The sequence below is a fragment of the Schistocerca piceifrons genome, chromosome X (assembly GCF_021461385.2).
Source record: "Schistocerca piceifrons isolate TAMUIC-IGC-003096 chromosome X, iqSchPice1.1, whole genome shotgun sequence".
NCBI lineage: Eukaryota > Metazoa > Arthropoda > Insecta > Orthoptera > Acrididae > Schistocerca > Schistocerca piceifrons.
In genome coordinates this window covers 865,330,584-866,484,016 of record NC_060149.1, presented here as the reverse complement: position 1 = coordinate 866,484,016, position 1,153,433 = coordinate 865,330,584, and the positions used below count along the sequence as shown (strand labels likewise).

The following is a 1,153,433-nucleotide window of genomic DNA, read 5'->3' as shown; positions in this document are numbered from 1 at the left end:
TCTATACAATTCTGTGTTCCAAATGTAAAATTTCCTTGCCATCTTCTGGCACTGCTACCACCTTCTTGCACTGCTACCACCTTCTCTTGTGATTTTAGGACTTATAACATTCCTTTGTATGTGCCTCCAGCATTGTTTGATTGCAGACCTCCCAAAAGTTTGTTAAACTCTTACTCTAGCATTAGGGTTACACGTTTTCTAACTCTAATAGTTCTGGACAATCCTTTTCTGTCTATTCTTCATTACAAAACACTGATATGAATATCTTTCTGCTACAGGGTACACCTTGCTTCTCACATCTAGGCCTTTTCCAAGGTCTGATATTGGACTGCTTCTAGCTGGATTACATCATTTTGTAACAGATTTCAATTATACCTCCACCTCTCTTGACTTTTGAACAGTGTAACTAAAATTGCTAGAATATGTGAATTTGACTTCCCTTTGTCACACCTCTTGCCAACCCCATATTCAACAACTACTGTCTGCTGTTGCTTGTTGTGCAGCATTACAATCACACACGGTTATTAGATTTCCATTCCATTTACATAAACATTTCCTCATACTTTCAGTCTCTTCATCTTCTCCTTGTGATGATGGCAGATATACCTGAACTATTATTGTTGGCTTCTTTTGCTGTTGATTCTGATGAGAATAAACTATTGCTCAACTGAAACTTCCTGGCAGATTAAAACTGTGCCCGACTGAGACTTGAACTCAGGACCTTATGTAAAGTTTGGAAAGTAGGAGACGAGATACTGGCAGAAGTAAAGCTGTGAGTACCGGGCGTGAGTCATGCTTTGGTAGCTCAGATGGTAGAGTTTTAATCTGCCAGGAAGTTTCATATCAGCACACACTCCACTGCAGAGTGAAAATCTCATTCTGTATTACTCAACTGTTACTGCAATGACCCAGATAGATTCACAACAGAGGTATGGGTGTGCAGCCACGATGTGCACCACAAAAGTCAACAGACACAGCTGGAAGTTTGACGACCATCAGACGCTGCCAGTTGTGGATGCACACACAGTTTCACATCAATGCACTCTCCTGGCCAGCTGACTGGCCCAGCCAGCTCTAAATCAATCTCTGAAAGCTGTCACATTTACCTTAACGTATGTGTTATCAGACTGTTATGGTGCACCTCTCTGTGGCTAGTGTACCTGTTACAGTAAGTTGAGTTTCAGACTTACCCAAGTTTGTTGTGTCCATCATTATATGGTGGTCCCTCATGGGACTAGAGCATTCACAGTGGCTCATTCTCTGCCCTACAATTCTATTTATGACAAATTCATCTTACCAAAAATCGTTTTTCTTCCTGTTTCACTTCACTGACGCAACTTCATCCAGAATGAGCATTGAATGTGGTAAGGAAGCTAGAAAACCTGGAAAGGAAATTTCAAACTCCTGACATTCCACACTTCAACTTGCGGAATTATAGAATTTCACTGGCAATCAATTCCTCCGATATTCATTTTAGCTAGGGGATGTTTGGAATTGCCTGACTGCTTATGCTTCATGGCTCTAGATACATGCCTTGAGTCATTAAACTTACTCCATGAAAATGGACAGTGAAACTATTGGACATATTCCTTGTAGTAACAGCATATGGGTTTCCAACTAATAAAAGTATCACAATAGAAGTATTGTATAATGGCTTATTACATGGATCAGTCCTCACTTCTCTTGTTTTATTTAAATGTATCTGGTATTTCAGCTAATATAATTTGGCTATGTATATGACTGGACAATAGCTGAGCAACACAAAAGTTTGAAAACAACTTTATGGAGGTACTGGTTGAAGATGTCTAAATCTAAAGATAGGTTACAACCTAACAAGTAAAAATTAAGTTGCATGCTTTCATGTCTGACAACATTGGCTCTGTGCGCCAATCATAACATACATCCAAAATACATTGAAATGTGACACTTCCTTTCAAGGGGCACTTGATACCAACATCTGCTATGCTCAGAAGCACAAGTATTCTGCACAAGTTATTTGGCCTAGTTGGTCATCATCTGCACTCTATCTCTCCACTCGATAGCTGAGTGGGTCAGTGTGTCCATCTAGCTCAACAGTGCATATGTGAAAATGTACATGTACAACTTAAGAAACCCATACCACTGTTAGTGGGTGTGTACAGTATTTCCACATGCTGATTACCTACCTTGCATCACATTCCACCGCCTATCAGATGTGAAAGTGCACTGCTACATGGTTACCAGCCAATGGTTGATAGCAATAACTTTCCAATACTGAATGATGTATCCCCTGTGAATCAAAATCAGTAGATCCCATTCTTATCATGGCCAGGTTTCTTACTGAAAATGAATTCAATGCTGTGCTGGTGATTGCCCTGCATCTATAAGAAAACCATCAATTGTCAAGCAGCATTTCCAGTTTCAGGCGTGGTAGAAAACAAGTTTTGTTACAAAGACTTCACAAGTCCAAGGGATTTGAGTAGGTTTTAGTAAGGCATGGGAGGTACGCATGTTGTTGTTGCTGTTAAGGGATATCACTCCCTCCTTATCACAAGAGAAAAATGTAAGAAGGTAAATTGGACAAAAATGAGGACTTTGCTGTTCAAACTATGTAAGCAAACTGAAGAGTTTGGAAGAGTGTGACAGTAGTTGTAATATGATACATAAAAGAAAATAGAGAGAACCCAGGCAGCTTCTTTTTCAAGAGTGTCTAAAGGCACAACAAGGTTAGAGGGGGGGAAAGTAACATACCGTTGTCAGTGAGTACTCACCATGGGGAGGTACTCACCCCACAATTACCCCAAACACTGGAAGTGAAGGAGTATTATAGGTGAGAGTAAAACATTCTGTCCCTCAGGAACTGAAACACTTTGGTAGTGTGTGTCACATCTGCAAGCACTAGAGGTAGTGAAATTGGTGACCCGAGTGCTTGCCACACATCAGCCAGGAGGCGCATTCGACAAGAACGCATCGCACGTTATCGTCAGTAGACGTCCACAAGTTCCTTCTGGATTAGGAGGATCCTCCTCACTGCAGCTGTGGTAGTCTCGTGTGGCCAGTGCAGTCGGCACAACACAATAGCACTTTTCTGGGAGGCCTGGAAGGGTGTACGAAACAAGTCAGTGGACCCTTTAATCCTCACTGCTATGACTCAAAACAAGTTGAGAGCAATTACAGTTCCCAGACACTCACAATATTGTGTTGAAGTTGTAATCTTCAGGTCTGTGCTTGGTATCTGGGTACTTGTATGGAACTGCAGATCAACTTGATGTCTAGTCATTACAGAGTCAAATATCACCACTTTCATGAATGACAACACAAACACCAAGTGCTTCTCATGTCCCCTCGCACGTGCAAAAGCATAAGAGACTGTCATGTACTTTTGAGCCATCTGTGTGGATCCATACTGAATTAGAATAATCATGAAAGACTGATATGGATAGACCTCTTGTGACCCCAAGTAGGATGCTTATCCAACCCTTCTCAGATGCCTGTTTCTTGCACAGGACGGAGTCAGTATCGGCCACAGGTGTGTCGAGAGGGAGCTCTAGGGGCACAAACGGATGCTGTTGGAGGTCCTTCATTAGAATATCAAGTTGGGTAATGCAAGAACAGTCTGTTCCACAACTAGCTGTCCAGAGTTGAGCGACATAGGATGGGTAGGCATCTGACAGATTGTTACTGCATAATTTGCCAAAGACTGCTGTCATCTAACCCTCAGCGGTGGAACACGAGCTTCGGCTAGAAGGCTGTTCGCAAGGCTCATACAGAAGGCCCCGATAGCCAACCACACACCTGGGTGGTGAACAGGGTCCAGCGAGCTCAGTACAGGTGGCGCTGCTGACCCATAGGCAAGACATTTGTAGTCCAAGTGGGATAAAATCAGCACTTTGTAAAATCTCTGAAGAACTGTGCTGTCCGTGCCCCACAAAGTGTGACTTGTACGAAGAAGCTGAATGCTTTGTTTTCTTAGTTTCCTTGAGCCAGTGGACCTTTGGCAGCCAAGTTAGCTTGTGGTCAGATAAAATACCTAATAACTAGAAAGCTTAAATGACTGCACCTGCACCCATAAATTTATCTTGGTGGCCTGTTACTTGAACTGTCTGGATTGACAAAAAAGCTATCAATTTATTGCTGCAAAATCATGAGTTCTGCAATGATTCAGGGCCCAGTCATGGGCACCTCAGACAGCCCTCTGGAGTTGGCTCTCACTGGTGCACAGTGATGCACAGGCACAATACAGACCAAAATTGTCCATGTACATTGATGCAAAGACTGTGGGGCTTACAGCATTTACAATTCAATTGAAGCAATAGCAAACATCATTACACTCTGAACCAGTCCCTGAGGAACTAAAGTTTCTTGCACATATTGGTTGTCAAGATTCAAACCTATACAGACCTGAAAAAAATTGGAGAGGAAATTCTGGATAAAAGTGTGTAAACTGTGAGGTCACCAAATGGTATCGTATGCTTTGTGGATGTCATACTACCTTCACTGCACAAGTGTGGTTTCCAGGGCAAAGACCACAGCAATCTGATGATGGCAATGCACAAAAGCAATGCACACTGCGAATTCCAAAGGAATCAGGTGATCTGTGGTAGACCGGAACGCCCGAAAGCCACTTTGGAATCACAATATATTCTCTCTGGCTTCAAGGTACCAACAATGACCGTGACTGACAATCCATTCAAATAGCTTACACAGCCCATTCATCAAGGAGATTGGCCCGTAGGTAGTCTTTTCCTGAAACTATGTGGGTCCTTTCCTCGTTTCAGGACAGGAAGAATACCTTTCCATCATTGAGAGAGGAATACTCCCTCCTGCCAATTGCAATTAAAAAACCTGAGGATGTGTTTCACACTTTCCGCAAGATCATGTAGCTGAAATATTTCTGATAGAAGTTGCAGAAACCTTCTCTCACTCTGGTGTCTCGTACTGGTATAGTCACTATAAAGCCGCTATTGTTGCATCTCATCCATAACCTTACGTGAAATATTTTTGAAAGAAGCTGCTGAAAGCTTCTCTCCCACTAGTGACTCTTTTTGTTGGTATAGTTACTATAAAGCCATCCTCATTGTAGGGCATCATGACCACCATCTTAACATCATCTGCAGCCCCATGTAAACGCAGCAGGGATTGAGCACAGCCTCAATTTGTCTAGTGCTCCGTATGTTTCTAATTGAATGTTTCATCAGATGTATACATACAGGTAACAGAATTTCATAAATTAAGAGTTCCTCTTTCATGGCTGCATAGGTGTTGCCCAAAACTATTATAGAGACGTTGCATTAGTTTTAGATCAGCCAAATTTATTGGCATGACTTCGGTGTCAGTTCATTATCTCACTCCACAATTTCTCACTGCAGCAGGAGTCTGTTAGCAGGATTTTTGTCTGTGTTGAGAGACCAAACATTCCTAGTACCACAATCTTGGGGTCACTAGCCTGCATCCATAACACTTTTTGTTGCCCCCCCCCCCCACTCCCTCCAAAGCACCACCTCACCCAAATGATGACATGTTACTCATCACACTAGATCGACTGCCATGTGCACGTATGTGTTGTGTGATTAGGCAACAAGTTTTCATCAATTCAGTCCCATATCTGCATTACAATGTGCAGTGGGCACAAGATCAAATGTCATCGGGACGAGAGAGGAGCTTTTAGAGGTGATCTGCTACAAATCGCCACTCTTGAGTATGTACGCCAAACTGAGTGCTCTTAAAAACTGTCATCAGATCTGCTACATGTTGCCACCTCTTATTCTTTCCACAGTGGGAAAGTATCTGACCTCCACATTTTAGGAAGATGCAAGGACATATGACACTTAGGTTGAAGGACTGTGAGACCTCGAGTTGAGACACACACACACACACACACACACACACACACACACACACACACACACACACACACACACACACACACACACACACACACAAGCTTGTGCGCTGTATGTGTGCTGCTGTTTTAACTTCTTTCTAAGAATTTGTCCCAAGGGCCAGCCCCAATAAACTGCCCTGTTTCAAAGTCACATTCCCCAGACACTTTCCTCATTTGCGACCCATATCACCACCAGAATGATTCCCCATTCATCTGTGCACTCCTTGTATACTTCCCTCACCATATTATGTGCCAGCAACACCAGGCAAAATTGTGTCATACTGGACAGTGATCATTACCTTTTGGCTTATCTTTGCAGAGACACAGGTGGACCAACAACTCTTGTGGAACTTAAGTTTAATGAAACAACACATATTACACAACATAGATTGCTGCAGCTACTCACCATCTGTGTTAGCTCATCTGGGAGAGGACTGACCAGATCGAACTCTTGTAGGAGCAGCTATTTTTCTTCGGGTGCTCAGCTCTGATTGTCTCAGCCTCCTGCTGCAGGGAGTCCAGCTCTGCCTAAATAGTGACCAGATCATACTTGACAAGATCATACTGTGTGCCAGACAGCCAATGCTGTAGTGAGTCAAATGTCACATGGTAATCTTGAGGCATGTATTTAATCAAAAATTCACTGTTTAAACTACTCTTATTGTATCCTCAATGTACTGAAAATTCAAATACCAAAATTAATAATTAACTTGGAAATTGCAGTGCATCTAAAGTGATACATCTGAATACTGCCCCCTGTGAAAGTCATTTATCTTAATGAATTTACCCATTTGCAACCCATATCTTCACTAGGGTGATCCCGTATGTGTGTGTCTGCTCCCCACTTACATACCTTTGTTAGTGTCTCATGTGCCTGTAATGCCATCAGGTGACATCCAACATTGTGGTGGGCTCTAGCTAGGAAACCTGCTCATCAGCATATTGTCTCACCCTCATACCCTTCTAAATTTAACCTCCCATTAGCATAACAGCCCTCTACCTACATAGTATATTTCACTGAAAGCAAAGTGCATGCAAGACTATTACAAAAATGAGGGAAAAATTTGGCCAGCAACTACATTAAGTAGTGGTGGTACTAGTACTGCTGACAGATATGTAACAGTTTGGAAAGCTAGAACAGAAATAATCTTTCCTCAGGGAGGAAACTGATACATGCTGGGAAAGGTAGGATATGTGTATCACTGAAATGAGGATCAATTGTTGTGAGGATGAGGTGATAAGAAGATGAAAAGGGTAGAAAAATGGATGTTGTCCAAAGTACACAATAGATAGTGCATTTTTTCATTAATAAAAATGCTGCTATGTACCAGATGCACACAGGGTGGGGAGGGAGAACAACAATGGCAGAAAAATAATAAAGAAAATAATGAGAGATAATAAAAAGGAAACGTGTGAAACACAGTGAAAGGATGATGAAAAAATTATGGTACAAATATCTTAACAGAGGTTAAGTCCTGTAAAATATAAGTACATAGGGATGTGTTGGAGGGTAATTCTCCAGCTCCAGTGCCCAGGGAAAGCCATCAGGTAGGAGAGTCTTGTCCTCCCACACAACCCATGTGTTATAGCAGGCACTGAGGCCCATGGAGTATACAGTCATCATCTTTAGAGTCCATAAAAACCACCATCTAGTGGGAGGATCCGAACATCTCTGCATCCCAACAGCCTTACGATCTTTGCCTCCATTTATGCCTCCCCTTTACATCATCTCAAGCCTTTCCCCACTTTTTCTATCCAACTCTTCTTGCCCACTCCAATTTTTAATTGTATTACTCATTTCTCTCCTTCCTCATATTTCTTAAAAAGTACAGCTGATGTAACTAAGTACAGAGAGGAAGCTACCACTGCTGAGAGTTTCGAATTTTGTACTTTTGGGTGTAAATATTTAACTTTGCACGAACAGGCCATGAAGGACCAACGGTACTGACTGGCCGCCGTATCATCCTTAGCCCAGAGGTGTCACTGGATTTGGGTATGGAGGGGCATGTGGTCAGCACACCGCTCTCCTGGCTGTATGTATGTCAGTTTACAAGACCAGAGCCACTACTTCTCAGTCAAGTAGCTCCTCAGTTTGCCTCACAAGGGCTGAGTGGGCGCCGCTTGCGAACAGTGCTCGGCAGACCGGATGGTCACCCATCAAAGTGCTACCCCAGCCCGACAGCGCTTAACTTCGAAGATCTGAAGGGAGCTGGTGTTACCTCTGCGGCAAGGCTGTTGGCAGTGTATTCATTGCTCACCATAAAGATGACACATTGAGTTGCAGACAATCACAGTGAAGTGTGTTAAGTTTCCGAAAGGAGGCTTTGGCTAAAAGCAAACACTTATTCACATAAGCAAGCACACATTACTGCTGTCTCTGTTGCGTTGTGGCTGGAGCAGCCAGTCACATTGAATAAAAGCAACAGGAAGGGTGACAAATAGCAGCATACAGATGTGGCGAGGGAGGAGCGCTGTCTGGCAGAGCGTACAGGGGCTAAATGGTGGTGGGACAAGGCTGCTACACACAGCATCTGGAGACTGTTGTGGAGTGGGTGGGGGAGGATATGGAAGGAAAGGGAGTGGAAAAGGAGAGGAGCAGAGGCGATAAAGACTAGTGGGTGCATCAACAGACAGCAGAACACAAGGAAGGTGGGGGACATAAATAGAGGGCCTCCAGGGGGTCCACAACAATTTTGTGGATACATGCGTAGTGAGCACGGGACCCTGAGCTAATGTGGCCCTCCTTCCTTTCTGGGCTGCATACCTATGTTTTCCACATCCTTCCCATCCCCCATCTTTGAACCCCCCCCCCCTCACCGCCGCCTCTTTCCTTCCCTTTTTCCCCCCTCGGGGAGTATGTTTTGTGCCTACATCCGGAGACAGATGGGCGAAAATGCAACACTTCCTTCGTTTTCCTTGCTTGCAAGACTTTGTCCTTCCTTTGTTCTTCTCTTTTCCTTACCTCTTCTCTTTACACTTTCTCCCCTGTGGCGTTTGAGACCTCTCTTCTTTCCTTTCACTTTCTTTCCTTTCACTTTCTTTCCTTTCACTTTCTTTCCTTTCACTTTCTTTCCTTTCACTTTCTTTCCTTTCACTTTCTTTCCTTTCACTTTCTTTCCTTTCACTTTCTTTCCTTTCACTTTCTTTCCTTTCACTTTCTTTCCTTTCACTTTCTTTCCTTTCACTTTCTTTCCTTTCACTTTCTTTCCTTTCACTTTCTTTCCTTTCACTTTCTTTCCTTTCACTTTCTTTCCTTTCACTTTCTTTCCTTTCACTTTCTTTCCTTTCACTTTCTTTCCTTTCACTTTCTTTCCTTTCACTTTCTTTCCTTTCACTTTCTTTCCTTTCACTTTCTTTCCTTTCACTTTCTTTCCTTTCACTTTCTTTCCTTTCACTTTCTTTCCTTTCACTTTCTTTCCTTTCACTTTCTTTCCTTTCACTTTCTTTCCTTTCACTTTCTTTCCTTTCACTTTCTTTCCTTTCCCTTTCTTTCCTTTCCCTTTCTTTCCTTTCCCTTTCTTTCCTTTCCCTTTCTTTCCTTTCCCTTTCTTTCCTTTCCCTTTCTTTCCTTTCCCTTTCTTTCCTTTCCCTTTCTTTCCTTTCCCTTTCTTTCCTTTCCCTTTCTTTCCTTTCCCTTTCTTTCCTTTCCCTTTCTTTCCTTTCCCTTTCTTTCCTTTCCCTTTCTTTCCTTTCCCTTTCTTTCCTTTCCCTTTCTTTCCTTTCCCTTTCTTTCCTTTCCCTTTCTTTCCTTTCCCTTTCTTTCCTTTCCCTTTCTTTCCTTTCCCTTTCTTTCCTTTCCCTTTCTTTCCTTTCCCTTTCTTTCCTTTCCCTTTCTTTCCTTTCCCTTTCTTTCCTTTCCCTTTCTTTCCTTTCCCTTTCTTTCCTTTCCCTTTCTTTCCTTTCCCTTTCTTTCCTTTCCCTTTCTTTCCTTTCCCTTTCTTTCCTTTCCCTTTCTTTCCTTTCCCTTTCTTTCCTTTCCCTTTCTTTCCTTTCCCTTTCTGTGCTTGTCTGAAGGCTGACCCACATATTTCCATGCGTAGCCGGTGATGGGGTAATGCATAATTCCTCACCCCGGGTAGACAGGTAGGACACGTACATACCCCCTGGTAACGGCCAGGCCCAGGAAGGGGTGATTACCGGTGCTGATACCTTCCGCAAGTGCCAATTGTTCACACCTCAGGTCACACCTCCTGAGAAACGGACAGACTGAACAATCACCTAAGGTGGGAGTGCCCTCAGAGAGGACCCCCACAAGGGAGAAGTGCGCCATCGGGGACGCCGGTAATCATGGGGGATACTTCCGCAATGGTTTCCTCATCTTCTACTATGTCTGCTCACAAGTGTAAGTTCAATGGTCTCGGCTACAGACAGTTCTTCCATCGTTGCCACAGTTCCTTGTTGTTTCTCGGTCTGATGAAGGTCACGACTTCTCCACGGTCAACCCTTTCATTATTCAGAAAGGTGTCGACGCAATTGCAGGTCCTGTAAAGTCTTGTTCCAGATTACGAAATGGCACCTTGTTGCTAGAAACACAGTGCCCTCCAGGCACAAAAATTGCTGCGTACTTCACTGCTACACACCTTCCCTGTCTTGGTGGAAGCGCACCGCACTTCAAATTCCTCACGTGGGGTCGTTTATACACGCTCCCTCGACGGATTGTCCAACGAGGAAATTCAACACTATCTGTCTGACCAGGGCGTAATGGCTGTTCAGGGACATGAAAAGGGTTGACACGAACATCATTTCAACCCGCACTGTCTTCTTGACATTTGACAGAGTTCAACTCCCATCGCACATAAAATTGGCTAAGAGATAATTTCCGTTCGCCCTTACGTCCCAAACCCTATATGTTGCTATCGGTGTCAGCGGTTCAATCTCACCAGCCAGTCCTGTTCCAATCCGGCCAAATGTGTTACGTGTGGCAGGGATGCCCATGAAGGTGCTTGTCCACCTCCATCCCCTCGCTGCATCAACTGTATGGGTGACCACACTGCTTCCTCTCGAGATTGCCCCATTTTTAAAGACGAAAAGCTCATTCAGGAAAGCAGAGTGAAGGAAAAGGTGTCGACTTTTGCTGCTCAAAAGTTATTCGCCTGTCGAAAGACCACTGTGGCTCAGACAGGTAAATACAGCACTATGCTTGCCTCTCCTCGGCCAACAAAGGAGGCGGCCACGCAGACTTGTGATCTCACCTTTAGTGCCACGGTCATCAGATCGGCCAGCGCAGACACCCAGACTTCCACAAAAGAGCCTACTCGTTAAGATTTTTTACGTACCCCAAATTCACAACCATCGGTTCCTCCTTCATCTAAATATTCTGTTTCCAAGAAGGCTAATAAGAAACCCAGTTCCTCTCCTTCTCTGCCACGGCATGTGTCATCTACAGTACCACCTGGCGGTAGCCGCCCTCGGCCGTCTTCTGTGTTGCCGAGGCGCACTGCTGGCGGCCGATCAACCGGCCGATCGTTGGTGGCAGGAGCTGCTCCTGAACAACCTATGGATCAGGATCTTTTTCCTTTGGCAGAGTGCCATTCCACGCTGTCGGTCGCAAGATCTGAGCAGTCGTTGAGTTGACGGCAACCTTGGTCACATTCTTCCACTTTCTGTCCACCCTATATCCATTATCCATTGGAATATCCATGGCATTCGAGCCAATCAGGATGAATTGTCAATCCTCTTACGATCCTATTCGCTGGTCATCTTCTGTCTTCAGGAAACAAAGCTGCGTCCCCACGACCATTTTGTTTTCCCCCATTTTCAGTCAGTACGATTTGATCTCCCCTCTGTTGAAGGAACTCCAGCACATGGAGGACTCTTGATTCTTCTCCATGATACTCTCCATTATCACCCAATCCCCTTAAACACTTCCTTCCAAGCTGTCACTGTGCGTCTTTCCCTTTCTGGATACACCTTCTCTCTTTATACTGTATACATTCCATCGTCCACACCAATGGCACGAGCTGATCTTCTTGGTCAGCTTCCACCCCCCTATTTGCTGGTTGGGGACTTCAATGCCCACCATCCGCTTTGGGGATCTCCACATCCTTGTCTGCGTTGCTCACTATTTCTAGACATCTTCCACCAAGCGGATCTTGTTTGCCTCAACACTGGGGTCCCTACATTTTTGTCTGCCTCCACGACAACTTTCTCTCACTTGGACCTTTCGGTCGGTACTGTTCCGTTAGCTCGGCGCTTCGAATGGTTCGCCCTTGACGATACACAGTCGAGTGATGACTTTCCATGTGTCCATAGACAGCAGCCTCAACTGCCATATATGCGCCCGCGATGCTGGAAATTTGCCCAACCCGACTGGACACTTTTTTCGTCTCTAGCGACATTCGATGACCATCACTTTCTGTCAGATGCAGCAGAATCTGTTGGGTAGAAAGTGCGAGAACAGGTAACAGTAGATTGAGGATTGGATAATTTTGAGAGTGGAGGAAGTGTTGAAAGGGTAACTATCATAAGCACAATCCAGGGAGGCTGATGGAGAGCATGACCCAGTTGGCACAGGTTGTGAAGTAGCCACATAAAGCAAATAGAGCATGTTGTATGTGGCTCACCATGTGAAACAACATGCACCTGTATCTCTCTCAGCCACAGATCAGAAGTGGCCATTCATCTTGGCTGACACCTGGTTGGTAGTTCTACTGATACTAATTTTGCTGCTGTCATTGCACAGCTTTTTATATCTGATAAGGCTTTTTGTTTTTTCTTCCATATGGCCTGCCCTTTGATGGGGGTGATAAGCCTGTGACAGGACTTTACTTTGAAGTGCTTGGTTGTTGGATAGGGCAGGTTTTGAACATAGGTCTTTCGCAGGGGCGAAGGGTTTGGAATTGGGACATAGTGGAACACCGTTTTGGATAAGTGTGAGGCATTTTGGGTAGGATGTAACTCATTTCAGGGCATGAAGATAGCTGTACCCCATTAACAGGGCTTTGATTGTATATCTTCATGCGCTGAAATGAGATACATCCTACCCAAGATGCCTCACACTTATCCAAAACGGTGTTCCACTGCCCACCCTATCGCTACAATGTCTTAGGTCTTTCACAGGGGCCAAGGGTTTGGAATTGGGACGTGGCATAGGAATGCACTATATTCAAAACCTGCACTATCCAACTACCATGCACTTCAAAGTAAAGTCCTGTCACAGGCTTATCCCAACCCATCAGAGGACAGGCCACAAGTAGAAACAGCCTTATCATACACCACCTCTGATGCACTCATATTGCTTTAAAGAAATAATTCCTTTTTGTTGTACCCTTCAGAAAAAGATGTGCAATATTTTCAAACTGTTTACAAAAAACCTTATTCCCTTCAAAATACTCTCCATTACAAAAAATGTTCCAACAGTGGAAGCACCAGTAGGACAAATGTATTGGTTGTAGTCATCTTTAGAAATGGCTGACAGCTCCTTGCTCATTTCTTTGACTTCTTCAATGTTGTCAAATTGGTGTACTTTTGTGGCCTTTTTCAGGCATGGGAATAAGAAATAGTTGCATCGGGCCAGATCAGGTGAGTAACGGGTGTGGTTCACCAAAACCATGCCATTTTTTGGCCAAAAACTATAACAAAGATAGCTGTATGTACAGGTGCATTGTCATGGTGGAGGAACCAGTCTCCTGTCTCCAGAATGAGATTTTCACTCTGCAGTGGAGTGTGCACAGGAGACCGTTCATCATGTCTGCCACAGATTGGGACATTATTGTGCAATCTTTTTAACACTTCCAAGAGAATGAAACAATGCTAATTTGCTTCTTTGGTTGAGCTAATGTTTGAGCCAGGTTTTTTTTTGTCATAGCACCATGACTTGTTATCAGCAATGATCTATGTTTATGACCAAGAAACAAAGCAGGAGTCAAGCCAATGGAAGTAGTCACCATCAACTCCTCCAAGAAACGTAGTAAAGTCAAATCAAATCAGTTTAAAGCTGTTGTTTCAAAACACCAAGTTGAAACATGTTGTGCTCCTTTTGAATGTCAGTCAGAACCCGAGGAAAAAATTTGGCAGCAACCATTTTCATTCCCAAATCTTCTATTAAAATTCACTGAACTGAGCTCAGATAGCCCACTAATCTGACAGTTGATAATTTGCCTGATAGGTTCCCAGGAATTACGCCGGATAATATTGTAGAAACCGCACAATATTTCAGCGAGACAGCTGCCCATCATCTTCAGGTTCTACTTTCGCGTTGCTGAGAAGCTCGCCAATTTATATGCTGGCTTTCTAGAACAGCGGAAGTGCCAGTGGGGCATTACGTCATCAAAGACCAATCGTAGGCAGCGTCGAATACCAGAGCCCTCTGCCAGAGAAATGGGTCGCAGTCTGCAGAAGCCCCCCAGAGGGTCCACAACTCTTTTGTGGACATGTGTGTAGCGAGCACGGGACCCCGAGCTAATGTGGCCCTCCTTCCTTTACGGGCTGCATACCTTCCCTTCCCTTTCCGCATCCCTCCCCGTCCCCCATCATCGCTCCCCCCCCCTCACCACTGGCTCTTTCCTTCCCTTTCTCCCCCTCTGGGAGTATGGTTTGTGCCTACGTCCGGAGACGGACGCTCGAAACTTTTCCAACTTACTTGCTTTCTACACTTGCAAGTCCTCGTCCTTCCTCTGTCCTTCTCTTTTCCTTCCCTCTTCTCCTTGCCCTTTTCTCCGCTGCGGCGTTTGAGACCCCCTCTTCTTTCCTTTCCCTTTCTTTTTTTTCCTCCCTGTGCGTATCTGAAGGCCGACCCACGCACTTCCATGCGTAGCCGGTGACGGGGTAACGCGTAATTCCCCGCCCCGGGTAGACAGGTAGGACACGTACGTACCCCCTGGTAACGGCCAGGCCCAGGGAGGGGTGATTACCCGAGCTGATACCTTCCGAAAGTGCCGATTGGTCCCTCCGTCCGTTTGTCGGGAGGTGTGACCTGAGGTGTGAACAATCACCTAAGGCGGGTGTGCCCTCTGTGAGGGCCCCCACAAGGGAGGAGTGCGCCATCGGAGACGCCGGTAATCATGGGGGATACTTCCGCAATGGTTTCCTCACCTTCCACTATGTCTGTGGCTGAGACTCAGTGAACTTACCTTTGTTAGCAGACGGTTCTTCCATCGTTGCCACAGTTCCTTGTTGTTTCTCGGTCCGATGAAGGTCACGGCTTTTCCACGGTCAACCCTTTCATTATTCAGAAAGGTGTCGACGCAATTGCGGGTCCTGTAAAGTCTTGCTCCAGATTACGGAATGGCACCCTGTTGTTGGAAACACACAGTGCCCTCCAGGCTCAAAAATTGCTGCGTACTTCTCTGCTCCACACCTCCCCTGTCCGGGTGGAACCGCACTGTACCTTAAATTCCTTGCGTGGAGTCGTTTATACACGCTCCCTCGATGGATTGTCTGACGAAGAAATTCAGCACTACCTGTCTGACCAGGGCGTCACAGCTGTTCATCGGGTTATGAAAAGGGTTGACTCGAACCTCATTCCAACCCGCACTGTCTTCTTGACATTTGACAAAGTTCAACTCCCATCAAAAATCAAAGCAGGCTTTGAGATAATTTCCGTTCGCCCTTACGTCCCAAGCCCCACGCGTTGCTATCGATGTCAGCAGTTCAATCACACCAACCAGTCCTGTTCCAATCCGGCCAAATGTGTTACGTGTGGCAAGGATGCCCATGAGGATGCTTGTCCACCTCCATCCCCTCGCTGCATCAACTGTATGGGTGACCACGCTGCTTCCTCTCGAGATTGCCCCGTTTTTAAGGACGAAAAACTCATCCAGGAAATTAGAGTGAAGGAAAAGGTGTCGACCTTTGCTGCTCGAAAGTTACTCGCCAGTCGACAGCCCACTGTGCCTCAGACAGGAAAATACAGCACTGTCCTTGCTTCTCCTCGGCCAACAAAGGAGGCGGCCACGCAGACTTGCGACCTCACCTTTAGTACCACGGTCGTCAGATCGGCTAGCGCACAGATCGCCCGTTCAACCTCACCACTTTCGCCTGCCCACTCCATGGCTCACCCTTCGTCGGGTTCTGCTAAATCTCGAGCCCAAAAGTCAGACGCCAAGTCTTCGAAAAAGAGCATTCTCGTGAAGAGTTTTTACGTACCGCAACTTCACAACCATCGGTTCCTCCTTCATCTAAACATCATACTTCCAAGAAGGCTACGAAGAAACACAGTTCCTCTCCTTCTCCGCCAAGGCGTGTCCCATCTACAGCACCACCTGGCGGAAATCGCTCTCGGCCGTCTTCTGTGTCGCCAAGGCGCACTGCTGGTGGCCGGTCAACTGGCCGATCGTTGGTGGCAGGAGCTGCTCCTGACCAACCTATGGATCAGGATCTTCTGCCTTCGACTGAATGCCATTCCATGCTGTCGGTCGCAAGCTCTGAGCAGTCGTTGAGTTGACAGCACCCTTGGTCACGTTCCTCCATTTTCTGTTCACCCTATGTCCATTATCCACTGGAATATCCGCGGCATTCGAGCCAATGGGGATGAATTGTCGATCCTCTTACGATCCTACTCGCCGGTCATCTTCTGTCTTCAGGAAACAAAGCTGCGTCCCCATGACCGCTTTGTTCTCCCTCATTTTCAGTCCGTCCGATATGACCTCCCCTCTGTTGACGGCACTCCAGCCCATGGAGGACTCATGATTCTGCTCCACGATACTCTCCATTATCACCAAATCCCCTTAAACAGTTCCTTCCAAGCTGTCGCCGCCCGTCTTTCCCTTTCTGGATACACGTTTTCTCTTTGTACGGTATACATTCCATCGTCCACACCAATGGCACGAGCTGATCTCCTTCATCTTCTTGGTCAGCTTCCACCCCCCCTATTTGCTGGTTGGGGACTTCAATGCCCACCACCCGCTATGGGGATCTCCACATCCTTGTCCACGTGGCTCACAATTGCTAGACGTCTTCCACCAAGCAGATGCAGTTTGCCTCAACACTGGGGTCCCTACATTTTTGTCTGCCTCCATGACAAATTTATCTCATTTGGGCCTTGCGGTCGGTACTGTTCCGCTAGCTCGGCGCTTCGAATGGTTCGCCCTTGATGATACACACTCGAGTGACCACTTTCCATGTGTTCTTCGACTGCAGCCTCAACTGCCTATATGCGCTCGCGACGCCGGAAGTTTGCCCAAGCCGATTGGACACTTTTTTCGTCTCTAGCGACATTCGATGACCGTCGCTTTCCCAGCGTCGACGATGAGGTCACACATTTTACCGACGTTATTCTCACAGCTGCGGAACGTTCAATACCACGCACCTCCGAATTGCCCCGGCGCCCCCCAGTTCCTTGGTGGAACGAGGCATGCCGTGACGCAATACGTGAGCGGCGACGTGCTCTTCGCATTTTCCGTCACCATCCAACCTTGGCCAACTGTATCAGATATAAGCAGCTCCGTGCGCGATGCCGTCGCGTCATCCGCGATAGCAAGAAGGCAAGCTGGAAATTCTTTACTAGCTCATTTAACACCTTCACTCCCTCCTCGGAAGTTTGGAGTCGGCTTCGACGGTTCTCAGGCGCGCCTAGTTTCTCCCCGGTCTCTGGGCTCACTGTCGCGCATGATACCTTCGTGGACCCCGTCGCAATTTCTAACTCATTGGGTCAGCACTTTGCTGAGATTTCGAGCTCTTCAAATTACCCGCCAGCGTTTCTCCCGAAAAAACGTGCAGCGGAAGTGCGACATCTTGCTTTCTCCTCTCAAAATCGCGAAAGTTACAATACTGTTTTCTCCATGCGCGACCTCCAACATGCACTCTCTTCTTCTCGCTCCTCCGCCCCAGTACCAGATGGTATCCATGTCCAAATGTTGCTGCATTTATCAACCCATAGTCTGCGTTTCCTCCTTCGCCTTTATAATCGAATTTGGACCGACAGTACTTTTCCCAGACAATGGCGGGAAGCTATCGTCGTTCCCGTTCCGAAACCTGGAAAGGACAAACATCTCCCCTCTAGCTATCGCCCCATTTCTCTCACGAGTAGTGTCTCTAAGGTTTTGGAGCGTATGGTGAATTACCGTTTAGCTTGGTGGCTGGAATCCCGCAGTCTTTTAACACCAGCCCAATGCGGATTCCGACAGCATCGTTCTGCCGTTGACCATCTTGTTGCTCTCTCCACTTATATCATGAACAATTTCCTCCGGAAACGCCAAACGGTAGCAATATTTTTTGATCTGGAGAGAGCATACGATACCTGTTGGAGGACAGGCATCCTCCGCACACTGTTCTGTTGGGGCTTTCGAGGCCGGCTGCCCCTTTTTCTTCGCGAATTTATGGCAGAGCGCACATTTAGGGTGCGGGTGAACACTACTCTCTCCCGTACTTTCTCCCAAGAAAACGGGGTACCCCAGGGCTCCGTGCTGAGTGTTGTACTGTTTGCCATCGCCATTAATCCAATTATGGATTGTCTCCTTCCTGATGTCTCGGGCTCCCTCTTTGTGGACGCCTTTGCGATCTACTACAGCTCTCAACGGACCAGCCTGCTTGAAAGACGTCTTCAAGGATGTCTCGATCGCCTCCATCTGTCTTCCATGCCTGCTAATCCAGCCCATGACCTTTTTTTCGACACCTCCTTTGATGTCGGGTATGCAGGCCGCTCCTCCTTCCTACTACCCCCGGGAGTCCGCTTCCGTCAACTGCTCCATTCTCTCTCCTTCCGCTTTCCTAAAACCTTCTTGACAACTTGGGGTACAGCACCGCCTTGGCTCCGTCCCCGGATCGACTTGCTCAGAGACCTATGTCAATTTCCCAAGGATGGTACCCCTACACTTGTCTACCGTCGGGCATTTGCTGCTCTATGTGCACAAATGACGGAAGCCACATTTATTTACACCGACGGCTCGAAAACATCGTTAGGTGTAGGGAGTGCCTATATTGTTGGCGACACTCCAAATCACTTTCGGCTCCCCGACCAGTGTTCGGTTTATACTGCGGAGCTTTACGCTGTTCTCCAGGCTGTCCACTACATCCGCCGCCATCAGCGGATACAGTACATAATCTGCTCAGATTCTCTCAGCTCTCTCCTAAGTCTCCAAGCTCTTTACCCTGTGCACCCTCTGGTCCACCGGATTCAGGACTGTCTGCGCTTGCTCCACCTGGGGGGCGTCTCAGTGGCGTTCCTCTGGCTCCCGGGACACGCTGGTATCTGTGGGAATGAGGCGGCCGATATAGCGGCCAAGGTTGCAGTCTCTCTTCCTCGGCCAGCTATTCAGTCTCTTCCGTTTACCGATCTACGGAGCGGTTTATGTCGCCAAGTTGCTCATTTATGGCATACGCATTGGTCAACACTTCCCCATAATAAATTGCGGGAAGTGAAGGCCCTTCCTTGTGCTTGGACCTCTTCCTCCCGAACGCGTCGTCGGGAGGAGGTAATTTTAGCTAGACTCCGGATAGGGCACTGTCTTCTTAGCCATCGACATCTTTTAAGCGGCGATCCTCCCCCACTCTGTCCCCACTGCTCTCAGCTGTGGACGGTCAGTCACCTTTTAATTGAATGCCCCTATTTTAATCCGTTACGCTCCCGTCTACAGCTATCGCCTGATCTATCGTTGATTTTAGCAGATGACACGCGCTCAGCTGACCGCGTTCTACAGTTTATTAGTGACAGTGAAATGACGTCAGTCATTTGATTTTTTTTTTTTTTGGGGACAACCAACCCCTTTCTATAGTGGATTTTTAAGCATTCCTTCTGCCTTTAGTTTCTCAAATTTTATGACTTTGTTCCCCTTGCTGCTGATTTTCAATTTCGTTTTTTTTCCTGTTTCCTACGTCACGGGCTGGGCGCTAATGACCATAGAAGTTTTGCGCCCTAAAACCACAAACAAAACAAAAAAATAAAGTCAGCAGAAGCGCACCACGGCTTGGGACAATGCGGCCGGGAGCGACGGACCCCGTTTGCGGGCTCGAGGTGTTGGCGTGTGATTTAAGCATCTGCGCTAAGGCTCCCCATCTGCGTTGACTCGGTGTGGTTGCTAAGCTGTGACTGAAAATTCCTTAGTTCTGCCAAGGCTGACTCCCAGGCTTTGCTCAGTTGAAAGCCCGTGTCTCTGTTTATTAGGTCACTGCTTATACGTATTTCGACCGCCTCTTTGATGATGGAGTCCCAGTATGTGGAAGCATGCGAGAGGATCTTGGTTTCTTTATAATTCATGCTGTTTCCCGTGTCAAGGCAGTGTTCAGCAACCGCAGATTTCTCTGGCTGACCCAACCTCGTGTGACGTTTATGTTTGTCCCATCTGTCTTTGACCGTGCGACACGTCTGGCCAATCGATAAAAGACTTCTTACATTGGCTTGGGATTTCGTATATTCCTGGTCTCCTTGGGCCAAGGTTGTCTTTGAGACCAGCATTGATTGCATTCATGCTGGAGGCCGGAAAACACATTTAATCCGGTATTTCTTCAAAATTATGCCCATCTTCCTCCAGCAGAGGGCTCTGGTATTAGACTCTGTCTACGATTGGTCTCTGATGACGTTATGCCCCGCTGGCGCCTGCACTGTTCTAGAAAGCCAGCATATAAATTGGCGAGCTTCTTAGTGACGCGACAGTAGAACCTGAAGATGGTGGGCAGTTGTCTCACTGAAATATTGTGCGGTTTCTACAATATTATCCCGTGTAATTCCTGGGAACCTATCAAGCAGACGCAGCGCTGGGAAAGCCTCAAACAGCACAGTTGATAATTTGTCTGTCAATGACCTGAGAACACAAGCTTTCAAACGTTTTCAATATTTTGGTCAATTTTTACAGTTGATGGATATCCAGAATGAGGTTTATCATCAATCGATATGTTGCTATTGTTAAATTGAGCAAACCAATTGTACACTGGAGTTTTTCCATAGCATCACCTTGGCAAGCTGTTTTAAACATTTTGCAGCTTTGTAATTTTCTCTTCTACTTGGTATAAATGCTGCTGAAACTGTTTCATTGTTTAAATAAACTTGCCATCATAATAAACGACCCGAGAACAAAACGATGCTAGCAAAACAAATCGTTGCAAATGTACAGAACAAGCTAAGTCAACAACACAGGTGGCACTGAACTGGTAATGAGTTGTGCTATATATGCCTAGCAGCATAAATGCCCTGCCCACAGCAACGTTATTCCAGTTTTCTTCTGGGTACCCCCACATATATTGGTAGGATTACCAACCAGGTGTCAACCAGGATGAATGGCCATTGCCAAACGTGGGCCTAGAGCTATGTGGGCTTCCCTGCAGAGCAACATGCAGCTCCCCTCTACCACCAGCTTTTCTGAACTGTGTTGTAAAGATAATCCCCATCTGCACAATCTCCACTTCCGAAATTATCCTGGCATTACCAACAGTAACTTTCTGTTGCCACACCTCCATCCAATAGTTCCTTCCACCTCTGTCCTACACCACCTCAAGATTCATGTCCCCCTCATCATCATAGTGTGTCAGAGAGCAGCAATGTGCCTACCAGTCTTTCCCCTTCTTTGCTCCTCGCATCTACCACTCACTTTTCAATCTGCTCCCTTCCCCACAGCTGCATCTGGTAGCCTTATTGTGCTGTCATCTAGTATCTGGATGCCTCACCAAACGACATTCTTGTCTCCCCCACCTGCAGACTGCGCTCTCTCTCTCTCTCTCTCTCTCTCTCTCTCTCTCTCTCTCTCTCTCTCTCTCTCTCTCTCTCTCTCTCTCTCTCTCTCTCTCCCCCCCCCTCCCTCCTTTCCATAGCCCGATTTGAATTGCTGTTTTCATTCAACATGATTACCTCTGGCTGCTGTGGCCATAATGTGAGTGGTTATGACAGCACGATATGTTCTTCCTTGTGCGAATGTGTGTTCATTTCCTCTTCTGAAGAAGACTTTGGCCAAAAGCTTCATGTGCAACTGTCATTTTGTTGTGCCTGTCTTACTTCATCAAAAGGATAAAACTCTACTTACCATAATGTTGTTGTTAATCCAACCTGGAATTTCAGTTGTTTGTGAACTGTCATTTGCCATGGGTGCTGGGGTGCTGGTTTCCCCCCCTCCCCCTCCCTTGGTTTACTTCTGTTTGGAGTTTCCGCACTTTCCTAGAGGGCATTGTGGGTCCTCCGTGAGCACACTGCTAGCGCGCCCACTGGGAGGAGGCACTGTGTGCCATGCTGAGGGTGGACGAGGCAGTTGAGATAAGTGTTAGACCCTGGACGACCATTCTGCAGTGAGACGCTCAGTCCCTCTGTTAAGTCTGGATGAGCCCATAAACCTGGGGTGTGAGGACACCAGAGGCTTTAAATATGTGGACAACATATGGTTTCCATTCATAGGCTGGGGAAGCTAGGAGGTCCATCTGCATCTGCCAGTAACCTCCAGAAGGTTCATCTAGTTAGTGCAATGGTTGTCAATTGGCGGGGCCAATCTCCTGGTGTTGTGGGAGTTGTTAATAACTGTGTGGCAATGTTTCTCTGCTTTGAGTTTGTGATCATAAATTGCCTTGCATGTGTGTTACTGCCCCCTTGCATGATCGTGCATTTGAATGCCACACTGACTTAAGGCGCATCATGTAATGAAAAGCAAAAAGAATTTTTTTTTTTTTTTTTTTTTCTCTGTGGACCTTCTGCCAGCCGTTGTTCTCTCATGGATGGTGTAAGTCACTGTTTGGATAAGCACATGGTAAAATGTTTGTTGCTTTAGTGCATGGGCATATTTATTCAATTTTAATTTAGTGCTATCTTAAATATAACTAAATAGATCACTTTAATGCCCTGGGGATCAAACTCCTTAACACAAGAATATGTACACAATAACAGTGACTAGAGTTTCTATTTGGTAATCCTCCTAGCCACGGCTGATGTCGGTTGCTCCGTCTGTCTGAAACGTTGGGTCTATTGCTCTCCTCAGTCCTGAATTCATGTATTTATACTACAGTGGTAGTTCTGCCAGAATCTGTTTGCAGAAGTTATCAATCCTTGTGAGCACAAATGAGAGCTACCTTTGCCTCTGTAATTTTCGTCTGCTGGCCAGCAAGCTTCACGCAATAATTAAAAATCACCAACTGGTCTTCATCCAACTTAGTGGCTTGTGTTACACAAGTTACTTTTGCAATTCAGGTAAATGTTTCGTCCTCCTGATGGAGCCATCGTCTTTCCTGAGCCATGCTGGGGTGAGAGTTGCCAGAGAGTCTTCTGCCACTCAATATTCCAGGAGAATGAAGTAAGAGGTTAATTACCTAATTCACATTTCTTGGGCTTAACGGTGGAGTAGAGTAGTTCCTGATAACCTAGGGATTGTACACTATTAAGATAGTTCTAGGTTGGAGAAATCGCTGTGTGGTAAAATTTAGCCTTCTGTGTCAGTAGTCCGCCATATTTGCCGATCCAACATTGTTATAGAACTGAAATATTTCATTTTGATGCATTTGCTGAGACGTGACTTATTTGCTAGTGATGGTAATTGCTTCGGATGAACTTTCTTCGGATGAACTTTCTTCGGATGAACTTTCTTCGGATGAACTTTCTTCGGATGAACTTTCTTCGGATGAACTTTCTTTGGATGAACGTTCTTTGGATGAACTTTCTTTGGATGAACTTTCTTTGGATGAACTTTCTTTGGATGAACTTTCTTTGGATGAACTTTCTTTGGATGAACTTTCTTTGGATGAACTTTCTTTGGATGAACTTTCTTTGGATGAACTTTCTTTGGATGAACTTTCTTTGGATGAACTTTCTTTGGATGAACTTTCTTTGGATGAACTTTCTTTGGATGAACTTTCTTTGGATGAACTTTCTTTGGATGAACTTTCTTTGGATGAACTTTCTTTGGATGAACTTTCTTTGGATGAACTTTCTTTGGATGAACTTTCTTTGGATGAACTCTCTTTGGATGAACTCTCTTTGGATGAACTCTCTTTGGATGAACTCTCTTTGGATGAACTCTCTTTGGATGAACTCTCTTTGGATGAACTCTCTTTGGATGAACTCTCTTTGGATGAACTCTCTTTGGATGAAGATGGTACAGTTATCTATAATGCAGTACTCTCTAGAGAGTGCTGCACAAATATCCTGACATATCTTGAAGATTTCACAGCACTGCAATGACTGGTAACTTATACTATGACTGTTTTACCTTTCTGGACCTCCATTGCATCACGTTTTGTTTTGTGCAGGGCACTAAAACATTCATTACAGGAAACTGGAATCAATTAACTTGGGCAAATATCTGAGTGTAACAGCTCATTGGGATATCAAATGGGATGGGCATTACGCTTATTATTAAGGCACATGGTACATGTCACTTCACTGGGTGGATACCAGGAAAATGGAGTTGGTCTGCAAAGGAGACAAAACATGGGATAGACTAATCAATCCTACACAAATACTTCTCATGTCCGAGGGACTCACAACAAACAGGGTAAACACGGGATAAACTAACTTGCAAAAATACCTGCTATAATTCTTTGTATACATTTTATGACTCATTGGATAGTGTCGCACAAATGCACAACTGCTCCAGTTTCTGTTTACATGTATGATATTTTAATAGTCAAAAATCTAAGCTTATTTCTTTAAAAAAAAAATGAAATATTTTCTAATGCACAATACAAACAGTTTACAGTAACTGTGTGGCAATTGTTTAATTTTAATACTATGTCTCATATCTTTGTGCATTGTACACTCCAAAATGCCAGGGACAATAAATAAATAAATTACATCTTGTTGCAGAGATACTTAAAGACTGCATTCAAAATCTACTGTAATAAATGAGTGCTTGGGTACAGATACACAGTAGCATTAAACATTGTCATTAGATTTATCATCATTACATAACAAGGTAAGTTCTTCAATGTTAATCAGCTTGGAGGCAAACTGCATCTTTGATACTAATACTATTTGACCACTATAGCCTCTGCATTTACAGAGTGGTTTATTGAATGAAATATAACAAAGGTGCCAAAGGTGAAAATGGTAAACAAAACAAGCTTATGTCCTGTTATAGTTAGATGATTTAACTGCTGAACTTGGATTTAGGAAGTTGAGAGCTAGGAAATAAAAGATTTTATCAGAAAATGGGTGCTTTTAATGTCTTCTCACAAAGATGCATATCTATTTGGAGCTATGTAGTTTCAGCTGTAGTGATTGTATTTTTGTTTACCTGTTGACACTGTCAACATTCTTATTGGTTTCTGTTAAGAGATGCAGGCTATAAATGATGTGGGAAGGTACAATAGTGGATTACTAATCTAAAAGAGAAATGATGAAATATAAACCTGCTGGAAGATATTTAAGAGAGAATAAGGAAGAAGTGTTGGAAAGAGTGTGTGTGTGTGTGTGTGTGTGTGTGTGTGTGTGTGTGTGTGTGTGTGGTGTGTGTGTGGTTTTTTTTTTTTTTGTCAGACTGAAAGATTTCACCTCAAGAGGAAGTCTTGCAAATGGTTCACATTAGGTATCTTGAGTAATTTCAAACAGTTATATAGCATAATGTGTACATGTAGAAGTGAAACTTTGTCCACCAGGATGCTGAGAAGCTGTTCTTTGGCTAGGGACAACGTGACTACATGGCAAGAAACATTGAAGCTTGGATGGAAAGAGCCCAGGTGATAAGGGCAGCACGCAATGCATGGGTATTGCGTTTGAGAGCTGATATAAACAGTGCAACAGACCTTGTGAAGTATGCCAATGACACAAAAACTGCTCTACTCTGCTTCTGGGGTGGGGCTTACTTCTTCACAGCACTTAGCTGCACAATGTAGAAACATGATTACTTCAACATCCTGGATGTTGTACAATCAGAATTCTTGTTTTTATTACAGAGTATTTATTTGTTTATCAATTTCAAATTTGTCCCCTTCAAAGTAATTGCCCTAAGATATAATACACTTGTACCAGCACTTAAAGGTAGAAACAGAATTGCTGAAGGAGCTGAAAAACATAAAGTTAATTCTGTAAGGAGTTTATTCAACCTTCAAAGTGGCAAAACAACATCCTTACACGTTTCTCCTGAGCCTCAGGAATAGAATAACATTGTAGGGGCTATGTCTGGAAAATACCGTGGTTGAGGCAACGTAAGTTTTGTTTTTTCTTGCCAAAAGATTGTGAACAGGCAGTGAGGTGTGAGCGGGAACATTATTACGATGAAATTTCCACGAGTAGTTTTGCCATAGTTCTGGTCATTTTCTGTGGATTGTCACACACAAATGGTGCGTAACTTATGGTTGTATGGTCAAATGGTTCAAATGGCTCTGAGCACTATGGGACTTAACATCTGTGGTCATCAGTCCCCTAGAACTTAGAACTACTTAAACCTAACTAACCTAAGGACATCACACACATCCATGCCCGAGGCAGGATTCAAACCTGCGACCGTTGCAGTCGCGCGGTTCCGGACTGAGCGCCTTAACCACGAGACCACCGCGGCCAGCTTGTACGCTCAGTAAGGAATACTACGCAGGAGGAAGGAACTCCTGCTGTATTATCCCATTTTAATCTAAGGAAACAATGGGTGAAACATTCTCATGAGATCAAATTTTTAGAATTGTTTTCAGTCTTGTCTCTTGAGGCAATTTTCTTTGGGACAACTGGGCCTTTGTTTCATCACCCAGTATACCCTGCTTTGGAAGTTCTGGATTATTGCTGACTCACTTGAACAGTTACTGAGCAATGTCTATGCAATGTCATTTTTGGTCAAAATTAAACAGCTGCTACAGGTTTCATGCCTAAAACTTCAAAAAAAATTAATCCTGGCATCTCCTTTGGCTCATGCCAAGCATCAGTAACCTCTCTGATTTTCCAGAACAATTTTCTTTACTTCTTTCACACTGTCATCTGTTATTGGTGTGCTTGGGCGTCCAGGGTGGTCATTCTCGTAAACATCTCAAAGAGGGAATAAAGTGCATCAATCCATTTCGGCAAGTAATAGAAAATATGTAAGAGTGATTTAAATATCTTCAACCATTTTCAAACAAATTTGCATTAAAATTCAACACCATAGTCAAAATGTTGGCTGTTGGTTTTGACAAATCTGCAAGAAAAGAATTTATCACTTTTTCAACTGTCAACAAGAAACTGACTCTTCAGCTGTTTTGAATATTTAACCATACATAAAGAATAGTGGGAATTTAATTTTCTAGGCTTTATACATTGTATTTTCGTTTATCTTGTTGCTACACACAATTTGATCACACTTGGTACAAAGTCAGTGTGTTACTACATCACTGGATTAATCCCAGTTTCTTATCATACACAGCTGTCTGACAAGATGAAAAATGGCATCAGATGTTGGTAAAAATTTCAGTTCCCTGGCTGAAAACCTTCCAGCTTATAGCATTGGTGTCCAAAATTATTAGTTGGAAGAACCCACTATACAAGGGCTACTTAACATTAGTCAGCTCTGGTCCTGATCTGCTTGCAGAATGCTACAGAAAACACAATACCTAGTTACCTTGCTGCTTACTCAGCATTTCCTTATTTCCCCTCTGTAAACTTTTTTAGTTAGCAGATGGCATTACGCGAATGTGTATGCCAATTAGTAGTAGGTACAAGAAAAATTAACAAATAAAAAGTTAAACATCAGAAAGATGGCAAGGTCCAAATGCATAAATTTCTAAATATACAGCTGCTTGATGATATATGTAATCTTTAAAATGCTTAAGACTTGGCAGTGGCGACGCGTGCCAACTTATCGGTGAACTGCACAATGTGCGTAATCTTAACTGAGTGCAGGTTTGTCCAACTCCTGATGTAACAGCTGCAGTCAGGTATTCGCTTTTATTTCGGCCAATGTATCTAATGAACATGATAAAGAGAATTAGATCTGTGTATTACTTTACTGTAAATGACACACAAGAAAAGAAAATGATGAGAAAATTTAAGTTTCACTGAAGTATCTTGTATTTACTCATTTCTGCTATTTATGTACCCTGAAGCAGGAGATTTGTAAGTGCTGCAATCCTCAAACCAAGTTTCATTAATTAGTACGTCTGCTTTGTGGGCCAAATGGGAGCCCAAGGCATTGACAGTGTTTTGAGAACTTTCCACTGGGCTCCCTTCTGAGCGATGAAGGCGATACTCTTCAAAGTCAGGAGTGAAGGATGTCCATAAAACACTATTAACCCTCCTAGCTGTAAATGTACCGTTTCCTCACAGCCATTGACATGCTCTTCTCAGTTTGTTTCAGAATCTAAGTCACATTGGGTTCATTTAGATGTATATTTGGCATTTTTAGAGCTGCATTCAAAATGGTTCCACAATATTTAATTACCCAACTGCTGAAGATAGAGTTGTATCTGGAGTATATTAAGACTAGGAAATGTATTACTATGTATGAGACTGATTTTAGAATTGCACAAATAAATGTTCTGTAGAATCTGGCATAAGCTGCTCCAGCCATTTTCAACTGGTTTTGTTGCTTTCAGACAGGAGTGCAGATTTTGTAAATGTTATGAGCTCTACATGTTTAAGTGATGTTCATTCTTCAGCAACAAAGTATTATACAAGTTTTTTCCCAAATAGCTAGAGAGACCTGTGGTGAGTGTAATTAATATATTTTTAAAATATATTACATAGCAGGTGGACTTGTCTGTCCACACATCAGTTGTGTATCATCTTTTACCTTTAAACCAAAGGTGGTCTTTTACTGTCACAATATTTGCAAACAAACAGGGAAAATTATGTAGACATAAAAGAAACTTGCTCAGTCTTCAAAATAGAAATATTGTGAAACAGAAGCTATTGGCAGCTAACACAAAATTCCAACTTTTAACTGGCTTTTGGTAATGCTACTTCATGAAATGGTATCTGTTACTTATTATTGGTCTGTAGTAGATTATTAATGTAAAGCAGAATACTAAACACACTATTCACAAGATTCTCCCAATTACAATGCTTTCAAATTTGAATAGGATATTTCTTTATATATACATGACCACAAGCTACTTTGGAACAGTTTTTCACATTTGGAGCAATCTTACTTCTGTGGAGTAATTTTTGTAATTTCAGAAAAATGTTGCAGTACACAAAGTGAATGCAATAATTGCAAAAAGACTTAGAAAATTTTGAAAATGCTAGCCCTTTCTCTAAACTGCAATAGTTAAAGAAAAATAGTGTTTCAGTTCATTTTTGTTCTTAAGTGACTTGCCTTTAAAAGTTATTACAGACTAATCAAATGTTCCTTGTGTATTGTTCTGTATGTTAATTTGGTTTGTCAGAAATGAGCATCTTGCAGAGTGTAGATAACTCAATGTTGAAAAAAATTACTTTACTTCTCAAGTGCATCTTCATTCGATTTGAAATTCTCGTGCAATTTTGTATGTTTATGAAACCTTCTGAAATTGATGAAATAATGGTTTATGGCTGGACCACAATGACTGCTATTCATTATATATATATATCTCCGAGATTGGAATGAATCCTTACCTTCTCCCTTAAAACCCACTTCCTTCCGTCTTTCCCTCTCCTTCCCTCTTTCCTGGGGGATTCTTCCACAATGGTTTCCTCACCTTCCACTTTGTCTGCTCACAAACGTAAGTTCACTGAGTCTCAGCCACAGTCAGTTCTTCCATCGTTGCCACAGTTCCTTGTTGTTTCTCGGTCTGACGAAGGTCACGACTTCTCCACGGTCAACCCTTTCATTATTCAGATAGGTGTCGACGCAATTGCAGGTCCTGTAAAGTCTTGTTCCAGATTACGGAATGGCACCCTGTTGTATGCAGCAATTTTTGTGCCTGGAGGGCACTGACTGTTTCTAACCTCACTACTACACACCTTCCCTGTCCAGGTGGAACCGCACCGTACTTTAAATTCCTCGCGTGGAGTCATTTATACACGCCCCTCGATGGATTGTCCAACGAGGAAATTCAACACTATCTGTCTGACCAGGGCGTAATAGCTGTTCAGGGACATGAAAAGGGTTGACACGAACATCATTTCAACCCGCACTGTCTTCTTGACATTTGACAGAGTTCAACTCCCATCAAAGATCAAGGCAGGCTATGAGAATTTCCGTTCGCCCTTACGTCCCAAACCCTACGCGTTGCTATCGGTGTCAGCGGTTCAATCACACCAGCCAGTCCTGTTCCAATCCGGCCAAATGTGTTACGTGTGGCAGGGATGCCCATGAAGGTGCTTGTCCACCTCCATCCCCTCGCTGCATCAACTGTATGGGTGACCACGCTGCTTCCTCTCGAGATTGTCCCGTTTTCAAGGACGAAAAGCTCATCCAGAAGATCAGAGTAAAGGAAAAGGTGTCGACCTTTGCTGCTCGAAAATTATTCGCCAGTCGACAGCCCACCATGCCTCAGAAAGGAAAATACAGCACTGTCCTTGCTTCTCCTCGGCCAACAAAGGAGGCGGCCACGCAGACTTGTGACCTCACTTTTAGTGCCACGGTCGTCAGATCGGCCAGCGCAAAGATCGCCCGTTCAACCTCCCCGCTTTCGCCTGCCCACTCTATGGCTCACCCTTCGTCGGGTTCTGCTAAATCTCGAGCCCACAAGTCAGACACTAAGACTTCGAAAACAGAGCATACTCATGAAGAGTTTTTATGTACCGCAACTTCACAACCATCGGTTCCTCCTTCATTTAAACATCATACTTCCAAGAAGGCTACAAAGAAACCCAGTTCCTCTCCTTCTCCGCCAAGGCGTGTCCCATCTACAGCACCACCTGGCGGAAATCGCTCTCGGCCGTCTTCTGTGTCGCCAAGGCGCACTGCTGGTGGCCGGTCAACTGGCCGATCGTTGGTGGCAGGAGCTGCTCCTGACCAACCTATGGATCAGGATCTTCTGCCTTCGGCTGAATGCCATTCCATGCTGTCGGTCGCAAGCTCTGAGCAGTTGTTGAGTTGACAGCGACCTTGGTCACAGTCCTCAATTTTCTGTTCGCCCTATGACCATTATCCACTGGAATATCCGCGGCATTCGAGCCAATGGGGATGAATTGTCGATCCTCTTACGATCCTACTCGCCGGTCATCTTCTGTCTTCAGGAAACAAAGCTGCGTCCCCATGACCGCTTTGTTCTCCCTCATTTTCAGTCCGTCCGATATGACCTCCCCTCTGTTGAAGGCACTCCAGCACATGGAGGACTCATGATTCTTCTCCATGAGACTCTCCATTATCACCCAATCCCCTTAAACAGTTCCTTCCAAGCTGTCGCCATCCGTCTTCCTCTTTCTGGATACGTGTTCTCTCTTTGTACTGTATACATTCCATCGTCCACACCAATGGCACGAGCTGATCTCCTTCATCTTCTTGGTCAGCTTCCACCCCCCCTATTTGCTGGTTGGGGACTTCAATGCCCACCACCCGCTTTGGGGATCTCCACATACTTGTCCACGTGGCTCCCTATTGCTAGACGTCTTCCACCAAGCGGATCTAGTTTGCCTCAACACTGGGGCCCCCACATTTTTGTCTGCCTCCACGACACATTTATCTCATTTGGACCTTGCGGTCGGTACTGTTCCGCTAGCTCGGCGCTTCGAATGGTTCGCCCTTGATGATACACACTCGAGTGATCACTTTCCATGTGTCCTTAGACTGCAGCCTCAACTGCCATATATGCGCCCGCGATGCTGGAAGTTTGCCCAAGCCGATTGGACACTTTTTTCGTCTCTAGCGACATTCGATGACCGTCGCTTTCCCAGCGTCGACGATGAGGTCACACATATTACCGCTGTTATTCTTACAGCTGCGGAACATTCAATACCACGCACCTCCGAATTGCCCCGGCGCACCCCAGTTCCTTGGTGGAACGAGGCATGCCGTGACGCAATACGTGAGCGGCGACGTGCTCTTCGCATTTTCCGTCACCATCCTACTTTGGCCAACTGTATCCGATATAAGCAGCTCCGTGCGCGATGCCGTCGCGTCATCCGCGGTAGCAAGAAGGCAAGCTGGAAATTCTTTATTAGCTCATTTAACACCTTCACTCCCTCCTCGGAAGTTTGGAGTCGGCTTCGACGGTTCTCAGGCGCGCCTAGTTTCTCCCCGGTCTCTGGGCTCACTGTCGCGCATGATACCTTAGAAATTGCGACGGGGTCCACTAACTCATTGGGTCAGCACTTTGCTGAGATTTCGAGCTCTTCCAATTACCCGCCGGCATTTCTCCCGAAGAAACGTGCAGCGGAAGTGCGACATATTGCTTTCTCCTCTTAAAATCACGAAAGCTACAATACTGTTTTCTCCATTCGGGAACTCCAACATGCCCTCTCTTCTTCTCGCTCCTCCGCCCCAGGACCGGATGGTATCCATGTCCTAAATGTTGCTGCATTTATCCACCCATAGTCTGCGTTTCCTCCTTAGCCTTTATAATCGAATTTGGACCGACAGTACTTTTCCCAGACAATGGCGGGAAGCTATCGTCGTTCCCGTTCCGAAACCTGGAAAGGACAAACATCTCCCCTCTAGCTATCGCCCGATTTCTCTCACGAGTAGTGTCTCTAAGGTTTTGGAGCGTATGGTGAATTACCGTTTAGCTTGGTGGCTGGAATCCCGCAGTCTTTTAACACCAGCCCAATGCGGATTCCGAAAGCATCGTTCTGCCGTTGACCATCTTGTTGCTCTCTCCACTTATATCATGAACAATTTTCTCCGGAAACGCCAAACGGTAGCAATATTTTTTGATCTGGAGAGAGCATACGATACCTGTTGGAGGACAGGCATCCTCCGCACACTGTTCTCTTGGGGCTTTCGAGGCCGGCTGCCCCTTTTTCTTCGCGAATTTATGGCAGAGCGCACATTTAGGGTGCGGGTGAACACTACTCTCTCCCGTACTTTCTCCCAAGAAAACGGGGTACCTCAGGGCTCCGTGCTGAGTGTTGTACTGTTTGCCATCGCCATTAATCCAATTATGGATTGTCTCCTTCCTGATGTCTCGGGCTCCCTCTTTGTGGACGATTTTGCGATCTACTACAGCTCTCAACGGACCAGCCTGCTTGAAAGACGTCTTCAAGGATGTCTCGATCGCCTCCACTCGTGGAGCATCGAAACCGGCTTCCGTTTCTCACCCAGTAAGACCGTTTGTGTTAATTTTTGGCGACGTAAGGAGTTTCTTCCGCCCTCCTTACATCTAGGTCCTGTCAACCTTCCGTTTTCCGACGTCGCTAAATTCTTGGGTCTCATGTTTGACAGAAAACTGTGCTGGTCCTCCCACGTTTCCTATCTTTCGGCTCGCTGTCTGCGTTCCCTTAACACCCTCCGTGTCCTGAATGGTACCTCTTGGGGAGCGGACCGAGTGGTCCTTCTCCGCCTCTATCGCGCCTTAGTGCGCTCGAAATTGGATTATAGAAGCATAGTCTACTCCTCTGCTCGGCCGTCTATTCTTCGGCGTCTCGACTCTATCCACCACCGTGGATTACGTTTAGTGTCTGGAGCTTTTTACACCAGCCCTGTGGAAAGCCTTTATGCCGAGACTGCTGAACCTCCGCTGTCCAATCGGCGGGCAGTCCTTCTGAGTCGTTATGCTAGCCATCTGTCTTCCATGCCTGCTAATCCAGCCCATGACCTTTTTTTCGACACCTCCTTTGATGTCGGGTATGCAGGCCGCTCCTCCTCCCTACTACCCCCGGGAGTCCGCTTCCGTCAACTGCTCCATTCTCTCTCCTTCCGCTTTCCTAAAACCTTCTTGACAACTTGCGGTACAGCACCGCCTTGGCTCCGTCCCTGGATCGACTTGCTCCGTGACCTATGTCAATTTCCCAAGGATGGTACCCCTACACTTGTTTACCGTCGGGCATTTGCTGCTCTATGTGCACAAATGACTGACGCCACATTTATTTACACCGTCGGCTCGAAAACATCGTTAGGTGTAGGGAGTGCCTATATTGTTGGCGACACTCCAAATCACTTTCGGCTCCCCGACCAGTGTTCGGTTTATACTGCGGAGCTTTACGCTGTTCTCCAGGCTGTCCACTACATCCGCCGCCATCAGCGGATACAGTACATAATCTGCTCAGATTCTCTCAGCTCTCTCCTAAGTCTCCAAGCTCTTTACCCTGTGCACCCTCTGGTCCACCGGATTCAGGACTGTCTGCGCTTGCTCCACCTGGGGGGCGTCTCAGTGGCGTTCCTCTGGCTCCCGGGACACGCTGGTATCTGTGGGAATGAGGCGGCCGATATAGCGGCCAAGGCTGCAGTCTCTCTTGCTCGGCCAGCTATTCAGTCTCTTCCGTTTACCGATCTACGGAGCGGTTTATGTCGCCAAGTTGCTCATTTATGGCATGCGCATTGGTCAACACTTCCCCATAATGAATTGCGGGAAGTGAAAGCCCTTCCTTGTGCTTGGACCTCTTCCTCCCGAACGCGTCGTCGGGAGGAGGTAATTTTAGCTAGACTCCGGATAGGGCACTGTCTTTTTAGCCATCGACATCTTTTAAGCCGCGATCCTCCCCCACTCTGTCCCCACTGCTCTCAGCTGTGGACGGTCAGTCACCTTTTAATTGAATGCCCCTATTTTAATCAGTTACGCTCCCGTCTACAGCTATCGCCTGATCTATCGTCGATTTTAGCAGATGACACGCGCTCAGCCGACCACGTTCTCCAGTTTATTAGTGACAGTGAAATGACTTCAGTTATTTGAAGCTTTTTTTGGGGACAACCTACCCCTTTCTGTAGTGGATTTTTAAGGATTCCTTCTGCTTTTAGTTTCTCAAATTTTATGACTTTGTTCCCATTGCTGCTGGTTTTAAATTTCGGTTTTTTCCTGTTTCCTAAGTCACGGGCTGGGCGCTAATGACCATAGACGTTTTGCGCCCTAAAACCACAAAAAAAAAAAAAATACTACTACTACAACTACTACTACTACTACTACTACTATGATGTTTGTAGATGATATTTGAAGAAATTGAACATTTAATGTCACTGCCACATTCTCTTTACACTTAGATCTTATTAGTAATTTTTAGTAATTGGATAAGCAAAGCAGAGTGATCTGAGATACCTATCATGAAAGACCGTTTAGTGAAGAAAACACAAACTGGTTCTGTTACAGACTTGTGTTGTAATGACCAGTTTACCTCACTCCCCCCCTGCGGGTTTGGGGGTTAGAATAGGCCCGCAGTATTCCTGCCTGTCGTAAGAGGCGACTAAAAGGAGTGTCAAACCTTTCGGCCTTATGTGATGGTCTCCTGTCGGGTTTGACCTCCATATCTCAAAATTTTTTCCGAAGAGCGAGCCGACTGGGGAAGGGCGCCTTACTTGGTGCATTGTGTCCATCTTGCGTTGAGAACTTTCGCCAGCTTCTTCGTCGTTGCGTTGCAGTCCTGCCCGCTCTACATCTCTTCGGCATGGCTACGCTCCCGTGGGCACTTTCTGCCCCGCAATGTGCTGGGCCACTTTTTGCACTGATGGCGACCATGGACCACATGTCACCTAACATCCAGCACGGTAGCCAGTCCGTTGTGGTGGGGCCGCCATGTACCTTGTTGGTTGTAGCCCCCTGACAACACAGGGATCGCTCTACTGATGCCTGCGCCATTAACTCCCCATATATGCCAAGGAGTAGATGCCCATCTCCCTGGGGCATCGGGACTCCCGGCAATGGCCATCATGCCAGGTGGCCTTTGCTGTGGCTGGGTGGCGCCCGTGGGGAGGGCCCTTGGTCGGAGTAGGTGGCATCAGGGTGGATGACACGCAATGAAGTGTGGCACATCTTCTCTTGCTGGTGGCCAGCCACCAGCAGTCTCTAAGCGTTCGAGGGCCCATTTTAAAGGTAACGTTTATGACCCCAAATCGTTCCCCTCCCTCGCCACACCATGGGAGGAACGAAAGGCATTGAATGAAAGTGAGACGTATTCGCCCAGATATCTTGTCTGTACCAGAGCTGATGGGGAATCTTTTCTATCCGTGAAGCCTCAGTTCTTTGTAGAGCATTTAGAGGACAAGTTTGGGGAGGTGGAGGGCTTGTCCAAGATGCGGTTCGGATCTGTGTTGATAAAAACGGCATCCTCCGCCCAGTCGCGGGCCTTGCTCGCTTGTACTAAGCTGGGGGATCTCCCCGTAACTATCACGCCCCATAAATGTCTGAATATGGTCCAGGGCATTATCTTGCACAGGGATCTCCTTTTACAGTCAGATGATGAGCTGCGCGCCAACTTGGAGCGACGAGGTGTCCATTTCGTCCGGCGCGTCCACCGGGGTCCGAGGGATCGTCAGGTTGCCACCGGTGCCTTCATCTTGGCCTTCGAGGGTGACACGTTACCTGAGAAGGTCAAGGTGATGGTGTACCGTTGTGATGTCAAGCCTTATATCCCTCCCCCGATGCGGTGCTTCAAGTGTTGGAAGTTCGGCCATATGTCTTCACGCCGTGCTTCCAACCTCGTCTGTCGCGATTGTGGTCGACCATCCCATCCTGATCATCCCTGTGCCCCGCCTCCCATCTGTGTGAACTGTGGTGTGCACCATCCGCCTTGCTCGCCGGACTGTCCGATTTTGCAGAAGGAGCGGAAGATCACGGAAATCAAGACTCTCGACCGCCTGACGTACACTGAGGCGAAGCGGAAATATCATCGGCTTCACCAGTGCGCATGACGTCTTCTTATGCCGCAACTGTCACTCCTGCTACAGTTCCATCCGCTCCAGTCAGCTCTGAGTCGAAGGCCCACACCTGCCCCCTTGATGGTGGGGGGCACTAAACTCCCTGTTGCTCCTGCTCCATCTACTACAGGAGCAACACCCCCCCCAACCATCGGGGACATCAGTTCCCCCTTCGCAGCCGGAGAAGCATAAGTCTTCTTCGGTTCCTCTCGCCAGGAAGGGATCCCTTGGGGATCTCCCTTCACAAGTTCCGACCGGTCCGAAAGCAGACAGCCGCAAGTGGCTCAAACAACCACCGGTCCCTGGTCGTAGGGCCTCCCGGTCGTCGTCTGTCCCTGACACTGACGCAGTGAGGCCCTCCCAGCCTGACCCACCGAAGGCACAGCGAGAGAAGGAGGAGGAGGAGGAGGAGGAGGAGGAGGAGGAGGAGCCCAAGGCTAACGACGCTGCGGTGGCACCCATCCCACCGCTACCAACAAGCTCAGCGTCTGAGGACGAGGTCGAGATTCTGGCATCTGCTGAAGACCTGGATCTCGCCGGTCCCTCAGACGCCATGGATGTCACTCGTGCGGGTTCTGAGTCAGAGGCAGCGAGTGAAAAAGCGGCGTAAATTGTCTTCCTAGTCCCTTCACGCCTTCTCAGCCATGGACTACACCATCCTCCAGTGGAACTGCAGCGGTTTCTTCCACCATCTAGCTGAGCTCCACCAACTTATCCAACTTATCAGCCTTCATCCTTTCCTCTGCATTGCTCTGCAGGATCTTGGTTTCCAGCAATGCGAACCCCTGCCCTTCGTGGGTATCGGGGTTATTATAAGAACCGAGCAGCTTATGAGAGGGTGTCTGGTGGCGTCTGCATATATGTCCTTAACTCTCTTCACAGCGAGTTTGTACCTCTCCAAACAGCTTTAGAGGCTGTCGCTGTTCGGGTGTGGACGCCACAGGCTGTTACCGTCTGCAGTCTTTACCTTCCGCCGGATGGTGCTGTCGCGCAGCATGTCCTGGCTGCTCTGATAGCCCAATTGCCGCCACCTTTCTTGTTATTGGGCGACTTCAACGCCCATAACCCTCTGTGGGGCGGGTCAGTGGCGACAGGTCGAGGCGCCACCATTGAGCATTTATTAGCACAGCTCGATCTGTCGCTTTTAAATGATGATTCCTCCACACACTTTAGCGTGCCGCATGGCACGTACTCTGCCATTGACCTTTCCATCTGCAGCCCTAGCCTCCTACCGTCTGTCCAATGGCGAGTGCATGACGACCTGTGTGGTAGTGACCATTTTCCCATCTGTCACTGCCCCAGTGTCATTATTCTGGGCGCCTGCCCCGCTGGGCTCTCCACAGGGCTGACTGGCCGGGTTTTACTTCTGCGGCAACCATTGAGTCTCCCCCACAGGGTGACATTGACGTGGTTAAGACATGGACCACCTCGTCAATCATTTCGCCGGCCGAGGCTGCCATCCCCCGCTCTTCTGGACTCCCTCGGAGGAAGGCTGTACCCTGGTGGTCGCCGGAGATTGCTGAGGCTATTCGCGACCGTAGGCGGGCCCTCCAGCTTCATAGGCGGCACCCGTCTCTCGAGACACTCATCGCCTTTAAGAGGCTCCGTGTCTTTGCCCGTCGTCTTGTTACACGGCGTAAGCAGGAGTGCTGGGAGCGGTATGTCTCATCCTTGGGCTCCCGTGTCTCCCCCTCGCTCGTGTGGTCCCAGATACGGCGGATTTATGGACACCAGACCCCTATGTGTGTCCCTGGGATCTCCTTGGACGGCGCTGTCTGCACGGACGCTGCCGCCATTGCTAAACACCTTGCTGCGCACTTTGCTAAACACCTTGCTGCGCACTTTGCTAAACACCTTGCTGCGCACTTTGCTAAACACCTTGCTGCGCACTTTGCTAAACACCTTGCTGCGCACTTTGCTAAACACCTTGCTGCGCACTTTGCTAAACACCTTGCTGCGCACTTTGCTAAACACCTTGCTGCGCACTTTGCTAAACACCTTGCTGCGCACTTTGCTAAACACCTTGCTGCGCACTTTGCTAAACACCTTGCTGCGCACTTTGCTAAACACCTTGCTGCGCACTTTGCTAAACACCTTGCTGCGCACTTTGCTAAACACCTTGCTGCGCACTTTGCTAAACACCTTGCTGCGCACTTTGCTAAACACCTTGCTGCGCACTTTGCTAAACACCTTGCTGCGCACTTTGCTAAACACCTTGCTGCGCACTTTGCTAAACACCTTGCTGCGCACTTTGCTAAACACCTTGCTGCGCACTTTGCTAAACACCTTGCTGCGCACTTTGCTAAACACCTTGCTGCGCACTTTGCTAAACACCTTGCTGCGCACTTTGCTAAACACCTTGCTGCGCACTTTGCTAAACACCTTGCTGCGCACTTTGCTAAACACCTTGCTGCGCACTTTGCTAAACACCTTGCTGCGCACTTTGCTAAACACCTTGCTGCGCACTTTGCTAAACACCTTGCTGCGCACTTTGCTAAACACCTTGCTGCGCACTTTGCTAAACACCTTGCTGCGCACTTTGCTAAACACCTTGCTGCGCACTTTGCTAAACACCTTGCTGCGCACTTTGCTAAACACCTTGCTGCGCACTTTGCTAAACACCTTGCTGCGCACTTTGCTAAACACCTTGCTGCGCACTTTGCTAAACACCTTGCTGCGCACTTTGCTAAACACCTTGCTGCGCACTTTGCTAAACACCTTGCTGCGCACTTTGCTAAACACCTTGCTGCGCACTTTGCTAAACACCTTGCTGCGCACTTTGCTAAACACCTTGCTGCGCACTTTGCTAAACACCTTGCTGCGCACTTTGCTAAACACCTTGCTGCGCACTTTGCTAAACACCTTGCTGCGCACTTTGCTAAACACCTTGCTGCGCACTTTGCTAAACACCTTGCTGCGCACTTTGCTAAACACCTTGCTGCGCACTTTGCTAAACACCTTGCTGCGCACTTTGCTAAACACCTTGCTGCGCACTTTGCTAAACACCTTGCTGCGCACTTTGCTAAACACCTTGCTGCGCACTTTGCTAAACACCTTGCTGCGCACTTTGCTAAACACCTTGCTGCGCACTTTGCTAAACACCTTGCTGCGCACTTTGCTAAACACCTTGCTGCGCACTTTGCTAAACACCTTGCTGCGCACTTTGCTAAACACCTTGCTGCGCACTTTGCTAAACACCTTGCTGCGCACTTTGCTAAACACCTTGCTGCGCACTTTGCTAAACACCTTGCTGCGCACTTTGCTAAACACCTTGCTGCGCACTTTGCTAAACACCTTGCTGCGCACTTTGCTAAACACCTTGCTGCGCACTTTGCTAAGAGCTCTGCGACTGCAACTTATCCCCCTGCCTTTCGCTCTCTCAAGGAGCGAGCCGAGCAGACGCCGTTATCGTTCCGCACGCGTCGTTCTGAAAAATACAATGCTCCTTTCAGCGAGAGGGAATTCCTCGCTGCCCTCGCCGATTGCCCTGATACAGCACCAGGACCGGACTGCATCCACGCACAGATGCTGAAGCATCTCTCCAGGGACTGCCAGAGACACATCCTCACCATCTTTCACCGCATTTGGAGTGAGGGCGTGTTCCCGTCGCAATGGCGAGAGCGTCTTACTGTCCCCATCTTGAAGCCCGGTGCGGACCCACTGGCGGTGGACAGCTATCGTCCCATTACCCTCACCAACGTTTTGTGCAAATTGCTCGAACGTATGGTGGGGCGGCGTTTGTGTTGGGTCCTTGAGTCGCGCGGTCTCCTCGCTCCATCCCAGGGTGGCTTCCGTCGGGGCCGGTCTGCCACGGACAATTTGGTGCGGCTGGAATCTGCTATTCGTACGGCCTTTGCCCGACGTCAGCATCTCGTTGCTGTATTTTTCGATCTGCGGAAGGCGTATGACACCACATGGAGGCATCACATCCTCGCCACGTTGCATGAGTGGGGTCTTCGTGGTCGGCTCCCGGCTTTTCTTCAAACCTTTTTATTGCGCCGCTCTTTCCGGGTGCAAGTCGGTGCCTTCTCTAGTTCATATTATATACAGGAAAATGTTGTCCCGCAGGGCTCGGTGTTGAGCGTCTCCTTAATTCTAGTGGCCATTAATGGTCTGGCTGCAGCCGTGGGGTCGTCGGTGTCTCCTTCTTTGTATGCCGGCGACTTCTGCATCTCATTTAGCTCCACGACTATGGGAGTCGCTGAACGCAGGCTGCAAGTCGCCATTCGCAAGGCAGCATCATGGGCTCTGACTCATGGTTTTCAGTTCTCTGCAGCCAAGACTCGAGTTATGCACTTCTGCAGGCGTCGGACGGTCCACCCTCATCTTGAACTTTACCTTGACGGCCACCTGCTTGAACTGGTGGACACTTGCCGCTTCTTAGGACTCGTGTTTGATGCCTGGCTCACATGGGTTCCTCATGTTACTCAGCTGACGCAAAAGTGCTGGCGGCACCTCAACGCCCTCCGCTGCCTGAGCCACACATCTTGGGGTGCGGATCGCTGCACGCTGTTGCAATTATACAGAGCCCTTGTGCAGTCAAGGCTTGATTATGGGAGCCTGGCCTATGGGTCTGCATCGCCCTCAGTGTTGAAGTTGTTAGACCCCATACACCTGTGGCGTTCGGCTTGCAACTGGCGCTTTTGGTACGAGCCCCATGGATAGTCTACTGGTGGAGGCCGGGGTTCCCCTGCTGCGGATTCCCCGCCATCAACTGCTCGCCGACTACACTGTCCACGTGCATTGCTCGCCAGGCCATCCCAATCGTCGCCTGCTTTTCCCTGCCATGGTCCTCCATCTGCCCGAACGGCGACCTAGGTCTGGACTTTCCATAGCTGTCCGTGTCCAGTCCCTGCTGTCGGAACTGGGGTCATTCCCTCTTCTGCCTCCCTTCCGGGTCTGTGCACCTACGCCTCCCTGGTGTTTGCCCCGTCCGTCCGTCCGTCTGTCTGGACTTGGCACAGGGACCCAAGGACTCGGTTCTGCCTGTGGCCCTCCATCGCCGTTTTCTTGCGCTCCTCGCCTCATTTTCGGGCTGTGAGACTGTCTACACTGATGTTTCCCTGGTTGATGGTCGCACTGCCTACGCTTTTGCTCACACTGCCCATGTTGAGCAGCGCTCCTTGCCAGCTGGCTGCAGTATTTTTACTGCAGAGCTGGTGGCCATATTGCGCGCTCTTGAGCATATGCGTTTCTGCTCGGGTACGTCCATCGTCATCTGGAGTGACTCCCTGAGCAGCCTTCAGGCCATCGACCACTGCTATCCCTCTTCTCCTCTGGTGTCCTCTATTCAGGAGTCTGTTTCCGCCATTACCCGCTCTGGTCGTTCGGTGGTCTTTATTTGGACGCCAGGTCACGTTGGCATGAACCAATAGACATACACTTACTTCTGTGAGGCATTTCATAATGAGACATAACAAACTATTATGCAAAGTGTCAAAGTAAACAAAACATCCATTCCACAAAGAACTTATTGTAAATTACTGGTCAGGGGATAGTACTGGGAAAAATAATTCGAATAGAAATGATCCAATCCTACCTAATAATATATGCTCTGTCATAGTAGGCCTGGCTGACTGTAGCAAACCAAATGTCCTACTCACATTATCAACTTTGTTTTGCAGGAAATATGTATGTATGTTTAAAACACTTTTTCCCAAATCTTCATGCGAGGCCTGTTTAAAAAATACCATAGCATTTGCAATTTTGCGGCAATGATATGTTGGAGTGAGATGTGGTCAGCACCACTGCACAAGCCTATATTTAATGTGTAACTGCCACAAGCTTCATTGTTGTATGTCTGTTAGTGCTCTACTCAATACAGCGCTGAACAATAACTGACCTGTTGAAATTTTAAAATTATGTGACAGAGTTAGAAGAGCAACACATCTGCATTAAATTTTGCATGGAACTCGAGGAGCTCATTACAGAGCTACACCAAAGGACGGAGGAAGCTTACAGTGATAAGTACTTAAGCTGTACTTGGTGTTAAGAATAGTTCACACAATTTGACCCTTTGAGTGCTGCACAGGTACATGTGGCTGGCTATGTGAAGCCTGCCCTTGGAGCCGCCTAATCTGTGTACCTGCACTGGCAGCCACTTTTGTGAACTGTTGTGTGTGCCTGAGCTCTTCGCTCGGCTGTCCACAACCTGGCCTGAGTATTTGTAGTGTCAGCAATCACACTAACTGAAAACCTGTCACGACCACTGTGGTTCCAGAAATAAACGCAGGATATCTTAATACTTATTCCATAGCTTTGAATCAGGACATGAATTGCTCAACAGGCCTAATGTACACTGAGACTGCTTATGGTGCTAACATGTAACTCCTCATTAAAGGCTTTCTTTCATTTGCAGTTAGTTCTTGAGAATCAGAAGTTCTTATTATACCTCTGTGTCTTATTTGGCAATCTGATACTTCATTATCAGATATTTGCACGAAACTTGAGATTTAAATGCTGTAGAATCCATAACGACCAAACGTTGAGATCATCAACCCAGTAAATTATCCCCAAGGAAACTTCAAAATCAAAAATTCAACATTCTGAAATCTTTTTATATGGGATGCAATTGTTATAAATCATTGTTTGTTTCTATTGTGCAATAACTGTTGTTTAAGAATTAGAAACTTGAGTATTTCCTTATCTAAGCTACCTAATTAAATGTCACCTTTAATTCCTAATGACCTTTTGCGCTTGAGAAGTGTGTTTTGTGTGTGTGTTGCGTGTGTGTGTGTTGCGTGTGTGTGTGTTGCGTGTGTGTGTGTTGCGTGTGTGTGTGTTGCGTGTGTGTGTGTTGCGTGTGTGTGTGTTGCGTGTGTGTGTGTTGCGTGTGTGTGTGTTGCGTGTGTGTGTGTTGCGTGTGTGTGTGTTGCGTGTGTGTGTGTTGCGTGTGTGTGTGTTGCGTGTGTGTGTGTTGCGTGTGTGTGTGTTGCGTGTGTGTGTGTTGCGTGTGTGTGTGTTGCGTGTGTGTGTGTTGCGTGTGTGTGTGTTGCGTGTGTGTGTGTTGCGTGTGTGTGTGTTGCGTGTGTGTGTGTGTTGCGTGTGTGTGTGTGTTGCGTGTGTGTGTGTGTTGCGTGTGTGTGTGTGTTGCGTGTGTGTGTGTGTTGCGTGTGTGTGTGTGTTGCGTGTGTGTGTGTGTTGCGTGTGTGTGTGTGTGTTGCGTGTGTGTGTGTGTGTTGCGTGTGTGTGTGTGTGTTGCGTGTGTGTGTGTGTGTGTTGCGTGTGTGTGTGTGTGTGTTGCGTGTGTGTGTGTGTGTGTTGCGTGTGTGTGTGTGTGTGTTGCGTGTGTGTGTGTGTGTGTTGCGTGTGTGTGTGTGTGTGTTGCGTGTGTGTGTGTGTGTGTTGCGTGTGTGTGTGTGTGTGTTGCGTGTGTGTGTGTGTGTGTTGCGTGTGTGTGTGTGTGTGTTGCGTGTGTGTGTGTGTGTGTTGCGTGTGTGTGTGTGTGTGTTGCGTGTGTGTGTGTGTGTGTGTTGCGTGTGTGTGTGTGTGTGTGTTGCGTGTGTGTGTGTGTGTGTGTTGCGTGTGTGTGTGTGTGTGTGTTGCGTGTGTGTGTGTGTGTGTGTGTTGCGTGTGTGTGTGTGTGTGTGTGTTGCGTGTGTGTGTGTGTGTGTGTGTTGCGTGTGTGTGTGTGTGTGTGTGTTGCGTGTGTGTGTGTGTGTGTTGCGTGTGTGTGTGTGTGTGTGTGTTGCGTGTGTGTGTGTGTGTGTGTGTTGCGTGTGTGTGTGTGTGTGTGTGTTGCGTGTGTGTGTGTGTGTGTGTGTGTGTTGCGTGTGTGTGTGTGTGTGTGTGTGTGTTGCGTGTGTGTGTGTGTGTGTGTGTGTGTTGCGTGTGTGTGTGTGTGTGTGTGTTGCGTGTGTGTGTGTGTGTGTGTGTGTTGCGTGTGTGTGTGTGTGTGTTGCGTGTGTGTGTGTGTGTGTGTGTGTTGCGTGTGTGTGTGTGTGTGTTGCGTGTGTGTGTGTGTGTGTGTGTTGCGTGTGTGTGTGTGTGTGTGTGTTGCGTGTGTGTGTGTGTTGTGTGTGTTGCGTGTGTGTGTGTGTTGCGTGTGTGTGTGTGTGTGTGTGTGTTGCGTGTGTGTGTGTGTGTGTGTGTTGCGTGTGTGTGTGTGTGTGTTGCGTGTGTGTGTGTGTGTGTGTTGCGTGTGTGTGTGTGTGTGTGTTGCGTGTGTGTGTGTGTGTGTGTTGCGTGTGTGTGTGTGTGTGTGTTGCGTGTGTGTGTGTGTGTGTGTTGCGTGTGTGTGTGTGTGTGTGTTGCGTGTGTGTGTGTGTGTGTGTTGCGTGTGTGTGTGTGTGTGTTGCGTGTGTGTGTGTGTGTGTTGCGTGTGTGTGTGTGTGTGTTGCGTGTGTGTGTGTGTGTGTTGCGTGTGTGTGTGTGTGTGTTGCGTGTGTGTGTGTGTGTGTTGCGTGTGTGTGTGTGTGTGTTGCGTGTGTGTGTGTTGCGTGTGTGTGTGTGTGTGTTGCGTGTGTGTGTGTGTGTGTTGCGTGTGTGTGTGTTGCGTGTGTGTGTGTTGCGTGTGTGTGTGTTGCGTGTGTGTGTGTTGCGTGTGTGTGTGTTGCGTGTGTGTGTGTTGCGTGTGTGTGTGTGTGTGTGTTTTGTGTGTTGCGTGTGTTTTGTGTGTTGCGTGTGTTTTGTGTGTTGCGTGTGTTTTGTGTGTTGCGTGTGTTTTGTGTGTTGCGTGTGTTGCGTGTGTTGCGTGTGTTGCGTGTGTTGCGTGTGTTGCGTGTGTTGCGTGTGTTGCGTGTGTTGCGTGTGTTGCGTGTGTTGTGTGTGTTGTGTGTGTTGTGTGTGTGTGTGTGTTGTGTGTGTTGTGTGTGTTGCGTGTGTTTTGTGTGTTGCGTGTGTGTGTGTGTGTGTGTGTTTTGCGTGTTGCGTGTGTGTGTGTGTGTGTGTTTTGCGTGTTGCGTGTGTGTGTGTGTGTGTGTTTTGCGTGTTGCGTGTGTGTGTGTGTGTGTGTTTTGCGTGTTGCGTGTGTGTGTGTGTGTGTGTTTTGCGTGTTGCGTGTGTGTGTGTGTGTGTGTTTTGCGTGTTGCGTGTGTGTGTGTGTGTGTGTTTTGCGTGTTGCGTGTGTGTGTGTTTTGCGTGTTGCGTGTGTTGCGTGAAGCCCATTTTCAACCAACGATGTCAAAAAGGAATGTGACAACCACATTATAGCTGTTAATAACACCATATAATATCGATAACTATCCATTTTCTGTGGTTATGTTAACAGCTGTAATGTGGCTGTCACAGTCTTTGTTTTACGTGGTGGTTTGAAAATGGGCTTTGCCGGAAACTAGTTGCCGCTTAAATAAACATCTTTTACTGCAACCCAGGCTACAATTTTTTGTTTAAAGAGTGCAAATATCATTAAGTTGAAGGTTTAACTTCTACCAAGAAGTTACGGAAGCATCCATAAATTTGTACTAAGTATTTATTTTTTTCCACCTTCTGTACGAACATTTCAAGCATCCAATCTGTGTTTGAACATGTGAAACATCCCATCTGTGCTGACATACATGAGGTGTTTTGTCCCCCCCTGCGGGTCCGGGGATTAGAATAGGCCCGAGGTATTCCTGCCTGTCGTAAGAGGCGACTAAAAGGAGTCCCTCCCCCTCAAGGGGGCAGTTAGCGCCTGCGTCCGGAGACGGATGGTTCCACGACCTCTATTTGCGGTCATTTTGCCTTTTCACTTCTCGTTTCTTCCTTCCTTTGGTTGGTTCCTTTCTTTGCTCTTCTCCACCTCACTGTCTTCCTTACTCTTTCCCTTGTCTTCTTCTTCTTCTTCTTCTTCTTCTTCTTGCCTTCTCATTGCCTTCTTCTCCTTGCCTTCCTCTCCTTGCCTTCTCATTGCCTTCCTCTCCTTGCCTTCTCTGGTCTCCGCCTCGGCGTTTGAGACAGTCTGTCCTCTCTCTCCCTGTCTCTCTTCTTTTTCCTCTTCTTCCTTCCTCCCTGTGCACACCTGAAGGCCGACCCACGCGTTTGCACGTGTAGCCGGTGACGGGGTAACGCGTAATTCCCCACCCTGGGTAGACATGTAAGGCACGCACGTACCCCCTGGTAAACGCCAGGCCCAGGAAGGGGTGATTGCCTGAGCTGATACCCTCTGACCATGCCGATTGGTCCCTCCGTCTGTTTCTAGGGAGGTGTGACCTGAGGTGTAAACATTCACCTAAGGCGGGAGTGCCCTCTGAGAGGGTCCCCATAAGGAAGGAGCGCGCCATCGGAGATGCTGGCAATCATGGGGGATTCCTCCGCAATGGATTTCTCTTCTTCTCTCTCGACTTCTGCCCACAAACGGAAACATGACCAGCCACCAGTGACAAAAGTACTACCGCCTGCCCCACAGTTCCTCGTCGTTTCTCGATCTGAGGACGGAAAGGATTTTTCCTCTATCAACCCTTTCGTTATCCAGAAGGGCATAGATGCCATAGCCGGATCTGTCAAATCTTGTACCAGGTTGCGTAACGGTACCTTATTACTAGTAACTGAGAGCGCCTTTCCGGCACAAAAACTGCTTCGGGCCACACTCCTGTACACGTTCCCTGTCCGGGTGGAGGCTCACCGAACTTTGAATTCGTCTCGTGGTGTGGTCTATACTAGATCCCTCGACGGATTGGCTGACGAGGAGATTCAATCTTTCCTCGCTGAGCAGGGCGTGACGGCTGTCCATAGGGTCATGAAAAAGGTCAACAATGACCTTGTACCGACCCGGACACTTTTCTTGACCTTCGATAGTGTTAAGCTGCCATCGCGCATCAAGGCGGGCTACGAGGTTATTTCTGTTCGCCCCTATGTCCCGACACCTACACGCTGCTACCAGTGTCAGCGTTTCAGTCACACTCGACAGTCTTGTTCCAATGCGGCTAAATGTGTCACTTGCGGCAGGGATGCCCATGAGGGTGACTGTCCACCTCAGTCTCCTCGTTGTGTGAACTGTCAGGGTGACCATGCCGCATCCTCCCGAGACTGACCCGAATTTCTTGGATACAGCGTTCTTCCTTATAGACAGGACAAAGAGAAAGTGTCCACCTCGGCTGCTCGCAAGCTATTGGCTAGTAGGAAGCCCACGCTGCTCCCAGCGGGGAAATACAGTACTGTCCTCGCCTCTCCTCGGACAACCAGGGAGGTGGCAACCCAGACATGCGCTCTGACCTTCAGCACCACGGTCGTCCGTTCGGCCAGTGCTAAGATCACGCGGTCGACGTCTCCTCTTCCTCCCATCACCCCACAGACACCAGCCCCTTCATCAGCTTCTGCTAAGACGAAGTCCCCGAAGTCAGATGCACGGGCCTTCAAGAAGGAACCGCCCCATGCAGACTTCCTACGTACCTCGACCTCCCAGCCTTCGACCGGTACTTCCACCAAACGACCTTCCAAGAAGGCTCATAGGAAGCACAGTTCTCCTTCTCCGCCACGGCGCATTTCTTCTCCTGCGCCACCCAGCGGTTGCCGCCCCAGGCCGTCATCCGTTTCGCCTGGCCGCACCGCTGGTAGCCGAACATCTGGCCGTTCACCGGCGGAAGGAAGCTCCCCCTCCCGGCCATCTTCCCAAGATGGCCGATGAACCTATAGACCCAATGGACGATGACTCTACGCCTACTGATAGCGGCGGCAGTGCTCGCTCGAAGCCAGGCCCTCAGCGGCTTTCGAGGTGACCCCTTCTTGTTTCTCCTTTTTCTTTTTCTTCTCACGAAGGCACTTATTCACTGGAATATTCGCAGCATTCACTCCAACCGAGAGGACTTCAAGTTGCTGCTCCGCCTGCACCGTCCGCTCGTCGTAGCCCTCCAGGAAACGAAGCTACGCCCATGCGATCAAATTCCCTTGGCACACTACACCTCTGTGCGTTTTGACCTACCCCCTATGGTAGGTATCCCAGCTCATGGAGGGGTTATGTTGCTGGTCCGGGATGATATTTACTACGATCCCATCACGTTGCACACCGGCCTGCAGGCAGTTGCCATCCGCATTACTCTCCCCACTTTTACATTTTCCATTTGTACCGTTTACACTCCATCGTGGTCTGCCATTACCAGGGCAGACATGATGCAACTTATTGCTCAGCTACCTGCACCATTTTTGTTACCTGGAGACTTCAATCCCCATCATCCCCTTTGGGGCTCTCCAGCATCCTGCCCGAGGGGCTCCCTGTTGGCAGACCTTTTCAACCAGCTCAATCTTGTCTGCCTCAATACTGGCGCCCCTACTTTTCTTTCGGATACATCTCACACCTATTCCCATTTAGACCTCTCTATATGTACTCCCCAACTTGCACGCCGGTTTGAGTGGTGTGCACTTTCTGATACATATTCGAGCAACCACTTCCCGTGTGTTATCCATCTCCTGCAGCATACCCCCTCCCCGTGCTCATCCAGTTGGAACATCTCCAAAGCAGACTGGGGGCTCTTCTCTTCCAGGGCGACCTTTCAGGATCAAACCTTCACTAGCTGCGATCGTCAGGTCGCACACCTCACGGAAGTCATTCTCGCTGCTGCTGAATATTCCATCCCTCACCCTACTTTTCTCCACGTCACGTACTGGTCCCCTGGTGGACCGCAACATGTAGAGACGCTTTACGTGCTCGTCGACGTGCTTTACGCACCTTTAAACGCCACCCTACAGTGGCGAATTGTATCAATTATAAACGATTACGTGCACAGCGTCGTCGCATTATTAAAGAAAGCGAGAAAGCCAGCTGGGCTGCTTTCACAAGCACCTTCAACAGTTTTACTCCTTCTTCTGTTGTCTGGGGTAGCCTGCGCCGGGTATCTGGCACTAAGGTCCACTCACCAGTTTCTGGCTTGACGGTCACGAATGACGTCCTTGTGGCCCCTGAGGATGTCTCCAATGCCTTCGGCCGCTTTTTCGCAGAGGTTTCGAGCTCCGCTCATTACCACTCTGCCTTCCTCCCCCGCAAACAGGCAGAGGAGGCTAGGCCACCTAACTTCCGCTCCTCGAATCGTGAAAGTTATAATGCCCCATTCACCATGTGGGAACTCGAAAACGCACTTGGCCGATCACGGTCATCCGCTCCAGGGCCTGATTCTATTCATATTCAGATGCTGAAGAACCTTTCTCCTGCGGGTAAAGGTTTTCTTCTTCGTACTGACAATCGCATCTGGATTGAGGGACATGTTCCCACATGCTGGCGCGAGTCTATTGTTGTCTCGATTCCTAAGCCGGGGAAGGACAAGCACTTGCCTTCCAGTTATCGACCCATCTCGCTTACCAGCTGTGTCTGTAAACTGATGGAGCCAATGGTTAACTCTCGATTGGTTTGGCTGCTCGAGTCTCGACGCCTACTTACCAATGTACAATGTGGATTTCGTAGGCGCCGCTCTGCTGTTGACCAGCCAGACTGCGGCTGTGTTCTTTGATTTGGAGAAGGCTTACGACACATGTTGGAGGGCGGGCATTCTCCGCACCATGCATACATGGGGGCCTTCGCGGTCGCCTCCCTCTTTTTATTCGTTCCTTTTTAATGGATCGACAGTTCCGGGTATGTGTGGGTTCTGTACTGTCGGACACCTTTCGCCAGGAGAATGGGGTGCCACAGGGCTCAGTTTTGAGCGTCGCTCTCTTCGCCATAGCGATCAATCCAATAATGGATTGCCTCCCAGCTGATGTATCCGGCTCCCTTTTCGTGGACAATATTACCATCTATTGCAGCGCGCAGTGTACACGTGTCCTGGAGCGCTGTCTTCAGCGTTCTCTTGACCGTCTTTACTCCTGGAGTGTCGCCAATGGCTTCCGTTTTTCTGCCGAGAAGACGGTCTGTATTAACTTCTGGCGCTACAAAGAGTTTCTCCCACCGTCCTTACGACTCGGTCCTGTTGCTCTCCCATTCGTGGAGACAACAAAATTTTTAGGTCTTACATTTGAGAGGAAACTTAGTTGGTCTCCACATGTCATATTTGGCTGCCCGTTGTACCCGTTCTCTAAATGTCCTCCGTGTTCTCAGCGGTATGTTGTGTGGAGCGGATCGAACCGTCCTACTTCGTCTATATCGGTTGATCGTCCGCTCCAAGCTGGATTATGGGAGCTTCGTATACTCCTCTGCACGGCCATCCATCTTACGCTGCCTCAACTCCATACAACATCGGGGCTTACGACTTGCGATCGGAGCGTTTTATACTAGTCCCGTCGAGAGTCTTCATGCTGACGCTGGTGAGTTGCCACTCACCTACCGGCGTGATATACTGCTTTGTCGGTATGCCTGTCGGCTACTGGCAATGCCCGACCACCCGTCTTATCGTTCATTTTTTGATGACTCTCTCGACCGTCAATACGAGTTGTATGTCTCTGCCCTGCTACCCCCTGGAGTTCGCTTTCGTTGCCTCCTTCAACATCTTAATTTTTCACTCCTTGCAACCTTTCGAGTGGGCGAGGGCCACACGCCACCTTGGCTCCAGGCTCAGGTTCGCGTCCACCTTGACCTCTGCTCGCTCCCGAAGGAGGTTACCCCCGGTTCAGTCTACCACTCCTGTTTTGTCCAACTTCGTTCGAAATTCATTAACATGACCTTCATTTATACGGATGGCTCTAAGACCAATGACGGAGTCGGGTGTTCTTTTATTGTCGGGGCACAAAGTTTCAAATACCGGCTCCATGGCCATTGTTCGGTCTTAACAGCTGAGCTCTTTGCCCTCTACCAGGCTGTTCTTTACATCTGCCGCCACCGACATTCTGCATATGTCATCTGCTCTGATTCCCTGAGCACTATCCAGAGCCTCAGTGATCCGTACCCGGTTCACCCTTTTGTGCACCAGATCCAACGCTCTCTTCGGCAGCTGGTGGACGTCGGTTCTCCGGTTAGCTTTATGTGGGTTCCTGGCCATGTCGGTATCCCTGGGAACGAAGCTGCAGATGCCGCGGCCAAGGCTGCGGTCCTCCAGCCTCGGACACCTTCTTGTTGTGTCCCTTCGTCAGATTGTAGCAGGGTCATTTGTCGGCGCATTTTATCGCTGTGGCGTGCCGATTGGGGTGCACTTACAGACAACAAGCTTCGGGCCTTGAAACCTCTTCCCGTGGCTTGGATGTCCTCCTCACGTCCTTCTCGGCGGGAGGAGGTAGTTTTGGCCCGGTTACGAATTGGACACTGCCGGTTCAGCCATCGCCATCTGCTGACGGCTGTACTGGCGCCGTTCTGCCCATGTGGGCAATTGCTGACGGTCCGCCACATTTTAATGTCCTGTCCGGATTTTAACACACTGCGTCTTGCTCTTGGCCTGCAATGTCCTCTAGAAGCCATTTTTGCAGATGACCCACGAGCAGCTGCTCGCGTTCTTCATTTTATCAATTTGACGACCCTCTATAAGGACATTTGATTATGCTGTTTCCTTTTTTAATCCTATGCCTGTCAGCCTGTCTTTTATCGTGTTTTCCGTTTCGTTGCTGTTTTAAACTTGTGACTCGCGGTGCATTCCTAACGTTGTCTGGGCGCTAATGACCGTTGAAGTTGTGCGCCCTAAAACCAAAAACAAAAAAAAAAAAAAAAAATGTGTTTGTCAGCAAAGTAATTCATCTGGAGAGGCTTGGATATTTAGATTGCTTTTTTTTTTTTTTGACCCCCCCCCCCCCTTCCCCTCAACAAACCGGGCTTCGGACCGGAAATGGCAAAGTCAAGAAATATTATTAGTTTTAATTTAATTATTTTCATTTTTTAAGTAATTTTTTTCAGAAGTGAGAGCTTCTTTTCATCTTCCATCTGTAGCAACTTGACTAAAATTTCTTCTTTGTGCGTTGAACCACGTTTTGAAACATGTATGTAGGTAGTATCTGTTCCCAAAAGAACACATAAAATTGATGACCAGGCAGCTTCTCTAGAATGAAGGGATCTCAGATCAATCCCATATTCCTAATTTCCAGAAGGCTTTTGATACCATTCCTCACAAGCGACTGTTACTCCATATGCATGCAATTTGATTATCATCTCAGTTGTGAGACTGGATTCATGATTTCCTCTGAGAGAGGTCACAGTTCATATTGATGAATGGTAAATCATCCAGTAGAACAGAAGTGATATCTGGCATTCCACAAGGTAGTGTCATGGGCCCTCTGCTGTTCCTGATTTACATATATGATCTAGGTGATGATCTGAGCAGCCCACTTATATTGTTCACAGATGATGGTCTTATTTACCTTCTAGTAAAATCATAAGATGATCAATTCAAATTACAAAATAATCTAGAGAGAATTTCTGTATGGTGCGAAAGGTGGCAGTTGGCACTAAACAAAGAAAACTGAGGCATCCATGTGGGTACTAAAATTGCACAAATCTATCGGATTTCTTTATCGTATAGCCAAAATTTAAGGCTGTCAATTCGACTAAATACCTAGGAATTACAATTACGAGCAACTTAAATTGGAAAGACCACACAGATAATACTGTGGGAAAGGCGAAACACAGACTGCGCTTTGTTGGCAGAACACTTAGAAGATGCAACAAACCCACTAAAGAGACAGCCTACATTACACTAGTCTGTCCGCTGCTGGAATATTGCTGCACGGTATGGGATCCTTACCAGGCCGGATTGATGGAGGATATTGAAAGAGTGCAAGGAAGGGCAGCTCGTTTCGTGTTATCAGCGACACTCTCATCCCTATTGCGTGATATGATATGCGAGTTGGGGTGGCAGTCACCGAAACAAAGGCAGTTTTCTTTGAAATTTCATAAAGAGATCTCGCCACAATCGCCAACTTCCTCTTCTGAATGTGAAATATTTTGTTGACAACCACCACACCCACCTACGTAGAGAGAAATGATCTTTACAATAAAATAAGAGAAATAAGAGCTTGAGCGGAAAGATATAGGTGTTCCTTTCTTCCCATGCACCATTAGAGTGTGGATGGTAGAGAAGTAATATGAAAATGGTTCAATGAACCCTCTGCAATTCATACTAAAATGCAGCAAAGACCTGGCCTCCTCCTACATCTACATTGTTACTCTGCCATGCATTTAATTCAGCTCCATGTCAGCCTGCTCTTGTTTCTGTAATGACACATTGTAAGCTGTTGTTGGGCTTGAAAATCACAGTTGGTCTCCAGAAGCAGCTTCACTCCTCCATGGATACCCTCTTCATGTCAAGGCTCATAAAACACTAACTTCTTTATGTGGTGGTATTTACACCTGGATGCTTGATGGTCTCAAGAATGAAGAAAACAAACTGACCTATATGGTCAGGCCTTCACTGCAGTCCTTTGTGTAATGAGAAACTTTGATGCAATCTTAGTGCTTCCATCGAACATAAGTGGGTGTAAACACCATGCAATCTAAGATCAAAACAGACTGGAATGTATGGTCAAACCATGACTACTTTGTAAAGTAGATGCATTGCTACCAGTGTCAACATCATAACCACACCCTCATGTTCTGTCAAAACAAGGCCAAATATGTTACCCGCACGAGCATCCCTACTGCAAGTAATTGTCTGCCTCCATCTCCCCACTGTTTTAAATTTCACGTGTAAGAAATTTCTCATGCATTAAGTATTGTATAAAAATAGCAGCGCTGTTGTTGGACCTTCGCACAGACTCCCACAATGAACATGTTTCTCTATTCCAGGATGCCTGTTCCTACAAGAGAAAGGGTTAGAAACAAGTAAGTCACCAGAACTGGATAGAACCTATTTGGTTTTACAAAAAGTACTCTGACATCATGGCGGGCAAGAGATTTGCAAGAAATGCAAGCTTAGTAAGGGACCAAAGTCCCAAGCAACTGTTGTAGATAAGAAGGGTAGAACAGAGCTGCAAAATTATGTCAATATCCATAACATCACTTTGTAACAAAGTTCTTGAAGATATTTTCAGGTCAAATATAAAAAATTTCTTGGAACAATGGAAAGTCTACGATGGGATAATGACAATATTGTGAAAAGCCTGAGTTGCAGATAGGTACATGGTTAGTAACAACTAACATCTACACTACAAGAAACAGATTTTTTGTTGTGCCTATCTGCAACTCCATATGTCCACTATATGGTAACAAGTGTCTTTTTAATAATATTAACACAAATCAATTAGAGATGGAAAATGTTCTGTCCACAAATCAGTATGGCATTATAAAGCTTCGCTCATGTGAAAGTAAGCTTGCCCCCTTTTCTCAAGATATCCTGTGAACAGTGGATGAAGGGGTAACAGACTGACTTCGTATTCCTAGATTTCTGAAAAGCATTTGACACTGTGCTCCTTTCTTTAACAGTCTGCAGTTGGCCATATAGAGCAGGTTTTCATACTTGTGAGTGGCTCAAAGACTTCCTAAATAACAGAACCCAGTTAATTGTCATCAATGATGAGTGTTCATTAGAGACAATATTATAGCCAAGTGTGGCGCAGAGAAGTGGTGCTCACCATATCCAAAATGTCATTTGTGATATGACCTGTTGTGGATTGGCAAGACAGCCAATCCACTATGACAGGAAGCCGAAAGGCACGCGTTTAAGCTCATGCAGGCTGGTGTGAGGTATGGAACAGGACAAGGAATTTATAGTAGCAAAGAATGTACGTAACTACTGGAATACTAAACTTTAATTCATAATTGGTGAACATGGCTCTTGACAGTACATGTTTTACAGCATCAATAGTAACCGGTAATGGCGCCTTGCTAGGTCGTAGCAAATGACGTAGCTGAAGGCTATGCTATCTATCGTCTTGGCAAATGAGAGCGTAATTTGTCAGTGAACCATCGCTAGCAAAGTCAGCTGTCTAACTGGGGCAAGTGCTAGGAAGTCTCTCTAGACCTGCCGTGTGGCGGCGCTTGGTCTGCAATCACTGATAGTGGCGACACGCTGGTCTGACGTATACTAACGGACTGTGGCCGATTTAAAGGCTACCACCTAGCAAGTGTGGTGTCTGGCGGTGACACCACATGACCATTATTATTTTCTATAAACATAATCTGATGCTCTTAACTGATTATGCTGTGGGTATGGGAAAGTGTCATCACTGAGTGACTGTAGGAGAATATAATATATGAATTGGACATAATTTCTAGCTGGTGTGATTAATGTCAGCTGGCTATAAAGTAACAAAAGTACACACACACACACACACACACACACACACACACACACACACACACACACACACACACACACACACACACACACACAGAGTTTTACATCACCAGGACACACTTTATGCCTTAATATGGTTGTACTGCACTCAGCCATTTATGAATATTTGATATTCGTTTCAACCTGAATAATTTAAATTTAAACAAATTTGACACCATTAGGGCAATATGTTCGCCTTTCTGCTATTTTCTCATCCCCTGTCATGTGAAAACCAGGAAATTTTAGTTCAATTTTGTTTGAGGAGAGATTGTCACTACCAGCAGCAGTTTGATCACTGTACAACAACTTGCAACTACACTTTTTTGCCCCCGTTGATCTTCACATTTCCTTGATGAGTGAAGTACAGAGCTACTCTATAGGCCAGACTTCCTATCAGATCAAGAAGCTTGTAATCCACTCTTGCATATCCTCCGAAAGTTAAATCTTGAAATTCATAGAAGAGCCTATTTCATAACCTCAGCATTTGCCGATCCGACATATGGTACTGTGTCTTTAGTTTTTCAAAGATACTGTATGCAGTAAAAGTACTGGAAGTAATCATAACAGCATGATATCTTCAAAGTTGCACCTCACAGAAAATGTGCTATTGTGATACGGGCCAAAGAGATTTGAATAACTTGCACTGAAGATAGTCACACAGTGACCAAAATCGATCTGTGAAATAAAGCCTTTAAATATTTACAACAGACGCTTCCATTTATCCAAAATATATTGACTATATTTCCATTGGGTACATTGTGCACAATGAGAATATTAGAGTAGCACACAGCCACGTAGACATCCAGGTGAAAGTTTGCTGTGTTGTTTTAGAATTTTGAAGTTAATGCTCAAGTCAGTTTTTCTCAAGTCAAAATAAAAATATTTCAGCCACAGTGATGCTTAAAAGTGGGATAAGAATCCCACAGCAGCATGCATTACTCACAAAACTATCTGTAGGGAAAAAAAATTATATTCGAAGTTGATTTCTGATATCCAATTAAAATGCTCAGTTGACAGTTGAGCTGTGGATATATACACAGAAATTTGTAGATACATATTTTTGAATGTTACATGTAAGGTGACTCACAGGTAGTTTATGGGTATTCTCAAAGGGTTTGCGGCTAGTAAGAGTGGTTAGCACCTACAGAGTGCCCCAATTGTTCACAACAAATTCTCCATTAGAGAGAGAACAAACAGGTTTTTGACATGAAACTCTCTCTCTCTCTCTCTCTCTCTCTCTCTCTCTCTCTCTCTCTCTCTCTCTCTCTCTCTCTCTCTCTCTCTCTCTCTCTCTCTCTATACGATTTGCATGATCCTTACGAAAGTTGAAGCTTTCCTGTTTCCATGTGTATCAATCAACAGTTGTGGCCTCTCCATAGCCACATGAAGAAGAGAATCTGTCAATATGTGAGCCAGGGAGTGGACTGAAGCTTTAAACCTTGGAAGTGTGCTTTTCGTTCAGGATCAGACACAAACACAACATCCACATCTAGGTTTTGGAAAAAAAAAGCCACAAACCATCACTTGTCTGTGTCTCAGGCTGCTAATGGTATTAGGTAGCTTTGGGCTCGCAGATAACCATACAGTCAGTCATTCCCCATGATTAGCATCTGCTGTTGCCAAAGCCATTAGAATGCTGTTCGGCCTACCTGATGATAAGGTGGAAGGATTAAGCTTTCTTCACCTTCTTCCCTTCCATTCTGTGTATCCTCCATTTTCTATTTCCACTGGGTATTCTTTTCCTGTTCATTAATTCTTTCTTTCTTTCTTTCATAATTGGTAGTTAACTGATTGACTTGTATTGCATCACATAATACATTGTAACTTTTTGCATTGAGTTAATAAAGAATGGTGATAGATAACTCCTATGCTGCCCCACTGCATATCATTAAGCAAGGTTATGATGACTTTTCGCTGTTATCTGCAGAGAACAGCTAATATTAACTGAGTATTACCTGGCACATTATGATAGAGGTGAAAATGATTAATAACGACATAATATTCAACTCGAGTAGATATAGTTCTAACAATTAATATCATATAACGTGCATCCAGAAAGTACGTTCAGATTATGTCCAGGCATGGCACAAATAATCTGATAGGAATGCACATGCACAGGAGCAGAGGTGGTATGGGGGAATAATACAGTGCATTTTCAGTCTTCTGACAGCAGTGGTTACTGCACAGCCCTAGGATAAAACAGCTGCTCGATATTGCCTCGAGCCAGCTGTGATGTTTGCCTGAAACTACTTCGGAGTGTGATAGATCTCTGTACAGTTACCCAATTTTTGCACAGACTGTGCTACATGTATGGTCATTATGAGCAGCAGTACGGTCTGATGGTGGTGTGGGCATTTCACTGGAGGATGAACTAATATTCATGGTGGAGACCATAGTGGTTGGCCAGCCACAGTCACACTGGCACTGGTGGAAAAAGTGTGACAAGAAATTTTGCAGAACTTGTGCTTCACAGTTTCGGGACTGTCACACAATCGCAAGATGTTTGGGAAATTGAGCCATTGTGAGACAATTTAACCAGTTTTTGTAAAGAGAGTGCAAGATGGCTGCCAAGACAACAGTGGTATGCAGAAAGAGGTGAAAAATTTCTAGACCGTATTGTCACTGGGAATGAAACTTGACTCGGATGGCACACAACAAACAATACAACAATCCACACATTGTGCTTAAAATTGACAGCTTAGTAGTTCACATATGAAACACAGTCCCAGTCAAAAACAGATGTTCACTGCCTTCTGGGATTGATGTGGTGTCCTCCTGTAAGAGTTTTCACCATGAGGTGAGACTGTTCACAATACAAGTTAGCATTTAATGTACAAAAATCTGAGAAAGGTGATCCAGAGTGGAACACATGGGTTGTTGATGAGAGGCATTACACTTGTGCATGACAATTGTTCTTTTGTTTGTTTTAGGACACCAAACAGACTAAAGTCACATGCACACATGTTATAGCCTTAGATCACAGAACTAAACACTTTAAATTGACTAAGTCAAGCCCAGTCGACAGAAGGAAAGTGCGCTAATAATGAGGACTGCCTAGTGGAGAGAAGTCTGTAAAATATGCAGCACAAACAGCAGATGTCTCCAAAAAGATTAAATGTCCTTATCTATAATGTTATGATGGATAAAAAGTAAAACACTGTCGACAGACCATGCACTGTTTGCTAAAATGGCAGGTAACTCTGAAGACAAATGTACTTTTAATGGAAGTGTTTAAAAAAAGGGCATTCGGCCAGGAAATGGAGAACCATCAAAGGTTGACCATGAGCACAATGACTTAACAAAAGGCAATGACTGTAGGGTCGTTCCGCATTGAGTGGTCTAGAGCTCCCTGCTCAACCATCTTGGATTTTGCTGAAATTCTGTACATTGAGTACCACGTCTCAGACTTCAGTTAAATTTTTGATTATACAGTGGAATGCTTGTCAAGATATACTGTATGTGGTCAGGGTACAGGGTTAAACAAACAGCTGTGACACTGAGATTTCACCAACATTGAGACCTAATCTCTCTCTGCATTTATGTTTAAAAATAAAATAAAATAAAATAATAATTATTATTACAACTTTCTGCAATCAAGTTCCAAATTTATTTCAAACAGTTAGCTTGTACCACTAATGTTCACCATAAGTAGATAAGTTGTATCAGTCACCCTAAAAAAAATTTGCACTCTAACAAGTTAAATGTTCATAGTTGCATGTAACTAATTAAATAATTAAGTAATAGATGTCGAACTATAAATTCTAAAAGAACAACTTGCTGAGAAACTATTCATAAAATTTGATGTTGCTAGATCTTTCTATTACTTCACACAGTTAGTGTAAGGTTCACAATTTTTCAAAAAGTCTAAAAATTGGCTATAGAATGTTTCTAGAAGATACCTGATGCAACATAGGAGTGAAAATACCGCTCTCATTGGATAGTGAATGTTTTGAACCTCCTATAAAAGTTTGATTGACAAACACTGGCATATAGTGCCCTGTCCGCCCTGATAGCTGAATTAGCAGTGTGACGGACTGCCGTCCTAAGGGGTATGGGTTCGATTCCCGGCTGGGTCAGGGATTTTCTCCCCTCAGGGACTGGGTGTTGTATTGTCTTCATCATTTCATCCCCATCCAGCACGCAGGCCGCCCAGTGTGGCATCAAATGGGAATGAGCATTTGGCGTCATTGGCCAGGAGGCTCCTTACGGGGCAGGTCTGGCCGTCTTGGGGCAGGTCTTGTTACATTTCCATGTAGTGCTGTAAGGAAAGATCTAAGAAAGGAGCATTACTGTAGAACAGCTTTTATTTTAATCTTCAAATTCTGTCTGAAGCAAAAATGACTTCTTTTAATGCTTTTTTATTTAGAAATTATGCGCCAGCACAATAGAATACTGATAGTGATATTTTCGCAAGCAGTTCAAGAACTTGAACTCTAAATAGGTCCAAGATGTGAAGACTAAGGAAGAAACAGAACCATTTGTATGAATTTGTAGCAGTGCAGTTTGTCTATGGTTAAGCTAAAGTCATTGTCGATACTCCATGAGTAAAGATGATCAAGGCATTGCTGAAGACGATACTTACGGGAAAAGTTCATGTAGAATTGCAATAGATAACAAAGTTGTCAATGAAGAGAGTACAAGAGATGCCTGGCAGGAACAGGCTGTAATGGGGCTACTGGCTACAGCAAACGGGACGACACTTGTGTGAATGAATGGGTTGCCTCAAGGCTCCATCATATCATACATTCCGTCACCTTGCAAACATAGAGATGGAAATAGAGCAGTAGCTGGAAGGAAGGTGTTTCTCCTTACCAGGCTTCTGTACAGGTATGAGTGACTTCATGCCAACATCTGGAAAACATGCCACCTGCTCAAATGTGATTGTACATTGGAAGGAGAAAGTGCTTGCCCTGGAGGGAAAGATGCTGCAACATCTGAATGTGAACATTGTCCAGCCCTGGGGCAGAAGATCTGGATGGAATGAGAGCATGGTCTAGCTCCCTCAGAATCATGAATGCTGCAATGCTGCCTTTATTATGAGAAGAGAAGTGTAGCACCCTAGCCGCCTCCACTCGTTTGTGAGGGTGGAAGGTTTTATGCTAGTGAGTGGAGCTTAAATAGTGGTCCATGCTGTTGTCTGGAGATAGGTGTGGGATCCACAATGACATCACCTGCTACAATCGGGCTGTAAATCAGAGAATTGACCTCAGTCCCAGAGAGACAACAGAAGTTCTTACGCACAATGTAACAGGGTGTGTAACTGTTCAAAAAAGTTATCTGAATTTCATTTACTAGTTCTTTGACCTCCTGAAGAGTGTGATGACACTTTATTTTTTATAAACAGTTACATGCACAGTTTTCCATCATAGAATTAATGTTAAACAGAGCATGTTGCCACAAGTGAACTGCATTGCAGCACACTTCGGTCCCCCAAGGGACCAAAACATGGCGTGGTAACGATAAAGTACCTCATAAACCTTACAATAACAGAATGTTCCATGGCTCATGCATTGAAGGCTTTATTCCTCCCTGGAAACCTTGAATGCTTTCTAAGGCTGACTGTAACTGGCAAAATGTTGCTCATTTAATTGGGTTTACATGCAGGTGACACAGAAGACAGACAGAGCATGGAAAATGGTCACTCCACTACATTTACTATGTCAGAGAGAATGGACAACTGGAGATGATGGGCAAGTTGGACAGAGCAGAATGAGAGGTCCAAACGGAATGGGTGAAAGTGTGAGCTGAAAGGAATGTGGGTGCTTCATTGTTACGGCAGATGAGGTTGAGTTGACAGAGGTGTGTGCTCTTGGCAGCCCACCTCATACAGGTTCTGGAGAGCCCAAAATGGGATGGTCTGCAATAAAATTACTGAGCAGCAGAAAGGAGGGCAAGGAAGTTGATTGATAAGCTGGAGAAAGTCTGACTTGGTGGCACCAAATGATGGAGCGATGTAGGCATTGCAAAGAGAAAATTTGAAAGTGAGGAAGGATAATGCAGATGCAACAGATTGCAGCAGTGTGTTTAGTGAGACTGTTTGACTATGGAGGACATCCCAGATGAGCAGTGTGACTCCCCCATGAATGGAATGTCAGCCGAGGAGGAGGAGTAGTAGTAGTAGTAGTAGTAGTAGTAGTAGTAGTAGTAGTAGTAGTAGTAGTAGTAGTAGTAGTAGTGCAATAGTGGGCAATTTTATAGTTGTAGAGCTTAATTTGAGGTTGCTTCCTGAAGGACACGGCCATGCAGACTTGTAAAGTGTAGCGAGAATGGTACTGTAAGTTCTAGATGGTAAAACACATGGTCTTCGGCTAACCAACAGCTCGCGAGCGATGAGTTACGGCACTTTTCCTTCACCCAGATCTCTTGCACGGTGTGCTCATAAAGGTACATGAGACATTCTCAGAATGAGACTGCATGATCACCATTTCAACAGATACAACAGGGAAAAATAAGCAGGCAATCACTCTTGATCATCCATAACAAGTAACACATATGATTGTAACTGACACTGGTAACATGTCCTGTCGAAACAGAGTTAAAACACACACATTGGGTTTGGAATGTGTGCCCATGCTGCAATGACTTCATTGACTGCTTTTGATCTTTAAAAAAACTATTACTCTAACAAACGTGAGAAAAACCACTAAGGTTGCAGCAGCCTTTTTCATTAACTGATGGGATTTCTCCCTTGGTGTCTCACAGGGCATCACCACAGTCCAACTTGGCTAAGACCACTGTGCAGCCTAGTAGAAACAATAGCACAGGAACAAGTCAGTGATTGACAGGCCCTGATGTCAATAGTATAGCCCTTTAGGAGTGAAGCTGCAAGCAGTTGCTGGGTTTGAAATTCACAATTGTCCTCCAAAAGCACAGTGCCATTACACAAATAAGTGCAGGATTTCACAGGGTTTGCAGTTTCATCAACACATTGCTGCAGTTAATCCGTTTATTATTCAGAAGAGGACTGACCTCCTCCATTACATGATCCATTAGCAAATGAGGTGCATCGGGGAGATTCTTGGAATCTTTGTCTTGTAAAAATAAACATAATAAGGTTAGACTGAGATAGTGATAAGATAATTGTGCGCACCTTCTAATACTGTTCACAGTATATCCACCATTGGAGATGCTGTCAATCTTGAGGGATTTTCTCACAATGAGCTAATCATTTACTGCATTTGAAGATTTGTGATACCAATTTTAAGTAAATTGAACCAACCAGAAATACTGTGAAATGCTTCTGGATTAGTAAATGACTTTTTTAGCAAATTACATGCCTGATCTACCCAGCATGCAACCACATCTGTTTATCTGCCTTGTGTGCATTCATGTTGCCCTGAGTCACAATCTGGACATGCCATTCCTATGCTCTATGCACTCCCTCATATCTTCGGTATGGTGGTATAGTTAAGAGCAATGTCCTTTCCCATTTCATTGAGGAAATATTGACTTTCGGTTTTCCACATTCTATGTTTGCTAAGGTGTTGCACATGCATCTGTGTCACACTGGACCATGTCAAGACTTGAGTCTCCAAATATTTTGTGGGAATATTGGCACATTTTTCCTTTGAAAGTTGTTATATGAAAATTGATCATAGGGATAAACAATGGAACACCCAGGTTGAAATATCAAGAACATAAGGAAGATATACACTGAAATTTAACGTGTCATCTTTATAGTAAGTAGCAGACATGTACAACAGAATCACACCTGCACATTAGCTTTCAGCTGAGGTCTGTTAGAAAAGGGCAGTGAAGGAGGCAAGGGGCATGAGGCAAGTTGTGCATGGATGAAGAGAGAGAAGAGCACTGTCTGGTCCCTGCACACTCCAGTAGTCACAGCATTGGGAGCTCAACTCGTGGGGCAGAGACGAAGGGAGCAGAAATGAGCAAGAAAGGAGAGGAGCATGGAAGTGGAAAGATGGGCAGGTGTGCTGGCAGAGGCCAGCACACAGAGGGTGGAATATAAGAACAGGAAATAGTATGATAGAGGGTTTGGAAACTGTTGGGTGGAAGGTTTGAGTAGAGTAGCTGTATATCAGTTGCAAGGTGACTATAGTATGGTTTCACCATTATGTCTCCATTTTGACAGTTCACCCACCCTCAGCCCAGAGGCATCTCTCCACTAGTGATTACTTATAAATACCAAAAGGGCATCAGATGTTGTGGGCACAATACAGAATACAAACAGTTTGTTGAAATGCTAATAGTTACAGGTGCCCCCTGGTGGCACCAGCCAGACTTCTGAGCAGCACAGGCATCAGGAAACTGATGGCACTACTATTGAGGAAGCATGTTCCATCTGCAAGTCACTTCATAATGGTCATACTTCTAGCTGCTGGATACTTAAGGTGAAGTGCAACCTCCTGTTGCAGCATTCAATTGTTTACTCAGTTCCAGGCCAGGATCTGGATATGCCTCACTGCCATCAATCTCAGCTACCTGAGACCATCCTGAATGCTCCATTGTACACTGTGTGATTTACTGTGAAATAGTGTAGTGTGGTGATGGTGCAGTCACACAGTGTGCTCCCACACACCCTTCCCTCACCCAGCCCTATGGATACCTCACCTAATGGTGACTCATGAATTCTGACAGAAGCCTCATCCTATTATACCAATAGACTTTGGATAGCCAGTAAAAGATCATCCACAATCACTTGAGAGTAAAAGAAATAAACAATATCCAGGTTGAATTTAAGAACAGTTTGTTCATAGTACAATTTCACAATGAAGTTTTGTCACTCACTACCACATCTGTCACCCACAACCTGTCTTAAAATTTTTTTGTGAAAAGCTTATTACATTGGCTAATCATTAAGATTATATTTTACTCAATGTAAAAAAGTTACTTGCACGTTTATTTAGGAACTATTACGTACAAATTTAGCTACATTACACACAATTAAATGGCATTGTCTGCTATGATATTATGACAGATGGTCAGTTATATACCATTGCATCTGTACAGTGAATTCAACACATTTTGCAAGAACACCATCCAGAACCAGCATGTAATGGTGAAATGTTTTCACTGCAGTGATATTTTTTTGTTCCTGATTAGATTTTTTAAACTGATTCTGCATTTTCTAATGTAGAGCTTAAGAGAAACAAGAACTAATAATGATAGTATTAATTGAGTACAAGCACGTGAGCTATGTATTTGTAAAATTGTGTGTCCACATATTTGTGGTCAGGGAGTGTGTTTGCTCACTTCTCTATTCCAGAAATAGTATCACATGGCTGTTGATAAAGGAAGACTGTTCTTCAGTAATTGAAGGACTACACTCACTCCTAGCAGCAGAGTTAGCTTCCAAAATGGAGTGTGTCTCATATGTATGCACTATACTAATAGGCACAAATTTTACACACAAAGAAGGTAGATTTGAATAGTTCCAAGTGAAAGAGATCCAATCTCTACCTTAGCACTTGCATACCCACTGTCAGGTCTACTTGTTCTGTTCCAGTTATCAACAGATGAGAGTTCACCTTCGACAATATTTGAGATTTTACAATAACTGGCCATACTTGACTTCAAATACTGTAAATCTAAACTAATAATAAAAATACAGGTATGATTTTAAACAAACAAATGGGTACAGTGCAATTCAAGATCAACAGAATCTTCTCCTTGCTGTTAGAAGGTTTTAGAAAAGTCACAATATTCAGGAAAGTGAGAAATTTTTTTTCTCCTTTTTGTCCTGAACACCTGAAACTAATTATTCAAAAATTAATTTTGGTATCCAGATTATCTTTTAAATTAGTGCCATGTGTTATCATCATGCAACTTCAGCATCCTGTGAAGCTCCTTTTGAAGACAGATTAAGACTGATGCTGTGTGGTCCAAAACACAATTGAGTTGATCAGTTATTTGTGATTTTTTTTTAACACTGAAGCTAATTTCAAAATAGGCTGGAGGTAATAAAATAAACAGCAAGCACTTCTATATACGCATCTGTATCTAAGGGTAAAAGTAAATTTAAAAAAATTACATCTGACAATGACCATTCTTCATTTATAGTGTCCTTTAACTATACCCAATTCTTTCCAAATGGAGTTGTCCCTCTATTAATACAGGGAACCAATTCTGCAGGAGGATTTCATATTCCTGAAATAAATTGGTTCTATGTAAGTTATACTATAATATTTCATAATTTTTGTAAATTTACCAAACTCTCACACATTAAGCTTTTCAAACAATGCAATGATTGCTTTGAATGTAAAATATGAAAAAGTAAACAATGTTCATGCAGTACATCACAGATAAGTCTCACCCATGGAAAGACTAGAGAAACAAAATTAATAGAACTTCAATCACCACCATAAAATGTAAGGATCCTAACACACCTCCATTGGTGCAAGCCAGAACTTGCTTCCTTATCTGCTGCCTTTTTTTGGAGTTGGGGCACAAAAACAAGTGAGATCATAAGCACCCATATCGTAACTTTTAAACGCTTTTACGTAAAAGAAGTTAAAAGCAACTATATGTTAAGCATGATCAATGGAAAGAAAGACCTAAAAACAAGGGCTTACTTTCTGAGAAGGGTCCATAAAATACACCGTAGAGAAAGCAGAGGTCCCTAACCCAAATTTAAATATCCTTTGCAGTATTGCTGTGACTCATAGACAGACACTGCACAGGCTGTTGTTGATCATGTTTTACTGTCATCTGAGTTATTGGTCATTTTAGCAAACATACATGGGAATGTAAGCTGTTCAAAAATGGCATTGGGTCAAGAAATGGCAAACCATCAAAGGTTGACAATAAGCATGAAGTTGTGGCGGATCACTAATTACCAAATGATGATGGCTAAAGAGACAGTGGCCAATATGTAGGCTAGAACAGTGGTTCCCAACAGGTGGTCCGCAAAACCCCAGGGGTCCGTGAGCTATGCTAGAGGGGTCCGCAAGATGCTATTAGAATAAAAAACTTAAAAATCTGTTATATTAAATACATTTCGTATTGTTTTGGCTGCTTCCTGCATGAGCAGAGCTTTAGCAAACACTGACTTCTGCATCTAGCATTTTCCTAGAGCCAATCGACATCAGCACACTCCCGCACAAAACTATTTGCCTCTATCTAATTTTAGTTGTCAGACTGTGTGTGCTGCCTCTTTGCAGCTAACAGCATACAGAAGAACTGTCACTTTACACAGAAACTCGCATTTCAGATGACAATCGGCCATTGTTAATTTATTGCCAGTGCTTTCACAGATCATGTTGTTTACATATTCAATATTCTGTATTAAAACAATGATGGCTAAATTGAACAACTTTTAAGATCAATATTTTTTCAATAATGAATATATCAATGATTTTTCTAAGTACCAAAAATAGAATATAAAAGACTCTTAATTTGGGTTTTTTAGGTACTTGATAGTGTGATATGACAAGGTACCAATAATCTCGATGAGGTTCCTCGAGAAAATTTTGTTGGGAACCCCTGGGCTAGAATAATCTCTTCGAGACAAGAGGGCCAAAATGAGTTCAAACGATGGGGAGCGATTTAATTTCCCAGAGCTTGTTCCCGTGAAACATAGACCAGAGGTGATGCCCATGTGACACCAACTGATGACAGACAGCAACGTGGAAATCATCCAAAGGAATGGCAGAGCTAGGAGGACTGCAGTCTCAGCAGCAGCAGCAGCAGCAGCAGCAGCATCATTTCTCATCCAAATGTCATGACCAGGATCTCTCATGCAAATCAGTGCCTCCCTCAACAGAAAGCAAGTCTAAGCTTTCATGGAGTCAGTGCTGTACATAGTCCGGCCATTAGTGCACTATGAGGCTCTGAATGGTAATGAGAGAATTGGAGCTTATGACACAATTAAAAAGCTTGTGTCACTGTATGAACTAAGTGGCCTAATAGAGGACAAAGAGCCCTGCTGTAAAAATTGAACAGTCAGTGGCACTGACCATTTTCGGTCAGCTTCCAGAACAAATGCACACGACACCATTACCATTCTTAGTGATAGCGACATCAGTGTACATAAAGGTGCTAAGTTGCATGCAAAGATTGAGAAACTTACGGCAGTAGATTGATTCCAGACTAGTGTCCGTGGTAAGCGAGTAAAGTCTGAGATAAATGTGGGCTACCACATGAAGCCAAGGTGGTGTGGGTTTCACACCCATCAGGAACATTGCAAGTAGCAAAAACTTAAGCTGCCAGAACAGTAGCCAAAAGTCAACTCGAAGGGGTAACAGCAATGAAGGTTGCACACCATACTGGCCCCCCCTGCGGGTCCGGGGATTAGAATAGGCCCGCGGTATTCCTGCCTGTCGTAAGAGGCGACTAAAAGGAGTCCATCCCCCTCACGGGGGTAGTCCGCGCCTGCGTCCGGAGACGGACGGTTCCACGACCTATCATCGTGGTCCTTTTGGTTTTTTCACTTCTCGTTTCTTCCTTCCTTTTGTTGGTTCCTTTCTTTGCTCTTCTCCACCTCACTGTCTTCCTTACTCTTTCCCTTGCCTTCTCCTTGCCTTCTCATTGCCTTTTTCTCCTTGCCTTCTCATTGCCTTTTTCTCCTTGCCTTCTCATTGCCTTTTTCTCCTTGCCTTCTCATTGCCTTCTTCTCCTTGCCTTCTTATTGCCTTCTTCCCCTTGCTTTCTCATTGCCTTCTTCTCCTTACCTTCTCTGGTCTCCGCCTCGGCGTTTGAGACAGTCTGTCCTCTTTCTCCCTCTCTCTCTTCTTTTTCCTCTTCTTCCTTCCTCCCTGTGCGTGTCTGAAGGCCGACCCACGCGTTCGCACGCGTAGCCGGTGACGGGGTAACGCGTAAGTCCCCGCCCTGGGTAGACATGTAAGGCACGCGCGTACCCCCTGGTAAAGGCCAGGCCCGGGGAGGGGTGATTGCCTGAGCTGATACCTTCTGACCATGCCGATTGGTCCCTCCGTCTGTTTCTCGGGAGGTGTGACCTGAGGTGTAAACATTCACTTAAGGCGGGAGTGCCCTCTGAGAGGGTCCCCACAAGGAAGGAGCGCGCCATCGGAGACGCTGGCAATCATGGGGGATTCCTCCGCAATGGATTCTACTCCATCTCTTTCGACTTCGACCCAAAAACGGAAACGTGACCAGCCAACAGTGACAAAAGTACTACCGCCTGCCCCACAGTTCCTCGTAGTTTCTCGAACTGAGGACGGAAAGGATTTTTCCTCTGTCAACCCTTTCGTTATTCAGAAGGGCGTAGATGCCATAGCCGGATCTGTCAAATCCTGTACCAGGTTGCGTAACGGCACCTTATTACTGGAAACTGAGAATGCCTTTCAGGCACAAAAACTGCTTCGGGCCACCCTCCTGTACACGTTCCCTGTCCGGGTGGAGGCCCTCCGAACTTTGAATTCGTCTCGTGGTGTGGTCTATACTGACTCCCTCGACGGATTGACTGACGAGGAGCTTCAATCATTCCTCGCTGAGCAGGGCGTGACGGCTGTCCATAGGGTCATGAAAAAGGTCAACAATGACCTTGTACCGACCCGGACAATTTTCTTGACCTTCGATAGTGTTAAGCTGCCATCGCGCATCAAGGCGGGCTACGAGGTTATTTCTGTTCGCCCCTATATCCCGACACCTACGCGCTGCTACCAGTGTCAGCGTTTCAATCACACTCGACAGTCTTGTTCCAATGCGGCTAAATGTGTCACCTGTGGCAGGGATGCCCATGAGGGTGACTGTCCACCTCCGTCTCCTCGTTGTGTGAACTGTCAGGGTGACCATGCAGCATCCTCCCGCGACTGTCCTGTCTATAAGGAAGAACGCTGTATCCAGGAAATTCGGGTCAAAGAGAAAGTGTCCACCTCGGCTGCTCGCAAGCTATTGGCTAGTAGGAAGCCCACGCTGCTCCCAGCGGGGAAATACAGTACTGTCCTCGCCTCTCCTCGGACTACCCGGGAGGTAGCAACCCAGACATGCGATATGACCTTCAGCACCACGGTCGTCCGTTCGGCCAGTGCTAAGATCGCGCGGTCGACGTCTCCTCTTCCTCCCATCACCCCACAGACACGAGCACCTTCTTCAGCTTCTGCTAAAACGAAGACACCGAAGTCAGATGCACGGGCCTTCAAGAAGGAACCATCCCGTGCAGACTTCCTCCGTACCTCGACCTCACAGCCTTCGACCGGTACTTCCACTACACGTCCTTCCAAAAAGGCGCATAGGAAGCACAGTTCTCCTTCCCCACCACGGCGCATTTCTTCTCTTGCGCCACCCAGCGGCTGCCGCCCCAGGCCGTCATCCGTTTCGCCTGGCCGCACCGCTGGTCGCCGTACATCTGGCCGTTCACTGGCGGAGGAAGCTCCCCCTCCCGGCCATCCTCCCGAGATGGCCGATGACCCTATAGACCCAATGGACGATGACTGTCCGCCTACTGATAGCGGCGGCAGTGCTCGCTCGAAGCCAGGCCCTAAGCGGCCTTCGAGGTGACCACTTCTCTCATCTTTCTTTTCTTACGATGGCACTTATTCACTGGAATATTCGCAGCATTCGCTCCAACCGAGAGGACTTGAAGTTGCTGCTCCGCTTGCACCGTCTGCTTGTCGAAGCCCTCCAGGAAACGAAGCTACGCCCATGCGATCAAATTGCCTTGGCACACTACACCTCTGTGCGTTTTGACCTACCCCCTGTGGTAGGTATCCCAGCTCATGGAGGGGTTATGTTGCTGGTCCGGGATGATATTTACTACGATCCCATCCCGTTGCACACCGGCCTGCAGGCAGTTGCCATCCGCATTACTCTCCCCACTTTTACGTTTTCCTTTTGTACCGTTTACACTCCATCGTCATCTGCCGTTACCAGGGCAGACGTGATGCAACTTATTGCTCAGCTACCTGCACCATTTTTGTTAACTGGAGACTTCAATGCCCACCATCCCCTTTGGGGCTCTCCAGCATCCTGCCCGAGGGGCTCCTTGTTAGCAGACCTTTTCAACCAGCTCGATCTTGTCTGCCTCAATACTGGCGCCCCTACTTTTCTTTCGGACACATCTCACACCTATTCCCATTTAGACCTCTCTATATGTACTCCCCAACTTGCACGCCGGTTTGAGTGGTATGCACTTTCTGATACATATTCGAGCGACCATTTCCCGTGTGTTATCCATCTCCTGCAGCATACTCCCTCTCCGTGCTCCTCTCGTTGGACCATCTCCAGGGCAGACTGGGAGCTCTTCTCTTCCAGGGCTACCTTTCAGGATCAAACCTTCACAAGCTGCGATCGTCAGGTCGCACACCTCACGGAAGTCATTCTCGCTGCTGCTGAATATTCCATCCCTCACCCTACTTCTTCTCCACGTCGCGTACCGGTCCCCTGGTGGACCGCAGCATGTAGAGATGCTTTACGTGCTCGTCGACGTGCTTTACGCACCTTTAAGCGTCACCCTACAGTGGCGAATTGTATTAATTATAAACGATTACGTGCTCAGTGTCGTCGTATTATTAAAGAAAGCAAGAAAGCCAGCTGGGCTGCTTTCACAAGCACCTTCAACAGTTCTACCCCTTCTTCTGTTGTCTGGGGTAGCCTGCGCCGGCTATCTGGCACTAAGGTCCACTCCCCAGTTTCTGGCTTGAAGGTCGCGAATGAAGTCCTTGTGGCCCCTGAGGCTGTCTCCAATGCCTTCGGCCGCTTTTTCGCCGAGGTTTCGAGCTCCGCTCATTACCACCCTGCCTTCCTCCCCCGCAAACAGGCAGAGGAGGCTAGGCCACCTGACTTCCGCTCCTCGAATTGTGAAAGTTATAATGCCCCATTCACCATGCGGGAACTCGAAACCGCACTTGGCCGATCACGGTCCTCCGCTCCAGGGCCTGATTCTATTCATATTCAGATGCTGAAGAACCTTTCTCCTGCGGGTAAAGGTTTTCTTCTTCGTACATACAATCGCATCTGGATTGAGGGACATGTTCCCGCATGCTGGCGCGAGTCTATTGTTGTCCCGATTCCTAAGCCGGGGAAGGACAAGCACTTGCCTTCCAGTTATCGACCTATCTCGCTTACCAGCTGTGTCTGTAAAGTGATGGAGTGAATGGTTAACTCTCGATTGGTTTGGCTGCTCGAGTCTCGACGCCTACTTACCAATGTACAATGTGGATTTCGAAGGCGCCGCTCTGCTGTTGACCATCTGGTTACCTTGTCGACCTTCATTATGAATAACTTCTTGCGGAAGCGCCCGACCGCGGCTGTGTTCTTTGATTTGGAGAAGGCTTACGACACCTGTTGGAGGGCGGGCATTCTCCGCACCATGCATACATGGGGCTTTCGCGGTCGCCTCCCTCTTTTTATTCATTCCTTTTTAATGGATCGACAGTTTCGGGTACGTGTGGGTTCTGTCCTGTCCGACACCTTTCGCCAGGAGAATGGGGTGCCACAGGGCTCAGTTTTGAGCGTCGCTCTCTTCGCCATCGCGATCAATCCAATAATGGATTGCCTCCCAGCTGATGTATCAGGCTCCCTTTTCGTGGACGATTTTACCATCTATTGCAGCGCGCAGTGTGCACGTGTCCTGGAGCGCTGTCTTCAGCGTTCTCTTGACCGTCTTTACTCCTGGAGTGTCGCCAATGGCTTCCGTTTTTCTGCCGAGAAGACGGTCTGTATTAACTTCTGGCGCTACAAAGAGTTTCTCCCACCGTCCTTACGACTCGGTCCCGTTGCTCTCCCACTCGTGGAGACAATCAAATTTTTAGGCCTTACCTTTGACAGGAAACTTAGCTGGTCTCCACATTTGTCATATTTGGCCGCCCGTTGTACCCGTTCTTTAAATGTCCTCCGTGTTCTCAGTGGTATGTCGTGGGGAGCGGATCGAACCGTCCTACTTCGTCTATATCGGTCGATCGTCCGCTCCAAGCTGGATTATGGGAGCTTCGTATACTCCTCTGCACGGCCATCCATCTTACGCCGCCTCAACTCCATACAACATCGGGGTTTACGACTTGCGATCGGAGCATTTTATACCAGTCCCGTAGAGAGTCTTCATGCTGACGCTGGCGAATTGCCACTCACCTACCGGCGCGATATACTGCTTTGTCGGTATGCCTGTCGGCTACTGTCAATGCCCGACCATCCGTCTTATCGTTCCTTTTTTGACGACTCTCTTGACCTTCAATACGGGTTGTATGTCTCTGCCTTGCTACCCCCTGGAGTTTGCTTTCGTCGCCTCCTTCAACACCTTCATTTTTCACTCCCTGCAACCTTTCGAGTGGGCGAGAGCCGCACGCCACCTTGGCTCCAGGCTCAGGTCCGCGTTCACCTCGACCTCCCCTCGCTCCCAAAAGAGGTCACCCCCGGTTCGGTCTACCACTCCCGTTTTTTGGAACTTCGTTCGAAGTTCAACAACATGACTTTCATTTATACAGATGGCTCTAAGACCAATGACGGGGTCGGGTGTTCCTTTATTGTCGGGGCACAAAGTTTCCAATACCGGCTCCATGGCCATTGTTCGGTCTTCACAGCTGAGCTCTTTGCCCTCTACCAGGCTGTTCTTTACATCTGCCGCCACCGACATTCTGCTTATGTCATCTGCTCAGATTCCCTGAGCGCCATCCAGAGCCTCAGTGATCCGTACCCGGTTCACCCTTTCGTACACCGGATCCAACGCTCTCTTCAGCAGCTGGTGGACGTCGGTACGCCGGTTAGCTTTATGTGGGTTCCTGGCCATGTCGGTATCCCTGGGAACGAAGCTGCAGATGCCGCGGCCAAGGCTGCGGTCCTCCAGCCTCGGACAGCTTCTTGTTGTGTCCCTTCGTCCGATTTTAGCAGGGTCATTTGTCGGCGCGTTGTGTCGCTGTGGCATGCCGATTGGGCTGCACTTACCGACAACAAGCTTCGGGCCTTAAAACCTCTTCCCGTGGCTTGGACGTCCTCCTCACGCCCTTCTCGGCGGGAGGAGGTCGTTTTAGCAAGGTTAAGAATTGGACACTGCCGGTTCAGCCATCGCCATCTGCTGACGGCTGCGCCGGCGCCGTTCTGCCCATGTGGGCACTTGCTGACGGTTAAACACATTTTAATGTCCTGTCCTGATCTTAACACACTGCGCCTCGATCTTAACCTGCCTAATACTTTCGATGCCATTTTAGCGGATGACCCACGAGCAGCTGCTCGTGTTCTTTGTTTTATCAATTTGACACACCTCGCTAAGGACATTTGATGATGTTTTTTAATCCTATGCCTGTCAGTCTGTCTTTTATTGTGTTTTCCCTTTTAGTTGTTGTTGTCAACTTGTGCCTCGCGGTGCATTCTTAGAGTAGTCAGGGCGCTAATGACCATTGAAGTTGTGCGCCCGAAAACCACAAAAAAAAAAAAAAAAAAAAAAAAAACCATACTGGCGGTTGAAGGATCATCAAAAAAGATGACATAGGATGGGTAGCAGGGCATGGCAGACAAACGGCATGTGTATCCTCTGAGGAGGATATTATGCCTGTATGACAGCTGTTGTCCACCAGCTTCTGCAAAGAGACACCTGGGCTAGTGTAGAGGTCGCCATTGGCCAAATGTGTTTCAAAATGGCAGATCGTTGAATGATCATGTAAGATGGAGGGGAATGCAGATCAATAGATGGAACACTCAGAGTCCAGTTTCAGACAGACAACGGATCAGTATAAATGGAGGAGGGTGGTCAGATCTTCTCCCCAGCAAATATGGCTTAGGACATGTAGGACTCTGAGGAACCAGGTACAGCATGTGGCCAGGTAAGACATGTGGGAGTACCAAGAAAGTTCCCTAACAAGCATGAGTCCCAGGAATCTTGCAGTTTGAGTAAACTGAAGAGCTACAGCTCCAAGATGTAAAGATGGTGGAAGAAACCCATTGCCTCGCCAGAAATTCATACAAATGTTTTTGTGAGTGGAAAAGCAGAAGCCATTGTCGATGCTCCAAGTGTGAAGACAACAGAGACATTGGTGAAGAAGCATCTGGAGGAGACAAATCCATGAGAGCTGCAACAGATCGTGAAGTTGTTGATAAAAAGTCAGAGATGCCTGGGGGAGTGGATGGGTGGTAACAGGCCACAGTGTAGGGCTAATGATAGCAAAGAGAATGACACTCAGGATGGAGCTTCAAAGCACCTCGTTACCCCGGATAAAGGTGTCCAACAAGGCTGAACCCACACGTACCTTGGAAACTTGGCCTTTCCAAAATTTCTGAAGGAAATGGGGCAGGCAGCATAGGAAGCACTGTATGTATAGAGTACAGAGGGTACCAGTCCAGCAGGTGTTACAGGCTTCCTCCAAGTTAGAAAAAATGACCGCAGCCTCACGTTTCCACAGAAAGCCATCCATGACATGGGATGACAAAGTGACAAGATGAACTGTAGGGCAGCGTGCATGAAATCCACAGTGTACAGTGGTTAGTAGATTGCGACACTCCAGGCACAATACCAACTGGTGATGAACTGTAGATTCCGTCACCTTGCGGACACAGGTAGAGAGAGTAATGTGGGCAGTAGCTTGAAGGAAGGTGTTTGGAGTGAAGCCATTGTTATATCTATACCTAAGCCCAGTAAGAACAGTGTCTGGGAAAAATATACACTCATATTGGACAGATGCATATGACGCAGATCATGCTTTCCTGTGAAGGAGAGGTGCTGCAACATCTGAATGTTTATTTTTTTAATATGATTTTAGGGCACAAAACAGCTGTGGTCATAAACGCCTGTTCGCTGGCTGAGTGAAGGGTAAAGACAGGAATTTTAAATCGGCAGCAATGGCAGCGAAACTCGAGGGAACCTAAAAGCTTGAGGAAATCTTAGGAAGGTGCTATAGAAGGGGGTGGTTTTCCCTGAAACGAGCTTAACACACACTCATCAAATGATGTTAGTGAGATGAAATCAGTGATTTTAAGTGTATCTTCTGTTTCAGCAGATATCAACTCAAGGACATCAGCCGACATCAGCCGACATCAGTCGACAGGCTTCTAATGGATTAAAATAGGGGCACTGAAATAAGATGTCTCACTGGTCACAACTGAGAGCAGCGGTGACATAGTGAGGAGGATCGCCACTTACGATGTTGATGGCTAAGAAGAGTGTCCAGTGCAGAGTCTAGTTAAAATTCCCACTCCTGATGACAAGGCCGGGAGGAAGAGGTTTTATGTCCCATAATTTATGTCATTGTGTTGCTCTTTTATGGCACACACATTGAAATCTACAGAGCATTTATTATCCTGAAGTTTAGACCAAAGGGAGACATACGAACGGCGGGCCGAGGAAGAGACAGCAGCCTTTGCTGCTATGTCGGCTGCCTCATTTCCATATATACCAACGTGCCATAGAAATACCACCCAAATGGAACATGTGGAGTCGGTCCTGAATATGGTGGACCAGAGGGTGCACAGGATAAAGGACTCAGAGTGAGAAGAGAGCTGAGCGAATCAGAGCATATAATACACTGTATCCACTGATAGCGACGGGTGTATTGGACAGCCTGCAAAACAGCGTAAAGCTCCGCAGTAAAAACTGAACACTGGTTGGGAAGCCAAAATCTAATAGGGGTGTTGTCAATAATATAAGCCCTCCTGACACTAAAGGTAGTCCTGGAACCATCAGTGTAAATAAATTTAGCATCCTCCATTTGTGTGCCCAGAGCAGTACATGGCTGATGATAAACTAAAGGGGGTGGTACTATCTGTGGGAAGCTGATGTAGGTCACTGAGAAGGCAGGTCTAGGGATGAAGCCTGGGTGCCGTCGTACCCCCCCCCCCCCCCGCCCCCTTTACCAAGGAAGTTCTTCCAATTCCCTTGAAAAGTGAATGTAGCATTTGCCATTACTGCACTCCGTGAGATGAATGCTAATGCGACCTGCAGTAATAACCATGGTGTGGGGTCATGAGTCCTGTAGCCTTATGTGCTGAGGGGGAAATACTGACGTTGGACAGGGGGGAGGGGGGAGGGGGGCCAGACATGCCACGAGTCCACCCAGCATTTCCATGGTTTCGTAAGTTCCAAAAGAAACATTGGCTGTTAGCACATAATGATTGAGCTAGTTGTGTGTGAGGGGTATCTGCAACTTACATAAAATTATCTAAAGGAGTCTAGTCTCTGAGTGATGTCACTGTAATTTTCTTGCAAATTTGTAAAATCTTGTATCTGCCCATACTGATATTGATTTAGAGGAACTAATTATGCTTGTTTTCAGATTATTATTCATTATCAATGATGTAAAAATGTAAGCCAAAGGGTTAGAAAAATAAAGTAGTTATGTCCTATATTACACATAAATTTTCAGTACACAATGTAGTCTTACAGGATCAAATAACATTTCATTCAATAGCATTCCAAATTGATTTTATTTTATTGCTGCAGTTGTCGGAGAAGTTAGGTAACTTAGGTAGGACACACAAAGTTAGCTCAGGTGAGAATCACTGACAGATGTAAAATTAGCTTCAGGTGTGTACCAGGAAAGCATGTTAACTACAGAGACATGCATGATCTGAGGTTATTAACACCTGAAAGTTCATTAGAATGCAACATTAACAGCAAAGTTGTTAAGTACAGTCTGAAAGAAGCTGCAGAAGTACTCAGTCATATCCTGGAATCTTTTCAAAATGGTGAAACCTTTGGAACATGGATTACAGCAGACATTAGACACAGAATATAAAAAACAAATACAAAACCAGTGAAAATAACTACATGAGTATGGTACCTACGTCATTGCTCATAATTTACAAACTTAGACTATGCTGTATCACACTCAAAATTTCTGGACCACAGAACTGTTAGGTTTTTTCATTGTGGCTAAAAAACTCTTCCAAAATGTAAAATGACCTTTCTGGTAGAAATTGCTTTAGATGATACCTGAAAGAGGAAAACAAATAATTAGCAAATTTGCTTTTAATATTTGGAGGGACAAAAAGCTTCTGCACCAGAGACCTGCATACCCATCTGCTTGCCGCCGAAGCCCCCACCCCCCCTTCCCCCCTTTGCTTGCCGCCGAAGCCCCCCCCCCCCCTCCCCCGTTCCATATCCACAGTGTTCACTATTTCTTTTATAAAACTTAGTATTTTTACTGATAAGACATGAGAGAGAATATGCACTGGAAAGTAACAGTGAGAATGTTGTAGAAACCTTTTCTTGAAACTAAACTACATCTAGAGTCTACACCACTCATTATTTTTAAAACACATATTTGGGCCATGAGTATTCTCTTTGCTGGTGTTTGGCTTCCCCAAAATATGATACCATATGTTACAAGAGAATGGAAATACCCATAGTATGCTGCTTTCATTGTGCCCATATTTCCGCCCTTGGAGAGAAATGCAGATAAACGGGTATTCATTGGACAAATACATTATACTAGAACCGACGTGTGATTACATATTCATGCAATTTGTGTGCATAGATCCTGAGAAATCAGTAACCAGAACAACCACCTCTGGCTCAATCCCCAGGCGTATCAAGGCCGTTATTACGGCCAAACAGAGCTTCGATGGCATGTACGGGTACAGCTGCCCATGCAGTTTGAATGCAATAGCACAGTTCATCAAGAGTAGTGACTGGTCAATGGTGGCCGAGCAACTGGCTCGTCACAATACGCCAGACGTTTTCGATTGCTGAGAGATCTGGAGAATGTGCCGGCCAGGGCAGCAGTCGAACATTTTCTGTATCCAGAAAGGCTCTACAGGACCTGCAACATGTGGTCGTGCATTATCCTGCTGAAATGTAAGGTTTCGCATGGATCGAATGAAGGGTAGAGCCACAAGTCGTGACACATCTGAACAGTGGATGTCACATTTCAAAGTGCCGTCAGTGCGAACAAGAGGTGACCGAGCTGTGTAACCAATGGCACCCAATACCATCACGCCGGGTGATACACCAGTATGGCGATGACGAATACATGCTTCCAATGTGTGTTCACCCCGATGTCACTAAACACAGATGCGACCACGCCTAGGTTCATCGCTGAGTACACCATCAGAGGCGCTCCTGTCTGTGATGCAGCGTCAAGGGTAACTGCAGCCATGGCCTCGGAGCTGATAATCCATGCTGCTGCAAACATCGTCAAACCATTCGTGCAGATGGTTGTTGTCTTGCCAACTTTCCCATCTGTTGACTCAGCGATCCAGACATGGCTGGACGATCCGTTACAGCCATGTGGATAAGATGCCTGTCATCTCGACGGCTAGTGATACGAGGCCATTGGGATCCAGCACGGCGTTCTGTATTACCCTCCTGAACGCACCGATTCTATATTCTGCTAACAGTCATTGGATCTCGAGCAACGCGAGCAGCAATGTCACGATACGATAAACTGCAATCGTGATAGGCTACAGTCCGACCTTTATCGAAGTCGGAAACGTGATGGTACACATTTCTCCTCCTTACACGAGGCATCACAACGACGTTTCACCAGGCAACGCTGGTTAACTGCTGTTTGTGTATGAGAGATCGATCGGAAATTTTCCCCATGTCAGCACGTTGTAGGTGTCGCCACTGGTGCCAACCTTGTGTGAATGCTCTGAAAAGCTAATCATTTGCATATCACAGCATCTTCTTCCTGTTGGTTAAATTCCGTGTCTGTAGCACATCATCTTTGTGGTATAGCAATTTTTATGGCCAGTAGTGTATTATATGAGACCAGTTAAGTTTATAATCAATTACATCTGAAAACTTCATTGTTTCAACTCTTTCTAGTGACTGTGTGCCACACTTCACAGTTAACTCGTCCTCAGTATTAGCAGTTGCAATGAACCAAATAGTCATCTTGTTAAAGTTCAACAAGAGTCCACTGATGCTAAGCCATTTCATTAAATCACATGTATTTCATTAAATCACATGTATGTCCAGCAGTCATAATGCTGGTGTCCTATGCAAAAAAAAAAAAAAAGCATTGTAGCTTTTTACATTAAGGTAGGTCATTTGTAAATATGAGGTACAGTACAGGACCAAGAACGAATCCTTGGGCACTCCACAGTTAATGGTTCTCCAATTAGATGAAACCAGGTCACTGTAGATCTCATAAGTACTATCTACTATTAATTTCAGCTTTCTATCTTCGAGATATGATTCCAATCACTTACTTGATTATGCCACTTGTTCCTAATAGGTTTGCTTACTGTAGTAGGATTTGGTGATTCAGTGTCAAAGGCTTTTGGCAAGTCACAAAATAATCCTACTGTGTCCACCTGCTTAGCTGAGTGGTTATGTACTTGCCTCTCATGCAGCGGGCCTGGGTTTGATTCCCAGCCGGGTTGGAGATTTTCTCCGCTCCTGGACTGGATGTTACGATGAGGATGATGTGTTGTCCTTATCACCAGCATGCAAGTTGTCCAATGTGGCATCGACTGAAATAAGACTTCAACTTGGCAGCCGAACTCCCCCGTATGGGGTATCTGGGCCAACAATGCCAGATGCTCATTTCATTTCAATCCTGTTGTTACCATTCTGTCATTCATTGAATTCAGAACTTTATTTGTTAAAGCATAAATTGCTTGTTCAGTTGAAAGACCCTTTCAAAAACCAAACTGACTTTTGCTGAGAATGTTTTATTTATCTAGATGTTCCAAAATTCTCATATACATAAGCTTTTCCAGAAACTGGGAAAAGCAGTTAGGAGGGATGTTAGCCTGTAATTTCTGACTTTGGTTTTGTCACCTTTTGTGAAAAGGGGTTTAACAACAGCATATTTGAATGTATCAGGCACAGTTCCTTGTTGTATGGATGCATTGAAAATATAGCAAAGTACATCACAAATAGAAGCACAGCTCTGTTTTAGTAAATTACTAGAGATATTATCTATGGCAGTGGAATATGTATTTGTGAGACAGATAATTGTTTTTTCAATTGCAGATGCTGTGACAGGTCTAATATGAATTTTACCTGTATGTTTGGGTAGAGTCTTTTGCATATCACTCAGAACTTCATTAACAGAGCTCTTGCAGCCTATTTTTTCTGACACTGACAAGTGCTTGTTGAAAATATAGGCAATATTTTCAGGATTGTGTACTAGATTTCCTTCATGGTTAATTTTTAGTTCTTCAAATGTTCTTATACCGTAGTTTTCTCTGTCTCCCTTCTAACACTATTCCAAACTGTCTTCATTTTGTTATGAGAGTTATCAACTTCTTGCTCATAATACAATGCTTTTGGCCACTATAAAATAGAATGTCTGTTTTACATGTTTCAGGACAGAGAGAAAACTGATATTGTAAGATACTAAAGAAGGTATACAGAAATAACTGCAATGTGAAGTTCCCTCTAATTCTCTTTGTGATCCAGGGTTAAGAACTTCAGAAAGTGAAATGTTGACCAGATTGTACCACTGGTTAGCTAGAGGGAGGAATTGAAAGTCACAGCTGAATATACATTTGAGTCCTCCAAGCAAAAATTCAGTTTGGGTGTAATGTCAGACTGAAGCATACTTCTTATGAAAAAGACAAAAAGGAATGACAGGAGGTTAGGTAGCATGTAATGTTCTGTCAATAGAATTCTCATTATGAACTGATAACTTGCTGAGTCGATAAAAGATTGGGAAGAAAATCGGCAATAGGTCTGCATTCCTCTGAGGTGAGTTACATTAACCATGCAAAAACTAAGCCTTGTTGGTCACCTCAGTCCTTCTCCTGAGTATGAACCCAGTGTCTTAACCACTGTGTCACTTTATTTGGTAAAGAAGTAAAGTGACACATGCAGGTGCAAGCAAAACATGAGAGAAGTAAAAGGTATATGATTTACATGCAGGTATTTTACAAAATACTGAATATAAATACACAGAACAAGAATATTTGACACTTGTAGAAATAACTTTATTAAAGAGATATAAAAAATGCTAACAATGTACATGCAATAAGTGAATTCATAATATTTGAAAATGTATTTGAATTTCTTGATTTTTCAAAGGAATTTAATGAAAGTATTCATTCTCTTCAAGATACAGTTCTGCAGAATGAAGAGCTATTAATACAAATGTAAAATATTCATGATCTTTGCTTCATTTTATCCAACATTGCTCTTGATATAATAAGACGCTGTATCTGAGATGTTCCTTCATATATTTGAAAAATTTTTGCATCTCTCATCAGTTTCTCCACAGGGTATTCACTATTAAAACCATTTCCACCAAATATCTGAAAAACAGAAATGTGTCAGAACATTGTAACACATTATGTAAATCTGAAGACTATAAAATTTGCACAATATAGGAACAATGTGCAGATTAAATTTCTTGAAGAAAATTTTCAATCTATACTCTCTAGAATAAGATACTCATTTCTTTCATTTCTGGAAGTCTGTTGCATTTGCATCATTAAAATGAATGAAAAATTATTTAAAAATAACATTTCAAATAACTTTATTTGTATCTTACATGCATTATGCATGCAGGCTTTTGAATTCTTATATCCCTATGTACCAGTTTCAGATCAATAGCTCACTACATACACATTGACTGTAACATGTCCCATTAGAGTTGTTCTTTTATCCTCCATTAATGGTATACATAAAATACTTGTAGTGTATTCATAATTTAAGATTTCTGAATATCAGTTTAAGTAACTTCAACTGGCATTTACTTTACTTAACATACTGAAACATCTGATCAGCTCCACATTAACCTAGCACACCATTTATCTAAAATAGCAAACTTAACTTATGAGATCTAACTTGCCACTTACTGCGTGATCATGAACGCAGTCATGTAAGAGTTCTCCATTCTTGGGTTTCATTTATGTGACTGACTGTTGAAAGCAGTAGTTTTAAATTAATCATTTAACAAATCACTCACATTGGAGAATCTGTGCAACAGTCAAATGACAGTGTATTTTTAAGAGTCCCTTATGGATGGCACAGTAATAGGCATCCCTGGTTTAGATGTGAAACTCAGCTTGCCCCTTTCTCCACATGACATACTGTGAAATATGGCTGAAAGGTAAAAGGGGTCACAGGGGTGCATTGGGAACTCAAGTGGGAATCCCTGGAGGGAAGGTAATGTTCTTTTTAAGAAAGTGAGAAAATTTAGAGAGCTGGCATTTGAATCAGACCGCAGCACACTTTTACTGCCACCAACATACATTTTATGTAAGGACGATGTATATAGGATACAAGAAACAGGGGCTCATCTGGAAGTATAGAGACAATCGCAGCCAGAGCAAGAGAGAAACAAGTGGAACAGGAAGGGAAATAACTAACAGCTGTACAGGGCACCCCCTGCCATGCACCATGCAGTGGCTTGCAGAGTATGTATGTAGGTGTTGATGGAGACTCACATTGTTCAGTATTCCTATTTGTAGATAATTTTCTGTACATGTGCAGCATGAATATGCAACTTATTAACAAATTGATGAAAGTTCAGTTACTTTCCTAGTAACTTGAAGGCTATCCAGAGAGTAATCTCTGTTAGGTTATAAAAAAAATAATGGAATAATTAAAGCACATCAGACACTTAGGCTACATATTATAATTATTAATCCATAAACACAACTTTCCTGTTTGCTATAAATACCCTTCAGTTCTCAAACAAGGAGTCATTGGCAATAACAAAGAACAAAGCTGAAGTCGCTTACAATTATTGGGGAAATGGATGCAGCTTCAAGGGAGGTCTCTAGTACCCCATATACTATCAGCATAATACTTTCAGTGACATTATTCACATAGTTTCAGTCTTCCAGTCTCTACAGATTCTGAATCCTCAAACTTTGTATTTATGGCTTATTGGCTATAATTAGGTAATTTTAGTGGAAAATCGTGAAGTTGTAATCTTGACTGTCAGGAAGAAAACAAAACAGCACACATTTATGAACAAAATCTTTGTTTAAAATTATATATAAGGGGAGGAAATATGTAAGGGAAAGTAATTTGCCTAGTGTTTAAACTGAATGTGAGAAAAATAAAATGTTGTGCTATACTGTGATGTAAAAAAGTGCAGTTTAATTTTTTTCCCACAGTCAGTTTTGATGACAATGGCAGGGCATTTAAACAGAAAATGTACACTTGTTGTTTGATAATTATTCAGATGGACATAGGCTGTATATTTTGTTAGAGTATCATGTAAAAGTTTCAAGCACATTGGACAAGAACATTCCAAGGTTTTGCTAACAATATTTTCTCTATACATTATGTACCACATACTCTAATAAACATTCAGATAGACAAACCATTTTTTTGTATTTCATGTAAAAATCTAATAAATGTTCAGACAGACATAGATTTTTACATGATACTTTAAAGTAAGTCTGGCAAAGTCTGTTACCAAAAATCTGGGAAAGTTCTTCATTGATTTACTTCAGTTTTAAAAAGGACTTGTGTATATACAGTAGTATAGATAACCTTTTATTTTGGAAGTTACCACTGGAGTGGGGCTACATGTACACACTCTGGGGTTCAGGGATGGAAAATAGAAATAGTTGAAAGGTATTTCATAATACTTTCTTGTGTTAAATCTATTTTTATTTTAACTAATGATGAGAATATTGCATGCTACATAAAATTTGTTGATACTTGAGACACAAAAACAGAAAACTGATTTCTTCATTTGTAACATAAATCTATAACACTAAATCAGCACTTATTATTATTATTATTAAGGTTAAAAGAAAAGGCACAGTCAATTTGCCAGGACAAACAAAGTAATACCTGCACAGCATCTGATGCACACTTCTGGGCTACATCAGATGCATAAGCCTTAGCAATAGATGCCAGGTAGGAATTCCTTTCACCTTGATCTGAAGCCCATGCAGCTCTCATCCATGATAAGCGAGCTGTTTCAACACCAATAGCCATATCCGCAAGCATGAAAGCAACAGCCTGTTAACAAGAAAATTTCCTTTTTTGTTATCAGTATCAATCATGCAGAATATCAATCAATATTATGATCTGAGGCATTTAATCATTTTTATATTGCAGATGCCTCTTTCCCATAGACACTTATGCAGAAATCATAATACTTAATAGCAGCAATGTAATCACCCATTACTACTTCTTATTGGTGAAAAATAGGTTAAAATAAAGATGAGGCTAAAAATTTGTCAATTTGGACATTAACATGAAATTATTATCTGCAATGTTGGTGCTCATTGCTTCTGGTTCACCATTCATTACCGATAGTTTTACCAGGAATTATTGTTTCAAATAACTTTTCATTCATTGAACGTTGGTGTCAGTGAAACTAAATGATTTTTTTTTCTGTAAATATAACCAGAAAAATAAATTGCAACGTGGATTCCAAAAAGCAACATTCATAACTGCAGTAGCAACATTTTTCATGTAGTGTTGAATAGACTAAGGCCTTAAATAAATCTAGGAATTACCTTTACTCAGTCTGTGAGTTACTCAGTTCTCTCCCACCAATAAAGAATATAATGCTATTCCTCATGAAAGTTTCTATGTCTGTGACACTTCTACAATCTAGGATTTTTTCTTATTTTTGTCTTCTTATAGAACAGTTTTGCTGTTATGATCTGCCCTGGTTTTTATGGCACATGATCTATCAGTTCCTTACTAATGGAGGAGAGAAGGATAAGTTGGAATATATTAAAAGGGTGGGGCAGTTCATCCAGACATCAAGATGAAGGGCGAGGCACCAGACAGAGTATGTGCCAGCTTCAGTCCAGAGATGTTGAGAACAAAGTGAGAAGTTAAGATGGATTAGAGGAAGATAAAATAATAGTACAGTTAAAAACTAAGGAAAAGGAGAGATAACATAGCAAACAGAGAGAAATGAGGGGAAGAGAATGAAAATGAAAAAAAAAATCAATAAAGAAAATGAGACAGTAAATAAAAGTACAGGAAGGTGTTGAGACATGAGACTGTAATGAGGGTTGAGTTCTTATCTCCGGTATTAAGGGTAACTAGTATCAGGTGATAAGATCCAAATGGCCCCCATGTCTAGCAGCCACTCAGTTGCTGACATTCTCTACAGCATGACTCAAGGAACCGCACAGCTGCTACATTACATGAGCTATTTGAATCTTCCCATCTGACAATAGTTTCCCTAAACTCTGGAAGTGGAACTTGCTCCTCAACACATTCTTGCATCCTGACACCCTTCAGGAATTAATCTCCATTAACACATTTACTATTCCCACCAGAGGATATCAAGGTGGGTGCATATGAGCTAGCATGAGTATCGCAGTGGAATTAGAACACTACCACAAAGGGCACGAGCAAGGCCTTGCATAGGTAGAACCACTACCCAGGTATTTACCTGCTGGTGGCAATAGTATTACCCCAGGGGTTCATATGTGGACATCAACCACCTCAGTCCTGGCGTTAGCCTTACACTGTACTGTTTTCCGTCTGCTTAGTTACTCAGTCACTCACACTGGTCACATTATGTTGGTCTGTGTTTGTCCCTACATGGTGTTGGAACTCCACATGTAATTCAATCTATGGGGGAGCAGAGTTTCTCATTTCCTCTTTCTTGGTCCAGCTTCCTGGGCTTGTAGTTAAGCCACCATTGACTAGTATAGCAATATTCTGTACCTGTTGGAATTGCAGTATTGTCACACATGTTCAGATACAAAAATAGTGATGTAGGACATTCTGACATGTCTTAAGTTTTTCTTTTTCATAGCTTTAAATTGTGGCCACCATGGACCCAGCAATTTTTTTTTTTGCAATGTTGGTAGGAGCAGTTATTGCATATTATCTTGTGGCAGCTTTTGTTTCTGCTACTGGAGTCATAACTGCTTAAACAAAATGCGGAATTGCTCTGTTGGCTCCTGCCTTGCCACCAGCACTGCGTGCCTACAGAGAAACCTTCTTCACCACCACTCTCTTCACCACCACCACCATCACCACCATCACCACTCTTCACCAACTTCTAAAAACCTATGGGAAGGTGGGAGAATCCCCTTCACTAATTCTTGCTGCACTGCCAGGTAAGATGTATTGTCAATCAAGCTGATACAGCTGCATTGATATTGTCCAGCAGTGCAGGATTGTATCAAATTGAGAACCTTTACTCAAATTCTGCACAGGCTCAGGAGAGCTTCAGAGTCTAAGTCAGTCACTCAAGCAGTATCATCAAACCCATGTGGTCATGGCAATGTTACAATCTCACAAGCACACACACCCAGGGAACTTCTATGCAGCATAGATCACTGACCTGCCAGGTCTCTCATACAAGTGTCTGCATATGATGTAGCACAGTGGGGACACTCAAACTGTCTCACTAATGAGGGATGTGGTTGTCCAGTTAACACTCAACCTCAAGGTCCAAAGTAGGGCAGGTGCCAAAATTAGAAATTTGTGGCTCATGTGCCCCCTTGTGGTGAGCCAGGCAGCCTTGACCAATGCTGGGTATTTGTGTCCTGATGCCGTTGCTGATTTGAGTGCAGTGACATCGTGGCACTGCCCATCTTCATCCACATCGGGTTCATTAGGTTCAAATTACTGACAGAATCCTACTTCCCACTCGCAGCATTCTATGGGTTCTGAGTGTTGCTCTGCTTCTGCACTTAGGACTGCCAACTTTCCCATTGTGCAGAAGTGTCATTTGGTGTGTGTGTTCAATGGGACTGCCCCCCATTGATATGTAATATTTTTATTATTCCTTGTTACTGTAGTGTTATCTTGAAGCTGTGAGAAAGGACATCTGCTCCAAGGTGTGGAAGCAGAGACGATGCTGAGGGCATATTGTTACATGAAGTAAACCGTAAGGTGCGAGCCTTGCGAAAATGCAGACACCCCCAGACGTGGTCTGAGGGCACCAGTTATTATTCAAGGAATTAACATTTAACATTTGACTTCATATGTCATCTAGATGCTGTAGTAGGTTGCCACCGTAGAACTTTGCAACCAACAGGCATGTACTAGCATATAAAGCCAGCTTGATACCAGCCCTGAGAACAGCATCCTCAGTAGGCTTACAAGGGTTAGAAAGAGAGCAAAAACACCAGACTACTGTTAACCTAGCAGTCCCTAATCCAGGGAGCCTGAGGGGTGGGGCTAAATGGTGTATAACAATAATGTTGCAAGCTTTATTTGGCAGAGCAGTTACGTTTACCTTTCAGCTGAACAATGTTGATACCAAACACGGACTTAGTTAGTGCAACTGCAGTCACATCCCTGCCTTAGGAGCAGTAGAGGGGACCTAACTACATTGTGATTGGCAGGCACCTGCAAGAGACCTGCAGGATTGGCTGGGTGGCTTTAAGTGGGAAAAACAGTGCCCCCACGCGACTCTTCAAAACCCCCCTAGATTCCACATTTTCACAGAGTTCTCAGTCAGACGATCTGGATGCTGAATCTGCATCCCTTGACTCCAGCCTCGGTCCAGCTCCATGTAAGTCTGTGCTCTCGCTTGGAGTACCACAGTGAACAGACTTGCAATACAAAACATACTGAATGTGACAAATTTGTTGTCTTAAGATGCCGCTAGTGTTTGCTACTGTTATTAGCATCCACTCCTGGGACTTCTGCACTGGATTCTGTTGTAACAGCGTTATTAATACTTTTTCTAACCCTAGAACTCGCCTCCAGTGTGTTTATTCCAGACAGGACTAACTAATAATTATTTCAAAACCCTGTTTGTCAAAGAGCTGCTACAATGAGCTGCCACAATGAGCTGCCAACCAAATCTCACAACATGCGTTTATAGTAAATGCCTGTACCAGTATTGGCTTAGATAGAAGAAAGCAATCAAATGCCTTCACTGTGAATTGTCCTTCTGCCTTCTGCTCTGTACTGCTCGGGAGGGTAGACTGACCAGTAACCCTTTGTCTCCCTCTCCCACCTATGTCAGGACACACATACAGCATGCGTGTGGTATGCCACAGGGTAGGCAATTTGGCAATGCTTTGTGATATACTGTGGCAATGCCCCCCATGGCTCACTGACTATTCTGCTTACGCTGGTAGTGTATGAGTGACGGTAAGCCTAATTAACTTAGATACTAATGGACTCTTGACATAGTGGTCATTGGAACAGGAGGCTGTCGAAGTTTTCTTGTAGTATGCAGCGTATTCCTTTCAGGGGGCAATGCTTCATCTCTGCGTGTTATAAGAATGTGGAACAGAAGCCTATGTTGCTAGTAGAAAAATCATCTCAGCCGAAAATATTTTATGTTTTTGGTTTCTACATAGTCGACAAAGGCCAACGGCCTTGCTGCGGGGGTAACACAAGTTCCCATGAGACCACCGAAGTTTTTATTGCTCAGTGTCCTTTTTGGCTCTACCAGTGTGATTATTTGCCCTTGATAAATTCATGGTGCAGATGAAATTCCAAACTACATTTGAAGCAGCTGATGCACGTCATTTTCGGTTATGTGAACTACTTTGATGACATCTGGGTCATGGGATCCATGTAAGAGGAGCATTTATGATATATGCAGGCAGTTGTCCTAGGCCTTCTGGAAAATGCCCTTCATTGCAAGCTGAAAAACTATAGTTGTTTTGTGCCAAATACAAATGTTTTGACACATGTGATATGCAAAGATAAGAGGGTTGCACCAAAAGTAAGGTTCCCATATTTTTTACAAATAATGACAATAAACAATGTCTTCTAACTTATAAATCGTTGAAAAGCTTACACTTTTGCCTGTTTTTCAACATAGTCTCTTGATTTTTTTTTTTTTTTTTTTTTTTTTTTTTTTTCTTTTTCCACACCTTTGAAGGTGGTGCTCCAGCTTTTGCATTCCTAAGTCGAAGAAGCCCCCACCTACCCATTGAGGAAGTACGGGACTTAATCACTCTTGAAGTGTTTGCCACCTAAGTGTTCCTTTATCACGTCAGTCCCCAGCAATCTAGCGATTAGCTTGAGGAAAAGTCCGGGCTGTACGGGGGATGAGGCATAACAGTCCACCCAATTTTTTTTAAAAGCTCCTGTGCTTGATGTGGGGTCAAGCATTCTCGTGAAGCACTACTCCCTCCATCAGTTGTCCTCTCTGGTTGGAGTTTGGGCACTCGTCAGTGTTTCACAATATTGTTGCAGCAGAAGCTGAGCAGCACTGTAGTGTAGTGGTTATGATACTAAACTGTTGCGTGGAGTGTCATGAGTACAAAACTCACCTGGGCTGTGAAATTTTAATTTCTATATTCGGTTCGAGTACATTCTAGAAGTATCCAAAACTGTCAAGAATCATTGTATTGGAATGTTATGTAGCTGTATACATACTGTGTGTGTTCTGGCCAGAGGCAGTTCGCTCCATGCTCTTGTATGTGCAAGTGCTGAATAAACCTTTGTTAAGTGAAGTTAGTGTTTGTCATTCAGCTAATTACACCTTCTTCTACATGACATTATTCTGGAAGAGGCGTCGGGTATTGGAACTTGTAATAGTGCACATTATCCACGACACAGTGGCTCCCATCATGCCAGAACAGAGCCGCTGTTTGTGGCGAGAAACCAGAGTTCGAGCAATATTCAACAGATGGCAATCTATCGGAGACAGAAGAACAGGATGTGACGATGACAGCAAATGTGTGCCACCACATGAGACAGGCTTCTGGGTTCTCTGATGGCTATGGCCAAGATCCAAATAAGTGGCTGAAGGTATATGAGCGTATAGCAAAATTTAGCAAATGGGATGACACCGTGTGTTTGGCTAACGCATTTTTCTATTTGTAGGTCACTGCCGAGCAATGGTGTGAGAATGATGAGGAGAAGTTCACAAGCTGGGAAGTATTCCAGGGGGAACTGCGCAAGTCTTTCGGCGACACACACTGACAGAAGTGCAAGGCTGAAGATAAAGTAAAGTGCATGGCACAGCGTCCAGGAGAAACTACAGCAGCCCCCTGTGGGTCCAGGAGTTAGAATAGGACCAAGGTATTCCTGCCTGTCATATGAGGTGACTAAAATGAGTTTCACACGTTTTGGCCTTTGTGATGGTCCCCTGTGGGGTTTGATCTCCATTCTCCAAAATTTTCCTGAAGAGCGAGCCAATTGGGGAAGGACACCTTACGAGGTGAGTCGTGTCAATCCTGCATTGATATCTTTAGCCCACTTCCTCGGCATCGCATTGTATTTCTGCCCATTCTCCATCTCTTGGGCGAGGACACCTTCCTGGGTGCGTTTACCACCATGCACTATGCAGTGTCGGTTTCTGCGTCGACGATGACCATGGACTTCTCTACACCTGATACCCAGCATGGTAGCCAGTCTGTTGAGGTGGGGCCACTACGTACCCTGTTGGTTGTAGCCCCCTGACCACACAGCGTTCGCTCTGCTGATGCCTGTGCCACTAACTCCCCACGTATGCCAAAGGATAGATGCCCATCTCCCTGAGACATCGGGACTTCCAGTGATGGCCATCCTGCCAGGTGCCAGGTGGCCTTTGCTGAGGCTGGGTGGTGCCCGTGGGGAGGGCCCCTGGTTGGAGTGGGTGGCATCAGGGCGGATGACACATGATGAAGCGTAGTCCATCATCTCTGCCGGCCGGTGTGGCCATACGGTTCAAGGCGCTTCAGTCTGGAACCGCATGAGCGCTACAGTTGCAGGTTGGAATCCTGCCTCAGGCATGGATGTGTGTGATGTCCTTAGCTTAGTTAGGTTTAAGTAGTTCTAAGTTCTAGAGGACTGATGACCTCAGAAGTTAAGTCGCATAGTGCTCAGAGCCATTTGCACCATTTTCCATCATCTCTTGCTGGTGGTGAAACACCAGCAGTCTCTAAGTGATCATGAGCTCATGTCAACACACACAAGTATGATGCCAAATCATTCCCCTCTCTGTCAACACCATGGGAGGAACGTCTGGGTAGAGATGGCAGCGGACCTTATTTGCCCTGGTACCTTGTATGTTCAAGAGCTGATGGGGAATCTTTCATGATGAGGAAGCCTCAGATTTTTGATGAGAATTTAGAGGACAAATTGGGGGAGGTGGAGGGCTTGTCCAAAATTAGATCTGGGTCAGTCTTGATGAAAACAGCATCCTCTGTCCAGTCACAGTGGAGTTGCTCACTTGTGACAAGACACCAATTTAGAGTGGCGAGGTGTACATTTTGTCCACCAGGGTCCAAAGGATAATCAGGTTGCCACCAGTGCCTTCATCTTGGCCTTTGAGGGTGGTACATTGCCCGAGAAGGTCAAAGTGATGCTCTACCAGTGTGATGTAAAGCCCTATATTCCTGCCCGCGATGTGGTGCATTAAATGCTAGAAGTTCGGCAATATGTCTTCCCACTGTACTTCCAGTGTCACATGCTGAGAATGGATGCCCATCACATCCCAATACTCCACGTGCCCCGCCTCCCATCTGTGTCAACTGCAGAGAGCACCATTCGCCTTGCTCGCCTGACTGCAGGATTCTCCAGAAAGAAAGGAGAATCATGGAGTACAAGACCCTGGACAGACTGACCTACACTGAGGCTAAGAGAAAATTTGAACGGCTGTGTCCTGTGTGTATGACATTGTCTTATGTCGCCCCTCAAGTTCTGGCACCATCAGCTCTGCCAACCCAGGTCACCTCTCAGAGCCGGAAGACTACACCTGCCCCCTTGATGGTTGTGGGGGGGGGGGGGGGGGGGGGGGGAGAGAATTTCCCTCCCTGTTGCTTCTGCACCACCTACTTCGGGGGCAACACCCTCCCCCTACCAACCATCGGGGATGTCTGTCCCCACTTCTAAGCTGGAGAAGCGTAAGTCTTCTTCGGCTTCTCTCACTAGGAAGGGGTCCCTTGGGTCACTCCCTTCCCAGGTTTTTTCTAGTGGGAAAGACACCACCTGCCAGTGGCTGAAGAGCCAAAAAGCAGCTGGTCATAGGGCTTCACTGGCTCAGTCTCCGGGACTGAGGATGAGCGTGAAGTCCTCTCAGCCAGGGAAACCCAAGGAGCAGCGAGAGAAACCCAAAAAGAAAACCCACTAACACCAAGGAAATTGCGGTGGCACCCACACCACCACAACCTACAAGCTCTGCGGCTGAGGATGAGGTGGATTTTGGCGCCTGCTGAGGACCTAGATCTCACCAGACTCTCAAGCACAATGGATATAGACTGCTCAGGCAATAAATCGGTAACAGCAGGTGACCCTGAGGTGTAAACTGCCTCATTGAATGTTCCATGCCTTCCCAGTCTCACGATGTCATCCTCTCGTAGAATTGCGGCGGTTTTTTCCACCACCTGGGTGAGCTACGGCAACTGTTAAGCTTTACAACTGCTATCTGCATTGCCCTCCAGGAAACCTGGTTCCCAGCAATGCAGACCGCTGCACTCTGCGGGTATAATGGGTATTACAGGAACAGTAGAGTTTGAGTTTAGGACATAAACACAGGCTGTAATGAACATGTGCCCCTTAAAACCCCTCTTGAAGCTGTGGCTGTCTGAATAAGGACGACACAGGAAATAACTGTCTGCAGCGTATATCTTACTCCAGATGGTGCAGTACCCCTGAATGTATTAGCTGCACTGATTAACATCTCCCAGAAGTAGGGAAGGTTTAGGGAGTTGATCAATGCCCATAACCCATTGTTGAGTGGTACCATGCTTACTGGCCGAGGCAGAGATGTTGCGACTTCACTGTCGCAATTCGACCTCTGCCTCTTAAATACTGGGACCGCCACACATTTCAGTGTGGCCCATGGTAGCTACTCGGCCACTGATTTATCAATTTGCAGCCCAGGACTTCTCCCATCTCTCCACTGGAGAGCGCATGATGACCTGTGTGGTAGTGACCACTTCCCCATCTTCCTCTCACTGCCACAGCATAAGACACATAGACGTCTGCCCAGATGGGCTTTGAACAAGGCGGACTGCCGAACTTTAGCCTGTGCTGCCACAACTGATTCTCCCCCACATGGTAACATCGATGTGATGATTGAGCGGGTTACTAGCACAATTGTTTCTGTGGCAGAAAACGCGACCCCTCGCTCTTTAGGGTGCGGGTCGGGTCCTGGAGTCACGTGGCTTGCTGGCTCCACGTCAGGGTGGCTTCCGCCAGGGTCGCTCTACTGCTCATAATCTTGTGTCCATCGAGTCTGCAATCCAAACGGCAATCAGATGTTACGACACAACGTGGTGACAGATCCTTGCCACATTGTGTCATATGCTTTACATAAGTCAAAAAAAGACAGCCCTTTCCAGATGGCAAGAGTGGTTTCTCCGGGGACCACTCCCAATTTTTGTCCAAAACTTCGTCACTCCGTACTTTCCATGGTAAAGTTGGTGACTCCCATAGTTCCATCCACATCCAGGAGAATGGAGTCCCACAGGGCTCTGTAGTGAGTGTCTCTCTATTTTTAATGGCCATTAACGATCTAGCAGCAGCTGTCGGGCCCTCCGTCTCACCTACTCTGTATGCAGACGACTTCTGCATTTCGTACTGAGCCTCCAGGGAGCCATCCACAAGACGCAATCAAGGGCGCTAGCCCACGGCTTCCAGTTTTCAGCCGCAAAGTCGTGTGTCACGCACTTCTGTCAGCGTCGTACCACTCATACGGAACCCACACTTTACCTTAATGACGATCACTCACTGTAGTGGAGACACGTTAATTTCTAGGACTGGTTTTACACACTCGATTGACTTGGCTCCTTAACCTTCATCAGCTTAAGCAGAAGTGCTGGCAGCACCTCAATGCTCTCCATTGCCTGAGCAACACCAATTGGGGTGCAAATCGCTGTACGCTGCTGCAGCTCTACAGAACCCTTGTCTAATCCCGAATTGACTATAGGAGTGTGGTTTACGGTTCGGCAGTGCCTTCAGCATTGCATTTACTCGACTCTGTACACCACTGTGGGGGTTCGATTAGTGACAGGGGCTTTTAGGACGAGTCTGATGACCAGCGTACTGGTGGAGGCTGGTGTCCCTTCACTGTGTTCCCCTGAGCATCCGAATTACTATCTTCTTTTCCCGCCCGTGGCAGTCCATCTCCTGCATCTGCACCCCAGATCAGGGCTAACAATTGCGGTTCGTGTGTGGTCCCTTCTCTCTGAACTGGAATCCTTCCCTTTACCACCTCTACTTGCGGTCCATTCACGTACACCTCCATGGTGTACGCCTTGGCTACAGCTTCATCTGGACCTTTTGCATTGCCCTAAGGTCTCTGTTAACCCTGCCACTCTCCGCTGTCAGTTCAGAGACCTGGAACACGTCAAGAATCGAGATGAAGTTGTTTACACTGATGCCTCAATGGCTGATGGTCACATAGGCTTCGCATATGTTAATGGAGGGCATATTGAGCAGCACTCCTTGCCAGTTGGCTGCAGTGTTTCACTGCAAAGCTGGCGGCCATATCTCGTGCTCTTGACTACATCCGCTCATGCCCTGGCGAGTCACTTCTCCTGTGTACTGACTCATTGAGCAGCCTACAAGCTACCGACCAGTGCTACCCTCGCCACCCTCTGGTAGCGTCCATTCAGGAGTCCATCTATGCCCTGGAACAGTCCTGCTGTTCTGTGGTGTTGGTGTGGACCCCAGGATACGTCGGAATCCCCGGCAACGCGCTTGCCGACAGGCTGTCCAAACAGGTGCCATGGAAACCGCTTCTGGAGAAAGAACGCAGGTCAGATTCGGATATGCCTGTCTTACACCGCAGGGTTTTCCAGTTTTGGGAGACGGAATGGCATAACAGCACGCACAACAAACTGTGTGTCATTAATTAAAATGAATGTGTGGAAGTCTTCCACACAGGCCTCTCACAGGGAATTGGTTGTCCTCTGCTGGCTCCGCATTGGCCATACGTGGCCAACACATGGTTCCCAAATCCGTTGTGAGGACCCATCTCAGTGTCACTGTGGCTCCCAAATGATAGTCGTCCACCTATTGCTGGACTGCCCACTTTTAGCCACTCTGCGGCAGACTTTTAACTTTCCCAGCACCCTGCCTTCGGCGTTGTAAAACTAAAGCTGCTGTTGAGGCATTGTCGCCCATTTCATCCGTGAGAGTATGTTTTATACTTCCATGTAGGTTTTAGCGCATGTCCTTTAAAACCTCCACCCTAAAAGCACTACGGTGGAGGACACAGAGGGACAATGTGTTGCAGAGTGGCTAGCTTTCCCGTTTTATTCTCGTGGTTGGCCAGCCACAGTAATCTGCTTTCATGTTTTACTCTCTTCCATTTCTAGCGTCTCTGTTGTTTTCTTGTACTTTTGTTCCTTTTAGTGCTCGTTGCCTTCCCTTCGTTCTCGTGGCTTTTCCTTTCTTTCCGCTTTATGTTAGATATTTCGTCTGTTTTATTCTCACACTTGTGGCATTGTTTTATTATGAACAAGAGACCGATGATTTCATAGTTTGGTAGGTTGGTGTAAAAGTGGGAGAAGGGACCAAAGTACAGCATCCTACACTCAAGACGTCTTGGAGCTGTGTAAGATAGTGGACCCTAGAATGGAGGAGGAAGATAAGGTTCTCATGAAGGGTGTCGCAGAGGACATGTATTGAGCTCTATTTCTGAAGGATGTTTCGACAGCAGACGACTTCATAACATGGTGCCAGTATATTGAGACAATACATCAAAAAAGAATTACACGCAAGAAGTTTTGAATGGCTTCCAAATGTCGTATCGGTGTCTGTGATGGAGGAAGCAATTGATTTCAGAAGTGTCCTTAGTCAGATAGTGAGAGAGGAAGTTCATAAGGCACTTCGATTGTATGGCGAGCAAAACAGAGACGCATCCAGAGGTCATAAGGGAGGCATTGGAACAGACATTGAACCCAGTCTCTCGACCTTCATTTCCCTTTAAAACGGTGAAAATGCCGAGACCCAGGCGGAGTTAGGTTCCAAAATGCTGCATGAGGAACCTGTTAGGGCACCAAGGAAGACATACTGGTTGGTTATCCTGGGTCCTCCAGACGTCAGTTTCCACTGCGAACGACTGGGACATGTGGTGCGCTATTGTCGAGAAAGGCGGCGGATATTTGATGATGCCCGCACCAGAAGACAACAGACCGATCTTAGCCGACGCCAACTCCAGGACGACGAAGATGTAAAAGATGATGTGGGTGCAGGACGACGTAGGTCACGATCGCCGCAAGCTAGCCGCTGGAGAGAACGCTCGCCAACACGTCGAACAAGGTCTCCATCGCTGTTCAGTTTTCCAGGTTGCAGCAGCTAGGCGACTGGCTGGAGCTTCTAAAGGGCGCGACCTTATTTTTGAGGTGAGGCCGCTGAAGACAAAAATTCTCCGCCGTCGACCCCTACCAAAATGATGGGCTGGTCGGCCATCGACGATGATGTCGACGTAGTTTCCTAAGCTCTTGTGGACTATGGAGCATCAAATTCAGTCATTTCGGAGAAGTACCGTCGCCAGTTGCAGAAAACCGTATTCGTTGACAACAAAACATCTCTGCTGAAGGTGGCTATTGGGAAATATACCCACATGACTCATCTTCCTGTAGGTTCCACATAAGTGGCCATACACAGTCCTTAGAATTCGTCGTTTTAAGAGTGCAGTCATGACGCCATTCTCGGATGGGACCTTCTGAAAGCATCTCAGGCAATTAGAGATTGCGGTCGCTGGAAGATAATGCTAGACGAGATGAGATACTGTGGACAGGAAGATACGCATCCGAGTGTGTGGAGACTGTGTGCTGGCTGAAGTGGTCATTCCTGTGTTAAGACCTAGAAAAGTAACTGTCACGTGTCAGGCCATGCATCAACCCATGGATCTTTTATTGGAATGTAAGGAGCGTACCACAGGAGAATAACTTGGTCATCCCAGCTTCTGTCGTCTCATTTAAGAACGGATTCGGTGAATTACGCATAGTTAACTGTCGCCAAGAACCGCAGATCCAAGACGCATGTGCGTAGCAAACGCTGAGCCGTTAATTGCAAAACATCTGAGCGTCATAGAAACCTACCACGCCGAGTTTGTGGGCGAAATTAGCGTTACCACTACGAGACAAGATCTTCTAGCTCGACTATCACCAAATCTCACTAAAGAACAACGGAAGAAGCTACTTGTCATTTTTTCAAGAGTTATCTGGATGCTTCAGTACACAGGTGAAGAACAAATTACACAAATCGACAGTGAGGCACCGGATTCGCACGAGATACCATCAACCAATAAGTCAGAGAGCATACCGCGTGTCGTCAGCGGAACATCAAATAATTCGCGACGAGGTAGAGAAAATGATGAAGAATGACATCGTTGAGCCTTTCAAGAGCCCATGGTCGTCACCAGTGGTTCTCGCCAGGAAGAAGGATCGCAGCTGGTGCTTTCGTGTTGAGTACAGGAAGCTTAATAAGATAACTAAAAAGAACGTTTACCCTTTTCCATTAATTGACGATACACTAGATTGTATGAAGGGAGCTAAGTTTTTCTCAACCAGGGACATGTACTCTGGATACTGGCAAATCGAAGTAGATGAGGCTGATCGTGAGAGAACTGCATTCATCACCCCTGAGGGCCTGTATGAGTTTTAGGTAATGCCGTTTGGTTTGTGTAATGCACCAGCAATTTTGAATGGATGATGTATAATCTTCTACGTCATCTGAAGTGGGCGATATGTGTCTGTTATTTAGATGCCCTTACAGTGTTCTCAGAGGCATTTGATGAACATATAAAGAGACTAAGGCCGTTCTTAAGTGTCTCCAACAAGGCAGACTGAAACTTAATCCAAGAAAGTATCTCTCTGGACAAAATACTTGGACGCCTTGTGTCAAACGAAGGTGTGCAGCCAGACCCAGAAAAGGTGATACCTATTCCTAAAAGTATTAGAGATGTGAGAAGCTTCCTCAGATTACGTTCTTATTGCCGTCGTTTTATCAAAGACTTTTGTTCAGCACCACCCCCAGATAAATTTAGCTTCAGCTTGTCTCAAAGCCAGGCCACTCAAAGAGTTGTTAAAAGATTCTTTCAATGTGCTGCAAAAAGCTCTGACAACTGACCCTATACTTGGTCTGTATGATGAGAGCACGTACATAACTACACACAGATGCCAGTGGGTATGGGCTCAGTGGTGTTCTGGTGCAAATTTCGAATGGAAAGGAGAAGGTTATTGCCTGTGCTTTTAGGACACTTACAAAAGCTGAGAGAAACTACTCGGCTACAGAAAGAGATCTGGGTCATATGCAGATTTGACACTATCTCTTTGGAAGGCCATTCACAGTTGTTACAGACCATCATTCAATTTGTTGGTTGATACGTCTTCAGAAGACGTAGTGCCGACCTGGTGAGTCGTCCTGTTGGATCGTTGAGTATGACCTTACCATAGTGTACAAAAGTAGAAGAAAGCATAAAGATGCACAGGATTTCTTGAGAGACAGTTGGCAAGACCATCAAGACTTCAATGAAGATGGTGACTGTCTTGTTGCACTCCAGGATTTCTCAGCTGAGCAGGTGGAGGACGCCAAGATATCTCAAATTATGCTTGCCTCAAATCGGTCAGAGGATATCAGAGATATAGAGCTTCATCCAAAGGACGTGGACCATAAGTATCCTGCAACCCAGGCTAAATTCGAAGCTCCGGTGACAGGCAGCAAGCGGAAAGGTGATGAAGAGCATAGTAGCAAAAGAAATTCTAGGAAGATCACCGCAAGGCTGAGCATCAGTCATCAGGAGTTGGAGTATGCAGGACCAATGACCCATTCCCGCACTAGGACGACATAACACCGAGATGTTGTTCACTTACGGAGGGAGCAATGTTGCATCAGAAGCTAAGTTCAAATGGTTCAAATGGCTCTGAGCACTATGGGACTTAACTTCTGAGGTCATCAGTCACCTAGAACTTAGAACTACTTAATCCTAACTAACCTAAGGACATCACACACACACATACATGCCCGAGGCAGGATTTGAACCTGCGACCGTAGCGGTCGCGCAGTTCCAGACTATATTGCCTAGAACCGCTCGGCCACTCCAGCTGGCCAGAAGCTAAGTAGCACCTTGGTGTAGTGCTTATGATACTGAACTGTTGCATGGAGGGTTGAGAGTTCAAAACTCACCTGGACTGTGCAATTTTAATTTCTATATTTAGTTCGAGTACATTCTAGAAGTATCCACAAATGTCAAGAATCATTGTACTGGAATTTTCTGTATATATATATATATAATATACTGTATGTGTTCTAACAGGATGCATCCCGGTATGGCATAGGTGTGGTTGTGTCACATCAGAACACAGATGGCACCAAGCATCACTATCGCATACACACTGAACATGCTTTTCACAGTGCAGTGTAATTACCTGCAGGTAGAAAACGAGCCACTGGCTGTTACTTTTTGCATAAAAATGTTTTTTCTTTTGTGTGGAGTTCCTACTCATCAGCAACAAAAAGTTCCTGGTTTCCTTATTCACCCCTCAATCTAAGCTACTTGATCAGATGGCCCATGATTTGCAGAGGTGGGCCTACTTTCTCAGTAATACTGCTATGGAATTCATTACCATTCATAACTCAGCATACAAATGGAGATATGCTATTGCAGTTGATGGCAGGACCCCACTTGGGAGTTCAACCTACAGGGGCTCTAGCTTCCACATTGGATGATACCTTGCAGCAGATGTTGCTGCATTTTACTGCAGCCAGAGCCAATGATCTCTTAGGCCATCAAAGGAAATCATTTCACCAGTCCAGAATGGATTGCCCAAGTGCTGGTTAGTATGTGCAGTCTGGCAAAATGTTTGTGCAGCCGCCAGCCATGGAGACTTTTGGATCTGTTGCACCTTGAGTCACACATTGTGGAACATTGGACCCGATAGGCCAGTCACGCCACAGTCTTGTGGCCAGCAGCAGGGTTCACTACCAGGTGTCATGGTGGGCCACAGAGGTCAGCATTTGTTTGTGGTGTATGTCAGTTGGGAGTATTTGACCCACCATTCCAATTAGTCGCATCCATGATTTGTTAGATCCTCTGCCTCACTATCTCAAAGCCAGCTGGGTAACGTGGTCATTTGTGGTACTGTTGCTGTGTGAGGCAGTGTGATCACCTGCTGCTGCCACCCAATGCACTCTCTGCCAACCAACTTTCGACTGCAGAATAGGGCACTGGCAGGGATAGACCCCTGTCACTATGGACACACAGCCCATTAAATCTGGATGAGACATTTCTCCTACAGCTGCCAGTGAAGAAACCATTGCCCCAGCCTCCACATTCTTTCGCCCCTCTGGCAGAGGTATGTTCATTTACCTCAGCATCAGATTTCCTGGCAACAGATCAACCACTGAAGGAGATATGTCCAAAATTGAATTGGAACTCACAGCAAAAACTTCTCCAATTTTGACTGAGTTGATATCCACTAGAGCAGGTACTACATCACTCCCCCTGAAAACAAGATGGGTGTAGTTGAGCTGGCACAGGTATCTCAGCAGAACAGTGCAGAATGCTGTCACAGAGGGCATGTGTGAGGCATTGTACGGGCAGAGCCACTGATCCTTTTGTTTACCTGCCAGCATCAATACCCCTGGCCCAGCAGCTCCTGTGCAAACATCAGCTATCTTGGACCTGGCCTTTGCCTTGTGCCGTGCTCAGTTTTCTAATATAGTAATACTATGTGCCAACATTGTAACTTTACAGGCTGACAGTGCCACAAATACCACCAAAGTCACATATACCCAACTTTTTTCATTATCATCTTTACCTTTTTCCATTTTATCTTCTCGTTTATTATGTTTCATTAATGTCTTTAATACTATTACTTTTTCCATCTTTGTTCTCTTCCCTCACCTCTTTCTCTTTTTTTCTTACGTCCTTTTTTTTCCTAGTTCTTAACTGCACTATTAATTTATCTTCTAATCCATCTTCACTTTTCATGCAATCATAATCATGTCTGCACTGAAGCTTGCACAATGTTTACCAATATTCTACCTTCAACCCCCTACTCTCTATTTCTTCTCCATCTACACCACTCCTCATCCTCACAACAAGTAGATACTTCTTATCATCAGGGCTGTGTGACGTGTCCTTACTTTTTAAGTTTCTCCATCCCTATCCCCCTCTCTGTTCAAATGGCTCTAAGCACTCATTTATGGCATGCGCATTGGTCAACACTTCCCCATAATAAATTGCGGGAAGTGAAAGCCCTTCCTTGCACTTGGACCTCTTCCTCCAGAACGCGTCGTCGGGAGGAGGTAATTTTAGCTAGACTCCGGATAGGGCACTGTCTTTTTAGCCATCGACATCTTTTAAGCGGCGATCCTCCCCCACTCTGTCCCCACTGCTCTCAGCTGTGGATGGTAAGACACCTTTTAATTGACTGCCCCTATTTTAATCCGTTACGCTCCCGTCTACAGCTATCGCCTGATCTATCGTTGATTTTAGCAGATGACACGCGCTCAGCCGACCGCGTTCTCCAGTTTATTCGTGACAGTGAAATGACGTCAGTCATTTGAAGCTTTTTTGGGGACAACCAACCCCTTTCTGTAGTAGATTTTTAAGCATTCCTTCTGTTTTTAGTTTCTCCCATTTTATGACTTTGTTCCCATTGCTGCTGGTTTTCAATTTCGGTTTTTTACTGTTTCCTAAGTCACGGGCTGGGCGCTAATGACCATAGAAGTTTTGCGCCCTAAAACCACAAAAAAAAAACTCACCACCATTACATGGGTTTGCTGTACAAAATACTGCATAAGCAACCAACAAAGCTCATCAATGGGAAGTTTCTCATGCTCAGTAGAGGGCTTCATTCAACTGATAACCTGGCAGCGTTGATGTTGTCCAGCAGTGCATATTTATATGAAGCTGTCCAAAATTTGAATGATATGCCTTAACTGTCAGTGCAGCAAGAACTGACACAGGTAATTCTCCCACCTTTCTGTTAACTCACTGAAACCAGCAAGTGACATCAAGGGTGGCGGGAGCAACACAGAAAATGGAACAAGGGGTGTCTTGCTTTGTATGCCAGCTTCAGCAGTGGTAGGCCAGTCTATTCAGGGTTGTGTGTTGTGTGCGCATGCATCTGCTCCTTTTGCTGTGGCAGCTGTTGCTGCTGCTTTGTAGGCACAACTGTTACTGCCAGAATTGCAGGAACACCGGGTACATAGCAGACCCAGTGTACACTATGAAAAAGGGAAAGAAAATACACACACATAAGTATGTCCTTTACCATGCCTGTGCAGATACTGAAGTGGTGATAGTGTCACTTCACTACATGGTCAGCAAGGATACTGAGTAAACACTGGCCCACCCTGCCTACTGTGACCCGCAGGTAAACACCTCTGCCAGTGGATCTGCCCTCCATGGCAGGTTTCTGCACTATCCCACTACATTAATCCTACCAAATCGTCTGCCTCCATTGTGATGATCGCTTGGAGGGATACTAAAACTGTTTTTGTGTTTGATGCTGTTTCAACCCCTTATATACCCTACCAGGCCTAATAACACCACTACATGCTGACTGATCACTGTCAAGGACACAGATACTGCATTCTCATGTGAGACAGCACATGACAGTTTGAATGGGGGCCTCAATGTGTCTCCATTTGGTCAGCTGGTTGAGTTGTGCAATATTCAGATTATCGGGTGTCTTTTTCAACAGGACAATGCTTGTCCACACACAGCACACATATATGAACTGTGTGCATTATGTTGTGGTACTCCCATGGTCAACAAGATCTCCAGATCTGTCCCTAACAGATATGCATGGGTACAGTTTATACGTCAACTTGAACCCAGTGCTAGTATCAGGAATATCAAGAACAATTTAAAACATTTGTAAGCCATCTTACCTCAGGAGAAGATACAATGGCATTATGACACTTTCCAACCAAACCATTGCATGTATTCAAGTTAGAAGTGGTGCAACATTGTATTGATTTGTGGGTTCATACTGCCAAGTTCTTTGTAAATTAGACCCAATTTTGTAGTCAGTGAAATAACATCAGATATCCTCTCAAATAATGAAATCTAATTCCATTTCTTCCTCCCATTGTAGGTGGTTTTTTCCTCCAAGCAGTGGGTCAAATTTTGCATAGCTCTAGGTTCTTCCACAATTCAGGTAATGACTTGAATGAATAGATGGTTGCACATTAGCAATTCTCTGTAAATGTTGTTTGCACTCTACCCCACCATATTTTGCAAGACACATCAAAAATACTATAGCAATGTACCGAGAGACCTGTGACGACACCATTAGTTGAAAAATGATGAAGCAGTGTCAGAGTAAAACGAATACAGGAACGGTACACGTATTTCACACTTTTGTTATGCTCAGAGAAACATGTTACTTTTTTATAATTTCATAGATGGAGAAACCGGTGTAAAATATTAAAATGCTTAATCAATAAATGATCTGGAAAGACAATGATAAAATGAGCAATCATGTAAATAGTGCTTGAATATTTGATTCCTTTATTCATTGAACTATCTAGGGATTACACTTGCGTCTCCAAACAATGAGAATTTTGACAAGAAATTCTGCTTTACTGTCGCAGAAGCATCTATTGAGAATGATGTCATTGTTATCTGCCTGTGTGTTCACTTGGGACATAACAAGTTGGAACTCTTCCATCTCTTACATTTTCTTCTCCCATGAATAACTAGATTTTTTTAGGGTATTTTCAGTACACCTGGATATGAAATATACAGAATGCAGAGGGGTATGTTACTGTATTATTTTGACAAATTTCCCCTTAAATTCAGGAGCGAGGTGGCGCAGTGGTTAGCACACTGGACTCGCATTCGGGAGGACGACGGTTCAATCCCGTCTCCGGCCATCTTGATTTAGGTTTTCCGTGATTTCCCTAAATCGTTTCAGGCAAATGCCGGGATGGTTCCTCTGGAAGGGCACGGCCGATTTCCTTCCCAATCCTTCACTAACCCGAGCTTGCGCTCCGTCTCTAATGACCTCATTGTCGACGGGACGTTAAACACTAACCACCACCACCACCCTTAAATTCAGGGTTTAGTTGGTCCCATTGATTGATTGCAATGCTGCAATTAGTTTTACAGGAAGCTCACTTCATTAGAAGTTAAAGGTAATTGAAAATTCTGCTACAGTAAGTAATGGAGAAACATTTTGAGCTGATCCATAGAATCCAAGGTATTGTTACCTCTCATTTGACAGCAGATATTCTTCTCTTAGAGCAAGTATACTTTCAGTGTAAGTTATTCCATAAGTTAACTGGTTTCAGGTAACTGAAAGTTTTGATCAACGTAATTTTCATTGCCTTTTTTGCCTTTGTGCTTGCTATATTCTGAACTCTGACACAGTACTTTTATTAATATATTTTTTTCCTAATCAGATTACACCCATTATTAATTAATTGGGCCACTGTTTAAGATTTTGGATAGTTTATCATAATGTCAACTTATTTTCAAGATAGATGCCATGCTCATAGTTACGGTAATCCCAAAGTGGAATCATAGGAGGGTTCCATATATTTTTATTATTTATCAATCTTCAACACTTTTCTTATATCAGGAAACGGTTAAGTTTTATAGTCCCTTAAAACAGTAAAATCTAACCTAGCCAATTTTCAAAACAGTATGTATTTTCTGGAATCAGCAAATATCTGTACACCATTCTTTAAATAGGCCATTTCACCCCAAAATTGTCAGAAAGGACTGACTTAAGTCTACTAGAGACACACAAAAGTAACTGAGGATTTTAATTTGTTTTTCTTTAATGGAGTAGACAATACATTTAGGAACTCTTTTGCTTTGCTGAATTTTAGAACTGAGAAATCTAAGTTTTTATATGAATATGCTTCAGTTTTTTCAAAAAAAGTGTATGATGGAGGACAGCAACTATGAACATAGTCCCTTCTTGCAGAGAAAATGCTGCAAGGGTTGCGAAGATTCTGGAAAGGCTGTAGAACTGTTTTACCTGAGTGAAAATATTGGCTTAAATGACCTGTATGAGTAGTTCACCTGTCTCTGAGAATATGTTTGCAACATGATCACTGTCTTATTTTTCACACTACTGCTAACTGGCATAAATTATTTTCTTTAGACCTAAGTAAGGTGTATCAAATATTTCAAGAATGGTAGGATTGTTGTCAAGGATCCATGGCTCCAATGCCTTTGCAAAACAAATCATTTTATTTGTGAAGGATAAGAGGTCTAAATTTGTTGAATGTCTGTTTCTTGTGTTAATCAAGGCATAACTCCAGCTGACAGTGAGCTGTAAAAGTGTACCCTTTACAGAAATATTTAAATTTGCAAAAACTGATATTCAATAATTGATTCTAATTGTATTTCACTGAACCTCAGTCACATACCGATTGTTCAAAAGTGCCAAACTCTTGAAAATGATAAATATGTACTTTTGATATTCTTTGAATGTATACTTCCAAAAACTTAATATTTTCTGCACTCTATTAAATACATGGAAGGCCTATGTAATTTTTTGTGTGATATGATACGCATATGTGTTTTAGCTTTGAAAATTTTGCTGTAATCAAATTCATCACTTCATTTTTTTATTTTACAAAATCTGGTAACTTTAGCCCATGCACAGCGTGAAAAATGAGTGTCATGGGACAGTCTATTCCTTTCCAACTATTGTATTGAGATGTGGAGTTGCGAACCTGATGAACATTGAAGCTTAGCATAGATACTTCAGTTTATTATTTTTAGTATAAAAATTGTTTTTTGTCTACCAGCAAATGGAAATAATTAAATTATAATGACATAAGAAATTTAAAGTGGTTTATGATTATAAAGGAACTTTTATAAAAATTATAGATTGTATGCTATAAACTTACGATCCGTGCGTGTGCGCATGGAGGAGTGGTGGGCCGAGAGGGTGATGTAGGACAGAGGAAGAGGAGACTGGTGAGAGGACGATACACATTGAAAGCACCAACGATGGCTGCTAATCAGTCGAAATCGATATGGGAAATTAAATAAAGAAAACATGATCTTGTGACTAGTTGCTGCTTATTTGGTAATTTTATGGTCTATGGTCGCTGCGCAACTTGGGAACCATATGGAGCCCCCTATTCACAAGAATATTGTGTTTACCACATGTTTGGCCTTAAACTGTGGCCAAGATCAGAGTCGACCACTTCGACAGTGGCCCTACATTTGAGTATATGACGTGCCTGCTTTCACAGATGACCATGTCACTGATAGGAGAGGAAACACCTATGACTGAAATAGGATGTACTGGGTGGGTATATAGAATGTATGTTGCACCTAGGTCTTCTGCAGGGATATGGCCATGTGGCAAGAAGTTTTGGGAAGGTATAGGGCATGACCACCCACCAGCTGTCACCAAAATTTGACAAAGAGGAGTGCTGACCACCCAGTGGCTGAACATCTACTGAGCACAACATGCTCGACCTGTGCCATCTGGATCCTCCCCCTGCCCTCTCCTGAATACAAGCTTCTCTGAACTATGTAGATGAGACTTGCCCTGATTACTTGTTTGCATTGGATAAGTAGTGAAATGTTTCAGTATAAAAGAAACAAATTTAAGCATCTATATTCAAAAAAAATTTCATTTTCAATTACTTAATTACTGTCTTAGAACCATCATTAATGTTAACAGTTGTGAACCTGAACAAACAATAAGAAGTGGGTTCAGGATCATTATCAAATTATTCTGCATTCTACTCCACAGTGATAATCGTAGGCCACATATTGCCAATGAAAAAATCATCTACCATAGTTTTACTGTGAAATTTCCCATCCACCCTGCATTCAAAACCTAGTTTTTCTAACTTCCACAGTTTTATGCAGCTGAAAGTCTTTTGGAGGGAAGTACTTCTATAGTGACATGACAGGGTTTTGAAATTATGTGATTATATTATATATACTGTCTGATCATTGAGGATGTGGAATACATTAGATAAACAAAAATATGCTAGTGTTGCTTCCTCAGACTTCATGTAGATGCTTCACTGGAAATGAGAATGCACCTCTGAGTATAATTTTTGTATTTCAGTTTCTTAGGCATTAAGAAAATGTATTTAAATTTTTGATAAGGTATTTGTTTCCAAATTTAAAATTAAACTTTTTTAAAATTCACTCACCAGAAGTACACTTTATTAATAATTATTTGTAACCAGGTGAGCCAGTGATTCAAGAGTGAAACTGCTCATGGTGCAGCTTCAAAAGTAAAAGCAGTAAGTAAACTAATGAAACTTATACCTTTGCTGCCTTTACTTACTTGATGATTTGCAATAGTAGTTCCAAATGTCTTCCTCTCGAGAGAGTATTTTGTTGCCTCATCCAGTGCTCGTTGTGCTAAGCCCACTGCACCAGCAGCAACCTGAAGAACAAAGGACAGAACTCATATTTTTCCCGTACATTGAACCCTGTGACTTATACCTACTACTTACTCTCTGAGATTGCTCTACTTCATATCACCTTTTGTTTTTACTTCCAGGTATTTATAAACAGACAGTCAATGAGTCACAACTGGAACCAGTCATGTCATATAAGCATCTACATTTTCACATTTCATGAAGTGCACAGCTTCACACTTCCCTCCATTAAGATCTAGATGCCAATCTTAGCATGAAGCTAATATTTTGTCAATACTAGACTACATACAGCTACAGTTATTTTGAGATAACACTTTCTCATTCATTACCATGTCATTTACAAATAGCTTGAGATTGTTGTATATATTAATGACTTAGTGTGGCATTAGTTGCAAACAGCTCACATCCTTGGGGCAAATCTGAAATTTCTTCTGTGTCTCTCTCGTTTCTCTCTCGTTTCTCTCTCGTTTCTCTCTCGTTTCTCTCTCGTTTCTCTCTCGTTTCTCTCTCGTTTCTCTCTCGTTTCTCTCTCGTTTCTCTCTCGTTTCTCTCTCGTTTCTCTCTCGTTTCTCTCTCGTTTCTCTCTCGTTTCTCTCTCGTTTCTCTCTCGTTTCTCTCTCGTTTCTCTCTCGTTTCTCTCTCGTTTCTCTCTCGTTTCTCTCTCGTTTCTCTCTCGTTTCTCTCTCGTTTCTCTCTCGTTTCTCTCTCGTTTCTCTCTCGTTTCTCTCTCGTTTCTCTCTCGTTTCTCTCTCGTTTCTCTCTCGTTTCTCTCTCGTTTCTCTCTCGTTTCTCTCTCGTTTCTCTCTCGTTTCTCTCTCGTTTCTCTCTCGTTTCTCTCTCGTTTCTCTCTCGTTTCTCTCTCGTTTCTCTCTCGTTTCTCTCTCGTTTCTCCCGTCAATGATGTCTCCATCTACATCTGCACATACATACGCATACAAACATAATCTGCAAGCCACCATATGATATATGGTGGAGAATACCATGTACCGTTACTAGTCTCTTCCTTTCCTATTACACTTGCAAATGGAGTGAGGAAAAAACCGTTGTCTATATGCCTCAATATGAGCACTAATTTCTCTTACCTTGTTGTTATAGTCCTTACATGAAACGAATACTGTCATTTGTGGCTAACTGCAGGACAGTTCTACTGCTACAATATATACTTTGTGGTACACTATTACGAAAATTTAGAGAACTGTCTTCCTTTCAGGGATTCTCATTTCAGTTTATTGACCCAGCTTCCTTTGAATTCCTGGGGTCCGTCTGTCCTTTTTTTTCACTTCTGAGATGTTCTTGTTCTGGTGGAGGTGCACACCTAACAGCAGCAGATCAATTTCAGCAATGATGACTGCGAGAGGGTGTGATTGGCAGTATGGCAGATGGAGCCATCAATGCAGGGCAGTCGGGCGCAGCAGCTATGGTTGGACAGAAGTGGCAGCAGCACTTAGGATGTAACCATCAGAACAGGCAGGAGATGGCACCATTGTTGTTGAGAATGAGAGGGCCACAGGTGTTCGCATCCAGTTGAATGGGATCATCACCCATCCTGGTCATTTTTCCACTATTAGTTACCTTCTTGTCTGGTGAAGTGGCTGTAGTGCTGTGATTCCAGACACATCTTTTGAGGCTGGATACAATTTCTGACTTAGGGCTTATCTATTTGCTTACATGAATTCCTGGAAGAATGAGTATGGCTGGTGTATCCTTGCTGGCAGTTGTTACATTTATCCAATTAATTTGAAGGCCCACCCAGTGTTCTATTCTGAATACATTCCAACATCTTTGGGGTAATGGGTTTGCATCATTAACTTCAGCTATGAACTCTCAAAGTTGCTGCTTCATCTGAGTTTCCATAAACTGGGTGGCTGACAGATACAAAGGTTAAAGCAAACAGCCACCTCTTGAGTCACTCTGGTCACCATGACATCTTTCTGGTGTTTTAGTTCAATATGGCCATGTGGAGTTGGGGACCTTGGTTTCTGCCTGTTGTCTTTTAAGCTTGGCATTTCCATGTTGGCTGTGGTTTCACAGAGGCCTGTGCTATTTTGCACCAAACCAATATTTATCTCCTGCATGTGTTTATCGAAACTATTTAGCGACTAGTGGTATGGAACCAACAGACACAGATACGTTTATGTTCTCCGAGGTCTCACCTAGTCATGTCCTAAGCATTGTAAAACGGATGAAATCTTCAGACAGTGTAGATATATACAACATATCCTGTAATTTACTAAAGAAAGTAATAGACTATATTGTGTACCCCTTAACATTCTGTATAAATAAATGCATATCTGAAGGATATTTTCCCGAAGAACTCAAAGTGGCTAGGGTAATTCCAATATATAAAAAGGGAGATATGGACTCACCTTGCAGTTACAGACCAATCTCCATAGTCCCAGCTTTTTCTAAAATACTGGAATGTGTAATTTACCAACAGCTATCTGTCTATTTTGAAAAATTAGGAATAATTAGTGAATCTCAGTATGGTTTTAGGAAAAAGTTGTCTACTGTGGATGCTATAGACTTTGTAGTCAAATACTTACATCAAGTGTTTGAGGATAAGGGCTATGCTCAACTCACATTTTGTGATCTAAGCAAAGCTTTTGACTGTGTAAAGCATAAGCCACTCCTAGAAAAACTGGAATTCTATGACATTAGACATAACAGCCTTAAATTAATAAAATCATATCTTCAGAATCGTAAGCAAGTTGTTTGTGTAGGGAGAGAAATGTCGAGTATAGAGCAAGTCAAGGTAGGTGTTCCGCAGGGATCTGTGCTGGGCCCCTTTTTGTTCCTGATAATGATAAATGATCTGCCGTCATTTATCTAGTCCACCACTGTGTTGTATGCAGATGATACAACATTTCTTCATGCTAGTGAGGATTTCAATAGCCTTAAAACTTGTGCAGCAAAGACAATTGACCAAGCATCCTATTGGTTCAAGGCAAATGGATTCCTGATGAATGAGAACAAAACACAGCAGATGGTCTGTAGTCTTAGAGACAAGCTTCTGTCAGACGATCCAAGTTATGTCAAATTTTTGGGGGTATACATTGATGATAAATTATCTTGGGGTCAACATGTACAATATATTAGTGGTAAATTGTCTACAGTTATTTACCTGTTAAGGCGACTTATGGATTGTGTTCCTGAAAAATATGTTAGAATATCCTATTTTTCATTCTTTCAGAGTATAATAACATATGGAATTATTTTGTGGGGGAACTCTAGCTGTGTACATGACATATTAATACTGCAAAAAAAAAGCTATTAGGATAATTACTGGTTCTGCATATAAGGCACACTGTAAACCATTGTTCTGTGAACAGAAAATCATGACCGTTATAAACTTGTACATATACTATGTTCTAATTTATACGAAGAAGAAATTACCAGAAACAAAAACCAGAGAAAATGTACACAGCCACAATACAAGAAGGAATAGGTGCCTCTATATTCCTTATCACAGGTTGTCAAAGTCACTCAACAGCTACGAAATCATGGGGTACAAATTATTTAATAAACTTCCTCAATCTGTTCAAGAATTACCTGAACAATTATTCAAACAAACAATTCATGACTGGCTAGTCCTCCACCCATTCTATGACATAAGAGAATTTATCAACTGTAATATAATACTATAATGTTAACAAGAAACCTGTTGTTTCTTTCAAACTATTAATTGTATTTTAGTATGTATATGACGTTGTCTATTGCTGTAATGGCCGAATGACAATAAAATTATTATTATTATTATTATTAAAATTATTATTATTATCATTAACAAATGCCTTAGTGTGTTCTAGGTTTGCCAGTGTGAGGACCACAATGCCTTTCTGATGGGATGGAAGGATGCCTGGACCTGTGATGGCCAATGGATGGCAATTAGGCAGATGACTCAGCAAATCAGTCTCCCAGCCATTGTCAGTTTTCATGACCAGTGTTGCTACTTCTCAACCAAATATCTCCTCAATTGGTCTCGCAAGGGTTGAGTACACCCTGCTTGCCCGCAGCACTAAACAGACCCAGATGGTGACCCATCTAAGTGCTAGCCAAGCCTGACTGCTTAACTTCAGTGATCTGACGGGAGTTGGTGTTACCATCATGAAAAGGCTGTTGGCACTATTAATCACACCAAATAGAAATTTTATCATCATTCAGAAGGATAAAGTCACTCAAAGATGACACTTCCCTGTATGCAACAGCATCATCAGCAAATAGCTGCACACTGATGCTGATGCTCATCCTGTCTGTCAGATCATTTATTAATGCAGAGAACAAGATACTATGGCAAACCTGACAATACCCATGTCTCTGATGAATACTCATCATTGAAGACAAAATACTGGGTTCTATTACTTAAGAAGTGTTAAAGCCACTCACATATCTGGGAAGCTATTTTGTATACTCAGACCTCTGCTGCAGATCACCATTTCAGACTGTTAACAAACAATTACCAGAATTCTAGGAATGTAGAATCTGCCTCTTGCCCTACATCCATGGTTCACAGGATATGATGCGATATGAAAACCTTTGTCTGTACAACAAATAAGTGGTCAGACTCTGTTGATGTGTTAATTAAGAGGGCTGAAAACAAATAACAAGGACACTCCATGAGAAAATGAGAACACAGTGTTTTGCACTTGCAAATGTGACTCATGCCACAATGAGACAGATGTATTCCATTTACCAGATATTTACTATTTGCCCTATAATGTTAACAAGAAACCTGTTGTTTCTTTCAAACTATTAATTGTATTTTAGTATGTATATGACGTTGTCTATTGCTGTAATGGCCGAATGACAATAAAATTATTATTATTATTAAAATTATTATTAACAAATGCCAAAAAAAGAACATCAGCTGGTGCTGGTTACACTCATTAACTAGTGTCACACGGGATGTGGCAAGCAAATCAGATTGTGTCAGTGTGTTGTCACAGGACAAGGACAGACTTTTTCATTTGAGCTTTAACATTTGCATGAATCACTCCACCTGAGTTAGAAGCTGTGTGAAATGGATTTGGTAGTGACTAGCTGATTATCATTGTGTATGCAGAAATCTGAAAACTCCCATGACACAAACTGCTAACTCTAATCAGAGATGAAAGTCTGAAGGGAGCCCTTGATAGCAAAAATGACCAACTGTTCCCCATGATGTTTCTAGCCACTGTTGATGCACTGTTTGACAATATACAGAAAATCTGACAATGCATTGATCACCAAGAACCAAATGTTACTCACAAAGATTCCTGCAAAATCCATGTGCGCATGTCCCAAGGGTTCTCTGGAACTGATCAAAGGGAAAACTGACATGGTGGTGCAGCCTGATTCTGTGCAGACTACACAGGCCTACACAAGGTCTCAGATACAGTGATCAGTCACTGGCCAGTAGACATGACACCAAACCAAAGCCTTCAGCAAAACATACCCCAGTGAAGTGCATTTTGCAACTGGAGCAGCCATGGGTGCAACACCGCAGGGAAGACCACTTGACTGTTGTCTTCTTTGTGGCCAGAATGGGGATCCCTTGAACAACACTGAGCCAATACCATAGCAGCAAAATGTTCCTTCTAGGGCTGATTTGGTGTGGCATACATACGCGAGCCAAACCATATAGACAGCTGAAACTATTTTCCAAGAAAGTGTGTTGACAGCCATGATGTACTGCATCACCAAAAGAAAATAAAGCAATGTCTGCTACAAGGTATTGTATGCAAGGTACATTCATTGTGATCGAACTCTGGACTGGGAACTGCCAGCAACCATGATTATGCATCTCTCATTAGCATGCTGGGTAGTGGACTGGTAATGAATGACATAACTTTAACATTTTCTTGTATGAAACGAAGTTATTACTCATCACTGAACACAAGTACCTCATTTCCTCATTCAGCCCTCGCTCAAAACTAACAGATTTGACTGCCCACCAGTTGCACAGGTGAGTTGTCTTCCTCAGTAATTATGTGATTAAATTCTTTAATGCCACAAATGATAGATGCTCTGTCTGAGACACTGAATGTGCTTTTTCAGCTAACCCACAAATATTTTGCTCAAATGGTGAATTTACCACTAACAAGTTCCTGTTCCACATTATCATATTGTGTACAGACAGAGAATTCTCCCCTCAGAGAATACACTGTTCACTACAAAACATAAGTTGAAGTAGTCGCCATTGCAACATAGGCAACTAAAGCACCTATGTGTCTAAGTTACTTAGGCTGATCATCACTCCCCTGTATATCAGAACTCAATTGGCCAACACCACCACCACCACCACCACCACCACCACCACCACCACCAACAACAACAACAACAACAACAGATGATGTAGGGGTGATGCTTACAGGGCACTGGGGACATGCTACAATGACAGAAAAAACACTGGGGCCTCTGATGACCATCACACAGCTCACTGACTGTCACACACTTTTACAAATTGAAATATTTTGTGGCAGACCCCACACACTGCATCTGTATGTGTCATTTGGCACATGTTTAACAGGATTGCCCAATCAGTGCAGGACCATTGGCTTACCCATTGAGCAGAAACAGGTTCAGAAGGAGAGCAACACAAAGAACCTAAAAAAGTTACAAGCTGGTATTAATATGCTTTGATCGATATATACCCACCAAGCCCGACATAGATGAAGACGTGCAGTGTCATGATGTCATTGCACTCGAATCATCAGTGGCATTGACACACATTATCTCAAGGCAAGGCTACTGGGGTCACCCCAAGGGGCATCAGGGACTGTTAGCCAAACACATCTAACTTTGCCACCTTTGACTTGCCACTACTGTAATTCATGTAATTCTGCAAACTTAGCAATTTTGGCAAAAGAAGGTGTTATGTCCTAGCCAGTAATGCCACCCGAGCCCGCTGCCGAAAGGTTGGCAGCATCAAAGTTTGGACGCCGTCTGCATAAGCAGCGCCAGCGATACAGGAAATCGCTGCAAGTCTGCGCGCGCCACCGCTGGCTTCTGGGTTCTTAAGCGCTGGAGTCGCGAGTGCTAGGACAGTTCTGTATTCGCCGCTCAGTTGTATACTCGCCACCGAATTGTGTACTTGCTAGTCAGTTGTGTGTTCATCGCAGCAGAGTTGTTGTTTGTCGTCAGCCGACGCTGACCTAGCCGCTCCGACTCGAACTAGACAGATTTCTGTAGACACTGAGCTCATTACAGTGTTCCTGTATCTTCATTAAATAAAGATAAGTACCGACTTTTATTTAATCAGAGTGTTTGGGGTTACATCTTTCTGTTTACTGTTCTAGCGGACCGGTCGGCCCGCTATTAAAAGTGTGGCGGTGACTTCGTAAGCCATTTCCACAGCCAAGTGTTTCTCGCTACGAACACCGCCACAAAAGAAGGGTCAGACAAGGCCAGTGCCACAGTTTGGACCTCCAGTTTGGGTGTTAATTGCTCAGTCACATACATGATTAGCAAGTCTGCATTGAGGTTGTGTGACTAGGGCCTCCCATCGCGTAGACCGTTCGCCGTGTGCAAGTCTTTCGATTTGATGCCACTTTGACAACTTGTGTTGTCCTACTCATCATCAATTCATCCCCATCAATGCACAACACCCAGACCCTAAGCCGAGAAAATATCTGACCCAGCCGGGAATCGAACCCAGGCCCTTAGGATTGACATTCTGTCATGCTGACTACTCAACTACCGAGGGCGGACTGCATTGATGTAGAATATTGGGGTCAGTGAAACTAGTAACACAGTGTTGGCTCTTCTGCCAACACTACATGGACCACTGACTTCTATGGTCTCTTACATGAGTGTTAGAGGAGGCCGAAATGTACACGTTTTAGCTCACGCAGGTTGGTGTGAGGAGGGAAGAACTGTACTGACGTGAGGTCTGGAACATGACAAGGAATTAGAATTTAGAAAGCGGACGTAGCTAGTTTCTATCCTGAACAATATTGTGAATCATGTACCATCAAGAGCGACGTTAATCATTAATGGATTAAAGTTAAGTATCAAACTAGTTAAGTATCATAGTTTAGCATAGCCTTCAGCTTCATCATTCGCTACGAACTAGCAAGGCGCCACATTCAGTTACTATCGTCTCTGCAAATGAGAGCGTCTGTAGACAGTGAGCCATTGCTAGCAAAGTCAGCTGTACAACTAGGGTGAGTGCTAGGGAGTCTCTCTAGACTATACCTGCCTTGTGGTGGCGCTCGGTCTGCAATCACTGGTAGTGGCGACATGCGGATCCGACGTATACTAACGGACCACGGCCGATTTAAGGCTACCACCTAGCGAGTGTGGCGTCTGGCGGTGACACCACAGTCCATGCCCCATACAACTGTCCAGGGTGCTTATGGAGTTGGTTAAACTGAAAACCGTGCTGCCAACACATGGATTTCATGACCAACGTATTGTGCAAGAATCTGACAAATTCATCAAAGTTAAATTTCTCAGGCTCAGTAGAGGGCTTTAAATTATGTATGATTTCATATGAAATTGCATTACTGGACAAAAACACAGCAGCCTTATCAAGAGGATCAATGATACACTTTACCTGCCAGTGCAGCAAGAACCAGCACAAGTAATTCTCCCACCTTTCCATAGCCTTGTCAAAACAGTTGATTGGCATCAGGGGTGGTGGGGGCAGAGGAAGAGAAAGCCTCTCTTCCAATGCCTGGCACACTGTCAGCACAAAGTGTGTATGGGGCCATTCTGTGTTCTGCTTGAAGAGTTCCTGCTGCAGCTGCAGTGGGACCATGGTGGACACAATTTTACATTACAAAAAAAAAAAAGTGCATCACATGCATAAGATTGTCGTCACCACTTTAGTATCCATATATGGTGTGACAATGCCATGAACCAACACTGTTGGCATGAATGTCAACTGTAAAAGCCAATTGTGGCTTGAAAATAAGAAGGAAGCTGAACCATGGAAGAGGGAGCAAAACTTGACTTGGAAGTCAGTCAGTAGGGCAGTAGAGTGTGTTTACGTCTGTGCTTCATCTTGGTGTTCAGACAAACTCAGCCAATGTGAACATCTCTCACTAGCAAGTGGAAAACAGAGCACAGCTTGAGGTGAGGGGCTGGTTAAAGTTAGGTACAGTCCAGCAGTTCCTACACTGGTGTCAACTATCATTGCCAACAAGTAAGCACCCGAGTCATTGGAGCAGCCCATTCTATGCTTCCTGCACGCTCTGTGACAGTGTTCTGCACTACAGTGAGGTGACAAAAGTCGTGGGATATCTGATGGACCTCCTTTTGCCCATAATAGTGCAGCAAGTCGACGTGATGTGGACTCGACAAGTCATTGGAAGTCCCCTACAGAAATACTGAGCCATGCTGCATCTATAGCCATCCATAATTGCAAAAAAGCTGACAGTGCAGGATGTTGTGCACAAACTGACCTGTTGATTATGTCCCATAAATGTTTGATGGGATTCATGTAGGGTGATCTTAGTGGGCAAACCATTATCTTGATCTATCCAGAATGTTGTTGAACTAATCACAAGCAGTTGTGGCCCGTTGACATGGCGCATCATTGCTTAGGAACGTGAAATCCATGAATGGCTTCAAATGGTCCCCAAGTAGCTGAACACAACTATTTAGAGTAAATAATCAGTTCAGCTGGACCAGAGAAACCAGTCCATTCTATGCACACCATTATGGAGCCACCACCAACTTCCACAGTTCCTTATTGATAACTCGAGTCCATGGCTTTATGGGGTCTGCAGTGCACTCAAACCCTACAATCAGTTCTTACCAACTGAGATTGGGACTCTTATGACTAGGCTACAGTTATCCAGTCATCAAGGGTCCAACCAATATGGTCACAAGCTCAGGAGAGGTACTGCAGGCAATGTCACGCTGTTAGCAAAGGTACTCACATAAGTCGTCCACTGCCGTAGTCCATTAACACCAGATTTTGCACACTGTCCTAGCAAAGACACCCATTGGATGCCCCACATTGATTTATGCTGTAATTTCATGCAGTGTTGCTTGTCTGGTAGCCCTGACAGCTCTATGCAAACGTCTCTGCTCTCTGTCTTTAATGAAGGCCATTGAACATAGCGTTGTCCTGGGTGAGAGGTAACACCTAAAAATTTGGTATTCTCAGCACACTCTTGAGACACTGGAGCTCAGAATATTGAATTCTTTAATGATTTCTGAAATGGAATGTCCCATGCATCTAGCTCCAACTACCATTCCGCATTTCAACTCTGTCAATTCCCATCATATGACCATAATAATTTCAGAAACCTTTTCATATGAATCAGTTGAGTACAAATGACAGGTCTGCCAATGCACTTCCATTTTAAACCCTGTTTATGCAATACTACCACCACCTCCATATTTGCATATTGCTATCAAAAATGGCTCTGAGCACTATGGGACTTAACATCTATGGTCATCAGTCCCCTAGAACTTAGAACTACTTAAACCTAACTAACCTAAGGACATCACACAACACCCAGTCATCATGAGGGAGAGAAAATCCCCAACCCCGCCGGGAATCGAACCCAGGAACCCGGGCAAGGGAAGCGAGAACGCTACCGCACAACCACGAGCTGGCATATTGCTGTCCCATGGCTTTTGTCACCTCAGTGTATTCCACTTACATGAGTATGAGCTGGCACAGAAGGATAGCTGTTGGGCTGTATACTGGATATCTAGCCATCCTCTAAGCCAGATAGCTGGATTCTGATGGCTGGATATTCAACTGAACATTGTCAATGAACATGTCATAATGTGTACCCGACAGATATCATGAATGGTGATGCCTGAAATCAGCAAAATCCTTCCTGAGTGAAGCAAGTGAGTGATTTGACTATGATGTAGTTATTGACTGTATTTACAAAAAAATCAGTCACATTCATTTGTTGTTGTTTGAGGTTCTTACTGATACTAACTTTTTAATTGCAAGATAAATTACGAAAAATATTATCATCACTGTTTACATCAAAACATTCCCAAATGATAAGTTTGCCATTTACTTGTTGTTGCTGAGTTCAAATTTCTCATGGCAGAGAAGGAAAGAAGTACATATGTACCAAAACATTAGATTGTTTTTGTTCTTTTGTTTTGAATTGTTTTACTAAACTGATTAGTAAGGTGTTTGTCCATGTATATTGTGATTAGCATTGTTAAGTACATATCACACATCAACTGGGCTGTTGTATGGAGGATGCTGGGAGCGAAGGCTTGTGATCAGCTTGTAGCACATTGGTTGCTAAGACAAGCTTCACCTCCTCCTCCCATAGCATCCAGCTTACAGCTTATGAAAGAACAAACATGTAATGGATCAATGCATCATAGAAGCTACATGAAAGTTGATGAGGAGTCATCAGAAAGGCTAGGTACAGCTTCTTTGCTCAAATCTGTAAATAATATCAACAATTGCTACTCTGCCCAAGAATCAACACTAGATTCACAGTGGCTACTTCTTACTGCAGTGCACAATAGTGTTATGCAGCCAGGGTTAGCAATGAGTGGTGATAGTTGGCTGATTTGCTGTCACTACAGAATGTTGACAATCAGAGGGGGGCCCAAGTTAAAGTATGTGACCTTTAGAAACACCCACACATCCCAAATAATTTTAGTTAAACCAAGTATTTGATAAATAGGTATCTGTCAATCATAGTTATAAAAAACATTCGGACTAGTAAGAAATACTTAAATACATTTCAATTAGGTTCCAATTAGGTTCCAATTAGGTTCCAATTTTTTTTTTAATCTAACAGGTACCTCAGGTATGAAAAATCATCTGAGAAAGAAACATCCACATACATTCCAAGCAGTGCATAAAGCTATAGCTGCTGCCATGCCTACACTGTCTTTAGAAGTCTGTGGTACAATTTAATATAAAACATTGACAGAAATGCAACTTACAATGCCACAATCATTTAAAAGGAAATTATTTAGTAGCAGTAATGACTGCACTAGACAATGATTTTTTTGGTGATGTTTACATGTCAAAACAATGTTCCATCGTCTATCATACAAAGGAGTGGATTTAAAGACTTGTAGGTGTCAGGGACAGTTTTTTGGGAAACTGTATGTAGGCCATGGTATTTTATAGCAGGGTAAAATGTGGTCTACAACAGAATTTATGAAAAATCAAAACAAATATTTCAGGTGCTTTCATGGTTTTTGTAACTTTTATGTGCACCTGTTTGCATAGTAATGACAACTGCCTGATCTTCACATTTCATTAGTTGTCTCCTGAACTGCAGTTAGAACATACAGTTGTTCCTATGAAGCCTTTTCTAGATTCTTGGGCTAGAGAAAATGCAGCAAGGGAACTTAATACTATCACTGGGACATTACCAGTGAAATACATTTACTCATTTTTGAAAGTGGTGCTAACGTGGTGAAAGGTGTCTGATTTAGCAGAATCATAATCAGCCATTCAGAGCTGTAACTGAGTCATTATTGGTCTAGGCTGAAGTAGCAGGAATGTTGCTGCTGGTAGAGGTTTCATAATGCACTTCAGTTGTTAAAGCTTAGCTTCTTTTGAATTGCCGACAGGTTTTCCTTGAGCTAACTTTACCACAGCATCAGTTGATGCAAGATATCAACACAGTGGGGAGTGATATACCATTTATATGATAATGCATCTGTTGAAATAAAAATGGCTGTCACTACTCATGGCTGATCACAATATACTTAATGATTTGATGTCTCATCAGTGTGTAAAGCTTTGAAGCCTCTGAAGAATAGCAAAAAGTAAGTCCCAGTCTCTTCTGTATGTCCAAAGTAAATCTACAATTTGCAGCATTAAATAACTATTTAGATATGACTAATGCAGCTGGAGAACCCCTCATTTATGGAGATTCTTGCTGAAAGCTAAATTAGAATGTTGTTTCACTACCTTAAATGAAGTTCCACATTTCTTGACTGAAGCCATTCTAAACCCAAAATTCAAGACAGGACTATCTGGGGGTTGCTGAAGCTAATGAGTTACACACAAGATCCTATCAAAATTCTGTGAAGAATCTTCCACCAGTAGCAATTTATCTCCAGTGCTTGCTAAAACAAGTAAAGGGGATGAGACTGAATAAATTATGATTCACAAAGCTGACAGGACATATTCGGGGCTTGCTTTAACCAGGTGTCCAATGAAAATGACAATAGTTAGTGTAAGAGTAAAAGAAAAAAAAAATTTAATTGCAAGCAAGATTGACTTATTATTTGAAGATACTTAAAATCAGTTGTAGCAGTGACTCTTATAAGTTGGTCAGCTAATGTTACACAAAACTTAAATTCTAGCAACCTTTTGTACATTTCAGCTTTCAGCACCTTGCAGTATTGTATAAATTATGAAGTGAAATTGCTTGTCCCTTAATGTAGAGAAACTGTGTTTAACTTATTTTTGTTAAAATCGCTAATAAATATTCTCCATGAGTTGCCTCCAGTTCAGTACTAGTATTAGTGTTTTGATTTGAAGATATTATGGTTCTGTGTTCAAAGTACCTTATGTGTGAATTGCATAAAGTTAGTTTTAAGAATTCTCCATAATTTATTGAAAAATCTGGTATCCACCAGATATTGACCTATTATTCAATATCATACAGGTAGTAAAATTAAGGTCAGACAGGCTAGATACTGGATAGTTGCTAGATATCCCCTTCATACCTAGCATACACATAGTCCTTTGCCAATGATGGTGACAAATTAGATTTAAATTAGATAAACTTTTTGTTCACTAATCCACTCACTGAACATTGAAAAAGCCATTCTGAAAAGTCTACAATGTTGTATGGCGTATGAAGGTAAACACATGTACCATTCTTTCACTTTTCCTCCTCATTATGCAGTCAGAAACATTTCACATTGGTAAGAATATGGACATGTTTAAGAGAACTTGACCCACCAACACTGATATTCTATAATAACCCCACCAATCCAATTGATTTTGCTCTTTTGGTTGACCTAGTCAGGTATCTAGTACTACATTCTTGTAACAGAGTGAGGTCAAATATTTCATGGAAAATATGGATGATGACACCAGTCTTCAGAACCAGTTCTCAATTAATGTAATGGCGATCATCTCAGCAGGTATGTCCTTAATTGCAACAACCTCTGCCCACAGCATGCATGTGTCCACCACTGTTAATATATACAGGTAGCCTTCAGATGAGGGAAGAGGGCTGGCTAGGTCAATGTGAACATGCCCGATCTTCATATGCAAGCAGATGAGGGACATTTTCTGATGACTTCTGATTTTGCTGCTTTGGCACTGATGCATTAACAAGCCCAGGTGCACTTATTTTTTCCTGATGGAAGACCACACAAATGAATCAAGCATCTGTTTGACAGTAGCATTGGAACCAGGTTGTGTCAGGTTGTGGACACTGTTGAAAGCCATCTGTCAAAACTGAGACATAATGTAAGGCCTTGGTTTGTTTCTAGATACATCTCACCATATACTTTCCATGCTGATGGTTGCATCCAACAGCTGGATGTGTAGGCTGATGGAGGAGTCATTCAATAACAGTTGATGTTGTTGATTCAAATACTGAGGAGTGGCAAGGTTATTGTAGTTCAAAACAGGCAATAGGCTGGTGATGCTGATAACATCATAGGCAACTACTTTGTCAATTGGCATTCATGATGTGAAAAGACATCCACCACAGACATATATGATGTGTTTGAAATGGTGTGGAGAGCACATTTGGAATGCTGACATGATAGGTTTGTAGTCAGTGCAAATGGTAACTAGTCAGACCCTGACAAGTGGGTGGAAGTGTTGGATGCTGTCTCAGATTGCTAAAAGCTCCCTATCATAAGTGCTCTGACTTTCTTTTTCCAAAAACTTCATCTCATCCAAACACATTAGAGATTGGAAATGTCCATTAACTTTTTGGTGTATTACTGCACAAATAGTGTATTGGCTGCCATTAACAATAAAAGCTAAGTGCACTCCAGGAGCCAGGTGATTGATTGCCACAGAATTGGTGAGGCTTCCTTGAAAGGCCTTGAAAGAGGCTTTCATGTTGCAGGGGTTCCTGAGAGGTGGCATCAGTAAAAATTAACCAAGCTGAGGAAATTCTTCAGTTTTTGATCATTCTGCAGCTATGGAAAGGCACATACAAATATCTAATTTCCCAGGTAAGGGTGTGATGCCATGTGCCAACACTTTATAGCCAAGGAATGTTACTACACTTGTCCTCATTGAGCATAATTCCACAGTCAGTTAACCTCTGTCACACTGCCCTTAAATGATGCTCATGTAATTGGATATTTTTAGAAAATACTAGTATGTCATTGAAGTAAGTGACAGTCCAAATGGCACTATCATTGCAGTTTTAAGTATGAGTTTTTGGTTTGCCTTCTGGACCTGAAAACACAGCCCAGATGTGACACTGCTTTTTAGTTGGGTTCTAAGGGGCCTTGCATTTTGCTTCAGTCATTGGTTGCCACTGGAATCTGATTAGCTGGCCGGGGTGGCCGAGCGGTTCTAGGCGCTACAGTCTGGAACCGCACGACCGAATCCTGCCTCGGGCATGGATGTGTGTGATGTCCTTAGGTTAGTTAGGTTTAATTAGTTCTAAGTTCTAGGGGACTGATGACCTCAGCAGTCAAGTCCTATAGTGCTCAGAGCCATTTGAACCATTTGGAATCTGATTATATACTTTTGGCAATCTAACACATTAAAAATGGTTACACCTGCCAGAGCACTGGTGAAACCTTGGATGTTTTGTACTGGGTATCTATCTAGGATTGTTCAGGCATTTACCACATAATTGCTGTAAGATACCATGAACCATCCTTATTGCATGTTAGATGCAGTCATGAGGACCAAGGACTGCCTGAACAGTGATTGACTCCATCCTGAAGCATCTCTTCGAAAGTAGCTCTGGTCTCGTGCAACTGTTCCAGCATGATCCTACAGGTGTGGAACAAAACAGGCAGCCCAGGGGTGGTACAAATGTGGTGCACCATTTTGTGTGTGGCCATGCCTCATGGCTTCAGAAAGGCAGTAGCCAAAGGAGATATGAAGGGGGTCTGGACCCCTCCCTCTTCGAATGACCTAACTGACATTACGCATGACCTAGTTGCTGTCCCCATCCCATATTCCTATCTCTGGATCCCAGCCAATATTGTTATTTATGTGTAACAACAATAATTATTGCCTACAGTGGTAAAATTAAAGTTTGCAAAATGTCGCCTGATTATATGTGTTACCGTGAATGACTGAAATTGGAGAATGTAGACTTTCACCGGTGAATGTCAACAGATACCAAATACATCGGTGAAAGATCAAATATTTCATTACATTGTTGTACATTTGGACCCTCTCCAGTATGTGTCAACAATCACAGATATGCTCTGGTGGAGGTCCAAAACAGAAGAGTCAAAAAACAAGTGACTGGCTCTCTCCTGCCAAATCCTTTGTTCTGCTCGGAATCAATCAGCTTTCAGTTTTATGCAAGTTTTGATAACACAAGCAACATTTTCTTATTTTTTTTCTGATACTCTAATTTATACTAAATGGATACTGCAGTAAATCATGATCTTTTTCATGAAAAGTGAAATGCATTAATTGCGCGTAAATGAGAAGACAATATGAAGTGGTTTCTGCTAAAATTAAATGCAACACACCTTTGAATTACAGACAATTAAAAGTTTTGATGTTTTAAAAATTAATGAAGAAGAGAAGTTAATTGTACCATTAAAACCAGGGCAAACGAACATACAGTATTGTGTTAACAATGAAAAATTGTACAGTATACTATGTGAAACTCGCATCAGAATAGGCCATGGAGGAAAAACACGTATGCTTAAAGAGTTGAAAGTTAAATACAAAAATATTACATCTGAAGTTGTATTTAAATTTATGCAAACAGTGTCAAATGAAACACAGTGCGCCTAAGAAAGGTATTGTTGTGAAACCAATGGTTAGTTCTGAATTAAACTCAAGATGTCAAGTTGATCTGATATATTTGCCATCTCTGTTTGACTGCAGATGTAAGTTCATAATGGTGTATCAATATCATGTAACTAAGTTTGTCCAGCTATGACCTATGAAAACTAAAAGAGCTGAAGAAGTAGTGCATCATGTTCCTTCAATATTTTTAACATTTGGTGCACCAGCAATATTGCAATCAGATAATGGTACAGAATTTAGTAATAGTCTTATCCAAAATATTCTCAATGTGGAAAGATGTTAAAACAGTTTATGGAAAGCCTCGTCACAGTCACACAGGCTCAGTTGAAAAGGCCAATCGGGATATACACAATATGCTAACTGCATGGATGAATGATAACGATACAAATAAATGGTCAGATGGTTCATCCTTTGTTCAATTTGCCAAGAACACTACATACCATGAAGGAATATGCCATAGTCCTTATGAAGCCATGTTTTGCGTTAAAGCAAAACAAGGCATAGCATTGTCTTTTTTGTCTGGCGAACAAATCACAAATATTGAAAGTGAAGAACAACTCAAAGAAATTGCCAATACTTCTGAAACCAAAGAACAGCATGAAGAAACTGTTAATATTTATTAAAAAATTTGAGGTGATGTCATACTGAAAACCATATTCCAAAGAAAAATATTGAAGAGGACCTACAACCTACAAAGTCTTCACATCAAGTTCTGTCTGAAAAACACCAGTTGATTTCTACAAAAAGAGTGGCTGTGAAAGAAAATCTTCTACTGCAAGCAACAAAGATGTATTCATACATTATCATCAATTTGAGCAGGAGGAAACTGTTTTTGTGAGGTTCGTAACAAGTCCCTGATGTCGACCGTGGTCATACGGATAGCCGAAATGTGTTAGTGGTTGTTGTTGGTATAGAAGACCCCAACTTCTATAAACTGGCAAATAAAAATGGTACCCTCAAGCAGCTTTACACACATAATCAGTTCATAATTTCTAAAGAAAAGTTACTTTCCATAGATGAGATTTCTTTTCAAGAAATGTTGCCAAGAGCATGTATAGCCTTTCCCTTGCTTATCGAATTAGCTGCAGCTGCTTCTGTCATTGCAAAAGGAAGTGTTCCACTTGTAAAAAGCAAGGGACTCTTTTGCAATTCAAAGTGTCATAATAGTTTAAGTTGTTGCAATAAATAAGATTTGAATCACATAAGTAAGTAATTTTTATAACTATTATTTTCTTTTCTCATGTAGAATGTACTGTGTATTTTAAGTTCTTGATCATTCCTTTCAGAAAGAGAGGTGAAACAGTTATGTCACCCTTGTTGGAGATTTATATTTTCTTCTCAGTCATTCAGTCACTATAAAATGTCACATGTCCAACATTCACCATTAGTGCACGGTGAATGTCAACATTTACTGGTGTAAGTCAGAAATAAGGGTATTTAGCAAATATTTCGGACATACACTAAGCGACTATGTGAATGTTGACATTCACCAGTGGAAGTCAACATTCTCCAGATTTGTGTGTTTCACTGTGACACATATAACAAAGAACTCCACAATCCTTTAAAACTTATTCCAAATAATGTTGTTATAAATTCTTTGTACTTCGGGACAATGTTTCAGTTTTGTGTGAGATGCTGACTAATTCAAGGGGCATACAAATCCTTTCCTGTCAAGCTTATATAGCTCAAATTTCATTATCATGTATGTTTTTTGCATTTAATATTTTCCCAACACCATCTTTGTTTACATGTGATGTGTTACAATAGAGGAAGGAATGTGTGACTAATGGAGATACTTTATTTTACTTGTTTATTTTCACTTTTAGACATACATTTAGTTTTTATTCAAAACAAAAAAACTCCTCAAAACTGTGTTCTGAAATAGTATTTGTTTCTCCACTACATAGTGCCACAAGTTACCCAAAAATCATGAGACAACACAGATTTACATGTGTTAGTATGACGTGTAACTGATGATGGATGTTTAAACCTTCAAAATGCATTGTGGATACAAATAAATCAGTGATTGGTAACAATGAGCTTGTTGTTTCATTTGAAAATAACTGCATAGAAGTTGAGCTGAGCATCTCTTTGAAGCCTCCTGGGACTAAAATCCATATGATAAATAAATAAATAATAACCCTAATTCTCCTCATTTAGGCTCATGTTTTTGTCTGCCAGGATGTTCTTTAATGCAGACAATGATCTTCCTTATTTTGCAAGAAGTGAGAGACGCATGCGTAAATGAGGAAATTTAGGAAAATGTGTGGCTGGATCATTATGGATCCTTTGTAGTTTCACCACCAAAAATTGTTAGATAGAGAAGCTAGAACAATTAGAACAGAGACATCTTTAGTCCAAAAGCCATATCGGTAATAATCATGGTATCCCAAAAAATTTGTGCTTGCCTCTTCCTGATTACCCTTCACTCTGGATTTGAGCTGAGAAAGTGAAGGGAGATTGGAGCATTACTGCTTCTTAGTGGTTTGCCATATTGCAGCACTCCTAACTAAGGAGATTGTATCTCCACTTGGTGAAAACTCTAATGAACTATTTTATTCAACAATGATCTCAAGCATCCCCAGTGTTCTATGGGCTGCTTGTAGTACACATTCAGTGGTTTTCAGAGTATTATCTAACACTGTTTTACATATGTAACCTGGTAGTTTCAAGACTGTTATGTAGTCATCTTCAATGTTACAGAGCTCAGAAACCAAGTTGCGTCGGTAGGTCTCCCACTGGCTTCTTTCCTTGTTTGATGCAGAAGTATTTAAGTTTACTACCATGTGAAAGGTGTGTACTGCAAAATGACCCTTTACACTTGAAATAATGTGCCCATTGATGGAATATATGAGGCAAGCATTCTGTAATCCATGGTGAAAATGGTTTCTGTGAGAAAACTGTGCCCAAAATTGGTTGAGTAATGTCAGTTAACACAAATATCCATTTGCAGTACCAGCGAGTCTGACACAAAAACCCAAAGTCTTGGAACCATATGTGTGTATGACAGAATCGTTGACTGCCAATAAAGAGACAGCATTGACTTGCTTAGCATCAGGAGAGTACATGGCCAGCAGAATGCTGATGTCCAATCCCATGTCGATTAAAAACAGTAAGTCTGAAGAAAAGTCACTGACAAACATTGACACTGTCGCCTCCAGCAACATCACATAGGCTGTTTTACTGCAGCTGGTAGTACAGTGAGTAGTTGTATATGAAGTATGTAATGTAGAGCATCGATTGGTTCTCTGCAGTAGGTGCTGTAAATGGCTGTCACAATCTGTTGCACCTAAGACAGATCATGTTTGGTATTTGAGTACGAAAACAGTTTCAGCACTTCATAGCTTTTAACCAAAATGTCTTTAAAACCAGCAGATTTCTGCACTAGGTAGCTGATAACTGTAAGACTGGGGTGCAAGGGCATGGTGTTTACACATGCCATCTGCAGCCACAGTTCATAGTTGCACTGTCTCTAGATGCTTAGCTATCTTCTTGATGGTGCCATGGAGACTTTGCTGCTGCCTGATGACCATTGATCATACCCAAGAATCTCCAAAGTTTCAACTCATTGGACTGGTCCAGCATGGGTCACTTGCCTCCAGAAGGAATGATGGGTGTTGCAGTGGCCACCATGATGCACGAGTTGAGTGTGGTGTGCCCTCTGTTTGCAACTTGCATAATGGCTATCCTTCATGAGCAATTAATAGAAAAGTGTCTGAAATAATACTGGCATCACACATCTGGCAACAATAACAGCTACCACGCATTCAGCTAACATTAATCATTCCATGAAAATGTGTCCAGAATTCATGTGGTGTCTTGTCACCACGCCTCTTGTTGGTAAGGGATCTGAGTGAGCATTTGCAATGTGAGATCAGCACCATTTTGAGAGTATTGTAGGCATATTGAAGAGGATGGGAGGGGGGGGGGGGATAGGATACAATTGGACACTAAAGAAGTCACTTGTTGATAAAGGTTACTGATCACTAAAGTGAACTGTTGGAGGCCATCACAGATTTTTTGTTGGGCAACTTCAAACAACAGAGACCATAATTGTAAATATGGTGCAAGATGACTATGAGATCTGATGGGTGGAATGTCTGTTGCTTTTGTGTTTAGATGGAGGGACTGGAACCAGTAGCATGTTAATGTTGAGTTTAATGTCACTGAAGCATGGCTGTGCACAGCATTGTTCTCTGGTTGCATTACTGTAACTGCCAATGGTAAAACAGGTGTGGATGTTATCATGCTGTTTGGAATTGGTTTGATGCATGGTGCAGTTGAAATACAGAAGATGGACATGGTACCATCCATGACATTAAACACAAGATTGAGGTTCTACAATCAATGGTATGCAGTAGGTTATTCAATTTGGCCATAATGGAATGTATCTGTGCAAATAACCTATACATACAGGGTGTTCAGAAAAGGGCTCCCTGATTTCAAAATTAAATATTTCAAAAACAAAGATCGGTAGAGGAATGCAGTAAACGGTATGTTTATTGTGAAAGCTGTAAGAAGTTTATACAGCAGTTTGAAATAATAGTTACAAAAGCTGCTAACAGATGAGACTGTACACTGTACAACTCATATCAGCATACATAAGTGAAATAATCATATGAAAACAGGGACAGAGGTGGCACAAACGAAGAATGAAATTCGCCATCACATTTTGTAGTGTCTCAACTGAAATGGATTCACATGCCACAGAGATTGCCGATTCAAGCTCGTCCAGCATGGCGGGATGCTTCGGGTAGACCATGTCTTTCACTGTGCCCCACAAAAAAAGGTCACAAGGAGTCAAATGCGGCAAATATGGAGGCCAATCCATGCCTGCACCAGTAAATTTGGGATATTCCAAAGCAATGACTCGATTCCCGAAGTATTCCTCAAGAAAGCGAAACACTTGTTCGGTCCAATGTGGTCGGGCTCCATCTTGCATAAACCATTCAGTACCGGGTCGATCCTCTAACGCTTGCTGTGTGGTGACAAATTGTTCCAAAATTGCAACGTAACGTGCACCAGTGACTGTTTCTCGAATGAAAAAAGGGCCAATAATGCCTCTGCTGCATACTGCAGCCCACACAGTAACTTTAGGAGAATGCATGGGTTTTGCTTCACACCAATACGGCTTTTCGGAACCCCAAAATCGCCAGTTCTGATTATTCATGTATCCATTCAGGTGGAAGTGTGCTTCATCTGTAAACCAGAGGCAGCCAACATCAAATCCTTCACTATCAATCATTGTGAGCATCTGATTAGCAAAGGCAACCCTTTGTTGCACAGCTCATATGGGTATGGCCTGGTGCGTTTGGTTTGAAGCATTCCAGCATGCAGAAAATACTGAGAAAGAGCCTACACGTTTCCATTCAAAATTCAGTCTCAGATGCAATTCTACGGACGGATGACATTGGATTTCACTGAATAATTCCAGAAACTGTGGCGATATTTTCAGACGTAACTGCGGTTTGCTTGCGGCCAACATGCCCCTTAGATCATCAGTTACGCTGCCTGTTCATTGAAATTTTGTGAAGAGCGTACGAATGGTTTTCGCATCAGGTCCTTTTGGAACATTAAAATATTGCTTGAAAACTTCGCCTTGTTGCTGTAGGACTCTCTTCTAACCTGTGGTACTCTAGCACCAGAAAAACACATTGTTCAATGGAGTGCATGGTTTTAATCTCTTCCTTCGGTACGCTAACCTCCTTTCACATTTCAATAGTGGAACTGATCGCTCTGGGCTTCAGATCACTATTTATACTAGGCATTACCTATGGCGTTTATAGCACCATCTGTTAGCAGCCTTTGTAACTATTATTTCAAGCTGCTGTATAAACTTCTTACAGCTTTCACAATAAACATACCGTTTACTGCATTTCTCTATCGATCTTTGTTTTCGAGATATTTAATTTTGAAATCAGGGAGTCCTTTTCTGGACACCCTGTAAGAGTGCAGTTTCTTCTTTGTGGTCACCAATTATTTAGAAACACTACCATCTATGTATAAAACACATACATCGGTTATTGGTATGATAGTGTTCACTTTTATCACACACAGACAAAAATCATAATGCAAAGACATTATGAAGCTAACAAGAACAGCTAAATCAAAGACCATCTCCAACTTAAACAATGCACTTGTTACATATCAATTTGTTGATTGTCACTCTCACAATGTCTCTATTTAATGTCGCTCTATTTAATGTCGCTCTATTTAATGTCGCTCTATTTAATGTCGCTCTATTTAATGTCGCTCTATTTAATGTCGCTCTATTTAATGTCGCTCTATTTAATGTCGCTCTATTTAATGTCGCTCTATTTAATGTCGCTCTATTTAATGTCGCTCTATTTAATGTCGCTCTATTTAATGTCGCTCTATTTAATGTCGCTCTATTTAATGTCGCTCTATTTAATGTCGCTCTATTTAATGGCATCTAGCAAACTATATGATATGTTTTATGAAAAGAGAAACAGTTGTTCAGAAAATTCAGAAACACTTAGTGGATGAGTACCCACAGATGACAAATCTGAAGAAGAAGAAGAAGAAGAAGAAGTAGTAGTAGTAGTAGTAGTAGTAGTAGTAGTAGTAGTAGTAGTACCCAAAATCTTCTTAGCCATCCTCTGACTACAATTTCTGACATTTTTATCTACTAGTTAATCCTCAGTATTGCAAATGCTGTTAACATTCCTGTGTGTCTGTCATATCAGTGCTTTGATAGTGCAGTGGAAAATCTTTGTTCTACAAGAGATGCACACCCAGCTTGCTTAAGACAAAAGCTTATGTGGATTACTATATGTAGCTTGATTGCACATAGCTAAAAAAATAAGGAAAAAAAAGTTTTATGCTAACAAATATTTCTGTTGTCAAGGTGGTTAGCATAAGATATCCCATGCCAAACTATTCTAATCCTTTACTCTTTTATCACCTTGTGAGTATTTACATCCATTTTTGTTCCACAATTTAACACACACTTCATAATGACCTTATCTCCTTACCTTAAATACTCCTCCTGTGTCCAGCTTATATCTTATATCTTACTTCTTACCCAATATATTCACCCAATTATTTTTGGTAAATAGCCTCAAGACTACCTATTTTTCCTTTTCTGTGTGTGGCTTTCCCATTTCTTTGACACTATTTGTCCTGCTGTAGTCTCCTGTTATATACCTGGCTGCCTTTTGTTGCGCTCCTTACCTTTAAAAGGTATCTTTGTACATAATCCCATATCTCTGCAGCATACTCAAAATCTACATCTACATCTACATCTACATGATTACTCTGCAATTCACAGCCAGCCAGAGTGGCTGAGCGGTTCTAGGCGCTACAGTCTGGAACCGCGTGACCGCTACGGTCGCAGGTTCGAATCCTGCCTCGGGCATGGATGTGTGTGATGTCCTTATGTTAGTTAGGTTTAAGTAGTTCTAAGTTCTAGGGGACTGATGACCTCAGATGTTAAGTCCCATAGTGCTCAGAGCCATTTGAACCATTTTTTGCAATTCACATTTAAGTGTCTGGCAGAGGCTTCGTCGAACCACAATCATACTATCTCTCTACCATTCCACTCCTGAACAGTGCGTGGGAAAAATGAACACCTAAACTTTTCTGTTCAAGCTCTGATTCCTCTTATTTTATTTTGATGATCATTCCTACCTATGTAGGTTGGGCTCAACAAAATATTTTCGCATTCGGAAGAGAAAGTTGGTGACTGGAATTTCGTAAATAGATCTCGCCACGACAAAAGACGTCTTTGCTTTAATGACTTCCATCCCAACTCGTGTATCATATCTGCCACACTCTCTCCCCTATTACGTGATAATACAAGATGAGCTGCCCTTTTTTGCACCCTTTCGATGTCCATCAATCCCAACTGCTAAGGATCCCACACCGCGCAACAATATTCCAACAGAGGACGAACGAGTGTAGTGTAAGCTGTCTCTTTAGTGGACTTGATGCATCTTCTAAGTGTCCTGCCAATGAAACGCAACCTTTGGCTTGCCTTCCCCACAATATTATCTATGTGGTCTTTCCAACTGAAGTTGTTCGTAATTTTAACACCCAGGTACTTAGTTAAATTGACCGCCTTGAGAATTGTACTATTTATTGAGTAATCAAATTCCAACAGATTTCTTTTGGAACTCATGTGGATCACCTCACACTTTTCGTTATTTAGCGTCAACTGCCACCTGCCACACCATACATCAATCTTTTCTAAATCGCTTTGCAACTGATACTGGTCTTTGGATGACCTTACTAGATGGTAAATTAAAACATCATCTGTGAACAATCTAAGAGAACTGCTCAGATTGTCACCCAGGTCATTTATATAGATCAGGAACAGCAGAGGTCCCAGGACGCTTCCCTGGGGAACATCTGATATCACTTCAATGTTACTCGATGATTTGCCGTCTATTACTATGGATTCATGATTTCCTGTCAGGAAGGTCGCAGTTCAGTCACACAACTGAGACGATACCCCATAGGCCCGCAGCTTGATTAGAAGTTGCTTGTGAGGAACAGTGTCAAAAGCGTTCCGGAAATCTAGAAATACGGAATCAACTTGAGATCCCCTGTCGATAGCGGCCATTACTTCGTGCAAATAAAGAGCTAGCTGCGTTGCACAAGAATGATGTTTTCTGAAACCATGCTGATTACGTATCAATAGATCATTCGCTTTGAGGTGATACATAATGTTTAAATACAATATATGCTCCAAAACCCTACCGCAAACCGACGTCAATGATACAGGTCTGTAAGAAGGCTAGTAGGAGTAATCCATCGAACTAAACACTGGTGCAACCTGTGCATTTTCCAATCTGTAGGTACAGATCTACCAGTGAGCGAGCGTTTGTATATGACTGCTAACTAGGGAGTCATTGTATCAGCATAATCTGAAAGGAACCTAATCAGTATACAATCTGGACCTGAAGACTTGTCCGTATCAAGCGATTTGAGTTGCTTCGCAACCCGTAATGTATCTACTTCTACAAAAATCATGCTAGCAGCTGTTCATGTTTCAAATTCTGGAATATTCCATTTGTCTTCCCTGGTGAAGGAATTTAGGAAAACTGCATTCAATAACTCCGCTTTAGCGGCACAGTCGTCGGTAACAGCACCATTGGCACTACGCAGCGAAGGTATTGACTGCGTCTTGCCGCTTGTGTACTTTACAAACGCGCAAAATTTGGCACAAACTTCAATGCGAGATGCCTTTAATAGGTTCCACAATGAAACATTGTCTCCAAATTTGGTAGAAAATCTGAAGAAATTCTGGTCGTATGTAAATTTTAGACAATCTTTGGGATTTCGCGTTCTACTGAACTTCGTATGCTTTTTCTGTTGCCTCTGCAACAGCGTTCGGACCTGTTTTGTGTACCATGGGGGATCAGTTCCATCTCTTACTGGTTTATGAGGTATGAATCTCTCAATTGCTGTTGCTACTACATCTTTGAATTTGAGCCACATCTCGTCTACATTTGCATAGTCAGTTCGGAAGGAATGGAGATTGTATCTTAGGAAGGCTTCTAGTGACACTTTATCTGCTTTTTTAAATAAAATTATTTTGCGTTTGTTTCTGGAGGATTTGGTAGAAATGGTTTTGAGCCTAGCTACAATGACCTTGTAATCACTAGTCCCTGTATCAGTCATGATGCTCTCTATTAGCTCTGGATTGTTTGTGGCTAAGAGGTCAAGTGTGTTTTCGCAACTATTTACAATTCGCATGGGTTCGTGGACTAACTGCTCCAAATAATTTTCAGAGAAAGCATTTAGGACAATCTTGGAAGATGTTTTCTGCCTACCGCCGATTTTGAACAAGTATTTTTGCCAACATATCGAGGGAAGGTGGAAGTCCCCACCAACTATAACCGTGTGAGTGGGGTATTTATTTGTTACAAGACTCAAATTTTCTCTGAACTGTTCAGCAACTATATCATCAGAGTCTGGGGGTCAGTAGAAGGAGCCAGTTATTAACTTAGTTCGGCTGTTAAGTATAACCTCCACCCATACCAATTCGCACGGAGTATCTACTTTGACTTCACTACAAGATAAACCACTACTGACAGACACAAGCACTTCACCACCAATTCTGCCTAATCTATCTTTCCTGAACACTGCCTGAGACTTCGTAAAAATTTCTGCAGAACTTATTTCAGGCTTTAGCCAGCTTTCTGTACCTCTAACGATTTCAGCTTCTGTGCTTTCTTTTAGCGCTTGAAGCTCAGGGACTTTCCCAGCACAACTATAACAATTTACAACTACAATTCCGACCTTACAAGCTACATTCTGTAACCTTTTCAACATGTATAGAGACATCCATGGTTTGTTTACTGCCTCACCTATATGCAGACCCCAGTGAAGCTTCTCAGCATTCATTGTCTCACCCAGCTGTCAGCATAGCTGTCCTGCTGTGATATCATCTGTTTCTAGTTAATCACAAATAACAGCATTAGCATAAAATAGGTGTACAGTCATCACATATATCTCCTCTGCATGTCCCAAAAATATCATTCCCTTTGTATTGTCAGTGACTTCAAAGTTTATCTGCAGCAGCTTGAATTTTTCTGTGCTTTTTATTTTCAGTAATGATGTAATACTACATAAGTAAAGTCTTAATTCAGTTTATCTTCTTTCAAAAATATCAGAAGGTCATTGCTTTTTCTGTTTTGTGTCCGTTTTCTATGAGGGAACATATACAGCTCACTAGTCTCGCATCAATCCCAGTCCTCACAGCTTAATTAATAATGTAATGTGATTTAACATATTAAAAACTTTTGAGAGATCAATGGTTATATAGCCAAGTTGCTGTCTCCTTTCAATCACTTGTGATCAATCCCACTGAAAACCAGTTACCCATGACTCACATGTAAACCGTAAACCCTACTCGCAAGACAATATGGTAGGAAACTTCTGGTAGAGTGTGTGACTCAATGTTTCTGCCATTCAGTGAATGGTCTTCTTTACTCCTAAATTATTTACACACACACACACACACACACACACACACACACACACACACACACACACACACAAAAGTAGTTCAAGAAAGAAATGATTTATTCCAGTAGCTAGTAAAGTTTCTTTTAAGACATGTTGATTCCTATACTATCACCCTATTTTCCATGAAATGTATGTCAAATGCAAGATTCAGATGGTGCCAGAATTGAAATATTTTCTACTATTAGAGTGGAAAAGAAAAATATGATTTTTTCCTGACTCAAGATATTTCTGAATTGTGGCCTTCAGTAGTTTATGGTAGTAATTGTGTTGTAGAGACACATAAATGGTATCATTTTCAGTTTCAACTTCTTAGCAAGTCATCAGATTACCTGTCAAAAAAGTTTCCTTGTAATATTCTGCTATATCTTTCTTATTAAACAGATAATCTGATGAGGATTCGTTGAGAAGTCAAAAATATTTGTGTGACCTAAGGCTAAATTTAGTTTGCACTACAGTCACTGAATTCCCCAAAGGCAACATGACTAGTCTGTGTAAGCACTCTTTCACCTCACTGTGAAACTTGTTCCATAACTTTGAAAATTCTCCTACCTAGTGCAGATGAAGGAAGAACAATTGCACATGTTCTTACACAATAATACTAGATTGAACTGTAAAATGTGATTGCTAAGAAGTTATTAATGATTGTTTCACAAAGACTCACCGGAGGCCGAGTTTTATCAAAAGCACCCATGGCTATCTTGAATCCAGCTCCCTCAGCAAGGAGGACATTTTCTTTTGGTACTCTTACATCTTCAAATGTTATACCTCTGGTATCAGAACAGCGTTGACCCATATTAATTTCCTGTTAATGAACAAAGCATAATGTTGTTAAATTATATAAATATATAAACAATTGCAGTTTAAATAAGAGGTATTTGTTTTAAAGTACACTGTTGGTGATTATAACTGCATTACCAGAAATGATAACAAGTAATGAAATTTTGCTTATGGTATACAGGGCACAAAATCTAGCATACAGAACTGCCACCTCTGGCAACATACACATAGCCTATGTGATGCTTTTCAAGAGGACAGAACAGTGGTAGGTCTTGACCTTGTCAAAGGATCAATCCCAGGGTTTGCATGAAATGATTAATACAAACCTAAATCGTGATGACTGTGCAGTACAATCTTCATTCTACTGAATATGAGGAAAATGTCTTAACTGCACTGCCTCGGTCAGTTGTTCACTATTGTATAACGTCATTTCCATTATACATAGTTTGCACAAGATAACGTTTGATATAAAAATAGTTTTGTACCAGTTCTTAACATCTCTCTACATTATCATTGCACATGATATTGACACTTACTATTAATTCCATGACCACAAACACGCTGTGCTATCCCTTGCAAACTGATTAAACATCCCCCCCCCTCTCTGTGAGATTGTGATGCTAGTGATTTTTCATTCACCTGAGTACACCTAGATCTTAGCACATGCTTTTCTCTTAAGAGAATTATGTTGTGATCATGTGTGGTAATGTGACAGAGTAGTGATTAATAATCAAAGGGGACCACTACAACATCCATAGTTCTCTAAGTAATATTTTAACTGCCTTTTTAAATACAGGTATTTTACTACCAATAATCTCTCATCTTCTTTGGAAATTCATTATATAGTTTTATTCCCTAATGGAGAACGCTGTTCTGAGCTTTTCTTGTTTGTTTTTCCTCAGTAAATGCAAGTTCAAACTGGCTCTTGTTCCAAGATTATGTCTAGAGCTATTAATAAAATACTAATGTTTTTCCTGAACTGCATAACACTCTAGTACCTGCACTCACTTGGTGTAGTAAAGATACTCACTTACTTAAAATAGTTGTTGATAATGAACCCAGATACTACTTTCAGTTATAATTCTCAAAGCCATTTTCAGCAATTTGAAAACTATGTCCATTTTTGTGTACTTGGTCGACAGAAAAGAATCTCATACCTAGAAATTGAGTACAGTTTTAATGACTAGCAGTGCAATTACTTAAGGAATAGCTGAATAATTTTCTAATGATCAATGCAAAGTTTGGATATCAATCCTTTAGCTTGCTCAGTAGTGTTTTTATGATGATATTTCCATTTCTTCTGCACTTTTTTCTATATTTCTCAGTTGAAAGGTTTCAAATATTTTAATTAGCTTTTATATAATGTCATCTAGATAATTACAAAAACAGTGAATATTAACACTTTCCTGATTCTTTCTTTGTGGTTCTCCAAAATAACCACAACTTGGAGGCTTCCATCTTTTTTTTCAGGTGTTACTTATCTTAAAAGTACTTGTTCAATTGCTGTCCAACAAAATTAATGAAACAGGAGTAATGTTAAATAATCTGAATGATATCTTGTCCTACGCTTTAGCAAACACTGGCTTGAACAAAATACATGAGAACTAATATACCTTCCTCAGTTCAAACATGCAAGCATGTTACATAGTAAAACTGAGTCATGGGGTACCTGCGTTGTATTAGTATTTAGTTACACAGTTGAATTCCTGACCAGTGAAAAAATAGAGAACTCTCTATAGATGAATTACCAGTGTAAAATATAATTACCATTTGCATGTACAGGTCACCAGATGGAGACCAAATAGTGCTTTATAATCACATGGGAGATTAAATTTCTTCCAAAAGTTCCTCCAAGAAAAATCTAATTTTCTGCACTGAGATTGAATTTATTGGATTTTGATAAATCAATAGTGAAAAGACAATATTATGGTGAATGACTGCAGTAAATTTATAAGCTCAACTGTAACTGTTCCAACTGTAAAAACAGCAACCTCTGCATCTATCATTGGCCAAATTTTGATATCAACAATTGTAAAAGGACTGCCTAATAAACATTTAGTGAGTGCTGATGAGATATCAGATTATATCATCAAAGCTAGTGCAACATTTATTGTGGAGCCACTAGTAAACACTGGAAATACACAACCTTCAAATGATAAATTTACTAATAGTCTAAAAACTGCAAAAAGTAAAACTCCTGCATAAGAAGGGTTCAAAATGTTAAACTGTCCTATAATTACCAGTTTGTTTTGCCGGGCTTCAGCAAAAAATGTTCCTTAGAAGGTTAAAGAAAGGCTGATAAAGGACTCCAACATGGTTTCAGGGCTGGCAAGTCAACCCAACCAATGTTTGCCTTTTTAAATCAAATATTAGCAGCAGTGGATGATACACAACATGTATCACTAACATTCTAATTAAAGTATATAGTGAGGAAAATGCAACATTGGTTATGCATAGCTTAGCACAGTGGATCTAGGTCAATAGCTTCTTCATAAATTCTGAAAAAGCTATAACAGGTAACTTCCAGACTATACAGAATCTCCATACTGCAAAACCTGTTCTCACAATTGGAGGAAAAAATATCTCAAATCTGATTTACAGAAAAATTCCAGGCAAATGTATTCAAGAGGATTTGAAGTGGGAAATGCACCTCAACAATCTAAATTAAAAACTGAATACAATTACGCATGCTGTTAGTTCCCACTCATAATACAAGCTGCTCATGGCTGGTGATAGATACCATAGTAATATAGTCTTTACCGTTGTATGGAATAATTTTTTGGGGAATTCCACAATTTTTAAAAAACATTTCTACACCTATGTCAGTACTCAACAATCCACTTGACGGTTATTGGTACCAGAAGCACCTTCTGCCACACACTGATTTCCCCATCCCTGTTCCACTAACAAATGGCATGTAGGAAGTGTGATTGTTGATAAGCTTCTATATCAGTTCTAATTTTTTTAATATTTTCATCATTGTCATTTCACAAGAATTACATGGGAGGAAGTTATATGTTGCCTGACTCTTCATAAAAAGTATTCTCTCAAGCTTTCAATTGTAAACCTTTGTGATGCACGATGCCTCTCTTGTAGCATCTGCCATTGGAGTTCATAAAGCATCTCTGTAACACTCTTGCACCAACTAAATGATCCCATAATGCAACACACTGCTCTTCATTGTATATTTTCTATCTCTTCCATCAGTTCTGCCTGGTTAGGGTCCCAGACTGACAGATTGTTGAGTAGTGTTCATCAAACAAGAGCCTTGCAAGCCACTTCTTTTGTGGGCGAGTTACATTTTCTTAAGTTTATTCTCTGTTATCTGTCTGGTGTTGATATCAATGAGAGTAATCAATTTTTGACAATATAATGTAATTGTATAGATAAAAATCTACTCACTAAGCAGCAGTGGGAGAAGACATGTATAAAAAAGTTTTTATTTATGCAAACTATAGGAGCCAGTGGCTCCTCCTTCTGGCAGAAGGGTTAAAGGGGAAAGAAGAGGGATGAAGGGAAAGGGACTGGAGAGGTTTACGAATAGGGGTAGAGTTTGGAAAAGTCACCCAGAACCCTGGCTCAGGGGAGACTTACCAGATGGGATGAGAAGAAAAGAATGCTGTCTGGGGTCTGCTTTTTCCTACTGCCTGTTTCATGTGGTCATTCTACTGGACAGTTACTCCTTGACATTTTATGGTAGATGTTGTTTCCAGCAATTTGTCGTCAATAGTGTAGTTGTACAGTAGATGATTTCTTTTCTTATTTATGTGCAATATGTCAGTCCTGCATTATTCATCAATGTAACAATCAGCCCTGAATGTAAATAAATCATATGTAGGTCATTTTTCAAACCAATCTGTCTTCTGGCATTGCTACTATTTTATAGACAACTGCATAATCTCTGAACAGTCATAAATGATCTAGTTGAAAGGGTCAGATGCTCTCTATGTACAATGTAAATAGTAATGGTCCTATTGTACTTCCTTGGGGTGTTCTGGAAGATACCTTTACATCTGTAGATTTTGTTCCATTAAGAGTGACATGTTGTGTACTGTCTGCAAGGGAATCCTGATTCAAGTCACAAATCTGGTCCAATACTTGGTAAATTTGTAATTTTTTCATTAGATGGCAGTGCAGGGAAGTGTTAGGTTTATGCTGTGTTCCTGGACTTCAGGAAGGCATTTGATTCCACAAACAGAGATCTTGCAAACTCATTGTGCTGTGTTCCTCCATAAGATCCACATCACTGTAGATAATGGCACTCAAAGTTGATTTTCATAGACGAGATTTTCATTCTCCAAAAAAATCATAATTCTTGAACATAAAACACGTTCCATAATTCTACAACAATATAAACCTGTAATTATGTGCACCTGTACTATTACCTATCTTGAAAATGGGAATGACCTGCTCTTTCTTCCAGTTACCAGGTACCCTTCACTGCTCTAGAGAACTGTGATAAACTACTGCTAGAAATGGCAAAGTTCTTTTGTATAATCTTAAAGTCCTGATGCCTTTCCACTACTAAGCGACTGTACTTGCCTTTCTATTCCACAATTGGTTATCTCAATATCTGCCATTTTGAAATTCATATGATGAGTGAAAAAAGGGATTGTATTATGATTTTCCAGAGTGAAAAAACTTCAAAAGACTGAATTCAGTATTTCGGCCTTCTCTCTAATATCTTCCATTTTGATGCCTATACGGTCACTGAGTGACTGAACAGATGATTTTGAACTGCTTACTAAATTTGCTTCTGGCAGTGTAACTGATGAGAGATCAGAGAGTTCGTTTTGTTTACAGATGACACAAGTATTGCAATAAATAGTATGTCAGATGTAGCTCTAGAAAGGTCTGCTAATGATATCTTCATGGATATTAATAAATGGTTTAAAACCAACTCACTGACATTAAACTTCGAAAAGACTCACTATATGCAATTCAGAACCTGTAAGAGGTTTCCACCCAGCATATGCATAAAGTATGAAGAAGAGAAGATAGAAGAGGTTGACAGTCTTAAATTCCTGGGATTACAACTTGATAATAAATTCAGTTGGGAGGAGCACACCACAGAACTGCAGAAACGCCTTAACAAATCTGGATTTGCAATTCGAGCGTTAGCAGACATAGGCGACATAAAAATGAAAAAGCTTACATACTTTGCCTACTTTCATTCCATAATGTCATATGAACGAAAACTTTTGTTTGACTTGAAGAGTTACCCCAAAATATTAGGAGTCCAAAAGCGTGTAATACATATTATTTGTGGAGTAAATTCACGGACATCCTGTAGAAACCCCTTCGAAGAACTGGGTATACTAACTACTGCCTCTCATATTATTTAGGACAAATTTCATTAAGGAGTAAATATACTACCTCTTTTTCAACAAACAGCTCAGTTCATACATAAAATACCAGGAACAAAAATGATCTGCACAAGGACTTAAAAGCACTTACTTTAGTTCAAAAAGGGGTCCACTACTCAGGAACACTCATCTTCAATCATTTGCCAGCAAACATAAAAAATATAGTTACAAATAAAGATCAGTTTAAAAGGAGCCTGAAAGACATACTAGTGGCCAACTGCTTCTACTCCATTGATGAATTTTTTAATAGAAACAAATGATGTCAATTTTTTTTTTTTTAAAGCTGAGGTAACAATACTAATAGTATGAATATATACAATACATGTTCCACATCCACAAGGATCTCCTCAGCACAAATCTATAGATTAGATTAGATTAGTTTTTCCTTCCATTCTAATCAATGATTTCCCTAAATTGCTTAAGGAAAATTCCGGGATGGTTCCTTTAAAAGGGCATGACCACTTTCCCTCTCTATCCTCCCACAATCAAAGCTTGTGCTCCATTTCTAATGCTTTCATTGTTGACGGGACTTAAACACTAATCTCCTGCTCCTCCCTACTGGGATATACTTTCCTAAGGCATACTGAAATATGCTTTTGAATTTTTTCCATTTGTGCTCCACATCTTCATCTTCAGCACTGAATATTTGTTGTTTACTACTCAGATACTCTGCACTTGTATCCTGTGACTCGTGCCAAACAAAAATATTTTGCAACCTTCCTTAACATTCCTTGCCATATTTGTAGTCACAGTTGCTGTCACAGCCTTACGATCACTGATACCTTTCTCTACATTAACTGATTCAATAATTTCAGGTCTGTTTGTAGGTAGGAGGTGTAAGACCTTTCCTTCTTGATTTGGTTCTCTCATTGTTGGCTCAAAGTAATTTTCAGACAACAGAGTAAGGAAAAGATGGATTTCTGCTTACCATAAAGATGCCACATTAGCTTGCAGATAGGCACAACTAAAAGACACTTACATATTAGCTTTCTGGCACAGCCTTCATCAGAAAAAGAAACCCACACACATTCAGTCACACAAGCAAGCACACCTCATGTATGCATAACTACCCTCTATGGTACCTTGGACAAGAATGCCAATCTTTTTCTTACTTTGCTGATATTCAAATCTGGAGTTTCCATTGTTTATTTTGAATGTCTTGTCTGAAAATTGTCACACAAATCCCTGTCTCTGGCACCAGTTTTGATAGCATGACTCTCTCAATCTATGCTTGATTAGATGAAGTAACTCCCTCTTAACAATGGCAGGATCAGTACAGTTATTAACAATATTCTGCAAATTCTCTCTGCAGTGCTCTCTACCACTACAGCTCCTGGCCCAGGCGATCTATAAAAGCATCTGATTACCATTTTAGACTGACCTTCAATGCTTAACTTCACCCAGATTACTTCAAATTCGGCAACTGTGGTAAAATGGAAAAGAGGGTGTGTCATCGATGACTGGGAGGCCCCATCTGACTAAGTTTAGTAGCTAAATGCAAGTCGTGTTGTCGCCGAATGTGGTGTCGACTGAAAGAAAACACAACACCCAGTCCCTGAATGGAGAAAATCTCCAACCCAGCCAGAAATTGAACACGGGCCTGCTTGCATGGGAGGTGAGCACGTTATCACCCAGCTAAGCAGGCAGATGACAACTGTGGTAATGTCGCTAGATATTATCAGATTCTTTACTCCAATAAATATGGTACTACCATTGGTGACTAGCTTATCCTTGTAGTAAATATTACCATCTGAACTTAGGATTTCATTGCTATTCACTTCTGGCTTTAATCAACTTTCTGCCCCTAACTCTCTATTTGTGTGTTATAACTTTCAGTAAGTGATACTAATTCTGGGGTGTTTCCGTGGATGCTCCTACAGCTTAGTAATATCATGTTAATTTGTATTCAATATGCAAGGACGAGCATTCTCTGAGAATACCGTGGCTGAGCGATATTTGATTTTGACGGGCTACTTGTCTCAGACCTGGGGTGGGGGGGGGGGGGGGGGGGGGGTCATCTGCTAATCAAAAAACCACATGTGCATGCCACACACACTTAACTACCCTAGTAGCCACTTACTACATATAGTGCACACCTGACCTGTTAAGGAGAACCCTAAAATTCTCCACCTAATGGCAGAGGCCAAGAAATGCACATCCGATACCATGGTAGACTAATGTGAATGGTTTGGAGTAGACTGCAAGGGCTAAACCAGACAGAGAACCACAATCAACCCTGGGTATGATGCTACAAATAGTCATCTTAGCCTGCAACCCAGATGTGACGCTAGTTGCCTTTACCAAATCAGCCATCCACTGATACAAACTGAAGATGGCCTCAGAACTCAAGCAGCAGGCATTGTTCATGCTGACACGTGCCACTATTTGTAGCCAGTTGCACCCATTGTGCTTGATAGCCTCCTTCACATCTTGGATGAGACACCCCAGTAAACATCTGAGTATACACTGCAATTCTTTCCCATCCTGGCTCCTATTTCCCTGATAAGCTCCTCTGGAGCTCTCAATGACTAGTATACCTACCATGTGCACTTGTCCAGACTGGGCAAGAAAATCAGCCACTGGCCCCAGCAGGAGAAGCATCCCATGCTGGTTCACAAGTATTATCAACAGTGGGTAGCACCTGTTGCTAAGGTGTAAGGAGCCAAATGTGTGGCCCATTCCCTCTCTTGCCTTCCACCCAGTGATGTGCAAATCCATCACTTGCTATTGAGTGAAGACAGACTGATTAGATTTTGCATATCTGAAGATGCACCAGAGGATTATAACAGCACCAGAGGTGTCACGGATCTCATCAGTGGCATCCTGCTGTCACTGCAGCTTTAAGAAGTAGCCAGAAGCCTGTCAACCATGGCCAATGCAGTTTCCAGATGTTTACAGACTATGGCCAATTTTCCTGGTGTCCACTCACAACAAGCAAAGTCCCTATCCATACTATACTGTATAAGAAAAAAGTATAAAACCTCAAAAAATACAAACAAGGCAAATGATGCATACAGTGTGCTACACTACAAAGTAAATTTACTCAATACAAATGACTGAAAAATAAGCTAACTCTTACAACAACAAAATAGCACTACTAGAAACAACTAAATAACTAGCTACTCTTCACTTCTACTCAGAAGTAAGTTTGGATACCACCAAGTTGAATGATGTAAACATTCAATAGTACTCTAGTCTTCTAACAGAGTGGAGATCAGGAGCAGATTATCTGTTGCACCCAGTTTGTATACAACAATCAGAGAATTATGTAAATAGTGACTTATGAGGCAGAAAACTACATTAAAAAGTAAACTCACTCAACACAAATTATTGAAAAATATGCTAACTTTTACACCAAAAATAAACAGCACTACTAAAAACAGCTAAGTGTCAGGATACTTCTAAATGATGTATAGAAGCTCTACACAACACTTAATCTGTTCCTGATCTCCACCCTGCTAGGCAGCTGGAGTTCAATTTAAAATACAGAGAAAGATTACCAGATTGATTAGGAAGACTTAAAAAAGCATTTACAGGAATCCGTGGATTTAGTTAAAGTCTGCAGATACTGCCTCAGCCTTGTTTGTATATACTGTACAATGAAAGGATGTTTACATGGAATGATAAGTATGTCAGTCCATTTAAATGGGAAGGAAGGAGGATGGGACCCAACAACCAGCCACCTACAAGACCTGCCTAAATGTTCACACCAAATTTATGCTTACATGACTTCACATATATACCACATTGATTTAACTCTTGAACATTTTAAATGTGGAATCTCAATACATGTATTTTTGTTGTTCCAAAATGAGTGTTTTGGACAGATGAGGCATATTTTGCCGGAGAAAAGCCATTTAAGTACTGCAGGGAATACTGATGCTGAGAAGGTTAGTCCTCTTCTACCAAATCTTGCACTTTCTGTAGGTGGTACAGAAACAGGTTTCCATCATATAGGACATCCAGTACTACAGTGTGCAAAATCTGTAGCAACAAACAAATGTAATCATTTAACTGTGTTTAGTTTTGAGGCATAATTTAAGGACACTGAATTACCTTTACTCACTCCTGATGAATTACCCATGACCCTCGAGCTGGTTGGAGGATTTTCAGCAACCATATATCAATCCATGCTACCACTATAACTCAAAACTGGTGTGACATATACCTCCACACCAGTGAACATTTGTTACACCTACCTCCACATTCAACGCTAGCTAAGTCAAAGAAATTTTTTTTTTAAGATTCCCCTTTTGTAAAAATTAGTATTTCATATACAAGGTGGTCAGAAACAGTCTGAAAAGCTTGTAGGTAAGGATGCTGCCTGGGAGGTCATACTGAGAAGTAATTCTTTAAAAAAAAAAAAAATCTTCAAACATAACTATGATATACGTGCATGTGAAACCAGGCAGGAGCTGGACCCAAACATAACTGCAGTAAGTACAAACTTTTGCAGATGAGGAATGTACCATATTGGAGTTACATTACACAGCCATATGCCTTCTTCCTCAAAATGCATACCAACATTAAATACATTTAAGGTAAAGTTGAAACAATTCTTTCTTGATCACTGTTTCTGATCTGTCACTGAATTTCTGGAACATCATAATAAGTAAACCTCACTTAACAAATATTGTTAATTATGTGTTATATCATTTCATACTGTAATGTACTTTAGTTGAGCATGTAGTGTTACTACATTACTTCTGCACATGATCGCAGTAGTTATTCAGCATGTCTGCTTATAATATTATGCACTTTTATTGTGTTAACCATGTAGTCACATTGACTGGTGTAATTGTAAATTAATTATGTTTGCCTTTGTCCTATATCATGTGTGTAAAAAATGTGCTAAAATGATTCTTGGACCAAAACAAATGAATGTTGTTCTTTCTTTGGGTTTATCTTTCATGAAGAATTCACTTCATATTTAAGGAAAGGAAAGTATGAAGATCAGGGTTTGATATCTCACTGATAATGGAGAAAGATCAAAAGCTTAGATAGGACAAGGATGTAAAAGGAAATCAGCCATGTCTTTTTTTTTTTTTACAAGTTATCTCAATTATTTACCTTAATTGGTTTAGAGAAACTGAGAAAAACTTAAATATTGATGACTGAGTGGAGATGTGGTTTGTAAACTGCTGCTTCTGAATCCACATCCACCATCATAATCACTGTATTACCTAGTTTAGATATATGAAATCAAAAAGACTCAAAGATTATTTACTGCAAAACTTGCAACCCATCTCCATATTGTGATAGTAATCAGCATTTTTTGATTAAAATAATCATTGTGATAGATTTTACTGAATACAATGTTGATATATGACCAATATTCCAGAAATGTTGCCAATATCACTGTTTTCAAACTGCAGTGACTGAAGCTTATTTTTCTATTTACTTTGTGTATATAGAGAAGAAGAATTAAGATAAATAGCCAGATAGTTTGAAACACTTGGTAATAAAACTGCAGCACAAATGGTATTATCACTGGAATTATTCTAAAATCCCTCAACGTGGTTTCTGTCCAGATGTTCGGGTTAATCTCAGGAACTATTGTAGATATTTTGATTTGGCTTTTCAGTAATAGATAAACTGATCCACAAGGAAGGTATGCAGACTCAAGAGACAGGCATAAGGCTGTCAGACTACAGTAACTGGCAGGAAATAGCTACTGCTACTGGGAAGCTGGCACTAACTACAGCCAACTTCCTAAATGACCTGCAATACAGGAAATATCAGATATGAAAGTGATAAGAACAGTTGTTTTGGTAGAGAATTAATGTTTAAAGGATATGAAGTGAAATGTGGGAAAATTTGCACCAAGCTGGTGCAACATTTGAGGGGCTAGCAATTGGGCATAGCTTGTGCCAAACGAGTGGAGCAATTGGAAGGACTGGATGGAGTGGTAGCCACAGGGATGACAGTTATATAGGAGAAGAGGCAACAAGCCACTTTGACTCCTAGCACCTCTAGTGATCTGGAAGGAACTAACGAAACTGGAACTGACCAATGAGAGCTGTCCAGTGACGTCCAAAATTAATCCTAAAGTAAGACATTTAATTTTCAGTAAATAATCTTGTAGCCTATAAATGAAATGTATTCTCTTCTATCATGAATTAAGCTGTGTGGTTTCTGTTTGTTTATTTAAATAACTTTGATATGTCAGTAGCAGTTTCATTTAATGATGAATGTTATGTTTCTTCAAAATATTTAACACAACAAATTGGAATTGAAATACTCCTGTAAATGCCCTGGCTGTTCATCTGGATATTATGTAGGTTCAACAGAGAAAGTTAGCAGCAAGCATTTCTACAGGTTTCCAAAACAACCTCGAGTTGCTTCTGAAGTGGAAAAGTGTTTCTAAACATTCATCTGATGTAAACTGTGCTACTTCTTTTGTTTATGAAGATCATTTTTTTCAAAGAAAACTTTATGAATAAAACTAGGCATAGGCTGAACAGGGGTGTGTTTCCAAAACATGTGGCAGGTCTTCCATGTGAAATTGCCAATATCAATAGTGAATTAGGTGAGGCAGTTGTTAATAGTGAATTACGCCTACCAAGCACTAGTAGTGCTATGGCAAGTGTTTAAGTTCTGGTATTAGCAGCTTTATTGTAAACTGATGTTAATGAATATAAATCTTATTTGTGCTTTGGCAAGTAGTTTTCATGCAGCTGTTAACACCAGTTTCACCTGATCCACTTCTGGTGCTAATAGTGAATTGGTCCTACCAAGCACTAGCTGTGCCATGGGAAATCTTTATTATACAGGTGCCAATATCAGAAGTGAAACTGGTCTTACAGAATTACCTAGCACTAGTTGTGCTGAACAGAGTTATTGAGTGGTGCACCTCTTAAATTTTTTTATCTTCCCTCAAAATGAATCTGCAGATGGTGAGTACACATTCTTATCTGAAACATTTTGTAATTAGGATAGTGGTGTTTTAGGTTCAGGATTTTTCTGAACACTATATTTTAAGAAACTGTGTACCTCTTTTGTTTCTCAACTATGTGAGAGACTGGGAACACACCATCAGTAATAAGACTTAATGTTGTTAAAGACAAAATTATTAAAAGGTTTAAAGCTGTATGTCAGTTAAAAGAAAATTACTTTTTCATTTCTCAAGCACACAATAATAAGTTTTGTTTTCATTTCACTGTTTTTATCCACCTTTTCTATTTTTGGTACTTAATATTGATGTCTTCTTTTTTGTGTTCAAGCATTTACAATCGTATAATGTAGGAACTATTGTAAGAAATTAGTGATCATAAGTGCAAGTTTCCTGGACAATTACTCAGAAATTATAGTCCTGAAACATAGTTGTAACAAATTTTAGAATTCTTCATTAATTAACAGAGTGATAAACATTTCATAATTGAACCTCTTTAACTGCTGATTATTCTCTTAATAGGTTTCTTTTTCCTTCATTGATCCTGCAGCTTGTAAGATGTCAAAGTATGACATTATTCAAGAATATTTGTAGTCCAATTTAGCTGCTACAAGTTTTATTTAGCTTGTGACAGTTATATAGACTACAATCTTGTTTTGATTTACTGTCAGTTTCAAGTGTTGTGTCTAGTTCTTACGATGCACAATCCGTCCAGGAGTTTTTTATATTTTGATAGAAATCATTATAAGTGTGTGAGTTTACATCAAGATATAAAAGCTGCATAATTTTTTGTGCTTCGTAAAAACTAGATGCAACACTTTAACACTACAAGCTTGTTTCAACTTACTGTCAGCTTAGTCAAATTAACTGCTGCAGTTTTATTTAGCTTCATTTATTAATTCCTGAATAACAGGTTTGTCACTGCTGCACTGCAATGTGCTGCAGCTGTGTTTAAATTATTTTATTATGATGCTAACCAAAATAAATAACTGAGATAAGAAAATTAAAACAACCCCCCCCCCCAAAAAAAAAAAAAAAAAAAAAAAAACTGCAACATACATAAGCTAGGAGGGATGCAACTCGCAATGTTTATCCTTTGATAGCAGCACCCCTAGTGGTATAGAGATGAACTAAGACTGTTTTTCCCTCTTTCAACATGAGTGTTGTGCTTCTCTTTTTGTGTTGTTCTGTGGTGGTAGCAGCTCACAGCTCCAATGATTGCCATGCAATGTCTCTCCAAACACCAGTTACATATAGAACGGATAACATTCATACCTGCTGAGAACTTTCCCGATATGCATTGCTTAACTTATTTAAGTAATAAGAAAGTGATGATGTTCAGGTACCTAACATTGTTAGCCAAATTTTACCATAATTGTATGAAGTGGCTAGTAAACAAAATTACAAATGGAGGACTGTCTGGTATACCAGTAGATACTTGGCTCTACTCAGTTCATATATTTACTAGCAACTCACTCCATCTTTGACTGAGGTCCTTGCAGTTCTATCTTTATGTTGTGGCTAATCTCAGGAACTACTGTAGGGATTTAGATACAGTTTTTCTCAATATGTAAGCTGATTAATGAGGACGGTTTGTGAATATTATTTACAGTTTTTTCATACAAATTGGCTGAACAATGATGAATAAGACTCCCATCACGGGGAAAACAATGCCATTGCCATTGCCATCTGGCAGTGAATTATAGAACTCCTTTAAATCATGGTAGCTCACATGGCCAGATGGTGTTGTCAGGGAGGTGCCAATGTTACGTGCAGAAAGATGCTGCATACTATTGTTGCAGGGATGGCAGAGGGTGCTCTGTGACACTGTTATGTGGCAGAGAGTGCTACATGCCAGTGTTACATGGTGGAGGGTGCCCTGTGCCATTGATGTAATGTATGGGGCCCTGTCCACCATTTGACATTGAGACAGGGTACCATCTAAGTGTCAAGTGGTGGAAGGGGAGTGCCCCATTTCAGCGTTACATTGTGGAGGGTGTCCCATGTCAGTCTCGTGTTGTGGAGGGTGCTTGCTGCCAGTGCTGCACATGGCAGAGGGCACTCCGTTCCAGTGTCATGTGGCAGAACGTGTTCCATACTAATGTCTCCTGGTAGATGGTGCTCTGTACCAGTGGTGTGTAGCAGAGAGTGCTTCATAGTGATGTTGCATTGGGAAATGTGGGAAAAGGTCTGACAGAAAATGTAGCTTGTGCTGGTCCGGTGCTGGAGTCGAGTGGCCAGTAAGTAGCTATACCTCACACCAGTGGCCCATAAGCAAAATTACCACTATGCTCATTGGGTCATAGACACTGCTACCCTTTTTGAATACAGGGTGGGTTGTTAGTACTATATATTTTTAACAGTACACTTAAGTTTCACTGACTCGAATTTATGCACAGATCTGAGTTTTTATCAATTTATATAGCTAACTGTGTTGGAAGTGACATGAGCGTTTGGCGTCATTGGCCGGGAGGCCCCATAGGGGGGCAGATATGGCCGCCTTGGTGCAGGTCTTATTACATTTGACGCCACATTAGGTGACCTGCATGCCAGATGGGGATGAAATGATGATGAAGACAACACAACACCCAGTCCCTGAGCAGAGAAAATCCCCAACCCAGTGGGGAATCGGATCCGGGCTTGTAGGACAGCAATCCATCACACTGACCACTCAGCCATTGGGGCAGATGCTAACTGGGTGAATGTTAAAGGACACCCTTTATCAAATATTTGGTAAGCAAATACTTATGTTGGTAACAAGGTTATAGCAAAAAACTTCAGAAATATTATTAAACTTTTTGAAAAATTAATATTTTTGCTAAATGTACTGTTGTGGTAGAGTAATTATTATTGACAGGTTTTTAATGTTTTTGGAATACAATGGCAAAAATGTAGAAAATTTGGTTAAGAACAGTCAAAACTAAATACAATCTCTGTAGGATCTGTGTGTTTAAAGTACTACAGTCCCAAAGAGTATTTTAAAGTTATTTCATTAAAACAGTCTAGATCAGATCACTGTTTTTCTAATGGAAATGTTCAAAACATTTCCAGAGTATAATTAAATGACAGGGATACAGAATAGATTTTTTATTTTACACTCAGTTTCATAATGACTCAGTTGAGAGAAAAGAGGCCAACCTGGGCTCAGTTTTATAATGATTCAACTGAGAAAAATGAAAGTTGGCTGGAAGTCACAACAGTTCATTTTTCTCATATCCTCCTTGCTTACTAATGGTATGACATAAAAAAAGTTAAATTGGGTCTTCTTTAAACTTAGCATTAATAAATAAGAAATTAAACTGTGCAAGATTCTGCTGATTTGAGTTTTACCTGAAATGGTTTTTAAAGAAATTTCAAAACCAGAAAAGAAAGAAACAATTATTTAAGCACTCCTTGACAGAAACAACTGTTGCTACTGAAATAATATGTTAATGAATGAATATGAATAATGCTGGTACTTTTTACCCCAATTTCCATCTGGATTGCACCCACAACTTACTTCATTTCTATCACACAACATGTATTGAAATACAGCCATCACCAGACACTGCAAATAAAATTCAATGGAATCAAATACTAATGTTCCCTTTCAATGATGTGGTTCCACCAGACTGAAGGCAAATGCGGTTTTTAATTTTTCACAAACCTCATCATTTTTGTAACATTAGTAGTTATTTTCTTGTTTCTTATTTTATGATTGAAATTTTATTTACAGTATCCAGTTCTGTAATTGATACAAAATAACTTAAAATTATAGGCTGCAATTTCACTTCATTTTTAAAAATTGTTGTATTTGTTGACATTACTGTGTGTTACATGATAGACTTGAAGGCATTATGTCTTACACATGAAGTATACTTAGAAATCACATTTAAAAACTGGAAAACAGTAAATGTTACATGTTTTGAATTAAATGTGAATTACTATATTAACAAGATAGTTATATGAGAGACTATCAAACAGAAATACAAGAATTCAAAAAGTACAGTAGCTACCCTGTGCATTCACTGATACCACTAAAACTTGATAACAATATGAAACAGGGATAATTTGTAAGACTTTTTCTTTTTACCTTTCTCCCAGGGGTCACACCGGGTGTGTCTCTGTCCACAATGAAACCTGTGAATGCCTTGCTAGCAGGTGCTTTTGGGTCAGGATCAGTTCGAGCAAGAACAAAGTACCTAAGGAAATTCATGTTTCATATGACTGAGATAGAATTGCATAAACCTAAAAATTAATTCTACAAAACACAATTCACTTGAATTTCTTCAGAGACCACAATTAACTTTAAAAACTGAGACTAAATTTCATGATACAGTACTTTACCGGCCTGTATATAATCTCTCTGGATTTGGTATGGTATGAAGCCCCCAATGCTGCAATCAATCTGTAAATGCCATGGCATAGAAAGGAAGGAGGCAAGATGAGCATTTCTGCTCTGGCAACCTATGAACATTATTAGGGACAAAGTCAGCCAATTTCATTCTCCTTTCTTTCCTGATCTATGTCCTTTTCAAAGGAAACATCTTAGCATTAGCCTTAAAAAGTGCATGGTTGGTAGGGAACTGGAATTGATGCCATTCTGAATGTGAGTGCAGTGTCTTATCAGTGTGCTACTTTGGTGCCATGTCATGGCACTGAACAGAGAGAACTGTTGGGTAATTTCCATAACAAAGTTTGTTTCTTTGCAAATTTTTTGACATTTTGTCTATTAGATATGTGTAGTGAATGATTTATTCAATGAGTTGTCAACAAAAGTTCACAGCAGCAGTTGCAGAAGGGTTGTATTCAGACTCATTATTCTGAGAACACACCTCATGCATTTTTCATCACATCTGGTTTGGAGTTCTCTTGCTGAAATACATGCTGAACTATTTGAAAGGTGGGTAGTATATGATGGAATTCTGTTTAATTTTCTGTTCTTTTGTCAATCTAAGATTAATTGCAAACTCCTAGTATACATCTAATAAATTGCTGCAGATGGATGGCACTTTGTTCATCATAACCAAAATTTTCATATAATAAAAGGTGGCCCTTGTGAACCATAAGACACTTTGGGCTACAACACCAAATTGCATGACCTTATCTCTCTCTTTTCATATTGGTCTTTTTTACATACATTAGCTCTACCTGCTCTAAGATTTTCACTTCTAGTTTCTGTTTTACAAATGATGCCCACTGTTACTAACATTATTCAAAGTCAGGAACATATCTCATTCGCATTGACATGATACAGACTATCCTCCACAAAAACTATCAGTTCAATTAGAAATTACCAATTACAGATCTTTTCTAATGCTCAATTCAGCACCTTTTAGTACTGTAGTTGCTGATTTTGGCAATAAAAGGAACAGGAGGGCAGCTAACTTTTCATACTTGCACTTAACAATGCCATATTGAATAACTTTCTAAAGCAATGCAACACACAGACAATAAGTATTCACTGTACAGAAATGTGCTGTACAGATATCTGGTCGCTGTCCTTTAACATTGTAGGTAACTGTTGAAAAAACTAGGTATACCAACAACAGCATCACATTACATTTGCTTACTTATGCAGTCTGTTGTGAAAAACCAGTTCTGTTTGAAAACTGTGGTAGTATACATATACATAACATTAGGAATAAAAATAGCAAACAATATTCATACATCAAGGTTAATCTTTGATTTAAGAAGTAGGGTTGTATTATACTCAGGCCATATATTTTCTTAATTATTAGTTGATTCTCTGGAAGAAATTTTTAAGCAGTTTGTGTATTCATAATTTAAAGAGCTATTGTTACATAGGCATACATATGATCAAACTTATATTTACATGCAATGATAAAATAAAAATAACTGTGGACCAGTTTGTATCCACTAAGTTTATTTTTAAGTTTTGATTGTTCTAATTACACTGTTTACTTTTAAAGGATCACGTTTGCAAACACTGTATGTTGTTTGTCAACAATCAGATGAGTGCAAAGAGCTTAACACATTTATTTAACAAAAAAGACTTCCTGTGAAGAAAGTACAAAAGCAACAGAGAATAATGTTACAAGAGTACTAGATGCAAATTCAGGTGGTGGTGGTGGTGGTGGTGGTGGTGGTGGTGGTGGTGATGATGTACTGAACAAGACACTGAAGAAGCGAATCATCTATCTGAAAATGAAGACAATTCTGACATAAATGATGAAAATGCAGAATCTGGTAAATTGTGGAAAAAATTAACTCCTCCTCATTTTTTCCTTTCAGATATTCACCGATTTTGTTGTCACCAAAGTCGCCGCAGACAGCCTAACATTGTTATAGTTAAGCTGAAATTTAAAGCTTATGGTGAAAAAATTTCAAAATTATGTGATACCATGATACTTTTTTTTCTGATGAGATACTGAATGAAATTTGCCTGCACACTAATTCTGAGGGTACTTCTAAAATCCTGAATTCATGGAACACTATTACTGCAGAAGAATTGTTCGCATTTATTGGTTTGCACAGTCTTGTGGGTGTTCTGAGATTACAGAAAGTGCCAGTACATAATTCATGGTCCAAAAATCCTACATTTTCAAGGCCAGTATTTATTGCAACAAAAGGAAGAGACAGAGCTGTTCAATTTCATGGCCTTTGTTTTGGTGATAAAACCACAAGACTTGAATGTAGAATGTCATACATATTGGCTCCAATTAATTTTTCATAATACGATCATTAGATTTCAAATGCCTTACACATTAATTCATTATTTTACTGTAGATGAATAGTGGGTTCCATATAGGGGAAGATGCTGATTTCTTGTGTTCATGGAAACAGAAATAGGAAAATATGGAATGAAAATTTGGGTTGCAGCAGACACCCACAAGTTCTATGCACACAATATGCAAGTGTACACCGGAGACAATAATAGGGAAATAGCGGCATGGTCTCCATATAGTCAAGGATCTAGGCACTAATTAGGATGGGACAGGCAAGGGGTATTGCTACTGACAAATTTTTACTAGCTGTTAGCGAGCAGAGTCCCTTCAAACAATTAATATGACATTGGTAGGCACAATGCAACATAACAAGTCAAAGATAGAAGAGTGTACCACCATTTGTTTATTTTTCACAAATAATCCTGGAATCTCTGGTTTTTCCAGTGAACTAACATTGGCATCTGATGTGCCAGCAAAGAAGAGAGTGTTAATACTTCTCTCTTCCCAACATCATGATGATTCATGTACTAATGAAGCAAGTGACTTCATCCAGAAATCGTGATGCATTACAATGCTAACAAGAGGGGTGGTGAAGTATTGTACAAGTTAGTTAGGGAATATACATGTTCAAGATCCACCAGATGTTGGCCTATGGAACTCTGGCAGGTGACTGGCCAAACAACTGTCCCTATGGGCTCTGCATTCAACAAAGGCCATCCCTCCCACAGCTGCCCCACCACAACCTGTTATAGTCAAAGAGTTAAAAGGGGATCAGTACCCACTATTCTTCAGAGTGTTATCTCTCAAATGAAAAATAGGGTGCAATAGAAGAAGATCCTGCCCACATGTAAAAACTATTAAAACAATGTAAGAGAGGGATAACTAATGCACCAGATACAAAAAGCAGGGCCAATGGTCCCCCAGACCCAGCATGCAGTGGGAGACACCTTAACCCAAACTGTCCTGCCCCCACCCCAAAAATAGTTCCAAATGTTATATCTGAGGATAAAAACCACTTTCACAGAGAAAATGGGGCACCAGTTCAACTGTCTATAAGTCATATGCCAATGTTAGAGGAACAGAATCTGGAAGGCCATGCTTAGCATGAAAGGCAAGAATGGGGGGTATCTAAACAGAGTGAGAACTACTGTGTCTAAACGCCCTGCAACCACAATATTGGAGTAGCTCATGACATAAAAGAAAAGTACGGGCTAATCTAATAAAGCCAGTGTGAAGGTGACATAGGATAGTAGCTTTCTTCCTGGAGGAATGGAAGGAGCAGCACCATGTGACAGTAGTCACCTTGGTAGTGCCCCCCAGGGGGTCCACAACTCTTATGTGGATACGTGCGTAGTGAGCATGGGACCCCGTGCTAATGTGGCCCTCCTTCCTTTCCGGACTGCATACCTTCCTTTTCCGCATCCTTCCCTATCCCCCATCTTTGCCCCCCCCCCCCTCACCGCCACCTCTTTCCTTCACTTTCTCCCCCTCTGGGAGTATGTTTTGTGCCTACGTCCGGAGACGGACGCTCGAAAATGCTACACATTCTTCGCTTTCTCTGCTTGCATGTCTTCATCCTTTCTTTGTTTTTCCCTTTCTCTTTTTTCCTCTCTGTGCATATCTGAAGACCAACCCATACATTTTCCTACTTAGCTGGTGATGGGGGAACGCATAATTCGCCGGCCATGGTGGCCAAGCGGTTAAAGGTGAACCGCGTGACCACTACGGTCGCAGGTTCGAATCCTGCCTCGGACATGGATGTGTGTGCTGTCCTTAGGTTAGTTAGGTTTAAGTAGTTGTAAGTCTAGGGGACTGATGACCTCAGAAGTTAAGTCCCATAGTGCTCAGAGCCATTTGAACGCGTAATTCCCCGCCCCGGGTAGACAGGTAGGACACGTACGTACCCCCTGGTAATGGCCAGGCCCAGGGAGGGGTGATTACCCAAGCTGATACCTTCCGAAAGTGCCGATTGGTCCCTCCATCCATTTCTCAGGAGGTGTGACCTGAGGTGTGAACAATCACCTAAGGCGGGAGTGCCCTCAGAGAGGGCCCCCCACAAGGAAGGAGCGCACCATAGGAGACACCGGTAATCGTGGGGGATACTTTCGCAATGGTTTCCTCATCTTCTACTATGTCTGCTCACAAGTGTAAATTTGATGACTCTCAGCCACAGCCAGTTCTTTCGTTGTTGCCACAGTTCGTTGTTGTTTCTCGGTCTGATGAAGGTCACGACTTCTCCGCGGTCAACCCTTTCATTATTCAGAAAGGTGTCGATGCAATTGCAGGTCCTGTAAAGTCTTGTTCCAGATTACGGAATGGCACCCTGTTGTTACAAACAGTCAGTGCCCTCCAGGCACAAAAATTGCTGCGTACCTCACTACTACACACCTTTCCTGTCCGGGTGGAACCGCACCGTACTTTAAATTCCTCGCGTGGAGTCGTTTATACACGCTCCCTCGATGGCTTGTCTGACGAAGAAATTCAGCACTACCTGTCTGACCAGGGCGTAACGGCTGTTCGTAGGGTTATGAAGAGGGTTGACACAAACGTCATTCCAGCCCGCACTGTCTTCTTGACGTTTGACAAAGTTCAACTCCCATCAAAAATCAAAGCAGGCTATGAGATAATTTCCGTTCACCCTTACGTCCCAAACCCTACGCGTTGCTATCGGTGTCAGCGGTTCAATCACACCAGCCAGTCCTGTTCCAATCCAGCCAAATGTGTTACGTGTGGCAAGGATGCCCATGAGGGTGCTTGTCCACTTCCATCCCCTCGTTGCATCAACTATATAGGTGACCACGCTGCTTCCTCTCGAGATCGCCCCATTTTTAAAGACGAAAAGCTCATTCAGGAAATCAAAGTGAAGGAAAAGGTGTCGACCTTTGATGCTCGAAAATTATTCGCCAGTCGAAAGCCCACTGTGCCTCAGACAGGAAAATACAGCACTATCCTTGCCTCTCCTTGGCCAACAAAGGAGGTGGCCATGCAGACTTGTGATCCCACATTTAGTGCCACGGTCGTCAGATCGGCCAGCGCAAAGATCGCCCGTTCAACCTCCCCACTTTCGCCTGCTCACTCTGTGGCTCACCCTTCATTGGGTTCTGCTAAATCTCGAGCCCAAAAGTCAGACACAAAGATTTTGAAAAAAGAGCATACTCGTGAAGATTTTTACGTACTCCAACTTCGCAACCATTGGTTCCTCCTCCATCTAAACATCATGTTTCCAACAGGGCTACTAAGAAACTCAGTTCCTCTCCTTCTCCGCCAAGGCATGTCTCATTTACAGCACCACCTGGGGGTAACCGGCCTCGACCGTCTTCTGCGTCGCCGAGGCGCACTGCTGGCGGCCGACCAACTGGCCAATCATTGGTGCCAGGAGCTGCTCATTAACAACCTATGGATCAGGATCTTCTGCCTTCGGCTGAATGCCGTTCCATGCTGTTGGTCGCAAGCTCTGAGCAGTCGTTGAGTTGATGGCAACCTTGGTCCCATCCCTCCATTTTCTGTTCACGCTATGTCCATTATCCACTGGAATATCCATGGCATTTGAGCCAATCGGGATGAATTGTTGATCCTCTTACAATCCTACTCGCCGATCATCTTCTGTTTTCAGGAAAAAAAGCTGCGTCCCCACGACCGCTTTGTTCTCCCCCCATTTTCAGTCAGTCTGATTTGATTTCCCCTCTGTTGAAGGCACTCCAGCCCATGGAGGACTCGTGATTCTTCTCCATGATACTCTCCATTATCACCCAATCCCCTTGGACAGCAACTGCTTGGAAGGAAGTGTTTGTCTTTCCCTTTCTGGATACACCTTCTCTCTTTGTACTTTATACATTCCATCGTCCACACCAATGGCATGAGCTGATCTCCTTCATCTTCTTGGTCAGCTTCCACCCTCCTAATTGCTGGTTGGGGACTTCAATGCCCACCACCCGCTTTGGGGATCTCCACATCCTTGTCCGCATGGCTCACTATTGCTAGACGTCTTCCACCAAGCGGGTCTTGTTTGCCTCAACACTGTGGACCCTACATATTTATCTGCCTCCACTACAAATTTCTCTCATTTGGACCTTTTGGTTGGTACTATTCTGCTAGCTCGGCGCTTCGAATGTTTCGCCCTTGATGATACACTCTCGAGTGACCACTTTCCATGAGGCTGCAGTCTAAGGACACGTGGAAAGTGGTCACTGCAGCCTCAACTGCCATATATGCGCCCGTGACGCTGGAAGTTTGACCAAGCCGATTGGACACTTTTTTCGTCTCTAGCAACATTCGATGACCGTCGCTTGCCTAGCGTCGACGATGAGGTCACACATATTACAGACATTATTCTTACAGCTGTGGAACGTTCAGTAGCGCACACCTCCAAATTGCCCCGGTGCCCCCCAGTTCCTTGGTGGAATGAGGCATGCCGTGACGCAATATGTGAGCGGCGACGTGCTCTCCGCGTTTTCCGCCACCATCCTACTTTGGAAAACTGTATCCGCTATAAGCAGTTCCGTGCGCGATGCTGTCGCGTCATTCACGATAGCAAGAAGGCAAGCTGGACCTTCTTTACTAGCTCATTTAACACCTTCACTCCCTCCTCGGAAGTTTGGCGTTGGATTCGACGGTTATCTGGCGCGCCTAGTTTCTCCCTGGTCTCTGGGCTCACTGTCGCGCATGATACATTAGTGGGCCCCGTCGCAGTTTCTAACTCACTGGGCCAACACTATGCTGAGATTTTGAGCTCTTCAAATTACCTGCCAGCGTTTCTCCCGAAGAAACGTGCAGCGGAAGTGCGACCTCTTGCTTTCTCCTCTCAAAATCGCGAAAGCTATAATACTGTTTTCTCCATGCGGGAACTCCAACATGCACTCTATTCTTCTCGCTCCTCCGCCCCAGGACCAGATGGTATCCACATCCAGATGTTGCTGCATTTATCATACCATAGTCTGCATTACCTCCTTCGCCTTTATAATCGAATTTGGACCGACAGTACCTTTCCCAGACGATGGCGGGAGGCTATCATCGTTCCTGTTCCAAAACCTGGAAAGGACAAACGACTCCCTTCTAGCTATCGCCCCATTTCTCTCACGAGTAGTGTATGTAAGGTTTTGGAGCGTATGGTGAATTGCCGTTTAGCTTGGTGGCTGGAGTCCCGCAGTCTTTTAACACCTGCCCAATGCGGTTTCCGAAAGCATCGTTCTGCAGTTGACCATCTTGTTGCTCTCTCCACTTATATCATGAACAATTTTCTCCAGGAACGCCAAACAGTTGCAATATTTTTTGATCTGAAGAGAGCATACAATACCTGTTGGAGGACAGGCATCCTCCGCACACTGTTCTCTTGGGGCTTTCAAGGTTGGCTGCCCCCCCCAGGGGATCCACAACTCTTTTGTGGATACGTGTGTAGCGAGCACGGGACCCCGAGCTAATGTGGCCTTCCTTCTTTTCCGGGCTGCATACCCCCCCCTTTCCGTATCCTTCCCCATCCCCCATCTTCGCCCCCCCCCCCTCGCCCCTGGCTCTTTCCTTCCCTTTCTCCCCCTCTGGGAGTATGGTTTGTGCCTACGTCTGGAGACGGACGCTTGTAAATGTACCGCACTCTTCGCCTTCCTTGCTTGTATGTCTTCATCTTTCTTCGTCCTTCTCTTTTCCTTACCTCTTCTCTTTACCTCTTCTCTTTACCCTTTTCTCCGCTGCGGCGTTTGAGACCTCTCTTCTTTCCTTTCCCTGTCTCTTTCTTCCTCCCTGTGCGTGTCTGAAGGCCGACCCACGCACTTCCATGCGTAGCCAGTGACGGGGTAACGCGTAATTCCCCACCCCGGGTAGACAGGTAGGACACGTACGTACTCCCTGGTAACGGCCAGGCCCAGTGAGGGGTGATTACCCGAGCTGATACCTTCCGAAAGTGCCGATTGGTCCCTCCGTCCGTTTGTCGGGTGGTGTGACCTGAGGTGTGAACAATCACCTAAGGCGGGTGTGCCCTCGGTGAGGGCCCCCACAAGGAAGTAGCGCGCCATCGGAGACGCCGGTAATCATGGGGGATTCTTCCGCAATGGTTTCCTCACCTTCCACTATGTCTGCTCACAAACGTAAGTTCACTGAGTCTCAGCCACAGACGGTTCTTCCATCGTTGCCACAGTTCCTTGTTGTTTCTCGGTCTGACGAAGGTCACGACTTCTCCACAGTCAACCCTTTCATCATTCAGAAAGGTGTCGACGCAATTGCGGGTCCTGTAAAGTCTTGTTCCAGATTACGGAATGGCACCCTGTTGTTGGAAACACACAGTGCCCCCCAGGCTCAAAAATTGCTGCGTACTTCTCTGCTCCACACCTTCCCTGTCCGGGTGGAACCGCACCGCACCGTACCTTAAATTCCTCGCGTGGAGTCGTTTATACACGCTCCCTCGATGGATTGTCTGACGAAGAAATTCAGCACTACCTGTCTGACCAGGGCGTCACAGCTGTTCAATCACACCAGCCAGTCCTGTTCCAATCCGGCCAAATGTGTTACGTGTGGCAAGGATGCCCATGAGGGTGCTTGTCCACCTCCATCCCCTCGCTGCATCAACTGTATGGGTGACCACGCTGCTTCCTCTCGAGATTGCCCCGTTTTTAAGGACGAAAAACTCATCCAGGAAATTAGAGTGAAGGAAAAGGTGTCGACCTTTGCTGCTCGAAAGTTACTCGCCAGTCGACAGCCCACTGTGCCTCAGAAAGGAAAATACAGCGCTGTCCTTGCTTCTCCTCGGCCAACAAAGGAGGCGGCCACGCAGACTTGCGACCTCACCTTTAGTACCACGGTCGTCAGATCGGCCAGCGCAAAGATCGCCCGTTCAACCTCACCACTTTCGCCTGCCCACTCAATGGCTCACCCTTCGTCGGGTTCTGCTAAATCTCGAGCCCAAAAGTCAGACGCCAAGTCTTCGAAAAAAGAGCATTCTCGTGAAGAGCTTTTACATACCGCAACTTCACAACCATCGGTTCCTCCTTCATCTAAACATCATACTTCCAAGAAGGCTACGAAGAAACACAGTTCCTCTCCTTCTCCGCCAAGGCGTGTCCCATCTACAGCACCACCTGGCGGAAATCGCCCTCGGCCGTCTTCTGTGTCGCCGAGGCGCACTGCTGGTGGCCGGTCAACTGGCCGATCGTTGGTGGCTGGAGCTGCTCCTGACCAACCTATGGATCAGGATCTTCTGCCTTCGACTGAATGCCATTCCATGCTGTCGGTCGCAAGCTCTGAGCAGTTGTTGAGTTGACAGCACCCTTGGTCACGTTCCTCCATTTTCTGTTCACCCTATGTCCATTATCCACTGGAATATCCGCGGCATTCGAGCCAATCGGGATGAATTGTCGATCCTCTTACGATCCTACTCGCCGGTCATCTTCTGTCTTCAGGAAACAAAGCTGCGTCCCCATGACCGCTTTGTTCTCCCTCATTTTCAGTCCGTCCGATATGACCTCCCCTCTGTTGAAGGCACTCCAGCCCATGGAGGACTCATGATTCTGCTCCACGATACTCTCCATTATCACCAAATCCCCCTAAACAGTTCCTTCCAAGCTGTCGCCGTCCGTCTTTCCCTTTCTGGATATACGTTCTCTCTTTGTACAGTATACATTCCATCGTCCACACCAATGGCACGAGCTGATCTCCTTCATCTTCTTGGTCAGCTTCCACCCCCCCTATATGCTGGTTGGGGACTTCAATGCCCACCACCCGCTTTGGGGATCTCCACATCCTTGTCCACGTGGCTCACTATTGCTAGACGTCTTCCACCAAGCGGATCTAGTCTGCCTCAACACTGGGGTCCCCACATTTTTGTCTGCCTCCACGACAAATTTATCTCATTTGGACCTTGCGGTCGGTACTGTTCCGCTAGCTCGGCGCTTCGAATGGTTCGCCCTTGATGATACACACTCGAGTGACCACTTTCCATGTGTTCTTCGACTGCAGCCTCAACTGCCATATATGCGCTAGCGACGCTGGAAGTTTGCCCAAGCCGATTGGACACTTTTTTCGTCTCTAGCGACATTCGATGACCGTCGCTTTCCCAGCGTCGACGATGAGGTCACACATATTACCGACGTTATTCACACAGCTGCGGAACGTTCAATACCACGCACCTCCGAATTTCCCCGGCGCCCCCCAGTTCCTTGGTGGAACGAGGCATGCTGTGACGCAATACGTGAGCGGCGACGTGCTCTTCGCATTTTCCGTCACCATCCAACTTTGGCAAACTGTATCCGATATAAGCAGCTCCGTGCGCGATGCCGTCGCGTCATCCGCAATAGCAAGAAGGCAAGCTGGAAATTCTTTATTAGCTCATTTAACACCTTCACTACCTCCTCGGAAGTTTGGAGTCGGCTTCGACGGTTCTCCGGCGCGCCTAGTTTCTCCCCAGTCTCTGGGCTCACTGTCGCGCATGATACCTTAGTGGACCCCGTCGCAATTTCTAACTCATTGGGTCAGCACTTTGCTGAGATTTCGAGCTCTTCAAATTACCCGCCAGCGTTTCTCCCGAAGAAACGTGCAGCGGAAGTGCGACATCTTGCTTTCTCCTCTCAAAATCGCGAAAGCTACAATACTGTTTTCTCCATGCGGGAACTCCAACATGCCCTCTCTTCTTCTCGCTCCTCCGCCCCAGGACCGGATGGTATCCATGTCCAAATGTTGCTGCATTTATCATCCCATAGCCTGCGTTACCTCCTTCGCCTTTACAATCGAATTTGGACCGACAGTACTTTTCCCAGACAATGGCGGGAAGCTATTGTCGTTCCCGTTCCGAAACCTGGAAAGGACAAACATCTCCCCTCTACCTATCGCCCCATTTCTCTCACGAGTAGTGTCTGTAAGGTTTTGGAGCGTATGGTGAATTACCGTTTAGCTTGGTGGCTGGAATCCCGCAGTCTTTTAACACCAGCCCAATGCGGATTCCGAAAGCATCGTTCTGCCGTTGACCATCTTGTTGCTCTCTCCACTTATATCATGAACAATTTTCTCTGGAAACGCCAAACGGTAGCAATATTTTTTGATCTGGAGAGAGCATACGATACCTGTTGGAGGACAGGCATCCTCCGCACACTGTTCTCTTGGGGCTTTCGAGGCCGGCTGCCCCTTTTTCTTCGCGAATTTATGGCAGAGCGCACATTTAGGGTGCGGGTGAACACTACTCTCTCCCGTACTTTCTCCCAAGAAAACGGGGTACCTCAGGGCTCCGTGCTAAGTGTTGTAGTGTTTGCCATTGCCATCAATCCCATTATGGACTGTCTCCTTCCCGATGTCTCAGGCTCTCTCTTTGTGGGCTATTTTGCGATCTACTACAGCTCTCAACGGACCAGCCTTCTTCAACGACGTCTTCAAGGATGTCTCAATCGCCTCCACTCTTGGAGCATCTAAACTGGCTACCGCTTTTCTCCCAGTAAGACCGTTTGTGTTAATTTTTGGCGTCGTAAGGAGTTTCTTCCACCCTCCTTACATCTAGGACCTGTCAACCTTCCATTTTCTAACGTCGCTAAATTCTTGGGTCTTAAGTTTGACAGAAAACTGTGCTGGTCCTCCCACGTTTCCTATCTTTCGGCTCGCTGTCTGAGATCCCTCAACACCCTCCGTGTCCTGAATGGTACCTCCTGGGGAGCGGACCGAGTGGTCCTTCTCCGCCTCTATTGCGCCTTAGTGCGCTCGAAATTGGACAATGGAAGCGTAGTTTACTCCTCTGCCCGGCCGTCTATTCTTCGGCGTCTCGACTCTAAACGTAATCCACGGTGGGGGATAGTGTCTGGAGCTTTTTACACCAGCCCTGTGGAAAGCCTTTATGCTGAGACTGCTGAACCTCCACTGTCCAATCGGCGAGCTGTGCTTCTGAGTCGTTATGCTAGCCATTTGTCTTCCATGCCTGCTAATCTGGCCCATGACATTTTTTTCAACGCCTCCTTGGATGTAGGGTATGCAGGCCACCCTTCCTCCCTACTACCACTGGGACTCCCCTTCCGTCAACTGCTCCATTCTCTTTCCTTCCGCTTTCCTAAAACCTTCTTGACAACTTGGGGTACAGCACTGCCTTGGCTCCATCCCCGGACCTGCCTGCTCCGTGACCTTTGTCAATTTCCCAAGGATGGTACCCCTTCATTTGTTTATCGTCGGGCATTTGCTGCTCTATGTGCACAAATGAAGGAACCCACATTTATTTTCACTGATGGCTCGAAAACATCGTTAGGTGTAGGGTGTGCCTATATTGTTGGCGACACCCCAAATCGATTTCGGCTTCCCGACCAGTGTTCGGTTTATACTGCAGAGCTTTACGCTGTTCTCCGGGCTGTCCAATACATCCGTCACCATCAGCGGATACAGTGTTATCTGTTCAGATCCTCTCAGCTCTCTCCTCAGTCTCCAAGCTCTGTACTCTGTCCACCCTCTGGTCCACTGGGTTCAGGACTGCCTCCACTTGCTCCAGTCAGGGGGCGTCTCAGTGGAGTTCCTCTGGATCCCAGGACACATTGGTATCTGTGGAAATGAGGCGGCCGATATAGCGGCCAAGGCTGCAGTCTCTCTTCTTCAGTCAGCTATTCGCACGATTCCCTTCGCCGATCTACTTAGTGTTTTATGTCATCGTGTTACTCTTTTATGGCACGCACATTGGTCAACACTTCCCAATAATAAATTGCGGGAGGTGAAAGCTCTTCCCTGTGCTTGGACCTCTTCCTCCCGAACGCGTCGTCGGGAGGATGCAATTTTAACTAGACTCCAGATAGGGCACTGTCTTTTTAGCCATCGACATCTTTTAAGCAGCGATCCTCCCCCTCTCTGTCCCCACTGCTCTCAGCTGTGGACGGTAAGCCACCTTTTAATTGAGTGCCCCTATTTTACTGCATTACGCGTCCGTCTACAGCTGTCGCCTGAAATATTGTCCATTTTAGCAGATGACACGTGCCCAGCCGATCGCGTTCTCGAGTTTATTAGTGCCAGTGAGATGACGTCAGTCATTTGATGCTCTTTTTGGGGACAACAACCCCCTTTTTTAGTGGTTTTTTAAGCTTTCCTTATATTTTTAGTTTCTCCAATTTTTTGAGTTTCGTTCCCATTTCTGCCTTTTCCTAAGTCACAGACTGGGCGCTAATGACCGTAGCATTTTGCGCCCTAGAAACCATAACAAAAAAAAATTGGTAGTGCAGAGTTTATCAGAGGGGGCAGTAGTGCACTAGATGTTGTTCCATCTCTGAGTGAGGAGGGGTCATATATGCATCCTCAAATCCAAACCTGTGATTGTGAAAGTGAATGTTGGGCAAATAATAGCTTATCTAGCTGAACAGTTGGCCAATTCATTCCCCAAAATACCCACACAGCTTGGGACGCACAGAAAAATAAGTGAGCAGATGGTATGACTAAGGTCACAAGTAGTAGATATCATAGGGCGACAAGAGTAACATTGATCGCTACCCTGGAGACTGCGCATTGCATCATTAAACATTAAGACATGGTCGGTTGAGGTTTGTTGAACAAAATGTAATGCTCTGTTAAGGCTATCAGCTCCATCATAAAAACATTTCAAATTCCTGGCAACAAGTTTTCCTTATGGGTGAGAGACTTAAAAGCATATCATGCTCTATTCTTAGTTTAAGAGCCATCAATGTGAATGACAGTAGCACCATGATACTACTGAATAACTGAGAACAGATGCCAAAAGGTCATGGGGTGACTACAACTGATAATCCCACATGAGGGTGGGCATCAGGAGGTCAACACAAAAAGATTTTGGTATGTTGAATTATCATGAAATTGCCAAATGGTGATTGTATAAGTGAGCAAGTATTTGTACTGTTGGAACTGAAGAGGAAAGATACTCATTTCAGAAAGAAGACTGGTTGGTTGGTTGGTTGGTTGGTTGGTTGGTTGGTTGGTTGGTTGGTTGGTTGGTTGGTTGGTTGGTTGGTTGGTTGGTTGGTTGGTTGGTTGGTTGGTTGGTTGGTTGGTTGGTTGGTTGGTTGGTTGGTTGGTTGGTTGGTTGGTTGGTTGGTTGGTTGGTTGGTTGGTTCGTTGGTTGGTTGGTCTGAAGGAGGGGACAAAAAAGTGAGGTCATTAGTGCATTGGGTTAGTGAAGAATGGGGAAGGAAGTTGGCCATGACCTTTTAAAGAATTCATCCTGACATTTGCCTCAAGCAGTTTAGGGAAATAATGGAAAACCTAAATGAGGATGGCCAGACATGGGTTTGAACTGTCCTCCTCCCAAATGGGAGTCTGGTCACTGACACCCATTGGACTAGTCCTGTACTTGAGGTGGCACAGTAGTTAGCACACTAATCTTACTCCATGATGATGGACTGGATCCAACTATTTCAGAGCTATAGGTGTCAGTGAGCCATAAATGTGACAACCATAGTTTGCTCAGAACAAGACGGACCCAATAAATATGGAGAAGAGTAGCATGATCCACACCCCAAGGTGTATGGGCAAGGAAGCAGAGAGAATTACACTTTCACATGGAGCTAGTTTTTAGTTGACAAATATGTTGCAGCCATGTCAGCTTTTATCAAATAGGAGTTTCAAAAGTCAGGAGTCTACTTGGGTACTAGTCACTTTGGCATTATTATAGAGTTCTTGGTCAGGATGGACTGTGGTATAATGACAAAAAACACAAGTCACATTTTTGTGATTGGGAATTGGAAGCCATGGGAAAGGGTCCAAGCGAAAGTCTTTCATGCCATGCCCTGGAGCTGACATTGAGTCAAGGCTATAGATTAGCAGCTATACCAAATGCAAAAGGCATTGACATACAGTGCATTGGTGACCACTGGTCCAGCAGAAGGCACTAACCCATACATGATGATGAGGAAGACTATAACGATCCGCACAGAGCCCTGTGGGACATTATTCTCTTCAACCTGTGAGGAGCTGAGCGATGTACTAACTCTACTGATTGTTAATTGACAATTTTCATTCCACCGGTTGTTTCAGGTTAAAGTCTCTCAAAAGCCCCAGGCATGCATTATAGATAAACAGTGATGGCATCAAGCAGCATTGTATGCCTTATGTAGGTCAAGAGAGACTGCTTGAAAGGATGGTTGCCTGACAGTTGTGATGGATTCTGGAGTCATGGGGCTTTTTGTACCCCTATCTGTGTGGTCTCTGAGAGGGACAATCCACAACCTACCATCTGTTTAGGCTGAAGTCAGAAATCCGGCAAGCTTTTTCTAAATACCAATACTTCATTGCAGTTTTCAGAGCATGTTGGTCAGGTTAAGTATTCCTTACTTATTGATGGACATTGCTCTTTGCAATGGCAAAACAGTATCAGCATTCCAAACCTTACACCAGGCAAAGACCAAAACAGCTTCTGGCCAAACATGGTTGAAGACAATGAGTAAATGGAGCCTTTTAGCAACATTCAGATGTTGGATCATCTGATTATGAATCAAATCAGGGCCTGGGGATGCACTGTGTGATGACTCAAGAGCTTAAAGCAGTTCCCAATCAGTAAAAATTTCAAAACATAATTTGGGAGGGGGGGGTGGGGAGGTTGAAGTGTAGGGAGATGTATTCAACTTCTTTATATGTTGGAAAGATAGCCAGGTAAGAAGAGGTTGCCAGAACTGTCACAGAGAGGATCCCATGGCATTCAGAATGGTCTGCCGCATTGGCACAAATACTATTCTGAAGAGAGAGAGCCAGAACAGCTGTTGATCTTCAGTAACTCAAAAGACTGCCTCTTCATCACAGGTGTGGGGCAAGCTAAGTATACATTCTCAAGGAGGAGCCACAGCATTCATTCTTCTTCATTTTAATGCTGAAATGCTACATGTAATTTTATCAGTAGGTCTGCCAACCATGAGCTACTCGTGTATCTCAGATAAACAGTATTATACTAGCTTGAAATAAGAAAATTAAAATAAACACTTAAATCATACTTCAGGAAAGGGGAAAAAAATCCAGAGAGAAAAGTCATGCTACTGAACACATGAAGCACATAATTTTTGTTAATGGCACAATCAATCACTGTTTCACAACCATCACATTAAACCTCAGATTTTTGGTCTTGAGCTCTAGGACAGAAAATACACAACCCTGTCATGGATTCTGGTATTCTTTCGTCTTCTTTTACATTTGCAAATCTAAAATATGACTAATGGATTCACAGAGTACTCTACTTAAAGTCAGTTTTTTTTCCAAATGTCTCGCCACATATTGTCTGATCGTATGTACAGCCAACTTTATCAGCACAGAATTGTATCTGGTAATATTTAATAAGTTGTAAAATAGGCAGAGGGACAAATGATGAGTTTTCCTGGCACTAGAATATGAATGATGTAACTGTTCTGACATGTCAACACCTCTGTTACACGATCTTCTTCATTGAATTCATTGATTTCAGAATAAGGCCCTTCAGATTCTGAACTAAAGAGCATACATTGTACTTCAATAATACCCTACACCTTGGTAAAGTTGAAAATCTGTTGGAAATTTTGGGGAAATTGAGGTATTTTATTCACCTAAAAAATTCAAATGATCCGTTGTAACAGTTTTAAAAGAATAACTAATTTAAGCTTCTGCAGTAACACAGTTATATTTTCTAAGTTTAAAGTAAGTATAATATTATTTGACATCACACTTACACATATAAAGAAACTTAATCCCAAAATTTTTTATACTCCTTATGTTACTCAATGGTGCACCTGTACCCAAAAAGTTAAATAATGTGAAGAAAAGGGTGACCACTGCTGACTCTGCAAGTCACAGCCATACTGACTTGTTACAACATGAAACTACTGGGAAGCACAGAACTGCAGTGCTAACTGTTGGCTGTTAGGGTACACCTATAACCTAGTGCTCCCACGAAGTGTAACTAAGTAGCAGTCCAGGATTAATCAGATAGTGAGCCTTAGCATGAAGTTACTTAAAAGTGGGGAGATGGAGGGTACATGTAGCAAAAGTAATAATGAGAGCATCTGTGTCTCTAGAACTGATGTTAATCTCTCTCACACCCTTGTTGATGCAATCTGTCAGAGAGGGGGTGAAGGTGACAGTAGAGGTGCAGTAACTGGTCTGTTGGGTGATGACAAGGAAGTGACAGGACCACTTGAAAGTGGTTAATGTCACAAAGATTGTCATGTAGTGACCTTTGTAGCAAATCTATGAGATCAGGGAAGATATTCTAAGGTCAATAGCTGAAAAGGTGACATAGGTGGCACAGCAGTGGATAGGAATACTGTAACTGAGGTGACAGATCAAGCCCAGAAAGAAGGTGGTTAATGAGAAGGTCTCTACCACATGAAATGGAACTCCTCCACAGAGGGCAGTGCATGTTGAAATCTCCATATAGGGTAAAAGGGCTTAGGGCTTAGGGTAAGGGGGAGGGGGCTAGGGGGGATGGGGGGGGGGGGGGGAGTTGTTCGATTAAGCTGTTGATGTAAAGGTAAGGGGGTGCCCTGCCTAAAGGCAAATAAGTGTTACAAGTGATGATTACTGGAGTCATTGGTACTCGTACTGCTATTGCTTCCATTGGGGAATAAACTCACTGATGATAACTGTGTGTACCAATGTACACTCTCATGCAGAAGCTCTTCTGGGGCCAGTAAGTTCTGACAGAATGCACAATAGCCTTTATGAGTTGGAGAATGGTCATCAGCAAAATCTGTTTCTGGGAAATCAACACAGATTACAGAAAAAGAGAGAATTAGTTGTAGTTCTGGCAGGTGACAGTAACCTCCATTGCAGCAACAACAGATAATCACATGGAGGGTGTCCTGGTTAGATGTGAAGGAGTGAAGATAAGAGGTCATGCTTCAGCATCATTGTCTGCCACCATTTGGAGTGGAACATCATCAACAAACACTGGTTCAGAGTCTGAGTGAGGAGAGTAAAACTGCAGCACAGGAAAGGAAGAAATAACTACTGCAATGGCTTGGGGCCCCATGTTCACCATGTATGTACTCACAAAACAGCTGTGAGCCCATGGAGGGATGTTATACATTATGATTAAAGTAAAAATACCATTATATAAATGGCCAGCACCTAGTCACATTTTCATAGGTAATATGTATTTCGTTTGTAAATCTACAGATCCATACCACACAGCAGTGAGTTGTCACATGTGATCCATGGCATGTGAAAATAGTTAGATAACTCACAATCAAATTAGTATGTGTATTATAATCTTTTCTATGATTTCAACTATGACACCGATAAGTATGTTAAAGGTCAGCTCTATGACGTATTATTTATGAGGGTATGTCCTTATGGACCATACATTCAATTCATGCACACAACTTTGACTGGTTCAGTTGCACAAATAATAACAGTAATCACTTCATAATCTTTTAGTTGCTAATAATGGAAAGCTGTTCTTATGATTTGAACATGGAAGCTGTTTTTACTAGTGAACTACATTATTCAGCCAAAAATGAATTACTTTTTAATCTACTTTTGTTGCAATAATGTTGTTGCTTATTTCTCAGTAACACAAGTGCAAATAACTACAAAAGAAAATACTTACCAACTAGCCACACCACCATTTGTAATCCACATTTTCTGGCCATTTATTATGTATTCATCACCCTTCTTCTCAGCACGAGTTTTTATGCCATTAACATCCGAGCCTGCACCAGGTTCAGTTACACAATACGCCTGTAGGAACAATCACTTACACTTAACAACAATGACTTAACCAAGTTTTGAAAACATCAAGGAAATAATTTCCTGAGGAGCAAGAACAGGAGTCTTAAAACTAATTATGTGGATGACATTCCAAGTAGGACACTCAGGCATAAACAATAATTTGAAACAATACGTTAAGAACTAGAGGCAAAAGTTACCAGCATAAACAATTGTTCTTACAGTTTATTTACAGAAAATTAGTATAAATCAATAGAAAAAAATACTTGCCTAGCTTCCGAAAAGCAGGTATGCACTACATGGAAAGTTTCTATGAATACAAATTATGACAAAAAGAAAAAGTATGCATATTTGTTCTGTTTTAATTTAGTTTTAACTTATGCTTAAATAAGCTGAAGGTATTAATGTAGGTAGTTAAAGCACTTGTAAATATCTTCATTTTCTTTTTAAGTTCATCTGTCAAAATTATGATCACAAAGGCTGCCCTGAACAGTTAGCCTCTTTCTAGAAATAAACCCAGATACGTGTAAAGAGTTCTATACATGTATTTTACATTTTATGTAATAAAATGGACAGCATAGCTTAAAGATAGAAATATGAAAATTCCAAATCATGAAGAACATTGATTAAATGTAATAAAACCTAATGAAAATTAAATATCACAGAAATTCTATATCAGTTCTGAAAGGCAATAATCTATTTATTAATATCAACACTGGTAATATTTAGAAAAATTTGAAAGAAAGTAAGTGTTTTACCCTTCAAAGGTGAAGGATTACAAAATATTTTGTCAGTTGAGGAGACGTGGTAAAACACTCACTACTCAATACAGGAAGCAAAACTACAGGTACTCCTGATGGAGAGCGGCAGGGTACAGAGAGAAAGTATGGCACAGGACAGAAGTGTACAAAGTTTAGAGAAGTGAAAATCTGGGGGCAGGAACAGAAAGGTACCTAAATGTAACAGTGACCAATAGTATGAAGCTTAAAGACAATATAGTGCTGTTAAAAAGGTTCTGATAAGGGGAAATTCCTTAATGGAATAAGTTGTAAATGTGCTTGCAATGTAGAGAGCAAAAATATTACATTTTGGGCATGGGGAATGGGGAGGAAGAGGAGTGCTGTACCAAGAGAACCTCTACTCTACTGTACTCCACTCTACTCAGCATCCTAAGATTGTGGGTAGAGAAGGAAATGTCAGAAAATCAAATATTCTTAAGGATGTTACAAAGCAGGGACCCAAGGCCACTACTGTCTATCATATAAATGATATGAGTACTGAAATGCACCTTAGTGTGTTTTTAACTGTATAGCCTTGTGACAATCATCTGCAATCTGTATAAAGATCTTAAATCTCTGCATAAAGGCTTCACTAGAGCAGGAAAACAGATAAGTAAATCTACACACATTATCAGTGCAACAAAGATCCAGTTGACAAGTTCCTGCAACAAATGACACAAGGCAACATTTTAATACTATTTAACATATGTCAACTCTGGTCCGACTACTTCTTAATAGTCTAGCCATGAAATTTGATAATCTGCTAATCTGCACCACAAACTTGAAGACCTCAAAACAGTCTCAAAGATAAACAACCCCTATTGAAGGGCCACTCAAGAAAAGTGAAACAAGAAGTGCACTTCCTTTACTTATGTCTCATTTGGAGTCTTGAAGTTCTGTGAAGGATCTATACTAACATTTTAGATCATATTTTGAAGATGTATTAACAGGAGTGGAAAAATTATCTTTGGATATTTTGAAGGATTTAATATCACTGGCATGATTAAGGATCTGAAGTGTAACCTAAGCTTTTAATATGCTAAAACATCAGTGATTACTTGTGGTGTGCTATTGTATTCATCAGTGCATATCCTGATACAAGAGGTCAATTCAGTGTGGAAAGGTGGAGGAGAAGTTGGAGGCTAGACAATTTTTGTAAATATTGCAACAAGTCACTTGGTAGACTTTTTTAATTTACAATTAAAGAAACAGGTACACAATACTAAGAGGAGCCTTAAAAAAATTTATGTCTTAGGTCAGCTGTTTATCAATTCTTATCACTTTAACTTTGAATGCTTAGAATAATGGATTAACAGTCTTCCAAAATATTTTCGTGTTTGGTAGTAAATCTACACTACCTGATCAAAAGTATCCAGACGTCAATTAGTGGTCATTATATTGGGGTATGTTCACCCTTCACCTTTTTGACAACGTGAAAGCTGCTGGGGACACTTTCAATGATGTGCGTGTCTGTGGAGGAATGGCAGGCCATTCTTCTTAAAGAGCTGTAGTGATGCTGGACACTGGTGTCTGGAGTGAAGTCAATGATCTTACTCATCCAAAAGATATTCCATTGGATGCAGATCAGGATGCTGCACAGACCAGTTCATTTCAGTTGTCCACAAACCACTGCTTTACAGATACTACTTTATGACAGTCATTATCTCTGAACTGCTCCTGTCAGCATGACAATGCACGCTGCTTTTCTACTGTATGCAGTACACAATGCTTTGAAATTGTTCATATTCTTCTGCGTTTAGCATTTTCGTAAGCACACTAAGGGGATCACACCCTCACAATGAGCAATGTCCCAATATTGTAACACCACCTTCTCCATACTTCATTCTTTGCACTACTCATGATGGCAGGTAACATTCTCTAGGCATTTTTCAAAACCAAACCCTTCTATCAGATTACCACAGGGTACAGAGTGACTGGAAATGAGTGCATAGTGAGTGATTCAGCACTCCAAATCAGTCACATCACTGTTTACACCACATGAAGTGTCACTTAGCACTGACTACAGAAATGTGTGGCATATAATGAGCTGTTCAACTACTGAACACTCTTCTTTTTAACTCCCTATGCACAATCATTGTGATAGATCGACTGCTGGTTGCACTGTGGAATTCATGATCGATTCCTTCTGCTGATTTGATGTGATTATTTACAACCATCCTCCACAGTTCTCAATGGTCCCTGTCCATAAACACATGAGAACTGCCTGCTTTTGGTTTAGCTGTGGTTGTTCCTTCTCATTTCCACTTAACAATAATACCACCAGTAGATGACTTGAGCAACTATAGAATGGTTAAAATGTCCATGATGGATCTGTTACTCAGGTGGCATCCAATGTCTAGTCCATGTTCAAAGCCATTGAATTCCCCTGACTGACCCATTCAGCCATTATTGCTTCTCTGCTGACAATACAATACTCACTGCCTCCTTTCATACTGGCAGATCCACCTCTCATGACATCCAGACACCCTATCTAATTAATCACTAGATATTTTTGATCAGATAGTTCATATTTTCACAGAAGCACAAGCATTTTGTGGTGGTGGTGGTGGTGGTGGTGGTGGTGGTGGTGGTGGTGGCAGCAGCAGCATCATGATCAGTTTGCCCTTTTCTCACATGATACCCTGCAAACCAAGGATGAAGATCAATTGGCAGATTCCTTATTCCTAGATTCCTGGAAAGTGTTTGATATGATGCTTCTTTGAAGAAAGTTAAAGGTGTGAGTATACAGAATAGGTTCCCAGATATGTGAACAGCTTGAAGACATTTTAAGTAATAGAACCTAGTATGCTGTCCTTGATGATGAGTTCATCAGAAACAAGGGTATCATTATTAGGGCCATAGGGAATTGTCATAGGATCACTCTTGTTCTTCACATACATATATGATTTGGCAGATAGGGTGAGCAGCAATCGGCAACTGTTTGCTGACAATGTGTTAGTGTATGGGAAAATTTATTAAGTCACTGAAGAAAGATTGTCTGGCCCCAGTAGCTGAATGGTCAGCTTGATGGATTGTCAATCCTCTGGGCCTGGGTTCGATTCCCAGCTGGGTGGGGGAATTTTCTCCACCCAGGGACTGGGTGTTGACAACGACGACAACGACGACGACACATCACCATCATCCTATCATCCTCATTGACTGCAGGTCACTGAAATGGTTTCAAATTGAAAGACCGGCACCTGGCAAATGGCCTGCCCAATGGGGGGCCCTAGCCATATGATTGAATAAACTGCAGAAAGATGTAGGATGACTTGGACAGAATTTCTATTCAGTATGTTGAGTGGCAGCTTGCTCTAAACCTAGAAAAATGTACACTGAGTTGACAATAGTCATGGGTTACCTCCTAATACCATGTCAGACTTTTTTCCTGGCATAGAGCAGCAGTTCAATGTGGCAAGGGCTCAACAAGTTGTTGGACATCCCCTGCAGAAATACTAAGCCATGCTGCCTCTATAGCCATCTGTAACTGTGAAGGTTTGCCAGAGCATGATTTTGAGAATGAAAAGTCCTCTCTGTAATGTCCCATAAATGTTAAATGGGACTCACGTTGGGTGATACGGGTGGCTAAACCATTCACTTGAATTATCCAGAATGTTCTTCAAACCAATTGTGAATAACTGTGGCCTGATGACATGGCGCAGTGTGATCCATAAAAATTCCTTTGTTGTTTGGGATCATGATGTTCATGAATGGCTGCAAATGGTCTTCAAATAGCCGAACATCCAGAGGACCCAGTCTGTTCCATGTAAAGACAGCCCGCACCATTATGGAGCCACCACCAGCTTGGACAGTGCCTTGTTGACAACTTGGATCCATAGCTTCATGGGGTCTGTGCTACATTTGAACCCCACATCAGCTATTACCAACTGAAATTGGGAATCATCTGACCAGCCCATGGTTTTCCACTCATCTAAGGTGCAAGCAATATGGCTGTGAGCCAAGGAGAGGTGCTGCAGGTGATGTGTTTTTAGCAAAGGCACTCACTCACATAGGTCATCTGCTGCCATAGCCCATCAATGCCAAATTGTGCCACACTGTCCTAACAGATATGTTCATCGAACATCCCACTTAGATTTCTGTGGTTATTTCAAGCAGTGTTGCTTGTCTGTAAGCACTGAAAATTCCACACAAACACAGCTGCTCTCAGTCATTAAGTGAAGGCCTTCAGCCACTGCATTGTCCGTGGTGAGAGATGCCTGAAATGTGGTATTCGTGGCACACTCCTGACACTGTGAATTGCAGAATGAGCTGAACGTATGCATGTAGAAATAAGAAGTTTTGTTGTTATTGAATCAGTATGATTGTGTACCCATCAAAACCATGGTGATAAACAGTCCACGATACAAAAACTGACAACATGGAAATAGCTGATCTGTCAATTGGTACCACCTCAATGTGTTTTGAAAAGCATCATAAAGTAAATGTTTTTTATTATATTGCCTACCTGACACTTACGTATCTGTCTCACACCAAAAATTTAAGTAATTTATGCACCAGTAAATAAAACCAAAACAGTGGATGAGGAAAATTAATTAAATATCCCTAAGTGTTCCCCTTATTCATGGGATCCACAGAACGTGGTTAATTAGTCAACATATTCATAATCACAAGACAAGGGAATTGTAGAAACTGAATCTGTATACTGCATTAACAAGAATGTTACTTTGGCTGGGATATGCATGAATAGCACTAATTTAAGCTACTTAAAGAGAGAGCAGCTGCCCTCCAGTAGCTGCTGTTTGCCTGTTCTTGATGACTTAATACACTGCCAGAGGGGAAAGAAAATGAGAGCATTGGAAACCTCTAAAAGGGTGTCCTAAAGATTTGTTATGACAGTGCATATGGAGTACATGAAAGTATTACATTAACAGAGCAATAGCACAAATGATTCTGAGGTACCAGGTATCTGCGCCATGTACTAATATGGGTGTTTCAGCATGGGTCGACTCCACAGGCAGCAATGCAGTCAATAACTCTGGCTTTTGGTCAATCATATGTAGGGCAAATAGTATCCTGGGATATAATATGTCACGTCTGCTTCACCTATTCATGTAGTTCTGTAAGAGTTGTTGGTTGATGAGTCACCCAAGTCACTTTTTGGCCCATCATATCACACACATGCTCCATTATGAACGTGTCCGGAGATTGTGCTGGCCAGAGAAGTTGCTCCGCATCTTGCAAAGCATGTTGAGTTTCATGGGCAGCGTGTGGGCCAGCATTATGCTCGTGGAACAACACACAACCTTCCTGTTGCAAGAATGGCAAAGGAATGGGTCTAACAAATTTCTGCACATAATGAGCACTGGTTAGCATCCCCTCCACAAATACAAAAGTTGAATGAGAGTTGTAGCACATTGCACCCAGACCATAAGGCCTGCGGTGGTGCCAGTGTGTCTTGGATGAATGTACCTTATGAGACAGTGTTCATGAGCTCCATGTCATATGCACAAATGACCATCTTCTGCATGCAGGCAGAATCTCCTTTCATCACTGAAGACCAGGGTGCATCATTCTAACTTCCAAGTGATCTTCTGATGGCACCAATCAAGCCATGCATGTTGATGCTGTAGTGTGAGTGGAAGATGGCTCGATGTGCACTTGCACATTGTTCCACTGCTAACAACAGATTGGCAACAGTTCATGTTGCCACATCTGGGCTCACAGCTACCATAGCATAGTGGAGAGGGCTTGTATGATGTGTCACTACTGTCTCACAATGTGATGATCCTGGTGGGTGTCTGTGCTGTGTGGATGTCCAGAACTTCATCTACGGGTGTGGGAATGTTCACATGACTACTGATACTAGCATTGTTGCACAGACACAGTATGTCCAACTTGTGTGGCAATTCTCCAAAAGGACCACTCCATCACTTGGAAGGCCACAATTTGACTCCTTTCAAAATCATTCAGTTGGCTATAGGAAACACAAATGAGTCCCACTGGCATGGTTGCCTGCTTGCTTCATACATTTGGCTTCTGGCTGTGAGCATTCATTATGAAAGGGCAGACACAGGTGGCACTCTGGTAGCTATGCCAATATGCTATCTGTTGGCAGATGATGTTGAAACTATTATCGGTACATCTACTATCCCCCAGTTGGCATATGCCATCATCGGATCAAAATCAATGCCATCTTTCCAAGTGAACTACTACTTTTCCAGGCAGTGTGTCTGCTTTATTACAATAGTATTTTTGAAGAAAATATTACTTGCATTTGAAATATCATATCCTATTTACAGCATATACTAGTTGTTGTCTCTCCCCCCCCCCCCCCCCCCCCATGAACCATGGACCTTGTCGTTAGTGGGGAGGCTTGCATGCCTCAATGATACAGATAGCCATACCATAGGTGCAACCACATCGGAGGGGTATCTGTTGAGAGGCCAGACAAACATGTGGTTCCTGAAGAGGGGCAGCAGCCTTTTCAGTACTTGCAGGGGCAACAGTCTGGATGATTGACTTATCTGGCCTTGTAACACTAACAAAAATGGCCTTGCTGTGCTGGTATTGCGAACGGTTGAAAGCAAGGGGAAACTACAGCCGTAATTTTTCCCGAGGGCATGCAGCTTTACTGTATGATTTAATGATGATGGTGTCCTCTTGGGTAAAATATTCTGGAGGTAAAATAGTCCCCCATTCAGATCACTGGGCGGGGACTACTCAAGAGAACATCATTATCAACAGAAAGAAAACTGGTGTTCTATGGATCGGAGCATGGAATGACAGATCCCTTAATCGGGCAGGTAGGTTAGAAAAATTTAAAAAGGGAAATGGATAGGTTGAAGTTACTGATAGTGGGAATTAGTGAAGTTTGGTGGCAGGAGGAACAAGACTTTTTGTGTTTATAACCCTGTATTCACCTGACCAAATCAAATAGGGGTAATGCAGGAGTAGGTTTAATAATTAATAAAGAAATAGGAGTGTGGGTAAGCTACTACAAACAGCATAGTGAACGCATTATTGTGGCCAAGATAGATGCAAAGCCCATTCCTACTACAGTAGTACAAGTTTATGTGCCAACCAGCTCTGCAGATGATGAAGAAATTGATGAAATGTATGATGAGATAAAAGAAATTATTCAGGTAGTGAAGGGAGATGAAAATTTAATACTCATGGGTGACTGGAATTCAATAGTAGGAAAAGGAAGAGATGGAAACGTAGTAGGCAAATATGGAATGGGAGTAAGGAATGAAAGAGGAAGCTGCCTGGTAGAATTTTGCACACAGCATAACTTAATCACAGCTAACACTTGGTTCAAGAATCATGAAAGAAGATTGTATACATGGAAGGAGCCTGGAGATACTAAAAGGTATCAGATAGATTATGTAATGATAAGACAGAGATTTAGGAACCAGGTTTTAAATTGTAAGACTTTTGAGGGGCGGTTGTGGACTCTGACCACAATCTATTGGTTCGAACTGTACATTAAAACTAAAGAAACTGCAAAATGATGGGAATTTAAAGAGATGGGACCTGGATAAACTGACAGAACCAGAGGTTGTAGTGAGTTTCAGTGAGAACATTAGGGAACGATTGACAAGAATGGGGGAAAGACAGTAGAAGAAGAATGGGTAGCCTTGAGAGATGAAATAGTGAAGGCAGCAGAGGATCAAGTAGGTAAAAAAATGATAGCTACCAGAAATCCCTGGGTAACAGAAGAGATACTGAATTTAGTTTATGAAAGGAGAAAATACAAAAATTCAGCTAACGAAGCAAGAAAAAAGGAATACAAACGTCTCAAAAATGAGATCGACAGGAAGTGCAAAATGGCTAAGCAGGGATGGCTAGAGGACAAATGTAAGGATGTAGAGGCATATATCTCTAATTTTCCTGTAGGCAGTATCTATCTTACCCCTAGAGAGACCTTTGGAGAAAAAGGAACCACTTGTCTGAAAATCAAGTGTTCAGATGGAAACCCAGTTCTAAGCAAAGAAGGGAAAGCAGAAAGGTGGAAGGAGTATATAGAGGGTGTATACAGGGGTGATGTTCTTGAGGACAATATTATGGGAATGGAAGAGGAGGTAGATGAAGATGAAATGGGAGATATGATAGGTCTTTCAGTGCTCTGTCAAACTCTTCACGCAGTAAGTCGAAACGAGGCCCCAGGAGTAGACAACATTCCATTAGAACTACTTACAGCCTTGGGAGAACCCCCAGGGGATCCACAACTCTTTTGTGGATACGTGTGTAGCGAGCACGGGACCCCGAGCTAATGTGGCCTTCCTTCTTTTCCGGGCTGCATACCCCCCCTTTCCGTATCCTTCCCCACCCCCCATCTTCGCCCCCCCCCCCCCCTCACCTCTGGATCTTTCCTTCCCTTTCTCCCCCTATGGGAGTATGGTTTGTGCCTACGTCCGGAGACGGGTGCTTGTAAATGTACCACACTCTTCGCCTTCCTTGCTTGTATGTCTTCATCTTTCTTCGTCCTTCTCTTTTCCTTACCTCTTCTCTTTACCTCTTCTCTTTACCCTTTTCTCCGCTGCGGCGTTTGAGACCTCTCTTCTTTCCTTTCCCTGTCTCTTTCTTCCTCCCTGTGCGTGTCTGAAGGCCGACCCACGCACTTCCATGCGTAGCCGGTGACGGGGTAACGCGTAATTCCCCACCCCGGGTAGACAGGTAGGACACGTACGTACCCCCTGGTAATGGCCAGGCCCAGGGAGGGGTGATTACCCGAGCTGATACCTTCCGAAAGTGCCAATTGGTCCCTCCGTCCGTTTGTCGGGAGGTGTGACCTGAGGTGTGAACAATCACCTAAGGCGGGTGTGCCCTCGGTGAGGGCCCCCACAAGGAAGGAGCGCGCCATCGGAGACGCCGGTAATCATGGGGATTCTTCCGCAATGGTTTCCTCACCTTCCACTATGTCTGCTCACAAACGTAAGTTCACTGAGTCTCAGCCACAGACGGTTCTCCCATCGTTGCCACAGTTCCTTGTTGTTTCTCGGTCTGACGAAGGTCACGACTTTTCCACGGTCAACCCTTTCATTATTCAGAAAGGTGTCGATGCAATTGCGGGTCCTGTAAAGTCTTGTTCCAGATTACGGAATGGCACCCTGTTGTTGGAAACACACAGTGCCCTCCAGGCTCAAAAATTGCTGCGTACTTCTCTGCTCCACACCTTCCCTGTCCGGGTGGAACCGCACCGTACCTTAAATTCCTCGCGTGGAGTCGTTTATACACGCTCCCTCGATGGATTGTCTGATGAAGAAATTCAGCACTACCTGTCTGACCAGGGCGTCACAGCTGTTCATCGGGTTATGAAAAGGGTTGACTCGAACATCATTCCAACCCGCACTGTCTTCTTGACATTTGACAAAGTTCAACTCCCATCAAAAATCAAAGCAGGCTATGAGATAATTTCCGTTTGCCCTTATGTCCCAAACCCCACGCGTTGCTATCGATGTCAGCGGTTCAATCACACCAGCCAGTCCTGTTCCAATCCGGCCAAATGTGTTACGTGTGGCAAGGATGCCCATGAGGGTGCTTGTCCACCTCCATCCCCTCGCTGCATCAACTGTATGGGTGACCACGCTGCTTCCTCTCGAGATTGCCCCGTTTTTAAGGACAAAAAACTCATCCAGGAAATAAGAGTGAAGGAAAAGGTGTCGACCTTTGCTGCTCGAAAGTTACTCGCCAGTCGACAGCCCACTGTGCCTCAGAAAGGAAAATACAGCGCTGTCCTTGCTTCTCCTCGGCCAACAAAGGAGGCGGCCACGCAGACTTGCGACCTCACCTTTAGTACCACGGTCGTCAGATTGGCCAGCGCAAAGATCGCCCGTTCAACCTCACCACTTTCGCCTGCCCACTCAATGGCTCACCCTTCGTCAGGTTCTGCTAAATCTCGAGCCCAAAAGTCAGACGCCAAGTCTTCGAAAAAAGAGCATTCTCGTGAAGAGTTTTTACGTACCGCAACTTCACAACCATCGGTTCCTCCTTCATCTAAACATCATACTTCCAAGAAGGCTACGAAGAAACACAGTTCCTCTCCTTCTCCGCCAAGGCGTGTCCCATCTACAGCACCACCTGGCGGAAATCGCCCTCGGCCGTCTTCTGTGTCGCCGAGGCGCACTGCTGGTGGCCGGTCAACTGGCCGATCGTTGGTGGCTGGAGCTGCTCCTGACCAACCTATGGATCAGGATCTTCTGCCTTCGACTGAATGCCATTCCATGCTGTCGGTCGCAAGCTCTGAGCAGTTGTTGAGTTGACAGCACCCTTGGTCACGTTCCTCCATTTTCTGTTCACCCTATGTCCATTATCCACTGGAATATCCGCGGCATTCGAGCCAATCGGGATGAATTGTCGATCCTCTTACGATCCTACTCGCCGGTCATCTTCTGTCTTCAGGAAACAAAGCTGCGTCCCCATGACCGCTTTGTTCTCCCTCATTTTCAGTCCGTCCGATATGACCTCCCCTCTGTTGAAGGCACTCCAGCCCATGGAGGAATCATGATTCTGCTCCACGATACTCTCCATTATCACCAAATCCCCTTAAACAGTTCCTTCCAAGCTGTCGCCATCCGTCTTTCCCTTTCTGGATACACGTTCTCTCTTTGTACGGTATACATTCCATCGTCCACACCAATGGCACGAGCTGATCTCCTTCATCTTCTTGGTCAGCTTCCACCCCCCTATTTGCTGGTTGGGGACTTCAATGCCCACCACCCGCTTTGGGGATCTCCACATCCTAGTCCACATGGCTCACTATTGCTAGACGTCTTCCACCAAGCGGATCTAGTCTGCCTCAACACTGGGGTCCCCACATTTTTGTCTGCCTCCACGACAAATTTATCTCATTTGGACCTTGCGGTCGGTACTGTTCCGCTAGCTCGGTGCTTCGAATGGTTCGCCCTTGATGATACACACTCGAGTGACCACTTTCCATGGGTTCTTCGACTGCAGCCTCAACTGCCATATATGCGCTCGCGATGCTGGAAGTTTGCCCAAGCCGATTGGACACTTTTTTCGTCTCTAGCGACATTCGATGACCGTCGCTTTCCCAGCATCGACGATGAGGTCACACATATTACCGACGTTATTCTCACAGCTGCGGAACGTTCAATACCACGCACCTCCGAATTGCCCCGGCGCCCCCCAGTTCCTTGGTGGAACGAGTCATGCCATGACGCAATACGTGAGCGGTGACGTGCTCTTCGCATTTTCCGTCACCATCCAACTTTGGCAAACTGTATCCGATATAAGCAGCTCCGTGCGCGATGCCGTCGCGTCATCCGCGATAGCAAGAAGGCAAGCTGGAAATTCTTTATTAGCTCATTTAACACCTTCACTCCCTCCTCGGAAGTTTGGAGTCGGCTTCGACGGTTCTCAGGCGCGTCTAGTTTCTCCCCGGTCTCTGGGCTCACTGTCGCGCATGCTACCTTAGTGGACCCCGTCGCAATTTCTAACTCATTGGGTAAGCACTTTGCTGAGATTTCGAGCTCTTCAAATTACCCGCCAGCGTTTCTCCCGAAGAAACGTGCAGCGGAAGTGCGACATCTTGCTTTCTCCTCTCAAAATCGCGAAAGCTACAATACTGTTTTCTCCATGCGGGAACTCCAACATGCCCTCTGTTCTTCTCGCTCCTCCGCCCCAGGACCGGATGGTATCCATGTCCAAATGTTGCTGCATTTATCATCCCATAGCCTGCGTTACCTCCTTCGCCTTTACAATCGAATTTGGACCGACAGTACCTTTCCCAGGCGATGGCGGGAAGCTATTGTCGTTCCCGTTCCGAAACCTGGAAAGGACAAACATCTCCCCTCTAGCTATCGCCCCATTTCTCTCACGAGTAGTGTCTGTAAGGTTTTGGAGCGTATGGTTTATTACCGTTTAGTGTGGTAGCTGGAATCCCGCAGTTTTTTAACACCAGCCCAATGCGGATTCCGAAAGTATCGTTCTGCCGTTGACCATCTTGTTGCTCTCTCCACTTATATCATGAACAATTTTCTCCGGAAACGCCAAACGGTAGCAATATTTTTTGATCTGGAGAGAGCATACGATACCTGTTGGAGGACAGGCATCCTCCGCACACTGTTCTCTTGGGGCTTTTGAGGCCGGCTGCCCCTTTTTCTTCGCGAATTTATGGCAGAGCGCACATTTAGGGTGCGGGTGAACACTACTCTCTCCCGTACTTTCTCCCAAGAAAACGGGGTACCCCAGGGCTCCGTGCTGAGTGTTGTACTGTTTGCCATCGCCATTAATCCAATTATGGATTGTCTCCTTCCTGATGTCTCGGGCTCCCTCTTTGTGGACGATTTTGCGATCTACTACAGCTCTCAACGGACCAGCCTGCTTGAAAGACGTCTTCAAGGATGTCTCGATCGCCTCCACTCGTGGAGCATCGAAACCGGCTTCCGTTTCTCACCCAGTAAGACCGTTTGTGTTAATTTTTGGCGACGTAAGGAGTTTCTTCCGCCCTCCTTACATCTAGGTCCTGTCAACCTTCCGTTTTCCGACGTCGCTAAATTCTTGGGTCTTATGTTTGACAGAAAACTGTGCTGGTCCTCCCACGTTTCCTATCTTTCGGCTCGCTGTCTGCGTTCCCTTAACACCCTCCGTGTCCTGAATGGTACCTCCTGGGGAGCGGACCGAGTGGTCCTTCTCCGCCTCTATCGTGCCTTAGTGCGCTCGAAATTAGATTATGGAAGCATCGTCTACTCCTCTGCTCGGCCGTCTATTCTTCGGCGTCTCGACTCTATCCACCACCGTGGATTACGTTTAGTGTCTGGAGCTTTTTACACCAGCCCTGTGGAAAGCCTTTATGCTGAGACTGCTGAACCTCCGCTGTCCAATCGGCGGGCAGTCCTTCTGAGTCGTTATGCTAGCCATCTGTCTTCCATGCCTGCTAATCCAGCCCATGACCTTTTTTTCGACACCTCCTTTGATGTCGGGTATGCAGGCCTACTTCCCCTGGGAGTCCGCTTCCGTCAACTGCTCCGTTCCCTCTCCTTCCGCTTTCCTAAAACCTTCTTGACAACTTGGGGTACAGCACCGCCTTGGCTCCGTCCCCGGATCGACTTGCTCAGAGACCTATGTCAATTTCCCAAGGATGGTACCCCTACACTTGTCTACCGTCGGGCATTTGCTGCTCTATGTGCACAAATGATGGAAGCCACATTTATTTACACCGACGGCTCGATAACATCGTCAGGTGTAGGGAGTGCCTATATTGTTGGCGACACCCCAAATCACTTTCGGCTTCCCGACCAGTGTTCGGTTTATACTGCGGAGCTTTACGCTGTTCTCCAGGCTGTCCACTACATCCGCCGCCATCAGCGGATACAGTACGTAATCTGCTCAGTTTCTCTCAGCTCTCTCCTATGTCTCCAAGCTCTTTACCCTGTGCACCCTCTGGTCCACCGGATTCAGGACTGTCTGCGCTTGCGTCTCAGTGGCGTTCCTCTGGTTCCCGGGACACACTGGTATCTGTGGGAATGAGGCGGCCGATATAGCGGCCAAGGCTGCAGTCTCTCTTCCTCGGCCAGCTATTCAGTCTCTTCCGTTTACTGATCTACGGAGCGGTTTATGTCGCCAAGTTGCTCATTTATGGCCTGCGCATTGGTCAACACTTCCCCATAATAAATTGCGGGAAGTGAAAGCCCTTCCTTGCGCTTGGACCTCTTCCTCCCGAACGCGTCGTCGGGAGGAGGTAATTTTAGCTAGACTCCGGATAGGGCACTGTCTTTTTAGCCATCTACATCTTTTAAGCGGTGATCCTCCCCCACTCTGTCCCCACTGCTCTCAGCTGTGGACGGTCAGACACCTTTTAATTGAATGCCCCTATTTTAATCCGTTACGCTCCCGTCTACAGCTATCGCCTGATCTATCGTCGATTTTAGCAGATGACACGCGCTCAGCTGACCGCGTTCTACAGTTTATTAGTGACAGTGAAATGACGTCAGTCATTTGATTTTTTTTTTTTTTTTGGGGACAACCAACCCCTTTCTATAGTGGATTTTTAAGCATTCCTTCTGCCTTTAGTTTCTCAAATTTTATGACTTTGTTCCCCTTGCTGCTGATTTTAAATTTCGTTTTTTTCCTGTTTCCTACGTCACGGGCTGGGCGCTAATGACCATAGAAGTTTTGCGCCCTAAAACAAAAAAAAAAAAAAAAAAAAAAAAAAAAAAAAAAAAAAAAGCCTTGGGAGAGCCAGTCCTGACAACTCTACCATCTGGTGAGCAAAATGTATGAGACAGGCGAAATACCCTCCAACTTCAAGAAGAATATAATAATTCCAATCCCAAAGAAAGCAGACAAAGATAGTTCATCAATTTTCACACCTATCAGTTTAATAAGCCACAGCTGCAAAAATACTAACATGAATTCTTTACAGATGAATGGAAAAACTCTTAGAAGCCGATCTTGGGGAAGATCAGGTTGGATTCCGTAGAAATGTTGGAACATGTGAGGCAATACTGACCCTATGACTTATCTTAGAAGCTAGATTAAGAAAAGGCAAACCTATATTTCTAGGATTTGCAGACTTAGAGAAAGCTTTTGACAATGTAAACTGGAATACTCTCTTTCAAATTCTGAAAGTGACAGGGGTAAAATACAGGGAGCAAAAGGCTATTTACAATTTGTACAGAAACCAGATGGCAGTTACAAGAGTCAAGGAACGTGAAAGGGAAGCAGTGGTTGGGAAAGAAGTGAGACAGGGTTGTAGCCTATCCCCGATGTTGTTCAATCTGTATATTGAGCAAGCAGTAAAGGAAACAAAAGAAAAATTTGGAGTAGGTATTAAAATGCATGGAGTAGAAATAAAAACTTTGATAGAATTACAATGTCATTGGTGAACCTCAGACAGCAAAGGACCTGGAAGAGCAGTTGAATGGAATGGATAGTGTCTTGAAAGGATAATGTAAGATGAACATCAAAAAAGGCAAAACGAGGATAATGGAATGTAGTCGAATTAAGTCAGGTGATGCTGAGGGAATTAGATTAGGAAATGTGACACTTAAAGTAGTAAAGGAGTTTTGCTATTTGGGGAGCAAAATAACTGATGATGGTCAAAGTAGAGAGGATATAGAATGGCAATGGCAAGGAAAGCATTTCTGAAGAAGAGAAATTTGTTAACATCAAGTATAGATTTAAGTGTCAGGAAGTCTTTTCTGAAAGTATTTGTATGGACTGTAGGCATGTATGGAAGTGAAACATGGACGATAAATAGTTTAGACAAAAAGAGAATAGAAGCTTTAGAAATGTGGTGCTACAGAAGGATGCTGAAGATTGGATGGGTAGATCACATAACTAATGAGGAGGAATTGAATAGAATTGGGGAGAAGAGGAGTTCGTGGCTCAACTTGACTAGAAGAAGGGATTGGTTGGTAGGACATATTCTGAGGCATTGAGAGATCACCAATTTAGTATTGGAGGGCAGCGTGGTGGGTAAAAATTGTAGAGGGAGACCAAGAGATGAATACACTAAACAGCTTCACAAGGGTGTAGGTTGCAGTAGGTACTGGGAGATGAAGCAGCTTGCACAGGATAGAGTAGCATGGGGAGCTGCACCAAACCATTATCTGGACTGAAGACCACAACTATTACTAGTTGTCTTTTAGTCTTTCAGTTTTACAGTGAATGCTGCTAATTGCCGTATACCACTAGATAACAAATCTTTCTAATCATGGAATCTAGATATTGAGATGATCTGTAGAAAGATAGGCTAATGAGGCAAACTTTACATTTTCTTTTGGACTTCTAGGGATTTGCAGTTTCTTGCTTTATGTTAAGCGGGAGGTTGATGAATATCTCCCCCCCCCCCCCCTCCCCCCTCTAGAGTACCTAACAGCACTGTAAGCCTTAGACATGGAGACAAAGCCAATATGAAAATTACTTTTGTATTATATTGTGACTGTGTGAAACACAGTTCAGATGAAACTGAGTTTTACTGCCAGCTCCTTAAAGTTTAATTTGAGATGGTTTGCGTATCTCCAGTTTTATAGATATGTGTTGTTATAGAATATTCAAATCTGTCAGGAAATGTTCCCCAAGCCATTGCCTGATTGTAAAAAAAAGGCTTGATGATAATGATATGAATTCAGCACAAGATTTTGATATTCTACTGGAAACACTATCATAACAAGTCCAATTGCTACTTTTTAGTGACCTAGTGGTATTTGCAAGGTCCTTTGAGGGTGTATTTTTCATAATAATGAGTGTTGATAGTGTGTGCAGTGTGTGTGTGCACAAGTGAATCTACATACTCACAATAATAGCAGCTATATCACCCAGTAATAAATGACCAACTATGGATGTATTAATCATTGAATTTGATGGCCAATTATAAGAAAGTGTCACAATCTCTGCCAAAGCTATTTTCTTGGGGCTCAGTTTCATTTGGGTCACTATTTCTTGTTTGTTTCTTTTTAAATAATGTGCCAAATTGTTTTTGCCTTATTACTGAAATGTTTTATTTTTTGAGGGTAGTGCATGAGTTCAGCTGTTTAGTAACAGAATGGGCAATTTTACAATACTGGTTGCAATAGAGGTTTCACTCTTGACTACGGATTTTTCTCTGAATTCAATGGAGCATCACAAGATACTTTAATCCAAAGAGTTATGCATTTCTTATCCTTGTTTCTGTTTGTTTTGTCTTTATTTGTTTAAGGCAAAAAAAAACAAGACTCAAAGTAACTACATAGGCTTTCCCAGCATAACAACATAATATTCTTCTTGCAGAACCACAAAGTCATCTTGAAAAATATTTCCATGGTCCACCTGCCTGTGATCTTCAGGTGAGTATGCTGGTGCATGAACTCACCAGAACTGAATTCAAACTGCGAGCAGTGGCTCTTTTATATGCTACAGAGGGCAAACAGCGCATGTGCAAAAAATCATCATAACTGCCCTCCAGCACTAGTGAACTTTTAGCACCCCAGTGGTGAAAGCTAGCAAAACTGATAAATTACTATCAAAAAATGTTCCGATGGCTTAATGAAAGATTGCTGTTTTTTAATGTCTGTTATAAATAAAGACAAGGCTACATTGCAAGAAAGATTTGGAATCCTGTTTTATCAATGTCAGATACTAAAATTTCAATAAATTCTTTTAAAACACAGTCCCAGTAGTGACATGCAGGGACAACCATTCACATCTCTTCATACATCATTTATGTCCTTAGGTAAGACAGTGTTCTGCTACCGCAGGTTTCTCAGGCTGAAACAAATGCCTGTGGCACTGGTGCTCAACACATCAGTCCTGAATGTTATGAATTGTCTGACCAATGTATGTTCTCTCACAATGGTAGGAAATTTTGTACACACTGGTTTCCTCACTCCCTGAGCCAAGGAGCACTCTATCCTTGGCTAGCACATGAAAAACACTTTGAAAATAGGAAGAATTTTTTAAAAAATGCGATATCAAAAGATATACTCACTGAAAAAGTGGGAATATCATTGCTTCACATGTATCTTCTAATGCACCCTGTGACAGTCCAAGATCCAGCTCTTGTGTCCAGCTCTCTGGTGAGAAGGGCTTATGGCATTTCAGATGCAAAGTCCACAGGACTCCTTGTATTGGAATGATGGATAAGAGATCAATGTGTGCAGGTAACACTTGATTTGTGTGAACTTTTGGTAAACACTATGTCTCAGTGTCTTGTCATCCTTCCTGTAAGCCAGGACATCTAGAAATGGAACCTTTCCATCCCTTTCAACCTCCATCACAAACTTGAAGCTGGGATGAAGGTAATTCAAATGATCTAGGAAATGGTTAAGAGTATGGTATGGCCACATGTAGAGACAAACGTATCATCGATGTACCTCCAAAAACAGATAGATTTTAAAAACACCATCCTCAGTGCCATGTCCTCAAAGATTTCCTTAAATAAATTGGTGATTATTGGGGACAATGAACTCCTTATAGCCACTCTGTCAGTTTGTTCAAAAAATTTGTCATTAAATAAAACAAGCTTTGATGTCAGCACATGGCAACAAAGCTTAAGAGATTCCTTCACCCAGTTTCTTCACTAATTAACTGCAAGGATTTTTGATGAGGAACCTGAGTAAAAAGTGATGCTACATCAGATCTGACAAGCATATCCAAGGGATCAAGGCACATAGACTTCACAATTGGATAAAACGTGTAGAATTGGAAATATAATGTTCACATTTTCTGACATAAAAGCCTAGAACAGACATTAAATACTTGGCCAAATTGTAGGTGAGAGCACCCAAAATAATCACAATCTGCCAAAACTGAACCCCTTGTTTGTGTACCTTGAGTAGACCATATAACCTCGGAGGTACAGCTGCAAATTTAGGTATAATACATTCATTGTGGCATTTTCAGGATTTGTTCATTATATTGATACAAAAATGGTCAATAAAATTAAAAAGTAGGCTAGTTTTGCCTAAGGACAGTAGGATATTCATTTTACTCACACACAACCAGATCACATATTCAAGGATTTATTTTACTTGCACTTGGAGGTATCATCACTACTCTTAAGTGTATCCTGGGAATGGGTGCATAGCTCTTCCTGGGTACTAGCAGACGGTGCACACAGGAGTGCCATCAGTAGACTGTCTTCAATGTTTCAGTGGCTTTAGTTCTTTACTCAAGAGGTTAGTCACTGTTCATCAACAGCTGTCATATTCTGATATTGTGGCTTGAGAAGAGATGATGCCACACTATCACTTTAGCATAAAGTCCTAAATTTTGCTCATACATCAAACGTTCCCATCACTGATTTCATGTGTGTGTTTGACTAAGAAGTGTCCAGCTTTCCTAAGGACTGAGCTGATGAATTTAGGCAAGGGGTCTTGCATACACTGCTTCAGACATCACCCCTGCAGAGGAACATCTCATCTCTCTCATAAGGGCAGCAGCTTTGTCCATTAGAGAAGACCAGGATTTAATAATTCTACCAGCAGACAAAGGCAGCACCATGGTTCTTCTTTCACAGGATGGGTATTCAGTAAAAGTGAATCATTTACTTGAGGGCTCAGCATACTCCTGAAGAACAGCTCATTGCCTGTTGATGTGCTTAGAAACTTTGTCCTGGTGCTGCCATTCTGCCATATTTATATGGTCTGGCTAACATACGTGAGCAAGGGACTCCACTACAGCTGTATGTGAGTAATTTGGGTGCTCCCACTTACAACTTGGCCAAGTATTTAGCATCTTTTCTAGGTGCTTATATCAGAAGAAAATGTGCACATCATATTTCCAATTCTACAGTTTTTATACAATGATTGAAGTTTCTCTTTCTTGGTCCCTTGGAAATGCTTGTCAGGCTTGATGTAGTGTCACTTTTTACCCAGGTTCCTCTTCAAGAATCCTTGCTTTTAATTGATGAAGAGACTGGAATAGAAAATCTCTAAGCTTTGCCACCATATGTTGGCATTAAAGCTTTTTTTATTCAGTGACAGATTTTTAAAATGCCACCCTCAGTGCCATGTCCTCAAAGACTTCCATAAATAAAATGGTGACTATTGGGGATGATGAGCTCCCCATAGCCACTATCAGTTTGTTCAAAAATTTTATTTGTGTTTGGAGGTATGTTGATGATATGTTTATGGTATGGCCATGAGGGAGAGTGTTTGTGTGCTAGTCAAGATTAGAGTGTTTGTCAGCTCAGTAAAGGATGACTTGGGATTGAGGAAGCCTGTTGTGTACAAAAGCCCTGCCATTATGGAAAAGCTTACATTAGTCAAACAATTCATACTATTCAGGACTGATGTGTTAGGCCAAAACAAATGCCTTTGGCAATGGTGCTTGTGGTGTCACCGCCAGACACCACACTTGCTAGGTGGTAGCCTTTAAATTGGCCGCGGTCCATTAGTATACATCGGACCCGCGTGTCACCACTGTCAGTGATAGCAGACCGAGCGCCACCACACGGCAGGTCTAGAGAGACTTACTAGCACTCGCCCCAGTTGTACAGCCGACTTTGCTAGCGAAGCTACACTGACCGATATGCTCTCATTTGCCGAGACGATAGTTAGCATAGCCTTCAGCTGAGTCATTGGCTACGACCTAGCAAGGCGCCATAGCTTTGATAATTAATATTGTGAAGCATGTATCATCAAGAGTGATGTTCTACAATTATAGATTAAAGTTAAGTATTCCAGAAGCTACGTACTTTTCTTTATAGCATTCATTACGTATCCTGTTTCAGACCTCACGCCAGCCTGCGTGAGTTTAAGCGCGTGCCTTTCGGCTTCCTCTCATTGTGTCTAGACTGTCTTGTCTAGACACAACAGTGCTCGAGAAATCTGTGGTGCCAGAACACTGTCTTACTGAAGGACATAAAACACAGTCCCAATAGCAATTTTCATCTCTTCATAAGTTTAAGAGATCTATGGGCATCTGACTATCTGTCAACCTTATGTACAGGGTAACCCTTTTCTCTATAAGATTTGGAACCCTGTTTTCTCACACATTAAAAAGCAATGGTCTTTGATCTGCCATCAGAATAGTTTTTGATAGTGATTTATTGATTTCATTACCAAATTAACCTCTCCTTGATGCCTTAACATGTGTCTTATCTATATAGCCCTTCCTTTGTTAAAGCCTTGGCATAAATTGCCTTCTCCACGTTTCTGACACAATACCTCCTCGTTAATTATCCAATCTACCCATCAAATCCTCAGCATACTTCTGTAGCACCACATTTCACAAGCCTCTATCTTCATTTTGTCTGTATTGTTCATTATTCATGTTACGCTTTCTTATACTTTTCTGAAAGTCTCACTAAGATTTAAATTTATATTCAGTCTTAACAATTTCTTTTTTTTTTTTTTTTTTTTAAGCAACACTCTTCTTCTTAATGCCAGTTTTCATTTTATGTCCTAAGTTATCTTGCTGTACAAATAACAAAACTCTTTTGCTGCCTTGAGTTTATCATTACCCATTCTAATACCCTCAACATTATCTGATTTAAACTGACTATATTCCTTTATCTTCTTTTTTCACTTTTGTTGAATTTGATATTGTAACCTATCTTCAAGTCATAATTCATTCCTCTCACCGAGCAAGGTGGCGCAATGGTTAGACACTGGACTCGCATTCGGGAGGACGACAGTTCCATCCTGTGTCCGGCCATCCTGATTTAGGTTTTCCGTGATTTCCCTAAATCACTCCTGGCAAATGCCAGGATGGTTCCTCTGAAAGGGCACGGCCGACTTCCTTCCCCATCCTTCCCTAATCCGATGAGACCGATGACCACGCTGTCTGGTCTCCTTCCCCACAAAACAACCAACAACAACAATTCATTCCTCTCGGCTGATCTTCCAAGTCTTTGAGGTTTGCTGATGACATTGTAATTGTCAGATATTTCAATGCTTTTAATTCTTTTCCTGGACTTTAATTCCCTTTCCATGTTTCTCCTGAGGTTCCTTTGATGCTTGCCCAATACACAGACTGAAAATTAGGGATACTCTAAAGCCCTGTCTCACTCCCTTCTCATTTACTGCTAACGATACATGTCATTTGACTCATACCTGCAGTGTGATTTTTGTACAAGTTGTCTATAGTATTTTGCTCCCTGTATTTTATTGTTGCTAACTTCAGAATTTCAAAGACAGTATTGCGATCAATACTACCAAAGGCTCTCTCTTAATCTACATATGCTATAATTGTAGGTTTGCCTTTCCTTAGATTATCTTCTAAGATAAGTCATTGGATGAATATTGATTTACACGTTCCCACTTTTTTCCAGAACCAAAACTAGTCTTCAACAAGGTCAATTTTTACAATTCTTCTACATATCATGCTATAAATAATTTAGGTTAATATTTTGATCATGACTTGTTAAACTGAAGGTGAGGTAATATTCACAGCTGTCAGTACTTGCCTCTTTGCTACTAGGATTATTACATCCTTCTGGGATGTCTGAGAAAATTTTTCCTGTCTCAAATAATTTGCATGCCAGGCAGAATTGTTTAGCTGTGTTTTTTTTCAAAGGTGTCTATTACTCTGAGAGAATGCTATCTACACCAGCTGCCTTGTTGCAACTTGGGTCTTTCAGTACACTATCAAACTCTTCTTATACTATCACGCCTCTCATCTCATCTTCATGTACTCCCTCTTCCTTTTCCATAACATTTGTTTGTCTGACCTCTCCACAGATATCCCTCTACAGTGGTTTCACCTATGGTGTGTATATCGTTGAAACTTGTCATAGCACCAAGGCCCATGGTTTTTAGGGCAAGAAGGGGGCTGGAGGGGGGTGGGCATAACTTTCCTCATATTGAAATACAATCATTAACTGTTTTGTTGTTCCTCAAATAATTTATGCAACATTGTTTGTTCAGTTAACATTTTGAATAAAAATTCTAGATAAATCTGAAACTCAAGAGAATTTAATCTTCCAAAGCAGACACATGATCGCTTAAACAACATAAAATATCTTTTGAAGTTGTCTTAAGAGCTATTTTAAATAAGTGTAAGATGATGATAAACTTTTGCCATACTTACTGCAAGAATTGGTTCTTCCACCATGCGTCCTAGATATTTTTTTTGCTGCTCTTTATTTCCTGCTAATATAACTGGAGATTGCTGGAAAAAAAAGAGGAGTTTGTCTTTCTCTTCGTACTAGTGACCTTTGCAGTTACATCTACTCCAGATAAATATAACTCTTGACTGTGAGGATTATGCTATTGATATTAATTACACTTTGTTTCATGCTACAGATGTATATCCTGGTATTATCATTTGGTTCCTTTTTTATTCTTTTTTTTTTTTTTTTTTTTTTTAAAAAAAAAAAAAAAAAGAAGCTGTTACCATCTATCATGCAAGTTAAAATATCTTATTATTTTTATTTTACATCAAGTAAAAGACACATATAAAGTAATGAAAAATCTTTAACATAACCTGAATGTTTGAAATATTTTCGATGTTGTAGATATCAGTTACACAGATAATAAGGAAAGACATTCAGAACTTAACAAGACCAGCTTTTACCCAGACCATCTATGACTACATTGATTTCACAGTGCCAGAAGCATGACAGTGAGAATTAAAGTTTACAGTCTACAGATTAGTAATGGGGCTACCTCAATTCATTAAAATTATACAGTAATTGAATTAAAACAAAGGTTTTGCCAGTTAACAAACAGTTATAGCCTGCTATTTAAAGTCACTTTATGTTGACACATAACAGATTGAAACTGTTCCAGGTGAGGACTCAAACCTTAACTTATCCCTGCAGTGGTGTCTTGGTCCTCAACTGTACAACTGTATATGGTGGTCAGAAACAATCTGAAAAGCTTGTAAGTGTGTTGCAGGGTAGGTAGTGTCAACAAATAATTGTTCAGAAAAAATTCGATGTGTTGTGGCGTTTCCAAGTTAAATTGACATTGGAGTTAGCCAATAACGTCACTGTGCATGCAAATTCAAATGGCCTACCAGATACAATTAGTTTCGGTTGTTCTCATAGCATAGATGACAGCATATGAGACTTCTCAGCTTTTGGTTCTGGTTCAATCCTCACTCCGTGGTTCAGTTTTAAGAAACACAATTAAGAATACATTTGGGCACATTGTCTCTGGTGTGCCACTTGGATTTCCATGTGCAATGGCCTGATTGGCTTACTTAAATACTAATTAACTCAGAAACATCACTTTGTATCAATTTTTTCTTAAAAATTATTTCTCAGCACAACCTACCCTGCTTTAAAGATGTTACCAAAAATCAGGACATTTTGGGATTTTTGGTAACAATTTACTTCACACTTTTGCACAACAGTCTAGCATTTGGATGGACATAGGCAATGTATGTTTTAATACTGTATACATAATAGACAAATGTATGCATAATACATAAAGTGGAAATTCCCATACGTATTTAGCAACTGCAAAGCATTGACATGTTCACTAGTCTTACATACAATCATCCATTTCACCTACTGCAGCTGTGCAGCAGCCTGTGTCCCCTCCTTCATCAGCTTGTAACAAGGGTGTCCTGGTGTCTGGTGCAGGGGGGGGGGCGGGCGGCTTGCCTGGTGACGCACACAGACAGTACGGCCACGGACCAGGTGCTCAATATCACCATCGATGCCGGGCCAATCCACATGCCGGTGAGCCAAAACTTTCATAGGGCACATACCCCAGTGCCCATGGTGTAACAAACTGAGCACCCAAAGCCACAATTCCGGAGGGATGACTACTCGGTGGGCATCTGACTCCGTGGCCAACAGAAGGACATCATCGACCACACAGAGCCTGTGAGACAGGTGGCGCCAGGGGCTGAAATCAGACTGCATCCGACGAGTAACATAGGACGGCCACCCATGGACCACGTGGTTGAGAACCTGCCGCAAGACAGGGTCGTGGCAGGTAGTCGCAGTAACATCACCAGCCATAAGAGAAAGACCATCCAGCGCATCCCAGTGGCCACAACCAAGGGGTGGTCCGGAGAGAAGCCTGGTCACAGGCAGGAGTCCAAACAAAAGGTACCCCTTTGTGGCACAAGTGATTGAAGGGTTGAGCAACGGAGGCAGCCTGGGGCAAGAACTTTAAGTAATAAGTAACCTTGCCCAGAAACACCTGCAGTTCCGATAAGTCCTTTGGGTCGTAATGTCGCGGCCATTGAAGCCCTTCCTCGTCCCAAGTGCGAATGCCATCTTTGCTAAGCCAGTGGCCCAAGTATTCCACTTCCGGTTGAAAAAAACAACACTTATCCAGCCGACAGCGGAGACCAGCAGACTGCAGAGCGTGAAATAAGGCGCTGAGGTTTTGCAAATGTTCCTGGTGGGAACGCCCAGTGACCAAGATGTCATCCAGATAATTCACACATGCAGGGATAGGCTGGGTAAGCTGCACCAGGAATCGCTGGAAAATGACCAGTGCTGAAGAGACACCAAAGGGAAGGCACTTGTACTTAGAACATCATGGTTATCAACACGCCTTTCAGATTGTATGAGATTCGGCATCCAAGGGCAACTGGTGGTATGCCTCAGCCAGGTCGATCTTGGAAAAATACTCCCCCCGGCAAGCTTGGCAAGAAGATCTTCCTGTCGGGGAATGGGGTAAGTGTCAACGAGGGACTGAGCATTGACTGTAGTGCCAAAATCCCCACACAGCGGAAGGGACCCATTGGGTTTCCATATGACCACCAGCGGTGTCGCTCATGCACTATAGGTTACAGATTCCAGCATGCCAGCAACCTGGAGCCGATTGAGTTCCTGCTTGACCGCTGGCCGTAAGGCCACCGGAAGGTGCTGGACCCGGAAAAAGTGAGGCTGTGCATTCGGCCGGAGGGTGATGTGCGCCTGAAAGCTGGAAGCACATCCGAGATCTGGTGCAAATGACGGGAAAGCGGAGCACAGATCGTACAAGTCCTGAAAGGGAACAGCCGTGGAAATGACCTTAACTTCATCGGAAATTGAAAAGGCAAACAGTTGAAACGCATCCAGGCCAAAAATACTCGAAGCCAATGGATGGTTAACGACAAAGAGGGTAAGGAGCCGCGGAACATGCTTGTATGTTGCCTGGACGACGAACTGCCCATGAAGGGGAATGGAACCGTCTCCATAGGCAACCAAACGGTGAGAGGGAGGCGACAACGCAGGAGAGCCCAGCCGTGTATATGTCGCTATAGTTTTCAGGTCGACACTGGGGCCACAGTCTCCCTGATTAATGATAACCTCAGTGAAAATGCGGAGTGTGAGGAAAAGCTTCTGCGCTGATGGGTCATCCTGTGGGACGACCAATTGCAGAGTGTGGATGGTATCTTGAGGCCCAGGAGGGGCAGGACTGGATCGAGTCGAGCGACTATGACAAAACGATCGGATGTGGCCTTCTTTGTTACACAGTGTGCATGTTTTCCAGCGATGGGGACAATTAGCCCGCAAATGGGCAGTAAAGCACTGTGGGCAAGACGGAAGTGGGCCGCGTGACCAGCGGCGAGGGGCGACCGAAGGCGCCAACACCACAGAGACGTCAGAACATGAAGAGTCCCAACAGCGCTGGCCCTGTTGGCTGGGCCACATCAATGTCACGAGGGCGGAACCTGCCAGGACGCCGTGATCACTGCCACCTGCGGTCACGCCATAAGATGCTCGTTAGCCACTGGATCAATTTCAAAGGAGTGGGCAATGTGGAGAATGTCTTCCAAGGAATGTCTTTAGCGTCATTAAGGGGTGGAAATGTCGGTGGACGCAGGAAAGCATCGGACACATGAGGACCCTGAAGCTGGTGCGGTAATGCGTCCCGGGCATCGACTTTGTCCGTTAGCAACTGCAGTGACTTTTGTAAGATGTCTAACTGGAGCTGCTACTGCTGCTGCTGCATGAGCTGCTGCTGTTGCTCCAGCAGACAGTCCAACTTCACCTCCATACCAAGAACGACCACCGGTTACCTCGTTGTAACTGCCATCAGGACGGTCACGGGGTAGCACTGACAGAAGGCGCGGCGGGACCCGTGGAGAGGCCCGCGAACAACAAAACAACAGAAAAGGATGGACACGACCAACATAGGACAGAATGAATATGACAGGACTGAACAACAGAGTCACAAGGAAACAAACTCATACATGAACCGGGAAGAAAGCAGTCTAACGCAAGCGAGGTGTAAACCGATGTAAGCAACAGTAGACTGACTGGATGGGCAAGTGGCCGGTGCTTAAGTATGCTCTCGGGGGTGCCGCTATTGGCCGCTGGGACCACGTGTTCCACTGTGGTGCCCCCACACTAAAAGCGGGCCAGGAGGCGCGTGCCGCCATAGCTTACGGTGCAGCGACCTCTATGGGTCTTCGACATCCATGACGCCTAGCACGGATTCAAATTCCATGGCGCGCGGTACCAGATTCTGTATTACAGTTTGTGGTCTGTTACTATCTTCAATAGAAGCTTTATTGGGATGCCTACTGACCCATTTTGTCTCATTTCCTGCAGTGTTTTTACTTACTGATTTTATGCACATTCTGGTAGGGGTGTTTTTACTATGTATATAGAAGCCCATGTTGTTTTTGTAAACAGCTAAGGATATAAAAAAGTAATGACTCCATGTTTTAATGCAAAAACCCTTGAAACATTTTAAATAAAACAAATGTTACTAACATTCTAGATCTTCATTCTTGAAGTCTACATATTTGCAGCCCTCTGCCAGTATAGGGCTCCAAATTGTAGCATGTAACATGGTGGTGCATAATGTAACTATGTCGGCATGTGAGGAACAGCATGCTGCAATCAAGTTTTGAATTTGAAGAGTTCATCCACACATGGAACATCCTCTCCTTCAGCATGACAATGCCAGAGAACATGCAGGAGCTGCAAGAATTTGACACCTTGGATTCACTGTCATTGATAGTGGTGAAGTGGTGCAAGCAGAGGTGAAGTTGTTTCTCCAAGTCCAGCCTGTATGGACAATGATCAAAGTTAAATCCTCAAATATGTTCTCTAAGTTTTGGAAACAAATGAAAATTGGATGGGCCATCAACAATGTCAAACATTCTACAGTGATGGTATCAAGAAACTGGTCTCTTATTGGAAGAAATGTATTTGTTGCCAGGCTGATTATGTGAAAAATAAACATGTAGATATGAAGAATGAAGATGTAGTATGTTAATAATGTTTTTAATATGAGAATTCTAAAGGCTTTTTGAATAAAACAAATTCAGAGGCACTGATTTTCAGCACATCATCATTGCACACTTCCAATTTACTTGCTGGACCAGCTTGTCAATCTTGATACATTTTGTTCCACATCTGTCTGCAGAGCACAGGATTTCCCCTATTTTATTGTTATTTCAGTAAGCTGTGAAGGAGAGGGTAAGAACTAGTTTCAATGAATGTTTGAGCTTGTATGCTTCACCATAGTTCCAGTTTATATTTTTTTACCTTCAGCCAGTTCAAGAATCAACATAGGCATTTTTACTAATTAGAAGAACGTATATGACAGGAATAACAATTATTGTATATTTTTCTCTGACTGGATTCTTATTTCACAGAAGTAAAGACGTTATATTCCTAGCACAGTGGAATCATTTATAATTACAAGGTAAGAACCCATTGGCACAGATTGCCCAATCATCAAAGACCAAAAAAGTTCAATTGGGGGAAAAAGCTTCTGTAGTTCCAAATTGTTGTACATTGGTAGGAGGTGAAGAGCCATGAACAACATATTAAAAATCCTGACCAGTAGGGTGTGAGCATGCGACAAGGGTGTTTAAAGGCCATATTTTTATGTTTTTCTTGAGTAACTCTAAAACAGTGGCTTCTAATGAAACTATTTCCCAGCACAAAATTAAACTACATTAAATTTCCTACTAAAAGGTAATATTCATTTTTTCTCTAGGAGTAATAGTTTCTGCGTTGCAGTGGATGGAAAAATAGCAGATTATTAAAAATATTGTTTTAATGGTATACAATTTATGATTATTGTTAAATAAAGTGGGTTATGAGCAAATATTAATTGTGTGTACTTAATCTAAGCATAGTAGAACCATATTAAGGGATAAACTGTGGGGTGTAACAGGGTGGACAGTGGTGTTGGTGGAAGGTAGAAACATGAGGGAAGGCAGGTAGCCAGATTGTGGTCCTGCACTTCCCTCCTTCATAGGTCTGCAAACTGAAGAGCAAGTAGATGAGTTCCTTCACTCTCTCTATCCCACCACATCACAAGAAGTAACTAAAGAGTGTTCCACAAACTTTTACTGACCCTGCCACAGCTTGCCTTATGAATCATTGGTAACGTAATGCATTTTGTGAAAAATAAATACCCCCTCAGATGTGTTTGTGCACTAACACTGCAAGGAGTACATGCAGGGTATCCCAGGGGGAATGGTCAGTATTCAGATATAACTCATTTGAAGCAAAAAGCTTCATATGGACATATGCCCTATTCCAAATTGTTCCCATGATACATTTGTTTTTGGTCTAATGGTACACACATATTTGTCTTGTCCTAATTACTGGATTAGCTATGGTAATACAGGTAATACAATTAACTGGCCACCAAGATTGTCAGACCTTATGCCATTAGATTTTTTTATGGGGTGGGATGAAGCCTGAGATGTACAAATCAAAAGGTGACTATGCTAGATGAACTGCTGAGTCGCATTGTGGATGCTGCTGCCCTCATTAGGGAATGTGCAGAGGCACTCAGAAAGCAACACACGTTCTCCCAAGAGTGCGCAAATGCAGTGAAGTTCACAGTGGGATATTCAAACATTTATTGTAAACTGTATAACAGCTGTAATGTGACATGTATGACAATTCTTATAGGTGAATGTGTTAAAAATGCATATTTCACTGTTCATTATGTTGTATATCTGTAAGCCTGACCATTTATTGAATAATACAGAAAATAATTAATGTATAAGCATATGCCCCATTCTAACTTTGTTCCATATCTGAAACCATTCAATGTGCATTGTTAGTGTTGTTAGCAATAGGGGGTCCCTTGAGTAATAGTCAATATTCAGGGATGTGTCACAACTGATCATTTTATGCAAAAAAAACTTCATAAGAATGCATGTGGACTGATCCTATGTAAAACACTGCACACTGTTGTACACTGCTAGAAGGGAAATTAGTTCTTAGTCATCCTCTACAGCAGCTGCAGCATTCTACTGGGAAAGACAAATCCCTCACCATGAGCACTGCTGAACTGCCAGTTTACAGACAGACTATGTCTACCTCCCAAGCATTTCTCTTATGCAAGTAAAGTCATTTCACTGAGCTAAGTTTGTATTTATTTGCAGTTGTTAAATTGCTATTATGTAAAAAAACTCCACAGCTGGAGCTGTAATTGGTCTACCACACTGAACAGCCTGCCTTGAGTGTGACATGCTGTTAATATGTATTGGACAGCACTGGTTTCATTGCCTCCACTACCAGTTGCTGGAATGCTTTTCACAGCATCTGTTCTGACAACGTTTGAAGGTGCACTTTGGAACAGCAGCAGGTCACCTACGTGTTAAAGTAGTTCAGATATGCATTGCTTATCCTATGTTAAAATAGCATCATATTACTGGTATAGAATTCACCGTGATCAGTACCATTCCAACAGATGTGTTCACATATACCTTGCAAGATATGCTGTGAAAATTCGGTGAGTTGTTCAACTCACTGCAGACTACTACACAAGTGCCAGCAATTCCTGAATGGAAGCGATTTAGGCAGTGTATCAGTGACACAGTTAATGGTGAGAGATGCAGAACAACTTCCTGGTTCTTCATTAATTCAACACTGGCTGACTACAGCTTGTTTACATGGCTTTACAATACACTGTCAGTATAGACAGCAGGAACGTGGCACATTTATCAATCCAACCCCTTTCCCACCATCACTACATAGATCACTGACAACACAACACTTATGAATTAAGTGCTTCTCAGCCATTATTTGTAGGAATGTATTTTCACTTTATTGATTGAGTACTGATTTTCAGTTTTTAAGTGAGCTTTATTTAAAATAATTATTTTACTATATAAACACGAGCCCAGAGAAGTTATTTTGCCTATACATATAAGAGAACTGGATAGAGAATGCAGTGGAGGTACAGTCTCCCTAAATCAAAAAGTGAGCAGAATTCGTGGTAGGGACAGTTGCCTTTCTAAGAATAATGCTATAACTGCCACACATTATGATAAAAAATCAATTTCTGATTTAGTAGTGTACAACAGGGAGCTGAAATTTATTCAAATCTGTCAATATGTGTCTCTCGTGTTACTGTTACTAGAAATCATATTGTATCCCATATAGTGTCAATGCTCTCTGCAGAAAATAAACACCTTCCAGGCATGTCTGCACACTGCATCAGCAGTGATTCATAAGGTAAGCTGCAGAAGAGTCATTATAACTTTGTGAAACATCCTGTGGTTGCTTCTTGTGATGCAGCTGGGTAAAGAGAGTGGGGACTCATTACTCCTTGCTTTTCGATCTGCAGACCTATGAAGTAGGGAAGTGCATGACAACATTCTGCCAACATACCTTCCTTTGCGATTCTAACCTCCACCCCTGCCCCCCTCTCCTCCTTTCCTTCCATCCTGTTACACCACCAGGAACACAATTGATCCCTTAATATGGTAGTGCGCATTTCTTTTGGAGTGATCCTCGTATAAAGTTTGTGATTACTGATAAATGAAGATGGTTAAGAACAAATATTAAATGTGTGTAGCTCATCTAAGTACAGTACAATTTTTATGAAAATACGGTTTTCATTGTGATGTGTGAAAGCTTTACAGTGTGTAGATACATCCTTCCCACTTGTTTTCAAATTTAGTTCAACCTGTTACCGTGAGTGGCACTGTCACAGCATGTCTTCAAGATGGCTGCTACACTTGAAGTTCGTCAGAAGCAACGTGCTGTCATAGAATTCCTGTGCTGTGAAAACGAGACTGTGGGAAACATCCACAATAGGTTGAAAAAGGTGTATGGAGATGCTGCTGTCAATTGCAGCACAGTTAGCCGGTGGGCAAGCAGGTTACGTGATGAAAGCGGGCACGGCAATATTGATGATTGTCCTCGCAATGGCAGACCTCATACTGAACACACTCAAGAGCCACCATAAATTCTGATGCATATGTGATGACACTGAAGAAATTTCAAGCTCAATTGAGTCATTTTCAACCACATCGGCAAAAGCAGGATGTTTTGCTGTTGCATGCCAATGCACGGCCACATGTCAGTCAAAAAACCATGGAAGTGATCACAAAACTCGGATGGACAACACTGAAACACCCACCTTACAGTCCTGATCTGGCTCCATGTGACTATCATCTCTTTGGGAAACTGAAAGACCCTATTTGTGGAACCAGGTTTGAAGATAATGACTCCCTTGTGGATGCTGCCAAACAGTGGCTCCAACAGGTTGGTCCAGAATTTTACCATGCAGGTATACAGATGCTGGTTCCAAGATGGTGTAAAGCAGTTGACAGGAATCGAAATTATGTAGAGAAATGAAAGTATTGTTCCTAAAAGATGTATCTACACACTGCAAAACTTTCAAACATGTAGAATAAAAGATGGATTTAAAAAAAAATAGTGTGCATTTCTTTTGGAGTGACCCTCGTACCATTAAAACAATATATTTTATTAATCTCTGACTTTTCCACCTGCTGCAATGTGGAAACTATTAATTCTAGGAGAAAAAAAAATAATGAACTGAACTTTTCCTGAATGAAATTTAATGTAGTTCAGTACAAATGTTTCCTAGCACAAAATTAGAGGTCACAGTATCCAAGTTATTCGAGGAAAACATTAAACAGTTACACCCCTCACCACCTCCCACACTGAGATCCCACCAGTCAAGATTTTTAGTATGTTGCTCATTGCCCTGCCCCGTAAAAAAATAAATAATAATAATAATAATATTGTGATGTCTTATACTACATGATTCCTACTATTAGTCAAGTCAAGTCAAGAAAGGAAAGTTAGGGGAAAAATTCATGTACTCAGTCATTTTCTCCCATAAGGTTTAGAACATTGTGGACAAATACTAGGCTTCCTTACAACAGCCAATAGGCTGGAGTAGTCCATCAGCAGAGCACAAAACATAGTGGGCTGGTGGGCCAACAGACTGGCCAGCTAGCCTGATTTGTCCAGCAAAGTGGGCAGCAATCAACTCATGAGCTCAGCAGATCTTGAGGGCTTGTTAATTGCAACACAGGACAGCACACTAAATGGGCTGAAGCCTGCAATAAGCATGACTCTAATCTCAACACAGATACTAAGGTGCCTCATATACAAGATTATTCAGTAAGAAGGTCTAGCTAATCCAGACACTATGTAACCATGAGACTTGTTCTGTTTGCATCCATGTTCTTACTACTGGAATAGCAAAATACTTAGTGCCTTCGTACCTCTACATTTCACACCACAAAGGAGGAGCAGCCATGATAACCTTTCATCAAAGACAAGACCTAAGTACCTTGAGATTCTTAAATTCAGAATAATGCCCTCTCATCTAAATTTGCGGTAAATGGAAAGTGCAACATGAAATATACAAAAATATTTTTTCTGTAGAGACTTGAAAACCAACCATTTCACTTCACACTTTCAACTTCCAAAATGTCAGAGGCAGCTGATGCACAGTGCTGAGAACCTGGAGCAACAACTGAACAAAGAAAATTCATTGACAAATATCTAAAGACTACACTAAACTCCTTATTGTAGAAGAAATGCATTTATTGCTATAATAAATAGGTTTACACCAAGAATTACATCTTGGGAGACACCATTCTGTTGAGAAAGTTGATTGAAATAAGGATCACAAACTCAATACCAGAAATACTTTTCAGAAGGGCACATCCACAGCCATGCTGGAAGACATCCACAAATCCCTGTAGTTACTGAAGGATCATATGCCTACAGGAAGTATAACATCCATTTCCAAACTGAAGATTGTAAAAACAAAGTGCTATTAATTTGGAAATATTTTGACGACATCATAGGTAAAAGCAGATGAGTGGTACTGGTGTCATCAATGTTTCACTGATAAACACAGCAACACCCCTTCTTCATGTTCATAAGTTAGGTTGTTTTTCCTATGGAGGATATATTACTACAGTACAGTGTTATTCACATCATTAAGTATAGCTTATGAAGGCATATGTGCATTGGGTTTTGTGTGTTAATTTTAATTTGTCCAAATGTGCCCTGTATAATTCACAGTCTACTAAAGAATAGGAGCCAGCTAATACTAGGTTTTTCCCTCACCTTTTTCTGCAGTGTAGTGGAGTTTATGTTGCAAGGACAGACATAGACGTCAAAGTTGGTCTGAAAGTATTTCTATTTCTAGTGTAGAAGCTTCACAACTAAATGTTATTAGGGTCTTATGATCAGAATGTTGGAGCTCTTGTTTGCTGCTACTCTTTTTGCCCAAGCTTTTCCTAGCTGAGGACAGGGTAGAGAATAATGAGAATGTAGAGGGAGATATCTTGACTGCATTTTCTGAATGAGAAAGTTGATTGTTCTAGTTGCATCCATGTTCTTACTACTGGAATAGCAAAATACTGAGTGCCTTCATACCTCTACATTTCACATCACAAAGAAGGAGCAGCTATGATAACCTTTCATCAAAGACAAGACCCAAGAACCTTATTGAGATTCCAAAATTCAGAATAATGCCCTCTAATCCAAATTTGTGGTAAATGGAAAGTGCAACATGAAAGGTATCTCCCATTGTTGCAGTTGTCATGGTGTTACAAGAGTAGTGATATGCAGCATGAAATGTTAGGTATAAATGAGTGAATAAAGGATTATTTTTTGTATTCTTTATTTAAGACTAAGACATCTGGTGTAACTAATTGTGTGTTGTATAATGCTGTATCTCAGCATTGTTTCAGCGTATCCACCAGCTGCTGCTCGTTGTTCTGCCTGGCAAGGTCCAGGGGGGGTCTCCCCCCCCCGCCATCCCTGGCCGCACTGTCTGCCCCCGCATGCAGTAGGTCAACCGCCACCCCTGCCTGGCCCCACACTGCCGCCAAGTGCAGTGGCGTATGTCCCAAGTCATCTCTGCTGTTGGGGTCAGCAGATACATCCAGTAGCAGCCACACAAGAGCCGTGTGGCCATTTGCTGCAGCGAAGTGTAGGGGCGTCATCTGCCTACATGCCAATTACAACTACGCCTTTATAGTCGCAATTGCAGACACAGATATATGAGGTCTGATCAAAAAATTCTGGAACATTTGCAATTTCAGGCCAATGGTGTGTTGTAGTGAAATGTGGCTGGAATCCCTGCACATGCCTGTGTTTAATGTGCAACTGCTGGAAGTTTCATTGTTGTATGTCTGTTAGTTATTGTTCAGTGTTATACTGAGTAGAACATTGTCCCACACAGTTTGCAATTTTCAGGTGTCAGAGTTACAGTAGCAACACGTCTACATTAAATTTTGCATGGAACTCAAGAAAACCTTTACAGAGACACACCAAATGATGCAGAAAGCCTAAGGTGATGAGTACTTAAGTTTTACTTGGTGTTATGAATGGTTCACATGGTTTAACTTCCATCCAGCCTTTTTTTAAAGATGATCCTTGTTCAAGATGCCCTTCGGTGTCTACTGACAACGCTCATGTCAGGAACGCCAATGAAATTGTCTGTACCAGTCAAAGACTGACTGTCCAAGAGATTGCAGATGACTTTAAAATTTCAGTTAGATCATGTCGTGAAATCCAGACCCAGCATCTTGGAATGCATCGTGTTGCCACAGTCTGTCCCCTGGCTCATGAGTCAAGACCAGAAAGACCTACACCTAACTATCTGTCAAGAGCTTTTAGATTGTGCAAATGAGAATGAGATGTTCCTTAAGAGAATCATAACTGGTGATAGAACCTTGGTCTCAATATCAAAACTGTAGACCCATGTCTCTTCTTCACAATGGGTCAGAAAAATTTCTCCAAGACCAAAAAAAACTCATCAGGTCAGGTCAGGTCAAATGTCATAGCCATGCTGATAGTTTTCTTTGAGGATTAGTGCACTCCTTATCTAAACCCAATAACTGTGTCAGCAGCTGATGCTAAACGGTGGCAAGCTATGTCCTAAACACCATATTTCTCATATGGTGGCTTTCCCTTGTACAGGGTGGGGTAAATAAAAGTGGCCTAGACAAATGGATGTGATTATGAAACCATCTGTGACAGCGTTAACAGAGGAGGAAAAGGTAGATACTTCCAACAGGATGGAGCAACTGCCCATACAGCCAGCCAAACTTTGAAGCACATTTATACAATTTTCACGTCTGATAGTGTGGGATTACTTTGTGTGGGGAGCCCTCAAATCTGACAGATCAGGTGACATGGGTTGCCAGCTAGGGCCATGACCAGACTGACCTCAGCTATCAAGTCTAAGAACTGCAGTAGAAATTTAAATTCCAGCAGTCCAGCTTTGACCTTGTTTACCAGTGCCTAAAAGTGCCAAGAGTGAACGGTGGTCACATTCAACATCTGTCGGGTTAGCACTGTATTTTATTTCCTCTGCTGTGTTTCTTTGTACCCTGGAACTCTGTTCTCTGGGCCACCTTTATTTACCCCACCCTCTATTTGAGAATTATATGTCAAAATCATTTACAATGAAAGCAGTGCATTAGATTGTAGTTGGATAAACTCTTATTAATCCACACTTTGAGCAAGTCAGAACAGTCTCAAGGCTGTTATTTTCTTCCAGTTCATCATTTACTTGTTACATGATCTCCGTGGGGTTGATTACCAATGTGATTTTGCCACTTGTCAATAAGTTCTTTGGAGGCCATGATTTGACGCAATGCCTTTACTGCAGTTTAGAGTGTTGTGAATTTCAGTAGTGATACGATATTTCCTAAGGCTTTTGCTCTGTAATAGTTTAGGTACTTGAGTGTACATCATTGTTGGGGCTATTAAATCAATTTAAATTTCACATACAGGAACTTGTTATTGAAGACAAATTCCCTCTGTCCTTCTGTATATAAAATGGGCATATTCTCTAGAACATACTCTTTTTCTCTTAAGAACCATGATCACATTGTTACGGATTCATATAGTCCAATCCTAGCACTGGCTGTTGGAGTTACTGAGAATCCAAAATTCTCACCCTTTATTGTAATCTAGAAGACACTGCTAACCGCTAAGCAGACCACAACTGGGCTGTTATATGGTGTCACTGCAATCCATACCTTCTGCTATGGTGCCAAGGGGCACAACCTGCAACACACATGATGGCTATACCACACAAGTCATGTCTGTAGCAGCCACTCAGGATTTTCAAGTATACCTCCAGACCACCAGACAGTGCACCAAGGGCTGCAGACGATCAAGTACCTTGCCAGGCAACAGCAAGAGATCCCTGGCTGCCTACACTTGGTCATCAGTTACTAGGGGGAATAACATTTCTTCCTGGAAACAGCTATTTAAGGAAACCCAGGGATCACTGTGGACAGTTCCCATTGATGAGAGTGGCTGACTCGGGAGCTTAACTGAGGGACTGCAAGCAGCCAGTGCACATCAGCGTGTTGTTGGCAATGAGAGAACAACACCAAGAAGAAGACTTCTGCATTCGAAAAAAGCTTTCTTTGAGTGTTAGTGATTTCAGTATTTAGTCCTGGCTCCAGGGAGTTAGGTGGAGTTAAATTCACAGAATTGTATTTTGTTTGGAACTGCAGAAGATGCAGAGTTAATTTCTAATTATAAATTGTGACAAACATATTTTTGGTTTTTGGAAGGACAATAAAGAAGCTGCTGTACTCCTACTGGGACTCTCTTTCAAGTAGGAAAAAGACAGGTTTTGCACCTTCAGAGGTGGCACCTAGCGATAGTTGGTAACACACTGCAAGGATTCTGCGGATGCTGATAGCAGTCATGCATGACAATAATGCGACCAGTGATGTGCACCTACCTGGTCTGGCCTCCGACTGCTGAAAAGAATGACCTCTGCAGCCTGGATAAAATTCAGCCATGTGGTGGCCAAAGAACAGTTGAAATAAACATGGATGAGAGAAGATACTGTCAGGCTGTGTGTTTGGTACTGTAGTAGATTGCTGTAAAGATTGGACTTTGAGTCAGTCCAGTAGTATAATCCTATATCAAAGTTAGGTAAACATCCAGTTACTGCTTATTGGTGCAGATTGTTTGCTCTTGTCCAGATCCCTAAGGTGTTAGTTTGCTGCTTCTCTACTCCTGGCCACCTGTCTTCCTACATTGATATCTAATGAAAGCACACCACAACTGGCGCTGGCGATTTTTGTTCCACCCTTCTACTGTTGTCAAGTCCCAGTAATGTGAAATACAAAGCAAGAAAATGGTGTCCAGAAACCACTAAATCCATGAAGAAAGAGTGGTAGAAGAGTGACAGGCAAAACAAAAAACGGCAATCATATGACAAACAGTCAAGTAGCACAACAGAAGGCTATTCTGTTTTGCATTTACTTTCTGGTTCCTGTGCTGCATTTGCTTTGCTTGATCAGCACATATTTCCAATTGTGTGTGTTCTTATTTGTCATTCATTTGCCATTTATTTGCAAGAGTGCATTTTCTTGCTACACTTGGATACTGGTATCATAGCAGTGCAGCAAATTCCAAGGCCTCAAATGCCTGCTTCTCAGTCAGCATTTAATCTAATGCAGTATTTTCAGTTTCAGAATGAATAAATGCCCCAACACATGGACACCATCAATCACTTCCTGGTAGCCCAGGTGGCACTGAAGGTATCACCAGCAGCTCCGGCAGCCAGCAGCCTACACAACTTCTGTTTGCACTGCCATTTCAGGAATTCAGTGAGATGAAAGAAGACTGGTCTGAATATCTCACCCAGTAGGAAGTTCATTTCATGGCACTTCAGGTGTAAGGTACTGTTAAACATTCTCATTTTTTGATCAAATTAAAATTCTTAAATACACTGACTCTTCTTTGCAGCAAGTTATGCAAATTATAGACTATAAGGACTCTTGTGATAGTGCAGCAGACAGTTTTGAGGTAGCGCCTATTTGCAGTGCAGTACAGCCTGCTGTGGCCCACTCACTGTGGCCGGCTAGGGAACAGCACAAACAGCAGTGTAAACAGAATGTGAGACAGCAGGCTCATTGCCTTCACTGTAATTCACCACCCAATCTTGTCCTTGATGAGAGGAAACTTGCGTTTCCTGTGGCAAGCACAGGCTGTTCAGTCAGTATATTTACAGAAACATAAAGCACTGCTTACTCAAATGAGCCACATTCTCTTTCATGGGATGTTATGTTACCTTTGTTAAACAATGTTGACACTGAAGAACAGCATCATGTTAGCCCTAAAGTGAAGAAGTCACACAAACTATGTGATCAAAAATATCCAGACACCCCCAAAAACATAAGTTTTTCACATTAGGTGCATTCTGCTGCTACCTACTGCCTGGTACTCCATATTAGCAACCTCAGTAGTCATTAGACATTGTGAGAGAGCAGAATGGGGCACTCTGTGTAACTCATGCACTTCAAAAGTGGTGAGTTTATTTGGTGTCACTTGCATCGTATGTCTGTGCACAAGATTTCCACACTCCTAAACATCCCTAGATCCACTGTTTCTGATGTGATAGTGAAGTGGAAATGTGAAGGGACATGGACAGCACAAAAGCATACAGGCTGACCTCGTCTGTTGACTGAGAGAGACCACTGACAGTTGAAGAGGGTCATAATGTTTAATAGGCAGACATCTATCCAGACCATCACACAGGAATTCCAAACTGCATCAGGATCCACTGAAAGTACTATGACAGTTTGGCAGGAGATGAGAAAATGTGGATTTCATGGTCGAGCAGTTGGCATTTACTGGCATGATATGTGGCTTATGAGCAAACGACACCTTGCTTGGTGTATGGAGCGTAAACATTGGATGACTGAACAGTGGAAAAATGTTGTGTGAAGTGATGCATCACTGTACACAATGTGGTGATCTGATGGCAGGGAATGGGTATGGTGAATGCCCAGTGAACACCATCTGCCAGTATGTGTAGTGCCAACAGTAAAATTCGGAGGCAGTGGTGTTATGGTGTGGTCGTGTTTTTCATGGAGGGGGCTTGGACCCCTTGTCGGTTTGTGTGATACTGCCACTTATTGCTACCCACCGTTGAAATGCAATTCGGGGATGGCAATTGCATCTTTCAACATGATCAAGCACCTGTTCATAATGCAAGGCCTGTTGTGGTGTGGTTACATGACAATAACATCCCTGTAATGGACTGACCTGCACAAAGTCCTGACCTCAATCCTATAGAAGACCTTTGGGATGTTTTGGAAAGCCGACTTCATGCCAGCTGCCCCCAGCCATGCAAATTTCATACTACACTTACTGCTTATGCTGACCAGGACATTCCTGTCTTAAGTACTTGTAGCCTTCCAGCCTCTTTCCAAAGCCTAACAAAGACAGTGACATTTACAGTGCTTTATTCACAGGGCCGTGAAAATATTTTTGGGTTGGAGTAATTTGATTTGTTTGGGCTATGTGTCCAGGAGAATGTACTTTCTGTTACTTCTTTTTAACCTTAGGGCAGTGTTGCAAAACTGTGTGAAGACTTTCATGATTAGCTGGTGGAAGTTCTAGGCAAAGCTAACAATTTTACTGCTCATATCATGATGAAGGACAATGTGCAGCTGTGCTTTTGTAGAGCTAGTCCTTTTTCATATGCTATTTATGACAAGGTGGCTCAGGAAATTTATGCATGGTGGAACAATGGTAGTATAGCACCTATTGCAGCTAGCCGGTCGACATCACCACTTGTAATTCTGATGAAGCCTTCTGGCAGACAGAGGTTGTGCACTGATTTCAAAGCTACAGTGTACCATCAGACTATCATTGATTCTTATCCATTGGGTGCTATGCTTACTTGCAAATACCTCTGGATGAACGGTCACTGCTCTCAGGGAAAGGACAAAATATAATGTAGTTAGGCGTCTGTCTTTCAAAGTCAGTATTATGCAGAATTTTAACAGGGACAGAAATGGCATTTTTTGTGCATACTTATGAATCACTATTTATGCAGTATTTTCAATATTTGGAAAGATATGTCCAGGTCTAGACAGCTCCCCCTCCCCTTAGAAACTATCATATCGGAGCTGTTGTCCATCTGGGGTGTTCAAGCTTTGTACGTTTTGATCCTGACAAGCCAGTGATTTTGGCCATGGACATTCCCCCTATAAGCTTTGTGCAATTTTGTTGCACAGGATTGGTTTGGTAGACAGGCTAATAGCATTTGCTTAAAAATTGCTGAACAGTTGAAATGTAAGTTCTCACACTTATCTACCAAGTAATGAAGTTTCATCATATCTTTTTGGAAGAAAGTTTTACCTGATGACAGATCATACATGCCTTCAAACCCTGTGTAGCTCCTCCAAACTGGTTCCCCTTCATATGGCACAAAAGCTGCAATGATTAGAAGTGAACTGATACACAAACATGCCAATGTCAGCAATTCTTGCACTTCCCTGTTGGCCCAGATTCTGCTTTTGAGGCATCAGAAGTCTCTTATTGCTGCATTAATACTCAGGGCGCAGATGTTTTGCAGGGCTTCTCACACAACCACCAAAGGATTTTTCCCAAACCACAGCAGCAGATCCAGACTTACAGATTCTGTTGAACTACATCTGTACTGGGTGGCTGCAATCAGTAAAGCAGATCCATAGCTGGGTGGTTCACCGACACTTTGCCTGTACTCACCATCCATGACTGATCATTCTCAGTCCACAGTGAAATCACCCCCTGTTGGATTGCTGATTCCCAGGGCTCTTCAACAACATGTGCTTTGCTTGCCCCACCAAGGTCATTGGGACATTCATGCATTGAATGGGTGATGTCACAATGTCTCACCTGTATGGAGTATCAGTCAGTTCACTCCCCACCCCCACCCAACAGTTCTTCGACTGGCCCAGTTATTACTCATATCCTGTCTTGCATACAGATGCAACAATACTACAGAAGAATCTCACATCACTATTTCCCACATCAGTACACCCAACAATACCCACCACATACACACATACAATGAAGCCATGTATCACAACAGTTCTACTGCAGCCTGAAACTTTCTTATGAAAGCTCAAACACTGTAGGCTCGTGCTTGTCTGCAAATACAAGGAGAATTCAAACAGTAAGTTACTCATTATTATGGCAGAGCAAACAACTTTTTTTGAGTACTGCAGTACACTTCAAAGGGAAACTACCAGGCTGTTGTAATACTCTCACTGTTCCTCAACAACAAAATCTGTTCCTTGTTCATTGGTCATAGAGCCATTTGAGAACTATTCTGTGAACATCTTTGTTGTCGAAAAATCTCTTTTCCCCTACATAAGCTTTTTCAGCTTGCTGAGAAGATGGAAATTACATGATGTAAGATCTGGATTGTATGGCAAGTGCTTGCAGGCCTCCCACCAAAAACACTGAAGCAAAGCTTATGTTGTGCATACCCTGTGAGGTGTTGCAACATGATGCATCTGCTAAATTTTCCACACCTCTTATTATTTATGCCATTGCACAGTGACATCAGTGTTGCAAAGTATGAATATGCATTAATGTTTGGGCACTGTGCCAAAATCTCTGTGTACACAACTCCTTTGCAGTTGAAGAACATGGTGGCCATGACTTTCCTTGCTGCTGGCACAACTCTGCATTCCTTCCACAGAGGTAAGGAGATGTGTCTCCTTTCTATAGATACTCTCTTCATTACGGGTGTGGAATGATTGAACCATATCTCAATGGTTTCCTTAGCTGCATCATTACTAGCAAGGTCTTCCATAGTGTGATGCCCAAGGAGGTCCAAAGATGCCACAAACCTTGCACCTTTGTGTGCAGGTGACAGTGATGATAGAACACAGCGTGACTACAATTTGTGATACTGCACCTGAAAGCTAGACATAGAATGAGTGTTGCCCATTGAGATACACATCTGCTGAAAAATATCCATGATAGTCACTCTGTAATTACTGTGAATCAGTTCCTCAATTGATCACAGACAACAATGTCCAGGTAATGTCAATGGTCTTCCTTCCCAATCGGCATTACTTGGTCTTGGTCAAATTGTTGGCACCATTTCCCTACAACTGTGGCTGGACACAACATTGCATTTGACCCATATAGAGGCAGAATTGTAAGGTGGATCTGTGTGCAATTTAGACATTTTGCCCCCTACATACTTCAACTATGGAGTACATTTCCAGTTGCCACACCTTTTCACTCACACACTGATGCACCTGTTATCAATATGGCAGCAAAACCAAGGATGCAGGAAACCCAGAGCAGGTATTCTTTTCTGAAAATTTGCCACTCTTGTTGGACTTAGTAAGTTACAAATGTTGTCTCTCACTTTCTGAAGATCCTAGATAATATGGAAACTTGGGCCAGCTAACAAAAGTACATTCTTATACACTACAGTTAGGACATAGTTGTACAGCAGATTGTGTGTATAGTTATTAAGTAACAAGAAAAACAAAATGAAGTTGTATGGAACTTTATGAATCTATAGAAACCAAAAATTTAAGCTTAGTGTGTGTTTATGCAATACAAATGATATTTTTTGTATAAATAAAAAATCTACTCACCAAGCAGTGGTAGGAGAACACAGATATAAAAAAAAGGTTTTACTTAGACAAGCTTATGGAGCCAGTAGCTCCTTCCTCCAGCAGAAGGGTTGAAGGGGATAGAAGACGGGCGAAGGGATAGGAACTGGAGATGTTAAGGAAAAGGGGTAGAGTTTGGAGAAGTTACCCAGAACCCTGAGTCGGGGAAGACATACCAGACAGAATGAGAGAGGAAGACTGATTATTGGGGACCCCACAGATGAGATTTAGAAATCTGAGAGATTATAGGTGGAAGACAGGATAATATGCAAGACTGTTACATACAATGCACTTAGCTTTCCACTCTACTGATGAAACACCATGCATGAATTAACTAATCTCTAAGGTGGGACGCGCACAGCAGAAAATAGACAGGTCAGAAAATGAAAGATGTACAAGACTAAAATGGAGTGAAGAAAGGAGTAGTTACTGTTAATTTATGTTGATTTCTTCCAGTTCAGTATTTTTTAGGGCCTGATGGATGACAACAACCAAGGACATGTTGTAACACTAGTTTCAACCTGCAGAGTTCTGAGAAACTGGTGTCTGGCGGCAGAACCTAGATGGTGTGTGTGGTGAAACAGGCACCGACGTCATGACTGTCATGCTGTAGAGCATTCCCTGCCACAGGGTATTGAGTGTTGCCAGTATACACACTCTACCTATGCCCATTCATCCAAACTAATAACTTGGTGGAAGTCATGCCAGTGTAAAAGACTGAACAGTGTTTACATAACAGCTGGTATATGACGTGTAATTTCATAGGTTGCTCTGCCTTTGTTAGTTTATATTTTGCCAGTTAAAATTCCTGGAATCTCTAATTTCTGAATCCTGTACCACATTCCTTGCTGTTGATTTCGTCCTTATGAAAATCCAGCTACACACTTCTGTCCACATTAAACCTACTAACAAACAACAGTACTTACATTTTGACAACTGCCATCCTTTCCATGTTGAATGTTCCCTCCCATACAGCCTCAGCATTCAAGGCAAATGTATTTGTTTGGATGCAGACACTTTACAGCAATACACCACCATTCTCACTTCTGCTTTCGAATGAGGCTGGTGGGGTAATTACATTCAGTGGAGGCTGACTTCCTAGGCCATGGCACATCCCTACATGGTACTGCTGATCAATTTATTAAGCAAAGTTGTTTTTTGGAGAGAACACCAGAATAATACTGAGTGACAAGCAGCGTGCTCCAGTTACTTTTACAAGATCATGGTTTTCTAAAATTATGCCCTGAAATGAGAGCCATTCTGTCTGAGATTTCACCCACCACATCTAGAATAGTTTTTCGTCACCCTCACAATCTCTGCAATACCCTTGTCAGACCTTCTGCTCCTTCAGCATCCATCTCCACCCCTGTGGCTCAGACACCTGTGACCATTCCCACTGCAAGAGTTGCCCTATGCACCCTCCTACTACTACCTACATCAGCCTTGTAACAACACATGTATCATTTCGCAGGTGGCCCTCCCTTTGATAGTATGTCATATACCAGCTGTTACGTAACCACTGTTCAGCCTTTTCTATTGCTATGACTACCACCAAGTTATCAGTTTGGATGAGTGGGCATAGGTAGAGGGTGCATACTGACAACACACAATATCCTGTGGCAGGGCATGCTCTACAACATGACAGTTGGTGCCTGTTTCACCACATACACCATCTGGATTCTTCCCCCAGACACAAGTTTCTCGGAACTCCACAGGTAGAAATTAACGATACAACAAGTCCTTGGTTGTTGTCATCTGCCTGGCCTTAATTTACTAATGTAAAATCTCAGCATTTTTAATAGAACTTTCTTCAGTACGTTTTAGTTTTCTACATCTTCCATTTTCTGACTTGTTTATTTTCCACTGTGCACGTCCCACCTATGTTACATACAATTCACTTAGCTTTTCACTGTTATTGACTTCTGCAAAATGTTTTAGCAGTAATCACTATCTTGCACATTACCCTGTCGTCGATGTTCAAGCTCTCAGTTTTTTGAATCTCGGCCATTGCAGTCACCAACTATCAGTCTTTCTTTTACATCTCGTCTGGTAAGTCTCCACTGACCCAGGGTTCTAGGTAACTTTTCTGAACTCTACCTCTTTCCCTAAGTATCTCTATTTCCTTTCCCTTCACCCCTCTTCCTTCCCCTTCAACCCTTCTGCTGGAAGAAGGAGCCACTGGCTCTGAAAGCTCTGCATAACTAATATCTTTTTTTAAATGTGCGTTCTTCTACCACAGCTTCGTGAGGAGATTTTTTTATCTATCCAGTTACATTATATTGTTAAAAACTGATAGTTTTTAAAACACAAATAAAAAATAATCATTTATAACAAAGAAAATAGTCTTCTCTTACTCAGCTACATGGGAAGCTGATGTACGTATAAAGGACAAAATCCACTTGAGTATTACAATTACTGCTATTGTTCCACGCAAAGTCAAAGTACAGAGATACTATGTCTGATAATATAGACCATGATATATAGCATACATGTGTTTTGTAAGCAATTTCATTTATAGTCTAGGTGCATTTTTTCAATATCCTAGTCACATGTGGTTATCATGTTGTTTCCTCTATTATTTGCATAAATTGCTGCAGTTAAACAGATCCGGTGACAGCAGTGCTGTAGTAAATAGTGACTTCCAAATCCTGCTAAGGGAGGAATTTGTACTATGACTGAACAATGAAGCAGTTTGTGAAGTGCATTGGGACAGGTGATTAAATTTGTGTATCTCACTGCACATTTGATAGCATACCACTGAATTCATGGTGCCTCAAAAATCATACTGAGAGCAGAGATCTCAAATTCATGCCAAGGACTCAAACATCTTTTTCATCCAAGAAGGATCACATCTCCAGGAGTCACAATCAGTGACATATCCAATGAGAGACAATACAAAAGCAGGGTGAAACAGAAGTAATGAACAATGAAAATGACAAATAGAAGTAAAGGAATGAATCGCAAAGGTAAGCTTACAGTTGCATTGATGAGGTGCATTATTTTTTCTCTTTATTATTCATAAAGTTGATCATGTAAGGAAAAAGAGTTTACTGCCAACAGTTTCAATTACTACAGAAGTAGTTATAAACCTAAGAAGAGAGGAACAAGTTTGTGAACAAATAATTATTTTAGAATAAAATAATTTTTCTATTGTGGTTATTAACAAGTTCTGCTAAGCATCATGGAACTTTGCCTATTTAAAAATCAACTGAATGAAAGATTATCTTTGCTTTTTAAATTAAGCTGTAATAATATCGATTAAAACAATAATACAGAATCTAAATAAATTTTTGTTTTTAGAAATTCTACTGCTCAGAAGCATACTCTAGTGTCACGGAATGTGGCAAACAAGAAAACATAGTCTTTGATCTATTTTGTTTGCATTATAGACAGAGAAAGAAAGAAAAGCACTACCCTTACCTGTCAAGGATTTTCTAGTAATATTAAATAAAATTATATGTAATCAATTTGTAAGTTAATATACTCATTTCATGAAAGCTTTGTCACTCCCTCTGCTGACAATAACAAACATTTGATGTTCATGTAATAAAGAAACAAAATACATGAAAAATCATTTTACACTTTGGTACATTTACACTTTGGTACATTTACACTTTTAAAGGCTAGAAAGATGTTAGTGAGATGTAAATGAATAAAAATTGGGAGTAATAATGTCTATAGAAATGAAGTAAAATGAGTACATTAACTTCGATGTGAGCTACTGAAAAACAATAGCCTGCCTACAACAGAGATCAGTTATTTATCTCATGTACAGCCTATATTGGAGTATTGTTCAAATGTGATGAATCCATACCAGGTCAGATTAATCAAGCATATACAAAGGATGGCAGCGTGGCTAAACACAGGCTTTTTTGAATAATGAGAGAATGTAAATGAAGTTCTTAAAGCTTTTTACTGGTGTGCACTCAAAGAAAGAATTGATATCTCATGAAAACCTACTTAAAAATTTTCAGCAACCAGCTTTCAGGGTGGAAACTAAGATTATTATTCAGGTTCCACTATAATGACCTCATGATATCATAAAGGTACAAGCAAGTATCCATTCTTACACTCCACCTGAAGATGGATAGAAAGGAAGCTTAATTCATCCTATAATGAAAGGTATCCTCTGTTACACACTTCATAGTGAGTCACAGAAAGTGCAAGTAGCTGCATGATATATGACAGTAAAATTTCTTGCAGATATCAAAAATTCTCATTTGTAGTGCTAACAAATGGAGCAAATGGAGCTGCTCTCAGGAAATGATTGCATCAACAAAGGGCATGATCTTCACAAAACTAGAATGAACAAAAGCCATAGTTCAATAGTCTACATGTAACTAATATGACCAATACAGTGGTCTTAAACATAAAAATATTTGGGCTGAATATTATATGAGGCTTACATGTTATGACAAATAGCTAACACAAACAGAACAATTTTTAACTTCAGGTAGTAGGTTGTTCAAATAGTTTAATGCATAGTTCATGTATTTATGTGATTATGTTGGTTTTTTTAGGTTCTGAACATCCTAATGCACCCAGTAGAACTGAAATATATGAATGTTTATGTGTTTCAAAGTTGTACCTTGGTAACTGTCTGTAAGTTCCAATAAATATTATGAGCATATACTAAAAACTATGGCAACATATTAAGATTACTGGTTATGTTCTTACAGCAAGTCCATTGGCTTCTATAGCTGTTTGGATGCCAGTGCAGCCATAAGCCAGTTCCTCAACAATGAGACACCCATCAAATACACTCATATCCATACCACCTGAAACATATAACAGAATATTAACAACTTTAATACATTTGAGAATGTAAATAAAACTATATTCCCATCACTCATTCATTACGTCAATATATGTTAATAATAATGTAACTAGAGTTGTGCAAATTTTTTAAAGTAATTATATTTTATAGATTTCTGTCAAGTAAATTATCGATGGCTTACTTTGAAGAGTTTTATTTTCTGTCAGATATTCTTGAGTGGTTTTAATATCTGAAAACTGTAAGGTGGTGGTTGATACTGTTAGATAATGTAGTACTAACTTGTGTCCTCTATCAGCTCAGTCCCAGTTCCAGGTCTTTAACAGATAACTGAAATGTGCCTGTGCTTTTCGGTAAACCTTGACACGCAGGTCATTGACACCCTCATTGAAATACACTGTGAGATATAAAAAGCAAAGCACCCATAAGTGGAGGTGGAAATTAATTTTTAATATCAGTGAGGGAATGACAATCCTGCAGATTAGACACTCTGATTGCACAAATGTAACTATACTAGCCAACGGAAAAGGGGGTGGGTGGGTGGGGGGGGGGGGGGGGAGGAGTGTGTCAGCTACATGCCAGGTAGCTGAATGCCAGAAAAAAGAAAGAATCTTGATGAGCTAGTCGATCTAACAGGGAGCAGAGTGTCCAAAGATTACATAGAGAACAAGTACAGAGGAAAATGCAACATATGACCTGTGAAGGAAACTGACAACTGAGCATACAGAAGCAGAGTACTGCACAAGGCAAAGGCTCAGTCTCCAGGCATTAAAATCTGCATAAGAATTTCTGGTCCAGGTATTTACCTTTGTTGCTGGTTGTGCCCGTGCCATGCTTCACACGTGCTCTTCTGGAAAGCATTTTGTACTATTCCACTGTGATAACCACACCAGCTCCTTTGCATCCAACCTGATGTCTGCTGGTGGTGACACTAACCACTCGTGCCAAAAATGGCCCAGTTTGTGCATTGATCTCCATTTTAAGACCAGAGGGGGTGCGAGATCCCCCAGTAGTGGATCAATCACCAAAGGAGACAATGTTTATGCAGTTTGCTGCACCAGAGGAATGGAAGACTGTGGAGGCTGCAGTAACAGTTGAACCACTGGCCTGGGCAGGAGTGAGATATCCACTATTTGCAAGCTGGGAATAGAGGGCACCAGTTCAGATTCCATGGGCCTTGCAGTGGTAGGTGCATGAGCTAGCTCCTCTGCTGCCCTAATTTGTGGTCGAAGGTAGGATGGTGGAAGCAGTGGTGGGGTGGTAGTGGATGAGTATGCTGCCACGATTGGGAGCCCTCCACTGGAATAACAACACATCCAACCCTGTCATAGGGCTGGCTTGAAGATTGTGGCATTGAAGGTGCAACAGGTTGTGGTCCTGACTGACTGGAATGACATATCATCTCATCCTGACTGACATCCACCACAAACAGCTGCCAGCCTTTGTGCCCCACCATTAGATCCAGGAGCCACATGTGGTGGTGGCTGAAAGACCAAGCCCAAATGGCAGCCCTATGCAGAAAGCACAGTGGGCCATAGGCCACAACACTCTGGGGCATGTGACTCAGGAAGCAATGATTTCAAAAGACCCAGTAGCTGCTGCCCATGCGAACATTCTCCTGAACTACACCCATTAACCAGCATCACTTGGTATACAGCCAGAAAACTCAACAGTGCATCACTTTAGGATGAGGCAGGCACAGACTTCTTCATTTGGATCTCAAACGTATGAACAAAGCACTCATCCTGTGAGTTAGATGCCTGGTGAAACATGGCAGTGGTCAGATGCTGGATACTACTGCAAATGCAAAAGTCTCCAGACTCCCATGACACAAATTGCCAACTGTTGTTGGATATAAGGGTCTTGGGGGGAGCCCTTGATAGAAAAAATGGCTGATGACATGTTACCAATTGAAACACGTTGGAAGAAAGCTTGGCAATGAACAGGAAATTTGACAATGCATCAACTACCAACAACCACATGCTTCCCAAAAAAGTCAATGTGCACCCTGTCCCAAGGATGCTCCAGGACTGGTCAAGCAGAAAACTAATACAGCGACGCAGCCTGGGTTTGTGTACAGACCATGCAAGCCCACATAAGACATTCAATACAGCGGTCAGTCACTGGCCAGTAGATGTGACAACATCCCAAAATCTTTATATGAGCCATACCCAGTGCAATGCACACAGCAGCTGGAGTACATGAGGATGCAATGCTGTAGGGAAGATCACTCGACAACATTATTCCTCTGTGGCAAGAATGAGGATCCCCCCTGGACAATGTTGAATCGCTCAAATATTGGAAAAATATACACCATGCTGAATCCACTCCAGAGAGAGTGCACTCTGGCCACCCCACCTGGAGAGCTGAAACAATTTTCTGAAAAGGTGAGTTGTTGGTGACCACAGCAGCCATGACCTCCTGCACCATCAAAGGAAAATCCAGCAATGTCTGCTGCAGGCATCATCCAAGGCAAAACCGAGAACCTCCTGTCAGTCAAACTCCAGATCCTCTCCTGCTGGCAGCTGCAATAGTGCATCCACATTCACAACGTGGACAGTGGAGTGGTACTGAGTGTGTCATAACAATAATTACTGAGGAAGTGTGTCCACCTCTGCCATCAAATAAGAGTCCTATCCACCAGTTTAGGACAAAGGCTGAATTAGGAAAATGGTGGCTTGTGGTTGGGAGATGAGTAGGTAACAGTGCTCCATACTATAAAATGTGAAACTTTTCAATTTCAAAAATTATAGTCAGTACCTTATTATTCACCTGTGAATAATTATGTTGCATGATGGAAAGCACATTTAATGCATTATGTGTTGGGCAGCTTTGTGTCATCCCAGTTCCCACGCAAGACGACACCAGTGCCATACAGGGATGTGTAACAGGCCAGGATTAAAGGTTTAGCCTAAATAAAAGTAACCAGACAGTGTGTGGAGCACAAATACAGCTTGAGGGTTCAAAAAGTTCATTGATAATCTGTAAATCAGAAAAATTTTACATCCATTGTGAAGCCGGTGAAGAGGATGGCAGATGTGTGTCGCCTGCAGAATGAATTTATCATAATACAAAATCCTGCCTAAAAAGGACTGGAGCTGCTACAGGTGCTTGGGCACTGGCAAGTTGATAATGGCTTTGATGTTGTTGCCCATAGGAGAAAGGCACTCTTTGCTGTGCATGACCCAAAAAAATGTACTTTTGGAGAAAACATTACATTCTTCCAATTTGCAATGAAGGTTGTTCTCCAGAAGGTATTGGAAAACCTCCTGCAGATTCTCTACATGCTGTCAATGTGTGGTGACCAAGACCCAGATGCCATCAAGGTAGTTTACACAAGAAGGTATGTTGAGAATCAACTGCTTCAAATGTCTCTGATTAATTCCAAGTGCAGACAAAATTACAAAAGGCAAGCAATTAACCTGTTAACACTCAAGGGGGATGTTGAACACTAAGAAACTACTGCATGTATGCATCACAAAAATTGGAGATGTTGTCAGGGAGCCAGTATTTTTTTATGCACCAACTCCTCCAGCTGCAGAACTGGATACAAATCCACAACACATTGTGTGTTCGCTGTCTGCTGAAAACTACCGCAAAGGGACACAGCACCATCTGGCTTCTGAATCACCTCCAAAGGGGTGGCTCACTGATTTGTCAAAACAACAAAAATGATGCCAAGGTCCTGCCAATGTTGCAACTTGCCCTCAACCTTGTCATGCATGGTGAACGGAATGGGGCACAGATGACAAAATATAGGTATCACCAATGGCTTAAGGGAGACATGCCTCAATGTTCTGCCTGACCCAGGGTACAATCGCAGAAAGGAATACAAATCTTGAAAGGGGACCAATTGAAGCAGTAAGCATGCTGTTTCAACTATCTGGAGGCCAAAAATAACAAAAGCATCTAACCCAAAAATAATTAGTAATAATTCCACATTCTCATAATGTGCAGAGATGGAGGAGTGTCCCTCACAGGAATACACTACATATCTAAGTCAAGATGGGTCTTTCGATAAACAGAGGCCCTTGGGCTGCCCCATGTTGCAATGGCTGCTAAGTTAACTAGGCTGACTATCAATCCTTTGTCTATCTGAAACTTAATCAGTTGCCCATCCACTATCAGCAATAGCATAATATGCTGAGGTGGTTTTTTTGATGCATCAGATACAATTTACAAGTCCAGGAAAAACACTAGGGATTCCTATTAACATCTCGTGGCATGCCAACTCTCACAAACGGTGGCCAAATAGCCTATTTTGTGGCAGACCCCAGATGTGGCCTGTACGTGCAGGCATTCCTGGCAACATGTACCAAGAGACAACTGGGGTAGGACCACTAGCTTGCCCACTGAGCAGAAACATTTGTGGAAGTGGAGTGTCACAAAGAACCAGAAAAATATCATGAGCAGGGATTATGATACACTTCAGTTTATGCACATCCACTGAGCGCAATGCAGGTGAAGACAGGCAGCATTGGAGCGTTACTCCACTTGACTCACTAACTGTATTTGTGCGGCTCACCCCACAGGACACTAGACACTGTTTACCATGCATGTTTAACATTGCTACCTACCAGTTGATGGAAAGCATGTTCCTTGCTGCTGCCATAAATTCATGTGATTCAGCAGTCAGAAATTTTGGCTAAAGAAGAGGCAGACAAGTTCAATTCCCGTTTCCACCTCTGACAAGGAAAACATGGCAAGTGCCATAACCTGATTTCCCAGGAACTTTGATGGTTATTTCTTCAGAAGTGCTTGAGAATGTATGGATAAGCCAAGACATGTGTTCACTTATTTTGGATTCTATTTTACTGAGCGAAGTTTTTGACATTATTTAGACAACTCTTAAAGCATGACTATCTTAGCACAACTGGTGGCACAATGGCTAGCACTGCAGGTCACAGCCTCTCACTTCGATGTCCCATGTTTGAAACCCGGTTATTATTATTAATTTCATTTTTTTTTTTATCTACCCATGTTTGTAGAAGGTTGCAACACAAATGTTTATCATCAAATTATAGGATACAAAGGTGTTATATTAACAGTAAAATTATAAATCAGTTTCACAACAAGTGACATACATACATATATTGTATAATAAATGAATGTATGTATGTATGTATGTATGTATGTATGTATGTATGTTACTTTAACCAGTTACAATCCTTATAAAAATGAAATATAAGACTACAAGAATTTAAATCAGTTCTGAATTCTTATATTTTATTCTTACATTTATTTTCAGGAAGATTTGGTGCATTCCCTTGGATGATACCAATTGTAGAAATACTTCAAATGTAGGGATTCCGAACACCACACACATCATGCACAGGCAGGTTTGCCACTGATGTTTCTTTTTATGAATCTCACTTGGAAAAGAAATGTCATTAACACTGCTGAAGATTTCATGCATTGGCAATAATTTTGTAGCAAACCACACATATCAGATCACGAAAACTGGCACTTGCAATTGATTATGACCACTGCAGGAATTTCATTGAAAAAAATTTTAGCTGCATACACATGCCCAAGGCACTTGTGGTGCTGGTTAAACAGTAACCATGCTGCCACTATATGGGTTTGAGGACTAAAGTACTGCTTGAGCAACTGACAAGGTTCTTCAAAGTTAAGTTTCCCAGGGTCAGTAGGTGGGTTTCAAATTCTGTACTGCCTTGTATAATCATGCACTGCTGGACAATAATAAACAAACCTTATCAGTTGGTTTGATGATATGCCATACCTGGCAATGCAACAAGAAATGGCCCAGGTAATTGTTCCATATTTCTGTCAACTCATCAAAGACAGCGATTAGTGTCAAAGGCACAGGGAAGAAAACTTTTCTGTTGATGCCTCACCTGCTATCAGTGTCTTATGAGTATGGAGAAATTCCGTATTTCTATTGAGCAGTTCCTACATCTGTTCCAGCTGCAGATCTTGTTGCTGCTCTTGGAGGTGCAACTGCTCTTTGCACCATTGCAAAAATTCCAGGTTCTTGGTGGCCACAATATAACACTATGAAAAAAAGAAGAGTGTCACATGTGCAAGAACATCAGACATTGCCATGAAAGTGTGGGTGTAGGTGTGACAATGCTGTGAAGTAGTCACTGTTGACACAAATGTAACTATACAGGCTGATAGTGGGTTGATTGCACTCTAAGAAACTACATTCCTGAAGAGAGAATGAATCCTGATGTGCGAGTAAATCTATGGGGGAGCAAAGAGTCTGAACACCACATAGAGAACAAGTATGGAAGACAACACAACACAACAAGTGACCAACACAAGTGACTGCCTTGCACAGTGCTCTGTTTCTTTGTGCTCAGATGTCAAAGGCTTGGTGGCAGTAGGATTATTTCAACAGTTCTGCTAATTTCAACGCCCACAGACCATCAGGTAAATACCTGGGTCACTGGCTCTGCCCTTGCCGCACTTAATATTCACCGTCCATTACATTCTTCTGTACTATTCCACTGCGATTGAGATGGATGCAGAGCAGCTGGCATGCTAGTGTCCACTGGCAAGGATACAAAAAAAATGAAACTTCTCTTGTTGAGAGGGTATGTGATGTTGTTGCAGCGATTACAAAATAGCGTCAAATTTAAAAATAACTTAGTAGTATCAGCCACTTATCACTAGGACATTGTACCATACTGGCCTGGGGGAGTGCGCTTATTTCATTGGTTACAGTGGCATACAGCTATTATATCCTCTCCTGAGGCAAGCTGGTCCACAACTGTTATAACTGATCCTCAATACAATATCCTTAATAGTGACCCTGCAACCGAACTTATGTCTGAGCTGGTCCCACACATGTTCTATTAGGTGCAAATCTGTGGATCTTGCTGGCCACAGGAGTACCTCAACATCATGCAGACAGGCCATAGAGATACATCCCATGTGTGGACAAACAATGTCCTGTTGAAAAATGGCACCACGTTACTAGTGCATGATAGATAACACATGAGGATGCAGGATGTCCATGACATATCATTGTGCTATCAGATTTTCTTCAATCACTACTAGCCATGACCTGAAATTGTACTCAATCCCACCACACTTGACGATGCCACGAGTAATGCTGCTGTGTTTCTCCAGAACACTGGAAGAATGGGACCTCTCCCAGACCACCACTGTACTTGTCAATAATGGCCACCTGAGGTAGTGCAGAGTGGGTGATTCATCACTGAACACAATGTGATGCTATTCATAAGCAGTCCACATTTCCTGGTCACAGCACAGCTTCAAATACAGTCTCTTGTGCTGTGTTGTTAAGAACAACCTATGCAAGGGATGGTAATTCCCTAGTCCAGCTGCTGTTAGTTTCTGAGCAATGGTGTGAGATGACATAGAATTTTGCAGGGAGTGTTACACCAAAATGTGTATACCACAAGCACATCACATTAGAGGATCCTGTTGTTTGGAGCGAGAAGACATTCATCATTTGATTATGACTTATCCATACACAAGGTCCGCATCTCACTGGAGTAGCTAGAATAATGTGCACATGACTGAATAATAATCTCATTGGTGGCTGTTTATTATTCATCAATTCCAGCCACTCTTCTTTCCATTGATGAGTGACTGCACCTCTAAAGTGAGATGATTAATTGCTTGCTTATAAGCCATATCTGTTGGTTCAGTTCCATGAATTCCCATGTGTCCTGGCATCCATCAAAATGAGATTTCCTTCCCTGGTCTTTGTCTATGGAGAAAGGTGTCCTGGGTATTTTCAACTTGCTCATTGTCTGGGTACATGCAGTGTATAGATTGAAGGACTCTTGGGGAGTCAGAGTAAATGAGGATCTTCTCAGCATGTGTATGTCATCTGCTCTAGTTTCATCACCATCACTTATAAATCTGCATAAACCACAATAAATTTGTTTAGGAAATAAATTTTGAAGCAACTCTTGTACAAAATCATAGATCAAGGGAGTAAATCATCATGTTTGTATCCATCTGTTAATAGAGCTGTATAATTATAGCTGTCACTCAACATTTTGTAAAACTTTGAGTTCAGAACATGTCCAAGAGAGCAGTTCTTCATGTACCTCGGCAGATCTAAAATAGTTGTTGGCCTCTTCAGTAAGGTGGCAGAAATCTTCCACTCTGTGTGGACCAACTAACCTTAACCTAAAGTGCCTCTCCATTACGCCTTGCATGGGCCTCAAATGGTTTAACTTCATGTAGGCACTAAATTAAAATCAGTTTCATAGCAAGGTAAGTAGCATCTATGCTGAGGTTGGGGTGCCCCCAGTCGCCATCATACAGCAGTCCCTCATAGTGTATCAGATGCCTAAGTATGTTGCTGGAACTCTGAGCATATGCAGTCAGTCAACCAGAATGTGAGTCTGTTCCTCCCATGGGGGATAGCATCAATGATCTTGAGATAGATTTCACTGGTAGTACGTTGTATATTAACAGTTTAGTTAACATCACAAAAAAGTGTAGACAAAGTATGCCTGTTGCTGTATTTATTACTCTCCAAGACATTTTCTTAATTACTAGCATTATTTTTGTAAATGCCATCATCAGCTTCACATGATTTTGACATCAACATTTTACACATAGGGAAGCTTTCAGGTTTCCTATTATCTTCCAATCCTTGACTTACTTGAAACTGTCTTTAATGCTTCAATTGGTTCTCCTGACTACTGAACTTTCATTCACTCAAATTACAATAGATTAAATTTTTTCACTTAATTTTTCCTCTGTTGATAAGCTGGGATTCCCCCCCCCCCCTCCCCCCCACCGCCACCACCACCACCACCATCATCTCCTCCTCCCCTTCCTCTCTTTTCTAGTCCCCTGACCTTTTTATTATCACTTTAAGTTGAAGGAATGAGTCATTCATCACAGAACCAAATTTACTATCAGTCATCTGTTTCCACAGTTTAGCAGCATCTGTCATCCCTTTTCCATTTCTACAATTGAAACTGAGGAATCAGGATGCTGTATGTGGTCGTTTAAACACAATAAATCAATACCAGTTGCTAACACAAATATTTATTTGCAAACATGTATGTTCTATTAGTAAAACTTTGCCACTTTCATCTTGTAGCATTTTACTACTGAACTTACATTGCAGCTAAGGAAACCATGTAAATGAAGAAACTTTATATGAACAGAAGTGGAAAACTTCTTGTTACTACTTACCACATGATGCAGGGATGTGCGTATTTGCTAATCCAAGTGACCAGGCCTTTTTAAATATTTCAAAAGGGTATTTCATTGACTTGTCATACTCTGCAGCCACTGGAATAATCTCTTCTCTGGTAAATTTTCTAGCAAGCTCTTGTATTTCTTTCTGTGTGCTGCTTAGTTCTGAAATTGTCAGGATTCCAGCACTTTAGAAAGTTTAAAATATTCATTAGTTTAACAAGTAAATTAAGAATGTTTGTTTATGTTTCATAATCTTAAATAGCTCCCAAGTGGAGTTCTGTTTATCTGATCTTAGTTTCAGAAGATCTCTCTCGCTACAAACAGCAATAGTAGAAACATTGAGTCATAGTTAGAAAATGTGAAAGGTTTTTTGTCATATCAGCAATTCACAGAAAACAATTTTACTTTAATGAATCAAAATTAAACCACTGTTAAGTGACATGTTTTATGTGAACTGGGAAACTTAAGATTAGCAGCATGTAAATTTACATCTACATCTATACGCTGCAAACAACCTTACAGTGTGCAGTGGAGAATTAATGTAGTACAACAATCAACTCTGCCCTTTCTACTTTATTTACGAATGGTGTGAAGAAAGAACAATTTTCAGGATGGCTCCAGGTGAGTGAATACATAGAAGGAAGCAATATGTCACACAGACTTTTTGAATGTAAGCTCTTTAAAGTTTTAAGACAAAAGCTCCCTGATGTGCAACACCTAACTTGTAGCATCTGCCACTGGAGTTTGATCAGCAGTTTTGTGGTAGTCTCGTACATTCTAAATGAATCTGTAATTAAGTGTATACTATTTCTTTGGGTCTTCTATATCCCCTCTGTTAATTCTACCTTGTAATGCTACTTCATTACTGAACAATATTCATGACTATGTTGAATAAGGGATTTGTATTGTACTTTTCAGTGGCTGAATTTACATTTCCTTGGCAACCTGCTTTTTCTACAATGAGTTTTGTCAGTGTACCACTTTAGCATGCTATGAATTGCTTATTTTATGGTTTGTTACTGTTTCCAGTGATTGATAACCAATTCAGTCATGAAAAAATGACCTGAAGCCTAAGATATCACGTTTTGCTGTGTGGTATTTGACTGACAAAAATGGTTCAAATGGCTCTGAGCACTATGGGACTTAACATCTATGGTCATCAGTCCCCTAGAACTTAGAACTACTTAAACCTAACTTACCTAAGAACATCACACAACACCCAGTTCATCCTGTGGATGATGATGCATCAATAACTTGTGCCTGGTACCAGCCTTGACAAATTAATGCTTTTACATAACCATAAATCATTACATGTGGTGCTCCATACTTTTAAATGATGTCATCCATGATACATCTGCTGCTTTATGGAACTTTGTCAGATGGTACACCCTTTGTGACAGCACAGCAGTTCAGGTCATCAGCACACACAACTATAAATCTATTTCCACTTGTGAAGTCTGGAAATCTCTCCATGGGGTCAACTTCCAACTAGTGAAATTGAACAACTGCAGGAATGGCCAATGATACCTGCATCCATTTCTACGAAGGGATTTTGCAAATTCCAGATGACTTAATGTTGGAGCATCATGAAAATACTTCAGTATCATTGACCATAAATGAGCTGAGATAGTGAACAACCACTTCCATTCAATTCTGTCATAATTTATTAGTCTGAATTCTCCTGTGACAGTTTATAACTCATTTTTCACATTAACAGACATTATCAATGGTGAAAGAGGTGATAACTTATAGATAAAAATTCTAGGACTGACTGCGGCTCGAAACCAAATTGCACACTGTGGACCAACTGAAAGGAGCAATTAGGTTCAGTGGTTAAGTGCCTCCCTACAGGTCCAAAAATGTTTGAAGTATATCTTCCTTTTAGGAAGCAGAGATGCCATGTGCCAACTTCTTTCTCCGTGAAGAGCACAGGGGAGAAGCATAGGTCCTCTGACAAGTGGGTAACATTCTCTCTCAGCATCATCTCCAATGCCTTCTCGATTATACATTATTCAGATCAGTACATGCTACATGAGTGCTAAATGATGGTAGGATGACATCTAGTCACAGCTAGGCACAGTATTTCATCTGGTCTGCCTTGTGTCCACTCGAAACTTGAATCCATTCAAAAATCGATGTAAAATGGTCAATGATTGGATTAAGGGACATGTCAGTAGTCAGGATCTACTGGTGGTTGAATAATAGATTCCTTTGTCAGTAGTGGTAGTATAGCAGGATTCTTCATCAGTGGCACTGAGCTGACGCGTCTGGACTGGTTCAACTGTCTCTATGCATATACCCTAAGAGAAGAGTAGTGGCTGTTTATGGAAACTGGTCACTGAAAGCTCTTTTTCTACTTGTGGTAGCTGTGGTTATTGCTGGCATAGAGACTTTCTGTAAGGTTGAGAACCTTTCTGCACATGAGTTTGACCGTGAAGCACTATTCATCATCTGAACTTTTGACTAGAACTTGTCTTGTTGACGACAGTGGGATATTGTGCCATCAGTAGTAGACAATTGCCCAAAGCTATCACTGTTGCATGAACTTGTGTAACTTCAAACAATGGAAAATTGAGGATGGAATGTAACAATATTATGAGAAGGAAAGTTGCTACTGACCATATAGTGGAGATGCTGAGTTGCAGATAGGCACAACAAAAAGATTTTCACACTTATAGCTTTCGGCCAATGGCCATTGTCAACAAAGGACACACATACGCATACACATGCTTGTGCAAACACAACTCACACACATGACTTCAGTCTCAGGCAACTGAAACCACACTGTGAGCAGCAGCACCAGTGCATGACGGGAATGGTGACTGGGTGGCGGAAAAGAGGAGGCTGCAGCGGGGAGGGGGAGGGATAGTATGGTGGGGATGGTGGACAGTGAAGTGCTGCAGATTGGGCAGTGGGCAGAGGAGAGGCGGGAAGGGGGGGTGGGGAAAGTAGCAGAAAAGGAGAGAAATAGAGAGAAATAAACAAAAAATTTTAAAAAATGCTGGGTGTGGTGGTGGAATGATGGCTGTTTAGTGCTGGAATAGGAGCAGGGAAGGGGCTGGATGAGTGAGGACAGTGACTAATTAAGGTTGAGACCAGGAGGGTTATGGCCTTGTGGGATGTACTGCAGGGAAAGTTCCCACCTTTCCATTTCAGAAAATCTGGTGTTGGTGGGAAGGAACCATATGGCTCTGGCTGTGAAGCAGTCATTGAAATGAAATCATGTTTGGTAGTGTGTTCACCAACAGGGTGGTCCACTTGTTTCTTGGCCACAGTTTGCCAGTGGCCATTCATGCCTACATAGAATGCAGCACACTGGTTGCAGATTAGCTTGTAGACCACACGACTGGTTTCACAGGTAGCCTTGCCTTTGATGGGATGGTGATGTTAGTGACCGGACTGGAGTAAGTGGTTATGGGAGGATGTATGGGACAGGCCTCGCATCTTTGTCTATTACAGTGGTATGAACCATGAGGTAAGGGATTGGGAGCAGGGGTTTGTGTAAGGATTGATGAGTATATTGTGTAGGTTCAATGGACAGCGGAGTACCACTGTGGGAGGGGTGGGAAGGATAGTGGGCAGGACATTTCTCATTTCAGGGCACGATGAGAGGTAATCTAAACCCTGGCAGAGAATGTAATTCAGTTGCTCCAGTCCTGGGTGGTACTGAGTTATGAGGGGAACACTACTCTGTGGCTGGACCATGGGGATTTGGGAGGTGGCGGGAGACTGGAAAGATAAGGCATGGGAGATTTGTTTTTGTACAAGGTTGGGAGGATAATTACGATCCCTGAATGCTTCAGTGAGACCTTTGGTATATTTTGAGAGGGACTGCTGCTCATCACTGCAGATGCAGTGACCATGGGTCACTAGGCCGTATGGAAGGGACTTCTTGGTATGGAATTGGTGACAGCTGTCAAAGTGGTGGTATTGCTGGTGGTTAGTAACTTTGATGTGGACAGAGGTACTGATGTAGCCATCTTCGAGATGGAGGTCAACATCTAGGAAGATGGCTTAATGGGTTCAGCAGTACCAGGTGAAGAAAACTGGAGAGAAGTTGTTGAGGTTCTGGAGGAATGTGGATAGGGTGTTCTCACATTCGATCCAGATAACAAAAATGTCATCAGCGAATCTGAACCAGATGAGGGGTTTAGGAATCTGGGTGTTTAGGAAGGATTCCTCTAGATGGCCCATGAATAGGTCAGCCTAGGATGGTGCCATGTGGGTTCCCATAGATGAACCCTGAATTTATTTGTAGTTAATGCCTTCAAAGCAGTAGTAATTGTGGGTGAGGATATAGTTGGTCATGGTGACTAGGAATGAGATTGTTGGTTTGGAAATCATCGGGTGTTGGGAAAGGTAGTGTTAAATAGTGGTACGGCCATGGGCATTAGGAATGTTAGTGTACAGGGAGGTGGCATCAATAGTGATGAGCAGGACACCATGTAGTAAATGGACAAGAACTGTGGAGAGTTGGTGGAGGAAATGGTTATCTTTTATATAGGAGGGTAGGTTCCAGGTAATAGATTGAAGGTGTTGATCTACGAGAGCCGAGATTCTCTCATTGGGGGCATGATAACCACCCAGGACACCCCATTGTGGTCAGTTAAGTTTATTGACTTGAGGAAGCATGTAGAAGGTATGAGTGCAGGGAGTGGTAGCGGTGAGTAAAGAGGTGGATTTCCGGGGAGAGGTTCTCGGAAGGGCCTAAGGATTTGAGTAGTGACTGGAGATCCTGCTGGATTACTGGAATGGGGTCACTGTGGCAAGGTTTGTTGGTTGAAGTATCTGACAGCTGGCAGAGTCCTTCCGCCAGGTAGTCCTTGTAGTTCAGAACACAAGTTGTGGAGCCTTTGTCCGCAGGTAGGATTATAATGTCAGGATAAGGTTTTAGATGGTGGACTGCAGTTCTTTCTGTGGATGTAGGGTTAGTCTGCATGTTGAGGGATTTGGGGAATGATGGTGAGGCAAGGATTGAGGCTGAGAAACTCGGGAAAGTTAACATGGGGTGGTTTGGGCACAGTGGGGGTCGATCACGGTTGGATGTAACAATGAACTGAGTTAGGCAAGGTTCAACATTGGTCTTTGGTTGAGTCTGTTTGGTAGGATTGGTGGCAAAAATGTGTTTCCACTGTAGGGACCGGGAGAAGGACAGGAGGTCTTTCACAAGTCCTGCGTGATTGAATTTGGGAGTGGGGCAAAAGGTGAGACCTTTGGAAAGGACTGTTATTTCTGTGGGGCAGAACTGAATTACATTCTCCGCCACGGTTTAGATTACCTCTAGTCATGCCCTGAAATGAGAAATGTCATGCCCACTATCCTTCCCACCCCTCCTACAGTGGTACTCCGCTGTCCATCGAACCTACACAATATACTCATCAATCCTTACACAATCTGTGCTCCCAATCCCTTACCTCATGGTTCATACCCTTATAATAGACAAAGATGCAAGACCTGTCTCATACATCCTCCCGTAACCACTTACTCCAGTCCGGTCACTAACATCATCATCCCATCAAAGGCAAGGCTACCTGTGAAACCAGTCGTGTGGTCTACAAGCTAATCTGCAACCAGTGTGCTGCATTCTATGCAGGCATGAATGGCCACTAGCAAACTGTGGCCAAGAAACAAGTGGACCACCCTGTTGGTGAACACTGTGTCAAACATGATATCCTTCATTTCAATGACTGCTTCACAGCCTGAGCCATATGGTTCCTTCCCACCAACACCAGATTTTCTGAAATGCGCAGATGGGAACATTCCCTGCAGTACTTCCCACAAGCCTGTAGCCCTCCTGGTCTCAACATTAATTAGTCACTGTCCTCATTCATCCAGCCCCTTCCCTGCTCCCATTCCAGCACTACACAGCCGTCATTCCACCACCACACCCAGTACTTTTTTAATTTTCTTGTTTATTTCTCTCCTTTTCTGCTACCTTCAATGACCCCCTTTCCCATCTCTCCACTGTCCACCACCCAATCTGCAGCACTTCACTGTCCACCATTCCCACCATACTATCCTTCCCCCTCCCCACCCCAGCCTCCTCCTTTCTGCCACCCAGTCGCCACTGCTATCATGCCCTGGTGCTGCTGCTTGTAGTGTGGTTTCAGTTGATTGAGTGAGTTGCATTTGCATGAGTACGTGTGCGCTTATGTGCATCTGTTGTTGACAAAGGCCATTGGACCGAAAGCTTTGGGTGTCAAAAACTTTTTGTTGTGCCTGTCTGTGACTCAGCATCTCCACTATATGGTTAGTAGCAACTTTGTTGTTTTTCCAAAAAGCAGCCATTAGACTGATGAAGTTACACAAATTTGAAGTGCTGTATTCTGTAATTGATTATTATTCTCAGAACACAAGGTCTTCTCTTCTTGGTGTATTTTCCATTTGCAACTCTGTACACAATGGCCTTTGAATCTTTGAACATAGTGTTCTACAGCTTGTATAAGTAGGTATTTGGTATCATAGAATCTAATGTTCCAAAACTGATCAGTGCAGGTTTACATCTTGGCAAATTTGTCCATTGAAAATTTTCATCTGCAGAGGCCTCAACTCCATAGACAACCACCACATTTCCTGATTTTTCGTGGGTGAATAAGTCAATGAAACCTCATTGTGGCAACAACAATTTACCATGGAAAATTGGAGAACAAACACAACCAGAGTATGGTGTTGTGCTTAACTCTGAAAATTGGGTGTAGTCAGTTTCAGGTGAAAATGAAATGATCGTATTCCATTCATGGCCGAGTGTCCCCATCTGGGGAAGTTTGGCCACCTAGTTGCCACATGGGGCATCTTGTGAGTTAATGAGGATGAGGACGCAACACCCAGTCCCCGAGAGGAGAAAATCTCTGACCCAGTCAGGAATCGAAGTCAGGCCTGTTGTGTAGCAGACAGACACTCTGACTGCACAGCCAAGGGAACAGAGTCAGCTTCAGGTTCTTGGTAAGTCTTGATGTCTTGAAACATAAGTCATCAAACACTCTTCTTTCTGTACAACAGTGCATGCTGAGGGCGTCCATAATGAAAAAATATCAGTGTGGTATCCTCCTTTCTCCAAATGTACTTTTTTCTGTACAGTAACCAAATTAGTGAAGGATTTGGTCAAATGTGTTCCATCAAGAACCTTGGGTGCTGGAAACCCTGGGATTATATCCAAATATCAAACTTTAATCCTCAGTGTTGGTCTGCCTTGTAGAAATCAAAGCAAATGATTGATGATATTCTTCTTGAATTAAAAATGCCACCTCAGAGCTGGGTTTGAAGTTTTACGCTTCTACTTCCAGCAATCTGGGTTCAATACTAACAGATACCACAAACACCCACATTCTTCTCTTATTATAAGCCACATTATTGTTGCAAAGCCCTGATAGCCTCCCATGACTGTCATTGTTATGACATTCACAAGTCTTTTGAATATCTTTCAGCATACTCATCTCTGGTACATTGGAATTAAGAAAGGCCAGCACATTGAGGCAGTGTTGAGGTGACACCTTTCCTCTATTTAAGAGGTTTGTTCTCACATGTTTGTTGTGTTGTCAGGCAGTCTGTAGTACAGTTGTCATTTCTGCTGAACAGCCAACTTCAGCTCATAAGGCATTAGCCTCCATTGGTGACACATCAGGATTTAGCAAGATTCATATCTAGGCATCTCATGAGATTAGCAAGTTGTCTATCTAGGTTTCTGTTTGTGCTTTTATAAACAAATCTTAAGTTAACAACAATGAGATGAGTAGAATGTGTGCATGCTGTGTGCAGATGGAGGAGGAGCTGACAGCAGTTTGCAAACAGCTTACATGTGTTGCTTGTTTTGCCCACAACTTCTGTTGCCGAGGAACCTTCCAGTGTACCCAACACAGTTAATTTGCTCTCACAGCAGGATGAGTGGTGGGTGGTAATGCATTCACATAACTTAAGGCAGAGGGCCAATGCAGAGGCTGACAGTCTCGTCCCAACCATTCACTCTGAGAGTTGACAGGTGGCAGCTTCTTCAACATGGTCTGAGCAGGCACACAGGGAAAGGGTTTACTAGTTACCGGAAGCTCCAATGTTAAGGGTATTATGGAGTCTCTTAGCAGATAGCATTCAGGGCAACAAAGAAAGCCAATGTGTTCTTGGTACATCTGCAAGGGTGCCTCATCCAGGATGTGGTGGAAACCTTGCCTGCAGCTATCAGCCATGCAGAGTGCAGCCATCTGCAATTTCTGGCTCATATCAGCACCAACAAAACCTGTCACTTGGGTTCTGAGGTCATATTCAGTTCATACAGGTGGCTAGCAGAGCCAATGACAGTCCTTTGGCATGGAAACATGAGGAGTGTCTCAACCAAAGGCTTTGTCAACTCAGTGCTGGTCCAGAAATCTGTAGTCAAAACTGTCACAATCATCTGGGGAACTGTAGGACAACCCTTGATACGTCAGGTGTGCACTACGCAAAGGAAGCAGCTACTCAAGTAGCAGAATACTTGTTGAGTGCACATGGGGGTATTTTAGGCCATGACATGTCCAAAAGAACAGACGCCACATATACATAATTAAGACAAGGACAGTCAATGGTGTCTTCAGTGTGGATGCGCTCCCGGCCCAAACTCTTAAGGGAATCAGTGAAATGCTGTGATTAACAAGAATAATGAGCAAGGGGCACTACGTTGTTAGTGTGTGGATAGGTTGAGAATCTGGGTCTGATGGGAGGAATGCTAGGGTAATCTGTGCAGTTGCAATGACCAATATGTCCAGGTGGTGCAGTAGTCAACACATCTGCCTAGTAAGCAGGAGACTTAGGTTCGAATCCTGGTCTGGCACAAGTTTTCAACCTACCTCATTGATTTAAATCTATTCCCACCCACAGCCAGTGTCTGTAATTCCTTTGTGTAAAAGTAAGTTTTAAATTTAGCCTAAGATCGTTTCTCCTGGACAACTCCTTCTATTCCATGGAAAATTTTTGTTTAAAAACTTGCAGCTTGTATAAAAGAAACCAGTTTTTAAGTGCAATAGCATGAGAATGACTAAAAAGCAGTATCTTCATTAATGTCAACACTTATCATGAATACATATTCTGTAAACTGACTTGTTGCACATCATTTTGCTAAAAGAACTGTTGAAAGATCTATGGAACATATAACTAACTGTAATAGTTTTTGTTGATTGTATTCCTTAGTTTGGGTAAATCTTAGAAATGACATAATATAACATGTGAATCTGCTGTGTAATTTGTTTTTGCTAACTAAATACCTCTCATATCAAGACATCAACAAGGTTGCCAGCTCACCATTCATTTGAGCAGCTTACATGGAAAATTCGTAAGGCTGATGGGTCTGAGGTTAACCATTTTATGTGGGTTCTGCCCAATTCCAATATTGAGACCATTGTTCTTTGCCTGCACTGGGTTCAAAACTCACACTCACTACAGACATGATTAAATACTGCAAAAATGTGGTGTCAGTAATCCACAGATAGGTGTTTAGGAACTGCAGCATTTGATAGTGTTGAGGAGTCCCATTCACTGAAAGGAGCACTATATGGTTCCAGGTGTGTTGTAGTGAAAGACATGCTGTTATTGTCTAAACATCTTTCATGCAGGCAGAAGGTGGAGGGGTAGTTGCCAGTTCTACAGTAACAGAACATGACCATCTAAAAGAATATCAAGAATAATGGTTAAGAACTGACAACTGTATCTGCAATGAAAATTGGCCCACACCTATGAAGAAGAGGCATGGGTCACTATGTTAGCAACATATCTTTTGCAAAAACCCTTATTTGGGTATTTTATGAGATAGCATGCCCAGTAACTGAGCCTTATGTAGGCAAACATTTTCCACTGATAGATGGCACATATGTCATTGGTGTACTTATAGAGCCTATATTCATGCTACACAATGTGTTCTAACATGTATACACAAACCCTAAGTCTACATACTTCTGACTGGTGACTCGCACTTGGCTCTGTAGTCTTGGCTCCTCACATTCCTATAAATTATAATTATCGTGTGGATATTCAGTTACCTATTTTGAATTACTTTCTGCTGTTTCAGTAGAGTACCTAAGTATTGATATTTTTCCGTTTTTCTGTGGTATAGAGTTCCTAAAAGATGTACAGAATGACATGTTTTGCCAGCATAAGAAAATGTTATAAGATCAACACACACTTAAAATGCATTATGTGGGGACGGAAAGAGACAAGAGTTTACCAATTTCAGCGATGAATACCCGCACGGAAAAATCTGAAATAGCATCATGTACTCTGGGATACATTAAATGAAACTTCGTTTTCTCCTTAATGAGTTGTCAATGTTTGTATAGCATAATAAAATACAGCTGTTAAAATTCAGGAGACATACACACTGCGTCACGATACTTCCATTTGCTCACATATTTATTAGGCTTATATAAACATAGACAAATGGCATTTGTTTCGATCCTGTACAGAGTATTAAGCTAGAAGATCTGCTTCGGTCTCATACATCAAACACATGCCTTACTTTACTCATGAAGTGGCTAGCTCTCTGCTTGCGTTGCTACCTATTTGCACATCCGGTATGCAGTCTGGTAAAAACGTGGCGGCTACAGGCCGATTGGCCACTCTCTCCCTATATAGGCTCTCTACAGTGCACCTGCCTGAAAGCCTTGAATACCTTATTGATTTCCTATGTTCACCATGGGAATGGTCTGTAATAAGGTGCTCCCATGGAAAGGGAGATCATCAGTTCTGCTGCTGTTAGTATTGTGGTAGTTTATCCTTCAGTATATCCTTGATATTCCATTGCTCATTAGCATAGGATTGTAGGATAGTGTTGAAAGCATGCCAGTTAGACTTATTAAAGTCTCATCATGATGGATACTCAGTTGGGTGATGATGTGGGAGAAACATGGCTATTGGAAAGTGATCACTTTCACAGAGATTGACATGTCCCTCCACAGGATTGAGGGAAGGATGCTAAAACTACAGACTGAGAGATCGGTGACTCAATATATTCCATGTGCCACACTAAAATGAGTTAGAGTGCTGCTGTTAATTAAGCATATGAGGGTCCATCAATAACTAATGCCCCATTTTTTTTCTCAGAACATATTTATTGTTAAGTGTCAGAAAAATAGGATACGGGCAAGACATGTTGACGTATATTGTCATATTGTCACAAAATTTCTATGTGGTCTCCATCACGTTCTATGGTCATATGCCAATGTTGTGGGAGAGCATGTATTCCCTGTTGGTAAAAGCTCTTGTCCTGTAGGCATAGCCATATTTTTGCTGCGTGACTGACACTCTTGCCGTCTTCAAAGTGTGTTCTCTGTGGAGACTCTTTAAGCAGCCCTAAGAGATGGAAGTGCGAGGGTGCCAAGTCTGGAATGTAGGGTGGATGAGGCAATGATTGATTCTCAGACTTGTGTGTGGGTGTGCATTATCGTGTTGTTCTATCAGACAAGAATCTGGCAGAAATCTTGCTCCATGTCGGAAACGGTTCTTGAGTTTATTCAGAGTCTTCACGTACACCTCTGAATTGATAGTTGACCTGTTGGCAACACAGCCACGAGAATGATGCTACCACATTCCCAGAAGACTGTCACCATGACTTTTCCAGCAGAAGGGGTTGTCTTGGATTTCTTCTTTTGTGGCAAATGAGGATGATACCACTCCATGAATTTCCATTTTGTTTCCGGTGCAAAGTGGTGCACCCAGCTTACATCCCTCATAACAATCCATGACAGAAAGGCCTCTCGATCAGTCTCAAAACACTCCAACAACTTAGATGAAATGGCCTTTGTTTGAATCTTGTGGTCCGCTGCAAGCATTCGTGGAACCCATCGTGAGCAACTCTTTGAATATCCGAGAGTCTCAATCATTGCAGATGCATTTCCAATTCTGACTGGTAAGTGTAGAGCCAATTGTCAAGTTGTGATGCACCGGTCGACACGAATAATGGCATCCGCATGATTCAGCATGTCTGGAGTAGTGGCTGTAGCATGATATCCTGAGTGTGGCCAATCATGGAGCTCTGTTTCTACATTTCCTGAGGCTTTAACTTACTTTATCCATCGCCTAACTGCACTCCTATCAAATGCTGCATCGCCATACACTGTACACAAATGTTTATGGATGTTCACCATGGTTTCTTTTTCTGAACACAAGAATTCAATAACAGCATTCTGTTTGTAATGTGAGTCGTATGTAGATGCCATTTTGACATTGTTCTGTGTACCGGCAAAGTTTTGAACTGTTCTGGCAGATGGCAGAGTTGTAGTACAAACATCAAATGTGAAGCACCGACAAGGATGTTTGTCTATGTATATTAATGGCTTTTTTTAAAAAAAAAAAAAAAAAGTTGGATATTACTTATTGAATGACCCTCGTACATTAATATCTTTAAGTTCCTGTTCTAAATGAATAACTCAACTGGATGCTCTAACAGCACACCACAAATTATGGACAATGGAATCACTGAAAAGGAGTAAAGGTGGAGGTAGCTGATGGATCCAGTTAGCTATTTGTTGATGTATCGGATTGCCAGCTGGATGAAGATAGACATTGCCGAGAGTAAAAATCCATAGCTGTCCATATGTACACAGCAACCACCTCCAACAATGTGCTGAGTCATACTGTAATGTCAGCAACAATTAATGTACAGACTTCACCTGATACTGATTATAGGTCAACCCCATTTTTGGAACAGGTACAACGATTATGTAAGTTAGGGGCATATGTTTCAGGGAACAGTTTCCTAATGGACAGTATATTCTGCTGGATAAAATGATAGTAACTGTCTCAGTTCTGCTAGATGAGCCTGACGTATCTTCACCCTTGTTGTAGATGGGTTTAGCGAACTTTGCAAACATCGTGACTGTCACTTGAACTGGATGTAGTTATTCATATTGTACAGGTGTTGAGTGGTCAGGACTTTGGAGTGGGTGCCTGGTGCTGATATTAAATGAGAACAGGAAATCAGGTCAAATAAAGAGCATATATTTCAGTATAAGGAATACACGGGGTGCAACTAGGGTAGAAAGTTACCAGTTGTAGGCTAGTCTGAGACATTGAACAAACTAAAGAAGTGGGCATTGGGAGAGTCTGCTCTCCAGAACCCTCCAGCATGCACACAAATAACACTTCCCCCACACTTGTTATTAGGTAAACCAATGGCATGAAATTGCCACCAAATTCAGCAGAGGGCTGAAGCATTTAGGAAAAATTTTCTGTTAGAATTACACATTGGAGGAACTTTATTAAATGGTTTTGTGGACTTCACCAATTTTTTGCACTGGAAATCTGAGATCATTTAATATTCCAATTTTGGATGCCAGATGTGCATTTGAATTTTTGTGGGACTTCTTTGTGTTGGCCACAGCTGGGTCTTGTATTAATTTTCATGGTGCAATAAACAGTCAGGACTTTTATGTAGTCTTCATTTGCAGAACAGTGATTTGCTTGGGGTTCCATATCTCAGAATGTAGAAATTTCATAGTCTTGTCTACAATGTTTGGGGACTCATGAGTCAGTTTTGGACGTTAATAGTTTGTTTAAGCTTGAGTGATACAGAACTTTTCATATATTCCATAAACACTGTTCAATGGTACCTATTGTGAGTCTGAACTGATATTAGTCACTAGTACCTATTATGAGCTTGAAGTGGTATTTAACAGCAAACAAACTTTCAGTTTTATTACAATCAATTTTTAGGGATACAGTAATCTATAGTACCTTCCTACTTCACTGTTACTGTTACTGGTACTTATTTGTGAACTTATGGGAAACTTAAGCAACTGTATATGGCTCTATGTTATCTAGGGGTCTGGCTACATTTACAATTTTCATTTCAGATAATAATCAACTGCATTAATTGCATTCCAAATCAGCCATATTCCAGGGGCCAGAATAATTTATTAATAATAAGCTTGTGGTAACATCACAGCTGGATGCATAGCCTCAGGAAATCAGTTTCAGACAGACAGAGCCATCTATGGACTGTCATAATAATGGATTCATCAGACCATCAGGCATTTTAGAACCAGGTAATTGTCTTTAGTTACTTATTTACAGATTCCACAGATCTGTTTATGACTACACACTGGCAAAATACATGAAACTTAATAGCACAAAAGCCTTTAAAAAAAAAAAAAAAAAAAAAAAAAAAAAAAAAAAAAAAAAAAAAAAAAAAAAACCCTGAGCACATTAGCTTTCATCACCACTTGTGCTAGAAGCAAAATACATACTTAAAAACAAAACAAACCTTTGTCTACTACATAACACATGCTGCATGTGTTTAATTAAATATTCAACTATGAAACAGAGGAGGTGATCCATCAGAAATGAGAACAGATTAAATGTAAGATTTGCTTTCAATGTCTGACGAACATTCTGTATGACATGGCAAATGATCAGTTGTCTTACTGGCTTTATTTCAAATTTTTTATCACCATGCATACCCAAAAATTTGAAGCATTTTAACCTAGTCAGTAACACATGTCTATGTGCAACATTAATTAGTAGTGTTACTCTGCTTGATGTATCAAACAGAATTTATTATTTTTCTCAAATTTCAGAAGAGTCCATGCAGACAAACACTTACTTAGTCTTTGAGAAACACTAACATGCTGCAGCTCTCTCTCCAAGTGGATTGTTGTACTGCACTGTATATTACTGGGCCTCTTTCACCTTTCGGTGATGTAAGACATATCAGTTGAGAGATGATATGATGGACACAAGGTTTTTACCATATAACATCAATATGGAAAGTATGTATTGCTACTCATCATACAGAGGAGGCCCTGAGACACTTTCATTGTGCCTGTCTAAGATTGTCTACTGCAGAAGAAGGACTTTGTCTGAAAACTTTTATATTTTAGCAAACACACAAGCACAACTCTCATACACATGGCTACAGTTTCAGAGCACTAGAGCCCTACATTTTGGATATATATTTTGTAGTTTCAATATAGTAAAGAAAGTTGTGGTAGAATTAAATAATTTAGGAGTAAAGAAGACAACACACTAAATAGTAAAAGCATTTAGTTGTCAACAGGCACATGAAAAAGACTGAAAATTTGCCAGCTTTTGGACAAATCCGTTAACAAGCTGGAGAACCAAAACACGCACATGCACACACACGCGCACACACACACACACACACACACACACAACCTACCTTTGCAGCTACACTGTACCAGCTGAGCATAAAATGCCAGGATTGCAGTTTGGCAGGTGAATTGGGGTGAAGAGTGGTGTCGAGTGTGGTGCATAGAAGGGAGAAAAGGTGAGAAGCAGGAGGGGGGATATCTGGCAGCTCAGAGGGACTCAGCCAGTGAGTGGGATAGGAATTCCAGAGCAGGAGGCATATACATCTACATAGTACTCTGCAGACCACTGTACGTTGCATGGCAGTGGCTACCACAAACCACTATTAGCCATTTCCTTTCCTGCTCCACTCACAAATAGAGCAAGGGATAAATAACTGTGTATTAGCCCCCCATATGGGCCCTAATTTCTCTCATCTCATCTTTGCGGCCCTTACACGAAATGTATGTTGGCGGCAGTAGAATTGATCTCCAGCTGGCCTTAAACACCAGTACTCTAAATTTCCCCAATAGTGCCTCATGAAAAGAGCATTGTCTTCTGTCCAGAGATTCCCATTTGAGTTCACAAAGCGTCCTCATATTTTTTGCATGCTGACTGAACCTACCAGTAACAAATCTAGCAATGTGCCTCTGAACTGCTTTGATGTCTTCCTACACTCTGATCTGGTGGGGGCCCAAAATACTCAAAAAGTTCTGAACAATGGGAGACACTAGCATTCTGTATGCAATCTCCTTTATGGATGAGCTACTCTTTCCCAAAATTCACCCAATACAACAAAAGCGAGCATTCCCCTTCCTTACTATCAACCTCACCTACACACTCAATTTCATATCGCTTTGGAACATTACGCCTAGATATTTAATCAACGTGACCATGTCAAGCAGCACACTACCAATGTCGTATTCGAACTATTTTTTCTACTCATCCACATTAACTTACATTTTCCTGCATTTATAACAAGCTGCCATTTGTCACACCAAAAAGAAATTCTGTCTAAGTCACACTGTATGCTCCAACAGTCACTCAAAGATGACACCTCCCTGGCCATAAATAGCTGTTCACCCAGTCCATCAGACCATTTGTATACATAGAGAATAACAGTAGTCCTATCACACTATCCTGGGGTACTGCTGGTAATACTATTGTCTTTGATGACCACAGCAGCAGGTGTACAGGATAGGAATGTGACACATGCAAACTGGAGATGGTGAGTTGTGCAGCACACCACGATGGTGATGTGAAGGCTTGGTTGGGAATGAGTGACAGGACAGAGAAGGGTGAGACTGTTGGATAGAGGGTGTTAGTGCAGTAGGTTAGCAGAGATTGAGGCCAGGAGAAGATTGTGGAAGTGTAGGATGTGTTGCAAGAATAACTTCCATCTGCATAGTTCAGGAAAAGTGGAGTTGAGGGGGAGGATCCAGATGGCACAGGTTGGTAAGTAGCCATCAAATTCGAGCCTGTAGGCTCAGCAGCATGTTCTGCCACAGGGTGTTCAGTTCCGTTCTTAGCTGCAGTATGCCAGTGGCCATCCGTTCTGATGGACCGCTGGTTGGTGGTCATGACCACAGAAAATACTGTACACAACTCACTTTCAGCTCAGCATATCAGTCCAGAAAGAAGGGGTGACACGCATAGCATCGTTGACCATACCTAGACAATGATTACTCTATATAGAGCCTCTAACACTGTCAATGGTATGCCTCTCACCATCGAGAGGGTACATACTATGCAGATTAATTATTACTGAAAGGACAGCTCTGGGTGCTAGGGGGACAGTAATTTCAGCACTTTCAGTTCCTCACAAACTATTCAGACAATTGACAACACATTTACTTGCAGTAAATATTCTGAGAGACTGTATTTTCAATAGAGGATGCATTTTACATCAGTAGTAAATAAAAATTTCTACTAATGAACATACAGCTTATACAGAACCAAATATGTAACATTGTTGAAGCTAAATATGTCCTTATTATAATACTAAAAAGGTAGATATAATAAGCAGTAATCGTTACTAAAATCTTGAAATAACGATGGAGTATGCCCTCAGAAAACAACAGACAAATGGAAATTCCACTAATGGAACTGATTATATTGGTCATCAATTTTCAGTAATAAATTTAGTAATGCATTGTAGATAGGTTTTTGAGAAAAAAGTCACTGACAACCTAGATGAAAATTTAGCTAGCAATTTAAAAATGTTTATTCCTCTTAACTAATAGTATTTTTACCAAAAGAGTAACCACTCAGTGGTTTCTTGTCAGCAACAGCACCACTGGAAAATGCTCTCAAGCCGCTTTGCAGTCCCCTGTGAAGGACCTGAGGAGGAGGATAACACTGTATGTAACTTGTAAGAAATGATATTAGTCACATATGATAGTAAAAATAAATGTGTACACAATATGAAAAGAAATTTCAAGTACAGCACATATTCTAAATATTGTTATGAGAGAGAGAGAGAGAGAGAGAGAGAGAGAGAGAAGGGGAGGAGTGGGAGTTGAAGTGGGAGGGGCAGGGGGAACTATTATGCCAGTGGTGGAGAATGGCTTAAAACACCCAATTAAAACCAATTACTACTTTGAAAAGCTCGTAAAATGACATAATTTGGAGTGCCATTATTCAAAGGCCTGAATTTTGAAATAATCCAATAAATTTATAAAAATTAAAGTAATTGGAGGGAGCATTTTCAAGTAATCGCTGTTTTCCAGAAACTTCTTAGGAATCAAATTCTGTAATAGGATTTTCACTATTGACTCTTTTGCACTACATGATATGCTGGTCATAATTACCTTGCCAATATATGAACTTTTTACATTAAAAAATGTGAAATTTTGTTCATCAGATATATTAAATACATTGTTCATTATGTACATCCAACATTAGGAGATCCTCATTAATATAAAACATGCTGCAAAAGTATAATGTGAGGTACATATTTTTCTGAAGAATTACTATTATTAACTTTAATGTTCACTCCAGAAAGCCTTAATTCTGTGCTCCTCAGTAATGCGAAAAAAGTGGGAAAAATTAAAATTTATACATATGTGGAAATTCTTGTACTAATTTGTAAACATACACTTCTTATGTGCATAATTAGGACTGGTGTAAGTAAATACTGTACATTATTGTATTTTGTTGGTTCCTATTCACAATAGAAATTATTTTACATATTTTTGTGAGTATAAGTGTAACATTACAAAGCATTTGTAATATATCATATTACTGCCAATTTATATACACATAAATTGTTTCTGCTAATAAATTTATCATAGAAATAGGTATTGGCTATAAGCAAGTTCTTTCTCTTAAACTGTGCATTTTAGTAGCTGTAAAGTTATTGGATTTGCATGTTGCTGAATAACAGAAGTCTTTTTGGTCAAAATTAGTGCCTCTAACCTTTCGTGTAGATGACTGTAATTCTTAGAACAGATCATAGGATTTGGGCAGTAATTTGAAAAATGGAATATGTGATTTTCATTTAACTTCATTGAAAAGAAAATACTGAGGAGCTTTTATTTGTATGTTTTGAACAGGTTTCTCCAGGGTAGTCTTGAATTAAAATTACTATTATTATTCTTTCTTTCTTTTCTCAGACATAATGTCTGGTCAAAAATGGAAAATGACACGGAACTTGATCAAGCATGACTTCCATTTAACTGTACGGTATATGTTATATTGCATTTAGGAACTTTCGGGTAATTGAACATGTATCAATAATTACAGATTTCTGTAGTTGTATATATAAGTTTGGATGTAGCTGTATTGCATTGATGTACTGGTGGATATTGTGTGGTATGACTTCTGTAGTTGATAGTATAATTGGTATAATGTCAACTTGATCCTGATGCCACATGTCCTTGACTTCCTCAGCCAGTTGGATGTATTTTTCAATTTTTTCTCCTGTCTTCTTTTGTATATTTGTTGTATTGGGTATGGATATTTCAATTAGTTGTTAATTTCTTCTTTTTATTGGTGAGTATGATGTTAGGTTTGTTATGTGGTGGTGTTTTATCTGTTCTAATGGTTCTGTTCCAGTATAATTTGTATTCATCATTCTCCAGTACATTTTGTGGTGCATACTTGTTTGTGGGAACGTGTTGTTTTATAAGTTTATGTTGTAAGGCAAGCTGTTGATGTATTATTTTTGCTACATTGTCATGTCTTCTGGGGTGTTCTGTATTTGCTAGTATTGTAGATCTGCTTGTGATGTGATCTACTGTTTCTATTTGTTGTTTGCAAAGTCTGCATTTATCTGTTGTGGTATTGGGATTTTTAATAATATGCTTGCTGTAATATCTGGTGTTTATTGTTTGATCCTGTATTGCAATCATGAATCCTTCCATCTCACTGTATATATTGCCTTTTCTTAGCCATGTGTTGGATGCATCTTGATCGATGTGTGGCTGTGTTAGATGATACGGGTGCTTGCCATGTAGTGTTTTCTTTTTCCAATTTACTTTCTTTGTATCTGTTGATGTTATGTGATATAAAGGGTTGTAGAAGTGGTTATGAAATTGCAGTGGTGTAGCCAATGTATTTATATGAGTGATTGCTTTGTGTATTTTGCTAGTTTCTGCTCGTTCTAGGAAGAATTTTCTTAAATTGTCTGCCTGTCCATAATGTAAGTTTTTAATAAGTTTTTTATATCGATAAATCCCCTTCCTCCTTCCTTTCTGCTTAATGTGAATCTTTCTGTTGCTGAATGTACGTGATGTGTTCTATATTTGTGGCATTGTGATCGTGTAAGTGTATTGAGTGCTTCTAGGTCTGTGTAACTCCATTTCACTATTCCAAATGAGTAGGTCAATATGGGTATAGCATAAGTATTTATAGCTTTTGTCTTGTTTCTTGCTGTCAATTCTGTTTTCAGAATTTTTGTTAGTCTTTGTCTATATTTTTCTTTTAGTTCTTCTTTAATATTTTTATTATCTATTCCTATTTTTTGTCTGCATCCTAGATATTTATAGGCATCTGTTTTTTCCATCACTTCTATGCAGTCGCTGTGGTTATCCAATATGTAATCTTCTTGTTTAGTGTGTTTTCCCTTGACAATGCTATTTTTCTTACATTTGTCTGTTCCGAAAGCCATATTTATATCATTGCTGAATACTTCTGTTATCTTCAGTAATTGGTTGAGTTGTTGATTTTTTGCTGCCAGTAGTTTTAGATCATCCATGTACAGCAAATGTGTGATTTTGTGTGGGTATGTTCCAGTAATATTGTATCCATAATTTGTATTGTTTAGCATGTTGGATAGTGGGTTCAGAGCAAGGCAGAACCAGAAAGGACTTAATGAGTCTCCTTGGTATATTCCACGCTTAATCTGTATTGGCTGTGATGTGATATTATTTGAATTTGTTTGGATATTAAGTGTGGTTTTCCAATTTTTCATTACTATGTTCAGGAACTGTATCAATTTAGGATCTACTTTGTATATTTCCAATATTTGTAGTAACCATGAGTGGGGTACACTATCAAAAGCTTTTTGGTAATCAATGTATGCTTAGTGTAGCGACCTTTGTTTAGTTTTAGCTTGATATGTCACCTCTGCATCTATTATAAGTTGCTCTTTACATCCTCTTGCTCCTTTGCAACAGCCTTTTTGTTCTTCATTTATAATTTTGTTCTGGGTTGTATGTGTCATTAATTTCTGTGTAATGACTGAAGTTAATATTTTGTATATTGTTGGTAGGCATGTTATGGGGCGATATTTAGCTGAGTTTGCTGTGTCTGCTTGATCTTTAGGTTTCAGATAGGTTATTCCATGTGTAAGTGTATCAGGGAATGTGTATGGGTCTGCAATGTAACTGTTAAATAATTTAGTTAGATGTGAATGTGTTGAGGTGAACTTCTTTAGCCAGAAATTTGCTATTTTATCTTTTCCAGGGGCTTTCCAATTGTGAGTAGAATTAATTGCTTGGGTGACTTCATGTTGCAAAACTATCACTTCAGGCATTTGTGGTATCATCTTGTATGTGTCTGTTTCTGCTTGTATCCACCGTGCATGCCTGTTATGTTGTACCAGGTTTGACCATATGTTGCTCCAGAAGCGTTCCATGTCTGTTATGTTTGGTGGATTGTCTATTTTAATGTGTGTGTTATCTATTGTCTGGTAAAATTTCTTTTGGTTTATGTTGAATGTTTGGTTTAGTTTCCTTCTGTTTTCACTTTTTTTGTATCTTCTAAGTCATTTGGCCAATGCTTGTAATTTCTGCTTCTTTTGATCTAATTGCTCTATCGCTTCTTGTTATGAGATTTTACCTAACCTTTTTCGTTTATTTTCTGACATTTCATTTCTTATAAATTGTGTTAGCTGTCCGGTGTCTTTTCTCAGTTTTTCTATTCTGATCTGTAGCCTGTGTTGCCATGCTGGTTTTGTGGGTTTCTTCTGTGTGTTGGTTGGTTCTGATCTCTGCCTAGTGTGTATATTTAGTGTAGTGAGTGCTCCTATATAAACCAGTAGTTGTAACTCTTCCATAGTTGTGTTTTCATTTATTTTGTTATGTATGATTGTGTTGATAGTTTTGATTGTTGTTTTGACTTGAGGGTTATTTGGCGGTCTATGCAAGAATGGTCTAATGTCTGTATTTGTGTCTTTGTATTCTATATATGTCAGCTGAAATTTTTCTTCTATATCTATCATGTGTGTTACTTAGTGTTCTATTTGTGCTTGTTCTGGTGGCTGTCTTAAGATTTCATTTTCCTCTGATTGTTTAATTGATGTGTGTTGTTCTTTGTTTGTTTGCTCTGGGATGTTTGAGTCCATTACTGTATTTTCTTCTTCTTCTGATTGCACATTTTTTGTTCCAGTATTTGTTGTACTTGTTGTTTGATGTTTTGTAATTCTGACTGGGATATCCTGTTATTTTTGATTATTCCACGGATCTGATCAGCTAGTCGTTGTTCTGTTAAAAATTTTAATTCTGGGTATCTGGTAATAAATGTTGTGTATACTTGTGATCTGTATCCAGTTGTGTTGGTTTCTAGGTTTGTTGCTTGGTAATAACAGAACATGAGGTGTCGATTAACTTCATCTGACCATCTCATCCTCTGTCTTTGTTTTCCTTCTAGGGTGGTTGCAGGAAGCATATCCTGCAAAACACCTCTATTTGGATTTAAATCATTTTCCAGTTGGCTAGCAGTGTTGTTACCATTGTGGGCGGGCATAGGGTTCAAGCGTCGTCCCCGACCATGACGGCGCTTGTCCGAGGATTATTATTATTATTATTATTATTATTATTATTATTATTAAGAACTATTACAGGCTCTTCCAATCTGAAAACCTAGGCCAATTTAAAAAGGCAAACATTATGGTTTAAGAGATTATAGATAATGAGTTCATTATACAAGGGGTGCAAAATCAAGCTGAACAAAGATGAGAGAAAGAGACCAGGTATTTCCTTTCAATAAAACAACCCTGAAATTTTTGTAAAATGATTTGGTGCATTGAAGCCTGCTTTTTGTTGATTGCAGGTCTAATGCATGTCAGTTTCTGAACTGCATCTAATGATGCAAAGTTAATGTTTTGTAGATATATCATTTTCAATTCACTGCTACAGCAATATCTGATTAAATGATTAACAAGTCACTCATACCATATCAATACCCAGATGAGGAAGTATGTGATGTAAGAGAATTAGATAGGACCTGCCATGGGCAAAGAAAAACTACAGGCAGGTTGCATTGAAAAGGTAGAATACCAGCACTTGAACACTACCATTTGTGTATGAAAGGTTTTGTTTCTAAACTGATCGTACAGCCTATACAGGAATATCACTCAAAAGTGAGATTTGTATGATTGGCTAAGAGGAGGAAATCAAAAATAAAATGAAGATAGCTTGAATAATTACTGTTTTCTGCATGGGAGTGCATAATGAATGCTTAATAATCTGTGCCAGCATACATTCAGAAAATATGTCTAGAAGATCAGAAAAGACCAATTCAGAAAAATTTCCAGACTACTCCAAATATTCTCAAACCCTTAACATACCTCTCCCATATGACCATGAAAATAAAATTAAAACAGGCTCTATCACAGATGTTCATGTAAGCAATCCTTCCTGCACACCATACATGAGCAGACTGGGAATACATATTTGAAGGGGTCGGAGAGATATAGTCATAAGACACACTTTTGTCAAAATTAAGATATTCACTCAGAACTACTTCAATCCAAGATGAGGAGGGCATCGTTAAGAATGTCAGTCTTTCTCCAACAGGTCACAGGTGATGACATAGTGTCGTTCTATACTCTGCCACCTGATGTCTTCTTCAGAAGATACATAGTCACAAGTCACATCAAAATGGCTAAATGCTAACATACATCTGAAGGTGCATTGCACATTCTAGGCGTATACGGCAGTGACAGCAGTGTAAATGAGGATCCTGATCCTTCGGACAGTGACGGTGATGAGTCTTGGTGTCCATCAAGCAACAGTACTAGCTCAGTAGATGTTTTGGTAAGTATACGAAAACATTTTTTACTGGTGATCATTGTTCAGTGGCTTGTGACTTTGTTTCTCGTAACATTGCTCTCACAGTTGATCATCGTTTTTTGTGTTAACGAGAAACCTATAGAGCCTAATTTTAATGACTACTAATTACAGTAAAATATAGTTTTCATGGCTACAAACTTGTAAGAATATTTTTATTATCAATGCCATTTCAGCAGCATATAATGATTTGTGTGGCTTGTGACTACGTGTCACAGAAGTTCTGTAACTATTTTTCTATTCATATTAGGAGCTTGAAATAAGTAGTGCAAATGAAATATCACCCCAGAAACCAAGCTCTTCAAGGAAAAGAAAGCGCAATATTGAGCAGTGGAAAAAAATTAAGGCCAAACGTCAAGGTAACATGGATCAGCAGTACATGTCTTCTAAAACCAACAAGACTGTTCAGGCAGCATCTTTGGGAAGTCCCGGTAGTTATTCAAGCAAGTGCTATACGAAACTACTCAGACAAGAAGAAAATATTTTTCAATCATTTTAGGACATAGGAAACGTTAATGCTCAGAATACTTACCTAATGTGTTGTATGGAAATGGTACCAAAAAAGCGAAGATTTGTTTCACTGCTTTCAAACATGAATGGACCAATAGTAACAAATTTACTTTACCTTGTTCTGCTTCACATTTCTTTCTTTCACAGCTAACCAAAAAGACTACAAAGCAACTTTCATCTAGAGCTCTGACATTTTCATACAATGTGAAAGTAAATGGAATAGAAGTCATGATTTGCAAGCAAGCTTTCCTCAGGGTACATGTCTTACAGAACCACATACGAAGAGTGAGGAATTTGCAACAGCAACTGAAGCTGGGTCTCACAGTTCCAAAAGAAGATGGACGAGGTTTGTATATTACATTTTACTATAAGGTATCCATTTCAACCAAATAAAATAATGTTTAAGTATAATAATAACATGAAGTAATGTATCAACTCGTGTGGTCTTTTCTTTCAGGCAAATGTGGCAATCATCCACATAAATTTCAAGACAAAGCTGTGCAAGGTGTCAGAGACTTCCTCAGTGCTATACCAAACTATAAGTCACTATAGCAAGCAGTAGAACTCCACCGAAGTATATTTTGCATGTGATCTCACAACTGCATTCTTATTTCAGGACAAATACTCTGAAGTCTATGTTAAATTTGGACGCAAAAATTGCCCTGAATTTGCTTTGTGATACAGTGGGGACACGCTTTTCCTTGCAGTATTCAAACTGTCGAAGAGCGACACCTGTTCAACATGTGATGCCTTTCTAACAGCAACGAGTAACCCAGAACTATGTGCAGAAGAAATTACACAAAGGAAAACACAACATGAGTTGCATCTAAGAAAGGCTGATAGTGGGCAGAATATGATCATGTCTTTGACTTCCCTGACTAAAGAGACTGTGAAAGAGCACCAAGTAATAGCAATGGACATGCAACAAACATTTCTCATGCCAAAACTAACAGTTAGCCCAGAATTCTAAAAGAGAAAAATATTGTGGGTCAAATAAGGGATACATGTTTCTGTGGAGTGAGAAGGATGGAGAAAGGGTTCAGAGTAAGTTGGGAGCTGTTTATTCAAATACTTAGAGATAACTAACACATGAGCCAAAAATCGCCACATAATCACAGATAAGTTTAAGGGCCAGGCAAAGAATTGGTGTCTTATTGCTCTGGAAAGTATTCTCGTTGCCACCAAAAGATTTGAATCTGTGCAGAATTGTTTCTCTGGGTAGGTCACACTAGACTTCCCTGCAATCGTGATTTTGGTCGCATTGAAATTTATGCGAGAAACAGACGTCCAGTAGTATACACGCCAGATGAATGGGCAGAAGTAGTCAAATCTGCTAGTCCAAAAAATTTCATCAAATGAAAGTGCACAGACAAGACTTCAGAAGCTTGGGAGATCTGAAGTCATTAATCTCGATACCCACTCTAAATAGATCTGGAGATTCCATTCGTTTTAGAGAAGTAACTCAATTTAAGTCCCCTTCACAATAAGTGTGAAGCACTGCTACTCAAATATAGGAACCTACATCAGTGGATCTATGTAGCAACAGGAAAGGAAGATCTGCTGAAGCAGATCTATTTCAGCTGCCAATAAAATATAGAAAACCACTTCAAATTAATCAGAAAATGATTGATGACATGGCATACATACCTGAAGCATATCAAAGCCTTTTTCGGTCATGTGCTGGAAATAATGAGAACGATGATGACGTAGAAGAACTTCCTTGATTTCGCATTCACGGTGTAAAATGAAGCATTAGATTGACTTACCTGTTATGTATGTGTGTATGTGAAAGTGCAAAAATTGTTAAAATTTATTAGTTATTACATAATTTTCAAAACAAAACCTTAAAAACATATTTTGTGTTCTAAATTATTTTCAGGGAGACACAGTCATAAGCCATTTTCGACATCATAATTAAAATGACTCTCAAATTAATATTACATAACAGAAAGAAGATAATGTATTTTAAACAAGGTTTACAATGTATTAAAGTATAATTAAAAGCAAAAAGAAAGTGTCTATTTTTTCTTCAACATTTTTATACTTCCGTGAAACTTTAAAGTCACTGTATCTCAAAACTAGTTGAATGTGGCTTATGACTATCTCTCTCTGACCCCTTCATTTGTAAGCTACTCTACAGTAGAAAGTATGCCCTGAAATGCTCTTAATACTAATCTGTGGGATGTAAATGTAAACAGAGTAACATAAGTTGATCAGACTAAACAGATACAATATATTAATAGAAATTCTTAATGAAGATCTATTTATTTATGTATTAATTCCTCTCTCTTGAAGCACTTACATACAGTCATAATCATGAGTATGCCAGATGTACAAAAGATTTTATAAAGTGTGACTGACACATCAGGAAACTAGTAATGTGTAGTACCATAGAGAACATAAATATAAGTAGCCTATAATAAAGAAAGATTGTACATTACAAAACAACATACACGATTCACAAAGAATTTACCATGTGGTTAACAATGTTTAGTTCCATATCTAACTATTAAGTTACTTACCAAGAAACACAATAAAAGAATACAGTGCACACCAAAAAATTTCTAAATGTGATTAATAGTAAAATATGATCTGAACATTATTCAGTTGCTTGCATAGTCATTATATACATAAGACAAATTACCAGAAGAAACAAAAATGCATAGAAAGAATGTACAAATAAGGAGCATTATCATTTATTTGGTAAATCAGGTCAGCGTTTCAGTAGTTTTCATATCCTTAAGTTGTGTAAAACACTTCCTTTTTCAGCCTTTTTTGGGTCTTATTTTTGTAGCTATTGAGAGAGGTGGCATGTTCCTGCACAACTAATGCACTGAATTCTTTTTAAAGTTGGGCTGTAGGTATGTCTATCTTTGGTACCTCAATGTAATACTTGTTGAACATTAAAGTCATGGGACAGTAATATGCACATATACAGATGGTGGTAATATCGCATACACAAGGTATAAAAGGGCAGTGCATTGATGGAATGATGGAACTGTAATTTGTATACTCAGGTAATTTATGTGAAAAGGTTTCTGATGTGCTTATGGCCACATAATGGAAATTAACAGACTTTGAACATGGAATTGTAGTTGAAGCTAGATGCACGGGACAGTCCATTTCAGAAATCATTAGGGAATTCAATATTTTGAATTCCACAGAGTCGAGATTGTGCTGACAATACCAAATTTCAGGCATTACCTCTCACCATGGACAACACAGTTGCCAACAGCCTTCACTTAAAAGTCAAGAGTGTTTGCATAGAGTTGCCAGTGCTAACAGAAAAGCATCACTGCATGAAATAACTACAGAAATCAATGTGGGGCGTTTGATGAAAATATCCGTTAGGACAGTGCAATGAAATTTAGCATTAATAATAATAATAATAATAATAATAGCTTTATTCAACATTGAATGATACACTACACATGTACAAAGAAACAGTAATGATTAAAGTTATTTGTACAATACACAAGACACATTCTTCTGAATATGTCATTAATTTACAACAAAATTACAATTAGATGTTTACTGATTTCTATTCACATAATTTCGCAAAGCATTTGTTGTTCTTCATATAAGTATGGTACTCTTCTAATGTGCAGAAAAGGGTGTTTTACTAAAAATTTCTTAAGCTGATGTTTCAGTTTAATTGTAGGAAGAGCCATGACTGCACTAGGCAGTGCATTAGGTAATTTTATACCTGTGTACTGAGGCCCCTTTTCGTAAAGTGCTGTTCTGTGGCTTCCAATGTAAAATCTTTCTTTATTTCTAGTATTGTACTGGTTGAAATCTGAATAAGTGTTTGGGTGCAGTCTTTTCACAAGCAATATGGCTTTTAGAATGTATGTGTTTATAGCAGTTAACACCTCTGTTTTTGGAAACAAGTTGTGACAAGATTCCCTATATTTTGCTCCACAGATTATTCTCACACCCCTTTTTTGAAGAATGAGTAGCTTATCTAGATAATCTTTGAGCTTTGGTTGTTGCCCCCCAAATTTCAATACCATAGTTCACGTGAGAGGAGAAAAGAGCATGGTATGTAGTCTTTAGGACTACAATGTCTCTACAGAACTTGCTAATAGTACTGATTGCACACATATTTTTTGACAACTTAGTTGCTAGGGAGTCAATATGTGTCCCATTTCAGGTTGCTTTGGATTGTTAAGCCAAGGAATTTTACACTAGACTCTTTCTTTACCAATTTGTTGCCAATGTATTATTTAATTTCATTAGTCAAACTACTTTTGTTAAACTCCATGAAACATGTTTTACTCGTGCTTACATTTAAGTGGCTTTCATTAAAAAACTGAACAATTTCTTTGTCACATTATTACACTCGGCCTCTAGTTCATTACATGATTCCTTTTTACACACAATGGACATGTCATTGGCATACAGAACAATTTTGGAAAATATAGTACAGTATTTAATATCATTTACATAGATCAAGAACAGAAGGGGGCCCAACATCGAGCCCTGGGGCACGCCATACTTTATGCAAGTAATTTCTGATTTGTAGGCACCAGTTTCCATTTTAAGTAGAACAAACTGTTTTCTATTGCTCATATAACACTTTATTAGGTCATAAGCAGCACCTCTAATGCCCATGTTCCATAGCTTGTCTAATAGGATGTCAACATTCACACAATCAATGGCTTTTTCCAGGTCTAGGTATACACCTGCGACATGTTCCTTGCTTTTGATACCCCCTAACACCTCTTCAATTAGTTGAGCAGCTGCAGTGCTAGTTTATTTACCGTTTAGGAATCCATTTTGAGTTTCGAACATCAGGTTGTGTTTGTTAAGAAAGTTTATAATCCTGTTGTATATAACTATCTTTCTCAACTATTTTGGAAAAGACAGGAAGGATTGAGACTGGTCTGTAGTTTTCTATTTTGTTGTTGTCACCTTTCTTAAAAATGGGTGTTACCTGTGCTATTTTTTAGTCTGTCTGGAAAGGTGCCTGATTCTATTATATTGTTGACTGCTACAGACAGAGGTAGAGACATTTTGGCTACAAGCTTTTAAAACATTAATATTTAAGCCATCACACCCAGATGAATTAGAGGGTTTTAGAGAGCTAATGATGCTCATTATTTCTGCACAGTTTGTGGGGGCTAGATATGTACTATGGTCACATGTATTACCTTTAAAACTGTAGTGCATGTTTTTATGTTTGTCATTTATGGCTTCCCCTTCAGAAGAAAAATATTCATTAAAAATATTTACAATTTCCAGTTGGTCTTTTATGAGCATGCCATTGTGGTTAATAGTAAAGTCCATACAGGATTTGTCATTGCAGGTTCTAAAACTGTTCATGACTGCCCAGATGCCAGCAGTTACGTTGTGTGAGTTTTGAAGCTTATTTGCAACATAGTTGCTCCTGGTCTGTGTGAGTAAGTCCTTATATTGTTTTTGATATATTTTGAAGGCGTCCTTTAGCACAGGAATCTCTCTATTATTCAGTATTGCACTGTGGAGTAGTTTTAATTTTTCCTTCACTTCAGTGACATTACTGTTCACCCAAATATTTTTGTTTATATTTTTTGTTTCTTTCTTTTTTGTGATTACAACTGGGCATGTGGTATTAAAGCAGTAATAGAAGTCAGCAGCAAAGCTATCATATAAAAAGCTATTATTTTCAAATCATTTTATTTGTGCTAGCACGCAGTTTGTAACTAAAAGAATAATGTATACTGACAACATAAATAGACTAAACTGTTGCTCTGTGGTGACAGTGGGGGCCTCATGAAGCTCCAATTTAAGCTGTACTGCATGGTGATCTGGGACGGCTAGTTTTAAAACTGATGCACTGTGGGATAGGTGGGTCATGTTTGTTATTATGTTGTCAAGACATGTTTTACTATTGCCAATTTCTCTAGTGGGTTCCCAAATGAGTGGGGTCAGGTTAAATTCATCACACAGGCGATGTAACTTTTTTTGCTGACGTCATTTGTTAGTAAATCTATATTTATATCCCCTGTAACTATGATATTTACATGACCATTTGGCTCAGGGAATGTTGTATCTATATAAACAAGCAAGTCAGAAAGATTTACAAAAAAGGTATCTGTATTTGCTGCAGGTGGCCTGTAAACACCGATAACTGTTATCTCTACCCCATTTTAGGTTTATTGCAGCAAATTCTGAGACTCCTTCCAAGCAGAAGGCACTCACATCAATAACATTAAAATTACTTGCATTTACAGTGAAAATTGCTACACCTCCCTCAGTCTTGTCTTTTCTACTAAAGGTTGTGCAGAATTTCATACATAGTGGTTGGTACAATGAAGCTCTGATTAGCATTAGTCAATGTTCAGTTACAACTAATATATCGGGTTTGTCAATCCATGAAATTACATCTAGATCATTATGCTTATTTCTAAGACTACCAAAATCCTAGTGTATGATTTTGAGGCTGAGTTTTACCTGCTGGACCTTAGAGGATAATTTTGGACTAGCAATGAGGCCAGCAGGCTTTACAAGTTTCCCTGGGCTACAGCAGCAGATGACTGACGTAACTGCATTTGCTAACAGCACATCACCTGCAGCGCCTCTCACGAGCATGTGACCAGATCCGTTGGATCCTAGGTGACGTAAACAATGCCCTTGTCAGATGAGTCCTAATTTCAATTGGTAAGAGCTGACAGTATGGTTCAGGTGTGGTGCAGACCCCACAAAACCATTGAACTGAGTTGTCAACAATGCAACAATGCACTGTGCAAACAGGTGGGGCTCCGTAATCATGTGGGCTGAGTTTGCATAGAATGGACTGTGTTCTCTGGTCTAACTAAACCAATCATTGACTGGAAATTGTTATGCTCATCTACTTGGAGAACATTTGCAACCAATCAGGGACTTCACATTCCCAAACAATGATAGAATTTCTGTGGATGACATTGCACCCGTCACCAGGCCACAACTGTTCGTGATTGGTTTCACGAGCATTATGGCCAGTTTAAGTGAATGATAGGGCTCCCAAATTGCCTGACATGAATCACATTGAACATTTGTGGCACATAATTTAGACATCAGTTCGTGCACAAAATCTTGCACTGGCAACATTTTCACAACTATAGATGGCTATAGAGCTAGCATGGCTCAATATTTATGCAGGGGCTTCCAGTGACTTGTTGAGTGCATGCCACATCAAGTTGCTGCACTACATCAGGCTAAAGGAGGTCTGACATGATATTAGGAGGTATCCCATGACTTTTGTCATCTCAGTGTACGTTTATGAATAGACTGTCGAAAGTTGTAACTGTTAAAGTTTTCTTTTATGTATGAAGGGCAATTGTATATACAAAGAGGTGGGATTATCATTATCAGTAATTCTTTGAAATAAGGCCTGCATGATATCTTACTTTCGGTAATTCCAGAGATGCTTCTAATGGCTCGCATCTGACGAATAAAAATTTTCATGGCCTGTGGAGAATTATCCCATAGAAGAAGGCCATATCTTAGATGGCAATGCAAGAAGGCATAATAGGAGTTAATCGGCAGTTTTTCGGAAACGGGTGTGTGTACTTTTTATCGGTAAATAAATACTGCATTTGTTCAGACTGTCAACAAAAATAGATAACTCGTGAAAGCTTCAGAGACATATAATCTGTGTGACTCTCCCAAGTTAATTTTGTATCTAGGTATATAACAAGGAATTCGATGGAAGGGGTCTCAACATGAACACTGTACAAGCTGAAACAAATATTTAGAGGCTTTTTATAGTTACTAGTTAATAGTTAATTCACTGGCTTCAAACTACATTGCAGATAACCTGAGGTAATCTATACTTTGCTCGTTCAATTTTTTTGTCCATAACGCTCAGGCAGTTCATTTATAAGCACTGATCCTTGGGGAATACCTCTATGATTTTTGGGGAACACCTCCAGTATCTTCCAGCAAATTGTGATTTTTGATCATTGTAACTTGCTAAAGTCCACTAGTCTGGCTTCAGCACATAATTTTAATGCAATAAAATTTTCAGCAGATTTAAGCATTTATATCTGGATCCTAAAACCATACTGAAACTTACTTAGTCAGTATATTGTTTTTGGACAAATGAATACAAATTTGCTTTTGTATACAATATTCAATTATTTTGGCAAAATAGGTACGGTACTAGAGAAATTGGATGATAATTACCGGTGCAAGATTTATCACCCTTTTGTGCAATGGAATGACAACTGTTTTTCATAGACATTCTGAGAAAACATCACCACCAGACATATTATGAATGTGCAAGAAGCGAATGATATTAAGTCCATTATATTTTTAATTATATAATTTGAGAAGCCATACATGCCAGTATCTTCTGATCTAGAGCAACCTAAGTTTTCTGTTGATTTAACTACATCATATACTTCCGCGATTACAAGTTGGTACTTATTAGCAAGCATGTAACTGACAGCAGGTGCTATGATACAAAACTCGCGTACTATTTCATAACATTCGAGTGAGAGTCAATAAGTTAGTAGTAGGGAAACATAATCTCGAAAGAACAGACAGCTTGCAACAAAATTCCATTTTAAGGCCGTTGTACTGAAGGAAGTCTATTATCAAGACGACAAGAGTTTGACTGACAGATTACAATTTTGTGCAGGTTCAGGACTCGAACCAGAATCGTGCACGAATGATGTGGCATACGATTTAGCTCTACAATGTAGTTTTCGCTAAAGTTAAAGATTTAGTCGTGGAAATTCTTATACCGCGTAGGTAAGTTCAGATAATTGCCACAAAAATTTACAGCGACAATTTAGTTAGCTGTTACGGCACAGTACCTTGTTAAATGAGGTCATGATGGACAGAAATCAGTTCCGCATAGACCTTTCCGCTGACTGCTGAATACTTCTGTTAGCGGTATATTCGTTCCTCGGACTTTACTCTTGCTTATCTAATCAAATATTCGAGATTAGATGCTCGGTATAATTATCTAGCGTAAACACAGGTTTTTGAGCTCTATTGTATGAGGCAGAACTGACAAATATTGTTTACAAGCTATGATACGCTGAACACTTCCGCAAATCTGACTTGTCCTACTTTGAAAGACGGAATGTGAAATTTTCGTATCGTGTCGTCTAGCGAAGAGACATCTACATATACATCTACATGGGTTCTCCGCAAATCACATTTAAGTGCCTGGGAGAGGGTTCATCATACCACCTTCACAATAATTGTCTGTTAATCCAATCTCGTACAGAGCGCGGAAGAAACGAACACTTATATCTCTCCGTGCGAGATCTGATTTCCATTACTTTATTATGACGATCGTCACTTCGTGAGTAGGTCGGCGTCAACAAAATATTTTAGCATTTGGAGGAGAAAGCTGGTGATTGAAATTTCGTAACAACATTCCACTGCAAGCATAAACGCCTTTGTTTTAATTATGTCCACCACTAATCCTGCGCCATTTCAGTGACGCTCTCTCTCTCTCTCTCTCTTTCTCTCTCTCTCTCCCTCTCCTATTTCGTGGTATCGCAAAATGTGCTGCCCTTCTTTGAACTTTCTCTATGTACTCCACAGCCCTGTCTGGTAAGGATCCCACACCCTGTAGCAGTGTGCCTACACTACGTTTGTCCATCCTTTTTTAGAAGTCTCCTTAGTATATCCGTTATATTTTCTACGTTTCCTACCAATAAAACGCAGTGTTTGGTTAGCCTTCCCCACAACATTTTCTGTGTGTTCCTTCCAATTTTAGTATGTTCGTGACTGTAATTCCTAGGTATTTAGTTGAATTTACGGCCTTCAAATTTGATTGATTTATCGTGTAACCAAAGTTTAAGGGATTCCTTTTAGCACTTACGTTGATGCTACACCGATAATTCCACTAACTCTGACTCTGGATTAATCGGTGCCTTCCCATTGTCCCGTTGGTATGTAGTGTATAGTGTAGTTTAACGAAATTCTTGCTTCCATTAAATCTTGTGTTTGTGACTTTATTTCGATCAATTTCTCTTTCCCGTTGCCAGGCCAAGGAATACTGTCCAGCCACCTCCCATCATTTCCTTGTGGTAAATTAGTTGGTTAATTTGGGGGAGGGGACGACTTGTAAGTTAGACTGCATGTTAAACATACACTCCTGGAAATGGAAAAAAGAACACATTGACACCGGTGTGTCAGACCCACCATACTTGCTCCGGACACCGCGAGAGGGCTGTACAAGCAATGATCACACGCACGGCACAGCGGACACACCAGGAACCGCGGTGTTGGCCGTCGAATGGCGCTAGCTGCGCAGCATTTGTGCACCGCCGCCGTCAGTGTCAGCCAGTTTGCCGTAGCATACGGAGCTCCATCGCAGTCCTTACCACTGGTAGCATGCCGCGACAGCGTGGACGTGAACCGTATGTGCAGTTGACGGACTTTGAGCGAGGGCGTATAGTGGGCATGCGGGAGGCCGGGTGGACGTACCGCCGAATTGCTCAACACGTGGGGCGTGAGGTCTCCACAGTACATCGATGTTGTCGCCAGTGGTCGGCGGAAGGTGCACGTGCCCGTCGACCTGGGACCGGACCGCAGCGACGCACGGATGCACGCCAAGACCGTAGGATCCTATGCAGTGCCGTAGGGGACCGCACCGCCACTTCCCAGCAAATTAGGGACACTGTTGCTCCTGGGGTATCGGCGAGGACCATTCGCAACCGTCTCCATGAAGCTGGGCTCCGGTCCCGCACACCGTTAGGCCGTCTTCCGCTCACGCCCCAACATCGTGCAGCCCGCCTCCAGTGGTGTCGCGACAGGCGTGAATGGAGGGACGAATGGAGACGTGTCGTCTTCAGCGATGAGAGTCGCTTCTGCCTTGGTGCCAATGATGGTCGTATGCGTGTTTGGCGCCGTGCAGGTGAGCCCCACAATCAGGACTGCATACAACCGAGGCACACAGGGCCTACACCCGGCATCATGGTGTGGGGAGCGATCTCCTACACTGGCCGTACACCACTGGTGATCGTCGAGGGGACACTGAATAGTGCACGGTACATCCAAACCGTCATCGAACCCATCGTTCTACCATTCCTAGACCGGCAAGGGAACTTGCTGTTCCAACAGGACAATGCACGTCCGCATGTATCCCGTGCCACCCAACGTGCTCTAGAAGGTGTAAGTCAACTACCCTGGCCAGCAAGATCTCCGGATCTGTCCCCTATTGAGCATGTTTGGGACTGGATGAAGCGTCGTCTCACGCGGTCTGCACGTCCAGCACGAACGCTGGTCCAACTGAGGCGCCAGGTGGAAATGGCATGGCAAGCTGTTCCACAGGACTACATCCAGCATCTCTACGATCGTCTCCATGGGAGAATAGCAGCCTGCATTGCTGCGAAAGGTGGATATACACTGTACTAGTGCCGACATTGTGCATGCTCTGTTGCCTGTGTCTATGTGCCTGTGGTTCTGTCAGTGTGATCATGTGATGTATCTGACCCCAGGAATGTGTCAATAAAGTTTCCCCTTCCTGGGACAATGAATTCACGGTGTTCTTATTTCAATTTCCAGGAGTGTATTTCATTTTGTGTGGACACCAACACGTTATTTCATGTGTGTAACAGCTTTTGAGATATGCAATGATACGAAGGAAATTTTACCGGACGCGAAAATGTCTCCTGTTTCAATAACCAACGTAACACTGGTGGTAATTAAAATTCAGAAAAGATTTTTGAGGTGGTTAGAGATACCACTCGGAGCGATAGTATACGTAAATTTCAGAATTTATCCATTACGTTTGTAGGAGACAGAGACTTAAAACTTCATACTTGTTACGAGTTACGTACTGACACAATTGCATAAAAACGTTGAGTTGAGAAAAGTGATGGGATACCTCCAAATATCGTGTCGCACCTCCTTTTGTCTGGCGCAGTGCAGCATCGCGACGTGGCATCGCTGAAAGTCCGCTGCAGAAATACTGAGCCATAGTACCTCTATAGCCGCCCATAATTGCGAAAGTGTTGCCGGTACAGGATTTTGTGCACAAACTGACCTCTTGACTATGTCCCACAAACGTTCGATGGGACTCATTTTGGACCATATGGGTGGAAGAATCATTCGCTCCAGTTGTCCAGAATGTTCTCCAAACCAGTTGCAAACGGTTGTGGTCGGGTAACAAGGCGCACTGTCATCCACAAAAATTCCATCCTTGGTTGGGAACATGAAGTCCACGAATGGCTGCAAATGGTGTACAAGTAGCCAAACACAACCATTTCCAGTCAATGATCGGTTCAGTTGGGCCAGAGGACCCAATCCATTGTATGTAAACACAGCCCACACCATTATCGAGCTTGCAAAGCGCCTTGTTGACATCTTGGGTCCGTGGCTTCGTGGAGTCTGCACCGCTTTCGAACCCTACCTGCACCTCTTTCCACTTGAAATCGGGACTCATCTGACTAGGCCACGAATTGCACTCTTTGCTAACAGCCTGGAACGGCTCACCTAGACTCGTGATCACACCGGTTGGAAAAGACACTCGCGTTGGTCATCTGCTGCTGTAGCCTGTTAACGATAGATTTCGCTGCACTGTCCTACCGAATAATCCCGTATTAAGCCCCAAATTTATTTCTGCGTTTTTCACACAGTGTTGCTTGTCTGTCGGTACCAACAACTCTATGCAAATGCTACTGCTCTCGGTCGTTAAGTGAAAGCTGACAGCCACTGTGCTGTGCGTGGTGAGAGGTAATGCCTGAAATGTGGTATTCTCGGCGCACTCTTGACACTGTGGATCTTGGAATATTGACTGCACTAACGATTTCCGAAACGGGGTGTCCCTTCGCATCGCTCGTGGCGGAGGGCCAATGTGGGGACTGGTCTCCTGGCGTCGCCCATTAGAGTCCACACCTCGTGGTCTAGTGGCTAGCGTTGCTGCCTCTGGATCGTGGGGTCCCGGGTTCGATTCCCGGACGGGTTGGGGATTTTCTCTGCCAGGGACAGGGTGTTTGTGTTGTCCTCATCATTTCATCATCATAATCATTCATGAAAGTGGCAAATTGGACTTTGTAAAGATTGGGACTTCGTACAGGCGCTGAAGACGGCGAAGTTGAGCGCCCTACAAACCAAACATCATCCTGTGAGTGGACAGGTAGCCGATCCTTCAGCAGGGCCCGAGCAGGCACACGGGCGGGGAGGTTTAGTGGTTATTGGGAGCTCCAATGTCAAGCGCGTTATGGATCCCCCTAGGCAGATAGCGTTCAGGGCTGGAAAGAAAGTCAATCTGCACTCGGTATGTATGCCGGGGGGGCCTCATCCGAGATATGGAGGCGGCCCTGCCGCTGGCTATCGAGGGTGCAGTCGTCTGCAAGTTGTGGCTTACGTCGGCACCGACGACGCCTCTCGCATGGGTTCTGAGGCGATCCTCAGTTCGTACAGGCGGCTGAAGGAGGTGGTGAAGACTGCTGGCCTCGCCCATGGGGTGCAAGCAGAGCTCGCAGTTTGCAGCATCATTCCCAGAGTTGATCGGGGTCCTTTGGTTTGGAGCCGAGTGGAGGGTCTCAAACAAAGGCTTCGTCGACTCTGTGACGGTGTTGGCTACAGGTCAGGGGTTCACTACACAAAGGAAGCAGTTACTCTGGTAGCAGAGTACTTGTTGAGTGCACATGTAACCTGCCAAGAATAGATTGGGATGTCTATGGATTCACTGCGAGGGGTACAGACAGATAGTCATGCGAAATACTTTTGAACACATTTTCTGAAAACTGTCTTCGGCACTTAGCTCGGCACCACACACGCACTGCTAATATCTTAGACCTTGTAGCTACAAATAGGACGGACCTTATCAACAGTGTCAGCATAGAAACGGGCATTAGCGATGATGATGTCATTATACCAACTATGATTACGAAAGTTGATAAATCAATCAAGAAGGCTAGGAGAGTGTTTTTGCTAGATAAAGCAGACAAGCAGTTATTAACATCTTACTTAGACAGTCAATTGATATCATATAGTTCCAGCAAGATAGATGTAGAGGAATTATGGGCAAAATTTAAGCAGATTTTAAATCGTGGTCTGGAGAGTTACGTGCCTGCTAAGTGGATAAAGATGGAAAAGACCGACCATGGTTTAATAACAAAATTCGTAAGACCCATACAATGTCATTTGACCATCGGACAGATGCCCGTATGGACGACATAGAAAAAAGCATACCAGTTCGATTTTACACAGAGTACTCTATGGCATTGGCTCCTTAACTAGTTTGCATTTATCGTGAATCTCTCGCCCAGCACAAAGTCCCAAGCGACTGGAAAAAAACGCAGGTGACTCCAGTATATGAGAAAGGTAAAAGAACGGACTCGCAAAATTACAGACCAATATCCCTAACTTCTGTTTGCTGCAGAGTCCTTAAGCACATTCTCAGTTTGAATATAATAAACTTTCTTGAGGCTAAGCAGCTTATGTCCACGAATCAACACGGTTTTAAAAAGCATCGCTAGTGCGAAATTTAACTATATCTTTTCTCGCACGATATACTAAGAGCTATGAGTGAAGGGCAACAGGCAGATTCTAGATTTCCGGAAAGCATTTGACACGGTGCCCCATTGCAGGCTGTTAACGAAGGTACGAGCATATGGAATATGTTCACAGATATGTAGTTGACTTCTTAAATAATAGAACCTAGAATGTTGTCCTCGACGGCGGCTGTTCACCAGAAATAAGAGTATCGTCAGGAGTGGCCCAGGGAAGTGTGATGGGACCACTGTTGTTCTCTGTATACACAGATGATTTGGCGGACGGGGAGGTCAGCAGTCTGCGGTTCTTTGCTAATGACACCGTGGTGTACGGTAAGCTGTCGAAGTTGAATGACTGTGGGAAGATACAAGACGACTTAGACAAAATTTCCAGTTGGTGCGATGAATGGCAGCTAACCCTAAAAGTGGAAAAATGTAAGTTAATGCAGGTTAGTATGAAGAACAAACCTGTAATGTTCGGATACAGTATTACCAGCGTCCATCTTGACACAGTCAAGTCGTAACTTTGCAAAGCCATAAGAGGTGTAACAAGCATGTGGAAACTGTGGTAGGGAAGGCAAATGGTCGACTTCGGTTTATTGGGAGAATCTTAGGAAAGAGTGGTTGTCCCGTAAAGGAGACCGCATATAGGACGCTGGTGCTACCTATTCTTGAGTATTGCTCAAGGGTTTGTGATCCTTACCAGGTCACATTGAAGGAAGACATCGAAGCAGTTCAGAGGAGGACTGTTAAGTTTTGTTCCAACCTACCGGTAACAAATCTAAGCGTTACGGAGATGCTTCGGGAACTCAGATGGGAATCCCTGGAGGAAAGGCAGCGTTCTTTTCGGGAAACACTATTGAGAAAATTTAGAGGACCGGCATTTGAAAGCTGGTCGCTGTGGCCAAGCGGTTCTCGGTGCTCCAGTCCGGAACCGCGCTGCTGCTACGGTCGTGGCATTTGAAACTGACCACCGTCACGCATATTACGGCGGCTTGCGGAGTATCGATGTAGATGTAGATTTCTACCATTCCGCGTTCAAAATTTGTTAGTTCCCGTAGTGCGGCCATATCAAGTCGGAAACCTTTTCACATAAATCACCTGAGTAGAAATGACAGCTCCGCCAATGCACCGCCCTTTTATACCTTGTGTACGCGACACTACCGCCATCTGTATATGTGCAGATCGGTATCTCACGACTTTTGTCAGTTTAGTGTATATACGAAACGCGTTGCACAACGAAAATTTTAATACATTCTGTGTCGAGCGAGACATTTTAGAAACTAACGAAAAAAAGTGTGACCGTGAGAGAATTAGTTTTTGATATATGACGTGATAAGTTTGAAACTATTTACGACTGGGAAAATTTAATCTGTTCAGCTACGGTCGCAGGTTCGAATCCTGCCTCGGGCATGGATGTGTATGATGTCCTTAAGTTAGTTAGGTCTTAGTAACTCATTCCCTAAATAAGATTGTAATATCTCTCGACTTTTCAAAACTCTGTCTTCAGAGACCGACATCGTATGTGAATCTGAGATTTTTTACTTGACATTTGTGGAAGTTACGGGTTTTAAAGCGATTTTCTGTTGCCGTGGAGAGCGGCTGCCTGGAGACTGTACTTGACGCGACAACGCCGCAACTTTCGAGTTTAAACGTCAAGCGACAAGTAATTGAAATTACACCATTGTTTAATAGTGGTCATTGTCTAATAGTGGGCGTTTTAAAACATACTCATTAGATTTTCGTAAAATTTTGACATAAAGTTTTCGGTAACAATTATTTATTCAATGCTTTAACTTTCTGTAACTCTGCTTTATCAATTTTATAAAGTAAAGTTGCTTCCCTACTTTACAAAATAACCATTACTGTGGAACCAGTAGGCGGTTAGAAAATTTTACTACTAGCAGAGGTACAAAAGTGGACGGTAGGTAAAATGTTGGCTTCCCCTGACTTAGAGTACCATGGGGTGAAAATAAGTTCAGCTCACAATAAGCGTGCTGTTTATTGGGCAGAGTGGGAAAGGAAGGCCATGCATCCATGCGACGTTCGCGAGACGCATGGCGAGCAAGTTTCAAATGGTTCAGATGGCTCTAAGCACTATGGGACTTAACATCTGAGGTCATCAGTCCCCTAGACTTAGAACTAATTAAACCTAACTAACTCAGGTCATCACACACATTCATGCCCGAGGCAGGATTCGAACCTGCGACCGTAGCAGCCGCGTGATTCCGGACTGAAGCGCATAGAACCGCTCGACCACAGCACAGCGAGCAAGTTTCCCCTTATTTTATTCAGACAATACCGCCAACAGTAGCAATCAAACCCCTCAAAACACTCCGTTCAATATTATATATACCGACAACTATATATATATATACAGAACACAACTATACAGAGTGTTACGAAAAGGTACGGCCAAACTTTCAGGAAACATTCCTCACACACAAAGAAAGGAAATATGTTATGTGGACATGTGTCCGGAAACGCTTACTTTCCATGTTAGAGCTCATTTTATTACTTCTCTTCAGATCACATTAATCATGGAATGGAAACACACAGCAACAGAACGTACCAGCGTGACCTCAAACACTTTGTTACAGGAAGTGTTCAAAATGTCCTCCGTTAGCGAGGATACATGCATCCACCCTCCGTCGCATGAAATCTCTGATGATGCGCTGATGCAGCCCTGGAGAATGGCGTATTGTATCACAGCCGTCCACAATACGAGCACGAAGAGTCTCTACATTTGGTACCGGGGTTGCGTAGACAAGAGCTTTCAAATGCCCCCATAAATGAAAGTCAAGAGGGTTGAGGTCAGGAGAACGTGGAGGCCATGGAATTGGTCCGCCTCTACCAATCCATCGGTCACCGAATCTGTTGTTGAGAAGCGTACGAACACTTCGACTGAAATGTGCAGGAGCTCCATCGTGCATCAACCACATGTTGTGTCGTACTTGTGAATGCACATGTTCTAGCAGCACAAGTAGAGTATCCCGTATGAAATCATGATAACGTGCTCCATTGAGCGTAGGTGGAAGAACATGGGGCCCAATCAAGACATCACCAACAATGCATGCCCAAACGTTCACAGAAAATCTGTGTTGATGACGTGATTGCACAATTGCGTGCGGATTCTCGTCAGCCCACACATGTTGATTGTGAAAATTTACAATTTGATCACGTTGGAATGAAGCCTCATCCGTAAAGAGAACATTTGCACTGAAATGAGGATTGACACATTGTTGGATGAACCATTCGCAGAAGTGTACCCGTGGAGGCCAATCAGCTGCTGATAGTGCCTGCACACAATCTACATGATACGGAAACAACAGGTTCTCCCGTAGCACGCTCCATACAGTGACGTGGTCAACATTACCTTGTACAGCAGCAGCTTCTCTGACGCTGACATTAGGGTTATCGTCAACTGCACGAAGAATTGCCTCGTCCATTGCAGGTGTCCTCGTCGTTCTAGGTCTTCCCCAGTCGCGAGTAATAGGCTGGAATGTTCCGTGCTCCCTAAGACGCCGATCAATTGCTTCGAACGTCTTCCTGTCGGGACACCTTCGTTCTGAAATTTGTCGCGATACAAACGTACCGCGCCACGGCTATTGCCCCGTGCTAATCCATACATCAAATGTGCATCTGCCAACTCCGCATTTGTAAACATTGCACTGATTGCAAAACCACGTTCGTGATGAACGCTAACCTGTTGATGCTACGTACTGATGTGCTTGGTGCTAGTACTGTAGAGTAATGAGTCGCATGTCAACACAAGCACCGAAGTCAACATTGCCTTCCTTCAATTGGGCCAACTGGCGGTGAATCGAGGAAGTACAGTACATACTGACGGAACTAAAATGAGCTCTAACATGGAAATTAAGCGTTTCCGGACACATGTCCACATAACGTCTTTTCTTTATTTGTGTGTGAGGAATGTTTCCTGAAAGTTTGGCCGTACCTTTTTGTAACACCGTGTATATTATCTTAACTTCCTCAGTCCTTACGTAGCTTATATGTAACAGTCAAGTTTTACTTTTTTCTCGATCAAGGAATAAACTAAACTCGCTGTTTTCACGTGCAGCATGTATCTTACCCCACGTACTTTCTGTGAATCTCTAATTTTCGCTTCTGCATGTTCCCAGTAAGTTGCAATATCTGCTTGAAGAAAGCTGTTTGTCGCAGTGTCAGAAATTAATTTTATTTGTCGAGGACACGCTATTTGTTTTTTGTAATTTTTGACACATAATATAAGCTCAGGACTGAGGAGGTTAGCGAGACGGCTGGTAAACTACGTATACCGACTGAACGACAAAGCAGCCCATGGACAGATAGAAAAAGACCGAACATGAGCTGTACATGCACAGAATGGGGCTTATACGAGAAGAGAATGTGCGTTTCTTTTAAAAATTTATCACACAAAATTAAAACACTGACATATGTTGTGTGAAATAACAATGACTGTCAATTCTAAAAGATAGAAGAATCTGTCGCTTACAACAGTCATCTCTTCCGAAACGAACCGTCAAACTCCGGATACGTACATGTACGACAACGATTCTCATCATTTTTACTGATTCACGATTTACAACATTTATAACAATAACAATAATATTCAACGCCTACATAGTATCTAAGAATCCAGAGTGTAAATGAACATTAATATACAAGTGTGCACATTCTTCTAAATACAAGCGTCGTCTACATCTGCATCTACATTGCTACTCTGCAAATAAAATTTAAGTGCCTGGCAGAGGGTTCATGGAACCACCTTCACAACAGATCTCTATTATTCCACTCTCGAACAGCGCGCGGAGAAAACGAACACCTACATCCTTCCGTGCGGCCGTCCGAAGTGGCCGAGCGGTTCTAGGCGCTACAGTCTGGATCCGCGCGACCGCTACGGTCGCAGGTTCGAATCCTGCCTCGGGCATGGATGTGTGTGATGTCCTTAGGTTAGTTAGGTTTAAGTAGTTCTAAGTCTAGGGGACTGATGACCTCAGAAGTGCTCAGAGCCATTTGAACCATTTGCACATTCCGTGCGAGTTCCGATTTCCCTTATTTTATTTTGATGATCGTTTCTCCTAATGTATGTTGGAGTCAATAATATTTTTTAGCTTTCAGAGGAGAAATTTGGTGATAGAAATTTCGTAAGAAGATTCCACCGCAATGAGAAAGGCCTTTGTTTTAATGACGTCCGCCCCAAATCCTATATATGTCTGTGACACTGCCCCCCCCCCCCCCCCCCTCTATTTCTCGATAATACTAAACGAGCTGCCCTTCTCTGAACTTTCTCGATGTTCTTCGTTCATCCTATTTGGTAAAGATCCCATACAGCGCAGCAGTACCCCAAAAGAGCCCGGACAGGCTTAGCGCAGGCAGCCTGTTAAGTAGATTTGTTACATCTTCTAACAATAAGTCTTTGGTTCGTCTTCCCAATAACATTCTATGTGTGTTCTTTCTAATTTAAGTTGTTGGTAATTGCAATTCCTTGGTATTTAGTTGAATATACGGCCTTGAAATTTGATTGATTTATCGTGTATCCAAAGTTTAACTGATTACTTTTAGCACTCACGCTGATGACCTCACACTCTTCAACATTTAGAGTCAACTTTCAATTTTCGCCCCGTACGGATATCTTATCTAAATCGTTTTGCAATTGGTTTTGATCTTCTGATTACTTTACTAGACGATAAACGACAGCATCAGCTGCAAACAAGCTAAGACCGCTGCTCAGATTTTCTTCTAAATCGTTTAAACATCAGAGGGTCGATAGCACTACCTCGGGGAACACCATAAATCACTTCTGTTTTACTCGCTGACTTGGACTCATTTACTACTTACTGTGACGCCTCTGACAGGAAATCACGAGTCCAGTCACATAACTGAGACGATATTCCATAAGCAGGCAATTTCAATACAAGCTGCTTGTATGGTACAGTGTCCAAAGCCTCTTGGAAATCTATAAATACGGAATCAATTTGATATCTCTTGTCAATAGCACTCTACACCTCATGTGTGCAAAGAGCTCCTTATGTTCCACAAGAACGATGTTTTCTAAATCCGTGTTGACTGTGTGTTAACAGACCGTCCTCTTCGAGAACACATATGTTCCAAAATCCTGCTGCATATCGACGTTAATGATATCGACCTGTAATTTAGTGGATTACTCCCACTACCTTCCTTGAATATTGGTGTGACCTGTGAAACTTTCCAGACATTCGGTACAGATATGTCGTCGAGTGAGCGGTTGTATTTGCTTATTGAGTATGGAGCTATTGCATCAGCAAACTCCGAAAGGAACCTAATTGGTATACAGTCTGGACCAGAAGACTTGTTTTTATTAAGTGATTTACTTCGCTCCACTACTCCGAGGATATCTACTCCTAAATTACTCATATTGGCAGCTGTTCTTGATTCGAATTCTAGAATATTTGCTTCGTCTTCTTTGACGAAAAAATTTCGGAAGGCTGTGTTTGGTAGGTCGGCTTTAGCAGCTCTGTCATCGATAGTATTTCCATTGCTATCGCTCAGAAAGGCCGCCAGCATACTTTACATACGACCAAAATCTCTTTGTATATTCTGCCAGGTTTCGAGACAAAGTTCCGTTGTGAAAACTATTAAAGCATCTCGCATTGAAGCTCGCGCTAAATTTCGAATTTCTGTAAAAGATCGCCACCATAGGGATTTTGCGTTAGTTTAAATTTGACATGCTTTTTTTCGTTATTTCTGCAACAGAACTCTGACCTGTTTTGTGTACCATGAGGGTTCGTTTCCGTTGTTTGTTAATTTATTTAGTATAAATCTCTCAGTTGCTGTCGATACTATTTATTTGAATTCAAGCCACATCTGGTCTATACATAAGTCGTTAATTTCTAAGGAGTGGAGATTTTTTCTAAGAAAGACATCAAGCGAATTTTTATCTGCTTTTCTTTAATAGACATATTTTTCGTTTATTTTTGGTGGATTTGCGAGTTTGGTATTCAGTCACGCGTCGACAACCTTTTGTTCACTAATCCCTGTATCTGTTTTGATGCTCGTAATTAGCTTTTGTTACTAAGAGCTCAAGTGTGTTTTCACAACCGTTAATTATTCGAGTGGGCTCATGAACTAATTACTCGAAATAATTTTCAGAGAATGCGTTTAGCACAATTTCGGATGATGTATTATGCGTACCTCTGGATGTAAACATGTATTTTCGCCAACATACCCAGGATAAATTGAAGTCACCACCAAGTATAATTGCATGAGTCGGGTACGTGTTTGAAACTAGACTCACAATTACTGAAAGGTTCATTGAAAACTTATCACCTGAGTTGGGAGGTCGGTAAAATGATCCAATTATTTTATTCCGTTTGCCAAGAATGACTTCTACCCATACTAAATCGTATGTTGAACGCTGTTACAGAGGAAGAGGCGCCCGCTTTACTGACGTTACTATGCTGTCGGTTTTATTTTCAAAACAGCAGTAGTCCTTAATTTAACAATCTGCCACAATTACTGCAACATCTGTACCGCGTGTGTTTCACAGAGTGGCCTTGTACGCACACGAAACATGCAGCGCTTAGCGAGAAACGGAAACACGTTTTAGCAACGCATGAAATGATTTATTTCGTCACTCCAAAAGGCGCTCAAAATACACACTCGAATTCGACGCTACACAAGAATGAGTACTTCCTAAATATCTTAAGTTAATCCGCCACCATTAACTGATTTGGTGAAGCAGCTCTACGTGATACACGTGGACTTCTGCATATGTTCATCTGTATGCCATGAAGAACCATATTGAAAATGCCGTGCTGTTCAAATTGAAGAAAGAAGTTTGTTAATTCTGCATATTCCTTACGATGTTCACAATGAGCAATGTGAGTGCTGAGAATTTGTGCTATACATAGGAAGAGCCGTTAATCGCCGGTTCTCGCCTGTAGCAGCTAGGCGAACCATGCGCGCTCCTGGATTCGCTCAAATTCTCAATGTCACATCCGCTTGCCTCCAGCTTCTTCGTGCAAACGATCAGAAGTTCACCAGTAAATACGGTAGTAGGACAGAGGGAGTAGCAGATAGGCTAGAGCAAACGACGTCACAGCGAACTATCTTTTCAAATTGAACAAACGAATTCTGAAGCTAAATATACGTCTAGAGAAAATTTGAGGCAAACGTATGTGGCATTCACAAATTTAGTCCATCCGACACATCTACATCTATATCTATACTCTGCAAGCCGCTTTGAACTGCGTGTCAGGAGGCACTTCCCACTGTAGCACTAGACAGTCTTCTTCACGCACTCCATACACGAATGGAACGGGAAGCATTCCTGGTAAATCTTGTCTTTAGCTGCGTATAGCTTCTGCAGGAATCACATACTTGTAGTACATTTCTAGATTCGTCATCTGAAGTTGCTTCTTGAAATTTACTAGCAACGAGAAGGCCTCAGACACGGCCCACCGATTCAGCTCATATTTGGCGCATCTCTTGGGCACAACCTAGCATGGAAAAACTCTACGATATTTTGGCTCGACACCCCTCCTTTTTAGAAAACCACCTGTACATTTCATGATACGCAGTCGACTCAAATTTGACAAGATCGGTAGATAATTGAAAACTGAGCATTTTTAATCGTCTTACATAGCGTTCAGAAACGCATATTTTCGTAGAAACAGAGGAAAGAAACAGTTACGACTGCCACTTGCGAATCCATTAGGAAGAGGCTGGTGAACGAAAGCGCCGCTGGTGTAGCGACCAACATTCTGCCGTCGGCAGTGCTACTGAGCGGTAACACGCCAGAGCTCCGCTACCCAGGCACATGTCGCGTGTTGTGTTTACTTAGGCCGCTGCTAAATGCTGTCTTCCTTATAGACATGGCACACAGCTATCGCAAAACGACTTTGATAAAAAGGTGAAACACAGACTTCACCCGTCCCAAAGCGCTTTACGTCGAACGATTTCTTCTCGGCGACATTAAAATGCCGCCCCAGGAACTCACTGTAAGCCACCTGTCCAGAGGTAGTCAAGATGATTAACAGCGCAGCATGCGACAGGAAACCAAACGTGTACCACGTTTCTGTCGTTCCAACGGCACCGTAGGTCCCATTACCGTCGACCACGGCGGTCTCGGCGTACGAACTATAAGGATATTTGAACTGCCACTCGAGCTACCCGCGGATGCCGTCATTTCGGCGCTCCGACCCTGCACAATGTCATGCAACACGTCACTGAAGGATGGGTGCAATTTCGAACGAATCCCATTTTAAATGGTGTCGGGCAGGTTTCTATCGATCTGCAGTGTCACTTGCCCTCCTACCATCGTCTCGAAGGCTGCCGTGCCATTATAATTTTTGATGGTCCATCCCACACCCGTTCTGGTTACGGGAAGGATGGCCATTTGAGGTCTGACTGCGCTGACTGCCCTTCCACCAGCTCTCGCCACACCTGTGGATTCTCTCTGAGCGACACATCCTGCCATCCCACCATCCTTCAGACGGTGCAGTCGCTCCAGCCAACAACATAGCCACCACTTAGACTCCTGCAACGGACGCCACGGAGATGGGTATCTCTCTGCAACACCTGCTGCACTCCTTCATTGTACTGGCCTAAGCCTTCGACACTGCTCGACATACCTTGCGGTATTTCGACACTGAGGAACTCGTACGCAAACAACGCTCACTGCGTTGACGCGAACGTCGTCGCCACTCGATCACGGTTCCTCACGAAACTCTTACCGAACACTTTGGGAAGCCATCGAACAGTACCGCGCTGTTATTGGCAGTAGTGATGACCAACACATTTTGCTGGATGGCAGCCAGTGGATGCTGCCACGAACTTAGGCGTCTCAACAAGCGCACCGGTCAGTACTGTCTTCATGCCAACGCCTGGTGATCTCTCTCACCAGGACCACATGAACATGGACATTGGACAGACCCTCGGCACAGGGGCGTGGGGTGATGGCGTGGAGGACGAAATGCCTCCTTCACAAGACTGTCAACCCCCACCACCCGATGAGGTTGCTCGTCGATATCGGAAATGACGCACAGCGGCCAATTGGACTGAAACTGCCGCCAGCGACGACAGACGCATGTCCACCAATCCTAGCAGAGACATACCAATTCGCCAAATTGAACAACATGACTAGCACCACACCAAAGCTGAAGCTCCTCTGTGATATGATTTTGGCCTCTGATATCAACGTCACCCTTCTTCAGGAAGTTTGTGTTGCCACACTACCACTGTAGGTGCTCACTCAGGGTTTGGAGTGCCCTTTTACAAACGTGGAGGGATCCTGTTCACGGACATAACTCGAATCCCATCAGGCCCCGTCACAGCTATAACCATCATTGACACGCACATCATCAATATCTACACTCCATCTACCTCCACAAATTGTTGGCAGTGGCCTGTGTTCTTTCCAGATGACATAGCCCCTATGTTTTCCTGACTCTACGATCACTTTGTTGTGGGTGGCAATTTCAACTGTCTTCCGCCGGGAGGCTCACACACCTAGCTATTCACCGTGCCCAACAAAGTGTATCTTGACTTCACAGTGATGGCTCTGGTTATACCCATTACGCAGTACGTTCTCCGTGCAGACTCGAGCAGTTTTAAGTCTCTGTCCACCTTCAAAGTAAAGTCTCCCAAGCAGACGAAAGTAGTAGGACAAACTTCGTATGGGCGCAGTTTGTTAGTACGGGTTGCCTACATCGAGGGCAGGTATGCACTCGGGGCCAAACCTATTGTTCTCCTTCGATTGACAGGTACTTAACCTATTGTTCTCCTTTGATTGACAGGTACTTACCTTATTGTTTTGCTAAAAGGATCCTTCTTTCTCATTAACAGGTCCTGCAGTCCAGTGAAGACCTAATTGCCGAGCGACTCTCCATCATAGATGCAGATAAAAGGTTGTCAGTGTTATACTGACGTCACAGGTCGCGCTATTGAAATGCTTCCCTGAATAGCACAGGGTTCATTGTTCCTAGAGATCCTAACAGGACATGTGGGATGCATCTGGTCACACACATGTTTACTGTGGCTCACACAAAGCTGCAAGTCCACTGTCAAGTGAGAAACGTCTGACTAGCTACCCACCATCACAAGCGAACCTAGAAGGTTCTCAATATGATACTGAAGTTACATGGCTGTGTAAATAAGAGCCAAGTCTCCCTCGTGGAAATCATAAAGTGTCGCAGAAATAGTTAACTGTCGCTTTTGTAGGAACTTTCGTGATGGAAATTCTTGTCCTCACAGGACCTGTTAACGAAAATAGCCCAGAATAACACCAATTGCATTCTTCCTAATGGTCCTAACGTGGCACCCCGTCTATCACATGGTACCCTTTCTGGAAATCGTCAAGTCCTGCTCTCAGCAAACATCTCCGAAACGCAAACGTTCTCACTGCTATGTAGAGACTCTTATGTCCCAGCGTAAAGTATATCTTCCGAATGAATGGAGCATTCTGATTGGCTCTTACTGAATTTACCTACCAAATCACTGATGCTGTGGGTGTGGAAGGACTGTCCGCCTGTTTCTTTCTCCAGACAAGACTTTCAGCGGCAAAACTATTTTGTACAGATCACCATATTGCACTGACAGTTAAACCCTGCAAAGTGGCCTACAAGTCGACAAATACGGAAAGGCTCTTGCTCAATTAAACTCTCTGCCACTGAGGATGGAAGCTTGAATATTAGATTGTAAAACCGATCTCCAACCCGGCAATATATCACAGCATACTGTGTCGATGCAGTAAACATAGAATTCGTATCCTGCGCCATACAGAATCGCCCCTTTTACGTAATTCATATAGCTATCGACCGCCAGACATACATATACCGCGAAGGCAGACGCATAATAATATGCATCGTATATACTCCTTGCAGCACTAGATATTTTCCACAAGGTCAGGTGGTCATCCACTGCAACCGACAGTCACAAGTCATCTGCCCTCGATGCATAAGCAGATCACCCTCAGCAGACTGGGGTCACTCTCAGAACTGTTGTACAAAGTCAGCATCGGTTCCCCTCGGCACAAAGGTGTTACTGTTCCTGGCCTCGACCTGTTTGCTTGCTTGCTTTCCACAGCCATCTCTAGAATATGGGATTACAAGAACATGTAATTTCGCATGGTTTGCCAGAATATCATGGCATTCTCGCGATACTTCTCGACATCAAACACATAGCAATATCGCTTGCTTAGCAGTATCCCTTGCACAGTATAATTCTGAAGATACCAAATAAAGATGGGAAATGTGAAGAAGCAGGCAACCAGACAATTTACATGGGAGGGAATAATGGTCCAGAGCAAACACATGTCCGTGTTGAATCTTCTCAAATTTCCACGCAATCACGAAAGCTGTCCAACACATACTAAGTATTAGTTACCTATTCAGCGGTCTAGAGGATGACATGGTTAAGTCAGCTACATTCCTGCATGCCAACAGGGCTTTCCCTTCAGACGGCTCATGCCTCCTGCCGTTAATGGGAAACATTAATCATTCCCGCTTCAGGCCACCACCGGCGCGCCACGCACCCCTACACAGAATCATCCTACATATTTGATCGCTGTACTTACAATTAAATGTCACGATTCCGGTCTCAATTGAACGACATTCGACAATGAACGAAGTATCGAAATACACCCTGCTGAAGGCTGTGACTCTGCAAATAGCAATATCTGTACCATTCTTAAGACTTGACATACTCTCCCCTCTGCTACCACAGTATTCCACGTCAAATCCATACCTTCCTTACGACTGGACATATTAAATTCCTTTGCACGTGTCAGAACACAAACACATACTTTACAAGCCTGATGCTCAAGGCGAACCTATTACACATCCCCTGCTACTAAGTATAATACTTCGCCAATAACTGATTGCTAGCGATACGAAATAATACTGACCGAAAATCAACGATGGGTGGACGTTACACCTCTCTTTCTAAGACATAGTGGTACCACTCGCAAGAAAATCGTAGGAGACATCATCTTACAAACCGTCATATGTTAAAAAAACACGATCGCAACGACCATATTATTATCACAATCGGCCTTGGTTCTACAGGTGCACACAAGAATCCATATTAAAAGCTATACTGGCTTTATAAATCGAGGTATGGCATTACCTCAGAATGAAGTGGTTTTTTTCAGGTTTACCTGAACCGTGAAGCTATACCGTGACACTGAATATAGACGGTGATCGCCGGAGTGTTTATTATCTGACCAACAGTGCAGTTAAATGTTGCAGACAATGCAATCTTGTAATAAAATTACCGAATTTAGAAAGTGATTTGGCTAAGAAGCGTGGTATGAAACCGGTATTTGCAACTCTCATGTCGTCGCTAGATATTTCTCCAGTATTTGTAAAGCATTCTGTCTCGATGCCATGTCAGAGGTTCTGCGATGTATCCACTGGGTTATAGGCAATGGTTGATTGTGAAGGATCACAAACAGTAGATGGTGTGCTGATTGAGGTCGTAAGAAATGTGCATGAGCTTTCTAGATCTCTAGTGCTACACTTTCTGGTAGAAATGCTATCTGAGATTTGGAATGAAATCTTTCCAGTCAACCAAATACCTGCATTGTATCCGATGAAGAAGTCCTTGAATGATTACAGCCACTAGTGAATCATATTTCTGGAACTCTAACATCTCGAAACGAGTCACCTTTTTCGAACCTATCTGCTACAGTAAAATTTTAGATAGTCGCTATGCCTCTTGCAACTGCTGCCATTTCTGCAGCTTTGCACATGTGATCCTTCCAATTTATTTAAGTCGGAACTGAGCAGAAGTCGGAGAGAGCTACATCGACCACCTTCTGCAACCCGTGTAGAAACAGAGTGCCCCGAGGTAGTGCGACGGACCGTGTGGAAATGGGCACAAGTTATCGCAGCTCTGTCACCAATGTACGATGTGTAAGGTCAGCGCCAAACGAAGCTTGCTCCTGCAACACGAGGTAGTTTGAAGCAGATCCGTGTATCTCAGGGCCCATTCACGTCTGTGTTTTAGACTGCAGTATCTGTATGTATTTTGGGGATGCACCACAATGCAGTAGCAAAATCCTCGTCCTTCCAGTTCCCATACTATCACCCCAACATGCTATCATCGTTACTCCGTAATTTTTCTCTGTTGGATGGGACAAACTATAAAGGGTACACTAACTTCATTCGATAGAGAACTCGATAAGATTTTTACCACATCTCTCTCCTTCCATATATCGAAAACAAATACCATATGCATACCAGCACCGAGCACATGTGGCGATCCTATTAAATATACAGGTATTTATCTACTACTCAGACCAGTTTTAAGTTTCATCACCTGTACTGTAGGAGGATGACCGTACCCCACACATTATACTGTAAGTCACAAAAGACACTACCTGTGACCCTGTGTCGTTGTTTGAAACATTGCTTTTTTCCTACTGTAACACACTATGTACACTGCCATACATTTTGTTTTTCCACCACGACTTCAGGTCTGCATCAAGTTCTAAGCTGACATTAACACATTCTGTTCCATTGCCTCTCGCAGAAAACTAGACGTCGCACGGCGTAAATCATGTTGTTACTGCTGCTACAATAGCACACCACATACACGTAACTGTCTTTTATTTAAAATCATCCAAATATAAGGAAACTGGAAGAGTTTGGAGGGGTTGTGGAGCGTTTCCAAACTGCAGTTCGAAGGTGGAAAAAAAATGGTTCAAATGGCTCTGAGCACTGTGGGGCTTAACTTCTGAGGTCATCAGTCCCCTAGAACTTAGAACTACTTAAACCTAACTAACCTAAGGACACCACACACATCCATGCCCGAGGCAGGATTCGAACCTGCGACCGTAGCGGTCACGCGGTTCCAGACCGAAGCGCCTAGAACCGCACGGCCACACCGGCCGGCTTTCGAAGGTGAGTTCAACTCGTCTGTCACGGTGACAGAATAGCTGATGGCTGTGTGTTCCATTTCGACTGATACCTCATATTGCAGTCATGTATGCGATCACTGTTTCGGCGCTAGCCACCCCCAGAAGGTGATGCCCTTCCACCAAAACTCTTTTTCCATCTCAAACGATGTCAGTGAATCAATATGTGGTAACAAACAGTATACCAGTGGACGGATGAGATGGAAAAAACACCGTCGATGTACTGTAATAATAAGCATCACAGTTGATAGTGCGAACAATTTTAACAATTTTACAGTAATTTCAACACCAACCAATGATGTGACAGCATGTTTCCCAATTTCAGTATCATTGCTAAACCGCGCATTCTCTACTTTGCGAGTATCATTGCGAATGTAGATAGATGACTGTTCAGTATGTCCATTCATTGTTAATTTTCGAACAACAAAGTATGCCGGACAGTGCTCTACATATTCCTACCACCTCGAGCATAGTGCATAATTTACAGTCTGTCTCCCTGCGGATGGGAGTCACAGAGCATTCTCGCAGTCTTAGGACAAAATTAGAGACTGAAAGACCCCCTCGCACTGTCTTTGACCAACCCATCCTGCAGCACCGTTACCGATTGAACCTGCAGCTTACCAAAAGTAGACTGCTACATTCGGCGTCTTGTGAATGAACGGAGCTTGCCGAGTCCTCGCCCATCCAAATGCACAAGATTTCTTCAGATGTGCCCATGTCAAGGAGGTTAGCACCCCTTATAAGTGGATAGTAACTGATATGAAAGTGTTGTAATAGCAGACGATTAAGGAGAACAAGAAACAGGTGGTTTTTATGCATGATGAAGCGCCAGGCGGACGGAGTTTGAAGTATTTTACATAAATCAACTATACTATCAATTTTAAAGTATTGTCCTAGTGTGTGGGATGAATACCAGGATGGTACTGGTAAGAGAGAACATAAACACATGCACTCCTCAGGCTACACGGCTCTGCACTTAAAACAGGTAGGAAACTGAAGCGATCTAACATTATAGCCCATCACTTGTGTGGAATGCAGCACTGTTAATGTCCCACTGTAAGAAAACATATTTCCAGCGCATCACATCATCCTTCTAGCAGGTTTCTCAACGATAAACTGTGGTAACAAACTATAAAATGAAAAAACGACTTCCTTAAAACAGCAGCTCTGTGTGATACGTGTGCAGTATAGCTTTGTAGAGATATTCAGCGGTCACTGTTCACATCTGATCAGGAGTCAGAAATTATACTACGCCCGCATCAGTCCTGTATAAAATTATGGTTAGTAATGGAGAATAGCGCTTACAAGAAAACAGATAAACGCATAGCAGCGGCGTCCGACATGTGAAATTACACGTAGTGCAGTAACTAACTCTGTAATCGGCACATCTGTCAAGCAGTTGTATACAAGGGGATTGAAATGTCTCACAAACACCTATCGCTAACTTAGCATGTTAGTTATGAATCTGAAGTCTCGATTTTATACCCAGATGCGACAGGGAAATGGAGTACATCACATAAATCTTTGTTTGTTTAGAGGAATGTGTCGAAACAGGATGGTCAAATTTCATCACACATGAGATGGAAGTTCTCTGACGACCGAGAGGTTTGCTGATATTGATCGCAAGAAGACAGCGCTCTAAGTCACAACATACAGAACACGTGGTTGTATACGAATCGAACGCTGGCTATGTCACGCGACTGAAACATCCTCACAGAACAGCGGAAAAGATGGTCTTATGATTGCAGCAATATCTCTCTCTCTCTAAAATGCATCATCAGTCTGCCATTAAATCATACCTCATTACAGCTCCATCTCAATCGATCACCCTGTCCACTCTCTGTTATCCTTTAATGCAGATGCATGTAAGTTTAGAGGCAGATGGTTCTCTGTTTTCCTGAAAAGCGTCAAATGTAGTACTCAACTCTTCATGGCATAAGTACGAATGTCTGGCGGTCGATAGCTGTATGAATTATGCAAAAGGGGCGATTCTCTATGGCGTAGGAAACGAATTATATGTTTTACTGCATTGTCACAGTATGTTGTGATATATTGCCGGGTTCAAGATCGGTTTCATGATCTAGTATTCGAGCTTCATCCTCAGTGGCAGAGCAGTGTAATTGAGCAAGAGCCTTTCCGTATTTGTCGACCTGTAGGCCACTTTGCAGGGTTTAACTGTCAGTGCAATATGGTGATCTGTACAAAATAGTTTTGCTGCTGAAAGTCTCATGTGGATAAAGAATCAGATGGACAATGCTTCTACACCCGCAGCGTCAGCAATTTGGTAGGTAAATTAAGTAAGAGCCAATCAGAATGCTCCATTCATTCGCTAGACATCCTTTGCGTGGGACGTAGGAGTCTCTACATAGCAGTGTGAACGTTGGCGTTTCGGAGATGTATGTTGAGAGCAGGACTAAACGATTTGCAGGAAGGGTACCATGTGACACACAGGGTGCCACGTTAGTACCTTTAGGAAGAATGCAATCAGTGTTATTCTGGGCTATTTTCGTTACCAGGCCCTGTGAGGACAAGAATTTCCATGCAGACAAACTGAGACATTACGAAAGCCTCTACAAAGGCGACTGTTAACTATTTCTGCCACGCTTTACGATTTCCATGAGGTAGACTTGGCTGTTATTTACATAGTCATGTGACATCAGTATAACATTGAGAAACTTTTAGGTGTGCCTGTGATGGTGGGTAGCTAGTCAGATGTTTTTCGCTTGACAGTGGACTTGCAGCTTTGCATGAGCCACAGTAAACATATGCGTGACTAGACACATCTCACATGTCCCGTTAGGATCTTTAGGGACAATGCACCCTGTGCTATTCTGGGAAGCATTGCAACAGATTTCTTTAGTGCGACTTGTGACGTCAGTCTAACACTGACAGCCTTTTATCTGCACCTACGATGGTGAGTCGCTCGGCAATTAGGTCTTTGCTGGTGCGATGCCTTTCTAACTGTGGTCCAGCTATGGTAAACACATGTGCACGGCCTAGAGGGATCTCGCATCTGGAGTCGGCGGCATAGGCGTGCGTGAATAGAGGGTGACTTGGCTCTTAGACACGACTTTCACCTGCTGGCTGTTACATGGCATGGGCATGAGAACAATGACTCTCGCGCCCCCCCCCCCCCCCCCCTGTGTTCGTCTCTCTGGCGCTGTCTTGTGCCCAGCTGGCCCTGCAAAGTGCCTGTGGAGTGCCAGTGGCGTCGGCATGTGCGCACGTTGGAACAGTTCACTGATACATCACAGTTGACGATAGTTCAAATGCGTTTTTTACATGCACTGAGTGTTTGTGCACAGTATTATTTTCGGCTGTTTAAACATTGTGAGTGCGTTTGCAGAGCCTTTTACATGCACTATTTTGACAATTTACAAGTTGTTTGCGTGTCTGTAGGCTGCGCAATGCATTATTTCCACAGTTTAAAATTAGCAAGCCTGTTTTCAGAACATTATACATGCAATTATTTTGACAATTTACGTGTTTTTTTCATGTCTGTACATCAGTGTACTGCATTATTTCGGTGATTTATGTGTAGTTTGTAGATATGTATGCTGTGTACTGCAATATTTCGGAGAACTATGAGTAGTTTGCAGATCGGTAGGCTGTATATTGTTGCCCCAAGCACGTCAGAGCGAGTGTTTTGTATCAGTGTAATAAATAAACTACATGAAATCCATCCCTAAATAAATTGTTCCTACATAAATACACTCCACACTACTCCTCTCCAGCATCCCAGAACAGCCTGAGTCCTTTTCCTGCCATCCCTCCCCCCCCCCCCCCCCCACCGCTCAGACAGCCATCTTGTATTACATCACGAAAGGGAGGACAGCGCCCTCTGATTGCGGTTCTGTGTACTAGGTGAATAGGGCTCTGGACCTCATGGTGAACACACTGGATGAAGCTACTGCCTCAAACTGTTTAAATAAAGACTGCCTGCAAAATAAAGACTTACGTCCATCGTACCCAGAAGCCCAGCACACACTGCCGCTTTTGCCGCCAATTCCAGGGAAGAGGTGGCCATCGGATGACTTAGGCTAGTGGAGGTAGCCCAAGCGACATTTTTTCCCGTCATTGTCTTAGGTTAGTGGAGGTAACCCAGGTCCCTTTTTTTCTCGGCCAAAATTTGAACTTCCCGCCATTTTCTGGAGGAGGGGAGGGGGTTAATGTATTGATCAGTTTAAACATGTAGTTAATCAAATTCATAAGAGTGAGAGGGGTTATTCCAATAACTCACACCTGAAAGGGTACTTGTAGCAGTGAGGTGGTTTCCTAAGGAGAAGGCAGGGGGATGGGGTGGGGAACTACAGGCTAAGGACCTGTCAATCAAAAAGAAGGATCCTTTTAGCAGAACAATAGATTAAGTACCTGTCAATCAAAGGAGAACAATAGGTTTGCCCCTGAGTGCATACCTGCTCCTGATGTAGGCAAACCACACTAACAAAGTGCACTCACACACAGTTTGTCCCACTACTGATGAATGACCCCTTGCACTTTCGGACCATTGCGCCATCAACTGTACACTCACTCTACCACCTCAATCGACCTGGCGCAAGAAAGGGTTCTGGAAACTTAATACTTCCCTCCCTGGAGACCCACACTGCCGACAGCGTGTTGCCACCAAATGGACGTTCTACAAGAAGTATCTCCCACGGTATGTGTCCATGTTGCACTGCTGGTTAAAGTGTGAAAACCTGCACTCGCAGAGGTCTTCATGCAATGTGGCAAGGAAGCAGTGGCGCAGCATTGGGAGACCACCAACTTTCACACCATCCACAGCAAGCTCCACATGATCCTCCCTTCACCTGATCTCTTTCGAGAATTCCAGCATACTAAAGCCTATCTCCTCACTCTTCAACGCGATAAATTGTGCGGCGTTGTGATACATTCTCGATGACAGGACCTTCAACATCTGAATTTTCGTCTCTGCTCTCACCACCTCCAATGGTACTCGCCACAGTATGCAGGCGTCGGTGATGTCTGCCGCCACTTTCATGATGACGATCCGATGTCGGCACCAATTACTGACTACCTCTGCCCCACTCCCTGACAGACCCTCACCACTGCAGAGTCGACACCAACAATGTCTGCAATCACTGCAGATGAGCTGGCGGATGCGATAAAAAAGGGGGAGAACAACAATTCGCCGGGACCAGATCGTCTTCCGGTGGAGACCTACTGGGCATTCACCACCTTAACGCTCCCTCGCTGGACGGAGATGCTTCGGGAACTCTTTAATCTGTCCACTCCAATACCACACGAATTTGTCACAGGCATTCTCTTACCGGAGCCTAAGTCATTGTAAGGGACAAATGTCTCCACATACCGCTCCCTTACAGTAATGAACGCTGATTATAAAGTCTATGTACACCTCTTAGTGGTGCACACACTACTGGTCTTATTTATGGTTCTTTTGTCGGAATAGACAGCACGTGCTTGTGGGGCTACCCATCAAACGGCTTGAGGGAATGCTGTAACCTCATCGCGATAGCTGCAGTCTGTCACTTCTGTGTGGCACTGGCCTCAATTGACTTTACTAGGGCCTTCAGTTGTGTCTGACACCCATTCCTCCTCGAGGTTACGAAGCGTGTCAGGTTTCCGCAACTCTTTGTGGACGCCCTTTGCTGGTTACTGCTTCCCACTGTCTCCGTGGTTCAGGTCAAAGGGAGAATTGTGGGACCAATTCCTATACGCAGCTCTGTGCATCAAGGGCGCCTCATGTCCACACACTGTGTGCCAGTACACTGGAGCCCCTCATCGCTGGTCTTCTGACACACCTACACGGTCTCACCTTGTGTGATCGTGCCGGCCATTGCAGGGCCTCTGCAAGTGATAAACTTCTCTGCCGCCCCACCCTATGACTCAATAACGCCATCCACTGGATCCAGCAGTACAGACATATTTCGGGTAGCATCCTTAACGTCCTCAAGTTGATGGTAGATATTGAGTGTGGACTCCAGCTTGTGGCGCGAGACCAGTTCCCTGTCAGTACTACCCTTTGTTACTTAGATATCGACTTTATGGGCGCCAGGCACTGTGCCATGGCATTGGCTTACTGCCGGCCTTTACAGTTCATATGGCGCCGTGTTCACTGCCATGTTCACTGTAGCATAAACCAACTACAATGTGTGTCCTACGTCAACATGTATGTGACCCCTAAACTGGTACATGTTGCCCAGATACTCCCAAAGCCTTCACTCCTTGGTCGCCAACTTCAATCGCCCTTCAGATACTTTGTGTCAGCAGGCGCCCTTTTCAAGATCTGCTACAACACTCCACCACTGCCCACTCTCGAAGGCGGCCTCAGACTTGTCAACGTGCAAGGGCGATCCATAGCGCTCTTTGTAAATAGTACAACGTGACTTTAGCGGGGATCCTCCCCATCTTTAACACACCATCTCTTGGATATCTTCCGACCAGCTTCTCTCCAATCACCAACTGGTATAGCACATATCTCCCTATTATTGCGCTATGTCGTAACTTATTTCGTAGAACTCAGCTACGTTTGGAACTATCTCCCAGTCACCCACTCACCCTGTGTGAAGGAATTTTATCCTTTATTTATACCATACACCTCTCGCAAACCCGTGGAGTTACAGCACCCAGACATTAACTGGCAGACAGTTTGGGGGTGCGTCACCAAATCCTTTTTATCATCGATCGTGTCTGCACTCCAGCTTGTTCTTGTAAGCGATAATTGCGACCAGTCGTGGACTTCATCATATAGGACTGGTTACTTCGCCACTTTACTCTGATTGCCAGCTTGACGACACCGACGAGCATCGACTAACGTGCCACCTGAAACGGGACATTTGGCTCCTTAACCAACGCATCGTAGGCTGTTACTTCGGTACCCCACCAACGATGGCTACCTCAGAATTCCCGCTGTTACCCCATACGTCACACTACCTGTTATATCCTAGCCAGTAATGCCAACCGAGTCCGCTGCCAAAAGGTTGGCAGCATCAAAGTCCGGACGCCGTCCGCATAAGCAGCGCCAGCGATACAGGAAATCGCCACAAGTCTGCGCGCGCCACCGCTGGCTTCTGGCTTCTTAAGCGCTGGAGTCGCGAGCGCTAGGACAGTTCTGTATTCCCTGCTCAGTTGTATACTCGCCACCGAATTGTGTACTTGCTAGTCAGTTGTGTGTTCATCGCAGCAGAGTTGTTGTTTGTCGTCAGCCGACGCTGACCTAGCCGCTCCGACTCGAACTAGACAGATTTCTGTAGACACGGAGTTCACTATTGTGTTTCTGTATCTTCGTCAATAAAGATAAGTACCGACTTTTATTTAATCAGAGTGTTTGGGTTTTCATCTTTCTGTTCACTGTTCCAGCGGACTGGTCGGCCCGCTATTAAAAGTGTGGCGGTGACTTCGTAAGCCGTTTCTACCGCGAATTGTTTGTCGCTACGAACACCGCCACAAAACTACCCTCTTGCGAAACATCACGCACTCATCTCGTTTCGAGGACAGACTTTAAAATACCTCTTTCACAATGGTCCACATACCGATATCGACTTCGCGAATAGAGCTGTGATCGCACACAGTACCCTTACCTGGTCGCCCGATTACCAACCAACCTTCTCAGTATATCTCCACAGTGTCTCTCTTGAACCCCCCCCAGTAGGGGTGTGCTCCGTCTCTCTGTTTCATGACGCATCCGTGATCATCATCTGTGGTAATGTTCACTGACTGCACAGTCTAACGAACGGATGTAACCAAAAAAATCCTTGTTGCATTGTTATTGGGATCTCCTAGCCCTCATTCCTATCGCCCTTAAGGATTGGCACTTGAACGACTGGTCATTTTAAGTATCATAGTTTCCTTAGGGGAGGGGGGGAGAGGGGGAGGAGATTTAAGTGTAGTTAGGATAGCAATGCCTGAAGAGAGATCAGTTTATTTATGTTAGGTAGGGTCATAAGTGGCAATGCCACATGCTGTTAGGCCTACTTTTTTTCTTTTTACTAGGTACCCTTAACGCACCAATCAACAAAAAAATAGAAAAGGAAGTCGGTAGAGCACTTGCCCGCGAAAAGTTGCCTTTTTTTCCAAACCGAATTTGGCAGGAATAGGATGGTTAATAAGGTAAGGAAATCAATAAGAATAATAATAAGACAGGCAAATAATTTTCTCAAATGACTTTGCTTTGTGATGAATTAAAATTTTAAGCATCTTTGTATGAAAACAATTCAGAGTAAGACTTGCGATTTGTCACGAGTGACCATAAACAGCGAAGCTCGTTTAGTCAGGTGTGCGACAAAATTTTATTATGAGGATTCAAAATTTCAGTTTTATTATGGAAACTCAGCGGGAATGACGATTCGCAACATAATTCATGATCAACTATCAGCACCGATTTTTCAGGCGATGTTATCGTATGTCTGGTAGTTATCAAAATTAATTCCCGAAAAAAAAAGAAAAATTAAATGTAAACGAAGGCTGTTTTTCTCCGAATTTTCAGTGGGAATAATATAGCTACGCAAATACTGTATTAAGTAGATGTTCTAGAATCCGCAAGCTCATTTGCTTCGAGTGTTTATATGCCAAGCACCATCCATATAGTTGTTCGAAGCAAATTGAGCGCATGTAACAGAGTGAGTGAAAGAGGCCTTGTAAAGCGACCAGGATTAAAATTTTAATTCTTTACTAATCGAAGTCGTTTGAGAAATTTATTTGCCTACGTTTTTATTATTTCTTATTGATTTAATTACCTTATTCACCGTCCGATTCAAACGCAGAATTTGTTTTAGAATCGAACACGGGTCTTCCACTCCCTAGCCAAATGCCTTGGTCGCTACACATGCGGCGCTTTCGTTCACCAATGTCTACGTTATTGACATGCAAGGGGCAGTCGTAACAGTTTCTTTCCTCGACTTCTAGGATAATAGACGTTTGCAGACCCCGTATATTTTTAATTAAATACCGATCCCGTCAATTGCCATACTTAAATTCAGAGGTGGTTTTCCCAAAAGCGCCGGCCGGAGTGGCCGAGCGGTTCTAGGCGCTACACTCTGTAACCGCGCGACCGCTATGGTCGCAGGTTCGAATCCTGCCTCGGGCATTGGCGTGTGTGCTGTCCTTAGGTTAGTTAGGTTTAAGTAGTTCTAAGTTCTAGGGGACTGATGACCTCAGAAGTTAAGTCCCATAGTGCTCATAGCCATATGAACCATTTTTCCCAAAAGCGGAACATGTTGAGCCAAAATATCCTAAAGTCCTTCATTTTAGGTTGCATACAATCTATCTGCCAAATACGCGCTTCCGCGGAATTGTTAGCGCCCGTCTTCAAGTGTTTGCCAGTTCAGTTGTTTCTGCATCTCCGTCACGCTCTCATATGGGTCAAACATATCTGTAACCATTAATGCTGGCCTTCACTGCACACGTGCAACATCACCTGTGAGTCGTGATTTGTATGGGTCCTACACTTGAGAAATACTCTACGATGGGTAGCACGAGTGTTGTTTGTAGACTGACTGCATTTCTCTAGTATTCTAGAAATGAACCGAAGTCTGCCACCCGCTTTACCTATGACTAAGCCTATGTGTCGCTCATTTCATATCACTATAAACTGCCAGAGCTCGCGCAGAATTATTTGGCCGGTGTTCAGAAAGGCATTCTCGTTCGCAGCGCTGGCCGAGTGCACCCCTCTGTTCCGAAGTGGTAGCAGCCTCAGTTGCCTCTCGCCTACATAGCTGTGAGCCACATCCCTTATTAACAAAACACTCTGTCCGCCTCGGCAACATTGAGAGAACGGAGGCATGCGCACGCCGATTTCACTGCAACGTTTCTCAAACGATTTTAAAGAAATTACTCGGTAAAAAAAAAAAAAAGTTATTCTCCCACATCTCATAGCCTCATTCGTAAGCTCCAAGATGATCTGCCTATCAATTCGTTAACGGTCATAGTTATTGTGATATTTCTGCATTTAGTAATGTGCTGTACTAAATTCGAATACTTTCCAATGAAAAATATGGGTCACTATGATTTTGCGTTTGGTGCGTGTTAATCCACATATTGCTGCATACGAAAGGAAGCTAACATACTGAATTTTTCTTTCTTTAAATTTGAGACAATATCTATATCTATCGCCAATCCCGTGAAGTTGGATAATATGAATATTTCACTTCAACTCTCGTTTGTGCAGAAAATCCGAAGTGAGTGCACTACATACAATCACTCAGATTTCATAGACGATTCGAGATACCTGAAAGAATTTTTGGCAAATGGTAGCATGCAAAGCGGAGAGTATTTTGTCACATAGCTTACATGCTAAACTTTCGTATCTACTGCGATATTCGAGTATTTACAGCTTTTTTCAATGATATAATGGAATTCTACTAGGGGCTATGGATAGCTGGTGAAATGAGGATTAGTATCGATTTTGTGACACTGTAAATGAAGGAATCACACTTCTTTTATCACACCAAGCATTAGCTTTTCATAAGTTATTAACCCTCACTTGTCCTCAATTGTATGATTAACAATAGATTGCTTCAGGATTCTGTTGCAATTGCAGCTGCATTAGGATGTTAGCGAGGCGAAATTTTGTAAAAACCGTTGGGTTTTGGAAATAGAAGATAATTTTAAAATGCCAACAAAAGAAAGAAAGAAATGTGTACAAAACAGGGAAAAATAAATCGCTCTCCGTGATACAATTTCGGCGTAATTTTGTTTCCAACGTGTTTCTAATAATAAAAGGTTGACTAATCGAAATATTTATCGTATTGGCATAACCTGTTAATGTGATCATTTGCAGACTCGCTAGCTGTAGCTTATAAGTTCTGTGAAATACGCGTTTGTGCGAAGGCTTATGCTGCAGAACTACACTTCCCCTACGGTCTTAGCCGGCGAGCTGCCGAGCTGCACGCATCGCTCCTAATGCGTCTGGTTGTGACTGTCGATAAGTCAAGATGTCTGGCGACAGAAGAAGAGGACGCCAACGGCAAAAAGTGAAAAAGTCACTACATGCGGAAGAAGACACGGACGCCGACTGATCTTCCGATGTAGAGGAGACTGTGAGAGAAGAACCGAAGAGAGACAAGCCGGAAACCGGCGAGAGTGGCTGGTATACGGCGACAGAAATTTCTCACACGAAAAACGAGGAAGAAAACGCTGCAGAAGAGACGAGAGGTGACCAGCTGCCTCTCTCGTCCACAATGGTGGAAGAAGATCTGCCTCCAGTGTGCATCCACTACACCGGCGACATTCTACGGACGGAAATGCGTGGCGATCTGGCACAGCTTGCCGAGGCAGGCTACAGCGCCAGAGAAGCCGTGGCCACGTTGTCCAAGTCTGAGTAAAGAACAGCACGTACAGAGAGCGTGTGGCCAGGGGCTTCAGGGAGCACGTAGTGAAAAAGCTGACCCCAAACAACAACAACAACAGAAGGAGCAGAAACGGTCGCCGTCACTTCCCGAAGGCGCTCGTCGAAGGGCTGCCGTGTCAAGTCAAGTGTCGAGAAGTGGCCTAACACTCTGAAAATGGATCAAATGGCTCTGAGCACTATGGGACTTAACATCTGAGGTCATCAGTCCCCTAGACTTAGAACTACTTAAACCTAACTAACCTAAGGACATCACACACATCCATGCCCGAGGCAGGATTCGAACCTGTGACAGTAGCGGTCGCGCGGTTCCAGACTGAAGCACCAAGAACCGCTCGACCACAGCGGCCGGCAATACTTTTAAGAACTGGGCTTCTTGTGGGGTACGGTAAAGCTGCATCTTCGCTCAAACCGACCGAGGGCCCTCCCTCCTCATCTTCAAGCTATGAGAGTCGCCGTCCACGCCCTCGGGATGGCGACGAGAGGCCCACAGTGGCCTCGAGAAGATATTCAGCATGAACAAAGTCCTGGGGATAGCTGTAACAATCGACAACGTACCCAAACAACTTGGCAGTGCCAGAAATTTCGAGAAGTCGCAAGACACTAACGAATTGTAGCGGCCTGCGTAAAATGTACAGGAAACAGAGACAGCAGATACTGAACGAGGAATCCTGAGGCTGCATCCACGTGTGCCAACTGCAAAGGCCCGCGCTTGGCCAGCTGGTGCGGCTGTAAGAAGTTTCGAGACGCGTCGAAGAAAAATCGACGTCGCAGGCGCGGCTGCAAGGCTGCCGAGAGGCCCAAAGGCGCGGAAACTGAGGAGCCGCAAAAGCTCTACACCCCCCCCCCCCCTCAATTCGGTTTGGAGCGGGAGTTACGGGATTACAGACGTGGAGCGTCACCGCACCGACCACAGAGATGTCAGAGTGACAGTCCCACCCACCGGTGACAGCAGTAGCGCCGACCACCACACCATCATAGGAGAAAGATGAGCCACACGGCGCAAAATCGCCGAGACCGCTGACGAGCGCGGTGAAAACTACGCCAAGTCGTTGGCAGCTGCGAAACGCGCAGCAGAAATCACTGAGCAGCCACACAGACCGAACAGACAGCAGTGGGAGCAGCCACCCTGACCGACTTGAAGGCCACAGGTGCCGCCACTCAAACCGAGCAGGCAACTACAAAGGCAGCCACGCAGTTACAGCGTGCCACATAGACACCACGAGTCCCGCAGAAGACAAGACAAGACATCGGAGGTGAGGGTGTCACCTGGAGTGCCCCAGGGAAGTGTGGTAGGTCCGCTGTTGTTTTCTATCTACATAAATGACCTTTTAGATAGGGTGGATAGCAATGTGCGGCTGTTTGCTGATGATGCTGTGGTGTACGAGAAGGTGTCGTCGTTGAGTGACTGTAGGAGGATACAAGATGACTTGGACAGGATTAGTGATTGCTGTAAAGAATGGCAGCTAACTCTAAATATAGATAAATATAAATTAATGCAGATGAATAGGAAAAAGAATCCTGTAATGTTTGAATACTCCATTAGTAGTGTAGCGCTTGACACAGTCACGTCGATTAAATATTTGGGCGTAACATTGCAGAGCGATATGAAGTGGGACAAGCGTGTAATGGCAGTTGCGGGGAAGGCGGATAGTCGTCTTCGGTTCTTTGGTAGAATTTTGGGAAGATGTGGTTCATCTGTAAAGGAGACCGCTTATAAAACACTAATACGACCTATTCTCGAGTACTGCTACAGCGTTTGGGATGCCTGTCAGGTCGGATTGTGGGGGATATAGAAGCAATTCAGAGGCGGGCTGCTAGATTTGTTACTGGCAGGTTTGATCATCACACGAGTGTTACGGAAATGCTTCAGGAACTCGGGTGGGAGTCTCTAGAGGAAAGGAGGCGTTCTTTTCGTGAATCACTACTGAGGAAATTTAGAGATCCAGCATTTGAGGCTGACTGCAGTACAATTTTACTGCCGCCAAATTACATTTCGCGGAAAGACCACAAAGATAAGATAAGAGAGATTAGGGTTCGTACAGAGGCATATTGGCAGTCATTTTTCCCTCGTTCTGTTTGGGAGTGGAACAGGGAGAGAAGATGGTAGTTGTGGCACGAGGTACCCTCCGCCACGCACCGTATGGTGGATAGCGGAGTATGTATGTAGATGTAGATGTAGATGTAGACACTCCCAGGCAGTGGGACAAACCTTCTGCATAACGCAGCAGAAGGTGGGAGCAGACAACAAGTTTCGCGAGCGCCTCCGCAAAGGAGCTCAGAACTTCACGTTAACGGAGTGCTGCAGTAGAGCAGCAACATCCTGCACGAGATGGGAACCACCGTCACGATCCCGAGTAAATATGAAGTACTGAGATAAGACGCCATCCTAACCTGTCCGCCAGTCATTAACTTCCCAGGACAGAACTCCTTTCCATCCAATTGATCCTTCCTCGTCTAGCATCCTTGTAACAAAACTACCGATTACACAGGTCTGCGACTAAAAAACTGCATAGTGTTTTTTAACATTTTCTTATAGATTTTGACCTCTCAAAAACAGGAAAATATTCAAAAAATTCTATCACATAAGTTTTTATGTACATTGCAGTATTTATATTCATTAGTAATAAAACTATTTGGTTTTTTAAATTTAATAATCATTAAAAATTATATCAATTGGAGGAGGAGGAGGAAACTAGTGTTTTAACGTCCCGTCGACAACGAGGTCATTAGAGACGGAACACAAGCTCGGATTAGGGAAGTATTGGGAAGGAAATCGGCCGTGCCCTTTCAAAGGAACCATCCCGGCATTGGCCTGAAACGATTTAGGGAAATCACGGAAAACCTAAATCAGGATGGCTGGAGACAATTATAATTGATAAAATAAACTTAAATTTAAAAATTTACAATGTCAACTGTTCTTTGCTACCACTTGCGGTTTTACCTAAAACTCCTGGGCGCCAGAAGCAAATGCAAACAATCTTATTGTTCAGTTTTATCGTGTTGCGACAAGTCAAATGACGATATGTATTTCGCATGTAAAGAGAAGCTCTCAGTAGACATATTGCTGTTCAAGTGAACAGTGCTGTTGTTTCTGTCTAGTCATGGCTACAAGGAGCTGTGTTATTTCTTCAAACAGTTTTTGTTATATCTGTGGTGAATTCACTATTAAAAGTCAACAGAGAAATACAAGTGATTTTGTGAAGAAAGTTTATTTTGCTTACTTTAAATTAAAATCTGGTGATCAAGGTAAACCATGGTCCCCGCAAGGTGTGTAGAGGATGTGAAGAAGATCTTCGTTTGTGGTTTAAGGTTAAGAAAAACGCATTTCGATTTGGAATTCCTATGATATGGCGCGAGCAGAAAAATCATGCCACTGACTGCAACTTCTGTTCAGTTGAAGTAAAGGGATTCAATTCAAAAAGCAAAAGAAGCATAAGCTATCCTAACCTTGACTCAGCTATACGTCCAGTGCTCCATAGCTCTAAAATACCTATCCCACAGCCACCTTCCAGTTTGGATGAATACCCGAGTGAGTTGGAGGACGAAGTTACATTACCTCCTCAGGGTGAATCAAGCTCAGATTTTTCTTCAGACGAAAATGAAAGGCCTTAACTATTTTCTCAAAGTGAGCTCAATGATATAGTAAGAGATTTGGGTCTTTCAAAAGATGCAGCCGAACTGTTAGGTTCCAGATTAAAAAATAAAAACCTTTTATCATCTGGCACCTCATTTTCATGGTGCAGACACCGAGAAAAAGAATTTACCCAGTTTTTCTCAAAAGAAGGAAATTTAGTTTTTTGCAATGATGTGGAAGGACTCATGCAGTGCTTTGATACGCAGTATGATTCATCTGAATGGCGCCTATTCATTGATTCATCCAAAACTAGCCTTAAAGTAGTATTATTGCACAACGGAAATAAATTTGCATCGATTCCGATGGGACATTCTGTGCGTATGGACGAAAACTATAACGATTTGGCCACTATCCTGGAAGAAATCAAATATCAGGACCATCAATGGATGGTTTGTGGGGACTTCAAAATACTCACGATGCTTTTGGGTCAGCAGGCAGGCTATACTAAATACCCAAGTTTCTTATGCTTGTGGGACAGTAGAGCCCGAGAACAGCACTGGACTAAAAGTAATTGGTCACCCCGTGAAACTTTAAAACCTGGAGAGAAAAATGTTATCAGTACTACTTTGGTACCACCAGAAACGGTTCTGTTGCCCCCTCTCCATATCAAATTGTGGTTGATGAAACAATTTGTAAAATTGCTGCAAAAGGATGGGGACTGTTTTAAATATCTACATACAAAATTCTCGAAGCTGTCAAAAGCAAAGTTAAAAGAGGGAGTTTCCACTGGCCCCAACATAAGAAAACTTTTAACCGACAGCCACATCGTGGAAAGCATGAATGAGAAGGAAAAAGAAGCTTGGGTATCGGTCAAGGATGTAGTGCGAAAGGTTTTGGGACATCCTGACTACAAAACCATTGTTCAACGAATACTAGCAGCATACGAACCTCAAGGCTACAAGAAGAGCTTGAAGGTTCATTTTTTTTACACTCCCACATAGACAATTTTCCTGAAAACCTGGAAGCTTACAGTGAAGAACAGGGGGAGCGGTTTGACCAGGATGTCTGTGATATCGAGAGAGGAAGATGGGATGTCACTTTGCTTGCTGACTACTGCTGGATGCTTAAGCGGGAAACTAAAGATGGAAATCGGAAAAGGACTGGGCGAAGTACCAAGGAAAAGAAGAAAAGGTTTCATAAAAAACATGAATAAGTATAATATTGTTACTATATGTCTCAAACTAATATTTCACTGATTGTAAAAAGAATATTATGTTTGATAATTTTGAATAAACGAGTGCTTTAACCAATTTTTGTGTTTGAATTTGCAAAAAAACCTTATGTGATATAAACAAATGGATATCACTTCTGAAGTCAGTGCATTCTAAAAGATATAATTCAGTAAAAAATCTCATGTAGCTGACAAAAAAAATTTTACAGACCTGTGTTACAAGAGGACAATCCTTGAAACCCATATCTAGATACCAAAAACCACTATCCCAGACCCTGAAGATATTTCAGGAAGTCAGACGGGCAAAGCCCTGTGGTGTTTTCTATTTCTTACAGATAAGCAGAGGACTTCGGTGTGGAAGAGAGCCCCCACCTCTACCGTTGTCCCCTCCCCTAGGGCCCAAGTATAATTGCGTGCACTCTACTCCCAGATATTAATATGAGTTGACTGATTCCCATTGGGACTCATTTACATTCTAGTCACAGGACACTACGTTTCTTCGTTTGTGGAGTGGAAAACTTAATATTTCTGAACATTTAACGCAAGTTTATAATCTTTGCACCACTTCGAAATCTTATCAAGATCTGACTGAATATTTGTGCAGTTTTTTTTTTTTTTCAGACAGAACTTACTTATAGGTAGTTATGCCATCTGAGAAAAGTCTGAAGCTAGTTTTAATATTGCGTGTGTCGAGATTAATACACAATGTGAACAGCAAGGGCCCAACACACTTCCTTGGTGCACACCGAAGTTACTTCTACAACTATTGACAATTCTCCATCCGAGATGACTTGCTGTGATCTCTCTGCCAAGAAATCCGCAATCCACTCACAAACGTCGCTGGATATCCCACCTGATCTGCTTTCGATGATAAGCTCATGTTGTACTAAGTCAAATGCTTTTCAGAACTCAATAAGTACTGCATCTACCTGACTCTCTCGATCCGTGGTGTTAAAGATGTCGCGAGAGAAAAGCTTGAGTCGGGTTTCAGATGATCGATATTTTTGGAATCCGAGTCGGTTGACGTGACAGAATATATTCTCAGCTGGAGTATAATGAGGTACCTTGAGCAGAATGACCTCTAAGATTCTGCAACAAATGGATGTCAAAAAATTTGGATGGTAGTTTTGTGGATCACTTCTGTTACCTTCTTCCGACTGCTGGGCATGGTTTTTGAAGGACCTACAGTATACTATGGTTAAAAATCTGTTGCAAATTCGGTGTAGACTACGCTAGGGATTTCTCCAGGTAGGAAGCCTTGTTCAGTTTTAACTATTTCAGCTGTTTCTTGACGTCATTGACACTAACATCTTCACTGGTAGAAAAAAATTCAGTTTCCTCAAGGGAAAGGTCATTTTATTCGTAAGTAATGTGATGGCCAGCACAGTCCAACTTGGTGGCAGAGGCAGCAGCAGTCCCAGCACTCTGGCACGTGGCTTTACGCGTCTGATGGCCCAGTGAGGAACTTCATGTCCACAGATAGGATCTCTCCCTGGTGTGGTGTTTGTGTGAATAATAAAGAGGTGAGGCACAATGTTTTAGACATAGCACAAGTGGATTTAAACTTAAGGCTAATGAATTATAATGTCATAGGAGAGGGGAAAGCCAGTGATTTTTTAATTTCCTGCCATTTGAAACTTGTGAACCAGATTCTATACTTAGCACAAGTGACCTGGCAACCATGCACGCCAGCTCAGTAGCCTAGGGCCTGCCATCTTGGATTATGACATTATACAGGCTACTCCAGTGTCCCAAGGTCCATTGTACAAACTGGCTCAGTATGCTTGGGTCCGCCATGTTGGATTCTGGAGTTATACTGTTTTTTCATAAAGAGCTGGTCTGTCAGTTCATTATCCGTCATTCAGACCCATTTGACCACACTGAAAGCATCTGCACCGCGAAACCTCTGTGCTATAGGACATAGAGTTGTTGCTGTGCACTTCCACCAACTCAGTATTGATTACTGCAACATTGTTCCCCTTCAAATGCACAAATACAGTAAAAAATTTACGATATTCCCCTTTATTGAAAATCTGCACCATTTTGTTTTAGCTCTTCTAGCGGCAAGCCACTATACTGTAGCGTGGGGATTTCATTGTGTGCCAGGATGTAGACATGTACCTGCAAACAAATAAAAAATTAATTACCTAATTTTATTTTTTCAGTGTGATAATTATAGCTTTATGACTATCCCACATACTACCTAGTGGCGTATCCTACTTTTAGGCACTGATCCTTGCATGTTCGACGATTTGCACCACTGTTGGAGGAGGTGTCTGGAACAGGATTTCTGCCATAAATTTGTTCCACTAGGCACCATCTACAACAGCTGAACGTTTTGCTCTATCCATTTGAAGCACCTCACAGTTAGAGCTGCTCAATCTCAGAGTTACCTGATAGTTTGTATTTGGAACTAAATTCTTGTATATATATATATATATATATATATATACCAGGGGATCAAAAAGTCAGTATAAATTTGAAAACTGAATAATTTACGGAATAATGTAGATAGAGAGGTAAAAATTGACACATATGCTTGGAATGACATGGGGTTTATGCAGGATGGCGCTCCACCCCATATTGCTAGACGCGTGTAAGATCTCTTGCGCGCGTCGCTTGGTGATGATCGTGTGCTCAGCCGCCACTTTCGTCATGCTTAGCCTCCCAGGTCCCCAGACATCAGTTCTTGCGATTATTGGCTTTGGGGTTACCTGAAGTCGCAAGTGTATCGTGATCGACCGACATCTCTAGGGATACTGAAAGACAACATCCGACGCCAGTGCCTCACCATAACTCCGGACATGCTTTACAGTGCTGTTCACAACATTATTCCTCGACTACAGCTATTGTTGAGGAATGATGGTGGACATATTGAGCATTTCCTGTAAAGAACATCATCTTTGCTTTGTCTTACTTTGTTATGCTAATTATTGCTATTCTGATTTGATGAAGCGCCATCTGTCGGACATTTTTTGAACGTTTGTATTTTTTTGGTTCTAATAAAACCCCATGTCATTCCAAGCATGTGTGTCAATTTGTACCTATCTATCTACATTATTCCGTGATTTATTCAGTTTTCAAATTTATACTGACTTTTTGATCACCCGAACTTACAAATAAGAGGAAAGATTTGGTATTGTTGGCTTACAGAACCAGTGATACCCAAATGGAGTTCAACAGCAGTTCAGTACCCCACACATCTCTATCCCAATAGCTTACTGGACGTATCTGACTGCTGTGCGGAGGACACGGCGGACTGGTACGTGCACTGGAATGAGGTACTTACATTCAGCATTGTGGGGCCAGTACAGGAGCTACTCGAACGAGAAGTAGCGGTTCAAAGGTCTGGGAAGAGAACAGTGGCCGAGCAAGCAGTGTGCTGGATCACTGAGCAGTGGCTACAGAATATGATCAGTCACATAAGAATAATGGATAGTAAAATTAAATTTCTCTTTTAGTTAGCGCCACTGCATACTCACATCGCATCCAAATGACGCCATTAGGCAGATGATGAAACTGGCATACTGGAAGCAGATCTTGTAATACCTAGACATAGCTATATGAATTGACTTGGGGTTGCAATCATATTCAAAACAGATTTCAGGTAAAGCACCCAGCAGACTACAACTCACTGGAAACATACAACGTATGTACAGTGTAACTGTAGATTATTTAAAAAGTTCTTGTGAGATCCATCCATGAACACACTGTAAATGGATAGGAAAAAATAGCAAAACATTCAAAGAAAGCCACCTAGTTGTGCTGAGTGATGATAATGTCACACAGATGCTCAACATCGGTTTATTTTCCATCACAGTCACATACAATTTCAACAAGAATTAACTGGCTTTGGCTGTCATCAGCCATTTCAAACTGTGAGAGGGAAGCAATAGTCAACTCCGACAGATTCTGAGAAAACCATATTGTGGACAGAATTTTATAGCTTTGACAATGCGGTTAGTTTAAAGAACTTGGTGGTAAATGACTACTTCCTTCTGCTCTGAAGGTGTCTTGTGGGGCTAAACCGGTATATTTTTGGTTGAATTATGTGTGATTGTGCCACAAGTAAAAACTATTTTTTACAGAAACACTCAATTTCTGCACACCGTCATGACTACAATAGGAATGCAAGAAAATAACATTATTAGGCAGCACCGTTCATCATTCACTGTTAAGTGAATGATTATTCGTATAAGAATAGTGGGTAGTAAAATTAAATTTTTGTGGCGTTGAATTTGTATCACTGCATATTCACACATGCATATGATAAACATACAGCGAGTTGATGGAGAGCTTTTGATCTGTTACCAAAAATGAATTATTTAAATTCTGTAAGTACTTTACTTTCCTCTTTGCTCAAGTTCCATTGTATAGTAATGTAATGCGAACATACGACCTACCAGGCTTTCTTAATCACGTGATACTCTATCCTGGTTACGATGTCTGCACTTCACCATTTATTAGGCAGAAGATCATAAGTATAGTAAACCTCTTTTGTAAGCAAACAGCAAATATTTGGTATCCTGTCTGAAGTTGCGTCTATGAATTTTGTGAAAAATTGTGCCTGTTAGTCTGAAAGCAAAAGTGCAGCATGTTGCATAGCTGTATGAAACATCTCCACGAACATTTTAGACACATTTCTTGATATACTTCCCCACTGATGAGCACATCCACAAATGTTCTCTGATAAATTGTGTCATTCAGACAACTAATAACCAGAATAACGAGAACGATCTTGGAGGCTGTGTATTTGGAAGTGTTTAGCTAATAACTCAGTCTTCACATAAAACAATGCACAAATTAAATAAATAACAAAAACAATAACAAATAAAAATGTCTCTCGTATACAGTTAATGCTCCTGAGACATTACCGTAGATAAAAAATTCTCGTTTGTTACATCTGCCTTGGATGTATCGTATGTTGGCAACGCACATTGTAGAAATGTCAGCCAATCACTCTCCATGACTTTGGACCTTCAAAGCTTGATGGACACAAACTAATTGTTATGAAATCAGAGATGCAGATTAGGAGACTTAGTTTAGTTTGGTATACATTTCTACCCTTAAACGAAGTAACTTGCCTGGCATCATGGGAAATGAACACTATACAAACATGGACAAAAGGGGAAGTTATTTGACAAGGATACTTAGGAAGACAGCAAAAGATGCTGCTGATACGATGAAGGCACACGAAACGGACATGTCAAAAGTAATAAGTTAGTTGTTACAAGTAAGTGAAGAGTTTAAAGAAAATGATACTGGACCAATGGCAAAATATGCTTAGTTAAACTAAATTATTAGGAATACCATTAAGAGAACGTAAAAAGATACAATGAAAATTTTATAAGAGAAACTGAAGAATCAAAAAAAAAAAAGAAGAAGAAAGTAAACAAAGAATTATTGGGATAGACAGACATCATATTTTCATATTTTATCACTTAAGATGGCATAGTAACTAACAACAGAAGAAAGTACTTCGCCGCGCAGGATTAGCCGAGAGGTCTTTGGCGCTGCAGTCATGGACTGTGCGGCTGGTCCCGGCGGAGGTTAGAGTCCTCCCTCGGACATGGGTGTGTGCGTTTGTCCTTAGGATAATTTAGGTTAAGTAGTGTGTAAGCTTAGGGACTGATGACCTTAGCAGTTAAGTCCCATAAGATTTCACACACATTTGAACATTTTGAAAATTCTTCAAACATTCAAGTATTTCTCTAAATTGTTGTACAGTTCAAGAGCTGAATCACAAACCATAGTTATTTAATCATGAAAATAACGATGTTCCAAAGTAACATCAAATGAGGTGTACAAAGCCATAACAGATATGAAGAAAGGAAAGGCACTGGGAGATGATGTTTAAAACGTAATATCAATAGAATTACCAAAGTTATTTACAGAATATCTGTGGAAGAAGACAATTCCCCCAAAGTGAAACAATGTTCACATAATTATGCTGCACAGTGAAGGAGACGGGCTGGGGATGGAAAAAAAACTATAGCCTATCAATCCTGTCTCTGTTGTATACAAGACATTCATTAAAATTATCAGCAACCCAGTAGGAAAAACAATAGACTTTAATGCAACAGTGTGGAAATCCAGCTTTAGCCGCAGATATAGCACACTGGTCCATCTGAAGAAGTGAATAAACTTTTAAAACAGAGAAACAAGTATGAATTACTCACAGGGTGTTGATACAGTCTGTAGTGACCTCAGCAAGCGACCTACCAAACTTGGAAAATGAAACATAATTAATGTGTGATATCTTTAAGATCAATTTCTTTTACTCTAGTTGCCTGACACGCACATCTCTAATTGTGACACGCTTTTGTAGATGCTAAATTATTGTAAAATAGACATGGGCTATTCAGGACAGTGTTTGGTTCAGTTAGAGTAGGTGTCTACTTAACTTACAAGTTAAACATCCTACATAGATGAGGCTGTTAAGTGAACACAAGAGTATCTGGGGGTGCTACATCAATGGCTAAGCTCAACACCGGGAACGACATTCAGCAAGTGGAAACACAGCCTGAAGTAGTCATCAGTTGATGAACTTGCGTCGGAGTGCCATATAGTTGGGGTGCTCTGCTGTTTCCAACATCGACACAAGGTAGGACTCTCAGTCACTTCAAATTGCTGCTATTCTGGACCATGAGACCGGATTTATGGTTCAGGCAATCAGAGGGCATTTCAAACAACACCGCATCAGGGATAGCGTGGATCGATTTCATTGTGCTGTGGACCAGTTAAATGAAACACGAATTGTTCAAGTGGAAGAAGTATTGCAAACTCAGTGTTACATTGAACTAAAAAAAAATTTTCGTCAAACATTTCTCATTGACGCCAGAGACATGGGTCCAGAGATTACCTAGCGACGAACAATTAGGAGACAAGTCTCCCAAACAGTTATTGAAGGAGATATTTGTTCCTGGAAAATACCATCTGCATGTTGTGACTCACAAGAATTCCACCTAATATTTGCGCCACTTCAGGTCGTTCTATTGGAAAAAGCTGAGGCCACACCAAACAGCTTACAATATATTGTTTTTAGTGTGGAGACAAAACAACAACATGGCGGGCGGCCCCGGGCTCCGCATGATGAGGACGAGGCTGCCCAGTGGTCCCTTGTTGTGCATTACCTCCAGCGCGCATGCGCCAACAACTGACCAGCTGGTGGCCAGTGTGCAACAGCTAAGAGCCCACATAGCGACGCTTAAACATGTGGAAGACACAGACACCAGGCTACAACCACAAGTGGCGTACCCAAACCTTCCTTCAACGCCATGACGACAATGAGCGTTTCAGTTGTAGGAACTGGTGCTGATATCATCAAATATTTGGTAGTAATGTTCAAAAATAAGTTGCGCTCTGCAGTCACTGAAACACATCAGACGGCCACTAAGGGGCGCCAGTGGCTGTCGCTAACATCAAATTAGTCGCCTCCGTCCTATGCTCCATCCACAGCTACAGCATTAGGTTTTCAGAACATGGACTCCACAGGCATGTGTGGAAATGTGCAACTGTTTGCACCACACAAGAAAATGTTCACTAACAATTTCTCACGACACCCCATCTGTACTCATATTAAGGCACCAGAAGACAAGACGAATGTTTTAGGAAAGATTCAAGAAACGTACAGTATGTTGGCGGCATTGATTCATCTATGAACATTGCAAAAGAGTTGTCAGTTGGACATTCTCAACAGGGTAGCTTTTCACAAACTGCAGAGGTGCATCACACAACGTTCTCTTCAAGTTTTGACAGTTTCATTAATTCTACTACAACTTCCAATGTGAATTTCACACCAGTCCTGGGTTCCGATCTCATCGTAAAGGATGGAATAACTAAAAAGATCAACACAGGATGCCATTGGCTCACATTTATGGGCAGATTTGGCAATATAAGCTTCGTGGAACTGCGTTTCGAAGACACGAGGACCTCGGTAAACCTTTAGCATAAGTTCGCAGATATATTGCAAAAAAAATAGTTCAAATGGCTCTGAGCACTATGGGACTTAACATCTGTGGTCATCAGTCCCCTAGAACTTAGAACTACTTAAACCTAACTAACCTAAGGACATCACACACATCCATGCCGGAGGCGGGATTCGAACCTGCGACCGTAGCAGTGGCGCGGTTCCGGACTGCGCGCCTAGAACCGCTAGACCACCGCGGCCGGCTGATGTATTGCAGAGAATTGTTTTCACACATACTGGCACGCAGGAGGAGGGGAAGGGGGGAGGGTGTGCTCGAGATGTCTGTATGTGAAGAACAAACTATCAGAAACCCATTCCTAGTGGACACATCAGCATGCTTCCATGGCACAGTTTCAAAGTTGAAGATATTTCTAATACACAATTACTGACAGCTGCTAACAAATCGCATATTCAGACTTATGGTAGTAGGAAGCGTCTAGAAATCGATCTCAATACTAACAGGAAAGTTCTTTGGAGCTTCATAGTAGCTGACGTCACAGACTATCATTGTGGCTGATTTCCTCCACAACTTTCTATTAGCTACTGATCTCTTACAATGGGCGGGGGAGGGGGGGGAGAGGGCTCTCCTGTCATTAGCAGAGATAGATTCAATGCATGTCAACGTTCCTTTCGGCTGTATCGTTCAGGAATTACCAGAGATCACATCTGCAGGAAAGGCAGGGTGTACACATAAATGTGATATGATACAATATACTCAGACATTGTCCAAACCACTAGTTGCTGCTAAGCTTCGCCGGCTAACTGTGGAGAAATATTTATCGCCATAGGAGGATAAAGACTGGCAAATTCAAAATGGTTCAAATGGCTCCTAGCACTATGGGACTTAACATCTGAGGTCACCAGTCCCTTAGAACTTAGAACTACTTAAACCTAACTAACCTAAGGACATCACACACATCCATGCCCGAGGCAGGATTCGAAGTTGCGACCGTAGCAGTCGCGCGGTTCCAGACTGAAGCGCCTAGAGCTGCTCGGTCACCGCTGCCGGCACAGGCAAAATTAAGGCAGGTATAATGGTACCTTCTGAATGTCAGTTGGCCTCGCTGCTCCATGTGGTTTTGAAGAAAAACAATATAGGACGTTTGTGTGGTGACTACAGAGCTCTAAATGCAAGGAGTGCCGTGTCGTTCGAACAAGACGCAGCCACGGCAGAAGCACCACAGGTGCAAAGATGGGAGCTGGTGCCAGTACCATACTGACTCGCCACTTGCGCGAGTTCCAGCAGCGCCACGGGCGGCGCTCAGGATGAAGATATCGACTTAGCTTCGGCCATTTGCCGGCCGGGTACAATCCGCCAATGACTGGACGACAACGGACAGAAGCCTACTCGGAAGATAGAAGAGCAGCTCTCGCCCACTTGGTTATAGATCATCGTCCAGGGCTGACTTAGACAGGGAACGTCGTTTGAACTCTTGGAAGTGAACAGACAGTTGTAAGTGCATTTGCTATGTTCTGTGAAGTTTACCTACGATTATTTGAACTTAGCCATTAAGGGCCTTCTTTGTGTTATATTACAAGTAGTGTTGCAGACTTCACTATTCGATTAGTGGCAAAGATAACTAGACCTTTTAACTCATTCATGTGACTTTGTAACCAATTTGTTGGAGTGCTGTATAACCTTCGTTCTCCTGCCCTGTTACCTCACCCTGGGTTGCAGCTGTGTAATAGTGGCCTGGAGAAATTGCCTTAGCGGTGTACTGCACCAGAAGCCGTTTAACGATCTCACAGATTCAGCCTACCCCAACAACAGTGGCAACTCGGCCTCCACAGCGGTAGCGACGACACCTTTACAAAGCTGGAGACGACCGTTCACAAAAAGGAGAGTGTGCAATAGATAAACTCATTTCACATGGGATGGATTTCAACAAAGCAGCTCCGAAAGCACAGGTATTTAGTGCCATTGTGAGAAATCTCACCCGTAGCTTGGGTTTTATATTCTGTTACGTGATTGATATTTTGGTGTTCTGTGCTCCACCAGAACGACGACGCAAGACTCATCTCAGGAAACTTTTTCGAAGCCCGTACAAATACAGTAAAGTGATCAACAAAAGCATCTTGGGTAGAGACAACGTGAACTTCCTCGGCTTTACCATGTCTGCAAGTGGGCATAGCTCGTATTCCGGAAAAAGGGTCAGTACGTAACAAGCCAGTGCCGAAAATCTACAAGGATCTGAGGCGTTTTTTAGGGATGCTTAATTACTATAGACGGCATACACCCCAATCCACGGAATTACAAGCGCCGCACATTTTGAAAGGCGAATATACGTCAGACAGACACAGAGTAAAGTGAATTCAATAGCAGTTGGAAGCCTTCCATAAAATCAAAGAATGTGCAGCTCATGCCGTGCTTCTCACTCATCATCGGCATGATGCACCACTGGCATTAATGGCTGGACGCCAACCACACAGCTATTGGAGTAACTGGTAAATGGAGCCTGTCAAACTCAATTTTTTTTTCGCAAATGCTCACAACGACGCGACAAAAGTGGAGCGCGATAGAAAGAGAACTGCATCCGATCTACGTTATTATACAACACTTCAAAGGCTGCGTGGAAGGTAAGCATTTCACTGACTATACGGACCATGCTCATTTAACCGCTTTCTTTACAATGATCGCAGCACACGGCTCACCCACAGGATGCCGATGGCAGATACATTTCTCAGTTCACCGTCGCACGGCCCACCTAAACAACGTCGACAGGCAGACACAGCTCTCAGTTCACCACCGATATGAGACATATCAGCGTCAGAAAAAACATTATGGCTGTTTTCTTCTCATTCTGCTGTGCTAGTATGAAGACCATTCCTTGGAAACACTTAATGGAGGAGCAACAGGATGATAACGACTTACAAGAGTGAGAGCTACTGTCAGGTTGCTCGCAAAGAAGGTGATATGGCCGGGCATCAAAAAAGGTTGCCATGCGAAACGTGTAAATGGTGCAACATTGTTAGGCACATACGGGCGCCGTTAGGCACCATCAATACGCCAACAGCACGTTTCATGTATGCACATTTGGACCTTGTGGGACCATTGGCGAGTTCCTGTCAGTATAATTACGTTTTGGGAGCCACAGAAACTGGTACACCTGCCTAACATCGTGTAGAGCCCCGCAAGCACGCAGAAGTGCCGCAACGCGACGTGGCATGGACTCGACTAATGTCTGAAGTAGTGCTGGAGGGAACTGACACCATGAATCCTGCAGGGCTGTCCATAAATCCGGAAGAGTACGAGGGGGTGGAGATCCCTTCTGAACAGCACGTTGCAAGGCATCCCAGATATGCTCAATAATGTTCGTGTCTGGGGAGTTTGGTGGCCAGCGGAAGTGTTTAATGTCAGAAGAGTGTTCCTGGAGCCACTCTGTACCTATTATGGACGTGTGAGGTGTCGCATTGTGCTGCTGGAATTTCCCAAGTCCGTCGGAGTGCACAATGGACATGTGATCAGACAGGATGCTTACGTACGTGACACCTGTCAGAGTCGTATATAGACGTATCAGGGGTCCCATATCACTCCAACTGCACACGCCTCACACTATTATAGAGCCTCCACCAGCTTAAACAGTCTCCTGCTGACATGCAGTGTCCATGGATTCATGAGGTTCTCTCCATACCCGTACACGGCCATCCGCTGGATACAATTTGAAACGAGACTCGTCCGACCAGGCAACATGTTTTCAGTCATCGATGTTCACGGGCCCAGGCAAGGCGTAAAGCTTTGTGTCTTGCGGTCAGCGAGGCTACACGAGTGGGCCTTCGGCTCCGAAAGCCCATATTGATGATGTTTCGTTGAATGGTTCGCACGCTGACATTTGCTGATGGTCCAGCATTGAAATCTGCAATAATTTTCGGAAGGCGTGCACTTCTGTCATGTTGAACGATTCTTTTCAGTCGTCGTTGGTCCCGTACTTGCAGGATCTTTTTCCGGCTGCAGCGATGTCAGAGGTTTGATGTTTTACCGGATTCCTGATAGTCACGGTACACTCGTGAAATGGTCGTGTGGGAAAATCTGCGCTTCATCGCTACCTCGGAGATGCTGTGTCCCATCGCCCGTGCGCCGACTATGGCACCACATTCAAACACACTTAAATCTTGATAACCCGCCATTGTAGCAGCAGTAACCGTTCTAAGAACTGTCCAGACACTTGTTCTCTTATATAGGCAATGCCGCGCCGTATTCTGCCTGTGTAACTTTCTTTGAGGCTTCAGTGTAGATTTACTTGCTGTCCTAGGTATGTACAAAATTTTAAAAATTTTCCCTATCCAGGTCCCAAAGGCTGAATACACATGGACATACATGAACATTTCGTTGAAATTTCTCAAAATAGGTTACTATTTCCTTCTGAACAAGATGTTGCTAGCAATGTTGAGACCATGGTTAAGAGACTGAAGTAAACCTTCCATTTTGAATTTGATTGGCTGTTTATTAATTCAACAAGCAGACTTCATTCTACACTTGCTGCGCAAGCCATGTATAAGATTTAAAAAATTTTACTTGCCCAGGTCTCAAAATTTGTTTCTACATATATGGACATTTCGTTGAAAATTCTCAAAACTGACAGTTACTATTTGCTTCTGATGAAGACGTTTTTATAAACGCTGAAGCCGTGGTAAAGGGGATTAAATAAGCCTTCCACTTTGCAGCTAATTGACTGTTTATTAATTCTACAAGAAAATACAGTCAGAGTAGATGTCTACCAAACTCACCCCGAGCGGGAAGGCGTGCCGGACCACGGCACAAATCCGCCCGCCGGATTAGTGTCGAGGTCCGGTGTGCCGGCCAGTCTGTGAATGGTTTTTAAGGCGGTTTTCCATCTACCTCGGCAAATGCGGGCTGGTTTCACTTATTCCGCCTCAGTTACACTGTGTCGGCCATTAATGTGCAAACACCGCTTCCAAGTACGTGTACACCATAATTATTCTACCACGCAAACATTCTGGGTTACACTCGTCTGGTATGAGACCTTCCTGGGGGGTCCTCTGGGGGCCGAACCGCACAATAACCCTGGGTTCGGTGCGGGGCGGCGATGTGGTGGGTGGACTACTGTGGGCTTGTGAACCACTGAGGGCTCCGGCGGGTCGAAGCCTCTCCGTCGTTTCTAGGTCCTCAGTTTAGTACATACATACATACCTCACAAGCTATAAATTCTACCTGTTGACTAAATACTTGGGTAGCTAAACGCCAAATAAATACTATAGCAAAACAGAGTATTTCTCTCTCTCTCTCTCTCTCTCTCTCTCTCTCTCTCTCTCTCTCTCTCTCTCTCTCTCTCTCTCCGTCCCTCCCTCCCTCCCCCTCCCTCCCCTCTCTCTCTCCCTCCCTCCCCCCTCTTTCTCTTTCTCTTTCTCTCTCTCTCTCTCTCTCTCTCTCTCTCTCTCTCTCTCTCTCTCTCTCTCTCTCTCTCTCTCTGTGTGTGTGTGTGTGTGTGTGTGTGTGTGTGTGTGTGTGTTTTGTCAATATGGCAGCTTCGATGAGTTTTTTCAGTAAAGAGCAAAAATTCTGCAGCTTGGGTTGATGTACCTACTAAAGTTATTAAAGCAGTACACAACATGATTGCATGCCCACTGTCTCAAGTAATCAACCAATGTTTTAGAAAGTACTTCTTCCCAGGTGCACTGGAGTGTTGTTGTTGTGGTCTTCAGTCCAAAGAATGGTTTTATGCAGTTCTCCATGCTAATCTTCCAGTCCAAACCTCTTCATCTCTGAATAACTACTGCAGCCTATATTCTTCTGAATCTGCTTACTCTATTCATCTCTTGGTCTCCTTCCATCATTTTTACCCCTCCCCCTTACCCTACATCTCTCCAGTACTAAACTGGTGATCCCTTGATGTCTCAGAAAGTGTCCTGTCAACCGAATTCTTCTTTTAGTCAAATTGTGCCACAAATTTCTTGTCCCTCAAATTCTATTCAGTATCTCCTCATTAATTACGTAATCCACCCACCTAATTGTCAGCATTCTTGTGTAGCACCACATTTCAAAAGCCTCTTTTCTATTCTTGTCTAACATTTTTTATCGTCCACGTTTCACTTTCATACATGGCTATACTCCTAACACTGAAATCTACGGTCCATCTCAACAAATTTCTCTTCTTCATATACGCTTTTCTTGCCATTGCCAGTATCCGTCGGCCATCATCAGTTATTTTGCCCAAATAGCAAAACTCATCGACTACTTTCAGTGTCTCGTTTTCTAATCTAATTCCCTCAGCATCACCTGATTTAATTCGACTACATTCCGTTCTCCTGGATCTGCTTTTGTTGATGTTCTCATCTTATATATACCTTTCAAGACACGGCCCATTCCGTCCAACTGCTCTTCTAAGTCTGTTACTGTCTCTGACAGAATTACAGTGTCATCGGCAAACCTTAAAGTTTTTATTTCTTCTGCCTGAAATTTAAGTTCTATTCCAAATTTTTCTTTGGTTTCGTTTACTGCTTGCTCAAGGTACAGATTAAATGACGTTGACGATATGTTACAACCCCGTCTAACTGCTTTCTCGACGACTGCTTCCCTTTCATACCCCTCGACTCTTATAACTGGCCTTTTGCTCTCTGTATTTTATCCCTGATACCTTCAGACTTTCAGAAAGTGTATTCCAGTCAACATTGTTAACTACTTTCTCTAAGTTGTGGATATAAGCAGACTGAATATACGAATGAAAATCTGCAGTACCGCGAGGATTCGAATCCGGGTCCACTGTCCACTAGACAGATGTGCTAACCACTACACCACCCAGGTAAAGTTGCTTTCAACTACATGGACTATCCTAGCACGCCTCTCTCCTCAATACAGATTCCCATTCACGCCTCGGACCACTAAGTTTGTTTCGACTTAGGTCTTTCTGTGCTCACTCAAATTCTTCTCGCAGTATCGTATCTCTCATCTCATCTTCATGGACTTCCTTTTCCCTTTCTATAATATTGTCTTCAAGTTCATCTCCCTCGTGCAGACCTTCTATACACTTCTATTTTCCTTGTTAAATATTTGACTAGCTGCTGCCCCACGACCACAGTGGATCAACAGAGATTCTATATACTCCTTCCACCTCTCAGCTTTCCCTTCTTTACTCAGTGTTGGTTTTCCATCTGAGCTCTCGATATTCACACAGTTGCTTCTCTTTTCTCCAAAGGCTTCTTTAATTTTCCATAGGCGGTGTCTATCTTACCCCTAGTGATATATGCTTCTACATCCGAATATTTGTCCTCTAGCAATCCCTGTTTATCTTCTGGTAAACCTTCCGGGATGTAAGGTCGTGGTCCATGAAACTCTTCAGCTCCTAACGTTTCGTCCAGAGCTGCGCTGGACATCTTCAGAGGGGTGTTTCTCCTCCGGTGAGTCTTGCCGACTGACGGGTCAGACGTCTGAGAGCGACTTATACTATAATCCCTGCTTAGCCATTTTGCACTTCCTGTCGCTCTCATTTTTGAGACGTTTGTATTCGTTTTCACCTGCTTCATTTACTGCAGTTTAATATTTTCTTCTTTCAGCTATTAAATTCAGTAGGGTAAGTCAGGGTGATATTGTGAATCGGGTGAAATGGAGAATTGCTTTAATTCTTTACTGGTTAAACAGATGTCTGTATGTCTGCATTCCAACAGTCTCTGATCATCTGTGCAGTGTGCACGTGTTGAAAACCAGCTCCGTTTTAAAAACCGTAAGTACTTTCTACAAAACTGTTTTCGATGCTAAATAATTTTTATATGCTGCATGCATTTGTAGATGTTACTTCAGGTAGCGTAGTCAGCGGGGTATTTTTTGATATATTCTGCCTTCTTATACTGCTTATGTACTACATAACCTAGAAATCGTAGCGTCCAGTGTTTTGAACTTCTTGCCGTGCTATTCACCGTTTCACCCATAGCAAATGGGAGAAATGGTGAACTCGGGCAGGGGCGATATGGTGAAGTACTTTTCTTATGTGTAAAGTATAAAGCTTTTATTCAGGTACATCCCAAGCAGGGTTTTTGACAAGTCATGAAATGTTATGTAAGGTGTCAGGCAAATCCAACACCTTCCATGAAAACCCTGACATGATAGCAAATCTGACAGTATGTCACATATTTCCTAATAAATCCTGACATTAAATTAACCAAAGTAATACGATCAACAAGTGAGCAAATGGAATACCATAGACTAATGCAAGAACGCCTAAATGCATGTCATACCTTCCCATCGTGAAACAGACGCAGTTCCGAGGGGAGAAACGAGAACAGAAGCCGAGAGCAGAACCGTGTTAAGCTAGAAGGCCCTACGATAAGGGACGGACACCCACATCGCCGGCCGACCGCCAAGACCACGCCCCAGCCCATGTTAAAAGATAGAACCCTCCAGAAGAACAGTATAGATCTTATGCTAACACTAAAAAGGCCACACCAGCTGCAAGTTTTAGCGTGAGACTATACGCGCCTCTGTTACGTAGCAAACATTAAAAACATTGCCCCACCACGAAAAGTATAACGTTTCTCATTGGATAGACAGAATTTTTGTAGGCGGAGCTTAAGGTTAACATTGAGACCCTGATTGGTCAGTTGAAAACACAGCCAGATAGCTTTTCTTAAACCAACTTCGGTAAATTGTAGTAAGGAGACGTTAAAAAGAGTTGCTTCCGAGACGGCGAGGTGTGTGGAGATGCGCCGGCCGCCGCCCCCTGACGCTACCTAAACACCGACAAGGTAATGAACGCACGCGATGCCGCATAACAGCGCATAAAGCTTCACTGAGAACTGCAGAAGTCTCATCTTTTACATCCCCTTTTTACGTAATACTAGTGTCGATCGTCAATTAAACTTCGTGGTATTCACATTTGCTATTAGAAGTTAAAAATCTGAAACGCGATGATTTTATGTTATATAATTATATGAGAAGCCACATCAGCCACTGTAATTTACGACAAGTTACATAAGTAATTAAAGATAATTGAGGGTCACTGTAGACCATTTTTGATAGTTTTCTCTTTTATGAAACTTCATTTAAACCTAGATTATAGATGTGATATGGCATAGGTCATCCTTCGATCCATTATAGAACTTGGAAACCCGTTCAGGGAATATTCGTCACAATTTTGTTGAAGGCAGTTGGTTTTTATCATCCTGTATTACAATATTTCCTTTTATTAATAGTGCAATTTGTAAACAATGTTTTGTGAGTAGAATAAAATTTCCATTGGTAAACTTAACTGCTTTTTCGATGTTATTTTACCAGCTAACTAACAATAGGAAAGCCTTGAACCCCTTCCACTAAATTTAGTTAGTATTAAGATTCTTTTACAGGGAGTGCAGTGGAGCTGACGCTGAAATCATTAAGTATTTGATTATATCATCGCTAGTCTCACTGAACTCTTCTGAACTCTACATGTCATGTGTGGTCTGGCGTCTCCTTACCAGCAACAGGTCCCAGGTTCAAACTAGTCAATTCCCTAAAAAACACGCTCAGAGCGTCGTTGCGCGAAAGTGGTAGGGAGACACGACTTAGAACAAACAGACACCACGCAAAATGTTAGAGTTAGCGTTTCCTATCCCATGCGAGAGTTATATTCTGTTTTATCCGACGTCTCAATACCATCGTTAATTTAAAAATCGGTTTATATATATTTTTTGCGAGTACAGTTTGGTTTTTCAGTGATTAAAAAAGTAAATGTTCTAACTACCGCCATTGTTCCAGGCAAAGATGCCTACATTTTACAAAAGACAAAAAGGATCCAGCCGTGCTGATGGGACAGAGGAGCAACTTAACTATGCCGTAAAAGCGGTGCAAAATGGAATGAGCCTGAATAAAGCCCCAAAGGAATTTCACGTTCCATGGTCAACGCTGAAGAGACGATTAGCAAACGGGTGCTTTACGAAAAAACCTTTGGGTGGGCCAGCTGTACTAACACAAGAATGTGAGAAAAAGTTGGTAAAACATGTCATACAAAACTTCGGATTTGCACCGACAAGGACAGAAGTACGTACTATGGCATACAAACTAGCTGAAAAATATGACCAACATCACAAATTTAACCGAGAAAAGAAAATTGCTATAATGGACTGGCTACATTTATTCTTAAAGAGAAATCCGTAACTCTCAATCCGCAAATCGGAAGGACATTCACAAGCACGGTGAAAGGGTTTAAGTACGAAAAACGTTTCAGACTATTTTTCATTGCTGCAGAACATCTTGGTAGAGCATAACCTCCTTGATAAGCCGGGAAATATATTCAACGTAGATGAGTCCGGACTTCAGCTGAATAATAGACCAGGTTACGTGTTGGCAGCAAAGGGGTCTAAGAGCGTTCCAGCGATAACATCCGGTGAAAAGGGTGAAACCATATCTGCAATCGCTTGCTGCAATGGAGAGGGCATATTTTTCCCCCAGCTTGTGTTTTGAAGGGAAAAAATGAAAAGGCCGAGTACAAGGACGGTTTGCCACCGGGTTCCACGATTTTCATGTCACAAAAGTCGTCGTACGTAACAACTGTTATTTTTCTTCTGCTACTAAGGAACCATTTTGCACCCAGGAAGCCTGAGGGAACAGTCGAACTTATTTTGGATGGACATAGCTCTCATTACAGTAGCGTGGATACATTAGAGTTTGCAGAACAGCCACACCAAACACTATCTGCAGCCGCTAGACAGGGCATTTTTTAAAGCTCTGAAATTCTACTATTACAGTGTTTGCAATTCGTACATTAAAATGAATCCAAATAGGAAAATTTCCAGACTAGTGTTCTGAGGACTGCTTACAAAGGCATGGGTACAAGCAGCTACGACAGAGAATGCAATATTGGGGTTCAGAAGCACAGGAATCATCCCGTTTAATCCTGATGTCATCCCCGAATATGCGTTTTTGACATCAGCTTCAGATCAACAGCAGGAAAACAACGAACGACATGAAAACAGACCAAGTTGTTCGCACTGGCAGGAGATACCTAATCCCTCGGAAGAAGCAACTGCAGACGTTGATAACGATCAGGGACTTGAACTCATACAAGCTTCACCACAACTGGGATGTTCGTAACGGGCGGAAAATCCACAGGAAAACATGCAGTCTTCATCAGAAGCAACAGATATGACTCGACAGTGGCAAAAGAAGAGTCTCAAATAACCCCTGGCAAACTCTTGGGCCATATTTCGCCGATACCTATCCTAGACAAAGTTGCATCTGCAAGGAAGAAGTCCAGAGCTTTAGCTGAGGTTTTGACTTCTCCAGAAAACATCGACAATCTGCGAAACAGAAAACGACAAAATGAGTCAGTGAAGAGTAGAGCAAATGCTAAAAAGAGGACCAAAGGAGAAACCGTAACCAAAGGAAAAACCGTAACCAAAGAGACTACCAAAGGAATTATCAAAAAGAAGCAGCCTAAGAAACGAAAAGTGGCTACCACTGACACCCAATCCGACTCGTCGCTGGATATCCAATTGCAAGACGATGATGACGACGTGGATGATGAAGAGTGTTGTTGTGTAGGGTGCACTGAACTGTACAGTTGCACTAAAAAGGATGTGGATTGGATCAAATGTATTAGCTGCCAACGTTGGCTGCATGAAGACTGTTCAAAATATGAATCTATGTGTGACGTACGTGGCAAAAAAGCAGGGGAAATAAGTTCACCATTTTACCCAAAGGGCATTTGCCATTTCACCCATATAAATGGGTGAAATGGTGAAATTGATAAAAATAAGTATTGTTTTTTTTTAGCTTTTGTAGTCCCTTAAAGGGGATGTGGTACTGTTAATGTGTTACTTACGTATTTTGTGAAAGGAGAGTGTTTTTATTTTGTTTAAATAAACAATTTCTTGTCTTCTGCGAGGCCCAAATTTTTTGTTCACCGTATCACCCTGATTTGCTCTATATCTCCTGTTACGCAAGGATCTCTACAAGCCCTCGTCTATTTAATTACTTGATCCTCTGCTGCCTTCACGATTTCATCTCTCACAGCTACCCATTCTTCTTCTATTGCATTTCTTTCCCCCACTCTTGTCAATCGTTTCCTACTGCTCTCTCTGAAACACTCTATAACCTCTGGTTCTTTCAGTTTATCCAGGTCCCATCTTCTTAAATTGCTACCTTTTTGCAGTTTCTTCAATTTTAATCTATAGTTCATAACCACTAAATTGTGTTCAGAGTCCATATCTGCCCCTAGAAATGTCTTACAATTTAAAACCTGGTTCCTAAATCTCTGTCTTACCATTATATAATCTATCTAAAACCTTCCAGTATCTTTAGGCCTCGTCCATGTATACAACCTTCTTTCGTGATTCTTAAACCAAGTGTTAGCTATGATTAAGTTATACTTTGTGCAAAATTCTACCAGGCGGCTTCCTCTTTCATTCCTTACCCCCAGTCCATATTCACCTACCATTTTTCCTTCTCTTCCTTTTCCTACTATCGAATTCCAGTCGCCCATGATTATTAAATTTTCGTCTCCCTGAACTATCTGAAAAAATGTATGATGCGATAAAAGAAATTATTCAATCTCTTCATCACCTACGGAAGTAGTTGGCATATAAATTTGTACTACTGTGGTAGGCGTGGGCTTTGTGTCTATCTTGGCTATAATAATGCGTTCACTATGCTGTTCGTAGTAGCTTATCCGCTTTCGTTCCTTCTTCAACCGCGCCTGTCGCGAAAGCGAGTTCCCATCGCAGTGGCGGGAAAGTTTCCTTGTTCCAGCCCCACCAGCCTCACCAGTGTTCTGTGTAAGTCTCTCGAACCGGCTGTGTTGGCCCCTTGAATCTCGGGGCCTCTCCAAATCTGGCATTACGCTGTTCTAACATAGCTCCGAACGTGATCACATCATCTAAGTATATAAATATCCCGTGTCCCTGACGTCCGATTAATACTGTGTTCATGAGTCTCTTGTATGTAGCTCAACTAGCTGCTGTATTATTCCCATTCGTAATATTCTGTGTAATGCCCTTCTTTTATAGAAGAGGCTGCTTTCTCTCTATTATCCTCATTCAAAAGTATCTGCTGGTAACCCTTTGTACAGCCTAAAGCAGTGAAGTACTTGACTTCTCCTAAGCTATCTAAAATCCGGTCAATATGGGTTAGTGGAAATCAAGAGCTAACGCAGATGTCATTTAATTCCTATTACCCGCAACTATTCTCCACTTTCTCTTCCCTGACGCGTCCATCTCCTTTGCAATCACCAATAACGTGAAATTCCACCCACTTGTGCTCTGTATAATGATATCCTCTCTTAACATCGCATCTGTCTCGTTTTATAGGGGTTGATTTTGAGCCTCTGGTAGCGATACTGACTGTAGCATGCGCCTCTAGTTTCGACTTAATCCCATGCCTCACCGTCTCAGTGTATGTTAATCTAACTCTGGCCGTGTGAAATACAACATGATATGCAATACACAGTTAAATAATCGAACTCATTTCTTCTTTGTTTAAGTGATCCACTGGAACCATTTCCTTTAATCTACTAATTCGCTTATAACTTCTTCTTCTGTGGTATTCATAACACTCGTGACTCATGTTCCTCTCTGCACGGCCATCAAGGCTACAGGCAAATACACGCCCGTTTTCAGCTGCTTCGGTATTCTACACTTTAATCCTTAAGATCTTTTGTTCTCGTCGGCCTACTCTTATGACATCACACAGGCTCTCTTTCCTTTCCGTCTGCTGCTCATCTTTGTTCCGTGTTTCCCTTAGAGTGGTGTCTTATCGCTTTTGATCTCTTTTGGTTCCATCTTCTCTGTCGGCTCTAAGTGTGGTCCTACCTGAGTTCGTGCTGGTAGCTGTGGTGCCACATGTGCCCTCACGACCCTTTTCTCTCTCGGCGCGGCTCTCTCCCGGTCCACAAGATTCGCTGGTTCAGCTCCACTTCCATCTGTAATCGTACCGGTTTTGCCCTTTACCCATAGCATATTAGTTGCATAATCTGTGATTACTGTTAAATTCTCGCAGAAGTCTCTGCCTAAAATTCCTTCATACGAAATATCCAACTCGCCCCCTATCTCTATCTGAGATCGTCATCTATCCTCAGCGTCAACATCGCGGCTCCGCGCGGCTCCGTTACTTCTTTAGTGATCCCTTTAAGTTTTATTCTTGCCCACCGTACTCTTCAGTGATGATTTCTTTATTACGCTTACCTGAGCGGCACTATCTGCAGTGAAACTTGTGGTTCCCGTGACTCTCTGCGCCTATCTTAGACTTACGAAATTACTCCTGCTCTTGAAATCTACCGGGTATAACTTCGCTGTTCTTTCGTTTCTCGGCTTGTGAGTCTTCGTATTCACTAGCCTATCATCGGCATTACAGTATCGGGTTAAGTGTCCTGGTTCTTTACAAACGCAAAATATCACGTGTCTCGCCGGATCACGCGTTCTCGATGCCCTTGAAGATCTCATCGACGACACACCATAGGTCGCTTGCTTCCGATTGCCTTGTGATGTTCTCCACATAGTGTTTCCTCTGTCCTTTCGGCGGTGGTAGGCGGTAGTGTGTCAGTTTCTCTGTTCCACTACAACACTACTGGATGCCATTTATTTTCCTGACGTGTTTCTCCATAGCATAATTGCCCACATGGTGGCCCCCTCTCTTGCACCTAAAAGTATTCTCTCGGGTGACTGGATTCACCGAACTTATCGTTACAAAAGGCGATGGATGCTTCTTCTGTTAGTGCTGGATCTACTGCTTGTGCTAACGTTTAATTCTCTCCTGATGCTACCACCACTGTTTTAATTCTCTCATCTACTATTCCTTATATGAACACTGCTCGCGCCAGCTTCCCGATTAGAGCATGGCTGCAGGGAATATTTGATGCCCTCATCACTGCCTGAATGACTTCTCGAAATTGGTGTTGCAATGTGTCAACGCGACTCGCCCATTCGACCGTACTTTCGGCCCTTTTCTGTCTATTAGAGAACAATAAACACAGATGGTAATCCAAAGTCCGTTTTAACTAACAGTTCTCCAACAAAATTCTCTTTACATCTGCACAAGTTCTTGTCAAATAGCGTTTGAGTAGTTTACACCGAGTTGCAGCCACAATCCTACTTTTAAAAAATTTTAATAGTACACTATGACTACAGCTTGGTGTTAGATCGAACTCTAGGTCACAGGTGGTTTTTTCGACCTTTGTCACAGCTGTAGACTTGATTTCCATACTCTCTTGTGAACCACTCACCGTGTTTCTCGGTCAGGAGGCGGTGCTGTGTTGACGTCTCGTGCAGGCGTGAGAATGGAATTCGGTGCGGTCAACACACACCTGCCGCTGATTCGTATGTCGCTGTCCCCAAGCCCGGCTGTCGTAAGTGCTGCTAAGACGTACTGCCTCGTTTATTGCTGCGGGCTGCTCGCTGTGGTCTCGTAATTCTTCGACGCAGGAGGGTGAGTTAACTCGATTTCTCCTTGTTGTCTTGTTCCTGCTGAACGTCGAAAACTTCTGCTTTCCCTGCGCACCGTACCTGACCTATCTCAAACTGGCTCGTCCTAAGACGGGCCTTGCTAGTTCTCCTACGAGAAAATCCTATCCTACGTACTCTAAAGCTGTACTTCATAGTAAAGGTACTCGGCCAAGAATCGAATCATGAGCCCCAAAGCTGTTCGACGTGGGTCAGGGCATACTTACTTTAGAAGCTCTCTCTCAAATCAGAGGTGAGGTCATCCGTTTCTTAGTACGTGAGCAGCTACGAGCACGAGGGAAAGAGCGACAGAGTCACGCTGAGATATATCAGGTCTCTGTGGCTGGAGACAGTATGATGGCCGGGGAAATGGGTCTCTGGATCAGCTTGCTGGTCTGCTTCTTATTTCTTCTTCGCGTGTTAACAAGGAACATTCACAAGAGCACAGACACTGCTTTATAATTTCAGTAAGTGTACAACACAGACGAGGCTTACTAAACTCTCCAATAAATTACCAGAACAAATGGCCATCCCGGTCGATAATTTTATGAAGATTTGGATATACACAGTAATTTACGGTCTACAGATCACGAACCGTGTAGGTGCCAGATTCTATTGTCCTAATCGAACCTCTAGCTTCAAGTACTCGTCACAAATGGTTCAAATGGCTCGGAGCACTATGGGACTTAACTTCTGAGGCCATCAGTCACCTAGAACTTAGAACTACGTAAACCTAACTGACTTAAGGACATCACACACGTCCATGCCCAATGCAGGATTCGAACCTGCGACCGTAGAGATCGCGAGGTTCCAGACTGTAGCGCCTAGAACCGTTCGGCCACCCTGGCCGGCTACTCTTCACAATGTGTGTGATACAGACATAGGTACATGTAGACAAATGTACGATTGAAACTAATAACCCTTGCCTATAGGTACTTACAGATAAGCTTTGCAAGTCCTTCTTAGTACACAAAGTTAACTGTGTCTGAATGCTCACTTACATAGCATCTTCTGCAGGCCCATCCGTGCGGGGCGGCTGTCGCTGGATCTCCACTATTTGCTGGAACTGTCGTACTCTCCAACTCCGCCAAATTCTGCCTTGCCTGACGTTTGAGGGCCTCTATATAGGGTGGCTGAGCTACCGTGCCGGCACCACTTGGCTGCAGCCGCTTCATGGTTAAAATGGCCACGCACAGATATATATTTGACGACCGAAATTATCTTGCGATATTCTCAGCAACGCTTGAGAAGTACGCGCTACTGCTTACACATTCTCAGCCACGCGGCTGGAGCCCTCTCGCTTCGGCCAGCTTCTGCCACCACGTGGTCGGCCTGCCGGGCGGCCACTGCTTCCTCCGAACTTAGAATATTTTCAGGGCGCGACGACTCGCCCGTTACAAGGCTTACAGGTAATACTCATAATTAGAAAATTTTTCTATTTTGTGAATGATTCGGTCATTGGATTAGAACTTAGATTATTAAATAGAATTATGTCTTGATCTTCTTTTAGATTTTTTGCTTTAATTTTTTTGTCTTTTTTTAGAGCTGTTTATATTTTATATATATATTCTTATTCTCAGCATAGTAATTATTACTCTGGGGTTTATACTTGTTCTCTTGGTTATTTTCGTGAATACAGGTAAAAGACTAACTGGCCTGTAATTCTCAGTGTTCGTGTGGTCACCTTTTTTCAAGAGAAGAATAACGTCTGTACATTTCCATGACTCTGCAATCTTCCTTTACTCGAGACATTTACTTAATAGAATTGGGAATCCTTCTTCGTCTTTGCTCCAATGTGGGACAATTGGCACGTGCTCCGATCTCCTGGCGTCTTACAGTTTCTGAGTTGTTTGAGAGCCGTTTCCAAATAATTTTTGTCGACATGTTCCACTTCTTACGACCCCACATTCATAGAAAATATTCGTGACTCATCGGGCAGGCTTTGGCTTGAGAGTGATTGACTGTAGAGCTTCCAGTGGAAGTCCACGACAGTTTTTATAATTTTGTCTCTTTCGGTAACAACTTCTCCTCGGCCATTCCAAATGTCGTGGATGATAAGCTTGACTGGAACGAACCACTCTCATGTTCACACTGACTTTGATGAGCAGCCTTGTGTTTTGCCTTCACTCATCTCTTCTCATCGCCTTATTTACGTTTTCGTTGACGTCTCTGTGTTTGGGTTCGTCTCTCTCATTGTTTCGCCTTTCCTCTATAAGCTGTTCTATTTCGAGACTGAATCTCGGATTTTTCTATTTTTGAGTGCACAGATACTCTTTACTGTTGGTAATTTATGTCAGGAGTTGGTTCAGTTTCATTCTTCTTAAGTTTTCTGTTGGTAATTTCTTTTCTATACATTTCTTGAACTGACTTCTTTCCTCTTTCAACTCATTTATTGTTTTGTCGGATCTTTTTTTACTTCGTAAATTTTCCCTCTAGTTTAGTGCTAATATGGATCCCAGTTTTAAATAGCCTATATTGAAGTGATTTATTACTGGCACATTTGAGCACAATCGGTTGTTTGGTGTGAGGATGTAATCTATTTTATTCTTAACCGTGCCGTCAGGGCTATTCTAGGTCCACTTTCTTTTCGGATTTTTCTTGTAAAGTTTATTCATGCAGTATAAACATTCTTTATTAGGAAAATTCATCGCGAAACCAGAGGGAACAAATGATGACGAAAGTCTAAAATTTCCAATGAAGGGATTGTCTTTTGCAACTTCACTCCTATCTTGGTATTAAAATCGCCAAGTACTAAGTGAAATGTGATGATTCCTGATTCTTTTGTTGTTGTCAGATCTTCATGTAACTGTTCTAAAGGGGTCTGTCCTACAGGTGTCTGTTTGTTTTTTCCGGTTAGCCCGGCTTTTTTAGTATTTTGAGAATTTACACAGTTTTTCTACTTTATTTTTGCACTGTAAGATATGGATAGTGTCTGTGCTCGTTGTGTGCGGACAAATAGAAAACCGACCACTGTCCGCAAACAGCTGGAAGCTCCGTTGACCACGGTGAACAGGTTTCAGGCCCCTCCTCAAAGCTTCAACAACATTGGGGCTTCAGTGACGGACTCTGCGACACCTTTGTTGCCACTGGAATACCCGGTAACCGCGTTGTCGCTGCATCTTCTGATACGCAAAATCCGATCGTTCCGTCTTCAGTTAAGAGTAAGTGGTGAACGATGGTGGGTTCGCGAGTCTGGGCGGAAGGTAAAAGTGGGAACAACCTGCACAGCTGATTATTTACGCCTTAGCAACAGGAATAAGCTGTTACCTAGTGTTGGAAATACCGCTGAACCAGCCTGGAACGCCTCTCCTGTTGAGCCAGTGGCCGACTTTCTTGCCCAGTCCAAACAAGTGCAGAGGCCGGGTATGCTAGTCATCGGAAGCTCCAACGTTAGGCGGGCTATGGAGCCCCTCAGGAAAATAGTGAGTAGGTCGAAAAACAATGCCAGTGCATGATTGCCGAAGGATCTTGTCTGAGAGTGGAGAAGCCACCGGCGGCGGCTATCAAACGCACGGGGTGCATCCGACTGCAAGTTGTAGCTCGTGTTGACACGAAAGACGCCTGTTGCTTGGATTCTGTGGCCATCCTTGGTTCCTTCCGGCAGATGGCTGATTTGGTGAAGGCAGCTACCATCTCACGCGGGGTGCATCCCAAGCTCACTATTTATAGCATCGTTCCCAGACTACATTGCCGTCTTCTGGTTTGGAGCATAGTAAAAGGACTAAACCAGTCTCACACGATTCTGCGATGGTTGTCGGTTGCGAAATAGGTCATGCGGGCACTTCACGCAGGAATCGGCTACTAGGGTAGCGGAGTACAGGTAATAATGCTGCGATAGTATTAGGGACAAAAGGTTGGTTGAAAATGGAAGTGAATACCAGCGAAGCACAAAATTAAGATTAGAATATTTACGATAAGGATAGGTTACATGTCAAAGGTGGCGTCCTATTTATTGCAGTAAGTAATTCGATAATATCTACTGAGGTTATAATGGATTCCGAATGCGGTTTAATCTGGGTTAAGTTAAGCATCAAAAATGGGTTAAAAATGGTAATCGGATGCTTTTGTAGTTTGCCTACGTCAGGAGCTGTAGCGGTAGAGCGCTTCAGAGAGAGTTTGCAGGATTTAATGAATAAGTTTCCTGACCATGCTATTTTAATAGGTGACTTCAACTTACCAGGCATAGAATGGGAGAGTCACGAGATCAAAGCTGGTGCCAGAGACAGGGATTCGTTTGTCATTATTGTGAATGTCTTGTCGGGAAGTTACTTCAACTAACTCGTGACGTTAACACCTTCGGCCTCCTAGTAACAACAAAACCTGAACTTTTCGAATCAGTTAACGTAGAGGAGGTTATCAGTTATCAGGCAGTGTAGCATCTATGGATACGGGTATTACAAGGAGTGTTAAGAATGATAGTAAAATATTTTTGTTTAGCAGGCAGGATACAAGCTGCTGAGTACCTGAGTGCTCAAAATCAGATATTCAATGTTGAGAACGAAGATGTAGAGCACAAATGGGAAAAATTCTAAAAGTATCGTTCAGTATACCCTAGACAAGTATATTGCGAACAACGTCTTAAGGGATGGAAAAGACACGCCGTAGTTTGATAGTCGTGTTAGAAAGTTGCTACACAGTTAAAGAGAGCTTCATCGCAGATTTAATAGAAGTCAAAACCTAGCAGACAAACAGGAGCTGAAAGAAGGGAAAATGAGCATAAAGAGAGAAATGAGAGACGCGTTCAATGACTTTGAAAATAAAATTTTGGCAACCGACCTTACTAAAAGCCCCAAGAGATTCGGGACTTACTTAAAATCAGTCAGGCGATCGAAATCATCTGCTCAGTCATTCATGGACCATAGTGGTACCAAAAGGGAAGATGACAGAGAGAAGGCTGAAATACTGAATTCGATCTTCCGAAACAATTTCACCGCAGAAGATCTTAATACAATCCCTCTTTCTAATCATCATACGAATATCGATATGTCAGATATTGAGGTAAGTGATGGCGGAATAGAAAATCAACTACATTGGCTAAGTAGCGGAAGGGAATCAAGGTCAGGTGAGATATCTGTAACATTCTATAGAGATCATGTGAACGAACCCAGTCCCTTACTATAACTAGCTCCCTTTCTAGCAGCAGTTTAACGTAGGCCGCTGGAGCGACGAAGGGTACCTTGTGACTGGAAAATAGAGCATGTCATACCCGTTTTCAGAAGGGACATAGGACAGATTCTGGAGAAAGAAATTCTCCTTTGGGAAATCCATGCTGATTTTTATGGAGATCTTGCGAAACTCAGCTCGCTCCATCCTTCCATGAGATCGACAGAGCTGTAGGCATTATCGCTCAGGTTGATTCCGTGTTCCTCGACTTCAGGAGGGCATCTGACAACGTCCCGCTCCGCCGATTGGTGGGAAAAACACGAACTTTCCGAGTATAAGATCTGATTTGTTACTGGATTCAAAACTTCCTTGCAGAGAGAATACATCACGTCAATCTTAACGGAACAAAATCGACAGATGTAAAGATAATTTCAGGAGTATTCCATGGAAGTGTGATGGGACCGTTACTGTTTACAGTTTATATAAATGATCTACTACAGGGGTGGGCAATTGTAGTTTGGGGGCCGCTTTTTGGAAGCAGAGGTTATCGAAGGGCTGCACGTTTTAAAATGTTTGCATTCATTACTTAACTATGAGTTTCAGAAAAAGTCGATTCTCAGTTGTACACACGACATTCATCACTGATTTGGAGTTTTTTTCGGAAGTTCGTGATTTCACTAAAGTTGGAGATTTATGTATTTGCTGTTGCATAGATTAACTGGAAAAGCGCTGTGCATCGTACTGTACATGACAAACATGTTGACACTCCTGACACTCGGAACGGTGGTTGATGGGAGCGCTTATAAATTGGAAATTCCTTTATGGTCGCCCTTATTAGCCTCTGTGTCGAGTGTCAACTTGGTTTGCGCAAATAATATCTACTCTGCGCATGCATATCAATGTGGCTGTCCTGTTGAAGATCTTCGGTCGGGAAGGTAATCTTGGTGCAAGGCAGATTTTTCTGACTGTCTTGGTGGGCCGCACAAAATCCTACACCGTGCGACGTGGCGCAGTGATTAGCACACTGAACTCGTATTCGGGAGGACGGCGGTTCAGACCTGCGTTTGACCATCCTGATTTAGGTTTTCCGTGATTTCCCTAAATCGCTTCAGGCAAATGGTTCCTTCGAAAGGGCACGGCAGACTTCCTTCCCCATCCTTCCCAAATCGGTTGGGACCGATGACCTTGCTGTTTGGTCCCCTCCCCCAAATCAAACTACCACCCAAGAAAAACCTTTAGTGGGCCAAATGTGGACCACTGTCTACTATTTGCTCACCTGTGATCTAATAGAAAATGTCAGAAGGTTATTTGCGGATGATGACGTTGTATACATGAAGATAACAGTGCCAAAAGACTGCAGTGATTTGCAAAAGGACCTGCAGAGGGTTGATGAATGGTGCAGCGTCTGGCAGGTATTAGTGGATCACTGCAGTTTCTGGCCAAAAATTCACTGGCATCAGCGTAAGCACTTCCTTATCTTCGAGGCCATTCCAGGAATCCTACCATGCTCAGGCAATTGTGTGTCTAATGTTTTGCTGATCTCAACATCAGAACTTCCTTATCTCAGAGGTCATTCCAGTAACCCTGTCCAGCCAGATGCACCACAGCCATACTGGGAACCCAGATACTGCTCCCCCTCCTTGTGTCCCAACGCCCCTGCGCCGCCACTTGGCAACCAGTTGCACATGCAGTCACCTTAGTATAAAACGGATGCTCGAAGGGTGGGGAGCTGATTTTGCATGCATCATTATTTGCTGTTCAGCATGAAGCACCTCCCGTGGCAGCAATGATCAGCTGTGAAAAAGATGACTATTAATAAGTATTCTGTCAATCCATCTCTAATTATTATTATTATTATTATTATTATTGTATGGATAGGCCATTATACTTGGCGCTTTGTTATTATTATTATTATTATTATTATTATTATTACAGACAAGGACATGTTAGCCGGCCGCTGTGGCCAAGCGGTTCTAGGCGCTTCAGTCTGGAACCGCGCGACCGCTACGGTCGCAGGTTCGAATCCTGTCTCGTGCATGGATGTGTGTGATGTCCTTAGGTTAATTAGGTTTAAGTAGTTCTAAGTTCCAGGGGACTGATGTTAAGTCCCATAGTGCTCAGAGCCATTTGAGCCAAGGCCATGTTACAGGAGCATCCACTGCCATAGGATGTCTTCCTGTCATAGTGTCACTCAACTATACAGAAGCACAGCTTCGGGAGCAGTGACTCCAGATCTGATGCTGGGCAAGAGCACGCAGCCATTTCCTGCAGCGCCACAGTAGCTGCAGCCCAAAGAATGTATTCCTGACCTATTGGACCCGGTGCCATCCGATAATATCATAACACAACCACAGCGGCCTGAACCTGAGTCTCATACTGTATGTACTGGTGAGCAATAGCATTGTCCTAACAACTAGTTAACTGCAAGTGGGTCTAAACACGTAACTGCTGGTCAAGCACCTCACAGTGACTCTGATGTGGTGAACATCAACATACAGAACATCCATCAGCTTCATACTAGAGTGCAGTATGCGTGGTTTGAATGGGCCTACGTGCTGTGTCCTGCTACTAGTGTATGTGCATCGAGAGTAGTGCCGCCCCATGTGTGGCCACTAGAGGCCACCTGTTTGTGTTACTTCGATCAGTTTCGTGTATCACTGCGTCACTACACTATGTGCGTAGTATGCTCGGCTTGATAAAGAGAAAAATGATGACTGTTAATAGGAGTATCTGATGGATTGTATTCAATGTCATGTTAAAGCGTGAGGCACCAATTATTTACATTGATCAGGAGTCAGTTCTCGAGTTAAAATAAGAGGGTGCTAACATATGTGCTAAACATTTTGGTGCGGTAAATTTAACTGGTCTGTGCAATCCTTTATTGCTTGCTACAGACAGACTGAGCCGTTGGTATTCTTAAATTATAACTCAACTAGAAGAGTGTATAAATGGGTATATTCATCCAGCACCAAAACATGCAGCTAAAAACCCTGTAGGCATAAAATCTGTGGAATCTGAATTTACTAATAGGAATGTCTAGGTATGTACACTACTGGCCATTAAAATTGCTACACTAAGAATAAATGCAGATGATAAACGGGTATTCATTGGACATATATACTAGAAATGACATATTACATTTTCACGCAATTTGGGTGCGTAGATCCTGAGAAATCAGTACCCAGAATAACCCCCTCTGGCCGTAATAACGGCCTTGATACACCTGGGCATTGAGTCATACAGAGCTTGGATGGCGTGTACAGGTACAGCTGCCCACGCAGCTTCAACGCGATACCACAGTTCATCAAGAGTAGTTACTGGCGTATTGCGACGAGCCACCATTGACCAGACGTTTTCAGTTGGTGAGAGATCTGGAGAATGTGCTGGCCAGGGCAGCAATCGAACATTTTTTGTATCCAGAAAGGCCCGTACAGGACCTGCAACATGCGGTCGTACATTATCCTGCTGAAATGTACGGTTTCGCAGGGATCGAATGAAGGGTAGAGCCACATCTGAAATGTAACGTCTACTGTTCAAAGTGCCGTCATTGCGAACAAGGGGTGACCGCGACGTGTAACCAATGGCACCCCATACCATCACGCCTGCTGATACGCCAGTATGGCGATGACGAATACACGCTTCCAACGTGCGATGTCGCCAAACACGGATGCGACCATCATGATGCTGTAAACAGAACCTGGATTCATCCGAAAAAATGACGTTTTGCCATTCGTGCACCCAGGTTCGTCGTTGAGTACACCATCGCAGGCGCTCCTGTCTGTGATGCAGCGTCAAGAGTAACCGCAGCCATGGTCTCCGAGCTGATAGTCCATGCTGCTGCAAACGTCGTCGAACTGTTCGTACAGATGGTTGTTGTCTTGCAAACGTCCCCATCTGTTGACTCAGGGATCGAGACGATCCTTTACAGCCATGCGGATAAGATGCCTGTCATCTCGACTGCTAGTGATACGAGGCCGTTGGGATCCAGCACGGCGTTCCGTATTACCCTCCTGAACCCACCGATTCCATATTCTGCTAATAGTCATTGGATCTCGACCAACGCGAGCAGCAATGTCGCGATCCGATAAACTGATAAAGGTCGGATTGTAGCCTATCGCGATTGCAAAGTCGGAAATGTGATGGTACGCATTTCTCCTCCTTACACGAGGCATCACAACAACGTTTCACCAGGCAACGCCGGTCAACTGCTGTTTGTGTATGAGAAATGGGTTGGAAACTTTCCTCATGTCAGCACGTTGTAGGTGTCGCCACTGGCGCCAACCTTGTGTGAATGCTCTGAAAAGCTAATCATTTGCATATCACAGCATCTTCTTCCTGTCGGTTAAATTTCGCGTCTGTAGCACGTCATCTTCGTGATGTAGCAATTTTAATGGCTAGTAGTGTAACTGTTAGTGAGGTGCCCGTAAGGTTAACAAATCTACGTGGCAAGTGGTGATAGCTATTTTCCATTTATGTGGTGAGCAATAATTTTGATTGTCAGAAGTCAGAGCGAAAGACAATTTAATAGGAGCTTACCATAGAGATCGCCTCTGAACTGCTCATAGTGCTGTTAAGGATAGATATATTGTCAGTATTAACATACTGAATATTACAATGTTGAGCGTGTGAAACTTTACCAAATATATTTATCAATTAGAACTCAAAATTTTCATTTATAATTATAGTCCTGATCCCGCTGAGCAAATAGAAAATAGAGACATTTCTGTTAGTGGACTGGATAAGAATGTGGGCTTGTAGACTGCGAACTATGGTCAGTATGTTCTCAGTCGCTTTCTGGTTGACCACATAAATAGTTTCCAGGCTCTCGTAATAGACGATGAACAATATTTCAGATATTTTCTCCTATTACTTCTGACTGATTATACAGGGTGAGTCACCTAACATTACCGCTGGATATATTTCGTAAACCACATCAAATACTGACGAATCGATTCCACAGACCGAACGTGAGGAGAGGGGCTAGTGTATTTGGTTAATACAAACCATAAAAAAATGCACGGAAGTATGTTTTTTTAATATAAACCTACGTTTTAGTTTTGTTAGCACATCTGAACATATAAACAAATACGTAATCAGTGCCGTTTGTTGCATTGTGAAATGTTAATTACATCCGGAGATATGTAACCTAAAGTTGACGCTTGAGTACCACTCCTCCGCTGTTCGATCGTGTGTACCGGAGAGCACCGAATTGCGTAGGGATCCAAAGGGAACGGTGATGGACCTTAGGTACAGAAGAGACTGGAACAGCACATTACGTCCACATGCTAACACCTTTTTATTGGTCTTTTTCACTGACGCACATGTACATTACCGTGAGGGGTGAGGTACACACGTGGTTTCCGTTTTCAATTACGGAGTGGAATAGAGTGTGTCCCGACATGTCAGGCCAATAGATGTTCAATGTGGTGGCCATCATTTGCTGCACACAATTGCAATCTCTGGCGTAATGAATGTCGTACACGCCGCAGTACATCCGGTGTAATGTCGCCGCAGGCTGCCACAATACGTTGTTTCATATCCTCTGGGGTTGTAGGCACATCATGGTACACATTCTCCTTTAACGTACCCCACAGAAAGAAGTCCAGAGGTGTAAGATCAGGAGAACGGGCTGGCCAATTTATGCGTCCTCCACGTCCTATGAAACGCCCGTCGAACATCCTGTCAAGGGTCAGCCTAGTGTTAATTGCGGAATGTGCAGGTGCACCATCATGCTGATACCACATACGTCGACGCGTTTCCAGTGGGAAGTTTTCGAGCAACGTTGGCAGATCATTCTATAGAAACGCGATGTCTGTTACAACACGAAACTGAACGTCTGAGGTTTCAAGCGTCAACTTTAGGTTACAATATCTCCGGATGTAATTAACATTTTACAATGCAACAAACGGCACTGATTACGTATTTGTTTATATGTTCAGATGTGCTAACAAAACTAACGTGGTTCCATTTAAAAAACGTAGGTTTGTGTTAAAAAACATACTTCCGTGCATTTTTGTATGGTTTGTATTAAACAATTACACTAGCCCCTCTCCTCACGTTCGGTCTGTGGAATCGATTCGTCAGTATTTGATGTAGTTTACGAAATATATCCAGCGGTAACGTTAGGTGACTCACCCTGTATACATTAATCACTAATACTATTACCGAGCGAGGTGGCGCAGTGGTAGCAAACTGGACTCACATTCGGGAGGACGACGGTTCAATCCCTTCTCCAGCCATCCTGATTTAGATTTTCCGTGATTTCCCTAAATCGTTTCAGGCAAATGTCGGGATGATTATTTTGAAAGGGCACGGCTGACTGTGACCTCGCTGTTTGGTCCCTGCCCCAAAACCAATCTTGCCTACAGAGGTGCTACAGCAGTGAAGGTTTTCAGGTATGACTTGTTAAAACACCAACCCTATTCACCAGACTTGACACTCTCTGACTTCTACATAATACCATATATACAGAATGGCAAAAAAGTTAAGCACCAAGAAGGAGATGAGGAAACAAAATAAAATAAAATGTCATGGATTGAGAGTGTATACGTGATGTGATTACAAATTAAGAGTCAAATTTATAAAGAACTTGGCAGTATGAGCCCATTTATCAGTATGATGTTGCACCCACTCTTCCCAGCTGAATTGGTGCATGCATCCAGGACCGTGTGTCATAAAGCCGTTGTGTCCTGTCCTGAACAAACTGACACACATCTGGTTTAACTGGTTCTTGATCTCCTGGATACTGGCCCTGGGGTGGACCCTTAGCTTGTTCCACATATGTTCATGAAGGAGAGATCTAGAGAACGTGCTGGCCATGGGAGTGTCTCAGCATAATGCAGACTGTTCATGAAGGCACATTCCGTGAGTGCATGAGCATTATCCTGTTGAAAGATGCCACCACAATTATGCCACATGAGAGATAATATGTGAGAACGCAGGATGTCCTTGATGTACTGTTGCCCCACCAGAGTCCCCTCAATCCCCCTCAGCCATGATTTGAGGTCACACCCAACGGGTCCCAACACCATGAGGCCAAGAGTAACATGGCCGTGCTTCTCCATAACATTGGAAGAACGGGATCTTCCCCCAGACCACCACCATTTCTTCAACGGTGGTCATCCATTGTAGTGCAGAACTGCATTTCATCACTGACATAGTGTGAAGCCATTTATTAGCAGTCCATGCTTCTTCATTATGGCACCACTCAAAACTCAGTTGTTTGTTTGTGTTGTGGTGATAATAGCAGGTTATTCATGGGAGAGGGAATCCCTAGCCCACCTGCTGTTAGCCTCTGATCACTGATGACAGATGATACGAAATGCTGCAGGGAGTCCACTACTTATTTTCAGACAATAGGTGCAGATGTGAAGCAGGTGTAGCGTGCTCAGTGCACAATATGGTGATCCTCTCTTTTGGTAGTCAGATGTGGTCAACAAGAACCTCAATGATGAGTGTGTTTACCTTCACATTTGCATGCAATCATGCATTAGGCCACTGTCCCATCTAAATGCCCCACAATTCTGGATATTGCACGATTCAACCAGCTGGCCAAATGGAGATCCAAAATGAGGGCCATTTGAAAATCTGTTAGTTGTTGATAATGTTGTCTCATTTGCATACGCACTGTCTCTGTGTCCTTTGCTATGGTATATAAATTGCACGAACAGCAAGTGCTGAATGACCAATGCAGACATGATAACAACACAAATGCATTCTGGTGACCATTACACTTGTCACTGAGAATTGTAATTCTAATCAGTTACATACCCACCAATCATTGTATGTGTACAAAGTTACATTGACACCAGACCATATCTCATGGCTGCTTCATATTTTTGTCAGTCAGTGTATTATGTAATTTTTGGTTAGAAATCTGAGTCCCACATAGTGGTAATGGTAGCCACAGATAGGTATTTAAAGGACTTTCCAGAATCGTGCTCCAGTGATGGGATCCACTCAATGCAAATGCTTTAGATAAAGGATATTCGCCAGAAAGATTACACATTTACTGTATTAATACTGGACTGGGATGACATTGGATGTGTCATTGTAATGTGATCTGACGTCATAATTCCAGGACCCAATTCTGAATCCTTTATAATGCCTGAGAATGATTCAGGTACCAAATTATATTTCCAAGCTTAAAGCAATTTACTACCTTCAGAAGACAACAGTCAGTTCCTCAATCCACTAAAACTGAGCTTATTCTCAAGTGTGCACACTACTGAAAATATATTAAAGCAAATCAAATAATGGAACAAAAAATCATTTTATTTCATACATTGTTTAAAAATTTCATGTTACTTTAAAAGCACTCCGCCTTCAGGCCACAAGTGGCCTATCGGGACCATCCGACCACCGTGTCGTCCTCAGTGGAGGATGCGGATAGGACAGGCGTGGGGTCAGCACACCGCTCTCCCGGCCGTTACGATGGTATTTTTGACCGAAGTCGCTACTATGCAGTCGAGTAGCTCCTTAATTGGCATCACAAGGCTGTGTGGCAACAGCGCATGGCAGCTGGATGGTCACCCATCCAAGCGCTGGCCATGCCCAACAGCGCTTAACTTCGGTGATCTCATGGGAACCGGTGTATCCACTGCAGCAAGGCCGTTGCCTTCATGTTACTTTACACATAATTAATTAATGTGTTAGTGAAAATGTCATCTGTACAATACTAAGCTGATGAAAAAATCACTTTTTCTTAAGACTGGCAGAGAAACACAACAAAAAGGCAGCTTGAATTTTCTCATTTTGAAAAGACAAAGGAACAATCTGTTTTACTTGCTAAAACATTCTAAAGCCAAGTTTGCACAAATATTTCTGTATTTAAAACAACCAGTTTTGACAGACTTCAGGTTCAAATGGGACTATGGGACTTAACATCTGAGGTCATCAGTCCCCTAGAACTTAGAACTACTTAAACCTAACTAACCAAAGGACATCACACACATCGATTCCTAAGGCAGGATTCGAACCAGCGACCGTATCGGTCACACGGTTCCAGACTGAAGCGCCTATAACTGTTCGGCCACAGTGCAGACTTCAGGTCTTAAACAGTCTTTTATTACAAAACGTGTTCATTTTAAGTTGGACCTCATGCTAAGTTGTCATGTGGATAAAAAACAACGCACTGTAAAAGTTTTCTCATAAATAAAATATTTAAATACATAAAGCACCTTGTGCAAATTGCCATGTCCATATATACACCACACACAGATCATTGTTACGTCACAAAAAATACAGTACAAAATAGTACATCTGTTTACATAAGCTGGACCTACATTGAAAAGCTGGCCAGGGCGGCCGAGCAGTTCTAGGTGCTACAGTCTGGAACCGCGCGACTGTTATGGTCGCAGGTTCGAATCCTGCCTCGGGCGTGGATGTGTGTGATGTCCTTAGGTTAGTTGGGTTTAAGTGGTTCTAAGTTCTAGGGGACTGATGACCTCAGTAGTTAAGTCCCATAGTGCTCAGAACCATTTTTTTTACATTGAAAATTTAGAGTATGTCCAGCCTATTTAAACAGATGTGCTACTGTGTACTGTCTTTTTTGTGACCTAACAATCATCTATGACTGGTATATACATAGTGGACATTGCCATTTGTACAAGGTGCTTTATGTATTCAAATATTTTACTTATTACAAACCTTTTATAATGTGCTTTTTTTATCCATATGACAACTTAGCATGAGGTCCAACTTAAAATGAACATAAACAAATGAATAACAAAAGATCTTTTAAAGACCTGAAGATGATAGCAAAGTCTGTTGGTACTTGTTGTTTTAAATACAGAAATATTTGTGGGATCTTGGCTTTAGAATATTTTTAGCAAACAAAAAAAAAGGGAAAGAAAAGAAAAAAAAAGAATACAGTTATACGTTTGAGCTTCGCAGTCTATCATTTCCAAACTTCTTTTTTGTTCTTCCATCATAGATTTTTCATTGTTTGTCTTTTTTAAGACAGTTTTTCATGCTGCAGTAGAGTACATCCCAGTAACTCTACTAATTGTTGGCTGGTCCTCATGTATATCCTTGTATATTCATCAGGCATTTGTTATAACTGACACAAAAACAAATCTTCTTTTACAGATTCTACTTCCTGTCAACAAAAAAACTCCTATGCCATGCAAAGATACTATTAGCATTCTTACTTGAACAAGTATTACATACTTACGAAATGTGCAGCACTCTTTCACTTTAAAAAACACACCAGTTATAAAATATGTTATAAGTCTGCACTATAGAACATGTATTGCACAATGCATGATGAAACGAACAATTGTCAACATCACATAAGCATGTGTGATTTTCTAAATCTCTGAATAACATAGCACTTTGAAGACTCAGCAGCAATGTGTAGTTCAAGTAGCAGACACTGTGCATTTTCACAATTTTTCTGAATTTTTTTATCAGGATACATTTCACAGAACTTAAGTCTGTTTATTGCATTTGAAAGAAGGGTCCTTTTTTCTATGAAATACTTTGCAGAAACTTAGAATTACACCAATGACCAATTTTATATTGAAATGAAAATGGGATTGTTTCCACAACAAAAAATTAATTTTCATCTTTCCTTTCCAGAATGGAGATTATTGGTTATTGTTACTAAAAATAAAGCTGTTTGAAAAGACCGTTTTTTGTTGAACAATTACTAAATTAATTTGACTTAATATGAAAAGTTTTGAAGCATTTTTAAAGGTAAAGTCCTACATCACATTATTCACAAAATAACTTGGTATCTTTTCTTTCCACTTTCCCAGACTTTAACCTTGCTGCATTCTGCACACATCTTACACCTCCTCTGAGGACATTTTGATTTTTCTGTATCTAGAATAATTTTGGAAAATGGGTTTCACTGAGTCTGCTTACAGGTGAACTATTTTGAGTGGAAGTTGACTCAAACAGACCTCATATGTTCCCAATTCAATGACGAATGCAACAAAATGTTTGCTAGCAGGCCTCATATTTTTGTATAAAACATATAAATTTACAATCATCATGAAACTCTTTAAAAAAGCTTTCTTCCACCTCTTTATTTGCTTTCTCTCAAAAGTGTAGTACCCCATTAGCTGGTAGCTGTTGTCCACATCAGCCTGGTTTTTACTACAATCCAAAATACAAGTAGGTTTCAGCTTCTCTCTCATTCCTAATTTTGTCCTGACTGATGTTGGATGCAGTCATTTTGTGTTTTATCATCAGAAGAATTATATTCTTACTGTCTTTCCATTTCACAAACAGCAAATGAGTCTCCTCTGTGATATTAAAGCTGATTTTTTGCTGCTTCTGGGCAATTAGACCATTCCTCTTTTTCAGTACAGTATTGTAAGTCCATCTTGAAAATAAATAGAAAGTGTGCAGGAGACAGCAAATCAATGCCCTTTCCACCATGTGGCACCTCGTGAGACACAGTGCATGGCAACAAGGGGAACGCGAATGCCACAAAGCAACTAACGCATGGTGTTGTCACTCATATTGGCAGAAAAGGAGTGCAGACAAGTACTGTAATCTGTACTTTTTCACTGTAGTACAAGCATCAAAGTGTATCTTTATAAAGATGACAGATTTAATACAAATGTTGGAATACAGTTACAAAGTTGAGAAATGGCTGACATATATTCTACTTCACTTGTGTTTTTCCAGTATAATCCAAACAACATAGGAGCTACATGACTCACCTTCAAACTGTTAATGGGCAGCTTCAAACCCAGGTATGCTATTCAGATGAAGTCTTGACCAGAGATCAGTTTTTCTTTTCTTCATCTAATGTAAAGTTGTGCTAATGATGCTGCTTATAAATGTGTAATAATAAAATTTTTATATGTACACATAGTGCCAGTATATGGTTCAATAGCCTTGAGGCATTGATTGTATCTGAAGAATGCTTGTTTCCTTTTAATAGCCTCATGATTTTCCTCAGTAACACAATAAATACATTTATTATCAGCTTGCACAGTTTCTTGTTTCGTTAATATACTATGTTGATCATCAAGAAACAATACAACTGGCAAAAAATAGACATGAATTACCAGATACTTTTTTCTTCAGCTGACTGTGCCCAAGAATTCTGAAGTTGGTTAGTAAGTTAAGAAAAGCACACAATATTAAGTTCATCATTCTTATTCTGCAACACATTTGATTGTTTGTTGCAATTATATGGTGTTAAGTCTGGTCACGACTTTGTAATGTCAAGTTATTTTATACGGTCTTAACAGTAGCATCAGAAGAAAAACCAAAATAGTTGTTTCCCAAACTTATTTAGGATCTAGCAATCATAAGAGATGGGAAAACTTAATTCAAATTTAGATATGTGATTGGCGATAATAAAGGGCTGTAAACACATACTGTGCAGATATTTGTTTTGTCCACTAAAAATGTATTTTTTGAGTTCAGAAAAATATTAAGGTAATAGGAATGAAAATTCAAAGCCTCTAACATCTGACAAGGAGAAAACCTCAGACATGATCAGCCGATTCAGCTCATATTTAAAAAATCACTTGTGTGCAACCAGAAATGAAAGATTAACATATTTTGGATCAACACCCCCTGCTGCACCCCTCCCCCCATGTTTGACAAAACTACTCCTTAAGTTAATGACACACAATCAACTCAGAATTGATGGGATCAACAGATAACTGAAAACTGTTTGTCAACAGGAAAGAAATTTTTCAGCTGCTGCTCATGTACCCATAAGGTACGAGATGTTCAACAAAAGTTCTGCTGGTCTAACAACTGAGGCATCTGGCTGGGAAGGAGAGAACCTGTATCAATTCCCAGTTGAATGCTGCAGTGGTATTTTTTTTTTTTTTTATCGAAACTTGTAGGACTAAAACAGTTAATAAAGTAAGTAAATCAATAAAGAATAGTGACAAAGTACACAAATAAATTGCTCATATGGCTTTGGTTAGTAAAGTTGCCTACGGGAACAATTCTGAATAAGACTGCTGCAAAGATGAGCGTTTGATGCACATAATGGAAAAAAGTAACCCTTGTTGCACTTGGTAGTGTACTTCAAATAATATGTTCATTCATGGCACAAAATTCCATCGCAGCCTTTGGAAAATTTCTGATGCTTATAAGAAACAAACCTCTGAGTGTAGAAGAGGTCAGTTGTTGAACCAGTTCGTAAAAATGTGATTGCATCACTAGATTCAAATCTGAGAAATTGGTGATTTCAGTCAACTGAGAACTTCATGGAGAACTTTTGTCTCATATTGGATTCCTGGGGTGGGCAAACTAACACTGTCATGTGTGACAGCATGTTTATAAATGATGAGGGTCACCAGATTGGAACGGTAGAAATAACACCACTAAACTGTACACCTGTGTGCCAGCCATGAGACGTTTATTGCATCGCCAAATTAAAAATTTTATTTCAAGGCCTCAAAATTACCGTCTGCTTCTGGAAACCCAGTTGGCATTGCACAACCAAGCAGATGCAATAACAATTCACAGCATAATTCACAATCAAAACTTTCATCATCAATTTTTTAGATAATGTTATGCAAGAAAGAAATACTTTTAAATTTAGACCAATTTGTTTTACTCTGAAGGAATGATGCAGATGCACAAAGACTACATTCATTAAATCTTCTTGGTGCCACAAGTATATTTGCTTCACATATCTATATGACAAGTACCATCCAGGTAGCTGTTTGAAAAAAAACTGAAGACGTGTAAAAGAGTGAGTAAAAGAGACATTGGAAATCGACCAGGATAAAATTTTTAATTCTCTACTACTCAAAGTCATTTTGGAAATTTATTTTCCTACTTTTTCATTTTACCCTACTCATTTGCTTACCTTATTAACCCTTCTATGTCTACCAGTTTTCAAACGGGATAAAAAGACAAATAAAGAAGGACTGCTGTATGCAACTGGGACTCAAACACAGGTTCTCTGCCCCACAGCCAGATGCTTCACTCGTTACACCTGTGGAGCTTTCGTTGAACAGCTCTTAGCTTTTGGGTGCATAAGCTGCAATTGAAATAGTTTTTCCTCACAGTTTCTAGGAAAATATGCATTTGCAGACCCCATATATATATACATATATATATTGATGAAAAGTGTTCAAGTTTGAGTCATCTATTTATCCAGCCAATTCTGAGTTGACTGTGCATCATTAACTTCGTGGATAGTTTTCCAAAAAAATTGGAGGGGGCTGTTCAGCCAAAATATCTTAAGTTTTCATTTTTTTTAAGTTGTACACAAGCAATCTGCTTAATATGGGCCAAATCACTTGGCCATGTCTGAGATGTGCTCCTTGTGATTAGAAATAGCAATTTTTCAATGCACCTATAGACTTTAAAACAAATCTAATGTTCAATCATTTTAGGTCATGAAATGCTAACAATAATCCATCAAAACATTCTACTGCTCAATGTTTAGCAACTAAATAAAATTTCTGTCAAAGATAAATCACTTAATTTCTATATATTCATTGAATATGAAAAAGAAAACATCATTTGTAACTGGATACTTCTCTTATCTGAGACTAGGAGTAAAAGTGACTTGGAGGGGGCTGAAGGAGTTGTAAGAGAAAAGTGTAAGAAGTGTTTATAATTACAAACACGCAAATAATTTAGGGCATATGCTAGATCAAATGAAATTTAAAACAACAGAAAATTCAACTAAATACTTTATTAAATCCTGGGGTGGGAAGTTGTCAGTTATGATACAGATTACACGAGTAAGACTCCAACACATAAATGGAACGAGACTAACATTTGTCTTATGTAAAAATAAATTACTGTGTACATAATGAAATACTATTTAAATTATTTATAAATCCGATGTGACAATAAAGTAAACAAACAAGGAAATTATCTAAAAAAGAAAACAAAATACACATTACAAATACTTTGTATGAAAATCTGTTTTGCACTTTGAATGTAAAAAATGTAAAATATTTTACACAATCAGCAATAAAAACTAACATTTGTGCTCATAATCAAACAATTATATATAAATAATTACATAGATTATTTAATACCACTTTCAAGTGCAATATACATAATACAGTGTGTTTCTATTTAATGTCAGTACTATCCCTACAAAAACAGAATAACATTCAGTACACAATATGTAGAGACAATATGACATAGATTTGAACAAAACTAATCTTTGGTAATAAGAAATTTACAACATACATATACACCTTGAACTATATGTTATACACTAATCACAATTAATACAATCTCAATTAATAGATGAGATGTAACACAAATGTTGTAATATGGAAGTCTAATGAAACAACCACTGTGACAGACGAAATGTGTATCAGATCAAGATTAAAACACGCAGCGAGAACAGATAATCAGGTAACACAGAACTTCATACACATGACTACAATATTTTTTTTCAATACAAGCCTATCATAAATACATGAGAAATTCATTTCAATTATACTGGTATGATCTGAAGGGTCAGCTGATTTAACATTCAATATTTTATATTTTGACACTTACAACAGCACACAAACACAATTACAGAATTTAAGTGCAATGACATTTAAGTAAATGACATCTATTTTCTTTAAATGACAATAAAACAGTACACATACTTCTCTGTTCATTGGCGACACAAATATAATACTAAGAGAGTAATTGTTTTTTATGATTATTTCTTTTTTCTCTAGTTTCAATACTCCTTTAAATAAATTTTAGGAAAAATCAAACTTCAAAATACTGCTTTGTTGTATTTAACATAATATTAATGATATTTGTTCACTGAAGTAAGAACACATGAAAGAGAGACATAAAAGGGAGCTACGTTAAAATAATGCTAGATTGCATTAATAACAGACTTACAAAAATTACTGGATTTGGTTTAAACCATTTACAAGAAGTGAGACATATACTAACTTCCAACTAGTTGTACTATCTTCATTTATAATTTAAACATAAATGCAAAGCACAGAGGAAGAAACTATTCAGAAATTTCTTCATCTATTAAGACTATTTCATGGGTACACTTCAAGGGTCATACATTATGATAGCAGTTCTAAGCATTCGTGCACCTGTTTAAATAGACTATTTCTGAAAGTGCAGTTCTTACAGCTAATGCTCTGAGCTGAAAATGAGTCTTGAATGGTGTCTGCAATGATGATGAGAAATGTTTATGACAAGATTTGGGACAAGCCTTTTTTTTTCTTACAACTGGTCTGAAATCCCTATGACAAAATAACAAACTTCATTCTCTTTCCAGCTTTCACAGCCTTTACCTGAATGTACCATTGAATCTTTGTTAGCAAGAGAAAGTTTCTATCAGTTTCAAATACATTTTTATCTAACGTTCAGTACAACAGTGAAAAAATATTTGTGCAATGGAAGTTTTGCACAGCTGGTTAGTAAAATACCAATATCTAATATTTGAAAAATACTTTGCACATATTATTTCCTAGCATGTGATATATTTAATTGGAGAATGGACTGTGCAAATAAAATACTGTATTTAAAAAAATCACAGGTTTTAAGCTCTGACTTCAAATGATGATTTCTTTTTAGTGAATTGTTATCAACACACTTTAATACAATGCGTGATGAGAACTGGTTAGCTTTGTACATAATCAAAATTGTTCTCAGAACTGAAACAGCTTTACATGTGATGGCTACACGAAGAGAGATGCAGCCTATTTTGAGTGAGGAGCAGCTAATAGCTGCAATAATATTGTAGGAAATAACAGTTATGCAAAAGTGAGAACATTGCAGTGACATTTTCAGATATTCCAGGTTCACATGGTAAAATTGTTGGTTTTATACAGTGTTGTGAACCCCATTAATAATGTGCAGCAAGTAGCACCCTATTAAATATGGGACAATTCCTGCAAATGTCCATCAAATATTCTTTCACTTCTATTGCAAGCAGCGTCACCTTTTCCACCATTTCTTGCTATGACTGATATATGGTTATTACAATGCAAATCAACTTTCCAATTCATACAGGCCAAAACAACAAATAACAGGAAGTGAGATACACAACATGCTTCAGACAAATCAAATTAAGTTAACCTCAACAGAACCACACAAAATTTTGGATGGATTACAAGGAGAAAAGAATATTATTGTTACTGTATGTCCTATTGTGTATAGAATAATGTTATGACTTGCTGTTATGGTCTCTTTTACAAATACTGATACATGTTTTAAATACTAACATAGCCACAAACATTATTAAAAGTATCAAATCCACAGGCATGTCCACGTCCCATTTCACTGGATGAGGATACACTATAACTGCTACATGTCTTTTATCACAACATTATTTCAACATTAGGTCATTAGTTCCTTCAAATAGGTTAGCCATCACTCTCTCAAATACCATTCATCTATTCACATGTTACTGTTTCATAGTATTTCCATACAAAGAGGTATATACCAGCATGACAAATCAGATCTTAATATCCTTGTCCTCTATTACTATCAGGCTGTTATTTCACAATCACAGTAAATGTGAGGTGACATCAAACATAATCTCATATGTGAGTGAAACATGGGTGTGAAGAAATGTGAAAAGCAAGAACTGCAGCATGACAATTCTCTTTTTAGCAAGATGAACTCTTCAGTTCACCAAGTTCAGGCAAGAGGTGGGAGCTCTGCCCAGAAGCATGTAGGTCATATTTTTCCTTCAAAGTAGCAAGTGCATTTATTAAACGAGTGTTAGCTGCATCTAGTGCAGCTATTTTGTTCTCCTGTGCTTCAATTACTCGTTGCTTATCTGACAGAACTCTTGACATTTTCTGTTGTTCTCGCTGAAGCTTATGTTCCTGAGCTTCAATAACACGCTGCTTGTCTAGAAGAGCCCTGGACATTTTCCGTTGTTCACGGTGAAGCTCTTCCTCCACAGAAACCAATCTGAGAAGCAAAAATTTTACATTGTATATCATGTGCATGTTCTACAAATAGCTAGACAGTGTTCAACACTACAGAATTTGAATGTACATAAGAAACAAATAAACATGCACTAATCATATTTGCATACAATAAAAATAAAAGCATGTGATCAGTTTGCACATAACAGAAGCACAGTGATGAAGTTGAGATGTATCAGTACACATTGAAGAGTGTGTCTTATTTTTGTGTATTCTTTCACAAAGCCTATGGTGTCATTTTCTCAGTAGTTGAACATGGTGACACGAGACATTAGTTCAGAGAAACTAACACAGTTGTTATAACAACAATACATTTTCTACATTTAAGCTTTGAATCATAGCCACTCAGCAACTGAAGAGGTCAAATGACATAAAGAAAGGAACATGATTCAATAAACATACATGAGGCATTCTGGTCACTAGACACATAGGAACCAGTACATTTCTGAAGTGAATGGTAGGAGATGGAGAAAATACACTGATATTTCTCAGCCGAGATATTAATAACAATACGAGGAGTAACTTTTATTTGTATGTATGAAACAGGACATGTACCTCTAACTGAAATAAGTAGAGGTGATATTGTAATGTGAAGAAAAGCCTCATGAATCTTCATGCATAAATAGATTCTCTCACTACGAACTTTGTAAATTTCTCGTAAATAACTACTGTAATATTTTATACATCACCTTATCAATGTGTATCTTATTATAACTTGTAGAAAAAGTTTATCCTAAAAAAAATACTAAAAATAATTCACATCATTACTGAAACACCTCATTAATCATGGATGCAAATTTCACATGTGTGAGTACTACAATTGTACTGTGTACCTTTGCACAAAATCCGCAGATGTGCATTTAGATAATTAAATCAAACTATAATAATTGAAGTAGTCACTGGAATAAGATTTTGAAATGAGTTATTTTTAAAACTGTGTTCCCTGTATAACCCCCTGTTCATTTGTAGTATTTTTGAAACCTCATCATTTCTTTTTATTTTACAATCTGGTAAATAACTGCTAGTGCAAATCAGTGACAAAACCTACTTGAAATATTGGACTGATAGCTTGTATTAGGAAACTGGTTGTACATACCATCTTCCAACGAATGCAGTAGCTGCGAATGAACAGAACTGAACTACACATTGTTTGTTAATGTATATTATTTGATGTTATTTACACATCAAGTAATGAAACCCATGCCAAAAAATCACAGAAATGTGTGGGAAAAAAATCAAGGTGTCAAACAACATGCTCACATTTCCACAGCTCCCACAAGAGTCATTGTGAAGACATAAACAAATAGTTCTGCTGTTTTGGGCAGTTATTTCATTAACATTATCACCTCAGTTTTGAAGCTAATTAGAGCTGTATGGTTGCAGAGGCATTGTTCTGAACAGATACTTATAAATTAATGTTATTCAAATTTCCAAATTATATAAAGGTATAACTTGTCAATGGTGACAAGGAGCTGCTGCCCTTTATGCAACTACATAGATTTGCCTGAAATTATCACAGAAATTTTACATTTAATTTAATTTGCCATTAACAATGAAAACTGTAACAAATATGAATACACATGTTCAACAAATTTATCCTAGGAAAACTCTGCTCACCCAGGAAATAAGAAAAAAGCAGTCTTCAGTTATGCAAAATTGCTCCATGCTGAGGTGTCCATTCATACTACACATTCAGTATATTATGCATATAATTATCAACCATAGTGATAACATAAATGTTGTTAGAATCCAGTACTTGAAAAACAGCATATGTTTCACCCTAGATGGGAATCTAATATTTTTTCCTCACTCACTTATCCTAACACTGTTCTAGCTCCTATTCTGAGCATCAAACATGTTTATCTCGTGTCATAGCCTTGATGAGAAGATGAAAAAAAGACAAATTTAATTAATCAATTTGTTTGTTTCTGTTGTGGCTTCATATCATTTGTAAATATCTGAATCCACATATCCTATTTAGTGTTTACATTCACCACCAACATTATCAAATAAAATATAAGAATAAGTACATCACAAATAGCAGCCCTTCTTAATGGATTCCTTTGAAAATAAGAAAATCTGTACCACTTTTACCAATGGCTTCCCAATGACACCTGTCACATCCAGCTTATAACATTACAGAGCACAGCAGTTTCCCTGTGCTCCCCAGGCTGAGCAGTAGTTGTCTTGAATTGTCCTGCACTCAGAATGTGGACCTATTTGCTACATAAATAGCAAAAATTCACTTTCTAATAAAATACAGTGGCTCCCCCATAATCTACATAGGTTGCCTATGCAGGCATAATGAAGGTAAAATACAAGCAATACCACTGAGATCCAAAGTCTCATTGCCACATCCTGCAGTTTCTTAAATTAGCACAACTAATAATATGTTGGTAGTACATAATGCTTGTCAAGCCAGTGGCAATGGGAAAGACAGCTCTGCCGTACGGAAACAAACAAACTTGTTTCCCATTAGTGGGCTCTTATATCACTAACATTCTGATAAAGACTAAAAACAGTACACAAATTAGTCTCTTCTGGATTTGATAAGAAAATGTATAAAACATGTAAACATTCATAGTAATCATAGTGCATTGATTTACTGCAAAGGATACATAAAGTATCTGTTAAAAATTGTTTTCATGAAGAAACTGAAAGGAGATCTAACGAAGAGGGATGAGATCCATGTTTCCTTTTTAACACCAATGTATCAAACATCTACATCTTTCATATCACATACATAGTCTTTCTCAATCCAGATTTCATCAGTACATAGGATGTATTGTACAGCAGTGCTATAATGGCTCCTACTGCTTTACCACTTTAATATTAGAAGCATGTGATAATTTTAATTAAGTGCACAAATAAGAATATAATGTTACTTCAATGTATGATGCAAAGATGCTGATAATGGACAGAACTGTCACTTGAGTATTTTGAATAACCTGAGAAGAAAAAAGTAAAGCTCTTACACTTACTTACTGAATCAAGGTCTTATAGCTACAAAGCATATATATAACTAATTTATGGGACTCACCTAGCTATAATGACTTTCATTTTATTTTCACTGCTGCCAGCATCCCGGTCATGTGAATCAGCCAAGTTTCGCTGTTGTTCGGCCTGCTCCAGTTTCAGGGTCAACAGATGAACATCTGCTTGGAGCTTTTCAATTTCCCTTTCATACTGAAATAATAAAGTTACCTCATTAAATATTATGTCTGATAAGATTCCAAAAGTTCAGAAATATAATAAATGAAAGAAAAAATACTAATAATCACAGTAAAGCTTAGCCAGAAAGTTCAGAGTCAAAGTTAAAAAATATAACTAAGTTAAATAAGAGAAGACTAGTCATCTTCGAATGAATAATTACAGCTTGCATCAGAAATCATTAGGTACCAAGCTTATACATCAGTTTCATTTTAATTACATATAGATTTTGTAAACACAAATCGCTTTACAGTTCTTGTAAAATTTTGTGGAAGTCAACAGAAAGATGGAACTTACCTCTTCTATACTTTTTGCACTGCAGTTCTTGCTGCATCGAATGTGGCACGTATCTTCCTCTGAAGAGTCAGACAGATCCCGTGTAGAATCCAAGGACAGCCGCCGCCTCAGTATCTGGTCTGTTATAAATGAACAGAAATATGAGTTGTTAGAAAAGTACAAAAAAAAAAAAGTTTAGATTTGCAGTATTGGCTTTACAAGTTCCCCAATATTTATGAAAAACTGATGATGTTTCAAATTTTTTTCTGCAGTTTTTTAAATGATGAACCAGTGTACTTCATGTTTATAATAATTACTGGCTCTGTAACTTCCTGACTATTTTTATTTTTCTGATGTTTTCCTTAATATTTGTTTGCCCGTTTGACTTCTTTTCTCGAATTTCTTAATTACATGATATTATCTTCTCTAATAGAAGTTCCTCTTTTTCTTAATTTACATGTCCATTTCAAATTCTCCCCCTTACCTGAACACTACTATTTTGATTCAAACTACACTATTTTATTTTAATGAGTAATTTTGTTTCTCCTTCATCACTACATCACATCTTTTCCATTTTCTTCTTCCATTCAACTCAAAAGTTTTAACTTATCGTACAACCTCTTATTTTATTACACTGACATGCCATTAAAACCTTCATTTGCACTATGAAGATAGTCACCAGTTAAAATTTTATTGTGTCCTCCACATTATTTCTTTATTATAAATTGACAAAAAATCTTGAAGCTACAAAAGCCTGATAATATTAACTTTTCCTATAAGTGTTGCTGTCTCATTCAGACTCATACTAATAACCTGAAATCTGAATTTACTTATTGCTTCAGCTCTCATTTTTGTAAAAAAAATCTAAGTATACTTTCAAATATAACAATAAATGAATTACTAGACATACCTGTACTTGTACTGTGGACATGGTGATGAGGCTGACCATTGACTGCCCTCCAGTTTGCAGCACTACGCATGCCACATTGTGGGTTTGTACGTGGTACTCTAACTGCCGGTGAAAAATGCCGAACTAGTGGAGGAGTAGTGGCAGAAGGCAGTTCCAAAATACCAGTGTTACCACCAACACAGCCACCATTTTCATCAGAAGAGGAACTGCACGAGCGCCTACGGGGCACCAGCCGACAGTCTGGAGGTGTTGCATCCATGTGGTATACAGGATTTGTAAATGCTAATGGTGCTGAAGCAGTTGTAGGAACAACATTGTTGTTGCTTTGAGAGTTGCTAACAGGTGCAGGAATATTTGCACTGTTATTGTTATTATTTGCAGCATTCAAGTCAACTGGGCTCGAACTTTGGCTGTAAGCAAAACTCTGGTAGCCTGATGAGGCAACATTTGACAGCTGAGAAATAGATATTTGGCTCCCTTTGTTAACGCAGTGCTCAGGTATAACCTCCTCATCAGCGTAATGAAGGAGGTCAGATATTTCATCTAAATTTCCATTCACAACAGCATTCAATGGCCTAGGGGCAGGCCTCTGTGCTGGAACCACAGCCAGTGCTTGAGGACAGTGGGGACTGCATTGGTGAGCTCCCTCCCTGGTCCCAACAAAGAAATCATCTGACGCAGGTGACATACTAAGTTTTGGCACAAATGCATTACGAGGAAGAGTGGCTGCACGAGGCGATTTATCTCGGTGCACGGAAGTTGAAATATCACTGTTGTTGCTGCATACCGTTGGGTCATTGTACCTGCAAGAAAAGTATTGATTAGTAAAGAAAAGTACTGATTAGTAAAGAATATTATGCATGGATTGGAGATAGAACAAGAGATGTTGTGGGAGGAGATACACCTATTCTAACTATATACGATTTTACTTGTATAATTTTAGAAGTTTCTTGTTGTAATGGTACTTGAATTACGTAACCATTACGGCACCTCACCTCAACCTCTCGATACCAGCAATATTCTACTGTGTTTCTCTAAAGTAGTTAACATATTTCTGAGACAACATTCAGATTTGATTTCATTAATGTAGAGGTACTTTGATACATCGATACGTTTATATTGCAATGATATTCTTATGTGAATTCTTTTTTTTTTCACTATGATCTTTGACGTACTTGTAACTGTGATTTTTGAGTGCGTAAGCAGTTATTATTCAATCTGTATATTGAGCAAGCAGTGCAGGAAACAAAAGAAAAATTCGGAGTAGGTGTTAAAATCCATGGAGAAGAAATAAAAACTTTGAGGTTCGCCGATGACATTGTAATTCTGTCAGAGACAGCAAAGGACTTGGAAGAGCAGTTGAACGGAATGGACAGTGTCTTGAAAGGAGGATATAAGATGAACATCAACAAAAGCAAAACGAGGATAATGGAATGTAGTCTAATTAGGTCGGGTGATGCTGAGGGAATTAGATTAGGAAATGAGACACTTAAAGTAGTAAAGGAATTTTGCTATTTGGGGAGCAAAATAACTGATGATGGTTGAAGTAGAGAGGATATAAAATGTAGACTGGCAATGGCAAGGAAAGCGTTTCTGAAGAAGAGGAATTTGCTAACCTCGAGTATAGATTTAAGTGTCAGGAAGTCATTTATGAAAGTATTTGTATGGAGTGTAGCCATGTATGGAAGTGAAACATGGACGATAAATAGTTTCACAAGAAGAGAATAGAAGCTTTCGAAATGGGGTGCTACAGAAGAATGCTGAAGATTAGATGGGTAGATCACATAACTAATGAGGTGGTATTGAATAGAATCGGGGAGAAGAGGAGTTTGTGGCACAACTTGACAAGAAGAAGGGACCGGTTGGTAGGACATGTTCTGAGGCATCAAGGGATCACAAATTTAGCATTGGAGGGCAACGTGGAGGGTAAAAATCATAGAGGGAGACCAAGAGTTGAATACACTAAGCAGATTCAGAAGAATGTAGGTTGCAGTAAGTACTGGGAGATGATGAAGCTTGCACAGGATAGAGTAGTATGGAAAGCTGCATCAAACCAGTCTCAGGACTGAAGACCACAACAACAACAACAACAACAACAACAACAAGCGGTTATTAGAGAATCAAGTCTTGGTTGTCATGTTGAAAAGACGCAAATTGTAGTCAGTTTATAAAATGTGAACTTTTACAGTGAGGAAGATATTTTCAAGTATGTTTTATATTGTGAAGTGATGTTTTGTGAGTTATGTGATATTGCAACAAAAGTAATAAAAAAGAAGTGTAACTTAAATTCGGAGTGCTGATTACTTTTTTACATCACCATTGTGCTAACTTGCAAAAGTTTAATCTTCAAGAATGGTTTATGAAACACATCTATAAAACTTTTGAATATCGCAGAATAACACCTAGGCCTCTTTGCATCCGAGCTTGGAATCATCACCACCTAGATTTTCAACGATTGAGCCATGAGTTCACAACGAGACCAGCGTGAGGAACACGAAAAGATGAGTGCCTAGTTTATCCATTATTTCATGAAAGGACTGTAGTAACTGTGCTCTAATGACACCTGAAACATAATAGAACTTTTTTGTTGCCCGAAAATGCAATGTTTAGCAGTGTGAGCAACACTACAAATGATAATTAATTTTTGACCTTTTGTTAGACTGTGATGGCCACTTTCGCAGCAGTTATATATAAACAAACTGCATTAGATTCCAAATAAAACTGCCTTTGGCACATTGAACATTAATTTTTTTTTAATTTTATATAATAAATAGAAAACAAAAAATAACATGCAGCATTCAAAATGCATTTTTCTTTTAAACTACTGCAATTTTACAAGTATAACAGTATGCTGAAATCAGGTAAAACTTTCATGATATTTTAAACTAGAGTCTATTTGTTTTACACTGTTCATCATGCACCCAATAATGAAATTATATGGTGCCATTGTACTTTTAATAAGTGAGAGGAAAATGCAATGGAAACAATTTTTTGATTCTTTTGTGTTTTTACATGGATCACACTGACATTAATTGAATTTCTTTCATTTTGATATAAACTAGAAGGTTGTATGTTATAAGTATCCAGTCATCAATTACAATTTATTTGAAGAAACTATGCAGAAAAATATAGATGTGAAATCGATTCATCTTACAGAAAATAGCATTAAATTAGTCTGATGATTTTCTGAACCAGTTTAATGCTGTCTGCAGAAAATCAGCATTATTTATATCACTGCATTCATAGAATATCAAAAATATTAGTCAGTTACAAATCAGTACAGACATAGTCATGTGTTTATTGAGAGATGGTTTGTTTTACCATCAACTCTCCTGCTGAGAGACTGAAATATTTATTCAATGTGTCCTGTCACATCGGAGCTGTAAGTCATATATTCACTTGTTGTAATACATGATCTCATCAAAACAGCAGTGAGAGAAAGAAAGGCTAAAACTTCAATTACTGACAACAGTTTCAAGAGCAGATTACCAACTTTTCACATTTATATTTCTAGCTGATTACTGTGTTCTAAGTAAATTACCTTATTACATATATTGTGTTTCTATGAATTTCAGCAACATTTCCCTTTCTTTCTTTTTCCTCCAGAAGGTAAAAAGACCAGTTCCAAAATGTCAAGATGTTAAATTGTTTACTGTAGTAGCCCCATATCATTTTGTGAACTACCACAGAAACCAACCTAAGTCTGTTATATCTACAAACTTTTAATTTCTGATTAGAATTTTCTGTTTTGTATAAAGGCTATCTTAGATTTTCCAGATTTAATTATTTTCCTCTTAACACACATTTGGTCTTGATTTATACAATTATTACATGTCAGGCTAAAAATTCAAAACTACTATTTCTTTGTCATCTTGTCTAGGGTCTACATCATGGACCCTTTCAAAGATTTTATCTCTAATGACACTGTTGTCAATGGTATGTTAAACTCTACTCCTTTTATTCACAACCAATAATTTCTTGTATTTGTCACTGATGTATGTAATAAAGCATATCAAGAAGAAATATAAGCGTCTATGCATTTTTGTTAATTTTAACAGATTTGTTTGAGTAAAAAAGGCAACTACATAAGTGAAAATTTATGGTGGTAAGGCAACATCCAATGAAAATTATCTTAATCTATTACCTGAAAATGTTCCTGTTGAGAGACTGATAATGCATTGGCTCAGAACGCCGTGGGGATGGTAGTTTGCCAACTGGCTGGCTAAGAGCTCCATGAACACGGTCAAGTATATGTTGCAGCTGTTCCATCTCCAGTCCATGGTTGGTCATACCAGACTTGCCTCCACATTCCCCCAACAATGCTGCCAGAATACTCAGCTGTTTCCCAAGGTCTATATATCCTTCAAATTCCAAACAATTTGGTGAGCCCGCTGGTCGACTCTGAAAACAGAATTGTTGAAAAGTGAATAAAGTGACTTCTCATTTAGTTTATTCAAAACCAAAATTTTGTTTCGTATTTGAACAAAATAAATCAGAGTACAATGTTCTGTTAATGGCATTGTCATTAGAGACAGGTTCAACAATTATGAGGAAACTGACCATGGAGAGCTAAATCTGGATATGAGTTGAACCCAGTGTCCTAGTGAGCGCAAGTGAAGTGCCTTAACAATTGTGACACCTCACTCAGTGGTTTTATATTGATGCAGTACCAAAGTCAGGAATCAATACAAACTGCCATTGTGACTATCAGCCAAAAATTAGCATATTTCTACACTCAGATAACAAGAGGGTGTAATAATGAGATTGTTATATCCCACTAACAGTTCAAAATGGTTCAAATGGCTCTGAGCACTATGGGACTTAACATCTATGGTCATCAGTCCCCTAGAACTTAGAACTACTTAAACCTAACTAACCTAAGGACAGCACACGACACCCAGTCATCACGAGGCAGAGAAAATCCCTAACCCCACCGGGAATCGAACCCGGGAACCCGGGCGCGGGAAGCGAGAACACTACCACATGACCATGAGCTGCAGACAACTAACAGTTGCATTCCATCATTCACAGAGCAGATGATGTTACTAGCATGCAGAAAAAGAGTTCAAAAGTGATGTTTTCTTGGAGTTCAACACTCAGCTGACAGTAAAGTTATTAGGACTGAATTATTCTTGAAAACAAATTCTATATCACTGCCTAAGAAATGCATACTTTTAGTGTTTTGTCATTCACAGAAGTGAATAGGGGAAGCATTACCATGACAGCCAATAAGGCACAAACAAATAATTACAACAGCACTTGCTTATAATTTTTTCATAGTGCTGAGTGGTAAATGCCACAATAACACTCAACTTCATCGTTAATTAACTCCTAGGATACAATACATGGATGTTGGTTCTAATACACACTGTATCTACCGACACCAGCACACAGTCTAGCCAAACAGTGGGCACAAAAATATGTAGTTACAGCTACATTAATATCTTAACCTATCAATTTCATTGATATGATTGTACTGAAGATGCAGGTAGTTAATACTGGGTAGCTCACCGAGATAAGTTGTAAGAAATTTTTCATAGCTGGAGCTTCACGTTCTAGGAAGTCATTCATGAATTCCATAAAATTTTCTTTGCCTTGAAAACGTGTGAAGTTTGCAAGTGTTTGCAGTGTTTTTGCAACCAGAGTAAGATTACGAGCAGCCTTCTCATTGGGATATTCTGAAATATACAAGAGGTTACTGTGATAACACGATGTTCACATAAATATTACATTCTTTTTGCTGTTAGTAAATTCTACTGAAGAATAAGATATATTTAATATGAATTAATTCTACAAAACTGTGTAACTCTTGAACTAGTTATGCCAGTTCATTTTATGTAATACTTATACCAGCAAAATACATGCTAAGTGGCAAAAGGACATGTGTTTCGAAAGTTTTGATTTGGCTGACTCCTTGACCCTACCTTGGGTAGGCTCTTGTCATTGTTCAAAAGAGATTATCAGTGTTTTCTGTGAATGTAATCATTCTTTCTACAGGAACAGACTGTAACAGTTAATGCAATAACACAGTTGGAATGTGTTTATGACACACACACACACACACACACACACACACACACACACACACACACACACACACACACAAAAAAATACAACTTGCACACACGTCTGCAGTCTCAGAGAACTAAAAGCACACTTTTTGTAGTGCCTATCGCAACTCAGCATCTCTGCTATATGGTGAGTAGCAACTTTCCTTCTCTGGTACTGTTACATTCCATCCTGGATTTTTCCATTGTTTGATGATTGCCTTTATGTTCTGCACTAAGGATGACATTCTAGACTTTCAGTTTTATATGTCTCATAATTTCATTATATGAAAATTATTCATGAAGTATGCAAAATGAACAAATGAATATTTTTAGTGTTTGTCTGTCTTGGAATCAACAGCCATTTACCTCATGATTAATTACATTTTGGTTTTGTAATGGAATTGGTTTTTACCATATTGATGCATTCCTGATTTGAAACTAATTATTCAAATCAACAGATAATTATGTATTTGTATATTTTCATTCTCTTACAATGTGTATAAACATATGTACTGTATGCATTTACAAGAATGAGATGAAACCTTCCAATGTTGTTTAATAATCTTCCCTAGAATTGTGTGATCATAATATTTTGTTGTGTGATATATTTGACCCTCTCTTGTGTACTGCAAGCATGTAGCTATATAATATTGGCAATGCTTAATGTTCAAGAACACTGTCATTATTGTAATGTTTTAATGTATTTCAAACACATAAATTTACTGATTTTTTCCAATTCTGCATAACACCTTAACCTACCATGTGTTATGTTAAATAGGCTCGGAGATAAAATGGCTGGGCATAAGAAGCGTAAAAATATAGATGCTGATATTAGGTTATCACTGATATCTTCTCGCCCCATTTCAGTTAGCCTCTGTCGGAAAGTGTAGAAACACTCACGCAGCTCTCTGAAAAACAAAAAATGAATATAAATGACAAAATGTAGGAGAAAATAGTAATAGGCAACACTATATATATAAAATTTTACAGCTTGTTTCAGAGCTGTTAGTATGCACATTTATTATGGTGTCAAAGTTTAGTAATAAAACATATGTATGTGATGATATGATATATTCACTACAGCAGACAGCTCCTCAGTGGAAGAAGCTAGTATGTCTATCTCTCTATGGATTTCTTCCACAATATTCGAGTTTTGCACCATACATCAGTGCATGCACTAGTATCAGTTACATCTGGTGAGTAATGCCGTGTGCTGTCCGTGTACTTCTAGAAGCCTTGAATGGAAAGTTTAGGAAAATGTTCACCATCATTACCATAAGTAACTGTGCACTGTCAGAGATGATTGAATAAACTGTCAACTGTCACTGTTTCTGTCAGTGACAAACTACCACCAGCTATAAACTGCACCTTTCAGTTAATTCATGGCTTAGTCACAACTTTTCTTCCATTTATGCTTATTCTCATTTTTATGTGTTTCAGTAAAAAATGCTAAGTAATAGTACAAAAACATTTACAACTATGTTAGTGAGCTTACGAAAATATCAACCTGTACCTTTATTGTTTGTCTCAAGTAATTATAGCAACAGTTGAAACTACTTACACTGGAAAAGTATTATGGGAAGCCAGAATGCGAGACCAAGCCATCTCGACAGCTGCTCGCAGATTAGATTGCTGGCGATGAAGGGCAGCAACACTCGACACTTTAAGAGGATCGACTTCACAGTCGTAGCCACTCTCAACAACAGCAGCCACAAGATCCCCTAAAGTATCTTGTAAATATCGGTCTCCCACTAGCTTCAAGTAGGCTTCCATTGCTTTGGTAGCAAGTGAATTTCCCCGAAATGTCAAACGTTCATCATCTGGAAGACAATTTACATATAACCCAGAGGGATAAGGTCATACAGAAGAGTTAAAGAAATCTGTCTGATAAGTATCTTAAAAGTTCACATCTTAATGTGACAGAAATTGAAGGGAATACACTTGGAAGAAAGTTTTAAATCTTCAAGTTTTTTGAAACTCTTACCAATTCGATCAATATCCATCATTACAACATCTGCCAGAAACTCTCTTGCCATTCCTTCACGTTGCATAACATGCACAAGAGCTGTAGCTATATCCTCCTTAGCTTTTACACTTATAGCAGGCTCCAAGACTTCACATAATATACGGTACTCAGTCTTCAGGAACTGAAATAAGAAGAATACATCAGAAAGGTTTTGACTGATGAACACATTTTTTACATAAAAATGTAAGAAACATTTAAAATCATCTTGCTGTCATACACATTATTCCAACAATAATTCTATCATATATACAGTACATACAATAGTTAGCTTGAACCAAATTAATTCTAAACACATTAAAACATTTTTGGCTTCACAAATTCATGTTATTTTCCTATATTTGATTGTGTTTATATTTTTATGATTAAATTTCTCATACCTGTAAAAATTCATCATAGACATGCACAGGTAGAATGTCAACTGTCTGAAATCTGCATTTCACCCTTAAAGAGGGGGGATCCTTTGAAAATCCTTTATCTGAGAGCACAGGGTACCACTTCTCTGTCAAATAACGTGATGTTACTTCATGAACTGGGATACAAACACTACCTGTAACATAAGACAATGATTTCTGTAATAAGAAATCTGCAATTATCCATGAAAACTTATAGCACAAAACGATACTTAAAACTGAAAAAGAAATTGAGCTCTGTCTTCTCTCATTTTAAGCTTACATAAATCTACAAATTTAATCATCACTAACATTTGGTTCAAAAATCATGAAAGAAGGCTTTACGGAGATGCCGGAAGGTTTCAAATTGATTATATAATGGTAAGACAGAGATTTTGGAACCATATTTTAAATTTTAAGATATTTCTAGTGAAAGGGTGGACTCTGACTACAATTTATTGATTGTGAACTGTAGATTAAAACTGCAAAAAGGTAGGAATTTAAGGAGACAGAACCTGGGTAAGTTGAAAGAAGGAGAGGTTCCCGAGTGTTAGTGAGATGAATACAGTAGTAAGTAGATATAGAAGTATATAGGTTGCAGTAGTTATACAGCAATGAAGAGGCTTGTACAGGATATAGTAGCAGGGAGAGCTGCATCAAACCATTCTTCAGACTGAAGGCCACAATAACAACAACAACAACTGTTTGTAAAAGCAGAAAGTTATATACTTACCAACAAGAACATTTTTATCCCGTTTTTTCTTTCTGTCAGCCTCACGAAAGAGATTAATATTTATCATGTTTACAAGGGGTAAATTGTGAAAGTCAAAGTGTTCTCCCCAGAAACACATTTCACCCTTCTGTTTTGATGATGTTCTGGCATAAAGTGTCTTATCAAGACACAATTCACAAAAATACCTGAAAACAGAACACAGTGTTTAAAAACCAGACAATGGAAAATCCAGGATACTGTTACATTGTTTAAAAAGTAATTCTCTTTATCTGCTCTACTTAATGAATGCATCAGTAAACTAACATTCATAAATTTGAGCACTTAATAACTTGCCAAACTATATTTATCCTACAGGATTGGTTCACATAGTGTAGTCAGTAGAGCTCTGTGTGTTAACTGTAGATGCTGAATGGAAATCTTTGGATGGTAAGCCACTTTAATCCACTGTCAATGTTCAACATCGTATACACTCTGTTGTGAGTGAGTGTTATTACTGACAATACATAAAGCTACTATATAGGGGGCAATGTAAAGAATTACACATTTATTTAAGTCACATATAAATGCAGTGGCATATAAGAAAATTACATTAAGAAAATTACATTAATAATCCAGGGGAGAAGATACTAACCTCTTCTTATTTGCAAGCCCCTTTGCTTCCAGTATCCATATCTTCATAGAATTGTCAATACGGCGTATGTTCTCTTGGTGTGGCTGCACAGTTTTCCGCACACTGAAATAGTCAAATATTTCTTTAAAATTATTGACAATTGTATCGAAATTTAAATCATTCACCTCTCACGTGTGTGTGTGTGTGTGTGTGTGTGTGTGTGTGTGTGTGTGTGTGTGTGTCCACTTTGCCTACTTGCTGTCTAAGGTTTTATATAAATATAATAGAGGGAAACATTCCACGTGGGAAAAATATATCTAAAAACAAAGATGATGTGACTTACCAAACGAAAGTGCTGGCAGGTCAATAGACATACAAACAAACACAAACATTCACACAAAATTCAAGCTTTCGCAACCAACGGTTGCTTCATCAGGAAAGAGGGAAGGAGAGGGAAAGACGAAAGGATGTGGGTTTTAAGGGAGAGGGTAAGGAGTCATTCCAATCCCGGGAGCGGAAAGACTTACCTTAGGGGGAAAAAAGGACAGGTATACACTCGCATACCCACCCATATCCAACCGCACATACACAGACACAAGCAGACATTTGTAAAGGCAAAGAGTTTCGGCAGAGATGTCAGTCAAGGCAGAAGTAGAGGCAAAGATGTTGTTGAAAGACAGGTGAGGTATGAGCGGCGGCAACTTGAAATTAGCGGAGGTTGAGGCCTGACGGATAACGAGAAGAGAGGATATACTGAAGGGCAAGTTTCCATCTCCGGAGTTCTGACAGGTTGGTGTTAGTGCGAAGTATCCAGATAACCTGGACGGTGTAACACTGTGCCAAGATGTGCTGGCTGTGCACCAATGCATGTTTAGCCACATGGTGATCCTCATCACCAACAAACACTGTCTGCCTGTGTCCATTCATGCGAATGGACAGTTTGTTGCTGGTCATTCCCACATAGAAAGCTTCACAGTGTAGGCAGGTCAGTTGATAAATCACGTGGGTGCTTTCACACGTGGCTCTGCCTTTGTTTATGTACACCTTCTGGGTTACAGGACTGGTGTAGGTGGTGGTGGGAGGGTGCATGGGACAGGTTTTACACCGGGGGCAGTTACAAGGGTAGGAGCCAGAGGGTAGGGAAGGTGGTTTGGGGATTTCATAGGGATGAAATAAGAGGTTGCGAAGGTTAGGTGGACAGTGGAAAGACACTCTTGGTGGAGTGGGGAGGATTTCATGAAGGATGGATCTCATTTCAGGGCAGGTTTTGAGGAAGTCATATCCCTGCTGGAGAGCCACATTCAGAGTCTGATCCAGTCCCGGAAAGTATCCTGTCACAAGTGGGGCACCTTTGTGGTTCTTCTGTGGGAGGTTCTGGGCTTGAGGGGATGAGGAAGTGGCTCTGGTTATTTGCTTCTGTACCAGGTCGGGAGGGTAGTTGCGGGATGCGAAAGCTGTTTTCAGATTGTTGGTGTAATGGTTCCGGGATTCCGGACTGGAGCAGATTCGTTTGCCACGAAGACCTAGGCTGTAGGGAAGGGACCGTTTGATGTGGAATGGGTGGCAGCTGTCATAATGGAGGTACTGTTGCTTGTTGGTGGGTTTGATGTGCACAGACGTGTGAAGCTGGCCATTGGACAGATGGAGGTCAACGTCAAGGAAAGTGGCATGGGATTTGGAGTAGGACCAGGTGAATCTGATGGAACCAAATAAAGCAAAAGCTTGAATTTTGTGTGTATGTTTGTGTGTCTATCAACCTGCCAGCGCTTTCGTTTGGTAAGTCACATCTTCTTTGTTTTTAGATATATTTTTCCCACATGGAATGTTTCCCTCTATTATATTCATATCATTAATTTGAACGCAACAATTACGTTTGTTATTGTCACTGTTGCATTTCGGAATCTTTTCTGTCATCTTATTTTCTCTTTCTGTTTTTGCAAGTAGTTTCACTTTGTATTCACCTTCTTTTTTTTACCGTAATCTACCATACAATTTTATCCCGCCTATATATACTCAATAATACGTAACCCACTTCCAAACCATAACCAAAAAATATTTTTTTCCGCTTTCAACACTACCGCTGCTATAAAATCCACCGTTTCCAGTTCACAAGCAGTTCCTTTCACCTATTAAACAACCATTTCGGCTAGTTCTAATAACTTTCGCTTTATTTCCATTTCCGTTTTCCCACATCACTGATCATTTTTATCCGCTTCCCACAGATTTTAACGTCATTATTTCCTCGTCAGACAATTGTTAGCCTCATTTTCATAATCTGCCAATACAAAACCACTCCTTTTAATAAATTGGCACGCAGTTTTTTCGAAATTTTCCCGAATTTCTCCACCCTTTAACGTGTTTTGGCGGCAACACAACCACCTAACCTTTGTGCACATCGTTGTTTACCAACCCAAGTTCAGATGGGCGCTGATGACCCCGCTGTTTAGCGCCCGTAAACCTCAAACACACACACACACACACACCCAAGTTCACCACAGGATCAACATAGCTCAGCTTTTACCAACACGTTTTCGCCTTTTTTCACACCAGATCTCCAGTTGCTTTCTAGTTCACCTTTATCTCTCCCCATATATTTTTATTTTCGTTTCAGCCTCATGTCACGCTTTCCACCTTCTAATACCATGTCACCCTCACAACATCCCCACAACGACCCCTGGTTGCGAAAGTTTGAATTTTGTGTGTATATTTGAGTTTGTTTGTGTCTATCAACCTGCCAGCGCTTTCGTTTGGTAAATCACATCTTCCCAGAGAGAGAGAGAGAGAGAGAGAGAGAGAGAGAGAGAGTGTGTGTGTGTGTGTGTGTGTGTGTGTGTGTGTAAAACACCTAACAAACAACTTTTATGCGGTGGTGCCATCAGCTGACTTTCTGCAAACAAAATTTTCTGTTATCAGATCAGGGATATTACGATACGATTCTAATGGCTGTAAATTGCTACCTCACACATCTTTGTCAAATTGATGAATTTAAGACCTACATAATAATATGTTTTTATATTGTCAGCTATTTCTTAAATAAAGTAATAGCAAAAACACCAAATGATGCCACCAACTAGTACTACTGCTTCTAGAAGAAAATGCACAAGATTAAAGTAAACAATTTGCCATGCCTGTAGGTCAGCAAGGCACTGTTACAGTCAAATGTCAGGGAGTGACATCAGACAAATACCACGATGACAATGAATTTCTATTTCAGCACAGAACCATATTTTGTGGATAATGTCTGTTTTAGTAAGAACTCATTCCCTGTTTCCAGTATGAGTATACTGACAGCAGAGTTCCACATTCTATGATGCTACAGAATGTGACACTGTCATGTTATCAGGTTGTCACATGAGTCACTACAGAGTGCCACGGAGCTCTCATGAGCCAGGATGCTGATGTAATCAAACAGTCAAGACTCTGACAGATGCAGTGGGAAAACATCCTCCCATTCCCATGACATGGAATATGAAGTTGCCTTACATTTATAATGGAATACATGTTGCATATTTATTTTTGTGACTCTATACAGTATTTGCAGTTTCAGCACATTTTTAATTGTATTTGACGTTTCTCCATCTTATAAAATAATCACGTAATTTGCTATCTAGCTGCTTTTAAAGGTGGATTCCATCTCTGATGATCTTTATGTCAACAGGACATTAAGTCCTAATCTTCCTTACACGCCATTTTAAGGTGGATCCCAGGACATTCAACTAATGGTAGATTTCAGGTAATAATAAAAATAATAATGCTGTATGAGCCATCAGGCTGCTGCAAGTCTTTCAATTACATGCCACTTCAGTGACTTGCATGTACATATGCCACTAGCACCTGGCATACCGAGATGGTCTCTCATATAAGTACTAACGGTGCATGAAGTTGCTTAACTACGGTGATCAGGAGGGAACCAGTGTCCCAGTATGGCAAGTCCACTGCTTGATTTTGGGTGAAACATTAAGAAATCATTGACATAAATGTTATTCAGAGAATGAAAGACATTCATTGAAGAACAAGATGATTCTATGGCTATTGATGTAGATGTAGTTTCTTTCAATTGCCATCAAAATTCCCTCCACATCTCTTCAAAAATATGATCCCTGATGAGAGTAGGCTACATAAAGCATGCATACAGAAGATAATGAAGTAGAACTGAATAGTTGGAGTGTCTTTCCAAACGTTCTATCATCATCAAGGAATTGTTCATTTAATTTAATTAGTTTATGATTATCACACAAAATTTCAAATCATTGTAATGCTATGACAAGCTCACTGAAAATAACCGTACCTGTGCATCCATTTGTCACGTTCATCTGCAGTGCGGCATGAAATATACCATGTATTCCCATTTGGTGGTGTTATCTGGAACATAGGAAAATTCACACTTAAAATTGCAATCCTACCTCACTTGATTTACATCTACCATATTTAATAAACCAATAACATGAGTCATTCACAATGATTTTAATCCTTCATGATTAACACGAAGTACGGAAGCAGAACATATTTGTTATCATTAGTTGTTCAGATTGGATTGCAGTATGGCACTGAAATGTAATTAAATGTGCGGATGGCATTCTTAGATAGGAGTCACCTTCTGTGATTTTGGCCGCCTACAATATGGAGCAATCTGTCATTCATTTACTAAATGTCTTTATATTTGATGCCACATCAGCAACTTGTGCATTGATGATGATGAAATAATGATGAGACCAACACACACACACAGTCATGAATGGAGAAAATCCCTGACTGGGCTGAGAATTGAACACGCGGCCCTGTGACTGAGAGTCAGCAATGCCAACCACAAGATCACTGATTATGCATTCTGCAAAACGTTAGTTGTGAAATACCCTTTGGCATCATGTTACCTCTTCTAACCATCATGTTAATTTTCATACTCTAACAGAGCAGTCATTCACCACAATGAACCCATTTCTCTGTAAATATGAAGACTTATTCTTTTGTTGGTTTTTCTTGCTGGCCTGAATACTTAAATCCATGTTACAGCCTACAATATGGAGCAATCTGCCATTCATTTACTAAATGTTGTCAAAAGAGTTTTGACTACCATCTTTAACAACACAGTAGCTTTTACACTCTGAGACTAGCAAGCTGAAATCTGACAAGGACTCTTCTAATGCATATTTCCTGTTACAGCTGCACATTACACAAAAAGATGACTTTTGGTAAGCCTTCATGTATGCGCTGAAGAGCCTAAGAAACTGGAACACCTTACTAATATTGTGTAGGGCCCCCGTGAGCATGCAGAAGTGCCACAACATGCCATGCCATGGTGTGGACTCAACTAATGTCTGAAGTAGTGCTGGAGGGAACTGACACCATGAATCCTGCAGGGCTGTCCATAAATCCGTAAGAGTGCAAGGGGGTGGAAATCTCTTCTGAACAGCATGTTGCAAGGCATTCCAGATATGCTCAATAATGTCCATGTCTGGGGAGTTTGGCGGCCAGCGGAAGTGTTTAAACTAAGAAGAGTGTTCCTGGAGCCACTCTGTAGTAGTTCTGGATGTGTGGCATGTTGCATTGCCCTGCTGAAATTGCCCAAGTCTGTCAGAATGCACAATGGACATGAATGGATGCAGGTGATCAGACAGGATCCTTACGTATGTGTCACCTGTCAGAGTTGTATTTAGATGTATCAGAGGTCCCATATCACTCCATCACATCAGATGCAAACATATAAAGCTAATTTTGTAACGACATTCTCTTCTGAAACGTAACAAAACTGATAAGGACATATAGCCAGTAACGAAAATAATACAAAAAATGATGGTCTTGTATTATTATGCAAAGGTATTTAATAGATACTGGTATTTCAAGTCTTACGATATGACTCAGAAATGGAACACAAAAACCATTTTCAGTTAAAAGAGTATAGACGAGATCAAGAAAGCACTATTGTGGACAGACCTGGAAGCAGTGATCTCTTCCCAACACAGATGGGTGCAACAACTTCATCTCGACAGGTCCAGCACCGAGGTCCAGAGTCTGCATAACACTCTGTCCTGACAGGAGTGACTCGTGAGAGCGACTTGTACGTAGTCGTGGTGGTCCACATACCCTGTAAGTGAGGTGAAAAATCCCTTAAAATACACTTCCCAATTGCTGCATTGCATTCTTGGGGATTCTTGGCTATAAAGCAAACACGAGAGTAAAACTTTTCAATGTGCATTACTTACCCTTCAGCATCAACAACCCTCTTCCTCTCTAGTTTTGTGACACTCTTAGTTCTCTTTAGTGGATTGGATCGAAATGAACGTTTGGAGAAGAAATTCTGAAAACAGAAACAGAGTTTGAAATATAGACTTTGATATATTTCTTATAGCAGCTCAGACGAGTACTGCCTATAAACTAAATATCTGTGATCTTGTAATGTATAAGCTAGCTTGAATGCCTTAAATCATTATCATCAGTTTAACTGAATAATGAAAAATGAAATAAACTGAAATGCATCTACATACTCAGTCTTTGCTGATGATGAGTACTGAAAAATTTTGAGTGACTTAAGGTTATTTATGCAGGCAGCAGTTAACAGATTTTCATCAGTTACTTAGCGAAATTCATTTACTGTCATGTTTTGTGATTTACATGTGTATGCAGGGCATATATATTCCTCTGACTACCTGTTACTAACTACACATAACCAATGACCAAGTAACAGAACAAATAGATTATTTAGCCTCATACAGTTTCTCCAGTCAGCAACTTTATGGTTTGGGCATAAAAAGGAACTAGTATACAAGTGACGCTTTGAGGTTGTCCTGCTGAACACCAGTCCATACATAATTTCATCATATCTACGTCCAAAAAACCGCTAGGGAATATCGTGCCACATGAAATCATTAATCATTAGACAATTGTAGTTGGGCAGCGGGAAAAACATACCGCAAGATCTCTCTTTTGGTCATCGACAAACATTAATGTCCTTTGTCATACCACTGTACAGTAATCTAGCACTGCTGTTTCCCCAACCAAGTGCACAGTTAATTGAGTATGGTTCCTGAAAAGATGACGATGAATACCTCTTGCAGCAGTTCACACAGTATGGTGCTTCAAAGTGCACAATTATCCAGGAATAATGATGCAGAAGCAGCATGGTCACTTCAAGAGGAGATCAGTAGTTGATAGATTATGACTATCTATATCTATATCTATATCTACATCTACATTCATACTCCGCAAGCCACCTGACGGTGTGTGGCGGAGGGTACCTTGTGTACCTCTATCGGTTCTCCCTTCTATTCCAGTCTCATATTGTTCGTGGAAAGAAGGATTGTCGGTATGCTTCTGTGTGGGCTCTAATCTCTCTGATTTTATCCTCATGGTCTCTTCGCGAGATATACGTAGGAGGGAGCAATATACTGCTTGACTCTTTGGTGAAGGTATGTTCTCGAAACTTTAACAAAAGTCCGTACCGAGCTACTGAGCGTCTCTCCTGCAGAGTTTTCCACTGGAGTGGATCTATCATCTCCGTAACGCTTTCGCGATTACTAAATGATTCTGTAACGAAGCGCGCTGCTCTCCGTTGGATCTTCTCTATCTCTTCTATCAACCCTATCTGGTACGGATCCCACACTGCTGAGCAGTATTCAAGCAGTTGGCGAACAAGCGTACTGTAACCTACTTCCTTTGTTTTCGGATTGCATTTCCTTAGGATTCTTCCAATGAATCTCAGTCTGGCATCTGCCTTACCAACGATCAACTTTATATGATCATTCCATTTTAAATCACTCCTAATGCGTACTCCCAGATAATTTATGGAATTAACTGCTTCCAGTTGCTTACCTGCTATTTTGTAGCTAAATAATAAGGGATCTATCTTTCTACGTATTCGCAGCACATTACACTTGTCTACATTGAGATTCAATTGCCATTCCCTGCACCATGCGTCAATTCGCTGCAGATCCTCCTGCATTTCAGTACAATTTTCCACTGATACAACCTCTCGATACACCACAGCATCATCTGCAAAAAGCCTCAGTGAACTTCCGATGTCATCCACAAGGTCGTGTAAGTATATTGTGAATAGCAACGGTCCTATGACACTCCCTTGCGGCACACCCGAAATCACTCTCACTTCGGAAGACTTCTCTCCATTGAGAATACATGCTGCGTTCTGTTATCTAGGAACTCTTCAATCCAATCACACAATTGGTCTGATAGTCCATATGCTCTTACTTTGTTCATTAAACGACTTCGGGGAACTGTATCGAACGCCTTGCCGAAGTCAAGAAACACGGCATCTACCTGGGAACCCGTGTCTATGGCCCTCTGAGTCTCGTGGACGAATAGCGCGAGCTGGGTTTCACAGGACCGTCTTTTTCGAAACCCATGCTGATTCCTACAGAGTAGATTTCTAGTCTCCAGAAAAGTCATTATACTCGAACATAATACGTGTTCCAAAATTCTACAACTGATCGACGTTAGAGATATAGGTCTATAGTTTTGCACATCTGTTCGACGTCCCTTCTTGAAAACGGGGATGACCTGTGCCCTTTTCCAATCCTTTGGAACGCTACTCTCTACTAGAGACCTACGGTACACCGCTGCAAGAAGGGAGGCAAGTTCCTTCGCGTACTCTGTGTAAAATCGAACTGGTATCCCATCAGGTCCAGCGGCCTTTCCTCTTTTTAGTAATTTTAATTGTTTCTCTATCCCTATGCTGGACACTGTGGCTGCACTGTACTGTAGACGGTACAGTAGAAATTTTCCCCATATTTGGAGCGTCATGCATCCATTCTGAAGGACAATAAACATCACTTCCAACATCAGAACAATCACAAAGTGCTAAACATCCTTGGATATCACAGTCCACACATCCTTGGATATCACAGTCCACACTACAATTAGTTGAAGAGAGAAATATCTGAAGAAAACTGGTATCCACACTACCCATGATCAATACAGATATAAGAACCTATGCAGAGAAATACAACAGAATTGTAGGCAGGACAGGTCACACATCATTAACAGCATTTGCAATTAGATAGAAGAACATCACAATCACAGTCCAGTGCGTGATCTCTTCAAGAAACTCAAAAGCATAACCGGTGAATTTAATCCTCATACATGGTCGGTAGACAATGAGGATGGCAACCCCATGAGATACAAGGAAGATGCCAATGCAAAGTGGAAACATTACTGTGAAACGCTGTGTTCTGGAATTAACAACAGCATGGTCAGTCAAGTGGTTGATCAACTTATGTTGGAGACTACACTCTTATGTAGTGAAACAGAGAACACAATTCAACATGTGAAGAACTATAAATCTCCTCATTTAGACTGTATACCTGGAGAGACGATGAAAAAAATGTGGCAGGAATGTGCTGATGTGCTGCATTCATTGTGTACAAGAATATGGGGAACTGGGGAGTGGCCACATGACTGGCTGAAGCCTCTCTTCATACTCCTGCACAAGAAAGGCTCAACCAAGAACTGCTCCAACTACAAACTATAGCTCTCATATACCACTCAAGTCAAATTCTCCTCTACATCTCAAACCAGCATTTGAAGCCATGTATTCAGTCTCACACATCCACAGAACAAGCAGGTTTTGTTGAAAGGAAAGGAACTCGTGAACAGATTCCCAACATACAACAAATAACTGAGAAATCTTGACAGTTCTGTGTTCCTGTTTTCATCTGTTTCCTTGACTGTAGGAATGCATTGACTGTGTTGTTTGGGAGAAGTTGTGGCTAGTGTTTGCAGAGTTTGATGTCCTAATGCACTTAAGAGCTCAGATCAGAAGTCCACACAACCTCACAGCTGTGACAACAGATTCTGGTGCATGTGATTTTATCAGTGCATCAAAAGGCGTCAGAAAGGGTTGTGTTCTAATCCCCTCAACTTTACGACATTTATGAAGAACATATAATTAGGAATGCTCTTCACGGTTGGACTAACGGCATCTCAATTGGTGGCAGAACTACTAACAACATGTGATTTACAGATGATACCATGCTATAGGCAGTAGCAGAGATGAACTTGCTGAGCTACTAACAAAAGTAAACGACATCAGTCAATCACACGGATTAGGAGTCTGATCTCAGTAAGTCCAAACTCGTGATAATTGATTGAGGAGCACGGGTTCTACTCACAGGTCGATTTACAGGAAATGGAAGTAACACAGTCTTTCATCTATCTCGGGTAACCATCTGTGACACGGGAAGCTGTGAAGATGAGATAAGACGACGGGTCACACTAGGGTGAGTGGCTACGAACAGAACTATAACAAACACCACAAAGGTCTGGCTAGTTGAAACACTGGTGTTTTGTGTCTCCTTTTATGGCTGGGAAACATGGACCCTTAAGGCCAGAGACAAACAGCGTTTTGATGCATTTGAGCTCTGGTGCTGGCACAGGATGCTGCACATAAAATGAACCAAAAGAATGAAAAATGTGTCCATCATTAAGCAATTCACTATCTCTAGGCACCTTTCTTCTTGCATCAACCAAAAATTCTCCAGTTCTCTGGCCATATTGTGAGACGAGTTGGAGAAAGTCTAGAGAAAATAATCACAGAAGGGAAGATAGAGGGCAAGAGACCGAAGGGAAGTGCAGCGACTACATGGATAGACCAAATCGAGAATATATCCGGTCTATATTAGCAGGAGGGGGCACTGTAATGTGGATGTCGACAAGTGCGGTTGTGGTACTCTGCGAGACACGGTACACCTCATGGCCTGTCCAAATTTTCCCTCCAGATGCAAACTCGACAATCTGTGGCTGGATAAGAAAGAAGCCACGGACGTGGCTCGCTACTGTGCTGAAAGACTACGATTTGGTTTCCGGACACGAAAAAGCGAAGTAAAGCAAAGTAAGCAGGCTCTATGAGAAGCTGATAACCATCCAATACGGAGACGCATTTCGACAATGCAATCACAATAGTCGTAGCATTAAGTAAAAGTTGGTAGTGAGACCCCTCCTGGGTCTGTTCCTACTCCACAGATTGAGAACTTATCCTTCCAAGACAATATGACACTGATCATCGACTAAGGCACAGACTACTTCGGAGAACAATATCGACAGTGTTTCACGACAACAGACATAACATGAGAGCTGAGCGAGATGGTTAACAACACTTTTTTTTGGGGGGGGGGGGGGGGGCGCAGGAAGGATGTTCAAATCCCTGTCCCAATAGGTAGATACCAACACAAATTTTTCAACAAGCTACAGCCTGTTCATCAACTGTGCTATTGCACTGTCTCTAACAACTTTGCCGTCGACGAAACGTTAAATTAACTACTTCCCTTTAGATTTATTTCCCGTTTTCATTCCACTGGACTAGAAGTTCCTAGGATTCGAGATCATGGTACATGTCGTAACGTTTCTAAAAGTTACTACTCTGGCGAACTTTTGTACTTTTTTGAAGTACAACTCAGTCTCAAACTTTCATTTTTAACTCGATCCATCATATCATACTGACAACTGCAGAATAAAATACCCAACACAGAAAGCGCTAAGGATTACCACCGTACCCAACATATGTTGATTAAATTCTTATACTTATGCAATACTCAATCCATGAACAACTGGATAAGAGATCCCCGTTGTAATGCAGAGAGAGTGGCTCTGTCGCTACGGCGAATGGAATAGTTATGCCGGTCAAGTGGCTGGGATGTCGTCGGACGCCATACTGCCCAAGATGGACAAGAGGCATTTGATTGTGACCAGATTATGTGTGCTCGTAGTCCAGCAGACACTGGGCCACAATGTTAAGGGTGGATCGCCAGTTTTCGGTTTGGGGAAAACATCACTGCCTCATTCAAATGCAACGTGTGAATGACAGGGATCGCTGTCGACTGTAAGAACAGTAAGAGCAGGGAAGAGGACCACCACAGTCTCGCAAATAGCTGCTGGACAATAACAACTGAGAGCTGACGTCGCATCCAGAACCAGCTTGTCACTATTGCTCAGGCGGCCCTACTCTGAGATGCAATGGTTGCACAAGGGGTGCTGAAGGCTGAGAGCACCACCATCCATCACTAAGCTAGTTTGTACTCAGCGCTAATACATTACTCATTTTATTTTACATATAAGCATGAGCAACACATCCGTCTTACACGAGTGACTCGCGTGCCGTCTTACATGAGTGACTCGCGTGTTTATTTGCGCCCTCATTTGAGCTGATTTTGTAAATATGCAATTTCAAAAATAAATGGTTCAAATTGGCTCTGAGCACTATGGGACCTAACATCTGAGGTCATCAGTCCCCTAGAACTTAGAACTACTTAAACATAACTAACCTAAGGACATCACACAGATCCATGCCCGAGGTAGGATTCGAACATGCGACGTAGCGGTCGCGCGGTTCCAGACTGAAGTGCCTAGAACCGCTCGGCCACTCCGGCCGGCTACGCTGTTACATTTTCTGTAAATGTTTTTATGTTGTAGATGTCACAATGAATTAAGATTCTACGAAATGTGTTTTCGTACTAGTCCTAAGATGAAATTAAAATCTCAACAAATTTTCGAATTAACTACTGAATTCCAACTTCAAGCTGGGGGCGGATGGGCCTAGAAACGTCCTTGCCTACACGAGCACCTGCGCGTATTCCACGTCACAGGATGGAAAGATTAAACACTGTAAGCACGGAAAGGGCGCACGCCGGTGACGCGGAACATTCCACTTGCCAACAGTTCACATTTAAAGAAAATAGTGGATGAAATGACGGTCCTAACACATCTGCCGGCGAACAATACAGGAACCTATTGGCTGGTCATGTGCATCCGTTTGTTTCCCTGCCTGTACGTTGAGCCAAGACAGGGGCCACGCCATCGCTGCAGAACACTTCCCACACATGAGGATTCTTGTGTGGTGCTTCCGCCCCACTTCTCCCCACGTAAGGCCACTAATCACAACCCCGACGACACATCTGGAATAGTAGTGAGCGGGATACATGGCCCTTGGACCCAGCGTGGACAAATATCCGCGATTTGTTCAGTCACGGAGCAGAACAGCTCCCTAATGTGTATTGTGGAGTCGTGTTATGAAGCATCGCCGTCTTCATCGGGGCGAAAATGGGCGCTACCATTACTGGTTAGGTGTGTCTGATTCAGTTTCTCGTGAGTGTATTTATGGATCGACGACACAAAATGTCCTTCCAAACGGGCACAGAATTTTCTGACGTTTCTTTGTATCTTCGTCCTTGATGGTTGGGCGAATGACAACTTTTTTGAAGGAAGAAATATTTCTCGATTATTTATTCCTGTTCTCTTTTTTGCGGCACTGAACTTTCAAAACGAAGTACAACCGATGACATGATACGCATCATTTCATGGTGTCCCACATCTATTTGAAGAATTTTACTAGCACTTGCCACGATAAAGGACCTTCCCAGCAAAATGCACTCAAACTGCTATTAGTTAAACTCTGCAAAATGTAGTCAACCGTAGAACTCTAGTAGCAGTGCTTGTAGCAATCAATTTTCCATCTCACCACGTGTATAACTCGTAATGCACTGTATACCTACATGCCATAAAATCGAATTTGTTCCACAATTATGGCACACGGATTTCTGGGCAAAAATGAGTCTTCTCTTTCCTGGTCATTATACTATTATCCCATACCTTTAAGGGGCCAGTATGATAATTTTTGGATTGGCAATGTTAGTGGTAGAGGGATGCCCCACCTGTCTGAATCTAGTGTTAACAATTAGAAAGTGTGCTAATGTTACCTAAATGTTTGCGGATCGTGTAACTGAGGCAGTACTTTCGGACCAGCACAGTATTCACCTTGTCGGATGTGGGAAACCGCCTAAAAACACATCGAGGCTGACTGGCACACTGGCTCTTGTCGTTAACCCGCTGGGCGCATTCGATTAGAGGCCAGTGCCCTTTGCCGAATCCCTGAAGTGGCGGCTTTCTGGACAGAAATAAGGAACTGCCAGAATACGTACGTCAATTCGCTGAAACGGCCGAAGTGAAATATCTCTCATTCAACAATATCAGTTCAGTACAGTATTTCTCAAATTTTGAAAATCAGTTTCTTCGAGAAATCATACCTACATCGCGGACTCCTAAATACAGCCCAGTCTTGAAAGCATCGTAGTAAACCTAACAAATCATTTTGAAAATTAGGCTATTATGATTGTGAGTGCATTTCCTCAGTGCCATATAAGTTGGGTTTAACTAATTTCATTTGTGTCATTTTAACAGCTAGTTTAAATAATTAAAGTGTTGTGCCATCCATGATATATAACTGTTGCAAAGCTCTAAAAACTCACGTTCTTTTCCTTCCGTTTGATTCTGAGCAGGTTACGAACATTACAGTTTTGCCACTAGAAATTAATAGCTTAGCAGGAGGATACTATCTACTTGAAAGGTTAAAGTTAAATAGTCACAGACGTAAGTTCAACATTATATCGACTGGTCATTTCGGAATATGTCTACCCCCGCCCTCCCACTTAACGATTTGACGAACTGTGTTCATTTGAATAATCAAAGAAATGGCTGGGTGATTCTGAACGAGTCAACAGCCGTTCCTAAATTTAGATAACAGCATACAATTCATGAGGGGCATACAAATGAGTGTTGTGATGAAAGCGCGCAGCTGGAACTAGCGATAACCGTTATGCGATAGTAGGTTATAAAGCCTCAACTCTGCTCATGACATAAGGGTGTTTTTTCAGCGATCCAGTAGGACAAAAGCGCAAATGCTGAACAGACTGAGTCTCTGATACGAAAAACGCATATGAGAAAGCATAATATTTTTCACAGGCTGTCGCCCAGGAAAGTCGAATGAACCTGAGCTACAAAAATATTAGGACGATGAGAGAGAAAATATGGGTCTTTAAGGAAAATGACGCTCATGACTGAATGCTTGGTCACATAAGAAATTTCATCTGACCAAGGCTGCCGCATGATACTGCTATTACAAAAAGTCTTAAAAGTCGGACAATAAAAGATAAATGAATGTTTTCAAAGAACGTTTTTGAAAGCTTTCTGCACAAGCTCTCACCTTAACTTCGTAGAAAAACATCGTGTTATCAATTTCGGAAGTATTTTAGGTACGCCGGCCACTGTGACCGAGCGGTTCTAGGCGCTTCAGTCTGGAACCGAGCGACCGCTACGGTCGCACGTTCGAATCCTGCCTCGGGCATGGATGTGTGTGATGTCCTTAGGTTGGTTAGGTTTAAGTAGTTCTAAGTTCTAGGGGACTGATGACCTCAGAAGTTAAGTCCCATAGTGCTCAGAGTCATTTGAACCATTTGTCGTTAGGTACAACACCAACCACAGATGTCGTGAATGATAAGGAGTTGATAAGTAGGTCAGTTTTTTATAAAGTTCTAATTACGGGACAACTCTTCTTTTAGAAAGAAAGTTTATATTGAATAAAGCAGTACCATATAAATAAAATATGGTATTCGCCCCCTGTTCTTTTCATAGTCATCTTACTTAAAAGTTGGACTATTTAACTGCAACTTCACATTAAATATATATTTATGTCACGAAATATACTGAAAGTAATGTATCAGAGATCAAAGTGAATTATAAAATCTATAAATACAACACTAAGAAAAAACTTCATTGCTCTTCTTTAATACTGAATTTGGGCCATATAGTTGCGAATTATGCTGTAAAATTTTTCCATTACCTACCCAGTGATGTAAACTGCCTGATAGAGAGCAAAGTCAGGTTTAAAACTAAACTGAATATGCTCCTTGTTGACAACTCCTTGTAACCCATTAACACACAGCAATTTATAACCTTTTAGTATCTGTAGGGGAAAAGACCGCAACCAAATTTATTTTCCATTGTTGTAGGCTTATATATTCGTTCGCGAATGAAAAGGTTGGGCTTGCATGAAAAAAAGATTCATATATCAAAAGCCTGTAAGCTGACTCGTTCCACATCGTAACCGTATTTTGAGTAAACGAAATCAGTTAGTAAAGTAACTCCATACATGAGCTAACAAGAGAGAAAGCAATTTTGCGGACTTCTTGCACTAGGTGACCTTGAAGTACTTCCTCGTTATCATTCACAACACATCATCGAAATACTAAGCCCTAGTTTCTCATAAGTAAAGAAAACGTGTTTTAGTTTATATTATAGAAATACTTGGAACTGCTATTCCTATTCGACAACGACAAAATCTAGCAGGCAGTATATCACCTGCTAGAATTCAGACGCTACTACAGCAAAGCCTTCGTGTGGGTGAATTTCCCAACAACATTGAACACTGCACTAGAGGATTGTGTAGACTGGAACTAAATGTGAGTTTATTTTTGCGAAAGTATACTAGTACATTATCATCACTCCATGACTAACGCTGCGAGGCTTCCGCATCTGGAACCTTCTTTAAGAGAGCTACAGTGTCCCATCTTATTCTGTAGGAAGGAAATGTTTCCAGTATCTGCTGGCAGGGAGTGAACTAGATGTTATTTTTTTGTTCCTAAGGCGAGGAGGCGCTGAAAGCCAGCAAAGAAGCTTACCAGCTTGCCGAGGTTTCAAATCTCCTGAGCGCCGCCGGATTCGTTTCAGCTCTTCACTTACTGCCAACCTACGAAAGGCGGAGACGTCGCCTCCAGTTATGGCTTTCACTAAGTCTCATTTAATGATATAACCTGCTACACTGTGAGAGAGTTTATTCTAGTCGCGTCACAAGTCGTCCTAACTTGCATTTAGTTCGCTATTTCTTCCTACAACTCTTTTTCCACTTGATTTCAATAATGAATCTAACTCGTTTACTGGAAGCTACGGCTTTCATTTTGTAGTATAGAATAGCGCCTCGAATGAGCAATTACAATTCATTACTTCGTACACGATCGCGATGTGGTCAGAAGAAAAACAATTGAACTGGTCAGTAATGACAGATTTCGTAACTCTCGAGGCGAGCGAAATACTGAATTTCGAAACATTACAAAAAAAGTTATTCTTCGCTTTTAATTTACGTATTTTCCTGGTCTCTTGGGCGAAACCCGAAATTTTTTTATGACTGTGTGAAGATGATTGTCTGGATCACAGAAATGTCTGTTTCACCATTTAAGAACGTGAGTCACGTCGGTACACACTACTCATGTCGTACAGGATGGAGGCTCACTGGAGAAGCAGAAGAAAAGGACTATGTATTGCGAGAGGACGACCTCAGACACTCCATCTAGTATTGAAATATGTTTGAAGTTCAGAAGCTCAAAAATGCGTCACTGGGTGAAACGTCAACGAAGACATGCAAACGGTAGTTTCTAGGCGCCGCGTCACTCGACTTTATTCTTCGTCGGACAGCGATAACTGCGGCGTGCGAGGTCAAAAAATATAGAACACGATTAAGGACATAAGCTCTGGATATAATCTCTCTACAGAAAAAAAAATTCAACTACTTCTGTAAACTTCTGCACAACATCCCATCAACGGCAAATATGAAGCTGACTGTAAATCCGCAGATCGTACGGACACAGACTGACATAAATGAATGCCACAACGACGACTTGTTACTACATATTAGACATATAGGTTCATAGCACAACCAAATGCTACGTTGGTCATACAGGACAAAGAGAGAAACGAAAAAAAGAAAAAAAAATTGCAGTCTGTCCACCTTGCTGCTAGTATAGAAACACGCAGAGGGAACTTCAAGCAAGGAACGGAATCCGTTCACTCAAACTGCTCCCAGGTAGAATATATTTCCTATATGCCCTCTGGGATTTACAGGGTGTTTCACGTGACGTGAATGTTTAATATTTCACTTATGGTTCGAGATATGAATGAAACGGGTTTCAATAATTACTCATAGGGATTACTTTTTTGTGTAACTACTACACTTAAGTACGAGGGCATGCTGAAAAGTAATGTCTCCCAGTTTTTCAGGTCAAAACTCTCAAAGCGTTTGAATATAACAAACTTTATCAACATTCTACATCTTTATTCTTCATATCTACATATTAATTTCTCGCCGGCCGCGGTGGTCTCGCGGTTAACGCGCTCAGTCCGGAACCGCGCGACTGCTACGGTCGCAGGTTCGAATCCTGCCTCGGGCATGGATGTGTGTGATGTCCTTAGGTTAGTTAGGTTTAAGTAGTTCTAAGTTCTAGGGGACTGATGACCACAGATGTTAAGTCCCATAGTGCTCAGAGCCATTATTAATTTCTCAACATAGTCACCCAGACGACGAACACATTTCTCCCAAAGAGAGACAAGTTTGTTGATACCGTTACTGTAGAATGTTTGACACTGTTGACGGAGCCAGAACCTCACCTCTGCCTGTACCGCTTCATCACTATCCAAGTGAAGTTCTCTACGGTGTTCTTTGATGACGGTGAACCGAAGGCGTCGGATTGTTACAGATGTCACTGTGCTCGTGTGTGACACTGTCATGCTGAACGAGATGGTGCTCCATATGTGGACGAACTCTTCGAATTCAAAACTCGATTACAGCAAGCTGTTCCCCAAATACTTAAATAGCTACGTTACACACCGCCATGTTACACGCTACAATTCGAAGCCGTATAGTGGCAGAGGGTCGCAAATATGTAGCCATGAAGAATGAATAAAGACGTAGAATGTCAATAACGTTTGTTTTATTTAAAAAGCTTTGAGAGTTTTCTCATAAAAAGTTCGGTGGCATTACTTTTCAGCACGCCTTCGTATTTGATCTACTGTTTAACTGAAACACATAACGAGTTTTTATACATTGGACGACGTCCTTTCTGTAAGGGCACCCGAATGGGTTAAAGATCCAGTCAACGACGAACCCACTGGAGATCAGCTCGGATCTAGACAGTGATATGGAACGTGTCCTTTTCAGAGGAACCGTCCCGGCATTTTCACTGAGCGATTTACGGAGGCCGGCCAGAGTGGCCAAGCGGTTCTAGACGCTACAGTCTGGAACCGCGCGATCGCTACGGTCGCAGGTTCGAATCCTGCCTCGGGCATGGATGTGTGTGATGTCCTTAGGTTAGTTACGTTTAAGTAGTTCCAAGTTCTAGGGGACTGATGACCTCAGCGGTTGTGTCCCATAATGCTCAGAGCCATTTGAACCATTTTTTGGATTTACGGAGATCACGCAAAACGTAAGTCTGGACGGCTGCTGTTCTCCCGAACGAGGGTACAGCACAACAGAACTTCATCTCGCTAAGTTAGGAAATTGGAGATTTTTTTAAACGCAAAGACAGTAATATAAGACCTGTCAGTGGGTGTAGTGAAATTTTTCACGGAGAGGCGGAAATCGTGCTAAATGTGAAGACATAGATGGTTCAAATGGTTCAAATGGCGCCGAGCACTATGAGACTTAACTTCTGAGGTCATCAGTCGCCTAGAACTTAGAACTAATTAAACCTAACTAACCTAAGGACATCACACACATTCATGCCCGAGGCTCGATTCGAACCTGCGACCGTAGCGGTCGCTCGGCTCCAGACTGTAGCGCCTAGAACCGCACGGAAGACATAGAATAGCGTAGTTTAACCTCAATTGATATCTAAACACAAAAACCCAGGTCACACATTTAGCACATGCGGTCTCTTTTTGGGTAAAGTTTTAATGGCGTTGACAAGAAGAAAAACCAGGAGATGATAGCGAAATAGTTGAGAAGCGTATCTTGTGGTTCAGAAATTCATCAGTTATTCAAATCCACTAGTGGCTAGATATTTGTAAGGTTTACATCAGGATACAGGGTTTCCAACGAAGAAGTCCCTGATTTCAGAATTAAATATCTCGAAATCTAAGATCGATAGACGAATGCAACCCAAAGTATGTTTATTGTGAAAGCTGTAAGAATTTTTTTTACAGAAACTATACAGAAGTTTCGAAATAGTTCGAAAAGCTGTCAACAGATGGCGCTGTACGCTATGCATCTGGTACAGTTTCTGCGTGCATATTTAAACTGGTTCTCTACAAGCAGCCTTTGCGATCACGCCACAATCTCTTCGAAATGTCCAATACGCGCAGTACGGAGATGGCGCAAGCAATGAAATTTGCCATCACATCCTGTACTGTCTCAACGGATATGGACTCACATGACACGCAGAACATTGATTCACGCTCGTCCAGGGTTGTGGGATTGTTCTGGTAGACAGCGTCTTTCAATGTGTCCCACAAAAAGTAGTCGCCGGCCGCGGTGGCCGTGCGGTTCTAGCGCTGCAGTCCGGAGCCGCAGGGCTGCTACGGTCGCAGGTTCGAATCCTGCCTCGGGCATGGATGTGTGTGATGTCCTTAGGTTAGTTAGGTTTAAGTAGTTCTAAGTTCTAGGGGACTGATGACCTAAGATGTTATGTCCCATAGTGCTCAGAGCCATTTTTGAACAAAAAGTAGTCACAAGTAGTCAGATCGGGCGAATATGGAGGCCAATCCATCCCTGCGCCAGTAAAGTTGCAACAATCGAACGCAATGATTCTACTCCCAAAGTATTCACCGAGAAAGCGAAACATCTTTTCGGTGTGATGTTGTCTGGCCCCATCGTCCATTAACCATTCTATGCTCGGTCTATGCTTTGACGCTGTGTGGCAACAAATTGTTCCAAAATTGCAACGTAACGTACACTAGAGATCTCGTGCGAAAAAGGCGCCAGTAATGCCTCTGCTGCATGTCGTAACCCAAACACTAACTTTGGGAGAATATTAGTAGCTTCGCTTCACAAAATGGTTCTTTTTTTCTTCCTTTTTTTTCTTATGGGACTTAACTGCTAAGGTCCCTAAGCTTACAAACTACTTAACCTAAATTATCCTAAGGACAAACACACACGCCCATGCCCGAGGGAGGACTCGAACCTCCGCCGGGACCAGCCGCACAGCCCATGACTGCAGCGTCCTAGACCGCTCGGCTAATCAGAATGGTTCAAATGACTCTGAGCACTATGGGACTTAACATCTGAGGTCATCAGTCCCTTAGAACTTAGTTTATTTAGGTTTAAGTAGTTCTAAGGACATCACACACATCCATGCCCGAGGCAGGATTCGAACCTGCGACCGTAGCAGTCGCACGGTTCCGACTGAAGCGCCTAGAACCGCTCGGCCACCACGGCCGGCTTCGTTTCACACAAATGAGGCTTTTTGTAACACCAAAATAGCAAATTTTATTTATTCACGACTCCTTTCAGGTGGAAGTGTACTTCATTTGTGAACCAGACGCAGCCAACATAAAATCCTTCACTATCATTCATTGGGAGAATCTGGTTCACAAAGGCAGCCCTCTGTCCCAAAGCTGGCGGCTTTGGATTTTAAATGTAAACGAGTGTAGACTGTGTCTCAGGATTTTCTGTGTGCTGGAACGCATGAAATCAGTCTGTGCTGCAATTCTTCCAGCGAATTTCCTTGGATTTTGCTGAATAATTCCAGAAACCGTGGCGACATTTTGAGGAGAAACTACGTTTTGTCTAGAGCCAACGTTAGCCGCTAAGCATTTCCCACGCTGTCCGTCCGTTGGAATTTGGCGAAGAGCTTGCGAATGGTTTTCGCATCGGCTCCTTTCGGAAAATTAAATCCTGTTCGAAAACTGCCCTTTATTGGCGTAGGACTGCGTTCTAACCTGTGGCACTTCAGTACCAGGAACCCACGTTGTTCCATGAAACACATTTTTTCAACCTCTTTCTTAAGTACGCTAATTCCTTTCACGTTTCAAAGATGGAACTGATCCCTTTGAGCTCCGACGAACTATTTATAGGCACTACGTATTGTGAATTATAGCGCAGTCCGTTAGCAGCTTTTCGAACTATTTCGAAGCTACTGTATAAATATTTCGAAAACTAAAATCGATAGAGTGCAACAAACGAAATGTTTATTGTAAAAGCTGTACGAATTTTAATTTTGAAATCAGCGATTCCTTCGCTGGACATGCTGCATAAGTACTCACCACAAGCCTAGATGGCGTTAGCTCCAAGCCCCGGCTGTTGAGAACGGGGGTAGCTGGAGCGCTGCCCCGCCGACAAGCCTTCTCGTATGAAGAGTCTGCAAAACGAAACATCCATGTAGTAACACCTACCAACATGAAACACCACATAAAATTACTATATTGGGCATTCACGATGAGATTTGCTATAGTCGAAGTTAAAATGCTGCGTAGAACGCATGGGACACTTCACAGGGTCAGCGTCTTCGCAAGCGACGGAAAGTGGTGGTGACGCATTATATTTAGGAAACGGGAGAACTTCTGCTGGGCTCGTCCAGTACACACAACGTGCCCAATCTGGTACAGCGCACGTTGACTTGTATGCACGTGCAAACAGATAGGAACGCAGGAAGTATTGGTGGATTCTTTATCTTTAGGTTGGTCAATTCATCACGGCCACAACGTGCTAAAAATTATTGAGTTACTTCTTTCACTTGACAGACTCGAAACAATAAGAGGCACATCAGCTTTGTAATTGCTACCGGGTCCCTACATTTTAATGCCATCCACGCGGGCTGATTACTTTACCATTAATCTTTCTGAAGTTTTATTCCTCAGATCTGAACAATAAATATTTACGAACATTTACAGTATCAGGCATTGCACACCCAGTGCAAAACGTAACAGAACAAAATAGCTGCTCATAGTTGTATTAGGACAGCTGAGGTTGAGAATTTTCATTACTCTCGTTTACCCAATGCAATGAGATCACCTATAACACTTTCCCGCTCCATTGTTACTAGGATCGAGTGAGGTATTGCAGAGATTAAGGATATGGGTTCGTATCCCCCTTTCAGTCATCCAGATTTTGTTTTCCTGTATTATCTGTGAATCGGTAAGCTAATGCCCGCACGAAGCCTTCTGTTTGCAGTGACATATATTGCCACGGTGTTAACTCCCTAATCTTCCCATGCAATTGATTTAATGCATTGCAACAGAGTGCTTAAAAAGCAATCGGGTGCCATATTTTTCAATAGCATAGTATGCCAACGAACGCCATGTTACGAACTGGACCCACAAAAAATGTTATAATTTTCCTAATAACCTTGTGCACTGAACACGAGGCAGATTTTTAATTTCACAGATAATTCGATTTCAGTTAACAATTAACAACTAGGATTTCGAAAATATCTTCATTCCGCCAACACAACCTAATCGTAAGGCGGCAACTTCAAGCACGGAAACAGGAAAGATGCTTAATCCCGTCGACATCGAGGTCCTTAGAGATAGGACAAGTAACATAAATGAAGGACATGACGGAAGCGCGCATTTTTTTGTTGGCGCAGCACGGCGTATGAGCAAGTGATTTTCCTATACGGTGAGACGTGTCTGTGAATGAACATGTAAGCCGAAGGCATTCATCGTCGGCTGTGCCACAATGCAACCTTACCGTTTCACGTGGGCAGAACATTTATTAACTTGTTCTTACATCGCAAAACGTAGCCAGCCGTGGGAGCAAAGTTTACCACGCCCACTAGATGCACAGTGTTTTTCCCTTTTTTTGTCATTCTTCACACCTGTTTGGGCAAACATTGTTGTGATTCCTGTTTTACATCTCTGAGTAATGAAAACATGCCGCTGCTTAGAAACGGAATACGATTCGGCGCGGTTTTCTGCCGGCTTCAGTTTCCTTATTTAGCAACAGTAACAATGTACAAATGTTTGATAGACGCATGGTGCACTGTTTTCTATATTTGGGAATCGCATCAGACTCATACCCCAGATCAAAAATGGTTCAAATGGCTCTGAGCGCTATGGGACTTAACATCTGTGGTCATCAGTCCCCTAAAACTTAGAACTACTTAAACCTAACTAACCTAAGGACATCACACACATCCATTCCCGAGGCAGGATTCGAACCAGCAACCGTAGCGGTCACGCGGTTCCAGACTGAAGCGCCTAGAACCGCACAGTCACACCGGCCGCCTACCCCAGATCAAGTGACATATTCAACACATACTGGAAACAGCAACAAGAACCATCGGATTACTGAAGTTACTAAAAGAATTCGTATACAGTCGTATGGCAAGTACGTCCTAACACTTGACGCTATTTTCTGAGTATGAGTCCAAAAAGAACGGGATACGCGGCTGTAACTGAAAAGTTAAAACTGTGTGTCGGACCGAGATGAGGTATTGGTTACGAGTTACACGTACTCTGGACACTATGAAACTAAGTACAGAAACTCTTGCCGGTCTGTTTCGAAGTGAGTGAGTGAGCGAGTGTGTGTGTGTGTGTGTGTGTGTGTGTGTGTTTCATAGAGCCAGTCTCCTGTGATGATTATGGAATTTGCCTATGGATTGTTTTTCGTCACGCATTGATAAGCGTTACTGATGTGCCAGAAACTCTGAAGAATAGCTCGCAGGCGTCCCTTAAGATGTAGATCACCAACGAAAACAGTCACGATTTCTCTGAATGAACTGTTAGAGGAAGGTGGTGCAGTGGTTAAGTCGCCGAACTCGGATTAGGGGGCAGGCCGGGGTGGAACTGTTTGAAATGGACGCCTGCTCATTCGGATTATTGAGGTTTCCCTGAAGCGCTTCAAGCTCGACGCCGGAATCTTACTATAAATACGCCACAGGATTTCTTTCCTCCTACGCTTTTCAGCACAGCACGCGTTCAACTACTGTAATGACTTCGTCGAATAGTGTTCCTTTACGACAAGCGATGGTGATAGCTGCACGAGAAACAGACCTTAGGAGCAGAGTGGTGCGGCGAGTGGTGGAGGAGGTGTGGCGCGCGCAGCGGCCGCGGGCAGACTGGCGCAACGGGGTCGGCCGAGGAAAGCACGGCCACCGTTTCTCCGTGCTCTCTATCGGGATCCTGCTCTATTTGGCAGCCGACACTCCGCATCTCCGTAGATCGCCTGCTCGCTACGTATATACGAGCGGACCGTAATGTGCTACATAAAACATTTCTCGCCCTGCTGCCGAAAGACTGTGTTCCGTAACATGTCGGTTTAGCCCATACGAAATTATAAAAGAGATGCTCGGAGAACTGGAATGGAAATCTTTGGAAAGTAATTTAGTAACTTTTACTCGAAGACTACAGTGTGGCCGTTAGGCTGCCACCCACATATATCTCGCGCAAGAACAGCGAGAATAAATACGAGAGATTATGGGACGTACAGATCGATAGTCGTTTTCCCTCGCTGTAAACGAGAATAGAACAGGGAGGAAAATCTACATTACTGGTACGATGTACCGTCCGCCACGCACTGTGCATTAGTAGCTATATACACGATGTTTTCACCAGTTATTGTGTTACACATCATTAAGCAGACTCCCTTTCGTAGCCAAACGTTGGTCATAACCTCGCCGGCAGAAGAAATCTACTATGCCTGCTTCGACTGGTGTTTCGATTTTGACTTAAAATCTCATCCGTCGTAAACCTTTTTTAAACTGGTATTAACATGGCTGAGTAACTATTTCGAAATTGCTTTTGACCAACATTCAACTAATGCGATGCCCGTCTTTCACAAGCTTCCTCGTAGTTAATTCTTCGAGTGAAATATATTATATACTCACGCCGTTTCGTCCACCTTTAATCGCTGGTCATCAGATACCGTGCTGTCCACTTCGACGATGTTTTGATTTTTGAACGCATTTTTGGGATGTCCTTCACGTGCATCACTTCCAAAAGAAGTACGCCCACGTTCGAATCCAGTCGCCGATTTCTTAACTGCGAAAACGAAGCAGCAGACTATTCGTAAACGTCCACGAAATGTGGAGGAGTTTCCAATGGCTAAAAGAGGAGAGGCTGTACGAAACAGTAAATACTAAATAAGGAATGCGGTGCTAATCTGTCAGCCCTTTCACATTTCTTAATGGTTTCCTTCTTGCAACATGTACACGAGAAAGAGAAAAGCGAGAATTGTGATGGCGTGACTCCAGCTTCCGTGTGACAAGTGTGGTGGGAACTGGGGACGGGGAAAGCGACAGTCACGATTTTTGGACTCAGATCTGGAGCGGAGACCTGAGGTCCCGTGATCTTTGTATCACGTTACATCGCTGCACTTCAACGCCAACAGGGCAGCTGAGGTTATTCCCCTATAACGAACCGGATCCCGTTAATTCTCTGATACCAGACAATGGCAATATACTCGAAAGAAAAAAGAATGTTTCCCCGACCAGCCATTCCTTCTTTCCTTCGACTTATCAATGTAATGAAATGGTCATTCCTCACACTGCCTGACACTATAACTGAAGCTATGCAACATAATTGAAAAAGGGTCTTTAAGTCTTAAAAATATGCACCCATTATATTGAGGCGAAATTTCATCAAGATGAGACACCACCGGAGATGGCACGAATGAAACTCGTCCGCTTATCATGAAACAGGTTTTGTTCAAACCGCGTTACGGCAATACCGGAGGGACTTCCGTCCCCAATTCAAATCGAGGTCACTTCGCAATGAAGGCATAGCCGAAGAGCTGAACAGTTTTAACATAGAAGACAAAGCAGCATTCAGGCCAAGGGAAATCAACGGATTTAAATGGCCAATTGTGGCGCTAGCATTTCGTCTTACGGCTAAGGTGACGTTCGAAACATACAGGCACGAAATGTATCTGAAGGGCTCATATGGAAACAAATGTGGTTGAACGCACTTGAAAGTCATCTGGAGGTCCCCAAACGTATACGGATTCAAGTACACAACATACGAGCTGTATGGATCGAAAATTAACTACAAACCGTCCGCAGCGAAAAGCGAGCCATAAATATTGTTCCGTGTCAGGAACTCTTAATTTTTTTTTTTCCTGTTGGGACTTGGACCAAATCTTTGTGAAGAGCCTAGATGAATGGCCAAATGGTTATAACAGTGAACATCGCTTCAGGAGGAACACGTCTCAAACTACGGCCTCGACCCACGATTCAGTATCTCATTAGTTGTTCAATCTGTGCAGACAGAGTTTACAGAAGCTGGTGGTGCAAGATGCTCGGCCGTAAATGTCTTGCCAGCCTGCATTCCAGAAATTTGCTCTCTTTGCAAATTAAAAGCGTATCTCATTGTATGACACGTTCGCCTGGTTGTGGCCACGAAGTACTGCGGGAGGGACGCATAGACCGTAGACATGTATAATGCAGTGTGGGGCGTCGTCAGCTGATCGAGACCAGCAGAGTTGCGTACAAGGGATGGACTCGGCGTAGCGCTGCAGGTACGGGAATGCGGGCTTTAGGGGGAGCTGCCTTTACACAGGGGTGCCGTCAAGGTCACCCGGTCGGTTCAAGGTCACCCCCAACCAGCAAGGCCTCCACAAAGCTGTAGCTACTTATGTTCTCACGCCACAACCTTATCTTCAGGAACAAGTAGGACTGTTCCTATAATTTTTTCTCATTATCGAGGTGAGGTAAGGTATCAGCGGCCATGATAAAGTCGCATTTGGTAAACAGTCATATTTCCGATGATTTCCCAGCTGACCCTAGTTTTCAGAACTACCATTAACTTCTAAATTCCAATACGACAGGTCAGTGAAGCACATTTAAACTCTAAAAATAAAGTTTCGCCCTTTTATTAGCAAACTAATGGAAACACGATAAAATGAATAATACAATTAATAATAAAATTTCGAATCTAAAAGCAGCCAGAGAGATATGATTTAAGATGAAAAATTCTTGAAGAGACACGAAGTTGAAAAGTTTATTTTACCGTAAGTCGGTATTAAACAGCCTCTTAATCAAACGGAGACGTTTAAACAAATTATGGTATAAACATCGCGCATTTCGCCACGATCGTTGTAACTCTCGGAAAAACTGAAATTTTTATGGTTTGCTCGTTATTGCCGCGCTCTATACTCTAACTGAAGAACAGTAAATGTTAATACAATGTAAAGTATATTGCACGGTGAACTTTTTAGTATACATTCTTGGACACGAATAATGTCCCCCGAAGGAGCCCAGAGAATTAATTATTGCACACTTTACCGGTACGTTCGACACTGGAAGACATGCCAGTGATTATGTCATGACACCTAGCAGCTCAGAGTATGACAATACAGCTTGTTCTTTAGCAAGTTTGCACTATTACGATAGTACACAAGTCTGGCACTGTACGAGCTGATCAACCGTTGCAGCAGCTTTGGTGACAGAATAAGACTGCGGGGGAAGTTCCCGTTCGATACAGACGACTGCTGCCTGCATGAAGCTGGTTGGTCCATTCGACTGGACCTGCTTGCGCATGGTCACTGTAGGTTGTCAGAATCAGTGGCACAGTCGGCTCTTCCGTACCCCCAGAACCGATTGAAGAATTGTTCGACAGCCATCCTGAGAGTTGCGGGGACAGTTCAGCTGCACCAAGTCACGGGATCGCAATCCAGCCTCTACAACGACGTTCATTCATCGCCCATCATTGTTGGAATGGTGTTACGCAAGAAAGTCAAGGGAACCATACGCGTGTGAAAAGGTTAAATATTGATCGCCATATCATCCCAAGATAATCTGTTCTGATGTGGAAGGTAAATAATAACAATGACACTTCACCTCATCCGAGGTAACTTAAAAGCGTATCGTCATTTTGAGACGATTCAACCACTTACTTCCTCTGTCGCCCATCACCTCATTCTATGAGTTAGTTTTGTAGCAAGACAGCACCCGATCCTAACACTGCTGCCTAAAAGCCGTGAAAGCCAGCGCCCACTGGTTGAGCTTATCTGTCCACAAGGTGCTCCCTACAGAATGCTAATCCACTTTATACCATAGGTACACTGTTCTTTCGTCTCAAATTTCGTGCATTGAACAAGCGACTACGCGGAGAAAGCTCCGTTTTCCGTTTTTATGTCGGCTGAGGCGCAGCTGACCGGTTCCCGCAACGGCAGCAGGCAGCAGGCAAGCGGCAGACGCGCCGTGTTTCCGGAAGCCACCGAGCAGCGGCGACTGGTGCCGAGCGGCGCGACCGGTCCCGCTGTCCTACTGAGCCCTGACCTCACAGCCTCCCAGACAATCACCTTCGCGCCGACCACCGTCTCATCGCATTTCCAGGTCACACGCTACTGCTCACTCGGCCAGCAGCAAAGTGCGGAGATGGCTCGGCCCACGGTAAACGTTTTTTTCCAAATTTGCTAAAATAAACGTAAGATACGTAACAATGACGTATTCTAACAGGCTATTTTTATAGGGTTACGCTAACCGCATTTCTCGACAGAAATGTTACATTAGCATTGTTAGCTTGACGAGACAATTAAATAATTGTATCATCGCTAAAAGACAATTCTGTTTCATATTGCTTTTATTTTGTCACGTTTCGCCGGCTAAGTTATAAGCTCTCTTCTTGACCAGTATCCAAAGAACAGGTTTCAATACGTAATCTGCGACAGACTTAACGTGCTCGTAGGCTGTCTGTTATCGAGCGCTCGTTGTAAGCAGCGTATACGCACCGTAAGGTTTCAGGAAAATATGTCTTAACCACCGTGTAATGATCACAATAGCGGAATATGCATCTCCTCACTTTTTAGACGGTAATGTATATGCAAAGTAGGCAAATAAATACAAAGGACGCATACACACTTTCCAAACTGTACATACGATATAGGTCATCCACAAAACGAATCGTGGGAATTCTGCGGAGCGATTGCCATCCTACGCTCTGCTGAATTTGACTAGGTGTATACAGGGTGTTTCACAAATCCTGTTACGGGCTTCTAGGAGTTGTAGAAAGGACTTAATAAAGTTTTGATAAGGAACCCATGCCCAGAAATGTACGGTTTCGATCTAAAATACATCACTTTCAAATCTCCCGCTTCACAGTACGCACACAGCGAAGACGATGAGCTGTGACCTGTGTGCTCCACAGGAGCCCACAGCATGGGCAATCTTTCGAATATTGGTCGTCAGGTTCTCTTCCACGTGACGAAGGACGTCCTCTTCTAAGGCGAGAGTGCGTCGCGTCCCCTAGACGCTTGTAACAAGAATTGCGTGAAACCCTGTGTAAGACAAGCAGTTACCCGTGAACTGTGTAAAAGCATTATCTGTCGCTTGTAGACATGAGCGAATCGAGATGACCAGTGAAAACCTTAATAAGAACAATCGATCAGGTACTGAACGTCCTCCTCCCGAATATCAACGCGCGTTTGGCATAACTGTTTTATTTTCCCGTGCTTTCCCTACGGATAATTTCCCACTCAGGCCACAGTCTTTCTATTTCAGGAGCCTTGCCCAACAAGAATAGCACTCGACGTCGACGAGAGGTTCATCTCTCACTTACCGTGCCCAACCGGCTAACTGGAAGTCCGAAAATAATCTGAACGCAGCTGGACTTGGCTCGGCGTGTTGCTGGTGCGAGCGGAGCAAACTCAAGAATCGCTCCAAATTTACGCAATATCAGCACAGCGACACCCGTACTCTATCGGTACTTCGAAGGTGCATTTCTGCGTATAAACAAACAACGCGAGTTAGCCGGGTTTGTTCAAAATGGTTCAAATGGCTCTGAGCACTATGGGACTTAACATCTATGGTCATCAGTCCACTAGAACTTAGAACTACTTAAACCTAACTAACCTAAGGACAGCACACAACACCCAGCCATCACGAGGCAGAGAAAATCCCTGACCCCGCCGGGAATCGAACCCGGGAACCCGGGCGTGGGAAGCGAGAACGCTACCGCACGACCACGAGATTTAGCCGGGTTTGTGAATCACGCAGAAGAGCCAAGATCGGCCAGTTGAAAACAGTCTGATAACCACGTACGATTACTTATACCCAGCAGACAATTCGAACATATCACAGAGTGGGTGTAAAAATTCACTCTATCCAACATCCATCCGGGTCTTCTTCTTTTGCTACTGCCTTTGTCGCGCATCGTGCGCAGTGTCGGCAGGGTAAGTACGGATTTGACATGATTAATTTTGAAGGAGTGGGCGGATACCCTTCCTGCCGCCACCCCATATACCCCGGGATGGAATTAGTGTACCCCAGTGTCTGCGTCTAGTGTAAATCATGAAATAGTGCGAATGTGTGTCAAATGTCTCAGAGTCGTGTAACTGAGGTGAGACGTGGGGACAAGCCCGGTATTCACCTAGGGGGATGTGGATAACCGCCTAAAAACCACACCCAGGCTGGCCGGCACACCAGCTCTCGTCGTTAATCCGCCGAGCGGATTCGATCCGAGTCCAGGAAGCAGCGCATTAGCGCTCTCGGCTAACCTGGCGGGTCCAACATCCATCCGGGAAGATGATACAAAACTACCTATAGTATCGAATGATGGTGTTTGGCAAATGGAAGTGTTCGCTTTCTGAAATTTAATACGCATAATTTTCAGTATCAAAAACGTACCAGTTAGTGTGACATTTTGTTAATGTGTCAGATACGTAATAGAAAAACTGATGACTGAACATAGATTGATCGAAGATTTATATGACTTCCATCCGAGCGTTCCTTCGAGTGTACCGAGCGAGGTGACGGAGTGGTTAGCACGATGGACTTGCATTCAGGAGGAAAGCAGTTCAAATCCAAGCCCAGCCATCCAGATTTAGGTTTTCCGTGATTTCCCTAAATCGCTTCATGCAAATGCCGGGATGGTTCCTTCGAAATGGGCAAGGCAGATTTCCTTCTCCATACTTTCGTAATCCTAGCGTGTGCTTCGTCTCTAATGACAGCGTTGTCGATGTGACGTTAAACTCAATTATTCCTTTTTATTCTTCCGAGAGTACGAGAACAATGCCAAGTCACACAGTTATTCAGAGATCTTGTTTTATTGAAGTTCCTGTCACCCCCTCCCCCGTCATCAATTACTGCATGGGTGACCCCATGGCAAGTTCATATGAACGAGAGGACGCACTACATCCATTGTGATCGGACCTAATAAAGCCCTGTGTTGGTCAAACCAAGTTTTTATAAATTACTGCTTCACTTCATACGATAGTTACTCAGACATTGGTGAAGAAAAAAGTAGAAATAATTCTCCGGGTTTGAACGTGGCTGCTCCCGAGTGTTTCGGTAGCACGAGAATCAGAGGAAGCCAGCACGGTGGGCGCCGCTATCTCATTACGTACAGGATTATTTCCCGTGCTATTCTGGCGGCTACCGAATGTCCCCAGCAGCATTAACAAGCCAAACGAAAGCTTTGTGCTTCATCGCTACACGTCTTGTGTATTCACTGGACTCTAGCACGAGACTGCTACACAGAAATTTAAGTATTAGCTGTGTTCGATGAAGAGCCTCAAAAGTATTGCGGTATTGTTGATGTAACCGCTCTGCCGCCCCTCTGCAGGACCGCAATGAAGTGCCATTAGCCTAGAACTGACTGGCTGAAATCCCGATGACGGAAAAAATTATTACCGCCAGAATCTGACTCACCTAAAGGAGTTCTTAATCACTAAATTATGAGCCAATGCCTTAGATTAAATTGTGAATCATTTCGCTGCGTTCTGTGGAGTGAAGGCATAGAAATCGCTGTTGCTGCCACCCCGCGCATGGGACTGTGAATCTCAATGTCCTCCATGGTACTAAGATTAGTACACTAAGTGCCATCACCACATTTCACTACGGTCTACCAAGATTTACTAACGTCTATTCAAGATTATAGTAGCAAAGTAACTACACATACCACTGACAGTCTCAGCATCAACAAGTAGGAATAGGGCGTACCGCAAATCGGTGACAAAAACATAACTTGGAAAACAGAAGTTACAAATAACTGAATGTTAGGTTCAGACCACCACCACTAAAACAATTAGTGTCACTGATAACCGCATAGCCAACAAAAATTACCACCACAATCTAGTGAGAGAAAGGAGATCAGTTCACAGAAGCTGGAGATTAAAATAGTTTTCGAAGTCCTGCAGACTATTTGTACACCATATTAGTGAGGAAGCAAAATTTGAAGCAAAGTTTGACTTTACGTCGAGGATACATTCATTAGAGACGGAGCGGAAGCTCGTATTGGGCAAGGATGGATCAGAAAATCAGCCGCCACTTTTTCAAAGCAACCACGCAGTTGTTGCTCTTAAATCATTTAGAGAAACCTGACTAAATACAATCGCTATCACTACCAAATCCAGATCACCAGATTAACATGCTACACCGTGAAGATAAGGGATCAAGCAACGCAAATATATACGGAGCTGTCACGCGCATTTGCTCCATTGTTTCGGCAGATATTTCCAGCTTTGTTTTTGCAATATATAACTAGAGCCAGCCCCAACAAATAATGCTCATCACATCCTTCATGCGACGCCCAGTGTTGACGGAAAGCGTTTGATTTTTTTTCCCGTTGCAAACAAAATGAATTTTAAAGCGGAATTTTACGTGCAATATAGTGATCCCAAATCAGTCTAGTGGGATTTTTGTGTTATCGATACGTATTAAATGGGACAGTAAAACACAAAAAACAGGGAGTACTCCAGCACTGGTGCATGGCGGAAGCACAAGTCAGCGCGCGCCAGGCCGCCGCTTTCTGTCACTGTTGGCTTTTCTTCATGTTTCACTGTCCCTGTTAATACGTATCAATGATGGCACGAGTGAAGGGGAGAGGATGGAAGTGGGCATATGTCTGAACATGCATCTTATATGGGCGTCAAATATTGAAATACTGTCACCTGTACACGACACTGTGTGAGTGCAATAAATAAAAGATATCATTTTTGTGGCACTCACGTTTCAACGCGATACATTTCTTTTCCATAAGATGAGGCTAAATGTGCCAATTTTACGTAATGCAATGTATAATAACCCATAAAATGAATGTAGTTTGTCAAACTAAAACGCGGGTGTAGCACTCCGTGGCGTTGTTTGATATACAGTAAGGTGGCAAAAGTCACGAGACACCTCCTAACAGTATGTCGGACATCTTTTGCCTGGCGTAGTGCAGCACCTCGAAGTAGCATGGACTCAACAAGTCACTGCAAGTCCCCTGCTGAAATATTGAGCCACGCTGACTCTATAGCCGTCCACAATTACGAGTGTCGCCGGTCCGGGATTTTGAGCACGAATTGATCTCTCGATTATGTTCCATAAATGTTCGATGGGATTCGTGGAGCGCGATCTGGGTGGCCTACCCATTTGCTCGAACCGTCCAGAATGTTTTTCAAAACAATAGTGAACAATTGTGACCCGGTGACACAGCGCATTGTCATCCATAAAAATTCCATCGTTGTTTGGGAACATGACGTCCAGTAAACACACAATTATGGACCAACCACCAGCTTACATAGTGCCTTGTTGACAACTTGGGTCCACGGTTTCGTGGGGTTTGCGCCACACTCGAACCCTACCGTCAGCTGTTACCAGCTGAAACTGGGACTCATCTAACCAGACCACGGTTTACCAGACGTCTGTGGTCCTACCGCTATGGTCACGGGCCCAGGAGAGACGCTGCAGGCGATGTCATGCTGTTAGCAAAGGCACTCGCATCGGTCGTCTGGTGCCATAGCCCATTAACGCCAAATTTCGCCTCACTGTCCTAACGCATAAGTTCGTCGTACGTCCCAGATTGATTTTTCGCAGTGTTACTCGTCTGTTAGCACTGACAACTGTACGCAAATGCCATCGCTGTCGGTCGTTAAGTGAAAGCCGTCGGCCACTGCGTCGTCCGTAGTGAGAAGTAATACGTAAAGTGGTCTTCTTGGCACACTCTTGACAATGTGGATCGCAGAATATCGAATTCCGTAAAGATTTCCGAAATGGACTGTCCCTTGCCGCGTTCAAAGTCCGTTAATTCCCGTCGTGCGACCGTAATTACGTCGGAAATCTTTTCACACGAATCACCTGAGGACAAATAAGAGCTCCGCCAGTGCACTTCCCTTTTATACCTCGTTTACGCGATACTACTGCCACCTGTATATGTACATATCGTTACCCCGTGACCTTTTCACCGCTGCAAGTGCCAGTGTATGCATGAAATTGCAGTAAAAAAGGACGTGAACTAGAGATTCCGCGCGTGTGTCTGCAAATCGAAGGGTTGACGGGGCGAGGCGAGCTGATGAGAATGGATCCGTTGGGGCGCCGCCTCGACGTGTGAAGCGGCAGTCAGGCGGACCGCCGACGCTGTGGTCACGCGCTGCCGCGTCGCGCTCGCACGTCACAAGCGCATTTGGCGATCCCTTTCTACCCGCATTCACGCAACACCAGGCTGTTTAGAACTAGGCGTCTGTCTATATCGCATTCCGCCGCCTACGATGTAGAAGCTAATCGACGAGGTATGTGCAGACAGTCTACCTTTCTCCTATACGAGACCAAATTTCAGAAGCTAAGCGGGTGCATAGCATCCAACACCGCTGTTCCCAATCGTCAGAGGAAAAGTCACCACGCTCGTTGCTTACGTGTTGTTGCAGGAAATCGTACCAGCTTTTTACACAACAGGGTCCGCAGCGAGAAATGTTATTCACCCGAACTCAGCAAGATTTGTGTTGACTGAATACCTAATTAAAATGATCAGGAAATATACTTCACCATCAACACCCGTAAACGATCTAGGGATATTTCGTATTTTATGCCATCCAACTTATTCTTTCGAAGAAGGCCTTCCAAAAGCATTGCGCATAACGGATAAATATATAAAGAAGTTAAGCGTGACGGAAAGCAGATTTGTGAACCCAAAAATTTTAATATCAGTACGATCCCCTTATTTATGGACTACTACACAAAGAAATTTACGCGACTGCTTGCTAGCTGTGCAAAAAAGTTCTGCTTTATAACACAAGACTGTATACGCATTAAAAAGGAGCCACGAAAGATGTCGAGAACGAGAAGAACAGAGCTGAACGCCCAGTACAAACTTTAACAACAATCAGAAGCTAGAGAAAACTATTGATGGAAGATAAAAGTTTATAATCCTAACCGCGTCGAGGTCATTCGAGAATCATCAGCAGCTAAATTACAGGAGGATTGGGCAAAAGGAATCGGCCGTGGCATTTCATTCGTCTAAAATGATTTTCGGAAACCGCAGGAAAGTTAAGTCAGGAAGGCTTGGTGGGAATCTGAACCCCGCTCCTACAATACATAAAAAGCTGCCCCTCCTCGAACGACAACTGTTTCACTGTGCTTGTACATCGTACGACGCCTGTACTTGGCATTATTTCTGCAGTATTTGAAATATACGTAAAGTGTTCCGGCGTAACATCAAGTGCCAGCACGTCGGCCTGGAACGTTACAGCAGAGAGGGCTGTGAGACGACGTCAAGACAGGAGCGGCCTCTACACGACGAGAATATAAGAGCCGCGCCGACTAGCCGCGGCCCACCAGCAGGGAACTGAACCTCGACACCAAGCTCCGGCTGTACCTATGGCTCCAGTGCGTGGGCTACGATTAGTCCCTCCTGGATGCAGACCCTCCAGCGCCTGCAGAATAAGGTGCTTCGGTGGAGCCTGCATGCCCCTCCCCTCACGAGGGTAGTTACCCTCCACGAGGAAACGGACAAGCCCACTCTCAAAACGTCAATGCGAGAGAAGGCGAGGCGTCTCTATGCCAAAGTAGAAGCCCTACGCGACACGGTCGTTGGTTTACAAAACATTGGCACCACGACAACCCGGCACTGGCACCGACACCCAGTTCCTCTCACCATGCTTGAGGACTCCGATTCCGACCACGGTTAACGTTAGCCTTCCTACGGCTACTCATGTAGCGATAGTATTGATTTGACCACTCGATGGGTGTCGACCATCGTAAAGCACCGATATTGGTATCTAATGCTGTTCGTCGTTATGCCTTCAACCTGAACTTTCGCCGTCGGAAGGTGTGTATGAGACTTCAAGTCCCACCGCCACGCCTTCAAAGTGCACTCCGGTGATGTCTTTGGAATGGCACCACTGTCAAATAGAACAGTTTTGCCATCCACCAACACAATAAGACCGTGAGCAACCGTTGAAGCCGTACTTCAAACTGCCACAAAAAGAAGAAAAAGCCGCGGTCGCAGTGGAAGAAAAAAAATGGCTCTGAGCACTATGGGACTTAACATCTACGGTCATCAGTCCCCTAGAACTTAGAACTACTTAAACCTAACTAACCTAAGGACATCACACACATCCAGGCCCGGGGTAGGATTCGAACCTGCGACCGTGGCGGTCACGCGGTTCCAGGCTGAAGCGCTTAGAACCGCACGGCCACAACGGCCGGCGAAGTGGAAGAAGAGCCGTCATACAAACGCTACACAGTGACTTATGAACTGTACTGTTTTGATTGCATTGAAATTGTATATAGCGAAGGACATTGATTATTTACTTGCCGCCATTCGCTTGCGACACATCTTTCTGAATACGCAAAGATAAATATATGTGTGTGTGAAATCTTATGGGACTTAATTGCTATGGTCATCAGTATCTAAGCTTACACACTACTTAACCTACATTATCCTAAGGAGAAACACGCACACCAATGCCCGAGGGAGGACTCGAACCTCCGCCGGGACCAGCCGCACAGTCCATGACTGCAGCGCCTCTGACCGCTCGGCTAATCCCGCGCGGCCAAAGATAAGTATTGTCAATTTAACTTAGAGTAATAAAGTCCATTAATACGATTTGCTTGAATTGTTGTCTAGCGATGCTTCCTAGGCACCCTATATTGCAAGAGTGGGCAGGATACTACATAAAGACCAGATCGTGTTCCTGAAATGTCAACGGCTTACGCATATTACAACAGCAAAACCTAAGGCAGCGGCAAATAAAAAGTGGTTCTCACGTTGTCAGCAACGTGACTACTCGTGCGGTCACAAATTCTTGCTCTAAAAGACGAAAAAGGAAGTGAGGCAACGTAGAAAACCCCTGGAATGATTCCACCGCAACGCCATCCTAACACACCCCGAAGTGTTGCGTGCAGCTGGTCGTGAGTCTTGCACTTCATGCAACATCAACTGGTGGCTGCACGAACTGTCTGCACGCGTTAAGTCGCGGAGGCGGTTTTCTGGTCAGGTTTCCAGCTTCCGTCTACGTGACTGCTGGCTTGCACTCCTTGAGACGTCGAAATATTTTAACAATACACAGTGAATGCAATTTTTTCAGTCGCCTCAAAAGACGGACAGGTAAGTCGGACGTATCCCCTCTCTCTGTCCACCTACTCCTCCTCCTCCTCTTGTCCATCTCCTTCTCCCTGCGCCTAATTCCATCTCCTCATCTCCTCTCCCCAACTTCTCACCTTCACTTTCTCTGTCCATTTAACCCTGTCCCTCTCTCTGCTCATCTCTTCCTGCCCCTGTCTCTGTCCATCTCCTGCTCTCCATTCTCTCCGTCCATTTCCCCCTCCCCCTCTCTCTGTCCATGTCCTCCTCCCCCTATCTGTGTCCTTCTGCTCCTTCCCCTTTTCTCTCCACGTTATCACCTTTACCTCAGTGGGAGGCTGGTGGTTCTTACCACCACTGTATCTCTTTCCAGATCGTAACTAATGTGTGTACCAAATTTTGTTGAAATCGTTCCTGGGGCCTGGGATGAGCTTTTTATCCGTGGTTTTGCTGGAGTAGGCGCATGTCAAATATATTCCACATACATTTAACATACTTCACACGTACTTGTACACATCTCTAGCGAATTTCACGCTGCACTTTCATCTTCACGCTGCTCAACGGTTATGACGTCATATCTCCTGAGCTATGTGCCGTACAGTGATATAATTTAACAGGTACATCCAGTGGTGACTACTGTATGCGAAACGCCTCCAATACAGTTGGTAGCAACGAAGTAATAAACTGAAACGTCCTTTTTATGCGGCAGTTTTACTGCATGAAAAGCGAAAATGTAGTAAGCGATACACTTCGTAAAAAAGTTTAGTAAATGTTTGAAATTATTTGCAAAGTTAGTTGCAAGTCGGTAAGTGCTCACATTCTAAAATAACGGATGAATAAATCAAGGATACTCGCGAATCGTGTACTACATTACTTCTTTACCCCCGCCCCCATCCCTGTGATGGGTATTTGGTTCTTACCCCCATCGCAATTGTTTCCAGACAGTAAGTTTGGTTGAAATCGGCCCAATGATTTATGAGGAGAAGTACGACATCCATCTTTATAATATGGATAGACTGAGAGGACAGCCATTAACTCTCTGGCATATGACAAGTTTTTTTGTGTCACCCATAAAACTTAGTTCTTATGATATGAATATCTCGCAGCTGATAAACTCATTTACATAAAAAATGGCAGTTTTAGAGTACTGTCTCGAAAAAATTCTGTGGGTGCCTAGGGCTGTTTGTGTCCCTAATCCGATCAGACACCCGTTACCACTAAGCAACACTATTTTCTGACAGCCTTTTAGCCCCCTCCCTATACTGATTCACGGTGGCCACCGCCTCACTGAACGAGTAGCGCTCCTTGTCGGCACTCGCAAGTGCTGCATGTGGGTCGCAGCGTTTTGGCTAGAGTTCAGCGGAACGTTAACAGTGTGCAGCGTACATAACACAACAGTTACTGGATTTCAGCCCATTTCATTATGTCACGACCCTGCATTGCGTTTGGCAACATGTCCGTCTCTCTTGTCCGTTTGTTGCACGAGCTCCGTTTTCTGTCATACCTAATTCACTTACTGTAACTTCTGCCACATTTTTTTACAGCACTAACGAATGATGACGTATAAGCTATTGGATCATTTGCCATATATCTACGCCGAATTGTTTATAAATTTCTTATTACATTTCCAGTTTTGAATATGTAAGAAATGAAGTTAAAATCACCGACAAAGCTGGCTCCATATCTTGGCGTCGATTTTACTCTGACGAATTTAGTGGCGTAGATAGTAAATTGAAAAATATTGTATTCCAGACTGAAATAACAATAGCTACACTTGAAGTCGCTAACGCATATTAGCGGTGGCACGGTGCGGAGGTAGCCGGTTCGAATCCTAGTGAAGGAGACAATTGAAATCATCAGCATTTTGCCGAGAAAGGGAAAACAGGATATGATGTATATTTTATGATCGAATGCCAAATTACTCAGAAGCTTCTCAATGAGTAAGAACACGAGCTAATATTGATGCCGTTCTGCCCGTGAGATGGAAGAGTTTAGCTCGGATGCATCTTTTGTGGTGTCACCGCCAGACACCACACTTGCTGGGTGGTAGCCTTTAAATCGGCCGCGGTCCGTTAGTATACGTCGGACCCGCGTGTCGCCACTATCAGTGATTGCAGACCGAGCGCCGCCACAGGTCTAATCTAGCGAGACTCCCTAGCACTCGCCCCAGTTGTACAGCCGACTTTGCTAGCGATGGTTCGCTGAGTACAGACACTCTCAGTTGCAGAGACGACAGTTTAGCATAGCCTTCAGCTACGTCATTTGTTACGACCTAGCAAGGCGCCATATTCAGTTACCATGTCTTTTGAACAGATAATATTGTGACTCATGTACCGTCAATAGCGACGTTCAGCATTAATGGATTAAAGTTAAGTATCAAACTAATTACGTCCGCTTTCTGAATTCTAATTCCTTGTCATGTTCCAGACCTCACGTCAGTATAGTCCTTCCCTCCTCACACCAGCCTGCGTGAGCTAAACGCGTGCATTTCGGCCTCCTCTAGTAACACGGTGTTGGCTCTAATGCCAACACTACATCTTTCATACCACACGACACGCTGGGGCTAGGTGTGGTGGAAAGTTTTAGAATCTCCGTTCCTTTCATTTAAACCACGCTTGTCCGTAACAACGACAAAAAATACGCAATACTACGGCACACTACACTGGCTGCAAAAATAAAAAAAAAAAGCCTCCATAAGATGAGCAGGAAATGAAATGAAACTTGACGGGTTGAGATGGTATATGACGTTATTTCTGTGATTACAAAGTTCGGTCAAATTTAAAAAGAAGTAGGCTGTACGAGCCCACGGGTCAGTATAGCGTCGAATCCCCTGTCCTGGACGCATGCACTGAATCGGTTGGGAAAGCTGCCGTAAATGCATTTTATCTTCTCCTGAGGCAAGCTGGCTCACTACTGTTGTAACTGGTCCTCGATATTCCGGATACTGGCACTGCAACGGAGATGACGTCCGAGATGGTCTAATAGAAGTTGTATCGGGGACAGATCTGGGGATTTTGCTGGCCACGGGAATGCCTCATCATCACGCATACAGTTCACAAAGACACTTGCAACGTGCAGACGAGCACTGTCCTATTGCCCACGATACCGTCACACGAGAGATAACATACGAGCACGTAGAGTGTCTGCAACGTACCGCTGTGCCGTCAGCGTGCCCTCGATCACAACCAGTCGATTCCTGAATGAATATCCGCTGGCGCCAGGAGTAACACCGCTGTGTCTCTCCAAAAGACTGAACGACTGGCATCTCTCCCCAGATGGCTGCCATACTCGCCAACGACGGCCATGCCGGCATTCGTCGCTGATAACAACGCGACGCCATCCGTCACCAGTTTCGCTTCCCGCTCACGGAGCCACTCCAAACTCAGCCGTTTGTATTAACTGCAGCCTACGCACGGGACGTCAATTCCCTGCTCTTAGTCACCGACCAACGGTGCTGGATGACACAGAATGTTGGAGGGGTCGCAAAATACGGCGATGCTTCCTCGTGACGGTGAGAGACAGTCGACGGGGCCCTTGACGAAGAGTACGGTTCCCCTCGCGCTCTCGTGCAGCTCAACATCGGCCCACTGTCACATCCACGTGACCGACAAAACTGGATACTGCACGAATCGACCAGCCGGACAAATTCAGACCGTCAATCTACATCTACATTCACATAAAAACTTCGCGAGCCACCGTGCGGTGCGTGGCGGGGGGTACCCGGTAACACTATTAATTATTTCCTTTTCTGTTCCACCCGCAAATAAAGCGAGGGAAAAACAACTGCCTATACGCCTCCGTATGAGCCCTAATTTCTCTTATCTTCGTGGTTCTTACGCGAAATGTACGCTGGCGGCAGTAGAATCGTTCTGCCGTCAGCTTCAAATGCCGGTTCTCTAAATTTTCCGCTGACATTCCTCGAAAAGAACGCCGCCTTCCCTCCAGGGATTCCCATTGGAGTTCCCGAAGCATCTCTGTTAATACTTGCTCGTTGTTAGATCGTACTGGTTTTACAGATGAACACGCTTTCCTAAAAATACTCTCAATAAACCGAAGTCGATCATTCTCCTTCCCTGCTACAATCGTCACACGCCCGTTCCATTTCGTATCGCTTTACACCGTTACGCCCAGATACTTAATGTGACTGTGACAAGCGGCACAATACCAATGCTGTATTAGAACGTTACAGGATTGTATTTCCTACTCACCTGCATTAACTTACACTTTTCTACATTTAGAGCTAGCTGTCATTCATCACATAACTAGAAATTTTGTCTAAGCCATTTTGTATCCTCCTATAGTCACTCAACGACGACACCTTCCAGCACACCCCTGCATCATCAGCAAACAGCCGCAGATTGCTGCACATCGTGTCCGCCATATCATTTATGTATATAGAAAATAAAACCAGTCCTATCTCACTTCCTCGGGGCAATCCTGGCGATATCCTTATCTCTGACGAACGTTCGCCATCGAGGACAACGCACTGGCTTCTGTTACTTAAGCAGTCTTCGAGCCACTCTCACCTCTGGGAACCTATTCCGTATGCTTCGTTAACAGTCTGCAGTGGGGCACCGTGTCAAACATTTTTCGGAAATCTAGAAAAATGGAACCCGCCTTTTTGCCCTTCGTCCATAGTTCAATGAGGCCTCTGTCAAACTCTATCAAGTGCTGATAATGCTGTCTCAGAGGAGTAGGCGGAATCTCCGTGTCCTTCACAGTAATCTCAACATCTACGCGCTACACGCCTCTTGTACACCCGGGGCTCGAAGCTTGGCGTAATACACTCTACTTCTGGCCAATGGAGAAGTGGTACAATTCATTAAAACTGACGTCTCCTTCAGAAACCTATGTCTCGTCACTACTTATTTCCGAAGCTGAATTACAAGCCCGGAAAACAAGATCAGGAAAGTCGCCTAGTGTTACTTGCGAACGTGTTCTGAATTTGGAACTCACGAGTATTTCTAGTAGTAGAGCAGCGTCACGAGCGAACTTCCGGTTATCTATGTATCTTGCCCGCAGAATCGCAGAAAGCGTTCCTTCTGGATACTTTTAAGATACGTAAGAACTGACAAAATTACGACGAAAAAGCCTCGGAAATGCTAATCGAATGTTTATGAAACTGGTTGGGAATTTGAAAGTGATGAAAGAAGTGGTAGATGCCACTCCTGCGCTTGCTCCTGTATTCTTACTGACCGGAAGTGGCACACCCTTCCGTGGCTTATCGCCCGTCGCCTTTACAGCTATTATGAACTGGCCGTTGGTGCGTCGCCTCGTTGTGTCCTTGTAATCACCTCGCCGGCCACATACAGCATCAACAAAACACGGCAAGTCTGCGCTCGCTGCCTGGCGCGGTTCCTTTGTGCGGCCGTCCCCCTCTACTGGAGGCAGCTGCCCGCCTTCTGCTCACAGCCGTGAGCCGCCTGCAGCGCCTCCGGCAAATCACTCTGCTGTTCCTAGCACTTAGCCTTTCTGCCTTTACTGAGTCGCACCTTTCCAGTAATACATTCCCAGACAATTCCGTTTGGAGACTACATTTCTTCTTTAACATCCAAACGAGGGAAAGTTGAAATGTGACACTTGTGAGTATTCACCTGGCCTAGAACTGGATTTAGAGGCCTTTCTGAAAGGTAAATTCAGCGATAACAGCAACAGTATTACCATTACCACCATTCTGACTTTCAACTCGGATTTGTATTTGCGAGGTGAGAGCTTCAAAATCGCGATGAGCTTACCTCCTGAAAGTTTTCAGCGATATCCCACATTATTTTAGGAGAACTCCGGAGTGATCCATCAAAACGGTCATAACATGTTTCCTCGTTATCCTTGTCGGTAGCAGTTTCAGCTGCCTCTTACGTTTTACATACAGGCGGGCCATTTAAATTATCTTCCTTCCTTTCCCTGCAACTAACATAGCACCTTGTTGATTGACAGAGCTAACTGTGGCGTCAATTGTGCTACGAAGTATAACTACAAGACAAAAACACACACATTGTCTCACTGGACAAATAGTAAGCCTCCAACAGAACGGTGACAACATACATTTGAAATCCGGACAGCACTATCAACGCCAACGGTAAAGAACGTTTAATCTAACATAGTCAGAGGGGGGGAGGGAGGGAAAGAGAGAGAGATACTGACCGCTTGCAAAATATGTGGGCGTTAGGAGGTAAAGTGTGCTACAAGGGGGGGGCGGGGGGGGGGGGGGAGAAACAGTGAACAGAATGACTTTAGTGAAACGGGCACTTATTTCAGCGTCCTTCTTAGGTGATAGGAAGGGTGTGGCTATACTCCACTGTTACCGTTTTCACCGGAACTTTATGATGTACGGCGACCTCTTTGCAGCACTTCTTCTGTGGTAATCTTACCTCTGCAGTCGAGAGTATGCGCTCTCTATGACTTTTACTTTCCCCGGGCGTCCATGGGCGCATGGGGTCCTAGACCTGACGAACAAGGAAGTAAAAATTTCACCACCGTGCATTTCATGGGAAGAAACTGCAGTCCGACAATGCAGCGGGCAGCCACGTTTCAGTTTGTCGGTGAATGTAAAAGAGTGGAATACCACGGGCGAAATGTCACGGCCACGCTGAACCGATGACAGCATTACAACGATGGAAGTCTCACAAGATCACAGGCGATGACTGTGAGGTGCCACGGGATGAGCGAGCAATGCACAGGTTCACACCGTGTCTTTTTTTCTTGTGCCCAAAGCTCCCCTATCATATCTGTTGTTTCAGCCGTATTAGAGGAGAGCTTATCTGTAGCTACTTACCGTAGGCTAAGGAGAGACTAAAAATGATTCAAATGGCTCTGAGCACTATGCGACTTAACATCTGAGGTCATCAGTCCCCTAGAACTTAGAACTACTTAAACCTAACTAACCTAAGGACATCACACACATCCATGCCCGAGGCAGGATTCGAACCTGCGACCGTAGCGGTCGCGCAACGAAAATAAAATTCCACATCGTGCACATACTCGCTTCTGGCTAAACTAAAGAGCTACACTTACTACACGACACTCAAGTCTCAATGAGCACCAACTATGAAAACCTCTCTGATTACTACGGCGATGTCTACACCTTAGAACGTCCCAGCCAGCGACGCTGTACGGAGTTTCTTTGTGCCATGGATATTATGACTCTGAATTCTCTTTGTAAATATCCAATTCGCGTTGAGGATGTCAAGATGATAATCTGGCTACGAGTGCATGGCGAGAGTCAAACTGTGGCTGTGATTCAGAAATAAACGAGTTCCATTCTCGCGCATCTACTAGGGAGAGTAATTGTGAATGTGGCACCTACTACATTAGTAATCAATTAAGTAATGTAACCGTTCTCCGAGTTCACGTATACACAAAATGACAGTATTCCGGGTCACATCACACATTCAAACGTGTCTTCCTTCCACTGAAACTCCGCATCTCGTTCCACTAATGTAACTTCAAATAGTGGGCACCAGTACCACATCCGTTGGCAGATTCCAACACCGAAGTCACCGGAAATTGCTACCGCTCTTTCGTCCAGTAGGTGAGAGGCAGTAGACGGCATAATTTTATATGTTGGTTTCCGTAGTACAGAAATAACGTCTATAGATATGGGCTCCTATCCAAACGATTATCAAACCGCAGCCCTCTAGAAGTCGCACAAGTTTGTAAGGTTAAATTAAAAACAACTCGTACGTGCCTGGAAACTAGATAACGAAGTTCACTCTGCAAAGTGTTTCTCATTCTAGTCGAACGCGATATTTGGCGCGCTCAGCACCAGTATTGTACTATGGTACGACAGCGAGGTCAGGTTAGTAGTCTCGGAAGGCTGCATGTCTCAAGTAGAAGAACTGCCTCGCGGCTGGGCCTGCGCTGCAGCTGGCGCGTGACGTCACCACAGCCGAGATCCCTGCAGGTAGTAGCTGACTCAGGCGCGTTCTTTGAAGAGGGCGAAAGGAGGCTGACTCAACATCGTCTCAAAGCAGCAGTCAGTAATGTCACACGCGGTCCGATATTATGTTACGGCTGTGTGCCACAGGAAATAGCGCAGCTGTCTTTTTTGTTGTCTCCTTGCGCGCTTCTTCCCACAACAATTATCGCCCAGTGTAATCTTTCGCGTATTCGCATACTTGTGTTCAAAGCGTATGTTTTGTGTCTCTTCCGCATAACAAAATGTTCATAACTCACGCCACGCCTATTACTACGGTGCTAACTGTTAAATTCCTCCGAAATCTTGTTCTTTAGACGGAACTCTGTGTTCGCGTCATGGAATCTCGAGAGCATATAGGCCACCTCCATGATCCTTTTAAATTGCTATTGGTGGCGTCTGAAACTCACTACATAAATTATACCGCTACAACGCTGCAGTAATGCACATAACTTAAAAAAAAACTTTCTTAGATTTTGTAACTCTGTGATACTTTGCTCCAAACTTCTCGTAACTGTCACAAAGTAAAGAGCATGCAATACTTCTGCCCTGCTGCTGTTATTCTCAGAGCGTATATTGTTGAGGGAAGTACTCTTGAGGAGCCGATTCCCTGTCCCCTCAGTGTTTCTGAATAATACGTGGTCTTTTCTTTCTGGTAGTTCTGAAAGGCATTCATCACCCAGTATTTGCCTCGTTCCTAGACTAAGAAATTAGGTGCTACTTGAGAAAACGACTATTAGGATTTTGAGATGATTGTAGAGAAATGACCCAGTAGCATGAAGCAATGAATTTTGCCATCCCATTATAAGAGCGAACTGTCGCATCTAATGAAACAGCGTAAGCAAACATTGTTATGTGTCACTTATCGACATTTTCAAGAAGAAAGAGAAATATGATTTACCGCCGCGAAATGTTCGAATCCTCTGTAAGTTACCTTTTAAGTTACAAATCACGTATGCTCTCATTTTAATTTTTTTCTTTCCATTTTAATATGGACAAAATTGTGGCATGTTTTCTACAATTCTGTCGTCACTTTCGAAAATTCGTGAATTTGTCGACGTCAGTGACCGCCACTGAAGGAAGATCAGTGTTTACTGTTGTGTCAACGTCAAGATCATTGATGACGGAACACTTCATTTTTGTAAGTGTAAGAGGGGGAGTAGGTGAAATAATTTCAGAAAATTTCCATACTGCCCCCCCCCCCCCCCTCGCCCCTCATGCTCGACGAAGCTAATGCAAGCTAAAGCGTTAGTGCATGGGCACGAGGTAGCCGGTTCGAACTCTAGTGCCGAGAGAAAGAGAGATGCTGATGTCAAATTCGTGATTATCAGACCGCGTGCCAACCTCTTTGCGAAGTAAAAGGATATGAAATTGTTGATGGTGGGATTAAGCTCAGTGGTCGGCTTGGCGCTTTTCATTTCAAATTCATACACAACCTCACAAGCACTACACTGCGTTAAGTACTTACCACGGGCACCACACGGTAGACATACACTAAACACTTCATAACAGCTCGGTGATGGACAATGACAACCCACCTCTAATACGCACAACGCAACAGTAACTGTCTCCACATCTCGAGGGACTAACTATAGAACTAGTTGAGTTGGAGTAAGGAAACTACAAAGAAATTAAAATCTCGACGGCCAGACGGGATATCTGATTAGTAACCTGCTGTGTTGATCACTAAGGAAGCTCGATCAGGTCCTATGTAACAGCCAGACAATACACAGATAACACCGTAGCGGTTAGTGAAAGATGAACCTAGTTCTGTTCTTGGTACAAATTTGAAGAGTTTCGCATACTTAAGAATGCTGCTGACTGTTGTCCCAGGATTGAAATGGAAAGGCCAGACGAGGTATTAGGGGTCCTGGAGGTGCCACGGCCGAGTGAAAGAACGGGGCCACGCTAGGCGTGCCCGGGTCAAGCTGCGCTATGCTCTGCTCCACTCTCTCTGGCGACCTTCGCCGTGACTGGCTTACAAAGGCATTTCATCACGAGGTGAACGCCCAATGCGCTGTCACACACAGCCTCTAACAAGTTTTGAGCGCTCTGTACTTTCTTTCAACAGCAGCGATATCACTTTCCGCGTCGAATCGTCAATTCCTGAAGACTGTCGTAGTACGGTATGAATTCTTTAACAGTTTGCCAATTAGATAGCGATGCTCAAAAACCGGAGCATTTCGCTTTTACGAACTGAAAATATCTTCTGATGTAGCTTACACGTCTCGAAAGACATAATAATAATGTGTCTGTTTCGTTTTTTGTAGCACCAGTTTCTAAGGTATAGGGCCGGCCTCCGGTGTGGCCGAGCGGTTCTAGGCGCTTCAGTCTGGAACCGCGGGACCGCTACGGTCGCAGGTTCGGATCCTGCCTCGGGCATGGATGTGTGTGATGTCCTTAGGTTAGTTAGATTTAAGTCGTTCTAAGTTCTAAGAGACTGATGACCTGCCGACCGCGGTGGCGGTGCGGTTCTGGCGCTGCAGTCCGGAACCGCGAGGCTGCTACGGTCGCAGGTTCGAATCCTGCCTCGGGCATGGGTATGTGTGATGTCCTTAGGTTAGTTAGGTTTAAGTAGTTCTAAGTTCTAGGGGACTTATGACCTAATATGTTGAGTCCCATAGTGCTCCGAGCCATTTGAACCATTTTGAACTGATGACCTCAGATGTTAAGTCCCATAGTGCTCAGAGCCATTTGAACTATTTCTAAGGTATAAAAAAAATGGTTCAAATGGCTCCAAGCACTATGGCACTTAACACCTGAGGTCATCAGTCCCATAGACTTAGAACTACTTAAACCTAACTAACCTAAGGACATCACACACATCCATGCCCGAGGCAGGACTCGAACTTGCGACCGTAGCAGCAGCGCGGTTCCGGACTGAAGCGCTCGGCCACAGCGGCCGACTCTAAGGTATAGGAACAACTTAAATAACACTGCCTATCGGGCAAACCTTACGAACGTCGCCATTCCACTAGAAACAAGGATCTGTTTCTGACAACAACTCGCACAGATAATTCAGTGGTGCAGACATACATCGTAACAAACAAACAATCAGGTTACAAAAAAGTTGCTGCACAAATAGGCATATCTGCTACAAACCTCGCATACTTGGGAGCGATGGCGGTTGCAGTGTATTGCAGTGGTCCGCGACAGCGCTACAACTCCTCCTTTTCCTCACTCAGTTTTAACAAAACAGAGACGTTTTCGTTTCTTTCTAGGTTCTCGCCAATCTCTAAAGAAATTCCCAGGTTCTCGACATTAGTTCAAACTGATAATTTTTGAGTTTCAATGATACGAAAGGAAAATGGACACTACGAAAGGTATATGACAAGCCGCTCACAGTTTCACAATGTAAGTTAGTTAGATAGTTAATTAGTTAGTTATGTGTTCCATACATCATTTGAACGTTTCTTTTATCGAAATTTTGTGAAACGGCTCAGCTGTCATATAATTGATTATTTTTGTCGTTTTACGCTATTTGTGGCTATATTTTGAAACACTTGAATGTATGAAAATAAACCAAAGTTTGAAAAAAGACTCATACACACAAGACAGATTTACTATCTAATTAATTGTTAAAGCAAATTGACAAAAAAAAGACGTGTGTGTGAATTTCTAAGGGACCACACTGCTGAGGTCATCGGTCTCTAGACTTACAGACTACTTAATCCAACTTTAACTTATGCTAAGAACAACGCACACATCCATGCCCGAGGGAGGACTCGAACCTCCGGCGGAAGACGCCGCGCAGTCCGTGACATGGCGCCTTAAACCGCGTGGCCACTCCGCGCGGTTCAGCTTGACCAGTTTTTAATTGGAATGATTAATCGCTGATAGATGTTACTAGCGGCCTAAAGTTTAAGCGTCTTGCAGCGAAAATACATAAAGTCAGAGCGCATCTGACAAATTACCACGTTGGTTTTCATTAGACATCAGTCTATGTCAAAATCTTTCTATTCTCTAACGAGAACCGTACGGTAACACTATAACGTAAAATATAATTTCGATTGTGGTACATTGCCTTTATCGATATTTGCAATTTAAGAACGTTATGCCATATGACATTACGACAATAACAGTTGTACGTAGAGAGTAGTGACGGACATAGCATACTTCTGACGAACTAATTTAATCCGAATGTGGACGCCGCGAATAGACACTAGAATGGAAGTTAATCCTGTTTACCTGGTGGTAGCAATTTCCTAGCTTCCTGTGTAATGCTTTTTTTCTGTTACAGGGAAACAATTATCGAACTGTATGAACTAAAACTGTTATAACTTCTGAACAGTTTGCGTTAGGACGTTCAAACTGCACCGCTCGCCGCGGGGCATAATGGGAATTACTACCCGCAAGCGCATCTGGTTTGGCGACGAAGCCCACTAGATTTTGGATGGCTCCGTCAATAGGAAAAATAGGGGTCTGAGAATCTGCATTTCGTGATCGAGAAGTCTCTTCACTCTCAACGGGTGAGTGTGTGGTGTGCAATGTCGAGTCACGGAATAATCGGAGAGATATTCCTTGATTGATAGCACGGTGACTACCGAACGGTACGTGAAGGTTTTGGAAGATGATTTCATCCCCATTATCTAAAGTGACCCTGATTTCGACAAGATGTGGTCAATGCAAGACGGAGCTCGACCCCATCGAAGCAGGAGAGAGAGTGATGTCCGCATTATGGCTCTGGGGTACACAGAGGCCACTGGCATGGTCCTCGATTGGCCGCCATATTCTCCGGATCTCTACACATGGGGTTTGTGGGGTATATTAAAAACAATGTGTTCTGCAATAGCCCCAAAACCATTGCCGAGCTGAAAACAACCATTCAGGAAGTCATCGACAACATCGATGTTCCGACACTTCAGCGGGTCACGCAGAATTTCGCTATTCGTCTGCGCCACATCATCGCCAATAATGGCAGGTATATCGAACATGTCATAACCTAATCCAACTGTAGTGACGTTTACATGTTGAACAAAGTGTGTGCACGCCGTAGTTTGTAACTAATTTACATTTTTCCCTATAGTTCAATAATTGTCACCCTGTACGTAAACCTTTGACGGTAGCAACACGGCGCTTACAACATACCAAGTTTTGCATTTTACATTTTCTTCCATTAAACCCTTAGCATTGGCAGCCTAAAATCCCACACACATAGACGACAGTCTGCATCGTCCATACATGCTGAATTATTTCGCTTTTGTGCCTGATATATTAGGTTGCAAAGGAAGAGACTGTGACTTACACAATGACGGGGTTCCATAATTTAGACGCTCGCTGGGCGACTAAAAACTTAAAACTGCTGTTTCTTTTCCCTGGCTGAGCTAAGAAATGAACCATACCGCAAACATGGTCCTCTAAATCGAAGTAATCAACCATTAACATAAGCGGCACAAAACTCACAAGATGGCAGTAGGGCATGTAAATAGCAAGAGAACTACTTCAGTCGAAAGTATCACACTCAGCCCTGTACTTCTTATCGAATAAGCTGAACAAGGCAACGTCTGAGTCTTTTACACACACTGGGTGCACGGAGAAAATATGTATGGTGTTGCATTCAGTGAGATAGGTTTATCTGTTCGTAAGATACCGCTAGGGTGCAGGGGAAGTAGTTTACTACTACCTTACTGTGAGGTATTTAGTTTAACCAGTTCTGCATTTCAGCTTGGGGTAGAAGGTACACGCTTAAAGTAGGACCAGTTAAATATATCTGATTAAATCTAGTGATGAATTTGGTACCTAGACCCTCTAAGAGGATACTAAGTCGAGTCATGATATACACTGCTTTTGGATATCCAGCAAATATGTAACGTATCCAAGAAAAACATTTTCGTATCTACATACATCGACTGATTTGTTTCCTCGAATTTTAAAATCTTTTTATAAGTATTGTAGCAATCACAAGTTCAACCTATTCAAGTTGTCTAGGTTAATAGCTGTCTTCAGCAAGTGTAATAAAAGTCTTAAGACCAGACGCGTTTCGTCTTAATAAGACTTTTGCTACAGTTGCTAAAGGCAGCAATTAACCTACACAACTTGTATACGTGCAACTGCAGAGAAAAGAAAATAAGAAGAGGCCGAAAAACAAAGAAGATAACATGTCAGCCTATTCAGATGCCCATATATTATAATCAAAAACTTTTAAAAAAGTAATTCAAAAAGATTCTATTTGCAATGAGCTTTTACTGATTGGATCGGTCATAGATCTTTGACGGCAAAGTTATATGATAAGCGTATCCCCAATTATTATCGATGAAATATCTCTAATGTACCACCAAAGGGGTCTCATCCCATATCTCAAGTCCGGCGTGCAAGTAACTCGTTGTTGTTGTTGTTGTTGTTGTTGTTGTTGTTGTAGTGAAGGCGATGACCACGTTCCCGCAAACCGAAACTTCGTCGCGGTCCATAATTATTATTCCGCGACTAAGTATCGTTTTCTGTGAGGATAAGGGCTAACTTTGTTTTGTAGGCTAAACTGGTGATCTACAAAACAAAGCTCTGCCCGTGACTGTAAGCCAGAGCTGAATCGTTTCCATAATTAGTAATTAAATTAAAAGCAAGGGACATTGCAGTGATAAATATACTCGTTACAGTTTTTATGAGGAAGCATTGACACTTACTCTGTCTCTCGCCTCTAAAGGAGTATCAAGATGTCTCTAACGTCACACTAAACCGTTAAAAATATCTAGATTTAAGCATCCGATTTTTGGTAGGCAATTACTGGAAGTCAAGAAAAGTGGATGGAGTACTTGCACGAAACAACTGCAGCGAACATTTGCTACATGAAGCAAACTAAGCCACTGTGGGTGAAAAGCAGACGCTAAATACGTCACAGACGAAGCCTTAAATGAACAACATTTCGAGTACTTTCTTAAAATGTTTTTCGTGTAAAGGAAGGTTAGGAACCCGGCGCCTCTTTTCTGCACCATCAAAAGTAATCGAGACAATGGACTATTGCACTATGGCAGCTAACTTACTCTTCGTCAGAATTATCACTCCAGTTCATGTTTTACAGAATTAAAAGATGACTAACTTTAAGCCTCATAGTATAACCACCATGAAATCCCAACTAAATTTCAAAACGGGTATACACCTGGAAAAGGGAATCGGCGCTTTACAAATCGAATGTTTCCACATAGAGCGTAGCTAAGATCTCGATAGTAATACACTCCTGGAAATGGAAAAAAGAACACATTGACACCGGTGTGTCAGACGCACCATACTTGCTCCGGACACTGCGAGAGGGCTGTACAAGCAATGATCACACGCACGGCACAGCGGACACACCAGGAACCGCGGTGTTGGCCGTCGAATGGCGCTAGCTGCGCAGCATTTGTACACCGCCGTCGTCAGTGTCAGCCAGTTTGCCGTGGCATACGGAGCTCCATCGCAGTCTTTAACACTGGTAGCATGCCGCGACAGCGTGGACGTGAACCGTATGTGCAGTTGACGAACTTTGAGCGAGGGCGTATAGTGGGCATGCGGGAGGCCGGGTGGACGTACCGCCGAATTGCTCAACACGTGGGGCGTGAGGTCTCCACAGTACATCGATGTTATCGCCAGTGGTCGGCGGAAGGTGCACGTGCCCGTCGACCTGGGATCGGACCGCAGCGACGCACGGATGCACGCCAAGACCGTAGGATCCTACGGAGTGCCGTAGGGGACCGCACCGCCACTTCCCAGCAAATTAGGGACACTGTTGCTCCCGGGGTATCGGCGAGGACCATTCGCAACCGTCTCCATGAAGCTGGGCTACGGTCCCGCACACCATTAGACCGTCTTCCGCTCACGCCCCAACATCGTGCAGCCCGCCTCCAGTGGTGTCGCGACAGGCGTGAATGGAGGGACGAATGGAGACGTGTCGTCTTCAGCGATGAGAGTCGCTTCTGCCTTGGTGCCAATGATGGTCGTATGCGTGTTTGGCGCCGTGCAGGTGAGCGCCACAATCAGGACTGCATACGACCGAGGCACACAGGGCCAACACCCGGCATCATGGTGTGGGGAGCGATCTCCTACACTGGCCGTACACCACTGGTGATCGTCGAGGGGACACTGAATAGTGCACGGTACATCCAAACCGTCATCGAACCCATCGTTCTACCATTCCTAGACCGGCAAGGGAACTTGCTGTTCCAACAGGACAATGCACGTCCGCATGTATCCCGTGCCACCCAACGTGCTCTAGAAGGTGTAAGTCAACTACCCTGGCCAGCAAGATCTCCGGATCTGTCCCCCATTGAGCATGTTTGGGACTGGATGAAGCGTCGTCTCACGCGGTCTGCACGTCCAGCACGAACGCTGGTCCAACTGAGGCGCCAGGTGGAAATGGCATGGCAAGCCGTTCCACAGGACTACATCCAGCATCTCTACGATCGTCTCCATGGGAGAATAGCAGCCTGCATTGCTGCGAAAGGTGGATATACACTGTACTAGTGCCGACATTGTGCATGCTCTGTTGCCTGTGTCTATGTGCCTGTGGTTCTGTCAGTGTGATCATGTGATGTATCTGACCCCAGGAATGTGTCAATAAAGTTTCCCCTTCCTGGGACAATGAATTCACGGTGTTCTTATTTCAATTTCCAGGAGTGTACTTGGCGGCAACCTTCGGGGTACTGCGTTTCCGCATCTTGCAGGTAACCAAAAGCGACATGGACAAGCAGTCACAATAAAATTAGTATTTATCTGCCACCGTGCTAAAAGTCTTTATATTCAGACGAAGTTTGCTACCAGCAGTTGCTAACGTAGAATGTATAATTAGTATCAAAAACAAAGTCCATAATTTAAAAAAAAAATTTACTTTCCAACAAAAGATATTGCCACAAGAACTGTTATTTCAGAACTCTGCAAGTGTTCTAGGCGAAAGCATGACGACACGCGCCTTTTTACAATGAAAACTGTTAAAGGCGTTACATTGTTAATATTTGCAGTCGTCCTTCCTCCGTTGCTATTTCAATGTCGTTTATCTTGAAGATAGGAATAACAATTTCTCGACTTTTGCAATTAAATTCCATTTTATTTCTTAAGCGGGTATATTTCTAATAAATATTTAGACATCTTCTTTCTGAAGTAAACGTGATTTAAATTCACACTGCAGTACCGAGAGTTCTACCTCACCTGCTCCTCCTAGCTTCCTACATTCTGCCTACACTGCAGTTAACACGATCAGACCCATGCGCCACCTACGAGGCGGGATACAAAATTTGATAGATTTTTTGGTCCGTCTCTCTTCCTATTTGTGTCCACTGACGCATCTGTTAGCAGTTCTGAATTCAAAGTTCCTAGTATAAATATTGCCAATGAACTTTGTATTGCTACAGTGCCTTGTTGTATATGCATTAGACTAGCGAAACGCAGTTCAGTGGAAACTTTTATGAAAGGAAGTTTGAGTCGAGATGTTCTAATAGAAGAGTCAGTAGGCACAGATATAAGATGAACAGACAAAAACCAGGGGACATGGCTAACAAAATTACGTGAGGTCCGTCTGGTTAAAACAATCAGCTGCAAAGACTAGGAATTGTTCTTATTACGTATGAGGTAATCAGCAATATTAGAGAAGTTCCATCAACGAGCTCTACACACTGTTCATAGGCTTCAACAGTAAAAATACGATCATTACACTGCGAATAGCATACTCATTGACTAGCTTCACAGTATCGAGAAAATCTCGCCATGTTTTCCTGGTAAATTCCTTCTGGACCTGATAGTGGCTGAGTGATTGCGTTGTGTCGTGTAGTGTACGGTATGAAAGCGAGGGAGAGGATATAAGCTGGAGCCGTTAAATAACCTACTCTTTTCAAATATGCTCCTATGTGGGTCTACGGAGAGGATTCGCGTTTATCACAGGACTTCGACGCTGTACAGTGATCTGGAACCCTACGCCCCCATTCCGCCCCGCTTTCCGGTTATGTTCTGATGCTGAAATTTTCTTCTCACACAAAGATTTAAAGCGCTAACACAGGATAGAGCGCCAGTGCATTAATTTTCACTATCAACCTTGGATATGGAAGAGGGAGTCGTCATTAGCACAGGAATGTGGTCATGAGTGTGGATGCTCTCACTTTGTCATCCTCGGCAACTTTCGCAGTTTCCTCGGAAACTAGCCGGCTTACGAAATATGGGCGTCTAATGAGTCCCGTGCCGCAAAGAACAGAGGAACGTGGCAAGGCACATCTACTGCCTATTAAAGTACGACTCATCGCCTTGTCAACAGGTACGGGTCACAAAACAAAACATGTAGAGGTCTCAAGAAGTGGTACGGTCTGACAGCCAACCTGAGACCTACAACCCACCTTGTCACCGTCAACAGCAACAAGCATTATGCACCATTGGCCAATGACTTATAGTCTAGCACAGGATGCTTTGTGCATTTCAAGTCCCACAAACAAACATCTTCCATTCTCATTCCCAGCAACAAACACTGATTTATGAATTTCCATTGTGTTGGAGATAAATATCCTCCAATGGATGCCACCTCTCATTTTACGATTTCGTTGTTTATCTTGATCAACAAAGGTACTAATAAACGAACAGCTGCTAAATTTAAAAAATGTGATATTCTAACCTATATCTGGTTATACGCAGTAGGATTTGTTTGATGGGAATTAATAAATCCTTCAGACTTTCGAAGATTGTTATTATTCGCTCTGGTATTCCAAGCCTCCGTCTGTGCCCTCAAAGGTTAATACAGCGTTCCTTTTCATTTCAGACGTACTATATCTGAACCTACTTCTGGATTCAAATGATGAACACAGAGAGCGCATTTCCTCATAATCCGTGGACGAAAAGATCAACAGAAAAATAGCTGTAAATATGTAGGAAAAGGATGAGGAAATAGTCAGAAGTCACCTTCTGCAATGGTTTAGGAAACCTATGTGGTATTTAAGTCAGAAAGAGTAGAAGGAATCGTAACCTAGTTCCTCTCGAACACGAATCGAGAGGCGTAACTACTGTAACGCTGTGTTTTATTCTGTACTAACTAATAAATGATAAAGGTGCATAAGAGACGACTTATAAAATGCTGCAAAGTTAATACAAGATACAGGAAATTAGTTGCTTTTTTCCCAAATATCTAAGTATTTTGCAGACGTTAATTTTCATTTACTTAAATTATTAATTCTCCAGTGTGTTTCATTGGCGCTATCACGTCGCTTGAAACTGGAGTAAGTAAACTCTCGCTAAGACCACTTATCCTGCGTTATCTCCATTAAACACAGACAACCTATTTCTGTCGTCTCAAAATGTGTGTGTGTGTGTGTGTGTGTGTGTGTGTGTGTGTGCGCGCGCGCGCGCGCGCGCGCGCGTGTGCGTATGTGTGTGTGTGTGTGAGAGAGAGAGAGAGAGAGAGAGAGAGAGAGAGAGAGAGAGAGAGAGAGAGAGAGCTGTGGGAACTCAGTTAAGATGTCCACAATAAAGATTCTAATCCTTAGCTGCACCTGGCAATATACGATTCAAAAATGGTTCAAATGGCTCTGAGCACTATGGGACTTAACATCTTAGGTCATCAGTCCCCAATAACTTAGAACTACTTAAACCTAACTAACCTAAGGACATCACACAACATCCAGCCATCACGAGGCAGAGAAAATCCCTGACCCCGCCGGGAATCGAACCCGGGAACCCGGGCGTGGGAAGCGAGAACGCTACCGCACGACCACGAGATGCGGGCAATATACGATTCAAGTCTCGAGGTTTGTACCTCGGAAGTTGTAACAATAACAAAATCTTTCGGTAAGAAAGCTGTTTCTGTTTTGGACTGTGATACCGGATGCATTGACAAAGTTGTTATGCAGAGGTTCCCACAATTGGCCTACTATTACAGAATACATTATCGCTATTATTTCATTTCACTTTTCCCTCTATCTGAGACAATAATTGCATTGTAGGTCATCACAACCCACACAGTTGATGAGCCATTGTGTGAAGATATCATTATTGTATCTCCTAAAAATTAATGGAGGGAGTTGAGTTTTCTGGGAGGAAGGACAAGGCCACTTCAGAGCTGAAAGATGAAGTACTACGTTAATAAATAACTGGAACTTTACGCGACAAAAAGTCCTTCGCGGTAGCAGACTCCTTAAAAAGCTCCTCTAGCTCCTTAGAAATCTGAGTGGTGCTTTGTAATTCGTCATAGTAATTAATCACTAACAGAAAATCTGATGCTGACTCTGCTGCAACGTCTTCTCCCCCTGCTGGTGTTGGTAAATGGCCGTCCGGAGTGGCCGTGCGGTTCTGTGCGCTAAAGTCTGGAGCCGAGCGACCGCTACGGTCGCAGGTTCGAATCCTGCCTCGGGCATGGATGTGTGTGAAGTCCTTAGGTTAGTTAGGTTTAATTAGTTCTAAGTTCAAGGCGACTGATGACCTCAGAAGTTAAGTCGCATAGTGCTCAGAGCCATTTGAACCATTTTTGTTGGTACATGCAGTCTCATCCGTTGTCAGCATCCTTTGTCTCCAAATGGCATTAAAATAAACTAACGGCTTAAATAAAGAAACAGTCAGCACGAATCATACAGGGCAATGAGCTATCGTCTATCCTTGTCAGTCGTACATTACAGAAAACCATCCGAGACTGTTGAAAAGTCTTCAAAGAAACAGAAGAGAAAGTGGATTCGGATTAAGAAGCCCCAAATGTAGACTAGATATATATTATCTGGCCTTTGCGGTTAACATTGTGATCGTTTCTTCCGAGTAACAGTTTGAAAAACTCCCAAAACTGGCAGCTAAAATAGGACTCAAACTAGCGATCAAAAATGTAGAATACGAGAAACACAGGGGGGTAGCGTTGCCAGTATAAAAATAACTCAGGGCGTTAGTCAAAGAATCTACTCTTTCAAATCCCAGCAGTGCAACTGGACACGAGAACGAAAGGAAAATATGGTTTAATTAGGGCAAAATGAAATCAACTTTTATGAAGACAGACACTATCTAAAACAAGAAAGTCTGTTCAGTAATGGTTACTTTGAGTTGCAAGATCAGACTTCTGTACAACTTGAGAAATAAGGGTTGAATACAGAACTTGAGAATATCCTGGAAATTAATATAATAGAACTCGTAAAAACGAACAGATGATGTGGATGAATGATGAAATGCGCACAGAGATAGGAAACTGGTTAGCAGAGTGGTCAAGAAACCGCAGCCCAAAAAAGAAACAATCAAATCAAAATCGAGGTAGGGACCAAAATCGAAGGAAAGAAGGAGCATTACCCAGAGGACTGGTCATCGGAGCACAGGTTTCGATTGGACAAGATAGGGACAGGAAATCGGCTGAATCATTCAGGCACTCATCTCAAATGGAAAACCTACATCTGGATGACTGCACTGGAATATGATATTAGAGGATGTAACATCCCGTCGACCACAAGATCATTGGAGACAGAGCAAAAGTTCGAATTGCCTGCTTTTGGCTTAAGGGATTTAGAATAATTACGGTAAACCTTAATCTGGATGACCGGACAGTGATTTGAAGCGCCAGTCTCCAGTGTCGTATGGGAACTAGGGCCCCGCTCCTTCCGATGCGAGTCCAGGTATGTGCCTCGCTAATATAAAAGAACATGGACGGAATGGAAACATTTTCAGACACAATATCGAAAACCGGAATGTAGCTGAAAATTAAGCATAGCATGTGAAGTGACAACCGTGGAAAAAAGAATGTTTTTCTTTTTTCCCCCTTCAGCTGAAAGCCAGGACACATATATACAAATCTGAATTTTCCATTAGTTCGAGAATCACACTCGTCAGAAGAATACGCTGTGGACGTCTCAGAGACCAGAAAGGTACAAAATAGTGCGACACGCGGGGAAGAAACGCCGAAATTTAACAAGCAAAATAGTCGGAACCAAACAGGACGCATAAAAAATGCAGGGCAGGTTTTGAGTCGCGAGAAAATGGCTTAACAGCGTGTACGAAGCAAGGAAGCAGATAAACAAAGGGGCGCAGCGCTGCTCGCCGTGTTGTGTAAATGCTGGCGCAACCTTGCCAGCAAATGCCAGCACGCCGCTCACCATTTCATTTCGACACGCGTCACTACGCGCCTGTACCTATGCCTGCCAAATTGCCAGCTTCGATCTCCACGCCGCGCTTCGAGAAACTAGACATCCGCTCAAAACACCGCATCCAAATGCGAATGTAAAGCACCGGGCGTGATTGATTTGTCTAGAACGTTCTCCTGCTGTCAGGGGATGGTCATTTAATGTTCTACCTTTTAAATTTTGAATTTAATGTTACATTTAAATCCTTACTCTAGAAATCATCGTACAGTTTGTGACTCACTTTCCAGAATTCGCTCTCATACTATGTGATGCAGCAACTACCACTGGAGATTTATCACCATTTTGGATAACTGTCACGCTGAATGATCGAGCTCGATACGAAGCCTGCACCTCTTCTCTGCTGCTTCGTTAATGCATCTAGGTAACTGTCTCTGGCTGCCGAAGGATATTGCACGATTAGTCCGACGAATTATGCTTTCGTAGATTTTAACCAACGAAGCTCAGTGTGGCATGTCTAGATTTATGTAGTGGTTTCAGGTGACACCACGGTGAATGGAAGCATCTGTATACCTGCTAGTGTGATCAGCAACACTATCGCTGCTTCTCGCCTGTTTAAGCGTCTCGGATTCCATTTGGATACCTTGGAGATGAGATGCCAGTCTCTTCATACATTATTAAGCATCTGGAGGGATTCACGTTTTCCATAAGAAATTTTAATGCTGCGACCCCTGTAGACAACAGCATCGTTTGTAAATAAGCTCACAGAGACACCGATTTGATGCACTAGATTATTAATGCACACCGCGGAAAGAAACAGTCCTGTTGGCGACGTGAGGAACTGCTTGGAAGACGACCTTGAAATCAAGTAATTTAGGTACGTGAAAGGAGTAGCGTGTTGAGACTATTAATAAAACCTCGATTTACTCGAATGTAGACAATTCGGTTCGAGTTTTAGATTCGAATACCTCGGCCAGTAATTTTCGCATTTGTCGAAACGTAAGCCGACGAGTCGGCAGCGAGGACGATGACATACTATTTCACGCAGCGAAAGTGACGGCATTGCAGTGTGTGCTCTTGGCAACACTAAGCAACTAATGCAAACGCTGTCAATTGTGACAAACCGATCCAGCCGAGAAATCTTGCAGTTTCACACCGTCAGAAGCAGTAGGAGAAAGTGAGAGTATTTGAGAGCGTCACTTTAAATTGGTGTGCAGGATCAGTCAGGTATTGCGCTGTGCGTAATGCTACTTGCTGTAAAACTGGGGATGTGTGTCTTGACCGCAGCGACTAAACAGAGTGACTCAGGATAGAGCAGCCTGAGATCCAAAATCCTATAATATTCGATTGCTAGGAAGGTGATAAGCCAGACTTAAAAAAATATAGTCCATTTTCCTAACTGACATCTTTTCCAAAATATTCGAAAACTTAGTGTACTCAAGAGTAATCCCACACTGAAGCACAAACAATTTACTTGGCTTATCACAGTTTGGTTTCCAGAAGGGATGCTTGACTGAGAAGCCTGCTTATACATTCGCTCACCAAATACCATAGCGCAAGGCTTAAGTAATAAAATATCGCCAGTTGGTATATTCTGCAACCTTTCCAAGGCGTTTGACAGGGCAGATAATGTTACTCTCTTCGAAAAATTAAACAACTGGTTTCAACAGTACGTAACAAACAGAATGCAAAAAGTTATGCTGAATAATTCAAAACATTTAGAGACTGGGGAGAAATCATAAAGGATGTACCACAGGATTCAATTTTTGACCCACTCCCCCACTTAACATTCTACAAACAGATTTGTACTATTTGTAGACGATACTAGTGCTATAATGAATCCCATTGGTCAGAAAGCAACAGAGGAGACTGTACATGATATTTCCCGAAGAATTATAAAGTGGTTCTCAAAAAATGTACTCTCCCCAAACTGAAAACACACACACACACACACACACACACACACACACACACACACACACACACACACACACCCTATATTCAGTTATGCACTCTAAATAGAGTCATATCAACAATTGATGTAGCACACGAGTAGAGGTTAGTAAATAGGGTAGAATGTTCCAAATTTTTGTATGTACTTATTGATGAAACCTTGAACTGGAAGGACCATATTTCTAAAATTTTCAAACAGTTCAGTTCAGCTACTTTAGCTCTTCGTATATCAGCTAATCTTGGAAATAAGTAAATTCACTTTCTGACATATTTTGCGTATTTCCACTTATAACGCCTTATGGAATTATTTTCTGGGGTAACTCACCACTTGGAAAGGAAGTATTGATTGCAGGAAAGCGAGCAGTAAAAATAATATGTAGTGTTGACCCACGGAGGTCATGTAGTTACCTCTTCAAGGAGCTAGGCATTTAATTGCGCCGTTACAATATATATTCACTAATGGAATTCATCATATATAATCCATCTCAATCTGAAAAAAACAGTGATGTCCATATAAACAGCACTAGACAAGGTTTTCCAAACTGTGTTCCGCTGAAAAGCGGTGTTGCTTTCATTTCTGAAAGGAACATTGCATAATGTGAATTGTAAACACAGACATTGTAGACTAAAATAATAACATAAAATAATAACAATGTACGTCTGGCATTAAGAACGAGCCAGTGACTGCATAGTAGCGTCTTGTGTCTTTCCATCCAGTACACAACGTAACCTCTATGAAGGAAAAGGTGGAAGATTTGGGGTTAACTTTACACCGAGGATGAGATCGTTAAAGACTAAACACAGATACGTACAGAAAAAGGACGGAAAAGGAAATCGGCCATGCCATTCTGAAAGGAACACACCAGCTGAACAGCCGACAATTTTTGAGTCCCACTCCTCCTGAATGCGAGCACAAGGCACTAAAAAATACGCTACCTCCGTCGGTGTAACCTTAACGAGCAGTTCCCATTACTATTGAGTCATTGTCAGAGGACCACTAGCTACATGAAATCAACTCATATGCAGCATGTAACTCCGCAATCTGTTTCGGGGTATCATACCATTTCCATGTAGTTATCATACGGTGTCAGTAAACAAATCCTAACCGTCATCGGTAGTGTTATACACGAGCACACTGTATTTTCTTTGCATTTTACACTAAAAATCAAAGATAGACAGTTAAAACACATGACACAGGAAGGTAAAATTCTTCTGATAAGAACACCGAATCCCTGCACTTTCATTTAAAATCGGAACGACCCGGACTAGAGTGAAAGGTCCAGACAGAGGATAGAGTATATTCCGTAGGGCTGATGGGTATGTAGTGTGGGTAGGAAGATAGGGGTCTATTAAACAGAAAAACTATGGAGATCAGAGGTAGGAGCTGACGGGAAATACAGTAGGTGGAAAAGACAAAAGGTGAAGATTAGTGTGTCTTGTGGGTACGGCAGTGGTTACAAGAGATGGAGAGGGGAAGGAGATAGAAGCCCTGATGTGGAGTGGGAGAGGTGTGGATTCAGACAAGAACTAACTTATTCCATAATCTTTCAGGCGTACATCTGCCAGCTATTCACTTAACATGGCTTTAACTCTGAGTATCAGTGATTTCTGCCTGAAATCACCATTTTATTAATTTTGGAGTGCCAGTGCCTTTCGCGCGAAATCACCGAAGCTATTGTAAGACAGACACATCTAATGGCACACTGAGATACTTCTACGAATGTAGCAGTCACTTAGAGCGTCCAAAGCAACAGTCGGCACGGAGATCGTGCTATGTGATTGTACGAGACTGTAAGACGTGGATGATTTTTGTAGTGATCGTAACGAGGAGATCACTGAGAGTAAAAGTAAGTATATCTGAAGTTATTGCAACGTAGATTTGATTTTGGTCTTTACGAATCCAGTGTCCTTTTATCGCAGTATTAACCACTACAGAGAGAGCAACTGATATATTGGAAACAAAAAAATGAGCGAGCTGACGCATTTGTAAACAAAGAGCCGTATGGCATTGTTGACTGGGAGCTCACGATGGGTTCAGGCGACACCTCCGAGGTGTCGGTTCAGCTACCTACTAGGGAAGGGTTTTTCTCGTGTGCAGAATGCCCCATTTCCTTGCTGTGTGTCAGAGTTGTTTGTCAAGTGTGCGAGTTACTGCAACGGATGAGTGACTACAATGGTGTCGTGAATATGAGAGGAGGGAGAGAGTGAAACGGGGCACAAGTCCATCGAGCGTCACGACTTTTTACTCTCGGCTAATTGCTTTTTCTGGTATATTTAAAATGTCGTCGGTAGCGTGGTCACTTCAGACGGAGCAAAGGGATATGCCACGGCCTTGTTGAGAGAACCCTTCCGGCACTTACCGGGAGCGGCTAAATCACAGTTATAATTCCTTATCATTTAAGGCATCCTCCTATCGCAACAAAAGTGTACACGTAAGTAATAAACAGTTTATATCGCCAGCCGAACGTGTCCAGTCACGCTAATGCAAAGGTGCAAGTTCGGACTCCTGCTGCCTGAATTAGCATAGTAAAAGGAGAAGAGATGGGGAGGTGGACATTTGATGCGCCCCCCCCCCCCCCCCCCCCGCCCCAAGACCCATCTCCAGGATTTTAATTACATATCTCCCAGTTATGTGTCATCGAGTGGGGACTTGAACCGTTGTTGAGGCTGATCCGCCTATGGAATAGGAACAGTGAGGCCCGCGGAAGCCGTTGCTGCACTTCGAGAGGAGTTACCTATGTGCAGGTGCCGATTTCATCCACTAGCTTCGCATTCTTCACATAGTTATTTAAGACATACATGAAATGTAATCCCTGTTGCGAATATGGACAACCATCACCTGTATAATGACAATTTGTACGGGAGCATCACCTGTATAATGACAATTTGTACGGGACCAGGACTCAAACCAGGATTTTCCTCTTACCGCGAACGATTGCCATACCATTAGGTTATCCGAGCACGCCCCACGACCAGACCCAGATTTCCATATGCATAACCTGCACTCGTACATCCATTACGTATATTCCTATACAGGAGAGACACATGCTCAAATGTGTGTGAAATCTTATGGGACTTAACTGCTAAGGTCATCAGTCCCTAAGCTTACACACCACTTAACCTAGATTATCCTAAGGGCAAACACACACCCATACCCGAGGGAGGACTCGAACCTCCGCCGGGATTAGCCGCACAGTCCATGACTGCAGCGCCCTAGACCGCTCGGACAGGAGAGGCATTTCAATTGAAAGTCGCTTCGCCGGTATCGACGGATTAGTACGACACTGCAGTGAGTGTGTTTTTCAGAAAAAAACTATGCAGTAATTCTGAACAACACATGCACTTCACTATTCTATTACGCACACATCAAAATGGTTCAAATGGCTCTGAGCAATATGGGACTTAACATCTATGGTCATCAGTCCCCTAGAACTTAGAACTACTTAAACCTAACTAACCTAAGGACAGCACACAACACCCAGTCATCACGAGGCAGAGAAAATCCCTGACCCCGCCGGGAATCGAACCCGGGAACCCGGGCGCGGGAAGCGAGAACGCTACCGCACGACCACGAGCTGCGGACTACACACACATCAAAACAAGTTTTGCATCACCCCAGTTCCCAGAACACCTGAAGATACACGTTGACTGTGGATATTGCATCACAGACACAGTGCCTTTGACTGTTCACATATGTCACTAAACCCACCCAAAGATTAAACAACCATGCATGAGCAGCACCTATTAGACGGAGGGGGTCCGACAGCCGATCAGTTCCAGTCATTCCACCAGGAAAAAGGTAAACGGCTCGTGTTGTCTGTAGTCCAACCATGCCTAGACGGTAATTGCCGCGATTCGATCGCGTCCGCATTGTTACGTTGTGCCACGAAGGGCTTTCAACAGCGGAAGTGTCCAGGCACCTCGGAGTGAACCGACTTGATGTTATTCGGACATGGAGGAGATACAGAAACAGGAACCGTCGATGACATGCCTCGCTCAGGCCGCTCAGAGGCTACTACTGCAGTGGATGACCGCTACCTACGGATTATGGCTCGAAGGAACCCTGACAGCAATGCCAGCATGTTGAATAGTGCTTTCCGTGCAGCCACATGACGTCGTGTTACGACTCAAACTGTGTGCAATAGGCTGCATGATGCACAACTTCACTCCCGACGTCCATGGCGAGGTCCATCTTTGCAACCACGACACCATGCAGCGCGGTACAGATGGGCCCAACAACATACCGAATGGACTTCTCAAGATTGGCATCACGTTCTCTTCACCTATGAGTGTCGCATATGCCTTCAACCAGACAATCGTCGAAGACATGTTTGGAGGCAACCCGGTCATGCTGAACGCCTCAGACACACTGCCCAGCGAGTGCAGCAAGGTGGAGGTTCCCTGCTGTTTCGGGGTGGCATTATGTGGGGCCGCCGTACGCCGCTGGTGGAAGGCGCCGTAACGGCTGTACGATACGTCAATGCCATCCTCCGACCGATGGTGCAACCATATCGGCTGGATATTGGCCAGGCATTCGTCTTCATGGACGACAATTCGCGCCCCCATCGTGCATATCTGGTGAATGATTTCCTTCAGGATAACGACATCGCTCGACTAGAGTGGCCAGCATGTTCTCCAGACATGAACCCTATCGAAGATGCTTGGGATAGATTGAAAAGGGTTGTTTATGGACGACGTGACCCACCAACCACTCTGAGGGATCTACGCCGAATCGCTGTTGAGTTGTGGGACAATCTGGACCAACAGTGCCTTGATGAACTTGTGAATAGTATGCCACGACGAATACAGGCATGCATCAATGCAAGAGGACGTGATACTAGGTATTAGAGGTGCCGGTGTGTACAGCAGTCTGGACCATCACCTCTGAAGGTCTCGCTGTATGGAGGTACAACATGCAATGTGTGGTTTTCATGAGAAATAAAAAGGGCGGAAATGTGTTTATGATGGTCTCTGCTCCAATTTTTTGTACAGGTTAAGGAACTCTCGGGAAAGAGGTGATCCAAAACTTTTTTGATGTGAGTGTATGACAATGCGACCATAACACTACGTTGCACAAGCTATAAGTAAGCCACAAGATACAATTACACATCCACAGCAATGGCAGTCCACGGACCCCTCGACCTGGTACACAACACCATGTGGAATGTGTCAGTGTTACGCCGTCATCAATTTCACTGTCGAGGAAGATGAATTCTGTCCGTCAGATTCTACTAAGTTGCAAGTCTGCTTATCGTACGCGTTTATCAACTCGCGTGTTGTCTAACGTGCACGGCAATATCTGATGCCGATCAAATGAGCGCTACGCCACAGCAAGGTACTCGGTTAACAACGAACAAAAATATCGCACGCGAAACAGTTATTCTCGACTGCAGCCATGTTTCGAACCACAGACGCTACTTGTCCATCAGAGTCACTTGACGTGTGGAAGAACTCTACAAATTTACGTTTTGGACGGAAACTACATCGGAGGCAAATGAGAATCAATGTTGTCTGTCAGCTTTTCTGAGGTCGAAGTGTCGCAATGATATATGACAACTGTGTAACGAGCTGCTATTCAAAATACACGAAATTACTCGCCAAGAGCACGGCAGCGTCTCTCAGACCTATAAACGGACGGGTGTTTTTACAAGCAGACTGGTTTACGGCCTTACGCGTTAACGCTCACTCGTTAACCGTAACGGTAGTCTTAAACCTGATCCTGAGCAAGGCCATCTCCGGAGTGCAGAACGGCGACAGTTCCGGTGGCACTGCACTCGCTCCTCACCCTCACTAATATTCCAGTCTCAGACACTGTCGGAGGCGGGAACTACGTCCACGCAGCCTGCATAGGCATAGATATCGCTGGCGTATACTGGCTACGTAATCTCACAATACGTTAATTAGGTATTGTATTAGGCAACCGTAGCCCCCTTTAGACAGGCGTGTTCGCTCTATAGAATTGAAGAAAGGCCAACTTCAGATCTCGATAATTACTCACCTATGCGTGGAACTGAGCGCGCTGATTGGAACACAGGGCTCAAATGGCTCTGAGCACTACGGGACTTAACATCTGAAGTCATCAGTCCCCTAGAAATAAGAGCTACTTAAACCTGACTAACCTAAGGACATCACACACATCCATGCCCGAGTCAGAATTCGGACACGGTTCTAGACTGAAGCGCCTAGAACCGCTCGGCCACTCCGGCCGGCGAAGGAAACACTGGGCTCGTTTTCGTGAGGACGGTGCTTTAAATTTCCATCCGGTCATACCGATCACGGTTTTCCGCGATTCCCTAATTCAGTATTCACGAATCGCGAGAGGATTCCTTCGACAACGTCGCGGGCCGAATTCCTGCGGCACCCGTGTCCAGTCCGGTCTTGTACTTTGTCTCTTAATGATACTGACATCAACTGGACGTTAAGTTATAACCTCAATCCCTTGCTTTGACTTACATCGATCTCTGGAGATGCGTGACAACCGATGAAGAATTTAATTTAATACAGAGGACGCATAAACGAAGTGGACTTCAGTCGCATTGGAATTCTTTTCTGTTTAATTAGGATATAAGACAGTGAAAAGGACATTTATATAAGTTCACCAGTGTAAGATGAAACGTAAAGCGGTGTGCACGAATTTGGAATGGCATCTCTTCTGTGAAAACGTTCGTCCGGAGCAGCGCGGCCTGATGAATTTCGCCGGCGCTGCAGAGTTGTCCCATAAGCAACAAGCAAGCATGCCCTGCGAGAATGCGCTGCGTCGGCAAACCTTCGAGCGCAACTGGGTGAGCAGGCCCACGGCCATTAAAAAGCACTGACGCCTGTTGCTAATGTTATCCATAAATTACGCTTTAACGACCCACCAACTGTCCAGTGCCGGATTCAGCCTCATAATGGGCGTGATAACGTATGCTCGTGCTAACTCTATCGTGCCTGTATGGAATGTTTTTATTCAGCTTGCGAGACGATGTGATTCGTCACTTGGCGAAATAATAAGAGTGATACATTTGTCCCTAGGCGCTAGTGCCCTTCGGCAATGTAAGCACACATCCAAACGCAGTACTGAAGCATGTAAGGGCGATACTGCTTATGCACCAAGTCTGTAGGCGGTTTAACAATTGTTATACGAACAATGATTATCGTAGTATTCTTTTTGTTACCACGGATACTACGGATAAAAAACTTAACGCAAATACTGATAATTTGCCACCTTTATTTACATGGTACGGCAGAAATTCATCACCACGGACGGACAGAGGATAATGGTGGCATATTCCGGTACGCTGGCTTAAGCAATAACCACACGGCTGGTTGTGCTGAGTCTGGCTAACCGTACAGCGATTATTTCTCCATCATCTGTTCACTAGTTAAGACCTGCCGTAACTGATCAGGTGAAGTGTATGCATGAAAATGAGGAGAGTACCCGAGACAAATATAAAATTCAAACTAATGTACGACTTACTACATTCCGTATTGTTTTCCTTTGTGAAGAAGAATATAAAGGAAAGGGGAATGAAAATGCCATCCTGGTGGTGCCAAAACGCACAGCTGTCTTTCATTGTGCAGATTTCACGCGGATGGACACACGCGGCAGTCGTACACAGCTTATAATCTAGTTTGTATGACTTCTGCGTATAAACCAACAACACAGTCGCACAGACTGAGTACCCTGATACGCAGCGGGACGTCTGCGAAAAAGGTGCAAGGCGTTCCAGGAATGAAGCACACCCGTTTAATGCGAAATCGTGTTGATAGAAAGGAAAGCTGGAGTTTAACGTGCCGTGTACGGTGAGGTCACAAAAGACGGCACATACTCTGACTGGACAAGGATGGGGAAGAGCATCGACTACGTCCTTTTGAAAGGAACAACCTCGGCACTCGCCTAAATCGGTTTGGAAATCCATAGGAAACATGAATTTCAATTGTGTGATGCAGATATGGACATCCCTTCGCACTAATGTCAAATCTGTGGTTAAACCACTGAACCATCTCGCTGGATTATTTACCTGATATCGGTGATGCAAACACCACACGTTAAGAAATTTGTAAAGAGAAAAAGCTGCGTAAAGAAATATTGAGACCTGGTGATTGAACAAGATTACATGAGCTTACACAGTTCAGACACATCGAGTGACAAATCTGCTACATAAAAGAATTGTGGGGACATTATCAAGACACTGAGGGTAACAAACGAAATGTGCACGTCTATAAACGGCCTATACGTCGAATACTAGTTTATTCCAGTACTCTCAGCTAGAGATACAGGACTCTGGTCTGTGCACAGCGAGATCCGAGTCGAATGTCAGTACGGGACACTAGTGACGCTGCTACTGCACTAGTGCCACAAGCGTGGCAGGAAAGAACTTCACTCTGACGGGAAACGTGAAGAGCGCAGCTTCCGGTAGGCTCTTCTCGTCTTACGAATATTCTGGCGCGTTACCGAGCAAGCGCCAGATGTGCTGCTTCGCTCCGGTTGTCGTCTCATCCGCCCCGAGGTCTCACACGAGATGGAGAACGTTGCCTGACATCCGCTCACAACAGCGGTTCGTCTTACACTTCGAACTGTTACCATTTATGAAAACCAGCACAATGTCTTGGCTTACGTTGTCGTAGGTGAACCTTTAGTAAGAACTTCTGCACGTGGTACAACCTTAGTTTTGGTAACAACATGTACATCGTGGAACTCGGATTTCGTTACACTGACTCACCTACAAAAGAAAGTCCTCGTCTTTTTAAGTTGTGTGTCGGCCGCAATGTCATTTACTGATGGCACTTCGCTCACTCTTCTCAGCTCTTCACGCTTTGTTTATTGTATTTTTCCTTCCTCTTTTTAGCATGCTGTAACCCGACTCTGATGCGGCGAGTATCTGACTTAGCCATGACTGCGACTAATGAGCAATTGCAGTTTTCTATCCTTATCTTCGTATAGTAAACAGCCTCTGCCATGCGCTTGCAGAGCATATATATAAATTTACATAAATCGGCATCAAAGACAGAAGCCCAATTATAGATTAAGTACAAAAAAATTTGAGAGGTTAACGGCACTACACAGCGATCTGTTAGCATGCACTGAAGGAAGGAAGGACGGTTCAAAATGGTTCAAATGGCTCTGAGCACTATGGGACTTAATTTCTGAGGTCATCAGTCCCCTAGAACTTAGAACTACTTAAACCTAACTAACCTAAGGACATCACACTCATCCATGCCCGATGCAGGATTCGAACCTGTGACCGTAGTGGTCGCGCGGTTCCAGGCTGTAGCGCCTAGAACCGCTCGGCGACCCCGGCCGGCAAGAAAGGAAGGAAGGAAATCGGCCACGTCAATTCACAGAAATCATGCTGCTATTCACCTAAATTGATTTACAGAAATCGCGGAAAACCTGTTTCTCGATGGTGGAATGGGGTAGTGAAAACGCCATCTACCCAAGCACTACTACGCAACCTGGCTTGGTACTTTGCCTTGGGGCTGCTTAAATTAATTTTGACACAGATATTTGCACTATACACGACGAACACTAGTGACGATAAAAAGGGCGGAGCGGTGAAAGACGTGAGTCCCTACACATTAGCCCTCAAGCAGACGTAATTTGTTGGCGCACAAATGACGTATACTTTGACAAACCAACTGATTACAGCTCATAACTTCATAGCAAGGAAAATTAGTGGCGCATTTCCATGGATGAGGTACACTGAGAAACCGGCTTAATTTAAGTAAGTGCCATTTTCTCACTGAAACATGTGTTTGTATTTACGTATACGTAGGACGAAGTGATTTTTGCTGTTGTGAGTGATTTTAAAAAGGGAAGAGAGAAGGTGAAACACAGTGCGAGCATACAGTCTACTTATCTGGAATAACGAGGTCCTAACATTGCCATCCGACGGCAGGATCAATCGGGGCACAGTCTCGACAGCATAGCGTGAGTAATTAACGTAAATCGCAATAAATCTTTGCAATTTTTTTTAATTTACTAGCTTTCGGGACCTGCATGTAGTGGAGTGTCAATTACGACGATAGGAAAGTGAAGACAACACAACACCCAGTCCCGAAGCGAAGAAAATCTCCGAGCGGACCAGGAATCGAACACGGGCCACTTCGGTTAGCAATGCACCGTGCTGACCGCGCAGCTATCGAGGCAGACAGCTTTGAAAATTGGTAGCTATCCTGCAGACAGGGAAGCAGCTTCCTCTGTGTCGTGAGGGAGATGTGCCAGTAGACGTAGACCATCAGCTTCTGACGTCATAGGGGACGGGAACAGGCAGCCACCCTGTGTTTGTTTCCCACCTTTACTCGCAAGATTAGCGCTACATGACGAAACCGCAGAAGGTCTACATTTCGAAACCTTTGCTGTTCTAGATGAAAATTTGAGCCCATAAAGGTGGATTAGAAGCGGGCGCTGGGTAGACTGCCGAAACCGGATTGCTGGCCTTGGAAAAAGTTCTTTGTCTATTGAGCAGCAGCGGGGACGGAGGCTTACAGCCGGCCAGCCGCCATTCTGACTCATCAGGAGCGCGGCCAACACTACAAATCACGAAACCGTAGCCGCGGGCCACAAGGTGTTAACCCGCTGAACCGCGACCACCACGTCTACATACCATTTCGTTCACACGTCTTGAGAGTTACTCTGTGAAATGTAAACATCCGAGGTGACACAATGTTTAATACGCTGGACTCGTAATCTGCAGGAGCTGGCCTCTAATCTCTATTCTGGGACCCTGATACCGACTTTCTCTCTTTACCCAGAACTAAAAGGCGACAGTACAGAACATGTGAATAAGGGTTAGTTGATTTATTGGTTGCGGGGGAGTGGAAAGAGTAGGGGAGCGGTGGGGGCTAAGAGGCTCTAAACAGCGAGGTTATCACGCACTTTTTTTTTCCAATTTATTGGCTTCCTGGCCCTGCCCATTCAGCCATCTCAACAGTGTAATGTCAATCATGACGATACGAACGTAAAGACAGCACATCTCCGACCCGGGCACGTTCACTCGTTCAAGAGGCAGCCCGTGTGGAGTTAGTGACGTCGGCCAAAAATTTTATCGCATTCTGATAGTACTTGGCGTGGTAAAAATCGAAGGCTTGAAAGCAGTATTGATTTATGTAATGAATTTTTAACAATTCAGTCAGTCATGTAGTTACATGTACATTAACATGACGTCCAATGAGGATTATTTGCTGGGTGCGCCAGTACCGTAATTTAACCCTGTACAGAAAGATTCATTTATTTTAGTGTATAATGGACTTTAAACGAACTTTATGTTTAAGTAATTTCATTAATGTCCTTACTCACATTTTTACTGGAACTATACAAGAATCATCATCATCATCATCATCATCATCACTTAACATTTTCACATTCAGATGTTTACTTCACAAAGACCCTTAACTGCTGAGATAAACTTATGTGAAATATAAACAGATGAATGTGACAGTGTTAACTGATCTCTTGTTTATTACTGTGCTCTTTGTGGCAAATTTTCTGCAAAAACGTAAGTAAAGACATTAATGAAATTATTTAAACACACAACTCACTTAAGGTATTAGTATACACTAAAATGAATCTTTCTGTGAGGGATTAAATTTCCGTACATAACCCCATTGGCACAATCGGCAAATAATCAAGTGGTTCAAATGGCTCTGAGCACTATGGGACTTAACTTCTGAGGTCATCAGTCCCCTAGAACTTAGAACTACTTAAACCTAACTAACCTAAGGACATCACACACATCCATGCCCGAGACAGGATTCGAACTTGCGACCGTAGCGGTCGGGCGGTTCCAGATTGTAGCACCTAGAACCGCTCGGGCACCAGGGCCGGCAGCAAATAATCTCTTTACACTTCAGATTAATGCGCCTTCAAGCAGTGAAAATTTACTTCATAAATTTATAATACTGACGCCAACCTCAGTCGCAGAGAAGAGAAATAAATTAAGAGGGATAAAAGTATGACTGGGTGTTGTGTGCTGTCCTTAGGTTAGTTAGGTTTAAGTAGTTCTAAGATGACCGCAGATGTTAAGTCCCACAGTGCTCAGAGCCATTTGAACCATTTTTGATAAAAGTATATGCGGGGCACAGAACAGATGAGTGCTCCGCATGGACGAAAGACATCACCCACATCTGACTCCCCGCCAACCCAATGAAGAGCTAAGACAGCAGATTTATAACTGTAAAAGTGAGAAACTAAAAACGTGAAGAACATCAGGACTGAAAACAGTAAAATAAGGAAAGATGAATAATGAGGTAAGTGGGCGGGTGGGTGGGTGGTTCCGGTGTAACGTCTCGCGGCAGGGGTGTCCCTCCCACAACCGCGCCACCTCCGATCCGTTTTAGCAAAGTGTTAAGAGGAGAATAGATTCCACTCTCGGAGATGTGGGGGAAACAGAGCACACGTAAACATGCAAACATTCACTGGACACACACAGAACATACACAGACACGAAACTCAGAACGCCAATCCGCGGCAGTCTCCGCGATCCGTAACTCTGCATTAGATTAAACAAAACAGCACAGAAAAATGTCGAACTGTAGATACAGAGTAGGCCTATATCCGCAGTAATGACATCTCTGTGTAGCGCAGTGATGAAGAAACTGCTAGTGACAATGATAGTGAAAGTGCTGCGGTTCGTTTCTCGTAGATTTCCAAGAACGACAGTCCAACGGAGGCAACTGGCTAAAGCTGCAATTCAGCGATAGCGACATCACTGCCACATAAAATCACAGAAGCATTAGGATAGCAAAGTGACATCTGAAACGCTCTTCTTTTTGTACAGTCAGTAGGAATAACAAGAAAACCGATCATTATAGTCAAATTCAAAAATATCGTGAAGATTGTTGACAACACCTCATGAGAACGCCAGGTCACAGAATTCCTCAGAAGATCCTGAACTACAGGCCGAATGGGAAAAGAGATACTGGAAGACATCGAGAAAGATGGGAATGATTTTGTTTGTGAGTTTGGAACAGGTAACAGCCTAATCCTTGAAAGGATGATGATGATGATGATGATGATGATTATAGTGTGGACTTGAAGCGAACGTGCAACGGCTGTTGGAGTTATATTTGTAATGTAGATGATCGGTCTCAGTAGGACTGCAGAGTAGATGACGATCGTTCTCAGACCCAACGAAACCAACGGTTTAAGATAAGAGAACATTTGGGTTACTTGGTGCAATGTATTTCTACTATCTTTCTCGTTCCTTTTGTTTTACTATCGACAACGTTTTTCCTAATTTTTTAAATTTTATTCTTATACATAAGTTTTCCTTTCCATAGCTATAACTCGATCTTAATCTAAATAGACATCCGGTTTCTGTTGCTGTTATAATCAATATTCTTTAAACGGTATATCAAGAGCGTGAACAAAAAAGAAGCAATAAGTGAAATTTCTCTGAATCATTGTAAGTGAAAAACGGGGTGGTGGCTTAAGATAGGCCACGTTTGCTCACTTCCGCCGTTGTTGCCCACATGAGCTAGCCCTCCGTCTCTAATGACCTCGACGGGCTCTTTGTCGTTGGTCATAATCTTAATTTAGTCGCCGGCCAGGGTGGTCGAGCGGTTCTAGGCGCTGCAGTCTGGAACAGCGCGACCCCTACGGTCGCAGGTTCGAGTCCTGCATCGGGCATGGATGTGTGTGCTGTCCTTAAGTTAGTTAGGTTTAAGTAGTTCTAAGTTCTAGGGGACTGATGACCTCAGCAGTGAAGTCCCATAGTGCTCAGAGCCATTTGAAGCATTTTTTTTTTAATTTAGTCTATCAACGACAGGATGTCTAACAGTATGCTCTGGCATCTGACAGCGCGGGACGCTTGAAATTCGAACGAAAGCTAGCATTTCCTTCCTGTTATACCTTAGTCTAACCAAATGATACACAAATGGGTATCAACCAGACAGACAATTCTGAAGTTGTTCGCGATTTCTGACGATATAAGAAGGCCGTGTTGTCCTGTGGCTCGTTATCGAGTTCTTGCCCAAATTTTCCGAGAGATCGAACGGAGACGTGTGCAAGACATTCCTCATACACGAGTTCTCCAACATGCTATTGGCAGATGTCGCCGCGACAGCCAATTTGCCTCGCTATGTAACAGCCAATACACTTGAGGTGGCCCCGTTCCACGGTCAGATGGTCGCAATTTATTGGGTTGTTGTTCGGAGGCCATGTGAAGAGAATGTTTGACAAGGCAGTGGAACGCTCGGACGTATCTGGTTGCTGGTATTGTCTCAACCGCTAAAGTTTTCGCCGATCTCAGGGGATGCGAACGCATGTATGTCAGTCCTTGATGGTTACCGTACAATCTGTCGTGATCATACGGATCTAAAAGCTGAATATAACTGCTTTGAAGAAGAAAGTTCTTGCGTTACGCGTGTAATCTGGGAAATTTAAAAGCAGGTTTGGCTGCGTGTTACAATTCTAACCAGTAGACAGGTTGATCTATGACCTGTTGGTGTAGCCTAACGCCCAGAGCTTTAATTTCCGAAGGAGACCCGGATTTTACCAAAGCGATAGATTACAATTCTTTGCCTATTACATCTGCCAGCACGAGAACCGTTCTTAGGTGATTTTCTACACGCGCCTAGGCGAATGACTTATAGTTTCCTCTTCTGCACTTCCGATGTAGAACACAGAAACAGATGAAATATAAAACCACACAAAACAATATTAACACGATTTGCAGAATGAGACAAAAATGACGTTCTACGATAAAAATATAATAATAATGCTAAATCCATATGGGAAAGCGCCAATTACTTGTGGAAACCTATAGCAAGTGACAAAGCGAGAGGAAAAGGAAGGAAACAGAGCCGCGAAGAGGAGTTGAGCAGCGGAAAGAAAGCAGAACGCGAAATCCTGGGGAGAGGAGGGCACAAGTCTAGTGCCTAAAAATAACGCAGAGGCTTGCCCACACGCGGCCACGTGCGCGCACCACCGTCTCCTCTCTCCTGGCCACAACCAGTCTCCAAAGCAGTCTGTACACCATAACACGGTAGCATCCCCCAGTAGTAGCATCTATATGTTTTGTCCGATCGCTGTGGTCTGGTGTTTTTCATCCAATCCATTTGGCAGTCATTAATACAAGATTTTTATGCGGGAAGTTGACTAAGTTTGGGAGGGAAGGGCTACATTTAGCGCAACAAAACACTTCCACTGCTTACGTGCGTCACAAATAAAAGGGGCTGCTTGTTAAGAGTCTCTGCAGTGATGGCAGCAGAACGCGCAGATGCTTTGCATGCAAGTAGGTGAACCTTCTCGTGCCCTTGCTGCTTTCTTTATATGTTGCACTGAATGAAAATAGCTGCGAGAACAGAAATTCCCTTCGCTCGTGAATTACCGATTCCGACGGGATAAAGAGTAAAGGATTTCTTGCTACAATACGGAGTCCAAACAGCATCCCGCAAACAGTGGCGTCATTTAAATTCAGCAAAGGTGGAAAACTTAAAACAAAAACAATATAATCGAAAATGACATCTTTGTTTAAGGACGAAACCCGGCCAATTTCAACGGGTCGAAAAGGAATATCAGGGTTTAACGTACCCTCTAGAGTGACACGATACGATATTGCAGTGCCTGTCTGATTCCAAATTACGATTGAAAGTTCCTTCGGACAAGCATGGACGTCCGAACGTACAGGCACAGACATTTATGCGCCGACACCGGGCACGCGACTCTCAAATGAAATGTCTCCCCAGCACGGAAATATACACAACTGGCCATTAAAATTGCTACACCACGAAGATGACGTGCTACAGACGCGAAATTTAACCGACAGGAAGAAGATGCTGTGATATGCAAATGATTAGCTTTTCAGAGCATTCACACAAGGTTGGCGCCGGTGGCGACACCTACAACGTGCTGACATGGAGAAAATTTCCAATCGATTTCTTATACACAAACAGCACTTGACCGGCGTTGGCTGGTGAAACGTTGTTGTTATGCCTCGTGTAAGGAGGAGAAATGCGTACCATACGTTTCCGACTTCGATAAAGGATTGATTGTAGCCTATCGCGATTGCGGTTTATCGTATTGCGATATATGCTGCTCGCGTTGGTCGAGATCCAATGACTGTTAGCAGAATATGGAAACGGTGGGTTCAGGAGGGTAATACGGAACGCCGTGCTGGATCCCAACGGCCTCGTATCACTAGCAGTCGAGATGACAGGCATCTTATCCGCATGGCTGTAACGGATCGTGCAGCCACGTCTCGATCCCTGAGTCAACACATGGGGACGTTTGTAAGACAACAACCATCTGCACGAACAGTTCTACGACGTTTTCAGCAGCATGGACTATCAGCTCGGAGACTATGGCTGCGGTTACCCTCGACGCTGCATCACAGACAGGAGCGCCTGCGATGGTGTCCTCAACGACGAACCTGGGTGCACGAATGGCAAAACGTCATTTTTTTCGGATGAATCCAGGTTCTGTTTGCAGCATCATGATGGTCGCATCCGTGTTTGGCGACATCGCGGTGAACCCACATTGGAAGCGTGTATTCGTCATCGCCATACTGGCGTATCACCCGGCATGATGGTATGAGGTGCCATTGGTTACACGTCACGGTCACCTATTGTTCGCATTGACGGCACTTTGAACAGTGGAACATTTCAGATGTGTTACGACCCATGGCTCTACCCTTCATTCGATCCCTGCGAAACCCTACATTTCAGCAGGATAATGCACGACCGCATGTTGCAGGTCCTGTACAGGCCTTTCTGGATACAGAAAATGTTCGACTGCTGCCCTGGCCAGCACATTCTCCAGATCTCTCACCAACTGAAAACGTCTGGTCAATGGTGGCCGAGTAACTGGCTCGGCACAATACGCCAGTCACTACTCTTGATGAACTGTGGTATCGTGTTGAAGCTGCATGTGCAGCTGTACCTGTACACGCCATCCAAGCTCTGTTTGACTCAATGCCCAGGCGTATCAAGGCCGTTATTACGGCCAGAGGTGGTTGTTCTGGGTACTGATTCCTCAGGATCTATGCACCCAAATTGCGTGAGAATGTAATCACATGTCAGTTCTAGTATAATATATCTGTCCAATGAATACCCGTTTATCATCTGCATTTCTTCTTGGTGTAGCAATTTTAATGGCCAGTAGCGTACATAATGGATGTACGAGTAAAGGTTGTAGACTCAGGCTGACGTCATATGGAATTTTGGGTCTGACCGTGTGTCGTGGTCGGGTAGCCAAATGGTATAGCGACCGCACGTGATACGCAGGAAATCCGGGTTCGAGTCCCGACCCTGCATAAATGTTCATTGTCGGCATTCCATTACACAGCTGACGGTTATCCATATTTGCAACTGCGAATATATTTGATGTACCTCTACAGTGAGGTGATTAGAGATCTCTGACAGGCTCGGACTGTGCAAGCAAGAGGAGCTATTACAGCATTCTCTTTGAGTAATTCAGGGAAACGCCGGGAAATCTAAATCGTGAATACCGAACAGGGATTGGAAGCCCGCTGGTTACCAATATGAGTAGGGTTTGAATCTTCACAGATAAAAAGTGCATATTCAGGTCAGGGCACATCACCCCACACATAAGAAATCAAAAGCTTTATTAAAAAATTCGTATAGAGTGAAGATTGACTTCCTCATGAGAACTTTCCGGTGAATCAGCGGTATACTTGCGAAAATATTTATTACGGTAACCGATCATCTCTTGTCTGTCTGTACCTTACCATTCATGATAACTTTAACGCTGTCTCGTGTCTTTTTTGTCTTTTCTGTAAGAGGCTCCAAAGTCTTGTTTAAGGTTCGTAATACGATGGAATAAGTTTAATCCAGTATGTGTGACACATTTAATGTTTCGACATGTGGGCAGATGGCCATCCCAAACTTGATCGTGCGGTAAGGCATAGCTGAAGGCGTGAGAAGGAACGGCCAATACGTATTGTTAATTATTTTAAAAAAGACAATAACCGTTAAGTTAAAGATACTGATTTCATTTAACCGTTTATTTACTATGCCACATTATATACATATGCCACTGTTAATGAAAAGTAATGATAAATTGGTCTACCAAACATCACTCCTATCCTACACAATAATACACAAATTATTGTTCAAGATTAAAGTAAGCACAATATTAAGGGGACAGTCGATGCTCAGAAACCATTCTACTGAAACATTTTGAGCCGCGCTGAGCTTAGTATCATAACGTTATTCATTACATTACTGACACTAAGCGTGCAGATCAGTAGTAAGTGATATGGAGAATTGCATGTAGTGCGCTTAAGGGGGGACGACCGCGTATGCGACCAAAATTGCGAAAAAAATTTTATTGTGTCTTCATTTACTACGTAGTATTGAAACTGCAATTTCTGAATACTACATTCAAATTCCTGTCCTAAGAATGATAAAAATAATAACTGCTAAAAGCTTGCATGGGGCCTGCCCCTTTCTTGTTCTGTAATTCCTCATATTATTTATTCCCGCAGTGTTTGCTTCCTGTTTTATGCAGTCACAATGAGGGGAATATTTAGGTGTTTAGCAGATCCAGAACTTCTACAAAAGTGTGTGCGTGGAAAAAATCAAAATCCTAATAAAAGTTACAACTCTCTGATATGGAAGGCACGTCCCAAGACAACATTTGTTTCCGCAACTGCTGTTGAAACAGAAGTGTGTGACTCTTATTCAATTTTTAACTGTGTTAATCTTGGTAGAATACGAGCTGCTCAGAGACTAGGATTTGATCCGTGAGCTTTCACACTTTCGATACTGAAACGAGAACTGCTGCAGCTGACATTACTGCTACCCAGTTTGAAAATCAGATTAACCTAAGAAGGCAAGCAAACAAGAGACTCTTTGAGGATGAAGAGGAGAATGAATATGGTTGTGCAACAGGGAAGGTCTAATATGAACACCGTCAAATCTCTGATAGAGGGGTTCCGTAACTTACATTTGGGAAACTTTATGTACCTTTCCTCACAAACTGCTGACGTTACACAGCACTTAAATATGGCGTGTAACTAGTCAATACTATAGCGAAAAATTCTGTGGAAGGAACTTTTATTTAATACAGTACAGTAAAGTATTTAAATAAGAGGAACGCCCTAAAATTTTGTGTATTTTTTTGCAGATATTTGGAGTGCTGTAAATATACAGCAAAAGAAGAGATACAAATTATGTTCCACAGCTTTTGGTAATAATGATATACCAAACGTTACACAACAATGCATTAATTTCGTTCTGAGAGATTTTCAAAAAAAGAACATTCGTACTCCACTTGTTGAAAAATTTCACTTGCTTATAATTAAAAACTATAACGTCGGCAAACACGAAAATTTACGTGAGTATGCATATTAAGTTCTTAACAACTGACCTAAATTTAGTTACACTGTTTAGAAAACTTTGGATTTTATAAAAAATTTTCAATGATTTAGAATTTCGCGTACGTCTCCCCTTAACGTTACTGCCAGGGCCTGAACTTTTTCGGACACTTGCACAAAATATGCTGTTGAATAAACAAAATGCCTTGTAATTAATTTACGGCATTTGTACGACAGTTTGACCGCATTCATAGCTAAAGCCAATTTTCTGTTTTGTTTTTAACGAATAGCCAGGCTGCCGAGAACACCGGAACTGATGCCGACCAGTACATGGCAAGGAACTGTTTGTGGTAGCGACGAATAAGGAAGATCCGGACAGTTCTCCTTTAACCGCAATTCGCCCCCCCCCCCCTCCCCCCGTGCCAGTAGTCCACCCGACAAACGGCAAACGTCAAGTTGTAGGCTGTTATTGCGGTATCGGGTTTAACGAGAAATGATGTAATCCCTCGTATGTGTTGAGCAGTTGGTTCAAATGGCTCTGAGCACTATGGGACATAACATTTGAGGTCATCAGTCTCCTAGAACTTAGAACTACTTAAACCTAACTAACCTAAGGACATCACACACATCCATGCCGGAGGCAGGATTCGAACCTGCGACCGTAGCAGTTGCGCGGTTCCGGACTCAAGCGCCTAGAACCGCTCGGCCACCGCGGCCGGCCAAGCCTTAGAGCAGCAGGAAGAGTTTGAGAACGGCTTACCCACACAGGAGCTAATGTGATTATTACGTACAGGTTGTTACGAACAATGACCTTGTGTCTTCTTTCTAGGCTTTACGCATTCGTTAATACAGTGAATTTAATTTAAGGCAAACTCAGGTTGAAATTCCCTCCCAGACGCCTATATTTACGCTTTTCGTAAGTTTCTTGAACTACTTCGGGCCAACGACGCAATCTTTCTTTCCATAATTCCGATCTGGGTTCACCAAAATCATTCTAGGCGAATTTCAGGATGGTTTCTACGAACAATCCATGTCCGAAAACAACTACTTTGCTTACCATTTCTTAAGGCCTGCATATAACATAATTTTTATACTGCACGGTTATTACTACTATCGTTTTACTTTAATTCCGACGTATCATAGATCTACGTTATATTATTCTGTTTTACTTTCTTTCAATGATTCCTATGAAGGTTATTACATATTCTGTGACACTGACACAGATGTTCAATCGAGTAACAGCTACAAGTAAATAAATATTTAAAAACAATAGGACAGTCTAGTTTCTTGGGTAGTTGTCGCGACAAGATGAACTCCGACTGTAAAGAGTTCATCGTTGACAAGTCGTTAAAAGCCTAATGGACGTTCCTTCTACGTTAAACTACGTAAATCTTTAGAACTGTCTTAGACAAGCAGACTTTACGTCATAAAAAGGCAAAACACACACTCTGTTACCAAGGGGCTTTAATTTACGAACCAACCTTCGTGTTGATAACTACGCCATTTTCGTTATCGATAGTAGACTCGATACCTCTTCTTACGATCTTGAATGTTGATAAGTCACTCCTTTGTCAGTTGAGAGATGCAACGTAAACACAGCAGAAGTTTATGCTTTTGATACGGTAGTACGGCGCGGTGTGGAGACAAGTCAAGTGTAACGCGTTCGTTTTCGCACGCGACAGACCGGCGCCGGCGGGCCGCCCCCACCACCGCGCACCAGTAGCGAAGAAAGCTGCCTCCAGCGGCAACACGAAGCTGAGGTTGCCGGGGTTGTGACGTGAACTAGAGCGAAGGGGGGCGGGGGGACTCGGTAAAGATGTACGTGATTCGTGACGAATTTGTTTAAAAACTGCGAGCCCGTCGTAGAAATACTCAACCAATTCCACTGACAGGCACCACAAGTAAAAGTTTGTGCGACGCAGTTGACGAATCAGTCACGTATGAAAATTTACGCTGGACAGGGTCTCGAACCCGTATTTCCCGCTTCACGTATGCGGTTACATTAAGCGCTTTGGCTAACCGTGCACAACTCACAGCCAGAGCTAAACTTCGTATGTCGTGTGTCTACGTCTTACAGTTCTCGCATACAAATTTTATGATTCTCGCACATTGTTTTTGCTCGACAGATTGCCTTGCTTTGGCATTAAATACAGTAGGGCAATGGCTGTATAGTTCGATGCAATGCATGTCCGAGGAAACGTTCTCCAGTCTAACTTGCTACGAATGCATTTCATAATTTAATACGGCTTTATATTTTGCAGTGCCTAATCTACACAGACAGTGCCGTGCTGTAAAGAATACTCTTTATTTGATATACTATCTGCTGTCTGACGTTAATCAATCACACCCACGTTTGTCCGCAGCTCGTGGTCTCGCGGTAGCGTTCTCGCTTCGCGAGCACGGGGTCCCGGGTTAGATTCCCGCCGGGGCCAGGGATTTTCTCTGCCTCGTGATGACTGGGTGTTGTGTGTTGTCCTTAAGTTAGTTAGGTTTCAGTAGTTCTAAGTTCTAGGGGACTGATGACCATAGCTGTTAAGTCCCATAGTGCTCAGAGCTATTTGAACCACTTTTTGAACACCCACGTTTCGGCTGCAAATCACTAACTTGTGACACAGAGCTATCCTCTGGCTATCTACAATGTTCGCTACTGTTGTCAGATACCAGTAACAACAAAACTACAGAGTAAAATATAAAAAACCGATAATGCGTTATGACAAGACAGCACTCCAATATTTTAGTACGATCTCTAGCGGGGAGGATAAATCGAGAACGGAAAAGAACACGAATTCACTTTCAACTGACACTGTCATCTCAAAATAAGTCCGAATTACATTTGATACTCGCGCGGCTTTAGTGAACTGAAGCAACAGAAAATTACGACTTACTTCCAACGAAAGCCACGGCTTCCCTTGGGAGCTTCCCTACTAAAAGGAAGGTTGGAATTTAACTACTCTTTGACACCGTTGTCATTAAAGAGGGGAGCACTACCACAGTTGGACAACATCACTGCCCTGGTTTAACAGCACACCAACTGTTATAAAAGCAAGCCATCACCACCCTCACCAAACTTGGCCGCCTATGACTCCGTGGTGTCAATTAATGACAGTACATTAAGCGGGAAAATGTTAAACACCGACGAAAATAAATAGGTTTCCATAGGTGTTCGATGCAGAGGCGTTAGGGTGGAGGGGGGCATGATCAACTACGGGCTGCCAACTACAGCAGAAACTGAAGCCTGGGAAGTAAATGTAAGAACGTGTGACATCGATATACAATAGCTGCATCGCTTTATGTGTATATTACCCTTTTGCCTGAAGAAATGAACTATAATACTCTCTACATTCTTAAGAGTATGTATACTCAATCTTGTGCAATGGTGACAGAGTTGACTAAATGTTGGACATCCACGAGTACTTGGGTGTGTTTACTTACACATACTTTGCATTTTCTGTCGCTATGCTTCCTTTGATACAGTTGGCTTGTCACCAGCTGTTTCCGCCAGAACCTTCCTTGCCTAACTACGCAAGAATTAACACAAAATGCCGGTTATAATACCAACGGCGATGCATATTGAACGACATTTTGCAACATACTGTCGATCACTTAAAATGGCATTCAGGCTGTAGTAGTAGAAGTTTGTTTAATTTGCTGGCGGTAACCAGTTAATTAACTCTTACTCAGAAACTGGATTTAAATGATGCCAGAGAAGTGAACGACCTGGTCGTACGAAACAGCACCTGTTTCTGAAGACTAACGTAAAGTCCACAGGCTTTCAAAAATTTTCAGTATCAAAAATTCCGTAAGCTCGGTAGCGGCATTTACAACCTTCGTGCACTGAGTGGTAGGGGGGCGGAGGTCTTAGGAAGCGGAGGAATATTTGCGCAGCGACAGGGCACGGGAAATACCAGCGCCGCAGGGTGACACCAAAATAGCTGCTGAGCCAGTTTCCAGAGGCTCAAATAAGAAGCAACTTAATCGCACGTGTTAATCTCTGGTGTCACGATTTATCCGAGCTCGGACATCCCAACTCACATGACGTGGGTCATCGTAGGCAGGTCGGCATTTATAGGACGGCTTTAGCATCTGACAACCGACAAAAGGAGACTGTACAACAACTCACTTTTACATCACGAACTTATTAGTATAATTATTGTTCTTGGTTCGAGTTTTCAAGTACTTGCTCGTCTTTTTTTTCTTTTTTCTTTTTTTTTTCTAAAGTCGGAATTGATAGCCCTTACTTGTATAAATCCAAATCAGTACAGTGTTTTTACTGAGCATGTTAGTTATGATACTTCGCGAACAGTGCTCGAAAAAACTCGAAAAAACATCGACTGTTATTTATATACGTCGTCCGCTTTCGCTCTTTAGTCTTACAGTCATAAGAGAAGCACGGACGAAAAGCGTTTCACGCATACACATGAGATTAATCTTACCGAGGGTTTTCCAGCTTCTCTATACTAATCAATATGAACGAAGGGGTGATTTCTCTCGGAAGACCACGGCGATATCCCTTGTCAGAACTGATCCATAGAGCGCTGTATGTGCCATCTGTATTGTGCTCTCAATCGATAAAAAAGCCAATGCGGCCACCTTAGGCGTCACTGCGGCAACACAATTGGTTTCACACAGGAGAAGCGACTGCCAAACCGCTCTCTCACTGACGAATTACTTAAGTATAATTTCACACTGAGGTTTGGCGTCGGCAGCATTCTTACACCTGTGCGGATTGCTATGGAATTTGTTACGATGTACAGAGCTGTGGCTCTACCATTCTTTTCTGTCCTCTTAGTTTCGGAATACCTTTGTTTGTTCTTTCCGTACCTACTTATTTTATCTAGTCGCTGTCATTAAATGCACTCTTTGTGCTGGTTTGGACAGTTCTGAAACTCTGCTGCTTACAATGATTTGCTTTGCATTTAGTTCGACCTTCTTTAAATTACTACGTAACTTCAAACATATGCGGTTAAAGAAGAACAATAATCAATGCCCTCTGACTGTAAAAGGGGAAATTCATGTCGACAGAACTGTTGATACCTTTATGAACGACTTGGAGAAAGCTTAAGTACTGGAAAGAAACTGGCAATAGTATCAAAAATATTCTAACTAGCCTTGTTTCTTCCATTCATTTACACAGAAACTATTGTTTTGACATAAGGAAGAGAACGTTGCAAAAATAGCGGCATTTTGTACGAAACAGGGGTCGCGTAGAAACACTACGCTGCGACTATATAGCGCTTCCGCACACGAGCAACATTCGGTACAAGCTTTCCACCCTTTTTAGTGGCCCAACAAAATGTTTCGCTTATGTTAAAGGAGCATCAGACTTAAAATCTACCAGGATTTGACGACTCCAAAGGTCGTATACAGTGATGAACTTCTTCACGACATAACAATGAAAGCACTAACGACATTGTTTGGCATTTAACATTCAATCGACTGCAAGCTCGAAGACACACGTCACTTGACTGCGACCCTCTTATCTTACATTGAAACATTGGGATCGGAAACGACGTTCTTGTCGTGAAATCCTATTTGTCACGTTTAAAAAAGCAATTCCTGAGACGAAATGAAATCACAGAAATCACTTTTTTCGTCTCCTGAGGACTGCCTAAAGTGACTCTAAACATCCGGATGCAGCTATACGCACAGTAATTCTTTCACGTTTCTCGTTAACTGCAGAAAGTAACAAGCGTAAGTAAAGTAACGGTTATTACGTCATGTTGTAGCACATGGACACCTTGGATGAACTGGACGAAATCTGAGGAACTGTAGTGCAGCTGGAAACGAGACTGTGTACAAAGCCGTTGCACAACATATTCTTGAGTACTGCTCGAGTGTTCGGCACCCTCACGAGACGCCGATATAGTAAGTTACGAGAATTTACAGTAATACTCTAATCATACATGGGATCCTTCCGAAGGAAGCCTGAGTTCTTATCACGAAACTCTCCTTGGCACGTTTTAAAAAAGCCACCTCCTGAGACGAAATGAAAACAAATTCTACTTTTTCGATCATATATTTCTCGAAATAAATAAAACGACAACACGAAGAGTTATTTATGTAGAACATTAGAAAGTGGCAAATAACGGCACCGAGTGCACTCTGCAACGTGATTTGGGAGTGTGTAAGTGGTTGCAAATATAATTTCGTCTTCGAAGGGATGAATTTCGAGTTCAAGGTTAGTGGTGACAAAGTTCTTTCACCTCACTGCCCACACACGTTTCGCCTTGGCCTCGGCTTCGTGATTCTTGGGAACTTCCCAATCGCAACACAGACGAATATAGTAGCTTCCACTATTGCAAGGAAGCAATTCCTTTAAACAGTTTGTATGCAGCGAGGTGCGCTCATTTTCTTTGCAAGTAAAACTGCGCCAAGTTACCCGTAGTGGGAAATAGATGGTGAACACAAATTCACCTAAGTCCTTCCGTTTTGCGTCGTGGCCGAGGAAGAAGGTGGGAGTCAAAATTTCATTTGCGAGGCAGCTATTTTCGTTGCCCACGTTGCCTTGGCATGGCTCCGTATGTGCAGACTGCCCACTTACATCACTCTACATCAATTTCTAAGTCATAAAAAGTGTAGTCATCGCTCACTGAAGGGTGCAGCTTATAGAAGCAGATTTGTTGAGAGTTGCTAAATGGGCAATGAAAAGAAGTATGTTGCGAGTCAGAAGATGGCACACAAGACGAACAAACGTGCAAGAGAATACAGTCGTACCTAAAAAGATTTTGGACACAGAAATTGGAATAGATGGGATACACAGACAGACGGACTGATGGGTAACGGCCTTAAGAATTTCTTCGTTGGGTTTATCGTAATAAGAAACGACAGACAGTAACTCTGAGGAAGATGGGCATACATAAACAGAATATCCTAATACGTGGGGACGTCTGGAAAAGCCTTCATCCAGCAGTGAGTGTAAAACACGACAAAAATACCTGCTAATTATGAAAATTTTACTCGCGTTGACTAAAATAACACGACTATATCATCTTTGGATTACATTTTCAATTATTTCATTGTAGCAAGTGGGTCTTTTTTCTGGCACTGAATTTAACGTAACGAAATAACCGCTATAAATTCTAGCCTCCAGTCATCCATTTTCATTGTTTCTGCATTACCGTCAAAGCTCCATTGCATACTATGTTAACATATGGAAATTCCAAAGCGGCAGATTCGGAACAGGACCGATAGCGAAAACAAGTGAGAGAGCCGTGTTGCGTAGCGCGGTGACCGGCGCCAGCGAAGCACGTGTCCAGGTAGGAGTAGGCGGCGTGCGATAGCGCGCAGATAGCCACGTCCGCCAAGATACTGCTCACGAGGTTCCTGCACCACAGCACCACAACGACAGCGAAAGCGGACCGTCTCTCACAAATACTCAAGGGATCCGTACGCTACCGTATACGCAACAGCGTTTCCGCTTGCTGCCAACAATACTTGAGATCTACTTCGACCTTCGGTATACGCTTAAAAACTCCCAGATGTGAACCGAGTAATAAAAGACAGTTTTATGGCGAGCAATGCAAGCTACTATACCAGATAAATATCTTTTCTAATGGAATGGTGGTATCACGAGATCAACTGACTACGCGATTCGAATGCTCGTTTGTAGCGCCACCTGAAAAAGGACACACATTAATTCGACCAAGTGACAGACACAGTGGTTACAAGGACTCCTGTTTGGAGGATCCGGGATGCAATTATCTCTATCTGTCCTCATTCACGTTCCTCTTAACTACTTTCAGACTGACTAATGAAATCTTCTCCGGTTATCAACCGAGCTGTGGCGTCGTCATGTTGATGCAACGTTTGACGCCTTTGCCGCTCCTCATCTTGAGGTGAAATGCCGCGCTCATGTCTTCTTCGTTCCTTTACAGTCACTGGACCGCACACTCCTCTACAGAGGCCCAGTGATTATCACGGAACCAAATGGACACGAACCCGACACTTCGCCTGCACATGACGAGTAGGAAACTCGTCGAAACGTTGCGACAACACGATGCCACCACTTGGCTGAAAATGTTTTATCAATGAAATTGGCCGAGAAATGCTACATTCCCACAGACCACACTTTTAGACTGTTCTCTTAGGCTGTTCGCAGATGGCAGTAGACAATGGGACTGCACCATTACAAAGTTGAAGTGAAATGCAACGAGTGCTTTGCAAAACGACTAACAGCTAACCTTCAACACACACAAATCTAATGAAACAAGCGTAAATAAGCGAAAAGATGCGATACAATGTCAATACACGGTTGCCAGTTTGTGGTACCAGCCACAACAGTAGAATATTTAGGAGCACCAGTCTAGATCTATTATTTAAAGAGGAACGAACACACAAATTTAGCTGTCGAAGGTAGTAGTTAGATGGATTCATGAGACGAATACATCCATGACGGTGGTCGCTTACAAAACTCTCATCCTACTGAACCTGACTATTATTTGTATGTCTAGGTCCCGTACCTAGTAAGATTAACGACGGAAAAATGAAGAAGATTGAGAGACGAGCTGCTGTCTGATTCGTGTACTCATATTTCTTTCAGTGCAAGAAAAATACAGAAATTCGCGGCAAATGGTACGTTGCAGTAAGAGTCTTCCACTACTGAAGTAAACTTAGAGGAGTCAGCGCAGAGACACGCCATCCGCGAATGGCACAGTAGAGAGACTAAGCCTGCGGTCCCACAACGTGCCCACTGCCTCACCTCCTGGGGGTACACACCTTCATATCGACGGGGTGTTTACTATCGTATTCAATAATCAGTGCAGATGATAGACGCATAATGTTTTATGCTACTGTCTGTGTGAGACTCAGCGGCGCCAGATTTCACCCTCTAGCCGTAGAAATAGATGGAGCCGAGGAAATGTGTCGTCGCCGGAAATGGAATTGGAACACTGGTGTGGAGAGAGACCTCTGCGAAGCCTGGGGCTCTTGGTGGGACGAGCGGCTTTTCGCAAGTAGCGTACAGGCACACTAAGAGTTTGTGTCCTGTCCATCTGTGTAGCAGCCTGCAGCAGATTACGACACAGGTTACAACAATCAGTTTTAATATATGCTGAAAGGTTGAAAAAATTGCGACCAGTCATCTTTTTACCATAATTTACTTTGCCTTTACCGGTTTCAGTCTGGTTTGCTAATCTTCAGACCAGTTCTAGGTTAAGTTGTAATGTCACAGTGTGGTAGTGATTTGGTGTAGCCAAGTGAAAGAAAGAAAGCTGTTTGTAATGATAGATTGATCTGTAGCGTAGCCCGAGGCCTAAGTTATATTGGAGTGTGACAGTTTGGTTGAGAGTTAACGAAGCTAACTAGCGCAAAGGCGAAAAACTACTCGTGTCTCGGACTCCGCAGACTTATCGAGACATTCCATCTCGGCACAACTGTCGCAAACTGGCCAAAAAGAGCTTGCGGCAACGATCACCTCGACAAGGAAGGAACGGAAGTAGCCGAGAATCCCGGCATCTCTATTACTCAAGAGGTCAAGACGTTGCTTCCACAGAACAGCAGTGGGTTTGTCAGTGACTTCGAGACGTTTCGTTTCTTACATCACTGCTTCGTTTGGAGCTACATGTCCATTTCTCCGCGCGTGTTTTAATTGTTGGATGTAATAAACGACAAGAGAAAGTTCAACGCTTTCCAGTAAACCAATATTACGCTAACTCTTAAACAATACTGAAGGACAAACAGGCCATTCAGCTTTTAGCAACACTTTGATCTGTCTGCTGGAAAACACAAGACAGCTAATGAAATGCGGATATCTTAAATCCGGAGTTAAATGCGTTGTCGAAGTGAAGATATACTACTTTCCCACCGTTCGATTGGGCAGAGGAAATGTGTGAAACTGAAATCACAGCCGATATTTAAAAATGAAATAGCTTAATACAAATGAGACTAGGACTTGAAGATATTCCTGTTAAGATATTCCTGCGAAAGCGCCGTCGCTCTTCGCTTATCGGGAGTCTCTAATATAGCAAGTGTCTCAAAAACTGGCTCTGAGCACTATGGGACTTAACTTCTGTGGTCATCAGTCCCCTAGAACTAAGAACTACTTAAACCTAACTAACCTAAGGACATCACACACATCCATACCCGAGGCAGGATTCGAACCTGCGTCCTCAGCGGTCGTGCGGTTCCAGACTGTAGCACCTAGAACAGCTCGGCCGCCCCGGCCGGCAGCAAGTGTCTCAGGAGGATGGGTAAGAAAACGTATCTCTCCTCTTTAAAATAAGCGTAAAAGGTGACATGCATCGAGCCAAATTGAAATATTTGTAATACTTTTCTGATGAAAAAATCTAAAACAGAGTCTAAGATCGAACGAAGTGACATTCTTTGCGGAAGAAATACAGCTCCATCTCTTCACATAGTATTGCAGATTCCCCCCGCCGGATGTTCGAGTCTTCCCTCGGGCATGGGCGTGTGTGTTGTCCTTAGCATAAGTTATTTTAAGTTAGATTAAGTAGTGCGTAAGCTTACGGACCGATGACTTCAGCAGTTTGGTGAGATAAGACCTTACGACAAATTTCCAAAATTATTGCAGATTTTTGACGTACGCGAACAGATTTACTCGGCATTATTGACTGCCGAAAAGCCTTCGACATTGTACGAAATTTCGATACGTGACAAGAATGCAAGCGTAAAGAGTACCTTCTAAGGTATGTGAGAAGTCAGTAGATAACTCTCGGGAGCAGGTACTCAGAAGTACAACGGTAAGGTCGACTGTGTCCTAGCCAGACTGAACTCAATGGCGTTATCGTCCTCTAGGACATTGGCCATTAGACTATCGCTTCGTCGCACTCTACAAACGTAAACCTGCCCCCATCCGGCACGTCGGTTTCGGTGCGTGACAGAGGAAATCTTACACCGCCATGTTAAAACCGATGAAAGAGCACATGACGAATGGAGCGTGCTTTCAAAATGATACGTGCCTTTCAGCTTAAAATAATATTCTATCTCAACCATGCCAATCAACTGTCGTCCTTTTTTCAATCAATAATTTTCCGCAAGAATACTCCAGTTCGTAACTGTCACTGGAGAACAGACGACAGTGCTTTCTACGCACTACCGCATCAAAATACTGGTCTAGCACACCACTTAATTATTCTGTTGATAGTTAATATTCTTGCGAGACATGCCCCATGTTATACGTGCCTGCATCGACGTTTCTACACCTAGCTCTACAGTGACCCTCAACGTAGACACAAATCTTGGAAGACATTCCACAGTACGGTGCTCTGCTCGTGGGTTTAACTATAGAACAGGATGAAAGAGGTTCCGGAAACCTGGGGAAACAGTATCCACTTGCCTGAGTATACTGTAGAAAGAGAAATTAACTTAAGTTTGACACGGCAGATGTTTCTATACTCGGGGATCTTTATCCGAGAGAAAGCTGCACACGCCGCAGCAAACAGAACTTAGCGATATCGTCCTCTAACGTTACGCAGAAAAGGAGTCACCTTCCCTTGTAATACTAAATCACTTGCAGGGTTTGCTTTTCATTAAGCTACAATTAGCAGCCCACTTTCAGCTTTGCTGTTTCTCAGTATGGAATCCACTAATGGGGAGGCGGCATTATCCTTGCACCCTGGCTCCTTACTACGTCTTAGCTGTGGAACTGCACGCTACGGAGCAGACCAACCCTCGTATTTTCTTTTTCTCTGGCCCGCTACTGTCCCTCTTTCTTAATAAATTACTAACGCTTATAAATTACCCTTGCACGCTGTATCACCGCTACGTTATTTCACACGAAAATGATGGAGTTCACACATTCAAAAATGGTTCAAATGGCTCTGAGCACTATGGGACTTAACTTCTGAGGTCATCAGTCCCCTAGAACTTAGAACTACTTAAACCTAACTAACCTAAGGACATCACACACATCCATGTCCGAGGCAGGATTCGAACCTGCGACAGTAGCGGTCGCGCGATTCCAGACTGTAGCGTCTAGAACCGCTCGGCCACCCCGGCCGGCCTTCACTCATTCGCTACGCTGCGTAAGTGAGAGTGGGGCGATTAAATGTGTGTTAGTACTTGTGGCAACATAGCCCAAGAACTACCGCCTGTTCGCCGAGGAGAAACTGGAGCAGCGATGTTGGCAAACGCCGGAGCTGTATGGGAAGTTGCGGATTGCCGGTGAAAGTCGCAACAGCTGGCTACCGAAATCCCGAAACATCTCACGTGTGGCGTTTTACCACTACTATACCACAACAAACCTTTCAAGGAAATGGCGTCACTTTAGTAACCTGCATATCACCTAAGATAGTTTTCGTTACACATATACAAGAATCAGGCGCATCAAACACAATGTCTCTTAGTGTTAGGTAACTCTTATATACATCGAGGTATCGGACGTGCGATTCTAAAGCTCATGTACCGTGTTGTCGTGTGATAACTCACTGAAGCACTAGCCTCTCGTGGCCATGCGATGTCCAAATAGCAGAGTCACAGCAGCCGGTTTATGCACAATGGTCGCGTCCATCCTTCGATAACAAAGAATGGGGAGCAGAGGTTAACTTACGGTCGCTGACTAAGTCTTTTGAAGGAATCCGCTTCACGTGATTTAAAGAATCCGCGAAGAAACCTAAATCGGAATGTACAGGAGGAAATTTTAAACCCGCTTCTCTTCCATATCAATCCAGCAACCACAGCTCCAGCTTGCTCCGTTCTAGGAAGAGATACAGACGTGAAATATTCTTCCCCAGCTGACAGACTACACTAACCAGAAGAGGCTGCTCCATCCTTCAACGGACATAATTTCTAGCTAGACAATTACTCGAAGAGGAGTGGAACTGATATTCTTAACTTCCTATCCGTTTCAGCAACATGCTTACAGGACACAACTTCAGATACAGTACTAGGAATAATCCACGTCCATGCAAAAGTTATCACATCACAGCGCTAACTCATGCTTTTATTCTAAAAGATGTTAATCTTTAGTATTGGCTACTGCTGAAGATATGACTATTTCTGAAATATATTTTTACTGCACGCTTAGGTGTGTTTATACGACGCACAACGAACTGTGATCGTCATCTTGTTATTTTTCACTCACTTCTCTCTTTCTGAGCAGATACTTCTCGGCGTACTCTGGACGGCACAGCTTCAAATGGTTCAAATGGACTATGGGACTTAACATCTGAGGTCATCAGTCCCCTAGACTTAGAACTAGTTAAACCTAATTAACCTAAGGACATCACACACATCGATGCCCGAGGCAGGATTCGAACCTGCGACCGTAGCAACAGCGCCTAGAACCGCTCGGCCACAGTGACCGACTGGCACAGCTTCGCCAGAAGCTGAACACGGCGAGAATCCGGGGCAGTTAAATGCTTCCACCTGGCTGGAAACTCGATAGCTTTTCATACAGTGGAAAACTCTGCACTCACTCAGTGTTTCCTGATGGTATTAATTGTCACTATAAAAAAATATACCTTTTTTCCAACACACTGTATGGCTCTCATCTAGACGGACTCTAAAACATTGGGATTTTCTCCTTGTTGATCAGTAAAGTGGCAGTGTTATTGAAATATATCTCACCACTTAAGATTGAGTCCCAATAAATTTTCTTCTTCCTCGTCCCTTTTGTTCCGTGTTTGAGTTATTTACTCTGTCCGGAGTTGCGTACGTTGCGCCCTTTACTATTTTCACTTCAGCCGAAGTAAAGCTGCTATATATTCAAAAGTTAAACGAAGAATCCTCGGATACCTCCCAAGAAACAGGTATCTAACTAACACAATATTCCCACCTTGTGCGGTGATGAACGACGCCAAATACTGCTACTGCTTCTTGAACACAAGAGTGCTCTACTAAACACGGTTGTCTGCTTCCGATTTCTTCCAAGTTTAGAACTGGAGACCCACAGTTTAACGTCGAATCAGGACTCCGTGCACGTCAACACATCTAGGTACTGTTCACTATATTAGGCAGGTTAATTCTTAGGCCCAACCGGGGATCACAGAAGAAATCTTAGAATATGTGGCATACCTCCCACCGGGCCACTAAACCAGGACCTCATTTAAAGAGACGAATATTCAACCTGCGCTTCGTATGTGATCGGTGGTAATGGTGCGAATCACAATAAATACGGTAACGGACGAGCACAGCCGCTCTGAAATAAAAGCAGGATGTGGTAGTCCCAGCAGAGCAGCCCAGCGCAGCCAGAGCGAGGACGGGTTGTTAATGAACCCTTCGCATCCGGCCACAGCCAGCAAGCACTACGCTCAGCTGTCTCATCCAAACCGAACCGTAAATACGCGCCAGCTACGTTTCCAAGCCTATTCACGGACCCTAAGAATATGGCAAATTCGTCTGTTGTGACACAGCCAACCGCAGAGCCCACAAATCTAATGGCCGAGACGTCGCATTCTTTCGGAGGCCTACCTTTTTTATTCGTAACCTGAACGAGTCCGATACAGGAGCTGAGGCTTTGCCACAGTTTCGGTGCGATTTCTGTGCAAGTCGTTCTAAAGTGACGAATTTTTGCTTCTGTATTCCCAGGTGTGGTAAAAACGATTCCAGAATCGGTTATTTTACTTACATCAGAAATAGCTACTTTTACTTCTAAGTACTTCTAAATTTTACTCACACGTCCTTAAAAATTTCCGTGCAATTATACACATCCCGGTCGAAACCATTTACCTGAAAATCCGTTTAATTGCGACGCCGAATTTTCCAAATGCTCACAAATGACACAGCGTTAACTCAGTATCCTCAGTTTGAAGGCGTGGTTTGAGATCCAAAAACGCAAGCCAGGTAAAGCTCTCCGCATATAAATATTGTTCTTACATCTAACTGACTGAAAACTATAGCTTAACGTGGAGAAATGTAAAGTTGTACACGAAACTAAAAATGTACGAGGACTTGCTGAAAAGTAATTCTTCCAATTTTTTTGCTGAAAACTTTTAAGGCTTTTTTAATAAAGCAAACATTATTGACATTCTACATCTTTATTCTTCATGTCTACAAATATACTTCTCAACATAATCACGCTGGCGACGAACATATTTCTCTCAAAGGGAAACCAATTTCTCGATTCCGTCGCTGTTAAATATTTGACTTTATTGGCGGAGCAACAGCCTCAGTTCTGCTTTCTCGCTCCGTCACTATCAAAGTTAAGACCTCGAAGACGTTCTTTAAGTTTTGGAAACAGATGAAAATCGGATGGGGCGAAGTCGGTGCGGTATGAGAGATGATCGATGGCAGTGAACCCAGATGTGACAGCGCTCGTGTGTGGTCCGGCACGGTCACGCTGAAGGAGAGGATACTGTATGTGTGGACCAACTCTTCGAATTCCTTCCTTTAGTTTCCTGAGGGTCTCGCAATACCTTGCAGAGCTCACGGTGCTGCCTTTAGACACGAATTCGAAATGCAACAGATCTTGAACGGCCGAGAAAATTGTAAGTATTACTTTCTCTGCTGACGGCACGGTCTTTAACTTTTTTGGCGTCGGTGATTCTCTGTGGCGAAAGTCCATTTGACAGGCTCTTGTTTTCAGGATCAGCACGGTGAACCCATCTTCCATCAGCCGTCAGTGTTGTCAAAACGCAAAAGAAATTGTTGACAGCTATACAGCCTGCTTAGTTCCGAGGCAGCCACCGTGCACACAGTGCTCTGTAATGATGAGCCGTACGCGCTCTCGTGATATGCCAGCTGTGTCTGTGTTATCCGAAGATTTTCTCAGATGAGTTTATCAACCTGATTCCTATGGGCCTCACCGGTCGCCGTACGCGGACGTCCACTCCTAGCTCTGTCTCACACCCCCGTTTCCTTCACTACGAGTACGAACAACCCAACGTCGCATATTACTGATGTCGATACAATCATCAACGTACACAGCTTTCATTCTACTACAGAGATCCATTAGAAACTCTATCACAGCACGCTGTTTCTTAAGCACGACATACTTACATCCCACACCTCCATGTTGCACGCTACAATTCGGAGCCCTCTATATGCACAGGGAAGCAACTTGCGTCGGCGAAGAGGTAGAGTCATCCGATACTGACAAGGGAACCTCCCCATCGCACCCCTCCTCAGATTTAGCTGTAAGTTGGCGCAGTGGATAGGCCTTGAAAAACTAAACACAGATCAATCGAGAAAACAGGAAGAAGTTGTGTGGAACTATGAAAAAAATAAGAAAATATACAAACTGAGTAGTCCATGTGCAAGATGAGCAACATCAAGGGAAGTGTGGGCTCAGGAGCGCCGTGGTCCCGTGGTTAGCGTGAGCAGCTGCGGAATGAGAGGTCCTTGGTTCAAGTCTTCCCTCGTGTGAAAAGTTTACTTTTTTTATTTTCGCCAAGTTATGATCTGCCCGTTCGTTCATTGACGTCTCTGTTCACTGTAATAAGTTTAGTGTCTCTATTTTGCGACCGCACCGCAAAACCGTGCGATTAGTAGACCAAAGGACGTGCCTTTCCAATGGTAACCGAAAACATTTGATCGCAAGGTCATAGGTCAACCGATTCCTTCACAGGAAAACACGTCTGATATATTCTATACGACACTGGTGACGGCGTGTGCGTCACATGACAGGAATATGTAGTCGACCCACCTAACTTGTACACTTGGCGAATGGGTAAAATGATTCTTCTACCTTGCACGATTTAGGTTTTCTTGTGGATGTGATAATCACTCCCAAAAAAGCGATGAAAACATAAGAGTTTGTCAGATAATAATCGTCTGAAAATAAAAAATTAAAATTTTCGCTCGAGGGAAGACTTGAACCAAGGACCTCTAGTTTCACAGTTGCTCACGCAAACCACGAGACCACGGCGCTCCTGAGCTCACATTCTCATTGATGTTGCCTATCTTACGCATGGACTACTCAGTTTGTATATTTTCTTATTTTTTTCATAGTTCCACACAACTTCTTCCTGTTTTCTCGATTGATCTGTGTTCAGTTTTTCAAGGCCTATCCACTGTGCCAACTTATAACTAAATCTGAGGGGGGTGCGATGGGGAGGTTCCCTTGTGAGAACAGAATAAAAAATTCTTGGTCATTACTTTTCATCACGTCCTCGTAACAGCCTTTTAACTACGCTATTATTGAATCATAACAACCGTCATATATTATACAATGATCCAGGACTGGCAATGTGTAGAAATATTAACTGGAACGATTACATAGTCTGCGATGTTGGTAAAGTGAATAGTGGCCTCCGACTCATCGATAGGACTCTGGCAAATTGCAGTCTGTCTACGAATGATATTTTTTGTATGCGTCATACTTCAATATAGTTCATGTGTCTAGGAGAGAACTAGCACGGGCACGGAACATATCCAGGGTGTCCCAGGAGGAATGGCCAACATTTGAGGATATGACAGGAACGATCACTCGAAGTAAAAAAGTTTAGTAAACATGTATATACTTTAAGATCTATGAGCACTTGTTCCTCTACGCTACTGCGAAACACAGTTCTTCTACTGAACAAGTGCTCGCAGCTCGTAAGTATGCATTTTAGAACCCACGTTTACTAAGCCATGTTTTACTTCGAATGACAGTTCTCGCCATATCCGTGAATATTAACCATTCCTCCAGGGACTCTGCATATAAACTTGGGCGGCGCGGAGAGTAACAGGCCCGTACGTCTGGCGAGAAAGTATAAGAGAAATACAGAGAATTTCGATTAAGACGGTAAGTATCTTGGGAAAAATTGCTACAAAACATTCCAGTAACCGGCTTTCAGGATAGAAAACATGATTATCCTTCAGTTCCCAAACAGAGAGTGAAGATTAAATTAGACCAGTAACATCTCGAATGGTAACGTCCATTTTCCATACCACATCCACGAATGAAACCTTTGCTTATACCGTCTGCCACGAACTTCATGGTGTGTCGTAGACTACAGATATACGATTAGGTGTAGATAAGGTAATTATTAACAAAAGCAGACGCTGTGTATGTTTATCTTCATGGGATGAATTCCGTTCCGTCCCGTCAACATCGTGATCATTAGAGGCGGAGCACAAGCTCGGATTGTGTCAAGGATGGAGAAGCAAATTGGCCGTGTCTTTTTCAAAGGACCCATCCCGGTGTTTGCATGGAGTTATCTTGTGAAATCACGGAAAACCTAAATCTGGATGCCCGGACACGAGTTTGATCCGTCGTCCTCCCTAATGGTAGTCCAGTGTACTTCTAATTCCGATTATAAACAAAACACCTTCTGCATACTGTAATACTGGGATTATTTTTATACCGTGTACGTGTTTTCCCTTTTATTTAAAACAAAACTTCGGTGTGTGTTCTAATATATTACACGCAGTTGAAATTATACTTTTCAGTTTTATAACAGTTCACATTTTGATTTTTACATGAAATGAAAGGTTAATTACAGTTAACTTTTTGTATGTATAGAAGACCTTTGTCGTTTTTCGCCATGTGACCACGGAATGAGAGTCTAATCTGGCATGTAAAATACCCATCTCAGCATTCGACTCACGCGATTCAAGGAAAACGAGGAAAACTAACCTGTTTACGGACAGACGGAAGTTTTAGTCCTGCTTGTCCAGCGTATGAGGTAATAAATCACAATATTACAGCACCACACAAATCGCGTTTTGTTTATAAACGAATATATACAAATAGCTTCCGTGGAATATGGGCACTCCAATTCTGACAATACTAAGAATACTCCCATTTTTATTGATTGTAATTAAAGGCGCATATGTCGACAGCCACAATTTATGCATTTTTTTTTCATTTACTCGAAACTCAGGAACTACAGTGTGAACAGTTTTCACGTTTCTAATACCACAGATTTCTGATCACATTTTCGTGCGATGGAACGCTATGTAAACTATCGCGAACGCAATAAAAGTTTTCAACGTCTTCATCTGGATGTCACCATTCGTACGCAAGATGTATGTCCCATTTGAGCAGTACGCTAACGGCAGCAAAGGCAGTCACCGAACTGAATGCTGTCAGTAAAGTAGCAGTTCCAGTTTCTATAATAATAATAATAATAATAATAATAAAACAGTGAGCCAACTGGGACCTTCCGGAGACCTCGAGGTAAAAATCATTCGGGACGATTAAGAGAGTGCGCGCTCGCTGGGGAGAGCTGTGGCAACCGGATGTGAGTGGCGTACAGCGCAATGATACGGGAATGCACTGGCGCGAGCGTGGGCGTGGCCCGTAATGAGGCAGTTCCCACGGTACACTTCGCATGACACTCGCCAGCCTCACCGGCGTCAGATACAGAGGTCATCAGGAACCTAAATCTTCAGTAATTGTGCCACTTGTTACAGATTCGAGTTCTACATGCCATCCGCTACCTTTCTACGTAATTACTTCCATTATTAACAAACTAGCTTGAGATGTTTCCGTTTCCTTTGGCGTAGGGAAGAAAAAACACAAGGACGGAAAATACGGTTTAACACCCGTTCGATTTCGTGGTCACCTGAGACCGAGCACAAGATCTGATTGCGTAAGGCCTTTTGCAAGGTACCATCCCAGCATTCGACTCACGCGATTCGAGAGAAACGAGAAAAACTAACCTGTTTACGGGCAGACGGAAGTTTTAGTCCTGCTTGTCCAGAATGTGCGATTTTCTCATATAAAATTTGTCGTTCCTGATGATAAAAATTTGGCGACGCTTTCCTTCACTTTGACATCATAATGGAACGTCGTGCAGCGAGAAATAATTTAAATTTCAGGCTGCATCAAACCAATTCATCAGTTTCTTAGTTTACATGGTTGCCTGTTTCGCTATTCAACGTGTACATCCTAAATTCCAGTCTTAAGGTTTTCGCACTCTTCTACGAACCCTTGCTTCACTCATTGCTCTGCCACCATATATCTCATAGATCTAGAAGCGTGATGTAGGATTATTTAGGGCTGTAAATCATAACGACGGAATAAAATTACGCAAAAAAAATTAGGAATTACGTCACAATGAACTTCTTTGGGAGACTAGTAAAATCTGTCCTTGTACAGCAGAAGTGCTAAAATATAATGTATTGGTGCTCATTATTTCAATTTACAGCCGTTGAGCGGAACCGCAAAGTAAAGCTTGAAAGGTGTTTGACTCACAATCAGAAGGAAACATCACTAACTTGACAACATATGTATGGAGAAAAAAAGCACACATGGACTGTATCAGCCTCAGCAATCGATCACACGCGAAAATAATTCTGATAGTACCCAGTAGTGACCTTCTGAAAGCACAGCTCTTAAACTTCCGCGTGCACAGGATGTTTGTCACTCCATGTCATTGCAGCCGACTAATACGCGAGCGCCAAGTACTGTACAGTTAAAGTGACATTCGTAGAATGTTGAAGGTGAGGCAATATTTTTTAACAATATTCTTGGATCGCTATTCTGCAGCTATATATACGCCTCGCAACCAAAACGAATACACCTGAGCGACTGAATTATTATTGAATGACGTTAATGATTCTCGATTTACAATTTAATTGTGCCAACCACGCTGAAGAGTAGCGCATCTCTTGTAAATGTACTCCACTTTAACAGTGCCAGCTTTAAAATCCAAAGAAAGTAACTCACCAAGGCGATATGAATAATTAAATTACTTCTTTAATGACACACTCATTCGTTTACAAAACATTTGTGAATCGCAACACAAAAATTTTTAAAACGAAGATATCTGGAAACCGCGCACTTTGACACAATGAACAAAGCATGTTACCAATGATAGAACAGTATTTCACAAACCTCTTACTCGACCCGCTGCACCGTTCATCTCGCTTTGGCATTAGGAGGTTGCAGTGGGGCAGAGTGAGTGAGTGAGTGACAAACAAACGCTGCGCGCTAAAGTTTAAAAACTGCACTTTCAGAAGGTCACAACTGCGTACCTATCACAATTATGGCCCTAATTTTCACGCGGGATCGACTGCTGGGGCCGATATCTCGTAAGTGTGCTTCTTTCTCCTTAAAATGTAAGGTCAAGTTGATGGTATTTCCTTGTCAGTACGGAAACGAGACGACAAACATAGCGTGATGGTCAACGCTAAAATTTCAGCAGCCTGTGTTCTCACGGCATTTGAAGCATTTATTGCTTCCCTATTCAGATGAATATCTGGCTGAGGGACACGATTAAAATTAGGGAAATCTCAAAGTCTAGGAAAATGTCACTCCCTGTGCGTATCCAAGAACGGAATATGGAAGGAGTGCAGGTACGCCTACCTACCGATTAGGTATCCTTCTCACCCGCAATGGATTTTAAAGCATTTTCGTAACTGTAACTGCCTGTTACTGGGCGCGGGATCAGATATAGGCAAAGCGCCGACCGCCAGACAGTTAAGCCTGCCTGCAGCTGTTACTTGCGGTTGACGACTGTGAGAGGTAGCCAGAAAAAAGACACTCGCTTAGATGGGTAGCTGTAATTTTTCTGCTGTGACCCACAGTAAACAGTACAATGAACAGCCCGAAAAACATTAGGGGCGCGGGTGGCACAAAAACGGTTCCGGGTCGACAACCCTACTCTGCGACCAGTGGCACTTCTGTCACCACTATTCCGTTACCAAGTACTACTTAGCTGCCCGATGTAGTTTGTCAAAATTCGGATGACAATGTAAGGTTGCTGAAACCGGCTCTTACCAGCCTAGAAGATGAGACAGTCAAGAGCGGGTCGGACGGAGCGAGTGTCGGAGACAAGGCTTCTGTTGGTGACACAGTACCATATAACTCACTACTACCCAACTGAGACTAATATCACTACCGCCAACAAGGCAAGAATATTTCGCCACTTTGTAAGTAACCCTTCCCAAGTCTTGAGTAGCCGGCCGTTGTGGCCGAGCGGTTCTACGCGCTTCAATCTGGATCCGCGCGACCACTACGGTCGCAGGTTGGAATCCTGCCTTGGGCTTGGATGTGTGTGCTGTCCTTAGGTTGGTTAGGTTTAAGTAGTTCTAAGTTCTAGGGGACTGATGACCTCAGATGTTAAGTCCCACAGTGCTCAGAGCCATTTTGAATCAAGTCTTGAGTACATAGGAATTAAATATCCAAATTATCCATTAGTTATAGGTGGATACTTTAATTTGGCATCTATTGACTGGGAAAATTACAAGTTTATCACAGGGGGGCAGAAGCAAAGACTCGTGTGAAGTTATTCTAGGACCGTTCTCAACATACAACCTTGAGCAAATGGTTAGAAAACATATTAGATATCTTGGTGACAAACAGACGTGATGTTTTGAGGAAGTTAATCTAGAAGGAGGCATTAGCGACCATAATGTCGTTGTGGCTTCTATGTCGGTGGAAGTTGCACAAAAAAAAGTGTCATTAATGAATATCTTCATAGTCAGCTCCAAGCATTCGCCGCGGGACACAAAGATACCGAGCATCTGTGGTTGGAATTTAAAGGTATTGTCCACCACGCGCTACAGAAGTATGTGCCTAGCAAAAATATAGGGGAAGGAAAGGATCCACCTTGGTACAACAAATATATTAGGAAGTTGCTGAGAAAGCAGAAAATTTTGCACAGACGTTTCAGACGTAGTTACTGCCCCGCTGACAAAAAGAAATTATGCGAAATGAAAGCAGCTGTCAAATACTTTTAACGAATTTGAAAGCAATATTTTATCTGCAAATTCTAAAAATAACCCCAAAAAATTTTGGTCGTATGTAAAATCTATGAGGCTTACAAATAATTCAGTACCTTCTCTTGCTGACAGTACGGGTAATGTAACGGAAGATGATAAACAGAGGGCCGAAATTATAAACCTAGCTTTCAAAAACTCGCTTACGGTAGAAAACTGCAGCACCATTCCCCCTTTCAACCATCGAACAAACACAAGGATGGCTGACATAGTGTTTAGTGTATCTGGGATTGTAAAACAGTTAAGATCCTTAGACGCCAGGAAGGCATCTGGCCCAGACGGTAACCTCAAAAGATTATACGTTGACTATGCTACAAATATAGCACCATTCTTATCCATCATCTATCAGAGACCATTGGAACAGCGGAAAGTTCCACGAGACTGGAAGAAGGCCCAGGGCATAGCAATCTATAAAAGGTAGAAAATCGGATGCACATAATTACCGGCCAAATTCACTGACATCGATTTGTTGTAGAATCTTGGAACATATTTTGTGTTCAGACATAATGACATTTCTAGAGTCTGAGAAGGTCATCTGCAGAAACCAGCACGTTTTTAGGGAACAACGGCCATACGATTCACAGCTGGCCCTCTTTGTGCATAACATACAACAGGCTCTAGATACCGGCTCCCACGTTGATGTCATATTTCTCGACTTCCGATAGGCGTTCGACTCAGTTCCGAACTGTCGCTTGCTCCAAAAAGTGTGCGCGTACGGTCTATCTGATGACACATGCGGTTGGATAGAAAGTTTTCTAGCAGACAGAGAACAGTATGTCGTCCTGAATGGGGTGACTTCAACAGAAACAAGCGTAACTTCAGGTGTACCCCAGGGCAGCGTAATAGGTCCGCTACTTTTTACGATTTACATAAACGATCTGGTTGATGGTACTGTCAGCGACATTAGACTGTTTGCCGATGATGCTGTAGTCTACAGGAAAGTAGTATCACACGAAAGTTGTGAACAAATCAATGAGAATTTGCAGAAAATAAATGCGTGGTGTAATGACTGGCAGTTATCTCTCAATATTAGTAAGTGTAACCTACTGCGTATAACAAGGCGAATATCCCCATTACTGTACGAGTACAAAATAAATGCCCGATCTTTGGAAGCGGTAACATCCGTCAAGTATCTGGGTGTGACTATTCGAAATGATCTCAAATGGAATGATCAGATTACACAAGTAACGGGCAAGGCGAACTCTAGATTCGGGTTTATTGGTAGAATCCTGAAGCGATGCAGTCCTTCAACAAAGGAAATTGCTTACAATACGTTAGTTCGTCCAGTCTTAGAGTATTGTCCGTCTGTATGGGACCCTTACCAGTTGGGTCTCATTCAAGAGATTGAAAAGGTCCGAAGAAGAACGGCAAGATTCGTGACTGGTGCATTTAGCCATCGCGTGAGCGTTACAAATCTCATAGAAAGATTTAAGTGGGATACACTTGCAGATAGACGACGAGCTAAACGGAAGGGGCTGCTCACTAAATTCCGGAATCCGATCTTCACTGAGGATGTAGAGCATATATTATTACCACCAACTTTGAAATCGCGCAATGATCACCATTCAAAGATAAGGGAAATTAGAGCTCGTACTGAGGCGTTCAGACAGTCGTTTTTCCCTTGTGCGATCCGCGAGTGGAACTGAGGGGGGGGGGGGGGGGGGGAATATGACTTTGGCACGAATTGTGCCCTCTGCCACACACCGCTTGGTGGCTAGCGGAGTATATATGCAGATGTAGGTATCAAAAGTCCACTTGGTCTCTGGTGTAATGACATTAAGGTACAGTTGAAGACTCGAGGCCGTGTCTAAGTAGTGCCTATATTTCTTTCACTGTATGGTCAATAAAATGTGCCGAGCGAACCGTATACGCATATTTGCGATTATTATGTATTGCAACGATGAAGAGCGAGTGAATGTACCGGAAACGTGAATGATAAGCAGTGTTTCACACTCGTCTGCTTGGAAGCTAAACTTGTAGAAGATTAGTTGGTATTCTGAGACCTTCCTTCTCTGCGAGTGCTTTTTAATCTTTCCGATGACCAGAGCATAAGTCAACTTCCTCTACTCAGCGTCTCTTGACGCTAAGGCTTAAAACGCTACTCGTGGAGATCAGTCTGTCGAACCGAAACGTCTGGCCTGGCGGCCTCGGACGTTTGCGAAAGAAACAGTGCCTAGAGGGACACTGAGTTTCGTTCTTTCTCCTTTAAATTCATTTTGCTATTCATCCACAACAAAAGGCAACACTACACGAAACAGTTAACTAGTCATCTAAACAGTTGCACAAGCTACACGAGCTAAATACTGACGGAGGAAGGCAATGGTATGCCATCTCCATCAGATATTGGGCAACCCAGCAATGAGTGGCGTTCCCACGTTCACAAATCGTGTGATAAGAGAGGGGTACGGATCCCACCCATCCACTGCAGCACCCTGCAAAACTACGGTCGCTAGGCCAATATGCCAATATGAGGGCCATGTGGTTCGGGACAGGCTAGCGTCGCACAGTCCTTATCGCACCATAGCCCTCCGGCACTGAAAACGTCCTTTCGGCAGCTAGAAATGTTGGAAAGATTGCACTTACCGATAATCTTGACTGGCGTGCTTGTTTTAGGGAACTGCGCGGATGGTGTATTGACACTGCCCGCCGTTCTACCACTTTTCTTCCTCCCGCTAAATCTGAATCGCAGTCTTCTCATTGCCGTCGCTATAATTGTAGGTGTGACTGGAATAAGCAAAGAAGTAAACATGAGCACGCCTTCTGGAGAACTTTCAGAGACACGAGGTTTATTGCACGAATCTACTTCAATTTGACTGCGATTAATACGGTATTAATGCAATTGAGGAGGAATGACAAATAACTAAGAAAACGGATTTTATACGGACACGCGGAAGAGCGACTCGTCTCTTTCAACTTCGTGCCTGTAGCAGACTGGTTAAAAAGCTTATTTCATACTTATCTGTTTGAATGTATCCTGGTACTCAAATCCTTTCACCGCTGCAATGCTCACTAACGCAAAACATATAATTGACTAACAAAATTCAAAAGGTTTGTCGTGAGCGGGAATATGGGCGATGGGTGGTGGGACCACACTGCTGAGGCCATCGCTCCCTAGGCTCACACACTGCTTAATCTAACTTAAACTAACTTACGCTAGGGGCACCACACCACTCATGCTCGAGGGAAGACTGGGGAGCCGCGCCCGGAATATGGTTGAAGTCAAGTGAACAAACAGCGAGCTGCAAATGTCGAATGACGATGGTGGCGGATTACTACAACGACATGTCGTCTCGATATACAGCACTATTACAGAGGCAGCAAAAATATATATAACGCCAAAATATAAAGGATTGACCAATTCCTACGTAACAATACAGCTGCCGTGGGTAGAAGCAGTTACTCAATATAACACTTACTGTCTTAAAAAATCAAGTAGTCAAACACTGAAAACATAAATTCAGCATCAGACATGACTGCCTAGAAAACAAAACTACAGCAACAAACATTGCTGATACTTGTCTTGCCAACACACTTACGGTCATAGGATACGCTGGTTTAATACAAATTTCTAAACACGCAGGAAGTTCGAGAACCGTTACGAGCTGGCGGATACATATGGATAAAAACCAAATTAAGTGTCTCCCTGGGCTAAGTAGCAAAAAGACACAGGGAACAACATAATAGCCCAGCTGCCTTGATTTAGTCTTAAGGCGTGAAGCAGGCAGCTCGGTTCCTGAGTGATGTAGTCATTTTCACACGGGTGTTGGGTACACATCCGCTGAGAAGATTGGCCCTTTACGTGAAGAGCTCTAGTAATGTCCCGCGTGGGAGTATCTGGCGTCACCCCTCCTTTTTCCCTTTGCCTCGTCTCTGCCACTGGGCGACATCGTCCACAAACGTTACTCAATATAGGCAATAAGACAGCAGGTGAAAAAGATATCTAACAGCACGAAAAGCAGACCCGAAGCTCTTAATGGCACACACAATAAACTATAAATTTTACGAAAGAAGTTGTTCTTACTTTTTTTTTTACAATCGTATTGACCAACTAGGATCACGTTAACAACTTCAGTTCCTCTTCTTCCTTTGTTGTTGTTTCCTATTTTTCCAGTATTCCCTCATTTTCTCACCATGAAGTCTCTTCCTTTCTTCTGTCCATGTTGTTCCCGATTTTTTATTTCTCCTGCTTTGAAAGCCTTCCAAATTTTGTATTTTGTTTTTAAAACGGTTTCTTTCTGCTATTTCTGATTCTTTGATGTTGTTTCTTTCAAGATCTTTTCTTACTTCTGTAATCCATGCTATTGTCGATTTCTTCTTCCAGAAATATAGGAGTATTTGTTTTGTTAGTCTATTTCCATCCATTTGGTAGAGATGTCCAAAAAAGGTTAATCTTCGTTTGGCCATTACTTCAGATATTTTCTCTATATTTTTGTAGATCTCCCCATTACTTCTTATTTTCCAACCATCTGCAGTTTTCATTGTACCCATTATTTTTCTAATAATCCTTCTTTCCAGTACCTCTAGTTTTTCCATCTTATTGTTCATCGTTAGGCATTCAGATCCATATAAACATTGTGGTCGTACCGCTGTGGTGTAGTGTTTTAGTTTTGTTTTTCTAGATACACATTTCTTGTTGTAAATATTTTTGGTCAAACCATATGCTCTTTCCATTTTGTTAATTCTTACATCTATTGCAGATTTTTCTAGTCCATTCTATTGTATAGTTTCTCCAAGATATTTAAATTTATTTACTCGTTCCATTTTAACTATTTGTGTTTATATGTATTTTGGTGCATTTTTCATATTTGTCATGAATTTTGTTTTTTCAGCTGAAATTTTGAGACCAGTTCTGTTTGCTAATTTTTCCAGAATGCTTTTTTGAGTAACTTCTTCTGTGAGGTTTCTGAAAGTATTGCGAAATCATCCGCAAAAGCCAAGCAGTTTACCTGAATTCCATTTGTTTTCCTTCCCAGAGTTATTGGTTCAATTTTGTGATTTTTTAGCTCCGAATCCCAGATCCTTACAATTTTTTCTAGAACACAGTTAAACAGTAAAGGTGATATAGCATCACCTTGTCTAACACCAGTTTTTATTTCAAAAGGCTGAGATACTTCTCCCATAAATTTGACTTTAGATACTGTACCTGTTAGTGTTTCACGAATTATGTTTGCTAGTTTTGATTTAACACCAAATTCTCTAATGACCTTATCTATCGTTTCTCTGTCTATACAATCAAATGCTTTCTTGAAATATATAAATGACACTAGTATTGGTTTGATGGTCAACATTCTATGGCGAATTATTGGCTTTAAGTTAAAAATTTGTTCTGCACAGGATCTTCCCTTACGAAAACCACCCTGATATTCTCCTAGTTGTTTGTCTAAAGTATCTACCACTCTGTTGAAGAGAATTTTTGATAATATTTTGTATGCCACTGGCAGAAGTGACACTCCTCTGTAATTACTAACATTTTGTTTGTCTCCCTTTTTATGTAGCGGGTGGATTAATGCTGTTTTCCATTCAACTGGAATCTTTTCAGTTTTCCAAATGTTCTCAAAAAGCAGCTGTAGATCCTTTATGATTTTTGGTTCTGACCACTTCAATAATTCTGCTGTAATGGAGTCTTCACCACTTGCTTTATTGTTTTTTAGTGTTTTGATGGCTTCATGAATTTCTAGCTCTGTTGGCGGGAAATCTTCCTCTAGATTTTGAGGTGTCACTGGAAATTCTAATTTATCTGTTGGAACTGGACAGTTTAACAACTTTTCAAAAAAATTTGCTAAAATTTCACAATTTTCTTTATTATTTAATCCTATTTTGCCATTTTCACCTTTGAAACAAGTATTATTATTATTATTATTTCTTTCCTTTCACAGACGTTATGTCTGGTTAAAAATGGAAAGTGACGCGGACCTTGATCAAGCGTGACTTCCTTTTAACTGTACGGTATATGTTACATTGCATTTAGGAACTTTCGGATAATTGAACATGTATCAATAATTACAGATTTCTGTAGTTGTATATATACGTTTGGATGTAGCTGCATTGCGTTGATGTACTAGTGGATGTTGTGTGGTGTGACTCCTGTAGTTGATAGTATAATTGGTTTAATGTCAACTTTATCCTGATGGCACATGTCCTTGACTTCCTTAGCCAGTTGGATGTATTTTTCAATTTTTTCTCCTGTTTCCTTCTGTATTTTTGTTGTATTGGGTATGGATATTTCGATTAGTTGTGTTAATTTCTTCTTTTTATTGGTGAGTATGATGTCAGGTTTGTTATGTGGTGGTGTTTTATCTGTTATAATGGTTCTGTTCCAGTATAATTTGTATTCATCATTCTCCAGTACATTTTGTGGTGCATACTTGTTTGTGGGAACGTGTTGTTTTATTAGTTTATGTTGTATGGCAAGTTGTTGATGTATTATTTTTGCTACATTGTCATGTCTTCTGGTGTATTCTGTATTTGCTAGTATTGTACATCCGCTTGTGATGTGATCTACTGTTTCTATTTGTTGTTTGCAAAGTCTGCATTTATCTGTTGTGGTATTGGGATCTTTAACAATATGCTTACTGCAATATCTGGTGTTTATTGTTTGATCCCGTATTGCAACCATGAATCCTTCCGTCTCACTGTATATATTGCCTTTTCTTACCCATGTGTTGGATGCGTCTTGATCGATGTGTGGCTGTGTTAGATGATATGCGTGCTTGCCATGTAGTGTTTTCTTTTACCAATTTACTTTCTTTGTATCTGTTGATGTTATGTGATCTAAAGTGTTGTAGAAGTGGTTATGAAATTGCAATGGTGTAGCCGATGTATTTATATTATTATTATTATTATTATTTTCTGTGGGGAAGCAGAAACCAATTATATGAAAAAGTACCTAGAAGAGCCGAGGCTAATAAAGAAAAACTAATCGAAGTATACAGAGAACTGCGATAATTGAGGCAACAGTAGTCTAGCTTTTATCATAGTTTTACATACCAGTGGAACCTACTGCTGGTTAGAGGTTATTAGAAACTCTATACTTTGGCCAGTGTGAGAAGGAGATAGCACGGAATGTGGACAGTGGAGCTGCAGGCTCGATGCGCCATTCCGCTAGCTGCCATCGCTACGCTCGTTTCCGTGCTGTTTATTAGCGAGCACTGCAGTTAGCTGCTTCGCAGTTTGAGCCATTAGTTTGTTTATCTCAGGCAGGAAGACGCGTACCGTTAACGACGACGCTACCCAACGCTGCGTTCTAGCGCCTACTGAACTGCCGTCGGTACGTTCAACAACTCTGCACTTCAGTTATATTCAAAACTGGCGAATGCCTAAAGAAGCAGTACTTGGAAATAATCTGACTCAAAGTACTGCAATGTGCTACTGTGCAGACGAAGGCGCTGCAGCGCAATTTTCGCAGCTCGTTAACAGAGGGGGAGAAAAAATCGTGCACACACTTGCTCAAAACTAGACGAGTGTGTTAGTGCCTAAGAAATTAGCAGAGACGTGACGTGGACAGAGGAATTTATCACAAGAACCATTCACACAACATACGAAACAGCTGCGCGGCAGAATCATTTGAGGCACGAACATATCCAAAAGAGGCATAATTGTGATTAGCTTCAAAGCCCTCAGCAGAGCAACAGCACTACCAGCTGATAACATAATTGAGTTCATGCGTGGCGCAAGAGTCGTAACCAACAAATTAGTTTTCTGAATTTTGCGTTTGATTTCAGAGTTCCGTGCATATTTATTTATGTGATAGCAACAACGAGGTGCATTATTTTCTCTGCCAGAGTTGTCACTTTCGGCGCATAACAGACGACTGCGAGTGTCGCCCTGCTGTAAACTTCAGACTACACAGGTGTTAAGTTGCCTAATCTTGAACTCGGTCCTTATGTAAGGTGTCCCGCGTAACGTGTGCAGACTACACCCCCACTATTTCATAAGTTGTCAAGATACCCAAACGAAATTTTGTAATAAATTTTAGGATGGGCGGAGCGAAAATTTTGCAGTATGGTTAGCATCCTCAACTATTTATATGTGTAGTGTATAAGAAGTAACTGTGTCAGTAAAAAAATAAATAAATAAAAAACGGGATTATATAATTGTTCAAAAATGGCTCTGAGCACTATGGGACTCAAGTGCTGAGGTCATTAGTCCCTTAGAACTTAGAACTAGTTAAACCTAACTAACCTACGGACATCACAAACATCCATGCCCGAGGCAGGATTCGAACCTGCGACCGTAGCGGTCTTGCGGTTCCAGACTGCATCGCCTTTAACCACACGGTTATATAATTGCATAATTAGCGTTAGAGAGCCCTTGAAAATCAGTGTAGTTCAATATGACGTTTGTTATAATTTAGAATGATTGTTCTCGCAAAAAGAAGGGATAAATTTATTAAAGTCACGACTAGCGTCATAAAGTAAATGTGTCGGCTTCCACTTAAACATCGGATAACGGAGGACTACCTGCACTGTTCCTACAGCCTTGGCCTTTCTGTTCACAACACTGTCCGCATTTTTATTGCGAAAAGCTATACTGCAAACATTATCAAGCGTTATAGTACCGTAAGACTTTTTACAAATATTCTCGAATGCTGCTGAAAATTTACATAGTTAAAAATATACTTGCTTCAACTTCCTCTCGCGAAGGGTAAAGCTACTGTCATTTCCATATAGCAAAATACTTGGTCCCTAGACATCCTATCCATGTTTCGGTATGTAGTATGGGTTACGGAATGTTAGAGGTGTGCAAAATACGTTAGCTGCCAGAGAATCGTATATATAAATGCCTTGAACAGTTCATGCTTGAAACGAGGAGACACGCAGCGCTCTGAACAAAGACATAAGCGTCACTTCCACTGCATCGGTGAGAAAACCAAATGTTCCAGCCGGTTCATGAGCGCCTCTTATCGCTGGCAGTGTACGCTAGATAGCACGCTTCCTGCCAATAGCAGCCAAGGCACACTGCAGTGCGAATCTCCGGCCGCTGCGTGCATTGCCATCACGTTCTGCGTTACATCACACAAAACTCGTGTCTTGGAAACTATGGGACGTAAAGCACTTCTTCTAAAAATGGAATACGGAAAGATTGTATGTGCCGAAACCTGGCTTGGCACTCTTAAGAAAGGAGGTGCTCCCTACGAAACCGAAGCAACCTCAAAGCAATTTTGGACTTAATGAACTCGAGAAAGAAGCGTTTGAAGCTTCTGAGACGGGATGGGATGATGGGTTGTATGGTTTTGTCATTTACAAGCAAGCGACAGAAAAAAGGCCTGTACGGTACCGACTACTGGTAAATGGGAGCGTCCTGTACTCTGTTTAACGCCAGCAAAATTTTTAATACATCCTGATTAAGAAGGTCCCTGCTATTAAGTCAGAGGCAGTTCAGCAGACACACAGGGGGTTCATCACAACGTCTCAAAAAATACATACTTTTCCGCAAGAGATAGAATTTAAAGGGATGAATATTTCTGTGTAAGGTTAAAAACCTATTTTAAATACGAATACAAAGTAGACAAATTATGACGAGTGTTAATCACACAGAAAATACAAGCCTCTACAAAACCATTTTTCACTCTCTCGACCCGTTCATGAAAAAAAAAGGTTCAAATGACTCTAAGCACTATGGGACTCAACATCTGAGGTCATGAGTCCCCTAGACTTCGAACTACTTAAACCTAACTAACCTAAAGACATCACAAACATCCATGTCCGAGGCAGGATTCGAACCTGCGACCGTAGCAACAGCGCGGTTCCGGACTGAGGCGCCTAGAACCGCTCGGCCACAGCGGCCGGCCCTTCATGAAACTTAGAGGTGTCCACATAATGTGGGGTGCCCCATTCTCGTACGTGAAAAGGAAACGAATTAGATCGATTTTACCTCAGAGCAGAAATATTAACAAACTTGGATGTTTTCAAAATATCTAGGGTTTCCGGCTTGATTCAATATAAGCATTGAAAACAAGGACACGAAAAATTCAATCTAAAGTGGTGGACAATTTACAGTTTTTAACAAACGTATACACGCCTGTGAAGTGAAAAGGCTGTATCGTACCGTGTATTAATGGGTTATTTACATTATGCTTGATCCGTCCTTCAAAACTCATCGTGAGACAACGATTCTCCGCTACGTAAAGCCGACCACTCAATTTGTGCAGTAGATATTAAAGGATCACATACACTGTCACGCTTACTACATAGAGTAGTCTGAACGACGCATGATTACGTCATTGGCTATACAGCAGTAACCAAACCTTAACGCAAGAAATCCGCAGAACATAAGCGGAGCTCATATGTTCTGCTGCAACGAAGACAATATACGATATACTGCTACACAAAGATACCAGACATTTCATGACTGTAATAATATACTGAAATGACAACTGGCAAACATGTAATACGAACCATATTCGGTTTAGTCCCTATTTTACTGTCGACTACAGTACACATTGCTTTACTATAGAACAGCGCTCCCACGTAGTGTGCGTTCTATCCGGGCCTATTGGTGATAGAGGTGTTCCTCTAGGGATGAATGGAATGAACCCGTACTCGTTTTTACACGAACACACACGACTCCTCTCAACTGTACAATGGAGCAAGCCAGCCAAGACAGACCATTACAAACAATGGTATCTAATCTGGACAGCCACTAAGAGGCAAGTCCAGAAAAGAAGATGGGCGAATCATAAAAATAGTAAGTGGATGAGCCAGTCGTTCTCTAACATATTGAAAGCTTAGACCTAAGAACTTTATGTAGAAGGGAAGACAAAACAAAAAATCGTAAACCACGTGCCATATTCAGCTCATTATCAACTAAAATTGAGTACAGGTCTGTCGGTAAATCAGCTTGAACCCTCTCGTCATTCTATAAAATACAGTAGGTTAAAATGTGGTGAGCCATAATCAGCACACCACATGCATCACAAACAGGCGGTTCTTCATGTCTGAGAAGGAAGCCATAGGTCAGGGACTGTGTCCTATTCGAAGCCGCGTGAAACAGACTTCATCAATTCTAACTGGCCGGAAGGAGGTGCGCTATGTCCACTCAGTTCCTTTTATTGATCGCAACTTATTTTCCGTCAAGCCCAGCCACTCTTCCTCCAAAAAACCCATGACGGCCCTTCGCGGCAATGACAGCGCAGCGCGTACAGGGATAGGGCACTCAGTTACGTTGGGAAGGGTACATGCCTCTTCGGCCGTGGTATCGGCCAACTCATCCTCACGGATCTTTGACTGCACGATAAGAGAATAATAACTAAGATACACGTAGAAAAATCCTCTACCAAGTTCTTTACAGTATTTAGGACAGATATTTCATGGTATCTTTAATGGCTATTGTTGGGAAAAACGAGATAGTGAAATGAATGGAAAACTTAATAATGAAATATGTATGCTGTCCTTCCAATGGCGTTTCTACATCGTCAATGTACATGTCGAAGTCACAGCTTCATCATAAAGATTTGTTATGTAAGGACCTTCATTACGATGCCAAGATGCCAGAAACACGTATCCGCAGATTTTTCTGGTTTATTTTGTACACGATATCAAATTGCGGCAACTCTCACATGCTGTCTACACTGTTATATCAGCATAATGTAATGCCACGTACAAAAGAAATCCTCAAAATTAGCGGATACGTGTTTCTGGCGTGTTGACGTCGCAGTGGCACATCATCGCGAATACAGCAAGAGACAACAAATTCACCGCCACAACACCCGAGATCAGGACAGTGGATAGTCGAGACGGCCAGGACGTCGCTTGACCGAGACACAAGACACTTTCCCAATGGTAGCCACGGAAATGATTAGTGCACTACCATACAGTGTTCATTCTCTACCCGTGGAGCTGATTAAAGACAAAAAAAACTGTCAAGTGACTTAAAAGGGCATTCATTACACTCGGATGATGAAATTTTTGCTAGTGACAGAATGTAGAAGTCTGGGTTACGACACTAGCAACAATTCTGGTACTGTGCTTTTAACATTGTTATAATCACCATTCTACTGTTGTGTTATTATTGTAGATTAATGTCATCCTAGCGCAGTGCATCCAGTCCTAAGTGATCAGTGACGTAGCATCCGTAATCTGCATTTACAGGCACACTTCGCAAGCCACAGAACGGTGTATGGCGGAGGGTGATCAGTACCAGTACTAGTAATTTCGTTTCCTGCCCCACTCGCAAACAGGGCGAGAGAAAAATGAGTGTCTGTCTGTGTCGGTAGCTGTGCGGTCAGCGCGGCGGATTGCTAAGCGAAGTGGCCAGGGTTCGATTCCCGGCCCGGTCGGTTTCTTTCTCCTCTCGGAGACTGGATGCTGTTGTCCTTACATTCATATTATCATAATTGACACTGCTATTCAGATGGTCGAATGGGTGAGGCCCGAAAAAAAAAGAGTATTTATATGCCTCAGATTGAGTCCTAATTTCTCGTATCTTATATTCGTGGTCCTTACACGAAATGTATGTTGGCTTCAGTAGAATCCTTCAGCAGTCAGCTTCAGATGCCGATTCTCTAAATTTCCTCAATAGTCTGCGACAGAAAGAATAAATGGCGACAGAAATGAGATATCTTCGTAAGAACCGAAGGCTCGACGACGAAACTGTGTACTTCGAAATGTAACTGACGAAGTAAAACCGCTCTCGTATGACAGTAGACGGATCTTATTACGAGTTCGAGCATAGCTTTATGCAACAGCTACAACGGATAAAACTTAATATTCGAGAAACGTGCACCAGCTAATGAAAAATACACCGCTAGGTCTTACACGCCGTGTACAAACAACGCAAAGAAATGAGGCATCGAACGACAAGGATTTATCCCGCGATCGAGAAGCGTTACGCTAATGACGCGGAAACGCGAGAATATTACCGGAGGAGGCGTCGTCGGTCTGCGTCGACTTGTCCCGCGCGGACTGCGACGAGGGCGTAGCGGGCGACGCAGGAGGCGGCGTCGGCGACAGCGCGATCTGTGGCGACGCCGGCGGGGCGGCGGGGGCGGGCGGCGTGGGAGGCGCGGAGCTGGCGTCGAGGAAGGCGAGCGGCAGCGGCTGGCGCTTGGGGTCGCGCGCCGAGGGGCAGCGCCGCAGAGACAGCGACTTGACGGCGAGGCGCGGCGTGGGCAGCGTGCGGGTGCAGGCGCGCACGGCCAGCGGCTGGGGCGGCGCCGGCGCCATCTTGCCCGGCTGCAGGTTGGTGAGCGACCTGCTCAGCGCCCGGTCCTCGCACACCCTGGCCGCCGCCGTCGCCGCCCGCAGCCGCAGCGTCGCCGACGAGTGGCTGCCGTCCGCACTCCGCAGCTTCATCGACGACGAACTCTTCAGGGCCTTGCCCGGGCTCGGCGTCTCGTCTCCGCAGACGTCGCCTTTCTCGCGAGGGCTCCTCGACGCCTTTCCCGGCGACAGCGTCTTGCTCGGGAAGTCCTTCGAGCTACATCCTTTGTCCGTAGCTTGCCTCACACTACCCGTCCCGTCTCGGAGCATTCGTTTCTCAGAATTCGGCCTGAGCGTCGATAACCAGTCCTGCTTCTTACTCGGCGTCTTGTTCGGCTGATCCTTCGGTGTTTGAGTTACCTCGCGAGTCTCTTTGTCAGTCTTGTCCCCTCCTTCACTCAGAGACACGTAGAACACGGACCTCCTCTGTCCCGGTGACTCGTTACAGCCACCGCTGTTGTCGAGCATGGTTAGTCCTCTCCGAAACACTCCCGACTACCGAATTATGGTACGAGGCGCCGAAACTACCGAGGCGTTCACTCTGCGCATCGTTCACACAGGTACAGTGCCGTAAGGCGGCTGGCAGAAACCGTCACTTCCTCTCCGCGGACACCACAAAAGTGCACACACAAACAGGAAGCGGCACGACGACGCGAAAACGGATACCGCGAAGGTGGTGTCACACTCAATAACAGCGAACGACACTTGCACAACTCCGGTACGGTGCCCGCCCGCTGCAGGCTACTACTACTATTACTGCTTCTTACTAATGTCGAGTCGAACAACGAACACGCCGTTCGAAGCCGTAAACAGTTAGCACTCCACCACTACGTCCGTCCACCGCACCCTCACGGCCACTGACTGATCCCACCGCTGCCACAAAAACACGACCAGCCTCCATCCCCACTCCAGCCTCCGCGCGCCACACCAAACACTATCGGCCGCAAAGATACACCCACGGGTTGCGCGAGCGCGCGCGCTCAGACCGCGGCTGCACTTTCTGTCGTGTACACGTAGTTGTAGAGGACATTAATGAGCAACAGGCATATCTTCGGTACGCTGTGTGGAGTGTGCATCTAGCGACACACCGCTGTCACACGATTCAGCCTTTAGGGCAACTAAGAGATTGAAGTTTACGGTCAAGTCTCGGTAGTAAGCTCTTTGCGTCAGTTTTCACACGCCGCTGTGGACCTACAAATACAGTCTGCAGCGCATCCTTCTTTACTGTTGCGTTTCATTTGCGCAGCAATTAATACCGCCCTGCAAGTTGTTTTCGACTTTCTCGTACTGCAGCACAAAACTATAGCAAATTCGGCGAAAGATATTGTACAAACCTGAACTGAGTTCGTGAAAAGCCTGATCACAGTACAGGTAGAGGGTAGACCTCGTTCCTGTAAACCATTACATAAAGTGAAATAAACCTACCACATTTAGGCGCTACAGCCTGGAACCGTGCGACCGCTACGGTCGCAGGTTCGAATCCTGCTTCGGGCATGGATGTGTGTGATGTCCTTAGGTTAGTTAGGTTCAAGTAGTTCTAAGTTCTAGGGGAATGATGACCTCAGAAGTTAAATCCCATAGTGCTCAGTCTGACTCTTGGGTTAAAAAAATTGCCTATATTGATCTGCTAGCTCAATAGACCTCACGAGAAGCTGAAAGGATATCGTACAACAGCGTCTGTTCTTATTTTATGTTTCGTGAAAGACTGTCTACTAAATTTAACTTCTTGTTTCATTGTTTCCGTTTATCTGTAACGTATAAGAACTCTTCCTGACGGCTTCATAACAGATGAGTTATACAAACATCTCTTAATATTAAATTTTACAATATCGAACCTCCTCTGTCCAGTATAGCGTTTTAAATGCCCAACGCTTTCCGGAGGTGAAATTTCTTTCTCAGTTATCATATTCTACTTTTTATTCGTAAGCCTCTTTCACGTTTTCACGTTCCGTCAGTCGATGGATATTTGCCACCAGAATTATTGAAAACTGTATTCTCTTTAAACGAAACAAGAAGGCGTACTTTAGTACATCGTTATAGCTGTGGCAAACGCTTCTGTCATAATTGCTTCAACTCATTGGTTTTCAAAATAATAGCTAACTCCTCTGCCTGTTTTCCTCTGGCACTATTTGAGCAAGACACAAGAGATTCTAGTAAGTGGATAGCTCAATATATATCTATCGGAATACTCCGTGGCCAGCACGAAAACAAAAATCATGAACTGTTCCACAATTCGCGTTTGAACTACTGGTGTTTACGCAGTATTGTAACAGAGACTGTTTGTAGAATAGAATCCATTTAGTGACGTTCTATTTCTTTTGCCAAATTGCATTAAACAATAACAAAAATGCGAAAACACTAGCGTTTCACATAGTACTGCACTTCTGAGAGAGTATTTTTTTACGCTTCAAGAATAGAAGTAGCTTAGGTCTGATAGTTTCAGGTTAATAATATTTTGTTATTGGGTACATATTTCGGAGACGCCTTTCCAAAACAAGTTGTTCCGTTTTAATGTCTTCCATTCAGTAAATATCGTCGATATTTAACGGAGTCTTTTTAATAGTTCTGAGACTGTGGGCAATTTGTGTTGCATTTTACGTCACACGATAAAGCGTTTGCAGAAAAAAAATATCATTTCGCTAAACAAAAATCTGTAAAAAAAATACTTACAATAAGATCGTCATACACAAAGCAGAGAAGCTTCCGCGTCTCACGGATCTGGAAAAGATGTTACTTTTATCTATTAGGCCCCTACTCGTATATCGTCAACATTTTTACTTTACGTCAAAAATCATTAAAGCGAAAGGCTCTGATTTGTGTTGTGGAAAATTGTATTTCAGATACAACTTGTCCCAGCATGCTTCTGTGAAGACGCTGAATATACAGCAGGAACCCAACTGACTACTTAATGAAAGGAAAGTAAGAGTTGGTGGCGTATCGATCGCTCACAACCAGGTTGCGAAAGGAAAAGTGGGTGGAAGAAAGAGCGTTTCGATTGTGGTGATTTGACACTGATGTTCCGTTCACAAGTAATAAACCCGGACTGAAGACTGGTATATTCCTTAAATTAGAGCAGCAGATAATTATTAACGTTCCTCGGCTCTGTATTTCTCCTCTGTAACGTACGGCTGCAGACACAGAACTGCAGAAGTAAGCCGCCAGCAGGGAGACCGAGAATATTTGCTAGACGCGAAGATGCTCTGTTCTGAATCGGATTAGAAAATAACACACGAGTTCAGCGACATTAGTCGCAAACATCCAAGACAGACACACAAAACAGTAAGAATCGAAACAATAAGCGTACAAGTAATATAGGTTTTAACCATCTTCTCAATTGTAATAAAAGTCTTATTTCTACCATACGAGTTTTACTTTGTATTAAAGCCTCTTCAATGGTCAGGTTTTTTGCTTTCTACATCGTCCTAACGTTCTTCCACACATAGGTCCTCGATATTTTAGAAGATTGCACTTCACTAATACTGGATAGGGAAATCAATGTCATAAAAAATGGAGCACCTATGCGGGAAAAAACATAGGATGAAGTAGGAAGCAATATGTCTGACCACTGAAAATGCTCTGAAATAAAGATAAACGCATATGGTCTTAATAAGATTCTTAGCATACAACCCATCCTTAATTACCTATATAACTGCGACTGCGGAATAAAGGAGGCCTAAAAACACAAAGGACAACATGCAATAAGAATCGTGTTGTGTGATTTACAAGTGCCAGAAAGAAACCACAAATGAAATGAATGTATTATAGACAGTGTTTTCAGTTTCCCAAAGTACATCGTGAGAAGTCTCTAAATGCTGAATAACTGTTCTGCGGAAAGTAGATAAATAGATGCTGACGAAATGAAATGTGCAGTACCGAATTACAAGCAGCAAATGAAAATCAACATCCAAACTCGGGAGGGCTATGTAATGATTTGATCAAATGAAAATGATTGGTTCCAGAGGCCTTTTCAAATCTCAAACATCTATGATATATTTATGTAGACTGAAGCGACGAATGAAAATTTGTACAAGGCCGGGTTCGAATTCATTAGTAAAATAGCAACCACATGCGAAGTAATGATTTTGTTGAAGAAAATATATCGCTCGATTTGACATGAAAAAGGATGGACTCACCGCCTAGATTAGAAGCAGTTAGTGTAGTGAATGAAACTGAAATTGAATATTGTTAAAATTATTTCATTTCATTTCGGTATCTCTCGTGTACTATACAAATACTGTCCTTTACGTTGTAAAAATCACTTTCGTATATTTCTTATTCTGATCTTGTGGCCTTGTGACGTACCGTTACCGCCGGCCGGAGTGGCCGAGCGGTTCTAGGCGCATCAGTTAGGAACCTCGCGACGGCTAAGGTCGCAGGTTGGAATCCTGCCTCGGGCATGGATGTGTGTGATGTCCTTAGGATAGTTACGTTTAAGTAGTTCTAAGTCCTAGGGGACTAATGACCTCAGAAGTTAAGTCCCATAGCGCTCAGAGCCATTTTAGTACCGTTACCGTTAAGGTAATTGACGCAAATTTCAGAGGAGCACGTTCGAATTGCGAAGGGAAAACTGTGATTAAGGGTTCGTGTAGTTTCGTTCTCCATAGTTGTCCAATCTGAAATTCTGCTCAGTCTCTAATGATATTATTTTCGATAAGACAAATGCCTTTACCGTATAGTAACAAGATTTCTGTATGAAGTGGACATTTATTTTGTACTGTGAGTTACAAGTGCTCTTGGTACAGAGTTCGCATCTATAGTCAGGCACTGTTTTTGAAAAATATCCTACGAGTGCTTTTTACCATTGTACATGTCCTTCGATCTCTGATACACGAATATCGATTTTCGCTGGCAGGCTAATCCCATAGCCGAGTTGTGGACCATCGCGATTCGACCTAGAGGCGGCAAGGCCAGCCTCGTCCAAGGCTACTCCGGTGAAAGAAAATGTTGCAGTGATCGCATTGCGCGTGTTGTACCGCGCTCACCTGCTTTGACCGTTGCTCGGGAACGCTTATTCTCATAAGCGGCTCATTTGTCCAGAAAATCTAACTATGTTACGATATTGCTCCATTTTCCTTCCGGAAACCTCACTATTCGTTATTTTATTACTGTGGCCTGTAATTGCCACAGCGTCTTCTAAAAATTCTTATTTAATTCACAGACTAGTCTCAGGCACTTTCGACTTCTTCGCCAGTACCTGTTATCAAAGGGAGAAAAATGTTTTTGTCGATTGTGTGTCACAGCTTTCATAAATCTTAGTTATTAAGTATCGCAATATGTGAAGCTGTATGATTTTGACATCTGTTTTACGATTTTGTATATAAACATTTGCTATCGCAAAAATTGTACTTGAAAATGAACTCTGACTGAAAGCTGCCGTAAATTAAAAATATAGACCAGCCTCACGTGTTACAAAATGTCATTTCTACGAAAAAAAAGTCCCCTAAAGCGCAGGTATTCAAGCTTCGCAGTTACAATGTTATCGTGTCAGTAAGGACTCTAACAGAATTACAGAGTAAGCGTACCAAAAAATGTAATTTTAATGACGAAAGAGAGCGAACAAGTAATTGTGCCCGACACGATTCCTTTACACATGCAAAACGGCCGCTTTCAGCTTTGTACTCTTCTACCTTTATGTAGAACATTTGTAACAGAGAGAATTTTGTTTGTGAAATTTGACTGAGAGTGCGTTTCCAGGTACAGCGGCTGAGGTATGAGTCACCGAACGAAGGTCGTTGGAAAGGGGAGAGTAGAACCCCTCAGGCAAGAAGGATCGGTGTTTACCTCGCGTTTGTAGATAAGGCCCGAGTGCTACTAGCGGTGTTGACAATCTTAAACAAACATGTGGAAATTGCGAAGGACTGGAATCCGGTCGACTTAACTGGCAATCGCGAAAAATTTTTCAGTGCAAGACGGTGGAGTTAACCACATCAAGATGCGTTATTTCTGATACTTGATAAAAATATCCTCTGTAAGAAAGGACGGGGGAGGCGGAGATCAACGTGATACAATCCTGATCACATTATCAATAGTGTTTTCGATCGTTTTGGTATAGAATACTACATACTTTATAGTGCAGAATAGTTTGTCATTCGTCCTAGCCACGAAACAAAATAAATTTGTTTTTGTTAAATTTGCCTTGTGATTTCAGATTTAGCTTAGCTTCTAGTAACAGACGACGACAAAATTACTGAAGTGTTTCCGACATTTCACTGCCTTTCTGTCGTTTTTCTACGAAACAATTCTGTACTTCCTCCTCGCTGACTTGACAAAATAGAAAGAATAAGAAGCGAAGTATAAATTCCGGTAGTTTCTTTCCTATGCACGTCCATGAAGTAGGCGGTGTTTACATAGACTATGTCGTTATAAGCGTAGTAATATTTGGGAATTACTGAATAAGTTTCTGTTCACTTTCAAATGTTCACAAGTCCTCCATGTGGCTCACGAAAGTCGCTAATCTGAGATGATTCTTTTTTTCGTTTTTTCGTTTCGTTGCTGTCGAAGTCAGCTCGTTGCTCTTTCCGCAGTACGAATGGTTAGAAAGAGAAGGTGTCCAGTGTGCTTACTGATGAAGCAGCCTATCATTTTATCTGTGAAGATTAGTTTACAAACAAATAACTTCATTCATATAACCGTCCTCAGAAAACGCAAGCAACGCCTGCAGAGGATACACGACAGTGCAAAACTGTGGCTGAGAAAAAATTCGGATGACTGCTAACAACATACAGGGTTTCCCAGGAGGAATGGTCAATATTGAGTGATATGACAGCAGCCGTCATACAAAGCAAAGTAAAGTCTAGTAAACGTGGACTCTAGAAAACATACCTTAAGAACTATGAGCACTTGTTCATCTTCGCTACTGTGAAATACATCTCATCTACTGAAGAATTTCTCCTAGCTCTTAAGTTATGCATTTAAGAGCTCATGTTTACCAGACTTTTCTGCTTCGAATGATCTTTCCTGTCATATGTCTGAATACTGACAATTCCTCCTAGGCCACCCTGTAAATGTATTATTTCACCAATGAAGATCATTGACCGTCACCCAATGCGTTAGCTCTATGTGAAATAAATGACTCCTACTGTCTAAAGCCGTCGTTGCTACGAACACAGACAGGTTACCGGTAACCAACAAGTTACCAGTTCGAATCTTGTTATAGTAACAGATCTGAACGTTTATTACCTTCGTCTGTATGATGCCTTGCACTGATTATCTTCATGCAGGTATCAGGAGACTCGTTGTATTGTCGGTGCCTAATGTCGTCCAAAAGACATAAAATAGTTTGCGTCAAGGGAGCAGCAGTTGAAAGATTTGGACGCTATAGGGCAAGAGCAACGAACGGAATCTGCAGAGGTTCCTGTCTGCAGCATTAGTGATTCACTCGGTGCCAGCTCAGTCACAGCCAAATGCTTCCACTGGCGAGGTTACGGGCTGAGCAATCTCACCGCCACGGCGTTCTTCCTCCGCCGCCAACCCGTACCCACACTCTGTATAATCAAACAATTCTTTCAAAGCGACCATTGATTTACGTATCAGATGTCGTTCTTCTCTCTCACTTCAAACTGTAAGATCAACGTGAATGAGTATTCCCAATTTCCATCTGTTACTTCTTTGTGGTCTTACTTACAGAACGTGCCCAAATTAATGAAATCACTAACACAATACTTTGTAGAGTTTTCGATCAATATTTTTACAGGAATAGTAATTCACCTACAAATACACCAACAAAGAAACATTAACTTATTTTAAAGTGCATACGGTCAGATACTTCTGTTCTGAGAGTAACTACGAATCAGCCTTTTTATTCTCTTCAGAAATGTATTGTTTCAGCATTTCAATAAAGGTGATGTCCACAAATGCGATGCTGAAAGAATAAATAGCCTACTCTGTTCTTTGGAAACTCTACCTTTGACTAAACAAGGATTGAAGCACACAGACACTGGCATTTTTATTATCTACTGACGACATACCGTTTCCTACAGAGAGCACAAACAACCATTAGACGCACATTGAAGTTGTTCTTCCACGACAATGTTTCTATACTATAAATGAGTTCTCGAATAAAAGTATAAACGTTGCAAATTTTTGCACAAAGTATAAGTTCGGAGGAAATTACATTTCTCTATATTGTACTCACGGTCAACGTAACTACCTAGTTACAGCAACCTATCTATCAACCAAGTTAATGCGAACACGAGACTGAACGAATAACTGAAAAATACGGTTAATCCAAAATACACATGTTTTTACGGGAACTTACATTTACCGTATTTACAAAACATGTTCCACGTCACATTTGAAAGGCCACTGCATTATTCAAGCTTTAGTAGAAGGAAAATGAAAAGTGACAACTTATTTACAAATAAACACTTTAAACAAACTGTATTTCTTACCACTTACTTCCAAGTCACTTGCGGGAAATAAGCGTTATGTTCTTTCTGTTTCCGTTTTTCAGGAGTCTTAAAATATCGGTGTAGTCGAATCAACTTTGCCCTGCATACTCTAATAAAATATCAACGCATTTCCGCGTCTCAGTGTCCTAAGATTAACTACGAATCAGTCTTATTATTCTCTGCTAAAATGTATTGTCTGATCATTTCAATGAAAGTGATGTCCACAAATACGATGCTGTAAGAATAAGTTGTCTACTCTGTTGTTTAGCACGGTGCCCCACTGCAGGCGGTTAACGAAGGTGCGAGGATATGGAGTAAAAATGGTTCAAATGGCTCTGAGCACTATGGGACTTAACATCTATGGTCATCAGTCCCCTAGAACTTAGAACTACTTAAACCTAACTAACCTAAGGACATCACACAACACCCAGCCATCACGAGGCAGAGAAAATCCCTGACCCCGCCGGGAATCGAACCCGGGAACCCGGGCGTGGGAAGCGAGAACGCTACCGCACGACCACGAGATACGGGCGATATGGAGTAAGTTCACAGCTATGTGACTGGCTAGAACCCAGTATGTTTTCTTCGACGGCGAATTTTCATAAGAGACAAGGAGTGCCCCACGAAAGTGTGATAGGACCGCCGTTGTTCTCTACACATGGCGGACAGCGTGGGCTGCAATCTGCGGTTGTTTCCTGATGATGCTGTGGCGTACGGTAAGGTGTCAAAGTTGAGATACAAGACGACTTGATAAATTTCTAGTTGGTATGATGAATAGCAGCAAAGTCTAAATGTGGAAAAATGTAATTTAATGCGGAGGAGTAGGAAGAAAAATGTGTAATGTTTGGATACAGTATTAGTAGTGTCCAGCTTGACAGAGTCAAGTCGTTTGAATATCTGGACTTAACGTTGCAAATCGATATAAAATGGAACGAGCATGTTAGAACTGTGGTAGGGAAGCAAATGATCGACTTCGGTTTATAGAGAGAATTTTAGGAAAGAGTGGTTCAACTCTAAAGGAGATCGCATATAGGACGCTGATGTGGTCCATTTTAGAGTACTGCTCGACTGTTTGGTAAACGTACCAGGCAGGACTAAAGGCAGACATAGAAGGAATTACGAGGCGGGCTGCTAGATTTGTTACCCGTAGGTTCGAGCAACACGCAAGTGTTACGGAGAAGTTTCGGGAACTCAAATGGGAGTTCCTGAAGGGAAGGTAGTGTTCTCTTCGGGAAACACTATTGAGAAAATTTAGAGAACTAGCATTTTGCAGCTCATTGCCGACTGATTCTACTGCCACCAACATATATTACGCGTATGAACTACGAAGATAAGAGTCGAGAATTTCGGGCTCATACGGAGTCTTTCGTATGCGAGTGGAGCAGGAAAGGAAATGACTAATTCTGGTACAGAGTACCCTCCACCACGCATCATACGGTGGATTGTGGAATATGTATACGAATGTGCGTGAGGACAGTTTCCTCGATCACCTAATCTTCACTCTTTTCCTATAGCGAACACATTTCGTTCGTTACACCCGCGTCATTCGCCACTCGGGAGGCATATCGCTGTTAAACCACTCTACATCTTCACAACCATACATTTGCACTCTAAATGAAAATATTCGGTCTAATTTTGTCAGAATAAGCCACGCTTTGTTTTTTTCATTTTGTCAGAAATCGCTGAATAGTGCACGGATAATCTGCAAGCCGGTAATAAGGAGCTTGCTACACTTAGTTATCCATTAGCTGCTTCAGCTTCCATTCGCCAACTATAGAAATGCAGTGCCCTATTGGGTGAAATTGTTCTATTTTTTCACACAGATGCCTCAATGAAGATCGCAGAGGAAATAGGTTACTTAGCTTAATCTTTAACATGTGCTCACTGGCTCATTAACACTTCAGTCGAGGATAAAAGTTCATTGTAATGTCCATCAAACGATGAATGGATCTATTTGGCAATAGAGATTTGTACAACGTTTTAAGCTATACTCTTGGCATGGAAGAAAATCACTACATATGACCACACAACTGAAATTACCTGCTTACATAATTTCTCAACTAAAAACAAAAAATAAAAAATAAAGAAAAAGGAAACAAGGCAAGAGCTTGTAGGTGGGTCCCGCGCCTCTATACTCTCTCGCAGTTGTTTGTGATGGCCGCTTGCGATACGTCCATTTTATAGTGCACTTTCTCGGGTCTGGAAATATTGATGTACGATACAGATAAAATCCGTAGCCGCGCTGTTCCCATTGTCATTCCAGTCAGTGCCCCAGTAAGTGGCAGGAGCGTAATTATGAGAAGGCTATAAAAGCGGGAAATTTACGTGGGAGGCGGCAGGAACTGAGTCAGGGAGTCAGCGGATGGACCGGTTCCCATCAAAAGCACCTCTCCTCCTCTGCTGCAATGTGGTGCTTCTGTGTATTTCTTTCTGGTGTTCCTAGTAAATGTCTGAATGCAGTCGGTGGTGAATAAACAAAAGCATTCGTTTCAAATACGAAATTTCCTTAGAAAATATATTTTTCGTAATCGACGATTTTCAGAGCTTCGAGCGATTCTCTATCCGAAGGAAATGACTGCAGTATACAGATGAGAAATCAGTAACCTCTGCTGTTGATTAAATTTGAGTAGACAAAGTTTACGAATCAATTATTTTGAAAAATGTAAAGACGCTTTTCTGGTACAGCCCCCTGACTTATTTCAAATACAATGTTGCGCAAAATTTAAGTAGGAAAATAACTTTGCCATGATATGTCATTGCCAAGTAACACAGCTCGAAGAGACTTGTTCCTAACTCTGGTCATGTGAGAGTACGTAATACACGCACGAACTTTGTCGAACTTGATGGTTTTGGAAGTACAGGTTTGGAGAGGCTGCCCGGTCAACGTCACTGTGACACTATACCTTCCCATGTTCTTCGTGGACTGCCCGTTGCCCGAACTTAAATCCTATCGAGCACGTGTAATGGGAGTCGTATTGCTGTCCACATGCAACAACGACCGTCTAACAGTTGTCAGCTGTGCTGGCGGAGGAATCGTACGCCTTGCCACGAGAGCGTGGGAGCATGCATTACGTCCGTGGTGATCCCACTGCCTATTAAGAACCATATCCTGTCTTTTGTAGTGTCCAGGGGGCCTTTAAAAACCGCGGCGATTTCAGTGGGCGTAATGTCTTTGAATATAAGTGTCATTTCTGTTCGTCTCATTTGCGCATTTCTTTCTGTTAAAAATGTTTGTGAATTCCTAAGGGACCAAACTGCTGAGGTCATCGGTCCCTAAGCCTACACACTACTTAACCTAACTTAAACTAACTTACGCTAATGACAACACACACTCACCCATGCCCGAGGAAGGACTCGTACCTCCGACGGGGACAGCCGCCCGGACCGTGGCAAGACGCCCAAGACCGCGCGGCTACCCCGCGCGGCTCTTTCAGTTACCTTCTGTACTATACTGTAGCCGTCCTTTCTACAGGGTGACAATTATTGAACTATATGAAAAAAACGTAAATTAGTTACAAAGTAGGGGGTGCACACACTTCATTCAACACGTAAACGTCACTACAGACATTCGGATTTAGGTTATGACATGTTCGATATGTCTGTCATCTTTGGCGATGGATGATGTGGCACAGACGAATAGCGAAATTCTGCATGACCCCCTGATGTGTCGGAACATCGATGCTGTCGATGACCACCTGGCCGGTCGCGGTGGTCTAGCGGTTCTAGGCGCTCAGTCTGGAAGCGCGGGACTGCTACGGTCGCAGGTTCGAATCCTGCCTCGGGCATGGATGTGTGTGATGTCCTTAGGTTAGTTAGGTTTAAGTAGCTCTAAGTTCTCGGGGACTGATGACCACAGATAAGTCCCATAGTGCTCAGAGCCATTTTGATGACCACCTGAATATCTGTTTTCAGCTCAGCAATGGTGTTGGGCTGTTGCTGTACGCCTTGTTTTTAATATAGCCCCACAAAAAGGAGTCGCATGTGTTCAGATTCGGAGAATATGGTGGCATATCGAGCCCATGCCAGTGGCCTCTAGGTACCATAGAGCCAGAATGCGGTTACGAAACTGCTCCTCCAGGAAATCAAACACTCTCCTCCTTCGACGGGGTCAAGCTCCGCCTTGCATGAACAACATGTCGTCGAAATCAGGGTCACTTTGGATAATGGGGATGAAATCATCTTCCAAATCCTCCGTGTACCGTCCGGTAGTCACCGTGACATCAAGGAATATCGCACCGATTATTCCGTGACTGGACGTTGCACACCACACAGTCATCCGTTGAGAGTGCAGAGACTTCTCGATCGCGAAATGCGGATTCTCGGTCCCCCCAAATGCGCCAATTTTGCTTATTGACTAACCCATCCAAATGAAAGTGGGCTTCGTCGCTAACCCAAACCATGCACGCGCATACTAATGCCCATCATGCCCCGCGGCGAACGGTGCAGTTTGAACGTCCTAACGCAAACTGTTTAGAGGTTATGATGATTTTATTTCATATACTTCCATAACTGTCACCCGGTAAGTATGGTACAATATTTACCGAGCTATGTTACTTGCCAGTGACAAATCATGCGGAAGTTACTGCCAATCTTAAGTTTTGCACATCAGTGTACGTTACATATCTGTAAAAGGAGGCGAGTTCATAGCTGAACAGCGTGATCCTGTTTTGGTGAACAGCTGTACAGAGAATAATACATACGGGTGAGATGGTAGAAATTTTCAACGATTTGTCTAAACAACGTTACCAGAGATCCCAGACAGGATCAATTGAGTAACTAATTGAACACATAAGTGAAAGCACTAGGTCTGACTCAGACGGCAGGTACGCTGAAGAAGATGTCAGCACTGCTGCTGGCAACAGCGAAGAAACATACAAATAACACACGACTATCAGCGACGAAAAATAGATGGAAACCGTTGTTGGAAGTCCACATTCACAATCGCTATTAGAAACATGTGATGTATGTATTCGAGTACTCCATTGTAGGCTGATGTTCAAGTGTGTGCCTGTTCTAAGACCACATAATAATAAATTTATTCCTTCGTGGAGTTATTGGGTAATAGTAGGAACCCCAAGCTACAGCATTCATCACCCAGAGAAAATGAAAGAAAAAGGTCTGTACCTGCATAACATTTATTTAACCAGTTAACACCTAGATGTTCGGCAGCACTCATTTCGAAATGCCATCGAACAATAGTGGAACTGTGTGAGCGCTAAGTCACCGATTTTCAAATCTACGATTAACGGCTTCCTCACAACACGCTCCTTTTACGCAGTATGGTTAAAAAAGTGGCAGTTGACTCTAAATAATGAAAAGAAACGATCACATATATAAGGCTGTGAGGTAAGCACACCAAAGACTGCGATTTATTGGCAGAACATTTAGAAAATGCAACAGGTCTACTAAAAAGAAACTGCCTACACTATGCTTGTCCGTCCTCTTCTGCATCATTGTTGCGTGGTATGGGATCCGCATCAGACAGGATTGACCGAAGGACATCGAAAGCTTAAAAAAAAAGAAAAAATGGTAGCTCGTTTTGTATTATCACGAATTGGGGGAGAGTGTGTCACGAATACGATAACGAGAATTGGGGTGGCAATCATTACAACAACGGTGTTTTTCGTTGCAGCCGGGTACTGTTGAGAAATTTCAATCTGCAACCTTCTCCTTCGATTGCAAAAATATTTTGTTGGCGCCCACTTACATGGGGAGAAATGATCATCATTATTAAAATAAACGAAATCAGAGCTTGCACGGAAAGATTTAAGTGTTCGTTCTTCCTGCACGCTGCTCGAGACTGGAACGGCAGAGAAACAGCTTGAAGATGTTTCGATGAAGCCTGTGCCAGGCATTTAATTGTTAGTTGTAGGGTAATCATGTAGATGCGTTGGTGCACGCTGCTATGGCTAAATACGCTGGAGTCTCATTTGGGCGGAGCAGTGTTCAAATCCTAGTTTGGTCATCAAGATTTAGCACTTCGGCAGTTTCTTTAAACCACTTAAGGCGATCTTAGCGATGGTTCCTTTGGAAAGAGCACGTCTGATTGCCTTTCATATCTTTGTCAACTCCGAGCTTGTGGTAGGTCTCTGACAACTCGGTCGTCGACTGAACGTTGAACCGTAACCTTCCTTACTCTCTTCTTCGCAGTATGTCGTCATTCGTTTCGCTGCTTGCTGTGGACTAGGGAGGTACGAGTACTGTAGCAGTCGCGTGCAACTACGTTGAATAATTCGAGAGCGTCCCTGTCTGTTACCATAATAACCTGTTTCATGGGAATTGTTTATAGTTTCTCGTCCATCATTTCTTACTTGGAGTGCAGTTTTTACATATGCCTTAAAGTTCGTGCAGCTGCGTAAATTTTGTGCTATTTATGACTTGAAGATATGGAGTGTGAAGTAGAAAGGAAAAGATCACCATAATTGCATTCCTCTTTATGAATTTAGTACAGAATCAATGCAGCGAAAGTGACTGTAAACATCTGAACCGTGTACGACCAAATTAACTGTATACGAAACGCCAATTGATTCATGTCAGTTACCAGACAATTAGACGATTTGATGATTTGTGAGGAACCGATGTATCAAATGAGCATTCTCGGAAAAAAAAAGGCTACGCGAAGCCCACAGAATCTGGCGAGTAATCATTTGAGCATCTGTCCTCCTCTTCATTAGTTGCTCATAAACAACATCGTATATGCTTATCCAAAACTGTTACTTACGACTAAGAAAGCTGCTTTTGTGGCAGCACCAGAAAAGAAAGAGAATGGAATAGTTGAGCCCAAACAAGAAAGCAACACCCGCACAAAAGTTTCACTCCGCCGACATAAGTCTGACATTTATTGCCAACAAGTTTGGCGTCTTACTGCCGCTGTTGAAGATAAACGATCGACATGGCTGTATTAATAGCTACTGCACATCCGCACACCGTTGACATGACAAACGCAAACACCCAGGGACTAGGTCCGGAGACGATACCAATACTCCACATCCCCTCAATCGTGCATCCCCAAGTTCCAACTCTTCATTTGTTTAACACCCTTCTACAGAATTCTGTTACCAACGAAGACACTATTCAATCCCGATCTGACGACTCAGCTCCAGGCCGGTATATTTCTTCAGGAGTGTAGTTAAGAAACTGACCCCTCTTTGGGAAGAGAGTCATATGTGACAGAGTAGAGAACACATTACTGCTGTTCATATCAAATAAAAATTATCGTGACATCCTACGAAATTTCGCTTCGAATACTGGATAAACGAAACCGAATGACCGATGCTAAAGTGTCCTTGCTTGCCCCGGCGGCACCTTATCTATGGCCCCAGCAGAAAACACAAGGGTTGTCTGGCGGAATAGAGTATCAGGGTACGCAGCAACACACGCTCACCCTATCACAATACTGGCATGACGCACTCAAGTTACCACTCGGTGAGTCACATGAGCTTTTGCCTACCGTAATGTGTTATGTTCTGCTGTAAACCGGAGACTGCAAACATTGTTCTGATAAATTCTCCCGATGACTAAGAATCGCAAATGTGTCGGTTGATGACTAATAACTCAAGTTACATGCACCATCCGCTGCCAAATTAACGAACATTGCGGAACTAACATAACTACATTGTTGTTCTAAATTTTTGCTGGCTAAGACTAACACCTTATTGCGGCTGATAACTACTCGTAATATCCACGATAAAACGTCCCAGCGTCGTTGCTAGGTTTTATATCTTGTCTCTCCCCCACCACCCCCACCGCTTTCTTTCGTGTAACATGACCCTGAAGCATCTCGAAAACTATAAAAACTCTGTGCTACACCGCTCCCCTTGACTTCGGTGACCAACCAGGTGGTAATGTGTTTACAGCTTCTCTAACAAAAATAATAAAAAAATAAAATAAAATAAAATAAATGGTTCAAATGTCTCTGAGCACTATGGGACTTAACATTTGAGGTCATCAGTCCCCTAGAACATAGAACTACTTAAACCTAACTAACCTAAGGACATCACACACATCCATGCCCGAGGCAGGATTCGAACCTGCGACCATAACGGTCGCGCGGTTCCAGACGGTAGCGCCTAGAACCGCTCGGCCACTCTGGCCTGCGCTTCTCTAACCCTTTCAGGTAGTAACAGTCAGGGAACTAATACTCCACATATACCGATGACTGGGATGGGGAAGAACACAACTATCACAATTTCAGCATGTATGGAAAAAATGTCTCATACATCACCTTGTAACACAGGCGTTCCGCACTGGGAAACTTGTAAAGTCATTTATATTACCACGTATGTCTACGATTTACAAGGAATATATGAGGCAGCTTTTAAATGTATTAGCCCTTGTATATAAAACATAAGGCGCGACAACGAAAGGAAAAAATGGCGCGGCTGGAGAAATATTTATCAAACACACAAGAAAAACATTATTTTGCCCATGTTTCACAGTGTTTTACCAAGATACCACAGTCACGTCAGTTAAAATGACGCAAAGTGTTTCTAAATTCTCCTCACAAAATCCCAAGGCATGTATCGAGCGCCGGGTAGATGACGATATGAACAGGTACTTGTCTGTAGACCGTAGACGAATCCTTTTCGTGCTACAAGAATGTACGTACAGACAACTTGTTCTTCTCTATCGCGCTTGCTGAATGACGGAGCAATGGCTTTGGTAATAAATACATTTGCCACTAAATAAGTAATACGATAACAGTACCAAGAGTGGAGTTACACAGAAAACTATCGAATTCTCACGCCGCATTTCGCAGTTGGTGCCTCTTCTTCCAACAATATTGCGTATCTTGTTCCACTGTTACCACACCTAAAGAATTACGCACTGTTACCAAATTAGTCGTTTAAAATGCAGTAATTCCAAGAATACAAGCGCACTACAATCGCTGTTTCACCCAGAAGACACGACAGAGCAGAGAAAATTATTCTACGTCTTTTTTCCGGGGAACGGATCTTGGCAACAAATATAATCCTACACAATCATTTTCTACGTAGCGTCCTCTCCATGCCTGAAGAGTATGTAAGGAGAATTTATAGGAACCTTTGGTACAGCCCGAAATAATCCCGAAATGAAAAAAAGTTAGGGTCCAAGATTACTTGCATATAAAAACCTGTTCCATTGTACCATAATTTCCCACTGAAATTTATCGAAAATAGTTTGCAATGCGAATCACGATAACGCAATTCTGGCTGCTACGCAATTATTTGAGATTATGTTATTTCTGAGGGCTTTTTACGCCTAACAGAGATGCGGATTACGCATAATCATGGTGACGCCGACGCCTATGTCTCGAAACTACATCGCCACTCTACGCGGTCATCACGAGTCTTCCACGATTGTGAGCTGTTTCGTAAGGAACTGTTTTGGACTACTACTCGTGTGTAACCTTAACATTTTTTCCCGGGAACTGAGTAGTTGCCAGTCGGTTAACCGTGTCAGTAGGAACTACTTAATTAGCGGGTTCCGCCGTCTGGCAACAATGAAATTTTTGTTTTGATTTTACGCACACTCCTTTCATTACAGCTGTGTCTTAGTCAGTGGTCGTTTCCTTAATTCCACTGAAAACAGAGATGCAGGAAATGAGCGAACTTTTTGCAGATACTGAATGGACCAGGGCATCTGTAAGACGCCGATACTTAGAATTTAAGATGTGAACCATTTGTAGCACGAAGAATTTCCAGTCTATATTCAATTTCTTGCCAAGTTCTTTGTACCATTTCTTCCGTTACTGTTGCAATAGTATTAGTGATGCAACGTCGCAACATAGGAATATCGTCCACTCTGGTCGCATACACGCGGTCGTTCACGAATCCCCACATGAAGAAATCAAGCGGAGTAACGTAGGGCGAATGTGGTGGCCAGGCAATGGATCCTCCGCGTTCGATCCAAAGATTGGGAAGTTTCCTATCCAGGAACTTGCGAACAGCCGTTGAGCAATGAGGCAGAGCTCCATCTTGTTGAAAAATGATTTTGGGTTGCAAGTCTTGTATCTGAGGGTACACAAGCTGCTCCAACATGTCCGTATACATTGACCCATTCACTGTTTGTTCCGCAAAGAAGAGCGGTCCCACAATCCTATCGTGCATTAGCCTGCACCAGATGTTTAGTTTATGGCCATCACGAACACGGTCAATGATAACGTGCGGATTTTGCGAACCCCAAATCCAAACATTTTGCCTATTAATCCTTCCTGATAGATGAAAGGTTGCCTCAACTGGGAATAAACTTCTTTCCAGGAAGCTGGCATCCATATCAATACGCTGCAGCATATCCGCAGCAAATCGTTGTCGGTGTGGTTTGTCGTTCGGCGTCAGATGTTGCAGAATTTGCACTTTGTAAGCACACATACGAAGACGCTGATGAACTACACGATGCAATGTTGATGGAAGTACATCAAGTTGCCTAGATGCTTGACTAATTGACTTACGTGGGCTTCTGAGAAACGTTTGTCGGATGTCCCCACTGTCTCTTCTGAAACTCCGTAACGTGCACCGCCAGAATGGTTCAAATGGCTCTGAGCACTATGGGACTCAACATCTGAGGTCATCAGTCCCCTAGAACTTGGAACTACTTAAACCTAACTAACCTAAGGGCATCACACACATCCATGCCCGAGGCAGGATTCGAACCTGCGACCGTAGCAGTCATGCGGTTCCGGACTGAAGTGCCTAGAACCACACGGCCACCACGGCCGGCTACCGCCAGACTGTTGCAGAACACTTCCTAATGCCAGAAACTTCCTATACCATTCTTTAATTGTTTCCACATCAGGTGGATCACATTCAGACACACGACGATAATTTCTTTGAACAGTAATCGGCGATTTTGTTTCTGCAAACCACACTACTGCTTGCGCGCGCTGTTGTGGAGTCGCGATCTTCACTTCAGGCGACCATGCTGCACTGTGGCAACGATAGTGCCAAGCACTTCTGACGCGGGAATATCAATTCTTTGAGATGCTCTGCAATGTGGTGTATTTTTCATTGTCGTATCTACTGTGGGTTCTCTATCCTGGGTCCTTGGAATCAGGGAGGTTTGAATGGGACACCCTGTATATAATACATAATTATATTATACAGGGTGATTCACGAAGAAATTAAAATATTTTAATATGTTATTCTACAAGTAAAACTAAAAAAAGTTCGTATAAACACATGTCCGTAAATATTTAGTTACGGAGTTACGGCTAATAAAAGATTTTGCCTGAAATTTAGCAACTTCGCTAATATGAAGCCATCGCAATACTGTATGAGGTTAAAGTAAAGCACGATTTCCATTTATTTTGTTGTTATTGATCTGGCGAATCTAATAAAACATGTCCCTGACAAGTATCTGCAGTAGTTTTCTAGAACACCCAGAAAAGCAGAGATATTATACAAGTAAATTCGTTTACTTCCCATTAAGAATGCAGAAACGTTTATGTCATTGTTGGCAACCATTACTGAGTTTTTTCAGTCGTTTCCTAATCTCGAAACGAGTTAGTTTTCTGTATTTTTCAGTGAAAGAACGTAACAACAACAGTGTATTTAAGTGAAACCACATAGTAACTGTTGTAGTTTGTAGATTATTTATGAAATAGGGATGTCTTTCAAATTTACGACAGAGGATTACGCCGATGTGACGTTTATTTATGGCAAAGGTGACGGTAACGGTACAACTGCAGTTAACGAATATCGTGTACGTTATTCAAATCGGAGGATTCCGAATACAGGAACCATTAGCGGAGTATTTGGAATGTTATGGGAGACAGGTTCTCTACCTAGCGTTCATAACCAGTACAAGCGAAGACGATGGTGAGGATGTTATGGATGCTGTTCAACGTAGCCCTGGTACCAGTACACGACGTATCTCTCAACGATTAGGCATTTCACAATCTAAGGTATGGCGTACACTGAAGTACAATAATCTGTATCCTTACCATAAGCAAAAGCGCATCATTTACATCCGGGAGATTCTGCCCTTCGCTTGGAGTTGTGCAACTGGTTAAATACTAATCGGCAGTTACACAGATACATTTTATTTACTGACGAGGCACAGTTTACTGGAGATGGTACAAACAATTTACATAACGAGCACGTATGGTCTGAAGCAAACCCACATACAACAGTTCAACGCAATTTCCGCACCGATTTAGCATAAATGTTTGGAGTGGCATAATCAACACACACTTTATTGGACCATCCAGTTTCCCAGGACGTCTAACTGGCGAGACGTACTTCCAATTCCTTCAAGAAGAAATGCCCCGCTTGCTCGAAGACGTTCCACTTGCTACAGGATTTCAAATGTATTTTCAACATGAGGGCGCGCCTCCACATTTGACCAACGGCGTTACTACTCATTTAAATGAACATTTTCCACAGAAATAGACTGGTCGTGGTCTGTGACCACCCAGAGAGCCCGATTTAACACCAATGGATTTTTGTGTATGGGGATGGATGAAAGACAAGTTTAAGAGGACAAAGTCAATACATGTACGGCATTACTTGTTCGCATAGACGAAATTAAGAACAACCCTATGAAACTGAAATGAGCAACAAAATCTGTTCATACACGTGCAGCCAAATGCATTGAACTCGGTGGAGATATTTTTGAACATTGATTGCAAATGTATTGTGAAATTGTATGTACCGTGAACAACTTCCTTAAAAATGAACTTTGCTTTTTCCGGTTTAACATGAATTCACGTGTGGTATAGTATTAATAAAAGCATATTATGTGACACATTCATACTGTTTCAGTTAACATTATTACCATCATTTTTCCAAAATTAAATTCTCTACGACTTCTGTTGGAAACTTCGTGCAATTGTCTGGAAGTTAAAAAACAAACTGGGCCAAGTAGTTAATAAATTAAAAATTTTACGAAATTACGTCTTTGCTTCTCTGGGTGTTCTGGAAAATTGCTGCAGATACACGCCTGGGACATGTTTTATTAGATTCACTAAATCAATAACAACAAAAGTAATGGAAATCGTGCTTTACTTGAACCTCGTACAGTTTTGCGATGGCTTCATATTGGCGAAGTTGCTAAATTTCAGGCAAAATCTTTTATTAGCCATAACTCCATGTCTAACATATCTAAACATTTGCGGACCTATGTTTATACGAACTTTTTTCTTTAGTTTTACTTGTAGAATAACATATTAAAATATTTGCATATCTTCGTGAATCACCCTGTATAATATATAATAGTTATATAGTATATAATTATATTTGTATACTGATTTCAAAGCATTGCAGCTTAATTCTCAATGTAAACAATTTCGTTCGGGGTTGTAGAAGCAGTTTGCTAACTCTACATCACAGCGTCGTCCAATCACCATCCTTGAAAAATCGTAAATGTTGATCCAGGTGCATTCAGGAAAGAGAATACAAGTAAAAGATGAAACAATGATGGCCATTTGCAAAATATTGTGAAGATGTATGAGATATGAATGACAGATGGCGTTCTAGCATCCACTACTACAATGTCTATACTCCGCAAACCATCTTATAGTAAATAGCGGAGGGTACACTTTCACTTTCCCCATTTCCTGTTCCAGTCGAGAATAGTGCAAGGGAGGGTCGACTGTTGCTCATCTTCCCTGTAAGATGGAATCTCTCTAATTTTATCTTCATGATCTACTCGCGAGATATACATTTAAGTAGGCAAAATGTTGGTTGACCCTTATAGGAAAGTATGCGCTCGGATTTTCTGAACAGTAGTCTACATCCTGATGCATAAAGCTTCTCTTGGGACGTCTGTCACTGCAGTTTTTGAGGCTTGCCCTCTTGCTCACTCCGTTGATAATTACTCCTCTCCTTTTTGACTACGAATTGTTTCTTAATCATCATCATTTGGTGATCAGCTAAAAGGAGTACATTAAGCACATTGGGTGGAGATATCACTACTAGTTTATTATAACCTTTGGCGAAAACTATTACTGAATTATAGAATCATATTATGTTACGACATTTATATAAAAGCCGCGCGAGATAGTCGCACGGTCTAAGGCGACTTGTAACGGTCTGTGCGGCTCCCCCCGTCGAAGGTTCGAGTCCTCCCTCGGGCATGAGTGTGTGTGTATGTTGTCCATAGCGTAAGTTACTTTGAGTTACATTAAGTAGTGTGTAGGCTTAGAGACCGATGACCTCAGCAGTTTGGTCCCATAAGACCTTACCACAAATTTCCTAATATATATAAAGCTACAGCTTTCATGAATGCTTCAACCTTGGACGACATTTCCTACTCGCTGATTACAGCTCAGTATTGTAATGAGACTCTGCCCGACACGCGACCGTAGTATTTACTAATCGGCTATTATTCGACTACTTTCTCCGACCGACTGTTCACGATAGACCACGTCTGTAGACACCACTGTTACGACTACAGTGCGATTAAAACCAAGCAACCATGAAACTCAATGTTGAATCCAAAGATGCTTAATCACACGTTATTGCTCCCCAAAGGGGTTGTATTTGTTCTTGTATCGATCGAGATGCAAGTTGGATAAGTATCTGCGCGACACTTTTTGTTTAATATCCTTCTCTGTTTTCTTTATCAGTCCTATCTGGTATGCATTCCAGGTTGACCATGTAACTTAACTGATGTGCACGACCTGTTAGTTAAATTAATAAAGTCTATTGTTAGCATTGACAATGGACCAATAATAGTCTTGATATCGGTATGTAAAATAAAAACTGTTTGTAGCTGCACGATGGAAATTATTTTGCCTTATACAACGAGTATCTGTAGCTGCGGGCCCAGTGTATTCCATAACAGTGTGAAAAAGCGCCGTATTGAGAAAAATATGCGACGACAATTTGTTAGCTGTAGATATTATTTTTGGAGTAGTGGCAACGTTCAATCTATGGTTAACAAGTGGTACTGGTGATTGCCGGTAGGGTTGTAGTTTGTCGCTATGAGATGGCCTGGTGTGTTTGAGATGGATGAGAGGACAGGCTGCTGGGTGGCGGCGAGCGCTGCCACCGGTTCAAGGTCCTGCTCCCAGCTGTACCACGTGCCGAGATCCGCTATGGGAGCCTATACGACAGACGCCAGTGGCGGTTTACAGGTATGCATCTGTAATATGCAACCAGTCGCCCTTCGAATTTGATACCTATCTATTGGACCATTAATTAGTTTTCGAGCCTCTACAGGCTCATTCGTGTTGATTGCACTGCCTCGTGGTATCAATGACAAATTCATACCCGTAACGTACATTTTGCTAGCAGTGAGCCACGTTATGTGTGTGTGTGTGTGTGTGTGTGTGTGTGTGTGTGTGTGTGTGTGTGTGTGTGCGTACACGTACTAGCAAAATTACGAGTACGTTATGGGAATAAATTTGTCACGGATACCACGACGCAATGCAATAACCGTGACCCCAGCGTCTAGCTGCACACGGTCCACATAATGTTCCAATAACGCCTCAATTTGATGATGAGTCTGCACTGGCTCGAAAAGTAGTTAACGATACAGAAAATCGTATCAAATTCATAGAACGACTAGCTGCATATAATACCTGTGTAAAGCCGCCTATTTAAATCACAGTTGCAGTTCATCATCCACAATGGATGTAAAGAATTTGCCCACTAGTGGTCTGTATGTACACTGGTTTCGACTGGCGCATAGTCTCGTACTTCAGGCTACCTCCACGAAATATTGCGCCTAAGTAATAGGCATATCGTACATCGGGCTGGTTTTTTCCCTCACAATCACATTCTTTTTTTAACTTGACCTCCAGAGTTTGTACTCTATTTAGTTATATAAAACACGAGTTTACGTTTCATACAAGGCTGTATGGAGAAAATACATAAAAGCATACTTGCAGATTTAAAAACTCAAGTTGTCAATTTTTCCTACAATAAATTTAAAAAAAATAGCTTTACAAGTAAATTAGACTTCCTTATTACCAACTCACAATTAAAATCTACAGATTTCAATGTCTTAACTAAATCAACAGACACTTTAATTAGGTGAACGTCTTAAACAGGAGAAGCTGATTGAGGGGGTAGTATCCCATGCTGATCAGTGTTTTCGGAAATTCAAATCTTTCAGTGTCAGAGTTTGGAAACGAAAACAAGATGCGGTTTACATCAGCGTCTAGCTCAGCACACTCAAATGCACGAGAACCGTAAATGTTGGTTCTATGTAGATGTAAAGGAAAAGAGGCGTGGTTAAAGCGGAGTGGAAATCGTTGATCGGTCCAAACGTGTTCTATGAAGCCACGTCCATTTAGCTATTTCTGGTTGTAATACTGCATATTATCCACCTTTCGTTTGTTGGTATACTCGCCATTGATGTTTTTTGAGGCTCTTGACCTCATATAAGTGGTCCGTATAGGGCAATTTCAAATCGAAGACAGTTCCTATGAAGGCAACTTGCTTCGTTAATGCGTCAACTTATTCATCATAGCTGATGCTAGCGTGGGAATGTCCCCACAGCAGATGGATTGTCTGCCCTTTCCGTTTATTCCTAACATATTCTAGCACCACATCCCTCTGACGATGAAAATTTTTAATGTCACTCTGGGAGTCGGATATGATTAATATCTTTAAAAAGGGAGTTGAAAATACAAATTTGAGTACTTCCCAAATTGTCACTGCTTCTGCCACAAAAATTCATACACTTGGATATGAGAGCATATTAAAGCACATCCAGTGTAATCCTCTTGAGGAATTTTGGATCCGTCTGTACGTATAGAGACACCATCAGGTCACTGAGCTTCAACAAGACGACTAAATCTACAATTTATACAGCTTGTCCGAGGAGGAATGGTCAATATTCAGGGGTGTGACAGGAATCATCACAAGCAAAACAGTCGAGTAAACATGGGCTGTAAAACGCAGACCTGAGGAGCTACGAGCACTTGTTAAATAGAAGAGAGATATTACGAACAAGTGTTAATATCTCTTAAGATCCCATGTTTACTGCACATTTTGTTCTTGTTCTGGTTCATGTTTACTACACCGTTCTGCTTCGAATGATCATTCCTGTCATATCCCTCAATGTTGTCCATTTCTCCTGGGACAGATAGTCTTTACACTATCTTAGTTTGTCGTATTAAAATAATAGACTGTAATGTGGCACATGAGTTTGTCAAGATCATACCCAAATAAAGGCAGATGCGAAGAATATCTTATAGAATGTAAGACAGAAGACCAAATGTACAAGGTAGTACAAACGGCCGGAACTTTATTTGTTCTATTGCAGGGAGTCTGTAACTAGTAAATGAAGTCTCTATTATTGTAGGCAGAACTATTCAAGAAGACCTAGAATGAAAAACAAAATTATCTGCCAGCATTTAATGCTCAAGGTATCTTTCCAGCCTACATTAGAATGGCGTTTGTAGGAGTCGAATGGCTGCAAGAAAGGTACGAATGGCTCTCTATTAAAGAGTATCTCATTTGGTGAGACAAATCTTAGGTGCACTAGGATGCAGTGTACAGGCTACATCAAATAACCCTCTGTAAACTGATGCGGTCCCCGTCACATACAGTTGAGTGAGTGAAATGTTGTATGTGAGGCGCCCAGCTTAGCCGTGAGTCAAAAATCATTCCGAGCAATCTATCATTAGATTTTATCTAGAAAGTACATTTTCCGCATGTGGCGTGGCCGTCAATATGAGCAGCGTTTGGTTTGTAAAAAAGGTACGATCACCAATTTATCAGCCGAAATCTCCAGCCCACTGGCAGGCAGCCATTTACCGAAGTGTTCTATGGTAGTGAGTTATTCCGTTTTCACCTGAAGATATGAGTCTGCAGTTGAATAAACACGTACATCGTCTCCATACTGCAATATTTTGTGCGGAGATGATTATTCGTTGCAAATTAATCAGGTGACAAAAGTCACGGGATAGCGATAATCCCAGATGGCGGTAGTATCGCCTACACAAGACATAAAAGGGCAGTGAATTGGCGGGGCTGTCCTTTCTACTCAGCTGATTCATGTGAAACTGTTTCTGAAGTGATTGCGGCTGAACGACGGGAAATAAAAGTCTTCGAACGCGGAATTGTAGATGGAGCTAGAGGCATGGGACATTCCGTTTCGGAAATCACTAGGGAATTCAGTATTCCGAGATCCACAGTGTTAAGCGTGTGCCCAAAACACCAAATTTCGGGCATTACTTCTCACTACGAACAACGCAGTGGCCAAGGGCCTTCACTTAACGACCGAGAGTAGCAGCGTTTGCAGACATTTGTCAGCGCAAACAGACACGTAACACTGTACGAAATAACCGTGAAATCAATGTGGGACGTACGATGAGCCTATCCATTAGATAGTGCGACGAAATTTGATGTTAATGGGCTATGGCAGCAGACGACTGACAAGAGTGCCTTTGCTAACAGCACGACATCGCCTGCAGCGCCTCCCCTGGGCACGTGATCATGACGGTTGGACCCTAGATTACGGGAAAACCGTGGCTAGTCCCGTGAGTTCCAGTTTCTGTTGATAACAGCTGATGGTAGGATCCGAATGTGGCGCAGACCCCACCAAGCCATGGACCCAAGTTGTCAACAACGCCTGTGTAAGATGGTGATAGCTCCATAATGGTGTGGACTGTGTCTACATGGACTGGACTGGCTCCTCTGGTGCAACTGAACCGATCACTGATTGGGTTTGGTTATGTTCGGCTACTTGGAGACCATTTGCAGCCATTCTCCAATGCGCCATGTCAGCGAGTCACAGTCGTCTGCGATTGGGTTGAAGAACATTCAGCACAATTCGAGCGAATGATTTGGCCACCTAGATCGTCCGGCATGAATTCCATAGAACATTTATGGGACGCCGGTAGTTGTGGCCGCGCGGTTCTAGGCGCTTCAGTCCAGAACCGCGCTGCTGATACGGTCACAGGTTCGAATCCTCCCTCGGGCATGGATGTATGTGATGTCCTTAAGTTAGTTAAGTTTAAGTAGTTGTACGTCTAGGAGACTGATGACCTCAGATGTTAAGTCCCATAGTGCTTAGAGCCATTTGAATTTATGGGACATAATGGAGAGGTCAGTTCGTCCACAAAATCCAGCACCGGCAACACTTCCGCAATTATGGGTGGCTATAGAGGCAGCATGGCTCAATATTTCTGCAGGGGACTTGCAACGATTTGTTGAGTCCATGCCACGTCGAGTTGCCGCACTACGCCGGACAAAAGAAGGCCGGACATGATATTAGGAGTTATCCCATGACTTTTTTCACCTCAGTGTAAGTCTATAGAGTATACAAGAGGAGTCTAAAATTGCACGCTGAGGAAAGCACAGTTGCTGCAAATTTTCAGGAGAGACTGAGTACACCTAGGCGGTGGAACATCACATAGCAATGCATGGTCGGAAACACTTTCCTGGCGCCGGAGTGACGACACAAAACACAAGAAAGGAAGGACACGAACAGAGTTAGAAAACAGGTTTATTATGCTTAGTACAGCACAAACCAAAAATAAGAACAAAAACAGACAACGATCATCACCAAAAAAGGAGATCACGGAAATTCATGCGCCGGAGATATGAGCACTGCATTACTGTCTGGTGCTCTTAATTTCGAACATCATCTCTGATGACGACCATTGTCCGTTTTTGTTCTTATTTTTGTTTTCTGGTGTACTAAGCATAATAAACCTGTTTTCTAACCCTGTTTGTGTCCTTCCTTTCTTGTGTTTTGTGTCGTCACTACCACGCCAGAAACGCATTTCCAACCAAGCATTGAAAGGTTATTTTCCCATCGTCTAGGTGCACGCTGTCTCTCCTGAAAGTTTGTAACCGCTTTGCTGAAATAAAATGTAGAACGTTCTTTAAGCGAGCACGGCACTGATACCATCATCCTCAAAGGAATTCCGAATTTCGTCAGGCTGACCAAGGAAATCGGTATGTGCACGTGATTATACCAATGTCCCTCAACGTCAAGAAAAGCGGTTTCTCGTTTGGAAGGCGGAGCTGATATCTATTGCTAGCGAATACAGATTGTTCATAGGCCTTTGCCTTCCCTGAATCCGAATTGATTCAGAGGCATCGGGTTACTATTTTGAAGCTATCATTCTATTCTCCTTTCTACCATTCAGTCCAATTGGCGCGTTAGACCGTCAAAATCCCGAGCTGGTTGGAAGGCCCCGCCCATAAGGCTCCAAACGGTATCAATTGGGGAGAGATCTGGCGACCTTGCTGGCCAAGATACGGTTTGGCAAGCAGGAAGACGAGCAGTAGAAACTCTCACCGTGCGCAGGCTGGCATTGTCTTGCTCAAATGTAAGCCTAGGATTGCTTGCCATGAAGGGCAACACAGCGGGGTGTAGAATATCATCGACGTACCGCAGTGCTGTAAGGGTGCCGCGGATGACAACCAAAGGGGTTCTGATATGAAATGAAATGGCACCAGAGACCATCACTCCTGGTTGTCGCGCCGTATTGCTAGTGAGAGTCAGGTTTCAACTGGTTCAACTGGTTCTGAGCACTATGGGACTTAACTTCTAAGGTCATTAGTCCCCTAGAACTTAGAACTACGTAAACCTAACTAGCCTAAGGACATCACACACATCCATGCCCCAGGCAGGATTCGAACCTGCGACCGTAGCGGTCGCGCGGTTCCAGAGTCAGGTTTGGTATCTCACCACCGTAAAGGGTGTCTCCAGACACATCTTCGCTGGGCATCGGGGCTCAGTTGGAAGCGGAGCTCATCTCATCGTGAAGACAACTATACTCCAGTTAATGAGATCACAGACCGAAGACGTGTCTGGAGACGCCCCAGACAGCAGCGGGATACCAACCGCACCGTCGCCATCCGTATGTCTCGACAACCAGGAGTGACGGTCTGGAGTGCTATTTCATTTCATAGCACGACCCCTTTGGTTCTCATGGCGAGCAATCATGGGCTTACATGAGTTTCTACTGGTTGTCTTCGTGCTTGCCAAACCCTACCACGACCAGCAGGAACGCCGGACCTCTCCCCAATTGACACCGTTTGGAGCATTACGAGGAGGGCCGTCCAACCAGTTAGGGATTTTGACGATCTAACGCACCAACTGGACAGAATCTGGCAGACCACCCCTCAGGAGAATCAGTGCCAATCTGAACAACTGCTTGCATAAGGACCAGAGGTGGACCATAGCTTTGTGAAGCTCTTTCTCTTGAATAAATCATCCTTATGAAACAGTAATTGTTTGTCTGTCTGTACATCTACATCACATCTACCGATTTCCGTCCCATTCGGATAATTCCTCCGTGGTGTGTCGGTTTTTTTTCCCTTAGATAGTATAACTTGCATCCTCCATGTTTCCATTCGATCCTGTCTCATCTAATGCTGACTGAAATGAACAACAGTAAATCTCTCGCTTCCATGGGCAACTCAAGTGTATCAGTATTAGCACAGTGGTCACTCGACGATCTAATAGCATCGTTCAGTTCATTTTTAGAGGAGAGATGAAGCTAGATACGATGTTAGTCATCTTCGGCAGGAGATAGTTTTGGATTGGGATGGTGTGGGGAGCGAGCACATCGATAAATTCCACTATCCAAACAGTTGTAGTTCGAAGAGTGGATGGCAGTCAGCTGTTTCTAAAAGCCATTGTTTTATATCAGATGTTTTTCGTGCTTGTTTCTTTATTGAGTGAAGAACATAATTTAAACCAATTTTCTTTTTTTTTTTTTCAATAATTCGTTAACACGGGCATTTACTTTTTTCACTTGCAAGAAGTTATACTATGTAGAATTCTGGCGATGGGATTTCAAAAAAAGTCTGCGTTTTGCAATTTATCTACAGCTTTCGTGATTCCACCAAGGATGGGAGTGTTTCTTTATAATAATAAACTATTTTTTTCTTTGGAATATTAACAGCCGCTGCGACTTCCATACAGTTTATTAAAGCTCGGTATGTGTCTTTTTCTTGTAAGCCATGCCCTGCAACTTCGAGTTCCCTTCGAACTATTTCCTTGTATTTGTCCCAGTTTTCTTCTGCAGTTTTTCTATTAGCGCAGTATATATGGTTACTATCAACGTCAGCGGTAATTTAGAACTCTACTGAAAGATGATCGGATTCCATGGAGACTGTTCTAACTTGGCAACTAGGAAGTTCAGTAAAACAGAGGGTGCAAAGCCTTACATCTAACGCAGAACTTCTACTGAAAAGAAAATATACCATAGTAGGAGCCCCATCGCTGAATATCATTAGGTAGTTGTCTTCGATAACAATCGCCAAATCCCTACCGTTTTTGTCTGTTATGTCCTCTCCCCACGGTACATCACGGGAATTCAGCTCTCCAATGCCGGCTTCTTAGCCTTCTCGTTTTGAGATCAGATTTTATTTGCACGGCGACTAATTCGAGTTCGTTATTTCTTACATGGACGGGTATTTGTTACACAGCAAAGAATATTTTAAAAATATGTGACGCCACCGTCCGCACCGAGACGGTTCTTCCTGTCTGCTTGTGACCGGTAGCGCCAGAAAGAGTTGTACGTTTAGAAATCTGGAGCGCCGTAGTGTGAGTAGTAACTGTCGGTACAGGCAAGGAATGCTGTCCCGCGGTGAGGGAAGGGTTAAGCTGGCATACGAATAATGTTCAGTGCATCCCCAATGTCCATGTTATCATAGAGCTCTTGAGCTCCTCGTCGTCTATGATACTCCGGGAAGAACCTACCCCTGGATGAGTGTTGTACCCCATAGTGAGCACAAATGGCAACACGTGAGGACCAAGATTCGACAGAATGAGGCACACTACATTTGACGCATCACATCTGGGACCAACATTGTTTGCTGACATGTCCGTATTGAGCCATTTAAAGCACTGCCCGACAACTGGCACATAAGGACTTACAGGACATTAAGTTCCATAAACAGACACAGCATTCAGGAAAGTTAGAGTGTCGAACGTAGAACGTTATCCTTTTGTCGGTTATTCATCCTTTTTCTCATTGTCACCTCCCTCTTGGCAGTCGCCTCCCGGAGATCCGAATGGGAGACTATTGCGGAATCTTTTGCCAATGGAGAGATGATCATGACACTTTTTCCAATTACTGGCGACATGTCCTGAGCATACACGTTGTGTGTCTTTAATGCAGTGGTTTCCATTGTCTTCTGCATCCTCATGCCGTATTATATAAGAAGTCATGGTTGTAATATACTGACACAAATCCTGTACAGAAGGATGGCCGACATAGGGCAAGGAGAACTTTGGGCTCCGGGCGAATGTACGAGCTCGCAAAGCAGTAGTTACCCTACGACATATTTTAGAAGATAGGATGAATGTAGGTAGGCCCACATTTATAGCATTCGTCGATTTAGACACAAAACCTTTGAAAATTTTGATTGCAATACACACTTTCAAATTCTGAAGTTATCAGGGGAAAAACACACGGAGGGAACTGTTATCACGAATTTGCACAGAAATCAGACTGTAGTTGTAAGGTTTGGTGGACATGAAAAGGAGGTACTAACTGAGAAGGGAGGAAGACATTGGTGTATTCTAAATTCTGAAGTTAAGGTTTGCTGATGTCATTTTAATTTTTTCAGAGACGAGAAAGAACATGGAAGACCAGTTGAACGGAAAGGATGGTGCCTTGAAAAGAGGTTAAAGACGAACATTTACAAAAGCTAACAACAGTAATGCAATGTAGTCGAATTAAATCCAATGATGCTGAGGGAATCAGATTAAGAGATGAAACATCGGAACTAGCAAATACGTTTTTCTATGTGGGGAAGAAAATAACTGACGATGGCAGATGTATAGAGGAAATAAAATCCAGACTTGAAATATCGCCGGCCGTTGTGACCTAGCGGTTCTAGGCACCAAAGTCCGGAATTGCGCTGCTGCTACGGTCGCAGGTTCGAATTCTGCCTCGGGCATGGATGTGTGTGATGTTCTTAGGTTAGTTAGGTTTAAGTAGTCTAAGTATCGGGGACTGATGACCTCAGAAGTTAAGTCCCATAGTACTTAGAGCCATTTGAGCCATTTTTGAACTTGAAATATCAAGGAAAAGCTTTTCGGAAAAGAAACATATTTTAACCCATAATATAAATTTGTATGTTACTAATTCTTTTTGACAGTGTTTGTCCGGACTGCCGCCTTGTACGGACGTAAAACGAGGACGATAACCAGATAAGAACAGAAGCTACTGAAATGTGATGCTACAAAAGAACGCTGAGGATTGCGTGGGTAGATCGAACAACTAAAGAGGAAGTAGTGAATGGGATCGGAGAGAAAAGCAATTTGTGGCACAATGTGACTTAAAGAATGAATCTGTTGATATAAAACATTGTTCCCTCTTTCAGTGCAATCATTTGTGTCGCTAGGCTGCTCTCACTCATTGCAGTGAAGACAACGGGTGCCTCTACCACATTTTTCACAAATTCGACAACCTCTGTAAGACGCAATATTGTATCAGTCTGTACATGTGCTGAGATGCAAACAGGGTACGTCCCCGTATCTTGTCAGTCACTTCGTCGTCAACGTATTGAGGCTACCATACACCTTCCTCGAAATCGGTTTTACGAATGGAGTATTCGGCACGATGAAGCATCATGGGGCAGCACGAATTCTAGTGGCTGATGGATGGGGTTGTGCTTCTTACGCATGAGTTATTCCTGATAATCACTGATCCGACTGCGCTATCCGCATGCAAATCGGGCGTGAGTCAGTGCTGCCGTCACGACAGCGCTCTCAGACTGTGTGAAATCTCCAGCCGACGTCTTTCCGGTCGGACCGCGGAGAACAATAGCACTCGGCAAGTTTCACAAGTCCTTGCGTCGTATGGCGTTCAAATCAACCGTACAGAATATGAGAATGCGATTAAAACATATGCGTCAGAGATAACGTTCTGTAATTTCCCACACAGTCGAGGCACTTTCTTGTCATTACATTCACTCCACTGTGCAAGGACAGCTAATTTTTCCGTCCAAAGCGAATGTATACCTGTCTTGTTTTTTCAGACCATACGAAGAAAGAGCTGGAAGTGGTAACCCAACACAGTTTTTCACACATTCGTCCGGGACATACGTAGTTCTAGTGAGGACTGAACTCATAACGGCGTCGAATGTTACAGAAAATATAAAACGAAAGAAATAACGATGGATGTATGTGGTACTGAACATTTTTAGAAGACAAAATTTCTACTTCATCCGCCCTACGCTCGAAGAGTAGAGTTGGATCATTATCCTAATACACAGTCATCAGTTTTGTCGCCCCCATTGTTTGGATTGGATTACATTACATCGCTCTAGTACTTACAAAGCATACGAGAACTTAATTCCTAATATGCAGTCTTCGAGAACCTAAGTTGGTACCTCTCTTGTTACAGATACTACCTATGTGCGCAAGAAACCCATTTCCAACAATTTTAGTCTTCATTTCCGTTATACGGTTTCAGTAGAAACGTAAGATCCACCAGTGGCCAGTGAATAAAAATTACGGACTGAAATCGCAGATTTCGATTACGATTTGCATTCTGAGCGACAGTACTCGAGTTTGTATAATCAGGTTCTACAAGATTTCGCCGATAGTTTGAAAATGCCGCAAATAAGTGTATGCCGAAACGTAATGCAGTACTGACGTCGCCTAGTAAGCGTTCAAAGACTGAAGTAGAACTTGCAGCTAGCTAACGAGTAATCTCACGACTGCATTTATGTTTATTCTTGGAGACGTGGTTCGTCTACGAACGCAATTAAATGAAGGGCTGTTTGTATTGTCATAAGCAACTACGGAACGACGGATAGAAATAACAGTGTAAATGTATACTGAGTGTGATTTGAGACTTTCTCGGCGTATTCCATTCGTGAAATCTTCTCGGGTGATCAGCCGAGTAAAGGCGTCGTCTTCTCGCAACGTTTCGAAGGGTTTCGTACCCGTCATCTTCAAGCGAAGTACTTCGCTTGAAGATGATGGGTACGAAACCCTTCGAAACATTGCGAGAAGACGACGCCTTTACTCGGCTGATCACCCGAGAAGATTTCACGAATGTATACTGAGTATTTAATTATTCTGTGTATAACGGAGAATAGTACCAATGATGATGATGGTGGTGACGACAATGATGATTACGGTATGATCTGATCAGGCAGAAACACTGTCCTTAACACCGATCTTAAAAGAGTTCAGTATTCGTGTTTGATAAGCTGTTTCGGTTAATCAGCCATTCTCTTACCACTTGAATATCCACGGTGAGGTGCAGCATCGGCGAAGTGTATCAGTCGCCTCCAGTCAGTCTCTATTAGACTACTCCCGCCTTACCGCGGATACCAAGTTATTCTGAGGATGGTAGCATAACCCAAACCGGTTACCAAACGCAAATAATTAATGGCTGCATTACTTGGACACTATGGGCTATACTAAAATATTACTGTTTTGACGTGAGCGCCGAAATAAGGTTTAGGTTCCGATAATAAGGTATTAGTCTCGCATTATGTATGGACGACCAAGGTTACAAATGGAGATTACACCCCGTAGGAGGCAAAATCTTTATAGTTCTTCTCCGACAATGTTTGCAACGAAACAGGAATGAAAAGCAATGTCCGGTACAACACGAACGTCTGTGGGGCGCAAACGTATGGTACTACATCATAAAAAATTCCATTGTAACACCTCCCTTCAACCTAGGCGTGTATAAAGGAAATACCTATTCACACTTTGCTACGAACATTCTATATATTCCTCTAGAAAAGATACCTCCGGATAAGCGACAGTGTGTATAGTTCCAACACCACGGCTTCTCAACTCAGTCTTCCCGTGTTGTGTTGCCTCGCCGTAGGATAGGACGGAATGCTGCAGTACAGTGGTCGGCCACCTCCCCTTTCACTCCTCTTTATTTCTTTCTATGGGGAACACTGAAAGATGCAATCTATCATGAAACCCCCAACTGCGCCAGTCGATATGCGCCGTCGAATAAATAATAAAAATTTTAAAAAAATATTCAAATGTGTGTGAATTCCGATGGGACAGAACTGCTAAGGTCATCGGTCCCTAGACTTACACACTACTTAAACTAACTTATGCTAAGAACAACACACACTCCCTTGCCCGAGGGAGACTCGAACTTCGTGCGGCAGGGGCCGCGCAATCCACGACATGGCGCGTCAAACCGCACGGCCACTCCGCGCGGCACTGTCGAATCGCCATAGCATGCAACGGCATATCATTCAATGTACTTTCATCTGTTCATCTGTCTCTCGAAAGGCGAATGCAAATATGCCTTGTGGTCGATGGTAAACAATTTAAGTACATACTTAAGTGCAACACTATGTTTCTTTAAAAAAAGTACTTATTTTGTAGGTGACATTAAACTGTTTAGTTTATATTACGTGTATTCCGTCTAATTACAATTTCGAGTATTATATATAGATACATTTGTCCGACAGCAGGTTGTTTACTTTAAGCAGCATTCAGGTGTCTACGGGCAAAGACAGGTCATGTTTTTTTTTTCTTTTTTTCCATTGTAATAAAGTTAATACAGTAGTTTCCTTTTTCCCTTAAAGAAGGCTGTTTATCTGAAGTATGAATGACAGACGTTTCTGTTTTAGCTTGAAAAGTAAGCAGCAACAGTTACGGTTTAAATTGAAAACTGCCTGAATAAACTATAGTTCCTTCCTTCCACAAAAACCTGGAAACGTACACACATCTGAAATAGTTTTCCGAAGCCCCATCTGATAAGCAAGAAGCTGACATATGCCTTAGTTCCACATACAGATACCACAGCTGACCTGGTTTCTATGTCGTATACGGAATGTGGTTTTATCTTAGCGTAGATCTGTCTTGCTGCATACAATTACTTCGCCGGCCGCGGTGGCCTCGCGGTTCTAGGCGCTCAGTCCGGAACCGCGCGACTGATACGGTCGCAGGTTCGAATCCTGCCTCGGGCATGGATGTGTGTGATGTCCTTAGGTTAGTTAGGTTTAAGTGGTTCTAAGTTCTAGGGGACTGATGACCACAGATGTTAAGTCCCATAGTGCTCAGAGCCATTTTGAACAATTACTTCGTCTGGCGTAAGAGCTCTCCTAGGCGTTGTTTACACCGCAATAGCCGACTCTCGTCGCATTGCTTTACAGTTTTCTTATACTTCTCGGAAAATTTTCAGCATCAATATTAACAAGCTCTGTACCACTGTAATTATCTCTCCAACAGCTACTGAATGCAATTATGAAAAATATACGGTTCCATTAAAAAAAACCATACTTGCTTCACTATTTCGTTCTACACAAGAGTTAAGACTCTTAATTACGTAGTAAAGTACGTGCCCCTTAGCATACTATCATTTGTCGAAAATCTCGTTTCCACGCCTGGAACCGTTCACGAAATGAAATGGGTGTTGCGTCTTACGTGGCTCACCCTATATACATTAGTTACAATTAAGACACTTTGGCGACGGGAAGGTATTAAAGTGCGAAGTTCCAGCACTGATAATGGGCGCTCATCAGCAGGAGCAGCAAGTAACACCTACATGTAGGCTAGCACACTAAGGGACCACTTCCGACCTGCTACTGTTGCTGCACATCGTACAAAATCTATATCTACATCATTACTCTGCAATTCACAATCAAACGTAGAGCGTTCATCAAACCACCTTCAAGCTATTTATTTACCGTTCCACTCTCGAATAGCGCACGGGGAAAACGAACACTTAAATCTTTCCGTACGAGCTTTGGTTTCTCTTATTTTACCATGATGGCCATTTCTTCCTATGTAATTGGGCGTCAACAAAATATTGTAGCATTCGGAAGAAAAACTTGGAGGTCGAAATTTCACGAAAAGATCCTGTCGCGACGGAAAGCACCTTTGTTTTAACGACTGCCATCCCAATTCGCGTATCATATCCGTGGTACTCTCTCTCCTGTTTCGCGATAATACAAAACGAGCTGCCTTTCGCCAGTCAAATACGCCAGAGAGTAGTCGTATCGCCCTTCTTTACATGACCTCTGCAAGTCCGACATGATACGGCACTCATATGCCTGAGCAGGATACACATGTGTGTGTTCTGCTGTGTGCGATCTCTTTTTGAAGTTTCCCAATATCCTGGTAATTAATCGTAGTTTGCCATTTCCTTTACCTACAACTGAGCCTATGTGGGTGGTTCAACTCCATAGTTCTGTAAATTGTTACATTGTGACTCTGGCTGTGATGTAATCAAAGGATAACTTCCTCTTACCTACAGTGAAGCGCTCAACTTTGTTTTCACCTACATTAAGAGCTAGCCGTCTGTCTTTGTACCATCCTGACTGATTGTTGAGACGTAACTGGCTGCTACTGCAACTTGCCCCGATAGATCACTTCATCGTATGCAAAAAGCCTAAGATTGTAATCAACGCTATCCGCTAAGTAATTAACACATAGTATGAACGACTAGAGTCCTGTTAAACTCCCATGAGGCGCACCGGATAACAATTCAGTGTCTGTAAATGACTCTCCATGCAGTACAACGTTCTAACAGCAAATTTTCGAGCCATTCGCTAACTTCATTACGTATCTGATGAGAACGTGTTTTCTCAGAAGGGTCGTTATGGTAGCTCAGTAAAATATTTTCTTAAGTCAAGAAACACTAAATCAACCTGGTTTCCTCTATCCATGGCATTGCAGAGTTTTCCATTATAGATGTTTCCGAGATTCATATCTAGTTCGATGGAAAAGGTCAGTTATGCTTCAGGCAGGCCATTATGTTTTAAATCAGAATATATTCAAGGATATTATAAACAGATGTAAGCAATATTGGAAATAAATACTTACGGGATGAAATTCGTGGTTTAAATTTACATGTTTAAGAAATAAAACGTACAGTTTTTAACAACTTTTTATGACTATCGAAATGATGTTATAAAATACTTTCTTTATTTTTCTTTCAGCCGCATATCTTTCAGCAAAATATGTACTTTTGTGAGTGTGCTATTAATTTAACTTCTTGCTGAAAGGGTAAAAACTATAACATAGGGACAATATTTGTAGATCATGTTTGAACATACAGATGAAGACTGAGAGACACAGTTGGTGTTATACTATGGAACATCAACACTTTTTATGAGAGTCTTATGAAAATTACTTTGAGAAATAAAAGAATGAAACATTTAAAGTTACATGAAATTAGCTACTGTGTAATATCGACAATGCCACAAGGTACACACTTTTACAGTCTTGCGTAGAGAGAGAAAAAGTAGTGTCTTGTATGGAATTACAATACTAACTTTTTTGTATACTAGGAAATCAAAAGATTAAGACCCTAAAATTATTACTACGGTATTTGCCGGCCGGGGTGGCCGAGCGGTTCTAGGCGCTACATTCTGGAACCGCCAGACCGCTACGGTCGCAGGTTCGAATCCTGCCTCGGGCATGGATGTGTGTGATGTCCTTAGGTTGGTTAGGTTTAAGTAGTTCTAAGTTCTAGGGGACTGATGACCTCAGGAGTTAAGTCCCATAGTGCTCAGAGCCATTTGAAGCATTTTATTTGAACTACGGTATTATCCACGGATTGCTGGAAGTAGATTAAAGCTTCCTTCCAATTTAGATGACAGTTTGGCGTACAACGTCAAAATAATGCATTTTATTGTGTACGGCCGCCAGAACATGTCCAGGTAGGGCAGTGGCAATGCCGTGCACAGCTTCCGCCTTAGCAACCCTATACGTGTTTACCGTGTGGCCCACATAATAGCACTTATGACGATGACTAACGCTGCGCTGTCTCAGCAAACGGCAACAAACAGAACAACATACAGCCAATAGGATAACTTCTACGGCGAACTGTGACATCACAAGGAAAATCTTGCTATTTACCAGGGAAAACACGGCGAACACGTGCTATTCTTAAATACTACTGGTCTAAGGCGAACTTACGTTAGATATCATTTATAGATACCATGTATCATTTCAATTATCCGCCATAATTATTACTATTGCCATTGTTCCAAAATATCTTGTGAAACTCCTCCCGCCGGAGGTTCGAGTCCTCCCTCGGACATGGGTGCTTATTGTCATTAGCGTAAGTTAGTTTAAGCAGTGTATAAGTCTAGGGACTGATGACCTCAGTAGTTTGGTCCCTTAGGAAGTGACACGCATTTGAACATTTTCTTGTGAAACTCTATAACACGCAAAACACAGAATACGAAGAACGATTCGAAATCCGAAGTCATTCCTTTTGCGAACCTTAGGTTTTTTCCCCAAATTTAAAATTAGTTGGTTTCTACGGAAAGAAAATTTCTGGTCACTCGTAAGACATGAAACAGGTACTGTTTTACAAAAATCATCAGTGACTACAAGTAATTTCGACACTCACTGCAGTCACGCATCCAAAAAAAGAACAAAAAACAAACACATTATTGACGTTCTGCACACTTTTTAGTTATTAACAGATCGTCATTTCTGAGTTCATCATCAGGTGACAGCAGACTGTCGCAATGGCAAATAAAGTTAGTTAGAGCAAGCAGTCTCAATGGGAAAATATATGCGAGTACATGCCAACATAAAAATTACGTGTGCTGGCTACAGTTTTTTATAGCGCTCTCTAACTCTGCAGAAAATATTTCACAATTTTAGCGTTCATGAAAGGTCTAAAATGTTGTACAATACACGAACAGTAGCCATCATTTCCTGTACGAAACTGCGCTGATTTTGTGAGAATTTTCAAGGTTTAAGTTACGGTGGTGTGTGGAGAGTAAGACTCCGAGTATTCTTGGTACTGGCAGTAACTGTAACTCATCGTGAACATCTTTGTTCAATGTGAGATGGGATTATTTATAGGAGAAGTTAAGCAACTTTTACGACGATAGATAGTTTCCGTTAACTAACTTGCATGTTTATCGTAGAAATGACATATTGTAATGCGTGAAGTTGTTGAATGATTTATTTTTAATTGTACGACCGGCTCCGGTCAGACATGATTTTCCAATGCCAGTTGTACAACGTTATAGATAAAGGACAAGTTTCAAGCAAAAACTATATTTTAAAATTGTGGTCAGAGATATATAACACGCAATTAAGTAAGATATGCACAATACATACAGCTTTTGTTAATAACAGGTGTCACATACCTCTCATAAAACAGCTGTTAAAATATAACATTTGTAAATAATATTTTTTTCTGAAAAGGTACATGCATGGAGTTTCCATTACACAACCATCCAAAGAATATATAAATGACAAGGCAAAAAATTGCTATTAGGACCAGTATAATCTTTGTCATACAATATCACGAATATTGTCAGTACATTTTTATTTTTGCTGTTCAAGTTGCTCGTTTAAAATTAAATTCGTTGTTCAGTATAATGCGAAGAATTTTGAATTCTTTCCACGAGATCCATGTATCTACCTCTATCTGTTTTGTGTAGAATAATAGCACTGTTTTCCATTTTGTCTATTACTTGTTTTTCGTCCTTGTAACACATTTAAGGGATGAAAAGCATGCATTAGACAAGATGGAAATCAGTGTTACTATTCTACACAAAACAGAGAAAGGTAGATATACGGTGCTCGCGGAAGAGATTGAAATTTTTTCACATTATGCAAAAGATCCAGGTTTCGTATTAAATGAACAATCGGCAAAAAAGTATTTGAAATTTTCGTGACACTGTATTACAAAGCGAATACTGGTCATAATAGCAATTCTTTGCCAATTCATTTTATATTCTTTGGATAGTTCTGTTTGACACTCCATCACAACAAAATATTACTGACAAATGTTATATTCTGACAACTGTTTTATGACATGCATGTGACACGCGTTAATAACAAAAACTGGAAGTATTGTGTGTTATCTTACTACACGGTGTATTGTGTACATCGTAGTACAATTTTCAAACGATGACTAACTGAAAACCTCAGCTGCCGACAGAGGTTGTTGATATATCTCGATGTGGACAGCTGAAAATGTGTGCCCTGACCGGGACTCGAACCCGGGATCTCCTGCTTACATGGCAGACGCTCTATCCATCTGAGCCACCGAGGACACAGATGAATAGCGCGACTGCAGGGACTTATCCATTGCACGCCTCCCGTGAGACTTACATTCCCAACGGTCCCCAATTCTACATATGTAATGTACCTTACAGACATTTGCCCTCACGGGAGGCGTGCAAGGGATAAGTCCCTGCAGTCGCGCTGGATGGAGCGTCTGCCATGTAAGCAGGAGATCCCGGGTTCGAGTCCCGGTCGGGGCACACATTTTCAGCTGTCCACATCGAGGTATATCAACAACACCTGTCGGCAGCTGGGGTTCACAGTTAGTCATCATTTGTTCCAGGGAAAAGCTGCACGGTCATCAACAGTAACTGTTCTTTCGAGAAGAAAGTTACTGTCTTCGTATATACAATTTTCAAATATCCCTTTTGCTTCAACCTTGTCCTGTCTCCAAAATGTTGTACAACAGGTGCTGCAAAAATGCCTCTGACCGAAATCAGTCGTATAATTAAAAAAAGAAATACACATTGAACAGCTTCATGTGTTAAAAAATATCATTTCTAAGATTTATCAAAGCTGTTGAACACATCCAACAAAAACTATTCCAAGGTTATATACACTAGTCAGTATAATTATAATAGCATCGAGGATCAACATTGCTATGTCTTCTAGAGCCTACATTCTTTAACAGTTACACGTCAAAGACACGTGCTAGCCTTCACCATCGGAAGCTTGGTTAGTTTGTCAGTTGCTTCTACATGATTAGAACACAAACAAGAATTAATGTCTGTGTCAATCCTCAGCTCGCCAGATTGAACTTTCCTCTTCCGAATTCACTTCCATATTCTCTGTATAGCTCTTTTCCAGAGAGGGGGCGTATGTGTGATACTAGGCGCAGCTGGCAGCACGCAGCGAGCTTACAAGCACACGTGACGAGTATGGCTGCTTCGCTTCAGTGCCACTTCCAACGGCTGCATCGCCCCTACTGCTTGCTGTTCATTAAGCGAAACTGACGTTTACAGAACGGCTTGCTCAGGCATAAAAAAACACGTTGCAACCATTAATTGTCCGTTGAAAGCCTACAAGCATCTTTCTTTTATTCGTACGGTAACAGTGCTCGTATGCTATTTATGTACACAAACAACAACGATATACTTTTTCCGCAATTTCATTCACTAATAGGGACCACTGTGAGATAATGACACGCCTATGTAACATAGTTATTACTGCGTGCAAGTGAAAAGGCTTTCCAGTCATCTGTAAGTGTTTCAATGCTGGTGATGGATTCTTTTTCCAACCTTCACCCGTATTTGGCCGGGCAGAAACAGACACATGGTGGAATAAAGTTCCTTTGTTACCAGACTGTGCGCCAAATGTCTATGTTAAATCGTAAGCTTTTTTTGCTCCGTCTCATGACAGAGACTTAGTATTTGGGAGCCACGTGGTGGTGCATGCTACGTGCCGGCACGGGGTTCACTCTCTCAGTCACTAGACGGCACTCCACTTGCTCCCATCACTATCATAGGCACTCAATAGTTACAACCAAATGAAATGATCTTACGGCATTACTCACCGGCGTTATTCGGCCATCTGGTGGAAGTCTTTCTATCGGACTTCACTGCGGTCAGCTACGCGTTTTTGTGATGACGATGAGATGAAATGATCAAGACAACACAAACGCCCAATCCTCGAGCAACGAAAGTCTCTGCCTCGGCCGGGACCCCGTTATCCAAACGTTAGCGACGCTAACAACGAGCACCGGACAAGGGCAACATTTAAGACGCGTTAATCACAATTGCGGATGAGGAAGGTGCCATTTCACGAGATCTGAAAACTATTGTAGTTTGGAGACGGAATCCATACCTTCCCGTCTCCCAGCCAATAATGCCATGATAATTCATTTACTTTTATCAAGATACTTGATATAGAACTATGGTGGATAGTATGGTCATTAGGAACTGAACAGCATGATGTCTCTCTCCTCGGTAACCACAAATGATGTTCTTTTTCTCCAGTACAGAAAATCGAGTCAGCCTCCATTCAATGAAGCACAATTACAACACAGTAGGTTCTTCATCTCAGCTACGGAAACGTGATGCGCGAAATTTTGGTGCAATAGAAATTGACAATTTTGTGATGCACTGTTTAGTTAATGTTTCGTCAGTAGCGTCAAAAGTTACTCAATGTGTAATTATAATTATATTCATCATCATAATCAGAGGTCAGGTTGGAATTCACTAACACAGGGTAACACAATCGAGTCTTCGCTCTGACTAAGAATGTGAAAATTTAACTAGACGTTTAGAACATTTAGAAAGACTCAAAATACTTAATTTACGTTCATAAGACTGCGGATAGGAAATTCGGCTAATATATTATAGAATTTTTCAAGATCTTATTTCTTTCCTTAGTTAATACTTGTTCTAACAAATAAACCTACCCAATGGATACACTTCGAGTTTGATCTGCCGTGAATGTGTTGTAGTGTAGAGCAAAATAAGAGACACATTTTTTGTATGTGCCCATTCGGCTGTTAAAGGTGTGAAACATCCCCATAACAAAAATTGAGTTTAATATTTTTGAATGAATACCATCGAAACGGTAGCAGACACAAAAAATCTTCAAATAAAAACTGTATGGTTTTTAAAGTACGCTATAACGGTACACCCATATTTGTCGAAAACGTCATTGTTTTTCTAAATCCCCTCCCACTCCCGTACTACTTTGTTTTTCATTTCGACATTTGACAAAAACAAGACGTACAGCACCGTTAATACAAAATTCACTTGCATATGATGAATTAGAATTCCAAAGAAGAATTTGGCAGAAATAAGCTAGAGATATCTCTATATCGCTGTATGTGACCCCAGTATGCGTCCGCTTCAGTGTCAGCAATAATATTGGATCTTTCATAAGTCTTCCCCAGATAAATGCGCTTTGAATGTATATTACACACACACACACGCACACGCACACGTGTATATATATATATATATATATATATATATATATATATTATAATACAGATTTACAAAAATGTACAAACATTTTCAAAAATAACATAATTAAATCTGAAATGTTGCAACTTGAAAATAAAAAAAATACACCAAATGTAAAAAGAAAGCACAAATACAACACAAGATATTTCGTGAAATTAAGAGAAATATATATATATTTCTTTTGATTTCATGATACACACACACACACACACACACACACACACACATATATATATATATATATATATATATATATATATATATATATATATATATATATATATATATCTGTATTATAATGAGAAAGGCGCAGAACTGTTCGAGTCAAAAACTGCTGAATGTACTTTGATATGGAGAATTTCCGACTTTCTTCTAACAAACGTGTCTTTGGAATACCACTTCATCATATATAAATGAATTTGGTATTAACGATGCTATACCTTTTGAAAACGTCGAAACGAAAAACAAAATAATGGGGGAGAGAAGATTCCGAAAAAAAATGACTTTTTCGGCAAGTCTGGATGCACCATTATAACGAACTTTTAAATAAAACTTTTTTTTCTTATTCATGTGCGTAACCGATTCAACAGTATTCATCCAGGAATATCAAACTCAGTTTTTTCTAGGGGGTGTTTCACATCTTTAACGGCCGTATGGGCACGTAGAAAAACATATGAAAGACGATCAAAATCGGAGTGTGTCCCTTAGGCAGGCTTACTTGTAAGCTGTAAGAGTTCTCTGAAGGCAAACACAGAGACAAGTCGCCCCACTACAAAAGTGTTTAGGGTATAATCCGCCCAAGACAAACGATGGTAGATTTCTTATGTGAAACTGTATCTGTCTTTCTCAGCCCTGCCAGCCACACCCGATACTAACGCTTTTCTTACAAGTATTCGCATCACTCTGACTGTAGCTATAATATATTGTCCTAAACATAGTACATCCGCAAAATTCTTCCTTCTTCCCTACTTTTGATAAGACTGTAACGGAACTTTCTCGAGGGATATAAGAAATATTGCACAGTGGCAAATTACTTGAGACCACGTTAACGATATGATGACATTGGCAGTGTACGCTCTACGAACTCGTACAATGAGTCACAGAGTGGGCTACCTAACAACACACAGCACCCGTGTGAATCATCCGCTATCAGCGAAAGTCTCAGCGCTGGAACTGGGAAATGTGTCTCTCCCACCTTCTTGCTGTTTGGTGCACGCGTCCGAACATTCAGACGTACTAGACGCAGTCCAATTCCCCGGTGACTCAGCCTTATTCACAGACAGCTGCCAACGCAGCACAGAAATAGACTTTCTTCAGCTTCAAACTACTCAACAGAAAATTTATGAAGAAGGAATGAAACGAAAATTAATTTCAGCTAGTGCACAACTGTTTATTTTACTTGTTAGATCCTCCTCCGACGGTGTAACTTACTCTAAATGGACTCTAATTACCACCGAGTGACTCACTGACGTACTTTGTAAGTTTTACCTAAAGTGATTTATCACTAATAAAAGTGTAACGAAATGAACAAATCACAAGGAATGGCGAATTCAGAACTCACTTCTCTCATTCCGTATCAGCACAGATGTCAAATAAAGTAACACAAATTAGACTTTACAAAACAAGCGTTTTATTAACTACGAGTTTTAGCTGTTCCATCCAGAGAACCAGCAGAAGGATCAGTATACAGAAATTACATATTGTTCAAAACAGAGCTGTAAGTTGATTTTACATGCTCTTCTTTGAGAAGAACATAGAACGTACATTAGAAAATAAACTCGCCACTACTGATAGTAGTTATCAAAAAGTAAGAGAAATTATACAAAAACGATTTACATAATTAATTTCTGCAGTTTGTCAAAGCTGTGGAAACATAATCAACAAAAAGCGTTTCAAAACAAAAAGCATCCAAATCAATTACAAACAGATTAATAACAAGATTTCTTCCATATTTCCAGAACGACAGCAAAAAAGGAATATCCTTGAGCCGGCAAGAACTCTCCGATATTACCATTAAAAAGCAACAGTTTGAATTACTAAAGAGAAACAAAGAATCTTTCCCACAAACCAGAAATCATAATCAAATAGACAATCGTAATGGAGCTGTAGAACATATTTCGGGAAAGAATACCCAAAAAACAGTTAGTACATATGGTGTAATTCTATGACCTACTGAAGAATCGTTACTACACTGCACAATAGAATTAAAGCATCACTTTGTCGAAACCCCACAATTGTCTCCCATTGCGACGCATTAGTTTGAAATTCAGCTCAAGGATACCTGCAAGACTCCTCTGTAATGGTACAAAAGCGTGGTGCCCTGCCACGTTACCCTCGGGCTCGACGACGCTTTAAACATGGTGTCGACATATGCGAAAAAAAGGCCAGAGCTCATAACTTGATGTAACGTGTAAAGGGGCTTAGTGATGTCACATTGGTACCAAATCTCACCACGTTTCTGCCGAACGCCAACGTGGACCTGCCACACGACAGGAAGGTCGCCACAGCCCCTCTTACCCGACACCCAGCGTCGAAATCACGCAGTTTTCTTACGAGTGGCCGAGGAAAACATTTCAGAGACACCGCCGCCGAAAATCGACACGGAGAGGCCTCACGGTATGGCATAAATGGCTCAATGAAACAACTTCTCACGGGCCGTCGATCCCCACACATTTCGCGGTTGAAAACGACAGTTTTCAGTGTTATGAGCAACACTACGACGTTCTCCACAACATTTGGTATTGCTTACATGTCCCTACGCTTCATCCCTGCTCTAAGAATATCGTGGAGTAGCAACTCCACTGACAGTAATTTCTCGCCTTTGGAGTGCAGCGCAAGCGCAGTTTTTGCGATGCTGTGCAGGTGGAACCACTACGGACCGTTGAAAACCATTCGACGAATTTCAAAGGTGATCCGAAGCAGTAAAGGGTCCTCATGCTTTTTCAGTGCTCCTGCATCACGCTCTCCTGTGGCGTGATAGAGGAGGGGTGCGACATTGTAAAACTCCCCAGTTCTGCGACGCCCTCAGTGACACCCACGTGTCTGCGTTCAGCACGTGAAAAATATGACTGTCAGAAACGTCGACACCAGTTCTGCTTCGTGGCTGCTCTTGCGTGTGAGGGTTAGGTAACATCTTCGAAACCTGTTAGGTGGGGTTTGCCTATCTGCAGGCGATAGAGCAGCCGCAACGCTGCATTGGTGTCGAAGTTTCTGACTGGTGCATTTTTCACGTGTTTAACAATGGAGCGTGGGTGGCACCGAGGGTATTGCCGAACTGGGAGGTCTTGGAGGGATCTTTTGCCGTCTTATTCAAGCACATGTTAATGTTGAAACCCCCCGCCCCCTCCTCAGTGATCACGCCACAAGAGGGCGCGAGACAGGAGGGATGAAAAAGGCAGAAGTTCTCCTTGCTGCTTCTAATCACGATAAAATTTCGTCGAATGGTTTTTAACGGCACATATTGATTCCACCCTGTATACCAGAGCGAAACATGCGGTGATACTACACTCCCAGGAAGTCAGATCAGGCTGAATGAGGTTGCAGCTCTACAGTGTCCTTAGGGTAGCGTTGAAACGCCCAGAGGTTGGCAGCAGTGTCAAGAGCGTCGTCCTGTTGCTCATCGCACTGCTTACTTTCGTTTTCGACGGCGAAACGTGTGGGGATGGATGCCCCAAGGGAAGAGGTGCTTTCACTGACGCCCTTTGTGCCACCTCCCTAGGTCTTTCCGTGTCGATTCGGAGCGGCGGTGTGTCCGAAATGTTTTCCCCCGCTACCCATATGAACACTGTGTGATTTGAACGCTGGGTGTCGCAGTTCTGACCTTCATCGCAGAGGCGTCAAAAGAAGGGGTGGAATGTGGGTACGAGGTGCTGCGACGACCTTCCCATCGCGTGACATCCACAGTGGCGTCGGGCCGAATTGTGGTGACGTTTGGTGCCAGTATGACATCATTAAACCACTTTACACGTCACAAGAATTTCTCGGCTGTGGCCTTCTTTCCGCATATGCCGACACCTTGCTATTTGAGGCGTCGCCGACCCCGAGGGTTTTTTCGCAAGGCACCACAGTTTTGAAACATCACAAAGGAAGTTTGTAGGCACCTTTGAGTCGAATTCGTGCGTCGCAATGGTAGACAATTACGATGTTTCGTAAAAGTGATTCTTTAATTTTGTTGTGAAATGTACAATACAGGCACAAACAATACAAAAAATAAAAAGACAAAATTTACTTAATTGTTCTTTCTCTGAGCAATCGTAGCACTTTGAGACTTTTAGAGTGGCCACCACTCAGCTCGGTGGTATAGGAGAGAAGAGTGTCCACCCAACGAAATCTTGAGCCAGGTTGCAAAGCATGCTCGGCTAGCTCAACTGACAGAGTATTTGGTGTCCCAATACAGATTACTATCTTAGCCCCGCAGGAACATTTATTTCAGTACTAACTCAGAAGAAGAGCTAGAAATCAAGCGATAACAAAATTTTCCGCATTCACAGCGTTTTGGTGAGTGGATGTGTCAAAGAAAGGATACTTGCGTTAGGGCAAGGGGACAACAATGGCCTTGGTAACCTTCACCTAGGATGAAAATATTTGAAAAGTAACAGAACGGATCTCATCGTTATAAGAATGCAACACGACATGTCAGTTGGAAACCTTCGCTCCCGTCAGGAAGTTACACATGAGTTACTTCGTAAACAGTATGCTGTTTTCCCCACAAAGTCTGACTTTCTTATCACATATACTTTATTTATTTACTTTGATTTTGGGCAGTTATGACCATACGGCCAGCATTAGTCACAACAGAGTCGTGTTTACATAATCGCAAATTTCACAGTGGAACAATAATGAGACTTTGATGTAACTTACCGATGTAAAATAAAAACTCTAAACGATGAACGACGTACAAATAGGAGTAGTTACAATAGTGCAAAGATAACAGAATCGTAAATTTCACAACAGAGGAATGATAAAAGTTTGAAGTACATGGATAAGTTATTAATGTAAAATAAAAACACAAAATTACGACTCAGCTTTCGAGCCGGGTTGGTTCCATGTGTAGACTAGATCCACGGCAAACTACAGTTCAAAGTTGGATAAAAAAGTCTAGTAATCATGAGCTCTAAAATGCGTACCTTAAGAGCAATGAACACTTGTTTATCTTCGATACTATGAAATACATCTCCTCTACTTCGATCTCTATGCTTTCCATATTTTGGGAGGAGGTGCTATGGACCTAACAAGAAAAAAAGGCTAGTGAACATTGGCTCTGAAATGCTACCTTAAGAATTATGAGCACTTGTTCAGCAGAAGAAATGTGTTTCACACTAGCGAAGATGAACAAATCGTCATAGCTCACACAGTGTGCATTTTAGATCACATGTTTACTGGACTTCTTTCTTGTTTCAGTGCACGGAACTTGTCCCTAAAGCTTGTCGGTGTTTTTTTGGGACACCCTGTGTATCAACCCGGTCAAGCAAAGCAATGACACTTGTGAGGAGGAGGTAACCCTCGCAACCAATTTCCTGTACGGGACCGCTGGAGCGGTCGTGCGCTCGGTACACGCCAATGTGACGTGGCACAGATCCGACACTACCGTCCTTATCACAGTGTTCAGAAGCGATAATTTTCAACCGGTGTAGGTGGGCAGGATAACACCGCTGCCCCAGCTTCATGCGAATGATAGAAGTCACACGAAGTCTCCTAAGATGCACAGAGGTGAACTATGGCCGAGAAGAGAAGTTCTGTTGTAAGGCTGCCAGGTAGCCGCCCTCATAGTGCTAGGATACATGCCATTCACAGTTTCAGTAGTGATAAGCGGCTCGGTATAAAGGATAGGTGTAGGGTGTAAGTGTCCTTTTGGCGAGGCGGTCAACAGTTTAATTATGGCGAATGCCATTGACATCCTCTTATCTAGAAGTAAGCGGATATCTGTGCCCAACGTCCGCGCGTCTGTTGTGGCCTCCAAGACATATCTGTTAGTCTGTTTATCAAATGCCGGATGTTATAGTTTCTGCAACACGACTAGGGTGTCCGTGATCAGTACGAGGTTGAACGTCCTTGCGCCATAACAAATGGATTCACTGATGGCCAGTAGCTCCTCCGCGTTAATCACAACTACAGTGTACTCGCAATTAGACCCCTCCTTCACCCCCCCCCCCCAAACCTCTCTCTCTATCTCTCTCTCTCTCTCCCCCCCTCCCCCCTAGAAATGTAGAAAAGTGACGCTGACACTACCATCGAATAATTCCATTGGATTTCTAGCCTGATCCCTTTTGAATGCATCACTGATGTCACGTTAAAACAAGATTATTCTGTAAATAATGTTATCCCTCAATAAAACTGCTATAGTACATAATCGAAAAGCTAAATACACTGACGGAAAAATAGCGACACGAGAAAATAATTAATGTAGAGTAATGAAACTTCGAGAATACATTTGTCTAGGTAACATACACTCATGTTCAGAAGAAAACCGAACACCTCGAACGACTAGATATACGACGTTCATATACACAGGACATGTACATTAGTATGTTCTGCAGAAATGATTAGCATTTGAAGTGTGTCGGCCCGCGGATTCGAGGTCAACATCGATATCACGGCGCCAACCGCCTACCGGTAAACTTGTGCCTGCGGGTCTCTTTGTCGCTATAAACTGAAGGTAATAGATTAGTGTGAGCGGATGTGCACGATACCTCGCAGACGAATGTGCAATCAGTAGGTCTGAAAGAGGGCACATTACTGGCATGAGAGAATGTGATGCACCCTTTAGGGAAGCTGCTGCTCGTGTGGGACGAAGTGCAACGGATGTGTGCAGAATGGTTCACGTAAGGCCGCAGGACACGACGAGATGCTTCAGGTGGCACCACCCAGACTATCCCCCGTGGATGATCGACATCTCATCCCAATGGCAATGCACGACAGATATGCGCCCTCCTCGGCTATGGCGTAAGAGTGGAACAGTGTAACACATTGTTACTATCAGCGGTAACAGTGCGTCGCTGTTTATTACGGCATTGGTTACCTGCGCGCCGTCCACTTCTCCGTCTACCTTTGACGAAAGTGCAGAAACACGCTAGACGGCAATTGTGCATGCAACGACGTCACCGGGGACAGTAATGGCATCAGATAGTGTTTTCGGACGAATCCAGGCTCCGTTTGTTTGAAAAAGATATCCGTATTTTGGTTCGCCGCCGAGAGGGGGAGCGGCATCACAGTGACTGCATTCACACAAGACATATAGCGCCAACTCAAGACCTTATGGGGTGGGGTGTTACTGCGTGTAACTAAATATCACAGGTGTTTGTGTCCAAGGCACTGTGACTGACCAGTGTGACCTACGTGAACGAAATCCTACGACCCGTAGCCATACCCTTTCTGTACAACACCCAGCCGCCAATTTTCAGTAAGACAACGCACGACCACATGTTGCTGTACGTGTTGGTGTTGGTGTCACAGGATGTCAGACTTGTCTGCAATCGAAAATGTTTGAGATATGGTGAAACGGGTGGTGCAGCACTGTGACCAAATGGCAGACACCACAGATGAAGTTTGGAACCAGTTGAATGCAGCATGGACGGATATACCACAGGACACCATTCGCGCCTTACAAGCGTCGGTGCCATCACGCATGGAACAAGATATCAGGGCCCGTTGCGGCCCTGTACCTACTAGGCAACAGCACACATGCTAAACCGACGTGACTGAAATGCTAATCATTTCTGCAGAACATACTAATGTGCATGTCCTGTGAACATGGACGTCCTATCTCTAGTCGTTGAAAGTGTTTTGTTTTTTTTCCGAACATGAGTGCATTTACGTGATTAACATTGCAAGCTCATAGGTTAATGTAAGCGCGAGATAAGTCATCGCATGCTGGTACATAAATAACCGGTCTAATCGTCAGAAGCTTCAATGCAAGCATGTAAGCGTGCATGCATTGTGTTTTGGTTGGCAGGAGAGCCAACACCGAGTTACTAGAGGAGGCCGAAACGCACGCGTTTTAGCTCACGCAGGCTGGCGTGAGGTCTGGAACAGGACAGGAAATTAGAATTTAGAAAAACGGACGTAGCTGGTGGAATACTTAACTTTAATCCGTTAATGGTGAACGTCGGTCTTGACGGTACATGAATCAATATCAATAGTAACTGATAATGGCGCCTTGCTAGGTCGTAGCAAATGACGTAGCTGAAGGCTATGGTAAACTATCGTCTCGGCAAATGAGAGCGTATTTTGTCAGTGAACCATCGCTAGCAAAGTCGGTTGTACAACTGGGGCGAGTGCTAGGAAGTCTCTAGACCTGCCGTGTGGCGGCGCTCGGTCTGCAATCACTGATAGTGGCGACACGCGGGTCCGACGTATACTAAAGGCTACCACCTAGCAAGTGTGGTGTCTGGCGGTGACACCACACATTGTATTATACAGGTGCCGGATATCAGTTTGTGCGACGGAGTTTCATGCCTGTTGCAGCTGGTTGCTCAATACAGGGACGGTTAATGCTGTCTGTGGATGACGCTGGAGTAGCCGTCCGATGATGTCTTATATTTGCTCGATTGGAACCAGAACTGGAGATCCGGCAGGTCAAGACAACATGTCGACACTCTGTAGAGCATGCTGGGTTACAACATGTGGGCGAGCGTTAACCTGTTGGAAAACACCCCCTGGGATGCTGTTCACGAATAGCGGCACAACTGGCCGAATCTCCAGACTGACGCACAATTTTTCAGTCAGGGTTGCGGGATAACCCCGACAGTGTTCTTGCTGTCGTCCGAAATCGCACCTCAGAACTTAACTCCAGGTGTGGGTCCAGTGTGCTAGCACGCAGGCATGTAGGTTGCAGGCCTTCAACTGGCCTCCTCCTAACCAACACAGAGCCATCACTGGCACTGAGGGAGAACCAGCTTTCATCTGAAAACAGAATAGACCACCACCCTACCCTCCAATGAGCTCTCGCTTGACACCACTGAATTCGCAAAAGTTTGTGGCTTGGGATCAGTGGAATGCACTCTACAGGCATCTGGCTCAGAGCTGTCCTAGAAGTAACCGATTTGTAACAGTTCGTTGTGTCACTATGGTGCCAACTTCTGCTCATATTACTGCCGCAGATGTAGTACGATGCGCCAGAGCCCCACGATGAACACGCTCGTCTTCCCTCTCGGTAGTGTCACGTGGTTTCCAGAGCCCGGTCTTCTCGCGACCGTACATTCTTGTGCCCACCGCTGCCAGTAATCGTGTACAGTGGCTACATTCCTGCCAAATATTCCTGCAGCATCGCAGATGGAATATCCAGCTTCTCGTAGAACTATTACACGACCTAGTTGAAACTCAGTGAGGTGTTGATAATGGTGTCTTTGTCGCCTTAAAGGCATTCTTGACTAACATCAACTCTCTATGTCCAACCTCTCTCTGATGCGACTGGTTCGAAATCTGAATGGACATCATCTTTGAAATGTACAAGCACGCCTACCAACTTTCGTTTATGTCGAGCAACTTCTTCTCGTCCGCAGCTCGTGGTCGTGCGGTAGCGTTCTCGCTTCCCGCGCCCGGGTTCGATTCCCGGCGGGGTCAGGGATTTTCTCTGCCTCGTGATGACTGGGTGTTGTGTGATGTCCTTAGGTTAGTTAGGTTTAAGAAGCCCTAAGTTCTAGGGCACTGATGACCATAGATGTTAAGTTCCATAGTGCTCAGAGCCATTTGAACCAACTCCTTCCCGGTGTTGTGATTTTTTTTCCGTCTGTGTGTTTATTTCTCAATGTAGCTACCCTCACGACGAACATATTCCTCGCAACGAGACCAGTTTGTATATACTGTCACTGTATAATGTTTGACCCAGTGTGATAAGCATGATGAAAGACCAAAAACTTTTCTTATTTTTATTTATCTGAATATGTATATGTAGGAAAAAGCCCGTTACGCCACGGAGCGTAAATGTAATCTGTATGCCTGAGAAAACGTTTGAAATCATGTGAAGAAATGTTGGGACCGTATGTCCATCACTTCTTCTGGCACCATCTTCAGTCCAACAGACGACAATGCGGTAACCGATTTTGTCACATGCATTTGTCAGTTTTCGCATCCAGGTATCTACTGTTCGGAATATTAAATTTCCTCATATTACCTGTGCGATCACGAGGGTAGAGAACTTGGTCGCAAGCGTTTTGAGATATAATTCTGTGGAACTCAGACGAACAGAATCTGCAAAAAGGTGTAACTGAATTCTCTACAGTTTTTTCAGTTTAGCTTTGTACACTCATTCCAGATACTGCAGTTACTTGCAGTCAAGACAGACAAACTAACTGCAAAAAAGAATTTCACATCCAGAACAATCGTTTCCACATTTACGTACACATAAAGCTGACGTTGTTCTCTCTATTGGTAAATGTCCGACATTGGTTGATAGTGCGAATCACGAAGTGCTGCAAATCTTTAGACTTGACGCCGCTTTCTAAGGATGTGCGCTTAACCGCAACTGAACTACTTGCATTGAGGCGACAGATGTAATGGGATAGCGATATGCACATATACAGATGGCTGTAGTATCGTGTACACCAGATATAAAAAGGCAGTGCATTGGCGGAACCGTCATTTGTACTCAGGTGATTCACGTGAAAAGTTTTCCGACGTGATAATGGCCGCACGACGTGCATTAACAGACTTTGAAAGCGGAATTGTAGTTGGAGCTAGACGCACGGGACATTGCATTACAGAAATCGTTAGGGAATTTAATATGCCGCGCTCCACAGTGTCAAGAGCGTGCCGATAATATCAAATTTTAGGCATTACCTCCCACCACGCACAATGCAATGTTCGACGGCCTCCACTTAACGACCGAGAGCAGCGGCGTTTGCGTAGATCTGTCAGTGCTAACCGACACTCAACACTGAGTGAAATAACTGCAGTAAACAATGTGGAGCGTACTACGAACGTATCCGTCAGACAATGCGTCGAAATTTGGTTTTAATGGGCTATGGCAGCAGACGAGCGACGCGAGTGACTTCGCTTACAGCAAGATATCGTCTGCTCTCCTGAGCTCGTGACCATATCTGTTGCACCCGAGACGATTGGAAAACGGTGGTCAGGTTAGGCGAGCCCCGATTTCTGTTGGTAAGAGTTGATAGTGGGTTTCGAGTGTGGCACAGACCCCATGAAGCCACGGACCCACGTTGTCAGCAAGGGACTGTGCAAGCTGGTGGTGGCTACATAATGGTGTAACCTGTGTTCACATGGAATGGACTGCGTCGTTGACTGGAAATGGTTATGTTCGGCTCGTTTCAGACGATTTGCAGCCATTCGTGAGCTTCCTGTTCCCAAACAACGATGGCATTTTTATAGCTGACTATGCGCCTTGTCACCAGGCCACTGTTGTTACGCGATTGGTTTGAAGAAAACTCTGGAAGCTCTAGCGATTGATTTGGGCGTCCACATCGCCAGACATGAATCCCATCCAACATCTATGGGACATAATTGAGACGTCAGTTCGTGCACAAAATCCTACACTGGCAACACTTTCGGAATTATGGACGGTTATAGAGGCAGCATGGCTTAATGGCTTAATATTTCTGCAGGGGACTTCCAACGACTTGTCGAGTCCATGGCACGTCAATCTGCTGCACTACGCCGGGAAAACGCAGGTGCGACACGGTATTAGGAAGTGTCCCTTGACTTTTGTCCTCTCAGTGTCATCTGCTGTACTGACGCAGCGCGGGCCTGTTTGAACAGTTCCAGAACGTAGTAATTATTATTCTTTTAAACTGGATTTCGGGCCGTATTCATTCAGCCATCTCAATAGTAATGTGAATCAAGACGATACGTAACTAATAACAACACGACACTCAGTCCCCGTGCGGAGAAAGTCTCCGACCTGGCCGGGAATTGGACCCTGGCCCCTTGGCTTAGCAATCCACTGCGCTGACCGCGATGCTACCGAGGCGGATATGTAGTAATTCTAGTAACAAGGATGGAGGATTCACGTTGTGAAAATGGTCGCCTCATTAAAAGGGCTTGTGTGAAGCTCCTCTCATTATTATTTCGAATGGTCATTAGAGACGGTAGAACTAGTAAAGGGAAAGGAATCGGTCATTGCTTTATAGAGGGAGCTGTCTCTGTAGTAGCTCAAGTAATTCAAAGAAAAGTTGTCATATTTCGATTATGGCTTCAAAGGTTTTATTGTGCTATTGCAAATTCGGCTCGCCATTATCGAGCAGTCTGACCACCAACTCCGAAAATGTGCTAACACATCATAGCACAGATGTAAGTTATAAATAATGGTACCATTGTTGGGTTACGTTATCATTAACCGTAACTTATATCTGTACTGTGACATGGCACCTATTATTTTAAATACGTGTGTTTTACCCATTCTCGAGTCTACTGTTACGATTACTGTTGTCACCCATTATGTTTTCCTGCTACGTTGTATTATGCGAATCAGGATGCTTGACAAAGGCACAATGCCAATATTCAAAGCAGCAAAGTAAAACCTTGACAGTCAAAAGCGGGATCTGACGTCCTTTCAAGAATTCATACAGGCTGTGGACCCATTTTACAAGAAGTTAACGATTCAGAGAAACCACGAAAATTCTGAACCGTGGAAAGAGGAGGAGGAGAAGATTAGTGTTTAACATCCAGTGGAGTACGAGGTCATTAGAGACGGAGCCCAGGCTCGGATTAGGAAAGGACGAGGAAGGAAATTAGCCGTGTCCTTTCAAAGGAACCACCCCGGCATTTGTCTCGAGTGACTTAGGGAAATCACGGAAAACCTAAATCAGGATGGCCGAACGCGGGTTTGAACCGGCGTCCTCCCGAATGTGAGTCCAGTGTGCTAATCACCTCGCTCGGTAAACCACGGAAAGAAATATGAATCTCGGATATGAGTTCATCATCGTACCCACCGCAACATTTGTTCTTCACTGGAGAAACTGACCGAGGTGGCGCAGTGTTACGACACTGGATTCACACTGGAAAGAACGGAGGGTCAAATCCGCGTCCGATCACCCAGATCTGGCTTTTGCGTGTTTTCTGTTAAATGGCTTAAGGCAAATGCCGAGATGGTTCCATCGAAAAAGACACGGCCGATTTCCTTCCTAATCCTTCCCCTACATCCTGATCGTTATCGTTATTATCATCATCATCATCATTGAATGAACTATAGATCGGGATACCGACACCGGCATTCGACAGGGTAGGACTTGTATTCGAGAAGGCTAGAGCTAATCGCTCCATCGAATGTCCGCGTGGGGGAGAGTCCCCTTAATATCACTGCCGATTCCTGTCGCATTCTCATATCCATCTGATGTTGCACTCCGCCTCTTATGACTTGGTCTTGGACGGGACGTGGAACCCTTCACTAGGTACTCTCCCCACACTGGTCCAATACAAACCCAGAGTCCTCAGTAAGCGGTGCTCGTCCTCATTCGACGTCTCAGCAAGAGTGCGCCGTTACACATTATGGCGCTGTAACCCCAGAGAAAGTGGAAGCGAGTGTGTCGCGTCGAGCAGTTAACCGAGCGTAACTTTCGCAGACAGGTTTCGCAAGGGCCACTGGCGAGGCTGCGAGCAGGCTGCAAACAAAGCTACCCTCTCACCTCACCTTCGCCTAGGTATGTTCTGCGGTGACAGAGCGGAACAACGCCAATTCTAGAAACCCAACTCGATCACGGAGGTGATCTGTAGGTCCCGCTGGTGTCCTCATGACAGATAACAACAGACTGTAAATGGTTACAGTTAATATTCAATTTCTAATTAGTTCAAGCCAACTGAACAGTTCCATCTCTTTCCTCCAAAACCTGACACGGTATGGTGCAACATTTATGACAGGATAAGATGTTCACAAATTTAGTGAGTCACGCTATACTCGATGTTTATAGTCCAGAAGCTTTATTTTTTATGTATCACGCTTTCACGGTATGGTGCAACATTTATGACAGGATAAGATGTTCACAAATTTAGTGAGTCACGCTATACGCGATGTTTATAATCCAGAAGCTTTATTTTTTATGTATCACGCTTTCACGGCGAAACCGACGAGTCCAGATATTCTGTATTCCCGATGTATGTAGAGCACAGACCTCGGTTTCTCGCTGTCTCAGTTTCGATCTAACACTGAACTGGATCACCAGCACGTCGCCTTCTATAATATAGATTCTCAGAGCCGACAGCGTTGTTCGAGCACAAAAACGACTAGTTACCCGTGTGAAATAATATGATTCCTGACGATATCTAAGAAAATAGGGCTCCGGATCGCAAGGTTTATTGAAAAACGACCTCAGTTCCTGTTTATTAAACGGTCCACCACTCTTAACCTCGATCATCTCTTATATTACAGGGTCCTTGAAGTTCGTCGACTGCACCACGACCCATGTCTTTTTGTTTCAGTTCATGCTAACAGGTGGAATAGTACTTAGCGATGGTTGATTTAATTGGCGCCTTGAAATGGTGTAACACTGTTCTTTTAACATTTTTTCCTGCAGTTCTTACAGTTGTCCAACACACAACGTACCACACTGGAACGATGTACGGCGTACAGCACGCATTAGGAGGCCTGAGGCTTTTTAAGAAAGCATAGCTCATATGTTTTAGTATAGTTGGAAATACCTAATAACATTGGGCTTCATCATTTGCACTTTTTCTCTCACGCATCCTGGAGACTGAGCTAGTGATGTGGAGGGGGAGGTGCCCCTCAGGCTATTTCTTCCTCTGCAGGCGCTGTTCTGTCTTATTGCAGCGCATCTTCTATTGTAAGTTTTATAATCTGTCTCAGGTGACACGATTCTCCAGAGAGGCTCTCTGTCTACCAACATATGCGCTTTGTGGACCACTGTCCTAAGCATGGATATGTCTATGAAGGATGATGGTTAGTGCTATGGAAAAATGGGTCAGTTTATAGTGCTTACCGAAAGTCCACAAGGGTTGAGAAGCTTTGCCGGCCGGAGTGGCCGAGCGGTTAAAGGCGCTACAGTCTGGAACCGCACAACCGCTACGGTCGCTGGTTCGAATCCTGCCTCGGGCATGGATGTGAGTGATGTCCTTAGGTTAGTTAGGTTTAAGTAGTTCTAAGTTCTAGGGGACTTATGACCACAGCAGTTGAGTCCCATAGTGCTCAGAGCCATTTGAACCATTTGGTTGAGAAGCTTTATAAATATCGTATAAGATTACAAAATTAATTTAGCTACAAATTCCAAAAATTTGTATATAATAATTCTCCTTTCAGCCGAAATTATGATAGGTGTTCTAAAGACGATCGAGTCTAGGAAAGAAGGGTAGAGAGATGAGGTAGAACACAGATGAATGAATCTTTACGTATGGAAACTAGAGGAGGAGGGGGTATGCTGATGATGGGCTGAGAAGTTTGATCGAGTAGTTGATTCCGTAACAGACGGACCGTCGGATAGTTTATGGCGGTCAGGAGGCTGCCTGGGAGGGGCGTTAGTGCTTCATCTAAGGGAAGAATATAGCGGCCAGGGCGACAGCCGGTGGGACGATTACATGTCAGGTCGCATTTTTGGGATGGCATATGAAGGGCGTGGAGGTGGAGCGAGTGGACGATATGTTGGTACTGGCGCGCCACCAGCCCCTGACTGCAGTGGATTTGGGAGACGATGAGTTTGCGGAATGTATAGGATTTGTGGAAATGTTCGAGGATCTTTCTGGCAGTCATAAACGATTTCGTGTGTCATTCATGGTATCACAGAAGGGGGAAGGATTAATGTAATTATTTTTGGAGACTCAATGTAGAAATGTCGATGTACAGGTGAAGAAAAAATGCCACTCTTGACGGTCGGCATGCGACTCCTCTCCCCATTCAAGACAAAAGTGTCTCCAGCAAAACCTAGTCCAGCTAATAGGTGTAATAGAAATGCGATTTAAAAAACGAAGCTCTCGCAACGGTGTAACTGACTGCAGCGTGGCCAAGAACAATTCTGCGCTGTGCGGAAGCTGTTCCTTTTGTTTGTGAAACGAGGCAATGCCGTGAGGAACGGATATGTAGACTCGCCCATGTTTGAGTCGCGTTCGCTCCAAACTTTTCTTTTCGGTTAGAGCATTAAACCTCCACAATGCGGTATCTTGTGCATTTCTTTTTATTACAGTTACCTTTACTTATTAAGAAACATGATGAAATTCTTACAGACGTAAACGACCACTTTGTTTCGTCTGTGACACAAATAAAGCCAACAGACAAAAACAGTGGCTACAGTAACATCGTATGTATCCAATGAGGTTCAAAAACACAATAGGTAGGCTAAAATCTTGCACATTATAACGCGCACAATAATTCCATTCCGTAAGTTTGACGTCCAAGCTTATCTTCACAGATTCAGTACTCACAGGTACGAGCAACGCTCACTTTAGATAATACACTCCTGGAAATGGAAAAAAGAACATATTGTTACCGGTGTGTCAGACCCACCATACTTGCTCCGAACACTGCGAGAGGGCTGTACAAGCAATGATCACACGCACGGCACAGCGGACATACCAGGAACCGCGGTGTTGGCCGTCGAATGGCGCTAGCTGCGCAGCATTTGTGCACCGCCGCCGTCAGTGTCGGCCAGTTTGCCGTGGCATACGGAGCTCCATCGCAGTCTTTAACACTGGTAGCATGCCGCGACAGCGTGGACGTGAACCGTATGTGCAGTTGACGGACTTTGAGCGAGGGCGTATAGTGGGCATGCGGGAGGCCGGATGGACGTACCGCCGAATTGCTCAACACGTGGGGCGTGAGGTCTCCACAGTACATCGATGTTGTCGCCAGTGGTCGGCGGAAGGTGCACATGCCCGTCGACCTGGGACCGGACCGCAGCGACGCACGGATGCACGCCAAGACCGTAGGATCCTACGCAGTGCCGTAGGGGACCGCACCGCCACTTCCCAGCAAATTAGGGACACTGTTGCTCCTGGGGTATCGGCGAGGACCATTCGCAACCGTCTCCATGAAGCTGGGCTACGGTCCCGCACACCGTTAGGCCGTCTTCCGCTCACGCCCCAACATCGTGCAGCCCGCCTCCAGTGGTGTCGCGACAGGCGTGAATGGAGGGACGAATGGAGACGTGTCGTCTTCAGCGATGAGAGTCGCTTCTGCCTTGGTGCCAATGATGGTCGTATGCGTGTTTGGCGCCGTGCAGGTGAGCGCCACAATCAGGACTGCATACGACCGAGGCACACAGGGCCAACACCCGGCATCATGGTGTGGGGAGCGATCTCCTACACTGGCCGTACACCACTGGTGATCGTCGAGGGGACACTGAATAGTGCACGGTACATGCAAACCGTCATCGAACCCATCGTTCTACCATTCCTAGACCGGCAAGGGAACTTGCTGCTCCAACAGGACAATGCACGTCCGCATGTATCCCGTGCCACCCAACGTGCTCTAGAAGGTGTAAGTCAACTACCCTGACCAGCAAGATCTCCGGATCTGTCCCCCATTGAGCATGTTTGGGACTGGATGAAGCGTCGTCTCACGCGGTCTGCACGTCCAGCACGAACGCTGGTCCAACTGAGGCGCCAGGTGGAAATGGTATGGCAAGCCGTTCCACAGGACTACGTCCAGCATCTCTACGATCGTCTCCATGGGAGAATAGCAGCCTGCATTGCTGCGAAAGGTGGATATACACTGTACTAGTGCCGACATTGTGCATGCTCTGTTGCCTGTGGCTATGTGCGTGTGGTTCTGTCAGTGTGATCATGTGATGTATCTGACCCCAGAAATGTGTCAATAAAGTTTCCCCTTCCTGGGACAATGAATTCACGGTGTTCTTATTTCAATTTCCAGGAGTGTATATTCGATGTTACCCCACTGCATTTGGAAACACTTCACCACTCGCTCGCTCATACTTTGCTGGACCCGACTCAACACGCATCCACCACTGCCGAAGTGGTATGCACGCGACCTATTAGGTCGCGTACATCCATGGGTGGAGTACTATAAATCTGTACCTTTAAGTATCCTCACAAATAAAAATCTAGTGAATTAAGGTCCAGGGAACGTGGAGGTCAGAACATTGGGCCTCCACGATCAATCCATTTCCTTGGAAACAGTTCATTTAAATAGTTACTCACAAGCATTTCAAAGTGGCGGTGTACCATCACGCTGAAACCACAGCTGTCACCGAACCCCGAGTGGAACGATATGTAATGCGTCAGGCAAAGCATTGCAAAAATTCTTACGATACAGGGGTACAGTCATCTTGTCCAGCAATAGGTAAGAACCCAAAAGCACTCCTCCCACTACTCCAGCCCACGTGTTTATGCCAAAGCGTGACTGAAAGCCACGTTTACAGGTGACACGTGGGTTCTGTTCCGGCCAAAAATGGCTATTGTGGAGGTTGAAAATACCTTCACTTGGTGCAAAATCGATTCACAAAACTGTACTCGTGGAATGCGGTCTTCTGGCCGGATGCAGTTCTTCATCGTGCAACACTTTAACAAGCAATCTCCGACATATCTGGAACTGCCTTAGAATATCACGGGCACTTCGCCGATGTGACTGATGAATGGCTTCAACAGTCGAGTCCTCTGTTTGTGGAGTACATTTAGTCCTCGGGCGACCACTGTTCATTTCTTATGGACGAAGATTACCAGTCTCCCGAAAGCGTTGCTCCAGGCGGCGAAAAACATTCGTATCGAGATGGCGCCTTTGAGGGTACCGTACAGAATACGCACGAGCGGCAGAAGCTTGGTTGTACTCAACACAAAAACCATATCGACGTATTCATCATTTGTGTGCCCCCATCAGGAAGCTGCCCTATATGAACCTGACAGGACAAGAGATGGCCCAGCACTGCGCCGTTAATAAACACATGCATGCTGTTTAATGGATGTGACAAAATGATACCCTGCTTATAAACGATGATAACTTGGGAACGGACGTCTAAAAAATTAAAAAAAGGAACTTGACGAGGATTCGAACCATAGGTTGGTCGTTATTGGTTGTTGTATTTGCTCCGGGCGGACGTCCCATGACGCTTGTTCAAGTTCATCGTTTGGACTGTGTAAAAACTGGGACTTTGTATGGGCGCTGATGACCGCGCAGTTGAGCGCCCCACAAACCAATCATCATCATCAAACAAGTTCATCGTTGACCCATGCACTCCCTTCTTTGTTACAGAGGGCAGCTATCCCTCTGACCGAGCACGCTGAGCTACCGTGCCGGCACTCACGGAGCTACGACGCCGGAGATACACGTTCCTTTGTACATTACGACGCGGTACACTATGCGACAGTGTCACCAGCTTCTCCTTTTCATACACGTGTTTCCAAAATGCACCCGATCTGATTTTGCCAGATAAACTTCTGACTTGAATCTGCATGAGCAATCGCAAGCCGATCTGCAAGTGCGCCATTATTTCTTCAGCCTGTGTGCTTATAAATCTTCTGCCTGCAGGCAACGCGTTCCCCAGCGTGCCTGGCGGGGGAGGCGCCGGAGGCAGCGGGAAGCTGGGAAATTACGACGCCGGTTGGGCGCAATATCCTGCCAACTAACGAAACGGCGCCAGCCCAGCCGGAAGACCTTCGGTTTCTCGGCACCACACAACACAGCCACCAGGAACATTGCCACTGTAGCTCTTGTGTGATGATTTGTTGGAGAAAGGAATGGCACCTGCATATAGCAGTGTTTCTGAGTAGCCTCCGATGTTAAAACAGGCGCCAGAAAAACATTACAGGCACTGTATGCATGGCGAACGAAAAAAGTACGTTCTATATCGGTACATTTCTCCCATTTGCTGCCAGAATGATTTCCCTTCGTATCTGCTCCGCTTATACAGAGTGTTCACTTACATGTGCGAAACCTCTGGGGAATGGATGGAGGACTTAATTATCTATAAATACATTTTTGTTTATTTTTATCATTAACTTTTCATTTTCTTAATTACAACCACATTTTTGCTGCTAAGTGTTTGCTTTGTTTCTGCCTTTTTGTTCTCAGATTTCCAGTTTCATTCCACGGGTATTTTTTTCTTTTCAAAAGTTGTCTTATGATGGATAAATAAAATGCTCCTAATGTCTACCATTAGCTCTAACACAAGCTTCTAAACGTCGCATCTTGGATTATACGTTCACAAATTTCAGGTGTCTGCTGTATCTGCTAAAATCCTTCTCGAACACTCTGGTGAAGAATGTCAACATTTGCAATACGTCTGGAATACACTATGTACTTTAAATGCCTCCAAAAATAAAAGTCCCATGGATTGAGATCACGAGATCGAGCAAACTAAGACGCTGCTTCCCCAAGACCTAGCCATTTATCTGGGAATCGCTGATTTAAAATTTTTCTTACTTGCATGGGCATGTTCTGACTTAAGTGTAGTGGAACGCCTTCCACCCAAACATTTAGATGCTCTAAAAATTCACTGTTTGGTGCTCGAGCCAGTGTTCCAAGGAATATGAAAGGTATGATATATCTGTCCTCACTTACACCAGTCCATACATTAATGCTTAACTGTTGCTGACGTCTCCTTTCCAAAACTGAAAATGATTCTCATACGCCCATACGTGAGTCCTATGAAAATTCTGCACTCCATCTCTCATCAACTTTGCTTCATACGTGAACAGTATGATACCCAGATAATGCTGCTTCTGGTCGCACATCCCCAGTAACCAAGTACAAAAAGCTTTTCTGGATTCAGAAACAGTAAGATCTGAAGGTGGCACGGATAAAAGAGTTCCTATCATAACACTTTCCGCACGGTTGCATGACTCAATTTCTCAGTTTCTGCTATTTCTCTGGTACTGCTGTCATGATTGTCCTCAGTATAATGTTGCACTCTATCTTCTAAATCAGATGTTCTTCCACAGAGCACTGACCTTTTCTCAAAAAGCTTGTCTGTACAAGACGTTCATGTATTCTTATTGTCCGGTAAATATTTATTACGAAACCTTTCAGCATACAAACGTATGGCTTCAGACGCATTACAATTTGCAGGTTCATACATCTAGGGCATGTCCGGCATGTGCCGATTAGAATACGTTTTAGCAAGAAATAAAAAGTAGACACCAGTCCGGCCGGCCGGAGTGGCCATGCGGTTCTAGGCGCTACAGTCTGGAACCGAGCGACCGCTACGGTCGCAGGTTCGAATCCTGCCTCGGGCATGGATGTGTGTGATGTCCTTAGGTTAGTTAGGTTTAATTAGTTCTAAGTTCTAGGCGACTGATGACCTCAGAAGTTAAGTCGCATAGTGCTCAGAGCCTTTAGCCATAGACAGCAGTCCAATAAGAATACGGCGACACGGCCGTGACTGGAAGTCAGACACAAGACGTCGCTCTCCAGCTGAGGTGGCTTGTTTAGTGGCGCCTCTTTTGCAGATAGCCGATTCGATTACTGGAGCGGAAAGAATTTTCAGTACACAACAAACACTAGTCCAATAAGATTCCACTAATAAAAGACAGAAACCAAACAAATAACACACCAATGTCTCTAGCTAAGAAAATAAAAAAATTTACCATACGAATATACGAACTTTTTCGTTTCATTTTAAGTCCTGTACTTTATCCCCTGAGGTTATCCCACACATTTCGCAACGCCACCAGAAGGCAGTCACTGGTCTTACTGTTTTGGCTCTTCAATGTAAGTAGCCATCACTGGCACTGCACCCACAACCAGCTGCTGTTGTTGCGACCCTCAGCTGACGCAGCTCTGTACGCTAATCTAACCTGTGCAATCCTCTTCATCTCTGACTACTACAACACATACAGGCTAACTCACCTAAGAGTCGTAACGAGCATTTTCTCTCGTGTTTCGGCAGATACTTGCGATTAAGCTTTTGCAAAGTGTCTCTGGAGTCAGTCAAACAAATATTGCTCATGTGACCTCAGCATCGATTCAAAGCGTCGGTTTGTTTCCCGTTACAAACAAAATGAGTTTTTAAGAGGAATTTTACGTGCCCATTCGGCAGAGCGGTCCCATATTAGTCTAGTGTGATATCCCATTTATCGGTATGTATTAACAGGGAGAGTACAACACGAAGAATAACCAGTACTGCACCAGAGACAGCACCGCCCTGGCCTACGCTGCCTGCTACCGCCGTGCAGCAGCGCTGCTTTGTCGCTTCTGGAGTGCTTCGTGTTTCACTCATCCTGTTAATACATATCGATAAAAGAAATATAATACTAGACTAATCTGGGACAGCTCTGTCGAATGTGAACGTAAATTTCCTCTTTAAAAACCCGTTTTGTTTTCAACGGAAAAGAAACCGACGGTTTCCAGTTTCCATGGACAATGGACAATGGCCGGCCGGTGTGGCCAAGCGGTTCTAGGCGCTTCAGTCCGGGACCGCGCTGCAGCTACGGTCGCAGGTTCGAATCCTGCCACGGGCATGGATGTGTGTGATGTCCTTAGGTTAGTTAGGCTTAAGTAGTTCTAAGTCTAGGGGACTGATGTCCTTAGATGTTAAGTCCAATTGTGCTTAGAGCCTTTTTCGATCCATGGACAATGGGTGTCACATGAAATATTTGGTCAGCAGTATTTCTTTAGGCTGACTGCAGCTATACGTTGGAAAAACACGAGAGAAAATGCGCCTGACGACCCACAGGAGAGAGACGCGGTATACGAGGTCGTGCCCAAAAGTGATCCCTCCGAATTTTTTATGTGAAAACTCTTAATGTTTTTTTTAAATAAAAGAAAAGTTAGTAACATTAGACATCTTTATTCTTTGTGTCTACATATTTACAGCCCTCTGCCGCTAGAGGGCTCCGAACCGTAGCGTGTAACATGGCAATGTGTAACGTGACAATGTCGCTCCGTTAGAAACAGCATGTAGCAATCGAGTTTCGTATACGAAGAGTTCGTCCACACGTGGAACACCCTATCTTTCAGCAAGACAATACCAGATCACACACGAACGCAACGACATCTGCAACAATCCGAAGCTTTGAGATCACTGTTATCGATCATCCTCTGTACAGTCCCGACTTGTCCATATACGATATTCATCTGTTTCCAAAACGTAAAGAACACCTTCCATGACTCCACTTTGATAGTGATGAAGTGGTGAAAGCAGAGATGAGATTGTGGCTCCGTCGACAAAGTCAAATATTCTGCAGTGACGGTATGGACATGTTGGTCTCTCGTTAGGTTCAAATGGTTCAAATGGCTCTGAGCACTATGGGACTTATCATCTATGGTCATCAGTCCCCTAGAACTTAGAACTACTTAAACCTAACTAACCTAAAGACATCACACAACACCCAGTCATCACGAGGCAGAGAAAATCCCTGACCCCGCCGGGAATCGAACCCGAGAACCCGTGCGCGGGAAGCGAGAACGCTACCGCACGACCACGAGCTGCGGACCTCTCGTTAGGAGAAATGTGTTCGTCGCCAGGGTGAGGACGTTGAGAAATAAATTTGTAGACATTAAGAATAACGACGTAGAATGTTAATAAAGTTTGTTTTAATTAAAAATCTTTAACAGTTTTCACATTAAAAATTCGGAGGCGTTACTTTTGAGCACATCCCCGTACATATGAACGTGCTTACTATGGTCAACCCTTGCTTTCCCTGTACAATACTTACCCCTCCGGTACCATGTTGTATGTTGTAAGTTAACCGGGGACCTAGAAACGACGGAGAGACTCCGTCCTCGCCGCAGCCGCAGTGGTCCACAACCCCACGACGACTACCGCAGTCCACTTCACCCCTCCGCCGCCTCACACCGACCCCAGGGTTATTGTGCGGTTCGGCCCCCGGTGGGCCCCCCAGGGAACGTCTCACACCAGACGAGCGTAAACCCTATGATTGTGTTGTAGAGTAATGGTGATGTACGCGTACGTGGTAACTTGTTTGCGCAGCAATCGCCGGCATAGTGTAGCTGAGGCGGAATAAGGGGAACCAGCCCGCATTCGCCGAGGCAGATGAAAAACCGCCTAAAAACCATCCACAGACTGGCCGGCTCACCGGACCTCGACACAAGTCTGCCGCGCTCCTTCCCGCTCCGGAAAGCCATGCGTTAGACCGATCGGCTAACCGGGCGGGCTCCAGTACCATACTGACGATTCCTTGACGTCTCACATGTCTCCTGTCAACGGTTTCCTTGCTTTATGTCAAGTTACGCCGTAGATTTCTTTTTCCCCGATTCGATTCCGTAGCTCCTCATACAGTATTCGATATACTAATCTTAACTTCAGCATTATTCTCTAGTACCGTATTTCAAAATCATCTATTCTTCTCGCGTCCGAACACTTTATCGTCCACGTTCAGTTCCATACAATGCTACACTCCAGACAAATACCTTTAGGAAAGGCTTGCTGGCCGGCCGCTGTGGTTGAGCAGTTCTAGGTGCTTCAGTCCGGAACCGCGCTGCTGCTACGGTCGCAGGTTCGAATCCTGCCTCGGGCATGGACGTGTGTGATGTCCTTAGGTTAGTTAGGTTTAAGTAGTTCTAAGCCTGGGGGACTGATGACCTCAGATGTTAAGTCCCATAGTGCTTAGAGCCATTTGAACCATTTTTTTTTAAAGACTTGCTAACACTTATATCTATATTCGATGTTCACAAATTTCTCTTTTCAGAAGTTCAAATTTCTCTGTTGACAAATTCGTTTGCTGCTATTGCCAGTCCGCTTTTTTGGATCCTTCCTATTTAAGCTATTATCAGTTTATTTGCTTCGGAGATAAAAAAGACTCATCTACTATTTTTAGTCTCTAATCTTCTAGTCTCATTCTCCCGCTACCGTCTGATTCTGTTCGACTAGATTTCATTAGCATTGTTTGGCTTTTGTTGACGTTCACCTTATTTCTTTTCAAGGCATTATGAATTCCTCTCAACTGCAGTTCTAAAGTATTTACTGCCTCTGAGAGTATTAAAATGTAATAAGAAAACGTAAAAATTATCATTTATTTTTCCATCTGGATTTTAACTGGTATTCCGCATTTGTCTTTGAGCTGTTTTTTCTGATGACAACAATCTCCGGAGTAGTCTCGGATACGGGGATCCAGAATATTTTTTCGAATAGGATGCAATCATCATTCGGCCATACAGGAGAGCTGCATGTCGTCGAGTAATACACTGAGGTGACAAAAGTCATGGGATATCTCCCAATATCGTGTCGGACCTCATTTTGCCCGGCATAGTGCAACACCTCGACGTGGCACGGACTGAACAAGTCGTTGCAAGTGCCCTCAAGAAACACTGAGCCATGCTGCCTCTATAGCCGTCCATAATTGTGAAAGTGATGCTGGTGCAGGATTTTGTGTAAGCACTGACCTCTCGATTATTTCCCATAAATATTCGATGGGATTCATGTAGGGCGATATGGGTGGCCAAACGACTCGCTAGAGTTATCCAGAGCGTTCTTCAAAATCGCGTTACGACTGTGCCCCGATGACATGACGCCCTGTCACCCATGAACATTCCATCGTTGTTTGCGAACATGAAGTCCATGAATGGTTGCGAATGGTCTCCAAGTAGCGGAAAATAACCATTCCCAGTCAATGATCGGTTCCCTTGGACCAGAGGATCCAGTCTATTCCATGTAAACACAGCCCACAGCATTATGGAGCCACATCCAGCTTGCATAGTGCCTTGTTGACAACTTGGGTCCATGGTTTCGTGGGGTCTGCGACACACTCGAACCCTTCCATCGGCTCTTACCAACTGAAACCGGGATTCACCTGACCAGGCGACGGTTTTCGAGTTGTCTAGGGTCCAACCGATAAGGTCACGAGTCCTGGAGAGGCGTTGCAGGCAATGTCGTTCTGTTAGCAAAGGCACTCGTTGGGTCGTGTGCTGTCATAGCCCATTAAAGCCAAATTTCGCCGTACTGTCCCAACGGACACGTTCGTCGTACGTCCCACATTAATTTCCGCGGTTGTTTCTCGCAGTGTTGCTTCTCTGTTGGCACTGACAACTCTAAGCAAACGCCACTGCTGTCGGTCTGTAAGAGAAGGCCGTCGAACACTGTGTTGCCCGTGGCGCAAGGTAATGCCTGAAATTTTTGTATTCTCGGCACACTCTTGCACTGTGGATTGCGGAGTACTGACTTTCCTAACGATTTCTGAAACGGAATGTCCCGTGTGTCTAGCTGCAACTATCATTCCACATTCAAAGTCTGTTAATTCACGCCGTGCGGCTATAATGACGTCGGAAACCTTTTCACACGAATCACCTGAGTGCAAATGACAGCTTTTTTCTACCTTGCGCACACGATACTACCGCCGTCTGTATACGTGCATATCGCTATCCCATGACTTTCGCCGTCTCAGTGTATCACTGCTGTAATTCCTCCTAGCTTTCAACTGTTCGCAGTATTAACATAACAAGACTACCTTGGCTAATGTTAAAAGGCCAGATCAGTCAATCATCCAGACTGTTGTCCACGTAACTACCGAAAAAGCTGATCTCTCTCTTCAGGAGCTATAGGTTAGTCTGCCCTCTCCCCCCTGATACTCCTCCGACGAGGTTGCTTCTACATTATATAGTAGGCCCATCTGCATCGTTGAGTCACGGAAGCCACCCCATAGCGGCAAGGTCTGTGGATGGTGCTGGGAGGAGGATGGGGGCGTCTACTGATGAATAATGCCAGCGAATTCTACAAAACAGTGAAATAATGGCTAGTGCAATATTCCACCAAAAGCACATGAGCCTTTCATAACTGCAGCTGAGGTGGTTATTGTCTTCTCTGGTTTCCAGTGTCGTAAGTCTCAGTATGGTATGTCATTAATACGGTAGTGTCACTTTTTATTAGCGTATGTGAGTTGTATAAACAATACAGAAACACGGACGGCCGCACTCTAAACGCGTAATTGTGTTATTGGACCGATGCTACAGAAGCTAGACAAACATTTGCGGCTGCCGACAGATATAATTACGTCACTTAAAATACAAGCAGCAGCAGTCAGTCCAAGCCCGGCAGTCTGGGACTCGTACAGCATAATCAACCGTGCACGAGGGGAGCCATACCAAATAAAGGCATTCTCGATTGTGTCACAACCTGCAAACTAGACCCCGGCTGCGAGAACGTTAGGAAACAAAATCAGGCCGATGCAACCGCGTTGATTGCTGCAGCAGGTCTGACTGGTGTCTGAACACAGCCTGCTTCTCTTGTACAGCAGCACACATTAAGCCACGAAGCGATAGACAGGTCACCAGCGACTCTGTCGTCTGTCCTTACACAATAAAGATACTGCGGAGGTGTATCCGATAGAAACCAGGACGCTGGTGATCAGTAGAGCCCGGATGTTATGTAATATCAAATTAAGAAATAAGTACATAAATATCTAACAAAAATTAGTGAAATGTGCAGCCGGCCGGAGTGGCCTAGCGGTTCTAGCCTCTACAGTCTGGAACCGCGCGACCGCTACGATCGCAGGTTCGAATCCTGCCTCGGGCATGGGTGTGTGTGATGTCCTTAGGTTAGTTAGGTTTAAGTAGTTCTAAGTTCTAGGGGACTGATGACCTCAGAGGTTAAGTCCCATAGTGCTCAGAGCCATTTGAACCATTTTTGAACCTTCGTTTCGTCTACTTCTTGCTCTTCAATTTTGATGTTAAGTTTATTGCGGCCCCCATTTCTGCTATTCCTCATTACTTTGGTCTTTCTTGTGTTTACTCTTACTCCAGCTTCTGCGTTCATTAGACTGTTCATTCCATTAAAGGGGTCTTGCAATCCTCTTCATTCCATTGACGACAGCGATGTCGTCTGTAAATCTTATCACTGATAATGCCACTCCTGAATTTTTTTCTTTATATCCGTCACTGCGTCGCCGATATAAAGACCGATCAGTAATGGAGAGGGATGCATCCCTGTGTTGTGCGCATCAATTATTATTGTAGCCTCTTGGTTCTTGAACACGTAAGGTAAGCATAGGAAACCTAAATTAGCATCGAATACGAGCCCAGTGCCTTGACCACTGAGCCAGATTACTCTACAGTTAAATTCAGAGGAGGGATAGTACAGTTACCATGACTTTTTTCCACATCAGGACGCTTATTATTTTTATTACTCAGATGTTGCAAAATCACTGAAAGCAAAAATTTCTGCGTAATTTTTTGATTTCTACTGAGAAGTCACTATCACAACATCCCATTCCAGCAAATCTGGATTCTGCGACACATAAGTAATAAAAATAATAGCTTTTTGACCCTAAAAATACTGTATTATTGAATAAGCGACTGAAGATAAAAGCAAAGCGAAAAAGTAATATTTGTCTATACAGCGTCCGTCTACACATCTTTTTTCTATTGGATCAAAGTGCCGGTTTTACGCTTTATGGGAATTATTACTAATAAAAACGAAAGATAGAAGGTTGGGGTTTAACGTTCCGTTGACATGGAATTCATCAGACACTGAGCATTGTCCCAAGCTAGAACACGCGAAGGACAGCGCACGTCTCTCTGAAAGAACAACACTAGCCTTTGCCTGAAGTGGTTTATGGAAACGGAGTAAATCCTGAGGCGGGATGGTCGTTGGGAAATATAAGGACTTCTCCCCATAAAATACACAGTATCCTATGCCTACAGTACTTGCAGAACTTACGTCTTCCACAGTGCATCGTTGTTTAAATTCCTGTTCTACCTGTATGATATGTTTCTTCCTCATCACTAGATGAGTCTTTAAAACTGAAGAGTAATGCGCTGAAGAACTCTCAAGTACAAATCTTCCCCACCAATCGTTATAGTTAGTACACAAAGGATAGCAGAAACGATCACTCGACGCTAATCGACAAAAATTTCGTTCCAGCACAGCGGTTATAACATAAAGGAACGCCTTCCATCATTTATAAGTCTTATAGCTCACGTCTTAGTGTGCACCTTCACCCTGGCAGTTTTCGTGCCGTTACACTTTTCCGTTTCTCTCGTGGACAGTTCGTCGTATTTCGCAGCTTTATGCCAACACCGACGAAAAATAGAAAGTTGTACCTTATACCCCGTGAACACTCGTGTGGGGGTCCGGCCTGTTTAGCGTAACGTATCATCGCTTAATTTGTATTTCGTTGTCAGCGAAATCGGGCACTTTTAGATTTAAAATATGAGACAGTCCGGCGACAGAAACTGAATTTCTTGCCTGTATTTGGACGTTATTAGAAAAGTCGCAGTCCAGGTTAAACTACAACGGAGGATACGCGAACCAGGAAGACAGCCTGGCACAGCTGCTGGCAGAGTGCCGGCTCTGCCGACACAAAGGAAACTCCCGGCGCTAAGCTACGTAGCAGTACTTACCAGGAACTTTTCACTGTAAGCGAGCGGGAGATAACAAGTCTTATGATCTGAAACACGAAATATACTACTTCTGTAGTAAGACTACTCGGCGACGCAACGTATACAAATCATATACGAAAAGCTAACCACTACAGCGCATTTTTCAATATCCCATACAGGCCAAAGAATTTACTCTGCGCCGGTTTTCAGGATGAAAACAGTGTAAAATATTGGCACTACAACGAGATCAACATAAATATCAACGAATTCGTCGCTCGGGAGCGTACACCACGTAACATTTCTGCAAATTATATGTTAATCAACTTGTTTGACCATTTCAAGTACGATCCCTCAAAATATAAGTCTTTCCCAGATGTTTATTATTTTTAATTAGTACTTTAGAACGCCAAACAATTAACGAGCACAAAGAGCGGTCCCAGCACGGGAGCTTGTAAGAGCCAGTAGGCGACGGACTTTTAAAAATCCGAAACCGCTAATGGTTAAATGTTAATAAACGTTTTTACAATGCTTGTGGCTGGTTGCCTTATCTAAGTTGTAATTCTTTCGCCTCCAGTCTTTTTCGTAAGTGTGCTTACGAAAGTATTTGCATTTTGTGTACGGCAGTATGTACAGTTTAGAACATTTTTCTTGACAAAATACTAAATTGTCTGAACTCTTCAGCTTTTAATGATCCTGCTACCAAGTGTCCTACAGAAAGCCTACGTGATAGTTTCACGTAGGCTTCACGCTTTGTCATTCAAAGCTATTTACACCAACTGTCTGACTCCAGTTGTGACTACAAATTCTCTAGGGAAAGCAAATGCTGCAACTTTTTTTTTCCTGTTATACATAACTTTACATTTCTCAACGTTAAAAGCTACACCAACATTTGCACAGAGTTGATATTGTGTCCAGACTTGACGGGATATTGCTGCTATTCTTACGGAATAACATTTCCGCATGGTTAACCGTGATATCTGCGAACTGCCTGAGACTGCGACTTGCAATATCTGCTAAGTCATTCACACTCGACACGAACAGTAATGTCCCTATCAGACAAACCTGATGTTACTTGTGTGTCTTTGGGCGGTATTTAATTTAGGACATTAACCAGCTAGCACTGACGAGACATCTTGTGCGAATGTATCTGCCATATTAAGCTTCGGTTTATGTAGCTAACCTATATCGTGGCTTTTGTGATGTGTCTTACAGAAAATATTGTGTGCATTGTTCTTTCTGCCTGCAATACTCTTAAGTAAATACAATAACACATTACAGACAGACCTCAACACTACTGTGTGCACTTAGAATAACAAATCCTTCCTTTGCCGCTTCGAATTTGGCAAGCTTTTAATTAATAATTTCTTCTTATTTCCTGACACTTAATTTTGCTACTTGTATTTAACACCTTACCAATCTTCAGGAAGCGAGTTATCATTACTTCGGAGATCGGACGCCGGTGGAGGGGGAAAAGGGAAGGGTAGTGGGGGTGGGGGTGACGGAATGGAACGTTGCCTGTCGCTTCATAAGTTCAAATGTGTAACGTAACGCTTTTGCAGACTGAACCATTAGAAGCAATTTCAAAAGCGTTACACTGAACGCTTTGATGTGCACTGAAATTGTCTGGCAATTAAATGTCACAGAAAATTTTGAGTGCTGAACATTTGTCAAGAAGCCCAGCTTCAAACACTTCTGATTGCCTAGTCACACTGATATAATTCAGATTCTAACTAAACCAACTGCAAAATTATGATTATCCTTTTAAGTAGCGTACTCTTCATACCGCAGTCGGAATTGATTAACAACGTTTTCACGCGGTAATCTGAAGGTTGAGGTTTTTCATTGAGGATCAGTAGTTCTCAGTTTACAATGAGAGTTAACATTAGGTTTCAGTTGATATAGACGTCGCCTTCAGTTCATGCACTCTATGCATAAGTAGATAACAGTTCCGCAGGGTTCAAATATCTCGAATGCAGCATAGCAGGTCGTTACATAGAGAAGCATTTTGTTGTGAATCTTACTGCCATCATGCACTCGGGAACGAAGTTAAGGACTAAAACGAGATTTTGGCTATTTTTATTTTATGAGAATTGGCTTCACCTATAACTTTTGCATTTTATGTCCTTAAAGGGGCCGTTTGCGTACTGATATGGTGGAGTATGCTGTATCCGTACGCAGCGAATTTTTCTGATTAAATAAGCAGGAAGACACAACACATAAGAATGGTCAGCAAACGTGTCGGCATCTCCAGAGGCGGATCGTTGAAGTGTTGTGTAGAGGGCAGGTTCTTTCTCCATATCATTTCCCTATACTTATTTTTCTGCTTTAGCCGAAAGACTGATGCATGTGGTCGAGTTGCTACGTTCTTATCTCAGTTCAAACAACTTAGCAAAGTAGTAGTATGGTGGCAGGCCAGAAGTTAAGCTCATCCAGCCTCAAACTCTTATAAGCCGCTGTCTGGGTTGATGGCGTGAGTATTTCTAAATACCTCTAATTATTTACTTTAGACTTTTCACGTGTAGTCGCTGAGATGGCGTGTGAGTGTTACAACAAGTGCCGACATTTACCGTTTGGAATGTGTCCGACGTGAACTGTATTAAATTCTGCTATTATGATAGTTTATGTACAACAATGTGAGAAATAGACAAAATTACCTTATATTTGTTCTGCATTGTAGTTGGAATAAGTAGACGGAAAGAGTTACGCATATTTGTTATTATTTTCAGTTATTCCATTTCCGATGTATGAGATCAGAGAGAAGTTGAATTTTGCATAGTACCGATCAAAGCAGGGCAGCAAGCGATCAATATTAATATACGGATTTTAATTGGAGCTCGGCTTCTCTCAGCTTGCTTTACTTGAGTTGCATTTGAGTGAAACTTCGCAGACAGTGTTGACTAAGAGATTTATTACACACGACGATGGACGACAGGTTCCTACATCGTCATCACACCATAATTTATTATGTCTAATGTTGCTGTATGTGGGGACTTAAACCGAAAAGAAATTACGTAATACATTCTTATTTAAGGCGGTGATGTATTACTGGAGTTACCATAATTACGCCGTAAGCCACAATCTGTCCCAAAATATGCATTGTCAAAAATATTAGTAAAACAGTTCACGCTAAAAACATTCTTATTTAAGGCGGTGATGTATTACTGGAGTTACCATAATTACGCCGTAAGCCACAATCTGTCCCAAAATATGCATTGTCAAAAATATTAGTAAAACAGTTCACGCTAAAAACTAGAACGTAATAAGTGGTCTTCTGTTGTTCTTGCACTCTGCAGCTGCAAGTGTTTTCTGTGATTAAAATCCTTCCTTGCAAGTGTACAACAAATAAGTATAGTGATTCCGTGGGAAGCTATCCGGACGCGCTACTTGTTGAAAGAACGGCGCGAATCAAAAGATCTCTGGACAGAGTATTACCCGAGGCAGCAAGCGCCTGCCATCTAGCGGTCATCTGCACGACTAGCAGCGCGCCATCCCTTCCACGACGACCTCTGCCTCTCTCCCACCTGTCAGTATTCTCCCTCTCCAACCTCTACCCCTCCCCTCCCCCCCCCCCGGCACCTTTACCATCGCTCTCTCTCTCTCTCTCTCTCTCTCTCTCTCTCTCTCTCTCTCTCTTGTGCGTGTGCGCGTGCGTGTGTGTGTGTGTGTGTGTGTGTGTGTGTGTCAATTAGTCACATTGTTTAAGTTGTGTTGGCTTTAGGCCAGCATCAACTAAAGACGGAAACCTGAAGATCGTCTTTATTAGTCTCAGAGGCGGTAACTAATTTGGCATCTCTCCTTGCAAGCAACTGGACACTACTTTAAATAATATATTGGTCAAGTAAGCAAATACGAGTGGTTTTCGGATATAGATCTTCATTCCCCACTAGGGATGGTAGTTACCGCTGAAACAATCGGTTTTCAGTTGTATCTGCTGCTGTTGTTGTTGTTTTTCACACCAGTTTAACCTGACCGTTAAAACCACTCAAAATAATCAGCTTCTGAAACAACGGAAGTCTCGGTTTTTTGTCCCCACTATTTCCTAAAATAAACGCAGAAATCGAAAAAAGTTTGAAGAACTCTGACACTCTCAGTTTCAAGATGTATAGAATCAGAATATTAGATTAAATAGACAAATGAAAGAAAACTTAGTCCGTCCACCAATGGCAGCTTTTCTCAACAAGTGAAAAGTGGCTGAATACCAGAAAAAGTCACCAGATTTCTCCCACTGATGTTAATTTTTTGAAACTCTGCTCAAAAATGTTGTAATCGGGGACCGTACCACTATTTGAGCATTATGAATAGCCGGTGCCGAAGGGTGAGAACTGAGGTTGAAGAACTCTATTTTAATTTGTCCGTTTTCAAGGGCTACAAGCAGATAAAGGCATATATTATGTAGACGCAGGTAGCAGATCAGCTATTTTCTATTTTTATTGTACGCTATGAATGCATTGTTTTTTTATTTATTGTTGTTACCATAATTTTCTTCCTCTTATTATTTCACAGAAATGACAGACCAATCTATAATCTTTTATAGTGAATGAGGCATTGTACTTTATTGTTAGGTTACTTGGCCATGCTGCAATACAGCGGACGAGGACCTACCGCCTAGACCAGGCTGGGCAAGTCTTGCACGCTGCATGTACACGGGAACTGCAGCGTGGCCACTATTGTCTCAGCATAACCAATTTTTATGTGATGTGTTTGTTGCTCGCTTCTGTCGGTGTTGTTATTAAAACGGTACTGATCAGTTATCCCATTTTCTATAATAACGCAATATTTGAAACCAATGCAGATTTAACGAATAAAAATTACTCATTTTCTTAAAAAGAAGGTTTATTTAAAAACAAAAAACTTCAGCACTGCTGGTATTGCTGACTGATGTTTCTTCTTTTTACCCGGTTATTAGTAGAAACTAAAAAAAACACCTATTATAACCGAGAACAGACAAACACCGAAAAAAACCGGCTATTCAGATTTAAAATATCGGTATCGGTTTTAACCGGTCGGTATTTGCCATCCCCATTGACGACTACTCATACCTGTAACGGATTTGAAAAGAAACTTGTCGTGTTGAGCGGCTGCTAACTGCAAATGAATAGCTCTTTTTTTTCATCCGAGTTGACCTCAGTAATAGATCAGGAGTAAATACCACACTTTACAATTCTAATTGTGCCGAAAATAATGTACGTTACTTAACAATAGCACCACCTGGGCGCGTAGGCAGCTTGTGTGTCCCCAGTGCTTCGCGTATTGTCGCTCGCCCGTTTTTAGGGGCAAATCAGGCAACTTAACGTGTTTTTCGCATCTGTGGACACAGGCCTGTACGTAAAGGTTTCCAAAATATTGCGGGCTGTTGATGCGTACACGTGAGATTAGGCCGACAAAATCAGTTGTTTACTCTGCTGTAACAGAGTCATGTCGGGACTTGCAGAGGATTACCAATTGCGCTCCTGGTGGCTTCAAATGGTTCAAATGGCTCTGAGCACTATGGGACTTAACATCTGAGGTCATCAGTCCCCTAGAACTTAGAACTACTTAAACCGAACTAACCCAAGGACATCACACACATCCATGCCCGAGGCAGGATTCGAACCTGCGACCGTAGCAGCAGCGCGGTTCCGGACTGAAGCGCCTTGATCCGATAGGCCACAGCGGCCGGCTCCTGGTGGGAACAGACTCCCCCGGTCTGTGCACGAGTCTGCTTAATTTCTTTTAGTTTGTCATGGGCCACTGGACCAGCATTTCCGTCCGATCCTACCACCTCCGTAGCATGTGACAGGCCAGAGTTACTTCTCCTGGTAACTAGCCGTGAAGCGGGGGAGGGGGAAACAGAAACGTGATATTTGCACGACGTCGTGTTAGTTGTTAGAGACTTGTAGTTATGACGTTAATTGTACAACGAAATATAGTACAATATGAGGGCTACAACAGAAACGAAGTTACACTAGATGGTTCGTGGGCGTACTTGAACAAACCACAGAGACTGGGATGGAATTATTTGCACCAATAACGCCAAGCGCCGCTCTCAGCAACAGTTTGTTGTTAACAGTATGGTTTCGTTTAGGTTCATTAGCAGCAGTTTCATCCCGATTGTATACAGTGCCTGAGGATGAACGCCCAATTTCAATAATGCAGCCTAAATAGTTAAGTATAGCAAATTTTGTCAGTGTGAGGTGTATAGCAACATAGTTACTTTATTTTATTTGTGGAATGATGTTTTTCCACCTTCGATTGTAATTATTTTTAATTTTCCGCTATTGGTCAATGTTGGCTGCTATGTCACTTTCAGCGGTACTGCTTGAAAATGGCGAAACGGCCAATGCTAGGTTATATCGGAAAATGATAATAATTAGCAGACGGCGGATACTTTTGCCATCGTAAAAATTTTGTACGACTGTGGTACCTTCTCAAGGCATCAACTCCTCGTATAACGTAAAAACTGTCGGTTATTATTACAGAATATTAGCCGTGCGGGATTAGCCGAGCGGCCTAAGGCGCTGCAGTCGTGGACCGTGCGGCTGGTCCCGGCGGAGGTTCGAGTCCTCCCTCGGACATGGGTGTGTGTGTGTTTGTCCTTAGGATAATTTAGGTTAAGTAGTGTGTAAGCTTAGGGACTGATGATGACCTTAGCAGTTAAGTCCCATAAGATTTCACACAGAACAGTAATTCAAATCGGTCACATTTATGCCAAGTCTGTTTCAGGTTCAGTTACGTTACGCCGAGACAACTCAGAATTGTGATTTTATGGAATGCAATTCCGGCGTACTGCATCGTGTTGGCTACTGGTAGCTCGGAAAAGAGAAGGGTGGGAATTGCAATCAGTATTTTACAAGGTACAGGGAAATGAAGAAGTAGAGGTACAAGAAAGATTAAATGTATGGGGCGAAGTAGTGGCAAATTATGGATTGAAATTTAATGCAAGGAAGTGTGTACTGATTGTGACAGCGATGAATAAGATGAGAGTAGCAAATGAATTATTAGAGGGTAAATACTAAAGAAAGTGGAAAGTTTCAAGTACCTGGGAAGCCTAAGAGAAGACAGAGCGAATAATGACAAGGAGATTAGTAAAAGGGAAGGTAAGAATATGGATTTCTGCAGAGAGTAAGATGCCGGATCTGGGACAAGGGTGTATCACCAAAATTAAACAAATATTGTACCGAGAATACTACGCTCCAATACTCAGTTACACATCGGAAACGTAGGCAATGAAGAATAAGCAGATGAGCAGGGTACAAGCTTCGAGATGAAATTTCTAAGAACAAGGGTACGTCGAACGAGAATGGACAGAGTAAGGAATGAAACGCCGAGAAAAACAATGAAAGAGAAGCCCATGCAAGGGAGCGTAGAAAAGACAAGATTATGATAGCACGGACATGCTAAAACAATGGGAGTTGGCAGAATATCAAAGCAGGTCCAAGAAATAACACTCGGAGGCATGAGACCTAGAGGAAGACAGAGACAGACGGATCGCTGGAGTGAAGGAATGTGAGAAGTAGGGAGGAGAGAGAGTGGAGAGAATCGTGCTGGGAGGAGAGGCATGTTCCGAGCGGAGGCAGCCAGAGCCTGCAAACTGCACGTCGCGCTCAGAAACCAACTATCCTGGATTTTGAAATATGCGATTCAGGGAAATGACGGAAAACCAAAATATGGATGGCTGGACGGGACTTTGCACCCCACTCGTCCTGAACGCGGTTGCATCACCTTAATCACTACGCCACTTGGTTCAGCGCAGTAATTTTCCATTCTTTTGAGAAAGTAAGGTGAGAAAATACAACAGACAACTTAGCGTGATGTATCGTGATGTTTAACGCCTCGTCTATGTGATTTCATTCTTAAGGTAGTATACCTGTCACTGCCAGTCTTTAGCCCGTGGTTCATTCTATTTTATTCTGTCTTGCTATCGCCTATAGAAGTTACCGTACTTGTACTCATTGTATAGATTCAACAACGCCACTGAGAAAAGATATCTTATTAGCTTTGGCCATTTTTTGTACATTATTTATTTAACGCTTATTGCAGTATGCAGTCAGGACAAGCACAGAAGCTGGAATGAAATTAAGACGGCTACCAGCAAAATTAAATTCCGATACGTTGAAGGGTGACAAAATAAGTGAATCCAGAAGCTAAAAGGGCGAAAATTCTATAAAGCAGAAAGTAGTCGTGGCTGACGTAAGGAGACTGCAGCATTTACAGTATTAGATATTGATTGAAAGATGAAAAAAATTGCTTTCTTAATCATATTTAGTACTGTTCGTTTTCAGTATGAAAACCTCTTTTTTTGCGACAGTCATGGAAATCAAACAGGGAACGCTAAAGGCGGAATAAAATAAACTGGTGTCGAATAAGCTATTGCATGTGGATTTCAAAAATACGAGCAACTAGACCGAGACAAAGATTCGCCTGAGAAAGGCCGTCTGAAAGTAGTCACTTTAATGATCGCGTTGTAAGACGCGGTTGTTTAGTTCATTCTTCGAGTAGGGGTCAGTTTTCTGTTGACCCTACAATAACAGTATGCGCCTAGTAGATAGCTCGCTAATTAGAGAGCAATGCGGCATCGATGAGTTGGTACATATCGAGTTGAAAACAAAGGGAAAGAGAACGCTTATAGCTGTAGCCAGCAGTGAGGACAGCATTGTTCCGTGTTTTGCTTCGGAACGAAGACACTGGACTACTTGGCCACGCTACAATTGCAGCTGGCCTCCCCTGGCCGTTAATGGAAACACGCGTTGCCGTTACACTGAACAAATACAGTGGTGACTAAGGGAAGCACATCGCACTGTGAACTATTCAAAGACAGTTGTGCATATACTATATCAGCTGGTTCATTATATCCTCGTGAAATATCACGATAAGCCGACCGAAGCGCCTTCACTCCCAGTTGCAGTAATATTGTGGTCGACTAATAAATATTCGTGTACGAAATGCAAGCGGAAGATGTAAGTTCGTACAAATTTTTACAGCTCTTATAAGTCAACTCCTCGAATAAGAAATATAAAAGAATGGGACCGGAAGACGCCGTGGCCTTACTGCGCTTCCACCAGTTTTTAGAAAGCAGCGTTGTCCCATTCACGTAGTTCCCTTCGTCTAACAATAGAACTGACAGACACTTTCGGGTAATAATATGGATAAAAATATTTTAAACTTATTTTCATACTGCGGTTATTTGTTTTATATTCGAACAGTGACACGATGAGCAGTTGGATACAACACAAGTTAAATACGAGTCAGCTGTGAGGTAATTATAACTGCATTCAGGTTAGCGTTATATCTTCCATTTAGCAAATTAAAGCGGTACGCAAACAAACTTAATACGAAGAGTGAAAACAATGTGGAAAAGACTCAGTTAAAGAAGAAGCTGTCTCGGTGGCTCACGTGGCGCATTATGTGCGGAATGGGCAAAAGGTGTTGGTCGGATGCCAGCTAGGCCAGCTCGACTCACAAACACCGCCAGCTGCTGTGTGCTATCCGCGCTCTGCAATCGGCCGCAGAGTTTCTGCCTTAACGTTTCCTTAAGGAAGTGCAACTAAAACCACTACAAGCTTTAAATCTGTTCATTGCATAATAATGATTCGTATCGTTATTTTGGACCTATTCTAAATTATTAAGGATGTCGGCCTTACGTGCGCTACTCTGTATGTTCGTAAATTACGCATTGTATTTACGCAGACTGCGAGGATTAGTGAAACTGCTTTGCGCAACATGGGAAAGGGGCTATTCACTTAAACGCAGTGTTCGGAAACCCCGTTACGAACTTCTACGGATTGTAGAGGGGAGTGAGAACACAATATTTTGAATTTAAATCCACGTCAGGAAACGCACCGTTTCTGTGCTACAACCATTTGAAAACATATTGGTAATGCGACTACTTTTTCAAGTAACTGATTAGGCGTGACACAATACATCACTTGTTTTACAATTCTACTCATTAATAGCCAAAAAAAACTTGTGTACTCGTCGACGGGTCTTCTTCAACACGAAGCAGTACGCCCTCTTCCAATTCAGGCGTGCGACTCACCTCGGATAGCCACAGTCAGGTATCCTTTCTCGAAGCCGATGCGTAATTGCGGCGAAAAGTCGGACGTTTTGGAAAACGATCTCGATAAAGGCGACGAGCAGCTCTTCTATTGCAGTGAGCTTCACCATTCAGAAGGATCGTGTCGGTATCTTCTGCAAACATGTACTCAACTGGTTTCCTCTAACATTCACAGACACGTCAATGAGGCTCGATTCAGACCAGAGAGGTACGACATGTGTCAAATGACATCAGCTGATCCGACGTAACCACCCCGTACCATAACAACCCCGTTGCATATCTAACTACTCGTAGAAAACATGTTTTCAAACGGCTGTAACATTCCGGACATACGTTCCTGTTCAAAATATTATTCATTCATCCCCTCTAGACGTCATAGAAGTTTGTAACGGTAATTTCCGAACATCCTGTATAATGTTATTGAGACATGGTTACAAAGCGAGTAGATAATTTATACCGAGAAGTAGTAACTAACTGTGCACATAAATCTTGAGATGTTTTCACGTCCCGGAACGCATGGACTACATATTAGGAAGGGTGACATTGACACCAACATGGTAGACAATGAAAACCTCGTAACTCCATTTATCTCTGAAAACTCTTAGTTCCAGTAACCAGTAATTCTATAATCAAAGAGAGATTTGAAAGTGTATGGATTTCTCTACTCTGTCATAAATAGGCTTGTACTATACAGTCACACATGTAACAACTTCGTGTATGAGTTTATATTATTTTTTAAGAAACTTTTTTTGCTTCATCTGCAAAATTTAACAAAATGGCGTTACGAGGCTTTCACTGCCTACCATCAATATGATATTATCTGAAAAGGTTGAGAGAGAAAACTCACCGTCGTCGGGCTGCGGGTCGCACTGTGTACGTGGCAGGGAGAACGACTTCAACTTACCTGGAAAAGAAACAACAAATAGCTTTGATAAAGTGCAGTCATCTTATTAAGGAGTGCCTACAATTTTCGTTCATTTACACATCAAATGAGTATCTTTTGTAGCTGTGAATTAGACTTATATACCACATATTCAAATTAGTTTCATAGACAGAATCCGAGAAGTTTTAATTTCTCTTGTATGGTAAGTGCACAATAACAGTTGCACAACGAAAAAAAATACGTGTGTTTATAGATTTATGAGAACAATGATCTGCCATATCGAAGCAACCATTTGTACGAATAAGCTATTGAAAATAAAAGTTCAAAACTATCCACTCACCTTTCACACATCCTGATGACGTACTGATGAATTTAATATCTTGCGGATCAAATTATGTGTTAAATAGTTTGACCTACCCCGAAGCAAGTTTCGTCGAATAATCTGGAAAATTTTACAATAACCTTTCCTAGCAGAATCATCTGATGATGGTGATAGAGGAAAGAGTCTCTTATTTGTGTACTAAGTGTTTAGTCACTGTGTTTGTAGGTCGCAGCGTGGAGATGATGCTTCCTGCGTGAATGAAAGATAACCGGAAATTTATGCAGCCGGGAGACAAAAAAATATTTTCATTTCAGACACAGACCTAAGGAAAAATACGAGCAGTAGGGGCTACAAACAATAAGCTGGAATCCTTGTTCTCACTTCACGATTTAGCTATTCCGTAATTTAATCCGACACTACTCTTCGTATCAACTGAAGCTCTTTTAGTGAAACAGAAAATTAAAAGAGAATGCGTTATTAATATGAAGGGCATCGTTCATTGTTATTATGTCCGAATAGTTTTAACACGGAGAAAAGAGCTTGCACGGAAAAAGTGATCGTGCGTGGTTATTCTCGGCTGGCAGACGGTGTCGACTGTCGACCACTCGCAGATGTGTGTCTTTTATTACTTGACGTCTTTCTGGCCACGAGAGCATAAGAGTCGACTATTTTGTGCTCCGATTACGACATATTTTAGCGGAAAGAATGAGTTGCGGATCCAGATTGGTCGAGGAAATGAAAGGGAAATATCCGTGGCGCTAACTACATCGTGAAGTGCGCGGTCGTGCGCTGTACATCAGCCATCATAATTTATTGTTCCCTCTACTTCTAGTTTAATGAGTGGCTGACCTTCCACGGTCCACAGTGTCTCTCATGTGACAAAAAACCACGACATTTTACAGTTTCATCTACAATCAGTTTATTATGTGGCTCGACTTTGTACAGATTTCGCAAAAGTCAAGCCAAGTGTAGCAATACTTCTTACAGCTTCAAAACGTCATTTAATATGCAGTTATTTATACTGAATGAGTACTTCTTCGATTTCAAATTTCAGTTCCATTTATAAACCTTGTATAGCGTATGCATACCTTGCAAACTGTCGTAAAGTGAGACCACACAGACAGATTGTGATCCTACATCTACATGTTGAATATGACAGAGTGGCAGAGGGTGCCCTGTACCACTACCTGTAATTTCCTTTCCTGTTCCACTCAGAGTGAGGAAAAAACGACTGTCTATATGCCTCCCTATGAGCCGTCTTTTCTCGTATCGTATCTTCGTGGTCCTTACGCGAAATGTATGTTGGCGGCGGTAGGATCGTTCTGCCAACCTCTCAGCAACAAGTCCCTGGCTAACATCTGCTTCTCGCCATGCAAGTTCTCCAAAATGTGCTACGTGTGTGACATTTTCATTATGGGTACCACAGATAAGTGAACCTGTTGCGCCTCCTCCTCCGTGTGTTATTAATGTGTGGACACGCACAATCAAGGGAACCAAGGGCAGATACACCTGAGGAATAAAGTTATGATCCTCACAAACAAAACTTGTATCCAGCTCAGATACGACAGCCGCTGTTCTACTTGTAATTGTGTATTTCATACACATCTGAATTCTAAAAGCTGCCGGCAGCGTTGTACCTTCGATCCACCACGTTTTTTTCTCGTATTACCAGCCAATGTCAAAATGTACGGAAATGTAAATATAAAAACTAATCGCATATATCTGAATGTTACCTACCTTCCAGCAAAATAGTAGAATATGCACAAATCTGGTACAAATTCTATTCTTCAGTCATATACATTACACGTTAGTAAGTTCACATTATAAAATGTTAAAATTATTATGCTTGGTGATCAATAAACAAAGTTTAAATTGTGCGTCCTTTTCTCCACCACTCCCCCCCCCCCCCCCCCGAAACAAAAAACAAGAGTTGCATCCACTCCCCTATCTTAGATTCTGGGTGAGCTCTTGCGTATGTAGCTGCCAAACGATGGTGTCTTGAATAATTTACAACAAATTACTGTACCATCGTTAAAAAACCACCAACACTAATCCCGAGAAAAATATAGTTTTTAGAAGGCATTCACAGTCGTGTAGTATGTGAATGTGACTTTCAATTCTCCGTATCCTCACTGAAGGAGGCATCCCTACATGCACTTGGAGTGATCAGGTAAACCACGTGTAACCTAAATAGGAATGGCAGAGTGGATTAGAACGGAGCTCAGTTTGTACGGTAACGCTCTTTATATTCGGGAATAAAGGAACCCTTGTTCCCTTATGGACAGCCTAAATAATATTTTCGGTCGATTCTCCGAATCACCGCTAAAGAATTTCGAGAGCTTTCTTCTGACAAATCGTCAAATGATTCTCTCGCCCGTGCTCGCCCATCTAGCCATCTGCATGAACTCTTATCCAGCGCAAGCCAACTTACAGCACATCGTACCAATATCAACAATTTTCTTTTCAATTCCGTTCGCGAGTTGACTGGGCAACAAATGACTGTCTATACGTCTCTTTATGTGCCGTATTCTCTTTTTACTCACAGTCCCACGCGAGTGACAGTGCAATGGTCGCCGCCTTCTTCGAACACGGGTTCACTAAATTTAGCGACTACATGCGCTAGAACTACGTCGTCTTTCTTCCAAGGACTTCCATATAAGTTCTTAGAGCATTTCTGTTAGAATTTCGTATGCGATATACCGCGCCTCTGAACTCTTTCTGTGTCTCTTGTTATGCCTACTTCATAAGGACTCCAAATATTAGAACAATATTCTCGAATTGGTCGCATTAGCAACCTGTACGCGTTTTCCTAGAACCCTTCCAACAAATCTAAGTCTTCCACTATCCTCCCCTACTACTGATCGCTCCCTTTCATATCTCTTTTTAGTACTTCCCCTAAATGCTTATATGATATGACGCGATCAATCCTGTAATCAGATACTAATATTGTAATCAGACACTACCGTGTTCTCTCTCTTTGTTGTAGGCATTATCTTTCATCGAAGCTGGTGTTCAGTCTCTGATGATTTAGATGCCGACAGAACCTTAAACTCCCCCTTCCCCACTTAATCCTTCTTTCTCTGCTGTTTATCGTCCTCCGAACAGAACTATATTTACACATTTACTAGCGACAGGCAGCAAAACGGTGCTCGGGGCAATCCACCGTACTGTCTCATTTCTGGTATAACGTCCACAGCAGTTAATGCCAACTCCTGAATGTTCAGAGCCTCCATAGACGTCAGAGAGCCTATTAACGGGAAGAAAATGGACGAGTATGTGACGAAGCCACCCGGTGGATTTCTTAGGCAATGATAAAGGCGCAGAGATTCAATTTTCGTAACTCACGCGAATGTGAGACTGGCATCTGGCGTGTGGCTGTCGGCACGTCTTTAACCTCCAGGACGCGAAGACGGCTGCGCAAATGGTGTCGAGTTCCGCAAGGATAACGTGTCGGCACGCATTCCTCGCGGGGGCGCGCCGTGGCGTCGCATCTCATTCAGCTGCAGTTTCATCTCATCCGCACCTTTATCTCGGCATAATTTGTCTGAGAGTTTGAAACACTTTGTATTTGTAATAAACCTAATATTATGTAAACATATTTCACCATTTTGAAATAAATATTGAGGCACCTAGTTAATACGTTTTCTCAGTAACAAACAGGATTAAATTTGATGCCGTGAATATTTTAAGAAGCCTTGCATGCAAACTGCTTACGTGACCTAGAGCGCAATGTCGACTTCATCCGCGTGTAAATGTTGTTGTTCTCGATGGCTGAATGATCGAGCAGGTTACAAAACGTTCTAATGATAAAGTACTGTATGTCATTTCGATAATCGTCAGTTCGAGAGACTTCTCCACTCATATCAATGTACAAGAGAAAATTAGAAATGAGGAGTTTAAGAAAAAGCCTTCTACGATACACTGTTTGGTTGCATCAGATAAACATTAAGGATGTAGTATTAAATCCATTAACATTTCTGAGAGCAAACAGCGTTTTAAATGTTTTTTATTCCAGTCTCTGATCACAATATCAATTCTTTAGACGATGACCGGTTTCCGTCCGTAATGACCATCCTCACATCTAAAATATATAAATATATACATCTAGTGAGCAGTGTGTCTTTCAACATAAAACAGCAATATGTATCACAATACACTGCCATACAACCAGGGAAATGTACAGATAACATACGGTATAACGTACTTTTTTTACACCATGTCCTGAAGTGATAAGGCCATAATGGCATATTCAAAACATATAAATATAATCAGCACAGCATCGTCACATAGATCTAAAATAAGATGTAGAATAGGCCACATCGTCTGTACAGTGATTATTGCAACTGGCTACTGAAGTACAGTAGCAACCAGAAATCTGTTTACCTACATCCTCCCTAGATGTCGCTGCTGTGGGCTTGCTTAGATGTAGTCATCATTTACGCAAAAAACATAATCTGATAAAAACACATTAGGTAAAATGCATGTAGCAGACTTATTAAAATTGATGCCTATCATAGACACCAATTGTGATACATTAAAAGATGAATGCAGTTACCCATATAAAATTACTAAAAGGAAATATACGAAGAGAATAGGTCCGACCCTTTTTTATAGTGAATTTACGGTCAACAATTAATATAGGTAATACATTGCCTGTGGCAACCTATAAATTGCTTATGAAAGATAAAATGTCTATATGACAGCTGAAAAAGAGACAGATCAATGATCAGCGCCCTCTGTTGGGTAGGCCGCTAGGATGTTACGTAGGCGCGCACCGACCGTAAGAACTTAACCACTAGACATCGTGACATGTCACCCACAGAAAACGTTTAAACAACATATAAGCGTTTTACCTTCCTAACCTAGCAACACGTGCATAGAAGCTACACTACAAACGGTACCTTTAAATACTAATACGGGATATGAATGCATGTAACTGGCAGGAGTATGTTACAGTGCAATTAGAATTTACCAGCGGACGAAAAGAAAATAAGAGTTATTTCTACCAACGTCTCAGTTAACTTCTGTGAGATTAATACATATTCACAATGTGTAACCTTCTGGGATAACTAACAACTGATGGCTGAACCATCAATTCAGTGAGAACCTTGAAAATACTGAGTCACTATTGCCCTAACATTCACAAAGTAGAGGGAGTACATTTCAGAGTACCAGTGACTTTGGCCGGCCGATGTGGCCGAGCGGTTCTAGGCGCTTCAGTCCGGAACCGCACGACCGCTACGGTCGCAGGTTGGAATCCTGCCTCGGGCATGGATGTGTGTGATGTCCTTAGGTTAGTTAGGTTTAAGTAGTTCTAAGTTCTAGGGGACTGATGACCTCAAATGTTAAGTCCCATAGTGCTCAGAGCCATTTGAACCATTTTTTGAACCAGTGACTTACTGTGCAATTATGTGTTTACTTAAGGGGAGTCAAGTCAACTACTCGCTTATTTCCTCTCCTTGAAATGCACGCGACCCCGGCCCATGGGAAATATGCTACTGCAAGTCACTTGAAATCGTCTTACTCACTCACGCAGCACACGAACACAAATGACCAGGGAACTATGCTACCCATTCAGTTTTTCCAAGCGCCAGGTGATTAGACTTACTGTGCCACTGGAAGAGCCACGACGGATTTACTTGAAGCTTTGTACTCCGTTAGTGGGCCATTAAAACAACGTAATGTGCAAGTAGTAAGGTGCACTGCTCTGGAAATCCCGAGAAAATCGCGAGAGACGTTTTACGCATCTATTGTAACTGTGTGAAGGTACCATTAGTAAGAAGACATTATGGTCCAGCTGTTGAGCTCGCGCGATGCAAACGGGTCTTGGAGGGGCGGTGGTTCGAATTATTGTGCCGCTTAGTTTTTTAATCAATAGTTTTTCACCACTGGTCACATTATTTAATTTATATGATATTTGAGACGTAATGTAACGAAAAAAACACGTGCATTCTCATGAAGTTGTAGTGAATTCCATATGTTATTTGACTATTTACTATTAAATTTTCAAGGACAGGGGACAAGCTTGGAAAGCTCAAATCAATGATGCGAATGACGTTATTCACAATCAGTAGTACAGCAAGTCACAATTTGCCAGACAACAAGAATAAAGTAGAATTACTCGTCGGATGTGCTCTACACATCACACAATGCAGGATGGTATTTGTCATACAAACATGGAAAATATAAATCGAAACTTCATACAAATATTTCACGAGAAGACGCGTGTTTTTTTTTCATTATATTATCTCTCAAATGTCATATAAATAAAATAATAGTACCAGTGATGAAAAAATATTGATAAAGAAAGTGTCGCCAGTGATGAAAAAACTAATTGATTATAAAGTAAGTGGTACTAGGTTTCGAACTATCGCCTCCTGCACGACCCGCTTGTATCGCACTGATGCTAACCGCTTGACCACAATGACCTCTTACGACCGATACCTTCGCACAAATACATCAGTTGCTTAATAGACGCGTAAAACTTCTCTTGCGATTTTCCCGAAATTGTCAGAGTAATGCACCTTATTACTTGCACATTATGTTGTTTTAATGGCCGGCTAAAGGCGTGCAAAGTTTGAAGTTAATCTGTGATCCCAACGTCGTGGCCTCCCCTTGTTGGATAACGTTTTCTGCTGTTCACTCATGATGGTCCAACATGCTATTTAGTCACGTAAGAGCAGTTACAGCTACATATTAAGATACATAATACTGTAAATAGGGATGCCAGCTGAAGCAAATGCACATACATTTTCATATCTGTCCCTTTAAATCGTACTAGAAGTAAGTTACCTTCCCCCGTCCATCATTGCTTCGAGGAAAGCGAAACTTACGTGTGAGGAATAATTACTCTCGTTTCTTTTTAATCAAATTCAGACAGGTTGCATGCTGTTTAAGGCGTTCCTTTGTTGGTGCAGGTTACATAGGGCAAACAACAAGAGTATAACAACGACACAGTCACTTGTATAGACATGAACTTAGAATATGTGAAATCCAGATATAGTACTTTTATGAATAATACCCTGCGTAAAGCGCAACAAAGAAGCTATTTTTTCGTGTACACGAGGCGTATTCGGACACATACAAAAATATTCCAACGGCTACACCACATACATTAGCCTTTTCTAACGTTTTCGCAAATTGTTGTGCTAATATGAACAAAATGTATTGAGCATTAGTGAAAGTGTTCTGAAGTATTTCGAATTCCAGTTTGTCTGGAGACACTGTATTATGATAGCATGAAAGTATAGAATAGACTGGATATTTTTGACTGTCTCGTTTGTTTATTAAGGGAAGTATAAAGTAGTATATTTTTCGCCAAATAAGGCACATTTCTAATAAACTGTTCTCATTCATAAAATATTTCATATTAGGTTCTAGGCTTTACCACAGATATTTGCGGCTCTGTGAATTTTGCTTCTTTCATAGTTTAAAGTATGTAGTATAGTTTCACATGAGAAAGATCGAAAAGAAGTAAATTAAGAGAGGAAAAAAGGAAAGTACCTACGGTAATCCAATAACAAGTGTCCCTCGCCCTATTTTGCATCTCTGAATGAGTTGTCAACTGCAATAAAATTATATTTATCAAGCAATAAGCACAGATCCGTCTGTGAACTATGGGTGTGTAGACGTCGTCATACGTATGTGAGTGACACAGAAAATATAAAGTTCACGGAACGATAGTGAAATCATGCTTACTGCAGTCTCAACTGTGAACTGCAATCAGCTTTGTAGTGGCAAACAATGAGTGAATATGTTTGCCTTGCTGAAGAGCACAGTTTATCTTTTCAGATAACAAAATTATTGCAAATCTCTCTCTCTCTCTCTCTCTCTCTCTCTCTCTCTCTCTCTCTCTCTCTCTCTCACACACACACACACACACACACACACACACGTAAGTACATTACTTTGGGAACTTCCATTCAACTGAACATTAATAAAAAATTTAACGAATTTTACAAAGGATAGATTATGACATATCAGAAATTACTACACGGCAGGACTGCAACTATGATGATTAGCTCCGATAAATCTGCGCCGGTACTTCAAATTAATTGGCCGTACATCTCAGCGGAATTGCTTACAACCTGTGAGCGGACATCTGGAATTAAGTGAATGCCAAAATGAATCAATGGTGAGAAATACACTACGCTGACGGTCTGTGTACAGGGGCCAGCTGTAATACTCGTCCTCTAAAAGTGGAGCAGTCATGATGGTAGGCAAATATCAAGACAAATTTCGCAGAACAAAGAGCTACTTTATTGCTTTCTTTCTTCCTTTCTTTCTTTTCCTTGGCGTTTATCCGTCTAGTGCTAGATCTGCTGTTTCGGGATGTGAAACTTTATTTTTTAGCAAACAACTTTGTGGCCAGATGCCATTCCTGACGCTACAGTAATCAAGGTAACCTTAAGAGAGGGAAGGCGTGTACACTAGCTGACTGTGAATCGTATTCTCTGTGGAGGAATTTGGGGAACACTCAGCCGAGCGGTTCTAGGCACTGCAGTCTGGAACCGCGCGACCGCTACGGCGCAGGTTCGAATCCTGCTTCGGGCATGGATGTTTGTGATGTCCTTAGGTTAGTTAGGTTTAAGTAGTTCTAAGTTCTAGGGGACTGATGACGTCAGATGTTAAGTCCCATAGTGCTCAGAGCCATTTGAACCATTTTTGAGAAGAGAGGAGACGTATAGCACAATAACAGGAAAAGGAAGAATCAGAAGAACGACAGAAGAACAACCGACACTACTATGGACAAAACAGGAAAAGAAAACCACAGAGAGATGCAAGAAACAGGTAGAAGGGGTAAAAACAAGAGAACTGATGACCGTTACTGGCCGACCACGAGAATAAAAAGGAAAAGCCAGCCACTCTGCGACACATTAAAACATCCACCCTAAAAGCATTAGAGTGGAGAACACAAAGGGCCAATGGATATGCGCTAAAACTTACATAGAATGAAAAAACCCACTGTCACGTATAAAACGTAAAACTAAATTAGCCGATGAGGCGTTGTTAGCTAAAATTAATGGCAACGAGTCCGGTAACAGAAGAGTCTGTCGCAGGGCAGCCAAAGAAGGATAGATATGGGTCACTGTCAGCGGGGCACCGCACCGACACTGAGGTGGGTCATGACGGCGCAGGAGGTAGCCGTGTGTCATCCAAGCGTGGCGAATGAGGAGCCGGCAGAGAACCACAGAGTCCCTGCGAGAGGCCCGCATTGAGGACTGCCACACACTCGTAGTCTCCTTAATGGCACAGTTTGTTGTGCGTGCGAAGTTTATGCCATTTCGTCTCCCAAAGCCTCAAAACCTTGCGGCGTAGTACTGAACGCATATCAGTTGCAGAGAAGCCGATCTCCATAAGCGGTTTCAGCGTAGCCTGTTTGGCCAGCCTATCGGCAAGTTCGTTGCCTGGGATTCCGACGTGACCTGGGGTCCACACAAACACCACTGAACGACCGGACCGTGCCAAGGTATAGATGGACTCCTGGACGGTCGGTATTAAAGGATGACGAGGGTAGCACTGGTCGATAGGTTGTAGGCTGCTCAAGGAGTCAGTACACAGAAGAAACGACTTCCCAGGGCATGAAAGGATGGGCTCAAGAGCACGAGATATAGCCACCAGCTCGGCAGCGAAAACACTGCAGCCATCAGGCAAGGAATGCTGTTCAATAAGTCCTCCGTGGACATATGCGAAGCCGACGTGAGCATCAGCCATCGAGCTGTCGGTGTATACCACTTCGTGGCCTCGGTACATGTCAAGAATCGAGAGGAAGTGGCAGCGGAGAGCCGCGGGGTTAATTGAGTCCTTAGAGCCATGTGAAAGGGACAGGCGACGCCGCGGCCTAGAAGTACACCATGGAGGTGTACGAGAATGGACCTGAAGTATAGGTGGTAAAGGCAAGGACTCCAGTTCGGACAGAAGGGATCGGACACGAACTGCAATTGGAAGCCCTGACCTGGGCCGCCGATGCGGGAGATGAACCGCTGTGGGTGGGAAAAGGAGATGGTGATTCGGGTGCGCAGGAGAACTACGAACGTGTGCGAAGTAACTGGCCAGCAGTTGTGCACGCCTAACCTGCAATGGAGGGACTCTGGCGTCCACAAGGACGCTGGTCACCGGACTCGTTCTAAAAGCTCCTGTCGCTAGGCGAACGCCACAGTTTGAGTAAACGCAACGCTGAGGGCGCCGCCGAACCATAAACCAGACTCCCATAGTCAAAGCGGGACTGAACAAGGGCTCTGTAGAGCTGCAGCAGCGCAGAGCGATCTGCACCTGAGTTGGTGTTGCTCAGGCAGCGGAGGCCGTTGTACCAGCCCACAGTCGTCAATTCGCCACGCGGATTCGATCCGCGTCTGGCTCACTTCCCTGTCTCGCAAGCTACGGCGTTGAGCGTTACACGACCAGATAAAATGAGGAGCTACAGACAGGCGTAATTATCAAGGCTCACAGTAGAAAACTCTGAACCACCCATTTGCAACGTAGCCAATCGGATACAAATTTGGTCATCTTATTATGTTCATCACTAAAATCTTGTTTATTTCAGGAACAGCGTGTGCGTGATAATGAAGTAGAGGAACGCTGCGTTACGCAAAGACCTTCGTACCTAAAGCGCAGAACATACATCTTCAACATATCGGTGGCTATTTGGGTCAACAAGTGCTATAATAACAAGTAATACGAGGTCGACGGTAGATATGCATATTAGCTAGAACGCATTTTCAGTTTACAGGACGAGGAAAGCGGAACTCAAGCAGTACTGACAAAACAGTACGGACGTGGAGAAATCGCGATGTAAGAGTAAGCATTTGGTAACGAGCGTGAGAGAAAGGCTGTCATAAGAAACTTCACACACGGTAATTAGTTTGTACCCAAGTTGTGTAATGTGTGGCTGCATTCTCAGAACCACTTTCTCGGATCGTGGAAAAAACAGCTGTAACATCACGTCTCTGGGTCGTCGCATATTGTAGGCAAAACATTACTGCTGTTTTGAGCACTGCGAGCTGAGAAACTTTCTCATTTGCTGGCACTGAATCCACGAAGCAATAATGAAACAGAAGGCGTCATATTCCCACAATACTCGCATACGCTGTCACACTCCCAGCTCTCACTTCTGCTTCAAATTATGGGCATCTGTTACTGTATTCTACAAACCAGTAAAACTGTGGACAGAGGAAAAAGGAGAGTTGGACTAAGTGCGAGAGAGGGCGTTATGTATCCGACGTAACGGGCCACGCGGCCCAACATATCGGAGCTGCCGAGTTGAGTTTCATAAGCAGAAATTAGGCAGGCGGCGCGAAAGCGTGGGCAGCCTATATCGAGGTCGTGCCTGTGCCTGCGCTGCTCGGAGCCTCTCGTTCAGTGCCTGCCCCGATCACTGCCACGCCCTCACTCTTAATCCTCCATTTGTATCGCAACCATCAGCGCCTCCGTGGCACAGTCGTTGGCTACTATGACGCGGTCTCAGTTTCAGTTCCCAGCGGCTAGCTCGGGTTTTTCTGGCATGGGGGAGATCTGGAAGGAGGCTCACTTAGCCTCTTGAGGCCAACTAAACAGAAGCATTGTGTCAGAAGCAATGTAAGTGACGTCATGTCGAAAGGCTTGCACGAAGTTGGGAGGTGTAAGTGGTAATTTAAAGAAGACTGAGGCGACAGTGAAAATTTGGACCGAGGAGGAAGGCGTGCCAGAGTAATCCGTGCAGTTGTGTGAACTGCTCTTCCGAGGTGGATTGGTGGCTAACGCACCTACCTTGTAAGCAGGAGGCCCGGGTTAGATTCCCGGCTTAGGTACAAAGTTTCACTCGCCGCTACGGTTTGTGTACATGAATGATATTTGGTTACTGCATTTAGTGCGGGTTTGGACGACATACAGCGATTTCCTGACTGACTCATCATCGCCCATACCAAACTGCTAAGGACAGGAATTTGAAATTTCGAAAGGATGTTGATCTTATACTGTAGGCATCGTTTAAGAAGATACGGTTCGAAATTACGCTCCTCATGGAGTGAAACAGGGGATGAAAGGCTTTTTGAAAATACATCGCTATTAAGGCAGTTTTTAAGCTAGAACTACTAGTATTTGGTTTTTCAGTCAGAAATAAAAAAATACTTATTTCAGAATTTTCTGAAATTCAGTTACTAAGGGAGTAAAATAGGGGGTGCAAGGTTTTTTGAATATAAAATGGCTCTGAGCACTATGGGACTTAACTTCTGTGGTCATCAGTTCCCTAGAACTTAGAACTACTTAAACCTAACTAACCTAAGGACATCACACACATCCATGCCCGAGGCAAGATTCGAACCTGCGACCGTAGCAGTCGCGCGGTTCCGGACGGAGCGCCTTAACCGCGAGACCACCGCGGCCGGCTTTTGAATATATATTATTAAAGAACTACTAAAGCATTTTTAAATCTACATCAACGAAAACTCGTATCTGACTTCGCAGTCAGAAATAAAAAATATCTCTTTCAGTGTTTTTGGAAATTGAGCCCCCTTAGGGAGAGAAATAGGGGACGAAAAATTTTATGAAATTATTTCACAATGAAAGTATTTTCAAAACTTAATCTTTGAAAATTTGTATTTGGCTTCTCTGTTAGAAATTAAAAAATACGTGTTTCACTGCTTCTAGAAAGTCAGCCTCTAAGAGGGTGAAACAGCAGATAAAAAAATTTTTAGATGTTTTATTTCTACATCTACATCCATACTCCGCAAGCCACCTGACGGTGTGTGGCGGAGGGTGATGTATTATTTCGATGTATTAAAAAAATTAAAGCTTAATCTATGAAAACTGGTATTTCGCTTTTAGGTTAGATATAAAGATATGGCCTTAATTAGTGTGAAAAATTTATAAGGGTTGCAATTTGTGAACAACATAAAAAGTCGATTAAAGAAAAAAATCTTTGCAGACCATACAGTTTACGCAAGCAAAGCAGTGGGCGCTAAGCTAGTAAGAAATAAAAAAAATACAGGAATAAAATAGTAGCCGGCCGCGGTGTTCTAGCAGTTCTAGGCCCTCAGTCCGGAACCGCGCGACTGCTACGGTCGCAGGTTCGAATCCTGCCTCGGGAATGGATGTGTGTGTTGTCCTTAGGTTTAAGTAGTTTTGTTCTAGGGGACTGATGACCACCGGTGTTAAGTCCCATAGTGCTCAGAGCCATTTTTTTTTAATAAAATAGTAAAGGTCTGTAAAAACAATATATTAAAAGGAAGAATGGATCAACTGTCCAATGATTTGACTGTGTCTGGTTGATTACTAACCACAACATGACAAACTATGAGACACAAAATTCTCCTACCAGGCGATACACAAAACTCTATAATTTTTTCCTCTACCGTCGATTTGCGTAGCACACGTAACTAGAAGCACATGTCTCCAAGTCTGGCATGGAGAAACTCCTGCACCTGCCCACGTTGGCCTCTGTGCACAATGCAAAAGCATGCTTGACTTTGCATCTGTTCATGCGCCTCCTTGCCTTTTTGTACAACGGCCGTACGTACCTAGTGCGCACGGAAAGTCCCAAACGCACCTTAAGAATAAGTGACTGCCAAACTCGCGCAGAACGCGGACCACCTACTTAAGCGTGTAGCGGGCTTTATTGCAAGAGGGGTGTATGTGAGCGTGGTGATCAGTGAGAATCGTCAGATTACAAATCCAAGTACTCACGGTTCCATTGCTGATTAGCTCTACTTTTTGCCTACGTTTTAACCTGATTTTTAACTGAAGTGTGCCATGTTGTACCGTCCTTGATTCCATATTAAATCTACGTGTAATCTATTCTATGAACTGGTTCACAGGTCGGAACAAGGAAAAGGCATGCCTTACAAAATAGCACCAGGCCTAGTAAGTTCTGTGTTGTCAAAAGTAGCTTCCTGGTTATTGATACCTTTTTACGGAAAAGAATATGTTGCGACCATGGTGATAAGAAATTCAGTAAATCACGTGGACTTATTTAACGAAAACACTTGAGATAAGTCGAGATGGTTATTCCGGTATTTGCAACGGCTTTACCTAGCTTATTTCAATTTGGCAACGTGTGGTTTCCTTTGTATTGACATTTCTTAAATGTTTATGTTCAAAAATTTCAGAACTGGAAAGGAACGTGAACTATATTAAACTTAACTTGATTCTCTATCAGCAACGCCATGTACTGGACCCAGTTTCATGACTACTAAGAAGAAACTAAATACGCCGTTTGTGGCAGCGTTAGCTCTATTAATAAAACACTTCACTAGCAGAAATCTGTGCAAACACTACATAAGGATTAGTTACACAAAATGTGCATATTATACTCGTCACTCTGATAATAATTGGAGATAGAACTCCGACCTGAGATACAAGGACGCATACACAGTCATCTAAAAACAAAGTTTTCCTGATAGAAGACTTTCAATTGCGGTATTATTCATACATCGTATTAATTGAAACATTCACCGATACCATCTGGTTCAAGAGAAATAGCCACAAGTCCCTGTTTATAATTAACACTGTCTGGTCACTTTTGCTTCCCTCCCACACACAAAAGCTTTCTTGCCATAGTGACTTTGTCAGTCACAGTAGACGCGGAAGTTGTGGCAACTCGTCTTCAATTTATGTTCAGAGTTTTCACACAGCAGCGAAAGTATACTGCCTCATAATTCTACGGAGCTGCACCTGTCTGTCTGTGACGTACCACACGAACACGAGCTTTTAATTCCTACACGTTTCCACAACCTTAAACGTTCCTGCGGTAGATTCGTTTTGGTATTCCAAGTAATTTTGCAGTACTCTCTTACTTGTGTTTTCTTAATAATTTTCCAGATGTTTGTCAACTGGCGCGATATGCCCACTAGCCTCTTCAATACACTGGAATGTGCTGGACGTGCAATAATTATGGAAAACTGGAAGGTAGAATACGCTTTACTGCCCTATTGACGAGGAGGTCATTAGAGATTGAGACCACACTCGGATTGGCCAAAGATGCGGATGGAAATCGGCCGCGTTCTTTCCAAAGAAAGCATCCGGGTCTTAGCCATTCGGGGATTTGAACCGCGACTCTTCCAATACGAGTACGGTGCTTTAAAGATTGCGCAACCTCGCTCGTTGGCTTTTATTAAGACTAGTCTCAACACCCAGAACAGACAGAGCAAAGGAATACTCTAGCTTCGAAGACATCCCAAAAAAGCAACGAAAATACTGAATAAACAATTTATCACTTCTGTATCGTGTGACACACAAAAAAGGAATAAGTAAGTGTTTCCGATATTACTTGCATTTTAAGTACCAAAAATAGTGTCTGTGTACAGTTAATAACCCTGTTCAGCGATTTGTTACAGCTCAATTTATCGAACGCTTTATTCGTGGATGACATTCTTCTCTATCAAATGATGGTAAAATTCTCTAAACTGATTCAGCGTGTGCAAATATAATTTTTAGGTAACTGTTTCCACAATGTGATCCACCTATTTTTTAGGAGAGAGTAGTCACCTATAAAGGAGACAGCATGTAGGACACTGGTGCGACCTACTCTTGAGTACTGCTCGAGTGTTTGCGATCGGTACGAGGCCGAAGACATCGAAACGGTTTCGAGGCGGGCTGCTAGATTTGTGACCGGCAGTTTCGAACAACACGTAAGTGTTACGGAAATGCTTCGAGAATCCAAATGGGAATCCCTCGAGAGAAGCCGGCGTTCTTTTCGAGGAACGCTATTGAGAAAATTTAGAGAACCGGCATCTGAAGCTGACTGGCGAATGATTCTACAGCCGCCAACATACATTATCGTAAGGACCACGAAGATAAGATACGAAAAATTTGGGCTCATACGGAGGCGTACACAGAGTTGTTTTTCCTTCGGTCTATTTGTAAGTGGAGCAGGAAAGGGAATGACTAGTAGTGGTACACGGTACCCGCCGCCACGCACCTTACGGTTAATTGCGAAGTATCTACGCAGATGCAGATGTAGATGTAGATCTCGAAGTCGACGGGACGTTGAGCTTCACTGTCAGTATTCTGCATCTTTAGACGCACAGATGCGACGAGACCGGATATTTCGGAAAGTTCTGGGTGTGCACTCTGAGTGGCGGTATGTGTTAGATGATTCTACTTCGAGTACCCACAGACAGGAAAACGTCTCCTCTTTTCGCAATGGTGAGTTTCACGGCAGTTTGCAGGTTGCGACCGAGTGCACAAAGGGGGAAAAATGCGTCTTATGCCGGCTCCGACAGTTCTTTGGTTTCTTGTGTAGTGTCATAAGTTTTCTCAAAATCAACAATATTTCAAATGAGCTCTGAGGGGCCGTCGTTTGCCAGCATTTTTTACGTGTTTTGCTTGAAAAATTATGTAGTTTGCACGTAATGCTACTCCGACGTTATCATCTTAGGTACATAAAAAAAGGAACTTTCCATGTACACACCCTGGTTTGTTTAACGCCTCTACCATACATAACACGTCCTTTCCAACGAACGAATACAAAAAATGGTTCAAATGGCTCTGAGCACTATGGGACTTAACATCTGAGGTCATCAGTCCCCTAGATGTTAGAACTACTTAAACTTAACTAACTTAAGGACATCACACACATCCATGCCCGAGGCAGGATTCGAACCTGTGACCGTAGTTGACGCGCGGCTCCAGACTGAAGCGCCTAGAACCGCTCGGCCACACCGGTCGGCCGAACGAATACATTTAACATTTAAGCTTGTACGGTAATCTTGCTGCATGTTGTACTTGTTTTATCCTTTTAAAACAGATTGGGTACTAGGCACCGGGAGTGCTCGAAAAGGCATTAAGGTTCTTGCGTTTTCATGTTCCCGACACAGTTGCGAAGTCGACAGTATGTCGAGCTTACTGAGTGGCTGCACAGTCAAGTAATCACCGGATAAATTAAGAAAGAAACAAACAAACATAAAGAAAGACGTGTTCGCTGACCGTGACCGTGGACGATTGGGTTGTTTTGGGGAAGGAGACCAGACAGCGAGGTCATCGGTCTCATCGGATTAGGGAAGGACGGGGAAGGAAGTCGGCCGTGCCCTTTGAAACGAACCATCCCGGCATTTGCCTGGAGCGATTTAGGGAAATCACGGAAAACCTACATCAGGATGGCCGGACGCGGGATTGAACCGTCGTCCTCCCGAATGGACCGTGGACGAGTTCATGCACTTTCCAGTCGCGATGTATTCACATTTACAGTATATTCGTACGAATAAAGCGTGCATTTTGTTCTAGAAGTCTTTATCTTAATTTGTCTTTTACATAGTGTTTCTCCCGAAATGGCTTGGACGGGCAGCTAATCAATCCCCTTTCTCTGTTCGCCGCTGGGTTGCCCTCATCTATAGCGGCGAATGATACTATAAGGTAATCTGGTTGCTATCCATCTCAAACTCGGTTAAGTGAATAAGTACGCGTCCTATTGCCACTGTGACCCCGCATGTATGTGAAGTGAAAGATCGGCTGCAGTCTTATGCAGCACACCATCAATTTTTTTTTTTTTTTTTTTTTGTGGTTTTCGGGCGCACAACTTCAATGGTCATTAGCGCCCTGACTACTCTAAGAATGCACCGCGAGGCACAAGTTGACAACAACAACTAAAAGGGAAAACACAATAAAAGACAGACTGACAGGCATAGGATTAAAAAACATCATCAAATGTCCTTAGCGAGGTTTGTCAAATTGATAAAACAAAGAACACGAGCAGCTGCTCGTGGGTCATCCGCTAAAATGGCATCTAAAGTATGAGGCAGGTTAAGATCGAGGCGCAGTGTGTTAAGATCTGGACAGGACATTAAAATGTGTCTAACCGTCAGCAAGTGCCCACATGGGCAGAACGGCGCCGGCGCAGCCGTCAGCAGATGGCGATGGCTGAACCGGCAGTGTCCAATTCTTAACCTTGCTAAAACGACCTCCTCCCGCCGAGTAGGGCGTGAGGAGGACGTCCAAGCCACGGGAAGAGGTTTTAAGGCCCGAAGCTTGTTGTCGGTAAGTGCAGCCCAATCGGCATGCCACAGCGACACAACGCGCCGACAAATGACCCTGCTAAAATCGGACGAAGGGACACAACAAGAAGCTGTCCGAGGCTGGAGGACCGCAGCCTTGGCCGCGGCATCTGCAGCTTCGTTCCCAGGGATACCGACATGGCCAGGAACCCACATAAAGCTAACCGGCGTACCGACGTCCACCAGCTGCTGAAGAGAGCGTTGGATCCGGTGTACGAAAGGGTGAACCGGGTACGGATCACTGAGGCTCTGGATGGCGCTCAGGGAATCTGAGCAGATGACATAAGCAGAATGTCGGTGGCGGCAGATGTAAAGAACAGCCTGGTAGAGGGCAAAGAGCTCAGCTGTGAAGACCGAACAATGGCCATGGAGCCGGTATTGGAAACTTTGTGCCCCGACAATAAAGGAACACCCGACCCCGTCATTGGTCTTAGAGCCATCTGTATAAATGAAAGTCATGTTGTTGAACTTCGAACGAAGTTCCAAAAAACGGGAGTGGTAGACCGAACCGGGGGTGACCTCTTTTGGGAGCGAGCTGAGGTCGAGGTGAACGCGGACCTGAGCCTGGAGCCAAGGTGGCGTGCGGCTCTCGCCCACTCGAAAGGTTGCAGGGAGTGAAAAATGAAGGTGTTGAAGGAGGCGACGAAAGCGAACTCCAGGGGGTAGCAAGGCAGAGACATACAACCCGTATTGAAGGTCAAGAGAGTCGTCAAAAAAGGAACGATAAGACGGATGGTCGGGCATTGACAGTAGCCGACAGGCATACCGACAAAGCAGTATATCGCGCCGGTAGGTGAGTGGCAATTCGCCAGCGTCAGCATGAAGACTCTCTACGGGACTGGTATAAAATGCTCCGATCGCAAGTCGTAAACCCCGATGTTGTATGGAGTTGAGGCGGCGTAAGATGGATGGCCGTGCAGAGGAGTATACGAAGCTCCCATAATCCAGCTTGGAGCGGACGATCGACCGATATAGACGAAGTAGGACGGTTCGATCCGCTCCCCACGACATACCACTGAGAACACGGAGGACATTTAAAGAACGGGTACAACGGGCGGCCAAATATGACACATGTGGAGACCAGCTAAGTTTCCTGTCAAAGGTAAGGCCTAAAAATTTGATTGTCTCCACGAGTGGGAGAGCAACGGGACCGAGTCGTAAGGACGGTGGGAGAAACTCTTTGTAGCGCCAGAAGTTAATACAGACCGTCTTCTCGACAGAAAAACGGAAGCCATTGGCGACACTCCAGGAGTAAAGACGGTCAAGAGAACGCTGAAGACAGCGCTCCAGGACACGTGCACACTGCGCGCTGCAATAGATGGTAAAATCGTCCACGAAAAGGGAGCCTGATACATCAGCTGGGAGGCAATCCATTATTGGATTGATCGCGATGGCGAAGAGAGCGACGCTCAAAACTGAGCCCTGTGGCACCCCATTCTCCTGGCGAAAGGTGTCGGACAGGACAGAACCCACACGTACTCGAAACTGTCGATCCATTAAAAAGGAACGAATAAAAAGAGGGAGGCGACCGCGAAAGCCCCATGTATGCATGGTGCGGAGAATGCCCGCCCTCCAACAGGTGTCGTAAGCCTTCTCCAAATCAAAGAACACAGCCGCGGTCGGGCGCTTCCGCAAGAAGTTATTCATAATGAAGGTCGACAAGGTAACCAGATGGTCAACAGCAGAGCGGCGCCTTCGAAATCCACATTGTACATTGGTAAGTAGGCGTCGAGACTCGAGCAGCCAAACCAATCGAGAGTTAACCATTCGCTCCATCACTTTACAGACACAGCTGGTAAGCGAGATAGGTCGATAACTGGAAGGCAAGTGCTTGTCCTTCCCCGGCTTAGGAATCGGGACAACAATAGACTCGCGCCAGCATGCGGGAACATGTCCCTCAATCCAGATGCGATTGTATGTACGAAGAAGAAAACCTTTACCCGCAGGAGAAAGGTTCTTCAGCATCTGAATATGAATAGAATCAGGCCCTGGAGCGGAGGACCGTGATCGGCCAAGTGCGGTTTCGAGTTCCCGCATGGTGAATGGGGCATTATAACTTTCACAATTCGAGGAGCGGAAGTCAGGTGGCCTAGCCTCCTCTGCCTGTTTGCGGGGGAAGAAGGCAGGGTGGTAATGAGCGGAGCTCGAAACCTCGGCGAAAAAGCGGCCGAAGGCATTGGAGACAGCCTCAGGGGCCACAAGGACTTCATTCGCGACCTTCAAGCCAGAAACTGGGGAGTGGACCTTAGTGCCAGATAGCCGGCGCAGGCTACCCCAGACAACAGAAGAAGGAGTAGAACTGTTGAAGGTGCTTGTGAAAGCAGCCCAGCTGGCTTTCTTGCTTTCTTTAATAATACGACGACACTGAGCACGTAATCGTTTATAATTAATACAATTCGCCACTGTAGGGTGGCGTTTAAAGGTGCGTAAAGCACGTCGACGAGCACGTAAAGCGTCTCTACATGCTGCGGTCCACCAGGGGACCGGTACGCGACGTGGAGAAGAAGGAGGGTGAGGGATGGAATATTCAGCAGCAGCGAGAATGACTTCCGTGAGGTGTGCGACCTGACGATCGCAGCTTGTGAAGGTTTGATCCTGAAAGGTCGCCCTGGAAGAGAAGAGCCCCCAGTCTGCCTTGGAGATGGTCCAACGAGAGGAGCACGGAGAGGGAGTATGCTGCAGGAGATGGATAACACACGGGAAGTGGTCGCTCGAATGTGTATCAGCAAGTGCATACCACTCAAACCGGCGTGCAAGTTGGGGAGTACATATAGAGAGGTCTAAATGGGAATAGGTATGAGATGTGTCCGAAAGAAAAGTAGGGGCGCCAGTATTGAGGCAGACAAGATTGAGCTGGTTGAAAAGGTCTGCTAACAAGGAGCCCCTCGGGCAGGATGCTGGAGAGCCCCAAAGAGGATGGTGGGCATTGAAGTCTCCAGTTAACAAAAATGGTGCAGGTAGCTGAGCAATAAGTTGCGTCATGTCTGCCCTAGTAACGGCAGATGACGATGGAGCGTAAACGGTACAAAAGGAAAACGTAAAAGTGGGGAGAGTAATGCGGATGGCAACTGCCTGCAGGCCGGTGTGCAACGTGATGGGATCGTAGTAAATATCATCCCGGACCAGCAACATAACCCCTCCATGAGCGGGGATACCTACCACAGGGGGTAGGTCAAAACGCACAGAGGTGTAGTGTGCCAAGGCAATTTGATCGCATGGGCGTAGCTTCGTTTCTTGGAGGGCTACGACGAGCGGACGATGCAAGCGGAGCAGCAACTTCAAGTCCTCTCGGTTGGAGCGAATGCTGCGAATATTCCAGTTAATAAGTGCCATCGTAAGAAAAGGAAGATGAGAGAAGGGGTCACCTCGAAGGCCGCTTAGGGCCTGGCTTCGAGCGAGCACTGCCGCCGCTAGCAGGAGGCGGACAGTCATCGTCCATGGGGTCTATAGGGTCAGCGGCCATCTCGGGAGGATGGCCGGGAGGGGGAGCTTCCTCCGCCGGTGAACGGCCAGATGTTCGGCTACCAGCGATGCGGCCAGGCGAAACGGATGACGGCCTGGGGCGGCAACCGCTGGGTGGCGCAGGAGAAGAAAGGCGCCGCGGCGGAGAAGGAGAACTGTGCTTCCTATGCGCCTTTTTAGAAGGACGTTTGGTGGAAGTACCGGTCGAAGGCTGGGAGGTCGAGGGACGGAGGAAGTCTGCACGGGATGGTTCCTTCTTGAAGGCCCGTGCATCTGACTTCGGGGTCTTCGACTGAGCAGAAGCTGAGGAAGTGGCTGGTGTCTGTGGGGTGATGGGAGGAAGAGGAGACGTCGACCGTGCGATCTTAGCACTGGCCGAACGGACGACCGTGGTGCTGAAGGTCAGATCGCATGTCTGGGTTGCTACCTCCCGGGTAGTCCGAGGAGAGGCGAGGACAGTGCTGTATTTCCCCGCTGGGAGCAGCGTGGGCTTCCTACTAGCCAATAGCTTGCGAGCAGCCGAGGTGGACACTTTCTCTTTGACTCGAATTTCCTGGATACAGCGTTCTTCCTTATAGACAGGACAGTCGCGGGAGGATGCGGCATGGTCACCCTGACAGTTCACACAACGAGGAGACGGAGGTGGACAGTCACCCTCATGGGCATCCCTGCCACAAGTGACACATTTAGCCGCATTGGAGCAAGACTGTCGAGTGTGATTGAAACGCTGACACTGGTAGCAGCGCGTAGGTGTCGGGACATAGGGGCGAACAGAAATAACCTCGTAGCCCGCCTTGATGCGCGATGGCAGCTTAACACTATCGAAGGTTAAGAAAAGTGTCCGGGTCGGTACAAGGTCATTATTGACCTTTTTCATGACCCGATGGACAGCCGTCACGCCCTGCTCAGCGAGGAAAGATTGAAGCTCCTCGTCAGTCAATCCGTCGAGAGAGCTACTATAGACTACACCACGAGACGAATTCAAAGTGCGGTGGGCCTCCACCCGGACAGGGAACGTGTACAAGAGTGTGGCCCGAAGCAGTTTTTGTGCCTGAAAGGCACTCTCAGTTTCTAGTAATAAGGTACCGTTACGCAACCTGGTACAAGATTTGACAGATCCGGCTATGGCATCTACGCCCTTCTGAATAACGAAAGGGTTGACAGAGGAAAAATCCTTTCCGTCCTCAGATCGAGAAACTACGAGGAACTGTGGGGCAGGCGGTAGTACTTTTGTCACTGTTGGCTGGTCACGTTTCCGTTTGTGGGTCGAAGTCGAAAGCGATGGAGTAGAATCCATTGCGGAGGAATGCCCCATGATTGCCAGCGTCTCCGATGGCGCGCTCCTTCCTTGTGGGGACCCTCTCAGAGGGCACTCCCGCCTTAGGTGAATGTTTACACCTCAGGTCACACCTCCCGAGAAACAGACGGAGGGACCAATCGGCATGGTCAGAAGGTATCAGCTCAGGCAATCACCCCTCCCCGGGCCTGGCCTTTACCAGGGGGTACGCGCGTGCCTTACATGTCTACCCAGGGCGGGGACTTACGCGTTACCCCGTCACCGGCTACGCGTGCGAACGCGTGGGTCGGCCTTCAGACACGCACAGGGAGGAAGGAAGAAGAGGAAAAAGAAGAGAGAGGGAGAAAGAGGACAGACTGTCTCAAACGCCGAGGCGGAGACCAGAGAAGGCAAGGAGAAGAAGGCAATGAGAAAGCAAGGAGAAGGAGGCAATGAGAAGGCAAGGAGAAGAAGGCAATGAGAAGGCAAGGAGAAAAAGGCAATGAGAAGGCAAGGAGAAGTCAAGGGAAAGAGTAAGGAAGACAGTGAAGTGGAGAAGAGCAAAGAAAGGAACCAACAAAAGGAAGGAAGAAACGAGAAGTGAAAAACCAAAAAGACCACGATTATAGGTCGTGAAACCGTCCGTCTCCGGACGCAGGCGCTAACTACCCCCGTGAGGGGGATGGACTCCTTTTAGTCGCCTCTTACGACAGGCAGGAATACCTCGGGCCTATTCTAATCCCCGGACCCGCAGGGGGGAGCACACCATCAAATCTGCCTAAGGCAATTTGCCGGCCGAAGTGGCCGAGCGGTTCTAGGCGCTACAGTCTTGAATCGCGCGACCGCTACGGTCACAGGTCGAATCCTGCCTCGGGCATGGATGTGTGTGATGTCCTCAGGTTAGTTAGGTTTAAGTAGTTCTAAATTCTAGGGACCCGATGACCTCAGAAGTTAAGTCCCATAGTGCTCAGAGCCATTTCAACCATTTGAGCCTAAGGCAATTTAAGAAAGCCACTGCAAATCCAAGGAGGAGGACTTGAACACAAGCGTTCGCTACTAAAATGCGAGGTCGCACCGGCACTTGGTAATCAGTGCAATTTGGCGAGAAGGAGACGCTGTTCTGGGAGGCTGCAGGCCCGCGTCGCCTGTCTGCACGTCGCGGGTGGGCGTCAGTGCAGATAACCGCAGCGCTAGTATTTCACTGCTGGCACGCTTGGCCCCTTTAACCGCTGCACGCCGTGAGGGCGAGCAATTACTGGTCTGCTATACTGAGAACGGCTCAAATACAGGAGGGCACTTCTCATTCCCGCCCTATTCGCACATGGAGCGCGGATACCGTGCCTGCTTACACGCCTCTGCGCACGATGGAATTCGTCTAATATTATCTGTGCGGTTCGGTTACGATGAATAATTAAGGGGCTGTAGTAAATGCCTGGATTCCTCGCTTAATACTGGTTCTCGAAAGTTTAAAATAGTTGTACTGTTAGTTTTCAGCCTTTAAACCGTACTTCTAAGCTCTTTTGTAGACAAAATGTTACCCTGTCTGCTGCTGTCAGATAAAACATTACCTTTTACTTCATGTAGTAAATAATGTTCATCATAATATTCATCTATCTACATCTGAATGTTAAGTAGCCTGTTTGTAACTGCGGCTACTAGATGGCACTCTTGGTGTAATGTTCACCTGCCCGTAATTGCTAAAGCGGGCGCCTCAGTCTGTTGCTACCTGTGGCTCGACAGGTGTGAGCAGCCAATAGTGGCTTGCCTTCCATGTATTCATTTTCAAAATTTTATGACTAAATCTTTATCGCTTGATATTTATTTTATTCGTGACATGTAAGTACTGTTTCTTTCTTGTACTATGAATCAGTACTTACATTTATTCAAAAAAAATTTCCGATAATTTTTGTACTTACGTTACACGCCAGTTTGAATGTTTTACTTGCGATGAAGGCACTCGTGGTAGTGCCGAAACCTAGGTCAAAAGACTTAATTTTGCGACCGAGGGCTTTTATTGTTTTAATTTTCTCGAAAGTTTGTAAGCAGGCGGAAGCGGCATTTTCAAGCTTCCGCCAGTTGAGGTTTTTCAGCAGCCCCGCGAGGCTCTTTTCCACTAACCTGTGAACTATCCGAAAGCCGCTGCTACCTGCTTTACATATAACTGAGTCTACGTGATTATTCCATATCATATCTCTACTCGTCTATCAGCATATCAGCAAACGAGGTGGAGCAATCGACTTTTATCCTCCCGCCTGGACCCCCTGCTGTAGGTTCTTCACAGATTTTCGAAATAATTTTAGTCGCTTTCCTCCAAACTCTTGTTCAGCCTTTCCCTCTGTAATGACCTCTCCTCAGACGAGAAATCAGAATTTAAGGTTTCTCATTTGACATCGTTACGTGCGTGATTTCTAAATTGTTTCGGTTTAGTGACTTCAGAGAAACTGATTTCATTCGGTTCAGTTGCTCACTCGAACTGAATAATGTTTAGGGTATTTATTTCATCTGCAGATCTTAGTTCCGCAAGAAAGTTTCAAGTAACGTAATGATTCCAACTATGTTTTGCTTGTTCTCGCGATGCGCCGAAGTATTTTTGTGCAAGCTCCATGGCAGTTATACAAAATCTTGCAAATCTAACATTAAAGGCTTCGTGTCGGGTTACATTTTTCTTGTTTTCGCAAGTGCATCTACGTACAACAGTGTCTACCATACCCACATAACTGATTTTGTTTCTAAAAAATTTGGTTCAGAACCACAATATTTGCATTACCTAGTAAGTCTGAATAGTTCCGAACACATTATTTCAATAAGAAATGTTTATAGTATTATTCCAGCACTATCGAAGTTTAATAGCCAGACATCGTTCCTAAATAATTAAGACTGTAATAAGTTCGTCAATAGAAACGGTTCTGTCGAAGAAGGGAATAAAATTGTCACAATCAAAACGACAAAGGAAGTTCTGCAGTGTGGGGACTAATTGGTTTAATTCATGTTTTAATGACAGAACAACAACAACAACAAACATTAACGTAAATAATTAACTAGTAATCAACCCATTAAAAATGTAAATTAACCCAATAGGATGTGTTAACATTTTTGATAGATTACGTTTCCCTCTCTACCTTCTGGCCGAATGTATTCGCAACAGAAAATTTTATTAAGATTTAAGACAGGATTTTTTTTAAAAAAGTGTTTCATGCGTAACTTATGCTAAGCGTTTTATGTAGTATACCGACAGAAACAGTCCACTTTTTGAACGAAGTTTGCAACAGGTGTGCAGTATATTCACCGTTTGGAAGTCCGTTCACAGTTCTACCTAAACGAGAGCCAGTGCCGCTGTGAGTCACGCTTTAGTTGTCTCATTCGATGCTTCTCTCTTGAAAACTTCATTCTTTCCATTATGCTATAAAAATTATGTTTCTTATGACTTGTGCGTGTTTATTACCTAGAACTTGTTACTTCAGCTCTTGACTGTGTTCTGGAAACTGTCGTAAATGTCACATTATGTCATTTTATTCCCATTCACATCGACGTCTTGTTTATGATTTTACGTTTCGGAATATGAGTTAGGAATGGAGTGTAATACCACATTGTACAAATACATCTATAGAAACACCCGAAAAATTCGTCATTTTTCTGTTTTCCGGCATTCCTTAGTTGCTTCAAAATTACGTTCCGTCTGTGCAACTAATTGAAGGCAGTTTGCTTATTGCCATACACGTTTCGCTTCCTTTATTCATGATGATGCTTCACAAATAAAAGAAGGGAAACGCGTATGGGAACAAACTGCCTTGAATTAGTTGCACAGACAGAACACATATCCACGAACCCGAAAAATTGTTTAAGAGAGTGTCAAAGAATAAGAAGATGCATAGAATGCGGTCGTAGCTCGCTCCTAGAGATCCAAATGATGAAGTAGCCTACTTTCCTATATGATACATCAACAATTTGGTTCATAAAAACAGAATTTAAAAAATCGCCTTTTCAAGAGCGTGTGGCGAGTACAGCTACAGAAGTTCGTTGTAGTTTATAACGTGCATCTGATGAATCAAAATGTTTCATACATGGTGGTATAGGCTGAAAATATTGTGGCGGGAACCTTTCATGTATGTCTACTGTTGTCACGATTCGACCTCAGATAAATACTTGTGATAAGCTAGAGTATAAAGACGATTGCTGCTAGTTTCATTCGCAGTAATTTACGTTGTGCTCTTATATTCCTGTCTGACCACACTCTCGGAAATCGCTACGTATTCCCAAAAAAATGGTGAGTTATTTGTGACAAAGATGTAGTATAAATGACACTGTCAGTTGTTTCACGCACAGTAATTTCATCTTTCATTTCTTAAACATATGGAAATCACGGAATCGGAGAGACCCGTTGCTGAGAAAGCACGCACTTACGTGTAAATTACAACGAATATTTCAGAAAAATGCTTAACTTTGACGATTAACGAAGTCTCAGAATGTGTTGCAAACACGAAGACGGAAAAAAGTATTTTCGCACCCACCTGTATACGAACCTATGCCCCTTGCCACAGCAGTTAGTCGCCTTACGAACTTCACTACTACAACTCACACGCTGTCACTGCTTTATTTTATGTAATTCCATTCGAGAGAGACGCAGGCTGATATCGTCGCCGAATGATGCCGGTGTAAGCCGTAAATGCATGAAATTTTGTAAGGTTTCCTCAATCACATTTCAAAAAATTGCTTTGCATTGTTACTTAAAAGTTTTAAACGCGTTTCGATAATTAATAAGTAAACTATATGCGGAAAAAAGTATGCGAAGTCACTACTAATTTCAGCTAACACTCACGTAATATACGTAAGCAGAGCTGATGTCTTGATATTTAATGATCTGTAAACTCTTAATTGCATAAAATAACAGGTATTTTGAGAAAATCCTGACGTAAAACTTTTTTTTTGTATGTTGTAATCATTCACAGTGACAACCTAACCTAACCATATTTCTAACGAAGGAAAATAGTCTACCATGAACTGACTTTCCCACTGGACGCGTCCTGTGGTGATTCTTTAGTAATACAATCATTAAATACAAAGCTAAACCAACTCAATATGTTTAAAATAACAAATTGTAGGTGTAAATAAACCACAGCTAACCGAATGACAGGGCCATACCGAAATCCAAAACCTCTCGGTACAGTTGTCGAAAAATCGAAGGGAAGAGCGTTCGGCAACAGGTCTCAGAAGCTTACTGAATAGGAAATTCGGATAAAGAACCGAAAATGACGTCACTACCGAGACTAACCTACTGCACCGATCGATATGAACTATATAGAATAGGGCCCCAATTACAGTGCACTGTGTTGGTGTTCTTCAGTACAACATGGCCCAGAGACAATATTTGGATGATTTCACATAGGGAATAGTCATGGCGGAACTGGTTGAAAAGCGAACTGTGACCAGCGTAGCGCAGGAGTTTAGTATGGCTCACAGCACTGTTTCACGTGCACGGGGAGCGTTTCGAACCAGAGCCACTGCTTCCCGAAGGAGATGACCGCCACATTGACGAGGGTCCCTTCCTTCTGTTGCACAAACAGTGTGCTATTGCAACCACATTTAACAGTACTGCTAGGCACGCAAATCTCACATTCCACAGGGGCACAGCGACTACATGGAGGTTATCTCTTTGCCCGGTTACCAGTACGTTGAGTTCCTTGACACCTTCACATCGGCGGCCATGTTTTTGATGGTGCCAAGTGCATAGCCACTGGGCCGACGAGGAATCGGGTCGCTTGCCCTTCCCCGATGAGAACAGATTCAGTATAAGCAGTGCTGCTGAACGTGCCCTCATATGGCGAGAGGTGAGAACACGTAATGCACAAGGAACACTGGCGCTTATCGTCGTTTTTGTGGTCCAGAAGTTATGGTGTGGAGAGGTGTAATGTTGCATGGGCGTACTAGCTTCCAAATATTTGAACACGGTACCCCATCGGTCATCCGTATTGTGAGACAGTGCTCCATCCCCACGTTCGTCTTATCAGGGGTGCGCTCAACCCTGACTTCATTTTTATGAATGAAAATGCGCGACCGCATCGAAGAGTGCAGGTGGAAGAACTCTTGGAACGAGAGGATATTCGGCGAATCGTTTGGCCCGCCCGTTCCCCCGACTTAAATCCCATCGAACACGTGTGAGATGCTTTTGGGAGACGTAGTGCCGCGCGTCCACATGCGCTGACGACCATCTAGCAATTGTCAACACTGCTGGTGGAGCTATGGAACGCCATAGAACGAGATCTGATTACCAGCCTTGTGGCCAGAATGTGAGAACGTACTGCCGTCCGATGTGCTCATACACACTATTAAGAACAATGTTCTGTCTTTTGTTACGTCGAGGGGACTATCATATCGCGGCGACTTGTGTGTGAATATTTTCTTTGACTAAAAGTGTCATTTCTGTTCGTCTCATTGCGTATTTCTTTCAGTTACCCTCTGTACTATACTTTCGCATTTCCTTCTATGTATAGCCCAAATTTCATCGAGCTATGTTACTTAGCAGTGACAAATCATGCGAATGTTGCTTTCATCCTTGAGCTTTGTACACCAGGGTATTATGGCTGTTTTTGATAGGCTTCCAACTTTTAGAAATGTCCAAAAACCCGATTTTGTTTTCAGGTTGCAGTTCAAACACGTTGACGGCACGTTGAACTGAAGCCTACCTACCTTCCTTCCTTCAGACTATGAAGCTTTTTTTATCAGCGCATGAAGCGAACACAGTTGCGGAAGTATGATGCCAAGAACGTAAGTGAATGAAGGACAGTTGATATGCTAACAGAAATCAGAGTCAAAATTCGGTTCAGTAGGCCTAAAGTTGTTACTCTAAGCGATCTGACGGATACAGTGAGCAGCAGTTTATGACTGCTGATGACGCTCTAGTCTACGGAAAAGTGTCGTGGTTGGGAGTTTGTATGAGAATATGGAATTTCTGTTTGGTGTAATCAATGACAGCTTGCTCTAAATGTAGGAAACTGGAAGTTAATGCAGACGAGTAGGAAAAACAACCCTGAAATGTTCGAATACAGCAATGATGATGTACTGCTTGTCACGGTCACGACGGTTAAAAATCTAGGCGTACTGATGCAAAGCGATATGAAATGGAACGATCATGTAAGGTCGACAGTAGGAAAGACGGTTTATTAGAAGAATTCTAGGAAAATTTAGTTCATCTGTAAAGCTCGAGTGTTCGGGACCTCTACCAGGGCAGATTTAAGGAAAACATGGAAACAACTCGGAGGCGTGCTGCTAGATTTGTTGCCGGTAGGATCGATCAACATACGATTATTACGGAGATGCTTCTTAAGGTCAAGTTAGAATCCGTGGAGGGAAAAAGGCGCGCTTTCCACGAAACGCTATTGAGAAATTTTAGAGACCGGCATTTGCGACAGTCTGTATGTCTCGCCTAAGGACTGCGAAGACAACATAATAAAGATAGCAGGGCTCGTACGGAAGCATATAGACACTTGCTTTTCCGTTGCTCCCTTTGCGAATGGGACAGGAAAGGGACTGGCTGGTACTGGTACAAGGTACCCTCCGCCAAGCACCGTATGCTGGCTTGCGGAGTATTTTAGTTAGTTAGTTACATGTTCCACAGGTCTCTTGAACAATTTTTTTTTTCTAAATGATCTGGAAGGAGTTTAAAGGATATGTATACACGTTTCATGTTAACTTTAATGAAGACACAATTTTTTAATCCTATTCATGCAGCTAGACTTAAAAACCATGTTCTCTTTTCTGGCTACCAATTTTTAATTAGGCAGACCAGCACAGGGTAGACCAGCGTGGATAGCTGCATCAAACCAGTCTTCAGACTGAAAACCACAACCACCACCACCACCACCACCACCACCAACAGCAACAACAACAACACGGATACCGTAAAGGGCTTGAAATTTAATTACGTCGACGCTGAGGTCGTTCTAGAAGGAATACAGAAGTAGACAGAGGAAGTACAGATCTCAGCCTACTTAAGGAACCGGCCTGACTTTCATCTGATAGGATGTAGCGTAATCCTAAATCGCAGAAAAGAATCTAAACTCCACTCCACCCGAATACGAGTCCAATGTCTTAACCATTATGCCAAGTCACTCGGTGGCATTTAAAGTGGAATACTGGTGCACGATATCAAGACATAAAGTTGCTAGTATGCAAAACCCTAATTCGAAAGTCGATGTTGAACATTTTTTCAAACCGGCTTAGTTCGTTTAGAGCGCCATCATGTCATAGCGATTTAATAACTTTGTCCATTGAGGCGGGTCGTTGACATGAGAAACTGCCGGCCTTTGTGGCCGAGCGGTTCTGGGCGCTTCAGTCTGGACCCGCGCGACCGCTACGGCCGCAGGTTCGAATCCTGCCTCGGGCATGGATGTGTGTGATGTCCTTAGGTTACTTAGGTTTAAGTAGTTCTAAGTTCTAGGTGACTGATGACCTCATCAGTTAAGTCCCGTAGTGTTCAGAGCCATTTGAACCATTTTTGAACAAGAGGAACTACATTTTAAATCAGGTATTACTAGTTTTGCTACAAAAAAAACGATTTACACCGCTTTTGGTCTTTTGTTTATGCTGAGACATTGTGAGGTAGCTAGGGGTGAATTACCTTTCTCTCACTCATGTCTCGTTTATTTCAGTCACATATGTACCATAAAAGGTGAACGCGAGTTCTACCGACAAAATTTCAGAAGTTGTTCATAGACTTCTTCGGGTATTTTGTACATGGGGCGCGTTGTTTCCGGTGACTCACTACAGAGTAATTGCACTTCGTTTGACTTCTTACCTGCATTTATATTTTTACGTCTATTGCACGGAAAATATCTACACAACAGTGGTAATAAACTTGTTCCATTCACTCACGACAGCTGTAATGCATACTTTACTTTTCACCCTTGTATTCTATACTGCTCGGTTCTGTTTCAGGTTTGTTTTTACGGCAAATTATAGTTACATATTGACGGTGATACAGAGTGGTACAAATAGATTTACTGACTAAGAGTTGGCTGATACACCTCTCGTGTTTGGATTCACTAAATGCAATGGAAGAACTGAAATCACTGAAGCTACGGCGGGCCTATCACAATACCATTGCTTCTGTCCATAACCACCTAAGAGAAACAGGATCCTTCCGTATTAGAATGACTATATCAAACATTTTTTCACTATTGTGAAGGTATTTTCACCGAAACAAAGTTAATTTGGAGCGGGAAACGCAGTAAGTCGTAATTACATTATTATTCTGTAACGCGTCACGGGAGACCACCAGTTCCTTGTAAACTGCTCAGAAAATGTCCCCGAATGACCCCCGTAATTTTATAGATGCATTTAGGGTTCACCACGTATATACTTAAGTGTCAACAACGGTTAGCACGAGCGACGTTTGTTTCGATATGGCCGCTATTTGGGAGGCGACACAACAGTCACTGCTACCGGAGTGAGTCTGGGCTTCGAGTCAACCTGCAGGTGACAGAGCTTACAGTTATCGAGGTGAAGGCGCGGGCAGTAGCGACAAGAGTGAACAAAGAGCCGCCGGCGCGGTAGTTGCCGCCCACACAGTCGCCCACGGGCTGTCCTCCGGAAGGAACCGGCGATAGGCGCGCGCCGCTCTGCCCCAGCCTTCGACTGAGGCCGCACCTGCTTTGCCGCGCACGTCTATTGGGGAGCGCCGTGCGGCGCCGAGTCCCAACATCGTGCCGGGGCACACGCCTGTGCAGAAATACCAGGCTCTCGTCAGCCATTGTCGGTCATTAGATGGAACACCCGCGGTTACCCGCCGATCTAGGTCGCACTACAGCTCACACAGTGGACTCGTAGTCGGCAGGAGCGACTTTAAAACCGCTGTACGATCCGTCCCAATGTAGGAGTTCCGTGGCTTCACTGAATCACTTGACCGGTCTCTCGACTGCGTCGCCCTTCTTCTCCGACACAACGCTCCTTCAGTCTCTGGGGACGTGATAAACCCCACAGAAGTATTATCCGCAGGTTCAAATTTCAACAAATACAGCCGGCTTTCGCAAGAGAATTTAACTATTTTGGTAGGAATGAGGCTTCCGAAACACGCCTGTGAAGGGTCTTAATGGGTGAAATTTCGATCTCCCAATGTGAGCCACAACTTCGGAATAACAATTCTCTGACGTTCGGAGGAAGACTCAGCAGTAAAGTTCAGTAAAGTTAATGCCACTTTGACATTGTATGACATTTAAACTTGTTCCATTCATTTACAATTCAGTATAAACCACGTCCGTATTCATAAAAGCGTGAGATATGTACGGCTATGAGAGGTGTGCTCTTTCTATCGTAGGAACTCCTGTGAACACGTAGTTGCAGTCTCAGAGCTGTTTCTTTAATTTATACTATCCTCCGGGTGTTCGCATTTTGGTTAGTTACACTGACCCCCCCGTATCGATTACATCCCTGGGCTTCTAAAGTACTGCGATGCCCATGCCTTAGAGCCTGTGCCCATGTTGACTTTGGCACCTGTTTCTGTGGCCACAGTCCCTTCGTGATGCCACTGCGTCACCTGAATCTAGAAGAAAGTATTCCTGTTTTTGTATTTTGACTGTGTGCTGTGTTTGTGATGTGAATAATTACGGTGAAGCGTCACGACATTCGCCTTATCCTGTCCGACAAACCGCTAAAAATACAAGTACGTCCTGACTGGTCTACCAAATTAGGGGTACAGCGATAGAATCAGTTATTCTTCACCTGCCTGCCACATAGAAAGTTGATTCGAATCCTAGTAAACATGTTTGCAATGTCTTGAAAAATGTGTTCGATTTGTTAAAGCAGTTTATTATTTTCACTAGTCTTGTAAGAAGCGCCTTCCTTGGGACTTGACAACAAGGTCCTCCTTTGAATAACTACCGCAAAACAACGTTTGAGTACCAGTTGCGAATTGGCTGGTGATGCTGTCCACGCAGGATTGTTGCGTAGCCTCACAAGAAATAAGATAAAGAAAGACATTTGCTGTCCTCCACTGTATACAAATGCCAGGGAAGCATGTCGTCGAACACTGGTAATATATTATGTACAACGTTTACACAGAAATAAGTTCTGCTGTTGAAATTTAAACTCAACCTGCTTTTTTCCCCTTTTTTCTATATTTCTTCTGATTTACAGGCCACAAATGTAGAAACATTTCAAGTCGTGAACACTAAACTTATGTCCAAGTTGCGATTCCACGTTTCTGCGTTCTGCTAACCAGTACTGGAGAGAAGAGGGAGCCGCAATCATTGTGCGAAGATTTGTGTATGAAGAACACAGCACCCTCGCGGAAGTATATGAGCGATATGGACGTTGCAGCCGAGCGGAAACGCGGGTAATCATCGTATTTCTTCCTGCTAAATGGAAGTGTCAGAAGAGCGAGCTGTGTTATTTGCTAAAACGTATGTGGGGTTTGCAGCTGTCGCGGATGAATTTCATTTCACCTTCCGTAAAGTAGAGAAAATCTGGACGACTCTCTGTATGTGGAAAAAAAATAGGAGAGGGAGGGAGAGGAAAGGGGACTGAAGCAATTGGAAATGCAACGTGTAACGAGTGTTATGCGTATGAAGGGAACGATAACGGACTTAAATATAGTATATTAGACAACAGAGATGGAATAAGTTCTAATGCGTCACGACGGTTTAGTTTCCAGTCCCAGGCAACGAGACTAAAATAAGAAACATATTTCAAAATCTAAAAATGACCATATCGGTTCCTGTACAGATGCCCATGCAGTTTTCTTCACCGCGGTGTGAAATACTTCTAGTATGGCCACAGATACGCGTAAGAAAATTAATGTTGGCGATTCCTGACACACAATTAATTGAGATACACAGGGAAATTAATTTCATATAACGTAATAAAAAACAGCTGTACAGTATCACTTCCTAATCTTATGAACAAGAGCACCACGTCACGAATCGCGCGGCCCCTCCTGCTGGAGGTTCGAGTCCCGCCTCGGGCATGGATGTGTGTGTTGTCTTTACCGTAAGTTAATTTAAGTTAGTTTAAGTAGTGTGTAAGATGACCTAAGCAGTTTGGTATTTCTACTATTACGTTTGGATTAAACTTGAAATTCCAGGCAGATAATATCTGAAAAGTGCGTTCGAGGAAAGCGGCCTGTACTCTTCACTCTGCTTTTAATGTTCCAAATGACTGACCGCATTAAATCGTGTTGTATGTACCCGTTTGTGCTCACACAGAGAATCGCGCAATTTGCCTGACATGTTCGTATTCTGTCTCCTTGGAACGTTTGTACTATACTTCCTTCGTGGCTCTTTCATTAATTACTGTAAGAAGTTCCCAAAGAAAATTTGGTTGTACCTTTTCTTAACTGCCAAGCCTGCGTTAAAAAAATGTGTTTTTCTTGCACAGCAGAAAAATAAAAAGTTTTGAGATTGCAGTAAACTAGAGGACTGTGACAGTTGATAATAAAACACACTGAGGCTTTCACACATTTAGGCGAACCAGAACTGTCGTCATATTACATATCGTACACTAATTCCGTCTTAGAAAGAAGCGGTCTACAAAGGACAGTGCGGCGTTGCAGAAATTTAGCCGCCAATAGTTGGCAAGTTTGTAGCACATTTGGGCGGCAGAACTCAGCTCAAGACTCGGGTGTTTTATTACAGTATTGAACTTGTTCGCTCGATATTCGATTGCGGCTACATTACGGCGATATCTACGAATGTGAGAAATGTGCGCGAAACAGGAAGACAACTGCGCGCTCGAGACAGATCGAACCTCTTTTGTTATGGCAATGAAATCCTCCTGGTAAATCGGCTTTGAAATGAGACAAAAGTTACACAGAGACGTAAAACTGAGTTTTTGGACGAGTCGTCATAAATATCAATTAAGTAAACGGAGACTGCCAAGGAAAAGCCTTATCTAACGCCGTGCAGTTGGCTACTTTCACCTGACTCATATGAAAAAAGAAAGATGCAATCTCCAGACATTGTAGAACATTTTTTTTCCGGAACATGAGACGAGCCTGTCCAATTAAGAACACGAGTTCATATGAAATGGATGGGCCGAAGTAAGATATAACTTTACGGCAAGTTGAAGATGAGAGGGAGAGATGGGGATATACAGGGCGGCCCATTGATCGTGACCGGGTCAAATATCTCACGAAATAAGCGTCAAACGAAAAAACTACAAAGAACGAAACTTGTCTAGCTTGAAGGGGGAAACCAGATGGCACTATGGTTGGCCCGCTAGATGGCGCTACCATAGGTCAAAAGGATATCAACTGCATTTTTTAAATAGGAACCCCCATTTTTTATTACATACCCGTGTAGTACATAAAGAAATATAAATGTTTTAGTAGGACCACTTTTTTCCCTTTCTGATAGATGGCGGTGTAATAGTCACAAACATATAGCTCACAATTTTAGACGAACAGTTGGTTCAAAAATGGCTCAAATGGCTCTGAGCACGAACAGTTGGTAACAGATAGGCTTTTAAAATTAAAATACAGAACGTAGGTACGTTTGAACATTTTATTTCGGTTGTTCCAATGTGATACACGTACCTTTGTGATCTTATTTCTGAGAACGCATGCTGTTACAGCGTGATTACCTGCAAATACCACATTAATGCAATAAATGCTCAAAATGATGTCCGTCAACCTCAATGCATTTGGCAATACGTGTAAAGACATTCCTCTCTAACAGCGAGTAGTTCGCCTTCCGTAACGTTCGCACATGCATTGACAATGCGCCGACGCATGTTGTCAGACGTTGTCGGTGGAGCACGATAGCAAATATCCTTCAACTTTCCCCACAGAAAGAAATCTGGGGACGTCAGATCCGGCGAACGTGCTTCGACGACCGATCCACCTGTCATGAAATATGCTATTCAATACCGCTTCAACCGCACGCGAGTTATGTGCCGGACATCCATCATGTTGGAAGTACATCGCCATTCTGTCATGCAGTGAAACATCTTGTAGTAACATCGGTAGAACATTACGTAGGAAATCAGCATACATTGCACAATTTAGATTGCCATCGATAAAATGGGGGCCAATTATCCTTCCTCCCATAATGCCGCTCCATAAATTAACCCGCCAAGATCGCTGATGTTCCACTTGTCGCAGCCATCGTGGATTTTCCGTCGCCGAATAGTGCATATTATGCCGGTTTACGTTACCGCTGTTGGTAAATGACGCTTCGTCGCTAAATAGAACGCGTGCAAAATATCTGTCATCGTCCCCTAATTTCTCTTGTTCCCAGTGGCAGAACTGTACACGACGTTCAAAGTCGTCGCCATGCAATTCCTGGTGCATAGAAGTATGGTACGGGTCCAATCGATGTTGATGTAGCATTCTCAACACCGACGTTTTTGAGATTCCCGATTCTCGCGCAATTTGTCTGCTACTGATGTGCGGATTAGCCGCGACAGCAGCTAAAACACCTACTTGGGCATCATTATTTGTTGCAGGTCGTGGTTGACGTTTCACACGTGGCTGAACACTTCCTGTTTCCTTAAATAACGTAACTATCCAGCGAACGGTCCGGACACTTGGATGTCGTCGTCCAGGATACCGAGCAGCAAACATAGCACACGCGCGTTGGGCATTTTGATCACAATAGCCATACATCAACACGATATCGGCCTTTTCCGCAATTGGTAAACGGTCCATTTTAACACGGGTAATGTATCACGAAGCAAATACCGTCCGCACTGGCGGAATGTGGTCCAACTAAAACATGCATATTTCTTTACGTACTACACGAATATGTGATAAAAAATTGGGGTCCCTATTTAAAAAAACGCAGTTGATATCCATTTGACCTATGGCAGCGCCGTCTAGCGTTCCAACCATAGCGTCATCTGGTTTCCCCCTTCAAGCTAGACAAGTTTCGTTCTTTGTAGTTTTTCGTTTGATGCTTATTTCGTAAGATATTTGGCCCGGTCACTGTCAATGGGCCACCATGTATATGTGCGTACGATTAACTCCTTCCCTCGAAAATTTCCCTCCTTCATACCTCCTCTGTGTTACCACAGATGACGTGTCACTGATCTCATTTGTACAAGGATTGCAGTACACGCGAGATGCCTATTTGCTTTCCTCGTCCTGAATGGAATGCGTAAGTTCTAATAAATGTTCACCAACCAGCAGTCTTCCATAGTTGTTGTCCCCTGCACAGAAGACAGCACGTAGGTCCTGGATCCGTTATCTTGAGGCTGTAATAAATTCTTAGCGACAAACTGATATTATGTGATTGATTAAATTTTCAATTAGTTTATAAGGGATGCCATTCGCTTTTTATTAGCAGAACACGAGAAACTTCATAATAACATTCCACTTTACAGTCACAAATAATTTCCATTCTTCAACAAAATAATGAACTGCGTATTTCCGTAATGATTATCACAGTGTTTTCAACTACATGTCCAGATAACCATACTTTGCTAATAAAATCTTAACATCGACTGCGATAGACGACATGTCTGGAATCCGAGACGGCCGAACCACTTCGCCCGCCATCCAAGTTAGGCGCGATCCTGAGATCACCGAAGTGCTTCGTTCCCATTTTCGTTTAGCAGTTGTTTATTATTCTATTGGTTATTAATACTTCTGAAATAATGGAATGACAGCACGCTATTGAGAGATGCTTAAATATGAAATATAAGTAAATACGCTGTTTAGTTTGCCTAATATTAATAACAGAAGAGTATCATTTTGGCGCACAACTTCCCAATGCAGTAGCCAATCGCGCATAAGTACCACAATTTTAGGTGGTCTTTCTGATGATACCCGTACCTAACAAACCATGTGTCATCGGTATCTCACGCCCCGTTACGTCATCTTACCACTGCTGCCGTCTCAACTGCTCTAAGAAGCTCTTCTTGTAGGCAAATACGATGGCTGTAAAGCCACAGATATTACACCGTTACCACCAAAACGAAAATTACGTTGTAAGAGGGCAATTACAAAGAAAAACATTGAACGTTGGCAGACATTACATCCATCTACAGCGCTGCGGATTAACGCACAAAATCTAATATCTCTCTCTCTCTCTCTCTCTCTCTCTCTCTCTCTCTCTCTCTCTCTCGTCTGAAATAGACATCTGTGTCACTCCAAAAACATCAGCATACTTAAATATGACCACATGTGGGTAGCGTATATGGAGTACAGATTTGCATATCAGAGGACGCACTTTAGTTGTGGGTGGACTGTTACTTTTAACATTTGGCTGTCATTCGGAGAATGTGCCGTGGGAGTGAGGTAACAAGAAAGAGCAGCGGCCTTCCGCGTGCAGCCTACACTCGTTCCTGAAAGGCAGCCGGCTGGCCGTCAAATGCTCATACGCCGCATACCTACACCAGTTCACCGTCTGACTCCTTTTTCTGAAGGCATTTTTTCCTTCTGTTCGCACATTTCAAGTATAAGATATAGGATTTTTCGACTGTCTCCTCGCCCTTTGTGTAATAGTAACATACTAATTACGTTCAAAATAATACACCGTATCAAACCGATTTTTGTCTTAAAGTAAAATTACAACAGAAATATTTTGAATTTTCATATTTACACAGCAAAATTTTATATTTCGCCGGTTAGTCGTAATACGACTAAGGCTGGAATGAAAATTTCGGCTACTGCATCGCACCTCAAATACTCGTCGACTACTAAGCATAATTTAAAATACAGGTCGTTTCTAAATGAATGTTCGGGTTTTAAAGCTTTGTAACATGTATTACATTCAACCTACAATTATAAATAACACATCAAATGAAAGAGAAACTCAAGGAGTTTTTCTTACAAGTGTTTAATGTGAGCATCATTCGCCACACATTGAGTCGATGGGCGAGTTCTTCCCAAATCTCGATCAGTGTGTCTGGAGTAATAGTTTCTAAAGTCGGATAGATCAGTTGGTACCGGAGGCACATAGACACGATCCTTTATGAATCCCAAGAAGTAAAAAAGGCATGGCATAAGATGGTGTGTGTGAACGTGGAGGTCATGGCAAAGCAAGTTCTGTCACCTGGCCCCTTGCGGCCAATCCAGTGTTCGGGTACGACGACGTTTAACCAACCGCGTACTTATGCCAGTGAGGCGGCGCACCATCTTGCTGCCAAATAAAGTTCTGTGATTCAGTTTCTTCCAGTTCAGGCAAGAGACACAGTTCTAGCGCATCAAGATAAAAAAAAAACACTAGTTATAGTTGCTTTGCGGAATACGAAAGGCCCGTAAAGTATCGGCCGGAACGTGGCACAAAGAAATTCAATTTAGAGGAGGCTCGTACCATTTCGTGGGGATCTGCTGACCCCCAGATGCGCATACTATGTGCGTACACATTTCCACTTAGGTCAAATATCGAGTCTTTAGGCTTTAGAGCTTGCAACAACTGCAAACGATGATAAGTTGAAAGTGTATCCTTAAAAGCTTCCCCACAGACTTTACTAGAATTACTAATTCACGACTAGCCTTACGAACTGATTTTTTGGAGCTGCACATGAAAGACTCTCACTCGTTCAACACGCTCTTCACTCACTCTCGGTCGTTATACATTCATCCCTTGGGCCCAGGTATACAAACAAAACTGTTTGAGTTGCCCTGTCATTTGATGTATTATTTATAATTGTATGTTGACTGTAACAAATGCCAACTGCATTTAAACTCTTATCTCCATTTTGAAACAACCTGTATTTGTTAGAACTGACACTGTATTCGTGTGTCTACGAGTAGATCTATGCTCCACCAGCCACCATATGGTGTGTGGTGGAGAGTTCTTGTGCCCCACTATCACGTACTTCCTTTTATGTTCAGGGCGCCAAATATACGTAGGGGGAGCAATTATACTGGTTTCCACTTCCGGGATCACACGTTCTCGGAACTTCAACAGCAAACCGCGAGTCGATGCAGAACACCTCGGTCACACAACGTGTGTCACAGGGGCTCCGTGAGCACTTCTGTGGTGCTTTTGCGTTTACTAAACGATTTCCGCGACGAAACGCGCTGGACTTCTTTGCGTCTCACATATTTCATTTAGGAATCCTGACTGGTAACGGCCCTTACTGAAGAACAATGCCCAGGAATCGGCCTAAAAAGGGTTTTGAACACTACCTCCTTCGCTTACGTATCGTCCTACAAACTTTGTGCGCGAGCCGTTATTTATTTAAGTGTACCGAGGGCGTCACAAGAACATCCCTATTGTCAGGTTCCATTTTGCTGCGCCTCTTCCACTAGACGAAAGTTATTAAGAGCTTTGCCCAAAGTGAAGTCATCTGGAATTATAGTCTCGATGACTTCCGAGGGGTAGGTTCAGGCAGCTAATTGGAGAGATTTTCTTCCTTCGCGCACTTTGGCGAACCTGGACCACATAGAAAAACGTGCTGCATTATAGCACAGAAGGTAACTGAAAGAAACGACACTTTTATTCACAGACAATATGTACGCTGAAGTGACCGTGATTTGCGATCGTCTCCTGGACATTACAAAAGGCGGGAGATGTTTCGTAGTTTGCTAGTAGGGTGTGTGATCATGTTCTGCAGCGTGCTCCCATTCCTCCTCCACAATTTCTGGCTGCTCTTTGGTGCACGTGGACGTGCTGCACTACGCATCCCACACGTGCTCGATGGGATTTAAGTCGGGGGAAAGGCCACGCCATTCCATTCCATTGGCCGAATGTTCTCTCGTTCCCAGAGCACCTCCACCAACGCTCTTCGATGTAGTCGCGCATTGCCATCCATAAAAAGGAAATCACTGTCGAACAAATACCTAAAAATGAGATTTTCACCCTGCAGCGGAGTGTGCGCTGATATGAAACTTCCTGGTAGATTAAAACTGTGTGCCCGACCGAGACTCGAACTCGGGACCTTTGCCTTTCGCGGGCAAGTGCTCTGCCAACTGAGCTACCCAAGCACGACTCACGCCCCGTCCCCACAGCTTTACTTCCGCCAGTACCTCGTCTCCTACCTTCCAAACTTTACAGAAGCTCTCCTGCGAACCTGGCTGTGGCTAAGCCATGGCTCCGCAATATCCTTTCTTTCAGGAGTGATAGTCCTGTAAGGTTCGCAGGAGAGCTTCTGTAAAGTTTGGAAGGTAGGAGACGAGGTACTGGCGGAAGTAAAGCTGTGAGGACGGGGCGTGAGTCGTGCTTGGGTAGCTCAGTTGGCAGAGCAGCACTTGCCCGCGAAAGGCAAATGTCCCAAGTTCGAGTCGCGGTCCGGCACACAGTTTTAACCTGCCAGGAAGTTTCAAATCCCTGAAGAGACGCACTTGGGGAAGGAGTAGAGTGTCACAACAACGTTGACCGGTGAGTGTAACACGATGCCTCCCGACACCATAACAGATGGACCACCAAAGCGCCGGTGTTCCTAGGTGTATTACGTATTCCCACCTCTCGCCATGTGGGGGTACGCCCAGCATTGTGGAACACGATTGGAACGAGAGGATATTCTGCGCGTTCCCCCCCGATTTAAATCCTATTGAACACGTTTGAGATGCATTCAGGAGAATGTCCAAATGCACCATAGGCCATCCAGCAATTGTCAACCGCGCTGGTGTAAGAATGGAACGCCCTAATTCAGAACTCCTTGCGAACCCCGTGGCTAGCATGAGAGCACGTTGCCAGGATGCACTGCCGCTCGAGGTTCAAAAATGGCTCTGAACACTATGGGACTTAACTTCTCAGGTCATCAGTCCCCTAGAACTTAGAACTACTTAAACCTAACTAACCTAAGGACATCACACACATCCATGCCCGAGGCAGGATTCGAACCTGCGACCGTAGCGGTCGCGCGGTTCCAGACTGAAGCGCCTTTAACCGCTTGAACACACCGGCCGGCCTGTTCGAGGTGATCACACACCCTATTAAGAACCATGTACCGCCTTTTGTAATGTCCAGGGAACCACCATACATCGCGGTCACTTTAGTGTAATTACTGTGTTTGAGTAAAAGTTTATCTCATTGCGTGCTTCTTACACTGTAGCAGTTCTTTCTATGTATGGTCAAAGTTTCATCGAGCTATGTTGCTTGGCAGTAACACGTGATTCAAACGTTACTTTCGACCTTAAGTTTTGTAAACCACTGTAGTTTCCTTCTGTCGAACAGCATAACGGAGGCAGCATGCTAACACTGTTATCCTATAGACTGATAATACCAAGTGACAGATTCTCTTACTGCATGCGACGCTGTGGAAAGACCTGGGATTTAGCCCGGATCACTGGCGTAAGCTGCAACGATTAGGATCTGTACGTCATCACCCCTTCTCCTCTGGCTTTTAAATACTCCTCCTAAATTTATTTCTACCACTAGGATTCGAAAAGGCTACCCTCGGGTCAAGCATCACGACACTCGGCGTATTTAAGTGAGCTTGGCTACAGAGGCAAACGGAAGGGTAGGGAGCATTTCCGAAATTTTGCGGAGTACCTTCGAAACTGTAAGAATCCAACACGCTTGACTTCCAGCGTGAAACAATTTTTCTCCAGTTCAACCGTATGCTTGAATTCAGTAATTATAAAATGAAGTTTAGAAACGAAGAAGGTTTAGCACACCAACACGCTACATCACTACAGCAGACTACCACGAAATGGTGCTGGCAGATCTAACGCGAATAATGACGTTGCAACATTAACTATCACTGTTATCTGACGGGTTTCTTGTTAGTCACAGTAAACGTGTAGCCTCTATTGCCACCACAAAAATGCACAACCGCAAAATGAGACAATCACGACTTATTCTTACATTCATTAACGCTGGTGAGCTTTAAAAAACTGCGATGAACTTTGCTAGGTAGAGAAAGAAAGCAGGATTTATGCATTTCAGTTAGATTATTACTTCAAATGAGAGTTATTAAGTTATGCCAATGCTTATCTACGGAGTAATGCATTATTCGGGCAGAAGAAATTTCATAATAAGTCATAACAGATATTTGTTGAGAAGCAAAAGTCAAGAGCAAAATGGAACATTTTCTTAATCTTCCTAACCTTTTTAGGCTAAAAAATAAATAAACATTGTCAATAACAGAAACTTTTAATAAAGACTCAAGGAAACTGAAAAAACAGAAGTGACTGTACCGTTCTCGACAGTACAGACGTGCAGCATTTGTTACGAGACATGAATGCAACTGCAGCAACAGGGATATTTGCTTCAACAATTAACTCACCAATATCTTGTAATCGCTTAAAGTAAGATTAGTGTTAGTAAGAATGTAAGCAAATGTGATTCAGTAACTTAATCTGAAATCATTTCTAGTTACACAAACAGCAGAAGAATTAACACCGGCGTAGAATTTGTTAATTTCTTTTAAGACTCTAGCGCTTGTATGTTAGCTACCGTTTTCATCTATCAGTGCCAGAATCATTCACAGCAGGAAGGAAGAGTCTATATCGAATGGCTGACGTGAGATTCGGGACATTGTCATATCTCAAGTACGAGTACAGAGTTTCTAATCTCCTGCATTTTGTGCCATAGACAAAGAAAAGAAGTAAAACCAAGGACTGGTTGTGAGAGGCAGCACAGCTTACGTGGCAGTGCTATCACGTGCGTGGAGTGCATTGAATGATGACCTTCGTGGAGAAGGGAATGCTAAGAACATTAGTAAGGAAGGCGTCCCAGTGCAGCTGGCGAATGAGAATTCTAATCGTCCTGCGACGGAGGCAATGATGCGGCAGGAAGGCGAATGGGGGAGGGGGCAGACGACTATCGACTGACAATGGGGAAAGAGCCAACAGCACAGTTGAAATTGTCCGACGTGACTACCTCGTGATCACTGCGAAAATGACCAAAGCAGAAAGCTACGAATGTGCAGATTCTGTAAGCATTTTTATCAGTACGCTGAGAAAGAACACATGCTTTGCACGAATTGAAGCAAAGTGAACTTCAACAGAATGGAAACATCTGTGTTCTACGTAGACGAAGAAATTTCACGTAAGCTCTCAACAGGCACATCATTACTAACGCAGCCCTGTCGTTCTATGATAGCATGCAGTGTGAGATGGAAGCGTACTCTGATTTGGTGCGGACACTTTTAGCAAAGACTACACAATAACACATCAACTTATTGCCGTATAGTGCACTGATATATCGTGAGGACTCGAGAATTATACATGTGGGATGGCTACCACCGTGCTGTGCATAGGTCAACGCCCCTTCACCAATGGGAATAATTCCTAATAAAGAAGCCCGACAACCTGTCCGAAACAGAAGCGCAGGCGGGGGATTGGAAAATTGAGAGTGTAATGGCCACGTCGTCCTTAACTGTTACCCTCAGGAATGTTAACCCACCTGTAAGTATGGCCATAAGAAAAATCGTGGCTACTAGAAGAGCCCACTATCGATGTGAGTCATTAATTTCCATTTGATTTTTCAATTTAAAAAATTAACGATGATGTTCATCTCAGGACATCGCACCTTCAGAAGACCACAAAATGAGATCTCAGGGAGAAGGGGGGTAGGGAGGTAGGGGGGAGTTCAAGGCTGCAGCAACCCTCTGGTGGATTTTCAAATTCGAAATTGCTTACGGTGTCTTTTAAATAAAATACTTAAAGCTTACTTGAAGCTGGTTGCACTTTTTAGCCCACAATTATTATACAGGTACCACAGCCACGTTTCCTCAGTCTGTTTGTGACGAGGTAGCGGGTAGTGGCAGTAGCCCCAGGAAGTCAATTAACATCTACATGTACATACACACTCGGCAAGCCAGCACATGGTGCATGACGCAGTGTATCTGAAGCCATTACTAGTCATGCCCTTCTCTGTTCCACTCGCAAACGCAGCGAGGGGGGAGAATACTGTGTATATTCCTCCTTATGGGCCCTAATTTCTCTTAACTTGTCTTAGTGGTCCTTAGGTAAAATGCACGTAGGCGGCATCAGTATCATTCTATAGTCAACCGCAAATGCCAGTTCTTCAAATTTTCTGAACAGTATTATACGAAAAGAACGTCATTTTCCCTCAGTCTAGGGATTCCCACTAGAGTAGACGAAACATCTCCGTAACACTCGCGTGTTGATCGAATCTACCGGTAATAACTCTAGCACCTTGCCTCTGAACTGATTCACAGGATTCTTTTTCATATTCATCCGCATTAAGTTATATTTTTCTAAATTTACAGAAAGCTGCCATTCATCCTCCCAAAAATAATTTTTTTTCGAAGTATCCTGCTACAATCACATAACGATGGTACTTTCCCGTAAACTACAGCGTCATCCGAGATCAGTTGCAGTAGTCCGCGTCACATTGTTTATCTATAGAGAGAATAAAAGCGGTCCTATCACACTTCGCTGGGGCACTCCTGCCGATAACTTTGTCTCTGATGAACACTCGCCGTCCGGGACAACGTATTGCGTTCTGTTAGTTAAGAGAGAAGTCTTCGAGCCATCCACATGCCTAAGAAACTACTCCGCATTGCTCGGACCTTTGTTAACAGTCTGCAGTGGGGAACTGTGCAGAACGATTTCCGGAAATACAGGAATATGGAATCTTCTTGTTGTCCTCCAACCGTGGATCGCAGAATATCATGTGCGAATTCCGTGCTCATTTGTGGGCAGAAACTTTTCCGTCTCAAGTAGATTTACTATATTTGAACTGAGAATATGTTCGAAAATTCTGCAGCAGATCGATGTTAGGGAAACTGGTCTGCAATTTTGCCGGTCTGTCTTTTACCCTACTTAAATACAGGAGTGATCTGCTCTTTTATCCGGTCGCTTGGGACTTTGCTCTGGACGAGAGATTTACAATAAATGCAAGCTAATTAAGGGGGCAAATGCCTAAGAATATACTGACGAGTTCTTCTTGCAGCTAGGAAGGAAAACATCTCATTATGTGCTTCCTGCGCCCAACTTTTCGATGAATCGCATCTAAGGCATAAGATGGTTTCGAAGACTTGTGCAGAGAGATATTTCTGCGGAGCATGGGACTCTTTCTGGGATAAGCGGCTTTTAGCAGATAGCATACAGGCACACTAAGAATTTGTTTCCTGTCTATTACTGCCGCACTGCGTGCTGCAGTCTATGCCATGTTTACTACGAATTAGTTTTAATGTACACTGACGGAAAAAAAAATTGCAACACCAGGAAGGAGATGTGTGACACAAACGAAAGTTAGTAGACATGTTTCTGCATCATCTGAAAGATGATGTCTATTCAAATTTCGCACCACTATGAGCATGCAAATCAGGTTCGCATTACATACACGCTGTAAGGGTTGTGAGCGTTGGATATCTTTGAAATTGGACGTTGTAACTTGATGTTAACCGAGAATGCCTTTAAGGCGACAAAGGCACCATTGTCGACACCTCACTGAGTTTGAACGAGCTCGTGTAAGAGTGCTACGAGAAGCTGGATGTTCGTTTTGAGGTACTGCAGCCGGCCGCGGTGGTCTAGCGGTTCAGGCGCTCAGTCCGGAACCGCGGGACTGCTACGGTCGCAGGTTCGAATCCTGCCTCGGGCATGGATGTGTGTGATGTCCTTGGGTTAGTTAGGTTTAAGTAGTTCTAAGTTCTAGAGGACTGATGACCACAGATGTTAAGTCCCGTAGTGCTCAGAGCCATTTGAACCATTTTTTTGAGGTACTGCAGAAAGACTTGGCAGGAATTTAGCCACAGTACATTATTATTATTGGCAGGGGTGGTCGTGAAAATGTATGATCACAAGAAGAGTGGGCTCCCGATGGCCAAGTGTAACTACCAAGAGGGAACACCATCGTGCTCAGCGTATGGCCCTGGAGCATCTTAGTGCACCTGCGGCAGCAGTTTCAGCAGTAGTTGGCACCACAGTGAAATAACGAACTAATACAAATCGGTTAGTCAATGGACAGCTCCGAGTCAGACGCCCTGTAACGTGCATTCCACTGACCCTAAACGACAGACATTTGCATCTGCAGTGGTGTCAAGTGAGACCTCACTGGAGAGCAGGGTGGAGGTCTGTTGTGTTTTCCGATGAAAGCTGGTTCTGATTCTGTGCCAGTGATGCCCGTATGTTGGTTAAGAGGAGGTCAGTTGCAGGCGCAGGCTGTTTGCAGTGCTAGACACACTGGACCTACACCTGGAGTTGTGGTGGGGTGCGACTTCGTGTGACAGCAGGAACACTCTCGTGGTTATCCCGCGCAACCTGACTTCAAATTTGTACGTCAATCTGGTGATTGGACCTGTTGCGCTGACATTTATGAACAGCATTCCAGGGAGTGTTTTCCAACAGAATAACACTGGATCACGTACCGCTGTTGTAAGCAAACATACTCTACAGAGTGTCGACATGTTGCTATTGTCTGTTCGATCTCCAGATTTGTCTCCAGTCGAGTACATATGGGACACCATCGGATGGCGATTCCAGCGTCATTCAGAAACAGTATTAACCGACCCTGTACTGACCAACTAGGTGCAACAGGCACGAAACTCGATCCCACAAACTGATATCCGGCACCTATACAACACAATGCATGCGCTTTTGCATGCTTGCTCTCAACATTCTGGCGGTTACACCGGTTATTAATGTACCAGCATTTCACATTTTCAATGTCTTACCTCGCGTTTACATTAACCTGTGTTCTTCCATTGTTAATCACTTAAATATGTTACTTAGACAAAAGCATTCTCTAAGTTTCATTAATCTACATTAATAATTTTTTTGTGTTGAATTTTTTCTCCGTCCCGTACACTGAAAGGATGAAAAATGGGACCAGTCACTTTTTTAAATTTATTTTGCCTTTACCAGTTTCAGGCTGGTTTCCCCATCTTCAGACAAAGTCTAGGGTAGGTTGGAATGTGAAAGTCTGGCTGTGCGTTGGCGAAGCCAGTAAATGTGAAAGCAAAATACCTGGTTGTGTTGATAGATTGAACTGTAGCTTAGCCCGAGGTCTACGTCAGATTGGAAGATGGTAGTTTAGCAGTGGATTGGCGAAGCCAGTGGATGCGAAAGCAAAAAAAAAAAAAAAAAAAAAAAAAAAAAAAAAAAAAAAAAAAAAAAAAAAAAATACTTGAAATGTCTCACACTTTCCACCTCTGAACTCCCATAAGAGTTCGTCCCGTGGTAGACCTGACATTCCTGTGTCCAAATCACGAACATCGACCTCTGCATCACGAAGTGCAACAATAGTAGAGCATCAGTATAGAGAGCGGCTGAAGGCCGGCCGCTGCAGAGCGGCGACGGGATGACGTGGGCGCCCGGCGCGCTGCAGCCACGGTCCAGCAGTCAAAGCGCCGCTGCGCACAGCCTCAAATGCCAGCCGCGGCGCACGATTGCGCTTCTTCCTCGCCCGCAGGGCAAGCAGTGGCTACTCTCTCCTCACATTCGTTACACGATTATTTCCCTTGAGTAGTCAGCTGCGGTCAAGAGATCGTGGTCTTGTGGTTATTGTTGCTGACTCTCGATCTCGGAGCCCGGGTTCGATTCCCAGCTGGGTAGAGGATTTTTCTCCCCTCGGGACTGTGTGTGTGTGTGTGTGTGTGTGTGTGTGTGTGTGTGGTGTTATCATCGACGCGCAAGCTGCTGCAGTGGCGTCAACTAAAGGGACTTACACCTGGCGGCCGAATTACCTAGCTACACGGCCACAAAAGCCATACGCACATTTCAACGCAAAATGGGCGTGCTCACAATTCTTTCGCTAGTGATGATATGCACGCGAGTTTCTTTTTCGAAAAGCTTCTGAAAGTGGTTTTTTTTTCAAAAAAGGGGGAATATATGCTAAACGAGGAATCTACGGGACGTCAGTAGTGACACGAAGACAGACGACAAAATTTCACGTCAACTATGTCCGGAAATGTCTGTGTCCCACGATACAAGGTAACAGTCTTAAATTTGTAACTAGACTCATTTTGTCTGAAAACTGATTTAGAGTGAATGTTACCAAGTGCAGCTTCACTATGCTCCGGTATCGACTGAGATGATTACTACGTACGACTAAGGAATGGAAATACACACATCAAAAAAAGAAAGTTTTGCATCACCCCGGTTCCCAAAACTCCTGAAGATAGGCGTTGACTGTGAATACTGTATCACAGACACAGTCCCTTTGACTGTTCAGAGGTGTCACTAAACCCGCCCAAAGATGTAAACAACCATGCATGAGCAGCGCCTATTAGACGGAGGGGGTCCGACAGCCGATCAGTTCCAGTCATTCCACCAGGAAGGAGGTACACGGCTCGTGTTGTCTGTAGTTCAACTATGCCTACACGGTCAATACCGCGGTTCTATCGCGTCCGCATTGTTACTTTGAGTCAGGAAGGGCTCTCAACGAGGGAAGTGTCCAGACGTCTCGGAGTGAACCAAAGCGATGTTGTTTGGACATGGAGGACATACAGAGAGAGAGAGAGAGAGAGAGAGAGAGAGAGAGAGAGAGAGAGAGTTACTGTTGGTGACGTACCTCGCTCAGGCCGCCCAAGGGCTACTACTGCAGTGGATGACTGCCACCTACGGATTATGGCTCGGAGGAACCCTGACAGCAACTCCACCCTGTTGAATAATGCTTTTCGTGCAGCCACATGACGTCGTGTTACGACTCAAACTGTGCGCAATAGGCTGCATGACGCTCAACTTCACTCCCGACGTCCATGGCGAGGTCCATCTTTGCAACCACGACACCATGCAACACGGTAAAGGTGGGCCCAACAACATGCCGAATGGACCGCTCAAGATTGGCATCACTTTCTCACCACAGACGAGTGTCGCATTTGCCTTCACCAGATAATCGTCGGAGACGCGTTTGTAGGCAACCCGGTCATGCTGAACACCTTAGACACACTATCCAGCGAGTGCAGCAAGATGGATGTTCCCTACTGTTATGGGTGGCATTAGGTGGGGCGTCGTACGTCGCTGGTGGTCATGGAAGGCGCCGTAACGGCTGTGCGATACGTGAATGCTATCCTCCGACCAACAGTGCAACCATATCGGCTGCATATTGGCGAGGCATTCGTCTTCATGGACTACAATTCGCGCCCCCATTGTGCACATCTTATGAATGACTTCCTTCAGGATAACGACATCGCTCGACGAGAGTGGCCAGCATGTTCTCCAGACATGAACCCTATCGAACATGCCTGGGCTAGATTGAAAAGGGCTGTTTATGAACGATGTGACTCACCAACCAATCTGAGGGATCTACTCCAAATCGCCGTTGACGAGTGGGACAATCTGGACCAACAGTGCCTTGATGAACTTCTGGATAGTATGCCACGACGAATACAGACGTGCATCAATGCAAGAGGACGTGCTACTGGCTATTAGAGGTACCGGTGTGTACAGCAATCTGGACCACCACCTCTGAAGGTCTCGCTGTATGGTGGTACAACATGCAATGTGTGGTTTTCATGAGCAATAAAATGGGCGGAAATGATGTTTATGTTGATCTCTATTCCAATTTTCTGTACAGGTTCCGGAACTCTCGGAACCGAGGTGATGCATAACATTATTTGATGTGTGTATTTGGGACGCCGTCAATATTTAACCCCGTAGACAATACCATCTGAATCATTAAAAAATTGCAGTCGTTTTAGGCATCTTTTTGGAAAAAGAGAAACTGCGTTTCAACGTGCCATCGACGACCAGGTCGTTACAGACAGAAATAGTGTGAGTCAGTGTTCTTTGATAACTTTGACGAGCACAAAGCGGAGGCCACCTGGAGTTAGTACACCGGAAGTGAAACAATAGCATCAAAAACCAGTGGATACAATAGCAATACAAACTGGAGGCAAGTTATTTGTTAGCACGTTGGGGATCGCAGGACTGTGTTACGTGTTCAACAGGAAAACTGCTACTATCTCTATATCGACTGGTGTGGTTCAAATGGCTCTGAGCACTATGCGACTTAACTTCTGAGGTCATCAGTCGCCTAGAACTTAGAACTAATTAAATCTAACTAACCTAAGGACATCTCACACATCCATGCCCGAGGCAGGATTCGAATCTGCGACCGTAGCGGTCGCTCGGTTCCAGACTGTAGCGCCTAGAACCGCACTGCCACTCCAGCCGGCCGACTGGTATGTGTGCGTGTACTATTGTGTTACGTTTTCCTTCACAGTAAAGGTTTTTCCGGTGGCTTTCACAACACGTTACCTCAGTTCTAGGGTTCACACTTTCCTCGTTGTTTGCTATTTAGATATATGCCAATTACGAAGGCAAAATAGATCAAACTTAACTTCTTATAGACGTGTAGGTCACAGGAATGGGCATCACCTTGTTCGATCGAGGATGGCAAAAGAAATCATCCATGGTCTTTTGGAATGGTCCGGTCCAGGATTTGCTTTAGAACATTTGGAAATACATAGAAAACCTAAATCAGGATAGTCGGAAGTCATGTTAATACCTCGCAGACAGAATACGGGTGCAGTGTCTAAGTACTGCAACACGGCCCTCATGAACATCGCAGCACGGGTTACCACTGTTTCTACGTATAGTAGTCTGTATTCACCTTTTCGGTAGTAACAGAAAAGGTCTCCCTTATTTGATAACATTAAGCAAGAAATGGGAAGCATTATTGCTAGGAAGGTATTTCTCATCAGCATGTTACAGAAAATTAAATAGAAAGATAAAATAAAAAGGAAACGAAATGGCGGGATGGAAATACGGAGTAGGTGACTCAAAATACATATCTACACGCCACTTTCATATACCCTTGATTTAACTACCCCAAATATATCTTACAAAAGATGGTAACTTGTCACGATCCTCTTTTTCTAGGTATATTTGATCTTCTGGAAATATTTGTGGGAGAAAAAAGGGAAGAGGTGAGCGCCAAACCACTAAGTTCACTCAGTTAATGGCAGTCGTACTCAGGTCAAGCCATACACGCTCAGTGGTCTGATATTCTGACAGGCGGGTAACTTTCTGACACAGATGTACTGCGATTAAACAATAACCAAATAGTCATATCATCGCACACATAACGACCGTGGACTGTAGTTGTTCTTCTAATACTGTCTAAAATCTTCCAGGCATCAAATTAGCATCACAACGCTTCTGCTCGTATCGCCCTACAGCGAATCTGTAATACATGTGGAAGGTAACTAGCATACATGGAAACCACGCACGGTCTCTTCCGAACGCAATTCTAACAACTTGGACGCATCCCGAAACTACCAATAAAGGTGTGCAGATAAGAGCGTAACTGAGGTGTTGTTCACGACACTCGCGTTAATCTTACGCAAGGACGCTCTGTGGCATCAGAACGCGTTAGGCAAATAAACGTAACGTCTGTGCAACACAGCTGGGCAAACTTCCTGCGCCCTCCTTGCGGCTTTCTAGACACCCGAAGTCACTTACAACGTCTCGACCCGCTTTCTGTGCTGTCCTTCCGAAATCAGAGAAAGAATTATTTGACACTGTCAAGAATGAGAAAGGGGCTGCTGATGTTGAATTTACAGAGCTTTAGTTGCTCTGTTGTAATCGCAATTTCATTACACAACCCATATTAGAAAATGCCACCGCTAACTTTACTACTTTCAATTGTTCGTGTAACAGGTGCTGTGTTACTAAGCAGGGGTGGTGTCTCAGTTGTTCTATAATGTGTGCACAGGCATCCGAAACACGAGGAAGTAATAGTTCATTTATTTCCTCTTTTCACTCTAGGCCTCCGTGTTTAACATTTTTCGCAAAACGATGGCCGAATTAGAAATTAAGTAAAACGCATAGTGGCAGTAGGGAGAAAAGCGTTTCTGAGAAAGAGAAATTTGTCAACATGGAATGTACACTGAAATGTCTAAAAGAATTTTCTGATTTATTTGTATCGAGTGTAACCTAATACGGAAACGTAACGCGGATGATACAGTTCAGAGAAGAAGAGAATAACAGCTTTCGGAATGCGGCGCTACAGGAGAAAATTGAAAATCTGATAACTAATGAAGAAGTACTGAAAAATAAATTTATGCTACAACTTGAATAAACGATGGGATTGGTTGATAGTGCGCCTCCTGCAGCATCAAAGACTCGCTCTTAGGAGAAAGTGTGAGGGAGAAAAAGTTGTAGAAAGAGACTAAGGGATGAATACAGTAAGCAAGTTGAAATTGATGGAGGTAGCAGAAGTTGTGCAGAAAAAAAGAGGCTTGCATAGGAAAGCATGGAAAGCTGCATCAAAATGGTATTTTATTTCGCTTGAAGGAGAAGAATACCACCACCACCACCATCACAAAATAACAACGACGACAACAACAGGGTGCAACAATAATCGAGAAACGTCAGGTGACCTATATGGCTTTGTAACAACAATTCCAACGCTTAGAGCAGATCTAATTCAGGTCCTGTGCCACTGCCGTAAGGGATCAGCAACAAGTGGGGGGAGGGAGATTCCATTACAAGTTTATTAAGAGACCTTGTTGTCAAAGGAACTGTTTCGAAACACTCAGGCAACGGATCTGGCGTCAACTGCAGAAACCAAGTTCCATTGAAGGCGCTTGTATAGAATAATGTCATCAAAGACTTTTGAAATCAGTTTTACAGCAACTCACGTTAACTCAGATATCTACTAGATGTTAGATCGGTCTGTTATGCAAATATTGTTTTTCATATAAATCCAAACGTGTTTCAGCACCTTAGTGACATAGTCAATGGGTATTCTTTAATATCAGTTTGCTATACAAAGATAATGTGAGAGTTATACAAGTTCTGGCGACGTATCGTGAGAGTGCAATACCCACTTGTACAACTGCGTGTTGGACGTCGTTCCACCGCTCCGGGGCCGTTGTGAACTTTAATTACATCCTGTGATGAAACTTCACGAAAACACTGTTATGGGGAGCAATGTACATCTGCCACTCCTAAGACTGGTTTGATGCAGCTCTCCACACTATGCAAGTTTCTTCACTGCAGCCTACATCCGTATGAGCCTATTTCCGGAGGTATCTGTAATTTTTACCACCCCCCCCCCTCCCACTACTCTCTCTTACCAGATTAACTGTTCCTTGATGGCTTAGGAAGAGTCCAATCAAGCTGTTCCTTCTTTCAGTACAGTTGTGACACAAATTTCTTCTCTTTCTGTTTGATTCCAAAAGCTCTTGATTTCTTATCCGATCTCCCTACCTAATTCTCAGCATTCTCCTATTCACTTCTTTTCTGTGCTTTTATTGCCTACATTTCATTTGAAAACAGATGAAAACAAAGCGTATGTTTATTTTTTCACTTTAATATAGTTCATATTGTCGGCTCGTCATATTTCTCTTGAGACATCAGTCGCATCAGTCGTCTGCCACATTTTACCGGAATGCATTTACTGCTCTTGGCCTGATTCTCGGGTGATAGATCTTATTTCACAAATGTTTCTTTTTTTTCTTCAGAAAGCAGCATACCCAGATAATTGATTATAAAATCAGTGTAGTCGTGAAAATGAGCTGCAAGGCCACATACCGAGCCGTGGTGTCCGAAACGTGGTATGACATAAGATAGAAGTCAAATTCACTAATAGAAACATATGCCGAGTGTCCCAAGAAAATACCGACAAGCCCTAGGGACAGGTTCTTCCTTACATGAAAACAAGAGAAAAATGTACAGTGAACATGGCCTCTGAAATGCATATCTTAAGAGCTGTAAGCATTATTCAGTAGAAGAGATATGTTTCACACTAGCGAAGATGAAAAAGTGCTCATACTTCCTAAGGTATGCATTTTAGAGCCCTTGATTACTAGACACTTTTTTCCTGTTTTGGTCCGTACTACCTCCTCCTAAAAAATGCGAAACAAAGTCCTTCCATTAGAAACGGTCTGTTTCACCTATCGAGCTAATCAAGCGCGCCTCCCGACTCGGATTTTCCACTGATCGGTCTCCCATTTTCCAGTTCTGCTGCAAGACTTGCTGAAGCAACACTTGTGATAATGCCATGCAGGACAGATCGTGAGGAGTGTGGATAGCAACAGTTAGTCTACTACAGATCGAAGCTGTGAGACCTCCGGCAGATACAGTGACGGGGAAAAATCCCAACACCAAAAAGAAAATTAATGTAGAGTAAGGAAATTTCAAGAATACATTTGTATAAGTAACATATTTAAGTGATTAACACTGCAAAATCAGAGGTTAAAGTAAGCGTGAGATAAGTATTTGCAAAAGTGAAACGCTGGCACACTAACAACCGGTGTGAACGCCACATTATCGAATGCACGCATCCAAACTTGCATGCATTGTGTTGTACAGGTGCTGGATCGGGTTCCATGCCTGTTGCACTCGGTCGATCAGTATAGGTACAGTTAATGCGAATAGTGGATGAAGTTGGAGTTGTCGTCCGATGATGTCCCATATTTGCTCGACTGGATACAGATCTGGTGATCGAGCAGGCCACAGCAAAATGTCGACACTCTTTAGAGCATGTTGGGTTACGACAGCAGTATGTGATCGAGCGTTATCCTGTTGGAAAACACCCCCTCGAATGCTGCTCATTAATAGCGGCACAACACAGTTATCATACTGACGAACAAATTTGCAGTGAGGGTGCGTCAGATATCCTCGAGAGTGCTGTTGCTGTCGCGCGATATCGCACCCTAGGCGATAATTCCAGGTGTAGGTCCAGTGTGTCTAGCATGCAGACAGACTGGTTGCAGGCTTTCAGCTTGCTTCCTCCTAACCGACACACGGCCCATTACTGGTACCGAGGCAGAACCAGCTTTCATAGGAAAACACAACAGACCTGCTCCCTGCCCTTCAATGAGCTCTCATTTTACACCGCTGAAGTCGCAAATGGCGGTGGTTTAGGGTCAGTGGAATGCGCGCTACAGGACATCTGGCTCAGAGCTGTCCTCGAAGTAACCGATTTGTAACAGTTCGTTGTGTCACTGTGGTGACAACTGCTGCTCGTATTGCAGTACGATGCATCAGAACCGTACTCTGAACACTGTAGTCCCTCTCGCTAGTACCACGTGGCTGTCCGGAGCCTGGTCTTCTTGCGACCGGTGCCAGAAATCATATACAGTGGCTACATTCTTGCCAAGTATTTCTGCAATATCGCACAAGGAAGATCCAGCTTCTCGTAGCCCTATTACACACCCTCGTTCGAACTCAGTGAGATGTTGATAATGGTGCCTTTGTCACCTTAAAGGTATTCTTGACTAACTTCAACTCACAACGTCTAGTCCCAAACGTAACTAACGCACACGATCGTTCTATCGCCACTCTCATACGACTGGTACGAGATTTGAATAGACATCATTTTGCATACGCAGAAACACGCCTACAAACTTTTGTTTATATAGCACAACTCCTCCTTGGAATTTTTTTTCCCGCCAAGTTAATATCGGGACAGCTCAAAAAAAAAAAAAAAAAAAAAAAAAAAAAAATTGGTTCAAACGGCTCTAAGAACTGTGGGACTTAACATCTGAGGTCATCAGTCTCCTAGACTTAGAACTACTTAAATCTAACTAACCTAAGGACATCACACACATCCATGCCGAGGCAGGATTCAAGCTTGCGACTGTAGGAGCCGCGTGGTTCCGGACTGAAGCGCCTAGAACTGCTAGGCCACCGCGGCCGGCTTGGATAGCTCGATCACTGAGAAAGGACCATTTTGCGTTCCAGTGCGGCACACAGGTTCAATCTGTCAGTGAGTTTCGTAGCAACATTTCCTCCAAATTAGCGTGGTAATGCATTCTGGATACATCCATCTACGTATCACACACAGATTTCAGACGCACGGAATACAAAACTAACTCCAATGAACATTGCCAAATACATTCAGCACTGGTTAAGAGGATGACGTGCACATCTAAGATATACACAAAAGTGTTTACAGGTAGCAGGTTGAGCAGAGCGTGGGAGCGAAGCGGGTGGCTCGCGTGCAAGAATGGGAGCGGTGGCGTGAGTCAGCGCCGTGTCGTGCGTGCACGACTGCCCGGCGCTTCCTGTCGCAGCCCTCCAACAGCCACACTTGCCTCCTAATTGTCCAACGCGTTCTGCTTCACAGCAACTAGCTTTTGCCAACGTACAACTGGAGCCGCAAACACGCCACCATACGTCACACTCTTTCGAGCGAGATATTTTAGGGCGAAAAATTGACAGCATCGAAAGTATGTTGACGTCATATTGAACGGTAAGCGCAGGTCCTGTCAACAGCCGTAAGAACCGTACGAAGGTGGCACACACGAATGAAGCAGAGTGGTCTACGAACACTTATTGGAGTCCTGTCCTCGTCAAGAGTCAACTGATATTAAGAGAAAACAATAACATCCCTAGCGCCTTAACAAAAACTCATTTTGTAATGCCATCACGTCTGAAGTTTAACGCCGAAACCGACAATCATAATAAGGTGCAGCTGCGATCAGTGGCTCAATAAAAACTGTACTAAGAATGTTGCTATGATCGTAGGCTCTGAGTACCACTCTGACCTATCAATCAAAAAAATAGTTTAGTATTCTTGGACATCTACAAAGCAGTAACACTTGCGGTCTATCAGATGATTTAATTTACTAATAGCCTTCCTCCTCCTACACGACTCCCAGTTGTTTTAAACCTAACGTCATTAGTCTATCTCGTCTAAGCTGACGCTGCCGGCTGCCTTCCGTAGTCATTCGATGAACGCCATCGTTCCATATTACTTCAATACTTCTGGGGAACGAAGTGTACCCGTCCGGATGGCCGCACTCGTTACCGCGCCAATTCCGCGATTCGGGGAGGAGCGTCGGCGGCGGATCGAATCCGGCACATTAACGACGAGAGCCAGCCTGGATGTGGTTTTTAGGCGACTTAGTGAATACCTGATTGGGTCCCACCCCGCCTCAGTTAGAGGATTCACAAAAATTTCGAAAATGTTCCCACACTTTCACATGAAATAACACTATGCGCAGACAGATAGGACACACACACTTTTGGAGAACTAAGAAAACTGTACGTACTGCCATATTACACTCGGTCGTAGATCTTGACGAATTTGCTTCTTGGTCATAATTCGGGTCTCGGTTGCGACTTCATCTACTGGAGTACGTAGGTTTCTATTCACTATGGAAAGCCACACAGCTACGAAGGGGAAGTACTCTCACACACAATTTAGAGGCTAGCGTTCACATCCAAGGACATAAACGGCTCAAAAAAGTGTGGCACTATCCTCGTGAGTTCCATAATTTTCTTTCTTTTAAGCGGATACTCCTTTCCAGTCTTTTTTGATCCCTACCTTAGTAACAGGGCTAAAAGTAAACTTGCATTCAGTCAGTGAACGGAATAATGCTGATTGCCTACAGTATTTAGTCAAGCAATATGCCTCAAAGAATCATTTTGAGCTTAGATCATGCCCACATAGTAACTTTATGGCAAGGAATGTTGTCAGCTGGTGAGGATGTCCACCGAATTGACACTTACCACGGTGACGTAATTTCAAAATTCAGTCGCTATAGTGATACATAAAACATAAAACATTGAATATTTACCTCGTACTGGTCGCACGTGGTCAGGAACATCAACAGATAACTGCTACCTACAAATTACTTTATACTATATAGTATATATATAATTTATATTCATAATTTCCCGTGCAGTCAATATAATATTCCAAACGTACTCCACCGGTACAAGACAAGGATGCCTGGGCGGAGTGAATCTGTGTCAAGCCCCTGCAGTCAGGCCATCAGTTGCGAATGATCCAGAAGCATTGCTTATACAGCAGTCCGGAGACTGGGTTCCAGGGTCGCCTCCGCACGTCCACGAGGGCGAGGTGCAGGACGACAAAGCGGTTTCTTTTTTCTGTGTACTTTACGAATCGTAAGTGAACAAAGACGGAAGTACACTTTCCTAAATGTAACCATAAAAATGGGTTTTTCTTTCTGTTGTAGCTTTTTACAGTGATATTACGATGCTGGTGTTACAGGCATATTTCATTTTCCTTACACAAGAATGTAACGCAGACTTGATGCAGAGTTACGACGAGGAAGACACGCTGGATTCTGATGAGAATTTGTTTCTCTGCATACGGGTAGCTTCATTTTCCCTTCTCAAGAGAACGTAAACTTGAGTTTTATTTTTGAATAGTGAGACTTTTACTAAGTAAATTGTGGCTAGTGACTCTAAAATCCTCGCTCGTTCAACCAGCGCTTTTTTCACAGACACTGTTTCAAACAAATACGGTACGCTGTGCTCACAAGCTGGCGTGGAGTGACGGCTGCGTGATGTAGGAGGTATGCGCGGTCGCTGACCTGTACACATGCGGGCCTCGGCCGCGAACTGTATTGCATCGCCAAAGAGACGCACCGCCCGCCCCTAACGCCTAGCACTACGTTCACATGTTCCGCTTTGCTTCTGACACACTGATTTCTTAATTTGTGATGTGGAAGCCGCCACTTTTCAACTACAATAAATCGTAATGCTAGCATGCGTTAATCTATACTAATAATGAAACTGTAAAATCGTCGTGCCTGTCTGTTTGAACACGCTAATCTGCAAAACTACCAGACGAATTTTAATGGGTTTTAACAGATAATCTGAGCGTAGCTTGGGCAACATATAGGAGTTATTTCATCAAAATCGGATCACGTGAAACAAGGTATTCCGATTTATAATTTTATCTAGAATCGCGTGCTCAGCAGATGTTTCATCATCACAGCGTAATACAACGCAGAACAAATAGATGGCACTGTTAGTTTCTTTAACTCAGTGATAAATGTATTTTCGGAAGCTTACGTCAGTGACAGAACTAAGCGCCGCGATCTTACCTTTACAAAGACAAACTAATAGCGAATTTACTTGACTAGGATATACGGGTTTCCTAGTTTCACTCTATGCATTAAAAACTTAACGATAGTGCTTTGCTTCTTTCGGCAGATTTTATTTACATTCTTTGCCAGGAAAAATTTACGAAGAGCACGGAAAGGAAGACACTGCAGTTTCTGTATTGACGATACCACCAGGTGGAACGAGATACTGTCAACCACTAGCTGTATTTGGCTTCCACATATTCGGGGGTTTTGTCCACATGTTTACCAACTCAGCACAACTTCTGTGCGTTGATGTAAACTACGGACAGCGTGACAACATTCCTAAAACGCTCTCTCTTCTTTACAGGCAGTTGTGTGCACCAGCATATCGGACAGTCTTCGGGTGCATTTGGTATTGAAGCGGCTGCACCAGTGACTGGCCAAATCACTTTGAACATTTCGAGAATACTATTTTGACAATGGTAACGAGCTTCATTGATTGTGTCAAAGTGTGAGGTTTCTATACTGTAGCTGGTGCCAGAAATCTCTTTACTTTGAACGTTATGTTGCGATTCACAAATGCAATATAAATGAATTATATTAATGAGAGTGTCATTAAAGAAGTCGCGTTGAGATATTTAATTGTTAAAATCACTGTTGCGACTTATTTTCTTTGGATTGTAAAGCAGTCATTGTTAAACTGAAGTACATTTGCACGAGTTGCACTGTGCTTTAAAGTGACTGGCACGATTAAATTGTAAGTCGAATATCATTAACTTCATCTGATAATAATTCTTAAGTTCCTTAGGTTTACTTATTTTGATTTTGTGCTACACATAACTGCTACGGAACAACACTACGAGAATACTGTTAAAATAATACAGAATTTACATTCTCATATTCTTGCTTCTTTTTCGCGTGTTCTCGAACAGGGTTTAAGAAAATGTCTCTGGAGAGACGTGACCCCCTCTCCCTCCGCTTACCTCGCAAACTGGAGGAGACTGTGGTCGTCACTCCCCTGTACAATACGTCGCGAGTGACCAACAACCGCTTCACACTCATCTTTAAAATCTATGCGTTCAGATCATAACATCTGCGTAGTATCATAATGATGGCCCAACGTTTCGCACGGGATCGATTGCTGGGGTTAATATCTTGCGAGTATGCTTTTTTTATCCTTAAAATATGAGGTCAGTGTGATGATATTCTCTTCATAGTTGCAGTCTGACACTCACCGATGAGATGCCTAATTTCTCCCGTTAAACATCGAGGTGGTTCCGTAGTACAGCGAAGCACAGTAGCATGGCATTCCACTTGTCCTTTTCATACTCTTCAGTTAACGATAACGATAACTAACAATTATTTTACAGTCTATCGCCCTAATAGTGTTTTTATTTTATTTCACTTTATTTTATGAACGGCACAAACTGAGTGTCAAGAACCTAATGGCGACAGTATTATCTCTTGAAACACGTAATTGAATAGCATCAAGTACTATTGAAGTGTGAAAAGAAAATCCTGTCGTACCAGACGCCATCGTCATGTATGAGCTGAGCGCACTTAGCTTTCTCAACATAATTTGTAGTTTTAGAACATATTTAAGTGCATATGTAATTCCTCAAAATACACGAATGAACGCAGTGCATCACTAATGCACAAATTTTCTTCTGGAACCTTTTTGTGACTTATATGCTATGACTTACACCATTCACCACATTTTCAGCGAACAAGGGGAAGCGCTAAAAACCCTCTCAAAGGACATTTATAAGAATGCCAAGCTGCAATCTACCACTGCGATGAGCATGAGACTCTCATTTCCATTCTTTTGAACAAGGCTCTGTTTAAACTGCCATTTACCGTGCTTAATGCATTACAGAAATGCCGGTGGTACCAAATCTAAAATGAGGCTCTTCTAGAGTTGCAACAACTGACAAAGAGAAAGGAAGGTAGATTAGTGTTTCATCTACATCGATACTCTGCAAATCACACTTAAGTGAAACTTCCTGGCAGATTAAAACTGTGTGCCCAACCGAGACTCGAACTCGGGACCGAGTTCGAGTCTCGGTCGGGCACACAGTTTTAATCTGCCAGGAAGTTTCATATCAGCGCACACTCCGCTGCAGAGTGAAAATCTCATTCTGGAAACATCCCCCAGGCTGTGGCTAAGCCATGTCTCCGCAATATCCTTTCTTTCAGGAGTGCTAGTTCTGCTAGGTTCGCAGAAGAGCTTCTGTAAAGTTTGGAAGGTAGGAGACGAGGTACTGGCAGAAGTAAAGCTGTGAGTACCGGGCGTGAGTCGTGCTTCGGTAGCTCAGCTGGTAGAGCACTTGCCCGCGAAAGGCAAAGGTCCCGAGTTCGAGTCTCGGTCGGGCACACAGTTTTAATCTGCCAGGAAGTTTCATATCAGCGCACACTCCGCTGCAGAGTGAAAATCTCATTCTGCACACTTAAGTGTCTGGCAAAGGTTTCATCGACCCTCCTTCACAATCTTCTTTTGCTTCTGCCTTTATCCCACATCGTGCGCAGGGTCGGCAGGGTTAAGTATGGATTCGGCATGATTAATTTTAAAGGATGGCCGGATGCCCTTCCTGCCACCACCCCATACCCTCAGGACGGAATTAGTGTAGCCCAGCTGTCTGCGTCTAGTGTAAATCGTGAAATAGTGCGAATGTGTTTCAAATGTCTACAAGTCGTGTAACCGAGGCGGGATGTGGAGGTGGGGACCAGCGCAGCATTCACCTAGTGGGATGTTGAAAACCGCCTAAAAACCACATCCAGGCTGGCCAGTACACCGGTCGTCGTCGTTAATCCGCCGGGCGGATTTGATCTGGGGCCGGCACGCCTACCCGAGTCCAGGGAGCAGTGCGTTAGCGCTCGCGGCTACGCTGGCGGGTCGACCCCCTTTCACAATAATTCTGTAGTATTCCACTCGCGAAGAGCGCGCAGAGAAAACGAACACCTATATCTTTCCATGCGAACTCTGATTTCCCCTCATTTTATGATGCTGATCGTTTCTTCCTATGGCGTCAACAAAATATTTTTGCATTCGGAGAAGAAAGCTGGTGATTGAAATTTCGTGAGAAGATTCCGCAACCACGAGAAACAACTTTGTTTCAATTATGCGAACACCAAATTCAGTATCACGTCCGTGACATTCTCTCCCCTACTTCTAGATAATACAAAACATGCTGCCCTTCTTTGAACTTTCTCGATTTACTCCGTCAATCCTATCTGGTATGGATCCCACACTGCGGAAGCAGTACGCCAAACGTAGTGTAGGCAGTTTCTTTAGTAGATCTGTTGTATTTCCTTGAAGTATTTAATGTGCAGTTGGCGACAGAGTCTTAGAGATAGTGCAATGAACAATACATTTTACTGAGTGGAGTGTGTACGAATATGTACACCAGATTGCAAAATATATGTCATGGGTTTTTTGAGTAAACATGAAATTGTGTGTGTGTGTGTGTGTGTGTGTGTGGTGTACGCGCAGACAAATTTGTAATTTCATCGTCTTCATGATATTTGCAGTTCATTGATCTATCGTATTTCTACACTCGTCTATCATTGTCATTTTTTTTCCAGGTTAAAAGTGAAACACCAGTTATCCACTACTTGTGCCTGCTGATGACCAAATGATCCTAAGTTGAAGTTTCACAGTATATAATGTCTTATTAATGGATGCAGCCGCAAGATGCTGAGAGTCTACGGATAAATGTTTCGAGTAGTCTATATGGACATCATCTCGCATAGCATAAGCATATTTATTCTTGCCACAACCGTTGCGTCACGATGATGCATGGTGATCTATTACACGCTGACTTCTGTTTATCAAGTCAGGTCTTCCTGAAAATAATGGATGAATGTTGTTGATATCTCGGTTTATTCAAGAAGTAGAGACCCGTCCCAGTTTCACACTGGTACTTACGGCGAACGACTTGTTTATAATATGTAGTGAGGAGCGAGAAAATGCAAAACTTCCTCAGAGTTACGTCACTCCTCGCTTTCGGAAGAAGTTTCCAAAGTGAGAGTTAAGGCCTGATGAGCCACACCAACTCTTGCCTCTCGAACTTCATTGGATTCTTGAGACTGCATAGTCTTTAATCTTTTAACCATTCTAGTGTAGTGAGAAGGATTCGACAGTTTTCTAGGCATTTTCATTCATAATGAAACCAAAATTAAAATGTAATAAGTAGGCACCTAAAACACACTCAATAAATTCGGTTTTCTTATCCAAGAAGCCAAATATAAATAAAGCATTCGAAAGAAATAAACAACTGTAATGTTCTTAATAAATAAAGTGAAATCAGTAAATCTGTATATCGAAGCCAAGTAAATCCGGTATTGGCCCGGCCGGGCAGCCGCGCGGTCTAACGCGCTGCTTCCCGAGAGGGAAGGCGTGCCGGTCCTCAGCACGAATCCGCCCGGCGGATTAGTGTCGAGGTCCGGTGTACCGGCCAGCCTGTGGGTGGTTTTTAAGCCAGTTTTCCGTACGTCTGGAATGAGACATTCCCGGGGGGAGGGTGTACACTGGGGGCCGAACCGCACAATAACCCTAGGTTCGGTGTGGGGCGGCGGTGGGGTGGGTGGACTGCTGTGGCCTGTTGTCGGGTTGTGAACCACTGAGGGCTACGGCGGGACGAAGCCTCTCCGTCGATTCTAGGTCCCGGGTTCAATACAAAATAGACTCAAATTCAGTATTAATGTGTATTCATAAAGATAAGATTGGGGCGCTTAATTCTATCACTGACAAACTTCCGAGAATACTAGCGCCATCTATTGGTTCGTTGGTGTTCTACGCCGTGATGATCATGTCACTGAGGCAAACATCCGAATTCCTAAGATGAGTAGACTCCTAGAACTTGAAATTAGAGTATCTTCTTCCTTGATACGATTTTGATAAAATGAAGCCTATATGTTGCCACAAGCTACGTTCAAGTTACCAGTGAAAATCACAGTAAAATTCGTCTAGTAGTTTTAGACATTAGTGTGTTCAAACCCAGGAAGACAAAGTTTTTGAAAGTGGTCTTACTGCATTCTGTTACACTCTCTACATTACCCGCAATCAGTTTTGCAAAATGTTTTCAGTTTACAGAAAGGATGATTTACTGTTTTATTATTAGTATAGACTTGATGCCGCAAAAACTGATATGTTTTGTCCTCGCCATGGGGCAACTCTAAGAAAAATATCATCCACACAACTCCTAAATACCATTATATTTAAGTTCACAACTTTCAGAGTCCAGCACTTTATCTTCACAATCCTCCATTCGTTTCTGTACCAACTCAGAAGTAGAAGATATCGACATTCTGTCTAGAAAAGGGAATTTTTGATCGCGAGACGGTTTCAATATGGATAGTGTTTGGAATTAGGAGCTTTCAGTAATCAGTTATCAGAGACAAAGGCACAGTGTCCCCACAGATAAAGCTTAAATTTATGACCAGCTGTGGAGACCAAAGAAGAACGTTTCGGGGAACATAAAGAAGGGTACTCTATGCAGCCCCAGAGACTTCTGTTTACAGTGTCCGTGGCCGCATGCGCGTTGATGTGTTTCACGGTTTTATAAGGTGTGGGCTGTCAACGGCGAATATGATTCTCTTTCAAAAATTCTACATACCCGTGAACCCCGACCAAGAAACTTAATCATGTTAGTGTCGCGAAAGCGGAGGGGTGGAGAAAACTAAGTCTACTGAACAACTGTATATATTAGCTATTAATCGCAAAACATACTAATGCTTCCGCTGTATAATAGGCAGCTACTGCCTACCGTATACTTAATTTAGACTGTGTAGACTTTTATGAGGTTTATGACTATACATATTATTTTGTTGTCTGCGGGCATGGTTGTGTGTGATGTCCTTAGGTTAATTAGGTTTAAGTAGTTCTAAGTTCTAGGGGACTGATGACCTCATAAGTTAAGTCCCATAGTGCTCAGAGTCATTTGAACCAGCCAGAACTGCACCGACAATCTTTCAGAGGTGGCAGTCTGAACCACACAACGAGACAAAAATGTTTAGTAAATATGGGCTCTAAAGTGCTTACCTTATTAGCTACGAGCACTTGTTCACCTTTGCTTCTGTAAAACGCATTCCTTCTACTGAACAAGTGCTGTTAGCTCTTAAGGTAGGCATTTTAGAGCCCATATTTACTGGATATTTTTTCTTGTTTTGGTCCATAGTACATCATCCCGATACATCGAAAGCAGCGCATGTTTTCTAGGAATTTTTTTATTGTTTTGGTCATTTTTTATTGTTTTGGTCCCTACGATCACAACTGAAAGTACTGAAACGTATTCGGATTTTTGAATATGGACAACCATCGTGCCGCGCGGGATTAGCCGAGCGGTCTAGGGCGCTGCATTCATGGACAGGGCGGCTGGTCCCGGCGGAGGTTCGAGTTCTCCCTCGGGGTGTGTGTGTTTGTCCTTGGGATAATTTAGGTTAAGTAGTGTGTAAGCTTAGGGAATGATGACCTTAGCAGTTAAGTTCAAATGGTTCACATGGCTCTGAGCACTATGGGACTTAACATCTGAGGTCATCAGTCCCCTAGAACTTGGAACTACTTAAACCTAACTAACCTAAGGACATCACACACATCAATGCCCGAGGCAGGATTCGAACTATCGACCGGAGCGGTCGCGCGGTTCCCGACTGACGCGCCTAGAACCGCTCGGCCACACGGGCCGGCAGCAGTTAAGTCCCATACGATTTCACACACATTTGAACATTTTTTTTGGACAATTATCAGCTGTGTAATAGAATGAGACAGTGAAAATTTGTGCTGGTCCAGGACCCGAACCCGGATTTCCCTCTTAATGCGAGCGGTCGCCTTATGGTTAGGCTATCCGAGCATGATCAAGGCAAGACCCACACTTCCATATGTCGTCAAACATGTGTCTACAACCTGCACTCGAACACCCATTATGGTGGTGGTGGTAGTAGTAGTTAGTTCCTATGGGACCAAACTGCTGAGGTCATCGGTCCCTGGCTTACACGCTACTTAATCTAACTTGAACTAACTTACGCTAAGGACAACACACACACCCATGCCCGATGGAGGACTCGAACCTCCGACGGAGGGAGCCGCGCGAACCGCGACAAGACGCCCTAGACTGCATGGCTACCCCTTGCGGCAATTACGATGCAAAGTTCCGTCGGACACTCATGCATGTCGGAAGGAACGTTGCACCGTACTTCTGAACAACAAAGCATTGCAATATCGTATGTACTTCTGAAAGTTGTCGGTGGAATTCTGGTTCACTCTATATACTCAGCAATCCAGTTTTTGGTGTGCGGTGGAGGGTGCTTAATGTACTACTGTTACTTCTGCATTTTCCTGTTGCAGTCGTGAATGAAGTGAGGCCAGAACGACTGTTGGAAAACCTTATGAGCTCGCAACTTTCTAACTATACCTAGATGGTCCTTCCACGCATTAAGCTCAGGAGGAAGAAATACATTAGTTAACTCTTCTAGGAAAGTAACCTCTCAGAATTTTATTAGTAAATCTCACAATGCTTCTCTTGTAGCATCTGCCACTGGAGTTGGATTAACATCTACGTGACGCTTTAGGGCTTACTAAAGGATTCTGGTACCACTCTTCTTTAGATTTTCTCAGTTTCCTCTATTAATCTCATCTACTAGTGGTCCCAACCAGACGTGCAATAGCCGAAAAACAGTCCAAAGAATGTTTTGGAAACTAGCTCTTTCGTGGGTGGACTACACTTCCTGCGTATTCTCCAAATGCATTGGAACTGACATCTACCTTTCCTACGATCAGTTTTACGAGCATATGGTCTTCCCAGTTTAAATCGTACCGTACGCGTACTCATAAATATTTAATGAATGTAGCTGCATCCAGTGATAATTTGCCAAAAGTGTAAACATGTGACGACTGGGATTTCTGCCTATTTATTCGCAGTTCGATATATTTATTTGTGGTGAGAGCCTACTTCCAATCTCTACACTAAGCGTCGATACTCTGCCGGTCTCCATGCATTTCACTACAATTTTTTGATGTTGTGACTTCGCCGTACACAACAGCTCCACGAGGAGCAACATGGAGCTACCGATGTCATCCATTAGGTCATTTACATATACTCTAAACAGTGATGATCTTACAACGCTCCCTTGGGGTAAGCCAGAATTTACATTTACACTTGTGTAGATTTCTCTCCGCCAAGTATGACGTGCTGTGTTTTACGTTCGGCCGGAGTGGCCGTGCGGTTCTAGGCGCTACAGTTCGGAACCGCGGGACTGCTACGGTCGCAGGTTCGAATCCTGCCTCGGGTATGGATGTGTGTGATGTCCTTAGGTTAGTTAGGATTAATTATTTCTAAGTTCTAGGCGACTGATGACCTCAGAAGTTAAGTCGTATAGTACTCAGAGCCATTTTGTGTTTTATTTGATAGCAACTCCTCAATCCAATCACAAAGCTGTTCTGATATTCTGTACGCTAATATTTTGTTCGTAAAGAGACAGCTAGGATCTGTATAGAATGCGTTCCGGAATTCGAGGATCGCAACTTCAAACGTGCGTCGGTATCTAATGCCTTTTGAATCTCGTGCACTATACAGGGTGAACATTAATAAAACCAACAAACTGTAGAGACGGATTCCTGAATGGAAAAAAGGTCCTGAGAACATATGTTCGGAAATTGGTGTGTGTGTGCAGAGACAAAAAATCGTCCCAGAACACAGTACAGAGCTGCATCGCATCCACGTTACGACAGATGTTCAAAGTGGCCTCCATGGGATCGCAGGTGATAGGGATAGTAGCGGTTCTCATACAGGATACGAGTAAGCAAACTTTGACTTATACCATGTTGGCGTGCCAATTGCCTGGAACTTGTACTAAGGTTCGTCTCAATATTCTGTAGAACCCGGTCCTCTAAATCTGGTGTACGCACAGTCCGTCGCCTCCCTGCACATTTGTGTGTCTGAAAGGACCCATCATCACACAAACGCCCAAAAATGGCTTGAAATGTTGTGCGATGTGATTGGTGTCTGAGAGGGCGGATAATTCTGTTGCTTAAAGTAAGCTTCGTTAATCAAACAGCCTATGACACATAAGGAACACACGGCACGTGCTCAAAGGAACTGTCATTCGTCAGGGCTATCTATCGCGGAAAGACGCATTTCCGGACACATGTTCACAGGACATTTTTCCTCCATTTCCAGTGAGGAATCGGTCCCTGCAACTTGTCGGTTTTATTAGTGTTCACCCTGTTTTATACTTTTAGTTGTTTTTAACACCGGCGGGTAATGTAACACAAAACGGCATGGTTTAAAGGTGCATTTTCCTTACGAGAACTGTGAGTGATTTTTGTCGTAATGTATGTCCACTGGTGTCTTTTCTTATTTGTTTACGTAAGTCTTCCCAACCTAACAACTGTTTTCCATTCTATAAGTATGCCGCATATAATAAAAAAAAACTGTATTGTTCGAGATTACGTTATCTGAGAATGCCTTGATTTAAAAGGCGAAACGTGCCTGGAAAATACATAAATATCAACTGCACTAAGAAAAATGAGTTTCAGTTTAAAACATTTTTGGAATATTAAGTAATGTATAAAATGCATGTTTGACAATCAGCTACTTTTATTTTAAACCTAAATATCGACCGGTTTCATTCACAGATCATCTTCACGGGTTAGCGTTAAAACAGTTTAAGCCACAACATCACATCTGCCATTACTTAAATTATAGCCACGTCTCATATGTAGACAATGTCATGAATTACAGTATACAACACAGGACTTTTAGAGGTAAACACACTAATTACAAGTGTAAACAGAGTAGTACTCTGAAACCGGTTCATATTTGGGTTTAAAATAAAAGCAGCTGATGGCCAAACATGCATTTATACGTAGTTTCAGTTTACACTGAGATGATAAAAATTATGGGATTTATCGTGTCGGTCCTCTTTTCGCCCGGTGTAGTGCAGCAACTCAACGTGGCATGGGCTCAACAAGTCGTTTGAAGTCACCTGCAGGAATATTGAACCATATGCCTCTATAGCCGTCCATAATTGCGGAAATGTTGCCAGCGCAGAATTTTGTGCACGAACTGACTTCTCGATTATGTCCCATAAATGTTCAGTGGGGCTCATGTCGGGCGAACTGTGTGGCCAAATGATTCGCTGGAACTGTCCAGAATGTTCTTGTGAACAATCGTAGTCAAGTGACATGACGGATTGACATTTATAAAATTTCCATAGATGTTTAATAACATGACGTCCGCGAACGGCTGCAAGTGGTCTCCAAGTAGCCGAACATCCAGAGGACCCAGTCCATCCCATGTACACACGGCCCACACTATTACTGAACCACCGCCAGCTTGTTGACAAGTTGGGTCCATGGCTCCGTGGAGTCTGCGCCACAGTCGAAGTCTACCATCAATTCTTACCAAATGAAATCGGGACTCATCTGACTAGGCCACGGTTTTCCAGTCGTCTAGGGTCCAACCGATATCGTCATGAACCCAGGAGAGGCGCTGTAGGTGGTGTCGTCCTGTAAGGAAAGGACTCTTGTCGGTCGTCTGCTGCCATAGCTCATTAACGTCAAATTTCGCCGCACTGTCCTAAGGGATACGTTCGTCGTATGTCCCACATTGATTTCTGCAGTAATTTCACGCAGTGTTGTTTTCTGTTAGCACTTACATCTCTACGCAATCGCCGCTGCTCTCGGTCGTTAAGTGAAGGCCGTCAGTCACTGCATTGTCTGTAGCGAGAGGTAGTGCCTGAAATGTGGTACTCTCGGCACACTCTTGAAACTGTGGATCTCAGTGTATCGAATTTCCTAACAATTTCCGGAATGGAAAGTCCCGCACGGTTAGCTCCTACTACAATTCCGTATTCCAAATCTGTTAATTCCCGCCGTGCGGCCATAATCTTGTCGGCAAGCTTTCCATGTGAATCACCTGAACACAAATGACAGCTCCGCCGATGCACTGCCTTTCTGTACCTTGTGTGCGCGATACTATCGGCGCCTGTACATAGGTATATCGCTATCCCGTGCCTCTTGTCACCTCAGTGTACAAAACTAATATTAATTACAGAATTCAGCTTCCTTTAAACTTACACTCTGTCTGTGTGGCAGGACAGTTTAAGAATTTAGAATCTTTTTCTTTCCCAGCTGCTCTCCACTGATTATTTCGGGGTAATTGTTTCCGTAGAGGGTAGTAGGAAAACAAACGTAGCAGCAGGAAGTGAGGAAGGCGCACAAAGGGCAGGGGAGTGTGGCACGCGGGCACTTGAGGCCAGTTGACGGCCCACGCGCCAGCTGTCCCGGGCTGCGTGGGTCGCCTGCCCTGCTCACACACGTACAAATTTCTTAACGCGTTAACACGCCGCGCTCGTGTTGCAAATCAGTCAAGTTCCATTCTCCACGCACCCATCTCGTTTTAGGCGTGCCCCACAACACGGTGCGGTGTGGCAACCGGCCACTCCGTCCGAAACAAATATACGGCCCTCTGGAGTAGTATTTAGGGTTCGTGTTTAACCGAGGAATTTGTAGTAAACGACTGGGAGAGGCTCGGATCTAGTGTCAAACGAAAACTGTCGCGCAAACACAGAACGAGAGTTGTAATTTTGGTTTAGAGAGGAAACAACGAATATTGTGGGACGAACAAAATCAACACGGCCACTTTATTTCTTACAGACAGGAAGATTCCTTTCCAAGAAAGGTAGCAGGAAGTACTTCGACTGCTAAATCGCTGGATAAGCAACGCCATCTCCAGGTGGTAGGATGACATTTGATCACCACTTATTTCGAATACAGAACAGTGACAGAACATCTGCCAGTATGAAAGAAATTAAGCGCTGAGCTACAGATTTTATCGCTGCACCTAAGGTGATTAACTTTAAATGCGCAGCAAAAGCTCGTATAAGGCGGTGATGTCGGTCGTGTTCTTATCAAAGGCACTATTCCAGCATTCACTCTAACCGATTTAGGCAAACCACGAAAGACTTACTTCAAGACGGCCAAATGGAGATTTGAATCCCTGTGCTATCGAATGCTATCCAGTGTGCCAACCATTCCACCACCTTGCACACTGCAACAGCCACCCGTAGCGTCCTTCGTAGACGAGACACAGCCGTCGATAGAAGAGGGGTGAGCTGGCTGCAACTCAGGCAGACTAATTGTGAGTTAAGGCTAGCGCCCAGAGAGGGCGTCACAGGCAAAGCTTATTTTATGTGTCCCCGTACGACACCCAAATACCCGGTCCAGTCACACCTGTCAATAGCTCGGAATAACCACCTCTGTCGGTGCGGACGTCCAGGAAGAGAGTCGTCAAGGTTTTGGAAGTGCCGACAGGGATGTGGAGCCATCCCGACTCAAGTCCCGTGGCCAGCTGCGCTAAGATCCAGGGCGCAACCAGCTACATCGAGGTGCTACCACAAATTCTCGATTGCGTTTAAATTCGTGGAGTCGGATGGCCATGGGATTATGGTAAACTTATGCTGGAGCTCCTTAAACCAGAGACGTACACTGCGAGCTGTGTGACATGTTCCGTTGTCCTGCTGGTAGATGCCATCCTGTCGAGGAAAAACAAACTGCGTGTAGGGTCCCCAACGATATACGCATAGTTGTGTTGCTTCACTGTGACTTCCAGAGTGACGAGATGCTACGGAAACATTCCCCGGACCATAGTGCCCCCTCCTCCGGCCTAGATCTACCGTCGTTGCAGGGTGTTCACTTTCAGACGTTTCACGCCGTACAGGCCAACGGCTATCCGTCCGATAGAGCATAAAACGTGATTAACCACCTGAAAAGGCCACCTGTCGTCACCCAGTGGGCGTCCAGCTGCAGTATTCGCGTGCAAATTTCAGCCTTCGTCGTTAGTGAACCGCAGATAGATGTGCCCACGAACCATGCGCTTGCTGCAGAGTTCAATATGCAGCAACATTCGCTGAACGGTCATTAAGTCCTTTGGTTCATCTGGGCGGTCAGCTGCTCTACAGTCGATTGTCTGTTCGCCCGTAAATGTGTCAGCAGCCGTCGTTCACCCCTGTCATCTACGGCCCGTGGTGCACCACATTTGGCTCGGCGTCGGTTTTGGACAAAGGCATTTTGCCATGCAATCTATACTTTAACCGTGGCGGCACACAAACAGTTTACAAATTTTGCCGTTTCTGACAGCTTCCACGATTGGCAGGAAAGCCAAAAATCATGCCGTTTTAGTCATCAAACAAATCGCTCCGTTTCCGCATTACGACAACGACTGCACTGTTTTTCCGCATTCCCTCGACACGCTTTATATCCCTCCACTGCTAATGCTGCCATCTGCCGTCGGTGAGTGGTTGCTGCACTTTGCCGTCCACGTAGGCAGTGATCACACTAATGTGAAGGGACTGTGTAGTTTCCAAGTGGACATCCATTCGCCAAACGCGGATAAACACTGAGGAGACAAAAGTTATCGGATAGCGCTATGGACATAGACAGATGGCGATACTACCGCGTGCACAAAGTATAAAAGGCCCAGTGCTGGGGGTTCGTGTGAAAAGGTTTTCGACGTTGTTATTGCCGCACGACGGGAATTAACAGACATTGAAAACGGAATGGTAATTGGAGCTAGACGCGTGGGAACATTCCATTTCGGAAATCTTTAGGGAATTCAATATTCCTTCCATGATCCACAGTGGCAAGAGTGTGCTGAGAATACCAAATTTCTGGCATTACCTCCCGCCACAGACAACGCAGTGGCCGACAGCCTTCACGTAACGACAGACAGCACACAAGCAACGCTGCGTGAAATAACCGCAGAAAACAATGTAGAACGTACGACGAACGCCACCGTTTGGACAGTGCGGGGAAATTTGGTGTTAATGGGCTATGTGAGCAGACGACCGGCGCGACTGCCTTCGCTAACAGCACATCACCTACGACACCTCTCCTGAACTTGTGACCACAACGGTTGGCACCTAGGTGACTGGAAAACCCTGGTCTGGTCAGATGAGTTCCGATTTCAGTTGGTAAGAGCTGATGGTCAGGTTAGAGTGTGGCGCAGACCACACGAAACCGTAGATCCGTGTTCATAAAAAGATGCTGTGCGAGCTGGTGGTAACTCCATAATGGTGTGGGCGGTGTTAACATGAAATAGGTTGGGTCCTCCGGTCAAATGAAATTGATCATTGACCAGAAATGGTTATGTTCAGCTACTTTGAGACCATTTGCATTGATGGACTTCATGTTTGCAAACCACGATGTCACCAGCCCATGGCTGTTCGCGATTGTGCTCAAGAACTTTCTGGACAATGCGAGCAAATGATTTGGCCATCCATCGAACATTTACGGGACATAATCATTGACGTTAGTTAGTGCACGACATCCTGCACCGGTAAAGATTTTGCAATTATGGACGGCTATAGAGGCAGCATGGCTCAGTGTTTCTGCAGGGGACTTCTAACGACTCGTTGAGTCCATGCCACGTCGAGTTGCTGCACTACGCTGGCAAATGGAGGTACCCCCTCACTGTAAGCAAACGCACGGAACCACTAGCCAGTCAGTATCCAGTGCATCAAGAGTACCTTAAGACAGCATCTGAGACGTTTCTACAGTAGCTGCCACGAACAACTAAACTGGACATTCTACAAATGATCATTGTTCTCGTCCACTGGATTCAGGAGTAGATAAAGTCAAAAAGCATACCAGCGCAAGTGAAGTTTGCCACCAACCATCTTCAGACTAAGTTAAGCAGTGTAATATATCTTTTACGAAGTCATTGTACACTGTTGCTGATCCATGTTGCTATAGACTTTTGTTTAGCTGTCGCCTAACGCTGTTTGGCCCTGTGCCGAGGCTGTATAGTTGCCGCATCCAAGCGAGCCACCTCGTAACAGCAACTAATTTCGGTGGTAGTGGTTGTCTTCCTACCGCGTATTTATGTTTGACACCAAGTGTACTTGGCGAATATAATATTCTGATGGAATCCGTCCACGTGCTTTTCAGACGGCAGCAGTACGAAGAGAGGAGAAAAGGCTACTGTAACTTATCACAGAGAAGGAGGAAGGGATAGGTATCTGCCGTATGCTTCACGGAGGAACCCCAGTATCACTCAAAATTTCTTATTTTTTGGAAAACTAATCTCAAACAGCAATGTGTTAATTGTGCTATTATTACAGAGCTACTTGAGTAAGTATATTAGAGTCCTTCCAATGAGATCAATACAGATATGAACTGCATGGCATGATCTTTGAATTTTTGTCGATCTGTTTTATTGCGAATCATGTGTTAATTGTAATTATCTTCTGAGAAGCGCACAGGGAAAAAAGGTGTAATCTCGTCTACGTTGCAATATTTCAGTCAAGTCAGAGTTCGCAGCCTAAACAAATTTCTCGAATGGCGATAATCTGTCGCTCTGGCTCCAATAACTTAAATTACAATACACTTTTGTCTTTTTCTCTGCTGCACAGTTCCGGCGGTGCAGACATGTTCAGCTGTTTGGTATAACCGTGTCTCTAGCACAGATATGTCCATTTGACGGGTTGTACCAAACACTCCAAAATATACTGACGGAAAAAACCGCAATACCAAGAAATAATTAACGTAGAGTAATGAAATTTGGGGAAAACATTTTTCCAGGTAAAATATGCCAATGATTAACACTGCAAGTTCACAGGTTAATGTAAGCGCGATTGCAAATGTGAAATGCTGTTACATTAATAATCGGTGGAACCGCCAGAATGTCGAATGCAAGCGTGCAAACGTGAATGCATTGTTATACAGGTGCCGGATGTCAGTCTGTGGGATGCAGTTCCATGCCTGTTGTACTTGGTCGGTCAATACAAGGACGAGTAAAGCTGTTTGTGGATGACGCTGAAGTTGTCGTCCGATGACGAACGTGCCGTGTTTCAACAGCGGCATATGGGCGAGAGCTATCCTGTTGGAAAACACCTCGTGGACTGCTGTTGATGAATGGCAGCATGGCAGGTCGAATCACCAGACTGACGTACAAATCTGTAGTCAGGATCTGTGGGATAACCACGAGAGTGCTCTTGCTCTCATACGAAATCGCATCCTCGCACCCCAGACCGTAACTCCACGTGCAGATCCACCGTGTCTAGCACACAAACAGGTTGCCTGCAGGTCATCAACTGGCCTCCTCCTAACCAACACGCGGCCATCACTGGCACAGAGGCAGATGCAGCATTCATCAGAAAACACAACAGACCTCCAATCTGTCCTCCAACGAGCTCTCGCTTGATACCACTGAAGTCACGAAAGGCAGTGGTTTGGGACCGGTGGAATGCATAGTACAGAGCGTCTGCCTAAGAACTGTAACCAGTTTGTAGCAGTTCGTTGAGTCACTGTGGTGCCAACTGCTACTCAGATTGCTGCTGCAGATGCGGTACGATGCACCATAACCATACGCTGAACACGATGATGTCCCCTCTCGGTAGTGGCACTAGGACTGGGGGTCGGTCTTCTGGCAACCGTACATTCTCTTGACCACCGGTGCCATAATCATGTACAGTGGCTACATTCCCGCCAAGTCTTTCTGCAGTATCGCAGAAGGAACAAACAGCTTCTCGTATCCCTATTACGCGACCTCGTTCAAGCTCAGTGAGGTGCTGATAATGCCGTGTTTGTCGCCTTAAACAGATTATTTTCTAACTTTAACTCACAACGTGCAGTCTCAAAGGTAACTGATACTCACGACCGTTACAGCCCGTATTTAAATAAAACCTGATTTGGATCCTCATACTGGCACTGCTAGCGCCACTCTTATGCGACTGGCACGAAATCTGAAGAGACGTCATCTTTCAGATTTAGAAACACGCCAACCTACTTTTTTTATGTTGCCCAACTCCGTCTCTGCGTTGCGATTTTTTCCGTCAGTGTAGCTACACAGCGAAGAAAGACAAAGTAAAAGGATATTACCACCGACATTACCGCAGTTTGGGCAGCAGATTATTAAAAAATCATTGAAGTTTATTAGTCTGAAGGAAAAAGTTTAAAATTATGGTTACATCATTACTGGAGATGCAACGACGCTTATTATTACCGGTAATAATCTTCTGCAGTTGAAAAAATATTTACATAAATCCATAGTTAGCAGTGAAGGAGCTATGAGATAGTATTCGTAGGTTAATTAAAAAGAAAATAAATAAATAAAAACATCTCGGTGTTTGGCTCAAATATACGGGGAAACCGTCGTGATAGACGAAAGGAGTCTGAACCCAACTTTTCCCGAAACAGAGCCAAGGCTTGATGTGACGCATTTCTCGTAAGAAGAAATACAAGAAGTACGGTAATGAGGATCACACAGGTTAGGTAACACATCAACTGCAATCGGACTACAAAGATCGTTTTTGTAAAATACTTGTGTGGCGACTGTCAGCACACGAGAAGTCATCGTTGGGGAAACGTGCTCACGTGATTAGCAAATCCGGGGAAAAAAAAAAAAAAAAAAGTCTCGGGTTTCAAACCTGGCTCTTCGGGGGTATAAGTTTAGTCGTTTAACCAAAGCGATCCACGTGTTACAGACTGGCAAGTTTGCTGGTAATTACGAAGAAATGATTACTTATAGATGATAGAAAGTCTCAGCAGAAATAGCTGAAACTGGTGACTTTATATGAATATATGTGGCTGTATGATGAATGAACTTTGAATTTCTGGTAGGTGATTCAGGGACAGAGGTAGACACCGTTTACATGTGATTACAAGAAGCCAACACCATATTTTAGCAATTACTGTGCACATTCTGTTCAGCAGACCTCATCAAGCAGGTACTGCTGTGCGCTCGAAAATTTTTAGGCTCCTCACAACACGAAATTTTGTTGACGATTTGAAGACGGTAGTTAGAAAAGTTTTGATTAGCGCACCAAAAGGCTGACTCGTGGCGTCTTTGTAAAAACTGGCCAGTTAACCGGGTGGAGCCGCAGCATTTGTCCTTTGTCCCGGCATACAAGGCGGCGCCTTGTTGAGGCACGTGGTGAGCTCCAGCCGCCTGCACCGCTCCCAGCCCTCCGCTGTAGGTCACAGGACTTCCGACGACGGATCGCTGCCCATGTCATCTGCAGTCGGTGGTTCGCTTCAATTCCGCCACAGACCAACGATTCACCGAGCAATTTCAGCCAGTACTACGAACGCCAATGCGTCCAGAACTTCTGTTATGGAAAATGAAGTGCTCTGATTAGCAGCAGTTTCAGCTAATCTCCGAATCTCTACGAATACTTGTAACAGGAGAAAACGAACTCAGATTAATTAAACTTCTTTTGAAACGGTTATCTGGGAACTATAGGTTACTTTACACAATATATTACACACATACATTTCACCGACGCAAAGTAGGTTGTGTACATCTTTCCAGTGTGCTGATACAATTGGTTTTCCATTCATTCGTCTTTTAGTTTAACTGCAACTGTTACACAAAGGTTTTGTAAGTTCGATGCGCGTAAATAAATGTCAATAGCAGAATACTGATTTCCATAACACTTGTCACCGAGCGAGATGCCGCAGTGGTAGCGCACTGGACTTGCATTCGGGAGGACGACGGTTCAAACGCGCGTCTGGCCATTCAGAGTTAGGTTTCCCGTGATTTCCCCACATTGCGCCAAGCAAATGCCGGGATGGCAAGGCCGATTTCCGTCGCCATCCTTGACACAATCCGAGGTCTAATGACCTCGATGTCCGCAGGACCCAGTCTTCCTTCCTTCCTTCCTTCCTTCCATAAGTCTTGTCACAAACTAAGACGAAGAGCTAGATTATATAAAATGATAAGGGACTTGATTAAAGTTGCAAAACAGGTTTGCCCTGAACACTTTAACTAAAATGACCTCTTAATATTGTCATAAGTGATTCTGTCTGAAAGTTAAAAGTTTTAATAATGCGTGTAGTCGTTTCATAAATAACTCAAAATTACCAGATGGAGTCCAGTATGTTGTAACTATTACTATGGACTTGCCACGCATTTCTCCTTCTACAGCATAAGCTTCATAATGCTAATCACTGCAAAATGTGAGGGTGTCACTGTTTTTATATTTGTATTACTTGTTCATATCCGATGGTTAGCCGCGCATCCATGATATGGCGCCTCAAACCGCACGGCCACTCGGCGCAGCATACGTAACGGAACTCAAACAGGACGTGTGGAGAAAAGGTCAGACAAGTGAGAAAGGTATAATGTTGATATTATTAACCGCCATTTCCACAATTTGTTCAGTATGAGCAACAGAGACGTCGACGAGGTGCTGTACAGGGCCAGATTTGCACCTGCTGGCCAAAATTGGAACTAATATTTTTCAGCGTAAATTGACGGATTAGTATATCTACCAAGTTTCGCTGACATACAACAATGACAGCCCACACTGGACATCCGTGAGTAGCTGTACTTTATTTATAACCACCCGGTATAAATGGCGACCTCAGCCTTAGTTTCACATCTCAGAGTGCTTCTCCTCCCTAAATAAGTATAAATTCAAATGCTAATTTCTTACTTAACGTGGGCAAAACTACACAACCACACTTAATAACTGGACAAAAGAATCCTCGTCAGACAGCCATATTATCACAAGTCGCATGCGACCCATCAGATGTACAGGAATTCCGAGCCACCAGCGATCGATCACTACAATATGCGATCTGTCCACACACGTGCGATCTGCAGGCAGATCGCACAACCAGACGGACTGCTACGATGTCGCGCTGGAGAGCTTGTTGCCAGTTTTCCATCGTGCCCCAACGTTGCCGAATTGTGGGCCAACGTTTTTCTTATACAGAGTGTATCATAATTAACAGCGAAAACGGATATGGGTGAAACTACACAATGTGTGGTTACGAGCAGCCGCTGATTTCAGTATGAAATACTCTGAGGTGATAAAAGTCACGGAATAGCGACATGCACATTTATAGGTGGCGGTAGTATCCGTTACACACGGGACAACAGGGCGGTGCACTGGTGGAGCTGTTATTCGTACTCAGGTGAGTCGCGTGAAAACGTTTCCAACACTTCGAATGCAGAATGGTAGTTGAATGTAAACGCGTGGGATATTCTATTTCGGAAATCGTTAGGAAATTCAGTATTCCGAAATCCACAGAGTCGAGAGTGTGCCGAGAATACCTAGTTTCAAGCATTAACTCTTACCACGGACAACGTAGTGCCCTACGGCCTTCATTTAACGACCGAGAGCAGCGGCGTTTGCGCAGAGTTGTCAGTGCTAACAGACAATCAACATTGTCAATATGGTACGTACGACGAACGTATCCGTTGGGACAGTTCGGCGAAATTCGGCGTTACTGGTCTACGACCGACGAGAGTGCCTTCACTAACTGCACAACATAGCCTGCAGCGCCTCTCCTGGGCTCGTGACCATATCGGTTAGATCCTAGACGACTGGAAAACAGTGGCGTGCTCAGATGAGTCCCGATTTCAGCTGGTAATCTGATGGTAGGGTTTGAGTGTGGCGCAGACTTCACGAACTCATGGACCCAAGTTGTCAACAAGGCACTCTGCAAACTGGTGGCGGCTCCATAATGGTGTGGGCTGTGTTTACAAGGTGCGGACTGGGTTCTCTGGTCCAGCTCAACGAATCATTGACTGGAAATGGTTAAGTTTGGATACTTGGAGATTTGGAGACCATTTGCAGCCATTCATGGACTTCATGTTCCCAAATACTGTTTTTTTTATGGACAATGTGCCACGTTACCGGGCCACAGTTATTCGCTATTGGGTTGAAGAATATTCTAGACAACTCTAGCAAATGATTTGGCCACACAGATTGTCCGATACGAATCCCGTCGAACATTAATGGGACAAAATCGATAGGTGAGTTCGTGCACAAAATACTGCACTGCTGACACTCTCGCAATTATGGACGGCTATAGAGGCAGCATGACTCAGTTTTCCTGCAGGGGACTTCCGACGACTTGTTGACTCCATTCCACGTCGAAATGCTGCACAAGGCCGCGTAAAAGGAGGTCCGACGCGATATTAAGAACTATCCCATGACTTTCTTCACCTCAGTGTATTGTCTACGTACAGATGTATTTCAAATGTAATATTTCCGATTAAGTCCCAATCTAACTGGGTTCAAATTTAACCCTTGGCCAATTTTTGCGAACGTCATACGTGCATGATGGGGTACCGGCACATTTTTCTGCCGCCGTAAGACGAGAGCTAAAGCATCTGTATGGTCCAGAATGGATAGGGCGACCTGGGTCTGACCTCAATGCTCTGGATTTACTGCCTTCAGTCACCTCAGTAGTGAAGCGCACAGTCCATACGCTTGAAGAACTGCAACAGTTAGCTTGACAGTCTTCCATGAATTTACGAGAAAATCTAGCTATTTTTGGAAACAATTCGTAGCTCGTTCCAGAGAGAAGTGCAGTATCCAAATGCTAGGACGACGCGTGGACATTTCTTTTAACATATACAAGTGTAGAGGAAATTGTAACATGTAACACTCACAAGCATATTGCATATGTTTTTGAGGTAGGCCACGAGTGAAATTTGAGCCCATGTAGATGAGTACTTAATAGAAAAGTTTAAATTTAAAAAACATTTCTACTACCAGGCCACTATTTCAAACTGAAGTTAGTGCTGCTCGTAACCACACATCTGCAATTATCTCGCAAATACATCGTTTGCCGACCCATGTTTAATGGTACGGTTTTGTTTCTACTATCGTAGACTTTCACCCGTACGATGTTCGCAATAAAGATATATGTTCCACTGGAAGACGAACAAGCAAACGTCAATAATATGGTTGATGGGTCCATATCTTCACAATATGGAGTATTGCTTGCAACGAAGAGCCTCGTTATTCCTAATGGATCCCTGACCGCTGGCAACAGACCCTTCTCATTGAAGCTCGACTTTATATCTTAAGAACTGACGGCCGGTCTACGAGCCAAAACAAACCTGAACGGCACGAAGGAACGAATCGAAAAATCAAATGAAAAACGCTCGGATACTCATAAATGTACGAAGTGACTTTAACCCTTCTTAATAAAGATTTCGTCACAAATCCATAGGTGGGCATTTCTCCATCTCTCTTTCTCCCGGCTTTTTCACTGTACATATACTACAGGCATTCACCCAGCGGGAATTTAGCATTCCTTTACTCCTGTGGCGAGATACTCTTTCTGACACCACATACAGTGGGTAACAGGAAGTCGTGCACGCCGAGTCTGCGTATCACGTAACTTCCACGCTTATTTGTATTTTAATTATTTGTAAGTTTTGTATCGAGGGCGGAGATGCGGAAACAGACTGCACCTACGAGAGAACCCACACGGATGTGGGAAACCGACTAAATCCATACTGAGGACTCATCAATCCGGGGCGCGAATACAGTTCTTGTTTGATTCGTAACTCTGGCCCGCAATTTAGCTCTGTGCACTTAAAGCTCTAAGAGCAGATCTTATATGCAATCACGCTAACCGCGAACCACTGTTTCTTATCTCGTATAACGCCAATTACGGCGTCGTGCCGTTTCTAATTACGATAGTTTCCTTCCACTGTATTCACTTAGGCGGTGAGCTCCTTTGGAAAGGTCTTACATTGTAAAGTGATTACATGACACCCTTTCGACGCAGCTGATAAATAACGGCCTACACTGACTCCGAAATGTACACATTTGCGGAGTATCGATACAGAATTCAAAGTAAACCTGATCACCATATGTGGCAAAGAGCTCGTACTTTGTACCAGTGTCCCAGTTTGTACCCTTTCCTACTTAATTCTGGAAATCCAGATGGGAAGGAAGATATCCAATACACTTTTGTTCTTGCCGTTCGACACAGTTAAAATCCGTTCGAGGCACTGTCATAATTTTTTAGCAAGTTTGATTACAACACATAATATTTCCAGGTTGATGACGCAAAGTCAAATCGATGGTGGAGCGGCACAAAAGAAGCAAAATATTCGTATTTTTCGACTTCTGTGTTTCTCGCTCACACTCAGTTTTTGTCCCAGCATCATGCTGTGTGTATACAAGAGTACACTTACCCAAGACCACACATACAAAAGACTGTGTACGGAACGCAGAAACAGCGATGAAAAGTACACTGAAATGATAAAAATCATGGGACACCTCCTGACATGGTGTCGGATATAGTTTTGCGTGGAGTAGTGCAACTCGACGTGTCGTGGGGTCAACAAGTCGTAGGAAGTCCCCAGCAGAAATTATGAGCCACGCTGACTCTATAGCCGTCTGTAACTGAAAGCATTGTCGGTGCAGGATTTCCTGCACTGATCTCTCGATTGTGTCCCATAAATATTCGATGGGAATCATGGCGGATGATTTAGGTGACCAAATCATTCGCTCGAATCGTCCAGAATGTTATTCAGACCAATCGTTTGTGGGTCGGTGACACGACACATTGTCATCTATAAACATTTCGCCGGCCGTTGTGGCCGAGCGGTTCTAGGCGCTTCAGTCTGGAACCGCGCGACCGCTACGGTCGCAGGTTCGAATCCTGCCTCGGGCATGGATGTGTGTGATGTTCTTAAGTTAGTTAGGTTTAAGTAGTTCTAAGTTCTCGGTAACTGATGACCTCAGATGTTAAGGCCCATAGTGCTCAGAGTCATTTGCCATATAAACATTCCATCGTTGTTTGGGAACACGAAAGTGCATGAATGGCTGCAAATCTCTCCATGTAGCCGAACATCACCATTTCCAGTCAATGATCGGTTCAGTTGGACCAGAGGACCCAGTCCGTCTCATATAAACACAGTCCACACTACTATGGAGGTACTACCAGCTTGCTCAGTGTCTTGTTGACAACTTGGGTCCGTAGCCATGGGGCCAGCGCCACACTCAAACCCTACCATCAGCTCTTGTCAACTGAAATCGGGGCTCACCTGACCAGACCAAAGTTTTCACCTCGTCTAGTGTGATCACGAGTCGAGGAGGGGCGCTGCAGGCGATGTCGTGCTGTTACCAAAGGCACTCGCGTCGGTCGTCTGCTGCCACAGCCTATTAACGCCAAATTTCGCCGCACTGTTCTAACGGATACGTTCCTCACACGTCCCAAATTGTTTTCTGCGATTATTTCATTCAGTGTTGCTTGTCTGTTAGCACTGACAACTCTACGCAAACGCCGCTGCTCTCTGTCGTTAAGTGAATGCCGTCGGCGACTGCCTTGTCCTTGGTGAGAAGTAATGCCTGAAGTTTGGTATTCTCGGCACACTCTTGACACTGTCGATCTCGGAACAGTGGATTCCCTAACGATTTACGAAATGGAATGTTCCATCCGTCTAGCTTCAACTACCTTTCCGCGTTCGAAGTCCGTTAATTGCCGTCGCGCAGCCATAATCAAGTCGGAAACATTTTTACAGGAATCTCCTGAGTACAAATGACAGCTCTGCCAATGCTCTGCCCTTTTATACGCTGTGTACGCGATACTGCCGCCATCTGTATGCGTGCATATCGCTAACCCATGACTTTTGTCTTCTCAGCGTATGTACGAAACGCAGAAAAAGTATGTATGAGTGAAAATGTTTTGAAAGAATGGGAGGTAGGGGATAACTTCTTCTGCAGGCTACCGGACATACGAGTAAGGCAGTGGGAGCAACGGGCGTCGCATTAGGGCCACTTAAGAGGCGCCAGGAATTAACTCCGCAAATGACGGCTGGCAGAGGCCAGGGCAGCGCTTACAGCCTGCCGGCTGCATTGCCGCCCCGATCCTACGTTTTCTTCCTTAGCCAAACAGGCGGCAGGTGAGTCACGGCGTGAGTCACGCGCTTCATCTGGGCCGTGTGTCTTGTCCGTCGCTAGCCACCTTCGGACCTGCTACCCCTACGTCGTGTTCTATGCAAATCATATATATCTCCGCCTGTGCATACACATTGGATATCATATTCTCTGCCATACAGTGCAGTAAGCGGGAAGAAAAAAAAATTACTTAAGATCTTTAGAAATAATTCTGGAAAACCAATCGTAAATCTAGATGGGGATTTTTGAAAGGGAATTCAAATCACCGACTTCCCTTCGACGCATGCCCACCATGGAATTGGGAGCACGGTAAAGCCGGATTTTAACCAAGTCCTTGCACGGCTGCCGCTCTACAAGCAATTACGAAGAGAAATACGATTCTACGCTTTTTAAGAGCTTAAATTTACGCACTGATATTGGGAAACACTTGCGAGAGAAGGGAAACACAAGATAGCATTATTTGCATTGTCTACATTGTCGCCTTCAGTAATTAGGGAGCCAGAATTTATCTCAACTCATTCCATCTACCGAATCTTCACTTGTGCTAAAATGTTACTTCGATACACGATAATTGTTTGAAATCTCACGTTATGTACTTTGTTAGCGTACACAACTAGACACTGTCAGGAGATAGTCGCTTAGAGTGCTTTTAATTTTTACAACGTGGCATAAGAATCCTATCTCGCTTTAGCCGTTTCCGTGGCGCGAAAATCTATGTGGGCAACAACTGTCGACAGAAAATACTATGCCATACACAGTGATATTGTTTCGATATAGCTGGTACGTCAAAGGATGTACGTGCATAAATTATTCATTAAGTTCTTTCCAATTTTATTCCCGAGACATAGAAATGCAAAATCTAGCTCGTACGGGATCACTGTTACGAGATATCCGTATCAGCTACTGTTTCAAAAGAAAGTAGTTTTAATCTCTACTTTAAGGCGCCTTTGTTTCCATAAATTATAAATATGAAAGAAACTGCGCATTGGAAGTTGGAGTCCTCCCTCGGGAAAGGGTGTGTGTGTGTGTGTGTGTGTGTGTGTGTGTGTGTGTGTGTCGTCCTTAGCGTAGTAAGTTAAAGTTATATTAAGTAGTGTGTAAGCTTAGGGACCGATGACCTCAGAAGTTTGGTCCCATAAGACCTTACCACAAATTTCCAAATTTTCCAAACTGCGCATGTAATTTCATTAAAGTCCGTCTTGGTGTAACGCCTAGTCATCGCGTGAAATGCTGGATATACTAAATAAGCGACGCGTCTGAGGCCTTCCACAGGGCGTTGACTGGTTTTGCTGGAGGTGGGTACTCCAACCAGCGCCTGGAGACCACCCTGACTTCAACATTTCAACAAATTGTAGCACGTATAATGTTATTCTTTTGTAGGCGAAACACGGAGGGTGAAATAGTTGTAAATAATTTGCTACGAAATCATTAACAGTCAAATATACAAGAAAGCTGTCAGAGATTGTCATCTACACGCTTAAAAACGTTTCTTACTGAGAATTTGCTTGTATGTATGCAACTAAGAGTGATGTCATTAACAAATAAATCAATTTCCCCTTGTCCCGTGAATTTGGCTACAATTCCACCGCGTAAAATATTAGCTCTCGCCTGTCTAAATGTCTGATTCTGTGGATATGGCAGATATTTGCCTGTGTGGATTACAATTTCGGGCAGAAAATAATTTTTAGGGAGTTATTAAAACTCTCAGATCTTTCCATTAGGGGCGGCCACGGGTTTATAACGAGAGGGCTGCTTAACGATGAGGGAAAGGAACAAGCGGAAACCAAATTTTCATAAACGGATGCGTGTGATCCAAAAGCCACAATGTAACGGCTGCGTTGCGAGGTGTGATTTTTCCTTCCGAGAATCGCGCCTGACACGAGGCCATCTACTCTTCTAGAAATACAATACAGGACTTTTCCTGAATGACTACCACTTCTATCAAGTAGATCAGAAACATCAGTCGATATCTAATTAAATATTTACCTGTTGTCGGTCCTCAGGCACGAGGGGTAGATATGCTGGCAGCCTCGAAGCTGTGAGAGCCGGTGAGAGGGGCCTGGATAGCTCAGACGGTAAGAATGGAAATGTTCTGGGTAAGAGTCCCGGTCCGGCACACAGATTTCATCTGCCAAGAAGCTTAAAATCACACACCGCCGTGGAGTGAAATATTCGTTATGGAAACTTCGTTAATGATTAACCCAAGTACTAAAATACTGTTTGTGGTTATGGAAGATGTTTGGAACTACCAGAGCAAATAACGTGATCTAGTTTTATGTTTTATGTTGCCGGTGCTTACACGTGTCCTCTATTTTGTTTACAGTTTATACTTACGAATTCAGGTGAATATGAACACGAAAGAAAGGAGCCACGGAACAGTTTCAACAAAACGTTTTAGTTGCAGTCTAAAATAATTGCAGTAGATTTATAACAGAGTGCCTCAAAAACACAGTATTCTCAGTTTAAAGATGAGAATTGCAAAACAATTTCTATTTGGGTTTGTTGTTGCTTGGAAAGGATGAGTAGGACGAGGATGAACACCTTACGGTTCGCAGCTTTAACTCGTTAACAACACTGATAACTCAGCTGTTACTGCGACTGGAAAAACAGCACAAGATAGCTGGTGGCGCGGAGGTCGCCGCGCTGTCTGAGAGGCAGCGGATGCGAGCCGGCGTCCGGTCTCTCCATTTGTTTCCTGCTGCCTACGTGCTCACTCACCCACTTCTATGCACATTCTTACGATGCCGTGTCTTTTAACGACATTCTGTGTATCTGCGACCTCACGATGAACCACCCTTACAGCGAATTTCGCAAGTACAATTACACTCTCGAACGGAACACCGACGATGCACACAAACTGTCAAGGTATAGTGGAACTGAAACGCGCACTTCACAAAATCTATACTCTCTTTACATTTTTTCACGATGTAATAAGTTTGTCGGAATATTCATCATTTCTACTGCTCAAATAACGAGAGAGAGAATGACGGACCGGGCTTCTTTCCCTTACTTTTAGAACAAAGCCAACGTCTCAGTAGAGCCTCAAATTCAAATGCAAGAGGAAGCCACAAATCCTGTCCGTTTATCCTGACTAACCGCCATGTAATTTCTAGAACACATTCAGGCATACTGCTAGTTGGTGCCTTCCACTAGGTCGCAGCACATCCTTTTCCTCATCCTTATCCAGCTGAGATAATCCAAAGTCTGAAATGAAATCCACGTCGACCGGACGTTTAGTCACAAATTCCGTACCTTCTTCACTCTCAACCTGACGGAACTTACAGGAATTCATTTACACCTGTAGCCTAGAGTTTTCTTCCGAGTGAAAGCAGTATAATGGCAAGTTTTACACAGGATGGACAGAAATATGGAAAAACAGCGAGACACGCGAGCTTCACCGTAAACGCAGCTGCTAGCCACGCATGCAGGTGGCGCTGTTGTATTTGACCACGAAACGCACCAGTGCAATGTCCTCAGTACGTTACAGGTGTCAGTCGAGGTCAGATCAATGTTCTGTACAACCGTGAGTGCATTACGTCGGAGTTAAGTGAATTCGAACGTGGGAGAATTGTTGGTGCTCGTATGTTGGGGGCTTCCGCAAATACGGTAGCCAAAGCGTTTCGTGTTTCTAGGGGCACTACATCGACGATTTACATCGCATACGCGGAAAAATCATTCGCTACGACACAGTGCGAACGAAAGTGTGTGTCGAGCGATCGTGACAGACGGTCACTGACTAAGAGAACGACAGCTGCGAAAGTCACTACAGGAACGTCGCACTCGCGAATCCTGTCGGCACCAAAACAGCACCAAGGGAGCTCCATACGCAGGGCGACCTGGAATTCCAAAACCACTCGTCAGTGATGCAAATGCTCGTCACAGGAAAACGTGGTGCTGATGCCGTAAAATTTGGAATATGCAGTAAGAAAGTCATTTCACACTGTCCCAACGCCTAGCCGAGTTTACGTCTGGCGTACGCTGTCCTAAGCCTATGACGTAAACTGCTTGCTGCCAAGAGTGAAATATGGTGGGCGTTCAGTGATGGTTTGGGCAGCAACCTCGTGGTATTCCACAGGTCCCATGGTTACTCTACAAGGATTATGTGACCATTTTGGCTGATCAGGTCCATTCCATGGTACAATATTTATTCCCAAATGGCGATGCTGTGTTCCAACACGACAGCTCGCATTGTCCAGGACAGGTTTTGTGAGCACGACGTGAACTGTCGCGTTTACCCTGGCCACCACAATCACCAGATCTCAATGTTATTGAGTCTCTGTGGTCTTCTTTGGAGAGAATGGTGCTTGATCGTTATCCACCTCCATTATTATTACCTGAACTTGCCACTATTCCGCAGGAAGAATGGTACAAGATTCCATCGAAAACCATACAGGACCTTTTACTCGCTACGGGACGACTGGAAGCTGCTTTGAAGGCCAGTGGTTTTCCTGACCGTATTAGGCACGCTAATGTGTCGCGTTGTTGGTGTTTCCATATTTCTGTCCATTCCTTGCATATAGTGTCAGACAGAGTTATCGAATAAAGCACCGCAACGTATTTCGCTGAAAATCGTAACGTTTCACGTGGTAGACGCTGTGGTGTGTAATGTCCAGTCACGGAATAATCAGTGCGATATTCCTCGATAGCACGGTGACTACCGAACCGTACGTGAATGCTTTGGAAGATAATTTCATTCCCATTATCCATAGTGGCCTCGATTTCGACAAGATGTGGTTCATGCAAGACGGAGCTCGACCCCGTAGAAGCAGAAGAGTGTTTGACGTCCTGGAGGAGCACTTTGGAGACCGCATTCCGGCTCTGGGGTACCGAGAGGCCACTGGCATGGGCCTCGATTAGCCGTCATATTCTCCGGATCTGAACACATTCGATTCCTCTTTGTGGGGCTATATTAAAGAAACTGTGTTCAGCAATAACCCCAAAACCATTGCTGAGCTGAAAACAGCAATTCAGGAGGTCATCGACTGCATCTATGTTCCGCCACTTCAGCGGGTTATGCAGAATTTTGCTATTCGTCTGCGCCACATCATCGCCAATGATGGCACGCATATCGAACATGTCATAACCTAAATCCAAATATCTGTAGGGACGTTTACCAGTTAATAAAGTGTGTGCACGCCGTAGTTTATAACTAATTTACGTTTTTTGTTCATATAGTTCAATAAATATCACCCTGTACCTCTCCTTGCATAGTGTAGTCACATCACAATGACGCTGATTAGGTGCTGATATCCTTCAGCATGCTACTTTCTGTTTATAGTACAGTAAATATAGTTGATATTTCTAGCTAGAAACGACTACACTAGACAATTATTGGTGTGAGTAACCCGACAGCGTGATATCTATCATCATAAGAAGAGTAGCGAACAGTTTAAAGCTGTACTAGCTGTTGTTATATCGTAAAAATTTGTCCAAATTTACGAACAGGTTTTCCAGGTTTTGGTAAACTAATTAAATTATTTAACATTGCAGTATTTTTCGAGGTATAATATCATCATCATCATCAATAAAGCTGGTAGTACAAAAACATTTAGCATACGTCTTAAAGTAGTTGTATTGTCTCTTGAGCCGCTCTGTCCATCTATAATGGCTGTCTTTGTTGATTTATGAACAGATGTTACAGAGAGCCATTTCAAATGAACAGAGCACGTCACAGCACATACCAATTCTGTCAACTGTTTTTTACAGCCGCTTTTCATGATGATATTGTACCTCGAGGTATGTCGCACTATTAAATAATTTAAGCAAGTTAACAACAAAGTGCGACTGTTACAGGTCTATGGAAAACCTCTTTATAACAGAGTAGCAGCTGCTGAACACTAGCTAATGAAAGCGCTACGTTCCGACGCGATCGGTCCTTGGAAAGGGCGGTGTACAGGGCCGCGTTCTGAATGACAACTCACTCTTTCAGTGATGACACACGGCCGCTGTCCACGCGATTTGGGATTAAATGACAGCTAAAGATGCGGCCGGGAACCAGTCATTACGTAGCAGTCAATTCACTGCGTCGGCTTCCGCACTGCTACACTAATTTTTATTTCACTAGTTGTCTCTGTGACGAGAGACAATTCGCTATTTGTGATAGGACACACAACGACAGACCAACGATTTAATCGTTGCCTGAACGAGGGACAGTTCATACTTACCATCATAAATGTCACTATGAGAACCGGTACAGTGTCCCAGACAATATTCGTTCAGTGGCAACAATTTAAATAATATTTGTTTTCATTTGAGAGTTAAAGAGTAATTGCTCTTCTGTTAGTACGTGCACAAAGTGTGGCCCAGTATAATAAATAATGCTGCAGTCGGTGAATCTCCAAAAGGTAGGTTACAGGATAATGTTCCGTAAACATCGGAATAATTAGTGACGAGCCACAAATTCGTAACGGACAAAGACGAGGTAGAAATACAAACCATCGTGGCAATGGCATGAAACGAGTGAGAGGAAACAGCTGGAAACCCAAATGAGAATGGTCAGACGAGGACTGGGAGCTTGGTCGCCCAGCTTTCAGTGTGCCATGTCGCTCAGTAAGCAAATCATTTACGAACTACGCCACTGTTAAACGTGTTATTTTAAAATTTAGCTATTTATCTTCGTTCAAAGCTAAGACTAGGCATATTTGCATTGTAATGGTCATCGTATTAAAAATTCGTAGCAAAAAGTAGATTTCAGGCAAGTATCAAATTAAAAGAATAGTATATTTTGTGAACCGTTTGGATAAAAATATTAATAAATATTGATTTTGCGGCTCACAAAGGCGTAAAATTACCGCTAATCTAAAAGATACAATGCAACTAAGCCTCGTGTAGCGATCAACAGATATTTTAGTACACGATATTATCATAAATGGAAAAGTGGGCGACTGATGCGATGGATCATCAGATGTTATAGAAAACCTCCAAACACTGGACAAATCGAGATCAGCGCTTATAATAAAGCTCCAAAGAAAGGCTGAAATAGCCAAACGAAAAGGAAGATGAACTCGCGCGCAGGGAAGGTTGACAACCAATCGCGGAAGGAAAATTTGCCCCTCGGATGCAGTGGCAGCATTAGTAATAAAAAGTGGTTGTACGTGCCAGGGGGCTTCATACCTAACACTTTCGTCTTACGTTTAAGGTAGGTGACGCGTATCCCTTTGCCCTCCTCACGTTTCAGAACTAACAAACACTTTAATTTTCAATGCGAACAGCTTGAGTAACGCTCGTTAATCTTGTAGCTGGTTGCGGCAAGCAGTTGGCAACACTAAATGTAGTATTAGGGAGATTTTCCGCAGATTTTCGGCAAAAGCTGCAGCTAGCTTGTGCGATCTACATGTGTCTCCAGATTTACATGACAGATTTTGCCATGAACAGCTTCTTGCATGCACACCTTAAGAACAAACTTGGTTTCAGACCCCAATGTTGGACAGCAAGAATTATCTATAAAAGCTACAATCGTTTGATGGTGCTGAATATCCTCACGTTGTGTTTTAATCTATGATAACGACATGAATATAATATGACTCCATACTCAAGATCGCTTTGTCGCTAAATGATTAGATGTCGAGGTATCTAATTCGAAACTGGATGGTTGAAATCGATTTAACTGTTAGAAACCGTCCACCTGGGGTAAAGTAGAGAGGAGTTGGTAAAGCACAATTTCTGATCAATCGACTAAATGACTATTTAATGGATTCGGTGCTAATCGTCTTTGCAGTGTAAGAACACATGATTCAATAAGCTCTCAGCAGAATGATATTCACCCTTCAGTTACGCAACATACACACAGCTCGGAGTAAGGAACAACTAAATGAGTTCAGCCAGACCTTGCATGATCAAGATGTGGTCTCCACAAATATTCACTGAGTAGAGAGACTTGCTTTTACCTTCTTTATGTGAATGGAATAATCGTGGTAGCTGTAGTTTTACTAGCACTGCGTTAACCGTCAACATTCAAGTAACAAGGGACGCAGTACTAACTCATTTGAAAGAGCGTGGGGAAGGAAATCGCTCGTACCTCTTTGAAAGAAGCCTTCACTAGAAGCATTTTAGCGGAACCACGAAAACCTATCTTAAGATAGGTAAGGTGATTGGCTAGGGCGCGGCAATTTGCGGGGAGTAGAGACGCGATAATTACGGCCGGTAAGAAGGAAGCATTTAACAAGTGGCAGATTTATGAAGCTATGGAAAGTACGTCTCACCACAGCAGATAGATCCGAATTACTCGGCTCCATAAACTCTATAGAGTACTGCTACAGCTGCAGAGGTTCTGCCGTGTCCTAGATCATGGCTCATTCAGCAACCGAATCATCTACTGTGCAACCGAGTCATCTACTGTGAAAATCGTTTAGCTTCAGAAACGCATTACAATAGTTGGGCGGGAGCGCTTTACGTCTCGCCGACAGAGCATCGTTATGCCATTCCTACAACACACAGCACATTAATCTGGCGAGACAGTTACGGTAAATTTTACAGACGCGCCTGTCAAAGTGTTGTGAATCGGCCGATAACGCTTTCACATTGCGTAAGATGATGAGAAGTAATGGAATTAACAGTGAATCCGACAACTTGTGCCCCTTTGCCTGCGCACGTACTATTAAGAATGCTGCAATTTTCTGGCGTCTTACGAGGCTTTGGGTCGTTGCTCTCAATGAAGTAACAACGCTCCCGTCTGACGACAGCACCGTGCACTTGTACGGCCAGCTTTCTGAGTCTTAACATGTCTGCTACGCAGTTAGCAAGTATACTGGTACCGTACGAGTGATTACTAGGAAATCTAATGTACATATTGTATGAAGATTTATGATTGTCAAACAACAATTTGCAATCACCGCGAATCAATTCACGAGTCAAATAAGCTAACATTTTGTAACTCAGTCTGTTAAGTAACAACGTGGTCGGCATTATACACACTTGTTAAGAGATACCGCCTTAGTTCTTTCACAGCCCAATAGGGGGAACCTTTGCTCTTAATGCAATGGCCATAAACCAGTAGTTTACTGTGAATACTTGACTGAGATTTGCACGTGTTTACCGACAATTTAAATGCAAAGAAGGCATCACAGATTTATCAACGATACTTGATGCCAACTGCCAAACGTTGATTCATCGACAAAAATGAAGATTGGATACTGCAGGAGGACAATGATCCGAAGCACCCCAGCAGGCTTTGCAGCGACTGGAGAAAGGTGTGAAGATACTGGACTCGTCCTCACAGTCGCCTGACGCTACTCACATTGAAAATGTATGATCTTACATCAAAAAGAAGTTGCAAGGATAAAAAATCTTCACTTTGAAACAGCTGTCAACGCAAATTCGACGCATTTGGAGGTCTCTCCCACACGAATACGCGGAAAACTTTATTTCAAGTATGCCTCGGAGATGCTAAGCAATTATCGGCGTTGCAAGTCAGTGGGCGTATTATTAACTGTATTTTTTTTGTTCATATATGGTGTATGCAGTGCTTGATTTGTAAAAAAAGAAGAGTTTCCAATACTGTGACCTTCCAGGGCGTGTTTTTGAAACTTAGATTTATTAAAACGTTATTTTAACACTTTCGACGTTTGTTTCACATCTTTTCAGTCACAGCAAACGTTCTATCGCACCACATCTCAAAATCTGAGGTTTTAATTTTTTTTTCGTCAAAGGTACTGTGACAGCATACCGGTGGTACCGTCACAAATCAAGTGCTACATGTACGTTTATGTTTTAGTGTGTTGTCAAGTTAATTTTTCGACTGATTAACCCGACCACGATCTCTTTTAACAGACTGCATATAGCAAAAGCTATAGAAACCACAATAAACTCCCTCTATAGACTCTGCAGATAGTCAGCCCGTATTTTCTAACTCGTAAGTTCTGAATTATATACTTTTAAGAGTGACGAGTAGCTATTTGTATTCGTTTCAGCGACTCACTCAGGCCACTCGGACTCTGTTTGTGATTACAATAGGCAATCACATAATGCTCTCTTTTACCGGCTACCAAGCAATATGTTACAGTAGCCAACGCACTGATCTTGTATTCCTGGCGAAGGTCGCCAGGTGGTGAGGTAGAGAGACAGGTTGGGGTGAAGGAGTGGGCAGAAATCGAGTTCGCGTCCGGCCGTCCGGATTATGTTTCACGTGATTTCCCTGGATCACTTCGGGCTAGTTCCAGTATGGTTTATTGATCTTACCGATTTTTCGGTCTTACTCTTCGTCTATGACGACCTCGAGGTCTATCGAACACTGAACTCTTATTCATTTATTTTCGTCACCTCTGGTTGCTCTAAAACATTCCAACGGCATCTACCGGAGGCACTGGATAGGGAGAATGGATTTAGTTGTATATCAGCTAGTTTAACATACCTACAGTCACTTTCATGGGGCTTACACAAAACACTTCAGTCGACGCGAAGTACGCGTTCATTGCACTAGTACTGCCCTCTGTTCAAAAATTTCAACGCAGTTCTCGTATTTCAGTAGGAGAGTTAAATAGCTCTTGTGCTGTTATATAAGGAGTTTAATTAGGTCCAGTGTAGAAACGTGGAACGTTACCTGTAAAATGCCTATAGTTAGCCTTTAATGAGTCAGTGCATTTGTCATCATTGGTCATGTACGACACGTGATACATCAAAAAAATGATTTTAGTTCACTGACGTAAAAATACGAAACAAATAGGACACGCGAAGGCTTTACGTTAAACTAAGCTCAATGATACGACTGAAACAAGGCTGCAAATTCTCAGGCGACCTGATGGAACATAAGGACTGCTTGACACAAAATTACTCTTTCGTAGGATTTTCTGTCCCTCTGACTTGTCGAAGAGTCCCCGGCTCTATTTGTGTGCAGTAAGTTCGATTCCTTAGTGTGTGCAAAACGACTGTAGGACGCTTAAATGTTTATGAGAAACAGTTTTCTGTTCTCATCGCAACGCTACTGAAAGTTGAACCGTATCGATGGCGATCAATCACTGCACAAGATCGGGACCGGCGGCTCCATAAAAAGCAGAAGCAAAGCTGGCTCCTAATCATTGCATCTGAAGCGAGACACGGCGAGATCTGGCCGCACGTGCGCACACGGACGCTTTTTAGGATGGCAGGATGTACAGCGGCGTTCGTTGAAATCCGGCGGTCGCCGCCCAGACCTCTGCTGCTCTCAGCACAGACACGACACCCTAGCAGCTGATACTTCACGAACGCACGCCCCAAACTTCTATAACTTTGCCCTTAACGACCTAAATATCGCCCCAGCATGAAATCCTACGTAAAGGGTGTAAGAAGAGATGCCCATACGATCAGACGAGAAAACAGTGGTACTTTCAGGGTAGGGACAAGTCCAAAAGCGACACCGACGCCCAGAGTAACTTACGCACTTTGTATCAGAGCAATAGTAAAATATGCGACAACTTTTAAAAGGCAAAGTATTAATCAACAGTTCGTTGTCAGCTACTTATTCCAAGACAGGACAATGGCAGGTTTTGAGAGTAACTCACGAAAACTTAAAGGAAAAACGAACGCATTTGATCTATGAAAGGGATTTACCTGTTTTTCCGCACTACTTTTTCCGAATGTTGGGAAATAGTTGGAAGAGAGCCATTTCCCCATCCCATAGTTAATGTGGCACGGCATTTTCCCGATGACTGAGCATACCCGACTCGGGGAAATCACAGCAAGCTTTTGTCTTCTCCTTACCGTGGCAACATAGCACTATCTTGCTCACAAGACGACGCATAATCGAGTCCTGGAGAGAAGTCAGTTTGCTTACTAAGACTGTTGTTAACTGAATCGACGCCAGTCCGATGCTCCGCTGCGATGGTCTTCGTGACATTCACATCGTATGCCTTCTTACACAGAAATGAAAAATATTTGCTTTATATTTTTTACCACAAAGACGCGTCGATAGGTAAATATTTTTCGGCGATATTTTGCTGGTGATTTATTGCAGGTGGGCATGTCCTCTGACTGCTGTGACGGTCGCGTGGCAGTCAGAGATAATACACGTAGTTTCATTACCAAACATATCGCCGAAAAATACGGAAAACGCGATAATTTCGTTAGTGACAGTCTTATTAAATAGCACTTGCGTGGTTTTAATTCCGAGATGCGTAAAATGAGGGTCAGGGGACAAATCGAATTAACAACAGATTTCATAAAATTAATAATCCATAAGCATTGTTACTGGCTGAGGAATAAACCTTTATATAAATTAAGCTGGGAGTAGACATTTGGATGTCGCAGCAAAGGTTACACTTCATTAAGTGCCAAATGCAGACTTGTCCAGTTTTTTCCACTAACGCAGAAGGAAACTGTCCGGTGGATTAAAGATGGTACTTATCGTAAATTCGATGTCAGAGTTAATTTTTTTGCCCTTAATTTCACGACCGCCTTTTACCGACAACCGCCACGTAAAAAACCAATTGGTGCGGATGCAGTCGGTGAGATGGCGTTTAAGCGCAGTGTTAGAGCGAGGGTGTGGGCGCAGCTCACCGGCAGAGGCGTGCGTGTCGGCGCCGCGCAGGCAGGAGTGCAGGCCGCGCGGGCGGCAGCGCGCGGAGCCACAGGCCGCCTCCAGCGTCATGGCGCGACTGAGGCGGCCGGCCGCGCCGCGCGCCGCCGCCCGCCGCGTCCCCCACCAGCCGGGCCTTCGTTATTGCCCGGCTCCGTTACGGCGCGCAAACTGGGCGCACCGTCCACCCGACCACACCATTTATCGACGCCTCGATGACCCCGTGCTGAGTCGAACTGCCTAATCGACCTGCTCCCACACGGTTCCCGAAACCGCCTCTTCTGGATGACAGCATGCGTCGAGTCCCACCTCGTTACAGCACAGACTCGCACAGTATTTCGCTGTCAGTCGTCGTGTCCACCGTCTTACGTATCCCGAGGGAGTGTTCCGGGGACATTAATGTTCACGCAACATACGTACACTGAGGTGACAAAAGTCGTGGGATACTGATACGGACACATACAGATGACGGTAGCATCGTGTACACGAGATATAGAAGGGCAGTTCGTTGGAGGAGCTGTCATTTCTACCCCGTGATTCGCGTGAAAAGGTTTCCGAAGTGATTATGGCCGCAAGACGGGAATTAATAGACTTTGAAAGCGGAATGGTAGTTGGAGCTACATGTACGGAACGTCCCATCTCGGAAATCTAAAGAATTCAATATTCCTAGATCCACAGTATCAAGAGTGTGTCGAGAATACCACATTTCGGTCATTACCTCTCACCAAGGGCAACACAGCCAACTACGGCATTCACTTAACGACCGAGAGCAACAAACCTAAGTTGTCAGTGCTAACAGTCAAGCGACACTGCTTCAAATAACCGCAGAAATCAGTGTCGGACCTACGACGAATGTACCCATTAGGACAATGCAGTGAAATTCGGCGGCAGACGAGCGATCCGAGTGCTAGTACAACATCGCTTGCTACGCCTCTCCTGGGCTAGTGATCGTGTCGGTTGGACCCTAGACGACTGAAAAACTGTTGGCTGGTCAGGTGAGTCCCGATTCCACTTGGTAAGAGCCGATGGTAGGGTTCGAGTATGGCGCAAACCCCACGAAGCCGGGGACCGAGTTGTCAACGACTCGCTGTGCAATCTGGTGGTGACTCCATAATGGTATGGGCAGTGTTTAAATGGAAATGGCTCTGAGCACTATGGGAATCAACTGCTGAGGTCATAAGTCCCCTAGAACTTAGAACTACTTAAACCTAACTAACCTAAGGACAACACACACATCCATGCCCGAGGCAGGATTCGAACCTGCGACCGTAGCGGTCGCGCGGTTCCAGACTGTAGCGCCAGAACCGCTCGGGTTTAAATGGAATGGGTCCTCTAGTTCAGCCAGCCGCTGTGACCGAGCGGTTCTAGGCGCTTCAGTCCGGAACCGCGCTGCTGCTATGGTCGCAGGTTCGAATCCTGCCTCGGGCATGGATGTGTGTGATGTCCTTAGGTTAGTTAGGTTTGAGTAGTTCTAAGTCTAGGGGACTGATGACCTCAGATGTTAAGTCCCATAGTGCTCACAGCCATTTGAACCATTTCCTCTAGCCCAACTGAACAAGAATTGACCGGAAACGGTTGTGGTCGGTTGTTTAGAAACCGTTTGTCGCCATTCGTGGGTTTCATGTTCCCAAACAGTAATGGAATTTTTATGGATGACAATGCACCATGCCACTAGACCACATTTGTTTGTGACTGGTTTGAAGAGCATTCTTGACAGTTCGGGCAAATGATTTCGCCACCCAGATCGCCCGACATGAATCCCATCGAACATTTGTGGGACGTAATCGAGAAGTCACTTCGTGCACAAAATCCTGTACCGGCCACACTTTCGCAGTTATGAACGGTTATAGAGGCACCGTGGCTCAATATTTCCGCACGGGACTTCCATCGACTTGTTGAGTGCATGCCACGTCGAGCTGCTGCACTACGCTGGGCGAAAGAAGGTCCAACACGATATACAAGATATCACAACACTTCTGTTACGTCAGTGCACATGTAAATGTTGTCGGTGGCTAACAAACCCATGAGCGACATTTCAACCCTTCCAAAACTTCCCAAGTAGACTTTTCGTGATATGATTGTGGGCTGGAGACGCAAAGGAACGACCAAAGTTAAACAAAGCCCAGGTAGACATCATGTACTGACAGGCAGGAGTCGACGCGCATTGAGGAGGGTTGTTGTAAAAATTCGCATGCAGTCAGAAGAAGGAATCACTCTCGAGTTCAAAAATTCTACGAGCAGTCTTACTAGCATAATGACTGTGCGTAGCGAGATACAAAGAATGGGGTACACTGCTTGAGCAGCTCTTTCTAAACCACACATTTCTGTAGTCGATGCTAAGGAAGGCCTGAAGCGGTGTAATGAACGATGCTCTGCACAGTGGATGGCTGAAAAAAGAGTGATGTCAAGTAATAAATTACACTATAATCACCTGCAATTCGATGAAAGGGTTAGAGGTTGGCGAATGTCTGAAGAATGTTACCTACCATCATATATGCTACCAACAATGAGCCGGCCGCGGTGGTCTCGCGGTTCTAGGCGCTCAGTCCGGAACCGCGCGACTGCTACGGTCGCAGGTTCGAATCCTGCCTCGGGCATGGATGTGTGTGATGTCCTTAGGTTAGTTAGGTTTGAGTAGTTCTAAGTTCCAGGGGACTGATGACCACAGATGTTAAGTCCCATAGTGCTAAGAGCCATTTGAACCATTGAACCAACAATGAAGTACAGAGGAGATGGCGGTATTGGGGTGTTTTTCGAGCTAAAGGTGTAGTCCCCTTATTGCGTTTAAGAAAACGCTAAATGCGGAAGGATTCAAATACATTTTACAACACAGTTTACAGCTTACAGCAGAGGAACGCTCCAGAGACGATGATTGGTTGTATAAACATGAGAATGCACGCTGTCTTCATGCAGCACCTGCGAAGCAATGGTATGTGGACAATAATATTCCCGAAATGAACTAGCCTGCATAGACCCCGGCGGGAATCCAATGGAACACCTCTGCGATGTGCTAGGAGGTTGACTTCGCTCCAGACCCTACCGCCCATCACGACTTTCTCTGGTTTCGGCCCTTGAGGAAGAATGGGTTGCCATTCGTCCACAGACATTTAGACACCTCAAATGTCTTCAGCAGAGTTCAAGCTGTCATAAAGGCGAATTGTGGTCACATCCCCTATTAATGTCCACTAACAGGTTTCCGGATATTTTTGCTCAGATAGTGTACAGTACTATTGGGTGAGATGTCCTCTACCGATTCAGTCAACTGACCGTGAAATATATGCTTCAGTCTCGCCTAATGGGCACATTTCAGCTGCGAAGTGTTAATGCTACACTCATATACAGTAAATGAAATACTCTGTAAATCTCAAATAATTCGGAAACCGTCTAAAATATAACTTTCATAGACGCCGGTAGTAAATTAGTTCATTATTCTTCTTACGGGTTTGATGTGACCCTCCACAAGAAAACGTGGAGGAGCTAAATCTGGCGACCACAGCGGAGCCGAGGACTTGGTCAACCTCGACCTATCCACCCTTCGCCGTATGTTCAGTTGAGATGTTCGCGGTTGCCACGTCCTAAATGCTAGTGCGCCATCATGGTGGTAACACATTTCCTGCCGGACTGTTAGTGGCAAATCTTGCAATAAATCCAGCAGTATCTCCTGCAGGAATCCAAAGTATCTGAGACCTGTTAGACGGTACGGAAGAACGAACGGCCCAATAAGACGACCATAAATTATACCAACCTAGAGATCAATAGCGAATCGTTGCTGAAATCCACATGAATTTGTGGCATGAAGATTTTAATCACAAATGTGGCTGTTTCAACAGTTCAAAACATACTCCCTGGTGAAGTGAGGTCTATCCGTAAAAAGATCAATGCATGGAAACACAAGAATATCGACACAGTGATGACGCGTAGCGGAAAATTTGCAGAGCTAATACATGCACCTTCTGTCGGTGGCAAGGGAATAAGATGCTTGCATGGGACACGTCACCGGCATGGGCAATGTTTTGAGCTCGCGTCGTGGAATTCTCTTTTACGAGGGCGTGCTAAAAAGCAATTTTTTATCTAAAAACTATTAAATATTTTTAAATAAAGCGAACGTTATTAACATTCTACGCCTTTATTCTTAATGTCGACATATTTCAGCCCTCTGCCGCTAGAGGGCTCCGAATTTTAGCGTGTCACATGGCGGTGTGTAACGTAACTATGTCGGCGTGTGAGACACAGCGTGATGTAATCGAATTCCGAATGTGAAGAGTTTGTTCACACGTGGAGCAGCCTCTTCTTCAGCTTGACATTGTCAGCCCACACACGATCACTGCATCTGCAACAATCCGCCGCCTTGGGTCCACTGCCATTCGTCGTCTTCTACACAGTCCCAACTTAGCACCATCCGATGTTCATCTGTTTCCAAAACTTAAAGAACAACTTTGAGGACTTCTCTTTGATAGCGATGAAGCGGTGCAAGCAGGGGTGAGGTTTTAGCTTCGTTAACCAAATGAAACATTCTATAGTGACGGTATCAACAAACCGGTATCTCGTTGGGAGAAATGTGTTCGTCGCCAGGATTACTACGTTGAGAAAGAAATATGTACGCATGAAGAATCCATATGTAGAAGGTTAATTACGTTTGTTTTATTTAAAAAGCTTCGGGAGTTTTCAAATAAAAAATTCAGAGGCATTCTTTTCTAGTAAACCCTCATACTTCTTAAAGTCGACTGTGCAGAGCGTCCGAGAGCTACATGCTTGGTTACATATCAGTTTGTCGCAGCCGTTGCTACAGTCGAACGAAAATGCTTTGAGATGGGCTGAGGTGATCCGGAGAATGCTCTCGATATGCGTTGTACAGCTCTACTATTGCGTCTAGCTTCACTGTAAATTAACTTTCCTCACTCTTCAAACCAGTATTCCGCCATCCTCTATTGTTTCGGTCGTCCTTAGTCCTCAATGACGTGCTGACAAGTAAACGGAACGCTGAAGGTGTGATTGAGAATAGAGTAGAGCCCTCAGTTGCCTGACGTATCGTGCCGCCTGTTTGTAGTTCGTGTGCGTACCGTGCAGCGAACCAATATTCAAACTTATTTCATATAAAGACGGTATTTTTCCGCCACGAGTTCTTTATCGAAACTTTATGTACAAAGTCCCCATTACAACCCCTGACAGCCTGTATAAAGAATTATGAAACGCTCTGTAAATATTGCAGTTATTGTCTTCGCCTACAATGTTTGCCTTCTACCACGAAAGAATTCCCTGACTGCGTAATACGTCTGATCATCATGTCCCTTATTGTAGGTAGTACTTTCTTTCCCCGCATAACCTGCGGAGAACCCTCTCATTCCCTATTTCACTTGTGCATTTAGTTTTCATCATACTTCTGTAACACTGCATCTCAAACGCATTCGATTCTCTTGTTTTTCGTTTTTCCCGTATCCGTGATTGACTTCCGCACAATTATGTGCTCTACTCTAGACAAAATTATATTAATGTCTGCTGCTAGTATCCTAGATTTGAAATAAAGGAATGCAACGTGATTTCACTTTCCTAATTACATCATTTCTAAAAAATTAGAGTATTTAAAAATTTAAGGATACGAATAATCAGCCGTCAGCTGCAAATTTTTTTATTAAATTAAGTTAATTTAATGAAGTTCATTTAATAAAAATTTGTTTAGTTGACGACTGATTATCCTTAAAACGTGCTTCACAGCTGCTGATTGACAGTCACGAATAGTATTTATAAATTACGTTTCTCTCCTTTGAACGTCAAAGTGACTGCTGTATTATGCGGACGTTCGTGATTTCATATCCAAATAAAGAAATATATCGCATCGGATACGAAGGAAGTGGACGTATTGGTATAGGTTAATGCGGCGGGTGAGCTTGCATCTGGCTCGAATCGGCGCGGTGGACAACGACCGTTAGTATGGTGCGCCCGCGAGCCTGACTAATTTCCAGGCCGCTTCCGACGCTCATTTGCACAATTGCTAGGCTATTCACGAATTTCCACATCAGAAAATACGATACACAAACGTCTAAAATACGAAACTACACGGAACAAAGTTTACAGATTCATAGACAGATGTGGCACACGAATTCCCATGCTTCTGCATCTACGTCTACGACTACATCTACACCTATGCTCCGCATGCCACCTTACGGTATGTGGTGGAGGGTGCTTTGTGTACCACTGTCACTTGGACCCTTTCCCTGTTCCAGTTGCGTACGGTTCGCGGGAGAACGAGAGCTGGTCAGCCTTCATGGACTTTTCGCCAGATATACGTAGGAGGAAGCAATATATTGGGTGACTCTCCTAGGAATGCACAATCTCGGAATGTTAACAGTAGACCATACCGTTATGAAGAGCGCCTCTCTTGCAGCACCTGTCAGTGGAATTAACCGAGCATCTGCGTGATGCTTTCGCGCTTTCTAAATGAACCTGTAACGAAACGCGCTGTTCTTCCTTGCATTTTCTATATTTCCTCCCTGTCTGGTACGGAACCCATACTGAGAACAATATTCAAATACTGGTCGAAAGATTATTTGTAAGCTATTTCCTTTGTTGACGGACTCCTGAGGATTCTTCCAACGAATGGTTCAAATGGCTCTGAGCACTATGGGACTCAACTGCTGAGGTCATCAGTCCCCTAGAACTTAGAACTACTTAAACCTAACTAACCTAAGGACATCACACACATCCATGCCCGAGCCAGGATTCGAACCTGCGACCGTAGCGGTCTCGCGGTTCCAGACTGCAGCGCCTAGAACCGCACGGCCACTTCGGCCGGCCTACCAACGAATCTCAGTATGGAATCAGCCTCATTCGCGATTAATTTTGTGTGGCCGTTTCACTTCAAATCGCTCTGTGCGCATACTCCTAGATATCTCATGGAAGTAACTGCTTCCAGTGATTTTCTTGCAATCATGTAATCATAAAATTATGGACCTTTCTGTCTATATATTCGCAATACGTCACATTTGTTTACGTTGAGGGTAAATTGACATTCTCTGCACCGAGCGTGGATCCTCTACAGTTCTTTCTGCATTCGCTACTATTTTCTACCGTTGCGACTTCTCTATCTACAACAGCTCCGCGAAAAGTCTTACGGAACTTCTGCTGTTATCCGCTAGGTCATTTATATATAGTGTGAAAAGTAATAATCCCGTAACACTCCGCCGGCCGGGGTGGTCGAGAGGTTCTAGGCGCTACAGTCTGGAACCGCGCGACCGCTACAGTCGCAGTTTCGAATCCTGCCTCGGGCATGGATGTGTGTGACGTCCTTAGGTTAGTTAGGTTTAAGTAGTTCTGAGTTCTAGGGGACTGATGACCTTAGGAGTTAAGTCCCATAGTGCTCAGAGCCATTTGAACCATTAGAACGCCCGGGTTCCCGGGTTCGATTCCCGGCGGGGTCAGGGATTTTCCCTGCCTCGTGATGGCTAGGTGTTGTGTGCTGTCTTAGGTTAGTTAGGTTTAAGTAGTTCTAAGTTCTAGGGGACTGATGACCATAGATGTTAAGTCCCATAGTGCTCAGAGCCATTTTTTTGAACCATTTGAACCCGTAACACTCCCTTAAGGCATCGCCCAAGTTACTTTTACGGCCTTAGTGCAACTGACGACCGTGACAACAGGAAAGGCATTAGGCCACAAAGTTAAAATAAATTCGTTAAATCGGAAAAACAATGGATCCCGTACTACTTAATAACCACTAAAAAGAGAGGACAGTAAGGACTGGAGTGTAGCGCATGTGTCTCCACGATATCTGTATAAAATTAGGCAGAGAGGAAGTTAATATGTGTCGATTGCTGTATGTCTTTCAGAAACCATCAGTTTCCAATAAAAATTACACAAATACTGTAGCAAATTGAAGTAAGGAAGGGTGAGGTTTAACGCCTCGTGGACGACGATATCGTTAGAGACTGAGCACGGGCTTAGACTGAGCTAGTGTCCGGTAGGAAAATATCCGTGGCCTTCCGAAAGGAACCATTTCGGCGTTCGCCCTAAGCGACTTAGGCAAGTCATATAAAACCTAAATCTGGATGGCCAGCCGAGCACTTGAATCCAGCCACTCAGAATGCTAATCCATTGGTTTAAACGTTACTACCCTCTACGTCCGCATGCATGCATGCACGTCCGAAGGAACACTGCATCGTTCTTCTAGCTGTTTTTGTGGTCTTCAGTCCAAAGACTGGTTTGATGCAGCAGAGAAGCAGGAGAAACGGAACTGGCGTTCTTCTTAACAATATCGTATTTATCCGCTGATACCAGGTAGCGACTTTCAATTAAAATAACCTTACATAATGTGCGTACGAGTGCAGGGACGACGACACATGGCAATTTCGGTCTGGCCGTGAGGCGTGCACGGACAGCCGAAGTGGTTAAGGTGACCGCTCGCGTAAGAGGGAAATCCGGGTTCGAATGCCGATCCAGCACAAATTTTCAGTGACGTCATTTCCTTATACATGATGGCTGTTCCCATTCACAACGTTTCATATATTTAAAGCAATTGTTCCAAACGCAGACAATATGATCACGAGAACATTTGTATATTATGTCGTTTGGACTTTTCGCACTCGAGACGACTGGAGTGCAACTTCAGCGGCTTTGACAGTCGTAGCACCAGGACCTAGAAAAATGTTGCCGTAAGTCACCTAAACTATACTGTACACATGCGTTGACGCTAATTGGTCACAGAACGAAACCAACACGACACCGAGTAGGTTGTAAATTCACATCCGGCCGTGAATATTTGCTTTTTACGTGGTTACACTTAGTCAGCTTCACGCTCGTTTCCTTCGGAGAGTGTTTCTCAGTGAGCACGGCCGAGTTGCCACTGCGCTGCTCCACTTCGCTTCCTACACGCGGTATTTTCGATTTCGGTTCTGCGAAAGGCTACCTTTCTCCATTTAGTTGACCATAAAAGAAAATTTACACGAAGTACCAAATGATTCCTCCCAAATATTTGCCGGCCGAAGTGGCCGTGCGGTTCAAGGCGCTGCAGTCTGGAACCGCAAGACCGCTACGGTCGCAGGTTCGAATCCTGCCTCGGGCATGGATGTTTGTGATGTCCTTAGGTTAGTTAGGTTTAACTGGTTCTAAGTTATAGGGGACTAATGACCTCAGCAGTTGAGTCCCATAGTGCTCAGAGCCATTTGAACCATTTGAACCCAAATATTTATGACTTTTAGTCTTGGTAAACTACTTGGTGTTCAGTGTATGGGAGTGGGCACTTCATACATGTATCCCTGCACGATCATTTCGTTTTCTTCTTTTTATGTTTGGTTTCAAGTCATTTGAAGTTTAATGAATATGAGATTATTTACACCGATACTATATATCTGCATAGGACAATATTTATTTAAAGCACTATTGGCCAATTTCGACAATACAGCCCCTTTCGAGTGGGAAGTCCACGAATATGCGCCACATAATATCCAAACAACAGCCAGGGCTTTTAATCGTACAGAGTAGCACACAATCAATAAATACGTAAACGTTACTTCTGCAAAACAAATCACATTTGTTTTTAGTGTAAAAATGTCTATATTGCAATAACTGGAAAAAGGTGGTTTAAATAAATACCGTTCTATGAAAACATAAAATTTCGGCGAAAAAAACATTTTTCAAAATGTCGCTGTCTGTGGAACAGTCTTGGAATACATACGCACTACTAGGACTCAGAATTTTTCTACAGGCTTTTCACGTGACGAATATTGTCTCTATTTCCTTGAGTGTTCCTTTGTGTGTCCTATGTATGTACGAATGGTATATGAATCGTGAAATTTATCAACATTTTAGATACACTTGCAATAACCGCAACCTGTCACATCTGTTGTTTATTTAAAAACCACATCTAATTCTCTGTAACTTTGGTACATGACATGATAAAATAGAAACATATGACAGGTACGATTATAGCTTTAACTCTGCACGTATTATTACAGTCGATACATCATAATGACTAATTGAGTTATTTATTTTTAATATAAAAACTAAATTTTTCGATCCTAGATACATTACATGTCTAAAATATCAATATTGAGTTACTAGATACCTAATCAGTGGAGACGATAAGTTTCACCTATCAAACCACCCAGTAAACATGTCTGAAAAAAATCTGGAAACATGTCGGTGGAGGTCTTATCCGCCCATGTGGAGGTGGAAGAAGTAGAAAAGAACAGTGTTTCTTTTTTCGCTGCCGACGATGTTGGGAGATAAAAAATTTTTCGTCGCGCGTCGTAACACTTCATGGCACGTCCGCGTGTGGTGCTGTGACACTGCAAGACGACACGCACGTTGCAGCAGTATGGTTGACGTCATCGTGCGGGTAGATGGTCCTGCCCAGGACAACCGACGTGTCCTAACAAAAGAACTCCGTCATTTTCTGGGTACATGTCATTCTGCTAGCATGCCCCAATTTTTCACTGGTAGGATTGAGACACAATGAAACTTAACTCGCTGAAAGTAGTGTTTCACCTCCATTTGTTCATGTAGCTGCATCTAAAACTTAATTTACACTAGAGTGAAACGCTGTGTAGCACTTTCTTCCGAGACAGAGCACTGAAAGAAAGCTGAACCCGTACATTATGTCATCCACGAGGCTTCTGGAACAGCGAGCTAGCTGAGATGTGTTTTCGGCGGTTTGCATACCCGCCCAGGCGGATGCTGTAAATGGCCTTCTGTTTTAACAGTGACTAGCTACAACGTTACGACCGCCTATATCTCGACTTAAGTAACTAAGTGACTGACAGTCGAGCTTGGAAGGGGGCGATGGCGGTTTGCGGGTACCCACGTGCGCAATATGTCTGCAGCAGCGACAACTGTACATTTCTGCTCTTGATACATTCACACGCACTCCGTTAACGTGCAAATTTTCAAAAGAAGTTTTAAAAGAACATACATTAGTGGCAAAGTACATAAATATGATGTTTTACATTCTTATTGAAACATGTCAATACTACATGAATACTTAGTAATGCAACAGGGGATTAGCTTTTTTATACAGAACACTCCCCCGTATACTGATTGGGAATGTGGTTTTCACAATTGCAGGATTGAACCATAACATCGGTTTTATACTGTGATATCAATTTATTTACAGTATTTTAATTGTGATGTAATTGCATAAAGTCTTTTAACTCTTAAATTTATTTGTGTTGTAGTTTTGAGAATGGCCGGTAACAGCCGAAATCGGTCATTTCGTTCTGAATTTTGTATGATTTTGTTGGACATTAAATTACTTTTGAAGTAATCATTGTGCGTCTCTGGTTCGACTCTAATGTCGTTCTTTCCAACTGATTTTGTATTTGCTTAGTAGTATGGTAATAGCTTATTCCTGTGGCATAAAATAAACACATACAAAGAAACAATGTAGAGCACAATATCTAACAACTGTCACCTTATCAGTCACAGGCGGTGTCTGCAGCTGCCTATAGTAACCGACACTTGATGAAGAAGAAGAATAGGAAGAAGAAAAGCGACATGACAGCGGTTAATAGAACAGACGGTGGGACGAAACACATTCTCTGACTGGGTGTTGCTATGGTACCTCCCCTGAAAACAAATTTCTGTCAGTCACTCTTACTTTATTCATGTCATACCTAATAATATGATGTCCCACCTTCGGAAAGAAAAGTAAGTGTAGTTCGTCGTGTCTTTTTTTTTTCCTTCAAGTGCTTCGTACGTTGTGAGAGGTAAAAGGCACTCGATATCATACAAGACTGCACACTTCTAGTAGATTTTAAAATGGTGGTTAGGAAGTTTAAAGCTGGAACTATATGAGACTCCAAATTTGTTCGACACGTTAAGATTCTCCAGTACCGATGCTGAAGAACTCGTGATTGTTTATTCGATGTAAATATAGAAAACTGCAACCAGTCACTTTTTTAAATAGTTGTTTGTGCCATGAACCGGTTTTCGAACATTTTCAGGCTAATCTTCAGTTGGTGCATAGGAGGTTACATAGATCTATTTCAAAGCTTAATGCTTGGTGCTGGCTTGTGACAGTATGTGCAGCTATGTTGTTAACATCCATCTGTCTGCACCCATTGTGATGGACAGTTGGTAACACAGGCATGCATGTCCAAAGAAGCTTCGCATCGTAATTCAAAATAGCACAGGCACTGTAATATTGTATTTATCCGCCGATACCGCAAGCGACTTTCAAGTAAAATGTCTCAACTGTACGATAATATACACAATAGATATACGAGTACAGGTTGCAGACGCACGATTGAAGACTTATGGTATTCTGAGTGAGGTCCTGAGTCGTGCACGGATAGTCAAATGGTAAGGTGACCGCTCGCGATAACCGGGAAATCCGGGTTCGAGTCCTGGTCCGGTACAAATTTTCATTGTCATCATTCAATCTTACAGATGATGGTTGTCCACATTCGCAATTGCAGAAAGACTTGGCAAGAATGTAGCCACTGTACATGATTGCTGGCAGCGTTGGTCACGAGAATGTACGGCCGCAAGAAGGAAGGGCTCCGGACGGCCAAATGGCACTACCGAGAGGGAAGACGATCGTATTCAGAGTAGGGTTCTTGTGCATCGTACTGCACCTGCAGCAGCAATACGAGCAGCAGTTGCCACCACAGTGACAAAACGAACTGCCACAAATCTGTTACTTCAAGGGCAGCTCCGAGCCGGATGCCTGTAGCGTGCATTCCACAGACCTCAAACCGCCGCCAATTGCGACTTCAGTGGCGCCAAGTGTGAGCCATTGAGGGACGGGGTGATCTTGCAGTGATACCCACGTAAATGCGTTACCTAGACAAATGTATTCCCAAAACTTCATTATTCTTCCTTAATTACTTTTTGGTCTTGCGATTTATTCCGTCAGTGTATGAACAACGTCATTAACATCAGAGGCGCAATGTGCTGTGAGTATATAAATAGCGCTGTACGTCGCGAATACTCATGGTAGGCACCCATTCTGTATGGGAAGACAAGTGATGATTTATTATGCACCCGTCACTTGGAATAGTAAATAGTTTACAAGTAGCGTGTAGGTCTCTAGAACACGAAGTAGTGAGCTGGTGCAAACTTTGCCGTCTTCTAAACTGATTAAAACGACGTTGACAATGGCGTTTTCTGATGAAAATGTGATACAGCGCCAAAGCAGTTACGATTTCGGTTCCCATTTTGCAACTACATATTTTTCTTAAAAAGTCCTTGCATTTTTACAGAGATGTCCTGAAATTTAAGACTACGTCAAAAATTTGCAAGTTGTTATACGTTTTCTGCTCACAATGGCAAGGAATGTTAAGTGTGTATTTTAATATTCGTTCACAGCATCACAGAATTTGTGGGCTCGCACTTTCCTAACATCGTTTCTACATCGCTTTTTGTGGGCTGAATTCGCGCAACGAGTAACATCCGGCCGGAGCTAACGTTCACAGCTCAATCCCCGAAGCTGGGTGTGGTGGCTTGCCCGACCACAGTATTTGTCCACAGTGCATCAGACTCCAGTTTTCGACGAGAACTGGAAGTACTACTTAAAGAATGAAATAAGGAATCATATGACTGTAATAAAAAAAGTTACGAACACCATTATATCGTGGAGCTGTCCATGCGAGCACACAACACGGCGAGAAAACTTACGAAATGAGAAATATTTCTGTTGCTTTCGTGTCCAGAGAAGTCAGAGCTTCACCAAGCCGCAGGCAGTGATTCTCTACAGGCTAAGAACTAGTCCCACACAAACAGCGATGTTCGTCCAATATTGTTACTGCAATAATTAGTAGAGGAATTGCGAAATTGTTAGTAGACGTCAGTTCTTCGTCACAAGACCATCGACGTAATAGATTTTTCACATTCTGCAGCACAGAACAGGCACCAGTCTCTAGTACAAATGACAGCAGGGCTGGAGATTTCTCTTGTAGGAGAACACAGCAACGCTAAGACAAGTGGAAACATCATTATGCTAAACGGCGCAACAGAAACACTGCTAACGTGGTTACTGATAACCATATGCACGTCTTCATGGATATATTACCCATACGAGCGAAAATTTTTCAGCAGCACAACTGCCGCAGGGCCTGTGATTTGTGTAACACACTGAGTAATTACACATCCGGTCCAAGTCCTTATTTGGGTATGGATTTTAAATGCCACTTAGCCCTGGCCACTTATCAAGGGCCACAACGAAATACGGCTCCTTTTCTAGTTAAAGATGGAGCGAGGAGGTATTAGGTGGATAACAATAAAATAATCATTACGATAACGAGAATAATGTTACTATTGTTAAGCATGTAAGGTTTTAGAAGTATGGCTATGTTTCATTGGAGCAGGAACTGCTTGAAATCTTGAGAAGAATTCGAGGAGATATGAAAACAGAAATAATTAAGCAAATATTGTAGCACTTCATACAATGCGAAATTAGTGACAAAAATCTCTGAAGAATTTGAAATTAAAACTGCAGTCAAGCGGGAAGATAGAATTTCACCGATTACTTTCCATTAGTTATTGAAGAAACTAACCCATGAATGGGAAACTGAATGTCACCGGAAGGTAATATTGAAACAAATCCATACTGGAATGCGACGAACGATGTCAAGATAAGCTTCTGCCGGCCGGTGTCGCCATGCGGTTCTAGGCGCTACAGTCTGGAACCGCGCGACCGCTACGGTCGCAGGTTCGAATCTTGCCTCGGGCATGGATGTGTGTGATGTCCTTAGGCTAGTTAGATTTAAGCAGTTCTAAGTTCTAGGGGACTGATGACCTCAGACGTTAAGTCCCATAGTGCTCTGAGCCATTTGAACCATTTTTTGATAAGCTTCTTGTTGAAATAAAGCCGCCCCAGTTACCAATTAACTATATTTCATTTACAGGACCAGTTTCGATTAATTTATGAATTATTTTCAAGTGTGTTGTGGAAATTACGGCGAAGACGGCACGGTTACATAGACCTGATACCCTGTGGAAAGTGATCTCATGATCGCTACTTCAGTGTTAATTCCAACGGAGAGTTCCAGTTCAGTGAATGTTCTATTTCCGCAGACATGCACCCACACCGCTGATCGAGTCGGTCTCTGGCATAAGGAAGTCGTGCAGCAGAATCTACGAGAAGTATTTCATCATACCATTTGTTGTGATACTGATGCCTCTGTTTTATTGCACATCACCCTACCGCCCTGAAGCTCTGTTACTGAGTAAAAGTGTTCACTTGCATGAGGCGGATACTCGTGGAATACAACTGCTCATGTTACTGATGGAAGAATTATTTAACCGAATTTTGTGATCTGCAAGTAGGGCCGTGTCTTATCCGCATTTTGAGTACATTTGAGAGTCTCCTAATACATATATCTACAGCTACAGCTATATGACTGCACTGCAATTCACACTTAAGTGCCTGGCAGAGTGTTCAAACTATTCTTGGACCGTTCCACACTCGAATAGCACATGTGGAAAACGAACAACTACATCTTTGCGTGATTTCTGTCCGAGCGACGTGGCGCAGTGGTCAGTAGAATGAACTCGCATTCTGGAGGACTATGGTTGAAATCCCGGTCCGGCGATACAGATTTAGGTTTTCCAGGATTTCCCTAAATCGCTTAAGGCAAATGCCAGGATGGTTTCCTTGGAAAGGGCACGGTCAAGTTCTTTCCTTAACACGAGCTTGTGCTCCGCATCTAATTACCACTGTCGACGGGGCGTTAAATCCTAATCTTTCTTCCGTCTGATTTCTCTTATTTTATTGCGATGGTCATGTCTGTCTATGTAAGCGGGAGTCAACAAAATATTTTGGCACACGTAAGTGAAGGTATTAGTTGAAGACTAAAGATCTCACTGTAATGAAAAACCCCTTTGTTTTAAAAACTGCTACCCGTAGTCGCGTACCGCATGGGTAACACTCTATCCCATATTTCACAGTAATGCAAAACGAGGTGCCCTTCTTCAAACTTTTTCGAAGTCATTCGTATCTGGTAAGGATCCCATACCACGAGGGAATAATCCAGAACAGAATAGGCACATTCTTTAGTAGATCTGTTGCATCTCGTTAGTGTTCTGCCAATAAAGCGCAGTCTTTGGTTCACCTTCCACACATCATTTTCAATGTGATGTTTCCAATTTCAGTTGTTCATGACTGTAGTCCCTAGGTATTTAGATAAATCGACAACATTTAAATTTATGTGATTTATCGTTTAACGGAAATTTTACTGCTTTTTTTCTTTTTTTTTGTACTCTGTGGAGGGCCTCGTACTTTTTATTGATAATCTTCCCGTAGCTTGCGCCCACAGTTCATAAAACAATGATTAAATGAAAGTTCAGCCATTTGACTGCATAGATTGTTTATTCTACTGTACAATCAGGATTTCGGCCTTTCGCTATTTTCAAGTACCACAATGTTAAGAATGATCAGACTTCTGCAAATGAAGTCATCGTCGAAATATATTAAACGCAAGTGTTACAGCATGTAAATGAGAATATACATTTAATAACTGTGCCACAACATGTTCACCAAAAACAGTCATTACATGTGCCGGCACCATTATCTGAGGCCACACTATGGCCACATTGTGGCTTTAGACTTCGTTTACAGGAGTCTTATCATGCTCAACCTTGCGGTACTTGAAAACGGCCAAAGGCCGAAATCATGACGGTAGAATAGAATGAACAATCTATACAATCCAATGGCGAAACTTCCATTTAAGCAAAAACTTTAAGCATTTTTTATTGTTTCGGGCCACTTTTCGTACCATACAGATGACCTGTCTAAATCATTTTGCAAGTCGTTTTGATCTTCTGATGACTTTACTAGACTATAAACGACAGAATCACCTGCAAATAATCAGCGAGGGCTCCTCACATTGTCTCCTAAATCGCTTATACAAATTAAGAACAGCAGAGGGCCTGTAACGCTGGATTGGGGAACGTCAGATATCACTTTTGTTTCACTCGATGACTTCACGTCAATTATAACCAACTGTGACCTACCTGACAGGAAGTCACGAATGCAGTCGCACAACCGAGACGATACGCAATTTGATTACATGCTGTTTGTGAGAAGCGGTGTCAGAAGCCTTCCGAAAATATAGAAATATGGATTCAATCTGAGATGTGTCCGCCCCGGTAGCTCCTCGGGTCGGTCGGAGATTTTCTCCGCTGGGGAACTGGCTGTTGTGTTGTCCTTACATTCGCATCGCCGTAACTGACAAAAAAATCGTCTCCAATACGATATCGTAACGTCTTTCCATGGCTGAATGGGCACGACCCGAAATTGCCTCTCTGCTTTCCTAAAGCCAAACTGACCGTCATCTAACACATCCACAATTTTCTTTTCCATTCTTGTGCATATTACTCTTGTCAGCAACTTGGATGCGTAAGCTGTTAATCTGACTGTGCGATAATTTTCACACTCGTCAGCTCTTGCAGTCTACGGAATTGTGTGGATGAGATTTTTTTGCAGAAGTCATATGGTATTTCGCCAGAAACTGAAATAAAAAACGAAAACTTGAGATACCTTGTCGATAGAATTCATTAGTTCGTGCGAATAAAAAGCGGGTTCTGTTTCACAAGAACGATATTTTCTGAATCCGTTCTGGTTATGTATCAACAGATAGTTTTTTTTCTAGGTCTTTCATTATGTTGAAATATAATATACACTGCCTGATCAAAACTACCCGTACACATATTAGTGGACATTAGTAGGGGCTGTTCCCACCCTTCGCCCTTACGACGGCGTGAACTCTGCCGGGAGCACTTTCGATGAGGTGTCTGAATGTCTATGGAAGAGCAGCGGCCCATTCTTCCTCGAGAGCCGAAACCAGAGTTGTTAGCCATGTAAGACGCTGGGGTCCGGAACTAAGTCGACGTTCTCTAACTCATCCCAAACGTGTTCCACTGCATTCAGATCAGTATTCTGGGCATGTTATGATATGGTCTACAAACCATTGCATCACAGATTCTGTTTTATGAAAGGGTGCCCTGAGTTCCTGATTCAAACAGTCGTCGTTTCTACTGCACGCACTACACAATGTGGTGAAATGTCTTTATATCCTTCTCCATTTAACGTTTTCTTGAGCGCAGTAAGGGAATCACAACGTAAAACTCCCCGCACCGTAACACCACTGCTGACGCTACACACAGAATTGCAGGTAGCTTTCTCCAACGGACTGCCACAGTGTACAGCGTCATTTATCACTTGATATCACTCGTTCCAGTTATGCTCTGCTCTTTGCACCTGCGTCACTGGCACCGCCTACAGAAACGTGAGGCCCACGAGGAGCTGCTAAACCATTGTTCGCCATTGTTGTTAAGTCTCTACGCACAGTCAGTGCGCTAGTTGGACTGCTCTGGAACTCACCAGTGACTCCTTCTGATGATTAGGTGCGACGTTTTAGAATCATCCTGAAGCAATGCTCGACGGTCCCTGTGCTTGACGTCTACTAGGTCTTAGTGTAGCTGTGTTTGTTCCCTGGCGTTTGCACAACACTGTTTCATCACTAACAGTCGACTCGGGCAGCTTTTGAAGGGTCGGAATGTCCTGATGGATTTGTTATATTCGGCGCCACCGAGTCGCAGTTGTCTCTCGAGTCTCGAGTGCCACGCGCTCGCTGTGTTGCAAGTTTCATGCAGCGTCTTGTGAAGCGTGGCTGGCAACGCTGCCCCCCCCCCCCTACCCCTCCACTGCTATATGCCAATCACAAAGTAATTTTAATCGGTGTCTAAATGTCTATGGAAGAGCAGCGGCCCATTCTTCCTCAAGAGCCGAAACTAGAGAAGGTAGCCATGTTCGACGCTGGGGTCCGGGACTGAGTCGACGTTCTCTAACTCATTCCTGACCGGCCCATTCTGCTGCTGCTGCTGCTTTTGTACTGAACACTGACAGCACAATGTCCCGGTGTCTGTGCTTTGTCTTTGGAAGCACCACAGGGCCACGCTCGTCAGACCTGCAGCATGGCTTTTATGATTAATGAAAAATGCTGTGTTTGAGTATCTGATATAAGACTGTTGCCTGTTAACCTAAACTGTTTGTTGAGTGTGGACAAAGATCTCTTATTTGAGACATCCTGGTAATGTGTATCTACCCGATGTATGAGATAGTGGGGCGAAGTGCAAGTCTTCTCATAGAGGTTTTCAGACTTCTTTGTGTATGTGAAGACGGATGGTTCGCCTAATAGGTCGCTAATAGGTTTAGCGTGTATCGGTCGGCGTCTGCGATGATACGAAGGGGTTTTCTCCGTAAAGACTGCAGTTCAAATGGTTCAAATGGCTCTGAGCACTATGGGACGTAACAGCTGTGGTCATCAGTCCCCTAGAACTTAGAACTACTTAAACCTAACTAACCTAAGGACATCACACACATCCATGCCCGAGGCAGGATTCGAACCTGCGACCGTAGCAGTCGCGCGGTTCCGGACTGCGCGCCTAGAACCGCAAGACCACCGCGGCCGGCGACTGCAGTTCGTTCAGGTGTGTACTCACAGCCAGGGAGCATACCTCTGAGCCGTACAGGACCGTGGGAATGATGACACCCCTGTACAACCTTAGCTTCGTGTCTGTAGATAGCCTCCCACCCCTTAGGAGCGGATATCGTTGGTAAAAAGCAGTGGAGCCCTTGCCTCTCGTCCTGTTAATCTGTTTAGCGAACGTCAGACGCCTGTCGAGCTGCAAGCTCAGATACATCGCCGAGCCGCTCCATTCCAACAGTCTGCTAGCAACAGACATTCGTCTGTCAGGGAAATTATCTAATTCGTGCATAATTGCGACGCTTCTTTCTAAGTGTACCTTCACTGTCCAAAGATAACATCAGTAAGTGATAGCGTCGAGATGCTGCTGCAGCTTTCGGGTTGTCAAGTTTAGGTTGCTGCTGCTTTTATACACCGCCGTGTCATCTGCGTACAGCGCAGTTTCACCGCCTGCCAATTGTGGCACATCGCTGCTGTGGAGCGTGTACATTATGGGGCCCAGAACGAACCCCTGCGGGACCCCGGCACAGCATTCCTGACCGCACCGACATGTCTGCCGCGCTCAACAGAGTACCGGCTCCCTGCCAGGAATAAGTCACTCGTGATGATCGTGTGTCCTGGAAAAATCTGTAAATTAAGCCGCAATGCCAGAATGTACTGAATGATTTCTCGATGTTGAGGAAAACCTCTCTTTTACTGTTGCCTATGCCTCGCCTTGCATATCTATTCCACCAGACGGATGGTACTGTGTTGTGGAGGGAAGCCAAATTGCTCGAGGGCGATTACGTCGTTGTCTCTAAGGAAATCGTAAAAAGAAAAGCGTTTTTCGTTGCGACGGAATCTTCTCACGAAATTCCAATCACCAACCTTTTCCTCAGAATGCGAAAATATTTTGTTGGCACCGACCTGCATAGGGAGGATCGATCACCACGATAAAATAAGGGAAATCAGAGCTCGTACGAAAAGATATAGGTTTTCATTCTTTCCGCACGCTGTGCGAGATTATAATAATAGAAAATTGTGAAGCTAGTTCGATGAACCCTCTGCCAGGCACTTAAATGTGATTTGCAGAATATCGATGTAGATGTAGGACTGTGTGGATAAGGCACGCCAGCATTTTGCTCAAAATGCACAAAAGTGAAATGGGTCTATAGCTTTGGGGAAGGACGAGATCCTTAATAGGATCGGATAGGGTTGTAACCTGAGCAATTTTCCAGACGGTTGCGAAGTAGGTCAGAGACAAGAGGCATTGGTTGTAGATTTTGGTGAGGTAGGTGACTACAGTAGATGATACGTGCTGGACGTGGGGGACGTGAACCTTCTCGGGACTGAGGGATTTGTTGTTGCCTAGGCGCCTGATGTAGGCACACTCGCGCCGATTGGAAACCGGTTTGACCTAATATGTCTCAGTTGAGTCACTCGTCCGATTATTTCTCCGTCCCGTCTTTCACTCTCATCATCCTCGATCACGCGAGTTCAGAATGGTGACTCTAATGATGTAGCCTGTACTTCCGCCTCCTTTTATACTGGCAGGTCCGCCTCTCGAGACATCTAGTGGTCGATTCCGTATTACATACTCCGTCTGAATAGGTCTCGGAAGACCCAATGGTACCGACCGACAGTCGTGTCATCCTTAGCCGAAAGGCGTCACTGGATGCAGATATGGAGGGACATGTGATCAGCACACCGCTCTCCCGGTCGTTGTCAGTCTCCGTGACCGGAGCCGCTACTTCTCAATGAAGTAGTTCCTCAATTGGACTAGCAAGAGCCGAGTGTACCCCACTTGCCAACAGCGCTCGGCAGGCCCGGACGGTCACCCATCCGAGTGCTGTCCAACTCAGAGAGCGCTTAACTTCGGTGATCTGATGGGAACCGGTGTTATCACAGCGGCAAGGTCGTTGGCACTCGTATTATATACGGGAGTCGAATACCTTTGATCAGACTGTGATGTTCCAAAATCGTAGGTCAAATCGATGTACGATAGCGTCTGGCGGAAGGGAAGTTGGATGTGACGCGTTCACCAGTACTAGGGTTCCAGTGAACGCTGGAGGTAGGTCGAGTACGTGAAGACGGCCGTGCAGCGGGTGGTGGGAAGTGGGAAAGCGAGCGCGACCGACACAATGGAAGAGCGTTGCCGCGGCTACGCCCCCTAATTAGCTTCCTCTGTCGGCGGAGGCCAACCGACCACCCGGAAGCGCTCACGCGGCCTGTTGTAGCTGAAATCACAAACCTGCCAGTCACAAATCACCTTATTTTTAGAAGGGGACTCTGCTCGAGCCGAAACTTGGAAAGCAATAACTCGACGCGCTCGGCACAGTCTACCAGTTGTAACGCTGACGTTTTATTATCTGTAATCTGTAACAAAGATGTTTAAGGTTTTTAGATGCACACACATTTACTGTAGAAATTTTATACATACGGCCATTAGCGGAGCAGTTATTCGAGGCGTATGTTCTGTAGAAACAGCACAGCTTTACTACTGAACAGATGACTGAAACCTGAATTCGAGACGCAATAACAGCATACGGATTCAAAAATCTTCAATTATTTGACGTTTAAGAACAAACTTAATTTTCCATCTAAAACGTTAATTGCAGTTTTGACGGTTGGGTGCGGTGCATTCCATAAATCGTGGAGGGTCGTTGCAATGGTTTTGCAATGGTTTTCAGTACCAGGATAACCTTCGCAAATAATAAACGAACTGACAGAAAATAATGGTGCTTGCTCTGGAGAGCTGCAAGCTACACCTGTTGCACCTACGTTCAGTTACACGCCATTGTTGCAATAAATTACTTATTGGGTAATGTTGGAAATTCGGTGAGGCCGTAGCGAATGATGATGTTGTATATAGAGAATTTGCTCCAATATAAAATTGTAGCGAAATGCAAGAGAGCCTGCAGAGGAGCGATACTTGTTGCAGGGAACTGTATTTGATTCTCAAGTCGAAAAAAAATGTAACGCATTACACATAGGTCGAATGAATTGTTTTTGTTTGATTACACAGTTGCCAGAGAACCACTGGAGACAATCAAGTTAATTAAACATGTAGAAGTGTGTGTAGTGAGCGATGAGGAGAGGAACGACAACATAAAAGTCATAGTAGGAGAGGCACAAGCCAGACAGATTCACTGAAACGATCGTTAGCAAATATTGTCCCGCCACGATGGAGTTAGGTTACAAAATGGTCGTTCAGTCTACACTCGAGCACTGCTGGGGCCTGTAGAGCTTAAAACTAAAAGAAGAACACCACGTTTCGTCACGGGATTCGGTTGGTAAGTGCGAACGCGACACGGAGATTCCCGCGGCCCGGAGATGCTCATTCACCAGTGGCAGACGCTACAAAGAAGGTGTGCTTTAGTGTTAAAATTCTGCAAACGTTAGTTCACGAAAGAGTCACCCAATATACTGCTGCCTCTGAGACATACCTCAAGAAACGACGGTGACGGTAAAGTTGGATTTGATGTCACGCGGAAGCTTACCACGGTCATTCTTCCCTCGCACCGAAACAGGAAACTGGGAAAGTGACACTGCAAACGAAGTACCCTCTACCCCGCACAAAAAGGTGACTAGCCGAGTACAAATGTAAAAGTAGGAGCAGAATACACAGCCCGAATGGTGGCGGAGAGACCGAGGGCTGCTGGGAAACGCGTCCCTCAAACTTTCTGATTACTATTAGCCGCGATATAACGTTTGCTTTCAGGCTCAACATTTTTCCACACAAGCGACAAATCATTTGGCAATCCTTCCCCTCTCCTCCCGATATATTAAATGTTTTGCCTGGGGCTTTTAGCGAGGTCTTTAAAAATAACCTAAATCTAGTGGTCGAGGAAAGAGGATGCATTTTCTTTTGAAATAACTATTACATCCATATTCCTCCAGAACAGAAACAAGTATTTGTCCCTTATTATAGTGTTAAATGTTAAAAGCAGAAACAATTCACTTCCATCTTACGTAATTCCTGAGATCCTTCAAAAATGTTCAGATGTATGTGAAATCTTACGGGACTTAACTGCTATGCTCGTCAGTCCCTAAGCTTACACACTACTGAACCTAAATTATCCTACGGACACACACACACACACCCATGCCCGAGGGAGGACTCGAGCCTCCGCCGGGACCAGCCCCTGAGATCCTTCAACGATTTTGGTGAAAGCAGGAAAAACTAGATCTAGGGTACTGTATTATTCTAGCTTCAATAAAAGAGTGTTACCTATTAATTTGAGTGGAAAGAATGGAAATATAACATCTCTTACTTTTTTAGTTTCATAATTGAACTTTTTAATTCTATAATTTACCAATTGTTTCACTTTCCATCAGAAAAATTGGGACATACGCTATGTGACCAAAATTATCCGGACACCCGGCTGAAAATGAGTTACAAGATCGTGGCGCACTCCATCGGTAATTCTGGAATTAAATATGGTGTTTGCCCTACCTTAGTCTTGATGACAGGTTCCACTCTCGCTGGCATACGTTGAATCGGGTGCTGGAAGGTTTTTCGGGGAATGGCAGCCCATTCTTCACGGAGTGTTGCACTGAGTAAGGCAACAATGTCGGTCGGTGAGGCCTAGCACGAAGTCGGCGTTCCAAAACATCCCAAAGGCGCCCTGTAGGATTCAGGTCAGGACTCTGTGCAGGCCAGTCCATTACAGGAATGTTATTGTCGTGTAAACACTCCGCCACAGGCTGTGCATTATGAACAAGTGCTCGATCATGTTGAAAGATGCAATCGCCATCCCCGAATTGCTCTTCAACAGTGGGAAGCAAGAAGGTGCTTAAAACATCAATGTAGGCCTGTTCTGTGATGGTCCCACGCAAAACAACAAGGGATCCAAGCCCCTCCATGAAAACAAACCACACCGTAACACCACCACCTCCGAATTTTACTTTTGGCAGTACATACGCTGGCACATGACGTTCACCGGGCACGCGCCATACCCACGCTGTGTACTGTGATTCGTCACTCTACGCAACGTTATTCCACTGTTCAATCTTCCAATGTTTGCGCTCCTTACACCAAACAAGGCGTCGTTTTGCATTTACCAGCGTGATGTGTCGCTTAAGAGCAGCTCCTCGACCATGAAATCCAAGTTTTCACACTTCCCGCCTAACTATCATACTACTTGATCTAGTTTGGAATTCCTGTGTGATGGTCTGGATAGATGTCTGCCTATTACTCATTACAATCCTCTTCAACTTTCGGTGGTCTCTGTCAGTCAAAAGACGAGGTCGGCCTGTACGCTTTTGTGCTGTACGTGTCCCTTCACGTTTCCACTTCACTATCACATCGGAAACAGTGGACCTAGGGATATTTAGGAGTGTGGAAATCTCGCTTACTGACTTGTGACACAACTGACACCCAATCACCTGACCACGTTCGAAATCCGTGAGTTCCTCGGAGCGCCCCATTATCCCCTCTCACGATGTCTAATGACTACTGAGGTCGCTGATATGGAGTACCTGACAGTAGGTGGCGGCACAATGCACCCAATATGAAAAACGCATGTTTTTGAAGATGTCCAGATACTTTTGATCACATAGTGCAAATACAAAAAGTATGCTCTACCGAATTTTACACCGAAATGTTAAACATTCGTTTTATGTTACATGAACAGAACACTCAAAGTAAATTGTAACATACTGAAATAGTATTGTACTGCCGGCCGGAGTGGCCGTGCGGTTCTAGGCGCTACAGTCTGGAGCCGAGCGACCGCTACGGTCGCAAGTTCGAATCCTACCTCGGGCATGGATGTGTGTGATGTCCTTAGGTTAGTTAGGTTTAATTAGTTTTAAGTTCTAGGCGACTGATGACCTCAGAAGTTAAGTCGCATAGTGCTCAGAGCCATTTGAACCATTTTAGCCAGTATTGTTCCTCTTATTAACGTAGGCCTTGGCTGAAAAATTTTAGTCGGATTGTATTGGGACTTAATCGAAAAGTTGACATATCAAATACATTTACACTAACCAGGAGAACTTTCAGTACTGAAGTCGATGGTGGCTCGTAACAACATATTCGTAGTTATGTAGTAAAAGGCTCGTTTCCCGACCCATTATTACAGGATCGTTTTTCCTTCCATTACGGTAGAATTTCACTCGTGTGACATTTCGCTGCTAATTATGGCACACCATGCATACATAGTCTGCATTCGGGCGATCCTCTGAGCGTGGCGCCGCAAGGGACTGCTTGTGTCGGTTGGAACTTAAATTGGTCACTGTGTGCTTTACAATGAACTGAAGCTACGAGCACTTGTATACTTGTCCCTGTTGTCTAACAATGACTCTCCAGGACTGGCGCCTACAATGATATGTTTTTGCCACCCAGTTTCAGCAGATCTCGCAGATTACGTACACAGAGACCAGCGAAGATGGCAAGTGACTGAAAATACTCACCGTACTAACGTGTCTAAGTTAAACATAGTAACAAAAAAATCAGGGTGTGATACTGTCAATGCTTGTCATGTACTGTTTATTAATTTTCTAAACGAACAATCAATTTCAATTCAACATTCTATCTATTTTCTCAAGAAGAGTGTACAAATAGTGTGCAAAAGAACAAAGCCTCCTGTATCTGTTTTCTACCCTTTCTTCATTTAGCTTTGTTTCTTAATCTGCTCCCTTGCAGACCGTCAGTAAGGTTGCCTGCAGGAAGAAAGATTAGGATTTAACGTGCCGTCGAAATCGAGGTCATTAGAGAGGAAATCCAAGCTCGGAATGTTTCAAGCACGGGAACGGAAACGGCCGCGACCTTTCAAGAGGACCATCCCGGCACTTGCCTGGAGCGATTTAGGAAAATCACGGGGAACCTAAATCTGGATAGCTCTGAGCTCCGAATGTGAGTCCAGCTTGTGCTGACTACTGCGCCACTTCGCTCGGTACGGTTCTTTGAGCTCAAGATGCTGCCCTCTGACTTTTTCGCAGTCAAGAATAGTGCGAGAATCCAGAGCACGATATTAGTCTCGATACTACTGTAAGCCAATGACATCATCGGAAGAGTGAGTACAGTGAAAATAAAAGCCGGATATTCGTACGCGGCACGTGGTGCTGTCTCGCTAAGACGGCTGGGAGCTGCGATCCTGTGGCCCTTGTGAATCACGCGACCAGCTCCTCAACGACCTTTATGAGGAGTGAATAGCGAACAGAGCAGCCAAGGGCGTCCTCTGTCCTCTGTAGGCTGTTAGCAGCACGTGACGGAGCACAGGTTCGCTCACCCAGCCACACACACACACACACACACACACACACACACACACACACACACACACACACTTGTACTTGGCTGCCGCGGCGCCGCTCATCGCTCCCAAATAAAGACACAATTGTAGCGCCTGGCTTCTTTTCAAACAGGCAACTACCCTACATGCAATTCCTAACGAAATGCAAACGAGGAATCTTTTCATTTTTGCACACAGAAATAATGTGAATGTAGTGGTGAATCTGTCTAGAACTATACATGACTACGGCGCTAAATATTACTTAATAAAAAAAACTGAATCTAGCAGCCGTTTTTAAATAAATGATTTCGTCCATTGTACAAAACTTTTCCTCAAGTAAGTAAAATGTGTACACCTTGAATACAATGTAAAAGTACAGTACGACGAACACTGTTATACAGGGTGTTCATAAATGAATTGTACAAAAGTAACTTTTGATCATTAAAAGTTAACTTGCAGAGCCGACGGCCATACCGCAGTGGTAACACCGGTTCCCGTCAGATCACCGAAGGTAAGAGCCGTCGGGCTGGGTTAGCACTTGGATGGGTCACGGTCCGGATCTGCCGAGTGCTGTTAGTAAGCGGCGTGCACTCTACGTCTACATCTACGTGGACACTCTGCAAATCACACTTAAGTGTCTGGCAGAGGGTTCATCCAACCAAATTCACAATAATTCTCTATTATTCCACTCTCGAACAGCGCGCCGAAAAAACCAACACCTTTCCGTGCGAGCTCTGATTTCCCTTATTTTAATATGATGATCGTTTCTCCCTATGTAGATCGGTGTCAATCTTTTCGAACTCGTAGGAGAAAATTGGTGATTGAAATTTCGTGGGAAGATTCCGCCGCAACGAAAAACGCCTTTGTTTTAATTGTGTTCATACCAGGTCCTGTATCATGTCCGTGACACTCTCTTCCGTATTTCTCGATAATAGAAAACGTGCTGCTCTTCTTTGAACTTCCTCGATGTACTCCGTTAATTTTATCTGGTAAGGATCCCAGACTGCGCAGCAGTACTCCAAAAGAGGACGCACAAGCGTAGTGTAGGCAGTCTCTTTTATAGATTTGTTACATTTTCTAAGTGCCCTGCCAATAAAACGCAGTCTTTGGTTATCCTTCCCCACAACATTTTCTGTGTGTTCCTTCCAATTTAAGTTGTTCGTAACTGTAATTCCTAGGTATTTCGTTGAATTTATGGCCTTTGGATTTTACTGATTTATAGTGTAATCGAAGTTCAACGGATTCCTTTTCGCACTCATGTGGATGACCTCACCTCCTTCATTATTTAGGGTCATCTGTCAATTTTCGCACCATTCTGGCATCATTTCTAAATAGTTTTGTAATTTGTTTTGATTTTCTGATTACTTTACTAGACGATAAACAACAGCATGAGCTGCAAACAATCTAAGATCGCTGCTCAGATTTTCTCCTCAATCGTTTATATAGATAAGGAACAGCAGAGAGCCGACAACACTACCTTGGGAAACGACAGAAATCATTTTTGTTTTACTCGATAACTTGCGGTCATTTACTACGAACTGTGACGACTCTGACAGGAAATCACAGATCCAGTCACAGATCCAGTCACGTAACTGAGACGATATTCCATAAGCAGGCAATTTCACTACAAGCCGTTTGTGTGGTACAATGTCAAAAGCCTTTTGAAAATCAAGAAATACGGAATAAATTTTAAATCCCGTCAATAGCACTCTACACTTCGCATGTGTAAAGAGATACTTGTGTTCCATAAGAAGAATGTTTTCTAAATCCGTGTTGACTGTGTGTCAATAGACCGTTCTCTTCGAGAAGAAAATATATGTTCCACAATCCTGCTGCATATAGACGTTAATGATATGGACCTGTAATTTAGTGGATTACTCCTACTTCCTCCCGTGAATATTGGTGTGACATGTGCAACTTTGTAAACTTTGGGTACAGATCTTTCGTCGAGCAAGCGGTTGTATATTCTTGTTAAGTATGGAGCTATTGCATCGGCAAACTCTGAAAGGAACCTAATTGGTATACAGTCTGGACCAGAAGACTTGGTTATGTTAAGTGATTTACGTTGTTTCACTACTCCGAGAATATCTACTTCTAAGTTATTCAAGTTGGCAGCTGTTCTTGATTCGAATTCTGAAATATTTACTTCGTCTCCTTTGGTGAACGAATTTCGAAAGGCTGTGTTTAGTAACTATGGTTTCGCAGCACTGTCGTCGATAGTATTTCCATTGCTATCGCGCAGAGAAGGCATTCAACCCCGGTGAGGTAAACTGAGGAGCTACTTTATTCACAAGTAGCGGCACCGGTAACGAAAACTGACAACGGCAGGAAGAGCGGTATGCTGACAACATACCTCTCCGTACCGGCATCCGGTGACGCCTTAGGGCTGAGGATGACATGGCGGCCGGTGTTGTCTTTTTTTTTTTAAATAACTTACAGAAATGTTTGTTACAACACTGAATGACGTATATTTTCAAGTTTTATTTATAAATGTTCAGTGTGGCTATCTTCTGTAACAAGACTATTCCACCACATCCAATCCATGTCGGCACATTCCTAAGAAGGTACGCGACATAAAAATGATAATGTGGTGGCGCACTATATTGCTGCAAAATAAATTCTGTGCCCATATTTTGTTGTAATTGAGACATGAGATGAAGTTCAAGCATGTCCAGTTACGATATGCCAGTTACAGTTGACTCGGCAAAAAAGAAAGGACCATGAATATTATTTATTATTACAGCTTACAGCACTAAAAAAAAAAAAAACTTACGCGATTCCCGTACATATTTGATTATGTGACATGGTTTCTGCTCACACTATATCCGAATATTATGTCGATTCACTTTACCGTAGGTATGGAAGGTGGCTTCGTCACTGAACACAACTTTATTAAGAAAATAATCTCCAGTCTGCATTTTGTTAAACATTTCTACACAGAATTCTGCTCGTGTTTGTTTGCCACTTTCTTTTAAAGCTTGCAACAATTCAAGTTTTCTGGGTTTGAATGACGAGCATTTCCATAAAACTTCCCACACTGTAACACTAGGCATACTCAATTCTAAGCTGGTACGTCTCGTTGATTTAGCCAGGCTACGAATGTAAGGCTGGCGAACTTTGCGTCAGAGACTGCTGGCCGGCGCTGACCCGGCGTCCTATGTGATACACAAGCAGTTTGGGTGAAACGACTGTATCAATTAACAACATTTTACCTTTTAGGTGGTGGCTTGCGACATTTAGTCCTGAATTCTCCCTCAATTGTAGTGGCGGATTTGGATTCATGACACCGTAAACAACACTGCGGACGCTCTGCACCCTTATACGATTCCATGATGGCTGTTATAATAACTCATTCGCGCATATCACCTAGCGGGAACGCCGGGAACTAACAACGCTAGGCGGGAATAAAATTCGAAGATACATTTCAGTCAGTGCCGTATCAAACTTTTATGTATGTTATTTACTTTTTTCACAATTAAAGGTTACTTATATATAACTAATTTATAAGCACCCTGTATTGTAAGGCAAAAGTGTGAAATTTGCACCAGAAATCCTCGCTGTGCCGTTTCACGATGGGTCTAACCCCGAAAATATAGTTACGGTGAGATAAACACTGTAATTCATTCAAAAAGTGTGGCTGGTTACCGTTTATTGTTCCGCAGACAGCTGCAGTGTTCTCAAACAATCATGGATAAAAAACAGCAGGACATCTTTAAATGCTTTAAGTATCGAAAACATGGTTTATATGCGTTGAGTAACAGATCGCTGTTAAAAATTGCATAGAAGGAACAGCGACAGTTTTTACCGATCATCATCTTCATTTCGCGCTCACTATTACTGATTTGGAATTAGCATCACTTATACTCATGATGTTAATAATATTAATTATTATTATCCATTACATTTTTATTAAAAATGGTTCAAATAGCTCTGAGCACTATGAGACTTAACATCTGAGGTCATCAGTCCTCTAGAACTTAGGACTACTTAAACCTAACTAACCTAAGGACATCACACACATCCATGCCCGAGGCAGGATTCGAACCTGCGACCGTAGCGGTCGCGCGGTTCCAGACTGAAGGGCCTAGAACCACTCGGACACAGCGGCCGGCTGCATTTTATTACTTTTCACTTAACATAGTGGGATGATCCATAATCCAGGGGAAATATCACAATGGTACTGTGCGATTAAAATAAAAATAATAAAGGCAGGACAACGCAAGTATGCTCAGCTACAATCTGGAAATGGAGTTTAGCCTCTTTGCTCCGACCTATTGGAAGATGTGTCAGATGTGTGGCAATATAGGGCGGAAAATTACGGAGCGCTTGCGACATGATGTGTTGCGCACACATTTATCGAACGCAAACGGAAATGAAACTAAGGGAGAGGCTCATGCAGGAACTATCGACAGTCCCCCACTGCCTCACTCAGCAGGTCACTTCGGAGAAGTTAAAATGTTATTTAAGGAAGTGGAACATAATCGAGTGAAAATGAAACGAATGTCGCCATTCTTTTGTTCTTCCCCAGGTTCTTGGAACCGTACTAACATTGTACCACTGTCTTATCGGCTACAGATGACCCACATGGATTTTGCATTCCTCTCTTCGTGGAAAGGCGAGGAATACGCTGAAAACTCAAACTGAGTGCCTCGGTTCTTCAAGTCAAGCTTGTCAGATCCGGCAAGTCACGGTATCCACATGGAGGTAAAACGAATCGCTGAGTTGCGCCACACCAACCCAAAAGAGCTAACTTTCTCCGTGCTGAGAAGCTTTGTAGGCGTTCGCCAATTCTGGCCGCGTTTTAAGGTAGCTGGTGTTGCCTCACGGGGCCGAGAAATGCCGGATCCGCCCATGCGACAACAGCCTGAGTAACCTCGCGCGCTACCAGTTCTTACTTTCTTGCAAATAAACCTTTCAAAAACACTTTTATTTTCTCCGATATGTGTACTACATTTTAATACAACCCTACACAAATGAAAAGTAATAGCACGTATACAGGTTAATTCTTACAAAATAGTAAAAACAGCAACCAACCACTGTTAATAATGCTATAAATTAAAAACAAATAGCGCTGTTACCGGTTTAGGACCGACAAGTTTATCCTGAGATAGCTATTCCACGTTTAAAATTACATGTCGTGCGTGATGTACATGTGATGGTGGTGCCTTCGAAAATCCTGCGTCATGAGTACTCTGAAGAAATTATTTTGGAAAAAATGATTCAATATCCGCAGAATTCTCATCCGTAATATTGTATCTGGCTGAGTAGCGGATTCCGACATCTGATCGTCCCAGAGGCAGCTTCTCTTTCATTCCCTGTGCAGGGGCGCCCAGCGTACCATTGAGGGCGATATCCAACTCGCACTGATGTGAGCAAGTTAAACTTTTAACAGTTTTCGTGATAACAGTCTCTCGCATCTTCAGAGTTGAACCGGATCACAGATGGGCGGGTGAAGTACGTTTACTGAACCTGAGGGTGATTTTGTCAAAAACTGTCTAACAGCTATACAGCAACACAAGATTTAACAGTTACACAGTAACAATGACAAGAAATCTCTTTAAGCAAGTTTGCCGTGGTCCAAGAAGAGAGACTAATGGTTCCTGTGAAAACAGCGATGAATGCGTGAAGAGTATCACTTTTCAGTTAAACATTTCGAGTCAGATGGTTCACTAGGAGACACTGATTGGTGGATTGGTGGAGATGTTGGTCAACCGAACACTGCGTTCACATTAAAGGGAAGATGTGTTTGCCGTCGAACAAATGCCGCCTTGGGTGGAAATCGGGCATAGACTCGTCAGCAAGACGAATCCAGAAAGCGACGGCGATTTGGAGACTTATTTAAAACAATTGGAAAAAAGGGCGGAAGCACCTGTCTCTTCACTGCAATTCACGAACACGTTACACAGTGTATCTACACAGTAGCCCGTCGGATCGATCATGGTATGTTGTGAAGTTTCTATGAAACTCTAGTCCCACATTTTAGTCACGCGACATCTGGAAAATCTTGGTCTACTGAGGTTCCTCGTACGATCAGTAGGATGTAACTAGCAAAGGATGTAAGGTATTTCACACTTTATAACGCAATACATCAGATAATTTCAGGCTTTGGTTTTTTATACTTATGTTCAGAGCTTATTTTCAGACGCACGCAATTCTATTGTGGTGCACACGACACGGAACATACAACAAGAAAGTCAGCAGCGGAGGATTACTTCGACATAGCGAGAGTAAGCGACTCAGCAGAAAGTGTCCGAAATAATATACAAACGAGAGAAAGACGGAGGAAAACAAAGTTTCTAGCAAGCTATTACAGTAACAATCACGCAAAATCAAGCCAATGCCCTTCGACAGGGTGGGGAAAAAAATAAAATATACTGGGTTATTCGGTTGTTAAGACTCTGGATAAAGTAAGTACAGTATTACACCAGATACATGTACCTAGCTGATTAGTAAATTGACAACGGTTAAGACAGCCACTCTGCAAAACTCTAAAGCCTCCAACATAAATGTTTAGGAGGGGGTTCTGACACTTCCCATAATTTTTTAATACGCACTAAACTCATCTCATCGACGGGAGGATATAACATATGCCTTGGTAGGCTACCACTACGTAAGAACATGAGGCGCTTCCTGTATTAAGCGCATTTGCTCGCAGCACTGAACAGCAGACAATTAGGATGATTTCAAACGTAGTTTTGCTCATCTCAGTCTCTCTCAGTTTCAGCGTTCATCAGGATCATTGGTGGGCGGATGAAGGCAATCGAAATCCGGTTACTGAAGCTGAGGGCGATTTCGTCAAAAACAGCAATAGCAGACTTAACAGCTGCAGCGTAACAATGATAAGAAATCTTTTTAAGCCTTAGACTAATCATGTATGTTTCCTTTGATGTATTAAAATTACACCATCGAATTATCCGAATTACTTAGAAGATACCAAAAGGTTAATATGCTATCGTTAGTTGCAGTCTACTCGTCAGATCGCGGACTCATTCATAATCTACTTGGGACTTACGAAAGAGTGAAAGGTTTCGTACGCTTACAATACGCGTTGGAAAAGAGTGTCTATACATGGAATACAGAACAGACCTATCATGTAACGCGGGGAATAGAGCCCACAATAGCTGAGGTCATTTGAAAAACGACAGGTTTCTATTTTAGGGGGTCCATTTGCTATGAAATAAATATACTTATAACATTTTAGACAATAAATGGTAATTTCCTCTCCAGTGATTTCGCAGTCCCAGGCCAGAAGTCTCTGCGTAAATCTCTGCTGGAGGGTGCATTTTTAAGGAATTCAAATATGCCAGTGCTAGCCTCTTTCGTTTTTCGTGTATCTGACACTCCATCTATTTCGACAGTGACTACCTATGGTTCACGCAGTTAAACCTAAGAGACACTTGACATAATACACTAATTTCTTCTCAGTCATCTAATCTCGAGACCTGAACGTATCACTACCCTCTTTTCACGTGAAAGGCAGGCTTACAAACGACTATGTTCTACTTTATGGTTACAATACATACGAGATTATGCCAGACTGAATCGTTACGAAATCCATGCATCTTACTCTGTCGCACTTGGAAACTAAGATTTGGAGCAGCACCATTAAGTGTTGAATTGAGTCTTTTCATCGTGTACAATTTTCTCTGCCGCTGGCTGCACTTACCGCCATCACATTTCTTACCATGTAACATACATATTAAGAGAACAATAGTACCTAATGAATCTTTTATTGCCCATATCACTCTCTTTTTAGCCGTAAGTTACAACGTTAGAGGCCGGGGGAAAGCTCTGGTATTACTTAGCTCAACTCGACTAAGTTTCTCATACTTACATAAAGAAGAAATACTTGTTAGCAAAATCTGTGATTCATGACAGCCGTTGTTGCATAGTCTATCTGCTGTGGCCATATTTCTAACTGATGCTTTGAAGAAACATTTCCATACCGTAGCAGAAGCAAAACTGATCAGGCTATTAGCACAATGTAATGAATGTCTTCCTTATGTCAAGCCAATGAAATAATATCCCACGAAACTCCTTAGTTTAGCAACAGGCTTCACATTCGCCTCTTCCAAAACATATTGCAACTACGCCACACATTAAATCACTGTTCGGTACACTCTTCTGAGTAAAATGCTTAGCGCTTAATGGGGAGTCAGTAGCAGTATCCTGAGCGGAATTTTTATACCGTATGTTTGTCAGTCGAAGAAAATAAGAACTCTGTCTATCTCGTTACGTCCGTCCAAAGGAAGCAGATGACTCGTTAAATGAAATACGCCTCATCGTCACTGGGTTGTTAGTAACTATCCCAGTGGGGTACCGCTGTTTCCTACTTCGTATACCTCAGTAGACAAGAAGGGAAATCGCACGGGGGCTGTGTCTCCACACAATCAACAATGACGTTCAACACCTACTGTACGGACAATTCAATCTATGAAGAGACTCAGAATTAGAAGCAGCCTCCCAGTAGCTACTGTCTGAATCCAAATTTGGAGTAAGAAAGGTAAAACGGCTTCATGATGACTCCAGCTTAAAAAGGAGATGATACACGACGATTAATTATCTCTTGGGTCATCCAGTAAGTTACGGTGTCGATAGAACAGTAATTCGGATGTGTAAAAGAAATTTCGTCGAAAACGGAGATAGTACATCCGTGCGTATGGTGAACAACGGACTATACTGCACGATGCAAACTGTTCCGATTGTCCTCACTGACAGTGATGGGCCGACATGCGCACTAGATGTAGTCAAATTCTAGTCGACTGTGAGTAACATCACTCAGATGTGTTCTCCCAGATCAGATACTAGCGTCAGCCTTCCGTCAAATCTGTCTTACGGTACACGGAACTGAAGAAGGTGAAGCGAGGTGGCGCAGTGGTTAGCACACGGGACTCGCATTCTGGAGGACGACGGTATAAAGCAGCGTCCGGCCATGCAGACTTAGTTTTCCTTGATTTCCCTAAACCGTTTAAGGCAAATACTTGGATGGTTCCTTTGAAAAGGCGCGTCCGATTTTCTTCTCCGTCCTTCCCTAATCTGAGCTTGTGCTTCGCCTCCAGTGAGCTCGTTGTCGATGGGACACTAAACACTAGTCATCTCCTCCTCCTCCTAAATGTCAGAAAGATTTGTGCAAGATGAGTGTCGTATGTACTGAAACGAATGCACACGTATGATGTGAGAAACGTGTAACGGCAAGAAAATTAGTTGTTTGTCGCTGTTACTGTGGCATCACGTATTGATACCATCCCACGAACGTCTTCACAGCTGGCAACAGAACTGCAAGTTTTTGTAGACGTCTACAGCGGTCGCGTGGGGTCTGGTGTGCGTCCGCTGAGCCACACCACTACCGGCTCCGTACCACGAGCGCCTTCTGCCGCAATTCGGCCCACGTAGGCTCGGAACCTCTTCCTATATCGATAGCCGAACTCTATTTCTCGCCGAACTATTTGTAACGAACCTCTGTTCTCTCGGAGAAATACGAGTTAAGTAAATCTCGCGTCATCTCGTTAGCTTATCATTTCTGCTCCCGTCCAGCTTTCCTAAGACGACGGTTGTCGCACCACTCTGTAGGCCACCTCTCCTCACTGTCGTTTATAAAGTTGTACGCGTCAGATATAAATCTTATTTTAGCGCATTTTCACTAAAAACCTCACCTCGTTTAGGGTGTGGCAATGGACACGAGGCTACTTTTATTTTTCAAACCAGTCGTGGAATCAATACTAAAATAAGAATAGCCTTCCCAAATACTCAAAATCTTTTTTTCTTTGCCTAGAATGGTTCATTATTCAGGAGCACAGATTTTCAATAACTTTTCAAAAGTCACAAAACGCTTAACTAGTGAGAAAGTTCAGTTAAAGATGAGCCTAAAGGATTTATCAGTAGTCAACTCCTGCTGCAATGACAAATTTTTCAGTGGGGTGAACTTACTGTATATATTACCAATAATATCGAATAACTTGATACTTAAAGTCTGACTTCTGCACATCTTCAGTGCAGTAATGTGACAGACGAAAATATCATACTGTTAAAATTATCGTATTGTACATTCACATGTTTTGTGAAACGTTTGTTATTATCACTTTGAACGTATTCCAGTGCCGTGAGGACCATTTCACTTTGGACCTTGTAATGGTACTTGAATTACGTAACAATTACGGCACCTCAACTCAACCTCTCGATACCAGCAATATTCTACTGTGTTTCTGTAAAGTAGTTTACATATTTCTGAGACAATATTCAGATTTGATTTCATTTGTGATACATCGATATGTTTATATTGCACTGATATTATTCTTATGTGTATTCTTTCTTTTGTCACTATGATCTTTGACGTACTTGTAACTCTGATTTTTGGGCGCGTAAGCGATTATTAGTTAGTTGAGTTAGAGAGTCGGACCTTGAAAAAATTCAAGTCTTGGAGGTCATGTTGGAAAGACGCATATTGTAGTCAGCTTATAAAATATGAACTTTAACAGTGAGGAAGATGTTTTCAAGTATGTTTTGTGTGTTACGTGATATTGCAGCAAAAGCAATAAAAAGGAAGTGCAACTTGAATTCGGAGTGCTGATTATTTTTTTTATATCACCATTGTGTTAACTTTGAAAGGTTTAATCTTCAAGAATGGTTTGTGAAGCGCATCTACAAAACTTTTGAATATAGCACAATAAAACCTAGGCCTCTTTGCATCCGAGCTTGGAATCATCACCACCTAGATTCTCGACGATTGAGCCATGATTTTACAACGAGTGTGGGAAACACGAAAAGATGGGTGCCTAGTTTATTCATTATTACATGAAATGACTTTATTAACTGTGCTCTAATGACACCTGCCACATAATAACTCTGTTGTTGCCCGAAAATGCGGTATTTAGCAGCGTGAGCAACACTACAGGTCATAATTAAATTTTGACCTTTGTTGTGGTTGGGTTGTTAGAACCTGTGGAGGGGACATTAGCATCTGCCTTTCTTTTGTAAATATATATTACGTATTCTCGGTTTATGACGAGGATCTCGTGTACGTAATGTAAGCTTACCTCGTAGCGGCGGCGGGGCCCTGTAAAGCAGAGAGAGGGCAAAAGGATAGGAATACTCACTGTCGACCGGCTGGTGCGGCGTGTGTGTGGCGGGCCACTCCGCGTCGAGAGTGTGCCGGTTGCTGGCCGCTGCGTCCCTCCGCCGGTTCGTCACGGCTCGCCGCAGCACCGGCGCTGCGAACACACTCTCACTGCCACAGCCACCATCGTTGCCACTCCCCCTTCCATAAGGCTATATTTTCACGAATTAACTGCTCCACAAACTTGTGAAACCACATGCCTATCTGCGAATGTGTGCGGGCGTAGTTTCGAGGGGAGCAGTGATTGAAACAATAAGGCTTATCGAATTAAAAAGTAACTTTACTACGAAATAAAAACAAAACAATAGCCTAAATAATGGCTGTCGGAAAGTGTTCGTTTTTGCACTTCGCCAAAATCAGAGACTGCTGCTAGATAACATCGAATACCGCGTCGTAGCACCCTGTGCACGGTAAAACGAGCGGACCCACCTCGGCACGCTATTTAAAAGGTGGTGGAAACGTTGTCCCACTGTTGAGTAGTGTCCCTGCTGAGGTCATTCAGTGTGTGGACGGGGTTCCTGCGACAGTGCAGTACGAGTTGCAACTGATCACAAACACACTCAGCGGTTTTCGGATTAAGCTGCACGACATTCCATTCGGTCTATTCGTGCCTCCTGCAGGAAGGAATTCGCAGTGTGCTCGTGTATTACCGAAATGTTGCCTGTAGGCTCTGGCGGGATCCCCTCCTAAAGTGCGCGTCATTTACGATGGCGGCCGAGTTTAGGTTCGTTCTGCGCATATGACGTCACAAAACACAGTCAGCTAATGAACAGAGAACGACGTTGCCAGAGCTCGAGTGCAGTGCAGAGCACGGACGAGTGTCTTCAGTTTTAGAAGTGTTCAGTCATAAATAAAATAATTGAACAAAAGCAAGGAATTAATAGCAGACTTTCTTTTATAGAAAGTTTGGAAAAAAACATTTTTTATACCAATCGCTTCATATTCTATCAACTAATTAAACCAAACAAGCAATAAGCCTTCTAATTCAGGCGATAGCAAGGAAAGGTGTCTATCATTCTCACTAACCGCTTCTTCGCAATAAAGAACAGCGGTAATGGTTTATTTCCTATTGTACTTCGACGAAACGTGAGTAATTCATAGTCATACCAACAGTGTTTGTCGATATTTTGCGTGATATTTTAAAGTCCTCCGCTGGGAGAACTATTGAATGATGATTTGCGTTAGCGTAATGGTTAAAGCGTATGGGTGCCAAGCGAAAGGTTCTGAGTTCAGACCTTGTTCGGTGCTATATATTTTCTTTATTTAAAAACAATATCGAAGTGTCTTACTTCATGAATTTTATTCGTTTGAATGTAATTTTTTGAAATTTGTAGTGGCAACTAAACTCGACCATACGGAAAGTATACGCTGTGGACTTTTACCTCTGCAAACTCTTCAGAATTTCGTGCAATGGTTTACTACATCTAATGCTGCACAATAACTGCGTTGAACATCGAAACAAAATTAAGTCATTTATGGGGGGAAAGGTATCAATCAAGAAGATGTGTAAAAATCAAATTTTTGGGCCAAATGGTTTTTGTGAAATCGAATGATAAAGTGTGTCAAAGCAGTCGAAACACCATGTGTCTGCACAGACGAGCAGAGCAGTGATGACAAAATCGCGCACAGCGCGGAATGCGGGGAGCACGTCTCTGTAGCAGCGAAACGGGTAATGCGGCCGTGGTGGCTTTACTTCATAAACTGTGCGCTCCCCCTAAACGTAAGTTTGCGAACTATTCTATGGCGCTGCTTCTCTTGGCGCGTACAACTGGCAACGCAGCAATCTCCCGCCTCTGGACGGGCATGCGCGAACCGCCAAGATAAAAGAATTGAACTATAGTACTACAGTGCCTTCAGATTACACTGGATGGCTACGGGAGGAGTCCAACATCTGTACGTGAACCGGCTCAAAAAGTGTGAGCCATCTCTCTCTGCTGAGACATGTATTGGCTTCTGGCTGCCTCCACAGTCTCTACCGACCATTGTCAGCTATCTGAAAAACTCTGCATTCGTCGCTAAAGAGAAACCGAAGAAACTGACTGAAATGCCACTCTAAGTGCGTTATCTTTCTTGCGCCCAACGGTGCTGGAGGTTCCTACTGTTGCTTGTAATGGACGCCTAGAGGCCAAATTGATGGTGTGGAGTGGGTTGCATACTGTCGGGATTGACACGACGTTCCCAGTTGCTTCGGAGTCGTGGCGCATAGTTTTGGAGCAATATTCTCGGGTTAGTTACGAGATATAACTTTTAGGTAGCGGTCATCAGCTGGTATTGTTGACCGAGGGCGACCTCTACGAGGCAGGTCTTCAATGTTTTGTGTTTGGCGATAACGGTTCAATGTTCGAATTACGGCGCTGTGTATACACCCGTCCTGAAAACCATTCTTGCTTTAAACCGGCGATGAACGCACGGTTTAAGCTCGAACCGCCTCTTCCGTCACGGTGTTTACTACTTGTGAGAGACCGTTCTAATGAACTGCACTAGGAGCGCTGGTTTACTCCTACCTCCTTGCGTAGGTGGCTGTACGCTGTGATTTCCTGTGACTGAAAGAGTGACGAGAAATAGTGTTACGAGACAAAACACTTGCCCAAGTCTTTAGGGCGGTGCAAAACTTTTTTCGAATAATTTACGTATCGTGCAATCATCTCAAAGAGAGAAGTCTGAAGTCGTGACGTGGCATATGAGATCATATTCCAGAGAGCGGGAAACACGTACGCTGTTTTCGATGCACGTAATGGCTCCCGTAGTTGGTACACGTTTGAATTCGCGCGAAAAAATTGTGTCGTAGCTCAACGCACGTGCAGACGACAGTTGCGACACGCTTCTCTTAAGATGAAAGATGACTTTATCATAGAATAAATCGGCATAAAAGATAAAAATGTGTTCGACATACGTCTCCCGCCGAGCACGTGGAAATCAGTGTAGCGAGCACGCCAGCAGTTGCTCGTAACAGCGTCAAAGCGGCAGTTTCAACGGAAGGGTTTGCATTGCCATCTCTACTAAATGCAGCTTTTACACAAGCTACAACCCAATGATCCCGCAAAATGCCACACCTTTTGTGAGAGGATTAATGTATTACAAATTGTGATCAGGGCCTGGAAGAATGAGATTTGGTGAGTGATGTAGTGACATTTGTCTGAGAAGGTCGATAGGCTTCATAGCCAGACGTGGTCACAGAAACCCCTAGCTGCGATTGAAATCGAACGTGAAAGTTGAAAAGTAAACATGTTTCACTGCATTTCTTAACGATGTCTTTGGACTACATAACGAGTGGTTAATGCCAGCGTGAAGGACGGGTAATAGTGGCTCAATTGTCAACAAGACTGTGCCGCATCAAATTGACACACAAAGTCGGCACCATACTATCGCTGGACGGCTTGCGCATGGAATGTGTAACAACAGCCCTCTACTTACAGCAATATAGCCAGAACCGAGAAGGTACGTACATTACCACAGCTGTCGAGATCACGACAGCCGGCTTCAAGAGAATGAGGATACTGGCTGAACAGCTGCCATACAAGTGGCGCTCAAATGGAGCGCGTCCAAAAATCTTATAAACTCCATTCTCTAAGATGATACAGTTATACAACTGTGCAACGTTCGTGAAAATATAGCCTTATGAAATCGCTCAGTAGTTAGTCTCACTTAATATTACACACACACACACACACACACACACACACACACACACACACAAACCATGGGTGTCCGAAAGGTCCCTAGAAGACTGTTTTTGTACAGTAGCACATAACAGACAAGGTACGTTGCGCTGTTTACAGGATGTGGAAATGTGGAACTGAGCGAGACATGCCGCACTGTCATTAAGTCTATTTTCAACTCGGAAAAACTTCCGAGATGTTGCCGAATGTTTGTGGTTACTACAGATAACCGGATTGTATCCGAGTAGTACGAAACATTTCGTGCAGAACATTAACAGCGCCAAGAGGTACTTAAACGACTGGATTCTCTTTACCAGCAACACCTACAAAATGAGCACCCAGCCTTGAATCTTCCTCTTCGAGATTTGCGCCTGACGTACGTGATGGCTGCCAACGCTTTGACCGTTTGTAAACCATTCTGTACGTCATTTCAGTAAAGTAAGTCTGCACAGTGCTTGTGTCGTACTTTCTTGTAACATAATGGGAAAAGGAGATGAATGTGTACATTTTTATGGGTTCCACTGGTCTGACTACCATAAAATTATTCACACTGTCTTTAACATGGCATCTGCTCCGAAAATTTAGTGCACTCAGTATGAGCTGCCCATAAAATGACAAACTAGCTAGTGGAGGACGATACAGACATGAGAGACTCCACTGTTGAGCAAGATGGAGTATCACGATGGCCACTGGCAGTTCGTGACTCAAGGTCAACTTGTTTCTAGAATTTTCTACGTGGCGGACCGTCTGCCGTAAACAACGAGATGTTTTAGTCAGTATCTGCTCCGAAGCGGGAAATAGTTCTTTCTCCACAATAAACATTTGGCAAATGCATCAGCGAGTTGCTGATGAAAGGCGGGGCAATCAAAATTCCCTTTCTCTACTCTCCCCCACTGCCGGATATAGCTTCGACGGATTCCTCTCTTTTCCATGAACTGGAAGCAGACTTGAAACAACGTGCGTGCCACTGATTCTGAACTCTCGAACATTGTAATGAACATCTTGAACGCCATTCCGATAGAACTAGAAGGTTGTTGATTAAAGAATCTGTAAATTAAAACAACAACCGATTATGTGAAAAACTGCTACAAAGTTTAACTGTGAGAACAGGTATGCAAGGTGCATTGAAGTTAGTGGTCAGTATTTAGGGATAGGATCCTCATGTAAAGAGAACGAAAAAAAATTGTATTAACATGGCTCCGAAAATACCTTGTTTGCGAGTTGCGGGACAGTAATTTATGGCAAATGAATCATTTGTGTGTTTCAACTGAGCCCTGAAAGTTGATGAACTGGATAATATATTTCTAGTAGTCTGCCAAGGGCTGTACTTCGTGCAGGACGCTTCCCGTGTGACCGTGTACACCTGAATGCACATTACTCTTGAAAGTCAATAGACAAGAGTTGGATCAATTCCTTTGCTTCCACGGTCGTTTTATGCAGTGGGTTTTGTTCTGCTGTTCACGTGACGTTGACGGTTTACGCAACACCTCTCAATGATGAAACATGTTCTATTGCACAACTTGTAGAACTACGAAACACAGCACGCAACACGCAAGGTGCATTCGAGCGTGCTTGATATCGACTTGCGGGTTCGATGTGAAGCCAATTTTCACGCGAAATGTAAGCATTTGTATCGGGTGTGGTGATCCATTTGTAAAATGTAGCAAATTATGAGTGTAATCAATAACTGTTTCATTTGACAAGCTATAAAGGGCAGTCTCACAATTTTACAAATTCATATTTTTACATGAAGAATTAAATCCTTCAATATTACCCACTTTAGCTATTTTAATAAAACCTGTATAATAGTTGACACAAACTAGTACATACAACGTTTCATGCAGCAATCAACGGCCGGAGCAACGCCAGTCCAGATACACTATCGGGCTCTTAAGCGAAACGTTAGGGACTATACGTTGGCCTATTGATCATGGCCGTAGAGGTATTAGGACACCGTGGGCAGCTCTGTGAATTCCGCCCGGGACGCGGAAGACAGTAAGTCAGGATTTACGTCTGGGATTTTTTTCTATATCCATCAACGTGAGTGCTGAGAAGGTCGCCAGAGTCCAGTTCATTTGAGTATTTATCAAAGACCTTTCTGTAGCTCACATTTTAGCAGAGTTTATATGGTTCTCGAAGGAAACGATACTTCTCTCGTCGTATTATAAGGTAAAATGAGCTATAAATAGATTATTCTTAAAGACAAGGATGTCGTTGGCGTTTTAAAAGAAAAGCAAAAATGAGAAATATTTTATCCGCGGTGTTAAAACAATATATTTTCATACTGAGTTGCCATTTCCGAACGGTGCTCTTTTTGACACGCTTTCCTGGTTAAGATTTAAAACCCAATTGACAGTGAGAGCATTTGCATTAGCTAGAATAGCAGCAGGTGTCTGCCATGGTCTCGCTGAAAGAACCGCCTTGCCACCGTTTTGAACTGTTTCCTGGAAATCGTAAGCCGGCTGAGGGAAGTGCATTCTGCTACTGCGTGCCTTATCGTTGCGCCACCTCACACGGTTATCTTTTATAGCAGCCCTTAGATGCTCTACGACGGCTGTTTCTGTAATACAGAGCCGGCTGTTTCTGTAATACAGAGCCTTCTGTTTCCATGTGCACACTTCCATCAGTGTATCAGACAGTGCCGACAGGGAAAATACGTACAATAGCCAATAATGGTATAGTATTTTAACTTTCTATGTTAGTTTTCATATCAAGTATCAAGACGATATAACTGGGTCCGCAAGGTTTGAACTTCCCTAAATGTATCCACGTGAAAGAGTACATTTACCATGAAACATAAGCTATTCACACTTTAGTTTATAACCGTTACCGATTTCGAATTCACTTATCCATTTTTTGTCGGGATGCACGGTTCGGTGCTAGCAAATCATAGTGCCTACTTTTGAAAGATGGTGTCCTGAGGGTAACAGATACACTATGTGATCAAAAGTATCCGGACACCCGCAAAAATATACGGTATTCATATTAGGTGCATTGTGCTGCCACCTACTGCCAGGTATTCGATAACAGTGACCTCAGTAGTCATTAGACATCGTGAGAGAGAGCAGAATGGGGTGCTCCGCGGAACTGACGGACTTCGAGCGTGGTCAGGTGAATGGGTGTCGCTTGTGTCATACTTCGCTATGCAATCAGTCGATGAATTGTTCTATTCGAAACTTTTAAAAGAAAATGATTGAAAACTGAGTTCTTTTTAGATGAGTTCTGCCATGCTTGAAGCATTCTCTGTTATATAACGGTGATTGTTTTATATGAACGTGATCTTTTTGTGAAATAAAAGTGCAAATTAACTGCTTTCGATTTCATACTGAACTGGGTACGTGACGATGTCTACACTATAAAATTGTGCAGTGATTCTGTCCCTAAGTACTGTCAATGACAACATTTCTTTATTTTCGAAAGAGATTATATTTTTTCATTTATGAACAGGACAGAGAAAATTTCCTTCTAAGTTTTTGAGGTATTAGGATTTATCCTTCAAAAACAAGCGCTACATTTCTTGATTATGTTACAGCCTGTCGACAGACTTTCTTCCCAAGTCTGTTAGTGAAGGATAAACGTGTATAGAACATAGTTTCACACTTTATGTCTGCAGCAACAAATTGCGATTTTATTCAAAATGTACGACATATTCTCTCATCTTAACTTCAGTATGCCATCTTTGGTTGCAGAAAACTGGCTTAGCGCCTGTAACGGGTCAGTTTAGAAAAAGAGTGTAATATCTTGCTGCACATTTACTCTTTGACATGGTCATATTTTTATAATGTGCGTAGTTATTAGAAGTATTATCACGTATAACTAACCACAGCAACGTGAGAACTTTGCTGTGTAATATAAGTTATCTGTGCCTCAGTTCTGTTCAACTGCTATTAGACCTGTAAGTGGATTTTGTGAAAATAGTTATCTTAGTCAAAACTTCACAGTCTTGTGTTTCTCTCGTGTGCGTCCAGCAGGAAAAGTGAACACTGGTGCATACAAAAAATAACGAAAACCTGACGTTAGGCACCCGAAGATGAAACCCCTGCGCCTGAAATACATTTTGAATTGTGACGGAGGACGAACTTTTTTCGAATACAAAGTAATACCGTCTACAACAGACGAACGGAATTTCACAGCACCTAGTGCTTCATTCTGAAGATTGGAGCTTCAGTCAGTGAGCGAGCAGCAAAGCGTGTTGCACGCCTCCCTTCCCTTCCCTGCCCCTGCGCCACGAGACTGCCAGTAAGTTGTGCCCACGCACAGCGCGTATGTTATAATCGTGACACAAGTGAAGTACGTAAAGCTCCCCATATATTATGCGTCACTTTAGGTGACGCAACTGCTTCGCATTATGCAGTGCCTTTACATTGACAATTAAATGTTCTCTGTCGGCAATACGCTTGCAGCAATAAAGAAAACATGTAGCAAAAGCAGACAAGAGTAACTCCACTGTACACGCAACGACTGAATTAAACGTAATCTGTCTTCGGCTGTAATCTTAGTAGGCTCTCTATCCTTTCAGAGATACGTGTATACACGGCTAATTATTACTTACAGTTATCGACTTTTTCAACTTATTTTTTGCATTGTCAGTCGGTCGGAACGCCCACGTGAACTTAATTACTTAATAGCAGAAGTAGAAATACTTTATTCAGCCATATCCGTTTGGTGTACGACTTTTCTTGTACAAGCTAAGTACTCTAAGATATATTAAGATTCTGCAAATTACAACACTCCCCAAGGACACAAGAGGTTTTTTGTTGCTTGCCAAATAAACACAGGGATACTACCGATCAGTGGGAAAAATTAAGAAGCAAAAACATCTCAACTGGAGAAGTTTTTCTGTGTTTCACTTGGCTGTAATTTGATTCAGTTGGTGCAGTGCGATGTCTGGTAAAAAATACTTATTGCTCACATGACGCTTCAAAAAAGTAAGTTATCACCCTGAAACAACAAATATCAGCAACCTTGACAGAAATAACCACAAACGAATGAAAATATAGGCTCATCGTCGTAATTTGTCCTTAACCGATTCAGACTCTTGCATTAACGACGAATCGCTGGAAAAATGCCTTCCCATCCTCTCTTTTCGCAACTGCTTAGAATGCTCACTATTGTGTCATGACCTGAATACGGCTGCTCGCAGTTACCATAGCGGGAACTGAAGGCCTCAGCTTGACACACGCAGGTTTCCCTGCACGTCCATCTTTGTTTACACGACAGGGTGGTTACAAATTATTGGATTAATTACAAATTACAGAAACACAAGATCTTAATAGGATTCCAACAGGGAAATTTGAAGTTCTGACGTTTGTATTTATTTCTAGGGTCCATCTACAGTGAAAAGCGCGCATTGTTGCTGCTTTTTCTGAATAAAATACGGCGTTAGCACCCGACTAGATAGCCCGCTCAAACTTAACGCGTGTCTGTAAGTGCAACAGTGTGTTTTGGAGCTCGCAGGACACTTTTTCTTTACTCCACTGTGTTACTTGTCAAAATAGGACGATAATATGGAATATTAGTAATCCATTTTTCATTTGTTCTAGGTAAATGATTAACAGGATATGTTTCCTCCGAAGCACAAGACGACCCGAGGCTCTACTCATCAGCAGGCACACTCTACGATGGGAGTGCTCTTGAATACACGCGAAGTCACTCTTGTTTTGGTATGGGCCCCAATTTGAGCCTTGTGCTCCTGTTGCAATTTCGGTACGAAGATGGCACGAACAATGTAGTGACGGAAAATGTATTTGTCACCGTCGGGCGCCCTGCCACGGTTCGCGCGGCTCCCCCCGTCGGAGATTCGGGTCCTCCCTCGGCATGGATGTGTGTGTTGTCCTTAGCGTAAGATAGTTTAAGTTACATTAAGTAGTGTATAAGCCTAGGGATCGATGACCTCAGCAGTTTGATCCCACAGGAATTTACCACAAACAAACAAATGTCACCGAGGGAAAGGACACGCAGGGGGCCAAATGACAAGTGAAACTTCAGTCGACATATAAAACATATCCGACACAACCTGCAGAAGTCAGTGTCAAGAGCCAGCCAACGGTTGCATCATCCATACTGAGGGACATTTTTGGCAGCAGTTAAGTCGTACTGTACAAAGGCATTTCGTTCACAAATTTAGCCTAGAAGCAGCCGAAGCGTGAAAATGTTACGATCATTACCGAATAAAATCAGCGTGTGCCAGAATGAGTTTTTATGAGTGATGATGGGACACTTCGTTTCCGTAGTAATTTCAACAGGCTTAAAGTTGAAGTATGTGGTTCCGAGAAAACCTTTATTGTCATAGTGATCACAATAACAGTCTGAAAGTAAGCCCGGTAATTACCATTTTAACTATGTGTGTTTCGCCTATTCATTTTTGTCGAGAGGGAAGGAAGTTGCACGTACATTCGACGATGAGGTCGTTACAGACGGAGGACAAGCTGGTGTTGGACCATGATGGAATACATACCGTTCATCTTAAGCGAATTAGGGGAATCCACAGAAGACCTAAATCAATCTGTCTGCGCGGGGAGTTACATGCTGTTCGTGAATTAGAGTCCAGAGCCTTAACCACTGCGCTACCTCGTTCGGTAATTAGTCCCGGAGAGCGTGCATGGCCGTATTACGAGGGGATTTCAATAAGTAATTCTGAAAGTAGGTTGGTTTTATTCAGGATTCACATAAATCATATTATTTCGCACTATTTTGGCTACATTTTTTAACATAATCTCGTTTCAATGCGACGGCCTTACGCCACCTCACTGGTACGGCCTGTATGCCCGCACGGTACCACTCTACGTGTCGATGTCGGAGCCAACGTCTTGCTGCATCAATAACCTCCCCATCGTGCACCTACTGCCTCCCCTGAAGCGCACCATTCATTAGGTCGAACAGTTGGAAGTCGGAAGGTGCGACATACTGTGTCGGCTGCACGAGGAAGAACAGCCCAATGAAGTTTTGTGAGCTCCTCTCGGGTGCGCAGACTCGTGTGAGGCCTTGCGTTGTCACGGAGAAGCTGTTCGCATTTTTGTGGCGACGAACACGTTAAAGTGGTTTTTTCGATTTCCTGAGGGTAGCAGAACACACTTGAGTGTTTCTCGTTACACCAGGGCCCTAGAAGACTGTTGCCATGATTTTATCTGCTGAGGGTGCGGCGCCACTCCGCTTCCGGTGCGAAGTGTTTCGTCGCCTGTGACGATGTTCGCGCAAGCAATTCCGCACAGATGGTCCTTCATAGCTCTTTACTGTCTTCTGTTAGACGGCGAGGAACCCAGAGGGGCACACACCTTCGAGAACCTCAACTGGTGGACGAGTGGGTCAGCGCTATCAATAGAGACGTCCAGTTGAGCAACGAAGTTTTTGATTGTGGTTCGTCGATCACCTCCATTGAGTGACCGAACGTTCCAACGTTGCAGGAGTCACAGCTGTGTGGCGGAAGATGGGACAGGTTTGCGCGACCTTGTCGTGATGAAGCCAGACGCCTCGCCCATCGACTCACCGGCCTCTCGTTCACTGCCAGGTCTCCGTATTCTGCAAGCGCCTACGAATGTCTGCGATGCTCTGGCTTCCGCCAAATGATAGCTCTCTGCTCGGAACGCATCTCCGTTACAGACGCAATTTTGAAGGCTACGTACAGTGCAGCCACCTTTCGGAACTTCATGAAACGACATGGGTTGAAGCGGGAATATTCTACAATGTCCCACAACAAATTCCTCAGTTTTCAAAAAAATGTGTTGCATTACTTAGAGAACGCCCCCCGTACATCCGGTAGCTTTAAAACTCCAGGTGGAGGGGAAAAGACGGGCATTCATTTTCCCCTCACACTGACACTCGATAGTCCGGCTGTACCTTAAACAGCTTCAGCAAGGCTGACGACTCGTTCGCGCGTCGTCAGCACCCGCCTTCGGCACACAGTCAGCCTGCTATCGTACGTCTGTGTGCGGATTCTCCCTTCGTGATTTCGTCGAGGACAAAGTACGCAGTCCACAGCGTCCAGCGATGCAGCCAGAAATGAGAAGGCGTGTTCCCACAGCCACAGAGAGCGTCAGCTGGAGTGTGAGGACTCCCGTAAGTCTGTCGTATTACATATACCGCAAGTATCGAATAATCTATGGCCGGTACCGAGCGATGTGGCGCAGTGTTAAGACAATGTATTCGGAAGGACGGAGGTTAAAATCACCGTTCGGCAATCCAGATTTAGGTTTTCCGTGGCAAATGCCGAAATGATTCCTTTGAGAAGGACACGGCCGATTTCCTTCCGTGTTCTTCCGAGCTCGCGTGCCATTTCTAAGAACCTCGTCGTCGACGGGATACTACAACACCAATCTTACTCTCTTTTAACGTCTGTAAGAAGAATGCAAACTTCCCTTTCTTGTATGGTGATAAGATTGTGTAAATATACTATCAAGAAATTGCTCAATAATTTGTAATAATTACACAAATTTCTGCTTAACACGATATGCTGTGTGGAACAGTCAGACACTTCGTTGTCAATACCCTTGATAGTTGAGCTAACAACAATACAAATGTACAGTGTTTTGTCCGTAAACTAAACTTTCCTCACTGAAGTAGCTCAGTGTTCAGATCTTCACGACTATCAAGCAGTGAAATTACGCGCAGCTCACTCCTTCGATTGCCTTTTTGGAGCTTACATAACATTCTCCACAAAATTTAAAATATTATTAACGTATGTCATTGTTTCCGGGGAACTGAGCCAGTACCTAGTTTTTGCAGCTTTAGTCTGTACCGTTATTTTTGTTTTCTGACCCGGCTATTCGAATTTACGGTACGCATACTTCATTACGTTCTTTTATATCGGCGAACCGTCATTTCGTAACACATTCTCACACTATGTCCACCATCCCTTTCAAACCTGAAAAAAAAGTTTAGCTAACGTTGAACTGAGAACGTGGCGGCCGTCTCGGACTTCAAACTTGATGTACGAAGCTTGTTAAATACATCAAAACTTAGTGGTGACTACGCTACAGTCGACGTGAACTACAGTTGTCTGTCTCTGGCTAAATGATTACTGTCCAACGCTCACCGGCCAGCAGGTGATGTTTGAAGAGATCGCTGTCCCACGTAGAAATCTACGGATAACAGTCTTTGAATACTGGCCACTGTTTCGACTGGACCAAAGCTGGGAATCTTCCTACACGTCGGTCATGGGGCCTGAAGGTGGCGTACTATATCGCCGAAACAGATAGACCAATAAAATAACAATATGGAAATTTAGACAACTGAAAGGTTTTTGATTTGACATTACACTGTGTGATCAAAAGTATCCGGACACTTGGCTGAAAATGAGTTACAAGTTGGTGGCGCACTCCATCGCTAATGCTGGAATTCAGTATGGTGTTATTCCACCCTTAGCCTTGATGACAGCTTCCACTCTCGCAGGCATACGTTCAGTCAGGTGCTGGAAGTTTTCTTGGGGAATGGCAGACCCTTCTTCACGGAGTGCTACACTGAGGAGAGGTATCGATGTCGGTCGGTGAGGCCTGGCACAAAGTCGGCGTTCCAAAACATCCCAAAGGTGTTCTATAGGATTCAGGTCAGGACTCTGTGCAGGCCAGTCCACTACAGGGATGTTATTGTCGTGTAACCGCTCCGCCACAGGCCGTTCATTATGAATAGGTGCTCGATCGTGTTGAAAGATGCAGTCGCCATCCCCGAATTGGTCTTCAACAGTGGGAAGCAAGAAGGTGCTTAATAGATCAGTGTAAGCCTTAGCTTTGATAGTGCCATGCAAAACAACAAGGGGTGCAAGCCCCCTCCATAAAAAACACGACCGCACAATAACACCACCGCCTCCAAATTTTACTGTTGGCACTACACACGGTGGCATATGACGTTCACTGGGCATTCGCCATACTCACACCCTGCCATCGGATCGCCACATTGTGTACCGTGATTCGCCACTCCACACAACGTTTTTCCACTGTTCAATCGTCCGATGTTTACGCTCCTTACACAAAGCGAGGCGTCGTTTGGCATTTACCGGCGTGATTTGTAGCTTACGAGCAGCCCATCGACCATGAAATCCAAGTTTTCTCACCTCCCGCCTAACTATCATAGTAGATCGTGATCCAGTTTGGAATTCCTGTGTGATGGTCTGGATAGATGTCTGCCTATTACATATTACGACCCCCCTTCAACTGTCGGCGGACTCTGTCAGTCAACAGACGACGTCGGCCTGTACGCTTTTGTACGTGTTACTTAGCGTTTCCACTTCACTATCACATCGGAAACAGAAGACCTAGGGATGTTTAGGAGTGTGGAAATCTCGCGTACAGACGTATGAGGCAAGTGACACCCAGTCACCTGACCACGTTCGAAGTCCTTGAGTTCCGCGGAGCGCCCCATTCCGCCCCTCACGATGTGTAATGACTACTGAGGCCGCTGATATGGAGTACCTGGCAGTAGGAGGCAGCACAATGCACCTAATATGAAAAACGTATGTTTTTGGGGGTGTCCGGATACTTTTGATCACGGTGTATATACTGAGCACCTGAGACCCCTCTACCTTCTGTGAAAAGATGGATGTACAGATTCTTCCCCAGTGTTCCCAAACTCTTGGCAACTCTCCTACACGGTTTGAAATGCTTATATTTCTTAATAAGAGGGACGAATGGTCCCTGGAGACCGCTTCAGCACTCACCTAAGCGGAAGAAGAAAGTACCTAACGGCGTTGCTAAGGCCGTGTAAATGGCTGACTACCACTTAAGTTAAAGATTCGACTAGAACGACGTCCATTAAGTTTGCCTTTGGGAAGCTTTAGCTGACGAAGCATTTCCCATAGCGCGAGGTAATGGATAGGGGTTGAGACTATATGAGCTGCTTAAGGGGGCATTTTCAGTATTATAGGAGGTGGATGAAAGGCAATTCCGATGTTCATGCAAACATGTGGCCAATTTTCAGTCAATGTGAAGATATAGCGATTAAAAGTTTATGTATACACCTCCCAAGAGCACATTTTTCGCGAAACAAGTACCTAAATTTCCCAATTCTGTGTCCTACTCAATCGAGACTGCTGTTGTAAGTTAAAGGTCGCTGGTAATACAAATAATTAAAGTAAAACTGTACATCATTTAGACATACCGAACACAAAACCTTTTTTTCGTATTACGTAATGGAGTGACTCTTGGTGCTACAACGAACAACATACACTGTTTCCCACCCGCAGACCACCAACATCGAAAACGTTTACGCGTGCATTCATCAAACTTCAGGAGTCCGGTTCAGCTACCAGTACAGATGTTTCCTGTGCATACGCAACCGAACTAAAAGGAATGGCCAGTCTTAAGGATACAGAATGTAACCCTACGATCTGAGCTTGGGTCTATAAAAACGTCGGTGTTTAACATAGAATTTTACGTGAACAGTTTCACCATCAGTAGTGCAACTTCCCACAATTCCTCTAATATGTAACATATTTCGGTGAACCACTCCGTCAACGATAAGTCAGTCGCACAGGTAGTGTTCCTTGACCACCAAGGTCACCAGAAAAAGACTCACTGGATTTTTGTTTGTGAGAGGTATGGACAGAAAAATCTGTAGAGTAAAATCAGCACAAAAGACGCGTTATGAAAAGAGATACCCTCATAAAAGTACACTAAGATGTCAGAAGAACCACGCGCAATGTTAGCAGGAAGGTGAAAAGTGTGTTGAAGTCGGCGGTGACGTATTTAAACGTATGCATGTTATTAGCCAATCTTTGTATTAACCAAATGTTTCAAAGAATTATTTTATATTCTCTGCCATTTTTATTAGGTAAATTGAAGGCGTGGGGGGAGAAAGGAAAGGGAGGAGAGGGACTTACTTATACCGGCTACATAGGGACTTTATGCAGAATCAGTGGCGACGAGCGAAAGAGCGTGCTGGACCAGCACCCGAACCCGATCTTCTGTTTATTAAGCAGCTGCGTTAACCACTGCACCACACAGAACTGTGTTTATTGCAAAGTGCGCAGACTACCTCGGCACGCTTCCCAGCCAACTCAGACTCCAGCTTAGCTCCACCTATCCATGTCCTACACGCTCGTTAATTTAAGAGTCCCGTTGAAGCTCGGACGTAAATGTGCATCCACACTGAAGGGTGTGGATTCATTGCCCATCGAGGTGAATCTACACTCCTGGAAATGGAAAAAAGAACACATTGACACCGGTGTGTCAGACCCACCATACTTGCTCCGGACACTGCGAGAGGGCTGTACAAGCAATGATCACACGCACGGCACAGCGGACACACCAGCAACCGCGGTGTTGGCCGTCGAATGGCGCTAGCTGCGCAGCATTTGTGCACCGCCGCCGTCAGTGTCAGCCAGTTTGCCGTGGCATACGGAGCTCCATCGCAGTCTTTAACACTGGTAGCATGCCGCGACAGCGTGGACGTGAACCGTATGTGCAGTTGACGGACTTTGAGCGAGGGCGTATAGTGGGCATGCGGGAGGTCGAGTGGACGTACCGCCGAATTGCTCAACACGTGGGGCGCGAGGTCTCCACAGTACATCGATGTTGTCGCCAGTGGTCGGCGGAAGGTGCACGTGCCCGTCGACCTGGGACCGGACCGCAGCGACGCACGGATGCACGCCAAGACCATAGGATCCTACGCAGTGCCGTAGGGGACCGCACCGCCACTTCCCAGCAAATTAGGGACACTGTTGCTCCTGGGGTATCGGCGAGGACCATTCGCAACCGTCTCCATGAAGCTGGGCTACGGTCCCGCACACCGTTAGGCCGTCTTCCGCTCACGCCCCAACATCGTGCAGCCCGCCTCCAGTGGTGTCGCGACAGGCGTGAATGGAGGGACGAATGGAGACGTGTCGTCTTCAGCGATGAGAGTCGCTTCTGCCTTGGTGCCAATGATGGTCGTATGCGTGTTTGGCGCCGTGCAGGTGAGCGCCACAATCAGGACTGCATACGACCGAGGCACACAGGGCCAACACCCGGCATCATGGTGTGGGGAGCGATCTCCTACACTGGCCGTACACCACTGGTGATCGTCGAGGGGACACTGAATAGTGCACGGTACATCCAAACCGTCATCGAACCCATCGTTCAACCATTCCTAGACCGGCAAGGGAACTTGCTGTTCCAACAGGACAATGCACGTCCGCATGTATCCCGTGCCACCGAACGTGCTCTAGAAGGTGTAAGTCAACTACCCTGGCCAGCAAGATCTCCGGATCTGTCCCCCATTGAGCATGTTTGGGACTGGATGAAGCGTCGTCTCACGCGGTCTGCACGTCCAGCACGAACGCTGGTCCAACTGAGGCGCCAGGTGGAAATGGCATGGCAAGCCGTTCCACAGGACTACATCCAGCATTTCTACGATCGTTGCCATGGGAGAATAGCAGCCTGCATTGCTGCGAAAGGTGGATATACACTGTACTAGTGCCGACATTGTGCATGCTCTGTTGCCTGTGTCTATGTGCCTGTGGTTCTGTCAGTGTGATCATGTGATGTATCTGACCCCAGGAATGTGTCAATAAAGTTTCCCCTTCCTGGGACAATGAATTCACGGTGTTCTTATTTCAATTTCCAGGAGTGTATTATATGAATGGTGGAAGTTCTTTCGGACATTCATGAAATTTATTAGTTTTCACACAACTGTATCTCCACATCTGCACAAACTACGAGGGCAATTCGGAACGTAAGGAACGATAGATCGCGAAATGGAAACCACAGTGAAAATCAAAACTGTTTATTTGCAACAGTTAGCTACAACTTCCAGCTTCTGATCTCCATAGTCGCCAATCCGACTTAGACGTTTGTCGTAGCGTTGTACTAACTTTCCAATTCCCTCATTATAGAAGGCAGCCACCAGTGCTTTCCGCCAATTCTCTACGCTGCCCTACAGCTCGTTGTTTGTGCCAAAATGTTGTCTTGATCGGCAGCGGTTCATGTGAGCATAGATGAAACTCATAGGGAGACAATTACGGGCTGTATTGTGGGTAATCAAACATTTCCAATTGAAAACGATGCAGGAGTATCTTCATTGGCCCTGCAGAATGCGGTTGAGAATTGTATTGAAGAAGAAAACGCACGACAGTTATGTAATGTTGGCTGCAGGCCCTTGTACTTGGCGGGAGACACTACTGTTCTAGGTATCTTTATATGCTCCCTGTGTGCTCAGAACTAAAAAGAACCACGTAATGCGATCGACGGGCATACTAGAGACACTGCCCAACACACCAGTGCAAAACTTCTTTAGATTTTCACTGTGGTTTCCATTTCGCGACCGATCGTTCCTTACTTTAAGAATAGCGCTCGAATTTAATTCATAGCTGTCAGTATCAACGCTTCCTCAAATAATAATAAATGAAAAGCACAGAATCTGATGATGGTCCTGTAAGCCGAGAGCTGGTTAACAAAATAAATAATACTGCAGAAAATACACAATATTGTGCTTTTCATTTATCCTTACGAAGTTGCTCTGCGTATAAGCGACGGAAATATTTAGTACTACCCCTGAAAATCCCAATATTTAAACTTAAAGGTGCAGTTACTCATGAGTTTAAGTGTGAATAGTTAAAGGAGCATCACATTCCCACAATCGAATAAGATGTCACATTTACAGATCAACTCACGATTAGGAAGTTGGTTGAGAGAGAAAGTTAGATACGTTACGAGATAAGGGGAGAGACTCACAGTGCGAGGAGGTGCTGGTGGTCTTCCGGCGGCGCACCAGCGACTGCCAAACGCGTCTGCCACCCATCTCATCGCCTGTTTGCAAAGGAAATGCCTCAAAGTTAACCGTCACACTCACTCGTTCTAAGCCCACCTCGTTTCTTTTATCATTAAAAACAACATACTGAGTGATCACTTTATTATAAACACCGAATATAAGCCGTGAGATTTGCTTCCGTTTGAGAAACAGTGATCGCAAAAAAAGCTTTACACAGTTTATGTTTCTGTACGATCGTACGGTGTAATGGACCGTGCTGTTTTTTTTCCTTATGACTGTATATTTTAGCAATTCACAACCAGACACGGCATACCGAGCGAGGTGTCGCAGTGGTTAGCACACTGGACTCGCATTCGGGAGGACGACGGTACGAACCCGCGTCCGGCCATCCTGATTTAGGTTTTCCGTGATTTTCCTAAATCGCCTCAGGCATATGCCGGGATGGTTCCTTTGAAAGGACACGGCCGACTTCCTTTCCTAATCCCATAGAACCGATGACCTCCCCCAAATCAACCAACCAATAAACACGGCATAAATTGTCTGCGACATCGAGCTTTTGTTCGACGTTGTACTGTTTCCTATTTAGATAAACCGTTTCAAAATTCATTTACTTAGAGTTTTTTTTTTCCTGTATCGGGATGCGATTTCAGTATTACTTGCAATCTAAAATTCGATTAAATTTTGTTGTCAACCTTCGTGTTTTAATTTTGTGCCTGTTGTGTTTCTCAATATGAAGTGCCAAAGCAGTCAAAATGTGGCGCTCTTTAGTGTGTCGCATAGCGCTGTAATTCTACAATACGAGCATGACTCACGGTACCATAGATCTAGCAGACAGAATTCCGAAGCCAAGCATCGAAACGGAATTGGATTGGGGTTGTTTGGGGAAGGAGACTAGACAGCGAAGTCATCGGTAGCGTCAGATTAGGGAGGGACGGGGAAGGAAGTCGGCCGTGCCCTTTGACAGGAACCATCCCGGTATTTGCCTGGAGCGATTTAGGGAAATCACGGAAAACCTGAATCAGGATGCCGGACGCGGGATTGAACCGTCGTCCTCCCGAATGCGAGTCCAGTGTCTAACCACTGCGCCACCTCACTCGGTGAAACGGAATTGGAAACGTGAAATCTGTCGGAACTACGTTCCATTACATCTATACAATTTAGCTTCATACCCGTTTAACAGTATTTTTTCCTTAGAGTTACTGTGTCACATTACTCAATCCCAGCAGTAGGTATAGCCAATGCTTGGCTAGAATATAATTTACATACATAAAAATATTTCTCACCTAACTTTGTTGTGATCATTACTTGAAATAATACTCCAAAGAATAAGAATATTCAAAATAGCCTAAAACAAAAGCTATCCTTCATTAACATATCGCAGTCTCACAGAATTTTTCTTTCAAACTGCGTAGCACCGTTCTGTTCTCCAACAATCTCCTACTATTGCAAAGGATTTGCTAGGCAAGGCACTAGTAATGGGCCAGGATGCTATTGGGTGGAGGGGGAGGTTGTCTATTTCGTGAGCACTTCCTCAAATCCATACCCTCTTTCTTCATTTTTCTTGTTTAATTTCTCATTATTTTCGTAAAACTCTTTCCTTTTTGCAAACAAAGCCGAACGAACTGTCCTCTGAAGTAAACCGGCAAAATGACTCATGTTTTCCATTCGTGTTTAGATGAAATCGTAGGACAAAAATGCCTGCTGGTATTTATGAATAACGTGATCACTCAGTGATTACGTAAAGTTATTTGACATCTCGGTCAGTCTAAGACTCATCTTTCTTTTTATTCCCTGGCAATTGATGAGGATGAAACGCCCCGAAATGTCATTATGTACTGACATTTTCAATTTTGCTCGACCAGGGAATCTACTTTTCATCATACAATAAGAACAGGCTCATGCATGCGTCTTACTGATATTCGCAGCTTCAGTAATTGCATTATGGGCCACCATAAAATGACCCGCGTAATGCTGTATGTTACTCTAAAATGTATTTTTCGAAAAAAAAAAATTGAGGCTCTGGATCTCGACCACTTATCAGCACATGGACCCGGATAACCTACAGATACTGCAGAAACAGTTGTTGTTCATGATGGTGAGCATACGATCTTCAGTCCGAAGACTGGTTTGATGCAGCTCTCCACGAAGATATATCCTGTGCAAACCTCTTCATCTCTGCGTACTACCACCCACACCCACTCGATCCTGCTTGATACAGTGACGCCTTGGACTCCATCGACAATTTTTATGTCCCACGCTTACCCCCCGGCGCGCCTCAGTGGGTGCCTTATCAACCGCTGCCTTCTTGCAGTCAAGTTGTGCAACACATTCCCTTTCTCCTCAGTTCGATTCAGCACCTACTCGTTATCATACGCTCTATTCGTGTAATCTTTGACTTTCTTCTTTAACTTTTATACTTGATAATTCCGATTCAATTTTTGTCGGATCTTTTATCGACCACTTTTTCATCTGTACAAGGCGACACTCCAAACAAATGCCATCCGAAAAGACTACCTAACGCTCAGATAGTTACTTCTTTCTAAAAAGTAGACCGGTTTCCTCACGGAATGCAGACTGCGCTAACCATACGGTTGAAGATATCGAAATAAGGTTACCAATAAATGACACTGCATAAAGGGGCGAGTATTTTGAGGCACAGTTAACACTTGAAACTTTATCTACAAAGACACTAAAGAAAATATCTACATGTAAATGGAATTATGTACTTCGGCACTGATATCTCGATAAATCTTAAAGTGAGAATTATACATGTATAATATTCGTTGACGCATACAGTTAAACATGTCGCAAACATATAATTGGAAAATGAGTTACACGTAAGACCCTAGCCTCCGAGGGTGGCGTAGTTACACATTCATTGCTACGTGAAACGTTGCACAAGGGGGGCTTAAACTGAACTGTTTCCAGCAACTTCCACCTCACGTTTAATATAACTTCGTGATGTTGCTGAACGTTGTACCATGTATCACAGCTGTCAAGAGTTAGGGAAATCCATAGGAAAAAGGACCAGTACGCCATTCATTAGTTACTCTCCTGACCCTACAACCCGAAGTCGTTTTTTGGCTTCCTCAAGTAGTCTCCTCCATTACAAAAATTATTATTTCTGTACATCTCAGTATATAAAGGAGTTACCCGAGTTAAACATACAGCAATAACTTCGCCCATGTACATATTATCACTCGTCAAGAATTTTTTTTCGAAATGTACAACGGCTTTTTGAATAGTGGTACATTAGATTGCTGTTAGATTATTAGCCATAAAAATCTCATTGGAAAACGTCTTTACTTCATTGACGACTGCTAAAACGTTCACACAGTAAAGTGGAAGTACATAAATTTTATGGTCTTAAAACCAACGAAAGCGATCAGCAATGACAATCCAAACAACGTATGAGTGAATACAGTTTTAAAGGCCATTAGTCACGTAAAACGACATAATGCCTAGTAACTATTCCGAGCTGTGAAGAAACACTTGATGAAAAATGTATTAAAAATCATTTATGAATTTTGGTTAACAGTTATAACCACCCGTGCAAACTACTGGTACTATCATCTGTCTATCCAGATGCATGGCTTGGCTTTGGCTGAGATCCTTCCGAAATATCCACAGTCCAGATAAATCTACAATTTTCTACCGTCATTCAGCGAATGGAAATTATCTGGACTTACGAGAGAATATGTTTGTACATCTCAGTAAAGCACGTGACGAGGAAAGAAAATTTAAATTTATTGTAACCATCACTATGTGTGATCCCTCGTGGACTTCGTGGAGTGCACCGAGCGGCATTTCGAGAATTTTCGTTACCGTTTTCTTTATCTGTATTACCTGAATTCTCTCCGAATGGGCTCCTTTCCTATTCAGACCAAGCAGTTCCGGTCTTCTTGGTATTTTCTCTCTGTCCAACAGCCCACTTGTTAAAATTTCCTGTCTTTTTTTCTGCCGTGTTATCCCTTTCACGACTTTTTTACTGCTGCGATCCATTATATGGCCTTAATTTTAGTTTTAGCGGGATATCCGCAGAACTGCATACCCCGTATATTTAACCTGCTAGGTTTCATATTTTAGTATAATCAAAAGGGGCCGCGCGGGGTTCGAGTCCTCCTTCGGACATGGGTGTGTGTGTTGTTCATAGCGTAAGTTAGATTAAGTAGTATGCAGGCTTAGGTACCTATGACCTCTGCAGTTTGGTCCCATAAGACCTTACCACAAATTTCCATTTTCCCAAAAGTTCTTTCGTACCATTATAAATAGTGGTATACTTCTAGTGTTCCTTATTTGGTCTTAGTCTTTATGTTCCTTACTCACTTCATTCTGGACCTAAATTTTTCCGTTTACGTACATCCAGTGGTTCTCCATTCACAGCTCCTTAAAGAGACAAAACTGCTTTAAAAAGGAAAATAATTATCTGGAAAAGTATATGGTTGCGGGTATACGTGGCACGGACAGCACTAATATCAAAGCGTTCCAGACATCAGAACAATGGTTTCAGTCCGATGTAGTACACAAAGTAACCAGCATTTTGCTGTATGGTTAACAATCTCACCTTTTATCGACGACGACATTACGGGACGATGCACTTTTTTTGATTATATTTAATCGTTCTTGAAAAGTGTTAAATAGCGATCGATTTATTCTTGCTGAAGATTAAATTTAAAATATCTACGGAAATATCCACCAAATATTGTAAATGTTAGACGCAAATAAGTCATCGAAGAGCAATTACACCTCTACTGCCAAGCAGACATAGCATAATGGACTGAAACTTAAATTCGACACAAAATCTTCCCATGTAATTAACATATTTTTGCGACGTGTTTAATTGTAGACACCAACTAGCTTTATTCAATGTTTAAGAAATATGAGGGATGTCCACATTACTCGGAAAATATCTGCAGTACCTTTAGATTACTCCCAAGTCCGGAAGCTTAACTTGGTCGTGACCAAGAGCCTTAATTTTCTGCATAAGTACGAAGAAATCAAGCCGTATCTTTGAAAGGGATGTTTTCTGTTGATCCACAGTTACCGAAGTGCAAATTCGTAACTCGCATGCCTGAGCGTTTGCTCTAAGTTGTCACCATTATCGCTAAGTTGGTAGGGATGTTGCGAGCAGTTGCAGCAGCGAGTCCACAGAAGAACGGGAAACGGGAAGGGTGCAGCCCGTGCAGCGCTCTTATACGGAGAGCGGCGCCACGCCATCCACTTGCGCAATGCATAAACGCAGGCCCTCGGCCCACGCTGTCTGGGAAATGGTCTTCTGCGGGAGGACCTGCTCGTTTCTCAGGCCGAACCGTTACGGCTCCCTTACGTGTTGCAGCACATACACGGCTTCATCTCGTGCGCTGCAGAAGTAGCACGTTCAGTGTACACTTATAGCTCGTGTCGCATATGGATGAAAAAAGTGTACGAGATGTAGATCAGAAGTGATCAAACTACTATTATTTGTTCTTGGCTGAATATTTGTTACCGCCAGTAGATTCTAATTTCTAAAAATAGGGAAAATAAATATGAATGGTCACTAAACAGGGCGTTTCAAAAATCGATGGCAAAACTTCGGCAATGGATTCCTCATATAAAAAAAAGGAAAAATAGGCTATGTCAACACGGGTCCGGAAAACCATAGTTACCGAGTTATTCGAGAATGTTACTGTTACGCAGTGCAAGGTGGCAAGTGTTCTTTGACAGAGGAAAACAGACGATGCCGGTTACAATTGTTACACCAGTAGCCATTAACAAAGGTGTGTATGCGGTCGTTTGTAATTGCCTGTGCCTGTGATTTACAAACTGGAAACGTACACCAACCAAAAGCTTGCGACCGTATACTACATGTACGGTTTGGTGGATGGCAATGCACTGGAGGCACGGCGCTTGTACGAGAAACGTTACCCATTGCGCAGATTACCAGACCGAAAGACATTTAAAGGAATTCATCGCCGTCTCTGTGAATACTGGAGCTTCACACGTCCACCAGGGAGCGGGGACAGCCATGAAGTACAACACCAGAGGATGAGGAAGGATGGAACTCCTAGAACCAGAAAAAGGCGATTAGCCTTGCAGAGGAATGCGCCGCACGTGACGATATGGAGTCGTTCACGTGAAAACGTGCTGTATTCATAATATCTGCAGCGTCTACAGGCCTCGTCTCCTGCGGATTATCCTCCGAGCGTAACGTTTTGCCAGTGGCTCCTGCTGCAATGTGTTATGACGCCCATCTCTGCAACTGTCGTTTTATTTACAGATGAACTGACATTCATAAGGGACGGAATCTAGAAATTGCGTAATCGGGGCATGCGGAAGGAGGCAAATCTCCATGCAACAATACAATCGTCTCACCAACAGAGGTTCTCCATTATTGCCTTGCCAGTCGTTACTGGCGATTGCTTTTTGGGACCCTACTCCCTACCAACGAGACTTAACTGTACAGAACTACACAGATTTCTTGTGTACTGCATTGCCCGACTACTTACAAGACACGCCGTTTTAATTTTCATGCAGGATGGTGCTCCAGCGCATTTCAGTCTGCCTGCCCGGAGGCACCTGAATGCACGTTTTCCTGAGCGCTAGATAGGTAGAGGTGGATGAGTTGCTTGACCATTCCTTTCGCCTCATTTAAACTCCCTGGACTTTCACCTGTGGGGACACGTAAAGTCTCTTGTATTCGAATGCTGTTGCGGATGAACCTACTCTCCATGCGCGCACTGTGGCAGCCCTTCAGACAGTGCGAACAATAACAGGCATTTCTGACCGTGTGCGGAATTCAGTGAGGCGACGAACAAAGGCCTGTATTCAGGGAGGAGGAGATCATTTCGAACATTTCCTCCGATACGTTACCAGAGTACACCAGCTGGCGTTACAGACGCACAGTGCAGTTTACAGGAACTGAAGGTCGAATAAATCTGTAATTATGCATTTGCGGACCCATGTCGACACAGCTTTATCTTTCCTGCTAGTTATACGACGAATCCATTCCTGAAGTTCTGCCATCGAGTTTTGAAACAGCCTGCATAGCAGCGATGCAGAGGCGACGTCCCACCACTAATCTGTTTGTGTCCCGCCCCACGCCGGCTGCTCTTGCATTCTTTTCTCTCTCTTTTTACAACAGCGTCTTTGGGTCAACTTATTTTAGTGGACAAACTCTTTCCAAAACGACGAACAAAAAATCAAAAAATAGGAATAGCTTGACGATGACAGTTTAGAGCCCATTTTGCACTCCACTATTAGAAACATTGAGCCAAACACAAAGCTATTGTGAAATCAGTGGTGTATCATGTTTCAAATTAAACTGTATAAATAATGTTTCTGTAAAGATAAATTGTTGCAATTATATTTGTTATATAAAATGAATTTCGTGGAACAAATGATGCGAGCCTTTCTTTCTTTTTGGGGCCCTTACTTAGAGTGAAGGGTTTAGAGCCTGTGGTACTAGCAAGTCTGTTCAGCCCTGCTACATAGTAACGTACTGACAACAAATCACATACCTTTCTTTCATCAACTGTCACAGCTTTTGGATTCCCAAATGATACAGGTCCTATATTTGTATATAAAACGTGTAATCTACGACATGAGCACGAGTGTGAGTTTAGAACCTAACTGTGGTATCGTCCAGAGATGACGGTGCCACATCAAAGTAGGCAACATAAATCGATACCACAGACGTCACCGACGTTTCACTGCAATTCGCAGCGACGTGTGGGAGATGCTCCTAAACAACAGGCCTCGCCTCTCAGCACAGCAGCACGCTCACATCGGTGGTCAATATACAGCCAGGTACGGAAGCACTCTGCCCCAGTTCGTCACCTCGTCCGGAGTCAGCATTGTAGAGTAGGACCACCGAGTTGTTCAAGTTTCAGATCAACTTGTACTGTTGTCAATGTCCGACATCACTCTTCAAGAGAACAGTTTATTACTTAGTGCATAAAGTGATGCTTTAATAGCCACTGACAGTTGTACATTATCGAGAACTGCTGTGGCAAAAACTGTGTCAAGTAAATCTTTTTTCTTTTGTTTATGTATTAAAGTGAACTAATATCTCGTGTGTTCTACTTCTTATGTGCCACCTCACCGAGGAGTCAAGGCATCCACAGTTATGGCCGGACAACTGTAGTTCCATCTGGCCATAACACTAACGGAGGTAAAAATACATTTTTCAATAAAAATACATTGCATCCTCCAACGTATCTTAAAAAAATACCTCGAATATAATACTGAAGAGATTTGAGAGTACACTGAGGCTTACCAACAATCATTCTTCCCGTGCACCATTCGTGACAGTAATAGGAAATGGGAAAGTGACGGCGGTACGGTACATCGCAAGTATAGATGTAGATTTAGATGCAAATTCCACATTTCGGAAATAGAAGCACCGTGATGATGGCAAAACTTTCACCAAACTTATTTTGGTAAAGACAAAAATGCACTGTTTTGCTAAAGGGAGCCAACAAATACTACATTGATATGCTGATTACTGAGTGCGGTATCAAATGGATCGAAAATAAAGTACTTTGCCAGCGCTCTTCGTAGTGTAATGAATTTGCATCGAAGCAAATTCCTTGTTTAATCGCAATGTCTTCGCCACAGCAGAGAAAACTGACAAGTTCGGTACACAAGCGTCTCTGAAGGCAGCGTATACAATCGCAGCAAACACCGAACGTACTGTCTGTTACGCAAAACAGCGTCACAAATACGCAGAGCGCCAAAATAAAACGATGTCTGTAGTTTATACAGTATAAACGGAGTGCGAGGCGCTTTACGTATTATGCACATAACTTTCTTTGTTCAAGATGTTTTACAAAGAGTCGACCAAATAAACGTCTACCGAAGTTATGTGACGAGTTTCACGGCTTATGTAGATATAAATGGACAGTTTGCGAAATTCTGCTTGCGTGTATTAGAGATCTTGCCCAGTAGCGGCCCCAATACTTGCTTCCCTATGCGAGGCAGTAGCTTCGACTGTTTCGGGGCGAGTGGAGGTTGTGTGTCTAGCGAAATAAAAAGAATCTGTGGGCGAAACATAAAACAGGTAACTAATGTGCTTCATAGCTCGCCGCTATGAAGATGGTACAGGTGAAGAAGATTAGTAGGTCGCTTGTGCTTAGTGACTTTAATGAAGCAAAAAATATGATAACCTTTTAAAAGAATAGTGACGCATCTCGAATGTTATTATGATGATAGCGATGCCAGTGGCATCTCGTTACAAATGTCCGAAGAAAGATGACGGAAATACCATAACGGTGTTTGGCCACTAGATGCAAGAAGCCATTTATGATGAATATTAAATTCGAAAATTTTACAGACACGATGCTCTCTAAAAATAATATACGGAAAAAGATGAAACTGTAATATCGAAATCGTGCTGGACTCTGTGGAGGATAAAGAAGCGAGAAACAAAATACACGGCCTGACAAAAAAAAGTGAAGCAGTCGAAAAGGAGGGGACTGGGTGTTTGTGTTGTCATCATCATCATCATCATTCCTGATGATGGCTAGATTGCACTGTGAAAATAATCGGACTGTGTAAAAATTCGGACTTTGTACGGGGCGCTGATGACCGCGCAGTTGAGCGCCCCAAAACCAAAACATCATGAACGTCACCCAAAACGGAGTGCGAGGGGGGGGGGGGGGGGAGGGACAAAGTTAAACTTCACGGGACGAGAGGGTATGCGATATTATTTCAGTGATTACAAAATCGAGTTCAGTGTACAAAGAATTATACGTGGTATGAGCCCTCTTATCAGTACGACCACGGTTCCACTCTGGCCTGTGTGCAAGAACTGATTCGGTTGGGAAAGGTGTCACGAAACTGTTATGTGTCTACTGACGCAAGCTGGCCCACAACCGGTTCCCGATATCCTGGATACTGCCACTGGGACGGAGTCGGCATCCGACACGTGTGCTTTCGGGCACAGATCTGAGGATCTCGTTGTCCACAGGAGTACCTCAACATAACAGAGACACGTGACATGTGTTGACGAGCACTACAGCATGTGAGGTGACACAGGGAGTTCCTGACGTACGGTTGTGCCTTCAGAGCTCCCTCAATCCCTAGCAGCCGTGACCTGGTCTCATACCCGATGGCCCCCCCACACCACGACGTAACATCGCTGTGCCTCTCCAAAACATTGGATTAATGAGACCTCTCCCCAGGTCGTCGCCATGCTCGTAGGGATAGTGCACAACCGCGATTCGTCGCTGATCACAATGCGACGCCATTCGTCAGCACTTCGTGCATACTAGTCACGCCACAACTCCAAACAGAACCGTTTGTGCTGTGGTGTTTGTAGCAGATGACGCACGGGATGGCAGTTCCCTAGTGAGGCTGCCGCCAATATCCGCCCAGTGGTGCGGGATGACACAGAATATTGCAGGGAATTATTTACTCGCTCTCGGATGGCAAGCACATACGTGAAGAGCTTTAAGATGTGCTCGGTGCACAATACGGCCAACCTCCCTCGGGGTTTAGCGAGAGCGATCGTTGTCTGCAGGGAAAACAGCGACTGTTGAAATTAAGTTCGTAGGATAGCTACAGGTTGCATTCAGTATCCTTTATTGATTGATTTCGCTTAATTTAACACGAGCATTGTCAGAAACTGAGGAATTTACAGTTCAAAGTAGTTGGCTGATCACACTGGTAATGTAACTGTGTCCCACAAATCTGTATACTGCACGATTCGACCATCCGCCCAAATGGAGCCTCGCAGCCACTTTAAGTTCTATCAGGTGGTGCCAAAGCTGTCTCACCCGAGTATACGGTATCTCTGTGTGCTTCACAAAGCTCACTCAACATCTGACGCTGTTCTCACCTATCGTATACCGTACCAGGCCTGGTAACATCACTAAACACTAACGACTCTACCTATAACAGAGAATTGCAGCTCTACTCATTTACATAGCTGCCGGTGGTGTGCACCTGTGCGAAGTTACAGTGACAACCGACCATGTTTTACGACTAATGGTCAACTTCTTTTGTCAGGCCGTGTACGATTTGTTAACATTACGTTAAACAATCGATGAGACAAAGGAAACCGGGTCTAGCCTTCAATAGCGGTACTTCCATTTTTCCCGTGATAGATGTAGCTAATGACATTGGGTTAAATGATTTCAGAATATCACTGCACTTTACGCTGGTTTAGAAGGATTTTTGAGTAACATAACGCCGCGTAATCACGGTTCAAGCACAAATACGTAAGAAAGAGATGAGTAATATGATGAAGTAAACTGAATCATGAATTACGAATGGTCATTGGTATATTCTGTGCGGTTGTGGATCCGTCAGCAGCCGATCGTATTCTACGAAACGGGAATTGATCATCTCCTCTCCCTGTGGGATTTGTGTCTTAACGCGTGTGGTAATTACTTTTGAATGAAACCTTTCCGTGGTCCCATTGTGGCGATTGTTAGAACAGATGCGGAATTTTGAATCACTTGTGTTTCAAGAGAAATAGGACGGAAATGTCCGCCACACATTTTGGTAGACTCAAGTATCTGCGGAGAGATGGTAAAGGAAAATTTTCAGGCCTTTGTTCTGTTGATTTTAAATTCAACCTTATCTGAAAACTCACCGATAGATCCTTTCTGTGAAATTTGTTCAGGATATAAAGAAGAACAATTATTCCTGGAATCCTCTCGAGGAAGTAAGTGGATTTCAATATTATCCCAGTAGAATCTATGTAAGTTATTAAAGTACGTTGTAATCCTCTGTCAACAATACCACCAGGCGTATTTTATATCCTATGTTACATTCTGTCATTCAGAATCAAATATCAACGAATATCTATCGATTAAATTTCGTCACGCATATTACGTAGATGGTGGCTGTTATATCACACTTAGTTACCAGTAGAGGCATTACAGTGTGTTAATTTGTCGTCTTTGACTCTCTGATATCTGTCACTTCCATTTTCTTTCCCATTTCGGTGTTTATTGCATGATCTAATACACATTTGTAAGAGACATGTAATAATGGGGCGTTCAACAGTGATTATGTTTCAATGCTGTCAGTTCTTTACAGAAAAACTGCTATCACGATCTGCTTCAGCAGGTATCACAAGATTTTAGTAATCATATGCTTGTCCGAGCCCAAATACTGCCCTTGTTAGATGTTTGGCGTCCATTTTTGGAACGAGAGTTAAATAGCTTCACGACTCCCTCACCAAAACACCGAATACAATACCAGAAGACAGGTTTCCAAATTTTTATTTATTATACCCGGGTACATTTAATCAGAAACGTACTTCAACAGCATTAAGTTTAAAACTTGGATGTACTTGAAACGCGTATCGGTTAAATGAAACAATATAACATAGCATATTAATTTCAATGGAATATATTTTATAGCACTGAAGGCCTGTGGTGCAGTACAGCAGACGTTTGCGTGACCACCTCTCTTGACCGCAGGACAGTGGTTTGCAGTTCTCTTCGCAGACACGTACCACTTAGTTATCAAACGTTCAAAATGCTAGCGTTATTAGTCAGACCGCCACGTTGCTTGCTCGATGTATTTACATATATCTCGGGTGGCTTGTCTTAGCTGCCTCACCCATAAGCCCTAATACTTCTTAACCGTCACTATTGCAGCAGGTGTCGTATTTTGAAGGTCCCAAAAGCTAATTGTGTGTGTGTGTGTGTGTGTGTGTGTGTGTGTGTGTCACGGTGCCTCTGGGATACAAAGTAAGCGAAAGTGACAAAGAGGATGGAGCCATATTTCTATTCGTGTTACCACGGGACAAGGTTACCGACTGTTGTTAGACACGAAAAAAACTCTCGCTTTTTCTGCTACAAAACGGCATGCACAATTTGAAAATCGGCTTTCCTTACAGACGCTGCGGAATGAACATGTAAGTTCCTGGAAGAGACGGCTTAGCACGAACAGCGTTATGCGAAAATCACCACGACGACACGCGTAATGCTTTTTAAACGACTGTTCTAAGAGCTGTCATCAGATGGAAGCTGCCGTCGGAGACCGAGATTATGGTAGTTAAAATATGGCGCGTACTACGAGTTAACTGCCATGAGAAGGGAGGGAGTGAAAATTAAAGTTTCACGTGCCGTCCACAGAGTGCGGTGTGGGAGCGGAGCTCCACACAGCGCCGTAGCTGCCACCCCAGTCGTAAACAACAATTCATTCCAGCAACCAATTCCATTATTAGATGGTCTGTTTGAGGCGACGCATAATTTTATAACGAACTGGATAAATCATCCAATAAAATAGTTTCTTGTGGTTGTCGGACAATGTCTTAAATTTTTAAGTACTTCGTTAATAATATATAAGACTTGATGGCTAAAGAGAAAAGACAAGCTACGAGTATAAAGTTGACTGCCCGTCCGTTTCAAGAGTTTCCTCGTACTTGACTTTCCTCTTTCGAAAAGCTTTGCTTCTTTGGAACAAAGTAATGTTGCACCGTGGTTCGGATACGATGTTAAACTGTATCTACATATATAACAAACAAGAAGATCCAGTTACCAATTTGGAGAAAGGCAGAACCTAACACAAGACTGTCTTGTTCGAACCCACCTTCGGGTTGATAAATACTTGAGAGTTTTCCATAGGCTATTGTAGATGATACAGCATATGGCTAATAGTTTATTAGAGCATAGCAATGCATACTAGTAACGAAAGTCGAAGCCCATATGACGTGACTACAGTAGTATTAATTTGTATGTAATTTCAGTTCTTGCGAGAAATGTATTTCTGCACCAAGTCGCTATTAGTGCATTTATTATTTTATTTCCAATCTCTATTACACAGTTGCAGACTTTCAACATGAAGTAACACTCCATTCACGACAGCGCTCATACAATTAACTACTCTTGCATTTAGTTTAATACCGCGCTGTTGATACGTAATAATGTGCCTTTAGTGATAATTGAAGATCTGTGCCAGAACACGATTGGAACACCGATTTCCTGCCTTTCGCTAGCAGTCGCCTTAGCCATCAGACTCTCTCCAGGTCTTATTCCAACTTCCATTGTCACTGATGTGTCTGCCTATGGTTTCCGAAAACTACTATCAGAGATCTATTACATTTCTGCAACTGCAAGCCCGAAACCTACTAGGTCAACCAATATGCCTTGAAAATATGACGATGCCCAGCAACTGCTACCAGAGGGTCTCCTACGGAAAAGCAGCAGTGGGAGGCGGAACAAGTGGAACACAATGGCTTACTCCAACACAAGAGATACGTGTGAAATAAATTAAATACACCCCAAGAAACGAATGGCTCGATGACGATATACAGAGTGTCCGCGCTAGAGGTATACACAAACGATTATAATGAAAGAACTCAAAATTTTATGTTGTTAGCTAAACGTGCAGTGGATCGAGACACTCTCCAAGATGTGCTCCTCAATATTTCATTAAGAGGGCTGAGTCGTATGACGCATGCGCACAAGTGATTGCTGTGCAGCAGACATGCATACTTTTGACAGTCAACATGTGGACGCCACAAGGACAGGTGGTGGAGTTTATGCCACGGTTAGCAGAGTTAAAATCTGTAACACGTGTTCATCCGTGTGCAAGAAGAGAATAGAACGTGGATCCTCTCACACGTGAATCAATTTATCAGAGGGACAAAACTCTTCGAGAAACGAGAAGTTTGATTTCAAACGCTGCAAAACACTCTAAAACACACGTGACTGAGGTGATCGTGGAATGTGTGAGCGAAGCATTCCATAGAAGCCCACGTAAATCCATTAGACAAGCTAGTCGGGAACTAGGCGTTCCCCGTTCGACGGTGCACGACATTATGCACAAAAGTCTCCGGTTGCGTTCTTACAGACTCCAAATTTTGCATCACATTAAGCCTGAGGAACACCACAGACGATGTGAGTTTGTTGTTGAAACGTTGCATCGTATAGACGAAAACAACGACTATCTCAATGCAGTGCTGTTCAGTGATGAATCCACCTTCGACATCTGTGGCAAAGTTAACCGACATAACTGTCGAATATGGGGACGTGAGACTCCAGGAGAAGTGACTGAGTACGAAAAGGGCACACCAAATGTTAATGTGTGGTTGAGACTACATAAAGATGGTGGGATTGGTCCATATTTTCACGGATTCTACAGTGACAGGGCACACCTATTTCGACATGTTGGTGAACTACGATGTTCCAGAGATGGCTCCCGACATCGGGGCCCGCACCACACAGTCACGGGGATAGGGGATATTATCACATTTCTCCACGAGACGTTACCTGAGCGTCGGATCGGAAGGTGGAGTCCAGTAGTCTGGTCCTCTCGGTCGCCCGATCTGACGCTGCCGGATTTCAGTGCACGGGGGTTTATCGAGAACATTGTTTACAGAACAAACGTTCGAGAACTGGTAGATTTGAGACAACGGATCTACGCCGCAGCAGAGGTCATAACGCCTGTCACGCTTACGAACATGTGACGAGAAGTGGAGTACCATTTAAATAACGTGTCGAGCTACAAATGGTGTCCATATTGAACTGTACCACCACGCACAAAAATGTTTGTGCGCCCGTGTACAATGTTGGACAAATACAGTTATAAATCTTAATAGGTATTGAAATACAAACAAATGTTTAACTTCTATCCCGGACACCCTGTATTTCTGGGGGGAGGATTTGTTAATATCTGTACGATGCTGTAACAAACGCTGGATTCATATTCTGGAAGAGATGCATTCGAATTCTCATTTAGCTTATGCGCTGCTTCCCCGAGTCATTTGGGGTGCAGAACAGACTACTTCCTTAAACACGCCACCATCACAGTGCTAGCGCTTCCTCTCGAGAGACATCGGCCACTATTTCTAACCATTTTCCTTAGGTAATCTCTTCGAACGTGAACATTCTAAAAAAATTGAATACTAGGATTTAACGTCCGGTTGTCGAGGTCCTTCGAAGCTGAGCACAAGCTCAGACTCGTGAAGTATGGGCACGTTTCCTATACGATTTAGGAAAATCGTGAAAACGTAAATCTGGATGGGCTGACGGAGACGTGAAACGATGCTTTCCTGAATACAAGCCAAGTGTCATAAGCACTGCGCCAGCAGGCCGAGTCACTCTTAAGAAAATCAGCCATGTATAGAGGTGTTTGTAGCGAAACGGGTTAGTGGCCGTGGCAGGTAGCAGAAAACGAGCCGGAGCGGCGTAAGAGGAGCGCGCGGTGACGCACGCGCGCCGGACACGCTTCCGGCGGCCGCTGTGGCTGCACTCCGGAACCCCTGACAACGCCTCTCTTCCCGTACACACGCCTAGCGCCTCCGCGTCGAATTAAGAGGCTCGCTACTATCGAAGTAACTCATACAGAAACAGTTATAAAAATCCTAAGTGTGCCTGAAGGAAATCTGGTACACGAGGTGGATGGGGGTCCTGAAAATGTGTAAGGGCAAACAATAACTAAAGTCATTACAGTGATCTATCCAGTTCTAGTGTCTGTCGGTGACCGACAGAATCAAAAGGATTGTTATACAGAACGTCTCTCGTACCTAAAACTTCATACGTGCGGTAATTCAAAATTCACTGTAAAGGGCGTAGTGGAGAGAACACGATACCAGTATTAGCCACTATGCGTTCTGTTCCAATCGCGTATGTGGCGAGTGTAAAATTACTTCGTACATGCACTTTTCTCTCTTATCTTACTCTCGTGATCGCTAGGCGAGACTGAGGAAGAAGAATTGTTACATACATTATTTCTAATACTGATTCTCTAAATTTACCCAACACAGATCCGTGACAACAAAATCACCTTCATCCCAAATTCCCATACAAGCTCCTTGAGTTTCTTCGTTAGAGTCCTGCATGGGCTGTACTTACTATTGCGATCCTAGCAGCACGTTTCTGAATTCCGTTAAAGTCTGTTATCTGTTCTAGCTGATAATATCACCAACCGCTGTAGAAATAATCCAGTAGCGGCCTATAGGTCAAACTAGCGTCTGGCATGGGATTTTCTCAACGGTCTTCATTTCCCTTCCCACAAACGCCATTATTCTGTACACGTAAGGCTAGATAGTACGTTAAAGGGAGAGTATTTTTCTATCTGTTTCGTACTCGTCTGTTTAAAAGACAGTGAAGTAAAATATTTTTAAGTGCTACGATGTACGTCATCAAAATGACTTTACAGTTCCTGAAACGAATACAGTATAATAACGATGTTCACTCCGAATATTTTCGTTTAAACAGACGAGATGATATTCGATGTGAGAATTAAGTCCACCGGCACACGCTGCTATAGTACGTTTTCATGACAGTGGCCATCAAACTACATTGTTCCGGTGCATTTAAGCCACACATGTACTACTTACGTTTGTAAGAACATTCTCACCAGACACTGACACATGACATATCAGTCTACTCCCATTTTCGCGACTTTTCCAATACCACAAAACGAATGCACCGTTCATTAAAAATAATTTGCCATGTCTCAATATGCAAAGGGGTCACGGATGATAATTACACAGCAAAACACGCACCCCTTTGCGTAGTCTCTCATAGCAAACATCTTATTTCGTTTGCTTGAACAGTTTATGAAACATCAGGGGGGGAGCGGGGGGGGGGGGGGAGAACCCACGTCCTATGGTACTTCTTTCTGATGCCGAGGTAGGTTTTTTTTCTTGTTTTTGTGTGGTTTAACATGAAGCTATTAGGGGGGCTAGTTTGAACAGGGCAAACATTATCCTTAAACGATGCAAGCAACAAATAGTCAAACCGACTCAATACGTCTGGGTATCTGTATCTCCAACCGCACTACCTCAATCGGTCCAAATTATAGCTACAAAAATGAAACATAGTAGTTCTATCTCTTTTTGTGACATCCTTCAGAATATTATGATAATAACGTCAGTCTAGCTCCACCAAGTCAATTCTGGAAGTAACTGGCGATTCAATATGCCCAGGGTGTTACTTGTTTTACATTTTCACATTTCATACACGGATAAAAACTGATACATAGTGTTATTCATTTAATCCGTTGTTGGGTAGACGACCGAAAGGCGCAGCGCACAGTTTAAGGGGAGAGGGTTTCAAATCTGCGCTCGGACATCCTGATTTAAACTTTTTCGTGATTTCCGGAAAAACTTTTGGAAAACATAGAAACTGCTCGTTAAATAAGTCACGAACGGTCTTATCCTTGTTCAGCTGAGTCTGTGGTCTGTCTCTACTATCCACAATGTGGACAGAAAATGAAAACCTGACATTCCTTCCTTTCCTCGAGTAGACAAGCAGCTCGATCTGCCCTTCTGGAACACCATACGGCATATTGTTTTTCACATCGACAGGTACACAGTTCTCCTTTCCGCGTTATGCCGTAGCCTACATCCGTGTTTGCTTTCTACAAAACGTGCCCTACTTTGCCCTTTCTCAAACGGCAATTGCAACCCAAACTGGATCTTGCCTTTCTTCAGAGCCTCCACGTTCTACAGACGATATTATGGGTGTTTGAAACTTATCTATCTACTAGAAGGCACAAAAGTGCAAAATAGTGGAATCTTTTGGCAATTCAATGTACACTGTTTCTTCCCGAATCGAACAGCAGTTGTGAAGTGTTGGATCACTTGCCACGAAAGGTTAACGAGTATAAAATATATTGCACGTCGAAGTATTACGCAGAGATTCTAATTTCAGTGAGCAGTCAGTCGATATTAGCGCTCTGGAATGACCAGCAATCTAGACAGGGTGTGAGCGCCAGTGTGTGAGCCGGCAGAAGGCACAGGCGCCCGCTGCCGCCAGCACTGCCAAATGAGGAGCGCCTATTCACAATGTTACGAATACAGAAATCACGTTGGCCGAGGCGCGAGCTGTTATCAGAGAAGCTCGTAGCGCATTAGTGTCGCGGACGTCCTCAGTTCCTCCCGATAAGGCTACGGTTCTTCCCTGAGGCGGCGGCGCGCACAACGGGGCCTTTCACCGCCTGCGAGCTTCTCTCCCCTTCAGTCCGGCCGAGCCTCTTACGAACAGCACACCCTGCACCGCGGATAACCGAACTAACGAAGTAACCGAGCCAACGAAGAAAGGGCGCGAATTAACGAGAGGCGAGGGACAGCAATCGCTGATCAGCGTGACTCGCTTGTTCGAAGCTGCTACGAACATCGCGCGCTCAGCATTTTCCTAAACCGGAAACGCTTTTTCAGCGTTTAATATGTGGCGCTAATTGATTAAATACTAGTGACCGCTAACCATCTGTAAAGAATAGTGTCCCTTTTCTGAATAAGTTACTAAGCAAAGTCAGTTCTGACAGAGACGCGAAACATTCCATCACTTCGATCGTGGCAGTTGGCGATGAGAGAAATGCTTTCGATCCGTTTTACAACTGACAAGACTTGGTCGTAGCGTATTTTATCCCTGCAGTCCATCACGAAGCGTAACGCGGTAATGAAATCTCTTACCCATCCTGTTCAGTACAAAATATTGTCCGGGCTTAAAATATCACTCCACTATTTCACTTCCTCCTCGCCTTCTAACCCTGCCCCCCTTCTCTCTCTCTCTCTCTCTCTCTCTCTCTCTCACACACACACACACACACACACACACACACACAGAGAGAGAGAGACAGAGAGAGAGAGACTCGGGCTCTAACGCTGAGTCCGTCACTACCACCGAGTCAACAATGACACAGACTAGCCAATTGTTGAAATGCAGTTCGGAATTGCACCCTTAACCTTCGCTTAAATTCGTAACACAATTTTTCCGCGCACTTGAGCTGCGGCACAATCACAAAAGCAGTGAGTTCTCGCTGCTGCACGGCTCGCTGGCGGCGGGGGTGCGGAGTGCAGTAGCGGCGGCAGCGGGACTTGCCAGAGGGCTGGAACAATGGCGGGAAGCTCCACCCAGGGCGGCGTCGGCTGAGGCTACGCTGGGCCCGTGCGGCCCGCGCGGCGCAGTAAACACGACTGAGGCATCCTGCGCTGCCGCCGCCGCTAACCGCAGCGCCGCTTCCGCCGCCAGCTCATCCTGGCCCCACGCCGCGCCGCGCCACGCTCGTCCGCAACAAACAACTCGCTACTCTTTCCATTCCACCTCGTCGCATCGTAACGTCCTTCCTCGTTTAATCGAACAGCTCCCCACGAGACACCGCAAAACTAAATATTTTACCAGGGAAAACTCCGATGAGGTCACTAGCAATCGAACGTAGTACCCACGCGTCTGTGTTAACCACTACCGTATTTTACCAACACCGACTCAAAGGAAGGTCTCGGCGCTTGTTCGTGACGTCACGTCAGCTAGGCACGGCGAACGCCAGGTTTGTTGCAGGCATAATCATAATGGTGGTGTCTCCCTCCATGACACAGGAAAATGTGAAACTATTGGCGGTAGTTGACCAACACGCATTGTTCTGAGAGATCTCTGCAATCAATTAATTGTGCAATTCGTTACACTTCTTAACAAACAGTGTACTCCTGAACTTAAATTTCCACCTGTTTTAAGGACTGGCATACAAAAACAACTTCATGGTCCAGCAGCAACAGAATTCGTGCTTCTTTAACTTATTTGTAAATCTGAGGAAGTTACGTTTTTACTGGGTTGCTTTTACAAGAAACTGTGAACATATTGGTGCTCTTCTCTAGGTATCTTGGTTGACTATGGGGTGAGGAGTACTGAATGTTAATGAAATATCTTGCGATTGTGCACGTTGGGGGAGGGGGTGGGGGACAGAAGAAGAGGCAAAAGAGAGATACTCGTTTTATCAGATAAATTTTTTTTATACTATAAAGTTTCTCCTTTCAGTTGCAAGAGGGGAATATTTATCTTTTCTAATGTGCATGTTTAAAAAAGTTTAAGCTCAGCAGTATTTTCGATGTATGAAGCTATTTTGTTTCCTGTTTAGAATTCCTTTCTTTGAAAACGGCTGTAATCTAATGACTGGCAACAGTTGGACGTTTACACATGTAAATTAGTTCACATTTCCAGTGACGATGTAAAACGAAAATAAATAAATAAATAAAAGAAACGAGTTCATTGTAAAGGGGTTGGGCTAAGTTTCGATAACCAAATGGATCAAGTAAATATAGTTACTTGAATGTAAAATTTCCGAAGCTTCCAATGGGGCAAAGCGTCTTCTCCTATTGATCAACGTTTCTTTCGACAGGATTCAGTAATACAGAAATATGATCTTCATTTGTAGCTTTACGATAGTAAGAAAATCTTTCATCTAAATAAAACTGCAAAATCCAAAACAATACCAAACATTTTGTCCAAAAATAAGAGATTTATAGTGATAAGCACACCGAGGCGTTTCTACCTGCAACAGACCTGGCGTTCGCCGTGCCTAGCTGACGTGACGTCACCAACAAGCGCCGAGGCCTTCCTTTGAGTCGGTGTTGATTTTACGGACTATAAGACGCACTTTTTTCTTCGAAAAATTGCCTTCATAATCCGGGTGCGCCTTATACTCGAAATCAATATAAAAATATCCTGTGTTATATTTAAAATTCCCGTCAATCTTAAAAATGGCCGTATATTCGATGCCGCGGGGGACATACCTCTATCCGGCACCATTAATTCGACTGGCACCTGCAGTGCTTCAGTCTGGAACCGCGCGACCGCTACGGTCGCAGATTCGAATCCTGCCTCGGGCGTGAATGTGTGTGATGTCCTTAGAGTTAGTTAGGTTTAAGTAGTTCTAAGTTCTAGGGGACTGATGACCTCAGATGTTAAGTCCCATAGTGTTCAGAGCCATTTTTGAACCTGCAGTGCCCCGACGTGACGAACACGAGTTGCGGAGATTCACAAGCTTGCTAACACTGTTTCCCTCCCGCTCCGTCATCACAAACCCAGAAACTGTCTAGCCTACTATGCGTCACTGCAAACTACGGTGCCAGTGATCTTGTACTGAAAATCATTTGTGTTACCGGTAACAGTAGAATATTTTTCTTAATAGCTAGTTTCTTAACGAGAAACAATAAAAGGTATTCGTAAGATGCTGGCTATAAACTGAAAGTAATAGCATATGCAAAATAACACGGAACAGAGCAGCTGAGCGACATTTCGGGCCTCCACCGACAGAAAAAACAATTCGCTATTTTCGGGCTAGTAAAAAACAACTGAACACTAAAAGTGCACATAGAGGACTGAACGCAAAATGCCTAAAACTAGAAGATGATGTACTGAAATCGATTCAAGGACTCCGTCGAAATAGCGTTGGAATTAATACAAAAATGACTCAAATACACGCACGTAAGCTGCAACTACAGTGGAACTTAACAGACTTCAAGCGTGGAGTTGGCTGGTGCTACAGGTTTATACAGCGTCACGGACTTAGCACGCGGAACAAAACCAAAATATGTCAGAAAATGGCTCAAGAGTATGAAGAGAAAATATTATCTTTCCAGCGCTTTATTATTCAACATCGAAAGAAAAGCAGTGTGGAACAGCCAGATAACGAATATGGGCGGAACTCCTCTGACATCTGATGTGCCGAGTAACAGAACTGTTGCCATTAAAGGCGCTAAAAGCATAAAAACAAGTGGACATTAAAAAAATGTTGTGCTGACGATACCAAACTTAATCCAATGATCATTTTCGAACACAAAACAATGACAAAACCTTCTTAAATACCACCAGGCGTTGTTGTTCGTGTACATGACAAGGACGAGGTTGGTATAAAATTATGGATTAACGGAGTGTGAGAGAGAAGGAAAAGTCCTTTATTGAAGAAGAGTTCTCTCCTTGTGCTAGATCAGTTTAATAGTCATTAGAAAAAATCTACGCAAGAGAAATTGAGACAGGAAAATACAGAGTTTGCTGTTATGCCGCGAGGACATACTTCACAACTGCAACCTCTTGATGTCCCGATAAATAAACCACTTAAAGTATAAATGAGAGAGGAATGGAGCAAATGGATGATGGATGAAATACAGCATGAATTCAGGCGAAGGAAGTTTAAAACGACCCACAATCAAACAAGTGTGTCAGTGGATAAAACAGTTGTGTTCTAGGGTAAGAGAAGCCATTGTTAAATCTTTCAAGAAGTGCGGCGCAAGTACCGCTGTCGAAGGTAGTGAAGACCATTTATATATGAAGAGGACAACGATGACGAAGAAGAAGAAGAAAGCTCAGATGATGATTTTCATGGATTTTAAATGTCAGTTCGGTTTTATAAACTAAGAACTTCTTTTTAGTCTGGCTTTGCAATCTAATAATAAAAATGATAATAATATTTTCTAAAAAAATTGCTTAAAAATAAGGTGCGTCTCGTAGTCCGTAGCGTCTTGTAGTTCGTAAAAGAAGGTAGTCCCCGGAATCTGTCTACGGAATGAGAAGAAGTGCGACATAAAATTACGGTCCAAAGAACAGAATGCTCCAGTATGTAGTACGCCTCGGCACTTCTCTACGACACGACGGAACCGAAAGTAGAAACTCGCTGCATATCAGATGGCTGACAAGTGTGACGTGCACTCAGATTACCGTTTACAACCGCACACTTACTTAATTACCCTGCGTCCCTGGAATATTACAAGTCTTGGCGCCTTCCTAGAATTCGTTTAATCATTACATACATTCGAAAGAGAGAGAGAGAGAGATTCACAAATTCAGCAAGTTCAAAATGGTTCAAATGGCTCTGAGCACTATGGGACTTAACATCTGAGGCCATTAGTCCCCTAGAACTTAGAACTATTTAAACCTAACTATCCTAAGGACATCACATACTACCATGCCCGCGGCAGGATTCGAACCTGCGACCGTAGCGGTCGTGCAGATCCAGATTGAAGCGCCTAGAACAGCTCGGTCACAGCGGCCGGCCAATTCAGCAAGTTAGCAACGCGCTGGTCCACCTCTGGTCCTTATGCAAACAGTTTTTCTTTCGCCTTGGCATTGATTGACATAGTTGTTGGATGTCCTCTTGAGGGATATCGTTCCAAATTCCGTCAAACTGGGACGTTAGATCGTCAAAATCCCGAGATGGTTGGAGGACCCTGCCCATAGCTCCAAACGTTCTCAAATGGGAAGAGATCCGACGACCTTGCAGGCCAAGGTAGGATCTGACAAGCGCGAAGACAAGCACCAAAATCTCTCGCTGTGTACGGGCGGGCATTATCTTACTGAAATATAAGCTCAGGATGGCTTGCCACGAAGGGCAACAAAATGGGGCGTAGAGTATCTTAGCTGTGCTGTGCAGGTGCTGCGGATGACAACCAAAGGGATCCTGCTGTGAAAAGAAATGTCACCACCGAGCATCACTCCTCGTTGTCTGGCCATCCAGCGGCCGACATTCAGATTGGTATCCCACCGCTGTTCGGGGTGTCTGCAGACTGGTCATTGGGACTCATTTCGAAGCGGGACTCGTCACTGAAGACAGTTCTGCTCCAGTCAACGAGATTAAGCGTGTCAGGAGACGCGGTTGAATACCAATCTGACCACCGAGCGAGGTCGCGCAGTGGTTAGCACACTGGACTCGCATTCGGGAGGACGACGGTTCAATCCCGCGTCCGGCAATCCTGATTTAGGTTTTCCGTGATTTCCCTAAATCGCTCCAGGCAAATGTCGGGACGGTTCCTTTGAAAGGGCACGGCCGATTTCCTTCCCAGTCCTTCCCTAATCCAATGAGACCGATGACCTAGCTGTTTGGTCTCTTCCGCCAAACAACCCAACCCCAACCAATCTGACTGTCGGCCGACATCCAGGAGTGATGGTCTGGAGTCCCATTTCATTTCACAGCGGGACCCCTTTGGTTGTCATGCGCGGCGCCCTTACTGCACAGCGGTACGCCGATGATATTCTACGCCCGTTTTGTTGCCCTTCGTGGCAGGCCATCACGGGCTTACATTTCAGCAAGCTAATTCCCGCCCGCACAGTCTTCGTGTTTGCTAAACCCTATCTTGTCCCGCAAGGCCACCGGATCTCTCACTAATCGAGAACGTTTGGAGCATTATGGGCAGGGCCCCCCAACCATCTCGGAACTGTGACGATCTAATGCGCCAGTTGGACAGAATATGATACGATATACGTCTGGAGGACATCGAACAACTCTTTCAATCAGTGCCAAGCCAAATAACTGCTTGCATAAGGGTCAGAGGTGGACCAACGTCTCATTAACTTGTTCAATTTGTGAAGCTCTTTATCTTCAATGAATCATTCATTTTTCTCTGAAATTGTAATCATTTGTTTGTCTGTACATATAAATCACATTTACTGATGTCTGTACCATTCGGATAATTCGTCCGTGGTGCGCCATTTTTGTGTTAGAATGTATTATAAATCAAACTCCCCCGCCGCGTTTTTCTGTCTGTAGGTGAATACTAATCTGCGGAAGTACTTATAAGGATTTTGATAGAGTTTTCAGTAATATATAGACAGATTCACGATGAAGGTTGGTGTACATAATTTATAAATCCACCCTGCCGTCCAATGTACTCTCGCTTGACACCACTGAAGTCGCGAATGGCGGTGATTTGGGATCAGAGGAATGCACACTACAGGGCGTCTGTCTCAGAGCTGTCCTTGAATTAACCGATTTGTAACAGTTCGTTGTCACTGTGCTGCCAACTGCTGCTGCAGATGCAGTACGATCCGCCAGAGCCATACGCCGAACACAATGCTCTCGGTAGTGCCACGTGACCACCCGGAGCCCGGTCTCCTTGCGTACGTACGTTCTCGTGACCACCGCTGCCAGCAATCGTGTAGATGTACAGTGGTATATTCCTGCCAAGTCTTCCTGCAGTATCGCAGAAGGAACACCCACCTTCTCACAGCCCTGTTCACGACCTCGTACAAACTCAGTGAGGCGTTGATAACGACGTCTTCGCCGCCTTACAGGCATTCTTGACTAACATCAACCCGCCACGTCCCTTGTCAAAGGTAACTAACGCCCACGACCGTTACAGGGTGTATTTAAAGTAAAGCTGATTTGCATCCTCATAATGACGCTACTAGTGTCACTCTTTACGCGACTAGTTCGAAATTTGAAGAGAAATCATCTATCAGACGTAGGAACTCGCCTACCAGCTTTCGTTCATGTCGCAAAACCCCTTCCTCGCGTTGCGAATTTTTTATCTGTTAGTGCATTTCGTGCAATTTGGCTGAACTATAACGATGTTTGACAATTAAGTCGTGTTTCGTGAGAACTTTCCAGACGTGTACTGCTTAACTCGTTTAACTTACATCAAAATTAATAGAATTCGGAGTCACATTAAGTTTCCTAACGTTTTTCTCCTAATTTTGACAACTCTAAGAAGTGGCCTATAAAAAAAATTACTGCTGAGGCAGACAAGTCATCCAGCTGTAGATACTTTGTGCTTCCCGTGCGAAAGCAAGGCGGGTCGTTAGTCTAGAGCAGGGCTTCCCAACGTGTGGTCCGCCGGCTCTCTCTAGGGGGTCCGCGGCAACCTTTCACCAAATCGTGTAAAATACTGAGTAAAATTATTGAATAAAAATGTGAAAATCAAATTCATAACTATTTTTTTTTCGTGTGAAAAACATGTGTACTTTTACTTCAGGTCGTATTCCCAAGCAGCCTTTGCGGTTCCTAAGTGAGAACGCATACAAAGTTTATTGCCGGAGAATGCGGCTTCTATGATCGACTGTTTCGCAAGAATATAGGGGTCGTTTGTGCGCCGGCTCCCGGCGCTAGATGCGCTGAAACCTTTTACGCATGCGCGGGGCGAGCTTTGTCGACCAATCACAGCGCTTGCTGGCACGTGTGCGATCCCAGGCATCATTAAATGTTAAGCTTGCTTTGTCAGTGCACTACCTATTTCATAAGTCGATTTTTGACCAGTTTATTACTTCTAACATGGATCCGTGGCTGAAGTCAGGATCATTGAAGAAGGGTGCAGTTTCTCCATCGCCTTCACAACAAGGGAAGTTTCCTGTTGAAATGAATGAGGAGAGAGGCCGACCGAAGGAAGACTTTACATACATTTGAACATTTTTCTTCGAATTTCGTGAAAAACGACACACACACACACACACACACACACACACACACACACACAACTGTTACGAAATATCCATGCTCCTTACACAACAGTAGCCAAATAGTGGAAGTGAACAGATCATAAGCGGCAGCTTGTCAACAGCGAACAGTTTGGACGTGACGTTGATTGCTCTTGGAGGAAGACAGCTCCATCGTGTAAAATTTCAATTAGCATGTAATTTTAATAAGGCTATAGTGTGTTGAACAAAGGGAGTAAATTCACTAGTAAGTGTTTGGATAAAGTGGGAATTGAAACTGGATCGTTAATTTCAAGTTGTTTTCATTCATCTCTAAACCAAATACTATTGATGCTTCGGGGGGAAGGGGAGGGGGGAGGGTCATTGGGAACATGGCACTTGCATTAAGAAGCTTTCAGTTCTCATGGGTTTCGCTCTGAAATTTAAAGTTACTGTGTTCTTGACTGACTAGGGGCCCGCCATGGATTTTCGACTGAAGAAGGGGTCCGCCAGCTGAAAAGGTTGGGATGCCCTGGTCTAGAGAACGTCTAGACATGCCGTATGTAGGTAGAATAAAAAAAGATTCCGACGGTGGTTCATGAAAATTTACTGAGTGTTTCATTATAAGAGACCCGTGGTCTCTGGTGGCTCGTTACAGAGCTGTAATGTAATTACGATTTTTCCGTTTTTTACCTTTTATTCTTGAAAATACCTCCACAACAGCGAAAAAGCCTGTAATATCGTCATCGAAACATACGTCACAAAACAAATAGTAATGCAACAACCCTGACGTGCAGAAGTATTGCGATGCGGTCGCCGTCGCTACGAGAACAACTTAACATAGCCTCGTTGCGTTGTTCTTCCATTGCATTCAGCGAACTAGTGCACCAGGCGCGTATCAGAGAACTCCTCATTAACAAACGATCCATACTACTATGTACTAGTGTTAATGTACCACTGACACTACCGGAAAACTGCAGCACTGGATGCAGGCTTCAGACTGGAGAGTAAATTGGACATTACTGTTGTAAAAGTATAGAACAAACAACTCAAACAGAGCATACTGTCGAAATTTGCACTGCTGTGAAAGTATTTCCCGTGAAATACGGGCATAAAGGTAAATGATGAAATGAGACACCGGCGACCACGAGTCCCTTATGCCAAAATACTTAGACAGTGCCACTGAGCAACCTCCGAAAAATTGTCGGCGAAGCTGGGGTACTCTCTGTATAGTGTCGCAACACCTCAAGTGTGCCCAGATGACACGCTGCTGCAACGAGAACTACAGGAATAATCAAAACAGTCGGTGTAAAGCTATCAAATCTCTGGTAAATTAAGTCGACATAAAAAGGATCTTTTGTGTTGCAAGGAGCGCAACACCTCCATTCATGCATATTAGAAAACGGTAATGTGGTCCGACTCTACTCTCATACTGTTGGCTTCATCAGGGAAAACTTACAGTCCGGAACGTCTCCTCACAGCCGTGAAGCCTCGTGGAGGTCATACCACGAGATTTCGATGAGTAATTAAGAAAGTTAACGAACTAGAAAAAAATAGAAGAGGTGTTGTCGTAGACATCGACACATAACTAATTTTTTGTCAGCAAAACAGGAATGACTATAGAAGTAGGGTTTCAGCTGACAAAAAAAGTGAGAATTATTTCCAAATATGGAACTCAGATGAGACAGCAGCATTCATCCACATCTGAAGTTAATGAAGAGCATTCAGGTATTTTATTAGATTGTGAATCAGATTAACCAAACTGAAAACAAACTGGAAACACTTAGAGCTGAACACAGCCAACCTGTAAGAAAAGTAAGTGTCCTTTCGAGAAATTCGTGTGACTGTAATGAGATAAAGAAGGATTTGTCTCAACAAAAAGTAACTAGAAGTTAAATTATTCGGTATCAGTCCACTGGGCAACATACCAAAGCTGCCTGTAGGAAAGACGACACGTAAGTCTGCGTGAAATACAAAGCTAAGCTCTAATTTTTAGATGACAAACACGTCTACACTAAAAGCCAGAACAGAAAAAGTATATTTCATTACTGCCAAAGCTCGCCATTCTGGGAGGCTTACACACACGACTCCTTCCAATCACTCTGACGAATTTCTCGCACACTGCGCTACCCATATTGACCAAGTCACTACACAAACTGGTTGACACAGAACGTGTGAGCAAGTCTTCCACCTTATCTCAGCACCATAGGCAGTGTCTAGAAAATATGACCTTTAGTAGTGAGGAACTTAACTCACAACAAACAAAAATGATTATGAGCAAGAGCATTTTCAGCATTCGACAAACATTTAGAACTTAAATACCAGTTCGTAACTTAAGAAAAATAAAAAAGGAACGTCAACAACATAAATGTATTTAAAAAGTATTACTAATTACGAATTTATATTGAGAAGGATGATTATTAAAAAATAAAATCTGTAAATACTTAAGACAGCATAATTCAAGTTGAATACTGTCCAAAAAGAATAAACAATCATAAGCTACAGCTGAGCTGAAAACTTCAAGTTGCCTCTTTAGCCCACTCACAGAAGCAAATGCAGCGACATAATTAGAAAAATAAAATGCGTACAGCATTGAGTTTCTGTTGACTAAATTATGCTTCGTAGTATCATTCTGCATCTCACGTCTTTCTGCCGCACCTTACGAACGGAGTGTTGCTTCGTTCGCTCTTTCGGGGACGGTCACTGGTAACTCTCTCGGCGCATTTCTCCATTGTCATTATACCATATTTTTGTACTAATTTTTATGCAGATAATATGCAAAAGGAAATGTGTAATGTATTTCAAACATTCCACGATCACACCTCCAAAATACGATTATCCAAGGAGATCCAAATAATCACATCAACGTGAGATTACGTTGTGCTTCAAAAATGGTTCAAATGGCTCTGAGCACTATGCGACTTAACTTCTGAGGTCATCAGTCGCCTAGAACTTAGAACTACTTAAACCTAACGAACCTAAGGACATCACGCACATCCATGCCCGAGGCAGGATTCGAACCTGCGACCGTAACGATCGCTCGGTTCCAGACTGTAGCGCCTAGAACCGCACGCGTTGTGCTTCCTATTAGTTTGATTCCCGGCGGATCAAACAGACTATAATGCGCTCAAGGTGTGAAATGAGAAGAAATGATAGTTTATACGACAGCGGCTACGCACCACGGCTGCAAATTCTTTCCTTGCAGTTAAACTCCCCCACCTCGCAGCGTCGATTTGGCAACGTCTGACCTAACTTTACGTAGTGTCAGGAGATAACGTCTGGGTAGTGAAAGGTATACGACTTATTTGACAGTGCACGGCGGTATATAAATCTCTACCTGCAGAGCAGATGAGGCGTAACGAACCGAGCCTTTGGCCAGGAAAGTGTGGAGGATCGTTTACGTATTATCTCTATCATCGCTATCCTCTCCCTTCCTTTCTGTGTAATTTGTTGTTAGGGACTTGAATGTTCAGCGTTCCCCGCCAATCCGAGCGTAAAATAAATCTGTGTTATACTTGCTAAATAAATAGTCGGACACGATGTAGACGTGCAAAGCCAAAATTTAAATTTCGCTCGCGGTACTGAAATAGCTTGTCGGAAAAGATAATCCCAGTCAACACGCGGAAATTGGGAACCAATCCACATCCAGGTGCAACCGGTGGCTTCTAGAGATCGATACCTCCAAAAACTAGGTAATAATTACAAGACGAACTACCTGCAGTTTCCGCCTCCACGACTATTGCCTTACCGTATACCACCGTCCTATTCCAGTTAACAAGTACACTAAAATATCTCGGACTAATTCTTGATGCTGAACTAAGATGGAAACAGCACCACATAACCATCCAACAGAAAGTTTACAATACATTAAAACTACTAACTGTCTGAACACGGCGATTGCATCGCTCTGCCATCCTCCACATCTAAAAAGCCTTCATCCGGCCAATCCTCTCCAACGCATATGTCGCCTGGGTATCTGCCCGAAAAACATTCTATCAAACCCTCTAAATTCTTGAACTCTACGTACATCGCCTAGCTTTCAGAATCCGCCCACCCTCCCTTCCTTTATCAGCTTATTTCTTTTCTCCATCACCTCCTCCCACATTGAACACCTCCGTCTATCCTATACTTCCCATAAATTCGACTCCATCAATCCCATTGTTTCCCGCCTAATCACAAATCCCAGTGTGCTGCCGTGCCTATATAAAGACCCCCCCCCCCCCCCCCCACACCACCCAGCGCAATCCACGTTTATACCTCTGTTATCGGATGTAACCTGCCCCTCCCCATCCCCTCCCAGTCTCTCTCTCCCGTCTTTCCTCCTCTTGGCCACGGTCTAGCTATCTGAACATCGAATCGAGTGTTCTCCAATCAGCCGTCCTCGCACATTATACCTAGCCATACCACCCAACCCACCTGTACCTAGTAGCCCCAAAACGCTTAAAGTACACCAAAAGACCAATCCATCTCTCCTCTCCCGATTATTCCTCCCTCATATCAAGTGGTGGTGAAGTGTAACACAGTGCAGTATTTGTTTTAACTTTTTCGCAACTTATTGTTTTTAAATGTCATACAACGTTTTCCGATATGTTATTTTTAATGTCATCAGTGAAAAGCGTCCAATTACATATTTAAAATCTTTGTACATATTTCATCCTTCTAAAATTTTTATCCCATTTTTGTATATTTTCGACTCCTTTGGCTGATGAGCGGCCAGTTGTTCCGCTGCTAGCCCAACCTCGCGATTCTGGGACGAGAGAATTACAATAAAGAAAAAACCGGACAAGTACGAGTAGGACCCGCACTCTGTGGGTTCCGTACAAACTTAATTATGTATACAGTCAGTCCATCTATAGGATTTGAAGAGTGAATTTGCGAGTATCAAAACGTGATATAAATGGCTGTGTCTCTTGATTGCATTCACTTAAAAGCTTCAATTTTTTACACCGCTAAGGGACCTTGGACCTTAGTATTTGACATAAATTTCAACTTGATACCTCTGTCCATTTGGACAGACAAATAGGTAGAGGACAATAAAAGACAAAAAATGATGTAATTATAAATTAACAATTTTCAGATTTTTTTCCCTTTTTGTACTGTGAAACCTTGGTTCTTGTCAAATTTAATGATTGAAGGTCAACGGGAAGTTCCATACAGGTTCTGATAAGTTTGCGAGTATCAAAACATGTGACACAAATCACCGTATCTTTTGATCGTATTGACTTACAAGCTTAAATGTTGTATACCGCAGAGAGACCGTACACCTTAGTATTTGCCATAATTTTCAACACGATACTTTTGTCCGTTCCTGAAAAAAGGGGTCACAACTGACACACAGACGAAAATCAAAGAGACCTTATATAGCTTTCATTTTTACCGATTGATGTGCTGAACCTCAAAAAAGGAAATTGAGAAATAACAGATATGTCCCGCATGTCAAACAAGAAAGGTGTGATGTCTTTTTGCTGAAACATGACGCCCCCACCGTAAAAAAGCGAGCTGGCTGGCCATAACATGATACTGCGACAAAACCGCAAGCCAACAGGAAACAGCTCTCTACAAGGTCGGCAGTCACTGGTGGTAGGTCAGCGTTAGTATTCGTGAGGTTAAGTTCTCTTCCGATCCCTCAGAAGTACAGTGATCGTATTCATATACCAATGAATGTACACAGACTGGGGTGCAAATTAGAAGTAGTACAAACGCAAGCTTGAAAGAGGAACACAGTATCAACAAATATCTGGAGTTTTCGGCATATTGCAGTTCCTCGAATTTCTTTTTCTCGATGTGACTGCTACGTTTGAAAAAGCTATTTTAGGACTCTTACCTTCGGAATCTTCTTCCTTTCCTAATCGATTTCCAGTTCATCCCTGATCTGAAAGAAGCTCGAACTGAATATTTGCACTCGTTACTGGGTATTATGATGTCTCGGTAAGATCTAGCAAAAGTGATTTTCCATTACATTCTTTCGACCTGTAGATGATGTTTCAAATACGTAACTGTGTTGTCTAGATGACTAACGAATATCTGTGTAGTTTAGTGTTGTATCTTTATTGTGAATGCTTCTGCACATGAAAAAGAAAGGCTGAGGACAACGTGGTCTACTCACCGAGCTTCACGTCCCCATGAGACGGAGAGACGAACACCAACGGAGTGCCATCCCCTCATTCCGCGAGATACTGACAACAGCTTTGGAGTCGTGAGTGCAAAGCTCAGTAATTAAGAATTGTCCGTTGCCATCTCTCTACCTTTTCCTGTCAGATACTTTCGATGAACATTTCTTCCACTACCAGGGCTTCGACCGTCCTTCTCCGGATTGTTGGTAAGTAAGGTCTACAAGAACGGCACACCCCTCTTCTTCTAGTTCAAAAATTCACAGGATATAGATATTATAAAAAGTCTACTAACAGATTGTTTAGTTTCTTTGAATCCTGTTCTAAACCGAGCATTAGAGTTAAACGTATGCTGTAGTTACTTTGCGGACTTACCCGGCAACTGGTTAGCTCTCACTGCCGTGTCGACGGTAATCACACTACAAGTCTCCATTCTGCCTGCGCTACTTTTATCTTCTTATGTAAGCCGGTGTGTTTCCTGACCAGAGAGGATCGAGTTGGGTCTCTGCTACTGTCTCAAGTTTCTCCAACGTAAAACCCACTCAGAATACAACCGTTAACGGGGTGAGCAGAGGCAAGCTGCAGTTCCTGGGATCACTTCTCAACGGAACAGCTGCACCGCAGGGCTCAAAGTCCACAAAGAGAACTGTCTTGATTGTGATCAACATCAAGGTCATTAGGATAAGATCATTACATTCAAGTGTGGAAGGAAAATGAAGAACGAGTTTTGGTACTTTCTGCGACGACCTGGCTTCGATCATAAGAGGGAACAACCACGCGGCGGTTGTGGCAGTGAAGTCCGACAAATTCAGAGAATCGCCAGCAGAGAAACATACGAGGAATGAAACATGTAACCGCAGTAGGATATCCTCTCCTTTGGTAGGCAAGCGAAGGACGTGCGGAGTCCTCTTCCTGCGCTACATCGTGCCATCTTTTTAAGCCAGATCAACGTTCAGTCGCTTACCACACGAAACAATTTTACTGCGTACAGTTAAACACGAAAAACGACTTTCGATTTCCAGAACTGGAGTTACGAGTTGTTTCATAACGGTTTTTGTGCTGCAAAACGTGAAGCTTCCAAGTTTTGCGTTACACGGAAAATAATTATAGAGGCTATCCTAAAATCCTGTTACAGATTCGTTGTGTAAAATTCGTGAAGAATAATTAAAGTAGAGTTAATATTATATATAAGCATTTTCGTTGAATCTGGTATTAACCACAAACGTGTCGGATAAATTATGTAATAGGTGAACTTGTTATGTAGAAGAATGTACAGTTACAGATTACTCATAACCAAAATAAATACTGAAGGTAGCCACATAATTCAGTATTTATTTCAAAAACGTTTTTATTTAAAGAAATTCGTAAAATTGCCAAATTTCGTAAATAATATAACTTCTTTACACAACTAATTCTCAGTGGAGTGCCTCAAAACGTAAATAGACATTTCCTTCTAAGAAAAGTCTTTAACATAATCTAGAATAAATATACTGTTCAACTGTATTGCTTTTTGTCGTCCTCAATTTCTTTCTTCGTCAGTGCCGAGTTTCCTAGAAAAGGCTTCACTCGAAGAGGGCTCGTAAACTTGCGAATGAAGCGACAGCTAGCGCACAGTCATAAAGCAGGTTCCGCAGCTGCCTGGGTTGCATCCGAGCAGAAACGCTCCGTTTGGGGCGGCAACTGGGTAGCAGTTCTGGGAATCGTCGCCACAGCGGCACGGCGCCCAGAGCAGGGCAACTGCAACGTAGACATACTTGCTGCTTTAGTTCTAACTGTTGTTACTACATTCTTCCACACTCTACTTCTTAAATGTTTTATTCGTATTCAGTGAGATCACCGCAGCAAGAGTAACGTAAGAGTACCCAATGGAGGCAGACGGTGCTTGCAAGGAAGGGGCGTTGAATTTTGTTGGAATGCAGCTGCGAACAGAGCGTCTCAAACTGCTAGTCCCATCGGCGGAGCTTTCATTAGGAGCTGGAGCTCCAGCCTAGTTGCACATAAACTTGGTTTGATGAAGACAGTGACCTATCCTAAGGAATCATCGTGTATTCGTCTATAGAGGCGTAATGAAACTACACAAATTACGTCTAGGGACCCGGACGGGCATTTGGAGCTTGCTTTTGCCGAATACATTGCACATGCATGAAGCTGACTTACAAAACGGGAACATTAGGTTTTAGGGTTCCGTTGACGAAGAGGTCGTTAAAGATGGAACACGAGCTCGAAGTAGGAGTAGATAGCATACGAAATCGACCGTGAACTTTTAAAATTAAATGTCTAGTTATTTGTCTCAAGCGATTTAGGGAACGCTAAATCTGGATGGCCGAATGGTGATCTGAATCGCTGCCGTCCATTGTCTTATCGCTGAGCCGCTTCGCTCGCTGTTGCCTCTGAAAGTGACGTAACGAAGCTCTCGTGGATAAAGTTTATTAGCAGACATATCATTCTCTGCAGTACTTACTACATAGCCCAGTCACAATAATGTGACCACCGCCTATGTTCGACGTCAACGTGCAACAACCACACACACAGTAGGCGACAACGCTAGAAGTGGAGGATATATAAAGCGTGTCAGCGGGACGCGCAAAACAGTGCAGTCGTTACCGTAATGCGGAGTGATTTATCTGATGCCCAAAAGAGCGTAATCATTGGATTTCCGGAAAAGGGTAGAGTCATTTCCGAAACGGCTACGTTTGTACACTGTCCGCGAGCCGCCGTGGTTGACGTATACCGCGTATGTCAAAATGGCGCTATCCAAGACCGGTGCCGAGGTAACTGTGGTACACCACACCAAAGGTGGACGACGGCTGCGGAGATGTGTACGGGCGAATACACGTGCAACTGTGGAGCAACTGACCGCCCACAGGAACCGAGGGGCTACCGGCAGTGTCACCTCAACGGATTTTGAGCGAACACTGCTGCGTATGGGCCTCCGCAGCAGGCGCCAGGTTCATCCACCCATGCGGCGGCGAAGGCTGGACGTTCACAGGGGGGCTGTTCAGATGCTCCATTGGACAGATGGCCATTGGCGTGTACGGCCCTGCAACAATTGTTGTAAGGAGCCAGGCCGGAGCAGGGAGCGTTATGGTCTGGAGAATGTTTTCGTGGCATTCCCTGAGTGATCTCGTCATTCTGGAAGGCACAACGGATCAACATAAAATGGCTCAAATTCCTCTGAGCACTATGGGACTTAACATCTGAGGTCATCAGTCCCCTAGAACTTAGAACTAATTAAACCTAACTAACCTAAGGACATCACACACATCCATGCCGAAGGCAGGATTCGAACCTGCGACCGTAGCGGTCGCGCAGTTCCAGACTGTAGCGCCTAGAACCGTTCGGCCATTCCGGCGGCTGGATCAACACAAGTATGCATCCACGCTTGGGGTGCATGTAATTTGTTTCTTCCTCAACAAGATGGTAACTACCAGCACGACAATGCAACGTATCACACAGCTCGCAGTGTACGTGCGTCGTCCGAAACTCCTCGTATTTAAACCCAGTCGATAATTTGTGGGACCACCCGGATCGGGTTGCTCGCATCGTGGATCCTCAGCAGAGAAATCAGCTGGCCACGGGCACCGGAGTCGGCATGGCTCCACATCCTCCAGAGCCGCACTGATTCGCTTCTTGCACGCCTCACATTAATGTGAGTACCTTTCCTATGTGTTACTGTACTGCTGACAACCCTACCCTTGTCCGTCGAGGGATAGAGATTCATTTCTACGATGCTCATCACACCCAACAGCGCTGTACTTTGATTTTTAAGACAGAGTCACAACCCTAACAAAAGGCCTTTCTAGAACTAACGTTCGAATGTATACGTATTAAAGGTATTACGTACAGTTGCATGTTACAGATACATTTATTGGGCTGTGTATGGAGAATAAGATAAAACTGCAAAGGAAATTGAGTAACTGTGTGGGTCGACGTTCTTCGGAAGGAAATACGACACAAATCCCATTTACTAACTGTGATACTAGGTGACCAATACAAAGTATACACTCGCGAAACAGCATCATGAGATATAATGAGATGGAAGAGACAAAATGGGAAGCGCACATTATTGATTAGAAGTGTAATCGTCAAAAAAGAAACATGCTATTATCTTTCATAACGATAGTAAATTGTTGGCTGATGATGGATTTTGCGTACCGCAACCGTTTTAAATATTAAGCTATTTTATCGACTCGTAAGGGAAGACTCAATATATAGATAAGACTTTCATCTTCAATAAAAAAAATTAAAGACGACGAGAGAGAAAATGGGGGCGGGAGGGATCACGTGCTTCAATACTGTGCACTTTTGTAAGAGATATCTACGAGTGCAGCTGAAGATCTACGAAGTCTTACTAAACAGGCCGTAAGATGACTCTTCGAGCTACAGCGGCCGATATTAGCGCGGTGTAGGGCACCACGCCTGCAGCATTTCTATTTACAGTCTTTCAGCATTTTCATATCTTCAACACAAAACTCAATGCAGCAAAAACATACAATGTGTGTTACGAACTTTTGTAGACTCTCGTCGTCCCGTCCAGATTACAAGCAAACGATACGTTATTAAATGTGACTGAACGCTAGATAATGCATTTTATTGTTTTTGATTACAAAACGTGAACCGTCAGAAATTGTGGCACTGGATTCGTCTCCGCGAGTAGCGGAACTCAAACCTCCGTTCGATAATTCTGATTTAGGCGTTTCCGCTGTTTCCTTGAACCACTGAACATTAATGCCAGGATTTTGCCTCCTGTAATGCCATTATACAATTGCTACTCCACACTTCCCCGTGCATTTGCTCCCTTTACAATCATCTAGTCTTCGATGGCCTCTGGAGAGCTAGTGCTCGTGGAAGTGCTTCCAGCATGAGGGAAAAATTATGTGCGAGAGTATCCAAGAAACTAGTATCCGAGAAACTAATCAGTTATAAATCTACAAAAATTTGGACGAACCGTGACAATGAAGCTTCTTAGCGTGATCGACAGTAGATTAAAGCACTGTTATCAGCAAATGAAGGACGATTAAGATTTAACGTCTTAACGACCACGATGTCGTAGAAACGAGACACAGGCCAGATTTCGAGAGGTAAGTGTCAAGACATTGGCTGTTATTGTCAAAAAGTGATTTTTGGAAACGAAGGAAAACCTACAGTTGCCCGCATCTCGTGGTCGTGCGGTAGCGTTCTCGCTTCCCACGCCCGGGTTCCCGGGTTCGATTCCCGGCGGGGTCAGGGATTTTCTCTACCTCGTGATGGCTGGGTGTTGTGTGCTGTCCTTAGGTTAGTTAGGTTTAAGTAGTTCTAAGTTCTAGGGGACTTATGACCACAGCAGTTGAGTCCCATAGTGCTCAGAGCCATTTGAACCAAAACCTACAGTTAGGTGGCCGGACATGGACTTGGATCCAGATCTTCAGAATACCAGGTCAACGTCTCTACACCGTACAACTTCGGTCGGTACCAGTCTCGGAATGAAATGGATCTACTCCCGAACGCTGGGTCGTTGCTGCCGCTCGATCTCAGGTCCTTGTTTGATATCTGTACCTCGAGACAACGCAACGGTGCTCCAACAGCACTTGTAGGAATGGCATCGCTCAGAGGATTCACCAGTAATGTCATCTACTGGAGGTGCGGATCTGAACTGGAATACTGCAAGAGGATTCAGATTTCCTGGCTTCGAAGGGACTAAATAAATAAATAAAAAGATAGAAAACAACGGCGGCCTTAATTTGTAAGTGTGGCAATACTATGGAAGAAAGTGCTTTTCGCACGGAGCCGTGAGGATGGTGACGCACCTGTTGGGCTGGAGGCTCGAGTTAATCCTGGGAGCGGGCTAGCGGCTACCCGTGGCGGGCCCCCGGCCGTTATCAGCGATAAGCTCGCCTTGCGAGCCATGTCGCTCCCGGCTGTCCCCGTGTCACCAGCAGACAAACAAAACTTGCAAAAAATTGCAAACAGTGGCTCACGGCCTACAAGAGTTTCCCAAACAACGCACAGTTTCAATTACAGGATTTGGGGGCGTTTGTCTTGCTCATCGCAATGCAGTAGCTGAGCGAGATTATCTTTTTGTGCTTTTAAATAAACACAGTCAGCGTATGTAACGTTAGTATCCAAAATTATTCCACTCAAATTAGGATAAGCAACGTCAAGTAAAGTTGAATGTTGTTCTGATCTTCTCTTCAGTACTGCTCTGTTGCTTCTAAAAGTCCTGTGTCGTATACCGGAATTCGTGACATGCTCTACACATGAGACGTGGCCATTGCTTAAGAAATGACAGATGTGATGTTGTGGCTTACACTGTTTCAACCCTGACCCGTGAAGATGGTCTGTGACGGAAACCGGTCGATATTTGGGTTTAAAATAAGAAGAGCTGAGGATCAAACTTGCATTTTGTACAACTTCAGAGGTTGAGTAAAATAGTTTCATGGCACTGTAATCTACACGAGTTGTTCAATAGCTTAATTAGAAACATTTCTTTCTTCGCGCAGCTGGCCGCTGTGACCGGGCGGTTCTAGGCGCTTCAGTCTGGAACCCCGCTACTGCTACAGTCGCAGGTTCGAATCCTGCCTCGTACATGGATGTATGTGATGTCCTTAGGTTAGTTAGGTTTATATAGTTCTAAGTCTAAGGGACTGATGACCTCAGATGTTAAGTCCCATGGTGCCTAGAGCCATTTGAACCATTTTTTTCTTCGCGCACATTGTCATATTTACTTTGAGTTGCCGGCTGCGGTGGCCGAGCGGTTCTAGGCGCTGCAGTCCGGAACCGCGCGACTGCTACGGTCGCAGGATCGAATCCTGCCTCGGGCATGGATGTGTGTGATGTCCTTAGGTTAGTTAGGTTTAAGTAGTTCTAAGTTCTAGGGGACTAATGACCTCAGCAGTTGAGTCCCATAGTGCTCAGAGCCATTTGAACCATTCAACTATTTAGAATACTTGTTTATCAACAACATTCTTCGTTTTGTTATCCGGGGTATATATGTACAAATTTATCAAATTGTTAAGTCCCATAGTGCTCAGAGCCATTTTCCTTTGAGGTGAGTGAATTTTGTAATTCAAATGCAACGGCTTAATGCAGAGAAATGCCATTAATGCGAGTGCAGAGTAGTGTTGTGCTATTGTAAAACACGTGACAAAACTTATCATACTTGACTTGAATAGCAGCACAGGGGGAGGGAGTAGGCAGCCGATCTTAACATTCCCATCTGACACAGGAGTATTGTATGTCTATTTTATAAGTCACGTCAAAATAGAGAAATTTGTGATTCTAGTCATTCAAGAACGGTACAGTACCATCTCTTCGAAGCAACAAGTTACAGGACTATAACAGACAACCGTTTTCGACGTGATACGTCACTGAAATTCACGGCCTATAATGTGATCAATTTGGCCATCGTTCAAATCTTACGTTTCACTTAATCTTTCAGGAAAGAAGTTGTCAATGAAGCTGCAGAAACACCAATAATGAATGTTTAAATTATCGCGATGATGACTTTTGACTCGATAAATCCCGGAATCCAGCTGTACCTGGAAAGCAGACATTGCTACAAGGTTGCGTCCAACAACAGCTCGATGTACACTGTTTTGCCGAATAAATAGTATGCATGTTTAAACAGCCACACCATTCGTTACGCTTCTCACTTTGAAACCTCTCTGGTACAGTTATAGTACATATATCAATGTAACAAATGCTACTCTAGTACGATGAATTTCTAAGTGTTTTTTAGTTGAAGACCAAGCAAGAGCGACAGCAGTCCAGCAGCAGCGTTAACGCAGCTGGCTAAGGTCACAGACTAGGAAGTCCGCCCATACCGTGTTCGTGTCAGTTTTTTCTTCTAATTTCTACCCAACAATTGTATCGCCACAACAAATCATGTTCCTTCGGAAAGGAACGATACTAATAACGAGAATCAGTGTGGTGTGGTGTATGTATAATCCAGATACACACTGAGGTGACAAGAGTCATTGGACAGCGATGTGCCTGTATACAGACGGCGGTGTATCGCGTGTACAACATATAAAAAGGTGGTGGAACTGTCATCGGAAGTCAGGTGATTCATGTGAATGGGTTTCCGACGTGATTGTGGCCGCACGACAGGAATTAACAGACTTTGAACGCGGAGTGGTAGTTCGAGCTAGATGCACGGGGAGTTCCATTTCGGAAATCCTTAGAGAATTCAACATTCAGAGATCCACTATGGCAAGGTTGTCCCGAGCATACCAAATTTCAGGCATTTCCTCTCATCACCGACAACGTAGTGGCTGACAGTCTTCACTTAATGACCGACGGCAGCGGCGTTTGCGTAGAGTTGTCAGTGCTAACAGACAAGCAACACTGCGTGAAATAACCACAGAAATCAATGTGGGGCGTACGACGAACGTATCCGTTAGGATAGTGCGGCGACGAAATTTGAGGTTAATTGTCTACGGCAGCAGACGACCGACGCGAGGGCCTTTGCTAACAAGACATCGCCTGCAGCGCCTCTCCTGGGGTCGTGACCATATCGCTTGGACTCTACACGACTGGATAATCGGGCCTGGGCAGATGAGGCGCGACTTCAGCTGGTAAGAGCTGAAGGCAGGGTTCGAGTGTGGCGCAGACCCCGTGAAACCGTGGACCCAAGATGTCAACAAGACCCTGTGCAAGCTGGTGGAGGCTCCATAATGGTGTGGGCTGTGTTTACATGGAATGGACTGACTCCTCTACCTCAATTGAACCGATCAATGACTGGTAATGGTTATGTTTCCTTCTAGGAGACCATTTGCAGCCATTCATGGACTTCATGTTCCCAAGCAAGGCTGTCACGTCACCAGGCCACAGTTGTCTGCGATCAGTTTGAAGCACATTCTGGAGAATTCGCCTGACATGTATCCCATCGAACATCAATGGGACATCATCGAGATTTCGGTTAGTGGACAACATCCTGCACCGGCAACACTTTCGCATTTACGGGCGGTTATATAGGCAGCACGGCTCACTAGTTCTGCAGGGGACTACCAACGACTCGCTGAGTCCATGACACGTCGCGTTGCTGCAGTAAGCAGGGAAGAAGGACGTCCGACACAATATTAGGGGGTATCCTATGACTTTTGTCACCTCATTGTATTAAGGAATCGCGATGAAATGAATAATATTTATTTATCGATATATTCATGCGCGTATTCCAGTGAAGTCACACATGGCCGTACCTGCATGGTATAACGCACGGTGCACTTGTGACACGCGCACGAATATATTGACAAGTAAATGTTTATTTCATAGGTATTCCTTGTATACCTCGATTATACCTCACAATGAATGTACCACAATTATTACAGTTATTATCATTACTGCTCCTTTCCAAAGAAAGATTATTCGTGGTGGTGATACAAATGTTGAAACTTAGGAATATTAGGAAACAAATGCGTCGATTGGAATGCAGTAAACGCAGACTTCTAATCCGTCCCCTTGGCCGGTTGCGTAGAAACCGTCGCTCGATGGATGGAGCTCTCGTATGTTATTCATCTCGCGCATAAAACTTTGAACTTCGATTTCTCGAAAAGGTTTGAAACGCGCATCGTATTGGAACAGCTATCGTTAGACTTAAATATGTACTAATATCGCGCGAGAGATGAGCAAAATCGGAAGCCTCTGTGTATATGCTCCCCTTGCCAGGATTAACTGTGTGAGGTTTTGTACCAGTGACGGCATATGCTTTCTTGTTGTCTGTGCGTATACTCTGCAGAGCTGTGATTCGACACATTCTGAGATAGCTGGGAGGAATGCAGCCGAAATACTAGCAAGCAAGGATTCGTGGTTGGGTTCTGGGGGGAGGTGGCTCACACTGTTTCTTACTTTCTCCTTCCGCTTCCGCAAATATAATTTGCTGTGACTCTCACTTTTAACGTACCACAGCTGCTTAGAATGTAAAAACAAGAATAAAAATAATAATCAACACTGTGCGTGCCGCTAAATCTTAGAAACGAGTCCCGGTTCGATCAAGGGAGTTGCATGGTGTGGTAGTCCTCTGCCTCCCATCCATGGAGAAGGTTCCCGTTTTTACCTGAAGGGCGTGCTTTCGAAGATGTAAGCACTGGGAAGTTTCACCCTCTAGAAATTTCCAGAACATTTAGAGAGTATTCTAGAGCACTCGAGAGTATTCAAGAGCATTCCACAACATTCCAGAATTTTCCACAATGATACAAGATAGTATGGAACATTCGTGAAGATTCCATAATGTTCGGGAACATCTCGGAACATTCCGAAATACTCTAGAATGTTGTGGAGTATTCTGGAACATTGTGGACCTTTCGACGAATGCACAGTGGCACATACAAATTTCTAGAAGCCATGGACAGAACGTTACAAGACTTGCGAGGAAACTCTGAAGTCACGGGAGGAGCTCTACTCATACTCTCAGCAGATTGTCGACAGACATTTCCAGTTATCCGCAAGTCCACACCGGCGGACGAAAACAATGCATGCTTTAAAAAATAATATCCCTGGCCACACATACAAATACTGTGACTAACAAAAAATACGATAGTTGAACTATCGAAATACGAAACAGCAGCACATTTTGCTCAACAGCTGTTACAAACAGGAGAAGGTACATATCCTACTGACCAGACGGCCGACCTCATTAAACTCAACAGTGATTTCTGCAACATAGCCACTCGTGAAAGAAAACTGATCGACCAAATTTATCCAAACATTGTTCACAACTATACCAATCGGGACTGGCTATTTGAAAGGGAAAGTTTGGCAACTAAAAATAATGTTGTCGGCGATACTACTTCTACTACTACTACGTGATCAGGCCCAGTGGACCGCACGCATCTACAGGTTTCCTCCTCCACTGTATTCTGTCCATTGCTGCTATCCGCCATTAGTCCACACCTATTGACATTTGTTTTAAATCTTCATGGAGTCCATCCCTCCAACGCTTCTTGGGTCTCCCTGGCGGTCTCTTTCCTGTAGATGTGAAATCCAGGAGCTTCCGAGGCCATCTGTGATCCTCTATCCGGGCCACATGGCCGGCCCACTGCATTCGTTTGGCTTTGACAGCTCCTGCTATGTTGGGCTGCTGGTATAGTTCCTCAAGCTCTTGGTTGTATCTGATCCTCCATTCCTCTGTATCTGCATCCAGAACCGGACCGAAGATCTTCCGAAGCACTTTTCTCTCAAAGACAAGGAGCTTATGGAAGTCCTGTTTCCGGATACGCCATGTCTCACAGCCATATAGAACAACAGGCTGGATCAGGTTTTTGTACAGTCGAATCTTGAACTGTCTGGAGAGAGATTTGGACCGAAGCAGTTGTGCTAGGCTGTGGTAAGATCGGTTTCCTGCTTGTATTCTGGCATTGATCTCTGCTTCACATGACGAGTTCTCAGTGAAAAGTGCCCCTAGGTATTTGAATTCTTGCACTCTCTTGTAGGAATGGTCCCCAACCTGCAGTGATTGTAGATGATCAGCAGTCTGCCGGAGACTGAAGATGTGATCTACTGTTGACCGTCCTGGCCGGAAACCTCCGTTGTACTCCCCAATCACCGATTCTGCCACTGGCTGAATTCTATGTCTGAGGCAATTGGACAGGATTTTATAGCAGACGTTAAGCAGGGCGATTCCTTGATAGTTGTCACATTTTAGTTTGTCGCCCTTCTTATGTATTGGACAAATCAGAGCTGTTTTCCATTCTCCTGGTAGTTCTTCTTTGGTCCATATTGCCTGTATCAGTCGGTGTATTTTTTCTGCAAGTTTCTCTCCTCCTGCCAGGATCATTTCAGCCTGTATTCCATCTTCACCTGGACTCTTATTCTGTTTAAGGTGTCTGATTCTGGTTTTTATCTCATCCAGGGTAGGTGGGGGATAGTCTGCATCGGCTGTAATTGGGTACTGGAAATCAAACTGCAGTTCGGGTTCATCACAATTTAGCAGCTGTCGAAAGTACTCTTTCCATCTCTCAGCTATGTCCCTATCGTTCGTCAGGATCTTATCACGGGAATATTTGACAAATTTCTGCTTGGCTTGGTGACCTTTGCAGAGGTACTTCACCCTCAGAAACATTTGCCTCGTCTTTTTCCCTCTGAAGTCTGTTTCTGCTTCAGTGATGATATTCCTTATGTATTTCCTCTTTGCTCTTCTCAGAATTGCTTGTGTAGTCTTTCGGACCTCCTCAAATTGTGCTTTGGTCTGTGCCAGATTTGACCCCTTTAGCCATTTGTTCCTGGCTTCCTTTCTCCTTTCCAGAGCATCTGCACATTCCTTTCCAAACCAGATCTTCTTGCCCACTGGGTTTGCCCACTGGTTTGTCGACGATATCAACTTTAATATTCAAAAGAAAATTCCTGCTGAAGACAGTATACAAATAGATCGACACGCTGGTAAACTTCGAAGAAAGTGTGAACTTCCCTACAGAATTTCTGAACTCTTTGCGACTACAAGGAACACAATTACACTACCTTCGACTTAAAATTGGATCTCAGATGATACTATTCAGAAATCTCAACTCACCAAAACTATGTAGTGGAACAAGTGTGATCGTCAAACAGCTGGCGAATAACACCATCGAAGCCGAACTTATGACTGAAAAGTACAAAGGACACACACTACTTATCCCCAGAATACCACTGATCTCTACTGAACTGCCATTCCAATTTAAAACACTGCTGTTTCCAATCAAATTAGCCCACAGTTTTACAATTAACAAGGGGCAAGGACTAGCATTAAAATATTGCCGCATCAGTCTCAAAGATCTCTGCTTCTCTCACGGTCAACTACATGTACCTTGCTCTCGAGTAGGAAATTTGATAAATTTGTACATATATACCCCGGATAACAAAACGAAGAATGTTGTTGATAAACAAGTATTCTAAATAGTTGAATGGTTCAAATGGCTTTGAGCACTATGGGACTCAACTGCTGAGGTCATTAGTCCCCTAGAACTTAGAACTAGTTAAACCTAACTAACCTAAGGACATCACAAACATCCATGCCCGAGGCAGGATTCGAACCTGCGACCGTAGCGGTCTTGCGGTTCCAGACTGCAGCGCCTTTAACCGCACGGCCACTTCGGCCGGCATTCTAAATAGTGAGAATATTTTTTCAATTAAATATGTTTACCTCTTATCCTTTATCAAGTATTGTAATTAGTTAGAATGTGTTTTCAATAAAAAAAATTATCTCTTGTACTTAGTTTATCCTTTTATTCCAACTACCACACAGTCTCATATCAACTCCCTCAGCGAATCCGGGTACCTCAGCTAGTAATAGTAATAGTATATAATAATAATTCACATAAAATTTTTTATAACGATACTAATGAACTTGGTTAGTTTAATGTTAAATACATTGCTTTAGCTAACTCACAAGAATAATACAGTAATTTACACGATATAAAATCATTACCAGCATTTCACTTAGCACTACGATTATAATCAGTGGTGTGCAGACTATGACATGTAAATGAGAGGAACGTTGTTTGTCTGAGTCACTTCCGCTACGGTCAGGAAAGTCAGTGTTTTTGTCAGTTTTTTCCTTATAGGAGAGCCTTTCCCTTTCTGTCTTCGTGTGATTTCCCGGCTCCACCTGTCGACTCCCCAACCGTGTCGGATTTCCTGTTCATAGCAGGTATTAGCAGCTTTTACATGGCTTCAATGCTCTCTACGCAAGCTCGTCAATGTCGGCTAGACCTCAAGCGAGGAACTGACAAGTGTCCTGTGTGAAACGTAGCTCATAATTTCTCTAGATTTCCATGGCATTTGCAGACTGTTTTTGTGCTACTTCATTTGCCAAAATTTATCTAAGGAGCTGTGTACAAATATTAACGCTTTTAATTAAAACGTTCCTTCGGTTTGAGGGAGGATTCATGATAGCCTCGTACGAACCCCCTGGATCCATGCCCGTATACTACTGCCGGCCCAAAGTCTCAGCCACTTTCCACTAGCTGATAACTATAGCACAACAAAATTTAGCATATGTATGTTTGAAAACGATCATTTTAATTGTAGGATTAATGTAGCTTTCCGCAAGGTACGAATGCTTTTAGGACTCCGTGTCTCAGTCGGTAAAAACGGAGCCCGTACAAGATCACTTTGTTGTCCGTCAGGCAGTCTGTGAAGACCAGTTTTTTCAGGAACGGGTCGAGGTATCGAGTTGAAATTTCATGTCAAATACTAAGGTCTACAGTCCATTGGCGGTGTAAAAAATTTAAGCTTCTAAGTCAATGAAATCAAAACACACCATCATTTAACATAAATATACTCGCAAATTAACTCATCAAGAATTATTAACCTAGAATCATGAAATCTGGCAAGAAGCAAGGTTTCACAGGACAAGTAAAAGAAAAAAATCCAAAAATTGTTAATTTGTTATTATATCATATTTAAAATAATTGCCAAATGTTCTCCGTCTATTGAGGCTCAATTTTTCTCAAAAACAGGTAGAGATATTAATTTTATATTTACGTCACATACTGAGATCTACGGTCCCTCGGAGGTGTAAAAAATGGTTCAAATGGCTCTGAGCACTATGGGACTTAACATCTATGGTCATCAGTCCCCTAGAACTTAGAACTACTTAAACCTAACTAACCTAAGAACAGCACACAACACCCAGCCATCACGAGGCAGAGAAAATCCCTGACCCCGCCGGGAATCGAACCCGGGAACCCGGGCGTGGGAAACGAGAACGCTACCGCACGACCACGAGATGCGGGCGGAGGTGTAAAAAAGTTAATCTTGTAAGTCAATGTAATTTAAAGTATGGCCATTTATGTCACATATTTTGATAGTCGCAAACTCACTGAACACCACGAGTCCTACTCTCACACGTCAGGTTTTTCTATTTATTTACCTTTTTTTAAAGAAGCTTTGTAACCAAAGAAAGCGTTTTTCTGTTGGCCCAGACCGTTTCACGCTGCAGTGGATCAAGTCTGACAGTGACATCACGGCGCCGTCGGGAAGGGTAAGAGCGAAACGAATTTTGAGAGCAGTGCGAGGCGGCAGCTTGCGGCAGGAAACGCTGCAAGCCGCGCACTTACGCAACATCCTCGAGTGTGCACGGGGTGGCCCGTATTAGGTTGCCACACGTCACCGCCCCACGTGGCTGGCCTCTGCAAGGGGATCGCCAAGTGCTACCAAATTGCGTTCGGGGCCCATCACCACCGCCGCTTAGCACCTCATTTTCGAGCCGTAATGACGTCGTTAGCGCACGGCCAGCCTTTCCATTTTGCTGCAGCTAATGTCTACGTAAATACTACTAGAAAAATATAGGTTCGGACACACGTACTTCATTTAGTTTGGAAATTAATTTCTCTGTACTGCCGCTCGCATTCCGTTGAAGTTCAGCGTACAGTCTCAGAGACTACGTACGTCTCCAGTGCCGACAGATCGGCAAATCTACAACGAAAAAGCTGAATTGAAAATCTATACCTGGATCTGAACAACAAGAGTTATATCCCTTGCAGATTTGTTACTTCAAACACAATCAAACGCAGATCGTGTTATATAGTAAAAGCGTCTAAACTGCTACACGCTCATAAAAGCTAAAGAATCAGTTTTTGCTTTAAATTTGTCAACACACAGCACAGAAAGTCTTCTGTTAGCGAAATGCTCGACTGATATCATGGCCACAGACTCAGAAATCTAACTTAGCTGGACAAGGGAATGGACTGAAATAGCACGTGCTATTTCAACCGTAAGCAGTACAAGAAAAACACATCAAATCAAACGATGATGCCTAGACTGAGACTGGCAGCCTGCTCCTCCCAAGGTTAAGTCCAGTCAATGTACACTGCTGGCCACCGTAAATGCAACACCAAGAAAGACAAGAGGTAGCACAACAAAATTTATTTTGTAGATAACATGTTGACCAAGTATCAAATGATTACGTTTACAGACGTCTGTGACATGTGGTTCCTGCCAGAATCAGTAGCCAGAGTAGCCGCCATTGTTGGAGATCACCGCTGCCACACGTCTCGGCATTGAGTCAAAGAGACGTTGGATGTGTTCCTGGGGTACAGCAGGCCAAGCAGCTTCCACACGTTGCCAAAGATCATCTGGTGTGGCAGCTGGGGATGTAATCTGGGTCACTCGTTGAGCAACCATGGACCACATGTTTTCTATCGGCGAAAGATCCGGAGAGCGAGCCGGCCAGGGAAGCACTTCAATCTGGTTATTGACGAAGAACCTTTGGACAATGCGTGCCACGTGTGGTCGCGCATTATCCTGTTGAAATATGGCTGTGGCCGAACCCTGAAGGTAAGGAAGGACAACTGGCTCCAGCACCTCGGATATGTAGCGCCGGCTATTTAACGTATCGGCAATGCGTACTAGAGGCGTGCGAGAGTAATATCCAATACCGCCCCATACCATAATACCCGGTGCAAGACCAGTGTGGCGGTGCATAATGCAGCTGTCCAGCATCCTCTCTCCACGGTGTCTCCACACTCGAATCCGACCATCGTGGTGCTGCAGACAGAAGCGTGCCTCGTCAGTAAAGACAACGTCATTCCATTCTGCCGTCCACATCCGTCTGTCATCACACCATTGGCGACGGAGACGTCTGTGGTTCTGCGTCAATGGTAGACGAAGCAATGGACGTCTTGCGGACAGACCACTCTGCTGAAAACGGCGTCGAATGGTACGCGCAGACACTGGATGATGCGTTACAGACGCAATGTGCTGTGCTATGGTTCGGGATGTCACTGATCGATCCGTCACTGCCATGCGCACAATTTGCCTATCAGCACGTGCAGTGGTGCACCGAGGTGAATGCGATCGACCACGTCGGTCCGTCGTACCCTCCTGCATCCAATGGTCACATATCCGCATTACAGTTGTTTGGTTTCGTCCAACACGACTAGCGATTTCTCTGTATGATAATCCACAATCTCGGTAAGCCACTATCCTTCCTCTGTCGAACTCGGATACTTGATCAAACGATGTTCGCTGTTGTCTACGAGGCATAACTGATCGTCTTGTGAAACAACCACAAGGTAAACACACGTGCCGAACGTACACTCGTCGAAATCGCCAAGCCTTAAATGGCGCTATGAGGTGGCGCCACAGGCGCGCGTGATGTGCGTCTGCGCTGAAATTCTAATCAGTTGCATATCTCATCGCTGCAAACTCATGGTGTAAATTTCACTTGATTCGGATGCTTCCTTCAGGGTGTTGCATTTACGGTGGCCAGAAGTGTATTTTAAACAGTGTCGCCTTACGCAGTTGTTCGGAACCAGCTACAACACAATTTGTGCAGTCATTGCAGGCAATTACGGCGCGAAAGGCTCAAAAGCGAAAGTAACAGACAGTCTTGATAGATAGTCGTTACACATTTCAAAACATCAAGTCTGATGTTACACACAAATTTCCGCCTTACGTCGTGAAAATGACGATAGGAAAATGAAAGTGTGATGTGCAACTATTTTTAGGGCTACAGCAGCTCGTCAGACAATACCACCGCGTTCCGGTATATTATCTCCTCGTGGCGGTCATATACGCGAGTGTTTTATGAGTTATGTCTTACGTGTTAATGTCGTATATTGAGAGGTGGCGGTTTGGTTTCATGTTGTGTTAGTGGTTATAGTCGCGTTTCTGTATCAGTGTATACGTGTATCCTGTGTTGCGCAACGGTGAGTGACGGGTATAGGTATTTGTATTCTGGGGTGTTCCCGTTTGTTGGTTTTTCGATTACGTTGTGACCCATGTCTCCTGATTTTGCAACACATACAGGAAAGCTGGCCATCCTCTGTACACACCGAAGTTACACAGGTCAAGAACAAACAGTGCTTCCCGTCATCCGTATCTATTGTCCACAACATTAACACTAATAATATTTTCTGCTGGGCGTTGCGCAATCTGATGCCGTACAGCTGCACATCATCCGCGCAGGTGACGATCCGTCATGAGAAGAACACGTAACCCTTCTGCCGTTCACCTACTTCCAGATGACGAAGGACCAGACTTTCCCGCTGGTCAGCCATTCAGGAAATGGAACCCTATTTATGCGTCGGTTGTTAAGAAACAGCTGCGTATAGAAAATCTGTGTCATGTTACGTAAGGACCATGAAGTAAATACTCAAGCTACAGGAAAAAGCGGTATCTCTTGTAAAGAGACGTAATCCTGAAAATTACTTGTAACACACGAACGATACTTGTTTACGTAAGTAAATTATTGGGAGAGCCTTGGGAGTTTGCAGTCTAGTCGTCGCTATTAAGGTTATTGATAATTTGGAGAAGAGGGGATCGCTATTACATCCAATTGCACCGCACACCACAAAATCCAGTGTTCGTCGCATAAGATGCTCTCTGAAGATTACGTTCAGCTCAATATCATCTTGTGCTTAGTCAACCACTGAATAGATACTCACTGGAAATTGGAATATGTTGGACAACCGGTGTGCCATTCCGATACTGAGGTCACATTTCCTGCACCCGTCCGGTTATCTTCGTCTCTATTTATTTCCCACATAAAACTTACACGAGCAGAATTACGCCTCGTATGGACTGCAGTTCAATTGTACGACAAACATCATTCACTAATGCTCATCATTCGCACTTATTCAGAGCCTGTAACTTGATTATATGAATCTCTTTCATAGAAACCTCTCGTGGGTCATTTACCATTGGCGAACAATTATAAATAACTTTCTGTGCTTGCACTATCACCGTAAAATTAGTAATTTTATTTATTTTTGTGTCACACCCTGCTTCAAAAGTTCCATAAATTTTGTATCATTTATATTCTTCCATTCCGGTATTGTAATTTCCACAAACAGTAGTTTATGTCATCAGTGGAGCGAACCAGTCACACAGCGTCTGCTTTTGCTTTGAGCATTGGTACGCATGTCATCAACGCTGCACTGAACACCATCTGCACGAAGAAACGGCGCCGCACCGTCTGCGTATCGAATTTCACTTCAGACAGATAGCTACCAATTATCTCATCACGACACAGCACTCAATACTAAATTACGGATGTGCAGCAGTCGAATGTGTTTTCGTTTATGATCTGTAATCATACCCTTACAATGGAGATACGCAGTATCCTAGGCAACTTGCAATCACAGTCATCGATCCTCTTTGCTGCAATTTTATCCGACAAAATAGTTACCCAGAGCGCTCCACAGTTCTTGAAATCATTATTTACCCGGAATGCTATCCACTTCTTTCCTACGAAGAAAAGTCCTATACTTACAAGTTTGTTTGCAGAAAGGGTGGGAGGTTGTAATCAAACCTCTATACTGCGTTTTCCTTGTGTTATAAGCGCAAACGATGTCTAGGGAAGTGACAAATCTTTTTTTTCCAACACTACGTCGTAACCAAGTTGGCGATCTTTTAATTACGTGGTAGAACATTCAATGACCATATGAGTACTTTCCTCATAAACAGCCAGTTTCTAAGCTGATGTGTGACTTGAGGCGAGCTTAGAGGATTTGGTAATTTCAGAACATAGAGGTGCCATCGAGCAGACCTTAAAAGGAAAAGGGTGGATCTATAGGGCTGCAGCTTCCTCCCCCCCCCCCCCCCCCGCCCTCGAGAAGCACACCTGCTTAAAAATCGCTTAAAAATGATTCTTTGCAACACAGCTTTCAGATTTAGCAGCCTCGGAAATTTTCTCGCTATTGTAGTCGGTTCAGTCTAACTTGTAGTGTTGAACTGCTCGGAGACATCTTTCGGCTACACCTTCGTCATTGCAAATTTAGTGCAAATGTAAACAGTACTCACGAATTCTTCCACACCATGTATTACCTCATTGCTGGTACAACCCACCGATGGGGAACAACCTCACTATGCTGTGCCAAACCAACTATCGCTTCACATTTCCTATCGATCATCTGCGATGATAGACCTAACACACGGAAGAAACGAAGTTCCGTGAAATTTCAGTATAGAGACTTTTATGTTCGAATGTGGTGTTTATATTTGCTAATGAAGTTAAATTAAACCTGTTGTGACACAATTATTCACTCGTTCGCTGTCAACAGTGGTACCTGGTCATAAGTTTGGCGACTTCTACCCACCTGTTCCGATCAAAACTAGCAAGCCATGGCTCTTTGATTGGTGTACTAAGTTTTCAATGAACGCGATAGTACAACAATATTTGAAATAAAAAGTAGATGGCTTAAACGTTGAAAACTACGATTAGCAAAGACCTTAAAGACTAATGCTTTAGAGTGTCTCAAAGTTTCATTCACAATATCATAACAAAAAATACCTAATATATGAGTAGGTCTATTTCCAGTAACGTAACAACAGCGTCTGCTATGAGCTATGATCCCTGGCTAATCGTCAAGCGTGCTTTTGTTTATTTGATGGTTAAACGAAGGATGAACAGAGTAAGGCATACACGCTGCTTCTACAGAGATGTTGCTCGGCCCCTTAGTTCTCCTCGATACCTATGAGTACAAGTCGATAGTCTTCGTGATATCTGCAGCGATCTAGAAGTTATTGTAAGTGCTACAACAGGCTTAATTTAATTTCATATATTATATCAAACTGAACATGAATGTGTCTATAATGCGCAAAACTTGTTACTTCAGTGTGTATTTTCTGCGACAGTATCTAACCGATACATTGCACCTGAATTGGCAGCAATGCACATGAGAGTGAAACACTTCCTCTGGTCACAGCGCGGTGGCCATTATCATCTTTCTATGCCACCCGCCTCAAGCAACAGCTCGACGGTGACAGACTGGGTAATTTCATTGCGTTTTCATTAAAGTATCGAACATATTGTAGTGTCCTTTATGAGTCTTAGTGTGAAGTGAGTAAATAAAATCTCTGAAGTTATAGTGTTTTATATGAGTAGTTACTTGGCCATTATTTCTCCTGTAGTTGCTGTTTAAACGCTTCATTTCATATTTATAGATTTCTATCACTAGTGCAAACTGTAAAACAAAACACAAATAGGTTTGGACCAGATGAGTTTCCATTTTATTTTAAACACTTTCTTCGTGTACAAAATTTGTTTACACAATAAATGCTCAACATAAGTATTTCCTTTGGCATATTTTGTAAACAGGTCGTCCGTCACAGTTGGTGGCGTTAAATGACAACTGTGTTGGTGCAGACAGCACTATTTCACCATGGGACGTTTATTGTTTTCTTCATAATTTTTCCTCTTGTGGCAATAACTGCTCCTGTGCCACCTTGAAAAACATTGCCAAACAGTGTTGAAAGTTCTTGATCTCCCTGCGAGTTTATTATTAACAAAAATTCTTTCATTTCAACGTATAGAACCATGATATACCTTTAAAAAAATTTCGAAAACTGGAAGCAGAAAATGTTGGCAGTGTGCTTGTTAGTGCCCTAAATCATTACATTTTTCATTTTGTGTTTATTTTTTACATGAGTAATTATATTCGCACATTTTCATTATTCCAGATGCCAAAAACAAGAAATGGAAAGACGAAAGAAAGCTCCTCTGCTACACATTTCCAAGGCAAAAGATCAAAAAGTATTATAGTAGTGTAGGCCAAACCAATCAAGAATAGTGGTGTTGGTAATGGTGGTGATCATAGTAACTCCTTATTAATAGCAGATAGCTGTATTACACTGATGGGTAACGGCCTACCTAGTTCCAGTTGCTGTGGTAGTCATAGTATTAATGATAATGAGAACAACGAGGAAAACTGGTTGTGTCGCAAAATTTAATTACAGATAACAATGACATTGTGCTGCTGAAAAAAACTTCGAAAAAACTCAAATTGTTTGGAGTTGTAGAAAATTGCTATTTCTCGTCAAGTACCGCGCCAAGTGAAAAGTTTTCCAGAAAATTTCAGTATGCATAATTTAGAAAGTACCCCTGGTTGGCATACTCGAAACTGGAAGAAGCAGCACACTGCAAATACTGTATGTTTTTTGTATGAATTATGCTGGACATACAACTTCACAGCCTCTGGGCTGATTAGTGTACGAAGGATTTGGGAAAGGGAAACGCGCCTTACAGTACTTCAAAAACCATGATATGCTGGAATATCATAAAAAGTCTTTTTACATTACAGCAACTTAAGGCAAATAAAAGAAACAATGGGTACCGTACTGGAACAAAATAAAATCAAAAAGGCTAGAGAACCGAGAGCTATTAAATTTCAGAGCTCTTTTAAGATTTGCCGCTTACTCTGAGACAAATTCCTGGAAAAATAATTTAGGAACTGCAAAGAAATATGCTCCCCACAGAAGTTCTGTGATACAAAACGAAATACTTGAAATCTGTGGTTTTCTGATACAAACAAACATTGTAGAACAAATTTAAAAAATGTAAACAGTTCTCAGTCATAATTGATGAGACAATTAATGTTACAACTACATAGCAATTGTCTGTCTGTCTTAGATATTTCGAGGAAAAGTAGATGAAGAGATGTGAAGATTTTTTTTGTTTCGTTACTCTTACATCAACAGCTGCACTAAGTATGCCTTGGGCAGTTTTGAAAATTTTGATATATCTGGGTCTGGATGTCAAAATACCTTAGAGGACAAGTTTATGACGGCGCTCGTGTTATGAACGGAGAGTTTAAAGGGACACAAGCAGATATTGCTCAATTACAACCTAAAGGTATTTATGTACATTGCACGTCGCACTGTTTAAAAGTTGCAATCTCAGAATTTTGACAAATCCAAGACATCAGAAGTTGTTTCAGGATTATTGGAAGTACATATTCGTTTCACCACGCTGCCAAGAGGCAAGGCATTTTATCAAAGTGTACAAAAAAATGCATCTAAAGAAATTATGCGCGACAAAGTGACTGGAGAGGCATGGCTATAATCCTTTTTTTCGAACTTCTGGGTGCTTTTTGCGAATGTCTGGATGACATTAGCCATTTGATCGATCGTGAAGCGTCGACTGGTGTCAATAAATTAGTGAACTCTGTCCGCACGGTGAAATTTATGGTTCCCGTTTTTGTAAGTGAATTAGTTTTTAGAAACAGAATTTTATTAACTAGATACGTAAAATAAGAAGATTTGCGCAGTAAAACATTCCTAAATGCTTCAAGATCAGTTTCTGGACATCAGAAAATGTACAAATGTCATTTTGAGAAACTTTTCACTAAAGCAAGATCGAAGTGTGAAAAACATGACATGCCAATCATTGTTCCAAGAACAAATAAACGGCAAGCAACGTTCAAAGTCTCCTCAACCATCGATATTTAGCTATTCATACAGAACGTAAAAATTTTACTTTCTAGAGAAAAGGAAAGGTCATAGGATTCCATTCTCAATCCTCGTCCAATATGTGCGTGTGCTCCCACTGTAACGACGTCGGAACGTTAAGTTCTAATTTTCCTTCCATCAAGAACTTGATCGAATAAAGTCCGGAGGAATGCTTACCCTGGAAGATCGAATAGTACCATCTTTCACGAGGTGAAATTTATTTTTTAGATTGAATTTTTTTCTACATGGACAAACAATTAGATATTATGGTGTTAATACTGAAAAAGGCAAAGAAGTAGTTTCTGAGAATAGAAAAACCGTACCATCCAATATGCATAAAAGATTTCTTGTGGATAATTCAAGCGACGCACGTGTTTCGACAGTCAGAAAATCAAAGTTCTGTAGGACGAAAATGCCAATCAGTGTAATTTCAGAAAGACCTGATTACCGGACGAGGTTATGAAAGGTGCCCTACGTCTACTCAGAAGAGCAACAGAAAAAGATTTCTCGCGTAATACCGGTGAAATGGCCCGAGTACTGGGTAACCTGTGATGACTACCCCATTGCCAGGGCAGCAGGAAATCAGATACTCACGAGCGTTTGTGAACAGCCTCAGAATTATTGCCCTACCAGAAAAATCAGAGTGACTTGTTCTGTATAACAGCGAACAAAAAGGTAACTGGGCGAATCCTGCAAAGAGTCGTTTGGGATCTATTCTTGGGATGTAGCCCTTTATCCAGTCTTGAGAACGGTAGGACACAGGAGAAAGGGATTGTAGTATATGCAGATGACCTCCTTCTGATTAACTGGAGGTCACAGCACACAACTAAAAGGTAGCAGCGAACATTTGCTGCTCACACTACAGAACTGGTGTACACACTATATCTGACTACGTACAAGGTAATATATACGATGCTCAAATTGAAACTATCATGAAGCGGGAATGAAAGGTGTGTCGCGAACAATTGAAAAGACAAAGACAAGATGATACCAACGATTTATGAGAATGAAAAAGAAATATCGATTTTTCCAGTTTTGATAATGATTTACGTGTATTCTCAGCATCGGGATTTCTGTGATCTACGTGTTTGGAACATAAAAATCCCAGTGTGAGCCATTGACGAGTACGAAGAGCCCAGAAGTTTGTCAGAGGCGATGCCTACATGGCCGCAACCTTGGTGCGGGGAGAGCATTGTCCTTCGCGCCTACTCCCGCCGGATGCCTTAATGGTGGCAACACCATTTATCCTCTAGGCTAGGTACGCGTCCGGCAATCTTATACAAAGCGAAATTCCTCGCACTACGGGACTGGAAATTCTCATAATATTATCTTCCAATTTTAACCATTTGGACTGAGGTTTGTAACATATTTCAACTCCAGTGGTCACAGTAACTAAGTGAAAATTAAGTTACCTAGTTTAATGAAGTGGATAAGAAAATGTCTGGACCGTGCTGGAAATTTAATACTATATTGTTTGGGAACAGTGTTCCTTTATAAGATCGAAAGCTGTTTTACATCGCGGCAACTGACATGAAACTTTTCACAGTTATTGTAGAATTACTTATGCATGAATCACGGAACCGAAATCAATTTCAGACGATGTGGTTGACAACACCTGCTACGGCATTACATTAAGTTTATTCCATTCGTGTCGTCTCTTGGTGATGAAAGTTGTTTTAATTGGAGCATCGCCTTCGTTGACACTAGTACTTTTTTCACATTGTTGTTGCTATACACAGCAAAATCATTTGAGGTTTCTGGAGCGGCGGAAATTTAGAATCGTGTAGAATGCAGGACCTTTCATGAACAAAGCGAAGATTCTCTCGGCAAGAAACGGCCTGCATTTAAGATGTTGAGAGGTATCGTGCCACCTTGAAATACATGACCAACAAACGCTCTTCAGTTGATCTACAAACATAATACACCCCGTGTTGCTTCTCTCAATATGACGCTAAAAGTTTGAGGAAAAGTATTACGCACAAAAAGGAGACCAGTATGAAATAATAAAGCAGTTTATTGTCATCCTAAATAGTTTAGGTAGTGAAGCAATAAAGCAGAAATTTGAACGATGACCGAAACCAAAAGTTGGCAGTTCACACCGCTCATGTGAAGGGCAGAAATATATCGAGTACTTACTGTAAGAACTTACGTGATAATTAGAGGAAATCAAAGGATTTAGGAAAACAGCGAACAATAAGTTAACAGATAAAACACACGAGAAAAGTAAATCTGGTTGTATCAACACCAGATAAGATACGGCAAAATAGCCTACCGTTCAAAAAGTAGGGAAAAATTGGAAATGAAAAGATAAAATGTTAGCTATTGTCGTATATGGTCGTCAGAATCCATCAAGAAATCAGATACTGGATGTTTGTATAGAGAAGCGGACATACCGCGAATATGCACGTCGTTCATCGGGAATAAAAAGCAGTGCATTGGCACCATAATGTCTCTGTCATGTCTGCAGTTTCACTGAGAACAGTGTGTAGTCACCTGGCAGTGTTTAAATGCCACAAAGGCACCGTGGATCCTGGTTTGAAGGACTGAACCTTCGGTCGCCGCGAAGTCGGTCAGAGGCAAGCTGCCTGCTAAGCAACGTGGAATTTGCAACGAAGGGCCATATGAAGGTTTGGGCGACGGTTTGGAGGCAACTGGAATTTTTAGCGCGGTGCAGTACGAGGTCGATCAAGAATAACAAGTGAATTCCATATATTAGTCTTAAATGCGTAACGAAAGTCAACAGTGTTTACCAAGAAATTGTCTGCACAGCTTACGGCTGTTCACGACATGCAGTTTCTTGCTAAATGTGTGTCGGAGGCTGAGGACCGTTGTTTCTAATGGCAGACGCCCGGCAGTGCAGACAAGGGTCTATTTTTTCTTCTAATAATTTCCGGGTATGCAGCCGGATCCCGTCGACATTCTGCCACGATATTGGAATCCTGTTATTAAAATTATACAATCACAGCGGAATCGACAGTGTCATTCGATACTCAATGACTAGATGAACCTTTATTTCCACCACCGAGGGCAGCACGTACAACTCGGCTATGCTGCGCATGTCAACACCTGACGCATGCGCTGTAGGATGCCAGTACATTTCACATGCGCGAGATTCGGCATAAATACCGCGACTGCACCTGGGCTCTTCAGTAGTTGTGTACTCACCTGATGATGGCCGGACGTCTCTGGGCCGAAATATCGTGGCAGAATGTCGACGGGATCCGGATGCATACCCGGAAATTATTAGAAGAAGAAATACGCCGGGAAAATTTCAGAAGTCACAAGGGTCTATTTATCAGTCGCCAACATGGGCGAATCTCCAGAGATAAACCTCACCTCAAGTTGCAGAATATTTCTTGAATGGTATGTGGAGGAAAAATAGCATTAATGGAAAGTGACCGCTTTCGTGCAGAAGTGGGGCCGTGGTGTGGGGAGGCATCATTTCGTAGTGGCGTCTGGAGCTTCACACCGTCGTTGGTGGTCGGAGGCACTCTGTTAACACTCTTGACTCTACATCACATGTGCGATTTTTTATAAGTGCAGTTGGTGCAGACTTCTCCTTAGCGAACAATAATTCCCGATGAAGTGGAGCCGCTGCATGGACTGGGCATCGAGGTCTGTGGTTTCTTTGATATGCATCTAGGAGTAGCACCAAATCGCCAATGACGACATTTCATGACCTGCGCTCAGTTCTTCTAAAGAATTTATATATATATATATATATATATATATATATAATTATACCAAGGCACTACTATTTTCTGAAGCTTTATTCAAGAGTTGTACAGTTAGGCGATAAGCTTCTTTCGGTTCCATTGCCAATTTCAAGCGATTTCCAGATCTCTTCGTTGACGTTGTAGATGTCAAATATTTCTGAGTGTTGTATTTGTATCGCAGATTATGTGTTTATATGTAGATATACGGTAGATGTTGTTGTTGTTGAGTATGTTTTGTTGAAAGTTTTGTCAAGTAAAGCTGTCAAATAAACAGAAATTGAAAATGTCAACAAATATTACCACAACAACATCCACTGTTGAGAATATGTATAACAAAAACAACTAAATCTGTGGCACATATACAACACGCAGAATAATTTGAAGCTACGTCAACGATGAATTATGGAAATCGCTTGAACATGGCAATGCTGCTTATCGCGTAAATGTACAACTCTTGAATAAACCTTCAAAAAATAACAGTGTCTCGGATATATATATATATATATATATATATATATATATATATATGACGTCTTTACAGGGCATCTACTGCGCTGCAAGCCCTAAGGAATACAAAATCCGCCCAGCTCGTTCTAAGGAATGAGGTGGACTGCCAATAGATCTCTCGAACCACTCCGCAGGGGGCATGCAAGTTTATTTTGGTCACGTGCGTTTGAGAGCCAGGGGATAATCACACAACCAGTTAATTGTATTCTTGTTGTTGAAGAGATTTTTCCAGTCTTGTTAGTTCCCATTTAGAATCGTATCTTCGGCTTCAGATGGCTTCTGATGCGTGTTTTGGGCAGTTGTATGCCAAATGCCTTGTGATTAGATTTACCTTGTCCCCTAACCTTTCCAATATCTCTTTCCTAAAAGTCGTTATGCACATTTTCTTCGGCGTTCTGGAAGATATTTGCAACTGCGTTCTTGCTATGCGCAGCTGGAGTGAGCCCAGCCCAAACAAATCCTGCCCATCGAGTCTTTCATGCGACGCCCAGTGTCGACAGAAAGCGTCCGTTTGTTTCCCGTTACGAGAAACATGATTTTTAAAATACAATTTTAGGCACCCAAGATATTGAGTGGTATTTGTTTTATCGATCTGTACTAACAGGGTCAGTAAAACACGAATAATAACTAGTGCTCCAGCACCAACTGAACAGCGCGGCTGCTTGCCTGTAGCAGTCAGCGCAGGACAGGGCAATACTGTCGCTGCCGGCGTGCTTGTTATTCTTCGTGTTTTACTGTCCCTGTCCATAAAACAAATGCCACCCTAGTCTCATTTGGGACCGCTTTGTCGAATGGGCACGTCAACGTCCTCTTTAACAATCATTTTACTCGCAACCGAAGAAACCGACGCTTTCTGTCTACACTGGGCCCTGCATGAGAGACTTGATGCGATGTATTTTCTTGGGCTGACTCCAGCTATACACTGCAAAAACGAAACTGCCCTAACGACCCATAGGAAAGACATCCTGAATGCTCTCATTTCTTTATTATGCCGTAATTTTGGACGCTATGGGTAAATAAAGAATGTTCACAACTTCGAATGTAAAAACATACACAATGGATGTACCCAATGAGCCATAAAATTCGATTAGCGTTGACTTCGACAATCAAATTTAGCGATAAGTCACAAGAAACTACGCGTACGGAGGACAGAAGAATGGCAGTGAGAGGTGTACAGAAAGTACAGCACCGCAAGCGTTTTAATGCAGCTTTAGCTGTAGTATAACAGAGGCAAAATATAATAGACTAATGATCAATGAAACAATTTCTTATCATAAATGGACTAAATTTGTAACGGAAGGAAGACCGCAAGTGAAATAGGAAATGCAGGCCACTACCATAAGGCATGTGAGAGCTATTACTGTGGACGTTGTATATATTTATTAATTAACAATAGATACAAGAGAGACGCAACGCCTACGTTGAGATACTTACAAGACTTTCGAGTTAAAAAAACGGATGTGCGACACAGTCAGTTCTAGGCCTATACGTCAGGAGATTTAAATGAAATATAATTTATCGCTCATCAGATGAAGAGAGCTACACAGACCGTCAAATTCAGCTATACAGAAGTAAATTCGAAAGGAAATGTGAACACATGAGTACTGCCCATGTAAAAGATGAATTGTATGGCTTTTCCAACGCTTTGTGAAGCACGATTTTGGTAAATGATTTCATTGCAGAAGGAATCCGTAAGAACATATACTTTTTGGCTTCGGAACGTCGTATTTATCTGCGAATAGAAGGATAGTATTTCCCAATAACGATTCTGCATAAAGAAATGTCACTGCAGAGAGCACAGGAAATACTAATAGCGCGTCCGTGACCTCGATGAACAGCTAGCTACACTGAGGTGACAAAAGTCATAGGAAACTTCCTAATATCGTATCGGACATCCTTTTGTCCGGCGTAGTGCAACAGCTCGACGTGGCGTAACCTCAACAAGTCGTTCGAACAGCCCTGCAGAAATGTGGGGCCATGTTGCCTTTATAGCCGTCCATAACGCCGAAACTTTTGCCGATGCAGGATTGGGTGCACGAACTGACCTCTCGATTATGTCCCATAAATGTTCTATGGGATTCGTGTATGGCATTCTGAGTGACAATACCATTCGCTCGAATTATCCAGAATGTTCTTTAAACAAAGTACGAACTATTGTGAACCGGTGCCGTGACATCATTGTTTCGGAACATGAAATCCATGAGTGGCTGCAACTGGTCTCCAAGTAGCCATATATAACCATTGCCAGTCAATGATCGGTTCAGTTGGACCAGAGGTCGCAGTCCATTCCATGTAAACACAGCCCACACCATTTTGCAGCCACCATCATCTTGGGTCCATGTCTTCGTGGGGTCTGTGCCACACTCGAATCCTACCGCCAGTTCTTGTCAAACGAAATCGAGACCCACTTGAACAGGCCACGATTCTCCAGTCGTCTGTAGTCCAACCGATATGGTCACGAGCCCAGGAGAGGCGCTGCAGGTGATTTCGTGTTGTTAGCAAGGGCACTCGCGTCGGTCGTCTACTTCCATAGCCCACTAACGCCAAATTTCGCCGCACTGACCGGACAGATACGTTGGTGGTGCGTCCCACACTGATTTCTGCGGTTTATTTGACGCAGGCCGTTAGCGCTGGCAACTCTAAGCAAAGGCCGCTGCTCTCGGTGGATCAGTGAAGACCGTCGGCCACTGCGTTGTCAGTAGTGAGAGGTGATGTCTGAAATGCGTTATTCTCGGCACACTGTTGACACTGTGGATCTCAAAATATCAAATTCACCAACGATTTCCGAAATGGAATGTCCCAACTACCATTCCCCGTTCAAAGTCTGTTAATTTCCATTGTGCGGCCACAATAACGTCGGACACCTTTTCACATGAATCACCCGAGCACAAACGAATGCTCTGCCAATTCACTGCCCATTGGTACCTCGTGTACGCGATACTAATGCCATATGTATATGTGCACAGTGCTATCCCTTGACTTCTATCACCTCAGCGTATAAATTGGCTACATGCGTGCTCGATACACTAGGCAGCGTACAACGCAGTATGGTAAACGTTGTCTGATAGAGCAGGTTATTACACTCCTTTAAGTAATTTCGCTGCGATGCACTTTATTTTACGTAACTTAAATACAACTACAGTAAACAGAATGAGATTTTCACTCTGCAGCGGAGTGTGCCCTCATATGAAACTTCCTGGCGGATTAAAACTATGTACCGCACCGAGACTCGAACTCGAGACCTTTGCCTTTCGCGGGCAAGTCCTCTACCATCTGAGCTACCCGAGCACGACTCGCGACTCGTCCTCACAGATTCAATTCTGCCAGTACCTCGTCTCCTACCTTCCAAACTTCACAGCAGCTCTTCGGCAAACCACAGTTCGAGTCTCTGTCCGGCACACAGTTTTAATCTGCCAGGAAGCTTCATCTACAGTGAAGTTTACGAACGAATGATGTATGTTATAGATGTAAAATAACACAGCGTCGGTTCCAGACTTCATAACAATAGGTCTCGATGACGCATCGAGGCAGATGCTGAGAAGCACACACGAGGCAAATAAGGCGTCGGGCGCAGACATAAGGGCATCTGCGCAACAGCAGGAACTCCCACTCGGGAGCCGCTTCCTACGGAGGAACGCATCCCTGAGCACGAAGCCACAACACACGCGAGGCCACCAACGACAAGCGTACCGTCCTCGTTTCATCACACGGATGACTCTGTAATACAGCAACCCTCCTTTACTTGTGCGCAGTAGACCAGGAAACCTCTCTGCTTAAACAGCTACGGTAAGGCATGCTGTGCATTGTCTTCGAAACAAGTATTTCAGCTGACAGAAAATATCACGACATCTAATGAATCTTGTATAAGCACAACAGGTCAAACATTATAGGAGTAGACTTTTTAGAACACATAAAAGCCGGTGGTACAACATGAGGCACAAAGATGATGAAGAACACTTCGAATTGCCTGAAGAAACTGCAGGTGTTCCGTACTGGAGACAAGATGAAAATATTAGTGAAAGTTATATGGAAAATCAGAGTAAGAGTCCTGTTACGTACGTCTGTTGTAACAAAGTATATAATGGGTAATGTCGAAATAAGGGACAAACTTCTGTGTCTACACGATTGATAAATAAAGCAGTTAAGCACATATGAGCAACATTAGACATACACGCACGACAATCACTCTAGGCAAAAACACATACATAGATGAATTACTGAGTGGGAAGGGTGAAGTCGATAGTGTCATGCACAGTCTGTTAAGTAACAGCGTGGTCGGCATTACGCACAGACGGTAAAAGATATTGCCTTAGTTCTTTCGCAGCCCAATGGAGGGAACCTTTGTCTTTCATGCAATGTCCATAAAACATTAGTTTACTTTGAATTCTTGACCGAGGAACAAAAGAAGAGATATAAGTGCAGCTTACGCATCGCGTTTTGAGGCTGTTTTTGTTTGTAGCTACCCAAAGATACGAAAATGAGTCATGCTGCGGTGTCTAAGCATATGGGGAAATCAAAGTGACTTGTACAAAAGTGGGTAACACGCTATAAATTGGTTAAAAGCGTGGAGGACTTCGAAGAACGTTTCGCAATCGGTAAAATGACCCAAAAAGTGGAGAAAATGATTATTAACCTTTCTACTGATAACCCATTGGTAGCATTGCGTCAAGCGCACGCAGAATTAACTTTTAAACAGCTGTCAGCGCAAATTCGATGCATTTGGAGGTCTCTTCCATGCGAATACGCGGAAAACTTTGTTTCCAGCTTGCCCCGAAGAAGCCGAGCAATTATCGACGCTGCGGGTGACTGGACATATTATTAATTGTAATTGCAGTTTTCTATTGTTACTTATACGTTTGTGACTATTACAGCACCATCTATCACAAAGCGAAAAAAGTGGTCCAAATAAAACATTCATTTTTTTAACGTATTACACGAATATGTAAAATAAAAATGGGGGTTCCTATTAAAAAAAAAAAAAAAGCAGTTGATATCCGTTTGACCTCTGGCAGAGCCATCTAGCGGGCCAACCATAGCGCCATCTGGTTTCCCCCTTCAAGCTAGACAAGTTTCGTTCTTTGTAGTTTTTTCGTTTGACGCTTATTTCGTGAGATATTTGGCCCGGTCACTATCAATGGACCAGCATGTATTTATACATGTATATATTGTTTACAGAAAGTGTCAGAATCACTGACAAAGCTAGGTAAACAGACTAACGGTATGGGTTCCACAAAACGGAAAGCATTATTTTATTTTCTCTTCAATTTTTGTCTTATTTGCGTACAAAAGTTTTCGTTTGTGGTAATTAGTTTCGGACTGCATTGTTCATTCTCCAACCACAGCCTTCGTTGTGAATGTTAACGTATATTTCCACCAGTACATACAGTTGCAATACCGTAACTTGTATTTTTATATATGAAGCGATGAGAACCGCCATCGATTTTGAGATTATAACGTGTATGTTCGCTCCTGACATCTGTAGATCTTATGGCGAACCAGATTTATGTATGTCTGTAGCCCACACTCTGTATACGAATATACACGAAAAGCAGTCTCACCGATTTTTCGAATATTCATTTCCATATGGGCACAAAGCACAATTCTGTTGGTCTGCACTGCTCAGTTGTTATCTAGGGTTGACCACATAATTTAGTGTCTACATCATGTGCGTTGTGGTAGTACTTCACAATCGTAGGCGGATCGGCAGTTCTATCTGAACCTCATTTCACAGAATATGCTTACTGAAAATTATAACAAGGACCATGAAGTGCTGGAGTAGGTCATAGTTTTGTGTGTGTCGTGCATTTAGTACCTGTTCTTTATGTTTTGATTCTAGTTTCACATTAAATACAAACCTTAAAACAGTCAAAAGACGCTACTGTCACGTTTTGTGAATTAACGTTAATAATAAATATAATCGTAAATATTAATTAATATTTCATAACATGAAATGGGTACACTATTTTTTCATATGAAATGTAAGATACTGAAACTTGTTTAAAAAATTATTCAGATTTATGAGACTGGTGGTTTGTCTATAAATCTGATTTTCACAAACATCTGTTTTTCTCCAAACTTTGTTTCTGTGTTTTGGGCACTTATAGTTCGTAGTGCTCATATGTACAGAGTAATAATGCATATTCAGGATCCACTAACTTCACTAAGACAAGCAGGGTAAATTTCCTCTAAACATACGTGATATACTGAAGGCCAATATTATGATCGTGTCGAAGTCAATTCGATCGCGTTCACTTCGACATATATAAAAATACCAGTTATGGCTATTGTGTGTATGCACTGATGGAAATGTACGATAATATTTCCATTGAAAACTGTGGTTTGAGAGTGGAGAACGTAGTCCTACACTAGTCACCACAAAAAGAAGTATTTGAAAGTAACAGTGACAGAAACTGAAGAAAAATAAAATTTAGTAATCCAAGTTGCTGGTCCTCGCTCTTACATTATGTTGGAACTTCGTAGAAAGCACACGTCAGCCAAACACATTATTTCAGACACTAAATGAAATTCTGGAATGAACCATAGTGCGCAATGCAGCTTCCGGCACCGATGATCTACGAAGACGTGCCGAAAACGTTTTCTTCGTATTGTAAAGAAGGTCTTGTCTTCTTTTAACTCCACATAATTAAGGTTCAAATTCACCACATTATTGTGCCTAGCCACGTTACGATGCATGATTCTGCCGACATGTGAAATTGCGTCTTTAAACTTTGAAATTATTATTCTCCTTATACTCATACTGCCGTCACGAAAAAAGATAGCCGGCCGGAGTGGCCGAGCGGTTAAAGGCGCTACAGTCTGGAACCGTACGACCGCTACGGTCGCAGGTTCGAATCCTGCCTCGGGCATGGATGTGTGTGATGTCCTTAGGTTAGTTAGGTTTAAGTAGTTCTAAGTTCTAGGGGACTTATGACCACAGCAGTTGAGTCCCATAGTGCTCAGAGCCATTTGAACCATTTGAAAAAAGATAGTATTCAAAGGCAGGCAAACATTATGTTCCATTATTTGTTAACACACATGACAACATCTGTCCCACCTTCTGAGGAATATCAACGCAACGAGAAAATAAAATTTCTTTAGATGGATGGAACATTACAATTCGGCGTTTCGTCTTCAGCGTGATTATAAGCTAAGCACTTCCTGTATTGGGCAACCGTTGGAAGTAAACAAGCCGTGGTCCATTCACCGAAACCACCTGCACATTCGCCTGAACTGATTTAGGACCACTACAGAAACCCTAAATCCGAAAAGCCTGATCGGGAGTTGAACCCCGCACCTCCCGCCTAGTTTTCTTTACATAGTGTTCACTCACATAGCGATACCAGCGGTACCAGTGTCATCAAATACATGAGTACGAGACATAGTGTTTGTGTGTTAACAGGGCGCCCTTCTAGATTTTTCTCTCTTCTTCAAAAAAATGGTTCACATGGCTCTGAGCACTATGGGACTTAACTTCCAAGGTCATCAGTCCCCTATAACTGAGAACTACTTAAACCTAACTAACCTAAGAACAGCATACACATCCGTGCCCGAGGCAGGATTCGAACCTGCGACCGTAGCGGTCGCGTGATTCCGGACCGAAGCGCCTAGAACCACGCGGCCACAACGGCCGGCTGTCAAAGAAGAAACACGAGAAAAAGAGAGAAGAAATATGTATATGGCTCGTCACTCATCTCGTTCTATCTTACTCAAATATACTTCAGCGCGAGAAACGTGGCGATGTTCGTGAGAGAGACGATTCAGTAATTGTTACGTTGCAAAATACACAGTTCTGCGAGCTTCTGTATAATCTAGATGCCAAACATCTCGCAGATTTGCTATAAATTCAGACATGCGCTGACAATGCTTCTGCCTTGAAAAATTCATACACAGTAGCAATAAAGGCGCACTCCCAGCATTTATTAAACAAACGTAAACTCTTTACACTTGCCGTTCTGGAGCATGATCGACCAAAGCGATTCATAAACAAATCTCTTGATCATTGTGAAACCAACTTAACTAGGTTTCATCACTTTTATAATCTATTTTCCGCTAACCGCAGTATATCACATTACTCATACGCCGCATTAAGAGACCTCAACATAAACATTTATACAGCAGTCTCAAGATGGATTTTTCCAAGCTCAAAACTGGTCAATGTGGGTAGGTCGGAATTTTGTATCTTGTTGCAAGGCGGAGACGAACGAGGCAAGGATATGACAGAATTCGTCACGGCATCCATTTGAAGTGATTTGGGAATTGAAGTGTCGCTCGCCTAAAGCAATAGTGCAGTGTGTTGACCATTATGTCAGCTCGATCGATCTCTTCATCTGCGACAAGCACGTTTTGTGTGTTTTTTGAGTTTAGAGCAGGCTGGCGAAGGGCGGCAGCGGCAGTGGCAGTGGCCGACGGCGAACGTGCTGCAGCGTTTAACCTCTCCGGGAGCGGGTCACCAAAGCCAGAGTACGTGTCAGCTCTTCGGGACATAGACGCGGCTGCCAAGTGTCACCGGCTCAGTTGTTTCACGTACATTTAACATCGTGCATCAACGTAGACATGCTTAAAATAACCTCACCTCTTTGTTACGTTTCTAGGCAGGGGGCATCGTAGCTGTCGTGCCTGGTTAGTGAGGTAACAAGCCAGTAGGTGAAGGTGTGTTCGTAAGATTCACGAAGAAAGAAATTGGCTTTCGTAGCCGAGGTCGCAAACGCATGCTAGTTCGTAGCCTGGAGTTCGGTTCGAAAAGTGTAAGTAGATGAAATTTAAAAAATTGAATTTGGCCGGCAAGGAGAAAGTTTTGGCGGCTTTAAGCCACGAAAACAACACATTTCTTCTACATATGTATCGTAAGTAAACAGTGTAAATTCTGCTCGACTAATGTAGGTGCTGAAATTCTCTCAGAAAATAGTGCGTTCCATGCAATTTAAGTGCTGAACTACGGATTTCATGTAAGAGAATGTAAATGGAGCGCAATGTTGATGAGATGTCGTCATTCTGGTACTGTTGATGACTATAATTAGACATACTGTTACTGTGTCGTTTGTGGTCACACAGTTTGTTACAGACCGTAATTCCGTTGAAAGGACCGACGAAAATAATGAGCTGCACCTCCTTACGATGTTCTTAAAACGTTGGATTGGAAAGTAAATCTTAAAAAAAAAGAACAAAAAAAACATATATTTGCTTCACAGGAAATGAATGTCACAATGGTTCTTTATTAACTGTCGCCCAATAAATTGCAGAGAATTAGAGGCAGACGACAGTTAAGGTGCTCCTGTAATCCAGCGACGTGAAGGCCGGGTGTGGTGTATAGCCTGCGGATGGGAGTACTGTTTCACAGCATCCTGTGTTGGTCTGGCGTCAGCACTGAAATCGCCATCAATGTGGAGAGCTGCATCAAACCAGTCTCACGACTGAAGACCACAACAACAACAACAAGAGGAGACTTGGGTGACCAGGTTAGCTAAGGAGGGGTGCGCTGGGCAGGCAGGATTTGATAGTTAAGGACAATGTGTACAAGTAAATCGAAAATCGGATCTTCTCCCTGGGTTACAACAGCAAGAAAACTTCACAGTTTTTTTAGATACGTATATTCCTTTGTAATTTATGCGTTGGTCATTTTATTTATCCTTAAGGGTATCGGGTTTTCAGTATACATTCTGTTGCTTTTGAATCCACAGGTGTTAAAAATTAGAAAACAGGTTCTGCTTCTAGAACAGAGTTTCAAAGCCAGAGTGCAATGGACAGTAATTGTTGATCGTCATTCATCAAGCAACAAATGCTCCATGAATGCCACGAGCGAAATGCTGTCAAGAAACCGCAGCATGCCAGTTCACTGACGTCTTGTAATTCTGTATATGTTTACTACCGTAAAATGTTAATGTTGTCTAAACGTTTACCTGACAATAACCTGTTGCTCGAGTCGCGCAATGTCATGTTTAACTCAATAACAAAATGCAGTTTGCGTAGCTACTGCCTGTTCTGTGACTGGTGCGAGCATAATAAAAACTTACTCTTCACTGTACAGTCGCGGACAGGGCAAGAGATTAACCTAAAGAACGCTATTTGAACACAATGAAGCTCGGTGTAAACATGATGAAACTTATGTAATATACTCGACAATGATTGACGTTGGTTTAATTACATCGACAGTCTGTTAGCTACGTGTACAGTAGGATGACGGCAACTCTTGGTACTCAAAGAAAAACTGTGGCTAATTTACCCATATGGATCATAACATTAGGAAGTAAATAAACACACAATACAGAAACAACTCCCACTAACAAAAAAGCGCTCAGAGCGCTTGTTTGTCTGCGAACAGAGGCTCAGTGTGCTGTCATCGTGCATCGCGATTAACTGGCCCCCGCCACACAGTTCCTCATTCAACCGCTTCGCCTACCTCATACGAAATAAGACCATCCATGAACTACGTCTAAGAAACAGCCTCAGTTTTTGCTCCTTTAACATTCTCAGCGTGCTCATACGCTTGACTGAGAAATCCAAAATACCTTATGCTGATAGAAAAACCTAGAGTGTCCATGTCGTTTGTGATTTGGGACCTTAGTTAAAGGACAAACCTACAAACGATAAGTTTTCCACTACTTCATTTTATTGTCATCCGAAGGGAATTTCCTGGTCTGAGAGTCATAACTCACGAAGACATCTTGAGAGAAACTAAATATAATACTAACATATTTTGTTCATCCGAAAAAATCTTCAGAACAGGCAGCCAGCACGTCAATCAGAGCGTCGCAATCAACAAACACAGTACGGATGAACATTTCTTAAATATCTTTGGCAGTATTTTTTGGTATTTCAGTGTTACACAAACTGTAATGTGTGTCCAGCAATTAGTACTTGCGACAACAGAGCATGTATAAAACAAAGTGAAGATAGCCACACCTAAAAGAGCCGTCACCTGTTTCAATTCCTCGCGGGGAATACCTTGTTTATAACTTCACCGTATTCTTTTTTCTCCGTTTGAATCCGATTTCATTCAAATTAGAAACATATATCCAAATTCAGCAGAAAACTTGAAATGCTTTTTTAAAACAGTAACAAAAATCAAACATACATTATAACAAATGTTTATATTGTTACGGAGCGGTGGCTATGAGATTTTAGAAGGTGACTATGGAGGTAAGCATCATTATCCGAAAAGTTATACGATATATAAGAGAGTTAATTAAAGAAACAATGTTGCGAATATTGCATCCGGTCTCAGTCGTGAGTATCTTTGCTTAATGAGCATCAGCATCCTCTGGTTCACGGAAGGTTCTTACGAGACCAAGTAAGATCGTCGTTTACAAGTGTACTCGTTCCAGCGTCTGATCGCAAAATTTAATGTGTCTCATGTCTAGTAAAGCAGTGTGATTTTCTAACTAACCATCCGGTTCTAGACAGCTCCGTCTTTGGAGATACATCTGTGTTATAACAACCATCTGTATTATAACAGCCCAGGTGCCAATAGTAATCTTTCTTGAATGACACAAACATTCTGAAAACCATTCCTGTTCAGAAATAGCTATTTGGTAACATCACGCTGACAGAACAACGTTTTCACTCAGTGCTAAACGCACCACAGATGTCAACTATTGAGTTAGAGAGACATGTCTAGCAGCGGTCTGCGATTTGAAGAAAGCATTTGAGAGCTATTCTGATTGCTGACACTCAGCCAGCACCGTAACTGGCTCGGTTCAAGGTGCGCACGCCTCGCTCAATGGAATCCAAGATATGCTCAATAGGATTCGCGTCAGGTGATATGGGTGGCCACACAACGACTCTTAAGCCCGTCGACTGTTCCTCAAACACATTTCGGGAGCCACCAGATGGTTGCTGCTCTGCAGGTACAGATCGTCTGCGGAGTGAGCAAACTGAACCACACGGCTCCTGCCTCCTAAGACGGCGAGAGAGGTTAGCAGACTATTATGCGCCTCAATTCATCACAAGTAAACATCCACAAAACAAGAATACCACTGCATGAGTAGTGCCCTACAGGCAACCTGGATGCATAGTTTCATGCGATTTTTTGCACGCTCGTATGCTGCCACCCATTGCGATTCATCAATCCGCCGACCATTCCTATTCTTCGGGCAACAAATTGGGTTGTTCCTGCAGCCATCCTAATTTCCAAACTCTCTCACGTGCGGTCAGCTAATTACAGCTTCTGTACTCCACAGTGAGGAGCCCTTTCTCGATAACAGAGCTGTTCACATGCTGTTGTTGTTGCTGTTGCTGTTGTGTTGTCCAGCAATGAACTGGCTGCGCCGGCCGATGTGGTCGAGCGGTTCTAGGAGCTTCAGTCTGGAACCGCGCGACCGCTACGGTCGCAGTTTCGAATCCTGCCTCGGGCAAGGATGTGTGTGATGTCCTTAGCTTAGTTAGGTTTAAGTAGTTCTAAGTTCTAGGGGACTGATGACCTCAGATGTTAAGTCCCATAGTGCTCAGGGCCATTTGAACCATTTTTGAACTGGCTGCCACATTCACCAAGTCGACGGCAATCCATGTAATCAACACATTGCTTCCTTTTCGCGAGTCAAGGAGCACACGGCACACCGTCGACAAAGTGTGACGAGAAAAACTGAGCAACTGCACGACCTCCGCTATGAAACTTGCTGGCGCAGTGCGTCCTTCCCCGCTTGCGCTCGACTTTTCCACCGACTGCCCGAAGATGATCGGATTACAACACAGTCACAATCACAATGACGCTGAACTATTGTATTCCTGAGAGCGCTTTCTCTCTGACACAGTACGTGTATCCACTTCAGTTGCTCACGAATGCCGTGGCAAATGACAAACGGGTACCCATAAGAAATTTTCCCACAATGGTTGGTGGGTTGGTTGATTTGGGGAAGGGGACAAACAACGAAGTCTTCGGTCCCATCGGGTTGGGGAAGGATGGGGAAGGAAGTCGGCCGTGTCATAGATGAAATTTTATCCACAAATTGTATATGATCACCGTCAGATGGTCATATATCCATGGAAAGTTTGCCTTGGACAACATTCTCATTATCTTGCTCACCCTTCTTTACCTACAAGCAGTCTTTCAGTCATACACACATACAGAGTGAACATTAACAAAAGCAGACGAACCAGGGACGGATTCCCGACTAGAAATGGAGGAAAAAAGGTCCTATGAACATTTGTCCGGAAATGCTGTGTTGCCACGGTAGATGGCGCTGATGAATGGCAGTTCCTCTGACCACGTGTGTTCATAGTGTGCTGCAGGCTGTGTGTGTGTGACGTAGCGTACTGTAAGGAGGACAGTGGTGTGCAATTCATGTCGGAACAAACAGAGACGGTGTCTGTGTAGGGCCAAGCAAATGGGAACGGTCATGCGGCAGAACGGCTAAGCCAAAACAAATAGCCTGAGAGACACCAACCACATCACATAACATTTCAAACCCTTTGTGTGATCATCGGTCCTTTCAGATCGGCGAAAATGTTCAGAGGACCTTTTGTCCTCCATTTCCAGTCAGGAATCCGTCCCTGCTGTTCCTCGGTTTTTATTACTGTGTAATCATGGAGGTGTCGAATGTCATCTTGGAAAACAATATTCCAGACTACCTGCACATCAGAGGACACCGTCGCCGCATCATATACCACACATCCTCAGTGGATCATACGTCTGCAAAGATATTGGTTAGCGTGTTGCCCAGTTCAAAAGTGTGCGCACGAGCACTGTCCTAATGGAAGAGCATATCGCCCTAACGTTGTCGGAATGATAACTGATTGTGTTCGATGAGGTTCTCGATGTGTCCCTTACCGTTTAACATTGCTTCAAGATATACTCGTGTGTACGTTTGTTGTAGGCTACGGCTCCCTTTGCTCTCCTTCATGAAAAGTAATAGATAATAATGTTACCAGCTTTATATCTTTTTCCTCTCAGCAACCAGTATTTCGCTGAAAGACACTGACGAAAAACAATTGCAACACCAAGAAGGAGCTGTGAGACGTAAACGAACGTTGGTAGGCGTGTTTCAACTTCTGAAAGACAAAGTCTATTCAGATTTCGCGCCATTCGCATAAGAGTGGCGCTAGTGGCGCCACAATGAGCATGCAAATTACGTTTGGTTCAAATACGCTCTGTAACGGTCGTGCGCATTAGTTACCATTGAGATTGGACGTGGTGACCTGATGTTGGTCAAGAATGCCTTTACGGCGACAAACAGGTAATTATTAACACCTCACTGACTTTGAACGAGGTCGTGTAATAGGGCTACAAGAAGCTAGATGGTCCATCTGCGATACTGCTGAAAGACTTGGCAGGAATGCAGCCACTGTACATGATTGCTGGCAGCGGTGGTCAGGAGAATGTACGGTGGCAAGAAGACCGCGCTTCGGACGCCCACGTGGCACTACTGAGAGGGAAGATCACTGAGTTAGTTGTATGGATCTGGCGCGTCGTACTGCATCTGCAACAGCACTTCGAGCAGTAGTTGGCACCACAATGACACAACGAACGCTTTCAAATCGGTTACTTCAAGGGCAGCTCCCAGTCAGGCGCCTGTAGCGTGCATTCCACTGTGCCCTAAACACCGCCATTTGCGAAGGTGTTAAGCGAGAGCTCACTGGAAGGCAGAGTGGAGGTCTGTTGTGGTTACTGATGAAAGCTGGTTGTGCCTCGTTGCCAGTAATGGCCGTGTGTTAGTTAGAAGGAAGCCAGTTGAGGACCTACAAGCAAGCTGTCTGCGTGCTGGACACACTGGATCTACACCTGGAATTATGGTCTGGGTACGATTTCATGTGACTTCAGGAGCACTCTCGTGGTTGTCCATCGCTCGCTGGCTGCACATTTGTGCGTCAGTCTGATGATTCATGAACAGCATTCCAAGGGCTCTTTTTTTCAACAGGGTAACGCTCGCCCACATATCGCTGTTGTAACCTGATATGCTCTACAGAGCGTAGACATGTTGCCTTGTCCGTCTCGATTACAAGTTCCGTCTCCAGTCGAGTACGTATGGAACATCATCGAACGACAACTCCAGCGTCATCCACAACCAGCATTACCCGTCCATGTATTGGCCGATCAAATGCAAGAGGCATGGAACTCCATCCCAGAAACTGACACCCAACACCTGTACAACACAATTATTGCCCGTTTGCATGCTTGAATACAAAATTCTGGCGTTTAAACTGATTTGCAATGCCTTATTTCGCGCTTGCATTAAACTGTGATGATGCAATGCTAATCACATAAATATTTTACCTAGATAAATGTTTTCCCGGAATTTCATTACTCTACATTAAATATGTTTGATGCTGCGATTTTGTTTTCATCCGTGTATATGAGCGAGTCTTTACAGTTTATGTTTCTCTACTAAGTAGAAATAAGATACCAAATACAGGCGCGAGTGCTTGGGTTCGTATGCGTGTGCGTGTTTGTGAGCGAGCGAGAGAATGACGGTTAGTGAGAAGATATGTGTCGTTACTCACACAACAGTGCTGTTACGGTTATATTTTTGTGATAGTTTCCACTCCGGGAAGTAGTTGCAAGACCTCTGGAGGCCCCACAGGATATGTTCCACGGACCGCCAGAGTTAAGAAATCAAATCAGAGAACGTGCGAGAGGCGGGAGTGGAGGAGTGGGGGTTCGCAGAATTCTACTGAGTACCTTTGTAGGCCACATTAGTGTGCGAGGAACCAAAGTGTTTGCCGGGCGCGGTGGCCGTGCGGTTCTGGCGCTGCAGTCCGGAACTGCGAGGCTGCTACGGTCGCAGGTTCGAATCCTGCCTCGGGCATGGGTGTGTGTGATGTCCTTAGGTTAGTTAGGTTTAAGTAGTTCTAAGTTCTAGGGTACTTATGACCTAAGATGTTGAGTCCCATAGTGCTCAGAGCCATTTGAACCATTTGAACCAAAGCGTTCAGAACTATAAACAACCCGACAGAAGACAAAGAAGACATGAACAGAAGACAGACACAAAGATTTACCTAAGCGGCTGCCCTGGTATGCAGTAGGAAGAGGAGGAGGATATTAGCGACGGAGCACGAGATGGGATTGGGGAAGGAACTCGGCCGCGCCCTTTCAAAGGTACAATCCTGGAGTTTGCCTGAAGCGATTTAGAGAAATCACAGAAAACCTAAATCAGGATGACCGGACGCGGGTTTGAATCATCGTCCTACCGAATGCGAGTCCGGAGAGTTAACCACTGTGGCACCTCGCTCAGTGGTGTCATGCAGGAACCCACCTGGGGTGCTATCTGACACTTAATTTTCTTACCTTTTTCCACTTTCCATATACTACATTTCTGACAGTTTCATGATTACTTCTGTTAACCAAATGTTTTCTCCCGCAAGTAAACTAGCAGCTCTGATAAGACGGAGGGAAGACTATTAAATGTAGAGAATGTTGTGTGTTGGTATCTGCTAAATTCCCTATGACAGGGACTTCAGCAATAATAATGGAATTCGGTCAATGCGAGGATAAAATGTAGCTTTCCGCTAAAAGAGAGTTGAAACACTAGTCCTGTATTTATGTACGAACTTCATGCACTCCGCTTTGGTTGTGTTATGTTATTATTATGCCTTGCGTTTATTTTCAGTTCTTGTTATAAAAGTGTCCAGGGGAACAGGTGAGTAATGAACGATAGCAAATTATCAGTTTGCTTCAGTTTCTGTGGCCGAAGACTGCTGTCTTGACATACCTTCCAAACCAAAGGTAATGAGAAATGGTGGCTGTCGATTAATGTTTAAATTGTTTGTTTATCACATTTCTAATTCACTTCTGTATCACCTAAAGTAGTGGCACTGAATCCTTCCAACGTGGTAGTAGAAAAAAAGTTGCAAAAACCTAAGCAACTGAAGATGGGTCCATCTTGGCTTATTTAAAATGAACTTGTTTACCAACAATTGATGGTCTTTTGGGCCCTCTGCTTTCTGTGTGTCTTCTTAGAACATTATGCAATCACGATTCTAAAAACGCTACTAAAGAAGGTCGTTTTATTCGTTAATATAGACCTATTTTGGCAAAACAGCCACCGTCAAGTTATCTGTAAGGAAATGGTACACAATTTTGGTGGAATATTTCTAATATCATAGGTAAATATTGATTATAAAACATTTGTTACATACGTCAGAGGGGTCTGACATTCGTCCGTCATCGTAGTTCTGTCACTGTCTCTTTGTTTTAATTACACTCCATTAGTTTTCTTGAAGTTATAACGGTTGCTTGTAATAGATATGCCTTGTTATCTGATATACTTCCCCGATTGTCTTCCTTTTCTTTAGAGCAATAATTGTGTGACAGCGTATTTGACAGATGTACCAGCGATATTGTACGGTTACAATCAGTTTTGTTTATTATGCTGCAATTTCGGAAATCTTTGCTGGTGGCATCATTGGTGGCTTTGTGTAATCTTTGACTGTTTTGTAATTTTGTGTCTCTATCCGTTTTCTTGGCTGAAAACTTTAATCAAGTTTTCAATGTATTTTTATGTTTTAGGTCGATTTGCTCATTAAGTATTTTTAGTGGGTATTTGTGTGTATGTAAATAGATTTCCATCTATTCCGTAATGTTCATTAATGGCCATTTGGAAAGTTACATGTAGAATTTAGATTTTTTAGATGGTTTGTTCTAAATTATCTTCTGTGTGTTGGTCGGTTTCTAAGTGGTGGAAAAGAGTTGATGGATTGTTGTCGCTGTACCTAATGTGTTCGCGGTATCTGGAGTTTCTACTCAAGTGGCCTATGTTGAACTTATCGCCGTCTTTGCATTGAATTTTAGTTTTACGCGATTCAATTTGTAAACTAAAAGTGTGTTGTGTGTGCTGAGCGAATTGTATGTTTGTATTTTTTAGTAGCAAGTTAATTTTATTAGATATCTTTCATAGGTATGTAGTAGGTACGTATCTGAATATATATTTCACTGGTGTTTCTCTTGTAACTTTGGTTTCTTTTCATACAGTAGTTTTTACTGGTTTGGCATGTTTCTTGTATAGATGAGAGACTGTTTGTGGATTGTAAACATTTTTCTGAGCGCATAGTGTAGAATTTTAATTTCTTTTTGTAAATAGTTGTGTTCTAATGGTAGTTTTATTATTGTATTTATCATGACGCGAAAGTAAGCGTATTTATGCAGTACATTTCCTCGAGCTTATTATAAAAAACATTAACAAGAAACACAGATTTGGAATCTACCGAACGCCTGCTACAATAGACAATATTATTAACACGCATTCACGTCACCCAAAAACGCACAAATACGCTTACCTACCGTTACAACACGAGTCTATACAAAATGAAATTAAAATCCTACGATACGCGGCACAACAAAATGATTATAATCCACGAATAGTCACCTAGACAACACAGGTACCAAACTAGTAAAAGCTACCACTCAAACAGAAATTCTCATACATACCTACTACATACCTAGGAAAGATATCTAATAAAATTAACTCACTACTACAAAATACAAAGATAAGATTCATTCACCATTCACGACACAATCTTAGTTCACACATTGAATCGGGTAAAACAAAGTTACCAAAATTCAATGCAAAGACCGTGGTAAGTTTAGCATAGAGCAGATGGGTAGAAACTTCAGTGTTAGAGATCACCAACACATTGGATACAGCGACAACAATCCATCTATTTGTTTCCACCACCTAAAAACCGAACAACACACAGGAGCTAATTTAGAACAACCTATCCAAATTCTACATGTAACATCCGAAGGACCATTAATGAACATTATGGAAGACATGGAAATCTATTTAGATACACACAACTACCCACTAAAAATGCTTAATGAGAAAAACGACGTAAAACACAAAAAATACATCGAAAACTTATCGAAAATATCAGTCAAGGAAATGGATAGAGACATAAAATTACGAAACAATTACACATTACACAAGACCACCAACGATACACCTAGTGCACATTATCGAAAACAGCATGATAAATAAAATTGATTGTAACCATACAATATCACTGGTGCATCTGGCAATGTGCTGTCACATATTTATTGCTCTAAGGGAAAGAAAGACAATCTGAAAATCTAATATAACCAACCGCTATTACTCGAAGTACTAACAGAGAGTAATTAAAACAAAGAGATAGTGACAGAGTCACGATACCGTATAGATGTCAAACTCATCTGACGAACGTCGCAAATTTTATAATAATGTTTTCTAATTAATATTTACCTATAATATTAGAAATACTGTACCAAAATTATGTACCATTTACTTATAAATAACCTTATGATGGCTATTTTGCAGAAATAGGCCTATTGTAGCGAAAAAACGATCTGACTTAGCAGCGTTTTTGAAATCATAATTAGAAATGAACTTATTTTTGTGACTGAAGGAGCACTCTGTAGAGAAATTCATCTCAGTGACCACAACCACGATTATTTTCAACACAATCGGTGAGATTAAGCAATAAGCAATACGCTGCTGGACTGGATTTGAAAATGATGCCATTGAATAGGGCACCAATGAGACATTCATACCGACCGATTTACGGAAACTACTCGTACAAAGGATCCTAACTAGTCTGGTCGACCTTGGATGACGAACACGGCTGCTTCGTAACGAGTCCACTGCATATACGGTGACACTGAACAAGATCACACAGTATTTAAGGTTTTGTAAGAGTTTAGGTTTTCTGTCGTTTCCTTGACTCACTTAAAATTAATACTGAGATGCTTGTTTGAAAAACGCCACGGTCAGTCTTCGGCCCCTTTTTTGCCCGAGCCGAGATAAAGCTCGACATCTACAAATTTAATCTACAGGGTGTTAAACCCAAATCTTCCTTACTTTCTCACATACAGATTGACATTGCGAGCTCTAAAAGAATTAACCCGTCACTCTTTGTGCTGCAGTCGTCAGCCGCGACATACAAAGGAGTGTATTGGAAGATACTTTTACGTAAGTGCTTACGTCACCGATACACAGTTGTTTGGTTGACAGTCACGATACTTTCGATTTCTTTTCAAAGAGTGCAGGGACGCTTGTGTCATCGTGCACTTGCTGTGTACAGTGGAGTTACATTTTTTAACCCAGCATGATCGGGATACACTTTTACACCTGCAAGGTGGGCGAAGTCAGAGGTAAAGGTTACGTCATGGGCAGCTCAGAATGTTGCTTTCATCTTGAGTCTAGGTTAGTATGTCGCCGAACGTTGTAAGGTTTTTTACTGTAGCTTATTATAGTTACCACAGAAAAAAACAACGCAATAGTAGCTTATGGAATTTGCTACGAAGAAGACAGTTCCATGGAGTAGCCCAACACAGGACAGCAGTAACCTGTGATGTTGTAAAAATACTTTCACATCAGTGCAAAAGCCTGTAATACACAATCAGCAAAACGTACAACATAAAACACTTTGTCCCGTGGACGCCTATGCAACATCGTACGAAAAAAAGTTCTAGGTTTAAAGTTAATATTAGTAAAGGGGGACATTTGTGTGCGCTACAACTAGGCACCAGTAGGGGGCAACGGCGCCATCAGTGCACTTTGTCACTTCGGGTCGCTTACATCAGGAGCAACTATACTTTCAGGGTCAAACCAGTTTTTCTCCTTTGATCGACAGGTCCTTAACTGTTTGTTGTGCTAAGAGGATTATGATCCCCAGGGGATAATCCGTAATTGACAAGTACTTAACCTACTGTTCTCTCACCCCTCCCCCTCCTCCACCCAAACCCTCAGGAAATCTCCAACCCTCCCCCCTCCCCGTCGCTGATACAGGTACACTTTCAGGCCTCAGTTATCCAAATAGCCCCCTCTCATTCTATCAATTTGACTGACTACTTAATTAAATTGATCAATTAATTAACACATCCCCCTCTAGGAAACCCCCCCAACACTCCCCTCCCCTCTCTGTTTCCCCTACCTAGAAACTGGCGACTTTGTGCTGGAGACGAAGGACCTCATGACAGCAAATTCAGTTACATAACAGAGGGTATATTGTTTATTTCATTTTGCAGAGGTTGGATCTCTCTTGCTCACATTCGCTGCCGTTTGGGAAGATACAGGTCTTGTAAAATACATCGAAAAGAAGTAATTAATCGATCGCTACTTTTTATGCCGATCGCACAAGGAGTCAGAGTGCACTGCAGCCCCGCGAAGCGACTTGACCATCAGCGGCCGTGCCACGCGGCGCTGTCCAAGTGGTGTCCGCTCAGGCCCCGCCACTGACAGACCAGACACGTGCTCTCTCTCTCTCTCTCTCTCTCTCTCTCTCTCTCTCTCTCTGTCCTCCTGTAACGTCCCACTGCCGGGCCTGCACGCGCAGATGGTCCAGTCCGACCAAACCGCAAACAAAGCAGCGTTTACCCGATAAATCCCTGCAGAATAACGACACATGCGAGAAATCCTTCCAAGGCAAATGCCTGACTGAGAATGAATTGCGCCATGGGCTCTAACCTGCTGTCTGTGCTGGAGAAGAAGGATCTCACAATAAGAAATTCAATTATATAGGATTGGATATAATGTTTGTTTATAAAATTCAATTCGCAGGGGATGGATCTCACTTTTACTTGATGGAAAATGCTCACATCCAGCAACTACATGTCCTCATTATATAATTACACTGCTGCAAATTGGAGGTGTCATTTTACTGGAAATGTGTGACATGCAGGGATCGACTGAGCTAGTGCACAGTGCCACCACCAGGAAACGTCTCAACACCGTCTCCTCGCCCCTCCCTCCCCATCTATCCCAGAAAAAAATTGTAGGAAAAAGACTCACCCTGTGCTGCAGAAGAAGGATCTCACGACACGAAATTCAAATCAAAGCCAATAATATATTGATACATATTCTTTATTTAATCAGTTTGCGGGAGACAGGGTTCCCCCACTTAGGTAGACATCATGACTGCATTCCCCACCCTTTCTCCAAATGACATAATAACTGTAATCACCAGGGAATGGAATGAAGTTGATATCCCGTGTGTGTGTCTATCTTCAGGGCACCGCCACGACTGTGATAACCGCCCAGTGTCTTAATTACAGATCACGACGGAGGTCCGGATATCAGTCTCGTTTGATCTCGTAGCCCCCAAACAAAGCATCAAGTGCCGCCACTGTGTTGATCAGCAAATTCCAGACCCGCTTCCTGTCTCTGCCTCTCTCAATAGGCCACTTCCTGCTTGTCTGTCTGAACCAACGTCTCCAAACTCGAAGACAGAGCTTTTCACCTCTCCTCAGAATACTGTATTCCTATTGGCTAGTGCTGGAGAGAAAGGCGAAGCTGACGCAATTTCGATCTCAAAAATAGAATGAAATAATCCATGATCACTACTCCATTAATAATTTACACGAGTCAAATACGGCGCTTAAAACACTCGTTTCCACCTTACCGATGATCCGTCTTCTTAATAAAACATATTTTCAACATCTGACTATCTCACACAAACATTATGCAAATCAAGCAGTGAAATTTCCGTCACAAATAGATCGTAGCACTAAATATATCCGACGTCTTGTACACATCGACGTCCGATAGCATAAACTGCTCCATCACACCGTTTCCACTAAGCAAGAAAAAAATCCCGACGATCATACTAACTCACGATCAGAAGCACGCCGTCCGCCAGCTGCAGGGTAGCCCCGTCCGCGCCGACTGGGAAAGGGAGACCCACATCCGCGCCGGCCATACCCGTTAATACCAAGCGCATGCGAGCACGCAATACAACTATCAGAAAAAATAAATTGACCACTCGGGAATTTGACATCGCAATTGGATTTTTAAAAGTACTGTAGAATTCCTAAACTGGTTCTCTCCGCTACAGTCAGAAGGAAGGAGGAAGGTTCCACTGCGTTACAGAATAGAGACAACAGCAAATACCAGTGCAGGACACGGTCCACTGCGATGAACTGAGGAGCACTAAACATGACACACTCGAACCACGATCCAATCCGAAGTACTGGTAGTTGTCGTATCTAGATGTTGAAGATCGCTATCAGTCGAAAATTTGCCGTCGCGACTACATTTTTAAAGCACTATAGACTTCATAAATTGGTTCTCTACACTATTTTCTGAAGAAGGAAAACTCTAATGCTTGATAGGATAGAGACAGCAGCAAATACCACTGCAAGATAGAATTCACTGCGATGTATTGAGAAGCGCTAAACACGACATGCTTAACCACGACCCAGTGCAAATCCTGTACGAGACTGTGGCGTGGGCTATATTCCCTGTAAGTATTCTCTCATCAGTTACAAAAATATATTTTCTTATCCGTCATGTCCTGCATCACAGGACTAGAATATTAAACTCATTTTTGGCTCATGACTCAGAGCTAACATCCACCACTGTCACAGGATGCCTCCCCCCTTCAGACTCTCTCTTAATATAAAACCACAGAGAAGTTGTGAACATAAGGTTTACAGTAAGTATCATTTATACATTTCGTAATGCATCCGATTTTATTACGATGGTCGTCTCTCCTTGTGTAGGTGAGAGATTCAAATATCGTTAAAAGATGTCATCCGAACGAAAAAAACACCAAGTAAAGAATCATATCCGTGGTGCCCTAGCCATCGCCTCCATCCACCAGGCGGCATGTCACTGATATCAAATTGATAGGCTAATTAATTAAATTGATCATGAGCATGGCGAGAAATTTTTCTTTTTCAGTAGTCGGATTACACTCACCAGGTAGGTGAAATGGGAATCCCTGGAGTGAAGACGGTGTTATTTTCGAGGAACACTATCGAGAAGTGACATTTGAAACCGGCCACAGAAGGATTCTACCGCCGGCAACATACATTTAGTGTAAGGGCTGACTATTAAAAGCGCGATCACAACGACTATGTTACTGTTACCCTGCACAAAAATCAGTTTTGGTTCTATAGTTACACACACGAATCGCTGATAGCGTTACGCTTTCTGGTAGAAATGCTTTCTCTGATTTGGAGTCAAGTGTCTCCATTCAACAATATATCTGTGTTGGGTCCTATGGAGATGTCTTAATGATTACAACCACTGGTGAATCATATTCGTGTCAGTCTCATATCCCAAAACGAGTCACCTTTTTCTAACCTAACTGCTACAGCAAAACTAAAACGTGGATTTTTAGGCACTCCCTCTGCATGTTGTAACTATTCCTCAGTCTGTGCCAGGCCCTCCCTGCAAATTTGGCAATGTGATCGTCGTAATTTAAGATGTAACTGAGCCGAAGTCGGACAGCGCTATATCTACCACCTTCTGCAATCCGTGTAGAAACAGGTTGAGCTGAGTTAATGCGACAGGGCCGTTTTTGTGACCACTTGGTGGAAATGGGAAGATGTTGTCGTAGCTCCGCCTACAATGTGCGGTGTGTAAGGTAAGCACTATACGAAGCTTTCTCCTGCACCACGAGGTAGTACTAGAAAAACACAGTACGGGAACTGGAAGAAGGACAAGGGTTTTGCTGTTGCATTGCTGTGAGCCTCCAAACTACATACAGGTACTGCAGTCTGAAGGACATCTGCATCCCTCAAGTTGCATTCCCAAAGATTCTTTCTATCATGTCCCATCCACCAGAGAAAAACTACAAACTATAAAAGCTACGTCATCCGGCAGAGAACTCGAGAAGGTTTTTCCACTTCTCTGTCCTCCAATATATATATATATATGAAAACAAATACCGTCTACATGCTGGCATCGAGCATATGTGCTGACTCCATTAAATATACGGGCACTAATCCACTCAGTGATCGAAGTTGCCTGCACAGATCAGTGTAAAGTGACATCGCCTATACTGTAGGGAACTATTGTGAATTACTCATATGATCGAAGTGATAGAAATATGTAGGACACTGTCTGGTATACTTTGGTATATATATACGTTCGAGAATTAACAATGAATGGACATGCTGCACACTCGTCTATCTACATTCGCAATCTATTACATGGTTCTCGCAAAGTAGTTGTGGGGTGGTTTAGTGATGATACAGAAACTGGGAACCCTCTACCGTGTCACTGGTAGGCGTTGAGATGACGTAAAAAACTGGTAAAATTGCTAAAATTGATCGCACTATCAATTGTGATTCTTATTACAGTACATCCCACCCGTCCACTGGTACACTGTTGATTGACTGACATCACTTGTTTGAGATGGAGAAAGAGTCTTGGTGGAGGGCAAACGCCTTCCGGGCACCAAAACAGTGATCGTGTACATGACTGCAGTATGAGGAATCAATCGAAGCGGAACACTGTGCTATCTGCTACCCTGTCACTGTGAAAGATGAGTTTAAGTGTAGAAATCACTAATCACCTTCGGACAGCTGTTCGAAATGTTCCACAATGTTGCAAAACTCTTCCAGTTTCCATATTTTGTGAATGTCTTTTATCTAAAATCATGCCCTGTGCGTGTTGTGGGAGCAGCAGCAACATTATTTACACTGTGCGATGTCCAGCTTTCCGTCAGAGCCAAAGGATCGAAACATATTAATGTCAGTATAGAACCCTCGAAGTTGTGGGGGGGGGGGGAAAAGCAAAATGTATGGTGGAGTACAGATTGTTCCCTGTTGGATGGTCCATGATAGAGAGAATCTTTGGATGACAGACGTGAATGCACCCTGAGGGATGCAGATTTCCTACAGACTGCAGTACCTGTATGTAGTGTGGAGATGCAGAGGACTGCAGGAGCAAAACACTCGTCCTTCTTTCAGTCCTCCTTCCAGTCCCCATGTTGTCTCTTTCTAGTACTACCTTGCGTCGCAGGAGAAAGTTTCGTTTAGCGTTGACTTTACACATCGTACACCATCCGCGGAGCTATGACAACATGTTCCCATTTCCACCAAGTGGTCACAAAAGACGGTCCTGTCGCATTAACTCAGCTCAATCTGTTTCTACATGGGTTGCAGGCCATGGCAGATATAGCGCTGGCTGGGGGGTGGTGTACTCTGGCATACACGCGGGTCCACGACTGCGGCTGCGTCGCTGAACGTTGGCGCTGGCTGTGTACGAATGGACTGGCGCGCTCTGTGTGGACGTTTGGGAGGTGAGTGCGCGGGTTGTGCGAGTGTTTCAGCGCTCTCCGACATCTACCCGCGGCAACTAATGCTACGGACTGTGTTTTGGTAAAGTGCGTTGTGTTTAGCGCTTCTTAATACATCGAAGTGAACTCTGTGTTGCAGTGGTATTTGCTGTTATCTCTATCCTATCGAGCAGTAGAGTTTTCCTTCTTCAGAATGTAGCGGAGAGAACCAATTTAGGAATTGTACAGTACCTTTAAAAACCCAATCGCGATGTCAAATTTCCGACTATCACTTTATAGTTCCTGATAGCTGTGTTGGGTGCACGCAAGCGCTTGGTACGGGCGGGCATGGTCGGTGCGCGTGCGGGTCTCCCTCTCCCAGGCGGCGCGGACGGGGCTGCCCTGCAGTTGGCAGACAGCGCGCTTCCTGATCGCGAATTTGTGTGAGAGCCAGGACTATTTTTCTACCAGATAGATTTAGTGGAAATGTTGTGGTGGAGGAGGGTGTTTATACTCACAGATGTCAGTGCCTACAAAACCTCCGATATATTTAGCGCTACGATCTATTTGTATCAATTTCATTGCCTGATTTACATAATGTTTGTGTGAGATACTCAAATCTTGAAAATAACGTTTTATTATGAAGAAGGATCATCAGTAAGGTGAAAATGAGTGTTTTAAGCACCGTATTTGACTCCTGTAAATTGTTAATGGAGTAGTTATAATGGATTATTTCATTCTATTTTTGATATCGAAATTGCGTCAGCTTTCTTTTGTCTCCAGCATTAGCCAATAGGAATGCAGTATTCTGAGGAGAGATAAAAAGCTCCATCTTCGTGTTTGGAGACGTTGGTTCAGACAGGCAAGCAGGGAGTGGCCTCTTGAGAAAGGCAGAGACAGGAAGCGGGTCAGGAATTTGCTGATCAACAGAATGCCGCCAGTTGATGCTGTGCTGGGGACCACGAGATCAAAGCAGATCGAGCAGACCGATATCCTGTCCGTGGTCGTTGGTATTTAGTAACGTGATCTGATTTTGGGGAATTGGGCTGCATCGATATTCGTGGAGGCACCCTGACGATAGGTACACATGCAGGGAATTCCAAACGGTGGCTACTGTACCTTACTTCATTCCATTCCCTGATGGTTACAGGTATTATGTCATTTGGTGCAAGAGTAGGAGTTGCAGTCATGAAACCTACCCACGTGGGGGAACGCTATCTCCCGCAGACTGATTAAATAAAGAATATGTATCAATATAGACTTTGATTTGAATGTCTTGTCATGAGATCCGTCTTCTCCAGCACACAGTGAGTCTTTTCCCTACCATTTTTTTTCTGGGATGGGTGGGGAGGGAGGGTTGGCTCTGAGTACTATGGGACTTAACTTCTGAGGTCATCAGTCCCCTAGACTTAAAACTACTTAAACCTAACTAACCTAAGGACATCACACACATCCATGCCCGAGGCAGGATTCGAAACTGCGACCGAAGCAGTCGCGCGGTTCCAGCTTGTAGCGCCTAGAACCGCTCGGCCACTCCGGCCGGCGGGGAGGGAGGGGGCGAGGGGAAGGGGATGATACGTTCTCTGGTTGTGGCTCTGTGCACTAGCTCAGTCGATCCCTGCATGTCAAGGTGAGCACATACATGAAAACTTTCCAATAAGACGACACGTCCAATCTGCTGCAATGTAATTATGTAATTAGGACTTGTACTTGTTGTATGTCAGCTTTTCCCATCAAATGAAAGTGAGATTCAGCCCCTGCGAATTGAATTTTATACATTAACAGTATATCCTACGCTGCATAATTGAATTTCCTGTCTCCAGCATAGATGTCAGCTTATAGCCCACGGTGGAATCCATTCTCAGGCAGGCATTTGCCTTGGAAGGGTTCTTGCAGGTGTCGGTGTTCTGCAGGGGTTTACCGGCTGAATGCTGCTTTGTTTCCTGTCCGGTCCATCCATGACCGTCGGCGCGTGCAGGCCCGGCAGTGGGACGCTACAGGAGGACAAAGAGAGAGAGAGAGAGAGAGAGAGAGAGAGAGAGAGAGAGAGCACGTGTTTGGTCTGTCAGTGGCGGGACCTGAGCGGACACCTCTTGGACACCGGCGCGTGGCACGGCCGCTGACGTACACGCTGCTTCGCGGGGACTCCTGTGGATGCCGACCCTGGGCAGCCTACAGGAGTGGCGCGAGCCGGCATTTGTGCGTGCGGGATGGTGAATGATGCGTGCTTTGCGATCACAAGATTTTTAACAGTGTAATTACGTGTGGTCGGTGTTTCATTACGGTATTCCTTGCGCAACCGGAATAAAAAAAAAGCGATCGATTTAATTACTTCTTTTCGATGTCTTTTACAAGACCTGCATCTTCCCAAACAGCAGAGAATAATGAGCAAGAGACATCCAAGCCTTGCAAAATGAATTTTTTTATAAGTAAACAATATACCCTCTGCTATGTAATTGAATTTCCTGTCGTGAGATCCTTCCTCTCCAACAAAGAGCCGCCAGTTTCCTGGTAGGGGGGGGGGGCAGAGAGAGGAATGGAGGGTTGGGGATTTACTAAAGGGGAAGAGGTTAATTAATTGTTCAATTTAATGAAGTAGTCAATCAAATTGCTAGAGTGAGAGGGGGCTATATGAATAACTGAGGCCTGAAAGTGTATCTGTATCAGGGAGGGGGAGGGGGGAGGTTTGGAGGTTTCCTGAGGGTTTGGGTGGAGGAGGGGGAGGGGTGGGGGAACAATAAGTCATGGACCTGCCAATCAAAAGGAAGGATATGTTCGAATTATAATCTTGCAGATGTGTTCATGAAGTACAATATTGTTAGGCGTTTCAATGCTAGGTTAGAAAGTAGTTTAGCGTGATCCAGGAATTATGGCGTGGTTGCAATAGTTATCTGTTCCCACTGGGATCCTTGATATCGGAGTGTCCCTTTGCCTTTCACTATTGGGCTGCTCGATTTCGGCGGGTCCCTTTGCCTCTCACCGTTGTGGTGCTTGATTTCGGTGAGTACCCATGGCACGTGCGCCTGTCACTAACACTTGATGGACGTTTTAGCTAATTATAGTGGTTGTGGTTTTTATTCCGCCACTAGCCGCTTAGCAGCTAGTGCGAGAGTTACGGCAGTTATCCGGAAACACGCACAGAAGTCAGACACCCAGATGGCGGGGTTTGAGGACAGTCGCCGAAATTAAGCATTCTGATGGTTTGGGGACTCAACGCAATCAACCCTGTAGCGAACAGAAAACTATGTTACCATACAAGTAGCTTATTTGCCAGAAATATAAATTTCTAGCCATATTATTTGTACTGTACAGTCACATTTGCAACACTCAAATAACTTCTGAACATCAAATCAACGGTTAGAACACAAAACTTTGCATTTACAACGTAAATGAAATGTAGAATCAAATGCACACTGGATGTAGTGCCATCTACCACGAATGGGAAACATTCGTTTGAGTAAACCGTACATATTTTATGGCGTAGAATCCGAATATGCAGTAAAATGGTGGGTTACCATTTTAAAACGCAAAGCTGACTCCGTCCACGCAGAAGGGGTGGTTCGGAGGTGGCCAGTTTTAGCACAGACAGATGTCCCTTTACTGATATTAACTTTGCACCTTGAGCATTTTTTTCGTACAATTCTAAACAGAGGAACAGCCGCTGCTGATAGAGGCCTTCTAGCTTCTAAATACTATCAACGTCTAAAGTTACAAATGTTTTTATGTAGCAAATAAAAGCTGATATTTTCGTGTCTTGAAATCTTTGTACTACGCTTCTTCCCTTCTTTCAGTCTATTGCAGTGTGTAGAATTTACCCTCATTTATACTACTTTAACCATAAAAATGCCACTTCCTTGATGCTGAGATTACCTCCTGGCTAGGCTTCCAAGTTACAGCATCACTTTAACCGTTCAGCGCTAAGTGATTCCGACGTAAGGCTCCTGTGCACGATCAAATAATTTGTCAAACATTACGATGTTTGTCAAATGTTTGACCGTGCACGGTACAGTTTGACGTGTTTGTCAAACATAGAGCGTGTCTGACGAGTCCGAGAGAAATCCTGATTGACGGATAATTTGAAAAGATGGTGAACGTTGTTTGTGTTGACGTTTCGCCGCACATCTACATCTACATGGATACTCTGCAAATCACACTTCAGTGCTTGGCAGAGGGATCATCGAACAATCTTCACTATGATTATCTAGTATTTCACTCTCGAACAGCGCGCCGAAAAAACGAACACTTATATCTCTCCGTGCGAGCTCTGATTTCCCTTATTTTATTATGACGATCGTTTCTATCTATGTAGGTCGGCACCAACAAAATATTTTCGCAGTCGAAGGAAACAGTTGATGACTGAAATTTCATGAGAAGATTCCGCCGCAACGAAAAACGCTTTTGTTTTATAGGTGTCCATGCCTAATCCTGTCTCATGTACGTGACACTCTCTGCCCCATCTCGCGATAGTATAAAACGTGCTGCTCTTCGTTGAACTTTCTCCATGTACTCCGTTAATCCTATCTGGTAAGGATCCCAGACCTCGCAGTAGTACTCCAAAAGAGGACGGACAAGCGAAGTGTAGACAGTCTCCTTAGTAGATCTGTTACATTTTCTAATTGTTCTGCCAATAAAACGAGTATTTGGTTTGCCTTCCCTACGACATGTTCCAAGTGTTTTTTCCAATTTAAATTGTTCGTAATTGTAATTATGTATTTAGTAGAATTTACGGCCTTTAGATTACACTGATTTATGGTGTAACCGATGTTTAACAGTTTTCTTTTAGCATTCATGTGGATGACCTCATACTTTTCATTATTTAGGATCAATTGCCAATTTTTGCACCATTCAGATATCTTTTCTAAGTCGTTTTGCAATTATTTTGATCTTCTGATTACTTTATTAGACGATAAACAGCATCATCTACAAACAACCTAAGACCGCTGCTCATATTGTCTCCCGAATCATTTATATAAAGAAGGAGCAGCAGAGGTCCTATAACACTACCTTTGGGAACGCCAGAAATCACTTCTGTTTTACTCGATGACTTTCCGTTTCAGACAGGAAATCACGAATCCAGTCACATAACTGAGACTATATTCCATAAGCACGCAATTTCACTACATGTTTAGCGAAAAATAGTTTCATTACAATTTATCTCTGTGTATCGTCAGTTGCCTATGGAACCTACGATCAAGGAAAAAAAATAGCACAGGCAATTATCAAAATGGTAGACACGTCGCATCTTTCCCAGCCATATGTCACGCAGGACGGGGTTCAGAAGAGAATCAATATTGTAAGTACAGCATACAAGCGGGATTGAAATAAAATAAAAAAATCTAAGTTCTCCAGGTTTCCACAGACGATGTAGGCTGTAGGTTCCCCACCTTATTGTATATTAATGAACTGTCATTAAAGAACAAAGTAAAAGAGAATAAATTTTCGCATACTTTTGTCTTCATTTTCAAAGTGAGGCCTAATTATCTTTCACGGGTTATTGAAAATTTCACTGTCAATCCAGAGAAATTTGGTGTAATCATCTGGTTCCGAGTGCAACATTTCCTTTAACAGGCTTTCATGTGTATATTTCTCTCTCAGTAAAACCATTCCCCGGACCAGTGTCATGTATTATCCTGCTTCTTCTTTAAAGACGCAGAGTCAACGACAGAAATGCTTTATTTGCATTTGTAGCCATTCTCACTACTGTCAAAATACAGCCTACACGAACAGCCTCTGCTTCAACAGTGAGTTAATTGATGAACGTGTACGGGCTCGTTTGACAAATCCGTGGATAGATAAGAGCGAGTTTTATAGTATGTTTTATCGTGTACTGGGCTTATGCGGTTGACTTCCAATGTGAATGGACCCTTACAGCCGCACGCACTGTCAGATTCCAGCGGATAGGTGTTGGCGCCCAGCCGCAAAGCCAGCAATGCTAGAGCGTAGCACAGCCATCTAGCAGCCAACGGATATGCAATGTGAAGGGTACGTCCACACAGGTTGTTGCGAGCTATACGCTCTGCGGTTGTGCTGAACGTGTGTGAACTGAACTTGTATTTTTGTAACTGAATTATTTTTTTGGTTGTTGTGGATTGGCAAGAGCCAACCCACGAAGTTTGGAGGAAGCCGAAAGGCACGCGTTTAAGCTCACGCAGGCTGGCGTGAGGTCTGGAACAGGACAAGGAATTTAGACTTTAGAAAAAAAAGGTGGTACTTGGTGGAATACTTAACTTTAATTCATTAACGTTGAACGTAGCTCTTGTCTGTACATTATTTACAATATCAATAGCAACTGATAATGGCGCCTTGCTAGATGGTAGCAAATTACGTAGCTGAAGGCTATGCTAACTATCGTCTCGGCAATTGAGAACGTATTTTGTCAGTGAACCATCGCTAGCAAAGTCGGTTGTACAACTGGGCGAGTGCTAGGAAGTCTCTCTAGACCTGCCGTTTGGCGGCGCTCGGTCTGCAATCACTGATAGCGGCGACACGCGGGTCCGACGTATACTAACGGACCGCGGCCCATTTAAAGGCTACCACCTAGCAAGTGTGGTGTCTGGCGGTGACACCACATTGGTAGTACTGTTTCCTTTAAGCATCGTGTGTGTGTGTGTGTGTGTGTGTGTGTGTGTGTGTGTGTGTGTGAAAAGGGAAGGGCGGTCATGGAGACATTACGTGATCGTTAAACGATTTTGGAACACATGGACGGAGTTTACACAATGTGAATCAAATACTAGGAACGGTTACTAGTTTTTTTCTTAACTTTTGGTAATATTAAATAAATAACGTGTCGACAATTTTTGAGTTTGGGAACTTGACAGTTATTACGATAGGTATATGAGTAATGACTGGAATCTACACCGCTTAGCCAGCTCCTGAAGCTCCAGGTGAAATTGTAGAGCATAACAAGCGTCCCGCTATGTTAGAGCTAGTGCTAGGGTAAGTTTCACGCCAATGGCAGTAACTATAGACGAAAGACAGTGAGTGAGAATTTGGGTGAACCTTTAGTGCGCAAAAAGCGACAATTAAGGTCTTTCAAACTACGAACGAACCTACAAAGAGAAGAACACTAAATACGCGAAAAAGGCAGATGACACTGAACCTGTATTAGCACACCGCATTTATGCTGAAAACAAGCCCAAAAACAAATTTGTGACGAAGAATAGTTATGGACTTCATTCACGAGATAAATGAATTCGAACAGTTATTTCATTATGTTAGACTAATGAAACAGCGAAACAAGCGGGCAAGACATATAAAGTCCGCCGACGGTGAGCTTAAATTTCTCGGAAACCCAATGTTTGAGAGCGTTCTTTTGGCAGTACACTAAGATAATTATTCGTCATTCTTGTTTTAAGAAGATTGCCTAATATCTTACAAACATTCAACTCTCAGAAATAACAAAACGTTCATAGGTCGAAAAACTATTTCGAGAAGGATTTCATTAATCACAAATCACTGCGCTGAAATATTTTAAACCAGTGTATCACAGAAATGGATGCGGATTCGTATCAGTACACGAAGTGCAATGCATTCTAATTTTCTGCATTGTACTCGCCGTTTGTCGTGTGCACCAACTGCAATCAACACGTCACGAGAGCAACCCACGGTGCCAGTTAGCGGCATCTAGCGACCCACCGCACAACTAAGCTGCAACGACATCTGGCGATCTCACTCTGAACTGCTACGAGTCACTCTGCGCTGAGGCGCGCATTTGTCCTTCGCTGCTGCAAACGTGATAAACTGCGAACCTTCCATTACGAAAAAACTGAGCTTACAAGAACACAATAACATAACGTGCTGACAGGACCCACATTATGCATTTGTTCGTCACAAAATGATATGACAAGATGGATTTAAATTCGTGGTAGAAACAAATGTTATTCCCGCATACGTAAGATGAGAAAGTAATCCCGACATTCCATATTTTTTCGATGATAAACATAAAGTTATTTCAGCTTTTAATTTTATTCTTATGTTCGACTATTAGCATTTTCTTCAAATTTAACGTGACTACTTTTAATTTCAAATAGTCTTCACCTTTAATGGATGTAATGCTGAACTTTTACATTTGCGTAGGAATCTCGAAATTATGTAGTCACTAGTAATAGAATCTTTCCCCGAGATGAAGTACGCTTTAGTATCAGGTCTAGCAACAGTGTAGAAGTTTACAGTTTTTTATGGAGATGGTAATCAAACAACCAAGTTCCATACCGGTATCTTTTACATACCTTTTTACCCTTTTTGTTACCTTATCGACGTGGTTATGCCGTCAGCTATGCCTGGTCATGTATCATGTGATAAAGCTTACCTTGAGCTCGAAGCACCGGCGTACAGTCTTGCGTCTTCGTACGTACCTGTGGCTGTATACCTGCAGTGGACACATCTTCACAAAAGCTGTATTCGCTGTCGGAGGAAAACAAGAAGCAAAAAGCACACATTCTTTCCTAGTAAACAGATACAACAAAAAGGGTAAGCACGTGTACCTCACTCCGTTACTTTTCATGATCGTTTACGTTATTGTCCCGAATTCATCTTGTTATTAATCACTCAGTTTCCTGCACAGTGTCACAGAAATTAAAGAGGAAACGTGTCTAAAACTAACTGAACAAGTGTTACTGCTTCAAGACACTGGAATCTAGGTCGACCGCCCAAAATCAAAATGGTGACTTCGTTTCGCTTTCTACTTAAATGCCTCCACTTTATCATTGTTCACTGATTTTTTTTATTGTTAAGGTTTTAACAGTCTGTAGAAGCACGCGTCATTAGTCATTGTTTGCAGTGCGCTAGCGTACAATAACCTAACTTCAGTAATGAAAGAGTGAGATTGATGATTTAGGAGAAAATCTCTCGCGCTCACATTTTATTTTACAAATAGCTGTATTTATATGCTGTGGTGTGACACTTGTACACATTACTTTTCGAGATAGTCATGCTCGAACAAGCTTATGCTACATCTGCGTAACTAGATTTCGATGCAGTACAACCCATCAAAGTACTTCGGACAACATACGTACATGTAAATCTTCGTATATACTCCGGAAGCCATCATACGGTGCATGGTGGAGGGTACCTTGTACACTACTACTCATTATTTTTCCAGTTCCACCACTTGCAAATGGAGCGAGGGGAAAACAACTGTCCATACTGCTCCGTGCGAACCACAATTGTCTTATTTTGTCTTCGTAGTCGTTTCGTGATATTTACGTTGGCGGCAGTAGAATCGCTCTGCAGTCAGCCGCTTAAGCCGGTTCTCTAAGTTTGCTCAGTAGTGTTTCGCGAAAAGAACATTTTCTTCCCTCCGGGGATTGCCATTTGAGTTCACCGAGCATTTGCATAATACTTTCTGGTTGAGACCGATAACAAATCAGACAGTACATCTCTGTATTGCTTCGATGTCTTCCTTTAAGTGAGTACTTTGGAGGTACGGTACATACATTCGATATGAAAATTAGCTGGCTGTTGTATCGTGGTTGCAGATTCAGTCTACCGCTGAATGGCAGTTCTTGAAAATTAACAAGTATCAGGGACACAACTTTTGTTACCTTACTACTGGAACTGCATGGGGAGAAACGACGCTGCACAAGTGTAGCGTTCCATCAATGAAAGTTTTTTTTATGTAATAAGCAGATGCCAGTCACAATTTTTAACTTATAAACTTTGTTTTCCAATCATGCAAAAGGAAAGAATGTCAAAATACAATTAAACAGAATTATCTATAACAGCAGCGCAGATCGCTCAATTCCTGGAGGGAAGGAGGACAAAATTGATTGTGTACGAAGTACGGGCTCGGATAGGGCCAGCCACCCTGGCATTAACCTTCACTGATTTAATCAAACCACAGGAAACCTAAATCTGGACTACACGGGATTTTGAAACAACGTAGCTCGTCCTAAACACGGGTTCGGAGTCGCAACCATTGCACCACCTAACCCGGTCGCTTCACCTAGTATAGCGTCCCCAGTGCCATATTACGAAAAGACAATATTTATAAAGAAGACATTCATAATTTGTAAGAGATTTTTTTTTTTCATGTAGCCGTAAAATAATAATTTCTCTGTGTAGGTTTAGATTGCAAAGAAATAATTTATGACAGAATGATCAAAAGAGACGACAAGTTACACTCTTTTGTTAATTTTTTAGTCGTCTTCACTTCTTCGCTTGTCTTGAATGTGTCTAGAGGGACATCTTGGGTGTGCTGACAAATGTAAGCATATTTGTATGAGTTAAACATATAATATAACTATTCAATATTATTGTGCACTTTTAATTTGTAAGAGGTGATCCCGATTTCATGTCCGCCTTCCTTGAATTAACCTGCATTCAAGTAATTTACAGCTCAACAATGGCAGCGGCCGATGCAGCCAACGACGCCATTACGTGGCGATATTAACTTATGAAAAATTAGCGGAAGCGGAAAACTCGCCCGCTATTAGCATAATATTAATTTTTCTCCACAGCCGCACGAAGTTGCAGAAATACTTAGCTTTAAGATTCTTATTTTCAGTAGCATAGCCGAGACCCAGAGCCAGGACTCTGACTACAATACAATGGTTAACGGAGGTAAGAAAATACTCTCGCGCGTGTGTGGGCCGCAATTGTAATTAATAACTAAAGATCTTTTGCTTTAACGTCAACTGACTAGCCGAGGAAATTTATATGAAAAGTTTATTACATTGTTCAACTTAAATATCATTTTTATTAAGGCCCACCACGTAAGTCGGCAACAATCAAAAAATAATAATAACAGTAATAATATATACATTAAATTACGACGGCCGACGGACGCGAGATTGGCGCCCAACGTGGGGCCCGATTAATATGATTCTATTGTAATGAATGTAATTATGTATGTGTCTAATTGTTGTAAAATATTAATGCTTGTATGAATTCTTTTACATGTACAACAACAAAACCACACCCTGAGGAGATCTGGAGAGGAAAAAGTGTAGAAAAGAAAGAGGATTGCGAGAAAGAAAAATAAGTAAGGTAAGGCCTATTGTGCAAGCATCCTGTGTAGCTCTGTGCGGAATATCGAACCCATGTGCACATGAGATACCTTCGGTGTTTTGTGTATTTATGTGTTTATTTTTGGAGGGGATAATTATTTGTGTGTGTATCAGTGTTAAAGATTTGTCAGTAGCTTAAAGTGAATTTAGTATGGGTAAGATAGGACAACCTAAAGCATCCGTACCAGAAGAACAAAATTCTGTTAATATGGAAAGTGAGGATCATTTGCAATACGTAAACGAATCCCAAGCCACCGCCTCGGATAACATAATTTCCGGAGCGGGGGGCGAGGATCTGTGGACGGTGAATGACGCTCCACAGCAGAATGGGAATAGAGTAACAACTCCACTGCCTGGGCAGGGGGGCCAATCGAGTGCTAGATTAAGCGGGGCACCAGTATGCTCACCGATTGCAGACCCATTTGCAGAATTTCTGCGCAGGTTAGAAGAAAGAGATAGGGAAAGAGATCAGAAACTGGCTCAGATGCTCCATGAGCAAGAGCAACAAAGAGAACTGAAAGAAAGGGAAAAGGAAAGAATGTCAGAACAGAGGGAAAAACAAAGAGACGAAAAACTGGCTCAGATGCTACGTGAGCAAGAGCAGCGCAATGAAGCGAAACTAGATAGGATCCAAAGCGAACTAGCCGAGATGCGGGATGCGTGCAAAGAGATCCCCGATCTTGTGCAAAGCTTAGCCGGAGAGATGCAAAAATTACAGATATCGCAGGCTAGGCTTGAAGACAATGTCCAGACTTTAACCAACCGCGTGGATAATGTGGAGATAGATGCACGGAAAAGTATTGACGCATATTTGGAAGTGCAAGCTCAAAAAGTAGAAAAAGAATTAAATGAATGGCTAGAAGTAAAGGATCGCGAGATATCTGCAAAGATTGAAAGCGACGTAAAAACAGCTGTAGAACAAGCGACTGCGGCCGCGAGTGTAAATATTGACGCCCGCGCTGCCGCACTACATGCCGAATTAACACAGATTAAGTCCCGTGTGACTGCGGAGTTGCCAAATTGGCAACAGGAGGTCGCGCGGAGACTGTCTGCGTTGGAAAGCAATGTAAACAGTGGCGGACAGATCATGAATCAGACTCCGCGTACTGATTACTGTAACAACGCTGACGGTAGCCAGGGTGCGAGTGCGCAACCGCAACCTAATGCGAATTATGAGCACGAGCAACACGCGATACCGTGCAGCGCACATCACGAAGTGATGAATGTCCCAGAATGTAGCAATCAGATGTGCAAAAAAGAGAACAATGTAATAAAACACAGGACATTCCAACCCTTCAATAGCGAAAAACGAAATGTCCACCCTGTTGTATTTATTAAGAGCTTTAAGAATGTGTTTCCCAGGACATGGACGGAAAGACAAAGAATACAGTTCGTGGTCTCCTTTATTCAAGGTGACGCGGCACTGTGGGCCACCGACGTGTCCGAAAAATGTCTAACGATGCAACAGTTTGAAGGTGCATTCTTGCAAAAATTCTGGTCCGATAGCGTCCAAGAAAGACTACGAAAGGAGTTGTACAGTCCAGAAATGTACAATCCTAAGATGGGAACGTTACGCAAATATTTCGAAAAGTATATAAACAAAACCAGGTACTGGGACGAGCCAATGTCCGATCGTGACATAATCAGATTAATAAAAATGAAGTTGCCCAGTGAAATTAAAAGATATTTCATCAATGTGCCGGAATACGATATAGAACAATTCATGGAAATAGTGGATTCTGTTGACCTATTGATCGAAGATATGAAAACCGAAAACAAGTGGAACCATGCAGGCTATAATCAACACAAAGCCGATTACAATAGCAGCCACAGTAATGGTAGTAACTTAGTACCAAATGGTAACGGGAATAGGCAAGAGCACCGGCAACAGAATCGAGGCACAAACAATGGCAATGGTTATAACGGCAACGGTTATAATCGTCAAAATCGAAAAAGACATCATGATGGACGCATGAGTAATGGATATAATGGTAACGGCAATCCGCAATGGCGGAACAACCGAAACCAGTGGCGTGGTCGTAACGAACCGACACCACAGTGGCAACAAAACACAGCGCCACAATGGAACGCCAACCCAGGTCCGTCACAGAACATGTCAGGAAGTTACAACCGACCACCGCAAAACCAGAGCCATACACAATATCAAAATACACCATCGGGGAGGCAGGGCGGCCAACCCAACAGTAGCAACAACAGCAACCAGAACCACAATGTGAGGTTAGTGGAAGTGACAGACAACTGTCAACCCACTAATGCTCATCCGTTAAACTAAAGACAGCCACAATACGCTCTCCGTTGTTGGCTGCAGGATGGTGTAGTGAGGGCACATTCACGGATGACAGCCATAAACTTTGTATGCTGAGATACAATGAAGGAACAAAAATAGAAAAGGAACTTGTAGACATACCGCAGAAATGTAACCGAACCGACAAAAGTGTTGTGCAGGCTATATTGCAAGCAGATATGTATGGAGCACCAATACACATAATAGTCGATACCGGTGCGTCAACCAATGTCATGAGCGCAAATTTTTACAAGTACTTGAGTCAAAATAATAGAATACCAGTATTGCCAGTGAAGAATTGTCGTGTTACAGGTGCAATAGGTGCACAATCTCATATCATAAAGCACCAGGTGCAAGTCGAGTTTACCGTAGGAAATGAAGCAATGAAAAGCTCGTTCCTAGTAGTTAAGGGATTAGGTGTTGCTTGCATCCTGGGGATGGAATTTTTACGCCAGAGGGACGCAAAAATCGACCTCTTGTGCGGGGAAGTAAGCCTTATGAATGAGGATAGACGTGTAATTTTGCCGTTGTTGAGGACACGGGAAGTGCACGGTAAATATTGCCGGAGCTTTCAAACGAGATTCGAAGGAATACAGGTAATGAATTTATATTCTGGCTTAAGTACAAGACAAGCATATTATAAAGAATTCATTACTGAAGATAAAGAGGAAAAAAGGAAACTGATAGCCATGAAAGTTAGGGAGTCAGAACATTTGACTGAAGCACAACAAAACGAATTGACTCAGCTACTTACAGATTATGAGAATGTGTTTTCGGAAAAACCTGGTGTTATCGAGGGCTACACCTATAACATCGAAGTGGTACCTCACGATACTTTATGTCACGCAAACTACATCATCCTGTGGTCGAATAAGGAGGCAATTACAAAGGACTCTATCCATACAAAGACTTAAAGAAGTTCGCTCAGTAGAGCAACGTTTACATTTGTGTGTAGTAGGTTAAGTTTATAGTGTATTTTTTCTGTGTGTAAATGTTAAGATTTTAGTGTAACATTTAAAGACAATGAGGCACACAAGATTAGTGCGATTCAATTTTGTAGATGTTAAGGAATAATAGTATTATTAAACAATTGCATTTTGAAAAAAAAAGTGAACGTAGATTTAAGAATATTTTAAAAATTTCATGTTGAAAAAAGCTAAAAAAAAAAAATATATCAAAAAAAAATTTTTCAATAGCATTTAATGATGAAAGAATTTTTCATTAGTGTGTCATGAATATTTTTGAACTGTAGTAGTAACGCAACTTATGAAATTTAATATTATAGTGTGTATGTTGTTCTATGTATTTATGTCTATACCGATCTTGAAATATGCTCAATCATAATTTACTAAACAACATGAGTGCAGGGTGTACATCACCCAAGGTACCTCATGTGTTGTGGACAAGGTACAAAGCAAATCAGTAAACGCGACTACCGCTTAGCAGTGTTAAAATATATTGCCATCTGCTAAGGCAGAGATTTGCACGAATTTGTAGTGTAAACAAAAGTCACAAATCTAACACTAATCTAGGAACTTGCACGCTAGGCCTAGATTATAAAATGTGTACAATAATGCGAGAGGCGAAGTTTTGTAAAGTCGAGCCTGGCTCTGGAGAGCAAGTACGCAATGAGTGGGCAGACATGACATGGGGACTTACCTCAGATGAGACGGAAATACAATTGTATAGTCAAAAAATCTGAAGGCAAGTACGACTCTAAGTGGAAAATGAAAAGAGACAAGTAGTGCGAGAGACTGGTAAAATCCAGCACTAGCCAAAATCCAGTTCAGACTGAATGAAATACATTAGTGTTTGTGAACTAATCGAAACAGTTACTTTAAGCAGTGTGAAAAACTGTGAAGGTGAAACTGTGATATGGACAGTGAAGTGCTAGTATTGAACGTTCAACAGCGGTGAGGACGCCAAACGCCAATATTACGCACGAAAAACTGTGAATTTACTATAAATGTGAACTGTTAACGTTAAGTGAACCCACAGTCAATATTTTTGGGACAGACTGTAGTTTCAGTGAGCACAATAATGCGAGATTGGAATGCGATGCGTGGACTGTTGCAAAACAGCGACCGCAGAAACGGCGAATGTTTGTGCTAAACTCATACTGGGACACTCACCAGTGCCTGCGAGTGCGGCGAAAACATAAATAATTTTATCAAGACAAAAACTGACGTGTAATGGAAACAGTATTGCATCAAAACTGCATTCACGGGAGAAGGTCCATGTCATGTTTTCTGCAAGACAGTGCTAGCTTGACACTCGGAAACTGGCGAAAACTTAACAACAACTGCCGCACTAATAAATGCTCCTTTCCCACTAGCGTAACCATCTGCAGCGGGAAACAAATATTACGTTGGTTGTGTGTGTGTTTCATGTACTACGTCGGAGATGCGTAGCAGAGCTGACTCCTGCCAACAAGAGCGGGGGGCGGATATCATCCCACTCCGCCGCGCCTGGCCGAGACAGAAGCGCATCGCCAACGGTGCAGCCGATCAGCTGATTCTGACGTTCCGCGACGGCGAGACACACGCTGGCGTCGAGCGGGCGTTGACCTCTCCGCAGCCGCCGCGAACGCCGAGCGCCGAACACACCAACCGACGCCGTCGCGAGCCAAACGTCGCGGCGTAGATCATCAACGACACCGCACTCAATTGTTTTAATGACCTCATTTATTTGCGTAGTGCAACAAAACATTATTTGCACATCCTGTATTCCAATGACATCCCAGAAACATTTAAGTGAAAGTGACCCAAGTAGTTAGTCTGTCGCTCCGCCGAGGTTTTCCCCAGGTTTCCCTACGGCCGCGCCAAATGGGGAGCGAACAGTTGACACCCCTGGGACTTCAAATATTCCGGACTAACTCGTGGTTGTATACCTTGAACCTCATCTGTATTACACTTTGTGTGCAACGCACCTCAGTAATTACAACATACGATGTGACATATGTAAACTGTGAAAGAAAAATCTGCGTGTGGACACTGTGGACATGAAAGTGGAAATATTTATGTCAAAAAACACGAACATTTTTTATGACATAAACATTTCGGGGGGCAATATAGCGTCCCCAGTGCCATATTACGAAAAGACAATATTTATAAAGAAGACATTCATAATTTGTAAGAGATTTTTTTTTTTCATGTAGCCGTAAAATAATAATTTCTCTGTGTAGGTTTAGATTGCAAAGAAATAATTTATGACAGAATGATCAAAAGAGACGACAAGTTACACTCTTTTGTTAATTTTTTAGTCGTCTTCACTTCTTCGCTTGTCTTGAATGTGTCTAGAGGGACATCTTGGGTGTGCTGACAAATGTAAGCATATTTGTATGAGTTAAACATATAATATAACTATTCAATATTATTGTGCACTTTTAATTTGTAAGAGGTGATCCCGATTTCATGTCCGCCTTCCTTGAATTAACCTGCATTCAAGTAATTTACAGCTCAACAATGGCAGCGGCCGATGCAGCCAACGACGCCATTACGTGGCGATATTAACTTATGAAAAATTAGCGGAAGCGGAAAACTCGCCCGCTATTAGCATAATATTAATTTTTCTCCACAGCCGCACGAAGTTGCAGAAATACTTAGCTTTAAGATTCTTATTTTCAGTAGCATAGCCGAGACCCAGAGCCAGGACTCTGACTACAATACAATGGTTAACGGAGGTAAGAAAATACTCTCGCGCGTGTGTGGGCCGCAATTGTAATTAATAACTAAAGATCTTTTGCTTTAACGTCAACTGACTAGCCGAGGAAATTTATATGAAAAGTTTATTACATTGTTCAACTTAAATATCATTTTTATTAAGGCCCACCACGTAAGTCGGCAACAATCAAAAAATAATAATAACAGTAATAATATATACATTAAATTACGACGGCCGACGGACGCGAGACTAGGTGTGTGACAGTTTTGTGGCGTACAACCAAGAATAACTTAGCAGCACATGCATAGAACACTTGAACACGTTGCAGCTTGGCGACAAAGAGGTTAAATGTGTGACTGCAAGCACACCGATTGGGGATTCAGCCCCCTGTCGTCCCGAAAATTGTTTCTGTCACTTATTGCTTTCTCACCTCTGGCAATGGTTTGTATATGAGAAAAATGCTCATGTTGTATCGTCCACTTTAAACAGCAGGTCACACTATAGGCCTTGTAGAGCGTTCTTGTATTCCAATCACACTTAGGGTTGATGCCAGGTTGACCATTCTGAGCGAGATGGTGCAGTGACATGACAGGGAACTCTCATTTGCTGTTTATTTCACCGCCCGGCCATTCAAAATTTGATTTACATATGTTTCCCTACACAGCTGAAGACGAATGCCGGGACCTTTCCTTTGGAAAGGACACTACAGATTTACTCCTCATTTCTTGTCCTTCTGAGCCTCGTTGTCGACTGTACGTTAAACCATAATATCTCTTTTTTTAAACGAGTTTTGAGAAAATATGCTGTCACAAACATCGAGTGAAGCAAGTACACCAAAAAAATCTAGCATAGACAGGAAAACTATTAGATTTTTTAGTCTGTGTGTTTGAAGTTTGGTATAACAGTAGATAGTGAAATAATAACGCTAGCCGTTAAAATCCTGAGTACGTTTTACGAATACAGCTGACGCATCGTTACAACAGTGAGGCCTCTACATTCCTACTTTCAGCATTAAAGAAAAGTATATTTCTAGGGAAGGAACTACCGGGCTTTAACAACATTTCTAGCATTTGCCTGACACTTTCGGAAGACCCAGGAACTCGAGCTATGAATTCTTCCAATGTCTCTATATGTTTGGAATACATTAAACTTTTAAAAGTACCGAAAGAAATCAGTCAGCTAGGCCTTGCCGCAGTGCTAACACCGATTCCCGCCAGATCACCGAAATTAAGCGCTGTCGGGGTTGGCTAGCACTTGGATGGATGACCATCCGGGTCTATCGAGCGCTGAGGGCAAGTGGGGTGCACTCAGCCCTTGTAAGACCAATTGGCTCTCGATTATCCGAGGGCCTATTTCTCCCGCTTTCTTTATGCTGAAAATTTCCCATTAACGCGGGAGTCGTAGTCGGTGAAGTAAACAGTGTGCTGCTCGAAAACTGCAAGAGTTGGACTGTATTTTGTTTCAAAGTAGTGTAAGATAATGTGAAGTTGGAGTGTACTTTATTTGTTGCAAGTACCCAATTTTCACGTATAATTAATTTGATGATTAAAATAGAATTTATTATAAGAATTAGTGAATGGTTTTAATTATCACATTGAAATTAATTTTTGTTTTCGAACAACCCTAATACATTACCGTGAACTTTAATTGCGGGTTATCCGCGGTTTTCGAGTCCCCAAGTACAGCGGATAATCGAGAGTTTACTGTACTTGACTGAGATGTAGCGGCTGCGCTCACGAAAGCTGAACGACCGGGTGAGTGGTGTGTTGGCCAAATGCCCCTACTTAACTGCACCCCGCGACGCCTATCGGCTGAGGATGACACGGCGTTCGGTCGGTAGCGTTGGGTCTTCTGAGGCCTGTTCGGGCAGAGTCTGAGTTTTTTAATGCCGTATTTCGTGTGATTCGCTGGTACTAAGTTGCAAGAATTACGTTGTCTATAGAAGCGTTTGCGACCCATGACTTGTAGTCTTTTGTAGGAATAATTTCTTTTGGTGTTTTCTGTCATGCCTGAAATTTAGTAAAAGTAGATTTTAGGCATACCGTATGCTGTAGACAGCAGGGCTATGCACTCGCTCCCAGAACAGGCGACGTCACATACTTTCAGCAGGCACCAAGCACAAAACAACGGCCTGCGGACACGCCCTCCTTCGTCACGTAATGTCACATGGCGTGATCCCATGGTCTTAGGAGCGGAATGAAGCGACAACAGCTCAGTCTCGTACTCAGTCCATATGCTTACCAACCCATCACCAGATGACGACACTAACGACTACCAAGCACATTCGTTATACCTAATGTTCCACAGTTGCAGTTCCGCTCGCACTTGGAAGTTCAGCATTTCCAGTTACGTTAGCCGACAGCAACAGCTCAGTCCTCGTACTCAGTCCATATATGCGTCCGCTGTCATTCTGTTGGCGACCGACGCTGGGAATCCAGACTGTGGCTGGATTTCTCATAGCATTACGACAGCATTGGGCTTCAGTATCTCAAAGTGTAACCTTCCCAGCCAGAAGCTTTTGTTGTGCTCCAAACTCTTTATCTGTACAGAACTTGTAACTGGTGTTTGTGTGCAAATAATGGGAATGGAAACACCGTTCCAGCATTGTACACAACATACGAGGACGAGGAGAAAATTTCTTGTCCTGACAGTAAAACTGTTTGGAATTTTAATTTGTTTTTCGTAAAATGTTTCGACATAGTCCCCTTAGCAGTTCATTCCTCAAGAGCGGTTCTGCAAAGTCTGCATCAAAACTATTTCCAGCTAAAAATTTCTTACGTTTTTGCAGTAGTGGTAATCATAGCGTATCAAATCACAAAAATAGGGCGATGCAGAACAATTTGTACTTAAAATACAAAAGTTTTTCCTTGACGTTCTTCCACTCTATGGCAGAATGCGCTGGGTCGGCACTTGCGTTCTTAATTGAACAAAGACTTCTTTGTATTTGGATACCGGGTTCAAAGCATGAAAACTCCAAATTCAATGCAAACGATTCATTTAATTTATCTGAAGTAACTAATTTAAAACATGAACTGTAATGAATAATTATTAAAAATAAGTATATAAATAAATGTGGTGTTAGCTATTTTATATAGATTTAAATGCCGAGCTTCTGATACCACGTGCGCACTTTCTTAACGTTTCCATCTGCCAAGGCCGCACTGAGGCATTTCCACGTGAATAAGTGTCAAGAGTACACATTCGAATGCAGTAACCCATTTCTTGTCTGTTTAAAACGAGGGTATGGACTCCTGCCCTATCTACATCTACACACAGACAGACAGAGACACACACACACACACACACACACACACACACACACACACACACACACTCCGAAGTCACAATATAGTACTTAGCGATGCCCTGCCGTATTACATTCGCATACTGCGGACTATCCATATTCCTCTGAACGCTTCCTAATATCCCTAATCTTATTCTTACTACCCTTACACGAGATATACGTTGGTGGTAGCAGAACGGAAGCAAATACAGCTTTTCTAAATTTTGTCAACAGGTTTCCGCCGTAACTATTTCGCCTTTCTTCCAACAAATACCCATTTAAATTGCTAGAGCATTTCTGTTACCCCATAGTATCGGCTACACCGGCCTATTGAGATCGTAGTTGTACACTTCTCATTCGTTCGTAGTTTATTATGATTGCTACTTGATACGAACTCTAAACGATGGAACAGTACTCCACGATTGATTGTGCCTGCAGTTAGCTTTACACATGCCCTGCGCTGTCCAACAACCGTTCCAATAAGTCTAACTCTTCCATTCACCTTCGGTCATACTGATTTTGCCTAACTCTTAAATACTGACACGATGCCAACTGCTCAACATGTCGAGCACGAATCCTTTTTTATTTTTTTTATTTTAATGGCTTTCGGGCCGTGCCCATTCAGCCATCTCAATGGTAATGTCAATTATGGCAATAAGGACAACGAAACACACAGTCTCTGAGCGGAGAAAAATCTGTGACCCGGCCGAGAATAGAACGCAGCCCCTTCTGCTAGCAATGCGCCGCGCTGACGGCGCAGCTACAGAGAAAGACGAGACAACTAACCTTGCAGTTGGATACTGTCCGATTCTTTTCTCTTCGTTGTAGGCATTATCTCGCACTTATCCTCATAGCCAGTGCAAAAGCCGCCTAACACTTCGGCAAGATCAAGATGAAGCTTGAGTGACGGACTGTGTATGATATACTAAGATATGAAAAACAGAATCTAACTGACGGGAACGCCATTGCTATACAACACCGAAAAAATTACTCTTAAATCTATATACTGGATTACTTGCTAGACGATGGACAAACAAGCCTGAAACCCATAATGCAACTGAAAAATAAATTTTATAAGTCTAAAATTGTGACTGGCAGTTGATAACTACACACTTTATACACTGAAGAGCCAAAACAATATGACCAGTGCCCAATGCGAAATCCAACGCCGCCTGGCGTCGTTGCGGGCAAGTCACGTGCTAATGAAAGTATATAACTCGAGCAGACAGGAATGGGGAGTCTCCTCTGTTACGCCCATCCTACCTGGATCTCCGCCCCCCCCCCCTACCTTTTACAAATCTCTTCAGATCCTTCAACGCCATGCTCTCCGCCTCGCCTATCGCATCCGTCTCCCCTCCCCCATGCGGACCCTGTACGACCTCATTCCGTTCCCCCACCTCCTCCTTTTCCTTGAAAGGATACGGATCCTCTACACCTCCTGTAAACTCGATCCTCCTCACCCGCTTGTCTCCCCCATCCTCTCCCACCCCCGCCCGCTGCCGCGCCTGTATTCCCACGTCCCACCTGCTCTCCATCTCTCCACCCTCCTTACCCTCTCCCAAGGTGGCTTCCGCCAGCTCCCCCTCCCTGATGATGCCCTCTTTCCCTCCATCTACCCCTCCTACCAACTTTGATCCTCCCTCCCTCTTCCTGTGTTTGTTCCTTTGGGCACCCTCCCTCCCTTCTCTCCTTCTCTCCCCCTTCCCTCCCTTTCTCCCCACTCCTCCCCCAGGCTTCCCCTCCCCCGTCCCTCTACTCCTCCTCCCATCTCCTCTGCCACTGGCATCTTTGTTCTCCCCTCTCCCCCCCCCTCCCCTTCTTCCCCTCTTGGTAGGTCCCTGGACTCGCACGCGTAACGTGGACATTCGCGCGCCGGAGATCATCGCCATCCGTGTCTCGTGTGTGCCGTCGTGTTTTGTGTTCAGTGTTCACCGTCACACTCCATCATTCGTGTGTACCATCAAAGTCATCAGTGCTTGTGCGTCGTGTCAACAGTTTGTAGTGTGGATTGTCATCGAGTGTGAACAGCTTCATGTTTTTTATGTTCATGTGTCTACTGTTTTTTCCCCGCCGTTTTGTTCCAACTCATGTGTCTTCTCTGTTTTATCATTGTACTATCTTTGGCTGAAGAGCGGCGTATTGTGCTGCTGCCAGCCTACCTGTTATACGGGTATTAAAATCACAATAACGAAAAAAAAAAGGAATGGGGAGTCACTGTAGCGGCGATACGGGCCGCCAGTGGGGAAATCCACTGACATAAGCGATTTGGCAAAGGGCAGATCGCTACGACCTGGCGCCTGGAAAACGAGAGAAGCTCGTCCGCTATTGTCATCAGCACGTACGGAAAACAGCTGAAGGGCGGTGAAACCACGTGTAAGCGACTGAGTGCCGGACGACCACGCGTCATCACACAACACGGAAGTCAGAGGCTCACCTGCTTTGTAAGGCACGACAGGCCGCCATCCGCGGTAAATCTGACGACAGAGTACAATGTTGACACAGGCACGAGTGTCTCGGAGCACACCGCTCAGCGCAGAAAACTCGTAGGTGCTGCCGTGCTGACCCGACGACACCGTCACTTGCAACTGCAGTGTCGCGCGGTCGGATGAAGAACGTATCTTGTCACACGAAGTCGACACACCGCCGTGCCTCGAAAAGTGCATCGCGCCACGAACACAGGCCGGTCGTTACAGTATTATGTTACGGACTACGGTCACACGAGCTTCTATGCGACTTGCGGTAGTAACCGACGGGACCGTCACTGCTGCGGTCTACGTGAACGTTATTGCCGACCATCTGTATACCTTCACCCTCGATACATCTACATCTACGTGATTACTCTGCTATTAACAATAAAGTGGCTGGCAGAGGGTTCAATAAACCACCTTCAAACCGTCTCTCTACCGTTCCACTGTCGAGCGGCGCGCGGGAAAAGCGAGCACTTAAATTTTTCTGTGCGAGCCCTGATTTCTCTTATTTTATTGTGATGATCATTTATCCCTATGCAAGTGGGTGCCAACGGAATGTTTTCGCAATCGGAGGGGAAGACTGGTGACTGAAATTTCGTGAGACGATCCCGTCGCAACGAAAAGCGCCTTTGTTTTAATGACTGTCACTCCAATTCACGTATCGTGTCTGTGGCACTATCTCCCCCATTTCTCGCTAATACAAAACGAGGTGCTCTTCTTTGTACTTTTTCGATGTCATCCGTCAGTCCCACCTGATGTGGATCCCACACCGCACAGCAATACTCCATAATAGGGCGGACAAGCGCGTTGTAAGCAGTCTCTTTAGAAGTCCTGTTGCATCTTCTAAGTGTTCTACCAATGAATCGCAGTCTTTGGTTTGCTCTACCCACAACATTATCTATGTGATCGTTCCAGTTTAGGTTATTTGTGATTGTAATTCCTAAGTATTTAGTTGAATTTACAGCTTTCAGGTTTTTGTGACGTGTCGCGTAATCTAAGATTTAGCGACGGCGATGACACGTTGCAGCGGGACAACTGTCTCTGTCACGAGGCCAGAATCGTGCTACAGTGATTTGAGGAGCACGACAGTGAACTCAGTTTCGTGTCTCGGCCACCAAATTCACTCGATCTGAATCCGACGGAATAGAGAGCCTGTATAGGAAGAGAGTAGCCAACCGGACGATACGGCGGCCATTTTTCTGCCAAACTGCGGGCGGGACTTTTAAATGACCAGTAGTGGAATCACCGAATCAAAAGCACAAGACAATGTGGCGAAATCATTCGTTAAATGCCTTTCTTTACAGCTATAATATACTGATAGTAGCCTACTACGTACATCACAGGAAAATTTCATATTATTCGTTACTTGCATCTATCTCCTTTAAAGTTCGTTTACTAGACATATTGCAATGAAAGTAACGTAAATAAAAAAATATAGTTTATAGCATTTGTTTTGTATCGGAAGTGCATGACGCTAAGGATTTAACGTACCTGTATTACGTCAGATGAATGAAAGTCGTAAGCAGTTGTTTACTTGTGACATGCAAAAAGTGTGAGACGTATTAGTACTTCTCTTGTCACGTCTTCAAACTTTCTGCATGTCAGAAGTAAACAACTGCTTACGACTTTCATTCATATATAAACGATAAAGATTAAAAAATCAGGTAATGTTAAATGTAGGCTACTGTAATAAGGACCAAATATAACAAGAAAACTACCGTATCCCTTCTACCCCACAGTAAGTAGGCCTACTAAAAACTGTCTTCAAGAGTATCTACAATTATTTACTACGAATAATGTTTCAGCAACCATGATAACTGCGGTAAACGTGCTTACAACTTGTCTGCGTCAACAGTCAGGCAATAATACTGATATCAAAATAATGCCCAGTGTTGTGATTCGGAACGAAATAAAGTTTGACGCTATAAAGTCGAATGAGCATGGCACAACAATTACAGGAACTTTCCGTTTCCAGCGAGGACTGTCCGATATTGGCTTCAGGAAAGCTTGCGATGCTACCAGTATGCACGAACTGTTAAAGAAATAAGAGCTTAAAAATGCAACAAATTGTAATAGGCCTACCTATTTTGCGTGACTAAAAATATTTAAAAAACTGCCCACTGCTTTCGTCTTTTTCATTGCGTGGAAATGCTAACAAGCGAAATCCACCTTAGCCTCTATTGGAACAACCTAATGCAGCACAACCTGGCACCGTTTACGAACGTCTCACCAAACGCTTCATTATTTCAACTCGTATTTAAGATCGCAAACGCTAATTACGTACTAAAAACGATATACAACTAAATCAAACATGCATGCACAACGCATAACAAGTCTCTCAATAATTTAAATACCTTTTAATCATTTCCAAAAGTCCTCTGAACTTCTATTCAACTCAAAAGCACGGCGAACATAGGAAGCGCGAGAGACGTTTCACGGGCAACTTCACCTATGGCCACTGTCTCTGTATACAGGCTCTGTACGACAGAACGGTATCGGGCGCAGCCATGTTACGTACCTCTGGGCGGGGTGTGCAGGGTGCGCAGCGCGGCGTCCTCGTGCAGCGACGCGGTCTCGGGCGCACCGTCGGAAGCCTCGTCCTCCTCGAGCAGCGGCGGCGGCGGGCACGGCTCGTAGCCCCAGCGCTGCCGGAACGCCTTGGCGCCGCCGTCCAGCCGCACGCGCGGCAGCTCCACGAACAGCGCGTCTCCGATCTGCGCGCCGCATACAACACACGCACCTCTCACACACTGCCTTCACAGTCCGTCACTAACGTGCTCGTCCGTGCCGCATGCACTGCGTGCCACAGTTGCAGGAGTACAGCTATTACCGAGGCAGGCACACAAAAGGAAGGAAGAGGTCGGTGACCCGCCGAGGACCAAGTTGTAGGGAGCAATGCAGCTGGAAAAGGAAATAAACGCTGTAGTTTCCAAAAGACGCAGCGTAAGCGATTTACGGGAAGCGTGGAAAATACTAAATGTCTGCCCAGACGGGAAAAATGGATTCAACTCCTGGGAATTAGCGTGCCAGAGAAGTACCTGCAAGTCATTGCTCACGTCTCCTGGTCGACGCTTAAGCCGTCGGCACACGGACCGTGCATCCAAACGTTGAGCGTGCCACGTCATAGCGTGGATAGCACGTTCGGGAGTCTTTCCGAACGTGCAGAGCAATATCTGGCATGTCAGATATTCTGAGCGTGCGTCTGAGCGTTGACCAATGAGATGGCACAACGCCACCTACGTCACACGCACGCCGTCTCCTTCAGTAGAGAGTTGCGAGGCGCCATATTGGCATTAATTTCAAGCCTATACTTATATATGCCGTTTCTGACCACCACCAAATTCAGAATCACTGGAAAACCCGTTGTTAACTGTGTGATTCGTTCCAATAAAATAATGAGAAACATCATATTCGTGGCAAAAGAATTATTGTAACTTGCGTATTATGAGAATAGGCTATTTGAAGCCAGCGACACACTGAAGATCAAACGCATTGTTCTTGGTACAACTTGTTATAATTGAACTTCAATTAGCAACACATCTACGATTAAGGTTTTCTGCACGAACTAAGATACTGTTGTTAGACGAGTGAAGTATGTTATTGCTGTATCGTAGTGACTAGCGTCACTACCCTCTCTATATTATTTTGATGCGGCGGTGGTTCGCGTCTTGACACTTACAAATTTTTTTTCCTAACATTCGCGTTTTATTGGCTTCTGATACTTTATTATTAGTTTAGTATAAGTATATACTATAATATTTGATGGTATGTAAATATAAGTTCACTTTTTTTTGAGGGGTGACTTTGTTCGATTGGCTTAATCTACAGGACAGCTTGAGCTACTTGTATAAAGACATTTTGCTCCTTTTTCTTTAAGGCTTCGTAATTCACATGTTACAATGATTCTGCTACTGGGTAGGAACAGTGATCAAATAAGACTGACCTTGGGGTTTTACTAAAATGTGGGAATGATGAAATAATGTTTATCTTATGCGGAGAAGTATTCCAAATTTGTACCGCACTGTTTGTAATGGAATTTTTATAAGCCTGTGTCCTTATTGATCGGACATGGTACTTTCCTTTTCGTGGAGGATGGAGGAAATGTGCGTTTTAACAGAGCCAACGTGGGAATTTTACGCGCGCCCGTTGAGTAAACAGAGTGGTTCACGAACTAGAAACATCCCTCAACTGCCGCTGGAGAGCGTTGCGATCGTGTATACCACGTTGGGGCCCACGTACCGTATGCACGAGTCGCAACGTTCCTGAGCGTTCAGCAGCACGTTAACTTGGCACGCTCAACGTTAACGTTCGACAGCACGGTCCGTGTGCCGACGGCTTTAGTTCCTACAGTGAATCGTATAGCTCTCTTAGAAAAGAGCTTTCCGACGCTGTTAGCTGAAGTACTCCTCCGTGCTACTCACAAGGGGAGGACCGAGTCAATTATTAAAGGACTCTCACGGATATGACGGAGTATGTACCAGAATACTAGAGTACTATTCCGCTTATGTTAGCCTAGTACTTAGCCACATCTGTAACTTTTCCTTTCGAAATAATCAGTTTCCTGACCGATTAAAATACTCAGTAGTGAAGCCACTTTATAGATAAGGTGAAAAGGATAATGAGATAATTTTAGAAATAATTATGAAAAATCCGCCTTGATTGCACAAACTACCTGGTGTTTACCTAGGTTTCAGTGTGGGTAACCACGCCTTCTTCAGAACAAAATATAAAACAGCTTGCCTAAATAGGCATAGTCAAAGGCTAAAATCAACACGGTGGCTGGGGCGAGGCGGCACACACAGTGAGATAAGTAATATTATTGGCTTGGTACATATGTACCGTGTATTTGTAAACATTTTTATGGGGTCTTGAAGCTGTAGGTGTTGATTTTAGCCTTTGAGTATGCCTATTTAGGCAAACTGTTTTATATTTTGTTCTGAAGAAGTCGTGGTTACCCACGCTGAAACCTAGGTAAACACTAGGTAGTTTCTGCAGTCGAGGCGGATTTTTCATAATTATTTCGATACTTACGATGGCTGACGCGCTGCAATGCTGAAAGTTCTCAGATAATTTTAGACCTACCATCGGCGTTTGCCAAAGTTATTGAAAAGGCTGTATACACCAGGGTAATTCACATAATTTGCTGCCGAATGTACAGTCTGGTTTTAGAAGTGGTTTAACAACCCAAAATGCTATATTGTCTATTCTCTGTGAGGCTATGGGTGGATTAGATAAAAAGTTACGAATGCTAGGCGTCTTCTTTGATGTAACTAAGGTTTTTGATTGTATCGATCGCAAAATATTACTGCAGATGTTGGACCATTTTTGATTAAGGGGAGTAGCTCACAGTTTAGTTCGTTCTTACTTTAAGAGCAGCAGGAGGTCATTCTCCGCATTATTGAGAATGGCTACGGTGTGCTGTCCAATGCGGCACAGTTAAGTGGAGGTGCAGGGTGCCCAGGGGTCGGTGCTGGGGCCGCTACTGTTTCTTATTTATATAAATGATATGCCTTCTAGTATTACAGGTGATTCTAAAATATTTCTTTTTTCTGACGAAACAAATTTGGTAAAGAAGGACGCTGTGTGCAGTGTTGACACACTACCGAATTACGCAGTTCAAGACATAAGTTCGTGTCTTGTAGAAAATAAATTGATGCTAAATCGTGGTAAGACTCAGTTTTTACAGTTTCTAACTCACAATTCCACAAAAACTAACATACCGATTACACAGAATGGGCATATGATAACTGAGGCTGAACAGATTCCTAGGCGTTCAGATACATAGTAGGCTGCCGTGGAAAGCCTATGTTCAGAATCTTGTTCAAAAACTAAATGCTCCTTTATTTTCCATAAGAACAGTATATGAAATAAGTGACAGTTCAACACGAAAAGTAATCCATGCTTTATTTATTTTCATTGCCTTATGACGTACAGTATTATTTTTTGGGGTAACTCTTGTGATTCAAAAAGGGCACTTTTGGCTCAGAAACGAGCGGTTCTAGTAATGCGTGGTGTAAGTTCACGAATCTCTTGTAGACCCCTGTTCAGTAATCTGGGAATTCTGACATAGGCCTCTCAATACATATTTTCTTTAATGTCATTTGTTATTAACAATATCAGCTTATTCCCAAGAGTTAGCAGCTTTCACTCAATTAATACTAGGCAGAAATTCAATCTGCATCAGGAACACACATCCTTGACTCTTGTGCAAAAAGGTGCGCAGTATTCTGCTGCATCCATTTTCAATAAGCCGCCACATGAATCCAAAAATCTTAGCAGTAATTCACGTACTTTCAAGTCGAAACTGAAGAACAGTCTCATGACTCACTCCTCCTATTCCGTCGAGCAACTCCTGGAAAAATTAAACTAATTTCTGTGTTACGTCGTTGATTATGTTTATTTTAACTTATGGCTTGTCGTTTTCATAGAATTAATGTACGTTTCATTTTATCTATTATTACAATGGAGACTTGCCCCTCAATTTGGTGCTACGGAACATAACACATAAAATAAAAATAAAAAAAATGATACTGCTTCACTTTTAACAAGTATTTCTACGGTTAGCACGTCGTATGAATATTTCTAGAGTTCGAACAACTATTCTCTCGAAATCAACGCGGATTTCGTAATCACCGATAGTGTGAAACCGATCTTGCTCTAATATTTTAGTTGTAACATGATCCACAGCCAGCACAACTTGCACAGTACGCTCTTACGCCCCTACGTGAAATAAATGCTACGTCGCTGCTTTTCTAGATACATTTGGTATCATGTCTTTAATTCTGATGCCCGGTCAATACCCTACGTATGTACCATTGTGTAATTCAACGATTGCTTCGATTGTAATCCAGCTGCATCCATTTCGATGGTTTATACCATATAGTCATTTGAAAATGGCTTTACAAACAAAACTGTGCAGTGATGAAGGCCCGGCAAGAGATACAGACGGAAGAAATGTTGACTGTTTTTCTCATAAACGACCTGCTGGGACAACGTCTGCAGGAGTGTAAGATGTGACGCAGTTGTATGCAGGCGCTTCATGTACCAAATACAGGAAGGCTTGCACAGGGTCAACGCTTGGCGCAAAGAGTGCCTGTTCACCTTCAGCATAAATAAATGAAATCGGAAGACTCGTAAGGAAGCGTAAATCATGCACGAAAGACTTCGCTAGCAAAACCGCAGTTCGACCCCTTTTAGAGTATTGTTAGTCGGTGTACGATCCTTACGAAAACAGATTAACAGGAAAGAAAGAGAGGACTTAAAAGAAAAATCACTGATTCGTCTTCGATTGTTTAGGCAGCGCAAGAGAGTCGCATAAATGTTCAACAAGCTCCAGTGAGAAACGCTGAAACAGGGACTCTATCGCAAAGAGCCTTTTCTCAAAATATGTATACGCAGTGTTCCAATACGAGCCAAGACAGACATTAGTTCTCTCAATATCCATTTAGTGTTATGTGCACGATGGCAAAATTAGATGAATTTGGGCCAACACAGAGCGATACCGACAATCTTTCCTACAATGAACCATGTGCGAACGAAATAGCGTAGGGAAGGTGTGTGTGTGATGGGAGGCTGTGAGTTTGGTTGGGGGGAGGGGGTGGGGAGGAAAGGGAGGGAATGTGGTAGTGATCGAGGGAACTCTGATTGCACACAACGATACGTCGCTAACACCCTACATTCTCATATGTTACCTCTCATGCGACAGTACCCTACTGCCATTTTCCAACAGGACAATGCCCGTCCGCGTACGGCACATGTCTCTGTGAACTGTATGCGTGATGTTGAGGTACTTCCGTGGCCAACTAGACCCCCAGATCTGTCCTCGATTGAACAAAGGTGGGTACAGGGAACAGCTCGGACATGAAGTCCACCCCAGTGTCAGTATCCGGGATATCAAGTCCCACTTGCTACAGTTGTGGGCCAGCTTGCATCAGAGGATACTAGGGATTAATGACACTCATCCCAAACGAGTCAGTGCCTGCATCCAGTCCAGAAGGAGCGCAACGTCATACAGATAAGTGGGCTCATACTGCCTAGTTCTCTTTACATTTCACTCGGTTTTGTAGAGTAATATTTCTGCGTATGGCGGCACGTTAAAGATCAAGTCATTGTCTATCCTCTACCGGAGCATATTCTGGAACTAGAGCAGCGTATCAGAGTCTCTTTCCGAAACTTCAGCGCCGACATGTTGGTGTGTGTAGGAAGAGACAGAATACAAAAAGGTGTGCGTCGAGTGATAAAGGTAATACGTATTAGGCACTGTAATGTATTTCAAAAACTTTGTAAAACTATGTAAAAAAACTTTATGGGTCACAGTTCACAATCAGATTCGTATTCCTACAACAACAGTACTGCGTATTACGATCTTTTGGAAAAGTGACAGTCATTTAGGAACGTACAGTACAAGGCATCGATGGCTCTGAAAAAGAAATCTTCATGAAGCCTCCGCAGCTTTGTAATTAAGGCGTAGTGAACGTCCAAATCGATGGTGTTTCGCCAAACACAAGTTATTCCTTGATGGTTGAAGTGACAGGAATCATTCGCCTATACTCTCCATTAATAAATTATTGATCTCGTTTCCAGATGGATTTATTAATGGTCTTCGATTTCATTACGAATTTCTATTAAAACCATCATAGTACACAGGTTTACTATAAAAACATTTCTGTGTTATTATGCGCTGCTTTATAGCAGTAAGTTGGAAAACATAAACGTCAGTATACGCCGATTCAATTGTGCAAGTCTTAAAGGTCAGCGCCTGTTGCTATGCAACCCTCTTACCGCAGCAGCTCACCGGGAGACACACGCTAGCTAACAGGCGCTGTAGCTAGCAGAGTACACTCTGCATTCTCTGTATTCCTTCACCCGTTAACTGCTTCGTTTCATCGCACCATTATAGTCCACGGCTGAAGGTAAAATACGCGAATAAAACAGAGAGAAGTGAATGCTTCTGCCCCTTCTCAAACATGTAATCCAAACTTCGTCTTCTGACCGCCTTCGTCGCCAGACGTAAACTGGTCGTATTTCGCAGTATCCTCACCGAATTTTGCGTAATAGCAACTTTCTGTTTCTAAGACTGTGTTGATTTGTCGTCAATGTCTAGAACAGGTGGTGCTAAGTTAAATTATAAGGAGAAAGTTCGACGTAGCAGGAGTCTAAAGGGAAATGAGGAACAACTCAGTTACTGAGTAATGTTGTTATTGAAAAGAATTTGTGGTAGAGATGACGTAAGTGTACAAAAACTTCCTGTGTTTATAAAGAAGTAAAGGTGATTGGAACACAAGTAGTCAAATGACAAAAGACACTTATCAAACCTAATGAAAGAAGTCAAGCTGATTTCTGTAAAGAAAGTCGTGCATTAATTGTCTGACAGCGAGTGTGCTGCTGTTTTTTGACGCAGAAATCAGGGGAGCGCAGATACACTCAGTTTCACAATATTATAAACGTTGAGAAATCTTTACGACAGATTCGGCTTGGGGCTTTTACATCCAGATGACGCTGTCTTCAACAACGTCGCTACTTCCTACAACGACACGACGTGTTTCCTCCCGTATCACGTATAATACAGCAAACAACTAATGCGAAATTCTTTGCTAAGAAAACATGACAAATTGTCAAATTTGCGAAATGCTTACGATTTGACGATTATTTTTTTCATAATGCTCGCTTGTCGAAATACAACAACTGTGGCAACATATCTTTATCGAACGACAATTTAAAAAAATGATTACTCGTTATTTTTAAAACAGTGAATCCCAGGGTCTATGAGATACGATAGTGGAACGTGTTCGCATATATCTGGAACTGTTTAAACGAAAAATGTGCATCTAATACATATTTTTTACTGCTACAGACACTGAGATTATATTGCACAGAAGAGCCGAAACAATAAAAGCAACAAGACTTTTTCGTATTCTAAATGGTCCTTCAATACTATATGGGCAACAACAAGCACAGAACGTATCGTACATTCTTGTAGATTCGTAAATATTCATCAGAAAATGACTCACCTATATGCACATGACAACATGTTTCTTACATGATCTGTAACAATACGACTTTTTTTAAATATTTAAAGTCATCTGTCGATGTGACATCATACTCATAGTCCCTCAAAATTTCTAACGTTCTCATAATAATTTACTCTAAAAAGAGACTGACTGCCTAAGTTGTCTGCCCATTTATATTACTAAACGGCTATCCCGGGACCTGGGGCGCGGAGTACGGATCAGTTTGGAGGTTGCCTACCCAACGGCTCTATTTTCAAGATTTCCGTAATTATTGACCGAATTGAAATATTTAAAATGCTGTGATAATCTACTCATTAAGAGGTAAAATTTTATGCTAAATGTTAACGTAGTAAGGCAAGTATTACAGTTAGAAACTCAAGGCAACCTAACTGACGCTGCGCCAATGACCGGAATTTATTCATCCAGTGTTTCATAATAAGAAGACTTAGCGACTTCTAACAAACTTTAAGCATCATTCCAGATCTTTCCCGAACTTTTTCTCGCTTACAAACATTCAAGACATTAACTCAAACGTACAGCAATCAGACGTTTAAAGCTGTTTCATACATGAGAGTTCGATTCATTGAAGATCAGGAGCTTGCTGGATTCACATATTTGTTAAATCTGGTCCGTGTGTATTCGATCAAGATTCTTTCCATTCGTCGAATTCGTTATTTTGAGATGCAATGTGTAACTATAAACTAAAACAGGCGTCCAATGAGCAATGTTTTCCTTATTGTCGAAAGATGTATAGATAAACTTTCAAAACGCTGTAGAAATAACACCACTGGTCAGAATGACGTCAAATTGCAACGGAATATTATCAGAGAAGGGGGGAAACGTAAGGCAGAAGAAAATAAATAGTGTGAAGACTGATCAATAGATGGCGCTGTATGTGTCTGAATACGTAAATGAAAACACGTGTCATGCTCACGACCCTTTGACGTTGTTATAAGCGTGCGGGTACACGCCTTTTCCTCCATTCACGTCTGTGATGTTCTCCATGTCTGTCTCAATGCAGGATAGCCCTCCGCTTGTAAAGCTGTATTACAAGAATGCACACATCGCTCTGCAGAAGTTCTGGACACTGAATGGTTTGAAAAAAGGTGTTGGCTCCGTGATTACCGTGGGTCTGGAACAAATGATTCGTAAATTCGAAAAGACGGGTTCTTTTGGTGTGCAACCTGGTAGAGGGAGGAAACGAATTGATTCAACGTCAGTGGAAGCAGTGGCCACAGCAATGCAGGAGGAGACGAGCGGTGATGCGCAAACGTGTAGTGCACGGAGAATTGCCCGAACATTGCACATACCCGGGAGCACGGCGCGTAAAATCCTACAAAACATCCTTCTTTGTAATCCATTCAAAATTACCCACGTGCACGAGTTCCTTCCTGTTCACCTGCCAGCAAGAGAGACCTTTGCTTTAAAATTTCTTGTTCCCATGGAAGTGGACAATGGGAAGATTTTTGTGGACAGACGAAGCCCACTTCCATCTAACAAGATACGTCAATACACATATTGTCGAATATGGGCAACAGCAAATCTACACGCAAGTCAACCAATACCATATCATCCTGGAAAGGTCACTGTGTGGTGTGTGCAGGTTTACTGCATCATTTATCATAGGGTCATATTTTTTCGAAGAGACAGGTGCTTCTGGTCCTGTTACCTGTACCGTCACTGATAAGCGCTATGGGTGTCTTCTGCGCAACCACGTCATTCCAGCTCTCCAACAGCGTGGATGTGTGGATGGGATCATTTTTATGCAAGATGGCGCATCTCCGCCCACTGCACATCCAGTTAAGCAGCTGCTGAAACGCCATTTCGGAAATACTAGAATTATCAGCCGCCATTTCCCTACAGCCTGGCCGTCCCGATCACCTGATCTTAATCCGTGTGACTTCTGGCTGTGGGGCTATCTGAAAGATGTTGTGTTCAGTGTTCCGACTAAAAACTTAGGTGCACTGAAGGCACGCATTGCGCAACACATTCTGAACATGACCCCGGAAAGATCAGTTGTGGGACATGCTGTTTCTCGATTTCAACTTGTTGCAGAAAACGGTGGAGAGCAAGCTGAATATGTTTTGCGCCAGTCACTCGGAAATTAATAACCGGACTTGATTTTGATTGATGATTTTTATGCGGTTTTTGGCCTCAGGACAACTAAAAACCGGTGTGATTGATGCTTTTTATACGGTTTTTGCCTCAGGACAATTGAAAACCAGTTTTTTTTCATCCGATGTGATATGACCTTGCCGTGGTGGACGGGCTTACGTAACTAACAGTATCACACCTGTACGCCCATGCACACTGAATAGTACAGTTTGGCGGCCGGGGTGGTCGAGCGGTTCTAGGCGCTACAGTCTCGAACCGCGTGACCGCTACGGTCGCAGGTTCGAAAACTGCCTCGGGCATGGGTGTGTGTGATGTTCTTAGGTTAGTTAGGTTTAAGTAGTTCTAAGTTCTAGGGGACTGATGATCTCAGAAGTTAAGTCCCATAGTGCTCAGAGCCATTTGAACCATTTTTGAGCAGTACAGTTTGTTTAACGTCAAACGTGCACCTTAGGCATTGTTATATGATCCATTTGTCATTTGCAGTCGACCACTATTAAATTATGATGCTTACAGCGTGATCTATTGCTACATTTTGTAACTACTTATTTTTCTTCTCCCATACGTTTTCTCCCTCCTCAAATAATGTTCCGTCACAATTTGACGTCATTCTGACCAGTGGTGTTATTTCTAGAGCGGTTTGAAAGTTTAACTTTAATTATAATCACCCTCTACATCGAAATACGAGCGTAAAAAAACGAGGAAAAACAGTCTTTTTCGATATATTTTGATGATGGCTCTGAGCACTATGCGACTTATCTTCTGAGGTCATCAGTCGCCTAGAACTTAGAACTAATTAAACCTAACTAACCTAAGGACATCACACACATCCATGCCCGAGGCAGGATTCGAACCTGCGACCGTAGCGGTCGCTCGGCTCCAGACTGTAGCGCCTAGAACCGCATGGCCACTCCGGCCGGCTATTTTGATGATCCATCTCCTGTTTATGTGAGGACCACTAAACCACACTGTCGCCAACTGCTTTAGCTCGAAACTTGTGGGATTGACTGCATTATTTTGCAAAAATAAAATAAAAAATCAGTTATATAAATTATGAACTTTAAAAACTTATTCCTTTATTTTTAATACGAAGTGCACCAGCTTCCGTTATCTAGCAGTTCATTGGGTTATCGAGCAGCTGGCCGCTGTGATCGAGCGGTTCTAGGATCTTCAGTCCGCAATCGCGCTGCTGCTACGGTCGCAGGTTCGAATCCTGCTTCGGGCATGGATGTGTGTGATGTCCTTAGGTTGGTTAGGTTTAAGTAGTTCTAAGTTCTAGGGGACTGATGACCTCATATGTTAAGTTCCATCGTGCTCAGAGCCATTTGAACCATTTTGGTTATCGAGCGATGGAGAAAAGGAGGAAGCTACAAATAAGATGTCATCGACTAATTCTCTCCAAAATGCGATATTATCAGTATAGCCATGATTCCGCAGTAGTATGTATAGGCTACATAATGAAAGAGAAACACCGAAGTCAGCTGCATGAGGTTAATGAAATAATTCAATGACTACAAGTGAAAATTTGGATCAGACTAGGCCTCGAACCCGGGTTTCCCGCTTCACGCGAGCGGTCGCCTAAGCGCTTCGGCTATCCGAGCACGCTTTAGGCCCGACCAAAATTCCCAACTTGTTGTACACTACTGTCGTAGTGCCCCCTATCGATTTCCTGACGACTGCCTGCAGTATCTAGCATGATTCCCACAAGGGGTCGAACCTAGGGTGCATCCACAGTGAAGATGTCGTGAACTGCCGTCACTATTGTACAGGATGTAGCGCGTATAAGGGCAGATATTTTTACATATGGTACCTTAATATGTACACACGTCAGTGTGTTGACTGTTTTTCTTCTCTCTGTCGAACAATCCTCCCACAGACACGTTACGAACTTTATGACCTGATGTTTCCTGCATGGCCTTAATGCACCGCTAAGTGGACTATGGCTGCCCGTATAGACCAACCGTTTTGCGTCGACACGTCCACACGTCAATACCTGACCTGCTGCCCAGGGGAAATTAAGCATTAATGGCTTGCTATTGCCACATGTATTGGAGCTACTGAACAACCTAAAAACATACGACTTGTAATAGCTATAATTATTAGTCTGCAAATGCCGTAAATTCAGATGTAATGTTGTTCAGTACACCCACTTCATTGTTATTTTGGTCTACAGTGTCATCAGTAAACAGTCACACATTGCTGTTCACGCTACTCAATAGCCTGTTTATGTATGGAGAGAGCAAGAGCGTTCGTATCATACTACCCTGGGGCACACCTGACGATATGCTTGTCACTAAGGAACACACGTCGTCCAAGACAACGTACTGGGTTCTGTTACTTAAGAAGCCTCCGAATCATGTTGAATGCAAGCATACGAGCGTGCATCCATTGTGTTATATTGGTGACGGATGTCAATTTCTGGGATAGAGTTCTATGCCCGTTGCACTTGATTAGTCAGTACAGGGGCGGATAATGCTGGTTGTGGATGATGCTGGAGTTGTCATCTCATTATGTCCGATATGAGATAGATCTGGAGATTGAGCAGACCAAGGCAATATGTGGACCCCGTGTAGAGCGTTATCCTGTTGGAAATGGCTCTGAGCACTATGGGACTTAACTTCTGGGGTCATCAGTCGCCTAGAACTTAGAACTAAGTAAATCTAACTAACCCAAGGACATCACACACATTCATGCCCGAGGCAGGATTCGAACCTGCGACCGTAGCGGTCGCTCGGCTCCAGCCTGTAGCGCCTAGAACCGCACGGCCACTCCGGCCGGCTATTTTGTTGGAAAACACCCACTGGAATGCTGTTCATGAATGTCAGCACAAAAGGTCAAATCACCAGGTTGACATTTGAGACAGCAGACCTCCAACCTGCTCACCAATGAATACTCGCTTGACACCACTGAAGTCGCAGATTGCGGTGGTTTGGGGTCAGCGGAAAGCACGCTGGAGGGCGTCTGGCTCGGAGCTGTCCTTAAAGTAAGCGATTTATAACAGCTCTTTGTGTCACTGTGGTGCCAACTGCTGCTCAAATTACTGGAGAAGATGCAGTACGATGCGCCAAAGTCATATGCTGAACACGTAGGTCTTCCCTCTCGGTAGTGCCATGTGGCCGTCCGGAACCCACTCTTCTCGCAACGGTACCTTCCCGTGACCAAACTGCCAGCAATCATATACAGTGGCAACAGTCCTGCCAAAAGTCTTTCTGCAGTATCGCAGAAGGAACATCCAGCTTCCCGTAGCCCTATTACACGATGTAGCTCAAACTCAATGAGATGTTGATAATGGCGTCTTTTTCGCATTGAAGGCATTCTTGATTAACATCAACTTTTCACGTCCTGTCTCAAAGGTGCTGTCGCCGGGGCCGAGGTCGCTTCCGCACACCTGGGCCGTGGCGCTCGACCTAGAGGTGAGCCGGTTCGAATCCTAGTGGTGGAAGAAATATTCACTTCCAGTATTTGGCCAGCAGGGGGAGGAGAGGTGGTGACATGAAGTTTCTGATCACAGACTTCTGGTTTAAATACCAAACCTCTTCGCAGACTCTGTTGACGGTGATCCTTGACGTTAAGCTCGGCGGCCCCGTTGGTGCTCTTCGAGAGGTGTAGGCTGTGTGCTGTCACCGCGTCTCATCCTCTCCCTTCTGTCATTATCTCCAATACAAACATGACTGTACACTACACACACAACCCTTCCAGTCACCTACTCATAATAGATACACTTACGCAAACACTTCTCATACTGCCGGCCGCGGTGGTCTAGCGGTTCTAGGCGCTCAGTCCGGAACCGCACGACTGCTACGGTCGCAGGTTCGAATCCAGCTTCGGGCATGGATGTGTGTGATGTCCTTAGGTTAGTTACATTTAAGTAGTTCTAAGTTCTAGGGGACTGATGACCACAGATGTTAAGTCCCATGGTGCTCAGAGCCATTCGAACCATTTTGAACTTCTCATACTCTGGAACCGCACGACCGCTACGGCCGCAGGTTCGAATCTTGCCTCGGGCATGGATGTGTGTGATGTCCTTAGGTTAGTTAGGTTTAAGTAGTTCTAAGTTCTAGGGGACTGATGACGTCAGAAGTTAAGTCCCATAGTGCTCAGAGCCATTTGAACCATTTCGATAGCTGAATCGTCAGCGTGACGGACTGCCGTCCTAAGGGGCCCGGGTTCGATTCCCGATTGGGTCGGGGATTTCCTCAGCTCAGGGACTGGGTGTTGTGTTGTCTTCATCATCATTTCATCCCCATCCGGCGCGCAGGTGGCCCAGTGTGGCGTCAAATGTAATAAGACCTGCACCGAGGCGGCCGGACCTGCCCCGTAAGGGGCCTCCCGGCCCATGACGCCAAACGCTCATTTCATTTCATGCTATACGACTTTATTTATTTACATCAAAGGTAACTAACGCTCACGCCTATAACACGTATATTTAAAGCAAACCTGATATGCATCCTCATAGTGGCGCTACTATCGCCACTCATAGGCGATTGGCGCCAAATCTGAATAGACATCATCTTCGAGATGTCGAAACACGCCTAATAACTTTCACTTATGTCACACAGCTTCTTCTTGGTGTTGGGATTTTTTTCCATCAGTGTAAGAAAAGACCTTGAAGACTTATCTAACGGAAGATGGGTTGAGGATATGAAGAAATAAACAGGGCGAACGTGACTGCGAGGAATATGGATGTACGCGATTGCTAAATCGTCACGAATCTCAATTCGTCTGTTACGAATTGCTTAGGTGTGGGTCTAAATTTCCAGATGTCATCAGCCAAGCCGGTGAGGGGAACGAGAATAAAAATATTTACTAAAGTCGACAAGAAAGAGAGCAACTAGTTAGAAGGTGGGAGAGGAGGCGGCACGTGGGCGTCTGTCCCGCTGGCGGGACACCGTTAGGGCCCGCGGCTGCCTCACTGCCGGGGTCAGCCACTGCGGGGATCCGCCAGCTATCAAACGCCGCTTCCGCATTCTACCCACTGCCGCTTCTCACTACACTACGGAGTATGCGAGCAGCGTCAAAATTACGCTCACATGTGAAGGGATTCACACGAGTCATCGAAGTTATGTATCGTTTCCGGAATGAGACGTTCACTCTACGTCGTTTTGAAATTTCCCGAACGGTACTCACATCCGCGAGCAATGTTCTTATATCACTACACTGGGACATAGAGCTAAGACCCGTCCTCAGGCCTTCAACTCTACATCCCCTGTTTCCTGCTTTTCGATCTTCACTGAACTTCTACCACATACTTTGCGGCAATAGCATTCGTGGAAGAAATGCTATTTTGGACAAATTGCTTAGCCACAATCTACAGGGTTGTTTCGAGAATACACAAGACCGCCACGGTGCGAAGAGCCGCGCGGGGGGAACAATCCCTGCCTGCCTCCCGTACTGTAGGCAGCTTAGCCAGTGGGTCCTGCTTCCGTGAAGGAAGGAGTCTCTCCCAGAGGTAACATTTCACTTTGCAGCGAAGTATGCGCGGTTGATGACCACGTGTCACCAATCACAATGGACATTATTCGATCATTTTGCATGCCTCGTGATGTCGTTTACCGTCAAGCTACAGCCTGCCCACCACAGCGAGTAATGCTCCTACACTTGTGTGTGTGTGTGTGTGTGTGTGTGTGTGTGTGTGTGTGTGTGTGTGTAACAGAATTGGACGAGTGATCAGTCCAGAAATAGAGTACAATACGTGTCGTTAATACAACTTGCACGCCCTGCCACATTTTCTGCCGGAGTCTGTCGCGTCGCGGACTGCGTGCGCAGTTCTTTACACATCGTACTAAATCAAAAGTGGCTCTGGCTACGAAGACCTCGTTAATGCTGCTAGCGTCATTCCCATCGGCACTCAGCCGTCATTCTGGTCTACAGAAATGGTGGAGTACGCTTTAACCGTTCTTAGAAGACAGACATTACGCATATTATACCAACCACCGTCGCTAAGTGTTGTGGTGGTCTCTGCGTTCCCATCTGCTCTGAATTACCGTTATCCCCTACAACAACTACCACGTCAATACACCGTTAATCTCAAAACGTTACTATAATGTAACTTCTTTCCTGACGCTGTATTCCGAGACAATGATGTTTGGAAGGAATGTTCAGGACATCTGTACAAGACAGAACGAAAGTATTTCTTCTTCCTTGGCCTGTACTTCCACCTGCCATTTAGGACATAGAATATGTCATTTATTCATCGGTGGGAAACCATATCGTAGATTCTTCTGGCAGACAATACAGCTGAACTTGAATCCAAACGAAAACTATGTGGAATGCCATTCCTTAGGGCCATACTCGAAATCTGAGATTTCGCAAAGCAGTGTAAACGAGCATGTCGTGTCGTTTTGTATCTTGTAGGGAGAAGAAATTAAAATTTCGAGGATTGCTGATAGCACTATGATTCTATCAGAGACAGACAATTACTTGGAATACAAGTTGAACGGAATGGATAGTGTATTCAGAGGGTATATGTGGTGTGTCAGGAAAGTACTGAGTGATTTTTTTATCTAGCAAAGTTTTTATTTTTTTCAAACAACAATATTGTCCTCTTCGGCAGCTCTACACCGGCGACATCGTTGTTCACAGAGTTGGTAGCAGCGCCGAAAGGCTTCAGCTGGTAGGGCCTTTAACATGTCGGTTACGTTCTTTTGAATGTTCTCCAGAGGCCCAAAATGACGTCATTTTACGGCATTTTTCAATTTAGAGATAAGAAAAAAGTCACAGGAACTCAGGTCAGGTGAATAGGGGAGCTGCGGAAAAACAGAAATGCCTTTCGAGGTTAAAAATTCCGAGAAGGATGTGGCCGTGCGACATGGGTGTTGTTATGACGCAGCACCCACTTGGCTGCAATGTACCGCCTATCTCGATTCATCCTTTTCCTCAACCTCTCAAGGACATCTTTGCGAAACACTTAGTTGACAGTTTGTCCTGGAGGAACAAATTATTTATCCACGATACCCCTACTGTCAAAACAAGCATGTCAGCTTTGTTTCGATCTTTGGCTTGCTCATTCGAGCTTTTTTCGGTCGAGAAGATGTCTCAGTGTGCCATTCCTCAATTTGACACTTTATCTCAGCATCGTACTCAAAAAACCAGAATTCATCACCTGTGATTTCGGGACTGAACCATTCATGGTCACTGGAAATCCTCTCAAGAGGATCTTCGATTGTTCGTCTGCATAGTTATGAGATTCTTCGGTACCATTTTGGTACTAACCTTTCGCAGGTCCAAAATTTCGGTCAAAAATCTGATGTATGATGAAAGTGTTAAGTTTAACAGGTCACCCATCACCCTTACTGTTAAACGTCAGTCTTATCTAACAAGAGCACGCACGCGTTTGACGTTTTCGTCAGTTTTTGAAGCTGAAGGTCCCCCTCAGCGAGGTTCATCTTCAATGTGTTCTCGGCCTTTCAAAAATCATTCGTGCCAGCGAAAAACTTGTGCTCTTGATGTGGAGTGTTCCATTTAGGCCTTTCAGCTTCTCAAAGATCACACCCGCGAGTTTCCCATGTTTAACACAAAACCTGATGGCATAATGTTACTCAAAGTCCTGCTTTTCCATTTTGGCAACACACAACAAAAACACAACATCGCTGATGGCTCTCTCAAAGATAACCTGATAGCTGTACGGAGCTGTAACTCGGACTGAGCATCTCGAAAGGATAAACACAACGGTCTACACAAGTAGACAGACACAGCGTTACCAAATCGCTCGTAGTGTTGTCTGTCTAGTAACGTTTCTCACACCTCGTACGATGAACAGTAACAAAAGTAAAACTAGGGTAACTCAAAGTAGTCCAATAAAATCAGGCGATGTTAAGGGCATCTACATCTACATTTATACACCGCAAGCCACCCAACGGTGTGTGGTGGAGGGCACCTTACGTGCCACTGTCATTACCTCCCTTTCCTGTTCTAGTTGCGTATGGTTCGCGGGAAGAACGACTGCCGGAAAGCCTCCGTGCGCGCTCGAATCTCTCTAATTTTACATTCGTGATCTCCTCGGAAGGTATAAGAAGGGGGAAGCAATATATTCGATACCTCATCCAGCAACGCACCCTCTCTAAACCTGGACAGCAAGCTACACCGCGATGCAGAGCGCCTCTCCTGCAGAGTCTGCCAATTTGAGTTTGAGTTTAGGTTAGGAAATGAAACAGTAAAAGCAGTAGATGAGTTTGGTTACTTCGGCGGCAAAATAACTAATCGTGGCTGAAGTAGAAAGGATATAAAACGCGATCTGAAAACAGCATGAAATGAATTTCTGAAAAGAATTATTCGTTAACGTCTAATATATACTTCAGTGTTAGGAAGACTTTTCGGAATGCACTCGTATGAAGTAAAGTGAAGGGTCGACGACAAACAGTTCAGGCAAGCAGATAGTTTTGGAATGTAGTGTTACAAAAGAAAGTTAAAAAATTTGATGGATGGATGGGATAATTAAGGGGAAGGTACCGAAGGAAATTGAGAAGAAAAGAAACTTATAGAACAGCTTAACTAAAAGAAGGGATCGCTTGATACGACACATCACGAAGCATCAAGGAAAAGTGAATTTGGTAATGCAGGGACGTGTGGGAGGTAAAAATTGTAGTAGAAGACCTAGACTTGACTCAGTGAATATGTTCAAATGGATATAGGTTGCAGAATGATGAGGCTTTAACACAACAGCCTAACGTAGAGAGCCGCATGAAACCGGTCTTCGGACCGTCATACTTTCTTATCTTCACATTCTACTCTCGAAATCACTATAAAGTTTGTGGCAGAGGGTCTCTTCATTGCTTTATATACACTGGCGACCAAAATTAAAGCAACAAACGAAAATTTTGCACGGTTGCGTTTATTTTAGCACAAAACAGTGTAAACAGGTGATAGTACAGTAGAAACAATGTAAAGATTACAGAACGTAAACAACTTCAACGGTAGACAAAAACGTTCTTCGTTTTTTTGCAACTCAAAGAATTTGCACACACATTCTGACAACTGTCTAATGTGTTCAGTGTAGGGTGTCCCCACCTCTGGCAACATTTACGGGCATGACAACGACGTGGCATGCTGTGAATAATGTGATCAATCCCATGTTGAGGCAATAATGTCCATTATTCTTGCAGAGCTACTCTCAAGTCTTGGAGAGTGGTTGGTGGATGCTGATACGATGCAACCCGTCTCCTTAGTGCATCCAAGACACGCTCCATGGGATTGAAATCGGGAGAGCGAGCAGGCCACGCCATGCGTGCCACATCTTCCGTTTCCAAGAAAACATCAACCACCTGTTCTCTTCGAGGTCGAGCACTATCATCCATCTGGGCCGACGGCATCTCGCAACAACCGCACATGAGCTCCCAAGATTTCGTCACGATACTTGACAGCAGTTACACCTTGCCGATTCACCCGTACAATTTCATGGAGGTGTTCGAGTGGTCAATGTAATCCCTGCCCCCAGCATTAGGGATCCTTGTCCATATCAGTATCTTTCCACAATGTTTGGATCCCAAAACTGGGTTCCACATTCCCTCCAAATGAGAATCTGTCGAGAATCACTCTCCAGGCCGAATCGGGACACGTCTGTAATAAGAACATCTTCGACTGTCCAGGTGGCATTTTGACGACTCCACCCTGGACGTTCCCTTATGTGAAGACACTTCAGAGGTACACACACAGCAGGTCTCCGACAGTAAAAGCCACTCTGCCAAAGCCTTCTGTACACCGTTTGCCTTGATGCAGCATGTCCAGCGAATGCTGCGATGTCAGATGCCGGTTGCCGTGCAGTACTAAGGCGGTACCGTCGTGACCTTAAGCCAAATAACGGTCCTCTCTTTCCGATGTCAGACACGGTCGACCCAGCCCTGGTCTTCGGGATAAAGTTTCGGTCTCTATTAACAGTCTTCACATCCGAGAAACAACAGAACGATTCACCTTAAGTCATGGGGCCATATCATTTTGCAACTGTCCTGGTTCTATTCTTCCTGTGTCCCTCCACAACAGAGAGTCTGGTAGGTGTCTTCTCTGTGCCATATTGCACCGTCTGTGACTGTGTACGCAGTGATTGTCGATGTGGAACTATCCGTCAAACACCACACCGTCTGATGGGTGCCCTGACGTCATCGTTGGCGTGATTCTCTGTTGGCCGGCATGCCATCTTCCGTGCAGAACACGATCGTACGGACATCTGTTGACAGTTTGTATGGTTATATCGTGAATTAGACACGGGATGGATAAAACGTGATTTGTTGCTTTAATTTTTTACACCACTGTATTTAGTTAATAAAATTTTCTCTGGCTTGTTAAAATCCCACGAGCTTTCGACCGAGCTCTCCTCAGTCATTGTCAAGTGGTACGAATGACTGCTGTGTCGCCGTAGCCGCGTCGTTATATTGCCGCACTGCTGGCTGTGACGTCACTGGTGCTCTCTTCCTCGCCATATATGGTAATATTTTCATCCCGCGTCCATCGCACCCGTTTTAACTTCGCGATGTCCGGGTCCTAGGCTCTACTGAGCTGCAAACCGCCGTCCTTGTTCATGGTATATTCAGAGGTTTTTATATCAATAGCTTCTTTTATGACGCTATCCCAAAATCCCTTCGTCCTCACAACGACAGATGTTTCGTCGAATAGAATTCGGTGTCCGTTTTCTAAGGCGTGTTCTGCCACGGCTGATTTTTCTGGATAGCGTAGGCGTAAGCACCTCTCGTGTTCCGTCCGGCGTATTGTTTGGCCGACGTAGTAACAGCCACACTGACATGGTATCTTGTACACTCCAGTTCTAAGCCTTAGATCGTCCCTCACAGGCCTCATGAGCTGTGGAATTTTTGCTCTGGGCCTGAACACCGATGGAATGTTGTATCTCTTCAGGAGACAGCCAATCTTTCCCGACACCGTACCACAGAAAAGCAAAAACACAAGTTGCTTTCTTCTTCGGTGGTGTTCTCTGTTGGTATGTTTCTTGCGTGTTACACCAGATATAGCCTGTGGCACCTGTCCGTGGCTGTGCCCGTTTTCCCGGAAGACTTTTAGGAGGTGTCTCAGTTCTAGTGGCAGACTTTCAGCATCTGAGACGACTTAAGTACGATGGACGAGGGTATTCAGAACGTCACGTTTTTGTGCCAGATGGTGGTGGCTGAGAGCGTGCAGATACCGATCTGTGTGCGTCGGTTTCCTGTAGACACTGTGGCTGAGGTGCCCATGGCTTTCCGTCGAACGAGGACGTCAAGGAAGAGTAATGCACCATCTGTCTCGACTTCCATCGTAAACTTGATTTGGCCGTGAATGCTTTTCAGGTGTTCTAAGAATTCTCCCAGTTTTTCACGACCATGGGGCCTGATGATAAAAGTGACATCGACTTAACGATAAAAGCAACTTGGCTTAGCTGAAGCCGTGTCCAAGGCGATGTCTTCAAATTTTTCCTTAAAAAGGTTGGCTATGGATGGAGCTAATGGGCTTCCCATAGCCACGCCGTCCAACTGGTCGAAATACTGGCCGCCATGTAGGAAATACGACGATGTCAACGTGTGCTTAAACAGCCCCACAATTGGTTCAAATGGGTCCGAGCACTATGGGACTTAACATCTATGGTCATCAGTCCCCTAGAACTTAGAACTACTTAAACCTAACTAACCTAAGGACATCACACATATCCATGCCCGAGGCAGGATTCGAACCTGCGACCGTAGCGGTCACGCGGTTCCAGACTGAAGCGCCTAGAACCGCACGGCCACACCGACCGGCAGCCCCACAAGTGTGCTATCAAATAACTGGGGGAGGAGATCTATACAGTCTTTGACCGGAACACGTGTAAACAGGGAGACCACATCAAAACTAACCATTATATCTCCTTGACTGAGACGCAGTTGTTTTAGTCTGTTGATAAAGTCGTCGGTGTTCTTGATGTGATGCACACAACGACCCAGATGCGGTGCAAGGAGGCTGACCAGATGTTTTGCCAATCTGTGAGTGGGTGACCCATTGGTGTCCACAATGGGACGAAGAGGAGAATCCGGCTTGTGGATTTTTGGTCGTCCATAAATCGTGGGTGGTCTCGGTGCCTGAGGGAGGAGATTCTTAATAACGCCCTCTTCCAGTGTTGACTTTTAGAAGCTCTGATGCGTTCCTCACTATTCTTGACGTCGGGTCCCGTGGCAGTTTCCGGTATGTATCCTCTTCAAGAATCAACTGAATTTTATCGTCGTAGTCAGCTTTTTTCAGAATAACGGATGGATTGCCCTTGTCAGCTGGCAGAACCACGATGAGCGGGTCGTTGCTGTGTGCGTTAAGACCGTTGCGTTCAGCCCTAATCAAGTTAGACCTCGGTGGTTTAGAGTTTGAAATGATACGACACGTTTCGCGACGAATTTCGTTTGCACTCTCACTAGGCATCTTGCGGATTGCTTGTTCAACCCCACTTATAATATCACAGATAGGGATGCTCCGAGGCGCTGGTGGGAAGTTAAGATCTTTCTCAAGCGCCGAAATGACACCCGCGTAGGTCTCTTTCTCCGTCATGTTGATGACAGTTCGTTCCACTGATTTTCGTTCTGCACCGTGTTGTTGTTGACATAGCCGCGTCAACTTCCCTTTCTGTTTCTCTGTGGTCTTCTTTTGCGATGACACCTGTTGTGTTGTGGTGGCCGCGTCTGTCCACTCCCAATCTACTTGCGAGAGTAACTCTGTCAACTGCAGATGGATAGCCAGCAGCTCGCGACCGTTCAAATCCAGCTGCCTCCTAGTGAAGTGTATTCTTTCCCGCAACAGGGCAGAGCTGGCACGACGATAGATTCTTCTGGCTGCCGAGGTGTTGATGTGATAGCTCACCATCGTGGAATTGTGTTCTCATATCGAAAGCGTAGCAGGAAGGCTAGAGAGCGTAACAGTTTAGCCTTCTTAACACGCAGATTCCCTAGGCGTTTAATGCTGCACCACGTTTCCTCCACGTAGAGGTACGTCATGTATGAATGCATGGTTTCGCGGCGATATGAATTAATAAAAAATTTTTATTTACGTTTCTTACTGTTCATTTTCGGAAGGAGCAGAGGAAGAATGACTGTGAGTGCAGCTCTGTGCAGCTCATATTTATCTTCTGGATTTCTAAGAGATCATGGATTCTCGGAATTTTCTAAGCAGGTGTTCGTGAAGTACCCTGACGCAAAAAAAATCACAGCACCAAAAAAAAATTAATGTAGAGTAATGAAATTTCGGGAATACATTTGTGTAGGTAACATATGTCAGTGATAAACATTGCAAGATCACATGTTAATGTAACCGCGGGGTAAGCCACTGCCTATGTGAAATGTTTGTACATTAATAACCGATGTAATCGCCAGAATGTAGAATACAAGCATGCAGACGTGCATGCATTATGTTGAAAAGGTGCCGGATGTCAGTTTGGGGGATGGATTTCTATGCCTGCTGCTCTTGGTTGGTCAATAAAATGACGGTTAATGTTGGTCGTGGATAACGCTGGAGTTGTCGTCTGACGACGTCTCATATGTGCTCGATTGAAGACAGATCCGGTGATCGAGCAAGCCAAGGCAACATGTCGACACTCTGTAGAACTTGTTGGGTTTCAAAAGTGGTATGTGGGCGAGCGTTATCCTGTTGGAAAACAACCCCTGCAATGCTGTTCATGAATGGCGGCACAACAGGTCGTATCACCAGACTGACGTACCAGTAGGATAACCACGAGAGTAATCACAGCCCAGACAATAAGTCCAGGTGTAGGTCCAGTGTGTCCAGCAAGCACAGAAGTTGGTTGCAGGCCCTCAGCTGGCCTCCTTCTAAGCAACATACGGCCATCAACGACACCGAGGTTGAACCAGCTTTCATCAGAAAACACAACAGACCTCCAACCTGTCCTCCAATGCGCTCTCGCTTGACGCCAACGAAATCGCAAATGGTGGTGGATTGGGATCAGTGGAATGCACGGTACAGGGCGTCTGGCTTGGAGCTGTTCTTTAAGTAATCGATTTGTAACACTGTGGTGCTAGCTACTGCTCAGATTGCTGCTGCAGATGCAGTGCGATGCGTCAGAGTCACACGCCGTACACGATTGTCTTCACTCTCGGTATTGGCACGTGGCTGTCCAGAGACAGTTCTTTTTGCACCCGTACCTTCTCGTGACCACCGCTGCAAGCAATCGTGTACGGTGGCTACATTCCTGCCAAAAGTCTTTCTGCAGTATCGCAGAAGGAACATCCAGCTTCTCGTATCCTCGTTCAAGCTCAGTGAGGTGTTGATAAAGGCGTCTTTATCGCCTTAAGGGCGTTCTTGACTAACATCAGCTCAACACGTCCAGTCTCAAAGCTAACTAACGCTCACCACCGTTACTGCGTGTATTTAAAGCAAACCTGATTTTCATCCTCATAGTGCCGCTTCCAAGGCCACTGTTATGCGACTGGCGCGAAATATGAAGAGACATCATCTACGAAATGTAGAAACACACCTACCAACTTTCGTTTATATCACACAACTCCTTCTTGGGGCTGCTATTTCTTCCATTCGTGTATTTAGGTTCCAGTATGGATGGAGCGCGGGGAGAATGATTGTGTACAATTGTGTACGAGCTCATATTTATCTTCTGGATTTCTAAGAAATCGACCCGAAGGCGGTGGGGGAGGGGTGAAGAGTACTCGTCATCGTCGGACTGTAAGCTGATTCCCGGAAGTTTGTAAGCAGCTCTTCATGAAATATACTGCGTCTTTCTGCGACAGCCTACCAACTAACACTTTCCAGTATTTGTACTACTCCATTCCGGCGGCCAACCCACCGTGTGAACGAATTTTTTTCCATCATGATGAAGTTAGTGTTAGGTAAACAGCTGCACAATTGAATAAGATAAGCAATTTATTGTTTTTACAGCAGCTTAATTTAACTCTCTCTATGGCTTGGTATCCGATATTAAAATGACCACAAACATACAGTCAACGCCACTAAAAAGGAAATGTAGAACCCTCATCACAAATCAGTATCGGTAATAGGCACACAGTCACAAACATCTGTCGTATGTCCATATGCTTGACATTCTGTTCGTATCTGTGAGTTATAAAAACCTCGTTCGACGAATTCTTCGTTATCAATCTAGGAACCATACTAGGCAGGATTCGTGGAGGAGATAGAGACGATCACAAGAAGAACAAGTGTGTGTGTGTGTGTGTGTGTGTGTGTGTGTGTGTGTGTGTGTGTGTGTGTGTGTGTGTGTTATCTTTGTTCAAGTGAACAGTCAACAGAAGGAATGGCGGTTTTCGACATATGACGAGCTCCTGCAACGTGGTATGATGCCCGCAGTGAAGTAATTTTTTTTTTTTGGAAAAGTAACATAAAGGAGGCCCTATTGTATAATTTTCCTACTATCCGTTGCATATTACAGAGCAAGACGGCGCAGTGGCTAAGTAACTGGACTCAGATAAATGTAGGGATGATGCGCTTGATTGGACTGATTTCCTTGTAAGCGCTGAGCAAGTGCTGTTCTCTAATGAATTCGCTCTCGATGGGACGTCGAAGTCTAGTATTCGCCCGTTGTTAGCATGACACGGAGGATCAACTTCAAAATTTTGTTCATCTGATATTGTTTGCATTTCCGGGAATTTCTACGACGTAGCATAATATTTGTCTAAATCACTTCTTTAAAAATAACTGTGACAGGTTGTTGTAAAAATATTGAAGCTCTGTCTCTTACGTATATTGGTTTGCATTTGGTGCGTATTTTATGCTATAAGTGAATATATCGGTATCCGGTAAGAATGTAAACGGTGTTCATACATTCAATATGGTATGGAAGTATCGGTGTTATTTATCGCTACCCGTAATACACACTTCAGTTTTCAGTAGTCATCCTCTAAATATGAAGTCTGCTGACCACAGGTGAAGACAACAGTTTCTAAGTAGAAATTCTGTTCCTAAGTATCATTTTCTTGGTGTGGGCTGCAGAACAAGTCGGCAAAGAGAATTTTCTGGTGACTAGAGTGACTTGTACTCTGTGTGTTTCTGTCCTCCAATCTGCATACGGTGCATATAAGGCAGAAGCAGAGAACCAAAGCTACATATGCCTAAATGGGTGCGGAAAATCGTATGCAGCGCATATGTAGGCAGACCCCTATCGGACTAATGGCTGAGTAATTAATGATACGGAGCGTAGATTCCACCCACATCCTGTACATCTCCCCGTATTGGAGAGAAGCACTTAGCCAGATTATGACATCTGAGTGCGTCATCTGCAAATATGACAGGTAAATGGTACGTCTGAGTATCAGATAAACATTGCCAACGTCCTACTATTTAAACATTCCTACTTCACTCAGATTTTATCTTTTACTTCAGGAGCTCAGTTTTATTAAAAAGACCTCGTTTCATTTTTTTGTTCTAAACAGAACTCCAAAGCGAAGAGAATAAATGAAACAATTCTAACCACACTCCAAACCTATCTACATTCAAACATAAATGTCTATCGTCGATGGTGTAAGATACCAAAGGCGAGTCCGAAAACCATAATCTAATTTTTAAAAAAAGTTTCCCAGAATCTCAGCACATTTCCCTGTACCAGCTAGAACAGACACTGGATTGGAGCAAGGTCGCTTCTACATCCACAGACACTACGCACGCCACCGTACGGTGCTTGGTGGATGGTACCTCGTATCACTACCAGCCATTTCCTTTGTTGTTCCACGAGCTAATAGAGCGAGGGAAAAACGACTATCTATATACTTCCTGAGTCCTAATTTCGCGTATCTTACGGGATATATATGTTGGCGGCAGTAGAATCGTTCTGCAATCAGCTTCAAATACCGATTCTCTAAATTTTCTCGATAGTGTTCCTCGAAAAGGACGTTGCCTTCCCTCCATGGATTCCCATCTGTGTTCCCGAAGTATCTCCGTAATACTTGCGTGTTGTTCGAACACACTGATAACAAACTGTAACTTCCTACCTCTGAATTGCCTCGATGTATTCTTTCAATCAGACATGCTGCGGATCCCAGACACTCAAGCAGTACTCAAGGATAGGTCGCACCAATGTCATGCATGCGGTCTTCTTTACAGATGAACACACTTTCCCAAAATTCTCCCAATACACTGAAGTCGACCATTTGCCTTCCCTACCACAATTCTCGTTTTGCAACGTTACGCCCAGATATTTAAACGACGTGACTGTCATGCAGGACGCTACTAATGCCGTGTCCGAACATTACAGCTTGGTTCTTTCTACTGATCCGCATTAACTTGCATTTTTTCTATATTTAGCGCCATTCATCACACCAACTGGAAATTTTGTCTAACAAGGGGAAGGCCTCAGACACGGCCAACCGATTCGGCTCAAATTTGGCAGGTCGCTTGTGTACAACCTAAACCGAAGGACTCTAAGATATTTTGGGTCAACACCTCCGCGTTTTTGAGAAAATCACCCCTAAAGGTTATGACGAGCAATCGACTCAAAACTGAAGGGATCGATAGATAATTGTAAATAGAGCATTTTTCATCATCAGGTATGGAGTCTGCAAACGCAAACTTTTCCAGAAATCGACGAAAGAAACTTTTACAACTGTCGGTTCTGTACCGACATGGTAAACGCTTGAACACATTCGTACACGGCGCAATATGCCCTCAGAGCCTCTGAAAAAGTGTTGCCTAAGGTTTTCCTGTGTACAAGAAACGAATATTACATTTGGTCCTCGGGTTATAGAAGAGGTCAATCGTTTATCCGTGTCGTTGAAAAATGCTTACGTTACCTGCTCCAAATCCGGGAAACTGACGAAAGCGATTTACGGAACATTTCTTGAGAATGTTTGAAAACCATATGTTTCTGATAATAAGTTTTCTCTAATATTGGATTCCTGGAGAGGACAAATTATTACTACCATATATGAGACAAAGGTTATAGATGGCGAGGGTCAGCCGACGTGCACAGTAAAAGTAATGCCGCCAAACTGCACACCTGTGTGCCAGCCGTGTGGTGTTTATTTCTATCGCCAGGTTAAAAACTATTTCCAGGCTTCAGAATTGTAGTGTGCTTCTGGAAACCCAGCAGGAATTGCACAAACGCACGGATGCAATAACTATTCACACTATTATTCATAAACAACTTTCAGCACAGATTTTTCAAGGCAATGATATCGTATGCGTGGTATGCATCAAATTAATTCTTAAATATAAACCAAGTTTGTTTTCCGCCGACTCTTCGGAAGGAACAGTGTATCTGTCGAAAGATTGCATTCATTAGACGTTCTTGGTGCCGTGGGTATATTTGTTTCGAATGTTTATTTGACAAGTACCATCCATCTACCTGTTCGAAGAAAAGTGAGGACACGTAACAGTGACTGGAAGAGCCATTGTAAAGAGACATGGAGTAACATTTTAGTTGTTGACTATCCCAAGAGGTTGGAAAAATTTATTTTCCTACCTTATTATCATTTCTTATTAATTTACTTACCTTATGTACCCTCCTATCCCTATCAATTGAGATATGGAAAAATACAAACGAAAAGAAGAACATCCGCTAGGGTTCTCCGATTCCCAGCCAGTTACCTTGGCCATTGCGCTATCGGTGCTGTCGGCGAAAACGCTTTTACCATGTAGGTACAGAAGCGGCAGTTGTAAAAGTTTCTTACCTCGCTTTCTGGGAAAGTACGCGTTTTCGGACCCCATCCCTGATGATGAAAAATGCTCTATTTACAATTATCTATCGATCCCGCCAATTTTGAGTCGATTGCTCGTCATAACATTTAGGGGTGATTTTCTCAAAAACGCGCAGGTGTTGACCCAAAATATCTTAGATTCCTTCGTTTTAGGTTGTACACAAGCAACCTGCCAAATTTGAGCCGAATCGGTTGGCCGTGTCTGAGGCCTTCCCCTTGTAAGTCGTCTTGTATTCGCCTACAGTCACTCAACATCGACATCTTCCCGTACACCACAGCACGATCAGCAAACTTCAGCAGGTTGCTGCCCACCCTGTTCGCCAGATCATTTATGTACATAGAGAATAATAGCGGTCTTATTACACTTCCCTGAAGCACTCCTGACGCCATGCTCGACTCTGATGAACACTTGCCGTTGAGGACAACATACTGCGTTGTTTTACTTAAGAAGTCTTCCAGCCACTCACATTTCCAGGAACGTATTCCATATGCTCGTACCTTTGTTAACAGTCTGCAGTGGGGCACCGTATCAAATGCTTTTCGGAAATCTAGAAATATTGAATCTGACTGTTCTCCTTCATCCATAGTTCGCAGGATATCATGTGAGAAAAGGGCAAGCTTAGTTTTCCATGAACGATGCTTTCTAAAACCGTGCTGATTCGTGGAAGTAAACTTCTCGGTTTCCAGGAAATTTGTTATAATGGTTCAAATTCTGGGTTCAAATGGCGGTGGCGCTGGTTTCAGATCTCAATCTAGCCATACTGACAGAAGTTTTCAATGGTTTATCTAGCCTGATGGCCATTAAAAGTGCAACGTCAAACTGTCATCACGCGGTCTACATGCCATAATATGTAAATAGTCAGCATTTTAGCACAGCTGCACAAATAAAAACGGTATAAACTATTTATTATTTCAAAAGTAGACGCGATAGCTTTAAATATATTAATTCTGCTATGAGACAAGACGGACAGTGTTTTCATGGAAAAATGATTGCGGTTGCCTACGGAATCGTGGTTTTATCCAGGAGTGCACCTCTTCGCCCGAAGCAAATCGACGGCTACGAATATCCTTCTTTAGAGCTCCGAAATTATGGAAATCGCTTGGGGAGAGGTCGGGACCGTTTGGAGGATGTGTAAGAGCTTGACAGTGAAACTTGTGTGCCGGCTGTTGAGGCCGAGCTGTTCTAGGCGCTTCAGCCCGGAACCGCGCTGCTGCTACGGTCACAGGTTCGAATCCTGCCTCGGGCATGGATGTGTGTGATGTCCTTAGGTTGATTACGTTTAAATAGTTCTAAGTCTAGGGGACTGATGACCTCAGATGTTAATTCCCATAGTGCTTACAAGGGAACCTCCCCATCGCACCCCCCTCAGATTTAGTTATAAGGTGGCACAGTGGATAGGCCTTGAAAAACTGAACACAGGTCAATCGAGAAAAAAGGAAGAAGTTGTGTGGAACTATGAAAAAAATAAGCAAAATATACAAACTGAGTAGTCCATGCGCAAGATAGGCAACATAAAGGATACAGTGAGCTGAGGAGCGATGTGGTCCTGTGGTTAGCGTAGGGAGCTGCGGACAGAGAGGTTCTTCGTTCAAGTCTTCTCTCGAAAGAAAATTTTAATTTTTTATTTTCAGACAACTATTATCTGTCCGTCCGTCCGTCCGATGCGAGGTAACTGCGCCGTAGTATGTGCCCACAAGAAAACCTAAATCGGGCAAGGTAGAAGAATCTTTTTATCCATTTGCCAAGTGTACAAGTTACGTGGGACGACAACATATTCCTGTCATGTGACGTACATGCCGTCACCAGTGTCGTATAGAATCCATCAGACGTGTTTTCCTGTTGAAGAATCGGTTGACCTATGACCTTGCGATCAAATGGTTTCGGCTCCCATTGGAGAGGCACGTCCCTTCGTCTACTAATCGCACGGTTTTGCGGTGCGGTCGCAAAACACAGACACTAAACTTATTACAGTGAACAGAGACGTCAATGAACGAACGGACAGATCATAACTTTCCGAAAATGAAGAAAGTAAACTTTTCACTCGAGGGGAGACTTGAGCCAAGGACCTCTCGTTCATCAGGTGCTCACGCTAACCACGGGACCACGGCGTTCCTGAGCTCAGAGTATCCTTGATGTTGCGTATCTTGCGCATGGACTACTCAGTTTGTATATTTTGCTTATTTTTTTCATAGTTCCACACAACTTCTTCCTGTTTTCTCGATTGATCTGTGTTCAGTTTTTTCAAGGCCTATCCACTGTGCCAACTTATAACTAAATCTGAGGGGGTGCGATGGGGATGTTCCCTTGTTAGAGCCATTTGAACCATTTGAAACTTGTACAGCGTGGTCTAAACAACATGTAGGCGGGCATAGTCTGCAACAGACATGCCGTATCAAGTACGTTGCACAAGTCTCGCTAGAAAGCCCTTACACAACCTGCATACCGATCCGATCCCTCCCCATGCGACTTCTATATTTTTGGAGTCTCGAAGGAAAACACTCGTGGCTGTCGATTTGCTTCTGCTGAAGAGATGCAAGGCTGGGAACAGTCACGGTCCCGTAGGCAACAGCAAACATTTTTCCGATAAGGCATTGACTTTAATTTGTGGGATACATGTGGTAACAGCTGTGGCGATTACTTTTGAAATAGTATACAGTTTGCTTACTTTTTCCATCTATCTCGTTTTCATTTGACTGCCCACTATAGAAGAAACGCGATATATGTTCTGTATTTAGAGAAAGATTATGCAGTGCGTTTATCATGCAGAATTCACATTTGAATATTGATTGTTTGTGAGGATGTTGCTTTATGCTTCGTGTAAAAAGGTGAATCGTCTAACAGCACGTGTCGAAATTCGCAAGCGACAAGATCGCGGCCTATGGAGACTGAAGTTTATAGTTCCGCGATATTACTAATCTCGTTTATCTGAATCCCACGATTGTGATGCGAAACGATGGATTCAAGGGAGCCATATTCAACGCCTCGCAGGAACGCAGCGACCACTCGAGACTAGCGCCCGAGAAGGCAGGCAAATTGTTCGTCAGCCCGTGCAGGATCGTACAGCCATGTCATACACCTTGAATCCGAAAATGGACTAGTTTGCAGCAAGGCAATTATCCACACGGACAGTGCGTCGACATCTGGATCAACACACACTGTCACCATGGCGACCACTGCTGCAGCCTCCCGTGACGGGGCAGCAGACAAGTGCGCCAAAGGACGACAATGGACACAGGGGGGGCACCACGTTGACTTTTGAGACGAGTCAACGTCATTCAGTCCCAGCATGTGGCGCCATGGCATGGGACGTCACTGGGTACAAAACACGATCAACTCTGGTGCGTATAGCCGGTTATTTGGACTGAAGGCGTTATAACTGTGACATGTTAAGGCCAGTGGCTGTACCTCATTTTCGAGGTCTCCGTGAAGTTATTATTCAACAAGATAACGTAAGACAACATGCTACCTGTGCTGTTCTGAGCTACCTCGATACATTGGGGGTTCAGCTGTTTTCATGTCTAGAACGTTATTCAGGTCTCTCACCCATTGAAAATATCCGGTCACTGGTTGGCGAGGGACCACTCTGCAATAGAGCTACAGCAGCTCGGAATGACGTTTCCGTATCTGTAACACAAACTGAGTTCGACCGGACCGGTTTTGTTGCTGCCAGAGTTGCCGGCTCTGTGTACTAAACTTCCCACAGTGCATATCGCTAAATAACCTTCACATTTAATAGTGTATTCTTCCTGCTATACTTTATATGCACAATAATAAAAAAATCGTGATTTGCTATCCTACCTTGTGTTGCAATTTTAATGGCCAGAAGTGTAATTCTTATACAGAGAATGATGGCATGATTCCTTGCCCGGAATCCAGGGAAATTTTCTACCCTATCTTGGTCCAACAGAACTAGTGTTCCGTCTCTAACGACCTTGATGTCGATTCGTCGTTAATCTACAAGTTTTCTTGATGTCACAGGTGACTATGGCATCTTCACAACCCATCTCACAGCCAGTTAGAATAGTGTACAATCAGAACTTCAGCGTGACAAAACACACAGGAGGGGTGCTCGATAAGTAATGAGTACATTTTCTTCTCGGCCAATTTCGGTTGAAAACATGCGGATTTGCTGTGGGACATTGCACAATATTCTCGCTTCAGCCCCTATAATTCCATGAAGTTCCGATAGGTGACGGCGCTACATATAGCCTTCAAAGTGGCGTCTGAAACACAGGTGCGTTCCATGCAGAGAGCTGCGGTTGAGATTCTTCTGGGGGGAAAACAGAGTATCGCAGATATTCGTAGGCTCTTGCAGAACGTCTACGGTAACTTGGCAGTGAACAAAAGCACGGTGAGTGGTTGAGCCAGGCTTCTGTCATCATCGTATCAAGGTCGCAAACCTGTCCGACCTCCCGTGTGCCAGCCGGCCTCACACCGCTGTGTTCGTCACCACAAAAATGCAAACGAACTTCTCCTTCTCCATGGCCTCACAGAAGACAGCGTAACCAAGAGGAGCTCAGAAAACTACACTACACTTCTCTTCCTTGACCACCCTACAGACCGGATCTTGCGGGCATAAAGGCCCACCCAGTATGGCGGTATAAGGCCGTCGCATTGAACGGAGATTATGTTGAAAAACAGGATTTTGTAGCCAAAAGAGTGGGGAATAATATGGTGTATTGTTATCCCAAATAAAACCAACCTGCTTCCAGAAAAAAAGATGTCTGTATTACTTATTGAACGCCCCTGGTACAATTTTAGTTGCTTTTCCAGAGCGGTCTAATTTCATTTTTCCCATCACCGTGTCACTGATTTTATTGAAGGTGGTAACGCAAAAGTGTAGAATTTCGTCCAGTGCGCAGTCTTTAGACTTAAAAAACTCTTTCTTTTAGCTATTTCAATTCAGGTCAATATTTTGACGCTGTTCGAACAGCACTGGCACAGATTAGCCCTATTTTTTCTTTGGCACTTTCGTCGGCAACATCAAAACACAAAGCAACTCGAGAAGATAACTTTAAGGAAAGGTGACAGGACTGGAAGCTGAACCGCATGTCTGGCTGAACTGTAAATCGCTCCGTTCGAAGGTCGCACTAGCTCCTTGCCTACATGTTGGTGCTTATATACTCAAATTGGAGACGCGCTGGGTTGTATATACGCAGCAGCAACGCCCTCAAAAGCAAACTGGTTCAAATGGTTCAAATGCCTCTGAGCTCTATGGGACTTAACTTCTGAAGTCATCAGTCCCCTAGAACTTAGAACTAGTTAAACCTAACTAACCTAAGGACATCACACACATCCATGCCCGAGGCAGGATTCGAACCTGCGACCGTAGCGGTCGCGCGGTTCCAGACTGTAGCGCCTAGAACCGCTCGGCCACTTCGGCCGGCAAAAGCAAACTGCTTGATAGCCCCTTTTATAGGTTGGTCAGAAACAGTCTGAAAAGCGTGTAACTGTGTTGCACGGTAGGTTGCGCCTAAAACAACTGTTAAGAAAAAAATTCGATACGTTGCGCCGTTTCCAAGTTAATTAGCACTGAAGTTAGCCAATCACGCCGTTGCACGCGCAAATTCAAGCGTGTTCTTTGTTTTGTTTCCAAAAACTGAACATGCGAGCGATGTAAAAATTGGTCATAGGACGGTGGTAAGGATCCAACCCGAGCCAAAGACTGAGCAGTCCCGTGCGTAATCGTCTACGCTATGAGAACAACATACACTAACTGTATCTGGTGGGTCACTTTAATTTGCGCTCGCTACAGCCTCATTGGCCAGCTTCAATGCTAATCAACTCGGAAATGGAGCAACGTATCATATTTTTTTCTTAACACTTATTTCTCAGCACAACCTACCCTGTAACACCTTTATAAGCTTTTCAGACTCTTTCTAGCCACTTTGTATATATATCTATACGTTGCGCCATTAGTCTGCATATATCTTCGCACGAAAAGGAATTTAAATTCAAGCAGAAGGTTTCAGATGGCGGACACAGTTTCGCCATTGTTGTTATATTTTGGCAAGTGGGTACGTCTAAGGCGCTGCAGTCATGGACTGTGCGGCTGGTCCCGGCGGAGGTTCGAGTCCTCCCTCGGGCATGGGTGTGTGTGTTTGTCCTTAGGATAATTTAGGTTAAGTAGTGTAAGCTTAGGGACTGATGACCTTAGCAGTTAAGTCCCACAAGGTTTCACACACATTTGAACATTTTTGGAAAGTGGGCACAAGGATACATTACCTACATACTTGTTCACATGTGTCACGAGTCACTTCATGTATGCAAATCCGAATTGCTAAGACCTAGCGTTACATCCGCAAAAATTTACTTAGAAGGCATAACATCTTCAGTGCACCGTTTAACTCTTTTAAAGGGAGAGGTTTTATTATGACAGTGAAGCTTTGTCTTTCACGCACGGAAGATTGACAGATTAGCAGTAATTATACACTAATTCTTATTTTCGTTCTATCTGCCCACCCTATCATGATTTATAGACATTAATTAACGCCTGCTTACTCTTTACACGTGTACTTGCTGCCTCCTGCGTTCGCTACTCAGGGCTGCCAAAACAGCTTAGCGGGGATCAGAAACCAGAAATTAGCCTTCTCGACCTGAAACAAGCGAGAACTGGTTCTGGGACCAACTGTATCTGCCTGTCGATGCGGATTAGCGCGCACATCTCAGCTTCGGGAATGAGCGAGGTTTAAAAAGTTGGAACTATGTAGAATCCTGATGCAGTTTCAAAGTCGAAAGTGGTAATTCGGCTACGACTGCTGAACGCCAGTCTATTCTAGAATAAGCCCGAGGCCATAAGCATTACATCTCAGAAACAACCCTAGGGATATGGAGAAACCAAGTCCTCTCCACATCAATTCACTGGAGGTTCTCGCCACGTATTATCGCGGGATAGCTTCTCCGGAGTTCCCGAGTATTGGCAGTGGTAGCCTACTTCTTTACTGTAAGAGTTATGTGTACGTGAGAATATGCACGCGTCAGTTTTGGCGCCTCGTGTCAAACCGGCGGTCAATAAATGTTAATAAGTCTACATTTGAAACTGCAGGCCCATGCACGGTTGTTTCTCCACTTTGTAGCGAAAATAAGGCAAAATATAAGATACCGGTTCGTGAGGAAGAATGTATCCACGAAGTAAAAAAAGAGACAAATGTAGAAGAAAGCCATTTCGCATCCGAAAATTAAGCTCAACTCCGAAACTCACGTTGTGTAGCAAAATAAACAAACAAACATGTAAATAGTAAATAATGCGTGCTTCTCAGTGAAGTTTGTATGTGTGTATGAATTCTATTTCCCAGTCAGTAAAGTAAGAAATAAGCAAGGTTAGAGAACATAAACTAGTTTAGGTTGAAGTAGGAAAAAATTTTCCTGAGAGAACATGACAGGTGTATGTACACTGACAGAAAAAAAGGTCGCAGCACGAAGGAGGAGTTGTGCGACGTGAGGCCGGCCGAAGTGGCCATGCGGTTAAAGGCGCTGCAGTCTGGAACCGCAAGACCGCTACGGTCGCAGGTTCGAATCCTGCCTCGGGCATGGATGTTTGTGATGTCCTTAGGTTAGTTAGGTTTAACTAATTCTAAGTTCTAGGGGACTAATGACCTCAGCAGTTAAGTCCCATAGTGCTTAGAGCCATTTGAACCATTTTTGTGCGACATGAGAGAAAGTTTGTAGGCGTGTTTCTACATATGAAAGATGGTGTCTATTCAGGTTTTCTTTAAATACACGCTGTAATGGTCGTGAGCGTGTTATCTTTGACACTGGACGTTGTGAATTGATGTTAGTCAAGAATACACTTAAGGCGACAAAGACGCCACTATTTAACACCTCACTGAGTTTGAACGAGGTCGTGTAATACGGCTACGAGAAGTTGGTTGTAGCTTCTGCGATATTGCACAAAGAGTTGGCAGGAATGTAGCCACTGTACATTATTGCTGGCAGCGATGCTCATGGGAATGTACGGTTCCGGACGGCCACATGACACTAGCGGGAGGGATGGCCATCGTCTTCGGTGTATGGCTATGGCTCATCGTACAGCATCTGCACAGTGACACAACGAACTGTTAAAAATCGGTTAGTCCAAGAACAGCTCCCAGTCAGACGCCTACAGCGTGCATTCCACAGACCCCAAACCACCGCCATTTGCGACTTCAGTGGTGTCAAGCGAAAGCCCTCGGGGGACGGGGTGGTGTCTTTGTGTTTCCTGATGAAAGTTGGTTCTGCCTAGGTTCCAGTGACAGCCGTGTGATGCTAACAAGGAGGCCAGTTGAGTGCCTGCACGCAACCTGTCTGTGGGTAGACACACTGGACCTACACCTGCAGTTATGGTCTGGGGTGCGATTTCGTATGACAGCGGGGGCACTCTCGTGGTTAACCGACGCACCCTGACTGCAAAATTATACGTCAGTTTGGTGATTCACCCTATTGTGCTGCCATTTACGAATAGCATTCCAGGAGATGTTTTCCAACAGGATAGCGCGCACCCACACACCGCTTTTGTAATCCAAAACGCGTTACAGAGAATCGACATATTGCCTTGGCCTGCTCGATCATCAGATATTTCTCCAATCGAGTACATACGGGACATCATCGGATGACAACTCCAGCGCCATCCACAAACAGCGTTAATCGTCCCTGTATTGACCGACTAAGTTCAACAGGCACGGTACCCCATCCCACAAACTGACATCCGGCACCTTTAGAACACAATGCATGCACATTTACATGCTTGCATTCAACATTCCGGCGGTTACACCGGTTACTAGCGTACCAGCATTTCACATTTGCAATAGCTTATGTCGCGCTTACATTAACTCGTTTTTAAGAACCTTCAACATCGCACAGCGTCAGCAATCGTTGATTAATATATTAAAAAACTAAAAACCCGCCTCGATTGCGAAAAAGACACCTAGTGTTAAGTGTTAACCCAGGTTTCGGTGTAGATAACTACACCTTCTTCAGACCAACAATAAAACCCACAAGTGCCTAAGAAGACCTTTGTCAATGATTAAAAGAACACCATAGCTATACATTTATAAACGCAAAAGAAAAGGAAAACACGAACAGTACATATGTACAAAGTCAAAACCACTAGTTAACTTAATGGTATACTTGACTTTGTACATATATACTGTTTGTTTTTTCCTTTTCTTTTTCTTTTATAAATGTATAGCTATGGTGTTCTTTTAATAATTGACAAAGGTCTTCTTAGGCACTTGTGGGTTTTATTGTTGGTCTGAAGAAGGTGTAGTTATCTACGCCGAAATCTGGGTTAACACTTAACACTAGGTGCTTTTTTCGCAATCGAGGCGGGTTTTTAGTTTTTTTTTTATATATTAACTCGCTTTCTTGCAATGTTAATCACTGACATATGTTACCTAGACAAATGTGTTCCCGAAATTTCAATACTCCACATTAATTATTTTTCGGTGTTGCGATTTTTTTTTCCGTCAGTATATTTTAGCGCATCGCACGGAACGCACGTGAGTACACTGATTCCTGAACAAACACCAGTGAAGTTGGACCTATTTACCGAAAATCTGAGAGTGGCTGAAACGGCTCAGCGTTCCTCGGGAAATGCAATGGTCAGGTACGAGTCCTCGAATCAGTCTCTCAGAAAGGCTGTACTTCAGACCTCAGTCCACGGCGGTAACAGTATAACGGGAGCGGCGACCAGGGAACGAGACTGTGTTAACGAGTGCAACGGGAATGGCTAGGAGACAACGTGGTCCCCAGAGTTGTGATGTGAGTGGGTGTGTTGCGGTAGATTCCTGGGAAGCAGCGGCGGCGCGAGTGAATGGGCGCGCGGTCAAGGCCATGCGGCCAGCGGACAGCGACGGGCACCCTCCGCAGCTGCCAGCCTTCGGCGGCGACCTCGACCAACTACCCAGCAGGCGCTGCTACATTTCCCTGCCTATTTTCTTCTGTCGCTTCTCGTCTAAAGTACCACCGACACTCAAATCGTCCACTACAACCCGTAGAACCCGTAGTGTACCAGGTTCCACGAGGAGGAGATGGGAAAAACCGAGGGGTTAAAACCGACACCTGCATTTCATTTCTGAATACCTCGTACTTTTCGGTATTTTTGTGCTCCGTTATAACAGGCGATTTTATTGTTTATTAATAACCGGGCAGAAAAAAAATTAATTAGCCACGGCAGCAGTGCTGAACTTTTTGTATCTAAATTAACCTTTTTTAAAGAAAGATTAATTTTTATTGGTAAAATTCGCATTTCATAGAAATATTGAGAAATTATTATAGCAAATGGGAAAAGCTATCAATAACAACGCCAACAGAAACGAGCAACAAACACGTGGCAAAAGAACTAGTATAGCATTGCTGAGACAATGAAATATCTTTTACCATCTTGCGTCGCCTGCTAGATGGTACACGTGTATACAGGGTGTTCTGAAATTCCGGTTAGAGACTTATAGGACTTGTAGAGGGGAATGACTAGATAATATTTTGAATTAGAGCCGATGTCCGAGTACGTTTCGTTTCTCTGCTGCAACCATTTGAAAACATGTTGGTAACGCGACCAGTTTTCCAAGCAATTGATTAGGCCTGACCTTGTACATCACTTTTTTTACAATTCCACTCACTAATACCCGAACAAAAATGCGTAATTTCACCTGCACTCCTCAGCGTGATGCATTACGGCCTCTTCCCGTTCGGGTGTGCCGCGCCTCCTTGGAGCACCACAGTCACGCCTGCTGACGGTCAAGATAGCCCTTTCTCGAAACCGTTGCATAATTTTGCTGAAAAGGTTATGCGATGAAGACGGAGGTTGTGGAGAACGATCTTCATAAAGACGACGAGCAGCTCTGCCACAACCGTAAGCGTCGCCATATAGAAGGATCGTGTCAATGTATTCTGCAAACATGTACTCAACCGTGTTGCTCCAACACTCAGAGATACATGAATGAAGAGAAATAGGACAGACAACAAATGACACCAGCCGATACGACGTAACCCTACTCCCCCCCCCCCCCCCCCCGTGTGTCTACCTGTTGCATAGCTACCTAGCAAAGATGTTTCGAACATGGGTTCACGTTCAAAATATTATGTTTGTAACGGTAACTACCCAACATTCTGTGTGCAGTGTGTAAGACTTGCCTCATCTGGTTTGTGGCGCCGTCGCCGTCGTCGAACATTAGTTGTACTACAGAATGGAACCATCCGTAGTGGGTTGGGGATTTTCTCTGCCCGGGGACTGGGTATTGTCCTCATAATTCCATCATAATCGTCATCATCATTCGTCACAGTAGCTACGTTGGATTGTGTAAAAACTTGGACTGTGTATAAATTGGGACTTTGCGCGGTCGCTGATGACCGCGCAGTTGAGCGCCCCACAAACCAAACAACATCATCATCATCATCATCACCATCACCATCCCAGATGTTAAAGCAAAAAACTCTATCCCAACAGCTACCGCATGTTACTGTCACAAGCGGTCTTCGTTCTACAGGTGCACACAAGTATCCATGTTAAATGCAATACCCGCTTTACAAATCGAGGTACGACATTACCTCTGAATGAGGTGGTGTTTTCCGGGCAAATACCGTGACAGCGATCGTACGAATACGTATGTAAATAAGTATGTAAATGCGGTATCAGTTTAGAAATGCTCCGTTTGCTTTGAAAGATTAAAAACGGGAGAAGAAACAACAAACTTGGGACATATCGTAAGGGCAAAATTTAAAACTTAACAGTTCATTAGTAGTTTACAACAAAAGAGAACGCAGCTGCACTACTGCCTGTGTGTACACAGCACTCCTTTATCCGCTATTGGCCCTTGAAAACGGACAAATTAACACGAAAAACAGAGTTATGTTCCCCTACTACAACACGAGGTTTGAGCAGAGTTTAAAAAATTAGAGTCAATAGGAGAACACTGTTTTTCGCGTAAGTCGTTCACTTATCAATTTTAGAGAAAAGCAGCGAGGTTTTCTTTTATTTGCCTATTTAATTTAATATTTTGATTCTATGGATCTTGCAGCTGAGCGAGTCAAAATTTTCCAATTTTTGTTCGATTTCTATGTTTATTACGGGAAATAATAGGAATAAAAAAAAGAAATCAGATATTTCTGAAACCGGTTATTTTGAGCGGTTTCAACAGCCCGATTAAACTAACATTGAAAAAAAAAAACTATATGACTGAAAACCGGTTCTTTCAGCGATAACCGCCATCCCTACCACGAGAACAACAACATTTCCGAGCCTAGTACACAGATGGCGATGAAATTAATTCTTTTTTTATATTAATAGATATTACGTCATCACGTAAAACAATTGTCAACTCGATACCCAGAAAGTTTAATTTATGAGGTGTTTTTTAAAGTAGGCATCTTCTGTCTGCTTATTTGAAATGGGTAAATAGGAGTATCGCGCAATCATAAAAGAACTTTTTACGACTAACCACTGCCAGAAACTCATCGAAAATGGTGAAGCTTGGAAAGAGGTCTGAACATTAATTTCCAAGGCTTAAGAAACAGGCAACTGAAATCAACAGGGCTGTACATAACATCTCTTGAAGATGATACACCTGAAAGGTCCAAAGTTGAAAGTTTGTGCCGGACAACGATTCGAACCCGGGTCTCCTGCTTACTAGGCAGACGCACTGGCCATTACGCCATCTGAACACAGTGGTCACCAGGCGGACAACTCTAGCAAACCTCCCGTCGGACCAAAATTCACAACTAATATCATACACTACTGATGTAGTGCCCCTGCTCACTAATCACATTACTCGCGGCATCTCTCCGATTCCCGCAAGAGTTCGGGCTTGGTACATAAAATTTTGTTAAATTTGAACTTAGACTACTTTTATGAGGCAGTAAAGATATTTGCAAATGTGTGTGAAACTATCTTGAGTTGCAAGTGTTGTTGTTGTTGTTGTTGTTGTGGTCTTCAGTCCTGAGACTGGTTTGATGCAGCTCTCCACACTACTCTATCCTGTGCAACCTTCTTCATCTCCCAGTACCTACTGCAACCTACATCCTCCTAAATCTGTTTAGTGTATTCATCTCTTGGTCTCCTTCTACGATTTTTACCCTCCACGCTGCCCTCCAATACTAATTTGGCGATCCCTTGATGCCTCAGAACCTGTCCTACCAACCGATCCCTTCTTCTAGTTAAGTTGTACCACAAACCTCTCTTCTCCCCAATTCTATTCAACACCTCCTCATTAGTTATATGATCTACCCATCTAATCTTCAGCATTCTTCTGTAGCACCACATTTCGAAAGCTTCTATTCTCTTCTTGTCCAAACTAGTTATTGTCCATGTTTCACTTCCATATATGGCTACGCTCCATACAAATACTTTCAGAAACGACTTCCTGACACTTAAATCAATACTCGATGTTAACAAATTTCTCTTCTTCAGAAACGCTTTCCTTGCCATTGCCAGTCTACATTTTATATCCTCTCTACTTCGACCATCATCAGTTATTTTGCTTCCCAAATAGCAAAACTCCTTTACTACTTTAAGTGTCTCATTTCCTAATCTAATTCCCTCAGCATCACCCGACTTAATTCGAATACATTCCATTATCCTCGTTTTGCTTTTGTTGATGTTCATCTTATACCCTCCTTTCATGACACTGTCCATTCCGTTCAACTGCTCTTCCAAGTCCTTTGCTGTCTCTGACAGAATTACAATGTCATCGGCGAACCTCAAAGTTTTTATTTCTTCTCCTACTCCGAATTTTTCTTTTGTTTCCTTCACTGCTTGCTCAGTATACAGATTGAATAACATCGGGGATAGGCTACAACCCTGTCTCACTCCCTTCCCAACCACTGCTTCCCTTTCATGCCCCTCAACTCTTATAACTGCCATTTGGTTTCTATACAAATTGTAAATAGCCTTTCGCTCCCTATAGTTTACCCCTGCCACCTTCAGAATTTGAAAGAGAGTATTCCAGTCAACATTGTCAAAAGCTTTCTCTAAGTCTACAAAATGCCTTTCCTTAATCTAGCTTCTAAGATAAGTCGTAGGGTCAGTATTGCCTCACGTGTTCCAACATTTCTACGGAATCCAAACTGATCTTCCCCGAGGTCAGCTTCTACCAGTTTTTCTATTCGTCTGTAGAGAATAAGCGTTAGTATTTTGCATCCGTGACTTATTAAACTGAGTGTTCGGTAATTTTCACATCTGTCATCGCCTGCTTTCTTTGGGATTGGAATTATTATATTCTTCTTGAAGTCTGAGGGTATTTCGCCTGTCTCATACATCTTGCTCACCAGATGGTAGAGCTTTGTCAGGACTGGCTCTCCCAAGGCCGTCAGTAGTTCTAATGGAATGTTGTCTACTCCCGGGGCCTTGTTTCGACTCAGGTCTTTCAGTGCTCTGTCAAACTCTTCACGCAGTATCGTATCTCCCATTTCATCTTCATCTACATCCTCTTCCATTTCCATAATATTGTCCTCAAGTACATTGCCCTTGTATAGGACCTCTATATACTCCCTCCACCTTTCTGCTTTCCCTTCTTTGCTTAGAACTGGGTTTCCATCTGAGCTCTTGATATTCATACAAGTGGTTCTCTGTTCTCCAAAGGTCTCTTTAATTCCCACTATATCTAACTTTAACCTATCCATTTCCCTTTTTAAATTTTCTAACCTACCTGCCCGATTAAGGGACCTGACATTCCACGCTCCGATCCGTAGAACACCAGTTTTCTTTCTCCTGATAACGACGTCCTCTTGAGTAGTCCCCGCCCGGAGATCCGAATGGGGGACTATTTTACCTCCGGAATATTTTACCCAAGAGGACGCCATCATCACTTAATCATACAGTAAATCTGCATGTCCTCGGGAAAAATTACGGCCGTAGTTTCCCCTTGCTTTCAGCCGTTCGCAGTACCAGCACAGCAAGGCTGTTTTGGTTAGTGTTACAAGGCCAGATCAGCGGAAGCAGCGTGCCCACCTTGAACTTTTCTGTCCAATCTTCTTGAATTGTGGTGGCTCTTCATTGTTCAAGAGTCACCACTATCGTTGAGGGCTTTTGGTCACCTATGATTTAGTCGCGACCATTATCACATCATCATCAGTTACTACTACTAATATCACTATAGTTACTACACCAACTAAATGGGTATCTCGCTATGGTACGCAGAGTATCAGTATCATTTAACCCGTTTCATATTTAGAGGTAGCGCTTAAAAAGAACTATCAGTACGCCTTGGTATCAGACTAATTCTATACATTCTTAATGTATAGCGTATGTAAAAGGAAGTATTTGTTTCTTTAAACTTTTTTGGGATGTCCACTTGCGCAAGAGTAAACATTTCCGTGACAAACAATGTCTTTTTTGTGCCATCTACCACTGACATTTGTTCAGCGTTTTTTGAGGCTAAGTAAAGCAAAGTAGAAAGTAAAATATATTTGTGTGCGTAGCTCGGGCCCGCGCAGTAGATTTCTCGTGAAATGTCGGGATAAAATCAAAACAAGCGTAAACTGTTTCGTGTTAGTATGTACTTTAATTACCAATCTCCTTAATGCAACAGTTACACAGAGTAGTATAACGGTTACAAAATAGACGAACCAGAAGTTTGGACGGTCGCTGGCCGCTGTACTCGTATGCCTGATGGGCCAGTTACGATCACTTTGCGCCCTCTTTTTCCATTTCCGCCGGCCGGAGTGGCCGTGCGGTTCTAGGCGCTACAGTCTGGAACCGAGTGACCGCTACGGTCGCAGGTTCGAATCCTGCCTCGGGCATGGATGTGTGTGATGTCCTTAGGTTAGTTAGGTTTAATTAGTTCTAAGTTCTAGGCGACGGGTGACCTCAGAAGTTAAGTCACTAGTGCTCAGAGCCATTTGAACCATTTATTCCATTTCCTTTTCGAGGTTGCCGTAGCTCTCTCATTCGATCAGCACTGGAATTTTCAGGTTTTTTGGAGTCCTTTCGACGCGAGCTTTCCCCTGACTTGCATTTTCTGTAAGTATGAGTATATTTACGAGTCATATGAGAAAACATCGCTCATTTTTTGTAATTTTCAATATAATACCGATTTCGACTATGTTCCGGGTCCTAGTAGTGCTCTGAAAGCTCTTCACAATAACACCCGAATCAATATACTAGCTAAACGTGTTTCACGTTACACCAATTTATAATTTTACGCAAAGGTAATTCGGGAACAATCACACGCATGCCCCTACATTGGTACTATGACATCACAGGGAAAATAAATACTACATGACAAACAACTATAGACACGGTGCATCCGTTGTGTGATCAACCACTGTTTATGCATTATTATTCTCTTAGGCCTACTAGCGATTCGAATCTGACGGTATTTTGTCGTCACACAAGGAAGTTAGAACGACGAACGAACAGAAGTTTTCACGTAAAAAAACTGTGCAAAACGAAACTTCATAATTTCTTACTTCGAGCTTCAATACCCAGATTAAGAAAAATATCCAGCGTCGTCAACTACATAATGAAACTTGCTACATTTGTGTATCACAGCGCACTGCGTCCGACCAACATCGTTTTACCCTCTTCATGATTTAATAAAGACGTCTCACGATTTACACAAACAAGACTGAAAAAATTCGGGCAATTGCTTATGCAACGTGGGCTAATCAGAATATTCTCCACGTAGCACAACTGAAATGTATTACAATGTGATTTATTATGTAAAAGAATCACACAGATCACAGTTCTGTGAGTGGTGGCGGATACTGTCTCTCCTAGATATCAGTATCCTTCGATGATGACAGATATATATTCTATGAGATCACTGAATCATCTAAAAAAGATTTATTTAAAACATTTCTCCCAATTTGACAGTCTGTTGCCTTAACTGCGACGTCCGTCGGACGATATGCCTCGTTCCTACAGATGCCCTTGTTAAATACTTCTGGTTTTGCTGTTCCCAAAATACGGGTTCTTGTGACATTAAGACCGATTATTATATTTACTAATAAACTCAGAAATAAACGCTATGAAGCAACAGCGTGAACACCATAACAATAAGACTGTGGTCACTCGTCACAACAGTGTTAGTGGAGAATTTACAATTAAATTTTGCTATGTTTGTTAGCTACGATAAATTGACGCGGTAAAAATATCGGGCCAAAGACGTAGATACACCACATTACACAGGGAAAGAACTCGTCAAACGGACGTATATACAGGGTGACAATTATTGAACTATATGAAAAAAACGTAAATTAGTTACAAACTACGGCGTGCAGCCAATTTATTAAACATATAAACGTTACTACGGATATTCAGATTTAGGTTATGACATGTTCGATACACATGCCATCATCGGCGGTGATGTAACACTGACGAATAGTGAAATTCTGCCATGACCCGCTGAAGTGTTGGAACATCGATGCTCTTAATTTTTATCTAAGAAATGGAAAATTAAGGGATACTGTTGAATTACTAGAGCGCTTCACTTGACTTTACCGCATATAACAGAAATGACCATCTTTGAGCTTGATAACACATACACTTGGACATCCAAGCTGAAATCTTTCTATGGATTAGAAATCCATTATATGTCGTGTTCGTAATTAGAAGGTGCAGACTTTAAACCCAATGTGATCCTAGCAAGATCTCAAGTTCGATGGAAGCTCAGGGCTGCTCTCTGCGATAGATCCATCAATGACGTTGAAAGCATCTTTCATGTTGTTGATGGTTTCACTATTTCCTATCCATTGACTGTGTTGAACGCTTCACTATTATACCTATGTGCTGAAATATGTGATATTCTTTCGCAGACAAGCCGTGATACGTACGCATCAATTTCATACAGCTTTTTTTCTCGTTCAGCAGTATCGCTAAAAATCTGAGTAGTATGGCGAAACTTCGTTAATGGAAATATTGAGACATTTTTTCTCACTTACCACTTCGAAACATGTTTCAAACGAACACGACGATGTGACGATAGCAGTGTGGGGACCAAATACAAGAGATCTGTTTTGACGGAAATTCTGCAAAACTCCTGAAAGGAGACAGGGGCGTTACGAAAGACCAACAACGGATACCTTCACTCGCGATCATGTGTTCTGTAGTAGTACTATCACGTTTTTCACGCGTTCACTTTTCAGAAATTTTACTTTTCTCTACGACTGATACAGGTGACGTTCTCCAGACGTGATTTTCGCTACTCTTCACAACCTGTGAGATGGAAATTCAATATCCTCTGTGATTTTTGCAAGAATGTCCTCGTGTGAATGAATTTCCTGAAAATATCGGACAGAGCGGAGAGACAGACTACAGGACCTTGAGATAATTCTACTACTTTTTCAGAGTCCATTTGGTGACTTAAGTAAGGCAAGTTTACAGATAGTTCAACAAGCAGAGAAAAGCATGCTCTTGTGATTTTTTACTCATTGCCGAGTTTTCTTTCCCAGTGCTATGTTTGAGGGTAAGAGTGAAATTAAGGGATGGCTCCATTCTGTCGAAATGCAGTGACAGGGTCGACAAGAGTATAGCCAAGGCCTTACAAGAATGACGCTATGACAGGATATTTATCTCTTCAAAAGGGAAACAAGAGGGCAATGCCAAACACTGGATGCTGTTGCACGCGGTGATAACCCAAAACTACTGCACCGTTTGGTGATGAGCTAGAATTATTATTCAACATGAGACTAAATAGTTTATCGGTCATCACCATCAACTCTTCCGATATCGCCGAGCTGCGTAAGTCAACAGCACGTACTGGCAAAGCGTCCATTTCATTTTTATTTTTATTGTAATACGAATACCATTCTACTAAAGCAGAATATTTACTTTGGCGTAAGAGAATCTGGCAAAGGCCTCGGCAACGACACAGGTTTTCGTGACTGCCAACGTTTCTAATGCAGTTCGATCATCGATTCGAGAACCACATTTTACGTAAGTCTAGGAAAAACAGATAATGCTGTCTGAAACTAGGGTAGCACTTGTCAAGACGAATAGCGAAAACAAAACTTTCCTCAGGTAACAAACTACGGCGAATGGTATTATCAGTCACAGATCTTAAGAGTCTCTTCAAACCTTTGAAAGTTCAAAGGAAAATGTGTGTATAGGAGGGAGTATGCGGAGCTGGTGTTGTTGGAAGAGAAGAAAAGACTTTGAAAAAACTGTTCATGAAGTTAGTGGCTGAGAAGAAGAGAAACATACTCACTTTGAATATCTTTAATAACGAATAGTTGTGTTCAAGTTTCGGAGTTATTGCAATTTTCTTATAAGCTTTTCAGTATACATCAAAAGAGTGTCGCACATCTGTCCTTCACTGGAGCTGATTAATGCATGATTAATTGAAAAGACTGAAAGCAAACCTAAACTTCCAGAATGAGACGAGATACTGGCAGAAGTAAAGCTGTGGGTACCGGGCGTGAGTCGTGCTTCGGTAGCTCAGATGGTAGAGCACTTGCCCGCGAAAGGCAAAGGATCCGAGTTCGAGTCTCGTTCGGGCACACAGTTTTAATCTGCCAGGAAGTTTCAAACCTAAACTTATTCATACACAGTGAGGTATGCAACATACATGAATATGTAAGAAAGTTATTTTTGTTATTTATGGCTAGAAGAGATTTAATTTGGCCTGATTCTGAGATCGTTAGCATCTTATTACGACTTGCTACTGTATAATAAAGCATGGACTTCAAAAGGCACTAGACATCCAACGGGACAACACTGTCATACTTTCTTGCAGTTTACAAATGTTACAACGCTAATATCTGTGTTATTTCCGATCCCTCGTAATTTAAGCACTTAGAATGACGTACACGCCTTTGAATTCTACGCATGTTTTAGATTTCTATCGTTGCTGTCCACAATTCGTAGATTACGTGTATGCGACGACATACTGCTAGCGTATGTAGCGTTAATCCTATGCAGTGGGGCGTACTGTTTGGCTTTGAGGCTTTCTTACGGCCACTTGATACGCAGCACTCACTACGACATTAATATTACAAAACTGTACATATACGACCATAAGGACACACGGGACATCAGAAACACATAGCAACAACATATTATTAACACAATAATACTAAATTTGCAATGGAAATTACGCTATCATTGAGAAAATACTTCAGGGAACTACTTTCCAAATAAATGCATCAGAAATTACTACAACACATTCTCCCACTAAATTCACAAAGAAAGCGGAATATTAGAGAAAATCAACGATTACTGTGGTCAGTGCCAACTACAACAGAGAGACACAGAAGTAGTAGCGAGCGAGGTAGCGTAATGTAGCGGGATGCAAATGAAAGCGTACGTGCTGCTGTAACATTTCTCTCTAACTGGAAATCTCCAGTCTACAAGAATTCTGCCATCCAAAAATGGTCTGTCAGTCTACTGATTTTCCCAGGCAGAGGAGGCTAACATTTACTTACAATCCAACTGTTAAGAAGGCACGCCTACCATAATGTTACTTCAAATAGATACGTTCAGTAGAAGTCAACACACACTTTATCAACCGATGTTTACTCTTGATTAACATCAAACGCAAACTGTGTCTCAAGAGTTGCCAACATTATGTAACACAACTGCCGAGCAAATATTATGGGTGAAGCACGATCATAAACTATATATAATTCCTTCACGAGAGAAATAACATCTTTTCGGCGATCGTGCATCAGCAAAGGGAAGACTTGAGCACCATTCCGTGAAAACTGGTTAGAAAGCAAAGTTATATCACTACAGTCAGCAGTAGAGCTTTCCAAGGCAAAGGTAATGTCTTTGAAGGAGATGGAATGGCTGACGTAAATTGCCAGCCTGCCGAAACTGGCGACTACGGTATGGGGTTTAAACACACAAGCACAGCAGCGACTACGGTTCTAAATACAATAACAACAACATAAGAAGGCACAACACCTACTACAGAGCTTTGACAACCCACCTTCTTCTTTTGACCTCGCGGCCGGCATGGTGTTCCCGGGAAGATCTGCATGGCAAGGAAAAACATCACATCAAGATAACAGCCACATCTCTTTATAAACTTAGCTTACAGCCACTTTCCTGCCTGCCAGTCCTTGGTTTGTTAAATTCGTCCGAAATTAGACTAGTCTCAATTACGTAACTGCCAGCCTTGGGCCATTCAGCACACTTGTGTGGGGATTACACATTTGGGGATGTACATAAATCTAGTCACCGTACAGTTATGCGTTCTCAGAGTAGTACAAGCCGTTTAAACAAGAAACATCGCTCAATTTTTATCCAAACAGAAGTAACGCACCAAAATGTCCACAGGGCACCGTGACCACTTCCAATTCACAGACAGAGAAACACCATCTAGGTCACTTCTTTATTTTATTGGCTAACCTGTTTCGACCCTTTTCTAGGTCATCCTCAGATGCAATAATGACGAATTACCATGAAGCGCAGATCGTCAATTGGCAAAGTATTTTAGTAGTTTTAGCTGGACCTTTCCCAACAGACGACCTAATTTGTGGCTCTGAGAATGACATAAAAAGGGTCGCAATCGGTTTTTCAGGAAAAAACAGATATAAGAAGATTACTATTATCTGATACAGTTCAAAGTATAATTATCTATTTAATAACAACGAGAAATATCAAGTAATATACCAAAATTAATAGCTCTTAACACAACCAAATATTCTACAAAAATGTAATAACTCTGATACATACACAAGAAAGTAATCCTTTTATATTTTTCAAATGTATTTTATCACGCCTTTCTGATAATTAAGTTCAACATAATGAGCGTCTCCATACGAGATGACTTTGAATGAAATTTAAACGTGAGACTGTGTTAAAAATTGTTATACTAATAGAATGTTTGTGAATGACAATGAGAATTACCTTTTGGAGAAGGACCACGAATCATGAATTGCATGTGCTAACAAGCATTTCAATGACGTATTGGTACATAATGTGCCAAGATAGAAAGACCATAAAGAATTAAGAACATCTGATTTATAGTTAACTTACACACTACCACCAGTCGTTCACGGTCTCGCAAACCAAAAGCTACTGATGACATAACATGAAGGATACGATCGTCTGCACTAGTGGAGCTAATACTACACTCCTGGAAATGGAAAAAAGAACACATTGACACCGGTGTGTCAGACCCACCATACTTGCTCCGGACACTGCGAGAGGGCTGTACAAGCAATGAGCACACGCACGGCACAGCGGACACACCAGGAACCGCGGTGTTGGCCGTCGAATGGCGCTAGCTGCGCAGCATTTGTGCACCGCCGCCGTCAGTGTCAGCCAGTTTGCCGTGGCATACGGAGCTCCATCGCAGTCTTTAACACTGGTAGCATGCCGCGACAGCGTGGACGTGAACCGTATGTGCAGTTGACGGACTTTGAGCGAGGGCGTATAGTGGGCATGCGGGAGGCCGGGTGGACGTAATGCCGAATTGCTCAACACGTGGGGCGTGAGGTCTCCACAGTACATCGATGTTGTCGCCAGTGGTCGGCGGAAGGTGCACGTGCCCGTCGACCTGGGACCGGACCGCAGCGACGCACGGATGCACGCCAAGACCGTAGGATCCTACGCAGTGCCGTAGGGGACCGCACCGCCACTTCCCAGCAAATTAGGGACACTGTTGCTCCTGGGGTATCGGCGAGGACCATTCGCAACCGTCTCCATGAAGCTCGGCTACGGTCCCGCACACCGTTAGGCCGTCTTCCGCTCACACCCCAACATCGTGCAGCCCGCCTCCAGTGGTGTCGCGACAGGCGTGAATGGAGGGACGAATGGAGACGTGTCGTCTTCAGCGATGAGAGTCGCTTCTGCCTTGGTGCCAATGATGGTCGTATGCGTGTTTGGCGCCGTGCAGGTGAGCGCCACAATCAGGACTGCATACGACCGAGGCACACAGGGCCAACACCCGGCATCATGATGTGGGGAGCGATCTCCTACACTGGCCGTACAGCACTGGTGATCGTCGAGGAGACACTGAATAGTGCACGGTACATCCAAACCGTCATCGAACCCATCGTTCTACCATTCCTAGACCGGCAAGGGAACTTGCTGTTCCAACAGGACAATGCACGTCCGCATGTATCCCGTGCCACCCAACGTGCTCTAGAAGGTGTAAGTCAACTACCCTGGCCAGCAAGATCTCCGGATCTGTCCCCCATTGAGCATGTTTGGGACTGGATGAAGCGTCGTCTCACGCGGTCTGCACGTCCAGCACGAACGTTGGTCCAACTGAGGCGCCAGGTGGAAATGGCATGGCAAGCCGTTCCACAGGACTACATCCAGCATCTCTACGATCGTCTCCATGGGAGAATAGCAGCCTGCATTGCTGCGAAAGGTGGATATACACTGTACTAGTGCCGACATTGTGCATGCTCTGTTGCCTGTGTCTATGTGCCTGTGGTTCTGTCAGTGTGATCATGTGATGTATCTGACCCCAGGAATGTGTCAATAAAGTTTCCCCTTCCTGGGACAATGAATTCACGGTGTTCTTATTTCAATTTCCAGGAGTGTATTTTTTACCCTCGGTTGACGACTGAGCAGAGTAGGGACGGATATAAGACACAGAAGCATTTTCCGCATGCAAATGAGCCACAAATATGGGACTTCCAGCCTTACTTTCAGTTCTGAACAACTTTTCTTGATATCTCGAATGTTCAATACCATCTTCAACATCTTCTCCAACTTGTGTGAGCGAGGTGTTGTCGAATGGGCCTCCTTATGCTTCTGTCCTCTAAGTATCTCAGGACAACAATGTTGTGAATCTCGCATAAATGCTCAGACAATCGCAGTCGGTCTTTTCGTGTTTCCTCCTCCCTAGTCCGCTTGCTTAGCTGAGTGGTAACGTGCTTGCCTCCCATGCAGCGGTCCCGGGTTCGATTCCCGGCCGGTTTGGAGATTTTCTCCACTCGTGGAGTGGATGTTGTGTTGTCATCATCACCAGCACGCGAGTCGCCCAATGTGGCGTCGACTGAAATAAGACTCGCACTCGGCGGTCAGGTCGCCTCCCGCCTACTGCTAACTTTGGATTTCTACCGACCCTGCTAGTTTCTTCTAAGGTACGAACGATCACCGTTTTAAAATTCCTTAACTTTCTCGAATCGAGCTTCGCCGTCAGGAGAAAGAAGAGGGTGTCAGTCAATGGCCGATACACAATACAAGTCTGCCGCTATCGAAATGATCGTACAACTGTAATTACTGCAAAAGGAGAACAGCGCAAAACTGAAAGATGTTCGAGAACGATAGCGCTGGAAAACACCGATGTGAAGAACCTGAACTAAATTGGAAGCTGCGAACGCTGCAAAAAAGAAAATTGAGAGTGGATAGCGTAGGCGGGCTGCTTTGTGTAGGACGGGTCACGCACTGCCACCAATTGCGCTAAGAGCTGGTCGTGAATAGCACCGCTCGATGACACACATAATGCCCGCCACCTGGTTTCATCGTTCATCCTACTACATCACATGACTTCGCTTCTACAGACAAACAATATTAAACGTCATATTTAATTTTATTTTCTAGGGTGGGGATAAAATGAACAATCAGCCGATATGCCGAATATTACACGTCTACCGAGGCTATTGCTGACCAAATGATGAGAAATGCTCTTTGATTCAGTTAGCCATCCTGCTGTCGTGCAAGCATTGGCTGAGCAAGGGACGGAGCTGGCCTATATTAAAATCCTGTACCATATAAGCGAAACTTCTTTAGCTTTAGCTTTTGTTAGTGACAGGGAACCGACTCAAGAGCTCCCAATTCATAAAGGAGTGTAACTAGATGATCCCGTCTCTCCCAAGGGGTCCTCTGCCGCCCTGGAAATGTCAGGCAGGGACTGAACATAAACCTTTACAAGACAAAAGTTATATCTGATAAATGAAGCACGACAGCAAACGTACAGCTGAAAAATGCACTACTGGACACTGTCAGAGGATACATCTGTCCTGCTCACGTTGCAAATATGAATGGAGACATAAGATCGGAAATCTTTCGCCGCTTCAAGCTTGGCTGCCTAGCCTCTGGAAGACATTCAATTATTTGCAGGTCAAATACGGCAGTAAAACTGGGAAAGCCCTCCCCGTGTTGACATACAGCTGCGAGATCTGGACAAATGAATATACAAGACAGAAAGTTAGAGCTGCACAGTGAGGCATGGAAAGGTCTATGTTGGGATTTTCAAGGAAAGACAAACTAAGTGCAAAACATATAAAATCAATTACCGACGCCAAAGACATCCTGGAGAGAACAGCAATTATGAAATGGCAACGGGCCGGCCATGTCACCAGAAGGAATAACGCTGATGGATAATGGAACGGAGTCCAATAGACAGAGAGAGTTCACGAGAAAGACCGCCAGGCCGATGGGACAAAGACCTGCGGAAGATCGCTGGAGTTAAATGGCTGAATATTTCCCAAGGCCGTTGAAGACATCAGTGTCTGGGGAGGCCACAACATTTGATGGAAATGGTTGATTAAAAATGTTAATGGTGATGGCCTGTAGGAAACAAACCATTACATAGTTTGACAAAATGTCTCTCTACAAACCGTACCCCTGGCAGGGACAAGAAAAGGAATTCCAAATGTAAGGTAGGTTAAGATTAAACACCCATCGATGTCGGGATGATTCGAAAAAAGATAGAGAAGGAAATCGGCTGACGGAAGTGATTTGGCCTATAGTTTGTTTTTTTCCTGATAACTTGCAAATTCATGAGGATTTTATTATTAAGGATTTGCGGGACGATCGATAAGCCTAACAGACTCTTCAGATACCGGCCTATCAACTGATCGCCATTCCATAAATTCGAATGAACTTCCGTCAGCATCTGTATACATCTGGAAATGTCACCTTCTCATTAAGTGTGTTACAGCCAGTGTACGATAAATATTCACCGCTCCCACAAAAGTAGATGGGAGTGAATGATATGACACAAAAAATGTATAAGACGCCTTGTCAACGAAACTTCAGCGACAAAATCAATGAAACAACACCAAGTCGCTCAGTTCTTTCTCACAAACTGAGAAAAGCGATGAGACTGAAGGGGAGTTTTTTAAAATTAGGGATGTGATTATGGCAGCCAAGATACACGCAGCGCTAAACGCTGCAAGTGGAAGTTTAGCTCCATGCAACTCTGTTTTACCGGTGATAGTGTTCAGTAATGCAAAAAATCATAGCATGCAAAACATCATGCAGATACTTAAATAAAGTAGAAAGCAATAAACTTTCCATAAGTATCATGTCTAACGACCTCACGGCTCCTGGACGCTTAACATAAAGTTGCTCTGTAGTGTAGTGATAGACCATGCCTCATCATCAGTTACCATACGACTGAGAAAATCTTCTTCTTCCTCTTCAAAACGCCGCAAATGTGAATGCGATTTCGACATTTCCAAATGTTTCTATTTGAATTTGACTATCAGCACAGAACAGTTGCAAATATAGCTCGTGGGAAATGTTCAGTTCGTGGCATTATAAATTCTGGTTCGGCAATCACCACGAATCATTTGCTCAGTTGTTTCGCTGTTCCTGCCAGTTTTAGAAGTGGTTAGCCGATTCGAACTCTATCCGTCGCAGACACATCCTATTTTAAAACGATTTATCCACTCGCAGTTTTTTCGTTCACTAAGACAGCTATCACTATACAGCATGTGTAGTCTGCTAATATCTTCCCAGCTTTATTGCCTTTCTGAGAACAGAAAACGAGTCAGGCGCCTCATTTCCTCATTGGTGCATTACGGACAGCGGGGTACTCATTATAAAATGCTCTGAAATTACGATGAGCAGAGCTGTTAGCTGAACCGGCACACGTAAACCACAAGAACAACAGTGGAGATAACGTATCTGTTTGATTGCTGAGTCAGAGCTGTAAAGCTATGGAGCATAAGAAATTACCTTTACCCATTGACTTGCCTTCGTAATTAACGCTTAGATCGACACTGTTTCCCACGATACAACTCTTCAGCCGCCTATATAGTAGTACTACGTAGTTACTACGACCGTAATATACTATCGAAAGAAATAAACACGCTCAAAGAAAGTTTTAATTTAATGAAGACTGAATACAGAGGCAAACTGTGTGATAACAAAAAGTCTCATTAGTACACAGCGTTCCCCTCGCACTCAGCCAACCGTACAGGTGGCTAATGGCAACTTGCGATTCAGTTCTCCAAGTATCTCGCATCTGCAGTTGCATTTCGGCAGCGGCTCAGTACTAGGCTGTCATGACACAGAACCCTATCGTATTCTGTACGCGAACAGAAGGTCCGCTGAACTTGCACGACTATTTCTTCAATACAAGTAATACCTAGGTAAAGCAACAAAGCGCCATTTCATAATCCTGTCGGCTCGGTGATTACGACACACCAGAAATGCACGGTGGTGCTGTGGCGCGGTTGTCAACCTGCTGGCACGGCTGATTTTTTACTCGCCTCAACCTCTTCTTCCCTGGACACAGTTCGTAAAATGCATGGCCAGGATGTGCGTCTACGCTACGTGGTCATTCAAACTTGATCAACGGCTGTGGTAACGTTCCATAAATCACTTCAACAAAAACACGATGTGCCTAGGGTGAATAGAAATTCATAGAGCAGCGAGCACGGCTATGACGTGGAAATTCAGTACTGGCCAAATCCGGTGTGGGAAATCGCATCTAGACGGGTTTGGGAGCAAGAAGAAAACCGGCATGGCCTTCATCGACAATCAACTGCATAAACCACCATCAGCCGGAGGAAGCTGATAATTATAAATTATACGATCTGATGAGCGGCCACCGCCACACATTTTTCGATGACATCCATTTTCACACAGCGAGGTTCTGTATCAGCCTCTGGTGAAAGAACAGCAGGAAAATGAGCCAGAGAATGGTCTAACACATGGCAGCGTCCTGGCCTGGCATTGTAACATGGGACACAAATGCCAAATCAGTGCTAAATCACACCAAACACACTGAAGTGACAAAAGTCACAATGTCGTGTCGGACCCAATTTTGTCTGGCATAGTGCAGCAGCTCGACGTGAAATGGACTCAAAAACTCGTTTGAAGTACCTTGCAGAAATATTGAGCCATGCTGCCTCTGTAGCCGTCCAAGGTTGCGAAAGTGTTGCCGGTGCAGGATTTTGTGCACGAACTGACCTCTCGGTTACGCCCCATAAGGATTCATGTTGGGCATCGCAAACAACATGGAGACAAACGGTGACATGGCGCGTTGTCACCCATAAAAATTCCATCGTTATTTGGGTGAATCAAGCCCATGAATGGCTGCAAATGGTCTCCAAGTAGCCAACATAATCATTTCCAGTCAAAGATCGTTGCAGTTGAACCTGAGGACCCAATCCATTCTATGTAACACAGCCCATACTATTATGGAGACACCGCCAGCTTGCACAGTGCCTTCTTGACAACCTGGGTCCATGGGTTCGTGGGGTCTGCTGCCACACTCCAACCGTACCATCAGCTCTTGCCAACTGAAATTGCGATTCATATGACCACCTGGCGTAGGGTCCAACCGATATGGTCACGCGCCCAGGTGAGGCACTGCAGGCGATGTCGTGCTGTTAACAAAGGCACTCACGTCGATCATCTGCAGCTATAGCCCATTAACGCCAAATTTCGATGCACTGTTCTAAGGGATACGTTCGTCGTACGCCCCACACTGATTTCTGCGGTTATTTCTGTGCTGGCGTACGCGTCCGCCAGCACACCGGTCGGCACTGGGAAACATTATATAGCAGGTGCCGAACTAGGCGCACCTATGACAAGAGAAGACCAAGACACGCCCCCAGGCTACGCGCCGATAACGCCACCTTGGCAGCGTACACATAGGTCGCCGCCGACCGAGCTGTCTCAATTTCTCTCAGTACCTCAGTACGTCGCTTCGGGACTCAGTTCGCTTTGCACCACAATAAGTAGCACTGTGCTGTAGTCTTCCACAGTGATAGCTGTCGTCTCACACCTTAGCTAATTGTGAGGGAACGTCAGTCACTCTATATAATTGTGTTATGGACAAGGACTACATTCAAGAATTAGTAAATGGTATTTGATTGCCGTTAAGCACAGAACTTCAGACTGGACATCATTGAAGTTAAGTACTCAAGTGGTTCCTGTAATAAAGTGTTGTAGCGAGAGGAAACCGACCACCCACCTATCATACTATTCTCTCCTCATCCATACAGCAAGCACAAAACATTACAAGAGGGCACAGCCATAATAATTTCACGCAGTGTTGCTGGTCTATTAGCACCGACAACTCTACCGGAATGCCGCTGCTCTCGGTCTTTAAGTGAAGGCCGTCGGCTACTGCCTTGTCCGTGGCTACAGGTAATGCCTGAAATTTGCTATTCTCGGCACAATCTTGAAAATGTGCGTCTTGCAAGACTGAATTCGCTAACGTTTTCGGAAATGGAATCCCATGCGTCTAGCTACAACTATCATTCTGCGTTCAAAGTCTGTTGATTTCCGCCGTGCGGCCAAAATCAATGACATCTCTGCCACTGCACTGCCCTTTTATACCTTGTGTAAGCGGTAGTACCGCCATCTGTACATGTGCATATCACTATCCCATGACTCGTCATCTGAGTGTAAATCTTATACGCTTACTGCAGCATTGCTTGCTGAGGTTCAATCATCGAGAAGTCAGAAGAGAAATTATGCAAAGTTTCGACATTCTTTGTCTCTCTTTCGATGCTTGAAAGTTGGATGTTCATTCAGCACTTCCATTTCTTCCCATTATAGTTTGCTTTTAGGAAATCGTGACATTTTTTCTTTGCAACATTCGCGCGAATCTGCTATAATCAGTTTCGACTGATCGACCTAAGCACTGTAGCAACCTCTGTGTACGGTCGCTGAAGTAATTTTACATCTTTGGGGAGTCACTTTTTTCCGAATAATGAGAATCACGAGGTCGTTATAGCTTAAAAGAGTATTCGCCACTCTATGTTGTACTCCCGGTTTGGTTGGATGCTAGTTTCTGGTGCCGTGTTTGCAAGAAGACTGTGTCGTCCAAGGCAGACTGCTGGAGCTCCGCGCCATTGTGCAGATTCTAAAGTGAATAAAGAACTGGGTGAGACCATTTTAATTTACTTGCCGTGGTAAAGTTTAGTTCAAGTGGTGAGATTATATTGGCCTCGCTTGGTCGAGTTTACTCCAGGAACGGAAACGGGGCCATGAGCTTGTGCACAGTAAAACCGTATCTCACAGGCTGCTCAAACTTGCTCGAATGAAACCTGATGATAGCGATGCACATTATCTTTTCATTTCGTCGTACTGTAAGTTCAATGTTGCTACACTCTCCTGAAGTACAAAATAATTTTGCTTTGTTCAAAACCGTGAGATGAGAACGTAATGTTCCAATTGCTTGTATCTGAATCTCAAAGTTGTAGGTTTGAGTACTCACACGGACTTTTAAAAGCAGGTTCTTGTCCTCCGTAACAATATAATCGGTTAAAAATCTATTCCTTAGGATTTATTTTGACTTACAACTTATCATTCTTTCTTATCAAGACACTAGATCGAGCAACGTTGCACGGCAGCTGTCTTGTTATATGTCGTGGATACGCCTCACGACCCACGGGCTCTCTGACGCATCGACAATCACAAACTGAACTGCAGTTACGAGACATTAGTGATACGTAATTCTTGGCTCGCTATCACGTTGCAGATTCTGCCATATGCAGAAAGCTAACACTGATTCAATTTCGGACCATTGATTTCGAAATTTGGAAATTTGTGGTAAGTTCTATGGGGCCTAACTGCTGAGGTCATCGGTCGCTAGGTTTACACACTACTTAATCTAACTTAAACTAACTTACGCTAAGGACAACACACACTCATGCTCAAAGGAGGACTCTACCACGGACAGGGGTAGCCGCGCGAACCGTGGCAAGGCGTCTTGATTGCACGGCAACCCCGTGCGGCCGATTTGGAAATCATTATTCACAGTACTCAAAATAATAGCTATGCAAGCCCATTTTTCAGTTGCGCCGTACTATGGAAGTACGCGTGATTATTTTACACTTTACGAGTCAGACAGCGTTTCGAAATTATTTTCTGGGGTATAAGAATTATACTTTTGCGTAGCTTGGAGGTTTCACTGTTTAATTATAAATACTTATGGGAGTAGTCATTGTTATTTATCAGCGCATACGCCCTTCGAGCTGAAGCTGAATTCCAGAAAAGCGTCGGTATGCGCTTCCTATTTCCATAATAGTGATGGCTTACGAGAAGCAAGAAAAAGGCGTTCAATTTATTAACAGAATACTAAATAGAAAGAGTGCAACAGGAAGACTGTCGTCACGTGTCGGACGAGTAGGACGCGAGATGCAGACTGAGAGCTGCTGCTCGGCGGTGTGTAGTAAGTGCGACTGCTGCTGAGTACCCAGCGACGGTGATCACAGTAGTAAACGCGCCACTGCAAATTGCCAAATTCTGACACGGGAGCCCGTTCTGATGACTGTAGTCCTGAGTACTCGGACAACCGGTCTCCTCTAAATCCAGCACAGTGACAATCTTCATGAGTTGCATTCACAAGCTTCTTCGGGGCCATATTTTCTTCGATTAACGCTTCAATCACTCTCACAAAACCATTCTTCTGCAAAATAACGCAAAGTTCATGCAATGATGATGAAGTGGTATAGTGATCACGAACGCTTCTCTCCAAAGTGGACCACAACGGCACAATGATGTTGAAATTTGGTGACTGTGTCGGCTAGGGGAGATGCGGCAATTCATCCTCGTGCTCACAAAACTAGTCGGGCTGTGAGAACATGGGTCCCGTCGTATTGGAGCACATCACCACCAGAGAACAAATATTGTACCGTGGATCAGCCAAAACTGTCATATAGTCCTTGGCAGTAGCGCAGCCTTGCACATAACCGTGGGGCGTATGGCATACCACGATACCGCTGTCCACGTAATCACAGAACCCCCACCATGTTTCACTCTTGGCAGCAAGCAGTCTGTACCGTACGCTTGTAACAGCGTACGCCAGACGTAAACTTAGTCTCAAGTTCGTAGCAGTGTGAAACAGGACTCATCCGGCCATTGACCTTCTTCCATTTTTCCGTAGTCCAGGTTTTATAGTTCGGTACTACGTTTTCCTGCTACGGGCGTTTACATCACTGATGTGTGATTTGGAATTGCAGCTCGCCCTGATATTCCTGGCTCATGGAGCTCCCTTCTTATTGTTTTGGTGCTGTCAGGGTATGAGTGAACCATTCAGCTCTACAGTGAATTTTACAGCGGTCGACCTCCTTATTTTTCGTCACAACCCTCTTGAATGGCCGTCTGTCACAATTACTCCACATTAGTCCGCGGTGTGACTTAGTGGATGATCTTTTCCCGCTTTCCTTCTATGTGGTATGAATGTTCGACACGGTGGCTGTTTAAACGTCAAACACTTCGGCTCCCTTGGTTACGGTAGAACCCACCATACCAGCACCAGCAATTTGCCCACATTCGAATTCACTGACCTCTGCAGTGCTGGGTAGCCGCGCGGTCTAGGGCGCCTTGCCACGGTTCGCGTGGTTCCTCCCCGTCGGAGGTTCGAGTCCTCCCTCGGGTGTGGTTGTGTGTGTGTTGTCCTTACCCTAAGTTAGATTACGTAGTGTGTAAGCCTAGGAACCGATGACCTCAGCAGTTTGGTCCCATAGGAACTTAACACAAATTTCCAAAATTTAGCTTTCCGACGTGTTGCGCTCGGAACTACAGAGGACGCTGTTCTGACCAGGACTGACAAATGAATGGTAAAAGGGCACTGCACGGTGGCCGTTCCTGGCCAAATACAGCGGCGCCACCTGCTAGCTTGGTTTCTGGTCAAGCACGTACTTCTCGCGGCGTTTCCATATTTTTGTCCAAGCCCTTTATGTGAAGGGACGAGATCTGGTGGGTAACGCTTCAGAAAATGAAACATCTGCTAATGGTTCACACATCATCATGAAGCGTCTGTTTGTTCCTTTCCGTGTGAAACATTCAGTTTAATAAATACTTGCTTGAGTGCTACTCATGTGTCTGATATCAAATGGACAAAATGGGGACCTCGCGCACATACAAAGGAGAAAAGAAGGGGAGCGAGAATGGTCCTTGAATTGTGCGACTGGCGGAAAACTGTTGCAGAAGTGCTTAAAAATCTGGTCTGGCAGGCAGTGTAAGAAAGGTGTCAATCATTTCTTACAAAATTCTGAGAGCTTGATTTACGAATATAATACCCAGATATTCATTTCTATGTGCGCCGCTGCCGTAGAGACGACAAACATCTACACTGAGTGGCCAAAAGTCATGGGAAGGCTGTTGGAGCATATGCGGTGCGTTTGTCTCCGTACAAATACGTTCCTGACGCCTCACGCTGCACGCTTGTGCTCGTACTGTGCGACAGTTTACACTGTATGTGAGATACCAAGCAGCGTGTTACTTGCTACGGGTAGGAGATAATGACAAGGTGCATAAAATTACTGGCATTAGAGCAAGCAGCAAACGGCAGTTGAAGAACTGGAGAATCGAGAAGTGGCAGCATAATTGGGATTCCGTGGATAGGGGCAGAAGGCTATACAATTACTTTCCAAACATTAGGGACCGCCTCAGAATGAAGCATGTCAACCTCAGCAGGGGTAGGATTCACTTCATTACAGGCCACGGTCCGTATCCAAGCTATCTACACAGAATTCAGAGGCGAACCACAGACCTATGTGACAATGGAAATGCGGGCAGCGCCGAGCACACTGGCTCCATTATCACAAGTATGACACAGACATTAGCAGCAAAATAAGGGTATATAATACAGAGAAACATGTATGCTTGTAGAGTCTTGTAGATGACGTAGGAAATAAAATATCAACGCTTGAGATGGTGAAATATTATCCAAATCATGGCACATAAAATTTAAGAGGTAAAAGACTAGGTGGGGTAGCACGTGGGGAAATGTCATCAGAAGGAAATCATAAAGAAATGCACTTAAACGAAACAGTCACTGCCGGTAGCAACAATAACGTGAGAGCAAGTACAGGAAGAGGAACTGCGGACATGTCGCATTTGTCTCAGTCTCATCAACCATAGACACTGGTGCCTGAAGCAGCTTACATGAGACCATTCCCGAGGGTGTGCGCGTTTTACTGCACCTGGCATTCTTCAGGATACGGTCTCCAGTTCTGATGAATATGAACCTAGTACTGAAGAACGACTACGTGAAGAATCTGTACTAAAATAGTAGAGTTTGTGGAGTTAAACTTACAAATGGCTGTCAGATTTGAGTGTTGCCTGTTGTCTAAGTTTGAAAATATGTAGTCTGACTTTTATTACTATGGCAATTTATAGTTTGTTGAGCCATTATTAATTAAACTTTTAGAATAGAACCAACCACATTTTGTGTGGACTTGAGTCTTGTCTACTCACACAAAATGGTGTCATTTTACATCAACAATGTGTTTTCAAAGAGTTTACTGTGTGCCTTACGTTGCAGTAAGAGAGAGAATATCAGGTTCCACGATTTATTTCAGTACTTTCGACTGCAACTCTGTTGACTTGAGTACTCTCAAGTCAGACAAGGAAGAATGGTATATTGGGAACACTATAGATAATTACAAATGGTTCAAATGGCTCTGAGCACTATGGGACTCAACTGCTGTGGTCATAAGTCCCCTAGAACGTAGAACTACTTAAACCTAACTAACCTAAGAACATCACACACATCCATGCCCGAGGCAGGATTCGAACCTGCGACCGTAGCGGTCAGATACTTACATCAAGTTGCATTTGTGGTACTATGGACTCGAGGTAGTTCCGGGAGGATCATGTACCGCATATACATGTACACATTATCAGAATTAGTTAGGATGTAATGTTTCCTTCTTTTTTTAGTTTTTGAGTTAACATTCTCTTATAAAAATATATAAATGGAGAATTTAGGCTGAATGTTTAGTAATGCAGAAGTAGGAGTAGTCGCTCTGTGTTCACGCTCCTAGGGACGGGGAACTCTATAGTAACACCCAAATGAAGAGTTATCGAAGAAACACTACGTGATCAAAAGTATTCGGTCACCTGGCTGAAAATGACTTACAAGTTCGTGGCGCCCCTCCATCGGTAATGCTGGAATACAATATCGCGTTGGCCCACCCGTAGCACTGATGACAGCTTACACTCTCGCAGGCATACGTTCAATCAGGTGCTGAATGTTTCTTGAGGAATGGCAGCCCATTCTTCACGGGATACTGCACTGAGGAGAGGTATCGATGACGGCTTCCCAAAACATCCCAAAGATGTTCTATAGGATTCAGGTCAGGACTCTGTGCAGGACAGTCCATTACAGAGATGTTACGGTCGTGTAACCACTCCGCCACAGGCCGTGCATTATCAATAGGTGCTCGATCACGTTGAAAGATGCAATCGCCTTCCCCGAATTGCTCTTAAACAGTGGGAAGCGAGAAGGTTCTTAAAACATCAGTGTAGGCCTGTGTTGTGCTAGTTCCACGCAAAACAACAAGGGGTGCAAGCCCACTCCACGAAAAACACGACCACACGATAACACCATCGCCTCCGAATATTACTGTTGGTACTGCACAAGCTGGCAGATGACATTTACCAGGCCTTCGCCATACCCACACCCTGCCATCGGATCGCCACATTGTGTACCGTGATTCGTCACTCCACACAAGGTTTTTCCACAGTTCAATTGTCCAATGTTTACGCTCCTTGCACCAAGCTAGGAATCGTTTGCCATTTACCGGCGTGATGTGTGGCTTTCGAGCAGCCGCTCGACCATGACATCCAAGTTTTCGATAGATGTCTGCCTACTACACATTACGACCGTCTTCAACTGTCAGCGGTCTCTGTCAGTCAACAGACGAGGTCGGCCTGTACGCTTTTGTGTTGTGCGTGTATTTTCACTTTTCCACTCCACTTCCTAGTGGACCTAGGGATGTTTAGGCGTGTGAAATCTCACGTACAGACGTATGACAGAAGTGACACCCAATCACCTGACCAATTTCGAAGTCCGTGAGTTCCGCGGAGCGCCCCATTCTGCTCTCTCACGATGTCTAACGACTACTGAGGTCGCTAATATGGAGTACCTGGCAGTAGCTGGCAACACAATGCACCTAATATGAAAAACGTATGTTTTTGGGGGTGTCCGGATAATTTTGATCACATAGTGCAAGTAGACCGAGATAGTAGAAATAATAAATACTTATAACGCAAAATTTGTACTGCTGTGAACCTATTATTTCAATTATATAATATTTACCACCTACTGTAAAGTTTCTCGACAGCAGGTTAATGGGTTAATGTCTGTGCAGTGCTGAAGATCCACCCTAGACACGTTTGATCTCGGAAACCTGGACGTTTGAGTAATCCCCGATATGCCAAAATCCATACCTCTTTGACCGATCATCATCCCCATTCAAAGTGAGTTAACTTACGACGTGCTGCCGTGCTCACTACACAGCTATCTGTAACAGACGGTTCGTACATCGTGTTCGCAGTTCCGTCCTACGCCGCATCTAGCCGCGACATTCGGTCATCATTCACGGCACCTCTTTAAATGTGACAATCCTTCCCGTGACTTTCGACCATCTACCATAAGTTAGGAAAGGAGAGTACAGTTAGACGTCAAAGTCGTGGCCTTAAGACGTAAAAGTCGTGGCCTTAAGGCCAGCGCATTAGCTCCGAAAGAACAAGTACGAGAAGGAAACAATTTGACTGTGTCCATGTTGAAGGAATCCCTCAGGTATTCGCCCAAAGTAATCCCAAAGAAGGAAACAATTTGACTGTGTCCATGTTGAAGGAATCCCCCAGGTATTCGCCCAAAGTCAAGGAAAATCACAGAAATTCCAAATCGGGATAGCCTATTGGTGAGCATATGTGAGGAAGAAGAAGCTGTCCTAGCATCACCTAGAAAACGAACAGGGTAAAGGACTTGAGAATTAAAGAAATTTAGCAGACATACGTAGACAGATTCAAAACTATGAACTGGTTGGTGATACCTGCGCGGCTGGCTCGGTCAGTAGAGCGTTGCCCGCAAAAGCAAAGGAACAGGTAGGAAACTCTTAAGCAGTTTTAATGCTCGATGGAAAAAAATCGACGAATATACAGACAGTGAGTTTGTTTCAAACTGTAATTTTATCACGGATATTCACTCTTTTCGTAAGTTCAGTGTGACTCCGTAGCTAAATGCGCTGAACCTTCTGGCGGTCCATCAGCGACGAAAGCTTCGGGTAATAACCCCCCCCCCCTCCCCAACCGATGACTGAGTGACTGAGTGTGGTGCATCACGCAACGCGATTTGTGAACAATGTGGACTACGATTCCATCTTTTTACCAAAAGACGTCCCCCTGCGGGTTCGAGGGTAAGAATAGGCCCGCGGTATTCCTGCCTGTCGTAAGAGGCGACTAAAAGGAGTCTCAAACGTTTCGGCCTTCTGTGATGGTCCCCTCTTGGGTTTGACCTCCTTTTTTTTCCCAAATTTCCGTTGTTAGTGCGAGCCATTTGGGGAAGGACGCCTTATGTGGTGTTTTTCTATTGGTCCATCATGCACCACCATCTTGCATGTTCCTTATTGTCGTGTGGCGGGATTTACACCGAACGTCTTCTGGGTTACCTCCTTCTCGTCTTGTGCGCAATCCCCTTCTTAGCGCCCACGACAACTGTGGACCCTTTCAACACCTAAAATCCAGCACGGTAGCCAGTCCGTTGTGGTGGGGTCGTCATGTACCCTCTTGGTGGTAGCCCCCTGACCATGCAGGGATCGCACTGCAGATGCCAGAGCTGTTTCCTCCCCATGCATGCCAAGGAGTATGTGCCCATCTTGTCTGGGGCACGGGGACTCTGGGCAACGGGATATCGGCCAGGTACCCGTTGCTTTGGCTGGGTGGCGCCCTTGGGGAGAGCCCTCGTTCGGAGTAGGTGGCATCTGGGCGGATGTGGCGCAATGAAGCGAAATAAATCACACCAAGCTGGTGGTCGCACGGCCACCAGCGTCTCTAAGCGGGGCAGAGTAGACTCTGATGCTGCGCAATATGACCCTCAGTCGTTCCCTCGTTGGCTGCGCCATGGGAGGGACGTAGATCTAGTGCCAAGCGGGAGCCTTATGTACCGCAATACCTTGTCTGCAGCAGGACTGATGGTGACTCCTTTCTTACGACGAAGCCTCTGTTTTTTGTGGAACACCTGGAGGATAAGTTTGGGGAAGTGGCGGGGTTGTCTAAAATGAGGACTGGGTCCATCCTCCTCAAAACGTCTTCCCCAGCTCAGTCATGAGCGTTGCTCTTGTGTGATAAGCTGGGTGACGTCCCTGTTACTGTCACTCCCCACAGTAGCTTAAATATGGTCCAGGGGATTATTTACCATCGTGACCTATTGTTACAATCCGATGACGAGCTGAGAGCCGACTTAGAACGACGTGGAGTGCATTTTGTCCGTCGTGTACATCGAGGACCCAAGACTAACAGGGTGGCCACCGGTGCCTTTATCTTGGCCTTCGAGGGTGATGTCTTACCCGAGAAGGTCAAGGTAATGGTTTAGCGTTGTGACGTCAAGCCCTACGTCCCTCCCCCGATGCGGTGCTTCCGGTGCTGGAAGTTTGGGCACATGTCCTCCCGTTGCCCATCCAGCGCCACATGTCGAGATTGCGGACGCCCCTCTCATCCTGATTCTCCATGTGCGCCTCCGCCTGTCTGTGTCAACTGTGGGGAGCACCACTCTCCATGCTCGCCGGATTGCCCCGTTTTTCATAAGTAGCGGAAGATAATGGAATTTAAGACCCTGGACCGACTTACTTATCGAGAGGCAAAACTGAAATTTGAAAGGTTGTATCCTGCTTCCCTTCGAACATCTTATGCTGCAGCCACATCATCGTCGCCCTCGCGAGCGGCAGTTGTCGCCTCCTCTGTGCCGCCTTCATTGGGCCCTCGGGGCCATGCCTCTCTGTCTGCCCCCCTCATGTCTGGGGGCATGCCTTCCTCTGTTGCCCCCTTAGCCGTTGGGGGCAAACCCTCTTCTGTCGCTCCCCCCACGCTTACTTCGGGAGTGATGTCTGCTCCAAAACCGGGGGGCTCGATCCCTCCCCCTCCTTCTCCACCGGCGTTGCCTCTGCCGGTTCCTCTCTCGCGGAAGGGGTCCCTTGGGGCTCTCCCTTCCTCCGTTTCTTCTCCTACCCAGCCAGATGTCAGCCAGTGGCTGAAGGTTCCGCCACCTGCTGTTCATAGGGCTTCTGCGTCGTCGTCAGCCTCCAATGCTCCTTCAGAGCAGCTCTCCCAGCCCTCTCACCCTAAGGGCAGACGCGAGAAGAAGGAACAGAATGTGTCCAAAAAGAAGGACGTTCCGGCGGTTTCAGTGCCGCCTGCTGTACATAGTCCTGGCTCCGGGGATGAGGTGGAGATCCTTGCCTCTGCCGCGGATCTCGCCCTCACAGAAGGGGGCCTTTCCTATGGCCTCAGCTGACTCTCCCCCGGTGGCAGCAGTTGGCTCTGAGGCGCCGTCTGCCCCTTAGTCGCCTTCACGCCCTCCCAGTCCCTTACTGCTTCCATTCTCCAGTGGAATTGCGGCGGTTATTTCCGCCACCTGCCTGAGCTCCGGATGCTTCTGAGTGTTTCCCCTGTTGTCGGCATTGCTCTGCAGGAAACTTGGTTTCCAGCAATGCGGACCCCCGCCCTTCGTGGTTATCAGGGATACTATAAGAACCGTGCTGCCTGTCAACGAGCATCAGGTGGGGTTTGCCTCTTTGTTCACCACTCTGTCTGTAGCTCGCCAGTACCCCTTCTGACGCCTTTAGAGGCCGTCGCTGTCAGGGTTGAGCTCTCACCAGCCATTACTGTTTGCTCTGTTTACATTCCTCCGGATGGGGAGCTCCCCCGACATGTCTTGGCTGCGCTGCTGGCTCAGCTCCCGCCACCACTGCCGTTTCTGGGCGATTTCAATGCCCACAACCCTCTATGGGGTGGGACTGTCTCCGATGACCGCGGTTGTGCCGTGGAGCATGTGTTGGCTCAGCTCGACCTTAGCCTCTTGAACACCGGTGCTCCCACGCATTTCAGTGTGGCCCATGGCTCGTTCTCGGCCATCGATCTCTCTCTTTGCAGCCCCGGGCTTGTCCCATCCCTCCACTGGAGGGTGCATCCTGACCTGTGTGGTAGTGACCATTTTCCCATCTATTTGTCACTGCCCCAGTGTCATTCTTCTGGGCGCCTGCCCCGCTGGGCTCTCCACAGGGCTGACTGGCCGGCTTTTACTTCCGCTGCAACCATTGAGTCTCCCCCACAGGGTGACATTGACGAGGTGGTCCGTGTCTTAACCACGTCAATCATTTCGGCGGCCGAGGCTGCCATCCCCCGCTCTTCTGGACTCCCTCGGAGGAAGGCTGTCCCCTGGTGGTCGCCGGAGATTGCTGAGGCTATTCGCGACCGTAGGCGGGCTCTCCAGCATCATAGGCGGCACTCGTCTCTAGAGACCCTCATCGCCTTTAAGAGGCTCCGTGCCTTGGCCCGTCGCCTTATCGTACGGCGTAAGCAGGAGTGCTGGGAGAGGTATGTCTCATCCTTGGGATCCCGTGTCTCCCCCTCGCTCGTGTGGTCCCAGATCCGACGGATTTATGGATACCAGACCCCTATGGGTGTCCCTGGGATCTCCTTGGACGGCGCTGTCTGCACGGACGCTGCCGCCATTGCTGAACACCTTGCTGCGCACTTTGCTCAGAGCTCTGCAACGGCCATTTATCTCCCCGCCTTTCGCTCTCTAAAGGAGCGAGCCGAGCAGACGCCGTTATCATTCCACACGCGTCGTTCTGAAAAATACAATGCTCCTTTCAGCGAGAGGGAATTCCTCACTGCCCTCGCCGACTGCCCTGATACGGCACCAGGACCAGACTGCATCCACGCACAGATGCTGAAGCATCTCTCCCGGGACTGCCAGAGACACATCCTCACCATCTTTAACTGCATTTGGAGCGAGGGCGTGTTCCCATCGCAATGGCGAGAGGGTCTTATTGTCCCCATCTTGCAGCCCAGTGCGGACCCACTGGCGGTGGACAGCTATCGTCCCATTACCCTCACCAACGTTTTGTGCAAATTGCTCGAACGTATGGTGGGGCGGCGTTTGTGTTGGGTCCTTGAGTCGCGCGGTCTCCTCGCTCCATCCCAGGGTGGCTTCCGTTGGGGCCGGTCTGCTGCGGACAATTTGGTGCGGCTGGAATCTGCTATCCGTACGGCCTTTGCCCAATGTCAGCATCTCGTTGCTGTATGTTTTGATCTGCGGAAGGCGTATGACACCACATGGAGGCATCACATCCTTGCTACGTTGCATGAGTGGGGTCTTCGTGGTCAGCTCCCGGCTTTTCTTCAAACCTTTTTATTGCGCCGCTCTTTCCGGGTGCAAGTGGGTGCCGCCTCTCAAGTTCATCTTATATACAGGAAAATGGGGTCCCGCAGGGCTCGGTGTTGAGCGTCTCCTTATTTCTAGTGGCCATTAATGGTCTGGCTGCAGCCGTGGGGTCGTCGGTGTCTCCTTCTTTGTATGCCGACGACTTCTGCATCTCCTTTAGCTCCACGACTACAGGAGTCGCCGAACGCAGGCTGCAAGTCGCCGTTCGCAAGGCAGCATCATGGGCTCTGACTCATGGTTTTCAGTTCTCTGCAGCCAAGACTCGAGTTATGCACTTCTGCAGGCGTCGGACGTTCCACCCTCATCCTGAACTTTCCCTCGACGGCCACCTGCTTGAAGTGGTGGACACTTGCCGCTTCTTAGGACTCGTCTTTGATGCCCGGCTCACATGGGTTCCTCATATTACTCAGCTGAAGAAAAAGTGCTGGCGGCACCTCAACGCCCTCCGCTGCCTGAGACACACCTCTTGGGGTGCGGATCACTGCACGCTGTTGCGATTATACAGAGCCCTTGTGCAGTCCAGGCTTGATTATGGGAGCCTGGCCTATGGGTCTGCATCACCCTCAGTGTTGAAGTTGTTAGACGCCATACACCACTGTGGGGTTCGGCTTGCCACTGGCGCTTTTCGTACGAGCCCCGTGGATAGTCTACTGGTGGAGGCCGGGGTTCCCCCACTGCGGATTCGCCGCCATCGACTGCTCGCCGACTATGCTGTCCACGTGCATTGCTCGCCGGGCCATCCCAATCGTCGCCTGCTATTCCCTGCCATGGTCCTCCATCTGCCCGAACGGCGACCTAGGTCTGGGCTTTCCATAGCTGTCCGCGTCCAGTCCCTGCTGCCGGAACTGGGGTCATTCCCTCTTCTGCCTCCCTTCCGGGTCTGTGCACCTACGCCTCCCTGGTGTTTGCCCCAGCCATCCGTCCGTCTGCACTTGACACAGGGACCCAAGGACTCGGTTCCGCCTGTGGCCCTCCGTCGTCGTTTTCTTGCGCTCCTCGCCTCATTTTCGGGCTGTGAGACTGTCTTCACTGATGGTTCCCTGGTTGATGGTCGCACTGCCTACGCTTTTGCTCACGCTGCCCATGTTGAACAGCGCTCCTTGCCGGCTGGCTGCAGTATTTTTACTGCAGAGCTGGTGGCCATATTGCGCGCTCTTGAGCATATGCGTTCCTGCTCAGGTACGTCCATCGTCATCTGCAGTGACTCCCTGAGCAGCCTCCAGGCCATCGACCGCTGCTATACCTCTTCTCCTCTGGTGTCCTCTATTCAGGAGTCTGTTTCCGCCATTACCCGCTCTGGTCGTTTGGTGGTCTATATTTGGACGCCAGGTCACGTTGGCATCCCGGGGAACGAACGTGTCGACAGGCTGGCCAAAGGGGCGATCGACGCCCCAGCTTTGGAAATCGGCCTCACGGCTCGCGATCAGCAGCTGGTGTTGCGCTGTAAGGTGCTTGGGATGTGGACTGCTGAGTGGCGTGGCATGACATCCCCGAATAAACTGCGGGCTGTCAAGGAGACGACCGATGTGGGGCGCTCCTCCCTGCAGGCTTCTCGCAGGGACTCTGTAATCCTGTGTCGGCTCCGCATCGGCCATATCTACCTGACGCACGGCCATCTTTTGCGTCAGGAGGATCCGCCCCTGTGTCGGTGGGGGTTCCGGCTGACGGTCGCCCACATTTTGCTGGAGTGTCCCCGACTGCGCACCCTCCGGCAGTCTTTTAATCTTCCGGGCACTTTGCCTTTGGTTTTATGTGACGATGCCTCCATGGCTGACAACGTTTTAAATTTTATCCGTGGCAGTCCTTTTTATGGTTCAATTTAGGGCGGTCCTGCACCTTTCCCTTTCTGTGTCTTTTGTCCTCACGTCTCTCCATATTTGTTGCGTTTTTGGTGTGTCGTCGGATGGTTGATTCTTTCTTTTTTTTTTTTTTGTTCTTGTGGTCAGTCAACCAGTCTCCGGCCGTCTTATTTTCTTCTGTTCCTTTCTGTCTGGTGTTCCTCTGTACTCTTCTTGTCTGTAGTGTTTGTTGCTGCATTTGTGTTCTTTTAGCGCCTGGGGGGCGTCTCCTCCCCCCCCCCCCCCTTTGGTTTTTACCTGCTTCGCCGAGTTTCTGCTCGCCTGTTTTTGGAATGGGGGACTGATGACCTTTGCTGTTTAGTCCCCCTTAAACATCCCAACAACCACCACCACCACCTTACCAAAAGACGTATGATCCACGTAGTATCATGTGATCACGGATAATGTGCCAATGAGGAAATGCTTAAATTAATCTGGTGCAAACCCCCTTTGTGACAAGAACCACGTATTAGCCACCGCGGATAGGAACCACACCTGGAGCTGAGTTAAGGAGTCCATTGGAAGAACGCCAATATCACTCATCGAGCACACAAAGGCATTATATTCGTCTGTACTGGTAATTGTTTCCTCTGTCAACACACATGACTTGTACATGGATACCTGCTCATTTTTCGTACATCTCGCTCTAAATAATACAGAGATGGATACACGTGACTTTCACAATTAATTAAACGCACAACATCACACACTACAACACAAACTGGGCAGCAGCAAATAAATCAGCCGGTTTAAAAGATTCATCTCGATATCGTCAATATAACTCGGCCCACCAACGATGGTCGTATTACGATAGTTGCTGCGAATGGCATAACCTAACTTTGCAAGAAGAGAACCAATCAGCCGCATTTCCAGACGTTTCAGTGTGCTGAGATTTAAGCTTTCACGTTATTACTCCTCTCTTCGAAAATAGTACGAGCACTGACTTTCCGTATATGCAGTCCCATAATGTTGGTTCAACTTTAGTTTCAACCAGCATGAAGAGGCTCATCAGATTTTGACGTTGCAAGCCAGTTAGCTGTGAAAACTGCTTCTGGAACTTTATTTCGTTTCTGTAATTTCTGTCCAGGAATACATTCTTGCGAAAACTTGGATTAATTTTTCGTTGCTGGAGAGAGCAAAGCGGGGCTGTAAGGGGAGAAGGTAATATACAGGGTGTTTCAAAACTCGACGGCAAAACGTCGGTAATACATTCCTCATATAATGAGAAGAAAAAAAAGGCTATATCAATATGGATCATGAAATGCATCATTACAGATTTATTCGATCTTCAGTTCCTACAAACTGCACTGTACGTCTGTAACACCAACTGATACACTCTGGTAACGTATCGGAAGAAATGTTCAAAGTGACCAACTCCTGCCTGAGTACAGGCCTCCGTTCATGGCCTCACTGAACTCTGTACACGATCAAAAACGCCTGCTGTAGTTCGCACTGAATGAAGGGCTGCCACAATGCGTACATGAAGGCTAGGTTCATCCACAACAGCAGTCGAATACACGAGAGACTTTACATGTCCTCACAGGAGACAGTCCAGGGGGTTTAATTCAGTCGAAAAGGGTGGTCAAGCAGTCAGTCCACCTTTACGTATCCAGTGCTCAGGAAAATGTGCATTCAGGTGCTTCCGGGCAGACAGACTGAAATGTCCAGGAACACTATCGTGCAAGTACTTACGCAATGTAGTACGCAAGAAATGTGTGTATTTCTGTCCAGCCAGTGGAAGGACGTAGGGTCCCAATAAGTACCACCAATAAAGGCTGCCCAGATGTTAATGGAAAATCTCTGTTGCTGAAACGATTGTATAGTTACATTGGGATTTGTGTCCACCCACACGTCGTGGTTACGCAAATACAAGATTCCGTTCCTTGTGATTGTCGGTTCGTCTGTGAATAAAATAACAACTACAAATATGGGCGTCATATCAGATTACTGCAGAAACCACTGGCAGAACGTTACTCTTGGAGGATAATATGCAGAACACAAGACTTGTATACAATGCCGATATTATGGATACAACAGGTTTTCACGTAAACGTCGCCAGATGGTATTCACAGAGGCGGTGATGAATTCCTTCAAATGTCTTTCGGTCATGTAGCATTGCTGGTAGAAGTGACGCGGCTCAACAGCACTGCCATCCGCCAAACCGTACTTTAATCCACGGCCGCGAGCTCTTGCAAATCACGGCCACAGGCAGCGAAAATTACAAACCAGCCCATAAACACCCTTGCTTATGGGTACGGAAACATTTAACGTTCCTAGTACGTACGTGTCACTTCAGAGCTATTCTGCGCTTGCTGAAGAATATTCAGGCCAATATCATAGTGATTCACAATTTGATTACTTGTAACCGGCATCATACATCTTCCTCCGGCAAACAGCACTTGTCGGCGTGCACTGCATAACAGCAACAACTCGTTAACTATGCATTTCCTGTCCCATGCTAACACAGCCTGTTTTTCTTCTTGTTATATGATGAATCCATCCCTGACCTTTTGCCATGAGTTTCGAAACACCCTGTATACTGTGCCACAAAATTAAAGGGTCAGTTTCTTGAAATCCATTTTCTCCCATTCGCCACAGAAGTTCGAAATCTGGCTCGAACGCTTCTAAACCCTTCCTCTGTAATGGTGCAAAGGTGTGGCACTTGTGACGTCAGACTTGGGCTCGGTAATGCGTCAAACAGTAATGTGCCGACACGTGCAAAAATTTCACACAGTTCTACCCAACACCACCCTGGGCGTCACCCATCGTGGGAAGATCGTTGCACCTCCCCTTACTCAAATCACCTCTTCCCTTGACGCTTCTGCGGGGGAGGTCAGAACCGCGTTCCCGAGGATGGAAATCGCGCAGTTATCTTATGGGATGCCGAGGAAAACATTTCGGACACATTACTGCTCAGAAAAGGGGCGTGAATGAAACCACTCCTTTCCTTGGGTTGTTTATTTTCACACATTTCGCGGTGGAAAACGAAATTTTTCTATTAGTTGTGCAATAGAAGGACTCTTTGACAACATATGGCACTGCTGACACCCCAGGACCATTCAATCCTTTTCTAAGGATATCGTGGTAGACTCCTTTGGAGTACACCACGATCGCAGTTTTTGCGCTTATATACAGAGTGGAACAACTAGGGACCTTTCAAAACCTTTCGACGAAACGTGAACGCGACCCAAAGCAGAATAAGATGTTTACGCTTTTTCAACCCTCCTTTTCAGCGCCCTCCTTTGGCGTGTGCACTCCACGGAAGGGAAGGAGCCTCTTTGGTTTCCAATTATTTTGGAGGAGATAGTATGAACCAAAACAAAAAAAGTACAGTAAACACGAGCTTTTCCGTACCATAAGAGCTATGGGTACTTATTCAGAACAAGAGGTGTATTTCACAGTAGCGAAGTTGAACAAGTGCCAATAGCTCTTAAGGTATGCCTTTCAGATCCTCTGTTTACTAGACATTTCTTTCTTGTTTTGGCCTCTGAAAGTTAGCTTCCGCACAACCTTAGCAACAACGGTACTAGTTCGTGTATTCCACTGTCAGAGGTATCAGAACGTTTTCGCTTATAACGTTCGAGTCGGTCGTTTTCGGACCAGAGTCCCTTACCTCAAACTGATACATTTACCCTTCTCCGTCATCCCTGGAAGTTTGTATCATCACGGAATCATCCTGTATAATCATGCTCCCCAAACCACTGTAACAAAATTCTGGCTTTGTGATACGGAAAGTTATCCTGCAGGAAGATTCAACAGCAGTCGGGGAAGATGGAAGCACGAGGTGTTTGCCAAAACACTGTGACGTGGACCTGAATGCCAGCTGGTGGCGTGACACTATAAGAGAAATGAAATGAAATGATCGTATGGCCTCACGGTGAAGATGCACTACAGCAGTTCGTCGATCACATGAATGGTGTCCACCTCAACATTAAATTTATTGTCGAGATGGAGAACCACGGCAAGCTACCATTCTTGGATGTTTTGGTTGAGCGGAAGGCAGGAGGCCTGCCTGGTCATTCAGTGTACCGGAAACCGACACACACTGATCGGTACTTGAACGCCAACAGTTTCCACCACCCTGGACACAAGAAAACGGCCCTGAACGCGTTGGTTCATAGAGCCAAGATTATTTCTGACGACGACCACCTACAGTCTGAATTGCAGAACTTAAAACGTGTTTTCGGGGAAAATGGATACAGCAAAAGAGACATAGCAAACGCTTTCAAGGGTCGCCGACGAAAGACACCTGGTGAAGCAGTAGAAGAGGCCAAACGGATTGCATTACTGCCATACTGTGGAGCAACTAACAGCAAGTTAGGGCGTCTGCTGCAGAAACAAGGGCTAATACCAGTGTTGTGGCCCGCCCCCAAGATACGAGATATGTTGTGCCCCGTTAAAGACGACACTGCTCTTCGAGTGTCCGGAGTGTATAGTGTACTCTGTGAATGTGGCAGCATGTATATCGGACAAACAGTTCGCACGGTTGCGGAGCGTTGTACTCAGCACAAGCGCCATATAAAACAAAGGGAGCTTGACAAGTCGCCCATAGCGGAGCATTGCCTAGAAAACGGACATAAAATACAGTTCGAAAATACAGAAGTGTTGGCTCATCCGTCTACATATTGGGACACCGTTATAAAGAAAGCGGCGGAGATTCGTTTAAACAACAACAATTTCAACAGAGACCAGGGCTACACACTCAGCAGGGCATGGGGGCAGGCGTTGGACATCGAAAGAAAGCAAAGACAGATGTGCGACGCGGGAGAGACAGTTTCAAACGTGGCGCCTGCCCCTGGCGCCACCTGACTTTACCGGTGCTGCCACGAGCAATAGCTCCGCTAGCTGCCCGGGTCGACTTACGCGCGCACGCGCCACATTGGGTCTATCTGATTGGCTGCTGATGATGTCATCATGCCTATATTATCGAGAAATCGTAGCAGCCCCGGCAGTCAGTGAACCCCTGACGACGATGGCGGGGATGGTCATCGAAAGCTCGAGAATTTTGTTCTAATTGACGCGGCTTGAAAGCCGAGAACGTTTTATTCATGTATGCCGTCGCGAAAGACTCCGAGCACACATCGTATGGCATTGTTGGCCAGGAGGCCCCGTGCGGGAGAGTTCGGCCGCCGTATTGCGAGTCCTTTTTAGTTGACGCCACTTCGGCGACTTACGGGTCAATGATGATGAAGGACACACAACACCCAGTCATCTCGAGGCAGAGAAAATCCCTGACCCCGCCGGGAATCGAACACGGGACTCAGTGCGCGGGAAACGAGAACGCTACCACAAGACCACTATACAGGGGAAGTCAGGAAGGAAAGTACAAGGTTTGCGGGGTGCCAGTATTAGTAATTATGTAACAAAAAGCTCCATATCGACAATTGTCCTATTCCGAATTGTTTCCGAGATAGTACAAATTTATTATCACTTTTGTACATTTTCCTTGTTACTCGAAAACCGCAACCTGTCGCATTAAAGACAACATTAAATTATCTACAAAATGGTCCTATTCATTTTTTGCGTAGAACGAAAAGTTTGCGTGAAGAGAGTGCGAGAATATTGAAAATCTCGTGCGACGTGCATACGCTGTAGCTTACGTAGTTTTTGTACGCCGATCTGAGGTTGTTTCCCGACTTGATAGTGCACAAGCGTCCTGACAATGACAATATTTGAATAGTAGGCAAAATAATTAACAATCTAGATTAAATGTGTTCTATCTCGGAAACCATTCGGAATAGGGCATATTTCCATATGAAGGTTTTTTTTTTTTTTTTTTTTGTTCAGAATCACTAATACTATCACCCCTCAGAGCATGTAACTTTCGTTCCCGGGCGGGAAGGCGTGCTAGTCCCCGGAGCGAATCCGCCTGGCGGATTAGTGTCGAGGTCCGGTGTGCCGGTCAGCCTGTGGATGGTTTTTAAGACGGTTTTCCATCTCGGCGAATGTGGGCTGGTCCCCCTTATTCCGCCTTAGTTACTCTGTATCGGCGATTGCTGCTCGAACACCGTTTCTACGTACACGTACACCATAATTACTCTACCACGCAAACATTGGTGTGCGACGTTCCCGCGGGGGTCCGCTGGAGCAGAACCGCACAACAACCCTGGGTTCGGTGTGGGGCAGCGGTGGGGTGATTGGACTGCTGTGTCCTGTCGTGGGGGTGTGAACCACTGAGGGCTACTGCGGGACGAAGCCTGTCCGCCGTTTCTAGGTCCGCGGTTTAATACACAATACACACAATGTACCTTTCCTCCTTACTCACCCTGTATAGGCTGAGCAGAGACGAATGGGGAATCATTATAGCAATCATACGCGTTGCAAACTGGGAAACCCGCTAATAAAGCGACTTTGACAATGGGTAAATTGTTAGTCCGGGGTGGCCGTGCGGTTCTAGGCGCTACAGTCTGGAACCGCGTGACCGCTACGATCGCAGGTTCGAATCCTGCCTCGGGTATGGATGTGTGTGTTGTCCTTAGGTTAGTTAGGTTTAAGTAGTTCTACGTTCTAGGGGACTGATGACCTTAGAAGTTAAGTCCCATAGTGCTCAGAGCCATTTGAGTCAATTGTTAGTCCGGTGCCCGGAAAGAGCATTTCGAAAATGGCGAAGTCGATAGGCTGTTGGCTAGCTCCTGTGGTGAGAATCTATGGGAAGTGGCTGCTGCACGGTGAAACGATAAGTAGACGACAAGGTATTGACATCCACGCCTCACGCCCAGACAAAAACCCGAGAGAACCGAAATCTTACAGGCCGAATTACTTGATAAATGCTCAAGCCAAAGCCCAGGAATATTGCTGTGCTGCCACCTGAGGGACCACAGATAGTTAATAGGAATGAGCCCACTGCAGCACGAATTCGGGAAACGGAACTCCACCGAGGATGCTAGAAATCACGCAGTGAATACTGCGAACGCTTCAGACGACAAGTATATTATAGGCATAATGATTGATATTTTTGGGGTGTTTGATTATTTGTGCTGCATGCATAGTGTAATAGACTAGTAACGTGTGCCTTCTGGATTCCCGATGAACCGACATCCGTGCGCCAGACGGCCAAAAGGTGAGTATGCAGATTTTTTTAGTTATTGTAGTTATTTTTTGTTTTAATGTAGTTATTCTGTGTAGATTTCCCTCTTAAATGGCATAATTCTTTGGTATTAGTAATACATTTGAAATTATGTTAAAATATTATGTGCTTTATTCATGTCAATTCATGCGCAACATTCGGTCTGTTCTTTTATACAGATAACAAACAGAAAATAGCAAACAAATGATAAAAATAATAATAATAAATGTCCCATCACAGTAGATATTACAGGTCGGGGGCTTGCCCACTCTAAACCAGTACAGCCAGCGATCTACAGCAGATACACTGTTGAACACGGTGCTCCGCAGCAGATGACCCCCAAATGCTCCCAATTTGAGCCAACGGAATAGTCAACGGAGATCACTGTGGGTACGGGATCATCGAGATTGGACTGTCGATCAGTGAGAACTTGTCGCCTAGTTGGACAAGTCACGATTCTTGTTGCACAAGGTGGACGATCTCGTTCGGATGCACCGTCATCCACGCGAATGGCTGCTGGAAACACGCACCCTGCCACGGACACAGGAAGATGTCAGTGTAATGCTATTGGGGGAAGTCTCCTGGGACCTCGTGGGGATAATCGAAGACACTACGAGAACTACGTACTGCTTGAACGTTACTGCGATCGACTCACATACCTTCGTGCTTGATGTCCTCCGCGACGGCGGTGGAATCTTACAGCAAGCCAGATTCGCGCTGCAGTGGTTTGTGGGACTTGATAGGGAAACCACTTTGTTGTCTTGGTGACCAAATTCGCCTGATTTGAATCTTATAAAACACGTATGAGATGTTATCGGGCGCCAGTTCCGCGGCCAGAAACTACTGGCCCCTTATTTACGGGATTTGTGTGACCGAGCGACGTGGCGCAGTGGCTAGCACAATGGATTCGCATTCGGGAGGACGGCTGTTCGAACCCGCGTCCAGACAAACTGAATTAAGTTTTCTATGATTTTCCTAAATCGCTTCAGGCAATTCCGGGACGGTCCCAGTAAAAGGGCACGGCCGATTTCCTACCCTCATCCGATGGGACCGATGAACACGTTGTGTGATCCCCTCCCCCAAATCAATCAACCAACCAAGGAATTGTGTGACCTCTGCACACATAATTTCCGAAACTTACCAAGGATTGTCGAACCCATGAGACGTAGAATTGCTGTTATACTGCCCTCCAGCTGATGACCAACATGTTTTATAAGATTCAAATCAGGCGAATTTGGTCACCAAGACAACAAAGTGGTTTCCCTATCAAGTCCCACAAACCACTGCAGCGCGAATCTGGCTTGCTGTAAGATTCCATCGCCGTCGCGGAGGACATCAAGCACGAAGGTATGTGAGTCGATCGCACAATTTTTTGGCTCATCAGCGTAGTATGTATAATACAGCTGAGTGGGTAAGTGACAAATTGTAAATCTGTGAGTCGGGAGTTCAATTGTCATTCGGTGCAAGGAATTTTTTCTGTCACTTATCGTATCTTCTATCTCTGGTAATCATTTGTATGTGTGAAAAATGCCAAGACGAATCGTTGTTTGGATTGATGTGAAATTGTACGTTCCCCTACAGCTAATCTGTTCAAAAGTAGGAGGACTGGAATGGAATAGCGCCTCCAATACAGCTTGTCTAATAAAGCACAATGCAGTTCAAATCAACCTTCAGGTGGATAACTGCATTACCTTACATAATACACTGAGGTGACAAGAACCATGGCTGGCTCTGAGCACTATGGGACTTAACACAAGAATCATGGGACAGCGACATGCACATATACAGATGGCGGTAATACCGCGTACACAAGGTATAAAAGGGCAGTGCATTGGCGGAACTGTCATTTGTACTCGGTTGATTCATGTGAAAAGGTTTCCGACGTGATTATGGTCGCAATACGGAAATTAACAGCTTTGAGCGCGGAATGGTTGTTGCAGCTAGACGCGTGGGACATTCTATTTCGGAAATCGTTAGGGGATTCAATATTCCGACATCCGCAGTATCAACAGTGTGCCGAAATACAAAATTTCAGGCATTAACTCTCATCGCAGACAACGCAGTAGCCGACAGCCTTCACTTAACGACCGACAGCAGCGGCGTATGCGTGGAGTTGTCAGCGCTAACAGACAAGCAACAATGCGTAAAATAACCACAGAAATCAATGTTGGACGTACAACGAACGTGACGGTTAGTACAGTACGGCGAAATTTGGCGTTAATTGGTTACGGCAGCAGACGACGACGCGAGTGCCTTTGCTAACAGCACGAATCGCCTGCAGCGCCTCTCCTGGGCTCGTGACTATATCAGATGGACCCTAGATGAATGGGAAACCGTGGCCTGGTCCGATGAGTACCGATTTTATTTGGCAAGTTGATGACAGGGTTGGAGTGTGGCGCAAACCCCACGAAACCGTGGATCCGAGTAGTCAACAAGGCACTGCGCAAGCTGGTGGTGTCTCCATAATGGTGTGGGCTGTGTTTGCACGGAATGGGCTGGGTGCTTTGGTCCAACTGAACCGATTATTGACTGGAAATGGCTACGTTCGGCTACCTGGAGGCCATCTGCAGCCAAACAACGATGGAATTTTTATGAGTGACAATGCGCCATGTCACCGGGCCAAAAATGTTCGCAAATGGTTTAAAGAACATACTGGATAATTCGAGCGAATGATGTAGCCACCCAGATCGCCCGCCACTTATCCCGTAGAACATTTATGAGACATAATCGAGAGGTCAGTTCGTGTACAAAATTCTGCACCGGCAACAATTTCGAAACTGTGGGCGGTTATAGAGGCAGCGTGGCTCAATATTTGTGCAGGGGACTTTGAACGATTTGTTGAGTCGATGTCACGTTGAGCTGCTGCGCTACGCCGGGCAAAATGAGGTCCGACACTTTAATGGGAGGAATGCCGTGACTTTTGTTACGCCAGTGTATACTATAGATCTCTTCTCTTTCGATAAAACATCTAAGTTGCGTAATAACTACCAGCATAAGAGCAAAAAGAAAAAATTGTGAATAATCAAAAATGTGAGTTATAGTAGGCGAGGACATATAAAAAGGAGCTGACCGAGAGCTCCTCGCTGCGGTAGGCCGTGAGCGTCTGCTCGTCCTGCAGCAGCACGCAGAAGTACGGCTCCCACGCCACCAGCAGCACGCGCTCCTCCTTCAGCACGTTGGCAGGCCGGTGTCCGATCTGCGGCTCCTTGTCTGCAACACACAACACCACACTCTCATTACTACCTTCTTTTTAGTTCGTTTCTGGACAAAAAGGTCTTTTGGTAGGACACACTGTACACCGTCATTCGATACTTGTTTATGTTGTTTCAAAAACGGTTCAAATGGCTCTGAGCACTATGGGACTTAACTTCTGAGGTCATCAGTCCCCTAGAACTTAGAACTAATTAAACCTAACTAACCTAAGGACATGACACACATCCATGCCCGGGGCACGATTCGAACCTGCGACCGTAGTGGTCGCGCGGTTCCAGACTGCAGCGCCTAGAACCGCTCGGCCACTTCGGCCGGCTATGTTGTTTCGTAAAACTCTATGTTGTGAGACTTACAACGATTTTCAACTGAAAATCTATTAAAAACTGTGGTAAAAATTCAGATGATTAACTATAAAATTTGAGTTTTTTCTAAACATGAAGTTTAAAATGTACCAGCTCATTCATTTTTTCATGAATTAAATAAATTATAGAGTTTCATACACCTGTAAGTACGGTTTGTATGATCTACAACATTCCTCGAAGAATCTCTCTTACTTATCAAGAAAAGTGTACCTATAGCAACAAATGCAGCCAATAGTAAGTGAAAAAATGATGAAATCTCACATGTAAAAAAAATTATTTTGTTACGTTCTGAACTTCCACTGCTATGAGTGTCAATCCTGAATCCTTGCTGGGCATGCTGACAAAGTTTTATGAATTTATTTGTAAAAGTATAGACAGTGGAAATTAAATGTCCTGTGGTGCCTCTCCCGCTTCAAGTCGCTCCGTTTCACGTCCTGTTCCTCTTAATAAGTTCTGGACCTAGTGTCTGAGGAACACAGCAAATGATTGTTAAAAATGTAGGCTCAGTCAGTGTCACCCGTTCACAGGAATCTGTTCATTAACGATCGGATTTACGATTCCAGTTTCATGGCACCATTCGATAAGATTGTTAATACGATAATAGCATATGGGGCCTGAAGATGGCAATACTGAGTTGCCGAAACTGGTACCATTTGAGATATAAAATAAAAGAAACCAAAACATACGGCTGTTGGTACAGTTCTTTGAATCAAGAAATACGTACCAGCCGATGTCCCCCAGGCCATAATGGACCGATTGAAACTCAATATTAAAACAGTCTCAATCGCTATGTATTTTATTTGTTAATCGGTTTCGATTATACAACGATGTTCAGATGTTTTTGGCTCTCCACAACTGCTCGATACCTGATAGGAAGCGTTATGTCATCGATGGTTTGAAAGCTATTGTACAACTGATTGCAAAACATGCGGTTACAGCGTTATTAAGGAAGAGTTATTTAGCAATGAAAATAGTGTTTGACTGCCCCTATGAATTATAAGTTTCAACGAGAAATACTTATCAATTTTAGGACTATTTGACTGCCCAGCTCTGTTCTCCGTAGTTTCACACCACTTCACCATAATATATTCCATAAAATAAATTGACCAGTTACTAAAAAAAGGTCCATAAAGTCTTTCGCAGAAGTATAACAGAGTATTGTCGTTGTAGCCACGTTTGTAATTAATTTTCACATAATGTTTCAAATATTTTGTCAACCATCTAAGTTTGTAGAAGAAATAAAAGCTCTTTACCCAAATGGTGGCTTCAGGGAGCTTGAGAAGAAAAATGAGGTTCTTCGAGATTCCTAAACGGTTCGTTATTCAGTACGACGAGATCGTTTTTTTTCTTTCGCATAATCAGATACAAAATTCGTAACTGGTTCTCCACCCTTTAAACGTCGATAAATTTAATTCCCTGTGCTTCCTTCGTTTACCTTTCTCTGCTGATGCACTGAAATACGGCAAACTGGTACGAGTATTTGTCGAGCTGTGCTGGTTACTACTTACGGGTTGTACCCGCGCTACAATGAAGACGCACGCGATGTGGATAGCAAACGGAAGGGTCATTTGAATTCAAGGGGAGGACGAATACGCAACACTTTCACTTAAGTCCTACTTAGCGTTGCGATACACTTCCTGTGGTAGTGGTAGCACTGGTGGTGGTCTGACACCTACCAACGTGACAGACGCTCCGTTTCATCAATAATGGAAGTAAACCGACACTGTCTAATGCAGCACAAGTTCCACAGAATACAATGGCAGGTGACGCTCTTGAAAATATTTGAGAGAGGAAAATGATAGATCGTGACACTTTATGGTGTTTGGTAACTTCGATATCTTCATTTATAGTCGACAAGTCAACGTGGGTACGTTTGTTCTCACTGTCATTTTCTTATTCTCGGCTGGCCCAAATAAGGACCACCAGGCAATTTTCATTCCGTATTTGTTGTTCTCTTCTTTTCTTCCAGTCCTCTTTCATCTGTTCACTACGCTCTTTCTTCCACACACGCACACATGTCATACCAGCTTTTCTCACTCTTCTACCTTGCAATCCTTGCATATTCAATACTTTTTGACAAAACACTTCTGTCAGTTGTTCCTTCAGCTTTTATACCTTTTTTCCAAATCCTGTTTTATATAAGGGATCCATCTTGTTATTGGTATGTTATCCCACAAGATTTGAAGCTCTTTTTGACTGATCTACTGTCTTGCATTCGATATAAATGTCCAAAGAGTACAATCTTCTTTTTATCGTTACTTCTGACATGTTTCCTATGTTTCGATAAATTATATAATTACTACGTAATTTTCATTCTTTCATAGTTTTTCGTGGGCGTAATATTTTCGTAATGATTCACCTTCCTAGAATTCCTAATTCATGTAAATTATAGTTTAATGCTACACATTCACTTGGCTATAGTCATACTGGCTTCACTGTTGCAGTGTAATGACTAATTACTCAGTTTTAGACTGAAATTTTTTGTTGTACAAGTCTTTGGTTTCACCATATGCCATTCTCATTTTATGTATTTGTTGTACAAGTCTTTATTTATATCATATGCCCTTCCCATTTAATGCATTCTTTCCTATATAGAAAATTTGTCCAAACTATCTTCTTGGATTAATCCCCCCCAAAGACACATTAATATTTTTTTTATGTTTTCTGTTTGGCCAATATATGTTTTCAGAAATTTCGGGGCATTTTTAATGTTTCTAAAAAGCTGGCTTTCCTATATAGAAAATTTGTCCAAACTATCTTCTTGGATTAATCCCCCCCAAAGACACATTAATATTTTTTTTATGTTTTCTGTTTGGCCAATATATGTTTTCAGAAATTTCGGGGCATTTTTAATGTTTCTAAAAAGCTGGCTGTCTCTGCAGAAATTCTTAAGTCGGTCCTACCGGCTGTTTCTTCTAAATTATTTAATTGTGTTACATCAGATGCCACATTTCGAAAAAGTATAGAAAAATCATCTACAAATGCGAGACAATTTATTCCATTATTTTGGTTTCCTCTTCCCAATTTTATTGCTGAAATCTTCAATCAGTTTTTCATTCCAAATTCTCACTATTTTTTTCCTAAAGCACAACTGAAAAGAATTGATGATAGGCCATTATCTTGCCGTACACCTGTGTTTTATTTCGAAGGGCTGAGATATTTCTCCCAAACTTTTCACCTTAGACACTGTACCTGTAAGTGGTTCATGAATTAGTTTCGCTAATTTAGACTTCACACCAAACTATCGGATTATTTTATCTACAGTTTGTCATTCCAGCCCTCCCCCCGCCACCCCTTCCCTGTTTCATTCACAAATGGCGCGTGGCCAGAATGATTGTAGGTAAACACCAGTTCTGGTCGTGATCGTTTCCTCTGTACGTGTTGCTGCGGGTCGCTAGTCTCCTGCCGTTGCAGGCTTCCTGCAGACAGCAGCATCGAACGTCACTAGCCACAATCGTTAGTATACAGGGTGTTACAAAAAGGTACCGCCAAACTTTCAGGAAACATTCCTCACACACAAATAAAGAAAAGATGTTATGTGGACATGTGTCCGGAAACGCTTAATTTCCATGTTAGAGCTAATTTAATTTCATCAGTATGTACTGTACTTCCTCGATTCACCGCCAGTTGGCCCAAATGAAGGAAGGTAATGTTGATTTCGGTGCTTCTGTTGACATGCGACTCATTGCTCTACAGTACCAGCATCAAGCACATCAGTACGTAGCATCAACAGGTTAGTGTTCATCACGAACGTGGTTTTGCAGTCAGTGCAATGTTTACAAATGCGGAGTTGGCAGATGCCCATTTGATGTATGGATTAGCACGGGGCAATAGCCGTGGCGCGGTACGTTTGTATCGAGACAGATTTCCAGAACGAAGGTGTCCCGACAGAAAGACGTTCGAAGCAATTCATCGGCGTCTTAGGGAGCACGGAACATTTCAGCCTATGACTCACGACTGGGGAAGACCTAGAACAACGAGGACACCTCCAATGGACGAGGCAATTCTTCGTGCAGTTGACGATAACCCTAATGTCAGCGTCAGAGAAGTTGCTGCTGTACAAGGTAACGTTGACCACGTCACTGTATGGAGAGTGCTACGGGAGAACCAGTTGTTTCCGTACCATGTACAGCGTGTGCAGGCACTATCAGCAGCTGATTGGCCTCCACGGGTACACTTCTGCGAATGGTTCATTCAACAATGTGTCAATCCTCATTTCAGTGCAAATGTTCTCTTTACGGATGAGGCTTCATTCCAACGTGATCAAATTGTAAATTTTCACAATCAACATATCTGGGCTGACGAGAATCCGCACGCATTTGTGGAATCACGTCATCAACTCAGATTTTCTGTGAAGGTTTGGGCAGCATTGTTGGTGATGTCTTGATTGGGCCCCATGTTCTTCCACCTACGTTCAATGGAGCACGTTATCATGATTTCATACGGGATACTCTACCTGTGCTGCTAGAACACGTGCCTTTACAAGTACGACACAACATGTGGTTCATGCACGATGGAGCTCCTGCACATTTCAGTCGAAGTGTTCGTACGCTTCTCAACAACAGATTCGGTGACCGATGGATTGGTAGAGGCGGACCAATTCCATGGCCTCCACGTTCTCCTGACCTCAACCCTCTTGACTTTCATTTATGGGGGGCATTTGAAAGCTCTTGTCTACGCAACCCCGGTATCAAATGTAGAGACTCTTCGTGCTCAAATTGTGGACGGCTGTGATACAATACACCATTCTCCAGGGCTGCATCAGCGCATCAGGGATTCCATGCGACGGAGGGTGGATGCATGTATCCTTGCTAACGGAGGACATTTTGAACATTTCCTGTAACAAATTGTATGAAGTCCCGCCGGTACGTTCTATTGCTGTGTGTTTCCATTCCATGATTAATGTGATTTGAAGAGAAGTAATAAAATGAGCTCTAACATGGAAAGTAAGCGTTTCCGGACACATGTCCACATAACATATTTTTTTTCTTTGTGTGTGAGAAATGTTTCCTGAAAGTTTGGCCGTACCTTTTTGCAACACGCTGTATATCACAAACCGTAACGGCCGTGTAACACTACTGCGGGCTTAGCCGAGTGGTCTTAGGCACTGCGGTCATCGACTGTACGGCTGGTCCCGGCGGAGGTTCGAGTCCTCCCTCGGGCATGGGTGTGTGTGTTTGTCCTTAGGATAAGTTAGGTTAAGTAGTGCGTAAGATTAGGGACTGATGACCTTAGCTGTTAAGTCCCATAGGATCTTACACACATTTGAACATTTTTGTAACACTACTCCCTTGTAATACCTCAGATATTACCATTAATCAACCAATTTGGTTTTGTTAAGAACGACGTTAAGAACTTCGTTCAGTCCCAGGTTGGACACGAACAAGATAGCAACCAGGTTTGTCGTATACTAGAGTCCAACTCCTCCGCAATGTTTTACGTGGAATGCAGTGCAAGTAATTTCGCATTCGAATACCTAATATTTTATTACTGCTTCGTTTCATTGGGACCAGTCACAAATACACTCCTGGAAATTGAAATAAGAACACAGTGAATTCATTGTCCCAGGAAGGGGAAACTTTATTGACACATTCCTGGGGTCAGATACATCACATGATCACACTGACAGAACCACAGGCACATAGACACAGGCAACAGAGCATGCACAATGTCGGCACTAGTACAGTGTATATCCACCTTTCGCAGCAATGCAGGCTGCTATTCTCCCATGGAGACGATCGTAGAGATGCTGGATGTAGTCCTGTGGAACGGCTTGCCATGCCATTTCCACCTGGCGCCTCAGTTGGACCAGCTTTCGTGCTGGACGTGCAGACCGCGTGAGACGACGCTTCATCCAGTCCCAAACATGCTCAATTGGGGACAGATCCGGAGATCTTGCTGGCCAGGGTAGTTGACTTACACCTTCTAGAGCACGTTGGGTGGCACGGGATACATGCGGACGTGCATTGTCCTGTTGGAACAGCAAGTTCCCTTGCCGGTCTAGGAATGGTAGAACGATGGGTTCGATGACGGTTTGGATGTACCGTGCACTATTGTGTCCCCTCGACGATCACCAGTGGTGTGCGGCCAGTGTAGGAGATCGCTCCCCACACCATGATGCCGGGTGTTGGCCCTGTGTGCCTCGGTCGTATGCAGTCCTGATTGTGGCGCTCACCTGCACGGCGCCAAACACGCATACGACCATCATTGGCACCAAGGCAGAAGCGACTCTCATCGCTGAAAACGACACGTCTCCATTCGTCCCTCCATTCACGCCTGTCGCGACACCACTGGAGGCGGGCTGCACGATGTTGGGGCGTGAGGGGAAGACGGCCTAACGGTGTGCGGGACCGTAGCCCAGCTTCATGGAGACGGTTGCGAATGGTCCTCGCCGATACCCCAGGAGCAACAGTGTCCCTAATTTGCTGGGAAGTGGCGGTGCGGTCCCCTACGGCACTGCGTAGGATCCTACGGTCTTGGCGTGCATCCGTGCGTCGCTGCGGTCCGGTCCCAGGTCGACGGGCACGTGCACCTTCCGCCGACCACTGGCGACAACATCGATGTAATGTGGAGACCTCACGCCCCACGTGTTGAGCAATTCGGCGGTACGTCCACCCGGCCACCCGCATGCCCACTATACGCCCTCGCTCAAAGTCCGTCAACTGCACATACGGTTCACGTCCACGCTGTCGCGGCATGCTACCAGTGTTAAAGACTGCGATGGAGCTCCGTATGCCACGGCAAACTGGCTGACACTGACGGCGGCGGTGCAAAAATGCTGCGCAGCTAGCGCCATTCGACGGCCAACACCGCGGTTCCTGGTGTGTCCGCTGTGCCGTGCGTGTGATCATTGCTTGTACGGCCCTCTCGCAGTGTCCGGAGCAAGTATGGTGGGTCTGACACACCGGTGTCAATGTGTTCTTTTTTCCGTTTCCAGGAGTGTATATGCACATTTTTTACTGTGTGCATTATTCTATTTCTTGTTATAGTAAACGATTTAGAACTAAATTAGTGAGGTGATGTGATCTTACACGTCACAAGTTTACTGTTATTATTGTTCATTCACAGATTATTATTTAAATTCAAGTATATTGTTTTAACACAGGTACGCAGCTAGCAATAAACAATGTAATATACTCTGAACATAGAATTGCTAGGTAAGAAAATTTATAGTACATCCAGAAACACAGCCACGCGGAGTGGCCGAACGGTTTGAGGCGCCATGTCACGGAATTCACACTTTTACAACAAACATAGATTCTTCTGAATAATACAAGGGGCGTCTAATACGTTTCGTTAATAGAACAATATCTACACAGCAACGTTTATTAAAAAACGTGTGCACCCGTATGATCGCTGGAACATGCTTATAAGCGCAGCGCATAGCGTCCAGCAAAGTAATGCTGCAGTGCAAGAGAGCACCGCAATGAACCTAAAGTTTTCTCATAAACTGAAAAAAAAGTCGATGGAGATACGTAAAAAGCTGCAGCTGACCCCATTGTCCCATCCGAAGAACTGACTTCACATTACCTACACCCACAACTGAACCGCAAACGATTACTTCATGGAGGTAAACGTCTGCAGCCTCGGGAAATTCTATCTAAAGCATGTTACTTGCAATACCGTCAAAAAAGCCATCATGCGTATCACATCATCACCTACTGGGCACGCTGAGATCACAGTCCAAATGAAGAAGCGTACCAATCGAGTTTCTCGTAAACATCGCAGCACGATTTCTACCTTAATAAAGGTAAAAGTGGACGTGAAGCTTGCCATGGACGCAGAAGAGGCACTTTCATGTGCTTCTTAGACTTCGGCAAACCCTTTCACACTGTCGTGATCGACATTTTAGTTGCCAGATTTAACAACCTAAATTTCTTGCTGAGAGCACTGCAATGGTTTGGCTCACACCTATGCGTCATGTCCGGCACCATGAAGTCACAACGGAGGCAAGTAGTATTAGATGTCCCTCAGCGTTCGGCATTAAGTCCTATACCCTTTTCACTTACGTCGGTGCTAACACTACATGTACGTTGATGGCCACCAGTTGTATTTAAGTGCAAAACCAATAATCCTGAAGACAGCTATCGAGAATCTTAATACAGACTTGTTTGTACTATCAAATGGGCGCAGGAAATAGGATTAAAGCTCAACCGATTAAAAATCCAAGTGGTACTGGTTGGACATCCTAGGCTCATTAGTCCGAAATATCGGGATTCCCTGAAATTTTTTAACGCTAAATGGAATAAATATCAACTTCTCCTCTTCAGCAAAGAGCTTAGCACAAACACGCACATTTGCAATTACTTATTACAGAGATGTTATCATGCAACGCTTTTCTCACGGCGCCTGAAACTGATTATGAACGCATGTGTTCATTATATCTGCGATGTTCGGCTCTAACCTGGCTGTCTTTAGACAAGCGCAGAGATTTCCGTACCCTCTGTCTTCTGTATTATCTTGTCAACGTACACTTTCCCCATCTGTCTCCTCGACCTTGACGCTCTTGTCTGTACAACTTGGCAAAAACGCCAGTTCCCGTCAGCGCAAAATCCCTTCTGTTCCACTCCACCGTTCAGTCACTTTCTCAAAGTCCTCCTCACAAGGGAACCTCCCCATCGCACCACCCTCAGATTTAGTTATAAGTTGGCACAGTGGATAGGCTTTGAAAAACTGAACACATATCAATCGAGAAAACAGGAAGAAGTTGTGTGGAACCATGAAAAAAATAAGCAAAATATAGAAACTGAGTAGTCCATAAGCTAGATAGGCAACATCAAGGATAATATGAGCTCAGGAGCGCCGTGGTCCCGTGGTCAGCATGAGCAGTTGCGGAACGAGAGGTCCTTGGTTCAAGTCTTCCCTCGAGTGAAAAGTTTAATTATTTTTATTTTCATATAATTATTATCTGTCCGTCCGTCCGTGCGATGCGAGGTAACTGCGCCGTAGTATGGGGACGCTACACCTAAACAAACATCGAAACAAAACAAATGTTTTGACAGAGCACAGGGAAAACTGTGCGGCTGTGAAACTGTTGCATTCATTTGTTGCAATTTATGCGACAAACTCATGTTTTCATCACTTTTTTTGGAGTGATTATCACATCCACAAGGAAACCTAAATCGGGCAAAGTAGAAGAATCTTTTTACCCATTCGCCAAGTGTACAAATTAGGCGGGTCGACAACATATTCCTTTCATGTGACGCATATGCTGTCCCCAGTGTCGTATAGAATATATCAGACGTGTTTTCCTGTGGAGGAATCGGTTGACCTATGACCTTGCGATCAAATGTTTTCGGTTCCCATTGGAGAGGCACATCCTTTCGTCTACTAATCGCACGGTTTTGCGGTGCGGTCGCAAAACACAGACGCTAAATTTATTACAGTGAACAGAGACGCCAATGAACGAACGGACAGATCATAACTTTGCGAAAGTAAAGAAAGTAAACTTTTCACTCGAGGAAAGACTTGAACCAAGGACCTCTCGTTCCGCAGCTGCTCACGCTAACCACGGGACCACGGCGCTCCTTAGTTCACACCCTCCTTGATGTTGCCGATCTTGCGCATGGACTATTCAGTTTGTATATTTTGCTTATTTTTTCATAGTTCCACACAACTTCTTCCTGTTTTCTCGATTGATCTGTGTTCAGTTTTTCAAGCCCTATCCACTGTGCCAACTTAAAACTAAATCTGAGGGGGGGTGCGATGGGGAGGTTCCCGCATTGTATTAGAGAACTGAATAATATTTCCAGCGAATACAGTTAGTAGTGAACAAGCAATAAATTATATCGTCATGCCTCATGAGGTACTTTTACTTTACTGCCTGAACAGCCGAAAAGTAGTAAACGATGAACTTTTTTTCCTTTCATTATTTTGTAGGGGTTGTCAGTGAAAAAAAATTCTTGAAGGTTTGAAATTAGGAGTAAAGTTTGTTGCTGAGTGCTCTCATTCTCAAATACTGGGTGAATAAAGTCTGGGAATTCAAGCGTCGTGGGCCGCACTACTTTCTCACCCCAACCCTTTAATAAGTAGATGGTCTCACACACACACACACACATGCAAACAAATATTTTCATAATGTATGTGCATTATTGCAGGCAGCACGATCTGTTGGGTGGTGACTTGAAAGGTTCTCACGCAAGGAAGTGGATTCCGGGACATCTCGTTTTTAGTATAGAGTGTGACAGACAAGTTGGGTGTTATTCTGGAGTGGTTCCCAGGGTCTGCTCGGCGTTTTCGGAAGTTGCGGCTTCCGGACGTAAATCCCTGACGCATAGCCACAATGGTGTATTAGCCCCGAAGTGCCCACCTAAGATGTAGGAAGTATCCATTCAGCAGGGATGTCAACAAGAATCCTGTCTTCCCCTTCCCACGAAAGGTGATAAATTTCGTATAATCTCAACAGTATTTCTGTTTGTTCAGTCCTGTGTATTGCCATCCCTACTAGACACTGTGTGTGCTACGTCCTCAAATGGTGGAAGACCATTCAAATTCGGCAACAACCTTATAAATTGTTTATGTGTACTTGTATACCATCTGAGATAACATTTTCAAACGTTCACCTCTATTTCAATACTTCGAGGCATTTTTGTTCCGTTGAATTGGCTACAAGCATGTTGTCACCCCTCCAAGAGAGTTTGGGCTGAGAACGTTGAACTTTGAATTCTTCTCATTCGCTTCCTGGGAGACATCCTGTACCGACTATCGTTCGCTTCATGGCTTTCATTCCGTGCTGATGGTGCAGTTTGAAGATGTAAGAGTCGCTTTCTTCCTATGGCACGAGATGTCAGTTTCATATCATAAGAGTCCATACTCAGAGGAGCTCGCATTTATCTCGTTGTTTGTGCATCTTGGATGCGTAGCTCATTGGGTGACTTGTCTTTTTAATTTGAAAATGTGAGTTGTGCAGTTGAGGAACTCTGATAGACATCGTTAGGAAGACTGAAAGAACAAAAAACCAAAGTCCCGCATTATTAGCTTCAATTTTGCATGATAATTTTATATCTTTTGGTTTCTCAAGAATAACATTGGAGTCGGATCCCATGTGGTTTTCAAATTTGAATAAAACTGTGAAGTAGCCTCCCATTTATGAACCTTACTTCCTACAAATTTTCCAATCATCAGGCGATACTTATTTAACAAATACAATTAGGAATGCACAACGGTGTTCTTTCAGTGTGATGGGGGTTCCGATGTGCGGAGTGGCCTGATTATTAATGGAATGTTGCATAGCATGCGAAGCTGTTTATTGTGGTGTCAAATGAGTAACGCTCACAGGTATTTTTTCCGAGGCTTAAACCGCTACTAATGCAAATTAGTTTCACGATTTCTGTAGCAAAGGACTGAGATCTGGTACACTTGCAACAAGCTGCTCTACTAATATACTGGTCATTGGATCAAAACGCACTTCTTCAGTTGGTCTAAAGTTTCATATTGTTTTCTATCGCCATAAGTGAGCTTATTAAGGGCTGCTCACAGGTTCTCCCAGAGGTTCCCCCGGGAACTAGCTGACTGCTCAATTAGAGCGACCATTTTACGAAAGCAGTATACCCTTGTGGTTCTGGTGGAGTGCTGAAATGTCAACAGCCGGGTTGTTAGGTACGCAGGAACTAACAACATACGATCATGAATAATTTTCTGTAAATCAATATCCTTCCGTCCGACAACACGTGATAGGCGCAAGTTCTCACGAACCGTCGTCACTGTTTTCACTTTGAAAGCACATAATCTTCTTTTTGCATTTATCAACCATCTGAAGCATCTAAGTTGAAATTTGTCATTGAAAACGACACGGTTCCATTCGTCCTTAGAGTTCAAATGGCTCTGAGCACTATGCGACTTAACTTCTGAGGTCAGCAGTCGCCTAGAACTTAGAACTAATGAAACCTAACTAACCTAAGGACATCACACACATCCACGCCCGAGGCAGGATTCGAACCTGCGACCGTAGCGGTCGCTCTGTTCCAGACTGTAGCGCCTAGAACCGCACGGTCACTCCGGCCGGCTCGTCCTTATAGTGAAATCAGTCCTTCCCCGTTCGTGCTGTTGGCGCTTTCGTTCCTGTAACTTCACGACACTGTTTTGCATTTTTCGTCCACTCTACACAGCGTGTAACTGTGTTCACTGATAACGATGTCGCATGTAAAGGCCGCGAGTAACGTTCTACGAGTATTAACCTTCCCAGGCATTTTTCTTCGAGGTAGCGTCAGCTTACGTGATCTTCAAGGCTGTCTCTTATTTCCTAACATCAGAATATTGCTTCCCATAAATGTCGATATATAACCCAGTTATTGATCAATGATCGTTTTTCTGGAATATTGGCCAATCTGAGTGTGATTTTTAAGTAATATCCTTCATCAACAAAATCAGATGCTGACTGTGTCCACATCTTCACCTCAGAAAAAAAACCACGACGTTACGAAAAGAAAACAGCACAAAATTTAGAAGACAAAAAACGTGATGGTGTACACAACTTACCCTCGCCTTGAGAGTACGGGCAATTGCGGCGACAGGAATGACACACAGTTGCACAGATAGAAACAAATTAAATTCAGGACTTAAAGAAATTATCCCTACAACAATCCGAAACAAATTTTAGGGGAAAGAGATTGTCCCCTTTTTTGTTAGTTGTTATGTTTATCGACATTGGGTTCATTTAGTTCTCTTGCCGTTGCCAAACCACTGTATACTTTTTTAAGACATCAAAATAACTGATGCGAATGTAAGCGAAGGCTTCCGCGGACGTTGTCACAGTCAATAAAATACTTCTGGTTATGTGACCTTGTTGTCAATGCGGAAAATTCTCAACGTTTCGGTCACTGTTGCAAATGGCCGTCCTCAGGATGTTTTTGCTAACGATGGATAATTTTATTTTGACGATGCGGTCACATACCCAGAAGAGTTTTATTAACTGATGAGAAGTTCATCGGAATGGTGTTATAAGCTAATGGGGATTGCGTCATGTTTAAACATGCAGATTTAAGTGCGTAAACAACAGATAAGAAATCAGCCGTACAATTTCGTAACAACAGATTTTGCCGTGTCCAAATTTCTGAGATTTACCCGGCAAGATGTGGGTGTTATAAGCTAATGGGGATTGCGTCATGTTTAAACATGCAGATTTAAGTGCGTAAACAACAGATAAGAAATCAGCCGTACAATTTCGTAACAACAGATTTTGCCGTGTCCAAATTTCTGAGATTTACCCGGCAAGATGTGGTCTCTGACCACAATCTATTGGTTATGAACTAGATTAAATCTGAAGAAACTGCAAAAAGGTGGGAATTTGAGGAGATGGGACCTAGATAAACTGAAAGAAACAAAGGTTGTAGAGAGCTTCGGAGAACGATTGACAAGAATTCGGGAAAGAAATACAGTAGAAGAAGAATGGGTAGCTTTGAGAGATGAAATAGTGAAGGTAGCAGAGCATCAAGTAGGTAAAAAGACGAGGACTAATAGAAATCCTTGTGTAACAGAAGAGATATTGTATTTAATTGATGAAAGGAGAAAATACAAAAAAGCAGTAAATGAAGCAGGAAAAAAGGAATACAAACGTCTCAAAACTGAGATGGACAGAAACTGCAAAATCACTATGCACGGATGGCTAGAGGACAAATGTAAGGATGTAGATGCGCATATCACTGGGGGTAAGATAGATACTTCCTACAGGAAAATTAAAGAGACCTTTGGAGAAAAGAGAACCACTTGCATGAATATCAAGAGCTCAGGTGGAAACCCAGTTCTAAGCAAAGAAGGGAAAGCAGAAAGGTGGAAGGAGTATATAGAGGGCCTGTACAAGGGCGATGTTCTTGAGGACAATATTATAGAAATGGAAGAGAATGTAGACGAAGATGAAATAGGATACTACGTGAAGAGTTTGACAGAGCACTGAAAGATCTAAGTCGAAACAAGGCCCCGGGAGTAGACAACATTCCATTAGAACTACTGACAGCCTTGGGAGAGCCAGGCCTAACAAAACTCTACCATCTAGTGAGCAAGATGTATGAGGCAGGCGAAATACCCTCAGACTTCAAGAAGAATATAATAATTCCAATCCCAAAGAAAGCAGGTTTGACAGATGTGAAAATTACCGAACTATCAGTTTCAAAAATGGTTCAAATGGCTCTGAGTACTATGGGACTTAACATCTTAGGTCATCAGTCCCCTAGAACTTAGAACTACTTAAACCTAACTAACCTAAGGACATCACACACATTCATGCCCGAGGCAGGATTCGAACCTGCGACCGTAGCAGTCCTGCGGTTCCGGACTGCAGCGCCTAGAACCGCTCGGCCACCGCGGCCGGCGAACTATCAGTTTAATAAGCCACGGCTGCAAGATACTAACACGAATTCTTTACAGACGAATGGAAAAACTGGTAGTAGCCGACCTCGGGGAAGATCAGTTTGGATTCCGTAGAAATGTTGGAACACGTGAGGTAATACTGACCCTCCGACTTATTTTAGAAAATAGATTAAGAAAAGGCAAACGTACGCTTCTAGCATTTGTACACTTAGAGAAAGCTTTTGACAATGTTGACCGGAATACTCTCTTTCAAATCCTGAAGATGTCAGGGGTAAAAGACAGGGAGCGAAAGGCTATGTAAATTTTGTACAGAAGCCAGATGGCAGTTATAAGAGTCGAGGGACATGAAAGGGAAGCAGTGGTTGGGAAGGGAGTGAGACAGGGTTGTAGCCTATCCCCGATGTTATTCTATCTGTATATTGAGCAAGCAGTGAAGGAAACAAAAGAAAAATTCGGAGTAGGACTTAAAATCCATGGAGAAGAAATAAAAACGTTGAGGTTCGCCGATGACACTGTAATTGTGTCAGAGACAGCAAAGGACCTGGAAGAGCAGCTGAACGGAATGGACAGTGTCTTCAAAGGAGGATATAAGATGAAAATGAACAAAAGCAAAACGAGGATAATGGAATGTAGTTCAAATTAAATCGGGTGATGCTGCGGGAATTAGATTAGAAAATGAGACGCTTAAAGTAGTAAATGAGTTTTGTTATTTGGGGAGCAAAATAACTGATGATGGTCGAAGTAGAGAGGATATAAAATGTAGACTGGCAATGGCAAGGAAAGCGTTTCTGAAGAAGAGAAATTTGCTAACATCGAATATAGATTTAAGTGTCAGGAAGTCGTTTCTGAAAGTATTTGTAAAGAGTGTAGTCATTTATGGTAGTGAAACGTGGACGATAAATAGTTTAGACAAGAAGAGAATAGAAGCTTTCGAGATGTGGTGCTACAGAAGAATGCTGAAGATTAGATGGGTAGATCATATAACTAATGTGGGTGGAGGTATTGAATAGAATTGGAGAGAAGAGAAATTTGTGGCACAACTTGGCTAGAAGAAGGGATCGGTTGGTAGGGCATATTCTGACGCGTCAATGGGCCATCAATTTAGTATTGGAGAGCAGCGAGGAGGGTAAAAATCGTAGAGGGAGACTAATAGATGAATACTCTGAACGGATTCAGAAGGATGTAGGTTGCAGTAGGTACTGGAAGATGAAGCTTGCACAGGATAGAGTAGCATGGAGAGCTGCATCAAACCAGTCTCAGGACTGAAGACCACAACTACAAGAAATCAACTCTTACGATCGTCTGTTTGTACAAACTGTTTTCATGTGTAGGTACAACTACTGTGGTACTTTAGGGTAGGATTACCAATGACGTCCACCTCCGTACCTGAGTGGCGAGCGCGTCTGCCTCCAATGCGGAGCACCCGGGTTCAATTCAGCTACTGCCAGGGAATTCTCTCGGTGTCAGGACTGGAACGGTCTGCGCTCAGCCACGTGATGCCAACTGTGGAGCTACTTGAATGAGAAGTAGTGGTCGGCAGAGCCGTATGTTGACCCCATTCCCTCCACAACGCATCCGCATGACGCCACATGACACAGGATGATACGGCGGCCGATCGACATAGCGTGGTGTTCAGGGCCTGATGAATGAGTTATTATAATGATTTCACAGTACAGTCTATCGTAGCTTCCTAATACCTTTTAAAACACAAGTTCTGTGACGAACTACCTAGTATACGATCGACTGCATTGTATCTGAGCTTGGTATTTAACGTCTCATCGTCCTCACATCATTCCAGACGTAGCAAGAGTTCCGATTGGAGAAGAAAATTGTCCGTATCCCTCCCCAAGCAACCATCCTCGAATCGGCCGTAAACGATGTAGAGAATCCTTGGCAAAACTGAATCTAGATGCCTGGTCGGAGGTTCAGCCACCGTTCTCCCGAATACGACTCTAGTGACCCAACACCTCGCTGGGACTGGCGTACAAAATGCCCCAGAGGCCTAGATTGGTCTACGTGTTCTTCGCCGGTCTAAATGACAAGTACAATACTTTGTTGCAGTCTAGTTGATTGTTCAGTCGTTCGTTCGTCGTATAATAAGAGCTAATTCCTGTTCGTAGACGAGTTTTTAAAAGACTGACTAGTAGCATGCACTTAACCCAACAGCTGATGACACATTTCTCGCGTCATCAGCTCTACAATTTGTTATGCTGAAAATTTGGACTGAATTACTGTAAAAAGGAAATGCCAACGGCGACATGCGCTAGGCGAGGTAGCACGAAAGTCGTTCACGTTGAGGGGGGCACGGCTGCACGCTTGTGCGGTTCGCCGCGATGCCAGTGAGGCAGCACTACGGTGCCCGTTCTCGCGGCAAATAAAAGAAATCGACGTGCTTCTTAACGAAGACTGATGACTCGTAATGACCGTTCGAATCGCGTAAACGTAACTGACCCAGTGACGGCAAATTGCTGCCGAAACGAGCCTTTATTACCACTGAATGTCATACGTTAAGCTGCGCTATCGCTGTCACCTCGGCCGCCACATTGTACTTGTGAAATGAGAAAAGACAACTGTATGAACATGATGTCCAGTTTTATTCTGCCTCTACTGTCCTCTGGAGAAAATGTTGTCATCTCATTCTTACGAGCCGGCCGCGGTGGTCTAGCGGTTCTAGGCGCTCGGTCCGGAGCCGCGCGACTGCTACGGTCGCAGGTTCGAATCCTGCCTCGGGCATGGATGTGTGTGATGTCCTTAGGTTAGCTAGCTTTAAGTAGTTCTAAGTTCTAGGGGACTGATGACCACAGATGTTGAGTCCCATAGTGCTCAAAGCCATTTGAACCATTCTTACGTTGCTATGTTTCGGTGGCAGTTTACGAGCTACATGATAATATAAATCCCCTCACTAGTTAGTTGTCTTACCTGGTTAGCAGCATGTAGAGTTGTACTCTGGGCTACTTCACATTCTACATACCGGTCACGTGATCCACTTATAGCTCGTCACTTCTACGAATAAACATCTACTTGCTCTGTTGCCAGACAGTGAAAGCAACATCGTTGTTACATCCAAGTTGCGTTCTGAGAAATTTTAATATGTATGAGAGTATGAATGAATGTGGAGTACGCTGCATCCTTTTCTCTTCAACAAAAATATGAGAGGTTGCGTCATAACTACACTAATAACTGAGTTTTTGAAAGAGAACTTCTTCTTGAGAATGTTAATAGTTCATGTAAGAAGATTTATTCAACAGAGGTATCACCAGGATCCGAAGATCATTTCATTCATAAAGACAAGCGCAATTGTAAGGGATGTGGTAACTTCTAAACAAAGTCTGTCGGTTTTTAGCCTCTTTCTTCACTATCTCTCCAAGTTCATCTGTTAATAACAAATGGTTCAAACGGCTCTGAGCACTATGGGACTTAACTTCTGAGGTCATCAGTCCCCTAGAACTCAGAACTACTTAAACCTAACTAACCTAAGGACATCACACACATGCATGCCCGAGGCAGGATTCGAACCTGCGACCGTAGCGGTCACGCGGTTCCAAACTGAAGTGCTTGGAACCGCACGGCCACACCGGCCGGCTGTTAATAACAATACAGCAGTATCAACAAGTACGAAAAGTCTAGACATTTACATCACGACCTTACATTTCACAATATATTTTCAGAATGATGACACTCCTACCCCTTTGTAGCGCCGTCCAAATATTAGTTTCCCAGTAACCTCAACTTGCAGCACGTTCTTACGGTTCGTAAACTATGGAGGGCTTTACTGTTATGGGTAACTAGAAGAATAAGAAGAATAAGAAGAAGAAGACGCATCTGTGAAATGCCGAATAATTTTTCTTGGTTATCAAACTGAAGAGTTTTTCTTGCTCTCGGAATAGTGTGCGCCAATTTATTGATATTACGTAACTTCTCTTTTCTTTCCTTATTTCGATTCACCCAGCTGAGTAGTGTGAGTCGCTATATTGAGGAGAGATTTGTGACGCTGCGAGAATATTTTATAGCGCTGAATATTTAGTATAGAAAAATATGTTTCAGGTATAATGGGAGTGTGAATCAGCCCAGAAAGTACCTCGTTTATCTGTCGAGAGCCACGTAACACTAGGAACTACTAATGCAACACACACACACACACACACACACACACACACACACACACACGAGTAGGCAACGCCCATGCTAATAGCAAACACAGGTAACGTGAGTTGCACAACAAATAATCCTTATTACTTTAGCTTTATACGCCACTCCCTTCCTTTCTCTCAACTGGAGCTTATTTATCAATTAGTTCGTAACAAGCATCACTTGTTTTGTAGACTGTGTACGTGGCAAATACATCAGTCACTTACCACTAAAAAGTGTTAAGACAGATACTGCTGTAACTACATACACTAAAATGGACACAATAATAGACTACCAAGGTTTCTCATTGGCATATGAAACAGTTAGACTGTACCTACTTCTGAAGAATATTACATTACAGGAAGGGAAAGTAGGAAAGTACTCGTCAACTCGAAGGGCCGTAATAACTCTCTGGGCAAGACGCAGAAAGCTGAGGAACGTTTAACCAGCCAAGTGGAGGACCTACAGTTTAATGGGGAATCCGGTTCTTCCTAAAAAAAGCTCAAAATTTTTAATTGGGCACATCACTAACAGAGCGAAAGGTTTCCTAAGTGGCATCGAATCATTAGTTTTGGAAATACCTTTGGGGTGCAGATGCACAAAACAGGGAAAACATTCTAATGGGGGTAGGTCGTCAAACGGGGCGACTTGGAGCAGGAGAGGCACCACATGACATTTTAACTTCCACTGTCTATACTTTTACAAATAAATCCACAAAACTTTGTCAGCATGACCAGGAAGGATTCAGGGTTCACACTCATAGCAGTTAAAGTTCAGAACATAACAAAGTGCAACTTTTTCACATGTGAAATTTCATCATTTTTTCACTTACTATTGACTGCATTTGTTGCTCTTGGTACACTTTTCTTCGTAAGTAAAAAAGATTCTTTGATGAATTTTGCACAGCATACAAACCATTCTTACAGGTTAATGAAACTCTGAAATTATTTAATTTCTGAAAAATGAATGAGCTGTTACATTTTAAACTTTGTTTAGAAAAAACTCAAATTTTATAGTTAATCATCTCAGTTTTTACCACAGTTTTTAATAGATTTGAAAAATTCTAGAGTTTCATACATCTGTAAGTATGGCTTGTTTGCTGTGCAATGTTCATATAAGAATCTCTCTTTTATATGAAGAAAAGTGTACCTATAGCAACAAATGTAGCCAATAGTAAGTGAAAAAAATGATGAAATTTCACATGTAAAAAAATATTTTGTTTTGTTTTTGAACTTCCACAACTTCCACTGCTACAAGTGTGAATCCTAAATCTTTCCTGGTCATGCTTACGAAGTTTTATGAATTTATTTGTATAAGTATAGACAGTGGAAATTAAAATGTCCTGTGATGCCTCTCCTGCACCAAGTCGGCCCGTTTGACATTCTACCGCCATTTAGCTGCTGAAAAAGGTACGGAAGACAACAGTTAATAATTGGCCTCATTTAAGACCTATTCAAAAGTTTAGGATGTTAAATGCACAATGTGAACGCCTCCACAAAAGTGTAGTGTACATTAAGTAGGGAAACACAGATAACTGCTCTGAAAATGGTTCTCGTTCCCTGATATTATATGGAACTAAGTACAGAGAAGTTGACTATTAGAGGGTTTGACTATGTTTGCCCATATTGGTTGTGATATGCCCTAGGCTTCCTCTTACGTGAGAAACAACCCCACGGTGCAACATGTCTTCTGTGATTCACGCAAACCTCTCCCAGAGGTGAAAGTGACCCAGAAAATGCTGGGGTTAATCGAAGACAGAACCCCAGGCCTTTGGACACCTGTGGAGCGGCCAAGAAATATAGTTTACAATGGAAATTAATAATCAACCACTGACTACACATATTACGTTCTATTGTGGAATAAAACTTTTGAATATATATCCGTAAGAGGTCTATGCATTGTCCAAAATAGGTACCTTGAAGCCGGCCGGTGTGGCCGAGCGGCTCTAGGCGCTTCAGTCTGGAACCGCGCGACTGCTACGGTTGCAGGCTCGAATCCTGCCTCGGGCATGGATGTATGTGATGTACTTAGGTTAGTTAGGTTTAAGCAGTTCTAAGTTCTAGGGGACTGATGACCTCAGATGTTAAGTCACATAGTGCTCAGAGCACTACGAATACGAAAAAGTTTCAGTTTCACACCATGGATATACTACAACTTCTCTTTCAATTTGCCTATCGGAAATATATATTTAAGAAAAGAAATGCAATTTCTTTTGTCTCAGGCGTTTTCTCCTCCACATAATAGCTTTGACACAATACTGAAGCACAATTTTCTATGCGAGATTATACGATCTGCATGCGAAATCGACTGTTACCTGAAACATTTGTTCTATCGAGCAACACGGTCCCCTGTTGAATTAACCTCCTGGATTTTTAAGCATTATGCAAGTGAAACGAAAACCTCAATATAATATTCGCAAAATTCTGATGCAAGCGTAGGAATCTACAATGGGAAAAGTTGCAACTTTCCTTTTATGATAAAAATTTATATTTAAGTCTGTGTAACAAATTTTAGTTCCAACAAATATTCAGTGGTTACAACTTGAACGCAGCCACATAAGGGAATGGGGAATACTCATCCACTTTCCTGACATCCAGGACGATGATATCTCAGCACTATATACTGCTGTAGAAAATTCAGTTACTTAGCTGTAATCATAAACACTTAACATTTTTCCCTTCTGCTGAAAGTAAATTCGGAGAATAGCTTTATGTCACTTTTTTCACAACTATTTTATAGAAGACTATACTATGATGGTTAATGTTCTAAGCAGACATAAAGTATGTGTTATATTGGGTCAATAGCATTCTCAGATCGTTCACTGACGATGGTGTTAGTAACCGATTACAACACCTATGGTAAGCTTATGCAGGCTTTCTCGTCTTTTAAATAGTAGTGTTTCATACTAAAAAGCGATACGAAACAGAACGAAGACGAGAAATCAGTAAAACAGATAATCATTAAATGACTTATACTGGTTGGAAGTATCTTCGAATGTTGAACATCTGTTAAAGAGACTGCATAGAAGACGCTAGTGCGACCAGTTCGAGAATACTGCTCAAGTGTTTGGAGTCACACATACTGCGAACGTCTTCCATTAAATTTCCGATACCCTACAATGAAGAAGAGTGAAGAAACATAATAATTCCTTCCACATACAGCTTATACAATATAATAAAATCAGAGAAATTCTGAATTATACGCGCATTCTGGAGGACGACGGTTCAAATCCGCCTGCAGCCATCCAGGTTTAGGTTTTCCGTGATTTCCCTAATCCGTTTCAGGCAAATGCCGGGATGGTTCCTTTGATAGGGCACGGCCGATTTCCTTCCTCACCCTTGGTGCAATCCGAGTTTGTGCTCCGTCTCTAATGACCTCAAATGTCGGCGGGAAGTTAAACCCACTCTTCCTTCCTTTCTTCGGAATCACACGAAGGCAACCAGCACTGTCACATTCGAAATTTCTTACGTAGCGTCAATAATCAATAACGGCTGTCAATACGCAGCAGAAGAAATTAGTTATGCGTCAGTGGGAAGGAATAAATACAGCTGTCCCGCTCGGTAGGCTATGCTTAAATATTTACTAATGACAGGGAATACTAAGATCTTAAAAATGTCATTATGTCTCGGTAAGCGAGTCAGCACGTGGAGATCAGTTCAACACTCTGATGGAAGCAGCTGCCGTCTCTCCCCATATCGAGCCCACACACACACACACACACACACACACACACACACACACGCACACACGCACACACTGACACACGCCACGAAAATTAAGTATCAGTGGTATCAACGTCACCGGTTAAATAGCTGGGATTGTTTTGTTGGTCTCTTTAGCTGCTGAGGTCCGCGTGAGTCATGGAGCACGTAGGAGAAGACGAGGTCGCCAGCGGGTCTGTGGGCTGGCGGAGACAAAGGCGCGCTGACCGCTTCCTGTGCGCTGCTGGCTCCTTCCTCGGCTCCACTCCCCATGTCATCCACTCTCTGCGCTAAGCTTGGCAGTTGAACCACAACATAAACACGTGTACTGTAGAGGCTCGGAAAACGCCGAAAGGACCCAATATTACTTGCAACTCTGGCCTCTGTGGACAATTATCTCAATACTACCGCTATGGAGAACTCTAGTCTCTGAACACAGATCTTCTGTGCAGTGCTTTGCATCTTCCGCCATGTTATAGTTGGGCAAAAGGTTCCGATCGATCTGTATCGTGATTGTTTCAGATACGAAATCGTGGACTTTAAGAGTAACTAAATCAGGGAATTATCAAATCAGCAGGATACTGCAGTACTTCCTTGGAAGACACGTACATAACCGATATCATTATTTCATTGACGTATGCTATAAATTTTACCGTCTTTCTCTCGTGGTTTTGTCCTTGCAAATGATAACAAAAAATTTAGTGCTCCAGACATATTTTGTGCACTTTGTATCTTCACTGAGTATATCCTGCGGCCGGCCGCGGTGGCCGAGCGGTTCTAGGCGCTTCAGTTCGGAACCACGCGGCTCCTACGGTCGCAGGTTCGAATCCTGGCTCGGACATGGATGTGTGTGATGTCCTTAGGTTAGTTAGGTTTAAGTAGTTCTAAGCCTAGGGGACTGATCACCCCATATGTTAAATCCCATAGTTCTCAGAGCCATCTGAACCATATATCCTGCAGCAAACCGACAAACATTCGTAATACAAATCCTGAAGTCTGTCACGTTGTACATGTATCTGTGTTGTCAAAACAGATCACATGTAGCACTCATAAATGTAGATAAATTTCCTGAAAACTCGATACTTAAGACCTGCTAAAGGAAATATTTTGTCGCATTTTGTCTATGACATTGACTAGCAACATAAATGCTAGTAAATAATGCATACTTTCAGGTAAGAAGTATATAGAAAAGTATTTCGTTTCAGATTGTGACGTAGCTGTAATTTCAGATTTTAATACCACTTCGTATTTAATAAGTTTGTTCATATGTAGTATTTATTTGGAAGTGGTATGTCTGAGCAAAAGATGTCTATTTTGTTCAAGAGACGTCTCGAAATACACGTATTTTTTGGCGAATATACTACCTACTTTATTGATTTCTGTTGCATTTCTTGTCGTTTTGCACGACAATGTAATGCATCAGTAAAATGAAGGTGAAATAAAACAGTTCAATTTTCTGATCATGCTGTCAATTGCCGAAACACAGTAGATTTCAGAATTGATACAGTGCAATTATCACTTTTTTCCCACTAGTCTTGAGAGAGTCCACCTTGCTCTTCTCCAGAAATCTGGAAAATGCGATGTTAGTGGATAATCGGAAAGTGTTTTCTTTTTCATGCTAGAGTGACTGCCGTACTGTAATTGTGGAAGGCGCCACGTATGAGCAACTTGGCCAGCACGCATTGGCAGCTAAAGTTCCATATCCAGTTTAGTTGATTACTGTTGCCGACACACTCCATGTGGCAATGAAGCACCTTGGCACAGTTAAACAAATACATTACGTTAACAGCTCTTCATAGAACCTTGAAGCACGCCCCGATTCGGTTAACACCTGTTTTCTGCTGCTATGGCAACGACTTCATTCGCGATGCTCTCCTTTCCAAAAGTTCTCGGTTCGTTGGCTGCTTGGCATTCGAATAAAATTTTGAGATTTTGACAATTGCTTTGATAAGGGAAATACGCTCCAATGTCTAGAAATTCGAGTGAGCGGTGATGCTGAGGGCGTACGACACGAGGCGGTACTTCGAACCCTTGACATTTAATTCGAATTTTGCGCACGTATAATGCATATATTACTACCGGCGGTTGACACTTGAGACAGCTTAAGTTGATGCTATATGGCGAATGTTGATTTTAGCCAATAAAAAACTAATTATTCATTTGCGGCCATTCGTTTCTTATCTCAAAGTCCACGATATAAGATCCTATATCATCTGTAAAATTTAGATTCTTAAGTTTTAAGGTATCTTTCAGTACTACGTATAGAAATGAAAGACCAGATACAACTAGCAACGATGTCTACAATTCTAAGGAATATACATCGGAAAGGTAAGCCGAAAGCAGGATAGACGGAAGATTTATCCCTGTCAAAAACATAATTACGTCTAGCGGGATCGCCAGAATTCTTAATGTGAAATTTTCTGGCTTGAGTGACATGTCAGAGGTGAATCCAAACTTTAATTTGTACCTTTCTACCAGCCGTGTATTTTAACGGAGGAACAGATTGACTGCTTGTAAGAAAAACTCGAGAACATTGCAAGTAAAATTTCTGATCTTTGCAATAGTAATGTAATTACTATTTGCGAGCTACTGAACGAGATAATTCTTGATTCTCTCTGAACAGATGCAACTATTGAAATTGAAGAAATACTTGTCTGCGTAAGCGATTAACACACTTGGGGAAAAAGACAGTGTTCGCTGACGGGTACCGCACACGCACCGAGCCTGCTTCCACTTCTACCGAGCGGTATGACAATCTTCACACACTCGACTCTTTATTCGGAAGGAATAGGTTCGGAGTACGATCCAGTCATCCTGTTTTACTTTTCCCCTGATTTTTTTTTTAAATTGCTACGATGTTACGGACTGCGCCATACAGCTAGGCCTTCTTCCTCATTACTGTCCAACTGAGCAAGTAATCTACTACCGAAATTCATGGAAGTGAACCAGACAACGTCTAACGTTCCGTTGGCCTCCTCCTAGATGCGGAGGAAGCAGGGAGTCCAAGATAGTAGCTACAATTTGTTCTCGATAATGGGGACTTCCTGAAACGCTCCGACGAAATTCTTATGGATTTAGGAAACGACATTCGTTTGAAACACAGCTCGCTATCTTTATGTACTACAGCTAAATGATTTTTGGTTGTCAGGGCCGTCAGGAAACGCTGCATCCATGTAAGACATGTATTCCCGCACTATTGTCCGATAACTGTGGTGGGCACATCGAACTGTCCGATGATATATGGGAACATAGTATTAAGAACAATCCTAGTACACTGTTTCGATAAATTACGAGTAATAGCACGAAACAAACATAATATCTATGATGGAAGTGTTATGGGATCACTGATAACAACACGTGAAAAGTACTTGGTAAATAACGTCAGTAGTTCTGTAAAATTTCTTGCGAACTATGCCGTTCTTCATAAGAAGCTGATATTGCGAGATATGCATTGTGTTCAGGAAGACTTGAAAGAATCAGTACTTGGTGCACTGCGTGGCCGAGCGGTTGTAGGCGCTTCAGTCCGGAACCGCGCTGCTGTTGCGGTCGCAGGTTCGAATCCTGCCTCTGGCATGGCTGTGTGTGATGTCCTTAGGTTAGTTAGGTTTATGTAGTTCTAAGTTCTAGGGGACTGATGACCTCAGATGTTAAGTCCCATAGTGCTTAGAGCCATTTTTGCGTGGCAACCGAAACAGTGTGTCAACAAATGCAGCATAGTGCGCATTCCGCTCGATGCCCCTGTTTCACTCGAATGCAGCGTCAGCGATAAATCAGTGAAATCAGTGACGTGAATCTAGTGCTATGGCGTGACCACAGAAAACGACACGCAATGGAAGGTGACACGGATCTTGTAGTCGGAAAGGCAAAAATCCAAGTTGCGGTTCCCCTAACAAAAATTTGAAATGAAACACGCCAACTAAACCGGCAGCTTACAAGGTATTTATGTAGCCCATTAGTGGTCTGTTTGGGATCTTGTTCAGGTCAGAATGAATGAAGGCACAGTTGAAAGAACAGCTGCTCTCTTGGTGTCTTTATTCGTTGAATCGGCAGGTCACTGTTACGAAGAGTTTCGTGAAATCCCGAGGGTTCGAGAGCTGGAAGGCGGGGGTGGGGGGAGTGGGTTGCTAAAATTTAGGTGTTTTTCACCTAGAGAAGGCTCATTATTATTTCCTTAGGGCCGGCTAGAACCACATAGAATGTCACGGCATTTAGCAACGAGTTTTGCATTCTTTTGTGTGTGGTATTCCTTTGTTCCTTGTAAATGGACATTCTTGCAATATTGTGTCGATGAGGTACATCTTTGTCTTGCTGATAGTTCTCTTTTCCTCTCAAAGAGTCGCAGCCGCCGAGTCGAGCACACGCCCCAGCAGCAGCAGTATCTGTTTCTACGCAGAATTTGGTTTAATCTTTGTTCTCGTGTGCTTCTGTGCAGAAGTAAATACTGTCTACGTATTTTACTGTGTTGACTGGTGCTGATTAACTTATTCTACGTTTTGCGTGTGCTACTTTGTTGAGAAGTGATAACCAGAAGCAGAGTAGCAACAGTGCGTGCATTGTATTCATTCTTGTACAGGGGAACATACAGTACAGACGAAGAGGGACTGCCCTGTTGTGTATGGATGTAGGAAGTATTGGCCACTGTCCGGAAACAGTTGGAAGCTATGTTACCTATTGTCGCCATGCTCGTGCTACTACCCTGGGCTGTGGTGGTGTTAAGGCACCTGAGACGAATGCTCGGGCACCTCTCATTTGTATAGCGTAGCCTGGGATCCCTGACATCGCATCGTCTTCCGAGTCGCTCATCCTGGCCGGTAGACACATCTGCCGACGGAAAGTGGAGGGGTCGCCATCTTTGGGCGAATGTGGATACTGGCTGCACCCTTACGCCTTGAAAACAGGCTGAGGTATTGCCCACTGCTGAAAGTACATCTGGACCCACACCAAACGCCTCGTCTGTTGGGGTCGGGGCGACGGCTCGAAAGATCCGGGCGAGGGCAGAGGATGGGTCTGCTGCTCGTTGGAAACTCCAACGTTAAGAGGGTGGTGGAATCCGATAAGCCGGTAACTGGGTGTTTATATACCTACTTGCTCAGGAGCAGTTTGAGAGACAACGTGGTGAAGCTTGCACGTAAGTTTCCTGGTCGCACTGTGCCATTATGGGGGAATTTCAACTTATCAGCTAAAGACTGGGAGCCTCAATCAATTAGGACGACTAGTAGCGATAGGGGATCGTGTGAAATTGTTGTAAAGGCTGTATCCACAAATTACGTTAAGCAGTTAATCACAGTATCAACTCGTGAAGGTAGCACGTTAGACGTAGTGGTTACAAACAGCTCAAAGTCTCAAAGACAAGCAAAGACTGAACGAAGCCAAATTTAGCGTAAGGAGACCCATGCGTAAAGTATTCAACGAATTCGAAAGAAAATTCAAGCTACCGATCTGACAGAAAATCCTAAAAAGCTGTAGTTAACGGATCAACGCCATCAGTCCAGACTCTCTGCATCCATAATGGCATCGAAACGGAGAGTGACAGAGAGAAAGCCGAAATACTAAACGCCGTTCTCGAAAACTGTTTCGGTAAGGAAGATAGTGCTGCAGTTCCTCTTTAAATCGTTGCACAAACGTCATAATGACCGATAAAGGTAACGAATGAAGTGACCGCGGGATAAAAAAATCATCTGAAATCGCTTGACACAGGAAAGGCAGTTGGACCTCGTGGGATATGTGTACGATTCTACACAAAGTACGCCAAAGAACTTGCTCCTCTTCCAGCAGCAGTGTATCGCAGGTCGTAAATCGCCGAAGAAGCGAAGCGTTGCTAATAATTAAGAGCAATTACAGCTGATACGGTGGTTTATTGACAGTTGATCTTCCTAGATAGTATTCACGAGTGGAACAGGAAAGGGGGAAATGGTACGAGTAGTTGTTCTTCGCCAGCTTGCGGAGTACAGGCGTCGATGCAGGCGCGAATTGCTCCTTGAGTTGCGTTTTCATTTTGACTTGGTAACAGGCATGTGTGGATTGTGCCATTCATCCTACAAACATTTACAGAGCATGTCTTACCACTCATTGTTCATTAATAAGATCAGGCACTGTCAGTGCAGCCTCAGTAGGCCAGACTTGAAAATCAAACTGTAATGTTCGAAACTAGTCGCCTAATAAATATTGCAAATGTTGACAGAACCATCAATAAACGCTTTAAGGAGTTTTTTAAAAAAAGTAAATGATTATCCCTTGCAGTAAGTATTTTCATTATTATGCTTGCCAAACGTTCTATCTCTTCTCGAGTTTTATCTTTCCCCGGACATATGTTAAACAAATGTCTCATCTTTGTCACAAATGACCATACAGCCCATTAGGAGTTAAAGCCGTCCAGTCATTATTTGCTATAATTACGGGAGCCTGTTTTCGAAGTTCCTTCTCGAGATAATCCAACAACGCTAGGTTCCCATATTTTTCATAATTTTTTCGTTCTTATCTCTGCCTTATTGGCGAAAGTGATGATGCCCAAATCTGACGATGAGAGTGTGGTTTCGAACAACCCACAATGGAACCCTTATTTTTTTTAAAAAAAATCTAGACCTATGCATACTTTCTTCTCCAAGTTCTTCATTTGTTCTCTCCATCCCGCAATAACAATTCCGCTCTCCACTTCAGTCAACAGTGGAATGGTCACATTAGATTTTGGATGGAAGCATATAACCCTACAGCTACCTTCGGCCTTTTTCATTTCAAACAAAGTATCATCACTTTCTAGTGGTTCTGGGACGTCTTCCAAGAAAGCAGAAGGATCATTTGTAAACAGAAACGTTGAAATGTAGTGTGGATTTATCTGTCTATTAGACATTGTTACATCTGGCGCAATGGGTTATTTGGATCATGTTCTGGAATTTCCTTCTCTCGAGCACGCCCATTTTGAACGTTCAATGGACGTTTCATGCGATGAGGTAACAGGACGACCCGTTCATCTTTTAGTGGATTGTAGTACATGTGTTGGTGATCCTCTGCACTGAAATCCATTCTTCAGATAAAGGCAAATAACATTTGAAAAAATACCTTAGCAATCAAAACAACTTTTCACAGCACAGATATCCATAAGCTCCCGTCCGTTCAACGTACAATTACAGTCCTAACCAGTTAGTCAGCAACCAGCACACTTGTAATTTTCGTTACTGATCTTGACATCTATTATACCATTTTCTGAAAACTGGCTCTCTTGTGTTCCGCCATGCTTGGTGTCGACTGCAACGAGATGCTGGATGTTGGACAGTGATGAAGAGAGTTGTAGCTGGGTTGCGGGCATAGTGTCGTTGCTGCTTAATTCTTTTCTCGATTCGCGGAATTGTAGTACATTTCACGTGCTGGACTCACGTCTCACAAGTGATTATAAGGCCTTAGTGAGGCGACTATTTTCGAGGCTCAGTACAGAATCTGATTGCTATTAATTCATCCCAATGGTGGTACAGTCAATTTATTCACACTCCCTATACATTGGATCTTCGTAAATTATTTGTGATTTTTATTGGTTCATATTTTGTTGGTTTTTCTTACGTTTTGGAATCTGAGTGCCACGTGTTTTCTGCGTATAGTTAATACCTGTGTAACTTCAATTACTTTTTATCATAAAGATAAGAAAACTTCCGTCTTTTGCAACTGAAATTTATTCCTGAGCACCAGACATTTTGTATGTGTGTGTGTGTGTGTGAGAGAGAGAGAGAGAGAGAGAGAGAGAGAGAGAGAGAGAGAGAGAGTGTTGCAACGAAATTATTACTAGCAGAAGATTTTTTCACAAACGATGCATATTTGCGTGACTCTTAAGTGAAACTGGGAGAAAATAAAAGCGTATAAAGGCGATAGCTAGTACTAGACGATCTTTTACAGTAGCTTGGTCTCCACCGCCGACATTTTTTACATGAAGAATCTAACAGAGTGTGAATCTATAACGTGTGGCACATTGTTTCTAACCTGCTGCACACTACGTCAGTTGTAAGATGTTCTCCCTCTGTACACGAATGAGGCCACTTCCAGAAACTGGTAGCAGTCGGCGCTGTTAGTTACAGTATGTCACCCGTATAAGCAGCCGGTGCGTTTCGCAGAACACAAGTGCTGTGCCGAGTGCGTTCGTTAGCGGATACCTACAGGCTAATTAGCCCTCATATAACTATACAAGTCGCTTGGTGGATGTCTTCTCCCGAGTTTACAATACTGAGAAGAACATCATTTACTAATGATCGTCTGTTGTTGCCATTTTGGTCACTGAGAATATTTTCATTTCTGTTTCTGGCCTTATGTATGAAATATTCTTGCTGTACAGTGAGCATTTCCTTTCTTTTGTTGTTATGACATAAGATTGCCATGTCTGTTTTTATCAGAGTGAAACGGTGATTTTCTTTTATGTGATGTTCAGCATATGTGGAACGGCCACGGCCACGGCCACTCTTAATTGCCTTTATATGTTCTTTGCACTTCGACTTAAAATTTCTTGTAGTCATTCCCATGCATTTAAAGTTGCAGCTATTACATGTTAATTGATTTATACCTCAACTGGTTTATTTATCTGCCTTTTTGTCACACTTTTTAGTTTCTTTTGTATTTTTTTATTTGTCTTGAAGGCTATATTAATTTATTTTTGTTTTTCGAATATGTCGCTAATTTTGTGTGTGAGCTGGCTGTGGTAATCATTTTTTGTTGAGGGCTGTGTTTCTGGTGTGAGCGTGCCTTGTGTGTGATTGTTATTTGTTAGTATATTTGGATTGTTTCTCTTCTGTTTGTATTTTTTTATGGTGTGATGTAATTTGTGTACTGTGTTGCTGCTGCATCCAATGCTTTGTGTTAATGACCGTGTTTAGTTCTTTTTGCTCAGGGTATTCTGCATAATCTGTATCTCGTAAGTGTGACGACTGCAAGCTCTTGAGAATGCAGGTGGTTTGGTCCCACGAAATAATCACGTATGTTGCTGTTTCCTTCCTGAAAATGTTGAATCTGTGTCTGTTGTTAGATTTTATGAGTTTGAGGTCAAGGTAATGCACTGTCTCTTCTGTTTCTGTTTCCATGATGAACTGAATGTTGTGGTATATGTCATTTATTTGTTTATGTAAACAGTTTGTATATTCTTATGGTTCGTCTAAGAGGCACATGATATCATCTACATATCTGTAATAGTACATTGCTTTGTATTTCTGTTTTCAACGTTTCTGCTTCACTTAGTTGTCTGTCTGCGAGTTCTCCACTAAAATGTGTGTACTGGAATGTATTGTGCGTGTGTGTGTGTGTGTGTGTGTGTGTGTGTGTGTGTAAGAATATCTAATAAAAGAAAATCGCCATCATATTGGGATGGAAAAAAGGTAAGGCAGTCTTATGGCATTAAAACGAATGAACGGGAATGCTCACTCTGCAGGAAGAATATTTCATCCAAGACCATTAATAAGAATTAAAATATTCTCAAGGACCAAAAGAGCAACAGCAGAAGACCATTATTCAAACTAATTCACAGACTACCATAAAAATACATTTTTTTAAATTTGAAAAATGAAATAAAAATAAATGAATAAAACATATTAATTAATTAATTAATCATACACACACACACACACACACACACAGACTGGCAGTGTCCCACCACCTACCCTTTCTCCATCCTTAACAAACACCTCGCTCCACTCTTCCAAGACCCGTTAGTCAGTTCCCATGATCCCACAATCAATTCTAAAGCATGTGACCAAGAGCAATACTAGCATCTGGAGTTTTATACGGTGAAGGTTATGTGCAAAGAAATATTTTCTGGAAGAAACCTATACCAAATGCATTTAGCACATACAGAACAACAAATGGCTGTATGAGCAGGACACAAAAAATGAATTTAAGTAAAAAACAGAAACATATAATTGTAAACGGAAATAGCTAGAACCAAGCAAACTGTCAAAGAATCACTACAGATCTCACATCAAAATACCAGTATGTAGAATTAAATAACTTTATATGTATGCCTAACATGAATCGGTAAAACTTGTCTTATACTCGAGAATAAATTTCTGGGCAAAAGACGAAGTTTTCTTATCTTTATGATAAAACATAATCGAAGTTATTATTATCAACCGAGGAAAATGGCTGCGAATATTAACAATACACGTATCATTGTGACTTCCACTTTTATGATGTCAGTTACAAGAATTTACAATCAAACATTGTTTAGAATCATTCTCCTTGCCGTGCACAGAACGGAATGGCACAGTGGTTAGCACACTGGGCTGGCATTCGGGAGGACGACGGTCCAAATCCGCGTCTGGCCATCCATATTTAGGTTTTACATGATTTCTGTAAGTTGCTCCAGCCAAATTCCGGAATGGTGGCCGATTTGTTTCCCGATCCTTTCGTAATCCGAGCTTGTGCTCCGTCTCTAAGGACCACGTTGCCCACGTGTCGTTAAACTCTAATCTTCTGTTCCTGCTTCCTTGCCACGTGTTTCCATATTTAAACGAATTAGGCCAATTTGCACTCAGCAGCTGGTACATGATAACTGTACGTGAAACGTGCTACTTTGCAAATGGTAGGATTTTCCGATTTTCTCGTTGCAACAACTGCAGTTATCACAACGAATACTACACTTCTGTGCATGGTTTTCAGCAAACGAGGTAGACTTTGGTGCTGACGCAGATGACAAGGACGCAGTGCTCTGTTCTACAGAAATTGTGTTTATTCGCTGCCTTATAATTGACTATTATTGTATAAACTGGGTCCACATACCCAGTTGCATTGGAACTGGCTATAAGCCACGTTGCTTGAACCTTTTTATGCTTTGTGAGATACCTGGTTGCTCATATTCACTTACATTCGTTTTTCCTTTGCTATGCCCACTAAAAATCGTTGCACTAATAAAGTAAGAGTTCACTGCCTAGTTAATTTTCTGCGAACTATTTGCAGTCAGATCGTATAACTAAAACTGATTCGGGATCAAAATTTTGTATACGATACGTCATAATTTTCAAATCAGGGCATATTCATATTTGATTTTACAGACAGTCTATATTCTTAAACCTAGCAGGACACTTAGAATTCCTACTGCGTCCTTGGCATGGTGCAGAAGATATTCCACAATAGTGTATATAGCTGTCGTTGAAGCTTTTGGCAGAACACATGACATCCAGTATAAATCTACAATTTCGCAGAATCTCCTCCAGTAATGGGTAACGTATACGTATCTGCATCAGTATTTCCCTTGCAGTGATAAAATAAATTACCAACAAAGCCAAAACATATAAACTGTAAAGCAAATCCAATTCGTAATTCGAGATACATCACCGCCAACCTCCCAAACTGGCTTTCTCCGTCGGAGGTTCGAGTCCTCCCTAGGGCATGGCTGTGTGTGTCGTCCTTAGCGTAAGTTAGTTTAAGTCAGATTAAGTAGTGTGTAAGCTTAGGGACCGATGACTTCAGCAGTTTGGTCCCATAAGGCCTCACCACAAATTTCCATTTTTCCTCCCAAATGCTTGTACAATCGAACTAGATTTTAATGAATTATTGGTTAGTAGAATATGTGTTATGAACGATACTATGTTCTAATTAAGAATGGTTGTAAAAAAAAAAGAGAGAAAAGAACAATCCGCCAAACAATCTGCCTATCAAGTTTACGTCTTAAATATTTTATTTCCTTAATTTTTTAATTAGCACATTAAATTCAGCTGGTAACAGTAACAAGAGAATCTGGATGGATCAGCCGGCGTAGAATGAGGTGGAACTTTTAATTTATTAAATTTAGGCTTCGGTGCTGCTATGCCGAGGATCTGCGACTAAGTGACATGCTTGTGAATGTTGATGAACCCCAAGCAGATAGAAATATAATAATAATAATAATAATAATATGAACACTGTTTCTGAAAATAGAGATGCATATTTTTGACATGAGTCGCAGAAATCAGCTTCCGTTGGTTTTCATTAAAACCCAGTGAAGTCCACTAGATGCTAAACGAGAAATTCAAGCTCCCAGAAAGTTAGTCGCAGATGAGATTCCCCAGCAATACGTCTTCCGGAGCGGACCCGTGTTGACACGGCAGTTGATAAACAGTCACGGAGTCCCCGACGTTTCCCCTCCGATGTTTGATGCTGCCCCAGGCCCTGCCTTTGCCCTCTGACGGCTTCTTGGCTGTTACTGTACATCTTCCGAAACGCTCTGACAATGCATTACAATTTCCTAATTTTGAGCTGATATATCTCGGATGAGATCTGTTGCTGCGCCAGCTTCTTGAAACTACATCTCTTCACCAATTTTCAGTGGCACACCTTCCAAGAATGGTGCATCTTGTAAGAAAATCGTGGTCTGGTGACCAATTAAGCAGGGAAGGAGGACGTACAGCGTATTCAAAATGTGAACTATACAGCTGTGCTGAAATTCGTGAAATAAGGCGAGGAAACGATTATGTGGAAAACACAGACTAGGATAATGAACAGAATAATAGGACGTATTAATACATCAGAAAATAACTTTCATGGTACCAGAGGGAGCCGTAGACGGCAAAAACTGTATGAGAAGGCAGACAACGGAATACACCTAACAAATACCTGAGGACGTTGGGTATGAGTGATACTCTGAGACGAATAAGCACAAAAGTGATGTATTGAAATCATAATCCACGTATACAGGGTAAGTCAAAATTAGGTGAAAAACCTTAATTTTGTTTCGTTTTCTATTCCAGGTTGTTAGTACCCATGGCTGACAGACTCACACTGCAGTAGGGAAGAGTGACTGCAAGCTTAATAAGAGTTGTGCAGTCGGCGACAGAAGCGAGTCGAATGTTTGCAAAACGATTTCCACATAGACGGCCACCAACTCGTTGTAACAATTTATCGCACTGATCAGAAGTTTGCAGCAACTGGATCAGTAGCAGACAATAATCACGGAAATGCGCGGCGACCTATAGCTGGCATAACTGAAGTAAATATGCTCCATACTTTGGAGTCCATCAAATCGACGAGACGTTGCAGTTTGCAAACAGGGATTCCGTAGAGGACAATACACCCAGTTCTACCCAAGGAACTTGGCATGTGACCATATCACCTACAAACTGTTCAAGGATTGACTGCTCGGGAGAAACAGGTACGAGTAGAACGCTATGAGATTCTGGCACAAACGTCACGGATGCAGCCGGACATTGTTAGGCAAATTATTCTCAGTGACGAAGCTACCATTCAAATCAATGGTCATGTTAATCGTCATAACACAATCTTCTGTGGTACTGAAAATCTACGCGTCGTTCGTGAGCATGAACGTGTATCCCGAAGGAAAACGTGTGGTGTGCCGTGACCCCTGCTGGTGTACATGGCCCATTTTTCTTGAGAACCCTAACGGTGTACGCATATGACTACTTGCAAATGCTGAAAGAGTTTGAGTTTGCCATTGCTAACATGCCCCAACAGCTTAGACAAGAAGGGCATTTCTAATATGACAGTGCACTGCCACATTCTGCCCGTTCCGTTCGTCTGATCTTGATCGAACGCTCGCAAACCGTAGGACTGGTCGCGACGGATCGCTGTTATGGCTTCCCCAACTTCCGTATCTCACACCCTGTGACTTCTGGCCACGGGATATGATAAAGGAGCGCGTGTATGGTACAAAAGTGAGATATCTCGAAGAACTCGAGGACAGAACGAAATGTGTGATATCCGACATTCGTCCAGAAATGTGTTTTCTGTCAATAATTTGTACTGCTGAAAGTCGGTTTGAGTCCATTAATCGTACTGGTAGTCAAGTTGAAACTATGTATGCCGAAAACTCTGAGTAAATACTTTCTCTCAAATATTGTTCACGTAATTTTGACTCTCCCCGTATATCTGCGATTTTCTGAAACGGAATGATACCGACTGATAGTAACAATGGAGGAACTTTCAACTGGATATCACATGTAATATGAGGGATGGTGACGCGAAACCGCTAGCCACTGAACGTGGGCGGCGGTAAACACGAAACGAAAGAGAATTACAAATTTGTGTGGTAGCTCACTCGTGGACAAGGGCCGAGTGCGCAAGTGTGGACCACCCACGGCCGCCATTGTCTCTGTTTGCCGCGCTCGCCGTCCGGCTGCGCGTCGTTCACTCGTCTACACAGATCCCGCGATAACTCAGCCGTTAGCTGTTAAAGAGTCCGAAGGGACTTCCTCAGAGCGCCACAGCAACTATCTCAGATGTGTACGGACACACCGTCCAAGAAGTACGTCACGCATTATGAGACACATTCTCCATCACGTTGTGTTCGATTTTATTTTATTTTGTTCCATAGATCCTAAGTGAGGATGTAGAAAATGTCGTGGGTGAAAAAGTAGATTTACCAGAGCTGCAGAATGAAATGATCTGTGGCTGTCACTTCATAACTGTAGGAAACGCGTAGTTCACACAAACATCTATAAGCTACTACCTTATCGAGAGAAATGGCGGCACTGTGAGTAGCAGGCAGGTAAACTGCGGAGAGCTCCGTGTCACTTATGTGACAGGATCCGATATATGGCTCTGCTTCTAACTTAACCGTGGTGCTACCACATGTTTAACTGAAAATATACATAGGCGGATCCTGTTGGGGATAGTAATAGCGATCATTGACGTCGTGCCAGTTTACATGTACAAGGTGAACTAAAGGTCACAGGTTGATTCTTTGCAAACTGACAGTACAAACATAACTCTTAAATAATATTGTTCCGTGCATATTGTCGGTAGATAATGGAAGTCAAAGAGAGGTAATTTGCCAACACAGTAATCACATGTCCGACAAGAATCTACCGTCAATAAATACAGCCATTCAGCCCAGTTAGCGTAGTGGTGAGAGTTTTGCTTTAGAATACTGGAGTTACGAGTCCGATTCCGGGTAAAGTTGCATCTTCTTTATTTTCTAATTTTGATCTGTCGAATAATGCTGTAGCATATACTGTTTATTAAATGTTTAACATGACAATTATTGGCCAAGCATGTCAGAAATATTGATGAAAAGTAATAGTCGGTTAAAAAATAAATTACCTGTCATAGCACAGAAATAATTATAAAAACTTACCAATCAGGATATGTTACACATACATACTACATTCAGATAGTGTATTTAAAATATTACAACTGATCGCTCTAACACTGACAGCATGTCTTTCACAAAACATATATATAATCTGTAAATCAGGTGCTCAAATAGACCACCCTGCATCTCCAAACGTTTAGCGACTCACCGGTTTATGTCTCTCTGCATTATTCGTTTTGAAGTGGTAGTGAAAAAGATTGTGCTCTCCTTGCTGTGTTAGTATTAAATAATTGCACGTATTTTGTATAATAACTGCTTTAATTACTTTATAGCGATTAAGAAGCAAGACATCATATCATGCAGCCTACAAACAGGAAATTTAAAAAAAATAGATCTAGATCCGGAATCGAACACGAACTCGAGTATTCTAACGTAAAAGTCTATCCACTGCCCTAACTGGGCAGCAGAGCTACATTCTACTGAATGAGGATACTTGGTGTCCATGTGCGCCAGTTTTGGTACCCTTTCCAGTGTGCTTGATAGCAATATCATTTACCCCTAACCTTTGCCAGTCAGGCTCCCGTATGAACTGTAATTTCTCTCATTCCCTCGACGTGTTTATTTCGCGAGACGTACTCAGAAGGAACTAATATGTCGCCCGACGCTTCATGGAATGTACGCTCTCAGAATTTCTGCAGAATCTCTTCGAGACGCACAACCCTTCTTTTTCAGCGTCTGTCGCCGCAGTTTGTTGAGCATCTCTGTAACGCTGTCGCACCTTCTCTACAGGATCCAATGACGAAACGCTCCACTCTTTATTGGATCTTCTCGGTCTCTTCTATTAATTCAGCTTGGCAAGGACCTCAGACTTACAGACTGTACCCAGGAATCGGGCACTCGAGTGTTTTGTAAGCCATTTCTTTCATGGGTGAATTACACTGGAGCGTCAAAGAAACTGGTATAGACATGCGTATTTAAATACAGAGATACGTAAACAGGCCGAATACGGCGCTGCGGTCGGCAACGCCTATGTAACACAACAAGTGTCTGGCGCAGTTGTTGGATCGATTACTGCTGCTAGAATGGTAGGTTATCAAGGTTTGAGTGAGTTTGAACATGATATTACAGTCGGCGCACGAGAGATAGGACACAGCATCTCCGAGGTAGCGACGAATTGGGGATTTTCCCGTACGACCATTTCACGTGGGTACCGTGGATATCAGGAATCCGGTAAAACATCAAATCTCAGACATCGCTGCGGACGGAAAAAGATCCTGCAAGAACGGGACCTATGACGACTGAAGAGCATCGTTCAACGTGACAAAGTGTAATCCTTCCGCAAATTGCTGCAGATTTCAATGCTGGGCCACCAGCAAGTGTCAGTGTGCGAACCACTGAAAGAACCATAATCTATATGGGATTTCAGAGCCGAAGGCATACTCGTGTACCCTTGATGACTGCACGACACAGAGCTTTACGCCTCGCCTGGATCCGTCAACACCGACATTGGACTGTAGATGACTGGAAACATGTTACTTGGTAAGACTAGTCTCGTTTCAAAGTGTATCGAGCGAATGGACGTGCACGGGTATGGAGACAATCTCATGAATCCATGGATCCTGCATGTCAGCAGGGGATTTTTCAAGCTGGTGGAGGTTCCGTAATGGCATGGGGCGTGTGCATTTGGAGTGATATGGGACCCCCGATACGTCCAGATACGCCTCTGACAGGTGACACGTACGGAAACATCCTGTCTGTTCACCTGCATCCATTCATGTCCGCTGTGCATTCCGACGGAACATTTTTGAGCATATCTGGGATGCCTTGCGACGTTCTGTTCAAAATAGATCTTCACCCCCTCGTACTCTTACGGATTTATGGACAGCCCTGCAGGATTCAAGGTGTCAGTTCCCTCCAGCACTACTTCAGACATTAGTTGAGTCCATGCCCCGTCGTGTTGCGGCACTTCTGCGTGCTCGCGGGGACCCTACACGATATTAGGCAGGTGTACTCGTTTCTTTGGCTCTTCAGTGTACATTTCCTTAAGATTCTTCCCACGAACCTCGTAAGGGACCCAGGAGCCTCACTTACCGTAATTGCTCGTTTATTCACAAGTCACGAGTACGTGTAGGTATCGACTGGCGAAGTCGAAGCGAGGGCACGACGGTGTCAGTGATATTACGAGGGGCGTTAAATAAGTAATGCAACACTTTTTTCAGCCAATTGCGGTTGAAAAAATGCGTAGTTTGTTGTGGGACATCGTGAAATATTTCCGCTTCAGCCCTTATAGTTTCATGAAGTGTCGATAGGTGGCGGCGTTATAAGTAGCTTTCAAAATGGCGTCTGTAACGGAGAAGCGTTGCCAGCAGAGAGCTGTCACTGACCTTATTTTGGCGGAAAACCAGAGCATCACACATAGTCATAGTTGCTTGCAGTATGGCTACGTAGACCTGGCAGTGAACAAAAGCATGATGAGTCGTTGGGCGAAGCGTCCGTACGATATCGCGCGCCGGCCGATCGCACACACCTGTGATTCCTTCAAATTTGGAACTTCAGCGTGATCGTCGCAACAAAGCTGCAAACGAATGTCTGCTTCTCCATGAGAACGTAAAGCCTCACACACGTCTACGCACCCGGATGGAGCTCACAAAACTTCATTGAACAGGTCTTCGTCATCCACCGTACAGTCCGAATCTCGCACCATCGAACTTCCATCTGTTTGGCCCAATCCAGGATGCACTCGGTCAGAAGCAGTACGTGGATAATGGGAAGTTACTAATGCAGCAAGACGTTGGCTGCGACTTCGGCGAGTAAAATGGTACCTTGCGGGCGTACAAGCCCTCACAGCAAGGTGCCGTAAAACCGGCGCTTTGGACAGAGATTATGTTGAAAAATAGGTTTTCTAGCCAAAAAATGGTGAAACATATGGTGTATTGGAATCCTGAATGAAACCAACCCAATTCTAGAAAAAAAATGTGTTGCATCACTTATTGAGCGCCACTCGTGCTTTGGCTTCCGAGGCTGTTGTTGAAACACAGATGTTCAGCATATCTCCCGCCCAGTGGACAAGCCCTCAGCATAGACGTAATTGCTGTCATTAGCGGGAAGGCTTTTATTGTGAGTGGTGAGAAAAGGAGTGTTCTATGGATGTAATATGAGCGAATGTAATGGCAGTGTTCGTGTCTAACGAGGGGGTCGACATGAATTGCAGAGTATTTTGGGTTGCAGAGTTGGAGATGCAAGTTTACTCCTAGGTATTTTACGGTTGATACTGTTTCCAGTGGTTTATTACCAACGCCGTAATTAAACAGTAATGGATTCATTTGTATATTTATACAACGTATGTTACATTTAGTTACATTGAGGGTCAGTTGTCAGCCGCTGCTCCTATGAAAGATATATTGGCAGACTGCTAGCTATTTCCTTTCTGCTCCACTCGCAAATGGAGCGAACGGAAACCAACCATCTACTTGCCTCCGTACGAGCCCTAATTTCTCTTATCTGATCTTCGTGATCTTTCAGCAAAATGCATTTTTGCGGCAGTAGTATCATTCTGCAGTCAGCTACAGATGCCGGTTCTCTAAATTTTCTCAACAGTGTTCCTCGAAAAGAACGTCGTATTCCGTCCAGGGATTCCCATTTGAGTTCCCAAACCGTCTCCGTAATAAGAACGTGATGATCGAACCTACTGGTAACAAATCCAGCAGCCCGCATCTGTATTGATAAGATGTCGTCCTTTAACCCGACCTGGTGGGGGTTCCAGACACTCGAGTAGTATTCAGGAATGTGTTCTACACACTGTCTCCTTTGTATATCAGCTGCACTTCCCTAAAATTCTCCCAATAAACTGAAGTCGACCATCTGCCTTCTCTACTTTACGCCTAGATATTTAATCGAGGAAGCTGTGTCAAGCAGCACACCACTAATGTTGTATTCTTAAGTCACACCTTCCCGTACACCACAGCATCAGCAAACAGCTCAACCTGTCCTTCAGATCATTTATGTACATACAGAACAAAGAGCAGTCTTATCACACTTGCCTGGGGCACTCCTGACGATAACCTTGTCTCCGATGGACACTCGCCGTTGAGGACAACGTACTGGATTATGTTACTTACGAAGTTTTCGAGGCACTCGCATATATGGGAACCTATTCCGTAGGCTCGTACCTTCGTTAACAGTCTGCAGTGGGACACCGAGTCAGACGCTTCCCAGAAATCTACGAATATGGAATCTGCCTGGTGCTCTCCGTCCTTGGTTCGTAGGACGAAAGGGCAAAGTGAGTTTCCGACTTTCCTGTCTCAAAGAAATTTATAATATTCGAACTTAGAATATGTTCAAGGATTCTGCAGCAAACCGATGTTAAGGGTACTGGTCTCTAATTATGAGGGTCCATTCTTCTTTGATCTAACATACTGAGCTCTCAAGGTTGCAGTAGAGAAACAGCTCACAAAAAACGTTCTATGACCGTTGCTGGAAGAATCTTAAATTATGAGAATTGCCGCAAATTTCGTAATTTTACAAGACTTTAGCCATCTGGAAGGGCTCTCGACCGATATAATTATGACTCCAGCCTTGCTTATAATGTGCATCGGTACACGCTAATACTCTTCTACAAGCCGTACGATTACTTCACAATCCATGACAGCATATCACTCGGCCAGGAACATCAGACAGCTGCAGGGAACACATTTGAAAGTAATACCTTACAACAATGTTCTCTAAAACGTCACTGACGGATGTCACACACATTCTCAGTGTCGATCATGTCTGGAGATCGTGCTAGCCGGGGAAATCGGAAGATATGCCGGACAGCGTGAGGGGTGACGAGAGAAGTTTGTGGACTGGCATTGTTACACTGGAAGAGGGTAAGCCCTTGCCATTGTAGGAACGGGAACATTGTATACTGTGTGATGCTCTGGATATGTCCTACACTCTTCAGTGTTTTCTGATGCTTGCGTCAGTGGAGATCATAGCTTCCCTCACAATAATAATGCGTGGACCTGGGCCCCGCATCTCATTTCCTAATGCAGTTCGCTATTGTCGTTCTCCTGATCGGTGCTACACCCGAAAGTAAGCATCACTGCCACCTGGGATGAATCTAATGTCACCACTAGATCAATTTCTGCGTCATCATTCCTCCAGATGCAACACTGGAGAAGGTAGTACGCTGATGAAGGACGCGAGAAAGTATGGTGAACGACCCTCTTGCTGGTGACGCAGCTTCCAGAGAGCCGTTCCTTGTGCTCCTCGCTGATACTTTGCTCTTCAGAGTAGGCTTTTAATATAAGAAAAACGATACTTATGATGACTGTTTTTTGAAACTGTCGCTAAATGTAACTCGCTCTTCACTTATTGCTTCGGGGCCGGCTAGAGGGTATGTAATAGTAATCTCTGTAGAAAAAAAGGTATATTGTTTATTAGGGGCTGACAGCTGTTACATATGTATCAGTGAGACTTCTCTGAGAAGTAATATGATGAATAACCTTCTTTAGACAGAGCGAGAATATTTTTTTGCGAGTTTAGCTCTGGAGGACACAATTTTAAATGTGGCTCGGTGCAGGTCCAGCTGGCTGAGCCCCACAGACATCGTTTTTAGTTTTTCAATTTATATTACAGTTTAACTGAAAGTTGGCATTTATTATTTTCCTCCCTTTGCAACTTTTAAAAAATGTTGATGAGCGAACTATGGCAACGCATGTCATTAGAGATGGAGAATTTAGTCTAACAACCATATGGAATGTAATAGCGCTGTAAGAGAAACGGCAGTACTTTTATAAAAATATGGCGAAAAGAGTTTCAACTCAAAATATTTTGAAAGATGATGTCAGCAGAACAAAATTGAAAAGAGTTCCCTCTAACAGCAGACATTAATTATTTATCTTTGAATTTGGTACGATCGACTGCTACAAAGATGAAGTGATACATTCAGATGGTCATTATTTCTCTTACCATATGTGAGTGTGAGCGTAGGTTTTAAAATACCAGGTTACTGCTGCCTGTAAAATGACTCCGTGACGTTTGCATTTTCGCACATGAAACAGCGAAAGAGCAACTAAGTCCGCCTCCACTGCAGCGCTATTTAATAACCAAAAGTGCAAAGAGCGATTTTTTGGCGTCATTGACTGTCTGGGAAAAACTCCTTGCGTACAGGCTGTTATTTTTCAGAGAAACCGTGTGTGTGGGCGCGCGGCTCTAAAAGAACTTATAACCTCCATTTCTTAGCTCGTATGTATCGGCATTACAGCGGAGAATGTCGCTGCATTTCGCATTGCTGTTTCTCTCTCTCTCTCTCTCTCTCTCTCTCTCTCTCTCTCTCTGAATGGCGAAGCGAATACCGTCGTAGGGACTAGGTTACAGAGAAGCTGCGAAGAATCCGATATTTCTAACACTGCAATACTCATGAAGAATTCAATATATCCACAGCAACAACAGCCGAGGGAGTTATTTCTGAAGAAGCTCTATGTCATTGTTATCTACAAACAAAAATATTCTCCCTTTTCATACTTCCCAGTTCTCTTGGCAATAACATCTAAGTAAGCCGACGCTTTTCATACTTCCCAGTTCTCTTGGCAATAACATCTAAGTAAGCCGACGTAATATCGTTGTATGTTGTCGCGAAGTTCTTTGAGTCTAACATAGCATCATTCACAGTTCTGTTTTTCCCTCTGTGACTTTATAGAAACATCCTGATTTATAACAAATGGCGTGCTAAAAGACATTTCATGATGAGAGCACTTCCAATACTACCTCCTAGTTTGAGGTTGGCGGACGTCATTAGCCGTAGTTCCCTACACGATAACATAAAATTAACGATAACCGTCTAAATTATAAGTGAAAAACTTTTCTATACATGTGTATGCTTTCTAATGATTCTGTACTGTCGCAAGCATTACGCACAAATGTTTGTAACCTTTCTTTTTACGGAAAAAGCTCGTGAAATTAATATCAACTGCAAATTTATTTCGTCACAACTCACCATTTCCAGCTCGTTCGTGTTGCTGCTGCTTTTCTAAAGAACTTGCAACTGTACACTGGATGCACATCAGTAGTGTACCATTAACGAGAATTCGGATTTGCAGAAAAAGTTCTTTTTTACGTACAATGTCGATGGCGGTTATTAATTTTAAGTTGGCGATATGTAAATAGCTGTACATAATGATATTGGCAACCCCAAAACTGGCAGGGCAATATTAAATATATTTACCATCAATTGGCTAGTGCCAGTTCTCGGTTGTAAATGTGAATTTTATGACTCTACCCATATCATAACTACATATGGCTGAATCAAAAACTGATGTTTGACACTTCATAAATGAGAATTCCCGCTGCAGAACGAACTGAGAATTTTTCTGATCTCCTCAACGCCGTAATTTTTCCTTCTTGTTGTCTCTAAAGTTATTTTTCGTTTCTGAGACTGCCGTGTGGCAACCAGATTCCATTCCTTAATCAAAATTTGCTTAAAAGGTTTGCTGGTGAAAGCTGACGCCAGCACACCAGGAAGTAAATAGGTTGCGAGAAGATCGATACTAGGCGCAAGCAACGCGCCTGTCAGGAGAGAGGCCAGAAACAGACTCTCAAGCAACGTGCCGCCAACGCCCTCTCGACCGCCAGTATTTACATCGCCGCCGCCAACCGGAGGGCCCACCCAGTCAGTCATTCGCAGCTCATTGGGAGTTACACTCACTGTTAGCTCAGCCTCTAGCTCAGAGTCAGTCAGTACCTAGCGACCAGAGGAGTATAAATAGCGGACTTGTACTTCACCAGCAGTGAGGCTAACGTGGACTATTATAGAGAGCTTGTACAACACCTGGACTATCTTAAATAACTTCTTGTCCTTATGAATAAAGAACCCTAATAATACATGCAGGCAGCTTGTGTTACAGAAGAGGATACCGGCCACCAAAGAACGTCCTCTCCTTGCTTCCCATGGTACAAGCCAACAGTGACAACGAGACGACACAATAAAGGAAACCTTTACACATGCAATAGATAGCTTCCAACTCGATATTTAGGTAACTCTTGTTGCACTTACAGTAGTCAAGCGACGTGAAGTTCTTTACTCGTTTGCCCGAGAAAAGATGTGGGTAAATAGGATAGTGCAATATAAAAGCTTTATAACTAAATATGCTGGTCACCTATTGTAGGAAAAGCTCACAACACGAAAATAGAGTATGTCTTTACCGTAGAGATACGGCAAAATCGAACCAGAAGTGCCGCGATCTTCTATCTTCATCTATAGACAGCAGACAACTTTAATTTACCGCAGAAATTCTCTCATTAAGTCACATTAGTATATGCATGTACTTCTGGAAAAAGAAACATCACAGCGAGGTATACACGTTTGAAAAATGCAGTAGTTACGTATATAAACAATCAAAAGGGAACCAAACCAGGACAGGTCACTGATTGTGTGTCCAGTGACTCCGTCAACATAAGACATAGCGAGATTCATGTAAGGCACATTCCATTAACTAACAATTTAATGAAGGTAATACAGAATATGTCGATATATGTAAGGACGACAGAAAAATAAATCAGTTGTGTCTGGTAGAATAAGGAATTTCAAAACCTGTTTCTGTAACCCATTCCCAGTCATGGGAGGATCGCTGTACAGTTCACCAAGTACATCATAACCCTTTCACATTTTGCCATGCGAGAACAATAAATAGACTCGCTATAACACCCTGTGTCACCCCTCATCATTGATTGGAGGCTAGCTACAGCCAGACTAGTGAATTACCTTACCGTGAGAAGGCTGTCGTTAATATCACAATACAAACGGCTGCGTTTGGAGTGGTACCGTGAACGGCTAGCATGGACTGCTTACGAATTACGTCGCACTGCGTTCAGAGACCTATCGAGACTATGTACTGCCCTGGACGACCCTGGTCGGCGAGAGTGGTGGCGATCTGGGAAGAAGACCCATTCTTCCAATGTTTTGGAGAAGCACAACAGTGTTACTCTTGCCACGGACTTCTGCACTCACCTAGCATGCGACAGTATCGTTGTGCCCTTTTTCAAAAGGCCAAAACGTGTCCAAACATAGCATGTGTCTCTATGAACTGCGTGCCTGATGATACTCCCGTGGCCAGTAATAACCACAGCTCTGTCGGCAATCAAACATGTGGGACCAGGTGGGATGTCAACTCTATCCCAGAGCTGTTATCTAGGACACCGAGGACCAGTCGACAGTTGTGGGCCAGCTTGCTTTAGGAGAGGATATCCTGGCTTTAGGAAAACCTTCCCAGTCCAGATGAATCAGTGCATACGTCCAAGGCAGAAGAGGTGTAACGTCATACTGATACGTGGGCTCATGCTGTGAAGTTCTTTGTAAATTTGACTCGATTTTCTAATCAATGCAATCACTTTTCAACCTTTAAAGTTTCATTTTGTTTCCTCTTCCCTTTCTGATGCTTCAACTCTTTTGTTAAGCAGTATATATTTTGAAGAGAAGAGCAACTGTGCTACTTAAAATGCCGTGTAACATTATTATTGTTTAATAACACCTTGGGTTGGTTATACTTTTTCTTAAGGAGAAAATTTAAAAATTTAAGTGATATCTGTTGAACCGTATAGGTGATGAAATAATTTTATTATTCTACTGAGGCATAGAGATAAAAAAATCAAAGATAGGGCAAGTTAAAATGGGCAAAAAATTCAATATGTGCTAACTAGCTTTTGCTAGTCTCATATGGAACAGTATTTCCTAAAGCAGTCGTGGCAGTGAACCCCTGAGCAAAAGGTTTGAGCAACCTCTGCGCGTTTTGACGTGTTCCTTGCTTCCACCACCCCTGCAAGTTTCAACTTGTTCACTGCCACCACTGCTCACATCACATTGCAATACATGCATCGGTGAGTATGTATTCTACATGTGTGGTGGAAGAGTCAATGACCTAATAATAATAATAATAGTACATCATACCAGAAGCTATAGTTCGCCTAACAGCATAATTGTTCCATTTTATTGAAGTCAATAAGGTACTGTGATAGAGCTTGGGACTCAAGATAAAAATAAAATTAAATAAGAACAAGGGTACATCGTAGCGTATTATTTTGTTGATTCATTTGATGCTTTATACTCAGTCTGCATTTGAATATACATTCATACAATGCAATTGCAAAAAATTTCACAGATAAACAGAACAATATATGCAGAACAATTATAGACAGAGACGATCTCTTTCTTTCTCTTATTCTCAAGGGCATCAGTAGGAAAAAAAAAACTTAACCTATGCTATGTATCTTTCGGAAGGGGGATACAAGAAGAACCTCCACGCAGTGAATCACAAACATATGTGCTTATTTCCAACCACAGAAGTCTATTTAGGATTTTCTCCAACCCTCGTTCCTCAATTCAGAGATCTAGGTCTATATCTTGTATTTTATGGATTTCTCATACCATTCAGCAAGCGTAGTGCTACACGATATCGCACCAATCTGCCTCCACAAATGTGTGGTTACTGCAAAAACGACCCCATTCTTCACAAAGGCAAAGTCGCAACGTAACGTGACACTACACTTTATTTTGGGACATCACGGATCATTAATGATACTGGAAATCACCCATTCTCAAAGACGTTGACACGTAATGAGAAACAGGACTGCATCGTGACACCCAGTGCCTTCGATTGTTTTTGCTGTAGTTAGGGTGGGCAGAGGGCTGCTCCTGGCTGACTTGATATTACTACAATAAACTGCTCCCGATCTGCTGGCAGTCGGTTCCATCGCCTTTTATGGATCAGGTACGGGCTCTGGCGCCCGTAATGAGGTGCTGCGCTCGCCAAATACATCTTGTGCTATTACTCTTAATTTTTAAGCTATAAAGTCCTGAAGTGTACTTTGATTTTTAACAGGAAGAGGCAATAGCGAGAATTAAATGAATTTCCTTCAACTCTCCACAACTAATTGTGGGCAGGCCATCTAATTAACAAATAATCTCTAAATGCTTTTGCGCAAAGTTAAATGGATAATACGAAAATTACGTCCCTAGGCTTGGCTCTTAAAGTGGGGAATTCGCAAAACAAACGTTTCACTCTGATTAACGCTTTATGACTGGAGTAATATGTTGGTGATTATTTTGATCTGATTGCTAATGTCTTCCAGGATATACACTGGAAGCATAAAACTTAATGACTGTGAAAGGATCGAACAGAAACTACGATTAAGCTCAATATTCACATTTATGAGATCAACATATAAATGAATAATCGATACCTCTGAAAATCAGCTCTGCCCAAATTTATATAAAGATTAAAAGGAAAGCAGTGCCACTCCTGTGCAGTTATTACTTCTTTCCCTCCTAAGAATTCACTTTCTCCCAATGTTTAGTGATAACAGACCACTATTAAATCCCGTAATGCTCGATCGGAACAGTGACTGGAAGTTGGCGACTAAAATCCAGAAGACCACATATTCATTACCAGTGCAAAGGAGATGAGACAGGCGATCGTTCTGGATTCCACAAGTTCGAAATCAGTTTAACTACTCTGCAGGTGCTGACAATTATACTCACCGCAAGTAAGACTGATGCACCGAACTTCACTGTGTAGATGTGCAGACCCCTTCGCGAAGATGGAATCGTCAGTACCGGAGCAGGACTCCAAGATGAGGCTACCTCTACCACGCTGCTACGCCAAGTCGATCTGGAAATTTTGGTGTCCTACCAGCAAGAGCTTCTGTGAGGTCGGCCGCATCGTGTCCTACCGGCCAGTTCTTCTCATGCGACGCTCACTTATGCCCTGCGTATTTCTTGCCGCCAAAACGGGTTCAGTCACCAATGAAAGAATTACAAACCACTGCAGTCCAACCACGAGGATTCCTTACAATAGAGAATCCCACCAAAAATAGCACGTCTTTTCCGGCCTGCAATGACAACATGAAACTCTCCCCTACTACAAAAAAGGATTCATTTCAACGCTGTGATGTAATGTCAAACTTCTTTACGCCAACTACACGTTCTCCCGCCAACGTCCATAGCGTCGCAACAAGGTTCAAGAAGCTCAGAGAGGATTACTACGAGGCTAGAGTTTATTTCCGGTGGCTTGTTCTTTCTACAAGTGGCAGATACTAGTCTTCTAAAGAAGTCAGAAAAACATTGAAAAGTCGGTCTCGACTGCAGCACGCAGCGCCGTACAGCCCAAGGCCGGACCTTAAACACCAGCAGTCCTTGTGAGAGGACATTGCCGCCCCCTGTAGGTTCGTACCCGACCTCACGTCTCAGAATCTTACACTAGTTAGGCTGCGGTCCCGTACACCCATCGCTGACCTGCTAGGCCGAAGCGTTTCCTAATTCCTCGAATCCTCTGCACATCTGCACGCACCCTGGACACATTAATCCATTAAAAACTGTCACCGAGTTATTAAGGAGAGACATGTAAATTACAGAGGGCACCCTACTGCCAGTAATCACGTTTTATGACATCGGTACATTTTCCATATCGAATTTCCCTATTGTCAGCCTCGGAATGATAAGTATATTCTAATTATTAATGAAACCGGCACGTAAAATGCTTGCAGCATTTCGCCGAGGTTTATGAAAACAAATCTTGGTAAATTAAGTGATACAAAGGAATAAAATTTGCCGGCCGGAGTGGCCGAGCAGTTCTAGGCGCTACAGTCTGGAACCGCGCGACCGCTACGGTCGCAGGTTCGAATCCTGCCCCGGGCATGGATGTGTGTGATGTCCTTAGGTTAGTTAGGTTTAAGTAGTTCTAAGTTTTAAGGGACTGATGACCTCAGCTGTTAAGTCCCATAGTGCTCAGAGCCATTTTTTTGAATAAAATTTATTCGTAGTTCCAATTTACGACGGCTCCATTGGGCATGACGTAAATTAAGGAGTGGGTGAGTTTAAGGTTACATAAAGCCCTTACGTAAACGTCACTCTTCCGATGGATATCAGGCTTTGCGGAGGCGGACGGCAGACTCGTAAAAGTGGACTTTCGTGGAAGCGTGCGTCTTTCTGACATGACGTGCACCTAGCGGCGCTGTTGGCCTCTAAATCTTCACTGAACTTCGACCACAAGTGGCCGACAAGATCACAGAACAATACTACATCATTTATCCAAGTCATATTCATAGTCAGGACGTAATTCTCATGATACTTCTAGATTGTACTTTCTTTTACCCAGTGACAGCATTGAAGTAACAGCTCGTATGCATTTATCGAAGAGCACACATTTTTTCTCACACTATTTTTGGCTTTGTAACATAGTGCAATCGCAGTAACTGAGTCTGAGAGCACCCCTCATAATGAACTAGATCGTGCTTCAGCTCTAAAGAACTGTTCTCCAAATAGTGTTTCTGAATTGACAGGAATACCAGAAAAGCTTTTGGTACACGAAATGTATTGGTCAGAAAATGGTAGATCATCAGGCAAAGGAAACAAGGCAGGCTCGAGTTTAACGTCTTGTCGTCACTGAGGTCATTAGAACCAGAAGTGCTCAGATGATGTTCTTTCCAGGTACACCATAATAATTATGTTGTAACATATAGATTTAGGTGTTCTTGTCCACACGGACACAGCCGTAAGATTACAATTTCTGTATTAGTTGATTAGCTTACTGATAGATAAAGCATGAAAAAATGGTTCAAATGGCTCTGAGCACTATGGGACTCAACTGCTGTGATCATTAGTCCCCTAGAACTTAGAACTACTTAAACCTAACTAACCTAAGGACATCACACACATCCATGCCCGAGGCAGGATTCGAACCTGCGACCGTAGCAGTCGCACGGTTCCGGACTGCGCGCCTAGAACCGCGAGACCACCGCGGCCGGCGATAAAGCATGAACAAATAATGTGTTGTAATACGGTGTGAGGTCACATATAATGGATGACATTGCTTCACACTTTCGAGGTAGAATTCAGTGAGATCACTGATGAGGTTATGAGTGATATTTTGGCAGTCCACAAGAAGGACAACCTCTACCTACACAACAACAGTTTTAGTTGCTAGTCTAGTTGCAGTAAGTTATCCACAGGAATCACAGACATATTTAGTATCCTGTAAGTCCGTAACTACCCTGGACAAGACATATAGTATTATCCACCGACTGAGCTCCACTACAACGAGCTTTGTTGCGAATGGAAATGAAAATGCCGTGTGGCTAGGGCCTCTCGTCGGGTAGACCGTTCACCTGGTGCACGTCTTTCGAGTTGACGCCACTTTGGCGACTTGCGTGTCAATGGGGATGAAATGACGATGATAAGGACAACACAACACCCAGTCTCTGAGTGGAGAAAATCTCCGACCCAGCCGGCAATCGAACCCGGGCCGGTAGATATGATAGTCCGTCGCGCTGACCACTCGGCTACCACGGGCGGACTTTGTTGTCAATGAAACTGAATGAAAGCTCGTCAATCATAGTAACAATAGGCACAAGAAAAATTCGGTTCAAAATGGCTCTGAGCACTATGGGACTTAACAGCTGAGGTCATCAGTGCCCTAGAACTTAGAACTACTTAAACCTAACTAATCTAAGGACATCACACACATCCATGCCCGAGGCAGGATTCGAACCTGCGACCGGAGCGGTCGCGCGTTTTCAGACTGAAGCGCCTAGAGCCGCTCGTCCGACTACTTTTGATCATTTTTCAGGTGGCGCGTGCGTCTCGGTGACATAACCAGTCTGACATCACACAAACACGATACTGATATTTTTTGCACTTAAATGACTGTAGTTTAACGTTCCATACATTTATCTCGTGCAAACGCACCGACTGACATGTTCAGCAGAAAATCGAGAGTCGTAAAGGAACAAAATTCAACTGCTTATGGGCAGTACAGAGTGTTAATGCAATGAGAGACATACTATGCTCATGGATGATGGATGGATGGAGGATGGAGAGGTTTGTATAGGCGCACGACGGTAAGGTCTTTAGCGCCCGCGCAAAAACAGATTGAGACCGGCGTCAGGAAAATAGCCAGAACAGGAAGATAAAACAGAACTTAAAACACAGGTAACAAAGGTTAGAAAACTGTGTGCGTAACCACACCGAAGCATCAGTCAGTAGTAAAACATGAACGGCACAGGAAGAAAGTGGTAGAAGGAGCTAAAACAATACAGCAGATGGATGTGGCTGACTGACTGCAAGGACAAAAGGGAGGAGGCAGCCATTCTGCAACACACTAAAAGTTCGAGCCTAAAAGTTTAGGCGATAGTCCAGACAAATCGCAAAAGTTTAAAACCCTAGATACACTTCTCTCATCATCAGCTAAAATAGAAGGCAGATCCCCACCAATTTTTGCTTCTGCCCTTGCATCACGGTATAAAATGCATTCCGTTAAAATGTGGCGGATAGATATAAGCACATCACAAAAAGGGGGATCCTCCGGCCGTAATAGAAAGCTATGTGTGTGAGGACAGTACCCAATGCGAAGACGCGAGAGGCTCACTTCATCCCGCCTGAGCAACTGGCAGGAGGAACGCCACGGCCGAGTTGTTGACTTCACCAACCGCAGCTTATTGTCCGTCACCGCCAGCCATTCTTTCTCCCACAACTGCATGCACTTCCTGTGGAGTGCAGAAATGACAGACTGCAAGGGAATAGGACACTGGACCACATCCTGCTCTCTGCAGGCCTCCTTGGCAGCCCGATCGGCCTGTTCATTGTCCCATATTCCGACATGACCTGGCACACAGCAGAATGACGCCTGCTTACCCCGCCGCTGGAGCAAGTACAGTTGGTCATATATCAGCTGGACCAACTCCTCAGCTGGGTACAGATTCTGCGGCGATTGTAAGCCACTAAGGGAATCGGAGCAGATGAGAAACCTATTGCCCCGGATACGAAGCATCTGCTCCAGTGCCTTCACGATCGTGTGGAGCTCCGCTGCGAAAACTGTATATTCGTCAGGCAGGCGAATCTTGGTAACATGATGTAATGTCGTCAGTCATACGAGCACATCGCCGCCTGAGAGATCGATCCGCCGGATGGGATTCTCTCGAGAAACGGAACAGAAGAACGGCTGTGTTAGCCGAAGAGTACACAGCCAGTCGCAGTACTTATGCTCGCCGCGAGGCGCCGCTAGGCCATTTCGTGTGCAGCAGGAGACTAGTGCAGTTGTGCCAGTCTGCAGTAATTAGCCGCGCTCAGTGGTCAGCCAGCGCCGATGATAGTCATTGTCTGAAGCTCAGTCATTGCTGCCATCAAGTCTTTGTAGCTCCGTTTCGTGTTAGTCTTCAAATTTACCGGATTCGACATTCAAGACTACGAGAGATTAATTCGTCACTACAAGATTTGTGACTTGTGAATTACGTCATTCTACAGACGCTTAGTCTAGTCGCGTCTTCTATAATTGTCAACCAACTGATCATGGATTACAGCAAAGTTAAGTAATAAATACTTTCTTATTTTGTACTCCTGCTAATTAATTGTGTTTTCCTGTTGTAGCTACTAAGCAGCCTTGGCATAGTAGAAACCACGATTCCACCTCCTTGGCTACCTCATATTTGCCACCTCATGTTGATGGACTCGATTATGGTGGAAGATCGAGAGCCATCACATGATTAGGAAACACTACAGAAGAGTCAAGGGAATTCCCTTGTTTGGAGCCATCAATGTAAATGACTGTGAAACCGTGATGCGCATCTAAAATGTGAAAAATCTGAGATTGGACTGTAAAATCTGCAGTACTATCTTTCTTAACATTAGTCAAATCTAAAATAAGTCTGGGTCTCTGGAGGAGCCAAGGTGGAAATCGTCTGTAACCTCGACCAGCGATATTATCCATCTCGAAAAGGCAATCCGGTGCGCGAATCCCATAGGGCCACGTTGCTTGTTGACGGTTATGAAAAAGCCGTGCTAGTGGAAGCTGAGCAACGAAATGGTGTGTATGGTGTGGCCATTGTTTTATACGCCTGGTCCACTGTAATTAGTCGTCGCCTTACATGAAGTTGCGGTTCACCAGCCTCTGCACAGGGGCTTGGTATGGGGCTTGTTCTGAATTCCCCAGTGGCCAAACGAATCCCTTCATGGTGCACCACGACCAACATATTTAAAAGTGCCCTGTAAAACTGAAGCAGACAAGTCCTGTCTGCTCCCCATGTACTGTAGCTAAGACGTTTTAAAATACTTAAAGCCTTAAGTGACCGTTGATTCAGGTCCTTAAGATGTGGTAATCACGGAAGTTTAGAGTCAAATATGAGGCCCAGAAATCTCACTGTGTCTTTAAAAGTAAGGACTGTGTCCCTCATCCTCAACTCAGGAAAGGTTAAAATCGAACGAGAACGTTGGAAAAGAACACACACGGACTTCTCGGTCGAAAGCTTAAAACTACTCTTCAGCGGCCATTCATCTAAACGACTAAAAGTGAGTTGCAACTGACGCGTTGTCAAAAATGATTCAAATGCTCTGAGCACTATGGGACTTAACTTCTAAGGTCATCAGTCCCCTAGAACTTAGAACGACTTAAACCTAACTAACCTACGGACATCACACACATCCATGCCCGAGGCAGGATTCGAAGCTGCGACCGTAGCGGTCGCGCGGTTCCAGACTGTAACGCCTAGAACCGCTCGGCCACTCCGGCCGGCGATGCGTTGTCGTTGCGAGGCTTGAAGAAGAGCAATACACAGAGACGTCATCCATAAACAAAGAACACTAGACAGTACTTTTCACTATGGACGTAATGCTATTAATAGCTAGGGCAAAGACAGTCACAGTGGTAACAAGAGGCACAAGAAAAAGTCGGTTCAAAATGGCTCTGAGCACTATGAGACTTAACAGCTGAGGTCATCAGTGCCCTAGAACTTAGAACTACTTAAACCTAACTAACCTAAGGACATCACACACATCCATGCCCGAGGCAGGATTCGAACCTGCGACCGGAGCGGACGCGCGGTTCCAGACTGAAGCTCCTGGAACCGCTCGGCCACAACGACCGGTCTTCGTTAAAACATAGGTTGGTATTCGGAAGGAGCAAGGCTTAAATCCCCACTGACAGAATTTTTTCGTGGATTCTCTAAATTACTTCAGCCGATTTCTGGAACGGATTCTTCAACAGGCCACAAACTACACAATTCCCCAGCTGATTTTGAAGCGAACAGAACGGGAACGCTTAACCTTCATCAGTAGGAGACACATAACGTCATTTTAGTAGCCAGCTCTTCTGTTATGTCAACAGTTACTTAAAATGTTTCGTGAAGTATATACGAAGATAGAAGTCCAATAAGAAATGTGAAAGTATTACTTGCGTAAATGTATCATTGTACTGTTTCAAAAGCCATGTCTTACAATTAAGTATCTGAAGTAGCAAGGAATGTGTATACTTCGTTATCCCCTATGCAGACGATTGCTACATCAGCACTAGACGTGAAATGAAGCGAAAGACATCTGACACCACCTTCGATCAGCCATAGTTGCTTGTATATCGCCATGAAACGTACGAATAGGAAAAATAGGTATTTATTCAACATACTAGAATCAACACTCGATAGCAGCGTACACCGATACAAAAATTAAGACGAAATCGACTCTTTGCTATAAATGGTGAGTGATGGAAGAATAGTGTGAGAGCCAGACGCGTCGTGGTGAAATTTTAACCCAATTATATTTAGACTTCATCTGAAACTTTACATTTCAAATACATACGAACTAATTAGGACAACAGTTCATTCTGAAGCCAGTGGCAGCTATCAACCACACATTCGTCTGTATCTCGTCCTGTTCAATGAAATGTTTTTGCTTCATTTTCGTATTTTTTCACTCGTTTCAGTTTTTGCAATGATAGAGGCTCTCAAATACAGTTAAACATCTACGCACCCTCTACCAGCAATTACAGGTAATACAACAACAACAACAACAACCAGTTATCTCACTCTCTCGCCAACAACAACAACAACAACCAGTTATCTCACTCTCTCGCCAATACTAACGAGAACATAAACAGCTAAACAGTGTCTCTAGTTACTGTAAATGTTGACCGGTTTTCTATAGCTATTATGTAAACCAATAGCTGTAAACCGTGACCCGCTGTACAAAGCTGAACGGCAAGTTTTTGGAGTTAAAATCGCCAAATAATGAAAAACTAAAATCTACAGGAAATGTAAATAATTTCTCGGGCAAAAGAAGACACCGAAATCATAACCAGCCATTTGACAAAACAGGCTCTAACAGATAGCTTTCCTGAGTCCCTGCTTCACCGGGCTGAAAACTCGAGCGGCAGCGCTTCTCCACTACAGGAATGGTTGAAGTCTTTCTTTATTGAGGACGAGAAGAGAATAAGGCACAGAAAATCGTATCCCTCTACTTAGATATTTTTCAAGTAGAGATTTTATTGTCTGATTAAACGTTTTAGTATGAAATTGAGCGCGTATACCACAGCAGAGACGACTGCTGTAAACGAGCGTTTTTTTTTTTTGTTTTTTTTTTTTTTTGAAACTTGTGGTAAAGTCTTAAGGTCCCTTACGCACGACTTAATCTAAAGACAAGACACAAAGCCATGCCCTAGGAGGACTCGAACCTCCGACGGGGGGAGAGCCGCGCGGGCCGTGACAAGGCGCCTCAGGGAGCTCGGCTACCCCGCGCGGCCGCGCGGGGTTTTAATTGGCAGTTTACGCAACGGCAGTTGTTATGCTAACCATTCGGCGAGACACGAAATCTAGCGCGATGCTGTTCATGTACGCGAATCATCGACTTCCACCGAGTTCTCATATAAATCAACCTCGATACCCTAACATACGTCCTAATCAAGTTATTACAGTTTTCTCCCCCACGAAGTCAAATAACGAGTATTTATTGCACGAGTAATGTAAAGCATATTCGTGAATGCCCAACAGTCGTGGAGTGATATTCCGTTGCCTTCCTGCCGCCTATACACGGTGAAAGTGAGCTCCAACGACAAAATTTAGCACATTGTTCACGGGTGCTTTCTGAGTATATCTGCAGTGGATCGTTACAGAGTAATTCCATTTGGTTTGATTTCTTATCCTCATTAGCCTTTGCGTCTGTAGTGCATTGAAAATGTATGAATAACAGCGCAAATGTCGACGGTACCAGCTGTGTGGAAACAAATCGCTCCACTCACTCGCGACGTGAGAAAAATAATAACACCGAGCGAGGTGGCGCAGTAGTTAGCACACTGGACTCGCATTTGGGAGGACGACGGTTCAAACCCGCGTCCGGCTATCCTGATTTAGGTTTTCCATGATTTCCCTAAATCGCTTCAGGCAAATTCAGGGCTGATTCCTTTGAAAGGGCACGGCCGACTTCCTTCCCCATCCTTCCCTAATCCTATGGGACCGGTGACCTCGCTGTTTGGTCCCTTCCCCGAAATCACCCAACCAACACTAACATCCACCTTACTCTTTGCCTACGCCTTTGCATCCAGCACTGCTCGAGTCTGCCTTTCTGCCTGTGGGGTGTTTTTCCGTCACCGTTAGTTGTCTGTTAACTGTATTCGTAACAGTATGGACAGGGTTACTGATGAAGAGTTGGCCGATATGACCATCGCACATAGGTTCACTGAATGCAATGCAAGGGCAGTGCAACGCCATGCCGAGCTGTTTCCGCAGCAACAGTAACCACATCACAGTACTTCTGCACCTGTACACGGGCACCTACGATAAACTGTTTCGTGTTACGCTTTTCCGCTGTTATGAAGGTATTCTCACAGAAACGAAGATGACTGGGGCAATAAACCGATTAAATCATAATGACTACCGACCTGCTGTCGATATAAACCTGTCCTGGCGATAGCTGCGTCATCGGACGAGGAATGACTTGCCAGTCAGACACACACACACAGTGAATGTAGTAGTATCAGTGAGAGCGCTGTCCGTGTGAAGAATGGGGAAGGGGCGCGATCTGTCTGAGTTTGACCGAGAGCAGATTGTGATGGCCTGGAGGCTCGGCAGGAACTTTTCGGAAACTGTACGAGTTGTCGAGTGTTCGGGGAGTGGTGTTTTAGCGTCTTTAACATGTAGCGAAACCAAAGCGACGCTACGTCCAGGAGTCGTGGGGTCGGGCGGCCACTCTTCATTATAGACGTCGTAGGCTGGGCAGACTGGTAACACAGTACAGGCGGCGAACTCTGCAGGGACTATCATCGGTCTTTAATGCTGGTCAGAGTACAAGTGTGTCTGAACACACAACGCACCGAACACTCGTAACTATGGGCCACCGCAGCCGACGACCCATGCATGTGCCGATGTTAACACCACCACATCGACAACTACGACTGAAATCGGCACGTGCCCATCGGCACTGGTCGTTGGCGCAGTGGCAGAGGGTTACATGGTTTGATGAATCCCGATACTCCATCATGCCGATGGGAGGGCGCCAATCCGCCGTCTTCCAGGATAACAGCTCCTTGACCCCCATACTGCGGGACAGAGACAAGCTGGCGGCGGCTCCGTTATGCTCTGGAGAAAATTCACGTGGGCATCTACGGATCTAGTGTCTCTTGTAAGGCACCATGACAGCCAAGGAGTATCGTACACTGGTTACAGACTACGTACGCCTCTTCATGACGATTATGTTTCCCGACGGCAGTGGCATTTTTCAACAAGATAATGTGCGTTTGTCACAAGACTAGTAGTGTGATGGAGTGGTTCGAGGAACACGGTGGCGAGTTCCAATTGATGCGCTGGTCCCCCAACTCGCCAGATGTGAACCTGATCGAACACATCAGGGATGTCATTGAACGTGGCGTCAGAGCTCATCGTCCCCTCCCCGGAATTTACGGGAATTAGGTGGCTTGTGTGTGTGCAGATGTGATGCCATCTTCCTCCAGCGACCTATCAAAGCCTCAGTGATTCCATGACACGACGCGGCGCCGCTGTTATCCGTGCGAAAGGTGGTCATAATGTTCTGGCTGATCAGTGTACGCAACGAGCTGCCAAAGATCACGTGTCTCTTATACCGAAATACTCAGAAAATATCTCACAACAACATCAGAAATTTTGTCGGTGGAGTTCATTTTCCTCCTGCATACAAAGACCTAAACGTATAACACGGTGATAGGGAAGACTATAAAAAGACACTTCAAAAATTCTGCTAAGGTCGTGTTGTTTCAGTGACTACACAAATCACTGGCAGGAAGAGTAAAATTTGTGGGTCCAAGATGTAGAGTAGCTAAATTGTTTGTTAGAACCTGAGCGTTGTGAACCATTTTCATATGAGTTTTTAGGGTGTCTCATTTCCTTCTTCTTTCTCGCTGTTCCTAAAGAGAGCTTCATAGACAGATCGTATAATCCTTAGCTTGCTTCTTTGTCCCTTCCATTGTGTGATCTGTCAGACTTTCGTTCCCTTGAGTAGCAAAAGACCAATGATGTTTACGGCATTCGACGTCCCATATATTTTCTGACACGCAACCACAATATTGGCTGCTAATGGCAACAAGGGGCGGGGCTGGAGGTATCCAATGGTGACCACAGCATGAGGCTACGTAGCGTATTTGAGCTGCTTCGTCGACGATAACTCGCTACAGTGCTAGTGGTGTTGATACAAAGCAGATCAGTGGCAACGAAAAACGAAACAAACATTGCATTGTATCTACAACAACAGTAGCCGGAGTTGACATTTCGTCCGAAAGAAGCCCAAAGAATGCCGCATAGTGAGAAAGAAGTGGCAGATGAAATTTTAGCGTTCCTGCAAGATGAGTCAGTGGAATGTGTGGTGTCGTATACGCTCGACTGAGCGGACAATGTGCATGAGGAGTAGAATGATGACGATACGTGATTAATAAGTGAAAGCGATAATGAAACAGGTGTTGAGCCACGTAGTTCATCATCCTTGTCAGACGGGAAGCCATAAATCCCGTCTCCAGTGAAACTTACCAAAGACCAATCGTTGTTCACGGAGTGGGTACTAAACATAATTACGTACATGGAAGATCAACCGCAGCACAGTAAAAAAAAAAAAAAAATATGAACAGTTTTCGAATAAGTCCGTAGCTATATGACAGTGTAGTGCATAAGAAAAACTACGGATATTTAAGGGAGGGCAAGGTGTACTTGTTACAAAAACTGGTGTTTGCGCCTTTCAAGGATACTCGACACAGTTTACAGGAAGTGCATGATACTTCCCTCCTACGTTATGCACCTCGAATTGCACGCTAAACAGATTACAGTGATTTCAAGGGAAGCAGTGGATGGTTGCATACTTCAAGCAGTCATACAGAACTGGAAGACGTAAGATATCTAAATTTCAAAGCGCGAACTTGACGATGCACAGAAAACTGAGGAATCGGCCCAAAAATTTGTAGATGAGATAAACAATCTTACCCCTTCGTGCAGTAAGGAATTTGTTTTCAACTCCGACCAATCGGGATTTGAAGAGGAAATGTATATGAAAGGAACCCTGGAAATTAGAGGTACCAAGGAAGTTGTATCACGATCAACTGACATCAATGCTTTAACGCATTCGTATATGACAATCTGGATGGTAAATTGGCTGGAAAGTTATTTTTGTGCTGAGAGAAGTTGGAGCTACTCTGCCCCCTACGATTCTTCCTCGTGTGCGTCATCTTGCAAGAGCAGTAGGGAATATTTACGTCCATGCCTCTAAAACATATTATCACACTATGTGCAGCTACGCCTTAAAGGATAGCCAGTTTCACAATAAGCTGTTTTGAATTTGGTTGCATGCCATCACATTCCATCAGTTCTCATCACCTCGTTACATCAATACGATTCTATAAGCATTCTTTAAGACTGGATGCCTAGCTGAACGTCCTGCGTGATTTGAAACTCCCAAAAAGTTCGCCTTCGATACTGAAGGTGCGAACCTTTGTGGTCACTGTGGCGCGCCAGTTTTCATTAAATTCTCATGGCGTAAGATAATGGTTTGTTTCGGACATTTGTTGAATGTCGATGATGTTCATTTTTTTTAAAAGTGTGATACATATAAACACTTAGAAGGTTGATCTCTGCACCTACCGGACACTCATTTTCTGTCGCCCTCTTGATGCACGTGGTGAGTTATTAGCATCTAATATTTTCCCTGTCATAATTGTTAACACAACACTTTCAAACGAGCCTTACTAAAGTGTTTCCTTGTCAGACGATCACCGCGCTATCGCGCCTTTAGAGACCATGCTATAGAGGCATTCTGCTATTAATTGAAGCAACCGTTTCAACGTTCACCGGTATTGAAAGCAAGTAGCATTTTAGCTGTAATGGTTAAAGTGCAGCAGGACATTCGAAAACGTCGACATATGGTGATAGTGACCTGAGTACCAGCTGATACGGGACTACAGACAGTACATGAAGGGAGGCTCAGTATGTCTGGTTTCTCTTTGCAAGCTTAAACTTGGCGTTTCTCACAGAGTACTCTGTACTGAGACCATCAATAATGCTCATTCTCCCAACGATAGGAGCGAGTGATACGATTGTCACAAATATTCTCTTTCCCCAGGAAGATCCTAAAGAATGAAAGGCAGGCATGCCTCATTCAACAACAATATCAAAATTGAGAGCGAGTAAAGTCACGTTTTTCACAGCTGTCAAAGAATATTGCACTAAGAGTGTGTGCACAAGAGCTGACGAAAAGCTCTGACGATTTGACGTTCGTTGCACCAGTGTTTACTCCAGGCGGGTGGGGGTCGGACAGGAAATGACGGCCGTTAGTAGTATTACTTCAGACGCAGTGGCACTATGAAATGCTATGCACCTAGCTTTTATTGTGCAGCCTTATTTAAAACCAGACAACTTCGCGAGAATGAAGAGTTGGTTGTGAAAATAGTTCTCCCGTGGACGTCACGCAATCTTCTTATGGATGCACAGTTATTCCACCACCACGACTGCAACAGGGAGGCTATAACCACATGCACGCCACAGAGGGCGAAGGTCCTTGCACACTGGTTCTCAGCCTTCATCAGCTCAGTGCGAGGGACTCTAGGGATGTCAGATCGGTCGGCAAGGATGAAAAAAAAAAAAACAAAGGAAGATTAGTTTTTAATGTCCCGTGTCCCGTCGAGATCAAGGTCGTTAGAGACGGAGCACAAGCTCGGATTACGGAAGGTTGGGGAAGGAAATCGGCCGTCCCCCGCATTTGCCTTAAGTGATTTAGGGAAATCAAGGAAAACCTAAATCAGGATCGGAGACTATCTGGAAAAGATGGATGCTGATGCTAATCTGATAACTGATGGAGCACTATTTCGAATATCTAGCTGCGTCTGCAAACACATCCAGCACACTGTCAGACACGAAGAAGGAACCAGCGAGTATTTCGCTAACAAATATCATGTAACAGCCAGCTCGCTTCGTTTGTTCACGGGAACTAGAAGATTTATGCTGTGTTGTTTGGCTTCCGGAAACCGTTTGATACAGTTCCGCACTTCGCCCAATGAACAAAATACATGGGTACGGAATATCATACCAGCTTTGTGATTGCACTGATGAGTTTCTAGCAAATACACTCCTGGAAATGGAAAAAAGAACACATTGACACCGGTGTGTCAGACCCACCATACTTGCTCCGGACACTGCGAGAGGGCTGTACAAGCAATGATCACACGCACGGCACAGCGGACACACCAGGAACCGCGGTGTTGGCCGTCGAATGGCGCTAGCTGCGTAGCATTTGTGCACCGCCGCCGTCAGTGTCAGCCAGTTTGCCGTGGCATACGGAGCTCCATCGCAGTCTTTAACACTGGTAGCATGCCGCGACAGCGTGGACGTGAACCGTATGTGCAGTTGACGGACTTTGAGCGAGGGCGTATAGTGGGCATGCGGGAGGCCGGGTGGACGTACCGCCGAATTGCTCAACACGTGGGGCGTGAGGTCTCCACAGTACATCGATGTTGTCGCCAGTGGTCGGCGGAAGGCGCACGTGCCCGTCGACCTGGGACCGGACCGCAGCGACGCACGGATGCACGCCAAGACGGTAGGATCCTACGCAGTGCCGTAGGGGACCGCACCGGCACTTCCCAGCAAATTAGGGACACTGTTGCTCCTGGGGTATCGGCGAGGACCATTCGCAACCGTCTCCATGAAGCTGGGCTACGGTCCCGCACACCGTTAGGCCGTCTTCCGCTCACGCCCCAACATCGTGCAGCCCGCCTCCAGTGGTGTCGCGACAGGCGTGAATGGAGGGACGAATGGAGACGTGTCGTCTTCAGCGATGAGAGTCGCTTCTGCCTTGGTGCCAATGATGGTCGTATGCGTGTTTGGCACCGTGCAGGTGAGCGCCACAATCAGGACTGCATACGACCGAGGCACACAGGGCCAACACCCGGCATCATGGTGTGGAGAGCAATCTCCTACACTGGCCATACACCACTGGTGATCGTCGAGGGGACACTGAATAGTGCGCGGTACATCCAAACCGTCATCGAACCCATCGTTCTACCATTCCTAGACCGGCAAGGGAGCTTGCTGTTCCAACAGGACAATGCACGTCCGTATGTATCCCGTGCCACCCAACGTGCTCTAGAAGGTGTAAGTCAACTACCCTGGCCAGCAAGATCTCCGGATCTGTCCCCCATTGAGCATGTTTGGGACTGGATGAAGCGTCGTCTCACGCGGTCTGCACGTCCAGCACGAACGCTGGTCCAACTGAGGCGCCAGGTGGAAATGGCATGGCAAGCCGTTCCACAGGACTACATCCAGCATCTCTACGATCGTCTCCATGGGAGAATAGCAGCCTGCATTGCTGCGAAAGGTGGATATACACTATACTAGTGCCGACATTGTGCATGCTCTGTTGCCTGTGTCTATGTGCCTGTGGTTCTGTCAGTGTGATCATGTGATGTATCTGACCCCAGGAATGTGTCAATAAAGTTTCCCCTTCCTGGGACAATGAATTCACGGTGTTCTTATTTCAATTTCCAGGAGTGTACAATACAATATGTCATTCTTGCCGGACAGAAATGCTCAGCCATAAAAGTAACTTCAGGTGCAAAACGACAGAGTGTTATAAGACTATTAACTATTCACTAACTACAGAGCACATACAGACTCTAAAAAACTACGTGTACGTATCTGTAGAGGTATTAGAGTAGATAAAAGGAAACACTTTTACTATGCGACACAAAATAGTTTGACGTCATTACTCATGAAGTAATGAGTGCTATCGATAGGAGATGTCAAACTGATTCCATTTTTTTAGGTTTCCAGAAGGCTTTCGACATCGTTCCTCACAAGCGTCTTCTAACCAAACTGCGTGCCTACGGAATATCGCCTCAGTTGTGAGACTGGATTCGTGATTTGTCAGAAACGTCACAGCGCGTAGTAATAGAAGGAAAGTCATGGAATAAAACAGAAGTAACATCCGGCGTTCTCCAAGGAAGTGTTATAGGCTCTCTATTGTTCCTGATCTATATTAACGACATAGGGAACAATTTGAGTAGCCCTACTAGTTTGTTTGCAGATGATGCTGTCATTTACCGTCTTGTAAAGTCATCAGATGACCAAAACAAATTGCAAAATGATTTAGATAAGATATATGTATGGTGCGAAAAGTGGAAACTGACGTTGAATAAAGAAAATTGTGAAGTTATTCACATGAATACTAAAAGAAATCCGCTAAATTTCGATTACGCGAAAAGTCACACAAATCTGAAGGCTGTAAATTCAACTAAATACTTACGGATTATAATTACAAATAACCTAAATTGGAACGGTCACATAGATAATGTTGTGGGTAGAGCAAACCAAAGACTGCGATTCACTGGCAGAACACTTAGAAGGTGCACCAAGTCTAGTAAAGAGACTGCTAGCACCACGCTTGTCCGCCCTATACTGGAGTATTGCTGTGCGGCGTAGGATCCATATCAGGTGGGATTGACGGATGACACCGAAAAAGTTCAAAGAAGGGCAGCTCGTTTTGTATTATCGCGAAATAGGGGAGATAGTGCGACAGGCATGATACGTGAATTGGAGTGAAAAACATTAAAACAAAGGCGTTTTTCGTTGCGACGGGATCTTCTTATGAAATTTCAATCACTAGTTTTCTCTTCCGATTGCGAAAATATTCTGTTGGCACCCACCTACATAGGGAGAAATGATCATCAGGATAAAATAAGAGAAATCAGGGCTCGCAAAAAAAATTAAGTGCTCGTTTTTCCGACGGCCGTTCGAGAGTGGAACGATAGAGACACAGGTTGAAGGTGGTTCACTGAACCCTCTGCCAGCCACTTTATTGTGACTAGCAGAGCAATCACGTAGATGTAAATGTAGACGCTGGAGTTCCCTTAGGCCAACGTCACAGCTGTTTTGACTGCGTCGTATGCACAACGTGGACACTGGAATTGGATTTTCAACACAGTAACATCTTACTGGCAGGAAGGGTATGGTATCATTACTGCTAACGGTGGCGTCGTCCCTGGATAATCATTTTTATGTTGTGTATATGTGAACGGGGAAGGAACGATGCGACAGTCGAGCAGCAAGGCGCCTGAATACGGAATGACTCCCAGGGAGGCGGCAACCAAATCATATCACGTTTCAAAGTCTTGACAGCCTTCTTCTTGAATCAGAATCCCTTAGACCAGACTGATGAGACACTCGTAGACCACGCAGAATGCGAACTATTCTGTTAGAGGATGATGTGTTATATTGAAGTACAACACCAGCAAACGATCCTCAGACAAGGAACCAAGTTCCTCCGACGCCAATGGTTGGACCGACCTAATCGTGATGGGTGTGTTCCGTTTACTGACGAGGCTGCCTTCGTAAAGGAAAGGATATTCAGCAATCACAACAGCCATGTCTGGGAGCTAAAAAATCGTAAAGCCATCGGCACACTGGACGAGGCAGCTAACGTTGACGTGCACGCAGACGAGATACCCAACATGACGGCCGCCGGCACACGGCACTAGCTGCTGTTCTCTCACCGTTCTCCAGTGGCAGATATCAGCAAACCATACAGTTTGTTCATAAAAATGGATGCGCATACAATTCCTACGTTAGCTCTATTAAAGCGTGCATTTCTTTTCTTGACCATATGCTATTCAATACGGATATCACCTTATAAAAGTTCACCACTTCGAACAACCTCACTCCAGAAATAGAGCGCACTTGTATTTATATAACATCAAATATTACAGAAATTGTTTCTATTAATTTCATAAGAAAATTCCACAACCTTTTAGAAAACCCGAAGATGAAAAAGAAAATTTGTACACATGAAGAAGCGAACCTTTGATCCATCTTCAGTAACCAACGTGACGCTCCATTGCTGAAACTCTTACGTTATGTTACAGTCTTCTAAAGTCTTCAATCGCCGAATTACACTCCTGGAAACGGAAAAAAGAACACATTGACACCGGTGTGTCAGACCCACCATACTTGCTCCGGACACTGTGAGAGGGCTGTACAAGCAATGATCACACGCACGGCACAGCGGACACACCAGGAACCGCGGTGTTGGCCGTCGAATGGCGCTAGCTGCGCAGCATTTGTGCACCGCCGCCGTCAGTGTCAGCCAGTTTGCCGTGGCATACGGAGCTCCATCGCAGTCTTTAACACTGGTAGCATGCCGCGACAGCGTGGACGTGAACCGTATGTGCAGTTGACGGACTTTGAGCGAGGGCGTATAGTGGGCATGCGGGAGGCTGGGTGGACGTACCACTGAATTGCTCAATACGTGGGGCGTGAGGTCTCCACATTACATCGATGTTGTCGCCAGTGGTCGGCGGAAGGTGCACGTGCCCGTCGACCTGGGACCGGACCGCAGCGACGCACGGATGCACGCCAAGACCGTAGGATCCTACGCAGTGCCGTAGGGGACCGCACCGCCACTTCCCAGCAAATTAGGGACACTGTTGCTCCTGGGGAATCGGCGAGGACCATTCGCAACCGTCTCCATGAAGCTGGGCTACGGTCCCGCACACCGTTAGGCCGTCTTCCGCTCACGCCCCAACATCGTGCAGCCCGCCTCCAGTGGTGTCGCGACAGGCGTGAATGGAGGGACGAATGGAGACGTGTCGTCTTCAGCGATGAGAGTCGCTTCTGCCTTGGTGCCAATGATGGTCGTATGCGTGTTTGGCGCCGTGCAGGTGAGTGCCACAATCAGGACTGCATACGACCGAGGCACACAGGGCCAACACCCGGCATCATGGTGGGGAGCGATCTCCTACACTGGCCGTACACCACTGATGATCGTCGAGGGGATACTGAATAGTGCACGGTACATCCAAACCGTCATCAAACCCATCGTTCTACCATTCCTAGACCGGCAAGGGAACTTGCTGTTCCAACAGGACAATGCACGTCCGCATGTATCCTGTGCCACCCAACGTGCTCTAGAAGGTGTAAGTCAACTATCCTGGCCAGCAAGATCTCCGGATCTATCCCCCATTGAGCATGTTTGGGACTGGATGAAGCGTCGTCTCACGCGGTCTGCACGTCCAGCACGAATGCTGGTCCAACTGAGGCGCCAGGTGGAAATGGCATGGCAAGCCGTTCCACAGGACTACATCCAGCATCTCTACGATCGTCTCCATGGGAGAATAGCAGCCTGCATTGCTGCGAAAGGTGAATATACACTGTACTAGTGCCGACATTGTGCATGCTCTGTTGCCTGTGTCTATGTGCCTGTGGTTCTGTCAGTGTGATCATGTGATGTATCTGACCCCAGGAATGTGTCAATAAAGTTTCCCCTTCCTGGGACAATGAATTCACGGTGTTCTTATTTCAATTTCCAGGAGTGTATTATTGACAGTTAACAATAACAAATCCTAATAAGAATGACAAGTTTTCACGAATTTTCAGTGGGTCGTTGCCTTAAAACAGCTCACTCTCCTAACACACAAATTATAACGCGAAAATAATTAAAATTTTTTAACCACCAACATGACGCTTCCCGTCATTTTATTACAACAAATTGTGCCTACAACGATCCGTTCTCGAGACATTCAATATGCTGGTGCTTAGAAACAACATATATTCATACGGTGTAACGTACAACATAAATCCACCGAATATGAGCTTGTACTGAGCACGACAAATGTAGTACGGCGTCTGCCTAGGACATGGGGAGCGTTGTTTCGTATTGGCTCTGCTCTACATTGCCGAAATATCACAGAACTTATTTTGTGTTTCACCTGAAGAATTTGCTCCTCAACGTGAAATATCAGCAAATGAAGTGACAAAGCTCACAGAGCACCACGTCAACATTAGCTAACTCGTCCCCTGTGCCGACGACTTAGGCTAATCGTGTGTCCCAGCAGCAACAGATATTTCCCATAAATGAGTGAACTGTTGATTGGGTCGTATCTTCTGCGTAACACGCTGGGAGGAGGAAATAACCGAATCTTTCTTCGTAAAGTATTATCGAACTAGCGCTCAGGCAATGATTACAGTTCCACTATTACGGGGCCCCACCACCTTCGCCGTTAATGTCAGAGAATATTTGTCCAATTGTTGGATTGGGTGGCGTGGGCCAGTAACGAGGTCACTAAGTTCTCTCGGCTGCACTTATATGGATTTCCCTTTCTTTGGAAAAAGGGGGGGGCGGCGGGGGATGAGAGGGGAAGGAGGTGAAGCGTTCGGTGTACGAAACACCGAAAGATACTCCATAGAAGTTGGTTGTCCGTTTCCATTATGCAAGACACACTTGCCTGTTTTGAGAGTGTTGACAATGATTAGTACGCAGATGCCAGTTATGTATTAATATAAACGGAATACGTTGGCGCATGAGATACTGTGAGGGGTTTGTCCGCCAGATGGGGACGTTAAGCTAAGGCCGTTATTCAAGGTAAGTAATCTATGTACTATAACATGTTACACCACATACCTCATATACTCATCCACAAAAATACAGTTATCAGCGAGACACCGATACACTACCTGACCACTACACTCATAAAACGGAAGTAGCCCATTCACATTATTTTAGTATGAGCCACGAGTGTACCTGAGAATGATTAAGTAGGCGTGAAGTTGGCAGAAATGTATAACGTCCGTTGTTATTAAAAATTTCTTTTCCATCGAGATACTATCGTTTGAAGATTGATTCCCATGTTAGACGTTTCGAGCGTAATAACCTGACGTCGATTAGTATAGTTGGGATGCCTACCGAATAAAAACACGGGTACAATATTGTGACCAAAATTCAGTAAACATCTCTTATAGCCCTCACTTGTAACTGGCAGTGTTGGGAAGCGGCGCAGTTGCGCGCTCGGCGTAGCGCGGGGAGGATGCGAGCTGTAACGACCGCTTTGGGCGTCGGCGGTAAACCCACCGGCAGACCAAGGTCGGGCTACTCGCACACAAATTAACCTGCGCGCTGCTACCAGTCTGACCGTTTGCACTTGCGTGCAACTTTTTGCGATAGTAACACTCACTGGAAACCGCTATAACCTATGCAATTAACGTTGCACGTAAGAAAACGGAAATCACTGTTCAACCACAATACTATCGAGAATATCAGTTTTACAGTTCAAGAAACTTGTCAAATGAGTAAGGATCAACTTTTTTCATTGTAAAATGAGAATTTCGTATGTTCGTGAGACATTGGGAAAGTTGAGGTAGGGCCTGTCTTCTTTCTTCAGCGTACTATGTTCGTAATGCAATGGCACCTGTGAATAACAGATTTTTCTCGATTAGCATTAAAAGTGTTCCAGTCGACGGACGGATCACTGCCAACTGTGTCACACAATACTAGTTCACAGACGCTAACGATAAATTGGTTCCTAGACAATGACGTACAGTATGGTGATTCGAAACTAAACGCGTAACTGGCCAAATACTGATAAAGTTAGTCCGCAGCTCGTGGTCGTGCGGAAGCGTTCTCGCTTCCCACGCCCGGGTTCCCGGGTTCGATTCCCGGCGGGGTCAGGGATTTTCTCTGCCTCGTGATGACTGGGTGTTGTGTGATGTCCTTAGGTTAGTTAGGTTTAAGTAGTTTTAAGTTCTAGGGGACTGATGACCATAGCTGTTAAGTCCCATAGTGCTCAGAGCCATTTGAACTGATAAAGTTATGTCGATGGAAGGACCAGCATTTAAACCACGGTCCTCCCGAATGCGACTTCCGTGTCTTAATCGCTGCACCATCTCAATCAGTCCTTCACAGTCAGTTCCAATAATTACAGACCATGACATAAGCACTTGTAGAACGCAACGTCTAGCGGCTCGTTGGTTCAGAGTTAGTATGTCACACTATAGATCCAAATTTTCGAATTTTACTGTCTTGTTGGCCCTGGAATCTTTTTTTCATCTTGAGCAACGCTTAGCGTATAACACAAAAGATTAAATTGCACCATTGTTCAGATCACATGTTGTTATACTGGAGGTGGCTGGATGAGCGAGTTCTTGGATGAAGGTGGTCATCAACACAGTATTTACTCTGAACAGTAAAGTCCATAATAAAGCTACTGGATGTGGTAGCTAATATTTATTGTAAGATCATACGCAGCAATCTCATGTCGTATGGAAGTTGTTATTTCAACATGTGACGGCTTTACCGAACGCTTATTTTGAACAAATAATCTGTCTGCATTGATGAGAGACTCTGTTTACCAACATGGATGAACAAGTTACGTACAAACACAGAGAAACTGTAAGGCGAAGCTGCTGACTGTGCTTGAGACGGTTTAGAAAAAAAAATCGTGAAAGTCTCCGATATTAACTTCGGAAAAACAGTACAGATTTGAATCAGAAACGGTACATCAGCATTGGAGCAACAGCCCTTTCGACGATGAATTCAACAAAAGTTTTACTAGTTCGTCAGATGTTACGTAAGGCGTGACCAAAGCTGTACGTTGATAAAGAAACGTGAGAAAGCACCTGGGTCACAGAATTAATTTATTCGCGATCGACTTCGACCGACTACGGTGATTATGAAGTGATAAAGTGGCCAATATGCTCGTTTGGACGACATTCATATCGCTGCGCCACCCCACACTGCTGAACAACTACCTGTCCCATTACGTTTAATCACGAAGATTTTTGGCTCACACTCACCATATTGGAGGCAATTACCAACTTTTCGCCTGGATTAAAATGGAAATGAGTGGAAAGCAGTTTTCTCGATTGTTATGTCGCCTGAAAGTAGAGGTTTCCACCTATGCTCCCATTCCGCTGCCTTTGACCTTGCAAACTGATAAGGGATCTCTAGCTATAACACAGTAAGGGGAAATTACAGGACAATCACATAAGCTTAAACTACTTCAATGGATCATAAATTCCCTTCGAAAGCTCGTAGAAAAGGGAAAGGTGTTTTAATGATCACAGTTGCTCTGGGAGAATCAGAAGAACCGTCCTTTGTTGGCAGTTGATTGTTATTTCTACTCGTGAAGTCCTTTGCAAGGTATAATGCCACGCTTGTTCGTCTCGTGTTAGTTCGTCATCGTCTCGTCGGTCGCGATTTGTGAAGTCCTGAGTGTGTAGTTTAGGCCGCGTGACAATAAAGAGCTAGTTAGTGATTCGTTCGCAGTTTCTCACTGGCAGAAACATGCAATACACACTTCGAGAGCGTGTTTTTCATGTGAAAACATATTGGAGGACAGACTCATTGATTACAACACAACGTGCATTCCGGAGAGGTTTCAGTGTACACGTGATCCAATAAAGGTAACAATTTTATCGATTGTAAGGAAGATGGAAACAACTGGTGTACTAAAACAGTGACAGTGGTACACATAAAACATGATGCAAGCATTGCAAGAAACAGATCATGAGAAAAGAATGTGTTACTGTCGATTGTTTCAACGTCCAGACTTTATCTCCATAACTTGATTTACAGATTATGCATGATTCCATCTGTCAGGTTACATCAACACACAAAACAGCAGATACATGCAACTTGTAACCATTTTATTTTGTGAGCGAATAATCTTACAAAACTTGTGGCCCCATCGATCGCCCGACCTAACACTCCACCCCTCCCCCAATCGGATTTTTTTATTGTTGGTTATCTTAAAAGCCGAATGTACAAGATCAAAAAAAAAAAAAGGTTCAGATGGCTCTAAGCACTATGGGACTTAACATCTGAGGTCCTCCAGTTCCCTAGACGTCGAACTACTTAAACCTAACTAACCTAAGGACATCGCACACATCCATGCCCGAGGCAGGACTCGAACCTGCGACCGTAGCAGTACAAGGTCAGACCACGGTCAACTGCAGAACTCCGGGAGGCCATTACACACTAAATAAGCCACACTGACAACGATACACTTCACAGAATCTCGCGGTACATGGTGAAGGAATACAGTTTTACATCTATGCTGGTGGAGGGGACTTCCAACATTTGCTGTGAGGGCTTTGAACATATGTACGTACGTATGTGTGTAATCTCCCAGTAGTGTACTATCCATTATTGGTTCAACGGTTACTACTCATTAACGCAGATCAGATTTATCGACTGCCGCGCGGGATAGCCGCGTGGTCTCAGGCGCCTTGCCACAGTTCGCGCGGCTCCCCCCGCCGGAGGTTCGAGTCCTCCCTTGGGCATGGTTGTGTGTGTTGTCTGTAGCGTAAGTTAGTTTAAGTTACATTAAGTAGTGTGTAAGTCTAGGGACCGATGACCTCAGCAGTTTGGTCCCATAGAACTTACCATTAATTTCCAAATTTTTCATTCTCTCGAATGGTCCAGAACGTTCTTCAAACTAATCCCGAACAATTGTGCCCCGGTGACATCTTTGGGAACATGAAGTCCACCAATGGCTGCAAATAATCTCCATGTAGCTTCATATAACCATTTACAATCAATGGTCAGTTCCGTTGGACCAGAGAACCCAGTCCACTCAATGTAAACACAGGCCACACCACTATTGAGCGATCACCAGCTTGCACAGTGCCTTGTTGACTTATTGGGTCCATGGCCTCGTGAGATCTGCGCCTCACTCGAACCCTACCATCAGCTCTTACCAACTGAAAATCGGGACTCATCAGAGCAGGCCATGTTTTTCCAGTCGTCTAGGGTTCAACCGATATTGTCACGATTCCAGGAGAGGATCTGCAGGTGATGCCGCGCTTTTAAAAAGGCATTCGTGTCGGCTGGCCGCTGCCATAGTCCGTAAACGCCAAATTTCGCCGCACTGTGTCAACCGCTACGTTCGTCACACGTTCCACATTGATTTATGTGGTTATTTCAAAAAAATTTTCAACTGTGTGTGAATTCCTAAGGGACCAAACTGCTGAGGTCATCACTCCCGCCGGTCGGGGTGGCCGTGCGGTTCTAGGCGCTACAGTCTGGAGCCGAGCGACCGCTACGGTCGCAGGTTCGAATCCTGCCTCGGGCATGGATGTGTGTGATGTCCTTAGGTTAGTTAGTTTTAATCAGTTCTAAGTTCTAGGCGACTGATGACCTCAGATGTTAAGTCGCATAGTGCTCAGAGGCATTTGAACCATTTCATCAGTCCCTAGACTTACACACTACTTAAACTAACTTATGCTAAGAACAACACACACACACCAATGCCCGAGGGAGTACTCGAACCTCCGGCGGGAGAAGCCGCGCGATCCGTGACATGGCGCCTCTAACCTCGCGGCTGTAGTTTTTTTCACGCAGTGTTATTTATCTGTTAGCACTGACAGCTCTACGCAACTGTTTCCGAAATGAATTAACCCATGCATTTAGCTCCAACTACCATTCCGCGTTCAAAGTCTGTGAATTCCCGTCGTGCGGCCATAATCACGTCGGAAACCTTTTCACATGAATGATCTGAGTACAAATAACAGCTCTGCCACTGCATTGCCCTTTTATACTTTGTGTACGCGACACTACCGCCATCTGTATATAAGTAATCGCTGTCCTGTGACTTCTGTCACCTCAAGAGTATACAGGCCTCAGCGCTAGGGAGCTGCTACACTTAGAGAGAGGGCGTGTCTTCTGGAGTGCTTCCCATTGGTTGTTGCAGATTGCAGCGAGCCCTCGCTAATGTCTGTGGTATGGATTCGCGTGCCGACTTTGGTATGGCACCGTGATCTCTGGACGATATCACAGTCATCGCGGCTGACTGCCATGCAGGGGCCTGGGTTCAGTTCCCGGCCGAGTTGGAGATTCTTTTCCGATGGGGCACTGGGTGTTATGTTGTCCTTATCATCATTTCATCATCATCGACACGCAAGTCGCCGAATTGGCAATAAAAGCAGTTGTAATAGGCGACCGAACAACCCCAGATGCGGTCTCCCGGCCAGTAACGCCATACGAACATTTCTAATCATTTTTTATATTATCCATGTTATCGCAATCGATTTATACACTTAATAAGTAATTTACTAAATGACTAATGCTGCAGACCAAGTATAAACATCAAAAATCAAACTTTCTGTGTAGACATAGACGTTTCATAACTAGGTTGTCTGTAGTCGGTCAAAAGAGTCACGTGTGTGTGCAACTGATGGTGTGTCGTGAATATTTAATAGTTTTACTGTTACTTTAATTTTCATCTTGCCAACTAATAACAGGTAATTGCTACACTGGCATACTATAAACAGTATTTCACTTCTGGATGACGTCGTTGACAGCCGCCGAAATTTCGACAGGACCACATCCCACCATTTTCAAGGCGTAACTGCAGTAAGTAAGTGGTGTGCATCGGAATTTAAAACCTTGCACATCGCTTACTTGCTGCAGTTATGCCTTGAAAATGGCGGGGTGTGCTCCAGTCGAAATATCGGCGTCATCGGGCTGCATTCCCATAAGTTTTCTGAACATCGTATACACCGGAAGAAACTGAAGTCTCAGTGTTTCATTACCTCACCCCTCCACACACACCCGCGGTCAAGGAGCACTCGTGAAGATTGCGAGCAGACTGACCAGAACGGCAAGAAGGCGCGAAGCGGACTTGCTGAGGAATCCGCAGAAAGTGTGCTTCTGGTGAGAGTGGCGGCTAACTGGCGATACTATCGGCTGCAGAACAGGTTCCTGCGTCCCGGCGCAGCACTCTCAGCAACCACACAAACACATCTCAGGCCACCGCGTCCCAAACACGACGGCGACATCTGCATTTATGTTTCTTTAAATAATTTCAGTAAAATAGTAGAAAGAGCTTCTTGCCCAGTCGCGTCACTGATTATCCTAATGATAAGTTTTACTCCTTAATCTTCTGCTCGATATGGCTGTTCAGGCGCCAAGTGTTAGTCCCACAGTCGTTCAAACAGCGGCACAGTTTTCCTGGAATGAATTTACGGAGAGGGAATGCACAATGGTTAAGATATTGTAACTGTATTCTGGCAATACGACGCCGAAGTCTCCATGTAGAGACCCTGGTAGGTTGTCCGCCGTAAAACTAAATCTGGCCCTTCAGAGAGACCGCCCAATTTGTCTCAGCCTTGTCCAGCTCGAGCTAACTGTCCGTCGTCTTTATGCCGACTTACATTAAGCCGACTAACACTAATTGTACTACATTATGTGTTATATAAAAACGAGACGCATTACACCAAGTATGCTCATTTTTTTACTTTTTTATTGTCATGGAAATGATATCGATTCAAGGGAACATAATATGCTGTAAAAACATCTCTAAGTAACTCATCTGTAACATGAATATTATACCATACAAACGTATTATAGAATAAATAGTTATGAGAAGATCCTGACGATGTTATAATAGTAGTAATACATGTTTGGGTAAACATAAAGTATGCGTCTAAATATTTATGATAGAAGGATAATAGAAGATTCAAAAAGAAAAGTAAGATTGGTATGCGGTAGTTGGCTGGGAACTCTAGCGGTTATTCAGCCGCCTATTCAGAAAGCGTTTATGTCCTACGCGCACAATGATATTTTCGACGCACGTGTATCTGGTGTGTTTAGGGGACTGTAATGGTTGTGTGTATAGTTGTTTCTGTTGTATGATAATGAGAGAAGGGAGAGGGTGAAACGCAGTGGAAACACATAGTCTACAATTCTGCAATAACACCAATAACACCAATGGGCCTCCGGGCTTAACGTCCACGCCCGACGATAGGATCACCATCAAGAAAATAACATGCATTGCGGAGAGGTTTGGAAGTTAATCCAGGACATTGACGCAAAGTCTGCAGCTTCACGCTATCGCCCATTTTCCTGTTTCTGGCCAAATAAAGATGATGAAAATATCTTTCATCACCACGATTCGATTCGGCTACCTCAGATTCGAACGCCACTGCACACACATGCGTTGGCGACCTCAGCTTCGAAGGCAGGCGAAGATTAAAAAAAAGTTTTCCCCCCTTCAAACCAACCTCCAGTTGGCACAGAAATGCTGTTAAAGCTGCACGAGACTATCGGTGACGGCTTCTTTTGGAATCGGTCAAAGTACTGAGGTGTCATATATTTGGACATCAGTCAAAACGTGGTGCAGACGCCTATTCAGCGGCTCTGACGATTTACGATGGTACTCTGAATCCAACTCGTAGTAATAGTCAGATTACATGTACCCATACTTTGCAGAAAACGGGCCTCTCGGTCACACGATTTTTCTATTCATGTTGCCTTTCCAATCGTCAGTCAATTTCTGCGGCACAAATTGTAAACAGTCTTCCCACTTATCGACTTTTTGGTGAATGGCGATTTTAACATGCCCTTGCCAATCCGTAATTCTACAGATATCAATCTCAGGAACAGTCTCCCATTTTACGCCAGCATCTATCAAACTTGCTTGATGATCTCTATAGTTATATTTTTTGACGGCCAGTCCAGACGCTTCGATAGTAACGACGCTGGTATTTGGTTTTTGGATGTAAGACCGGTGGAAGTCAGGTGCTAGTAAATTATTTTCGTTAAAAGCATCCTTTGCAGTCGTGTCATTTGGTCCCTTTCTCTGAACTCCCATGTGACCCGGTACTTAGAGGAATAACAGTTCCTTCCTTTGCTGCGGATGATGTTTTATATGTTCTGTGCCATTTTGCCTGCTGCGCAGATCAGACGAATGTTTGACGGGCTCTTAGGGAACCACAGCAATTTTATAATTTTCCGTGGAACACATCTTCTCTTGGCGCATCGTCGTTTTCTTTTACTTTCCGTACCTACAGCTCACAACTTATCTACTCACAGCTTCTGCTTCATAAAATTGTACCAACACCTCAGGTATATCTGTAGCCACTTTGCACAGTTTACTACAAAATTTGATATTTCTGCACTGCGCCAACTGACTATAACATGAGTCTTCACTCGCAGTACGTCCGACTGCCGGCAACAACAAATTATGCTTCATCTTATGCAGGGGCCGCACGAGTGGAATGTTTCCGCAACGGGAGAAGTACTGCGGTGAGACGCAGAGACCTGTAGCCATTTGGCCAGCTACGGAACAGAATCCGGGGAGGCAAATATCCAGTTATCTGCTGTGTATGTTTAAAGAAAAAAATATGTAAATGAAGTACTTCTACATCCATTTCTTGTAGTTAATTTCTCAAAACTTTTACTTTTCATGTAAGAAACTAAATACCACTCTTTTGAAATTCGTGGATGTTCTCTGTTTTTCTCATTCGATATCCAGGACACTGGTCAGTAAAAAAAAAAAAAATTGATATTTTTGCACCTTACAGTCTCGCATCACGGAAATGAAAAAAACAATTGATGCACGAAACTTATTTCTTTCTTCGAAATTATGTAACCCACTGCATAGATTTCGCCGGCCGCGGTGGTCTAGCGGTTCTGGCGCTGCAGTCCGGAACCGCGGGACTGCTACGGTCGCGGGTTCGAGTCCTGCCTCGGGCATGGGTGTGTGTGATGTCCTTAGGTTAGTTAGGTTTAAGTAGTTCTAAGTTCTAGGGGACTTATGACCTAAGATGTTGAGTCCCATAGTGCTCAGAGCCATTTGAACCATTTTTTTGCATAGATTTCAAAATATTTACACTTAAAAAAGAAGCTGATGGCCAGTTTACGATTGATACATTTTACGTCATATATTGCTGTGTAGGAAATATAGTTAAAGTATCGATATTGTAGAGCTGAAGGGAGATCTATACTTCCTCCCAGTCTCCAGTAAATGGGTGATATATGTTGACAGCATAATAAGAAATACAAGCAATGGCGACCTTGTAACAATTTACCTTGTGACTAAATGACAACAGAAATTGCAAGAAAAGTGAGATATTTACGTTGTACTGTTGGGAAGTGACGAAACATTTGGGCTCACAGAACACATACTACGACCTGGAGATAAAACGTTGTCACATGACAACAGCATTTTCAACTACCATATACAGTATCTAGGAGTTGTAGGTACGTTGAATGTTCCAAACGTATATTGTCGAACAAATGGGATTTGTTCCGGCTAGCAATGAATTTGAAATCGGATTTTGTTGTTGATACAGCTAAAGTATGCTTTGGTCAGCATAATTACGTATGTGAGATGAAGGAAGATTAGGGTTTACCGTCACGTCGACATCGAGGTCTCATTAGAAACGGTGCATGCGAGAGGAATGGTCAACAACTGGAAACGTATTTACTGTGAATGGATATGAGTTTGGCACAAACCTGGATGAAAAAAAAAGAAACGTGTCAGTAATAAATGATAAAGATGGAACTGTTAACTATTTTGTAAGTGGTGCTAGTAGTAAAGTGTCTTGCCAGCACAGAAAAATCTGAGCTGTTACATACGGCAGACTATGAGCTGCCATGAGCATTTCTCTTTAAATGTACAGTTTTCTTATTATTTTCATTTACATTTTATTTTTATTTTGTGTACTAAGACGCTTCAGCTGTGTCGTCATTCTCGAGTAAATGTTTAACTCGTAAATTACGCATGTTTTGGGTTATAATCATACAATTTCACGCAGTTCGTGGTTGGCCAAGCTTGGGAGCTGCATGCATTTGAATGCTTCCACACGATAGTAAATGGCTTTCCTGCGTGCTTCTGTTCATGCTGAACGGAATATCATGGCTACAGTTCTAAAAGCCTGGCCAACCGCAGACTGACCATAAAATTATAAGACTGTAACCCAGAGCATACATAGTTAATACGTTAAAGTCACACTTGAGAATGGCTAAATAGCCGAAACCTTGTGGTACACAAAACAAAAATTAAATGGAAATGAAAATGAAAAACACCTGATGCTGGAAACTTATTTCTTTCACGACGTTTATGATGCATGGCAGAGAGCCCTGTTGCAACTAAGGTGTTGTAGTTTGATTATTATTTTCTGTAGTTGTACCTGTAAATTCGTCTGAAAGATAATAGAACAAAAGTAATCCGCTACTGCACTCTCTTTCTCACACTACCCAGTAATCAGGTTTAGAGCAGCGCTTTCTCAACGTCATATTTTTATTGATATATGTATCAGACTTTCCAGTAACATAACGAAGACTTCTCAAGTAATAAAACGCAGAATGTCGTTCATCAGAGACAAGGAAGTGTGATCGGATCGCTGTTATTTACTACATACATAAATAATATAAAGGACAGAGTGGGCAGCAACCTGCGACTGTTTGCTGATGATGGTGTGGTGTACGGGAAGGTGTCGAAGTCGAGTGACTGTCCGAAGATACAAGATGACTTGGACAAAATTTCTAGTTGGTGTCATTAATGGCAGCTAGCTCTAAATGAAGAAAAATATAAGTTAATGAGGATGAATAGGAAAAACAAACCCGTAATGTGCGGACACAGCATTAGTAGTGACCTGCTTGACACATTAACGTCATTTAACTATCTGGGCGTAACGTTTCAAAGCGATATGAAATGGAACTAGGATGTTGGGACCGTGGTAGCGAAGGCGAATCCTCCACTTCGGTTTATTGTGAGATTTCTGGGAAAGTGTGGTTCATGTAAAAATGAGCCGGCCAGTGTGGGCGAGCAGTTCTAGGCGCTTCAGTCCGGAACCGCGCTGCTGCTACGGTCGCAGGTTCGAATCCTGCCTCGGGCATGGATGTGTGTGATGGCGGTAGGTTAGTTAGGTTTAAGTAGTTCTAAGTCTAGGGGACTGATGACCTCAGATGTTAAGTCCCATAGTACTCAGAGCCATCTGAAGCAATATGCACAGATACACATAGCGGGAGCATTACGCACAAAAGGTATAAAAGAGCAGTGCATTGGCGGAGCTGTCATTTGTACTCAGATGATACGAGTGAAAAGGCTTTGACTGCGGCCGCACGACGGGAATCAGTACATTCTGAACACGAAATACTAATTGGAGCTAGACGCGTTGGCGTTCCATTTCGGAAATCGTTAGTGAATTCAATATTCTGAGATGCACAGTGTCACGGGTGTGTCGAGAATAAAAAATTTCAGGCACTACCTCTCACCACGGACAGCGCTGTGGCCGATGGCCTTCACTTAATGACCAAGAGCAGCGGCGTTTGCGCAGAGTTATCAGTGCTAACAGACAAGCAACACTGCTAGAAATAACTGGAGAAATCAACGTGGGACGTACAACAAACGTATCCTTTAGAATAGCGCAGCGAAATTTGGCGTTAATAGGCTACGGTAGCAGACGACCGACGAAAGTGCCTTTGCTAACAGCACGACGTCGCTGCAACGCCTCTCCTGGGCTCATGACCATATCGGTCGGACCCTATACGAATGGAAAACCGTGGTCCGGTCAGATGAGTCCCGATCTCAGTTGTAAGAGTTGATCGTATGGTTCGAGTGTGGTGCAGACTCCACGAAGCCATGGACCCAACTTGTCAATAAGGCAATGTGGAAGCTGATGGTGACTCCAAACTTGTGTGGGCTATATTTACATGGAATGGACTGGATCCTCTGCTCCATCTGAATCAGACATTGACTGGAAATGGTTATGTTCCGCTACCTGGAGACCATTCGCAACAACTCGTGAATTTCATTTTCCCAAACAAAGATGTCATCTCACCTGGTCACAATTGTTCGCGCTATGTTTGAAGATCATTCTGGACAGTTCGAGCGAATGATTTGGCCATCCAGATCGCCCGACATGAATCTCCTCGAACATTTATGGGGCATAATCGAGAGATCGGTTCGTGCACAAAATCCTGCGCCGGCAACACTTTCGCACTTATGGACAGTGCAGCATGGCTGAATATTTCTGCAGGTGACTTTCAACGACTTGTTAAGTCCATGCCACGTCGGGTTACTGCACTGCGCCGGGTAAAAAGAGGTCTGAAACGTTATTGGGAGGACTTTTCTCACCTCAGTCTATAACAATGCCGACCGCGTTAGAAAAAGCGGTATAAGGCAAAGGAAGACGAAGAAGTTTTTTCGTGGAAATAAAGTGCGGTGCGAGATAATGCAGCTCGGGATGTGACCTTAGTTTTCATTGAAACGAAATTGTATTATCCGTAAATTTTCTCGCGCACGTACTGGTACGTTCCCTTTTATTGGTATTTAACTTTGCGGCGGCTGGACTTTCTTAATGTGATGATAGTTGGCTTTCGAGAAGCTTCGCAATGCACGCTGAGTGATGTTACCGGTGCTAGTGGACAGGGAAAAGTGTCATGCCACGGAAATATCTTATGCTTCGATTAAAATAGCTTTATGGCTGACTTTTCAGGGAGTCGTAGTTCTTCCTCGAGCTATCCGTGCCCGCCGTGTTCCTTGTTTGTAGACAGATGCAAGCTGCACACAGGCGACACCACCCTCCCGTCACTGCTGTCTCAAGTCACGTCGTACCTCAAACTGATGGTGAGTAAAAATGAGGCGAGAGGTCCTGTCAGGATACAGAGAGTTACATTCGTGTGCAGTTAGCGCTACATGGAGCAGAGTAAATTGGATTGGTTGTGGTTGAATCAAATGCACTCTGACTGGTTAAAAGGTCAAAAGTCATCATGAGCTACTTGCAATTCGAAAAACGGTTTTTGAAGGTAACATAGTTGATTTCCTTCTCCATTCCCCTCCCAATCCGATCTTGTGCACCGTTCCTTGTGACTCTGTCGGCGAGACGTTGACCCCTAATCTTCCATTTTTCGAAAAATCGGGATCGGTCACAGACGCTCTAAAAGTGCAAACGCCAGGTTCTGGGGTCCTAAGGGATGCTAATAGTAATTTTCAGTAATTTATCAGTTCAAGAGACGAGAAATCTTATTTACTGAGGTCGGCAGAGTAACGTATTACGTTCGGGAGATCAGCGTGAAAATGCGGTTACATTAGATTTTGCGGGCCCGAAGTTTTATCGGTAATTAAAAAAAAAAAAAAAAAAAGGGTTCAAATGGCTCTGAGCACTATGGGACTTAACATCTGTGGTCATCAGTCCCCTAGAACTTAGAACTACATAAACCTAACTAACCTAAGGACATCACACACATCCATGCCCGAGGCAGGATTCGAACCTGCGACCGTAGCAATCGCGCGGTTCCGGACTGAGCGCCTAGAACCACTCGCCCACCAAGGCCGGCTTTATCGGTAATTCAGATATTTCACGGCGACTGTTATCATTCTGTGTAGGAGCTCGTGAATAATGGGCGGCAGCCTTGTGCTAGATTGTGGGGTTAAAAGGTACCAGTGTTTCTCCAGTAATTCACTTCTTATGACGGGAATTTACTTTCCAAAGACATCTAGAACGTTCAAGGAGCCAATATGCACGTGAACTTGAGATAGTCCGTGGTGTATCGTTTCTGGTCTAATAATTTCAATTAGAAATTTAAATGCAAATCGACTGCTACAGGAGTATACTGAGTTGACAAAAACCATGGGATACCTCCTTCTACCTGTCGTAGTGCAGTAACCCGACATGGTATGGACTCAACAAGTCGTTGAATGTCGCCTGGAGAAATATTCAGCCATGCTACCTCTATATCCGTTCATAAATCCGAAAGGTTTGCCAATTCAGTAGTTGGTGCACGAACTGACCTCTCGATTATGTCCCCACGCTGTATTAGTTGAGGCAATATTAGTTGCAGCTGGTAGCCCGACGCCTTTCCTGATGACACCAATCTCTGCGTGACGGAATTTGTGTACGCCATCTGTCTGCGTGTAGAGTAAATCTATGTCCAGGTGTGAGAACGTTCTATGTAAATGTTAGCGTAGGGCGTATCTGAGGAGAGATATTGGTACCAACAAGGTATTTACGTAGTTGGATCTGGGAATCTCAGAAGTGGCTCTTTAACGTGCTCGGCTATGCGGGCGAGCGTTCGTGAAATAACTGTTTGATTTGAAGTATGGACTGTATAAGCTATTGCTACGACGGCCAGTCCGGTGTGTTAGCAGACCTAACGTGTTACGCCAACAAAATCAGAAATTTGCCTCGAACGTTGTAAAAATTGGGGCACGGGGAGGACAGAAAAATATTACGAGAATTGCCACTGAATTGTAGAGAAGCACGGATTTACTAAGCATTGCTCGTGTGAGACCCAGCCCTTTTGTCGCACGATATTCTGCGATCGAGGATGAAGGGCAACGGATAAAATTCATATTGCATTGTATTGTACGTTAACCGGGGACCTAGAAACGACGGAGAGGCTCCGTCCCCGCCGCAGTCGCAGTGGTCCACAACCCCACGACGACTACCGCAGTCCACTTCACCCCTCCGCCGCCCCACGCCGAACCCGGGGTTATTGTGCGGTTCGGCCCCCGGTGGACGCCCCAGGGAACGTCTCACACCAGACGAGTGTAACCCCCATGTTTGCATGATAGAGTAATGGTGGTGTACGCGTACGTGGAGAACTTTTTTGCGCAGCAATCGCTGACATAGTGTAACTGAGGCGGAATAAGGGGAACCAGCCCGCATTCGCCGAGGCAGATGGAAAACCGCCTAAAAACCATCCACAGACTGACCGGTTCACTGGACCTCGACTCAAGTCCGCCGGGCGGATTCGTGCTGGAGACCAGAAGCTCCTTCCCAATCCGGAAAGCCATGCGTTAGACCGCACGGCTAACCGAGCGACCGGAGAGAGGGATACTGCCACGCCATGAATGGCGCAGCATTCTGGCATGGTGTGTGACCTTACACAGCTGACAGAACTGTGTTAGACAGCACGGCCAGCCGGGCGGGCAAATTCATATTACTCAACGTACAGAAAGCGTCTGGCACAGTACCCCACTGTACGCTGTAAACGAAGGCTCAAGTATAAGGAGTAAAGTTCCCAGATATGAGGGTGGCTGAAAGAGTTATTATGTAACAGAAGCCAGTATGTTATCCTGGACGGCCAGTGTTCATCAGAGAGAGGCGTTTCGTCAGGAGTGTCCCGGGGAACTGTGAGAGGACCGCTTTTATTCTCCATATACAGAAACAATCCGACGGACCTAATACAGATGAGCAGGAAAAACAATTCTGTAATTTTCCAATACAGCATTACGGGTATGCTGTGTGACAGTCACGTCGATTAAATAACTACGCGTATGGTTGAAAAGCGATATGAAATGGAACGGGCACTTACGGTCGGTAGTAAAGAAGGCGAATAGTCGATTTCGGTTTACTGAGCGAATGCTAGGAAACAGTATGTCATCTATAAAGAAGCTTACTTCATAAAACACTAGTGCGACCCATTCTTGATTTCTGCTATATGTTTGGGATCCCCATCAGGTCCGAAGGAAGAAAGGTAAGATAGGAATTTAACGTCTTGTCGACGGAGCCCGAGTTCGGATTACAAAAGGATTGGAAGGAAATCAGCCGAGTCCTTTTCAAACGGATCATCCCGCGGGAAACCTAGATCTGGATGGTCGGACGAGGATTTGAACTATCGTCCTCCTGAATGTGAATCCAGTGTGCGTCGAGTAAGGAGGACACTGAAGCAACTGACAGATGTTCTGCTAGATTTGTTGCCGGCAGGGTCGATCAGCTCGCAAGTACTGCGGAAATGCTCCGTGAACTCAAACTGGAATCTTTGTTTGGAGGAGGACGTTCTTTTCGCGAAACGCTACTGAGAAAACTTACAGAACTCACATTTGTAGTTGACTGGAGAACGATTCTACCACCGCCGACGTATATTTCGCACAAGGACCGCAAAGACAAGATATGAGATTAGCGCTCGTAGAGAAGCATACGGACAGTCGTTTCTCCGTCACTTCACTTGCGAATCGAACGGGAAAGGGAATGAGTGGAGTGGTTCAAGGTACCCTCCACGATGCACGGTGCGGTGACTTTCGGAGTATGTATGTAGATGTAGACTTAACTGAGTGCAAATAGGAACAGCCTCGGTAAGTGGTGTCCAGCCCACAGAGCGGCGACTCCGCGGCAGCCTGTGATTCGGCCGGCGTCCCGTTAGAGCGTCGTCGCAAAAAGAGCAAGACGCTGACCCGGTTCTAGCGCTGGCGGCTGGACAAAGTGGCGCCGCGTGTGTATTCATCGCTCATCAACCGGTCTCCCTGCTTCTGCCGTAACAGCACTCGCGGGGGACATAACTGCGCGGGGACCGGCGTCGCGCAACGGCTCTCTTCATAATTAAAGGGTCTCCTTAAGCATGCCCTTACCAGAGACTAATAGCCATCCCTGTGAGGAAGGACGGCGATTCAACTCCCCTTGCGACTACCCAGACTTAGGTTTCGGTGGTTTACTTGAAAACGCCGCGATGGTTTCTTCCCTAATCCGATCCCGTGTTCCGTCTCTAATGACCTCGGCGTCGACAGGGCGTTAAACACTAATCTTCCTTTCAGTAGGAAAAGATCCGTCGATGTTCATTTGCGCCACCAACTACACCCCGTATGATTATAAGCTGGGAAGTTAGAAGGGTCGCATCTGATCCCTACGGCGCCAATGGAGTTAATGGCTGCAGTTACGCTGCATCTTCAGTGAGTACCAGTCTGTTCTGGAGAGAACGCTCTCGTGTTCTCTTGGCTTCATATCTAAGCCTAGCTCGCACAACGACACGATAGACAAAATATCTGTACTGTGCAATAATTTTGCGAAAAATACAAAAGCAGCAACCTATATCTGCATTTGGGAAAACTCTGTTTCGCACTAGATAGCCCAGCCTACGTGCTTCGGCAACAAGATATGCCTCGGCGGCACGAATTAGAGTTATTTAAAGACGGCTACGGCTGGTTTCCGGTATAGAGTGGCTAAAAGGCTCTATCCAGCCTGGAGATGACGGGACGGACTTTCCATAATTGTAGTGATCAGGGTCTACTAGGGCGCCTAAATGACTAGTGACTTTTGGATGATGCCAGATTCTTTCCAGATACTGCTGTGGACGCCAGACTTGATTTCCGGTATCCAGTGGCTGAGGGCCTTTGTTCAGACTGAATGCACGTTCCATAATCGTATGTGATTCAAAATTCAAATTGCTCTGAGCACTATGGGACTCAACTGCTGAGGTCATTAGTCCCCTAGAACTTAGAACTAGTTAAACCTAACTAACCTAAGGACATCACAAACATCCATGCCCGAGGCAGGATTTGAACCTGCGACCGTAGCAGTCTTGCGGTTCCAGACTGCAGCGCCTTTAACCGCACGGCCACTTCGGCCGGCAATCGTATGTGATTCTGGCCTACTAGGCTGATTTAACGACTAGTGACTTTTGCACGGAGGCAGACGCTTTTCAGCACAAGTTGGAAAGAAACGTTTGAAAAGTAACAGCAGAAAGCAGCATTTTGCAGAAGAACGCTATCAGTCGGAGCAGGAAATGGGTAACATCCTGCTCCAGAGGCTGACTATCTGGAAGATCTGGATGATGGAGAAACTGCGTGTAGTGCTCTGATGCGTGTGTCAGCTGTGAGTCTAGTGGCACTCGCCGGAGGCGCGTGGAGGGCCCAGTGGGGGCGGATGTGATGTTTTGACAGTACTGTGTACATCACGTCGGGAGTGAGTGATCTTCCATGAACCGTAGTTATATTTTCAATACGGCCAGCTCAAAAGAGTTCACAAGTGCATTCCCGTGTGAGGAGTAGAGCCCTGATTGATAATTTTCTGGTTAAGTAGTTGAGTGTGCACCGCCCTCACGTAAAATCGCGGTACCAATAACTAACTAGCGGTTGTGTTTGATCATCAAGGTGGAAGGAAGTTGCCATACGCCAGCTAGAGGTGGTGTATCAACTGTTAGCAGCGTAAATTTTCCAGTCTAGCAGCTTCATCTCGGAATCCTGCTGCAAATATATAGATGCAGGGCTTTAATTGTTGCCTCTAGAGCAGTGATCAGTTTAACCCCGTTTCGCGATTCAAATTGAGGCTGGCGACCCTTATTTACATTGGTTTTAATATCGCAACGGTGCGGAGAACTAATCCAGACCCGCTAATAAACGTTGCCGACTAGACCTGCGGAGCAGTACCTCACGTAATTTGTCCCTGCGCGCTAATCGCCGAGGGTAAGTGGATTCTGGCCGCAGCCGCAGCCGCAAGTCGGATGTCGCACTACGATATGGCAGCTCTGCGGACGTAATAATCCAGTAGCACGTGTAGAGAAACGTCTCAAAAATAACACTCCGTCTTGCTAGATGAGACTGGTACGTTGCTATGGTCATGTCAGCGGGCTTGGTAAGTAGCGAAAATATACGTCCGGGCGCAGCACTGTATGGAAGCGGTCGTACATATCTCTGGTCCCAATACAAAGCAGAGAATTTGTGTATTTTATTAGTCTTGTGGTTATAAGATCAAGCGAATCCGTTAATTAAAATCGTACATCAACGAAGCTGTGCTATACAGTACACATTTAAACATGTTTAATGTGTTATTATTTGAATCGCGAAGGCGGTTACCAATCAGTGTCGCCGTAAATCGCCTTCTCGCCACATGTGGATAACTATAGAGCCACATTTAGAAGCTTTGTGTGGATGTCCGATGCATGAAGCTTTGTAAATATGCAATAAGCTGCTAACTGCATCACACATTTAGCGGTGTTGATTGTAATTAACAATAGTCACATTCCTAGTGGTTTACCTGCAACGTATAGCTTACATTAATGACTCTACAGTTTCACAGCTGATATAGAACACTGTTCCAGTAATTACGTTACTATGTATTTTCTATTGATAAGTGTATCCATCTGATGTGGCTAAGAGGCAAGTGTTGCAACCTGACATGAGGTGAAGCGGGGAGAGGGGGAGGGGGGAGAGAGTGTGGTGGTGGTGGTGGTGGTGGTGGTGGGGGTAGTGACACTGAACAAGTTGAAGCTTGTAGGGGATTTACTCAAACTTTTTGCTTGGGAAGTCACGGCAATGAACGCTTTCGAAAATACTGTTCCACATGAGGCGAGCACCGTACATTCCATATATTTAATTTTTTCAACCATTTGAACTTAGAATATGTTCTATATTTAATTTTCTTTTATTTCTATGCCACTGGTGCCCTTAATCAGATTAACTTCCATTCTACTGCTGATGGTTGTCCATATTCGCAGTTGCGAATATGTTTAATGTACAGGGTGTATCACTAAAGAATCATCCAGTTTGGCACGTCTATATTTCTGAAACTAATAAGTATATTCAATGAATTTTGTTTTTTGATGAACGGGAAACTGAAAAAGTTTTTTCATATCTTTTCAGAATAGGTGTTCAATATACCCCTCTTGACAAACACGGAATATGTCGATGGAGTATTCAAATTGTTCCCACACTGCAGCGAGCATGTCTTGAGTTACAGCTTCCACAGTTGCTGTAATACGATGTCTTAGTTCATTCATTGTTGTTGGTAACGGAGGCACATAAAAAGAGTCTTTTATAAACTCACTTAAGAAATAATCACATACAGTCAGATCCGGTGACCCTGGAGACCAGTAATATAAGAATGAATCATTTCGACCAGTGCGACCGATCCACTGCTCAGTACTTCTTTAAAAATTCCGGCCCTTACAGATACCAGTGTAGTGGTGCCCAATCCTATTGGTAAAAGAACTCGCTCGAATCAGTTTACAACTGTGGGAAAAGAAAGTTCTCGAGCATATCGAGATATATGCTTCCTGTAACAGTGTTCTCGGCAAAGAAAAATGGACCACCTTTTCCCGTGAAACTGCACAAAAAACATTAAATTTTGGAGAGTCCCTCTCATGTTGTACAACTTTATGTGGTTCTTCCGTATCCCATATTCTCACATTATGATGGTTCGCCTTTCCATTTAAATGGAATGTTGCCTCGTCACTAATCACGGAAGAAAACTGTGATCGTCCACCTTGCCAAGAACGAAATTACAGAACTCCATTCGTTGTTGTTTGTCACCCTCACGAAGAGCTTCCAGTAGCTGAATTTTGTATGGTTCCATGTGTAAAAGTTGACGCAATACACGCCAGACGGACATCGGGGACATTTTGAGCAGTCGAGCTGCACGGCGAACGGATTTCTGCGGACTATTTGTGAAAATATGGCGGATGCGTTCGACGTCTGTGTCAAGACACTCGGGGACGGCCCGGCGATTTGCCTTTGCACAAACAACCTGTTTCTCAGAATTATTCATGCCATCGTCCAATGATCTGTGCTGTAGCCATCCACACCATACCTAGTACGAAAGTCACGCTGAACAGTTATTACTGACCCGCACTGCGCAAAACGTAGAACACAAAACGCTTTCTGTTGTCTCGACACCATTTTCACCACTACAACTGAAGTGGACGCACACTGCTGCTATCTAGCGGGAACCATGTATAACTCGAGAGTTTGCTCTTTCCAACAGTACGTTGATCACGCACATAACACAAGTAACATAATAGTCATGATTTTTTAAATCGGATACAGTATGTATTTCATAAAGACTGTAGTCACCGCTGTGCCTGTTCCTCTGGACATGCGCGCATATCCAAAGGAACTTCGCATCGTTAATTCGGAATAACACAGCACAGCAATATCGTAAGAAACTTACCATTATATGGTTCTACAGATTCCGCTTACATTTATAAATTTTGTCTATGAGGAAATGTATAACCAAATCATAATATTACTCAAAATTAAAAATGTTATATAGTATTTTAAGCAGCACAAGTGGGTTATCTCCAACATACATTAACTCATTAAAAGTACGTGGACACCTATCAGTAGACATTATTAAGGGATACTTCCGCCCTTCGCCTTTATGACGACTTCAACTCTTCTGGAAACACTTTCAATGAGATGTCTGAATACTTACGAAGGAGTGGCAGCTCATTCTTCCTCAAGAACCGAAATCAGAGAGGGTCGTGATGTCAAACTCGTCCAAAAGGTCTTCCATTGTGTTTATATCGGCATTCCTGGCAAGGTAGTCCGTTTCAGCAATGATATTTTCCACAAGCTATTGCTTCACAGATGTTCTTTATGCAAGAGTGTATTTTCAAGTTAATACGAACAATCATCGTCTCCAAACCGTGTTTTCGTAAGTGCAATATGGGGCCACATCCTAAAAACGGAAGACATCCATATGCCGAACAGCATCTCTTCTGTGCATCACGGTTACCACTAAACATGACGGCAGGTATGGTTCTCCAGGCATTCCCCAAACCCAAACCCTTCGACTGGATTGTCACAGGGTGTAGCGTGAATTATCACTCGTTTCCATTTATCACTCATGCGATGTTTCAGAACAACACTCCTCAGCGCTCGACGGTCCCTGTCGATCAGTATGTGAGGTCTGGCTGGTCTTGGTTTAGCTGTGGTTGTTCCTTCACAGTCACGTCTTACGCAGCTTTATCAGGGTTGAAATGCACGTGATGGGTTTGTGACAGTGTCTAGTCCACGTTCGAAACTCAGTGACCTCTCCTGACTGACACATTCTGCTGTTACTGCTCCTCTGCTTATCTCTCGTGAAATCTCGTGCTCAGTCCGCATTACCTACAGTTTAACACTGACTCCGGACCACGCCGCAACAACACGTATTTTTTTCAATCAGCTAATACTCCAGCCTTTCTTTTAAAAACTAAAATTATTTCGAAACTTCCTGGCAGCCTTCGCCATTTTGTTTCTGCCAGCCAGCCAAGTTCGCTCTCCTACTTTGCAACTCTACAGCAGTTTTCCTGCGCGATCTTTTGAACTAGCACTCCTGTAGGCTACGATATCAGGAATAATGCCTTTCCCGCAGCCTAGTGGTTGTTTCCAGAATTAATTTTTACTCTGTATAGAGGTCTTCCCGGTTTTCTCGCTAAAGGCAAGGGTCTGTGATCGACTACTCTCCCGACACCCTGTTTTGATCTTCCAAGAAGTTTCAGAACGGCGTACTCCCTGCAGCAGCGTAAACGAATGGATCTAAAACTAATTTCGTTCGGCTGGACGAATGATACGCGTCAGTCAGCCAACTGCGACTCAGTCTCAATATTTAGCGACTGCAGTCTCAGTGGGTGTTAACCGTTCGTGAACGTCATGTCGCTTGCGACTTCCAGCAGAAAATACAGTAGGCAGCTCGGAAGAATGCCTGCGGAGGGAAAGGCGGGGAACGGCAAACAGGTCTCCTCGCTGCCTTCCGCCCACGGTCTGTCTTATTGTCAGTCCAAAAAATATTGCCATATTGCCTTACTATTCGGCTTTATTGTCAGCATTGTTGTGTTTTGTTGTTCGCCGTTTATGGTTTCCCATTTCTTTTGCACTCCTGGAAATAGAAAAAAACACATTGACACCGGTGTGTCAGACCCACCATACTTGCTCCGGACACTGCGAGAGGGCTGTACAAGCAATGATCACACGCACGGCACAGCGGACACACCAGGAACCGCGGTGTTGGCCGTCGAATGGCGCTAGCTGCGCAGCATTTGTGCACCGCCGCCGTCAGTGTCAGCCAGTTTGCCGTGGCATACGGAGCTCCATCGCAGTCTTTAACAATGGTAGCATGCCGCGACAGCGTGGACGTGAACCGAATGTGCAGTTGACGGACTTTGAGCGAGGGCGTATAGTGGGCATGCGGGAGGCCGGGTGGACGTACCGCCGAATTGCTCAACACGTGGGGCGTGAGGTCTCCACAGTACATCGATGTTGTCGCCAGTGGTCGGCGGAAGGTGCACGTGCCCGTCGACCTGGGACCGGACCGCAGCGACGCACGGATGCACGCCAAGACCGTAGGATCCTACGCCGTGCCGTAGGGGACCGCACCGCCACTTCCCAGCAAATTAGGGACACTGTTGCTCCTGGGGTATCGGCGAGGACCATTCGCAACCGTCTCCATGAAGCTGGGCTACGGTCCCGCACACCGTTAGGCCGTCTTCCGCTCACACCCCAACATCGTGCAGCCCGCCTCCAGTGGTGTCGCGACAGGCGTGAATGGAGGGACGAATGGAGACGTGTCGTCTTCAGCGATGAGAGTCGCTTCTGCCTTGGTGCCAATGATGGTCGTATGCGTGTTTGGCGCCGTGCAGGTGAGCGCCACAATCAGGACTGCATACGACCGAGGCACACAGGGCCAACACCCGGCATCATGGTGTGGGGAGCGATCTCCTACACTGGCCGTACACCACTGGTGGTCGTCGAGGGGACACTGAATAGTGCACGGTACATCCAAACCGTCATCGAACCCATCGTTCTACCATTCCTAGACCGGCAAGGGAACTTGCTGTTCCAACAGGACAATGCACGTCCGCATGTATCCCGTGCCACCCAACGTGCTCTAGAAGGTGTAAGTCAACTACCCTGGCCAGCAAGATCTCCGGATCTGTCCCCCATTGAGCATGTTTGGGACTGGATGAAGCGTCGTCTCACGCGGTCTGCACGTCCAGCACGAACGCTGGTCCAACTGAGGCGCCAGGTGGAAATGGCATGGCAAGCCGTTCCACAGGACTACATCCAGCATCTCTACGATCGTCTCCATGGGAGAATAGCAGCCTGCATTGCTGCGAAAGGTGGATATACACTGTACTAGTGCCGACATTGTGCATGCTCTGTTGCCTGTGTCTATGTGCCTCTGGTTCTGTCAGTGTGATCATGTGATGTATCTGACCCCAGGAATGTGTCAATAAAGTTTCCCCTTCCTGGGACAATGAATTCACGGTGTTCTTATTTCAATTTCCAGGAGTGTATTTACCAGGTATAAAAGTGTGAAACCGGAATTTGGTTGCAATAATTACACGTCTGTTGTTTGAAGCAGATAAATAATATTTTATTCAAAATAATCTCCATTGCTATTTATACATTTCTCCCACCTCTCCGGCAGGTTGTGAATGACACGACAAAAAAAAAAAAAAAAAGAAAACTGTTCTTCTTTTGAAGTGAACCAGTCAGCAAGCCATTTTCGTACGTTTTTCAGCGAGAGCATGTCCCAGTTTTGCAAACAGACAATAATCGGACGGAACCAAGTCTGGAGAATAAGCCGCATGCCCTAGTATTTTCCAACTGAACACCTCGATCGTTTCCCTGACCCGTTTTGCTGTGTGTAATGGGGCATTACCATGGAGCAATATGACTGTGTTGCCTTTTTCCATATTCTGGTCGTTTTTCATGTAATGATCGATTTAAATCGATCATTTGCTATTGGTAGCGATCAGTGTTTACGGTTTCACCATGTTTTAGCAGCTCATAGTAGATGACACCCTTCTGATCCCACCAAACACTTTCTTTCCAAAGCGATTTGGTCTTGCAATGGACGTCGATAGTTTGGTTGGATTCACCCATGATTTACGACGCTTGGGATTCTCAAAATACATCCATTTTTCATCGCCTGTCACTATTCGATGGAGAAACGTTTTCTTTTGTATCTGGCGAGCAGAATTTCACAAGAAGTCTTTCGATTTGCTTTCTGTCTGTCATTCTGTTCATGCGGAATCCATTTTACCACCTTCTGCACCTTTCCCATAGCTTTCAACCGAAGAGAAACGGCTTTCCGCGTCACATTCAATTGTTTCACGACTTCCTATTGAGTTTGAGTATCATATTCATCCAATAAAGCCTGCAATTCGTTGTCTTCGAACTTTTTCGGTGGTTCCTCTAATCGTTGTTTCTCACGTCAAAATCACCACTTTTGAATTTTTTGAACCACTCGAAACACTGTGTTTTCCCAAGAGCATGTCCGCCGAAAGCTTCGACAAACATTCTACGCGATTCTGCAGCTAGTTTCTTCAAATGATAACAGAAAACCAATGCTGCCCGCAAATCGTAGTTCGTAGGCACATGTTTACGGGTTTGAAACAGACAGCCGGCCGGAGTGGCCGAGCGGTTCTAGGCGCTACAGTCTGGAACCGCGCGACCGCTACGGCCGCAGGTTCGAATCCTGCCTCTGGCATGGATGTGTGTGATGTCCTTAGGTTAGTTATGTTTAAGTAGTTCTAAGTTCTAAGGGACTGATGACCTCAGAAGTTAAAGTCCCATAGTGCTCAGAGCCCTTTGAACCATTTTGAAACAGATACCGATGTATGGAACGTGGGTTAGTGTGTGTTGACATTCGTCGTTAGCCGTTACAGGAAGCAGAAGGCTCTGCAGACGCGGTCTCACGGGTCCTACACTGACGGCTAGCACCATCTATAGGGAAATTCTGGTTTAATACATCTACACCTCGTATTTCACTCAGCACCAATGCCAAAAAGAAAGATTATAGTGAAACTTGTATGCATACAACACATCCAATTCTAAGAAAGATGTTTTAATAAAAGAAGACGAAACGTGTGCTGTGGCGAAAAAACAAAATGCCAGTAGTTCCTGCTGATACCGATTATACACAGGGCAAGAATTTGGCCGACGTAATTCCATTCATTAAGATACTTCTAGAATGTTGTGTACTACTCCGGTACGTCACAATACATACCGGACACGCTGCCACATTCCTGTCGTGCGCATTCTTTCCAACGGGCAATACATGGTTCTTGTTTGGTTAGGCAATTTGCTGGTCCTTGTGGATATAATAATCTTGTGGTGCGGGACGTGCATTACCAGTCACCCTGTGCCTACTCCTTATTGCCTGATATGTTCAGTACATACCATATCTATTTGGCACGTATAAAATATGGGTTCGATTCCCGGTGTTCCTTAAAAAGTTCCCTTGCTGAGAAGGATTGAACAGTCATATTAACCTCCTGGGTGTATATGAAGAATTACAGGACAGGTAAGTAAAAACTCAGATTTCGAAGGCCATGTTTAATAGCTGGGAGAGCAATGCGCTGACAACATACAGGTCGTAGTCGGCTTGGGCAGAGGACAAAACAGCGGTCGATTGAGTATCATGTACGAGCAGAGCGCCACGGTGTTTGCGATAGTTCTGTGTGGTTAATGTTAACAGACCGCAACGATTTACCAACCGTTCTAAAGCTTTTTGAAGCAGTCAGTCTCCCGTACCGGTCATTTGGAAAAATTGGAAATTTGTGGTAAGTTCTATGGGACCAAACTGCTGAAGTCATCGGTCCCTAGTTTACACACTAATTAATCTAACTTAAACTAACTTATGCTAAGGACAACACACACACCCACGCCCAAGGAAGGACTCGAGCCTCAGAGGGGGCGAGCCGCGCGAACCGTGGCAAAGCGTCAGAGACCGGACGGTTACCCCGCGCGGCGCGTACCGGTCATTCGGCAACAACTTCGGTTATGAAGCCACCAACCATCGGCATGTGCTGGACTCAATCAAGATTTAACTATTAAATAAAACTAAAAAGACGCGTACGCTATACTGGTTTACATCTTCAAGTTAGCAGGAGCAAACCGCTGCCGAAAGCTGCACCAGTGATACCATAATCGACGTGTCTTTCCATTGCAACGGAATTTCTGCATTTGGTTCCATGGAAACAGAACTAATGAAACATTACTTTGACCAATTTCATACCGGACACATTACTAAGGATGAAGAAGTTTCCCAGTCTCCACGTCTTTCGACGTACCACTACGAAGAGCATACGCTGTAGGCTTGTGTCCCAGTACATGTCTGTTTTGTTTAAGGTATTCAGTTTCCTAGCAAACGGCGACGCAAGCTACATACACCGAGCCGTGGTAAGGCACTAGACTTCTTATTTAGAGGACGACGGAGCAAAATCGCTTCCAGACATCCAGATTTATGTTTTCCGTGATTTCACTAAATTGCTTAACGCGAATTCCACGATGGTTGCTTCCAAAGGTCACAGCGCTCTTTCTTCCCCGTCCTTTCGCAATGCGAGCTAGTTTCCCGTCTCTAATAAACTCTTCGTTGATAGGCCTTTAAAACCTAATCTTCTTCCGTTCTAGCTAAACACGACAACTGTGCAAATAACTGAAGCTGCATCTTTCCAATCCGTGCAGTGGTAGAGTTTTTTCTTTCTTCAGAAGGCCTCTGCCTAGCTTAATAAACGCAACTCAAAGTCTGTGTTTGAGTGACGACAGATTCAAGCTACACTGCACACAACAGCAGGAGCCTAAGACATCAGTTAACAAGTTTCCTTCCCAGTCATCGTGTCTCTTTCCATTTCCGGTAAGTTCCTGTAGCGAGCGATAACAACCAAATGAGTGCTGCATGTGTCCCATAGGAGAGAGATGTACTGAGTAAGGCATAAGTTTAGTATTCCGTAGAAGTGGTATTCAAATTTCAAGTCAGCAATACTAATTTAAAGTTTTCTGTAGCTTTCCTTTTCCATTTCAGGTTGTAATGTCGCGTCCCGTTCCTTCTCCTATACGCTTCCAATTGAGCAAATGCCTCGCACCTAATGAACTCGCGTACACATTATAGTGACGAACTGCGTTCCGAGTAAGCTACTCAAGTCTTCCGCGGAGATGGAATAATCTTCACCCTAAATAAAAATCTTGCCACTGACATCGCTGGTAATCTCTGCCAAGAGAAAAAGTTGCTCCAAGGCGCAGAACGGTGCTTGCCAAACAAGGAATAGCAAGCTGCGTGCTTCTGCCTATCTGTTAGCCACACGTCTGGAATTCTTTGATTTGCTTAACAAATTAGAATGCCAATTGTGTGTGCCACTTGCAGAAAATGCTCTCTCGACGAATGATCACAGAGATCACGAAGGCCAGATTTGGTAGCTCCGCACGCAGAGGAATGTCATCGTCGCTCATCTTGCAGCTCAGGTACGCAGTGGGAAGCGCTTCGTTTCTACATCTAGACTATGCGACTCACTGAAATGCGTCGCAGAGAGAACTTTTTATTATACCGTGTATTCACGATCCTTCCCGTTCTATTTACCGATGGAGAATAAGTAGACTGATTGCTTGTAAGCCTGTGTGTGAGTTATTAATTGCAAAAATGAGTCTCCACGATACAATATGGGATTTTCCGGTCTGCCTTGATCCGACAACTTAATTACCCCACACTAGTTTCAGAGATAACTCGCCATCAGCACTAGGTTTTTAATTCTTTACTTTCAACATTCCTTACATGTCGCTTCTTTGATAACCTGTTGTGCCTTCCTCAAACAGCATTTAATATATTGGCTTCGATTAACTGGACCTGCCTCGAGAACACAAAATGTCAGCGACCTTCTCAGGGACAGAAAGCCGACCAAAAGACATGGTGGCCAGGCTAACTGTTACCATAACTCACAACTACAGATGACTGTTTATCTGCATTTATATGCATAAACATGTTTTCACAGCAGGAATCTAGTAAATCAAGACCAATATATGACTTTTGTACGAGGAATCCACGACAGGTTATCAAAGTAGCAACGTGTAAGGAACGTAAGAAGTTAAATAATAAAAGCCCATGATGATGGTGCGTTATCGCCGAAACTTGTTTCGGGTGAGTGAACGAAGTATTTGCCTCGAGGCAGACGCACAAACACTGTAGTGTTTTTCTGCAGACACACATCAAGGAGAAGTGTACAACTATTACCTAAGGGATACATTCGTGTGCAACTGAAAAATATTCATAGTTTCTGCCACGAAAAATGGTTCTACAAGTTTTTAAACAGGTTCTCGCGAGGTGAACGGCGTATTTCTTCCATTATTTGATACTCAATGTTTTTAACATTTCTGCCCCATAACCAGTTTATTGTAGATATTTCTCTATTACGCTTACCTTTTGGTTGCTATGGAAACTTGTAAATAAGAAGGGAGGTGCGTAAAGCAGTGTGCTCTGTCTCACGCCACACGCTTCAGGCATTTCCTACCATGCTGCCTGCCAATGCTAGGGTACGCGCCACGTTGGGTCACGGTTTCTGCTTCTGAACGTCTGCAGAACAATTTATATCCTCGGAAAACAATCGCTGTCGCTTCCTAACGTAGTTCTCGTCATGTCTGCGTTGATGAACACTATAGTGGTTAAATCCGTTGACGCTGTCTACAGACAGACGGTGCAGGCTGGAGTGTCACGTGTTACTCTGAGCAGTGGCCCGTTACCCATCTTCGTATGCAGCAGCATTATTATACGTCGATATATTTATAATTGAGCATCTACGAGGTCCAACGTGTTGAGAAAGTCATAATACTTGTGCCGAGCGTCAAAATGTGTGCTGCTACTGTCACTGCCACGGAAGGGCTCCAGACGCCGAACATTGTCCGCCACGCTAGCATTAAGAAGCACGAAGACACGCGATTCCCTGCGCGCAGACGTTGCCCCTCAGTCCTAAATTATCTCCCCGCAGGTGTGACAAGCCTACTCTGGTCACGCAAGGCCATGTCGTTCACGTCAATGAAGCATTACGTTGTTCAAATGTAAATCGCGTTATACATCTTCGGGACTTGCTCAGCAGTCACGAGAACATCAGTATTCTCCGAACGACCGATTTGAACCGCGTTACGTCGCACCTTCCACTATCTAGGTCGCGGTGTTGTGTTTCAGATCGCTTTTATGCGTTCTGCTTGAAGCATATCGACTTAGCGCAGCTCTTATGTTGCAAATGTCGCATCGAAACATAACAGGACTTAGATGCTTCCCAAGACACTAGTACGAAGCTCACTATAATGATACAAGTGGAGGGCATGCGAGTGTTTGATCTTTATCGCACAAAAAAATGGCTCTGAACACTATGGGACTTAACTTCTAAGGTCACCAGTCCCCTAGAACTTAGAACTACTTAAACCTAACTAACCTAAGGACATCACACACATCCATGCCCGAGGCAGGATTCGAACCTGCGACCGTAGCGGTCGCGCGGTTCCAGACTGTAGCGCCTAGAACCGCTCGGCCACCCCGGCTGGCTTATCGCATACGTAATGTTGAATACAAGACGATTGTGTGCAAAATACACACACACACACACACACACACACACACACACACACAGCTATAAAATGTTTTTTTCTTATAGCAACATGTGTATTAAAATAAGGAAATATCAGTAAACCAACTGTAAAAATAATAAGTCGAAATTGAGTTGGTAGCTGATCACTTACAAATAACTGATGTCCCGTTCAGCCCGTCCGTACGTTAACATTGCTTCCCAGTCAATTTCATTACTTACGAAACCAGACAAGCTAAACCATTTGCACACGGGTTACTTTGTAGCCTAAAGTGTAAGCCAGGTCTCTATCTTCGTCAACGACTGTCCTCCTGTCAGGGTACAAAATAGACGCACTAATACTGGCACGCTAGACGCACCGCAAATTTGTGTGGCCTCCTGACCGAAGAGGTTCTCAGTAATTACACTATTGTTCTGAAGCGTTGCATGCCCTTGATTGCAATGATGTTCTTTTGTAATTTACACATCTTCACGCAGAAATACATATACAGGTATGGAGAGGGGTGGGGAGGTGACTTGCGATAATGCTAGCAGCTATGTGATCTCGGACTGCCTATTACTGCCTCAGAAAGTGCTCTGTGTTAAGTGAGGTTTTGCGTTCGCTAGTTCTGCACTGAAAGTATTGCTGCACTTTTTAAATTTTCGTCCTACTGTGCGTGTGTGCATTTACTGTCATGTTGAAAACTCATGACTTAACCCCTAAAAAGAAAAAGTGCATCGAGGTTTTACACAACGAAGACCTAAACAACATTGAAATTGTGAATAGATTAACCCGTTCGAGGACAGTTGTAAATCGAAATCTGCAGAAGCTGACGGCTAAAGAAAATATGGAAAATTTACCACAAATAGGGCGTTCACGCACTTCATCGTCCCAGGAGGACAGAATACTTCGTCTACTAAGACGGAAAAACAGGAGTGCTATTTTAGTTTAGCATGGCAAGAGGCAACGGGAGTTGATACCAGCTCTACAATGTTTGGAAAAAGACTGTGTTTAATGGGAATAAAGGCTAGAGTTGCCAAGAAGAAGCCATTTTTAACTGTTGCTACGAGGAAAATGTGTCTGGCATGGGCCACACTACACGTCAAGTGGACAAAAGAGCAGTGGAGAATTGTGGTATCTTTCAGATGAAAGCCGATTTTTCGTGATAAGTGACAGACCACAGATCGTCAGGCGTGAAACAAATTACAGTATGGATCCTAACTGCCTTGTGCGAACCATGAAACATACTCCATCGGTAATGGTACGAGGAGCAATGACTTATCAGGATGTTAGAAAGCTGTACTTTGTTCAGTGAACTGTGGCCAGTATGAAGTTGCCATTCGACGTCCTCTGATGTTCACTGCACATAACTCTTTCCTGTATGTGCAGTGGGTTTTCCGACAGGATCTGGCTCCATGCCACAGATGAAAAGGTGACATTTGTTTTTTTTTAATTTTTGTAATACAATTTCCAAGATTACTACTGTTACACATCATCCAAATCTATAATTTCAATTGTATATCAGATAACTTCTGTGGCCAGGAAATTGGCCAGACTTTAATCCAGTTGAGAAAAAAAAATGGTTCAAATGGCTCTGAGCACTATGGGACTTAACATCCGAGGTCATCAGTCCCGTAGAACTTAGAATACTTAAACCTAACTAACCTAGTGACATCACACACATCCATGCCCGAGGCAGGATTCGAACCTGCGACCGTAGCAGTCGCGCGATTCCGGACTGAAGCGCCCAGAACCGCTCGGCCACACCGGCCGGCCCCAGTTGAGAATTTGTGGCTACTTGTTGGGAAAGGGGTTCAGAAAAAGAAGTCCCTAACAAAACAGGAGCTGTTGGAGGTGACTGTAAAGCGTGGCACCACAAAATTGACATCAGTACCATTAGAAAACGGATCGACTCCATGTCTGACAGAGTGAAGGCTGTTGTAATAGCCAAGGGCGGGGGGGCGGGCAATAAAATACTTAGATCGTTTAAAGTATGACTACTGAATAATTCATTTGTGATACACTGTATTTTACACTATGACCAAATTAAATTGAAATATCATCAAATATTTAATATTTAATTTCAAAATCATCAGTATCGTGGCATGTCATTGTGCAGATATGTACGTATTGTTGACATATTTCCTAGAATTAAAATATTAGAAAAAATCTTCCCCTTCATTATAATGTTCCTTATCACTTGTAGAATATCCTTCTTTAATAAATATTTGAAATTTCGAAGACTTTATAGAAGTTCTGTACCAAAAGTCTCAAAATTCTATAGGAATGTTCAGTACCTTAGAACAGTGATGTATACGTCAATTTCTCATCGTGTTGGAGCTTGAGAATCCGACAGTGATTCTAATTCCGAGTATCGGCATGGAGTACACGTCAGAGATAATGGGGCTCCAAGTGACAGCCGCGGCTTGCGCCCGCGCGAGGCGCAGCAGCCGCGGTAAGCACCAGAGAGCCTGTACAGGGAGAGAGTGGCCAACCGGACGATACGGCGGCCATTTTTCTGCCAAACTGCGGGCGGGACTTTTAAATGGCCAGTAGTGGAGTAGTGGAGTACACACTCACCGAATCAGAAGCACAAGACAATATGGCGAAATCATTCGTTAAATGCCTTTGTTTATAAGAATAATGTGTTATAATAACTTTCACACAGCCAATTTACAGGTCTGTTTTCAAAATTAACTATGTATATTGCAAGTTGTTTTATATGCAGTAAAAAGCAAGAACGACTTACTTCGCATAGATAAGAGTACTTGGTTGGTTTACACAAGGCTCCTGTTTGATTTATGTCAGCCCTGTTGACTGCGACTTCCCACTGCTTTCGTCTTTCTTCATTGCGTGAAAATGCCAACATGCGTAATCGACCTTCGCTTCTATTGGAACAACCAAATGCAGCACATGCTGGCATCGTTTACTTACGTCTGCAGAACGAATTACAGATGTTAAAAACAATACTTTATAATTACTAACGTGTTTACTTCAAACATGTAGGCCTACCGACTTCATCACAAAACGCTTCATTATTTCAACTCGCAAACGCTAATTACGTACTAAAAACGATATACAACTAAATCGAACATGCATGCACAACGCATAAGTCTCTCAATAATTCAAATACCTTTTAATCGTTTCCAAAAGTCCTCTGAACTTCAATTCAACTCAAAAGCACGGCGAACATAGGAAGCGCGAGAGACGTTTGGCGCCATTTTTCTGCCAAAGCTAATCAACCAATCACGGGCATCTTCACCTATGGCCACTCTCTCCCTATACAGGCTCTCTAGGTAAGGAAGGGGTGGCGCCGCCCTCTGACGAGTGTTTACCGCTAATTACCGGAGCCCGTCTACTGCTAAACAGTCTCTCGCTAGTCGATGAAGCCTTCCATTGTGCGTCATTGTATAGTAGAGTTTCGACCTTGCCTGATCTACGTTCGTGGTTTGTATTGCTCGCAGAGTTGTTGTATATGTTTACGGGGACTTTGCGACTCTCTGGACTTGGTTTGATTATTCGTTCACTACGTAACCTCCACTGTCATTTATCTCCAGAACCATCTGCTTCGTTCCACCGGTCTCTACGTTGCTACCCGTGCGAGTTATCATAAACTGAGTTCAAGAGGATCCAGTATCTTTTTACGTTTGATTGACGGTAAGGTCGTTCGCCAATGCAAAACAGATGGTTAGACCCGCTGTAGTTTGCTATTCTGTACCTCTAGCTACTCATATATCCATAACACATTACCTTTCTCCCAAATAAAGGGATATAATCGCGCTAAGAGGTGGCGCATGGGTGTACCCGCGTAACTTGTTGCTGACCTGTATTGTTTAGTGACGTTAGGGAATGCTACACCGTTTCCATAGTGTTGGTGTGTTTCATTGGTGACTTAAATGTTGAGAACCCTTACGGGAAGACATGATTACACTTATATTTCAGTCTTGGGTGTTCACGATTCCTGTTATCACTGCAGTACTTGCTTTCACTATGTCACAAAAATGCTACGTATTTACATTAATTCAGTTATAGCTGATCGTGAAAAACATTTTCTTGGGTTTTCACGAGACACATCGAAATACTGGGGTAGGACCCACTTAATTCCTCGACATTCTGTGTCCAGAGAGTGTTGTGGAAATCCCATCTGAGCTCCCACCACTCGTGAGAGTGGTTCAGCTCTCGATGGCGGGTTGGTTTTCCGGAAATAGTGTAAGATGGGCATTTTCAAAATTGAAAATGCAGTGATACGGGTTTAGAGCCATTTTCATTGAATTATCCATGTGTCTGCAACAGAAAGCCGCAAATTGTACAACTCAGCTTGCAGGGGTTTCCCCTTTCTCTTCATTTTGGTTCCCTTCATCTTTTGGATCTGCAGCTCTTGTCTTTCTTTCCGTGTTTGCAGTTATGTTATTGGATATAGGTTCCGACTTTTATGTAAAAACACTGTTTTTTCTTGTTGCCCAAACGTGTTTCGGCACATCTGTGCCATCATCAGTGGGTTTTGTTTATTGACAACTGTAAAAAGTGAACATATTTTAGGTATTAACTGATCTCACAAAGTGAGGCCTAAAGAAAGTTTTTGTTCGTTTTCTTCTTACCGTCAGTTTACATTATATGGTTTTGCAGGACCATCTGTATGGTGTCCAGTGCTGATAGTTTGCCATCTGAAAGCCAAACGATATAATATGAATTTCTTCGGCGAGTTAACACATCCTTTGATTTTTAAAAACCGTTATTTTGGTGTGGAAAAATGTTTTACATATATATTCGTTATCACTCACGGTTTTTTTTGTGACTGATCCTTCTTCTTTTGCGTTCTGAGGGCACTGCACATAAATATTTATGTACTTGGTGTAATTTCGTTTTTACTTGAATTTATCTGTGGGTGTCTCATGTGTTCTGAGTTATCTCTGTGTTGTGTTGTCTGTCCTGTATCCTATTTAAAATTCTTGTTTCTTCAATATGTTGAGCCGGCCGGTGTGGCGAGCGGTTCTAGGCGCTTCAGTCTGGAACCGCGCGACCGCTCCGGTCGCAGGTTCGAATCCTGCCTCGGGCATGGATGTGTGTGATGTCATTATGTTAGCTAGGTTTAAGTAGTTCTAAGTTGTATGGGACTGATGACCTCAGAGCCATTTGAACCATTTTCAATATGTTGCCTATTCTGTGGACAATTTTGTCATTGTAGCTGAGTATGTACCATTTAGCCCTCAAAGAACATGACTTCCAGAAAACGTTTAACCAGTGGCAGAAGGGCTGGGACCGGTGTGTACGTGCGGATGCGAACTACTTCGAGGGTGATGGCGGCCATTAGTCCAAAAGTAAAGTTTTCAACAGATGGCAGCACCAGTCCCGAAAATTTTGGATAGCACCTCGTATCCTGTTACTTTCGTCTCCTCAGAGTATACGTACAATATGTAAAATTTCGTCTTGCTGGTGTTACAGCTTTAATGGGCAGCACAAAGTTTTAGGAAGGAGGGGGTGGTGTGCAGCGCTGAGCGACAGGAGGCAGGAGGTAGAGACGTAGGTGAGCGGACAGGCTGCGAGATGAGGTCAGTTCATAATGAGCAATATCCCCTGCCTGGCGCGCTGCGGCACACATCCCACCACCGGTCTTTACTTTCTCACCAGCTCCCGCCGAGCTACTCTAAACGTTTATTTTCGTTTGTCCACATCGTTCGACGAAATTCACGATATTGCTCTCTCTGCGAGAAAAAGGAACTTAGCATATTCGTCTCGGCCAGAGACCTCAAAGCGTCGATCTATGAAACTGACGGTCAACGGTTTTCTCTACAAATTTACCTTTCTGTCTTCAGTTTATGATCGTCGCAAGTCGATTGCTCACCCCTGGCGTCAAGTTCGAGGGATATTCTATCAGCTATCAGCTATACTTACTATGAAATGAAACAAACGCATAACAGAAATATTACTCCTAACAATAGAGAAACGACTTCTCGGTATGACGACGTTACAGTACGTTAGGTGCAGAATAAAGGCGTAGTGCGTTGTAAAGGAAAGGAGGTGGTTGCTGAGCAGCAGGCAGCGAGTTACACAAGACCCGACGGAGGCCGGTCAGAGAGGTCATTGCTCTCTCCAGAAACGCTCATTGTGTGGTCGCTTCCATGGCAATTACGGAAAATTCCTCCTTTTGTGTCAAACGAATGCGATTCTGGCGCGCATCTAAGGAGAGTCTAATGGCTAAACGACAAAATTTGGCAGCGGCGCCACTTGAAAGCGGGGGTAACGAGCCTAGCGTGTGGTAGGCCCTGACATGCCCTATTACGGGAACAGGCGCCACTCGTTACGTGGAACGCCGCCAGCACTAGCGACCCCTACCTCACTACCACACACATTTTCCACTACTCCTGCGCATACTTCACGACAAATTTCTGTTGTAAATATAAAGAGTGGCGATCGTTCGGCTACAGTGTCATTTATCGTGACTACATCACCTCCCGTACTCATCCACTTCAGGATTCTAACCGATATGCTCATCGCAAAACCTGTTATCTGGATGTTGAAAACTGGAAAACGAGTTGTTGATGATGACTCTGAGCACTATGGGACTTAACATCTGAGGTCATCAGTCCCCTAGAACTTAGAACTACTTAAACCTAACTAACCTAAGGACATCACAAACATCCATGCCCGAGGCATTCGAACCTGCGACCGTAGCGGTCGCGCGGTTCGAGACTGTAGCGCCTAGAACCGCTCGGCCACTCCGGCCGGCAAAACGAGTTGTTCGGTAGAAGCTTCTGTCGAATATTTCTTTCTATTTACCTACTTAAACTTTATAATAGGATGTATAAGTATTTTGAGTGCATAGTTGCCTGATAAACCTACCCAGTATATACTTTGTGAAACATTTCCTTGTTCTTCTTTACCGCTCTCGTGTAAGTGCCATGATGTTGCTTCTTACACTCGGCTCACACGATCTTCGAAACTTGTCCAAAACCGCTCTTACCGCCGGTACATTGACTAAGTAACTACGCAACTTGCAGAAAGTCTGTGGTTGTCTCTTGGCTACCCCTCACAACCCGTCAGTGAGCATTCAAATACAATCAGCGGCAAATAAACTGATGAGCCAAACAATTATGGCTACCTGATTAACGATGTATTGGCAAACCTTTGGGGCGCAATACAGTAGTGTTGCTACAAGAGTTCAGGTGGCGTCTGCACCACTGTCACATTTCCCTCTCCCCTCTAGGGTGTTGTGCACTGCTGCTGGTTTTCCCCCTCCTCCCCACATTCCTCTGATATAGGCCAACTGCCCTATGAATAAAATCGCAGGAAATTTTAAATTAGCCTGATTTTCCAATGAAGCCCAGTTCTCCTACATGTAAATTACCAAGAAACTCAAGATGGTGCATTGTCCTATTGGTTGAAGATATTAGATGACTGACCAAGGAATACTGGCACAGCTCTATGACATCAGAATAAAAGATGGCTGAACGGGGAATACTGGCAAAGAATCGAAGAGAGTGACCTGGTGGTACGAGAACAGTCTATATGACATCAAAATCCGAGATGGCGACCTGGAGATATGAGAACACACTACGTGGTTGTCAGGTCACTTAATTCCAAACTGGTGGACCTAGGGAAAAAGAGTACAGCCTGCAGGGTTGTCAGATCACTAATGCTGAGTTTAAAATGGTGGGAAATTCATAAATCATTGGTGTTCCCCCACTCCTATGACGTTACGGTTCACTTGTAATATGTATAAACAATTTCCCCCACTCTTACGATGTCACCGTTTAAATAAATATCACTGCACATTTGATTCACAGCAACTGACTTTTCCAAATTTTAAAACTGTATAACACGTATGGTTGTCAAATACTAGTCACTGTCATGTGTAGAAGGTTACGGCGGGGTCAAGGATTTTCTCTGCCTCGTGATGGCTGGGTGTTGTGTGCTGTCCTTAGGTTAGTTAGGTTTAAGTAGTTCTACGTTCTAGGGGACTGATGACCATAGATGTTAAGTCCCATAGTGCTCAGAGCCATTTGAACCATTTTGTAGAAGGTTAGGACTGAGAAAGATATGCACTTGCATCTTTATTATTTCAACAAACACCATGCCAGGGAGAGCAACCTTCTGTAATCACGAAGTTTTGCCAGCTGTGTAAGGTCACACACCATGCTAGAGTGTTGCGCCATTCATAGCTTGGCAGTATCCCTCTCTCCGCCGTTCGGTCTAACGCGCGGCTTTCCGGATTGGGAAGGAGCGCCTGGTCCTCGGCACGAATCCACCCGGCAGACTTGTGTCGAGGTCCGAGGTCCGGTGAGCCGCCAAGTCTGTGGATGGTTTTTAGGCGGTTTTCCATCTGCCTCAGCGAATGTGGGCTATTCCCCTTATTCCACCTCAGCTACACTATGTCGGCGATTGCTGCGCAAACAAGTTCTCCACGTACGCTTACACCACCATTACTCTACCACATAGGGGTTACACTCGTCTGGTGTGAGACGTTCCCTGGCGGGGGGCGTCTACCAGAGGCCGAACACCACAATAACCCTGAAAGAGTGGTTCGGTGTGGGGCGGCGGAGGGGTGAAGTGGGCTGCGGTAGTCGTCGTGGGGTTGTGGACCACTGCGGCTGCGGCGGGGATGGAGGCTCTTCGTCGTTTCTGGGCCACCAGTTAACATACAATACAATCCCTCTCTCCACAGACGAATTGTGTGGTTCAGCTATTCACATTCTACACACTTTTTGTCTCTTCAAATAATTAACTATGTCCAACAACAGATGAAAAATGCATCAATTGAACTGTTAAGTTTCATCTCATGTAAAATGTGTGAAGTTCTATCATCATAACAAAAATTTAGACAGTAAAGTTGCACTGTAGGTGTAGTTTTGTGCTTTAGCATCTATTATGCAGTGGATGTCTGATATAGGTTGTTCCCAGAGTTTTTTCCATAAAGCTAAAAAACGTGTTTCATTTTTGAAAGTTGGCAGTTTCTTATTCATTCGCCTACCCCGAAACAGATGCCCACTTCCTGACTGCTCATGCCTCCTCCATGTACAGTTTGACAACCATACATGTTGCACAGTTGTAAAGTTAGGAAAATCAGCTATTGAGTTTCAAGCTTGTGGTGACAACAGTTTAAAGTACGACAGTGGAGGGGTAGGGATAGGCAGGGCGGAAATTGTTTCAACATGGAACAAGTGACCTTAAGCTTATGGCAAACGAACTGCAACGTCATAGGACTAGGGAACACCAATGACTTTTGAATTTCCCATCACTTTAAACTTATAATAAGTGATCTGACAACCATGCAGGCTCTCCTCATGTACCTACATCCGCCATCTTAGGTTTAAATGACATGGCTACCATGTAGACTGTCCTCATATCTCCAGGTGCCATCTTGGATTGCCCTCCTCGATTCAGACATCATTCAGACTCTCCTCGTGTATACAGGTCGCCATCTTTCATTCTGACTTCAGGGAGCTGCAGAGCCCCAAGTTGAACAATGTTATTTGAATGGTGTGCTCTGAAACACTAGTGCTTCCACCAGCATTGTATTCTCCCATCGGATCTGTCACAGAACATCACCAATCCTGTTTTACAGAGATGGCAAGCCTCCAATCTCCACATTCTACGATGAGGCGTTGTTGTCGAACATGCCATCACAATGGTATCAGACAGCATTCAGTCCCACGATGGGCAGTGGTAATAATGTTTTGGCTCAGGAGTGTATATTCCCAATGAAGTTTATATACCATTTTTTATATCTAAAATCGTTGGAAAACTGAGGCAATTACATCTACTTTTCTAAGAACTTGTTACTGCCCAGTATTTGTTAAGATTTATGCAACATTTTCTGAATAAAGTTATCTGGATATTCAGATATGAAAGTAGATTCCTGGTTTGAGTAGTGACATAATAACTGCGAACTTTTAGTCATTATTAAGTTAGTAATAGCGTGAGATGCCGGCTGTATTATAAAGCGACAGGATTTTCCTGGACAGTCATTTTGGATCGCCATATTGTATTATGAGACCACAGAATTGTGCTGGTATTTCTGGTCAGCCATCTTGTATTTTCAACCAATGGAATAATACACCATCTTAGGTTTCCTACCAATTTACACTTAGAAGAAATAAATGGTTCAAATGGCTCTGAGCACTATGCGACTTAACTGCTGTGGTCATCAGTCGCCTAGAACTTAGAACTAATTAAACCTAACTAACCTAAGGACATCACACACATCCATGCCCGAGGCAGGATTCGAGCCTGCGACCGTAGCGGTCGTTCGGCTCCAGACTGTAGCGCCTAGAACCGCACGGCCACTCCGGCCGGCACTTAGAAGAACTGAGATAGGTGTGCCATCTTGGATTGCATTATTTTATACGCAAGGCGATTGTGCTATTTTTTAATTACTAGGAATTTTATTTCTAATTTCTCACCAATTTTCGAATTTTCCATCATTTTATACATAGGGAAATTGGCCTTTGTCATAGGGGTTTGGGGAGGAGGGGCAGAAACTGGCAACAGCACAATGTCACAGTGGAGACAGGGAGGGGAAAATCTGGCAACAATGCAGGCTTCACTGTAACTCTCCTAGCTACACTACTCAATACAGCAGTGATTCTGCATGGCACGAATTCTACAAATTCTTGGAAGATATGTGGTACCAGATGTCTATGCACTGATCATGCAATTTCTGTGAACTTCGGCCGATGGTTAGTGGGCATAGAACTGACACTTGATGGCGTCCCAGATGTTTTCTGTCAGGTTCAGATCAGGTGAATTTGGTGGCTTAGACATCAACAAAAGTTCACTATCATGATGGATAAACCCGTGTAACATGATTATGGTCATGCCATCGCCATTGGTTAAGTCAGAGCATAAAAGTATGCAGATGTTCTACAATAATATCATCGTAGACCACAGCTATCTTAGTGCCTTCAAATACTGCCACACGTCCTACGAACGCCCAGTTTAATGTCCTCCATAGTATAACAATGCCCTCAGTAGCATGCCTCTGTGGCTTGTTGCATGTTTTGTGCAGAAGTTTGTGCGGATGATGGCATATCTGCACATATCCATATCCCTGTCGTAACAAGAAACGTATTTCATGGTATGACGTGACATGTTTCGACTACCCTACGGTTCAATCTCGATGCCCACATCATTGGGGATACATAGGGATCGTCTTCTGCAGAGCCCCAAGTTGAGCAATGTCAGTTGATTGGTGTGCTCCGAAACACTAGTGCATCAACTGGCAGTGTATTCTCCCGTAAGATCTGCCACACAGTGTCACCAATCCTGCTTTATAGAGAGGCCAAGCCTACAACCTCCAGATTCTACGATGAGGCCTTGTCACGACGGCACCAGACAGCGTTCAGTCTAGGGATGGCCAGTCGTAATAATGTTTGGGCACTGGTTTCACTAGTGCCATACTAACTGAGAACTTTTAATCACTTTCATGTTAGTAATAGCGTGATATGCCGACTCTATTATAAAATGACAGAATTTAGTGGGTAGCAAGTGTAACGGCCCATGTTACAGATGATGTGGAACTGTTCAGTTTCATATGAAGAGTCTTATAACTTTGAAACATCCTATGTGTTTTTGTAAAGATGTCCTATATAACTGATTTGAACAGTGTGGTGTTTATTATTATTTCACATCTCCATCTAGTTTTACACACCAAAAACCACAATTCGTGTCCAGTGGGGATTCATAGTAAGTAGTATTAGTCGCCCATCTGTTCCGTTTATGAAAGATGCTATACTGTATAAACGAGACATTTTACAACTTTACTGTGGTATTAAAAATCCGATACCACCCTCACCGGCGTCTCACAGTTTGCAGTCTAAATGCACTTTCCGACAGACGCCGATAGGGGCCGTGTGAAGTCCTGGTGGATCAATAGCCTTCAGAGACTCCGACTACGAGCGCCCTCTGTTGCCGCGATATACACTGATGGAAAAAGTCACAACACGGAGGAGGAGTTGTGAGACATGAACTAAAGTTGGTGTGTTTCTACATCTGAAAGATGACGTCTATTCCGCTTAGAGGGCTACATGCATTAATGAAAATACATAGAGTTATACGGCTATAAAACGTTGAATTACCATTGAGTGGAAACCCCTTTCTGTTGGAGAATCACAACTGGAGAAACCAGTGCACGTCTTACTTTATATAATGGAGGCTCCACACACTTCTGACTGCATGATGTCATTATTAGTGCTTTGTATACATCTTGTAGGTCTGAAGATGACCACAGTAGTGGTCGAAACCGGTCACCTTATAAAATAAATCGTGATCAAGACTGTTTTTTATAGTAATTATTTACAAGACATTGATCACTGCTGTTCCCGTAATGCATTCAAAAGTAATTCAATTATTGCCTAGTCAGGTATTGGGAGATTACAAGAAGTTTAGAGGGTTACGCATTAAAATTATGAAACTTAATACCAAAATATCTTTTAACAAACAATGCCTGATGAATAATGTGATTCCTAATTATGTAAAAATTAGTTTTAATACCAGATCAAATATAGAAAAGTTTCTTAAAAAAAAAAAATATTGCTTTTATGCTTTTAGACTGCTAATTCACATCGTTTTATTTTATTATTGGCAATGGCTCATAATTTAATAATTTTATAATTTTAAATTCTTTCAATTTTATTTGCTTATATGACTGGTATGTAACTTGAAGAATAGCAATGCCTTATAAATAAAAAAAATGGCACTGGTAATCTACATACTAACTTCATAGATAATATTTCATATATACGGTCAACTACTTCGTAGCGTATTTGTGCAGCATGAGTTATATATATCAGCTACAGATTATTGTAGCTTACTCTTTTCGTTTCAATAAAGACAAGTTGCTGCTCAATAATACATCGTCTGACGCCACAGTCTTTTCCATTCCACTTTGCAACAACTTCATTGGAAAGAAGCCTGCTGCCACATCTTTGCATTGGCGTTTGTCCTCACCATGGCAACCACTAGTTCAACTATCGACTCTACAACAACTTCAGTGGAAAAAGCTTGCTCCTTCGTCTTTGCAACGGCGTCTAACTTCACCATAGCAACCAGTGGTTCCAAATGGTTCACTGACAGGCCACGAGAGGGCAACCCATGTACTGCCAAACTGAAGTTCATTTTCCTACATTTTTAAATATTTTTAACGCTTTTTAATTGACAATAGCTGTTAAATAAGCTAAGTTTAATGTATATTTATTTCTAATTCTTGACAATGTTCTTTTAACTAAGAAATTTTAAATTGTAATTCGACTTATAACTCATTGGTTAATAATGACATCATGCAGTCAGAAGTGGGTGGAGCCTCCATTATATAAAGTAAGACGTGCACTGGTTTCTCCAGTTGTGATTCTCCAACAGAAAGGGGTTTCCACTCAATGGTAATTCAACGTTTGATAGCCGTATAACTCTATGTATTTTCATTAATGCATGTAGCCCTCTAATTAGTGCTTTCTATACATCTTGTAGGTCTGAAGATGACCACAGTAGTGGTCGAAACCGCTCACCTTATAAAATAAATCGTGATCAAGACTGTTTTTTATAGTAATTATTTACAAGACATTGATCACTGCTGTTCCCGTAATGCATTCAAATGTTACAAATTCGTTACTTCAAGGACAGCTCCGGGCCAGACGGCCTGTAGCGTGCATTCCACTCACTCCAAACCACCGCCATTGCGACTTCATTGGTGTCGAGGAAGAGCTCATTGGAGGGCAGGGTGGAGGTCTGTTGTGTTTTCTGGTGAAAGCTGGTTCCGCTTCCGTGGCAGTCATAGCCGTGTGTTGACGTGAAGGAGGCCAGATGCGGGCCTGCAACCAACCTGTCTGCGTGCTAGGCACACTGGACCAACAACTGGAGTTACGGTCCGGGGTGCGATCTCGTATGACAGCAGGAGCATCACGTGGTTATCCCACGCACCCTGACTGCAAATTTGTACGTCAGTCTCGTGATTCGACCTGTTGTGCTGCCATTTATGAACAGCATTTCAAGGGTGTTTTCCAACAGGATAACGCTCGCCCACGTACCGCTGTTGTAACCCAACATGCTCTATAGAGCGTTGACATGTTACCCTGACATCCTCAATCACCAGATCTGTCTCCAATAGAACAAATGTGGGACATCATCGGACGACAATTCCAGCGTCATCCACAACCAGCATTAACCGTCCCTGAGTTGTCCGACCAAGTGCAACAGGCACAGAACTCCATCTGACAAACTGACATCCGGCAGCTGTACAACACAATACACGCACGTTTGCATGCTTGCATTCAACGTTCTGGCTGTTACACCGGTTATTAATGTACCAGCATTTCACATTCGCAATGGCTTATCTCGCGCTTACGTTAACCTGTGATTTAGCAATGTTAACCACTTGAATATGTTACCTAGAAAAATTTATTCCCGAAATTTTATTACTCTACATCAACTATTTTTTTGGTGTTGCGATTTTTTCCGACAGTGTAGGATGGCCAGCGGCAGCTACACAGCCCAATCTGAGCCGTTGTCTTCGGACGTAGTCAACCTTCGACAGTTCGCTCGTGCAATAGCTGCGGGAACCTCACACAGCACGACGCCTCTAATTTTCTTCTTGTAATAATGGACTTTATTGCTGTTTGTTCTTCTGTGAAATTTCTTCGGAACGCTTGGAGAAAGCTATAAGTTAAGTAAAACTTGCGTTTACTGCATTTACGTGTTAGCTTATCATTTCTGCTCCCCTAAGGCGACAGCTGGTGCACCACTCTGCAGCCCACCTCTCCTTACCCTTGTGTACGATATAGTACACAACATTTTCTGTCGTGTTTATTCATCGAAATGTATGTGGGAGGTATTAATCTATTTCTCGATTATTGCTAGAAGATGGTTTCTTAAAAATTTTAAGATCAGCTCTCTTGGCTGTGCACAAATGATATGCTTTTGTCCTCCGCTTCCAATCACTTTGACTTTCCTGAGGATATCTGTGATGCTGTGGGAGTACAGTTCTTAGTAAACACATCAGTGTCCACTTGTGTAGTTATTTTGTAAAACTTCTGAGATTAGAGTTTAATTTCTGTCTAAGTAGAGCACATTAGAGATAGAGAAAGAGAAAAAAAAGCTCTTTTCACAGCTTCCTTTAGATAACCATTCAAAAATTCACCTTAAGTAACTTGCAGGAAACAATGGAAAATCTTAGTTTGGATGGCTGGACGTGACACTGAACACCTCTCATCTTCTTATACGGACAGTAATAAAAATGAGTGATTAGCTATGAGGAAAGAGTGGAAGCTACCATAATCTACATCCCTATAACCGTCTTCTCCTCTCTGTCCTTACCTCTCGTGTGTAGACAGTCTATAGCGATGTACTATTACCATATAACCATGCCGAGGTACTCGAATGCGGCCGTATAGACAGCGCAACATATGTCTGTGCCTCAAATACTCTACCTATAGTGTGTAACAACCCGCTCTTATTTCTCTTTCATAGGGGCCATGCAGAGAACATACGAAACATTTTGAGTGATTATACAAAACATTAAACAGAGCGAGGTGTCGCAGTCGTTAGGACTCTGGACTCTAGAGTAGCGGCATTCAAACCCTTGTCTGGCCATCGGGTTTAAGTTGATCTCAGCTTATCTACAGTGATAAGGGTTAATGTCAAAATGGTTTCTGTGGTGTCACCGCCAGACACCACACTTGCTAGGTGGTAGCCTTTAAATCGGCCGCGGTCCATTAGTATACGTCGGACCCGCGTGTCGCCACTATCAGTGATTGCAGACCGAGCGCCACCACACGGCAGGTCTAGAGAGACTTACTAGCACTCGCCCCAGTTGTACAGCCGACTTTGCCAGAGATGGATTACTGACAATTACGCTCTCATTTGCCGAGACGATAGTTAGCATAGCCTTCAGCTACGTCATTTGCTACGACCTAGGAAGGCGCCATAGCATTTGATATTGACATTATAACCTGTACCGTCAAGAGCGATGTACACCAATTGTGGATGTATTATATCAACTACGTACTTTATTTGCTACTATTAATTCCCTTAACTGTTCCAGACCTCGCGCCAGTCAGCGTATAATTAAACGCGTGCATTTCGGCCTCCTCTAGCAACACAGTGTTGGCTCTTCTGCCAACACTTCAGTTTCTCTGTAAAGGACACGGTTGACATCCTCTCCCTGGTCGAGCTTATGCTCCGTCTCCAACGACCGTGACGTTTCTTCTGTTTGATTTCAAACACAAGTATGTCCTTTCTGGTGTTAACAGGTGTTCCAAACGGATCTGCAGATCAAGATCAGCTTGGGTACCTGGACTTATCTACGATCCTTCGTGGTACCTCATTCGTGTTCTATGCGACCCAGTTTACCTAGGCGGTGCCAGTACGGTAAACAGACGCAGGTCCCGAGGTGAGATGAGACTTTCCAGAGCATTTTCGAGCAGCGCGCCATTAATTCGAGGCTGTTATAGCACTAATTAAGCGAATCGTGATGAGAGAGCACCGGTCAGTGGTTTGTTCCCGGCGCGGCCTCAGAGGCGGGATCCAGGTGAAGTCAGCCTTGACTGGGAATTAGAGGCTAGCCCGTCTGCAGTTGTGCACGCCCCACTACCTCACGTAATGGACGCGGCGCTCTCGCCGCCCTATTGTCTCGGGACGCAGCTGCAGGCGGCGAAATTTTGTGCTCCTGCTTCCCAGTGCTCCTACAACTTTGGGCTGACACAGGCCGAGCGACTTGCTCTATGAGAACACGATAGCATGTCACACACACAGGCGACGGGACTGTTCAACGATCACAAGTTCTGCTAAATAATTGAAGAAATGTTGGAAAGAGAGAAAATTTTAGTTACTGGGAAATAATCAGGAAGGTAGGCCGGCTGAGTTCAGTTTTGGGTCTACTCCTATTCATTAAATACTGACGAACGAAAGCAACTTTCGCATAATGTACCACTGCCAAGTAACATAGCTCGATGGAACCTGCACTGTGAATAAAAAAAAAAACTGCTACTTTAGAGAAGGCTACTGAAAGAAATACGCAATGAGGCGTTCCATTTCTCCAGCAGCGCTGTTTACAATTGCTGGATGGTCGTGCAATACGTCTCCCCAACGACTTCCACACACGTTCCGTGGAATTCAAGTCAGAGGAACTGTTAAATATCCTCCGTTCCAAGAGCTCCTACGCTATTCGATGCAGTCGTGCCTTGTCATCGAAGTGGTATCACATTTCCACAGCCTTTGAGACACGGCAGAACTGCAGAAATTAAACAGTAGCAATGTTAGGATTGCTATAGCATATATCCAAACGGTGGCCGAAGTGCTGCAGTGTTCAAGTCTGTAGATCCATATTTGGAAGAAGTGGGGCAAAATACTCGTCTGGTCAGTAAGATTCGGTTTTAGATGACATCGCTAAATCAGTTCAGGTGACTGCTAATGCGAAGGTATAGAAGAGGTGAAAACTGCAGAGCCACACAGAAATTACAATATGCTGAACAGGTTCTCGACGATGTTGAACGTAGTAAACGTGAGACTTTTACAGCAGTACTATTCAGAACGTAAATTTTCACTGACAAATAAATGGGCAACATTTTCATCGTTATCAATGAAATCCTCTAAGGATCAGACAGAGCCGGACTACGCTCGACTTACAATCGCGCAGACAGTAACTAGTGGGTACTAATACTGTGTATCTCGTAAGACTGACCGAGAGATGCCTCTTAGTGGTAAGAACGCTGGGAGGAGCGGGGTTCAACTGACTCCCCTTCTGATTTCGTCTCTGTATGTTCTTAAATTAGGAAACTTGGGGTGACTGTTGAAAGTACAGCTTCGCGCCAGTTGCAAGTTGGCTGCTGATGTGGTGTCCCTGGAGCAGCTCGCTCCTTCATTAAGTGTTCTCAATTCGCGTCGATTCGAGATGGCGACAATACAGCAACAAACGGCGTTTACCTTCTCCGTTTAAACAGGTGCAGTTCAGTTGCCACTTTGTAGCCCGACTACGGCACAGCACCTCATATAGCTGCAAACATTTCACGTTGGCACCAGCAAGTTCAGGACACTCGTCGTTTATGTAATGGAAATACCGCCTGCTCGTTCGAGATGTACAACGCATTCAACAGTGTTCTGCGTGCAACCCAGAAAAATCAACTGTTCGTGACAGAGGAGACTTAGCCATTTCTCATGAATCTGTCTGGTGTGTTTTTCGGCAACATTTCTGTTCTAAAACGTACGGGATGCGCAGAATTCGTTCGCTAAAAGCGCTTCACGATCATAACAAACAATAGGACGTAGCGTTTCGTGAATTTAATCTGAGACATGGAAGGTAAATATTTACATCCACGTTCAGTGTGTAGATTACGTTCCATTTAATGTGAAAGTGAACCACCATAACGAAGGAATGTGGGGAAAACAGAAATCATCATAGTCGAGCACGAGAGGGACTTTCCAAATTCTGCGATTATTAAAAGATTATTAGAAATTAGGTATTACATATCATTAGATAGCGTAGGTTAAGATTTTCTGTACGTCAAGGAAAGCTCTGTTGGACAATGCGGTTAACTGGAGCAGTTCAGCTGTGACTGCTCTGGACGTAACCCTTTGAGTTTGGCGACACCAGGACGCATTACACATAAGAAGTGTAATTACAAACTCTACGTAGTTTTAACTTTGTCTCATATAAATAATTTATAATGCTTCTCTTGAAGTAGATCAGTAACAGATTATTCCGGAGTTTATGTAACTAAAGGGACGTTATTATATAACTACGGTATACCTTTCTTTTTTATGTAGTACTAGCTGCACTGCCCGGCGTTGGCCGGGATGTGCAATGCCTGCCACAGAAAGTGATTGACCCTGTGCCTTGCTGATGCTCATATCTTATGCATACCGCATGGGAAACTGCAATCGCTTTAAATGGAAGGGCATATTTAAATCACTGGGTATCATCGGAATGCGAGGAATGAATACTACTTCACCTGCGGCATACACCTTGATGATGGTGACCTGTGTTAAGTTCGGCAATAGGTTGTTCACGGCCAGCCTTTTTCTAATACATATGTAACAACGACAACTAATCAACAAATAAGAGTTTTAAATTACGTTTCTGCCAGATTCTCGAGACTTCAATCGTCTCGCGATTAAGTGACGTGTGATGGTACTGTCTCCCAAGAGGAGTATTGCCAGTGTAATATATTCTCGCGATAGGAATTACAGTCAGTTTACCACGATATATTTAGTTTGTTAGGCACTTTGCTTTTCATTAATTTTGTTCATTGTTTCATCAGAATGCAGAAATTTGAAGTAAATCGTCCAAGAACTTTAAATAGGTCAAGTACTTTTCGAGAAGTTTGGTAACAACATTTCTCCTTTAGGTATTATATATATATATATATATATATATATATATATATATATATATATATATATATTGTGTGTGTGTGTGTGTGTGTGTGTGTGTGTGTGTGTGTGTGTGTCCGACGAAATGTCCATTAGGCGAACGTGTAGAAATATGAAGTAAATCGGCCAACAACTTTTAGAGATGTTTGTAACAACTTTTCCCCTTTATATATCACATACATATGGAAAAACTGGTAGAAGCCGACCTCGGGGAAGATCAGTTTGGGTTCCGTAGAAATGTTGGAACACGCGAGGCAATACTGATCCTACGACTTATCTTAGAAGACAGGTTAAGGAAAGGCAAACCTACGTTTCTAGCATTTGTAGACTTAGAGAAAGCTTTTGACAATGTTGACTGGAATACTCTCTTTCAAATTCTGAAGGTAGTACGTGTAAAATACAAGGAGCGAAAGATCATTTACAATTTGTACAGAAACCAGATGGCAGTTATAAGAGTCGAGGGGCAAGAAAGGGAAGCAGTGGTGAGAAGGGAGTGAGACAGGGTTGTAGCCCATCCCATGTTATTCAGTCTTATACTCAGCAAGCAGTAAAAGAAACAAAAGAAAAATTTGAAGTAGGAATTAAAATACAGGGACAAGAAATAAAAGCTTGAGGTTTGCCGATGACACTGCAATTCGGTCAGAGACAGCAAAGGACCTGGAAAAGCAGCTGAACGGAATGGACAGTGTCTTGAAAGGAGGATATAAGACGAACGTCAACAAAAGCAAAACGAGGATAATGGAATATAGTCGAATTACGTCAGGTGATGCTGAGGGAATTAGATTAGGAAATGAGACACTTAAAGTAGTAAATGAGATTTGCTATTTGGGGACCAAAATAACTGGTGACGGTGGAAGTAGAGAGGATATAAAATGTAGACTGGCTACGGCAAGGAAAGCTTTTCTGAAGAAGAGAAATTTGTTAACATCGAGTATAGATTTAAATGTTAGGAAGTATTTTCTGAAAGTATTTGTATGGAGTGTAGCCATGTATGGAAGTGAAACATGGACGATAGACAGAGTAGACAAGAAGAGAGTAGAAGTTTTCGAAATGTGGTGCTACAGAAGAATGCTGAAGATTAGATGGGTAGACCGCGTAACTAATGAGGAGGTACTAAACAGAATTCGGGAGAAGAAGAGTTTGGGGCACAACTTGACTAGAAGAAGGGATCGGTTCGTAGGACACGTTCTGAAGCGTCAAGGGATCACCGATTTAGTATTGGAGGCAAGCGTGGAAGGTAAAAATTGTAGAGGGAGACCAAGAGACGAATACACTAAGCAGATTCACAAGGATGTAGGCTGCAGTAGTTATTCGGAGATGATGACGCTTGCCCAGGACAGAGTAGGATGGAGAGCTGCATCAAACCAGTTTCTGGACTGAAGACGACAACAACAACAACATATCACATTTTTTCAAGTCAGGTTACGAAATTACTTAGAAACTGTGGTGTCACCGCCAGACACCACACTTGCTAGGTGGTAGCCTTTAAATCGGCCGCGGTCCATTAGTATGCGTCGGGCCCGCGTGTCGCCACTGTCAGTAATAGCAGACCGAGCGCCACCACACGGCAGGTCTAGAGAACCTTCCTAGCACTCGCCCCAGTTGTACAGCAGACTTTGCTAGCGAAGCCACACTGACAATTACGCTCTCGTTTGCCGAGACGATAGTTAGCATAGCCTTCAGCTAAGTCATTGGCTACGACCCAGCAAGGCGCCAGTACCAGTTTATATAAAAATGGAGATTTTATTTGTACAAGAGCGATGTACACCGATTATGGATTAAAGTTAAGTATTACAAGATTTTCGTACTTTATTGCAATTCTAAAGACATTGTCCTGTTCCGGACCACAAGCCGGTCTGCGTGTATTTAAACGCGTGCCTTTCGGCTACCTCCGAGTGGCGTGGCTGTCTTGCTACGCCACTACAGAAACTCTATTCGCAACGTTGTATTCCTCCGACATATCGAACAGGGGAGTACTCAACGCGTCACAGTGGCCGTGGCTAAAGCCGAAAGCTGCTCCACTTTTCCCTTTTACAGTAAGCGTTCAAACGTAATACCGCCAACCTCAATACACTTAGTGATCCGCATTTCAAATGAATGTATACAGGACAGGAGTTTCTGACGCGGTCGATGGTACATGATACGCCTACAGAAAGAAATCCGGCGACGTCAAATCCAGGGACCTAGCGGGTCAATTAACAGGGCGACCTTCGTCGATCCACCGACCAGTGTAAACCCGCTCTGCTACCTCCCGTGTTTCAATCGCATAATGCACTGAACAACGGTCATGCTGAAACACATACGTTGTCGAACGTCCAGGGCAACATCCTGCAGTAGTAACGTTAGTTCCTGTTCCAAAAACGTTCGATATTTGCGTCCATTCAACGTGCTGTCGATAATATACGGACCAATTAGTTGGTTCCCTATGATGCCACACCCGACATTAATCAAACGAGGACGTTGATGGTCAACTTGCCGTAACCAGTGGGGAATGTCTACACTCCAGTAATCAGTGTTAACGCCGGTTAACGCTACCTTGGTGTGTGAATGTAGACTCATCGGAAAATAGTACCTCGGCAAAGAACATGGGGGCCGTTGGCATTTGTTGACGTGCCCATTCACAAAACACTACACGGTTGATGCAGTGACACGTAGTATTGATGATACTTATGACAGTAGAGTATTGTGACAATACTACCTACGGACATACCGGAATCGCGGTGTAATTGCCGGTCGCTCATCCGTGGGTTGTGGTACACTGCTGCAAGTACAGCTACTTCATTAGCTTGTTCTGTAACGCTTTTGCTTAATTTCCTTTTGCTGGTCTGTACGCTGTCATTTGACATAAAGGCGTTCACAGCCTTGTAAAAGAACGAACGCGAGTTTTCTCTGGAAAACACTCGACATACAAGGCAACAGCAACCTCAACACTTCTCCTACATCTCAGTAAATCAGAATCATATCAATTTTTTTTCTGTGGTTGCGACATTCATCGTACACTTGCACGTCTGTTCCTCAATTGGTAGGTAGCTGTGCAGGTAATAAACACAGCGCAAGTATTGTAACGTTTAGAGCCGCTATTAGTTCTACGTCTGCATGATGAGCTCTGGTCACAGTGTACTACCTGCTATGATACGTCGTAGTTCGCTACACAGCCCCGGTGGCACAATGAATAGTCCCCTGTTCGATATGTCGGAAGAAGAGAAGTTGTAAAATGCTGGCTTGTCCTACCGTCACTGTATGGGAGTGGGGTCCCACGTGATATTGGATATTCAAGGCCTCTGAGAAGCATGTCCTAAATTACTTTTGTGTACCCATTTCTATTCCTCCAATTACAGCGCCGTCTGTGGCGAAACGAAGAAAACGCTTCAGACAAAACGTATGTAGATTTTCCCGTAGAATCGTAATCTGCAATAAAAAAAACTGGCGCTCTAACAGAAGATTTCAAAGTTGTCCCCCGCCAGCCACGGGCGGAGTGGGGTGGCGGGTTGAGTGTGGTATTATTGGATATCCCCCTCAGAGACAAACAAATTAGAATTCTTTTTTTTGATCCGATTTGTAGTTTTAGAGATAGTTAAAATGAACTCCCTTTATACACTCCTGGAAATGGAAAAAAGAACACATTGACACCGGTGTGTCAGACCCACCATACTTGCTCCGGACACTGCGAGAGGGCTGTACAAGCAATGATCACACGCACGGCACAGCGGACACACCAGGAACCGCGGTGTTGGCCGTCGAATGGCGCTAGCTGCGCAGCATTTGTGCACCGCCGCCGTCAGTGTCAGCCAGTTTGCCGTGGCATACGGAGCTCCATCGCAGTCTTTAACACTGGTAGCATGCCGCGACAGCGTGGACGTGAACCGTATGTGCAGTTGACGGACTTTGAGCGAGGGCGTATAGTGGGCATGCGGGAGGCCGGGTGGACGTACCGCCGAATTGCTCAACACGTGGGGCGTGAGGTCTCCACAGTACATCGATGTTGTCGCCAGTGGTCGGCGGAAGGTGCACGTGCCCGTCGACCTGGGACCGGACCGCAGCGACGCACGGATGCACGCCAAGACCGTAGGATCCTACGCAGTGCCGTAGGGGACCGCACCGCCACTTCCCAGCAAATTAGGGACACTGTTGCTCCTGGGGAATCGGCGAGGACCATTCGCAACCGTCTCCATGAAGCTGGGCTACGGTCCCGCACGCCGTTAGGCCGTCTTCCGCTCACGCCCCAACATCGTGCAGCCCGCCTACAGTGGTGTCGCGACAGGCGTGAATGGAGGGACGAATGGAGACGTGTCGTCTTCAGCGATGAGAGTCGCTTCTGCCTTGGTGCCAATGATGGTCGTATGCGTGTTTGGTGCCGTGCAGGTGAGCGCCACAATCAGGACTGCATACGACCGAGGCACACAGGGCCAACACCCGGCATCATGGTGTGGGGAGCGATCTCCTACACTGGCCGTACACCACTGGTGATCGTCGAGGGGACACTGAATAGTGCACGGTACATCCAAACCGTCATCGAACCCATCGTTCTACCATTCCTAGACCGGCAAGGGAACTTGCTGTTCCAACAGGACAATGCACGTCCGCATGTATCCCGTGCCACCCAACGTGCTCTAGAAGGTGTAAGTCAACTACCCTGGCCAGCAAGATCTCCGGATCTGTCCCCCATTGAGCATGTTTGGGACTGGATGAAGCGTCGTCTCACGCGGTCTGCACGTCCAGCACGAACGCTGGTCCAACTGAGGCGCCAGGTGGAAATGGCATGGCAAGCCGTTCCACAGGACTACATCCAGCATCTCTACGATCGTCTCCATGGGAGAATAGCAGCCTGCATTGCTGCGAAATGTGGATATACACTGTACTAGTGCCGACATTGTGCATGCTCTGTTGCCTGTGTCTATGTGCCTGTGGTTCTGTCAGTGTGATCATGTGATGTATCTGACCCCAGGAATGTGTCAATAAAGTTTCCCCTTCCTGGGACAATGAATTCACGGTGTTCTTATTTCAATTTCCAGGAGTGTATATACTGTAGCTATAGCACGGTTTAATATCGTCACTACAAGGCTAACGTAAAATAAATAATCTATAACAAATAAATAAATAAAATTCGCGAAAGTTTAATGTGTTTTGTGCCCATTCTCGAGAAGATATTTACGGTCCGTTCTCATTTGCGTAAAAGGAGATTACGTGAAACACATATCTGGAGATTTTGAAGATCTGGCTTTCTTCGCTATTGCGAGCACACGCCGAAAATTTCATTTCTCGATTGGACGGTGTCCAACCGCTGTAGCATCTGCATGTTAAACTACGACCTGCCCCACCGATGGATCGGCCGTACAGATCTCGTTTTGGATTACTGGCATCCAACGCCGGTTCATGTCACGGTATGATGGGGCTTCTGAAAGAAAGATTCCTATGTGCCTCTTTCAATACACTTTGGGAGGACTAGGACGCCGCATAGCAAGAGCAGCAACTCCCCGGACGTGATGTAGAAGTATGGGTGGAGCTCGTTTATCGTCTGCATGTTTGCCGTGCGCCCACTGGAGGATACACTGAATATTTGTGAATGCTATATGAAAACTACGGTTCTAAATGTAAGTATCCCTTGTTGTACGTGCATGAATGTTATAGAGACACCCTTGTAAAATCGTACTGATCTTCTGAAAATGAAAACTTCGTATTCTTATACGTAAGTTAAATTTTAGGCCAGATTTCTATCCTTATTTTTGTAGAGGCTGTAGAATTCGGACGAATCTTGATATAATCCACGTACTGATAACCACGTGCAGTGAAAAGATTCGGCACACGCTTAGTTATTGAACTCGATGCCGAGATACACGTGTGATATCGGGCACGCAGCAGAGCACGGGATGAGCACGGGGAAAGGCAACGGCCAGCAGCTATTTCTGAACGGCGCCAGCCCCTGCCGCCAACACTCTTCCGCTCCTATTTACCCCTTTCCGCCCCTTCCTCCCTTCGAAATTTGATTATGTCACCCTTAGTTTGTGACAGCGACGTCCGCTAAAAGAGCCAGACGCAGAAGTTCCGGAAGCCAGAATTTTAGCTGGAAAGCAGAAGCAGAAATTGATTTACGATGGGGCTCTCGTAAGTCGAGTGTTTCATCAAATTATATCGCTTCGTGGAATTTCGGGTTCATTATTAAGCTCTTGCGCATTTCGGATATCGTGTCCCTAAATAGAGTAGGAGTATCATACAGAACTTATATTTTCACCACAGAGGATACAATGTCTAATTCGTCAGCAAAGGCGAAGAATTCTAAATTATTGAAGTACTGGACGTGAAATATTTAACAGTATAACACTAACCAAAAAAGGAAAAAAGCTCCGCTTTGAGCGACTGCCAACGTAGAGGTCATCAGAGACGGGGCATAATCTAGACTAGACAAGAATCGGAAAGAAAATCGGCTGTGTTCTTTTCACAGGAACCACGCTGGCACATTCCGTAGAGGATTTAGGGAAACAGCAGAGAACTTATACCTCGATGACCGGACAGAATTTTGAACTCCCGTGCTCTCTGCAAGCGGTTTCAGAGTCTTAACATCCGTGCTACGTCGCTCATTAACAGCGAACTTTAATTACAAAGGTTGAACAGCAATTTAGAAAGGTTTTGTTCCAAAAATGTGTCCAACCTGCGACTGCTTCGCCATCCGACTATTTTAATGCTTCCGTGCGCGGACCTATAAACGTGTCTACACTTACAGTTTGGCCAAGGGTATGTACCCGGCGATACAGCGAAGCACTGTACGCTCTTGCACTGCGCTCCGTTGATGTGAAAGATTGAAAGCTAGTGGAGAATTCAACAAATATGAAAAATGCAGAAGTCGGAATTGTTGTCCGTCAAGGAGAATGAATAAAGTTGTATAAGTAACGTTCTTCGATTGATGACACAGCCCTCCACCTATACCCCACCCCCATATTCCTGCCCATGACTCCTTCCATCCAGTTGTTTATCCAGAGATGATAATTATGCCCCACATAGACCACCTCCAGCAGAACTACATCATCTCCAACATAAACATCTTCAGTGACTTACAGGGAGGTTATAATTAAAATTTCGCTACTTGGGAGCCTTCATGAAAGACGAGTGATCGTTGGACATTGAAACTTTGGGGAGACATTTATACGATCATGCGGAAGAGAAATAATGAATAAACCACTGTAGAAAAGACATTTTAATTTCCACCTAAGAGGGCTACAAACGTTGCTCTGTGTGACAGCCATCTGCATCCACGACAGCATGGAACCTCACTGGACCACTAGTGATCCCACTTCGCCATCGTTAGCAGCACTTCTCGAACGGTGGACCATGTAATGTTCAGCTGTCGTGACACAGCACGTGCACTGCTTGAAGAACGCCCATCTCCAGCACTGTACACTATGGCAACAGCAACTTCTTCAACAATTTGTGTCGCAATTGGCCGTCGGCCTCTCGCAAGAGCATTTCCCATTCGCCAGTTAATTCGAATAAATGAATAAATTCACTCAAAAGTAGAATCTCACATGGAATTGATGGCATTTCCAACAGAGTACTAAAAGCTTCTTTTCAACAGACGAGTAAGATTCTCAGCCACATATGTAGTAGCTCACTGAAACAGGGCAGTTTTCCAGATAGACTGAAATATGTTGTTGTTAAACCATTGCATAAAGAAGAGGATAAGTCTGATGCTAGCAACTACCGCTCTCTTCTGACACCTTTATCCAAAATTCTTGAAAAAGTAATGAAGTCAAGAGCAGCATCACATATTTCTAAACATGAAGTACTAACAAAATATCAGTTTGGTTTCCAGAAATGCTTTACAACAGAAAATGCTATATATACTTCCCCTGACCAAATATTAAATGCTATGAATAGGTGAACATCACCCACTGGGATTTTTTGTGATCTCTCAAAGGCTTTTGAAAGTGTGAATCATGAAATTCTTCTAGATAAGCTTAAGTATTGTAGTATGAGTAGGACAGAGCACAAATGGTTTAATTCATATTTCACTGGAAGAACGCAGGAAGTTGAAATTAACAGATAGTCTGCAAAAATCAGTAGAGTCCTCCAACTGGAGAGATATTCAGAATGGAGTCCTACAGGGTTCAGTCTTGAGACCCTTATTGTTCGTATTATATATTAATGACTCTATAGTCATGAAGATGCATAGCTAGTTCTTTTTGAGCCGGCCGGTGTGGCCGAGCGGTTCTAGGCGCTTCAATCTGGAATCGCGCGACCGCTGCGGTCGCAGGTTCGAATCCTGCCTCGGGCATGGATGTGTGTGAGGTCCTTAGGTTTAAGTAGTTCTAAGTTCTAGGGGGCTGATGACCTCAAATGTTGAGTCCCATAGTGCTCTGAGCCATTTGAACCATCTAGTTCTTTTTGCTGATGCTACAAGTAACAAACAAGAATCGGCTAAGGAAACGGTAAATAAAGTTTTTCAGAAAATTATTATGTGGTGCTCTGAAAATGGACTATCACTAAATTCTGAGAAAACACAGTATATACAATCCTGTACAGTAAATGGCATAACACCATTGATAAATATAGACTAAATGAAAGTCTGTGGTTAAGGCAGAATATTCAAAATTTCTGGGAGTTTGCACTGATGAGAAATTGAATTGGAAGAGACACATTGATGATCCGCAGAAATGGTTAGGTTCAGCTACTTGTGCTATTAGGGTCATTGTAAATTTTGGTGATAAACATATCAGTACATTGGTCTACTATACCTATTTTCATTCACTGCTTTCATATGGCTTCATATTTTGGGTAATTCATCATTAAGAGAAAAAGCATTCATTGCACAGAAGCGTGTAATCAAAATAACAGCTAGAGCCCACCCACGATCACCCTTGCAGACATTTATTTAAGGAACACGGGATATTCGCAGTACCTTCACAATACATATATTCACTTATGAAATTTATTATTAATAACCCACCCTAATTCAAAAATAATAGTGTAGTGCATAGCTACAACAGTAGAAATAAGAATGACCTTCACTCTTCTGAGTCAAATCTGACTTTGGCACAAAAAGAGGTGAATCATGCTGCCATAAAAATCTTTACGTCATTTTTCAAATGGCATTAAAAGTCTGACAGATAGCCAAATAACAGTTAAACACAAATTAAAAGAATTTTTGAATGGCAACTCCTATGCAATATATGAATTTTTAGATTTGAAGTAGTAACTGTAAAAAAGTTGTTAATTTAAATGTATAAAGAAAACTATGTTAAACTGACAAGTTCCACATCATTACGAAATGCATTCATGACCTAGGGAACAAGTATTAATGTAATGTAACTTAACTACTGCACAATAGTTCTCCATATCAACGGGCCCTGCCATTTTGATTTGGTCCTTCTAGTGGCGTGCTACGGTTTCGCAGGGCGGCAGTGTCAACCTGTACGAGGGTTACAGCGACGTACATGCAAGCAAACCGAATGTTAACACATCAACTGTCAGTGCGTGAAATTCTCCGTAGGTCCTCATCCCATCAGTCGATGAGGTACAATTTCTCCAGCGTTTAAATACGAAATCACCCATGTTGACAGCGCGATATGTTTCCATTGTGTTTCTAGAGAAATTTAGTTTGTAGAACAGGTCACGGCTGATCTGTCCGATCAGAGGATTTCCTACGTTGTTTCTGAGCAAGGAATAATTAAATGGAAGAAAGTTGCATTTCGTTGTTTCCTTTTATGTGTCTGGTGAATAAATACATCTCTGCAAGAAAGTATAAAATAAGAAGATAGCAGCGTCTAAATTCACAAGGTATTTCGTGCCGAATTAATAACACGCTGAGACACTCGCAGATCGAGTTCTGCTGGGAGCCAGCTGAGCAGGAAACCATTCCCTGGAAAAATCTCCATAACGTAAAACAAGTATCCAGAAGCTGTCGAAATTATTCTTGGCCCAAGGTAAAAAGTAAACACGAAAAGCTGCAAGAAAAGACACTGAATACCAATGCAACACGTGAAAATCACCATGTGGAAAGAACCGTGTTTCAGAATACGTCAGACAAATAATATACTATGGGTAAATTAATGTGTAATATTTCTAGTTAAAGTTTCAGGATGATAATTTTCAGTTATTGAAAGTAGAACAGTAGATTATTAGAACTTCAGTGGTTATCAAAAATGTTTTTGACATTTGTAAACTTTCATAGATTTTGCGAAACCTAAATTCCTTAAAAATATAAGGAAAGAAACTAAACATTCAAAGAAGCTTGTAATATGTAATCCTGGAAAAGACATTTCATGCTCTCACGAAAGGTATCACAGTTAAATGATGGCTACTTTTTACATAAAAAATATTGAAAATCCAAATAAATGTTAGCATTCGAAGAAAGTGTACGGTTTATACGGCTGGCAGCCAAAGTGTCAATTACGTAACATCATTTATTCCGAGGTGGTGATTAAAGCTTTATAACGAAACTAGCTGTTAGCCACGTCTGCGCTCACATGTCAGTAGTTTTGTTACGGTGAGCAAGTAAGGTGTTGTGCGCGCAACAATGTCAGCTGCCCTCACGTGCCTGCCTGTTCCGGCACGCACAGCTAGTGACGTATGCTCCCCTCACCATCTCCCCCCCCCCCCCCCCCCCCCGCCTCACCAGTCGCTGCCACGCGCTGTGTGCAGAGGGGCGTGGGCACGAGCGCGCCTCTACACATTGTAACTAGACGTCATACAACGCGCACATTATGCGACAAATTTAATAATTTTTATCAGAGTTTATGCTTACTGATGTAGAAAATGATGTTCCAACCCCTACTTCACATTCCTAGTCTTTTTTCCTATGTTCTTCTTCAGGGTACAAGCTATCTCCGTAACAAATTCCTGCGAAATCGGTTCGGCAGTTTAGTCGTGAAAAAATAACAGACGGAGTTATTTTTGCATTTGCGAGGACTATTCGGAAAGTAAGGTCCGATCGTTCGCGATATGGAAATCATAGTGAAAATCAAAGATGTTTTATTTGCAACAGTTAGCTACACCTTCCTGCTACATCTCTACATAGCCGCCGCGCCGACTGAGGTATTTGTCGTAGCATTGAGCCAACTTCACACTACCCTGATCTACAGCTTGTTGTTTGTCTTGGTAGAGAACAGAGATGAAAATCAGACATAGCCGAGTCCGGGCTGTACGGTGAGTGATTAAACTTCGTGACAGTTACGTTGTGTGAGCTGCATGAAATCAGGAGAAATCTCTGACAGGCACTCGTACTTCGCGGGAGACACTATTCTCTCGGCATCTTTACGTGCTCACTGCGCGCTCAGAACTGAAAACAGCGAGGTGATGCGACCGACGGGTATACTACAGACACCGTCCAACACATCTACAGGGTGTTACAAAAAGGAACGGCCAAACTTTCAGGAAACATTCCTCACACACAAATAAAGAAAAGATGTTATGTGGACATGTGTCCGGAAACGCTTAATTTCCATGTTAGAGCTCATTTTAGTTTCGTCAGTACGTACTGTACTTCTTCGATTCACCGCCATGATTTCATACGGGATACTCTACCTGTGCTTCTAGAACATGTGCCTTTACAAGTACCACACAACATGTGGTTCATGCACGATGGCGCTCCTGCACATTTCAGTCGAAGTGTTCGTACGCTTCTCAACAACAGATTCGGTGACCGATGGATTGGTAGAGGCGGACCAATTCCATGGCCTCCACGCTCTCCTGACCTCAACCCTCTTGACTTTCGTTTATGGGAACATTTGAAAGCTCTTGTCTACGCAACCCCGGTACCAAATGTAGAGACTCTTCGTGCTCGTATTGTGGACGGCTGTGATACAATACGCCATTCTCCAGGGCTGCATCAGCCCATCAGGGATTCCATGCGACGGAGGGTGGATGCATGTATCCTCGCTAACGGAGGACATTTTGAACATTTCCTGTAACAAAGTGTTTGACGTCACGCTGGTACGTTCTGTTGCTGTGTGTTTTCATTCCATGATTAATGTGATTTGAAGAGAAGTAATAAAATGAGCTCTAACATGGAAAGTAAGTGTTTCCGGACACATGTCCACATAACGTATTTTCTTTATTTGTGTGTGAGGATTTTTTCCCTCAATGTTTGGGCGTGCCTTTTTGTAACACCTTGTATATCCGCTCCAGCTGCTAAAAGTTCTGTATTTTACTCGTACTCCACGACTGGTTTAGGCTTTTACACTGATTTTACAATTCGTCTAGTAGTTATGGGGATTATCGGTTTTACAATTTCATTATCAGTATACTGAAAGAGACTGAAATTATGCGGAGACTTAAGCTATACCGGCAGCACACCCTTAACATGCAGGTGGAGCTAAGAGATTACAATTTATTGTCGATCTCCGATTTCCTTTCATGGTCATAACGGAAGATTTGTTCGACTGCTCGGTCGCTGATCCTGGGCTTGTTGTTATATGCTCTCTCTTCTGGTATAGATGGTTTTAACAATTTTTACGCGGAAGTATTTTATAGTTTATACGGTTGTTATGTGTGACATGAGCCTCAGTCATTTCCAAGAAAAAGTTTGAAAGTTTCCCAAGTACGTGTAGATTATTAGGATACTTATCCGTTTTTCTTTTTTAAAAAAAAATGTCGTTTGTGTGTTTCGTATTGTAGATGCACACGTGAAGACGTGATTTGACACCTGCTCTTGTAAAAGTTGATATACAGCTGAAAGCGGTTTATTTGAGGAACACGGATTACTTCAGCTGCGGCGCCTTACCACGCCTGGGCTTCTTCTCGGTGAGGATGAAGAGCTGAGAGAAGATGGCGACGCTGGGGCAGCAGTGTGAGCAGCACTGGGTGGGCGCGGCGCGCGGCCGCGGCTGTCCGGGCCCGCACGCAGAGGCCGGCGCTGCCGCTGCCGCCGCCGCCGCCGCAGCCACTGCCGGCCCTGGCGGTCCCAGCGGCGCGGCCACCACCACTGCTGCGGCGGCGCCGGCGCCCGCTTTGGCCGCAGCCGCGGGCTCGAACAGCGCCAGGTCCAGCCCGTCCAGGTCGCTGGAGCACGAGTCGCTGAACGGCTCGAACTCGACGGACGTGCACTCGTCCTCGTCGTCGTCCTCGTCGTCGTCGTCGTCGCCCGCGTCGTCGCGCCACGAGCCGCCGCTCGCCATCGCCTGCCGTCACACGCCACACCTCACACACTCGTCCCGCGCGCTCACGTCTTCCCAAATGTAGCTGCGTGGCCGTCACTAAAACGCTCTCCCCTAATAGTATTGATTTGTCTCGAATCTAAGACAAGCCTGATAGATCCATTTTTCTTCTCAACAATATGTAATGGCTTGTTGTATGAGCTTACTCCAGGCTCAATAATGCCCTCGTCAAGCATATATTGTATTTCTAACACGGTCCCTATAATGTGTCGGAATTACGTATGGTCTAACACAAAATTTAGTGTGCTCAAGAACACGAAATTGGTATTGAAATCCCTCGATTGTTCCTGTTTTGTGGGTAAAACTGTGGAATGTACTCGTAAAATCTCAAAAACGTTCTGCCTATCAGTGTCTTTACAATTCTCAATTGCTCGAATTTTATTCTGAATTAACTCATTAGTATGAAATACGCCGTCGATATCATCCCTCTCAATACTTGCAGAGTGGTTGTTAGTGTCACATTCCGTCGAAAATTCCGAACTGTTGTCTAACAGGAGGTAAAGCCGATTAATTTCCTCGTCACGGTTTGAGACCCAATCTTCAAATTTCAAAGCTGTTGACTTACCTTCTTTCTCTACACTTATTTCAGCATCGTGAAGGTTTAAGATTGCTTTGTATTCACTCAAAAAGTCTACTCCCAATATAATTTCCGTCGACAGTAACGGAACAATAAGAAAGTTCATAGAGAAGCTGTGGCTTTGACAAAGGAATTCTAAGTTGGTTTGTTCACGTACATCTACACTCTTTCCAAAAATTGCACCTTGTAATTTAATCTTACGTAAAGGAAGTGTGGGGTAATCGTTCGATTTGTTGCATTTGCTAAAAGCTGTTTCATTAACTACTGAAATGGGACTGCCAGAGTCAAGTACTGCCGTAAATTTTACGTCATTTACTGTAATGTGAATTACAGCATATGCAATGTTATTCTGTTTTACGTCGTGTTCCTGGAGTAAGATGTCCCTAATGTCTTCCATTTTTACGTAATTACTAGCTACGGCAGCTGCGTCGTCAGTTTCAAAATTACGTATTGTGGCTGCCAGCGGTGAGAGTCATTGCCTACTGTCTCTCTGTTGGCGCGTATCGTTATTGGGATTACTTTTCTGTCTGCCCATTTCCACTCGTGTTCCGAAGGTAAACAGATGTGCGTGTAAATACGCGATTTTATCCACTAGTATTCAAATACAATATTAGCGCAAATCGCTGGGAATGTGTTGACGGAAAAAATCTCAACACCGAGGAGGGTTCAAATGGCTCTGAGCACTATGGTACTTAACTTCTGAGGTCATCAGTCCCCTGGAACTTAGACCTACTTAAACCTAACTAACTTAAGGACATCACACACATCCGCGCCCGAGACAGTATTCGAACCTGCGACCGTAGCGGTCGCGTGGTTCCAGACTGTAGCGCATAGAACAGCTCGGCCACTACGGCCGGCACCTAGGAGGGGTTATGCGACGTAAACGAAAGTTGGTAGCCTTGTTTCTAAACCTGAAACACTATAGCTATTCAAATTTCGCTCCAGTGGCACGAGAATGACGCTAGTACGCCACTACGAGCAGGCAAGGTTTGCTATAATTACACACTATAACGGCCGAGAGCGTGAGGTACCTTCGAGACTGGACGTAGTGAGTTGATGTTAGACAAGAATGCTTTAACGCGACAAAGGCGCCATTATCGACACCTCACTGAGTTTCAACGCGGTCGTGTAGAAGTCCTACGAGAAGCTGGATGATCCTTCTGCGATACTGCAGAAAGACTTACCAGGAATGTAGCGCACTGTACATGACTGCTGGCAGCGGTAGTCACGATAACGTACGGACGCGAGAAGGACAGCCACGTGGCACTCTCGAGAGGGAAGAACATCGCGTTTGGCATTGGCTCTGGCGTATCGTACTGCATCCGCAGCAGCAGTTGGCAGCACAGTGACAACGAACTGTTACAAATCGAGGACTGCTCCGAGCCAGACGTCCTGTAGCGTGCATTCCATTGACCCCAAACTACCGCCATTTGGTACTTCAGTGGTGTCAAGCGAGAGATCAATGGAGAGCGGATTGGAGGTCTGTTGCGTTTTCTGATGAAAGCTGGTTCTCTGTGTTTGATCTAGAGTTATAGCCTGGGGTGCGATTTCCCACGCGCCCTCACTGAAAAGTTGTACCTCGATCTGGTGGTTCGATCTGCTCAGGTGATATGCACGAACAGGAGTCCAGGGGCTGTTTTCCAATGGGACAACGCTCGTTTGTATGCTTTCATTCAACAATCTGGCGGCGACACCGGTTATTATTTCAGCACCGTGTCATATTTGCAAGGGCTTATCTCGCGCTAACATTAATCTGTGATCTTACAATGTTAATTACTTAAATATTTTAGCTAGACGAATGTATTCCCGTAACTACTTTAAATATTTTTTGGTGTCATTTTTTCTTTTCCGACAGTGAGTACTAAGTGTATAAAAACGCATGAGTAACCACCCGGAGCAACCTCATGTCATGACCACACAAAGTAAACTTAAGGATAAGCAGATGTCAAGCTGAGGTTCATTGGGAGATTCGTAAGGAAATTTAACTAATCCATAAAAGAAGTGGATCACAAAACACATGTTCGACTGTTTTAGTACTGTCCATCATTTGTTTCTCCGTGTTTGAAGAGCGCTGCTGCTCCACAACTGTGTACTGAATTTATATGTATCCGTCATTTTATTTCATAAATCGGTTTTCGAACCTTTTCAGGTTTATCTTCAGAGTGTTTCTGTTCAAAAAACGGTTCAAATGGCTCTGAGCACTATGGGACTTAATTTCTGAGGTCATCAGTCCCCTAGAACTTAGAACTACTTAAACCTAACAAACCTAAGAACATCACACATATCAATGCCTGAGGCAGGATTCGAACTTGCGGCCGTAGTGGTCGCGCGGTTCCAGGCTGTAGCGCCTAGAACCGCTCGGCCACCCCGGCCGGCCAGATCGTTTCTGTAGGTTACATCATTAGTTCTAGCATAATGGTGGGTGCTGCCTCTGTGACAAGAAGATGGAACACGCTTTACTGTATCGCCATGACTATTGTTTATATGTCGATATGAGTGTAAATTTCGTTTTTTACTTACTGCGACAGTACGGGCGGCTGGAAGCAGACGGATAGACACTAACGAAAAAAAGTCGCCCATACTGTCGCACTAAATAAAAAACTAACTTTACATCCATATCGACAGATAATCAATAGACACTGCGATACATTAAAGCGTGTTTCATCTGCTTGTCACAGAGCCAGCGCCCAGCATTATGCTAGACATGATGATGTAACCCATAGAAACCATCTGACGATGAACCTGAAAATGTTCGAAAACTGGGTGATGGAATAAAACATAATTATTCAAAAAAGTGACTGGTTGCAGTTTTATGTAACTTATTTACATTCAATTAACAGTCACGGGCTCTAAAATATCTGTAATGGAAAATCTCAATTTGATATACAGGGTGTTACAAAAAGGTACAGCCAAACTTTCACGAAACATTCCTCACACACAAATAAAGAAAAGATGTTATGTGGACATGTGTCCGGAAATGCTTAATTTCCATGTTAGAGCTCATTTTAGTTTCGTCAGTATGTACTGTACTTCCTCCATTCACCGCCAGTTGGCCCAATTTGAAGGAAGGTAATGTTGGCTTCGGTGCTTGTGTTGACATGCGACTCATTGCTCTACAGTACTAGCATCAAGCACATCAGTACGTAGCATCAACAGGTTAGTGTTCATCACGAAAGTGGTTTTGCAGTCAGTGCAATGTTTACAAATGCGGAGTTGGCAGATGCCCATTTGATGTATGGATTAGCACGGGGCAATAATCGTGGCGCGGTACGTTTGTATCGAGACAGATTTCCAGAACGAAGGTGTCCCGACACGAAGACGTTCGAAGCAATTGATCGGCGTCTTAGGGAGCGCGGAACATTCCAGCCTATGACTCGCGACTGGGGAAGACCTAGAACGACGAGGACACCTCCAATGGACGAGGCAATTCTTCGGGCAGTTGACGATAACCCTAATGTCAGCGTCAGAGAAGTTGCTGCTGTACAAGGCAACGTTGACCACGTCACTGTATGGAGAGTGCTACGGGAGAACCAGTTGTTCCCGTAACATGCACAGCGTGTGCAGGCACTATCAGCAGCTGATTGGCCTCCACGGGTACACTTCTGCGGATGGTTCATCCAACAATGTGTCAATCCTCATTTCAGTGCAAATGTTCTCTTTACGAATGAGGCTTCATTCCAACGTGATCAAATTGTACATTTTCACAGTCAACATGTGTGGGCTGACGAGAATCCGCACGCAACTGTGCAATCACGTCATCAACACAGATTTTCTGTGAACGTTTGGGCAGGCATTGTTGGTGATGTCTTGATTGGGCCCCATGTTCTTCCACCTACGCTCAATGGAGCACGTTATCATGATTTCATGCGGGATACGCTACCTGTGCTGCTAGAACATGTGCCTTTACAAGTACGACACAACATGTGGTTCATGCACGATGGAGCTCCTGCACATTTCAGTCGAAGTGTTCGTACGCTTCTCAACAACAGATTCGATGACCGATGGATTGGTAGAGGCGGACCAATTCCATGACCTCCACGCTCTCCTGGCCTCAACCCTCTTGACTTTCATTTATGGGGGCATTTGAAAGCTCTTGTCTACGCAACCCCGGTACCAAATGTAGAGACTCTTCGTGCTCGTATTGTGGACGGCTGTGATACAATACGCCATTCTCCAGTGCTGCATCAGCGCATCACGGATTCCATGCGACGGAGGGTGGATGCATGTATCCTCGCTAACGGAGGACATTTTGAACACTTCCTGTAACAAAGTGTTTGAAGTCACGCTGATACGTTCTGTTGCTGTGTGTTTCCATTCCATGATTAATGTGATTTGAAGAGACGTAATAAAATGAGCTCTAACATGGAAAGTAAGCGTTTCCGGACACATGTCCACATAACATATTTTCTTTCGTTGTGTGTGAGGAATGCTTCCTGAAAGTTTGGGCGTGCCTTTTTGTAACACCCTGTATATCTGCTCCAGCTGCTAAAAGTTCTGTATTTTACTCCACGTGTGGTTTAGGCTTTTACATCGAAGCCGTTCTATAGCGGAATATGGAACTGACATTGGAAATGCTATCAAATGTTTTACATAATGGTAGTATGAATATTAAATAATTTACGTAACAGCACTGGGGTGGTACTGAGCAGAATTTGGGATACAAGAAATTTGTAGCACGACTTCACTAAAACAAAGGATTGGCTGATAGGACACATTCTGAGACATCGAGGATGTAGGTTGCAGTAGTTGAGGTTTGCACGGGATGGATCATCACGGAGAGCTGCATGAAACTAGTCTCCAGACTGAAGAAAACAACAACTCAGCAGCACAATGTAACCCATATTTTTCTTCTTTTGTTTTCCTCTGCTTGTACCGTAAATTTGTAAACTTAGAATGGTTTGATGTCGAAACTCCTACGTTGCTGTTATGCAAATTATTTAAATATTCGTTATATTATTATGTACAACGTTTAGTTCCATTGAATGTGAGTTTCTGATTCCATTAGAAAATGGTTTCAATAAAAAGCCGAAACCGGTTGTGCAGAAAAATAAAGAACTTTCTAGCAACTGGAGCGGCTATTCATCAATACTGTTCAGCAATCTGGGCACTAATGGAGGAGATAGATAACATCTGACGAAGAGGGGCGCGTTTCGTCACGGGACCGTTTGGTTGACTCTACTACTTCAGTAGCAGACGGTACAGGAGAGTTGTCAGTCACGGAGAAGGTTACTGTTGAAAATTCGAGAGCCGTCGTTCGAAGAACAGTCTGGCAGCATGTTACTTACCCCCACATACGCTTCGCGAAATGATCACGACGAGAAAATCACACAAATTAGAGCTCATGCGGAACCTTACCGACAGTCATTTTTCCCACCCACCACTGGTGAATAGAACAGGGAAAGGGACAAAAATTAGTGGTTCCAGAAGTGCACTCCGCCACAGCGTAATGTGGCTTCCGGAGCACAGATGAACATGTCGATGAAAGCGCACACCACAAGTCGACGCTTTAATTTTCATTTCCGGAGGATTTCCCCCAAGTTATACCGAGCGAGGTGGCGCAGAGGTTAGCACACACGACTCGCGTTCGGGAGGACGACGGTTCAAACCGCCTCCGGCCATCCTGATTTAGGTTTTACGCAATTTCCCTAAATCGCTTCAGGCAAATGCCGGGATGGTTTCTTTGAAAGGGCACGACCGATTTCCCTCCCCATCCATGACACAATTCGAGGTTGTGCTCCGTCTCTAGTGACCTCGATGTCGACGGGACGTTAAATCCAATCTTCTTTCCTTCTTCCTTCCCCCAAGCCCGGAGAACCACCTCACTAACAGACCGTCGTTACGAAATTTGACTGACCAGCAGTTTGACATTTTCGAAGAGCTTCTTCACAGCGCGGAGGAATTCCTCACTGAGAACTGACCAGCATTCAGTGCACTGGAAAAGCTAGTCCACTTTATATCACGGATTTGCCTCATAAATTTTCTGATGTGATGCACTTTTCTGAATAAGGCACTAAACGTATCATGAACGACCAACATTACTACCGTCTCACTTTTACCAGAGCTGGTTAGGATGTAGACCAATATGCATCTTGGAAGGAACTGGTTCTTTACCTTTGGTGGGCTGACACCAACGCAAACCACGCAGTTGTATGAATAATAATAAAGAGTTAAAGCGACGTAACATTGTGATGATGAGGAGACTCGACAGAAGAGGCTGACGAAGACAGTCTGGAGCTGTGTGCATAGAGTACCGTGATAGCAGATAAGCTCCCTACGCCAAGCGAACATAAATGAAAGCTGCTAACGGAGAGATTCCACGCGATGAAGAAAGGGACAACAAAAATAGATCGACGACTAAAGCTACCACTTAAGGAATTACATTCCATCGCTATAGGGCGGAGCCTGCGTGTTTGATGAATTAACACTTCAAATGCCAGCAGTGTAGAATGCTTATTCAATATCACGGTATTATAATCCTGCAACAGAACGAGGGTTAGCTGTCCCTTTACCGCTCAGGCATCCCTGCACCCGGCAAAACCATAAACATCTTTCGAATCTCACGCACAATGGTTTTAGACACAGTCCTGTAATTTAATTTGTTACATAGTGTTACCCAGTGTATAAAGGGAACACAGACGACAATTTGAAGTATGTGAGGCTCAAAGTGGAAAAGTCATATACTACCAATGTGCTTTTAGATCTGCCTATGTAGCCTATGTGCTGGGATTTAATTTCTAGATTTATTCCGATCGGTTATCCCGGACTTGTTGATTAGATGCAATCGAGAATCAGAATGAAAAAATGAAATCCGGCGAGCAGTTTTATGCTCCTATTTCTCGAAGACTAATGGTGGGGCAGTGGTTCGAGAAAATGCCTTGTGTCTTCTCAAGACTGTCGGCGTTGATCTACCATTTTCTGATGATTCAGTGAGTTCCAAAGAGTAACATCTGTTCTGCAGACAATCTCTACGCAGAACTTGACTGGCCGCCGCAGCGCGAGAACTAATGGCGCAAGACTTGCGCTTGTGTGAGACCAGACACATGTATATTAGAATCAGCTCACGACTGCAACTCACATCGTTCTGGCTTATTACAAAAAAATGGTTCAAATGGATCTTAGCACTATGGGACTTAACATCTATGGTCATCAGTCCCCTAGAATTTAAAACTACTTAAACCTAACTAACCTAAGGACATCACACAACACCCAGTCTTCACGAGGCAGAGAAATCGCTGACCCCGCCGGGAATCGAACCCGGGAACCCGGGCGCGGGAAGCGAGAACGCTACCGCACGACCACGAGCTGCGGACTGGCTTATTACAAGAAATTATCAAAATGTTGTTCCTTATCGGCACATCTTCACGCGCAGTGCAAAGTGATGCTAAATATACGGAGTGGCAAATCTCTCTATGTGCATAACACTGTTACAAACGAAGTAACCTAGTTTCATTACTGCGTGGTTTCAAGTCTAAAACAAACATCAAGAATTTGAAGATGAGGGTACACCAACAGCAATCAGAAAAGGGAATGGCGGTTGTATTCTAAACTGTCAAAAGAGTATAGAAACATTTGATCCTCTCTCTCTCTAAAATAATAATTGAAAGAAATCACTGCAAATGGTACATAGAGTGATTGCCTCCAGTGGCAGAGGTACTTAAGACCAACATTGAGATCGAACATTTGGATCTTTCATTACGCCAAAGTTTCATGAATGGTTAAAAATCTGCACTATTCAGCTGCAATAACTTTCTAAGTTCTTGGAGACCCTCTCTAAGGTCATCTTATTGCTTTTGAGACTTCGTCTTACTTTTGTCAAGTTTGGACTCTGCAGGAAAAATAAGCCTTTTTCTAAGCATGGTAATCTCCTGTCAGCATTGAAGACACTTGATAAGACTGTGATTTAGTGACCTTCTTGAAGAATGAGTAGATGGATAGAACTTATTAGAAGTTATTTTCGTAAAGTGAAATACACTGTCGTCATATGTTACATCACGAACACCTTGACCGAATGCTGCCAATCTGATACTCCAGCATTTCCATATCTGCGCGATATGTTGATTAAAGTTTCATTCGTTCATTACAGAAGAAATTTATTGCTACAGATGACGAATTGTGCGAGTATGAGATGTGTTCCTTACTGGATCTTTTCAAGTGGAGATCGCAACAAAGCATGTCAAGGGGAAGTTCACGTGCATTTTATCGCCATCTCTCGGACTTTGAGAAAGGTGGATTATTGGCGTGAGGATGATGGGAGTACTGCACACACAGCTGGTTGCAGACGAGTGCTGACTCAGGACAACAGTGGGACAACTAGAGTAGAAACCGATTCGATTCTTCCATAGGAACTACGCCACGACAAGTTCGTACGAATGTTTGACTGGCTATGACGAATAGACAGACGACAACAGATGAAATCTGGCCACAGATTATAGCCAGTGTCATCTTGAATCGGAGGTAACAGATTATTGGAAGCTGAATTGAACTTTCCAGGGGCCATGCTTCGCTTAACGTCGATACAGTACCACAGAAAACAAAGACTTACATAGCGTACAGTCAGACACTGAGTGGTATTCTGTGGTGTTAGGCGTAGAGTCTCGCTTGTGTTTTTGGCGGGTAGATCGACGCCACCGTGTCCGTAAACGATCTGGTAAAAAGGTGACAGGAAGCAACGATTTTCGAGACCGATACCTGACAAACTCCTGGAATCGTGGATATGAAGCAATTAGACAAGACCACAGGAATGGTTTGGTAATTGTTGAATGGAGCTAAATGGTAGGCAGTATGTGGCAAGAATAGAAAACCCTGTTGTCATCCCAATCGTGACCAGGGTAGAAAAGCGCATTTTCCAATAAGATAATGCAAGATCCCACACTGCTGTTCATGTCACAAACGCCTTGAAGAATGAACAGATACTTGACAGGCTTGCCCGGTGCCCTAATTTGTCACCCATAGAGCACGTCTGTGACGTGATGGAAAGACGTATACTTTCATACCATCTCCAGCCACCAGCCAGCAATAACCGTGTACTGTAATAGTATGTGTTTTACCCAAAGCGGTAAATTCCTCAAGTTGGCATTCGAAGGTTGTTTGCTTCCTTGGTGCAACAGATACAGGACTATATTTGTGACTGTGGAGATCACACCAGGTGCTGTTCCGGGGTATAATACTTTCCATTTCCATCAGTGTAAATAACTTGGTCTCGCCATTTCATAGTCTCGCGATTCTACTCGATGTTGGCGGTGCGTTAGAGGTGGGTCGCAAAGTACAAAAGGACTGAGAACAAAGCCCACGGAAGGGTTTTCTCAGCACAGTCGCTTTGTTGGAGAAACCTGTTTTTATACACTGGAATATGTCTGCAGCCCAGTCATCTTAAGAGAGAAGGGGAGAAGTGGAGACTTGAAGCAAACGTGTGGAAAATACATGACTCAGGACCTAGTTACCGATAGAGGGTTGGAAAAAACTCAGAAACCGATTAGCTGGCCGCGATTTACTCTGACTACTTTTCCAAGTTCGCGTATGCAAAAAGCTGAGAAATTCAAAAGACTTGGACATCGCCGTAACAAATGTGTAGCTCATCAGTGAGTTTACTTTTTATTTCCCATTACAGGATTTTATAAAACTTTGAAAGCTACAACAGATCAGCTCTAGTCGCACTTATTTCAAAGCCGTTGTGAAGACAATAGTATTGAAAATGAGAGGTGTAGCCCAAAGTTGTGCTTGCTACAGAAAACTCGTAGTTTTGATGATCTTATTCAGGGTTCTGCAAGGAATCGTGAATGGATAACGAACGTTTTTATTGAAATAAGGGCTTGCGTCGTATTTACTGACCATTCCCTTGACATGAAGTACAGCATTAATGCACACGACGTAAACATTTTCTATTTGTAAAGCTGTGTTTCTGTATGTAAAGGCATTTCGCGAGCCTCCATTATGACTTTCAGGATTGCATTGTCGCGCTCTTCTATCAGCCAAGCTTCAATGTCATTAATGAGTCACCAAGACGACAATTTTATTAAATTTACACAAAAAGAAAAAAAAGTGGACTATATTAAGAACCCGCATTTTCTTTCCCTGCTAATTTAATTTATCCTGCATTCGAATAAGCCGCCTTCAGGACTTCAGAATGCGGCCTGGGATGTGGTGTAGGTAGCCACGCAGCCAGAGTAGGCGCAGTTGACGTGCTGCAACGTCGAACGGTCGATTCAGGGTGAGCACAACGTTTGAAAGGATACGTTGTGCAGTCGCAATAGGCGCTAAATTACAAGTTTTGTAATCTATGTTAAGGTCGATGCAGTTTAGAGAAGTCAACGAATATCGCAGAGAAAGGATTTAGTAACATCAAAATATTTGAGTTAATAGTATGTTACTATTAACTTGTAGTGTCAACCGATCACTTACGAACGTTGTATAGACTGCACGAACATCAAACATCAATTTGTAATCGTAACGACTGCACTGATTTTGAAGATGAACAGCTCGTTGCTCAGACAGCGCCTTGTACACGATTCCGTGTCGGTCCATCCTAATAGTTAGAATGAACAGTGCAAAGTGGTTACGCATGTAACTTCATCATGGTTTGCGTCGAGTCTCGAACTACTGAAAATGGTATGGGAAATTACCTTATTTTGTGGAATATAAGCAAGAGTACACTAATGAGCCAAAACATTATTGTGACCACCTACTTAATAGCTTGTCTGTCCGTCTTTGGAACGAAATACATCAATTATTCTGCGTATCAGGGATGAGAAAGTTTGTTGGTAGGTTTGTGGAAGTATGTCGCATTTGATGTCTACGCACAGGTCGTGTAATTCGCGTAAATAAAGGGCCGTTGATTTGCGTACGTGGAGATGGCGCCCGATAGCGACACAGATGGGTCCAATAGGATTTACACCAAGCGAATCTGGTCGCCGAGACATCAATGTGAGTTCACGATAATGCTTTGTAAGCCACTGTAGCACTGTTCTGCCTCCCAGACACGGGCAGTTATACTGCTGAAAGATGACATCGCCGTCGGGGAAGCCCCTCGATTAGTACCACAGGAGCAAGCGCAGGAGAATGTCTCTCACAGCATAATACTGCTCCCACCGGCCTGCCTCCTTGGCGTGCTGCACGTTTCGAGCCGCCGTTCACCTCGATGACGGCGTTTTGCGGAGACGATCATCGACCTAGTGTAGCAAAAATGTGATTCTCCCGAAGATCCGACACATTTCCATTGATCGGCGGTCGAATCCCCATGCTCCTGTGCCCACTGAAATCGTAATTAATTGTGTCGTTGGGTCAACATGTGAACACGTAGGGGTGGTCTGCTGCGGAGCTCCATGTTCAACAACGAACGACGAACAGGGTGTTCCGAAAAACTTGTGCGTGTACCAACCTTATGCTCTTTCGGCAGAGATGCCACAGATCTCCAGCTATCCTACTTTACAGAGCACGCAAGCCTCCAACCCCCACATTCTGTGAAGAGTCGTGGACATCCAACCATTTAGCGCATAGTGGTAGTTTCACTGTTCTCCTACATCTTTCCGCAGATGCTCGCGACAGTAACACGTGAACATTCGACCAGCTTTGCCGTTTTCAAGATACACGTTCACAGCTTCTGTGTAATAGTAATCTGTCCTTTGTCAAAGTCGCTTATTTCAATAGATTTCCCCATTTGCAGCCCGTACCTTCGATAGGGTGATGCCCGCCCGAGTCCGCTCCGCTTGCATACTTTTGCTACCGCGTCACGTGCCCAAAGCGCCACCAGGCGGCGTCCAACGTGGCGGGCGGTGGGCAGTGGTCATAATGTTTTGACTTATCAGTGTACTTTGCATGTTGCACGGAAATGCACATAGGATGCGGTGCAAAATAAATACGGTGGTTTAAATACTGAGTACGTCACTTGCGTGGTAGTCTACCAGTATTCAGTGAAAGCTATCCTTTATTGTATTTGGTTAGATAGCCAGGTTGACGAGCCATGGAGAATGCGCCGAGAGGCAAAAAGAAAGAGACTGTTTGGTGCAGTAATTTCATAAGGGTACGCGTCAAGTTTCTTTCTTAACATCAAGTTACTACTGCGCTGATAGGTTGCCAAATATGGTAGTGGATACCTTAAACCAGCTTTAAAAAGACACACGAAGTCTATCAGAACAAGGTTATGTCATTACAATTGTTTGCGTAGATGGTAAGCATATTAACAAACATTGTAATTTCCATTACCGTTCCTACGGAACGTTATTATAACACTAACGTTATGAAAGGACGAGACCGTTCTAACCACATTGCAACACGTCTTACTTCAGTATCTTTTCAACATAATTGGCGCTTCACTCTTATGTTTTCTTCTCCGCCCGCATCTCGTGGTCGTGCGGTAGCGTTCTCGCTTCCCACGCCCGGGTTCCCGGGTTCGATTCCGGGCGGGGTCAGGGATTTTCTCTGCCTCGTGATGGCTGGGTGTTGTGTGCTGTCCTTAGGTTAGTTAGATTTAAGTAGTTCTAGGGGACTGATGACCATAGATGTTAAGTCCCATAGTGCTCAGAGCCATTTCTTATGTTTTCTGTTACGTGATAATAAGTAATATACTGCGCTTATTTAGTAATATACTTTTCCTCGATACATGAGAAGAATGTAAACAGTTCCTGACAGATAATTATTTAAGAATTTGATGTCACAATAAGAGCTATAGCTTCTATACTCACGTCTGACAAAGTAAGAGCAATAGATAGCACAACAAATCTAACTTTCAGTTGAGATGATGTCGCGAGATCGCAGAATTTGAATAAGGATGATGCGAACTGTAGCCTAGATAATTTACAGGGTTTTACTTCCACTGGTAATATATGGCAAACGAAGATGTAACACAGTAAGCTATCTTAGGAGAGAATGCGTCGTTACTGTGCGTACAGATCCCTGCCAGTATCACACTTTGCACATTACTAAGAAACGTAACTGGAAGGACATTTGTGTGTATTACAAATGGTTGACTGTCTTCACTGTAACGTATTAGACTTTCTGACTGTAACCCAAAGTAGAACAATGACTTCTATGAAGCCTACGGCACGAATGTGGACTGAAATTTGAGCTGTCTAGATGAATGCAGGCTGACGCTACGTAGCATGACAATAAGATGTTGGAGCTCGGATCTGCTCACTTAGAGGTAAACCATTAGCGTATGTCTCACGCCTCGCCTCACACCTTTAACCTACAGTTTTTAACTTCATCACGATTCTCTGTTACTAGCAGAACAAATCGCTGTCAGTTTGAATCTGTAAGTTAAAAAAAATGACATAGTGTCTTGGAGGTAACGCGATTCATTTTTTTCCCCCGGCACAATTATATGCCACGCCAGTGTTCATGTTCAAATTAAAAGTATTTTTAATCTGAAGATGAGCACTGTCTGGTCGAAATGCTCTTGTGATTGTCTCGGAAAAAAATATAAAATGGAAAGAACTTTTATGTCGCAGTCCAACGCTGCCCCACGGTTCAACTGCTAGAACAAGATCAGTGGAAAATAAAGACTGCGAGTCGAGTCACAGTCTGACCCGGAATATGAACCTGTTATATGAGCCAACGTTTCAGAACTAGCGGTCGAACCAATTCTGAAGTATCCCTGCGATCACGACAAGCTCCCTAGTCACGCCCTCTCGATCCTGTTAGCCACAAGAGTTACCTTTTGTGGCGTTAAAGATAAGTTCTCGGTTGGACACAGTCGGATCAACAGGCAACAGTTGCACTTTATTAACTACACTTTAGAGTCATATAAACAATATTTCACCTTAATGACACACGTTGTGTCAATTACATTCACTTGGCGATTTACACTATCTCACCAAAACTGTTCGGACACATATTAGTGGAAATGAATACGAGTTATGTCCACCCTTCCCCTTCATGACGACCTGAACTCAGATGGGGACACTTTCAATCAGGTGTCTGAATGTTTGTGGCTGCACATGCTTCCTCAAGAGCCGAAACCATAAACAGTAGTGATGTTGGACACAGTCGTCGACATCTTATCACAAAAGTGTTCAATTGGGTTCGTGTCGGAACTTTTGGCAAGCCAGTCCATTGCAAGAATGGTATCGCCCACAAACCTGCTTTATGGCAGACTGCATTGTCATGTTTGTATAAACAACCATCGTCTCCGAACTGTTCCTACACTGTGCCAGTGCATAGTGCTGTACAATGTGTTCGTATCCTACAGCATTTTAAACGCAATAAGGGGAGCACACCCTAACCAAGAAAATCACTGCCACACCGGAAAACCACCTCCTCGTACTCTACTGTTGGCACTACACGTTGCCCGCATCTCGTGGTCGTGCGGTAGCGTTCTCGCTTCCCACGCCCGGGTTCCCGGGTTCGATTCCCGGCGGGATCAGGGATTTTCTCTGCCTCGTGATGGCTGGGTGTTGTGTGCTGTCCTTAGGTTAGTTAGGTTTAAGTAGTTCTAAGTTCTAGGGGACTGATGACCACAGATGTTAAGTCCCATAGTGCTCAGAGCCATTTGAACCATTTTTGAGCCACTACACGTTCTCGACGCATTCTCCAAACCCAGTCCCTTTCATTGGATTGTCAAAGCGTATAGTGTGATTCACCAAACTAAATCCTCGTTTACAGTCATCCACTGTCGACTAGAGTCTCTGTTTACGCCACCTCAGGTGTCACTTAGCGCTGACTACAAAAATTAGTGGCTTATAAAGAGCTGCTCGGCAATTTTACCCCATTCTTTTTAACTCCCTACACACTAGCTGGACTGCTGGTAGTACTTCGGAACTCAAAAGTGATTTCGTGCGATTTTATACAACCACACTCCGCAATGTCCACCACTACATGAGGTCTGCCTGATCTCGTTTTAGCTGTGATCGTTCCTTCGCGTTTCCATTTCATAGTCACATCACCAGCAGCCGACTTGGGCAACTTTAGATGAGGTGAAATGTCCCTGACTCAAGTGACACCCAATGACTACTCCACGTTCAAAATCACTGAGCTTTCCTGACCGACCCATTCTGCTGTTACTGTTCCTACACTGACAACAGTGTACTCCCCGCCTCTTTTTACAACGGCGGGTACGCCTCTCGGAACATATAGTGGTCAATTCCGCATTAAATGAGGGTGACCGGATACCTTCGATTAGATAGTGTATGTTCGTGATGTGCTGCATTCAATTCGCATCACGGTTAGGCGACGACTGCAACATGAGGCGGGGTTAGCAGTGTGTTGTCTCACGTGTGGTCTTCCTGGGGAATCGTAAACAATTATTAATGGAGATACAAATTTAGGAAACCAGCCGGCAAATAAAGTTCAAAGGACGAAATTAAAGCTGTTCAGTTGGTGTTATTCACCTACCCTACAAAACGGATCATTTAGATCGATGGCTCTTAAAAAGCAAGTTGCAATGATCCAGTTCACGTACATTTCATTATTCACTGTATTTCTTCTCAATTCATTTTTTAATGTTAGCGTTTATCGTGTCATCCTTCAACTGAAATAATACAGCACCTATTAAGTTCCAAAGAATACTTTATTCCAGTGAATTCAAAGTCTCCATTTTATCTGAATATGTATGTACAGGGTGTAATGGTTATACTGGTAAGTGCAGATATTTTTATATGTGGTATGTTACAAAAGTGTGTCGGATGTTTTTCCCTGCGATGAATAGTCTTTTCACAACGCCACGAATTTTGTAAGCTGATATTTTCTGTTCGGTCGCCAAGATGACTACGCCTTTCACTATAGACTAAATGTCTTGCAGCCACGTGTTCACACTTTAACAAGTGATCTAATGCCCAGTGGAAAATACCCTGAGGCGACAAAAGTCGTGGGATGCCTCCTAATATCGCGTCGGACCTCCTTCAGCCCGACGTATTGCAGCAACCCGACCTGACACGGACTCAACAAGTCGTTCGAAGGCCTCTGCAGAAATATTGAGCCGTCCATAATTTCGAAAGTGTCCGGTGCAGGATTTTGTACACCACCTGACCTCTCGGTTATGTCCCATAAATGTTCGATGGGATTCATGTCGGACGATCTGGATGACCAAATTATTTGCTCGAACTGTCCAGAATGTTCTTCAAACCAATTGCGAACAATTTTAGCCCGGTGAGATGGCGCATTATCATCCACCACCAGCATCATAGTGCCTCGTTGATAACTTGGGTCCACGGTTTCGTGGGGAGTGCGCCACATTTGAAGCATGCCATCAGCTCTTACCAACTGAAATCAGGACGCGTCTGACCGGGCAACGGTTTCCACTGTCTAGGGTTCAACTGATACGGTCATGAGCCCAAGAAAGGCGCTGCAGGCGATGTCGACGTGCCTTTAGCAAACGCACAAGCGTCGGTCATCTCCTCTCATAGCCGATCAACGCAAAATTTCGTCGCTCTGTCCTAACGGATACGTTCGTCGTACGTCCCACATTGATTTCTGCGTTTATTTCACGCTGTGATTCTTGTCTGTTAGCACTAACAACGCTATGCAAACTCCGCTGCTCTCGATCGTTAAGCGAAGGCAGTCGGCCACTGCGTTGTCTGCGGTGAGAGATAATGCCCGAAATTTGGTATCCTCAGCACGCTCTCGACATTGATTGTAGATGTCGGAACACTGAATTCCTTAACGATTTCCGAAATGCAATGTCCCATTCGTTTAGCTCCAACTACCATTCCGCGTTCAAAATCTGTTAATTCCCGGCGTGCGACCATAATGACGTCGGAAACCTTTTCTCATGAGTACAAATGACAGTCCCGGAAGTGCACTTCCCTTTTATACCTTGTGTACGGGATACTACCACCATCTGTATATGGGCGTATAGCTTTGCCATGACTTTTGTAACCTCAGTGCAAGCATTAATGGCTTGCTTCAAAAATGGCTCTGAGCACTATGGGACTTAACATCTTAGGTCATCAGTCCCCTAGAACTTAGAACTACTTAAACCTAACTAACCTAAGGTCATCACACACATCCATGCCCGAGGCAGGATTCGAACCTGCGACCGTAGCAGTCCCGCTGTTCCGGACTGCAGCGTCTAGAACCGCACGGCCACCGCGGCCGGCGAATGGCTTGCTCTTGCCACCTGTACTTGGACGTACTAAACATAAATACGTACGCCTTGTAACAGCTTTAATTATTAGTCTGTAAATGACGTAAATATTGATGTAATGTTGTTCAGTACACTGTCCTCAGTCGCCAAGAGAAATAACTGCACTTATACCTGCTACGCCCTGTATATATAAAGATTTATTTCTATTTGCGTATTTATTTATTGCTAGTTACGAAGAAAATGTGAATAATTGTCGCCTGCTAGTGAACTGTACTGGCATTTTACAAGATAGTCTGATAATAGATCAGTGCACTTTGTACAAAATTTTTTCAATGAGTAGATTCCATCCCTGTAGCAAGATGCTGAAAATTTTGTGAAATACAGAAGTACGATTGTCAAAACTTTTTCACTGGACGTTTCGAAACGATATTTCATTTTAGATGTGAGAATAGGTGAAAGTCGCTGGGCGCCGATCCCGGTGAACTGAATGGATGCTGCAACAATTCGTAGTTAAAAACTCCCTCAGTTTTGCCTTTGGCAGAGCGGCCTTCATTGCGTGGCGCCGTAACAGCAGCGGGGTCCGCGAGGGAGGAGAGCGCGCAATAGCAACAGGTACTGGGCAGCCGCGTTGCCTCAGCCCGGCGAGGTACGCCTCTTGCGTGATATTCGAGCTCCAGTGCGTGGAATACGCAATCCAAAGAGGCTGCACAACAGCAGGCGTGCATACTGAGTCGCTGTCCGACTTACAGGAGCGCTCGTGTCGTACTAGTCTTTACGAGGAATATTCACACGGATGCGCTCAACTATCGACCAGTCTCTCGCAGGTCGGTTTGCTGTACAATAATATGATGTATTTTACCGTGAATATCGTGAACTGAGTCGAGTGATGCAGTATGTACTCGTCTAACTTATGGTCTCTCAACGTAAGTTAATTTTCACCATTCTTGTCCATTTTAATTAGAGCTCCTGTAATGACGTGAGATATCGTACAGCCAGCATCACTGAACCTCAGTTGACTGATGATACCCACTGAGTCAACAAGGAAGTAAAACTATCATTAACGAGAATGTTGGTTTGAACACGGCTGTGCTTTAGAAGGCATGGTCCTATTACGTATAGCATTGTCCTTCTTCGACATTTGAACCAATGTTACCTGCAGTTTAATGTGGATTTGGAACCACTGTGCATCTGGGGTTTTTGCACACTGACAAACAATGCCAGAGGCGAAGGAAATAAAAAGTGACAGACAAAAATCCTTGGACTGAGCGGAGATGGAATTACAAACTTATGGATATTTTGTGTGACACCCAGCAACATCAATGGACTTTTAGTCAACAGGAGCGGGGTTCAAATGTCCCTCCGTCTCATTATGATTTCGCTTTTCTCTTCTGTCTCTAAAATGCTTCAACGAAAGAGGACGAACGAGAAATCTAGAAGACCGTCACCGATTCCTTCCAATCGCAGCTACTGCTCCACCTTCAAACAGGCACGAAACGCTTTAACCTGCCTTCCTTCCCTTCGTGTGTAGTATGGTCTCATTGCTCTGAACTTGAGGATGGCTGTTCGTTCTCCAGCGCAAGCACGGTGACATGATAACAAACCAGGCACAGTAAAGCAGTCTCTTGTCTTCGCAGAAGGAAGGAAGGCAGGAAATTAGGCTTTAACGTCCCGTCGACGACGAAGTCATTAGAGGCGCAGTACAAGCTCAGACTGAGGAAGGGTATTGGCCGTGTCGCATCTCTTGGCTTAAGAGATTGAAATCAAACATGGATGACGATTTTCACGAATTTATCCTCACCGTCTTCGACTGGAAATAATTCGTGACGCACGTTACTGTCTCGAAGATTCGTCCGCTTAAGACGCAAACGTCCATTGACGGTCCAGATGAAGGAAACTATCACTGTCGCTGTCTGGGAACCAACAAAATTAACGGTAATACCCCTAATCACTTCAAGCAGTCCTTCGTGATTACACATTTTATACGTAACTAGTGTCCCTAAGAAGTGCTCCAGTCTCTGAAATTACATGGGCTCGGAGGGAAGTGAAGTAACGACAGAAAATGCAGCTCTCTCTCTCTCTCTCTCTCTCTCTCTCTCTCTCTCTCTCTCTCCCCTTCCTCCCTCCCACCTCCCTCCGTCCCACCCACTCAGTTGTCGTAACAATCTCCATTACTATAGATTCACGCAATTCTTCATGTGAAAACAAACGTTTCTCATATTGATTTCATATGGAGATCGTCACTGGCTCTCGAAAGAAGCCGACAGGAAGGTTCCAATCTCCAGAAGGAATGAATGAATGCCATTTTGATGGGAACGTTTGCCGCCCGAAAGCCGTCAGACTGAAATGTTTAATGAGCTCTTCACTTGTCGACTTCGCGAAGCCCAGTTTACTCCCTGGGCTGGGGACGGGGAGTAACGCCTTTTCCTGGACACGATCCTCTTACGCCGATTAACCTGACGTCAAAGCAGGGTGACCGACGAGCAAAGCGCTGACAACGGTGGGAAAATTGTACTCGCTATCGTAGAGTGCGGTAAATAACAGAGGACGAACTCGAGCCGAGTCACTGCACCTTCGACAACCAAAAAAAGCTGCCTGACGTGAGCTACAGATAGCAGGCCTGTAGAGATTAGCCAGCGGAAGTGCTTTCCGAAACCGTGGCCGCGTGCTGTGTAAATTGTGGGTACCGTAAGCGTAAGGAATGCCGCCGCTGCTTCAGCCGACACCGCGCCACAAGCAACTTCCCTACATGTATTCTCCCAGCGACGCCTGTACGAGTATTTTTTTTTACAACTGCTGCACGCAAATATTAAGAGTTCTATCCGTTAATCGGAATAAAATACAGGCAGTAAAAGGTTATTTTCAACTTTTGCAGGAACCACAGTGCAGTTACAAGAGTCGGATGAGATGAGGAGATAGAGACAGTAATTGAGAAGAGAGACAGACTGGGTTGTACCCTATCATCCCTGTTATTTAGTCTGCAAATACAGCAAGAAATAAAGGAAATCTGAGGAAAATTTGGATAAGGAATTGACGTTCAGACAGAAAAAAATAAATAAAACTTTTAAGTTTGCCGGTGACACTGTAATTCTGTCAGAGTCGGCGAAGAACTTGGAAGATCAGTTGAGTGGAATAGGTTGTGTGTCGGGAAAAGGTTGTAAGATAAAAATCAACGATAGTAAGACAAGATTAGTGCTGTCTATTCCAGTTAAATCAGTTGACACAGAGAGAATTAGGTTAGGAAATGTGACGGTGAAAATAGCAGACGAATTTTTCTATTTGGAAAGCAAAATAATTGCATTTTATATCCACTTTATTCCTGCCATCGAAACAAGATGAAAAGCTTTCGTGAAAAAGAAAATATGTTAACTTCTGCTATTAATCTGAACGTTAGGTCTTTTTTGAATGTATTTTGTCTGGAGTGCAGCGTTACATGGAATGGAAATGTGTACAATAAGCAGTTCAAACTTGAAAAGAACAGAAGTTTTGGAAATGTGAAGAATAGGTACTGAATCGTACCGAGGAGAAAACAAATTCACAACACATTTTGACTGAAGGAAGATACAGGTTGATATGACTGCTAATAGAGGGAAGAGGGAGACGAAAACTTGGCTATAATAAACAGTTTTAAGGGCATATAGGTCGCAGTAGCAAATTGCATAATATACAGCGGAGGGGAAAGTTGCATCAAATCTTCTCCGGGCTGAAGACCACCACAACAAAACCCCTCAATCAGTAATTGCCTAGTCCTGATGATAAAACTGGCAGTGCGCTATCTTTCTTATGGGAGGCGCCACGTTCGTGTTGCCTACAGTGCGGAAGTACGTTTTTCCTCATCCACCCAACGGACGAAAATTTATTACTTGCCAGGCATGCTAACAACAAGCAAACCAGCAATTAACTTTACAGACAACACTGAAACCAAGACGAAACATTGAAAGAAACGAAGATGAAGAGTTTAAAGTCCCGGTGACGACGAGGTTATTCGACTCGGAGTACAAGCTCGGTTTGGACATGACTGGAACTACACGGAGAGGTTTACAAAGGAGCCATACACGGTTTTGCGGCAAGTTATTTAGGAAAATAACGGAAATTATAAATGTGGATGGCCTATATGTCACATCAAGTAACAATATTCAGAAATCTTAACAAATTACAATTTTGGGATATTGGCAGTAACTGTAGAACGCGACAAAATGTGCTTTGTAAACTTCAATAGGCTTCCTTATAATAAAAAAACAACTTTTCGCATACTGTAATACGGTAACATTTTGTTGATCCAGTCGTTATACCTAAACAAGATTATATTCCAATGGCACGATTTAATGCTCTGTGTTATTTGGTTGAAAACAACGTTTTATATAGATTTAAACGGCTGCTAAGTATCTGCGTTTTATATAGCTGCAGGCAAAGTGCAGCTTGTTTCCTACGAAGAAACAATTTCATTTGTTGCCACATGAGGTAGATGCTGCAATAATTTGCTATGTGAGCCTTCAGTGTACAACGGATGGAACATCTATTTAGCTCAGATATTTTATACGGATGCGTTTCATATTTACGTTGTTTCAGATGTACTGGTCAGTTCGTTCCACGTCAAATTCAAATGGTTCAAATGGCTCTGAGCACTATGGGACTCAACAGCTGAGGTCATAAGTCCCCTAGAACTTAGAACTACTTAAACCTAATTAACATAAGGACATCACACACATCCATGCCCGAGGCAGGATTCGCACCTGCGACCGTAGCAGTCGCGCGCTTCCTTACTGAAGCGCCTAGAAACGCTCGGCCACCGTGGCTGGCGCACTTCAAATGCCTGACGCATTGTTGAACAGCAACGTAATAAACAGATAATTATTTCTGAGGTATGACAGAACGCAAGGGAAATTTGTAATCCGGTTGTATCAAGCTCTGATTTGTGCCAACATATTCTAGTCCTATACGTCAGGCAAGACGATTGTTGCAGTTCTGATAGCTTTAAAGGCGCCTGACTGCCGTAAGAATCTGACAGTACGTATCCCTACATTGTTTTGACGTCCAATTTTTCGGAGGGAACGCTACGAACCGTTTAAGGCCTTTTACCAGCGAAGCTATACTCAATGCATTATTGATATATGACTGTCATTACACTCGAAAGATAAAGAGAGAAAATTTTCATTTTGACTTTGTAAGTGAAGTCAGAGATTTAAATGGCACTGAAATATTAGTTTCGTCACGATAATCAGTACCGGTATATGGTGCGCGAGAGGTGTGTCCACGTGATATACTTCGGAATACATCAACAAACTTAAATCTGCTGGATCCCACAGATAGTGTAAGAAGTTACTTTTCAGATCTGTATATATCTCCCGACAAGCACTCTGATATTCAGTGTGACTGGAAAACATGAGTAAAGATTCAGTAAGTTCCAAGTTGTAATGAATTTTGAACTTTTCACCGCGGCTGTTTAAATTGTTACTGTGGTGAGAGCGAGGGCCCCGCAGCTACAAGAGAGTGAGTGATAGAGCAGTACCTGTGAGAGGGCCGGCAGGTGCGAGGCGTGCAGCGAGGAGTCGGCCGGCACACTGGCGGCGCGCGGCCGGCGGCTCGGCGCGCTGCACCTGGCCCACGGACGCGCCCGACGCTTCCCGACCGTCACCGAGCGCCCGAGTCGCCCACAGCACGTGAAACCTCCTACAACTTCTCACAGTGCCCTGCCCTCACACCTTATCGAAATAAGTTCTGTCGGACCGGTCTAGCTTGCCGCCAAAATTTCAAACCCAACTGAACTGTACCAGTGGTTATCCTTGGAATTCCTATCGCCGAGTACTCATCGTTCGGCATTCGGGATGAAGACACCGGCAAGTTGGGGTAGTGAGAATATTCGATCGCTGTGTAGCAATCCCGACGCTAGAAAGTTAGAATCGTTACTTATCTATTGGGCCTTTCTATTTCTATATCTACATACACACTCCGCAATCCACCGTACGGTGCGTGGCGGAGGGTACCTCGTACCACAACAAGCATCTTCTCTCCCTGTTCCACTCCCAAACAGAACGAGGGAAAAATGACTGCCTATATGACTCTGTACGAGCCCTAATCTCTCTTATCTTATCTTTGTGGTCTTTCCACGAAATATAAGTTGGCGGCAGTAAAATTGTACTGCAGTCAGCCTCAAATGCTGGTTCTCTAAATTTCCTCAGTAGCGTTTCACGAAAAGAACACCTCCTTTCCTCTAGAGACTCCCACCCGAGTTCCCGGAACATTTCCGTAACACTCGCGTGATGATCAAACCTACCAGAAACAAATCTAGCAGCCCGCCTCTGAATTGCTTCTATGTCCTCCCTCAATCCGACCTGATAGGGATCCCAAACGCTCGAACAGTACTCAAGAATAGGTCGTATCAGTGTTTTATAAGCGGTCTCCTTTATAGATGAACCACATTTTCCCAAAATTCTACCAATGAACCGAAGACGACTATCCGCTTTCCCCACAACTGCCATTACATGCTTGTCCCACTTCATATCGCTCTGCAATGTTACGCCCAAATATTTAATCGACGTGACTGTGTCGAGCGCTACTTCAAACATTACAGGATTCTTTTTCCTATTAATCTGCATTAATTTACATTTATCTATATTTAGAGTTAGCTGCCATTCCTTACACCAATCACAAATCCTGTCCAAGTCATCTTGTATCCTCTTACAGTCACTCAACGACGACACCTTCCCGTACACCACAGCATCATCAGCAAACAGCCGCACATTGCTATCCACCCTACTTCTTCTACTCTGCGCCAGCCTCTTCAAACTCACAACTACCAGCTTAGATTTTCGCCTTCTCACAAGATTGCCACTCACTGGGGTTCTCCCTTTAATATACCAAGAAACCCAGGTCTAATTTCTGGCGTTGTCCATTTGTTTCCAGACTAACCGGAATTCTTGGCAGGAGACGACGATTCCTCCCTCAGATCAATCCAACAGGTACCCAATGATCTCCAGAGACTCGATGCCCATGATGTCACACTGAGACAAGATATGGTATAAAATGGTGTATGCAGACGCGCTAGAAAGCAGAGGAGCTGAAGATGGATTTACAGGGTTGTCGTTGATGTATTCCTAAGACATAGTATTAGTATATACGTCATGTTAAAGCATAAATTTTGTGTAAGAAATGTAATTCCACAGTCTACCGAGTTGAATTATTAACTGAGAATTACAAGCGGCTGTTATGGTGGATGTGCATAAGACGTAAGGGTAAAGGTTCACCGTTTTGCTGAAATCATTGTCATTATAAACCAAACTGTACAGTGGTGGTAAAACAAACTGCCTTGTTGAACGAACGATCCCGGCATTGGACTAAGGAATCAAGAAAACGTTAAACCTGTGGGGCTTGAGCGTTCTTCGTCAGAATACAAATAAGTCCCATGTTTTAATCACAGCGAAATCTCGTATCTCCTCCTGATATTGTGTTGCGCTGTTAACCAACGCCAGTACACATGAAATAGTGAATCGAGACGTCTGTCCATTAATATCCAAACTCAACTAATGCGTTCTGACATTACAATAATATATTTCCAGGGTGACATTTAATGAACTATATGAAAGAAACGTAAATTAGGTACAAGCTATGGTGGGCACACACGTAATTCAACTTGTAAACGTCACTACAGATATTCGGATTTTGGTTATGATACGTTCCACATGCCTGCCATCATTGGCAATGATGTGCTGCAGACGAATAGCGAAATTCTGAATGACCCGCTGAAGTGTCAGAACATCGATGCTGTCGATGACCTGAATAGCTGTTTTCAGCTCAGCAGTGGTTTTAGGGCTATTGCTGTACACCTGGTGTTTAATATAGCCCCACAAAAAGAAGTCGCATATGTTCAGATCCGGAGAATATGGCGGCTAATCGAAGCCCATGTCAGTGGCCTCTGGGCACCCCAAAGCCAGAATGCGGTCCATTAAGTGCACCTCCAGAACATGAAACACTCTCATGCTTCGATAGGGTCGAGCTCCGTCTTGCATGAACCACATCTTGTCGAAATCAGGGTCATTTAGGATAATGGGGATAAAATCATCTTCCAAAACCTTCACGTAAAGCTCGGTAGTCACCGTGCCATCGAGGTTTATCGCACCGATTATTCCGTGACTGGAAGCTGCACACCACACAGATTTCTCGATCGCGAAATGCGGATTCTCAGCCCCCCAAGTGCGCAAATTTTGCTTATTAACGAACCCAACCACATGAAAGTGGACTTCATCGCTAAACCAAACCATACAACGCATAGTAACTCCCATCTTTCCCCGCAGCCAACCGTGCAGTTTGAACGTCCTTACAGAAACCGTTCAGAAGTTATGCCGATTTTATTTCATATAGTTCAATAATTGTCACTCTCTAACTTGTAATAAACGGTATCCCTACCGACTCGAGCGAGCGAGGAAATGCAGTGGTTAGCACACTGGACTCCATTCGTAAGGACGACGCTTCAAATCCGCGTTCTGCCACTTAGATTTAAGTTTTACGTGATTTCCCTAAACCACTCCAGGCAAATGCCGGGATGATTCCTTTGAAGGGGCACGGCCGATTTCCTTCCCCATCCTTGGAAACGCTCCGTGCTTGTGCCCCGTCTCTAATGACTCCGATGTCGACGGGACGTTAAATCCTAATGTTCCGTCCTTTTCAGTCCTCCTGCACCTCCCTAGATGACGTTTGGAGCTACCAGTGGCACGTGGTGCCTAGTGCTTTCCATACTGGTTAATCGTGATACCAAACCACGCTTGTTCAAAAATACTAGCACTTTTCATTTCATAACACAAATTTTCATGGAGTACGTAGTGCCATTGTTAAATATAAAATATATAGAATGGTTAATAATATGTGAGTTTACCAATCATTCTGACACTACAGGGAGCAGTTATAGACAGGTTATTTACAACGGAACACGCCTCTGTAGTTGTGACCGTAACAGACAGCCAGGTGGTTAAACGAGTCAAAAAAGTATTTCACTTTCATATCTACCCCGAAAGACACAATACAGTGCATGGCGTAGGATACATCGCACCGATAATATCGATTTTGTTTCTTATTCCATTCGCTTACAGAGCAGGAGTTACCGTCTCCGTACGCGCCCTAGTCTCTCGTCTTATTAGTATGGTCCGTACGAAAGATATACACATACACACTATTGTGGTGTTAGTAATCATTCCAATCTTAGGAGGCATCAGCGCAGATAAGATGTGCCGACAGCGATCGAAGGACGCCCGTAAAATGAAAAAAAAACGACCACAATGTATTGATAACAGGGTGAAGATCTACGAGCTTTCCAAGGTATTCACCAGAGTGTTTAGTAGCAAAGAGCTAATAAAGGAGGTTTAGCAAAAAATAGAGGACAGTATGGTCAGGAGCTGTGAGGCTGTCACAAGAAATGACTTACGGAGAACAGTAAATGAGAGTATCGATAAAAGAAGATGGACATTCACAGGTAAAGGTAGAGAAGCGAGAGAAAGTGAACGGGTAAAATGCTTTCCCCAGAACAACTGTGGCGGACCAGTGCGTCTTCTTTCCCCCTACTTTTGTACAACGCACACTTTCTTGACACACTTCCTTTATTCTTCTCATAGTCATCCTTCCAATCCCCCTTTCCTGGAGAGTTTCCAAAATCTAGCTTCTTTTCGCACTATAATACGCTTTAATCACGACAAAAAATTTCTCTTTGATTTTTAGTAATCCTCAATTGTTATTTACCGACAAACCATTGCAATTTTGTGTTAGTGGAATCACCTGGGATTCGAATTTCGTTGTGGGATCTGTAATTATCTCTGCCTAACCATTTTGCGACTTTCAGTCCGAAACATGTTGCCATTTCCCACGTGCTTGATAAATGAGTGCTTTCATACTATTGCGGCCGATTGCACCTAATGCTAAAATGAAGGATTCTTTACAAACAAGCTCTATGACAACACCTACGTAACTGAAATGCAGCATCGACCGTCCGTTTCTTTTCCACGTAACTTATCGATCCTACAAAAGTCCTCTTGCGTGTCATGACGGGTCACAGACCACGAGCTAAATAGTGTTCTGACACTGGCTCAACTTATCTCTTGGCCGACAATCCCGTCGGAAGAAGAATTAAAGCCGAATTCAGTTCACTGTTCATTCCTCGCGGGAGTAACTCACATTCGTTTACGTCACCAGTTGGATGATCTCATAGATATCGTATTTATGCAGTAATGGCAGCGTCAACACATGTCGTATTTATAGGTTTTGGTAAATCAACATGTAACATCATGTTACAGACGGTTCGTGTAGTACTGCTGTAGCATGGAAGATCTGGGTATGTCATTTTGACGCTGGTGACGGCATTAGTACAGTGTGGTTGATTCCTGTGAGCGGTGCCACACGACTGAGGAATCACGGAATGAAGGTTATACACCCCCACACATTGAATCTCGAAGTTCGCCAGGTATCGGAGATTTTTACGTAGCAACTTTCCTGTAAAACTGATCTGACTATTGCTAGCGACACGAAATTGGGACCAGTTACTCACAAGAAAACAAAACAGTGAAGAGTGCATAGGGAACAAGGACTCCTTGTACAGCAAAATATCTGTATACACATTAAGTAGTTATACTTCACACAGCATTGTGCCTGAATCTTAGCTCTCGAAACCGTTCATTCTCCGTGGCGAGAGTCCAGATCCACGCTCTCCACATCATAGTCCAACCACTGTCACAATTCTTTATCGGCTCCACTCACACACATGTTCACAAGGTCTCCTGGGAATGATCACTAACCAGTCGACAGATGTTGCCTTCACCCGAACAGGGGTACCAGAGAACAGTTCTTGCTGATAGATTTAGTGCTTCGTTCAGGGCCGCAGGACCACGTCGACTAACAATAGACCCAGCCAGTCTTAGTCATGTAAATGCAAATAAATAAGTAGCTAGTCGCTGCAGAGCCATAAAACGCTTACAGATCTAACTAGTAGTTTAAAATATGCCATGTGTGATCCTAGGCAATAGGAGGCAATACGGAAGAAAAAGAAATTTAGGAGGAGAAAGGATGTCAAAACATGAAATTAAGACATAGCAAACACGATTAAGGAAAAAGAAAAAGCTTACTTTACAAATCTACAGCACAATACAGAAATCAGAGCCAATACAGAGGCTTACGGACAATAATTCTTCCCATGCACTATCGCGAGTGGAGCGGGGTTGGAGGGCTCAGTTAGTGGTATAAAAAGTACCCTCCGCCACACACCATTAGTTGGCTTGTGGAGTATGATGTAGATGTAGATGTAGATGAATAAACGAAAACGCAGTATAAAGAACTACGCTAAGAAAATAGTGAGAGAAGCTCACCAAGAATCCTGGGATACGGTGACAGCAAACACTGAAAATTATCTATGTGGTAGCCAACAGATGGATTATAAACTGGAACAACTTAACAAACAAGGAAAAGATTCTGCACGATTACATGTAACAGACAAAGAAGCTTGGAAAAAACACTATCAGGGATTATGGTCAGAAAACAATGATAAAACTGAACTAACGAAAATAGACCAGGACAAAGAACTATATGATGAAATATACCAAGGAGACAACATTACAGTCAAGGAGATACAAGAGGTATTAAAGCAGATGAAGAACACAACGGCAGCAAGACCCAATAATATTAAAGCAGAACTTGGCAAACGTGGAGGTTTACTGCGAGAGCTGAGGCTATTGCATTTATTAAATGTATGTTGAAAGTTGAAGATAATAACTGACTCTCTGAGTGTGGCGGAAGTAATATCGTTCTTGTGAAAAGTACACAGGAAGAAGTCTATTGAAGACTGGCCTTAAATTATAAGCACGAATAGTTAATAACAGACTGGAAAGAATAGCTGACGCTCTCTTATTGGGGGACCAAATTGGTTTTAGATAAGGACGATCACGAGACACTGTATTACAATAGTGCGGCAGATAAATGAAAAGAGCCAAGAACATAATCTGGAAACTCATATTTCATTTGTAGATTATGAAAAATCTTTGACTGAGTCAATATGTACTCGTATATGCTGCGGAATACAATGGAAAGACGAGGTTATCCGAAAGATTTAATACAAATGATAAAAAGTTTGTATTTTAAATAACTAAATTTTAATTAATACGGGCAAAGAAAAAACAAAACCAATACCAATTAACAGAGGAGTACTACGAAAAAAAAAAGTCTCTGAGCACTATGGGACTTAACATCTGTGGTCATCAGTCCCCTAGAACTTAGAACCAACTAAACCTAACTAACCTAAGGACATCACACACATCCATGCCCGAGGCAGGATTCGAACCTGCGACCGTAGCAGTCACGCGGTTCCGGACTGCGCGCCTAGAACCGCTAGACCACCGCGGCCGGCAAGAGTACTACGAAGATGCAGTCTCTCACCCATATTATTTTATATATTGACGACATTGTTAGACTATGGAAACAAGAAGTTAACCCGTGAATAAAATTAGTTCATAGGTAAACACATTTTAAATACTGTACTCTCTGTTGGTTATCAGATAATTTTACAAAAAACTGAGGATTGTTTACAATTTGCTCCACATCGTTTGGATGCAATACAACAAAAGGTATGGATTTTAAAGGAAAATACACAGTGCGTTCTAAAATAATTGTAAATGGAAAATCATTTGAACAGGTATCTCACTTTCAGCTATCGGAATGCAATGTAAATTATGAATATGGCACTTACATCCCCAGTAAGTCAAATAAGTTTCAAACGATATGTGGCACTATACATAAAACATAAGGCAACAAAACCAAGAAAGACACGAAGACAAAACTCTACAAAGTAATGGCAACACCTGTGTTCACATAAGGAAGTGAGACTTGGACAATAACGAAGAAAGACCTGAGTAGGATACAGTCACCTGAAATGAAGTTTTTAAAGAAAGTAACAGGATGTACTCTGAAATATGAAATCAAGAAATATGAAATAAGGAAGGAATTAAATATCTTTTGCATGAATGAGTAAACAGAAAACGAGATAACAAAATGGAAGAAGGATAGGAGCCTACTGAGCCTCTGCCAGGCACTTAAATGTGATTTGCAGAGTATCCATGTAGATGTAGAAAGAATGGGGAACGAAACAATAGTCAGACATGTAGCAGACTATAGACATGTAGGAAAGTGAGATGTAGTAATACCAAGGAAAAGGTGGCTTTGTGAAGACGGAACACGCTATAACCCTCCTGCTTGAAGTGAAGAAAAAGAAGAAGTAAAATAAATATATTTACTAGATTGAAGAACGTATTGTTCAGACTAGAAGAGAACAGAAGCTTTTGAAACGAATTGCTATAAGAGAATGCTGAATATGAGATGGGTAGATCGATTACCTAATACAGAGGTACTATATCGAACTGGGGAAAGACAGAATTTCTGGCGCACCTTGACTAAACGAAGGGATCGGCTGACAGGACACATCGTAAGGCACCAAGGTATCGTGAGTTTGGTGATGGAGGATAGTGGAGCGAGAAGAAGGGGAAAGGTAAACTATGTAAAGGGAGAGCATAGGTCGAGTTCAGTCAGCAGGTTCGAATCGATGTAGGGTGCAGTAGTTATTCGGAGATGAAAGGGCTTGCACAGGATAGAGTAGCATGGAGAGTTGCATCAAACCAGTCTTCTGACTGAAAAGCAAAACAGCAACAACGTTATTCGAAAACTAAACTACAACAGCTGCTTTGCCTCAGGCTATGTGTGTTCTTCAATAATACATCATTTCTGGGCGCGTCCTCGGGCTTGCGCAGTTCGCTAGTGTTGACGCTAAAGCCGTTTTGCGGACTTTCGTGCAGCCTGGAGGTGATGGGCTAGTTTTTGGTATTCTATCACAATGGGTCGAGGTCTGTGCCTACTAGTTTGCCTAAAGGGTTCGTGACTTTCCGTGAGGGTAGGTGTTGTCCTGCTCCTTTTGGGATGAAAATCTTCAAATCTCGGCAGGAAGCAGCAGTTTGTAGGGGTGGATTATTACAATGATGGAAAAAGATCGCAGCACCAGGAAGGAGTTGTGCGGCATAAACAAAAGTTGCTAGGCGTGTTTCTGCATCTGGAACATAACGTCTATTCCAATTTCGCGCCAGTCGCATAAGAGTGGGGCTAGCAGCGCCACTATGAGGACGAAAATCAAGTTTGCTTCAAATACACGCTGAACGTTAGTTACCTTTGAGAAGAAGACCGGACTCCGATCTGCCACGTGGCACTACCGAGAGGGAATACCATCGTGTTCGGCGTATGGCTCTGGCGCATCGTACTGCATCTGCAGCAGCAATTTGAGCAGCTGTTGATAGCACAGTGACACGACGAGCTGTTATGGAGAGCTCATCGGAGGGCAGGATGGAGGTTTGTTGTGTTTTCTGGTGAAAGCTGGTTCTGCCTCGGTGCCACTGATGGCCGCGTGTTGGTTAGAAGGAGGCCAGCTGAGGGTCTGCAACCAACCTGTCCGCGTGCTAGACAAACCGTACCTGGAGTTATGGCTGGGCTGCGATTTCGTATTACAGCAGGAACACACTCGTGGTTATCCCACGCACCCTCACCGCAAATTTATATTTCAGTATGGTAATTCGACTTGTTGTACTGCCATTCATAAACAGCATTGCAGGGATTATTTTGCAACAGCATAACGTTCGCCCACATATCGCTGCTGTAGCCCATCATGCTCTACAGAAATATTTTTTTTGTAAATAAAACCGCATTTTCTTTCTGCAATTGTAGTTTATTTTTCCCAGATTTGTTTCGCCTTTTTCTTGCTGTAGGGCATCTTCAGTGGGATATGGAACTCTTTCGCCACTAGCTGTAGCTACAACTATAGATTTAGGTATAACTAGTGGCAAAAGAGTAATAGTGCACGACAAAAATTAGGAGAAATATGGGGAACAGTGTGAAAGAAGAAGTTCGAAAGATGAAATTGTGATTACGTTTCGGAAGTTAAATGGTAATGCGACCTCCCGATCAGATGAGAGGAAATGCACATGCCAACGAACTGTAAGTAATAAGTTATTTACATAAAAAACGCGGCGTGAACTGTTTGATAATATAAAAATAACAAAACTGTATCAGTCCAGATGCAACTGAGGTTGCCTTAGAATAAGAAAAAGGTGAAACGCGTCTGGCACAAATAAACTATAGTCGCAGCAAGAAAATGCGGTTTTACTTCTGTAATTGGTATGGAGGACGGCAACGCAAACACACTTGTTATATTCTACAGAGTGTCGACATATTTCCTTGGTCTGCTGGATCACCCGCTTTCAGATCACCTGCTTTGTCTCCAACGGAGCACGTAGGAGGCATCATCGGATTACAACTCCAGCGTCATCAACAAACAGCATTAACCGGCCCTGTATTGGCCGACCAAGTGCAACAGGCATGGCGCTACATCCCGCATCAAATGGTTCAAATGGCTCTGAGCACTATGGGACTTAACATCTGTGGTCATCAGTCCCCTAGAACTTAGAACTACTTAAACCTAACTAACCTCAGGACATCACACACATCCATGCCCGAGGCAGGATTCGAACCTGCGACCGTAGCAGTCGCGCGGTTCCGGACTGAGCGCCTAGAACCGCTAGACCACACATCCCGCACCTGTGCAACACAATGCATGCACGTTTGCACGCTTACTTTCAACATTCTGGCTTTTACACCGCGTATTAATGTGCCAGCATTTCAAATTTGTAATGGCTTATCTCGCGCTTGCATTAACCTATGATCTTGCAATGTTAATCACCTAGATATGTTACCTAGACAAATGCATTCCCGAAATTTCATTGCTCTACATCAATTATTGTTTGGTGTTGCGATTTTTTCAGTCAGTGTAGTATGGACTGAAAATGGACAATGAAAATGCCTGCAATCTGCTCCTGAAGCTGTCTGGCAGAAAGGCTAAATGCCAAAAATAATTTCGTGGAGCGAGTTTGGAGCTCGCGAAATTTGGAGACGGCCGAAGGTCCTGGCGAGTGTAGGAGGACGTCTTATGCCCTACGGCGTGGAGATAGTGTCTCTATGCATATTTCTGTTGTCCGTGGTCAGTCACCCTTAGTGATTTTTATATATACGGAACACCTGCAAGTGTCCGAAATACGTTCTTCTGATTTACTGAGCGAGCATGTGCAGGCAGGTCCGTACCCAGATCTCGGATCCAGTAGCTAGCTCGAGATGGTGGTGCACAAAAGTGACGGACTTGGCGACGTTTAGTCGAATCCAGTACATAACATTTAATTTGTTTCTGCTGTACACTGACTCTTTTTCTTTTACCAACTGACTTTCGACATGTTTCCTGTTTTATAATTGTTGAGGTACAGGCAGCTGTTTCCAGAAGCCTGCTGGTTTTAATGGAGAGTCAATTCAGTTCGCCGAGTAGAGGTTGTGAAGCAAATTTGCGGAGCACTGCGTGACGCAATCTGGCCGCGCAGCGCTGACAGTGCGTGGGTTTTGGGCGCCGCCGCGAGTAGCACTTCGCCGACGCCGCGTAAGTTCCGAAAAGAACGTTGCAGTACCTGAAAGCCAATTTGTCAGAAGTTTGCCTCCGGAAGCGTCTTCACCAACACTTTCCAGTCCCAGATCCCACGGGATAACTGCCACTCACGACGGGCAAGACTGAGGAACGGGAGCAGGGAATTAAAACAGTACAGCATCATTCGATGACTGAGGAGTTACGGTACATACCCCTCAACACAAACAAATAGCCAACACAGTTCTGAAAAGAGTAGGCACTCTTGCCGTTTTCTAATGCGATACGAAGTATACGATAATTCCAAAGTGACAAAACAGCAACACGAATATTCGCGTTTTTGTTCACAAAGGGACGCCATCTAGCCGTTTTACGGTTTTAAACCCAAAACTCAGTATTACTTCAAGAGGCGAGTACCAGAGTCAGAATGCACTGTAGGTACCATTAATACCTTCAAACCATCACGTTTATATTTTCTGTGGTTAATGCACTTAATTATTAACTGTGCAAATCTCAATCTGATCTCTCTGGCACTTCACATGCTGCCGCCATACATCGTCAATGCACAGCCACCACGTAAGGACATCTTCCACCTGATGATTGTTGCGTATGACTTCGTACACAATGGAAAGGAGAGGTGGGCTACAGAGTAGTGCAGCAGCTGTCATCGTAGGAAAGCTGGACAGTATCAGAAGTGATTAGCGAAGAAGTTCACACAGTAAACATAAAATTAACTTAGCTTGCATTTCTCCAAGTGTGCGAAGACTGATAAAAATAAGTAGCAAGTGGCAAGTTAAGCTATTAGAATAGCACCAAGGATTAAGCTCTCCAAACAATAGCACAAACTGTGAAATCGAAGCCAGGACTAGGCGGCGCCTGCATAGCATCACGTAGCGAAGGGACTCCTAGTGCGAATGTGTGTGTCGCTGCCGCCGGTCGTCCTACATCGTAGCGGCAGATGGCGCTCGTGGTACGGAGCCGTTCAGCAGGCCTGCCCATTGCGTCCGCTGGATTCCGCACGACTGCTGTCTGCGTGTGACGGGAACTTCCAATCCCGTTGACAAATCTGACGCCCGCGGGTGGTATCGATATGTGATACCACAACGATTATGTTCATTATGATGTTTGGTTTCTGCGGCACTCAACTGCTCGGTCTTCAGTGCCCGTACAAAGTCCCAATTTTTACTCAGTATAATTTTTCACGCAATCCAATCGAGCTACTGTCACGAATGATGATGATGATGAAATGATGAGGACAACACAAACACCCAGTCCCGGGCAGAGAAAATCCCAACTCGGTTGGGAACCGAACCCGGGACCCTGATACGACAACTATGACGATGGTTAAGCACCGAAGTGCGTAGTCAATGAAATAAAACTTCGTGACTGACGGAGAGTTGTTTCATTCTAATTAACAGCCGCAGTCCTCAAACCGTTGAAGATACTAGATGTAAGTGTTTGCTTCAGACACGATTATTACCATAGCCCTACGATGACAATACCAAATGCAATCCGTGAGGACAGTCAACTTCGTTAGTCCTTCGTATGTAAACTGATATTATCCATTTCGCTCTTTCGGTCAGTACAGATGACTGTAAAGTAATATCCACGCAACAAAAAAAGTCTGGGAAGCACACCAAATGCATTTGGGTAACAAAACTTTTTTCAATGTAAGGGTCCCGATAAGCGAGTCTCACCCTCTTTCTGCGCTTATTTCCATTTGTCCGCGCATGCGCTGCAGCCACGAGCTCATCACTTATTAAACGCCGGCCGCGGTGGTCTAGCGGTTCAGGCGCTCAGTCCTGAACCGCGCGACTGCTACGGTCGCAGGTTCGAATCCTGCCTCGGGCGTGGATGTGTGTGATGTCCTTAGATTAGTTAGGTTTAAGTAGTTCTAAGTTGTAGGGGACTGATGACCACAGATGTTAAGTCCCATAGTGCTCAGAGCCATTTGAACTTATTAAACAAATCAAATGGCTCTGAGCACTATGGGACTTAACATCTAAGGTCATGAGTCCCCTAGAACTTAGAACTACTTAAACCTAACTAACCTAAGGACATCACACACAGCCATGCCAGAGGCAGGATTCGAACCTGAAACCGTAGCAGTCGCCTGGTTCCGGACTGAAGCGTCTAGAACCGCTCGGCCACAGCGGCCGGCTTGATCACTGCCGTAGATTCTCATCAGGTAGGGTCAATAAAAGTCGCAAAGGAAGAAAGAACGATAACGAGCACTTTTGCCACACTGCATTTTTCGAGAGCTGATTGTGGAACTGAAAATATCTCCAGCGTATCGAAAAAGATTGTCCACTTTATTCATCATTATTTCAATAATACAGTGAGTTTCAATAAGTAATTTATGTGTCAGTGGCACCATCTGCTAAGTTCGACCATCTCTACCAGTTACCGAAGGACGTTACTACAGCAGGAATACAGAACCCCAAGTAGGGAGGCTGCTATGTGCACTATCATCATACAGACCAATTCCCATGCCTCTCTGCATCTATAACTCACACAGTTCTGGAACACTACAATGAGCGAAGAAAATATGACCTTTGGGTCACATTCCATGTCATTACTGATGGCTCATTGTCCACCTGGTTAAAAAAGCAGAAAGTTGCTCATGTCTTTATGTGATAACCAGTGTTACGAACCAAGAAAGTAGGCTTTACTGGAGATTAGGCACTTTCGGGTTTTTCTCGGCGAGTGTTATGGATTTTAGTGAGCCTGAATAGAGGGTAACTGTTTTCCCAGCGCAATTCAAGGGCATGCCCTAATTACTGTAACGTACTTTTACTTTTAGACAGTTGTATAAAGTCATAAACAGCCGTGACTCAATCCAAGGAACACTCCTAATACAGTCCAGAGGTATATGGTATCACAGGACTACCCAACTGCCAATCATCATTTTAGTCGGAAGGTTCTCGCTTCGAACCCTATCATCTTTATTTTCTTACATTTAATTTGATTCAAGTGAAATTATCAAAACCAAGTAAGTGCATAAACTTAAATACGATTCCTACTTTCAAATTCAATCCAATCGTCCAAACAGTCATGTAGCTGTAAGGCTCTGGATTCGAGTCCCAGCATGTGTAGTTTTTCTTAATATGTGCTTATTTTCAACATATGTATTGTTTAAACTATTACAACACCGATCACACTTTCATACCCAGCCATCTGCCTTAAAATTCTGTAGCCGTAAGGTGACGAACAACCTGCATATTCCTACTATGCGAAATAAAAGTGCGTAGTCACGGTTTATGGCTTTTTATGTAGAGGAAAGGTGCCTAATATGAGATACACTTCTGTAAACCCATTTGAGAGGCCTAAAGTAAGTGCAATTGTATTTTTTATGATGGCAATAATATCTTGCATTATTTAATTTTATCATACAATTATCGTATTTGCAATAATAAACAATCTTTCAGAGTAGTTATTAAATCTTCACAAACAAGGCATTTCTTAGAAATGAGATCAAGGTTTCCTAGTATAAGACAGTAATAATATTTTACTTTAATCATTTTATTACAGAATAATGACACATGAATATACAATTTTTACATGTTCATTCATTTCTGTTAACCTTCTCTCATTTCACACTACTTAGGTTTATACTTACGACATCCGGGGCAAACAAAATTGTCTTATGTGACACCGCAATCTTCATGAGCCCAGCGATAACATCTCGTTCACTGTGCCCATATCTCCCCGTGCTTGTCTTCAGAAAAGCGCCCAGTACAGAACAGACACTCTGCTTCATCGTCATCACTACTGTCTGAATCCCCACTGTCATCAAGATGTACGTCGGATGCCGAATCACTAGACAATTCTTCTGCTTTAGGTCTACGATATGAAGATTTTCCACTCTTCTCCCCAAATAAATTTCTGGCTGCTTTCTTAGCTTCAGCCTCTGATTTCTTCTGTTTAGATTCTTGAAACTGCTTCACATAAGGAGCTGAAGTTATAGTTGACTATCTACAGGTGGTTTTGCGATGTGTGTGAGAGGTCTGATGTCTGCCGGGCTCACAGCTTGACCATCACCATCAATAGTTTCATTTTCGTTTTTGGCATCTCTTTCATGAAGAGCGGCAGCATGGCGATGAATTGAAAATTCATGTTCCGTAAAGATGTTACTGTTGCGTGGGATGAGATCTGTATTTCTGAAGGCATTCACAGATGCTTCCATTGATGCTGCTCGCTTGTAAGCTGCCCCAAATAACCTGGCTGTCAATAATGGGGTGATAACACAACTTGGGTTACTTGCTAACCATGTTTCTATCTCTTGGGCATAGTAAGTTTTCAAAGGCCCCATAAATCCGACGTCAAGTGGCTGCATTTTATGCCTTGAGTGAGGTGGCAAACATACAATATGAACATTTTTTTCACGTGCTTTATCTAGCACATCAAGATTCTTTGTGTGGGAATAATGCCCATCAAGAATCAAAATGAGATGGTCATTTGAAGATGGCTATACATGACTCACAAAATGATCAAACCACTGAGTAAAAATGTGAGTTTGTATTCAACCACTTGGATGACAAGCTGATAGCGATCCCGCAGGTGCACCGTCCATCAATTCCTGCTTCATATTCTTCCTTGGGAAGACGATTAGTGGTGGAACATAAGTGCCAGCTGCGTTCATACACGTTACAACTGTGATGGGATTTCCCCTATTTGCTGAAGTCAAGGCAGCAACTTGTCTCTTCCCTTTCATAGCAATAACCTTGCTGTGTTTGTGCTGCACAGACGTCACCCCAGTTTCATCGACATTGAAGACTCGATGCTGGTTATGGTTGACTTTAGATAGCACAGATTCGTAAATATCAAAAAAATCTCCCCACATTTTCTGGAGTTAAAGCTTTCACTCTTGTTGCTGCAATACCCTGAGGAGTTCTCATTTATAAAATGGGATGTCTCTTAACGAAAGCTCGGAGCCATTTCTTTTCTGCTGAAGCCTTTTCTGAATTGAAGGGATTCTTCAGCCTATTCCTGACAGGTAACTGGAAGGCTATACTTCGTATTTCCTTGCATTTAAGTGCACAAAATCGCTCTTCCATTGCAAGGCAGTATTTCACTTGGCAAAATTTTACTACAATAAATGATGAAACATTGTTATCTCATGATAGTATTGCGTAAATTACATATAACAAATCGTGAGAGAACGAGTTCCCCCAATATGCGATAGGTATCGTAATATGCGACACTGTCGCGTATTTGGATCCCCATACTATCGCATATTAGGAATTCCGCCATGTTACACAAAGAATCACGCACTTGCTAACAACGTTCGTTGGAAAATGAACCTAATTGTCAATTATTATAGGTAATACCGTCACAAATAACATCAATAAAAGAGTGCAATAATACCCACTCACCTTTAAGATGAAATATTGTCTTAACACCGGTGTTTAAGAAACTCTCCACCTGAGTGCAACCCCTAACATGAGCACAGTTGGGGTGTCTCATATTAGGGAACTATCGCATAATAGGCACCTTTCCTCTACACCAAGATGCTAGCGCTCCTTCTGACATACCGTAAAATAACGTTCAGTCACCTTAATTTAACACTGATGCCATCGTCGATGATATACATCTGCAGGTAGACAGCGTCTTTGACGCCAATCCAAATTTCTATCATGTTACAGCGTGATTAGTTGGAGCACCGATCACTTCACAAACATGTTATCAACATGTTGAAACAATTTAATGTCTTTCATCGAAACTCGTCCGTCACCGACACAATTTATTGAGCACGTATTGTAAAAGGGATTCTGCGTTAACAAGTATTACCGAAGTAAGGAAGGTTAGGATTTAACGTCCCGTCGACATCGAGCTCATTAGAGATGGAGCACAACCGCGGAATGTCACAAGGCTGGGGAAAGAAATCGGCTAGGTTCTTTCAGAGCATCCAGGCATTTGCCTGGAACGATTTGGTGCAATGACGTAAAACCCAAATCTGGATGGCCAGACGCGGATTTGCACCGTCGAGTCGTTGTGCTAACCGCTGTGCCACTTCGCTCAGTCATGTTACCGTAGGAGAGACAGATGTCCTCATCGGGTGCTACGATGAAGTTTTCTTTAAGCTAACGACGTGTTTAAGAAAAATGGTTCAAATGGCTCTGAGCATTATGGGACTCAACTGCTGAGGTCATTAGTCCCCTAGAACTTAGAACTAGTTAAACCTAACTAACCTAAGGACATCACAAACATCCATGCCCGAGGCAGGATTCGAACCTGCGACCGTAGCGGTCCTGCAGTTCCAGACTGCAGCGACTTTAACCGCTCGGCCACTTCGGCCGGCTAAGCATTTCATTTTCTTTCCAATCATCACTGTATTATGATGTTAGTACAATCTGTAGTATGCAGGGTGGCTACAATTAAAATTTCGCTACTTGAGCCAGTGTTGACAGGAAACTATTTACTGTGTGGGTAGCCAACTTTGTAGGATTTTCGTTGTTAGTAGTGTTAGTGTCATGACTCGCTGTTAGGCGCCGCTTCTGGTATGGTGACGTGGGGTTCAAACACAAGTACCAGTGTGTACTACGCTCGCAGGAAGTCAACGTGGTTATGGACAAGGTGAGGGGAATTTACTCTTTACGTTGTTTTATCAAAGTAAAAGCAATAGAGCTGCTCACTATCGACAAATTAAATGAGTATGGAGCGGTTCTCTTCCCGCATTGGGGTTGAATGACATGATTCGGAAGTTCGTATTGCTAAGAATTATTTGCAGTTAAGAGGTCAAGTATGTTTTCGGAAGCAGTTACATTCTGAGTGGGCTCCTGAACTAATTGTTTAAAATAATCCTTGGAGGTAGCATTTAGTATGATTTCGAAGTACCGTTTGATGCCTGCCACCGAATTCAAACATGTATTTCCGCCAGCATGTAGAGGGAAGAGTGAAGTCACCACCAACTATAACTGATTTAGTGGGGTACGTATTTGAAATGAGACTCAAGTTTTTTTTTAAACTGTCTAGCAACTGTATCATCTGAGTTGGGAGATCATAAAAGGAACCGGTTATTAATTTATTCCAGTTGTCAAGCATAGCCTCTACCCATACTAACTCACAGGAACTATCTGTTTCAATGGTGGAGTGCTACTGCTTCACAAATAGTAAAGTGGGAAAGTTTACTTCGTTTATTGTAATTACAAAAAAAAAAAAAAGAAGAAGTTTCGCGGGACTGCTACGGTCGCAGGTTCGAATTTCGAATCCTGCCTCGGGCATGGGTGTGTGTGATGTCCTTAGGTTAGTTAGGTTTAAGTAGTTCTAAGTTCTAGGGGACTTATGACCTAAGATGTTGAGTCCCATAGTGCTCAGAGCCATTTGAAAAAAAGTTCTACAGCACACATTTTAAATATACGTTCAAGCTGGTAACCTACTCTTAGGTGCACGTAAGTATTATAGACTACAGAACACGGAATACTGAAATCTGTAACTGGATGTGTGTCTCAAAACCTTCCACAACTTACTGTATGCAGTGAACACGCTGTCACTCCAGGACGTGTTCATAGCTAATGTCATGATTATTTTCGTGTGCTGGTGTACTCTTGGCCCAAAGAGAGGAGCGGTGCCAGTCTCTCAGTGTTGCTTGTATGGAATACGCACACATGAGCGAGCGTATTTTAATAAAGCGAAGCCCTCTTTACATTTTTTTGGGTCATAATTGTTGCACAGAATTTATTGCATGGTTTTAAGGTTTGTATTGTGTTTAGTCGGTTGTTTTTATTGGCCACGTGATCAGTATAAATTCCATCACAATCATCCTTTCGTTCTGCGAGTTTCTGAGGTGTAGCGGCTGAAATTCTTGTAACACGTTGATTTTTTTCCGATTTGTTTAGCCTGTATTTTGATCACCCACCCATCTGCTTGTGTGTTAATAATACGTAAAGTATACGTTTATAGCACTATTTACTTCGATAGTTACTCTCTTTCTCGCGGTACAGGTACATATGCGTTACTGTGAATTTTGCGCAGCCTAGCTAGTTATTTCTTCTAAGTTTTGATATATTCAGTGCTTAACATATGTATTCCATCTACATCGTACACACTCTCCTTTGCCGTAAGCGTTTTTAGGAAACATTCCTTTCGTCGTATGTCGAAAAGATATAGCTGCTGTGAGGAAACTGTACAGCGAATAAGTTTTGTAGTATGATTTGCTGACAAAATATTTGTGTTTAACCTCGAATTTCTTATCGTAGTATAGAGATTCGCTTCCTAATTACTGTTATGTGACTTGGCACGGTGATGGCAACGTCAACAGCCTGTATTTGTACGGGTCGTTGAAAATGTTAATATGTGAGGTATACATATTTGCAAAAGTCGCATTGCACTCTCAAATTTACTTTCTCGCTCCAGTTGTTTAAAAGATTGAAATGGTGGCGCTATCGCCTAATTGCGTCGAGCCGAAATCATCTCCATGTTGAACTCAGTTTTATAGTAGTTACTTTTTTCGTTAAGTGTTGGTGGTCTATACAGTCAGCAACATATTGAGGCCAACACACCTCTCTAATGGAACGATATTTTCATGTATTGATAGGAATTCGTATGTGAGTGTTATGATTCCTATATGTGTAACAGAAGTATAAATATACGACTCCATCTCCACTTATATTACAGTTGATACTTATATACAGCGGTGATTGCGAAGTAAATGAAATGTTTATGGGTAATTATGTATCACGCTGACATATGTGTTACACACGTTGAGCCGTGGCGGCTCATATCGATAGTGCCACTCTGGTGGTTTATCTTTCCTGCCACGGTCAGGGCGGGTAAGCAGCGCCCTCTGGGGCCTACGCGAGGGCGTGGAGTAACGAGGCGTGGTCCTGTGGTGGGGGGGGGGGGGGGGGGGGGGGTACTCCGGGACGTGGTGGAGTTGGCTCTGAACGGAAGGCGCCGTAGCAAGCAGCGGGAAGCGGGCGTCCTGTAATTTGTGTGAAGGAGTAACGGTTTTTGCATTGGATGTCCCAGTGGTTCCCGAGAGTTGCGGTGGCTGCTTTCGGAGAAGAGAATTGGTAAGAGCTTGTGTCTACGCTCTTTTCCGTACGATGTTGCTGCCTGCTGTTATAAACGGGTGAAAATCAGGAGCTTGTATTGACTATACGGGAACTGGTGATGTAAAATTACATTTATGATTGAGTCTCACTTGTACTGTGACAATTTAGAGGCGAAAACTGTGGTGGTTTCATTAGGTCTGGTTCTTTGCTGTGCAACTAAGGGAGTCTTTGGGGTAACTGAGGGAGCACCATGATGTTGGTCTAAGTGATACGTTCTACACGTTTTGTCTATGGCTTTGCGAATCGAAATCGTGGGGGAGTACTCGTGAGAGTAATTTGATATTGTATTGATGATTATGTTGTAAAGACTGTTCTCTGGTGTGTTAAATCACGTGCTGATTTGTAGCCAATCTAAGCAGAAGTTATCATTGCTACTTGCTTATGTGCTACTGTCCTTATGATTGGCGTTGTCTTTTGATTGTGGGTGTGCCCACGTTAAAAAATAAAAAATTACGGCTACTATTCATAAGGGTTGTCTAGTAAGGAAATTGATTAAGCTTTTATCATATGCTGGTCTGTTTGCCTATCACATTTGCTTTCTACGCAGTAACTGAAGGAATGTGTATGGTGGTTCAAGATTGTAGGCTGACTAGTATTTGAACTGGTGTTGAGGTTAAGGGCGAGATCAGCATCCCGCAAACCCGCACGCTGCGCGTGGTTAAATGTTCCGCTATTGGGGAGCCGGCTCTCTGTTTTTGGATTTTGTAAGGATACGCGATGAGTGCATCGCTGTAGTTTTTCGTGTGCTAAATTGCGGGGTGTCGGTGCCGTCCTAGGGTTAGACTTGTGATGTATGTTATGTTGAAAGGGAATTAACTGTACCCAACTTAAGAGAGCTTTTAGTTTGTTTTATGTCTGTACATGGAATGATGTTGATATTTTGTCGATTGCGGCAATAACTTCCTGTGTGGGGAGATCCTCTGAGGGACTTGTATTGTACTGTTGCAGTGCAGTCCACCTGAAACGTGCTGCTTAAAACTTGGTACTGCAGCTCTCTGATGTTATATATTACTGTTTAATCGTAAATGTCTTGGATGTAATATGTTGAGGATTATGTAATGAATTTTGATCGCTGGTTCCTTAAAGGAAGTATTTCGTTTTAAAATATGTGCTCGGTCAGAGCCTATTTAAATATGATTTTAACTTATCATTCAAATTTTCTAGTCTTTCTTTCTTAAAAGGCTTTCAGTTAAATGATTGCTGTTTGCCTGTTTAAATGTTTGAGTGGAAAAGAATATTATTTTGTAATTTGTACTGATTGTTCCTTTTAGGTAATACCTGACTTATGTGTTCAATAAATGAGTGTCTAGTCAATGGTGATGCACTGTTCTATTGTTAGCCTACCCCTTCCACTCCACAGCCTATTGAGGTACTTTGTGTCGAAATTGTGTTCAGAACACCCCTCTGAACTGACACCTCACACGTCTTTAGCTTCACTATCACTTCCTAAAGCTAATTTCACCACAGCACACGACGAGGACACCCGTCTGTCCGTAGGTAACTTGCCGAGCGAGGTAGCGCAGTCGTTCGGGAGGACGACGATCCAAATCCGCATCTGGACATGCAGATTTAGGTTCTCCGTGATTTCACTAAATCGCTCCAGGCAAATGCCGAAATGTTTTGAAAGAGTACGGCCGATTTCTTTCCCTATCCCTCAAAAGTTCCTTGAGAAATTGCGCTCAGTCTCTAACGACCTCGTTATTGACGGGACATTAAACCGTGGTCTTCCTTGCTTCGGCTGTATGTAGTTAACTCAGGACTCCCTTTTCCACTACATGTTTACTAAATTTTGTTGGTGACGGACGATTATCAATGAAAGATATTAATTTGTTCGAAATGTTGATGGCAAGCGTGTGAAGTGATCTGCACTCAAACTAATGACGCTGTAACATGATGATTGCTTGCATCGATGTCACAGGGAATGACTAACTGCAGATGTATATCATCGGCAGTGGAAACAGTGTTTAATTAAGGTGGTTGAATGTTAATTTACGTTAAGTCGCAGGAAGTGCTAGCATCTTGGTGAACATAAGAAGCCTTAAACCGTGACTATGCATTTTCGCTTCGTATAATAAGAAAGCGCGGGTTATTTTTCACGTTACTACTTCCGAATTTTTAGGAGAGTTGGATGGATATCAAAGTGTAAGCGGTGTTGTAATACACTGCTCAAAATAATTAGGGTAACAAGGCTTTGGGCATCTACCATATTCCATTAACCAATAACTGAGGAATGAGTATGTTACCAAATTGTACCTTATTCTTTCACAAATTAAATACGCAACAAAACATCATTACAGCTTTGTTCATTTACATAACAGGAACTAAAATGTCTGACAGGTGCCGAACTCAAAGCGCAAACAATCATTCATCCCGTCATCCCAGTTTGGGAGCTTCAGTAACGTATACGTTCTCCATGACTGTTCACCAGCGCCTGACACGTACGTGGGGCGACCCGTGTAAGTCTATAAGTCTATGGAGGTCACGCTTGGTATCCGTTCACCTTCCTCCATGAGCGCCCTTGAGAGTTCTTGGTGAGACTGTGGTGGAACAGGACGACCACGAACACGTCTGTTAGGCATGTCCCACACATGGTCGACGGGGTTTAGGTCGGGACTCACCGCTGGTATTTCCATTACATCAGTGTCCAGGATTCGCCAGGCATACCTGCTGACGCTTGCCTCATGCGTCTAGGCATTATCCCGCGCGAGACGGAATTCAGGGGCACCACCGTATGTAGCAGTCACCACATGGTCCAGCAGGACCTGTTCGATGTTGTGCTTGGCGGTTAGGCGACCATGGGCAAAGACAAGATTCGTACGGCTCTCGAAGCTGATGCCTCCACACAGTAACAGACCCTGGACCGAATCATCGATTCCCAGGACAATACTTGGCAGGTACTGCACACTACGGCGTCTCCACAAACGAAAACGGTCACCATTTTGCGTCAGAGAAAATCCTGAATCGTCTGTGAACAAGACGTTTCGCCAATGACAAAGTTGTTAGTTGACATTGGAATGGTATAACTGAAGGCGAACTGAACGATATTGTCGTGTGAAGTGAGGCATTCGAAAAGAACTTCTGGGTGATAAGGTCTTTCTCGTAACTTGTTCCCTACAGTCTGATCGGCCACAGCTTTTCCACCCAACAAATGTCTGAAGTAGTGCTGGAGAGAACTGACACCATGAATCCTGCAGGGCTGTCCATAAATTCGTAAGAGTACGAGGGGGTGGAGATCTCTTCTGAGCAACAGGTTGCAGGGCATCCCAGATAAGCTCAATAATCTTCACGTCTGGGGAATTGTTGGCCAACGGAAGTGTTTAGACTCAGAAGAGTGTTCCCGGAGCCACTCTGTACTAATTCTGGACGTGTGGGGTGTCGCATTGTCCTGCTGAAATTGCACAATAGACATGAATGGATGCAGGTGATCAGGCAGGATGTTCACATGCGTTTCACCCGTCAGCGTCGTATCTAGACGTATCACTCTAACTGCACACGCCCCACACCATTACAAAGCTTCCACCAGCTTGAACAGTCCCCTTCTGACATGCAGGATCTATGGATTTAAGAGGCTGTATCCATACCCGTACACGTCCATCCGCTCGATACAATTTGAAACGAGACTCGTCCGACCTGGCAACGTGTTTCCAGTCAGCAACATTTCAATGTCGGTGTTGACGGGCCCAGCAGAAACGTAAGGCTTTCTGTCGTGCAGTCATCAGGGGTATACAGGTGGGCCTTCGGCTCCGAAAGCCCATATCGATGATGTCTTGTTGAATGGTTCGCACGCTGACTTTTACTGATGGCCCAGCATTGAAATCTGCAGCAATTTTCGCAAGGATTACACATCTGTCACGTTAAACGATTCTTAAATCTTGACAACCTGCCACTGTAGCAGCGGTAACCTATTTAACAACTCCGCCAGAAACTTGTTGATGTAGGCATTCCCAACCGCAGCTCTGCATTCTGCGTATTCCGCCTGCTCATATATATCTCTGTATTTGAATACGCATGCCTATACCAGTTTCTTTGGCACTTCAGTCTATAATGTCATATGGTGTAATGTTCTCGGGTAACTCATCTCCAGGAAAAGACAGTCTTTATTGCTCAAAAACTGCCTGTAAAGTTTGTTGTAAATTATCCACTGCAGTTCAAAAGCAGCAATGATGTGCATAATTAAAATACAAGAAAATTCATTACGCCACATTAGGGCTGTCTTTAGCACAAAAAGGAGTGGACATAGCTGCAATCAAAATATTTGACCACTTACCAATAAAATAAGATGTCTGACAGCGAAGTACAATCTGAAAACAAACTGAAAAAGTTTCTTCTTGACAATTCCTTCTATTCTGTAGAAATCCTGTTACTGTAATTTGTAAAATGTATTGGGCAGGAATAACAAACGTCTGTAAAAAAAATTAAAAAAAAAATAAAAGGAAAAAAACTACATGTGAATGATCAGCTTGTAGCCATATTTACAAAATAATTTGTGATGTGAATATAAAATTACTCGTTCCACATAATTACGATTTATTGTGGAAGGTGTGTTGTTCCCAGTTTAAGTATTGTGTAAGTCTAGGGATCGATGACCTCAGCAATATGGTCCCTTAGGGATTCACACACATTTGAACATTTATTGTGGACGTTGTTCATGGTACATGAAACAAACGAACTAACAGACTAACTAAGTAACCATCAAAATTTCCTATGAGGACACGAACCTTAGTGGTTCATCTGAGCTTGTCTGAAGCAGATAGAGTTCGTGGCAGTATCAGTGTGGCTTTTGCAAACAGAAAAATAATGAAAGGGATGCTTTCATAGTTGCTTACAATCTGTCAGCACAGAAGATACTACTCAGGTTTCTTTGTCTGACATTCCACTGTCAATATCAACACCTTTCATAATATTGAATTGATCATTCCATGACATTGTTATCATACTAGAGTGAAATTGCCATTATTTCGAATACTGTGTTCGCATCATACCATTAGTCATTCGATAGACGAATTCTCAATGAAAATCTCATTTCATGCGCTGAATGTGTATGAAATACACTGGTGCGCCAAAGAAACTGGTAGAGGTACGTGTATTCAAATACAAAGGTACACTATATGAGCAAATTATCCGGACACTTCCAAAAACCTATGTTTTCATATTAGGTGCATTGTGCTGCCACCTACTGCCAGGTACATATCAGCGACCTCAGTAGTCATTAGATATCGTGAGAGGGAAGAATGGGGCGCTCCGCGGGACTGACGGACTTCGAACGTGGTCAGGTGATTGGGTGTCACTTGTGTTATACGTCTCTACGCCAGATTTCCACACTTCCAAACATCCCTAGCTCCACTGTTTCCGATGTGATAGTGAACTGGAAACATGAAGGGACACGTACAGCACAAAAGCGTACAGGCCGACGTCGTCTGTTGACTGACAGAGACGGCCGACAGTTGAAGAGGGTAGTAATGTGTATCAGGCAGACATCTGTCCAGACCATCCCACAGGAATTCCAAACTGCATCAGGATCCACTGCAAGTACTACGACAGTTAGGCAGGAGGTGAGAAAAATTAGATTTCATGGTCGAGCGGCTGCTCATAAGCCGCACATCACGCCAGTAAATGCCAAACGATGCCTTACTTGGTGTAAGGAGCGTAATCATTGGACGACTGAACAGTGGAAAGACGTTGTATGGAGTGACGAATCACGGTACACAATGTGGTAATCCTATGGCAGGGTGTGGGTATAACGAATGCCCGGTGAACGTCATATGCCAGCGTGTGTAGTGCCAATAGTAAAATTCGGAGGTGGTGGTGTTACGGTGTGGTCCTGTTTTTTCATGGAGGGGACTTGCACCCCTTGTTTTGCGTGGCACTATCACAGTACAGGCCTACATCGATGTTTTAACCTTCTTGCTTTCCACTGTGAGAGTCCATACCTGAATCTTACAGAACTCCTTTGGGATGTTCTGGAACGCCGACGTTGGGCCGGGATTCACCGACCGTCATCGATATTTCTCCTTAGTGCAGCACTCCGCGAAGAATGGGCTGCCATTCCCCAAGAAACCTTCCAGCACCTGATTAAATGAATGTCTGCGAGAGTGGAAGCTGTCCTCAGGGCTAAGGGTGGGGCAACACCATATTGAATCCCAATATTACCGATGGAGGACGCCACGAACTTGTAAGCAATTTTCAGCCACGTGTCCGGATACTTTTGATCACATAGTGTACGTAAACGGGCAAAATACGGCGCTGCGGTCAGCAACGCCTATATAAGACAACAAGTGTCTGGCGCCGTTGTTAGATCTGTTACTGCTCATAAATGGCAGGTTATCAAGATTGAAGTGAGTTTGAACGTGGTGTTATAGTCGGCGCACGAGCGATGGGACACAGCACCTTCCAGGTAACAATGAAGTGAAGATTTTCCCGTACGACCATTTCGCGAGTGTACCGTGAATATCAGGAATCCGGTAAAACGCCAAATCTCCGACATCGGTGCGGCCGGAAAAAGATCCTGCAAGAACGGGATCAACGACGACTCAAGAGAATCGTTTAATGTAACAGAAGCGCTACCCTTCCGCAAATTTTCAGTGCTGCGCCATCAACAAGTGTCAGCGTGCGAACCATTCGACGAAACATCCTCGATATGGGCTTTTGTAGCCGACAATCCAGTCATGTACCCTTGATGACTGCACGACACAAAGCTTTACGCCTCGCCTGGGCCCGTCAACACCGACATTGGACTGTTGACGACTAGAAACATGTAGCCTGGTCGGACGAGTCTCGTTTCAAATTGTATCGAATGGATGGACGTGTACGGGTATGGAGACAACTTCATGAATCCATGGACACTGCATGTCAGCATGTGACTGTTCTAGCTGGTGGATGCTCTCTAATGATTGGGGCGTGTGCAGTTGGAGTGATGTGGGACCCTTGATACGTCTAAATACGACTCTGACAGGTGACACGTACGTAAGTATCCTATCTGATCACCTGCATCCATTCATGTCCATTGTGCATTCCGACGGACTTCGGCAATTCCAACAGGACAATGCTACACGCCACACCTCCAAAATTACTACGGAGTGGCTCAAGGAAACTGTTCTTAGTTTAAACACTTCCACTGGTCACCAGACTCCCCAGAAATGAACTTTATGGAGCATTTCTGGGAAGGCTTGCTACGTGCTGTTCAGAAAGGATCTCTGCCCCCTCGTACTTTTACGGATTTATGGGCAGCCCAACAGGATTCATGGTGTCAGTTCCCTCCAGGGCTACTTCAGACATTAGTCTAGCCCATGCCACGTCGTGATGCGGTACTTCTGCGTGCTTGCGGGGGTCCTACACGATATTAGGCAAGTGTACCAGTTTCTTTGATTTTTCAGTGTTGTGATACAACAAAAGTTACCGCCAGACTCCCCACACACATTGCGAAAGAAAAATGTTATATTGACACACTTTCTTCGAAGACAGAATTCATATTTTACAACTGCACCAAGTTTAGCACGCATGGCAAACACACAGAAGCAGAATGCGACCTTCTTGTTCCACCGTAGACAGAGAACGTCCAATATCGCTATGGCAGCAGGCTTGAGTTCTTTTACAGAGAACAGTGTAGTACCCGCCTTTTTTGATCTAGGTCACTTCACAACCGTGACCTCATTATTAGTAATCCTTAACGAAGAAGTAAATCAACAAAGAAAAGTAATATTTAAGCTCTGGAGACGATTTATTTCTAAATTTTTGTTATTCTTGTGTGGTGCGTAATAGCGCTTTTCAATGAAGATCCTCCCATACATTCACGTAGGTAATAGACGTAATCTGCGTTGAGATTTAATGTGCACAGTAAGGAGATGAGTAAGACTCGTACATACAAGTGGGAAGCAATGAACCGGAAGATGAGAACGAAACTCGAGTACGCTGTGAGAATTTGGCAGATGTATATCACGATAGGATAGCATGCCAACTGTGGTTGCGTCTCATACATTACGAGCTAAGCCAGGCGAGTGGAGCAAGTTAGCTCCTGTTGGCTATTCGGGAATCAAATAACTAAACCATGTATTCGCCGGCTGTCGGAGCAGCGTACCTGCTTGTAAAGTAATAGCTGCATGTTCGAGTCCTGCCTCGGGCAAGCTTGAGAGTTTGTAATGTAGCGTTACTTTATGTGTTTCACATACAGGGTAAGTCGCGTAAGATTTAACATCCGTTTTATTTCGTGAATGATTTAAGATATCGAAATGAAGTTTTCGTCAAAATATAGCACGCAGAGCTATTCGTAATTTTGTCACATGTTTTATCTTCTTAACATTTGTACTAACGGAGACATAAATACTAGTACGCTTTTTCAAGAAATGAAACGATATGTTAGGTTGGTGGATCATTTCGGAGCGTTTTTGCTTTGCATGTTGGTGTTCCGGTTGCTACGGGTTTATTTATAGATTGTAACTTTTTATTTGTAGTTTACTGTTGCTACACTCCTGGAAATTGAAATAAGAACACCGTGAATTCATTGTCCCAGGAAGGGGAAACTTTATTGACACATTCCTGGGGTCAGATACATCACATGATCACACTGACAGAACCACAGGCACATAGACACAGGCAACAGAGCATGCACAATGTCGGCACTAGTACAGTGTATATCCACCTTTCGCAGCAATGCAGGCTGCTATTCTCCCATGGAGACGATCGTAGAGATGCTGGATGTAGTCCTGTGGAACGGCTTGCCATGCCATTTCCACCTGGCGCCTCAGTTGGACCAGCGTTCGTGCTGGACGTGCAGACCGCGTGAGACGACGCTTCATCCAGTCCCAAACATGCTCAATGGGGGACAGATCCGGAGATCTTGCTGCCCAGGGTAGTTGACTTACACCTTCTAGAGCACGTTGGGTGGCACGGGATACATGCGGACGTGCATTGTCCTGTTGGAACAACAACTTCCCTTGCCGGTCTAGGAATGGTAGAACGATGGGTTCGATGACGGTTTGGATGTACCGTGCACTATTCAGTGTCCCCTCGACGATCACCAGTGGTGTACGGCCAGTGTAGGAGATCGCTCCCCACACCATGATGCCGGGTGTTGGCCCTGTGTGCCTCGGTCGTATGCAGTCCTGATTGTGGCGCTCACCTGCACGGCGCCAAACACGCATACGACCATCATTGGCACCAAGGCAGAAGCGACTCTCATCGCTGAAGACGACACGTCTCCATTCGTCCCTCCATTCACGCCTGTCGCGACACCACTGGAGGCGGGCTGCACGATGTTGGGGCGTGAGCGGAAGACGGCCTAACGGTGTGCGGGACCGTAGCCCAGCTTCATAGAGACGGTTGCGAATGGTCCTCGCCGATACCCCAGGAGCAACAGTGTCCCTAATTTGCTGGGAAGTGGCGGTGCGGTCCCCTACGGCACTGCGTAGGATCCTACGGTCTTGGCGTGCATCCGTGCGTCGCTGCGGTCCGGTCCCAGGTCGTCGGGCACGTGCACCTTCCGCCGACCACTGGCGACAACATCGATGTACTGTGGAGACCTCACGCCCCACGTGTTGAGCAATTCGGCGGTACGTCCACCCGGCCTCCCGCATGCCCACTATACGCCCTCGCTCAAAGTCCGTCAACTGCACATACGGTTCACGTCCACGCTGTCGCGGCATGCTACCAGTGTTAAAGACTGCGATGGAGCTCCGTATGCCTCGGCAAACTGGCTGACACTGACGGCGGCGGTGCACAAATGCTGCGCAGCTAGCGCCATTCGACGGCCAACACCGCGGTTCCTGGTGTGTCCGCTGTGCCGTGCGTGTGATCATTGCTTGTACAGCCCTCTCGCAGTGTCCGGAGCAAGTATGGTGGGTCTGACACACCGGTGTCAATGTGTTCTTTTTTCCATTTCCAGGAGTGTATTTGAGTTTACATTTTGTCATTTGGTGATAATGAGTGGAGCTGTGGACGCTACAAAATGGAGATATCGGAACATTTCCGACATACTCTTCCGTTTGAGTTCAATAAACGGGAGACAGCAGCGGAGGCAGCTAGAAACATTTGCATCGTGTTTAGGGATAACACCATTGTGCAGAGCACGGTAAGAAAATGGTTTGTCGTCTTAAGGAGGATCGTTTCAACATTAGTGACTCTCCACGTTCAGGAAGACCTTTCGCGTTTGGTGAAGATCGTTTAAACGCATTAATCCACGATGATCCACGCCAGTGTACTTGAGAACTGTCAAATGTGATTAACTGTGACCACTCCACCACCGTGCTACATTTGCATGCAATGGGAAAGGTTCAAAAATCGGGTGTATGGGTACCGCACGCTCTAAGTCAAAATCACAAAAATCAACAACAAAAAAGTGCATCTCTTCTTGCTCGTCATCAGTTGCCTCGTGAACAACACCGATCATTCGTATTCTGTATCCCTACGGTGACGAGAAATGGTGTCTTTATGTTAACACAAGGAGAAGAAAGGAATGGTTGAGCCCAAACAAAGCAGCAATTCCCCGTACAAAGACATGCGCTCATCCACAAATGATAATGTTATGCTTCTGGTGGAACAGCGACGGTGTAGTTTACTACGAATTGCTTCCCCGAGTTATAATCATCACTGCTTACACTTACTGTCAACAACTGTGACATCTTACAGACGCAATCCAAGAGCAACGACCAGGAAGAGCGCGTGAAGTGATGCTACTCCACGATAAAGCCCTGTCGCATTCTGCTAGACGGAAAAAAAACCGCTATCCCAGTGTGTGGTTGGGAAGTCTTTCCGCACTCACCTTATTCACCTGGTCTTGCGACCTCAGATTTTCGCCTTTTTCATTCTCTATAGAACAGCCTTCAAGGAACTTCGTTTCCGGATGAAAATGCGCTCCGAACATGGCTCGATGAGTTATTCTCCTGAAAACAACTTATTTCTACAGTCGCGGAAGCGAAAAGCTACCCCAGCGTTGGCAGACTGTTGTAAATAGTGATGTAGGAAAATATATTATTGATGACTAAAGCTTCTGTTATGTGTATTTGTCGTGTTTACGAAACTTATTCAAAAACGCTACGAACTTACGCCGTGTCAAATGGTTCAAATGGCTCTGAGCACTATGGGACTTAACTGCTGAGGTCATCAGTCCCCTAGAAATTAGAACTACTTAAACCTAACTAACCTAAGGACACCACACACATCCACACACATCCATGCCCGAGGCAGGATTCGAACCTGCGACTGTAGCGGTCGCGTGGTTCCAGACTGTAACGCGTAGAACCGCTTGGCCACTCCGGCCGGCCACTTACGCAGAAACCCAATACTTTTTTAACTGAATTCGAAAGCTCTTGTACAGCCGAGTACAGTGATATAGCGTTAGTTGATATTGGCGTTGAAACTTTTCTGAATATCCTGAAAATGCGCTAAAGCTGAAAGGTAAGGAAGTCGGAATCGACTACTGAGGTGTAAACACGGCTAGGTGGGGCTATCTTGCCAGGCTCTGTTGTCGTATCAAGCCCCTGGACCGTTTTCCTGCTCTCACAAAAGCTGTTCACTAAACCATGAACACGTACACGCCAAGAGGTGGGCGAGTTCGTTCGTTCTGAAGGGAAGGCTGACAAGCGTTTTCCACCTTTCGGCCGGTCGGCGTTGACAGAATCGACGCGCACGCCCTACAATCCTTCTCAAACGATTTTACAGAAACTATCTGGTAAAAAAGAATCATTTCTGCTTTACATGTAACTTTGTATGTCAGGTTCATTATGATGTGACAGTCATTGCATTAATAATTATAGTTATTGGGATATTTACGTGGAAGTAAGACACTGCGCGAAATTCGAAAAATTTTGCAATGAAAAACAGGGGTGCTATGATTTTGCGTCTGGTACATATTACATAACATGTTGCTGCGTATGAAATTTAGCTAACATTTTGAATTTTTCTTTACACTTGGTTGGAGGTCACTGTCTGTCACCAATCTCGAGATCTGACGTGGCTCACTCATTTGCGATCGCACCGCACCAGCGATAAAGCCAGAGCGAAATATACACAACATTCCTCATGTTTCATTAACGGTTTCAGATATCAAAATGAGATTTTGGCAAATGATAGCACACGAGAGGAGAATATTTTACCGTATGGTTATTACGAAAAACTTCATTACCTACCCTGTTATTCCGCTAACTACAGACTTCTCCGATGCAACAATGTTAAGTTTTAAGGGCTATCGATAGCTGGTGAAACGAGAAACGCTGTGGGTTTTCGAAAAACGTAAGTGAAGTGATTACACGTTTATTTTGCACCGATGGTGTGCTTTTTCACAGGATGCTAGCCTTACTTTTCCTCAGTTCCTCATTTAATAAACTTAATAAAGTACTATTTCAGAATTCTCTTGCAATTGCGTCTGCACAACATGTCTGTGAGGTGAGACTGTGTAAACTCCGCTCAGTTTTGGCGCAAGAAGCAAATTTTAACATTGCAACAAGAGAAATGTGTAAGCTTTACTCAAAATTCTCCACTCGTGACTCTTCTCTGAAAGTTACAAATGGTGAACAAACCAGGCGAAAATAAATCGCTGCATTTTCGGCTGAATTATTTGTGGATTCTAACCAAAGAAGTCGTAACAGATCTTTTTCAATGTTCATCGTGCAGGTGTGGGCGTGGCGGGGCCCCGCTTATCATTTACAAAAATGTGAGTGTAGGCTTCGGTTTAGAACGGCACTTCCTGTCCAGCGCTCGGTATTTCCCCTACAGCGCTCTGAGCGACCCCCATCACTGCTGCTCTCTTTACGCTTCCCCAGCCGACTGCGCATCTAGCGGCCACGGCATCTTGTGTGCACTATAGGGGAGCGAGGGGCTTGTTGTAACAGTTTTCATGAAAACTGATATATCTTGAGATCCATTGATGAAATTGCTACTAAATAATGATGGCTGGACGCTGTAACTCTTCCTCTACCAAATCATGTAAAAATAATACCACAACTATTGGTCATTATTTTACAATCAATTATTTGCTAGAAGAAGTGCGGTGTTACAACTTACCTCGTGCTTGGGGCAAGTTGTAACGTCTACCGGGGCAAGTAGTAACGACAAAAAAAAAACAACAATAGTACCTCTAATCATTTATTCTTTGTTTATTGTCAATAAAACTGACATCTTTCTAAAGTAGGTATTATGTAATTCTTATCAAACATCAACTTAAATACACTTTTTAAGTAATCAACACCTAAAAATTAAGTAATTAACAGTTTTATTTAGTTAAACACTACTTATAATCATTGTGGCACTTTTCAATCACATAACTAATTAAATTATTTATATCTAAGGTATGCTTCGTAATTATCTCTTTTTAATATCTATCTAACAAAGTATTGCACTTATATGCGAATCAACATTTGGTGGTTTTCGTTATAATTAAATTCAGTCATCATCTGAGCTACAATTAATACAAATAAAAGATATAGTGTCTCCTGCAACACATCCAACATGTGCCCACATCTTAAAATGCAACACTCGACCAAATCATCTTTATTTGAATCTGTGTAAGCGTCACCACATACCAGACAATACCACTCTTCTGATTCAGATTCTGAAGTTGAGCATAATATCTTTTTTTTAGCTCTGTCCACTCTGGTTTTATGTTTTGTTGATTTACCTTTGCCTTTCCCCTTCCCCTTTCCTTTACCTTTTCCTTTAATTTTGTCATCTTTTTCTGTTTTTTCTTCATCTTTTCCTCATATTCCTTCTGTAAAGCTTTTATTTCAGGACTGTCCGTCAATACTGTAGATTTTCTTTTGCGTCTGCTATTTGTATTAGTTTTTCTTGGTGGCGCCTTTGGTAGAGGTCTAATCTTCGATGGCGAAAAAGGTTTTTGTAGACTGGAGCAACTCGGAGTTGGTTCGTTCGCAGTTTCGATTTGGCTTATAATTTCCGTGGTGCTGATATCTGATTCGGGGGCAGAATCTAATACACTGGATTTTCAAGATTCAATCATAAATTTCCTGTGACATTTACGACATCTGGCTCTTGTGTAGGATCTGGACGAGTAGTAACATAAGAGGGCGCATAGTCGGAGTCTTGGAAAATATCAGCATTCAAAGGCCACACACCAGAAGCTTTAAATCCACTCATAATATTAGCAGGGTTTAAGGCAAGCGGTAACGACTCTTTCACAATACCTGGGATGTCATATATTGTCATCGTTTTCCCCGGAATGTTGTGCGTCCATGCTGTCTGTGCCCTACATCTAAAGGTTGTAAATTGTGGGAGCAGTGCGGGGAAACGATAACATGATGACATTATTTTCTTTGTCTTTTTCAACAACTCCAATATTCACGTGTGAGCTATGGTTATCAAGTAGCAACAGAACTGGCTCTTCATTGGTGGGTTTGGCGTGTTTGATAAAATGATCCATAAAAATTGTAAATTCTTTTTCGGTCATTCATAATTGCCAGCTCCAATGCAATCTGGAGGTCCACCACGAACAATCATTTCTGAATATTTGATCCTGGAAAAAACGAACATCGGTGGGATAAAATTACCCGCAGCGTTAGAGGCACAAGCAAGTGTTACAAGAGTTCCCCTCTCAGCCGATGTGATAGCTCCAATTTGCTTTTGGCCACGAGCAGCTACTATTTTCTTAGATTTTTGAACCGTTGTGACCCCTGTTTCATCAATGTTCCATATTCGAGAAGCATTAAACTGATATTTTTGGAGAAGTCGTTGATATATTGCAAAGAATGAATTAACGTTAGTCTTATTGAACGACGTCGCTCGACTTAAAGACGTCGCTTCTGGTGTCCTTAAAGATAACTGTGGATTTCTGCGAGTAAAATTTTGGAACCATTCAGTACCAGCCATGTTATTTTGATGCCAAGAAGGAGGAATGTTTTTAGCACTAAGCTGCACACCGCGTTGGTATGCTAGTTTCCTTACTTGTATAGGAAGTAGTCCAAAATTATTTCGGCGCACTTGAGTAGGTAGGAAGCCATCTTACCCTCTTCTTCTCCAGTAAATACTTACCTAGGCTTAACATAACCAACTCTTAAACATTCATTATTCTTCTTTTTCTTTATGTTTCTATAAAGTGAGACGTGACATAATCCGAAAGTCTGACTAGCTTTCCGAATACTGCATTTTTTTCTACAACTTCAGCTGCCGCTAACTCGTACACTCCTTGGCTTTGTGTTGCTCGCTCTGACTTTTTTTTACACACCCTCATTCTAGAAGAAAGAAAAAAGAACGTGGGGCATGTCGTAACACGTTACAACAAGCGCCGGGATTTTGTTACAACTAACCCCATGGTATGATTTTTAACATTTATCAAGATAACTATTTAAACAATTTAGCAATCTGAAAAACTGTTACACATTATCAAAGATAGATAAATTTGAATGTAAATAATATATAGAAGGTTTGCAATTAGTCGATAATAATAACGCAAACCAAAATGTTACGACAGTACATTTTTATATTACCTGGCAAAAGTGAAGCGCGTGCACACTTCCGCTCACTGCGCCGGCCGGCGGGACACGCTATGGCCATATGATGCGGCGCGGTTTATAGGTCAAATCGAGTCAAAGAAATACGCTAATAAAGTTTAAGATCCTAGTGACAAGAGCCTGTTACTACTTACCCTTTTTACAACAAGCCCCTCGCCCCCCCCTACGTATGACGCGATTCGCGCTGTACATGGTGTACCAGACAAAAAATATATATAAATCGCACTAAGCAGTCCAAATGTACAGTGTACCATACCAACAGTACGAAAACTTTTTCTTGAAAGTGACGAGTCTGAATTTTGTTCAGGTGAAGTGTGTTTTAGGAAAGCCTTTTAAAAGATGAAATGGCTACAACTCACGCAGTCTGAATTCTGTTGGAAAAAGGAAGAAACAAAGTCATCTTCAAATTTTGAAATCGAAAGATATACAAAATGGGGAAGTTCTTGTGGTATGTTGTGTCGATTACATGATATTTCCAAAAATCTTCCTGGTGTTGACAAGTAGGCAGTGATGTGCAGGGTAACTAACGTGCCTCAATGTAACTTTTTAATCTCATAATGAGAAAAAAAGTTCTTTCCTTTCCAATTTAATGTAATTGTGATCGGTACCGTGAATTTCTGCATCCTATTCAAGTGGGACAGCGCAAAGATATTCCACTAGGAGCTTGGTAGTGCATGTGAGTGAAACAACACGGATGTTCAAATGTTTCTTCCTCTCTTAGCAAGGCTGTTTTAAATCAATACGTTTCCTTTCTTTACCCTATCAATCATATGTTCGGCCTCGTAAACTGACACACGGCCGGGAGAGCGGTGTGCTGACCATATGCCCCTCCATTTCCGCATCCAATGGCGACTGTGGGCTGAGGACGACACGGCGGTCGGTCGGTACCGTTGGACCTTCATGGCCTGTTCGGGCGGAGTTCAGTTTTTATCACCATCTGTTCATTAGCATATAGCGCTCGAAGGTGGCGCGGTGGTAAGGCACTCGACTAATATACAGGTTTTGAAAATATCAGTGAAGAGATTCACTCGTTTCTTATCATGTGAAAAATTACATATTTCCTCAGGCTGCACTTTATTGATGTTGGTTATTCAAAGAACGTACATGATCGATTTCGGTATAGACATTCCATCATCAGATGTATCAGTACACAACAAAACCATCATTACCAAGCATCAGAAAACACAATATTCCTCGTATTTAACAAAAAGTTATAATTCGAAAACCTAATACAAAGATGACATGAGAGGAGGACACATCACTACCCTGTATGCTATACATATCAAACGGTAAACATTATAAATGTACCACCTGATACGATAAACGATTATTACATTCGTATATTACTATGAAAATTGATATTTCAGCGTAATACCACGGAAGAAAATTTATAATATATATACAAAGCGCAGGCTACCTAAAAAAGGAAATTATCTGTCATGGGATGTAAACACAAAAATCTTATTAACTGTCGGGTAGGCGTACATATCCTCCAAATTTTATGTTACGTATCTCAAAGACCACGTTTATCTCTTTGAGCACAGTGAAAATAATTTTATGTAGATACGATGGAAGTCGCGTGAAACCTTAGTTTTGTATATAGAAGATAGAAATTTTCTGCTGGGACACGTGTCTTTCCAAAGTCGCTGTAATAATCCCCACTAGACTGGCTTAAGCACGAGCTGTGTCTGATACACAATTTCCAATAAGCTTCTCTGTCGCCACGTGGCTAGCGCCGGCAGGGGATTTGTCACGTTTTCTCGGCCCGCTCTTAACTCCTACTCAATCAAGACATTTTTGTGTACCCGTTAAAGTATTACGAAACTAGAAACCTAACATGTTGGGAGGAATTCCAATTCAGCATCGACGCGTACAAAGGTGGAAACGGTACATTTTTAGTGCGCAGTCCACGTTATCTTTCCTCTCTGTAGAAGAAACTAGCACTCAGAATCATAAGGATGGACACAACAGACTTATTTAGACATAAATTAAAAATAGTACTGAATCGTAGCCTTTCTGTAGAGTCTAAAAAAAATCGGGGAACTTGTTATCAGAGAGGGACATTTTCACAAAAAAACATTCATCAAATAGAACAACATAAGTACATAAAATACATGCTGTTTCAATAAAGAATTTCCGGTTATGTGACCATATCGTCATTATATATATACATATATATATATATATATATATATATATATATATATACAGGGTTATTACAAATGATTGAAGCGATTTCACAGCTCTACAATAACTTTATTATTTGAGATATTTTCACAATGCTTTGCACACACATACAAAAACTCAAAAAGTTTTTTTAGGCATTCACGTATGTTCGATATGTGCCCCTTTAGTGATTCGGCAGACATCAAGCCGATAATCAAGTTCCTCCCACACTTGGCGCAGCATGTCCCCATCAATGAGTTCGAAAGCATCGTTGATGCGAGCTCGCAGTTCTGGCACGTTTCTTGGTAGAGGAGGTTTAAACACTGAATCTTTCACATAACCCCACAGAAAGAAATCACATGGGGTTAAGTCGGGAGAGTGTGGAGGCCTTGACATGAATTGCTGATCATGATCTCCACCACGACCGATCCATCGGTTTTCCAATCTCCTGTTTAAGAAATGCCGAACATCATGATGGAAGTGCGGTGGAGCACCATCCTGTTGAAAGATGAAGTCGGCGCTGTCGGTCTCCAGTTCTGGCACGAGCCAATTTTCCGCGGGCTACGCGTGAAACTTGCCCGCACGCGTTCAACCGTTTCTTCGCTCACTGCAGGCCGACCCGTTGATTTCCCCTTACAGAGGCAACCAGAAGCTTTAAACTGCGCATACCATCGCCGAATGGAGTTAGCAGTTGGTGGATCTTTGTTGAACTTCGTCCTGAAGTGTCGTTGCACTGTTATGACTGACTGATGTGAGTGCATTTCAAGCACGACATACGCTTTCTCGGCTCCTGTCGCCATTTTGTCTCACTGCGCTCTCGAGCGCTCTGACAGCAGAAACCTGAAGTGCGGCATCAGCCGAACAAAACTTTATGAGTTTTTCTACGTATCTGTAGTGTGTCGTGACCATTTGTCAATGAATGAAGCTACAGTGAATTTATGAAGTCGCTTCAATCATTTGTAATAGCCCTATATATATATATCATCATAAATAAAAGCCACTACTAACAGTGCCGAAGTGATAATCAGTTTCTTAACGACGACGAGGTCACATACCCGGAAGAATGGTTTCCGGAACTGACAAAGCCCGCAGATGCCTACTCTTGCACAACATACGAGTATATAGAGTGTAAACTAGGCGTTTTTACGTACGAACGTTTCTGCTGCTCGTTTTTCTGTTTGTTTCAGCTACCTCAAACTACACAGCAGAAATCTGATGCAAGACTTGTAATGCCGGAAGTGGGGTGACTAACGGGAAAAGTGAGCTCAGTAGCGCGAGTTAAATGTTGTTGTTAATTATAATGTAATTTTTGTATTCTGCTGATATTTTTCTGTATAGCTTGATGTGCCTGCCACCATTTGTGAACTAAAGGCAAATAAATATTACTACTGCTACTACTAATATTACTGCTGATATCGTTTTGTACGTTCTAAGCGGCTTAGATCATAATTTACCTCGGAACACATCTCAAATGAAAACATTGCAGCTAACAAAAGCAACCACAAAATTACTTTTTACGTCGATTATTTACATAAGCGCAAAGGCGTCCATACGGTGGTTTGTACGGGAGGGGACTAGGCCTGGGGGCGGTGTGGAGTTTAACATTTTGGGAGGCGAATGGCGACTTGTAGTTAGTCATAAAAAGTTGCAGTTCCGACCCTGTTAGAAACCTGCGCAATAACGACTTTCAAATCATTTTCTTGAAAGAAAAGCACCTGACTACACTTTTTATTCCTTTCTCTGATAGCTGGGATGGGTGGGTGGTGATGGGGGGGGGGGGGGGGAGGCGGGCCCTCCTTACCCTCGAGTATGGGCTCCCTTGCCTGAGCACCAGGACAGCATGTCGCATTCTCCGTCGATAACATTCTTCCCATCAGTCACAAAATGAAGATAACTTAAAAGGGAATTTCATATGGTAGTGTCTATTCGCCCGACGAAAAGAAGTGAAGCATCCACAAGACACGGTGGGTGTCAATGTAGCTTCGTACCTGTGTAAATGATAAGCGTTTCAATTCTCTATGACAGTTATAGCGGCCGCCGAATAGCACTAGTGTTCTGTGTGAAGTGTTATTGACAGACCTGTTAGGAGATACACGGTGCCCTGGGAGGAATGGCCAGTATTCATGGATATGACAAGAACGATCATTCTAAGTCAGAAAGTCGAGTAAACAAGGGCTCTAAAACGCATAGCTTTAGAGCTATGAGTAATTCTTCATCTTCGATACTATGAAACAAATCTCTTCTACTACAAGCTCTTCGTTTTCTTTATTTAGCGAGAAGGTAGTATGGACCAAATTAAGAAATAAATGTCCAGTAAACGTGGGCTCTAAAGTGTGTACTTTAAGAACTATGAGCAATTGTTCACCTTCGCTGCTGCGAAACACATCTCTTCTAGTGAACAAGTGCTCATTGCTCTCGATTTATGCCTTTAGAGCCCATGTTTACTAGTCGTTTTTGTTTCGAATAATCATTTTTGTCATAATTAGGGCTCGGATTTTAATGACCTAAAAACAACGAAATATACAAGGATTTATGACCTAAAACGTACATAAATACAACTTCATATGAGTCTGTTTGAAAACATCTCGTTGATTTTTTTCAAATACCACGTAATACAAAATTTACTTCTGAAGAAATTGTGAGTATAGTACTTACTTTTTGCAGCGTCTGAAACTACCCAGAGTTTTTGAAATGCCTACATGCGTCTGAAAAAAACATGAACTACAGTGAAAACAATAGCACCTGTCCAATCTCTAAAATCATCTTTTTACTACTGCACACCACTTCTTTAAAGTATTCCAAGGTAGTTATCACCTCCCGTCAACCTTCATTTCCTGCAGAGTTGCGCTGGATCACAAGGTGCATTTTCAGGTTTTTCCCTTTTCAAAGATCTGCGGTTGTCATTGAGGGTAATTCTGTATCTGAAAAAACTACCCTCCACATCACAGGACGTCACAGGAGCGTATTTGAAGACGGCGAGGTCACTGCACGGCAGCTTTGGTTCATTGTCTTCAAATGTTGTGGCATTCCCAGAATGACGGTCACCTAATTTTGCATATTGTAAAATATCCAGGATTCCGTAGGAGGAAACTTTTCAACTCGTTGTTCACTTCGTCAACCACATGAACACGACTCGACCCAACTCGCTCTGCACATGTTGCACAAAATCCAAGCCGTCATACAGTTGAGTACCAGCAGCTTCCAGTCGTGTGATGGCTTTTGACGCCATTGAAAATTTGGCGTTGATGTATACCAAGTTTCCAGAAAAAGTACTCGTATGTATAAAGATCTCTTTCACGGTTTTGATAGCACCTGATTCATCGCCATCAGGCTCACAAAAGATTGTCTTCATTTTGGTGTAGTTGGTGCAGTAGTACTCAGCAGCATTAAGCCAAGGCTCCATCGTGTAAGAACAAGCTGAGGGGGAGAGGGAAGGCGAAAATGGTTGTTTCTCGAATTGACATACATTTCCTTACCACAGAATATTAATTTTTCCACATCTGGGTAAATTGTTCGCACCTCTTCTGCAACTTCGCGTAACGCATATACAAGGCAAGTGACGTACACCAAACTGGGCTAGAGAATCTGAAGCCCTTCGGCTGCTTCAATCATATATGAAACACCATTTGTTAGTAGCAGCACAACGTCTCTGTTCGCACCATCCAGCCACGATAGTTTCATAGAATTGTCAAAATAACAAGTGTCGAGTTGTTTACTCTCTCGAGATCTCCACACGTCAAGTGGAACATTTCTCCAGGCCCATCATCTTTTATAGCACCGATAACAACATGTTGGACTGCATGGCAACGAGAGGGCACATGTACTCATCGTCAGTGTTCTGGTCAATCATGCCTGACCACCACAAGGGTGTATCCCCGTATTATACACCAAGCACATTGCAACCTCTCCAATCTGCGCCTGCCACCCGAGAACAAGTAATGAACTCCTGGTAACACTCTATATCATGCCGCACCACCAGAAGCTGCCGGACTACGGAATTACCGTCCCAGTTGTAGGTTGCCGTTAACGCCGCAACACAAACGGCTGAGTTCGACGTCAATATGGAGTGCGGTTACCCCGAACACTACAACAGCGATGTGCGATGCTCTTAATGGCTGCCATCAGCTCCAGTGGAAATGAATTTCTCCAGTGTAAATGAATTTCATTTTCCTTTGGTTCATACGCCAGAGAACAGGGGAGGAGGACTGTGAGAAGGAATGCACATTCTCATTGGACGCTCAGTATGCTACATGCCATTCAGCTCGAAACTCCAAGCGCTGAACTACAGGATGAAAGACGACAAACACAACACGTTACCGTGCCTAATACGTTGTAGGAAAACAGCTGACATTCATAAAAGCGTCCAGTCGTCTCGGAATGGATAAATACCGGTCCTGTGTGTTTTTAAAGGGAACCTTATACCATCCTTCCTGCTAAATAGGGGCAAGTTTAGGTAACGATAAAGGAGGTGGATAGCAATCGCGCACCCTTCTCGCCTAAGTAGATGACAAAGACTCAGTAATGTGGAGATGTGACATCTGACGACTGTGGCAGCCAGGGGAGATTCTCGTGCTGACAAAACCAGTCTTGTACGAAGCGAGCTGTGTGAACAGGGGCCCTGTCTTCTCGGCACGCAGTATCACCATTCACGAACCAATATTTTACCGTGGGATGGACCTGACCAGCAAACACGGCCAGATAATCCTCGAAAGCAATGCAACCTTGCAGAGTAGCTACGGGGCAAATGGAATATCACGATATGTCTGTCCACATCATCACCCAAAACCTGCCATTTTTCACTCTTTTTGGCATCGAGCCGTCTGCATCGTAGGCTCGGGACGGCGTACGCCAGACCTAAACTCGGCCAGAATATGGAAACTGTGTGAAGCACGACTCACACGACCAAATGTCTTTCTCCCGTTGCACCAAAGTTCGGGTTTTACGGCTTCGGCATCACGTTTTCCTGTCACAGGCATTTGTATCACTGATGTGTGGTTTTGGAATGCAGCTCGACCCGAAATTCTCAACTTTTGGAGCTTCGTGCGACATTCCTACAGTGGACTTTTGCAGCTGTCGTCCTTTTTCTTTTCGTCGCATTCCTCTCCAATGATTGTCTGTCACGATCACTCAACTCTTTCGTCCGCGTTGTGACTTAGCGGATGGTGTTTTTCCACTTTGCCCGTACACAATACACTTGATTACAGGAGCACCACCATAAGAAGAACGACAATTTGCCCACTTTCGAATTCACTTATTTCCGACATTATCCACTAACAACTACACAGAACATTGTTCTGAGCATGACTGAAACTTAAAATGTATTGAAGGCATTGCATAGCTTGCGTTCATTGTCAAATACAACAGCGCTACCTGCAGGCGTGGCTAGAATCTGCATTTATCGAGACACAAAGAAATTAATGACATCAGCTACCATTGGTCATTTATTTAGATCAACAGGGAAAGTTGAAAATTTGTACTGGAAAGGGATTCGAACCCGGGTCTCCTGCTTACTAGGCAGATGAGCTGACCACTGCGCTCTCCGGACACAGTGCTCATCGCAAATACACAGACTACCCTAGCACGCGTCCCGTCACATCCAAATTCTCAACTTATCCATTCTATTAATGTAGTCCCCCTTGCCCATTATCCTCATTACTCGCGGCATTTTGCCGACTCCAGTAGGAGTTCGAACGTGGTGTGCATCCGCAAAGAAGAGATCAATTGGTTCAAATGGCTCTGAGCACTATGGGACTTTAACTTCTGAGGTCATCAGTCCCCTAGAACTTAGAACTACTTAAACCTACCTAACCTAAGGACAACACACACATCCATGCCCGAGGAAGGATTCGAACCTGCGACCGGGGTTCCAGACTGTAGCGCCTTGAACCGCTCGGCCACACCGGCCGGAGAGAAGAGATCAACTGGTCGTCCCGACCTAAACAGACACCACATATAACTGCATTTCTGTTCAAGCATGCTCTTGTCGCATTTGTCCAAACCCTGTATTTGCTGTGGGACCTATTCGTCCACGATACGGGCCCTTGGTGGCCAAGCGTTATCGTCTTGCACCACGGAATCTTCAAGTATAGTACAACACTTGCATACAGAATGAGGGGCAGCATCGGTTAAGGAGCTAGACTAGTTTTTGTGAGGAGCGGGGGTTATATTCTACTCCTGAAAATAAGGTGTAGGTTTTCGATGGTGTCCATAATTCGATTAAGGCGTATACCGGCGTGGGTCTCTCCTGCAACCCCATACCTTGTCTTATCCAGCTTGTACTGTTTCTTTAACGATATCGTCTTCGGATGGAAGTCGAATTACTAAGCTTCAAAGCTTCATTTTTAAGAAAAGCACATCAGCACAGATCTGCGACATCACAGTTCCTAGGAATGATATGAAGATCTGAAAGTCCATCTTCATATATATCACCACAGACGTATAGAGTACTTCTCACTGTATTAAAAGAAAAGCCTAGTGTCACTCTAAAAGCGCAATTGGCACGCATACTGAAGAGAATAGTCTGTCATTGGTTTGTAGGCTACTGTACATATTGAAGTGGAAGGGTAAACTAATTTATGAAAACAATCACAGTAATACTGAATTTTTGTTGCAAGAGCTTCACATACGCTGGTTAAGGAGAAAAAATTATCAACAAAGGCATGTTCAAAAAACAAATGTTTGTCGTCTAGATGTGCCTTGCATATTTCGAAATGTATCTGTGCACACTTGCTTTCAGTACATCTCTGTCAAAAAGTCAACAATAACATCAACTTAGTGATATTTCCTATGTATCTTTTATTTAAAAAAATGGCTCAAATGGCTCTGAGAACTATGGGACTTAACTTCTGAGGTCATCAGTCCCCTATAAACTTAGAACTACTTAAACCTAACTAACCTAAGGCCATCACACACACCCATGCCCGAGGCAGGATTCGAACCTGCGACCGTAGCGGTCGCGCGGTTCCAGACTGCAGCGCCTAGAACCGCTCGGCCACCTCAGCCGACTATCTTTTATATAGGTCCGGCTTCTATGCGACAACTGTAATAAAGGAATGCGAAGAACGTGTTGGTGGGATCGTTCAGAAATTTTCAAGAACCTGCAATCTTTATATGCAGATACTGATTTCACTTGGTTTAAGAGGATAATATACAAATGTTAGCGGCGAGCGAACTCTATAAAATTAATTTAATATTTGATTATAGCTGCTGACATTTGGGACTGCGCAGCGGGATGCATACGAAGCGATACGCTCCAACTTCCCCCTTGTTCGATTTAGCTTTTTAGTGTGTTGTTATATTCTAACGTGGATTATAAAAAGCATTCATTATTAATAGACGAAAAACAACGAACGCAGAATATCTTATCAACGGTATGTTGAAAGAGGTCAGATAATATTTCGTGATTGTATTCACTCTTCCATATATTAAATCTTTTTCCCAGTCGTGCTAACAGCGTAATACCACACAGCTTCGCTTTGAGTGCCATACTATTGTTGTATCCAAAATCGAGATTCCGATAAAAACAGCATAATGTCGCGTGATAAAACTAGATGCGTATACAGAGTAATACGTCTTACTGAACTGAACCATTTGGACTTTTTAGGCACACTGAAGTTTTACATCAACGAGCAAATAAACACTATTTGCGTTGCTTCTCTATGCTTGTATTAAGTAAGTTACATACAGTTTAATTTCTTAGAAATTTATTGCTGTGTTAGATCCACTTTTATAGTCTCAAGTATCAAAGCAAAGCAAAGCGCTGCGAAGGCGTACATGGTAAGATTGCGTTAGTCGTACTACAGCGTAGGTCGTTCTCCAATAGTATCTGATTCCACGTTTATAAAATTTGACCCAACAGTTGGTGTAAAACTGAACTAAACAGTCGTGCGAGCAAGCAAAAAGGAGTCAGCGGACCGCTGGCTGTCGTGACAGAAAAACAATTACCAAGTAAGTTTGTTTGACTGTTTTTATTATATGCTCTCACTCATTTGTATGCCATTTCAAAGAAGAGTATGATGATAAAGTAATTGTTTTGTGTCATGTGTATTTTCGCGATACTCTGCAATACATTTAAGCATAATCGAACGGTAGAAAACTTTGAGGTTATACCTGTAGTTCTGGTTTGAAACGGAAGAGGTCTAACTGCCTATGTCATACCTGTGGAGAATTTGTCAATCATACGACTTAGGCGTTGATCGAAATCACATACCAATTACAAATGGTTTGTTTCAGCTGATCAATATGACGAAGACAGCGTATAGTAAGTGGAAGCTGGAGAATATGGTTCAAATGGCTCTGAGCACTATGCGACTTGACTTCTGAGGTCTGGGTGGAGATAGCACAACGCCAAAAATTTAAAGGCAATTCAGCTGGCTCGTGATTACGGTACAATTATGCTATCATTTTCTGCTCACGCGACTAATCGTCCACAGCCATTGGACAGATAGTTCTTTAAAACAGTAAATACAGCTACAATGAGGCGGCATTTTCGTGGCTACGTTCAGATCTTGGCAGTGTCATAAAGCAAGCTGTGGTGTCACCGCCAGACACCACACTTGCTAGGTGGTAGTTTAAATCGGCCGCGGTCCATGTAGTACATGTCGGACCCGCGTGTCGCCACTGTGATCGCAGACCTAGCGCCACCACCAAGGCAGGTCTCGTGATACGAGAGTGGACTCGCCCCCAGTTGTACGCGAACCTAGCTATCGCCCAGTTGTACGCGAACCTAGCTATCGCCCAGTTGTACGAAGCCTTTCTCTCTCATTAGCCGAGAGACATATAGCCATCAGCTAAGTTAATGGCTACGAACTAACAAGGAGCCATTTGTATCAGTGCCTATAGCTTCGAGTATTCAAGAGAGATGTATTCCAAGGAATCAATAAAAGTTAAGTAAAAAGCATCTACATACTTTTCTTCGTATTCATTTATAAGTTCTCATGTTCCAGACTTCACGCCCGTCTGCTGTATGCCGTGCACTATCGGCTACCGCGTAGTCAAGCTTTCTTTTTCAGCAATCCACATCACGGTGTCGGTCCAGCTACCGACACTACAATTATTGGCGACGAGGATGGGATCTTTTTCTGATTGCTTACATTTATTTCTGATTGCTTACATTTATTTGTGTCATGGCTTCGCCACATTCTCCAGATGTACTGTCCGAATTTTATCGCTTGCAGACTCAGCAGACGCAGGCGTTACTGGATGCCCTTGGACAGCTCGTCCAGGGTCAACGTACCATTCAAACCGATGCGGCCGCCGCCGCTTCTTCGCTACCGCTGCCACTGAACGCTGTTGCACCTCCCTTTCGACCATACGTGGCAGCCGATGAGACCTGGCAAGAGTGGTCTCGTCAGTTCGCCTTCCACCTTGCTGCCTACAGAATTCAAGGTAATGAGCGGCAGCCGTTTTTGCTTTCTTGTGTCGGTGTGTCCACATACCGTGTGATAGTGAAATTGTTTCCCCGCCGCGACGTAGCAACTTTGTCATACGAGGAAATTTTGTCTGCCTTAGATGCCTATTTCAAAGAAACAGTTAATGTGGTTGCAAAACGGTATACGTTTTTTCGTACAAAACGTACGGCCGGTCAAACTAATAGGGAGTGGGTAGCAACATTGCAAGGACTTACTAGGGACTGTGCCTTTGAATGTGACTGTGGTCTTTCTTATTCAGATACAATGGTGCGTGATGCAATTGCACACAACGTTTCTGATGTTCGCATACGGGAGCAAATTTTGAAACTTGTTAATCCCTCCCTTCAACAAGTGATAGACATATTGGATAGACAGGACACACTTGACTCTTCTCAGGAATCTTTTGAAACTTCGCCAGCCGTGTGTAACATTAACTGGCCCGCTGGACGCGCTGTGCGGCCCGGTAACCGGGCCTCGCGCACGGACGCACAGCGACCGCCGCGTGCTAAGCCAGGTGTGCCGCGCCGGCCCACAAATGCAGTGAAATCATGCCCGCGGTGTGCTACTCGACATTCGCGTGAACATTGCCCGTCACGCCAAGCTATTTGCTTTTTCTGCAATAAGAAAGGACATGTTCAAAGTGTTTGCCAGAAAAAGCTCAGATCAGACAATCACAATCATTCCACGCCCTTTGCATCGCGCCGGAATCGAACCAAGGACACTCAGGCTCGTGGACCTTCGCCTATGGACATTCATGTCGTTAATTCCACTTCGTCCAGTGACACTTTCTCTAACAGTAACTGTGTTCGTCCCACAAAAACTGTGCGTCGACGTCGCCGGAAATCACGTCAATTAGCAAGTGATTCTGTACCAGTGTCTGTTCCAATTGCACAAAACAGTCGCTCTTGTCGTCAGCAGGACAATAAACTTTTTGTGGACTTAGACTTTGACGGCCAAGTGATACCATTCCAGCTCGATACCGGAGCTGCAGTTTCATTGCTCAATCACGACACGTACAAACAACTGGGCGCACCTCCGTTGCGTGCCGCAAATGTTAAGCTAACTACATATTCCGGACAGAAAATTCCTGTGTTAGGACAGTGCAGCCTTCTTGCAACATTCAAGGGACAAACAAAACTTGTGTCATTTTACGTTCTTCGTTCTTCTTCTGCAGTGAACTTATTTGGTCTAGATTTATTTAAGTTGTTTAACATGTCTATTGTAAATCAGGTCCTATCTGTGAATCAGACTGTGCCTACAGACAGTGTTTCTCGGCTGTGTGACGAATTTGCAGACATTTTTGCACCGGGCTTAGGTTGCGCTAAAACCTATGAAGCACATTTAGAACTGAAGGTAAACGCGCAACCGAAATTTTTCAGGGCGCGCAATGTTCCCCACGCATTGCGTGATGAGGTCGCAAGAACGTTACACGATCTCGAAACACAGGGTGTAATTGAACGTGTGCAAGCTTCTCTCTGGGCCTCACCCTTAGTAATTTTGCCAAAACCTTCCGGAAAATTGAGACTTTGCGTGGACTTCAAGGCCACAGTGAATCCACAGCTAGTGACTGCTACTTTTCCTTTGCCCCGCCCGGAAGATCTTTTTGCTAAACTGTGCCCGGGAAAATATTTTTCAAAGTTGGACCTAGCCGATGCGTACTTGCAAATACCGGTGGACGACGAATCCCAGCGCGTATTGGTGGTTAACACGCATCTTGGATTGTACCGCTTCAAAAGACTGCCTTTCGGGTGTGCATCCGCCCCTGCCTTGTTTCAGCAATATTTACAAACTATTTGTGCGTCGGTCCCTACTGCAGCAAACTATCTGGACGATATAGTGATCTCCGGACAGACAGAAGAAGATCATCTTGCGAATTTACGAACATTATTTCAGGTCTTGCGGCAAAATGGTCTTCGCTTGAGGAAGGACAAATGTGTGTTTTTTGCTCGTGACTTACCATACCTGGGACATGTCATTAATGCCCAAGGCATACATCCGAGTCCAGAGCACCTCCGTGCCATACAAGACTTGCCGTCCCCTAAAAATCTGAAACAGCTACAGAGTGTGTTGGGTAAAATTAATTATTACCATAAATATGTGCGCAATGCCTCTTCCATTTCAGCTCCGCTTCATCGCTTACGCCGTAAAGGTGTTCCGTTCGTCTGGACGCCGGAATGTGAACGCGCCTTTCGCCAGTTGAAATCGGCGTTGCTTTCTAATACTTGCCTTACGCCATTCGATCCCCAGAAACCCCTTTTGTTGATGGTAGATGCATCGGATTTCGGGATCGGTGCTGTGCTTGCGCACAAAGTTGGCTCCCATGATCGCCCTATTGCCTTTGCGTCCAAATTGCTCTCGTCTGCGCAAAGAAACTATTCACAGATAGAGAAAGAAGCTTTGGCTCTCGTGTTTGGTGTTACTAAGTTCCATGATTTCTTGTATGGTCGTCAATTTACCATCATCACAGACCACAAACCTTTGACGTCGCTTTTTCATCCGAACAAGCCTGTACCTCCACGTACAGCGCAGAAATTCATTCGCTGGTCTATTTTCCTCTCGCAGTACCGCTACGATATCTTGTATCGGTCCACTGCTAAGCAAGGAAACGCCGATGCGTTGTCCCGTTTGCCTGTTGCTGAGGATAAAGCCTTCGATTCTTCCGAACTTGCTTGCATGTTCATTGATTCGGAAACCGATGAAGTGGTCGAATCGTTTCCGATTGATTTTCGTCGTGTCGCTACAGCCACAGCTGCTGACCCTGTCCTTGCTACTGTTTTACGTTTTGTTGCTACGCAATGGCCTTTGTCAAAGTCTCGGATCGAGGATCCGTTGGTTCGCCGATTTTTTGCTCACAAGGAGAGACTTTTTGTTCGACGTGGTGTTTTGTTGTTGCGTTCTGATAATGATCAGTCCAGAGTCGTGGTCCCACGTTCGTTACAGTCCTCTGTTTTACGGCTTCTTCACCAAGGACATTGGGGTATCGTGCGAACGAAACAACTTGCTCGTCAGCACTGTACTTGGTTCGGAATCGATGCTGCGATTACGAATATGTGTTCTTCGTGCCCGGCGTGTGCCGAACAACAGTCCGCACCGCCGCGGAAAGTCTTTGCGTGGCCAAAAGCCACTTCCCCTTGGCAACGCTTGCACATTGATTTTGCTGGTCCATTCTGGAATGCTCGATGGTTGGTTCTGGTCGACGCCTTCAGTAATTTTCCTTTTGTTGTCCGGATGTCTTCCACGACGTCCTCCGCCACCATCCAAGCGTTGTCTGCTATCTTTTGCATTGAAGGTCTTCCGCGGACTATTGTTTCCGACAATGGCCCACAATTCATGTCCGCAGAATTCCAGTCTTTCTGCCAGGCCAATGGTATTCACCATCTGCCATCCGCGCCGTTTTCGCCTCAGTCCAACGGTGCCGCTGAACGATTGGTCCGGACTTTCAAGTCACAGATGTTGAAATTGAAAGAGTCGCATTCTCGGGAGGACGCATTGTTGCTCTTTTTGTCTTCGTATCGCTCTCAGCCCCGAGATGGTCGCTCGCCGGCTGAGTTGCTCCACGGTCGTCCTCATCGCACCTTGATGTCTTTGCTGCATCCGCCGCATAAGGTTCCTGTGCAGCGGCAGACTCCTGCTTTTGCTCCAGGCGACGTTGTATTTTATCGCAACTATCGAGGTTCACGGCGTTGGCTCGCAGGGCGCATTCTTCGCTGCCTCGGCCGCGCGATGTATTTGGTTTTGGGGGCCTCTGGTGAGGTGCGTCGGCATCTCAATCAGCTGCGCCTCTGTCGTCGCTCGGGTTCTGCCGCTCCCCGTCTGCTTTCAGCGACGGTGCCGTCCGGTCAGCGCCCTGGGGACCCATCTACTGGCTCGCCTCATCCCCAGGTGTTACCGACGATGCCTTCCATTTTGCCCCATGGCGACGCGCCGCCGCCGCCGCCGCAGCAGCAGCAGCCGCCGCCGCCGCCGCTTGTTCTCCCGCCGGCGCCGCCCGCGTTCGACGCTTCGTTGCAGCCGCCACGCGCCTCCCAGGGTCACGCGCCGCCGGTCGCTTCCCGTGACCAGCTGTCCTCCGCCATGGAACGCCCGCCCGCTCCGGACCACATGACGTCATCGCGCGTCGGCTACCCCGACGCAATGGAGGTCGACCCTTTAGGACCTCCTGTCTCTTTACGGGCGCATACACCGCATGTTGACGTGCACCCTGGACTAGTTTTGCAGGCGTTTCCTAGCTCCCCTCGGACCGGATGGCCGGGTGCGGGTGGCACAGCCTCGCCTGTTGTTAGGCTCCCCACCTCATCGCATACGTCAACATGTGGTCCTCCCCACGGCGGGCGGAAGCCTTATTACACGACCGTTCGCCGATTTGCGGGGGAGGAATGTGGTGTCACCGCCAGACACCACACTTGCTAGGTGGTAGTTTAAATCGGCCGCGGTCCATGTAGTACATGTCGGACCCGCGTGTCGCCACTGTGATCGCAGACCTAGCGCCACCACCAAGGCAGGTCTCGTGATACGAGAGTGGACTCGCCCCCAGTTGTACGCGAACCTAGCTATCGCCCAGTTGTACGCGAACCTAGCTATCGCCCAGTTGTACGAAGCCTTTCTCTCTCATTAGCCGAGAGACATATAGCCATCAGCTAAGTTAATGGCTACGAACTAACAAGGAGCCATTTGTATCAGTGCCTATAGCTTCGAGTATTCAAGAGAGATGTATTCCAAGGAATCAATAAAAGTTAAGTAAAAAGCATCTACATACTTTTCTTCGTATTCATTTATAAGTTCTCATGTTCCAGACTTCACGCCCGTCTGCTGTATGCCGTGCACTATCGGCTACCGCGTAGTCAAGCTTTCTTTTTCAGCAATCCACATCACGGTGTCGGTCCAGCTACCGACACTACACAAGCTAACATTGTAGAACTCCTGGGTAACGCAAACCGCAGATCTGTTTGCATGGACATAGCACTAAACAGTGTTAAGCTAACAGGCTTGTGGTATTGTGATGGAAATGTTATGAAAGAAGAGGACTTTGTAGATACTACTGCGCATATTGTTGATCAATTAAACCAAGATTCGATTGATGAAACTGAAGCAATGTCTTAAGAATGTGGACCCGAAAGCAATACTGGAACAGCTGTCGAAATTAAATCAATAAGTAAAGTCTTACTTGAACACTTTATCTAGAAACCCTTGTATAACAACAGTTATCAAGAGAAATACGAAAAGAAATGGTTCAAATGGCTCTGAGCACTATGGGACTTGACAGTTGTGGTCATCAGTCTCCTAGAACTTAGAACTACTTAAACCTAACTAACCTAAGGACATCACACACATCCATGCCCGAGGCAGGATTCGAACCTGCGACCGTAGCAGTCGCGCAGTTCCAGACTGCGCGCCTAGAACCGCGAGACCACCGCGGCCGGCAATACGAAAAGACCTAATCCAACAACGGAGTTAACACCAAGTCCTTACATAAAGGAAAATCAACAGAAATGAAAAAGCAAATGAAAAAAAAGAATCCTGTGCACAAACCTATAGAAACGAGGCAGACAGATGAAAACTTTCACAAGAATAAAAAAATAAAGGACAGAGAGAATTGGTTATGTCAACTGTGTAAAGAAGTTCGGGAAGGAGGTACGATTTGGTGTATGAAATGTAAAGGTTGGGTGCATGACACATGCGTGGAAAGTAAAATTAAGAAATGTTTCTGTGATACGTGTGTTCAAAGCAACCAATTTTCGATAAGCCATTTCAAGCAATTTAATTTGTCGAGAATTTATATTTGTTTCCTACGAGTAATTTCATTATGTATAACTATGAAACTAATGTCACGTTTACAGCCTGTAATTTATTGTGACTTTTTATTATATTATTCCACGGATTTATTATGTCGTCGCTGACTTCGTATCGTAAGTACGACTTCGTAATATGGGGTACGGATTAGGAAACCAGGCGCCTTAATCGTACAGAAGTGGCCGGCCGGAGTGGCCGTGCGGTTCTAGGCGCTACAGTCTGAGGCCGAGCGACCGCTACGGTCGCAGGTTCGAATCCTGCCTCGGGCATGGATGTGTGTTATGTCCTTAGGTTAGTTAGGTGTAATTAGTTCTAAGTTCTAGGCGACTGATGACCTCAGAAGTTAGGTCGCATAGTGCTCAGAGCCATTTGAACCATTTTTCTTACAGAAGTCACAGATTTGAAAAAGGTTGAAAACCCATTACGAGAAAAAAAATTTGTATTTGTGTGGAAGCTGGCTGACAGCTTAAAAAAAATAAAGATTCAATGTATGCAAAGCAAATTGCGTTACTTAAATTACCCTACCAAATACAGTAATTCTCCCTTCAGCGGTACGACTTGAGTAACTTTACCCCACATTTTTTCTGTTCCACAGGAAATCGAGAAAGAAAATAGAAAAATTTTCAATCACGTAAACCGTCAGTTGCAGTATTACTAAGTTACATGTACATCATTCATCTGTCCAATTCGTAAACACGTGCATCACTAGGAATCGATAGTTCCCAAACTTCTTCGATTGATAGCGGAGAAACTGCAGTGGAATGAGGTTTCTCGGTTAGCAGCTTCCTGATGTGAAAGCCAGTTGCATAATGTCGCACCTGGACACGTCTAAGTGTCGCAGGCCAACAAAGGACACGCATAGCCAAGAAAGAGAGCACGCGCTCGCGTTTTCCTATTCTGACGCACGCTGTGCAGCCGTCCTGCATCGATTATCCTGCGCTAGAACGCTGCAGTGTAAGCGGGAGTTGAGCATGCATTGATACAAGCTCATCGAACAGCTACGTCCATGCACAAATGATAACGGAGTATAAGGAAATATGCTCAAGAAGCCGATGAGTACTGCCTACTGGTCAGAAGTATCCAGACATCTACTTCAAATGGTTCAAATGGCTCGGAGCACTATGGGACTTAACATCTGAGGTCATCAGTCCCCTAGAACTTAGAACTACTTAAACCTAACTAACCTAAGGACATCACACACATCCATGTCCGAGGCAGGATTCGAACCTGCGACCGTAGCGGTCGCGCGGTTCCATACTGTAGCGCCTACAACCGCTCGGTCACCACGGCTGGCCCGGAACCACAATAAGTAGTCATGTTGGAGCGAAGTCGACATTCTAACTCCTCCTAAAAGAAATCCATCGCGTTCAGGTCAGGACTCCAAGCAGAACAGTGCATTTGAAGAACGTTACTGTCGTTAGACCACTGCCTTAAAGATGCTGCCTTATGACAGGGAGCATTGTCATGCCGATACAATCGTCGACTCTGAACTCTTCCTCCAATGTACGCAGCGCACAATGCTGTAAAATACGTTCATACCTTTCCGTACCTCCCGTTTTCTTAAGCACGATAAGAGGACCACACTCTAACCACGTGAAACCGCAACATCACCTCCTCCGTACTTCACCACTGGCACGACAAATGATGGTAGTAACGTTCTCGAGGAATTTGCCAAACCTAAGCTCTTCCACCGGATTGCCACGATTCATCGCTCCCAGTCACTCGTTTCCAGTCATCCACTGTCGAATGTTGTCGCTCCTTACATTACCTCAAACGTTGCTACAGACACGTGTGGCGTACGAGAAGCTGCTCGCCAATTGTACTCCATTCTGTTTCAGTTCCTAAGCACAGTCACTGTGCTAGGTGGAACACGCGAGTGGTTCCTTCAGTTGATTTCGTGCGATTTTTTTTGCAATGGTCGACGGTCCCTGTCCGCCACTACATGAGGTCTGCCTGGTCTCGGTTTAGCTATGGTTCAGCCTTCGCGTTTCCAGTTTACAATCACATCATCGACACTCGATTTGGACACCTTTAGAAGGTCTGAAATGTCCCTACGGATGTTACTAGTGCACGTCCGAAGTCGCTGAGCTCTCCCGATCGACCCATTCTACTCTTACTGCTTCTCTACTGACAACACAGTACTCCCCTCATCCTTTTATGTTGGCGGGTCAGCCTCGTGTGACATCTAGTGGTCAAGTCCGCATTACATAGGGGTGTTCGGATTTTTTTTTCACATAATATATATACGAGCAAACCCCATTGGATTCCCCAGAGATTAAGCCTGGGAATGTGTGTGTGTTTTGTGGGAGGTTTCTTTGTTTTTGTCGTGTATGGTACAGGCCTTCGCTGATTGGAGTCATGAACCCTGTCCCTTAACACAGGAGTGAAACTGCTGTTCGTTTTTGGAACACAACCTACGATCAGCTTAGAGACAGAAGTGGTGACACTTTCTGCAGGACCTGACCATCATTTTGCAGGACAATGCTCAAGCACGTACAGTGCAAGCTGTGATTTGTTTGACTGATGGGGCTGCTAAGTGCTATACCACCTACTGCACTCCCCTGACTTAAGCCCTCGTGAGTTCAACTCGATTTCTAAACTGAAGGAAACACTTCACGGCATTACCTTCAGAACTGCTACAAATTCGTCGGGCAATAGACCGCGCCGCTCGAACTGCCAACACAGCTGGCACTGCTAAGAGTGTCCGCCCCGCTAACTGAGAGGTCGCCGGAACGGTAGCTCAGCGTGTTCGATCAGATGGTTAGCTACCCTCTGTAGTAAAAAAACTGAGTGAAGGGATCAACGAACAACCTGAACTGGTGTCATGAGACGTCTGCCCCCAACATATACAACGAACAAAATAGAATAAAATGAGATCAACAAAGAATTTAAAAAATAAATTAATTAAAAAAACAAGTGGTCAGCGTGACGGATTGCCGTCCTACGGGTCCGGGTTCGATTCCCGGCTGGGTCGAGGATTTTCTCGGCTCAGGGACCGTGTGTTGTATTGTCTTCATCATCATTTCATCCCCATCCGGCGCGCAGGTCGCCCAATGTGACGTCGAATGTAATAACTAATAAGACTATGCACCAAGGCGGCAGGACCTTCCCCGTAAGGGGCCTCCAGACCAATGACGCCAAAGGCTCATTTCCACTGCTAAGAGTAACCTACGACTTCCACATCGCAGTCAACGGGTTATACACAATGCTGGAGACTACTTCGAAGGTCAGTAAAACGTTGAAACACGTATCTATTTTGTACGAGCTGTAAATAAATAGTTGTCACTATTAAAGTTCCAACCCTCGTATAATAAAAGCCAGAAACATCAATTTAATATTTATTGAAAATCCGTCACCGCAGATGCCAGCATTTTTAACTCTCCACGTCATCCTAAACAACAAAAAATTGCATATTTGAGTCATGCTATACCGCAAAAAAAAAAAAAAAAAAAAAAAAAAAAAAAAAAAAAAAAAAAAAAAAAAAAAAGAGGAATCCTATGGATCCTACAGTGCCACAAAATGAAAACAATGTAATCTAAACAGCTACCTACAATACTGTATCTCTTTCCTGTACTCAAACCGATTTATTGTACTATATGCACCAGTATCTGTAAAGCATTGTTAGCAATACCATTGAAGTAGAGCATTTCCTCTTACAGTCTCTTCACACAGATTTTATTCTACTTTGTTTTATATAGCATTTTAGCAACGAAGGTTTTAATCTGAATTATCCCTTTAATTTAATTAAACAGTGATATAAGCTGCTTCTCCTTGACACGCTGTATCTACGTGTCACATCAACGTATTCAGCATTCTATACCCCCATATACATTTGAACTACTTTGTTTTAATTGATAATTAATTGGAACCTCGAGCTGCCGACAGGTGTTGTTTACATACCTTGATGGGGAAATCTGAAAATGCGTGCCCCGACCGGGACTCGAACCCGGGATCTCCTGCTTACATGGCAGACGCTCTATCCATCTGAGCCATCGAGGACACAGATGAATAGCGCGACTGCAGGGACTTACCCCTAGCACGCTTCCCGTGAGACCCACATTCCCAACTGTCCGCAATCTACATACGTAATGTTCCTAATAGATACTTTACCCATCCACTCGTTACTCGCGCCCACTTAAGTTGACGATTCCCGTAAGACTTCGGGCAACCTGTGCGCACTCGCACAGACGAAGGTATATGGCCGGGTAGCCTTCTGACTATATATGAAGATAGTAACTTTCTTCATCTGTGTTGTCGGTGGCTCAGATGGATAGAGCGTCTGCCATGTAAGCAGGAGGTCCTGGATTCGAGTCCCGGTCGAGGCATGCATTTTCAGCTGTCCCCAGCAAGGTATGTCAACAACACATGTCGGCAGCTGAGGGTTTCAATTAATTATCATTTATTCTACAGAAGCTGCACGGTCATCAATGATATCTTTTCTTTAGAGAAGAGTTGCTATCTTCATATACTTTGTTTTAGTTTCAATTAAATACGGGCGGGTGCGCTCCAGTAATTAGTGTTTTGATAAATTACGTGGTTAATGATGAGACAGATTGTGTACGACTGAGTGAGCATAAAGAACAACAAGGGCCCAAGTGTTGCCATGATACGATGCAGAAGTTTCGCTGGCAGGCCCTTACACATTCTTCATACAGTCCCAATCTGCCCCCATATCGTTTCCATATTTTTGGAGCCCCGAAGTAAACATTCGTGGCCGTCGATTTGATTCGGACGAAGAGGTACATTCCTGGGCACAATCACGGTTCCGTATGCAACCACAAACATTTTTCCACTTAGGCACTGATCGTCTTGTCTCACAGTGGGATAAATGTATTGACAGCTACGGCAATTACTTTTGAAACAATATTGATTTACTTTTTGCATCCGTCTCGTTTTCATTCGACTGCCCCTTATCTATAGTGATAATAAATATCTAACACCGTCGTGTCTTACTATTAGGATATACGTCAGCATTTGACATTATAAAACTAGCCTCCGTAGACGAAAAATGATAGTTAAAGTATACGAATGTACTACGAATGAGCACGAGAAAAAAGCCAACAGCGCCTGAAAATTGCCTAAGATTACTATTTCCAGAAGGCCTTGACCCGACGGAAGGGAGATGAGTGTTTCACGTCCCGTCAACAACTCAATGACACGACGAGGTAATAAGACAGAAATGACAAGCTCAGATGGAGCGACAACGTGGAAGTGGCCTTTTCACAGAAACTAAGCCAGCATTCGCATGAGGTCATTCAGCGAAAGCACGCCCAACTAAAATGTGGATGCCGGCCGGGGTGGCCGGGCGGTTCTAGGCGCTACAGTCTGGAACCGCGCGACCGCTACGGTCGCAGGTTCGAATCCTGCCTCGGGCATGGTTGTATGTGATGTCCTTAGGTTAGTTAGGTTTAAGTAGTTCTAAGTTCTAGGGGACTGATGACCTCAGATGTTAAGTCCCATAGTACTCAGAGCCATTTGAACCATCTGTAGCTAGGACAGAAGACAGGAAAATACTTTCACATGTTGCGCATCAGATCCTCTGCCGAGGGTCCTCAGTAATTCACCAGTTCTGCATTCGGTTATTTCCTACTTTGGATCGTGGCATATAACTGGAAATGGTAGTAACGGAAATTTATTGCGATCTTAATCGGTGAAGCTATTTTGGGAGAGCGACTTCAGTCTTTCCCTCGCTATTTTATCCTCTTCCATCCCGACGTCATCTTGATCACCTAAAATCTGGATAGATGATGATACAGTGACTGTGATCAAAGGATTCGGTGGACCTAAAATTTTCAGGTATTTTTGACAACTGCTGGTAAAGTCTTCCTTTCGCTTTCATTGAAAGCTTATCGCATACCTGTCCCTTCGCTTGTTTTTACTTTCTTCTTCACAAAGGTTCATCTTCACTTAGTTACAGTGGACAAGACAGCGGTATCCCCGTAAAAGTGGGTGAATAGCAGTGTGCGGTACTGGCTGTGCATTCCGATAAACGGCTAGACGGGAAGCATTCAGACACGACAAGTACGAGATATTATTGCACATCTCAGGGCTGTCTCTGCGCCATTACAACTGTGATAAGTGTTACGCAAAAAGCATCTCGCCTTATTCCCAAAGCGGAAGGGAGTCGACCTTACACGGGCTTTTAACTTTGATAGCTGCACTTTCTAAAGGCGGCGCTTTTGTAAGATCTTGCCGCACAGCGACGTCGTCATTGGTGGTCAGAGGGCATTAATCGTTCGCAAATACACTGACGAAAAACAAATCGCAACACCAAGGAGGAGTTGTGCGACATAAACGGAAGTTGGTAGTCGCGTTTCTGCATCTGAAAGATGATTTCTCTTCTAATTTCGTCCCTGTCACGTCAGTGTGGAGCTAATAGTGCCACTATGACAACGAAAATCAGGTTTGCTTTAAATACACGCTGTAACGGTCGTGAGCGTTAGTTACCTTTAAGAGTGAACGAGGTGAGTTAATGTTAGTCAAGAATGCGCTTTAAGATGACGCCATTATCAACACCTCACTGAGTTTGAACGAGGTCGTGTAAGAATGCTACAAAAAGCTGAATTTTCCTTCTGCGACACTGCAGAAACACGTGGCAGAAATGTAGCCACTGTACATGATTGCTGGCAGCAGTGGTCACGAGAATGTACGGTGGCAAGAAGACCGCGCTTCGGCCGCCCACGTGGCACTACAGACAGGGAAGAGCATCGTGTTTGGCGTATGGCTCTGGCGAATCCTACTGCATCTGCAGCAACAGTTTTAACAGCATTTGGCACCACAGTGACACAGCCAACTGTTAGAAATCGGTTACTTGACGGACAGCTCCGAGCCAGACTTCGTGAAGCATTCTACTGACCCCAAACCACCGCCATGTGCGACTTCACTGGTTTCAAGCGAGAGCTCAATGCATGTGATGATGATGATGTTTGGTTTGTGGGGCGCTCAACTGCGCGGTTATCAGCGCCCCCCAAATTCCCAAACTTTGCTCAGCCCAATCTCGCCACTTTCATGAATGATGAAAACAACACAAACACCCAGTCATCTCGAGGCAGGTGAAAATCCCTGACCCCGCCGGGAATCGAACCCAGGACCCGGTGCTCGGCAAGCGAGAACGCGACCGCGAGACCACGAGCTACGGACAGCTCATTGGAGGGGAGGTTGGAGATCTGTTGCGTTTACTGCTGAAAGCTGGTTTCACCTCGGTGCCAGTGGTGGCCGGTGTTGGTTAGGAGGTCAGTTCAGGGCCTACAAACAGCCCTCCTACGTTTCCAGAATGAGATTTTCACTCTGCGGCGGAGTGTGCGCTGAAGGTAGGAGACGAGGTACTGGCGGAAGTAAAGCTGTGAGAACTGGGCGTGAGTCGCGCTTGGGTAGCTCAGTTGGTAGAGCACTTGCCCGCACAAGGCAAAGGTCCTGAGTTCGAGTCTCGGTCCGGCACACAGTTTTAATCTGCCAGGAAGTTTCAGCCCTCCTATGTGCTAGACACGCTGGACCTACACCTGGAATTATGGTATGGGTGCAATTTCGTAATACAGCTCGTGGTTATCCCACGCACCCTGCCTGCAAATTTGTTCGTCAATCTGGTGATTCGACCTGTTGTGCTGTCATTCATTAACAGCATCCCAAGGCGGTTTTACAACAGGATTGCGCTCGCCCACATACTGCTGTTGTAGTCCAACATGCTCTACAGAGTGTCAACGTGTTGCCTTGGCCTGCTTAATCACAGCATCCGTCTCCAGTCGAACACATATGGGATGTAATCGGACGACAACTCCAGCGTAATCCACAAACATCATTAACCGACCCCGTATTGACCGACCAAGTACAACAGGCACGGAACTCCATCCCACAAACTGATATCCCCACCTGTACAACACAGTGTACCTACATTTGCATGCCTGCATTCAGCACTCTGGCGATTACATCGGGTATTGATATACCATTATTTCACATTTGCAATGGCTTATGTCGCGCCTACATTCACCTGTGATCTTGCAATGTTAATCGGTTTAATGTTACCTACACGAATGTATTTCCGAAATTTCACTGCTCTACATTAATTATTTTTTGGTGTAGCACTCGAGACATGTCGATACCGACATATTTCACAGCAGTCGTGAAACAGTATACACAGCTGAAAATCTCGGGAATACTGAGTTAGAGAGCAACATATTAAATAAATTGTGTTCACTGGAGACATTGGGTTCGTCGATAGCCCGCCACGCTAGTTTGATTGGTGACCTGTTTTCTGACTTCGATTACAGGACATTACTATATGTTTAGAGTCAAGTTACTGTGAAGAGTTAAAAAATGGTTCAAATGCCTCTGAGCACTATGGGACTTAACATCTGAGGTCATCAGTCCCCTAGAACTTAGAACTACTTAAACCTAACAAACCTAAGGACATCACACACATCCATGCACGAGGCAGGGTTCGAACCTGCGACCGTAGCGGTCGCGCGGTTCCAGACTGAAGCGCCTAGAACCGCTCCGCCACACTGGCCGGCGTGAAAACAGCACGTTGCAAGGCATCCCAGATATGCTGGTGACTGTGGTAGCCAGCGGAAGTATTTAAACTCAGAAAAGTGTTCCTGTCTGCAACAATTCTGGACGAGTGGGGTGTCGCTTTGTCCTGCTAGAATTGCCGAAGTCTATCGGAATGCGCAACGGACATGAATGGATGGAGGTGATCAGACAGAATGCTTCCGTACGTGTCACCTGTCAGAGGCGTATCTTGACGTATTGGAGGGGTCCCATATCACTCCAACTGCACGCGCCCAACACCATTACAGAGCCTCACCAGCTTGAACAGTCCCCTGCTGACATGCAGGATCCATGAATTCATGAGGTTGTCTCCATACACGTCCATCCGCTCGAAACAATTTGAAACGATACTCGTCCGACCAGGCAACATGTTTCCAGTTATCAACAGTCCAATGTCGGTGTTGACGGGCCCAGTCGAGGCGTAAAGCTTTGTGTCGTACAGTAATCAAGTGAACACGATGATGACCATAGATGGTAAGTTCCATAGTGCTCAGAGCCATTTGAAATCTGCAACGATTTGCGGAAGGGTTGCACTCCTGTCACGTTGAACGATTCTCTTCAGTCGTTGTTGGGCCCCACCTTGCAGGATCTTTTTCCGGCCGCAGTGATGTCGGAGATTTGGTGTTTTGCCGGATTCCTGGTATTCAGAGTACACTCGTGAAATGGTCGTACGAGTAGATCCTCACTTCATTGCTACCTCAGAGATGCTGTGTCCCATTGCTCGAGCGCCGACTATAAAACCACGTTCATACTCACTTAAATCTTGTAAACCTACCATTGTAGCAGCAGCAACTGATGTAACATCTGCGTCAGACACTTGTCGTCTTATACGGGCGTTGCCGACCCCAGCGGCGTATTCTGCGTGTTTACATATCTCTGCATTTGAATACGTATACCCTTACCAGTTTCTTTGGCACTTCAGTGTATTTCCGGCAACCAAAGCTGTCTTATTGAAGAACTAACTGCATTCAACAGGAATAGTAGGTCAGTAACCGCATGATAAAACGTTATATGAAGGAGGGATGTGGATATGACACACGACCTTTCAGGAGCTTGAGAATGTAAGCGATGTATTCTCCCCAAATTTAGTTGTCTTTAGTTTGTACCAGGATTTCCTTAAATGAGGATGGAAAGGCGTAAATTTTGGGAAGGACTGAACTAGAGCGTCTACGATCTTGTCCGAAGTCTCTGTACACACGAAATACACAGTATTCTCGTTTCTCAACAAACATGCAAGGGTAGTCGTAAAGTTGTAATCATCATTACGAAAAAATAAAGTTGCATCCATGAATTTTGGTGACAGCGATAGTCCTTCGATACACTTTCACCCTTCAATAGGATACATTTTTCCCAACAATGGATGACTATGCGGAGATCCTGGCTCTAAAAGTGTGCATTCTAGCTGCTCAGGAAACGCTCCAAGACTGAAATCATCTCGGTTTCTATCTGACAATGCTTGCCACGTATTTTCTTCATCCGAGGAATGAGGAAGATATCACAGGGTGTGGGTGAACGGGAGGGGGGAGGGGGGGGGAGCGGGCGGCATATCGAGAGAATACGGAGGATGAGGCAAAATTCGATAGTCCAAAAAGTCAGCGTGTGTGGCTGCGCTGTCGCGCCTTGTCTCAACAGGCTCCCTCGTCAGAAAAATTCGGTAGTACGATCCTTTGGGGGTATGGCCTTACAAGGACAATCTGTTAACACCACACCATGGCAGTACCAAAAACCACTCAGCATTACCTTGCCCGATGATGGTTGGATGTTCACAAAAACTGACAGTGTTCCTGGAGAAAATCCGCAATCAGTGACTGTAGAACAGACATTTTACTGTCCGCCTTGGATGCATTTTTTTACTGATCCGTTTCTGTCCAACATGCCCCATCTTCATATCTGTAGACAGTAAAATAAACGCTCAACAAATAATCCATCAAATATGTATCACACCATATCACTATCAAACGTAGCAGAACGTGCCTGATTGTGTCGGTTAGAAGGTTAACACGCCCATCATTCAGAGAAAATTGGTCAGGTGCGAAAAGGGCTCGCCCACTGAGGCTTCTGTGCAAACCTAATTATGTATACAGACATCACATCCAGCTGGGAGTAGAGAATCTCGACGACTTTTGCCTGTTGTCGACACTGATACTGCCAAGATATCGGTCCCACGGACTCCAAGACTTTCGAGAACTTTTAATTTCAAGTTTGAAATGTTTTTTCGTGTGATATAATTAAAAATTAACAAATTTCTGATTTTTTCGTTTACTTTTACTTTGAAACCTTGCTTTCTGCCAAATTTCACGATTCTGCGTCAACCGAAGTATCCTATTAACTGCACTGACTAAGAAGGTAAGAGACCCGTTTCTGAGAAAAAAGGGGTCTTAACAGACGGACGGATAGACAAGCTGTCTGATAACAAATCACAAAAAAATATTTTTCGTTGCGTTATAATTACAAATTAGCAATTTTCGAATATTTTCCTTTGGCTGTACTGTGAAACCTTGCTTCTTGCCAAATTTCATGATTATAATTCAACGGGAAGTACCCTATAGGTTTCCATAATTTACACGTATCAAAATATGTGACATATGCGGCCGCATCTTTTGGTTGAATTGACTTAGAAGCTTCCATTTATTATACCGCCAAGAGATCATAGAGCTTATTTCATGACTTAAATTTGAATTAGATACGTCCACCCGTCCCTGAGAAAAAGGAGTCGTAACAGATGAACGAACAGACAGATAGACAGACAGGCAAACAAAAAAAGTGATCCTATAATGGTTCTGTTTTCACTGGCTGAGGCACAGAACCCCAAAAATTTACATGCTACGTCACAGGGCAACATAGTGGTGTGGTATAACCTACGTTGTTAATAAAGCCCACAAACCTACTGTCAACAGGTGGCGTCTGGTACATTTGTCACATCTGAATAAAACACGTACACCCGTACCGCACTGACAGTAATTTTTGTTTGATTGATGAGAATACTGTTCTTGGAGATACTTAATTACAGTTCGTATTGTTAATGTAATTCATAGATTGAAAAATTGTTATACGATAAAAAGTTTATAATAAGACAAAAAGAAGCACGTAAAACAAATAAATGGAAGTCGCGACACTGCTAATTGATGAAATGAGAAAATATAAAAATGCAGTAAATGAAGCAGGCAAAAAGGAATACAAGCGTCTCAAAAATGAGATCGACAGGAAGTGCAAAAAGGCTAAGCAGGGATGGCTAGAGGACAAATGTAAGGATGTAGAGGCCTATCTCACTAGGGGTAAGATAGATACTGCCTACAGGAAAATTAAAGAGACCTTTGGAGAAAAGAGAACCACCTGTATGAATATCAAGAGCTCAGATGGACACCCAGTTCTAAGCAAAGAAGGGAAAGCAAAAAGGTGGAAGGAGTATATTGAGGGCGACGTACTTGAGGACAATATTCTAGAAATGGAAGAGAATGTAGATGAAGACGAAATGGGAGATACAATACTGCGTGAAGAGTTTGACAGAGCACTGACAGACTTGAGTCGAAATAAGGCCCCCGGAGTAGACAACATTCCATTGGAACTACTGACGGGCTTGGGAGAGCCAGTCCTGTCAAAACTCTACCATCTGGTGAGCAAGATGTATGAAACAGGCGAAATACCCTCAGACTTCAAGAAGAATATAATAATTCCAATCCCAAAGAAAGTAGGTGTTGACAGATGTGAAAATTACCGAACAATCAGTTTAATAAGCCACAGCTGCAAAATACTAACACGAATTCTTTACAGACGAATGGAAAAACTAGTAGAAGCCGACCTAGGGGAAGATCAGTTTGGATTCCGTAGAAACACTGGAACACGTGAGGCAATACTGACCTTACGACTTATCTTAGAAGGAAGATTAAGGAAAGGCAAACCTACGTTTCTAGCATTTGTAGACTTAGAGAAAGCTTTTGACAATGTTGACTGGAATACTTTCTTTCAAATTCTAAAGGTGGCAGGGGTAAAACACAGGGAGCGAAAGGCTATTTACAATTTGTACAGAAACCGGATGCCAGTTATAAGGGTCGAGGGACATGAAAGGGAAGCAGTGGTTGGGAAGGGAGTGAGACAGGGTTGTAGCCTCTCTCTCCCCGATGTTATTCAATCTGTATATTGAGCAAGCAGTAAAGGAAACAAAGGAAAAGTTCGGAGTAGGTATTAAAATCCTGGGAGAAGAAATAAAAACTTTGAGGTTCGCCGATGACATTGTAATTCTGTCAGAGACAGCAAAGGACTTGGAAGAGCAGTTGAATGGAATGGACAGTGTCTTGAAAGGAGGATATAAGATGAACATCAACAAAATCAAAACGAGGATAATGGAATGTGGTCTAATTAAGTCGGGTGTTGCTGAGGGTATTAGATTAGGAAATGAGACACTTAAAGTAGTAAAGGAGTTTTGCTATTTGGGGAGCAAAATAACTGATGATGGTCGAAGTAGAGAGGATATAAAATGTAGACTGGCAATGGCAAGGAAAGCGTTTCTGAAGAAGAGAAATTTGTTAACATCCAGTATTGATTTAAGTGTCAGGAAGTCATTTCTGAAAGTATTTGTATGGAGTGTAGCCATGTATGTAAGTGAAACATGGACGATAAACAGTTTGGACAAGAAGAGAATAGAAGCTTTCGAAATGTGTTGCTACAGAAGAATGCTGAAGATTAGATGGGTAGATCACATAACTAATGAGGAAGTATTGAATAGGATTAGGGAGAAGAGAAGTTTGTGGCACAACTTGACAAGAAGAAGGGATCGGTTGGTAGGACATGTTCTGAGGCATCAAGGGATCACCAATTTAGTATTGGAGGGCAGCGTGGAGGGTAAAAATCGTAGAGGGAGACCAAGAGATGAATACACTAAGCAGATTCAGAAGGATGTAGGTTGCAGTAGGTACTGGGAGATGAAGAAGCTTGCACAGGATAGAGTAGCATGGAGAGCTGCATCAGACCAGTCTCAGGACTGAAGACCACAACAACAACAACAACGACACTGCTAAGAATAACAAGAACAAAAAATGGGTGGTTATAACTTACAATGGAAAGGTTTTAGACAAGCACGACAGATGTTTCCGTAAAACAATTATTAAAATACGTTTTCGTGCAAATAACGTGTTAAAATTCAAACTACGCCGTAAAATCTGTAGTAGGACGAATAAGTTATAGGATTCAGGCGTTTATAGTGTAACCACGCTTTTATTTCGATGAAAGATGCGGTGCTAAGATTCTTAGCGATTTGAAAACACAAGGAAATAATATTTTTAAAACGTATATTTAAATATTACTGAAATCGAAAAGGTAAAGGAACTAAGAATAATGTACTATAAGGAACATGAAGATATCTGTTGTGTATTGTTTTTCAATACATACGTGTGTGTAACGCATTGTTTCACTCTCTGCTGTTCATTTCTTTGACTGCTAAGCTTCGGCTCTCTTTTTCTTATGTTCGTGTATTATGGTAACAGAAAAATACAGATGTTTCAAGGGAAAAGTTAATTTGTACCCCGATTTATCAGAAACAAAAGTATTGGGAAAGTACTTACAGAAAAAGGGGTTTGGTGTACGAACAAAGCTAACTGCTTCTGCGAGCAATAATGAATCTATCTGGTTCCGTTTACGAGCTAGTCGGCAATTTTCATTATAAACAATGGATTTTAAAGAATTCTCGTTTAACTTCACAATTATGAAAGTGCGTTATAATTTGAAAGACTCAAAAATATTAACAAAGTATTCTGAAAACTACACTACTGGCCATTAAAATTGCTACAGCACAAAGATGACGTGCTACAGACGCGAAGTTTCACCGACAGGAAGAAGATGCTGTGACATGAAAAGGATTAGCTTTTCAGAGCATTCATACAAGGTTGGCGCCGGTGGCGACACCTTCAACGTGCTGACGTGAGGAAAGTTTCCAACCGATTTCTCATACACAAACAGCAGTTGACCGGCGTTGCCTGGTGAAACGTTGTTGTAACGTGTCGTGTAAGGAGGAGAAATGCGTACCATCACGTTTCCGACCTTGATAAAGGTCGGATTGTAGCCTATCGCGATTGCGATTTATCGTATCGTGACGTTGCTGCTCGCGTTGATCAAGATCCAATGACTGTTTGCAGATCATGGAATCGTTGGGTTCAGGAGGGTAATACGGAACGCCGTGCTGGATCCCAACGGCCTCGTATCACTAGCAGTCGACATGATAGGCATCTTATCCGCATGGCTGTAACGGATTGTGCAGCCAAGTCTCGATCACTGAGTCAACAGATGGGGACGTTTGCAAGACAACAACCACCTGCACGAACAGTTCGACGACGTTTGCAGCAGTATGGACTATCAGCTCGGAGACCATGGCTGCGATTACCCTTGACGCTGCATCACAGACAGGAGCGCCTGCGATGGTGTACTCAACGACGAATCTGGGTGCACGAATCGAAAAACTTCATTTTTTCGCATGAATCCAGGTTCTGTTTACAGCATCATGAGGGTCGCATCCATGTTTGGTGACATCGCGGTGAACGTTCATTGGAAGCGTGTATTCGTCATCGCCATACTGGTGTATCACCCGGCGTGATGGTATTGGGTGCCATTGGTTACACGTCTCGGTCACCTCGCATTGAAGGCACTTTGAACAGTGGACGTTACATTTCAGATGTGTTACGACCCGTGGCTCTACCCTTCATTTGTTCCCTGCGACACCCTACATTTCATCAGGATAATGCACGACCGCATGTTGCAGGTCCTGTACAGGCCTTTCCGGATACAGAAAATGTTCGACATCTGCCCTGGCCAGTACATTCTCCAGATCTCTCAGCAATTGAAAACGTCTGGTCAATGGTGGCCGAGCAACTGGCTCGTCACAATACGCCAGTCACTACTCTGGATGAACTGTGGTATCGTGTTGAAGCTGTATGGGCAGCTGTACCTGTACACGACATCCAAACTCTGTTTGACTCAATGCCAAGGCGAATCAAGGCCGTTATTACGGCCAGAGGTGGTTGTTCTGGGTACTGATTTCTCAGGATCTATGGACCCAAATTGCGTGAAAACGTAATCACATGTCAGTTCTAGTATAATATATTTGTCCAATGAATAGCCGTTTATCACCTACATTTCTTCTTCGTGTAGCAATTTTAATGGCCAGTAGTGTAATTTTGATTTCGATTAAGCCTAGTACTGTTTACGTGTGTTTCATAGCGAATACACTCTGGCTACGGAACTTTACCATACAGTGACTAATTCAGTTAACGAGCTACATAATAGAAGGCTGTACCATTCTTGTGCTGTTCTCCGTACGGGATACCAGAGATACGCTCGCTTAAAGTAACCGGCGCGGTTAATTCGCACGCACGTACAGCGAAAGAGACGGCACAGCATGCAATGAATGCAGTTAACAGTATACAGGAGGAACTTCGAAACTAGGAAACTCTCAGGACAAAAGATCGTTTGTGGCACATATGGCTATCTTTAAACCACTCAATTACAAATATTGATCAAAATTTGGAAACCCTACACAGAGCTCAAGAGCGACGATTCCTCAGCGTCTCGGAAGAAATGGAAATGTATACTCACAAAAAGCGAGACCCAGTCACAGTTTCTATTTTGGCATTTATGACGACTTTGTAAGGTAATGATTGTTAGGATAGCTGGAACACGGGTGCTTCGCCTGAAAGCGGAGAAGGGGCTCTCCGGCTTTCAGCAGGCGTCTCGTGGGATCGCGGCACACCAAAACAGCGACCACATGCCGTGACGAAGCGCCGCCACGGATATAGTCGCCGTCCGTTTTTTAAATTATAAGGATTTTTGTTTAGTTTTTATAACATCTTTTAACCTTGAGGAACCACAAATTTTAATTAAGTATCGTCAAGAACAGTATTTTCGCCAAACAAACAAAAATTACTATTAACTTAGTGTATCTGTATAATTTTAGTCAGATGCCACAAATGTACTAGACGCCACCAGGGGGCAGTAGCCATGTGGGCTTTATTAATAACTTGGCTCCTACCGAACTACTGGTTTATCCTGTGCCGTAGCATGTAAATCATGATGATGGACGGGTTACTCTTGTAACCAATACAATCAGGTATGTTCTGGTACATCTGATATTTGACAATGGTATGGCAGGACATTTGTTAAGATATCAGGGAATAACTTCCATCATACTAGAGGGAGCCGCAGAGAGTAAAACCTTTAGAGGAATACAATATGTATTTCGTAGAGTTTTTGTTGATTATTTATTTTACTGTTGTCCACACAACTGGTGATGGTTCGCGTTCTACCAGAACAGCTAATTTTAAAATAACAAATAATGCAGTTTTTTTGTTTTTGAGTCATCAGTCTTCTCACTATTTTGATGCAACCCGCCGCGAATTCCTCCCCTGTGACAACCTTTTCGTCTCAGAGTAGCACTTGCAACGAATATCCTCAATTATTTGTTGGATGTACCCCAATCTCTGTCCTCCTCTACAGTTTTTACTATCTGCAGCTCCCTCTAGTACCACGGTAGTTATTCTCTGATGTCTTAACAAATGTCGTACAGTCCTCACCCTTTTTCTTGTCAGTGTTTTCCGCGTATTCCTTTCCTCGCCTATTCTGTGGAAAACCTCCTCATTCCTTACCTTATCAGGCCACCTAATTTTCAACATTCTTCTGTAGCACCGCATCTCAAATGCTTCTGTTCTCTTCTGCTCCGGTTTTCCCACAACCCATGTCTCACTGCCGTACAATGTTGCGCTCCTAACGTACGTTCTCAGAAACTTCTTTCTCAAACTGAGAAACATGGTTGACACTGGTAGATTTATCTTGGCCAAGAGTGCCCTTTTTATTAGTGTTAGTCTGCTTTTTTTGTCCTTCTTGCTCCATCCGCCATGGATTATTTCATTGCCTAGATAGCAAATTCCTTAACTTCGTCTGCTTGGTGATCACTAACTATGATGTTAAGTTTGTCGCTGTTCTGATTTCTGCTACTTCTCATTACTTTCGTCTTTCTTCGATTTACTCTCAATCCATATCCTGTATCCATTAGACTGTTCATTCCATTCAACAGGTCCTGTAATTCTTCATTTTCTCTGAGATAGAAATGTCATTAGCGAATCTTATTATTGATTATTAATTCCGCTCTTGAACTTTTATTTCATTTTCCAGCCGCGCGGAGAGGCCGCGCGGTTAGAGGCGCCATGTCACGGATTGGGCGGCCGCTCCCGCCGGAGGTTCGAGTGCTTCCTCGGGCATGGGAGTGTGTGTTGTTCTTAGCATAAGTGAGTTTAAGTTAGTTTAAGTAGTGTATAAGTCTAGGGACCGATGACCTCAAAAGTGTAGACCCTTAGGAATTCACACACATTTGAACATTTCATTTTCCATCATTGGGCGAAATACATCCCTGTCTTACACCCTTTTTAATCCGAGTGCTTCGACCTTCGTCTTTCACTGTTATTATTCCCTTTTCCTTCTTGTACCAGTTGTATATTACTCTTCTCTGCCCATAGCTTACCCAGATTTTCCTCAGAATTTCTATATTTTGCACTACTTGACATAGTCGAATGCATTTTCAAGGTCGACAAATCCTATGAAAGTGTCTTGATTTTTCTTTAGTCTTGCTTCCATTATCAATTGCAACGTCAGAACTGCCTCTCTCGTGCCTTTACTTTTCCTAAAGTCAAACTGGTCGCTATGTAACAGATCCTCAGTTTTCTTTTCCATTCTTGTGGCTACTATTATTGTCAGCAACTTCGCCCGCATGAGATGTTAACCTGAAATTTGGAAATTTGTGGTAAGTTCCTACGGGACCAAACTGCTGAGGTCATCGGTCCCTAGGCTTACACAGTACTTAACCTAACTTAAACTGACTTACGCTAAGGACAACACACACACCCAAGCCCGAGGGAGGACTCGAGCCTCCGAAGGTGAGAACCGCGCGAACCATGGCACGGCGCCCGACCGTGCGGCTACCTCGCGCGGTTGTTAAGCTGATGTACGATAATTCTCGCACATGACAGCACTTGCAATTATACAAAATGTACGGTTGACGTTTTTCTGAAAGTCTGATGGTGTATCACCTGACTCGTACATTCTACACACCAAAGTGTAGCCGGCCACGGTGGCCGAGCGGTTCTAGGCGCTTCAGTCCGGAACCGTGCGACTGCTACGGTCGCAGGTTCGAATCCTGCTTCGGGCATGGATGTGTGTGATGTCCTTAGGTTAGTTAGGTTTAAGTAGTGTGGTGTCACCGCCAGACACCACACTTGCTAGGTGGTGGCCTTTAAATCGGCCGCGGTCCGTTAGTATACGTCGGACCCGCGTGTCGCCAGTCAGTGATTGCAGACCGAGCGCCGCCACACGGCAGGTCTAGAGAGACTTCCTAGCACTCGCCCCAGTTGTACAGCCGACTTTGCTAGCGATGGTTCACTGACAAATTACGCTCTCATTTGCCGAGACGATAGTTAGCATAGCCTTCAGCTACGTCATTTGCTACGACCTAGGAAGGCGCCATTATCATTTGCTATTTATCTTGTGATGCATGTACCGTCAGACCGATGTTCACCAATTATGGATTAAAGTTAAGTATTCCAGAAGCTACGTATTTTTTTTACTAGACTCAACTCCTTTAACTGTTCCAGACCTCACGCCAGCCTGCGTGAGCTTAAACGCGTGCCTTTCGGCTATCTCATAGTGGCTTGGCTGTCTAGCCGAAGCCCGCAGCTGGTGGTCGTGCGGTAGCGTTCTCGCATCCCGCGCCCGGGTTCCCGGGTTCGATTCCCGGCGGGGTCAGGGATTTTCTCTGGCTCGTGATGGCTGGGTGTTGTGTGATGTCCTTAGGTTAGTTAGGTTTAAGTAGTTCTAAGTTCTAGGGGACTGATGACCATAGATGTTAAGTCCCATAGTGCTCAGAGCCATTTGAACCATTTTGTCTTGCCAAGTCACAACAAGTAGTTCTAAGTTCTAGGGGACTGATGACCTCAGATGTTAAGTCCCATAGTGCTCAGAGCCATTTGAAACATTTTTGAACCAACGTGTATAAATAATCGTTTTGTTGCCAGTTCCCCCAGCGATTTTAGAAATTCCGATGGAAATTTATTTATTCCTTCTGCCTTACTTGATTTGACGTCTTTCAAAGGTCGCCTAAATTCTGATTATAATATTGGACCCCCTCTCTCTTCCATACCGACTCCTGTTTCTTCTTCTACCACGTCATAAGGTAAGTCCTCCCCCACACAGAGGCTCTGAAAATACTCTTTCCACGTATCCGCTCTCTCTTCTGCATTTAAAAGCGGAATTCCCACTGCACTCTTACTGTTACCGCCCTTGCTTTTAATTCCATCGAAGGTTGTATTGACTTTTCTACGAGTTGAGTCAGTCCTTTCGACAATCTTTTCTTTCTCGACTTCTTCACATTTTTCATGTAGCCATTTTGTCTGAACTTTCCTGCATTTCCTATTCATTTCATTCCTAAGTGACTTGTATTTCTGTTTTCCTGAGTTACCCCGAACATTTATGTACTTCCTTCTTTCGTCGATCAACTGAAGCATTTCTTCTGTTACCCATGCTTTCATTGCAGCTACCTTCCTTGCACGTACGTTTTCCTCTCCATCTTATGTGACTGCCATTTTTAGAGACGGACAATAAAAAGTCTGGATACATCTGCTTCTCTTTTGTCGCCTGTGATGGACTGCTTGCTTTCCACCTTTGACTCGTTGTAACACTGATACACCCGCCATTACTGCCTTGTTTTATACTGGAAAGTACATCATCTGGACTGGCCAGACACAGTTGCAACACTTCCGCTGCTGCCTCAGTTAGTGGAATTTTTGAAAGGGTCCAAGCAGTCGCGGAACCCAGAGAATGATGATCTTTGTCATATTAAAAATGTCGTGCGAGGTGGTGAAAACCTATCCGTAATTTCACTTTTTCCGCGATCGCCTCGACTGTGATAAGGCGGTCTTCGAGCAGTGCTCCACTTCTCTCGCGATTCGCAGTTCTTCACAGAGATGCTCTGCCACTTCGGTCTTCCTCATTCATACTTGTTGGACCACACTCGAAACGTGAGCGTCACATAACCATTGTGTCACATCATACACTTCCACCAAGACAACATGGATTGTTGCAGCGTTGCTCTCCTTCAAACGCAGAAAACGAATTACCGCGCGATAATACGCTTTATCTAAAGGCTGCGCCATTCTGTTTTGTCTCATCTAACCGCGTGCGAAGTGGCGTGGGGGCTTCAGGATGTAACAGGACAGCAGACGTTTATTTACAAATATAAGGGAGGACTTTCCGTTCCGCTGCTACAACAGCTTTGGCAATTATAACATTTATTATACACTGAGGTGACAAAAGCCATGCGATACCTCCTAACATCGTGTCGAGCGTAATGCAGCAACTCGACCTGGCATAGACTCAACAAGTCCTCGGAATTCCCAGCAGGAATACTGAGATATGCTGCCTGTATAGTCCTCCATAAATCCGAAACTGTTACTGGTGCAGGATTTTACGGACGAACTGACCTCCCGATTATACCCCATAAACGTTCAACGAGATTGATGTCGGGCAATCTGGATGGCCAATTAATTTACTCGAATTTTCCAGAATGGTCTTTACACAATTTGCGAAAAATTGCGGCGCATTGGCCTCCACAAAAATTCTATCGTTGTTTGGGAACATGACGTCCATGAATGACTGACTGTAAATGGTCGCCATGTACCCTAACATCCAGAGGACCCAGTCCATTTCATATAAGCACAGCCCACACCATTATGGAGCCACCGCCTGCTTGTACAGTGCCTTGTTGAGAACTTGGGCCCACGGCTTTGTAGGATCTGCGCCATACTCGAACCATGCCGTCAACTCCTACCAACTGAAATTGGAACTCATCTGTCCAGGCCACGGTTTTCCCGTCGTCTTGGGATTCAACCGATTCGTCTCGGCGTCCAGCCGATCAGGTCTCGAGCCCAGGATAGACGATGCAGCCGTTGTCTGTCCTGCTGCCATAGCCGCACTGTCCTAACGGATATGTTTGTCGTACGTTCCACACTGATTTTTGCAGCTATTTCACGCAGTGTTGCTTGTCTGTTAGCACCGACAACTATAAGCGAACGCAGCTGCTCTCGGTCGTCAAGTGAAGGCCATCGGTCACAGCGCTGTCCGTGATGAGAGGTAACGCCTGCAATTTGGTATTCTCGTTACACTCTTGACACTATGGATCTCAGAATATTGGATTCCCTAACGATTTCCGAAACGGAACGTCCCAAGCGTCTAACTCCAACTACCAGTGCGCGTACAAAGTCTGTTAATTCCCGTCGTGCGGCCATAATCACACCGGACACCTTTTCACATCACTCGCTTGAGTACAAATGACAACACCGCCAATGCACTGCCCTTTTCTACCTTGTGTACGACATTTTCTTTGCACTTCAGTCACAAAAGTACCTTCTTTACAAAAATAAACCGGCCACAGATTCAACTAAACTGCAAATGCTTCGTTTAATCCCTCAGCCACTCTTCTGCAGTACAAAGCGACATTTTACGCTTGCGATGCCCAGAGTTCATCAGCGCTGTAGCTCGTGTGGGTGTGGTGTGTCCAGATATCTTTTTTTTTTTTAATTTAAAAAATTAAAAAGAAACGCCCTCCTGGCGATCACGTGCCGCTCGCCCACGCGCTTGCACCCACGCCACCCCACCGGAAGTCCAGCAAGTCGCGCTTTTCTCGTCCCCGCGGTATGCAGCGCGCCACAGCAAATCCGAGCTGGCCACCAGCAATGTATCTTCCTAAATACACTGTGGTGACGAATGTCATAGGATAGCGATATGCACATATAGTACGGCGTACACTTGGTATTAAAGGGCAATGCATTGGCGCAACCGTCATTTGTACTCAGGTGATTCATATGAAAAGGTTTCCGATGTGATTATGGCCGGACGACGGGAATTAAACTTCGAACCCTGAATGGTAGCTGAAGCTAGACGAATAGGACATTCAGTTTTAGAAATCCTCAGGGAATTCAATATTCCGAGATCCACAATGTCAGTAGTGTGCCGAGAGTGCCAACTTAACGACCGACAGCAGCGGCGTTTGCATAGAGTTGTCAGTGCTAACAGACAAGCAACACTGCGTGAAATAACCGCACAAATGAATATGGAACGTACGGCGAACGTATACGTTAGGACAGTGAGGCGAAATTTGATGTTAATGGCCTATGGCAGCAGACGACCGACGCGAGTGCCTTTTGCTAACAGAACAATATCGCCTGCAGCGCCTCTCCTGGATTCGTGAACATATCTGTTGGACTGAAACGATTGTTTTCGGCTACTTGAAGGCTATTTGCAACCATTCCTGGACGTCATATTCCCAAACAATGATAAAATTTTTATGGACGACAATGTGCCATGTCACCGGGTCACAGTTATTCGTGATTGGTTTGAAGAACATCCTGGACAATTCGCGCGAATGATTTGCCCACCCAGATCGCTCGAAGTGAATCCCATCGAGTATTTATGGGACGTAATCGAGAGATTAGTTCGCGCACAAAATTCTGCGAAGGCAACAATTCCGCAGTTATGGACGGCCATAGAGGCAGCGTGGCTCAGTATTCCTGCAGGGGATTTCCAACGTCTTGTGGGCAAAAGGAGGCGCGACACGATATACGGGGTATCCTATGACGTTTGTCACCTCAGTGTAATTTGTAGGGCAATTTGGGAACACACTGGTAACAAACAAACATTATTTTCTACTGTTTGCCTCATTTTGAGGAACATGTCGATTTCTATCGGCACAGAAGACGTCAAGCAATGTAGGTTAAGGCTTCGATTCCACGAATTTGTACTGACTATCTGCCTATTAACTGTCCTAAAAATTTTTTGCAATACAGCTAATCGTATATTTTCCTTTATTCAACCAATACAGCAATTTTTTTGTAAAATTTCATCGTAACTTGCAAGCTCAAAACGTTTTCCTTTGTCGGATGTAGGTTGCTCAATAAAATTTGTTGTAATTGCCATTACGCAATGTCCAACAAACGACTCTTCGGTTTTAAAACTAAATTACATGAATACTAAGATCGACAGAAGAATGCAACAAAAGGTACGTTTATGGTGAAAGCTGAAAGAACTTCTCACAGAAGTTTCGAAGTATAATTTACAGAAGCTGCTATCAGATGGCCCTGTAAACTGTATAGCTCATATCGTCATGTGTAAATACACTCGTCCCTTGCAATCAGTGTTTGCAATCACATCACAATTTTTTTCAAAGTGTCCATCGCTCGTAGTAGAGAGGTAGCGTGAACGAACAATTAAAATTGTCATCACGCCTTGCAGTGTCTCAACGGAAATAGATTCAGTTGCTACACGGATCGACCACTCAAGCTCGTTCAGTGCGTTTGCGTAGTTTCTTAGACAGAGTCTTTCAATGCGTCCTACAAAAAGTGAGCACAAGGAGAGAATATGGAGGCCGATCCACGCCTGCGAAAATAAGTTTGGAGTTATCGAACGCACTGACTTATTCCCAAAGTATTCATCAAGAAAGCGAAACACATGTTCGGTGCAATGTGGCCTGGCCACATCTTCAACGAACCACTCGGCTCCTGATCGATCCTCCAAAGTTTGTTACGTGGCGACAAACTGCTCCAAAACTGCAACGAAACGTCCACTTGTTATTGACGCTCGCATGAAAAAAGGGCTGCATACCGCAGCACAAACAGTGATTTTGGGAGAATGCAGTGCTTTCGCTTCACGGATAGGGTTTTCCGGAACTCCAAAATTGACAGTTTTGTTTATTCACGCATCCATTCAGGTCGAAGCGTAATTTATTTGTAAACCAGATGCAGCCAACATCAAGTTTAAACCATTTTGAGAATCTGTTTCGCAAAGTCAGCCCTTTGTCGTACAGTGGGTATGGGTATGCTTGGTGAATTCGGATTTTGTATGAAAACATGTGGAGACTGTTTCTCAGTATTGTATGTATACTGGAAATCTTCAAACTGATCTTTGCAACAATTCATCGGCCGGATTGCCTCAGACGTCGCTGGATAAAATCAGAAAGTGTGGCGAAGTTTTCAGGAGCAACTACAATTGGCCTGGGGGAACGTTCCACGCTCGATCATCATCCATGTTTCCTGTACGTTGGAAATTTGCGAGGTGCGTGCAAATGGTTTTCGCATCGGGGCGTTTTTGAACATCAAATCGTGCAAGAAAACTGCTCCTTCTCGCCGTAATACCGTGTTCTAACGTGTAATACTCTAGTACCCCAAACACCCGTTGCTCAACGGAATACGTTATTTTTATATGGAGCCATCAAGCAGCGCTCTGGCAGTATAAGTTTCATAAACTTTCAGAGCGGTGTTTGTTTCCTTCATATAAAAATGTGCACATTTGGCTGCAGTTATCCACAATTCGAGATAAATACGTGATTTAAACCTATTCCTCCGGTACGTTAACGTTTCACGTTTCAGCAGCGGAACTGGTCGCTTTCGGCTTCGGAGTACTAATTATAGGCACTTCGTACTGCCATTAGAACATTAGTAACTACTGCTTCTAAACATATGTATACAATTCTTACAACTTTCACAATAAATGTACCGTTTGATACATTCTTCTGGCGATCTTAGTTTTCATGTTGCTTAATTTTAAAATCAGTCATTTGTCATGTGCGTCCAACCCAACATCCATTAACATGTGTCATTTGCAAATCATTGTGAACTGTGTGTCATAGACACTTTCCTCCCTACAACACAGTGACCGTATAAAAAGTGGAGAATACACCAAGTGTTGCTCCTGTTCGATTCTGTGCAGCAGTTTGACGCGGTAATACTATATCCTTGATTGGACGACAGCCACAAATTTCTATATGGTATTGTTAGATCCGAAAAACAGTTTTTGAACATTTGAGATAGATATTCCAAAAAAATCTGCGACTTCCTTGGAACGCCACCGACTGATGAGTGTTCGAGACTTCTGCGATAATTTATTGCTTAGCAAACCTCTCGCAATTTGTTCTATTCCCTGCTTTGCGCGTCAGCTGCTTCTCTTATCCCAATCTCACACAGATCATACAATCCAGGAGAGTGATGGAAAAAGCTACCCAGAACTCCACCCAAGTGTACCCTCTCTGTTAGTGATCTGAAATGTATGTAGACTCTGAAACAAAAGTTTCCAGTACCTCTGCTTCCATTGTATCTTTTATCCGCTTCTACGTAATAATACATCATTATGAGATATCTTTTCCGGCTGTCTCATTTTTTGATGTATAATTTACACACTTTAGCTGGTAATCCTTTTCCGCGTAATTCAGGTACCATAATGGTATTTTGGATAGGGACACTCCAAATTCTGATACAACTTTCTAAACAATTTCACTCCGACAACCTTAATTTATTTTCGAATTCGTTACAGTTCGGAATACCTGAACACTCCCTAAGAAGAAAATTCCGACGTTGCAATTTTTCTTTTACTCAGTTCGTAGATGGCTGAGTCAAGCGTTTTACTCCTAATCAACTGATTTTACAACTACATCAGAGATTTTTAACAGCTCTCCTAAACATTTTAGGTAAAGTAAATTGGTTCTTTCGAGATGAATGCTACTGCTACGTGACACTGTCGTGAATTTATGACTCATATACCTATATTGGAACCACTGATAGATAAAACTTACTTGCTATTCCAAGACGCAAAAGTGTTCACTGTGCCACTTTCAAAACACACCGGTTTCAGTAGGCACGTGGAAATCAATCAGGCGCAAATAGCGTAACAGAGCACAACTAAGGAACTCAACAGATGAAAGAAAAATAGGAACAAGAAAGGTAATAAATGCACAGAAGTTATGGAAAATATAAAGCAAAATAGGTAGGGGATGGTGCAAAAGGTACCAGAAGTTTTAGAATTACAATGTGGAAAGGCTGCTGACCTTTTCATGCGATAACCGAAGGCGAATTTTTGCAGGAGTGAAAACAGCAGTAACTTTGACCAGAAAAAAATTATGCGAGAGCAAAAGAGTATGTCTAATTCAACAGAGTTACAACTAGACAGACAGCAAAACACACGATACTTCCTTATCTTTGTACTCCAGATCATAAAATCATAATGAAACAGAATGACGCCGAAAATAAGTAAAAGATGCGCGGATCTAAGAGTTTCAGAAGTGTACGAAGAAGATGCAGTCACAAAATATGTGGCTAATCAGTTCTCACGCTGGACAAAATAACTGAATTTAGTTAGAGAAATGTACTGGTAGTTTTAAATGTGTGACGTAATAATTACAGACGAATAAAATTAACCTTAAGGAGGCCAGGAGTGCACGAAAACGCATTGGCCAAAATGCTTAGTGATTTGAGTAAAGGGGAACAACAGATTCCCTGAAAAAGTGGCAGAAAATGTTCTGTAGAAGCTATTAGCAGATTTAAAACATGTACAAAAGAAGTCCCCATAACGATGGGCAGTAAAGATCGAAAGCGCAACATTTTGAAAGAGGAGGTGAAAATATCAGACAAAAGAAAAAAAAGGCAAGCTGTAAGGTCTAGAAGGAACTTGGATGCATACTGTACGCAGAAAGTAATTTTGACGAAGAATAAAGTAGATCTGAATATGAGCCCACGAAACCAAAACACCGAGCGAGGAGATGCAGTAGTTAAGAACTGGACTCGTATTCGGGAGGAGCTGGTTACAAAACCTGGTTGTCACTTAATTTTAGACTTCCCATGCTTTCTCTAACCTCTCGGTTTCTTCAATTTCAACGTATGTTATAAACTTTTAGGACGGTTAATTTACAACAGAATATGCACCATCTGATCAAAAGTATCCGGACAGCCACATGCAATGCGAAACTGACTACTAGGTGTCACGCGAAGCGGATCCGTCAATACAAAACGAGGCGGGGAGCACTGTGTTGTCAGGAGAGAAACAGTACCATATTTTACGAACTATAAGACGCACTTTTTTCTACGAAAATTTGCCTCCAAAATTCAGGTGCGTCTTATACTCGAAATTAATATAAAAATTTCCAGTGTTTGATTTAAAATTCCCACCAGTCTTAAAAATGGTCATATATTCAATGCCGCGGGAAACCTATCTCTACGTGGCAACATTGGATTCAACTGGCAGAAGCAGTGCACCGATACGACGAACATGAGTTGCGGCGATTCAACAGTCTCCCTCCCTCGGTCTCCCCCCCTCTCCGCCGTCAGAAATCCCGAAAACTGTTGAAACGTTCCCTTAGAAAAATTATACATGACTGTGCTTAAACTGACACACAATATCTGACTTTCAAAAATCCCTACAAAAGAATGGCCCTGACTAACATTAACCTATACCTTTCACAAATCACTTACCTCACCAAATATCTTCGTTACTCGAACTACTGCAATACAGCGAGCGCCACTACTGCCAGCTAAATAAAAGATTCAAACTACTGAAGGCACTAACTATTGATAGGCATAGTTAGCAAATGAAAGATTTTGATAGAGAACAAACAATGTATTTACCTTAATAGTGTTCAAAAGTCATAATATACACTCCTGGAAATTGAAATAAGAACACCGTGAATTCATTGTCCCAGGAAGGGGAAACTTTATTGACACATTCCTGGGGTCAGATACATCACATGATCACACTGACAGAACCACAGGCACATAGACACAGGCAACAGAGCATGCACAATGTCGGCACTAGTACAGTGTATATCCACCTTCCGCAGCAATGCAGGCTGCTATTCTCCCATGGAGACGATCGTAGAGATGCTGGATGTAGTCCTGTGGAACGGCTTGCCATGCCATTTCCACCTGGCGCCTCAGTTGGACCAGCGTTCGTGCTGGACGTGCAGACCGCGTGAGACGACGCTTCATCCAGTCCCAAACATGCTCAATGGGGGACAGATCCGGAGATCTTGCTGCCCAGGGTAGTTGACTTACACCTTCTAGAGCACGTTGGGTGGCACGGGATACATGCGGACGTGCATTGTCCTGTTGGAACAACAACTTCCCTTGCCGGTCTAGGAATGGTAGAACGATGGGTTCGATGACGGTTTGGATGTACCGTGCACTATTCAGTGTCCCCTCGACGATCACCAGTGGTGTACGGCCAGTGTAGGAGATCGCTCCCCACACCATGATGCCGGGTGTTGGCCCTGTGTGCCTCGGTCGTATGCAGTCCTGATTGTGGCGCTCACCTGCACGGCGCCAAACACGCATACGACCATCATTGGCACCAAGGCAGAAGCGACTCTCATCGCTGAAGACGACACGTCTCCATTCGTCCCTCCATTCACGCCTGTCGCGACACCACTGGAGGCGGGCTGCACGATGTTGGGGCGTGAGCGGAAGACGGCCTAACGGTGTGCGGGACCGTAGCTCAGCTTCATGGAGACGGTTGTGAATGGTCCTCGCCGATTCCCCAGGAGCAACAGTGTCCCTAATTTGCTGGGAAGTGGCGGTGCGGTCCCCTACGGCACTGCGTAGGATCCTACGGTCTTGGCGTGCATCCGTGCGTCGCTGCGGTCCGGTCCCAGGTCGACGGGCACGTGCACCTTCCGCCGACCACTGGCGACAACATCGATGTACTGTGGAGACCTCACGCCCCACGTGTTGAGCAATTCGGCGGTACGTCCACCCGGCCTCCCGCATGCCCACTATACGCCCTCGCTCAAAGTCCGTCAACTGCACATACGGTTCACGTCCACGCTGTCGCGGCATGCTACCAGTGTTAAAGACTGCGATGGAGCTCCGTATGCCACGGCAAACTGGCTGACAGTGACGGCGGCGGTGCACAAATGCTGCGCAGCTAGCGCCATTCGACGGCCAACACCGCGGTTCCTGGTGTGTCCGCTGTGCCGTGCGTGTGATCATTGCTTGTACAGCCCTCTCGCAGTGTCCGGAGCAAGTATGGTGTGTCTGACACACCGGTGTCAATGTGTTCTTTTTTCCATTTCCAGGAGTGTATATAGCAGTTCATGACATTCAGTCTTACAAATTTCAAAACTCCGCCATTTCTCTCCCCACATCCACCACTGCTGGCGGCTCACCTCCAACTGCGCAACGCTACGCGCTGGTAACAGCCAACTGCCCAACACTACAATGGCCAACAACAATGCAAACCAGCCACAGACTGCACACAGCACAGCCAGTGATTTTCATACAGAGCGCTACGTGGCGTTACCAATATAAAAACCTGAACAGCCTACTTACACTGTGCACCATATGATGCGTCACTGCTGTCTACGGTGCCAGTGAATCTGAATTGAAAGTAATTTGTGTTATCGGTAACTGTACATTATTTTTGTTAGAAGCTAGTTTCGTAATGGCAAAAAAAATGAAAGATATTCATACGATGCGGGCTATAAACTGAAAGCAATAGCATATGCAGAAGACGTGGAAACAGAGCAGCTGTCCATAGGGAGAATGAGGTATAATGGTCAAGCAGTTCTTCATAAGCCATACATTTCTTTTGTCAGTCTTAAGCCACGGTTGAGGTGGTGTAAAATGCAGCGCCAGTTGCATGACTGGAAATGAGTTATTTGGAGTGATGAATCGTGCTATGCCCTGTGGCAGTCTGATGGAAGGGTTTGGGTTTTGCGAATGGCTGTAGAACGTTACCTTCCACCATATGTGGTGCCAATAGAGAAGCAGGAAGGAACTGTTATTGCAGTATGGAGATGTGAGTCGTGGTTATGGTGCAGCATCCTTATTGCGTTTAAGAAAACGCTAAATGCGGAAGAATATCAACACATTTTACAGAACTGTATATTTGGTACAGTAGAGGAACAGTTCGGAAAGATGATGTAGACAAAGCACCCTGCAATACAGCAGCGTCTGTGAGGCAATGGTTCTGAAATGGACCGGCCTGCCCAGAGTGCTCACCTTAACCCAATGGAACAATTTTGGGATTAGTAGAACGTCGATTTGGCGCCTGACCCCAGCGTCCTACATCATTACTTTCTCTGGTTTCGGCTCTTTAGTGTAGTGTTGTGCAAAGAGTGAGGTCCCACTGTGAAACTGATATCTCACGACAGATCCACAAACTAAGGACAGTCGCTGCCAGACGTGGCCACGAACGAGATACGTCGGCGAAGACGCTCTCCAGAAGTTCCGTACGCCGCCGCTGCTGGAAGTCTACTTACGTCAGAGCGCAGCGCTACTCGACCCACCCTTTAATAGTTGACAATTATAGCAGTAGAGAGGATATAAAATGTAGGCTGGCAATGGCAAGGAAAGCGTTTCTGAAGAAGAGAAATTTGTTAACATCCAGTATTGATTCAAGTGTCAGGAAGTCATTTCTGGAAGTATTCGTATGGAGTGTAGCCATGTATGGAAGTGAAACGTGGACGATAAATAGTTTGGACAAGAAGAGAATAGAAGCTTTCGAAATGTGGTGCTATAGAAGAATGCTGAAGATTAGATGGGTAGATCACATAACTAATGAGGAAGTATTGAATAGGATTGGGGAGAAGAGAAGTTTGTGGCACAACTTGACCAGAAGAAGGGATCGGTTGGTAGGACATGTTCTGAGGCATCAAGGGATCACCAATTTAGTATTGGAAGGCAGCGTGGAGGGTAAAAATCGTAGAGGGAGACCAAGAGATGAATACACTAAGCAGATTCAGAAGGATGTAGGTTGCAGTAGGTACTGGGAGATGAAAAAGATTGCACAAGATAGAGTAGCATGGAGAGCTGCATCAAACCAGTCTCAGGACTGAAGACCACAACAACAACATTATAGCAGCAGCATCATAGCTCAAATCCGGCAACGAGCTAGCAACATTAGTCGGAACTAGGTACCAGAGTTACAGTTAACTGCATGTGACATTTGAGTGTCTTTGAGTATTGTTCAAAGTAGTAAACAGTTACTGAGTTCTGCGACAGTATCATAAATATACATTATCATTCATGTGGACACGGACTGCCTTCAAGTGAAGTATTCGCTATCAAAGCGTTTTACTAAAGTGAACTAATATTCTTTGTGCGTGTTGTAACTCCTTCTCGAACTCCTACTGTCATCTAGGCTTGCTACGACATACATCAAACTGAAGAAGAATGAGCTGCCATTCCTACACTGAGATTCAGATAATTCATTGAAAGTATACCCGCAGAGTTCAAGCCGTGGACATACCCCGTATTAGTATCCATTAACAGGTGTTCCGATACTTCCGATCAGATAATGTATGCAATAAGTATCACCGTAATAGCCCAGGTTCAAGCGCTATTCAGTTCAAACCGAAGTAGTTTTGAGCAAAAAAGTGGTTCAAATGGTCCTGAGCACTATGGGACTTAACTTCTGAGGTCATCAGTCCCTTATAAATTAGAACTACTTAAACCAAACTAAACTAAGGACATCACACACATCCATGCCTGAGGCAGGATTCGAACCTGCGACCGTAGCAGTCGCGCGGTTCCAGACTGTAGCGCCTAGAACCGCTCGGCCACTCCGGCCGGCAGTTTTGAGCATCGGTTTAGCTCTGATGTCATTTACTGAAACGGACTTCTATAAAGGCCAGAAACTTTTAGAATGAATGTTTCACTCTGCAGCGGAGTGTGCGCTATTATGAAGTTCCTGGCAGGTAAAAACTGTGTGCCTTCCCGGGATTCGAACCTGAAACTTTGCCTTTCCCACATAATGTTCTAACCAATTGAATTATCTGGTCACAAATCACGGGCCATCCTCACAGCTTTACTTCTGTAAATAGCTCTTTTCTGCTTTCCAAACTTCCCAGATCCTCTCCCACTTCGGGAATAGAGACATTGCGGAGAAATGGCTTAGCAACACCCGAAGGGGATTGTTGGAATGTAAGACAGAGGTACTGTGGGAAGTGGGACTGTGAGGGCGCGTCGGCTGACGTGCCAGGATTGCTCAGTCGGTACAGAATTGCGTAGCTTTCGTTGATTTAAATGTACCTTTCGGTACTGCAAGCATACATGGACTACTGCTTCTGTTTACTGCGGCTGTACCGCATGTCGAGGTTCCCAACGATACATCATGCTATGCAACTATCATAAAGTGACACAACGATTCACTTTTTGCCTCAGTTTCGTCCGTCCCAAGTCGTTTGACGTCTAACAATTCCTGCACGATGAAGTGAAGATACTGCCGATCGAAATCATAGGGATCCATCTTTCCATAGTCTGCCTTCGTAGCACGCATGCGCAGTGGTGCTCGACTCAGAGGTAAGCCAGTTCGAATCAAGGTGGTGGATGAAATTTTCACTGCCAGTATTTGGCCAACAAGGGTGGAGAGGTGGTGGCGTAAAGATTCTGATCACCAGTCTTTGCGCCAAAGTCCTGGATTACATTCAAACCTCTCTGCAGTTTCTCATTAAATGATGGCATGTGTCACTGGTGATGGTGAGCTGTCTGTCAGATAGGGACAGTAAGTTCGCCAGTCCCCTTGGTACTTTTCGAGAGAAGTAGGCTATGTGCCACCATTGGGTTTCACCCTCTCCCTTCTCTCATCCTATCCAACACAGACAAGACACTACACTACATACACACGTCATTACGGTCATCTACACTTAACATATACAACTACACACACAGCTCTCATTCTTCACGACAAAAAGGTGCCTGCGGGAGCGAAAGATTGGAAAAACCTTTCCAGTTAGACAGCTGAACCAGACCTTCTGGGTCTCCAGCCATTCGTGCCATACGACTTTACTTTTCTGTCTTTCCAAAGTCAGTAGTTCTGCCCATGTGAAAGTGATTGGCGATACGGCATGTGACAGAATAATTGAAGAGGCCTACCGTGGACTATGCTCCTGTCACTCTTGATAGCAATATAAGGACCTGTCAACATTGACAATGTTGGTCTCAGTGTCATAAAAATCTGAGTTTTCGAACCACGATTTGAACTCCTTGCGGACATTGTGATCGAGGCCCTGTGACTCTATGGTAGGGTCACTGACCATGTTGCCGAAAAGTGGACACAGTTCAGGACATTCTGTGGTGTCACCGCCAGACACCACACTTGCTAGGTTGTAGCCTTTAAATCGGCCGCGGTCCGTTAGCATACGTCGGACCCCCGTGTCGCCACTATCAGTGATTGCAGACCGAGCGCCGCCACACGGCAGGTCTAGTCTGGAGAGACTCCCTAGCACTCGCCCCAGTTGTACAGCTGACTTTGCTAGCGATGGTTCACTGTCTACATACGCTCTCATTTGCAGAGAAGACAGTTTAGCATAGCCTTCAGCTACGTCATTTGTTACGACCTAGCAAGGCGCCATATTCAGTTACTAACAGATAATATTGTGAATCATGTACCGTCAAGAGCGACGTTCATCATTAATGGATTAAAGTTAAGTATCAAACTAGCTACGTCCGCTTTCTGAATTCTCATTCCTTGTCATGTTCTAGTCCTCACGTCAGTATAGTTCTTCCCTCTTCACGCCAGCCTGCGAGAGCTAAAACTGGTGCATTTCGGCCTCCTCTAGTAACACGGTGTTGGCTCTTCTGCCAACACAACAGTGACCACTTGCACGACGCCAACGACAAGAGAGAGTTCATCCAATCCGCCACAGATGCGACAGTGTGGCACTGGAACACTAGGAACTATTATTACATCATCTCATACAAACCTAATGTCCTCCCATCATCGTCCGACGTGTGAACACACAAGCGACAGTTATCTCATCCTTCGCTGATCATTACCAATGGTCTTATTATGACAAACTCGTGGCGGCGACACCTGCGGTTTCCGACGATGCTCTCCAGCTCTGCACCCACATCCTCAACAACGTGGAGGCGGCATCCTTGGTGATAGCAATCACAGCGGACGATGTGGCAGACACAAGTGCCAAAGACACGCAGAACAAATCCCCACGCCCCGACCGCATGCTTCCCCGTGGGATACATGAAGCATAGCATGCATCCGAATTTATGGACAATCACTGGGAAGTCACTACAAAGTTATCTGATCGATGATCATGAATATTTTACGTGGACTCCAGGACGAGAGTCCACTACCATTGTGAGGCGTGCTGGCTCGTGTTCCCGCCATCATGTATTTTACACCCTGTTTTTAACATACTTCCACCTCACTGTGTTCATTTAAATTACTACTGTCACTGAGTTGCTGCTTTGCCTGATCGTGAGCGGCGCTAGCAGCGCGTATCGATATATCACCTCTTGTAGTATCTTTGCTCGACTGCTACTACTTCCCAGTCGTAGTCTGTCATAAGAGAGTTCGGGTCACGAGTTCGGACTGCCAGTCAGTTGGAACGCGTCTGGAGTGCAGTCAGGACCTGCCAATCAGGGAGTTGCAATGCCGTAATAGTGCAGCCAGGTGGAGCAGCAGTGAGGTCTGCGTTGACATGGCTCGCCCGACCATTGCCGCCACGCTTCACTTGAGATGGGCCACAGTCTTGGTGGATCGTCGGTCGGTCGTCCTACTGGACGACGCGTTTTGGCATGCTGATCGTTCATGAGTTGGCTGTGTGTGTGTGTGTGTGTGTGTGTGTGTGTGTGTGTGTGTGTGTGTGCATAGACTCCCGATTTGTCTTCGTGCGTGCTTAGTTACTGTTGGGTATCGTTCAGGTCAATCTACAAGTGTTTGTCAGGCTGTGTGTGTAGCTGATGTTATTTCCTTTGACAAGTTATTTTTAATGTTGTCGGCGAACTGTCTCTGAGAGGTCGGTCGTCTCGTCGAGCGACGTGTAACTGGTTCTCTGAGCGCTTCTGGGCCCCTTCAGTTACCATCTCGTGGAACTTGGGTGGGTCCTTTCCTGGAGCAAGGGTGTCGCTTGGCAAGTGGGCTTGTTTCCCCTGCATGGTTGGGTGTGGCCAGTATTTCCGCCATCGTGTGTCTATAAGTGAGTGGGACACGCACCAGCAGTGCAGTCGCGGCTGAGCAGCAGTCGCTGATGAAGCAGCAGGCAAAAAAATGGCTCTGAGCACTATGGGACTTAACTGCTGAGGTCATCAGTCCCCTAGAACTTAGAACTACTTAAACCTAACTAACCTAAGGACATTACACACATCCATGCCCGAGGCAGGATTCGAACCTGCGACTGTAGCGAGTAGCAGGCAGTCGGTCGGTTGCTGCGGACCAGGGAAGTTATCTCCGCGCGGTGCAGTCGACTGGGTCTGCTGGCGGTCCCTGCGCAGTGTTGGAGCGTGTGTGGAGCTGTCCGATCGCTACTAGCTTCGTGGTTCACCGACCCAGGACGTCAAAGTTGAGCAGTGGTTTCAACTACCCAAGCCACGTCCATTCATGTTGTGTGGTTCGTTTCGGTGGTTCGCTGTTGGGGAGGTTTTCCTGTGAGCAACACTGAGTGTTTCTATTGCTGAAATTTAGCCGCCATGCGGTGCAGTTAACTATACTGGTTGACTACAATTCAAGTGCACCAGCGGAATTTCCTGCCTTGTGGCAATTAATGTTTTGGTTACCTGCCCTGGCCACTGACGTAAATTCAGGTAGTGTTCCTTTTGGGTGAAGTTAACTATATTACCGTATTTCAAATTCAAGTGTACCAGCGGAATTTTCTGCCTTGTGGCCGTTAGTGTTCTGGTTACCTGCCCTGGCCACTAACGTAATTTCAGGCAGTGTCCTTTCCTCACCTGTTGTCGCTGTCCAACATGGTGTGTAGTTTTGACAGTTAATACATATTTCATTGTGGATAATCACGTTCGTAGCTTTTTGTGTTTGAGTTCTCATGTACTGAAAGGTGGCAAGCAAGTCGTTTTGTCAGTCGGTCCGTGGCTGTCCCCTGGTTGGGGTCCGATGGATCAAGTGTAGTTGGGCTCACCACCTGTCTCACCTAAGTGAGGGAGAGCAGACCAACCTCTCTGGAGGCTTCTGAGTGCTGTTTTCTTTATTGTCTTTCTCACCGGTGTTTAATTGTCTAATTATAATCTATCATAGCCAATGATTTAGAAAGTTCTTGCTTTTACTGGATTTTATGTATTTTTTGAATTTTGGAAAATCAATTGTGGACCTTAGCCACTTAAATCCTTATTCTAAAAAAGACAAAAAACATTTCGGCCTTCTGCCTTTGAAAGGTTATGGTAATTTATTTTAAAATCTTGAAAATTTTATTGTGGGCCTTCAGCCGTTTGTATTGCATCAGCCTCGCTATATATATATATATATATATATATATATATATATATATATATATATATATATATATATATATATATATAGCCGAACCTTTAGAACTAACATGCAGTTAAAATTGCAAATAAAATAATTAACATATATATTCCGACCATGCTCCCAGAATGGCCGAAAGATTTTTACACGTTGTTGATGATGCACACAGCCTACAATGCAATGGAGGCACAACACCCGGACATCCAATGGTCGACAGTGTGGAAGAGCGTCCATGCACCTTTCCTTCCGTCTGACATAAGGGCATTTTGGTACCACATTGTCAAAGGCATGTTTCTCCAACTACTACACCGTATTGCTCTGACTGCATCGCCGCTTACTACAAGTTGTCTTTGTGATGACATTGACGAGCACCACCTTACATGCGCTACGAAGCACGAGATCTGGTTCCTAATACGTTGTTTACGAGTATTGGCCTGCTACCTCCACGCATTGCCAGCAACAGTCCACCCCTGTCTCCTACTCCTTCCACACGGTTCTCATTTGCTCGCGGCTAAGCACGTTCCTATGATACGTGGTTCAGAGGTCAGGTGATAGTCTACCTTTCCCACAATCCCCCACACTCCACGCTTTATTTTTGGTGCCATATAAGTCATGTACTGGAAGCTCACACTACTCTCGAACGTTTACCCACATGTGGTCGGACCTTTGCGATCTATTTGCGCAGCGTGAACAACAACGTCTGCAATCGATATCGCCGGCTTCAGCCCGTGCGGCTTTCCCCCTCCCCTCTAGAAACGCCAATATAAAAAACCATTGTTGATAGTTATCTTGATCGCCGTAGAGGCGGTGGGTGGGAGGTCGGTGGGGGGGGGGGGGGCGTTCTCGTGGCCAGGCTTTTTGTGATCAGTCCAATAAAAAAATTAAATAAAAGAAATTTTAAAAAATACAATGTTGTCAGTGCAGGTGTATGCCACATGAGGGCTCGAGTTCGAGTCCCCGCTGGGTCAAAAAATTTCTTCACTAAAGGAGTGGATGTTGTGTTGTCCTCATTATCATTTCATCATCATCGACATGCAAGGCGTCGAAGTGGCACCAAATGTTCTGGGGTAACATAAAGCACCGGCACATCAGCCTGAACGATACAGCAGAGAAGGCTGTGAGACGATGTCAGCCAATAGAACGCTGACTAGGACGACACCACGACAGGAGTGGCACCTATACCAAGAGAATATAAGCGCCGCTCCAGCTAGCCTCGGCTTCTTCCTCTCCCGCCGCCACTCCTATCTCACCATCCATAACGCCGATTCCCGCACCTGCTACACCTCTGCAGGTGTGCCCCAGGGCTCTATCCTCTCCCCTCTCCTCTACCTCCTATACACAGCAGCTATTCCAACCCCCCCTCCAGTACACCTCCTGCAGTATGCCAATGACACCGCCTTCCTTGCCCTCGCGCCTACTCTTCAACGGTCCAAACGCCTTCTCCAGAATCTCCTTGAACTTTTTGCCACATAGTGTAACCAGTGGCTCCTGAAAATCTATCCTTCCAAGACCCAGCCAATCACCGTAGGTCGTACCACTCGCTCCTTCCGGCTCCATGATTTCTCCCTTACCGTCTGCGCCCGTCCTGTCCGCCTCTCCCCCACCCTCACCTACCTTGGCCTCACCATTGACTGTCACCTCACCTGGATCCCTCATCTTCGCTCTATCCAATCCAAAGCTCTCAACTGCCTCTGACTCCTCAAACTCCTCTCTGGATGGACATGGGGGTTGAACCCCTCTACCATCCTCCACAGCTACAAATCCTTAATCCGTCCCATCCTCCATTATGTCAGTCCTGCCTGGATATCCGTCCCCCTCCCCTCCAAAATTCTATAACTCCCTCTAGATCCTCGAGCACCATGCACTCCGCCTCACCTTGCATATATGCCTCCCATCCCCCATGCGGATCCCCTACGACCTGGTTCCTTTCCGCCATCTGCTCCTTTTCCTCGAACATATACGCATCCTCTACACCTCCCGCTGCCTCGATCCCCCTCATCCCGTGGTTGCTCCTCTCCTCTCCAACCCCCGCCCTCTGCCGTGCCTTCACCATTGTGTCCCCCTACCCTCCACCTCTACACCCTTCATCTCCTTTCCCAAGGTGGCTTCCGTCAACTCCCCCTCCCAGATGATGCCCTCTCTCCTTCCATTTATCCCTCCTATCAACTCTGATCCTCACCTTCCCCTCCCTTTCTCCGTGCTTTTCCCGGGCTCCTTCTTCCTCCCCTTCCATCCTGTTTTTCCCCCCTACCCTCTCTCTGCCTCCATTCTCTCCCCCAAGTCCTTTTGCATTCCCCTCCCCTGCCTTTCCCCACTCCCTCTCGCGTCTACCCTGCCCCCCACCCCATTATGAGTCCACTCCCTCCATCGGCTCCTCCCCCCACTTTGTTTTTCCTCTCCTTTCCCCTTTTTTTCCCCCTTGTCTGTCCAGGTTCCTCCCATCTACCCTTGGCTGTGGTGTGCCATCTTCGTGCCAACTTTTTAGTGCAGTGTTTTAAGTGAGTGTTCAGTATTGTGCGTCTTTTCAGAAGTGCTGCGAACAGAAGTCATACTGTCG

General features: G+C 43.5%; 2 protein-coding genes, 2 non-coding genes and 1 pseudogene across 4 annotated transcripts; all 5 read right to left on the bottom strand.

Moving 5' to 3' along the window:
• Window positions 1-81,105: 81,105 nt before the first annotated feature.
• On the bottom strand, window positions 81,106-262,197 carry LOC124721662 (probable medium-chain specific acyl-CoA dehydrogenase, mitochondrial). Its single transcript, XM_047246732.1, has 11 exons — window positions 261,935-262,197; window positions 246,381-246,468; window positions 229,081-229,248; window positions 219,828-219,928; window positions 194,634-194,714; window positions 171,299-171,429; window positions 152,232-152,340; window positions 135,786-135,926; window positions 107,166-107,267; window positions 83,890-84,060; window positions 81,106-81,386 (listed from the first exon to the last, which is right to left on the bottom strand). The coding sequence occupies exons 1-11, from the start codon at window positions 261,950-261,952 to the stop codon at window positions 81,237-81,239; spliced, it is 1,260 nt and encodes a 419-aa protein (XP_047102688.1). The 5' UTR covers window positions 261,953-262,197; the 3' UTR covers window positions 81,106-81,236.
• A 73,343-nt stretch (window positions 262,198-335,540) lies between these two features.
• Window positions 335,541-335,657, bottom strand: LOC124724042 (annotated as a pseudogene).
• Window positions 335,658-341,691: 6,034 nt separating this feature from the next.
• LOC124722744 (ras GTPase-activating protein raskol) lies at window positions 341,692-1,038,304 on the bottom strand. Its single transcript, XM_047247885.1, has 20 exons — window positions 1,038,137-1,038,304; window positions 1,037,911-1,038,013; window positions 906,615-906,754; window positions 825,185-825,380; window positions 380,912-381,006; window positions 365,308-365,402; window positions 365,039-365,189; window positions 363,396-363,469; window positions 359,129-359,230; window positions 358,498-358,682; window positions 357,753-357,922; window positions 357,334-357,496; window positions 356,911-357,169; window positions 356,109-356,257; window positions 354,811-354,977; window positions 353,444-353,700; window positions 349,300-350,102; window positions 348,411-348,529; window positions 347,944-348,089; window positions 341,692-344,886 (listed from the first exon to the last, which is right to left on the bottom strand). The coding sequence occupies exons 1-20, from the start codon at window positions 1,038,302-1,038,304 to the stop codon at window positions 344,577-344,579; spliced, it is 3,852 nt and encodes a 1,283-aa protein (XP_047103841.1). The 3' UTR covers window positions 341,692-344,576.
• Trnat-ugu lies at window positions 516,907-516,981 on the bottom strand. The gene has a single exon. It is a non-coding gene; the product is annotated as a tRNA-Thr (tRNA).
• A 79,891-nt stretch (window positions 1,038,305-1,118,195) lies between the features above and the next one.
• Window positions 1,118,196-1,118,269, bottom strand: Trnat-ugu. Its single transcript has one exon. It is a non-coding gene; the product is annotated as a tRNA-Thr (tRNA).
• Between the last annotated feature and the right edge of the window lie 35,164 nt (window positions 1,118,270-1,153,433).

Bases quoted from the DNA above. Each gene is read 5' to 3' on its own strand.
- LOC124721662 (XM_047246732.1), bottom strand. The intron at 152,341-171,298 runs GTAAGTATTTTC...GAATTTCCTTAG, and splicing joins AATGGTGGTGTGGCTAGTTG to GTACTTTGTTCTTGCTCGAA. The intron at 135,927-152,231 runs GTAAAAAGAAAA...GTTCATTAACAG, and splicing joins GTGTGACCCCTGGGAGAAAG to GAAATTAATATGGGTCAACG.
- LOC124722744 (XM_047247885.1), bottom strand. From the start codon at position 1,038,304: ATGGCGAGCGGCGGCTCGTGGCGCGACGACGCGGGCGACGACGACGAC. The intron at 381,007-825,184 runs GTACGTAACATG...TTCGTTTTGCAG, and splicing joins CCTGCACACCCCGCCCAGAG to ACTCTTCATACGAGAAGGCT. The intron at 348,530-349,299 runs GTATGTCTAGTA...CATTTATAACAG, and splicing joins TGTCCACAGTACAAGTACAG to ACCAGATACTGAGGCGGCGG.